The sequence below is a fragment of the Notamacropus eugenii genome, chromosome 2, assembly GCF_028372415.1.
Source record: "Notamacropus eugenii isolate mMacEug1 chromosome 2, mMacEug1.pri_v2, whole genome shotgun sequence".
Classification (NCBI taxonomy): Eukaryota; Metazoa; Chordata; class Mammalia; order Diprotodontia; family Macropodidae; genus Notamacropus; species Notamacropus eugenii.
The window spans coordinates 137041964-138195396 of NC_092873.1; the positions used below are offsets into that span (position 1 = coordinate 137041964).

The window sequence follows — 1153433 nt, forward strand, 5'->3', positions numbered from 1 at the left end:
TCAGAGCTGAGACTGTACTTCCATCTGAAACCTCAGATGGGACTATGAATTTCTCGCAAGCACAACTAGATTACCTGGAACGTCTGAAGAAGGATATAAAAGAAAAACTGGCCAATGATTTTAAAACCATAAAAAAAGAATTCACTGATGAGAACATCAATCTGAAAAAGAAAATTGAAGAAATGGAAAAGGAAGTTCAAAAATTAACTGGAGAGAATAATTCCCTAAAAGGAAGAGTTAATCAAACGGAAAAGGAAACTCAAAACCTAATAGGGAAAATTGATCAGATGGAAAAGGAAACCCAAAACCTAACTGGGAAAATTGGTCGAATGGAAAAAGAAGTACAAAAATTAAATGGAGAAAATAGCTCCTTAAAGGGAAAAATTGGCCAGATGGAAAAGGAGATGCGAAAGCTAACTGAAGAAAACAATACGATCAAGATTAGAATTGGGCAAGTAGAAACTAATGACTCAATGAGGCAACAAGAGTCAGTCAAACAAAATCTAAAGAATGAAAAGATGGAAGAAAATCTAAAATATTTAATTGGAAAAACAACTGACCTGGAAAATAGATCCAGGAGAGAAAATCTAAGAATTATTGGCCTGCCAGAAACCCATGATGAAGAAAAGAGTCTGGACAATATCTTCCAGGAAATCATCAAGGAAAACTGCCCAGAAGTACTAGACTCAGAGGGCAAAATAGTCATCGAAAGAATCCACCGTTCCCCACCGGAAAGGGATCCCAAACTCAAAACCCCAAGAAATATAGTTGCCAAATTCCACAGCTATCAAGTGAAGGAGAAAATACTACAAGCAGCCAGAAAGAAACAATTTAAATATCAAGGTCACACAGTCAGGATCACACAGGACCTTGCAGCTTCTACATTAAAAGATCGAAAGAATTGGAACCCAATATTCCGTAAGGCAAAGGAGTTGGGACTCCAACCGAGGATCAACTACCCAGCAAAGTTCAGCATAACATTTCAGGCAAGGAGAAAGTCATTCAACGAAATAAGGGATTTCCAGAGCTTCCTGACCAAAACACCAGAACTCAATAGACAATTTGATCTTCAAATGCAGGTCTCCAGAGAATCATAAAAAGGTAAACAGAGGGGAAAAAACAAAAACAAAAACTTGCAACTCAATTAGGGCAATCTGTTTACCTCCCTGTAAGGGAAGATGATACCTGTTAATCTTGAGAACTGGGCAGCTATTATGATAAAAGGGATATATGTAGAGGGAACGGGCATAAAGTAAATGATGTCATGGCAAAAATATGATTTAAGTATGAGAAGGGAATGTAATAGGAGGTGTGGAAAGGGGGAAGCAGAAAATGGCAAATTATATCACAGGAAGAAGTACAAAACCATAGTAGAGGGACGGAGGGGAGGGAGATGAGCATTGTTTGAGAGGTACTCTCATCTGATTTGTTCAAAGGAGGGAACAATAACCTTAAGCAGATAATCCTAACTAGCTATATAGGTAGTAGGAGGGGAAGGGGGAAGAAAGGGGAGGGTGGCTAAAAGGGAGGAAAGAAGCAATAAGAGTAAAGGGGACCAAAAGGGAGGGGGGCTAAAAGAAGGAGGGAAAGGCTGCAGGAGGAGGGGGAGAAAAGTGAATACTATTGAGGAGGGGAAGGGATACGGGAGAGTTAAAAGCATAAATGGTGGGAAAGAGGGTGGAGGGAAATACACAGATTGTAATCATAACTGTGAATGTGAATGGGATGAACTCTCCCATAAAACGGAGACGGATAGCAGAATGGATTAAAAGCCATAATCCAACAATATGCTGCTTACAAGAAACACATTTGAAACGGGGGGATACACATAGGATAAAGGTCAAAGGATGGAGCAGAATATATTGTGCTTCAGCTCATGTAAGAAAGGCAGGAGTAGCAATCCTAATCTCAGACAAAGCAAAAGCAGAAATAGATCTAATCAAAAGGGATAAGGATGGAAACTATATCCTACTAAAAGGCACCATAGACAATGAAGCAATATCATTACTAAACATGTATGCTCCAAGTGGTATAGCATCCAGATTCTTAGAGGAGAGGTTGGGGGAGTTGAAGGAAGAAATTGATAGCAAAACTATACTAGTGGGGGACCTCAACCTCCCCCTCTCTGAACTAGATAAATCCAACCTTAAAATAAACAAGAAAGAGGTTAAGGACGTAAATAAAACTCTGGATAAGGTAGATATGATAGATCTTTGGAGAAAATTAAATGAGAATAGAAAGGAATATACCTTTTTCTCAGCGGTACATGGAACATTTACAAAAATTGACCATGTACTAGGACATAAAAATCTCACAATCCAGTGCAGAAAGGTAGAGATAATCAATGCATCCTTTTCAGATCATAATGCATTAAAAATTACATGTAATAAAAGGCCATGGAAAGAGAAACCAAAAATCAATTGGAAACTAAATAATCTAATTCTAAAGAAGGATTGGGTTAAAGAAGAAATCATAGAAACAATCAACAACTTCATTCAAGAGAATGACAATAGTGAGACAATGTACCAAAACTTATGGGACACTGCAAAAGCAGTTATTAGGGGAAGTTTTATATCTCTGAATGCTTACATAAATAAAATAGAGAAAGAGGAGATCAATGACTTAGGCTTGCAGTTGAAAAAGCTAGAAAAAGAACAAATTGAAAATCCCCAAGTAAATACCAAATTAGAAATATTGAAAACCAAAGGAGAGATTAATAAAATTGAAATAAAGAAAACTATTGAATTAATAAAAAAAACCAATAGTTGGTTTTATGAAAAAACTAATAAAATTGATAAACCTTTGGTTAATCTGATCAAAAAAAAGAAAGAAGAAAACCAAATTACTAACATTAAAAATGAAAGGGGTGAACTCACCTCCAATGAGGAGGAAATTAAAACAATAATTAGAAACTACTTTGCCCAACTTTATGCCCACAAATTCGATAATCTAAACGAGATGGATGAATATTTTAAAAAATACAGATTGCCCAGATTAACAGAAGAGGAAGTTGAATACTTAAACAACCCCATCTCAGAAAAAGAAATTGAACAAGCCATCAATGAACTCCCTAGGAAAAAATCTCCAGGGCCAGATGGATTCACAAGTGAATTCTATCAAACATTTAAAGAACAGTTAATTCCAATACTACATACACTATTCTTGAAAATTGGGGAAGAAGGAGTCCTCCCAAATTCTTTCTATGATACAAATATGGTTTTGATACCCAAACCAGGAAGAGACAAAACAGAGAAAGAAAATTATAGACCAATTTCCCTAATGAATATAGATGCAAAAATTTTAAATAAGATTTTAGCAAAACGAATACAGCATCTAATCACGAGATTAATACATTATGATCAGGTAGGATTCATACCAGGACTACAGGGCTGGTTCAATATTAGGAAAACTATTAGCATTATCGACCACATCAACAACAAAGCTAACAAAAACCACATGATTATCTCAATAGATGCAGAAAAAGCTTTTGACAAAATACAACATCCATTCCTACTAAAAACATTGGAGAATGTAGGAATAAAGGGAACTTTCCATAAAATAATAAGCAGTATCTATCTAAAACCTTCAGCAAGCATTATATGCAATGGGGATAAGCTAGATGCATTCCCAATAAGATCAGGGGTGAAACAAGGTTGTCCATTATCACCACTATTATTCAATATGGTACTAGAAATGTTAGCTGTAGCAATTAGACAAGATAAAGATATTCAAGGAATTAGAATAGCCAAAGAAGAAACTAAGTTATCACTCTTTGCAGATGATATGATGATTTACCTAGAGAATCCCAGAGATTCAAGTAAAAAATTACTTGAATTAATAAACAACTTTGGCAAAGTTGCAGGGTACAAAATAAACCCACACAAATCCTCTGCATTCCTATATATTAGCAACAAAGTTCAACAGCAAGAGATAGAAAGAGAAATCCCATTTAAAGTTAGGGTAGACAGTATAAAATACTTAGGAGTCTACCTGCCAAAACAAACCCAGGGACTATATGAACACAATTACAAGACACTTTTTGCACAAATAAACTCAGATTTAAGTAAGTGGAAAAACATTAGTTGCTCATGGGTAGGCCGTGCTAATATAATAAAAATGACAATTCTACCCAAATTAATATACTTATTTAGTGCCATACCAATTAAACTATCAGACAATTACTTTCTAGAGCTGGATAAAATAATATCAAAATTCATTTGGAAAAACAAAAGGTCCAGAATATCAAAGGGACTAATGAAAAGAAATGCTTGGGAAGGTGGCCTAGCGCTACCAGACCTTAAACTGTACTATAAAGCAGCAATTATCAAAACCACTTGGTATTGGCTAAGAAACAGAGAGGTAGACAAGTGGAATAGACTTGGCACTCAAGATGCAGTAGGCAAGGAATATAGCAACCTTCTGTTTGATAAACCCAAGGACCCCAGCTTCTGGGATAAGAACTCATTGTTTGACAAAAATTGCTGGGAAAACTGGATAACAGTGTGGCGGAAATTAGGCATAGACCCATACCTGACACCGTACACAAGAATAAAGTCCAAATGGGTACATGATTTAGGTATAAAGATTGATACCATGAATAAACTGGAGAAGCAAGGAATAGTGTATTTATCAGATCTATGGAGAAGGGAAGAATTCTTTACTAAAGAAGAGATAGAATGCATTATGAAATGCAAAATGGATAACTTTGAGTACATTAAACTGAGAAGTTTTTGCACAACCAAACCCAATGCAACCAAAATCCGGAGGGATGTAGTAAATTGGGAAAAAATTTTTACAGCTAAGCTCGGGGATAAAGGCCTCATTTCTAGAATATATAGAGAACTGACCCAAATGTATAATCATACAAGTCATTCCCCAATTGATAAATGGTCAAAGGATATGAACAGGCAATTTTCAGAGGAAGAAATTAAAGCTATCTATAATCATATGAAAAAATGCTCTAAATCACTATTGGTTAGAGAGATGCAAATCAAAACAACTCTGAGGTACCACATCACACCTATAAGATTGGCAAACATGACAGAACAAGAAAATGATAAATGCTGGAGAGGATGTGGGAGAGTTGGAACACTAATTCATTGTTGGTGGAGCTGTGAGCGCATCCAACCATTCTGGAGAGCAATTTGGAACTATGCCCAAAGGGCTACAAAAATGTGCATACCCTTTGACCCAGCAATATCGCTACTAGGACTATATCCCCAAGAGATCATAAAAATGGGAAAGGGTCCCACATGTACAAAAATATTTATAGCAGCACTCTATGTAGTTGCCAAAAACTGGAAGTCAAGGGGATGTCCATCAATTGGGGAATGGCTGAATAAATTATGATATATGAATGTAATGGAGTACTATTGTGCCATAAGAAATGATGAACAAGAAGACTTCAGAGAGGCCTGGAAGGACTTATATGACCTGATGCTGAGTGAAAGGAGCAGAACCAGGAGAACTTTATGCACAGCAACAACCACAGTGTGTGAGAGTTTTTTCTGGTAGACTTAGATTTTTGTAATAACACAAGAACTTCTGAAAAAAAAAAAAAATCCCAATGGTGGACCTCAAGGCAAAAAGCCTTCCACACTCAGAGAGAGAAATATGGAAGTCACTCACATAATGTAGCAGATCATGTTTGTGTATGTGTATCTGTTTGTGTATCATGCTCTGATTTGTTATACGGATTCTTTCATTTATCTTAGTCTGACTACATAGCATGACGATAGTGAAAATATACTCAATAGGAAAGTATATGTAGAATCTATACAGAATTGTATGCAGTCGTGGGGAGGGAGGGAGGTAGTGGGGGCTGGGTGGGGAGGGATAAAATCGCAATTGTATGGCAGTGATTGTTAAACATTAAAAAAAATAAAAAAATTAATAATAATAAAAAAAAAAAAAAAAAAAAAGAAGACCCAGGACATAACTCTGAGGGACGCCTACAATTAGTGGGTATGATTTGGAGGAGGATCCAGGAAAATAGAAAGAGAAGGAATAGTCAGATGAATAGGAGCAAAACCAAGGGAAAGTGGTGTCCTGAAGACCTAGAAAGAGGAGAATATCAAAAAGGAGAGAATGATCAACAGTGTGAGAGTCAAGGAAAATGATGATTGAGAAAAGGGCATTAGATGTAACAATTAAGAGATCATTAGTAACTTTGGAGAAAGCAATTGTGGTGGAATGATAATGTCAGAAGCCAGGAGTTAAAAAGAGTATGAGAAGAGAGAAAATGAAGACATCTTATGTAGATAGTTTTTTGGAGGAGTTTTACTATAAAGGGCAGAAGAAATAAAAAGATGTTAATTAGCAGAGATGGAAGGATAAAGTGAGAGTATTTTCAGTATAGGGGAGATATGGCCATATTTGTTGGCATTAGGGAAAGAATCAGTAGGTTAGAATAGATTGAAGAGAAATAAAAGTGTAAGGATGACATAGAGGGCAATCTGCTGGAGGACAGAGGATGAAACAGGATCACTTAAAAAAGTAAAAAATAAAGATTAAGGCCATTGTATCATGTGAGATGGGGTTCAGGAAGAAGAAAGTGGCAGAAGATATCTGACTAATAGGAGATAAAAAGAGGGGAGAGGTGAGTGTTCACAGCAAATGGCCTCAATTTTTTTCTATAAAATATGAGGCAAGGGTCTTGCCTGAGAGATTTGGGGTAGGGAAAGTCATAAGAGGAGACATAAAAAAATTTGGAAGAACAATATGGATGGCTTGATAGTGAATTGATAAGGGAAATACAGTAGGATTGCCTAGCAGCAGCGAGGGCCCAGTTGAGGTTATAGAACATAAATGTGTAGTGGAATTCAATAAGAATAGTTGCAAGAATTTTTTTTTTATGTTTGTTTAGCAGTACATGTGTAAGTGTGAATGAAACTTGGGAATGATCCAAAGTTGAGGTTTGGGTAATAGGTTACATGATAAGAGGGTTAGGAATTCAAGAAAGGAGGACAGTATGGAGTCAAATTGATTCAACAAGGAATCAAAATAGAAAAGAGAAGGAGATGGTAGCTAGAACAGGGAAGATAACTGATAGAGAATTGAGGAGTCAACAGAATGGAGGTCATAGTGTTGATGGAAAATAGGGTTATGTAAGAGAAGGCTGAAGGAGATGTGAAAAGGCAATAGATTCTGATCAAATAAGGGAATTTCAAAATTCTTGAATTTGGGTAATGGCAAGATAGAAGCTATAACCATCTCTGTGTATGACTGAGGTAGAGTGTAAGAACAGCTCATGGAAAGTGAATAGGTTGAGGAACTGAGTGATTAGGGTATTTGTAGAAGGATTAATATGTATGTTGAAGTCCTCTACTATGACAACAAGAGTTGGGGAGGAAAAAAAAGGCATCAAACTTATTGAGGAAGTAAGGGGAGTGATGTTGCTATCTCTAGATTACAGCTGTCAGGATGTTGATTGAGTGGTCAATATGAGTAACATAAACCTCAAAGGAAGAGAGGTTATTAAGTGATTGCTAAAAGGGGAGAAACTGGAAGTTCCAATAGGGAACAAGGATTATTCCATCTCCCTTGCCTCAACCAGTAAACCAAGGGCAATAAGAATAGATTTAACATTAAGGTAATATTGTCACCTATGGAGCTTTCCAGAAGGTACAGTAGAAAGGGTAGTTGGAGTTAGGATGAAACTATGGGATGGAAGGGTTAGGGGGAGAGAAATGAGAAATAAGGTGGTAGGGGGAATGGAATGGGGTTCAGATGATGATTTACAGTTCAGAATCACTGGGGTGTAAAGGGTCTGGTCAAATACGAGATTGCTTATCATTGAGTGAATATGGTACCATTTCTCAACTTTAAAGGACAGAAATATCAGGAAATAAAGGACCTGAAGTCAAAGGAAAGTTGCTCTTCTTTACAGTGGTGGTTCTCCACATCGCACTTGCAGGAGGTGAAAAGTGCTTTGTGCTTGTATGGATGGAAATGGTTGCTTTGGGCAGACAGATGTCCCACCTGGTCCCTACAAGCCTTTCCTTAAGGGACATAGAGCAACCAGCAAGAGAAAGAAATCTCAGGGTATTACTACATTCTTGGTCTAAGGTCTTTTAACCTGAGAAGCCTGGCTCAGAGGCAGTAGCAGGAAGTGATAGACTCCCTACATGGATGGAAGATATCTATCCAGGCCCCTCTGCCTCAGGAGACACACACCTTGCAGGAGAAGGAAGGCGGCGGCTGCTGCTGCTGCTGATGATGATCATGATAATGATGATGATGATGATGGATGCAGAGATGTGCTGATAAGGTCATATTTTAAAAAACTTGTAAAAATGGTGGAAAGAAGGTAAAACATACAAGCAGAAATGAAAAAGGTGGCAAAAAAATGTGAGAACCTGGTAAGGAAGGAAAACATGTGGAGGACAGCAAAATGGCCATTTTCAGCTATGCTCATTGTTTTTACAAAGGGTGGGGAGGATAAGCCCACAGGATGATGCAGATTGCAGTATGGAGAGGGCAGTAACTTTGTTATTGGCAAGGAAAGAGGACAAATTTCTTCATCTAGCCTTTTGGCATGAACCATGATGGCATCATAGAAGTGAAAAATTAAATAGCATGCTCCAAGAACAGCAACTCAGTAGAACCATTCATAGGACAGATTTAACATAAGTCTAAAGCAGACCTGCAGACTAGTTTTCAGTGGCTCATTTTCCAAGTAAAAGTATAATTAATAATTAAACTATTTTCCAAACAAACCATATCTTAAAAAGGGGAAATTTAAATTAATACCAATCAATTATACTTACTACCTTAGATTTTTATTAATCATGAAATCACATTAATGTTTAAAAATTACTTTGCTAAGTAGTGCAAGTTTTAATACATTTTTCTGATTTTCTTACTGTTTACATTTAGTTAATAGGATGTACTACACTTCTTGTCATCAGTTTATTGTACTCCAGAATCTCATTCAACATTGATTTCTTCAGTAATATGTAAGTTAACCTTAGTAACTGCCTTATTTTCTGAGTTTACATTCTTGAAAACCATTGTTCCTCACTAAGATTTTTCAGCAATTCTGATGCTTTTATTGGTTTTTCATTGGTGTCCAATTTGCTTAAGTAAGGATGTTTTTATTTGAAATGGCGACGAAGATTGTATTCCTTCAGAACAGGCATTACTTCTCTGCAAACAAGGCACAATATTTTGTCCTTTGTGTAAGTAAACAAGCATTTTTTGTCCACTCCAGATTTAACACTCTATGTTCTGATTTGATCTTCCATTTCTTTTTATCACCCATTTTACAAAGTTACCCCAAAAACTTTAATGTTAGAACCAAAAAAATCTCCATAGCAACTGCTCATATACAAAGAAATATTGAACTGAGTGTCTGACCTTGGAGAGAATGCCAGACACTGTTGTAACTTGGATGGTGCTGTGCAGCAATGGAGATGAAAAAGTCCTCGCATTGTTGCAGCTCATTGCAGAATGGGTGTCAGCTGCACTGGACAGTTGCACTCACTTTGTCCCTGTTCATGCCAGTAATGGCCAAAAACACAGTATAAACATATGACTCTTGTTCCTCTCAGACTACAGACAGACTGATATTGGTTAGTTGCCACAAGTAATGTGACACATAGGAGTGTGCAGTGGCAACCCACCCACCAAGTTACATGATGTCACAATAGTGACTAGTAGAAGGCAGGTTAAGTGAGGGATGTTGCATTTTACTTTCTTTTTGCATCCTCTACATTTTTTGCAGGTCACCTGAAATTGTTTGGTGGACCACAAGTGGCCTGTAGACCATATGCTGTTCAGGCCTGGTCTAACAGCTCTAACTATAGATAATGGAGGTGAACTGACAAGTTGGGAGATGGTTTTGTTGTGTAGGCTGTTATGGTACATTTCAGACCTATTCTTTCTGTTGGTCCTCTGAAGTTGGGCTGTTCTCTACATGTCTTCTGCTGTTCTGTTGTGCCACATTCTGGTTTTCTGATGAATTACCACTACTATATGGCATTTTCTATTATTCTAACAGAGGTATTTCAGTTCTTTTAGCACATAACCCCAGGGGCTATGTACCTTTTTGGAGATCTTAAGATTAGAGTGAGTTGACTCTGTTTAATTTACATAAACTGCCATGATGTCAATTATTATCCATTTAGATCATCAGAACAACAAGAATTAAAGTGGCTTGGATGGAGTTAATGTTCTCTTTCCTTTTTCTCTAAGAAAAATCTCTATACTCTCTGTCTTCACTATACCATTTACAAATGACAGAGGGAAAGCAAAAAACTGCTAAACTATTAATTTCCTTCTGTTTTCTCCATCATAGAGAATAGTTTTTGTATAATATAGAACCAGTATGATTAACAGAGAATAAGTAAGAAAATAGCAGTAAAACACTTTAATTCTATTTTAAGTTAAATGAATTCTCCAGGTCCAAATTGTACAACTGAAAACTTGCCCATATAATTATGGTATCATTATTCATACAGGAGAGTTTCAGGGGTGAAAGGGATCTTAGAGGATATCTACATCAACATACTCATTTGATAGATATGAGCTTGATATTTTAGATAACTTGACCAAGATCAAACAGGAAGCAAGGGATACAATTGCAATTTAAACCCAAGGTCCTCTGACTTCAAATATAGTTTTCATTCTATTACAATAGTTTTGATAAAGTGATTAAAATGAATCAAAGTTCTTCATTTATTGTGGCACCTAAAAAGGAGGACAATATAGCAAATGCGTTTTAACCAAGGTGGGGTACAGTTGGACTATTGCCGACTTGATCGTGGAAACTACTCCTTTCTTACATCATCCCAAGACTGAGTTTGCTTTTCTAGACAATACACAAGACTATTAACCAAGTTTGATTTTATAGTCTGCTAAAAAGCCCAGATTTTTTTTTAAGAAAAATTCCTGCCTAATTTTAATTTCATTGGTCCCATGATGGTTAAGATTTTTAAAAAATCAATGTTATGTATAAAACCATAGCAGGTATTCTTGTCAAATTTTTGGATTACAAAACTCAGCAGGTAGATATGGAAAGAAAAATAACAATAAAATGTGCAAAATACATTCTACTACTAAAACACACAGACACTATATGATTACAACTACAAAATATTGTCTACAGAAATACAAGCAATAATTGGAGAAATGTTAATTGTTTATAGGTAGACTGAGGAAATATAATAAAATGATACTACTAAGTAAATTAACTTATTTATGTAGTACCATATCAATCAAACTACCAAAAGACTGCTTTATAAAACTAGAAAAAATAATGGAATTCTGGAAGCCAGTAACCTCAAGGGATATAATGGAGGGAAATAGGAAGGAAAGAATGAAGGCCAACAATACCAGATCTCAACCTATAACACAAAGCAGTAATCATCAATATTTGTTATTGGATAAAAAATTGAAATACCTATCAATGTAATAATTAGGTACATAACACACAGGAGCAAATGAACCTAGCAGTCAAGTGTTTAATAAGGTGGTAGAGGGAGAAAGGGAGTACGTATTAATATAGTGCCCACTATGTGCATTATGCTAATCTCTCTCTCTCTCTCTCTCTCTCTCTCTCTCTCTCTCTCTCTCTCTCTCTCTCTCTCTCTGTCTAACATTAATTCATTTGATCCTTGAAATAGCCCTGAAAGATAGGTGGCTGTTATCATTTTAGACTTCAAGTAACACAGGCAAACAGAGAATAAATTACTTGCTCAAGGTAACAACACTATTAAGAGTCTAAGGCCTGATTTGAATTCAGGCCTTCTCAACTCCAACCATATTCTATCCACCCTTCATCAGGTGGTAAGAACACACACAGAGAAAAAAATGCAAGTAATTTAATCTCTGTTAATTAGGTACACAACATGCAGAGCCGCGAATTGTTCCAGCCGTTCTGGAAAGAAATTAGGAACTATACCAAGAAAGTTACTAAACTGTGCACTAAAGATATCAAAAAAGAAGTTCCTATATATGCACAAATATCTATAGCAAACTTTTTTGTAGAGGCAAATAATAGAAGACAAAGGGGGTACCCATTAATTAGAAAATAATTGAAATGGTATGTAATGGAATGTATGGAATGGAATGGAAAAGTAATGGAATACTACCTGGCTATAAGAAAAAGGTGAATTCAGAAAATTGTGAAGAATTGTGTGAATGTTTTAATGTCCAAAAAGAGCCATATATATTTGAATATGGACAATATTTGAGTTAAAAAAAAATATGTCTAATTGTTAAAGGGGGCTGTGTTTCATTGTTTTTTTAACGGGTTAGGGAGAATGAAAAATAAATACATGAATTTTTAAAATAAGTTATAAAGGAAAACAATTTTCCTTCTTCAGTGGACAAGGGAAGTTAGATTTTAAAAAATTAGATGAGGGGACCTCAGAAGTTAGCTAATCTAACTCCTATCAGAAGGATAAATCTTTTCTACATCAAGAAATATTTCCATTTTATGTTGGATGCTCACATTGATAAAATATTGTATTATATTTAGGTTTAAAAATCAATATCTCAAATTTTAGAAGGAGGGATCTCTGGATTAATCAGAAAAGCAATATGATTTAACAGTGTGAGATAATTCCTTACTTCTTTTGGGAGACCTTTATAATCCTAATACTTAACCAGGGAACGTTAAGAGAAAAAGGTAGGATTGGAGAACAATATCATTAATAAATATTTATTTAAAAATAAATGAAATACTAGGAAAAAGACAACAACAATTTATATAAAAGTCATTGACTCTGATCAGACTGAATTTATACTAGAGATGCAAAGAATAATTCTATTTTAGGAAAATAATTAGCCTAAAATCATATTGAAACCAAATGTATCTAGAACTGTATGTTTATATCAATGTATTTAGAAAATGCCCTTGTCAAAGTACACTATTCATTTATCATAAAATCCACAAAATAAAAGCGTAGAAGGATATATTTTAATGGCTTTTAAAAAATCTATCTAAATCTATCTAAAACCATTCCCTTCCCACTCAGAAAAACTCACTGACATTTCATGCAATGAGGTATGAATAGAAGCTTTTCCAATAAGTTTGAAAGTAAAGTGTAAAGAAAAGGTGCCCTTTTTATTTACTCATATTTGATACAATTAATAGGAAAACCAGTAATATCAGTAAGACCAAAAGAAGTGGAAAGAAATAAAGATAGACAAAGAGGAAATAACATTGGTGAGCAATATGCTATAAAATAAACCCATAAAAGCAAACAACATTTTTATTTTGCAATGACAAAATCCAGGAGAGAATAATAGAAAGAAAAGTTTTAATCAAATGAACTACAAAATGCATAATATATTTGGGAGTTAATTTGTCAAATCATACTCAATACTTGTATTAATAAGAAATTGCTTCTTACAAAAATAAAGAACAACTTAAACTATAGGAACACCTTTAAATCCTCATGGCTGAGGATACTAATGTAATAAAAATTATGAAACTACTTAAATTATTTTGAACAAGGAAATGCTTTTATAGAGTTACACAGTATGACAACAAACTTCTTTCAGAGAAATTAAACAATTAGACTATCGAAAGAAATAATTGAAAAAGTAGAGTTGAAGAAAGAGCTAGCAATTCGAAATTTTAACTCTATTATAAGATGTCAGTCCTCAAAACCATTTGATATGATTAAATCCAAAAAATATATTTTCTAGAAAAGAACTCTCAATTTGCCCGGAATTGCTAGAAAAGAAAGTAGATTAGCAGAATTTTGATTTAGACTACCAAGTTTTACCATGTACTACAATAAACTGAAAATTGATACATGGCCTCAATACTAAAGATCATACAATAATACAACTAGTTGAGAAATGTTTCAGAAACCTTTCCCAGATATGATTAGGGTGTGACTTCTTCACCCAAAAGAAGGATAAATATGATTACAAAAGTGAAAAGTTTGAATTTCAAGAAACTGAAAATATTTTTCTTGAACAAAATTAATCAAAGTGATATATGAAGGGAAGCAGTTCACTGAGAAAATATTTTTTAAATCAAATATCTTTGCTTAGGGTTTAATAGCTATTATGTATAGGCAATTATCAAAACCATATAAGCCTCAATGCTATTTTCTGATAGTCAAAAGACAGGAACAGATATTTCTCAAAGTAAAAGATAAGAACTAGAAAAAACCCTCCAGATTGTTAATAATAAGAAAAATGCAAATCAAAACAACTCTAGGTTTTGCCTTATACTAGCAAAATTGTCAAGGGTGAGAAAAGACAGGGATAAAAAATGTTGAAATGGTTGTGAAAAGACAAGTAAACTAATGCAGTGATGAGGACCCTGTAAATTGGTCCAATTTGGATTGTAATTTGGGACTGTACAAGGAAAGTGGCTAAAACATCTATACTCTGATTCAGAGATTTTACTGATGGGCATATACCTTAAGGAGATAACAAAAACAAATGCCTCATACATACAAAAATGATTATAGCAGCATTTTTTCCAGTTATAAACTGAAGAAAAAGATTCTGTTTACTTTGTTTTACATCAGTACAAATGTCTTTCCATGTTTTCCTTTATTCATCACTTCTTATAGCACTACACACCATTCCATTCCATCCTACCTTTTATCACAATTGGTTTAACCATTCACTGATGAATGGGCATTATCTTTTGTTCCCAGGTTATGACTACAAAAAACACCCAAATTGACAGATGACTAAAAATAATCCAGTCTCAGAGAAGGAAATAGAACTAATTATAAAATAACTATCAAAGGAAGAAAGGCCATGCCTTAATGGGTTTACAAGAAATTTCTTTCAAATTTTAAAAGAACAATTAATGCATATATCACAGAATGTATTCTCAAAAACTGAGAAAGAATGCTATCAAATATATTGTATAAGACAGGTGTAGTCCTAATACCTAAACCAGAGATGGAAAATGCAAAGAAGACCTATAAAAGTCAATACCATTAATGAATATCATTTGAAGGATTTTAAATAAAATTCTGTCCAGCAAGCCAGATTCATCCAAGAAACCTTTCATTATGACCAAGTTGGATTTATACCAGGAATACAAACAAAAATAACATAGCTTAATATATTCAAAACTAACATACCTAAAATTATATGATTGTTTTTAACCCAACAGGTCAATCTTTCTTTTCCTATATTCATTCTTTTCTAGACAGTTCTATTTCTTTGCCTTCTTTAGATAATGTTGTTTGGAGTGTTGTTCACAAGTCAAATAATCTGTTTGCACATTTTCTGAAGGAGTACTTACATATCACTCTTTTATTATTATATCCATTTTTTTCCTTTGATGATTAAACTCAAGTGTCCCAAGTATGTCCTTGGACTTGCATTATAAACTCTCTTCCTGTTTCTATTATTTTCTATTATTCATTTTTTTAAAATTGCATTTACAGATTATTTCCACTTTATGGAGTCCTCATAAGAAAGCAAAATAATTAAACAAGTCTAATAATACAGTGACATCTAAAAGTGTATGAAAGATTGAATGTCTACAGATATTTATTTCATTAGTCATTGGTTTATTTTCCTTTGTTTAAAAATATTTATTTAAATGTGTTTGCAATCTTTTTTCAAGTTATACTCATCCTTTCTAATTTTTGTATCCTCTTTTTTTTAATTCATTTGCTTGTACTACAGATTTTTAATTTAATTTTCTTCAACTTGAAATCTTTGATGGTTTTAGCCATTTTTCCCCTTCACTGATTTTCTAATTCCTCCCTTTTTCATAATTAATAAACACCTTTGACTAGACACCTCAGTCTCATTGGAGAATTTACTTTTTAGTAGCCTTGGTACCTAAACCAAATTATTTCTTTGGGAACAGGGTTGAGCTGCACAGATTTCAGTCTCCTTTTCTTAAGATTTATTGAAAATATGCATACTGGCCCTTTGACCAGCTCCACCTTCTTTCTTTCTATAATTGGGATCTGTCATTTTTCACAGCATTTAGGGGACAGTGAGGTTTGCATTCTGGGCAGAGATTTTTCAGCCTTCAGTTTCCTTATCCTAGACATTGCACCAGACAGTGGAAAACATTGTTTTTTTTCACACCTGATTCTCCTCCCAGATCCCTTCCACTCCCAAACACATTTGTGCAAAACCAGTGCCTGAGGCTCACTACAGAAAATAGTATCCCTGACAGTCTATGCAGCAGAAAGTGGAATCTCTCTGGTAGGTCTTTCAGAATTTATAATTAGCATGGGAATTTAATTGAGTCTCTGCAGGAGAAAGGAAATGTGTGTGGATCCCAGATCAGAACGCACGGGTCAGTTTGTGTGAGCATGAATTTTGGTGGAAGGGTACTGAGTGAATGTCTGAAGGACCAAACATCTTCAATGTGAAGTCATAAAGCTCTTACCTTGTTTGGCTCCTTCCTTTCTTTTTCTGAAGATTCAGGAAGAATCGATCTACCTATGGCACATCAATCCCCCTGAAAAATTTTGTTCAGTTAGTGGGGTAGGGAAAGGATGTTTGTTTGGCTTTCTTTGCTTTTCTTGTTAAGAGACCTTGTATGTCTTCAGTCCCTTTCTGAAATTACTTATTTCTGTCAAGGAACTACCATCCTTCCAGTCACTAGTCAAAAGGTCAGTGTTATTCTCAACTTCTCATTCTCCCTCACTCCACTATGCAGTTACAAATCTTGTCATTAACTTCTCACATTCCTCCAATTTTTTTTTTTTTAATACTCACAACTAGAATATTGCATTAGTCTCCTCATTGTGCTCTCTGCATTGTGTCCCTCCTTTTTCCAATCCATCCATCATACAGTGACTGAAGTGATTTTCCTAAAGCACAGATCTAACTATGTTAGCCCTGTTTGGTAAACTCCAATTGCTTTCTATTGCCTTTTAAATTAAATAGAAACTATTCTGTTTGGATATTAATATCCTTTACAACTTGGTCCCACCTTATCTCCCCAACTTTGCTATACATTATGCTTCTTCCCATGATCTGTGCTTAATTGCCAAATAGATCTTTCTTTTTGTCACACACCACAGTCCATCTTCCATTTCTGTGCATTTACACACTTCATGTTTGGAATGTACTCCCTCTCCATTTCTACCTCTTATATCCTTTAAAATACCCCAAAAGCCACCTTCCATATGGTGCTTTTACTGATTCTCGCAGAAGCTAGTGATAAATCTCAAATTGTCTTGCACTTATTTTGTATGCACTCACATATATACATTTATTTTTAATATTCCACCTCTAAAATAAGCTTTCTGGAAACAGGGACTTTCATTTTATGTTTGTATCTCTAGCACTGCACAGTGTCTAGCCCTTAATAGTCACCTAAAAATGCGTGTAGTTTTATTGACTCAGTATGGCAAAAAAGTTGGAGAGATGGCCTCAGAGTAGGAAGACTTGGAAGTCCTGAGTTAAAGTATTGACTCTGATGCATACAGGCTGGTTGTTCATGGGTAAGACATTTAACCATATAATGCCCCTGGTCAACTTTCAAGAGTTGTAAACTGCAGATTTATATTAGTAGAGGAAGTTCCTCCTCCCTGGAATTTCCTATCCAAATAAAATCATAGGTCCTGTCAAAATAACAATAATGATGATGATAATAATAGCTATCCACATTTAAACAGCAGTTTTCAGAGGTCCTCCCTGTGAATTTGGTACATAAGCATTAACTCAATTTCATAGATAAGAAAATTAAGATCTCAGCGTGGTTTTTAGTAACATGTCAAAGGTCACCCAAGTATTGTGTGTAATAAAACTGGGACATGAAGTCTGATATCTCTAATTTCAGAAACAATACTCTTTCCACTAAACCTAGGTATATCCCCTTTCTTCATAAGAACCTACCCTGTATAACAACTACCAAGTATTATAGCCTTAAGGACATATGCTGATATTCATCTGCTGAAGAATTTTCAGTGACTGCCTATTTCTTCTGAAGGGAAAAAATTAAAATCCTTTGTTTGGTATTTAAAGCCCTTCAGAGTCAGGATCAAGTCTACTTTTCAGATTTATTTCACCTTAGTTTCTCTCACAAACTCTTCATCTCTGTAAGCTTCACTTACTGACTTTTTTGTATACAACTTTTAATGTCTTAGTTTCTCTATTTTTTCACAGGATATGTCCCTTTCCTGGAATGTCATCCTTACTTCTTCTTTTTGAATCCTTAGCCCAGCTTAGGTTCTATATCTTACAGGAGGAATTTCTTGAAATCACATACTCCAATCATTAATGCTGTACTACTGGTCCTTAAAATTAATTTTAATCTGTATACATTCTTATTTATGAGTAGTCTTATTTGTGAGGCAGTTAGGTGGCAGAGGAGATGGAGTGCTAAGCCTGGAGTCAGTATGACCTGAGTTCAAATGTCACCTCAGATAGCCAAGTCTAACTGTGTGACTCGGGACAAGTCACTTCACCTCTATTTGCCTCAGTTTCTTCAACTGAGGATAATAATAAAAAATGAGGATAATAATAGAACTTACCTCATAGGGCTGATATGAGGATAAAATGAGATCATGATTTAAAATATCTGACACATAGCACATACTACATAAATGCTTATTCCCTTCCCTCCTGTACACTGACTTGCATATAATAGATGTTTAATAAATACTTGTAGAAGCTAATTTAACAGTACAAAATCAGATATTTAAAGGTAGGAGAAACTTCAAAAGTCATCTAATCTAAATAAGTCATTCTGCATGTGAGAAAAATGAGGGCCAGAGAAACAAAGCAATTGTTCTAAAGTCACCTTTGAAGGGAATTGTTAGGATATTTTTGGATCCCAGTTATCTTATTTAAAGTCCTAAGCACTTTTCACTATATGATTTCACCTGTGCCAGCTGTAATATGGAGGGAACAATGCAGACCTACTATGTGTCATTTGGAATGAAAGTTTTGGGAGGGCAAGGGAGGTAATTATTCAGACATTACAATTCATCATAAAAATTGATTGATACAAAAACCCAGGACTTTGTCAGTTCCTACTCTTGTTTCTTTAAGTGGCATTATTTCAATTCCACTCTCATTTAAAATCATACAAGTTGAAAAAATAAAAAACAATCCACTGGTACCTCTCCCTTTTGCTCTCCTTTGGAATGTGCTGTCATCATCAAAGCCAGTAGATCAGACACAGATATTCTACATAAATTCCTTTTAGTAGTTCTTGATGCTGACCTCCTTAAAGAAGTTAATTAAAGGGTCAGAATGTCTATGGGGTTACTAGAGACAATGGCCTACTGGGCATATTTATTATCCACATATCATCTGCTATAAATACACCTTACCACAATCATCATAAGACTAGCTCAGTAGCCTGCAATTTATGAAGGTTATGGGAAATAGTGTGAAGGGTGAAACACTTTATTAAGGGTGGTTTTCTTCTCTGACCTATTCTCATGTTCCAACTTGAATATAAATGAATATATGTGCACGCTTTAGCAATTAGTATTACCACTTTATAGACTGTCCCTCGGTTTGTTATGCAGAGATCATTGTTAGTGTGAAAAGATTTTTTTTTTTAATTTTGGAGATTTCTCTATTCTTCATCGAGATCATCCACATTTAAAAATAATATAAGGAATTGCTCTGAATAAAGGAGAAATATAATCACATTCAACATCCCTTTGTTTCTTTTTTAGGAAAAGCTTATGCAAAGCTTTCATCTTTTTCCTTCCAAAAACAAACCAAAAGTATTACATAAACTTTCACCTTTTTAAAGGAGACCTTTCCAACCCCATTTATCCAAAAGCAACAATTACGCCTCTCCTAGCATCTTTTCTCCTTAATTATAATTGCTGACCAATAACTACTGATCAGAATCTGTTAAGTGTGAAAGGTTAACAATACAATACAAACCTCTGTCGAAGTAGGAATGAATTAAAGAAGAAAAATGTCTTTACTTTAAGAAATGTTGTCTTGGAATAAGTACCGAACAAATTTTTTTTCCTCCATTTAGAGATCGTAAAGAAGTTGTACTTATAATGAGCTGAAAATTCAATTAAAAATACCGATCAAGAAGGGTACCACCTTTCAGTAGGATCTACTTTCTAAATCCAGTAATTGATAATTCTCACATCTTGAAGCTGTTTGGCATAGAGAATGACAATTTTTTTTTCCTTTGCTGAATTACTCAGAATTTCCATCGACGTTGGTTCTAAGGCAGGGGCTCTGTGGGATGTTAATATTCATTAGGGGGCAAAACCAAAATTATCATATCTCAAACAATTTGCTAGGAGGGAGATCCAGGACATCCCCCCCCCCCCCCCCTTTACCCCGCTTTGCCTTGTACAAGCTGTTCCAGTTGCCTAGTCTGCACAAGAGGAAGAATCAAGGAAGAAAAGAAGGGGGGGGGGGAAGGGATAGGAAAGAGGAAATGAATGAAAATTGTTTTATTCAACTCCGCCTGAAGCAACAGAGTTTTCTTCTGCTGAGGATTTTTTTTTTTTTAATTTCCACTTTAAGAATCCCCCTTCCAGCTCTATCTCTGAGACATTCTAGCGTTTGTTTTGGAAACTACTAACTGAATTTGGAGGCAAAGAAACAACCAAGAAGCTAATAGCCTTTTGCAGCATCTATTTGGAGTTATTCCATCAAATATTTCTGCAAGCAGTCTGAACTAGAGGCAAAAAACAACGGAAATACCTCCCCCGCCCACCCCGCATAATCGAGACATTTGATGCATTTACCATACTCTCTCCCCTTCTTCCTCCCACTTCCTTACCCACCCCACACCGGTTACTAGGGTAACTTGAAAAATAGGAAATATCCAAAAAAAAAAAAAAGTTATGAGCCCATAGCCACGCAGCGAGCAATGCAAGGATGTCTAAGGCTGGGGAGCCCAAGCCTGATCAGAACAAATCCATTTTCCAGCCAGAACAAATAAGATGTTAATTGCAGTCTCACTGAGAAAATTGCTATTGTTTCAGCCGGGGATAGACCGCAGTTTGAAAGCTACTATGCTTACTCTCCTCAGAAAACTGTATCAATTAATCTGTATCTCAGGGCTCAACTGACAGCTCTCCGGGCTGCGACAGGTTTTTGCTAAGAGAGAGGGAGATCAAGCGCTCGATTTACTTCTTCCCCCTCCTTCCTCTATTTCTCCTCCCACTACCCGCACCCTCCTCAGCCCTCCCTTTCCCGCCCCCTTCTTTCAATCCCGATCTCCGAGTTTCTCTTACAGTCGGTCGCAACCAGTCCCTCTCGGTGGGAACTGAGGCTGGAAAAACCTCCCAGACGCAGAAACTAACGTTTGCAGGATGGACGTGCTCAGTTTTGAGTAGCCGTGACGTGCAGGCCCGGTTGGAGCACACTGGAGTCCTTCTGGCTTCCTCCCTCTCTCGCCTTCCCACCTCCCCGTTCTCTGCCGCCCCCACTTCGCACCCCACTCCCGCCTCCCTGTTTCATCTCTCCATCTCTCTGTCTCCATCTCTCTGTTTCTCTCTCTCCATTCCGCTCTCTCTCTCTCTCTCTCTCTCTCTCTCTCTCTCTCTCTCTCTCTCTCTCTCTCTCTCTCTCTCTACACACACACACACACACACACACACACACACACACTCACACGTATAGAACACACAAGCTCACTGACACACAAGCACAAACACCACAGACAGCACTAAAGAGGGAGAGCGCAGCGCTGGTGGAAGCGCACAGCGAGCTCGGGGAGGGCAGCCAAGCGCACCCATGCTGGAGAGGAGAGCGCAGCGCACTCGGACGCGCGCGCACCCTGAGACACTGGAGGAAAGAGAGCGCCCACGTGCGCGCGCGCGAGCACACACACGCACGCACTCACATACACACACACTCACTCATACACACACACACACACACACACACACAGACACACACTCACTCATACACACACAAGAGAGGGAGAGGAGAGCTCGAGCGCGCGCGCACACACAGACAGAGCTTTACTATCTCTCTCCCTCTCCCTCTCCCTCTCTCGACTCCCTCCTCACTCGGCATTCAAACAGCTTTCCGACATCATCAGCCAAGGATTTTTTTTTCCTAGTCGCTGTCCGTCCATCAGTACCTGAGGGGGGAGGAGGAAGAGGAGGAGGGAGAAAAGAGGAACAAGAATAAGCCTGTTAATCTTATACCAGTAAAACCCCACCAACCCAACAAACCCGCTTAAACAGCAGCTCCAGCGCTTAGAGTTCTCGCCTTGGCGTTTCCTTGGCATCTTGGCTACTCGGGCTGTTGGGTTAGATTTGGTCAAACAAATCGTCGCTCTAAAGCCAGTTCCATTTTTTTTCCCCTTGCAGTCTCTCGACTTGGGCTTTCCCACCCCCTCCGTTCTCCGTTTGGGAGGTTGGATTGAGTTGGATACGGCGCCAACCTCTGGGCTCGCTGGGGGTGTCCTCTCTTCCCCCCTCCTTTTTTTGCTCCTTCTTGTGAATGTGCTTTTCTTTCTTTCTTTTCTTTCTTTCCTTCTTTCTTTTTTTTTTTATCTTGGTTTTGGAACCTGAGTCGGGGAAAATGGGCAACGGTGATTCGGCCAGAAGGGGAGTCTCTCCATCACTGTTGTTGGGACGTGTGCCTGTGCTAGGCTCTTAGAGAAATAGCCTCCCTCAGCTTTCGGAGTGGAAGGTAAGGGGGTCTGGGGTATTCATTCTCTATGCCCATTACCGGGGATTATTGCCATAGACTTTGGAGCCTGGAATATAGGGAGGGAGCGAAAGGAGAGCATTTCACTGACGGGTTAAGACGCTGGGGGTGAGGGGAAAACAGACAAACAAAAACAGCCCCCTCACCTAATCATCCTCCCCCTCCCCCCCAAAAATCCCTGCATTTACTGATACGCCGCAGTTGAAAAGTTAGAGAAGTGTGTTTTGCGAGAGATCAGCTTCATTGGGAGTCATTTCCAGAGAGACAGAGAAAATCTGACGTTTGTGTGTGATTGGGGTAATTTTATGAAGGGGGGGAATTTTAGGTTAATAGGAAGTTAAGATAAGGGAAGTCAGTGGGTCTTACAGTGGGGAAAAATGAGTGGAGTGATGGCGCCGTCTATGTTCAACAAAACTACAGTGTCACCTAGAAAATCAGTTTTACATAGCTCAACTAAATGCCCGTTTGCTTTTCAGCAGGAGATCACTAACTAAATAAATAAATGACCTAATCTCAAGATTCTCCGACACCCCCCCCCCCCTTCCTTCCTTATTTCTTAAAGAGGAGAAGCAGGTATTTTAATTGACCCTGCAGTCCTTCCTAGAGGCCATCTCAGTTATTCTTTTACTAGCATTAAGGACAAAATGAGATTTTGTGTACTGAGGCTTTTAAAAATCAAGAACGGTTTTTTTCAGGGAGCTCGCTTGAGCAAACGCTGAAGTGAAATCAGGGCTGTTTTGCCAGGTTTTCTAATTCAAGATGAGCAAAGCACTGCAGACATGGACTCCGGCATATTATGTGGAAGAAAAAGTCCGGGGGTTTCATTTGGAAGAAAAAGAAGACCTCTTTTTGAGTTGCAGATTATAAAATGAATCGTTTTTCATGGTTGGAATTCCTAATTTAGACACTTATTGTCACATTGGCTTTCAACGCCTACACTCTATCCTGTAGAATACTGCGCAGACCTGCATTGCCTGCAAAGTGCAACATGGAGAGAAGGGGTTTATTCTCAGAATTTCCATTAACTTTTTTTTCCTTTCTTTTAAACGTCTAGATGTTCTGTAACTTCCCTTCATCAAGAAAAAATATATTATTCTCTGGGCTATATATTTGGTAGGAAACAGAGGAGCCAGTGTTTTTGATAGCTGTGGCAGTTCTGGTGTTATTTTAAACTGCAGCTATAAAGAGGTTTAGAGTTGGTGCTGTATTACCCATGTCAAGACTAAGAGTTTAAATTATAATCTGGAAAGCTCAGAGATCTCTTCAGGGACTTCAATCTGTCCGTGTGTGTGTGTGTGTGTATGTATGCGTTGGTGTGTGTTATGCAATGGGAAGGAAGAAGCTTCCTTTTTCCTTAGATTGGGAGAGAAGAACCTAGGTAAAGCCAAGATTCAAAACTCTAACTGCCTCTGTGTCTGTCTGTTTCTGTTTACAGAACAGCGGAAGAGGCTGCAGTCTAAAGACTTTTAAAATTAACTTGGCATCACTTTTCTCAGCCTAGACATTAACTGGAAAAGGAAGTGTCAGTCATTTTTTAAGGAAAACAACAACAACAAAAACTTCTTAAAGGTTAAAGCTGAAGACATTCAAGTTATTTTTGGATAACAACATACAGAGGTAAATATAACCAAGGTTATTATATCATGAAAAGTCAAGATAAAACAACAACCACAACAAAATAGGAGGGGTTTGGGACCATTACTGGGAAGGGATCCATTCAATACCTGCAATGTGCTAAGACAGAAAATCTAAAATGTCTTTCATCTGTCGTGCAAATCTTCAAATTACAGTAGAAAAGTCTAGATAAAAGCACTAATTTTAAAAAGCAATTAAAACCCTCAATCCAGTTCAATTACTGTGGTTCAGGGATTTTTCATTGACATCGCCTTTGGATACAGATACTAATACAGTGATCCACTTTATGCATCCCAAGAGAGAATGTCACATTGAAATGAATGTCTTTAAATTCTGGTTTTCAGTGGCATGTCAAATAATTTTCTTCTATGTATATGCCTATCTATGCCCTTTCCAAGATAATATTTACAAAATTTTAAGAAAATACATTGATATTAATTTTGTCTCACAAGAATTTATCATTACAGAGACCTTTGGTCCTTCAAAAGCATGTAGAACATATGGGAGATAATGTTCCATCTGCAACAAATAATAATTTGTGCATTTTAAAATTGTGGTTGCAACTCATGGCAATAACTTTGCAGATTTAATATTAAGGAGATAATTTAATGACAGCTGTTCCTAAATTTTCAGATTAGATTATGTGAGATGATATATTTTCCTGCACAGTTGAGAGGCGGGGGGAAAGAAACATGTAAATTGATTTTTGAAATGTCTTAAAATTGACCTTTAGTGACACTTTGTGAAATCTATAAGTTTTATTTTAATTTTTTAGTTTTATAATTCACTGACAGGGATAGATGTTAGATGAGTAAGAACATTCATTGTATGATCTATTAAATCTTATTTTTAATTTGAATTTAGGGAATTGGACAATTGTGAATGGCCACGTGGTGGCGCTGTTCCCACAGCATCGACCAATTTCCTTGCGTTATAAAATAAAAATTACCTGCCCTTCTTTTTGTAAAGGGTTTTAACTGAAATCTTGAAAACAGCTGGCCACAATATTGGAAGGAGTTTCTTTTTCAATGCGTGCAGAATTACCTTTGCATTGTAATTTCATCCGCATTTTTACAGGCCAAATGACATAGGATGAAGGCTGTTCGTAATCTGCTGATTTATATATTTTCCACCTATTTCCTGGTTATGTTTGGATTTAATGCTGCCCAAGACTTCTGGTGTTCCACGTTGGTGAAGGGAGTCATTTATGGATCGTATTCTGTAAGTGAAATGTTTCCAAAAAACTTTACAAACTGCACTTGGACGCTGGAAAATCCAGATCCAACCAAATATAGTATTTACCTGAAATTTTCCAAAAAGGACTTCAGCTGCTCTAACTTTTCTCTCTTGGCTTATCAGTTTGATCATTTTTCCCATGAAAAAATAAAGGATCTTTTGAAAAATAACCATTCTATAATGCAACTCTGCGATTCCAAGAATGCTTTTGTATTTCTACAGTATGATAAAAATTTTATTCAAATACGTCGGGTATATCCAATCGAATTTCCAGGATTACAGAAAAAAGGGGATGAAGATGAAAAATCTTTTTTTGAGTTTTTGGTTTTGAACAAGGTGAGCCCAAGCCAGTTTGGTTGCCATGTATTGTGCACTTGGCTGGAGAGCTGCTTAAAATCCGAAAATGGGAGAACGGAGTCGTGTGGGATCATGTACACAAAATGCACCTGTCCTCAGCATTTGGGGGAATGGGGAATAGACGACCAGTCCCTGATGTTATTAAATAACGTGGTGCTTCCCCTCAATGAGCAGACGGAGGGCTGCCTAACCCAGGAGCTGCAAACTACCCAGGTCTGCAATCTTACCAGGGAAGCCAAACGCCCACCGAAAGAAGGTAAGTACAGAGGAAACAGGGTTTGGGGGTTCAGGGGGATGGAGCAAGAAGGGAGATGCTTAGAAAACTTAAAAAAGGTTTTTATGTTAAGCCTAGATCATCTTACTTCCTCTTGTATTTCTGGTGTATTTAGATTCATCTGATGTGAGCCTAATGCCAAGAAAAAGGTTGTTATTGATTTGAGATCTGGGAATATGGAGTTGGGAGGGTGAGAAGTTTGATCAGAATGAGGCATACCCACAGAGACTTTTGAAGAAATTTGGGGACTGAAATGCAGTGAGACGTGCCCAAGCTTGGCAAGCTCTTCCAGATGTATCTGTCGGTGTCTGTACATGTAGAGGAGAGCACGTACCAATTCTGAGCCTTTCCTTGAGTTTGCAGCTTGACCAAGATATAGTCACAGGTTGGAAGTCAAATGATAATCTTGGTCTGGGAACTGAGGAGGTAGGTAGAGAGAGGAAGCAAGGAATGAAGATGTGGAATCCCTTAAAATATATTTGCAGAGGAAAAAATAATCCTCTGATCCTGTTCTTTTTGGACTTCAGGTTCACTTCCTCCCCAACTTCCCCCAAAGAACAGGCAAAGAAAAAAAACTTACAAAGATAAAACAAAATAACAAAATATACAAATTCAATAGTGAATTCTCTGTCCATCTTGAAAATCAAGGCTGGAGAAGCAAAAAAAAAAAAAAAATCTATGGTTTTACCTGAGATGCTTTGTATCATAAACCCCACATGCTCTCTGATCCTTAAGGAGAGGCCCACGTGGGACTCCACTAGAAGCACAAGCTCACTGTGTCGCAATGGCTGTGAAGTCACATGATGTTGGGAGCAGAGGGATGGGTGGGAGGAAGGGGATCAATTAAACCACACTTGCAAATTAATTGCCCTACCTCCCCCACTGGACTTCTGGCTAGAAGGGTTATTATTGTGGTATGAGAACTAGCAGACTCATATTATTTGGTCTACTGCAAGGGATTTCTGCCTGTGCTTCTGTCCCCTGTTGATCAGCACAAAGGAAGAGGGAGAGTGTCAGAGATGGGCTGTTTGGAAAGGCAGAGTATAACGGAAATGCAGAGGGAGGACATAAAGTGTAGAAGTGATTTACAGCATTCGTCCAGTTCCTACCAGGGGCGCTACATAGAGATTTTGAAGCTGTGGATTATGTTTAACAAGTGATTTGGAGGGGGGCGGGGGGGGAGGAGAATGAATCACAAGGACAGAAGAGAAGAAAATAGATTTCCCAATTGGGAAGTTACTGGATGAATTTCATCTCTGTGAGGGGAGTGATGTTATATGTTTGTGCCTGCTCCCCCACCATGCAAAGGGAGAGTGTGTTGATTTTTTATTCAGGAAATGTTTTCTGATTGCCACAAAGATCCCTGTCTGTGGAAAGGGACAGCCAAGCTCCAGTCCCTCTTTCCTCCCCTCCCCCCAAACAGAAGTTGTCTTTGTGGCCAATATAAAATTGACACGTTGTTAAGAGAATTTCCTTTAAGGCCAGCCAAGGCTTTGTGAGAGGAAAAGCTGAACTTGCTTCAAGCTATTCCTCTGCTAGAGGCACTTTGGGGGATGGGAATTGCCCAAGGGAGATGGAGCTGGTGAAGGACATGTGCTTGGTAGCCATTCAGACCAATGGACAGTATGGGGTGTATATGTGTAGGGGGGACTTTTAAGAGTTCTACAGGTCGTTGTTTCACTAATAACTGTGAATGAAGAAAACAAAGTGATTTTAAATTACAGGAGTTCTTTTCTCTGGTAAAATTCCCAGAGAAGCACTTGCAACTGCAGGGATGGTATTTAACACCATTTAAAACTAATTAGTGTCCCTTAGAATCAGAAGCCTACCACACACACATGCACGCACACACACACACACACACAGGCACACAAAATGCATTGGTAGAATCTCTCTTCATAAGAAAAGCAGATAAAGAAAAAAAAGGTTTGAGTTCCTAAATAAAAACCGGAAAGCCATATTCATCAATAGTTCCAAATTGTCGTAATTTAATCTACTCTAAAAGATAATGAATTCATAAGTCTACTTTCTTCATGCTAATCCCCTTGAAATGCAGTGGTTGACAAGAGAAGTTGTTCCATGTACAATAAGCATGATTTACAAATAATTTGCTACTCATGATGGAGAAGCATGAATCAAGGTAGTTCTAGGATGAGAGGAAATATACTGCTCTGACTTAACTTTTTTAGTAAATGAATAAATTCAGTTAGTTCACAGTTAGTCCATGGCTACCAGACTGACAATTTCTGTTCTTTGTGCATAATGAGCTGGAAAAAGTGAGGCCAGGAATGCTTCTATGAAAATAGCAATAATGATGTTCAGACAAGTAACATGATAAGAGAACTGAATAATTGAATTTAACAGTTTTGGGATTAAAAACTTATTTTGGATCAGTGAACAACTACAGTATGTATTCTCTGAATTTAGGCCTGAAGCCTTCTTTAACCTTCGTAGGTTATCTGAATCAGAGTAAAAACTGAACAAGAAGATACTTGTAATATACTTATGAGCTATTGTGTTTTTGTAAGTGATTGGTTAAAAGGCTATGTTTTTCACACCAGTCTAAGAGGAAGCTTCATTAGTTGCTACAGATGAAAACTAAGGAGAGGGAAGGTCTGATTAACTTAAAAAGGGTTAAATCATGTTCAAAATATATTTCCAGTAGTTAACAGCTAATAAAGAAATTTAAAGAGGAACGATTTCATTCTATTCCAAGCAAAGGTGAATCCACATCTTATTTTTGTTTTCTGTCATCATTTATAGCTTAATTTTCTACCAAATTATCTTCAGAGAATAATAACATAATGCATAATTTTTAGAAAATTGAGACCTCAAGCCATCAATCTTTTCATTTTCCTTGATATATTTTCTCTTCTTCAGAATTACAAGTCAAGATTATGAGCAGTGGATGAAATAATCAGTTTTGTATAGCTTTGTACTTTTAGTAAGCACTGATGGCTTTTGTACTCAAATGAATGACTATTTCACATACAGTCCACAAGTGTACAGTGACTTAGGAACATCTATGCTATCATGCCAAGGGTCATTAATAACACATTGCATGGGTAGGTCTGCTTTAATATGACATTTATATTTAGAAGGTATAATTTCCTTTTTTTTTTCAGATCTTATGCAAATTCAAAGTCAAACCAACAATGGAGTATGAATTTTTTTGGGGGGGGGGTATCAAAGTCTTTTTAAAAAACCAAACATACCAAATATTCTCTTCAGGGAATGTGATATCTGTTCTGAGACCAGATTTTTACTAGAATTATTTTTTAAAATATTGACCTGATTAGAGTTTGTAAATCTGATTAGTAATAAAATGAAAGCTCAATATTTGTCATAATGAACCTGATGATTTAAAAAAAAAAAGAACTTCTTTATGACATGAATTATTGAGAATCATTCTATAACGGCATTGTTAAGGAGATGATGTGTTTACATAGTTTTCAGCTGTCTTTAATTTATAATTTAGAGTTTTTGTCTGGCATGTATATTCTGGAACCCAGATTTTTTTTTTCTTTTCTTTACATGAAATAATAAAAGCTGTGTGAATCAATGAAATAAACTCTTTTCTCCTTTTTAGTGTTCTACTCAAGGATGTTATTCAGGTAACTCTTATGCCAAAATTGTTTATAGAATGAGGGGGTTTGGCCAAAAAAATGCACAAATGAAATTAGTTAATGTAGTTTTCAAAATTGATATGTGGAATGAAAAACTGATACAGAAGGGCTTTCTCCGTTTTTAATACTCATGCCTACATTGATTTTTTTAAGGTGAATAGGACCAATACTATAAAGTTTTCTCATGAGACTTCATTATTACTATTTCAGAATTCTAAATTTTGAGGTTGTGGCGGGGGAGGGGACTGCACTGGGAAAATGGAGGTCTAAATCACTGAGTGTAAAGTTAGAGCACTGGATTTTGATTCAGAGGATCTTATTTGAAATCCAGACTCTGCTAACTGTATGTGACCTTTGGCAAATGACGGCCTCCTTAAGCCTCAGTTTCCTCCTTCGTTCCTTTATGGCTCTAAATTTTAGAATCCTAGGACCTAATGTACGCATTTGCTTTTTAAAGAGTTCCTTGCATAAAGAGAAATTAAAATAGTTGTCTATTTGTATACAATTCAATTCCAGTACAACTGGAGATATTTGTTTCTCTTGTCATTCCTGAGATATGTATATGTATATATGTTCATCTATATAAACACATGCAATGTATGTATATGTGTGTGTGCATATATATACATGTACACACATATACCCACACACATGCATAACAAACTACATAAAGAGGCCCACATAGGTGTGTATGTTTGTTACCCTCCAGATATATAAACACGCACATACATGCATACATATACCTACATATATACACATGTATGGATAAACATATGTACAAATAATGTATGCATTCAATGTATGTTAGATTTCCTGTCAATTCCTACCTTCTTCTCTTTCACCCCCACCTCCAGCACAGACCCCTTTTCTGTGCTGAAAGAAGGTATGGGACTTAAGAGAGATAAATAGGAATGGGTTCCATTCAAATAAAAAACAGTTTGAAAAAGCAGCCTCCTATTGAGTTCTGCTTTTGGTCAGTGGTCTTTTGCTGACAACCTTTCCACTTTTCTTTTTCTTTTTCCATTTATTTTTTACCTAGTGTTCAATTGAATTTTAGGGGCGGGAGGAGTGTGTTCCAGACCTGTAATTTATTTGTTGTGGGAACTCTCATATTCCCACTTTTGCACTCCCAGTGTGAAAAATACAGCCATTGATATGCTACCAGCAAATAGTTGGTTTTTCTCTAACTCAGAGTTTTAGGAAACAGCTGGTGGCATTGAAAAATTAAGTGACTTCCTTGTTGACGCAAAGTAAATCAAGTCATCAAGCATTTAAGTACCTACTACGTATGCCTGGCACTATCCTAAATTCTGGGCATACAAAGAAAGGCAAAAAGAGTTCCTGCTTTCAATGAGGCCCCAACCAAATAGGAGAGACAACATGCAAGCAACTATATACAATCAAAATAATTGCAGGATAAATTAGTGATAATCATAGAGGGAAGACATTAGCATTAAGGGGAACTGGGAAAAGTTTCTTGCAGAAGGTGGAATTTTAACTAAGATTAAAAAAACAACAAGGGAGACCAAGAGGCAGAGTTCAATCTGGAGAGAATTCCAGGAATGAAGAAGAGCTAGTGAACAAAGCAAGTACGTGTCAGATGGAGGTCTTAGGTTCAGTTTCATTTCACTCAGAATCTGGCTTACCAACCTCTATGAAATACTATAACCCGTCTAATTGCTGTTTAGGGTTATAGGTTATACAAAATACTTGGTATGATCCAAAATGGCAGAAGCGAAACTACTGAGAAATATTTCTTAACTTTATATAAACCATCTATCTCAGTTTTTTCTAATGATGTCATAGTCTTTGAAAATCTTGCCATTTCAACATTTGTTGGCAAAGTCATTTACAAATCAAAAAGAATATTGACCTAAGATGCTTCTTTGCAAAAGCATTATTTCAAGTTCCTATTTATATGGCAATTCTGAGTAGGGGTGAGGAGGTGATTACAGGTGATTGTTACAGACTGGAAGAACTTTGAATACTATTCTGAAAACAGACTGAATCTCCTGAGAGGACCAGTCAACCTGGGTAATCATTATTTGATTTGAACACCACAGACTATGAAGTAAAACACACTTATGGATGCATAATATAGACACACAAATATATGTAGTCTATGTAATACATAGAATATATATATTATCGACTTGGTAATTCCTCATGGGTATCTTTATATCCTCAGCATATAGCACTAAACCATATACCTAATTGTGTTTATTGAATTGAGTATGACAAATTTGAGTCTTGAAAAAAATGGCATAAGAAAAAATAAAAATTCAAATCTTGTTCCACAGCTTTAAAACAGCATGTAACAGGTACAAAGAATCTCTTATAGGAGAACAGGAAAAGAATTATCTACTCTTAGGATCAAAAGATCATAGAATTTAGAAGTGTAGGCACCTTAAACATGACCTATGAATTTACAATGATGGTAGGGGAAGAAGAAAGGAAAGGAGAAAAGATAATATTTTTCTTCTCCTTTTTGCTACTCAAAATGTTACCATGTATTTTACATCTTAAACTTACTTCACAGAGGGCATTAAAAAACCAAAACATTTATTATATGGTGATAGGTTATTTTATAGATACTAAAATTAAGAATAAAAGAATGAATGATGATTCCTATTTAACTGTGTGTGTACTTCTGAAAGACCTTGGATAATAACTACAGTCCGTGTAGTTCTGATCAGTTTTCCTATCAAAGTAATCCTAGGATTTTTAACTTAGCATACCATTTGAAATTCAACTTGAAGCATATATCTATTTGTAATACCTATTGATTTGTAATATGTATATATATATATATATACATATGTATGTATATATGTATTTGTAATATCTATTGGATGGGAAAACAATTTCATTATTAATCAATAGTTTGAGTTTCTGTGAACTACGTTTAATCCTTTTAAAGATGAAGTTTGCAAATATTTAACAATATAAGTGTTCCAAAGTGGACAGAACTTTTGCCCACATAGGGTATAATTCTTTAATAAAGATAGGTATAAAGAAGATAGGTAATTCAGGGAGAAAGATAGATTGGAATTCTTGAACACACTAATTTTCCCTTGCTTTGATAGACAAGACTGATACTAAATCCACTTGCAACTATTTTTCTGTTGCTGTAAAACTGTACATTTTTAATTATATGCTAGCTACGGGAAAATCATATGGTCATTTCAAAATGATTCCATCTTATGTTTTTAATTAAGGTCGATTTTTTATGATAATTTATTCTATAAAATTTGTTTATTATGGAAGAATCTAAATTAAAAATTTATGCTTCTGAGATCTGAAATTTCAATGGCATTATTTATTTTTAAATATGTTATTTATTTAAGCAATGATAATTGAAGTTCACTAATAAATATTTGCATTGTTAAATATGTATATACATATATGTACATACATATCTATATTTGTATGTATAATATAAATGTGTGTAGGTCATTTAGAATGTGATACTCTTTGTACTTAGACCAGTGATTCTTAAGCTTGTGTGTGTGTGTGTGTGTGTGTGTCTGTGTCTGTGTCTGTGTCTGTGTCTGTGTGTGTGATCCTTTTGGCTAGCCAAGAGCCCCTTCTTCAGATTAATGTTTTTAAATACATAAAATAAAGCATATTGGACTACAAAGGGAACAAATTCTTTTGAAATAAAGTTACAATTGTTTTTTAAGTTCATGCTTATATGTATACTAGTGTACACATGTATGTGTATGAGGAATTATAAACTCAGTTCAAAATAAGCTTGAGATATGTTTTAAAAAGTGGTAATAAAAGTTAGCAGTTCATGGTTTACAGACTAATAGCTTTCTCAAAAGAGGAGGTAAATTATCTTGCATAATTCTGAGATGCTATATTTTGATGTCATGCCAATATGTAATGCACCTAAATGAGAAAATATCCAATAAAGCAGCAATGCCAGTAGTTTTCTTTTCTACAACACTGAAATTGCCTTAGCAGTAGCCATGAAAATTACCATGTGGCCTTGTATCTGAACAATGAACGTAATGAACAACTTTTAAAAAGTCTAACAAATTTAATATTGTATTCAATAAACATTTATTCAGTACTTGCTATGTGTAAGGCACAGTGTTAGAAGGGACAAGAAAAGGGGGGGAAAGACTTCAAGGATCCATTCTATTGAGGGGATAGGACATTTACATAGATGAGTATAGTAAAAGATTAAGAGTGAAAATGAACCAAAAGGATCCAAGGAAAATGTTCCAGAAATATTTAAGGAAGGAGAAAACACTATGATCTTACAGTAGCAGGAAGGCCACCTAAAAGAGGTGATACTTACTGAGCCTTGAAGGTCTGATAAGGATTCCTAGAGAAGCAGATGAAGAATATTGGAGAGTTAGAAGATACCCTGTGGTGCTGCACCGCTAAGAAAGAGTATCTCAAATTCTTAGCGGAGCAGGTGGTCCCTTCTGTCTGAAACATAGAGTATGGGAAGTGATGTAATAAGCAGGTGAGGCTGGATAGAGAGGTTAAAGGAGATTGCGGATAATCTTTCATGTCAGACTGTGAAGGTGGTACTTTATCTTACAAATATACCATCTCTGTCTTATAGAAGACATTCTTACATACATTAGTGCTTGGCATATGTGCATGAGCTTTTTGTTTCGGAATAGAAAGAGCACACTGATTTGGAAAGGACAAAATGCCTTTAGCAAATAAGTGTGCAGCTAATGTTACTTTATAAATCAAAAGGAATTTTTGCAGGCTTGGTGATTTAAAAAAATGTTTTTAAAGCTTCTTTAATCTTTTTGCATGTTTCCTGCCACTGAATATTTCCAGTTTTAATTTTTTGTGATTCAAAACATTTGAAACCCTACTAGATGTAGTACATAATGTCAGAGGTAGGTAGATGACACTGTATTTAGAGCGTAGGGTCTCTAGTCATGATGATATGAGTTCAAATTCAGTCTCAAACACTTACTAGCTGTGTGACCCTGGGAGAGTTACTTATCCTGTCTTTGCTTCAGTTTTCTCACCTCTAAAATGAGGATAATAATAACATCTAGCTCTCAGGGTTATTATAAGAATCAAATGAGATAATAATTGTAAAGCACTTAGTGTAGCACCTGGAACATAGTAAGTACTTTATTAATGCCAGCTATTATCATAAAGTATGCAAAGGCACAATCTCTGATCTAAAGGAACTTGCCAACAATGAGAAAAATAAGAGAAATGTTCAGATAAATGTATGACAAATTATAGTATAGCTGTGAAGGAAAGGTCCAAAGTAGCATAAGAAATTCAAGGAGAGAGAGCTGGCTTATAAATAGAAAGTCAGGAAAATCTCCATGGAGGTATAACCTGAGCAAAGCCTTAAAGAAATTGGAAGATTTCATCAGCCAAAGCTATGAAACCATTTCACATTCAGGAGTGTTATTCATTTCGTGAGCAAAGATAAAGAAACAGGAAAGGACAAGTTGAGAATAGGGAGCAGAAAAAATCAAGAAGTGTATGTTACAGCAATCCTGGAATGGCTTGTTTAAGATTTATTATGGAAGACTTTAAATGTCCTACTAAGGAATTATCTTTTCATGTGGAAAAACTGGGGGAACTACTAAAGACTTCCCAGCAGAGGAGTTAATACCAGACCATTACTCTAGAAAGATTATTTGGGCAACAGTCTAAAAATTGGATAATAGAGAAAAATGCTGATGCCTTCCTTGGAGATTACCTTCAAATTGTTGTATATATTTCATGTTTGTACGTAATTGTTTGTATGTTGTCTCCTCCATTAGAATGTGATCTTTTGAGATCCGAAACTACTTGCGCATTTTTTTGTATACCTCATGGTAGGTAGGCACAGTGCCTGGCACATAGTGGGTACTTAATGAATGCTTGCTAACTGACTGGAAAGAATGCGAGTAGGAAGATCAGTTAGAAACCATTACAATAGTATGTACAAAGAGGTAAATGAGAACCTGATCTAGGGTTGGGGCACTGTAATATTGAGTAGAGAGGCATAAGATATGAGAGATTTTGTGATTATAGAATCTTTTCCACTTTGCTGAGAGTAGAGGTGGAGAGAGAGATAGAAAAAGAAAAATTCACAACAGAAACAGTATAAGATACAGTGTGTGTGAGAGATAAAAAGTATGGAATGAGACTGACTGAAAACACGTGGGAATATGAAATTTCTAAGATATTTCCTTAATTAAATGAATAAAGTTCATAAAGAGACAGAACAAAAGAAGTATACAAGTCAGTATAAATGGACTTAGTGAAAATGAACAGTTTAAAAAATGGTCCTTGCAAATGTTCTTTTGTTCATTTCCTAAGTATTTTGGAAGCAGCTGAGTATTATGGAAAGAGAGTTGGAATCAGAAAGCCTGGATTTAAATCCTAGCTCTAGTATTTAATAATTGTGTAATATTTGGTGAATTATTTAAATTTTCTAAACCCCAGTTTATTCATTTGTAAAATGGAGATGATTTGAACAACCTACATAGGTTAGATAGTACTTTATAGACCTGAAAGTATTATATGATATCATAGATTTACGGCTTGATGACCTTACAGGTCATTTAGTTCAGTTGCCTCATTTCAGAAATCAGGGACTTGAGGATGTTCAAAGAGTCTCTGATCTGGTGTCAGAGAGAATAAGGAGCAGATTCAAGATTCAGGCCCATGTCTTCTGACTCCAAATTCAGTGCTCATTCCACTGAAATAATCTCTGCGTATAAGTTAATATAGTAAATACTTGACAAAACTCATAATTAACTAACTTTTCTATGTATTTTAGGCAGAATAGTATTTCAAGGGACATTTTCTCCTTAATTTTTGCTAGTAATAATCCTTTATGAACAGAATTTTTTTTAAAAAATAATAATTGGTACCATAACTTTTCTCATTGTAATAGAGTGGAAATGTATCTTAGATACAAAATATTTTACTAATTGAAATGTCCAATTTTCTTTCCTGTTCCTTCAAAGACACTTTCGGTATCCTGGGTTGAACTAAATCTTTATTGTCTTTTTGAATCAATTCATGTTTTTTTCTAAATCTCTTTTCATTATAACTTTCCAAGGTAAAGGATTGTAAAAATTAATTATTAAGACTGCCTTATATTGTCTTCATTGTTCTTTTGTTTGGTCAAACATGTCAAGGAATTTGTGATATTTGAGAAAAAGTCTCAAGATTCTGAACACAGATAAAAATGGTAGTACTGAAAAATTATGTATTGATATAAGCATGACTAATCCATCAAAATAAATCAATCAGGATGAAATGTTAAAATCCAATTTGGACATGATTATTTATAGGGTATAGGCAAATAATTTCCCTGCACCTTCTTTAGCCTTTATTTTAGGCTCTATAATAAAGTTTAAATTTTGAAATCAAATTTGAAAAATAATTTTAATGGAATGCTTTCAAGTGCAAATTAAGATAATAGAATTATTCGTGCCATGTAATAGAAAGATAACTAGATGGACAATGAGTAAATTAATCTAAGTTCTAGCTTGTTTTTGATCATTTAAAAAAATATATGACTGAGCAAGTCACAACATTTTCATTCCTAGGTTCCTCATCTAAAAGTCGGTGTGAAAATAACTGTATTGTTCTTCTTACAGAGTGAAGAGCAAAGAGATTATTTAGGTCTCAGATTTTAGCTTAAGAAGAGATCTGAAAGATGACCTAGTACAATCTATCATTAAACACTGAAAACGATTCATAACACAAAGAGTACTAATTTTTATGTTGATACATCCATTAGATATATTATGGTTGATATGCACACACTGGTCTTTTGAAGTTTGATAGACAGGATACACTCAAATGATCAGGATATAGAACACCAAAATTCTTTTAACAAAAATAAATAAAATGTTATTTATTTCAAAAGCATCCATTTAGTAACAAGTTGATAAAGTTTCACTTTTTAACTCAGTGGAATTTTGTTTGGTGAATGGAGTCAGTTTAACTCTTCTGCCAATTCAATAAATTTGTCTTACTTCCCTAAACTAGCTATTTTAGGGTAATCAGTCAAATTGTAAATGGAGTTTCTATGATAATTCATAAGGATAATGATAATTTGACTCTCTGTCCTCTAGATAAAGTGAAGCAATAGTAGTATAAGAGTTGGAGGAACATGCAGAGTTAGAAAATTTCTAAATGATGGAAAAGATCAGAAAATATTTTTTTTTATTAACAACTAACAGCAAAAGTGAATGAAAAGCTATCAAGAATAACTGGACCAAATATCAACTTTCTCATCATTGTCAAATACTTATGAAAGATTTACAGTATTTACTGTAATCAGTAGTATCCTTGATGTAACATGAGAAGGAACTTCTAGGAAGGCCTGTTTGGATGCTTTTCTATCTCAGACAGCATTTTCAGTTCACACAGTTGACTGAAAGATGAATGCTATATTACCCCCACTGTATTTATTATTTATTGATTTTAAGCAAATATTGACTTGGGAGAATAAAATTTAATCTTGAAGGTTCTCCACCAAGATATTTTGTTACTATACATTAAAAAATCTATAAAACTCCATGACAGATTTGACTGAAGAGATAATTTTCTAAATTGATCCCAGTATTGCTATAAAGGATAAGGTTAAATGAGGAGATACAAGCTCGTAGAAGATATTTATCAATATTATGGAAAATTCCCTGCATAAATTCAAAAAAAAGGAAGATTTCATAATACTAAAAAGGTATTCAATGGCAGACTGAAGATTAGTGTAACCATCCATCCTGGGGGCCTATGACTTACAGCTAAATAGCAGCCTACTGATTTAATTCATTAATATGAATATCTTGGATGGTGCTAAAAATGAACAACAAGTCACATTTATAATTGAGATGAAGGTTGGGACAAATCAAATTTAGGAACTTTTCTCAATCCTGCCTACTTAATACTCTTAAAATCCTGTTGTTTTTGCAATAGCAGCACTGTACTGATTATGGTATACATCTAAATCACTGAACATCATAATGTAGGGAAAATTATGATCACAAATGTCTTAAAGGGCAATAGAGAACCATATGTTGGCTATAAGGGGACTGTGATCTATTAAAATCAATAATTTTCATAGGAGAAGTGGATAAAAATTCCTGTATCAAGGCTGAATAGTAACAGATGGATGCACCAAGGGGTACATTGGCATTGCTGAGGTATTAAAAAGAACCGGAAAATAGCTTCTATCAAGTGGGGTGATTTTCTCTAGAGGATATTTGGGAAATTGTGAACAATAATCATACAAGATGAAAATATGAATGAGTTTTGATCTTTGTAAGAGGAGAGAGTGTCAAAATGAATGAAATAAGAAATCCACCAAAATCCAAAGTATTCTATCCAGGATGAAATTAAAATTCGTACATCAGTTACAGATGAATAAAATCTCTCTTTTTTGTCTCCTGTCACACATTAGAATATTCTTATGACTTCAAGAAAAAAAATATGATTTTTGTTTATTGATGTTTGGCTATCTTCTGTTTTTAAATTAGGAATCACAAATATTTTGAATACAAAAACAGCAAATACATATGTTTATTTTCTTTGCTTTGGGAAAAATGCTATATTCCTAGTATTTCAAACAAGCAATTCTTATGATATAGAAAAGCAAGTATTAGGATATAAAAGTTCTGTGTACTATGAACAACCTTTTTTTTTTTTTTTTTTTTAACACTGGTCTACCCAGGTTTCAATCCTGCCTCTTTAATGGAGGCTGAAAAGCTGCAGTTTATTTTGGTGACTTTAGGAGGTCAAATACTCTTATAGATAAATTAGCCTGTGGTCAGTAATGTTTGACAGGTCTTGGTTTGCATACCTCAGAGGACCATTAACATATATTTTGGAGTCGTACCTGACAAATTAATCAATTATTATATCTTATTGTTTTAGGGATCCTATCTTCAGGTTTGATAAAATATGTAGTAGAGAAATTTCTCATCCCTATTTATAGATATAGGTTCTATTGGCATAACTTTTAACATTCTATCAAAATACCTTTTTAAACATCTAGACTTTTTCTTAAATCTGTAGTTTCCTCTGGATTCCCTGAGGGTTACAATTTTTGTCTTTTGGTAAACAAAAAAAAAACCTCAAAAATATTTAAAAAGTATATAAAATATACAAAACCTAGTCTCTCTTTTGTATAGAGTGTGGTATATTAGGAAAGGTGATAATCCAGACAGGACCTTAGAGGATGACTTGGCCCAACCCCTTCATTCCACAAAGGAGGAAATAAGGATTTTAAAAGGTTAAATAGTTTGTCTGAAGTCGTGTAAGTAGCAGTAATAGTGCAGATGGCCAAACTCAAGTTCTTTGACACCAAATCCAGTGCATTTCCTACTATACCCCTCTAACTCTTCCCTTTTATTGGGCAGCTTTGGGAAAATTATTTACCTCTTTGGGTGTCAGTTTCCTCATCTATACAATTGATGCCTTGGGTTATGACCCTTTCCAGCTTTAAATCTGTGGTAGTCTTTCAAATACTAAGAGGCATCATTATGTGCTCCTCTGAATCTTGTTTCCAAGTGTCCTCTAGTCCTCTCAGTTCTTTTCACTGAAGTATCAACTCCCCAGATCAGAATGGTCACCTTAGGCAGGAAGTGCTTAAATGCATCAGTGTACTATAGGGGTCAAATGACCAAATTAGAGTACTGTGGGGCCTCAGACACTTACTAGCTGTATGACAAGTCATTTAACCCTGTTTGCCTCAGTTTCCACATCTGTGAAAAGAGCTGAAAGAGGAAATAGCAGATCATCCCTGTATCTTTGCCAAGAAAACCCTAAATGGGATCGTGAAGAGTCAGATGTGACTGAAAACCAATTGAAAACACAATAATTTTGACTTTTTTGACTGTCATGATATACTCTGGACTCATTTATATCGCGCCTGTATTCTAGTGGAGTTGATTTTTTTTTTCAAATCAAGTACAAGGCTTTACATGTACCCTTATTAAAATGTCATCTTTCTTGTCATTCTAGCCTGTTGAAATCTTTTGTGCTGTCAACCAACATATTAGCTACCTCCCCCTCAATTACCTTTCATCTGAGACATGTATACTTTCATCCAAATCATAGGTTAGAATTTTCATAAAAAATGACATTAGGGACATTATTGACCGTGGAGGAAAAATAAATAATGATAACAATAGCCAAAATTCCTATATCATCTGCTGTGTAACAGACCCTATGATAAACACTTTACATTTATTTTTATTTGGTTCTCACAGCAACCCTGTTCAGTAGATGCTGTTATTATCCCTGCTTTACAGATGAAGAAATTGAACAAAACAGAGGTTAAATAATTTGCCTGGAGTTGTGCAGTTAATAAGTTTCTGAGGTCAGATCTGAAGTTATTTAGATCTTTGTGACTCCCATCCTGGAGCTTTTCTACTGTGCCACCAAAGGAGTAGGTATCTGAATATTATTTGATTTTTGATATTCTATATTAAATGCTTTCTGGGACAGTTGTTAACACTTGACTTGCAAACTTTTTATTTGACATAACTAAGTCACTTGAAATTTATTTGCGTTATTCAGATTTGCTCTTCAGTGTTTATCACTGTATTATTGTTAATGAGAAATTATTTCTATCACTCTTAATATTATTATATTGACATTTTTCTTTTTTGCATTTATTCATTGACTTCCCAGTTTTAAAAATAATCATTATTACAAGAGTTTTAGTTTGAACCTTTTTGCTTTTAATAAAAACGGATGACTCAAGTTTCAATCTTTTATAGGGAGCATAGTCTTTTGATTTAAATCTTTCCCTCCCTTCCTCTTTTTCTCCTCCTCTTCTTTCTCCTCCTTCTCCTCTTTCTTCTCCTTTTCCTCCCCTTTATTCTTCTGCCTCCTGAGTTCAAATCTGGCTTCAGTCACCAATCATATAACCCTGGGCAAGTCACTTGACCCAGAGGTGTCAGAACAACCTGAGTTCTCTCAACTGCAAAATAGCATCTTCTTCTGTGGGTTTTTGTAAGAATCAAACGAGATAATATTTGTAAAGTGCTTAGCAACTGTGCTAAGTGCCTGACATTTGTAGGCACAATATAAATGCTTACTCCCTTCTCCCTTCCCTCTACCCCATTTCTTTCCTACTTGTTCTTTTCCTCTCCCTATTTTCCTTTAACTTGTCCTCCCTGGAATAATGCAACTGAAAATTAATGTATTTCCTATAGAAGTTCACACATAATCAGGGCTGCCCAATTTATTTTCAGATTCTTTCTTCACACAGTTAAATATTAAGAAACCAAGTATTGTTGTTGTGTGTCTTTCATTCTTGAAGAGGACCATGGCATCAGGAAGATGATGCTATGACTTGAAGGTAAATTGGATTACGAGAGTCAGGGCTGTACAAAGTCACTTTCTCCTCTAGAGCTATCTAGGTCCATTGGTAAGATTTAGATCAGGATGAGTGGAGATGGCCCCTGACAGAGTATTACACACTTTAAAAGCACCATTTCTATTTTATTGTTTGCTGTGTGTTTGAGAAAATGTCTATGTAGTGAGGAAGGATGTTGGTGAAGGATGCTAAAAAATGCACAGGGGCACTAAGCCATATGTTTTGTTTTCTGTTTGTCGGGATTGCTGAGAACATTAATGTGTAACATGAATTGGGCAAAGTTCTTTTCTTTTTCTGTCCTCTCCATGTCCCCCACCCCTGGGCAGGGGGGAGTCATTTCTGGTATTGGAGGAAAGAGCTAGCTACGGAAGTAGAACCTGACTCTTGAGAAGGAATTACTTTTCACCTTTTCCTTTGTATCTCTCCTTGAGTATAAGGAAGGGGAGTATCATGGTATTGCTCTTTCTCCCTCCACCTCAATCATCAATAGCAGCTTGTGCTACTAAAACAATCTTTCCTTTAGGAGATCCTGCACTCAGGAGAGAGCCAGAGACCTAATGAACAGATAATCTGTGCCTAAGGAGAGCAGCATGAGGATACTTTGAGAAAAGAAAAGTTATTGGAGTCCTAATAGTAATACATTTAGCTGTCTTTGCTGGGGAATCTTCTTTGTGTCAGTATTCCTCTACTAGTGCACTCAGTATGTGTGCTGATTTTCCCCACTAATGTAGGCTCTATTTCCTGATTCCCCCAAATTCTGTCTTTTTTTCTGTTAATTATTTCCAGATTTTCTTGTGTGTACTTTATTTCTGTATAGTTATTTACATGTTACTTTTCACACTAGACTGTCAGCTCTTTGAGAGAAGAGACTTTTACTTAGCTTTATTTTTTTTTTGCTTAGCACAATGCCTGGCACATAGTAGATCATGTGTATTGACTGTATGTGTGGGAAAATATGGTCCAGTTTTATGAGAGACTGTTTTGTTACTACTTTTCATACCAGACTAGTTCAGTAATAGCCTGTGCTTTGAGCCACTTGTGTACTCTGGATAACTATTGAAAGCATACAGATTAGTGGGGTCTTATGAATTAGAGATTTTGGAGTACAGATGCACAAAATATGCTGATTCTGGAGTTGTCAAACACCTCTCCACACACATCTCAAGACCCAATCAAATCACTACACAAAAAACTACATGCCATTTCTTTTAGAAAACTACACATTTTTCAAGCATGTATTCATTTTGCAAATTTCCTTATGCAGTTAGGCATGTAACCATAATTAATTAGCATCTTGTTTTGGGAAGGTTGGGCAATATCATATTATGAATTATGCTTCTTCCCATGAAGGCCTTGAAAGCAAAGAAGACTATTATAACCTTTCATCTTCATACATGAATTTCATGAGTCTGGAGGAAATATTTGTTGTTGTTTGATTTTCCGTTTTAGGGTTTTCTGGACAAAGATGCTGGAGCGGTTTGCCATTTCCTTCTCCAGCTCATTTTACAGACAAGAAACTGAGGCAGACAGATTAAGTGACTTGCCCCGAATCACACAGCTAGCATCTTAGGCTGGATTTGAACTCATGAAGATGACTCATCCTGATTCCAAGCCCAGTGTTTTATTTACTGTGCCTCTCAATTGCCCCTTCTGCCATATGATAGCTCTCTGCTTTCTCTACAGCATCTAGTTAAAGTAGTTTTGTGCAGGGCTTCTCCTACTAATTCCTCTTTAAAATTCAAAAGGAGAAAGAATAAACCGAAAGGAGTGACTGAGATTTAGAAGAAAGTAAGTAGCCATTTATGACTTGGAGAGGATATATAGTTTGGAATAGAATTCCAGATGGACCCCATGTCAAGATGTAACTAGAAACTGATAGAAACAGAATGCTAAAAATCAGGAAATTAATGGCACAGTTGAAGAAGATGAAATGATCTCAACAAAATTATAGAGAATTTAGGTCATATCTAAACCACGGTTTCTTGGTAATGAGTTATTAAATGTTAAATGATGAAGTTACGATATTTTTACCTCTACTTCAGATAGAAATAGGTTAGTTTCTTATCCTGAGGTGGAAATTGTATTTCCCTGTCTGAATTCCTGTTAATGAGCACAGGTTCTTTAATAGTGGTAACTCTGAGGAACTGAACAATTCATTTGGTGAAGGATTACAGACTAATTAATTAGTGAGCAATATAGCCACTTGTGCATACGTATGTATAAAATTTAAAAAATTTTCCAATAGCTTACTCTAGGTCACTATTAAAGAGTAGATTCTGATACTTTTTAAAAGTTTCATTTCAATTTAATGCTTTCTTGCTAAAGTTTAGGAATGAGACAATAATAGCAAAGAAAAAGTAGTTTGTGTGAAAATTCTTTAAAATCTTAAACTAATTCCTACCTTGACTATAGAATATTGTTGTTGCTTGTATGGAGAATGAGAGGGCAGTGTGAAATATGGTACAAGTATGTAGTATAGGTATCCCATAGTATAAAAAGAGGAAAAAGCAACTTGTCTTTGAATCTGAGAGTGAGAGTTAAAGGTACTTATTAACTGTGTGAACTGAAACAACATACTACAGGCTTCAATGTCTTCCTCTATAAAATAAGAGAATTGGACAGGTGATTTCCAAGACTCTATCCAACTTTAAAAAGCTATGAATATACCAGTCATTTCTGAAACTGAAATTTAGGATTTTAAATTGTTTGTAGAAATTGACGAAGGCAATCCATCCTAAAATCCTCAAAGGTGGAGAAAAACCCTTTGTTTCCTGAAAGGCTATATGAATATTCTATTTGAATTATAATTTGTTTTTAATATCTCTGTTGATCATAGGGAGAGCTTTTTGTTCATTTGAAATGCCTTCTTCATATTAGATCCCACAGCTTCTAATATCACTTTCAGATTTTAGAGGATTCTTAATGGAACCAAGTCTCTATTTAAGTAAGGATTATTGAAAATGAAGTTTCCATTTCATTGTCCTAAATATAATATCACAAATATTGTTTCATTTTCTAAAATGAAGAGATCAACTTAATATTGACTGAATAAAAACAACTACAAATAATTATCAAGTTACCTAGTTTTGAAATCTATTTTAACTCTTACATATCAGTCATCAGGGAAAAGAAGTCTGAACTTTTGCTTACTTGTGTATATTCTCTATCCCTACCTTCTCCTTCCCCACAAAGAGTTAAAAGAGTATTTTGTTTGCAGTGTCACCAAGTCTTCCTCTCCCATAGAGAAATAATTGGGGTTATTAAGAGATTCTTTGATGGATTAAATGGGATCAAAAGGTGGTTGTTTTCAAATGATCCTGTATAATACAGAAGGTAAAATGAAACTATTCATTTAAACTTCATTTTTTCTAATATCTTGGTTTTCAAATTACTGAACTTTGTGTATAATGATATTATTTTCCACATGTAGTGTAATGTTCATCTCCTGTTCCATTAAGTCCCTATGAAACAATTTCTCTTTGTAGAAATTCTCTACCATTGGAACTCATTTCTTTAATCTGGCTAATCTCCCTGCCTACTTTCCCCCTCTGGTTTAATCCTTTTAAATATTCCAGAATTAGAGTTCCATATCTCAGATAAGAGTTTTCTAAGACTTATTGTACTGTCCTATTTTCTGTGAACCATACCCCAATATCTTTGTTAATAATGTTTATTTTTGACCAATCAGTGCTAGAAGGGGCCTTAAGGAATACCTAGTTCCTATCTCTTTTTATAGGGGAGGAAACTGAGATCCAAAGATTTGCCTGAGATCACAAGAGTGATAAGTGGCAAAATAGTGATTAAAAACAAAGCATTCAGATTACATTCAGTGGCACATTATGCTACACCAGGATAAAAAGTCCAAGAATAGGCACTGGACCCATGATTCCACTGGTATAGGTAACTCATTGATAAGGGAACTCTCTTCTGCAATGCAAATTGAAGCTTTTTTTTGCAATTTACAGTCCTTGAGAATAGCCTAGAGTCCTGAGGAGTTAAGTGACTTATCCAGGGTCACATAGCCAATATATGTCAGAGGCAGGTCTTGGACTCAAGTCTTTTCAGCTTCAATGTCAGCTCTCTATACACTGAAACATGCTACCTTTTAACATCAACCTCAAACTAATTTAAAATTTACTCTTTTTATTTCTTTGAAAAGTGGGCCTCATCCCTATTATGCCCTCTCATTATATTTATATCTCGTTATCAAGAAAGTTAAATAAATTCAATTCAATAAACATTTACTAAACACTTCTATGTTAGGTATTATGCTAAACACTGGAAATGCAAATAAGAGAAAGAAAGTTTTTGCCTTCAAGAAGTTTACAATCTAATGGTGGAAGATTATACGTAAAAGGAAGCTAGAAATGCTTGGGGATCAGGGGGCTGGCCTTGGGGCTTCTTGTTCAGTGGAGTTGAAACCAAGGTGAGTTGCAGATGGAAAGTGGAGTGAGTGCAATCCCTGCCCTCCCTAAAGGAAAGCATTGGGAAGAGCTAAGTGCACCTCCTTCTAGCCCTCCAGAGCAGAGAGAAAGCTGAGAGAAAATAGGAAGTTGTTGCTTAGCCAAAGAGCAGCTTAGTGATTCAGTGGATAGTATACATGGCATGCAGTAAGAAAGATCTGAGTTCAAATCCAGATTCAGATACTTACTAGCCTTGGGACCCTGGGCAAGTCACTTAATCTTGTTTGCCTCAATTTTCTCATTTGTAAAATGAGCTGCAGAAGGAAATGACAAGTACCTTTGCCAAGAAAATCCCAAATGGAGTTAAGGAGAATTAGACACAACTGAAATGACTGAACAACAACATGAGTTATCCAAGGCTGAGTTAGCAGCCTGGTGTTGAGACTTAAAGTGATCAGTTTGTCCTAGGTGTAGCATGTTGTTCCTTGAAATTGAAATCAGGCACAGCTCCTGTTGGAAAGTGGAACTCTAATGCTTTTCATAGCAAAACAAAAAAGATCTGGGAGGGAGTGTGTATATAGGGGTTACTTTTTATGCACATATTTTCCTAGATCTTACATTAATTATTGGTGTAAAAATTAAAAAAAAATCTGTAAGTATATTCTTATAGAAAACATAAAAGGGTTGAAGAGAAGTTATTGGTGCTTCTTGTTACCATCCTTTTTCCCCCAGTGCCTTGTAGAGTTCTAAGGATCAGTTCTAGTTATAACTTGTCAAGAGCTAAGAGGATAGTTACTTCAGAGTACTGTGGATTTCACTTCTTCTCCTACTCTTTGTATTTACCCAGTTTTCTCTGCTCTTAAGAGAGAGATGCTTACCATCTAGAGATGAAAATAGTCTTCTTATTCCCTAAGCTTTTGATCAGAAGAGGTAATTCAGTCAACATTTTGACCTGAGTGACCTTCAAAAATGAATTTACATAACATTTCAATGATATCTAGACTACTATTAGTCAAGAATATCTTTTTTAATAGAGATCAACAAATGAGAGGTACATCAACAATTGGCATCTGTTTTTGAGTTCTTCTGTTTACTTTTCTTCACTGCTCAACTCCAGTTGACTAAAAAGATAAATTGTGGGTCAATAAATTAAAACACTTGATTTTATCAATGAGTTCTGTGACATTACATTCCTTCTCTCTGATGTCTTTGGTTTCTTTTATTGTAAAACAACGGGGAGGAAGGAGGGAGGGAGTGGAGAATAATTGACCTCTGAGGTTCCTTATATTCTGTTGGTCTTTTCATAGGGATTTACCTTCATGCTATTTTTCCATTTTCTGTATAAATCTGTTCCTTTTAGAACACACACAAATAATTTTTAGCCAACACCAACACCAAGCTATGTCTGAGGTGAAACAGATAATGCAATTTTCCTCATGGCTTCTTTGGGCACACATATACACTGCTGACTTTGCAAATGAATTGTTTTCCCTTTCACAAATGTCTACATTTGATTTCTGGTCTTGGACCTCCTTCTATTGTTCTTCTTCACACACCAGATAGATCTTTCCTCTTAAATTGTTCTTCCAGGGATTTTCTCTTCTGACTCAAATCAGAGTTTCAGTAGAAAAATATAAAGAACCTAATCCCATTTAAAGTTTCTGTTTGTTTATTTGAAAATTTGGTCTCCTTGCTATAGAGGAAATGTGGAAAGAAGGTTGGCCCAAAGTTATCAGATTTGGATTTAGTCCTGGCTCTGTTTTATGTACATAAGGTTATTGTTGTTGTGCCCTGCCTGACTGTGACACCATTTGGGGTCTTCTTGGCAAAGATACTAGAGTAGTTTCCCTTTTCCTTCTTGAGCTTATTTTACAGGTTTGCCCAGTAAGTGTCTGAGGCCAGATTTGAACTCAGATCTTCTTGATTCTAGGCTCACTCTCTGTCCACTGCATCACCTAGCTGCCCTATGTACATAGGGACAGATTGTTAATAGTGTTTTTGGCTATATTTGTGCTTCTCTAGACTTAATGTCTCTGCACTTATTTTTGCCTCTTTTTTTTTTACTAATTATTAAAAATTATTGGGGGCAGAGTCAAGATGGTGGAGTAGAAAGATGGACCTGTAGAAGCTCCCCCACATAGCCCATAAAATACCTGTAAAAATGACTAAACAAATTCTAGAGCAGCAGAAGCCACAAAACCACAGAATGAAGGAGATTTCCAGCCCAGGACAGCCTGGAAGTCCAAGAGGAAGGGACTATCACACTGAGCATGGAGCACAGCCTAGTGTGGGCCAGGCAGCCTAGCAAGGACAGCACTCAGAACAGGCTTCAGAGTGTCACCAGCAGCAGCAGTTCCCAGATTACTCAAATCACAAATGCCGCAGGCAGCTTCAAAGGTCAGTGGGAGGGCTTCTTCACCCAGGAGAGGGGAGCACAGTCTGGACTGCCAGCAGCAGCCACTGGGGGAATTGAGAGGTTGATCTGAATCTCAGTCCTGAGGGGCAGCCCTGGGAGACCTCCACCTAAAGCCCCTGCGGAAATTGAGCAGCTGATCAAAATCTCATCTCTGAGTGACAGCACTGGAAGCCCTCCTCCTAAAGCTCCTCTGGAATGAGCCCCTAATCTGAGTCTCAGCTCTGAGCCTGGCCCTGGAGTGAGGAGGATCAGTGGTGTGGTGGAGCTGCAGGCAGTTGTGGTGAGGGAATTCTACTCACAGATTCTAGGCAGAAAAGCTTTGTTTGCTCCCAGAGCAGTGTGCAGGCCAGGATAGGAGTAAACTCCTCTCCCTTGAATGTGCCACCTTGGAGGAACTGAGAACTTACAGATCCCCAAAGTATACCCTCCTCTTGATAAAGGACTCAAAAACAAGGAACTGGCTGGGAAAATGCCCAAAAAAGTGAGAAAAAATAAAACTATAAAAAGTTACTTTCCTGGTGAACAGATATTTTCTTCCATCCTCTCAGATGAGGAAGAACAATGCAGGCCATCAGAGGAAGTCAAGGCTTCTGCATCCAGAACTCCCAAAATAAATATGCAGTGTTCTCAAGCCATGGAAGAGCTCAAAAAGGATTTTGAAAATAAGGTAAAAGAGGTGGAGGAAATAATGGAAAAAAGAAATGAGAATGATGCAAGAAAATCATGAAAAGCAAGTCAACAGCTTGCTAAAGGAGACCCCAAAAAATGCTGAAGAAAATAACACCTTTAAAAATAGCCTAACTCAATTGTCAAAAGAGGTCCAAAAAGCCAACGAGGAGAAGAATGCTGTAAAAAGCAGAATTAGCCAAATGGAAAAGGAGGTTCAAAAGCTCACTGAAGAAAACAGTTCTTTAAAAATTAGAATGAAGCAAAGGGAAGCTAATGACTTTATGAGAAACCAAGAAATTACAAAACAAAACCAAAAGAATAAAAAAATAGAAGATAACGTGAAATATCTCATTGGAAAAACAACTGACCTGGAAATTAGATCCAGAAGAGACAATTTAAAAATATGGGACTACCTAAAAGTCATGATCAAGAGAAAAAAAAGCCGAAATATCATCTTTTGTGAAATTGTTAAGGAAAACTGATATTCTAGAACTAGAAAATCTGATATTCTGGAACCAGAGGGCAAAATAAATGTTGAAAAAATTCACCAATCACTCCATGAAATACATCCAAAAGAGAAACTCCTAGGAACATTGTAGTCAAACTCCAGAGGTCCCAGGTCATGGAAAAAAAATAATGCCAGCAGCTTGAAAAACACAATTCAAGTATTGTGGAAATATAATCAGGATAACACAAGATCTAGCAGCTTCTACATTGAGGGATCAAAGGGCTTGAAATATGATATTCCAGAAGTCAAAGGAACTAGGATTAAAATCAAGAATAGCCTACCAGCAATACTGAATATAATACTTTAGGGGGGAAAATGGTCATTCAATGAAATAGAGTACTTTCAAGCATTCTTGATGAAATGATAAGAACTGAATAGAAAATTTGACTTTCAAACACAAGTCAAGAGAAGCATGAAAAGGTAAACAGGGAAGAGAAATCATAATGGATTTTCTAAAGTTAAACTGTTTACTTTCCTATTTGGAAAGATAATATTTGTAACTGTTGAAATTTTTCTCAGTATTTGAGTAGTTGGAGGGATTATATACACACACATCTAGAAAGACAGACAGACAGACAGATAGATAGATAGATAGATAGATAGATAGATAGATAGATAGATAGATAGATAGATAGATAGATAGATAGAGGAAGCATAGGGTGAGTTGAATAAGAAGAGATGATATCTAAAAAAACAAAATTAAGGAATGAGAGAGGAATGTATTTGGAGGAGAAATGGAATGGGGCAAATGATCTCTCATTAAAGAGGCAATGCAAAGCTTTTTCAGTGGAGGAGAAAAGGGAGAAGATGAGAGGGAAAAAGTGAAGCTTACTCTCTTCATATTGGGTTTAAGGAGGGAATATCATGCTCACTCAATTAGGTATGAAAATCTATCTTACACTATAGGAAAGTAGGGGAGAAGGGGACCAGTGGGATGAGGAGGATGATAGAAGGGAGTTCAAATGAGAGGATGAAGTAATTAGAATTAAACACTTTTGGGGAGAGACAAGGTCAAAAGAGAGAACAGAATAAGTGGGGTGGGAGGATAGGATGGAGGGAAATATGGTTAGTTTTTCACAACAAAGCTATTATGGAAGTCTTTTGCAAAACTATATATACATAGCCTGTATTGGATTGCTTTCCTTCTCAGTGGGGATGGGTGAGGAGGGAGGAGGGAGAGAGGTTGGAATTCAAAGTATTAGGAACAGATGTTAAGAACTGTTTTTTCATACAACTGGGAAATAAGAAATACAGGTAATGGGATATACAAACCTATTTTGTCCTACAAGAAAAGAAAGAAGATGGGGATAAGAGAAGGGAGGTGTGTGATAAAAGGGAGGGAAGGGGTAATCAGAATGCAGGGTGTTATGGGGTGGGGAGAGGGGAGAGATGGGGAGAAAATTTGGAACTCAAAATTTTGTGGAAATAAATGTTGAAAACTAAAAATAAATAAAGAAAAATTAAAAAAGAAAAATTATTGTAATTTCTCTCTACATCCTTTTGACAATGTGAAATACATATTTGTATACATATATATTACATATATTACACTACATATATATATATCATTTGAAACTTTCTAGTGAAAAATGATAAACTCATGAAATTTACTAGATTTTTCCCCCTTCTACTATATTTTATGTTTGATTATGAAGTTTAAAGTTGAATTGTTTGGCATTCCCCATTTACATATTTATGCACCATGCACAAGAAAAGTGTTATTAATACTATCTGATCTTCATTTAATATTGATCTAGATTATATGAATTTAGTGATATCATTGGTTTCTAAAGCATGTCCTGTTAGGCCATTTGTGATCCATTGAAGTGCATTAAAATACAATCGTCTACTCTTCCATTGCATTCAGTGGACCTGTAGTTTTTAGGGGCTGACTACAGGCTTTTAGAGATTTTCCTAGTCTTGGCCTCTGATTTCTTTAGTGTAGTGAATTCTTGCTATAGAAACTCTGCCTAGTGATAAAAATCCATAGATCATCTTACTGATGATTGATCTGATGTTATCAACATTATGATAAAATTAATTCTATTCTGAAAACATTTACTAAGCACTTACTGCGTGGAAGGCAGAGCAGTTAAGTCCCAACTTTTTGCAAATAACTTTCATCACAATTTACATCATTCAGCTAGAAAACAAATATGAATATGCCCAGTTTCTCTTCTACTTCCTGGGAAAAAATCAGGAGCCAGATTTAGAAGGATAGGTGTTCAGTTGGGTGCTCAAAGCACATGAAAAGAAAATGTTGTCTCAAATAATTCTGTAGAGAATTAACAATATGCAGAAACAGTTTCTCTCTAAGGCTTAGATGTTCCAGGTAAGTTTACACACAACTATCTTTAGGGCTGAATAAAATAATTAACATTTTAAAGTACTAAAAACCATTAAGAAGGGAATATAAAGTAGCTGCATACTCAACAAATGATGTACCTGTAGGAAGCTCAGTGTAAATACTCAAAATTCTATGAGATAGGCTATTATTACAAGGCCTTGTTCTTTTATGTTTGTTGTAAAAAGATTAGGCAATGTATTGGATTTTATCGTTCTCCTTCTACATCACCTATTTAGAATTATCTCAGAAGACAAAACGTCGTACCTAGGCAACACTGAAATTTTCTTAATGGAGTTATTCAGCCAATGTACTTGATAAACTGAAGGTCTGGCTTTCTATTTCTTCCTACTTAAGATGGCTTATTGATTTATGAAAAGTTTGCAGTATTGTGGATTCTAAACAGTTGACAAACATTTTTTGTATATACAATTTTGCTCCTTTGACCAAGGTCAAAGGAAATAGACAAAAACATAGATCTTTAAAAATCTAGATCTTCTAGATCTTATTAATCGGTGAAAACAGTTTAGGTAGAATATAATTTCATATATATCATTTTAACTTGTTAGAACTGAACATTTTTAATCTACACTAACTCAAGGATATATTAGGTATAACTGGCAGTTTATGAAGTAAAACAAATGTCATTAGTTTTCTAGTAGGGCAAAGTACAGCAGGCCAGATTCAGTTAGTCTCCAATAACCTCTTTTTAGCCAGACATGCTTGCCTAATGTTCTGCTTAGTTTAATACTCTGATGAATAGATGTATGCCATATTTACTAGATATTTTCAGATAATTAGAATACAATAAAACATAACATTACATTAATAGTACACACAAAAAAATCTCTGTTTGATTATTCAGAAATCACTTTGGGCTTTTGCAACACCTAAGATCCATGATTATGTGTATCAATTATTATTTCCTATAGAGGAATGTAAAGACTACTAAATAAATTGCTGAATAAAAGAGACTTTGTAGTAATACAGATTATTTTTCTTTTAAATATAACAGAACACCATAAATAGAAGAATCATGCCACATCTGATAGATGTGCTTAATATACTTTCAAATTCTATTTACCTTCAATTTACAGTATATGATCATTTGTTATATACATGTTTTCATTTTTGTGATTTGGAAATTCTTCTTTTGCTAAGTCTTGCTTCTTAGTCCTTTAAATGTATTTGTTTATCAGTTAATAGAAGTATTAGCCAAATATTGTCTTTTCATTCCCGTGGAATATTCCCTCAAGCAAAGTTTCTCCTATGTATATTTTTTAGATATTAGAACGAACTTATAAATTGAAATGTAAAAAATAATTATTTAAAATAACAACTGGCTTTTGGATGTCACTTTGCATTTACAAAGTGCTTTATATAATGTATCTTATTTCTTATAAAAAATTTGTGATGGAAAAAATGCCAATACTGACATCTCCATTTTACATTTCAGAATACTGAGAATTTGAGATGTTAGATAACTTGGCCAAAGTTTTACATCTAGTATATGATAAACCTTGGGCTTGAAATCAAGTGTTACTATAGGCCTGTTATATTGCCACTACACTTTGATAATTCAATTATGCATCATGATTCATATTCCTTATTAATTGCCATAGGTTAATACTTTAGTTTATCTCTGATTCATTGCTATAGATGCTCTTTCCAGTAGTATAAATGGCAACCAATCCATACCTTCTCATCCACTGTGTGCAATATTTCTATAACCTTCCATAAGTTATCATATCATGGGTTTTCAGCATTAGAAGGGAACTCACAAGTTAGGCAAAGAATGATCTCTATAATATACCTGCCAATTTCTCATTAAATCTTTACTTGATGATGTCTATTAAGATGGAACTTATTAAGTCCTGCAGCAGGACATTTCACTTTTGGATTGCCCTAGTTGTTAGGAAGGTTTTTTTTTTTTCCTCTCTTACTTAAAGCCTAAATTTGTTTCTTTTGGAATATGTAACCATTGTTTCAGTTTTTCTCTCCAGTACAAAGCAAGACAAATCTAATCCTTCCACAGCAGTTCTTCAAAGGATAGCCATCATACTTTTTTTTTGGTTCCTTAGTTTTTCAATTGTCTAAATAACCACAGTTTTCCCAACTGATATTCACATAGCATGATTTCAATCTTTTCACTATCCTTATTGTACTCTATAGGTTTTGATCCAGCTTGTCATTGGCCCCAAAATGTTATGTCTAGCCCTGAAGACAATATTCTATTTTTTTGTCTGACTATGCACAGTATAGTAAGATTAATCCCCTCCTGAATCTTGTACACTATGTCTTGCTTAATGTAGCCTAATATCATATTGACTTTTTAAGGTTCATTATTACACTTTTTACTCACATACATTGGAGCATAGTTTATTAAAACTCAAGTTGCCTTTAAGAAAAATTGCTGTCTAGCCAATCAATCAATAAGAATTTACCTACTGTGTGCCAGATTCTGGGTTGTGTGCTGAGAATACACAGATAACAATGAAACAAAGTAGTTCCAGTCTTCAAGAAGCTACAACATTTATAAGTAGACTGATCAAAGATAAATGGAAAAAAAATATGCTATATTACTGAGCTTTTAAAATATCTAGTTTGAATTTCAGGGTATTACAGAATTTCTTAAAACAACACATTTATGTATATGTGCATGCAAGCAAACATATGCATATACTCACATGTATATGTACACATTATACATACAAATATACACATATGTACACATGTGTATACATATATGGCATATACATATATATGCACAGACATACAGGTGTGCATGCGTCTGTGTGTCTGTGTCTGTGTGTGTGTATGTATTCTTGGCTGCTAGGTGGCACAGTGAATACAGTACCAGGCCTGAAGTCAGGAAGATTTATTTTTCTGAGTTCAAATCTGACCTCAAACACTTACTACTTGTGTGACCCTGGGAAAGTCACTTAACCCTGTTTTTCCTCAGTTTCCTCATCTGTAAAGTGGACTGAAAGAGGAAATGGCAAACCACTACAGTATCTTTAACAAGAAAACCCCAAATGGGGCCACAAAGAGTTGTACTTGACTACTGAAACAACTGAACAATATGTATTTTACACCCCATTTCTTAGCTTTTTCCCAAATAACACCCCTGCATCTGTTCCCCCTGGTAAAGGAACATGCATCTTTCATTAGCCAACCCTATCAACTCGATCTGCTCCCAAATCTCATCTCTAGCAGATCACCAATTGAATAAAATCTTAGTTTTGATCCCTTCTCATTCACTGACATGATTTTTGTGAAATAATTTTCACTCACCATCCCATTAACTATGTGAATGTTTGCAATTGTTGCCAAACATTTGCTCAATTTATATATTTGCCTAGTTTGTCCATAGCATTCCTGTCCATATAAATATATTTTTTCTTCATTTACAAACACCAAGATGGCAATTATTATGCCAGTTTAATTGGCTTTCTATTTCACCTAATGGTATGTTAACACAGGTGTTTGAATACTTTCAGTGATTATGATCATTGATGATTTAAAAAAAAACTTTTAGCATATTTTTTTCTTTTCCAAGTTAATGATTTTTAGTTAGTAAGTCATCCTCTAAATTAAACTAGGTTAGAATTAGTAAAAACTAACCAGCTGTGTGACACTGGGAAAGTCACTTAACCATGTTTATTTCAGTGGTTAAATTTAAACATCAGCTATTGGAAAAGGAAGTGGCAAGCCATTTTGCATCTTTGCTAAGAAAACCTCAAATGGGGTCATGAAGAATAGAAAAACAACAGTAGAATTACCTTAAGTGTCTCCTTTTGCTTGTAATAGGAGAAAACATATGATATGTATGAAAAAAATTAAAATTATGTTGGCTATCCCTGGGGATGTGGGGTTTTTTTGGTATCCTTCAAAAAATAGATTCATAATTTTGTGTCGAAACTACCTCATAGTCCCTCACAACTTTGGCCAGTCATTGAAAAATTATGCAAAACTAGGTAGCCTTAATTGTAGAAAAATAAGATTGTGGGAATATTTTCAATCATAATTAACAATCAGTAGCTACATTTACCTTGATAAAATTTTAGAAGTTTAAAATACTGACTTGGCATTAAGTATTTTTTTCTTCTCTCTCTCTCTCTCTCTCTCTCTCTCTCTCTCTCTCTCTCTCTCTCTCTCCCTCTCTCTCATTGGGAAAGAGAATAAAATTTTCCCTACAAATGGATTTGAATGACATTGTTATATATACTTAATATTTGCGTAACAAAAGAGAAAAATGATTTTAAAGGTTCTTTTTAAATTACCAACAGATATTCTGTAAAATTTTTATTTCTTTGTACTTATTTGTAGTTAATATTTTCTTCCATTTCTATAATGTAAGGAAGATATATTGAACATCTACTGCGTAAGACATGACATAGTTCCTACATATATTTTCAGGCTTTCCATATTTTTTAACTTTTTTTGCTACCTTTTGTTCCATCTGTTTCTATTCTTATGGTACCTAAAGTATGCCATGTAAAAATAGTTGTCCTTTTTAACCCAAGTCTTTGGTTTGTAAAGTTTAGTTGTGGAAATCTGTGCCAAAATTAGCACAGGAATTAGCACCAAGTCTTTGGTTTGTAAAGTTTAGTTGTGGAAATCTGTGCCAAAATTAGCACAAAATTAGGACTTTAGTCACATGATTTAAAAAGGTTATAGAATTTATATGATGTAACAAGTTATGGAAAAAAGTTAAGGAAGCTATTCAAGCACAGTTGACTTTCTTTGCATATCTGGTTAACTGCTGGAATAATGAAAGCTAACAAAGCATTAACCATTTTTTAAAGTGGATCTACAAGGAAAAATGAATCTCCTCCTTGCCTACCCCAAAGAAAGCAAACAAATGAAAAATAACCTAAACAGAATTAGCTTCTAGTTTTCTATACATAGATAGCAAATTCAGAATGGAAAGGACCTTGGAAGTCCAACCCCCTCATTTTATACAGAAAGCAACATGGTCCAAAGAACCTAAAAGACTTGGTCAAAGCAATGTAGTTACAAAGTGGAAGAATTTAGAAGTCTAGAATCCATGTTTTCTGATTTCTAATTTACTGGTGCTTGTATAAGAAGGATTTAAGTTCACCTTCTTCCATATTTTTCTCTATATTAATTTATTTAAAATTGAACAAAGAATTAAATGAAGAAAAAAGTTTAAGAAATTAAGAACAAAAACCTATGTCATTTATTTGTGTGCATATGGGAGCAGGAGAATACATGTCATTTACATGTCTGTCTTATCATTTAATTTTAATAAGAAAGATTTCATTTATCAGTGAATTAGAAAGCTAATTTTGGTTATACATACTTTTATAACCTTCTTTTAGATATATTATTTTGCACTTCAACATTAAAATAATTGGCTGCACATAAATAAAAATTTAAATTGAATCAACTGCTGATTATTTTTTAAACATTTCCTTGGTACTCAGTATTTTTCTGGGAGTAACCCTTTTGTATATCTCATGAAAAGTTTCCTTTGTATATAGTGTCCCTATAATACGTACATTATGTAATCAAAAACAAATGAGTAATATTTTAGCACTTTCCAGACAACATATACACCAAGCTCATACAAGAAATTTTTTCTAGTTATAGAATCTTGGAGAGCTTCTGTTTTAGTGGAACCACCTCTGTGACCCTAAAGTTATCTTCATACCATGGTGATGTACTGGCATAAGACTTTAGTGTGAAGTTTTAATAATAGCAGGTCAGGAAAAAAATTAGACTTGAGTCATCATATGACTTAACGAAGTCCACAACTTCTTGTTTGGAAAATGAAAACAGTCGAGTAGTCTCTCTCTCTCTCTCTCACTCTGTCTCTCTCTCTCTCTCTCTCTCTCTCTCTCTCTCTGTCTATCTCTCTCTGTCTGTCTCTCTGTCTGTCTGTCTGTCTGTCTCTCACTCTCGCTCTCTCTCTCTCCCTGTCTCTCTTTCTCTTCAGGTGTGTGTGTGTGTCTGTGTGTGTGTGTGTCTGTGTGTGTGTCTGTGTGTGTGTGTCTGTGTGTGTGTGTGTGTGTGTGTGTGTGTGTGTGTGTATAATTGAGCAAGTACATTCAGTGCCTACTGTATGGAAGACATTGGGTATAAAAGGACAAAAGAAAAAAAATTGTTCCAACCTCCAAAGAGTTTACTTTTCAGTTAGAGCAATCACTGTGAAAGGATAGTTTCAGATCTCCCTGTAAGTTTTTTGACCATGTATTACATTAAATACTCCAGTTTTTGTTACTTCCCTTCCTAGTATTTTCTTCTCTGGTACTTTTTTTTTTAACTTCTAGCTACTTCTTTTCTTAGGTGAGTGCAAGGGGACTCATCCCAAAACATCTTTCAGATAGTTAAAGTTTGTGAAAAAGAAACCACTGTTAAGCAAATCCCAAGGCTATTACAAAATACCTTACCTCTTAGCACTCTAGTATAACTATTTGCAGTTTGCAATTATAATAATTCTGTTTTTATAATATCTTCCCAAATGATGTGAAAAACTTTGACTTTCTTTTTTTCTACTCATCAGCATTTCCTGAGCTCTTGTTATTATTTATGAGATTGTAAGTACATATTTAAATAATTCTAGTAGAAAATTTGGAACAGGGAATGAAAGAAAATGATATTCCTTAAATGCTTCTAAATTATTTTTTTCTTTTCAACAAAAGGTTTATTGGCTGAAAATTTAATGTTTTATATAACATACAACATATCACTCTCCATAAAGGCTTTGTCTTATCGGATGTGCAAATACTAAAATGAAATGATATACAGGGAAATAAATTCTATTCCATGATTAATTCAGATTATAAATGGTATATTTCTACTGTGGCTTTACTTATAGTAACAGCAACAATAATAACAAACATACATGGCCATACATGACATTTTATCATTTCAAAGTGTTTGTCTTCAGACAACTTACTAGCTGTGTGACTCTGGGTTGGACACAACCCTTTTTGTCTCAGTTTCTCATCTGTAAAATGAGCTGGAGGAGGAAATCGCAAATCGCTCTAGTATCTTTGCCTGAAAAACCCCAAAAGGGTTCACAAAGAGTCAGGCACAACTGAAAAATGACTCAAAACAACAAAAAGTCCAGCAGTCAGAGGCAAGATTTCACTGTCAGTAATTTTGAACATGAGCGTTTCTTTCATTAGAGAATTATTTTAAGCCTTAGCAAAAAAAAAAAGTACTGGATTAAAAAAAGTTAAGTGATCAGAAATTCTCATGTTTTAATTTATGTCTTAGTATATTTTTATTTTTCCTTTTGAGAGAGAATTTGTGATAATGCATAAAGAATGGGCCATGGAATCAACAAGATGTAAGACTCAAGTTGTGACTCTTACACATTCTAGATTTATTACCATGGACAAATGGAGCCCTTGGCAGTTCTCTTAGAAAATAAGTTACAGATGAGCTGCTAATCTTCAGTTTCCAGTTTCCATAGGAGGGAGCCCCCTCCCCCCCAGTGATGAGATGTTGATGATGATGAAGGATGTCAAACTTTAATGTTCACAAGGCAACATATGTGTGAGTATATCTATATATGTATATCTATATTACATATATATATATATATATATATATATATATATATATATATATATATATATATATATATATATATATATATATATACACACATATATTCTCATATGATCCTCACAACCACTCTGGAAGTAGGTACTAATATGTTCTTGATGTCCTTAAAAATTAAGGAAGACTTTTGAAATCTATTTTCTACAATACTTTATATAACAGCACTAGTACACATGCACCAAATTGATTTGTTTGCATTCTCAAAAATATATTTTAAAGCAAAAGGAAATTTGTCAAATGTGTTAAAATTGAAAATATCTCTAGATATTCAAATAGCAGTGATTATTATATTGTGATGGGGCCACTTGTGAAATTCAATTGAATTAAATGTTGTTTAATTTATGGCATGAGCTTTAAGGACCAAAAAATTAAAATGTTCTCTTTATTATTCAAAAGTTAGCTTAGACATTTCATCATTGTGGGAAGTAAAACATAGCCAGGGTTTTTAAAATTACTTGGTGATACAACCATTTTTCAATGTTTTATTGTTTTGGGTACCACATATATTTTTAGACAAGGCCAGCATGTGCCCCTTGAATTTTTGTAGTGAAAAAAATTTTAGTAAACATTGTAGTAGCACTTGTCTATTACACATCAAAACCGAATAGAATCTAAAAGAAATCTGAGGGTACATCATAAGATCTGGTCTGCTCTGGTGATATTCTTTCATGTTCCACATAATGAAAAGAAACAGAAAGCTATTAAAATGATTATTTTAAACTATCATAATGGGGAACTAGTTGACTAAATTAAAATTCAAGATGACAGAGACAACTCTAATGTGAAAGTGTTCCAATGCTCATCACCAAGATCAAAGATGTATGATACAACACAACCATATACCTATGACTACATGCTAGATTTCTAGCATCTTGGAATTAATTGATTTTATCTTATGTAGAATAATAGAAACTTAATTTAAAAAAATAATTTTAACTTAGTTTACATATTTTGGTTAAATATTTTTAGAAAAATATTAAAGTACAACCAATGTGCAAGATATAATTTCAGCTGTATTGAAGCCCAAAGATCTCATAATGGAGATATGACATAGATATTGTAGCATTTAATTGCAGAATACTTGAGAAACATCATCTAATCTTTTAAAACAAATTTTAAAATAGGTCACAGCTAGTCATGGATTATACAAGTAACTTAATCTTATGGGGTTTCCAGAGTGTCTTAGAGAAAAATTTTCTAAAAATTTCTTCTACACATGAGAGGTCAAATCTGGCCTGTCTAGGACATCCTATCAAACATCCAATAAATGGTTAGTTTCAGTTTTCATAATGAGCATTTGCATCCCTAGAAATAATATGTTCATTGACGGATGTACATAAAAATGAAAGACTTGATGAAGACTATTGTCTTTCTGTGAGTTTTTGTAACCAAAGTTAAATGCTTCTTTCAGAAAGTGCAAGGTTTAAAAATGACAAATAAGCAGTTTGTGAAATGAAAATTATGAAGAATATTTACAAGTGTATAAAAACAAGATTAATTTTTTTAATGTTTTGAGTCTCCCTGAATGTATTCCTTGGAGTAGGCTTCTGCAGTTTTGTTTCACATTGACTTTATAGTCTTAGTTCACTTCATGCACTCTCTTACAAGAAACTGAACAACCACCTAGCTGTTTTCTTGAATGTGACCTGCCATCTTTTGCCCTCAAGGTTTTGTGCATACCTGAAATACATTTCCTGATTTCCACCTTTCAGAATTTTTTTTCAAGGCTCATCTGAGGTACCATATGCTCTATGTAGCAGTCTTTCCTATCTACTCTCCATATGCCAATCTATTAGACCTCTCCTCAAATATTCCTAGAATCCCTTTAACTCTCTTTTTAACCTTCACTTTTTACTTTGTGTTTTCTTCATTTCTATCTTGTCATGAACATAAATATGATTGTAAAATTCCCTTAATACCAGAGATATTTTAATTTTTCTTCATATATTCAGTGATTACAGTAATTTTCACACACAGTATGTGCTTTAAGGTGTTGAATGTAATAGAAATTCATTATGGCCCTGGGGCATGGGTGGGGAACATTTTCCTGGTAGAAGGCTGCATTAATATTTAGCTATAATCAAATAAATCACATTCAGAAAACTTTAGATGTACTTATAAATGTACATTCTTTTGTAAACATCTATTTTGTACTTAATAATTTCAAAACAACTCTTTGTTAATTTTTAAAGTTAAATAACCTTTTATGACTTTGTCATTTCTTCTTTTTGTTGCAAAGCATTTGAATATTTGGTTGCAATATGGAGATCCATAGTTTCAGTTGATCCTCTAGATGAGTATCAGTTATTTGTGACCTTAAGGACATTTTGATTCGTGTTAGGTAGGACAGTGTAGATTCATGGCAATCAGTGGTTGAAAAGCAAGAAAGCACTGGGGGAAGGTGCATGCTATGGAAGGCATGGGTATTCTATAGCATTTATCCATATTTCAACTGGATCTTTCATAGCATCAAACAGTGACTTTAAAATGGCATCTACTGAGAACTCAATCAATTCCTTCTGTAGTTCTTTAGGTGCCTTGTTGATATCAACCAGATGAGGTTGAAATGATAATTTGAGTATGACATCATGATTCTCAAAGTCAGTAAGTCTTTCGTTGTAGTCTCTAATAGGTCTAGAACAACTGTGTATTCTTCAAGTCATTCTCATAGACCCATCCTGCTCATCAGTGACCTTTGCTAACTGGGGAAAATATTTATACAAAATTTCATTGTGAAGAAGTGTTTTGAAAAAAAGAGATACCTTTTTTAAATCCTTGGATTTCTTGCCACATATACAAAAGCTTAGTTTTACTTTGTGAAGAAATATTTGTCATTTTGATTTGACATACTATCACACAGAAAAGCAACATACCTATAGAAATCTTCTTTCAATAATTCTCATTGATGATTCTGTTTTTTTATAAATTTTAACTATCTGTTCACTCAGAGATAAAATTTTGGCTAATACTTGTCCCTGCAATAGCCCACACTCATGTTAAAATGATATGGAGTACCCACAATAAATACCTCATTGTTCAGCTTTAGCCTGTTATGAAACTGATGATGTTGTGTTGCAATTGCATGAATATAGTTGATGATACTTTCAATGTGTTGCAAAGTGTCATTTAAAATAGGAGATTTAACACAGAAATTTTGTTGATGCAATATACAATGAAAAGGAATGAGAGCATCTGGATTTCTGAATACATTTTTTCATCTGTGCAATAAACCCTTCCTGTTTTCCTGTCATGGAAGGTGCATCATCTGTACATATGCTCACTATATTTATCAAATTCAGTTCAGCTTCACTACATTTATCTTTAAGGAAGATATCTGTTCCCTGTGTTCTATTCACAGGAGTGCCCAAAGTGAGTAACTTCATAGAAAAGAAAATCTTCTTTCATGATTTGAAGTGTAAAACCTACACTGAGTCAATAATATCAGTTGTTTCATCCAGAACAATTGAATAATATATATTTTCCTTTTGAAGTATTGCATGAAGTTGTTCTGTTGAGTTGATGACTAATTCATGCTGCCAATCACTTATGGTTCTCCTTGAAAGAGGTACTTGTTTATACTTTGAAATGTTATTGGGATCTAAACATCCTACAACTTTGACACTGCTTCTTTCACAATTTCTACGTTGGCTTCCCTTTTTTCACAAGTATGTAAGCTACCTTATAAGTTGCTTCAGTGGTATTATTTCCAGCTCTTTTTGCTGCTTGAAAGAATTGTCTTTGCTTTTGCTTTTCATCTTTTAACTTCTGCACAATAGGACATTTCATGCCTTTCCCTTTAATTTAAAATATTCTTGGTCCTTATGAGTGTTATAATGCTGATGAGTATTGAATTTCTTTAATGTTGATATTGCAATATCTTGAAGCAGGCAAATCATTTTATCTTGAGCACAAACATGATACTATTACAATTCCCAATGCTCATTAAAAAATGTATTTTCTTCCTTCAACATTCTCTTGGTCTTCTTTGACATGATGGGCTTTTAAGCAGACAATTAAAAAATACTGTTGAACTGTGCAACTATTCACAAATTCCACTTCAAAAAGAAACACAGTTCAGTGTTGTCAAAAGCTGATAACAGACTGGCTATTTGACCCCCATAAACTCTTGCCAACCAGGCTCATGCAGTAGTGGCTCTAGTCAAGTGGAGGAAGTTAGAACTAAGTCATGAATGTAACAGCCATCGATTTAGCCCATATGGCTTACTAACTGTGCTGGTCAATCTGAAAGGATTATTTCATTGAAAATTATCTTTTTCTTTGACATTTAAGCACATTTATTTTAAAAATAAAAACATAAAAGATGAACAAAACATATTAATAAAAATAAAATGATTTTCTCTGTAAAATTTGTATTCAGTGAAAAGACCCCACTTAAGGACCTAGAAGATCACATGTGATCTTAAGGCTGTAGGTTCCCCACCCCTGCACTAAGGTTTCTTAGGACTACTTTAGCTGAGAGGATCTCTAGGAAGTCACTTTGTTCCAAAGTGGTCTGAAGAGAATTTTACTCTCAGTGTCTCGGTACTGATTTCTATCTGGGACTCTTAGTGTATCCCAAGATTACTCCTATATTCCTATAGTATTGTGGTTCCCCTTTTTTATTGAAGGAATAATAATTTTGTATTTTTATCTGTTTAATGGGATGCCAGATAAAAATATGTTGAATTATTTGAGTTTTTAATAACACCAAAACATGAGTGATATAAAAGTGTTATTGTTTAGTTATTTTTCAGTTGTGCCTGACTCCTCATGACTCTGTTTGGGATTTTTGGCAAAGATACGGGGAGTGGTTTCCATGTTCTTCTCTAGTTGATTTTACAGATGAGGAACCAGAGGCAAACATGGTTGAGGGACTTGCCCAGGGTCACACACCTCGTAAGTGTCTAAGGCCAGATCTGAACTCAAGATGAGTCTTCCTGACTCCAGGCTTGGTACTCTATCCACTCTGCTACCCAATTGCCCCAAATTTAAAATTATGGCAACCTATTTTTTAAGATGTCTAATGGATGTGTCAGGGTATAGTGTAATATCATCAATGGTGATCTGCATGGAAGAAACAATATAAATGACATAATTGAAAACATGTATGAAAGGAAAAGTGAGGGGATTATCATATTAAGACTAAGAAGTAACGTGTGGAAAGCTTTATTGTTATACTGATATTTAAAAGAAAGTGAAAGAAGCAAAAATATAGAGGACTTATAGAATGATATGAACAAAACTGCACAGAAACCATAGTGTGTGTGTGTGTGTGTGTGTGTGTGTGTGTGTGTGTGAGAGAGAGAGAGAGAGAGAGAGAGAGAGAGAGAGAGAGAGAGAGAATATGAAGTAAGTAATCTCAATGATGAGATTACAGATGTCTTATAGTCATAAATATAGTGGCACTCTATAGTAGTCAACTGTTTGCTAACCTCATCTAATCTAAACACAGCTGAGAACTTTGAAGTAAGCAATATATATATAGACACATACATAGATTGCATATATATATAGATATAATATATATTGCATATATTGCATATGTTGCATATATATAATATATATTGCATATATAGATAAAATATATATATAATATATATTGCAATATATATATAGATACATACATAGATACATATGGTATATATATATGTATATACCGTATGTATCTATGTATGTTTTAAGCAGTCAGAAGATTGAGATAATTAGCCTGGAAAAGCCCCCTTTCCCTTACTTGGAGCTATTTTGCTCTTACTATACACACTAATGAATTTGGTTAACTAGTTTCTGTGGCAGTAAATTAGAAGGAGGTCCTTGAGGCAAGCACACTGATATCAACAAGAAGTGACAGGTAACAGCTTAATAGCAAAGGAACTATTTAGAAACAGAAAAATTCAGGCAAAAGAACCCCAAGTGTATATCTTGTTGGCATTCAGTTAGTATAAGAATAAGTAAAACTACAAACCTTAGTAGTCATTGATAACATCCTTATTTTCCAGCATTGTAAAACATAGGGATAAAAATTGGACCTGTGATTTCACTTGCATAGGAAACTCCCTCCATCAGTTCTCTGACTTATATTCTTAGAGTTGCACAGAGAAGGGTGAATTGACCAATAGGTTTGCCTAGGATCACTCAATGAGTATGTGTCAGTGGTGGGACTTGAATCTAGGTCTTCCTGTATCCATTATGTTACCTTTCCCTCTTAGAATTAAACTTACTTAATTTCACACATAGTAATATATATTGATTAATTTAATTGATTTATGAATATAATTATGAAGATTACATCCAATATATTGTATTTAAAAATATAAAGTTTAATTTATAAGGAATCCATTCAAAATGATTAAAATTGAGAAATAAATTCTCAGCTCTCCAGCAAATTTACTATTTACAACAGTTAGTTGTCCAAATAGAATATAAGCTTCTTGAGAATAGGGACTATTTATTTTTTTGACTTTGTATTCTCATTGTGTCTAGCACAGTATCTTGCACACAGTAGGCACTTAATAAATGCTTGTATTTATAAGGTTCCAAGGTTTCACTAAGACAAGTGAAAAAGAGTGTAACATTTAAGGAAGAAAAATTAGGGAATCCCCATCTATGAGCTCCTTCAACCTTGGTAGGAAGCAGTTATATAATAAAATCTCCATTTACATATCATGTTAAGCATATCCAAAATAATCCCAAAGTCCAAATTTATTCTCTCTAGTTTACAAATGAAAGAATTTAAGTTCAGGGAAGTTAAATGACTTGCCTGTGATCAAAAGATAGTAAATGCCCCAGCAAAGGCTTGCTCAGTATCCCGACTCCAGTTCCAATACTGTATATTACATTATATAATGTTGCCTTTTGTACAAAGTATTTTTTAATGTTATTTTTTAATTTATGGAACAAAACAAGTGTTTGCACAGCATAGTATAATTTTTTTTAAAGATCATGCACATGAAACTTCAAGTCTAATATGTACAACTTGCATTCATTTTAAAATATAATTGTTATGTATTTTTTTCTTTTTTAATTGTGCAGTAAGTTAATGGAGTTTTCTTTCTCTCATTAGTTTATTTTTAAAGAAAATATAGAACATCAAGGTTAGGTGTAGTTCTTATAGTTTACAGTAATTGAAACACCTAGCGTTTATTAACAGTAGGTTAACAGTAGGTACTTGATAAGTGCTTATTGATTGGCTGACTGCTAAGCTATGGGGATACAAAGAAAAAAAAGCAAACAGTCCCTCTTCTCAAGGACCTCAAGATCGAATGAAGGAGACAACATGGAAATTGTTACATACTAATGTAATATAAATAACCTGGGATAAATTGAAATTCATCTCAGAGAGAAACCATGAAGGTTAAGGAGGACTGCTAAAAGATTATTGCGCAATGATGAGGTTTGACTGACCCATGAAGGAAGCCAGGGAAAAGAGGAGGCAGAGATAAAAATACTTTTCTACCACACACACACACACACACACACACACACACACACACACACACACACACACACACACACCACAACACAAAACTAGGGAATAAATGACTAGTATCTAAAACTTTGGAGCTGAAGTAAAGAAAAAAAGTTCAAATGTGACCTGAGATACTTATTAGCTATGTGACCTGGGAAAATTAATTTCTGTCTGCCTCAGTTTCCTTATCTACAAACTAGTGATAATATCACCTGTCTCCCGGGATTTTTATGAGGACAAAATGAGATATTTATACAATATTAAGTACTGGTTATTATTTTTATTTTTAAACCTCTCCCCCCCAAAATTGTATAGAATATTTAATTTAGAAAACATTTGAGAATAAAATTCCATATCTGTTTTTGAGTCTCGATAAAAATATTTGGACCTCCCCCCACCCCTTTTGTTCCTGTACAAGGTTATACATTTCAAAATGAGATGAAACTTTCTCTCTTCATGCTCTAGTCTCTTCTCATGTGGAAATAGGGAAATTGAGACCCAGAGAGCTTAGTATATTCCTTTAAGTAATGAAACAATAGAATTTGAACCTACAACAGAGTGTGATTTAATTGGGAAAAGGTAAAGTTTATTTATGCATGCAATAAGCCTCATGACTTTTAAAGTATATTTCCTTGTGTTATAATCAGTTGTTTTATACAATTTGACCAATACTTTCTTTTATCATGAACCATATATCACATTGGATTTTAATTATAATAATATAGAATTTGTCAAGTGTTTGAAGGTTTGCAAAACACTTTGAAGATATTGTATCATTTGATGACATTAAATTATTAAGATTCCATTGATGAATAATCCTTTTGTTTCCAAATGTAACGTTGATTATAGCATATGGATTTTCAATGGCAGTTTTGATTAGGATTGTCCAGGCCATTGGAGCATATTTATCTCAATCTCTTGAATAACCCTTCGTAACATGTGACATAGTGCAAGGTTTCATTAGAGTTCTTATCTCAATTTGGGAAATTCTCTATTTTCAGAATAATTCTGCTTTTCATTATATCAATATATGAGAATTTATCAATTCCTTTAACGTGGACGAGATTCCTATATCTACTTGAAATTTGAAAACCTCCACTTTTAGGGGGTAGAGAGATGACTTTTTGTGTGTGATTATGATATTCAAATCTTACAGGCTCACCTGGATGTCTTCTGACAATGGCTTTAGTATAGCTTTGAATGAAAAAGTGAGTTTCATCAGTAAAAATTGCCATTTTTTTCAGTCTTTATTGCTTCATTCTTTGTTTTGTCATGCCCGTGATAAGCATTTTTTTTTCTTCACAGCAGTAGTAAGAAATTGCATTTTCTTTTTACTGGTCTCCATACTCTTTGAAATATAAGAATCATATACAACATTGTAGCTGAATCCACAACAACCCATCCAGCTGTCAGTAACTCTGAGGGGCTTTGCTTTGTTTTATGAGGATAAATTATGATTGATTATGCTGTTTTTGTAACAAGAGGTTTGCAGTTTGAGGATTTTTTAGACTGTAAGTCAATAAACATTTACTAAGTGTTTATTATATGCCAGACACTGTGCTAAACATTTGATTTATGAAGAAAGGCAAAAAAATGCCAGTGTCTTGCCCCCCACATTCTAGTAAGACCAACTTAAAGTATATTTTCTTTTAAGGTTTTGTTTGACAGCCTATTTTCTTCGTGGGCTGAATTGATGTTCAAAGCTCAACTAACTGCCCTACACCAACATCATCTGTAGTATATCTAACAGTCATTGGAATGTGCTCTTTAAGATCTCCAATTTTTGTGTGTTTTTAAGAGTAATATCTATTCTTAAAAACCACAGAATTAAAAACACAGCATGAAAGCAATAAAACATGCTTATGAGGAAAGAATTTCAGCACTCATTTGAGAGAGAAAACAATCAAAGGTGGATAAAGCAGTTCAATCCATAATCTGGTTTCATCTTGTCAAGGTTAAATGTTCTGAGTCAGCCCAATGTATGTATGTAAGTATGTAAAGTAAGTAAAAGTATGTGTGTAAAGTGGATTTTTGTAATTATTTCTTAGAGTTCAGTTTCAGGATCCATAGCCATAACAATCTCTTGCTCCCAGGTATTAGATATGAGTTTCCACAATTATGTTTCAAAACATCTCCACCGTGCTTGCTCAGTGTTATATAATGATAAATTATATAAACACCCACTGCAGCTGAGCAATGGATACAAGGATGGGGTGATGTAAATTGTGAGGCAATATGCTAGCAATATGCCTTCTTTGTCTGTTGCCCTATCAAGCAGGTGGTCACTGATCAGTGAATGCGGAACCTTAGAGTTGAATGCACAAATGCTGTGTGTGCCTTGATCAGCCCCCATCAAGGCTTGGGGGGAATCTGTGTTTGCCTCAACTGGCCCCCATTGAGGCTTGAGGGGATTTAGGGGAATGAATGAGCCGTGCCTGTCTCTGTTGACCCCATCTAAATGTAAGGGTAGTTGTTCCCCCATCCTCGCCAGCCCCTGTGAGAAGGGTGATTAGGGAATTATGTAGGAGTTTATCCTCCTGTTATCAGTAGTCCTCTTCTGAGAAAACTTGACTAGAATAAAGTAAGATTATTAACCCTTTTCGGTGTCTTTCCTTTCTGACCACATCAAAAGTGAACCTATGCTAGCAGCCCTCCTGTGTGCTGTTTATCTGTCTTAGAGTACAAAAAGCAAGATCAATGTTATTGAAAACAGAAACTGTAAGGATTGTACCTGTGCCAAGTAATTAGCACACCACTGCAGGTCAGTTAACTTTGAGCAATAAGCTTTTTCTATCATACTTCATTACCTCTGCTAAGATTTTTATCTAAATGCATAGGAAATATAATAGCTCCTTTAGTTGCCTTCATAACTATCTGTGCTAAACCATTACACGCTGATTTTACTGGGGGATTGCAATCGCAATTACATGCTTATCTCTATCATCTGTCTATCAGCTATCTATTTTATTTTCTCTTTTCCTTGCTTATTACTTTCCCTTGAATCAGGTCTCTAACTTTACATAGAGGCAGTTTTCCCCATCCTTCCCCAGTGTTGAAATTCAGTTAGAGCCCAGTTCCAATTAATCATCTAGTTTCTCTATGAGTGCCCTGGTTCTTAAAGTCAGACTTACAGTCCAGTAATTTCTCTGAGTCATTCACAAGTAATGTTTCAGTTTCATTTGGCATTGTAGCCCTATTTTCCTTCTCAGTCAAGTCACTTTCCTTTTTAGATCCCTCCTCATTAGCATTTTCTGGTCATACGATTTATACTGTAGCTCAGTTTGTAATGTGCAAACACTGAAGTTGTGCTACATAATGATCTCATTTAAATGATCTGTTATCTTCAAAAGCATTTATGAATTAACAAAGTATTTTTCTTAATAGATGTATTGTCTTATCCTTAGTGATTTATTTTCAAACTTTTTTTTTGCCTGTGTGAAAGCTAAATGTGTTAATTATTTACCAGGAAGTCTAAAAGAAGCTATTTAATTAATAACTAAAACACCCATCTTGCTGTGCATTTGCTAAGATTTCTTACTCAGGGGAGACTACTGTGTCACAGAAGTCTGTGTTTCTGCTTCTTTTATTTCTACTGTAGTAGTAGTTTTCATTTTAAATAGTCACCTTAATATATTTGGTATGATTTAGAGGGTTTTTTCTCACCTTAAATGTGTATTAGTTTAAACCATTGATTGCTTAGTATATAGCCTTATTATTTGTTACAATATAACAAAAATGTAAATTTAATACATTGTGGTATAGCTTATCAGGAAAAATAATTTTTATTTTTCATTTTTTGATTAAAAAACATCGCTTTTCACATACTAAATTTCTTAAATAGTACTGATGTAAAGTACAGGATATGCACAAAAGTATGTCTAGTGTCACAGATGTCTAAGACACTAGGTATACTTTTGAATATATGCTGTACTTTTCCATTCCTGCAGATCGCATATATCCCATATGTCTTAATAGACTTTTTGAGTTGATGTTGTAAATAAATTTATAACCCGGTGTTCAACTCTCTAGTAACAAGTCTATCTAAATTTAACTATTCTAGTGCTCCAAACATATACTCACAGGCCATCATCAGCTCATTCTCAACAACCTTTCTGCGAGGTAGCTGATAGGACTTATGTTTCAGTGGAATAGCCGGTGTTACTTCCATGATGAGGCAACAGATGATTTTTCTGGAGGTTGAATACGGAAGAAATAATTCTTTATGGAAAAAGAGTTGGAAGTTTAATTTTTATTGTCAAATGCTCAGTATTTTCAGTAAATAAGTAAAATGTTTTGCTAAATTTTTTTCTAAGATTTTAATATTGAATATAGAATTATATATGATAATTACTGATTCAAATATGCTACAAAATCAAAATACATTTATTTCCACCCTCCAATTTTGAGTAATATGTTGACATTTATAACATTATGTGGATTGTTAAGAATCATTCAATTCAACGAACATTTGTTATGTACCTAGTATATGCAAGATGGCATAGGTCCTAAAGGCATAAAATTGTAAATAAAACAATCCCTCCCTCTAAGGGGCTTACATTCTTCTGGGCTATGCAATAGGGTGTATACTAAAGGTCATAGTCAAAATGACCAGGTTAATGACATAGATTCCCTGGGATTTATATTCTTTGAAAAACTATTCAAATGAACATTGTTATTATTGGCAAGCAACAAAGCATACTAGAAAGAGAGGTGATCTGGCAGTTAGGAAGAACTGGTTTCAAGTCCTATCTTTGACACATACTGGCTATTTGACCCTGGATAATGCCCTCAATAATCTTAATGCCCTCAATAATCCATCCCCCCCCCCCAAAATAACAGTTTCCGAGTAGCTGTCCTGCATTGGTAGAGGGTTTTTTTTTTTTATGCCAGTGAATTCACAGGTTCAATCCCTATACTATCAGCTTTAGAATTATTAATAATGTTCCTCTCATAACTATCAGAACACTTCTTCTCAACAACCTTTGCTGAACCATTCACATCTTATAATTGTAGGTGTCCCTCAGGGCTTTCTTTCCTCTGGCATCTCTTGCCTTCCCCCTCTGTATTACTTGGCAATCTCATCAGTCCCATGAATTCAATTATCATCTCTGTGCTAATGATGATCAAACCTATCAAGTCTACTAATTTCTCTACTCACCTCCAGTATCACATATCCAACTATCTTTCATCTCAGACTGGATGTCCAGAAGATATCTTAAATTCGACAAAACTGAATTCATCTGTTCCCCTAAGCCCAGCCTTGCTCCAAACTTGTTTTTACTCTCAAAGCACCATCTCTCAGTCTTAGAGGAGCATGACCTATGTAAATGTATTCCTCAACTCCTCACTATCAATACACCTGCATAACCTTCTCTCCATCCCACTTTCAATCTGCTGCCATGACCTATTGAGTTAACCTTTGCAACATCTCTTCAATATGCCTTCTCTCCTTGGACACTGCCATCCCTTGGTGCAGGCTCTTATTACCTCATACTTGGATTATTGTAACAGCTTGTTTGTGGACCTGTCTACTTCAAGTTTCTCCCCAGTCTATCACTCCAATCCATCTTCCACTAAGCTGCCAGTGATTTTCCTAAAAGATAGGTCTGACTATGTCACCCACAGTATTTACTTGATAAACTCCATTGGCCATATCGCCAGGTCAAAGACAAAACCCTACATTTGGCATTCAAATTCCTTCCTAACCTATCTCCTTCCATACCTTTCCAAACTCCTTTTGTTTCCAATCTTCTTATATCACATTCCTTACTGCATATTCTTCAGTTCAGTAACATTGGCCTCCCAGATATTTTAAGAGAAAGACACCCCATCTCTTGACCGCAGGCAATGCTCTTCCTCTTCATCTCCACCTCCTGTCTTTCCTGACTTCTTTTAAGTTCCAGTTATAAGCCCATCTTCTACCAGAAGTCTATCTTAACTCATTTCCTAACTCAAGCTCTTTCTTCCTGATAATTATTTCCCATTTATCCTATAGGTAACTTGATTGTACATGTCTGTTTTCTTATTTTCCCTACCATTATAGTGTGGGCTCTTTGAGGACAAGTCTTTTGACTCTTTCTATCCCCTGTGCTTAGCACAATGCATGGAATATAGTAGGTACTAAATAAATGCTTATTGACTGACTCAATAATTTGTTAATGAAGATAATCTGCCCTCAGTAATCCAACTTATGCACCCCATGGAGTTTTACAATTTTCATTAGTACTAAAAAGGTTAGTCCTGCTTGGTCAGTGAGTTGCATACTTTAGAATAATGTATCCCACAATTAGAAGTATGATCTATGGCCATTGGGAGAAAAAAAAGTCACACTAATTGACTCATAAGAGAATCGTATTTTGACCTTAGTTTTATTACTTACATCTCTAATTAACTGATCTAAATATAAGATAATAAATAAAGTATTATATTAATTATTAAATCAGTTGTTTTAATAACTATGAGTTTTATAGTTCAAAAATCATATAGCAAAGTAGCTATATAATCTGTAACTTTCAATGTGCAGAGATTTAAGTACTCCTTACTGAACTAGAACTAGAAATGATGGTTGTTTCCCAAGAGTAATACACTTTTCTTTTTTAAAAGATAAAAATCTTAAACATTAGAAATCTTTATAATTTTATTTTTGGTGCTTGATTTTTTAAAAAATAGCTGTACTTTCATTTATTTTGTTCTCATGTACCTTTTAAAAATCTTACTGTTATTTTAAAATATTTACATAACTGCATCTCAAAATTATCTTTTTTGCATATATGTAAAAGGTGATACATATATATATATGTATGTATGTATGTACCTACATATATACATACATATATATATTCCCTGGGAATGATTTTTCAATTTATTTTTTAAAGTTGTGACTGCATGATTATAAGGACTGAAGTACTTTGAAATAAAGGCACCTCATAGTAAAGTTACTATGACACATCAAGTACATAATCATTATTATTATATACTATTTTGTAGTATTTCTACCCAAATGGTTGTAACTAGTCATGTTTCATCTGACTCTGAGGCTAATTTGAAGATCTCAAGGCAATCTAAATAATTATGCCTCTCAGTTTTCTGACAAAAGGTGCCTTCCTGTTTTATACAAAGATGTTCTCAGAACTATAATTGACAGGTAAACATGACTCCAAGTACTGGAAGACAGGACCCTATGAACACAGATACCCTAAATCATATTTGATTTAGGTTATTGAAAACTCTTCCTATTTACAGTGAAAATGACTTTCTTTATTGAGGAGATAAAGCCATAGGATCATAGGTATAGAGCTAGAAAGGACCTTAGAGGCCATATGTTCCAACCCCTTCATGTTACAGGCAAGTAAAGTGAGGCTTAGGGACATTAAGTTATTTGTCAAAGGTCACACTGCTAGTAAATAGTTGAGCTATGATTTGAACTCAGGTCCAAAATCCTATTCAATTCAGGCCTTAGTATTTCCAAATAGGACTCTAGTAACCAGAGGAAAAGCAGAGAAGTGATTGATTCTGACCTCCAACAGTGAATCAGACTGTATAGAAGGGTATGGTTATTGGAATAGAAGAGAGAAGGAAAGTTTGTGGTTCTCAGTCACTTTTCCCCCTCTCCTGAAATTTTTCCAAGCAAAAATTTATTTGTGTGAATGAGTAAATACCACTGGAAGGTCAATTGTGCATTAGTTTAAATAGCTTGCTTTCGTAACAGAATTTCAGTCAGGGAATGGAAATTCTGACTGAAAGACTGTATGGTATAGGATAGTGGTACTTAAAGTATCATCCATGCAGTCAAAATAATTTTCATAATAATACTAAGATGTTATTTGTCAATTAAAATACCTCTCCCTTTTCTAACTACAATCTCTGTGATCCTGGATTTTCTTTATATGCCCCCCCAAAAGCAACATACCTCAACAGTTGACCACAAAAGCTCCAGGGAGATCAAGTATCTTTTGATTTCATGGCTACAGTTGCTGTCTGCAGTGATCTTTGAGCCCAAGAACATTACCTTTGACACTGTTGCCATTTCTTCTCCCTCTGAACAGAAGGGATGTTGTTATTGTTTGTTCTCAAAGTGAACCATGATGTCAAGGAGGTAATGTCATGACATGCAAGTGAATTGGATTTAAGTGAGGGAGGAGTGTGCAACGTCACCAGAGTCACTTTCTTTACTGGAGACATCTTTGTCCAGTGAGGAGATACAGATCAAGATGACTGCAGGTGGACCTGGATGCAGTGGGAGACTTTGGTCTTTTTACACTTAGGTCTTTAGCAAATCTCAGTTTGACTGAGGCAACACCCTTTTAGTGATTCAGACCAGGGAGGGACAGGACCACTTGTCAAGATGTTGGTTTTGTTTTTAATGTTCAACTTTAAGTCACCTTTTATACTCTCCTCTTTCACCCTCATCAAGAAGCTCTTTATTCTTCTTCACTGTCTACCATCAGAGTCATATCCTCTGGATTTCTGAGATTGTTGATATTTCTTCTGGCAATGTTAATTTCCAGCTCTTGATTCATCCAACCTGGCATTTCACATGATATACTCTATATGTAAGTTAAATAAATAAGATGACAATATGTAGCCTTGCTGTAATATTTTTTCCAATCTTAAACCAATCATTTCCATTTTGGTTCTAACTGCTGCTTCTTGACCCACTTTTTAGGATTTTAAATACTTCAACTAGAATTCCATCACCTTCACTAGCCTTATTGTTAACAATGCTTCCTAAAGCATACTAGACTTCATTCTCCTGGACGCCTTGTTCTAGATTAATAACTGCACTACTATGGCTATTTGTAATGTAATGTTCTTTCTTGTACAGTTCTTGTATATATTCTTGCCACCTTTTCTTAATTTCGCTACTTCTGTTAAGTCTCTACCATTTTTGTCTTTTAGCATGCCCATTTTTGCATGTAAGATTCCACTGATTGCTCTAATTTTCTTGACTAGATCTCGTGTCTTCCCTATTCTGTTTTCTTTCATTTCTTTGCAGTGTTCATTTAAGAAAACCTTATCTCTCTTTACTATTCTCTGAAATTCTGCATTCAGCTGGGTATATCTTTCTTTTTCTCCTTTAGTTTTTGCTTTCATTAGCTATTTGTAAAGCTTCATCGGACAGCCATTTTGTTTTCTTGCTTTTTTAATTTTATTTTTTGTTGTTGCTGTTGCTACCTCCTGTAAAGATTGTAAACTTCTCTCCATAGTTCTTCAGGCATTCTATCTATCAGAACTAATCCCTTAAATCTATTCATTATTTCAATTTCTTCATAAAGTTGTTATTTAAGTCATACCTATGTGATCTGATGGTTTTTCCTACTTTCTTCATTTTAATTTTGTAGTTTGCAATATATGTAATCAATCTGATTTTGATATTGACCGTCTGGTGATGATTACATGTAGAACAGTCTCTTGGGTTGTTGAAAAAGAGAGTTTGCTATAACCAGCAAGTTACCTTGACAAAATTATAGTCTGTCCTGCCTCATTTGTATTACAAGATCAAACTTGCTGGTTATTCCAATTTTCTTTTGATTTCCACCTTTCACATCTACAGTCTCCTAGAATGAAGATGATATGTTATTTCTAGAAGATGTTAGAACTGAGCAACTTTGACCCTTTGGCATTATTGATTGGATTCGAGTACATATGATTCTTTCACTTCTGAGATTTACTGCTTTTCTCATCCTTTTATTAACTATGAGAGTTACTTCATTTCTTCCAAGGGATTCTTGCCCATAAAAGTAATACATAATGCTCACCTGAATAAAATTCATTCATTATTGTCCATTTGAGTTTACTAATGCTTAAGAAGTTGCCGTTTTACCTTTCCATCTCCTATTTGACCACATCTAAATGAAAATGAGATCCTTCATAACAAAAAGCTAAATAATGTTATGAATCTGTATAATCTTTTAGTATCTTCTTGGGTAGCACCTTTCTCCCATGTACTCAAATTTCTGGAATTTCTGAAAGTTGCCTGATTTGCAGGATGCTGTAGGGCATGCATCTTGGAATATCTCATAAATTATTCAGGCATTTCATATTCACATAGTAGGAGAGAATATCTCACATTAATAAACTGATTTTATTGACTTCTTCTTGGTATTACTGATTAATGTGTTTAATAATCATGAATCAGCTATAGTTCATCATAATGATAGAAGTTAGAGTATTAGGGAGAATGAAAGATGAGGCACTAGTAGATTTGGAAATTATAAATATATTTTATTATGAATACATTTCAGTTTATCACTATGATGGAAAATGTTTAATGTGGCTAAGTGATGCGTGTTTTGCAATCTCCTTTTAATGTAATTTTATAAAAAAAAGTTAAATTTGTCAAACATGTCAGATATAATGGAATTATTGTTTTGCTTGAAGCTACCTACTATTCAATTTTAAGGCAGGGAATTTCAGATGCATTCCACTTTCAATAATAGATATATTCTTGAAAAGTTTGGTATAGAATGAATTTTGTTAAACTAAACTAAATCATGCTTTAAATGTATTAAGTGGAACCTGTTGCAAGTCCTTTGTATGGTGAAGAATCTTTTTGTATAATAAATAATAGTAATACTTCCCCTTACTCCCACCTTAATATTGTGTCAACTTGGAGTTTTGCATATAAGATTTTCTTTATCTGTGTGACAGGTTTGTAATGATAAGGGAGTTGTCCATTTCATGTGAAGTAGGGTTTTAAGATGTTTTTCTGAAGATCACATATTGCTATATCACCCAAGCCCTTTTTGATTGTATGTGTGTGCGTGCATGTGCACACATGCAAAGGGAGGGGTATGGATTTGTCTCTTTTTTAATACATAGGTTGCTTCATAGAAAAACAAAATATTTCATTCCAAATTATCAAATTGATATTGGGTACAATTCTTGCAGGTTAAATTGGGAGCATAACAGCAATTACAACACAGTAACAATAATATGGTGTTATAGCAAGAGCACTGAACCTGGGAAATAGGAGATATGTTGGCAAGAATCCCACCTCTAGCCCTTGGTAGTGGTGTGACAATGGGTAGTTCATTTAATGTTGTTTAGCTTCTACTCCCTCATTTATAAAGTGTGTCTCAGAACAATAGCTAGAAGAAACTCTAGAAGTCATTTAGTCTAACACTTCTCATTTTGTAGATGAGGAAACTGAGGCCCAGAACAATTAAATTATTTGTCTAATGTCACACAAATAGTAACTAGCAGAGACAAGATTTGAACACAGATTCTGTGACTCCAAGTCCATTGTTCCTTCCACTGTCTCAATACCTGGGACTGATAACTCAAATACCCCACAGGGTTGTTAAGAGGAATAAGGGGAATAAATGTGAAGTTCTTTGCAAACCTTAAAATGTTACATGAATGTAAACTTAATCAGCATTATTATAACATTGATGTCTTGTTAATCTAAGTAATTTGTTAAATCTTGTTAATCTAACTCCCTATATTAAGGGTTGGCCAAACACTATCGATTGTCTATTGTATTTTATCTATGGCAGGTATTAAGAGAAGTATCAGGATGATTTCTTTCTTACTTCACAGATAATATTTTGTTTATTCACAAAATTAAGGGAATGGCCTACACTAAAGATTTAATCCTTTATCTTCCTGTGGCATAGAGATGACCTTATATTCTTGAAGGCTGTTTTAAATACAAGTCCTACCAATCATTTAAGGTTTCAAGGAGGGGCCTGGTATTAACGTACATATTTGATGTTAGCAAAACTTGAATAAGGTGGATTGAACTCAGTGATGGTCTCTATAAACTTTAAAAAGTAATTTAATTTAAAAAATAACAAAAAAATCAACTTTCCATCCTACCATTTTCTTTCCTTTCCTATATGCTAGGGAACCAAAATAATTCATGTGGCTCACTTTATTGTGATATTCGCTGTATAGTGTGGTGGTCTGGAACTTTCTGAGGTATACCTGCACTTTGTCCAACCAGTTTTGAATTGATGAGGACCCCATGGTTTCCAGTTTCTTGATTCCAAAAAAACATCTGCCAGAAGTATTTTGTGTGTACTAGTCCTTTTCTTCTCCCTTTGCTCATTTTGGGATATAGCCTCTGTGTTGGGTATCACATGTAAAGTACAGTAACTTTTGAAACATATTTCTAAATTGCTTTCAAATATTTGGACCATTTAATAGTTTTACCACCAGTGCATGAATATCTGTTTTGCCACAGTTCTTCCAATAGTTGTCTTTTTTGTCAGGTTTATCAGTCTGATCAGAGTGAGTTGGAGCCTCAGAATTACTTTAATGAGCATTTATCTAATGAAGAATGCTCTGTAGCATTGTTAAAAATTGGCTATTGATAGCTTGAATTTCTTCCTCTAAAAATTTTCCTGTATATATCCTTTGATCATTTATAAATTGAGGGATGGCTTGAGGGTCTCTGAAAAATGTTATGACTAAATCATCTTCCATGTTATAGAAAGGGTGCGATCTGACTCTGGATCTGAAATTACAGATTCTTGAAAAATTTGACTAATTTAAATATTCAAATAAGGAAATTGGAGCAACTAGAATAGAAAAGTTAAGGAAACTGGCCAACTAAGTGATTCAGTGGTTGAATTAAGGCAAGACTTCATTTCTTTCCAATCCAAAGTTCCCTGCCCCATGTACTTTTTATCATATCATATTAGTCATTTTTACTAAAATTTCTAATATATTACACTCAGTCGTTGGACAGGGAGAAAATTTGGAACTCAAAATTTTGTGAATGTTGAATGTTTGGGAATGAAGTGAATGTTGAAAATTTAAAAAATAAATAAAATTTATTACATTGTTTAAATAATACTAACCAAATGAATTCATTCATTTTGAGATTTTAATTTTCAGTATATTTGTTGCAATTTTTAGTCTTGCAAATATTGCTAAATGAATTTTAACCTTTTTCATGTGCTCTTATTTTGGTTTTCCCATTCACCAAAAAGACTATCTTCTGTTTTAATGATATTTTCTAGTTAATTTTCAGAATATCTTATATGTATATAAAAATAACAAACATACTATGTAACTAATGTCTTCTCAAATAATGTTTTTGTTAGTATTTTTCTTTTTCTAAAATAATTCAAAAAATCTAGTAATGGTAATTAATTCTGACTGATTTCTAAAGCATTATTTAATCATCTGTATTTTTTAAACTCTTTAAAAAAAAAAAAGCATATACTGCATTTGTGTGTGCTTCCTAGCTGTTTTATGTATCTCTCATTCTTTCAGATTTTAAGATATTCAAAGGCTGAACCTAAAGTTTTTTTTGCTTCTTTCTTTGTTTTAATTTTATGTTGAAGCAATTGGTGGTAAAATGAATAGACTTCTTGATTTGGAGACAAATTTGACTTGTGTTCACATGTGGCCTGATATCCTTATTAGCTATGTGACCCTAGGAAAGTCATTCAGTTTTTGTCTACCCTGAGTCTCCTTCACTGCAAAGTGGAGATTAAAAATAGTACCTACCAGCCCAAGTGGTTGTGGGGCTCAAATGAGGTAATATAAAGTGTTTAGTCTATTGCCTGACAGTAGATGCTTAATAAATGCTTGTTCCCCTCCTTTTCTTTCTTTCTGTATCCTGTGTAGCTCCCACTATAGTGCTCAGAAAATGTTGTATGCTCAATAAATGTTTTTGAGTCAATTATAACATATTTATGTTTCTCCAAGTATGCCATCTCATTAATTAAAATCCATAAAAAACTCTTAAAAATTCAAACTCTTTTTAGCCTGGCAAACTTACGCATTAAAAAAAAATGGCTTGATTGCTTGCTAGGTCTACTCTTGAAACTCTAATAGATGTTAATTTGATTTGTAAGAATTTACAGACATTAGCACCAACAATTCCAGGATATATTTTATTCTATTTGTATCTATAGTGTTAATTTTCTAAATCTCAAATACATCTTACCACCCATCTTTTCTTTTTGGCAAGTATGCTTAATGGATAAATATTCCATATATTATTTGGCATAAATGCGTATTTTATATTGGTAAGTTTCTGCTACGTCTTTAATTCAGTAATTAACATTTTTTAAAAACACAACAAATCAAAATACAATTTTCTTAAGGTAAATAGAAAGTTTATTTGAATTTGGGAGGCAGACTATTTCTACATGCTGTGCGTAACTTGCTTTTATGGAAAAGGAAGAGATCTGCTACCTTTTGAACACTACTTCAGGCTATTGATTATTATCTCTGTCAAATAGAAGTTTTTGGAAAACATTGAACTGCTTTCCTGCCTAATTTTTTTACTGTCCTTCTAATTATTCCTTCAGTAAACATTTTCCAATTCAAAATATTTTCCCCCTAATACCTCTACTTTGCCCACCCACATTTTGCTTTCAGCCTCTTTTGATAGCAAATTCATAGTTGATTGATATGAAACAAAAACTTTGAAAATGTTGTGAAGTAATTTGAAATAAAAATAACAGAAAACCTGCACTATAAATTTTGATGTGGATTGGTGTTGCTTAAAGGACAAAATTGGTAATTATATATGTGTGTGTGTGTGTGTGTGTGTATATATATATATGAACTCTACAAAAAGAGATGTGTCTGTGTGTATCTATAGATACATACACAGATACAGGGTGTTCTGAAAATCTTAGTACAGTTTTAAGCTGATTAAAGCTATTCTGGAACACTGCATAAAGGCTTAGCTCTAAAATTTCTGGAGAATTTCATACATTGTCAATAAGCCATGCTCAATGAGTAGCAGAATTTTTATATCTCAGTCATGTGGTTGAGTTTCGTGGAGTTTTTTTCCATTACTGACATAAATGATCAGTTTTTAAAATAAATAGTTTTAATAGCTATTTCTCAGTTGTGCCAGTGAATCACCTTCACATTCACCTCCCTCTGAAACTCTCTTGACCTAGAATGCTATAGATTAGTATGAAATATTTCTCTATGAAATAAAACCAGGAACTGAATTTGTCATCCTTTCTCAGTAAATCCAGCCTATACCTGATCATACTGGATCATAAAGAGCTGGAAGGGACTTAAGAGATCATCTGGTCCAGTTCTTGTCATTTAATAAATGAGGAAACCAAGATCCAGAGAAGGTGGGTGTCTTGTTTCATGGTCATTCAGGAAGTAAGTGGCAAGGTCATGATTTAGGGAATGTGAAATAAATTTAAATAATAAAAACAAACAATGTCTCAGCTCATGTGAAAGTCTTATTCTCTAATTGGAGATGAGTAATAATGATGCCAGTAAAAATTTTGGAAAATTTATTTGACAGTATTGTAGTACGTAGTTCACAAGTACTGAGGTGATTTAGAGTGAAGGAATGAATGAGAAACAATCATGTTCAGAAAACTATCTTTTAAAAATTCTTGTTAAGGGATTTAAATGAGCTAAATCATTTTCTTTGCTTACTGTCAATACTTCATTTTTGTTAAAGTAATTTGAAATAGTGATTCATAAGTTTATTGATGCCAAAACAAAATTGGCAACTTCCCACTTAAGGACTCTATTAAACTCTAAATACCTGAAGAATTACTTGGGGTAGTGAGAAGTTAAATGATGTGCTTAGGGTTGTATAAATTACGTCTGAGTAGAAGCTTGATCTGAGGTCTTTCTGACTTCCTGGACAGTGCTCTCCATTGTACCATATTGCCTCTGGGCATTGTCTAGTTAAGGATTAACAACATTTTGTGGTAATATGATATGTAATTTGCAGCCTTTAGTCAATTAATCAATCCACTAGCACTTGTTAAATGCCTTCTTGGTCCTAGAAATTGTAATAAGCATGAGGGATACAAAAAATAAAAGACAAACATACCCTACTTTCAAGAAGCTTGGAGTCTTACCCAATTGAAAAATGGTCAAAGGATATGAACAGGCAGTTTCAGATGTTGAAACTAAAGCTATCTATAGTCAGATAAAATGTTATAAATCACTATTGATTAGAGAAATGATAATTACAACAATTGTGGGATACAAATGCACACCTATCACATTGGCTCATATGACAAAACAAGGAAAAAACAAATGTTGGAGAAGATGAGGGAAAGTCGGAACGCTAATATACTGTTAGTGGAGTCATGAATTGATCCAACCATTCTGGAGATCTGTTTGGAACTGTGCCCAAATGTTATAAAACTGTGCATACGCTTTGATCCAGTAATACCACTACTAGGTCAGTAATCCAAAGAGACCATTAAAAAGGGGAAAGGACTCACATGTACAAAAGTACTTGTAGTAGCTCTTTTTGTAGAGGAAAGAATTGAAAATTGAGGGGATGCCTAGCAATTGGGGAATGGCTGAAAAAGTTGCGTTATATCTATGTAATGGAATACTATTTTTCTATATGAAATGATAAACAGAATTATTTCAGAAAAACTTGGAAAGATTTACATGAACTAATGCTGAGTGAAGTAAGCAGAACCAAGAGAACACTGTAGATGGTAACAGCAACGCTGTGCAGTGACCAACTTTGATAGACTTAACTCTTCTCAGCAATACAATGTTCTAATACAATTCCAAAAAGACTGCTAAGTACATTTAGTGCTCAATGTAATAAAAGTGCAAATGGATTAAGAGAACAAAAAGATAAAAGATTTATCTGGGAGAAAATTCCCTCCAATTAACATTTTTTGACAGTTAACATCAATTTTCATTCTCAGGTTTCAAACCTTGCCTTGATCTTTTGCAATGGAATATGCTCAAATAATGCATTAATACCTCCTGTAGTTAGTAGTCAGAATTTCAGAAATTTCAACTCTTTGTGATATAATTGTCCATTGAGAAGTAAATTAAGTGGTTTTGTGAAAAAGAATACCAGACTTGAAGTAAAAAAAAATGGGGTTTGATTCCTGAACTGTTTGCTGAAAATTGTTTAACCTTTTTGACCCACAGTTTCTTTATCTGTAGCATAATAATAATTTGCACTGTCAATCTCAATCTCAAAGAGTTATTGTGAGGCAGGATTTTTGTCAGCCTAAGTGATATATAAATATGACTATTATTGCTTCATGGAGTTATTTTGAAGTGCTTGTTCAACTCAATTCTATTTGGAAAACAAACACTTTCTATGACAGCCTCGAGGAGAGATACAAAGTTTAAGGAAGACATGGTCTCGGTCTTCATGGAATTTATAGTTTAGTAGAGGGAACAGGACATATGTACACATTTTTATAATATAGAATAATGTAGGCTATGTACAAAAGAGAATCCAAGACAGGGGAGAATATTCTTCCTTACTGGAGAGATCAGGGAATACCTGAATGAGTTTGCATTTGGATTTTGCTTTGGAATTTTGAGTTTTTGGATTTTGGATTTTGAGTTGGAATCCAAAAGATGGACAAACTGAGGGCATTTAAAACAGCAAAACTATCAGCACAGGAAAGGAGGTAGGAAAGTGCAGAACATTTACATTTTAGCAAGTAGTCCAAACTACCTGGAATGGAGTAGAGTAGTGACAACCCAATTTCCTAGTAGTTTGGTGCAGAGATAGAACTTAAATACAGCTTTTCCCCTCCCGTTCTCTTGTTCTGTCCACATTTCCCCTAGAGCTCATAGCTGATTGCCAGCTAAATATGAGTCAATGATATTTTGTTCTTCTGAAGAAACTGAATGGGCTACAAGTGTATATTAAAAGAAATGGGAAAAAGTCAAGAAAAAGATGGAGCAGTCAGTCTTGTTTTGCTTCAGAAGCACTCACACAACTCTTCTCCAATTCCCTGGCTTCCATACCATTGAAGAACATTTAGAATGCATGTCTCAGGTATTGACTCACCACATTTAGGGCATGTTGCTCTATTTTGACAGATAGCTTCAAAACTGCAGGACACATAGTAAAAAAAAAATATTAAAGGGGATGGAAAATAATTGTAATTAATAATATTTAAGAGGATTTTCAGGTTTTTTTTTAACTTAGAAAGGAACAACCTAAAGTTTCATTTGAGTATAGATTCAGAGACTATCAGTGCTGGAGCAGATGTTACATACATCTTGTCCAACGTCTGCCTCATTTTACAGTTAAAGAAACTGACACCCAGATATGGGAAGTGATTTACTCAGTTTTCACATACAATTGGTGATTTGTATACTATCATCAAGTCTATGAAGGATTAATTTATTTTTGTTGTTTTTAATTTTGCGGAGGACATTCCCAAGTAGATCACCATAGGTTGTTAAAACCAAATAAGAATAAAAGCTCATATTAAAATGTAAATTTCTACATAATGATAAATTTCTGGATCATCAAGACAACTGAGGTCCCTAAAGGAAGCTGTGTACTGTTTATGTTTAAATAGTTTAAAAAATAAATAAACTATTGTGTCATTGCTGGATAGTGCAGTCTTCTAGTTGCCTAAAGGGAAATTTTACTAGCTTTTTTTAGTTCTATTTGTAACTATTTAACATGGTTATTTTCATCACGGCAAAGGGAAAGAGGAAGGTAAATAATAAATTAGGGGAATTAAAGTATATTTCAAATTAAAATGTTCCTTAAATTTTTTTCTGTACATATTCCTTAGTTCATACTGGAAGAATGATAGTCCAGCTGTGTACTTTTATTAGAAATCGTACTTTTTAAATGTTGTTTACTATGATATTTCAAACAAGAACTGGGTTTGGCAAAGATATTTTTTGAAGTTACTGACTGTGGGATTCAATCACCTACACAGAAGTGGAAAAATAGGTATATTCACACAGAAAATTGAAAAAGAAATTAAAATGAAAATGACAGGTTTTTCTCCAAGCAAAGTTATATTGACATGAATATTTCTTCACCCCACTGGACTGTAATCTCTTTGTGGGCAGGATCAATATATTATTGCATTTTTGTATTACTAGCACTTTACACCTTGCTTTGCACATAAGTATTCAAGAAACAGCTGTTGAATGTGAAGTGAATTGAAATTATCAAGAGGCCGAAAGTTAATATTTTAGTTAGTGGCCGTCATTTTCCCCTTCAACTAATAATATTACAGAAACTGTTAGCTTTTGTTTTAGCAGAATATTTTGTAATAGGGCTAGAGGAACTAGATTTAAATTAGTGATTTTAAATTAGTCATCCCATTTAATTCATACTCTATTGGTCTATTTTTACTTGAGATGGGGGAAGGGATAAAAAGATGATACATGAAGAGAATTATTCTCAGTGGAAAGAAGAACAAAAGAAAAAATGTTTAAACTAAAGACAGGAGAGATTTTAGCATCAATAGAATAATTTCCTGACTCAAAGTGCTTAGATTCTATAAATACATTATTGAGAAAGCTTAAGAAATAGACTTAAATAGAAATGTTTAAAAACATTATAGTTAAATATCAGTTAAGGATGGAAGCAATTGCAAGCATACCTTGGAGTTATTGCAGTTTCAGTTCTGAACCCACTATATAATAAGGCAAATAATACAATGTTTAAAAAAAACTCATGAATTTTTGGTTCCTCAATGCATATAAAAGTTATATTTCCACTAGAATGTAATCAATTAAGTGTGAACTAGTAGATCTTAAAAAAAACTTTATTGCTAAAAAACAGTTTGAACCATCATCTAAGCCTTCAGCAAGTCATAATCTATTTTGCTGGTGGAGGATCTTGCCTAGATGTTGATGACCACTGACTGATGGGTGTGATGGTTGCTGAAGGTTGGAGTGGCACTAACAATTTCTTAAGATAACAATGGAGTTTGGCACCTCACTTGAATTTCCTTTCATTTGAACACTTATAGACCATTGTAGGGTTATTAATTGGCCTCATTTCTATATTGTATCTCAATAAATAGTGAAGCCCATGCAGAGAGAAGGAAATGTTGGTTGGTGGAACAGTTAGAACAAAAACAATATTTTTTTTTATTAAGCTCACTGCCATATGTGGGTGCAGTTTATGGCACCCAAAACAATTGCGATAATAACATCAAAGATCAGTGATCACAGATTACCATAACAGATGTAATAATAATGAATTTTTGAAAGATTGAGAGAATTACCAAAATGTGGCGTGGAGACACAATGTGAGTACATGATGTTGCAAAAATGGCTGATAGACTTACCTGATGCAGGGTTGCCATCGATCTTTAATTTGTAAAAATTGCAGTATCTGTAAAGGGCAAGAAAGTGAAGCACAATAAAACAATATATTTCTGTACTTCTAGAATTTATATACACATAAACATACAGATTCACATAGACAGTCTTTAGAATTAGATGATCCTTTAGTGATCATCTTGCCCAACTCAGTTCTGGATCAAGAATGCCTTCTCCATGATCTCTTATAATGGTTATTTATTTTATATTTAAGAGCACCAGTAATGGGGAAATCAGTGCTTTCTAAAGAAGTATATTATAATCCAAAATAACTGTAATAATTAGAATACTTTTCTTTATGTTAAACTGAAATTTACCCTTATTTGTTCTAATCATGACATCCTGAAACACGTAGATGTTAGCCCTATTCACATTCTTCCCCCAAGTCTTCTCCATATTAGTAATATCTTGTTTTTTTTTTTCAACTAGTTTTTCATGTGAAATAATCTCTTATTTTTTCTCTGTCCCTTTACATAATTGTCCTCTAGTTTCATTTTCCCTTCTAAAATGCGATGGCCAGAACTTATCCAATTACTCCAAATGGAATAAGTATAGGAGAATTATTGCCTCCCTTACTTTTACTCTGTTGATGGAAGTCAAAAGTCACATTAGGTTTTGAGGTGCCATGTCACACTTTTATTTGAGCTTGCATTCATGAGCTTTTTTTTTTATCAAATATCTTGATGAAATTTAGACATTCTGTATCTGTATCATTGCCCTCACCTATGTCTCTAATAACTAATAATATTTGAAAATAAACTGAGTTTATTTTGATATGGCCTCTTCTTGATGGACTCGTTCTTAATGATGATTTTCCTTTCTAAATACTCACCATCTATCTCTTTAGTAATATATTCTAAAATATTTTAGGAATAGAAGTCAAGCTTAATACTCTATATTTGGAGGAATATTTTTCCTTTCCATTTTTGAAAATTAGGATAATTTCCCCTTGCCAAACCTGATTTTACCTTTCTCCATGATTTTGCCAAGATCACACAGAATGGTAAAGCAGTCTTTTCTACCAAATCTTTTAGCACTTGTAATGACTATTCATAGATGGAGTAGTCACTTACTCCCCAAATTCCTGGAATTCCTACTTTGATGATCATTTTCTTCTTATTGATTAGTTGAATCATGTCTATAATATTAATCAACCTAACTGTCTTCCATCTTTTGAAAAGCCAAATTATTAACACTTTTTATTCTGTGAATTTATTTTCTTAATTACTACTGATAATTACTAATCATGTAGCACCTCTGTTTATTAATATTAATACTATTTGTTAGATTTCTAGATTGAATTGTATGCAAAATTTATACACATAAGTAGATAATATATCTGTAGTTATGACACAGAATTCTAAGCTAAATACATTTAGTACACATTTTAAAAAATTCTTGAGGAGATTATTATAGGTATAAATACATGCTCAATAGATGGAAGTGACATTCAGTAGGTGAAAATCTATATTTTCTTTACCCTTGCTTGACTAGAAGTACCCAGACTTTTAGTTTATTAATATTCAGTTACTCTAAGATCCACTTCAGTTGATCTATCATCTTTGGCTCAAAGTAATAACGATATTTTTTTCACTTTATTTTTCCCCTCATGGTTTTTAGCTCTTTTCCTCTCCTTTCATTGGGCCTTAAACTGATTACTGTGCACTTGGCTGTGCATTGATATGATAGGAGTGTCATCACAGCAAAAATAGAATGACTAATTGTAATACCTGTAACCCTCAATTTATTGAGGGGGAGGAATTTTAGCTATAAAATAACATGAAGCATTTTCCCCATTATCAGAACTCTATTCCCACAAAAATTCCAACAAAGATTTGTTAAAAAACTGTGTTGAGGAAGTAATTGAAATAATTGCCAAATCCTTGAAATGTTTAAATTACTAGGAGTAACTTTAAGATCCTCAACTTTAACATCCCCCTCTGCCAAGACTTCCATCTATAACTTCTAAAGGTCCCACTACTTGGATCAGAGGCATTGCTCGTAAGCCTGACTAGACATTTGTAGCTTCTGAAACTTTGTTCCTTCCTATCTCTTTCAAACATTTATGGAATAATGGATATAAATGAAATTATTTCTCTAGTAGCATAATTGATGACTGAAAAAAATTCAAATCAACAATCACTTATTAGGTATCTAACGTATGTGAGACACCATCTGGCAATGAAGATATAGAGCCCCAAATCAAAAAGGCCCTGACCTCTGGGAAATATCCAAGTGGTGACTGCACCACCTAGTGGACCAAAACAATCCAAATACAATCTGTTAATCATTTATTATGCACCTTTTGGCTGTTTCTCAGATATACCAATTCATCTCTCATCTCCGCACTTTTGCTCTGGCTATCCCCTGGGCCTGAAACATTTTTCCCCCTCACCCACAATCCTTTTTTTTTTCACTTCACAACACTGTTCAAACATCATTTTCTACAAAGTAAGCCCTTAATAGGTGTTCATGACTTACCTACTTACTGAGCCATTCCCTAATCCAACCTGCACTAGTGCCCTCCCACTTAAAAATTTACCTTGTATTAATTTTATATATAGACTGTCTATGATTATTTATGTATGTACTCTCTCCCCAATCAAATATAATCTTCTTGCAGGTATTTCATTTTTTTTCCTATTTCTGTCTTCATTTAGTAAATGGAACATAGGAAGTACTTTATAAATGCTTATTGATTAATTGGTCAATCTAATCCATAACTTCCAATTTTATAAATGAGGAAATTGAGGCCTAGAGAGATTGAATAACTTGTACAAAGACACACAGTAGGAAAGCAGAGCTTCAAAGTTTTGTCTCCTGATTCCAAATCCAAACTTCACAGGTCAAGTTAGGTTCCACCATCTCAGCTAAAATGCCTTATTGTATATACCCTAAACAAATTACATATTTTCAAACTTCATTAAAAATAATTTCTTAACTTCTTATATAACCTGTTAACCCTTCCATTGGTTGGATATTCATCTTTTGTTAAGTAGTATTATATAACTATGTTGTATATGTATATTTCGAATGAGGGCATGAATTCAAAAGAAGCCTTATACTATTATATTGGCTGTCAGTATTCATGCCTACCTCTTACTTCAAGGAAACCTATAAGTTGCCCTAACCCAGATTCTTTCCTCACCAGAAAATTGTCATCCATACCTAATTCTGAGAGGATCTGGGGCCTCATTCTTTCCCTAGGTTTGGTTTCACAAATTATTAGAGTTGAGAGAGATGGCAAAGCTTCAGAGGGCAAAACTAGACAAGATTTTAGGTCAGTTAATTATGAGGAGGAACTTTTTGAGCATAGAAAGGGTCAAAATAAATTTGTCAACTTTATGAAATTCAGTTACTAGAAACCATTGACTGGCCTAGCAGGACGGAGTCACAGAACTGGAAAAGAACTTAGGGATCATCTGCTTCATCCTTAGGCTCCAGACATTTTCTCTGGCTATCTGTTGTGCCTGGAATATTCTCCCTTCTCAGTGCTGCCTATTGATTTCCCTGATTTCCTTTAAGTCCCAGCTAAATTCAGGAAGCTTTACCAGACCCCTCTTTATCCCAGTACCTTCTCTATGTTAATTTAATACTTCTAGGATCTATGTTTGCTCTCTGTATTAGTACAGAGTATTCATACCCTGCTCTGGCCAAAATTAAAAAAAAATTATTATCTGATGGCCAGATTTTTGGTAGTAAAGCCCTTTGCATTTAGCTAAACCAATTCTTGTGTGACAACTTTATGTTCTGTTGCTATGCTGCATCTTGATAGGATTTTCCTGATTTTGTGCTCCTTTGCAGAAGCCTTCAGTGAGTGAGTCATTTCAAGGTAGTAGATGCATCAGAGTACATGTTGAACCCACATTTAATTCAAACAGGTTCAAATTTATTTCCTGTATTAATATAGATTTCACCATATTTGGTTTTATTTTAACTGTTCTTCAATTCCAGGATGTAACATTAAAAAGCTTTTGATGTTCCTAGCTGTCTCTATCTCTCTTTCCCTTTCTCTCTGTTCTTCCCTCCCTCCCCCTCTCTGCCACAATAAAAATGTGGAATAAAAGAATTAAAAGTGTGTATTGTACTCTTCAAAGGTAAGCATATTTATGCTAAATGTCAAAGCCCCAGGACTGATTCTTGGTTAGTAAATTTGGGAAAGTCATTTAAGTCCCTTATGCTTTGATTTCCTCATCTATATAATGAGGGGGATTGGACTAGATGATGGTCTTTGAGGTCCCTTATTGCTGGAAATCTGTGATTATTCTATCAATAATTGGTTCTAAGATGCTTCTAAAATGTCTATATGACATTTGTTGTGATACGTGTTTTTTTAAGTGATTATAATAGTTCATGGGCCAGGGAGTTTGATTATAATAGTTCAAGTATGTTTAGCACATTGAGTTTTACAAAGTTGTTGTTTTTTTTTCACAAACTAATCATGTCCCATGAGTAAAATCAGAATTTTGCTCATTTTACAGAAAGAGAAACTGAGACTTGGACAGGTTAAATGATTTTCCATGCTTATTCAGGTATAGGTATTATAACCTAGACTTGGACCCTGATTGTCTGCATCTCATGTTCAATGCTCTTAGTACTTGACCAGAACATGGTCGACTGAATTCACTGGAAAGTGACTTAAGCACTTCCAACCCCCATATCTGATATGTTGGAAATATCTTTGATCAACTGAATTCAATCATTGGACATTACTGAATATTAAAATCCTTGACCCCAAACCAAAGTCAAGAGGCAAACTCATGAACCAGATCCCTCTTTAATCAAGTGCCTTTACAAGGAAATGATCTTTATTCCTGCTGGATAGGATGGAGGTAAACTCAGACTTTCTACCTCTTTTACTCTGGTCTCATCTGTCAGAAGAAAAGTGAATTTGGGAATGCTTCTTTTGCTCCTTTTACATGAATTCCAGTAACACTGTCATTGTATGCTACATGTTGCTTAGATATGGAGTTAGGGAAGATTTCTGAGCCACTGAAAATACCTATAGTACTCTGTCATCAGTAACATTGCTCCTCTTAATCTAATGTGCATTCATTTTGCTCACAGAAACCATTTAAATCACTATTTTCAGTTTTAAACCCCATAGGAAATAGCTAGCCAGGATTGTAGCTGGTCTAGTCTAAGGAAGGTTTATAAGCAGTTTTGCTTCTTGTGGCTTAGAGTGGTGATTTGCAAAGTGACTGGCAGGCTGTGGTCTTACACTGAGTAAAACACTACTGTTTTCCCCCCGCAATCTATTTCTGTTGCTTGTGTAATTTTTCTGACAGTTCATAAAGTGAGTAGTAATTCATGGTGGGTAGCCCACAATGCTTAGTTTTTATACATTTCAGAACTGATAGAAGCAAGCAATGATGCTTAATTAAATTTTAAATTCATTTCTGGGGGAAGGTTTTCCCTGTTAAGAAATTCAAATGCCAAAATCAAGGCATTTTTAAACTTTCAAATCATGTAATGATTCAAAGATCCTAGGTTTTGTAAAATTGGTAATATACTACACATACTAATATGTTTAACCATTTTCAGTAAAAATCACAGGTTATCAAAATTTCTATTTCAACTAAAACACAATTTTATATCTTAAAAACTGTAAAAATTAAACATATATTTGTAGTCACTGATAAGGAATAATGAGCTTTAAGTTATGTGTATGCTTAAAGATAGAAACAAAAGTTCCATGTGCAAGATCAGAGACAGAAACATGCATACATACATATGTGTATGTGTATGTATGAATTTTTGTGAGTAGCTTATTTCTTCCCCCTGCTACAATAACACATTAAGAATATAAATTTTAACTTCCTGAGCAATAAGGGTTTTTTTAGCTAATTAAAATATTTACTTTCCTATATCTGTTACACAGCGAACATACTTTGGGCTATAAACTTTCCTTAGTGGTGATGATGCCTTTAATGGTGTTATTTTGATCATAATTATTTGGATAAATATTCCATTGTGAGCAAACCTTGAATAACAGCAGTGGTATTTTGTGAACCGAGATAACCAAGGACAATGTCCAGAAGTGCCTAGTGCTATGCCCTTCACATAGTATGTACTCAATTAGTGATTGTTTTGAAATTCTTCATTTTATAAAGTATATTTTATCTAGTTGCTAAAGATCCACCTTAGCATGTTGTAAACATATTATATCTGGCTATTAAATACTGACAATGTAGATTGAAATAAATTTAGATCTAAATATCATGACTGATTTATCAATTTAGTTTTAGGTGTATTTGTTGAAAACACCTTAATAAAATTCAGTTTGTTTATAGACTAATAACCTATGACTTTATATTCTTATCTTCCTGGACCACATGAAAGATAGTTACAGTGTCCTTAGGACATTTTCCTTTTTTCCACAATCTAGACATTGCTGCCCATTTTAGAGGGCAAAATCATAATTTCATGAATATTCCAAAGACTTGAGGCAGAGAAGTGACATTTGGTCAATTGATAAGTGAATGCTGAATGGCTGAGTTACAGTCCCTTCAGAACAATATTTTGAAATTGATGAGATTACTGCTGGTAGTGATTTACACACACTGAAGCTTTTATATTGCCAAGTATCCTTTGTCAGCAGATGTAAAAATTTGAGGACATTATATATGCATTTTCAGCTCCCTTATATGATTGCATAAATGTAACTATTTAAAAAAAATATTACCTGTATCCAAACTTTCAAATTTGTAATCTAGCAGTTGGGGAATTAGAAATTCTCTCAACAAGAAGTATGATTATTAAATCGATAAAATGTTGGTCCTGGGATCATGAAGACCTGAGTTCAAACTCCATTTTTTATTTTAATTCTTTAAATTCATATTTGTTATATTTTCATGAAAATTCTCCCTATCTCCTTTTCCTGTCTCCTTCCTGTTCCCCTTGAGAAGGCAAGAAAAATGAAAACCATTAAAATATATACAGACATGCAAAACAAATTTCCTTATTAGCTACCTTCCAAAAAAAAAAAGAATAAGAAAAGGAAATAGAAGAAACTATGCTTCAATCTGTACTCTGATTCCATCATTTTTTTTTTCTGGAGAGAGTTCTTTTCATTGAGGTCTTTGGAATTGTAACAGGTCATTGTCTTGAGCAGTTACTAAGTCTTTTAGAGTAGATAATCTTCACAATATTGCTGTTAAATATTCTCATTCTGTTCACCATCCCCTTCATCATTTCTTAGAACACAATAGCATTCCATCAAATTCACATACCATAGCTTATTCAATCTTTCCCCAGTTGAAAGGTGTCCCTTCAGTTTCAAGTTCTTTGCTACCACAAAAAGAACTGCTATAAATATTTGTGTATAGAGAGACACTTTTCATTTTCCTTTTATTTCTTTGGCATAGAGCTCTCCTAGTGATATGGCTAGGTCAAAGTTGTTCAGAGTTATAGTGCTTTTAGCATAGTTCCAAATTGCTTTCCAAAAGACTTGGACTAATTCACATCCTCACTCATAGTGCATTAGTGTACCAATTTTCTTACTTCCTCTCCAGTAGTTATCATTTTCTTTTTTATCAACTTAGACAATCTGATGAGTGTGAGCTGATAATCCACAATTGTTTCAGTTTTCATTTTTCTAATTATTTATTTAGAACATATTTTTCATATGGTTATTGGTAGCTTTGTTTATTTTTCTTTGTTTATATTTCAGTTGAGAAATGGTTCTTATTCTTGTCAATTCAAATAGTTTCCCATATACTGAGTTCAAATACTTCTAGGTTGTAATCCTAGGCAAATCATTTAGCCTGAGTGGAAGTTACTCTTATTACTCATTAAGCAATATGGCAATGTGGTGCAGTGGTGGAACAGATGCTGAACTTGAATTCAGGAAAAAGAGTAACTTTTAATTTTTTTAAATTGTTTTTAGCTGTGTAACCATGGAGAACTTAACTTCTCTGAAACTCAATTTCTCTTTTGTAATGTGAGGATGATACCTGCATAATTAGCCTTATACCGTTGTTGTGCATATAATGAAATAATATATGCCAAGTGCTTTACACATCTTAACGTGCCATAATATGAATGTAGTTGTTTTTATTATTTCTTATTTACAATAATCTTCCTTCAGTCTTAGATGCTTTATGTGGTATTTAAGTAACTCTGAGTGCAACATTTGCCATGTCCCATTAAACTGGAGTTTTTTTCAATATTTTATTTGTTTCATTAAATATTTTCAAGTTATGTGTAAAAAAATTCTACTGATCATTTGAAAAAAATTGAGTTCCAAATATTCTCAATCCCTCCTGTCTCTCCCTCCTTGAGAAAGAAAGCATTTTGATCTTGATTTAGCAGGTCATGCCAAACATCTTTCCATTTTTTTACCACGTTGCAAGAGAAAGCACAAATAAAATAAAACAATAAAAATATAGAAAGTAAAAAAAGCATGCTGCAATACATTTTCAGAGTTCATCAGGTCTCTCTCAGGAGAGAGATATCAGTTGTCATCATGAGTCATTTCAAATTGTCTTGGATCGTTGTCTTGATCAGGATAGCTAAGTCACAGTTGATCATCCTTATAATATTGCTGTTATTGTGTACAGTATTCTCCTGGTTCTGCTCAATTTTCTTTGTATCAGTTTATTTATTAAGTCTTCCTAAGCTTCTCTAAAACCATCCTTCTCATCATTTTTAGCAGATTAGTATCCTTTCAAAGTCATATACCATAACTTGTTCAGGCATCCACCAATTAATAGGCACACCCTCAATTTCTAATTCTTTGCCACCACAAAAAGAGCTGCTGTAAACATTTTTGTACAGATACATCCTTTTCCCTCTTTGGGATACAACCTACTAGTGGTATTGTTGGATCACATGGTATACACAACTTTAGCCCTTTCAGCATCATTCCAAATTGTTCTCCAAGATGTTTGAACTTATTTGAAACTCCACCAACAGTGCATTAGTGTCCCAATTGTCATTGTCCTTTTCTGTCATATTAGCTAATCTGAAAGTTATGAGAAAGCACCTCAGAGTTCTTTTAATTTGCATTTTTCCAAACTATAGGGATTTAGAGCATTTTTTCATTTAACTGTTTATAGCTTCTGATTTCCTCTTGTAAAACTTGTGCATTCATATCTTTTGACTATCAACTGGGAAATGGCTCTTTTGTTTATAAATTTGACTCAGTTCCCTATATATTTGAGAAATGAATTCTTTATCAATGTGCTGCAAAAATCTTCCGTGGTTTCCTGTTTTTCTTCAAATTTCAGGTGCATTAGTGTTGTTTTTGCAAAAGCTTTATAATTTCACATAATCAAAATCATCTATTTATCTTCTTATAATCTCTTCTGTCTCTTGTTTGGTCATAAATTCTTCCCTTATCCGTAGAGATAACAAGTAATATTTTTGACATTCCACTAGTTTATTTATATTATCATACTTAATGTCAAAATCACTTGTCTATTTTGACCTTATCTTGGTATACAGTGTGAGATGCGGAGCTATGCCTAGTTTCTGCCAAATTGCTTTCCAGTTTCCCCAGAAAATTTTGTCGGATGTTGAGTTCTTACCCCCAAAACTTGGATCTTTGGGGATTTTGACACTAGATTACTATGGTCATTGATAGCTGTGTATTGTATACCTAATCTTTTCCATTTCTCCACCACTCAATTTCTTAACCGTTCCAGCATTCATTAAGGAAATTGATCTATATTTATCTTTATATTTCTCTTTCTTTCCCTGGTTTACCTGTCAAATTATTTTTGTGTCACAAAAGGAAGTTGGTAGGACTCCTTCTTTGCCAATTTTTCCAAATATTTTTCATTTGTAAATTAGCTCATTGATAATTTATTGAATTTCTTTTTCTAAGATGGGGTTATTTAAGTATTCAATTTCTTTTTTGTATTCAATTTCTTTTTCTGTCAATTTCAGTTGTTTATATTTTTGTGTATATTTGTGAATTTCATTTAGATTGTCAGTTCTACTATGATATACCTGGGAAAAATAAGTCCTAATAATTGCTTTAATTTAGTCTTCATTGGTTGTGCATTTCACCCTTTTCATTTTTGATACTAGTAGTTTGGTTTTCTTCCTTTTAAAAATCGAATTAGCCAGTGGTTCATCTATTTTCTTCCTATTTTCTTTCAAATAAAACCAGCTTTTAGTTTTATTTATTATTTAATTTATTTCAGTTTTATTAATCTCTCCTTTGATTTTCAAAATTTCAAATTTGGTATTTAATTAAGGATTGTTATTTTCTTTCTGTTTTTTAATTGCATACACAATTCCTGGATCTTTTCTTTTTCTATTTTATTGATGTATGCATATAGAGTTGCAGTATTTGCCTCTAAGTACTCCTTTGTCTGCATCTCACAAATTCTGGAACTTTTTCTCATTGTTGTCATTCTCTTTAATGAAATTATTAATTGTTTCCAAAATTTGTTTTTTGACACACTAATTCTTTAGGATTAGATTATTTAGTTTTGAATTAGCTTTCAACATGTGCTTCCATGGCCATGTATGAAATATAGTTTTTATTGCATGATTGTCTAAAAAATAGAGATTTAATATTTCTGCTTTTTTGCATTTGGTTGTGAAAGTTTTATGCCTTAATACATGGTCAGTTTTTGTGAAGGTGCCATACAGAGCTGAGAAAAATGGTGTACTCATTTCTATTCCCATTTAGTCTTCTTTGCAGTCCTATCATAAATTTATCTCCTTGACTTCTGTGCTATTTATTTTTATGGTGAAATTTATCTAGCTCTGAGAGGGAAAGGTTGCCATCCCCTGCTATTAACTATAAATTTCCTCTTGTGATTCATTTAACTTTTCCTTTAAGAATTTGGGTGCCATGCCATGTGGTGTATTTAGTATTGCTATTACTTCATTCTTTATGGTTCCTTTTTGAAAGATATAGTTTCCCTGCATATCCCTTTTAATTGTATCTATTTTTGTTTTTTCGGAGATCATGAATGCTACCACTGCTTTTTTTTTTTTTTACTTCAACTGAAGCATACTATCTTCTGCTATAGCCCCTTATTTTAACTCTGTGTGTGTCTCTCTATTTCAAGTGTATTTCTTGTAAATAATATGGTGATTTCTGATTTCTAATCCATTCTCCTGTCTGCTTATGTTTTATGGATGGGTTCTTCCTATTCAAATTCACAGTTATAATTGCTATCTGTGTATTTTTCTACATCCCACCTCCACCATTTTTGCCTACACTGTTAAAGCTCTTCCTTGCACAACTCTTTTATGTGAGAAAATTTTCCCCATTCCTCCTTTCCTTTTCCCCTTCTTCTAGGGCATCTCTCTTTCTTGACTATCTTTTTTTTCTTCACATTGTCCCATCATAATTGATTCACTCCCACACTCTCTAAGTAGAATCTTTCTAACTACCCTAATAATGATAAAGTTCTCAGAAGATTTATATATCATCTTCCATATAAAAGACACATAGTTTTACCCTTTTGAATCACTTGAGATTTCTCTTTCTTGTTTATTTTGTCTTGTATTTGAGTCTTGCATTTGGAAGTTAAAATTTCTATTTGGCGCTGATTGTTTCACCAGAGTTGCTTTAAAAACTACTTAATTAAATATTTATTTTTCCCTGGAAGGATTATACTCAGTTTTACTGGGTAGGTGATTCTTATTTGTAATCCCATCTCTTTTGTTTTCTAAAATATCATATTTTAAGCCTTTTGCTCTCTTGATATGGTAGCTGCTAAATCTCCTGAGAGTCTTACTGTGGTTGCATAGTATTAGAATAATTTCTGTCTGTCTGCTCTTTGATTTACTAACTCTGGAATTTAGTTATATTATTCCTTGGTGAATTCTTTCAATTTCTGTTTTCTCCTCTGATTCTAAGATATTAAAGCAGTTTTCCTTGATAGTTTCTTGAAATACAGTGTATAGGTTCTTTCTTTGGTCATGGCTTTCAGATAATCCAGTAATTCTTAAATTATTCTCATTTATCTATTTTTCAGGTAATTGTTTTTCCAATAAGATATTTTATGTTTTCTTTTATTTTTTAATTCTTTTGACTATCTTTTGTTTCTTGATATCTTTTGATGTCTCATTGAGTTATTAGCTTCCAGTTGTCCCAATGTAATTTTTAAGGAACTATTTTCTTTAGTGAGCTTTTTTACCTATTTTTCCATGTGTCCAATTTTGTAATTTAATGAATTGTTTTCATCAGTGAGTTATTGTACCTCTTTTTCCATTTGGTCAATTGTGATTTTTAAGATATAATTTTCTTTTCATATTTTTTGTGTTTGCTTTCATTTCTTTACCCAAATTTCTTATAAATTTTATTTGATTTTGAAAATAATTTTATATTTCCTCATCCCAAAAATAAAAGGAAATATTTTTCAAGTTCATCCAGGAATTTTTGTTAGGCTTGTGTCCAATTCAGATTTTTCTTTGAGACTGCTTGTAGCTCTTTTGACTGCATTATCTTGAGTCTGTGTCTTAATCTTCCCTGTCACCATAGTAGATTTTTGTGGTCAGATTACATTAATGTCATTGTTTGCTCATTTCTCCACCCTGTTTCTTTATTTGGGAATTTATGCTAATGTTGGACACTGTTCCCATGATGGGGGTGGGGAAGGGCTTTGTTTTAAACTTCAGACCTTTTTATGCTGCTATTTTCAGAGTTAGTTCCAGGGGTTTGGAGTTTTTTGGTCATTCCAAAGTGGTATGATCTACAGAGAGATGTGATCATTGCTTTCTTGATCTGTACTCTGGTTCTTACCCCAGAAACTTTCCTGAGCCCTTGGAGTTGCAATCAGTAATGCTTCTTAGGGCCCATGTTCCCTTAGCACCAGAAGAGATACTGTTGAGGCGGAGCCAAGATGGCGGAGTAGAAAGACGCACATACACATAGCTCCGAACCCACAACCCACAGAATGGCTAGAGGGGAGTAACTCACGGCGAATTCTGCACGCAGAGGCCACGGAATATTGGAGCGAGGGAGATTTCTGTTCCGGAGAGACCTGCAAACCTCTTGCGGGGGGTCCTTCTCGCCGTGGACTGGGCGCCGGGACTGGGAGCAGAGGGCAGCCCTGCAGCGGCCATGACACCGTGAGGAAAAGATCCGAGCGGGCTACGGAGATGGGATCTCCAGCGGCCACGAGGGTCCCTCCACCCACAGAGGGACCTGCAAACCTCTCGCAAAAGGTCCGTCGCGCTGCAGACGCGGAGCCCAGTCCAGACCTGCGGCAGCCGGGGCTCCGAGAGGTACAGATTCAAGCAGGCTTCAGGGACGGGATATCCAGCTGCGGCACAAGCCCTCCCACCCACAGGTGACGAGGGTCAGTGAGAGAGTCTCTTTGGCGGGTCGAGAGGGGAGTGGGGTGTCCCCATGGCTCGGGCCCCCCCAGTAGATAGAAGCTGAGAGGCGGCTGCATACAGGGGCTCCCCAAGCGGGCGGGAGCCTGGATCCATTGTGGAAGGTTTCTGCATAAACCCCCCGAGGGAACGGTGCCTGAGAGGCGGCCCTGCCCTGACCTGACCATCTGAACTTAATTCTCACACTGAATAGCAGCCCTGCCCCCGCCAAAAGCCCTAAGGCAGGAAGAAGCATTTGAATCTCAGTCCCCAAACGCTGGCTGGGAGGATCAGGAGGTGAGGTGGGTGTGAGGAGAATATTCAGAGGTCAAGCCACTGGCTGGGGAGAATGCCAAGAAAAGGGAAAAGAAATAAAACTATTGAAGGGTACTTTTTCGGAGAAAAGACACTTCTTCCCTTCATTTCTGATGAGGAAGAACAATGTTTACCATCAGGCAAAGACACAGAAATTAAGGATTTTGTGCCCCAGCCCACCCAATGGGCTCAGGCCATGGAAGAGCTCAAAAAGAATTTTGAAAATCGTTAGAGAAGTGGAGGAAAAACTGGGAAGAGAAATGAGAGGGATGAAAGAGAAGCATGAAAAGCAGATCAGCTCCCTGCTAAAGGAGAACCAAAAAAATGGTGAAGAAATTAACACCTTGAAAACTAGCCTAACTCAATTGGCAAAAGAGGTTCAAAAAGCCAATGAGGAGAAGAATGCTTTCAAAAGCAGAATTAGCCAAATGAAAAAGGAGATTCAAAAGCTCACTGAAGAAAATAGATCTTTCAAAACTGGAATGGTACAGATGGACGCTAAGGACTTTATGAGAAAGACAGATATCACAGAACATAGCGCGAAGATTCGAAAAATGGAAGATAATGTGAAATATTTTATTGGAAAAACAACTGACCTGGAAAATAGAATCAGGAGAGACAATGTAAAAATTCTGGGACTACCTGAAAACCATGATCAAAAGAAGAGCCTAGACATCATCTTCCATGAAATTATCAAGGAAAACTGCCCTGAGATTCTAGAAGCAGAGGGCAAAATAAATATTCAAGGAATCCGCAGAACACCGCATGAAAGAGATCCAAAAAGAGAAACTCCTAGGAACATTGTGGCCAAATTCCAGAATTCCCAGGTGAAAGAGAAAATATTGCAAGCAGCTAGAAAGAAACAATTCAAGTATTGTGGAAATACAATCAGGATAACACAAGATCTAGCACCCTCTACATTAAGGGATCGAAGGGAATGGAATAGGATATTCCAGAAGTCAAAGGAACTAGGATTAAAACCAAGAATCGCCTACCCAGCAAAAATGAGTATAATACTTCAGGAGAAAAAATGGTCTTTCAATGAAATAGAGGATTTTCAAATTTTCTTGATGAAAAGACCAGAGCTGGAAAGAAAATTTGACTTTCTAACACAAGAATGAAGAGAACCATGAAAAGGTGAACAGCAAAGAGAAGTCATAAGGGACTTACTAAAGTTGAACTGTTTACATTCCTACATGGAAAGACAATATTTGTAACTCTTGAAACATTTCAGTATCTGGGTACTGGGTGGAAGTACATACACACACATGCACACACGCACACATACATAGAGACAGAGTGCACAGAGTGATTTGAAGAGGATGAGATCATATCTTAAAAAAAAATGAAATCAAGCAGTGAGAGAGAAATATTGGGAGGAGAAAGGGAAAAGTTGAATGGGGCAAACTATCTCTCATAAAAGAGGCAAGCAAAAGACTTATTAGTGGAGGGATAAAGAGGGGAGGCAAGAGAAAACATGAGGTCTACTCTCATAACATTCCACGAAAGGAAAGAATAAAATGCACACTCATTTTGATAGGAAAACCTATCTCATAATACAGGAGAGTGGGGGACAGGGGCACAAGCAGGGTGGGGGGGAGGATGGAGGGGAGGGCATGGGGAGGAGAATGCAATCCGAGGCCAACACTCATGGGGAGAGAAAGGATCTTAAGAGAATAGAAGTAATGGGGGACAGGATAGGATGGAGGGAAATATAGTTAGTCCCATACAACACAACTAGGATGGAAATCATTTGCAAAACTACACAGGTTTGGCCTATATTGAATTGCTTGTCTTCCAAGGGGAAGGGGTAGAGAGGGAGGGAGCTAAAGAAGTTGGAACTCAAAGTGTTAGGATCAAATGTAATGTTCTTACCACTGGGAAATAAGAAATACAGGTTAAGGGGTTAAGAAAGCTATCTGGCCCTACAGAACAAAAGAGAAGACGGAGACAAGGGCAGGGAGGGAGGATAGAGGAGAGAGTAGATTGGTCACAGGGGCAACTAGAATGCTTGGGTTTGGGGGGGGAGGAGATAAAAGGGGAGAAAATTTGTGACCCAAAATTTTGTGAAAATAAATGTTAAAAGTTAAATAAAAAAAAAATCCAAATACATCTGGGGAAAAAAAAAAAAAAGAAGAGATACTGTTCCTCATGATCCAAGATCCCATAGGACTAGAAGTGATACTACCTTTTAGGGTTTTCCTTCCCACTTTTCTAAAAGTTCTCTCTGCTCTTGAACCCAAACATGGATATAGACAATGAAGTTGCCAAAATGCATCTGATCCTGCGTCTAGTGCTAAAATAGTGGGACCCTGTAATCTCTTTCTGATCATTTGCCAGGTCCCCTTACCAACTCTGACTGGAGAGCTCCTGAAGGTGCTGCTACTTCTGTCACCAACCTTAGTCTTACCACAGGTGCTTCATCTACACAGGCTCCAGGCTAGCTTCTTCCCATGTCATAGATCCTTCCTTTCAACCATTTATGTTATTGTGCACTGGAAGAATATCTCATTCTGTTCTTCAGTTCACTCCACCACTCCAGAAATTGACTTGAGGCATTATTTTAAGGTTGTTTGGAGAGGAATATTGGGAGAGCTGTACTGAGTGCCTCTATATACCACCATCTTATCTCTGTCTCTCAAAACTGGAAACAAGTTGAGAATTGCTCCAATGACGGGATTCATATCTATTTTGTAAGGACTAACCTAGTCCTTACAAAAGCCTCATTGTCAAAAGGTTGGCTACTAGGTAGCAATTTTTTTAATCATAGTAATTTTAGTAATGCATAAATGCTGCTAGGTGGTACAGTGGATACAGTGCTGGACCTAGAGTCAGGAAAATCTAAGTTAATATCCTATTGACTCAGTATATAATTCTGGTCACCTGGTTATTTCTTTCTTAGAATTTTGTAGATGCTGATTTTATTTTTAAAACTATGGTGTTGTTGAACAATGTCTACCTATTCCTTGCTAAAATTGAATCAGTCAACAAATTTGTGCTCTTTAAGGACAACCTTTTAGTAATTTCTCATTTCAGTGGATGTGATCTTACATCCCTATCATAAATCATTCCATTATGTAAACAAGTCCATATGATTCACCATTTTTTGGACATTTATCGACCTATTGTTGATTATTGTTAGTTTGTTGTTTGGACCTGTGATTTCATTAGTGTAGGGAACTAACAGTAAGAAAACTGACCAGTAACTGTTCTGCAGTTTGTATTGTTTTAGAGAGTTCCTTTCTGCCCTAGGGAAGATCAATAGATAAATTCAGAAGGAAGCATCTTGTTTATAGTTCTATCATGAATGACCATGATTTTGTAAAACTTTGAGACTTAATTATGATAATTATTTGAAAATATTAAGTGAATGTACCACTGAGACTGATAGACACTATTTCCAACACTTAGTAAATAAGTCCTAAATATCTGAGTGAGATATATAGGTCAAGTGATTTTTCTAAGATTCACATAGGTGATGTTAGCAGCCTCATTTGAACCTAAGGCTTTCTGGCTCCATTATTAGCTTTCTATCCATTAAGTCAAGCTACTTCTATCTAGATGTACATATACATTTGTTCACATGTACACTTAGGCAAATGAACTGAATTTGTGATTTCACTTTTAAAGGAAACTTCCTGGGCAAATGACAGTTGGAATTGCTCTTCAGCTTATTAGAAAACTGCGTAGTGAACTGAGGGATCCAGTGACTTGCCTAGGGTTTACATAGCTGATATGTGTCAGACCCAAGAGTTGAATCCAGGACTACCTGGCTTTGAGATCAATTCTATATTCTCTATATTACATTTCCTAAATGGTTATTATATAAATACACACACACACATACATATATATACAGATGTATTTGGTATGAGACATTTTATGGATATATAGTAAAGTTATGTAAAAGAGAAAATATTTGAAATTTTTAAACATAATTTGAAACATTCCTTAGAAACAATAAGACAGTTTTTTTTTGTTTTTGTTTTTTTACTGTGGTGATACCTTCTAATATACAACTATGCTAATCTTTTAAAACCAATTTTGAAGTCTATTCATCTTAATGTGAGTTCAAATATAGGTTGCATATTAAGTAAATGTCTTCCTTACTCCCTTAGGACATATCAATTTGATATTAGAATCTACTAATCTAAAAATGGAGAGAAAAGAAGTCAAGGAAAGTAGTTGAAAGTAAGTTTACTGTCCATATTCAGGCTTTCTAGCTCAAATTATAAATAGTTTAGTCATTTTCTATTTATATCTCTACTCTTAAAATGTGAGGCTGCACCTTATTTGACATTATCATTTAGGAATTTTCATTAAAAGCTTAGAGTTTAGTGAAGTTAGTGAAATATAACCTGGATAGCTAGATACCCCAGGGTTCAGAAAACATTGGTTGATAAAACAGCACTGAAAGTCTTGTTGATTTTTTAAGTGGTTGCTTGAGACAAATGTAGGTTGGAGATTAGGGAACATTTGATTGGTACCTTTGCCATATTTTTGAAATTTATAGCATTTTAAAATCCATTTTTATTGTTAAAAAGAAACAAGTTTGGATATATTTCATACTTTGGATGTGGGCAAATGATTTTGCCTATTTCAGAAGGGGTTGTAAAGAGAAATGAAAATGGTAGCTAATATAATACACAGTTTACCACTTGAAAATGTTAACAGTGAAAGAACATTTTCAAAAGACCTTTGTAACACACTTATGTGCGTGCTTGTACACATGCACACACACAAATATACACATACACATACATAGAAAAAGTTTCCACTGAGTTGCTCTTATTTTCATTCAAGCATATAAAATCATTCTAAAGTAGGTCACATGTTTAGATTTTTGACAGAGCTCAATTTTGATGGAGGCAGTATTGTTGAGGAAAATAAAAATGGGGAAAATGTCAGAAGTCAGACCCTTTCATAATAGTCATTTCTTTTCTTTTGTGAGTGCAATGTTATGAAATACCACCATAACTACATTTTCCCAAAAATATCTGTTCAAAATGTGCAGTTTCATCAAGGCCTATTTTTTTCCAACTCTCGAGTTTAGTAGCACAGAAATAATTGCACAATAAAGCAGTAGAATGAAATGAATTGGCAGGCCTGGGGCATGACCATCTATTGATGCATTCACAAGTACATCATCAATCTAGTTAGGGACATATATTGCATTCCTAAATTTGAACAGTGGACTTCCACATTTAAGAAATTACAAATTATTGAATAGGTCTTGTCAGGACCTTCCATCTTATAAGAAATAAATCAGGTTACTGGAAGAGAGAATATAATTTCTTCCCCCTATCTCTTTAGGGAGAATATTTGGGTTAGTATAGCCTTTTAAAGCTGAAAGTAACTTTAATCTAACTCCATCACTTTACAGATCTAAAAACTGAAGTTGTCATTTGTTTAAGAGGTCAAACTATAAAAGGGAAATAAAGCTAGAATTGGGACTTCCTAATCCAATTATATTTTAACTATATTATATATCATGGCTTATCCACAAGGTGTACAAAATGGTTAAATTTATTACCTAATACAATAAACTTTTCAACTTTTTACATTAATTTTTTCTCCATTTGAGAATTTCTGTAATATTAGAACGATGTTACTTCTTAATATTTCAGAATATTTTCCAGATTTTATCATTCCTTAGGTGGAAACAAGACTTCTAGGCCCATTGGAAGTAAAAAAATCTCCCCATTTGGGGGTAAGGGTAGTTATTTTACATCATGATGAAGCTGTTTAGATCTGCTTTATTCTGAAAATAAATATTTTAAAATCCCTTTAATAATTTTTAAATGAATTTTTTCATTTAAAATTACCTTTTGCCAATATTTAGTACTCTAGTCTTTGTTTTGTCTTGCCTAAGGTAATACACTCTTGTTCAGTGTCATAGATGTCAGATGTGAGAGAGGAAGGACTTGATTCCAGGTCTTCCTGATTTGAGGGCTAGCCCTTTATACTTTGCCAGGTTGCTTTTCATGAATGGCTCTTACAAAGTAAAAAAAGAATTACTAATAGTTTGGAGTATACTTCTATAAAAATATTATGACATAACATTTTATCTAAGTGTGTGGTGATTCATGTTGTTAGATTTTAAGTAATAGTGTTGGGACTATTACTTAGAATATAATGATCTATAAGAGCTATTGAAATAGGAATTGACACTAATCTTTTCTGTCTACTGAAATGTGAAATTTTGGGGAGATTTTTATTACATATAGGCAGACAGAAAAGTGGAAGTTTAGTTTCTTCATGTATAAATTTAAAGCATTTTATTTAAGGGGACAATAATCCTACATACACTTAGAACAGGAATTCTTAACCTTTTTTGTATTATGGACACATTTAATAAACTAATGTAGCCTAGGGACCCCTTCCCAGAACTACGTTTTTTAAATACATGAAACAATATATATAGAATCACTAAGGAAAACAAATAAATTGAAATACACATAAAAAAGTTGATCAGTTTTAGGTTAAGAATTTCTGATTTAGAGAATGATGAACTTCAGGCTTTCTGGAAAGACCATCAGTTTTAGGTTAAGAATTTCTGATTTAGAGAATGATGAACTTCAGGCTTTCTGGAAAGACCATCAGTTTTAGGTTAAGAATTTCTGATTTAGAGAATGATGAACTTCAGGCTTTCTGGAAGGACCATCAGTTTTAGGTTAAGAATTTCTGATTTAGAGAATGATGAACTTCAGGCTTTCTGGAAGGACCATCAGTTTTAGGTTAAGAATTTCTGATTTAGAGAATGATGAACTTCAGGCTTTCTGGAAGGACAAACGAAAGGAAAAAGAAAGGAAAGTGAAAGGAAGAGAAATGAAAGAGAAAGCAGTCTATTAACAAATGTAGATGATAGGGACAACAATCAAAAGTTTTCCTGCCCTCAAAGGTTCTGTTGCCCTCAAAAGTCTATTACAATTAAGGAAATAATTAAATAATTAAGCAAATAAAACAAAACAGTCTCCCCCAACAAACAAACAAAACCTTTCTTTATTAAAACAAACAAACAAGCAAACGAATTTGCGTATATTGAAAACTGTGTTCCTTTAGTTTCCAAGCTTCATGAAAGCTGTGAACAGAGGTGGAGAAGGTTCCCAGGAAAAGTCAAAATGGCCAAAGGGATAAAGCAGCTGCTTTTGAGAATAGATTAAAAATAGTATTTGTCTTCTTCCTGGATATTAAGACCTATCACTTACATCACTAAGACTTGCTAAGAGTATTTCATGTTTATCTCATTTGATCTTTGCAACAAACCTGTAAGATTGAGGAGAAGGTCCTCAGCATTAGTATAATGCCTACTATGTGCTGTTATCTGACTTGTACTCAAAACAACTTTGTGAGGTAGGTGCTGTCCTTATCCTTATTTTACAGTGGAGAAAGCTAAAGCAGTCAGAGGTTAAGTGACTGGTTCCAGTTTATCCAACTATTGAATGGCTGAGGCCAAATCTGACCTGCGATCTTTCAGACACCAGGCCCAGTGTTCTATTCAATAGGCAATCCAGCTACTTAGGTAGGTGGTATAGGTAGGTGCTATTATTATCTCTATTTTAAGATTAATTAACAAACTGAGGGAAGTTAAATAAATGATCCTAGTCAGGAGTGTGCTAGTCAATGTTTAACAAATAGTGGGGGATGTGAGCAGAGTAGGATGAGGCATGTATGTGTAACACACTTTTAAATTTAGTCTGCATTATTAACATTTTCCCCTATCTTTTATTTGAACAGTCTATCTACTTAGACTACTATCTCTTATTTATACAGTCAACAAAACAATAATCTGGGGCCCTCAATGGTAGAATTTACTGATGTCCTAGGTATAAATATTCATGTTGAAATTTAATGTGTGAATCGGTATGAGCTAATTCCCACACAACACTAGCCCTGAGTTTCTAGTAGTTGACTGAAGTAAGATTTGAAGTCAGGCCTTCCTTACTCTAAGTGTTCTATCTAATATTCTACCTAGCTGGTTGATACCAAAGATGTGATCCAAGTATATGAAATCATAATGAATATAATAAAATGAACAAAGATTGGTTTGATACATCATAGAATGTAAGAATTAATAATAATTCTTTATGTACTATAAAAGTACTAGTTATTGTTATAATAAATTTAAAAAACTACAGGTGTTTTTGGATATATTGATAGCTTTCTGACGTTTTCATTATGGAAGACAATCAAGCCTTCCATCAAAACTCAATTCCATTCAACATGCAATTTAATGTCTACTATATACTCATACTTTGCTAGTTCTTGAGGAAGATATAGGTGTGAACAATGTATAGAACTGTTCTCAAGGTTTTAGAGACAATGGAGAAGAGACACCCTCTCAAAATAACAGCAAAACAAAATAAGATGTGCTAACTGCCTTAAAGAGGGACTTTAAGAGTTCTGTATAGGTAGAGAATATTCCTGGTAAAAAGTACTTTAGTGGTACTTTCAGATGAAAAAATACTGGGCCATTTGTCTGTCACAGAAGAAAAATCCCTACGTGTACGTGGGCTACTCTTTAGATGAGGTTAGTGTTTAAATTGACAAGAAAACATCGCCATTAAGAAAGAGTAATTTCAATTATTTTGTGTTGTATTGAAATCAGGATACCACCCTTTTAAACATCTTGTATCATATAGGTAAAGAAAGTCCTTAATGATCAATCCCCACCATGGCAACCAAAGTTTCCACTATAGCAACCAATGTATCCATATAACCTACTTTAGAGAGCATGGAGTGCATAGGTCCTATACTAAAGAAAATTAGGCCAGTTATTTTCTCATTTTAGGAGGGAAAAGTGAAAGCAATTTGACCAAGTAGCACTTAGGCATTGTGTCTCTATGTGCGCCCTCAGATTTCTAAATGGCTTTGATATAATTAAGGGAACTTTCATTTTCCAGCAAACTGATTCTATTCTGCTAATCTTTTGTAGTGTGGCACTTACCCTATGAGTATTATATCCCCGTTACTATTCAGTCAGATCATAAGTAGGATAAGAAAGAAACAGCTTAAGGGATCAAAAGATGGTATGAAGAGGGTCTGTAAGGAACTGTGTGTGGCTTTTAAATTATATTATCAAATATTTCGACTGTGACTTTTTGAGAAATAAAAGATCATAGATCTTCTAATATTTGAAATCAGCTTTATCATTTATTTGTGGAAAGGGAAGCATGTGTCTTTTCTGGATGATTAATCCCATATAAATCCCATAATAAGAAATTAATATAATTAATGTTCTACTCTTATTCATAAATATCTCTATACTTAAAAGTAGTATAAAACTATTTTCTCCAGATTCCTTTCTTTGTTATTTTAAACTATATACATGTACAAGTTTCAAGGTTCATAGCATCCTCATGAAAGCTTATTTTTTGCAAGAAGTGGTCATTTCCTCCAAGGCAGGGACTCAGAAACAAGTGCAAATATATAAAACCAGCATGATATGGAGGATAGAATGATGGACATAGGGTGAAGATGACATGAATTAAAATCTTGCCTTTATACTAGCTGTGTAATCATGGAAAAATCACATGACTTCTGAAACTCAGCCTTCTAAAACTGGGATTTATAGAATGGTTGCTTATTTGGAAGGATCTCATGAACAAAATCACAAGTTCTTGATGTATTGACATAAAACCATGAGTAATAACTTTATTATTTTTATTGTATAATGGTAGCGCTAACACAATATTCATATCACCTACAGCAGATATAAATATGCTGACTTAATTCTGAATCATGAAATGCCACAGACTCTCCACATGGAACACAAAACCAAAACATTCATTCAAACACCACAAAGTCGAATCCCAACACCAGAAAACCACAGCCATCATAGTAACAGACATCTATACACAAAAACAATGCAGAGGGCAACATCAGCCCTAACTCTACCCTCTGTTAGGCTTCCCTTAAACAAATCACAGACAAACTCTCCCACTCACCCTAGTTGCTGCCCCAGCTTCCTGATTTCTCTGTCCTTCCCAGCTCTGACTAGTCTGACCAATTTCCTCCCAGCTCTGTTCTAGCTCTGCCTCTTGCTGTTCCACCACTCCTGCTCTACTCTTTCCTGTTGCACCTGTTCAGCAAGCTCCTCCTATCACATCCTTCATGTGATTCAAACTCGTGTGACTTAGGCTTCCATGTGACTTAAGCAGGTCATAGAGGCCTGTTAATGGATGGGAAAAATCTTTCCACTTCATTAAAAATACATTAATTCCATTAAAAATACATTAACCATACAATAATCATATAAGGTTTTATTTTTTTTTTATTTTGTTATTTGGCTTTTTAAATTTTTTGCATCATGCTAAATACTTTAACACTATGCTAGCATATTATTCTATTTCATTCAGTTCAGAAAACATTAAACATCTTTATATACTAGGCCTGATGTTAGGCACTATAGTTACAAAGACAAAAGGAATACATTCTTGCCTTCAAAGAACTTACATTCAATTTACAAAGAATGATCTATATGCAGATAAATACAAAGTAGTTTAAGTAGGAGAGATTCCTATCAACTGAGTGGATCATAGAAGACTTCTTGGAAAAGGTGGTCCTTGATGTGAAATATTGAAGGTAAGTAATTATTCTAAAAGTTGAACAGGAAGAGGGCAAACATTTCAGGCAGAAGTGATGGATTGTATGAACTGACAGAGATTAAGATTGAGTGTTGAATTTGGTGAACATCTAGTCTCATTTAGTTGGGAGTGTATAGGAAGAAAAAGGGAAACAGAGCTGAAATTGTAGATTAAGGCTAGATTGTGGAAGCCTTTAAGTGGCAGGAAAAAGAGTTGGTATTTAATTCTGGAAGCAGTAGGGAACCATTACAAGTTATTCTGTTGTCATGCTTGGTATTCCACAAATTGTTTGTTTGAAGGTGGTGACAAACTGCTTCATATTCCAGTTCTCCAATCAGTTGGTTCTATCAACTTTTGATTATTAACCATTCTTTTAGTAGGTTAAGTAACTTTCTTCCACTGTTTCTTTAGTCATTAAATGTAATGTGTTGTTTTTTCAGTTATGTCCAACTCTTTGTGACTCCATTTGGAGTTTTCTTGGCAAAGAGGCAGCGTGGTTTGACATTTCCATCCAGCTCTTTTTACAGATGAGGAATTGACACAAACATGGTGAAGTGACTTGCCTAGGGTCACACCAATTAGTAGAGTCTGAAATGGGATTTGAATATGTTCCTTATTTAGCTAAGTGTTTTTGATTCCAAGTCCAATGTTCTATCCACTGTACCATCTTGATGCCCTTTTATCATTCACTAAAAATGAAACAAAACAAAACAAAATACAACATCTTTTTTGAGAAATTCTCTATTGCCGTGCTCCATAGGCAATAGGTCATTTTTTCACTTGTCTAATTTTTGAGTTGATAGCCAGTACTTAGATCATTCTCCATAATGTTTTTCAATTTTCCATGTGAAGTCTTTGAACCTATGAACATTTTGAATTAGATCCTCTTCCAGTGAACTTTTATTGTGCAAATCTAAAAAGAGGTCAAAAGAATAGTACAAAATATTATTTTGAGAAGTAAAGTGGGGACTAAATAATGTTTTTTTTCCCATAGAGAATATTATTATACAGACAATAATAACAATGAGGAGAAATGAAAAGGAAACTACAAATGGAATATATTCATATATATATTTATATGTACGTAAATATATATATGTGCATGTAAATATGTATGTATGTATATATATATTAAATTTAGGTGAGTTTTTTAGTTGAGGATTGGAATGAATAATAGTGGAAGGCTCTGAAGGCTCTTTATTATAACTCAGGAGAGTATACTAGATGACCTTTCCATTCTCATAACTATCATGGACATATTTTTTTAATTGAATTGCTACCTGTCTATTACTAAATTCTACTTCATTCCTCTTTCTCATTTAATTTTTCTATGGCTACAGCAAAAAATAAAAGTTCCTGTGATCCATTGTTATCCATAACTAGCAGGAAGGCCAAGTAGATCCATTTGTTAATATTAAGGCTAAAGTGAGCTACCTCATAATTACAGAAAAACTGAATGTATTGGCCATATACTAACTTGAGCTCCATTAAGAAATACATAGCCACCATGAATAAGGAGGGGCTAATTTTGTTGGATTCTCCACTGGTCAAACCACACTTGGAGCATTGTCTTCAATTCTTAAGGGGTTCTTAAGAAGTTTCTGCATATATTTTAGAGGCTATGTGAGCTTATATGGGAAAAATACAACCTTATTTTCTTTAGTCTCTGAGCAGTAGGGAGAAGACTGTGAAGAAAGTAACTATTTGTTATTTAACTGTTGTAAGAGTCAAGACAAGTGGTAATATCCACTTGGACTATGTTGGGGGCCATAGGAATAGAAAGTTAAAAAGCAGATGGGAAAGGCATTGTGGACATAGAATTAATAAGACTTGATTCCAGAATATGTATGAGATGAGATGCAAGGAAAATCAAAAGTAACACTAATGTTTTGAATACAGAGGAGTAGGTGGTGACATTATTGATAAAAATATGAAAACAAAGTTTGAGATACCTATGGGATATCTAGTTAGGAATGCCCTGCTGTCAACTAGGGATATAGGTTTAGAGCTCAAGAGAGTCATCTCTGCAGATTTGTAAGGGGAGTAATTGAAACTATGCGAGTGGATAAGTTTGCAAAAAAGAAAAAAAATTGAGAATATAAAGATAAAGAGGATAAGGTCACTAAAAGATAGAACCTTGTGGAAATTTCACCTTTAAGTAGCGATGAAGATGACAGCTCAAAGAGGTGGTAAATGGAAGCTAGATAGGTAGAATAATGCAGCATATGGGAACAAAGGAAGGAAGATGCCAGAATGTAGTCAACTGTTTCAGTTGCTGTGGGAATATTAAGGAGGTTGAATCCAGAGAAAAAATGTCAGAATAATTGGGAATTAGGAGTGTCATTGGAGATCCTTGAAAAGCTGGTTTTAATACAGTGTTAAGAAGAATATAAGGGGTTGTAGTGACCTGGGGAGGGGAAAGTATTAAATGTAGAACTACTTTTTTTCAACACATTTAACTGGGAAGAAGAGAAGCAATCTGTACGGGTAGCTAAAAAGCATCAAAGGGCAAAGAAAGTCTTCCATAGAATTGGGCAAGCTTAAACCCATTTGCAGGGCAGTTGGGAAGGAGAAGGTATAGGGGAAGAGACTGAAGATGCATGGGACATAGAATGATAATAGCTGAGAAAAGGTCCCTGAAGTGGTAGTAAAGGGGTAGGATTAAGGACACAAGTAAAGAGATTGACCAGGAAAGACACAATGTGGCACAAGAGGATTAAATTTTGAGTCAGCTCTAAATCCCAACTCTGCTGTTGGTCGCCTCTGGAACCTTGGGCAAGTCACTTCACTTTTCTAGGTCTCAATTTCCTTATGTGTAAAATGAGGGAAAAGTCAATCTAGAAAGGCAAAACATTCCTTTCCAATTCTAAATCTTTGATCCCATGATCCAAGGTGTATCCCTTCCTCTGAGATAATAGAAGAGAAGAGAATAATTGATTAGAAGGGGAACTTTTTTTGAAATGGAGAAAGGTACTTAAAGGACTCTTTGAATGGAAGTAGGAAGACAGATTGCTCTGTCTGAAAGTGTGGTATGTGTGTGTGTGTGTGTGTGTGTGTGTGTGTGTGTGTGTGCATGTGTGTGTGTGTGTGTGTTTGATGGAGAAAACCTGTGGTGTAATGAAGAGGGCAAAAGAGAGTATTTATTTAGGAGATTCCATATCACATATTGTTCTTTCAAAGTAGTAGTTTAAATATTAGGGGCTAAAAGTGAAGTCCTGGAATGTCTCAGATTGTTACACCTATTGACTTTACAAGCATTCTCTTTTTTCTACAACCTGATGTTCCTTCTTTTAATATGCTTTTAAAATATGCTTTTGATATCCTGACTCCTCCTAGAGCAACCCTTACTCCTTCCCCTTCTTTCCCTCCTCAATGGAAAGCTACTTAAAATATACTGCTTTGTTTGTATTTATTTTGTTCAAAAAAAGAAAAGAGGAAAGGAAAGAAAGGAAAAAGGAAGGAAGGAAAAGAAATTAAGGAAAGAAAAGGGAGAGTGTGGGAGGAAGGAAGACTAAAAAAATATAATTGGAGTATATCTCTCTGCAATGCAGCTCCAGGGAAACTCTTATTGTCTATGTTTATTGATTAAGTAAATCAGTATTTTTTAAAAAAAGGAAATATTGGTCAAACATACATGGAGTTATCTAAAGGGGATATACCATCCATTTAAGATTATCCTTATTGATGGAACTACTCTCTCTCTCTCTCTCAGTCTACCATGTCCTTTTGCTGTTAACAGCTGTGAAATATTCAAATGTTTTTACATTTGAAAGGGAAATATTCACTTAGACGTGTAACTACACAACATTTTTTTTCATTTTCTGAGACATCCAAGTGATATATGTCAGTGTTGGCAATATTTGAAGTTTCAGATTTTTAACATTTGAAAGTTTAATTTGAAGCTTTTGCAAATATCACTTAGAGTCTTCATCAAGTAATCCTTTGAGTTCTTAGTCCCTTTAAAACTGAGGATTCTAACGTTTTTAGTGCCATGGACCTCTTGGGTAGTCTGATAAAGTATATAAATTTAGGGGTAGCTAAGTAGTGCAAAGAGGTGGGCCTAGAATCGGAAAGACCTGAGTTCAGATTTGGCCTCCAGGACTTACTGAAGTGTGACCCAATGTAAACCTCTGATGCCTGCAGTTTTTCTCATCTATAAAATGAGGTTAATAATAGCACCTACCTTCCAGGATTGTTGTGAGAATAAAATAAGATAACTCTAAAGAGCTTAAGTGCCTGGTCTGTAGTAAGAGCTGTCTAAATGTTTTATTATTATTAACCCCTTTTTAGAATAAAGTTTTTAAATGCATAAAATAAAATATATAGGATTACAAAAGAAGCAAATTAGTTTGAAATATAGTTATCAAGATATTAAAACAGCCAAAAAATGGACAAGTTCAAGTGATTTCCTTTATAATATCAATAAGGAGAAGAATACGTGGAATTCAGTGATGCTAATTCCAGCAGTATTTTGCCTGTTTTTTCTTACTTGATCTCATTTGGTTTCAAATCTTATGATTCCTGTGTTACTGTGAGCAAATCACTTGTAACTCCACTGAGCATGTTTCCTGTACCATACAATAGTTAGACTAGATGATCTCTAAGATCACTTTCAGCTTTAACCATATATCTGATGCTGTGACCTATCCAATGCTTCATGGCAGACTGGAGGAATAGAGAGAGAAAAGGTTCCAGAATTGTGGAACCAATCTTCCTTGTTCCCAAGAGCTAAAGACTGACAAACAAAATAGGATCCGGAAAAATGAATTCCTGCTTCTAACTGTGAAGCTGAATTAGAGAAAAATGTACTTTATTCTCTTTTATTCCATATTATTTGGTAAAATATTCAACAACCATAAAACAGTTTTAGTTCAACTGAAACATCCTAGAAAATACATGATTCCATAGTAAATGTCCAGCTTTTGGTCATAGATATGGGGTACAACTTCTGTGATATGGTTACCTCATCACAAGTTCCAGAATTAGATGTGGAAGTATTTCATGTTGTAAAATAAAAAAAAAAAATCACAAAATTTTTTAAAGTTATTCTATTAATTGGGGATGTAATTGGTAGCCTTTTTCAGAGTTAAGATTGGAATTCATATTTTCCTTGAGTGAATATTGCCATTAAAAAATATTGTAAATGATAGAAATTAGGTGATAATTTTATTGAGATGAGTATGTTTGCAATTAAAATCGTCTTCCCATTTAAAGGAGTTCTCAGCATGAAATTGAAGAAAAGGATGTTGTCAGCATATAAGTAGCATTTAAAATTATGTGATAAGCAATGTGATTCTTATTTATATTAATGATGGATATTTTATGAAGATTCTTACATTAGCTTCTGGTATAGAATAGGCTTTGATTTTGGGTTAAACTTATTTCCAGTTTATTGGAAACTAAATAAAATGTGGGAAATCATTTTAAAAGAAATGATATACCACTTACTGGTATAGATTTAGATGCTTATAAACCCCAAAGGATATATATGTGTGTGTATGTATGTGTGTATGTATGTAATAATTAAATAATATGCTATGATTTCTCATCTCTCATACACAGTATATAAATTTTATAATAATATTTTAAAAGTATTAATTGTTTTTTCTAAATTTATTTTTTACTTGGAGAATAATGAAAATCTCATGATTATTTTCAAGTACTCTCTCAACAGTTCATTTAGAAGTTAAGAAAAAGGAAAAACAAATGCTATTTTTGCCAGTCTAAACTGAACTCATCTAAACATGCAAACACTTTCTCTGATTTTGGAAAACAATCAGATCAATGGCCTTTTGGAACTAAATTCTGTTAGTCACCCTTCACTAGTCCATATCACAGTGATTTTACCTTTTGCCTACTGACTGAAACTAATGAATGAACTAACGGCTTTCTTCATGTAACAGGCTGAGTGAAAAGGTAGCTTGTACATTCATCTGAACTTTCAATTTCATTGATGTAAGGCATCTCCTACCTGGGGGCAGATACCTCAAATACATGATGACTGTAGAGCTGAAATTAACCTATCCCAATTAATTAGACGTTCAAAAAGCTTGATTTAATAAGAATAATTTATGACGTCTTTTAATATTCAAGAAAAGAAAAATGTTGATACTAGTAAGTGCAAAAGCACAAAAGATTCAAGTATATGTACATATTTCACACTAAAATTAATTTTTAAAAAATAATTGTTAAAATCAGATGAATTATATAACGTGTGTTTGAAGCTTACGATTTCTTGTATTGTGCAAGTGATTCTGGGTTCCCAGGAACTGTAGACATGTGGAACAAGTTCTGATAGGTCCTTCAAAGCTGAGGGAAGTTTGAGTCTCAGTTGGCAATACTATAGTGGTGTCTGGCCTCCTAGAACAAGCCCAGTTGGATGGAAAGGAACTCAAGTCCAGAGAACTAGGCATCAATGATCAAGTTTCCAGTCACAGTACCTCATGAAGATCATTTAGTAAGGTATGGAAAAAGTTGTAATTAGTGTCAGTTGAAAAAGTCATAATACTGATAAAATCATAGACCTTTTGCACAGGAGAGGGAGGCATCAGAATCAGAGAATTCATAGTCCTATGAAAAGCAGTGGCCAATTCTAGACAGAGGATTTGAAAAAGAAAATAATCACACAAAGGAGGTCAGCAGAGTCAAAGTCAGGCCTATAGAAAGGTATAGGCAAGCTGGAACAAAGCTACGATGAGCACAGATGTGCACAGCTCAGGCGATGAGGTAGGATCAGACAGAAGTCAAAGACGCTGGATCAAACTGGGAGCACAAAAGCATTGTTGAAATGCTAGTTTGCTACGCTTAGTATCATTTTAATAGTGACCTGTCTATACCCCTCCACTCCAAGTTTGGGCTATATAAAATTCCTTACAGTGACAAAACTTTTGATATTGTCCAATATAATATTGGTATATTAAAAAGACATAATTGAGATGCTTATTTTTTAGCACAAAAGTCTAAATCTCCAAAGATAGCAGGCATTTCTAAAGGTCAACTAGACGGATGCTATAAAATTCTGAAGAACTTTAGTAATCGAAACAACAGCAAACTGTCCTTCACTATCTGGTTCCTATTCCCTCATTTTGCTCTCCCTATTTTTAGAGATTTCTGAAATGCTTCTTTACAGAAAATACACTTTAATTTATTACTGTCTAGTGAATAGTAGTGAAAACATCTGATTTGGTTGAGAAAAGTGGCAGCTTGGTACAGTGATGTGAGAGGGAACGGGGTTCAGAAGTCCTGGGTTCAAATTGTTGCTATTTACTACTTTGTGACGTTTAACAAGCCATTGAACTTCTCTGTTTCAGTTTCCTTATTTGTAAAATGAAGGAATTGAATTAGATGGTCTGTAAGTGCCCTTTCAGAGCATGACACCTCTCCATCCTTCAGGCATTTTCATGCCCAGGTTGCTCTTCTTTCTCAGCTCTACCTCTTACCTTCCCTGGCTTCCTTCAAGTCTCAGATAAAGTCACAACTACTGCAAGATTTTTTTCCCAGTCCTTCTTAAGTTCAGTGCCTTACTTCTGACATTGCCCCCAAATTATCTTGTACATAGTTGTTTGCATGCTGTTCTCCCATTAGACTGCCAGCTGCTTGAAAGCAGAGACAGGTTTTTTTTTAGTTTTGGTTTTGGTCTGTTTTTGTATCTCCATTTCTTAACACGGGGCAGAAAACATAGTGGGCCCTTAATAAATGCTATCTGACTTGACTACCTGACTTCTCTTAAAGTAATGATTCTTATTTAATTCAGTAATGTAGCACTGTATCTGAAGTATTTATCAACAAAAGTAAAGCTTCCCCATTCAGGCACCTTCTCAGCTTACTTATTCCTAATAAAGTGTTTAACACTATCACGTACGGGTTGTGAAGAACAACTAACTTCCAGTCTTTATTTGGTAAGAAAACCATAACAGCAAAAATTTGCTGTCTTTTCACATTGTTCTTGGGGGCAAATGAATAGATTTATGAAAGAATTTTACTAGATACAGACTGTATTTCATTCATTAGTCTCATTTTTAGTCTAAAAGCATTTATTAAGAAATTTTGTCCTAGTCCTAGGAATACAAAAAGAAATCAAAAATACAATCTGTATCCTCAAAGAGCTCACATCTAATGTTTCCCTTGCTTCTGGATAACTTTTGTATTTCTATATTGGAACAATATAAATTATCATCTTAGTATAAGCATTGCATTTATATTTAAGGCCCTCCAAACGATTTTGGTGTCATAACCACTTTCAAATGAATGGTTTTACCATTTTACCCCATTCATAACTTTTTTTTTTGTCAAATGGACAGCAGTCACTATCAGCTCAGTGTAGATTTTTCATGTTAAAAGATAACATTGGTAACTTTATATAATTGATAAGCTTGTTTTTTTTTTTTAATTTACTGTATTAAAATCGTACTCTAGTGTTTCACCAGTGTGAGGATAACGACTGGATTTTCTAAGGCTACGCCAGGATAGTGTATGTTCTGTTAAAAGTCCTGCCAACTTATAAAGTCATCTGATATAAACTTGGTGATGGAGCAGAGGCTGCCATTTGAAGATGCCTGAGGAGGTAGAACCAACATAAACAATAACCATAAAATTCTTTCACAATAGATAGTGGATTGGATATGATCAATCAAACTTAGATCAGAGACTCTCATTATCAGAAGATTAACTGCCACATCCTTAAAGAATTAGAACAAGTGTAGTTGAATGTATGCATTACCTGGTCTGGGGGTTAATGACATCATAGTAAATTATGAAAACTGAACTAAAATAGGAGCTGCTGACTATGCTACTTTCACCATCCTGTGTGTCAGTCAGTCATCTTCTTCCTTCCATACCTCCTCTATTCTGGCTGCTGAATGAGGTTGATTTTCAGATTGACATAAACTACCACTTTAACAGAGTTGAATTTCCTCTAATTATAATGTAAAGGGCCTCAATTCTTCCCCACTCCCATTCACACACACACACACACACACACACACACACACACACACACACACACACAGACAACTAGGCAGCTAGGTGGCACAGTAGATAGATAGTGGATAATAGACCTGGAGTTAGGAAGACCTAAATTTACATCCAAACTCAGATACTGTGATCCTAGAAAAATTACTTGACCTCTGTCTGCTTTAGATTCCTCATCTGTAAAATGGGAGTTATGACAATTCCTACCTCCTAAAATTGTTGTGAGGATAAAATTACATTGCATTTGTAAAACATTTTGCAAAGCCTAAAGCCTATATAAATATATTATGGTTATTAACATTATTTTACAATGACACAATGGGGTTTGCTTGAGTAAATAGCTACAGTGCATTATCTGTAAAAGTCACCAGGTGTCCCTCCCATTTGAGCTGTTCTAATCACTTCCATTGAACATGTGTGTACAGGTCCTAGTGGCCACCTGGAAGCTAAAATAAAAATCAAATAGGGTAACAAGTTCACAGCTATCAGCTGTATCAGCTAGGCATCAGTGGATAGGATTTACTTTTTATGTGGGTCTCCCTAGCTTCACCCCTTTCAGAGGTTTTTATTTCATCTTGGTGTATGACTATTCTTTTAACAGTAATTCATAATTTATCAAATAGTTTTAATCCCTATTCCCACATAATTCTTTACTATGTCAGCATGACCCTGAAAAGAATGTTTCCTTACATGTAAATTAAAATATATTTACTGAAATGAGATTAAAAAAATAAAAGGTACAGGATTATATTTCTGAAGTAAAGCACCTTTGCTCTTGAACAGTGTCTGAAATATTGACTTCTCCAACCAAGCCTTTAGTTTTTCAAATTCTTTTAGCCTTTGCCTCATAACCAAGTTGCAGGGGAAGGGAATATCATCTTATCATATCACTTCTCTCATATTTTAATAAGTGTTCTCAAATTCTCAGTTCACTTCTAGCTCTAGAGCTTTGATCTTATTTCCTCAATCAGCCACCTTTTTAGAATGAGTCTGGACTTATTTCCTTTTCTATTTTACTTCTCCTACTAAAATTAGTCACCCACTAGAATCTAGTCAGAGATCTTGAACACCAGAATCATTCACTCCTCTTAATGCCTTCTTTGGTTGTAACCACTATCTAAACTACATGCAGCCAGTTTGGACCCTGAAAGCATGAGAACAGAAGAATATTGAATGAGAAAGAAGGCATTCCTAGCAGAGGAATATAAGTGTTAGAGCCATGAAATGTTGCAATGACTATTTTAAAAGTCCCTCTATCTTATTAATTCTTTTGTGACATCTCTCGTTCCATTATTATAATTGTTTGAGTCTAGTTAATTGCACTCCTTATCTCTTTGGTAACAAATCAAAAACATGGAAGGAGGTAGCGGGGATTTTTAGTTCTTAAGGGCTTTTGTGAAAAAAATGCTACACCCTGCCAGATCTTAAATTGTATTATAAGGCAGCAATCATCAGAACTACTTGGTACTGGCTAAGAAATTGAATGGAATAGGTTAGGTACACAAGACGTAGTAGTCAATGACGATAGTAACTTACCATTTGATAAACCCCAAAACTCCAGCTTCTGGGATAAGAACTATTTGACAAAATCTGCTGGGAAAACTAGAAAATAGTGTGGTAGAAACTGGGCATAGACCAATATCTTACACCATCTACAAACATAAAGTCAAAATGGGTACACAATTTAGATATAAAGGCTGATACTATAAGCAAACTGGGAAAGCAAGGATTAGTTTACCTGTCAGATTTATGGAGAACAGAAGTATTTATGACCAAACAAGAGATAGAGAACATTATGAAATGCAAAGTGGATAATATTGATTACATTACATTGAAAGTTTTTGCACAAACAAAGCCAACACAACCAAGATTAAGAGGGAAGCAAAAACTGGAAAGAATTTTTACAATCAGTATCTCTGATAAAGGCCTCCTTTCTCAAATATATAGAAAAAGCTGAGTCAAATTTATGAGTACAAGTCATTCCCCAATTGATAAATGGTCAAAGAATATGAACAAGTAGTTTTCAGAGGAAGAAATTAAGGCTACCTATAGTCATATGAAAAAATGCTCTTAATTACTATTGATTAGAGAAATGCAAATCAAAACAACTCTAAAGATATCACATCACATCTATCTGATTGACTAACATGACAAAACTGCAAAATTATAAATGCTGGAGAAGATGTGGGAAAACTGAAACACGAATACATTGTTTGTGGAGCTGTTAACTGATCCAACCATTTTGGAGAGCAATTTGGAACCATGCCCAAAGGACTATAAAAATGTGCATACCCTTTGATCCACTAATATCACTTTTAGCACTGTATCCCAAAGAGATCATACAAATGGGAAAAGGATCCACATGTACAAAAATGTTTATAGTAGCTCTTTTTGTGGTGGCCAAGAATTGAAAATTGAGGGGAAATTGGGGAATGGCTGAACAAGTGATGGTGTATGAATTTAATGGAATACTGTTATGCTATACGAGATGATGAGCAGGTGGACTTCAGAAAAACCTGGAAAGACTTACATAAACTGGTGCTGTGGGAGGGGAGTGGAACCAGGAGAACATTGTACACAGTAACAGTCACATTGTGCAATGGTTAACTTTGACAGACATATCTCTAAGGTATATGAACTGAGTTTGAGATTGGAAACAAATCAAATACACATGGGATATACAGTTGTCCTCTGTGGTGCCTTCTGGCTTGAGAGTCAAAATTTAAAAGTAATAAAGTCAGTAGAGTTGAATAAATTAAAGATATGGAAACACTATTAAACATAATGGAAATTATTTGGTGAAAATGTATATTCACAACTGGTAACCTATAATGAAAACTTCTCTGTATTCAATTAAGAAAGGACTGAAGACGTATAAAGTTATATGTGCACGTGTGTGTGCATGTGTATATATATATATATATATATATATGTATACAGATTATGTAAAGAATGTCAATACAAATCATCATACACATATGTATGTACATGAACATTTCTATATAAGAAACTATTAAATGTTGCATATCATTTGTTCCCTTTAAAGGAAGAACTGGATTATTCTTGGTAATATCTGTAACCAAAAAAAAAGACCAAAACGCTGCATCAAAAAAGAGCCATTGTTTCATCCGTTTTATTGACAATCTATAATGCCAATTCTTTGCATAGCTGGCAGATTATGCATACTATCCCAGACATTGCAAATCTAATGTTCCATATAAATAGCATCATTGTAATCAGGTCTTCAATATAAATATGAGTAATTTAACTGTTTTAAATTAACAACTTGTATTCCTCTAAGGGGTAATATTTTTATGTCCTTACCAATATTTTAAGAAAATATTTCAATTAAAAAATAAACTGAGATGAACTTACTCGTAATTGACATTTTAAGCTTCTATCTGTTATTTCATTTCTTAGACAAATGACACTGCCAATTCAATATTGTAAATATATATTTAATGTTTAAAAGTTTTAGAGTAACCACAAAGAAGGAGTCATTAGTTAATGCTTAATAATAAGTGGGTCATGAAATTAGAACTTTTTATTCTAAATAAATTAATCATAGTGCTTATTTTTATATTGACTATAAAGCAGATGAAGAATACTGGTTAAATCAGTGAAAGGAAATATAAAGTCTAATAGTATTTAGTGATATTTAGAAAGTCATTAACAAAGGATTTGGTAAAGGAACAGTTTCCCTCAAAGACTGGCAGAAGTCTGTGTCATGTCACAATAAGTTTGATTTTCTTTTTAAACAAAGATGAAAGATGTCTCTATTATACAAGATTATAGCACTAACCTTTGTACTGACATTTCAAATATATTCTTGAGTTATTTTATGTAGAACTAATTATATGTAAGATGATATATTACTCTTGATACATTCCAGCTTTGAAGCTGCATTTGATTTGTCTTTTAATGATTTTATCATAGGGAAAATTAAGTGAATATTTCATGCTTGAAAATTGTGACGAAAAGTTCTGAAAGGCAAAAAGATTCTTTAAAGAAAACATTTGATTAATGCCAATGTATATTATCAATTTGTACCTTACATAAATTTCTAATTTTGTTCCATTGCTATAAGGAAAATCATTATAAATCTTTTGGGCAAACACACTGGGATTTCTATGAGGAGAATGCATTAAACCTGCACACTTTTCAGGATAATTAGAATAAAGTAGCTTGTTTTTTTAACAAAGCTCAATGTTTTGGGCATTTTTTACCTTTTGCTTCATTAAACATATTCATTTAAAGAGCTTTGAATTTTAGAGAAGCTGATTGTAATACTTTCAAACAAATGAAATGTTATTGCAGGAACTAGACCCTGAATAAGAAGCTGGTACTTTATACCTTCTGCTATTTCAGTGGTTCAGGCTCAAAGAACATTTACATTAGTTACTCTGCTGAGTTTTTTTCCTTACCAGCAAAGATGCAGTATTGTAAAGTAATATTATTCTCATGTATTTTCCAATAGGCAAAAATGTTTATTAGATTCTCTTATGGTATTTAAAAATTGATTTCATATTAACCATAAGACATGACTTATTTTCATTCCCTATAAAATGTATCTTATGTATGTGAAAATTTAATGGAGTGATAAGATTGCTTGCATTGTAAGTACATTACCCCCATCTATTAATCTTCTGGGATAAATCAGGGTCTTCTTGGTTGAACTCTTTAATCATTTCTGAAGTATGAAGAGGCAAAGTTTACCTATTATTATCAGGTGGTTGTACTGAATCTTATGGAATGTTTGGTTAGCTATGTCCTCTTGAAAGAACTGGCAAATTCTCCCTATCCAGTATGATTTCTTATAAAGGGATATTGTTTTTATTTTAAAAAGTATGAACTTCATATTGAAACAAACTGGGATGAGTTATCCTTTAGTGTGTAACTCTATGGGCAAAAATGAGTAAATGTATCGTGATGCCATCAATGTCTTTATTTTAAAGACATCTTTGATGTGAGACCAAGGAAAGAGGCATCAAATGACAATTTTAGGTGTCTTTAATTTTTCTTCCTTATGTCACAGGAAAATGAAAACTGTTCTGCAACACCTCATTCTTCCGTCCTTTTTCTCATTCTTCCTTTCTCTCTTTTTTTGTCTCCTTTCTTCTTACCTTGTCTTTCCTACCTTTGACAAAATTGCTAGAAAGGGTTGGTACTGGGGGTAGTGATGGTGGATAGAGAGCTAAGGGGGTGTTTAGGATTTGGAGGGAGGAAAGAGACAATTATTGAGATTAGTAAGGTTATAACCTATTTCATCCCTTCTTTTCTATACTTCAACAGTAGACTACGTTAGACAACTACTTCCTAACTGGACTCAGATTTTGATCTTTGTTCTTGCCAATAAATACTCTAAACAGCTAGCTAATTATCTTCCTAAAGCACATCTGACCATGTTACTATTCTCTAGCTCAAAAATTTCAGTGGTCCTCTATTGGCTATAGAATTTCCTTTACAATTTGGTCAGTCTGTCTTTTCAGACTTGTTTCCTATTATGCTCCTTCATGCAATCTACACTATAGCTAAAAGCTGTTACCTAAACACTGCATTGTCTCTTACCTCCATGTTTTTAAAATGACTGTCCCCCATACATGGATTATACTCTTGAAGGTGCTTTTCCTGTCTCTTGCCCCAGGTTAAAATACACGTATGTAGACGCACACATATGTATACCTACATATATTGTATATACATATATATGTATACATATGTGTGTCTATATATATAGTTTTTGTCAAAAAATAGTTTATTAAATGGCTACTTAAACCCACTACTGAGATAGCTGCTGCATGGATTTATAAAAGAAATGTGTGGTGGCTTTATGAAAATGTGGAATATTGAAAAAAGCACTGGCTTCTCTGACTTCTTTCAAGCCCTGACTAAAATTCTATGTTTTATAGGAAGCCTTTTTCAACTTCTTTTAATTCCAGTGCCTTGCCTCTACTGCTTATTTCCAATTTATCCTGCATATAGTTTTTTGTACATGGTTGTTTGCTCATTGTCTCCCCTATTAGACTGTAAATTCTTTGAGGGAAGGACCTATCTTTTATCTTTCCCCCTTAATACCTCACCCCACCCTAGTGATTAGCACAGTACTTAATAATTTTTTTTTATTGACTGACTCATTAGGAATCAGGAAATATGGGGTCCACTTCTAGTTCTACTTCTAATTAGCATTATGATGTAGGAAAAAGCACTTAACTTCTGCAGAGATGGCACAGTTAAAAAGAGTACTCAGATTTGCAACAGATGGCAGTAGGAAGATTTTCCCAGAGGTCCTGCATTCAAATTCTGGCTTCATGGTTTTACTATATCAGGTTATTAGATAAAATAAGAGGTTTGGAGCAGCCTGGAAGTTCTAAGCTCAAAATCTATGAACTGTGTAGGATTGACTAGATCAGGGGTTCTTAATCTTTTTGTGGTCATTCTGGTGAAGTCTATGGATTCCTTCTCAGAAAAAAAAAATGTTTTTAATTCATAAAATAAAATGTGTAAGATTACAAAGGAACTAAATTATATTGAAATGCAGTTTTCACATAAAAAAATGTTCACAGACATCAGGTTGAGAATTCTTGGGTTAGATTGCACTTCCAGCTGCAAAATTTTGTCCCCTACCTTAATGGAAACCAAAACCTCTTCCTAATATGGTCAAAAATCTCTATAGGGCTGTGTTTCTGCAGGGGACTGGGAGGCAGATCAGAGAGGGGGTGATGGGAATCTGCCTATTAAAAAAAAAAACTTGATTGAAATAAAGTATATTTTCTAGTTCAGAAATTTTCTTAGTCCTTTTTCTAGTTTAATAATTTCTTACCCAGTTGAATTCTTCAATAACTAACTAAATTCTGAAGAGTATTTATGTAGTGAAGTCATAGTAACCATCTAAAGGTTATATTTAAATAAAGGAAACTTTCCCAAGTTTAAATACTTAGCTTGTAGAAAAGATAACACTAGGGCAAGTGTTCCTAGACTCTTTTTTAAAAAGCATCAAAAATATGGATTGAAATAAAATATATTACTAACAAGCCTTTTGATAATCAAGAATGAACTATACAAATTATAAGACAGAAGTTAGAAGCTTAATTTATGCATGAAGAGTCACCATTTCATAAGTTATCTGGACTCAGAGGAGACAAAATCCCTTCATAAATAAAGAGGCAGCAGTTTCTGGTAACTGAAAATGAGAAGACAAAGAACATATCTCTATTAGCAATTTTGGCCTTGATCTAGACCACAGGCAGTCTTGCTAGCCAGTTCAATTTCTTTTTTTTAAAACTTATTTTTATGCATTTTGATGTAGGCTAAATTCAGCATTGTATAATGCAAATATGCATTTTTGCCTCTAGCAGAGTCTATTCTCACATTGTCAAAAATCATTATTAACTACCCATATTCAGATAGTGCTGTGCTGAACAAAATCTCAAGGCCTCTTTCTACTCGATTATCATTCTCCTATATCTATCCTCCGGATTACTGTTGACCTCCTTTTCTCTTGTAGCTCCTTTCTAATTACCATTCACTCATTTATTCATAATGTATTTGTCGAGAACCTACCATATGTAAGGCACTGTGCAGATGTTATAAAAGATAAAAATATGAACAAAAAGACAGAACAGCCCTTGTGGAACTTATAACCTACTAGTACATCCTTCATTTCAACAACTCTTACTTTTGTATTGCCTTCTATATTCAACCATCCATATTCTGCTTCAAGTCCTAGGCTATTCCAAAGACATAAAAAGATACCTTTCTTCTTTCCTTTAAAATGAGAATGAAAGGGAAGTAACTTCAACATGTAGGAATTTCAACTAAAGTTAATTAAACAAATATTTATTTAGTGGCAATGTAAGACATTGTCCTTAGTACTGGGGATGCAAAAAAAGAAAAAAAGATAAGGCAAAGATTCGACTCTTAAGTAGCTCATGCTCTAATGGAGGATATTTTTCTCAGAGGGAAGGAATAAAAGGAAGTCTTTATGAAAATGCTAACTACCTCCAGTGAGAGAGAATGGATGAACTCTAAATGCAAATTAAAGCATACTTTTTAAAACTTTATTTTTCCTGTTTCATATTTGTGTTTTTTGCAATATGGCTAATATGAAAATGTTTTTTATGACTTCACATATATGTTGTTGTTGGTCAGTTGTTTCAGTCATGTCAACTCTTCATGACCCCATTTGGGATTTTCTTGGCAAAGATACTGGAATGGTTTGCCATATTCTTCTCCAGCTCATTTTACAGATTAGAAACTGAGACAAACAAGTTTAAGTGACTTGCCCAGGGTCACACAGTAAATGACTGAGGCCAGATTTGAACTCAGGAAGATGAATCTTCCTGATTCCAAGCCAAAGCTTCTATCCACTATGCCACCTAATTACCCCTTTATGTATATAATTAGTCATCAAATTGCCTGCCTTCTCAAACAGGGGAAAAGAGGGAGGTAGAAGGAGGGAGGGAATTTTTTTAATTTAAAAATGATTGTTAAAATTTTTCACATGTGACTGAGAAATATTTAACAAAATTAATATTTTTTTAAACAGGAAGTCTTTATTAGGAAGGTGGCATTTCATTTTTGCTGCATCTTGAAGGAGCTTCAATGGATACATATGGTAGATGACCCCTTTCCAAAAAGGGGGCTAGTGTGAGCAAAGACACAGAGACATATATGATAAATGTTGATTAATTGGTTGAAAGGAACAGATCATAAAAGTAATAACTCGATTTGAGTGGAGCATAAAACATGTGAAGAAAAGTAATATAAGATAAAACTAGAAACACATATAAAAGACAAATTATGGAAGGCCTCAGATCTTAGGATCAGATTCATTTTATTTAGTAGTTAATGGGGAGCCACTGAAGGTTTTTGAGCAAAGAAATAAAATAGTTTTGGAAGTTATCTCTCTATAATACTATTTGAAGTATAAATACTCATAGAATATTTGTTTATTCCAACTTTGTTTCTTATGGGGAGTAAATATTTATTGATATTTAGAAATGAAAACAAAAAAGATTCTTCCTGTCTAGTAACTTACAATCTTTGTGCAGATTTCTTTATCTTAAAATTCCCATGCTTCTGAATTTATATAAAATATTCATCTCTTTTTTGAAAAATAATTCATAGTTCATTCTTTTATATTTTGGTTATCATCTGACTTCATAAAATCACTAACCCTTTATTATTTGCACTATATAGGGCACATCCATCAGTGTTATCTTTTGACACTGCATGTTCATGATGTTAATACAAAAGAGTAAGAAATGTGAGAAGGACTATCTCTAAAACTAGGATTAGGTTTTCAGTGATGTCATTATTTTTACAGAATATACTTGTACAAATACATATTTTACTGAGTAATTCTAAAATATATTTTTTAAAGTTTTACCATTTTCTACTGCTGTTTACACTGCTCACTTGCAGACAGACAATTGTCATGACCTGGAAAATATTAAAGAAAATTTTGATCAGGTTAAAAGGAACATAGCATAACTAAGTTCATGGGAACACATCATAGATTTAGTTTGTGGAAAAATAATACTAACATTTTTTCAAATAGAAATACTGACATTATTTGCATGAGGTCAAAAATTCTGAAGTGTTTTTTAATGGCATGCATCATTGATATGGATCATTTAAAAAAATATTTAGATAATTGTATCATTTGGATAAAAAATTCCATTTTTGGTAGAATGTAAAACATAATGAATATAATTTACATTTCTCAATAGAATTTTAAGTTGTTTTTTTTTTCTGACTAGACCTGTTATTTTATCAATGTAGAGAACTTCTGGTAAGGAACTTAATCTACCTAAATGAAGGACATCTGTTTTTAGAGAGGGTACTAGGAGATTAATTGACTTGCCCAGGGTCACACAGTCAATATATGCCCAAGGGATAATTTGAACCCAGGGATTCTAGGCTCTAAGATCAGCTTTCTATTCAGTATGCCACGTTGCTAACAATACTAGTATTAAAATTAACTGTTAAACAAATAATGGATAAGATTAAATACAAGTATTTATCTTTTGCAATATATTATTTAGGAAGCAAGGCATGCATATAGTATAGTGAGTAAGGAATATTACAGTTCTTAGAACATGTCACCAATATGGGGTAATGGGTGATAAGGATTCATGAGAGAAATGATCAGTTTTATAAATTACTGGCCTTATTTGGTTAGTAGCACTTTATATCCATTAGTAAGTAGCTTTGTCATACCTTCTTTATCCTTTGCCCCAGTTTACTAGTTGGAAATTGGTTGGAATATACTCATTAATAACTTCCCACCCTGATTCTGGACTAAAGATCTTTAAAATAACTATGATATAGAAAATGTTTGACCAATATTCCTCACCTTTTAAATTTATTTTTTTCTAATGGCAGAAAGTTTCTGATAGCAAGAGTTTACTATTATTATTTATTATCATTACTATTATAACTCATTAGTTTGGCTGTTCCACATGGTAAGATCTGCAAATATAAATATCCACTATTTGAAATATGACTAAATTATCTCAAAGTGAATTGGAAACACCAAGTTTTTATACTAATATTATATTTGCCCTATAGCATAGCACTAACGCCACACATTTATTTCTTCATGTCAACAAATAACTGTATTTAAACTACAAAAATACTTAGGTTTATGTTAATTCTTTTGCTGATAAGCTGGCCTGGAATGTTTATGAGCTTTGTGAAGAATTGGTTTCTAAGCAGAATAATTTACCACCCTGTTCCAGAGAGATAAGCTACACCTTCCAAAGCAGGGGTTTACTTTCCCTGAGTCTAACCTTAAGACTCAAAATCTTCTTTTCTTTATTCTGGGATCTATTAAATTCTCTCCAGTTCTTTATGACAATGAAGACACCTAAAGATAAAACTCCATCTCCCTGATTCTTACTTAGCAGCTTATCTCACTCTGCATGGAATATTTAATGATTTTCAAATACTACTCAATGAATCTTTAGTTTTGAATGTCACTCCTTCTCCCAAAGTGTTACCATTTTCTACAACATATTTATAAATAATATTATTGGACTCCTTGAGTAACTTTTTCTTTTAAAAGGAAACATATTTAGAGGGTATAGTAAGGGGGAGGAGAAGGGTGTATTATTTCTGCCATATTATCACTAGGCATAAAAAGCAGAAATTGTGTGATGTTCTCTCCCTGCCCCTCTCCAACAGTTGCAACCCCTAGAAAGCTTTATATGGTAATGAGCATCTCTGAATTGAGATAGACTGATTCTTGGATAATAGCCATCCATACACTCTATATTCAAAGTTGTTCCAGCTCCCTAGAACATCTAGTGCATGCTGTCCATTGCAATAACCTTTGAGGTAGCACAGTTCTAGAGAAAAGTATTCACTCCTTTGTCATCTTCCTTTTGCTTAGGCATGACAAATTATGCTAGAGGGTAATTAGATTTTCTTGACCTGTGAAATAGCTCATAATCGTTTTTTTTTTACATTAAAAACTTTTTATTATGAATTTGACAATCATTTACAAACACAAAAATATTAAAGAAAGAATAAGAAAGAGGATTCCATATGAAACCATGGATTCTGTTAAATACTGAATTTTTTTTAACTTTTTCATTCTGAATATAATGAACACCAAAAAATGAGAGAATATTTCCATAAACAAAATAGAACAGGAATTCACATAGGATTCTATGCAAAATTACAATGTATTGAATAGAATGCTGGGCCCAGAGTCAGGAAGACCTGAATTCAGATGTGGCCTCAACACACTTAATATCTGTGTGAATCTGGGAAAACCATAGAAGGTCGAAAGCTTGCCTCAGAGTCACAAAGACTCTGACACATACTGATTATGTGAACCTAGCAAATCATTTACATTTGTGACTATAAATTGGAGTGAATGTACTGATTTGCACTGAAAAAGGGAATTTTCTCCTCTAGGATTTCCATATATGTGATATATATATACATAGTCCTATCTCTATCCATGCATCACTATAACTATTCTTAACTTCAATCAGTGCTCTGGGCTTCTGTCTCTTAACGTTTCTCACAATGAAAAGTGTCATTTTCACCTTACCTGTACTTGATTTCCCTTGATTTTTACAGCATCTAATGCTACCACAGATACATAATAAATGAATTTGATGATAATGAGTAATGTGGTCTAATATGTGAAGCTATTTCATTTTATATTCTTTTCATATTTCTTCTTATTTCTCTTTGACTTGCGCTTATTGCATACATAAGTTTATGAAGAATGTTTTACTAATTTTAATTGCAGAATTTTTAATTTCTCTTATGAGGGGACAAGATGGCTTTTACCTGTCCATCTATTGTCATTTAATTGCTTTCATACCATGTAATAGTTAAAATGTTAATAAGTCAATAATATTGACATGAAAAAATGGAGTAAGTTATATCACCTTCTAGATAAGTTATATCTAGGTTGTTTTCTTTTCCTGGAAGAAAAAGCCTCACTAAGAAGAGTTAACATGTAGCATTACTGATACATACCTGAAGACAAAGTCAGTAGTATAGTACCTTAATCATTGAAATCACAATTCTTAATTTATCCATGCATTTTCCAAATACTTTGTCTTAATGCCAAATGGTAAAATAAAGTTATAATTGCCCCACTTAAATGAAATCATAATTTATTCAATTATACCTGGCTCTATATTCCCAAGTGGTATCATACAGATTATTTGAGTAATTATTTCAGTTATTTAGCTTTATTCTTTGTAAAGACCAATTATTTCAAGAACTTTTAAGGCTCACTCTTTTTTGTCTAACCCATTGCTAGGGACGTAACATATTTGATGACCTTGTGATTATGAATATAAAGCATGGCATCAAACAGTGAAATTAACATCTGCCAGTTTGTTGCCATTGCCACAGAGAAAGTTAAGCAGAATAGACAAAGGAAGAAGAGATTTACAACAAATAGCAAAGTCCTACAGATTTCCTGTTTTCACATGACACTGAGCACTTTAACACCTTCAAAGCATTTTCTTCCAAATAATGTTCAGGATATGCAAATAACATATTAACTCCCCCTACTCTCAGAAAGAGTAGGTGACCCTTTAGACACAAAGCTCTTAAACAGAAGGACTGGAATTCAAACTGATTTTCTGATTTCAGATCCATACATTCTTTCCATTATGCCAATTCTTTTCTGCATTTTAAAAGTTGTGCTTCAATTTGTATATATTTTCTAAGTTGACTCTAGTAGATTTTTTTTTTTTGTCTCAGCCTGCAATCCCCTTGATACAGGGAATTTTCCATTACGAGCTTCCTCTTTGAATGTAAATCAACATCTTCTCCTCAGTATGCCACAGCCCTCATCCAGGAAACCAGTAATATGAAGATGAAATGTGGAAGCTGTTTCTGTAATGTTCTATAGCCTCTGCCTCCTGAGTAACCATTGCTTCTCAAGACACAGAAAACAAAGTTCTTACCACCAAACTCCTTGATGCTGTCAAATGATTTGGCATCAGAAATGTATATGATTTTACCAGTAGAAATGACATTCAAGCAGATGAACTAAGCAGATTAGTTACCATCTACCTTGTTAGTGCACGAATGACCATAGGACTTTTCCATTTGACTTGCAGCCAAAACCTTCAGTATGGTGTATCTCAATTATTAAGATGTGAACTCTTAGAGAGTAAAGACTACCTCCACTTTTCTGTTTGTGGGACAAGTGCTTTGCACATAGTAGCAACTTGATAATTTTTTTTTATTTGTTCACTTGAAAACTGGAGGGGAACCAATGGATTTCTATTTTTTCAAGTTCATACAATCAATATATCAGGGACAGGACTTAATCCTAAATCATCCTCAATTATCTATTACGCTATGTTGCCAATTCAATTCCAATTGAATAGCATGCCTGAATATAAAGAGGCAAAAAAGAGGAGGACCAAGAAATAAATAACAAAATCCATGATGATTAAGTTTTGAAGAGTAGTAATGACTTTAAATTATGGTATTACTAATTTTTCATCACCAAGTCATCTACTATATTTGTTTTCCATTAGTGTAAATTGTTTGTACCAAGTTATTCTCATTTCTCCTTTCTAAATTCACCATTCCCCTTTATAAACAGAACCATAGATTTCTCAGATGGCTAACTGGGTGTTTGTAGCCTAATATATGATTGTGGAAAAGTCATTCACTTCATACGTCTAATTAATAATTTTTGCCTTATTAGTAGATTTCCTAGGCAACTGATTTCACTAGCAATTGTATTTCACTCAGGCACTGAAGAAATACTTCTGATGAATTAAAGTTAATTTTACACCCTAAGTATGTTCACAAATTCATAGAATTTCAGAGATAGAAGGAACCTCAGGGATCATTTAGTCCAAACCCTAACTGAAGAAAAAGTAATAAATAAAATACATCCAACAAGTGGTCCTCCAGCCAGTCTTTGCTGGAAGACTTCCTGTAAAGAAGAATCTATGATCTCATTCCACTTTTGGATAGGGCAAATTGTTGGGATCTTTTTGTATCTTTCACCCATTTTTGTCCACCCAAGGCCAAGCTGAAAAAGCCTACTTCCTCTTCCACATATGAGCCTGTCAACAATATCTATGGACTAATCAACTTCTCCCTAAGTCTTCCTCTAGGCAAAATATTTTCATTGCCTTTAAACAGTACTCTTATAGCATGATCTCAAGGTCTTTCACAATCCTTTGATGACCTTCCAGAAAAAAAAAATTTAAAAGCAACATTGAAAACATGAAATTAAATTATTTCCTCTATGGAACTTTTTCATTGACTTGGAGTATTAGTCTAAATTTAAGTCATCAAAAGACCAATTTTCTACATCTTTGTGTTTAACATCAAATGAAGGAGCTATGTAATTTTATGTTAAGGACTTCCCCACTTCTACTCCCATTTCTTTTGACATAACTTTTTTTTTTTAAAATCAAAAGTTTTAGGAGTGGGATCAGAATACATATCTATAATGAATACACATTTTCACATGTGACAAGTAGTCATTTGTCTGTGTCTTCCTATAATAATAGCTAAAACCACAACAACAATGTGTGTATATGTTGCCTTAAGGTTTAAAAACCACTTTACAAACATCATCTCTTTTAATCCTCACAATAGCTCTGGGAGGTAGATTCTATTATTATTGCCATTTTACAGATAAGGAAACTGATGATGGAACTTGAATGACTTGCCAATAGTCACACAACTAAATTAGTAAGTATCTGAGATTAAATTTGAACTCTGGTCTTCCTGGCATAATGTTCAGCTCTTCATCCGTTACACCAACTAGCTACCTCCTATGTGCTTTGGTGTTTGAAAGTTTTGATCAAGTGGTACAATGACATAAAAACTCTTTGACAAAAGTCAAAGTGATGTAAAGGAAAGCACACTTGATTTTGACCTGGAGAACCTGGATTTGAATCTTATTTCTGCTACTATGAGACCGTTATGTTCTTGGATGACTCCCTTCACTCTGCTGAGTCTAAGCTTCTTCATCTGTATAAGACCCTGACATGATACTAGCTGATTTTATTCCGAGTGTCAATATATGGCCCTTTTTTAATTTGCCACTTTAGGGAGTTTACATTAAGTACAACATTAAAAGCCCCCAATTAAGAAATTTCCATCCAGCAGAATTTTGTTGATGTTTTAGTTCACATTGATATCTGTCATTAATTCCTGAATTGTTAGAGGTTGTGGGAAAGTCTGGTTAAAGAAAACATTTGGAGAAAGAAGCAAATGGTATATTATTACAATGTCTGTCAACCATCAGGCTCAGGTAGAGTAAATTGGGGACTGTTTCTCAGAACATCCTTCACTTTTTGAGGAAACAGTTACAACTGATGGCTTTCTCTTGAACCTTCTCCAAGATGCTCATACTGTGGATGGCCTTCCTTATCCCTCCCTACTATGCCACAGTTTATTTCAGCTTTTTCTTTCTCTTGTGATGCTTGCCCCATATACTTGATTCTGTTTAGCTCAATTCTTGATACCCCAACTCTTTTTAGCCCATAGTCTGCTCCTTGAAAACTCTGATTCTGAATAGTGCGTCATGCTACATAAATTTTTCAGAGTATGACCAGATACCTTCTCCAATCAAAACAAATTTCGAATCACACTTAATTGAAATGCCTTTGAATAATTCAAGGAGGTGTATACCTTTTGGTCACACTTAGGTGTGATTGATTGATTGATTGGTTCATTCAAAAAGTGTTTTTTACCTAACAAATCTAATAATATTTAAGTTGGATAGGGACAATAATGGATCTCCTTCCTTACCCATGCAAAATGAGTGCTTGGAGTAGATCTCTAATGCCTCTTTTAGCCCTAAACCAGTGCTCTCATATAAAAGAACTTTTCCTGTTTATCCAAGCTCTTTCTCTCCAGGTATCAGAGAAAGAGAGGAGGACCTATATTTTCATTTTGTTACTTGAATAAATATAAACAAACACCGTTGAATTCTTACAGTCTTCAATCCATAGGATTCTGAAATTAAATGTTAGAATGTTCCTCTGTGATAATCATGAATGTTTCTAAGAGTATATTTACCAAAATAATCATTACTATATCATACAATCATTTTAGATCTTGAAGGCATTTGTGATGTTGTCTTAAACCAGCTATTTATTTTGCAAATGGAGATAATGACTCAAAAAACTTAACTAACTTTCCCAAGGTCATACATATCTACTGTGGACATTTTGTTATCTCTCTGGTAATTTCTTGTCTCTCTTACTTCTGTCTACTCTTGACATCTGAAAAAAACATCTCTGGACCAGACTACAAGTAACATATATTTTATCGCAGCTTGACAAAGTGTTAATTAACTCAATTAAGATAGAATTTGTAAAACTTTTAGCATAGTACCTGTCAGGTAGTAGGCACTATATTTCTTATTTCTTTCTCCTCCCCCAACCAGATTTGGAACTGAGATGTACTGATCATTGAATGAGTGTTTGAATGATCATTGAATCATTTAAATGATCATTGGATGATCATTTAAAGAACAGTTAATTCCAATACTATCCAAACCAGTTTTGAAAAGTAGGGAAGAAGGAGTCCTCCCAAATTCTTTTCATGATGTAAATATGGTTTTAATACCTAAACCAGGAAGAGACAAAACAGAGAAAGAAAATTATAGACCAATTTCTCTAATGAAAATAGATGCAAAAATTTTAAATAAGATTTTAGCAACATGAATACAGCATCTTATCACAAGAATAATGTTTTATGATCAGGTAGGATTCATACTAGGAATGCAGGGCTAGTTCAATATTGGAAAATGATTAGCATTATCGATCATATCAACAACAAAACTAACAGAAACCACATGATTATCTCAATAATCCCATTTCCAGTAAAAACACTGGAGAACATAGGAATAAAGGGAACTTTCCATGAAATAATAAGCAGTATCCACCTAAAACCTTCAGCAAGCATTATATGCAATGGAGATAAGCTAGATGCATTTCCATTAAGATCAGGGACGAAACAAGATGTCCATTATCACCACTATTATTCAATATGGTACTAGAAATGTTAGCTGTAGCAATTAGACAAGATAAAGAAATTGAAGGAATAAGAATAGGCAAAGAAGAAACTAAGTTATCACTCTTTGCAGATGATATGATGATATATTTAGAGAATCCCAGAGATTCAAGTAAAAAACTACTTAAAATAATAAACAACTTTGGCAGAGTTGCAGGTTACAAAATAAACTCACACAAATCTTCTGAATTTCTATATATTAGTAACAAAGGCCAACAGCAATAGACAGAAAGAGAAATCCCTTTGAAAGCTAAGGTAGAGACTATAAAATGTTTAGGAATTTACCTGCCAAAACAAACCCAGGGACTATCTGAACAGAATCACAAGACACTTTTTGCACAAATAAAATCAGATCTAAGTAAGTGGAAAAACATCAGTTGCTCATGGGTAGGCTGAGTCAATATAATAAAAATGACAATTCTGACTAAATTAATTTACTTATTTAGTGCCATACCAGTTAAACTATTAGATAATTATTTTCTAGAGCTGGACAAAATAATATCAAAATTCATCTGGAAGAACAAAAGATCCAGAATAGCAAAGGGACTAATGAAAAGAAATGCTACGAAAGGTAGCCTAGACTACCAGATCTCAAATTGTGTTATAAAGCAGCAATTATCAAAACCATTTGATACTGGCTAAGAAAAAGAAGGGTAGACAAGTGGAATATTCCAGGTACTCAAGACACAGTAGGCAATGAATATAGCAATCTCCTATTTGATAAACCCAAGGACCTCAGCTTCTGGGATAAGAACTCACTGTTCAACAAAAATTGCTTGAAAAACTGGATAACAGTGTGGCGGAAACTAGGCATAGACCAATGCCTGACACCGTACACAAGAGGGAAGTCCAAATGGGTACGTGATCTAGGCATAAAGATTGATAACATGGACAAACTGGAGGAGCAAGATATAGCGTATTTATCAGATTTATGGAGAAGGGAAGAATTTTTGACTAAAGAAGAGGTAGAAAGCATTATGAAGTGCAAGATGGATAATTTTGATTACATTAAACTGAAGTTTTTGCACAACCAAACCCAATGCAACCAACATTTGGAGGGATGTAGTATATTGGGAAAGAATTTTTACAGCTAATCTCAGAGATAAAGTCCTCATTTCTAGAATATATAGAGAACTGAGTCAAATGTACAACAATACAAGTCATTCCCCAATTGAAAAATGGTCAAAGGATATTAACAGGCAATTTTCAGAGGAAGAAATTAAAGATGTCTGTAATCATATGAAAAAATGCTCTAAATCACTAGTGATTAGAGAGATGCAAATCAAAACAACTCTGAGGTACCACATCACACCTATCAGGTTGGCAAACATGACAGAACAGGAAAATGATAAATGTTGGAGAGGATGTGGAAGAGTTGAAACACTAATTCATTTTTGGTAGAGCTGTGAGCTCATCCAGCCATTCTGGAGAGCGATTTGGAACTATGTCCAAAGGGCTACAAAAATGTACATACCCTTTGACCCAGCAATATTGCTTCTAGGACTGTATCCCCAAAAGATCATTAAAATGGGAAAGGGTCCCACACTCTTTGCAGTGGCCAAGAACTGGAAATAAAGGGGATGCCCATCAATTGGGGAATGGCCGAATAAATTATGGTATATGAATGTAATGAAATACTACTGCACTATACGAAATGATGAACAAGAAGACTTCAGAGAGGTCCAGAAAGACTTATATGGTCTGATGCTGAGCAAAAGGAGCAGAGACCAGAAGAACTTGGTGCACAGCAGTGACCACAGTGTGCGAGAGTTTTTTTCTGGTAGACTTGGATCTTCGTAGCAATGCAAGGACTTTAAAAAAAAAATTCCCAATGATCTTCTAAGGCAAAATGCCTTCCACATCCAGAGAAAGAACTATGGAATTCAATCACAGAATGTAGCAGATCATTGTGTGTGTGTGTGTGTGTGTGTGTGTGTGTGTGTGTGCGTTTAATGTTTTGGATTGTTATATGATTTCTCCCGTTTATTTTAGTTCTTCTACACAGCATGACTGTAGTGAAAATGTATTCATTAGGAATGTATATGTAGATCCTATATAGAATTGTATACCATCTCGGGGATGGAAGGGGGTTGTAGGGAGGTAGGTAGGGGGGAACACCTAAATTTTATGGTAGTGATTATAGAACACTAAAAATAAATAAAATTAATATAAAAAAATTATCAGAAAAAAAGATAAAATTTGTAAAACTCTTAGTATAGTACCTGTCAGGTAATAGGCGCTATATAAATGTTTATTTGTTTCTCCTCCTCCAATCAGATTTGGACCTCTACCCTGGAATTCAGATGTACTGATCATTGAATGAGTACAAAATTGCCTAGCCTTCTATATCTAGCCCCTATACATGGTTCAATATCCTTCCACTTCTGACAACTTGTCATCTGTCTTGTTGCCACATACATATTTTAACTCCATGCCACACACATGAACACAAACACACATACACACACACAAACATACACTCTTACCTCTTCCTTTGGGAACAGTGATCAGATCAATGTGTTGCTTTTGGAAAATATGTGACAATCAACTCCTATATAATGCAAATGTCTCTTTGGCTACAATTCTCTTTTATAGATTGCCTTATCTTGGTAACATGTCAGTTCTTACAGAATGTAAACTCTTTGAGGGCAGGGGATGCATATCTATATCTACATAGTCTTTATACCAAATTTAAGGCACTATTCACATATTAGCTAGTATTATTATTCCTACTGCTTAGCACAGTGTCTGATACATAAGTGCTAAATAAATGTGCAAGTCTCTTCCTTTCTCCCTTCCTTTTTCCCTCCCTTCTCCTCCTCCTCTTGCTCTCTCTCTCCCTTCCCTTTTTCTCTCCCTCCCTCCCTCCCTTTCCCAATCTCCCTCTGTCCTTCTCTTCCCCTTTCCATCTCCCTCTCCCTCCACCCCTTTCCATATGAAAACAAATAAATTCTGATGTTTGTAACCATCTGGATAAAAATGTTGATCTGGACCATCCCAGGCTAGTGCCTAAATATGTAGGCTAACCACAGTGTTGTTGAACTAGAAGACCTCTACAGACCCTTCCAATTCTGAGTTCCTATCATTTTTTGAATCTTGTTTAGAGAGTAATCACAGCCCCAAAGAAGGTATGAGAGTGAAAAAAAGTAAATTTTCAAAAAAATAGGCTCTTATCCTATTGTTAGGGATCTTTAGCCTTCATTAATGTTTCATATGACCAAGGGCAAGCCCTCTAAATTTCCTTTATCAATAGACAGTGTATTGGATAGTAGATCTATTGCAAAGAGATTACGTACAACAAAATACCAAACTACATAGAAATGGCATCATTTTCTTTATAAGGACAATGTTCTTTAGTTAAACCAGGTTAAAAAGATTGTCTTACCAATATGTCTGTGCAGCCAGTGTGATATCAGAAATTAGTTTCTGACATTATTAAATGCTATTACATGGTAGAATGTTAAGCTAATGGAAAACCAGTAGTGAAAAACAAAAAAATAAAGTCATTAAGGGGATGTTGAAATTTGAAAAAAAAAATATATAGTGGAGGAAAAGTAATCATGCAGAACTTGTACTTTTCATTTCATACATTGAAAAGTGCTTCTTCTACATTTCTTTATCTTTTGAATATACAGAAAGGTTCACGAGCAGTTGAATATAAAGGAAGCCAATCTATTGCATGTTTCTATTTATTTAGCAATAAGGTATCAAAAAGGTTATTTTCCGAGGCAATGATAGGTGACCTTCTGAAGTAGATTTCAGGATAGCTCTATATTTTTCATACTCCATTACAAAATCCACTTTAATTTTGAAGGGATTATAAAAATAAGTATGCTCATAGAACACTGGAGTTTTATGTGCCCTGAGTATTCCTGGCAAATCAAAATGCTGCATTGGCCAACTGGACAATTGATACTAGAAGTCCTTTGTGTGACTTATAGCCCTCTGCCCCTGCCAGTGACAGCAGGGCTTTCTGGGGTGATAAAATGGCTGTTCTGTCAGTTGGAGGCCATTATAAAATGTTACAGTCTAAATTAACTCTTTCTCAAAAGATGAATGTTGAACTTTTAATATTCTCTGAGAATGAAATAATCAAGCTCTTATTTGCCAGAAGTCTAATATGAATTTTTCTGCTTCCTTTTATCTTACAGTTCTTATTGAATTTTAGTTGATTTGATTTCTCTCTATTGCATGCCTATGTTTGCCCTTTGTCTTTTCAGTTTCTCTCAAAATGACATTTTGATGATTTAGTGCATTAATGGAATTCCTAGAAGATAGGTTATATAGCCTTTAAAAAGAGCATATTGGAATAATATACCAAAGGGCTTTGTGAAGAGCATTTTGTTTTCCTTTGTAGTCTGATTGTGAATTTAGAGATGGCAGGTACCTTCCCAGATATGACTCAGTCCAGATGGAATTTTGATGAGGTATTTCTACATTGCCCTATTTTGGGATTTATCTACACACTTGAAAATTATTCACTGGGTAGCCTGAACCTTCTGTCTCAGCACTACAGTACATTATAAAGCGTCCTCCAGAACCACCCAGGGAGAAAAATCCAGTAGAGGTAACTCCAGGAGCACAATTCTCCAAATGGCTATGAATCTGTGGAGAACTCTCTAGTAATACCTTGGCTATAATACTCAAAAAATGTTGTTTGTTATTGTAGTATTACTGCTTAGATTTGTCGTAAACAATGAAGCAGAGTGGATTTAATCCATTCAGACAATTTCAATTACTGTCTCTATGCAAATGACTCTCAGGTCTATTTTTCCAACACAATCTCTCTTTTGACCTCAGTCTCTCATCCCCATATGTCTATTAGACATTTCTAACTGGATGCGCTTTTGACAGCTTAAGCTCAACACGTCTAAAACTGAACTGATTATCTTTCTTGCCCCACCCAACCTCTTCTTAACCACCCTATCACTGTCAAAAGTACCACTATCCTAACAACCATCCAGGCTCAAAACCCGAGGTCATCTTCAATTCCTTACCTAGACACACACACACACACACACACACACACACACACACACACACACCATATCCACCAATTGTCAAGTCCTGTCATATTCACTTTTGTAACATGGCTTATATTAACTTGCTTCTCTCCTCTAACACTGCCACTTCCCTGGTACATGCCTTCATCATTTTGTCCCTGTACTATTGGTCTCATCTGCTGATTGGTATCCTTGCTTCAAGTATCTTCCTACTCTAGTTCATTCTCTACTCATTCAAAATGAACTTTCTTAAGTGCAGGCCTGACCCTCTTATTCAACAAATTCTAATGCCTCCTTATTACCTTCAAGATCAAATATAAAATCCTCTGTTTAGCTTTCTATGCCCTTTATAATCGGGATTCTTTATGCATTTCCAGAGGCAGCTAGGCAGTGGAGGCAGTATATATATATATATGCATATACATATACATATACATACATACAATATATGTGTGTATATGTGTATTGTGTGTATATGCATATGCATATACATGAGCACATATGTCTATGTCTGTATCTCTATCTCTGTCTGTCTGTCTATCACATATCACTGGACTTGAGATCAAGAAGACCTGAGTTCAGATCCCAACTCAGACACTAACTAGTTGTATCAGCCAAGTCACTTAACCTCTGACTGCCTCAGTTTCCACAATGGGGGTAAAAATAGCACTTATCTCCCAGGTTTGCCATGGATCAAATGAAATAATATTTTTAAGTCATTTAATAGAATGTTTGCCACATAGTAGGCATTTAATAATTATTTAATAACTAACTGACCAGTTGACTGACTGACTATGAATTCATTAAGAGAAGCCATTACCATTTGTTCCCAATAATGTGGCAGCCATCACTCAAAGAGTGTGTACTATAGTATATCAAGACTCAATGATTTCCTGAAGTAGCAACTCACTTCATAGATGCAGTTCTCAATCCAGTGAGAATTATATAAACTTTAATCTTTTACTCTTGTGGTCTTCAATGTTAAAGGCAGTATAGACAGCACAGACTATTATTAAATTTTGTCTTTGGCAGATAGTAGTCTTTCACTCACTAGACTTGTGAGGCTCAAATCAATCAACGAGCATTTATAAATATCCTACTAAATATTAGACAAGGGTAGCTAGGTGGTGGAATGGATAGAATACCAGACTTGGAGTGAGGAGGACCTGAGTTCAAATCTGGCTTTGGATGCTTATTAGCAGTGTGACTGTAGGCAAGTTACTTAAGCCTGTTGGCCTCTGTTACTCCTCTATAAAATGAGCTGGAGAAAGAAATGGCAAACCACGTTAGCATCTTTGCCAAGAAAACCCAAAATGGAGCTACAAAGAGTCAGACATGACTGAAAGAAATCAACAATAACAATAAAATATTAGACAATGGCTTAGTTAAGAGGAAATACAAAAAGAAAACAGTTCTCTAAGGGAATCAACATAATATCAGGAAAAAATATAGTTAATACATATATCACTATCTGTGTACCTGTCAATTCTAGAGTTGCTATGAGGATCAAATGAAAAAAAATAGTAAAGTACTTTGCACAATGACTGGCACATAGTAAGCACTGATTAAGGCTAGTTATTATCATTATTATTTTATTAACTGTAAGTACTTTCTTGGCAACTTACAGCCTTAAAAAGCTAAATTAGGTGCTAAGAGGTTGCCCAGGATCCCATAATCAATATTTATCAACTGTAAAACTTAGACCCAGGTCTTCCTGCTTTTCAGAGGATGCAAACATATCTTGAATAATTTCCTATAGTCTGTGCTCCCCCAGCTAGTATTCACATATTTGCATGTTGGATCCCCAGTGGATCAGTTACTTACTATCATAGGTTCTAGGAGTAACACTATAGCTCTTCACTACTAACTGTGTCTTTAAAGCCCTCATTATCGAGCTTCCTATCAACAATTAGCCAGTAAGCTCAGTTTGCTTTTGGGAAAATTATTTACTTGAATGGAATAGAAAGAACATTACAATTCCTTCAGTACACCTGAGTTATACTCTCCTTAGAATATATAGAGCATTAATGGGAAGTATAAGTTGAAATAATAAGAAAGAATAAGAGGGAATAAGGCAAAGATAACTCATAACTGCTGAAATCAGAAGTCATTTCTGTTTTATATGAATCATTATGTAGATACTCTTGTTTGCAACATCTCTGCTGGGAAGGTTGCTCAGCTGGGTTACCAGGGTCTGCTTCTCTCTGTAATCTGACTGTTCTCTGCTGCCAAGAATCTTAATTCTTAAAGCTGTTTCATTTTTTTATTATTATTTTTTATTTTTCATTTTTAACACAGTTCGTATCACATAAAACAATTCCAACTTTTGGTTAGGTGATACTTCTTTTAAAGCACTTACAATATAGACCACAAACGATTTTTTTTTAACATTAGCCAACTGAGACACAAATAATAGCTATGTATGCTAACTTCATAGGCCCTTGACCTAATTGTCTCCACATTATTACTAAGAATTAAAAGACACTAACTTATTGTTTGTTGTTGGTCTAAAGTCCTAAGCCTAATAGCTTAATTTTAGACTTAACCTTGGATGTTCCCCTACCAACAACCTATAATTTAACAGATCTAGTATTAAGCTTACAAACCTTTTGACTGTAGGAAATTGTCACTAAGAGTAGGGACATTGCAGGGAAACAATATCTCTCCAGCTTTATGTCAGTTCAAGGCAGGAGTAGATTGTCAACTTGTATTCAGTGAAGCTTAAAGTCTGCCAGGTGTCGGTGGGGAAATTGAGTCAGGAGAATCCTACCTCAGCCCAGCCTGAACAGCTGCTCTCTCACCCTTTCCATGAGATCACCTTTTTTCAATTCATACCAGCATCTCACAGGCTTACTGGCATCATGGATTGGAGGCTCAGACTGCCTTTCTTGCTATCCATACCTGAAGTTAGACTGAGAAGAACAGTCAGTTGACAGTTCCATAGCATCTTAAAATAGCAAGATCCAATAACCAGGTTTCAGATATGACTATAATTTCACATTGACTAAGGAACATCTTGTGAGGCAAGTCTTAAATGGCTTACATGCCTTTCTATATCTGTTCTAGTTCCTGCTTAAATAACAATCATAAAATCAAATTTACCATTAGAGCCTTAACTTTTCCATCAGTGCCAAATTTTATCCAAAGTTACCTGCCTCTAGGAAACTTAGACTAAAATTCTTTTCCCTAACTAAAGATGTCTCAGATTTAGTCTCAGTAATTAATTCAGTCAATTGTTTTACTACTAATTGTTTTTACATCACTTTGTAACATGTCCAGTTTTTCTCCCCATCTCTCCCCTCCTCCCACACCCTAATACCTTGCATTCTGATTACCCCTTCCCTCAATGAACCCTCACTTCTATCACACCCCACCCTTCCCTTATCCCCATCTTCTCTCTTTTCTTGTAGGACAAGATAAATTTCTATACCCCATTACTTATATTTCTTATTTCCTGGTTACATGCAATAATAATTCTCCACATTTGTTTCTAATACTTTGAATTCCAACTTCTCTCCCTCCCTCCCTCCCTCCCTACCCATCCCCACTGAGAAGGCAAGCAATTCAATACAGACTAAATATGTGTCATTTTGCAAAATACTTCCATAATAATCATCTTGTGTAATACTAACTATATTGCCCTCTATCCTACTCTATCCCCCCTTATTTTTTAATTGCCTCATTTGACCTTGTCCCTTTAATCATTCCCCTTACCGCACTTGGTGCCTCTTCCCCTACTTTCTTGTAGTATAAGGTAGATTTTCATACCAAATATAGTGAGCATGTTATTCCCTCCTTAAGCTATATGTGGAGAAAGTAGCTTCACTTTTCCCCTCTCCCCTTCTCCCTTTGCTCCTCCATTGAACAAGATTTTTCTTTATCTCTTTTATGAGTTATAGGCTGCCCCATTCCATTTCTCCCTTTCTCATCCCAGTATTTTCCTCCCTCACCCCTTAATTTTTATTTTACATTTTTTGTGGATATCATCTCTTCTGATTCAACACAGCCTGTATGTGTTGTGTGTGTGTTTGTGTGTGTATGTGTGTATGCACAATCCCTCCACCTACCCAAATACTGAGAAAAGATTCAAGAGTTATAAATATTTTCTTTACATGTGGGAATGTAAACAGTTCAGCTTTAGAAAGTCTTTTATGATTTCTCTTTTCTGTTTATCTTTTCATGCTTCTCTTGATTCTTGTGTTTGAAAGTCAACTTTTCTCTTTACTTCTGGCCTTTTCATCATGAATGCTTGGAAGTCCTCTATATCACTGAATGACCAGTTGTTTTCTTGAAGTATTATACTCAGTTTTGCTGGGTAGGTGATTCTTGGTTTTAATCCCAGTTCCTTTGACTTCTGGAATATCCTGTTCCAAGCCCTTTGATCCCTTAATGTAGAAGCTGCTAGATCTTGTGTTATCCTGACTGTATTTCCACAATACTGAAATTGTTTCTTTCTAACTGCTTGCAGTATTTTCTCCTTGACCGGGGAACTCTGAAATTTGGCTACAATATGCCTAGGAGTTTCTTTTTTTGGGCCTCTTTTAGGAGGTGATTGGTGGAATCTTTCAATATTTATTTTACTCTCTGGTTCTAGAATATCAGGACAGTTTTCTTTGATAATTTCATAGAAGATAATATCTCAGCTTTTTTTTTGATCATGGCTTTTAGGTAGTCCCATAATTTTAAAATTATCTTTCCTGGATCTATTTTCCAGGTCAGTTGTTTTTCCAATGAGATGTTTCACATTATCTTCTATTTTTTCAAAATTTTGGTTTTGTTTTTTAACTGCTTGGTTTATCTCATAGTCATTCATTTCCATGAACTCAATTCTCTCTTTTAGAGAACTATTTTGTTCAGTGAGCTTTTGAACCTTCTCCTCCACTAGGCTAATTCTGCTTTTTAATGCCTCCTTCTCTTCATTGGCTTTTTGGACTTCTTTTTCCAATTGAGTTAGTCTCTTTTTAAAGGTGTTATTTTGCTCAGCATTTTTTTTTGTTCTCCGTTAGCAAGCTGCTAACTCACTTTTCAATCTCTGGAGGCAGGGGTCTTAACTTCCTGTGACAGTAAGCCTTGTTCTTCCTCATCTGAAAGGATGGGAGGAGACACCTGTTCACCAAGAAAGTAACCTTCTATGGTCTTTTATTTTTTCCTTTTTTGAGCATTTTCCCAGCCAGTTACTTGACTTCTGAGTCCTTTGTCAAGAGATTCAATTCACCTACTCAGTTCCCCTGGACTTTAGGTGGGGACAGGGCTGTCACTCAGGGCTGAGGTTTAGTTCAGTTGCTCCCTATCGCCAGAGGCTTTAAGCTGAGCTGCCAGGACAATGGACCCAGGTTGCTTCCCAGCCTCTGTAGCTGCCTGCATTCTGCTGCTGCCACCTCTGCCATTGCCTGCGGCAGCTGCTGGAGGAAGCCCCTTCCCCTCTAGCCCACCTGGGAAAGGCCTCCCACACTGACCTTTGGAACTTACTTGTGGGTTGAAGTATCTGGGACCCTCCCTGATGAGGATTCTGCCCTGGAGGCCTGTTCCAATCCTGTTCCTCCCCATGCCATGTGACCAGGGCTGGGCTCCGAGTTGCTCAGCATCCTGTGAGATAGACCTTTCCTGTCGACCTTCCGTGTTAGTTTTGGCTGGAAACCTCTTTTGCTCTGTTGTTCTATGGCTTCTGCTGCTCTAGACTTTGTTAAGAGTCATTTTTTACAGATATTTTGTGGGCTGTGGGAGAAGTGCTAGAGTATATGCATCTTTCTATTGCGCCATCTTGGTTCCACCCACCCCCCCTTAAAGCTGTTTCCTACATGACGATCTCTCTGTATCTTTGTCTGTCTGTCTGCCTGCCAGTCTAGAATATATACTTCTGCTTCCTTAGTAGACATAGTATCTCCTACTCTTCACTTCCCTTCACTTCAAAGCTACATAGCCAGTATGGTAGTGGGTCATGAATGAGAGGGATGGAGAAATCCACCCCCCCTTCTATTGGATTTTTTCCATAGACACCTTCCATAATATACTGTCTTGGAATTCCCCAAGACTTAGGAATTTCAAGCTCCTAGGGCCTATGACATCTTCTTGCTCAGCCAATGTTGTAAATTTTTTATTCAAAGAGATAATCACTCCTCATAAAGGGATCATGAGGTTTTGTAGCTTTTTAATATCTTAACATCTCATCATGTGATGATACTACATCAGTCAACCTGAGTGGTAAAAATCACATTTCCCTCCCTTACACAGACACATAGGTGTCTGGATATGCATATGTATGTATGTGTATATACATTTATTACATATAATATAAATCAAGAGAGACCTCATGCAAAAAGTTGTAGTTGAAGGCAATTAGACATTCTGAAATGTAGAGGTGATGAGGAAGAACATTCCAGACAGGGGCAGCTAACAGTGTGAGGCAAAGAGACAGGAGACAGAGTGGGAAGAACAAAGAAAAATGAGATCAGTTTGTCTGGATTGCAGTGTGTGTTAATGGGAGTAATGTAGAATAAGGATGGATATTTGAGTTGGAGCCGTGCTGTGAAGGGATTTATATACCAGAGTATGTGTATTTGATCCTAGAGGTACAAGGGAGCCAGTGGAGTTTATTGAGTGAAAATTTTAAATGACATATACTGTCCTGTGCTTTGGGCAATTTATATTAACAAGGAGAGAGACTTGAGGCAGAGAGTTCAGTTGGAAAGTTATTATAATAGTCCAAGTGAGAGGAGACAAGTACCTGGACTAGAAACATGACTGAATCAGAAGATAGAAGTTGAAAAAAAGATATAGTGAAGATAGAAAAGAACAGATTTGGCAATTGATTTAGAGTAAAGGAGAGTGAGGATTTCTGAAAGACTGAGATTTCCAATCTTGATTATTTGAAAGATGATGGTACCCTTGACAGAAAAAAATGGAAGTTGGAATAGAATGGGCATACAAAAATCCAGATGTGTGGCAATGAAGGCCTTTCTGAGGGTAATAGAAAGGAGAGGAGAAATAGGGAAGATATTGTGGAGGTAGAATAAAACTTTTGCACTTGATTGGCTATTTAAAAGTAGAAAAAGAGTCAAAGATAATACTAAAAAAAGGTTCTCCCCTCTTCCACCCCTTAATGAGAGCCCAAAGAAATCTTAGTTCTACTGACACAAATAGTAAAGTCATAAAAAAAAGTATGTTTGAAGTATTCTGTTTGAGACTTGTTGAGTTTGAAATGATGAGATATTTGCGTGGGGCTACCATGAAAGGTTTTGAAAGTGAAAATCTGGAGCCTGAGTCACTGATCAGAGCTGAAAGCTGTCTGAATAGTGGTAAATGTTTTACTTTGTGGTACCTGATGCAGTTGCGCCAAAAATGTTGAGAGAAATAAAAATGAAAAGGAAGATGAAAAAAATTTTTTTAAAAGTTAATTGGATGGTCATTGATAATCTCAGGATAAGTAATTGAAGTATCAGATTGGAGACAAAAATTATATTGCAAGGAGCTGAGGACAATGATGGTGGTGAGAAAATGGAAGAATTGGTTAGACACATTTTTCAAGAAGCTTGACCATGAGAAAGAGGAGAGAGATGGGATGGAATCTGAACTGATTAGAAGAACTGAAGGAAGGTTTAAAGGTTTTTTGAGCGGGTTGGAGATAACTACCTGAGCATGTTTGTAGGCTAAAAGGAAGCTAATGATACATAGGTCCAGAGAGAAAGGAGACTATTTTTGGAGCAAAGCAGTAGAAGATCATGCTTTCTATTATGTTTTTATTTTTCATTAATGTAAGCATTGAACAAAATATGCGTAAGGACAGAGGTCTACACTGTTTACAGTTGTATCTGACTCTTTGTGACCCCATTTGGAGTTTTCTTGGCAAAGATACTGGAGTGATTGCCATTACCTTCTTCAGCTCATTTTACAGATGAAGAAACTGAGGCAAACAGGGTTAAGAGATTTCCCCAAGGCCACACAGCTAATAAGTGTCAGAGACCAGATTTGAAGTCAGGAATATGAGTTTTCCTGACTTTAAACCTGGCATGCTATCCATTGAGCCACCTAGCTGTTCACAGATAAGTGCTCACTGACAGTTTAATCACTATCCCCTAAAAAAAAAGTTTTGCTAATTAGAAGTGACATCATGCAGTATAATCAATAGGTCATATTATACAAATTACTATTAACAAATAATAACCCTACTGACTATGTGTATATATACGTGTATATATATATATACATATATATATATATACATATATGTATATGAATATGCATCTGTATGTGTCATTGGGAAACTGATACATATATAATACCAAAATTATCCATAGATAAAAATATCATAACAAAACAAGAAGTTTATAAGCAATCAACTCTTAATCAATCAAGAGTTTTTATGCCGTTTGTGAAATTCACAAGCCCACTTTGTTCTTCCTCTTTTGTATTTCACCATTTTATTATTCATTAGTATCCCTAAAGATTGAGCATGGAAATTGAAAGGATAGCAAACACAAGCCACCCAGTTCTATAACTATTGATATCTTTGGAAATGGGGAAAAACTTGGGGTGGAATGGCACTGGAAGGTTTTCAAACTAATGGTTGAAATGAAAATTTTCAGTTATCTGTGGTTTGCATTTATGCATGAGAATCTTTGTTTTCCATTAGCTAACTTTGAGTTACTCTTTCTTCCAGATGTTATCTATAGATTGAGAAAGGGAATTGCTCTCTAGAATCACTACTTACTTTGCTGTGTCAGTCATAGGCTTTCAAGGTTGTACTCTGAGAAAAAAAAAAGTTAATATTCAGAAAGCCAAGGAAAAGCTTCTTTGGGGTGAACATATGAGGAAACTAATGATTTTTCTGGATTATAGCCAAGGAATTAGTAGGCTAAATATGATGCTTAAGCAGGTTTAAGAGCCTGTAGAAAACAAAACCCAGAATGTTTATAAGATCTTTCTGGCTACTGTGCTGAAGATAATAATAATAATAATAATGATACAAGTAGATAAATGAATATGTGAACATTTCTGTCATATTTAACCAGCATACTGTTTCACAGTATTTTGCATAACTTTTAATTCATGAGTTAATGATTTATTTCAGACCATTGGCTTATTGCCCATATTTTTTTTCCTAAAGAGAATTATATGCCCTTGACTATGGTACCATTTACTATGTTACTGATATTTTACTGTTTTATAGCCATTATTCATTAAGTAATGATTTAGATTGTTTCTCTAAATACCAAAACAATCTGGTAATTAAGCCAGTAAAAAACTTTGCCTGAGAAAATAGAAACTGAAATTTTGAAATGTAATATTAGACTATATCTTTTGTCTTAGTTAAATCTAGCCTTCGAACTTTTTAAATTTATTCAGCTTTATGTTTAAAAATAGATACTTTGATAGGTAGCATGAAATAGACTATGAAATATTTTTAAAATCATATTTAATTTTTGTCTTAAATCATATAAATTTAACTCAAGTTTTGTATTATGATCACATAATGATTTATTATTATTTTGAATTTTGAGGATCCATCTTCTGTCCTCTTATTGGTTTATTTAGTTTGAAGTCATATAGATGTTTTGTAACATACATTGATTAACATGTTCAAGCCAAGCTGTTCACATTTATGGTAATATGATGAGCCATAGAATCCTAGTCACTTTTGCAATATTGAATTGTGTTTAATTTCAAGAATGATAAATTATATACATATATATTTTGGGGTGTATATGATATTAATATTGATAAATAATGGTTCTGTTCACACTAGAGGCCAAAAATAAATCACATCTTAAAAGAAGCCTAGACTTCAGTGACTTGAAGAAAATTCTGAACAATGTAAACACCAATAGCCCATGTTTACACAAAGCAAATTTATTCAAGGGTGCTGTGCTCTTTTTCCCAAGCCATCTTTTCATACTTACTGACTCCTTTGATGAAATGGAATGAGAAAGCAAATATCAGGGCATTTCCCAGGGTAAATTTAGCTATATCCAAAACCGGGTTGATTTTTGATTATTTGCCACTCATCAATTCAATCAGATAATTCTTTAATAACTGCTTGGCAACTGAACGTTTTAGTAATATTGTTCATTTTAAGAAATCTGAGCAGAAAATGCTCTTTGACACAAATACTATGGGAATCATTAAATTTAAGTAAGTTGCTTTGAAATAAAACAAAAATAATTTCCTCAATGTAAGAGGTATATGTGTGAGTATAAATATATATATAATATATATATATAATAATATAATATATATGTATAATTTTAAAAGTGTGTAGAATAGCAGAAAGTAAACAGCTGTATACCATCTCACATTCTCCTCATTGGGTCATCCTATTTACCTTCACAGCTTAGCCTGGTCTGACCAGGCTGTAATTGATTTCTGCCTCCAGAAAAATCATATCAATGGCTCTGGAAGGGACGACTTAGGTCTCCCTTTCCAGATGCCTTTCCTATTTCTTGGTGTCTTTTGTTTCTTTGGTCATTTTTCCTGTGGTCTGATTCTTTTCACCCAGCCCTTATGCCTGTATCTCTTCTACTCTACTACTTGGTTCTAATATAGAACATCTAGGACACCAAAGAATTTTCACTGAAAGGACAGGATCCCAAGACTGATTCATTTTGTTAAAGATTACCTCAGTACTGCTTATCTGCAGTACCCTCATTTTGTAGTGTCATTGAAAATATGAATTGTGAATATTGTTATAAGTAGGAATAACATTTTCAATATTTTTAGTTTTATGTTAGCTAAATTATGTGACTTTTACCTGTATATTTTTGAAACATCTACTTTCGCAGTATCTGGTATTTTAACAAATAAATGCATCATTTAGCAACTCCTAAATGTGAAGGTACTTTTTTCCCCACAGTAATTTAACAGGGCTCAAGGAGAATTACCCATTATTACTTCAGTACCGCTTTTCTTGCACATTTTAACTGTAAAATTGATCTTTTTAAAAAATAGTTAGTGTTAGTAATATAAGGCAGAAGGTGAGTGATATGTTGTAAAGTTTATAAAAAGACAGAATGAAGGAGGCTTTTGGTCTAAGGAAGATTAGCAATAGAACAAAGCTGTAAAAAATGTTTAACAAGGAAAATAAATTTGATTTAGGAGGAATTTAGTACCTGAACAACTTAAGTGAAGTTCCTGAAATGAATGATTCACAAAGGGACAAATGGTACTCAGTAAAAAGAGCAGAAGTAATAAAAGTAAAAAGAAAGCAAGTTCTTAGATTTTAATTGATTATATTTGGCCAAATGAAATGCTAGAAGAAAAATTATGAAACAGTATATAAAAGTGAGCTAAGAAATTGAGAGTAGTATAACAAAGAAGATGCACGATGCCACAGTTTCTAAATTCTTGAATTATTCTCACAATATTGAGTTTTTATATGTTTTTCATTAGAGACAGTAAAAATTCTGAACTTTTAAAACATAAATTATTTAGAGATTCTTAGAGGAATTGGGATTCCAGATTACAATTCATATATAGAAGTTTAATCTCCATTATAATCATAGGCTGAAAATATTTACAGAGTAATTATAGAATATAATGGTAAAATATGTGAAAATGAACTAGGTAATAGCATAAACACGCATAAAAATCTTTCCAGAAGATATCTGAAAATAGCTCTGTGGAATGGATGATACATCAGTTCCTTGCCACTGGAAGAAAAGACCCTGAAATTCATAGCTTTGTCTGTGCAAAGCCATTGGCAACTACACAATCAGAGAAAACACAAAAATAATGTAAGGATAGTGTTCCTCATTAAAAAATGATATTACTGGTCATTGGGTGCATATTACTTTAATTGAAATGTTTATGAATGATTTATAAATCAAATAAAAATTTCATCCTTAAGTTTTAAAATATCATCTAGAGTTATGAATTCTGAGCTTCAAATATGAAGTTGATCCTGCTGAGTCACCAGAAATAGGTCATTTTACCACCAATAGGTATGATAGATTTGAACTGATTCTCCAGGATTATAGATTTGCAGCTGGTAGATAACTTAGAGATCCTAGTACAACTCCCTCAGTTTGCAGAAAAGTAAAGAGATTTTCATAAAAGTGAAATGACTTGTCCAAGGTTACACTGCTACTTATTATGATACCTGAGAATTAAACCCAGATCCAAAAACTTCTAGAACTATGGATCTTTCCACTGTGCCACATATTAATACTTTTTTCTTCCTCACTTCCAAAGGTACTGATTTTCAAAGAGTCTGGTTAGAATTATATTTGTGGTAGTGGTTAATTACCTTACATAGGGTCAAACACATGACTTTGGCTTCATTAAGAGTATTCTAACTCACCTAGCATCCTTTATACAAGGTGGCTTTCAATACTTTCAGTAGGGCACATTGGAGCTTTTTCTAGTTTTCTTCTGGGGAACTGATATATTGCATTATTATTAACAGGGATTCAGTAATAAATTTTGATACTAATAACATCTCCTCTCTAACACAATAAATATAGACTCTTTAAGCATATTTGAGCCTTATAAATGACATGGAATATGATTCACTTAATTTCTTAGACATTGTTCCATTTATTTCTTTTAAAAATCATTTTATTGACATCTTTTTGGTATTTTTACATCATCAAAACTTCCCTAATATCTTTTCCATTTTTCCTCCCCCTTAGTATTTTCCGAGAGACATCTCGTATAATTGATAATATTTTAAGAAAAACAACCAAAAAGAAGAAAGTAAGCAAAAATCATCATTGTATCAAAAAAAGGTTGAGAAATGTGTGCAATGTACCATACCTCTGAACCTCCCACATCCACAAGAGAGGGCTTTTGGTGTCTTCTCATATATTATCTTTGGACCATGCTTGTACTTTGTAATTTTGCAGTGTTGACTCTTTTAAAAAAATTTGTAGTGTAGTTATTTCCAGTTATGTTGTTGTCATTGTTTATATTGATTTCTTGCTTCTGCTTACTTAAATCTACATTAGTTAATGAAAATTTTTTCATCAATATCTGTATTCCTCATTTCTATCATTTCTTATATCACAGTAATTGTCAATTACATTCATGTGCCACAATTTCTTTAGTCACTTCCTCAATCAATGTAAATTTACTTTGTTTCTGACTCTGTTATTTTAAAAAGTACTGTGCATGAGGACTTTCTTCTTATCAGTGACCCCTTTAAGAATATATATCTAATACTGTACTCTGCGGATCAAAGGGTATAGGCACACTTTAGTCACTTTTATTCACATAATTCCATATCGCTTTTAAAAAATGGCTGTACTGATTTATAGCTCTACCAACAACGTACTAGTGTGCCTACCTTCCCACAACTTTTCCAACGTTCACTATTCCTATCTTTTGTCATCTATAACAATTTGTAAGGTATGAGGTGAAAACTTATGATTGATTCACACTTCTCTTATTATTAGTGATTTAGAACATTCTTTCAAATGATTGTCAATAATTTGCATTTCTTTGTAAAACTGTTAACATCATTTTTACCACATGTATTGGGGAATGGCTTTTGGTGATCAATAGGGAGAGAGAGAGAAAGTGAGAGAAAGAGTGAGAGAGAGAGAGAGAGAGTGAGAGAGAGAGAGAGAGAGAGAGAGAGAGAGATGATAGATTGATGTTGATGATAGGTAAACAAAGATATAAAGGTAGATATGGATCTATATGTTAATTGCAGCTATATCAAAAATACCAAAACATTATCAGAGAAATCTGAAGATTTGAAATTTAAAAAAAAAATTCCCATTTTACCATTTTTTCTTATCCCAGGCACAATAATTTTGCTTGTGAAGAAAGCTTTTCCATTTTGCCAGTTATCTATTTTATCTTTTTGCATTTGACTGTTCTTTGTTTAGTTGAGAATATATCACTCTGTAATTGTGAAGGCTGTAATTGGTTTCCTAATTTATTTTTGGTACAAATTTTACTGTTAAGATCATACATTTATATAGAGCATATTATAGAATATCGCACATATTAGCCTTAAATGTAATTTCTACCATACCACTTTCTACTTTTCCCAGAAGTTTTTATGAAATGGGCAGTTGTTTTGTAAGTAATTTCTATTTTCTAGTTTTTTTTTCCATAATGTGTTATTGAATTCCATTACTTCTAATTCTTCCTACTCTGATCTATTACAATAAGGTTCTTTTTTTTTTAACAACACCAAATGCTTTTGATAACTATTGCTTTATAGTGTTGTTTGAAGTCTGGATCACTCCAAAACTTTACAGAAATTCAGAGTTGGAAGCCAAGAGGTCATCTAGTCTGATCTCTATCCAAAAATGAACTCTCTCTAGAGTATACCAGACAAGTGATCGTCCAGCCTCTGTCTGAAGAGCTCCATTGAATAAGATCTCAGTACCTTCTGAGGCAGCCTATTTTTACAAAAGATAGATTGTTAGAAAAGGCTTTTTTATGTGAATTCTAAATATTCTTTCCTAATCATTTGCCTTTAGTTCTATTCTCTAGGGCTAAGCAGAATAAATTTAATCTCTTACATGTTTGAAGATAGTCAGTAAGTCTCTATGGAGGTTTTCTCTTCTTCAGGCTAAATATTCATATTTGCTTCCCACCACCTCATATCCCATAATCTCAAGGTCCTTTAACAACCTAGTTACTGTCCAACTTGTGAATGTCCTTCTTCAAACAATGTCCAAGATTGAACACATGCTGCAGATGTAGTCTAACAGATCAGATCTAGAGCTTGAAAGAACCTCAAAGGCCATTGAATGCAACCAACTCACTTTTGCAGATGAGAAAAATGAGTCCCAGTAAGTGACATACCTAAAGTCATGCCTAATCAGTGTCCAGGTTGGGTTTTGAACTTTGATACTATTGTAAGATAGCATTACCTTTCCGCTGTAATATGCTGTCTCTCGTCCAGGACAAAAGAATTCCCCGAACTCTCTTCATTCCATGAGTATTACATATACCTAGACATTTGGAGCCTAGCACTTATGAATATGTTTTGTTATCATAATTCAGTGTTCAGAATGTTTCATTACTAAATTACTTGAGGAAATATTGACTCAACATAATAAACCTCTTGGATAAAATAAGTAGATTTTAATGAGAAAATTTTGAAACAATGCCTTAATTCAATAACTATTGACTGTAAGAATATCAGTCATGTATGGCAGAGTAGCTAGAGTGATATTTTTGGTTAGGGTGCAATTTCATTGCTCCTCCAAACTCATATACTCTATTTGTCTGTTCTTTTACCTCATAAGATTAGCACTGGAAAAGTGAGCACAGTTATAAGGCAGTCTAGCATCATATATACCTAAATCTATTGTCTGCAATACAAAAAAAAAAATTGAACAACTGTTTTTCCAACCATTTGTATAGTATTAAACTTTTGAAAACATTGCTATGCCATCTAGAAGGTAGAGAGAATGGTTGTATTTTTGTGGACTTTTTCCTCTCCCTGGGTTTCTACAGTTTTGTTTATAAATTTTCACATATCAGATTCACTACTTTTCCATCAGGGCAGTGGAATTTATATAGTATTGAAACAACTGGAGGACATTTGGGGCATCACCTTATTTGAAATTATGTTGGCTCCAGGTAAAAGTACCAGCCTGCCAATTACTTTAAAAAATGGTGTATTTGTAAGTGACTTATAACTGTTCCTTGGGCTCCATTGGAACAAAAAGCCTCCAAATTGGCACAAATTTATTGTCTTCTGTGAGGGTTTTTTTTTTCCAGTTTAGGATGCTGCCAGTTTATTTTGCTGATGTAGCTCTAAAATACAGACACTAATGACCTTTAAATTATAGCCTTATATATACTTGAATCCAGAAATGGAAGAGAAGTTGGATGTTGATGGTGTATCTATGTTCCCTGAGTAATTTATACTCATATAACTCAAAAACAGGAAAAAGGTTTTAGCTGATAAGGATATAGATCCATAAATGGAACTGATTGCCTTTATAAATTAATTTTCAGAGGAACTTACTTTTCTTCCTTAAACATTTTCTTTGAGAAATGCCATGACCTTAAGTATGGTTAATGTAACATTTACATATGAAATGTATCTGTTAATCACTAATAGGTCTCAACCAAGCCATGTAGTTCATTGAGAATGTTTAGCAACAATTTTGCTTCACTATCTTACCTGTTTAGTTTTAATTAACTAACTGAGCTTTTATTTAATGTGCTGCACTGATAGCTCCAGAAAGTTGTATCTCATTAAGAGAGATGCTGGTATAATATATTGAAGCAAATGACAAGGTTCTTATTCAAGAGGTACAATAGAAAAAGACTACTTCTATATTATTCAGACATGGGAGAGCCTAGATAAAGCTTTATGACATTTCTATTTTTTATCCAATATTTCACCCTAATTAGGCTCAAATAGCAGCTGCTCTGCTTTCTGTTGATAAATACAGTCCCTGTTTCAGGACTGTATTTTTCTGTGTCTCCTATCAAAAATTTGAAGAGTATTTTAATAAGTTTAGTTTATAACATTTAAGACTATAAGCAATAGCATATTGTTAGGTGGATTTTCCAAAGCACTGAGATTACCCTAAGCTAGAAACACGTTAAGAGAAATAGGAAATAAAGGAAAATACCCCCAGAAATGCTTGAATGAATATATTTTGCCTTATGCAATTGAGTAATCTGTTTCTAATATGTTCATAGGATAATAAGATCAAAGATCTATGTATGGTTGGAAGGTACTTCAACATCCATCTATTTCAAGACATCATTTTACAGATGAGAAAGCTGAGGCCTAAGGTAGTAAATGACTTGTCCAAGTTCACACAACACAGAGTTGATATGGACAAGATAGACTCATAAAACTGTCGGTTAGAAAGAATTTTTAGCTAACCCATTCTCCTTCTTCCAAGGTCCCATTTCAGACTATTGAGAATATTTTCTATTTTTAAGGATAAAAGAACATATTCCTATGAGATATCTTGCTTATAATAACAATTGCTTACTGTAATGGAGAACTTTGCCAGTAGACTTCAAACTCTACATGGTCTACTAAACTGGAAAGGTTTTGAGGAATGGCCCTGGCAATGAACAGCAATTCTACCATATGAATACTATCCTAAGTTCAGAGACTCATTTTCAGAGTGACCATCAGATAACAAATTTGGGGCTATATTAATTTTTAAGACTGTCTAAGAGTTATAGAGACATTGTGATCTAACACTGGATAAATTATGGGTAAAAGATGACCAGCCAATCTAATCATTTTTAAAGAAACTATTATGTGCTAAATGAACATTAGACCAAATCAGCCTAGAATAATTTGCTCAATTTATAAAAATATTCTCTCTCTCTCTCTCTCTCTCTCTCTCTCTCTCTCTCTCTCTCTCTCTCAACACAAGGATATTTACTGTAAAGGTATAGAAATATAACAAGAGCTGAAAAGCAAACATTCCTACCACCACCATACACCTACACACATCTAGGGCAAAGGAATAAACATTATTAAGCATCTGCTATGTGGCAGGTACTTTGCTGAGCAGTTTACAAATATCTCATTCAATCTTTACAACAACCCTGTAAGGTGAATACTATTATGATCCCCATAATTTTACAGTTGAGCGAATTAAGGCAGGCAAACTTGCTCAGGATCACATAGCTAGAAAGTATCTAAGGCCAGATTTGAAGTTGGGTCTTCCTGAATCCAAACCTAGCTTTTATATCCATTGCATCACCTAACTACCACTTGGGGGCATACTCTCTCGTAAATTCACATTCCCTAGAGAATGTGTGGTCAAATTTAACAGTCTCTTTATAGTATTTGCTCTATCAACTTCATCTCCAAATGTGGAATATCTATTGAATGAATCTTCATGTCAGCTACAGCTGAACTGCATCCTTTAAATCATTCCACAGGGCCTCTTGGCAGACTGAAAACCTGACAAAGCTGACATGGACTCAGTTTCCTAGATGAGTAGGTCAGCATTTTGATTTTTTGAAGTTCATGTAATCTCAGCTGGTTCTGATATTCCTTCACTTAAAATCAGGAGAAAACAAATGAAAAAGTCAAAGAATAGAGGAGGAACCAAAGCCTTGCCATGTAAGACACTGTGTCTGTCTCACCAATAATGCAGCCAGAAAGGAAAGAGAGTGAAATCAAGCTAGGCTAAGTAGATTCTTGTGATTCAGTGACTTACACTGGGGTATGGAGTAAGGTTGAGGGGAAACAGAGGGAGGGACCGAGGGAGTAAGGAAGGAAGGGGGGATTAAAGAGAAAGATATATGTATATGTATATATATATGTGTGTGTGTGTGTGTGTATGTGTATATATATATATACACACACATATATGTATATATACACATATCTATATGTATATGTATATACACACACTCACATATATAAATATGTATATCAGGTTGCATTTACATATAAAACTATATAACATGTATGTGTGAATAATATATATACACACACACATATAGCATATATACATGTGTACATATGCATGTAAATATGGAGTTCTGTCCATGTCAATCCTCTGTTCGATAAACTCTAGTGGCTCCTTATTGCCTCCAGAATCAAATGCAAATTCTTCTGTTTGACCTTCAAAGCACTGTGTAAATGCCCATCCCCCAAGCATATATACCTTTCTGGTCTTCTTACAAGTATATGAGACTAGCCTCTTTGCTGTTCTTCCATCAAAACACTCCATCTTTTGGCTCCAGGCATTTTCTATAGCTGCTCCCCATGAATGCTCTCCCTTCTCATCTCCCCTAACTGGCTTCCCTGGCTTCCTTCAAATCTCAGCTAAAACATCATTTTGTATACGCAGAATTTCTAAGTGCTTCTTAGGAAGCATTTGTCATATGAATATTGATAACTTTGATTTATGTTTTTCTGAAAACTGCCTCTTCATATCATTTATCGATTGGAAAATGGCTCTTATTTTTATAAATCTGGCTTGGTTTCCTATATATTTGAGAAATGAGACCTTTATCACAAAAATTTGGTGCAAAATTTTCCCAGGTTCTTGCTTTCCATCTAATTTTTGCTACATTGGTTTTGCTTGTGCAAATCCTTTTTAATTTAATGTAATAAAAATTATCCATTTTTGTCTCCTTTAATATTTTCTGTCTTTTGTTTGACTCTTCTTTTATCCTCAGATCTGACAAATAATTTTCACATGTTCTTCTAAATTGTTTATGTTATTACCCTTTGTGTCTAAATAATGTACTCGCTTTGACCTGATCTTGGTGTATGGTATGAGATTTTGGTCTATGTATACCTAATTTTTGCCTAACAGAAGAGCTCAATTCTGGAGTAATTTGGGAGGTAGACTTAACCAAATATCATCCTTATTGGCTGTAGAGGATGATAAAAAGGTTAGGGTCACAAATGTTTCTGAGATTTCATGCTGGGATGTCTAGAACAATAATGGCTATGCTTAGGGTGCTATTACTATCATGAATATCACTGTTCTTTTATAAATAGCATTTGAGAAATAATTAGTTAGCTAATTAAATTTCACCACAAAAGTTCTACAGTATAGTACATGTAGAGCTAGATAAAAACCCAGATATAGGTTGGGGAAAATTGGTGAGATACAAGGATAACTGAGAAGGACCAAGGGGTTAAAATGGAGCACAAGTTAATACTAGAGTCATATTTCCTCAATAAATAGCAACAAGAACTTTGACTAATACAATAGAAGCATTTGGAAGTCAGTTTTTTTATATTATAATCATTATTGTTTAGAAGTGTTGTATTAAATTTTCTAAATTTTTGAAAGTAAAAAAAATTATAGTCATGACAGGAGGAATAAAGTAATTAGACATATGAAAAATTTTTCTCAAGAAGATATATGGATTTCAAAAAAAATCTCCTTTGTCTTTAGTCCTAATTAATGTAGAATAAGGCTTAAAATTATGACATCTTAGACATTCTTCACTGAAACAAAGTTTGAGGGAAAGAAATCACATCATGTGAGTTTTACTTGCTATCTTGCCATATTTTTCGTCACTTTTTCAGACATTTCTGACTCTTAATGACCCCATAGGGGTTTTCTTGATAAAGATACTAGAGTGGTTTGCTATTTCCTTCTCCAGCTCATTTTACAGATGAAGAAGCTGGGGCCAACAGGGTGAAGTGATTTGCCCAGAATCACACAGCTAGTAAGTGTCTGAAGCATGATTTGAACTATGAAAGCTGAGTCCTCATGACTTCAGGCATGATGCTCTATCCCCTGCACCACCTAACTACCCTTGTCACATAGAAGACATTATTTTAGGTGTCGAGATTATAAAAGTTCACAAGAATGGAGCTATCCTGTTATGACCCTGTTATTAAAAAGTGTAAAAAACACATTTAATAAAAAATTTTATGAGCGAATGGTGTATTATGATGAGATTCTAAATTTCTGTTCTCAGGTTTATAGAATGTGCAAAAATATATTGTAATAATATATTAGTGGTCACTAAGACACACACATGTGTGTGTGGGCGTGTATGTATAACAAGGTTTGCAAAGCACTGTACATATATCATCTCACCTAATCCATACAGCAGTCCTGTGAGGTAGGAGCTATTATTATTCCCAGTTTAAGTGAGAAAATGGAAGCTGTGAGAGGTTAAGGGATTTGTCCAGGTTCCGACAGCCCGTATTCAAGGATTCAGTCTCCAGGAGTCAGATTTTCCTGATTCCAAACCTAACTCTCTATCAGCCACCTGCCTTATTTTGTAAAATGTACTTTAAAATGTTCTGTTCCTTCTCCCCAACGCATCATTTATTATTGATGTCTTTGATGCCTTATTGTCATATACTTTTTAAAAATAATTTAGTATAAGCTTAACATAAATTTCAATAAATATGAAAATTCTCTATAGCCATTTCTCTAAAACAACATATTGTTTGATTAAAAAGGGGAAGTTCAGGAAATCTTTCTAAAAATTAGAATTATTTTCTTTTATGTTAAGTTGTCTTTGAATGCTGTCTATGCACATGTCTCTGACATGACAAATTTAGCCGCAGGAAGAGAAGAAATAATGACAAACACCTTTTTCTGGAAAATAATGCTCATATTATCTATGTCTTGACTGCCTAATCTTATTTCATAACTAGCTCTTGGAGAAATTCTTTAAAGTAAATCATTTCTATTTTATTCAGTCTCACCAACACAAATCACTACCTAATGAGTATCTTCCTTGTGCTACAAAAATAATTTTAAAATTCCATACACTTCATAGATTCCCCGGGTTCCAATTAAACGTGCTGTTTACCACATTAAATCTTAACATAAATGTCTAATTGGAGGTTCAAGCCTTGCTTTGGATAAGTGATATGAAGTTGAAATGAAATCTGATGCCTCTCCTTCCTTCCTTTGGAACCTTAACTTCAGACGAAGGGAAAAAGAAAAACGAAAAACTGTCTTCTTTCTGTGCAAAATCAGATCACCATCACTAGATGGCTTGTATAATACAGTGATTATGATAAATTTTGAAGTTTTCTACTCCATCTCAAATAAGATCAGATGTTCCTGAGATGCCACTAACAACTGGATTTATAATATTTTATAATGATTTATAATAATTTTATAATAAGCATTTAGCATTTCAAATTGATTCTCAATTGGTCAATCCATCAATAAGCATCTACTTTTTGCTACATACTGGGATGCAAATATAAAGAATGAAACAATTTCGAATGGGACATGAGTGGAGGCAATAGGGAACATGTGAAGGGAAGTGAAAGGTTGTTAGGTGGTGCAATGGATTGAGCTCTGAACTTCCTGCATCAGAAATTTACTATTTCTATGATCCTGGGCAAGTCATTTAATCTCTCTCTACTTCAGTTTTTAATTATCTATAAAATAAAGGATTGAATTTGATGGCTTTTAAGGTCTTTTCTTCTCTACATCTATGAATTTTTTCATTTGGTAAGAAATGTTTGAAATGTGGGATTTTGCATACTAAGCAAACATTCAGATGAAGTAGTAGCCCAGTGGTAATTCTGCTGGATTCAGAAGATTTGGAAGCATTTGAGATAATTATGGGTATGACTAAGAAATGCTGGTACTGAAGAGAAAAGGCAAAGGAATAAGAAAGAGATAGAAGAGTCTTAAAGTTATTTCTCCAGTTTCACAATTGTGCCCAGGGATATCCCCAGGCATAGATAATCTCTCCTATTTTCTGACTTATGTATGAGTTGCCAAATGGATTGTATAGGAAATGAAGAAGATGATCCAAGATAACCTTCTCATTCCAAACCTATGACTATGATCATGTTTTTAAAAAAAACAACAGTGAAGGAAACTGTGGGATTATGCTAGTATAATGCTCCTGTAAATCAAGGGATGGGTTGGGGGATGGGAGGTAGAAAGGAGAAAGATGTGATTCCTTACTTAGCTAAATTAATATGATCACAGAATGCCATTAGCCATGATTAGGTTTTAATCTGTGAACAAAAGGTGTCTACCTTGTGATTCCTTTATGAAATGCCAGTTTCTTTGATTGGGTGAAGAATTAATTTACTTAGCAATTGGCTGAACAAAAAGATAAGCCCTGCCTGTGGTATCTTTAATTAGTTAAATATGTTTCACTAGTCCAGGCAATGTGAGGGAGATCCTTGATGGGGGAAATTTAATGGGACTTCTTAACCCTCCCCCCAAATAATTCATTTTATTGGAGGCATTGGACCAGTGGGAGAAAAATGCATCCAGACTGAAACACTGATACACTCAGGACAGTCACAGATATAGAGATAGGAAATAGCTTTAAGGAATGTGACCCCTGGCAACAAAGAAGAGAGCTGATTATAGACTCGAGAAAGGAATGGACCCTTAGAGCCCAACTGAGAAGCCTTCCCTCAAGAAAGAATGAACCCAGAGGAACTGTGTGGGGATGTTGTAAAGAGTGAAAGATGTGTTGTGGATTACAATTTGCTACAAGTGTATTACATACCTGGGCCTCACTACCATTAGACTCTGTATTTCAGCACAGTTTTCCAACTGATGCTGTATATTTGTAGGAAGAAGAAAAAGTGAATTCAAGGTTATGGGGAAAATATTTTGTACTAGTTGCTATTATAACATCTTAGCAAAATCCCTGAATAAAAACTGATTGTTAATAGGAAATATACCAGTGACAACTCATGAATGGCAGTAGTGGCACTAACCACTCTACTACTGCCATTCATGAATTCTCTCTGGAGAGTTAATTTCTGAGTATGATTACAAGTTTGGAAGAGTAACTCAGAAGGAGTGTTACACTAATATGAAGAGCAGGGAGTGAGAAGAATGGGGAGACAGTATCATATTATAGCTCTTTATTTATTTCTTGTTTCCCAGAAGTCTCTGAATAGGTTATACATAATCGTATGGTAAATGGAAAAGTGAGAAAACCCTAAGTGTTAGAGTTAATTTTGGTCTGAATGCTCTATGGTGTAAAGACCCAGAATCCTATTTGAGGGATACAGCTCTTTATCTCTGCTCATGTACAAAATATGAAAGTTATTACTAACATTACTTATTCTATACAATTATTATAAGAAAGGTACTTTGTAAGACATCAAATATAAAAATATGAGTGGCTATCATTCTCGTAGATTATAATGTCAAGTAATAGAAGGTGATCTCTTCAATTTGTAAAGAACTAGAACATGTTATGTTGGGGTATCTTAATTTGAATATCTAAGCAATGTAAGTAGGATAATTTCAGTCATCTTGCAGATTATCTTTAAATACACTAAAGAGAAGAATAGTTTGATGAAGAATGAGAAGGGAGAATTTTAATATAATTCATGAGAGTTCATAAAATCTTTTAAAAAAGGCAACTTTAGCAAGAGGAAAGACACTTTAGCAACATAGTGCCTATAGACCATCAACCATCATTTAGCAAAAACAGTGCTAGCACTGACACTATTTCATCTATATTAGTCTAGTATCATAATGTTGAATAAAAGTGATTTCAAATAACTGCATTATGATCCAGTTTTATATTAATGTGAATCTGTCCTGTCAGAGTGACTATCAAAAGAAAGCATTACTAAACACTGTAAATCATTATGGTTTAATCATTACAGTAAGTTATTCTGCTCTTATGGTTGAAATGACTATGTTGCTGATGCAGCCCACATTTTATTAAAAATGATCCTTAGGCATTTCAAATCAAGTAATGTAACTGCTGCTGATTGCAATGAAGTAGTCTAATATAAGGTGAAATTTGCTTTATCAGGCATTCCAGCAAAAGGAAATACCTATTAAGCAGCCTCTCTGCACAACTGTAATATACCATGATCTTACAGTTCCTTCTGATGACCTTGAGTCACTGTACTGAACTGAATTCAGTATCAGAATATTTGGGGCAAGTCACTTAATTTTCAGAGCTTGAGTTTCTTCATCTGCAAAGGACAATAATAATGCACTTCCTCCTTTACAGAGTTTTTAGGAAGGAACCTCAGAGATCTATGTAAATATAAATTCTTGTGAATGAGAAATTAAGTTAAACAGAAGTTTAACTTATGTGAAATAATCTATTTCACATTATAGGCAATCTCAAGTTACATTCTCTACTAAATATGCCTCAGTTTAGGGGCTTCATGATCCTGAAAACTGCTTTTCTTCCATTTTGGGGGAAGGCATCACAGTACAATGGGAAAAGTACTGAACTTACGGTCAGTTTCTGAAGGAACCTGATTTATATTTTTCCATTTCTTATTTCCCATATCTTCTTCAAGACTTCATCTTTCCAGCAATTTTCCTCTTTTGTTTTTGGACTTTCTATAATACTGTATTGTATTCCCCAAGAGATGAGGATACTGCCTTTGATCACAGAGGCTTCCTCATACACAGAACACTAACTAAAGGTTTATGTTTCTGATGTACCTTTTAGAAATAAGAGCTGAATATTTATAGGTTATGAATATTTATAGGTTACAAATATTCCTGAGAAATTTTAAAAAATTGAAAGTTTTCTGTATCTGTAGTCTTCATTGATAGAAGTGCTAGAATTTTTTTGTCACTTTAACTGCTGGTTAACTCAGCTCTGGGAAATCTCCACTGCTTGGTAAAGGAGAAGAGGAGTTCAAAAGCAGAGAACTAACTCCCCATGCAAATGGATAGCCTCTTTATGCATACCACCAATAGGAAAAATAACATCTTTAGTTTAATATAAAGCATTCTGTTAAGGGAGAAGTTACTTTATAATTGAATAACACAACTTGCTTCCCTCATGGGGATGAGATTTGAGAAATAAAACAATTTAATAAGATAATATTTCAAGCCCATGCATTACTCCCCTTTCTGCATATGGAGCACATTGAATCCCCGGGGAATTCTGTTCACAGAGTCAATAGAGAAATTTAGGCCTACAAAAGAAAGTTGTTACTTCAATCCAAACGTAAAGCAATGAATAAAATAAGGACATAAGCTCCTTATATTCAAATTCATGTGTGTTCATTAGCATTTTTTTATAAAGCAGGTACCATCTTCATTTCAAGGAATATTCAACACCAAAAAAATAACTGAGGGCATATGCACACAACCTCTGATGCACACAGAACAGATGGAAGTCAGAGGTGATTTTGTTTATCATGTGGCCTCTAATGATTGAGAAAGTTGCCTCCAGGAACCTAGAATTATAGAAGATTATTTAATGTCAAATCACCTTTGTATTCAAAGAGTGGTATATATACAGCATCTGCACATGAAAGACTTTTATATTGCTAGGACTTTCTGTGGTAATTTTATTTATTATTTTTTTCAGGGATATATGAAGTTTTACTTTATTTTTTATACATTTTTCCCATTTTTCAGTAATTTTATTGCATTATCCCTACCATTTGTTAGTTTCATCTGTATATTCTACATAACCAAGCTGGTCTACACTCTCTGGCACGTAGTTGGAACTTAATGATTGCTTGATCTGATTTGACTGCATTAATATTACTGTTTTACATGTGCACTGCAGAACAAGAAATTTATAGCAGTGTTTCACATTATTCCAGAATTGGTTTTCCTACATTAAGTGAATTAATTTTAAAGAAAAAAATTGCAGTATATTATTTTCTAAATCATTTCTATCCAAAATATTTTTCAGATGATTATTTAGTGTATTTTCTCATCACTATATAAAGAAATAGTAGCATCTTTTTAAGAAGCAGTTCTTCAAAATTTACATTTTGGTGGTGGAATTTTTAAATAATAGAAATGAGATATTTTTAAAATCAAACAGAATAAATGATCCCAATTTTAAAACAAAATAAATAAATAGGGCTATAGGAGAAGAAAAACAATAGTAATTAAAGAATCTTTACTAGAATCTTCTAGATTTGACATTTTGACAATAAAGAGTCATATGATACTTTCATTTGTTGCTTTAAAATCATGCAAAAGCTATTTAAATTATTCCTTTTATCCTACACATTTAGATGATTTTTATTTAGAGATTTCATTTTCTTACTGGAAATTATGAATAAAGAATTTGCTTATCAAATAATGCCAACACTTCACATTACTTCTTAAAATGTCCTCTCAAAAAGCATAAGTTGTAGGTAAATCAGTCTCAAATATATTTATTGTACCTGAGCATTGTCTGCATATGTATGTACATGTATACATACATATACATATATACACATACACACACATATATACATACATATATCTTTAGTAAAAGATAACAGAATATTTAAAAATATCGTATGATTTGTACATGTTAGCTAGCTCATTAAGCTATCAAAGTTGAAGAGATTCAGTGAGTATTAATTTCAATGTTTTATGAGACTGGCAGTTAAACACAAAAATATTTTCAAGGACATTCATCCCTAGGGGAAGTTGTCATATGATTCAGTAATGGAGATTAAATTTCTGGTAGTTAGTTGGGTAGCTCTTTTTCTTAACAGAAAAACTAAAATTCATTTAAAACTAACTAGGAATGTATAGGAGGTTAATATTCCATGTTAAGCATTATTAATGTAAAATAAGTAATTCATAAAGTATCAAAGGATTGCTTTGGACACTAGCAAAAACTACACTGAAAGAAATGCCTTGGGGCGGAGCCAAGATGGTGGAGTAGAAAGACGCACATACACATAGCTCCGAACCCACAACCCATGGAACAACTACAAGGAGGTAACTCACGGCGAATTCTGCACCCAGAGGCCACAAAACATTGGAGCGAGGGAGATTTCTGTTCCGGAGAGACCTGCAGACCTCTCGCAAAAGGTCCTTCGCACTGCAGACTGGGCGCCGGGACTGGGAGCTGAGCGCAGCCTTGCCGCGGCCGCGGCACCGAGAGGAAGAGATCCGAGCAGGCTTCAGAGACAGGATCTCCAGCAGCCGCACAGGTTCCTCCACCCACAGGTGACGGGGGTCGGTGAGAGAGTCTCTTTGGGAGGTCGAGGAGGGGTAGGGTGCCCCCATGGCTCAGGCCCCCTCGGGAGACAGGAGCTGAGGGGCAGCGGCAGACCGGGGCTCCCCAAGCAGGCAGGAGCCTGGATCCATTGTTGAAGGTCTGTGCATAAACCCCCTGAGGGAACTGAGCCCATGAGGCAGCCCTGACCCAACCTGAGCATCTGAACTTAATCTCACACTGAATAGCAACCCTGCCCTCGCCCAAAGCCCTGAGGCTGGAAGCAGCATTTGAATCTCAGACCCCAAACGCTGGCTGGGAGGATCAGGAGGCAAGGTGGGTGTGAGGAAAATATTCAGAGGTCAAGTCACTGGCTGGGAAAATGCCCAGAAAAGGGAAAAGAAATAAGAATATAGAAGGTTACTTTCTTGGAGAACAGGCATTTCCTCCCTTCCTTTCTGATGAGGAAGAACAATGCTTACCATCAGGCAAAGACACAGAAGTCAAGGCTTCTGTGTCCCAGCCCACCCAATGGGCTCAGGCTATGGAAGAGCTCAAAAAGAATTTTGAAAATCAAGTTAGAGAGGTGGAGGAAAAGCTGGGAAGAGAAATGAGAGACATGAAGTCAAAGCATGAACAGCAAATCAGCTCCCTGCTAAAGGAGACCCAAAAAAATGTTGAAGAAAATAACACCTTGAAAACTAGCCTAACTCAATTGGCAAAAGAGGTTCAAAAAGCCAATGAGGAGAAGAATGCTTTCAAAAGCAGAATTAGCCAAATGGAAAAGGAGATTCAAAAGCTCACTGAAGAAAATAGTTCTTTCAAAATTAGTATGGCACAGATGGAGGCTAAGGACTTTATGCAAAACCAAGAAATCACAGAACAAAGAGAGAAGAATGGAAAAATGGAAGATAGTGTGAAATATCTCATTGGAAAAACAACTGACCTGGAAAATAGATCCAGGAGAGACAATTTAAAAATTATGGGACTACCTGAAAGCCATGATCAAAAGAAGAGCCTAGACATCATCTTTCATGAAATTATCAAGGAAAACTGCCCTGAGATTCTAGAACCAGAGGGCAAAATAAATATTCAAGGAATCCACAGAACACCGCCTGAAAGAGATCCAAAAAGAGAAACTCCTAGGAACATTGTGGCCAAATTCCAGAGTTCCCAGGTCAAGGAGAAAATATTGCAAGCAGCTAGAAAGAAACAATTCAAGTATTGTGGAAATACAATCAGGATAACACAAGATCTACCAGCTTCTACATTAAGGGATCGAAGGGCATGGAATAGGATATTCCAGAAGTCAAAGGAACTAGGACTAAAACCAAGAATCACCTACCCAGGAAAACTGAGTATAATACTTCACGGGAAAATTTGGTCTTTCAATGAAATAGAGGATTTTCAAGCATTCTTGATGAAAAGACCAGAGCTGATAAGAAAATTTGACTTCCAAACACCCGAATGAAGAGAACCATGAAAAGGTGAACAGCAAGGAAAAGTCATAAGGGACTTACTAGAGTTGAACTGTTTGCATTCCTACATGGAAAGACAATATTTGTAACTCTTGAAACTTTTCAGTATCTGGGGACTGGGTGGGATTACACACACACACATGCACACACACATAGAGACAGAGTGCACAGAGTGAATTGAAGAGGATGGGATCATATCTTAAAAAAATGAAATCAAGCAGTGAGAGAGAAATATATTGGGAGGAGAAAGGGAGAAATGGAATGGGGCAAATTATCTCTCATAAAAGAGGCAAGCAAAAGACTTATTAGTGGAGGGATAAAGAGGGGAGGTGAGAGAAAAACATGAAGTTTACTCTCATCACATTCCACTAAAGAAAGAATAAAATGCACACTCATTTTGGTATGAAAACCTATCTTACAATACAGAAAAGTGGGGGATAAGGGGATAAGCAGGGTGGGGGGGATGATAGAAGGGAGGGCATGGGGAGGAGAGTGCAATTTGAGGTCGACACTCATGGGGAGGGATAGGATCAAAAGAGAACAGAAGTAATGGGGGACAAGGTAGGATGGAGGGAAATATAGTTAGTCCTATACAACACAACTATTATGGAAGTCATTTGCAAAACTACACAGATTTGGCCTATATTGAATTGCTTGCCGTACAAAGGGAAGGGGTGGGAAGGGAGGGAGGTAAAGAAGTTGGAACTCAAAGTGTTAGGATCAACTGTCGAGTAATGTTCTTGCCACTAGGAAATAAGAAATACAGGCAAAGGGGTATAGAAAGCTATCTGACCCTACAGGACAAAAGAGAATTTGGAGACAAGGGCAGAGAGGGATGATAGAAGAGAGAGCAGATTGGTCATAGGGGCAATTAGAATGCTTGGTGTTTGGGGGGGGAGGGGATAAAAGGGGAGAAAATGTGTAACCCAAAATTTTGTGAAAATGAATGTTAAAAGATAAATTTAAAAAAAAAAGAAATGCCTCTAATAAGTGACTGGAGCATTAAAAAGGAACCGGGCCACACCCTGGACCTAGGTTAATCTATATTCATATTTTTGATACTTGTCATATCCTTGGGATGGAAACAACTGCAGTGGTGTCCACACAGCTTCATGAAGGATTGGTCATTTGTAAAGAATCTGTACCATAGCAGTTTTCTGTTTAGGTGAACTGAAATCTTATTAGTATTTTAGCTAGAGGAAATTACCCCATTTGCCAGAACATATTTCCCCAAAGTAAAAATTTACTAGAGATGGATACTAGTTATAGTCCATGTCTAATTACTGAGCAGATCAGAGGCTAACGTATCATAGCATTATATATACACAAACTTGTCTGGAGTTCAGCAGAGAGTCTAGACAAAGCTTATGGTGGAAATTTTACATTTGCTTCTTTTTCTATGATACAATTTGTAAAATAAAAAATTCTGCCTTTTCTAACATACCTTTCAGCTGAGTACCATAGGGTGTTTCTGTGCTGACAAAGTAAAATTTTATTGGCAGCAATTTTAGGAAATACTGGTTTTTAACTTTTATGTCTTCTCTACACTATGTGGCTAATAGAAAGGAGAGCTTTCTGTTTTATTCGTTTTGTTTATATGTGAACCTTACATTTAGCCATATGGTTATTAAATTTGTGTAAAAGATCCATGAAAGACCTGATTTCTTAGCGTGGGGAACTCTTGACTTGAGAACTGTGCTTTCAAGGTAAATAGAGTACACAGAACCTCAACCTGTGTCTTCGTAAGTACTTCCTAGAGAGTTAGTTGCCTTAGGCACAGAAAGGTTAGCAACTTAGTTATTTGGTCCGGTTCTTTTATGAACTAGTTAGTTTCATTCTGTTCTTTATCCATGAAATGGATACAATCCACTACCAGTGGAATTTGTTACCTTTTCTGTAACATACATTCTTAAAGAGAGTTTCCTGAAATACAGAGAATCACACAGCCAGTATGGGGCTGAGGCACAACTTACATGCAAGTATACCTGAAATCATCTTATTATTTCAGAAAAAAAAGAATCTTTTGAGGGCGATGACTTTCATTTCGTCATTGTATCATCTGTATCAAGCACAATTCCTTTCTTACCAAAAGTTTGTTGAATTAAATTTAAATGCTTTACTGTAAGTGGGTCAAAACCTTCATCTTTCTACACAAAAACATCTAGTAGCAACATTTGGCATTTATATAGTGACTTACAGTTATTAAATACTTTATCTCATTTGCTTTTCACAGACAACTCTCTAAAATGAGTAGTGTAAGGATTAGTATTCCCATTGTACAAGTGAGTAAAAGAGAGTTCTGCAAAGTGATGTGATTTGGCTAGGGTCGTACCGCGGGTGTGGTGAAGTGGTGAAGCTGGGAGCAGGCTTTTGTCTCCTAAATTCAATGTTCTTTAACACATCGTTTATATGACATCACTGGGGGCTGTTGTATTCTGCAGGCTTGTTTTTCTTTGTCTTCCTTCCTTCCTTTTTCTTTCTCCTCTGAAACTTGTCTTTTAAGCACCAAAAAGTCTTTCATTTTTACTACTGGTGATGAAAATATTTTACAACTATTTATGACCTTTCATGCCTTCTTTAGCTCAATATATTCGCTATTATTTCACCCTTTCTTGATGAGTCACTGCCATTATTTTGAATATCAATTCATGCTGTAAAGTGAAATTATATTTTCTGGGACTATTTTTTGAAATATTACTTGCCCTTACATTAAATGATCTCAGAATAGGTTGAAAATTCTTTATAAATTTGACATCTCCTCCCTTGATATCAGTGGTCACTTTCCCTTATTATCAGTCATCTTGTCTCTAGCACATCTCTGATTCGAACTATTGAATTGAGAAACCAGATAATCAAGTTTATTGTAATTCTTTGTAAAAACAAATGGTTCTCTGGAAGAGTTGATAAGGGCCTTTCATGAGTTTTGATCACAGAGGCTTCATGACATTTTTTACATCAACTCAGAAACCATTTTATTGTCCTTTAGACAATTCACTTTTAGATTCTTAGTTATGTTCCAAAGTCTTGAAGTTCTTGAAAGTTTTATCTGAAGATCAGCTTGGTGTTGCTTTTCATGAATGTAAGTTCCATCAGGTTTGTCATTGTAATTTTACTGACTGAATCACTGGATTCAGCTGTATGAACAGCTTTGAATATGGCTGCTTTATTTGATTCTTATATTTTCTAATTATCAATATTTACAATGAGAGCTCACTGAAAACATAGGCCTCAAACTTGTTTTGTAAATTATCCAGGCTTTCGTATCTTTGGAGAGACAGTGCGGTATAGCGGAAAGAATTCTGAACCTGAAGTGAGTAGATACATGGGATTGAACCCTGCTTCTGTTATACTTACTAACTTTGATTGTGGTAAAGCCACTTAACTCTGAGTTGCTGTTTTCTAACCTATAAATTTTGGAACATAGGCACATTGGAATTGGGCCTATCTTTTCTCTGTTGTGTGAAAAACTCCCACTACCAATGAAATTTATTACTTTTTCTGCAACGTACATTCTTAAAGAGAGTTTCCTTAAGTGCAGAGAATTTAAGTAACTTATCAGTGGTCACATAGCCAGTATGTGTCTGAGGCAGGAATTATATACAGGTATACCTGATTCTGAGATTGACTTTCTATCCAATATACCACACTACTTCTGATGCTATAAAATGAATATAAAAATTATAACTGCTTTAGTGGCTACCTCATAGGACTGTTCTGAGGATCAAATGATATTATATATGTTTGAAAGGGTATTTTGTTCCTTCCCCCCCAAAAAAGTTGATGTCATAACAGAAAGCAAAGAGAAGTCAATAAAGATAATGAGGTATTAATGTATTAATAAGATGATAACATCCAATAATCCTGCTATGAATTTGAAAAAACCCTTTTCTAATAGAATTAAAATGAACTACTCCATTGATTGAACAAAATTTGAGCACACACTTACAGAATGTTAAATAGCAGAGTACTGAAAGATTTCATTAGTTCATAGTATCTGTGGAAAAGCCTGCTGTGCCTATACAAGAGGGGAAAAGGTGGGGAGGGGAGCTTCTTATCTTCCTCCATCATTAAACATGCCATTTGAAGTAGAGCTGCTGGACCACTAGGTACTTCACATTGTCTCCTTTTTTTTCATTCTTTTGGTTTTGTTTTATAATTTCTTGATTTCTCATAAAGTCATTAGCTTCCATCTGCCCCATTCTAATTTTGAAAGAATTGTTTTCTTCAGTGAGCTTTTGGATCTTATTTTCCATTTGGCAAATTCTGCTTTTTAAGGTAATCTTCTCCTTATTGGCTTTTTGGACCTCTTTTGCCATTTGGGTTAGTCTATTTTTCAAGGAATAGTTTTTTTTTTTTTTCCAGCATTTTTGGGTTTCCTTTATCAAGCTGTTGACTCATTTTTCATTATTTTCTTGCATCACTCTCATTTCTTTCCCCATTTTTTCCTCTACTTCTCTTGATTTTCAAAATCTTTTTGGATCTCTTCCATGGCCTGAGACCATTTTATATTTTTTTTGGAGGCTTTGGATATAGGAGCCTTAATCTTGTTGACTTTCCTTGACTGTATGCTTTGATCATCCTCGTCCCCAAGGATGTAAAAAAATACCTTTTCACCAAGAAAGAAACCTTCTGTGGTCTTATTTTTCCCCTGTTTTGTCATTTTCCCAGTCAATTACTTGCATTTTGAGCTTTTTGTTAAGTGGAAGATGTAAATTTTTCAAGGGTTTTGTGCAGCTGTTTTCAGAGATCTCTCTAGGGACCTGTAAATTCTCAGTTACTCCAAAGTGGTATGATCAAAGGAGAGGTGTTTACTCCTCTGCTGGCTTGCATTATGGTTTGTGAGCAACCACAAGCACTCTTTTCTGCCCTGGAACTGCAAGTAGGAATCGCTCTCCACACACACCACCAACTCCACCACAACAGCACTCCTTCTCACCCCAGGATCACCACCCAGGACTGCAATCCAAATTAGCCACTCAATTCTACCACTATCTGTAGGCCAAGAGCTCCAGAAGCAGCCATTGTTGTGGCAGTGCCTGCCTCCACGCTAGGGCTCAGATTGGAACTGGGGCTGGACAACATTCCTTTCTCACCCATGTGAGAGAGCTTTCCCTCTGACCTTTGAAGCTGTTGTTGGTGTCTGTCACTTGAAAAGTCTGGAAACTACCACCTACAACTGATAGTGATTCAGTGCCCTGAGGCCTGCTCCAGTTCTGTCTGTGCTGGTGCGGCCCAGGCTGGGTTGCACTCTGCTCAGAGCCCGGTGCAATAAACCTTTCCTATTGGTCTTCCAAAATGTCCTGGACTGGAAATCTGTTTCACTCTTTCATTTTGTGGCTTCTGCTACTCCAGAATTTGTTTAGAGTCATTTTTGCAGGTATTTTTAAGGGTTTGGGAGGAGAGCTCAAACAAGTCGTTGTTTTTATTCTGCCGTCTTCCCATGGCATTATTCTTAAACCTTAAGAAAATCAACCCTGTAAGTGTCATTGTTCCTCAGTCATTTTCAGCCATGTCTGATTCTTGGTAACCTAGTTTGGGGTTTTCTTGGAAAGGGTACTGGTGTGGAACCCCTTAATTACATTAACCTTAAAAGCTATTTATTCCTAGGTGGGGGAAAGTACCATGGAGAAGGGGTGTTAAATTATGGGAGTTTGTCAAGGATATGCTTACATTCCCTTTGCATTTGTAGGAACATGTTCCATTCCAAGATATGTTCCATTGAAAATCATACTTCTTGGGTGCTTTAAAATTTTAGGTGTTCTCTAGTGAAAAAAATTGCATTTTTATTTTTCTGTTTTTGATAATTCATTTTCTAGTTTAGTCCTTTTACAAGTTAGACTGCTTTCTTTGAGATCACCTGAATGTTTGCATAGAAATTGTATAACTCTTCTATGTATTGCAGCTTTAGGAGTAGCCACCTCCCACCTGCAAGGTACCCAAAATTTGTCCAGAGGGAGATTATAAAATATAGCATTAGGAATATGACTCATAAGGTTAACCCTAAAACCTGAGGCACCAGTTGCCCGGTAAGGAAATAGTCTACATATGTAAAATACTTTATAAATATACATATTTATAAAGTATACATATAAATATGTATATATATAAATATATAAACATATTTATAAAGTATTTTTAAATACAGGAATATATGCACATGTCTGTTATCAATAGTCATTTGTGCTTTTTCATGTATATGTACATATATATGTACATATACATATATCTATAGACACATATATGTATACACACATACACACATATGCATGTGTATATATACATACATATATGAAACTACTGATTAAAATTCAACAACACATTTCTGTCCTATAGTGGCATGAGGTAAACATAATACATTAGAGTTTATTGTATTATCCTCATTTTCTTTTTCATGATACTGACCAACATTAGGTACTATTCAGCCTTTTCCTTTATGATGTTCATCACTGACCTATCTTATATTAAGTTCCTTTGTGGAGCATAGAATTTTATAGTGGAGCATCCAATTTTAGTAATAATATATGTATGGTATATATGTCCTCATACACAGCACAAACCAACTATAGAAACCAACTCAGCAATGAAATTGCACTAGAAAAGTTCTTGCACATACTTTAACTTACCAAGTTGACATCCTATGTACATTTTAAATGCATAGGCTATGCCCACTTAGCCAAAATATAGTAGCATTGTTTAATCATTAGCTATGAATTTGATCCATGGAGAGTCCCAAAATGTATAGCTAAGGCATTTCAAAATTTATAGTTGTGTAAATTTCTGGGTTTTGCTTATGTAAGAGTCAAGAAGGGAAGTAAGCATATGTATAACACCTGCTATATTAACATCAAAGTGTCAAAGACAGTCCTAAGCACTTTACAAATATTATCCCATCTGATCTTCACCACAACCTTAAAAGGCAGGCTCTATTATTATCCCCATTTTACAGTTCAGGAAACTGACACAAACAGAGGCTAAGTGATTTTTCCCAAGTGTCTGAGGCTGAATTTTAACTCAGGTCTTCCTCATTCCAGACTTAATGCATTCTCCAGTACAGCACGAACTTCCTCTCTATATACCAGTCTGTGTAGATGTCAGTCAGTCAATCTACCAACATACATATATTATCTGGCCATAGGATGATAACTAAAATGTCAAACTCAGAATCAAGAAGACTTGGGTCCAACTCATGCCTCCGATACGTACTGTGTCACTGAGCAAGACACTTAACTTCTCAATGCATTGGGCAACAATCCAAGTCTCTAAGTAACAAAAAAGATAGACCTAGAGTTGCAGACAGTTTCCTCATCTGGCAGTTTTCTATACCAGTGAATTCACAGGTTTGATCTCTGTCTGTATTTGCTAGGCATTCTGCTCATTACTGGAATGCAGAAGCAAAAATGACAGCAGTCCCTCAAGGAGCTAACATCAGGTAGACTGAGAAATAAATACAGCATACATACCAGGTAAATAAAAAGGAATTTCATGGGCTTACTAAACAGTGTCACATCATTGCAGCCTTTCCAAGTGAAGAAGGATGACATCAGTTTAGCACTTCAGTATATTTTAGGAGTAAAAGATACAGAGGGAACATCAATAAGACTATTAAAATAGTATAAACCTTGGAGGCAAAACACAAATTTATCATTTTTAACATCTAAAATATTGTTTCAGCTTTAAAAAGCATTATAAATTAACCTCAGTGCTTCAAATTTAAAGACACTAATAAATGTTTGGGTGGTTGGGGGCATTGAATTTTATGCACTTCAAGTCTGAGGTCTTTCTCACTGTGAGTATAGGAGAAAATGAAGAAAAAATATTGGGATAATTTTGGTAGCATTAACTCTTCCTTACTGCTGCATTGATCTAAGAAAGCTAAAATAAATAACAGCAGTTACTGGTACTCCTAAAATGTTTATATCATATGATTGTTGTTACTTGAAGGCTATTCCCCACACAGACACACATCACACATACACATACAAACACCTTAAAACTCTTCATCAAGACGGCTAAATCCACTATTCAGTATTTTAAAACAGTCATTTTGAATTTTTGTATTCAAATATGCTTGTAGGCAAAATGAAAAAAAATGCATATTTATTACCTGTCATACTGCAAAAATCACTGAACTGATTCAACTGTAACTTAAAGAGGAAAAACATCTACCATTTTCCTTCAGGCACCTTTGAAAAATATGAACCATTTAAATTTTGTGTTTATTTTTTGTTAAAGGAAACCTTTTAAAGTTCTATAAATAAAAGCATATGGGTGTGTTTATAATTCAAGATAAAATGGTTGCTATTGTGAACACCTATTTGAATTTTTAAATGCACAAATTAGTAGCATTTGTGAAAATGTTCTTAATCATGTCATCTCATTTTATTAACATTTATTGATCTGGATAATTACAGATTTAAATACTACTAGTTCAGCAAGGTTTAGTCTCCATTTTTATTTAAATATATAAGAAAAATGACAGTGATGTTTGTATTGGGGTTCAGCACCATTCAATAAGTGTCAATTGTTTTAAAACATGTATAGTTCCACTTATTCCGGGAGGATAGAAACTGAAGTGGCATACTAATAGCTAAAGCACAGAAATTTATCAGATAAGGCTATGATTCTTATTCTTTTCTTACAAAAAAGAAACTTGTATCTGAAATGCTGTTTAAATACAGCTAAGGACAGTTGCTACTTTTCTGACTGACTTTCTGTTGACACCAGCTGAATCTAAACGATTTGTGTATCATCAAATTACTGCATTTCACATCCTGCTGCATTCAATATACTGATTATTCTTGTTTTTTTTTCATTTTGAACTGACAATCACTCTCTTTATCTTCCTAACAATATGAGAAAAATCTGCATATTTTGTTTTTCAATGTTCTACACTCAAGCCTCAGTAATTAGATTCAGAGTCTCCAGTCTTATTTTTCTCTAGAGTTGTTATTGATTGTCTGGCCAGGAAGACAGGCACTCTAGAAGTAATACATTAAGGAAACAACATTTTGTTGCACTGATAAGTGTTTGCCAAACCACTGATTTGGATAATTTTGGTAAATACCTATCTTCCAACTAAAGTTGATTATATGCTTTGGATTATGCAAACAAGGCTTCATATCCTCCCAGTTACTGTCTTTTGGCCTTTTATTGAACATTAACATCTCCACCTGAAGAGGAGCCAAGGAAGGAAAAAGGAACTGAGATATTGGACTTCAGCGATTTCTTTGGGTTGTCTGTTTCTCTCAATTAGGCAATTATCAAAGTCCTCCTTTATCATTTCCAGGTGAAAAGTGACATACAACTTTTACTAGCTGGTAAACATTTGTTTCAATCGGTTCCTTCTTTCTCAAGGTGTGTTCAAAGCATTAAGAGGAATTTAGCCAAGGTCTTTCCCCATAATTTGTACGGTATTATTCATAGAATTATAGAACTGTGGATCTGTGGCCACACTGCTCACTTCATCTCCAACCCCCTCCCAGATTTGTTCCTCTTCTGCACAAGCTGCCTTGCCCCTGAGGCTTATTTATGGGTAAGACCCTGCCCTAGGGTGTCTGAAGCAGAAAAAGCTCTGGCAAAACTGTTTACTTTCTTTAATTCTGACTCATTCTCCTGTCTGTTCTACCTCCACATCAACTACCTATCTTCCCTTTGTTTTATTATCCTCTGTCTGACCCTCCTGTTTTGCTATCCTCTATTTAGAATGTAATCTCTTTGAAGGTAGTTACTATCTTAATTTTAGGTAGCATTAATAAATACTTCTCCATTGTACCTATCTGTTTCTATTTCTAGCTATATATCTATGTAGAGATCTATCATCTGTCTATATATTTTTCTAATCTGTTTCTAATACTGACTAATCTTAGAAGTTTTAGAATTGGAAACGCCTTAGAAATTGTTCAAAACTGTGTCCTCAGTCTTCAGATGAAATCAGTACCAAGGAATACTAAGTTATTTGCTTACTCAAATAATGGGTCCTTTATTAGATGCCTATTACGTGCCAGAAATTGTGCTCGGAAAATGTGCTGGGAAGTTTACATTAAGTTGTAGGAAACAGCATGAATGCATGTTTGTAAATTAATACAAGATGTATACCAATAGTATCTGGGGGAATTAAGGAAAGTTTCATGTCAGGGGTGGCATTTATATTGGGATCTGAAGAAAGCTAGGAATTTTAAAAAGAGGGAGTGCCTTCCAGACCTGGGGACATTACTGTGGTGTATAAGGAATAGTAAGAAAACAAGTTTTTATAGACTATATAATGCAAGAATGGAAAGAATGTGTAATGTCTTGAAAGGTAAACTGGCGCCTCAGATCAAATTATCAAACTCACTTATTTTAGAATTAAGGAAATTGAGATCCAGAAAGGTTAAATGATTTGTCAAGTCACAAATGACTTACCAAGAAAAAAGTGGCAGAACTGAGATTATAGGACTGATTTCCAGACTCGAAGGACAGAATTCTTTTTTGCTGCCACATGTAATATAATCTCATGCTTTTCTTTCTTTGCCTCTGCCCCCTGGAATTTGTAAAATAATAAAAATTTTGTAGTTTTTTGTATCTGTAATTTCGTCATTGTGTTTGCTCCCCCTGACCAATGGATCAAAACCCCTTATGTCATTCTCATTCTGCATAAAATTCTTGTCTGTGTTTTATCATAGTTCTTCATAGAAACTCTATTTAGCATGACAGATATTTTCTTTTTATTCTTTTAATATCCTTGTAAGATAGGAATTAAATGCACGCCATGAGATAAAAAGATACTTGCTTGTTTAAAGGAAAGGTATGGAAAGCATACTAAAAAGCAGAGACATCACCTTGCTGACAAAGGTCCAAACTATCAAAGATGGTTTTTCCCATAGCAATGTATGAGAGATGGGACTATAAGGAAAGCTGAGCACTGCAGAATGGAGGTTTTTGAATTGTGGTGCTGGAGAAGATTTTTGAAAGTCCCTTGAACTGACAAGAGATCAAATCAGTCAATAGTTAAAGAAAATCATTCAGGCTACTCATTAGAAGGACAAATACTAAGCTGAAGCATAAATACTTTGGCCAAATAATGAAAAAAATAGGACTCTCTGGATAAAAACCTTGGTATTCGGAAAAATTATAGACAAAAGGAGACAGGGACAACACAGGATGAGATAGTGTCATGGAAGCAACAAATATGAGCTTGGACACATTGTGGGAAATAGTAATGGATAGAAAGGCTTGATTTACTGTTGTCCATGGGGTCACAAAGAGCCAGACACAATCCAACCACTGAACAACAACATGATTTTAATTAGACTTGTCAACCTCTTAGTTTTCATATATGTAAAACAAAGGAATTAGACTAGATGATTGTGAGGTTAAGTGAGTTGCCCATCATCCTATAGCTAACAGGTGGCCAAACCAAGATTTGAATCTAAACCCTTGAACTCCAAATCCACAGTTCTTTGTAGCGTACCTTTTGGAGTACAACATACAATCTGGCCTCTCCTTTGTAGATTTCACTAGTTTGCAATAGTACATCAAAAAAATAGGACTCATTGGAAAAAACCTTGATGTTGGGAAAAATTATAGGCAAAAGGAGACAGGGACAACAGAACATGAGACAGAATTTAGAATTTGACAGTCTTTACAGGTGTTTCGCTCCAGAATTATCAGTAGCTCCCTGTTCTTCTCTGGTTCCCTATTGCTTACAGAATAAATTCCAAACAAATGAACCAAGTGTTCTGCTACCTTTTTGTGTCTTGGCATCTTGGATCAGGAGTGCTAAGAAGGGAGAGAATAGGAAGAGATAAAATTTGGATTCTAGAAATCTAACGAGGTTACTTCTATGCAGCTTAACACTCTCATCATCTGAAAGGAATTTCATTTTTTTTTCCTTTAGAAAACATATTGCTGATTTTCCTATTTTTCCTTTGGTTTCTTTGTCTGAGATCTCTAAAGCTTTGTCTGCACTTTTCTCAGCATACATCTCTTAATAGCACTTCAGGAAAGAATGAGTTTAGGGGCTTGACAACTTAAAGTGAAACTAGGTTAATTTTCCCTTTTCCTCCCAATTTCCTGTTGTACAACTGAAAATGGTTTTTGAATCTTGTTATCCAGAGAAATATACTCATTTTTACAGTAATTCCTCTATTAATGAATTGGATGTATTGCAATGACACACTTGTTTGTCAGAAACTTAATTACCAAAGGAAATAATGTCAGAGGTATAGGGATGCATTTCCAGACATGGTAAAAATAATGTTACATTATGAAAATATTGCCTTTTATATTAGTTTTCCTCTGAAATTGGAATCGAACCTGTAAGTTAGATGCAGATACATCCTGTTTCTTCTCCCACTTATTTCATGATTAAAATTTGTTTTAATTAAGACCAATTCTAATGTGTTACTACTATATGAATCTTCTATTTTGTAATTTTTTTCAGAGCAGTTTATATGAGGGAAGTAGGAGTGGAGGTTTGCATAAACCAAAAATACTTTCATTTCTGGTGATCTAATTCTGTCTGCTTATCTCTGCCTATCTAAGACATAATGATATATTGTGGCATTGTTCAGTTTGATAGGTAGGAAGCTCACTGAGAATTTTGTGGTTTAGATAACTGCATTTATTCAATCAATCAACAAGCGTTTGTTAAATGGCTACTTCTTATTCAGGCATTTTGAATTCTGTGACCCTATTTAAGGTTTTCTTGGCAAAGATACTGGAGTCGTTTGCCATTTCTTTCTGCAGCTTATTTTCTAGCTGAGGAAACTGAGGTAAACAGGGTTAAGTGACTTGCCAAGGGTTACACAGCTACTAAATGTCTGAAGCTAGACTTAAACTTAGGTCTTTCCAAACTCCAGACCCAGTGATCTCTGTATTGTGCCACCTTTGTTGTTGTTGTTTAGTTGTTTTTTAGTCCTTTTTTACTCTTTGTGGCCCCATTTGGGTTTTCATAGCAAAGTTACCAAGTACTTTGTCATTTCCTTCTCCAACTGCACTATCTAGATGCCCCTAAGTGGCTACTAATGACAGTCATGTTAAATATTGATGATACAAATGGCAAAAGTGATATGGTTCTTTTCTTTAAGGAAAAGGAGCTTTTAGTCTTCAAGAGGGATACACTATGTTTACAGATAAGTAAACAAAAAAACATACATAAGTGAATTCACAGTGATGAAGAGGGGCTGCCCAATAACTGAGGAAATGAGAAAAGGTGTCCAAGTCAGAAACACTGGAGTTGAGTCTATATTGTAGCTAGGAGTTCCAAGGGTTTTTAGTCAGAAGGGACAGCATTTCAGCTGTAGGTGACTGCCTGTGCAAAGTCAAAGAGATCATAGATATAACGACATGAATGGGAACAAAAAGTATTCCAGTTTTTAATGGGATATAGAGTGTATGAGTTTGAAATGACCTTGTAAAGGAAGCCTGGCTCCAAGTTGTGAAGGGAATTCCATGGAAAGGAGGTAATATTTTATCACAAAGACAATGAAGAGCTGCTAGAACTTAAGCAAAGGAGTGATATTGATAGACTTGCACTTTTTTTAGCTTTGTCTTCAATTAAGCATTTATTTTATCTTCATCTTACCTCCCCTCAGTTGAAAAAAAAAGAAAAACACAACTTTTGTGAGAAATATGCATATCATCAAGCAAAACAAATTCCTGCATTGGCCGCATATTAAAATATATGCCTCATTTTGCAGCCTTGAGTCCATCATGACTCTGTCAGAAAGTGGGTAGAATGCTTCATCATTGATCCTTTGAAATCATGGCTGGACATAGCATTGATAAAAGTTTTAGACATTTCACCTCAGGGAGTCCCACAGGCAGGATTGCCAAAGTGACCTTCTTATTAACATAGATGAACCACATCCCTTTGTTGGATAGAGATGGCATGAGTGACTCCTTGGAGCTTCCAGGCTATCTTTACATTGTACAGCCCTGACTTTGTATCCTCTTTAAGATTTGGACCACCAAATGAAACATGACTTCTTACAATGTACCAGAAGGGTATCAGGGTTAGCCCAATGCTTCATAGAAAGGTGGAACTGAATTAGAAAATGGAGCTGTTTGGTCATGGCAAGTGGATAGAGTACCAGAACCAGAGTTAGAAAGACTCATCTCTCTGAGTTCAAATCTGGCCTTAGACACTGTGTGAACCTAGGAAAGTCACTTGACCATGTTTGCCTCATTGTCCTCATGGGCAAAATGGACTGGAGATGGAAATGGCATACTATTTCTATATCCTTGTCAAGAAAACTCCATATGGGGGTCACAAGGAGTCAGACATTACTGAAAAGACTTTTCAAATATGTTTTTAAAAGTTGTATAAATTGAGAGTAGATAGATGCATATACTCTAGCTCTTCCCCCACAGCCCATAAAATACCTGTAAAGAATGACTCTCAACAAATTCTAGAGCAGCAGAAGCCACAGAATGACAGAGTGGAGGAGACTTCCAGTCCAGAGTAACCTGGAAGGTCCACAGGAAAGGTCTGTTGCATAGGACACTGAGGTGAGCCCAGCCCAGGGGGTGGAATCCCCAGTGGCAGAAGCAGCAGCAGTTCATGGATCCCTCAACCCACAGGCACCAAAAGTCAGTGAAAGGGTTTTTTCAGCTGACCAAGAAGGGAGCAGGGTACTGCCATAGCTCCAGCCTCAGGCAGCAGCAGCAGAGGCCTCAGCTGGCAGCTGCAGCTCCCTCAGAAGGCAGCAGCCAACATCCATTGTTGAAGATTTCATCATAAAACCCCTGGGGAAATTGAGCAGCTGATCTGACCTCAACCCTGAGTGGCAGCCCTACCCCCACCTAAAGCCCTGGGGGGAATTGAGCAGCTGATGTGAACCTCAGCCCCAAGTGCTGGTGTGGTGGAACTGGAGGCAAGGTGGATGTGGAGAGAAAATTCTGCTACTCACAGATTCTGGGCACAAAAGTTTTCTGGTTGCTCTCAGATCAGTGTGTAGGCTTGATTGTGCCACCTTGGAGGAACTGAAATCTTACAGGGTATACCCTACTCTTGACAAAGAACCCAAAAGTCAAGTAACTTGTTGGGAAGATGCCCAAAAATGGGGAAAAATAAGACTATAGAAGGTTACTTTCTTGGTGAACAGGTATCTTCTCCCATCCTTTCCTGGGAGGAAGAACAATGCTTACCACCAGGGAAAGGCATAAAAGTCAAGGCTTCTGTATCCCAAACATCCAGAATAAATGTTCAATGGTCTCAGGTCATGGAAGAGCTCATAAAGGATTTTGAAAATCAAGTAAGAGAGGTGAAGGAAAAATTGGGAAGAGAAATGAGAGAGATGCAAGAAAATCATGAAAAGTGAGTCAACATCTTGCTAAAGGAGATCCCAAAAAAATGCTGAAGAAAATAACACCTTGAAAAATAGGCTCACTCAATTAGCAAAAGAGGTTCAAAAAGCCAATGAGAAGAAGAATGTTTTAAAAAGCAGAATTAGCCAAATGGAAAAGGAGGTTCAAAAGCTCACTGAAGAAAATAGTTCTTTCAAAATTAGAATGGAACAGATGGAGGCTAATGATTTTATGAGAAACCAAGAAATCACAAAACAAAACCAAAAGAATGAAAAAATGGAAGATAATGTGAAATATCTCATTGGAAAAACAACTGACCTGGAAAACAGATCCAGGAGAAACAATTTAAAAATTATGGGATTGACTGAAAGCTATCATCAAAAAAGGAATCTAGACATCATCTTTTGTGAAATTATCAAGGAAAACTGCCCTGATATTCTAGAGCCAGAGGGCAAAGTAAATATTGAAAGAATCCACTGATCACCTCCTAAAAGAAATGCAAAAAGAGAAACTCCTAGGAATATTGTAGCCAAATTCCAGAGTTATCAGGTCAAGGAGAAATTATGGCAAGCAGCTAGAAAGAAACCATTTGAGTGTTATGGAAATACATTCAGGATAACACAAGATTTAGCATTTTCTACATTAAGGGATCAAAGGGGTAGAATATGATATTCCAGAAGTCAAAGGAACTAGGATTAAAACCAAGAATCACCTACCCAGCAAAACTGAGTATAATACTTCAGGGGAAAAATTGGTCTTTCAATGAAATAGAGCACTTTCAAGCATTCTTGATGAAAAGACCAGAGCTGAAAAGAAAATTTGACTTTCAAACATAAGAATCAAGAGAAGCATGAAAAAGGTAAACAGGAAAGAGAAATCATAAGGGACTTGCTAAAGTTGAACTGTTTACATTCCTACATGGAAAGATAATATTTGTAACTCTTGCAACTTTTCTCAGTATCTGGGTAGTTGGTGGGATTATACACACACACACACACATATACATACACACATATGTATATGCATACACACATATACATATATATAGAGAGAGAGAGAGAGAGAGACAGAGCACAGGGTGAGTTGAATGGGAAGGGATCATATCTAAGAAAGTAAAATTAAGAGGTGAGAGAAGAATATATTGGGAGGAGAAAGGGAGAAATGGAATGGGGCAAATTGTCTCTCATAAAAGAGGCAAGAGAAAGCCTTTTCAATGGAGGGGAATAGGAGAGAAGTGAGAGGGAAAAAGTGAAGCTTACTCTCGTCACATTTGGCTCAAGGAAGGAATAACATGCAACTCAATTTGGTATGAAAACCTATCTTACACTACAGGAAGGTAGGGGAGAAGGGGATAACCAGGGTAGGGAGGATGATGGAAGGGAAGGCAAATGGGAGGAGGGAGCAATTAGAATTAAACATTCTTGGGGAGGCACAAGGTCAAAAGAGAGAACAGGAGAAATGGAGGGCAGGATAGGATGGAGGGAAATATAGTTAGTCTTACACAACATGACTGTTATGGAAGTCATTTGCAAAACTACACATATATAACCTATGTTGAATTGCTTGCCTTCTCAATGGGGATGAATGTGGAGGGAGGAAGGAAGAGAAGTTGAAACTCAAAGTGTTAGGAACAAATGTTGAGTATTGTTCCTGCATACAACTGAGAAATTAGAAACACAGGTAATGGGGTATAGAAATTTATCTTGCCCTACAGGACAAAAGAGAAGGTGGGTATAAGGGAAGGAAGAGATGTTAGAAGGGAGGGTAGATTGGTGGAAGGGGTAATCAGAATGCTTGGCATTTTGGGGTGGGGGAGAGGAGAGATGGGGAGAAAATTCGGAACTCAAAATTTTGTGGAAATGAATGTTGAAAACTTAAAATAAATAAATAAATAATTTTTTAAAAGTTTTGGAAATTGCTTTCCTGTTTCTTGTCATTTTACTCTGTCAGTTAATATGTCTTTTCAAGTTTCTCTGAAACTACTCTTGGCAGCTATGTAGATGATAGATGTCCTTGACAAAAAAAGAAAGTCAAGTGGAGGGGTGGTTTTAGGACAAAGATGCCAAATTCTGTTTTGGATGTGCTGAGTTTGATATGCCTATAGGACATTTGAATAAAATATTGGCAGACGGTGAGACTGTTATTCAAGACTGAGATGAGGGCTGGATATAGATCTAGGAGATGATATTTGAATCCATGAACGTTGATGAGATCATCAAACGAGATCATCTACCTCTAATGAACACCTGTAGTATTGTGGAATCCTGTGCCTTTTGGTCCTTGTATTTATGTGACTCTCTTGTGATCTCTCATTTTGTACTGATGCAGGGAAACACATTGATGTGTAAGTGTAAGAGTGGAAACCTTTGGGTAGAGTTCCACTTCTTTGTGGTTTTCCTGTGTGTAACAAGATGGAAATAGAGGAACTATCATGAACTGATCAAATTTATAGGGGTCATTAGGATCAGGGATCAGGGATCATGGATGCAGATATGGAAGGGTCTTTGAAGACCTTCTAATTCATTGCTCTCTTTTTACAATTGTGGAAACTGAGGTCCACAGAGATTAAGTGACCTGCTCAAGGTGGCACAAGGCACTAAGTGTTAGAGGCAATATTTGAGTCAATGGTTTTTACATTGTATCACATTATGAAATAGTACTTTAAAGTTTGTGAAGCACTTTAAGCATATTATTTCATTTACTCCTCTCAAATGCTCTCTAAGGTATATATATTATTATTTCCAGTTACTGATGAGAAATCTGAGAGAGACAGTTATCTGAAATGATACCCTTCCTTGATAATCTTAGGTCTTATTAGATTAGAGTATGACTCTGATGACTCCTTGAATCTATTTTCAGGGAATGAAACCCTGGGGAAGATAGAAAATAACCTCATAGGCTGATGAAGAGAATGAGTTGCTGGTTGAGGAAGAGACAACAACAGCAAAACACATCTCTGCCTCTCTTCCTATATATTTGACTGTCATGTATAATATGCCAGGATATTTCCAGTTAGCCCATATGTTCACAAGTAGATAACTAACCTGGTTTTCATTAGTAATAAAAGCAGAGCCAACAAGAGCCTAGGGTTGGGGAGGGTAATGCATTTTTACTTCTCAGATATCTGTATCAATAATGCTGCTAACCAATGTGTAGTTATTCTAGATGTCAGTTCATTTTGGACATCGTCCAGGCTTGGCTGTCCCAGGGGGTGAATAGAACTAGACCTGAGAGTTAGAATGTATTTTTACTATACATTAATCATGGTAGGGTCCTGAGACGCTTTCCTCCTTGGTGATCTAATTTTATTACCAGTGATATGTACCCAAAGACCTTATTATAACTTGATTATCTTTTATTTAGTCAATCAATAAGCATTTATTAAGCATCCACAAAGTGCCAAACACTCAGTGAGTCTTTGGAGATACAGACACAAAGGATGAAACAATTCCTATTCTTAAGAAACATACATCTTATTGGGGAGACACTAAATGCATGCATGGGTCTATACACAATAAATATAAAATAATTAAGTAAAAGATAATTAGGGAGGGAGGGGATTAACAGTTGCTAAAAATCAGAGAAAGGTTCTAATAGAAGAAAGTGAGGTTGAGCAGCGTCCTGAAGAAAGGGAAGGATTTGTGAGTTAGTGATAAAAAAGACAGTCCATCCCAGGCTCTTGTGGGACAGTCAGTGCAAAGTCAGATAGGAGGTGGAGTGTCCTGTGTGAAGAACAGAAGGTCAGTTAGGTTGTATCACAGAATGTAGCAAGAGGAGCAAAATATAAAACTGGAAAGAGACTTCGAGAGTCACATCATGAAAGGTTTTAAATGTATAACAGAGGAATTTATAGACTATATTTTATTTTAGAGGCAATAAGAAGTTACTATTTGTATTGAGTAGCAAGTGGCAGGGTCAGATTTGTATTTGAGAAAAGTCACTTTGACACCTATGAGGTGCATTGATGGAGCTGGGAGTGATCTAAGGCCCAGACACCAATTAGAAAGTTATTTCAATAATTTAGATGAGAGGTGATGACAGCCAGAACTAAGATGGTGGCCCTTCAACTGGACAGACAGGATTGACATTAGAAATGTTCCTATCTGATATGAAGAGTGAGAATTTGAGTATAATCCCAGGTTATGAGTCACAAAAACTAAAATAATCATGTTATTTCTAACCTGTTTCCTGCCCTCTATCTAGCCATGTTTTTCTAAGGGGCCTATAGCTGAGATAAGATGGCCTCTTCCTCATTGAAACCTGTTACTACAAACCAGAATTCATGAAGTTTTTGGTGCTATACTCTCCCATTCCTCATGTCTAGGTCACTTTGCCTGAACAAAGTTTTTATTTGTTTGTTTGCCTGTTTCTTTACTTTAAAAAACTCATAGATGATTTTTAGAAGGAAATTTTGCTCCTGGAAAAATCTTTAAGTGAGTAGTTACTGTTTTTTTTTTTTTTTATCTTTCTTTTAATGATGCACATAAGCATTCTAGTACTCTTTATGCACCAAATTTAGTTGTGGAATTTGGATTGATTTTTCTTTTTGCTAAAATCTTATTTAGTATAAGGTCTTATGCTTAAATAAGGTCTTGCACAATATAAGGTCTTTTTTTAATATAAGGTCTATGCACAATATCAGTGCAGTCAATTCTCAGCCATAATCCAGGGGCTTTGATGCACCTCACTGGTACTGCTCCTGATTTTCCTTTGTTTGAAATCTCTATAATTTTGACTATTTCATTGTTTAGCGACAACTCTATCAGAAATGGACAAGAGAAGTAAAAGGAGATGAGAAACTTAAGCCAGGTAATTTGACTTCTTGTTAAAAGCACCGATAAAAGCTTTACTGGTGGAGCAAATCATAACTGTGGAATGAAATGGGGAACAGAAATGTTATTAAAACCATTCTTATACCCTGTTATCATAGATGAGTGAGAGGTGACTGTGCAGGATGCTCTCTGAAAATAAAGCAGATGCTTACCTATTTGTAATGTTCTGAGAGTGGTATAGGTGCCTCCAATTCAGGAGATGGAGTAGTTGACCTTTCAAGGTCCTTTCCTGTCCTATGGTTCTTTTATTTGAATGCATAATTTCACAGGCGTTTATATAGAAATATATGCACCCAGACTGCTCCTTTCTAATGGCATACTCCTACTCTAAAACAGAAGAGAGAAAGAGTCTATTAAATGACATTTGCAATTTCAGAATGGCACTATGTGGGAGAGAGAAGTGCCAATCACTCCTGCCAACAACAGTCCCAAGGGGAGTATAAACTAAGTTAGCTTGGTCCAATTAAGAGAAGTAATTACAAGGAGTGGAAGGTAAACAAAGCTAAGAAAAATGTTATCCAGAACTATGATAAATACTCCAAGTGAAAAGCATACAGTAGTACTTAAAGTTAGCTTGTTTCTCAACCTACATTGATTTTCCTGGTAATTGTACTATAAAAGAATCAAAAAGAAATCACCCTACTTTATTTCATCACCAGCGAAAATGAGTGGTAATGGAAAGATCAAGGAGCTTTATAAAGGACTTCAATTAGGTCAAATCTCTAAATAACCTTGGGTTAGCAACAAATATAAAATATTATTCTATGACCTATTTAGCTATTTGTAGAATAGAAAAATTTTGTGGAAAAGAGGCCCTATTCCTACATTGTTGCTAAGATTGTATATGTCATGTCATAATGCTATGAATATTGTGGTGTGTGTGTGTGTGTGTGTGTGTGTGTGTGTGTGTGTGTGTGATAGCAACTTTTTAAAAAGTTATGCCTTAGCAGGTTAGGTCTATCTGCTTTCATACCTATGAATTCATAACTGAAGACCTGATCCATTAACCCATCACAATGAAATGGCGTGTGTATTTGTCTCTGTATAGTAGCAGAAACTACTGACAATTAAATGCAATTTTCTGTCTTATCAGTTTACCTTAACATACCTTTGTACTAGTGTGTGTATAGAAAACAATATTTTGGATATGAAGTTATAGACAAAATGAATTCCAGAGCCATTTTGCTACCATGGATAGAGATGTTTCTATACATTTAAGCCTTGTGAGATAATTTAAAATAACAAGACAATGAAATCTGAATCTCTCATTATCTACCCGAAATTAACCAAGTGGTATGGTGAATACAGTGTCAGGCCTGGAGTCAGGAAGACTCATCTTCCTGAGTTCAAATCTGGCCTCATATACTTACTAGCTGCATGACCCTAGTCAAGTCACTTAATCCTGTTTGCCTCAGTTTTCTCATTTGTAAAATGAGCTGGAGAAAGAAATGGCAAATCACTCCAGTATCTCTGCCAAGAAAATATCCAATGAGGTTCTAAAGATTTGGACATGGCAGAAATGAGTGAACAATGATAATTAACCAGAATTACTTGATTCAACAGAAATAATCACTAATATAATTTCATAGATTTCATGGAATATGGAAAATGTGACAGAGAGTAGAAACAAATCTATGATATTTTCTGGTAACAAAGGCAAAAAATAGCCATGGGGGCCATGAGGAAGAGGTTGAAGTCAACTGTGGGTTTTGAGAGACTAGAAATGTGAGCAAGATATACAACATAAGCACATAAGAGTATAAGCTATTTTGTGATGTCTTCCATTGACAAACCTAGAGAAAATGGAAGTCTAATATATGTATGTACATGGATGCACAGAGAAAGGTATGGTTTGAAATTCCAGATTTGAAAGGTAAGGCTGAATTTTACTCTAGCTGTTGTATGAAGCAGTCTGACAAAGAATGTGTCAGCTTGTCCAGTCCAAAGAAGTTAGAAATGCATATTGAATGAGTCAGTGGTAGATTAACAATATGAATCCAGGGAAGCATCAATTCCATATATAATTGGTGTTCTACAAATTGTGACTTTGATCACTTCTTCTGTTTAGCCCGGAAACTTAGACTTAACACAAACACCACATTAAGCCTCTTCTAATAGATGAGATTCCATTAATGTCATTTACTAGCAGCAAATGGTAAGTCTAGAGTATGAAGTCATGTCTGGAGTATAAACCAGCTACTACAATGGAAATTGGTGATTAAGAGAAGCCATATGCTGGGATGTACCTACATAAGGAATGGCTTGTAGTAATGTTTTGGTAACCTGAAATATGGTAAATAAAAGCAGGGTTAGTGGAAGAAAATGGTAGAAAAGTGCAATCCCTAGAAATATGGCAGAACTTTAGGTTTCCAGGTATACCAACACAGAAAGATGATCATTTTCAATTGTAAGATCCCTAAAGGCAGAGACTATGTCTTATTCAAAATTTGTATTTTGCCACCTAGCACAATTCTCTGCACACAGTAGGGATTTATAAATTCCCTTCTGTGTTGTGTTATACATTGCATGAGAAATGTAAAAGTTATAAAATGATTTGTTAATAAGTTTATAGACAATTCTAGCTTTTTGTTCATTTTAATATCTAAGAATGCATCTAGCATTACTTAGACAACGTCTACTCCTAATAAAGAGCTGCTTCAATTTTCTTCAAATCAGAAATGTTCTCAACTATAATAATTCAATTCTCAATATATGATAGTGAAGCCACCATTTTTTCTGTCTGAAAAAACAAATGCTATATACCAAACAAGAGGGTATCTTTGGTCTTCTGTGTGATGAAGGTAACCTTTTTTAATATTTTAATTTCTAGAAACACTTTGTGATGAAAATTCAGTCAGTTGCTCAATAAATATGTATTAAATGACTACTATGTTCCAGTCACTGTTCTAGGTACCAGGGATACAAAGAAAGAAAAAAGACAAGCCTTGCCTGTCACGTTAAGTAGGTGGAATATTATGAGAAAAGGAAGAAGCATAAACTTACTTTTTCTTCTTGTCTAGAATATTATATACTCTGCCTTCTAGTCTCCAGGCTACTTGAAGAATTTCTTATTTCCCTATTTCTCATTTAGATTTTGGCTATGTTTAGGTAGACTGGAATTTGACAAGTGATAAGTGAAATCATACATGATCAAAGACATCAAGGCCTAGGGCAAGAAGCACTGAGTGGTTCTGGAGCCTGGACACTGGGTTTCAGCCCTGTGTCAGTACTTAATAACTTTGTGACTCTGGGTAAATCCCTCAATCTTTCAAAATGTCATTTTCAATATCTGTAAAATGAGGATAAATACATTTGTTTTATTTACTTTGCCAGGTTTATAAGGTAATTTTTATAAGGTAATTTGTTATAAAATTTCATGAACTACATGAATGTGAGTTGTTATTTTTTAATATGAAAGGCAGATTTACAGTACAATATAAACTCATTAAGATCAGAGACTTCCTTCTTCCTTTCTTTTCTTTTCTTTCTTTTGTATTCTTAGCACCTAACATAATGTCTTGCACATAATAGTGCATAATATATACTTACTGAGTGCAGACATTTCTTTCAAATTAGTATATTCCATTCCAAATTAGTATGGAAAGGAAATATAAATACATATTTTTTCTCATAACTAGATTGCCCATACCAATAGTATATATAGGTAAAAGATCAATATCCTTTAAATTGTTTCTATGCATAGTTTAAGGCAAATATTCAAGTATCTGTACCTTTTAGTATCAGATTGTTATTTAATTTTTTTCTTCTATGCCTAGCTATTGAGATAAGTTCTAGAATTATAATAACAGAAGGACAGCTTACAAAATAAGATGTTAGACTAGTTATCCAAACTCAATTTACATATTTGTCTATTGCGTTCATTTTGTAAATCTAGAAATTCTAACTGACTTGTTCAAAGTCACATAACAAGTGTCAGAACTGATAATAAAACCTAGATCTTCTGACTTTAAGAAACTAAGTATGACAAACAAAAAATGGAAGTCTATTATGTAACTCAGATATTGCCTATTTATCTTTTGAGTAATAGGGCTATAAATAGATTTTTTTAGATAATGGCAACTATTTTATATGTGCTTGGGGTAACTGAAAGGAAGAAAAGAGAAAATTAAAATGTTAAGTGTAACTGTTAATCAAATAAAAGAGAGAAATTAAAATTATAATATCCATAGTTCTAGAGGCAGTATAGCACAGGTCATAGGGTGTTGCCTTTGAAGTCAAAGAGAACAGGATTTAAGACCTAATCCTTACACATCCTATCTCTGTTGCCTTGGATAAGTCTCTTACTCTTTCATTATGCCAGGCATTTATTTAAGGCTTTAAGCTACACAGATGCCCATCTATAAGGGTGGAAGGTATTTCTAAATCTGTATATTAGGAGTTTATTATACCAATGAAAATAGAATTTTTTTGGATCAGAGATGCACAAATATACATCCTTTAAACAATAATAAAATGTGTTAAAATTAGAGCAATACTTTAATTATCCACCATATATAGGGGTGGTGCATTATGTATAACTGAAGGTTGATATTTTAAGTGCAAAAAATTGTTTCAACTGTTTTTATGAGAATTTTTGCAATACAAATTACATATTTGCTTCATCCAATTCACCAACTGTGCTTGGCAATTCAGTTAAATGAAAATTGTAATCCTGTCCCTCATCCAGGCATGAAAGTGCATCTGTGACATCAATGGTCAAGCATGAAAAGTTTTTGCAAATTCTACCAAATTGAAAATTCAGTTAAAAAATTTCCTAAGAACCTCTTATGTGTCAATCACTGTGCTAGCCTGTAGGGAAGTAAAGACGAAAACAAGAGTTCTTACCTTCTAAGAGACAATATTCAATTGTGGAAAGATTATGAGTATGGGTTCAGCAATGGCCTCTATGTCTGTCATTCTGGCTAAGTTTGGAGGTATTCATCATCAAAATGTTGTCCAATGTGTGATGATTTTTTTTGCCAGAGCAACTCAGGAAGATCACCTATTAAGACAAAATAGGATTTATATCTGCCTAAGAAGAGGGGATAAGCATAGCAATGGAATCTTGTCCCCTTAAAGTAGGAGTATTGATATCTCAAGGGTTATGACCTATTATCTGAAGTTCTGGATTTGGTTGAAATATTAGGCTGATTCTGGTATGACTTTCAAACGTGTCTAGATTCTTGGCTTTTTTGAATAACTTCTCAAAATCAAATTTATTTTTCCCCTTTTCTAAATTTGCCTCTTTTGCATCAAAGCGATACAGCTGCCTGAACTCCTTGGTACTTACTGAACCATCATGATTGCCTTTCTGAATAATTAATCATCAATCAAAGACTAAACACTCTGAGGATGTTTCTTGCCTTCAGTGAAATTATTCTTTTTTACTGTCTCTAAATTTTTAAACTTTTTAAAGCAGTTTTCAAAATGTTTTCTTATTTTGCCCTCAACATTTTCAAGTGTAGCAATGTAAGTAAAAGAGGTAAAGAGGCAGTCTTGTAGTCAGAAATGCCTGGGTGCAAGTCCTTTCTCTGAAATATATAGGTTGTATGGCACCGTGCAATTCCTATAACCTCACAGTGCCCAAGTCAGCTCTGTAACTGTCAAAGATATGGACAGCTGCCAATGTGCATTGCCAGAGGAATTTCTATACTGAGAGTCTACTACACTATACTATTTAAATAACAGACCCAGACTTACATTTCTTCTCCTTTACTAAGAGAGCAAAATAAACAAAAACTATTTGACATCTCATTTAGCTTCATATCATTATACCTGAACATGTAGTGATACATATACTTGCAACTTTACTTGCATAAACTCATTCAGGCATCATCACCATGTTGTGAGCTATTAGAATATAATATCAAGAATCCATGGAAATCTATGAGGGTTTTTGGTAGCATTAATGGCCTTCTTGTCTGAGCTGAGGTTCACTGTAGTGCTGAGTACTTGAGAGGAACAGATTGCTGCACTGAAGACAATAGATGCCTTCAATGACGAAAAAATGATTAACACATTATTTTTCAGGAACACAAACAAGGCAACCATTGTTATATGTCTGTGTAATGATATTTAAGTAACAAAAGATGCACACTATGTTCATACAGTCTATGGCAGTTTGTTGGACACTTTGAGAGTGGCATGAGAGGGTTCTAAGTTAATTGGGGACCATTTCCCATAGGAAATAGATTTAGAATCACAAATAGGGAGACAAAGTGGAAAGAATATTGGCTTTGGAGTCAGAGAAACTATGTTCAAAATTTGGCTCTCTTAGTTAATACATATTTGACTGTGGACAGGTAAAGACACTTAAATGCTCAAGCTCAGTGTAATTTTCCATAAAGTAAGGAGGTTGGACTTGGTAACCTCTAAAGTCTCTTTAACCTAGAAACATAATAAATCTGTATACCTCAGTGATCTGTGATCTCATCATTGTCATTATTTCCTATGTTAATACAGATGACAGCTTCTCTGATTTGGGCAGAGGTCTTTTAGAGTCATTGTGCTAACAGCATTCATCTTCCTCTAGCCAACCTGGTAATTACCCTTTCTAAACTTAGCTAGGCCAGCCTTGAGATAATAGATGTACAGTCTGTTATATGTGTCAGTATTTGATACATCTTTTGCTTAGCAGGACCTGTGAGACCTTATGTTCCACTGGCCTCACCTTTGAAAATCTAGGGTCGCTTCTATATCAAGAATGGAGCACCTGTACATACATACATATCATATTATCTTATTTTGAGATGTGAGGATCAAGTGAAATAATGCATATAAAGTACTTTATAGCCATAAATGACTAACATAAATGTGTTATTATTTTAGTAACAGATGCATTAAAAAATTTCCAAGAATTACATTTCCTATTAGATGCACTCACAGTTATTAATGCTCTGTAGCAAATTTTCTAATGGATTTGATTTTCCTATGAACCATTGTCTACCATTTCAGAAATGTCACTTGTCAACTGTACCATTTTTCTTTAGTAAATAAAAAGCTGAACACTTTAATGGAGACTTTAAACTTAGCTTCACCTAGGTTTCCCTATGTTGCAAGATGCTTTAGCAGTGGAAATGTACTTTTGTCTGATCAGTAACAGATGACAAATTCTTTTATGTTTTCTTTGATTTTATTCCTTGTAGAAACTGATTGAGTTATACATCATGTGTGTTACAATGGAGGCAGCTTCATTTCATCAGAGCAAAATCCATTCTTGCTATTGAAATAGTCCATTTCCTTTCCCTGTTTTCTTTTGGTTGTCAGAGTTGAACTGTGTTCCTTTCATTTATTTAAATGTCACCAATTCCATATTCATTACTAGGTGGTGTGCTTAAAGCAATCGAGGTGAACTGAGGGGAGTGGGAAAGAAAATAGCTGAGTATATTAAGCTGTTGATTTTAACTACACAAACAAGGGGAAGAAACAACATTCTGATTCCCTTGGAGCATTCTGATAGATCTGTGTTTTTTATTCAAAAAATGACAGAACTTTAATTCTAGGTAATCCCAATAGTGTGCATAATCTTTACTAATTTCCAACCTAATATTAGCTTTACTTTGATTTTTTCAGTTTTCATATTTGCTGCAGTTTCTATGGCAGAAGCCAAAGGTTGACTTTTTATGTACAACTTTTGGAGGAAGGAAAACCCTGTGTGGAACAATCTCCTTTGATTACTGTGCCACATCTAATGAATAGAAGCTGTGTGATCCTGGACAAGTCACTTATTCTCTTAATGTTTCAGGAAACTTTCTGATGATGAATTGCAGAACATTTGTTGATCTACCTTGGTACAGGAGCTCCAAATTCTTTGGGATTTCTTCCATTGATAAATCATAGATCTGGCCAATTCAACAATTTAAAAAAAGAAAGAAAGAAAAAGAAATCTCATTTTATCTGGTCATAATACAAAGGAAAAGCAAGTTACTGGCTCTTCTTGATATGACCCAGTGTAAAGAGGGCAGGTTTCTAATGTTAGTGGCTACAGTTAACATGATACAGGAGAGTTTCAAGCTATGGGACCTAATCACATATCCTCCTCATCATGTGAGAAGAACACAAAAGACTAGATCAGAAATGGAACAATTCTAAAAACTGCACGGCCAGAGGATTTCTTTTCATCCATCTCTCACTGAGTCTAGAAAAGCTGAGGAACACAGAGTGATGATGAAACCAGTAATTAAATCTAATTCTGTTCTTTATAAACATTGACCTCATTAATTTATTTTAACTGACCTAGTTTAAAAAAAGCAACTCCTTTATTGCACTCCCAGCCCCTTTAAGGCTCTTCTAGAAATGGATCGGTTCCTTTTTGTATATACTTTTCAGATTTTTCTACACTTTCTGAGAATTCTGTAAAGAATTCTATGTGACAACAATCATTTTCAAACATCATAGTTGTTGCTAAAACTGAGGGTATATGCAATTTAACATTAAGTGATATTTAGGTAGCTTTCTGAGGTTTGCAAAATGTTTTCATACAGTGTAGAACCCAACAACAACCCGAAGTAGGAACTACAGACATTATTTTCTCTGTTTCACAGACGGGAAATCTGCAGTTCAGCCCATGGTCATACATCTAGTAAGTTCCAGAGGTAGGATTAAAACTAAGATATTCCTGCAAATCTAGCATTCTGTTATGTAGTGCTACTTCTCAAATATTGTTTGGGACTATACTGAACTATTTTATAATGCCAAGTTAATATTACTTAAGAGCGTCACCAGAAGAGAAAAACATGTTGGTAGTATTGTCTTGTTAACTAGTTATCTAGTACAAGGTATATGATATATGATATATTGGAATATAGAACTTCTGACTTTTTGGATATCCATAGAGGTAGTTCTCAAGGATGCTTTTTATATTAAAATGCAAGACCTTGACAACCACAAATAGTGTTTTAAAGACATTGTATACCCACAGTGTCAATAGTAAAAAGAATGACAAAAATAGAAATGTAAAGTTACTTTTGACAACTTTGGCTAAACAGGAAAAGCCTAGAATTAAAAGGTTTTTTAAAAAAATTTTGCAAACTTAACAGAGATTTAAAAAAATGAACAAAGCCAAAAGTTCCAAAAATTTCAATAGAAATTAGCCAATTTTAGTTACTACAAATTTGTGATACATAAAAGCTGGACCCTCATTGCTAAACCTGCCCTCATTATATCTTAGCTATCTTTTTTAATCTCTATATGTCAACTTCCTATGCCATTCCCTACCATACTATAAACTATTTCTCTTTCTGAAACCTGAAATAGTATCACCTTCTTATCTTATACCTGAATATATGGTTCTATTTTTTTAAGACTATGGTCATTAGATATAAATAAGTTTCCTGGATTCACTTCTTAAGTTCTTTGAAACTTCTCTTCTTTCTCTATGCTCACATAAGTGTTATCCTTATAATTCACTCAGGCTAATACTTCTGACACCATTTCCTTTTGTCTTCTTCAGGACCTGGATCTAACAGTTACCTCTACTTTTTCTTCCCATACTTGCTCAATCTCTTGTTTGTACTATCAACTTATTCTCATCTTCCCACAGACATGTCAAGTCCTCGTGCCCTCATTTTGTATCTGTCAGGTGGTCATTTGTTTATGTTAATTTATTTGTGTTTTATATAAGTAGACTATGTAGTAAATTCTCCTCCTCTTCCCTAAAATCCTGCCATTCATCCTTTAAAATAATATTTTGGAAACTTTAGTAAAGAACATTTCTAAATATAATTAAGCCACTGACTTTAATTTTTGGGAAGCTTTAAAATTAGAGTTGAGAAGTGCTCGAGTTGACACGTGAAACATGAGGAAAGCTTTAACTTTTTAGTAGCTTCTTAATACTTCAGCTCATTAGTGCATGTCTACAATGGCATCATGACAATGTTTAGCAATCCAGCTTTCTTTTTATTATTGAATTAAGCTGGTTCAGTTGCATTTAGATACGATTTAAGAAGAGTAATATTTTAGAAGCAAAATTGGATTTGTATTACTGTATTAAAATAAATTTAGATATATGATGCTTCTAAATTATTTTTTGATTTCCTATAAAAGTAAACTTTGTAATCCTAGTTTTAAGGTGTAAAACTTGTTAGTTGTATGTTTCCTTCTATTCAAAATTCCAATGGTAATTTTAACACCAGCTAAACTTTAAGATTTTTATATTTCAGTCATATGTACATAGTAAAGCAATTTTAATCACTCATTGCTGAAATATGTACTTTTCTTTATCGTTGGGCATCTTGAATCTTCTGATGTTGAGGTCCTCCTACACTGGGCTTCCATCTTTGTTGGTCTTCTTCAATTCTGACTTGCTGGAAAACTATGGTTTGGTTGAGGCTATCAGAGCCTCAAGCAAAGTCTGCTCCTTCATCTTCACTTTCTTCTACTTCAATTTCTTCTTCTGGTTCAATAATTTTCTTTCTTCTCTTTTCTTTCTGCTTTGGTGATTCACATTTTTAAGCATGTTTTAGGACAAGCATAACTTAGATGAGCTATTTTTTTAAAACTTTTCTATATTTGGAAAATATCCTGTTTAAGTCATTGTTAGTCACAGAAAAAGGCAAGTTGAATATGGATACAGTGCTTTTGCTTGGTACAAATCCACCACTAATTTCTTTTGCTCACAGCACATTGTTCCAGGAAATCCTTGACTTTCTCTGCACCACTGATGATCCAATCCAACTTTACCTTCTTAGCTCCAACAGCAGCCATCACCAGGCCAGGTGTCTTTATTCCAAATAGTATGCCCTCATTTTTAAAAACCTTTCTTGACTTTTACTTGATAAATATTTATCTGATATCTATCTGATAGTAATCAGATATAGAGATATAACAAGAAAAGATAAATTTAAATACCACTGCTTCTCATATTATCACTACTGTTGTTGTTAACAGGAACAGCAACAGTGATATAATAAGCCTAATAGTAATAATTGTACGAGTAACATAATAAACCCAACAGATTGAAGCATTGTTTTCCCTGATATTAATAATAATATATTTTAATAGATTTAGACCATAGATTTTTCTCAAAGTTAAATATAGCTCTACTCTCCAGACATATGAAAATCCAGAGTGGTACTCTATATCTGAGCTATGTTGAGATTGCATCCATTAAGACTTTAGCTCATGACTTCTCAGCAAAGTTTATTTTTTTGTTACTAGACACCAAGAGAGCACAGTAGTTCCAAGCAGAATACATTTATCTATAAATTTCCTTTTGTACACTCAGGAGGACACTTGCTTTACATCAGCCTTAAAAGCAGATAGATGCCTGAGTTCTATACGTGTATAAAGCACCAAGTGACACTTTCATATTGAGCAGTTTGGCATGTGTGATTGTTCATGGCATTCTCAGCTCTGAGCCTTTACTTCTCTAACTGTGTACATATGCAGGCAGGACTGCTATTTCCAAATCTCCCATTCATTGTCTCTCAGTGCCTTCCTGGATTCCAATCTAATCTAAGGGGTATGAGTGTTCCCCCCAAAATAATTTTAAATTTATCAAATGACTTAAGCTCTCATTCTCATAGAATCTTAACCTCTTTCTCAGTTTTGTATGATCCCTATAGAATTCCTCCATGAAAGTAATTTTAAGTTAAAAGCCATGAGAAATGAGGCAATTATGGGTCATAACCTGTCTACTTGTAAGGAAACACCAAGTCTGCATGATATCTACTTCAGAAGAGGATGGTCTGTGCATAGGTCAGAACTATATTCTTCTCCACAGCCAAAAGAAAAATAATTCCTTTTGAAAAGTCAGTGAAGGTTTCCTTAATACATGCAAACAGATACCACAAAGGTGAAAATCAACTATGAAGACTTTATAAAAAAGGTCAGTCCTTATTGAGACAAGTCATCCCATGATTGCATTTACATAAAGTACACATTGTCCATTTCATGCAGTAGAGACTCCAGCATAAAGCATCACTTGACAAACAACTTCAGTGTCTAAATGGCTGAATTAATTGAAATACATGTTTCTTAAAAGTTGAAATTTGGGGAACTCTTAGATGTGACTTTCTGCCTTTGGGTAGACATTTGGTGTAATTCTCTTTGTCTGCCTGCCTGATCACCCAGCCTTCTCCTTGATAGTCCCTTTCATGTCAAAAATATGGGATTTGAAGCATCTCTGGGTAATAATACCTGCCTCCTTGCAGGTAGACACCAAGTCTCCATGATAACTACTCTAGGCTGGGTTGACTCATGGTCAACAATTTTGTACTCTCTGTCAATATCAACTGAAGAATATATCTTCGAATAGGTGTCACAGACATTAAATAAAAGGATCAACACTTAAAACTGCGAGATTCATTATGCCTAAATCATAAGTAATCATTTCATGGTATCATTTACTTAAATTCACATTAATTGTATATATAGTTGAGAGGACAATGCAAAACATCACTTGACATATGACTTTAGTGAGAAAATATCTAAATTATGTGAAAGATAGGCTACTTGAAACTTGTAACTTTGATAACTTTGGTATAGACCTGATTTACCTATTGGCATCTCTCACTTTTTTATGTCAGCCTAGCCAAACAGGCTTCTCCAGAAAGTCCCATAAAGGAATAAATAACCAAAACAAAACAAACACAGTTATCCACCCCTGAGTAATGCCATTGTTGTGAGTAAAATTCTGCAAAGCCAAACTGAGGCCCACTTCTCTGAGCAAAATATCATTTTATTAACAGTCACATTACCTGCCAATAAAAGAGTCAGTGAATTCATCCATTTATGCCAAAGACAAAGTATTGAAGATGCAACTCATTTTTATAGGCGTAGGATAAATGACAGAACAGACATCATATCACTGGTTATGGAACTGACAGCATCACTGAGATGAGGGACCATGATTGATTACATTACAGGGAGGGGTTTGCACACAAGTGGGACATGGATCACCCTTCTCTGTTCTGAATTTGGATTTACGGGACCCAGCTACCTCCCAAAGTCATTTAGTGGAAAGGAATAGCAGGCCCACAGGCACCTGGGAATGAGGTAAAAGTCACTTTTATTAATTTGCAAGAATGAGGCTAAGATGAGACAAGGTCAGCTTGTCTGTCCTGAAGGATGTCACACAAAAATCACAGAGTTCCTCAGGAACTGAAGTTATGAGGAATAACAAGCTTCCTTCACACAAAGTGATTTTCAGGAAGTGCTGAGAAAAGAGTTCCCTTATATTTAAAAAAAATTCATGAGAGTATTGAATCTCTAAATTTTAGTTCAGAGTTTTCTTTGACTAAATGAAATCAATTGAGAGAATAAACTTTAGTATATGACTATGAGAAGGGATAAGTGACCTTTTGAACTAATGAGTTTCTCCACTCAGAAACAAAAAAAAGGCTTAGGTTTGTACATAGAATTTGGTTACAGAATAGGATCAGATGCAGAGTGAAATAGAATATAAAATATAGGATCAATAATTAATTCTCGCACCACCCTGCCAACATGCAGACAATAAGTCAATGGTAGCCTGTCTAGGGCTAGGTTGATCTCTTTATAGAGAAGACTATATTTTTCTTTATGGCCAATGGTTACTCATTCCCTCGCAAAATTAGCAGAGTTATTCATGACATCTACAAGTAGACTTCATACATAGCAAACAGAACAAACACACATGCACACACCACGGTAAAATAAGAAAGATGGTATGTAGCTAATCTTTCCATAGTCCTGTTTATCTTAAATATGCTTTAACACTGAATGCACTAGACAACCCAATACCAAACATCATTTGACAAGCTGTTTAGTGACTTGATATGTAAATTAAATGAATGTAATGCCACTTGAAATTCTGAATTTAAGTAAAGCCTACCTACCTGTTGGTAGACATATCTCCCAACTTTGTTGGTCTTCCTAGTCCCCAGACTTTCTCATTGGAAGTAGATTCAAGCTCAAAAAGCCACAGGAGCTCAGGCAAAAATGAATAATATCTACGTGTTTGTAGGGAGATAAAGCACCAATGTGATATTCACAGCACCTATCGTGGCCACGTATATCCCAGTGCAATTCTGAATGGCAAAATACAACAGACTCTCCACATGGAAGACAGAACCAAAATATTTAATCAGATACCAGAAAGCCAAATCCATCATAGTAATAAAAATCTAAACACAATAACAATGCAGAGGACAGCACTATCCCCAAGCCCACCCCAGGCTAGATAGAACTTTCCCACAAACACTGAAGAGCATAGCTGTCTGCCTCCTCTCTCTCCCTCAGTTCTGACTGTTCTGACCAATTTCCTTTCAGCTCTGCTCTACCTTGGTTTCTTTGTGCTCCATCTCTTCAGCAAAGTCTTCTCTCCATAGACTCATGTGACTTCCATCTCTGCAGGAGATGCCACATCCCTTTGGTAACTTCTCTAGGAATAGGTTGATCCATACACAGGCAAGAAATATGTTTCTCCCCATGGCAAATAATTTTGTTTTCCTTTGCAAAATAACCTGAAAAATATGAGACATCCTCAAATAAATGTCACAAATACGTTTTTGTAAATCAGCATTTAAAATAACAAGGATGATTATACCTTCTTCTCAAGTACCATTGCATAGTATTCTTTATTTCAAATTTACATTAATGTTTCATGCAATAGAAACCACAATACAAAACATTACTTGAGAGACAGATTCAGTGGTTCAGTATCTGAATCATATGGAAGGAAGGAAGAAAGGAAGGAAGGAAGGAAAGGTTTAAGTGTTTACTATGTGCCAAGTGAACTCTCTGTCTCTGTTCTCTCCTCTTCTTTGTTTCCTATTGCTCAAATGCCTTCTTCCACTTTCTTCTCCTTTACCATTGTTTCACCTGAGGAAGTAGCTTTGCTCCTTACTAAGCTTAGTTGTTCAAGAGATCCTATTCCATCCTGTTTGTTTGAACAGATTACCCCTTTGCCATTCCCACTTTTCACTTATTTTCAATATTTCCCTCTCTACTAGTTCATTTCCAACTTCCTACAAATATGCTCCTGTCTCTTTTATCCTGAAAAAAAACCCCTTCACTTGATCCTTCCAATCCTGGTAACTATCATCCTAACTCTCTTCTGCCCTTTGTAACCTTCTAAAAAAAGGCTACTATAGGTGCCTCCACTTTTTCTCTGCTCACTCTCTTCTTAACCCCTCTTCTTACAGACTGCCTGCCAACCTCATTCCTCTGAAACTACTCTCCAAATTTACTCGTTATCTTTTCATCGCCAAATCCAATGACTTTTTCCTCAATCATCATTCTACTTGACCTTTGCAGCCTTTGACACTATTGATTGCTTTCTCCTCTGTAACACTCTAGTATTCTCTAGTTCTGGGGGGAACACCTGGTTTTCCTCATATTTGTTTGACTGCTCCTTCTTTGCCTCCTTTGCTGGCTCCTCCAGATCAGCCCCTGAAACACTAAGTATCTCCCAGAGTTCTGTTCTGGACCCTCTTCACTTCTCCCTTTATGCTACTTTACTTGGTGATCTCATTAGTTTCTGTGGATTTAATTGCCATTTCTATGCTGATGATTCTTGAATTTATCTTTCCTGCATAATCTCTGTTGACTTCCACTCTCAGATCTCTAACTACCTCTCAGACATCTAGAACTGGATGTCCAGTAGGCATCTTAAGCTCAATATGTGCAAAAGAGAAATCATTATATTTCTCCCTAAACTCTCCTGCCCTCACTTTCCCTATTTTTGTAAAGGGAACGCTATTCTCCCAGTTCCCCAGGGCCACAACTTAAGAATCATCCTGAATTCTTACTATCTCTCACCCACAGTATCCAAGCTGTTGCCAAGGCTTGCCAATTTCTCCTTTGCAACATTTCTTGAATATATTCCCTTTGCTTCTCTGACATGGCCACCATACTAGTACAGGCTGTCATCCTCTCACCCCTTGATTGTGCAAAAGTTTTCTTATGGGCATGCCTGCCTCAAGTCTTTCCCCACTCCAAATCATTTTCCATTCAGCCAGTAAAGAGATTTTCCTAAAATGCTGGTTCAATCTTGTCATCCTCTACTCCAAAACTCCAGTGGCTTCCTATTGCCTCTAGGAATAAATACAAAATGTTGTGTTTGGCATTCACATTCAATTCAAAAAACATTTATTCAGCACCTACTAAGTGTCAGGCAGCCTGTTAAGCAGTGGTGATACAAAGAGAGGCAAAAGACAGTTCTGGTCTTCAAGGAGTTTGCAATCTAATAGAGTCCTTTAAAATCTAGTCCCCAATCTCTATTGTGCTATTATTACAATCATCAGTTTACACTTAAGTAAATTGAAGCAAACAAAGGTAAGTAGTTGCCAAGGGTCACACAGCTAGTAATTGTGTGAGTCTAAATTTGAATTCAGGTCTTTCTTTATTCCTGCTCCTCTATCCATTGCTATACTACTTGAAATTTGTAACTTGGGAAAATCTAGATAAGTAGCCTAACTGCCCATTAAAAAGGCATTTCAATGGCTCCCTCCTTTGTCTATCTGCCTCACCACTCAATATTTTCCTTGGAAGTCCTATTAAAGTTCAAAATCAACCATACCTTAAGAATGTCTGAATAATACTTGCCTGTCTGAAGGTAAACACCAAGTCTCCATGCTAACTACTGTAGGACTGGGTTAATCTGTGCAGAGATAGGGACTGTATTTCTCTTTATGACCCAAAATTATGTATTCCCTTTCAAAATAAACTGAAGCATAAACCTTTTGTCAAAAGTATCCAAAGCATAAAAAGACGAAGATCAGTATTTAAAATAACAGGGTTATTATTGCAATAACACAGGTAACCACAAATTTGTTTCTGTCATTTACCTAAAGTCATGTTAACATTTCATTTAGTAGAAAGCATAGGGCAAATGGAAAGACTTCTTTAGTGGTTCATTATCTACATCACATGCAGGATATATTACTTGACAGATAGGACTTGAGGACCTCTATCTATCACATTTATGTCTGTATCTAGATTCATCCATGACTCTTTCCTTTATCTATCTGCCTGGTGCCAAATCTTCTTAGAATTAAATTAAAGGTCATAAAGTAGAGGAGCTTAGGCAATACTACTTAATGCCTATTTGCATAGAAACAGACACGAAGTCTTGATGGTAACAACTCTAGGATTGGGTTGGTTTGTCAACAATCAAGGACAATATTTTTTCTTAGGGTCTTCAGTTATTCACTTCTTTCCAAAATAATCTGAGGCATATTTATTATCTTTACATAGATATCAACAACATTAAAATGAATATTTATAATAACAAGGGTGATTATACCAACATTCTAAGTTATCATTCTATGTTACAATTTACCTCAAATTCATAGTAATATTACATTCAACAGAAAGGACTATTTAAAACTTTACTTGACAAACGGCTTCAGTGACTCCACATGTGTAAAATTACATGGAAAGAATATTACTTGAAATTTGGAACTTGGAATAATGCCTGACTTCCAATGGGTAGACAGTCCCGTATTTCGTCTCTCTTCTCTTTACCTGACCTCCCATCGTCTACTAAGACTCTTAGAATAAAGATGTCAAAGACACAGCCTGCTGGAAACACTCTAGTGTGTGACCTGAACCAGATTAAAGGGTAATTGGGAAATATTTAACAAAATAAATGAAAGTACTCTAAAACAGTGCTTCTTAAACTGTGGGTCATGACCCCATATGAGATCGTGATCCACAGTTTAAGAAGAATTGTAGGGAGTCACAAGTGGAAAAACTTTAAGAAGCCCTGCTCCAAAACATCGATAATGTTGCATTTTAAAACTAAGTTAAAATGCTCCCCAAGGAGATCCTTTATGTATAGATTAGTGGCCCTTGTTTCTATTTGAGATTGACTCCAGTGCCTTAGAAGGTCAAACTATAGATAATACCTGCTGCCTGCAGGTAGACACCAAGTCTCCATGGTAACTACTCTAGGAGGAGGGAAGATCTTTCCAGAAATATGGACTACACTCCTCTCTTTGATTACACATTTTCATACTCTTCCGTAAGCAGCTGAAGGCTAGCTAAAATCTACAAACAGACATCAACCACAAACAAAAAATATATATAAGAAGTTAAAAGTTGACAACTTAGCAAGAATGATTTTCTCAATATCGGAAGTAATGATATCATGTTATTATTTCAATCAAATACATGTCAACAATTATAAACAATAGAGAGCACAATGCAAAACATGGCTCATCAGAGTGTGTCAGTGGGTAAATATCCACTTCATCAGCAGGATGTATTACTTGAAACTGAGAACTTGGGGAATTCTGAGCAACGTATTGTTCCTATAAGGGTATACTCTTCCATGACTGCTGTTTGTTTGTCCCTCTCTCTCTCTGCCTTTGCCTCTCTCTCTGATTAAACTGGTAGCCCAGATTTCTCTTTGGAAATTCCTTCAAAGGTCAAAAGCCAAGGGAAATTGGAAATTTCTTGGTAATATTTTCTTGCCTACAGGTAGATACCAAGTCTCCATGGCAACTACTTAAGGTCTGGGTTCATGTGTGCATAAGCAAGGACTTTATTTCTCCCCATGATTTTGCATTTGTTTGCAAAATAAACATAAGGAAAAGAAATATGTTCAAAAAGATGTAAGAAAATTTAAAAAGGATAACACATTAAAATAACAAGAATAACGAGGATGTTTATATAAGCATCAAAAGTAATCATTTCAATCTAAACTTTATCTCAAATTCATATTAATATGCTATGTAATAGAAGAAATAATGCAGCACATTTCTTGACAGACTGCTTCAATGGCTCAATACTGACATCATATGGAGGGTACATTACTTAGAACTAAGGGAATTCTACCTAAATTCCTGCCTGTCTTTGGGTAGGCATATCCAGTATCCTTCCTTTGACTGCCTGGCTATCCAGCCTTTTCCTGAGAGGTTTTTCAAAGCTCAAAAGTCACTAGATCTTAAGATCTTCTGGGTATTATTTGCCTGTCTGCTGGTAAAAACCAAGCCTCTTAGGGAGGGTTGGTTGATCTGCCTAGAAGCAAGGATCTGTCCTCCCCCTGGGCAACAAGTTTTAAATCTCTTGCAAAAGCATGGAGATGCATTTGACATCTGCAAATAGATATCACACACAAATATCAAAATATAAATGTCAACAGTCAAAATAACAGCAATGATTAATTCAAGATCACCAGCAATGTTTCATGGTACAATTAATATCTAATCTACATTAACCATTGCATGCAACAGATAGCAAAACAGAAAATATCGTTTGGCACATTTTTTGTGACTCAGTGTGTACAACACATGTACAGCAAGTAATATATATTACTTGAAATAAAACTTGGGGAATTCCAGGTAATGCATTTCTGCTCTGGTTTTCTCATTCTCTTTCTCCTTGGTTACCCAGTCTTCTCCTTGGTTCCTCAAAGATCAAAACCTCCTGGACCTTGGGAATCTCTGGGTAATACCTTCCTGCCTACCTGCAGGCAGACACCAAGTCTCCATGGTAACTACTTTACTCCTGTGTTGCCCTTTATGCAAGGAAGGTCTATGATCTTCTTGGCCAACCACTATTTTATCCCTTTACTAAGTAAACTGAGGTATACATGATCTCTTCAAATATATGTCACAAACATTAAAAAAGGCCAACATTTAAAACAACATAGATGATTGTATCAGCATCCTAGTTAATTATCACATACTACCTTTTAACTCAGATTCACATTAGTGTTTCGTGAAATATAAATCACAATGTAAAATTTTTCTTGACAGACTGCTTCAGTGGTCCAGTTTTTAAATTAGATGCAAGATATAGTGCACTTATCTTAGAACTTAGGAAACTGTGGAGGTATATTCTTCTAAATCTATTGTTTTTTTCTGTCTTTCTTCCCATCCCTAATTTTCCTTGTAAGTACCTTCAAAAGTCAAAAACTATGGGAATTTAGGAATCTGGGTAAAAGTACTAGAGTGCTTACCTGCCTACAGTTAAGCATTAGGGCTACACAGTACCTTCTGCAGGATTTTCTTCATCTATATAGAAGAAAAGATTTTATTTTTTCCCCCAAGGCCAAGAGTTTTGTACTGCTTTGCAAATAAGTAGCTGAGGTATAGATAGCATCTTGCCTCAGGTTTTTCCATCACATTTATTTTTTAAAAAAAAGACAACAGTATTTAAAATAACAAGAGTATTATGGCATTGTAATATGTAATCATTTGATATTATAATTTACGTAGTCTCAAATTTACATGAATATTATGTATAGTAGAAGACAAACAATCAATAAATATTTATTAAGAAAATACTATTTGTCAGCTAAGTACTGTACAATACAAAACACTATCAGAAAGAGTTCTATAATGGCTAAATGTCTAAATAGCATGCAAGACCTAAATATTTAAATACAAAATTTTATATATATGTATATGCATATATATAAATATGTATGTACGTATATAGATACACACACATATATATATAAATGTCAACATTTAAAATAACAAAATGATTATCATCAAATCACAGGTAATCTTCATACAGTATTGTTTACATCAAATCCATATTAACCATTACACTCAGTTGTAAAACATTGCTTGAGAAAGTCTTTCAGTGGCTAACTATATGTCACATTCAAGATCTGTTTTTTGGAACATGGGGAAATCTGGATGATCCCTGCCTCTGCAATTATGCTAGTCCATTCCCCTACCTTTTTTTGTTTCCCTTTCAAAAGCCAAAAAGCCTTAGGAATCTTTGGGTAACACTTGTCTGAGTCTCAACCAGCAAGGTTTATCTGCATAGAAGAATATTGTTCCTGAGGCCAAATATTTTCCACTCCTGTGCTAAATAAACTGAGATATAGGGGACATGTTCAAATAAGATGTCATAAACATTTTAAAAATACTTAAAATAATAAGAATGATTATGTTAAAATCATGAGTCATCATTCCATTCTACTTTATCTCTAATTCACATTAATTTTACATGCGAAGGGAAGTGCAATGTAAAATATGAACTGAAAAACTGATTCAGTGGCCCAATATCTAAATCAAATGCAGTTTATGTTCCTTGAAACTTGGAATTTGGGAAACTGACCTGGGGGGTAGATATTTCCATGTTTCTTTCCTTAATCTGTCCTCCTACCCAACCATCATTCTCCTTAAAAAACATTCTTCAAAAGACAAAATCCAGAATATCTGAGGAATCTTTAGGTATTTCCTGCCAGTCTGCAGGTACACATCAAACATCAATGGTAACTAACATGATGTCAGATGCCTAGAGTAGGGTTGATCTACCCAGAACAAGGAAGGCATTCCTTTTTCTGGGCAGTAATTTTTCTCTCACTTTGCAAACGTATATCTGCAAATAGATATAACACACAAGCATCAAAGTAAATATCAATGGTCAATCTGATAGGAATTATTATTTTAACATGCCATTGTTAATATCTAATTCATATGAAGACATTTTGTGTAGTAGATAGCAGAACAGAAAATATTATTTGGCACATCCTTTTTGTTGTTTAGTGTCTATAATACTTGCCCAGCATGCAGGATATAATACTACTTGAAACATCAAACATGAATCTGGGTAATGCATTCTTACTCTGGGAGTATTTTCTTCAAAGGCCTTCCCATTTTCTTTCTCTTTGGTCACCCTTCCTTTTCCTTGAAAGCCTATTCAAAGGTCAAAAGCTACTGGACCTTAGAAGTCTCTAGGTAAAATCTTCCTGCCTGCCTAGAGGTAGACACCAAGTCTCCATGGTAGCTACTCTAAGATTGGGTTGAACTCTAGATAAGCACAGCCTACAGTCTTCTTGGCCAGAAATTTTAACCCTTTTTTTAAATAAATTGAGGTATATAGAACATCTTCAAATAGGTGTCACAAACATTAAAAAAATGTTTAAACGTTTAAAATTACAAGGATGATTGTATGAGCAAAAGAGTTAACTATCTTGTGCTACCATTTACTTCAAATTTATATTGTTTCATGAAACAGAAATCGCAATGTAAAACTTTACTTAAGAGACTGCTTCAATGGTTCAATTTCAATATCCTATGTTATGTATCACTTGGAACTTGGGGAATTCTGCTTAAATACCTGCCTATAAGTAGGCATTTCCAGGTCTCCCTCATTTGTATGCCTGGCCACCCAACCTTCTTCTTGAAAAGTTCTTCAAAATATCTTAGGAATCTTTGGGTATTACCTGCCTGTCTGCAGATACACACCAAGTCTCCATGGTAACTACTCTTGGGAAGGGATGATCTGTTCAGAAGCACAGAAAACAGTTCTTGCCTTGGTCAACAAATTTGCAATCTCTGGCAAAAGCATAGGATCCATTTGATGTCTGCAAATAGATACCACACACAAATATTAAAGTAAATATCAATAGTCAAAATAACAGGAATGATTAAACTAATGCCATAGTACTGTTTATATCTAATCCATATTAAGATGTTGGAAGCAGCAGATGAAGAACTGTTTGGCTCATTCTTTTAACTGTTCAATGTCCATAACAAATGTACAGCATACAGAATATATATTACTGAAAACACCAAACTTGAGGAATTCTGGGTAATGCCTTCCTACTTTTGGAGTGTACTCTTCAACAGCTTCATTTTCTTTCTCCTTGGTCACTCTTCCTTTACAGTGGAAGTCTTTTTAAAGATCAAAAGCTATTGGACCTTATAAATCTCTGCATAATATACCTTCCTGCCTGCCTGCAGGCAGACACCAAGTCTCCATAGTAACTACTTTAGGACTAGGTTGCTCTCTACATAAGCAAAGCCTGTAGTCCTCTCCACAGCCAACAATTTGTTTTTTTTTTAACCAAACCCTTTTAAAATAAACGGAGGTATACATGACTTCTTCAAATAGATGTCACAAGCATTAAACAAAAGATTATTATTTAAAATTATTAGGATGACTATATGAGCAACATAGACAATCATCTCATGCTACTGTTTACCTCACATTCTGTAAAGTTGTGTATTGTGATGAAATAGAAATCACAATGCATAACTTTACTTTACAGATTGTTTGAGTGTCAGTGACTATTCCTGCCTATCTGTGAGTAGGCATTTCCAGGTCTCCCTCCTTTGTATGCTCAGACATTTAACCTTCTCTTTAAAAAGTCCTCACATTTGTATGCCCAGCCACCCAGCTTTCTTCTTGAAAAGTCTTTCAGTGGTCAAAACCCAGAAAACATTAGGAAGGGGATTACCTGCCTGTCTGCAGGTAGACACCAAGTCTCCATGGTAACTACTCTTGGGAAGGGCTGGCCTATCTGGATGCAAGAAAAACAGTCCCTGCCTTATTCAACAGTTTGTTAACTTCTAGAAAAAAATATGAAGATCCATTTGACATTGGTAAAGAGTATAATATAAAAAGAGAAATGTCAGCATTCAAAGTAACAGGAATGATTATTTCAGTATAATAAGCAATGGTCCCATGATACTTTTAAAATCTAATCCACATTAATCATTGCATGTGGAAGACAGCAAAAGGGAAAATATTATTTGGCATATTCTTTAGTTACTCAATGGCTACAATACATGAACAGCATGCAGGACATATTACTTGAAATATTAAACTTGCAGGACTCTGGGTAATGCATTCCTACTCTGAGAGTTTATTCTTCAATGACCTTCTCATTTTCTTTCTCCTTGGTCACCTTGTCTTCTCCTTAGAAGTCTCTTCAAAGGTCAAAAGCTACTGGACCTTGGAATTTTTGGGTAATACTTTCTTGCCTGCCTTCAGGTAGACACCAAGTCTCCATGGTAACTACTCTAAGACTGGGTTGAACTCTACATAAGCATAGCCTGTAGTCTTCATGGCCAGCAATATTTTTGTTAAATAAATTGCAATATACATGACATCTTCAAATAAATGTCACAAATATACTTTTAAAGACCAGCATTGACAGTAACAAGGGTAATTGTGTCAACAACTACCTAATTACCCCACACTACCATTTATCTCATGTAAGTGGCACTGCGATTAAGTGCACTGGACTCAGAATCAGGAAGACTTATCTAGCTGTGTGTCCCTAGACAAATCATTTAACCCTGTTTGCCTCAGTTTCCTCATCTGTAAAATGAGCTGCAGAAGGAAACAGTAAACTGCTCCAGTATCTTTGCCAAGAAAGCCCCAAATGGAGTCATGGAGAATCTGACGTGACTTAAGTGACATAACAACAACACAAAGTGTTTATCTCAAATTCACATTGTTTCATGAAATAGAAATCTCAGTGAAATCCTTTACTTGACAGACTGTTTCGGTGGTTCAGTACTGACATCATGTATTTTATATTAGTTGGAACTTGGAGAATTCTAGTTACTTTCCTGCCTGTCTGTGAGTAGGCATTTCCAGGTCTCCCTCTTTTGTATGCCTAGGCATTGAACCATCTCTTTAAAAATTCCTTCTAGATCAAAATCCAGAATATCTTAGGAATCTTTAGGTATTACTTGCATTTGTAGAGGTGGATAGAAAGTTTCTATGGTAAATACTCTTAGAGAACATTGAACTGTCCAGAAGTATGGAATACCTTTCTCCCCTGGGGCAACAAGTTTTCACTCTCAAAAGTAGCTGAGATACACTTCACATCTGCGAATCAGTATCACACAACTAAAAATTAAGATAATTCTCAGTAGTCAATATAACAAAAATGGACATTTCAAAATCACAAGTAATAATCCCAAGGTACTCTTTATATTGAATCTATATTAAGAAACTGCATGCTGTAGACAACACATTGCAAACCAGTACTTAATTGGTCAACATGTACAAGAAATGCTGGCTGTATTACTTGAAACTTTGGCCCGAATAGAATTGTAGATAATCCATTCATGCTCTAGGAGTATACTCTTTCCTGCCCCTCTCATTCTGCTTTCCCTCTAGTTACCCAGGTCTCTCCTTGGAAGTCTCTTCAAATGTCATATGCTACTGAAGTTTAGGAATCCCTAGGGAATACCTTCCTGCTTGCCTGAAGGTAGATATAAGTTTTTCATGGAAACTAACCTAGGACTCATTGGATCAGTGAACAGGCAAAGATTATTATCCTCCTCATGGCCTAAGAATTTTTAGTTCTTTGCAAAATATCTTGAAGTATATGTGACATTTTTCAATAGGTCACAAGCATTTTAAAAATAAACATTTTAAACAGCAAAAATTTATGTACCAACATTGAAGATAATCACTCCATACTAGTGCTCATCTCAAATTCACATTAATGGTGCATCCTATAGAAAGAAGAAAGCAGTATATGTTACTTGTAACATGTAACATGGATAACTCTGGTAAATGCCTGCCTGTCTCTGGGTAGACTTTTCCATCTGTATCTCTATTTTCTATCTGCCTGAATAGTTAGGCTTCTTCTAGGAAGCCCTTTCATTGGACAAAAGCTACTCTGAATCTTTGAGTAAACTCTGTCTGCTTGCAGGTACACATCAAGTCTCCATGGTAACTACTCTAAGGCTGAGTCGATCTGTACAAAATCAAGGACTACATTCTTCCTTCAGGCCAATATTTTTTCATTCTCTTCCAAAATCAGCTGAATTAAACTTTATACCTACAAATAAACATCACAGGTATTTATAATTAAACATCAATATTTAATATAGCATGGATGAGTATGTCAACATCACAGATAGTCATATGTGGTACTGCTCATATCACCTCTATATTAACCACTGCATGCAACAAACAACACAATAAAAAATATTTTTGACAGATTTTTTAAGTGACTAAATCTGTCACATGCAAAATGTTTTGTTTCTAGAAGTTGGGGATCTCTGCATAATGCCTCCTTGCTTCTGTGTATGTGTGTGAGTGTATATATGCACACACATATAGGTATACATATATACACATTTATATGTATATTTATAATATATATATATATATATATATATATATATATATACACACACATACACACACCTATATATATTTCCATGTTCCTTTGTCTATCTCCAGGACCAATCAGCCTTCTCCTTTGAAGTATTTTTAAAGCTCAAAAGTCATGGGAATTTAGAATATTCCACTTAATATATATTTGCCTGCAGGGAGACACCAAGTCTTCATGATAACTACTATAGGATTGGATTGGTTTATGTGGAGGACTATAGCTAAAGAGGTATGATGTTCTCAAATAGGTGCTGACAGCATTAAAAAAGAAAGGGTCAATATTTATTATAACAAGGTTGATTTTTTTAATAAAACAGGTGGTTATTTCATGGTTCTGTTTGTCTCAAATTTGCATTAATATTTCATGTAGTAAAAAAATGACAATGAAAAACGTTGCATGAAAAACTGCTTCCATGGATTAATATATCGATCATATGTAGTTTTTATTATTTGAAACATGGAACTAAGTGATCACTGGTTAATACCTGAGTGCTTATGGGTAGGCCAGTAATTTTTCACTCCCTTACAAAAGAAGTTGAGGAACGCATAACATTGTGAAGTGTCCCTAACATTTAAATGTGAAAAAAATCATTATCTAAAATAACAAGGATGATTATGTTAACATTAGAGCTAATTACTCCATGGTGTTTACTTAACTTCACATTAATATTTCATGCATTAGCAAACACAAAAATGTTCCATTAAATATGGTTTTAGTGGCGCGATATCTAACTCACATGCAGGATACACTACTTGAAACTTGGAATTTAGGGAAACCTAAGTAATTTCTACCTAATTCTGGACAGACATTTCCTTCCATTCCTCCTCTTTTTTTTTGATTCATTGGCCACTGTATCTTCTCCTTGAAAATAGATTTCTAAATCAATTCTTTAAGCAACTCTGGTTAATTTTCACTTGTCCAGTAGTAGGAATCAAATTTTTATGGTTGTCAATCTAGGGGAAGGTCCTTAATTAAAAACTTTTTCTCCTCTACTTGGGAAACAATTCGTCACTTCCCTATGAAATCAGTTGAGGTATATTTGATGTGCAAAAAAGGATCACATATCAAAGTAAGTATCAGCCTTTTAAAATAATAAAGATGATTTCAGCTTCACAGGAAATCATGCTATGATAGTATACATCTTCACATTAACTGTTGTATGCAGTAGACAACATCATGAAAATTTCACCTAACAAAATTTTTTAGTTTTTAACTATCTATGACTCTGGCAGCATATATTACTTGAGCAACTTGGGGAACTCTGAATAATGCTTTCCTGCTCTATGAGTAGACTCTTTCATGTTACTCTTTTTTTTTTGTCTCCCTGTCATTTATCGATCTTTTTTGAAAATCCTTTCAAAGGTAAAATATTATAAGAACTTGTTAAAATTCTATCTAATACCTGCCTGCCTCCCTGCTGGTAATCACCAGGTCACCATGGTAACTATTCTAGGTATATGTTGATCTGTGCAAAATAAAGGGTTACATTCCTCCCCCAGACCAATAATTTTGTTCTCCTATAGAAAATATGCTGAGGCATGTGTGGTATCTTTAAATAGGCTTCACAAGTATATAAAAGCATTTAAAATAATAAGAATGATTATACCAATATCACAAATAATCACTTTATGCTGCTGATGTTTATCTCAAATTAATGTTAAGCGAGTATACAGTAGATAGCATAAGGAGAAACATTTAACTGAAAGACTATTTCAGTGGCTAAATATATGCCACATGAAAGATGTGTTAATTGATATTTTCAACTCAAAGGACCCTAGAGAATGTATTTATGATCTTTGGGGATATGCTTCCATGCATCTCTCCCTTTTCTGTATTCCAAATCACTCTATTTATCTTGCAGCCCCTTCAAATATTTGAATGTCTCAGAAGTTATGAATCTTTGGGTAATCCTACCTACATTCAGATAGACACGAAATCTCTAGATGGTAACTACTCTTGAGCTGGGTTAATTTGCGCAGAGGAAAGGATTACACTCCTCTATCCCAATATCTAACAATTTTATAGTCCCTTGTTAAATAAATTCAGTCAACTTCCTTAGAGAAGTATCACTCATATAGAAAAAAGGTTCACACTTTAAATAAGGGTGATTGGAGTAACTTCAAAGGTCATAATCTCATATTCTTCTTACTTCAAACTCAAGTTAATGTTGCAGTAAAAATATGTAGTAGAAAGTATAATGCAAAACCTTGTTTGACAGCCTGCTTCAGTGTTTCAATATCTCTAATAAATTCAGGATATATTGCTAAAATTTGATACTTGAGTAGCTATGGACATTGCTTGATTGCTGGTAGGTAGATACTTTCATGTCTCCTTCAGTTATTTGTCTACTTGGCCATCTAGGCATCTTTTTGTACCCTCAAGACAGAAATCCATGCTAACCTAGGCATCTCTGTTGATGCCTACCTGCCTGCAGGACTTTAGGGCTGGGTTGATCTGTGCAGAGGCAAAGATATCATAATTTTTCACTTCCTTGCAAGTGTAGCTAAAGTAAAAATAAAAGACTCATATTTAAGATAACAAAGGTGATTATTTCAATATTAAGTAGTCATATTAAAAGTAGTCATCCCATGGCAATGTTTATATCAAACCTACCTGAACCATTGAATGTGATAAATAGCACTAGGCCAAACATTACTTGACTGAGTCTTCCAATGGCTTTCTAAACCCTTTGAAAGATCCATAATTTGAAATTTGGAACTCAAGCAACTCTGATTAGTGTCTATTTGGTCTTCTATAAATTTACCCATATTCCTCACCATTATTTATCTTCCTGGCTATTTAGCTTTTTCCTTGAAAAGTCCTTCATGTTTAGAACTATGGGAACTTAGGCAATTCTGGTTAATACTTAATGTCTTTAGATCGATACCAAGATTCCATGGTAACTATACTCTACTAGCTTGACTTATTCAAAAGCAAGGATTATATTCTTCCCCAATAGATAATAATTTTTTACTCCTTTGCAAAATCTTCAGAGGTGTCCATGAATCTCCAAGTTTACTTCAGGCATATATAAAACAATCAACATTGATAATTAGATAGATGATAGTCCCAGATTCACAGATGACAATACATGATACTGCTCATCTTAAATATTTTAATATTGTTTGTGATAGGCATCACAATGGAAAAGAAAACATCACTTGACAGACTACTTTTTTGTCTAAATGTATAAATTATATGCAGACATACATAAAATATACAGATATGTATATGTATATACACAAATCACACATATATGTCATTTATATACCTGGATTATATACATATAAGCACACAAAGTTTTGTAATAAATGAAAATAAAATTTAAAAATAAAATAATAAATATATATTACTTTAAAACTGGACGATGAGAGACTTTGGGAAATATCTACCTAGTTGCCTGTGAGTGTACATCTCTGTGGCTCTCTGTTCGCTTTCCATGATCACCTAAGATTGTCAATGAGCATCTCCTTAAGATTAAAGGCCATAAGTATTTAGGTAGCTCTGTAATTTCCGGCTGGCTGTGGAAAGTCAGGAATTGTCAATGTTAACATTCCAAGGAGAGACATGATCTGTGATCAGACAAGGACTACATTTTTGCCCTTGGCTAATAACTTGATTCTCTCTAGGAGATCAGATAAGTCTCTCTGCAAATAGACCTCAAAATATTAGCAAAAAACATTAAAAATAAAGATAATACCAAAACAAAATACCAAACGAATAATACCAAAAAAAATTATTGCAATCCCCACAGTAACACATATGATTCCAGGGTACTCTTTACCTCAAATCCACATAAACTTTTCTTGAAGTAAACATCCTAATACAGACTATCACTTAATAATTGGCTTCAGTGGCCAAGTATCTGAGTTATTTGGAAGACATGCTACATTCAAAATCATAATGAATGCATATTTATCCATTGTACACAAATAAATAATCACAAACAGAAAAAAATGAATTCAAAGTGAATATAGGTAAAATAATAACAAATATTCATAAGCAGTAGTATATGTGCAAGTTCAAAAAGTAAAATAATACATGTATAACTAAAAGAAAAATGAAGTGACAGTACATATATGGCTTGAACTTACATAAGGAAACATAAAGCAGAATGAAGCAAAGCAAAACAAAAACCTTAGCTTTTAAATTTTCTTTGGAAATGGGCAATTCAAGCAACTCAATCTTCTCTGAGTACTGCTTATACGTTTGAGAAAGTATATGACTTGTCATAGACTCTCAAACAGGAACTTATTGCTTGATGGCTTCAGATCATCTATCTGCCTGTAGCCAATTCTGTGTCCCACTCCTCCTGTATCCTTCCAAAGACAAAAAAAACTGTCTAGGAATATCATTACTTGCAGGTAATTCATGTCTATGACTACTTCCTCCCTGCTTAGATTGTTTTTTAAAGCTATATTTATTTTAGTTTTATTTGTTTTTACATTATATAAATATATAGATTACACCTACTTTCTGAGAGGTATCTTGAAACAAAATTAAGCAGTTAAGTAAAATTAGTATGAACTCATTTGAAAACTCATGCACCATTTCACATCTGTATCCCCCTTCCACATCTATTTTTAAAGAGAAAAATCTATTTTCTCCCCCTTCCACCTCATTAAAGAAAAGGAAAAAACCTGGTAATATATGCACACCAAGAAAGACAATTTCCTTGAATGGCTGTATACAAAAAATACATATGTCTTACTCTGCACCCTAAATCCATCACTTCTCTGGAATGAATAACATTTTTCATTATTAGTTCTCTGGAATCATAAGAGGTCATTGCATTGATCATAGTTCTTATTTCCAAAATGGTTCCTTTGTGTATTGTTATTGTCGATGTATAAATTGTTCTTCCCAGTCTGCTCATTCTGTTTGTCATTTTTCTAAAAGCAAAACCAGAAAAATTTATACAGTGGCATTAATATTACACAAATGAGGGTTTTGTAATCTCTGATTAGGTTCTTTGATGTCTCCCTTATTTGGTTCTGTTTCACCAGTCTTCGTCATATCCCCAAACAGCTTGAGGTATGTGGTCAAACTGGGAAAATCCAACTTTCCAGATCATTTTGTTTTTTTTCTGTCAAAGGAATCTGGAAGTATATATTGTGTAACTCTTAATACTGTGAGTAAATGACTGTGTACCAGATATTCTAGCATATCTTGAACTCTTGGCATGGTGTACTAATTTCTTTTGTTTATTTTATTCAGAACTAGCGGACACATTCACATCTTCCTATTCTTCCATGAGACTATTTTAGATGATCCAAACAGCCTTCTAGACTTAGTGATGTTACTTCTAACAACTCTCACAAATGGTTCCTGAAGTCTTTCATCACAAATAAAGGAATCTTCCTGATCATTCCTGGAATTTTCAGGACTCTGTGAGATGAATTGTGTTGGTAACACTGTGGTTGCATTCTACATCTCACTCTTGCAATGAGAAAACACCTATACCACTATTGGGTGTATGCTTGAATGAATTCTTCCATTCTTTATATGGGAGGGTGTCCCCATTTGTCATTTTCAATATCTTCTTTGTACTTTGGGCTAGAATTGGTTCAATAGATTCTTTCATTCTAGTCATAGTTCCTGAGTATGGACCTATCAGAGCCATGGTTAGGAAACTTACTCTGCTTACTTTGATATATCCTAAATGTGAGTAAACATTAGAATTCCATATAAATTCTTACCCTTTTGTAGAATTTAAAGGTATTCCAGAATGTGTAGTTTTTAGGCCACATCCAATTCTAATAGCATTCCTTTAAAGTATCCATCTCCCCCTCTTTTCAAAGATATTTGCCAATGCTGGAGTAATTCTACAGAATGGTTGATCTAAATTTTCCATGTTTGTTTCCTAGGAGGGACATGGTTACTTTTTTTTATAAAGACATGTGTTAGACCTATAACGTTTCACAACATACTTTTTCTCACTTAAATATGCTTCAGATTTTTCTCTCCTGCTAGAAAGCTTCTGTGTTCAGTAAAGCATCTGATTTTTCAAAAGTAATTCCTTCTTGCATTTGGTAGATGGGGACAGAAAATAGTCTCAAGATTACTCTCCAGGAGCTATTTCTTACTAAAAAAGATATGAGGAATATTTGAATGATCAAATAGGTATAGTAATTCACAATACGCCATCTAAAACATATCATTGGTTCTGAGGCAGCTGTGAATTATTTTACAATCATTTAAGTCATTTTACACTTCTTTTCAATGATTTTTAGCATCCTTATTTTTTATACTCAGGACTACTAATATCAATAGATCTCTATTAAGTCCTACGTTCAAAAATATCACCATGTATTGTATTAAGATTCATCTCTAATTCTAAAGAAATGATCCATGCTCATAGTAATCAATAAGGCAATAATGCTAAACTTTGGAATAGAAATACAATATTATACAGTAATCACACAATGAAACAACCACTCCATGTAAGAAATGCACAGCAAGTGAAACGGTAAAGCAGGTATGCAAATTAGTGGCAATATAATATGACATGCATAGAATAATGAGAAAGCAATTACAATAACTTCAACCTTGTACCAACAATTGGCATATGACTACACAAATAGCATCCATTAAGCCAGTACTACTTACTCATGCATGTAATCTCATCAAAACATATATTTGCCACATTAATCAACAGTACCAATAGAAACTTTAAATTTAAAATCATTCTATGAACCCAGTCATTCTATCATGGCAGAAGGAATTACCTATTGAAGGTTTTTAAAGTATTAGGATCAAATTATTGCAACATCACACAAAACCATTGCATCCCATTGCTTTTCAGTTGTGTCTTACACTTTGTGACCACATTTGGGTTTTTCTTGGCAAAGCTACAGCAGGAGTTTGCCATTTCCTTCTCCAGATCATTTTTACAGATGAGAAAACTGAGACAAACAGGGTTAAGTAATTTGTCTAGGGTCACATAGCTAGTAAGGGTCTGAAGCATGATTTGAATTCAGGAAGATGAGTCTTTCTGACTATAGGTTAGGTTCTCTAGCCACTGTACCCCCTAGCTACCACATGCATGTTATTGTTTATCTCAAATCCACATTACCCGTTTCATGTCATAGTAAAAATAAAATGTCACTTGAAAGACTTCTGCATTGGATTAATGACTAGATTATATTCAGGAAGTATTGCTTGGAAGTTGGCACTTGGGGAACTTTGTGTAATCCCTTGGTATTGTGTGAGTATTCATTTCAATGTCTTACTCCTTTGTCTGTCTGGCAACCCAGGACTGTAGAAGTCCCTTAAAGGTCAGAATCCGAGGGAACTCAAGAAAATTATTTAAGACACAGAGTCTCTATGGTAGCAACTCTGTGGGAGTGCACAAGGACTAAGTTGCCACCTTTGGAAAATAATATTAGAATTCTCCAATAATTTGGAGAAAATGACTATTTTGAGAATAAGCATGAAAGACCAATAAAGACCCCCCCAAAATATTAAATGCTTAAAATGTAAAGGATGTTTTTGGCAACAGCACAGATAATTATACTGTGTCACTTTTACCCCAAATCTTGATCAACACTAAATGGAAGGATGTTATACCAACATCACAAATAATAATCACACGACATAGATTATTTTAAATGTACATTAACATTAACATTGCATGCAGCTGGTCGTGGTGGTACACACTTGTGATTCCAGATACTGCCAGGCCTAGAGGCCTGTGTGGGCTACCCGAGTCTTCTTACCTCACCTCCGAGGTCTTCGGTTGGCCAAAACCGGATGCTCATATGAGAGAAAGGACGTTCCAGAGTCGAACAAGGGTTGAGCTTTATTTCAGGGTCTCGGTTACAAGTGCAGGGGAGTCTTCCTTAGGAGGAAGAGGGGGAGATTTCCTAAGGAGGCTAAGATCTTAAGGGATTGGAAGTAGAAGTACAAGCGGGGAGAGAGGGGGAGGGGAGAGAGGAAAGAAGAAAAGCGGAGCCTACTGTCCTCTTGGCTAGATACAACTGAGGCTAAAGTTGGGATATCTCTGGAGCGCCATGTAGACAAAATTTTGTGCTCCAGTGATCAAAAATTTGGCACTACCTTCCTAAATCTGTTGATCTATGCTTGAAATCTTCTTGTTGTTATGACACTAATCAAAATTTAAAAATGAAAATTACAACAACAAGGCAAATTATTTCACAATCACTAGAAATCACTGAATGTTTTCATTAACCTCAAATTCATATTAATATGGAATGCTATAGATAGAACAATATAAAATATGACTGGATAGACTACTTCATCAGATACGTCTAAAGTAAAGACATTATTAGAAACTTGGAATTTGGGAAACTCTGATGCCTTTCTATCTATGGTAGATACTTCCTTTTGCCTTTCTCCATGATCATTCAGGCTTGTCAATAGAAATCTCTCTAAGATAGAAATTTTGGTGAATTTTGACAATTCCTGGTCATGCCTGCCAATGTGGGAAATTACTAAATCTCCACATTTACTTCACTATGGAAAGCAAGATTTCTGGAAAGAGACAGTCTACTTTCCTTCTCATACCCAATGATTTTGAGGTCTACCAGATATGTAAATAGACAGCAGAAGTAATGGGAGACATACAGTTAAATAGGACATTGAAGGTAATTATTCTGTGGCATTGTTATCTTTAAATTCACTAGCTTTACAAACAGGAAAAAACATAAAAAATCACTTAATGAATGCTTCAGTGGTTAAATGTCTAAATAATGTGCAATATATTTTACTTAAAACTTGGAATTTGGGAGACTATGAGTAATGCCTGCATGCTCTGAAGATAAACATTATCACCATGTTAACTCACATAGGGAAGGATAAGTAAGTGCAGAGGCAATAATTATATTCCTCCCATTGAAAAACAATTTTGCACTCACAAGATCAGCTTAGGGGTATACTTGAAATCTGCAAATAGACATCACATGTATCAGGACAAAAATTAACATTGAAAAATAGATTGTTATACCTTGTTAGTAGGTGATTCAAATCCACATTAAAATGACATGCAATATTCAGGAAAATTAAAAAAAAGACACTTTACAGAGTCAATAACTAAATATCTAAGTTAAATAAAATATACATTACTTAAACTTGAACTTAAGGAACTTTGAGGGAATGTCTGGACACCTGTGTTTAGATGGTCCCTCCTTTTTTCTGATTGCCTGGACACTCAGCTTACTTATTGGAAATCCTTTAAATGTCAAGAGCCTCAAGAGATTAGGCAACTCTAGAAAATACCTGTGTGTCTACAGGTAGACACCAAGTCTCCATGGTAACTACTCCATTGATCTCTTCAGAACAAGAAATACATTTGTCCACAGGATGTGTGTACATCACACAATGTGTGTATGTGTATGTGAGTGTGTGTGTGTGTGTGTGTGTGTGTGTCTGTGTGTGTGTGTGTAGATATACACTCTTTCTGTCTTCCTGGATACCTAAATTTCTCCATGGAAGTCCCAACAAGGTCTTAAGCCAAAGCTATTTAGTACTATGTTATGCCTGCTTTCTTACACCTTGACACTGGATCTCTATGAAAACATGATACCTTTCAAATCAAAGGTCTTTACCATACAACAATTAAGTTAGCACACCTTTGCCAAATCATCAAAGACATACTTGTCATCAGCTAATTGACACTAAATGCATCTAAATATAAAGATTAGAATAATAAAGTTGATTATCCCACCAAATCCACATTAATGTGGATTCAGTAGGCAGCACTATGAAAAGCTACTTTATTAAGAAATATCTTGACAAGTCATTTCAGGTGCACAATGTCTAAATCACATCCAGGACATGTGACTTGAATCTCTAAATTTTTGGAAGACCAGATAGTGTATAAGAGATCAAGGAGCAGACATTTCTACAGCTACTTTTTTGTCTCTCTTACTGGTCACTCAGGTTTCTCCGTGGAAATCAATTCAAAGTCAAAATCCATAGGGTGTCAGATAATTCTTGGTAATGCCTTTTTTTTTTCAATTAAGATAACCCCTAAAACTTCATGGTAACTATTGTAAGAGAGACTTGAGTTGTGCTGAGGTAAGGATGACATTTTTCCTCCATGACTGAAAAAACAAAAACAGAGTTCTTCCTTGTACAAGAATTGAGTTTTATTTGATAAAATAAGTAACACTACTTAAAATCATAAGCATGATTGTCCCAATATCATAGGTAATCATACTGTGGGACTATTTATGTCAAATATAAATTAATAGCCAGAGGAGCTGGCAGTCTTCATCATATTTTCCCAGTCTTTTCCTTCAGCAACCTGAAACAGGGCTAGCCTTTTTCATCTTTCATCTCAAAACTGCAAGCCAGAATTGCCTGAAGTGACTTGACACTTTTAGAATCCCAGAGAAGACATGAAATTTGAAGAGTCCCACAGAGGATTGAAGGATACTGGAACTATCTAGCTCTTACCAGCTCTGCCCTACTCCTCACACTGGGCACTCATCTCGACCAACAAAAAGATAGTTTCATATCAATAGACTTTGGGACAGAAGTTACATACAACCAGGCATTTTACTTAAAACATGAAACTTATAGATTCTTAGAAATGTTTTCCTGCCTGTTTACTGTATATTTCTCTTTATCCTTCCTTCTTTTCATCCATTCCTCTTCCCTTTGTCTTTCCTCCCTCCCTCCCTTCTTCCTTCCTTTTAATGCAACCAAATATTAAACTCTTTTGCAAAAATCAGTTAACATATACAAATAAACCTCAAAAGCAACAAAATAAACAACATTAGAAATAACAAGGATAAGTATACCAACATCAAAAATAATCACCCCATGGTGTTGTTTACATCAAGTCAACATCGACATTACATGAAGTAGACAGCACAATGGAAACCATAATTTGATGAACTGCTCCAGTTGCTAAATGGCTAAATTAAATACTGGACATAATACTTGAAAATTGGAATTTGAGAAACTTTGCATTATACATACTTTTACTTGAGGAGACATTTCAGGCTCATCAATTCTCTCCAGTAACCCAGCTAAGAGAGGGAAATCTGTACCAAGAAAAGGGCTACACTTGAATAAAAAAAATAAAAACTCTGTGATAAAAATCCTAAAATAAAGAATAAAATTTGACCTCATAGATATCAGTGAGATACCTTGGTGCTGGACTATTGACTGGGTACTCTAATTGTATACTTTATTCAAATATATCAATATAGGTAAAAGAAGGCAGAGAATAGCCTTGAACATTAATGATACATATCCAAATAAGGAATTCTCACAGCCAGGGAAAGAAAGGATGTTTTGCTAATATTTGGGTAAATTTGGAGTTAGGAACAGAATGGTTATCTTCATTAGAGTCTAATATAGACATCCTGGATAGAAAGAGGAAATTGCTGAGAAGTTTGGGCAACAGATCATAAGCCTGCCATGAAGACCAGATGTAGGAAGGATTGGGGACTAAAATTATCTGGACATCTGCTAGAGCACTCTTTGCCAAAACCAGAACAGCTAATAATTTCCTGGTTTGTCTTAATGATAAGGCACCTCTCTCAGATGAATTATATTCTCTGGTATTAAAAAGAACTGGTTGATGTGATTGCTGAATCACTGTCAATGATCTTTGAAAATTCAGGGAAAGCAGAAGAGGTACTGCAGAACTGGAGATGGCCAAATGCCCTGATTTTTTAAAGGAAGATAATAGAATTCATTCACTCATAATAACAAGCATTTTTAATGTTTATTATTAGCCAATATATCCTACTATGTCCCAGGCAACGTGCTAGGCATTAGATATTCAAAGACAAAAACAGAGTAGTCCCCACCTTCAAGAATCTTTTATTTTATTGTGCTGGAGAAACAGCTTCTATATAGATAAGAAAATAAAAAGTTTATGCAGCTATCTGGATTCCTGGACCTGATTCTCACAAATAAAAAGGAACCAAATGCTGAAGGAGAAATAATGGGAACTTTGAAGAGATTTGGTTGCATTTAACATTTATGAGAGAGGAAAGTCAGGCATAGTTTGGCATGCATCCTTAATCTTGGAAGAATAGACTTACAAAGGCTTCAGAGGATAGGTAAGATCTTGTTGACCAAAATTTGATAGCTTAAATAAATCTACAAGGACTGGGAAGCTCTTATAAATGATATTCTGAATAAACAAAATAAAATATGTCCAATGAAGAAGAAAAGGGAAGCCACATAAAGACATTAATGTAGCTGTTCTGGGACTTACCAACCAACTTAGAGTTTAAAAAGATTTACACACACACACACACACACACACACACACACACACCTAATATTGATGCAAGAACATGTAATGGAAGAAAAAAATGAAAGTGAGTCATGGTTCTCTAACAATAGCATTAGAAGCATTAAAGTTTAGAGTGCTCTGAAGCTAGAAAAAGAAAAAGTTAGGTACAATAAACAGGGTTGTTTTGTTTTTAGCTACATTGAGGAAATTGGGGCAGCTAGGTGGTGCAGTGGATAGAGCACCAGTGCAAGAGTCAGGAGGACCTGAGTTCAAATCTAACCTCAGACACTTGACACTCACTAGCTGTGTGACCTTGAGCAAGTCACTTAACCCCAATTGCCTCATCATGGGTCATCTCTAGTCATCCTGTTGAATATCTGGTCACTGGATTCAAATGGCTCTGGAGGAGAAGTAGAGGCTGGTGACCTGCACAGTCCTCACTCACTCAAAACAAAGTCAAGTGCAAGTCATGTCATTATTTCTCTGATGGCATGGTCTTCTTTGGCAATGAAGGATAAACACACACACATTGAGGAAACAGCAAGACTGAAGAAGGGATAGATGCACTCTTCAGGGTTGATGAGAATAATGGATGGTAGAGAGAAAACTGAGGTCCTTAATTCTTATTTTGTTTCAGTTTTTCCTACCAAGAAGAATAATCAATAGACTAGAAAGTACATAGTAAAAATGACTAATAGAGAATTGAAAACCAGCCTGAGTAGAGAGATGGAAAAAGAGTACTTAGCAGCTTTTGAAAAGAACATGAGAGAGATATTCTACTAATAGTCTCAATTTCAGAAATAGAACAAGAGTAAATCCCACAATAATGGTCATTGAACTTGACTTTAATTCCTGGGAGGAGAAACTTATAGAATGTGCTATCAAAGGAATGTTTACCAGACACCTAGAATGGGAAGTAGTGGTTGTAAGGAGTCAGAATGAGTTCATCAAGTGTCATTTATTCAAGACTAACTTCATTTACTTTTTCTTGTTTTGTTTTGACTAGGTTAATAATCAGATGTTGTTTGCTTAGATTTTATCATTTGTCAGAGTCCTGCGTGTTCTTTTTTTGTGGATTATCTAGGTCAGACAAAAATAGTTTTGAGGATTTGTATCTGGTTTAGGAGATTAATAGATTGACATAATATTAAAGGGTGATCTCTTGTAGAGCACATTTGGACAAGGGCATAGGTTGTATACTTATCAAATTTGCAGATGATAAAAAATTAGGAGGGATACCTAGCACTCTGGATGACAGGAATCTCAATAGTTTTGAACATTGGGTTAAATCCTTTAAGATGAAATCTAATAAAGTTAATTATCTTATATTTTAATTAAAGTCAACTTCAAAAGTTCAAGATTAGGAAGTCTATCTACACAACAATCCACCTAAAAACAATCTAGGAATTTGACTTAATTTACTGGAAGCTCAATAGGAAGGAATATCACAATATGACTCTCAAAAAGCTGCTGTTGTTCAGTCATTTTTCAGGTATGTCTGACTCCTTGTTATCCCATTTGGGGTTTTCTTGCAAAGATGCTACAGTGTTTTACCATTTTCTTCTCCAACTGAATTTGTAAATGAGGAAACAGTCACACAGGGTTAAAGAACTTGCTCAGAGTCATACAACTAGTAAGTATCTAAGGCCATACTTGAACTCAGATTTTCCTGACTCCACGCCTGGCAGGTAATCTATTGTGCCAAATTTGAACTTAGGCTGAGAGTCAAAATTTTTAATTCCACTATATTTTCCTTTGCTCATTTCTGAATGCTAAATTTTATTAAAATAAACACATGCATTGATAAATCTAAAGAGCACACAGTAGAGAACCAACAAGGTAGCAAAGGGCCTCGAGTTCATGCTGTATAAAAAATGTTTCTAAAGGCTGGAGGAATATGTGTCCTGAAAAATTGAAAACTTTGGGGAGAAATAGTAATTGTCTTTAAGCATTTGAAGGAAGATTAGGATTAAACTTTATCTTTTTGGTTCCAAAGGTCAAAACTTTAGAAGTTTCAAAGAGGGAGATTTTAGAAACCAAAAAAACTCAATAACAATGAGTTTTCCGCAAGTTGGATGGATTGCCTCAGGATGTTGTGGGTTCCCCATCACTAGAGATCTTCAAACAATTGTTGAATGATCCCTTGTGGAGATGTGGTTTGACTAGATTTCCTCCTAGGTCTCTCCAATCCCAAAATTCTGTCAAGATTTTTGCTGCCTTTTTTTAAAAATTTATTTATTTAACTTTTAACATTCATTTTCACAAAATTTTGGGTTCCAAATTTTCTCCCCATCTCTCCCCACCCCCCACCCCAAAACACTGAGCATTCTAATTGCCCCTATCACCAATCTGCCCTCCTTTCTAACACCCCTCCCTTCCCTTATCCCCATCTTCTCTTTTGTCCTGTAGGGCCAGATAACTTTCTATACCCCATTGCTTGTATTTCTTATTTCCTAGTAGTAAGAACAATACTCAACAGTTGTTCCTAAAACTTTGAGTTCCAACTTCTCTTCATCCCTCCTTCCCTACCCATTCCCTTTGGAAAGCAAGCAATTCAATGTAGGCCATATCTATGTAGTTTTGCAAATGACTTCCATAATAGTCATGTTGTGTAAGACTAACTATATTTCCCTCTGTCCTATCCTGCCCCCCATTGCTTCTGTTCTCTCTTTGGATCTTATCCCTCCCCAAGAGTGTTGACTTCAAATTGCTCCCTCCTCCCACTGGCCTCCCTTCTATCGTTCCCCCCCACCCTGCTTATCCCCTTCTCCCCCACTTTCCTGTATTGTAAGATAGGTTTTCATACCAAAATGAGTGTGCATTTTATTACTTCCTTTAGTGGAATGTGATGAGAGTAAACGTCATGTTTTTCTCTCACCTCCCCTCTTTTTCCCTCCACTAAAAAGTCTTTGCTTGCCTCTTTTATGGGAGATAATTTGCCCCATTCCATTTCTCCCTTTCTCCTCCCAATATATTTCTCCCTCACCCCTTAATTTCATTTTTTTAAGATATGATCCCATCCTATTCAATTCACTCTGTACTCTCCTGTGTTCTGTGTGTGTGTGTATGTGTGTGTGTGTGTGTGTGTGTGTGTGTGTGTGTAATCCCACCAACTACTTAGATACTGAGAAAAGTTTCAAGAGTTACAAATATTATCTTTCCATGTAGGATTGTAAACAGTTCAACTTTAGTAAAATCCCTTATGACGTCTCTTTGCTGTTTACCTTTTCATGCTTCTCTTCATTCTCGTGTTTGAAAGTCATATTTTCTTTTCAGCTCTGGTCTTTTCTTCAAGAATGCTTGAAAGTCCTCGATTTCATTGAAAAACCATTTTTTCCCCTGAAGTATTATACTCAGTTTTGCTGGGTGGGTGATTCTTGGTTTTAGTCCTAGTTCCTTTGACTTCTGGAATATCCTATTCCATGCCCTTCAATCCCTTAATGTAGAAGCTGCTAGATCTTGTGTTATCCTGATTGCATTTCCACAATACTTGAATTGTTTCTTTCTAGCTGCTTGCAATACTTTCTCCTTGACCAGGGAATTCTGGAATTTGGCCACAATGTTCCTAGGAGTTTCTCTTTTTGGATCTCTTTCAGGCGGTGATTGGTGAATTCCTTGAACACTTATTTTGCCCTCTGGTTCTAGAATCTCAGGGCAGTTTTCCTTGATAATTTCCTGAAAGATGATGTCTAGGCTCTTTTTTTGATCATGGCTTTCAGGTAGGCCCATAATTTTTAAATTGTCTCTCCTGGATCTATTTTCCAGGTCAGTTGTTTTTCCAATGAGATATTTCACATTATCTTCCATTTTTTTCATTCTTTTTGTTTTGTTTTGTAATTTCTTGCTGTTTCATAAAGTCATTAGCCTTCATTTGTTCCATTCTACTTTTGAAAGAACTATTTTCTTCAGTGAGCTTTTGAACCTCCTTTTCCATTTGGCTAATTCTGCTTTTGAAAGCATTCTTCTCCTCATTGGCTTTTTGACCCTCTTTTGCCAATTGAGTTAGCCTATTTTTCAAGGTGTTATTTTCTTCAGCATTTTTTTGGGTCTCCTTTAGCAAGGTGTTGACCTGCTTTTCATGCTTTTCTTGCATCTCTCTCATTTCTCTTCCCAGTTTTTCCTCCACGTCTCTAACTTGATTTCCAAAATCCTTTTTGAGCTCTTCCATGGCCTGAGCCCATTGAATATTTATTTTGGATGTTTGGGATACAGAAGCCTTGACTTCTATGTCTTTCCCTGATGGTAAGGATTGTTCTTCCTCATCAGAAAGGATGGGAGGAGATATCTGTTCACCAAGAAAGTAACCTTCTATGGTCTTATTTTTTTCCTTTTTCTGGGCATTTTCCCAGCCAGTGACTTGACTTCTGAGTTTCCTTTCCACACCCACCTCACCTCCAGATCCACCTAGCCAGCACTTGGGGTCTGAGATTCAAATGCTGCTCCTCAGCCTCAGGGCTTTGCCAGGGGCAGGGCTGCTATTCAGTGTGAGATTAAGTTCAGCTGCTCAGATGGTGGCAGGGCCACCACCCAGGGCTCAGTTGCCTCAGGGGATTTACATGGAGACCTTCAACAACGGATCCAAGCTCCTGCCTGCTTTCAGAACCCCTGTCTGCTACTGCCTCCACTACTGCCTCCTGAGGGGGCCTGAGTTATGGAGACACCCTGCTCCCCTCTTGGCAAGCTGAAAAGCCCCTCTCACTGACCTTTGGAGCCTGTGGGTGGTGGGACCTGCATGGCCTCTGGAGATTCTGTCCCTGAAGCCTGCTCAGATCTGCTCCTCTCGGTGCCATGTGGCCAAGGCAGGGCTGGGCTCTGCTCTGGTCCAGTGCATGACAGACCTTTCGTGTCAGTTTTTCAGGTCTCTCTGGAACAGAAATCTCCTCTGCTCCATTGTTCTGTGACTTATGCTGCTCCAGAATTTGTTGGGAGTTCTTCTTTACAGGTATTTTATGGGCTGTGGGTTTGGAGCTAGCATATGTGTGTCTTTCTACTCCACCATCTTGACTCCTCCCTTTGCTTCTTTTTTTATCAGTACTAATTTCAGCTGACCCATTGAAATTATCTACAAAGATAAGTGTAATTACCACTTGAAAAATAGGTATTTTACTGGTTCAGTCATAAGATTTCCAGATCAGCTTGTTTATAAATAATTGCAAGGGACATATTATGATCAACTGCATAGGTATCCTCATTTCCTGCTTTACAAGATATTTACTTTACAAGTACTAATTTAGATAAAATACAGAGAGGAAGAGAGCTGGTGATATTAGTCTCATTTCCTTGGAAGAAAATCCCAGATGAGGAAAAAAAAAGAAAAAAAAAACCTGTCTCATTTCCCAGGGAAAGTTTTTAAAAGACACAGGATCCCTTAATTACTAATGTTTTCTCCCTTCCCTTTCTCCATAGAAAATGTTAGTGAAAGTGTGATTATGTGAGAGAAGCAAATTTCACCATGATAAAAAACATCAACTAAAAAATGGAGTGGCATTTGCTTATTTAAGATGCACACAAGACATAAATTTCCTTTTAAGAAATGATTGTTTTTGCTGTCTCATTATGTCTTTCTGTCATCCATGATGGTGATGGTGATGATGATGTGGATTCTAATGCTGATGAGGATGATAATAATGATGATCCCATGTTTTAGCCATGGCATCCATTTTAATATAAAACAATGCAATAGTCTGTAAGAGTCAGAGAATGTGAGGAAGACTTTCTGCCAAAGGACAAGGAGCAAAAGGATCTCAAGGAATAATAACCACTGGTTAAACTCAGAAAGCAGAATGTATCTGCTATACCCACCGAACCAGGTAAAAATTGTTGCTTTTCTTTTATTAGTCAGTGGAATTCTTTTACATGTAACAATTACCTAGTTACCTATATGATTCTTTAGCTTGTATACCTGAGGGTGATTTTAGTAAAAGGGGATGTCCTTCTTAGTTTGTAGAAGTCTCTAGCCTGATGGAGCCAGTAATAATGAGAGATTCCTACATAGGAGAGTACTTCATGAAGAAATTTCCTAGGGCTTCCAATTGTGGTCAGAAATGTAAGGTCCTTCTCTCAACTTTACTGCAATAAAAGTTCTTTTTTCAACCACATTGTGCTTCTCTACATTCTGGTGCTCCCGTGATTCTAATGCTTCCTTACATAAAATGATTTGTCCATGGTTTCATTAGTTTCTTATTTTAAAAAAAGTAGCTTACATTCATCATTTCTAACCATTTACTGCTGCAGTGGTTGGTTATGGTACTTATACTTTCTTTGGAAATGAATCCCTTATCACCATCATTTTTTTCCTCTGCTATGCCTAATAATTATCACATGGTCATTATTCCAATCCTAATGATGGGAAGTAGTTTTATGAAAGGTACATTTTAATGTTAAAAAGCATTGTTCAACTGTACCAATAGTCTTAGCTTTTAAGTCAAAAGAAGAAAAATATAGTCCCAATTAAGAATGAGCCAATTAAATGGACAATTAATTCAAAAGATAACCCAAACTATAGATTCCATTCTACATACAGTTGCCTGTCCTTAATCACTGAACGAGGCATTGACTCAGTCAAATTGACATCTTAGCTTATAAAGGCAAAGGTCATGACAATCTATATCTTGCCACTGATCCCAGATGATTCCAGAGGAGAAAGTGAGGCTGGTGACTTCGCACAGCCCTCCTTCACTTAAACCAATTCACTTGCATGTCATGGCATCACCTCCCTGATGTCATAATCCTCTTTGACATGAAAGAAAAAACAACAATCTTTCTAAGGCACAGATATGATCTTTTTTGCCTTCCCTCTTCTCTGATGGATTCCCATGGCCTATAGAATAGTGTTAAAACAACTGAATCTGAGTTGTAGTAGGTTTTCTTTTTTTTTTTTTTTAATTTTTTAATTTTTTTAATGTTTAACAATCACTGCCATACAATGGCGATTTTATCCCTCCCCACCCACCCCCCACTACCTCCCTCCCTCCCCACGACTGCATACAATTGTGTATAGATTCTACATATACTTTCCTATTGAGTATATTTTCACTATAGTCATGCTATGTAGTCAGACTAAGATAAATGAAAGAATCCATATAACAAATCAGAACATGATACACAAACAGATACACATACACAAACATGATCTGCTACATTATGTGAGTGACTTCCATATTTCTCTCTCTGAGTGTGGAAGGCATTTTGCCTTGAGGTCCACCATTGGGAATTTTTTTTTTTCAGAAGTTCTTGTGTTATTACAAAAATCTAAGTCTACCAGAAAAAACTCTCACACACTGTGGTTGTTGCTGTGCATAAAGTTCTCCTGGTTCTGCTCCTTTCACTCAGCATCAGGTCATATAAGTCCTTCCAGGCCTCTCTGAAGTCTTCTTGTTCATCATTTCTTATGGCACAATAGTACTCCATTACATTCATATACCATAATTTATTCAGCCATTCCCCAATTGATGGACATGCCCTTGACTTCCAGTTTTTGGCAACTACATAGAGTGCTGCTATAAATATTTTTGTACATGTGGGACCCTTTCCCATTTTTATGATCTCTTGGGGATATAGACCTAGTAGCGATATTGCTGGGTCAAAGGGTATGCACATTTTTGTAGCCCTTTGGGCATAGTTCCAAATTGCTCTCCAGAATGGTTGGATGCGCTCACAGCTCCACCAACAATGAATTAGTGTTCCAACTCTCCCACATCCTCTCCAGCATTTATCATTTTCTTGTTCTGTCATGTTTGCCAATCTTATAGGTGTGATGTGGTACCTCAGAGTTGTTTTGATTTGCATCTCTCTAACCAATAGTGATTTAGAGCATTTTTTCATATGATTATAGATAGCTTTAATTTCTTCCTCTGAAAATTGCCTGTTCATATCCTTTGACCATTTATCAATTGGGGAATGACTTGTACGATTATACATTTGGGTCAGTTCTCTATATATTCTAGAAATGAGGCCTTTATCCCCGAGCTTAGCTGTAAAAATTTTTTCCCAATTTACTACATCCCTCCGGATTTTGGTTGCATTGGGTTTGGTTGTGCAAAAACTTTGTAGTAGGTTTTCTATAGTCAGTTAACCACCATTTTTCTTCCATCAGCTAGCTTTAGAACTTAACTTATTGCTCTCTTTTAAACTGAGATATCTAAGGTAGGAAACATAGACTTTTTTCTCTTATCTCAACCTTGCCAACTAACATGCTTACAACCCTTTATCTTAGAGATTTTAAAGGGTCCTGTAGCATCAGGAAAATGTAAATTGATTGCGAGGGTAGGAAAATGCAAGGTAGGAATGTGGTAACAATTTAAAAATTTATAAAACAACTATTTTTTAAGTATTCCTGGTTTTTCTCTATGCAACTTTAAATGATATAAGGATTTGTTTATTCTGAGTTTCTCTCCCTTGCCTGGACTTTATCCCTATGATCCAGTCATGTCTGAGGATATAATTGATCAAATTCTAGATTCCTAACTGTCAATTTGGTTTGGTGAGACTTGTTGTCTTGGTCTTTTTGCCTAAGTGTAGCTCTGGGTAGGGGCCCCAGGCCTGTAGTAGACATCTTATTCAATGACCCCTCAAATCAGTCCTCTCCATCCCCATTAAGAAAGGAGAAAGTCTCTGCGAAACTTCAATGGCTTCTGCCATAAAAGTTTTCTCACTTTGACCTTTCTTTTCTGTCTGATATGGTTCATGGGAAACAAATTCACTCAAAGAGTTTAATATCTGTGCCCTTAAGGTAAAGGTTTGGCACCAGGAACACCAAGGAAAACCTACCTTTCATTCCCTACTGCCATCTGGGCTATTACACTTCTAGAAGCATGAAACCATTAATCATGGGACCTATGCCACTCTGAATATTTCTCTGAGTTTAAAATTGGCATGTAAAAATTACTCCATATATATTTTTCTTTTCCTGTCCTTATATGTCAACATATAACTAATGAGGAACTTCTTAAAAGAGCAAGAATAAAAGAGGTCATCAAGGAATTGTATGTTAGGAAGAGAACAGGTATTGGTCAGATGTCAAGGGTAAGCAGTGATAATGAATGGAGTTCTGAGTAGACCCCACATGGTGAAGTTATTGGAGAAAATAGATGATTTGTCATTTGTATTGTTGGATGGAACTTCCAAATAGATAAATCACAAATTCATCTGTTTAGTTGTATATTTATGCCTTTTAATTTGTTGCAGTTATTTCCAGATATTTTCCTCCCCTCAGGAACCATCACTTATGAAAAGAAAACACATTGGGGAAACCAAGTCTGATAATTTTCTTGGCATATAAATTTTAAAACTTAACTTTGAGAACATATGTTGACTTCCTGATAACATGATGATAAGATAAAATATTTAGGAATTTAAATTTATCCTGGCAATTCAATCTTGGACATGTGTACAATTTGGTAGTTTTAAGAAAAATACGAAGAATATGAAAGTAGCATTTTGCATTTGTGGGCTAATGAGAGTGTTTAAATTGATAAAAGCAATGTTCTATGAATGCATAGAACATTATTAGAGTAAATATGGCATATCTTAGAAGTACCAGCAGTTAATCATCCAACGCAGAGTAGAAATCAAGGTGCTCATGTATCTGTAACTAATAAATATTAATAAAAGAGTTTGCCAAAGGAACACAATTCCAAACAATCCATTGTTTCCTTGTGAGAGTTGTTCCAACATTTGGCTATTTTTTAAAAAGCCATTTTGATTGATGATGAAATCCTCTTTGATTTACTATTTGCATATAATGTGCCTTGTTTACAATTACTGTTCCAGAACTTAAGTAAAAACTGCATTGCCTACAGAGGATCTATAAACACTGATGCCATTAGATGAATGAGTACAAAGAAAGGATATCAAATGAACAATTCAAATCAGATGTGGTGTGTAGAAACAACTTAAACATGTACAATGCATGCCCCTCTTCATCAGTTCTGACAAAATAACAATATTAGTGGAGAACAGATCAGAAGTTGCAAAGAAGCCTGGACTGGTTTCAGCTGCAGCTGTGCAATGACCCATTTACCAATGGCTATAAAATAAGACTGGAGATGACCCAGGATGCACTGGGACACCTTGGGCCCTTTAGGCCAAGGTCTTTGCAGGCACTCACTTAGGGTGAAGCAATGCCCATTCATTGAATAGGCCTGTTTAAGAAGTAGCCAAGGCATGGCCCCTTTAATGAGGCCAAGGAAAGAAGGACATCAGGCTGGGTGGGAAACAGCAACAGTTACTATTAATAATCACTCTCAAGCCAGGAGAGTCCAAAGGAACCCTCAGGCAGGGCCGCAGTGAAGTCTCAGTTTCAGAGGGCAGTAGGTTTAATGTTTTGGTAGAGGACAGGACACGGGACAGGAGAGAGGAGGGGAGAGGGAGAGGGAGAAGGAGAGGAGGGAAATAGGAAAGAAGCCAGTAAAACCTAAGTCAGTTGGGCATCTTTTGGCCATACAAATTTACCTTCCTTTGGAGAGGAGAAGGAAGGGGAGAGGAAGCAGACAGGAGAGGAGGAGGTGAGTTACCCAGCTAGCATTCAACCAGCTGCTTCTACTCACAGGATCCTGTTTGTCCTTCATTGATGAAGAAGACCAAGAAATGATGACATGACTTGCACTTGACTTTGTTTTGAGGAAGGGAGGGCTGTGCAGGTCACCAGCCTCACTTCTCCTCCAAAATCCAGAGACCTGATATTTCTCAGGATGACTGCAGATGATCAGGATGCATGAGTGGAGATGATCCAGGATGAATTCTGTTCTCTGGATTATTATTATTAAAAGGTCATTACTAAAACAATTAGTTCATTTAGTAGAAATTCTCATCCTTGGGTATTTATTAAGTTACTTATATGTACATGGCAGTGGTGAAGATAGAAAGTCAAAAATAAAGCCATTCCTTCTCCTGTAGAGATTATAGTCTATAGGGAGAAGGTGGGATTTAGTAGAGAAACAAATTAGTCAGTATATTATAATATGAGGATGGAAAGTGCACTTAAAGGCTGAGAGGTGGAATACATTGGGAAAAGGAGGTGCCAACTGTGTTGTCATGAAGAAGAATAAGGATTTTGAGTCAGAACTGAGGAAAGAATGAGTGTGCTCTATCCTTGTAAGGTTGGTACTTACCTAGATCGAAGGAAATATTAATTTTAATTAATTCATTTATCTAATATTAATTCAGAATGGAAAGAAAAGGGAAGACTAATTACAGATTGACAAAATGAGTCAAATAGATACAGAAAGGAATGGAAATGTGGGCCAGGCTCTTTTTATATTTCTTATCTATTTCTTCCCTATATTTTTTCTTATCTTTACTGAACTTCACTGTTCCTGTTGGACTTTATCACGTAAGCATAGATTTAGAGTTGTGAGCAACTTCAGGGGTTGTCCAATACAAACCCCTCATTTCATAAATGAAAAATCGAGGCCTAGCAAGTTTGAGTGGTTTCCTCAAAACAATCAAACAAGACGGTGATAGAGGCTTCTATCTCTGGAAGCCATGTTTTGTATTTGGCTTTTTTTTCCATGGTAGCGCGCAACCACCTACCTGTGGTTTCTATTATTTTTATAAAATTAGGAGTGTGCAAAATTTTGGTTATACTCAGTATGAAGGGATTCTAATTTGCTGCAGGGAAATACTAAACATCAGTGTATGGACTCCATCAGTTTCAAATAATTAGTAAAAGATATGTAAAGCATGTTGGAAAATGAACACACCTAACATCAATGGGAAAATTGTTCTCTGTTTGCTCATAGAATGTAGTTTGGCCCTGCATATCAGACCTAGAGATCAAGATGATTATAGAGACACTGAGACTTTTGGGGGAGCGTTTCCTTCCCTGGATAATATATACAAACATAAGCATGCTAGATGTGGAGAGATAGTGAAGGTTGTAATTTGACTTTTTTGTGATTCAGATAAAAATTGTTCTTAAAGACAACTTGAAGTAGAATGGGACTGTGATTAATGTCTAAGACTTTAAATCAGTTGCAAGTTATTGTATCCTTATGTAGGTATTGCCTCCCAGAAGTTGCTAAAGCTTAGGCATTACCCTCCCCTAGAAACGGACAGTGCTAGCATTTGAATACCAAATATTAGTTACATTCCAATACATTTCATGGTGAATCATATCAACATTAAACTGACATTGCAATATATTTTTGCTCAGAATAATTTTCTAATACTGGGTAAATGATACGTGATGATGACTGATTATTGTTAACAGTAATTATGCTTATGTTAAAAAAGTGGTTTGGGGGAGTATAAATGTCTTAATTATGGCAATAAAGGTTGTAAACCTATTTTTACATTTTTACCATTTAAAAATTTTTTCTCTATCAGAAAGACAATCTAGCATTAAAAGGCAAGAGATCTACTAATGTTCCCAAAGGTCAAGAGCTAGTTTTGTATTTCCATCCATTTAAACATTTTTTTCTCCTAACACTTGTATCCACAATTATTGATTAGTAAGGAAAAAAACATGTGGGATGGAGCTCATTCTGACATGGGCATTTATATTTTGGGTTTAAAACACATTAGTCTCTGCCTTTTTCCCCCATCAGAATTTGAAGTTGAATTTCAACATAAGCATATTATGCAAATTAGGTCAATTCTTTCCAAGCACTGAAAAATCTAATGTCAAAAAATACATATTTTAGCATATATTACATGTGGAAAAGTTCATTTTTATTTTTCAGTAGCAGAGCCTTAGGCATCAGAGTGAGGAGGGGATTTTGTCTATCCCTAGTTATAGCATATGTTCAGGAGGAATGAGCACTCACATAGGTATTTTGTCAGAGAGGCAGTGTGCCGTAATGGATTGAAAACTGGCCTTGAAGTTATGAAGATCTGGGTTTAAGTCCTTCCTCTCACATGTGTGATCCTTGGTAAGTCATTTAAACTTTTAATTCTCTTGGCAAATTTCTAAGACTGGAAATTGCAGAGAAGGTGATGAACCATATTTGTAGAGGAAGATTCCTCAAGTAGGCATTGCCTATACCAAGAAATCAGGGATCTGGTCCCTGCCCCCATTCATATAGATAATTTAATGCTGATACTTCCCCTTTCTTAGAGGCAGAGAAGGGGTAGAGAGGAGGTTAACTACTTTTTTTAGTTTTTTCTCCATATTCATTTATTCACCAGGCTTGACTTCACAAGAATTTTGAATATGAGAGTTGGAAGAGATCTTAGCAACCATCTAATCCAACAAGGAACCCACCCCCATTTGACTTGGAAAACTAATTGTTAAGTTTTTCCTAATATCACACCTAAATTTACCTCTTTATATGTGCCACTCATGACTCTATGTTCTGCCTTCTTAGACCCAAAAGAGCAATTAATCCTTCTTCCCACCTTACAACGCTTCAAAAAATAGTACTTGAAGACTTATTATGTCATCTCTGGATCTTCTGTCCTCACTTCTACAGTTCCTTCAATCAATCTTCATATCACATAGGCTCAAGACTGGTTACCATTGTACTACTTCGTGTACTGACTAGTTTTTTTTTTTTTTTTTTTAAGAAGGGCTTTCCCTTCTTAAAATATGGTCTTCAGAGCTAGACAATTCTCCATAGAGACTTTCTTAAGGTCAATCTACATTAAAAAAAAAAAACACTCAAATTTGTTATTTGGTCAGCATTAGCAATTTTACAATGTTTTTTTAAAATAAGTACCAGTGCAATGTTATGACAATATCACTGTTCCTGAGCAGGACGCTTGGATTCTGGGCTGGCCTGTGCCTCAAGCTAGCTGGGTGATGTTGGAGAAGTCAGTGAATATGTCTGGGTTTCTCTAAAATGAGACATTTGTGTAAAATTATCTTTTAGATCCCTTCAGGCTACAAAATTCACTTTCTGGGAAGTACTAAGTATGTTTGATAAATGTTTTTTTCCAGTGATTATCAAATTTCAGTCTCCAATCCCACCCACATATTTTATAGTATACAACATTTTTGTAATTGTTATATAGTAACAAGTTGCTTTCTTCCATGGTTTCCTGGGTTAACTGCTTTACAGTAGTAGAAGCATTCTTATTTTCTTCAAAAGAGACTGAAGTTACTTGTGAACTTCTGTTTGTGATGAGATGTAGCTTTAAAGAAGCTGCAGTTTTTTTGTTTGGAAGAATAGTCATTTATTTTTTATGATTGCTTTTTTCACTCAGCAATTCATCTTTAATCTGAAATATTTTTAGGTGTTCAGGTTTGATTTTTTCTTTTTTTTTCAATCCTGTAAGATCGAGGTGACTGTCAAGATTATCTGTAATTTCCATAAGTAAAAAATATTGCCTCCCAAGTAGCACAATATGTTATAACCCCCAATTTCAGGATTTAAATTGTGCGGAAGTAACCAGTTGTGGAAGATAATTTGATTATATTCGAATTTTTAAAAAGTCATTGGAATTTTAAAAAACTGGATTTAAGATCTTTTTCCTAAGTAGAATGAAAGAAAATCCAGTAGAATATAAGCTTTTAGCAGGCAGAGAGTTTGTATCTTCAGTGAACATAGTAAACACTTAATAAACAAAATAAACCCTTATAGATTTATTGATAAGTTTATCAATCATATTTATATGTTTTCATATGAATGAGTATTGGAACTTCTATGAACAATACTATTAAGAATTGGAAAAATTTGGTCAATTTATGGAATTATGAAAAAGATAAATTTTTATTTCTCTAATGAGGTGATTTGCATACTTATAGCAAGAATCAGTATACACAGAATTGAATTAGGTAATATGAGTTAAAAGATAAAAAGCTTAAGGCATAGTTCCTAACCTCAGGGATGCTGTAATTGATTTGGGGAGATAAAATGCGCCTATGTGAAACAGTTAAAAATACACACATTATATGGCAATGTGTCATCAAATGTAAGGCTGTGAGATGTAGATAAGTCCTCTAACATCTCATTTTGCAATCTGAGTTTTTAAGTCTACATGAGTAGAGCAAAATCTCTGGCAGGTTATATAAGTTTGAGTACTGACCACGAGGATCAATTCCATCTAACAATGAGATATTCAAGAAGAGTTCATACTTATAATGTTTTATGTGTCTAATGCTTGGCAAGTAATAAGTATGTTTAAAAAATGTTCTCATTCTTTACAAAGTTTCAGACTTCAATACTACCTAGATGTTTACACAGGACAATAGTTTCTTTCGTGTTTTCTTATGCTTGTATTCTTTGTTTCTTCAAAAATGGATATTTGTTAGGGAATGTCTCATTCTTGATCAAATGTTCAAACAGACCTCCTACAGGTATTTTAGTTTGTGTATTACCCACATTTACAGAGATTCAGGATTACAACAATTGAATTAAGTGATCATTCAGTAAGCAGTTAATAATGTGAAAGTCAGTGTGTCAAGCCCTTAAGATATAAGGGCCCAAGGAAAACTGTCTCTATCTTCATAGTTTAAATTCTGGAGGAAAGATAAAATATGCACACAATTAAGTATAATTAAAGGAAAACTGATATAGGAGAAAGCATTATGTATTGGGGCACTATGGGAGGGCTTGACAAAAAAAAAGTAAGATCTGAATTTGTCTCAAAGGATGGTACAGATTCTGAGAAGAAATGAGAAAGGTATTCATTCGAGGTGCGGGAGGAGGACTTGCATAAATATTAGGAGGCAAGAGATAAAGTGTCCAGTTCAGGGAAAAGAGAGTAGTACAGTATGGCTGGAAATGTTCACAAAGGGAAATAGGCTATAAACATAGATGGGAGCCAGAATGTGGAGGGAGTTAAGTGCTAGACCAAGCATTTTGTATTTTGTCCTAGAGGCAATAGGTAGCCACCTAAGTTTTTTTAAGCAGAGTAATGACATGGTCAGACATGACCCTTAGGAAAATTATTTTGCCAGCTATGGGAAGAATAGACTGGATAAGGGGATGGATGAGAAACAGTTAGTGAGTTCTTGAAGTAGTTCAGACCAAAATCAATAAGGTATTAACTATGGAATTAATTGTTATAGGGGAGAGAACAAGGGAAAATGCAAGAGATATTCTGAAAATGGAAACAACAAAATCTTGTAAATAAAACAACAAATCCCAGCAATTAATGACATGAGATATGAGGGCAAGGGAAGAGTTAAAAATGACTCTGATGATCCCAGGTGATTGGGTGGTAGTGGTGCACTAGGAAAAAAAGTAGAATAATTTATAGAAAATGTAGTTTTGTAGAGAAGATAATGAATTTTGTTTAGAAGTGTTGAGTTGTAGATGTCTACAAAATGTCCAGGAGAACATAATACAGCAGAGAACTGACAATATGTGACCAGAATTTCAGAGAGAATAGATATGTTTATATAAATCTGTGAGTCATCTACTTAGAAATAATACTTTAATCTCTAATGGATGAGATCTCCAAGAAAGAAAGTATGGAATGAGAAAAGCTGGGAACCTCTTATACTATTTAGGGGAGACAAGATAAAGATAAGGAAATTATGGTAATCTAACAAAGGAAACTGAGAAGTGGTAAAATATAGATAGAAAGAACCAAATAAGAACAGGGGAGAAGGAGAAGGAAGGAAATAAGCATTTATATACTACAGAGCTTCTTAAACAGGGGTCACTATCCCATACAGGGTTGCAAAATATTTAGCAACATTAAATGGTTTCTGTAAGTGCAACAAACTAAAATCAATTAAAAACTAATGGTGTTACATTCTGCAACTTCACTATAACTTTGTTTCTGAACACAAAGCATGCACACTTTGCATTGCACATGCCCTCAGGCCATGAATGCTGCCAAAAACAGGAAAAGCCGTTGCAGATGGAAAATGTTTAAGAATCCCAGATAGTACCTGCTGTGTGCCAGGCACTGTTAGGTACTTTTGACAAATATTGTCTCATTTTATCCTCACAACAACCCTATGAGGTAGATTATTTTTATCATTCCCATTTTACAGTTGAGAAAACTGACAAAGTGACTTTCCCAGGGTCACACAGCTAGTAAATATCTAAGGTCAGATCTGACCTGAGTTCTTTACAGGTCCAATGTTCTTCTGTCCACTTGGTCACCAACTGCCTCTGCCATTAAGAATATCTCTAAATCCAGTGGAGAAAGGGATGTTTAGAAGAAGTCATTAATCAGTGGTAGAAGCAGAAGATAATTCAGAGAGAATGAGGACTAAGAAAACACCATCAGAATAAGCAATAGAGAGGTAACTGACAAGCAATTTCACTTGATTGGTGGATTAGCTGGATTCAAGAGCAAACACTGTCTATAATGGAGAAAAGATAGAAGTCTTTCCAGTAAGATCATGGAGTAAAGTGAAAATGCCCATTACCACTACTAATTAATATATTGTTAGAAATATTAGCTATGGAAATACAAGAATAAGAAATTCAGAAAATAGACAAAGTGGAAATAAAATTATCACTGTTTTGCAAATGATAGGATGGTGTACTTACAGAACCCTAGAAAGAGGGGTTACCTCAAGAGGCAATATTTCTGCGTTATTGGGTTTTAGGGAGAAGGGGGTACAAATTTTGTTAACCAAGTTTGTTGGCCAGGATCATGTGATAATGGAGAGTAGCACTGGCATCGTGTTCCCTCTCAACTCCAGAAATTTAAGGGTGATGGCAATCATAGGGAATTCAATGTTGAAATCTTATTCCTCAGGATTTAGACTAAGCTCATTTGTAACACCAGATCAATAGTTACACGCCAAAATGGCAGTAGATGAAACATGGAAGTTAGCACGCAGGTGAAATAGTCACTCAGTTCTGTTTCAGAGTTCCCATTCCTTTCACTGGTTAGTTGGGAGGTTGAAAACTTAATTAGGGAAGGATTAGGCCTTTTCCTGAGTCTCCCATCTTTCTAGCATTAAGTACAGTGTCTGAGACTTATTGACCTCAGTGTGGCACTAGGTCTTTGTCTAAAGCCTTAGTCGGTCCAGATTCTTATGTGTTGTCTGAGGATGGATCAAAGCACCATTAGGCCCTTACTTGAGACCCCAGACTTTCTCAATCCATCCTTAATCTCTTCAGAGATAGAAACAGTCAAAGAAAATCCACAGAACAGAAGAATCTTAAAACTAACTATATTTTATAGGCCTTTCAAGTAGTTCAGAACTAAAAAAAAAATCACAAAATCATTGGTTCATAGTTAAAAGTTGCCAAGTGAACAAGAATTTATAAATCACTTATCATGTGTCAGGAAGGGTACCTTGGAGGTGATCTGGTCCAAATCTCTTATTGTACAGATAGAGGAAATCAAGGATTAGATAAGTAAAGCAACCTGGTTAGGTCACACAAGTGGTAGATGCCAGAGCTGAAATTTGAATTAATTTCCTCTGATTATAATCCAGTGCTATTTCCTCTGCACTCTTCTGTAATTCTTCTTGATCAGAGATAGATTCCATACTTAAGACAACTGATTAAATCACTCTAGTAATCCAGTATTAAAATAGTAATTGAGTGAATTAATTAAAGATTTACTAAGCATTACTACATGCAAAGCACTCTGATAATATATGTTAGAGATAGAAATAGAAAAGTAGCGTGTCCTTACTCTCAAAGAGGTCATATTCAAATAGGGAGAGTGTTCCCGTTCTAATGGAGAAGACAGAGTCTCTTTGATCTCAAGGAACTCACATTCTAAAGCAAAGCTACAAGTCAGATAGAGTGGTCCCATGGTCTTTAAGGTGCAGCAACAAAGAAAATGATAATAATTCTTCTTTAATGTCATTTATTGTGATAAAATTACATCTGTTTTTGATGTTGAAGCATTTGACAGTGCTAAGGATTTTAGTGGTGAGTATTTTCTTTTCTAGGTTAGAATCTATGGTTGTAGAAGAGGCAGGGACTGAGGCACCTACAGAAATCTTTGACAGGTGTAATCTCTCTGGGTGTGGTTTCACTGGCTAATAGCTACAGGATCCAGGCTGAATGCAGTTACTGATCAGCTTTAACATCTATCTAGCATCACATCAGTGCTAGGTCCAGAATGAAGGGAAAAATGTAAAGAAATCAAAGCTGCATTCTTGTCATCCTGATTTAGTCAGAGAATCATTTTCTTGCTCATCATATTTTCAGGTTCTCATTTAGTCTGCTCAATACCCAATCACTATTCTAATGTTAATAAGATTTAGATTCAAATTGTTATCTCTTTCCAACTATGAACTTAGCCCCTAAGGATTTATTGTTCTAGCACCTAACTCAAGCTTAATTTGATAAAAAATGGTTGCACTTATGTAGTTTGTTGAGTAGCTAAATGCATTAGCTGTAGGAGGTATGGTCTCATGTCTACAAAAAGAACAAAATATCTTTATGGATTTTATAATTTATAAAATATGACCATTCCACTCAACTTCCCCAGACATTCATTATTGTTCTTATCAATGGCTTTCTAATTGTGAATGAGCATCTATTGTACAAGGTTGTTGTGCGAATCAAATTAGTTAATTTTGGAAAGCGCTTTGTAACCTTTAAGGCCATATATAAATATTAGTTATTATTGCCATTAAGGATGTGACTTGGACCTGTGATTTCATTGGCTTTGAGAATGTCTTAATGAAGAAACTTTTTTCTGTGATGAAAGTCAGCCTCTTATCTGTGATTTATATTTGTAGGGAGTTAAGAACTTTAAGAGATTAAGAGACTTAAGTAGGACCGCAAACTATGTTGTAGATCTTGAATTTACAACTGGTCCTGGGTTCAGTTTCTATATTCACTGTACCTCTCTGTTATTGTTTTATTGTTATTATGATTGCTGCATAACCTATTCTCAAGACAGTAACCTCAGACCATCACTGGAAATGGAAAAATCTAAAAATAAAAATAATGTACCTCTTTGATATAACAAATCTATGAAGAGTATTTTAAGTATTATAAGTATTTTACAAAAATGCTTAAATGAGGTAAAAAAAGGATTCACTTTGAATATTTTTCATGTCCACATAGTAACAATTTAAATTTAAGTTTCCATTAAATATATGTAGACCAGCTTTTAAATATAATTTTGTAATAGTAAGGACCCAGACATACAGTGGGGATCCTGCTCTCACAATTTCTTAGATCTGCATTTATAAAAGGAAAGGCAACTTTTCAGGGGTCAACAATCACTTTAATCAAGCACATGTATCATTTCCTTAGTACAAAGGAAAAAGTCAGCACCCTAAACTTCAGAGAAAATGCAGAGAAATCAAAGGTCAACAGACATGCTATCAAATGCCGGACAGATCAATAGGCAGATCCAACTGTCTGACCATAGTTACCAGAGAGGGAAGCACCAATATGTGGGTTTTCAAAGCCTGAGGGCTCCTTAGCTGCTTCCCAGGGTCTCCTGTGGTCAAACACTTCCAGTCAGTAAGCCCCAAAGTAAAACTTCACCCTTGGAGTATTTATACATTTTTAGAGTCAGAGGGCATCACTGCCAGGCCTAGAAGCCTGAGGGCTACCCGAGTCTTACCTTACCTGTCCCAGGTCTTTGGTTGGCCAAACTGGATAAACGTATGAGAGAAGAGACTTTCCGGAGTAGAAGAAGGGTTAGGCTTTATTCAGGGTCCTGGTTACATGTGCAGGGGGAGCTCTTCCTTAGGAGGGAGAGAGAAATCTCCCAAGGAGGCAAAGATCTTACAGTAAGAGATTGGAAGCAGAAGTGTAAGTGGGGAGAGAGGGGGAGGGGAGAGCGAAGAGAGGAAAAACGGAGCCTTCTGTCCTGTCAGGGCCCCTCCACGCTAAGAGCGCCTTCAGGCTTTCCTGACCCTAATTAAGCTCTCCGGCCGTGTAGTTTGCACCTGAATACCGTGCCTGTTAGATAACAATAGGTGTGCCCAGATCCGGGTCAGTCTCGAGGGCGGGGATGCTCCTCCCATCACGTTTCTCACGGGAAGAGGCGGAAATACACAAGATAGCTCAGTCTCACTCCTCGATTCCCTGCTGTTTTCTGGGGGGCCTCATGAGAACTCTAAGATTTAGAAGTTCCCACCTTTACCCACCCGAGACTGTCCACATGGAATTGAGCTTCCACCCCCAACACATCACAACCCTTGAGAACCAGTGCCTCATTAACAAAAGGTATGAACCTTCCTACAAATCTTCCCAGGCCCATTAATGTGTGGGAGAAGATATACTTTAATCACATTAAAGTAATTAACAACACAAATACATGTATATTTCTAGTTAAAGAAACTCTTGTTTCTGTACTTTACTCCTAGTAAAGACTCTTGGTTGATAAAGGTACTTGATTATACTAAAATAAAAACAGCAAAAGATGCTATCACAAATTTATCTTGCATGTGTATACTGCATTGATTTAAATGGTGATCATGCTACATGGAACATAGTTTATTTTATGATGATGAGCTGTCCATTTTCTTGATATTTTACCTGATTCATATAATTTAACTCTTGTCCATATCATCTAAAAAATCTGACATTGCATGAGTACCAAATAAAGCATGTGAACTATCACTGACTATCTTTTGATCTTTCTTTTTTCAAGTTTGGCTAATTTTTTGGTTTCTTTTTATTCATCACTTTTAAAGCATACTACCACAATTTCTGTATTCATATATTTACTCAAACACATACATAATCCCAAGTAATCTTTCCCTTGTAACAGCAAAAAAAAAAAAAGTTAAAACCAACTGACGTATCTTCCATTTCTGAGAATCTATATGGAATCCTATAGTGAAAGTTTCCCATTTCCAATGAAAAGAAGGTGTCACTTCTCCAGGACCAAAATTAGACATTGTACTTAATAAAATTTGGTACCATTCTAGTGTTCATTTTATCTACATCGTTATAGTTATTGTACATATTGTTTTCTGGTTCTGTTTACTTAGCATCAGTTGATAAAAGTCTTCCCAAATCTCCCTGAATTTCTTATATTTATTAGTCTTTTCCACTGGAATAATGACATCTCTGCTTTTACGTACTATGGTTTGTTCAAAAATTCTTTAGTCCATGGTCATCCTTGTCTTTTTCTGGTTCTTTGTTATCACATGAAGTATTGCAAATGAATATATTGGTATAAATATTCCTTTAGGTGTATTCCCTCACTTTTTCAATCTTTTCCTCCTCCTCTTTACTGACCTCCTATTTTCCTGTTCTTATCTTTCTGAGACCACAGAAGTCATCTTCCTCTCACAGCTACTGCTTGATTTGACCTAGCAAGTATATCATTTATTCCCATCTATCCCCCTTCCCCGATTCCCCCTTTTCATGTACCATCCTATGTTGTAATGTAATCCTACAAAAGAAACATTCACCTGTCTGCAGGGCATCACTAAATTCTTTGCATAATGCCCTCTCTCTGACTCTTCACTATTACCTCTACCAGATTTCTGCCTCCACTTCTGTCTCCTTGTTCACCTTGAGAAAAAAGTTTCTTACTGGTTTTTCTGTTGTCCTTCTGTTGCCATTGCTGACTGCATTTGTTCACTTATTCTACAATTCTGTTATTTGGGGAATTTGACAAACAAATAATCTCTCCAGTTCTGATTTTCTTTCTAAAAATGTTTCAAACTCATCGTTATTATTGAACATCCATTTTTTCCTTGTATGGTTAAGCTCAGATTTACAGAATAGGTCATGCTGAGATGCATCCTGAGCTCCACTTCAAAAAGCATCATTATTCCTATCCTTTCTCTTTTTTTTACTGGTTCAGAATAGTCTTGAGTTATTGAAATATTCTTTTCTTTATATTTGAAGGTCTTTCTCCTGTGGCTTACAGAACTGATTGTTTCTGAATTGAATTGTTAAATTTAATCACTATGTGTGAAGGCTTATTTCTTTGTTTCTTTGTTTGTTTAATATCTCTCATACATGGTCCCTTCTCTCCTCTGACATTCTAACCATCCTGTTTCAGACCCTCATCACCTCATTCCTGGACTATTGCAATATCCCCTGCCTCATGTCCCTGCCTACTTAAGGTGATCCCCTAGTTCAGGGGTGGGGAACATGTGGCCTTGAGGCCACTTGCATCATTCTAGGTCCTTGGGTGCAGCCTTTTGACTGAGTCCCACTTTTACAGACAAAATATTTTTATTAAGGGAATTTGTTCTATGAAGTTTGGATTCAGTCGAAGGGCTGCGTTTGAGGATGCAGAGAATCACATGTGGCCTTGAGGCCACAGGCGCCTCACCCCTGCTCTAGTTAAATGTCACATTGATCTTCCTAAAACACTAATTTGATCCTGTCATCTTCCTTCTCTTTAATACAATCTAGTAACTCTCTCTTACCTATGGGATCAAACATAGGCTTTTAAAATCTGTTCACAACCAAACTCCTTCTTACCTTTCCAGTCTTTTTCATACATTACTCTTCTCACCTACTGTGAGATCCAATGGCACCAGCCTTCTTGCTGTTCCTCACTGAAGACACTTCATCTCCTTATGTGTATTTTCATTGGCTGTTCCCTGTGTCTGAAATTATCTCCCTACTCATCTTTAATTTCTCCTCTCCCTGGCTTCCCTTGTGTCTCAGTTAAAATGTCAAAGTCTGTGATATGCTTTTCCCAGTCCGCCCAATAATGCTAGTACCTTCTTCCTGAGAATAACTCCAATTTATACTGTATTTATTTGTTTGCACACAGTTGTTTGAATGATGTTTCCCTCATTATTTAGATTGTGACTTCCTTGAGAGCAAGAATTGTCATTTTGGCTTTCTTGATATCTCTAGCACTTAGCATATTGACTGGTACATGGTCACTAAAGACACTAAGGAGATGTTTGTTGACATTTGGTTTTACATGTAAATTTTTTCACATTAAAATGGCCCTCCTATGACTGTGCTTTTTAGATTTTTGGTCTTATAAGTACTGAATTTTGAAGGCTTTATTTTTTGCATTCATTGTTATAATCGTGTGGTTTTTGTTGGGGGAGGGGAATTTTGTTTAATGCTCATATGATTCATTATGCTAATTATTTTAATATAGCTGATCCATCCTTGCATCTCTGGTATAAATTCAACTATGGCAGAATGAATATCTTTCAGGAGATATTACTAGTCTGTTCCCTAAGATTATATATTTTTTTGCAACAATATTAATGAGTTATAGTGATCTATAGCTTATTTTTTTTTGCTTTTGTCTCTCTCTTATTTAGGCATTCTGATCATATTTATTTCTGAAAAGGAATTGTATAGTGCTTTTCCCCTCCTCAGGTATCGAGAATAAATGTTCTTGCATAGGTATTAATTGATCTCTCATTCCTGCTACATAACCAAGTTATCTTTTTTTTTTTTCTGATCATGCTTTTCTCTGATGACTTACTTTATTCTATTTCTCCTGTGTGGTTCCTCATCACAGCACAGATCACTTTTCAAATAAAATATAATCTGAGTATTCTTTTTCCATGAATCAGTTGGGCTATATTTGAATATATCTCTCTAGGTTTTTTTTTTTCTAAATCCATCTCAAAGAAACTATGGTTCTTAAGGATAGAAGGGAATGGGAGATAGGGGGAATAAAACTATCCAGAGATATGTGCCAAGAGAGAAGTTATACTTTTCTTTAGGAAGAGAATGAAAATAAAAATCCACAAATGTTTCACATTAACTTATCTTCCTGTAGCTCCTGGGACATGTGTGAGAAAAGCCAGTGTTTGGCAAAAAAGAAATAATAATAATAGCAATATTAATAATAGTAATCTTGTACTTCTAAATTCAGAATTCTGGATCTTGAACACGTTAGGTTTCACAACTTCATTTTTCAAGACTTCCAAAAAGGGGTCTTCTCAAAAAAAAAGCAAGTGGGTCTTCTCCGGGGATAGAGATTAAGAAGGTTAAGATCTTATGATTTTTTTAAAAGAAGAATAAGGTCAAAACCTTCATTTTTACACATAAGAATATTGATGCCTAGTAAAGTTAAATTATTTAAACCAACTGACAAACACAGGATTTGAACCCAGATCTGCTAACTACAAATCAAATGATCTTTCCACCATAATATTCTGTCTAATAGGAAGTTCATAAATGTAGTATAGTGTGAGAACTATTTAGTTAATACTATTTGAAAATACTATTTGAAAAATTAGTGAAAATTAGCTGAAAAAAGAGAGAATGATCTTGTTTCATTTATTATAAATCAGTAGACTAAATTAAAATACCCTTGAATCACTAATTTAACCATTCAATATGCAGAAATAAATATGAAAGAAAACAAACTCACCTCATATTTCTCAGTTGTAAACAAGTAGCCAATATGCTTACTGGAATCAAAGATATGATTTATTTATTATTATGAAAATGATTAAGAATCTGTACTGAGTTATAACACTGTTAAATGAAGAGTTATTAGAAAACATAACAGAGGGTATTAATATCTAATTATATGAAATTGATTTGTAATTAACTCTACAGGAGTGTAAAAGTAATTCCTGCAGAATTAATGAAGATCAAATTAAATAGGAAGATTTTTCCACTTGCTTCAATTAGTTTTGTTTACCACCCCATATTCATTAAATAAATACATTATCTGAATCCATTTAAATATCCCTATTATTCCTTAACTATGTCCTTATAATTCTTTAGCCTTATTTTTCATATGACCTTGGTTTTTGACCTGATGTTCTGATGAGAACAAAATACTATTATTAAAGAGTGAGACATAAGATTATAAAATTATAAGATGTTTTCCTTTTTTTCCCACTCTCAAACCATCTTCCTCAGGCGTCTAGTGTCTCATCACTCTCCTAGGCTGCCCCAGTTCTATTATACACATCAGAAATCCTCAGCTCACTATGCTTTGAAACTCTCTCACCTCCTCATCTCCCGTCCCTTACCCAATCCCATCCAAACATTCACAGTGTGATTTCAGCCTACCTTTCTAGCTTTATTATACATACTTCTCTCTCACCAATTCTGTATTAAAATTTTAGTGGCCTACATGCTTTCCCTTTGAACCAAAGTTCATCTCCTGTGCCCATGACTTTTTACAGGCTGTCTTCTTTACCTGAAATATACTCCCTCCTTATTTCTGTCTCTTAGGATCCCTACATTTCTTTAAAGTTCAGCATAGGAAATACTTACAGTGCAAAGACTTTCCTTATTCTTCTGTTACCAGAGCGCCTCACACTGTCTCAAAATAATACTCATATTTAATTCACATATATTTTGTATTTGCTTATATGTATGCATGCTGTTTTCTCTAAGACAACATGAGCTCTTTGAGGCAGAGACAATGTTTTTTGTCTTTGCAACAGAACATAGTAATTCTTAATGAATATCAGTTGATTCATTAATGTATCCCATTCTTGCAAGATTCCACTCTTTTCTAATCACTATCAAGTTAATGGAGAGAGGCAGCATATTGTAGGGGAAATAATTGTAAACTTATTCAGTTCAGTTGATTTTCAGTCATGCCCAACTCTTTGTGACCCCATTTAAGGTTTTTCTTGGCAAAGATACTGGAGTGATTTGCCATTTCCTTCTCCAAATCATTTTACAGATGAGGAAACTGAGGCAAACAGGGACAAATGACTTGCCCAGGGTCACACAGCTAGTAAGTATCTAAGGCCAGATTTGAACTCAATAAGATGAGTCTTCTTGATTACAGTCAAGCAATCTATCCACTGCACCACCTAACTGCCCTGGATCTGATCCTACCTCTAACACTTGATGTTTTCTTTTTTTTTTTTTTTTTTAATTTACAATGGAAAAGCCACTTAACCTCTCTTAGTCTTTGATTTTACCAAGAGCTTCCATATATCTTCATTTCTTACTCTGTATTAGTTGAGTAATATACTGGACATTTTAAATTTGAGGTCCTGTAAAATCTCAACCTTACCATGTCCAAAAATGAACTCATTATTTTTCTGCCCCAAACCAACACTCTTCTAAACTTCTGTAATTCTGTAGAGTATCACCATTACTCCAATCCCCCAGGGTCACATCTCCAATAGCATTCTTGACTCCACTCTTTAACCCCACATATCCAATGAGGTACCAAATCTTGCCATTTTAACTTCACAACGTCATACACACACACATATGCACACATCCATACATAAATGCATGCGTACATATATGGGTATATATCTCCTTCATTACGTTCACACAAGCACCATCAGTTCAGGCCCTCATCTTCTCTTTCAAGTATTATTGCCTTTGTCTTTTAATTAAAATCCAGGCTTCAATTGTCTCCCTTTTTTTTTCATCAATCCATTCATCAAACAGATGACAAACTGATTTTTACAAAATGCAAATCTAACTGTGTAATTTCTCTACTTAATAAATTTCAATGGCTCCCAAATATCTCCAGGATAAAATACAAACTACTTTGTTTGGCATTTAACACACACTAGCCCTAACTTGCCTTTCCAGACTTATTATATGTCATTCTCCTCCATGAATACAGTGGATTATTCAAACTGGCCTTCTTGTTGTTCCATATATAAATGTGTGTGTACTTGTGTGTGTATGTGTATGTGTTTGTGTGTACATATGTATATATGTGTGCATATATATGTATGTGTGTGTATATATGTGTGTGTGTATGTGTCTTACCTTCATGCATTTGCCCTAGTAGCATTTTCCCTAGTAGCATTTGCCCTCCCACATGTAGAATACACTGTCTCTTCAGTTCAAACTCTTAGAACCCCTAGTTTCCTTAAAGCTTTGGCTCAGAGTTCCATCTCAGTGAAATTTTACCTTATCTCCCCAGTTGCTAGTGTCTTCCTTTTCTAAATCATCCTATTTTTTATACACTGTCTCCTATGTAAATGTCTCTTTTAGTTATAATATAAGCTCCCTGACAGGAATGTGTAGGGACAGGGAGGATTAGCACCTTTGGTGTGACTACTTGGTTGAGCTCTTTTTAGGGCTTTTGTTTTTCAGGACACTTTTGGTGTCCACCTCTCATCCAACTCTTACCTGCAGATCCAAGAAGCTGTAGCACACACAGCAGACACACCTCAGTAAAATCATCTTGGCAGGTGGGCTAAATCAGACCGGTCCTCCACTGACCTTTGATGACTTTGATGACTGGAGGAGAGAAGGGCTGATGACTCTGTGCAAATCTACTTCACTTAAATCCAGTTCTCACACAAATGAAGAAATCACCCATTATCCACTATTTTGCTCCAACATGGTGATGTCATTGGACCTCTTCAAAAACAGAAACCAATAACAAGCTCCTTGACAGCAAGAAATGTTTTTTGCTTTTGCTTCTGTATCCCCACATCTACTACAGTACCTGAAATATATTAGGCACTTAATAAATTCTTACAGATTACTTGTATGACTCCAATTTTGAAATGAATCTATTATCTTCCTCATTTGAATATTTTGCCAAGTAATGCAGATTGCAACACGCTCATGTGTTCCCAACAATGGTGACATGTTCGTATCTGCCTGATGTCTTGTGGACTTTTATCTCTTTTTGAGATTCCAGTAAAGTACTTGGATTGTTCATCTATTGTCACTTACTCATTCCTTGTGAGTAGCCCATCTTCCTTTACCTTTATTCATTTTCCTCATTATGTACAGTTTTTCTATGATATATAACTTTATGGAAATAACAGTACTCGTGAGCATATTTGCTCCTACTGAAGGTAGTTAATAATGGAAATTCTTGAATTTTCTGATTTCTTTTTTTGTATGTTACTTTCTATTCCATATCTCAAATTCCTTTTCTCATAGTACTTTTAACATCTTAGGTTTACTTTCACATTTATATCTGTAGTGATCTTTCACATTTCTTAATATTAGCTCTAAGAGTACAAAATCTGAAAAATGTGGTATTCTGCTGTCGTATGAATGTGATATTCTGCTTGAATACAAAAACAAAACAAGAACAAAAAATTTTTATATTTCTATTGTAAGTAATACCTAGCGTAATTTTCAACCACAGATTATTTTTCTAAATGGTTGCTTTGGAAGGGGGCTACTTTTTTTCTTTCAGCTGAACTTTATGCAATCAAAATATGATTCACTAAAATGATTCAGACAAATTCATATGTGGACATCAGAGGACCAGTTAAGATGAAGGATGATCACACATGTAACACAATGACATACTTGTTGCAATTTTGAGAAGAGGGAGTCATTACTCTAGATTCTAAAATTTAATGTAAGCATTATCATTTTTTTTAATTTTGGGGAGGAAGAGGAAAGTAGTGATTGTTGGGAGGAGTTGCATTTTTTATTTATTTTTGTTTGTTTGTTTTGCTAAGCTTTGAGTATGAATTTGTTCTCACATAATTTTGCATTTTGGATCATTTTGGAAACATAAAAAAAGGCTAGAACAAAGTTTTTGAATGGAACTGGCAAAAAAAGAATAAGGAAGTAGGAATGTCTTTTATTTTTTAATCGTTAATGTTGAGAAGTCTTCCTTTTGGTCTTCAAAATGCATGGGTTTTTTGACTTTTTAAATCTCCAGATAAGACATCAACAAATATTAATAATGAGCTAATATTTATATGACTTTAATGCTTATAAAGTGTTTTACATGTATTATCTCATTTTATCCTCACCATAACCCACAGAGAAGGTGTTAGTTTATTTTCCTTTTACATTAGAGCAAACAGGTGAGAGAGATTACATATATTCTGTAGGTTCACACAAGTAGTAAATGTATGAGATGGAATTTGAACTCAGGTTTTCCTAATTTCAAATCCATTGCTCTAGCCACTACAGAACAACCTTATAGACTTACATAAGCAAAGAGCCTTTTCTCTAGATTTGTAAAGGAAACTATTGGGAAAAATCAAGTTACGAGTAATTTGTTAAACATTCAATATGTCCCAGTCACTGTTAAAAGTGTTGGAGATGAAAAGAAACACAAATCAGTTCCAGCTCTCAAGGAACTTACATTCTAATGAAAGGATACTTGTTAAGACCAAGGTACATACAAGATATATATGTGTGTGTGTATGTATGTATATGTATGCATATATAGATATATATATATATATATATGTAAAGAAAGAGACAGAGAAAGAGAGAGAGAGAGAGAGAAGAAAGACAGAGACAGAGAGACTAAATGGAAGGTAATCTCTGAGAGGAAAGGTCTCCAGAAGAAGGTAGAATTTGAGCTGAGTCTTAAAAAGAGCCAGTGAAGCTAAGAGGTGAAAATGAGGAGGCAGAGCATTCCAGGTATGGGACACAATTTATTTAAAGATATGGACTACAAAGATGAAGAATGCACTATGTGAAGAAAAGTAAATTATTCAGCATTACTGAATCATACAGTCCATGAAGGATAGTAAAATGTAAGCATATTCAAAAGATTGAAATAGGATAGATTATGAAGAGCTTTAAATGCCAAAAAATTTTGTATTCAATCTTTTAGGTAATAGAGAGCCAGTGGAATTTATTGAGTGTGTGCATTGTGTGTGTGTTGTGTGTATGTGAATTTATTAAGTATATGCATGACATAATCAGAGTTATGCTTATGAAAAATTACCTTGGCAGCTGAGATGGATTGGAGTGGAGTACTAATATAAGGGAATCAATTAGAAAGCTGTTGAAATGATCCAAGTAAAAGGTATTGAGAACCTGAATTACAGTAGCAGCTGTCTGAGTGGAGAGAAGTTTTTATATATATGTGTCAGAAATGTTGTGACATTAGAAACAAGATTGGCTAACAGATTGAACAAGGGGGAAGATGACATTGAAGTTATGAGCCTGGGTAACACTTCATAAGTTGTAGGGAAGTTGAGAAAAGAAAGGTCATTTTGGAGGAAAGTTAAAGTTTTAGCCATGTTGAGTTTGAGACTATGAGTGAAATTCAGCTCAAGATGTTCGAAAGACATTTGGTGAGATAAGGCTAATTGTCTCTGTTTCTTTTTTTTCTGTCTGTCTCTGTCCCTCTCTCTTTCTGCTTGTCTCTGTCTCTCTCTTTTCCTACACTCCAGATTTTCCTAGAGGATGTTCTCTTAGCTCCTATATCTTCCCTACCACATCCTTCCTTCTTCTCATCCATACATCTATCCTCCCACTGGATTTTACTTGAAGGCAGTGACTATGTTATTCTTACCTCTGTATATCCCATAGTGCTTTTGTATAACATCGTAGAACCATAGAACCTTAGACTTGGAAGGGAACTCAGAGGCCATATAATATAACCTTTAATAAAACAAGAATTCCTTTAATAATATTTCCTATAAGTAGTCACTTAACCTCTACTTAAATATCTCCATGATGATATTATAGCTATATTGCTGTTATTTAATAATTTCTGACTCTTTGTGACCCCATTTGGGCTTTTCTTGGCAAAGATACTGAAGTGGTATGTCATTTCCTTCTCCAGCTCACTTTATAGATGAAGAAACTGAGGCAAACAGGGTTAAGTGACTTGCTCAGGGTCACACAGTTAGTAAATGTCAGAGACTGTGAGGATAAGTAAAGTAGGATCTTTTTGCTGTTTTTGTTTATACCAAGAAGTATAATGTCTCTGAATAATGTAATTAAGGAAGATCTTTCCCACCCATTGCTGGGTCTGCCCATTGAGAGAAGCTTATTTAGGAGAGTCGTTTTGTAGGAGGGTCCCAAGTACCTTTTGTTTTCTCTGTTGAGGAACTGGGTCAGAGGGTTATGCCCTGTGGCTCTGAAAAGTGTATAAATACTCTGAGGGTGAGATTTTACTTTGGGGCTTACTGACTGGAAGTGTTTGTTTGGCCAGACAAGGACTCTGGGAAGCCTCTAAGAAGCACCCCCCAACTTTGAAAATTCAGATGTTGGTGCTTCTCTCTCTGATAACTATGGTCAGGAAATTGGACCTGTCTGTTGATTTGTGATATATATATATTGATTATGGTCAGACAGAGGAAGCCATGTCTGTTGATCTTTGATTTCTCTGTATTTTCTCTGAAGTTTAGAATACTGACTCCCCTGAACTAGGTGAATGATATATGTGCTTGATTAAAAGAATGATATATATGCTTGATTAAAGTGATTGTTAACCCCGCAAAAGTTGCCTTTCCTTTTATGAATGCAGATCTAAGAACCTGTGATAGCTGGCCCCCCTGTGTATGTTGGGGTACTTACTCAGAGAAAGGTCAGATTTGAATTTACAAAAATGTTTTCCTGACTCCAAGCCCAACAGTATCTACTGCACAACCTAGCTCCCCTATTATGGGCTACATTTTTCTCAAATATTTATTTTAAACTTAGAATGTAATTTTGTATTCCAAACATAAGGGGATAAATAGATTTTTGTCCTAATCAATAATCCAGCTGATCCATTTGTTCAGTATAACCTTTAAAGAGCAACATCTTACAAATTATTAAGTTTGTAACTTGTAAATATTCACTCTTATGACTATTAGAAAATTACAATTGTACTGAAATCTATTTCTGTGAAATACTGAGAAACTGCTTCTTTAATCACTAAATCTCTGAAATCCAAAGAAGTGCCTCTATAAAGAAAAGCAGTGTGGCTTAATTGGTAGAGAGGTAGCTTTGGAGTCAGGATGCCTTGAGATGAAGTTCTGTTTCTGATGCATAATGGCTGTCAGACTATGGGTAAATGATTTAACCTCTCAATTCCCTTGGCAATCACTTAAGTTTATAAGTTAGAGATAAGTTGTCAATCAATTGATGCAGGAAGTGAGGACCTATGCCAATGAAATCACAGTTGTGGATCAAAAACAAACTATAAATACAAATCAGAAGTTTGTCCAGGGGTGAAGAACCTGAAGCCTCAAGGCTGCATGTGGCCCTCTAGGTCCTCAAGTGCAGCCCTTTGACCAAATCATAACTTCAGAATTTTGTTCTGTGATGTTTGGATTCAATCAAAGGGCCACACTTGAGGACCTAGAGAGCCTCACGTGGTTCCCCATCCCCATGTTTGTCTATCTTAAAATTTTATGTCTATCACCAAAGAGATTTAAATGAAGAAGATATTGTCAGAGTTTTGGACTGGCTTGAATTATTCAGATAATTCTTTTGCTACATCCTAAATTTTATCAGATATCACTTCATGAAGTTATTGAGATCAATAGTTAATCAAAGCATAGAAATTGATATATCATCTAGTTCAACCCTTTACCTGTAGCATAAATCCCTTCTGTGATATTTCCAACCGGTTATCCTCTAGCCTCTGCATAACCAGCTTTAATATTGGAGGGCTCACTTCTTTCTTAGGTGACCCATTCTATTTTTAGAACACAATAATATTTTTAAGGCTATTTTAAAGGGCTTCACTAAAAAGAGATGTGAATTTTGTTCTGTTTGGCTACAGAAGCCATGAATTATTAAACATTTTTAAAGTACTTACTCTGTACCAGGAACTATGGTAGGTTCTGGATATAGAGAAAAAAAAGAATAATCAGTTTCTACCCTCAAATAATATGATTCTATAGGAGATATGTTATGTACATATATATATGTGTATGTGTGTGTGTGTGAGTGTGTGTGTGTGTGTATGTAAATATAGAATTAATAAAAGAATTAAGGAGGAAAATCACTAGTGGTTGCAGGAAGGAAAAAGCAGGAAATAAAATATAGCACATGGTGTTTGAATCTTATCTCAAAAGAAGTGAGGAATTCTTTGAATGATACAGAGAAACTAAAACAGATCTAGAGTAGAAGAAAAGAAAAAAAATCCTAATATTTACAGCTCTCTGGGCAAGTCCCTTAAGCCTGTTTGCTTCAGCTTCCTCATCTGTAAAAGGACCTAGAGAAAGAAACCACTCCGGTATCTTTGTCAAGAAAACCTCACCACTAAGAGTCAGACATGACTGTTATAACTGAACAACAATGATAAAAATGAAATAGACTGCGTCAGGAGTTACTGTGGTGTCCTCACCAATGTCTTCAAGCAAAGGTTGGAGGAACACTTACCATATTGGATTCCTCTCCTTCCTCATTTCCATCTCCTTATTTCCTTCAAGTTCCAGCTAAAACCTTACCTTCCACCAGAAGCCCTTCCCAATCCTCGTTAATGTTAGTACCTTCTTTCTGTGATTACCTCCAATTTATTCTGTATATATCTTGTTTGTGTATAACATATTCTTTGGCATTTTTTTCTCCTCCATTGGACTGTGAGCTCCTCAAGAACAGGGACTGCTTTTCTCTTTGGAATTTTTTTTTGTTCTGCATTTCCTTTAACAATATTTAGCAAAGTGTCCCCAACATAGTTAAATTCTTAATAGATATTTGTTGTTGTTGTTTTTACTGAATGTTGTAGAAGGGATTTTTGTCCAGGTGTAGGGCAGCTAAAAATCTAACTCTTAGATTCTTTGATTCTGCTAGGAAGATCTTCCTTTTTTAAGCCCAATCTTCCATCCTCAGATTCTAGGTCTGCCCTCTTTTGTCAGACCCAGTATGTGCAATCTATCTTGTAGTTTATAAACCTTGAAATATTTGAGGATGATAATCATACCCTTTCCCCCCCAACACATAACATTTCTTCATGTCTCTAGGATAAATATCCTCAGGTCCTTCAAACTGATCCTCTTATGAATTAATTTCAAGTTCTTTCATCATCGTGGTTACTCTCTTCTTCATGTGCCCTAACCCTCCCTAAAATTAGTCACTGAACACAATATCTTAGATGTAGTATGCCCAAGGTACAACATTATTATATGCTAATAAGATTATCTTCTAACAATATATTTTATGATACTTTCAAAGGAATATTTTGGATTTTCCTCTAATATGCATATTACCTTGATATACCACCTTCATCGAAATTCAACACAGAAATTTGAAAGGGGAGGGAGGAATGTATCCGTTAAGCATACTCTCAGATACCTCTCTTATTTTGGCATTGAATCATATACTTCTATATTTTGTAACTTAATGCTTTCTTGGGCAAATATCCTATTTCTGCAACAAGACTGTAAGCTCAAAGAAAGTAGAACAGTGTCATCTGCTCATTTTGAATTTGCCTCCAAATATAAAATACAAGCATTCAGGTAATAAGCTATTTAACTTGAGTTCAAATGAATTAATCTGAAGTATCTTTTTGCTGATATCATTTTCATCATAATTTTAATTATCTCCATGTTTATATTCAATAATTTTCATTCTAATAAAAAAGTAAAGCATTTGGGAATGTGAAAAGTATACATGTAATAAACCACGACTGTCTCCTTTCCACCCAGTATCTGTATCTTCAGAGACAAAGAATACATAATAAATGATTGTGGTTATTCTAAAATGTAGGAGGAAGAAATCTACTCAGACATTCCTAAGAGATAAGTAAAATTCCTAGCAGCTTTTTTGTTTAATAGGTCACATTAAAGGGAAAAAAAGTGATGAATTCTAAAATTAAGGAGCAATGGGAGTCTTGAGAAAGTGGTAAAAAAAAAAAAAAAGTAGAAGCAAAGTAGAGCAACGATGTAATTTGATCTTAGCAATTCTCGATTGGGTCAGAAGCTAGTAATCAAAAGTAATTTGGGTCATGTCATCCTGATCAGAGAAATATTCCAGTTCCTGGGTGGCCATATAGCTCACTTTTTCCTTACCTCAAATTTACATTCAGCCTGACATCCTAGAATTTAAAATTAAGTATTTGAAAGGTATTTTCTCTATAAAATTTTCTTACTTTAAACAAGAGCAAATGCATACCCATAAAAATTATTTCTAAGAAGTAATCAGTGCCTCTGAAGGCCAGACTTTTGCTATTATTGAGTTATTCTCATTAAAATTTTAAAAAACTGCATTAAACTTATTATCCCCAAGGTTTATATTGTACCACTTTCAACTCTTCAATCTCATTTTGGGAAGGATATCTGTCTCATCACATAGATTCAGAGTGTTTCTTCTATAAAGTTTCAGTTTTAGGACCTTGGATTATAGCTCAAAAAACTCTGAATCAGTCTTGGGAAATAGAAGTTATCATTCAAGCATTTTATGAGGTACTTCATTTTGGACCCTTTCAATATTACATGATTCTCCAAGTTTTAAAACTGCTGTCGATTTGTTGGGCCTTGACTGTAACTAAGGTGAAAGTCCTTCCAAGAAGCTTTAGAAAAAAATCTTAACAGGAAAATATTATTAATTTGCAAAATCTTTGTTTAAAAATGTGCCAGCTTACTTTTTTTCAAAAAGTCAGTCTTAGATTCCAGGTCTTAGGAAGAAATTTAAATTCTTGAAGCAGATTTTTAAAAACTATATGCAAAGGCTTGTATAGAAAGAGCAGCATGCTAAAGTGACTAATCTTGAAATCAAGAATGAACCTGGGTTAAAGTCTTGTTTCTCACACGTACTGACTCTGTGAACCTGGATAAGTTGTCACTTAGCCTCTTAATGTCTCTGGCAAATCTCTGAGACTACACATTGCAGTGGAGGTGCCAGTCTGCAGTGGCAGAGAGAGTGTTCTCACTCAAAGATTGCTATATCTATAAAATCACAGGTCCAGTGCAAAAAGATATGAATCCTGTTCTAAAGTCAACCAATATACTTGAGTTTTGATACTTGTTAGGGGGTGGAGGGGGTAAGGAGAAACTTAATTTTAGGAGATATTTGACCTCTCTGAGCTCCATGTTTTTCATCTAAAATGAGGCAAACTATATTTGTATTACCTCACAAGGTTTATTTGAGGAAAGTACTTTTTAAATCTTAAAAATCTTTGTAAATGAGTTATGAATTTATCATAAATTTACTCACAAAAATAAGTTATCATACTTAGTTACTCCTGGTATATAGTAGGTTCCTAATAGATAGCAGCTGAATGACAAGCATTGTATTAAATGGGTAGAGAGACTTTAAGCAAACAATATATTAAAGTCTAAAGTCTGTCAACTATATAGGTGAGTCACCATTTCAAAAATATATTTCAAAATATTTCATTTAATAATGATCTCCCCAGTGCATTTTGAACACTGTTTAGTGTACAAATAATTTGAAGGAATAAATCTATTGAATCAGATAAGATCAGCTTCTGCATATTTGACCAATTCAGTGACATGTACAGTTACATCACAGGAGGAAAATGTAAATCTGAATTTCAATTTGCTAATCTTAGATTGGTAACAGAAATTATTAAAGAATTCTGTTTAATTTTCATGTCATTATATTCCTGCCATCCAGAACAAAAGATGATTAGATTAGCATTGTGTTAAGTCTAAAAGGTCAAGTGAACTTACAACTTAGCTCAACGTGAGCAGTATCTACTTTAGTGTTATTCCTAAAATGTATATTTTACATTAGCTTGGAAAGCATATTTTTTTCTCTATTTCTACAAAACATCTATAGTTATAGAATCATAAATTTAAAAGTGAAAGGCCCTTAGGCTATCATCTGGTCCCATGCCTCTAGGGTTCATGAAGCTAAGATATTATTTTTCCTTATCTTATAGATGACACAAGAGAGGGTTAAAAAGATTAATTATCTCATCCAAAGTTATATAGCTGGTAAACACTTTCACTCAGTTCTCATACTTATTAGTAGAATTATTTTTCTAAGGTATGGCTTCTATATAATTGTTTCAGATGCTAACTTAGGGAAATTTTATGGTGATCCAGAGGAATCAAATTTTTTTCCGTGTTATTTCTTTGGTTGTTTAATACCTGGATGATATATAATTTTCCATTATCAACTCTGGCCTTTTTTGTCATTCATAAAAGTACATTTCTCAGAACTACCTATATTTTGGATAACAATCAGATCTTTGCCTTATATTGAGTGAAGGTACCCAGTTCTGCCTGGCATATTTTAGTTTATGGTGTAATAAAGAAATCCATACAGTGTGAGAGCAATAATGCTTGACATCATTCATGCCAACCAACCCATGTACAAAAATAGAAACTGAGTCAGTAAAAGTGACTTGATTGGCACAAAGTTACATAGCTAGAAAGATGAGTATATTTGAAGGCAATATAATACATTTGAAAACAAAAAATAATTGATTTGTTTTATTACCAAGTTACTTAAATCAACTTCTGTGTTAACTATTAGAAGATGAACACAATAATATAAATTTATTGAACAAATAGACCATATCCAGTAGTTATGCATTTTTGCCATTCATTTCTCTGTCTGGAGTCTGATATATTTATTTGATGATAGAGATTATCCTATTAAACCTGTCCTCTCAGAGACACTGATAATCTTCTCACCTAACTGCTGAACAAATGAATGAACTGTAATATTGAGAAAAACAAAGAAAAAAGCCAGCTTACCATTTGGTACTCAAGTTTTAAGGAAACATCCAGAATTAATAGAATGATCTGTATTCTATAATGAATCAAATAGTGTTTGCCAAAGTTTTCTGATAAAAAGGCAAAAAAGAGGGGTGTTAACTTTGTGGGCAAATGAAGAAATTTTCTGATTTGCTCTATCACTGAAATTCTTAGAAAGACCCACAATGGGATAGCTCTTTGCTTTTTGCCTTTTAAAATTCCATACATTCTTCAATGCTCAGCTTAAATGCCACCTTTTTCAGGAACCCTTCTCTCATTCCTATAACTAGAAGTACTAGCTCCTTCCCTCTGTTCTATGAAGTTTGTATATCTTGTCTGAATCTCTTTCATGTATGCTTATAATTTGTATGCAAGTTCTATCTCTTTAACTATACTATAAGTTCTTTAAAGTAAAGAGCTATTTTTATATTTTCTAACACTTAAAACATTATCTTTTAAAATTAGGTGGTAAAGATATTTGTTAAATAAATTTTGAAGAAATATGGGATGAACTTCTGGGGTAACTAATATGCATTATTCTTCAGTGATGCATACATTTCAGATAATGAAAGCTTTTTATTGTGGATACAGGTCAAGTTCACTTTTTGCTAAGTTTATTTTTTGAAGACAGATGATTAAGAAACCACCATTAGTCTCTTCAGTGAATTATCATTTGAATACAAATTAATATCAGATTTCCAGAAGGGAAAAAATAAATTCGAGATGTTTTAAAATGAGAATTCTCTTCAACTTCTTAGGTCAGGCAACATTGCTATTGCTCATTTTTATTAGTTGTAGAATTATAGTAGGTTACATTTATATTGAGCCTTACAACTAATCAACGAGCTATACGCTACAACCAAATAAACCACAATGGTTCCCTATTGCCTGTAGAATCAAATATAAACTCTACTGTTTGGCATTTAAATATCTTCATATGCTGATTGCTTTTATCTTTTCATTCTTCTATATCATTCCTTCCCATGGTTTTTGTGGTTCATTCCTGAGAACAACTCGATGTTCCATACACATGGGAACTACTACTTTCATCTCTTGGTCTTTGCATTATTTGTCTCCTTTGCCTGGAATGCATTCCTTCCTTAACTTTATCTTTCAAGCTTCCTTCAAGACCTTTCCTTTAAGAATCCATTCAATTACCACCTTTTTTTGAAGCCTTTCCTAATTCAACTTTTACCTAACAGTTGCGAGTGCAATCACTCCTAAAATTGCCTTGTATTCATCTTTTATACATTATGTGTTTACTCATATATGTACAAATTCTCTCCCTTTTTAGACTGTAAGCTTGAGGGCAGATACTGTTCCATGTTTGTTATTATATTCCCTAGCACTTAATACCTGTAACACATATTATTAATGTTTCTTGATTGATTGATTACAACCCTGAATAGCAACGTGATTTACATTGTACAGATGTGGCAATTGAGGCTTAAGGAAGTTAATTGACTTGTCTAACTCTCCTTGTATTAAGAATTTCCCATTTTCTAAACCCTGCCTGTTTTTGTACCCAAAGATTCCTGGCCCTCTTTTCTCTATATAGTGTCTATTTTGGTAACCTCATCAGCTCCTCTGGGATTATAATGATCTCTATGCACATAACTACTAGATCTATCTATCTATCTATGTATCATCAGTCTCTCTCTTGAGCTTTAGCCTGGCATTGCCAACACTATTATCATTATTGAACATTTCAAACTGAATGTTCCAGATAGATTTTAAACTCAATAAATCAAAAACAGATGTCATTATCTTTTCCTCAAACTTACCCATTTTAAAATCTCTTATTTATTTCTTGGAAAACATAATTTTTCCAGTCTCCCAGGTCCAAGCCCTTGAATTATCCATGACTCCCTACCTTACTGACCCCACATATCCAATCAATAGTCATATTTTGTCATTTCTAATTCCATAATGGGTCTCTTTTTGGGCTTTTATCATTATTCACACTGTTTCCACCTAGATCAGACCCCAATTACTTCTCACCTGGATAATTGCAATGACCTCTTAATTTATTTCTCTGTCACATATCTTTCCCCTTTCTAATTCATCCTCCACATAGCTGTCAAATTCTTCTATCTCCAAGCTTTTGACCAAACTGATACAGGAATGGACAATCTCTTCTTCACCTCTTGAAATCATTACCTTTCTTAAAAGCACAGTATAAATTCAGTTTCTACAAGAAGTCTTTTCTGGTCTGTCCCAATTGCAAGTTCTTGTATAATTTTATATATTACATACTGAATAGTATGTATTCTCCTTGACTTCTAACCGTGATGACTGCCTGAATAGGAGGAAGGTCATCTAGTTACCCTGTACCTACTTGAGTAATAGCTTGAAGTTCATATAGTACTGAATAATAATATATCATAGCAAGTGACATAATCTACCCCTTAATTGCCAAAAAAATAGTCATTCAGAATCCCAGGGGCAAAAGGAAGTTTGAGCCCTTCAGCAACGTGAATACCATCATGATCAGAGATCAATACAGGTGGCATGTCTTTATATTCAGAGGTGACAGGAGCAGAGGGATTTCCTGAGAAACATCCAGGGTGTTCAGAAACCCCTAGAGGGGGGATATGAGGAGCTCCAAGGAATAAGAGCAGGCAGTTAACAGGATGGCACCAAACACAGTGATGTCTTAGCTCTCAAAGATTGTTAACATTGTCCTGATGTGACAACATGAGCTGTGAAGCTCTGCCTCTTTTGACTTCAGTGATTCAGGGTATCCAAGCCCCAGGAAGCAGAAGACAGAACAAGAATCAAGGAGATCTCCAGGTGAAACGAAGCAGGGCAGACCATCCCACCCAAAAGTACAAGCAGAGGCTCCTGGCCCAGGCACAAAGTCCTGATTCAAGCTGAAGAAGTAAATAAATCAAAGAAGAACCCAACCAGTATCAATAATTATTGCAAATCTAACTCTATAACAATTACAAGCAGAGACTCAAAGAAAAAAATGGATTTCCCACAAGGATCACGTGAATGCCTAGAAGAATGAAGCAATAAATTTTTTGAAATGAAATAGAAGCTTGTAAGGAAGGAATTAGATGATGAGTAAGAGGCATAAAAAAAATAAATTTAACTCAAAGGAAACTGAAGGAATTTAGAAGGAAGCACAATAATGTTTGGAAAGAAACATGTCGAATTCCCTGTATATATAAATTATGTGTGTGTACATATATGTATATATGTATGGATGTGTGTGTACATGTGTGTGTGTGTGTGTGCAGCTAGGTAGCACAATGTATAAAGCACTAGATCTGTTGGCAGGAAGACTCACCATCTTGCCTTCAGATACTTACTAGCTGTGTGACCCTCAGCCAATCCCTTAACCTGCTTTCCTCAGTTTCTTCATCTGTAAAATGAGTTGGAGAAAGAAATGACAAACCACTCTACTGTCTTTGCCAAGAAAATCCCAAATGGAGTCACAAAAGTTGAATATGACTAAAAATGACTGAACAACAGTAAAAAATTTAAATGTATAATATATACACACGCATACATATGTATATGTGTGTATATACATATATATGTATATGTTTATCTGTACATGCATACATATACAAATACATGTGTCCTGTGTTTATATCTATAAATATAGACATACACATATACACACACTTGGGAGTAGGGGGAGAGAGAGAGAGATTGTTTCCCTTGATAGAATGACAGAGCACTGAATGGACTCTGCATAACTGCATTCTACTTCTGGTTTCCCAGACTGCCCTGCTCCATGACCTTACACAAGTTATTTAATCCATCTGCACTTCTGTTTCCTCATATGTAAGTTATTTAATCCATCTGCACTTCTGTTTCCTCATATGTGTTGGCTTAGATGACCTGAACAGTGTCCCTCTGCTCTAATATTATATGGCATGAGTCTATGATTCTCTGATATGCACTCATTATATTATTTTACATAGTACTTCCTGTATTTCTATTAGGTCTTTCAATTAGTGTGATAAAAATAATTTAAGAATCATTTAAAAGTCAGTGTATTCACTGCTACTATTTACTACCTTTTTCCATATTCATATTTAAATAACTGTCATGGGGTGGAATGGATGGGGGAGAAGCTTTTTTTCTTCCACTAAAATTAAAGTAGAAAATAAAGTATTCTGAATGGATTTACTATTGTTGGAAGACAAAATGAAACTGTCTAGTATGAAAAGTCATGTTAGGAGTAAGCTGTTTTTTTTTTTAATAGCTAGTTATAACTTTCACAGGAACAGATGCAGAGTTCACCAAATTAACAGTGGGGAAAATTATACCCAGCTTAAGAAGAAGGATAGATATTACAATGCATATGTACAGAAACAGAAGTCTGTAAACATTAACCCTTTGGTCTACAAACAGAATAGTGGTTGTTTTATATTGTTTAAGGGGAAAAAACTCATTTGTTATAAATTAGAAATATTATTAAAAATGGAACAAGTTATGAGTACCCATTACAATTTTTTAACATAATAATGTGTAGGATGTGTTTATCAGATACCTTGAAAAATCTTGCCCTTTTTTTCTCATGTGAAACAGAAATTGTTGCATAAAGATAAGAAATGAATGCATAAAAATTCCAAGTTAAGGATTAACTGAAGGAAAATAATTTCCTTTCCCTCCTGAAGTTTATAGCAATATATACTAACATGTCCTGTCACTTCAATCTCTCCATTTCAGCTACAGATTTCAATCAGCAGAGTGCAATAAATAGAACTTTAAGCTTCCCTTCTAGCTCTCTAATCTATATGGCTTTTGCTTCTGAGAGACTCAGCCATTATCCATTTAGATTTCAATAAAACCATCTGGTACAACAAGATTAAGGTTTTTTTTTTAAAAAGTTCCTTTGTTTTCTGGAGTGACCAAAATTGTTCTCTTTTCATGTAGCAATCTTTTACTATGCCAAGGAAGCAAGAATTCTACCCTACTAAAATAAAAGGCACACAAAAGAATTTTAAAGGTTATAGAGCTGAAAATGACAGGCTTCTTTTTTTCCGTTTGTTCACTTCCATGCCTCCCCAAGCAAAATGGCTTGGGGTAGGGGTGAGGGGGTAGAATGACATTATCTCAAAAACATTTTCTCTGATTTCATTCAATTCTATTCTAAAATATATATCCTCTTTCAAAACTTCCCTAAGTAGAGAAACCATTGTTTTTTTCAGACTCTACTACCATTTCCAAATATACAGTCCTATTGACTATCTCTCAAATTACTTACTACTACCATTAATGGTAACCCTTACCAAGTACTCCTAATACCCTTGCTGATTATAATGCTGTATGAATTCAGGCTGCTGTGATCATGTTTGGACTTGTCTACCAAAGATGTAGTTTCTCAGTCCCAACAATATCAACAATTTTGAAATGAATTTATATCACCCAAAGAGAGGATTTTTTAAAATTTTCAAATTTTTCAAAATTTATTGTGGGAAAGATACAATAAATTTACTTTCAATTTCAAAATCAACCAATGAGTAACCATGTATGTTCTAGGAACTGGAATAGTCTAATACAAATTCCTAAAAGCAAAACTGACCTTGACTTCAAGAAGCTTCCATTCTACTGTAATAAATATGGTAGAAGTAAGAAAATTAAGGCAAAAATAGCATCAAATTAAACTTATTAATTTACTAGAAATCTAATTTTATTGTTATAAATTCCTGTAGAGAAGTACCTGGATTATTCTAAATTTCTTAATACTATAAACAATAATTGTACTTACTTTGATGGATCCGTGCTTTCAGCAGTGTGGGTAAACTCTGCTGAAAAAAAGTCTCAATCTTTCCACGCATTTTTATTCCATGGGAATTCTTATCTATTCCATCCATAAATATTTTATAAATGATTCACCCAGAGTCCTGGAAGCCCTTGTCTCATTTTTTAAGTATCGCAAGTATACCAGTACAGCACTCTCCATCTGTTTTTTCCCCTCATTACGTTGTATGACCTCCTTTGCTAGTTATGTCTTTTAATGTCTTTTAAGTCACTTCTCAAGAGCAAATCATCATTGTAAATATTCTGTAGCCTCCCTAAACTTTTTATGAGTCATTCCATTGCCATTTAGGTTTTTTGTAGTCTTGATTATTCTAGGATCTTGATTTTCCATGATTGGCAGCTATGAGGCAATATCAGGAAAATGTTGATGTTAAAGAGAGTTTTACTATATAATAAATACACTGGGATTTTTGAAATGGTGTGCAATTTCCCAAATGTAGTGCAACTGGTCATTTTTCTGCTCTAGTCTCGGGCATTGTTGTACAATGGAAAAAATAAACATAGTCTCTGGAGTCAAAAACCCTTCTTCTGAGATGAATTATGTAACATTTGGCTAGTCATTTAATTTCTGAGTTCTTAACTTCAATTATAATTATCTCAGATATATTAATTTCAAAAATAACAAGCCAACAAAGATGAATGAGTACGTCTAATTTCTTTTTTTTCTGATGTCATAGATATAGGGTCCTAGTGGCACAAACATAGGTCAGTCTGGTCACTTTATTCATTCAACAATACCTCTTAAATGCCTTTGTTGGTGGTGATATTTAGTCATTTTTCAGTCTTGTCTGACTCTTCATGACCCCTTTTGTGATTTTCTTGGCAAAGATACTGGAGTGGTTTGTCATTTCCTGCTCTAGCTCATTTTACCATTGTGGGAACTGAAGGTAACAGGGTTAAATGCCCAAGGTCCACGGCTAGTAAATGTCTTCCTGATTCCACACCCAGTGCTCTATCCATTGCACCACCTAGCTGCCTACAGTTTACAAAATTGGATGTTAGATGCCCATTGAGACTTGGCTTTTGTCCTTTAGAAGGTCAAATGCTAAGGTGCTAATCTCAATGTTCTCATATGTGAAGTGAAAGCCTTCTGTCATTAAATCTATAACTTTATGGTTCTGTAGCATCTGACTGACATGTATTTATGTAAACATGTAAATATATTCTATATGCATTTATATTTTGTCTACATATATATATATATACACATGTGTTTGTGTGTATGTACATATACATGCCCACACATATGTACCCACACATGGGTGTATGTGTATTCTGTGATTTTCTTGCTATTCTTTTCACTGATTTAGATCCTGGCCCTCTTCAAATGATTATAGAGAGTTGTTACTATAAGTTTTATTATCCTGTAGCCAACCTAGTGAAGAGCCTCTCCAAAATTAGTTATCCTGGTTCCTAGACAACAGAAATACATCTGACCCTGAGCCCATACTCAAAACCATTCCAACTCAGGTAGTAGCTGGCCTGAGCTACTGCTTTGCTGGAAGTTCATTCTAAGACACCCTCATCATCAACATACCATAATGAGGAGAAAGGAGTACAGTATGCTATAGTAGAAAGGCTCTGGAACCATAGGACCTGGGTTCAAGTCTTGCCTCTGATGCTTACTCCCTTTGTGATATGAAATAAGTCACCTATCATCCTTGGACTTCAGTTTCCTCAACTGTAAAATTAAAGGTGTTGAACTTGATGTCCTCTGAAGTCCCTTACGGTTCAAAAACTGTGGTCTTATCATTGGATTAGGACTCAAATAGAGAAATATGCATGTGTATATCTGAACCTGCAGGTAAAGAGGTGGAGAGATGGACTGACTTGATTAGATGACTGTCCAGAAATATATCTTAGTCTGAGAAACAGGTGTTTTATATCTACTATGATTTCTAGTGTAGATACGTATAATAATATCCTTTTAGTTGATTTTATATTGATTTATCCAGTGAATGATGCCTTTATAACCATTTTAAAATGGATGTAAGATACAGTATTTAAGTTCTCTAGTACTAAAAATTTAACTTTCTAAATTTGACATCATTAGATTTAATTTGGATCAAAGTTAGAAACAAATAGTTTAATGAAACACTATTTCAGAAATAACAAGCAACAAGGACAAATGAGTATATCAAAAATTTTTTCTTGCTGTGATAGGTGTTGTGACCAGTTTGGTCAGATTATTCATGCAAAAATCATTTATTAAATGCATACTATTTGCAAGATGGGATGCTAGATGCTGATCAAGACTTGGTTTTAGTCCTTTAGGAAGTAAAAGTGTTATGCTAATAAAATCAAGGTCATAGAGGAGATCATCATGTGGGACAGTTAAGTTTCCTTCTAACCCTGTACACTAAATCTTTAATGTTGATGATTTGTCTCTTGGTCACAAGGGATTTGGCCCAAGAGAGTGAAAGAAGTAGCACAAATCTTTCACCATTACTGCAAAATAAACTCAGAGGATATGCCCTACTAATTATGGCTCAATAACATTTTTATATGCAAAGGGCAGCACATTTTTATACTCAGTCTTCTCTTAAGATATGAATCTGCCAATGAATGATTCTCCTCACACTGATTTAGAATGGTAAGCATCTGACAAAAGGTCTTTGACTTCTACAGAAAGAACTTCCTGCTTGTACATAGAGGAGTAATACAAATTCTGATTATTTTGTGTCTGAGAAATAAAGCTCTTAGTTGGATTTTAAAATATTTTAAACTAAATCAGGATTATCCAAAAACAGATGTCCTCATTCATTAGGAAAAATTGCTTGTGAATTATTTCAAAGCTTAAATATTCCCTAATTCTTCCTGGGTCTATCCAAGCATCCATACCTACAATTTGTGATGCTGTATTCTTTCAAGTATAATCATTTTAGACATGAAATACATAATTATATCCAACAATACAATATAAATGGACCTACTTTAAGCAGAAATATACTACTAAAGATAATCAAAAATATTCAAAGAATCCTTGATGCTCCAAGAACCATAAAAGGCAAAATGAATTTAGCACATGAGAGAGGTAGATTTGAGTTGTCACTTCTATTATGTTGCTTTTAATAAACAAAAGAAAGACCATGCATTTTTAAAGGCATTTCAAATGTTCTTCTCTGTATCTTATATAATCTCACTCTCTGTCTCTCTGTCTCTGTCTCTGTGTATGTCTGTTGATCTCTCTCTCCCCTCCTTTATCTCCTCTGTTCTCTCATACACACACACACACACACACACACACACATACATGTATATACATATATATGTGTATGTGTGTGTGTACTCTATATGAAATATATAATCTATTATAATCTCTTTTTACATAATCTATATATAATATTACCTATATAATAAATTAGAAAATATATATTAAGCCTTAGAAAATTCTTTACTAAAATTCCACTACCCCCAAAACTTTATTCTGCTATTAAACTGACATATTTCTCAAAAGCTATGCCAGTGAAGAACAAGGCCAAACAAATACTACTAAACTGGAAAACCTTGGAGCAAGCATCCAATAGCTAGCTTTTATATAGCACTTTAAGCTCGGCAAAGCACTTGACAAACATTATTTCATTTTATACTCACAACAACCCTGAAAGTTAGGGGCTATTATTATCTCCACGTTACAGATAAGAAAATTGATTCAGAATTCTAAATGACTTGTCCGGTGTCACATAGCTTGTAAACTGCTGATGAAGGATTTCAGCTGAAGTCTTCCTGGTTGTAGACCCAGTATTCTGTCTATAGCAGAACCTCATCACCAGAAGTTGAGCCTCCAGTGATCATTTTTATCATCTATAGTAAATCATGAATATCATCTACTGAGACCACCCTAGTAGAGAAGATACCCTTAGTAATGAAAACATAAGTCCTTGAAGTGCTGAATTATGTTAAAAATCAAGCAAAAACTTTTCTTCAACACTCGGTCTCATTAGTACAATAAAGACATAACAAATAAAGACAAATAATAAAGACATTAATGACAGCCACAAAGCTACCTATTACTATTGGTAAATGAGTGAACATTTTTTAAAAAGGCTTCAAGCAAATACTGAGATTTTTTTTAAAAAAATAAACTACCATCTGAAAACACATAAAATAGACCTATCCTTACTACCTTGCATTTACTAAATGTAAAACAATTCTAGTAGTAAAACCCACTTAGAAAATCCATTTTTATGCTATATGGTCAAAGGTTTGGGTGGGAGGAGGGAATCTAGGTCAGCAGTTATTTACATTTTAGTGGTTTTATCTCTAAATTGAATTCTCATCTTTTATTCATGGATAAATAATATCCATATTTTGAGTGATCTCTTCAACCAAAGTGTCATCTTATGACACTTACACATTTTATTTTGCATTATAGGTATTCCTATACTTATTCTCCCTCCAAATTGCAAGTTTCATGAAAGAAGTTTGTCTTTATGACTTCCACAAGTGCTAATATAGTTCCTTTCATATTGTAGCTTCTAAACAAATGAATAGGAAAAACTTTTAATTTAAAAGGAAACCAATAATTTAATAACTAACTCTTAGTAATGAAAATAATTAAATAATGTAAGGAAAAATAAATGTAAAAGCATATGCTAGGAGAGACACGTATTTTCTTATTCTGTGTTTCTTATCCTCCCCACACACCCCAATTTTGTAAAGAGATTAAGTGTCATTGTCAGAGTCCTTAAACCTCTACAGGTAATAAAATTAGTTGTTGAGCTTCAAAATCAGTTTTCCGGCATCTTTTAGAGTGCATTTTGGCAAAATTTATACATTCTAAATTTACTGACTTTGCTAATTTTCCGTGAAAAATCATCATAACATCAGCTATATATTTAAGATACTTAAGAACTATTCTGCTAATGTGAGCTTGAATTTATGGCAATGATATATTTCAAGTAGTATTTTTTTTGTCAGAACTATTATTGGTTTCATCACTTTTGGTATACAAAATACACCTTTGCATTCTTGCTGATATCTAGAAGGACTGTGTTTTGATTTTTTAAATAAATAACATTTACATAGAATTTTAATGTCTGCAAAGTACTTACCTGACAACAAACAGGTGAAAAAGGTTGTTCAGGTATTATTCCCATTTTACGGACAGGGAAATTGAGATTTAGAAAGGTTAAATGATTTGACCAATGTGAAAGGACTAGTAGGTCATAGAGGTGGAATTGGAATACTCAGGCATTTTGAAACCATGACCATCACTCTGTCCATTAAACCATACTTACTCTTGACATCATCCTTCTAATTTGGATAAAAGTAAAAATGGTAAAATTTTAATTAACCCTAATGATTGTATGGGGAAAGGGGTATTTAATAGCACGAACTCTTCCAGAAACATGTTAGGTATAACATAGCATTCACATGGTGGTAAGTGTTCTTTGAAATCTGATGAAGTAAATAGCTACTGTTCTGAAAGACATATAGTCAGCTAAAAGGAAATAAAGTTTCCCAGTTGCCATCAGAGCCATATCACATAATTTACTCATTCACTTCCATATTACCTCTAGGATGGGCAGCTAGGTGGTGCAGTGGATAGAGCATCAGTGCAGAAGTCAGGAAGACCAGAGTTCAAATCTTACCTCAGATACTTGACATACACTAGCTGTGTGACCTTGGGCAAGTCACTTTGCCCCAACTGACTCATCCAATCATCCTGATGAATATCTGGTCACTGGATTCAGATGGCTCTGGAGAAGAAGTGAGGCTGGTGACCTGCATAGCCCTCCCTCACTCAAAACAGTCAAATGCAAGTCATGTCATCATTTCTCTGATGGCATGCTCTTCTTTGGCAATGAAGGACGAACACACACACACACACACACACACACACACCTCTAGGACCACTTATTTTATTAAAAGTTAGACTTTTTAATTAAAAGTTGGGGTTTGGGACAGGGATAAGAATTGTATCACTATGCAGTATAGTTGACTTGCAAGGCATTTGTCGTTAATATTTGAGGTACATATATCTGATGTGACAGAAATGCACAACATATCAGATTAGGCACATTTTGAAAATCTAGACTGTAAAAGATGTGGACGCTGGTTATTCAGGCCTCTTGCTGAGTGCCCCATGCGGGGGACAAACAATTTATATTGTCAAAGAACCCATCTAATCAAAGAAATGCTCTATATAGCTTACTATATTTATCTCTACTTTCCTAAGTAGCAGGAGAGACAATTAAGTATTCTGATTTAAAGAACTTTTCCTTCCATAGTTTACTAAACTCTTTAGGTTTTATATGAACATCATAGAGAACAGATGTAATAACAATATCACCTGAAGAGTTCACAAAATAGAGGAACAGTTTTGAAATTAGACTATCAGCTATAGCATTTAACATTTACTATAGGTTATATTATAGGCAATAGTAGGGTATAATGAATCTCAGCTCACAGGATCTGGATTCAAATCTTGCCTCCGATATTTATGAGCTTTGTTACTTCAACTCTCTTAACCTCTCAGGTCCTGATCTGCCTCATTTGTAAAATAAATTGACCTTTAGAGACCCTTCTAACTCTATTATCCTATCAATAGTCATTAAAGCTCTCTTATGGATTATACTATATGTGTGTGTGTGTATGTGTGTGATGCTATCTCACAATTATCCATGTGTAATTTTAGTTTGTATGTTTAAAAAAGAAACCGTATGTTGTAGACAGTTAAAAAGCAGAATGGGTTACCAAAGAAAGTTGAAGCATTTGTAACTCTGGCAATTTTAAAAGTCTAAAATCCAGATAAACTCTTATCCATCATGGATAGTCTATCGACATAGATGAAGAAATAGAAATGAACTTGAAGATTTTTTCTAAGTCAAAATTGCAGACTTTTTCAACTGAAAATAATATCAGTTACTCTAGGTATGATTGTACATCATGTGAAAGTCAAATTTTCCACAGACAGGTGGCACAATAGATAGAGCACTCTCACTGGATTCGGGAGGATCTGAGTTCAAATACCACTTCAGACACCAGTTGTACGATACTGGGCAAATCACAACTTTGTTCGCCTCACTTTCCTCATCTGTAAAATGAGCAAGAGAAGGAAATGGCAAGCTATTTTAATATCTTTGCCAAGAAAACCCCAAATGAGATCATAGGGAAACTGACACGATTGAACAACAGTAATAACTTTCTGTGCTACATCTTCTTCCACTAACTTAAAAAAAATTCCCTTGGCTTTACATTGCAGCCCATTCACTTTATTGGGAGACCAGAAGACTCTCAGTAGAACTTACTGCAACACAATATTAACTCAAAGTGAACCCTGGGCCATGCTATTAGCTTGAGTTCTTAAATAATTCATTTTATGTATTTATTTAGGATTGATATTTTCTCTTTTCCAAAAAAGCATTTGAGGTGCTTATAGTAATTTTCTTGATTTGATTTGATATTTTAGACTCTCTAAATTATTGCTATGAGAGGCTTCGTGGCATAGTGAATAGATAGCTAAGTTTGTGACACATTCAGGCTATGGGACCCTGGGCAAATGACTGAATCTCTCAATGTTCTAGACACCTTGTTATGACTAAGTTACTGAGAAACTCCCACCTGCATGGGGAGAGAGAGTTTCTTCACTTGTAAATTTCCTATACTAATCAAATCATAGGTCAAGTTCCCAGTCCTATATTTATCCCTTAATTGTTGTAGGGAGGGGAAAACAAAAACAAAATAAGCAATGCTACAGTGTACAGGTTTAATAGAGAAAATGCAAAGAAAAACTATTTGAAAAGAAACTAAATATGAGAATTACATAACCTCTGAATTCTCACCTGACCCCCAAAAATATTCTTCAATTTTGTTTTCGTATGAACACCATTTGGAGGACTTGAGAATGTTTAACCTAAAGAGAAGAGAATTGGGTATGGGTAGAGATTGATGGACATAAAAAGCTACTGTATGTAAAACGGATTGGATTTGTCCTGCATGATCTGAAAGATGGAAGCAGAGGTATATAAATTGTGAGGAAGTAAATTATCACTTTATATAAGGAAAATATTTTATAAAAAATTAAAATTGTGCAAATTGTATGGGTTTTTTTGTGAAAGTACTGAAGCATTATTCATTAGGACTCTTCTACTGGAATTAGTATGACATGTTTTTAAGGGAATTTCAGAGGGATTCCTGTTCATGCGGGTTCATCCTTTGTTGCCAAAGAAGACCATGCCATCAGAAAAATGATGACATGACTTGCACTTGACTTTGTTTTGAGTGAGAGAGGGCTGTGCAGGTCACCAGCCTCACTTCTCCTCCAGAGCCATTTGAATCCAGTGACCAGATATTCATCATGATGACTGGAGATGACTCAGGATAAGGCAACTGGGATAAAGTGACTTGCCCAAGGTCACACATCTAGTGTGTGTCAAGTGTCTATGTATAATTGGATCAGATGGAGTCTGAGGTTCCTTCCAAATCTGAGATTCTGTGAAATTAGGATGAACACTATGTGGATAACATGTAAGAGTAAGTAATTTTTATGACCCTTCAGTTACCTCACCCCTCCTCTTTTTGCTGATAGTAGAAATAAAACACAATCATACCTCACAGAGTCATTGTGATATAGTAGGAAAACAATGATTTGAAAATACTTGTCCTCACTCTGTCACTGACTTTAGAGTGTACTTGTTGGCAAGTCACTTAATCATATTGTCCTTATTTTTGTGATAGGTAAAATGTGCATAATAACATACAGCTGAGTATGGTAGAAAGATTGCTGCTAAGTTTGGAGTTAGGGGACCTGTGTTCATATCCTGACTCTTCTTTTTACTAGCTTACCACCTAAGTGAAACTGGGCAATTTATTTCACTCTTTAGTTTCCTAATTTATAAAAAAAAAAAAAGTGTTACACTAGATTATCTCAGAGGTCCATTTCAGTCCACTGTCTGTGTTCCTCTGATCCCATCTCTCTCACAAGATTTTTCTGAGGAATGAATTAGATAATGGCTACATATGAAAACATTTTGATATGGTGACATATGAATATGCACATATATACGTACTGACATATATATCACTTTACAAATGTAAAATATTATTTGAAGAGAAACTGTAAAACTCAAGATTAAAAATCACAATAAATATGAATTCTTTTGAAATGTTTAACAGTAAGATTAGACTTTCAATTTCATTTAACTTTTAATTTTCTCCTTTCTTCCTTTCCTACCTCTTTCTCATCCTTCTTTCCTTCCTTCCTTCCTTTTTGTCTTCTTGCCTTCCTACTTTCTTTCCTTCCTTCAAGCCTTCCTGCCTTTTGTTAACCTATCCAAGCTGGGAAGCATAGTGTCCACTTACAAAGCAGACATAAAAAATTGGAGAAATATTAATTGTTGTGAGAAGACAAGGCCAATATGATAAAAATGACATTTTACCTAAACTAATTTATATATTTAATGCCATCTCAGTCAAATTATCAAATAATTATTTTACTGAATTCAAAAAAATAACAAAATTCATTTGGAAGAACAAAAAGTCAAGAATCTCCAATCCACTACAGCAGAGAGGTTTTGACCTTCTCCATGTCCCACCCAGGCAGGTTTGCCACTGTTTAGTGACACAAATCTGATCTTTAGTCCTACAACAACTCAGAAGTTCTGAATTCAAGGGAACCACCAGCCTCAGCCTTCCCACTATCAGGGATTATAAATACATGCCACCTCTCTGAGCACCTGTTTTTCATTAACATCCTCTTCATCCTCAAATTATTTTTTATAGAGTGGGAGGAAAAATTATAAACTACACCCCACTAGCTAAAATGCTTTCTCTTTGGATGCAAAACATATGTCATACACTTCCTTGTTGTCTTTATCTTTGAAAGTTTTAAATATTTTTCAATTTCACAAAATTATACTTGGATCATATTCTAGACATGATTACAGAAGGTATTTCTCTATTTGAATCATGAAGTTGCAATTAACTTTATATTTAAAGTGGTAGAACAGACTTTGTTTAAAGATCCAAACAATGTGGATCTTTATATCTATGGTCTATAATTTCCTTGTAGGAAATTCTCTGTAAGGAAGCTGTCTGATCATTTGGATCAGCATTAGCTCTGTAGTTAATCTGACCTGGTGGTTAACCTGAGAGGTCATATGACTTGCCCAGGATTCTGCAATCACCATCAGAGGCAGGTATTATACCTGGTCCTTTATGATTCTGAGAGTGACTCTCCATTCACTGCACTGTTCTGCCTGGGAGAATATTGATCTTTAAAAGATGAAAATTTGGGGTTAAGAAAGAGCTTGCTAGAATCTTTAAAATGTACTATGTGAATAAACAAATGCAGTCCAATTCGTTTTGTTCCTCATAGAAGCTCCTCTGGGTTCAGCTCCTGTAAAGTTTTTGATTCCTGTCCAAGATGTGTGTAATAGCATACTCAATTAAATTGGCCATGGTAAATGCACTACATAATTTGAAATGCTCAAATATGTAACAAAAAGATAGCTAGAGATGGCATTTAGGGTTTGCTAGACATTTTTCTGAGCTCTTTCTGCTGTACATGATTTCACCTGGACATCTTTTTTTCTGTTTTTCATTTCCTTGATGAATTCTTTCTCTAAGTTCAGTAGCACTCTTAAGTTACAAAGGTCAAACGATTCCTGTCCTGAGATTAACGTTAGAAAGAGAGATCATGTGAAATATCAGTCTCAACTAGTACAGTTTTTTTTTAAATTACTATAAGTTATCATTTCTCCAAATATACTTTAGATGCAAATTATTACAAGCACATATTATAGTTTTCCTTTGAAATAAAAATATTCATCCTAGTAGCTTTATTTTCTTTGCCTTGTGGTTAAAAAATTACACTGGGATGAATTGGCAAAGGTTGGTCTTTGAAGGTATTCTTAAACTCCAACCCTTTAAAAGAAGCAATACAATGAAATAGGCAAAAGGCTTGCTTTTTAATCTTTAATCTTGTTCTTTAAAAATATTATGGCATTCTCATTCATTTTCCTGGATCCTCAACTCCTTGAAATATGTCCAAAATTTCCAGCATGACTACCTATATAAGATCACATGATAAGTTTCATCTTCCTCCAAAATATATTGGACACTGTGAAAAACATATTTGAAACTAGATACTTTTGAATGTGATCTGTCCAAAGATGTATAATTCTTTTTATTCAACATCTAGCATAAGCTCTTATGGAGCAGGTTCTCCAGTTATCTTCTTGTGACAGTGTAATCTATTTGAAAGACAGTTTGGCCTTGGAGTGAGGAAGACCTATATACAAGTACCACTTCTGACATATATTTACTAGGTTACCCTGTATAAATCAATGAACTTCTCAGTAACCCCAGGCTATTCTCAGTTGTTGAGATGTTGATCCACATTGGCAGAAGTATGCATCAGGACTTCTTTATTCCAATGAAAAGGGAGGTCCTGTACCATTAGTTCTTGTAATGTCACTCTGCTAAGTCAGTAATTTAGCAATTACCTTTTAATTATTCTCAGATTGTTATTTTGGTGGAAATAAGTATTACAAAGTTTTGAACTGATATAGCTGTTAAATTTACCAAAAAAACCCCAAAACATTAACACTATTACAGAAGCTTAAAAATTGGTAGGAAAAATAAAAATAAGCAAATTATTCTAAGAATAAAGAGTTAATATTTATTCATTTATATATTTGTATATTTATTTAAAGAAATGAACAGTTTAGGTGTCAGGAGAAATTCATAGAAGTTACCAAAAATTCTGTTTTTATTGGAGTTAAATAAATGTATTTCTACTTTTTTTCTAAATTTAATAGCATGAACTTGATTTTATTAAAATTTTTGAATATAAATGAGAACTTCTTATACAACTTATGCCAGAATTGTCTTTGACGTCTTTAAAAGCATATCTCTGACTATAGTGCTGCATAAGCAAATTGTCATTTTTAAAGGTTTCCACCATATTATTTTTCCTTGTTAAATCTTCTATAGTCTACAGTTCTATATACTGAAACAATTCAACTGTCAAAGACAAGATAAGCAATTTACTTGGAAAATGAATTAATGCCTTCTTCATATGACTTTATTTTTTCAGAATTGTGTGTCAAGTGGGAAATGTTGACTTTGAACATAGAATAATAAGTTACTTCTTTAAACTCAATATGCTAAAATGCTAGGAAAGGAAACCATGTCAACCATAAGACTGGAACATTACATGATGAGCTAAATATATCATACAATGGCAATTATTTTTTTGTACAAAAATAACACAAGTTTAGTAGGTTTGGGATTATAATTCATTCCCCCCAAAATAAAGCAGAATACTTTTAGAAAGCATTTCATACATCAGTTTTCTGTGTGACAAAGTGATCATAAAATGGTCCCCTCTTCATGTTCAGCAAGAGGGTCCAGAGGTATGTAAATAAGTTAGGAGACTTTTCAGAGTTAAGACATCCCACTCACTCTAGGTTGAACATGAAATTTGAGCAAAACAGGATGGAGATATCTTTGTCAGCTTTCTTGTGGTTGTGCAAATGAGCTTCATAGCTGGTAAACAAGTGGTGAATGTTGGATTAAAGTTTGAGGCATGCTATAAGAACCTATCTTACCTAAATATCCCTATGGGATTTATAGTTGTCCAAATGAATCATTTCTCACATGAGACAGAGTTATGGTTCCCCTTGTTTTAATCAGTTTGACTCCCAAGTGAGGCATCAATTAATAACAAAGAACATATCTTTTTTACATATTTGTACATTTATATGTGTGTATGCATATATATAGGCATATGTATATATATAATTTGGTACTCATTCCATATTCATGTATATAATTATATATGTGCAATATTTCCCAGGCTGTAAGTAAAACAGCCCCCTCACTCATCCAATTCCACTGCTGATCAGCATTGAAGCTTTGATTTGATCAATTTCTGATCTGGGTGGACCAGGCCACTCTTCCTTAGGCAACCTGTGGCCACAGTGCCAAGGGCTCACCCTAATGATGCTTGATTGTGTGGACTCCTGATCTACTTAGCTTTACTTAAGCTAAGTACTCCTGAACTCAAGAGATTTACTGGCTTCAGCCTTCCCGGTATTAGGGATTACATTTGTGTTCTAATATGTCCAGCGCCATGTATTTTTATTGCACAAAATGTTTTAAAGTGGGGCAAGAGAAAAGAAGATAATTATTTCAAAATTAAATGAAAGAATATAATTTAAAAACTGACTATTATCTGAGAAATGAATTCTGGATCTGTATAGGTTTGCAAAAAAAAAATCACAACAGGTCTCTCATATTATAAATTTAGAAATGGCCAGTCAGAAAGAATAAGTGTAGGATAGATAGCATCATGAAGTGTCATAAACAGAGATGGAATCTGTCCTGATGATCAATGTCATGGCAGAGTTGTAAACAGATTGTCCTCATATCCAAGAATACAGTCTTTTAAATCAGCTCCTCATTTTGATTGTCAAGTCCTTGATGCATAGAATTATATTTTCTATTTCCTCTATTTATCTCCCTACTGTTCCTAATAGAGAAATCTGCACACAAGGGCACTCAATAAATATAATAGACTCACTGGCAGTCACACAAACTATCAGCTTCTACAGCAGGGGTTGTCAACCTTTCTGAAGTTACAGTAACAGGTTTTTCATTTATTTCCAACATCTCTACTAGGATGGAGGAAAGGAGGAAGAAACACTGATTGTGGTGCTATTCAATAAGATAGAATATAAATCATCAGCATTTCTTTATATGACCAACAAAGCCCAGCAGCAAGAGATAGGAATGATAATCTCCATTTAAAATAACTGTAAACAATATAAAATATTTAGGAGTCTACTTGTCAAGACAAATCCAAGAACTACATGAACACAATTACAAAAATGCTTTTCACACAAATAGTCACATCTAAAAAATTGGGAAAATATCAATTGCTCATGAGTAAGCCAGTATAATAAAAATGACAATTCTGCCTAAACTAATTTGCTTATTCGGTCCCATACCAATGAAACTACCAACATATGATTTGGTAGAGCTGGAAAAAATAATAACAAATTTCATCTGGAAGAACAAAAGGTCAAGAATATAAAGAAAATTAATGAAAAAAAAAACAAAGGCAATTCCAGATTGCCAACTATATTATAAAGCAGTAATCATCAAAACTATTGGGCACTAAGGAAAAGAGTGATGGATCAGTGGAATAGACTAGGTACACAAGACAAAATAGTAAATCAGCAAAGACCCCAATCTTTGGGATACAAACTCACTATTTGACAAAAACTACTGAAAAAACTGGGAAACAATAGGATGCAAACTAGGTGCAGACCAACATTTCACACTGTATATCAAGATATGCATGATTTAGACATAAAAGGTGACAGCATAAGCACATTAGAAGAGCAAGGAATAGTCTACTTGTCAGATCTATGGGGCAGGGAAGAATTCATGATGAAATAAGAGATAGAGAGCATTACAAAATGTAAAAGTGACAATTTTGAATAAATTGAAATTAAAAAGTTTTGTACAAACAAAATCAATGCAACCAAGATTGGATGAAGAACAGTAAGGTGAGCAACAACCTTTACAGAAAGTATCTGATAATAGACTCATTTCTCAAATATATCAAAACTGAGTCAAATTTATAAGAATACAAGCCATTCCATAATTGATAAATGATGAAAACATATGAGCAGGCAGTTTTCAGATGAAGAAATCAAAGCTGTCTTTGAAGAATATGAAGCATATAAAGAAGTGGTCTAAATCACTTTTTAAAAAAATTATTTTATTTGTTTTCAGTTTTCTACAATCACTTCCATATATCTTAGATTTTTCCCCTCTCTGCACCTTTTTCCCCCTCCTTTCCCCATACCACCCCATTCCCTCCCTAAGATGGCATGCAATCTTATATAGGTTCTACACATACTTTCTTATTAAATACATTGTCACCTTAGTCATGTTGCATAGAAGAATTAAAATAAATGGGAGAAATCATAAAACAAAACAAAACATAACACAAGAGAAAATGGTCTGCTTCATTCTGCAATCCAATTCCATAGTTCTTTCTCTGGATGTGGATGACATTTTGCCTCAAGAATCCATTGGGAGGTCCTTGCATTACTGTGAAGGACTAAGTCTACCAGAAAAATTCCTCTCACACTCTGGGTATAAAATTCTCCTTGTTTTGCTCCTATCACTCAGCATCAGTTGATATAAGTTCTTCCAGGCCTCTCTGAAGTCACCCCTGTTCATCATTTCTTATAGCACAATAGTATTCCATTACATTCATATACCACAACCTGTTCAGCCATTCCCCAATTGATGGTTATCCCCTTGATTTCCAGTTTTGGGCCACCACAGAGAGAGCTGCTATAAATGTTTTTGTACATGTGGGACCCTTTCCCATATTTATGATCTCTTTGGGAAAAAATCCTAGAGGTGATATTGCTGATTCAAAGGGTATGCACGTTTTTGTAGCACTTTGGGCATTGCTCTCCAGAATGGTTGGATCAGCTCACAGCTCCATCAACAATGAATTAGTGTTCCAACTCTCCCACATCTACTCCTACATTTATCATCTTCCTGTTTTGTCATGTTAGTCAATCTGATAGGTGTGATGTGGTACCTCAGAGTTGTTTTGATTTGCGTCTCTCATCAATAACAAGTTAGAGCATTTTTCATATGACTATAGATAACTTTAATTTCTTCCTCTGAAAACTGCCTGTTCATATCTTTTGACCACTTATCAATTGGTCAGTGATTTGTATTCTTGTACATTTGACTCAGTTCTCTATATATTTTAGAAATGAGGCCTTTATCACATATACTACTTGCAAAAATTCTTTACCAGTTTTCTATTGCTGTCTTAATCTTGGCTGCATTTGGTTTGTTTGTGCAAAAACTTTTCAATTTAATGTAGTCAGAATTATCCATTTTGCATTTTATAATGTTCTCTACCTCGTTTGGTCAAAAATTTCTCCATTCTCCATGAATCTGACAAATACACTATTCCTTGCTCCACTAATCTGTTTATAGTATCAGTCTTTATACCTAGATTGTGTACCATTTTCACTTTATTCTTGGGTACAGGCATTGGTCTATGCCCGATTTCCACCACACTGTTATCCAGTTTTCTCAGCAATGTTGGGAAAAAAGTGAATTCTTATCCCAGAAGCTGTATTCGTTGACTCCTGTGTCTTGACAGCCTATTCCACTAGTCTACTCCTCTGTTTCTTAGCTGGTACCAAGTGGTTTTAATGATTGCTGCTTTATAATACAGTTTGAGATCTGGTAGAGATAGGCCACTTTCCCTAGCATTTCTTTTCATTAGTTCCCTTGATATTCTGGACCTTTTGTTCTTCCAGATGAACTTTGATATTATTTTTTCTAGCTCTAGAAAATAATTATCTGGTAGTTTGATTGGTATGGCACTGAATAAGTAAATTAATTTAGGGAGAATTGTAATTTTTATTGTATTAGCTCAGCCTACCCACAAGTAACTGATGTTTTTCCACTTATTTAGATCTGACTTTATTTGTGTGAAAAGTGTTTTGCAATTTTGTTCATATATTCCCTGGGTTTATTTTGGCAGGTAGACTCCCAGATATTTTATAGTGTCTACCCTACCTTTAAATGGGATTTCTCTTTCTATTTCTTGCTGTTGGGCTTTGTTAGTAATATATAGAAATGCAGAAGATTTGTATGGGTTTCTTTTATAACCTGCAACTTTGCCAAAGTTGTTTATTATTTCCAGTAGTTTTTTTTTTACTTGATTCTCTGAGATTCTCTAAGTTTATCATCATATCATCTGCGAAGAGTGATGACTTAGTTTCTTCTTTGCCTATTCTTATTCCTTCAATTTCTTTTTCTTCTTTCATTGCTTAAGCTAACACTTCTAGTATCATATTGAATAACAGTGGTGATAATGGATAGCCTTGTTTCACCCCTGATCTTATTAGAAATGCATCCAGCTTATTCTCCTTGCATATAATGCTCATTGGTGGTTTTAAGTAGATACTGCTTATTATTTTATGGAAAGTTCCATTTATTCCTATGCTCTCCTGTGGTTTCAAAAGGAATGAGTGTTGTATTTTGTCAAAAGCTTTTTCTGCATCTGTTGAGATAATCATGTGGTTTCTATTAGCTCTATAGTTGATATGATCAGTAAAACTGAGAGTTATCCTAATATTGAACTAGCCCTGTATTCCTGGTATAAATAATACCTAATCATAATGTATTATTCTCCTGATAAGTTGCTGCATTCTTTTTGTTAATATCTTATTTAAAATTTTTGCATCTATATTAATTAGAGAGATAGGTCTATAATTTTCTTTCTCAGTTTTAGCTCTTCTGGTTAAGGTGTCAGAACCATATTTGTATCGTAAAAAGTATTTTGTAGGACTCCTATTTCACCAGTTTTCCCAAATAGTCTGTATAGTATTGGAATTATCTGTTCTTTAAAAGTTTGATAGAATTCATTTGTAAATCCATCTGGGACTGAAGATTTTTTCCTAGAGAGCTCACTGATGGTTGTTCAATTTCTTTTTCTGAGATGAGGTTATTTAAGTATTCAACTTTCTCTACTCTTAATCTGGACAATTTATATTTTGTAAAATATTCATCCATTTCATTTAGATTGTCAAACTTATGAACATATAGTTGGACAAAACAATTTCTAATTATTGTTTTAATTTCCTCCTCATTGGAGGTGAGTTCAACCTTTTCATTTTTGATATTAGTAATTTGGTTATCTTTCTTTTTTTAAATCAAATTGGCCAAAGGTTTATCAATTTTATTGTTTGTTTGTTTGGTTTTTTGTAAAAGCAACTCCTAGTTTGATTCATTAGTCCAATAGCTTTCTTAATTTCAATTTTATTAATCTCTCATTTGGTTTTCAGTATTTCTAATTTGGTATTTATGTGGGGATTTTCAGTTTGTTTTTTTTTCTGGCTTTTTTAGCTGCATGCCCAATTCATTGATCTCCTCTTTCTCTATTTTATTCATGTAGGCATTCAAAGATATGAAACTCCCCCTAAGAACTGCTTTTGCAGTAAGTCATAAGATTTAGTAGGTTGTCTCATTATTTTCATTCTCTGGAATGAGGATGTTGATTGTTTCTATGATTTGTTGTTTAACCCAATCATTCTTTAGGATTAGATTGGTTTCCAATTAATTTTTGGTTTATCTTTCCATGGCCTTTTATTACATATAATTTTTATTGCATTATCCTCTGAGAAGGATGCATTGACTATCTCTGCCTTTCTGCACTAGATTGTAAGGTTTTTATGCCCTAGTACAAGGTCAGTTTTTGTGTATGTGCCATGTACTGATGGAAAAAAAAAAGCTATTTCTTTCTATCCCCATTCAGTTTTCTCCAGAGATCTATCATATGTACCTTATCCAGAGTTATAGTTACCTCCTTAACTTCTTTCTTGTTTATTTTGAGGTAAGATTTATCAAGTTTAGAGAGGGGGAGGTTGAGGTCTCCCACTAGTGTAGTTTTACTGTCTCCTTCTTCCTGTAACTCCCTTAGCTTCTCCTCTAAGAATTTGGATGCTATACCAATTGGAGCATATATGTCTAGTAACAATATTGCTTCATTCTCTATTTGTGCCTATTTATAGCAAGATATATTGCAATCTCTATTTGTGCCTTTTAGCAGGATATAGTTTCCTTCCTTTGCTCTTTTAATTAGATCTTTTTCTGCCTTTGCTTTGTCTGAGATTAGGATTGTTACCCTTGCTTTTCTTTACACCAACTGAAGCACAATATATTCTGCTCCAGCCTTTTACCTTTATCCTGTGTATCTCCTCATTTCAAATGTGCTTCTTGTAAACAACATTTTGTTGGATTATGGTTTTTAATCCATTCTGCTATGTTTCTCTGTTTTATGGGAGAGTTCATCTCATTCACATTCACAGTTATGAATCCTGTCTATATCTTTCCCTCTTTTCTCTTCCCCCTCATTTATGCTTTTAGTTCCCCCTTCTCCCTTTCCCTCCACAACAGAGTTTTAATTTTTGACCACTGCCTCCATCAGTCTTCCCTCCCTTCTTTCAACACCCCTCCCTTTTACTCCCCTTATCCCCTTACTACTTCTCCCCCTCCCTTTTAGCCTACCCTCCCCTTTCTTTCCCCTTTCCCCTCTTACTGCCTATAGAGTTTGTTAGATTTCTGTACTTAACTGCACTTGTTGTTCCCTCCTCAAACCAAATCAGAGGAGAGTAAATCTCAGACAATGCTCATCTCCCTCCCCTCTTTCCCTATAATGTAATATATTTTTGTGCCTCTTCCTGTGATGTAATTTACCTTTTTTGCCTCCTCCTCTTCACATCTTCCATTACAATCCCTTTGCACTCTTAAATCACATTTTTATGGTCACATCATTTACTTTATATCCACTCCATCTATATATATCGTTTCTTTATATCATAATAAATATATAATTCTCAAGATTAACACTCATCATCTTCCCCTATAGGGATGTAAACAGTTTGCCCAAATTGAATAACAAATTTCCCCCCACACACACACACATTTGCCTTTTTATGCCTTTCTTGAGAATTGTGTTTGAAGATAGAATTTTCTATTGAACTCTGGCCTTTTCATCAGGAAGGTCTGGAAATCTCTTATTTCTTTGAAATGTCCACCTCCTTCCCTGAAGTATTATGCTCAGTTTTGCTGGGTAATTGATCCTTGGTTGTATTCCCAGCTCCTTTGCCTTATGAATATCATATTCTAATACCTCTGATCTTTTAATGTAGAAGCTGCAAGGTGCTGTGTGATCCTGATTGTAGCTCATCGATATTTGAATGGCTTCTTTCTGGCTACCTGGAGTATTTTCTCCTTCACTTGATAGTTCTGGAATTTGGCAACAATATTCCTTGGTGCTTTTAGTTTGGGATCCCTTTCAGGAGGTGAACAGTGGATTCTTTTGATGACTATTTTGCCCTCTGGGTAGTTTTTTTTGATGATTTCTGGGAAGATATTGTCCAGGCTCTATTATTCATCATGACTTTCTGGTAAACCAGTAATTCTTAGATATTCTCTCTTGCTTCTATTTTCTAGATCAGTTGTTTTTCCAATTAGATATTTTATGTTTTCTTCTATCTTTTCATCTTTAGATTCTGTTTGACTGATTCTTGATGTCTCATCAAGTCATTAGCTTCTACTTGCCCAATCAGATTGGTTTCTTCAGATAACTTTTGCATCTCCTTTTCCATCTGTTCAATTGTTCCTCTTAAGGAGCTATTGTATCCCATTAGTTTTTGTACTTCCTTTTCCATTTGCCCCATTTTTCCCAGTTAGGTTTTGTGTTTCCTTTTCCATTAGTCCAATTTTCTTTTTAAATTCTTCTGTGATTTCTTTTTTTCATATTTGTAAAATCTTTGACCAGTTTTTCTTCTTCTTCCCTAATTTGACTTTTAAAAACCTTCTTTAGTTCTTCCAAGAATGCTCTTTGGTCTTAAGACCAGTTCACATTCCCTTCTGAAGTTTCAGATGAGGGTACACTCTCAATGCTAACCTCTTTGGTACTCGTGTTTTATCCTTGTCCCCACAGAAAGTTTCTATGGTCTTATCTTTTCTGGTTTGCTTCTTGATCATGATGATCACCCTTTTCCTGGCTTTTAAAGTGTGTCTCTGCTTCTGGGGCACAGAGGGCTCTATCTCATGGTTCTTGTGCTTAGAACTTGAGGCTTTGTGTATTGTGGTCTCTGGTTCTTTCAGCTAGAAGCTAGAATGCTGTAGCTTACCTGGTGCTGAGCTGACTGATGTGCCAAAGCAGAGCCCAGGTGAAGTCTTTCTAAGTTTCCAGGAGTTACCCTGGAGCTAGCTTAGTTAAGTATGGGAGAGGGGTGGTCTAGCCACAAGAAGTCTCCTCTTCTGTGGTTGATGAACCCCATTTACACTAGTTTCTTCCCTGTTCCCTTGCCTGTGCTGAGGTATGCCTGGAGTACTGATGTTGATGATTGTGATCTCACACCACCACCCCCCGGGTCTCAGGCTTTCCTCCTGATTCACTGAGGTGGGGCTGTCTGGGACAGCTCCAGTCCTGCACTGGTCCCCTTATGCCACAGCAAGAGGAACACCCCTTTTCTATTTTCCTAACCTCACAGGCTGAGACTTTTTACCCTTTCAGCTGATCCCACTGTTCCACAATTTTTTTGAGGGAAATGTTCTCTGAGTTTTTCAAGGACAACAGAAGGAAGGATAAAGCATTTACAGATCACTCTGCCATCTTGGCTCCTGGAAGTTCAAATAAGTAGCTTACAAACATTTAATCTGCAGGCTAATAGTGTCAGGAGTGGCTGTTGCAGTTACCTAGGGTTTTGCAGTTCTTTCTCTCCCAATTCCACTGGACTCCTGTCCTTTGCTGATATGTTTGAGATTCCGTAGTGTTGCTGCTGCTTCAGATAGTCCAGAGCTTCCTGCTTGGCTTTGCTGTGGTGAGTTCTGAGATGGTGCAGCCTGTGCACTCTGCACTGCCCACTCCTCCAGTCCCATGCAACAGATCCTTCTCATCGACCTTCCAGTCTGTCCTGGGTTGTAAATCTGCCACACTCTGTCTCCTGTTGGACTCTGCTTCTCTAAAATTTGTTCAGATTCTCTTTTAAGAAGTATCTGAAGGAGTTTGTCTTAGAGCTCAAGTGATAGTTGCTCTCACTCTGCAATCTTGGCTCTGTCCCCCTAAATCACTTTTGATTAGAGAAATGGAAATTAAAACAACTCTGAAGTACCACTCACACCTATCTGACTGGTGAATATGACAAAAAAGGAAAATAATAAATGTTGGAGAAGATGTGGGGAAATTATGACACTAATTTACTGTTGATGCAATTATGAACTGATAACAACCATTCTGGAGAACAGTTTGGAACTAGGCCCATAGCACAACCAAACTGTACATACCTTTTGACCCAGCAATACCACTACTAGGTGTGGATCCCAAAAAGAACCTTAAAAAGGGAAAAGGACCTACATATGCAAAAATATTTATAGCAGCCCTTTTCATGGTGGCAAACTTTTGGAAACTGAGAACATATCCACCAATTTGGGAGTGACTAAACAAGCTATAGCATATGAAAATAATGGAATACTATTAGTCAATAAGAAATGATGAACTGGTAAATTTCAGAAAATCTGGAAACACATGTACAAACTGATGCAAAGTGAAATGGGCAAAACCAGGAAAACACTGTATGAAGTATCAACAACACTGTATGATTATGAACTACAAATGACTCAGCTCTTCTCAGCAACACAGTGACCCAAGACAAGTAAAAAGAAGTCACAAAAGAAAATATTATCCACATCCAGTTAAAGAACTAATAGACTGAATAAATATTGATGCATATTTTTTTCCCTTTGTCCTTTTTGTGTTTTTCCTTTTGATCTGTTTCTTCTTTTACAGCTGTGACTGATATGGAAATATGTTTTACATGATAGTACATATATAACCTATAACAAACTGCCTATCATTTTTGGAAGAAGGGAGAGGAGAGAAGGAGGGAGAAAAATTTGGAACTTGATATCTCATTAAAAAATGAATGCCAAAACTTTGTCTTCATATGTAATTGAGGGAAAATAAAATGTTATTCAAATTTTTTTAAAAATAGCAATACACAGATCCACAATCCAAGGTACCTCTGTTTCTTGTCATTCTAAGAACCTGAGGGTATCAGAGAATGAATGGATAGCTTGAAGGAGAGACAAGGGCAGAAATAAAGTCCATAATAATAATTCCTCCAGAAAGAGTCACCTGAAGAGTTTATCAGCATACATTCCATTAGCAACATTTTTTTTCTTTTTGTTCAGTTTGAATTTGTGGTTTTGTTGATTTACAGATCAACCTGATATGGAAAGTCTCACTATTGATGTAGACAAGCTATATACCACTAATTTATAGTATTAGAAATATGTTTTGGACATTAAAAAATTAAATAATTTGGATATAGTCCCATAAGTAATATATGTCCAAGGTAGGATTTGAATCCAGGTCTGCCTATCCAAGGCTAGCCCTCAATTCATAATGCTAAAGTACATCTCAATTAACACCTTAACAAGTATCACCAACCTTTATATTCAGAATAGTAAGCTTTTGAAGAAACTAAGTTGGTTAGTGAGTGTAAAAGATGTTAATTTAATCCATTTTTAATTCAAAAAATTATAATATAGCAAAATACTTATGGGAGCAACCAAGTGCTGTGATGGATAGGGTACCAGGCCTAGAGTCAGGAAGACTCTTCTTCCTGAGTTCAAATCTGGCCTCAGACACTTGTTGACTGTATGACACTTAGCCAGTCACTTAACACCGTTTGCCTTAGTTTCCTCATTTATAAAATGAGCTGCAGAAGGAAATGGCAAACCACCCCAGTACCTCTGCCAAGAAATGCCAAATGAAGGTCACAAAAAGTTGCATGCAACTGAATAATGACTAAACAACAATAGTACTTAACTATTTCATAATTATGTATAAACACATAGTAATAAGGAGTGAATGATATGGTGAGGGTACAAATAAAAAACTGAAGATAATATTTGTCCTCAAGGAGCTTATGTTCAAATAAGGGATGCCAGTACATATAGAGAAGTGGATGGAGGTCAGGGAGTATTTTTGTGTAGAAAGTTGTAGGGATGGTTAGTGGAACAATAGGTGAGAGGACTGATATATCTGTACCAGAAATGATGGCATTATTGATTTCTTATGGTTCTGTAATAGTAAGCACCCCAAACTTCACAGGGCCTGCTATCTCAGGTTCTTAGATCTGCATTCATAAAATAAAAGGCAACTTTTGAGTCGTTAATAATCACTTTAATCAAGGACACGTATTAATCCTTTAACCAAGCACATATTTCTCATTCATCTATTTCAAGGGAGTTAGTACCCTAAACTTCAAAGAAAACACAGAGAAATTAAAAGTCAACAGACATGGCTTCTCTGTTTAACCATAATTCAACAGACAGGTACAGCTGTCTGATCAGTTACCAGAGAAGGAAGCACAATATCTGGGTTCTCAAAGCTGGGGGGCTCCTTAGCGGCTTCCCAGAGTCCTCATCTGGCACTCAAACTTTCTTACCAAAACTAAACCCCAAAATAAAATCTCATCCTCAGAGTCTTTATACATTTTTTGGAGCCAGAGCCAGAAGACATCACATTTCTTGAGAATCAACACCTCATTAACAAAAAGGGTAGACATTCTTACAAACCTTCCTAGGCCTGACTGTGGATGGGAAAGTCCTTTCCAGTCACATTCAAATAGAGACATTATATTTTTTGATTATACTAAAACGAAAACAGCAAAAGATCCTACTTTATTTGTCATTGTACTCCACCCTCCAGGATCCTTGGCCTTACAAATCTAAATGGCCATGGATCCTCAAACAAATAGGCATTATACTTTGCAATCTCAAATCCAGGTGATTTAAGGGAGTTACCTGGGCAACTTGTATCTGAATAGGCATTAATATTTCTTCAGTAAATACATAATTCACATTTGCAGAACATATAACATAGCAACCTTATTACCAGGGTGGTCAAATGGCTTTAAACAAACACAAAAGTATATGCATAACATAACATTCTTTGAGGAGAGAGCAACCAGCTCCTCCTTCCTCAATCCCAAACAGAAATGTCCAATCAAAGTCATGTTGGGGACATGTCCTCCCCACCCTGCACTCTCTGGGTGGGCTCTAATGAGCCCTGTTTCCAAGTCCTGAGCAGTGTCTGGACAGCAAAGCCATCAGGGTGAGGTCCTTGGAAGTACATGGCACTTTCCCCTACCCATCATAGACAATTCTGCCCCCTGGGTCCCAAACTGTCCCAGGACAAAGCTGCAAAAAAGCTCACTCAGTGCCTTGCTGAGCACTCCCAATCTTGCCCCAGGGCTGAACTCCAAGTTCCTGGGTTCTTCCTCCTCCAACAAGAGCCAGTCACTCCCAGCTCCTGCCTGGGTCTGTGTAAAAACAGCTCTGTGCTCCATTCTTGGCTTCTATTGGGTCATTTAGCAGGCTTCTGCTGGGTTAGTATGAAGACAGTGTTCCACTGCAATTCCAGGGGTTCCAGGGCTCAGTTCCAAATTCTCACCACTCTGGTCTAGTTTCTGAATACAATACACTTTAAAGACCTTCACAACTCCAGCACAGTCCAGAGCTGGGCTAATCCACTCAAGCCCTGGCTCTGCTACCCCCACCTTCCGGGGTACCACAGATTCATAGTTACCGTAACTAGGAAAGAATGGACAATTATCCCAGTCCCTGTACTTTCCTTTTAATTTACGCAGATCCCATCCTCATAACCATAATGTATCAGTAAGCGCCTGAAACTTCACAAGGGGGCCTGCTATCACAGGTTCTTAGATCTGCATTCATAAGAGGAAAGGCAACTTTTGAGCAGTTAACAATCTCTTTAATCAAGTACATGTATCAGTTCTTTAACCAAGCACATATATATATCATCCATCTATTTCAGGGGAGTCAGCACCCCAAACTTAAAAGAAAATACAGAGAAATTAAACCTTCCCAGTCCTGACAGTGGGTAGGAAGCATCCTCCTCAGTCACATTCAAATAGAGGAATTATTCTTCTTGATTATGCTAAAACAAAAACAGCAAAAGATCCTATTTTACTTGCCTTTACCAGTTCCAGAACTGGAAAAGGAGAGGGAGAGTACTAAGCCCAAGGCAGCCTGGTATAATGGATAGAGAGCTGACCCTGAAACCGGGATAACCAGAGTTTTAGTTTTGTTTCTGATGTATCATGTACTGGCTACATAGCCTGGGTAAATCACTTGCCTTCCACTTGCCTTCTCAGTGCCACATATTACACTCTGAAGACTAGAAGTTGTTGAGCAAGTGTTGATCTGCATTAGTAGATTTCCTACCAAGAATTCTCTATACACATGAAATTCCAGGTGTTATCGACATTGACTCCATTAGTATAGAGACTTCCTGATCAGAGACATTCCTCTGCTAATGTAGGCTGAACCTTCTCTGTAATTTATAGTCTTAGAGTTTCCTAGAACATTGAGAGGTTAAATGACTTGCCCAGGTTCACAGAGTCAACATGTCATTAGTACGACTTGAACTCAGTAGGTTTTCCTTGCTCCAAAGTTGACGACACTCTGTCTCTGTCTCTCTAGTTCTCTCTTCATCTCTCTCTTTCTGTGTGTGTGTGTGTGTGTGTGTGTGTGTGTGTGTGTGTCTTCTCTTGGTGAAGCATGAGAGGCAAACTTGAAGCTAATTAAGTATCTTTTATGTACCTTACTCCCTCTATCCTTCATCTTAGCGTCACTGCTCATACTTGATATAGCAAGACTTTTTCTCTCTGGATCTCTTTCACATGAGATTCTCAGTGAAAAGCTGAGTAACAAGGACTAGAACATGGCAAATCACCAGTTTCCTTCAGCTTCTTTGAATGCTTTTGTCCCTGAAATTAAGCACACACATCACAAATACCCATCTGCTTGCCTTCTGGTGAGTTGTCCTAATTTTGAATCTGCTAAGTTACCAGTATCTCTCTGCTCAGCTTTTTCCTCTTGAAATTTAAAATCTAAATACAAAAATATAAGCAGCTCTTAGTAACTTTGTTTTTCTAGGCCAATCTTTTTAATAGGAATGATTTCTATAAAGGAATGATTGTGTCTTTTAAATATTTTTAAAAAGACATTTTTAAACATTGCAAAAAGTATATTTAAATTTTTAAAATTAAAACAATTTTTAAATAGTTCCATGGTAATGAGCTGATATCCTCAATATATTTTTTTTTAATTTTAGATAGTGCTTTTTTCCCAATTATATGTAAGGAAAATTTGCAACGTTCATTTGAAAAATTTTCTCCCTCCCCCTCTTTAAGATGGGAAGCAATTTACCATAGGTCATATATGTACAATCATGTAAAACCTATTTCCATATTAGTCATGTTGTGAAAGAAGACAGTTAGGAAAAAAATTACAATTTTCAATAGAAAAAAACTGAAAATTAATATTCTCAATTTAAAAAGATATAGCTATACCATGAAAAGTTAGCATGATTTAGTAGGAATAGGAAGTTGGCCTCAGAACCAGGGAGATATGGATTAAAGCCAAGCTTCAATTATGTGCCATCTCTGTGATCCTGAGCAAGTCACTTAACATCTAAGTTACTTTGGACAGCTCTTTAAGATGATGGCCTGTAAAAAGATGTCAACTGGAATTGGTAAGTGGAATTTTTCATCCAGAGAGTTCCCCAATCTAATGGCATCAGAAGTCTAGGCTTTATACTATACTAAGATCAATTTCTTCCCAGCATTCTCAAAATTATTGTTTTAAATATTACTAAATGCTACTTTTTAGGTTTTCTTTGATGAAACTCATTTTTATCACTCCTAAATGAAATTTTAAAGTAGTCAAGTAGATGAACAGTTTAAACAAGAACTTGAATGAATACTTGTACATGTATATGAATGAACTAGATATGTGATGCTGTCACACCACAGAATGTATGGTACTAAAGAGCAGTAAGCCTGCGGTATTTTATGTTCCATTTTTCACTTAGCCCTGAAAGTGAAATGTAAGCATTTAATAAATAAATAAATATACATTCTCTAAAGATATTACCTGTTCAAAAAAATGGTTTTAAGATTTCTCTCAATACTTTGTCACACAAAAGCAGTCTTTTCAAGAATTTCACAATGATAACTTTCCTCATCAAATCTGCATTTGATTGAAATTAAAGCATATCATAAAGGAATATGTATAAAGGTACTTGAATTTGTATTAAGTTGTTTTTTAATTGCTATGCTTATTAGTCTGCTTATGTTTTGCTTACTAGCTAAAGGAGAATGAAAAACAAAAAAAAGTCTCAAAAACACAGCAGTTGTGTAATTTGAACACATGGTTTTGGTAATTTTGATATGACTTAAATATCACAAAATTACTTGGAGAATTTTTACATTAGTAAATTCTAGTTGCATCATTAGTATGTTCCTTGACAATGTTCCTTGCATATTCCACATCTATATTGAAAATCATCTATTAAAAAAAACTTGAATTTTCTAAGCTGGAAGGACTATTAAGAAATGCATCAAAGATGTATTTAATACTTTATGAAGCAGAGAATGAATGCTGACAGTAATAAAGAGTAAACAAAATTTGCATAGACAGAGCAGTTTGATCATTCAATTCATAAATATTATATAAGAGGAAAAAATAATTTGCCCTCTGTAAAGGAAAAACCACTTTTGCATTTTATGTCTTTTTAGTATTCTGGAAAAATACTGACATGAAACACTAATAAATTCTAAATTTTTCACCTAATATAAAACACATATATAGTGCTGAGAATTCAATTAATGGGCATTTATTAAGTACTTGTGATGTACATGTAGGTTGTACTGTGAAAGAGAATACTCTGTCTGTAGCATCTACAATGCTTTTTGTGATGTATGCTAGGTCAAAAAATTATGCATCCCCTTTTTCTTTGACTTTAACCATCCCATGTGGAACAATCATTGAACATGCCACAGAAATCTATGATGTAGATAAGTAATCATGACTGCATCAAAAGCCAGAACTAATCCTTATTCTTATCAGGTATTTAATATTGGCAATTGAGAGCTAATCTATAGCAGTAGGCTGTTTTTTTTTTCTTTTTACCTATTGATTGAGGTAACTGGCAGTGATTATCAAGGTTATTTGTCACCACCTCCTCCACTATATCCAGAGATATAAAGCAATGTAGTTGAAATTATGATAACTAAAGAGAAGATTTAAAGAGGAACATGGTAACTGTCTTCATAATTTCAACTGAAATGCCTTAAAATATGTCCCTGTGTATCTGTTGAAGTTAAAAGATAGAGAGCAATCATATTTGAGAGACTCATAAACCATAGTAATGGACAACTGCAATCAATAAACAGTATCACTTTTTAATTTAAAGTTTTAAAAATGGCTTAGTGAAATTCAAACACTATTGGGGTATTTTTTAAAAGTAAACAGACATATTTGAAATGCTATTTTATCTCCTTTAATACTGAGTCTCTGATTTGGTTGCCTAGCTAGTACTGTGCCAAGCTCTCTATTCTGTCCTACCCTTCCCTTGTCCTTTGGATGAATAGAGTCCTACCTCTGAACCCAGTATCCTATTGTTGGATCTTTGCTACCCATTACCAGATGTCCTGGGTCAGCAAGATGGTATAGTGGATAGAATGCCTAGCTTAGAAACAGGAAGACTCATCTTTGTGAGTTCAAATCTGACCTCAGACACTTACTAGCTGTGTGATCCTGGGCAAGTCACTTAACCCTGTTTGCCTCAGTTCCTCATCTGTAAAAGGAGCTGAAGAAGGAAATGGCAAACCACTTCAGTATCTTTGCCAAAGGAACCCCCAAATGGAGTCATGAAGAGTCAAATGTGACTGAAAGGATTGAATAACAAACAACAAGAACAAAAACCAGATGTGCCTCATACCTATTTCCTGCCCAGATAGACCCTTAAAGTAATGTTGAAATTTTGTTACCTGCCTAAAATCTACCCATGATGATTGAAGCATGTTATATCAATCAGTAATCAGTCATCAAACACTTAATAGTAACTATATATTAGGCACTGTGCTAAGTTCCAGTGACACAAAGAAAAATAAAAACAGTTCTTGCTCTCATGGAGCTTACTTTTTATTTGGGGAAGACAACATATAAATAACTTTGTAATACAAGATAAATACGGAGTAGATAGAAGGTACTATGAGAAAGGGAAGACCCAAGCAAGTAATAGGAAAAAAAAAGATCTCTGGAAATACAAAAGGGTTTTTTTTTTATTTATTCTTTATTTTAAGAATGTCTGTTAACTTAAAGAACATACCAAAGATGCCATGACCACTTCAAAAATGTAAGACTGTTTACTTATTCTAGTTGGCCGTTACAATGATTTATGCATTTCTCAGACAAGGTTGCTCTTTACCTTTTCAACTTCAATATGGGCAAAGGGACATTTTGTTACAACTTAGAACTTGAAGGCAAAATCAAAGCACAATGTACTGAGGAAGTAGAATTTACAGCATTTGTAGGGACAACACTTTTCTTAGGTTTTCTTACAGGAAAACCAAAACTGAAACGTTTGGACACGTATAGAAATGTTCAATGACATGGCCTTGTGATGTGTCTATTCTGTAAGATGATAGTGAACCAACCAACTAGTGTCTGTAGATAAAAAAAAGGGAGACAATAAAGAGAGAAGGAAAGTAGGATAGAAAGAACAAAGAAAGGAATCAAGAAATAGGGACTTGGAGAAGGAATAACTAAATTAGAAGATTGTAGAAAACAAATTTGTGCAATGTGAACGAATAAAAGAAGGAAGAGAAGAAAGAAAATGTAAGGAAAGAGAATATGACTAGTTGGAATGTCTAGGTTCAAATAAAAGGGTTCATTTCTATGATGTGGAGCTCAGTTTGTCATCAGACTGAGAATCTTATGCTTCCACTCTCTTCTTTTTCTGTTTATGTCAAAGAATAGTAATGTCTGTGACATCTAAACTATTTTACATGTAAATTATGTCATTGATACACTTGAGGTATAAATGTTATGGACACCAAAAACTCTAGTGGGTTCCATGTATATACATACACAGGGATATTTTATGTCATCATTGGATACGCTAATAAAGAATTGGGAATGCCAAAATCATTGGCATATGACATAAAAGTTGATAATAATGTAATGACTCAAGTTTATAAATTCAGATGAGCTAACTTGTCCCAGAGTAACCCTTAATAGAACACTGTTATCTTTGGTTGATTTCCTATGTTGTAGCCACCTCAGTAGGTGAATGGTTTAGGTTCCCCAACAGTTTTTCATTTTCTCTTCAAAAGAACAGTTAGGTTACTCAAGGGTATGCTGGAACCATCTGGAACTGACTCATGAGAACCATTTGTTTAATTTTCAACATGATCATTTATACTTTGGAAATGGATGAACTCTATAAATTATCCATATTTTATTCATTATCCATATTTAAGAAAGTGATGTAGAAAATGTTATTGCAGGTAAAAGTGTGATGCACTTTTTTTTCTGGAAAGCCTGTTGTCAAATGTTTACTACCAACGTCCTGATTAGGTCCGAAGATCTTGGAAGAAAAGGGATAGTGACAGAACTGGATTGGATACTTGGACTCAGAATAGAACTCCTGAAGTAGAATAAACTAATAGCTAAGGGTAGATTATAGATTTATAATTTGAAAGTGCTTTGGATATCAACTCAACACAACCTCCCTCATTGTACAGTTGAGTTAACTGAGACCCAGAGAGATTAAGTGACTGGTACCATGTTGCAAAGTTAAGAAGTAGCAGAACTAAGATTTGGCCCTTTAGTGCATAGACTACAAATCCACTGTCTTTTTCTTTATGCCACAGTGCCTCTCATAATGGTTCTTATCACCCCAAAAGTCCAGAACTCCTAGAACAAACTTAAAATTTCATAAGCTGATTAACCTGACAATAATAAACTTGGAAAATCCTTTCCAAGCTACAGCTTCCTATAATTCTCAAACAAAGTGGACCTATGTTATGCTAGTGCTATTAAAGGAGTTAGATTTGTGGGAAAACAGAATTGCTGAAACTCACATGAAATACGATAACCATTTGTAGATTAAGAAGCCGCAATTCCTTGAAATGTGATAAATTTCTTTTGATAGCATAAAAGCAGATGGAATTAATATGTAATATAATTACTAGGCTAGCTATGTATAATTCTGAACTAGAATCTATAAGCAAAATTTATATGAAATTGTCCATAAACAGTGGATGAGCTTTCAGCTTAGCTGGTGCTAAAATAAGTTACCTCATGGGAGATTTTAATTTTGATAAAGCATTTACCTCCTGCTCTTCTGTTACTGAGAGATTAAAAAATACCCTGAAAATAATATTATTGATCCCTAGGGGAGAGAGTAACCGGGACAGCATTAGTTTAGCAGTGCAACTATATGCCATAGGCAAGGTTGGAGCCTGTAGGTTAACAGCAAGGGACAGACACTGAAAGTTGAGAAATGGGCATCTTAAGTAATGAGTAATGATGCAAAAAATGTTCCAATTGCCCTGAAGAGCAACTATTGCAACGAACACAAGCCTTAGGATTCCATTTCTATTTGTCATAAAAGAATAATGCATAAAAAGCCATTTCACCATTGTTGAATGTGAATTGAAATATCAAAACATATGGAAGGTCATTAAGAGATGTAAGTTCTCTTTACCAAAAAAAATTAATATTAATAAAATATTGGCTCTTGGGGAAAAGAAGACATGAAATTGTGATTGCTACAATATAGTAGAGAATAATATTAAATATTCAGAGTGCTTATATTATCCTTTTGTAAAGGTAACTCAGTATATTTGGAAAGGCATCTTTATTTTATAGAAATTTACTCTAAGTTCTCTAGCCCCAAAGAGCTGGTGAATATAATTCAAGGAAAACCCTAAATATTGAATGAAAACTCTAAAATTATATTAGTAGTTAAATAATATATTAAGAACTGATTCACTACTGAAGATTTCTTGATAATACTACTCATTATTTCACAGGATAGTAATGTTCTGACGTTCGACTTTCAAAAATAGTAACAGTTTATATTCCTCATGTCATATATATATATATTATTATTAATTCTATAACCTTTCAAAAAGCTATCATCATAAGATTGTTATGAAATATTTCTCATTATAAATTTGTGCTCATGTAAATATCATTGTCATAATTGTTTTTAACAAGTTGACCTGGTAGATAATATGTTGCAATTCTTAATTTATTTCTGTTCTTTCAAGTAACATCTCATTTCTCCACTTAACATTTCTCCTGTTGCTGTAAATACTTTATGACTATTCATAGTTGAAATGTAGTCACTTAAACATTTAAAATCAAGTCCTCTTCCTAAAGATTATCTAGTCTGACAAGATCCCTGATTTCAAATAAATTGGTTATAAATAAAAATTACACCTTTCTGAGCTCACTTTAAATAAGGCAATTAAGCTTCATACAATGACTCTTTTTTAATGAAGTAGTGCTTATTTATAGAAAAGATTTGAAATATTGTTAATGTGTTTTAACTAAGTATTATTTATTACTCAAGAACATTGTGTGAGAAGAGTGTTGACATAATGTAGAAGATGAGGTTCAAATCCCAGCTTTGACAGTTACTACCAGTGTAAAACTGGTTTCTAAGCCTCACTTTTTTCATATGTAAAATAAGGATTATATTTGCTATACCTACTTCATAGAGTTGTGGTGAAGGAAGAACATAGTAAATCTTGAAAGTGCTATATAAGTGTGAATTGTAATGATGGTCATTATCATGATGACTTAAGTGTATATGAGCCATGTTAGAAGCCCACATGGAAAATTCATATAAAAATCATTGGAAATTAAACATTGGCATTAATGGCCTCACTATTTTGGATTATCTTTGGTTACATTCAGAGAATGTTTATGAAAATGAATTAATTTTAACTTGACCTCTCCTTTCCTACCTCCACATATCTTGCACAACCCTCCTCCCTGTAACAGCAAGCAAAGCAGGATTTGTTTGTTTGGAGTTATTTTCCAGGCTCAGGCTAAATTGTGAACATCTGAATGTTCAATCTCCTTTGAACCCAAATAGTTCAGAGGTGTGCTCAGTCATGTAGGTTTCATACCTACTGACTCTGGGCCAATCAAGAGCTAAGTCTTCATTATATATGGTGGGAGGTTAGTATTTTACTTTGGGGGTTCACTTATTAGAAGGATCTTATGATTACCTGGTTGAGACTCTGGGTGGCCATATGTTCAGACCCCTGTCTGCTCAGATGTAAAGGCTCTCTGGATCCATGGATGTATATAAAGTATATAGTAATATTATTTTCTTCAGGCAATAAGAGCCCTGTCCATTTATCTTTATTTCTCTGCTTGTATTTTTCCTGTATGTTGAATGTACTTAAAGTGATGGTTGACCCCTCAAAAGTTGCCTTTCCTTTTATAAATGCAGATCTAAGAACCTGCAATAGCAGGTCCACTCTTTGTATATCAGGGTGCTTACTGATACACTCCCCAACCTACCCTCATGCTAGGAATAAATTCCTTCCTCTTTTCTTTATCTTAGAGTCCTCTTCTACCTTCAAGATTTTCATGAACTTTTCTTATCACATCCCCTCCTAATGGTTACTAATGTTTTCCACATCAATTTAAATTATTAATTATTTTTCCCCACATTTCTTGTTGTTTTGCTGTTTCAATCATGTCCAATTCTTCAAGACCCCTTTTGAGATTTTCCTGGCAAAGATATTGGAGCAGTTTGCCATTTCCTTCTCCAGCTCATTTTACAATGAGGAAACTGAAGTAAACAGGGTTAAGTGACTTGCCCAGAGTCACACCTAGTAAGTGTCTGAGTCCAGGTTTGAACTCAGTTCTCTATCAGTAGGCCACCTAGCTTCTCATCTTCTCCACAGACATCTTCATCAATCACGGTAAGCTCCTTAAGGAAAGAGATTTCTTTGTTTTGTCTCTGTACTCCTAGACCCCCTCCCAGTGCCTTATACATAGGTATTTAATGAATGTTCATTTAATTAAGTTCAACCCTGTATGTATTTTTTTAAAGCACAGTTCACAGTGTGATTTTTTTAAAAAATCTAAACTGAGAAAATCAGTAGTCAGAATCAAAAGAATAGTTTTGTCAATACTCTAAGTGAACAAGGAAATATTTTGTTGGTTTGGGATTATATTCTACTGACATTGAATTTCATTAATACTATATTCCATCGACAAAGTACAATATAATCTAAAATTACAGGTTTTTATTTCTTTCTGTATTGGAAGCCAAAAATAATGGTTACCAATAATGTAATAGAAATGTTGTTAGTGTAAGATGATAGCATTGAGAATGACTCAGCTCTTATCCAACCTGATTTACATGTAAAATAAATTTAAAGAAAGTAATAAAAGTAATTCAAATTATATTATACCGCTGCTGAGCATGGAATTTCATCATACATAATGATATTCCTTTAAAAAAAACTCTAGTCTTAGTTTCCCAATTTGGCATTTTACCATGACTTACTTTTCCAACTTACTTTGGTCATAGATAAAGATGGCCCAATCCATGATTTGCCATCACCCATAAGGTAGTACCCCCATATTCATGAACTCTGAAATTCCTTTTTTGATTACATTTCTACCTCTTCTTTTTTCTTTTAATGTCAAACCCTACTACTCTTTGTCAACACTATGACTTTTACAATTCTTTCCCACACTATGACACCTAATAGCCATACTCTCTTCCTTTCCCAAATTTGACCATTTTCTGAACCTGTTCAACTCTTTACTGTCTTGTTCTTTTGAGTCTCTTGCCTCCTTATGTCATCTGTTGTGCCCTGTAAATCCTCAGTCTTAGATCATTCTCACCTACGGCTTTTATTCCTACATTTGTGCTTCTGAAAGGTGGAGAAAATGATACAATCATCCTGACTGTGTCCACTACAGATTGAACTTCACATAACTTTAGTGGGCTCCCACTTACACTTCTAAAGAATTCTTTTATAGCCTCTAATTAACTAACTAAACCATTTACCACAGTGACTCTTCCAAACCTCTTCATTCCTCCTCAAACCCCTCCTGATTCCCCCTCCAGGCAACCACTCAACTCAAATCTTTGCATCGTATTTTACAAAAAAAAAAAAAAAAAAAAGTTGAAGCCATTCAATAAGAGTTTTCTCTTTCCTTCTTCTCCTTATCTCATATTACTCAGATTCTTTCTGCCTTCCTGTTACCTCCTGCTTCGCCCCTTTGTTCCTGAAGTGGCACTTCTCCCTGCCAAGGCCAAACCCTCTCCTGCACAAGTGATTCTGTTCAATCTTGTCTCCTCACCTCTATCACCTCATTCTCATTTATCTTCAATCTCTCCTTTACTGGCTGTTTTTCTACTGCTTACAGACAAGTCTACATCCCCCAACACTGAAAACCCTCACTTGATCCTACTATTCACAGTCAGTATTGTCCCCCATCTCCTCCTTTTTAGTGACTATGTAATGGCAAGCAAAGTAGGATCTTTTGCTGTTTGAGTTTTAGCCAATCAAGTGCCTTTGATTGAGTCTTGCCTTTGATTGAATCAATCAAGAGTCTTTGATTAGAAAGATACACACTCACACACGCACACATACACGCAGTAGAAAGAGAGCAGCCAGAAGCAGAACTGAAAGAGAAACAACCATGAGTGGACCAGGGGAACTTGCTTGTTGGGAGGCCTAACAGAAAGGATATTTGTGATGTTGGCACCCTGTCTGTTGGTCTGTGTTGATTTCTCATACAGAAGCCCTGTCTGTTGGTCTTTATAAGTGAATTGATGATAGTGCTGGTAATGTGTATAAATATTGTTATACTCCTGTTAAGCTTTATTTTCCTAAGAACAGAAACTGCATAGGAACTCCTGGAGCCTGCTATCAGGCATAAGTTGTAATAGTTTAGAGTGGAGTAGTCCCCATGAGCTGAGACAATGAGCAAGAGCAGAGAGCTGCCTGAGTGTGAACCAGGGCAAGAGCTGGGAGTGCTCAGCCTGTGGGGGAGTTGCTGTGGGGTTTGGAAGTCAGCCTTGAGTCAAGGTGGGACAGGACTTTCCTTGGACACTGTGTATTGATTAAGAAGATTGGTCTTATAGTGACCTAGGGGTGGATAATGCGATATTTTGAAAAAGGACTTAGGATATTGCTATTGTTATGAGACTATATATATAAAATGAATGATATGTTTTATTGAAGGATGTTTACTGAAGAATGTTATGCTTTACTGAACAATGTTTAGTTTATTGCTGAATAGAGAGTTCATTATACTACATGATAGGCCCTTGAAATCATTCGCAGCAGCAGTTCTCAGGTTTTCTGCCATGATTACCTTTACACTGTGCTCCTTAAGAGGGCTAACTGCAATACATGTCATCATTTTTCTTTCCCCTTCTTTCTTGACTTTCAGCAATTTGACTTCTGACCTCATCATTTAACCAAAACTCCTCTCTCTATAGTTATCAATGATCTCTTAATTGCTAAATTTAATGTCTTCTCAGTTTATAATCTTCTTAACACTGAATCACCCTCTTCTCTTTGGTACTCTTTTTTTTTTAGAATTTTGAGATACTACTCTCTCCTGATTATACTATTTGTCTGTTCCTTCTCTGTTTCCTTTGCTCGAACTTCATCCATATGTCATACCCATTATCCACAGGTGTCCTGTAGGGTCCTATCCTAGACCTTTTTCCCTTTTCCCTCTATATTGTTTCATGTGGTGATCTCATCAGCTCCTGTAAATTTAATTTTTATCTCTATCCTAATGATTCTCAAATCTGTCATCCAGCCCTAATCTCTCTGTTGATCTCCAGTCTCAGATCTCCAACTACCTTTTAGACTTCTCATCCTAGACAGTCTAAAGACATCTTAAAATCAACATGTTCAAAACTGAGCTCATCCCACCCTGCCCCTCAGACTTCCCTCCTTCCAAATTTCTCTATTACTGTTAAGGGCACCACCATCCTCCCAATCACCCAGTCTTACAACCTAGATGTTACCCTCAACTTCTCACTATCTCTTACTTCCCCATATACAATTAATTGCCAAGTTCTGTCAATTTCATCTTTACATTTCTCAGATATATCTGTTTTCCCCTACTGATACTAACATCATTCTGGCACAGGCCCTCATGTTTTCACATCTGAACTATTACAATAGCCTACTGGTTCGTCTTCCTGCCACTAGTCTCTCCCTGTTCCAGTCCTTGGTCTGTTCAACTGACAAAGTAATTTTTCTAATCACAGGTCCAACCCTGTCAGTCCCCTACTTAAAAAACTTCAGTGACTTCCTATCACCTCCAGTATCAGATATGAAATCTTTTGTTCAAAGTCTATGTTCAAAGCCTTCCGTAACCTAGCACTCTGTGCCACCAACTTCCAAGTATTCTTATACTTTATATCCTTCCAACTACATATTGATCCAGTGACACTGGTCTGCTTGCCCTTCCTTGCACACAATAGCCCATCACTGACTTGACATTTTCACTGGTTATTCCTCACCTTTAAAATGCTCTCCTACTTTCTTTCCTTCTGACTTCTCTGATTTCCTTCAAGTCTCAGTTTAAATTCTACCTTCTACAGGGAACTTTTCCTAGTCTCCCTTAATTCTAATGCCTCCCTTCTTTTGATTATTTCCCATTTATCCTGTGTATAGCTTGCTTGTATATCTTCATTTGTATGATATCTTCTCCATAGATTGTGAACTATTCAAGGCAAGGACTGTCTTTTCCAAAGCTTCCTTTATATCCCTATCACTTAGCACAATGCCTGACACATAGTAGGTGTTCAACAAATGTTTATTGACTGCCTGACATTTTTTCCTTTAGTTTGGATTGATTTTGCAAGAGAGGTTGCTGTGCTGGCAACTCATGTATGTAGGTCAGGGAAAAGCAACATACGGTTCACATTCTACCAGGGAGTTTATACAATCTATTAAATAAATCAATGTTACTTTCTACACCAGCAAAACAAAAATTAATAAATATGTTTTGAACAATAGAGGATTTTGCATTTGATCCTTTATACGATAGGGAACCACTGACATTTCATTGATTAGAAATGGGACAGAATCAGACCTTTACTTAGAAAGATCACTTAGGCAGCTGAGTTGTAGAGGAGAGAGTGGAGTGCAGGGGTCTGGTGGCCAGCAGGCCTTACATCAGGCTACTGCAGTAGACCACATGTGAGATGATGCGGTTATGATCAAAATTTCACTTTGACAAATGACTTAGGTCATGATGCATTCACATTATTTAAGTGAATACTTTTTTGAGACTTTATTTCATCTTGCTATGTTAGTGTAGCTCTCCTTCTGGGGTTACTTCCTCAACATTCATTCTAAAGGAGTGCCTGATTATTGTCCCCAGGGTTCTTAGGGTAATGGCAAAGGACTAGGTTTTTAATACTGTTGTTCACAGAACACATAGGTTTGTTTCCCATTAAAAGCAGAGGGCCATACTTCAATTAACTTTTAAAAGGGGGATAGTATAAACAGCTGATGCAAAACAATTTCTTTCCAAAACAACAACAAAATCTGAAAACAACAACTGGGGACACACTATTCCCTTGCACACAAAAGGTCATTGGATAGAGTGCCCTCAAACTTAAAATATAATAGTAGTGATCCAAAAGTACAGAGAATATAGGTGATCAAAAGGGTAACATTGTTTCTGATTATTGGGAATCACTTTTTGCCATTCATAGAAACCTGGTGATATTTCATAGTTCAGCTCTCTTCTGGGCTCTGGGTATTGTAGTCTTTCTTTCTTTCTTTCTTTCTTTCTTTCTTTCTTTCTTTCTTTCTTTCTTTCTTCCTTCCTTCCTTCCTTCCTTCCTTCCTTCCTTCCTTCCTTCCTTCCTTCCTTCCTTCCTTCCTTCCTTCTTTCTTCCTTCCTTCCTTCCTTCCTTCCTTCCTTCCTTCCTTCCTTCCTTCCTTCCTTCCTTCCTTCCTTCCTTCCTTTCCTTCCTTCCTTCTTTCTTTCTCTCTCTATTTCTTTCTTCCTTTCTCTCTCCCTTCCTTCCTTCCTTCCTTCCTTCCTTTCTTATTTTGTGGAGTCATGAGATGATATTTATTCACCTGCCCCATAGTGATCACACTCCTTTGAATGACAATTCTCCATGTTTGTCTTCATTTTTGTTCTCTTTGTGTCTCTCTCTGACACTATATATAGCCTCAGCTTTCTTGGGCGATGCTGTTTGTTCTCTGTCTCTTTGCTTTTGACTGGATATCATGTCTAACTGATATATTCTCTCAGATGACATATTCCATTTATGTTGCAGGGTAGGAAGAAAGGGGAGGAGAAAAGAGAAAAATAGACAGAAACTGTTTACTTCTCCCCAAGAGTAGTTCTCTCAGGAGCTTGACTTAAATTGGAATCCTTGAGTTCAGTATTGAAATCTCCTACCATTGGACTGTATCATTCTGGACTGCTTAATTTCGCCGCTCTTTACAGCTTCTAGAGGTGTGGTTAGCTTGTCTGAATAGCCAATAATACTCTTGTTCTTTTGACTCAATCTAAAAAGGTCATACCTAAAGAGTATAGACAATCTTATTTTATACTACAAATCTATTGATGGATTTTTTTACTCAGTCAAAGAGCCATTTTTAAATAAATACTTTAAGGATTAGAGAATCAGGGCTTAGCACAATGCCAGAACATACTAGGTGTTTCGTATTATAAGCATCCAGGTGACTCAATGAATATAACACTGGACCTGGGGTTAAAAAGATCTGAGTTCAAATCTGATCTCAGACATTTAATAGGTGGGTGACCCTGTGTAAATCACTTAACTTCAGTTTGCCTCAGTTTTCTCATCTATAAAATGGGAATACTAATAGCACATGCCTCCAGAATTATTTTGAGGATCAAATGAAGCATTTTACAAACTTTAAAGTGCTACCTAATGCTAGGTATTCTTGTTAGGATTTTTGAGACACTATGTTCCAGGTATGAAACCAGGTACTAGGGATACAGATATAAAAAAAACGAAACAGTCCTTACTCTAGTTGTTCAGTCATTTTCACTCATGAACAACTTCTTGACCCCATTTGGGGCTTTCTTGGCAAAGAAAGATACTGGAGTGTTTGCCATTTCCTTTTCCAGCTCACTTTACAGATAAGGAAATTAGGCAAACAGGGAGAAGTGACTTGCTCAGGGTTGCATAGCTAGTAAGTATCTGAGGCCATATTTGAACTCAGAAAGATGAGTCTTCCTGACTTCAGGCATGGCATGCTTTCCACTGTGCCACCTATCTGCCCTTACACTAATACACAAAAGCAAACACACACACACACACACACACACACACACACACACACATATTGGAGATATAAGTTTAGTGCCAGTGCCAGATAAATGACCACAAAAATGATTATCTCAACAAAGTGAGTCACAAATTTTTTGGTAAGATATGTGCATATGAAAGTTATGTTTTACTATTGTCTATTAAGTGTTCAATAGTATTATGTTTTAAATACATAGATATATTAATTTTAAAATACTTTATTGATAAAAAAAATGCTAACCATCATCTGGGTCTTTAGCAAGTCATAATTTTTTTAGTGGTGGAAGGTCTTGCTTTGATGTTGATGACTGCTGACTGATCATGGTGGTGATTGCTGAAGGTTTGGGTGACTGTGGCAGTTTCTTAAAATAATGCAACAATGAAGTTTGCTGCATCAATTGCTTTTCCTTCCATGAAAGATTTCTCTATAGCATGCGATATTGTTTACCCAATAGTAGAGCTTCTTTCAGAATTGGTGTCAATCCTCTCAAACACTACCACTGCTTTATCAACTAAGTTTATGTGTTATTCTACAATATACTTATGTTTCATGGAAAAGAGAGATCTTAGGACCGAGAGATGGCCAGTTGGGGGAGCAGTCAGAAAACACATGACATTTAGAGATTAAGTTGGTCATGTTATATGGGACTGGTTCGTGGCACCCCAAAACAATTATAATAGTAACATCAAAGATCACAGGTTGCTATAACAGAGATAATAATAAAGTTTGAAATATTGTGAAAATTACCAAAATGTGACACAGAAGCATGACGTGAGCTCATGCTATTGGAAAAATAATGCCAATAATCTTGCTCAACACAGGGTTGTCCCGAACTTCAATTTATTAAACACACACACACATACACACACACACACACACACAGAGGCAATCTCTTGTTTTATTCCTTTTCACTTTATTGTGCTTTGTAGATTGTATGTGTGCATGTACATTCATTACTCAAAAGGACCTTAAAGACTCATTAGAGATGTAAATGAACCATGATTTTCTGCCTCCTTCCCTTCCCTTCTCTCTCTCTCTCTCTCTCTCTCTCTCTCTCTCTTCCTTCCTCCCTCCCTCTCTCTCTTTTTCCCTTTCTCCCTCTTCCTCTCTTTCTCTCTGCAATAGCTTATGCTACACACAATTTTATCCTTTAGATGGCAGCATTTGAGAGCAGTTATCAGAACATGCTACCATCTGGGATACAAGTGCAGGTCAAAAATAATGCAAATGCAGAAAGAAAAATAAGAATTGGGAATAAAACTCATTATAAATTTTACTATTATTTTAATTTTTATTATATGTGATCATTAATCAAAACAAAGCATGATTTCTAATTTTATCTTTTCAAAAACACAGAGTTGTTCCAGACTTCAATTTATTAAGCACACACCACACACATACACACACACACACACACACACACACACACACACACACACACGGCAATCTCTTGTTTTATTCCTCTTGACTTTACTGTGCTTTGCAAATTGTATGTGTATAAAAAAAAAAAAGAAAAATTCCCCATTAAAATTCCGTTATTTTTTTTGACACTAATTTTTTCTTCTATGATGATCAGAGGTAGGAGCTTACATTAAATGGAAACTTCTCCAAAGGTTATTTTCTGAGTCTGCAAGCTGAAAAAAATTTATGTGTATATATGTGTGTCTACATCTATTATATACATATGTAGCAAAGAAGCATAAAAAAGAAAAGGGATATTTAAATTAATTTTAAGTATTGAACTGTTACTATTAAACTTCATCTTCACACTTACTACAGAGTAAGCCTCCAGATGCATTTTCTCAAATACTCCTTAATAACATTCATCCATCCACTTATGCATCTATCCTATTCATCCACTCATTCATCTATCCTTTTTTGCCTTAAAATAAAAAGACATTCAACATTAACCATTATAGTTTCATGATCTGAATATCTGATCAAGACTTGGACCTCATGACTGCATAATTCCCCATTATAATAAAAGCAGACACTAAAATGTCAGGAAACATGACAAAGGCCATGTTCATATGTGGTAGACAAATATACCTGTGTGGGACATGGGTATATCTGATTGCTTAGTCAGAAATTATTTTGTGACAAATAATATCAAGTATTAATGGAGATAATATGGATAGATTGATTAAATTATACAATGGATGGAACTCTTAAACTCAGATACTGTTGACTAATTTGAGGGGTGCTTGATAATTAGCGTTATAGTTTTGAATTCTGAATTTACTCAGTAGATAATCTGCCTCCTGCCACGTATGAGAACCTATCCCTAAAATATTGCTCCCAAAATAGAAAGTCTCCTTTTATGGGCCTGAAATCACTTTTAAAACAAAATTTAGGGATCATTTATCAAATCCATGTTTAGCATACTTAAAAATTATAAATCAAAGTAATATTTCAAAGGTATACTCTCCTGCTTACTTTCAATTTAGCACCTGTCAAATATGTTCTCCCGAGTGACATGTCAGAAAGTCAAGAAGCAGCACGGTGTAAGGGGAAGAAAGAACACCAAAACAGCAGCCATGTACTGTGGGCAAGATATTTGAAAGCTCTAAGTCTCAGTTTCCTCATCTGTCAGATGTGGATAACAATATATGCTGCCTGTCCCACTGAACTGTTGCGGGAAATATTCTTTGTAAATTAGAAAGTGCTACGTAAATGTCAGTCAGATTCATCTTTATTATTATTCTCTGTAAATATCATGCCAATAAGTTACTCAGATGAAGCAAAGTGAGTAATTGAGGAGAGTATCATCTGATATATACAAAATGTGCAAGACTCTCATATCTCTAAATTCTATTTCTTGTTGTCTCATTCATCACAGCCTAGTGCTTTACACCTTAGGCACTAACATGTTTGTGGTGAATGAATAGATGAATGAATAAATGAACAAATGAATAAATGAAGCAACAACGTATCTGTCTTTTTCTTCTCTCCAAGTTCCAATGAATAATCATGGGCAATCAAAATCGACATTTTAAAATATCCTGTCCATGATATTTTCTAGCAAATCTTCATTTTAATAATGTTCTGTATGGTTGGTGCAGTGCAGATATTTAGCTTTGCAGAGCTACTCAAAATTCAAATTGGCCGCATTAAAGTATCTCTCTTGCAATCTAGCAAACACTAAAATTGTGGCCATTTTCAATAGAAATTTAAAAAATAGATAATGGTAACTTCTCCCCTTGTATCTGTTGTTGTCCAGCTATTTTTTGATGATATCCAACATTTTGTGACCCCATTTGAGGTTTTTTGACAAAGATACTAGAATAATTTGCCATTTCCTTCTCCAGCTCATTTTACAGATGAGGAAACTGAGATAAAAAGGGTTAAGTGATTTGCCCAGGGTCACACATCTACTAAGTATCTGAGGTCAGATCTAAAGTCTCTGGAGTCTTCCTGACTATCCTCTGCACTCCCCAACTGCCCTTAGATGCAACATATAACAGTGGCTGGTTCTGTATAAGAAAAGTGAGTTTTAAAAAACTGCAGGCTAACAATTTTTCTCTAATTTAATACAATAGACATTTTTAAAGTGCCTATTCTCTGTAGGGGTCTGTGCTAAGTGCAAATACATTTTTGACCCTAAGGAGATTTCAGTCTTGGGGGGTTGTGGTGGGGATTTTACAAATGACTAGAAGACAAGTTAAAATCTGTTAAGTGTACAGAAGAGGGAAAAGATTGAGAACTGCACAGATAGTGATCACTTCTACCTGGAGGTATCAAAGACAGCTTTATGAAAGAGGTGATGCCTAATCTGAGTCTTGAAGGAAGACGAGGATGTGAATAATCAGTTATGTGGAGGGAGTTCATTGTAGGCCAGAGGTTCTTAAACTTTTGGGGGTGTCATGGACTACTTGACAATGCAATGAAACTTATTGGCCCAGTATTAGTATAGTGTTGTTAATTATTGCTTTGTAATAGAGTTTAAGATCTGGTATTATTAAACCTCCTTCCTTTGTATTTTTTCATTAGTTCCTTTGATTATTTCTTTTTTATTTCTTCTAAATGAATTTTGTTATTTTTCTCTAATTCAGTAAAATAATTTTCCAGAAAACTGGTAGATGTACAGAATGATTTTAAACACACACACAACACACACACACACACACACACACACACACACCACATTTGTGTCTGATAGTAACCATCTCTGGGGAAGGGAAAAGAGGAAAAAATTCACATAACTTTAGTATATATTTTAAAGGAATAGCAAATCATACATAAAAGATTCCCAGTTTCACATGCAATCATCTTTTTAAAAAGATTCCACTATGCTATGGAAATGCTTATGTTATTTCATGAATTAAAAATAAAATTTATAAAAAAGAAACTTATTGGCCCCTTCAAAGGATATGTTTTTAAATGCATAAAATAAAATAATAGAGAATTTTAAGGGAAATCAATTATTTCGAAATACAATTACCAAAGCATATTTTTTTAAAATTTATACACCCAGATTCAGAAGACAGAAAAAGTTCCAGTTGAGCTAGAATGTAGAATATGAGAGGAAGATTAGTATGAAATATACCTAATAAGGTAAAATGAGGAGAGGTGAAAGTAAGATGTATACATTAAGGAGAAAGGGAGGGGATTCTTAAATGTCATGTTAAGAATTTTGATTTTTATGAAGACCTGGAAACTACAAAAGACTGAAAAGACAGAGAAATAGTGAGATCAAGTGGGATGGTACATTTAAAGTGCTATATTAAAAGTTAATGAATTTAACTATAGAAAAGCCAGTTGTAGCAGCAGGGGAAAAAAAGATATGTACTGATTGAATGGTTATATAAAGCATAGATCATGCCATGTTCCTCCTAGGAAGAGGAAGGGAATACATATTTATATAGTATCTAGTATATAGCACCTAGTGCAAAGTACTAGGGTAAATGTTTTATGAACATGATTTGGGATCATGGGTCAACAATACTTATCAGTTATACTTAGAGGAGATGGCAAGAAATGTGATATTCTCAGGGGGAAAACCAAGTTGCAGTTAGAACCAAGAAGTAGAAAAGGTATAGGGCAAGGAGGAAGACTTCAAGGAAGAAAGGTAATTTATTAACAACAGAGTGAAGTTTGCAAGGAAGTCCAGTGTAAATGTGGAACAGAGGAGGTTAAGGACTGTGGAAAAGTATGACTGGACAAGAGTGAATAAGAATGGGGGGAAAAGGTATGTGCCTAGAGAAGTGGTGGTTCTGAATGATAAGTATTAAGGGAACAGGAAACTGAGAGGTAAATGAGAGAAATTTGGCAAGCACATGTCATGAGGAAGACTGAATTAAGTAAAATCATAGAATTAATCAGCCTCAATTTTCTAACTGAAACATTAGTCTTTTAATGATATGGTAGAACCCTTCTCCCAATTGACTTAACTAATTAGCATAGTGGATGAGGATAAGGCCCAGCAGCTTCAAATGGATAGACTACTGCAATATGGTCAATTAAAAGGATCTTTGGGGTATTGATCTAGAGTTGAGTAGGACATCAGAGACCATTTCACAGCAGAGAAAACTGAGACCCAGGCAAATTTTAAGCTACTTCCCCAAGGTCACTCAGGTAATAAGCATCACAGGCAGTATTTGAACCTTTAACTTTAACCTTTAACTTGAGAAATTTTCTATAAATGGAATGTGCTTTTTACTTCTAATGGCATAGATACTGTAATAATTGTTGATTCAGGAGTGATAGATGATTTTTGTGAGCTGGTAGACAGCTAAGAAATAGAGAAGGATCGTTAGTGAATGCTTTTGTAGATGGCCATTACTTTTTTTGTTGGGGCCAGGAAGGGAAAGGTATAGCTTCAATAACTAATTGGCTAATGGGCTAAATTCAGTTCATTTCTTTAAAAAATTTTTATTGCTTATTTAATGTGGGACAATGAATTAAGACTAGGAATACAAAGATTAAAAAATGACAACCTTTGGATTGAGAATTGTATAGTCTGGGCAGGAGATGTAAATATATAGAAATAATGAAAACATAACTAAAATACAATTAGGAAAATAGTAAGTACCTAGGAGAGGTCCAAGAGATGTAAGGTGTTTTTTGCACATGTATGGTCAATGGTTTGTTTAAAAATATAAACATGAGCTCCATGGGAAGCATATTCATAGATATCTTTGGAATCTTGTCCATCACTATTCAAAGGAGATTGTGGTTTTTGCCTTGAGTGGAAAAGGGAGGGATATCAAGCTCTCCAGTTTCTGAGAGAGAGGTTCTCAATGAGAATTGCATCTATTTGCCTTGTTAAGTATTATTAGTATAGGGACATAATTGGTTCAGGAAAAAATAAAAAGCCGCTTTCTCGTCTGCTATTAAAGTAGTTTGCTTTAGGCTTATACCCCCTGTCTTGGCCCTTCCCCACCAAACACTGGTTATACAAAAGCTGATCATAAAGAGCAAATAATTAATCTACTTATCCCTATAAACAAGAAACACAAATCAGAAGATTTATAAAGATTAGACTATACTAGAAAATACGGTGACCAAATGAGCTCCTTCATAGGGATTGAGATCTCAGATCAACCAAGAGAAAGGCTCTGATCTTACCAAAGAGGAAATCCTTGGAAGTTTTTAGAAAAGCAAACTAATAATCAGGGACATGTTAAGAGTCAGCTTCCCCTACATATATGCACGAAAGAATTTTTTTCTCTTTCTCTTCCCTGACATCAGTTCCAAAGAAAGCTTGGGACCATGAACTTCTCTCTTAGAGAAAGAGACAAATATTTGACAAATATTTCTACTTTCCAAAGTGCTGGAACCAACTTTGCTTCTTCAAATAGTTGTGAAGCATTCTTTCCACCAATCATGAAAGTCTCATGCAAATTGCTTCAGACATGACTGGAAACCTGGGTTACAGAGAAAAATGCAATCATGGGGAAAAAGAAAACTTTTATAACTGGGAAGATCAAGCAATAATTTATAGAAGAGATTCCACCTGAGCTAGCACTTGAATACAAGAGAAGGAAAGAAAGCCAGTGCTCATCAGCACGTTCTATACCATTCATTCACTTTAGCAATAATGTCAACAGAAGTTATGGCTTTCCCCTTAAATGTATTGTTTTTTTTAGACAGAAACTTGGGAGAATTTATACAAAGACTCACAGGACAGAAGGTGCAGAGGTGGTGATCTGTACTAATGGAAGGAGTATAGATTCATTAAAGTTTACTTTATTTCAACATAGTTCAGCTTAAGAGTTTCATTATTCTTATTTCTAAAGGTTTTGTTTTGTTTTTGTCTTTTCTGGTGATTTCATGGTATGGAAACTTGCCTACTGGGACAAATTCAACAACATTTTTTTACACTTTGCAGTTTTAGAAGCTTGCTTGTTATTCTGAGAGGTTAAATGCCTTTCTAGTGGTTACATAGCCAGTGTGTGTCAGAGGCTGGATTTTGAGCCCATGTCTTTCTACTCTATACGTGGTCTTCTCATACATTACACCCTATCTCTACTAGATGTTTAGAAATCATTAATAACAGAAGTCATGGATATGTTTATAAAGTAGCCTTGCACATATTAGCTATGTTAACATTTAAAACTACGACAGAAAACTGAGATTGTAATCTAAGTAGAATTCTCAAATACAGAAAATATTGTTCATGCTTCATTGACTGTATTTTAACTTATTATGGAGCTTGATTGTCTCTGTAACTACTTAATTTTCTTGGAAGGATGTACTTCAGTTTATTTTACATATGTTTTATACTATTAAATGTTGAAGATGAATATCTATTGTCTAGTTTATGCTGTGGCATTGGGAAGACCTGAGTACCAATCTGAAGCCAGACATTTACTGATTGTGTGACCTTGTACAAGTCATTTAACCTCTGTTTGTTTTAGTTTCCTCAACTGTATGATGGATATAATAATAGTAACCCACCTTGCAGGGTTGTTGTTAGGCTCAAATGACATCAAATGTAAAGCCCTTACATAATGTCTGGCATGTAGTAAACACTATATAAATGTTTTTTTGTTGTTGTTGATGTGCTTATTATATGTACTTAGATCGAGTATATATGTATATATACATATATATATGTATGTATGTATATATGTATATATATGTATATAAATGTATGTGTATATATATATGTATATATATATACATTTAGATCAAGTGTATGTAGCATGAACAGACCCTGCAAATGGACAATGAGCTACACTGAAATGACTAGAAGTAAAGGACCTTGGAGAAATTTTATTTTTTAATTATTCTAAGCATTTCACTAAAAGGCTATTTGTTTCTTTCAGTACTCTTCTGGTAATGTGGTATGGCTCTGAGTCATGGAATACCAAAGGCGAATTATGGTCTTGGGTCACCCAGAGGGCAATGGAGAAGTACCTGGTAGCTGGGAGTATGCCAGAGACACTACAAGTGAAGAACTGAATAGGAGAAGTGACTTAAAGAATGGTATAAAAAAGATATATGACTGAAAAAGGAGGTTTACTGGTCACATGGTAAAAAAAAGGCATATGGTAGACAATCCACGTGCTCCACTGTAATGTTGGCAAATCCAACCCAAGGGGTCTTTAAACTTCTTTGTATTATAGACCTCTTTGGAATTATTGTGAAGGCTATGCATCCTTTCACAGAATTATGGGGAGTTTTTTGAGTTTTTAAAAGATATCGTTAGTTGCAGTTAGTGGCTGGTGAAAATAAAGATGCATTCTTTCCCCCTTCCAAGTTCATGGTTCTTCTGAAATCCATTTACAGGTCACTTGCGACCCAATACTACCCCTATTCTAGAGAAAGGTCACTAGACAGTTTGGAGAACCACCTTGGTAGGGAAACAAATATTAATAAGAATTGCACATGATGATATATGGAATAGTTGTGCTCTATACTACTGAAGGGGACACCCCCTCTCAAAGAGGTCCCATATCCATCAGAGTATGATATAATTTTCATAGGGTCATAGAATATCAGAGATGGACAGGTTCTTAAAGACCCAGAGATGTCAAGGCAATATATCATCTTTTTCATCATAGTCTGTTTACTGTTGATGCAAAATTAAAATATTCTGATATACAGTTCTGATTGACATTATCTCATTGCTTATGTGAATGTTCTACATCTATTTTTATCATTATATCTACCTAGATGTTCCTAAATTGCATCTATTAGTGACCTGTAATGTTTTCCGGAGTATTATTTGAATTTGAATGCGAACATATTGTGTATGCATTAATTTCTTAAACAAATTCTTAACATTTTCCCATCCAAACTGTTATCATCAGAATCTTTCACACTGTAAATTACAGACATTATCAATAATTGCTCTATTAGCACAGAAAAAAATATTTAGACTGTATGCAGTCCCAAAGTATCCAAAGACTCTTTTGAAGTATTGATTCAACCGTGATAGATTTTACATATGAATGAAACAGCCATTATGCTTTCTTGCACATAAAATCATTTAAGCCACAGGACACTGACATTCTCATTTACTGTTAGAGATCATCATGGGAATACAGTAGCCCTCCTCTCTCTGGATAGTTAAAGGCTTTCATTTCTTGTATTACATACACTATATAATAATGATGCTTTAGCGTGATTTTTTACATCAAAGAATCTTAGAGCATTCATTGCTCATTACCTCTTGTGAAATCCTATTCTATTCATTGTCAGTGTAGCATATAATTATCTTTCTTAACTAAAATACGATGTGAAAGGATCATCCCCTCTCCTTCCTGTCCCCAAACCCTCCCATTACCTTGTGATAGATAAGATCTCAGCTGCGGCTGTTGTGACAAAATATTTCATTGGTTCTGTGGACACACAAACTGGTACAGATTTCTTTTTTACCTTTCTCCTCTGGACTAATCAGAACTGATATACTTTTATTTTAAGAACAATTTTTGATGCAGGATCAAATTGTTGCCCATATTTATGAATGAGAAGCTCATCAAAAAGAAATTAATATGAAATATTTGGATTTATGAACACTCATCATTCCTTATCATCAGATACTTTTGCTGATGCTTTTTTTGAAAAATGTCAGCTGCAAGATGCTTGCTATGAGAGAAAAAATGGTGTTTATGATGACATGTTTTGTGTCTGTGGCATGTCCTTGGGTAGCACATAGCTGCTAATGTAGTCTGCCTAGTCTATTGTCTATTGGACATTAATTTTTTAAACTTCATTACCAGCTTTTCAGCTAAGTCAATAATAACTTTTCTGTTCAGTCAAAGAAATTATGGGAAAAATAGTGGTTTTTTTCTTCTAATAGGTCTGTGTGTAAAATAAAAGGAGATCAAGAATTCTAATTTATAGTTTTTGGTTTCTTCTGATAAATTCAGCTAAAGCTGTCTTTATGAAGACTACTGCCTCTCTGTACAGATGGGAATTGTCAAGCAATTATAGTTTTAAGCCATAAGACTTTTAGTTATTCTGCTGGGATTAGGACTTAAAGCATGAATTCTGTTTTTCTTTTCTAACTCTGAGTTTAACTTGTCATTTAGAAACACTGCTCTAGTAAGTCAGAATCTGCCAAAAGATATCTTAAAGATGATGCCAATACTCAGGAAACAGCATGATGTATAGAAAAAAATATATACTGGAAACCTGGACTTTAGTCCTATTTCAATAACTAGTTGTATGACCTTGGGAAAATCATTTAGCCAGCTTTGGACCTCATTTTCATGTCTAAAATGATGAATTAAGTTGTCACACAGTTCCCTTCCAGATCTAAAATGATTTTGTTTTACGTGATTCTATTCAGTTCAGTAAACATTTATCAATCAGATACTATGAACAAGATGACTATGACACACCAGCAGAGATTGTTGTTCAGTTTTCAGTCATGTCTTACTCTTTGTGACCTTATTTTGGGGTTTTCTTGGCAAAAATACTGCAGTAGTTTACCATTTCCTTCTCCAGATCATTTTATAGATGGGAAAACTGAGGCAAATGGGGTTAGGTGACTTGCCCAGGTTAGGTGAGACTGGTGGACATCAGAAGCTGGATCTGAACTCAGGAGGATGAGCCTTCCTGATTCCAGCTTTGATGCTCTATCCATTGCACCACCTCGCTGCCCAAGCCTAGCAAGACTGAAAGACACAGGTCAGCTATTTTACTACCAGTTGACCTTGGGCAAATCCCATAGGCATCAGCACCTGACTTCAAGTCCTGCTTTGGTTACTTGCTAGCTATGTGGTCTCAGCAAGTTAAGTAACCTCTGTCCTGTTCCCATTCTTCATCTGTAAAATGGAGATAATTTTAACTCAAAGGGACGTTTTGAGGATAAAATGAGATAAAGTGAATTGCAAACTTTAAAGCACTATATAATTGCTAGTGATTATTGCTGTCATAATTATGATTAATTATTTTTTTAAAAAAGATTTTCATGGCATAGATAAGTGGTATCCAACTCAGATAGAATCAGAGTCCACTAAAAGGTACATAAGGATCATTGTGGGCCACTTTTGACCCAGAAAACCACATATTAGCATTATCTAGTTTGTATCATATTTTTATTTGTTTTGTCAGATACTTCTCAATTACATTTAAATCTAGTTCAACATGTCTGTTGCATATTTGACACCTCTGGTGTAGAAGATAGAGAGCTGACCTAAAAGTCAAAAATTTCAGTTAGAGCAGGGATTCTTAACCTGGGGCTCACCAACTCCAAAAAATAAAAATAAAAAACTGCTTGGATAATTTAATATAATTGATATATTTTACTCATATATTTTATTTTATATATTTAAAATCATTATTTGGTAATGGGGCCCATAGTTTTCACAAGACTAGCAAAGTCATTCTATAAACAACAAAAAAAGTTAACAAAACCTCTCCTAGAGATTCAAGGTCCACTTCTGGCATGCACTGACTGTATGACCCTGGGCCAGTCACTTAAACTCTCAGTGCCTTTCTAAGACTAAAAATTGCAGAATTGTGGTGGATTTACTTCAGTTGGTGGAGTTTCTTCACCATGAGCTCCCTGTAGGGATGAAATTACGGTTTAGGCCCAAGAGAATCTTGTTAATAATACTTTGCAATTGTGTTGTCTGCTGTCATTTGATACATAATTCATAACACTAGAAGTTGGAGCACATGCAGAATGATGAATCTAAAGTAACGGCACATATCTGTATGAACAGTGTCAGAAAAGTTAAAGGTCAGGATGAACCAAGACTTGTGCATGCACATAATGATAACCCTTAGCAAAGTTTTTAAACTGTTCAGTAAAAAGATGGTTATCTAGTGCTTAGAAAGTGACAAGGTGACTACTTGCAATCAACATGGATTCACTAAAAAGATGTAGACAAGCCAAATTCATTTCTTTTATTTTTTTAAACAGTAGGACTAGATGGAAAGATAAGAGAAATATCAGAAACATGATATATTTGCATTTCAACAAGATTTTTTAATAGATTCCCTTATGATATGTTTTTGGGAAAGGTAGAAATGTATGGTCTAAATGCTAATACAGTCAAGTGTAATCCTAACTGGATTAATGACTAAATAAATATACAAGTATTAATTAATGAATCAAGTCAACTCAGAGGGAGAGCATGGTATCATAGATTGTTAGTTTTCTGCTGGAATACCACAAAAACCTTGTTCCAATCAATATTTTTCATTCGTAACTTTGATAAAGACCTAAAAGGTATATGGAGCAACTTTAAATGTGACAAAGCTAAGAGGGATAGCTTATTTATAGTATTAAAATAAAGATCCAAAATCAGATCATCAGACTAGGTGATGAAACTAATGAAATATAACAGGGATGTGTAAAGTTTTTATTTTACTATTTTTTTTAATACTGCAATGTTTATAGCAGTCCAGGTTAAAAAAAATGTAGGGTATTCACTGACTATAAGGTCAACTTGATTTAACTCTATGATGAGGTAAAGAAAAAAATCAATCCAAGGCAGTTTTAAGCCATTTTATTAGAAAGATGATGGTGAATAATTCTCCTTTTCTCCTTTCTGTTCAGTTCACTTATTTAATACTGAGTTTATCTCTCTCTATGGGCCACACCCAATATTGAGAAATTAGAGCAAGTCAAGGGCAGGATAACCAGGATGGAAAGACAACTGAAAAACAGCCCATATAAGAAATAGTTTGATCAGCTATGGATATTTAGTCTTGAAAAGAGAAGACTTGTGTGAGATATTATAGTTATTTTCAAATCTTTGAGTAACTGTCATGTGAAAAAGATTCATAGCATTTATAATTGAAAGAGATCTTATCTAATCCAACCTTGTCAATTTAAAGATGAGGAAACTTAGACACAGAAATGTTACAGGATTTGCTTAATTAAGGTCAGAAAATTAATTAAAAATATGTGTTAATGGACTAGGCACTGAGATAGGTGCTGGGGATACAAACACAATTAATGAAACAACAAATCAAGGTTCTCAAGCTCCATATCTCATGTTCTTTCAACTCAGAGACTGAGCGATAAGCTGTTAAGGTTTCTGTGCATAGAGATTTTATTTGCCATATATGAGGACCTTCTAAGGTTCAAATCTGAATGAATAACAACAATAATTAATAATGATGGTGGTGATAATAATTAAATTATTGAATTGAATTGCCTGGAGAAAGGAGATCAATAAAGAATAAAGTAGGAAATGAAGTTATGGTGGTGCTTATAGATCAATTAAATACAGAAACTGGCAGTCTGATGAGAAAAGTCATTTGATTTCCAGGACAGGACATTTGTGTGGCCATAGACACCTATAACTTTTTTTGGGGAAAAACAAACTATAATTAATGAATCAATCAAAAAGCATTTACTAAATTATTTTTATGCTTTTAAGTTATTAAGCTGAGATATATATAGATATCTATCTATATGTATATGTATATATATGTGTGTGTGTGTGTGTATATATGTATATGTATATATATATATATATACCAACCACTGTTCTAGGCTACAGGGCTACAAATGCATAGAATGAATAAAACAATCTCTACTTTCAATGAGATTACATATCAGTAGGAAAATAAGAACCTCATATATAAATGTTAGGGAAAATATAAACAAAATAAGTTTAATACAAAATAGTTAAGAAAGGAAGATCCCAAAGGGTAATCAATCAGAAATGACTTTAAATAGAGGTGTTACTTAAGCTGTGAGGGATTCTATGAGGCAGAAGTGAAGAGTATACTCCTGGTCCTGGGCATAGCAAATACAAAAGCATGGAGGTGGGAAACTGTGTTGTGTAAGGAACAAAGAGAAGGACAATATGACCAGACTGTGGGGTCAGGGAAGGAAAGTTACGTGCAATTATTCTGGAAGCATGGGTGAAGGTGGGTTTTGGAAGAGCTTTAAAAGCTACGCAGAGAAGTGCCTATATTTTATATACTGAGTTAAATGAATAGGTGAGTGACACTGGCATATCTGTGTTTAAGGAAAATCATTTTCATACTTTGTGAAAAATAGACTGGATTGAAGGGAAAACTGAAGTATAATACCAGTTAGAAAGCTGTTGCAACAATCTAGGTGAGAGGTGATAAGGTTGGCTCTTTCACAATGATATATTGACTTTTCAAGACAGTTTCCTAAACTTTTAACTGTTATATATTTCAGCTGTTAAAGCGAGCAGTTTGAGACATCATGCTATGCTTCATTTCCTAATTGCACAAAGAATATGGGTGAACCTTTTCATCCGTAATATTTTAACTGTTCTTCAGATATTCAGACCCTAATATAGTTTTGTCTGGAAAATAGATGTGCTGGGCATGGTATAATTCCTATAATCTCTCTCAGCTGCCTGAGAGTATGAGAATATTTTGGTCTTTAGAGTTCTAAACTGCAGTTGGCTAAGATAGTTGGGTAGCTAAAATGGGGAGCTCTTGGCATGAAGGGGAGGTACCCACTTACCTAAGGGGGCACTAAACTGGCCCAGAGAGAGATTATTTAGTGTATTTTCTGAAGAAATACTTAAATATGCATGCTTTATATAATTTGAAAGGTATGACTCTCTGCTTGTCTTTAAGTAGTTATAAAATGGAACTTTAAGATAAGGTGTGTGTGTGTATGTATGTGTGTGTATGTATGTATGTGTGTGTGCATGTGTGTGTATGCGTGCATGCCCATCTGTGCATCTGTGTGTCTATGCCTGCGTTTTATAAACCAAGTTTTCTTCTCCCTACAGAAATGGTCATTGTGATCCTAAGACTAGATTATTCAACAAATTGTGAATAAAAATCCTTGCACAAATAAGTGAATTATGCAAATTCTACTACTGACATTTGTACACCTTTAAATAAGTAACTTCAGAAGAACTTTGAATACTCACTAAGGAAGGAGTTAGGAGTGCTAACTAGTCAAGTTGTTAATAAACATTTATTAAGTTCTTACTGCATGCTAGACGCTGTGCTGCGTGCTATAGCTGCAAAAGAAAAAAGAAAAAAACTTTCTACTCTCAAGGATCTCACTTAAATAGGAGAAACAACATGCAAGCAACTACCTAGAAACAAGATACATACAGGATAAATTAAAGGTAATATGACAGGAATGACACTGACATTAAGGAGAGATCAGGAAATGCTTCTGGCAGAGGATGGGGCAGATGGCGGAATTTGACCATCCAGCACTTTTGTCACTAGGCTGCCTGAACTGAATATATAGGGAGGATATTACAGAATTGTTATCCAACTTGCTCTTAATTCTATAACTTTTTCCCACTGTACTTACACTTAATGTAGATTTGCAATGACAAAAAAAAATGAAATGCACATTTTACTCCCATACAGTTTGTCGAATATACAAAAAGCTGACATGATGGTTGCATAGATACAGAGACAGAGCAAATATGGTTATTAAGGACAAGTGAGGGTAAATGTAAAAACTCCATGTCAAAGCATATGAAAAAGTATGTAATCTAAAAATATATTAGTTGATAATAGCTACTCATAATAAACATTTTATATTCTACTTACAAGATACGAGATTTTTGAAATTTTGAAGTGGAGAACTGAATTACTTTGAAATTTAAACTTAATTTCCAAATATTCAATAATCTATTATAGCCAAAAAGAAAGAAAATTAGAGGTTATATGCTTTAGACTTTCTATTAATTGCATACAGTATTTTGTTCTGTTTTTTGTAATTATTAGGCATGTGATTATAACTCTAGCAAACCTTGGGAAATGATAGTGTCCTTAACTGAAATACAAATGATATTGCTAATAATGGAAATATATAACATATCTAAATGGCACCATGGATAGAGTGCTGAGCTTGGATTCAAGATGGGAGTTCAAATTTGAACTTATACATTTAGTAGCTGGGTGACCCTGAATAAGTCACTTAACATCAGTCAGCCTCAATTTCCTCATCTATTAAGTGGAGATCATAATAACAGCTAATTTCCAGAGTTGTTGCAAGGATCAAATGAGATAATATTTATAAAGTGATTTTCAATATTTAAAGCACTATAAAAATGCTAGCAAACATTATTGTTGTTATTATTAAATAATACTATGTTGATTAGTATTTATAATAAAGATGAGCTTGAGATTTTGTACCTTTGCTTAGAATCTTAGTTTACGGTTTCATTTTTTTAAAAAAGCATTGACTTTGTTACAGGGAATCTTTAATGCATCAGATATCTAGAGAGCTAAGCTAGGAATGATATAGTTATGCAGCCTGAAGAATATATACCTGAAGTGTACATACTCAGTGACATTCAGTTTCAGTGCTAACATAATAACAATATTGATATCAGTTATATAATATGCACATTATATTTTATGCAGAGAGACATAGTTGAGAGAAAAGAGAACCCAGGCTGTCCTGACTTCAAGACTGACTCTCTGATTACTATGCCTTTTTTTCCTCAAAACACATAAGAAATGATTAGGTTTTAGTGCTATTTTCTCCTCACCCAGGATTTTAAAATATATTTATTTCTTGAGATCTGCTCTTTCAGCAAAATCAAACACAAATTTTGAGCATGTAGTACAGCAGCACATCTGCTTATCTGTGTTCCTCATTGTACTGCTCATCAAGAATGCTGTGCCTAAGTACCCAAGAGCAAATCATGACTTTTACATTCTCAGGCATTCCTCTTTGGCCAAAGAATTTGAGAACAAGAAGCTTGGCAAAGATTGACTCTCAGGTAAGTACAGTCACTTGTGATTTTTACACATGGTGTTCAATTTATTCTTAATGAATGCTTTTGCATCACCGAAACAGAACACTGTATGCCTCTTTTCACAGGTGAGAACAATCCGTTTGAATGACTCACTATGACTGATGACTCCAGTTTTACTCTGCAAAATCTCACCCCCAACCCCTGAGGAAAAGTGTAAAATACTACACTTTATTCATTCTTCACAAGGACATTTAGAAACAGTTGGCACCTGGATAAAACAGATGGAATATTACTTTACAAGTGCAACAAAAGCTGCAAGGGATTTTGGACCTTTGTTACATGCATCTACAGTTCAATCAACAAGCATTTATTCAGCATTTACTACATGACAAGGCAGCTAAATGGCGTGGTGGGTAGAGCTGTGGACTTGGAAGCAGGGAGTCATGAGCTCGAATTGTGCCTTGGCCATTTACCGTTTGTGCAATCCTAGGCTAGTCATTTAACTCTCTGTCTCAGGTTCTTTATCTCTAGAATGAAAATAATAATAGCACCTTTCCCACTGATTCTGTGAAGATCAAATGAGATAACATATATAGGATGCTTTGTAAGCCCTGAAATACTATATAAACACTGTTTGTCATTGTTACTTTTATGCCAGACACTGTGGTAAGCTCTGGGGATTGGAGGGCAAAAATAAAAATACCTGAACTTAAGGAAGACCAGATATAGAAAAGGGAGACAGTATTATTTCAGAGAAGGAAAAGTATCTTCACAGTTTAATTATTTTGACCAAAGAATATGCAATGGCAAGAAAAAGGTTTAAATCCATAAACAATCACCAAGTGCCAACTATGTGCCAGATGTGGGGGATATAAGTAATGAAAGTTGGTAGTTACTGTAGTATGTTGGGAAAATGATAAATACTACAGTGACATATCATGACATTATTCAAAAATGTTGATGATGCTTTGGAGGCTACATCAAAACAATAGAGAAAATATTAATCAAAAGCAACCATGAAACAGCAATTTTTTATACATGTAATAATATGTAACATAACATACATGCATATAGGAATTCACTTACAATTTTAGTACTATATAAATGTTATTCTCACCAAGTTAAAAATGAGACATTTCTACCCGGCTACCTCCAAGAGCTACCATGCTTTATTTCTTACCTTCTCTACAGACTTTATCTCTGATTAAATGAGGACTAATTTCTTTTTTTACTTTAGAGTATGAGCATCCACATTTTTCAAAAGTGGACCATATAATCAGGAAATAGTTTCTCTGGAACTTGCATCTCTGATTTATTAAATGGATTTATAAGGAGAGGATTGGAGATTTTTATCCTTTCAGTTGTAGATATTCAAGTTTTTCAAAGGTGGATAATATGATCAGAAATACATATGGGTATAAGCTACATGAATTTAATTCAGCTTCAGTTATAATTACTATTTTTTTCTAATTCTCTGGCCTACCTCTGGAAGGCTATATTAGATCCTTGGATCACATGTTGAAGACTCAGTCTTTGTCAACTTCCGGAAATGGTCAGCTAAATTTAAATTGATATTAGTAAAAGGAGAATGAAATTAGCTAAAACCTGTGCTCATTCAGTTGGGAGTTCACTGGAAAAAATAAAGAGTTGTTTCTGCTTGAAAATGAAAGAGAAATGAGAACAAATATGTGATCTGGCAGATACCTGTTTTAATTATCTATGAAACAAAACAGTTGACTTTTTTGGATGGGTGCCGTTATCTAAGTAACAAGATAGTAATAGTTTTAACAAACCCTTGCAGTATTCACTAAGGTGAACTTGATTAACCTATCTTTATAGACATTAAAAGGGGTGAAACAACAATATTGTATTTTTTAAATCTCAGGTACCCGGAATATAATGTTGACTTTAAAAGTGTATTCTGAAAATAACTCATATTCAACACTTCCTCTGTTCTGCTCCTGGCATTCCTCCTGGAGTTGTCAGGCAGCAAACATCATATAGACTGTTCTCGGCTCTTTGGGAAGCCACAGTGGCTCTCAGGTAGATGACCATCTTCCAGGTGAAGGATCAGCCTATTAAGGAGAATTCTAGCAAAAATTTTGCCAGCAATGACTAAGAGAGAGACCCCGCTGTTATTGTCACAGGACAATCTATTGCCTTTAACATTATACAGATGGACATGAACCAGTCCATTTTCTCCTTTTGATAGATCTGGAAACTGAGTTCCAAAAATATGAAATGATCTGCCTAACATTCCACGGAAAAACAAAAGCAGGAAGAGGATTAGAATATAGATATAGGGGACATAGTATATAAAGCTCCAAGATGGAAATCAAGAAGACCTGAGTTCAAATATAATCTGGGCAAGCCACACACACACACACACACACACACACACACTCACAAACACCACTTCTGTTAGCCTCAGTTTCTTCATCTGTAAAATAGGAATAACAGAAGCACCTACTTCCCAGCATTGTTGTGAGGAACAAATGAAATAGTAATTATAAAACATTTAGCACCATTAAATGCTACGTGTTATTTATTATTATTTTCATTATTTTTTAGATTTCAGTTAAATACTCATTCTGTACCAATCAACTGAATCAATTAACATAGGTTTATTTATTAAAAGTGACTGCTATGAGGCAGTGTGGTGTATTTGTAAGAAAGCTGGCTTTAGAGCTAGGAAGAATTAAGTTTAAATCTTGTCTCTGAAAGACTTGATGTGGGATTTTGGGCAAGTCATTTAACATCTAAGTTCTATAGGTATTTTTCTAAGGCTAAAAGTTTCAGAGACAGAGAAGGTGTCACTTTTCATTGGTAGAGGGAACTTTCTTATAAATGAAATCACAGATCCTGTTCCAGACCCCTATCCTATCTGACAATCACCATATTAACAACTAACAAAGACAAAAATAGCCAGGCTTTGCCAGAATTGTCTGGAAAGACAACATGTACACATATATGCATATTTAAAAGAGATATAAGGTTATTTACTGAAGAAGGCACCTGCATTTGGGGAGAGGGAGTCAGGAAAGGTCTCATACAGTAGCTGAGTCTTTAGCTGAGTCTTGAAACTAGAGTTTCTGAGAGATGAGGGTGAAGGGCAAATGCATTTCAGGCATAGGTGATAGCCAGACCAAAGGAATGAAAATATTCTATATAATTTTTTCTCCTGATGCCTAACATAGTTCACTTCTGAAGCATTCTTTGAGCATATTATATTATGAAGGTCATTTCATTCCTTGCTATTATATATCCCATTTCAAGTACTGAAATTAAACCCAATTCCTTAATTCTTGTTTACATTCCTATCCCTTATCATGGTCTACACATCCAGGTTAGGTATCAGTGGTTTAGAGAGGGAGCTAGCGGCACAGTAAATTGTGATGAACTTTGAGTCAGAAGACCTGAGTTCCAATCCTACCTTATATACTTGTTAGTTGAGCGACCCTAGAAAAGTCAGTTAACTTCTTTCAGTCTCAGTTTTCTCATTTGTAAAATTAAAATAGCAAAAGCACTTATCTCACATGGTTTCTGTGAGGATCAAATGAAATCACAAATGTAAAGTATCGTGCAACACTTAGAGTGCCATATAAGTGTCAGCTATTGTGTTGTTGTCAGTATTGCTGTTTTACTATTTCAATGATATAACACTTTTTTTTTTTAACTCTTGGGATTCAATTACTTTCTCTTTATTCTCCCTTTGGTTCCTCCATTGTTTCACTATGATATAGAGATAACCTGGGGTTCTTCAAGGTCTTGCTAGCAAAGTCAATCAACATGCATTTATTAAATGCTACAGTATCTTTCAGGCACTGTGATAAAGTATTTTGTAAAAGAAAAACAATAAAGCATAGAAGTATATAGTCTAATGGAGATTGCATATAATTAGGTAAATATACACAAGATACATTCAGAGTAGATAGTAATTATAAAAGGAAGGCTCTAACGGCTAAAAGAAAAGATCTTGCAGCTCTTACCATACTAAAAAGATTGTGAGGTTATGTTCGGCAGTACATTTTGTGTCTTTGGCCAGAGCAATAGATTTTTATGGAAAGGCTTCTTACCATATTAGGTTCAAGGTGATGAAGTTTTTAGCTAAAACCTCCTGGAAGGAGTCTTAATTTAAGATCCATGAATTCTTAAGATAGATCAGAAGGTAGAGAGGTAGGTAGTAGACAGATAGATGATAGCTACATAGATAGACAGATAGATAGATGATAGACAGATAGACCATTTCAAAACAATTGTTTTCCTCTATAATCCCATGTGTTTTATATATCTAAAAGCTATCCTGAGAAGGGATCTATAGGCTTCACCACATCAACAAAGAGGTCTATGCTACAAAAAAAAAAAAAAGATTGAGAACCCCTAGATTAAGTTGTAGAGAGGTTTCTATGTTTCCTTGGAATGAATGTCTATGGTGTTGGTTGATAAAACCACAGATACTTAGAATATTGAAGCATAGAGGGCTGTAGTATGGTTATCACAGGGAAATTCAGCTTTTAAATTGTTTCAAATTATAATTTATATTTTGGAAAAAATATGAAACTAGACATTTTGATCATTTTTGTCTCTTAATTTAGTCTAACAGGCAGAATTATAAGTTGACTACATCAGTCGAAATGGGAGTCAGAGTTCTTTAATTAAGTAGCAAACTAGTTAATTCCTAATAAAATAATATCAATGCATCCATCTCCTCCTCTATAGTTCTACTCATCATCCCTATCAATTTCAGGATGAAATTCCCCCCCCCCACAGGAGACCACTCTTCTATGTTAATTGCCTCCCCATAACCTCCTTAAGGGCAAGGATTCTATTGGGTTTTGTAGTTAGTTATATCCCTAGAGATTAGCACAGTTCTTGGCACATATTACTCAGTACTCTGTAGTATAGGGATGAGGATAGAAGCTATCCTTTTATTGATAAAGGAAATCTGAGGCAGGGAAACTCTCTGTACCAAAGCAGGTTGGCACCTTCTCTGCAACTTTTAGTATCAGAGAATTGCGAGGAGCATTAGGAGTGTGACTTGCCCAGTGACCAAGTTCAGGGTGTCAGAGAGAGAACTAGATCTCAGGGCTGACAACCTGTAAGGAAATCTCTATCCACTGCACTGATGATTTTTTCCTTCCATACTCCCTCTTCTCCATTCTCTTTTCCACCATCCCTTTTACCCTCCTTTCTATTCCTCCTCCCTCTCTACCTCTCCTCACTTCCTTCTTTCCTTCCTTCCTTCCTTCCTTCCTTCCTTCCTTCCTTCCTTCCTTCCTTCCTTCCTTCCTTCCTTCCTTCCTTCCTTCCTTCCTTCCTTCCTTCCTCCTTATTGTCTCTCTTCTTGCCTTTCCTGACTTCACTCATGCTGAGCTTCTGTTACAGCATCAACATTTCAGTTGTCACTTAAATGCTCAAAAGATCAATGATCCTGTGATTTCAAACAAGTATTCAAGTCACCTCAGAATTTCAGTTCACTTTGAGCCTACTGGCACCAAAGCAATTCACCATAAAGAGTTTAAAAAAATCATACACACACACACTGACACCCACACACACATTGCTATTCCATTTTTCACTTCTTATGTAACTTGTGTGGTTTTTGACATGGTTTAAAAAGTACATTTAAAATATTATTTTAAAAATTCTTAAATCAACTCAATAGATGATCTTGTAGATTATCATAAAATTATATGGCTTATTTTCTTGTGCTTTATAGCACAGAGAATTTAGTCCTAGACATGTTATGATTCTGTTTCAGTTCTAATATGATTCTTTTAATCCTTTCTAATGGACATTCTGAACCCATTAGAGTGAAACAACAGCATATTTGCTTTCAGAGAAAAATAATTTCTGTAAAATTAGGACACAATTTAATGCCTGAATGTATAGTTTGATATTGATTAGAGAAAGGCTTTTTGAAAATTTTTGATAGCTGCATTTAGAAAAGTATTTGCATCTTTTTGGGAGGTAGCTAACAATTGGTAAATAAAAGTTTATGGACATGTACAACAATTTGCAATACATTTTGTTTGTTCAGATTTCTTGTCCTCTTGTTTATGCATATATTTGCACTTGTTAATAGAAGTCAAAATAAAATTTTTAAAATTAAAAAGGAATTATGGTGGAGAGAATTATTCTTTATATGCTAACTTATAACCTGGATAAATAAATAATATTTTTAAAAGATTTGTTTATATTCACATTTTACTATCTTTGGAACTTTGTCCAAGTCCTTGATCACAAGGGAGATTTAGCAATAGGAATGTCTAATTACTACTCCTAGAAATACATGTTTATCCATCCATAATGCCATCTCAAAATATGAACAATAAGCCACGTTTTATTCCATAATTCATATCATGAATAAATCTTTCACTAATAGCTTTTGTTACTATCTTGTTTTTTATTCCATATTCTAAAAGTGTCTAAACATTTCCAGCTGCTGTTCCTATTGTTATATCTTTTTCTAAACTACAGATGCTGAAACTGATTTTGAGTCCTGGGAGTTATTTCCTTCCCTAAGGAACATTTTCATTATAATAGCTACATGTCTAATCATCAATGAATACTTTTAAAGAGTTTGTTCACTGCAGCATTTTAAAGCAGCATGAAATCAAACCATTGGTGGTACCATCTACCCCTAACACCCCGTGATGAAATGAATATTGACATATGGCATTGTTGATTGATTTTAATTTATCATTTCTTTGGCATGAAATAGCATGTCATCTCTTTAATAGGCTGATTTTTCCCCTTATGAAGCACTTATCACAGTTCAGTATTTATTATTTTGCATTTTAAAAAAAAGAGTTTTTTTTAAAGTCTCAAATAGAGTCAGATATACCTGAAAAAATGATATATCTACAAGCAATATCTTAATAAAATTTTAAAGCCTAGTGATTTTTTTTGGTAAAATGAAATAGATTATTTAAAACTAATTGAAATTTTAGCACTTAAATGAAGCCTTGTACATTTATGCATAAATTTAGTCTGCATAAATTTATGGAAGATTGGTCCCATGAAATTTTTGCTATTTGCTTTTAAGCTACAGATTAATATCTCAGTATATACCAGGACTTTGTTACCAATCATAAGTGTGTAGATATGCATATTATCTATTGATCTATCTATTCGCAGGCAGGTGGCAAAGTGGATAGAATGCTGAGCCTTGAATCAGAATGACAGTTCAAATGTGACCTCAGACACTTACTAACTATGTAACCCTGGGCAAGTCACTTAACCTCTGTTTGCCTCAATTTCCTTATCTGTAAAATTTGAATAATAACAATATCACGTACCTCCCAGGGTTGTTGTGAAGATAAATTAAATAATATTGATAAAGTGCTTAGCATAGTTTCTGGCACATAATGATACTATATATATATATATATATATATATATATATATACACACACACATATATATACACACACATATACATATATATGTGTATAGCATATATTTACATATGTATATACATATATACTATACATATGTATATATGCTATTATTATTACCCAGAAATAAATATATGTATGTGTAAGTATATTTGAATAGGGACAGGTTATATAGTCAAGATATTTGTGATTATTCAATCAATAGAAATTTTAAAATAATAATAATTTTTCAAGATTTCATGATATCTAAAGAGATTTATTCAAAGTGCATAGCAAATAATTCATTTTCAGGAATATTTTTCACCTTTACATGATGTTGATCTATTCTACAAAATTTTAATTGCATTCTCACAGAAATGAAGAAGGATAAATCCAGAAGTCTTTTTCTCTTTCCTATTTTCTTTGCTTTGCTTCTTCCATTCTTCTAGACCACACGTCCTAACCTTATAAGAAAACAGTAGAATCTTCCAACAAGTTAGGAAGGCTCTATCAGCCAATTGACTAACATGAATTAGCACTAGGGGGTTTCCAGAGCTTTGCGTGGCACTATAAAAGGTATCAAAGAGTTATAAAGACTTTCTATTTATAAGAAACTTTATTTAGGGAGATAAGGTTGGGTGGGTATTGAGATCAAGAGAAAAAGGGAATTCAATATAGAACAATATAAAGAGTAGTTTAACATTTCACTATAAGATCAAAAATTCTGCAAAATCTCAAATCTCTATCTGTGTGTGTGTGTGACTGTGTATGTGTGTGATCACACATACACACATATACAAACAAGGCAGCTAGGAGATACAATGGATACAGTGCTGGACCTAAAGTCAGGAGGATCTGAGTTCAAATTCAGCCTTAGATGTTTACTAGCTGTATGACTCTGGGCAAGTCACTTCACCCCATTTGCCTCCATTTCTTCACCTGTAAAATGAACTGCAGAAGGAAATGGCAAATCATTCCAGTATCTTTGCCAAGAAAACCCCAAATGGGATCAAAAATAGTTGGACATGATTGTAAAACAACTAAACAAAAATGTATACATATTACACATGTATACACTGATAGGTATACACACACACATATACACGCACATGGAAATATTTTTACATTTGTAAAGTATCCTGGAGGATTTGTAGCAGAGTTGTTTTTGGTTGTTTTTTTTTAATCTGGCAAACTTCTTAAGGTTTCTAGAAATGGCAACAAGCATTTATTAAGCACTTCTGTGTGATGGGTTGGGGAAGTTTTGTGTATATAGATAGCATTATATTTTGCATGTTAAATTTAATAAATTAGATTATCTTTCAAATTGCCCTGATCAGGTTTATTGGTGATTTGTTTAATAAATATTTGCTTTTGAGTCAGTATCAAGAACAAATAGAGTAAATCCTCAAAGATGTTTGAAGACAGAGGTAATAGTTTTAGATATCCATCTTCTGATAATGCATATCTCTTAGCATAATGTACTAATAATAATGTAGCTAGAATGTACTTTAAGGTTTCCAAAGTGCCTCAAATAGTGTTCTCAATATAAACATCATATATACTAAAGACATAACTCTAAGAAGAGTGAGGTACTTTGAAATGGGGTTTATTCCATCTTTGTTTCCCCTTTATGTTATTTTAATAATACAATTCAAAGACATTCCCCTAATGGAAAAACAATTTAATAAATAGGACAATTCATTTACAATAAAGTTTAATCTGGTGAGTGTTTCCAGTGATCTTAGCTATAGTTTTGTTTTATTTTTTTAAATAATCAGAGAAGAATGGAACAGGTTGTGCCTTTTAAAAAAGTTATTTTATCAGCTATTAGGTTTTTTTCCTCCAATAGTTTTGGTTATCCATCATACAGTTTTTTTTCAAAGAAACGACTGGTGATTTGTGGTGTGTGTGTGTTTTAGCATATGCTTTGTTATTTATCATGTTAGGAGAATAGTAACTCATTAGTCAAAATTCCCACTTAAATAAGAGTTATTTCACATTTAACTCAATTCAACAGAAAATTGTAAGTATTTATTTGTGCTGGGAACCACGGTTCCAATCTTTATGGAGCTTATAGTCTAGGAAGAGAGAATATACAATGCAAATACATAACTCTATTTCCCAAAAGGCATGTATCTTAAAGAGGTGAAAAATCAAGTGTCATGCGAGGTATGTGAGCAAAGGATCTTTTCTGAATGAGTCAGGAAAGGTTTCCTAAAGGAAGAAAATTTTTCATTATATTTTAATAAATGGCTAAGGACAGGACTTCTCTTATATTTTTTAATATTTTTTCAGTCATGTTTGATTCTTCATGACACTTTTTGGGGTTTTCTTGGCAAAGATAGTGGATTGGTTTGCCATTTCCTTCCTCAGCTCAATTTACAAATGAGGAAACTGAGGCAGACAGGGTCAAGTGATTTGCCCAAGTTCACATAGCTAATAAGTATCTGAGGCAATATGTGAACTCAGATCCTCCTGACTCCTGGCCTAGCACTCCATTCACGGCACTACTTAGCTACCCTTAGTTTTTAATGTTTAATAGCCTTTTGTTATTTCAAAGAACTGGGTAGGGAATTCCAATACACTGAGTAAAAACAAGTAAGCATACTTTGATTTATTTGACTAACCTACAATGTACATAAAACACTGTAGTTTTCTCTGTAAATTTGTTTTCTTGCTATGTTTTTTAATCTACTGAAAAAGAATATATCAGTATTTTAAATTTTTAAATTAAATTTTAAAATTTGTATCATGTTTCTTTTTTTTTCCCCAGTTGTAATTAAAGAAGTTAAATAAAATAAAATAGAAGTCAAACTATTATTTAATCTACTGAGGACAGCATTAGAGAACTGATTTAGAACTATTTAAATCCTAACTGACATACTGGCTGAGTGACCCTAAACAAGCCTTCTAACCTCTCAGTGCTCTGTTACACTCTTTAAGACTACGTAAATTGCAGAGAAAGTGGCAGCCTGAATTGATAGAAGGAATAGATTCCTCTGGGAGATCCCTATAGTAATAAAAAGCATAGATGTAGTAATTCCTATGTAACCTGGTAATCACTTATATTCAAACACCAGAAACCCTACTGGTTGGTTTGTTTTTTGTCATGTTATACATAATCATCATTTTATCTATGTCCATTTCACATAGATAACTAAACTTGTTCCTAATGAGCCCAAATTATTGAGCTCAATACAAATAAAATAACAGATTGTAGTTGGAGTAAATGTTAGACACCAAATTATTCAGTTTTGCTCTAATTGTAGTTATGAGAAAACTGAGTCCCAGAGAAGTTAAATACCTTGCCTAAATTATGACCTGGGATTTGAACCAAGAGCCAGATTTTAAATCTGGTCCTCTTTCCATTATATCATGATACATTATACTCATTTTCACTCAAATCAACACTAAAATATTACAGCTAGAGAAAGATATTTGAGGACTATTTATCTTGGTAAAAATCCATCTTACTTCCTGTCATCTTAGAATTCATGATCAATAATGACAGGAATGGTTGAATATCCCCTTATTGTGTCACCTTTGTGTCTAAGACTCATAGCCAGAGTTCTGACCTCTACCCTAGAATTGAGGAGAGCAGATTTCTAGAAATTCTGACTAAATATAAGTATGCTTTTGTGGTTTGAAACAATAAAAGTCATTTAGATATATGAGATTTTTTACTCAAGAGAGAAATTTAGGCAATAGAACTTTGAATGATTCTGATGGGGAAGAATTGGAGAAGTATCTAAAGCGATTAGTGAGGTTGCATGAGTCCAGATTTCAAAATTTTATGTTCAAAAGATAGAAACAAGGGCATAAAACTGAGAATGGATTTAAAAGACTGGTCTGATATAAAAATATTGTTGGTATGCCTTAAGTCTACTAGGATCTAAGGTGTGCAAAAAATTACTAATACAACAACCACAGCAAACAGAACAGTATATTTTTGTTCCAATGGAGACAAGAATAAAAAGGAAGATAGGATAGAATATCTGGTTCATAGATAAGGAAATGATATAAAGAGGAATTTTGTAAATAAAGAGATATGACCTCTGATCTTACCATTATTATGAAAGGGAGGAAATAAACATTTATATAGCACTTCCTTTGTACTAGGCACTGGGCAAAGACTTTTACAAATATTACCTCATATGATCCATTATAAGATAGTATGTGCCCTTTAAGTGAGTCAGGTCTGTTTTAATAGCACATAGATGTTTAGTTTGGCATCTGGGTTCCTATGATTTATTGACAGCTCTGTACCTAATGAAAAATTCAAGAGATTCACACCAAGAATCACTCCTAATGCCTTTTGTGCCCTTACCATCAGAGGACAATGATGTTACTCTTTAATATTCTTGAATCATAATCAAAGACTAATACAATATCATTGCTACATAATAGACCATCTACATATTTGTTTCTCAACTGTGGCTTCTGGTTAGATATTATCTTATTACATCATCTTTGTATATAAGACTTATAGTCATCCTAGGGACTTTTCTCAATAAGCATTATCTTGGCTATCGTTTCATGTGTGCATATTTTCCCCCAAAGTGTCATGGATATGAGATTTGCCTCAAGTCGTATTTTAGTGAAGTTTTTCCTTCTGTCTCTTCATTCAATTGTACATTCCACCTAAGTTTCTTACAAGTAGAAACTTTTATTTGCTTTATTCCTTTAATTGGAGATCCAGTGTATAGCAGTGTCTGGCACATTGCAGGTGCTAAATAAATATGTGTTGATTACTAATTGATTGATTCAGCTAATTGCAAAAAAAAAAAAAAAGAGCTTTGAGTATCTTGATGTACATGTGCAAATATTATTTTGCAAAATGAGGGAACCTAAATAGAAAATATCTTAGTTTCCCCATTCAGTTTACCTATACTTCTTTGGATCTATGAGTCTATTAAGTTTCAGTCTCATTTGATCCTCACCAGATCCTGTTTTAGGGGACAGAATGCTGCTTTTTCAGTCAAAGGACCTGAGTTAAAATCTTCCTCTGATTCCTACTGTGTGATTTGGGGCAGGTCATTTCATGTCTCTGTGCCTCAGTTTCTTCAACTATAAAATGAGAAGGTGACATAGATAACCTCTAAAGTCTCTTCCATCTTTACCTCTCCAAATGTATAATCCCCATGAAATAAGTGTCAATATTATCCTCATTTTACAGAAGAAAAAGCTGAACCTTAGAAAGATTGCATGATTTGCCCTCCATCATATGACCAGTAAATGTCTGAGACAAGATTCAAATCCAGGTTTTTCTGACTCCAAATCCAGCATTTTATCCACTATTCCCCCAGTACCTGGTAAAGTAGAAACAAAGGCTGGCTGCAAATGACCATAAATGTCTTGGTCTTATAGAAGACTACAAGAAGAGATCGGTTTTCATATTCTAAAGACATGGACTGTATGTTGCTAAATTGAGCAGTTATTTTTGTTTCTCGTATAAATTATAGGAGAGAAGAGACTGTTTTGGTTTTGTCTTTCTGTTCTCAGAAGCTAGAATAGTGCTTTGCACAAAGTAAGCATATGAATATTTCATATTACTTGGGTTATATGCAGCTTTACTCCTTCAAAAATAATACTTATAAATCATATTTAGATAACTGACTGAAAGGTTTTTTTTTTTAAAGTAATACTAGCTGACATATATATAACACCATAAAGTTTGCATTATCTCATTTGAAATGCTGTCCTAATATCAGACCAATGAAGTAAGAAAAGTCTTCTGGTTCCTGTTTTACATTTATGGAATGGAAAGCTCAGGGAGGGACAGGTGACTTCCCTAAGGTTACACAGCAGAATTATGATTTAAACCTGTCATCAGACTAAAAGATCATTCTTTCACCATTTGCTACATTGCCTCTCCAGGAATTCAGGTCTGTCTTAATATCACCTAGATGCTAATCCAGAGACTTCTCTTTTAAAGTTATGATACCCCTGTATCTAATGACAAAGCCCTTGAGATTCATTTCAAAAATAGTTTCTATTTCCTTTGGAGGCTGGGTAGAGTAATACTTCTTTTGAGGCAGTTTGAGTTTGGAGCATAGAACTGTGTGATGTAAGATCTCTTCAAGAAGGAATCATAGAGGGGGGAGGAGTCAAGATAGAGGAGCAGAAAGATACACATAAGCTTAGCTTTTACCCAACAGCCCATAAAATACCTGTAAAGAAGAACTCTCAACAAATTCTAGAGCAGTAGAAGCAACAGAACAATGAATGGAGGAGATTTCTGCTCCAGAGAGAACTGAAAAACCAATGGAAAAGGTCTGTCTCACACCAGATGTGGAGTAGAGCCCAGCCCTGCCTTACCATGCTGAACCGAGAGGAGCAGATCCGAGCAGGCTTCAGGGACAGAATCTCCAGTGGCAGTGCAGGTCCCTCAACCCACAGGTGCCAAAGGTCAGTGAAAGGATCTTTTCGTCTGGCTGAGAGGGGAGCAGGGTGTCCCCATAACTCAGGCCCCCTCAGGAGACAGCAGCAGAGGCAGCTGGGGACAAGGGCCCCCAAAGCAGGAAGCAGCCCGCATCCATTGAAGATCTCCTCCTAAACCCCATGAGGGAACTGAGCCCAGTGTGGCAGCCCTGCCCCCACCTGAGCAGCTGAACTTAATCTCACACTGAATAGCAGCCCCACACCTGCTGAAAACCCCTAAGGCTTGTGAGCAGCATTTGAATCTCAGCCCTCAAGTGCTGGCTGGGTGGAACTGGAGGTGAGGTGGTTGTGGAGAGGAAACTCAGAAATCAAGCAACTGGCTGGGAAAATGCACAAAAAAGGGGAAAAAGGTAAGACCATAGAAGGTTACTTTCTTGGGGAATAGGTGTCTCCCCCCATCTTTTCTGATGAGGAAGAACAAGGCATACTGTCAGAGGAAGTCAAGGCTTCTGACTCCAAAGGGAACTTAAAGTGGCAATAGAAGGCAATAGAAGACCTTAAAAAACAAGTTAGCAGCTTACTAAAGGAGAACCAAAAAAATACTGAGGAAAATCATAGCTTTAAAAAGAGGCTAACTCAATTGGAAAAAGAGGTCCAAAAAGCCAATGAGGAGAAGGAGGTTTTAAAAAGCAGAATTAGCCAGATGGAGAAGGTTCAAAAGCTCACTGAACAAAATAATTCATGAAAGAGAGAACTGAGTTCAGGGAAATGAATGACTACAAGTTAAACCAAGAAGTCAGTAAACAAAACCAAAAATTTGAAAAAATAGAAGATAAGGTGAAACAACTCATTGGAAAAGCAACTGACCTGGAAAATAGATCCAGGAGAAATAATTTAAAAATTATTGGACTACCTGAAAGTCATGATCAAAAAAAAAGAGCCTAGACATCATCTTCCATGAAATTATCAAGGAAAACTGACCTGATGTTATAGAATCAGAGGGCAAAATGGATATTGAAAGAATTCATCACTCACCCCCTGAAAGAAACCCGAACAGAGAAACTCCTAGGAATATTGTGGCCAAATTTCAGAGTTCCCAGATCAAGGAGAAAATATTGCAAGCAGCTAGAAAGAAACAATTTGAGTACTGTGGAAACATAATCAGGATAACACAGGATCTGGCAGCTTCAACATTAAGCGATCGAAGGGCTTGGAGTGAGATATTTCAGAAGTCAAAGGAACTGGGATTGAAGCCAAGAATCACCTACCCAGCAAATCTGAATATAATACTTCAAGGGAAAAAATGGTCATTCAGTGATATAGTCAAATTTCAAGATTTCATGTTGAGGAAAAGACCCGATCTGTATTTAAAAATTTGACTTCCCAAGACAAGAATCAAGAGAAGCATGAAAAGGTAAACAGAAAAGAAAAATCATAAAAGACTCTCTAAAGCTGAACTGTTTACATTACTACATGGAAAGAAAATATTTTTAACTCAAGAATCTGTTCTCAGTGTTTGGGTAGTTGGCGAGATTGTACATACACACACACACACACACACACATACACATAGATAGAGAGTGCAGGGTGTGCTATATCAGAAGAGATGATATGCACACATACAAATAAAATAAAATAAAATAAAAATTAAGGGGTGAAGGAGGAAAATTCTGGGAAGAGAAAGGGAGTAATGGAATGGGGCAGGCTATAACTCACGAAAGAGATAAGAAAAATTTTATTCAATGGAGGAGATAAGGGAGAAGGGGAGATGGGGGAAAAATAAAGCTACTCTCCCCATGTGTGGCTGAAGGAGGGAATAATATGCTCACTAAATTTGATATGAATATTTATATACACCACAGGAAAGTAGGAGAGGAAGTGACACGTGGAGCGACGGTAATGTTAGACCAGAGGGCAAATGGGAGAAGGGAGTCACTAGAAATAAACACTTTTGAGAAGGGACGAGGTCAATTGTAGGGGGGAAAATAAGGGGGATAGGGTAGGTCAGAGGGCAATATAATTAGTATTTCACAACATGATTACTATGGAAGTCTTTTGCAAAACAACATATATTTAGTCTGTACTGAATTGCTTGTCTTCTCAGTAGGGCTGGGGAGGGAGGCAGGGAGGGAGAGAAGTTGGAATTCAAAGTATTATAAATGAATGTTGAGAATTTTTATTGCATATAATTGGGAAATAAGACCTACAGGGATAGGAGTATGGAAATTTATCTTGTCCTGCAAGAAAAGAGAGCAGATGGGGATAGGAGAGGGATGGGGTGTGATGGAGGGAAGGGTACATTGAGGGAAGGAGTAATCAGAATGCAAGGTATTAGGAAGCGGGGGGAAGGGACTGATGGGGAGAAAAATTGAACATGTTACAAAGTGAGGTAAAAGCAATGTATTAAAACAATAGACTGAATTAATTACTGAGAATAAATCAATGACATCTTTAGTTTGGAGAAAAGATTTCAGTCTAAATTTCCTAGAGGAAGGTAACCTCAGGTAAAATTTGGCATTGATGGAAAAGTCAAGGTTTTAATGGTAAATTTGATTTTATGATTTCCATTTAATCAGGAACTAGAACATATATAGAAAGGCATGTAAGCCACTTAAGACCTGCCTCAAAAGATGTTCCTTAGCCAAAGTGAAATTATAATCATATTTGAAACCTGGTTATTGGAACTTGCCATTTTTAGATGCTATGGGACTATTAAGTGACTGTTCTTCTGAGTCTAACTCCAGGTATGGGTAGCAAGAAAGGTGATCTGAGCCTCCAATACATGATGCCAGTAAGCTGATGAGATGCTGGTATGAACTGCATAAGGTGATCTCAAGGGAAGGGCGGGAGAGCAGCTGTCAGCATGGGCTGAGGTAGGATTCTCCTGACTCAATTTCCCCACTGACACTTGGCAGACTTTAAGTCTGACTGAATGCAAGTGGGTAATCTAATCCTGCCTGGATTTGACATGAAGTTGGGATGATATTGTACCCCTGCAATGTCCTTACTCTTGGTGGCAATTTCATATAGTCAAAAGGTTTGTAAGGTTAATACCAGATCTATTCAATTATAGATTATGGGTAGGGGAACATCCAAGGTTGTCTAAAATTAAGCTATTAGGCATAGGACTTTAGACCAACAACATTAAGTTAGCGTCCTTTAATTCTTAGTAATACTTTGGAGAAAATTAGGTCAAGAGCTTGTGAAGTTAGCAATATAAATATTATGTGTATCTCGGTTAATGTTTAAAAAAAAAATTCTTTTGTGGTCTATATTGTAAATGCTTTAAAAAGAAGTATCACCTGTCCAAAAGTTTAAATTGCTTTATCTGTTATAAACTGTGTTAAAAATAAATAATAATAATAAAAAGAAGGTATCATAGAGATCATGAAATGAGCAGTTGATTTGAATTACAAAGATCTAGCATTAAATTTGGGTTTTGTCACTTACCACCCTATGTCTTTGTGTGTGTGTTGAATGTGGAGGAAAGGGGGAGAAATAAGCATTTATTAAGCTCCTAGTATATGACAGACACTGTATTAAGTAACAACTGTTATCTCATTCAGTCCTCAAAAGCACAGTGAGGTAGGTACTGAATATGAACTCAGGTCTTCCTGACTCTAATCTCAGCACCCCATCAAGTACATGCTTAGTAAATATTACTTTTCTGTGTCAATTTCCTCATCTCTAAAATGCTGAGACTGAGTTTTTTTGATCTTCAAGGTTCTTGCAATCTCTAAAACTCTATAATCCTAAGGAATCACAGGATCATAGCTCTAAAACTTGAAGAAACATTGAAGATCATCTAGACTAACCGCCTAATTTTATAATTAAGGAAACTGAGACCTAAGGAGATTAAATGAATTGCCCAAGGCCATTATATCAGAGGTATGATTGAAACTAACTCCTCCATAGCTATTGTTCTTTGCATTGTACCATGCTGCTCAAGTTCATCCAGCTCAATTTACAGACAGGGAAACTGAGGCCCCAAGGAATGTTAATAGCAAAACTGAGATAAGAAATCAAACTTCCCGATTCTCTGTGTAGGGATCTTCCTACAAATAATTTTGTTGAACTTAGTTTTTATGTAACTGCTACTAAGAGAGTCATCGAAGCAGAAGTATGGCTTTGCCACAGAGGTATGCTCCAACATAGGGGAAGCTAGGTGGTGCAGTGAATACAGCACCAGTGCAGGAGTCAGGAGGACCTGAGTTCAAATCTCACCTCAGACACTTGACACTCACTACCTGTGTGACCTTGGGCAAGTCACTTAACCTCAACTGCTTCATCCTGGGTCATCTCTAGTCATCCTGATGAATATGTGGTCACTTGATTCAGATGACTCTGGAGAAGAAGTGAGGTTGATGATCTGCACAGCCCTCCCTCACTCAAAACAAAGTCAAGCGCAAGTCACGTCATTATTTCTCTGATGGCATAATCTTCTGCTGCAACAAAGGACGAACATATAGATGCTCCAACATATATTTATATCTGTGTACTGCTTTACTACATATCTATTCATAATCACTTTCCCTGAAGTTAATAAAGAAAAATCTTATATCCTAAAGCAGTAAAATTGCAACTGAATTCATACCGTATTATATCACTGCAAATTATGCCACATTTCATCATGACTGCTACTATAATGCTAACAGATATAGACACTACCTTTTCACTACTGCCCCACCTGCTGCAGACTGCAAGGGACCTCTGTCTTCAGGTTTATCAGCCCGACAGTAGCCATCCTGAAGGATTCAGGATCATGTGTAGTCTTTTTGCTTAAGGCAGTTCCTTGATTGACTCCACCACAGTTAATGTAGTTCTTTGTCAATTAAGTAAAAGGATTTTCTAGATAAACAGGTTTTACTGGCCCTTTAGCAACTGTCCTTTTATTCTCCTTTCTTTTACTGCCTAGCTTCTTGAATAAATGAAGTATACCTACTCTCTCCCCTACATCATTATCAGTTTTCTTCTTAAGCCTCTAAAATTTGGTTCCTTTGTCTTCCACTTAACTGCAGGCTGAGCAGTTGTTGATGGTGAGCTAATATCAAATACAGTGGTTTGCCCATCTTCAAGACTTTAGAGTCATCTTAGACTTTCTCTTACCTTCATCTTCCATAGACAATTAGTCATTTAGGAAAATAGGTACTGTGTTAGTTGCTGGGGATGTGTGTGTGTGTGTGTGTGTGTGTGTGTGTGTGTATGATATTAATAGCCAACCTGAGACAAGATCTCCAGAGAGGTACTGTATATATAGACTAGAGTTGGATATCAAATTCATGCTATCTTCCAGAGAGTATTACTTGCTGAATTGGAATACGGGGAAGGAATTTAAGGATTTTTAAGTCTTGAATTTGTACTTGTAAGCTAAGGATTATAAATCTTGTAATTTGTTCAGTGTTTTAATATGAAAATTTATTAATTGAATCCTTCATTTGCAAAATGAAGACTTTAAAAGTTAGCTGGAAGAGAATATCAATTAAAAGCAAGAAGAAAATTTTAAATGATTTCTTGATCAAACTATATAGATTGCAAAGCAAATATTTTGAACAAAAATTATCTGTGCAGTTCTTTGGATTTTAAATTTATATTCCACTTCTTGATGGTGGATATGTGGAAAGGTAGCACCTGGGGCAGAATTCAGTTTCATTGACCCTCATGTTTCACCTTGCTTGACTTTTGGGGTACAATGCTCAGACAGCCTGCTGGAGAGCCCACTCAGGGTTAATTCTATCTCCTCAGGACTAATCCCATCTCTTTAGCGCTAATACCATCTCCCAAAGATGTTGTAAAGGAAGAGGAGCTAAAGAGACTTTAATCCTACTTTCTTAGAAGAGTCTACCAATCAGGATTGTCTTAGCTTGTCCATCTGTCCTCTAACTATTTGACACTTTGATGTGCTAATAAAACTTTTGTTTTGTTCCGTGAATTTACCTTAATTCACCAAGGTCAGGCCCCAAACCAAGATTTTCTTTATGATACATGGCAATATTTCAAGAAGGGACTTTGTCTTGGGGAAGTAGTAAATTCAATTCTAAGCATATGGAAAGTTAAAAGGATTAGTTGCCTAAGGATTACAGTGAGGGGGGAAGGAAACTGTCCTTCCGGAACTAGTCTGAGACTCAAAGTCCTGAGCCCAAGATCAAAGAATTAAAGTAGCAAGAAATTTATAGACTGCCTGAGGCACTCACTCAGAGACTGTAAAGCACTCAGGATGCTAGCTGCAGATTCACTGGTTTTTTTCCGGGGGGGGGGGGGGGGGGGGGAGGTTATGTAAGAGAGGGTGGGATAGCCACTGAAAAGAAAAGAAAAAGTACACTACATGGGCTTTTCAAACGTGATTCAGCAGTGTTACAAAAGCTACATGAAAATTGATAAAGCATTTCTATTTAATCTGGGTATTTAACTCCATTGATTTCAAAGGAGTTTTCACACACAAAAAAAGTTTAGGGCAAATAATTACTTTTTTAGTTGGAGATGCCTTTTCATTTGCAAATGTATTTCTGGGAAAATTCGAATGCTGCCTTTTGGGGAAAAAAAACCTTGAATTGTTGGAAGGTCATTTTTAAATGTCAGAAATCATGTGGTAGTTATTCATATTAAATTTTAATATCTTCAAGAATTTTCACTTTTCAAGGTCAATTTAGTGCTTTTGTGTGGGAGAAAAAACTCAGTTTGAGTTCTCAAAACAGTTACTTGCTTCAGAAACCACAATATCTGAGCATTGCATAAAGTACTGTTTGTACTAAGAGCTAAGACTTCATATGAGTCAGCTGTGACCTTTCTGAATGATTAGTGGATTGTTTGCCTTGTAAAGATTTCAGTTCTTTCTCAGGCTCCCAGTCAAAAGAACTGAGTACTATTGTGGCAATCTAAGTTCTATAAGATCTAGAGATCTATATGGAGATCTATGGAGATCTAGAGATCCATAAGGGAAGTTATAAGAATTGAATCTTTTGTCCGAGTTGCAGAGGTCTATTGGATAGAATACATAAAATGGAATGATAATATGTAACATGCTTCTTCTACAAGGAAGCTAAGGTGGGAGAGGTTACCTTATGTCTTTAAGTGCTTCATGACAAATCTGGATGTGTGTTCTTCTTACTTATGCTCAACAAATAGCATTTTAATGGAGTCTAAATTAGCCAAGCATCTGGATGGCCTGAGGTAGGAACATTAATGGGGAGAAAAAAAACGGCGTGCAAAATGCATCCAGCACATCAAAAGCTGTTCTGTTTGATTCAATATGACGTTAATGCATCAGAAGACTGTGCTGTTTTGTAAGGTATCCTTAAAATCAATTCACAATGTGAGCTTTTAATTTCAACTGAGTTGTGCTTCCCAAGGAGCATCAAGTAAAATAAACAAAACAGTTGGGTACTGGGTCAACAGCTGAGAGAATATGACACTGAACATACTGTATAGTAAGGAGTCTGGATTAATCACTTTTTAGTTTATCGCAAATAATCATCATGCTGTATACATTGTCTATGAGTTGTTAGGAAAGAGAGTCAATCAAAGTTGTCCCAAATCAGTATGGTCTTAGTTAGAAGTCAATGATTCCAATGATTTTGCTCAGAACCACAGAATTCAAGAATCAGGAGAGACTTGGGTTGCCCTCTAATCTAACTACTCATTAGGTACTATCATGACAGTTCTTTGAGGGATATGGCCTGGAAAATATTGAAATTCTGTGAAGCCAACTGGTGTTATTCAACATTGTACAGAGACATGACCACAAAAAGGGAAAACTATAAGAATCAGAAACCATGAGAGTCTTTGTTGTGCAGTGGCATAGACATGGTACTTGGAATCATGAAGACCTGATTTCAAGTCCTATCTCAGATCTGGAGAAGTCACCTAACCTCTCACAGCCTCAATTTACTCATTTGTAAAATGAGGATAATAATACTTATCTCCCAATTTTGTTATGAAGATAAAATGAATTAATATATATGTAAAATGCTTTGCAAATCTTAAAGAACTTTAAAATGCTAGCTTTCTTCTTCTTCCTCCTCTTCTTCCTCTTCTTCTTCTTCTTCTTCTTCTTCTTCTTCTCCTCCTCTTCCTCCTCCTCCTCCTCCTCCTCCTCCTCCTCCTCCTCCTCCTCCTTTTCTTTTTCCTGTTCCTCTTCCTTCTCCTCCTTCTCCTGCCTTTTTCCCTTTTTGTCATTCTTCTTTCTTCTCCGACACTTACTATGGAACTCTAAGCAAGTAACTTAAACTTTCTTTGCTTCAGTTTCTTTATCTGTAAATGAATTCAGTGGCCTCAAAGATTCCTTTTAGCTCTAAATCTATTATCTTAGGTGGCACAGTTATAGAGTATTGGGCCTGGAGCCAGAAAGATCTCAGTTCAAATCCAGCCTCAGATACATGTAATTGTATGATCTCCAAGGAAGTCACTGAACCCTGTTTGCCTTAGTTTCTTCATCTGTAAAAAATGAATTCAAGAAGGAAATGGCAAACCATTCCTACTATCTTTGAAAAGAAAATTCCAAATGGGGTCATGAAGAGACAGACATGACTGAATAATCACTAATGACTTAAAGATCATTGATTATTTGATATTAAAACAGCATTATAATCCATTAACAGCATTCATAGGCAAAGAAAAGTATACTGAACAATCTAAATGAATATTAAAGAAATAGAAGACGTTATTTTCTCTGATCAAGGAATTACCAATAGTATCTACGATCTTCTTTCCTTTCTTTCTTTCCTTTTCTCTTTTCTTCCTTCCTTTTTTCCTTTCTTTTGACCAAAATGTCTATATCCTTTGAGCCAGAAGTCTATGCTTATTCCCCAAGAAGAAATCCTAATATATATCAAAATATTTATGGCAGCATTTTTTTTTGTGATGACAAAGAATTGGAAACAAAGCAAACAGAAGCAAAGTCCATGGAATGAGGAATGATTAAACAAATTAATAGAATATTGCTGTTTTGAAGGAACTTACAAGAGTGATAAATAGAGAAGCGTGGAAAGACCTATAAGAGCTGATGCAGAGTGAAGCAAACAAAATAAAGTCCATAATATATACTGACTACAACAATATAAATGAAAAAGAAGAAACACAAACAATATAAAAAATGAATGTAATGAAATTATAAACTAAAAACATGGTTCAAAAGAGGAGATATGAGAAGACACTCCCACTTCCCAATCATTCAATCATTTGCAGAGGTGGGAGGCCCACTAGTCTGGTGTATCACACATAGTTTTAGACTTTTGATGGATTGATCGGTTGTGCTGAATTTATCTTCTTTTTTTTAATTTTAAATTTAAATTTTTAATTTCTTTAAAAATAGTGTTTGTTATATGAGATAACTCTTTGGGAAGGGGAGAGGGAAAGGTACTTGGAGAAGACTTTCAAAAAATCATGGTAAGAAATTATGATGGGAGAAATTATGGTAATAATTATGGAAAATTAAATAAATATGTGATAATTATAGAAAAACAAGACAACAATAATAAATTAACTAAGCTTATTTAAAAAAAGAAAGAATGGTAGAATTCATCAGTTCTATAAGACAAAGAAATAGGACTTTGGGAAAGATCAGTTTCATTTTAAAGAGGAAAACCTTATATACCTGATGATTTGGAAAAGGAAAAAGCTTTTCTTTTTTTTTTTTTTAACATCGGTATTGCTGGAAAATTTCAGGTTCATTGGATTAACAAAATTAGCGTTTTTCTGAGGTGAGGAGGAAACAAATTTAAATAAATAAAGATTTAGAGCAATTGGAATGGGGAAGGGAATAAGCATTCATATAGTGTTTACTATGGATCAGGTGCTTTTTTTCAAACATTATCTCATTTAATACTCACCACAACCCTGAAATATAAAAGCTATCAGTATCCTCATTTTACAGTTGAGGAAACTGAGGCAAACAGAGGTTTAAGTGACTTGTCTAATATCATAAAGCTAATAAGTGCCTGAGGCCAGATTTAGATTCAAGTCTTCTTGATTACCAACACACTATCCACTACATAACCTAGATACCTCTAAAAAATAAAAATACTTTTTTATTTGATCCTCATAACAAATTGTGAGACAGGCGCTACTATTAATCTGTCAATAATTGGCACTATTATTAGTAATCCCATATTAAAGTAAAGAAATAAAAGCAGATAAATGTCAAGTGACTTGCCCAGGGCCACACAGCTAAATGTCTGGGGTAAGATTTGAACACAACTCTTCCTAATTACAAGCCAGCACTGCAGTATCATCTACCTGCATTTAGTATTCATTATGACCATGTGAACTCAATCAATTGCACCTTAGAACAGAAAGTATTTATCTTGTCCCAATATCTATAGGATAATGGAACAATTGACATGGTCAAACAGCATAAAACTTTATAATTAACATAAAACTTATGCAAATCTTCTTTTTCCTATAATAGGGAATCTTGTGTCATGGAGCCCTTTTGCACTCTGGTGAAACCTATGAGCCTTTTCTTAGAATAATGTTTTTAATTCACAAAATAATATACATATCTTACAAAAGAAACCAATTATATTGAAATAATTATCAAAATATAAAGTTCAAAGTTCATAAATCTATTGAATTCTGTCCACACTGCTCTTGAGTGTCTTTGTACCCCAAGCTAAGAATCTCCAACCTAGAGTTTCATTTTCTTATCAAAAGCTCTTTATACCCTAAAATTTTAGTATTACTGTTATGTCATTTATATAAAGAATTGAAAGTTATTTTTAAAATCAAAGGGACTTGTCTATGACTTTTTAGTTCAGTGGTTTCTTTATTCCCATTACAGATTTCCTTGTAGATAAGCAAAAAGGAGTGGCAAATCCTTCCTTGGAACTTGTCCTTTATTTTAGACCTTATGCATGTGTGTGGTTCTTATTTTCCTAACTATACTGGTACAGCAGTTGAAAGAAAAAAACCTGGAAGCACATAGTTTTCATTAAGAAAATGCTGACAAAAATGTTGACTGGCTTTCAAATGTGTTCCTGATTGTTTAATGCAGGCAAGATATTCATGCAGCTTAATTGATGCAAAGGAATCTGATTACTACAAGGAAATTATAAGACTATTAAGATAAAGTTATATACAAGGCTGTTTCAGCTTGTCAATTAAAATGAATGATTATTCCATTATCAAAGAGTTTCAGCATATAAACATCAAAGAAGTTATATTTTTGCTATAAAGAGCTTCTAATTTTCACTTCTTTCTAAATATGAGACAATAATACAATGCCACTGACACTGAGCATATCTGAATTCCCTAAATGAGCTACGTATAAGATGATTCCCCAGTTAAGGAGAATGGTTCTTGTGCCACATGTATTTCTTCATCTGTTTACTATAATGTGTCTTGGAAGATTATTTCAAATCTACATTGATTTCTCCCTAAAAATTTGGGAGTTCATATTTATGTATTTATTATGAAGAATTTATAGTAGTATTTAAGTATTTTTTATGAGAAATGAAAAGCTAGTTGTTGTCCTTTGTGCCCAAAGAGGACCAAAATGGCATCACTAGAATTAAGAACCAGTGTGGAATAGAAGACAGAAAGTTCTCCTCACAGTCAGAAAGACCTTCACCCCATTTCAGAGGGAGTCAGAACCTTCCCTTCTCCTACCTCACTTGGACACACTATGTTAAAATGGATCTAGCAGAGGAGCAAGCTGCAGGTAACCCTTCTATTCCCTTGTTGCAACCTCCTCTGTCTAGTTCCTGTCAGATACTGAATACTTGCTTTGAGTTGAATACTGAACCTTCCATCCCCACCCTGATTACCCAGGGCCTTTGCTCTGCTTCTGGGCCCATTAGACTTCCCAACTGTCAGGGTTAGAGATGAAGTTGTTCCCTCTTATTACATTAGTGTGGAATCACCAACTCCAGTACTTAAGGCAAGATAGTAGATCATTAGGCCTTATCGTTTTCTTTAATGCTATGTCTTCTGCACTGTTAGACCTTGATATATGATGGGCTATTTTCTCCTAAGTAATCCTGGACCTTACTCTCTGCCCTTCTTATGCACCCCAAGAACCACTGAATATTTCAGTCTTCCCTGCAACTAAACTCAACTCCTTAAGAGCAGGGATGGTCTCTTTTTTCCTATGTATCCCTAGAGTTAGCAAGCATAGTGCTTTACTTTCAGGTGATTTTTTATTCATACATTCATTGATTCATATTGACTGTGTACCATGTACTATGTGACAATGAGTCTCTCAGGGCCCCAAGCAACCTTCTAAGATTACAAGTTGATCTTCCTTGGTAAATAGAGTTTCCTCACTGGGTTTTCCTTATGAAACCACAAATTCAAATCACGTATATAGATATATATATCTATATATAGATATATATAGATATATAGATATATCTATATATAGATATAGATATAGATATAGATATAGATATAGATATAGATATAGATATAGATGTATGCATCATCTAGGACAAAAAAATATTCATTAATCAGAGGAAAATTTAAACTTAAAAATAAAAGTACGATTCTACCAAAAAAATTCTCTGTTTGGGAAATTGTAAACAAGATATATGAAGTAAGCATATGAAACTGTAGAGAAGAGGATTATACTTTCCAGAATCCAATTTCAACACATAGGCCAAGGAGTATAAGAAGTTCTAAGGTTATAGGCAGCCATAAACAACTCCCCTGGCCCTAAAAAAAGTCTCCTCCAGTCCTTAAAGCCTTTTTCTCTGCTCCCTAAAGCCCACAATCCTAAAACAGTACCTTCTAAGTCAATGAGATAGCTTTGCTTACAATGAGTTTGTGTACCCACAGATCTTAATATCTATCTGCTGGAAAAGAAAGAAACCTGGTGCCTGCTCTCCTGTTTCATTCTTTCCATTAACTTCTGACTTGACAAAAATCATACTCTCTGTGATCCCAAAGACCATTTCTTCTGTCCAACTTGCAAACAAGCAATCCAATCTAATAAAGGGCTCTCCTTCAGCAATCTTGGGATATCACTCCAGGAAAGGGAGAAGACACTAGGTGAGGAAAATGGAGAAGATAGGCACATTGAATTGTTATTAGGAACTATCCACATTTTTCCTTTTTCTATTTTTTTCCTTGATGCTCTAAAACTCCTCAATAAGAGCTCACATTCATATAGAATCTTACAGTTTTACAGCAATGCCATGCAGTAGGTGATCCTACAAGTGAAAAAAAGTAAGGATTAGAGAAATAATTGATTACTGAAGATCAAATAGCTAAGTAGGTTTAGCATCAGGATTTGATCTCAGGTCTTCTCATTACTCTCATTACTACATTTTGCTTCCTGAAAGGATTGACTCTGAAGTTAAAATTCTGAAAACATTTCTCCCATCAAAGTCTGTATCCATTAAGTTTCAGGGTGAACTTCATTTCCTTAAGACTGTCAGAGAATAGGGAAATATTCTTTCACCTTTAAGATATCCATTTCTCCAATGCAAACACATGTACATAGTCCAAAACTGATATACTGACTAAAAGATATGAATTTCTTTTTAATAATGACTCATTTATATTTTATAGGCTTTCTTCTAGCTCTCTTCTATTATTTTTAATAATAGTACTATGTAGATGGGAAATTCATGGATTTCCCTGACTAAGGATTTTCTCCAGTATCAAAAATAATCTGCCCTAGAGATATGTCTTGTTTCATACGAGGGAACTGGAGAGCAGATCCCATAAATAAAATACTTAAGGGTATTTTCTCTAAGGCAAATGACCTATAATGACTGGCTGTTTGGTGGTCAAGTAACTCAGATCAATCTATATGGCCAAGTATATATAGCCGTATCCATGACAAAATGTCTGAGTTTGCTTGAATTCAGTTCAATTTTGGGGACTTTTCAATAACACATTAGGAAAGAAAAAAAAGAAAGAAAAATAGCATAATGAATTTTAATAGAGGAAAGTATGCTTAGAAGTGAAAGCAGGTTGGACATGTGGGAAGAGCAAGGGATAACTAAGTTCCATACACTCCATCAGTATCTACACAATGTTCATAAAACTAGAGAAACATTAATACATTGGGACCACCTATGGAGAATTTAGAGGAGAATATAGATGGTGAATAAGAGGGCATGGTTGGGTTTGCATCATTCATTAGAAGGAAGGGACAAATTTATAAGATCTATTGAGGTATCAAAATAACTTAATCTCATACTATTTTGTTGTCTTCTGGCCCCATTTAAGATATTCCCTGGAAATATCAACATTTGGTTCATGGGGAAGTCCAATAAAAAGAAAAAGATCCTCTTCTTCCATATACACAGTTAGACTCAAGAAAGATTTAATTTCAAATCAGGCCTCAGACACTAGCTGTGTAGACATTAGTAAATTAGTCAACCTCTTAGGCTCCTAGTTCTTTCATTCACTTCACTCTGCTTCAGTCCTGCTAGCTTTTTTCTGAAAATATCCCTTCCCTCATTTGTATGACACAATAATATCTCATTATTATGAGATAATCTGCTCCCTAAAGCCCATATTATAATATAAGACATTATTCATGGTATTATTCATAATACTACAATTAGCTTTTATTCATTATTTTTTTTAATTTTTAGCATTTACTTTTAAATTTTTAGTTCCGAATTCTCTCCCTCCCTCCAGATTCTCCCCACCCATTGACAAAGCAAGCAATATATCAGGTACACATGTGAAGTCATGTAAAATATATTTCCATATTAGCCATGGTTTTTAAAAAAAATAAGAAAAAGGTGAGAAAGGTATGCTTCAATTTGTACTGAGAGTTCATCAGTTTTCCCTCTGAAAGTGGATAGAATTTTTGTCATGAGTCCATTGGAACTATATTGGATCATTATATTGATTAGAATAGCTAAGGGTTTTAGTTGATCATTATTATGATATTCCTGCTACAGTATATAATATTCTCCTAGTTCTGCTCACTTCACTATGTATCAGTTCATATAAGTCTTTCCAGGATTTTCTGAAACCATCCCCCATCATATCTTATTGCACAATAGTGTTCCATCACCATCATATCACAACTTGTTCAGCCATTCCGCAATTGATGAGCATTCCCTCAGTTTCCAAATCTTTGCTATAAGATTAGGAACTTATAGAACTGCTATAAATATTTTCATACATATAGGTCCTTTTCCTTTTTCCTTGATCTCTTTGGGATACAGACATTATAGAAGTGCTGCATCAAAGAGTGTGCACAATTTTATAGCTCTTTGCTTTTGTACCAAATTGTTCTCCAAAATGGAATAACTTAATGTCCCTGTTTTTCCACATTTTCCTTTTCTGTGATGTTACCCAATTTGATAGATATGAGGTGGTATCTCAGAGTTATTTTAATTTGCATTTCTCTCATCAGTAGTAATTTAGAACATTTTTTTATGTGACTATTGATAGCTTTAATTCCTTCTTCTGAAAATTGCCTGTTCATATCTTTTGACCATATATTGTGGAATGACTTGTATTTTTCCAAATTTGACTTAGTTCTCCATATATTTGAGAAACAAGGTCCTTATCAGAGCAACCAGCTATAAAAAATAAATCCCCCAATTTCTTGCTTTTCTTCTCATTTTAACTGTTTTGATTTTGTGCAAAACCTTTTTAACCTCATACAATGAAAATGAGCCAATTTACTCCTCATGATCCTCTCTATCTCTTCTTTAATCATATACTCTTCCCTTATCAATAGATCTGATAGGTAAAATTTTCCATGATCCTCTAATTTAATGATAATATCACCCTTTATGTCTAAATCATTTATCCATTTTGACTTAGTCTTGGTACACAGTGTGAAATGTTGGCCTATGCCTAATTTTGGTCAAACTATTTTTTAGTTTTACCATCATTTTTTGTCAAATGGCGAGTTCTTGCCCCCAAAGCTTGGATGTTTGGGTTTAACAAACCCAAGATTACTATGATCACTTACTGTTGTATATTTTGAACCTAGATTATTCTACTGGTCCACCACTCTTTTTTCTCAGTCAATAACAAGCTGTTTTTATGATTACCACTTTGAAATAGAATTTGAAATCTGATGTTGCGAGATTGCTTTTCTTCACATTTTTTTTTATTTTTGATACCCATGATATTCCTGACTTTTGTTTTTCCAGATGAATTCTATTCATTTTTTCTAGCTCTAGAAGATAATTGTTTTGTGTTTAATTACTAGGAAAATGAACAAGTAAATTAATTTAGGTATGGATGTCATTCTCATTATGTTTTCTCAAACTTCATATGAGCAATTAATATTTCTCCAATTATTTAGAACTATATTTAAAAAGCATTTTGTAATTGTGTTCGTACAATCCTGTGGTTTGTTTTGTCAAGTAGATTCCTAAGTATTTTATATTGTCTACAGTTATTTCAAATCTACTTTTTTCTTTCTATATTTCTTGCTAGGTTTTGTTGATAGCATATGGAAATACTGATGATTTATGTTAGTTTATTTTATATCCTGAAATTTATCTAAAGTTGTTAATTGTTTCACCTAATGTATTTAGTTGATTCCTCAGGGTTCTCTCAGTAAACTATGATATCATCTTCATAGAGTAATAGCTTTATGTCCTCATTGCCTATTCTTATTCTTTAATTTTTTTTCCTTGTCTTCTTGCTATGTCTAGCATTTAATTACAGTATTAAATAATAGTGGTGATAATGGACATCTTTCTTCACCCCTGATTGTATTGGGAAGACTTCTAGTTTACCCTCATTTCTGGTAATATTTCTTCTTAGTGTTAGCTGTCTTCATTGGTGATGAATTAACCTTTTACATTTTTTATATTGGTAATTTTGTTTTCTTCATTCTTTCTTTTCATCACATTAACCAATGGTTTATCTCTTTTGATGATTTTTAATGAAACCATCTCCTAATTTTATTTATTAGTTCAATTATTTTTTACTTCCCATTTCCTACTTTGATTTTATAATTTCTATTTTGGTTTTTAACTAGGGATTTTAAATTTCTTCTTTGTCTAGTTATATCCAGTTATGTGCTTCATTCATAAATTTTGGCATAATACACAAATTTTCTGCTAGGTAATGGTTTGGCTCTATACAACAAATTTTGGTTTGTTGTCTCATTGTTCTCATTCTTTTTAATGAAATTACTGATTGAGTCTACAACTTGTTCTTTGACACATTCATTCTTTGGAATTAGATTATTTGGTTTCTGATTAATTTTAAATCAATATTTCCATAGTCCTTTATTAAATGTAATTTTATTATATTATGATCTGAAATCAGTGCATTTAATATTTCTGCTTTTCTGCACTTATTTGTCAGGTTTCTATACCTTAATACACAGTCATTTCTTTTTTTGTGAAGGTGCCATATACATCTGAAAAAATGGTATATTCCTTTTTAATTCCTATCCATTTTTCTCCAGAAGTCTATCATACCTAACTTTTCTAAAGCTCTAATTCATCTCCTTAACTTCCTTTATAGAATATATGCCTTTCTTCTTTCTGATTTTTCCCCCTCATAGCTTGAGTAAGAAGAAAAGGTTAATATTTCTGAGAAGTTTTGCTTCTCTTAACTTTTAGGTGATGCTGAAGGTCAGTAGTTGAAATCATAGCTTTCAACCTGCCCATAAGGAATCATATAACATTGTAGCTGAAACCTTTCATCAGCTTACTGCTCTTACTTAAAGTCTTTTCAAATCCCTCCAACAAACTCCTCTTACAATCTCCTGCTGTTTTCTTCAATCTTTACTTGTCACGTTCTTTCTTCTTCAGTCTCTACCTCTCTCTTTAATATATTTCAATTACTTAGATGAAAGCCTCCTTCATCTCAGTAATTCATCTTTTTCTTAAAAGCTACCCATGAACCATTCACCATTTTTTTCTGTGAAACTGAGTCATTTTAAAAATCTTACCTCAGTCTCCAAATATTTATTATTCCTCATTTTGAAGATTTATCCTTTTTAGTCATAAAATAGGAATATGGAAATAAGCTGAGATCACATAATTCTTTTGTACTTCTAAGTTCCCAAAATGGACCTTCAACTATTTTGTGTCCTTGAAACTATTTCTTTCAGGTACCGTAGTTTTTCTAGTTTTTAATAAGTAAAAGTTTTCTCTACCCTGTAAACCATCAAACTGTTCACATACGATGTTCCTAATATTACTAACAAGATGATTTGGGTATTGATATTTATATCACAGTTCATTTTTAACAAAAATTGCTCAAATCCCATCTGAAATGTATATTTCATCATGCATATATTTTAGTATTTCTTATTAAATCAAAGTTCTCTCCCTTTTCCTTTCACATATCCAAATGTTTGTTTATAACAGGATCCATATTTTTCATTCTTTAAGAATTTATCTAAGAGTAAAACAGGGCTTTGCTTGAGCTTTCCTGCAAACCCTTCCAAATGCCTGTAAAAAATTACTTTAAACAAATTTGAGAACAGCAGAACTCACAAAATGACAAAGTGAAACAAATTTACAGTCCAAGACAATCTGGAAGGTTGACAGGAATGGTGTGTTACACCAGCCTGAGAGAAGAGTGCAGTCCAAAGTGGACATAGACAGAGCAGGAGAAGGTCTCAAGGGACTGAATCAGAAGTAGCTATGGTGGTTTCCAGACTTCTCAAACCACAAACACCACAGACAACTTAGAAAGTCAGTAGGAAAGATCTGTCACACCTGGGTGAGAGAGGAGCATGGCAGACCCAGAGAGGCAGCAGTGGAAGTGGCAGCAGTGATGGATGTTTTTGGAGTTCTCAGCCCACAGATGGGGGGGAAGATAAGGTGACTGAACAGAGAGGGATTTCAGGGAGCTCTTTGCTGGCACTGAGGCAGAATTCTCTTGCTTTGTCCATGCTTGGATCTGAGTTGCAGTCCTGGTGGTGGTCCTGGGGCAAGGAGAAGAAATGGCATGGTGGACCTTGTGGCAGTGGAGAGGGAATCCTCACGGTTTCGAGGCATAAAAGAGTACTTGTGGTCACTCACAGAATAGGGCACAGACTAGGAAAGGAGTAAACACTTCTCCTTTGATCATATAACCTTGAAAGAGCTGAAAATTTACAGGTCCTTAGAAGTATCCCTGAAAATAGTAGCACAAAACACTTGAAGCTTGGGACAGTGCACCCTCCACACTGAAAGCAGAGTCCTGCCTTAACAATAAGCTAAAAAGTCAAATAATTGGCTGGGAAAATCAAGAAACAGCAGAAAAAAAAATCAGACTATAGGATCTTACTTTGGTGATAAAGAAGATCAAAACATATAACCAGAAGAAGACAGAAAAGTCAAAGCTCCTACATCCAAAGCCTCCAAGAAAAATATGAATTGATCACAGGCCATTTAAGGGCTCAAAAATGATTTTGAAAATCATCTAAGAGAAGCAGAGGAAAAATCGGGAAGAAAAATAAGAGTAATGCAAGAAAGTCATAAAAAATGAGTCAACAGCTTGCTAAAGGTGGCCCCAATAATGCTTAAGAAAATAACACCTTAAAAATAGACTAGTACAAATGATAAAGAGGATCAAAAAGCCAATGAGGAGAAGAATACTTTAAAAAGCAGAATTAGCCATATGGAAAAGAAGATCCAAAAGTTCACCGAGGAAAATAGTTCCTTAAAAATTAGAATGGAGGAAATCGAAGCTAATGACTTTATGAGAAATCAAGAAATTATAAAACAAAACCAAAAGAATGAAAAAAATAGAAGACAATGTGAAATATTTCATTGGAAAAAAGCAAATGACCTGGAAAATAGATCCAGGAGAGGGAATTTTAAAATTATTGGACTACCTGAAAGCCATGATCAAAAAAAGAGCCTACATCATCTTTCAAGAAATTATCAAGGAAAACTGCCCTGATATTCTAGAACCAGAGAATAAGATAGAAATGGAAAGAATTAACAAATAACTTCTTGAAAGAAGACCCAAAAGGACAATTCCTAAGAATACTGTAGCCAAATTCCAGAGTTCCCAGGTCAAGTAGAAAAATATTGCAAGCAGCCAGAAAGAAGCAATTCAAGTATTGTGGAAACACAATCAGAATAACACAAGATTTAGAATCTTCTACCTTAAGGGATCAGAGGACTTTAAAAATGATATTCTGGAGGTGAATAATAGAATATTCTAATTGTTATACAATAACAACTGTTATTGTATATTATACAATAAAATCCTAATTGTAACTAGAATTACAACCAAAAATCACCTACCCAGCAAAACTAAGTATAATCCTTTGGTGGGGAAAATGGACATTCAATGAAATTGAATAGAGGATAGAGGACTTCCAAGTATTCTTAACAAAATGACCAGAGCTGAAGAGAAAATTTGTCTTTCCGATACAAGAATCAAGAGAAGCATGAAAAGGTAAACAGGAAAGAGAAATTATAGGGGATTTACTAAAGTTGAATTGTTTGCATTCCTACGTGGAAAGATGATATTTATAGCTCATGAGACCTTTCTCAGTATTAGGGTGATTGGAAGGGTGAGTTGAATATGAAGGGATGATATCTAAAAAATAAAATTAAGGGGTGCAAGGGAGGAGAAAGGGAGAGGTAGAATGGGGTAAATTATCTCACATACAAGAGGCATAAAGCTTTTACTCTGGAGGCTAAGAGGGGGGAGATGAGAGGGAAGGAGTGAACCTTACTCTCATCAAATTTGATTTAAGTATGGAATAACATACACACTCAATTGGGTATAAAATCTATTTTTCTCTATAGGAAAGTAGGGGGGAAGGGAATAAGAAGGATATGACAGAAGGGAGAGCAAATGGGAGTAGGTGGTAATAAAAAGCAAACACTTATAAGGAGGGGCAGGGTCAAAGGCAAGAATAGAATAAATGGGGGTGGAATGAGATGGAGGGAAATATACTCTTTCACTACATGACTATTATGGAAGTTCTTTGCATGACTACATATGTATAACCTACATCAAATTGTTTACCTTCTCAATGAGGTGGGTGGGGAGGGAGGAAAAGAGAGAATGTGGAACTCAAAGTTTTAAAAACTTAAAATTGCTTTTATATACACCTGGGAAACAAGATATGCATGTAATGGGGTATAGAACTGTATCTTGACCTACAGAAAAATACAAGGGAAGGGGAGAAGAGAAGGGGGTGACAGAAGGGAGGGCAAATTGGGGGAAGGGGTAATCGGAATGTACATTGGGGTGGGGGAGGGGAGAGATGGGGAGAAAATTTGGAACTCAAAATGTTATGGAAGTGAATGCTGAATGAAAACTACAAATAATAGGAATAATAAAGAGAGAAAGACCACATATTAACTTTAAAAAAAAAAGGTGCTGCTAAACACCTCTTTTTGTGGTGACTAAGAACAGGAAATAGAAGGAATTCCCCTAAGTTGGGGAATGGCTACACAAGCTGTGGTATGTTGATTGTGGTTAAATATTACTGTGCTATTAAAAAAATGCCAAACAGGATGATTCCAGAAAAACCTGGAAAGACTTACATGAATTGATACAAAATGAAGTGAACAGAACCCGGAGAATGCTTTATACAGTAACAGCAATACTGTATGACGAAGATTTATAAATGCCTTAGCTATTCTCAGCAATACAATGATCCAAGACAATCCCAAAAGACAAATGATGAAGCATACTATCCACCTCTAGAAAAAGAATTAATATTGTTTAAATACAGATTGAAGCATACTATTCTTCACTTTCTTTTATTCTTTTTCTTTTATATGAGTCTTCTGGTAGAAGATGTTTTATATGATTGTTTTATATGATTTTATGATTATAAGATGTTTATATGATAAAATATGTATAACCTGTATCTGATTGCTTACCATTTCAGGGAGAGGGAAAGAGAGCAAGGAAGGGAAGGATAAAATTTCAAACTCAAAACTTTTTGTTAAAATATTGTTTTAATATGTAATTGGGGAAAAATAAAATATATTAAATTTTTTAAAAACCCCAGAATAAAAAATGAAATAAAAACAAATTTGTTTAAATCTTTTCCTTTACCCAACAGTACTCTTTCTGCCCATTTCAGCACCAAGATGCTGAAAAGGACTTCAAAGCACTATGGCAATATATTGAAATGGATGGTGAGTGTCATCTTGTAGAGGCAGGAGAGGGAGATAGTCAGACCTGAGCCTTGTGGAATTAAAGATAGGAAAATGTGGATGAGTTATATAGATGCAACAATTGAGGAAAGAAAGGATAAGTGTTTGAACTAGAAAGGTAACTTTCTCAGTGAATATAGGAGGAATGATGCGAGAGTTGTTGTGGTGGTTGGATGAATAAACCTTGGCAACTGAGTATACCAAAGATTTTATGATTCCTTGATTGAAGATGAATCACAAATCTATATATGTAGCCCTAATTTCTCCCTTGAATATGAGGCATACATTACTAATTTCTTATGAGGCATTTCAAATAGAATGTCTCAGAAATATTGCATACAAAATATGTCCCAACATACCAAATCCACCCATCTTCCAAATTCCCCTCAAAGACACTGTCTTCCAGTCACGCATGTTTGTTACCTCAGCATGTTCCTCCACTCTTCCTTTTGTCCCTCACTAATCTCTTCAGTTGCCAAATCTTACCATTTTCACTTTCACAACATCTCTCTTATCTCACGCGTTCTCTATTCATACAGATATCACCTTGATTAGGACCTTTATCACCTCTTGCCTAAAACAATGGAATGGTTTCCTGAGTAGTCTTCCTGTTTTACCTCTCTTTCCTCCCATCTATACCTCAAACAGTTATCAAAAATAATTGTTGTTAAGTGTAGCTATGACTATGCTGCTCTACTACTCAATAAACTCCAGTGGTTCTGATTCCATCTAGGATAAAATACACATTCTGTTGACCTTTTAAAGCTCTTTACAACCTTGGCCCAACCTATCTTCTTGGCCTAATTGTACTTTACTCCCTTTCCTTCACTCTGCAATCTAGCCATATTTGCCTTCTCCTTATTTCTCATACATGTCATTTGATGGACATGAGCTGAGATGTCAGCTCCCTGGGCTTTGCACTGACTATCCTCCATAGCTGAAATATACCCCTCTTTACCTCTTTCTCAAAGAATCCTTCCCTTTCAGATATAGCTCAATAATCTCCACATGAAACCTTTTCTTCAATTCCTCTTTAGATCTCTCTCCCTGCCTTTTATTTATTTGCATTTATTCTTCATAAGCTAACATATGCATTTGTTGTCTCTCTAATTAGAAAACAAATTTCATTTTTTGTATTTGTACTCCTAGAATTTGCAATAGTGCCTGGCACATGATATATACTTAGTAAATGCTTGTAATGGATTGATTGATTGACTGATTGATTGAATAAAGGTTTTTAGGGGAAATTGAGATTCAAGGATTATTTTGCTTGTGTGACTAATAGAAGTGTGTTCATCCTTCATTGCTGAAGAAGATCATGCCATCAGAGACATAATGACATGACTTGCACATGACTTTGTTTTGAGTGAAGGAGGGCTGTGCAGGTCACCAACCTCACTTCTCCTCCACAGCCATCTGAATCAGGTGACCAGATATTCATCAGGATGACCGGAGATGACCCAGGATGAGAAAATTGGGGTTAAGTGACTTGCCCAAGGTCACATAGCTAGTGAATGTCAAGTGTCTGAGATGAGATTTGAACTCCCTCACTGAAAACCAGGAAGTTTAGAAGAGAATTAGATTTAGATGGGAATATAACAGGATGTATTATAAATATGTTTAATTTGAAATACTAATAGGACATCCATAAGCAACTGACCATGCAGACTGATTTTGGGGAAATGTTAGAGCTAAATATATGGATATGAAATACCATGCAAAGTGAAAGTTTTTGTATTGTTGCTAATGTAAATAATACTGTATCAGGTCATATCACTGGCCTTTCCAGATATTTTCTTAAAATTCTTTTCTGTTGGCCTAAGTCAAATGTTACATTAAGTTCCCTCTTATTTAGCTTAGAATATGAATTCTTCTCAGATATTTTCTCTCTATCCTAATATGATTTATTCCAAAAATTTCACACTAATATAAAAAAAATATGTGTGGTAGAAGGAAGAAAGAAATTTGGATTAAAATGGTACCTAAAACTAAATAAAATTTTAAATTGATAAGAAGTTACCTGATCATTTCCACTGGTAGAAGATCACAGTGGGCTGATCTTCCCTTAATTCTTATAGATGATCCCTCTTTGATTATACTTTATAACTGTCTAATTTAAGTTTATTACAAATAATACTACTGATAGAGACTGACTACAACCATAATATTCAGATTTTTTAAAAAATATGTTCCATTCATCACAATTTACAAACAAAAGAGATTTAGGACTCAACCTAAAAGGGGACACAGAAAAATAATGGTCAATGAAAGTCCCATTTCTTTAATCATCTCCTCCTTCAACAAATATTTATTAAGCATTTATCATGTATAATACACTGTATTATCATTGTATGGGATACCTTGAGTTCTGAGGCATAATTTCTACTCTCAAGTAGTTTAGAAAAATAGAGGGAAATAGGCAAAATTTAAGGAAGTATGTGATAAATAGAATCAGAATAGTATAAAGTGCCATAGGTTTTCAGAGAATAGAAATTGGCTTGTGGGAAAGGTTTCATAGAAATGGTGCCATTTGAGCTAGACCATAAAGAATGGTTCTTTGACAGGCAGAGACAAGTTGAAAGGACCAAGGCAGACAGGATACACACAAAACTTCAGAACTCAGAAAGTTCAAGGCCTATTTGAAGAACTGCAAATATTTAATCTGAAGAGGAAGAATTGCGTATGCAGAGGTTTCATTTTAGAAACATGTGTAAATGATTGGAATAAGAATGAAAAAGAGTTCAAATGAAAGGATGGGGAACACTAAAGGATTTTCTCTTATATGCAATGACGTCTTTTGAAAATGTTTCACAAAGGGACTGTGACATCATAACTTTGCTTTAGGAGGAGTAAATTGGCACCTTTACAGAAGATAAACTGGAGGAAAGTTTAACACACCTCATAATTACATTTAAATTATATGCCTACAATGGTAAATAGATATTTTGGCGTTATTGTGTCTTTCTCAAAAATATATTATTAAAAATAGCTCATTTAAATCTTTAAATTTAAATTCCATCTTTTCACACTGTTTTCCCAACTCTAGGTCAAATGACAACAATGAATCAGCAACAGTCATATATTTCTATTTACCAGTGTGCGTACTCCTTAGGGATTATAGAAACAGTGACAGATTATGAAAAGAATTGTTTTGGCCAGTTAAAATAAATGAACATTACTTAAATATATTTACCTTTTGTAAATTAACATTTAGTAGTTATTACATTGAGAAATATCTAGGAATCAATATTGGATGGGAAGATTAATGTTATATTTTATTCAAAATATTCTCTGATGGGAACCACTTAAGGTCATTAGATATTCTTTAAAATTACCAAATATCCCTTCAGGAAAAAATACACTTACGAATTCAGGTTTTTATGTATTATCATAGTTATTTACTCACAATCATTGACATATAATAAGTAGAAATCTCACTGTATTGTTTTCTTCACACTATCAGAGTGATCTCTAAAAAGATGCTACAAAGTTTACCATTCTACTAATAATCAGAGGATGTCTACTTTTTTCTTGGAGATGCAATGGGGATTAACTGATTTGCCCAGGGTCACACAGCTAGTAAATGTCAAATATCTGAGGCTGAATTTAAACTCAAGTCCTCCTGACTCCAGTGCCAGTACTCTATCCACTGTGCCACCTCAGAGTATCTATTTCTTTACAATCTATTTCTCTAGTTTTCAGTTTCATGAATTTTATTCATGTCTGTAGGGGGCATCAGGTGGTACCTCATTTAAAAAGTAGATATCACTTTAATGATGAAGTGAACCCAAGCAATTTATTGCAAATAATTGAGGATTTCAAATTTGTCCAAATTCTTTGATCATTTATCCATTTTGTAATTGGCATTATCCCTATGGCTATATTTGTATTACACATGGATTAGAAGTACATTGTAAATTTACAAACTCATTGCTTTAATGACATTTTTTAATTTGACTTGTATTTCTATCAACAAAATAGTCACCTTTTAATTTAGCTAAGTTTTGCTCCTTTTTAAATTAATTAATCAAATTCTCTTTGCTAACATCAGCTGTAACCAGAGACAAGACCACTACATCTTAAAGTTCTTTAGTCACATTACAATTAGTACAGCCAAAATTTAGCATGGATCCATTATTTAAGAAAAGCAAAAGCAAGAAAATATTAACTTGCTTTTCTCCAAGAAAGGTATAATTGTTACCTTTCAAAATTTTATTATAAATAAATAGGAAAGTTGATAAGAGATGTCACTGTCATTCTCAAAGGGGGAAAACCAAAAGGAGAAACAGTATCAAGAGATACATTTGCAATCCACTTTATTTGTAATAAAATCTTGGCATTGGAAAAAAATTGTATCTCCATAAATGTTTCTTACACTGTAGTAAACAATAAGAGAAGCAAAACAATATATATTTTTTCACAGTTCTCTTAAAACAATGCGTGTTGTTCTCAAGTCTAGAATATTAGAAAAATGCAATAAAAAACAATCTTTTTCTTTACAAAACTGAGTGCAGAAAAGTTTTATTTCAAAAATATTGTCTTAAATAATGCTATTTTATTTGATTTATAAGTTAGGTAGTTAAACCCATTCATGCTTGAAGGTTTTTCTATAAATGGTGAGTTTTTTAATTGTTATTCTAATAAAGGCAGCAAGAAATCTCACCAAGAAGTTTCTTTATGGAATATTAATATTATGTTTTTCTCTCAAGTAAAAAAATAAGCTGCAAAAAGTATATCAGAGGAATATGACTAATACATATTTGTAAGTTACCTTGCAAAACATTTAAAATGCTGTATAAATCCTATTATTAGTACCATTGTACAATTTTGACATCTAAAATATATAAGGAACTGTTAAAAAGTAATAGTGGTAGCCCTAAGCTATAATGAATAAATAAGCTAAGGACTTGATTGGACAGTTTTCAAAGAGAAAACAAAAAACACAATTTGTTAATATTTGCTTCAGGAAAATAGTTGGCCTTGCTTCATCATTAAAGAGATGCAAGTTAATTTTTTTTTTGAGATAACACCTCACATGTTTAATAAATGGCCATATCATGAAACTCAACACTGATGAGATTGTAAACAGATACATGCAATAATTGCTAATGAAATTGTGAATTGTAGAATATTTTTGTGGAACTATCTGATAATATTTAGAAAAAATAAAATAAATAATCGCTTTTTGGTCCATTAATTCCCTTGTTGCAAGTATACTTCAAAAGCATTGCCAAAAAGACAAACTATTGGTTCAAAGACTTTCAAAACAGCATTATACGAACTTGAAAAGCAAAACAAAATATATGTGAACAAAATATCCAACAATAGGGAAATGGCTAAACAAATTGTCACATTAAGTAATAAAATAATGCAATGCCCTTAAAATAAATAGCAATGAGGATTACAAAAGGATAATGTAGTGTTCAAGAAAACATATCCCCAAATTTGAAAGTTTTCTAAAGAAATTTATTAGGTCATTTGGGGGATGTGTGTGTGTATGTGTGTGTGTGTGTGTGTGTGAGAGAGAGAGAGAGAGAGAGAGAGAGAGAGAGAGAGAGAGAGAGAGAGAGAGAGAGAGAGAGAGAGAGAGAGAGAGAACACCAGAAAGATATGTCTCCCTCTCTCCAGGTCCTGAAAGATTTACATCACATAAAATTTGATAAAATTTTCCACATTCACCTATACATGAATCACTTTAAAAAGGAACACACAAGACTCACACAGCACAATTCACATACAAATCATCTGACAAAGGTATCACATGCAAGATCCATACAAATCACATGAAAGGAACCCAAAACATAAGCGTGGTGGACTTCAACAAGTATCATACTGCCAAATAATGTTTTGGATCAATCTAGGACCTGAGGGAAACCCAAAATTCCTCATAGTCATTTCCCATATTCCTAGACAGTTCTGAGATCAAGTGACTTTCTGGATGCAGAATGCAGAAAATGTGGTTTAACAGTTTAATTATTAATAAGTTTTCTGAACAATATGATAGGTAGTTTTCCACAAGTTAAAAAGCAAACACAAGGGAAGGGAGCATACACTTATGAAAAGACTTCATACAGAGATTTAGAGGCAAAGGCTAAAATTTGTTATGTAACTGCTTAAGTGTGAATAGCAACAAAGAAGGCAGAAGTCCTTATTTAGATATTTCTTGCTGCCTAATAAAACAGATATTAAAAGCCACAATGGATTCTCAACATTCATGAATATGTATTATTTATACATCAAAGATAAGCAGTAGTGACTAACATTAGAATCTTGACATCTGAATTATATGAGTTACATTTCTGGAAAAGTTCCTAATATTGTGTTTTAGGCAAGAATGTATAATGGTCTATTTGAAATTCTGGAGTCTATTTTTAAAATTTAAAAATTTATCAAAGATTACATTTATAAGTTATTAAAACCTAATCAAAGGATAGCCTAATCATTTATTTTGTCAAAATTGCCCAATAGTTTAGGATTACCTTTTTCCTTTGTTCTTGTGGTCTAGAGGAATATTCAATGTAAAGCACTTTGTATGAGAAAATCCTATTCAAATCTAAGGTTATCATTAACATCATTACTGCTGTTATTGTTACATAACGACTTTCGCGTATATCTTAAAGTTTTCCTAAAAGATAACTGTTTTATTTTTATTGAATAGAAAAATAGCTTTTCATTAAATCAAGATAATAAAAGAAATTAGATCAGAAATAATCTGAGTAAATTATCTTTTCCATTTCTTTTTATGAAAGAATAATCATCCTCCATACATAGCTACTTTCTCATAAAATTCCTAAGCCATTTTCTATAAATGCATACTCTGACTTTGGCTTTTAAAAAATTGTCCAAAGAATGCATATATTTATGTATGTCTCTGTATTTAAATAAAATTAAGAAGAGTAGGATAAAAGTGACTGTCCATATAAGAAGCTTACAATTAATCAAAACTCATTCTAAATTATTTTCTATTTGGTATCTACATTTTTTGTACCAAATATTTTTTGATTTTACATAAAATTTTTATTTTTAATAAAATTTAAAGAGTATGTAGTTAATACTACAGTTTATTGTTTTTTTTTTAATAAACACAATTTCTTTGAAATATACAATGCAGGGTATAAATTGAAAAGTCTATACTGATGTAGCAAAATACCTTGCTGAATTTAAATTGCTTTTGTTAGTCTTTTCAAGTTTCTGGTTTGCATGAAATGTATTTTCATGCAAAAAATATTAAACAAAAAATTACATCTATAAAATCATATTGCCTAATGAAATCCTCAGGATTTTAAATATTCCTCACCCAATTTTGTTCTATTTATAAATATTTTTATTGTCAATATCATGAAATAGCATTTGTCTTGTTCTTACTCTTGTAGTAAAATATTGGGTTAGGCCATGTACAGAAATGAAAGCTGTAATGAGTTTTGCAGTTGACGCTCTTTACTGAAATTGAATGAATGAACCAAGTCCATAATTAATTTGACTATGTCAAAATCAACACATGATCATGCCAACACTATTTCTGTCTCAGGTATGAGTGGGGGAAGGGAGAGAAGGGATTTTATCATCTCATTAGATTTTCCTCCAAATGGAACTAAAATTTTCCTGTTAATATGGATATTCCAGATATGGCTAGATATGACTAAGGACATTACTTCCATATAAAAACCTGATCACAATGGGTAGAATTTGTGGTGGTAAAAAGTTAGTTTATAATGAAGAGTAAATATTAAAATGCCCTCTGAAAAATGGTTTAGGGAGGGAATTGTTTTATATTTTATTTTAAAGTTCACCCAGAATTGATGGTAAAAGTAAATCTGAGGCTTATGAAATCATTTTCTTCTAAATTACTGACATTCTCGGAGCTGGAGTTTTAACTTAAGAATCCTTTTGCATTGCTGTAATATGCTGAACCCCCTTTACCACAAATAAAGTCTGTTCTTCATATGTCTTTATACAAGTGAAATAATCCTAACTTCTTTTCCTCTGGACTGTCCCTTATGAGGTTTTGTCATAATCTTGTTGAAATTTCCTGAAGTGTTAGAAATACTAAAATAGGTTTCTAACAACCACATGAGCATAAAGCATAGTCTCCTTTGAAAGTTCTATATACATGAGGTTATTCTCAAAGGGAGGTTGAATGGAAGAGACAATCTGATCAGTAGCCAATCTATCTCCTTAATGTATAGGAAAAGATATGTCTCATTGAAATACACACAGATTTTTCCCCACTCCCTAGCCTAGAACTTGTGCACCCACATAATTTGCTGACAGAAGACTTCAGTAATTTTATATCCCAGATGAGTTATAAACTGAGAGGAGAGGTGAATTTTTATATTTGGCATGGGAAGGGATGGGAATGGGGGTGCAGTGAGGATGAGATGGGGTTTGTATTGCTTAGGAAAGATTGATAAGTTACCCTGACCTCCATTTCCCTTCAGTTTCTGAATGTACCAGGTACCTCTATGCCTGTGGGAAAAGAGTCACTACAAATAATACAGTATTCCATCAATTCACTGTTCCTCTCAGTAAATAAAGCAGTGTGTGACACTGGTCCCATCCTCAAAGAAAGATGCTGACAAATTCATCAGGTTGATTAATGTTCAGAGAAGGAAGTACCCTGTGAGATAATCAAATTTCTATCACTGAACAGCAATATTTAATGTTATGGTTGTATTTATATGATGCATTTGCTTTAAAACAATATCCCCAATAGTACAGTGTCTCCATTAATTTAGCTGGTTTATACTCTGATGTGTGTTATTACAATGGATATTTCTATTGTTTGTTGAAATATGTTTGTGTTTGAAGTTCTGCTGATACAGAGATTAGATCTATTTGAAGGAGATCAGTCTAGCAAGTGAAGTAAATGTAAACCTTATCAGGAGTCTCTAGTTATGTGTAGGAACATATTGCATGAGTCGGTAATGTAACTTTTAAGAAATGTCTACACACAAGCTTTCATATACCTTTATTCTGTCTTTAGAATTTGGAATGATGGGAGATCATACAATTAAAAGTCAGCGACCTCGATCTGTTCATGAGAAAAGGGTCCCTCAGGAACAAGCTGATGCTGCTAAATTTATGGCACAAACTGGTAATACGTTAGTTACATTTTTTCTATTTACTGTTGTTAACTTAATTTAAAAACACTGCATGTTTTCATAATCTTTTGCTGCACATTTGTCAGTTTTGAAGCTGATACTTTTTTTGAACCATTTTTTTGTCACCAGTTAAAGTCCATAAATAAAGTAGCTGGAAATTGAATAGAAGACATAAAAATATGCACTATGAAATACTTAACTATCAGAAAAGATTTCATTGTTCATAAAGTATAGCATGCAAATGGAATATAAGGACTGTAACAATATGATTTAAATATTCTAGTTAACTGCTTCAAATATATCATAAACATTTTTCAAGAAACTCTTGCCAATGGAAAGTCCAGATTCTTAATAATGAGTAAACATTAGAAGATTTCAGTATTATAACATTTAAACTCAGATGCATTTAGAGCTCAACAAATACTTTGTAAGTTCTGGTTTCAGTTGCCTAACTTAATGCATCAATAAATATTAATTAACTATTCATATTTTACAGAAATTATTCATTAGAAATGGTGTGATTTTAATATTAGTTAAAATATCCTTGGTTAAAAACAGTTTTTCTCAAGGAAACTCAATAACTAGAAGACAGTCTATTTGCATATAATATGATACCTCAAAACATTGAGAAAAATGAATATTAATAAAATGACTGTCTTTCTCATAAGTGTTTTCATATATCTAAAAATGCCATACATTTTACAACTAACTAGGAAAGCAATTACTTTGCCTATGTATTTAGTGTCTGTGTACACAGAGATGCTGCAGAATATTACATTCAAGTTAGGGCTCGTTGTAATAAATAAGCTAGCATTCTGTCTGGTAACTCTGCAGCTGACACCTTTTAAATGAAAGGGTTTTGTTTTTTTTTTAATGTGTCATGAACATATCCAATTGTCACCTTTATTTTGAAAACTAAAACATCTTTGTCTCCATGAAGGTTTTGTCCATTGCAAGCTAGAGGGGTTCCTCCTGTTGATGCAGATGGTCTCAAGCAAATTGGTCACCTTTCTGAAGTGATGCCTTGGTTGATTATGATACAAACTTCTGAAAGAATAAATACATTCCCCTTTTGTTTATGTCTTAGATAAGGTTTAATCAGATACTAGCATTAATGATTTAATTTTTAAAACATATTTTAATATCATTGAAGTATAATTTTTGTAACCAGTAAATGCATATATTTTAGAGAACTTGCTTTCAGATAATAGTATTACCAGGTTTAAATTCAACAATATAAGGAAGGAGATTAATGTTCAGAACAATGTACAATAACGACCTAAGTTTAGTTTCTTGCAAATGCAGAAATTCCTACAAACTGCTTTGCGCAGGTCAAAACTTATGGGCATTGATAACACAAAGCAATCTACTTGTGTTTTGCTAAGTGGATTAAGAAATGGCTATCTGGACTTGTGTAAATATCCAGACATCCTAAAATTTGCCATTCTTCCCTTTAGGCTTTGAGAAGCTTTGCCATTTGTCATCTAGGAAAACGCTTTGAATTTAAAGAAATGACTAAACACAGAGTGCTCACAACCATCTCAGGGGCATTCAGGGGAAAATATTCAAAGAAAGGGGAAATCCTATATGGAGAGGTCTGGTTGGTGGGGTGTGAAGACTCTGGCTTGACTCATCTGTCTGCTAACAGGGAATGTTTCCTTGTATCAAGCAAGTGACAGGAAGAAATGCAACTTAAAAGAGATCAACTTATTGGATTTATGAAACCTGAGTGTGCAGTTCTCACATGGTTAGGCATATGGCAATTGCCCATTTTATTTTTGCTTTTTTCCCTGATTTTGGGCAAATCAGAATTTACATAAGCATACTTTAGACATACATACATACACACATAGTTTATTTGCCTATACTGTATAAGCAGTGCATAGAAACCCAACCTTTAATTAAAACTTTTTATGAATTCAGATAACCAAAACTAAATAACTATGTTTTTAAAGCAAAAACTTACTGTCTATATTTTCATTTAATTGTTCCTTTCTAGTCATTATATCTAATATATCATACCTCTTGGATTATAAAATTAGTGAAGCATTTTAAAAATTGAATCATGAAGATATTTTAAAATATTTCCTCACATTCTTATTCATATTTCCAAAAATGCAGTGAGCATCTTTATCATCATATGTCTGAAAAAAAAAGATTGTGTTAGTTGACGACATTAATGTTGAAGAACTCACTATTTGATACAACAGATTGATACATAAAGGTACAGAAGAAATATATAAATGTATATTCATTGCTTTGGAACTTACTGAAAGCTTTGTTTTAGGAATAAAATTCTTTTTTGAAAGAAGGAGATAGCATCACTGGCAAAGCAATAAAGTGAAAAGCATCCATCAGGTCTACTGGAAATATTTTAATAATCATTTCTCTTACATTTTCCTGATATTATCATTCCTTTAGGCATTATGGGAGTTAGTATGGATCTTACCCAGGTAAGTATCACACAATTAGATATCCTATACAGTGTTATGTTACAGAACATTCTCTTCTACCTGTCTTTTGAGCAAAGGAAATGTTTAGAGATATGAACATTTTTCTTTTGATCGCATTATTTTGATAACATAATAGCTATAAATATAAAATAATAATGGACATGGTTATGATATGATTTTTGTACTCTTCTTGCAGTGTAGAAAAACCAAGTACAAGGTAGATTTCATAGTTTTCAGAAATATTTAAAAAACATTTTTCTCTGACTTTAGAGATCTATAGGAGTCACCAGAGAAACTTACATTGCAGATTTGTATGCACATTTTAAGAAAACTTCCTTAGAAAGTGTTTAGTTTGAAAATATTTATTAAACTCATGTCTTCAAGATGTAATAAGATTATCAATCACTTCACAAGTAAGAAGACTTGATTCTAGTATGGTTAACCTATTAATTGAGTCAGTCTTTAGAACTGGTGTATATTACCACACAAATCATTTAAACATAATTAAATAATTGATCAAGTTAAGTGTTGAGATTGCTGTTCTATGGATTAAATGGGGGCACATATTGGCATAGATGGTGAGAGGATTGATCTTAGAGTGAGGAAGACCTGGGTTAAAGTTACAAGATTGACTGTGTGACAATAGGAAAGTGCCTTAATTTCTCATTTCCTGGGGGAACTCCTTAAGACTAGAAGTTGCAGAGGTGTACTTGATCTAAATTAGTGAAGAGAGTTTTCACATTGCCAGGAGTTCACTGCACTGATGAAATCAGAGGTTTAGACCCTTATCCCACCAAAAAAAAAATTAAATCAGATACCATTTTAAGTATTAAACAATAGTTCATGATAATGATGCATTTCATCTTCACAATTTGTCTATAAAAGTTACTTTTAATTTATGGCACTAAAAAAGATTGTGGATTTTCTTTTAGATAATATGGTAGTTTTTTTTAAACTTTACTGAGAAAAAAATAGCTCCTTCAAAATATTAAAGAATCATGTAATTTAAAAAGTAGTATATTTAAATTTTTTAAAGTTTAAAAAGCCATTACATTTAAAAAGTAACAACACCACTAGAATGTAAAATCAAGTTTCCAAGTTTATGATAAAAAGGAATACTGATATTCATAGCCTAGTCAGTCATTTTGGTCTGCTGGCTTTAAAAAACTTACCATTGCTTTAAAACCTAGAGATTTCCAACTGTTTCTTAATAAATTCTTTATCAAATCACCATGGTTAAGTATCTTATTATTCTATATAACTTTCTAATCTATGCCTATTGAAGCATAAGACATCTAGATGTTGTATCATGTAATTTAATTGACAATGAACAAATAGGTTGTGTGTAGATAAATAGCAATTGTCTAGACTGGCAAAGGGATCAGACTGTGAAATCAAGACTTCCCTTGCTCAGATATGACTAGCCTTTTTGTACCATCTAGACCAAGTGTTAATTTATATTCATTTAAGAATCTTTCTCCATACACATAAAAACTAAATTATATATTGTAAATATATAATACCTATATATTATAACATATATGTATACACACAAATGTATGTGCTTATGTACACATTTGCACCATATACAATAGAATGAACAAACTGACATGTCCAAGTTGCTTCTGAAGGAATCTATCATGAAAGAGACAAACATTTTAAGTAATTATTTCTTAACTTCTCTAAGTCTCCATTTCTATATCAATAAAATGATAACAGATGCCTTCACTACCTACCTCACAGGGGTGTTGTGAGGACAAAACTAAATGTCTGTGAAGAGCTTTGTACCTCATGAAGTTCTATAAAGATGCTCACAATGGTTATTTTTTCTTCTTTCAAAAAATGCAGTTTACATCAAAAACTGAAAATCACACACAGTCCTTTTGTACTTAAAACATTCCTTACAAACTGTATTTAATTTCTCATATCAGTCATCTAATGAATTTCACTTCTGTCAGTCTTCCAGTGAGCTATGCTGTTTTCCTCAGGCTTGTCAAGTCAAAACGTTAGTGGCACAGAAGGAGACTGCACAGAAGCAAAAAAGGATTTGGCAAAGCATTTGTTTCAGCAAGCTGCCATTGTATAGGCATCTTTTCATTGGTCTCAAATAAAAAAGTCATGTTTGAAAATGAATGCATGTCATCAGAAAAGGTCTCAAATGAAGGAAATCTGTTTGTCAATGAATTCTTTGAAAGTTTAGGATGAGGAAAAAGAGAAAGACAACGCTAATTTCCATGGACAAGTAATTGCTCATTCTAAGACCTCATTTAGCAACTTTAAGAAATATTTGCATTATTATTCAGAACTGACCCCCACATTTTGAAATCTTTTTATGGCAAAAATGAACTGAGAGTTAACATATAATTGTTTAATATTCACAAAATATCAGTCTTTTCTTACAATACTTAATTTGCCAGCATACAGTATGTACTTGAAAGCCCTGAACCTGCTACCATTAGAAAGTACAATTAAACCAAATATTTCTGAACTTCCTACATGCCAGGGTAAAATAAAGATCATTGCTTGAGACAAAATAATTTCAATTTTGGGCAAAAACTGTCTCAGTTTATTTTATTTATAAAACCTTAATTATACATATATTTGCCCAGTATTTAATTCATAACTTCCTAAAACTCATTCAATCAATTTTATTAATATAGCTTCTGTCCATAGGTTCTGCATATAGATTCAAAATGCTCTAAAGATCAAGTTTTTTAATATCTTCCCTAAATTTGTACCTGACAAATTTTTTCCTTCAGTTCCACAACAGAGCAGCATCACTGTTGATAATGATATTCTGCATAAGGTTGTTTTTTTAAAGGTAAGGAATACCTAAGAAGAAAAGTTTTGAGTTTTGATATCACTTGCACTATTCAGTCAGTTGATAAATATTTAAGTGCCTGCTTTGTGCCAGTCACTGTGCTAAGTGCTAGGGATACAAAGACTGGCAAAAGGTAGTTTCTATTCTCAAGGACCTCACAGTCTAATGTAATCAGTAAATAATATGTCTCTTGTATAAAATCATAATCAAATGTTGTAGTTCTGTTAAAACAAAGAAACTGAGGGAGAATGTTAACCTAGATCATACATCCTGATGAAACAATTTATTATAGGCAGTACAAGAGAATTATCCATGAAAAACTAGTGCAAATTTAATTCTATATGCATTCACCTGACTACCCCTCCTTATGCTCTATTTAGTATGATACATACCAACGTAAAAGTCATTATCCTCAGAACCTCTGTGGGAATACTTAAAATAGAAGCATGCTTAAGTCACTTCTCAAACAACTAACTACAAGTAATGGAAATAATGTATATGGTAATATCAAAACTTGATAACTTATTGATAGGAAAATAGTATATATGTCTGGCCAGAAAATTTTGCTTTGAGATCAAATTTATAATATCTACTATGAATGTTAGGCTAAGAGAGCATTAAGAGTCCACTGTCATGATTTTCAGTACTTTAGCCTTTAAATTTCCTTAGAACTTGATTCTTTAATTATCTGGAAACCATTGATGCTATAGAATTGACTTATTTGATTTGAGAAAATGGATCCAAACCTTCCTTATTTTATAAAAACCCATTGTTGTCCAGTTTTAGCGTTATAATACAAATACTGGAAGAGTTTTCATCCATTCTGAGTGAGAGTCACTAAAGTGATCTAGACCCTGGGAAAAGCATCATGTTGTCAAAATTCCCTTATTAATAATTGCAATAGAATGAATAACTTCATTCTGAAATGGCAAAGTAATACTACTCTAGGACCTTTTTGGAAACAATGAGAGTAATTGTTCAGTGTGCTACAACACAAATTAATATGACAAAATTACCCATGACTTGAGCATTCTAAGAGCTAGGAATGAGGGTCCACAATGAAAGCATGAAAGAAATGCATGGATATATAATTCATCCCTCACTTTAAAAGAATAGGCTATGTTTGAATAGCATTCAGTTACCCTCCCCCTGTACCATTTCATATCTATTTAAAGATTTTTGAGGCAGAAAATAAAAACCAGTTTGTCTTCTATTATGCAAAATGTTGACTGATTCTTTTTCTTTTAGTATCCATAGTGCAGTGGTGTTTTGTGAAAAGAAGCACTACTTACAAGGTTGGACTCAAAGTCAGTTCTTGCATCAGTTCTCTGTGCATCCCAATTTTTAATTTATTGTTTCACTAAACATTTTTTTCCATGGACCCTATCAAGTGTCTAATGTCATACTGTTGCCTTCAGATTTGCTTACATGCCACAATGTTAGTTACTTACAATGTTTTATATTATCACTCAAGGCAGTATTCATTTTTATTTGTTGTCTTGTGTACAGGTGAATCTGGTGTGGAAGAGTGGTCCCAGTGGAGTTCATGTTCAGTTACTTGTGGTCAAGGGTCGCAGGTGCGAACCAGAGCTTGTGTATCACCTTACGGGACACACTGCAGCGGCCCATTAAGAGAATCAAGGGTTTGCAATAACACTGCCCTCTGTCCAGGTAGTGTTAGCAGCAAATACAATTGTGGATGTTATTGAATTGTGTCTTGCTAAGCATTTGAAATATTTGGTTATTTTCACATGAATTGAGTATAGACATTTTAATTAGAGTGGATAAGTGTAATTCTTATTCATCTGGGAAATTTCATTATGTATGTGATTATTTCATAGCAGTCAAAAGATCTATACAAGCAATTCTTTCAAGGATAGTTCTAGATATGAGTGAATATATGTTTTTAATTAGATGTTTACCCATAGTTTTATTTTTACAGGAATAGAAAATGAGGAAAAGTATTCTATTGAATGATTTAGGAAGAAAAAAACACAATTTACTAATGTGCTGGGAAGGTGAAACAACTTTTTGTTATTTAAGACAAATGACAAGTTTTTGGAGCCAGGAATTCTCCACAATTGCCACAAAAAGTCATTATAACCTTATAAGTGAAAAAAATTAATTTTCAGGGGCTTTTTTTAAAATTTAGCTCAAACTTCCTTTGACCATGGTTACAAGTACAATGATTACATTTGGTTCTCTATACTCAGCTACTGTCTGTGAGCTGGAGGCTCTATTTTACGCTTCTGTTTAATATAAAATTTGAAATGACTGCCCTCTTTTGAACTGTCCATTGCTTTGGACATTTGATACAGTCATTTAGGGAACAGAAAATGATATAATCCAAACGGAACAGAGTACCATTTCTTTCTTACTTAAGGCAAGTATCAAATATTTCACTGCAAACCAGCATTTTCTGCTGCATTCACACAACTACAAAATTTTTTCCCTCAGTCTCCTCCTTTTTCTCTTTCTCCTCTTTTTCCTCTTCTCCTTCTTTCCTTCCTTCCCTCTCTCTTCTTTTCCCTCTTCCCTTCTTCCTCTCCCTCTCTCCCTTTTCCTCTCCTTCACCTTCTTCCTTCCCCTCTCTTTCCTTTTTTTTCCCTTTCCCCCTCTCTTTATCTCTCTTCATCCCTCCATCTCTCCAGCCCTCCCATCTCCTCTCCTCTCTGATGTTGGTAGCTAATGGTTTGTATTTCATTCTCTGTGGGATCACCTGGAATGTTAACTATAAATCCAGGATCTAGCAGCACTGATGCCATAAGGAGCTGCTTTATGGTAACCAGCAGTGGTTTGGGTCCACAGAGGAACATGGATTTTTACCTGCTTCCCCTCTAAACACACGTCTTGTCACAGCTTGCTAGTTCTGTAGGCTTCCTAGGGACACCCCTATGGTTTTATATCTGGGACCCCTGAGGGTTTCTTCCTTTGAGTAGGAAGAGGTAGAAATGAATCCTAAAGAAATATGGGCCACTTAAGTGAATGGATGTTCCCAGAGGAGCTCCTGATTCTAGGAACCAACCTAGCAAGTAGGAAGCAAAGCTATGTAGAAACATAAACAGTCACAGCTGAGTAGTACAAGATACCTTCGCCAGTAAGTAGAAGAGATTAGATAAGACAGTAGAGGATAGAATGGGGAGAAGGTCTTGGAAGGAAATGGTAAGAAGCAGTTGGCAAAGCACAAATGAAACCAATCAGTAAGACAATTAATCAATAATAATTTATTAAGTGCTATGGGCACTTATTTATATGCCGGGGACTGTGCCAAGGACTGAGGATACAAAACAAAAAAAAACACATAATCCCTGTCCTTAAGGAGATCACGTTCTAATGAGAAAGATGACAAATAAATATCTAGATATAGACAGGATATATGCAGAGTAAAAAAGGGTTAAGTGTGCAAGAAAGCTTTGATAGAGTGTATGGAATGTGGAAAGAAGTAGAACATAAAGGATAGAAGGAGAAGCCAAAAGCATACAAAGACAAAATGGCAAAAAAAAATTTAAAAGAACAGAAAGAACAGGTGAAGGACAAAAGGAACGATACCATTAAGGGAAGAAAGATAAAGAAAGAAAAGAGGAATCAGAGTAAAAACTAAATGAAGTGTAGATGACACGAGAAAGAATACAGAGAATGGAATAGGATCAATTTGCAGAAAAATAGTAGAAAAGAAGGTCTAGAATTCCAGAGAGGAATAGGGGAGATTTGAAAAGCTAAGAAAATTGAAAACGAGCAATTAGTAGTGTATGCTTTGTGACAACAGAGCAAATTTGCAGTTAATATTTATGGAATTCCACTTTTATGGATTAAGTTCAAGTGTGTGTGTGTGTGTGTGTGTGTGTGTGTGTATGCGTGAGCGTGTACACATAAACAGTACTCTGTCAAAGAATAACGTATAACTTTATTTGAGATTCATGAGAAGCAGCAGGATGTATTGGACAGAGAGCTGACCTCAGAGTCAAGAAAATCTATGTTTAAGTCTTATCTCTGACATGTTTCCTATGTGACTAAGGACAAATCATTTAATCTCTCATTGCCCCAGTCAACTCACTAAGAATATAAGTTGAAGACAACCAGCTGATGAGCATCAGTAGAAGGAATTTCTCACTGACAGCTCCCTATACTAATGAAATCATGTTTAAAAAAGGAAAGGAATCCATTGAGTATCTTGACAACTAAACATTAACTATAAGTCAAAGACAGACCCAAGGCAAAATTGTGGGAGCTGTAATGGACTTCATGGTACAATCCCTCATTTTGTCACCCATCAGCTTAAGTATCCACTACCATCATGTTGGTGTCTCACTGCCTAGTGTACTACACCATGTTATACACTACAGGTAATATCCCAAATTCTAATCCTACCCCATCTTCCATATCACTTTCATCATCAAAATGTACATGTTCATTGGCTAGTTACAATACCAAACACATTTGATATAAGATAAGGATAATAATGATACTTTCCCAGTGATAGCTGCATTTTAACATTGTCTTTCACTACTAAAGGCATTGGCAGCATGAGGCAGTGTACATGGTAATTAGGAAGCTAGCACTGAAACCCAAAAGAGTCGGTTTTAGACCTCACCTCTTACACTTGATGTGTGACTCTGGGCAAAGCATTTAACATGTCATGGCTCTGGGAAATGCTCTGAGACTCTACATTACAGAGGATGAAATCACATTTAGTTTCTATCCCTTCATTGACAATCAAAAGGGTTAAAGATTCAGTGGTGGAGTTCTTTGCGGACAGAGAACCCCCTTTTTTTTTTCTCCTCACTAATCTCACTGTATAGGTAAGGAAGTACTCTGCCTGTGTTTAAAATTGGTTCTTACTTTAACACTAATCCATCAGTCAAATCAAATTAATTTCTAATACGGATAAGAAAAAATTTGTGAATTATAAACTTGAAAAACTAATAGTATTAAATCAATAAAGACTGGAGGATTTAAAAGCAAAGAGTTATTCAGAACATCATTTCCTTTTGAAAGAACATCAGTTTCCTTCTTTAAGCTCAGGCTGATACGTAGGTTATTATCCTCAAAGGAGAGTCTGGCTATGAGTAGGAATAAAGAAGATTGGATTGGAAAGTGCCTTAATCAGGTTTTTCTTTTCAGCTGGTTTTGCATATGTGCATGTATTTTTATTTCAACCAAAAGATATATTATTCTCTCTTTCATCTAAGCAAAAGAGAAAATCTGTCAGAAGATGACAATACACTTTTCCATCCTCCATTCATCCTTACCTTCATTTCATTGTACCTCTGGAATAAGAGACAAAACTGAAGAGTCGCATATATGACAGAAATTTTAACTCACTTTCTTGAAGTATATACCTTTATATTGGCTAATGACAATTTCCACAAACAGTTGTATCCATTTTATTTATTGGTATATGTTTTAATATGTGATATTGATATTGGGGAAAGCATCTTTACTTCATAATAATACAGAAAGAAATAGATTTGAAGATAATGAAAAAGCAAATTTGTGTTTTTCCTTCTTTTTCTTTTTCAATACTGAGTGACATTTTATAATGTCAGTTATAAAGCTCAATTATTTCCACCTGTTGAACATTCATAGGCTCATAGATAGACAACCTGAAGGGAGCTCAGGGGCCATCAGACCCAACATTCTCATTTTATTTGAGGGAAGGAAACGATCATTTAGTAAGTGCCTTCTATGTGCCAGGCACTGTACTAAGAGCTTTAAAAAAAATCTTTGAACCTCACAACAATCATTCTTGGAAGTAGGTGCTATTATTATCTGCATTTTACAATTGAGGAAATTGTAAATTAATTTATTTTAATATTAAGATGAAATGTTTTAATACTATCATAGGTGATGCTTTCAAATGGTGTTTTAACATATTTACATAAATGTTTCATGGTAGTTATGCAATATTTCATGTGTTAATTATTTTGTTTTGATATTTTCCAGACTCATTATGTATGCTTTCCTTTCAAGCTAATTTTTAATGAAAGCAATGATTACAAATGAATTCTTCCACCTAAATATTGCCTGAAATGGTATAAATTTTTCTGTACTCAAATATCACATTTGCAATGAGATAAGTGAGCTAAACAACATTACCTGATTAGTTAAATTGTGTCTATCCAAAATATGCCTACCGTTTAAAGAAATAGCATAAAATTGTACAAAGTCAGACTAGATAGTTAACCATTCCTTGCTTCACATTATGAAATGGTGATGCTAGAGGTTATTTGCATTGCCAAGGGGGATGATGGAAAATGAATGATTTTCACTTTCAGGTTACACTTTAAACATTACCTTAGTTAAACCATATAATTCTTACTTCCTGGGGCATCTGGTAGAGCAAAAAAATCACTGCACCTCACAAAAGCTAGGTTTGAGCCCTAGCTATGCCATTCCGTACTTGTAGTCCTTTGACCCTCACCTTAAAATGATCTCAGACTTCCCTACCATTTTAAGATTCTAGGTAACCTAATTTCTCTTTTTCAAAGTTGGTCATTTTGAATAGGAAATTTTACATTTTGAGTGAGCCATAGAAAATAATTTTGTAGCAAAGAAAGTGAAAAGCTATGTAACTAATTTTGGAGATCACTGTTTTCTGATTTGTAATTTTATGGTGCTCATTCACATTTTTATTATATTTTACAAAAGCTTTACATAGGCTAAAGTATAGTTAATTTTCTCCCATCAGCATCATATCTGGCTTATATTTTTTGAGCAACGGATTAACATTTATTTATTAAGCACTTATTATGTGACAAGTGCTGTGTTACACACTTGAGATTTAAATATAAGGATTGAAATGATACCTACTCAAAAGGAGCTCATATTATATCCTCCACTTTCTCCTTTGAGATAATCAGTTTTTAAATAAAATATCATTGAAAATTGTTTTATAAAATTTGAAACCACAGAATTTTTAAAACTGCACTATTTATACTGGCTTCAAAACCTTCTAATAATATCACTTTCTGTTTACTGTATTGCTTCTCACTTGACCAAAACCATCAATATACAGAAGAAAGTCAAGTAGAGGGGTTTTGCAATTACTGGTCAATCTGGTCAGTTTCTACAGTTGAAACAGATACATCATGCTCCAGAAAGGACCCCTTCCCCAAGTCCCATTTGTTTACCTGTGCATTGATTAAACGTACCAGACAGTTTTCAGATTTAGAAACTTTATTTTTCTTCCTTCCTTCCTTCCTTCCTTCCTTCCTTCCTTCCTTCCTTCCTTCCTTCCTTCCTTCCTTTCTTCTTTCCTTCCTTTCTCTCTCTCTTCTACTTCTCCTCCTCCTCCTCTTCATCTTCCTCCACACTCAAATCATTCACAATGAGCATCTCTGAATAGCAAAGTATCTGAAATTGTGGCAGTATCTGCACATTATTTCCCATAACAAAATCAGTAGAATTCTATAGAAGCAAAAGGATTTTGCAGTCAATATTAGATCCAAAATTCCTAATTAAAAGGAGTTAATATTATTTTACTTTCTTTGATGCTATGGAAGAATCATGAAATCACACCATGAAAAATAAAGACTCAAGAAAAAAGTAATCAATAATTTATTCTTCAAAAGCTTTAGGTTTCATCAACCATCAAAGTTAATCAAGGTTTTTAAGATTAAGAGATGAAAATCTGCCAATTTAGAATTCATTTAATAAGTTCCTCTTTTCTGGGATGCTTTGAATACTGAAGTATTTTTAAGGAGAGAAAATGTATAAACTAGCAAATTGAATAACAGAGCAGTGTAATTAATGACAATACTCAGAAATCTTGATCTACCTGTTTCAACAGAACTGAGAAAGACTGGCTACAGAGCAGCAAGAAAGAGTATATTATTTAATAAAAAATATCTTTAATATCAGTATATTCAGAAAATATTTTAAATTATATATCCCAATTCATCTTTTTTTGAAAATATTACTTACCATGTTAAATATCTGCCATTTCTAAATGCTGAGCCATATGACTCTCCTATTTTGACTGACCAATGATAAAAATTCACCTAAGGCTAGATGAGGCATGTATACATAGAACGTATGTAAATGTGTTCACTCTGTGTGTGTGTGTGTGTGTGTGTGTGTGTGTGTGTGTGTATGGATATGTGTAGGAGTGATTTTTTTTTTCAACAGACAACATGGAGTGGTTCAGCTTTCACAGCTTATTTGATGGAGTTTTGAATTTCTAGTAATGCAATGTTATTTGAAGCCAAGTTCAAACAGTAAATTAAGTCAGATATTCCTTTGTCTTCTTCCTCCTGATTCCTTTCTCTTCTTTTTTTATTGAGAGAATGATTTTAAGAGTAACTACTTTTGGTATACTGTTGGGCCATTTAGTAAGGGGCTTAGAGTCATTTTTAATATCATTATTATTGGTAATAATTTAAGCACAGTCTTAGAGCAACCAGTCTCTTTAATTCATGATTTATTGTATAAAGTATTGATAATATAATGTCTGTAAGGTATGACATGATCCAAAATTAAGAGCTGTAGGAAAAAATATTAGATATTAATAGTAGTGAAAATATTTGCTGAGAAGAAAGTCTAAGAAGCTCAATAAAGGTTTGTACCTGCAATATTTAAAATATACCTCTTAAAAGTTCTATTAGCTTATATACATTAAAACATTGATTTAATTTATTCCAAATTTAAAAAATTAAGTAAAGAAATAATGTAAAGCTAGTTCTTCCAAAGTTCTGATTCTCTTTCACCTTTTTTTTAATGTATGGCAAAACTTTTAAGGATGTCACCTAGCACTTTGGTCCTGTATAGTGTACTGCTACTATTTAATGTGTGACCTTTGGACAAGTGTCTTAACCTCTGTGGTTCCCAGTGAAAAGGGCTGGAATTAAGGCTCTTCATCCAGAATCATAAGTGAAAAGTAGTTCAACTTACTGTGATTAGATTAGTTAAAGAAAATGATCATTATGCTGCTAGCTTTACTGTGGTAATTATCTTTAAGTAGAAATAAGTTCACTGAAAAGCTTCCTAGTGAAAAAATGTATCTCTATATGTATACCCCACAAATAACACTGCAGTTTAAAATTCAGCATTCTCAAATATAGAGAAAATATGAACTTTCCAACAAGTTCAATACATTTTCAAATTATTTTTTTCCTATTTTTGTTGAAATTAAGAAGGTTGATAGTATGTTTTCAGGAAAATAGATTAATTTAACTTTCTTATCTTTTGCTGATTTTACTCTATTGTCTTCTTTTTGTTAAATTCTTTTTACTTTGTTACAGTACATGGAGTTTGGGAGGAGTGGTCACCCTGGAGTTTGTGTTCATTTACATGTGGTCGAGGCCAAAGAACTAGGACACGATCATGTATACCTCCCCAATATGGGGGAAGATCATGTGAGGGACCTGAAATTCATCATAAACCTTGCAATATTGCTCTTTGCCCAGGTGAGTGCCAACTCTGTACAGTACATTCTATAGCACTGTGCATTAAATTTTTATTGATCTGAGTATATCTTTTTAAAATGTGCAAATATTGACTTACAACCTTTGTTTAGGCACATTGGAAAAAGGCTTGATGTCAAGACCACCTTCTAGTAATATGTCACATGTGTTGATGATATATATTTTCTTGTTTTATGTGACATTTTTATGAAGTCATCCAATCCAATAAATATCATATATCTACTCCTTGCCAGAAAAAAGATAGCATGGTATCCTAGAGCAACTTCATTTTCAGGAAACATGAGTTCAAGTCCTCGTTGTATGTATAAAGAACTGTGCTCATTCCAGGGGTAATCCCTGTTCTCAAGTTTGTTTCATTCTAACAATAGCAAGGGCAGCTAGATGTCACAATGGATAGAGTGCTGGGTCTGTAGTCATGAAGGCCTGAGTTCAAACTTGGCCTCAGATACATATTAGGTGGGTAACCCACTTAACACTGTTTGCCTTAGTTTCCTCACCTGTAAAATGAGCCGGAGAAGAAAACAACAAACCACTCCAGTGTCTTTGCTAAGAAAATCCCAAAAATGGGTCATGAAGAGTAGGACATAAGAGAAAAGCAACTAAACAAGAGATAATAGCAAAGGGGTGAAGTTCAGCATGATCAAGAGAAATATAAAATAGAGCATGATCTAATTGAATAATAAGCAATAATCTAGAATTACAAAATTTGAGAGTTCAATATACATTAGTGTCCATGTGGTCCAACCAATCCAAGACATTATAGCATACCCAGCAAGTGATAGTACAACCTCCAAGGACAAAGAACAACAGGTTTGAGGCAGGTCATTCAATTTTTAAAAAGCTAAATTTTAGGTTGAAAAGAATGCTAGAATAGAATAAATGCCATTGTTCAAAATCTACGCATGTAAATTTATATTTAAAATATGGTATAAATTTACTTATTTAATATACCACATATATGTGTGTGTTCATCCTTCGTTGCAAAAGACCATGCTATCAGAGAAAAGATGACATGACTTTCACTTGACTTTGTTTTGAGTGAGGGAGGGCTGTGTAGGTCACCAGTCTCACTTCTCCTCTACAGCCATCTGAATCTAGTGACTAGATATTCATCAGGATGACTAAAGGTGAACCAGGATGAGGCAATTGGGGTTAAGTGACTTGCCCAAGTTCACACAACTAGTGAGTGTCAAGTGTCTGAGGTGAGATTTGAACTCAGGTCCTCCTGACTCCTGCACTGGTGCTCTATCCAGTGCACCACCTAGCTGCCCCACCATACATTTTATTGAAAGATTAAATGGTATAATACTACAGTGTTAAACCTAAAGAAAAGGAAGACCTGAAATCCAAACTATGCCTCTAACTCTAGTAGTATGATGGTGAAAAATCAATTTAACTTTTCTGAGCTTCTGTTTATTCATGTGTAAAATATAGCAAGTATCTACTGCATAGAGTTGTTATGGATCAAATGAAATCATGTATGTTTAACACATTGAAAGCTTTGAAGTATTATTTAAATATCAAGTACCATTATATCAGCTAAATGCCATACTGGGTAGAGTACTAGACTTGGAGTCAGGAAGACCTGAATTCAAATCCTGCCTCAGATACTTACTATGTGACACTGGACAAATTACAACGCTAATTCAGTTTCCTCATTTGTAAATGAGAATAATAGTATCACCTCCCTCAGGATTGTTGTGACACTCCAATGATATAAGTGTAATGCTTTACAAGCCTTAAAATGCGCTATAATGTCATCTATAACCATCATTACCATCATTACCACACCACTACTAAAAAATGGCATTTTAATTTTCTGTCCTATTGCAGTGTATTGTAGAAGCTGTAAAATCTTAGCACAAAAATGTTTAAAATTTACCAACTCTCCTTCCCTGAGTTCACCATCTTTACATTTTTCTAGCAACCAGGGAAGCACTCAATACCTAGATATCAGAAGATTAGTGAGGAGAGATAAGGTGAAGAGATTTATTTACCAGAAACAAGAAAATCATCCCCCTACATTCATGTAGATAGAATTTCTATCTGTCAAAGGGTTTCCCACATATATTCCCACAAACAGATGACCTTCAGCATTCTCTAAATTCAATTCAAACATCATTTAAGTACCTTCTATATTGTAAAGACACATAGATGAAACTAGACAAGGCAGTCAAAATACTTTAAGATTGTTCCAATTGGTGTTGTTCCAACTTTGGTTTTCAGTTGTTTGGGCTTTGATTGGCTTATTTCTATTTCTTGTTTGTTTTGTACATAAGAATTGTAGGAAATTTAGTTTTCTCTTTAAAGGCTTTGGACTCTTATTTTTTTCCTAATGAAGATTCAATTTACTTTCATCAAGACATTCCAACTACTAAATATTAATTTTACAAACATACACACACAGAGTTTATGGAAAACATTGATTTCTATGATAGACAATAAATAGAATTCATAATTTACACCAAAATCAAGAAGTATTCTCAGTTGTTAAAGACTACTGGATTTGGTACAGAGAAATGCAGTTATGACAAATCAATAGGTCAACAATGAATTGTATCTGTATGGATAAAGCAATGATGGGGATACAAAGAAATACTAAAAATAATCCCAAGCAGTATGGAAATGTAATTATATGCCAACAAGACATATACAGGGTAAATTGGAGACAATCTCAAAAGCAAGAAGCTACCATTAAGAAGCATTAAGAAAGGCTTTTTGCAGATGGGAATTTATCTACAATATGAGGAAAGCCAGGAAACCCAGGAAGCAGAGTGAAAGATGAAGAGAATTCCAGGTATAAAGGACAGCTAGTGAAAATACATAGACTCAAGAGATAGATTGTCTTATGTTAGGAATATCAAGGAAGCCAGTGTTACTAGGTCACAGAGTATGTAGATGCAGGTAAGATATAAGCAACTGGAAATGTAGGAAGCCAAGCTGTATGTGGCTTTTAAAAATGCAAGATTTTCTTGTCGGTGTCACTAGACTTGTCCAGGAATCACTAGAGTTGATTGAATAAAGGGGTAATCTAGTCAGAAAGTTAGAAAAATCACTTTGATATTTGATTGGAGAACAGACTGGAACAGGGAGAGATTTGAGGCAGGGAGACAATCCAAAAGTCTATGATAGATGCTGCCTAGATTAAATGCTCCTATCAATAGTAAAAGTCATGCCTTCAGTTTAGAAAGCAAGGAAAGATTCATCTTCAAGTTCCCCAGAACACTTACTGGACTATAATGGATCCTTTGCCCCTAGAGGGTATCAAGCTAACCCCTAAACATTTTGGATGGTTATGTAGACTGGTGAGAGCAGCAGATCAACAGCGGGAAAAATGAAGAGAGATTCATGTCTGTTTTCTCCTTTGGGAAGTGTATATGGGGAGAATTATTTGAAAGAGAGCAGAAGTTTTATTCAAATAACCAAGTTATTCCTCTCTACCTTCACAGGACCAAAGAATGCATGAAAAAGCACATATAAATTCTTTCTATATGTCAAACATTGTGCAAAAAAAACAAAAAACAAAAAACAAACCAAAAACAGTCCTGACTTCAAAGAACTTACTAGATCCATGGCCTCAAGGAATTTAATAGTAGTTATAATGTGCAGGTTACATAATATGCAAAAGGAAATGGTGGTCACTTTGGTCCCAAACATTACTGGATTAGAAACTGAGGCCACAAAAAGTAGACTGACACAGCCCTTTCTCAGAGAAAAAGCATAGTTGACGGGATCATAGCTTCAGAAAAAAAGAGAAATGAATGGAAAAACATCCTGTCAAATAACTATGAACTGCCTATATGCTCAGTTTTATGAAGACATGATATAGGGTACAATATATCACCTTATTAATTAAAATTTAGAAATTTAAGGATAGATACAATATTCAACGTTATATTTTTCATATATGTGTATATATGTATGTATATATGTATATGTGTGTACATTCATAGGGGAAAAAAATATTACAGTGAAACAATTCCCACTCTGTGCTTTTCCTCTTGCATATGAAATTATTTGTGAATAAATTCATATCTTTGTGTCCCAAGTCTTTATGTGTGTCAGTATCTTCTACCAAACATTTAGCAAAGGCTCAAGTTTTTCATAATGTACTTGAAGGAAGTAAATGTGTCTTCTCTTTCTTGTATTTCTCCCTCTCCTCCAAATAGCTTTGATTACTACAGTATAAAATAAACATTTAATTTCTTACATTTCTAAGGCTTTTTATATATTTTTTTTCTGATATGTTCTATGGCAGATTATCTGATTAGTTTTAACTGAATTCTTCCCTTAAGTAAATAAATTTTTGGCTAGAGTTTTTTCTAGATAATTTTGATTTTCTATTCCTGTTCAATAAGTGTTACATATACATCCCACTATATAGTTGTATGTATGTAAGTGTATATACACATATATGCACATGTATGTGTGTATAGACATACTCACATATATCCATATATATACATATATATATATATATATGTATATATATATACATATGTCATACAGAAATTTTTCTGAGGCTCAGTTCTTCAGGACAAATTAATTGCCTAAGTTTCATAAACCTTTTAAATGACTATTCTCCAAGGACCTTAAGTCAAACTATAACACACTGTTAAGGCTGAAATATTTTTTATTCATTAGGTAAAATCAGAATAGAGTCAATTGTAGAATGTGGGGTTTTATTTTGGTTCAATATTGCTTCCTTTTTCTTTGGTTTTTATGAATTGCCATCCTAATAAATCTATAGCAAATTAATAATAATCATGTATCCAATTTGTTGCCAATGATTTGTTAATTTCAGCTTTATAACATCTCTCAAAAATGTCCCCTTCTGTCCTCTGACACTGCCACCACTCTGGTGCAGGCTCTCATCATCTCATGCCTGTATCATGAAATAGCATATTGGTATATCAACCTGCCTGAAGTCTTGGCCCATTTCAATACAGCCTCCACTCAGCCACCAAAGGTATTTTCCAAAAGTGTGAGTCTGACCATGTCACCCCCAACTCAGTAAACTCCAGTGGCTCCCCTGTACTTCCAGAATCAAATACAAAATCCTCTACTTTGCATTGAAAGTTCTTCATAACCTAGCTCTTTCTTCCCTTTCCATACTACTTATACCTTACACCCCTCCATGTACTCTTTGATCAAGTGATACTGGCCTCCTTGCAATTCAGTGATCAAGATACTCTATTTCTTGGCTCTGGGCATTTTCTCTTTCCACATGCCTGGAATGTTCCTCCTTAACTCCTTTCCTAAGCCCTCTTAATTCTACTTTGTACTTGTTTCTTTTTAATTTATCCTATACATAGTTAAGTTTATACATTTCTGTTTGAATGTGTCTTCCCATTAGATTGTATGCTCCCTGAGGACAAGGACAGTCTTTTGCCTCTTTTTGTATTCTCAGAATTTAGCACAGTGTCTGGTATATAGCTGATATTTAACATTCTTTTCGACTGATTGATTGAAGCATTTATTTAGAACTTTACAGTTTACAAAATGATTTCATATGTGTTATCTTATTCAAACCTCAAAGTGATCCCACAAGTTAGGCATGGAAGACATCATTTTAAAAAAGAGAAAATGGAGCTTTAATGAGGTGAAAAAAGTGAAATTTGTTCAATATTACACAAGTAGTTAATAGTTAAGGCAGTTGCATTATATGGACAATCAGGTATTCTTTCCACTACATTGGTCATTTTCCTTATAAAATGACATTTTGCCATTTTTATAGATGTATATTATTATATCATATTATTCAAAAAACTTAAGTGATGTGACAAGACCAGGAGTGGAATCCAATTTCCTTATGTGAAGTCCAATATTCTTTCTACTACAATGTATTGCCTTATAACTTTTCCTCCGAAGAGACACTGCTATCTCTGACCTTCACGCTATAAATTGGCCATGCTGCGTGTCACACTAGATAGCCATCATTTAAGCAAGGTATGGACAGAAGTTTCAGAGTTAGGAAAGGAAAGAGAGAGAAAGATAAACTAAAATGAAAGACAAATTGATTGCTTATAACAGACTGCTTTTTCTATACAAAGATAATTGTTGAAGAGAATTGATCCATGCAGTGGAAATGAATCCACCTCATTCTTCCCAGATCAGTGGTAGAAAAATGTCCACTGTTTCTGACATGTCATTTGATAAAAGAATTCCTCGAGGCACAGAGCCAAAAACACATGCAAACCTTTTTGTAGTCATGCCAGTTTTGATCTGAAAATTCACATACTTTGAAGGTTATTTTGGAATTTGCTTAGTGATCTATTTGGACCAGTGGCTATTAAAACTCCTGGCTAAAGAACAGTAGACCTCTAGTATGGATGACCATGTTTCCAACATGAGAGATGAATTCATGAGGATGGAACAATTTAGTGGAACAACATACAAGGGACAATTGTCTTGCATGTGTCCCAAGCTCAATAGTCCAAGTGGAGGTTAGAAGACAGATACAACTGATTTTAGGGAAAGGGGAGGACCAATATTAGCTCTATCCTAGATCTCTACCTAAACACCTGGAGTGGGACAATAAAAGACTGTTTTGTTGATACTGAGGGTGATACTTAAGAGAAATCCCACTCTCCCAGCTCATTGAGAGGAAAAGCCTAGAATATATTAGAGGTGTACCCAAAGTTCATCTTTTCCTCTTACTTCTCTCAAGCTGTGGCTCCTGAGTATGAACAAAGTTGCTCCTTAGGTCCCCAATCCAGCTGTCTAAGTAAGAATCTGAAACAGAAGTCATATTCATCTTTTCCTCTTGGTGCCACCAATTCTGATAGGCTACCTAATTTGAGCTAATTTAAGTTGCACTGAGATTTCTACCTGTCCCCTTGCTGAGTTAAAAGGGAATTAAAACTGCTACTGAATAATGCTATAAATTAAAGATGTTATGTGATTTTAAGATAAATCTCTTGACATTTCTTATAATTTCTTGATTTCTGAGTTGTGCATGTGTGTGTGCCTCATAGTTAATGAGACTTGGGATTAATATTCTTAAACATGGAATAACTAATAAAATTTATTATTTCTGTTGGGACACCTTACTGTCACATGTTATACTCAATATATTCAAATCTGAATTCATAGTCTTCAACCTAATACAGAATAACCTTTCTTAACTTCTCTATTTCTGTCAGTGGTACTTCGAAGAATCTAGTTTTAAAGCTTTGGCATTTTCTTTTTGTCTATTTTATTTTTTCTTAATTACATGTAAAAGAAGCTTTTCACTTTGTTTTGTTTTTTTAATTTTGAGTTCCAAATTCTCATTTTTTTCCTAACTGTCCTTCAGAAGATAAGCAATTTGATATGATAATATATGCGAAGTTATGCAAAACCTATTTCCACATTAGCCATGTTGCAAAAGAAAACAGAAACCAGAAGGGGAAATTAATAAAGATAAAGTTAGAAATATTTAATTCAGTATGCATTCAAACCCCACAGTTTTTTTCTCTTAGAGGTGGATAGCATTTTTCATCATCAGTTCTTTGGAATTGTCTTGGAACATTATATTGCTGAAAATAGCTAAGTCATTCATAGTTGATCTTTGTATAATATTGCTGTTATTGTGTACAGTATTCTCCTGGTTCTGCTCATTTTATTTTGCATTAGTGTATAGAAGTCTTCCCAGGTTTTTCTGAAAACATCCTGCTTATTATTTCTTATAGCACAAAGCGTTCTATCACAGTCATATACCACGACATTTTCAACCATTCCCTGATTAATGGGCATTCTCTCAATTTCCATTCTCTGCTACCACAAAAAGAGCTGATATAAATATTTTTGTGCCTATATAGTTCCTTTTTCTCTTCCTTTGATGTCTTTGGGATATAGACCTACTAGAGATATTGCAGGGTTAAAAGGTATTCACAGTTCTATAAACATTGAGGTATAGTTCCAAATTGTTCCCCAGGATGTTTGAACTAGTTCACAACTCCACCAATAATGCAGTGGTGGCCCAATCTTTCCACATCCCTTCCAACATTTATAACTTCCCTTTTCTGTCATATGAGTCAATCTGGTAAGTGTGAGGTGGTACCTCAGAATTGTTTTAATTTGTATTTCTCTTATCAACAATGATTTAGACCATTTTTTTTATATAACTATAGATAGCTTTGATTTCTTCTAAAAACTGTCTCTTCATAACCTTTGACCATTTATCAATTGAGGAATGACTCATATTCTTATAAATTTGACTCATTTCCCTATACATTTGATGAATGAGGGCTTTATCAGAGAAACTTGCTATAAATCTTTTCTGCATTTCCTATTTTCTTTCTCATCTAGCTGCATTGCCTTTGTTTGTACACAAAAAACTTAATGTGATCAAAATGATCAATTTTACATATCATAACACTATTGTTTGGTTATAAATTCCTCCCTTATCCATAGATCTGATAGATAAATTATTCATGCTCCCTTTAAATACTCTTGATATCATCCTTTTTATCTAAATCATATACCCATTTAACTTTATTTTGGAATACGTGTTGTCCTTTTTTCTTAAAGAAGACCGAAATGATATCACTATGTTGGAGTCAAGGTACAGTGTATTTGACTGCATCTGATTAGACCAAGCTCAGAATACTCTACTACAGGTCAGGCATAAATAGTGTGAACATTTGGAGTAGAGACATCTCTTTATTTGTGTGAAAAGTATCTTGTGATTGTGTTCATAGAGTTCCAGAGTTTCTCTTGGCACATAGATCCCTACGTATTTTCTATTGTCTGCAGTTATTTTAAATGGAATTTCTCTTTCTCTTGATGCTTGACTTTGTTAGTAACATATAGAAATGTTGATGATTTATGTGGGTTTGTTTTATATCCGGCAGCTTTGCTTAAGTTGTTAATTATTTCAACTAGGTTTCAGTTGGTACTCAAGGTACTTTTTAAGTATACTGGCATATCATCTGCAAAGAGAAATAATTTTGTTTATTCATCGCCTGTTCTAAATTCTTTAATTTCTCTTTCTCCACTTACTGCTATGGCTAGCATTTCTAATTCAATATTGAATGATAGTGGTGATGATGGGTATCTTTGCCTCATTCATGATTTTATTGGAAAGGCTTCTAGTTCATTCCCATTACAGATAATGCCAGCTAATGACTTTAGATAGATGGCACTTATTTTAAGGAAAGCTCCATTTATTGCGATACTTTATAATGTTTTTAATGAAAATGAGTGTTTTATTTTGTCAAAAGCTTTTTTTCTGCATTGATTGACATAATCATGATGTTGGCTGTTTTTCTTATTGGTGTGGCCAATAGTTTTTCAATTTATTATTTTATTTTAAATGTAATTTGTATATATTTTTATTATATGCGTAATACATATAATTATATATAAAGTATACATAATATATAATATATATGTTATATAGAATTTATTTTATTTATTTTATTATTTTACTAATAGTTCCCTAATTATGAACCAGCCTTCTATTCCAGGTATAGATCCGACCTGGTCATAGTATATGATCCTTGAGACATATTGCTGTAAATCTGTTTGCTCTTTTTTATTTAATATTTTTCCACCAGTATTCATTAAGGAAATTAAAGTTTTCTTTCTGTTTTCACTCTCCCTGGTTTAGGTATCAGCACCATATTTGTGTTGTAAAAGGAATTTGGTAGGACTCTTTTTTTGTGCCTATTTTTCTAAGTACTTTATATATTGGAATTAATCTTTAATGTTCAGTTGAATTCATGAATGAATCCATCTGGTCCTGGGGATTTTTTCTTAGGGAGTTCATTAATAGTTTGTTCAGCTTCTTTTTCTAAAATAGGGTTATTTAAGTATGCTATTTCCTCTTCTGTTTATCTGGGCAGTTTATATTTTTATAAATATTCATCTTTTTCCTTAGATTGTCAAATTTATTGGCATATAATTGGACAAAATAGCTCCTAATGTTTGCTTTAATTCCATCTGCATTGGAGATGAATTTACCCTTTTAATTTTTGGTACTGATGATTTGGTTTTCTTTTAAAATCAAATTAGTCAATGGTTAATCTATTTTATTGATTTTTTTCATAAAAAGACCCTCTAGTTTTATTAGCTGAAAAGTTTCTTTCAATTTTATTAATCTCTCCTTGAATTCATTCTTTCTTTTTTCTGTTTACTTTTTTATACTTCTCTTGGGTCTTGAATTTGAAAGTCAGATTTTTTAATCAGCTCTAATATTTTTGTCAGGAATGCTTGAAAGGCTTGCTATTTCATTAAATTTCCATTTTTTGCCTTGCAGGATTATACTCATTTTTGCTGGGTAGATTTATCTTGGTTTGAATGCTAGTTCCTTTGGTTTTTGGAATATCATATTCCAACTCCTCAAATCCTTTTATGTGGAAGATTCAAGGTCTCATGTGGTCCTGACTATGGTTCCTATATCTTAGTGGGGGGCTTGAACACAAGCACCTCATCACACCACCCTCAAACGAATGGGACCCAAAATCTTGGGGTGCTGAGCAAAGGTCTTATCTTCCATAGCTACTTCTGCTGAGATTGAACGCAGAACTGTCCCTGCCCCAAGAGGTCCCATTCGAGGGGTCAGTTTCTTAGCTGGCCTCTGGAAGTGGGTGACGCAGCACATCAGATAGGGGTGACATCTGGCTTAAGCAATCAGGCATCTACAGGAGGAGGGTATTTAGCCTACAGAAAAGAAATCTTGACAAACAAGGTGAACAAACAAAAAGCCAAAAAGAAACAATGAGACAATTACCAGAAATAAGGTAGATATAGGTCAGCCATGCCTCTGAAGTCCATGGATCCATTATCGTAGACTCATTCACTGTTGTTTACTCTTTTCCAACTTGCAGTCTTGGGGTCGTCATTCTGACTAGAAGTACACCTTCTTTAATCTGAACTGCGTCCTGGCCAACCCCCATTCTCTCTGCAGATATGATGAACTTGGATGCAATGTTTCAGAATGATCTGCAGGGGCAGTTCTCATCTCTCTACTTAGTCTAAGCCCCTTTTCTCAATACGTTGTGTATAGTTCATTAGTTGGAATATCACCGATTCTTCCAAAACCTACCCGTGCTCTCAATAGAGCAGTAAACAATTTTCTTGTCAATCTATTCCGACTCTGAATCTGCCAGCTATTTACTTTTCTTCTCCCACACATCCTCCGGAATCAAGCCTCTTTCCTAAAGGACAGTTTGAATGCTGCAGAATGAAAAGCTTCTCCTGCAAACCAGCCAACACCCTTTCCATCTGAGCTTTCTCCTCCAGCAGTTTGTCTCTGCTCTTACACACAACATGATAGTTTGTTAGCAAGGCTCAGCCTCTCCTACACACCCCTGCCATTTCTTTCCCTGGTTCCACTGTTATTCCCTACAAACATCTTTCCAAGTCTCTGGGTTCTTCCTTCTTTTGCCTCAGTTTCCAGTTTTCGCAAAGTCCTGTGACTTTAGCCCACTCTCTTGTTAGAGAGGAATAAAAATCCTCCCATCCTGAGACATCCATTTCTTCCTCTGTCTCCTCTGCCTTTCTGTCTCCAAATAGAGGTCTGATATTTTGCAATCCCATCCCCACTGCCCTTTGTAGCACCAGTGAGGTACAGCACCTACCATGGCCATGAATATCTCAAAGCAATTCTGAATTGCAAAATATCACAGATTCTGCTACATGGAAGGCAGAAGAAAAACATTCATTCAGACACCAGAAAGCCAAATCCGTCACAGTAACAAATATCTATACTCAATAACAATGCAGAGAACAACACCATCCTCAAGCCTTCCCCCTGCCAGGCTTCCCACAAACTAGGTCCATTAAACAAATCACCAACAGCTTCCCTTAAACAAAATCACAACAAGCTCTTTCACTCACGCTACCCAACACCCTGCTCACCCGCATTCTTCCTAGCTCTGACTGCTCTCAAGACAAACTTCCTCTCAGCTCTGCTCCAGCTCTACCTCTTCCTGTTCTACCCATTCAGCAGACTCCTCCTACCACAGGCTCCATGGGACTCAGACTCATATAACTCAGTCTTCCTTGTGACCCAGGCAAGTTACATGGGCCTATTAGTGAATATGAAAGATTTTCCATTTAAATTACCATTACAAAAACTTAAATACTACAACTCAAATACAGAACTAGAAAAGAAAACATATTATAAACTTAAATATTAAAATTTAAGTGCAAAATAAGAAAAACAGAATGGCAGAATGTGAAAGGGGATTCAGAACATCCAGCAATAAATTTCTATTTCAAGAAAGCCTATACAATAAATACTGCACATTAGAGTTCAGAACTGTCCATCTTTTCTTTGCTTCCTTGTGAGGTTTTTTGGTTCTCTGCTGTGTGTGAAGAGAATATATGCACATATGCAGATATGTGTATATATACACATACATATGCAGACAAACACGTATGCATATATACATACATACACTTGCATACACATGCTTTGATATCTATAACTGTGCTCATATATTAACATCTACATTTATATGCATCTATGTAAGACTGTTCTATACACATTTGTCCTCTGTTTCTCTGACAGTGTAGAACGTCTTCTTTTATAAGTCCAGATCTTTCCTTATTTTTCTAAGTCCACCAACTCATCATTTCCTACGACACAGCCATATTGTAACCTTATATTATCCAGCTATTTTAAATATTATAAAACAATATTAATTAATATGACTGCTATATAGTGTGATTTCCCTATTTTCCTCTTATGACTAAATCTTTTTTTTAGTTTTAACTGTGTTTGAGATCATCATTATTACCCCTGTTTATTTTTCCCTTGTGAATTCTACTCCTGGTCTTTATTTCACGTTTCTGTGTATTTCTTATTTCCTATTCCTCTTGACTTTTCTACTTTACTTCTACCAGCTGCTTTGCCCTCCTATTACTTGGCCTACTCCCCTCCTAGAATCACTCCCCCCTTACCCTTTCTTATAGCTTTCCAAATATATATACATATATATATATATATATATATATTTCCCTCTTTATTCCATTCTCATCCATCTAGACACTCTTCTGTACGCCCTTATTCTATTCCCTCACCCACCTATTTACAAATTTAGAAGACTTTTATTCATATATATGTATTTATATGTATATGTGTATGTGTTATCTGTATATGTGTATGTGCTAGGTCTTGTTTGACTCTAATTGTGGCTCTGCCATATTTTGGTGTTTTTTTGTTGTTGTTGCTCATATTTTCTCCTGGAGCTTGGCATTTTGGAATCTAACTATGATATTCTTCCAGGTGGTAATTCATGGGATTTTTTCTATTTCTACTTTCCCCTCTTGTTCTAATACTTCAGGACAATTTTTCTTATTATTTCTTGTATTACTGTATCAAAATTCTTTTTTTTTATTGTAGCTTTCAGGTCATTCAATTGTTGTATTTTCTTTTCTTGATCTTTTCTCCAGATCAGTTGTTTTTCTTATGAGCTGTTTCACATTCTCTTCTATGTTTTCATTCTTTACATTTTGCTTTATTATTTCTTGGTCTCTTGCAACTTCATTGTCTTCCCCTTGTCCGATTCTAATTTTCAAGGAGTTGTTTTCTTCCTTAAGATTATGGAATTGATTTTTCCAGTTGGTTGAGTTTCTTTTCACAATCTTCTTGTTTTTCTTGGATTGTTATTATTTTAAAAAATTTTTCCTCAATCTCTGTCATTTGATTTTTAAATTTTTTTAAAAAAATTTTTTTACCATGAATCATTTTTGGACAGGTGACCTTTTGATGTTTCTCTTTCAGATGGGAGAGACTTTTGCTTCAGTATCCTCCTCTGAAGATGAACTATTACTATTGTTTTTATTGTTTTACATACTATTATTATTACTATTCCCATAGTAATTTTCTATAATTGAGTTCTTTCTCCTTTTCCTATTCATATTTTATTTGTAGCAACTTTTTATTGTAATCACCTCTAGTCCTTGGGTACAGAAGATGCTGCCCCTGGACTCAGATCCTCCTTCATTTCTTCTCTCCACCCTGGAACTGAAACCAAGTACTCTGCCCTCCTGTAAGTGTCCACAGCCAGTGGCATCCCCACCCCACTGCTTCTGCACTCACCTGGCAAGCACTCTTTCCTTCTCATCCTAGGCTGCATGTGGTCTGGTGCATAGCTGGGTCTAGTGTCCCTTATCAATCATCCTCAGTTCAGACACCTGATTCCCCACACTGTCTGGGAGGTAAAAATTCCTGTGGCTAAGGCCAAGGCTATCTCCCAACCCAACTAGCCCCAGGGCTCATCACTTGCTGTTTCAGTGGAACTAGCCTGGAGGAGTTTATACTTCATAGGGACCAAACCTCAGTCCTAGGATTTTTCTTCAGATCTCTGTTTTCCCAGGAGCACCACTGTTCTGCCCCAACTCTTATTTCCTTTTACAGCTCTACATTTGCCCCAAGGCACTATTTTGCCTTGTTTGTGGGGGAGATATGGAGAACTTGAAATCTTCTGACCTACTCCACTATCTTCCCAGAAGCCTCTGTACATCTCCTATTTAATTTTGGAAATCTCTTTAGAATTCTTCCAAGAATTCTTGTTGAACTTCTGGCAATTCACTTTTTTCCCCTTTTGGACTTTGCTTGTAGCTACTTTTAAATGGTTGTCTTCTTCTGAATTTGTTCTTGATCTTCCTCATCACCATAGTATCTTTTTATGGTCATGTATGTTTTTTGTTCTGTGCTCATTTTTCTGCCTATTTCTTGACTTGTAACTTTATGTTAAAGTGATATTCTGCTCCTCAGGTTGAGGTGTAGTGCCTGTAGCTTCAGGTTTTTCATGCTGCTATTTTTAGAGGTAGTTCTGGGAAGGTGCAGCTGTAGGTTTTTGCTGCTTCCAAGGTGGTATAATATAAGCAAAGGTATGGTCCCTTCTCTTCTGGTCTGTACTCTAGTGTTGGCCCAGAAACCTAAGATGTTCCTTTGCATTCAAAAGCATTGGTGCTCCTCTTGGTCCTGGAAGTATGACCAGGGCCCCTGATTTCCTGCAGCCTCAAGTGTTAGTTCTCCTTTCTGCCTTTGAACTGAAAGCAAAGTCCCTACTCCCCTGTGAACAGCCACAAACATTCTTCTCCACCCTAGAACTGTGATCAAGGTTCTTCCTTCCCTGTGGCTTCTCCTCTTCACTCTTAGACTCCAACCCAGAACAGAGTCTGGGTAATGCAACAGAGTCCTAAATTCAGGTCATCAGAGGGTCCCCAGTAATTTCTTTTTGACCTCCTTACAATCTATGAACTGAGAGTCCCTGAAGCTTCTGAGGGTGTAATTGCAGCCATTTTCAAGACCAGTTGCTGATGTCACAGTATGGCCTGTGCTGCCTTCCTCCCAGAGCTTTCCTGCTAACCTCCCAAATTGTTTTGGAGTGGACAGTTGTTTTACCCTGACATTTCTTGGCTCTACTTCTCCAAAATTCTGTTTGAGGCATTATTTTAAAGTTATAATGATCAAGTAATTCTCTTAATTCATCCTTCATAGGCCATTTCACCTCTACTTCTTTCTATTCTGACTGCTTACGCATCAATTCTTGTAACTTCATGCTTTTGAGTTTTGTAATATGTCCCTTATTGATATCTGCAGTTTCTCTTTTCCAAGATGTTAATCTTCCTAAAATACCACTTAATAAATCATAAACTCCTAAACCTGACCTCTAAAGCCTCACATAAACAGGTCTTCAACTATCTTTCTAAACTCATGACCAACTGTTCCTCCAAATAAGGCAGCCCATCATGTTCAAATATTCCATGCAAATTTCTGGTTTTTTACTTCTGCCCTACATCTTCTTTTCCTCTCTAACAGTATCAACTATCCCCTCTCCTTTTTTGAATCTTATCTTTTCTTCAGGGTTCAACTCAAATGCAACTCTCTTCCAAAACAATATACCTAGCTATGCTAACAAATATTGATCTGTCCCTCATCTGAACTTCTGTCACTTCTATTGTCTGTAACAACAAGATATATTTACTATGTGCTTACTGTGTGTAGAACACTTGGGTTCTGGGACTGGAAAAGATATAAAATGTCAGTCTTTTGATACTTCCATGAGAGACTTGTTTAGATTCTTTGTTGCTGTTTAGTAAATATTCAGTTGTATCTAATTCTTCATGACCACTTTTTGGGGATTTCTTGGCAGAGATACTGGAGTGGTTTGCCATTTCCTTTCATTTTTACAGATGAGGAAACTGAAGCAAACAGTGTTAAGTGACTCAGGGTCACCCGGCTAGTAAATGATTGAGGTCAGATTTGAACACAAGCCTTCTAGACTCCAAGTCCACCCCACTATATACTGTGCCACCTTGTCACCATCTAGATTAAGTGTCTCAAGTTTCTTCTCTCACTCATTTCTACATTGTCTTCATTCTGGCTTCTGACTGAAACCTTCCATTGATAATAGCTTTTCAAAGTTATTAGAGTTCTCTTAATTGACAGATTTAATGGCATTTTCTCAACACTCATCCTTCTTGACCTATCTGAAGCATTTGATACTTTTTATCACCTTCTCTTTCTGAAAACTCCTTCTTTTCTTGGTTTTTATAACATTGTTCTCTTGGGTCTACTCAGATTTATCCAAGTACTCCTCAGTTTCCTTTACAGATTCTTCATCCATATAATACACACTAATGAAAGATATTCTCCTAGGACTCTATTCTATTTATTCTATAGTAATTCTATAGTAATATTGCTTTGTGATCTCATCAACTCCCATGAGTTCAGTTACCACTTGTCTGCAGAGGGTTCCAAGATCTATGTCTCTAACCCCTATCTCTCTCTTGAACTACAGTTCTGCATCATTAACTATATCTTTGACATCCTGAACTGGATGACTTGTAGTCATCTCAAACTCACCATGTCCAAAAAAGAATTCATTCTCTTTCCCTCAAAACATTTATCATTTTCCAACTTCCCATTTTCTTGTAAGAAGAGACCACCATCTTCCTAGTCACCCAGAGTTGTGACCTCTTTGTCATCCCTGACTCCTCATACTCACTCCATATTTCCAATCCACTTCTGAATCTTGTCTTATCAACCTTTCCTGTAACTCTCATAAATATGCCTTCCCTCCACTCACATACCCACAATACTATCTCAAGCATATCTTTCGTGAATTATTGCAGTAATCTTCTAACTCAATTCACTATCTCAAGCTCCTCTCCATTGTAATTTATCTTCCAATAAACTACCAAGGTAATTTCTCAAAAGTGTATGTCTGGTTTTACATATATAGATACATGTTATTTGTGTCTATATACACATATATTTGTGTCTAATGGTGGCCATCTCTGAGGCAGCAAGTGGAGGGAGGGAAAAAGAAAAAAGAAAATTACATGATAACCTTAATATATATTTAAAGGAAGAGCAAGGTGTATATAATAGATTTCCAATTTAATATGTAATACTTCCCCCCCATTTCACTTTGTTATAGAAATGCTTGTTTTATTAAGTTTAGAATAAAAATAATAAATTTAAGCATAAAAAATGTATATTCAATAATATCATTCTATACCCATGCTCACTGAGTTCCAGTGGCCCCCCATTGCTGCCAAGAGCAAAAATTCACTTATCTTTTGAGTATTTAAAACTCTTTATAAACTCGACCTTCCTATGTTTCCTATCTTCTTACACTTTACCACTGTCTTCCCCTCTGTATACTCTATGATACTGCTATACTGGCTTATTTCCTGTTAATCACACATGATACTCGGTGTCATTTCCTAGAATGTACTCTTCCCAAAGTGCTTTTATGATTCCCTAAGAACTATTTATGGACCAAAAACCTATGGCGCATCACAACTACTCAGTGATGATGGAGCCACATTGATTAATGATAAGGACGTGATCCTAGACAGATGGGCTGAACACTTCCATAGTGTTCTCAACAGAATATCATCAATCAATGCTGAGGACATTGACTGGTTACCTCAGGATGAAATCAATCCCTCCTTAGCTGAACTTCCAACTGAAGAAGAGATTTTGAGTGTGATTAGGCTCCTTTCATGTGGCAAAGCATCTGGTACTGACTTACTCCAGCTGATATTTACAAGATAGGGAACCATTCCTCATACAAAAACTGACTGAAATATTCCAGGTTATATGACAAGAGGAGTTTATCCCCTAGGAGTTGAAGGATGCCTCCATTGTCCATCTCCATAAAGGTAAAGGGAATAGATTGTCCTGCAACAATCACAGGGGAGTCTCTCTCTTAGTCATTACTGGCAAGATTCTTGCTAGAGTCCTCCTTAATAGGCTGATTCTTCACCTGGAAGGTGGTCATATACCTTAGAGTCAATGTGGCTTCAGAACGGGCCAAGTAATAGTTGATATCGTGTTTGCTGCCTGACAACTCCAGGAGAAATGCCAGGAGCAGAACAGAGATCTGCACACAACATTTGTACATCTGACGAAAGCCTTTGTCAGTGTTAGTCGTGAGGGCTTATGGAAAATTATGTCAAAATTTGGTTGCCCAGAGAAGTTCATCAGTATTGTACATCAGTTTCATGATGACATGTTTGCCCTGGTTGTGGATAATGGACAATGCTCTCGTGCCTTCCTAGTCACCAGTGGAGTGAAACAGGACTATGTGCTTGCTTCCATGCCTTTTAGTATCATGTTTTCAGCCGTGTTGTCAAATGCTTTCAGTGAGGATGAACACGGCATCAAGGTCAACTACCACATTAATGGTAAGTTCTTCAATTTGAAAAGGCTACAATCCAAGACCAAAATGGAGGGAGTGTTGGTACATGATTTTCTATTTGTAGATGATTGCACACTCAATGCAGCCTCTGAAGTTGCGATGCAATGAAGCATAGATCAATTCTCTGCTGGTTGTGTTAATTTTGGCCTAATAATTAACACCAAGAAAACAAAGGTGCTCCATCACCCACCACAACACCATCCATAAGTAGAATCATCAAGTACAACAAATGGAGAAGTTTTGAATGCTGTAGATAAGTTCACTTACATTGGTAGTATACTTTCCAGGGATGTACACATTGTCAGTGAGGTTGATGCATGCATTGCCAGAGCTAGCTCCAAAGAAAAGTTTGGGAGAGAAGAGGTATTAGACTGACTACCAAACTGAAGGTCTACAGAGCTGTTGTGGTGATCTCATTGTTGTATGCCTGTGAAACATGGACAGTCTACCAGTGCCATGCCAGGAAACTGAATCGCTTCCATTTGAACTGTCTTAGGAAGATTCTGAGGATCACCTGGCACTGAGGTCCTTGCTTGACCTCAACTGCCAAGCATTCAAACTATGCTTTAAGACAGAGCAACTACAATGGACTAGCCACATTGTTCAAATGCAGAATGTACACTTGCCAAAAAGACTATTTTATGGAGAACTTATATGATCACATGGTGGTCAGAAGAAGCGGTACAAGGACATTCTCAACATCTCTCTCAAGAAATTTGGATTTGATTGTGTAACATGGGAGAAACTGGCATAGGACCACTTAGCATAGTGTGCCCACATCAGAAAAGGTGCTGTGCTCTTTGAGCAAAGCAGAATGGAAACAACACAAAGGAAAAGTAGGATGCACAAATTTGGAGTAATTTGGTCTGATCAATCACAGTTGTACACACTGAAACTTCATTTTGGTCCTCTTCAAGAAGGAAGAACAACAACCAACTCTTTCCTTACCTTCACTTATTGATTTTCCATCTTCCTTCAAGAACTAGCTTAAGCCCAACTTTTTTACAGGAGGTTTTCTGTCTCCCTACTCATCAGATGTTAGCACCTTGGCTTTCTCAGATTTCTTTCTACCTATTTTGAATGTATATTGTATATTTCTAGTTATTCATATTTGCCCCCCCATGTAAAGTATATGTTTCCTAGGGGTAGTTTTTGCTTTTATTTATAATCTCAGTACTTAGAACAGTACCTGGAACTTAGTAATTATTTAATAAATTCTTGTCAACTGAATTATTGATTTCCTTGCCTTGAATCTTCTCTATCAATAGGATTCTGACTAGCTTAAGAGTAGCAACTGATTGAGACTATAAGTTTCTTGTACTCCAAAGTTCCTGGCATGATGCCTTTCATTCAGCTGTCATTCCACACATATTTATTGATTAATTTATTGAGAAGGATAATGACTTGAAAGACGTTGTGCCTTCTTGAATTTTGGCATTCCATAAAAGTATTGACTGACAGTGCTTTCCTCACACCACTGGGGAAATAGAGGTCTATGACATATCTGCAAAATTTGAGCATTGCCAACTGCATTGGCAGGAATTAATTGCTTTCATCAGTAAAGTCACCTCAAACTAATTAATGTTTTATTTGATGATAGCAAAAAATATTAATGGATTTGCCTGGGAACATTAGCTTAAATTTGGTGTTCAAGCAATACATATCCACACAACTATATATGTATAGATTTCTTTAAAATGGGATATATGTAACAGAAGTTTTCTGAGTTAGAGAAAAAAAATTAATTGTACTTTATATTTCCAGAGATCTTAGTACGTTCAAAGGTTGTTTCATTCTGAAGTAGCTTTTTAAAAAATTTTGTTGCATTGTTGTCCAATATTTGTATTGCATATTTTGTTATGAGACCCACATATTCAGAACTGAAAGTTATGGGCTTTTTGGATACGTTATGGATATTTGGTTGTTTTGTTTTTTTTTTCTGGAAGATGGAGTGGGATATAACCTGGTGTTTTAGAAAGAGTACTAAGTTGAACATTAGGACAACTAGTTTATCATTTTTTTAAAAATACTAAACTCATACTATATTCAGAACACTGAGCAAAGAATTGAGGGAGAGGGAATGCTTTGATAAAACTACCATTGCCTTCTAGGGGCCTGTAATCTAGAAATTTCTGGTCATAGCCTTGTCGTTATCCAGCCATGTGACCTTATGAAAGTCCTCTTGTTATTACAGGATTTTATTTCCTCAAATGTAAAATAAGTTATCAGGAGTACAAGAGTACTAATTTCCCTTCCAGTGTTAATATTGTATGATTCTATAGCAGAGTGTCACACTGGGAAAAAGCATTAGATTTGTAATCAAAGACCCACATTTGAATCCTTAATCTGTCACTTATTCCTTGATTGATGAAGAGCAAGTCATTTAACCTCTTTAGGCTTGAATTTCCCATCTGTAAATTAGGGGAATTGGACAAGATGACCTTAAGGTTTCTTGAAATTCTCCATCTGGGATCAGTGAATTAATGAGGGACATTAACGTAAGGAAATTTCTAATAGTTGGTATAATCCACACCTCCAGAAAATATCAGTTTTACTGATCAAGACAGTTTTATACTTTTCCCCCATAAAATTTACCTTGTCAATTAATCATTCCACAATTCAATCCCCTGTTTCCTGATATTCCAATTTATGTGAGCATTACCATTGGTTAATTTCAATTGTTACCCAATTCATAAATTTTAGCTTCAATTCATTTATGTGTGTATAAACATGTACATATTGATAGAAAGTACTGAATAAAAAATTAATGAATATAAAACCTCAGGCTTTTTCAAATACCATCAATGGTGTTTTTTAATAGTTTAATGTATCTTTTATCCTTCCAAGATAAATCATTTTAAAATCTAAACATTTCAGCATATCTTTATACTTCCTTGTACTCACCCATATTTTGCTGAGATCAGTTCTTATTATTCATCAACACATATAACATAAACCCTCTGATACAGAGTGCTTTGATGACTTGTGCTTTCTTATAGTCCCCATGTCATTTTGCCAACAGCAATTCTTCCTTAATACTTTGTGAAATGCCCCCTCTTATAATCTTATAATTCACCTCAATCTGGAAGGCCTCCTAAGTCCATGAGATGCTACTTATTCTATTTCTTTTTCATTTTCTTTCTCTTTTACACTACTTAAATTGTATAACTGTTTGTGTTTGTGCATATATGTACACACATATACATATATATTCTAAGTGCTCTGGAAACATTTACATCTATGTTTCATTGATCCAATTAAATCATACCTTCCAGTAGGCCAGAAGTCATTTAAAAAAAAACCTCATTAATAGTATGCTTAGCACACAGTACAGTACCAAGAGTATGTAGTAGATAAATATTGACTTAGTAAAACATTTTTAAGTTCATTTTTCATTAAATCTATTTTAATAAACAGGAACTCCAAGTTCCTACTTTCCAAATGATAATCTAGAAGAAATCATGTCTTCTCTTGAAAAGACTTAACAGCTAAAGATTGTGTCAAGAATTTTTAATAAAATTATTTGTTTAAATTACATTAAGATAATATTATTAAATTATCAGTTTATGACTTCTTTTATTTCATAAAGTATCTTTTAAAGAGCAGGTAAGTCTATATTAGGCAAGTTTCTCTTTGATATATTCAGGCCCTTTTATTCAAATCCTGAAAAAAAATCATGTGAATTCTTCATTTCCTTTCAGTTTTATTGTTTTTGCTAGGTTTCATAGTAATTTTTATAGATAATTCTGAATTGTAGGTGAATTCTCTGCTCATTGATAAGACAGTGAGCATGGAATGAATATACTAGGTAAAGTAAAGAAGTGAATTAGAAGTTATAGCTATGGTCATATAATTTGTGATCCTTTTTTAATCCATAGACTTAAAAAAATAACCTTCCTGTATATATCTCTGGCTTTAGTTCCTTTTTGTTTGTTCGTTTTATCACGTATGTGTTACCTTTCATACATATATCTTTGATACAGATGATCTTCTGGGATAATAGTGAGCACAAGGGAATAGTAAAACAAACACCCAAAACATGATAGTACCCTCCTGCATAACAGAATAACTATTAGAACTGGTTTCAATGTGTATAGAGGTAAATGCAAATTCATATATGACCTTCTTTCTTCATCGTGCATGGTATCTAATGACCTAGGTTCAGATCCCAGATCTACTGCTTTCTGGTGTTGTGACCTTAGATGGATCATTTAGTCTCTCACAGAATCAGTTTCCTTATCCATAAAATACAAATACTAATACATTCCAACTTCACAGATTTGTTATGAGGCTTAAATAAAATTAAATATGTAATACAACTTTGAATAACTTTAAATTTGTTTAAAAATAAAGCATTATTAACATGAAGTTCTGTTTAGTTCTGTCTTCAAGGAAACTACCTGCATCATGTTCTTTGCATCAAAGTTTTCCTTCTATAGGATCTCTCTCCATATATTTCTCTTTCTGCTTTTGATAGTTGATGGACAATGGCAGGAGTGGAGTTCATGGAGTCAGTGTTCAGTGACATGCTCCAATGGTACACAGCAGAGAAGCCGGCAGTGTACTGCAGCAGCACACGGTGGCTCTGAATGCAGAGGTCCTTGGGCAGAGAGCAGAGAGTGTTACAATCCAGATTGTACAGGTAAGACAGGATCACCAGACACAAATCTTGTCACTATGTACAGGTGCCCTCAAATCTTCCCTATACGACAGTTCTGGCATCTATATCATGAGATTATAAATTTGGTGAGAATATGTTACAAAAAGATCCTTGTAATTTAATCTGTCAGCAAGCATTTCTTAAGTGCTATATGTCAGTCATTATGACAGGTTCTGGGGATATAAAGAAAGCAAAAAACATGGTCTCAGCCCTAAAAGAGTTTAAATTCCAAGGTGAGAAACAATATGTAGATAAACATGTACATGCAAATTATATGTAGTGATAATCCCAAAGAAAAGGCAATGGTTGGGACTAAACTCCCTCATGTTTTCTCATAACAAAGTTCAGGCTTTTGTAAGTCATGTTATTGGGAGTATAAAGTAATTAAAGAATGACAGAATTGATTAAGGTTCTACTCTGCAGTATTTCTTTTAACTCTTTTCCTATTATGAATAACATTAGGTGTACCTTTAATCATTCTGAGAAAAGTGACTAAGCCTATAGCCATATGAATGTGTAACCCCAAGGAGCATTTTATTTTAAAGTCTAGTGACACTAATATATATTTCAATTGTTCAATGATTCATGATTTAATCCATGTAAACACTCCCTTAACTGACACAGACTACAAACCATGTGTACCTCAAGTGCACAAACTTCATGAGTTGCTACAGAGGAAAAATATCTGCTGCCTGTTTAGCAAGTGTGGTAACACCTCTTACCAAACCTGCCTAGGCTGATTGTTCCATGAGTTTATGGCCAGTCATGGTACCTGGACTTCCAACTCTTTCAGCTTCCTAAGAACTACTAGAGTTTGTGTTACCTTGACACTGCCTTTAAGAACCCAACCTCATGTCCTCACCATGATGAAGCCACAGAGGAAGACTTTCATGGAAGAGTAGAAGTATTTTTTTTTCATGTTAAAAGAACATGAAAGTATTCTGTTCTATCATTAAGCTGCCTTACATAGTGTCCAATGGACTTGCTACTGTTTCTTCTATTATTTGCTCCAGCAAATGGCCAGTGGAATCAATGGGGTCACTGGAGTGGATGTTCCAAGTCGTGTGATGGTGGATGGGAAAGGAGAATAAGGATTTGCCAAGGTGCAGCAGTAACAGGACAGCAATGTGAAGGAACAGGTGAAGAGGTCAGAAGATGCAGTGAGCAAAGATGCCCTGGTGAGAATTTTCTGTGGTTACTATGTTTATATAGAAATTGGAGGTATAAGGGTACAGAATGGAATGGACAGGAAGAGGTAAAAATCAGAGAAATAAAATCATAAAAGCAAATAAATCTTTTAAATCTATCTTTATAAATTCCTTTGATATTATATTTATTTGTATTGATTAACAATAGAAAGTGATTCTTAAACCAAGTAGGCAACTCACCTTTTAAGAAAATTACTACAAAACTTTCATTTACTTATTTTTACAACATATGTACTATTCCTTATTTGTTGTTATATCATAAAATATCTCTATACTTCGTTTAGCCTTGACCAACTTGATAAAATGTGGTTTAGGGGATAGTGCGGTGGGTGCATTATTCATGATGATTTGAGTTTAAACCCAGACTCAGATACTTAATAGCTATGTAATCTTGGGCAAGATACTTAAGTCAGACTCAGTTTCCTCATCTGTAAAATGAGGATAATAATAGCACCTACCTTATAGGGTAGTTGTGAGGATAACTAATATTTACAAAATGCTTTGCAAAACTTAAAGTGCTATGTAAATGCTATTATTACTATTTTACTTGAAATTATTTATATCAGTAAAATGTTATTTTCATCTATTTTATGAAGTTTTTTTTTTTTTTACTAAAGTACAAGCAGATTTTAGCCTTAAAGAGTCAAAGAGATAATGAAACATATTTCTTTCTAAAAGAGAGATAGGATACTTTTATAGGACAGAATATTTTATACATTGTCAGTGATAGTCTTTGTACCGAATTTCTTTGCTTAACTGTTTTTCAAAAGGTGATTTAGTCTCAGCTGGTTAAGTGATTATGATAAAAAACAAAAGGCATGATATAAAAATAATTAACTTTGTAAAAATTTAAAAGGCAGTATTGTATAACAGAGGAATATGCTTCTGATACTTCTAACACCTAGCTTCAAATACCAATTGCAATGGTTATTATTATCTGTGTGACGGCCAAATCATATAACTTCATAACTTCTTTGAGCCTCAGCTTGTTCATTTGTACATTAGATATAAAATTTATACTTTTTAACCCCCAGTGTAAGATCAAATGAGAAAATATTGAAAGAGAGGGAAGGAAACAAGCATTTATTAACTGCCATCATATGTAGTATAAATAGGTAGTAATCCCAAAGAAAAGGCACTCATGTTTTGTCATAACAAAATTCAGGTTCTTCTAAGTCATGTTATAGGAAGACTGAGTATAAAGTAATTAAAGAATGACAGAATTTATTAGGATTCTACTTTTCAGTATTTCTTTTGACTCATTTCCTATTATAACATAAGATGTACCTTTAACCATTCTGAGAAAGGTGGCTTTACAAAAGTGGCACTTTATAAATATTTCATTTTATCCTCATGCCAATCCTCATGCCTATATCATGCCTATTGGAGGCAGATATTGTTATTATCCCCACTATACACTTGAGGAAACTGAAGAATACAGTGGGTAAATGACTGACTTGCCCGTGGTCACACAGCTCATAAACATCTGAGATCAAATTTGGTCAGGTCTTTTGAATCCAGACCTAGCTCTCTATCCACTGTGCCACCTACCTGCTTTATGAACTGTGAACCACTATATAAATGATAGCTATTATAAATGGCAGAAGAGATCATGGTGTCGTTGAATTTGAATCCCTCTTACAAAACCTGCTAATGTCATGACCATGTGAAAAAACATTTCATATCTGTGAATGTCAGTTACTTTGTACATTTCAGCCTCAATTGACTCATTTTAAATACAAAGACAATGATAATATACACACGGTTGTCATCAGGATCAAATGAGAGAATTTGAGGACCCAAATTTCCCTTTCCTTTATTAAAAAGACTTGGGAGGAGTATCAATATAATATTATAAATTCAAGTCTTAATTACCATAGGAAGTATAATTTCAGAATAAAATGGAGAATCACAAAGTCCTACCCAGATCTTCATTCTAGAGAAAAGGATAAAGATTCTTTAGGAAAGAAACTATTTCTTACCACTAATGAAGTCCCTTTAATTGTCCATGAAAGGATCAGTCATGTACTGGGAATACACTTACATAAATGAGTAGAAGAAAGAAATAAGAAAGTTGACTAAGAAATACACAATTTCATGCTTTGATATAGTTATAGCAGCCAAAAATTCTATGATCATTCTGAAGTTTCAGATGTGAAATAGATTTCTGAGTGTGATCAAATGGAAAAAATAGTACTCTGACTTGAGAGAGCTGATTTCTGGTCTACACTGTCACTAACCTGCTATCTCTAGTGAGTCATTTCAACTTGCCCCATGTGTCTCACTACCTATCTCTATAAAATGAAAGGGTTGGACTAGATGCTCACTTTAAAATTGCTTTCAGCTCTCATATTCTGCCTTATAATTCTGAGGACATTGACCTCTGTTTATAAGCCAGTGTATTCACATACTAATTTTAGAAACTTTGTGCTCTAAAATTCTAAGAATTGGTATCAATCCTATGTGATGTATAAAATGTTTGAGACAGCTTCTGAGTAATTAATCATCTTATTAATTATGGTAGAGAGTAATTAATAAAAGGATGGTCATTTGGCTACCTCTCCTAAACCAAAGATTCCTTATGGAATCATTCAACTCTCATATGCTCTTGGAAAAGTGGGTATTCCTGAGGGTGGAAATCAACTCTGATTAGTTAACAAGTAATGAAAGAATGAATATTATAATTAGAAGTGAGCTTGTTCTAATGAGGGTCTGGGGGATGTGACTGATCCCTCAGTCTTGGTCAAAGAGAGTTATCTAGACCTATACCACCCTGGCTAGAGTAATCTAGACAAAAGGGGAATCTATTTCTACCCAGACCCGTCTAACTAAAACCTGATGGGCCAAAATCCACCAGTTAACCTAAACTAGAATTTCTTTACCTTTTGATCAGATCTAAGTTTTCCTGGTTTCACCCATTTCATTATCAGTCCTGCATTTCAAAGGTTGCCTAAATAATCTACCGGGGTTTTCTGAATGAGGAAATAAAAAAAAGGGAAACCCTTAATCTTAATTCAATATTGGTTATATAAGGGAGAAATAAGAATTTCTCTCATCTGATTACTTTCATTTTCAAAGAAACTCACATACTGTGAGAGACTCTAATAGAATTCACATGAAGGAATCAGTACTTAATATTTTTCTACTTTTGTAAGTTTTTAAAGTATATCAACCTCCTTCCATGTTGAGAGTATTTTAAATGAGGTTAAAGATGGACTGTTAGCTCCTTGGAGGCAAAAAGTGTTTGATTTTTGTGTTAGTATCCAGCACTTAGCATAGTGCCTGGCACATAGTTGGAATTTATGACTTTATGGTTTAAAAAGTCAAAAATGCTATTTTGTGGAGGTATTAGAAAAGAAGCAGTGTGTTCAAAATAGGAACAAATTTCTGGGAAGAACTGAGGTTAACATATCTTTTTCTAGCTGATTCCCAATCTTAGTTTTTAAAAATATCCTTCCTGCAATATTTTGTTGAGGACATATGCATAGAAAAGCAACAGAATGTTATTTTGTTCCCTGACTAAATGCGAAAAAAGGCATATTTGGACATTTATTTTGTCTCATGAGAATTTTTATTACAACTATAGATATGATTAAATGCGAATCTTTTGATATTTGAGGCTATCTGAGCCAATCTCTCAACATTCAGAGATTTCTTCAGATTTTCCTTTGAAACTGCATTTGTAGCCAGCACAGTAAAATGGTGCTGCTGAAAACAGATTTTCAAAGATTGCCACCTGCTGTTAGTAAAGTATTTTACAAATTTTTTACAGGGAAAATGTTCTCAAGGCATCATTGCTCACTAGTTTTGTTTAAAAGCTTATATCATTTAAGGCAAGCAATACCAATAAGATGCCTTGAGAAATATAATTTATAATAACATTCATTTATTTCTCTGGGGTGCTAACTTTGACAATTTATTTTCTCTGATTTCTAAATCAAGTTATAGAAGAACAACCACAAATCACCTTCAAGCATGTAAATATCTTGTTTTCACAATTAAACTGAATTACATATTTTTGTAAGTAATATGTAAAAGAGATTCAGTTCCCATGAATCTGGAAGTATGTATGCCCTGAGTAATTTCTTTTGCAAATATCCCAAATGTGTTCATTTCTGTAGACAGGAATCAGAGACAGGTATCAAAAGAAAGATGTGATGGTTCATAACAAATGTACATCTGAGAAACAGGAGAAGTATTGATGCCAAATTAAGGACAGTTTTTCTGTTTAACTCCTTGTTTGTGCAGCAGTGGAGATACAATAGGAAACATGAGGTATGGAGGTGGAATGCACATCTTTTTTCTTGATTTTCATTGATAATAGTAACAAAGTTTTTCCTCAACATTGCAGACTTTTAAAAGAACAAATTATTTCTGATATGCTTAATTTGCGCACTTAACTAAAATGAGTGTCCATTTACCTTTGCATGGCCAACAATAATTTTTTTTGTAGTGCTGAGTATATGGGTTTCAAAAGATAGCATTTTATTCCAAAATTAGATTCAAAGGATATAAAATGGAGAAAAATTACAAAGCTCCACAAGTGAGTTTATAAGGCCTTTTCTGAGTTTTTTTAAACCATTAACAAAATTTCAATATTGTTAAAGGAACATATTTTGCTTGTTTTATTTTTAGTACTATCTTATGTTCCGTAGTAATTTTTCCCTATAAAAGTTACTACAGATTTCATTACTGTATTCGTATTTATGTCTCACTTATTTTGGATACAAAACAAATCCATTGCGTTCTAAGAAGTGTTCAGTTTTCAATAGTAAAGAAACATAATATACACATAGCTTTGACTTGACAATTAATCAAATTAATGATAAAGCCATCTTTTTTCCTGTTCCTCAGATGCATATTTGCCATGAACTGCTACACCTTGCTTCTTGATTCCCAACTATAATTCCTGTTTATAGAAATGAGCACATTTAGGATACATTTAAAAGAAAGTATCTAGAGCCTAAATATTTCCAGATTTGTTGGAAGTACATCTCATTTACATATTATTGACAGAAATATATAATTCAGTTTAATTGTGAAAACAACTCATTTACATACCTGAAAGGAATTTGTGATTGTTTTTCCATAACTTGATTTGGAAATCTGAGGGGAAAAGTCATGGTTAGCATCTCAAAAAAACAAATGAATGGTGCGGTGAGTTGTATTTTTTTAATCTCTCCCTCTCTCTAGACTTACCTTGTAAGTCCCACATCTCTCTCCTCCAAATATTTTGATAAGCAATACCCCATGCCCGAAATACATTTCCTATGCTTCATCTCTGCCTTTTAGTCTCCTTTTCTTCTTTCAAGATTGAGATCATGTGTGAATCCCTCTGAGAAGTCTTTCTTGTCCATCCTTCCCAATCTTAAAAGCTTTCACCCTCTTCAAATTGCCTTACAATTACCTTACATATGCACAGCTGTATACCCCAATATGCATTTTTCTATAGTCCTTTTGAGTTCTTTGTCTTTCTGTGTCCATAGTCTAGCATAATGCTTGCTCATACTGAGCATTTAATGTCTCTTGAAGTGAAATGAATTAGTGTAAAATATGTAAGATGACATAATAAACAAAGGAGTTAAGAGAAAAAAAACACTTCTGTTTTATCTCCCAGCCCAACTTCATTGTTCAGGAGTCTAGGAATTTTTAACAAAAAATTTGGAAAGTCTTCTTTTTTTAAAATTTGTACTTTTTTCAGATTTCTGTAGTTGTTTGACAGTTACTTATATATCTGATTCTCAATGAGTGGGAGAATAGGCATTAGGAATTTTTTAAAGGGAATATAAACTCTGAGATACAGGGTAATGCCTTATTTTATGAGAGAGAGAGAAAGAGAGACACACAGAGGTAGAGAGAGACAGACAGAGAGGCAGAGAGAGAGGGAAAGAGAGAGGTAGGGAGAGAGAGGGAGAGAGGGAGAGAGAGAGAAAGAGAGAGAGAGAGAGAGAGAGAGAGAGAGAGAGAATAAACCCCTTGAAGACAGCATAGTGCCGTATTTATTTATGTGTCTACCCTTGGCCTTGGAATCAGGAAGACTCATCCTCCTGAGTTCAAATCTAGCTTCAGACACTTACTATACAACCCTGGGCAAGTCACTTATCCCAGTTTGCCTCAGTTTCCTCATCTGTAAAACAAACCAGAGAAAGAAATGGCAAAACACTCTAGTATCTCTGCCAAAGAAAACCCAAATGGGATCAAGAAGAGTTAGACATGACTGAACAACAGCCATGATCTCACAAAAAGTATTTGAAGTAGTTGGTAACCCATGTGTCTTCCAACACCAATTCCCATGCTCTTTTTACTACATCTTACTACTCTGGTCTTTCTTTAAAGGGACTCTGACCATTTCATGTGTGAAAATAGCGAAATCAGGTATAAACACAGACATAGGCAAAGAATTCAATGATAAAAGGAATTCATGGGCAGATGTGGTATTGATGAAATTAATTTTAAATTGTTCACTTGTTTTTGCCGTCACCTCACATACACATTGAAAAGTGGAATAATAAATCATAACTCCAGGATGCCCCACAAGAGAGAGAACATCTGTTGGATTTTTAAATATCTGATTCAATGTCCATTTCTTAGTAAGAAAAAAATAGTTATTAGACATTCTTGTCTATTCTTCTTAATTAAATCAATCAAATTTTATGATGATCAGTGAGGGAGAATCACAGATCAAGCATCAATCTATGTGGCCATATTTTCTGACTTTTGCTTATTGTTTGTATCTGTTGCCATGGGGATAATTATTAACTTGAATTATTCTCCCAGACTTTCAAGTGCTGAAACTTTGAGAGAACTCTCAAAGCTTCAGCTCCCTGGTCCTTACTTCTAAGTATAGATGGAAGGGAATCCAGTTAGTTACAGGCTAATATTAAACTGCCACATGTATTTTGACATTATTGGATGCAATGATGCTTGGACTCAAATCAGAACACAAAACAGTCATTTTTTTCTTCATTTCTTTATCTTTGTTATTTTTCTATCTTGGATAGCTCATTATATTAACAACAGATCATTAAAAATGACAGTAGTTTAAACTACCATGTAAAAATGTAGTTGTTTTTGAGCATTTGACAGATTGTCACGTGGAACAGAGATTAGAATTATTTTCATGGCACCTACAGGGCAGAAAGTTGAAAATAAAAAGGTGAATGCTAAAAATGGACAAATTTAGTTTTCACACACACACACACACACACACACACACACACACACACACACACACACACCAAATAAAACTTTGTAAGAATTAGAACTATATAAAAACCGAGTAGGCTGCTTCCAGAAATTGTAATTTACCCTTACTGAACACCTATCTATAAGTAAAGTTTGAATTCTCATTTGTCAGATATGTTGTTTAGACTTTTGTTGAAGGCAACATGGTACAATGGTAAGTGTCCAGTATCTAGAATCAAGATGACTAAGTTCAGTTCCTGACTCATCTATTTAATGCCTTAGTCACCTCAGTTAGTAAATTACCTTTTTCGACTTCCATTTCCTGATCTGGAAAATGAAGGGGTTGAAATAGAAGACTTCTGATGTCCCTTCTACAACTAAGTCTATGGTTCTATGTCTAGTTGAACTCTTAGGTCAATTGTGCTTCTAAGATTTTCTGATTCTGTGAGATGCAGATATTGATCTTAACCTACACATTGGAGATTTATTTGTAGTAGAATATCACAGAGTTATTTTAAGGGTGTATTTTGTGTTTTGTTTTTTTTTTAATCAACAAGAGAATCTTGTATTTTCTTCACCTTTCACTTCATTATGGGCCTGAGAAGTTGTGGTCTATTGTTCACTTAGTATACTTTCTCATCTATTCATCAGGGATGTCTTTTATATATAATAATAGCTAGTATTCATATAACACCTACTATGTATCCAGAGTGGGGAACTTGCAGCTTTGAGGCCACATATGGCCATCAGGGTCCTCAAGTGCAGCCTTTTGACTAAATCCAAATTTCACAGAACAAATTCCTTTAATAAAAAGATTTGTTCTCTAAAACTTGGATTCAGTCTAAAGGCCGCACCTATTCCTATACCAAACACTGTGCTGAGCACTTTACAAATATCATTTCTTTTCATTTGCTCAAAAATATTGTGAGGTAGGTGCTATTATCTCAATATTATAGAAAAAAAACTGAGGCAAACAGAGGTTAGTGACATGTCCAAAGTCTCACAGCTAGCAAGTGTCTGAAGCTGGATTTGAATTTAGGTTTTCCTGACACCAGGCCCAGTGCTGACTGCTTTTGTCTAGAACATTTTAATAAAGATTTTATAGAAATGAAAAAATAAGCACATGTGCTGGTATAGAAAGTGGAGAGTTAACTTCACATCTGGATTCATTGATAGTAAGAATGTCCAAACTGATGTGTTTCAATTCTTCCAATAACATATGAACTCATTCACTAAGATAAGTATTTTGCAAAATCTAAAGTGCTCTGTAAGCATCAGCTATTATTTTTCAGTCAAGTATCCTTTTGAGTGACTAAAACATGGCTGGACTCCCTTTTCCAAACTATATCTAAGACTGTCACATTCTCAATTGTAGAAGCAGAAGCCTTATCCAAATACAAATATCTCTCTCTCTCTCTCTCTCTCTCTCTCTCTCTCTCTCTCTCTCTCTCTCTCTCTCTCTCTCTCTCTCTCTCTCACACACACACACACACACACACACACACACACACACTCTCATTGTCTGTCTTTTAAAAATACTTTTACATTCAATTTTAAAAATTTTCAGTTCCAAATTCTCTTCCTCACTCAAGCCCTGATCCCATCCATTGAGAAGGGAAGTAATATGATACCCACTGTGTATGTGAAATCAAAATTATTTTTGCTATTCTGTGCCTATTTCAAATAAATATTTATTCCAAGTCCTTAAGGTCTCTAAATGTTAATTGTTATAGTCAAACAAATTTAGACAATCAAAATTTAAATAAATACCATTTCAAAAGATGGCAGAGAAGGTCTCCATGGATAAATTATTTCTATTATAGGTTTTTTTTTTTTGGCTTACCATAAACAAAATTTATGCTCTAAAACTGTTACAGTGAAAATGTGAAATAACATTGCCTCAAATTCATTAATAATGATAGGTCAAATCATGTTATACATTATAAAACAGCATACCATATTTTATATAACATTTCATATCTTTGTAATTCATGTAAACAAAACAAAAATATAAACTGCATTTTGTCTCTTAAGGACTTTTTTATGGGTTCTATTTCTGTGCATGATCTAAAAATTGTTGTCAATTAATCAGGAGTCCTTATATTGAGTAATCCATCGAAACCTTAAAAACAATGTAATCATTTTTGTTTGGCTATGTGCCTACAAAGTTCATTTTTCACAGCCAGAGAAAAATTATTTATATCTAAAGTAGTAAAATGTTAGTTTGTGATTGTAAAGACATTGGTATATATTGGCAACATGTTATGAAATGAAATCCAGGCAGCAGAATTTTTCTAAACTAAGATATGTCTCACAGATCAGTAGAATTAAGAAAAAAGAAAGAATATGAATGTTATCCTTAGTTAAAGGAGTTAGATACGAGGTTTACGTATTGCCACTTTAGAAAAGAATAAGCATTTTGTCTCAGTATTTAGCTTTTTCTGTTTTCAATCACAGCACCTTATGAAATATGCCCAGAGGATAATCTAATGTCGATGGTGTGGAAAAGGACTCCAGCAGGAGATATGGCATTCAACCGATGTCCTCTGAATGCCACAGGTACAGTAGGGGAAAAGAAATCAATTCAAATCACCATTAAGGATAAAAATAAGAAGACTCCTCTTCCTGTTTATACCATCCTCCTTTCTTTCTCCTTTCTTCCTTACCTGTGTTAAAGATTCTCTGATAGTTAACCGGAAGTAGCAAATAGCATACTTAATGGGCTTCATAAATTGTTTTATTTTAAATTAAAATCTATGAGCTAATGAGATGACCCAGAAAATTTTACTAAAACTATTAGGGTGCTTTTGATGTAAGGTGCATGCATTAGGGAAAAGCAAAATAGTAATATATGTTGACATGCAGGACTAAAAGGAAAAAAAAACTACCTCTTGTCTTGCATTTATTTTGATGCTTTCCAGCATCTCAGTTATAAAGATTTTTCTCTGTTCTTTGTGACTTGCAGGCACCACTAGCAGACGCTGCTCTCTCAGTCTTCATGGAGTGGCCTTCTGGGAACAGCCAAGCTTTGCAAGATGCATATCAAATGAATACAGACACTTGCAGCATTCAGTAGGTGCAAAGCCAGCTTTAGTACTTGCTCTGTTTATTCTTTGCTAATGATCTATGTGTGAGAATTTAACCTTCTGTTGTGGAATCAAATGAGAAAAAATGTCTCTGATGAAAAATGCCTTTGAGAAAAAAAATACTATGACAGAATATTTGGGTTTTTTAAAAATCCATGTTAAATTCCTTTGTTCCCAGGGTTTTTTGTTGTTGTTTATTCTGCTGTTTTAATGAAAAAATTCCTTATCTAACATAGTGAGAAGGATTTTTTAAAATTTGGTTCAGCTTCAAAGAAGAGAAAAAAATCACATATTTTGGCTGATAAAATATTTTCTTCAGTAGAAAATGAGATGCTGTTGCTTCCAGCCACCCTGGATAATTTTATGACACTTTAAATTCTTTAATCGTTCACTAGCGCAGAAATGATGATAGAGGAGCATCTTTTAGATATCAAACTTCTCACTGCAGCTTAAGACTAAGACATGTGCAAATGACTAACCTGCAGTGTTACTGCACCAGATTACTAAGAAAATTAAGTACTCATGAAAGATTACGTAGGCCAAATGTTCCAAAGATAGCCTCTCTTTTCCCACACACCATTGAATTATTCATAGAGTGTGATGTATGAATATTTTGAGGACAATTAAATTATGCTTGACATTTTACAAGCACAAGTCAGTATCATTACCTGGGATAGTTGTATATCAGTAGGAGCTTCCTTCTACTACGCATTATGGAAAGAAAGACAGAATTAGAAGTGGACCAACCTTGATTTTGAACATTGTTAAAATGGTTTAAGGTTGATTACACTTAATTTATATTTTTTACTTTCTTGCTGTCATATGCATGCACATGTGAAACATGACTAAAGACCAAATCTTGACTAATGCATGTTTATACTTTCATTCTGAAAGCTAGTTATTTAAGCAAAGACTCACTACTTGGTTAGAGTTGTATATGAGAAATGCTGGTTGAACTTAACTTTATAGGAAGAAATTCAGCATTCAGTAAAATTTAAAGAGTTCCATTTGTCAATTCCAATTAATATATGAGGAGATAGCTTTCAAAATTAAACTATGAAGATGATTTATTAATTTGCTAGTGTCTTCCCTGATGGAAATCTTCAAATAGCTCATCTACTTCCATTACTTTAATTATGACCTCTGTAGAAATGATTCTCCAATCTTTTTCTCTACGCTTTTACTTCTCAATGAACTTCTACTGTTATGTTTTCAATTTTTGGCTGAATATCTTCACCTAGGAGCTAGTAGCTGAAATTCAATATGTACAAAACTGAATTTCTCTTCTTGATGCCCCATCCTTTTCCACCTAATTTATCCATAGTGAAACCCAGGCCAATGCAATATTTGATTCTTCTTTCTCCCTCATCCCACATATTCAATCAACTCTCAAGGCTCCTCAGTACTTGCTCCACAAAATCCATCCAATGCCTTCTACTCCTCCTGAAACTACCCAAATTTATGTCCTTGTTGCTCCTCTTCTAAATCATTACAATAGGATGTTGTCAAGATAGCTACTATCCAGGAGAGGCTCTGTTAAATCAGAGACACAAAACTCCAATATCAAAGCCTTTCCAAAAGACTGTATCCTAGTTTTACCTTCTAATTTAATATATCCTTGAAAAACATTTTTGCTTTGTTTTCTTCTGTTTATCTAAAGTATTTTAGTAGTTTTCTCACTGGTCTTCCTCGGTCTATCATTAATCCATCCAAAACATCCTTCACCCCCTTGCCCAAGCAGTCATTCCAGCATAAAGCTGTGGTGGTAATATTCTTACTTGAAAACCTTCATTTGACCTCCATTGACTATGGAATGAAATTTAAATTGCTTATTCTAGTATTCAAGACACTCCACAATTTAGCACCAGATTTTGCCCACTCCTCTCTATTTCTAGCCTCCTTTCTTATAAGTGGTGATAGAACACTTAACTTAGTGTTAGAAAGTCCTGAGTTCAAATTCAGTCTCACATATTTACTAGCTTTGTGACCCTAGGTAACACACTTATCCTCTCTCAGCCTCGGTTTTATTATTTGTAAATTGGGATAATAATAGCATTTACCTCTAACAGTGGTTTGAGGATTAAAAGAAGAATTAGCAGAGCGCTAACTTTGGGCAGCTAGGAGATGCAATAGTAAAAGTACCAGGCCTAGAGTCAAGAACTCATCTTCCTGAGTTCAAATCTGGTTTCAGACACTACTAGCTGTGTGGTCCTGGACAAGTCATTTAACCCTACTTGCCTAAGTTCCTCATCTGTAAAATGAGCTAGAGAAATAAATGGCAAGCCATTTCAGTGTCTTCTTGAAGAAAAACCTAAATGGGGTCATGAAGAGTCAGAAATAACTGAAAAACAACTGAAAAACAGCGTGCAAGCTTTAAAGCACAATACAAGTATTAGGCATGATTACTGTTGGCATTTATGTAGTCTATGTTATGTAGTCTATGTCTACCAAATTAGACCATAAAATTATATGCATTTGCTTTTATAATATCCATGCCTAGAAGGGGTTCTCCATGGCCTTATCTAATTATTTCAGATTCGATTCCTCTTTTAGGAAGCCTTCTCTGAACACACTCTTTATCTCTTCCATTGACAATGACTTCTCCCTCCTCGAATTTCTTGTAATACTTTGTCCACTTCTCTTCTTTGTGCATATTACCTTTTTTCCTGATATTGTAGTAATTTGTACACTTGTATTTTCTCTCAATGTACTAAAAGCCTTTGGAGAACTAAAACTTCTGATTTAATTAAATAGATCTTCTGAATCACAGGCATTAGAACAGAAAGGGACCTAGGGATTATCTAGGGGAGAGGTGGGGAACCTGTGGTCTCAAGGCCACATAAGACCTTCAAGGTCCTTGGGTGCAGCCTTTTGACCGAGTCCAAGTTTTACAGAACAAATCCTTTTATTAAGGAGATTTGTTCTGTGAAGTTTGGATTCAGTCAAAGATCCACACTTGAGGACCTAGAGGGCCATATTTGCCCTAGAGGTCACAAGTTTCCCATCCCTGATCTAGGAAAATACCCTCCTTTTAGAGATAAGGAAACTGACATCCATAGAGCAGGGGTTAAGAAGCAAAACTGGTCTCACACTCAGATTTTCTGACTCCAAATCTCCTACTCTTTCCAACATACCATGCTGCAACCTATACTGAAGTGACTTGACTTGAATTTCATCTTTGACATGACATATTCATAGTCAACTGTCAATTATTCATACTACTACAAGGGAACAGTAGTATAAATAATAAGAGAATAGATGTTATTTTAGATATCATTTGGATGTTGTTATAAATATACAATAGATATTTTATGAATAAGAGGAAACACGGAATAATTGATACAAAGCAAGCCCCGGATCTAGGAAGACCCAGAGTCAAATTCTACCTTTGAGAGACATTTTGGACAAATCACTTAACTTCTCAGCATTGTCTCTGACTATAAATTGCAGAGGTTGTGTCAAATTGAAATGTTATAATGATTTTTCTCATCCATATTACAAAACCTATATACAACTATATTATAATATAGCCTAGACAATAGGTATTCTTTATCCTTTTTGTTTTCTTAATTGAATAGTTAGGCCAGAATCTTTATAATGATTGTAGAATCATTTAGGAGACTCTGAAGTATTCCACAGATTAATACCATCAACACCATCATCCATAAAAGTTTGATTTTCCCACCTATGAGGAATCCATCTTGGACTTTTATAGGATTTCAGCCTAGTACAATGGGGAAGAGAAGGGACACTGTATTTGATGTCATAGGATCTGGATTCCAACTTGACTTTGTCACAGTATTTCTCTCACACTGGACAAGTCACTTCAGTTCCTCAGTTTCCTTATCTTTAAAATGAGAGGATTGAAATACTTGTTTATGTCTAGTTCTGAATCTGTATTCCTCAATCAAAATACTGAATTCTTGTATCTCCCCATTTTATACCTTACTTAATATTATTAGAAGAATGTCAAATAAGTATATCTGTGATATACAGTTCAAGGAGTCTAGTATAATTTTAACATATAAGTCAGAAACATGAATCCTTTTTTGTTTTGTTTTGTTTTTTTTGGAGAAGACCCTTTAAGGAGGCACTTTGTTCTAAAAAATAAAATTCTTTTTTTTACTAGTCAGGAGACAATAAGCACAGTGGAATCTTTTAACACCATTTTCCACTCTGTCACCAATATATATGTAGATATTCTCATAAAAAACATTGTATATATGAATAGTACATGCTCGTCTATACTAACTGATGTTTCCTGATCACTTTTTTGGTAAGTAATAATGTCCATGTGTTTTGTTTTGTTTTGTTTCTGTACCATTTGTATCTTCCCTTCCTTCAAGTATCAATACGTCCAAGCCATTATAATTGTGTTGTCTCCAACATGACCCTATTCTACATATGCTTCAGTTAATTCATTTACTTTTCCCCTCTTGGCTTCTTCTGTTCTATTTTTACATAAGCACATGCAGGGCTATCATGTTAGAGAACAACTTTGGTGATTAAACAGCTGTTAATAATGGGGAAAAATTTGCTGTAAAAACCTTGCATTTTCTTTTCTATATCTTATCTCTTTGTTCTCCTTCGACCTTTAGCCTTAAATGCCCTGGGCACTATTGTTTATTTGAGTCTCTCATTAAGCTCTCTTTAAAATGGTTTTACCTTCTCTGTCTATCTTGTGAGGTGATACTAAACACAATCTTCCATCATCTTTCTCTATAAAATTTTATAAATGATATAAATTCAAAACTCCCATTACCATTTATTACCATGTTTCACTTGGAAAGAACAGTGGCATGCAAATTAATTGAGACAAAGTAAAATAATTAAAAGTATTGACATACAGTAAACCTTATAACGTTGCACATTTTTCAAAAAATTTTAATGTGCAATATGTCGTCCTTTTCTTGAAGTCACTTGTTTTATACAATTTGGCATTTACTCCACAAAGTTTTGCCAGTCTTTAATTCTTCACTAGGAAATCACATTTTTATCACAGTGGATATTAAACACTCCATTTGTCAAAGCCTGATTTTAATTATGAGTCATACTTTTAGATTGTCTTTTAAATCAATGGAGTTCCCAAACTATTGAAGCGCGTTTATTTCTATATCTTAGTTGCATTTTTTAAACCTTTGATATCATATGGCACATTGGAAGACAACGTTGCATTATGCCTTCATTTGGAAAAATATAATTCTCAACAGTTTTGTTTCATAGTATATCAGTACATTTATCCAAGTTTATCATTCATTCAATAGGGAGTAAGACTTCCAGGTCCAGTGGAATTTTTTTTAAAAAACACAAACATTTTTGATGAATATTTTACAACCTAATGAAAATACCCAATCTTGCAGGTTTATCTAGTTTCTTCTAACAACTTTAGTATAGCCTGGAATTGTTTTTTTTAAGAGTTTTGCAAATAAAAATTACCTTCATTTACTTATTAGCATTCCTGTCTTTGAACTACCTTGTCCATGACAATGTTTTTCCTTCATAGTTGGTTACTACTATTAATATTTTTTTTACTAATCTTCTTACTCTTCTTTCAACTTGAACAAGCCAATGCCTCACTCTTGAAGAATCAGTAACAACCCCCATAGCTTCTTAATCCCTCTGAAGGTCTGAATTAAACTCAGGTTTAATTAGGCTATTGTAGCAATAACTTGTCAGTTCTTGGCACTGCTTTTCATTTTTTACTGTACCTTCCTTTGAATTTTATATGACTGATTCTGTGTCATTCTAGGCTTGAATGATCCTTGAAATGCTTGACTTTTACACACCAAGAGTCAATGCAGTGTTTCTAAAAGTCATTGAATTATGATCCTTAGGAGTTCTGCTATAGAATTAACCAAAAGAGCACAATGAAATGTATGTATGATTTGAAATCCAGTACTCAATGACAGAAACCTAGCTAAAACTGGGGAAACCATCTCTATCCAATTTCATCTTTTCACAGTCACATGTTCTAAGTCAACCTAGTGTCAACTACATATGTCCATTGCTGTAGCAAAATGAGACCATATCAAAATTATTGTTTGTCCCAAGTAATTCAGTGATATATATGTAGATATATATAGATATATAGATATACCTGCAATGGCTGGAACTACTAATCTATTGGTAAACTACTTCATATTGTTATCTAATAGGTGAACTTCAATAACAGAAAATAACTAATAATTTTTTTAAAAGGGTATGTTTACGTTATTATTCAAGCCCTGATTTTTAGAATTTGTACCTTTCTAAAAGGCTTATCTCAGGTATTACCTACTATAGAAAGTATTTTCTGATACCCCAGGTTCAGAGAAAGATCATTATAAAGTTAGAGCTGGATGGGAGCTTAAAGGTCTTCTAGTTCAATTGTAGCATTTTACCTATAAGGAAACCAAGGTTAAGTGTTTTGCCTAAGGTCACATAAGTAGTTAGTGACTGAATCAAGCTCAGGTGCTCTTACTGCAGCTCCCTTGCTTTTTTCACTGCCCCAAAATAGGCAACAGATAGCAATTAGAAGGGAGGAAAGGTATCATTAATATAATTACTTCTTAAGTAAAGCTTTCTGAAATTGTGAAAAACTATAGTATACCTTACAGATGGGCTGTAGGAGTTGTTGCTTAAAATAGTACATAATTGCATTAGCTTAAAAGTTATGTGTATCATTTATAGTGGGAAATTGTGAGCATTTTTTAAAGGAATCAATACAATAGAGATAACAGTACTAATAGGATGTATTAAGTAAAAGAGTAAAATTATTTGAGGAATACGCCCACTCTTTGAATCCTGACCCTGGAAGATCTCTTGATGTTAAGAGAAATGAGACTTCATCCTAGGCTATGAAAAGGAACCCACATTTAGATTCCAGTCTCTTTATCCTTTCATTAGTTGATCTTGTCAATTTACATTGAATCTGAATGACTTAAAAAAAACTTTAAAGGTATGCCCTATAAGACAAAAGGCTCACAAAGTATTCTAAAATGAGCAGGATTAATTGCAGTCCTGAAAGGAAATATTTAAAACATAAAATCCTATGTACAAATTCACTGACAGGTTTAAGGGAATGAATGTAAAAAAGAGAGACAAAAATCTCTCTTTATTGTTTCCTAAGACTGATTTTTCCCACCATTTGAGTAGACTTAAAATAATATCATCTTTCTTGCTATTCATAAATATCCTTTGAAATATTAAGACATCAAGGCCAAAAATACTCAAAGTACCTATATATCCAGGTTTGTTTTGAGACTTAGATGAGATAATGAATATAAAGTACTTTTTAACCCTTAAAGCACTATAAATAGTCATTATCATAATACAGTACATCATATATAAATATATATACATATATATTTAGTATTATATTAGTCTATAGTCACTACTCCTCCATTCTGATGGTGATTTCATTCTCTGAGCTTTCTATTGTACACCTGCTGATCTCAAGCAATATGAACAGAGCAATGCAGGTGTGTGCTGGTAAAAGTTTAACAAATAGTCTGGGAAGGGAGCAGGGGATACATTAAAATTAATCCACATTATTAACACTTTCTTAAATCTAGACAGTCAAAAAACCCCAGTAAATCAAGCACTCATTCATGGTGATTGCCAATTTCTGTAGTGCAAATGCTCACACTGAAAATTTGACAATGGCTTTCTCAAGTTAGTTAGAGCTGGCTCCAACACACCCTTATACCCTCTCTCAGCTATAACTCCTTGTACTCTAGGAAGTAAATGAAAATCTGAATTAAAATTCCTCATTGATTAGGGAATCTCAATCTATATATTATAAGATATAAAAATAAAAGGGATGGTTTCTCACCAATTTTGGTAGTCTCAAATAATATCATATAGGAAATTATAATCACTACTTCTTGTAGGGTAAATTAAGCATCCGAATACACTTGAAAAATTTGGAAAATCCCTGATTAAAGTTCAGTGATCTTTACAAGGTACTCCTCCCAAATCAGAAGGGCAGCCTAATGACCAAGTTTGCAGAAAGAAGATCCAAGCTGGTGCTGAGAATTAGGAGGACACTGAGAGATATCCTACACACACACACACACACACACACACACACACACACACACACACACACACACACACATATACACACACACACACACAAACAGCATATATATAACCCAGACATATATACTATATAAATCTTGGAAATATGTGTGTATGCACATATGTATGTACGTGTACACACATATAGCAAGGTCTTTTTTGCTCCTATTTGTGGATAATATTGTGCTGGTTGGGACAAGTTCCAGAATATTGTAAATATTCCTAAATGAGATTCATAATCAATCAAAGTAATTTGGTAAATTATCCACACAGGAACAACAAAGATGATGAAAAATGTTCACTGTCCAAAATGCTATGTGCAATTGGATACAAAGCACATATTTTGGACAAACTCTGCACATGGATAATGAGCTGCTTCCAGGGTTGAACAGGAGGGAGAGAATGGACTGGATTGCCATTTGGTAATCACATAATACCTTTAATGGTACAGAGCTTCTCTATTTAAAAAAAAAACAAAAGGAAATATATTTTAAAACAATAGCGTGATTTTAAATTTCTGCGAGTCATGAAATATGACAATCTCTGAAGGATTAAAGTTGAGAACCATCCAAAGGGATGAGTGAGTAAAAACAGTTGGTAACACATTATAAATGAATAAATGTCAGAGAAATGGCATAGATAATATCATAAGAGAGCTGTATAACTGAAAAAACAGATAAATATTTAGGAAAATAAATAACGGGTAGATATTCTATATATGTAATGAGTATGCATGCAATGTAGAGAGATCTAGTGGATCTCAATTATTCCTAAAAGCAGTAATTATTAAAACTATTTAGTACTTTTTGAAAAATAGAAAACCAGGTTAGTATGACTAAGTAAGCAAGAATTAGAAGGAATCTAAGTCAATAGCCCATTGTTTGATATATTCAAGAACATAAAATACTTGGAAAAGGATTTCTTTTCAAGAAGAACAGGTAGGAAAACTGAAAATCAACTTAGTTAAATATTATTTTAGACCATCTTCTTATAATTCATTCCAAATGGACCAGTGGCCTACGTATTTAAGACCCATCCAAAAAATAAGTTAAAGAGTTAGAGGAGAAAGGAAAGAGAGAAATTTCACAACTGTAGCTAAAGGGAAAATTCTTAAAAAGGGAAATGATAAAGGAGAAAGAGACCATTCTATGTATACAAAATGAAAAGACTTGCACAAACAAAATCAACATAGCTATGGTAAACAGTGAAACTATTAATAGGAAAAGAAACTGTATAAAACTTATCTGAATTTGGGTTTGCATTGGTATATGATTTCTAATGAGGAGCTCCCTTTACCAGTGTAGATAAGTATCTGCTTAGCAACTTAAATTAATTGTAATGGGGTCCCTGGGAGTGCTAAGCAATGTGGCTACTATATGTCATAGAAGGGACTTACACTGGAATCTGAGACCAGGTTCCTATTCAATTGACTTTGTTGCCTTCCTCTATTAGATATCTCTGCATAAAGGCTTGATTGCTAAAGTATAGAAGCAATTGACACAATTACATAAGAACAAGGGTCCTTAATGATGAAGGCGTATGAAAGTTGCTTTTTTTTTTTAAATAATTGTAAACTATCAACAACGATGTTAAAGATTCCTAAGACAGTTGATGTTTGAAAGACTGAGGGAAGATTGGCACACTAATACATGATTAGTGGAGGTGTTAATTGATCCAATCATTCTGGAAAATAATTAGTAATTATGAATCATTATGTAGAATTATTCATACTCTTTTACCTAGAGATCCCAATATTCTGTGTATATCCCAAGAAGTTCAAGGCAGAAATAAATATACTATATGAACTAAAATATTTATCACTCCTTTTTTTGGTAGCAAAACATAAAATAAGTAAAATAAAACCTAGAAACTAAGTAGGAATCTATCTCTTGGGAAGTGTATTAGCAATTTACACCTAAATATGTAAAATTATTATATTGTAAGAAAAAACAATATAGTAGATTAGGAGACAAAAAAGAGCAGACTTGTAGGAACTGAAGTAGAAAACAGTATACCAGAAAAAACAATATATACACTGACTATAGCGAAGTAAATAGAAAGAACACTAAAATGAAAACAAACACTGCAATTGTATCAACCAGTCTTATACCAGAAGAGATGAGGAGATGCACCTTATCCCTTTTCTTAAACAGAAAAGTCTCTACCTAAGGAGTGTAGCCTGTGAAATCAATGGAATTTTTCTGTTAATTGGTTTGGCTTATTTTCTTTCTTACCAGGGAAAATAGATAGGGATGTGTGAGGCATAGAATTTGTTTGGCCATTCTAAAAACAATCATATATCCAGAAATGACTGTGATGTCAAAACAAAAAATATCGATAAAACTTTGAGTTAGTTAACAAGAATTTATTAAGTACTTATTATGTGTCAGATACTGTGCTAAGTACTAGGAATACAAAGAAAAAGCAAATATTGCCCTTTCCCTCAAGTTCACTTTCTAATCAGAGAGAAAACATGTAAATACCTAGGTACATACAAGATATATACAGAGTAGATGGAAATCAACCATACAGGGAAATGGACAAGCAACTGGAGAAGACCCAGAGAGACCTCCCACAGAAGGCAGAACTTGAGCTGAGTCTTATAGGAAGCCAGTTAGGAAAACTAAGAGGTAGAATTGAAGAGGGAAAGTATTCTAGGTATGGAATATAACCAGTACAAAGTTAAAGGAATGGATGGTTTTTTTTGTAAGGAATATCAAGTAAGACAATTCAGCTGGATTCTAAAATGCATAGAGAATAAAAAGTGAAAAAAAAATTGGAAGGAACCAGGTTGTGAAGGTTTTAAATTCCCAACAGAGGACTTTGTCTTTCATCTTGGTGGTCACAGAGAAGCACTGGAGTTTACTGAGTGGATCATATGGGATGGTGACCTATCTTTAGAAAAATCACTTTGGCATCTAAGTAAAGGATGATATGGAGTGGGAGTGAGGCAGTGTGGTAGGGAGAGATTTGCAGAATGAAAACTGAGAAATAAAAATAGCTAGAAGAATATTCTCAGCACTTGGATGACACCCTTTGGAAGATTTATAGGAGGAAATGGACAAGAACTACTTTATTACAGGTCTAGGTAGCTAGGTGAGGCAGTGCATGAAGTGATGGACTTGGAGTTAGGTCAAATCATGTCTCAGACACTTTCCTTAACTGTATCAGCCTGGGCACATCACTAAGACTCAGTTTCCTCATCTGTAAAAAGAGAATAATCATAGTGTTTCCTGCACAGGGTTGTTGTATGCAATGAAAATAAATAAAGAAATAATGGAATAAATAAAGTGTTTGCTAAACCATAAAGTGCTATACAAATATTAGCTATCATCATCATATTAGCAGTAGTAGTAGCACCCACACTGATGAGATCACAGAATTGTGGAAGGATTAAAGTAATTATCCTAAACAGTCAAGTATATGAAGCATTCTGATTTTTATGCATCTTCACTTGAATATTCATCATCTGTTGACATTTACTTAACAATTGCCAAAGGAATTTTTAGCTGGAGCAGGTTTCTAAGTTTCTTGCCCAGTGGATTTGCACAGGCAGAGCTTACATTAGCTTCTATCTTTAGATTAAATGGAGCTTCTCATTGTGATGAAATTATTAAATGGTGATGACAGGTCACTTAAGAAAGATAATCAGACATCATTAGAGAAAAGAGGATTTTGGTAAGATCTCGGTTGGAAGAGAATTCAGCAGTCATGGAATCGTATGTTTAGAACTAGAAAGCATCTTAGAATTCATTTAGTTCATACCTTTTGATTTGCAGATGAGGAATTGGAGGATCCAAGAGATTCAGATCATACAGGTATTAAGGTATAACCTTCCCCGATAGTCATACAGGTTTTAAACATTAGAGTTGGTTGGTCCAGTGGAAAGAATAATGATGGTGGAATCCAAGGACACCAGTGCAAATCCTTACTCTCATGCTTACCCCTTTTGTGACTTTGGGCAAGCTATTTAACCTCCCTAAGCCTCAGTTTCCTGATATGTAAAATGAGAGGATTGCCTCTGAGTGCTCTTCTAGCTTTAGAACTGAGATTCTATTTCACAGTACTTTTCTTCCAGATGAGTGCCATCTGATAACCATTTAATGCAAGTATATCCAATATTTGGTATTCTGTTATGATATTTCAACTGTTCTCCTCTTGTCCTCTCATCCCCAAGCTGCAACAGGATTCTAGCATCTATGACATTAAGCTTGAAAATACTTAAATTTCTTCCTGACTCTTGCCTCTTCAGAGAGGGTGTCCATTGAACGATTTCTACGAGGCACCAGAAATCACTGTCTTAATCTTCCTCCTCCTCTTATTTTTTCTTTGTCTCTTTCTCCTTCCTGTTCTTTCCTTTTCCTTCTTCTTTTATTTCTTCTTCCCCTCCTCTCTACCTCTCTGTTCCTCCATTCTCTTCTTGGCTCTTGAATCCCAAATGAATTCACTCTGAGTTCCATATTGACCTTTCCAGTTAAAGAGTATTTCTCTTTCTTTTGAGATTGAGATATCACACGTTATAATAGGCATTTCTTCAGGAAATGTTCCTGTAATTTAAACTCTAGCTGGCTCCAGTAGATTAAGAATAAAAGGAATTCTCTGAAAGATATGTTATACTGCTACATCAGTCTTTATATAGCAACAGCTTTTATTTATGTAGGATTACAAGATTTCCAAAGAGGCATTTTTGAGACTGTTTTATTCTACTAACATGTCTTACTAGGATTGTCCACAGGATGGTGGTAATATTAAAATTTATTTATCTGAGGCCTTCCCATCTTGACACTACCAAGAAAAGTGCTAATTATTTATTACCCATTGTGGTAGTTGGGTATTGTGATAAAGGCACTTGATTTTGAAGGACTGAATGAAGGGAAATTATTTTCACATATAAAACATTATGAACATATTAGTGCTATGTGCTTACTTCTGATTCAGGTCAGGTTTGAAGCTGACTTACAGGTGAAGCACTCTTTACCTTATTCTTTATTGTTTGAGCTATTAATCAACAAATCAGCATGTATTTATAAAGTACCTAGTTTGTACCAGGCATTGTGCAGTTCATAGAAAGACAAGAAGTAAAATAATCTGTACTCTCAGGAAGCTTGTATTCACTGTAATTTCTCTGGTGCCTATTAATCTTTTTAATAGAAAATGTAGATGCAACATAGAGCCACATCTTTGTTCCCTGAAGATTCTCATCAGCCTTAGTTGTGTGTGTGTGTGTGTGTGTGTGTGTGTGTGTGTGTGTGTGTGTGTGTGTGTAGGGATGGGGGAGGGGATCTTCTTGTTGAAAAGAAAGAAAAGGAAATAGCAAAAAGAGAAAGAAAGAAAGAAAGCTAAAAAAGACAAAGCTTGGTTGACTTTTTTTCTATTTAATAAATGAAGGGTCCCTGGCTATGCTGGAGCAATATTTTTTTTTCAGTTATTCCTCCTCAATGGTATATTGCAGTACCTCCACAACAAAACCTATTGCGCGCTGAATGATACACTTGACTACAGTGACTTTAAGCATATCACTACTCTTTCTGACCTTGGCACACAACAGAAATCTAAATCCTCTTCACCTGTTTATTCCAACACTAATGATAAAAAAAAATTGAATACTAAAATCTTTTTTTTTTAAAAAAAAAGTAAACTTTAGTATGGCCAATCTGTATGTGATAAAGCTTGTGCATAATAGTATGACAAATCCCATCAGGCTGTTATCAAATAACTATTGAACAAGGCACTGCTGGCCCATAAGCTACATTAAATTGAGGCAATTAAATTTACTCACCTGGAGGGATTTAATTCAATATCATTTGCTAAGATATTGGTGGATTTCTGAACGTTTTTAACTTGATTTCTGCTTATATTAATAACTTGAAAGTTGGAAGAATTTTGACTCATCAAGTGCTTATTTCTACCTTGTATACAGGGTATATGTAAAAAATGCGCAATAAATTGTAAAAATGATTGAAGTGGGTTTTTTGTTGTTGTTATGTTACTTTTTAATTTAGAAAGAAGGAGTTTATGTTCAAACCCTGGCTTCAACTACTAGCTTTAAATATTAGTTTTGTAATACAGGGTGAGTCATATAATCATTTCAAGCCTGAGCTTCTTTGTCTGTAAAAAGGGAAAAGGATATACCTCACTGGATTGCTGCATGATTTTTAAATCTTGATGGTGAACTATTATTCTTGCTACTCTATGCCAATAAGTACTTTCCTTTATGCCAAAGACCCAGATCTGTAGTGGAAAAGGATCTCAAGAGGCCATCCATTCCAAACCCCTCCTCATTTTAGAAATATTGATACTGAGGTCAGGGAAGATAAGGCCATACACTTTGTGAGTGTTAGAGGCAGAATTTCAACCCAGATCTTCCTAACTCCAAGTGCAGACTTCTGTCCACTAAACACACTGCCTCTTAATATCTTAAAGAAAAGACACCAAGAAAAAATTGAAAGGAGATGATTTTGCTGAAAGAGCTGGGTAATACTAAAGAAGGCACAGATTAGACTGATTTAGAAAAGAGCAGAAAATAATGGAAAAGAGCTAAGTGTTCTATTTCATATTGATTACTGGAAATAAAATATATTTCTCAATTTCTTTTTTGTGATATGCTATTGCCATCATATAATTTATAAGTAGAATTAAGTACAAATAACTACTTTAAGACTACCATGAGCATCAATATATTTCATGCAAATATTTCTGTTATTTTAGTATTACGTGATTTTTTATTCAGATTAATATTCTTTAAAGACTCTGATATTATACTTTAAAGTAGATTTCTAAATGTCTCTTGAGAGCTGCAATTTTTAGATGTTATACTCTCTAGTTGTTGGGTTATTTTTCAAGTATATAGGATCTTGACCTCACTATATTGGCAATTAATTGTTTTAATCAATTGATCAACAAGCATTTATTAAGTACCTACTCTGTGCCAGACACTCTGCAAGGAGCTGGGGAAAAAAGAAAGAAAGAAAGAAACAGTGCCTTTTCTCAAGAGCTTCCATTTTATGAAGATAGCATGTACATATACAAATATCTACAAAATAAATGCAGATAGGTGGTTTTTTGTTTTGTTTTGTTTTTTTAGGTGTGTGGGGAGTACTTTGAAACACTAGCAGATGAGATAATCAGGAAGATGATGTAGGTGATGCTAAATTTAAACTGTGAAGGAAGTTTTCAGTTCTAAGCAGTAGAGATAGACAGATTAGCATTTAAGTCATGCTAGGTACCCTATGCCAAAGTACAGAGACAGGAGATGTAGTGTTGTATGTGACAAGCACCAAGAAAAACAGTTTGATGAAACAATAGAGAGAATGAAAAGAAGTTAATGATAAAGGTAGAAAAGTAGGTTGGAGACAGATTATGAAGGACTTTAAATTTCAAACAGGAGTTTGTATTTTATCCTACAGGTAATAAGGAAACAGTGGTATTTATTGAGCACAGGATTAAGGTTAAATGATTAGGTCTGTGATTTAGCAAACTCATTTGGTAGTAGTGTGGAAGAGGGCAAAGAGACGATTAGGAAGCTATTTCAATAGTTCAGACATGAAGTGAGTAGACCCTGAATCAAAGTGGTGACTGTGGGAGTGGAGGGAAGGAGATATAAAAGATTTTGTGAAGACATGCATTTAGGAAAATCCTTCCTCTACCCTCATCATATAATTACAGAATTTCAGAGGAACCTCAAAGGCCATCTATTCACCCCTTACCTAAGAGAGTCCTACAATAGCATACCAAACAAGAAGTAATCCATAGTTGGCTTGAAGACATCCAGTGCAAGACAGCATATTCTGCTTCTGTATAGCTCCAATTATTAGAAAGGATTTTTTTCCAGAATATCCCTTGAGTTTTTCTCTTCACAGCTTCTCCTCATTGCTCATTCTTCTGGGCCCAAGCAGGATAAATGCATTCCCTCATCTATAACAACCCTCCATCCATTGTTGGCTGCCTGCTGGAGTAATCTACCTGGATATCCCATAGATATCCCAAACTCAGCACATCCAAAATAGAACTCATTATTTCCCCTTCCCCACAAATTCATCCCCATTCTTCCAGTCACTCAGGTTTACAACCTCAAAATCTTTCTCAGTTCTCCAGTCTCCCTCACTCTCTCATAGTCAGTTTCCATGTCTTATCAATTCTACCATTACAGCATATTTTGCATCTGCCCTTTTCTCTTTACTTTTGTATTTTGTTAGTTTTTTTAGCCCTTAGTTTTACTTACCAGTTCAGTTGAGGTTTTTTTTTTTTTATTTGCTGTTTTAATTTTATCTCTACCTTGATTTCACAATTTCTCTTTTTGTGTTTGGTTGGGTTTTTTGATTTGTTGCCATAAAGAAGCCTATTCACTGAATGGATGTATCTCACTCAAAGCGAGAATGCTATAAGACCTTAGCCTGAGAGGATCAGGGTCTCCCACTGCAACCTGGACCATCTCCAGTCGTCCAGATGAACATCAGGCCACTGCACCCAGATGGCTCAGGAGAAGAAAATGAGGCTGGTGACCTCGCACAGCCCTCCCTCACTCAAATCAAAGTTAACTGCAAGTCATGTCATCATCTTGATGTCATGGTCCTCTTCAAGAAAGAAGGACAAACACAACAACAATCATACTAACTGAAGCCCTCATCACCTTTCCTAATGAGTTTACATTCAAATAACCTTAAAGATCACTTTCAGTGAAAATGCTATCTAACCATGCTTGCCATACTTTGTACTTGTTAAGGTAAATTTTTGAAGACAAATGTAATGCTTGACATTTGTTCTTATTAAATCTCACTTTTAGATTTAGCTTAGTTATATAGCTTGTCAAGAAGATTTGACCATTCAATTCATTAACTATCCCTAACACCCTTTCTATTATCTGCAAATTTGTTAAGCATGTCATCTTCAAAGTTATCCAAATCATTGATTTTAAAAAAGCTCAGCATCATTGGACTAAACATAGATCCCTGGGGCACTCCACTGGAGAACTCCTGCCAGGCTGACATTAATCAAACGTTAATTACTGCTCTTCAAGTCCAGCCATTCAGCCTGTTGTGAATTCATATGATTCTTATAGAGTCTCCCATATCTTTCCAGGTTTTTCAGGTGTTTTGCTTCAATCTAGGTAAACTATTTTCTTCAATACCCTATTCTAACAATTCAGTAAAATCTGTCAAAAAAGGAAATAGGGTGTGGTTTCACATCATTATTTCTTGCTCAAGCCATGCTGGCTCACTGTGATCACTCTTTACTTTTCTGGATGTTAAATAATATCTCTTTTGCAATACTCTAGAATTTCTCCCCAAATCAAAATCAAGTCCTTTAAGCTATCATTTGCATACTCTATTCTCTGTCCTGTTTTGAAATCTGAGAAATTATCCCTCCTTTCATTCTTTGGTACTTCTCCCATTCCTAGTAGAATTAAAAATATCCTTGGTGGTAGCTCAGCAGTCAAATACTCAGGGCTACTATACCAAAAAGGTATAGCAGAGCATAATGTATGTAAATCTTGAGTCTTCAGTAGAGTTGTTACCACTTTTTCAGAGAATAAAAAGTAGGCTCTAGAATGTATCTCTGATTTAACTTCATGTTTTCTTAAGCTTCAGCACTTTTAATGGAGAGACTCTCCCAAATCTAATGTCAGAATAGGGAGAAAAAACACTAATGGTAAATTATGACATCTTTTTATTAGTCTTACACTTTACACTGATCTTTCTGCAGTTTCAGACTCTATTATCATCATCATCATCATCATCATCATCATCATCTTCATCATCATCATTATGTATCATTATTATTATTTAAAGTAATAATAAAACCATTAGAGTACACTATCCTAGAAAGCAAGAGGTTAGAGAATATTAAGGATGCCAATGATGCCCCAGATTGTAGAAATATATGTATTTGTATGTGTGTGTGTATACATATGCATATACATATACATACATATATATACATACATATACATACACATATATTGTGTTTGTCCTTCGTTTCAAAAAAGACTATAACATCAGATAAATGATGGCATAACTTGCACTTGACTTTGTTTTGAGGGAGGGAGGGCTATTCAAGGTCACCAGGCTCACTTTGTCCTCCTGAGCCATCTGAATCCAGCAACCAAATATTCATCAGGATGACTAGAGAAGGCCCAGGATGCAATGGGAGACCTTGGCCCGTTTAGACTAGACCTTTTGAAGTAGTCACTTTCAGGCCATTGAGTGAATAGACCTCATTAAGAAGTAGTCAGGGAATGACCTTTTAATGAGCAAAAGACAAAAAAATAAGTAAATCTAACCGGGAGGGAAAGAGAAACTGTTACTATTGATAATCACTTGAAGCCAGCCATTAAGTGGAGCTTGGGCAGGGACCTATTGTTGTCCAACCTATGGGCTTCAGAGTGCACTGGGTTTAAGGTTTTGGGAATAAGAAGGAAAGAAGGAAAGAAGGAAGGAAAGAAGGAAGGAAGGAAAGAAGGAAGGAAGGAAGGAAGGAAGGAAGGAAGGAAGGAAGGAAGGAAGGAAGGAAGGAAGGAAGGAAGGAAGGAAGGAAGGAAGGAAAGAAGGAAGGAAGGAAAGAAGGAAGGAAGGAAGGAAGGAAGGAAGGAAGGAAGGAAGGAAGGAAGGAAGGAAGGAAGGAAAGGACATCTAGTCAGTAAACCCCAAAGAAAGGGGAGAGGGAGACATAAGGGAGAGGATGAGCTGGGTTACCCAATTAACTGGGTCCCCACTCAGGCAGCTCAATCTACTCACAGGTTGTGTTTGTCCTTCCTCTTTGAAGAAGACCATGACATCAGAAAAATGATGACATGATTTGTGCTTCACTTTGATTTGAGTGAGGGAGGGCTGTGCAAGGTCACTTTCTCCTCCTGAGCCATCTGAATCCAGTCACATACACACATACGTATATACACACATACATATATATACATATACATACACACACATATGTGTATATGTATGTATATATGTGTATATATATAGATATATAATTATATAATATATAATAATCTTCATTATTACCATACTAGAATTTATAAAACACTTTTAGATTTGTGAAGTAATTCACATATATCATCCCATTTGATCTCCACCCCAAACTCTGTGAAGTAGGCACTATTATTATCGCCATTTTATAGATGAGGAAACTGCTCTTTAAACATGGAAGTTCCTCAGGACTTTATCCTTGATCCTCTCTCCTCTGTTCTCTTGTTAATCTTGCCCATATCCGATTATCATTTGGAATCATATCTACCCCAATGACTTCAATTGTGACATTTGTGAAATATGCCCAAATTTCTACTGCATATTTCCACCTCAATTTATCAGTGGCACCTTTCACTCAACCCTTCAAAATCTGTTTTATCTGTCCTCCTAAAAAGCCTTTTCTTCCCCTTTTTTATCTACTTCTTTTGATGGTTCCAGCATCTTCCCAGTCATCCATTCATTTTCCTTCCTTTAAGTCCTAGTAGCCTCTTCCACAAAACCTGTTCTGACCACCTCTTGCAGCTTGGTAACAAAGTAGATAGAAAATTTGACCTGAAGTCAGGAAGACCTTGACCTCCAAAGTTATCTCTAACTCTTCCCTCTCTCATACTCCACATTTCAACCAGTTGCCTAGTCATGTCAATTCTACCTTTACAGTAAGCCATTATAGATTTTGAGCTAGAAGAGATTTCTGACGTCACATCTAGTCCACATGCTTTATTTTTTTTTTTTAATCAAGGTACTAAGGCCCAGATAAGTAAAATGATTTCCCTGAGATCACACAGGTAAAAACTGACAGGGCCAAAGTTTGAACTGTCCTTCTCTGTCTCTAGAAGCACTGAATCATTATTTCTTGTCTATGCTTTATCTTTTATAAATTTACTGCAACTAAGTTCAGTTTTTCCTTTGTTTTTCTCTTGCCTATTCCATATATGCCTCCTTCCAAACCATTCTTGAAAATGTTACCAAAGAAGCCTTCCTGATATACTGGTTTAATTATGCCATTCCTCTAACCATTCATCACTCAAAAATTTTCAGAGACTTTCCCTTGATTCTTGAATTAAATATAAGTTCCCAATCTTGGAATTCATTGTTTTGTTTTGTTTTTTACAATATGGCAATAATTTATCTTTTTCCATTCTTATACCACACTTCTGCCCCTGTATCTATTTAGTCTGTGTTGAAATCAAACTGCACTATTTCCCCATCCCTATACCTTTTGTGGCCATCTCCCCTATTTTTTCCTTTATTTTCACTATCTACTATTCCTGGAATGCATCATGGCTCATTTTAGTTTTGTGAAGCACTTTCAAGTTCCAATATTTGTCCAGGCTCTTCCACAAAAACTTACCTATCCACCTCTTAACAGCTAGGTTTTATTGCTCAATCATTCAACGTGAATGACCCCAAATGGGGTTTTCCTGGCAAAGATACTGGAGTGGTTTGCCATTTCCTTTTCCTTTGCAGCTAGATAACATCATGAATTGAGAGCCTGGAGTCTGGAAGACTTTGGCTTCAGACAATTAACACTGAGGCCCTGAGTTATCAGTCATGACTCTGGCAAATTACATCAGTTTCCTCAACTGTTAAATGGGAATAATGATAATAATCCCTATTTCACAGAGCACTTGTGAAGATCAAGTGATTTAATATTTGTAAAGTGCTTGATATAATGTCTGGCACAAAATAGTCATTTAATAAATGTAATTTCCCTTCTTCTTCCTTTCCCTTGTCCCCAATTAACAATGATTAATCCCTTCTCACATTTCTCCACAGACACTTAACCTGGACCTCTTCATTGCACTTACCCTACTCCCCTGTGTACCATAGTTAATTTTCTATGTCATCACCTGTCCCCATTTGTTGTAAACTCCTTGAAAGCAGGGTCTAGAGCAGGGGTGGGAAACCTGACTTCAAGGCCACAGGAATAAAAGGATTTGTTCTGTGAAGTTTGGATTCAGTCAAAGGACCATACTTGAGGACCTAGAAGGCCACCTGTGGCCTTGAGGCTGAAGGTTCTCCAAACCTGGTAGAGTATAATTATCTTTACACCCCCAGCATCTGTCAAAACACCCTGGCTGAAGGAGGTACTTAATAAATGCTTGTTTATTTGACCTGGCTTGTATTCAAGCGTCAAGTATCCACACTTCCCTTCATAATAAATTAACTAGGAAGAATGAACAGAAGGTATTTTTACAGAGAAGTTTTTAGGCAGTTAGTTATAGCATTAACTCAGCCCTTGCCTCTTGATCTGACATGAAAGGGCCCTTCAAGATCATCTAATCTTACTCGCTCATTTTATAGATTATGAAACTAACACCCAGAGAGTAATCAGTGGCAGCACTATTAATTTTACAGCTGAAAGAGCTGAATTTCTTTAGCTACTTAAACTTAAAAAAAAAAACAAAACCTCTAAAGATCCCTACCTTTTGTTAAATGTTTAGGAGGTTACAAAATTCAGAGCTGTATTCTTCAGCACAAGCTGACTAAATGGCCTGTGTTAGCGTGATATGCACATATTTTTTGGATGAAGTTCCATATCTGTGCTGTGAAGTGAATGGGGCAAAATCCCTAAACTAATTCTTAAATTATTATTTTCAATGCATGTATTCAGAGTTTCTCTGAATACCCTGATTAAGCAAGTTGCCCATTTTTACCATATTGAAAAACTACTTTTTTTCCTTTAATTTGAAAACAAACATAAATTATTTTAATTTTGGTATCTAAGCCCAAACTTTTGCCCCAGGAGATACTTGCTCATTCCATGAATTTGACACATTTGCAATTTTGTACATCTCAAAAAGAAAACAGTCCCCTAACAATTAATTGACATATTTCTAAATGCATTTCTTTACTCAAGTCGAAATAGAGTAATGAAGATTCTGATATTTATTTCATTTTTTGCCTATCGCAGATCAAAGAGCACCTTGCCAAAGGTCAGAGAATGTTGGCAGGTGATGGGATGTCCCAGGTGACCAAGACCCTGTTGGATTTAACTCAGAGGAAAAATTTTTATGCAGGAGACCTTCTAATATCAGTGGAAATTCTACGAAATGTGACAGATACATTTAAAAGGGCAAGCTACATTCCTGCATCTGATGGTGTACAGGTAAGAGACAAGAGGACATAAAAGAAGGGAGTGTTTGAGAGAAAATCAATTTACTGATCTGAGGAACTAGGGCCAGGGTTGGACACAGGGCAAGAAGCTTGGCAGAATGGAAAGAGCATTTGGTTTTGAGGAGGAGGATTTTGAGTACTATTCTCCTTTTGGAAAAAATGACCTTGATTCACTTACAGTATTTCATTCTGTGCCTCAGTGCCCCATACCACACACACACACAGAAGAAGCCAATAATATTTCTCACAAAGATAATGAGATCTATGAAGTGCTCTGAGCTTCTCAGATTAAAAAAAAAATTATCAAAATTTTAAACCAATATTACAAAGACCTTATTTTCACAGTTAACCACCACTTAGCCATGGGAAAATATAGAAACTTTTCATTAGATCCTGTAGGAACATATTGGGTATCCCAAGAATTTTAAGTTTCTTTTGCTTTCATTTTATAAATTAATAAACATGACCTAGGATGTTTTAAGAGCAGGGAGTAGTCATATTGTGCTGATATTACTATAGTCAGGAAATATTAATAAATGGATTTCTTAAAAGAAAAAAATCCAGTAATTCACAGTCTATTTTTCAAGTATGAAAAGACTGTATTGTTGTTTTATAGTAAATCCATTCAAGTTCAGACTGAAGTCCAAGCACTCAAGAGTCTCAGCATTTCTCTGGCCACAAAAACAATTAAAGCTCTTTCAACAGGGTAGTCGTGTTTTGATGCAGGTCCAATTTGAATTTTGAATTAACTCTTTTTAAGCTATAGGCTGACTCATTACAGATGAGAACACTGTTGCTGATCCGTGCATTTCCAGCATAATGACCTATCCTTATATCTCTTTGCATAAAGTTCATTAAAATAAGGGTTTGGCAGAACTCCCAGATGAGATTTTTTTTTCAGCCAACTCTTCATTTGGAGTTGTATTTGCATTATTCAGGAAGAGGAGATTTCCAAAGTAAATGATAGTTAGCCTTTATAAAATGTTTTAAGGTTTGCAAAGTCCTTTATATATATAATTTCAGTTATTTCTCACCAAACCCTGTGAGGTAAGTGCCATATTATATTCATTTTGTAAATAAGGAAACTAAGACAGAAGGAGGTTAAATAATTTGCTAAGGATCACACAGTTATTAAATGTCTGAGTAAGGAATTGAATGGTTGTGGTCTAGGAGTGATGTGAACCCCAAAATTCAAGGGCAAAGGCACGAGTCTGCCTCCAGAGAATTCTATTCAAAGGCAAGGTTTATTCAAACACCAGATGGGTTGGGCACGATTTTAAGAATCTGGGCATTTGTGACCCTTGTATTGACAAGGAAGTCAGATTTTAAGAATCTAAGCAATTTAATGGGAGGAGAAGGGGCAGGGACAATATAGATCTTTCATACAGAAAGACTGTGTCAACATTTGGAAGTGATCTAGGAGTTGTCAATAGCCTGGCATGATCCAGAGTTAACAGAGAAGGGGTATAGATGGGATTAAAGGAGGGAAATTGCTGGGGGTGGTCTGGAGGTAACAGACAAGGAAGGTTGGGCTGGGTCAGAGGTAGCAGAGAATGAAGGGTTGGGTGTGTGGCCGAAATGGAAGGACTGTTAAAAGGATTACTGGGATGTACAAAGCCCCAGACAAACACTAGAGATCTGGGTTTGGGGTTGGATTGTGTGGGAAAGTTTCAGGGCTTTTAGAGGTCCAGGTCCTGTCCCCATCATCCCCCCTCAAACAAATGAGACCCCAAATCTTTTGGAGTGAGGGGCAAAGTTCTAAGCTTCTGAAACTGCTTTTCGCTGGCAAGGGGCATAGAGTTGTCCCTGCCTCAAAGGTATCCCAAAGAAGTTGTTGACTGGATCCAGGAACAGAATGCATCCAGGGGTAATTGGGGTGGACACTGTTTGCTACCAATTGTAGGTGAATCGTCTGTAGTCTGGAAGACACAACAAATCCGCCAGTGCAATATTCACTGTGCCCATGGCTGCCATGAATATCGTGGCACAATTCTGAATTGCAAAATACAACAGACTCTCCATGTGGAAGACAGAACCAACATTTATTGAGACACCAGAAAGCCAAATCCATCATAGTAACAAAGAAATTTGTACACAATAACAAAGCAGAGGGAAACACTGTCCCCAAGCTTCCCTCTGTTAGGCTTCCCATGAACCAGGTCCCTTAAACAAATCACAAGCAGGCTTCCCTTAAACAATATGCCCTTCTCTCACTCACAGCGTATGTCCTTCAGCTCGGACTGCTCTCTCACTCATTTCTTCTCAGCTCTGCTCTAGCTTTGCCTCTTCTTGCTCCACCCCTTCAGTAAACTCCTCCTACCACAGGCTTCATGTGACTCAAAACTCATGTGACTGAGGCTTCCATGTGACTTAAGCAGGTCACACGGGCTTATTAATGAATGGGAAAGAGTTTCCATTTAAATTAACATTATACAGGCTAGTCTGGTCCAAATATAGGGAGAATTAAAGGTGATGTCAGAATGGGGGAAAACAAAGATAGAAAGCAAGAGTCCCATTAGAATTACTTACATTTGACATACAGAGTTATCTGATGTTATTTATTTCTCAAATGTTCCCACCCTGATTCCAAATTCCTTTAGGAGACACAGATGCTATTGGGAAGTAACAACACTTTTGCAGGTAGAAGTTTTCTACCCCTGCCTTCAATAGTTAAACAAATGAATTTGGCAGAGACTAACTTTTATTCCAATTATAACAAAAGACTTGGGAAGATACTTAAGTAATGATTAGGCCAAATAAGTTACCTCCCTCTAAGAAAATTGATTGCACTGAAATTCTCTTCCCCAAAACAAACTGAAGAGATTAATTTCAGTTGTTTTGGGATATGGGATGACTACATATACAGGTCAAAACAGCAAGATCTCACACACTTGCATCGTGCTTATGTCTTTTACTGTCCATTTACTCTGATTATAGAAATTTGCTATAAAAGGATAAGATGTATACCAAGTATGACATGATAAAACATCCTTAGAATTCAGATAATTCAGTTTTCAACTATGCAGTATCAACTCCACCTCATAGCCAGACTCAGGAATAGCCAGATGAGTAACATTCCTTTTCAAAGGAACACAATGGTAAAACTGAGCCAGAAGGATCCCATCTTAGACTGAGGCTAAAATTGTCCTCTCAGCTTTTCCTGATGAAGACCTCTACCTGAATCACATTTTCCCTGAGTAGCTCAGATGGTGGACTATTATTGACTATTGATTATGGAGGAATTTTTACAATCCACCAGACAACTCAACACACAGTCAGTTATGGTCTCATGAGCTTTTACCTCAAACAGCAAGTTTCACTAATCACAGCTTAGGGAAAAATTTTCCAAGATTTACATCTCAAATTTAAATTTTCCTTGGTGTAAAAGCCAATCATTAGACATCACTTCTATATGCTTACAAATTCTCAGCAGCCAAGTTCATTGTTTAGGAATTCCACAACCCAAACAAACTTTTTGGCAAGGGAATAGAGTCGGGGACGGGAGTCACCATGGTTGTAAGGAGATGTTTCAAAACACCTTAATGATTGATCTCAAAACTTGCTAAGATGTTTTTAGCTGTTCTGACTTTTTACTGTAGCCTTAGCCTGGTCAAAGTAAGGATAACATGAAGAAAAATCTTTAAAAATTTTTTTTTAGCTTTTACAATTTTTCTTGTAGAGGGAAGAGAGAAAGGAAGCCAAGTAAGAAACCAAAAAGCACCGGCAGTTTCCCCAATTCCTTAGGATCCAAGAGAGTTGTGAGAATTATTCACACACTCTTGGCAACCATCCTCTATGCTTCAGAAAGTGTGCCCAGGTCCATGACCTTGAACTGAACCACTGGACAAAGAGAATGAGAGAGTCAGGCCAGGTGAAAGATAGCCTCATGAGTGTCTGACTTGAATGGAACCTGACAGCATTAGGCCCGAAAGCACCACCAAGCCTTCCTAGGTGGTTGGAGAGCAACTCCAACTGCAGAGCAAGGAACAGGATAGAGACAAAGGGGAGACTTATATACCATCTGGTCTTGGGTGGAGAAGGCCTTGGTATTAGGCATTTTCCCAGTCAGTGAATCATATCTTGTGGTTTAGGGGTGCTTGGGACCCTGAAATTCAAGAGCAAAAGTACAGATCCTGCCTTGAAAGAAAAATCACTCAAGCCTTCTTTCAGTCAGAGACAAGGTTTATTGTTTTGCAAACGGAAGTGGGTGGGATTTTAAGAACCTGCACATTTGATAGATGAGACTGACCTCTTTTATAGGGAAATTGTGGGAAGATCTGAATATGATCTTGGAGTGGCCAATAGCCTGGGATAACCCAGAGGTAATAGAGAAGTGGTCAAGATGGGATTAAGGGGAGGGAAATAGCTTGGGGTATTCTTGTCAGCCAGAGGAAGGTTGGACTGGGTCAGAGGTAACAGAGAATGAAGGACTGGGTGTGGGGCCACAATGGAAGGACAATTGACAATGCCTCACACAAACACCAGAGATCTGGGTTCAGGGCCTGGGTTATATAGGAAAGTTGCAGGAGCTTTTAGGGGTCCAGATTCCACCCCCATCAAAATTCAAGTCTTCCTGGCTTCAGGAAAAACTATACTTCACTGAGGCTTTTTCTTAAATATGAATTGCAGATCTGTGTATACATCAGAAAATATTGTTTTGGTCCAAGAAATCACAGAGATGTTGCATAGAGCTATAGGGCAATTAATTGACACATGATGTACACTTTTTCCAGGAGTGGTAACATTCATTTGATAATTGTTCACAGAGCAAGAACCATAGAAGGATGAGCAGCCATGTTTGGAGGTAGAGTAGACATTAACTAAATCTCTAGATCTCTAAATCTCTATATCACCAAGCTTTAGTGCATGGCCATAGGGCAAGATCTCAAGGACTCAGTTATAAGGGGCTAGGGAGTAGAATATAGTAGCACAACAGGAAGGTATCAAGGATACACACCATGGTAGGTCTGGATCTGGCTAAATGGGGTAACTTCTCACCAGACACAGAGCACAATGACCCCGTAATGGAAGTTGGAGAATCATGGAGTAGTAAATAGAGAAATGGCTTTGAAGTCAAGAAAACTAAGAATCAGGTCCTGCTTCTAACCCATACTATGTGACCATGGGAAAATCTACTTAATCTTTTAGTGCTCCCAGTCTAAAATCACAGAAAAGATTCTGACCAATGAAAGGGAGTTTACATACTAGGAGTTCCCCAAATGAATGAAATCACAAATCGATTTTTACCCCCTCCAAAAAAGAAAGAAAAAGTGTGTATTTGTAATATTTGTGAAGAATCCTCAGAGGCCTCATTAAAGTCCTTAAGTACCTTCTCTCCTTATAACATAACAAAGAGAAAGTGGTATAGTAAACAGAAATGTGAGCTCAGAGTTAGGGAGACTTTAGTCTACAATTATCTGCCTTTACAAATAGTGGCTACATGACATTGAGCAAGTCACTTAACCTCTTAACGTCTTAGTACAATTATTTAAGGGTTCAAGTTGCATAGTGGGTGCTGAACTAGAGGGCAGATAGTTCCTTTCTCAGTGAAATCACAAGGTTGGTTCCCTACATACACAAAAAAATAATGAGCAAGAACATTGTATCACCAATGCAATATTCATAGCACTTATATTGGCTATAACTATGACAGTTCTGGATAGCAAACTTTAACAAATTCTCCACATGGAAGAACCAAAACATTTACTCAAACACCAGATGGCTGAATCCCAATACCAGAAAACCACATCCATCATAGTAACAAAGTAATCTGAACATAATAACAATGAGGGGGGTGAGGGGGGACTACTAGCCCCAAATCTTCTCCCATTAGGTTTCCCACAAACCAATTCCCTTAAAAAAATCACAAACAAACTCTCCTGCTCTCTTTCCTAGCTCTGACTTCTCTGACTCATTTCCTGTTCCACCCATTTAGCAAGCTCCTCCTACCACAGTTTTATGTGACTCAGACTTCCATGAGACCCAACCTGATCACATGGGCATATTAATGGATGGGAAAGATCTTTCCATTTAAATTAGCATTACATTTAACTATATTCATAGAATAAAATTTTATGCATAGGATGAAGAAATGACTTTTTATTGTCCAAAAACAGGTTCCTTATTTTTTTATTATATTCTATCAACCATCAAAATTTTTAAAAAAATTATTCAGTGCATAAAGAACTTTATTTTCTATTTTACAAAAAGTAAATAAAATGAAAAACATTCCAAACATTTAAGTCTTTAACTTTAAAAATATAAAGAACATTTACCAACACAAAAAGTTTGTATTGGATATTTGAATGTAACATTTGAGTAGGTATTTTACTTCAAAAAACTTAAGATATATTGTATGGCAGACAAATAATGATTTATCCTTGGCTATAAAGGGCTCCTGGTTCAAATTTTTACATAGAGTTAACCAGTCAACATAACTAACTTGTCTAAGAATTTTTATTACTGAAATTGACTAGCTATTTAAAGAAATGAACTGAATTGATTGATAGTTTTGGCATCTTGTAGATATAGCAGGGGAATAAAATGCTTACTTATAAGAATTAGTTCCTCTGGGACAAGAGAGAAGCATTTACTGCACTGGAGAACTATCAATAATAAAAAAAAAATCATTTTTCCCTCAGCGGGAGGAGCTGATGAATTATTGATTATTTGCCTTTGTTTTGAGGTGAATTCTTAGTGCTTACTATTATGTGCCTTTTCTGCGGTTTGAAATAAAAACTGCATTATACTTCTTTCCTGCCAATGGAGATGGGGAGGGGCAAGGCTTTTTCCTACACAACTGAAGTTAAAAAAGTTTACAGAAAGCTCTTCATACTCTCAGAATTAAGTTCACACTCTTAGAGTGTCATTAGACTCTCTAGGGTATGACCACAGCTAGTTTTCTAACCCTCTCACATTTCTCCTTACAATACATATCTGCTACGATACTGCAATTATTGCCACCTCTCTATTGGGTCCCTGTGATCCTTAGACCTGTAATATCCTTTCTTCATGGATTCTTAACTTCAGGTCTGTGAACTTTTTTTTTTTTTCCAAAATGTGTGTTGATAACTGTATTCCAATATAATTAACTTACTTTGTAATTGTGTGTATTTTACCTGTTAGATTTAAAAATTTTATTCTGAGAAGCGGTTAAAAGGCTTTACCAGACTGATTAAGGGTTTAGGAAAATAAGAAAATATAAAATACTTGTCCTTTAGCTTTAGCCATCTCAACCTTAGTCATACGTCAAGGCCCATTTCAAGTGCCATTTACTCAATGAAATCTTTCATTATTCTCCCATTCAGAAATAACTTTTTCTTCTTTTAAACCCCAATGACTAGGGCAGCTAGGTGGCACAACAGATAGAGTCAGGAAGACTCATTTTCCTGAGTTCCAGTCTAGCCTCCAACACTTATTAGGTGTGTGACTTTGGGTAAGTCATTTAACCCTGTTTTCCTCAGTTTCCTCTTTTGTAAAAAGCTGAAGAAGGAAGTGGCAAACCACTCCAGTATATATGCCAAGAAAACCCCAGATACTGTCAGGAAGAGTTGCATACCACTGAAACAACTGAACAACCACAAACCACAATCACACTTTTTGGTGTCACCTTTATCGTTATTTATCATTTATCATCATTTACCACATGGTGTATTGCATATCGTTAGAGTGGCCGTGTCTTTTTTTCCTCTCTTCTATGATACTGTAAGCCCCCTTAGAGTATGGACTAAATTGCTGCAGCACCCTAGATACCTGATAAAATGCTTCAGAAAGAGTATTTCAATCTTTTAAAAAGATCTATGGTTACTATTATTGTGGGTACTCTGCCAACACACAACTTAGAACCTTGACTTCAAAAGCTGTAGTCACCACAAGCAAAAATGAATCCTTGTCACTTGGTGGCCAGCTTAGACAAACTGATCTAGAATTACAAAATTGTTCAAATATGAGTTCAAATATGGCATCACACACTTGCTAGTAGTGTAACCCCAAGCAAATCACTTAATCTCTGCTTGCCTCCATTTCCTCAACTGTAAATTGGTAATAATAATAGTAGCTAACTTCCAAGATTGTTGTGAGATTCAAATGAGATTATATTTTTAAAGCACTTAAAACAGTGCCTGATACATAGTAGGTAGTATAGATATTAATCCATCCCTCTCTCCCCGACCTTCATATGATGAGGTCCCAAATTAAAGCCCTTTCAGCTTGGTAGAGCCTGCCATAGCAGTTATGCCCCTCATATGGTCTTTAAGAAAGGAAAGGGTGGGGCTGGGGGAAAAGAAGCATTTATTAACTGCCTAAGATATGCTAGGCACAATACTAAGCACTTTATAAATCTCTCAGTTGATGTAACACAAGGTTGAATCCTCACCAAGATGAGGCAGTTCAAAGAATCAGTTGATTTTTGATTAATTAAAGGCAAATTTATCCCCCAAACACAGGCATTTACACAATGTTAACCAAATAAAAACAGGAAGCCAATAAAGAACTAAACTTGTTATCTCTCCAGTTGTGCAAGGAGTGGGACCCAATAAAAGGAAAGGGAATCAAACAGAAAAGTTTAAAGATAGAAATTTTTTTAAAATAGAATATAGTGTTGTCTTTTCTATTGAAGGAACTAAACCATCACTTTGGCCAACACATTATGATTTCCCTTTCATAAGCAGTCCCTTTAGTAAATTTAGTAGTATTTTTGTTTATTTTTGAGGAATTTATTGCTACTAATTAAATGTGATCTAAAGTAAGGAATATTTTTGATTTACAAAAATACATACTTGATCTTGAAAGCTGCAAAGCAACTTTTTGAATTAGTAAAAAAACTGATTCTTTCTGCAACTGAAGAGGTAAAGTGTTGTTTTTTAGTTAATATTTTATTTTTCCCAATGATATGTAAAAACAATTTTAACATTCTTTTTTTAAAATTTTCAGTTCCAAATTCTGTCCCTTCTTTCCCTCCCCCTTCACTAAGAAGGTAAGCAATTTGACGTAGGTTATACATATGCAGTCGTGCCAAATGCATTTCTATGTAAGTTATTCTATGAAAGAAAATACAGATAAAAAGAAAACTTAAGAAAAAATAAAGTAAAGAAAAAGTATCTTTGATCTGCATTCAGGCTGTACCAGTTCTTTTCCCTGGAGATGGATAGCACCTTTCATTGTAAGTTCTAAAGAATTGTTCTGGATCATTGTATTGCTGAGAATAGCTAAATTATTCATAGTAGGTCATCACACAATATTGCTTTTATTGTGTACAATGTTCTCCTGGTTCTGGTCATTTTATTTTGCATCATTTCATGTAAGTCTTTCCATGTTTTTCTGAGAGCATCCTGCGCATAATTTCTTAAGACACAAGAGTATTCCATCCCAATCATATACAACAACTTGTTCAACCTTTATGGACACCCCTCAGTTTCCAATTTGTTGCAATCACTGAAAGAACTGCTATAAATATTTTTGTATACGTAGGTCCTTTTCCTTTTTATTTTTAATCTCTTTGGGATACAGACCTAGTAGTGGTATTGCTTGATCAAAGGGTATACCTGGTTTTATAACCCTTTGGATATAGTTTCAAATTGCTCTACAGAATGGTTGAATCTGTATACAACTTCACCAATAGTACCTTAGTGTTTTAATTTTCCCACATCCCCTCCATTATTTATCATTTTCCTTTCTGTCATATTTGCCAGTCTGACAGGTGTGAGGTAGTAGTTCAGAGCTGTTTTAATTTTCATTTCTTTCATCAATAATGATTTAGAGCATTTTCATATGATTGTAGATAGCTTTAATTACTTTGAAAACTGTCTGTTCATATCCTTTGACCATTTATCAATTGAGGAATGGTTCTGATTTCCATAAATCTGACTCAGTTTTCTATATGTTTGAGAAATAAAGTATTTATCAGAGAAATTCACTGCAAAGATGTTTTCACAGTAATGATTACCAAACAATGTATTTTTCTTCATCCTATTCCCCCCACCCTGTTTCTCCTATTCTCTCCTTTTACCATATCCACTCTCAAGTGTTTTGCTTCTGACTTTTACCTCCCCAAACTCTCCTCCATTCTATCAGCTATTCCCCTTCCCTTACCATTTTCCTGTATGGTAAGTGTGTATATTATTCCCTCTTTGAGCCAATACCAATGTGCTCCCCTCACCAAGTTCATGCATACCCCTTCCTACTGCCCTCATTTTCCTCTCTACTATAAAAATCTCTTTCAGACCTCTTTTATGTCAGATAATTTGTTCCATTTTACCTCTCTCTTTCCCCTTCTCCTGGTACATTCTTCTTTCTTATCCTTCACTTTATTTTTTTTAGATAATCACATTATCATATTCAACTCAAACTTTTGTTTTCTGTCTATGTATACTCCTTCTAATTCCCTTATAATAAGAAAGTTTTTAGGAGTTATAAATATCATTTTCTCATGTACGAATATAAGCAATTTAACCTTATCAAATCCCTAATAATTTCTGTCTCCTGTTTACCAATGTATGCTTCCTTTGCATCTTATATTTGAAAATTTTCTATTCAGCTCTGGTTTTTTCATCAGGACTACTTGAAAGTCCTCTATTTCTTTGAATGTCTGTATTTTTCCCTGAAGGTTTATACTCAGTTTTGCTGGGTAGGTGATTCTTCACTGTAATAGTAGCTCTTTTACCCTCCAGAACATCATATTCCAAGCCCTTCAGTTTTTTAAGGTAGAAGCTGCTAAATCTTGTGTAATCCTGACTATGGCTTCACAATATTTAAATTGTTTCTTTATGGCTACACCATTTTCTCCTTGATCTGCAAGGTCTGGAATTTGGCTATGATATTCCTGGGAATTTTCATTTTAGGATCTCTTTCAGTAGGCAATTGGTAGATTTTTCCATTTCAATTTTATCCTCTGGTTCTAGAATACAAGGGCAGTTTTCCTTGATAACTTCTTGAAAGATGATGGCTAGTGTTTTGTTTTGTTTTTTAATCATGACTTCTAGGTAGTCTGTACAATCTTAAATTCTTTCTCCTGGTTCTGTTTTCTATGTTAATTGTTTTTCCAAGAGATATTTCACATTTTCTTCTATTTTTACTCTTTGGATTTTGTTTGATTGTTTCTTGGTGGCTTATAAAGTCATTAGGTTCTACTCACCCAATTCTCACTTTTAAGGAATTATTTTCTTCAGTGAGCTTTTTGTACTTTGTTTCCATTTGGCCAATTCTACTTCTTAAGGAGTTCTTTTCTTCAATGAATTTTTGTATAACCTTTTCCACTTGGCCAATTTTGCCTTTCAAGGCATTCTTTTCTTCACTGTTTTTTTTTTTGTGCCTCTTTTGCCATTTGGCCTATTCTGTTTTTTAAGGTATTATTTTTCTTCTTTTTGTGCCTCCTTTACCAAGCTGCTGGCTCTTTTTTCATGATTTTCTTGCATCACTCTCATTTCTCTTTCCAATTTTTCCTGTACCTCTCTTACTTGATTTTTAAAATCTCTTTTGAGCTCTCCCATGGCCTGAGACCAATCAATATTTTTCTTTGAGGCTTTGGATGCAGGAATTTTGACACTGATGGCTTATTTGGAGTGTGTGTTTTGACCATCCTTGTCACCATAGTAACTTTCTATAGTCAGAATTTTCTTTCTCTTGTTTGCTCACTTTCCAACCTATTTCTTAATTTTTAACAATTTGTTAAAGTTGGACTCTGCTTTCCAAGTGGAAGGGATACCATCCCAAGCTTCAAGTTTGTGTGCAGCTGTTTTCAGAGGTAATTCTGAGGATCTGTAAGTTTTTCCAAGATGGTATGACCTAGGGAGAGGTGTGCTTACTTATTGTCCTATACTGTGCGCTGGTTTGTGAATTATCACAAGAACTCTTTTCAACCCTGGAACTGTGACTGGGGTCCCTGATCTCCTGTTGCCAGAAGCTCTCCTCTGTTAGTGTTCTTCCTGACACTTGGAGTAGGGCCTTAGACTATGACAAAGATCCAAGTATTGGCAATGCAACAGAGCCCTGCCCATGGTGCCTGCAAAGGGACCCCTATAAATTTCTTTCTGACCAGTTGTCCAATCCCTTTACCATCTGTGGGCTGAGAGGTCAGGAAACTGCCACTGCTGCCACTCATTCAGTTGACCCAGGCCTGCTCCTAGTTTCCTGGGGCCCAGTATGAATAGCCAGTACTAGACTGAGCTTCTCTCTCACCCTGCTGCAACCAACCTTTTCCAGCAACCTTCTAAGTTGTCAGGCTGGAAAACTGTTTCACTCTATCTTTTTGTGGATTCTGCCACTCTAGAATTTGTTTAGAGTCATTATTTAAACGTATTTAGAGAGCTTGGGGGAGTGATTAGATGACTTCCTGCCTTTACTCCACCATCTTGGTTCCACTGCCAACAGATTAAGGGGAGAGAGAGAGAGAGAGAGAGAGAGAGAGAGAGAGAGAGAGAGAGAGAGAGAGAGAGAAAGAGAGAGAGAGAGAGGGAGGGAGGGAGGGAGGGAACATCAGTCTGTCATTGTTGCAGGCTTTGTTCTATTTTGTTTCATTTTTTTTCAATTAATCAGTAAATGTGTATTAAATGCCTACTATGTTCTAGGCACTACATTTATTAAACTTAGTATTTCATTTTTCTTCTAATAGAGATAGTAGCTAACACTTATTGAACACTTTAAGGTTTATAAAGAATTTCACATTTATCATCTCATTTGTTCTTCACAATAATCCTGTGAAATACGTACTATTATTATCCCTGCCACCTAGACCTCCTGATGCATAGTGTTGAGAAGGACAGTTTAAGCACTGTTTTCATTCATGTCTGCCTCCTTGTGACTCCATTTGTGGTCTTGGCAAAGATACTAAAGCAGTTTGCCATTTCCTTCTCCAGCTCATTTTACAGATAAGAAAACTGAGATAAATAGGGTTAAGTGACTTGTCCAGTGTCACATAGTGTCAGAATCTGGATTTGAACTCAGGTCTTCCTGACTCCAGGCCTGGTCCCATCTAGATGTCCAGTTCTGGCACTAGAGATGTTTTAACTGAAGTGGTTGGAATCCCTTACTCAGGTAGTGTAGGATTTAATATATTAAAGAATGCAAGATTCCTGAAGAATGGCAACCATTGTGTCTTAATATTAGAGACTTCTGATTAGCATAAATGTCATTAGATAGCAATATTTGCTAACACATGAACTTTCTGAAAATAGGAAAAAACACTATATAAGTGTAAGATATCATTAGTAGGAAATAAGGGAATTTGTTTGTTTGTTTTTGTTTGTTTATAAGCAGATCTGTAATTTTATTGATAAGGGGAAATCCTAGTAAGGAACTTCCTCTACTAATGCCAATCTGCACTTGCTCTGCACCTTTTAGAAAGAGACAATTGACTAGAGCACTGAGAAGTAAGGGACTTGCCCAGGGTCACAAAGCCAATGAGGGCCAAAAGGGGAATTTGAAACCACGACTTTCTTACTCCGAGACCATCTTTCTAACCATTACACCATGCCGTATAAATATAATACTAAGTAGTGAAAAGCTCATAATTACTTAGTATAATCCATGGCCTTTACTTCCACAGTGACAATTATGTAATTATATTCATTCTTCATAATTTCATAGGATCATAGCTCTTAAAGTAGGAGAATTAAAAGATCAGTGAGATCTAAAGTTTTATCGCTGAGGTTCAGGTAGATTAAGTGAATTTATCATGGCCACATAGTTACTATAGTCCAAAAACAGGACTTGAACACTGATCCTCTGCATATTCAGAATTCTTTCCGTTCCTTTTTTTCCCCAGTTGCCTATAGATTGACCCATGGGAAATCTGATTCAGTAATTTTTGGGAAAGATCATACATACATATATACATACATATGTGTGTGTATTATATTATTCTATCCAAAATTTTCTTGATTTAATTTAATTTAAATAGCTTTAAAAATAAGTTAAAAAATAGCAAATCCTTCACAATTGCACAATTAAAATTTTAAACATTAGCTTTTACTTCAAATGTTATTGTTTCTTCTTAAAAGTAAATTTATGTTTTAAGCTTATATTATAAGTTGGAGGTAGGTATAGAACAATGGATAGAGAGGTGGCCTTGAAACCAGATTGACAAGGGTTCAAGTCCTGCCTCTGATATGTGTATGCATACACACACACACACACACAAAATGCATACACATGTGTATGCACACATGTATTCATGTGTGTATATTGTGTGCATACATGGCTACGTACATGTGGCCTTGTATGGCAAGACACATTAGAGATCACCTATTCAAAAACCCTACCTGCTACAGGAATGTACTCTGTCCCTAATAGAGTTATACAACCTCTGCTTTAATACTTGCAGTTAAAGAGAACTCACTAATGTCAGGGATCTATAAAGACAGATACATCAATCTACCACTCAATCAGTACTTATTGAGCACCTACGGTTTACCAGCAATATGGTTTTTTTTTATCTATAAGATTAAAAAAAATTAATAACACATGATCCCAGCAGTCACAGAATCTACAACTGAGGACACACATGTGCTTAACTACTTAGGAGGTTAGAAGGCAAACTATGTGATAAGCCCCAAATATCCTCAAAGGAAGACTTCAATTTAATGGAGTATATTTTCCGTGTTTCATAAGTCACTTATGTTGTAGTATTAGTGTGTTGTTCCTCTTATTTTATCTAAGGTCCCCAAACACTGCAAACAGCTCTGGGTCTCTGAGAACCCCTGGTAGGTGCAAAAATTATTAAGAGTCTTGATGGAGCATGACACTCTCCAAGAGGATTTTAAATGATGCACAGGAGTTGAATAGGCAGAGTAAAGTGAAGGAAGAAAACAGTGATGGGCACTTAGAAGGTACTCAAAAAGCAGGCTATTTATAGATTGAATAGTCTGAGTAATGCCAAGTGGAGGGAAGTATGGTATAATAAGAAGGTAGAGAGCAAAACAACCTGACAGGAAAGAAGAGTGCATGGTCAAATCAATTAAAACAAACAAACATTTATTAAGCCTTTCTAGTGGGCAATGCAGAGCATACTGGGGTGAACGTTGGCTGGATGACTGATAAATTGACAAGATTTAATTAACACCTTCTGTGAATTATGCACTGTATTCGGTATCAGGGATACAAATAGAGAAATGAGATGACATTTGCTCTCATGGAGTCTATATTCTACTCTAGGATATAAAATATATAGTTAATGGTGATCAGAGAAGAAAATTTTGTTTTAAGCAATCAGAGGGATTGGAAATGGATCATATGGCAATAGAGCGTTACTCCTTTTTATATTGCTTCATTAGAATTAATTTGATTATTTTTCTCAGCACAAGAAAGAAATAGAAATAGAAGAGAGGGAGAAATATGTGCAGCAGGGCAGACATCAAGATGTTTGCAGTAGGTAGGTCCTGGCATCTTGGTGGATGGGAGATAAAGCATGACCTGAGCCAATAAGATATAGTTGCTTAAGTGATTTTTCCCTCATTTACCCTCCAGTCTGGATACTTGAGGCCTGTGGCGAAGTGCCAAAGTTGAATGGATAAACTTCCCTAGGGAAGAAAGATTTGGTGTCTGGAATTCGCTGTTTGGAGTATTATAGGGTTAGTAGTTGGACAGATGGCAAGATGGCTCGGTAACAATGTAAACTTGTAGCAGTCATAGAGACATAATGACATTCTGAGACCTTCCTTCTAATTAGTTAATACAGAAACCTAAATGATCTTAGAACTGATAATCAAGTGAACTTCATATGATTTGCTGAGGCAACTGCTGCCATACTTTGGTGTAGGTGGGAGGGAGTAAAGAAGAAGGGAAGGGAAACAGAAAATGGCTAATCTGTGTGGCATGTAAAAATGTAACAAAGGTAAACTGAGGCAAGTTTTCCAGACAAGATAAAAATATATTCACAATGATGCTTATAACAATAAAAATGGGTCACTGGCTACTTCAGCAAAGTCAGGGATCTCAGAATGATCAATTTATTAGTTAGGCTAACAATAACTAATAAATTGGGTCAATGGCCTCTTTCAATGACCTAACACCCCTAGTGAAGGCCAACAGGGTCTTTCAAATCTAAGTGTTTCTTCCTTCTGATTGATCTGACAGTAATATCACTTGGCAAATCCACTGGCAAAGGTAAGACAATCCCAACTGGTAGACATTTTAATGAGGAGGTGGGCTGAGTTACCTCAGCTCCTCCCTATTACTTCATTGTTGGGCTTCCAGAGTAATCATCAGGATTAGAGGTAGATGCAAGTAGATACAACAATGAATTGAGAAATTATCCCTGTTCTTGAAGAACTTCATCAACAGAGGGATGCACCATATGTAAATATTAACTATATTATCAGTTTGACAATAATTAAATGTTTAAGAGAGCTCAGACCCAGTGACCAAAGAGATTCAAATAGGGAAGATTCATGCTTAACTGGGGACATATCAGAGGAGGATTCATGAAAAAGATCACAAATGATGTGGGCCTTGAAAGAATGAGGGTTGCCAATAGACAATAATCATGGAAGGAGGACTGTCCATGCCAGTAAAGGCAGATGACTTAAACAAAGGCAGAGAGGAGGTAGCAGAGGATAGAGGTGCCACATGAGACAAAGCAGATACTATCTTCCTGAAGAACTTAAGCATAAAAGAGAATTAGATATGAAATGATGCAATGCATTATAGATGCTAGGAGACCATCATAAGAAAGATTAATATGGAAGATTTAACTAGAATCAATATCAGGATTTCCCATCTCAGGAGGACCCAGCTTATGTGTAGTCCTATAACATTTACTCATGACAATGACTCAATTATTATTACTATTATTATTTGATGTATTATTCATTTTCCTGCTTACCAACCAGGGAGGGTTTCCTTTTATTAGCTGGTGGTAGAGGATGCCCTTAGTAAATGAAATCACTATCGATGCAGTGTTTAAACCTGGCCCTTACTATAAACATGGCAATAAGAAATGAGAGTTAAATAGCTTGTTTAAATGTGCTAGATGTTCAAGGAGCCAAGTCTGTTTTACAGATCAATGTGATTGAATTCTGCTGAGGGAACAAGAAAAAGACTATGAAAAGCAATGTATAGTTATGGGCTTGTAGCAAACAATCTCCACATGAGGAGAAAAAATAAACATGACCAACACCTCCCCAATCCCCTCACCCTCAAGGCAACTTATACGGCATCTTTATTTATTTATTTTTAATTGGACCTACGATTCCATCCGGAGCCTCCTAGGAGAAACTCCCTCTACTAATATGTACCTTTTTTCTTTCTTTTATTAAGTTGCCTAAGGCAGCTACGCTGATAAGTGTCTTGCCCAAAGTGACACAGCCGTTATGTGACTGAAGGAAGATTTGAACCCAGTCAGTCAATAAGCCTATATTAAATTCCAGGCACCATGCCAACCTTCCTAATTCAAATTCCATTTTTCTAGCTCTACAATCACACTTCCTAGAATAGTATCTAATGCAGACTATTAACACTGACCATCCCAGAATCACATATGTTAATTGATGTATACCAGAGAAATTAGTATGTCCAATCCAATCCCACATTTGTTAAGCCCTAGTATGTGGAAAACCAGAACCAGGAACTGTATACAAAGCAACACTCTAGATCCTAGTGATACAAAGATGAAATGAAATTTTTTTCCTACCTTCAAAGAACCTACTGAAGGAATACATGTCCTTTCAATTAATCAGTCAACATCTATTACACACTTATTATGTGCCAGTCTATCAGTGACTACCAGGGAAGAGATACCTCAAGGTATTCCCCTTTTCTCTTGCCACTTTGGATTTCATTTTCTTCTCCTCTTATCCCTAAGTATCTACTCCCTTTTCAAGGTTGATCACCTTGCCACATAGCAGTTCAAGGCAAGATCTGAGGTCAAGAAGCAATTAGAAGGTAGAAGGAATTGTTACTTTCTCTTAATATAGCTGCTTCTCCAGGTCCTGCATTAATTAGTGTCATCAGCATCTCCAGCCCTGTCCATTCTTTTCACTATCACCCACCAATTCTGAGTTATTCTCAGGTTTCTAAAGTCACTGTAGCTTGTGAGATAAAATGCTTTGGACTGAATGAACATAGTTTTCCTATGAAATGTAGCTGACTTTCTTCTTTTGTCACTCATGAGTGTCTTTCTTTTCTCATCTAAGATCCAATTTCATATCTTTGATTCATTCGAGTGTTTATCAAAGCCTGCTATGTGAAGGGGTGCCTAGGAGGTACAAAGTTTAGAGGAGACAGTTTGGCACTTAAAGAGTTTACAGGAACATTCCAAGAAAAGTCAGTAGAAGTCACTAGTGTAGCTTCTTCTGGAGATTTATAAGCCCCAAGGAAGAAATGAATTAAACCTGATCTACACATTACAAAGAGATGAAATAAATAGAAAAGAGATAGGGTTAGTGCTTGAGGGCAGGAAAGCACTCAGCTTTCAAGTCATCCAGAATGTCTGACTCTAAGCACAAATCAGGTCACCAGAATGTAAGGTTATGCAGAAGAAACTGAAAGGAATACTAGACACTAATAAGTTATTCAAACCAGGCAAGGACTTGATAACTGGTGATGAAGCAGACAACATGCTGTCAGATATATCATGTGAGGTAACCACAGTGATCTAATTCTTTCACAATTATTTAGAATGAGGTAACACAACCATTAGCAGGATGTTTAAGAGAAAACTAGTGCTGCTACAATATTAACTTATTTGTGTTTTTCCAAAATCTTGGGTTCATGGCCTAAAATAACAGATTCTGTTACACAAAATACTGATTTTTTTAATGTCCTGACCTTTAAAAAAAATCTAGCTAGCAAAGTAAATTGATCTACTTATAATAAACTATGTTCAGTCATATGAGTGATACATTTTTTTAAAAAAATCAAAACACTGAAAGGATTGCATCATTGTTAGGACCAATAATACAAGTTACAAAATAGAAACATTAAATGACATTAATTCAGTAATCCTTTTTGGAGTCCTCCTATGTGCTAGGCACTGTTCCAAGTGAATGTGGGAAAAGCAGACATAAATAAGACACAGGGCCTGCCTTAAAGACACTTAAAATTAAAATAGAAATTTTTTCTGTCAGATTCATGAAACTGCTTAGGTGATATTGACTGATATTCAATAGGGAGCATCTTATAAGTTTGTATTTGATGTGTCCTAAGAAGTAATATTTGGGCTCTGGGACTTGTGGTCTCTATCAGAGCTGGTGTGCTACTGATGACTATTTCAAATTCTATGTATATGGAAATGGAAACAGCCTGTTTTCTGTAGGGGAGTGGGTGTAATTCCCACTCTGTCCTTATTTCAATAGGGTGTCAGGTTGCTGATCTTATAATATGATACAACAGAGCTACTTCTGATTTATTTAGGTTTGCTTATTGGCCATTGTCGCTAAGTTTTCCATGTAATTTAATAGCTCCTGTTTTGTACTTTTGCCCAAAGCAGTCTTTTAAAAAAAAATCTAGAAAACTGTAATTGTTAATTAGGTGACCTTGGGCATGTCACTTAGCCTCTAATGCCTCATTGAGGGGCTACGTGGTTTCCGAGTTCCCTTCCAGTTTCATGATCTATTGATGCTTTGGTGCTTAGTTTAGTTGGCTGATATCCAGAAGTTGGAGTAATTCCTGTTCTTCATGTACTGGGATGATATTACCATCTCAGTGTAAGTTGGACAATACATTTAGAGTTTTCTCCACTTATGGAGATAGATTTGCAGGAACTGATCCCTGCTGTCTTGGTTTAACAGATTGTATTTGTAAAATAGCTGGCAGAGGTTAGTGGTGTTGTGGTAACTGAATAATGCATTTATGGAACAGAGAGAAAACTACGTGGCCTCTACAGAGATCAGACTTGTATCTCTGGCCTTATTAACCCAATGTACCTAAGGGAATTAACTGGTCATAATAAATTGAGGAATATTGAACATTAAATAATTACCTGGCCATAGAAGTAGGTGTAGCATAATGAAATAAACACTTTTAACTTTATAAATAGGAAAAGAAGAAATAAAATGAAGAAAAAAGGTAAAAGGAACTGAAAATAGTTCTAAAATAAGATTGAACTTTCAAAAACATGTGGCATAAAATATTTCTGTAACTTTTGTAGAGGTTATGACTTAAAATGTTTCAACCATGTGATATCCTAAAAACTATTAAAATAAATGGCAATAATATAAATAGAACAATTACATATAGACATGATAGCTTCAAGCCCAAGGATAGGGGAAATGAAGCATCTTTGTTTTTCCTCTAAACACACCAAGGTGAACTTAATTAAGAGTAGAAAAATGTCTGTTTTGGGAAAGGAGATGGTAAGAGGATGAAAAATACTTAAAATTTTTTCTGTTTCTTTTCTGAAGCATCTTCAAAATTTCTGATCACATTCCAAATGGACAAGAAACAGGGATAATTGATTTGACTGTCAATTAACTTGGTTATAAGCTTTATTCTATCCCACCACACCATTACATGTATTTTATAATCTTTTCTAGGGAGCTCTGCCTGACCTGGTATATATCAGGACTGAAGTCCATTAGAGTCAATGATTCTGTCCAGATATGGGATGTTGAAAGGCTGTCTAGGTAGACTTGAAGGAAAGGCTGCTAGAATAGTAAAAGCCATTCTCTTACCAAACAAAACCTAAATATATGTAACTTGAAAGAGGAGATGACATCTTTCTTAATCTTAAAATTCTTACATAGCTCTCTTGGCCCTCCTTCCTTTCTTCCTAGAAATGCACTTTCTAAACACATGTTGACCTGCTTTCAATCTTGACCAAACGTTGCAGTGATATATAAAAAAGAAAGATTGCTTCCAGGCTGGTCTACCCAACCACTAAGTGAAGTATTTTATTTCTGTATTTATGTCTGTGAGAGTCCCTCTCTCATAACTGATTTACAAGCCCTATTCCACCAAACAGAATAGAAACATAGGGATATTAACGATAATTACAGTAAATGTGTGTTATTACTAAGAGGAAACCAGTAAGTACTCAAAATACCGTTAAGTGAGTATAGCACCCAATGATTTTAGGATTATGTCTTAGCAACACTAAGCTAAGCAAAAAAGAAAATTTTGGCATACCTATTAATCGCTTCTATGTTGGTTTAGTGACCAAGACTAGGATAGTAGGGAACTGATGAAAATAGAGAAGGCAAAAGAGGAAGGAGAGAAATGGGAGTAATAGGAAGGAGAAAAACAGGGAACAAGTAGAGCAGTCAGTAAGAGTATCCCTCCCAGCCCTGCCCTAGTGAAGATCTCTCTGTTGCATGGCTCCCATTTCACCCTCATGTCACAAAGGGACACTAAACAACTTGAGGACAGGGTCAACAAGTGTTTATGAGATACAATTTTAACAGAATAAATTTAATACAGCATTAAAGGAAGTAAAACTGGGGCAGGATAGGGACTATCTCTTCTTTTCTCCTTAAACTGACTTGTTTCTCTGTTAACTCCAGCAATTGAGGAGGGCACCTATGATAAAAACACACATAGTTGCAGCAATCTCTCAGTCCCTTCCAGTTCCAGAGAACGTAACTATACCTGTGATAGATGTTAGCAGCTGCCCCAGCAGTGCTGAAGCCATAGGATGACTGCTACCTTACCCTCTCTCCTGGAGAGTTTTCAAGCTTTCACCTTCCCCAAGAGCAAAATAAAAAAAAATAAAAAATTCACTTCTTCTCTCCCACCCTCAATTTCCACCAAGAAGTCTGGGTTATTTTCCTTTCTTCCCAAACAGGGAGGAACTGTAAATCCCAAGTAATTTTGTGACCAGCCCTTTGCCAGGGGATTTTATAGGAATAATGGGAGAGAAACAGTGCAAGGGTGTCAGGGAGGAGAGTGATGTTGAATAGTAAAAACTTCTACCCATACCATGAAGTCTTTAAGGACAGAGAGCTTTTGATTGGTGACATATTGAAGGATCACAGAATGTTAGAGCTGAAAAGGGCCTTAGAATTAAAATTCTAAATGGAACCATCTTTAGGCCTTCTAGGATCTTTGGTGTGGCTTTTTACTTAATCCAAGTTTTACAAAACAAATGCTTTTATTAAGGGGATTTGTTGTATGAATATGGGAGTGGTAAGAAATGTACACAGTATAACTTGATTAAAGGCAGTATTTTGATAATAACAAAGGAAATGATGCATCTTTGGTTTTCTTACTTTAAAAAAAGTAGGTGAATTTATTTAAACAGCTAGGTGGCACCATGGATAGTGTTGGACTGAAATTAGGAAGCCCTGATTCATTCTCAGAAAAGTATCTGAGCTGTATGAACCTGAACAAGTTACTAAAACACTTCCTCATCTGTAAAATTGGAATAGTAATAGCTCCCACTTCTCAGGGTTGTGAAGATAAAATGAGATCATACTTGTACTTTGCTAATCTTAAAAAAATGCTATCATTATTATTACTTATAAAGTAACTTTGAACTTTGATTACAACTATTTTGGTCAGAAGGGGATATGGAGGCCATATGAACTATTTCCTACAAAGGAATCCCTGCTCCTGAAGAGAAACACACACACACACACACACACACACACACACACACACACACAATGTCTATCTTACCAGAAGTGGGTTATTAGAATTGTTACATATGAAGGATAAAAATGAATGATTATGCAGTCATGGCAAAGCAATATAGAAGATATAACAGAAAATAAATAAAATATGACTAGACATTGGACACTTTTTAAGTATAAATGTATAGAGATGTATAAAGCATGTAAAAAAAACATGTAATTTTCGATTTAAAAGGAATGTTAGAGATCATCTAACAGTGGTAGGGAACCTGCAACCTTGAGGCCATACTTGGTGTGATCTTTTGATTTAGTCCAGATTTACATATATTTACATATATATTTACATACACATATACATACATACATATATTACATACTAAATTATTATATTAAGGGGATTTGTTCTGTGAAGTTTGGATTTAGCCAAAGGTGCACACTTGAGGTCCTAGAGGGCCGCAGGTGGCCTCAAGGCCACAAGTTGCCCATCTCTGATGTACTATATATTGATTAGACAGAACTTCACTACAGGATAAACTCAAATGACTATTGTTTAAGGAAAAAAATGCTTTATTTATAGTTAATATCTTATCCATTTTAATTTACAGAACTTCTTTCAAATAGTTAGCAACCTTCTAGATGAAGAAAACAAAGAAAAATGGGAAGATGCACAGCAGGTAAGATGGATTTGGATGCTTTAAATAATATTTTCAAATTAGAGTTATAAAAATAGTTTGAAATTAAGTATTTAACTAACTTTGGGAATTAGTAGTGGGGAACAATAGAAGGGAGAGAAGAAGGAGGACCAAGCTTCAGTGGAAAGAATACTGGACAGGGAACAAGGGGCCTTAGGTTCAAAATCCTGGTTTGGCTAGTTACACTGATGCGTGATCTTAGAAAAGTCTCTCAACCTCTCTGGGCTTCAGTTTCCCCATGAACAGAGCAATGAGTTGGACTATATGTCTGTAGTCTATCTTACAGATTTGATCCTATGAAGTCATGCAGATTTTTGATGAGGTGATGCCACACTTTGGACTGAAGATCATTCTAGAGTCCTGAACAGATTTTCTTAATTTCAGTAATTTATTTGTCTTAGGAATGGATTCTTAACTAATTTGTGCTGCATGATCGTTTTGACCATCTTCCTCATGTTTACAGAAAGAAAAGTTGGTTACTTTACAATCAAACAGAAATATAATGGCAGGATACTGTGACTTTGACCACTTGTCTTTGGTATTTACAACTGAACTATAATCTAATGCAGATCACCTATACAGGTTCAAATCTTTACACTTAGCTAAGATTTATAAAAGTGAAGGATGGCCCAAACAAGAACTTTTGCTTTTGAGTTTTCTTGCCCTTTCTTCTGACTTTCAGTAGTGTAGTAGTGGCTTCATATGTCTCTGTTAAATGTGTTTCTCTTTCTTACCTCCCATTTGCCTAATTATCACCACAATTTTCTTTTAACAAGCACGAATATCAATTTTGTAGGGAAGGGCACTACCAACCTCAACATCTGCCCACATTTAGTAGCTAACTCATGAACTGCTGTGGCTCAAAATTCACATCCTCATGGGCAACTCTCTGATGGAAACCTTCACTGAACTTCACCAGTCTGGACCTTCAATGACAAATATTCATTTGATGGATAGTCATGTCTATCAGAGATTGCACTCCACTGATTATAAGGCCTTACGAGACCAGAATCAGGACCACTTCTATACAGCACTACAGTAGAATTTTCATCAAAAGTCAATAATTATATAAATATCAATAAATTTTCTTCATCATGTAAAATATGAATGAAGAAAATATATGGAAGAATGGTTATGTTAAAAATAAGCATCCCAGAAAGAAAAATGACTTAAGTGGACTTATTTCTTCTCACTATTATTAAATGTTCATAGTTGAAAATTGCAAACTTACAAATAATACTTTATGAACCTTTTGTAAGATATACCTCCACTATTGGCTTTATATCCAGATAATAGTTTAGGTTCTTTCTTCTAAATTATTTTAGTTTATTTTCAAAAGTACTTTTCAAAATCCTGTTTTCATGGAAAATTATTATTTTCTAGAAAATACATGAAAGAGATGAAATATAAAGGAGTTGCATGCTCATCTTTCAAATAAATTAATCCTAAAGAACGTTCAAATTTAGTTAAATGCTAGGAATCCTTTCTCTAAACCATTAATGAAAATCTAAACCTCTAAAACCATTCATGAAAAATGAAGGTTGACAATCTTACAGTTTAATTTTTCAATCTAAACTTTTTTTCATGGAGGCAGAGATTACTAGGTAAGGAAATCAAGACTTGACCACCAGAATATTGAGAGACTAAACAAGTTTTGGTTCCTTCTGTGATTCATGAATTCTTTTAATTTTGATGACACTTGAAAGGAGGTCATCGTAAAAAGCAGTCTTATAGCTCCCCTTTGCCTCTGCGGGAAACTACTCATCTATGTTACATGGAAGCCCTCACCTAACACAATATTAGGAGATACAGATTTCTCTGTCCTAGGGCATTAAATAATGATCCTTCATTATAGAGAAGAAAAGAGTTTATATGCCAAAGCCCTATGATACCATTTTTAGTTATCGTTCCTACAAATCCATGTTACATGGGTCTCCATTTCTTAACCTTTTGACAGAATCTCTAATGATAATCCACCATTAGGAGGTACAAATTCCATGAACTTTAATTATATGTAACAACTCATACTGCATCAATAAATATTTCTTTTATTGAGATACCAAATCTCTATTTCTTTCTATTAGTTTAAATTATGCGTTTATGTTTGGCATCCTTTCACTGGAAAACCTCATTCACTGTAGGTCAATGGTTGAGTATCCTTCAGAATACAGTTGCATAGGCTAGGCACATCCTTCTTTTAGAACACTGGAGACCATTAATTATGGGCATATTTAGAACAAATACATAACACTCTTTAAAATAAAGCTACAATTCATCTGCTTCTGTGATTTACGGTGAGATTTCCAACATGACCAAATGATAAATGTGGGTAGAACTTCTTGTGGTCTTTTCAAATCCCTAAATCCATAATCTGTCTGGTTACGTTTGATTTGGATTAATAAATAGTCTTTGTTTATTGCTTTCCAGAAAAAAAAATGTACAATTTTGTTTTTAAATCGAGATGCTGAATAGTTAAAAAATGTTTTGCATCTATACAAAATGATATATATGTGAAAATTTGTAGCCAACCTTTCCCTACACTCACCCCCAAATTTGTTGTGTAAAGCACTAATTAGAGATCTTAGTGAGAAGACTTACCTCCAAGTTTTTCTAGGTTGATGCATTATTGATACTCTGACTTTGTAAAAATAAAATATATCTCAAACCACAGTAAAATGTGATTTAAAACCTTTCTGCATTTGGAAGAATTTATTACATAAAATATTATATATAATGACATGCTTATATGGAATTTCTAGAGAGGATACCCCTCCTTCTAATAAACAATTTTTCTGTGACTTAGAGTCTAGAGTTGCTTGCAACACTGAGAAATTAAGTGACTTACCCATGGTCAAGTAGTCAGTGTTCCTCCAAGGTGGTGCTGGTACCCAGGTCTTCCCTGACTATGAGATTAATTGTCTAATTCAATCCAATAAACATTTATTAAGTGCCCTCTATGTTCCAAGCTCTATGATAAGCACTGAATATACATTTTTTTTTTCAAAGAAAGAATATCCCTGGCCTTAAGGAACTTACCATCTTAAGGAGACCACATACAAAAGAATACAGGAAAGAAGAGGTGGGAGAAGGAACATCTAGGGTTATTCTATGGAGTTGAAACCAGGATTCAAAGTGGAATAAACTAAGAGTCCACTTCCCTCTATAAAGGGAAGCGTTTGGGGGGAGTTTGGTACTCTGCCCTCTAATCGGAGAGAAGAGGAGGTTTGATTTAGTGGTGGTGGGATTTGCTTAAAGGATGATGAGATTTGAAGCAATGAATCTACCCTGGGAAGGAATGAGCTGACAATTCAGCTCTCTCATACATATCTACTGCTTCTCATGCATAAATGCAAAGTGGTAGAGTGTGTGCGTGCGTGCATGCGTGCATGCGTGCGTGTGTGTGTGTGTGTGTGTGTAGAAATTGGCATTATTTGCAAGGCATTGATGCCTTTTTGAGGATGAGAAAGGACAATGCCTTTGTTTTCAAGCCTGGGAATAAAGAAGAACTGAGTTCTACCATCAATTATGCTACCAATTAGTTGTTTTATCTTAATAATCCACTTATTCCCTATTAGGTTTCTAATAGGGAATAAGTGGATTATTAAATTCCATTTTCTAATATAGGAAATAAAAAGGTTAGAGGTTATGTGGTTTCCAAGGATCATCTGACTCCAAAATTCTATTACTGACCTAAAAACATACTACACTATTATGAGAAAAGGTCATGCTCTAGAAAGTGTTCTTTTTATGGACTGTTAGCATCATAAATCCCTTTGGCAGTGCCCCAATTCATTCATTTGTGTCCTTATATGCCATATGTTCAAGTCAATCAGAAAATGCCTATCTCTGGAAGAATTGGTTATGCCAGTAAATAATATTTTACTGCAATTTTCACGGTAGTGTTTTCCAGAAGTAAAGTTTGTGGAGGCTTTTGAGGCTAATGTGATTAAGTAAAAAAAAAATCCTCCAAATCTATACAAATAGAGTGCCTACTGTCTACTCTGCTCAACCTCTAGTCCTACCCCAATTTCTTGGTATCAATACTGTATTCTTTTCCACTGGTCAATGTCTCCCATAACCTTCTATATGGTTTGAAAATCCATATAATCCAATCTGGAAATAAATCCCTTATTTTAGAGAGAATCAGAAGTTGGCAGTAAAGAAGAGTAAAGACAAGGATAGGTGCTAGGTCAGTTATTTTATTGATATAGGGAACTCCAAGATAAAGAAATTTCTTCAACCAATCCAGGTCTGCACCTTCTCTTTAAGATATAGTTTTAAAAAGTTGCTTAGAAGAGTGAGAGGTTGTGAATTGCTAAAGGTTATGCAGCCAACATGTATCATAGTTGGGGTTTAATCCAAGGTCTTCCTAAATTCTGAAATCAGTTCTCTATGCATTACCCCATTCTGCCTCTTGGTGAAGAATATAATCAATCCAAAATATCTAATTTCAAACATTTTTCTTCCATATAACTTATCAATCCATATGCAATCAGATAAAAGTAGACACCCTTAAGGATAGCATTTGCACTAATTTTTTAGCCTTGCCTACTAAAAGTTTGTAATGAGAATAATGATAAGATAATAGCAACGATAACAAACAATTACCTTTTTACATATCACTTTAAGGTTTGCAAAGTGCTCTACCAATATTATCTCATTTTATTTTGGCAACAACCACTGGAAGTAGGTGCTATATCCCTATTTTAGAGGTAAGGAAACTGAGGCAGACAAAGGATAAATGATTTGCCCAAAGTCACATAGCTGCTAAGAATCTGAGGCTGGCTTTTGACTCAGGTCTTCCTGACTCCAAGTATAATATTCTATTTACTGTGACATGTAGCTGTCCCCCTTATCTTCCGTGAAGACTCTACTTTTGTTGGCATTAGATCTCTTTTAGGGAAAAAAAAAAACCCAGGTCATTTTCTTGCACAAATACGGGGAGGTAAAGGTGAATTCCAGACTTACTATAATTGCTTTATTTTTGAAAATGAGTGCTCTCCTTTCCTTCTGTTCTCCACCCTACCTGTGAGCAAGCATGACTTACTAAAATTAAAAGCTAAAATTAAAGACCCAGAGTTGTTTTTCTCCAATGTTGTGTTAAACCGATTGTAATAACAAGAAATCCATCAACAGCTATTTTTGTTTGTTTGTTTCTGAGTTGACAGTCCTTAAGCGTGTTGCCGTTTTTTTTATCACAGATGATTAATCATTGCTACCCACTGCTATAAAGTTCCATTTACTGTGATAATGCTGGCATCTTTGTGTTAATAGCTCAAAGCCATTGGTTCACAAACTTCTTTAATATCAAACAGCTCTTTGCATATTCCTTGACCTCCTTAGAACAGAATGGTGAGTTGTCCTTGATGCTTTTATACTTCTAGGAGACTGTTATTTTTCATATGATTTTTGCTTGTTTCTGTAGATCTACCCAGGCTCCATAGAATTAATGCAGGTGATTGAAGATTTTATACATATTGTTGGAATGGGGATGATGGACTTTCAGAATTCATATCTAATGACTGGAAATGTAGGTAAGAAATAGGAATATATCTTGTCAAACTCATTTTTACTGAAAATCACAAATTGCAAGTATACACTCTCTACACATTGTTATTCTTAGTGTGTACAATTTACATAGGTCTATAGACTCAGGAATATTTCAGTACATATGCCACAGCTAGTCTGTATTTGTGATTTATCTTCAGTATATATGCCGTGAGTACAAGTCATATTAATGTTGATTATGTGTATTTTTGTAGATTATAGATGTATATCTATTTATCTATCTCTAAATACCTCATCTACTACAATCCTGTTTATTTTTTTAAGGGGAGATAAGATAAGTAGATTTCTTAAACATTATTTAAAGATTTTATGTATAGCATATATAATATACATATATATAACTTAGTTTTTAACAAATGCTTCCTATTGCCACATTGAAAACACACACATATGTATATTTACACACATAAATCGTTGAAGATGTGCACATACATGCGTGTTCACATGTGTATATTATCCATAGATATGATATGTGTATTCTGCTGCTCCCACCTATTAATATCTAATTTAATTTCAGAGTACCTGCACAGTGTATTGGGCAAGTCTTCATATTCTTATAATATTACAATAAAGTCAATTATTTGGTTTCAGTTATCTTCCCTCCAGTGTTCATTTTGTGTACATCAAAGGATTTTTCAGTTATTTACTTGATGTCTCCAGTATTACTGCAGTCATAGAGGTTTTTATGACCTGTTTTCCAAGACTCTATGTGTCCTTCAGATCCCTCTACTGGTTATGCATTTATTTAAAGAGTAGTACAGTAATAGAACCTATAAAATTCAGAACATATTTTTCTCATAAAGTTGTTCTTAATGTTATATATTTTCCAGTTGAGTTCAGTTACACCATACAGCAACACAAATATTTTTATAGCACCATAATTATATCAAGAGTCAACTGATAGTTATAATAACCAACATGTACCTTCTATTCCTACTGTTAGCACCAGCAAGGACAAATAAATTATCTTACTAAATGCTATACATACTGAGTTAGGAGTATAGTAATTTCATTTTTATGTTTCTTGTATCTTCCTTCTATGACATGCCTGTGACTAACTTACCAATTGTAAAGCCTAAGTTACTAGACTCTCCAAGTTTGTGTATTTAAATAGTTAATGAGTACACCAAAACAAATATGTAGTCATATCTTGAGAATTATAAGTGTACCAATTTCAAGCCAAGTCTCTAACTAAAGCTGGTTTTCCATTCAGCCACATGCAAAAATTATACACACTCTCATACTATATATATATATATATATATATATACATATACATATATATATATATATATACATATATATATATATATATACATATATATATATTTAAATAGATAGATACATAGATGGACAGATACATGATAGATAGACAGATAATCTGTGAGTGCAGATTATTATATGGACAAAGGAAGCTCTTAACTAGAGGTTGATAGTGGAGTGCAGAAAAGTAATAGGACTAATATTTTTCAGTAGCCCTAGTTAGTTAATCCAGGATTCAAAAGCAGTCATAATCCTTCACAGTCAACAATTAGCCAAGGAAATATAGAATTAAAATAATTAGATAACATTTTCAAGACACATTTCTAAAGTATTTTACAAGAATATAGATCAGTCACACTCTCTGCTATCTGAGAATTATTAAACTCACCCACTCATTCCTATGGCTTATGGTGATGTCATACTACCACTTCTAGAACATAGAAGAGTGTGTTATTTATTTTTGTACCTTGTACATAGTAGCCACTTACGAACTGTTGAATTCAGTTGAATGGAATGGGAAGTAAAGTCATTTAGCTTCTTTTGTTACTCAAATACTCAAATGATTCTATGACCTCATCAGTGTGAATATTCTATTCAAGAATGAGCATTGGGCCCTATCTGCACCTGCCCATGTAGAATTCCTCTCATCTAGATCCCATAGAATTTCATCAAGGGTTTACCCAACATATCAAGGCCTTCTTCCCTTTCTCTAAAGAGGGATACTGGAGAAGTACAAAGGTTGGCTATTAGTTATTTCTCATTCCAGCCATCTGAGCAATGCATTTTTCTTTAACTTAAGTTCTTTTGGTGGCATATTTTATTTTTTCTGGTTCTCCTTAATGGTTCTTTATTTGTTCCATAAACCCTAGCTTTAACCCTAAATCTGCCTTCGACTCTGTCACTGCATTCTGAATAACTCTCAATTTTAATTCTTCAGAGACTATGTTATTTCCTGACTTACAAGCACCCTGGTAGATTATTTATTGGTGCTAAAAAGTTTGGCTTTTGTTTCAGCACAAAATTTATGGTCAATACAGGAGTTTTGAAATTTCTCATAGTCCTAACTAATCTCCTCCATCAACTTACTCTCCATTTGCAATGTCTTTCCAAAGTGTATTTTAATGAATGAGACCTGTGGATTATATGTCTAACTCTATGCTATAGTCTATAGTCTAGAACAGACAATAGGTATTCTTCATCCTCTTGATTTTTCTTATGTATATAGTTAAGACAAATTTTTCAGAGTGGTTATGAATCTTATTCAAGAGACTCAACAGTGTTCTAGGGATTGATAGAAATGCTATGTTATCCCAAACAGGAATATCTGAATGACATCTCCTTGCCTTCCAATTTAATCTCTGTGCTAGATCTCCTCCATGACAGTATTGAACACAAAGCATATATCTTGCTATTTTATATCTTATAGGATAATAAGTCATCAAGGTCATTAAGATTTTCTCCATTAAACTCTCTGGAATATTGGAAACTTTGTATATATGCATATAAAATCACTTTATTAAAAGAAAATCTTTAAGATTGCATTTGTCAAAAGATAATCATAGGGGAATATTGAATTCTATTGTGCAATTTAAAAAAATCTTGCCTGTTTCCTGCTAATATTTTAATCAAAGATTCCTTCAAGACATGCAGGTTATTCTCATAAAATTTTTATATAACTCAGAAAAAGGACATAGAGATATTAGACATCTTTTTTTTGATATTAATAAGGCCCAAGATATTTTCTGCACCTTTGACATTTCTCTCAACTTCATATACCTTATGAACTGACCCATCCTTACTTTTATAATTACATTAAAACATGCACAGATCTCCTCTAGGTACATTTGATCAATAGTGTCCCTATTATGTTGTATGCTTCCTTATTTAACATGTTTTCTTAGCTTTAGTATGTACTGATAACATTTCCCAACATAAAAATGACTTGTATAGGTAGAAAATAAGTTTGCAGCTGAATGGCAGTAAAGAAATTTATGTAATTTAACACAAAAGGGAACCTGGTTACTAAAAAGAATGCTACATATATTTTTGGTATAAAAATTCATGTTTCATAATAGAAACTTCAAAGGTACTTGATCCTTGGGTTTTAACAGGCCTAAAATACTAGTTTGAGACAGCTTAGATATCAATTCCTCTAGTTTTTGTTAAATTTAAACTTTGAAATTGCTTTAATATATTATTCTTGTGTCTGTATGCATTTAGTTTTTGGAAAGTCTTTATTCTTCATTTGTTACTGTTGTTCATTTATTTTCAGTTGTGTCCTACTTTTTGTGACATCATTTGGGATTTTCTTGGCAAAGATACTGGAGTGGTTTGCTATTTCCTTCTCTAACTCATTTTACACATGAGGAAACTGAAGGAAACAGGGTTAAGTTATTTCCCTATGGTCACAGAATTGGTTAGTGTCTAAGGTCACATTTGAGCCTTGGTCTTCCTGTCTCCAGGCCCAATTTCTATCTGGTAATAAACTGTAAAAAAGGATAGATGATTAGGAGGTGGTTCTTGTCCCTGGGACAGGTTAATCCCTCAAATTAATTTCATGAATTCACAGTAAGTTTTCTAAAATTCAATGTCTATTAAACTGCATTGAAGTTCAGTTAAGCCTTATACTTGTGAACTTGTAACATACCTTTAATTGACTTAACTAGAAGTATCCAATAAATCTACAACAGAAAGTGCCTATTCATAGAGAACCCCTTTTCTCCCTTTGTGAATCATTATGAAATAGTGATTACATGAAACTCAAATCCAGTGTTTCTTTGAGACAAATAGCAGAGAAATCAATCATGTAGTTAAACAATTTTATTGATAGAGAACTCTGAAATAGACCCTGGCAAGGGTGAAAACTAAAAATAAATAAGAAAGAAAGGCACCGAAAGCCTGGAAACTATTTTTAAATGCCTTATTGAATAGTCTTCCTCCTGAAAAAATATATAATAATGACCCAAAAGTCATGATGAAGGAAATAGCCCCAGACTATTGATCGGCAAAGACAAAGCACATATTGCAGGAGGAAAAGGCATCTTTCAAAACTCAAAAAAACCCACATAAGTAGAATATTGCAGTATATCAAGTGTGATATGTCAAATACAAAGTAGAAAATTATGTAGCTAATGCTAATTAGTATTCTAGAAAAAAACAAAAAACTTTGAAGAGTATCTTGTGAGGCCCTACTTGGGACCTAACTGGTTTTCAAGGCAAGTCAAAGAAAGGAAGTCAGCTGCAGCATCATTGAGATCACTTGATAATAATTGACTAGAATTTCTATGGAGACAGGGATTTGAGGATATAAATAGGTTTTGAGGTATAGGAATTCTGGAAAGAAGCCTTTGGATCAACTTTGAATTAAAGAAAAGAAATCTGGACCAAGACAAGGGCAGTAGAAGCTTGGACTTCCTTGGACTATGAAATCGGTTAAGGAGTGAACAATGTTATTATTTTTCTCTTAGTTTCATTTTTTCCTTTTCACTATTTCTCACCTTTTCTCAATATTTCTGTCTCCCTCTCCCCTATAGATCAGGAGTTTCCAAGGTGTACGTGGGTGTTTGTGAACTTGGATAGAAAAAAATTATGTTTTTATTTTTACCAATCTCTATCTGAAATCCATTATTTTCTTCAATTATACCTTTATTTTTTAGAGAAATTATTCTGAGAAGGGGTCTATAGATTTCAGCAAACTATCTAAGGAGTTCATGATATGAAAAAAGGCTCAGTCTTTATCCTAGGCGTTTCTTCTTCCTTAGTTTCAGTAGAAATCAATCATTGTTTCTATAGCACACTGAACATTGCCTCTCAAATGTGAGTATAAAAATGCTATTTGTTTCAAGGATTTCTATGGGTCCACATACACTCAGTTTCATAGCTCACAAGCCCCCATCTATGTGATTACTTATTCTTGTCAGTCAGATGGTTGAATTAGTTTGAAATAAAAACAATTAAATTGTATGAAAAACAGCAATAGAATTATTCCCTTATAACCTTAGGGGACAAATAATATGCACTATCTATGAGAAGAGTTAACATACATAGGACATGGCACATGTATGAAGGGATGTACATGTATGGAACACATTGGCAACTTATGCCTCTCATAGTGCAGGACCAACAATGTCTTTTGATGACGTCATTGTGCTGCTTTGCTTGGTATATCTCTTTTAGATACAGTATCGTGTTTCACTGTTTCCTGCCCACATTATGTCTCTGCTGCTTTCTCTTTAGCCATTCTGTTTTTGTTATTAACTCTTGTGCATAAGAGCAGTTGTTTCTATCAACCATTTTTTATATAGTTGTTTGATTGTTTTTTTTCCCTTGTATCCCAGAGGTTCATCTCTTTAAGAGAGGAAAAAAAGCCCTCATACACCTCATCATTGGACTGGGGGAAAGAGAAAGGAAGGGTCTTCATCCACGTATAACTTTTTCTCCAAGAGACTAGGATTTTCAACTCCCAGATTCGCAACCCTAGTGGCTAAATTCTTTTGGAGTACTGACCAGACAGCCAGATAATTAGTATCTTCAGCCATTTGTGCGTATTCGTGTTTCATTGCCAAGAAGACCATGCCATCAGAGAAATAATGACACGACTTGCTCTTGACTTTGTTTTTTTTAAGTGAGGGAGGGTTGTGCAGGTCACCAGCCTCACTTCTCCTCCAGAGCCATCTGAATCCAGTGACCAGATATCCATCATGATGACTGGAGATGACTCAGGATGAGGCAGTTGGGGTTAGGTGACTTGCCCAAGGTCAAATAGCTAGTAAATGTCAAGTGTCTGAGGTGAGACTTGAACTCAGGTCCTCCTTACTCCTGCACTAGTGCTCTATCCACTGTACCACCTAGCTGCCCCTTCTTCAGCCATTTAGACTGTCTTTGAACATAAGTCAACCTGCTAATAGGATTTAGGCTTAATAAGCTCCCTTAAACGGCATTTAATTCCTGATTACCAATCTATATTCTCCTTCACACCATTTTGAAAGTTATAGTCCAATGAACTGCAAAGGTCTATACGGATCTGAAACCACATGGCTTTCCTCGTCCCCCAAAATCTCTGAGATTGACAATGCAAATAACTACATGGTGAAACGCCAAGGAACAAAAAAATTCTAAAATCTTCCACCTCAAATTCTTTGTTCTAAGGTCCGATCTTTCACATGCAAATGTGACTGGAAATAAACTTCTTAGACTTTGTGCTGATTCTGTATTATAAGCATATTCATGCTGTCTTATGTTTATAGCTCTTTAATGAAAAAAGAAAATAACCCAAACTTTCTCAATTTAATTCTCCAAAACCAAAGAAAGAAGCAAAAATGCAATAGCTATCCCTCCTCAGATTATTTGGTTTTCTTTTTACATGTTAACCCTCAATTTGTTTTCTCTACCCTTTCCCCATGGATCTGTGGTACTTGAATTGAGATAGAAAAGTTCTCTGCCTTAACTTTAAAGTATAAGCCTCATATACAATTGATACTTCTTTTTAAAAAGCACACAAATTTAAAATTATACATGGGGGAATCAATAAGTAAAAAGTATTTTCATTTTTCATGGACATTATTTATCTATAATATCCACATTACACTCATTACTGAGGCTCAAAGTGTGTTACTTATAGTTTCTGCAATGTAAAGTTGGCCTCATTTCTAGTTATGTTACTGAAATATATTTGGGGAGATATGTTTTTGATGATATGCATATATTCATCTGAGTAACTGAATCCCACTCTTCCTGGAATAGCCATTTGAAATTCCTGCAGTCATTTGACTAGATATGTTCAACATAGATTAAATAACTACTCTAGAGCCTATCTGCTCAGGGCAGGGGGCCAAGTTGTCTGGTGAGTAATAGGGGGGAAAATGAAGTTCAGCTGTAATGAATTGTGAAAATCATATTTTATTTTCCAATTTTCAGAGTTTTCCAACTTTGGTTGAGGTATCTACCTCAAATCGGTACCATTGTCATCATAATCAGTCTTCAAATGCCCGCTAGTATCCTAGATAGCCATAAAAATTATTGCTTTTTAAGATTGAGGTAACTTCAGAAGCATGTTGGAATAATTATTACCTACCTGTAGGTTTTATTATGGAGATGATGATAGAAAGAAGAGCTACGTAAAATATATATGAGTTTCAGTGTAAATAGGCTACCATTTGTACAGATAAAATGGAGTTTTTCTGATTGAAAAATCCAATACCACACAAGGTCCTTGAAGGAAGGGAGGGTCTCACTTTTGTTTTCATATCCTTGGGATCTAGCTGGGGATAATAAATGACTATTACATGATAATATCACCTTCCTGATTATAACAGAGAATATACTGAGCAAATATAATTTTTAATATCTGGTTTCTCTTTGGACAACTGAATAATCTATTAAAGAGTATTAATTTTAAGTAAAAATTCACTTAACTCATCTGAAAGTCACTTATAATCTCAAATATTCAGAATGTGTTGAAGAGTATGGAAATAAGAAAAAGGGAGCTTGAGTAGTTACAAAAGATATAAAGAAACAAAGAAACCTATGTTCTTTACCCTGAGGAGAACCTCTAAATGCTTTTACTCAATACCTATTTACCCTTAATTTAAACACAATTCTAACTAGTGGATATGAATTCCTAACCCAAAAGATCAAAGGAAGCAATATTTTAAGAACATTGATAAACTGGAGATTATTTTGAGGAGGGCAACTAGGATGGTAAAGGGCCTTGAATCAATATCGTGTGAGGATCAGTGGAAGGACATGAACATTTTTAGAGGCATCAAGATAGTTGTCATGAAAAGTGTCATAAGGAGGACAGCTTAGACATGATCTGTTTGGTTATATAGAGACATTTGGTTATATAGGAAAGAAAGGGATAGAAGTTGCAAAGGGGCCAGGTTGGGCTTTATGATGGTGAAGAGGAGGATGAAGCCCCTCTCTCTCCCTTCCCCCACCCATCCCCCACCCCCCACCCCCCGCATGAAAGAATCCTTCCTAACAAAAACTATTCAAAAGTGAAATAGGGGAATTTGGGAGGTGGTAGAATTCCTTTCCTCAGAAGTTTTCAAACAGAGGCTGGATGACTTATTGGATATGTTATAGTAGAAATTCTTTTCACATACAAGTTAAACCTAATGACCAGCAAGATACCTTCTATGTCTCAAATTCTGTGACTATGATAGTCAAACCCACATATAAACAATCAACTGCAACCTTTGGTCATCCGACTTTTATATGACAATTTTCAGTGACAGTCAATCCATCCCACAGGTGAATAGTTTATTTGTTTGGAATTGTTTCACTTACATTGATATGAAATACAGTTATCCTTTCCACATTGAGGGAATTAGGGGTGCAGTGCCCCTATGATCTGGAAAATCTGTGTAAAAATTTTGGCCTTCCCTTTGTACCAGAGAAGGCTGATTTTTTTTTTCTTTTTTCTTTTATGGAATGTTTACAGTACCTTATTGTAAAACGGGGGTTAGATATTTGGTCATAAATTATATGTAGATCAATGTTAAGTAAAAATATTGCAGCTTCCATAAAACACCTCCAAAATTGTCATTTACAGTAATTTCTTATGTCGAACTGTGATATATCAAAATTGTGATGGGGAAAGTCACAATGTGAAAGGGATATGATCCCCCCTACAACTTTTATCATTTTCCATAATTCTTCCAAACTGAACCCCTCTTCTCCATGATGCCTCTTCAAACCCTTGGCAATAACAATCATAACAACACACCTAGTATCCCCCCAAAAGTTAATTTTGATTAAGGCAGTGGTATAGTGAAAAGAGCAATAAATCTGGAATCAAAACTGAGTTTGAGTCATGACTGGCACTTATTAGCTATGCAACCTTGAGCAAGTCATTTAATTTCTCTGAGGTTCAATTTTCCTAGCTACAAGATGGGCATTCCTATACTTCTACTTGTATTATCTCAGTTATGATATCCAAAAGAGATGCCATCTATAGAATTCTTTGTGAATTTAAACTACTATTTAATATCAGGTATGTTTTAATGATTATCATCATCACATTTGATAAATTACTAAAAATAATTAGAATATTCTGGATCTTCCTGTAAAAATTGATTTTAAAAGTTTGGCTGTGGGAGACAGATCTCAGTGACTAATACCTCAATGTATTAGTGTCCCTGGTGAATGTGAGATTAAAAAAAAATCTTTGTCAAGTAAGAAAGAACCACATGCTACAATTATTTCAAGCTGACTTTAAGCTTATCTATTGTGCAGAGTAGAGAACAAGATAGTAAAGAAAACCCTTTGCTGTCTAATTATATTTAGATAGTCTAAATATGCATGAAGATAAAGGATGTTGTTTTAAACTTTTGTAATTTCTACAAAAAAGAATAAAATCACCTCAATAGCCTTAGGCATCTAATTTATTTTGGCTGAATAATGTGCAGATATACTACAGAAGAGGGAAAGTAACGAATTACAGTCATCACCTGGAAATATTATGTAGAGTAGGATGGGGGTGTATGAAATAATTTGCTTGTAGGACATAGGATATGAAGTTACAAAATGAAGTATAGAAGAAAGATGATTTAAAAAAATATTGTGATCTAGCTGTTTTAGACTGAAAAGGTAGAATACAACATTCAAAAATGCACATGAGAAAAACGCATTGGATATTTGTGTATATCCAAGATCTGGATAACCTCTAAGTACAAAAAGAACCACAGAAATATTGTAAGACTGGAGTTGTGAACCTGGAGTAGGTAAGCACATTTTACATATACATATCCATAGCTACATAATGTATAGATTCAAAAGAACAACTTAGTTACAGTAGTCAGAGAAGGGATGAATAAAGACAGATATATAGTATTCAACATTTCATGATGTTCCTTCTGAGAACATTATTGTGAGAGATAGCAGGGAGTAGTGGATAGAAAACTGACCTCAGAAACAAGAACTAGGTCCAAGTTCTACTTACAGGAACCTCCCTATACCAATGGAATCAAAGATTCAGTCCCTATCCTACCTAGAAAATGGTTCAAATGCAATTTTCAAAGCCACATAGCAAATTGGAAATAATAGTTTCAAATCTAAACTTAAGAGAAGAATGACTTGTAATATTCGGCAGCTATATCAAAGAATGATGATTATAATTCCTGAATATCCTTTCTATAACTTCTATTCTGTTCAAAGAAAGCATAATGAATAGAGAAAAGTAATCCCCACAGAAAAAGGATGAATGACAACCATATCTATTTTAAAATTTGAAATATATCGTTGGGTAAAGAGATGCCATATTTCATCAGCACAATTGAAAAATGTGAATCAGATAAGATTTTGTTTTGTTTTTTGAACCTCGATGTGATTACAATAGATTTGAATTTATTGGAGTTACAGAATCTTTTTGAGCTGGAGAGACACCATCTAATGGCACTCCTTTATTTTACAGATGAGGACAGATCAATGTGTAATGAAGCAGCATGGTAGGGTAGAAAGAGTGACAATTTCTTTGGAATAAGGATCCAAGTTCTTATCCTGGTTCTATAATCTACTATCTCTTTGCCTTTGGACAAATCAATTAACACTTTGGAGTTTCAGTTCCCTCATCTATATAATAAGAGAATTAGAGTGTCTGATCATCCAGTTCTAAATAAATGACAGTAGGACACTAAGCATGAACTTTTTGAGGTTCAAAAAATGCTTTCCGCACCTTATCTCATTTTAGCTCTTCATTTTAACACTGTGAGGTTATTATAATACTCAGGTATTTTTCCTGTTTTACAGATGAGGAAACAGAAGCTCATAGCTGTTGAGCAATTGGTCCATTGGACACTAAGATAATAAACCATAAAAGTAAGGATTTGAACCCAGGTGTCTTGAGTCCCAGTCAAGTATTCTTTCCATCACATCAGGCTAGAACTTTTAAAAAAGTAACTTACACCCATTATTTCTTTTGATCCTTGCAACAACGGGAAGTGAGTACCACAGGTACTATTATCTACTTTTTACAAATGAAGAAAATGAAACTCAGACATAAAGCAATCGGCCCACAATCACATAACTAATAAGTATCTGAGCTAGATTTGCACCTGGGTCTCCTGAGCTTCCAAGACTCAGAGAAAAACTAAAGTACAAACTAACAAATCTCCAGAACTGACCATTTAAACAAGTTTAAACAGCCAGTGTTTTCTATATTTGTAGAATTGAAAGTCTACCTTGTTCTAGAGTCCAAGCTTGTTCTCCAGAAAAATGGATATCGCTTTCCCCCTAAAAATCTTTCAAACATCCAGCAATTTCAGGTAAAGAATGAATAATTCATAGTTAGAATATTGGACATTAGAGAGTGGTAAAATGTTAAAGACAGAAGTAATTTCAAAATTTATCATCCCTTCATCTAAAATAGTATTTCCCAGAGTGTATTTTTTGGGAATCTGATGTTCCTTGAAATGTAAACAAAATTTTGAATGAGAGATATATATTTTCCTCCAAAATACTGTGTGAAAATATTTTCCTTTTCTTGGGAACTGTATTTTTATTAGAAACTAAATTGTGAGGAACTCCCAGTATGTAAACTCCTTATACTAATGCCCATAAGCAATTTATATACAACTTAGATTCTCAAGGATTTGCAGAGGGCATTGAGAGGTTGTGAATTGCCAACAAAGTCAGTGTGGATGAAATAAAACTTGAACCCAGGTCTTCTTGACTGTAAGACTACTATTCCTCATTACCTCTCTGATGAAATTATGTGGTTGGCAGTTGGGGAGAGGTGGGGAAAATAAACATGATTCTTCTATTATTTTTTGCAGGTTTCCCACAAACTTCCATAATACATGGAACATGGAATTCTATGTTCTAAAGCCTTTCTGTATGGGTCCTTTCTATATATATCAAGCACAAATGTGCTTGAAAGTACTGAAGTAATTTCAAAATCTCTGGACTAAACTCCATGACAAAAAAAATCAATCTATAAAGAAGTAGGTTCTAAATTTATCTTAAATAGTCTACAAATCAGAGCCCTAATGGTACTTAAAGCCTATTCTCTCTCTGTCTCTGTTTATCTCTCTCTCTCTCTCTCTCTCTCTCTCTCTCTCTCTCTCTCTCTCTCTCTCTCTCTCTCCCCCTCCCTCTCTGTCTCTCTGTCTCTGTCTCTGTCTCTGTCTCTCTCTCTCTCTCTCTCTGTCTCTCTCCCTCTCTCCCTCTCTCTGTCTCTCTGTCTCTGTCTCTCTGTGTCTCTCTCTCTCTGTCTCTCTCTCTCTCTGTCTCTGTCTCTCTTTCTCTTTCTCTCTCTCTCTCTCTCCTACTCTCCTGACCTAAATGTCACTTGTTTTGGGGTCCAGGAATATAATCATATAAAATACTAGGGTTTCAGAATGAACAGTCACACTTGATATGTAATTGAATTTATCCTTATTCTAATAATGTAATTTCTATATCTCTTTTTTCACTCACTGTAGTGCCTTCTCATCAGAATCTGAGCTGTTGCTTCCTTACACTTGGTAGGCAAATTTAATAACTTCCTTAGTATCACACCGTGTTCCCCTTTTAAGAAACTAGCTTTCAATGAAGACAATCTGATGATGTAATTTGAAAAATAATGGCCGTGTCTCTTCTCATACTTATTTCCCATTTTCAGAACTGCTTACTTTTTACTTTACACTCCTACATTCTTGGTCTAAAATCTATCCTAAAAAAAAAAAAAAAAGATTCTTGTAGACAGTTGACACCAGGTCTGAGAAATACAAGATAACATCTTTTTGTTTATTTGCACTATACGACATCTGCTCAATCAGCTAGACTTTGTCTGAAAGTGTCAGGTCATGCCTCTGCCTTCTGACTTTCTACAGCTCTTGCTAGACAGGTGGAGCAATGGGTCTGTCTTGTTGCTTGAAAAGAAAAGCCATAAAAAGTCCCAATCCCTCTGTTGCTAGTGTGTTCCTGGTTCCTTGTTCTATAAAAATTTCCCCAGAAACTTTCAAACATAAAATCACTTTCCTCAGTCACTGTAAAGCATATGATATTTTGTTTCACTCTTCATTTTCATGTTTTCAGGGCTTGTTGGGAGATGATTTTTTGGGTTTGTTTGTTTAAAGAAGGAGGCATTTAATTGCATTTCCTATAATGCTAATTTTAGCCAGGCCCTGGTATTTTAGTCTGGAGCATTTCACAGGATCATAAAATCGTTAATTTAAGACTGAAAAAGACCTCATAAGCTATCTAGTTATGCCACTTCACTTTACAAGTGAGGAAACTGAGGCTCAGAATTTAAGTAGCTTTCTCACATAACTAGTGCCAGAGGCAACATTTGAACCCTGGTCATCAAGACTCAATGTCTAATTTTCTATTCAGCTGCTTCTCAAGATTCTCAAAGACAGATTATTGGAATCAAAAGACAGCTTACTACCCAGTCCTTTCTCTAGTTTAGCTAGATTATAAAAGAACGTATACATACCTTTGCAGTAACATAGATTATTTTTCCAGGTCCAACATAAATCCATCCTGTTGAACTTTAAGCCTGTTGCCTTTTTTTAATATACTTTTGGTGGCAGTTAGGACCTCATCATGTGGAAACCATGTATACCTTCCTGTCATCACTTCATTATCCAGAACGTTGGATGACAGATGAGATAAGAAGCATCCATAAAACACCTTCATAAAATCAGGGCCTTGGATGGAACATTCTAGCAAACTGCTTTGGTAGCAAATGGAGTAGTTTCTACTTTTTCACTTTTAATCCACTTTAACTTTGAGTCATAGGATTTTAGATTTGGAAGGGAACTACATCTCTCACTTTACGGATGAGGAAACCAAGAGCAAGAGAGGGGCAGTGATCTTCCAAAGGTCACAAAGCTAGTAATAGGCAGAGTTGAGATAAAAACCAGTGTTGTCTGACTTTAGTTATAAATATGAATTTTAGTCCTTAGGGAAAATTCAGTTGGAGGGGTAAGAAGAAGGAGGGTAGAATTTAGAAATCATAGAGAATTCAGAACACAGTGTTTAACGTGGGCAAAATCACTGAGACACCGCCTAGGGGAAGTATAAGTTCGTTGTCGTTAAATCATTTCAGTCATTTCTGATTTAATCCCATTTGGGGTTCTGTACATATATACTGGAGTGGTTTTCCATTTCCTTCTCCAACTCATTTTACAAATTAAGAAACTGAGGTAAACAGGGTTAAGTGACTTGCCCAGAGCCCCACAGCTAGTAAATGTCTGAGGCCAAATTTGAACTCAGGAAGATTCATCTTTGGATTTTGGACCCAACACTATATCCAAACAAAAGAGGAAAGAGGGTATAATTCTAGAGAATCTGAGAGAGTTCAGAACATGCTGTCTAATATGGGCAAATACCCTGAGATACCACCTCGGCAAAATAAAGAAGGCAAAAATCTGACTCCTAAGGACAGAGACTTTGGGACATTGTGACTTGGGAGGCCTATAGAAAAAAAAATCAAGGCATGCCTAGACAGAGAAGTGCCACGTAACTCAGAGGAAACGTCTTGGGTTTCCATCTTGGCCAGTATAGTAGTTGATCTTGTAAAATATGGACCACAGTTCTCATGGTCAAGGCATGTGAAAGCAGTCTGCCCCACTTGGATATAGTCATACAGTCAGAGGAGAAGCCCATCACCCAAAATATCCAGTCTACAATGCCATGACATGGTAAACAACCCCTCTTCCCCTAAAATTACAGAGGATTGGGGGAATGATGGGTTCCAGAGAAGGCCTTGGCTATAATTCTCTAGAGGTTGCTACTGCAGGGAAAATCCATCAGTAAACATTTATTAGGTGGTTACTATGTTCCAGGCACTGTGTTAAGTGCTGGGGATGCAAAGAAAGACAAAACCCTACCTACTCTTAAGGAATCTAATGGAAGAGACAATATGAAGACAATTATGTACAACAAACAAGATACATAGAGCATAAATAAGAGATAATCAACAGAGAACAAGCATTAGCACTAAGGACAAACAGCAGGGATTTCTTGTAGAAGTTGAAATTTTAGCTGGAACTTGAAGCAATCTAGGAAATCCAGGAGGAAGAAATGAGGAGGGAGAAAAATTCTGGGCATAGGGAGCAGTCAGCAAAAATTCATGGAGTCTAGAGATGGAGTGTCTTGTGTGAGTTACAGAAAGGGGGACACTGTCACTGGATTGTTAGGTACAGGACCACGAGAAAGATAAAAAAGGATATTAGTTATTGAAGATTTTGAATGAATGCCAAGCAGAAGTTTTTAAATTTGATCCTCGAGGTAATAGGGAACCACTGAAGTTTATAGAACTCAGAGAGTGAGGTAGAAATAATGAAACCTATGTTTTAGGAAGATCAATTGGACAACTGAATAGAAGACAGACTGCAGTGGAAAGAAAATGGAAACCAAGCAGCATTCTATTTTAATAGTTCTGGTCTGAGGTGAGGAGGGCCTGCATCAGAGTGGTAACTGTAGAATAAAATGAAGAGACCTTGGGGACAGACTGGAGTGCAGTGTGAGAAAATGAGGGGGCCGTGAACCTGAGTGTGAGGGTGTTCAGGAAGGATGAGCAACTCTGGTGTCAGAGCTTGTTAAGTCCTTTTCAGGGCTACTTATCCATCTTTGGTGTCTATCTGCTCTCATCTGGGTCTCCAAGAAGCCACACCCCAGTAAAAACTAGCTTGGCAAATGGGCTAAACCAGGTTGAGAATAAGAACAGTCCTTAAACCTGTCAGTGAGTTAGGAGGATGTCTATAGACCCCAACCATGTGAAGACTTGCCCTGGCAGAAGAGGCAGATGAGAACAGTTTGTTTCAACAGCCATGAAGGTGACTGAAGCAGGTGCTCTGGAGCACTTAGAGCTTGGTCAGACATCAAAGATGTCAAGTTAATCCATTGCATCCTGGGCCATTGTCAGTCATCTTGACTTTTCTCTTTCCACTGGACTTTGACTTCTATATGACATTCATTCGTCTTACATTAATGCCATTAGAAGAATTAGACTCTCAAGCAATTAAGTGTAGGTGGACAAAAGTTACTTGATTAGTCCATTTTGGTTTTTTTGTTTATTTTTTACAGATTAAATAAAAATGACTTAAGTGCACAAGTACCTCTGGTAGCCAGTATCATATTATGTTTCTGATCTTTCTGGAAATAATTCTGTAGGTGAATACTGTTGAAAACCTTTCCCTTTCTGTTTGAGATAAACAAAATTCACGTATCTTTCCTAGTAGACCTTTTCTTCCAATCCCAATCATTTCTGCGATTTTTCTGGAAGCTTCTATTTTCCACATCTTATTTAAATGACCTATACTTCTTTGTCCTGTGTTTGATGGAAGAGATCTATAGAGATCACTTGCTACAGAGGAAAAAGTGTATATACTTTCTATTCCAGCATGTTCCTTTTGTTAAGTTTTTAACCGTTACATTTCTACACATTTTAATGAGAACTCTTTCTATTAATTAGTTATCAGAACCACACTTGCTGTCAGTCCAAGGAAATCTCTTTAGAAATACCACTTCAAATACAAATAGGAAAGTACTTCTTTCTTATCTTATTTTTAAAATAATTACCAGAAAAAATATACGTGTCTTTTCTCCTGGCTGCATATTGTGCAGCACTTTGCAAATTAATTATGCAGAAGTCATTAACTTTATGTTTACACTTAATTTATTTGAAGCCGGAATTGAGGTAAAACATTTTGTGGTGTATCAATGCTTCCAAGTTGGGGTAGATATTTGCCATTCAACGTTGGGAATTTCCATTTCCATTTTTATTTTATAATAATGAGTAGTTTGCCACAGATTCTCGACCTCCATGCGTGAGGTAGCATAGCTCAGTGTACAAAGAAGTGGACTCAGATCCAACAAGACCTAATTTCCAGACTCACCTTTGACACATTCTCACCAAGGAAGTCAATTAACCTCTTTGTGCTCTGGGCAACTCTCTAAGAATATGTTACAAAAAATGTGCCAAAGAAGGAAGATCCTCATTGGGGAATTCTCTCTATAAATAAAATTAAATGTCCAATTCCTATTCCTAACTACATCTATTACGTAGGCCAGTTTTGTGTAATATCAGATATGACTTAAGGGAAATGAACCCTTTTATCAAGGTAAGCATCCAGTATCTGCTTTTACTGATAAAAGTGAAATGTTCTGTCAATTTTGAGCTTCTCAGGTGACCTCAAAGTGTTCATGATGAAAATGAACCACTGCTTTCTTTTAGGTCCTTTTCAAAAAATACTGACTGGCTTATTGTCTGGGGGTAGATTTATTTATTTTTTCTTCATTCTTTCTCAAATTGGTCAAACAAGAGCTCCTAGAAATAGAAATGAATATTTTACTTTACTCCTTTTCTTTTTCACTGTATTCACCAGGGTAATTGTACATTTGCTTCGGAGAAGTATAAAGGAAGGCATGCAAAACCCATTTGGAAAGGATGCATTACCTTTTGAAAATCATAGGATCCCAGTAGAAGAGTACTTAAGAGTCTACTTAATCCAACCCCTTCATTTTTCAGATGAGGAAACTGAGGTTCAGAGAGGTTAAATAATTTACACGGAGGTCATGTAGTTAGTATGTGTAAGAGCTGAATTTCAAATTCAGATCATGTGACCCAAAACCCAGTCTTTTATCTGTGCAAAGTTATTTCTCATGTATAGACGATGGCTGCAAAAGCCCGAGAAAAGGATGGTTTGTACTATAACTTTTCACAAGCCTAAGCAAAACAGGTTGGAAGAAGCGCATTAAAAATAGTGGTCAAAATGGAATGGCTTTTGTGTTACCTTTCAGTATATTGCATAAATTATCCATCATTCTTTCACCTAGACTGATGGCTACATTGCAATTTTTGAGGGAAACATAGTTCAAGAAATTCTGTGTATGTCTAAGTATTTCCTCCCCACCCCCACTCCAATATCCTACTGCATAGAAACTGAGTTACATATAAGAATATTAAATTAAATTACTTTTTTATGTACAGCTCAGCAAGGGAACCCGTAATTAACATTTTGCTCTATGGTCACTTGGAAAGGGGAGAAGTATCTTTACTTAGGTTGGGTTTCTGTGTTAGTCTGAGACCCTATTGTCTATTCCCAGTAGTGAGTGGGCTGCAGAGAGCAATGGGTCATGAGGGCCAAGTGGGACATTGTTCCATTTCCCTGTTCCTTCTCAGTCAGGACTTCTCCCCAATGCCAGTTTCATTGTTTAGTTGAGTCTATCTTTCTCGAACATAAGATAAAACTATACCTAAATGTAAAGTCCACAATCACAAACACACATATACAAGAAATCTGAAGACAATTAGATATGATTTGGATATTATTTATTGTTTTACACAGTACACACCTATTTCTTAATTATTGAAGATAATTAGTTGTTTACTTGCAATGCTACTTGATAAAGAGCACTTTCTATTATTCAAATGATTTAGTGCTTTTCTTTTTTGCCTTGAGATTTGTATGAATGTGAAAACATTTTAAAATATTCCTATCCAATTTTAAACTTCTCTACAACAATAACTGTCCATTTTTATAGCAATAGTTATCTGGCAATAATCACTAAGAGGTGATTTCACTAACTCCTTCCTTTCTTTTCCCAACCATTTCTTCATTTTCTGAATTGATAGCATTACCTCATTATTTTTCTTCTTTTCCCTGACTATCCCTAAGAAATCAGTGCTGAGTCTCTTCCCCTTTGCACAACTTTCTTTTTGTAGTCTTTTTTAAAAATTTTTATTTATTTTAAGTTTCCAACATTCATTTCCACAAAATTTTGAGTTCTAAATTTTCTTCCCATCTCTCTCCTCCCCCTACCCCAAAACTCCTTGCATTTTGATTACCCCTTCCACCAATCTGCCCTCCCTTCTAACACTCCTCCTTTCCCTTATCCCCATCTTCTCTCTTGTCCTGTAGGGCAAGATAAATTTCTATACTCCATTACCTGTATTTCTTATTTCCCAGTTGTACACAAAAACAATTCTCAACATTTGTTCCTAAAACTTTGAGTTCTAACTTCTCTTCTTTCCTCCCTCCCTACCCATCCCCTCTGAGAAGGCAAGCAATTCAATATAGGCTATATATGTGTAGTTTTGCAAATGACTTCCATAATAGTCATGTTGTGTAAGACTAACTACATTTCCCTCCATATTATCCTACCTCCCATTTCTTCTATTCTCTTTTGGCCTTGTCCCTCCCCAAGAGTGTTTACTTCTAATTGCTCCCTCCTCCCATTTGCCCTCCCTTCCATCATCTCCCCCACCCTGTGTATCCCCTTCTCCCATACCTTCCTGTAGTGTAAGATAGATTTTCATACCAAATTGAGTTGCATGTTATTCCTTCCTTGAGCCAAATGTGATGAGAGTAAGCTTCACTTTTTCCCTCTCACCTCTCTCCTATTCCCCTCCATTGAAAAAGCTTTTTCTTGCCTCTTTTATAAGAGATAATTTGCCCCATTCCATTTCTCCCTTTCTCCTCCTAATATATTCCTCTCTCACCCCTTAATTTTTTTTAGATATGATCCCTTCCTATTCAACTCACCCTGTGCTCTCTCTCTGTCTCTCTCTATGTGTGTGCGTGTGTGTGTGTGTGTGTGTGTGTGTGTGTGTGTGCATGCTCAGGTGTGTGTATAATTCCACCAACTACCCAGATACTGAGAAAAGTTTCAAGAGTTACAAATATTATCTTTCCACATAGGAATGTAAACAGTTCAGCTTTATTAAGTGCCTTATGATTTTTCTTTCCCGTTTACTTTTTCATGCTTCTCTTGATTCTTGTGTTTGAAAGTCAAATTTTCTTTTCAGTTCTGGTCTTTTCATCAAGAATGCCTAAAAGTCCTCTATTTCATTGAATGACCATTTTTACCCTGAAGCATTATACTCAGTTTTGCTGGGTAGGTGATTCTTGGTTTTAATCTTTGTTCATTTGATTTCTAGAATATCATATTCCAAGCCCTTTGATCCCTTAATGTAGAAGTTGCTAGATCTTATGTTATCCTGATTATATTTCCACAATATTCGAATTGTTTCTTTCTAGGTACTTGAAATATCTTCTCCTTGACCTGAGAACTCTGGAATTTGCCTACAATATTCCTAGTAGTTTCTCGTTTTGAATCCCATTCAGAAGGTGATTGGTGGATTCTTTCAATATTTATTTTACACTCTGGTTCTAAAATATCAGGGCAGTGTTCCTTGATAATTTCATGAAAGATGATGTCTAGGCTCTTTTTTTTGATAATGGCTTTCAGTTAGTGTCATAATTTTTAAATTGTCTTTCCTGGATCTATTTTCCAGATCCATTGTTTTTTCAATGAGATTTTCACATTATCTTCCATGTTTTCATTCTTTTGGTTTTGTTTTGTAATTTCTTGGTTTCTCATAAAGTCATTGGCCTCCATCTGTTCCATTCTAATTTTGAAAGAACTATTTTCTTCAGTGAGCTTTTGAACTTCCTTTTCCATTTGGCTAATTCTGCTTTTTAAAACATCCTTCTCCTCATTGGCTTTTTGGACCTCTTTTTCCAATTGAGTTAGCCTGTTTTTAAAGGTGTTATTTTCTTCAGCATTTTTGGGGTCTCCTTTAGCAAGCTGTTGACTTGCTTTTCATGATCTCTTGCATCACTCTCATTTTTTTTCACAATTTTTCCTCCACCTCTCTTACTTGATTTTCAAAATCCTTTTTGAGGTCTTCCATGATTTGAGATCATTGAATATTTATTTTGGATGTTTGGGATGCAGAAGCCTTGACTTTTATATCTTCCCTTCATGGTAAGCATTGTTCTTCATCATCTTCATCATCTGAAAGGATGGGAGAAAACACCTGTTCACCAAGAAAGTAACCTTCCAAAGTCTTATTTTTTTCCCCTTTTTTTGGGCATTTTCCCCACCAGTTACTTGACTTTTGGGTCCTTTGTCAAGAGGAGGGTATACTCTGGGGCCCTGTAAGTTCTCAGTTCCTCCAAGGTAGCACAATCAAGGGAGAGGTGCCTCCAGCTCTGCCATGCCCCAGGACTGTGCTCAGGGCTGAGATTCAGATCAGCTGCTCCATTCCCCCAGCTGCTTTAGGTGGAGGGTTTGTAGGACCAGGTCACCATTCAGGGCTGAGATTCAGATCAGCTGCTCAATTCCTCCAGGGGCTTTAAGCTGAGGGCTCCAACAATGGATGCTGGCTGCTGCCTTACGGTGGCCACCACCACTGCGACCATCACTGCCTGCTGCTGCTGCTGCTGCTGCTGCTGCTGCCACCTGGGGTCAGGGCTAGGGGAGGATCCTGCTCCTTTGTCACCAAGGTGAAAATGCTTTCCCACTGACTTTTGAAGCTACCTTTGGCATTTGTGGGTTGAAGGATCTGAGAACCTCTGCTGCTTCTGGAGATTCCATCCCCGAGGTCCACTCTGGTCTTGCTTCTCCCAGTGCATGCACAAGGCTGGGCTGTGCTCTGCTCCATCTCTGGTGCAACAGACCTTTCCCATCTGCCTTCTAGATCACCCTGGGCAGGAAATCTCCTCCACCCCATTGTTCTGTGGCTTCAGCTGCTCTAGAATTTGTTGAGAGTCATTCTTTACAGGTTTTTATGGGCTATAGGAGAAGAGCTAGAGTATGTGTGTCTTTCTACTCTGACATCTTGGCTCTGCCCCCTTCTTTTTGAAGTCTTGACCACAAAAGTGAACAGAGACCCTAACGTGAAATTTTAATAAAAAAAATAATTAAAGGAAATGAGAAGTTTTATAGAAATGAAACTTTGTCTCTTAGCAGAAAGATATACTTAAAATTACTGGGGTGACACAATCAAATGAATCATAATTATTATACTACCAAAGATGTTACCTTCTGAGGACATTTTTTTTTTAAATGTATGAATGAAACTGAAACAAGTTTAGTGCATACATTGTGTTGTCTTAGTACTCAAATACCCTGATTAAATGTCCCCTTTAGAGAATTCTGAACTGCCCAATCCTCAGACATGAGGTGACACACCTATAGCCAACAGCAGACCATTCACCACTGGCTAGACCTGGTGTGCTGCCAAACAGAACTCACACATACAAAAGCGATGATGGAAATGGTTTCCTCCACAAATGCTCCCTAAACTCAAACCATTAAGAGGAAATCCAAAAAAAAGTTGAAAAAAAGCAGTGAAATTGCCATCACATTTCACAAAAAATTACTTGAATGGTATCCTTAAATTTCCCAGGTTGTTATCATATCAATTAACATTTTGATATCTGAACAATTTATACAATAAAGTTATATGATTATTGGACAAATATACAGTTGCCTCCTGTTTCAACAGCCATATTTCAAATAGATATTCAAGTGTAAAAGTCTGAATATAATTTTTCCTCAGAAGCTACCCATTTCTGTCATTTCCCTAGTGCTTTGGGAGGCAGTTATACTTCCTTTTGTAACATATAAGAAAGAAACGCTGCTTCTTTAATTCTGTAACTTATGTTCCCACAGAGAACATAATATTTAAATCTGTTCCGTTAAATTTCATAAACCATTTCCATAATTATATGAAAATTTCAATTGTGATAATTTAATTTGTTTTGAATGTTTGTTTTCAAAATATTTTATCATTGGTGTCCAATTATTTTTGTTTCCATTGAAAACATGTTAGGTATTTTCAGTTTAGAGACCAAAAAAGAATACTATATGAGAAGTTTTCATAAAACTATGACCAGGAAAGGAAGTCCTAAGACCCTAAACTCAATGCAACTACAGTATTTTAGGCAACTCTAACAATCAGAAAGTGTTACAATCATACTGGCAGAGGTGGGGGGGAAGGACTATTAAATATGTAACTGTCATTTTTGCTTATCCAGTTCTGAAGGGATTTTTTTTTCAGCCAAACCACCTGGAACTTAGTTTATATTTACCAAATTGTTATAAATGGAGTGAATGAATTTATTCTTACAATACCATAAAACTTGTACAATTGCCACAGTTCATTCTATATTAAAACATTTTATTGATGAAGTACTTATAATACTCCAAAATGGTAGGTACAGACTTGATAACATCCAAATAAAGACTTTGTTCTGTTTGGCAATGTTTAAAAAATAAATTGCATATCATTGATCAACTGGGTGGCACAGTAGGTGGAACACCAGACCTGGACTCAAAGATCTGAGTTCAAATCCAGATTCAGACATTTCTTAGCTATGTGACACTGAGCAAGTCACTTAAGCTCTGTTTGTCTCAGTTTTCTCAGCTGTCAGGTGGGTATAGATAATAACATCTACCATCCAGGGTTGCTGCAAGGATCAAGTTAAATAATATTGGTAAAACGCTTAGTCCCTTTTTAGTATCATTTTATTATTGTGTTATCATCATCATTACCATTGAGATCATCATCACATCACCTTCATCATGGTTGTCTCTTTTACTACCTGGGCCTTCTGAAAGTCTCTCCCTTCTTGATACACTGGAAAGCAAAATGGATCTGGCACCAGAGGACCTGGTTTTAAATCCTGTCCTGTGTGATTTTAGGCAAGTCCTTTTACTTCATTGAACCTCAGTTTCCTCAAGTCTAAAATGATGGATTGATGAGGTCCTCATATAATCTCTAAGGTCAGTTTAAGCTCTCTAACAGCCTTATAAGCTCTCTTTTTGCTCTGATGCTCTAAGGAGTACAATCTATACTCCTATGAATAATACTGTTTACATCTGGGCTTTGATCTGTGTTCTCCTTTATGTCACTCTTGCTTTACCACAAAACGATTCCTGAACGTTCTTCTTATACCCTTCATACACTCTGCTTTGCATTGTTTTCTTCACTGTCTTCAAAAACAAACTCCCTTAACAAGAATGAAGTATGGTACCCATCTTGTGACACACAGATAATGTGCTCAGGGAGGAAGGAGATATATTTTATGGACATAGCCACTGTGGGAATTTGTGTACCGGACTATGAATATTTATCACAAAGGTTTTATTTTTAGTTTTCCCCAGTGAGGGATGGGAAGGGAGGGAGAGAAAAATCTATTTTTGTTAGTTAAAAAAAACTTGATCTAATAAAAATAACAACATATATAAGAAATGCACAGTGGAGAGAACACTGGACAAAGGGTTAAGGAGTCTAGGAATGTGATTCCAGTTTTGCTATTAACCCACTACATGAATATCATTTCAATTCTCTGGGAATCAGTTTCCATTAATGTAAAATAAAGAGTTTGAACTAGGAAAACTCTATTCCCTTTTGCTCTTAATGTATAATTCTAAGTATGTGTGTCCTTCAAGATCCTTTCTAGTTATCATGAGTTCTAACTAAGGGTCTATGTTATCTTCAAGTATCTTTGAATTTATTCTAAAAGTCTATATTAGCTAGAAGTTATACATATTCCAGAGATGGGGCTTTGGGGCATTTTGAAAATCTCTACTATTAGAAGATCCTTTTGTTTCTAGCTAAGCAAAAAACTAAGACACTGGTGCTAACAATATTCTAAGAAGGAATTAAAATGAACATATATTAATATTTATTATTTTTAATGGAAGTGTTGCAAAGTGGATAGAGTTTCAGTCTTTTAGGAAAATTTAAGTTCAAGTCTGACTATTGACAAATATTAGCTTTGTGACTAAGAGAAAGTCTCAGTACCTCTAAGAAACTCTAAGATCTTAAGCTACAAGTAACTTATTGATCTTATGGGAGTGAAGGGAATTCCCAGAATCAAGAGTTCCATACCTGACTGAAGTCACAGATCTAGATTTCACCTCCTCCCAAAAAATCCAGTATTTTTACATTTTCACTATAACCTCCTAGAATTAAAACTATAATTCTTTTATCCAGAATCATTAATGGGATTAAGTATAAAAGCACTTTGAAAATGATAAAATGCTATGCAAAATGTTGGTCGCTGCTGCTGCTGCTGCTGCTGCTGCTGCTGATACTGAAGATCAATAGTTAGCACTTATATAGTGCTTTCAGGCTTGCAAAGCATTTTTACCAACTATCTCATTTGATTCTCACAAAATTCTGGAGAGGAAGGTGCTATTATTACCCCTATTTTACAGATGAGGAAACTTGATACTGAGAGAAATTAAGTCATTGTCCAAAGTCACACAGCTATCAAGTGTCTGAAACAAGATTTGAACTCTAATCTTCCTAAGACTGGGGCAGCTAGGTGGAACAGCCCAGAGTCAGGAAGTTCTGAGTTTACATGTGGCCTCACACATTTATTACCTGTGTAACTCTGGGCAAGTCATTCAACTTTGTTTGTCTAGGGTCCTCATTTATAAAATGAGCTGGAGAAGGAAATAACAAACCACTCCAATATCTTTGTCAAGAAACCCCCAAACAGGGTCATGAAAAATCAGAAAAGACTGAACAAATAGTGTTTCAGTATTTTGTTATTAAAGATTTTGCTCCTGTCTTTTGTTGATGTTTCCCGTGAAGTGGGAATTGGATGATGCTCACAAGTTGATGGGACTTATAATGTAAAATATTATTTTTGAACAGTCCATATTTTTCTCTCTTCTCAAAGAGAAGGCTGAATTTGGAGCCCAGGTTTCTAAGTTCAAGTCTTTGCTTCACTATTTACTGCCTATTTGACCTTGGGCAAGTCATATAACCTTTTGGGGTCTCAGTTTCTGCATTTATAAATTGAAAGGTAGATAACCTTTTTTGAAATAGGAATAGATAACCTCTGAGATTATTTCTAACTGTAAATCTATAATTCTATAATCCATCTCCAAACAATTAATTTTACTGGGTTATAAGATGTATTTGACTAGCATCTACAGCTCTGTTTTACCTTAGAAAAGCATATCTCCCTGGATCAGTCAACCAGAATTAATTAAGCACCCACTATTTGACAAGTACTGTGCTAACTTCTGGGTTTATAAAGGAAGGAAAACAAAACAAAATAAAACAGCTTTCAGGGAATTCACAACTTAATGGAGGAGAAAACATACAAATAACTGTGTTCAAATAAGACATATACCAAATAAATTGGGAATAATACACAAAGGAAAGGCATCAAGAAGAGGTCCATGCTTTTCATCTTCCATGGACATCCAGAAATCATCTCCTGGTTCTTACTTATAGTATCTTTGCTCCAAACATGAAGAGTATAATTCTCAAATACCCACTGAATTATGCAATAATTATACGCAATATGATTTTAAATAGGCAACTAAATACTACATTACATTGCTTACTGTGTAAGATTGTTTAATAGTTGTTTGCTTCAATATCTGGTGACACCAGAAGTCGTCGTAAACAAGAGGGCACGTTTTACCTACACATAGTCCTCTCCAACTCTCCTACACTTACAAAACTGGTTCATTGTTTGCTTCTTTCCTGCCCCACTCCTCTTGAATAGAAATTGCTTGCTTTAATAATAAAAATATCTCTGAAAATTCTAATAGGAAGGAGCTTGAATGAAGTGAGGCTGGAATATGTAAGTGGCCTTTTCTAGAAGTCACCTATAAAATAGATTTCAATTCATCTTGACAATCTTCTTCCCTTCAAAGGGTGTTTAATAGTTAATAGTTGAATTAAAACAAAATATTTATTGAGTGAAAGATTAGTTGATTCTTTTCTTATTTTACTATGTAATATATATATGATTTATAGAGCATGCATTCTTTATATTCATATATATTTTAAATCTATATTATATAGAGAATGAATATTCTATACATAATGTATATATCTTTTTTTTTTGGAAATTGAATTTGCTAATGGATGACAGCAGGGAAGATTTTTTTCTTAATCTTTGTTAGACCCAGTCTTCTCACATAGGGAAATTTTCATGCAGAGATACAATAATCTAATCTAGCATTATAAAATGCTGTGTAGATGTGGTTTCTTTGGAACATTTTATCATTAATTCATACTAGAGGTAGAATCATGAGCTATTTAGGCAGAAATGTCAGGGCATTTACAAAAGACAAGGCATTTACAAGTATACTTTTTTAAAAATCACACTCTTTTGTGAAAAATAAAGAGAAATTAGTGTGAGCTGCTTAAAAGTCTTACTTCATGCTGTCAACATTCAGTGAGTAAGCAAATCAAAGAAAAGATACAAAGGAAATCAGAATAAGTAAAGAAGCTAAAACATTTAAGTGAAATTCCCTTTTTGAAATTTGGCATACTCAAAAATATGAAAAAAAGGCATTTGGGCAAATTGACCTTGACCAGAACATGATGTTTAGCTAGGAAATGTTTTTGCTAGCAGGCCTGTGGATATGAGTTGGAATAATGAGAAGGAGAGGAAGAAACCTGGTCACCTGTTTATAGAAAATGTAGGCTGGCAAGGTCCTGATGGCATCAAAATGCCTCCCTACCTCTGAGAAAACCCTAGATGGTGGGACATCTAGGTTTAGAAATTGATAGATTCCCTGATAAAAGAAAAATTTATGAGGAATTGTAAATAATGTATAACTTTTCATTCTTTGCCACCAATGGGGTGTCCCCTAAACTCTCAGATTATTTAAATCCCTGCTAACTATAATGCATCATTAAAAAAGTAACGTCCTGAACCAGAATTTTTCAATGATATGCAATTACTCACCTACTTGCTTACCTAATTTGGCTAAACTCCAGTGAGAGCAAATCAGATTATTTTGTCTCTTCTTTTGTGTTACTTTCATCTGGGAGAGCGTGCATATACCAGGGAAAGGACCATTTTTATCTCCATCTCTTTATAGCTCCAAGCAATGCTCTAGCACTCCTCCAAGGGCTGAAATATTTTCTGAGGAAGGTGATGTGGAAAAACTGCCCATCAGCAAATCCTTCTCTCTGTTATTAGTCCCTCTCTGCCTCATTGCTGTGCTGTGTGGAAATGAGTGATTAAGAATTGCCCCTCCAGTGTAGCTATGCCTAAAAAGTATCTTTAAAAACCTACTATTGAATAGTGAGTAGTTGGTATGCTGGACTTAATAAGGAGGACCCAAGCTGCGGACCTCTGACACTTTCTCCCTATGTGATCACAGATTAGTCATTGAATAATGACTGGCATTTATTTGGCATTTTAACACTTACCCTACCTTGACCTCAGTTTCCTCCACTGTAAGATGAGAGATTCTGATTAACTAGCTCTCAATCTGTGATCCTCTAATCTTCTACACTGTTTTTTCCTACCACATAGCATACAGATTATATAACTGGGACAATAAACAAAAATAGGTCTTTAATGTGCACATCTAGGATGAGCCTCTTTAGTCTACAGAATTCTACTAGTTTGGTTTCTTGGCATGCCTTTTGTAGGTGCAAGGCACTGCTCTTACTTTCTTTAACTAAAGTCCTATTTTTTTCTTTCATATCTTATTGCTTGATATTTAATAACAGCAAGCGGTTGTGTGGTGATTTAATATTTGCAAAAGTGTCTTATATAATAACTAGATCATATTTATATGTGGTTTTGAAGTTCACAAAGTACAACAACATTAATAACAGAACAGCCGGCATTTACGTATTACTTTACATTTTGCAAAGTGCTTTCCATGTTATCTCATTTGATAGTCACAACAACTGTATGAATTAGGTACTATTATCATTTTGGGACAAGGAAACTGAGTCTGGGAGATGTTAAGTGACTTGCTCTGGGCTTCATAGCTAGTACATATTTAAGACAGAACTTGAACTTTCCTGACTCAAGGTCCAGCACTATCCAATAGAAAGTTATTAGCTGAATCTAATGCCTTCAGAACCATTGCTTCCAGTGTGTGCTTCCTCTGAGTTTGTCTATTTGTGGTAAAAGTATAATCACATTGTAGCTAGATGCTGTAGTTGATAGAGTCCCTAACTAGGAGTCAGGAAGACTCATCTTCCTGAGTTCAACTCTAACCTCAGATACTCGCTGGCTGTGTGACCCTGGACGAGTCACTTAACCCTGTTTGCCTCAATTTTCTCATCTATAAAATGAACTAGAAAAGGAAATGGCAAATCACTCCACTTCTGCTATCTGCCAAGAAAACACCAAATGGGGTCACAAAGAGTTGGGCATGAACAAAATGACAAAAGAACATATAACAACATGAAATATGATGCAAATTTTTGAAACATCAGAAGCATCAATATAAAGAAAGATTTTTCTTTTTTATAAGGAGACAGAATTTCTAATGAGGTCTCATAGTCTTTGACTTTATTTGGTTTTAACTACTTTTGTTTAAATTTTCCTTTATTTTAAAACCAGTCTTATGATTTAATATTAGTACAGCGGGGGTCCTTAACTTTTTTTTGATGTGTCATGAATCTTATTGGCAATATAGTGAAGCCTATAGGAGTCTTTTCCAAAATAATATTTTTAAATACATGATAAAAATCCCTTGACTTACTACAGAGACAAGTTTTATTGAATGAAATACAGTGATCACAATTTTTAAAAAGTTTTATTGACCATAAGTTAAGAACCTGTGAGGTAGAGGCTCCCTGATGAGAAAGTCAGGTAACTTCCTTTTCCAAAGTAGATCATCATCTACTTTGAAACTTATGGTCCTAGAGTTATAGGGGGACACAGGTAGGTTGATTGACTTGTGTAGTCACATGTGTCACAATCAAAAAGCCATAGCTACTATGTAACATTTACATAGATTTTATTTCTGGATAGTCCATATTGCAAATTTCATCCCTTGTTATCCTCACAATATCCCTGGAAAGTAGGTACTATTATCCCTACATTACAGATGAAGAAACTGAAGCAGAGGTTACACAATTACCCAGAGGGACACAGCAAGTAAGTGTCCGAAGCTGAATTTGAATTCGGACCTTCCTGAGTTCAGGTCTATCTAATGCACCTCCTAAATGCTTTAAAACAGGTTTTCCTGACTCTAAGGCCAGCTCTCCTTCCATTATACCACACTGCCTACTTTTGTTTCAAGAAAGTCTTTGCTTGTATGTCATTTATTTAATGCCATACAATGGAAGGTGAAATTTAAGGTATTCATGTGAATAACTTGTAGGAAGTGAATAGTTCTCTGTAGTCTTGATAGATATGGAAATGCAGTGTGTGTCACAATGGTGCATTGATTCCCCTAATCTATTGTGGCAACAGATTTTTATCTTGGTTAACCTTGTATAACTAAATAATCAAAAAATGCAATCCCTTTCCTCTGGCAATTTCTACCAAAAGGAAAAAAAAAGCAAGATTGAGTGGAATGAAGAGACTTCATCTCTGAATTCCCTTGGTGGCAAATATAAGCACAGAAGGATGAACTCTCTTTATTTTAAATGTAATTCCTGCCTCTTGGACATTTGGATGTATTCAAAAAGATTAAATATTTAAACTAAAGCCTAAGGAAAGAGAAGCACTATTGACTAGAATGACAAATGAAAGTCAGGTACTTTATTATCAAGTGGAAAAATATGTCACCAGTTCCCTCTGCACTCTTATATTAGTGTCATGTTAGCCCTCTTTTCAGTCCTATTTCAGGCACTTAATTGACTGTTAACCTCTGTTACAATAACACAACGCACTTACTAAAGAGCTTCTGTGTGCAATTCACTGTCCTAGGTGGGATACAAAGCAGCATGATCCCTCTACTTAAGGAATTTTATAGGGACTATGTTCAAATCCTATAGTATCTACCCAAAAAGGATAAGAAGGAATTGCTTTGCCTTTGCTAGTTAGGGTAATATGTCAGTGAATACCAGCCGGGAGGCTCAACTACAGACTAGACTAATAAAATTGTATATTTCTCCCTATCTCTTTTTTGTTGCTGTTCAGTCATGGGATTTTTTCTTGGTTATGTCTGTGTATCTCTCTCTACCTGTCTCTATCTTTGTTTGATCTTGTCTCTACCTCCCTGTCTAGGTCTATCTCTCTGTGTGTCTCTCTGCCGCAATGTCTCTCCTGTTCATCTTTGTTTTTCTGCCTTTATTCTGTATTCTCTCTGTGTGTCTCTGTCTCTGTGTTTCTCTCACAAACACATACATACATACATGCACAAGATGGGGGAGGGAGTTTCAATCTGAGATGCTATGAGAGTTTGAAGAAAATTGATGATTTGTTATGTTACCAATCCAGAGTCAATGGGAAAGTATTGAAATTGCAAAATAAAAGTGTGGCTAGTGTTCCCCAAGGTCCATCCATGATGAGTCTCCTGCTTTTATTGCAGAAAATTTAGATCTAGTGTTGTAATGAAAACAAGGAACAGTGTATCCACAATAATTCTCATAGCTGTGAAAATGTGCTTATTTGTTCAGGGACACAGTACCCTTTGAGGCTTCTTCCAAACACTGTAATTTTCTATGAGAAGTTTCAGTATTATTTTTTGGAGAAAAGATACCCCATCACCAAAACTGCGGTGATTGGTTCTAATGTACCAATTACTGCCATGGTCCAGTGATTTAATGTAGAGTGTACAAAGCTCTTTACCCTTATGTTCTACCATCTGTAAAAGTCACATATTTACTTCTGGATGCAGTATAAGGCATTGATTTTAATTCATCAGATGCTCTATGTCTGGAATTCAGTTAATGTAGATATTTTCTGTTTCCCTAAAGACCACTTAAGTCTAACGTAGAGGGTTTTTTTGCTATAGACAAGGTGGAGGGTAGTTATCATCTGTTAGTAATTTTTTTCTCTTTAAGCACTTCAAATTGAATTCAGAATCATTGTTTAGCCTTTTACCCAAATATTTTTTATTTATCATGTGCTGTTTTTAAGCAATATTTTAAAATTCACAATTAGTAGCAGCCTACACTAAAGTTTTACTGTGATGCCACTCTGTAGTGGATATTGCCTCCACAAGTACAAGACCGTAACTCTTCCATGACCTCCCATCCTCTGTGATTTTTGTCCATATCATTTTTTATAAATCTTTCCAGTACACTGAAGGTCTTCCCCTCTGGCTTGTGACTGATGTCACGAGTACCCACACAGAACTCAAACTGTCTATATTTTACCCCTCATTCTTGCTACCTGATCTATTAATTTCCTTTTCCAGGCACACATCATCCTTGATGATGACTTTTATGACACTTATTTTATGCAAGTCATCACTAGTGATATTGTCTTTGGAAGAGTGAAGGCATCTTGATCATTTACAGGGTCGTATTTCAATAATCATCAATCCTTAGGACCACATTGCCTTTTTTTTTAAAGAATGAAATATTGAAAACATTATTTTATCTAGAAAATATAGAAAATCCATAAACTTATTGAATACCTACTATGTTCAAGGCACTATGAAGTTAAACATACCTGAGTTCAAATCCAAGATCTGCTACTTACTATTTCTGAGAACTCATTTCATACCTCAGTTTCCTCATATGTAACATTAGGAGGTTGGTCTATGTGACTTCTAAGACCACTTCCAACTCTAGATCTAGGACACTATGATCACAGTGTAAAGAGTATGTCTCTGAGACTTTGGCAATTTGCTAAGGCCCTTGCAATAGGATCATAGGTAGGTAAATGATACATAGATAGGTAGGGGGAGAGAGAGAGAGAGAGAGAGAGAGAAAGAGAGAGAGAGAGAGAGAGAGAGATGATAGATAGAGTGTATACTCATTAAGTGTTTACTAGGTGTCAGTCACTGGAAATACAACTAGAAAATTATCACTAGCCTGAGGGAGCTTAAAGTCTAATGGGCTGATAAAATGCATAAAGGAGAGCTGGAAAGACAAGAGTTGGTATATGCAGAATAGCATGGAAGTGACCATGAAGTGAGGTAGAGACATGGATCTGGCCCCCAATGTTTCCAGGGGTAAAGTTCAAAGTGTAGGTGATAACTGTTGATCAGGAATTTGAAAGAACATCAGAATCTAATTAGTCTAGTTTACATCTGAGGAAACTGAGGCTCAGGCAGATTAAGTGACTTTATCTCCCATAACACTTCTCTGAAGTAATTATTATTACATTTGAAAAAAATTCCTTATATACTTTTGTATATTTCGTGATTTAGAATTTGTAACAAAGTAAGGCCTAAGTATACAGATCATAATTGAAGCATTTGTTGACTCCTATGCCCAGTCTTCAGCAGTGTGAATGTTCTAACATACGAGATAAATTTGTGTGCTACAGATATTCCAGGTCATAGCTTCACAAAAACAGTGTGTGTGAAAGTGGAATTGATTTCAGATAGTTCAGAATGTACACCCTCCTTTTGTAAGTCCTTTTTACCTTCCTTTGGCCAATGCATGCAAAAAGATGGAGAATACTTCTTACCTCAGCGAACAGCAACTTTTGCCTTGCTTTTTTAATAATGGGGTAAAAAATAGTTGACTTTCATCTACCCTTCACTCCCTGTAGACAATATGCATAATAAAGAGAAGAAATAAGTTCTTTTAAAGCCACTAGGAAAATTGAAGCTAAGGCCATGGGATTTCCAGGAAGAATGGATTATTTCCAAGCACTAAGTAAAGTCTGATGAATTCTGCGGGTACTATAGGACTGAGATAGCAGAGCCCTGAAGCATCGTGTTTTTTTTTTTATCTCCTGTGGAAATGAAGAATTTTTACTATTTTCTGACTTGTTGAAGTAAAATATTTGTTATTTTGATAATGAAATATCCATTACCAAACATTTAATAAGAGATTACTATGTACTAAATGCTGGGAATGTAATTTGAAAGCAAAAATAATGCACTGACCTCAAATAGCTTCCATTCTAATAATAAAGACTTATAAGTCTAAACACTTTTTTTTACATCCAAGAACAGAAATTTGTGTCTATTATCTATTAGTATGAGCCAGAGTTTTCTTTAAAGATCATTTGGGCTTTTATATGTCCCAATATCTAAAGATAGAAGTGACCTTAAATGTCCTCCAGGCCAATTCTTTCATTTTGCCAATCTGGAAACAGGTAAAACCTTGCCCAAAGTCACATAGGTAGTAAGGAACAAACCTTGTATCCAAACTCAGTTCTACTGATTGCAAATGCTTGCTTACCTAACACTATCTCTTTATGCCAAATTACAGGCCAGGGAGAAAAAGTATCCTATGCTATAAACTCCAAATAATAGAGGTACATGATGGAAAGCCTGAAAAATCTTTAAGTACATTTTCACTAATGTTATACTATAATACATAACCAATTTAATTTGGAACTAAGAGCCAGTTGTCAAGTAATACATTTATAGAGCTAATACTGTTAACATCTTAATTTTCCTCTCCTCTTGATTTAAATTACAATTTCCTTTAAAATAAAAATCCACTTCTAAAATGCCTAATGGATTTTACTTTAATTTTTCTGTTGTGTTAGCTTTTATAGCTTTCCCCTACTGTCTTTCCATTTTACCCTTCTCTGGGACACTTGTAAGAAAATTTTAATGGGGATCACAGTATGGGCCCATGTGAAAATTAAGTGAACTGCATTATCTTAACTGGAAATTGATTAGAAAATACAGTGTTCAAGTGATCATCAGCATAATTGGCTTGAATTATTTTCTTGACACATCAAATAGTCTATAAAGAGCTTTTGATTTAGGAGGATGTCCTGAGTTCAAGTCTGGACTTTACCATTTCCTACCTGTATGATTTAGAGAAAAAGCCTTCACTTTACTTTAGTTTCTTCATCTATAAAATGAAGTTGAACCAAATGACCTCTACAATCCCTTCCATCTTTAAATCTGTTATCCTTCGATATATTAATTTTGGCAGGCCTGTCATTTTCTTCAAAGTAACCTAAATTTTTCTTGAAACTATCGGTTGCCATGGTATTTCAGTGTCAGATTTTACAGGAAATGATAAGACTGGTTTATATAAATCCTTTAGCTATAAAAAGAAAATGTTAAAATGGGTAAACAAAAGTATCACTATGACCATCTTATAGGATTTACAAAGTAGCAAAGTCTTCAACTTCATCAGTTCCTTTCTGTGCCTCATTTTTCTCATCAAATGATCAAATGATCACAACGACTATTGCCTGTTTGAAAAGGTTATTATGAGAAGCTGAACTGAGATAAGGTCTTTGGAAAGGGCTATCAGATGTTAATTCACACACTGTGATGGATTCACCTAGAGAATCAGATGGCTTGATTTTTCCTTTATTAATATGTTTTAGGATGCCTTTTGTATTTATGTTGTAACCATGGCAAAAAATAATAATAATAATCCCCTCCAGACTGAAGCTTTCCTCATGGCAGTGCAAAACAATTATGTAAGAAACATTCAATGTGGTGACCACATCTGACAATCTAAATTATATTCTGCCCTAGTAGTTCCCTACTGATAGTCTGATTTTTCAAAGCAGAACCAATATTGTGAGTTTTCAAAACAGAATGATAATATAGGGGGAAATAGAATTGTCTTTCTTCTATGGATAGGCTTCACATAAACGCAAATATACACACACATTTCCACAAACCATCATCAAATTGTTTTTTCAAGAAGCTGTTTGCAAGGATATTCATTTTTATTATCAAACTGTCTTTCTCAAATGCCATTGCATCTGCCTTGGTTATGTTAACATTGTTAGGCTGCGCTACCCTGATTCCAACAGTTCTGTCTCCCAGGGTAATTTTTGCAGTGTATTCTGCAGTAGAAGGACTAGAAGGTCACTAGAAGGACCTGATATATCAATAGACATAATTTGAATATATATGTGTACCTATATATGCATATCTGCATATATTTACTAAAATTTTTCTTGTCTATGCAAGTATACTTTTACAAATAATTATAAGCATATATTATATAATTTTACTTTGAAATATTTTTTAATTCATCATACTACCTCATTTTCTTTCTCTTAAATTTTTTTTAAAAAGTACACTGAGTCAATGCAAACTTGGTTCTTGGAGGCATTCTTAAATTTCAGTTTATCTTAATTTTCTTGTGCTTTGGGCTTATGTTGCTTATGTTGATTTCATGTGATTATGCTGAAATGTGGCAAAGGATTCTATTGATTGTGGAATTTTTTCTTCATAGTGGCTAGTATTCAGAAGCTTCCTGCAGCTTCTGTTTTAACAGACATCAATTTCCCAATGAAAGGAAGGAAAGGAATGGTCGACTGGGCAAGAAACTCAGAAGACAGGGTAGTTATTCCTAAAAATATCTTCACACCAATGTCCTCAAGAGGTAAGGATATATTAGATTACCATATGACCAATACCAGATTTTTTTTCAACATTTAACTGTATTATTGGAACTAAAATATTTTTTCTGATAGTAAAATTAAATTCCAGACAAATGAGAAATCAGTCAGTTGAGTAGCATCTATTAAGCACCTGCTTTGTTCAAAGTATTGTGATCTAAATACTTGGGATAATTAGAAATATAAAGTCCCTAATCTCAAAGAGTTCACAGTATTTTGAAGGAGATAACATACATACAATTCTGTACAAATAAAAAAGAACTAAAATTAAGGAGGACTAGGAAAAACTTCTTGCAGAAGTTAAGACTTTAGCTGAGACTTGAGGAAAGCCATGGAACCTAGGGGATGGAAATAAGAAAGGAGAGAATTCCAAGCATAGGGGACAGCCAATGAAAATGGCTGTTGGAAGATGGAATATGATGAGCAAAGAGCAGCAAAGAAGCCAGTATCACTGGATAGTAAAATAGTATACGTAAATGGAAAAGCTTTGTTATACTTAAAAAAAATTCCTCAAATGTGCTACTAAGTAGGAAACATGTTTGTTTATTCTATATGACTCTAAATGGCTAGGGGGGAAATCCTTGATTTCGTAAAAATGAAAAGAAATAATAAAAAAAATATATTTTATATGGTACAGTTAAAAGCATATTCAATTTGGAATCAGAGGAGCAGGTAAACTCTGGTTCCTCCACTTGTTTCCTTTGTGACAATAGGCAAGTCATTTAACTTGTATGGACCTCAGATTCCATTTCTGTGGAAAAGGAAAGTGCTCAACTAGATGAACACTAAGGTCCTTCTCAATTGTCAATCTATCATCCTATCATTTTTCAGAATTAATACATATTTTCAAAAATTTCATTCTTCCAAATGAGGATTGGGCTTGTAATCTCTTAAATTGCTTTCAGCTTCGAATCTTTATTCTATGTTTTATGATTTTTGGCTTAATTTCCCCCTTCTTGCTTTTGAGTATACTTTCTATGACTCCTCCAAAGCCTTAAGAAACATTGACATTACTTTACCCCTTCCTCACCAGTTACATGTCTCTGGCTGCCATTAATGGCTTTAAAGCAGGTGCCTTATGTCAGGAGTGAGACAGTGAAAGAAACTGTCCCTACTCTGACCCATACGTCAGAGAAACTAAATAATGGTCCTTAAAGTCAGCCAACCAGTCAGTCAAGAAACATTTATATTAAAGGTGCTAGGCATTATGCTAACCACTAAGAATACAAAGAAAGGCAAAAAAAATCCCTGCCTTCAGTTAGCTTATATTTTAATGGAGAAAAGAATCTCTTCCTGTTCAGCTTTCATACTGCCTATGAGTGTTGGCAGAGTAGGAAAGTTGGGAAAGGTCTAATAGTCTGTAGTATTTTAAAATGTACCTTTTTCTTGCTTTTGTATTAATATGCTTATTTTTTTTCCCTTTAGAATTAGATGAATCTTCTGTGTTTGTCCTTGGAGCAGTTCTATATAAAAATTTAGATCTTATTTTGCCTACTTTGAGGTAAGAAAAAAATGTAAAGATGCTATTTATTATAGGGCATACTATGTAAAATGGCAGCTCAGTTGACATAGGTTTGGGTAAACATAGAGAGTTTTGTCTTGTTATTTTCCAAAAGATATGTTAAACAATTTTATTTCAAAGTTAATTTAAAATGTATAACATGCTATTTAGACAACATGCAAGAGTGGGTAGATAGCAGACTTCAGGGTCAGGAAGACCTGGGTTCAGTTTTCCTTTTTAACTCATCTTGGCTCTATGACCTGGGCTCTCATATTCCCAGGCAACCCTCTAACATCAGAAATGCACATCTACTTTGGTAGGAATATCCTCATCCAGAGTTCTCTACCCTCAATGAAATAAAAACCCTGGCCCCATCCCAATATGATAGTAATCCATTCATTAAATTGGATTATCTGATTATAGCCCTGTGATTCTTATTTAACTAATTCTATCTTGACTCAAAGACAAAAAAAGATTCTTTAAGGCTATTTAATGTAATGAGTGGTAGAAAAAAAAATTAAACTAACTCCTCTATTTGTAATTAATGCTACCATTCATCAATATAATATGATCACTTAAAGTACTCCATGCCTCCCTTCATTTGCACAAGATCTCAATTTACCTCTAAATACAATTTCAATTACATCTACATTAAGAAATAATGCATGTGATCTGTTAAGAGACTATTTTTGGACAAACCCCATCGATTTGTAGTTTTGTTTTGTTTTTCTCCTCACACACTCCAGAAATAAGGTAATTACAAAGAGAAATCACTGATCTTACCTTGTGTCATTAAAATATCTTTTTTGCCTCACAAGAATTTCCCATAATTCGTTGCAAATATCCTTTAGAATACCTGTTCACAGCACTTCCATCTGCTACACCCTTCAGCACTCCTCTTGGGAGAATTGATGTTAATGAGGATTCCTAATTATCAACTGTATTGTATTAAAATTACAAAGCAGCCTGCGTACTCACTCCTTTATGAGTAAGGCTTTAACTTTTTTTTTTCTAGAGAATATGTGGATGATGTACATATTCTTAGAGGGAGATAACAAACCGTACAATAAATAAAAACAATTAGAGCTCAACCCACCATAAAGCAGACTGCTGCAAAAGCTTCCAGGCCTTTCTAAACTCTGCAGCTGCAGCAAACAGTTATGATTCTTTGGGGAAAATCATTCTTTGGGAGACATGTTATTAGTGTAGTCAGTGAGTCACCCAGATTTCCTAATGTGGAACAGGCTCTCCCACCACCAAAGAGTCATTAGTCAGGCAGAGAAAATGTACAGAGGGGACATGGTACCTTATTTTCATTAATGCCCTTCTTGCATGGGATTAGAGATTTCACAGTCAGCTAGGTGTAGGTTTACATTTGCTTTGCTTAGAGGGGGAGAGAGGATGGTGTTTGCGTGTTAATGAAAATGCTTCCCTCTGATTTCCACAGTTGCTTTAAGTATAGAACATGTTTATCCATGAGAACTTTCTCTTAGGCTCCAGGCCTGCAAGGAAACCCTGTGGAAATAGACATAATCATTCCCTGGAACTGTGGTTAAAACAGTTCTGTTCCATTTTCTCAGACCTCAGGCCCACAGGAATTTAGGCCTTCTAGTTCAGTTTTGTTTCTTTTTCTGTTTAAATCTATTATTTCACTAAGGAAGAAAGGGAGGGGAGGAGGGGAGGGAGGAAGGAAGGATGAAAGGAAGGAAGGAAGAAAAAAAAAGTGCTCAAAACCTATTTTGAGCCTGAGGAAACTGAGGTAGAAAGAGGTTAAATGACTTGCCCAAGGTCCTATACCTGACTCCTCTCTAGGTACTCTTATCTACTGCACCATAGGCAGCTTCCAGTGAAGAAAAATATTCTACCAATTCAGGTCAGCACTTCTCTCTGAGTTTATAGTCTTGGCTGTGTGGCACACTGAGAAGTTAAGTGACTTCCCCAGAGTCATACAACTTCAGTATGTGTCGGAAAAAAACTTAAATCCAGATTGTTCATATCCCTCCTACTCATAGGCTATACTGCCTCTAGCTAATGGTATCTAATACAACAAACAAACTTTGGGGTCTTTCTCTGGAGCTAAAATGGCACTTATACCACTGGCCCTCTTTCCCTGAATTAGGTCTATTGATTTCATCTGCCTTGTGCTTTCAGGGTGCACAGCTTATAGGCTAATCCCCATGAAAGTAGTTTTCTAGAATCCAGTTAGATTCACTCAGTATCTTTGTTTGTCCTTCTGTAAAACAGGCATAAACATATATAGCCCTATTTACTTTTAAGGGATACTATTAAAATAAATAGAATATTCAGCATAAAAGTGCTCTGGTTTTCTTACAATTCATTATTTTAGCTTAAATGTGCTAAAATTATATATTATCATATTATATAAATCAATCAGAAACAATGAATTAAATGCCCACTGTGACAGGCACTGAGCTAGGATCTGTTAATACAAAAACAAAAATAAAAGTTTTTGCCTTTATGGAATTACATTGCATCAGGGGAGAGAAAATGTAGGTACGTAGGAAATGTAATCTTTTGGGAGGAACTCTATCAACTAGGGGATTTCAAAAGACTGACGCTGGAAGGGGCATTTGAACTGTGAGATGGCAATAAATAATCATTTTATAGAGGATAGGGACAGGACCTGTGGTTTCACTGTTGGAGAGAACTCAATCATGAGTAAACCCCTTCTACCAATGCAAGTCAATACCTTTGCTCCAACTAATTGTCTTATCAAGTTTCCTGAAGCACTGAAGGGTGAAGAGACTGACCCTTAGTAACACATGCTCCAGAAGCTGAAGAATTCAGATCTTCCTGACTCCAAGGCCAGTTTCTCTCCACTATGCCACATTTTATCTCTTCAATAATATATAATAATTATTATTTTTATAGTACATGCATATTATATTGTGATGGTGGTGATGTTATTTTGAAAAGTGCCTCTCTAAACAGATAGCTCATATCTATATAGAACTTTGAGGTTCACGCTTTTCTTGCAAGAACTCAGTGAGACAGGTAGTTTGATGGGTTTCAGCATCTCTAATTTACGTATGGGAAAACAGGATCAAAGAATCACATGAATCCAAGTCATCAGAGTCCCAGGCAAACCTCTTTGAAAAACAGCACAGGAATTTGATTATTTATATACCAGAATCCTCTTATCCTATAAAAAAGAATATATGCTAACTCTATAAACATATCGATATTCTTTACTTTAGTTCATTCAATGTGTATTGACATTTTAATCAAGATGCTGGTAATTATAACCATCAATGCTTATGGAGAAGCTATAGAGGTTATTGGTACTAAACTTGAGGAGACAAGAATTTTAGTCTCAGGCTCACATTACCTACATGTATGATCTTAGAAGAGACATTCAATTTTTTTCTGAGCTTCAGTTTCTTTGTCTGCAAAATGAATGATTTGAATTCAGTGCTCTCTAAATTTTCTTCCTAAAACTCATGTTCTTTGAGTCTGTGAAAATTTTGATCATGGTTCAATACTACAATTCAGTTTCTTTGAAGAGAAACAAGAGGTATAAAGACTTCTTTTTTTTTGGATGTTAAGTGCAGAATATCTGAATTCAACATTTATCCTGAAATGACTGCTGACATGCCTAAATTTAAGATCTAACCAGCAAAAGCAGCCATATGTGCCGTAGTAAAAAAAGTACTGGACTTGGAGTCAGTAGATACCTGAAATTACTTTCTCTGTGATTTTTGTTGTTACAACTTTTCTGACCATCAATCTCTTCATCTATAAAATAGAAGTGATAATAACTGGACTAGATACTTCATTGAGCTGTTATAAGGATCAAATTAAATCTACAATTATTCATATTGTGATCATTTGACCAACCAATAAAAATGTATATTCAGAATATTAAAGCAGTTCATAAATCTCATACATTTAGTTATGCTTTGATCTATCATTGAGAATATTCTTCATTCTTATATTGAATATCCTCCAGGTTTCATCTTTCAGACTTCATTTTTTATTTCATATTTTCCTTGGGGCAAGGATTCTGCTTTCTTCTTTTGTACTGCTGTCCCAATTCCCACTCCCACCATTAAAGCACCTTCTGGGAGATTTTCTGTGGGTGCTTAATAAGTAATGTTTGAATTCATAATTTCTCCAGTTCTGTTAATATTTGAATATTGAACTATAGCCCAGAAAAATATATGGTACTTCAAATAGAGAATAGGAACTAAACCTGTGATTTCATATGTAGAAGGAGTTCCTAGATATGGAAAATCTTCCCACCCACACAGGTCAATATTTTCCCTGCAGCTTCTCATCTTAGAGAGGAACCTACATCACCAAGGGGTTCATTTACTCACACAAGGTCAAATATTCAGTTTGTGTCAGAGGTGGGTCTTAAAACGTAGTCTCCAAGGTCAACTCTCTCCTATGTCAACTTCTCTTTTTGAAAATGTTAATATTCATTCCATTTTTTAAAAAAATAACTTTTAGAGGATCAATGTTGTAGAGCAGCTATTTTAATGAAATATTACCTATTTCATTTTTCTTTTATGAGAAAATTAGTTTGAATTTTCAAAGAAAAGCATGGTGCATTAAGTTAGCTAGCTTCAAATAAGAAAAAATAATCTCTGCATGAAAGGTAAAAGTATACTAAATTTCTCTCATAAACTCATTAGAAATTCACCCTTATTATATGCATTATTCTTCTAAAATATGTCTTTGTTTTCCTAATTATTTATTGAAATTTCTAGGGCCTAATTTAATACAGACTGAATGATGTTTCCATAGTTGTGTGGTCCCAAGGGTTGATACACATGCATATTACTGTTAGGTTTGCAGAAAATTGATTTTCTGTACACAAGTTTTCAAAACAATACTATGTATAATTTCCCTCTAGGGTGTTCTGAAGGAAAACATGAAATGTTATATGTAGAGATCATTTTAAAAGTTTCCTTCACACAAGAAGAGAAACAACTTTTTGTGCTTACATTTCAAGTTTTTTGTTTTCTATATTAGTCCTTACATACATACCTATATCATGTGAGGTATAATCTTTTTCACCATTTGGTTTTCTTGCTTTTTAAATTTAAATGGATTCAGGTGTTCCTGACACACTGTACAGTATTCAAGGATTGGATGATTGTATCATAGACTTGCAATTGGACTGGACCATTTCTTGCTTTTTAAATTTAAATGGATTCAGGTGTTCCTGACACACTGTACAGTATTCAAGGATAGGATGATTGTATCATAGACTTGCAATTGGACTGGACCATAAAACTAATCTAATTCAAACCCTGTGATTCCTATTTCAAAAAAGTCAATTAAAAGCCTGAGGGAAGAACGACTGTGTCCTTTTTAATAGAATGTTATCCCTCACCTCTGCTTCCTGGTTTCCCTGGTTTCCTTTCCTGATCCATCCTGATTGCCTTCTCTCCAGTGATTATATCCAATCCAAATTGGACGTATGTCCAATGTATGTCGCTTTTTGTACATGGTTATGTGCAAGTCTCCCCCAGTAGATTATGAACTCCTCCAGAGCACAGACAGGTTTGTTGTTTTTTTTTTGGTTTGTTTTACTGTACAGTGCTTGTCCATGGTCACATAAGTAATGAGTAGAGTAGCTAGAATTCAAGCCCAGACCTTCTAACAACTAATTCAACTCTCTTTTCACTCTGTAATTTTAAATTTCATGTAGACTTTTCCAGAATTATCCTCTTATAACCATACTTTTAGTCTGTGACTTTATAAACAGTGAAAGGAAGTTTCCAAATTAGACCATAAATCAGGTCAGCGAGCATTTATTAGCCCTTGCTCTCAAGGAGGTTACAGTCTACTAGGATAGAGAAGTTGTTGCATCATCCCTGAAGGGAGAGCACAGATAATTCTCTCACTGGTCAATAAGTCAATCAACATTTAATAAGTATCTGTAATGTGTCAGGCACTGTACAGTAAAATAAACCAAAACAAACAAACAAACAAACAAAACCTGTCCGTGCTCTGGAGGAGTTCATAATCTGCTGGGGGAGACTTGCACATAACCATGTACAAAAAGCGACATACATTGGACACATCCAATTTGGATTGGATATAATCACTGGAGAGAAGGCAATCAGGATGGATCAGGAAAGGAAACCAGGGAAACCAGGAAGCAGAGGTGAGGGATAACATTCTATTAAAAAGGACACAGTCGTTCTTCCCCAGACTCCGGAGCAGGAAGCGGCTTCGGAGTCCCGGGTTTGGAACCGAGACCCCCGAGGCGGAGGTCCCCAGCGGATGGCCGAGCCCAGCCCAGGGAGGAGTGAAGCGACGCCGGCCCGCGACCAGACGGCTCCCGCCCTTTCCCCTCCCCTAGCGCAGCATTATGGATGCAAGCTTATTAAAAGAAGGGGAGCTCTTCAAAAAACAAGCCCTCTCGGCACTTTCTGAGTCGTCCTCGAGGTCCAAGAAGAAGAAAGCCAAGGCCGAGCAGGGAGGATCCTCAGGCTCCAAACAAAATTCAGATCGCAGTAATGGATCCTTTCACTTCAAAGCCCTTTCCGGAGGCTCCGGATACAAATTTGGAGTTCTTGCAAAGACTGTAAATTACATGAAGACCCGACATCAGAGAGGTGATACCCACCCACTGACTTTACAAGAAATTTTGGATGAAACCCAGCATTTGGACGTAGGGCTTAAACAGAAACAATGGCTGATGTCAACAACCCCAAAATGGAAGTAGTAGATGGGAAGTACACCTTCAAGCCCAAGTACAGCCTTAAAGATAAGAAGGCCTTGCTTCAGCTCCTAGTCAAGCATGACCAGAGAGGCTTGGGAGGGATCCTCCCAGAAGACATTGAGGAGGGGCTGCCCAATGCCCAGAAAGCCATCAAGGCCTTAGGGGACCAGATCATCTTTGTCACACCTGACAAAAAGAAGATCCTTTTTTTCAATGATAAGAGCTGTCAGTTTACCATGGATGAAGAATCTCAGAAACTTTGGAGGAAGATTACTGTGGATTCTATGCATGAGGAGAAAATTGAAGAGTATCTGAAGCGACAGGGGATCTCTTCTGTGCAGGAGTCTGGACCAAAGACAGTGGCTCCCATCCAGCGGAGGAAGAAACTAGTCTCGCAGAAGAAAGGAAGGTTCAAGACCCGCCATGAGCACTTGGCCAGGGTCTTGAAGGATCATCTGACCTTGCACCAGGCAAGCAGTAGTGGTTTCCTTTCTAATCAGCTGCATTCACAGAGGACCTCGACTGAGGAGGGCAGACCCTTCTTCACGACTGGAGAGGAAGCAGCTCTGTTGACAGAACCAAGTGGGAAGTACCAGCCTCCTCTGGCCTTGCTTGGACTGAGTGGCTGCGAGGTTATTCTCTTGGGTTCGTTCACCTTGTGAAAGAGGTGCCTGCCACCATTGTGGTCATCTGATGGTTAACGATGCTTCTGTTCATGGTTCCACTTCCCCCTTCTGTTATTAGAGCAAGGTTGCCAATAGAATTGAATACAATGTGTATTTATTCTAAGAGAACCTATTTATAATAAAATCATTGTAAAACCATGTTCGAGGGGGGGAAAAGGACATAGTCAGTTAAAATGCTTGCAGCTAGGGGAGCATTAGCAAAGAGTCCAGTGTAACTAGATTTCAGAGAATATGATGAGGTGTGAGGCATAAGGAGACTGGAAGAATGTAGGGGAAAGGTACAGATTATGAAGGGACTTAAACTCCAAACAGAGGATTCTATATTTGATCATGGAGGTAATAGGGAACCACTGGAGTTTATTAAGGGCAAAAGATGACATGCTCAGACCTGTGCTTTGGGAAGATCTCTTTGTTAACTGAGTGAAGGATGTGCTAGAGTGAGGAGAGACTTGTGGCAGGCAGATCAAACAGCAGGCTCTCTATTGCAATAGTCCTAGTTCTGAGGTGATAAGGGCCTGTATCAGGGTAGGAGTGTCAGAGAGGAGAAGAGTGTATTCAGGAGATATGAACAAGGTAAAATCAATACGCCTTGTCAACAGATTGTATATGGGAGGTGAGAGATAGTGAGGAGTCAAGATTACCACCCTGTGGACAGAGAGGATACTGGTACACTCTACAGTAATAAAGAACTTTGGAATTGGGGGTGATTTGGGAGCGGGATAATGAATTCAGTTTTGGACATTGAGTTTAAAACATCTACAGTAAATTCAGGCTAATAGGTAGGAGAACAAGGAGAGAAAACTCTCATGAAAACCTAGAAAAAAAACCAGTAACAAGGAGAAAAGAGTGATCAGCGATGTCAAAAGCTGTAGAGAGATCAAAAAGGTTGGGAAGTGAGGAAAAGGACATTAGATCTGGGTAGCAAGATTCCTCCATTAAGTAGCCTCCTCTCTCTAACACACCCCTTGCACAGTAAGGAAAGCATCCATGGGTCTATGAAACTCACCATTTCTGAGGTCCACTAGTCAGATTCCTAAATTCTTCCTATTGATGGATGAAGGGAATAAGAATGAAACAATATTGAGGGAGATTTTATTTTTTCTATAAAATGCATATATAGAATAATCATGTATGCTATTTTCAATATATATTGAATATATTCCATATTTTGAATATATTTGAATATATTCAATATATTGAATATTCAATATATATCAATAAATATATATGGATTTTTTTAAAAGAAGCAAATAAAAATATGAATTCCATCAGACTATGATAATGACCGGAATAATACAGTAAAATGAAAAAAACTGCAACGTTCTAATAAATCAGTAGCGGTCCAAAAATTAACCTCTAAAAATGGAACAAATTTAAATATTGCAAAACCACAGGAATTTGCTGTCAAGTGCTCTGACCTAATAAAGATAAATGATGCTGAAATTTCTCTATATTTAGGAAATGGAACTCATTTCAGTTCCTCATATTACAGAAATTAGGAGTAAATGGAAAATGCAATTGAACAGACTAATATTGGAAATAATAAGGGTGAAAAGAAACCAATGATCACATTCCATCTAATACAATGTACCTTGTAGATTGTCAACCTAAAATGATCAAATTCTTCAAAATGAACTCAGGGAGCACAATTGTAATATTTAGGACCCAACCCTATGATTCACTTCTTGATTTTGGAGATTTACTAAAATGCAATTATGTCACAGATATCATCATTTTCCTTCTTTGTCAAATTCTAATTAGAAATTAACACTTCACATCAAATGAAGAGAATAAATTATGCATAATTAGAAATACTGGAATATACCAATTATTGGGGAAGGGAGGTAAAAGAGGAAGTGAGATGAGAAAATTCCCTTTTCCAAGGCAAAGCAGCAGTTTTTCTGCAATTTATCTTCTTATTAGATTACCTTAGGATACCTGAGAAGCTAAGAGACTTGCCCTGGGTAGTGAGTAAGTATGTGAAGGAAGGATTTTTAACTTAGATTGTCTGACTCTGAGGAAAGCTCTCTATCTACTACCAAGTTGCCTCTCCTCTATATGTCATTAAGCATATCTCATTCAGAAATATGAGGACCAGGGTTGGCATATTAGGAAGTTAATTTATATAAATTTAATTTAATTATATAATATATATGAATATATGATGCATGCTTATGTATCATATTCATATATGTTATATAAATAATATATTTCTATAATCAGAGCCTCATAGATTGAACTAGAAGAGACCTCAGAGGTTAGCTAGTTTACATTCCTTCATTATAAAATTACCTCATTATAAAATCTATCTTCTATAAAGAAGATAAGTTACTTGCCCAATGTCATACAAATAGCAAGCAACAGAGTTAAGATTTGAACCCAGGTTCTCTTAGTTCAAATATGGAACATTCACCACCAAACATGGACAGTCTCCTTGTTATCTGCTAAACAAATCAAACTTTTCTGGTTTTAACTTACAGTTTACACCAACTTCTGTTTTGTGGGAAATCCATTGAGTTTAGTAACTTTTTAATGTTACCGCAAGTAGACTAGATTTTTTTTTAAACTAAATTTCTTTAAATGTGGAAAATTGTTCAAGGTCAAGTCAAGAAAAACCTCAATATTTGAAAGACTCAGTTGAATTCTAAAAGTAAGTATAAACCCTCTGATTTTGAATAATCCTTTACCAAACAGAAGATCTTTACTATGCATTTCATGGACTTACCCTCTTTGGCCAAGGTGTGCAATGTTACTCAGCTGATCATGCTTGTCCCCTTGCCTTTTAGTGGTCTAAACTGAATCTTTTCATTAAGTCCTCAACTCACTCAGCTCTGTGACCTAGGTGGTATAGTCAATAAGGTGCCAAGTCTGGAGTCAGGAAGTTTTCCTGAGTTCAAATGTGGCCTTAAATGCTTACAAGCTGTGTAACTCTAGACAAGTCACTATACCTGTGTGCCTCATCACATCTGTAAATGTGGCTGGAGAAGGAAATGGCAAATCACTACTTTACCTTTGACAAGAAAACTTAAGTGGGGTCACAGAGAGAGGCAGACACAACTAAACCAAAGCAAAATTCATCTTTACTAATAAGGGCAAGTTGGTTTGCTTTTTAGAATAAAATTTGTATCAACAACCTCTCCTAGACAAATCACAAAATCACAGATAATGTCATGCTTTTTTTTTTTTTAAGAATGCTCAGAACATGGCTATATAACTTGAGTGTTTAAAGAACTAAATAGACTAACCATAACAAATATCTGGAACAGGAAAGATGAGTTTAATTGCTTCAGTCATGAACTCCGTTTGGCTGGGAGATAAAGTTTGAGGTCCTGGCCATGACTGCAAAACTTGTACACAGCCAGGAAATATTAGTGGATCACAAAAATCTGACACAGACCATCAAGAGCCAGACATTCACTTATGCAAATTAGGACACAGTAATGGAATAAATTAAAGAAAATAACATCCACCAGGTACTTTTTAATTAGGATCCAGTGTGTGATGTTTTGTTTTTCTCCTTCCTTAGTGTGAAATCATCATATTCCTAAGTATTTTAAGACAATGATTATATATTTAACTTGGACATTCTCTTTAATCATCCTCATTCAAATTTTCTTTGTTGTTGTATTTATTACTTATACGTTATTAATAAATATTAATCACTAACAGAAGTGGATACAAGTATTGAATAGGAATCATAGGTAATATCAAATAAGAGTGGTAGCTTGTAATTAGGGAGCCCACCTATCAGTCATGAAAAAGCTTTGATTGAGTCTAGCTTGGTGATGTCGAATGCAAAGAGAAACAAGGACCACTAATTTGTACATAGATAAGCAGGCCATAGAGTGACTTGGTTTCAAAATGTAATATTATCTTTATTTTATTATATGTTTATCTATTTTAAAAATATTTCCCAATTACATTTTAATTTAATTTTGCTCATGCTCAGTAATGTTGTGGGCTGCATGTGGCCCTTGGGTTGTATATTTGACATCTGTGATCTAGACTATGATATATACAATCTATGTGACTCTCAGTAACCTATTTAGCCTCTGCACAACTCTTTAAGATTACAAGTTTTGAAGCATATGTCCATTGACATTGGTGGGAAGATTTTCCTTACCGTGAGTTCCTATTCCAATGAAAACACAGCTTAGCTTCCAAGAAATAGTGAAGATAATTATAAACAGTGACACAATAAGTGAAAGCTATAAAATAATTCCCTTTTTTTGTAGGTTTACATATTATTTTATTTGATTAGCAAGTAAGTAACCTAAATATCAGAAAATTTCCATATATTTGCATACCCAAAGTTATCTATACTTCTAGATGATACCTCCTCCTCAAATGAGCTCCTAATTGAAATTATTTTTTGAAATTATTTTTCTAGGTGACAAGAATGTTTCCTACCTTAATCTTTCCTAGATGACCTTGCTACTTTGCTAGCATAATTCTTTGTTCAAGGGGACCTGTCTTTCTTCCTAGCTACATGAATTACATAGATTTTCCAAGTATGAATTCCTTATTTCCAACTCTATTCAAAGGGACAAGCTTGAAGAAATGAATATCAGTCCTGGCTAGTTCAGTATTTGAAGAATCTTTTTTTAACATAATATTTTATATTACATAATATATTGATTACTATTACATAATATATTGATACTTTGATGGATCTATTATCTCAATCATATGGGTACTATGTCCCTCAGAGTAGATTGCAACCTATCCATCTCTTCTCGTCCTGTGTAATTTTTATTCATGTTCTCACGTAAACCATCCATAGAAGATGTCTCCAATGGTAGCCTTTGGTGGGTAACATAATGTTTTATGATTATCAGTACAGCATTTAAATTATCATCTTCTATTCCGCACTCTTGTCACATGGCATTTTCTCCTCCTTTTTCTAACCCTATATTTTCTGGAGATTAACAATATCCACCAAACTTTTTCTCCATTGATTTTTAGGTCATCTGCAGTTTTGGTTCTTTGGAGATTATGGCACTCATGATATAAAATTGTATAGCATCATCAGCGGAATATTGGAGTTTTTAAAAAATGAGTTTTTACATCACAGAGAAGTGTGAGATTATTGAAAGCAGCACTCAGTTTTCCAAATGATTGCAGTCTGCTGTCCTTTTCATTTCCATTTTGGGCCCAACTCAATTTCTGTATGGTTCTTATCGAAGGTATATCTTAATGGCTAATTCAATGAGTTGTTCATTCAGCCTTATGACATAATCTGGATTATAAGCATTCTTTTTTTAAAAAATATTTCATTTTTAATTAGTGGAATAAAGCATCTCCTAACTCCTTTCATAGCATAATGGAAAAAGATGATTGCACATGAAACTGCAACCTATTATGTACAACTTGTTATTCCTTTAAAATATATAATAAAGTTACCATGTAAACTTCATATTTTCTTTCTTTTCTTCCCTCCTCCACCCTGGAGATGGCTCCCATTAGACAAAAATATGTATGTATACATACACACACACAGACGAACATGTATATATATATATATATGTATATATATATGTATACACATACATACACATACATATATACATACCCATATATGTATATGGGTATGTATATATGTATGTGTATATATATATACATACCCATATATATATACATATATATGTGTGTGTATGTATATATATGTGTATATATATATATATATAACATTCTATACATACTTCTATTTATCAGTTCCTTCTCTGGATGTGGGATATGTCCTTTGTAGTTAATTTGGGTATTTTAATAGTCAAAATGACTTCTTCACTCAATGTTCTTAAAACAACATTGCTGTTGTTGTAGACAACATTGCTGTTGTTGTAGACAACATTCTCTTGTCTCTGCTCATTTTCCTCTTCTTTACTTTGTGCAAGTCTACCTATGTTTTTCATTTTTTCCATTATTAAATTTTATTTTAATTTATAAAGTTAAACTAGCATTTCCATAACATAAGATAATAAAAAAAGATGATTGCACATCATTTCTTGTATAGTATAGTAGTATTCCTTCACAATCATATACCACAACTTGTTCAGTTATTCCCTAATTAATAGGCATTCCACAATTTCCAATTCTTTGCCACCACAGAGAGATGCTATAAATACTTTAGAACACATAGGTTATTTTCCTTTTTCCCTAATCATCTTTGGGAGTGGGCCTCATAGTAGTATTGTTGGGATAAAGAGTATAAGCAGTTCAATACCTCTTTGGGCATAATTCCAGATTGCTTTCCAAAATGTTTGAATCAGTTCACAATTCCACCAAGAGTGCATGTGTCCCAATTTTTCCACCTCCCCTCCAACATTTGTCGCTTTCCTCTTCAACCATTTTAGCCAATCAGATAGGTATCTCAAACCCCTTAATTTATCCCATGTGGACAGCTCAGCTGATCTATTTTAAATTGTCATTTATCTTATAAAGAAGCTACTGTAATGTAGTTTGATATAATCTGTAATAATATCAACAAATAGGAGAATCTTGAGCATGTCATTATCCATGCACAGGGAATTCCTCTTCTATTTTTTAATTGATTCAGGACATCCTATATGACACTGGCAAATATATTCATCACACATGTGTCTCAGTTTTATGCATTGATTGATTTTGATAGAAGATCAAAAAAGATGGTATAATAAGAAGATGAGCACTCCCCACAACTATTCAAAGACAAATATAGGAACAGTATCAGATCTAGTAGTGATCAGGAAATTTAAGGATATCACTAAGCATTGGATCATTTAACATTGTTATCCTGTAGAAAGCTGTTTTCTCCGCCCATATTTTATAGTTGAAAACCTTTTAAATTAGATTTTCAAGTCAATAGGTAAATATGATCTTTTCAACTTGTGTTATGGGCACTGCATTCCTAGCCAGTAATCTATCATGTATTGGTATACTTTAAGCTATGTGTGATCCAGAAATCCAAATTCCTCTATCAGACACTACCTTCTTAGCCTGCTATTTATTTCCTAAATCATTTTTTTTCTCTTCTGTATCTTTTTCCTTCAGTATGTATCAATGAGCAAAACATCACCTCTGCTCCTATAGTCTTCAATTTCTTTCTCAAGATTCTAGTCTTGGCAGTACTTTCTTGGCTTCTTATAACAGTATCATTTATGTATGTGGCAGCATCCATCCATTCTGATAAATATTAAAACATTATCTTTTATGGATCTTAAATACATGGCCTAGGAAGACAAATGGGGAAACTGGCAGACAGACGTTAAGTAATCTGCCCAGGGACAGTAACTAGTAAGTGCCCAAAGTAAGATTTTAATTCATGTCTTCTCCATACCATGTCCATTGCTCTGTCCCTTTTATGTGTTTTCACCCATTAGAATTTTAGCTTCTCAAAGATGAGCACTGTTTGTTATTGTTTGTTTGTATTTGTTTCCAGGCACATTGCACAGTGCCTGTCACATAGTAAATACTTAACAAATTTCTCTATCTAGTTATCTATTAGTGCTTCTTCCATAGAAGGAGGATCCGTGTCACTGAAATACATTTGCATTTTTCCTTTGTTCCATGGATTGAAATAGATGAAAAATCCATCACTTACCTTTTTTAGTAATAAATCTATTCATATTTTCCTAGGCTGATTCTTGGGCCCAGGCTAAGATTATGACAGTATTCAGAACATTCCCAGTTTGGCAGGAACTACAGTTAAGTAGCATAGTCTCTGAAAACCTAAATCATTTTACACCACAATCAGGAATTAGGAGTCAGACTTCTATACAGGTACTAGAATGTACTTACTTAATACTTATTACTTAATATTTAGTACTTAATACTAGTACTAGAAAGTCTTAATAGTGGATGTGGGAATAATAGATCCCAAGAAAGTATAATTTTTTCACTCTCTTTTATATCCAAAGAAAGAAAAAGAATTTTTTTTTAATTTGAGGGAACAGAAGTAAATATTTTGAAACCTGGTAAATAATGTAAGTTTATTTCTTGAAAAGGTCAGATAACACACTTGACAGAAGGGCTGGAAACCTGGCAACCTTTTGAAAAGGCTTGTTCGGAGTTATTGAGCCAATAAATAAGCTGCATTCCTAACACAGAGACAATAATTTTCCATAGTTCACTAACACTTCATGAATTTTTTCCTCCAAAGTCTGTACCCTTAAGGAAAATGAAATCACCCAAGAGCTGATGTGCCACATTGTTTTAACAGTATTGAAACTGAGGAGTTGTTTTTTGTGATAGATGCTAAAGCCTGGCCTGAATAATGCATGACTCATGGAAAACCATGGTGCCTATTCCAAATGGAAAGTGTAGAGCAGAGAGAAGACAAATAAGTGATTTATCTGCTGTCATGGGCACCTCATTTAAATCCTTTGGACCCAAAAGAATACGGTTAGCAAAATCTTGTTTGTTAATAGATCTCAAGCTATTATAGGTATATAGTCTAGAAAGCACTGGTTTTCTTACAGGCATTTGAAATGATCAGTTCAATACATTAACATCTTAAACGTAGTTAAAAATATTCAAATAGAGAAAAATATTATTAAATATAATAAAATATTAAATATAATGCATTAAAATGTAATACATTAAAAAGCCTTTAATATCATTAGCCTGAATTTTCTACCATCATTGATCCCAAGCATGCCACTTTGTAGTAGTTTCCTGAGAAATCATGGTGAAAAAAAATTATTCAGCGACCAGACTTCTGGATGTGGGTCACCTGACAGTTGAATGACTCACTTATTAATCATTCATGACACTAAAAGTTTTCTAGCTTAGGATGACCTGTAAGAGAGTTTGTAGACTATTGTCATAGCCTTAGATACCTCAGGGTCACCTCCATGTGATACTGAGGCATCAGAATAGGATGTTAGTGGGGAAAGGTTTATATTGTTGAAAAACAATAAGCTACATTAGCCTATAAAATTATCTATAAAATATATTTATATGTAGTTAAACATATAATGTTTAAAATGATTTGCTTTTCTCAGGATATTTTTATAAATAACATGATCTTTTTTGAGGGGGAGAATAGTATATTTTAATAAGATATTTTAAAAGCATAAATGTACATCTCAAAGAACATAGAGAAAGGCTTACATATCTCTATTATGCAAATAAGACTTTCCATCTTTAGACATATTATTTATTTAAGTTTAAATCTTATTTGCATATATGACATACCTCACTTTACTTATCCATCTAAGCATCTTTTAAAGGAGCCTAAAAAGGGTTTCTGCCTCCTGGAGAACAAAAATTTTAAATCTTCCTTGCTATAAATAAATGATACCCATTTAAAAATAGCCAGGAGGTCTGAGTTCCCCATCCATCTCTCTTATCTCTGAATCAAATTTAAGCAATAGCATTTCCATCACTTGTTGTCTGTAATCTTCCTAGTCTAAAACTGATTGTAACATGCAGAAAAGCTTAGTCTGTGTAATTTCTAGGGTTAAACAGAATTCGTTTATAATTCAAGGTATAATGTGAATGCAATTAGTATTATTGATTGCGCACTTCTCCTTGTAACAAGTATTATTCTCTTCTAGAAATTTTACTGTCGTTAATTCCAAAATTATCGTGGTGACAATAAGGCCTGAACCCAAAACAACAGATGCTTTTCTGGAGATAGAATTAGCACATTTGGCGAATGTAAGTATTATCTACTGGATATTATTTATTTGTGTCACAGTATTTATCTTTGAAGGCATGTTATTAATGGCTTTCTTTTCTCAATAATTATATGTAATTTTTAATTTTGAAAACAACTAATTATTTAAGAAAAACATCATCAAATAGGTAAAAATGGTTTGTTTTCCTTTTTTTTTCCCCTTTGTTACTCAAGGATATTCATTGCATCATAAGTCATCTTAAAAATGCCAGAAAACCTGATAGCTCCACTTACCCTAATACACAGCTCCATATTTAGGCTAGTACAACTGGATGTATATCCAGGGCTGCTAGGTGACACAGGCCTGGAATCAGGAAGACCTGAGTGGAAATCCAGCCTCCGACGCATACTAGCTGTGTGACCTTGGGCAACTCACTTAACCCCCTTTGCCTCAGTTTCCTAAAGAGAAGGAAATGGCAAACCACTCTAGTGTCTTTGCCAAGAACACCCCAAATGAGGTCATCCAGAGTCATACAACTGAACAACAAGCAACCACAACCCCAAGTTTTTGCCCTGAGGTGCTGAATTTTAGAGGTGTGGATAAAACATGTACTCTTTCAGCACGTAGAAACAATGTTGGCACAGAGTTAGCAAGATTGTTGCTGTTATTGTTAAAAATAAGATACCATCCACATTCAGAAAAAGAATCATGGGGTCTGCTAATTGAAGAATATTATTTGCTCTCTTTTTTGGTTGTCATTTGTTTCTTCTTGCTCGTGGTTCCTCCCATTGGTTATAATTCTTCTTTACAACATGACTATGTGAAAATGAAAAATAAATAATTAAGAAACTGCCAGTTACCTAGCTTCCTCTTCCAAAGTACTTGGTCCCCAGCTCAATCTGGATCCTTTCCCCAATGTAGATAAAGTGTTCCTGTTAACACCACAGTTTATTATCTGTTTCCTTCTGCAAGACATTATCCTGAGGTCTCTCTCCAAATCCTACTGTCTATGGGGCACTTCCCCTCCATTGAATTTATCTTAAAAACTTAATTACCTTGCGCTTTTGTGGACTTTTGTGGTCCTTTCCTCCACATTTGCTTCAGAATTTCGAATACCATCTCTGCTACTAAAAAGTCCACTAGCTCTTAATGACTAGAGTTCTTTCCAGCCTTAACCAAATTCTATCAAACGGCAACTTAAATACAGTGAATATTCATTTCCTTGCCCTCTATGAAAATAGAAAATAGCTACTAATCGTATTTATGATGTGTGTACCATGGATCAGGCACAGTGCTGGGTACTGCGGAGAGTACAATTACTAAAATCAGACAGCTCCTGCTCTCAAGGAATTTTCACTAAGAGGGGAATAAGGTGGGACTAAAACTTATTTACAGAAGAATAAGCAAAAAAAATTTTTTCAAAATCATTACAAAGTATTGAAGAAGAACCATTAACTAAAAGAATTAAGAAAAATCTCAACGTGTTTGAACTGAGATTTTCATTTGAGATAGCAAGTTAAAATTTAGTTAACCATATTGGCAGCGTGGTTAGCATTAAGGCTGTTATGAACACAAATAAATATATAGAATGGAATCACAAAGTGCCATGGGTAAAAATTCAGAGAGTGGGCTAGTCTGGAAAGACAGACAGAGAGAGAGAGAGAGAGAGAGAGAGAGAGAGAGAGAGAGAGAGAGAGAGAGAGACAGACAGACAGACAGACAGACAGACAGACAGACAGAGACAGAGACAGAGACAGACAGAGAGACACAGAGAGACACAAAGACAAAGAGAAAGAGAGAGAACAGAAGGCTTCTGAGGGCATTTATGTTTCGGGTTTTATCCTTATCTTTTCTCCCTGTCTTCCTTTTCTCACTGTCTAATATTTGAATATGGTCCTGAAAAATATTTTAACAATGTGGAAAGGAATTTAGCTTAACATAAAGATAAAGCTCTTCCTAAATTATTGATGTTGTTATATCATTTAAAATGAGAATTGTTACCCTTTTTTATGTCATGGACCTCTCTGGTAGTCTAGTAAAGGCTATGTATGGACCCCTTCTCAGAATAATTTTTAAAAATTTTTATGATAAATACATAAAATCACAAATATAATCAATTACAATGGAATAAAGATGTAAATTGTTTCCCATGAAAGTTTATAGACTGCCTAAAATTTATCCATGGACCGCAGATTAAGAACCCCTTTTTAGTCAAAAAATGTTAGATTTCTCCCCTTTTCTCAGATATTGCCCAGAACGCCTACAATTTTTCTTGAATTCTTAATAAAGACGTTCTTAAAGAAATTTTCATTTTTTATAGAAATAAAGGGCAAGGCAATAGACAAAGAAGCACATGGTGACCACAAAAAGGCTGCACCATATCCCCAAGAAAGAATTATTGAGGGAAAACAGGCAAAAAAAATGCTATAAAACTCATAATCCAAAAAGGTAGCTTGGTCACATAATGAAAGCAAGAAATAAGTGATAGATTCCTTACATGCTGCATCACTATTTCCAGTGATAGGAAAAGCTGAGAAAGATGCCCCACATACTGGGTAGACACCCCTGGGAATAAATTTATGAGAGTATATGGGCAAAAGTCTCACAGCATGAGCAGGAATGGATGGGTTGTAATCTTCATCAATGAGGGGAGTATCTACATTTGTAAAGCCACAGATCTTTGAGGGTATTGCTGTTAATTTTGAACTACTACAGTTTTAACCTTGGAACTAACACCTACATCCTTTTAACTTCTGCAATGTTACATGGCAGGTTAAGTCTAGGCCCAAGAGTACATGTCTTTTTTAAAAGAAGACCCTCCCCTATGTACCCAGGCATAGCCCTGATAAGGAGCTCAATGGAGAGCCTTTAGGAAGAGGCAGCTCAAATTCATTTTAAATTAGAAAATCAAGGATTTCAAAAGTTTTCAATAAGTTTTCAGTGGAATATAGAAATTAATATGTAACTACAATTAAGAAGAAATAAGATCCTTAGGCTTCATGTCAGTATAATAGAACTTAAAGTTAAAAGAAGAAAAAGAAACAAAGCTACATAATAATATACATTGAGATCAATTTGCAGAAACCAGGATATCTTATCAGTTAATCAGCATATAGATCCTTCCCAAATTGAGAGAAAAGTCTTAAGTTAACATTAATATTTTTAATGAGGTAAATATACAGGTTTTTTATAAGTTTGCCTTTTAATATATTAGAAGTATTTTTTCAGTTACCTATTTAAGCTTTTTTCTCACAGGATTTTAGGGAGAATTAAATGAGAAAATATTTGTAAAGCACTTAGCATATTGTATAGCATATTGTTACCCTGTCCCTACTCCAATATGTCTTATTAACTAGGTCAAACAATTTTTAGATTGATTTTTTTTCCTATGGGTGTTTGTGTGTGTGTGCACACATACATATATACATACATATATATATGTAAATGTATACATATATGCACACACACATATATTATACATATAAAATTGTTGTTCAGTCATTTTTCAGTCATGTCCAACTCTTCGTGACCTCATTTGGGGTTTTCTTAGCAAAGATACTAGAATGATTTGCCATTTTCTTCTCTAGCTTGTTTTACAGATGAGGCAAACAGGGTTAAGTGACATGCACAGGGTCACAAAGCTAATAAACATCTGAGGCTGGATTTGAATTCAGGATGATGAGTCTTCTTGACCTCAGGTCTGGCACTCTATCTGCTCTGCCATCTAGCTTCATATGATAAAATATAAATGCACACATGTGTACGTATATATGAAAGAAAGAGAATTAACCTCATTTACGTATTTTACATATGATTACGCATAAACATATTTGTCTAATTGTATGTATTTTGTATATTTGTATATTTATACATATGTATATATGAATGAATATGTATGTGTACACACACACACACACGCACACACACACACACAGTGAGGCAGTTTTCTCTTCATCCTTGTATTGTTCAAGCCCCATCAGAACACTCTTGTTTGGGGCCTCATATTTAACAAAAATATGGAAAACTTGAGGAATACCCAGCAGAGCAACGAAAAGTTATTACATAGACAATAACATATAAAGCCAATTTGAAGGATTCAGAATTCTTTATGCTAGAGATCAGAAGCTAGAAAGATACTTTCATTCAAGACTACCTCTTCTAAAATATCCTCCCTGTGATAACTGCCAAGCCCTCTTCTCTTAAGGATCAGCTCAAATTCCATTTCCTCCACAAAGCTGTAGCCACCTGCATTAGCCTACAGTGATCAAGCTCCTTCTTTTCTGATATCCTCCATCACCTAAAATCTATAGAATACAATTCAGCTCTGATTACATACATACTATCTCATGTGTGCTGGCTTATCACCCCCCAAAATATTTAAAATACTTTACTAATCAAATGAGTATAAGAATCATGTCTTATCCTTCCATGTTCCTCACAGTGCCTAGCACTATGCTGAACCGATAAACACAAAGTCATACATGTAGTTATAGATTTAGAACTAGGAAAGACCTTAGAGGACTTCTAATCTAGTTTCCTCATTTTATAAATGTGAAAACTGAGGATCAGAGAGGTTAAGTGACTTGCCCAAGGTTATACAGGCTATAAGAGGTAGAGCCAGATTGATTGATTGGCTTGGTATTAGAATACCACTTTTATAAATCACAACTTTATGAAATAGAGAAACCAATTTTCCATTTCCACTAGGGAAAAAATCAGTTTATACCAAAGTATAAGGACTCTTAGATGAGACAAAAGGAAATATTTCTAAATATGAAGATTGCAAAGTTATTGGAAGAAAAATCACTGTCACATAATTGGGTTAAACATTTGATTATTTTAGAGATGACACAATATGATCAAAATAAACTTCCTTGCTGCTCTCACCTGTTTCCTGACATCCAATAATATTTGCTGTACCAGTGTTCCTGAAGCCGGAAAGCATATTAATGTTGCAAGTGATGTCTGTCTCCTACATAGTCGTGGAGAAAAAAAAAACAGCAGTTAGGAATTAGTAGTTATAGTGAGTCTGAGGAAAAGCAAGTTAACATTTTCTAAGCTTAATGTGCTCTTTAAAAAGGCTTTTTAACAAATAGCATTTACAGTATGTTAACTATAATAGACCCTCTGGGAATTGGCTGGAATAGGTAATGCAGTATGGATCCTTGAAACTCCCAGCTGTGTGTAGGCTAGTCAAGAGCAATATTAATTCTCTCATGGTTTTTTAATGGGAAAACAAGTGTTGTTTTTATTTGTTTCGATGGTACAAGTATCCACAATATTGCTCCGATCTGGTCACTTGTCCTATGCATCTACAATTTTTTGCCTTTTGAGAAGATCACATTTTCTTTTCTTCCAAAATTGAGTTCTGTCAAACATAATCTGCTAAAGAGACTATAGGATTCCCTAAATTAACACCATCATTTGTTTCCCAGATTCAAAGTACATAAGGAACATTAGCCATCTTATGGAAAGTCATTCTGCTGTAGGAACTGACTTGGAATGGTTGCAAACAAATGGGTCTATGTTATCATGATGCTTCCCTGGTATCCTGTGGAACTTGATCCTTTGTTTTCATTGTAGAGAATATCCCTGATGTGGAATGGAGCTGAGGTTTGAAAAATAGAGGATTCATCCTATTCATCAACTGTTCCTATGCTCTTTGATCCCAGTAACCTTTTAAACTCTTAACAATTGAGGATACTCCCAAAGAGAAAAATGTTTATGTTGTTGTTGTTCAGTCATGTGTGACTCTTTGAAACCCATGGACCATCCTGTTCATGGTTTTTTGTTTGGTTTGTTTTTGTTCGTTTGTTTTTGGCAAAGATACTGAAGTGATTTGCTCTTTCCTTCTGCAGTGGCTTGAGACAAGCAGAAGTTAAGTGATTTGCCCAGGGTCACACATCTAGTGTGTGTTCGGGTCTTCCTAATTCTATTGACTAAGCCATCTAGCTGTCCCTCGGATTATATCTTGTGATATTTACTATATTAGATATTAAAATTCCTTAGAATTATAAAAATGGTTTTGACTTTATGGACAACCCTGAAAGGACTTCCAGGCTCCCAGGGGTTCCCCAAACACACTTTGTGAACTCCTCCTTTACATATTTCTCCTAATTTTATCATGCTTCACTTTTCCTAAAAATTCCCTAGACTATCTTTTAGAGAAGGATCCTAGAAAGATCTGGAAGAGACCTCGGAGGCCATCTAGTTTAGCCTTTTCACTTTACAGATGGAGATACAGAGAGCAGGGAAGAGGCATGAGGTCACATAAGCAGTACATACGAGGACAAGTTGTAAACCCAGGTCCTTTGACTCCAAAGAGATCATATTTTCTACTTTTTACATTGCCTAGGAAGGTGGGTATGGATCAGGAAGCCCTACCAACTTCATTGCTCTTTTTTTCACATACTCTCCTTTCTAAGTCATTGTCCAGTGATTTCTCCAAAGTTACTACAATCGTAGAAGGAATCACCCTCTTTTCTCTTCCTTTTTTGTACTTCAAAGCCCAGCAAAATGTCAGACAAATAGGCACTTAATAAATGTTCTTTAGAATGGATAAATAAACCACTTCCTACAAGAGTGGCAATCAGCAAATGTCTGTCGACTACTGTGGTTATGAAATAAAACCATTAGTTCCGCTAACAGCAAAGGCAGAATAGCCTGATTTATGGAAAGCCTGCTTTATGACCAAGAAGACCTGGGTCCAAGTTCTGGATCTGACACATGCTGTCTGTCTGACCTTGGCCAAGTCACTTAACTTCTCAATATTCTAGGCTAGTCTGTAAGACTATCAATTTCAAAGAAGGTAGCAACCTAGACTGGGAGAGGGAAGGGAATCCTCATCTGTATTTCCAGGGAAAACACAGCTCCAGTCCCTATCCATTAAATTAAAGAAGCTGGTTATGATCATAAAAGCAAACTGTAGGCATTAAGTTTATAAGTTTTGTTTATGTTATCTGTTATATATTACTGAGATTTAATTAATCAAATTAAGAGACTTATAAGCTAAAATGAATCATGAGCTGCATTCTCATCAAATCTTAATAGAAAACACAACGTAAGATTGTAATGACTCCAGTCATTACCATTATCTCATCTTCGAGAAACAATCAAAATAATTTCAGTCAGTGCTTTATCTTCATGGAAATCAACCACTAATGCCAACCCAAGCAATTAAAAATCACACCACAAAGCTAAAGAAAGGCCAAATCCATTTCTTTCCAGACTCAGTTCCTACAAAAGGGGACTTTTATACTTTTACATTTTTTAATTACTTACTGTCCTCTGCTTTTGTAGGGCTGCATTCTTTTATTTCTTTTCCTTTTTTTAAGGTAATGATGTCTTTTAATGGAAAAACTTTTAATGAAAACCAGGCAAACAGGATGAACATTTTTCCCGAAATGCTAAAATTAATTTTCAGTCCAATTAAAAGAAATTATGGTATCTCATATTCAAGACAGTGTAGCTAAGTGCTGAGAATACAAACAATAAAATAAAATTTATTGCTGCAGACCTTACTTTCCAATAGTTTACAATCAAATGATGATTATACACTTATGTACACATGTATGTGTGTATATATGCATACATACATACATATATAATCATCATTTGAGCATGTGTGTGTGTGTGATAATAAATAACGAGTAAAAGGAGAGAAGAAAGGGAGATATACTTCTGACAGAGACAAGGTAGGGATAGAGAAAGCAAAGGAACTAGACATGGGATTCCATTTGTCTAGGGATCTTCCAAATGAGGAAATTCCTTCTAATAAATCCACTATTCCTTTCACTGCATCAGATATTGCATTTTTTCCCCCTTTATCTGCTCCCACATCCCTGTTTCACATCTTCTTAGCTGAGGACCTCAACTCAAACTTCACTGAAAACAAACAAGCAAACAAATATAGACCACTCACCAATGGTGCTATCTTCTCCCCTCCTCATCTCACATCATTTAAATATTATCCCCCAGCTCACTATCTCCTCTTTCTGCTCTCTCTGATAAATATGTGGCTGTTTTCTTTACCAAGACAAATTGATCTATACTGCTCTTTATCTCATCCACTCCCAATTTCTTCAGCACATACTCCTTACTGCCATCCCCACTTAATGTTCAATTTCTCCCTATTTATTGGCTGCTTTTCTGATGCCTACACACCCATGTTTCTTCAGTCTAGGCTTTAACAAAATCCTCCACGGATCCCGTCATTAGCGATTATCCTATATTTTTCCTCCCTTTCATAGCTAACTAGACTCCTTAAGAAAGCCTCTGTCTACAATTGAGGATCGCCATTCCTCTCTTGTTCTACAATCTGACCTCCATTCAATTGAAACTGCCCTTTTCAAAGCTACCAGTAATCTCAGTTGCCAAAGCTAATGACTTTTTTCTTTACTTTTATGATCTCTTTGCAGACTTTGACACTGTAGATCACCATCTCTTTCTGAAGAGTCTATCCTTCAGAGGCAAATAGAGTGTTACACCTAGAGTAGGAAGAACAGCGTTCAAATACAGCCTCAGATTCAGATTTTCTAGGTGTGTGACCCTGAGCAAGTCACTTAACCTCTGTTTTTCTGTTTCTTTAACTGTAAAAATAACAGAGGAAAATAACAGTATCTACCTTTCAGGGTTGTTGTGAGGGTCAAATGAGATAATATTTACAAAGTACCTAGCTCTGTGTGTGGCACAAAGTAGCCTTTGTATAAATGCTTATTCCCTCCCATTCCTCTCTCTAGGTCTTCCTGACCATAATTTCTTCTGGTTGTCCTCCTATCTATCTAGCCTCACCTCCATGGATCTTCCTTCATGTCACACCCTCTAACTGTGGGTGTCCCCCAAGATTCTGTCCTGGGCCCATTTCTCTTGTCACACTCTACTTGGAGATCTCATTAGCTCCAATGGGTTCAATTATCATCTCTATGAAGATCCTTTCTAGATCTATATATCCAGAGCTAGTCTCTCTCTCCCAAGCTCCAGAATCATATCATAAAATATCTTTTAGACATTTAGAATTGGATCAATCTCATTGTTAACTCTAATTCAACATATTCAAAATGGAACTTTTCATCTTAACCTCAACTCCTCCTCCTTTCTGATCTTTCCTATTTTTGTGGTTGGGACTGCCATCCTTCCAGTGACTCAGGCTTGCAGCATTGCTGCTATTCTTGACCCCTCACTCGCATTTCCCCAACATTTCTGTTGTCACATCTTGTCATTTTTCCCTTCATAACATCTCTTTTACAATCCCTATTCTCTCGACTCACTTAGCCATCACACAAGTTCATATCCTCATTGCCTCTCTATTTACAATAGCCTCCTTGTTAGTTCCCCTGTTTTGCATCTCTCTCCACTCCAATACCTCCTACATTTGACTGCTGAATTTATTTTCCCTAAGTGCAGGTCTGACCCTGTCACCCTTCTGTTCAGTAACCACCAGCTGCTCCATTTTCCTTCCAGAATCTGTCTGGTGCTTAAGGCTGGTCATTTCTAGTCTTTGTACACTTTCTTTCCCTCCATAAGCTCTATGACTCAGTCATACTGCTCTACTTTCTGTACTTGCTATATCTGGAGCATGACACTGTTTCTTGATTCTGCCTTTGCACTGACTTCTTATGTCTAGAAAGTACTTCCTCTTACTTCAAAGTCCTAGCTTCCTTGACTTCCTTCTAGACTCATCTCCATTCTATTAGACCTTTCCCAAGTCCCTCTGGGAAACTATCAGTTCTCTTCTAAGATTTGATGTTGTGTCATTTTTCAATTATGTCTAACCTTTCATGACCCCATTTGGGGTTTTCTTGGTAATGATATTGGAATGGTTTATAATTTCTTTCTCCAGCTCATTTTACAGATAAGGAAACTGAGGTAAATGAGGTTAAGGGGTTGCCCAGGGTTACAAAACTAGTAAATACCCAAGACCAGATTTGATCTGAGGAAGATGACTGACTCCAGACCCAGCACCCTATCCATAGTGCCCTTACCTTCCATCTATTCTGTATATATCTTGTATGTACGTAATTATTTACATTTTATATCTTCCCTTAGAACGTGAGCTCCTCGAGGACAATGATAGTGTTTTTTGCCTTTGTATCCCTAGCACTTCGCACAATTCCTAGCACATAGAAGTTATAGATGCTTGTTGACTGTACCTGCTACTCTCTGTGACTTATAGGCTTAGAAAGTTACCTAGAGTACTGAAAGGATAAGTAATTCGTCCAAGGTCACATGGCCAGTAGGTGTTAGAGGTCAGAGTAGAACTTAAAATTCCCTGCCTTTCAGCCATGTTAAAATGTCCTAATGGCCCAAAGACAGGTTTGGAAGGAGTCAGTTCTAAACATGGTGCTGGTGTGAGCAAATGTAAGAAGACTGAAGAGGGAAGGATGAGAACTGGGAGCAAAGTAGGCTGATTTGGGTAAGAGGCAGGTTATGGAGGCCTAGAATTCTAGGATCATGCGTTTATATTTTATTCATTTATCAGTGAGAAGCCTCAGAAAGTTTTGGATATAAATAACAACATTATCAGAGTAGGAGAGAAGTGGCTAACAGACTAATCCTCGGCACACAGTAAGCCCTTAGCAAATGTGTTTCCATTTCATCTTAGAAGACACAAGACAGAATAAGCTTTGAAAGAACTGACAAAAGAACTTTGATAGAATTGAGAGGCAGCTTGATAGAGTAGATATTGAAGTCAGAAAGGCCTGCATTCAAATTGCATTTCAGGTAGCCATGTGGTCCTGGGTATAACACTTAACCGTGCTTCCTCTATTTCTTCATATATAAAGTAAAGAAGATGGAATCAATAACTTTTAAGGTGCCTTAAAATCTTTATGATCCTATGAGATTGAAGGTACAAGTAGAAGATAGCTTTGGCAAGGAGAAAGGTATGTTTCTGATGCTGGGAGAAAACCAAAAACATAGATGAGGACATAAAGAATTTTAGCAGCTTGCTAGTGGGTAGTTGAGGGAGTCCATGGATGGCTTCAATTTTCTTATTTGTTTTTTGAATAGATCTTTTTTTTTCTTTAACCAAAAATGTCTGAATTTGGGCAGATGTGTTCATGATGTGCTGTCATATTTGCATTTCAAATTTATGGCCTGTATATTTCCTAAATGTAATTATTATGGTACCAATTTTTTTAAAAATACCTCATAACTCAAAAGAATTGGACATTGCAGAACTTAGCATTTCAAAAACCCATTTGTAAGTGTGTAGCTTTTTAAAGTTTTTGATAGCAAAAATAATATAAATATGAATTATTAATGTGGTTTGAATTTGATCCACAGTGATATTTATAACCATATTTAATGAGTCAGGCAGCAGTTGAAAAGTTATTTTTGTGATCAATCAATAAGCAAGCATTTATTAAATGTCTACTCCCTGCTATGCATTGTGCTAGGGCTACAGAGACAAAAATGAATGTCTTAGTACTCAAGGAACTTACATTCTGACATGCGCAAAGGTAGGTACATAAAAACAAATGAAAAGTCATCTAAGGAGAGAAGACACTAACTAATGAATGGGACTTGAAGTGGTGGAGTGGGTTAAATAGAAAAGGTCTTATAGAAAAAATTGCTTCTTAAATGAAATCAGGGATCCTAAAAGCAGACATGAAGAGGAAGGGCATTTCTGCTATAGGAAACATTCATTGTAAAGACACAGAGATTGGAATTGGAGCATCCTATGTAATGAATAGAAAGAAAGTCAATTGACCAAACCATAAAGTGCATAGAGGTAGGGCTTTCTCTTATCGCTGCTTTCTGATTTTAAATTATGTATCCACTATATGCACTAATGTCATGTTGGGGATCGTAGGAGAAGAAATTCTGTGGGATAACTCTAGTCATGAAACAACAAAATTGGCTTATAAGAAATAAAAAATTAAGACTGTATGCTAACAAGCAATTCTAGTGTTCCTATGATGGTCATCAACATAGTCCTTGACATAGTCTGGCTTATTGGGAGAAATGCCTGTAATCTCAGCTTCTAGAGTTACTGAGGCTGGAGAATCTTGAGCTCAAGAGTTCTAAGATTCAGTAGGCTATGCTGATCAGGTGTCAGCAGTAACACTGGTATCACTACAAGTGAGTTTTTGTTAGTGGATCTCACCAGTTGCCTAAGGAAGTACAAATAAGTCCAGGTTGTAATGGAGTAGGTAAAAGATCCTAGGCTGATCATGATTAAGATCAGGCCTGAAAATAGGCCCTGTACTTCCAGCCCAGGGAAAATAAGGAAACATTTAAAATGCATAAAAATGCAGGTAAAAATAAATAATATCTCACACGAGTGAGAGAAAAAAAAGAAATTTCTCAGTTAATGCTATGGGACAATAACATGGAGGTAGGGGAAAGATAGGCAGGGGAAGCCTCCTTTTTGTGTCCAAGAATACATCGGAATATTTTTGCTCCTTGATATGAGCCAGAAATTCAAGTCATACTTTAGACTACTGAGCTCAGAATACTTGTGGTAAATTTTGATGGTGCCTATACATTCAGGGACAGTGATTCAGGAGGGCTGTAGGAATGGACAAAAGTTAATTTCAGCTTCCAAGTCAAAAATTAACCATGACACATTCACTGAATGCTCATAATGTGGAAAAGAATGTAATGAAAAGCAATAGTGTTTTCACTTAATGTGTACTGAGTGTAAGAATTATAAGATACAATCTCAGCTCTGTGAATCACATGTGGGACAGGTAGTATCTACAGACACCAGGGGATTGTAGGGGAAAAAAAGAATGAGGGTCAGTTAGCTTGACTGATATTTCTTTTTTCTCATTTCTGACACGTCTCCAACTCCCATGCTTTGGAAGGTGAGATACTGTATCAGTTGAAAGATTTCACAGAATAAAAGATTAGGAAGTAGAGATTTGGAAGAAGAAAGAAAACAAAAAAGAGGCCTTTCTAGATATGGGGAGCAGGTAGAAATATCCATAGGAATTCACTGGTGGATAAGTGGATAAGCCCTTCCTGAGATAATACACTGTTAAATCTCTGCTGACTGATGGCTATGAGAAACAGAAAAGAGAAGGGAGAGAAACTGCATGTATCAAAGTTACCTAAAGGTGACATGAAGAAAGTAGAAGTTAACATGGAAGTTGGATGGATGTTAGAACTTTTTTTTAATAAAAATAAATAAAAAAAGAAAATAAAGTGGTGGAATTACTTAAACTAGATAAAGAAATGAGTTCAGCTCTGCTGTTGGGAGCACAGTGTTTGGTCTCACTGAAAAGATTTTGGGGGCCATATTTCGCAGGTATAATGCATCCTTTCTGACAATTTCATAAGCATGGTCTTAAATGTCAATCAGCTTATCAGCCTGGTAAATTAATCTCTTGTTCCTACTATTTAATCATTTGATACATTCCAAATTATTTTAAATTTTGTCATTTTTTAAAATAACATTATAATTTCATATTGTTTTTATTTTTCTCATTTCTTCTTATGTTTTGTTGTGATTTTCTGTTGAGTTCAGCGTTTCCTGATATTGATTTTCTGGAAATTTCTCATAACAGATATTATAGCTTGGTCCTTTTAAAGTTATCTGGAAATTATAACATAAATATTTTATAAGTGGTTTCTCAATGGAGTCATTCATCTGTTTCTTTTAGAGTTTATAAATTTCATTCAACTTTTTATTTTTGGCTTTCAATTTCCCATCTTAGATCCTGACTTCATAAATAATTGACATTCATTTATGAAGTTTGTAATATCCTTGTTTGAATTTTCTCTAGTCTCTTACAAACTACAAGTAAATTATCTTAATCTTGGCCCTGCAAAGTAAAGGTGCTCAAATATAGGCACAGAGAAGCAATATCTTTGTGTATTTGTGCCTCCTAGGATACAGTGGGACACCTGGGTGAAATGAGGCAGCATAGAATTCTGTTGTGTGCTGATCAACAGTGTTGTAGACTGTCTGGAAGCCATCTCTACATTTATTAAGAGCACATCATGAATACTTGATCGTTTGAAAAACATTTGATTCTTCCACCCAGAAATGCACACAGAGAGAAGGTTTGGAAGAGGCTAGTGAGCTTAGGATAGGAACAAAAGTAGTTTTTCTCATCACTGCCAGTAGAATTTAAGTTCCTTATTGAAGGAAGGGAATCTTTCACTTCTGCATTTATATTCTTCTTTGCTTTGCAAATTGTAGACAATCTTTTTAAAACTGAATTGAAATGACTTATCTCAACTATATTGCCTTGTGTAAAGATGAAAAGTAAGTTCATTGATATTGTGTATCAAAAGCTGTAGAAATGGATTTTAATTGTTATTCTAGAACTGACATATTTTGTGGGGATGTTACTTGTGATGACCAGTAATGCAGCACCTTTGTTACCTCTATAATAAGTTTAGAAAGATAATTTAAAGAGAGAATCAACATATACAACAAAATTTCTTAGTAACCCTGGTTTCTTTATTCAAAGGAAGAGGTCCCAGATATCAGGGACCCAATTTCCACTGAATCTAGAGGCACAAAATCATCTTAAACTACTCCCAGTGGTGCTTAATGTACCCAGAATTTCAGTTTTATGAGCATATCCATAAGGCAATCACACACAATAAATCTTCTCCTGAGCATACCTCTACAAGGAATGAGCATACTAGAAAGAAATACAGAGAAAGGCAAACATCTATGAACCCCAACCCAAAAACTTGGACTTACCGCAGAAAACTTATCTAATTCCTACCTTCTATCTTCTTGCATTCAATTGTTCTGTATTTGCAATATTGAGAGGATCAGTTTCAAAACCTAATTACATTGGCTACCCATTGCTCTAGAATGGATGGAAAGGTCAGTAAAGTATTCAGGACAAATGGCCATACCTACTCCTTTCCTGCCCCCATGATTCCACCTTGTTCCTTTCCCCACTGTGGAAACACTTCCCTCATAGTTCAAGGGGTGAATTGTTTTATCTCTACAAAGTGTTCTGAGTTCTTTAGAACAAAAGCTCTAAACAAACACACTACACAATTCTGAAGCAACAAGTTAGACTGGGTTGAGTCATAAAATATTTGTTCAGAAAGCTAACAGGTGCAAATATATGTATAACACTGTTAAAATCAGATAAAATCTCAGTGGAAAGAGTAGGGGATCGGCATGGAACACCCCCCCTAGCTATTCTGTGTCAATTCAGATTTTCATTCAGAGTACAGCTGAAATTTCACTTCCTCTGAAGCTATCTTTGACTACCTCCAGCCACAGCCCCTCTCTCTCCCTCTCTCCCTGTCTCCCTCCCTTCCTGCCTCTCTCTCTCTCTCTCTCTCTCTCTCTCTCTCTCTCTCTCTCTCTCTCTCTCTCTCTCTCTCTCATACACTTGTGTGCACATAACATTTATTTATTGTCAAGAACCATATTACTGGAATTTAATGACAAATAATCCTATTACTTGAAAGTTCAGTGTGTGTTAGTTATGAACTTTGTATCCATTTGTATTTCAATGTCTCAAGTCTCCTTGATCTTCAGCTGTAGTAGCCAGAAGTGGGTTCTCTTTCCCCAACCACTTCATCTGAACCCTTTTTTCTGTATTCCTAAAATCTCTTTTTCTCCTGTTCTTATCCTTGTTGTCTTATCACATTTGCCCCTGGGGATCTCTCCTTCATTCTTGATAACCTTTATTTCCTTGGTTTCCATGATGTCAGACTTTAATCTATTCCTACCTCTCCTATCCCACATCTACTTTTTTAGCTCCTCATCCCCATCCTCTCCCCTTCCTTAATCATGAATGTATACCAATACTCTGCCCCAGCCCTCTGTCTTTCTTTTTCCACACTATCTCCCTTAGTGATGTCATCTGCTCCTATGACTACAATTATTCTTTCAATACAGAAAATTTCCAAAATCTATAACCCCAGTCATGTTATCTTTTGAAAGTTCCGGTCCTATATTCCCAACTGATTGATAGATCCTCTAGTTATATGTCCCTTTGGTATCTCAGAATCAGTATTTCTAAACTGTCAATCAATCAGCCAATTAATAAACATTTATTAATCAACAACCATTACTACTAGGAGCCAGGTATTTTGTGAAATGTTGGGGATATAAAAAGAGGCAAAAGACAGTCTACCCTCCAGGAGCTTATCATCTAACAAGGAAGACAACATGCAATCAAATATATACAAAGTATACATACAGGATAAATAAGAAATAATTAACAGAGGAAAAACACTAGAACAGAGGAGCTTGGGAAGGCTTTCAGTAAAAAGATGGTATGTTACTTGGGATTTAAATGAAGCCAGAGAAGTCAGCTGGTGTAGTGGAGGAGGGAGAGAATTCCAGTTATGGGAGACAACCAGAGAAAATTCCAAGAGCCAAGAGATAGATTATCCGTGTTGTTCATAAAATATCATCACTGGATTGAAGAGTACATGTGCCAGAATCATTGCCCACACCCTACCTCCCATCGAAGCCTATATCTCCTTCTAATGTCTTTATTTCTTTTGATGACTGCACCGTTTCCCCAATCACCCAGGCTTGTTTCCCCAGAGCAATCTTTGATTCTTCCCTCTCCTCACATTTTCAGTCATGTTCCAGGTTATGTTATGATCTAAGTTACCTCTACAAAATCTCTTCTTTTCTCTTTTCTACTCTGACAACAACTTCACTAATTCAGACCCTCATCTTTTGTTAAGTAAACTATTTCAATGATCATCAAACCATTATCCCTCTCTCCAATCTATTCCATCTCCAATTCATCCTTCACATAATTGTTTGAGTGATTCTTATTGTACACTCTGTTTTTGTCATTCCTTGGCGGCTCAAAAACCTTCAGTGAGACTCTGTGTACTACGAAATAAAACATAACTCCTGACCTGGCATCAAAGGCCTTCTAGGATCTTACTTCAGCCTGCTTATTCAGGCTTATCTCACCTTATTCATTTTTACCTACTTAATGTTACATCAAAACTGCATTAATCCTCTTCCCCCGTTCTCATACTGCACTTCTCACACATTCATGCCTTTGGCCACACTGCCTTCATGCCTAGAATGAATTCCTTCTTGGACCGTACCCATACCTTTGTATATTATAATTCCTCCCATCAAGGTTCAGCTCAGGTTCCACCTGCTCTATTCCTCTTACAGGGAAAATGACCTCTTGTTCATCAGAATTCTTGTAGCACTTTGTCTAAACCTCTCTGCTGCACTTAAATTTTTAATCATATACATTTCTTAAGTATTAACTCTTTAGTAGACCCTGTCCTTGGCATTAGGATTACAAAAACTAAAGTGGTTGCTGATAAGGTAAGCTTGGTAGCACGGTAGATAAAGTGCTGGGCTTGGAGTCAGGAAGACTTGAGTTCAAGTCCAGCCTTCAAAAATTCCTAGCTGTGTGACCTTGAGCAAGTCATTTAACCTCTGTTTACCCATGGATTGGTGATCTGCTGGAGAAGGAAATGGGAAATCTGTCCATTATCTTTGCCAAGAAAATCCCACAGACAGGGGTCACAAAGAGTCAGACATGACTGAACAACTGAACAACAAAACCTTGACAACAGAGTTTATGTCATAGCTATCTTATCCCTAGTGCCTAGCATAATATCTTCCACAGAGTAAGAACTTAATAATTTTGGGGGGCAAAATGAAATAAATCATCTATTTACTTATTTCCCTTGACAAAAGCTATCTTTGTATACTCAGAAGAACACAGGACAAGGCCTTTTGCGAAGCAGGCACTCAGTAAATATATATAGCATTGAATTTGTACATACCCTCCCCTCTCTAATAAACATCTAAGCTCTGTAGAAAAGGCCCATGCTTTGTACTTTGGTAGCATGAGGGTAAGGAGTAAAGTACTTGTTGAGTATTGATGCCACCTGGGTTCTAATCTTGATCTTGCTGCTATAATGCTTATATGACTTCTGGCGAATCATTTAACTGCTTAGGGCCATAGTTTCTTGATCAGTTAAAAATAAGGAGAGCAGAACTCATGATCTCAAAGGTTCCTTCCATCTCCATAATTCTATGGTGACCTTTCTGCTTTCGGATCTTTTATAGGATCTAGCACAACAACAGATGGTCAAGAAGTATTTCATAGTATCAAAGATTTAGGGCAAGTAGCTGGCTCAGTGGGTAGAGCACCAGGCCTAGAGTCAGGAGGACTCCTCTTCCTGAGTTAACATTTGGCCTCAGACACTTACTAGCTGTGTGATCCTGGGCAAGTCACTTAACTCTGTTTGCCTCAGTTTCTTCATCTGTAAAATGAGCTGGAGAAGGAAATGGCAAATCACGCCAGTATCTTTGCCAAGAAAACCCCAAATGGGGTCACAAAGAGTTGAACACAAATGAAATGACTGAACAACAAATTACTTTAGAGGGGAAGTAATTTTAGAGATTGTTGAGACCAGTTCAATTTACATATGCGGAAAGTGAGGCAGAAAAAGGCTAAATGAATTGTTTAGGATCTTACAGTTGGTAAATATCTGAGATGGGATATGAAAATAGTTTATTTTCCTGAACTCATCTACAATCCATTTTGCTTTAATTGAATGAAAATTCAGTACTTATTTACTTTTGGGTTATAAAGTTATTAGAAAGATATCCTTTGGTGACTGATATGAGGAGGGTTAATCTTATTTAGCATACTATGAAATTCCTAAAGTTCTATCTGTTTCTGAGCCAAACTCTGTTCTACTCACCTAAAATAATTTAAGCACATCTATGTACACACACACACACACACACACACCACAAAACAGGTTGAATTTATTTTAAGGCTTACTATTATTGTTCCCTCATCTAAATTATAATATGTCAGATTTTAGAATACTTAATTATAATTTAATTATAGGGAAAGTTGTTTGCCTTCTTGGATACTATTATGCAACAATATTTTTGGACTAAAGAAAGATTAATTGTTCATCTTTCAAAATATAAAACCTAATATGTGACAGTTTACCAGAATTTTCCACTTTGCAGAACTTATTTTCTAATGATCTTAATTTTTAAAAACTATTTTTGTTCTGTAATCAAGATTTTTAAAATATTTATTTATTTTAGCGTAAGCAGTTCCTTCTAAGGAAACCCCTTCTGTGGATACAGATCAGCAACCTATAGTCTTAGAGGATCGCGCTGGACATTAAGCAGTTAATTTACTCTCTCATGGTCAGAAAGAGAGTATATATTATTGCAGGCAAGATTCAAACCTAGGCCTTCCTAACTCTGAGGCCAATTCTTTATCCCATTGCTTCTCCTAATAATCATAGATTAAAAAAACCCTAAGTTTGTAAGCAATTAATCTATTATTTTGATTGAAATAATAATGTAGGAGTACTTAGTCAAACTTAAAAATGAAAAATTATTTCCGGAAAATAAAATAAAGAATAAATTATTAAAATAAGGAGGAGGATTTTTCAAGCATGATTATATCCAATTTTGATTGCATTTCCTATAATACTTTATTCTTAAAATTTTATTTACTCGTCCTATTTTTTTCCTTCTCTTTTTTTAGGGTACTTTGAATCCTTACTGTGTGCTGTGGGATGACTCAAAAACGTAAGTGACAGATGTTTTCTTACCTTACTTTGGACTAAATATATTCAAAAGCACACTAAATTATTTGAGCAGCCTGCTAGTCAACAGGACTGTTTTCAAGTCAGTGGGATGTGTGTTACACCAGAAGAGAAAATATTCTCTTTGTTAAATCTGTAGGCAGCATGATAAATATGTTTGTATTGGATGCTACCAGGATATATCTATCCCAGGATAGACCTGCTTTACCAATGTGTAAGTCATGTTCCTGTGCGGATTTCAAGAGAACATATTTTTAATCTTTGATAGTTTAGAAATGGAGGGGTTGGCCTATTGTCTCAGTGTGCTAAATTAGTCACTCAGGCATTTGTTTTTTAGATTAAAATGCCAATGTGATTGCTTAGCCACCATGTGGACTACATTATTCAAAGCTATGCTGTATTTATTTGACTCCAGTGTTTTTTATTTAATTTACACAATTGGGTAATATTTTTCATAGTTTTGTGGGGTAGATAAAATATTTATTGGACTGAATAACAGCCATCTTTCAATTACTTTTTTATTTCAAACTATGACTAGAATACATGAGGTCAATTATCCATTACTTTATTGGTAATATGAGACCTGAATAGATAGTCCTTGAATTATTTATTTGTTTTTTATTTGTTTGCTTATTTATTTAAGCAAACTCTTACCCTAGAAATAATATTATATCAGTTTGCTTTCCTGATGTCTGCTAAGTTCAGTAGTTGTTTTTGTAATACAAATGACTGTCACTGTATAGGGCAGAGATAGCCTACCCCTACTTTATCCTATTTCCTTTCCTCTTTTTTATGGGAGATAACAGAATCTTTCTCTGATTTTTCCTGTCTCTTCCTTTGAACATAGGTGAGGATGTGGTCTTTTCTCTGGTCACTGACTTCTTTCTACACCCTTTCTCTCTGGAATTTAATCAATCACACTGTTAAAAAACATAGCTCACTTTTTTAGCTGAGGGGCTATATAATGGCCATCTGGTTCACTTACTCCCTTTATTCTATTTTCTGGAGTTTACTTCAAAAGAAAGTTATTAATGCAATCACAGTAGTTTAGAGCTTTCAGTTGAGAAAATTTCTAACATTCAGACTGAAGTCTAGCTCTCTGCTCTAATTTAAATTTCCATTTACCTCTAGGCTCTATGTTAGAGACAAAATCATGATACAGGAATTGTTTAGATTTTTAAAAAAAGTAGAGTATGTTGTACTGTTTATTACAGGATAGATCTGGGAATAGGAAGATGGAAAAAGAAACTCCTCTCACCCCCTTTATTAAACTTCCCTCGGTCCTTAAAGAGATAGATATAAGTGGCCTCATCATGAGTCTTATGCTTTGAAACGCCTGTAGGGTTCTGATGACCTTCCATGATGTTTATTTTTTCTACCACTACTCAGCCCCCCTTTTAGTTTCTTCTTTTAATCTCTCTTTTTGGTTTAGCTTCTTAAATCTTGGATGGGGTTTGGCATTGCTGTCTCCTCTCTGCTATTGCCATTCAGCCCTTGCAGTGTCCAGTCTTTCCTCGAGTTCCTATCTCTGGAAGACTGAATATCTATCCCTCTAAGAACTCTTAGGTGTGACTCAAGTCCACCTCATAGCTTAAAGATAACTAGAGTACCAAATCAATCTTAAGACTGAAAGGAATGCCTTTCTCTCTGAACTACCAATCCCAGGCTTCCACTTTGTCCTCAAATTCCCATATATATTTTTTTGTTTTAAATATAGTGCCTATGTGACATGCTCTGTTGTTGCAGATCTGAAATTATCTGTGATATGATTACAGATTCTCTCTCTCTCTTTCTCCACTACTTTCCCCGGGATCTATTTTCTCTACTGGTAGCTTGGAATAGTCCCTTAGAATGTTATATATCAGATAAACATCTAGGATCTGACTTTCATACCAAGACCAACAATCTCCAATAGTCAATTGAATCATAATCCGGTCAGTTTCCCAGAGACTTTTGCCTTTAACACCAGGGCTAGACTACTTCTTTCTTCATTTCTGTCTTCATGCCTCTCTTCCATCTGGACCTGTGATTTCATCAGTATAGGGAGATCCCTGGTGAGGGAACTCCCCCTAACAATGCAAATCAGCAACAAATGTGTAATATTTAGCCTTAGAGAGTTGTCTAGAGCACTGAAAGGTTAAGTGAATTACCCACAGTCACTCAGCCAATATGTGGCAGAGGTGAAATTTGAATCCATATCTTCCTGATTCTAAGGACAGCTCTCTATCCATTATGCCCTGCTGCCTCTCCCCTTTTACTATATTTTAAACTTCTTGGTCCATTCTAACCCCACTCTTTTACTTTTCTGACCCCTGAGGCAGTTCAGCTCCCCAGATTCAGAGATCCACTAAATTCGGACTACTTTCACCATATCAGAGTGTCTCATTTCAGCACCTACTTCCCTCTTTCCCTTCTCTTCTATCTATGCTTTCTACATGTGCAAGATATTAAGAGTAGATTTTTGAAGGAGGTTATTTACAAGGTTAAATAAAGTATAAAATTCAAAAATAGTAAACTATGGCAAGGTAATTGGAGTGCATTTAAAAGTACTCAGTTCTAGACTGTGGTCCTTAATCTCTTAAGTGTTTCCCTCTCACTGTGTAATTCCTAGGAGTAGTTTGGTCATGATTTCCCCTAGGTTATGCCTGTCCAGCTCCTTTAATTTGTCCTAGAAGAGAATGATTTCAGAAAGAGATCTCATTCTTCAGGAATCCCCAACTATAACAGCTGTCTCAATAAAAGGAAACATAGAACTCCAAACAGTGGACTAAATCATCCTAGGGCAAAGTACCTTTAAAGAACAGTTCCACAAGCTCAGGTAATAAATCTAGAACTCAAAGGCACTCAAATATGCCCATGTTTCTACTCCCAAAAAAATAAAAAAAAAGAAAAGGACTTGTTTCTGCAAAAAACGTTTCAATAGTAGCTCTTTTGTAATGGCAAAGAATTGGAAACTGAAGGTGCGCTTATAATTTGGGCAATAGCTGAACAAGTTATGGCATATGTATGTGATGGAATGTTATTGTTCTATAAGAAATGATGAAGGAGATATTTTCAGAGAAATATGGGGAACCTTATATGAACTGATATAGAGTAAAGTGTACAGACCAGAAGAATAATTTATATAGTAACAACAAGTATTGGAAAGACAAAAATCTTTGAAAGACTTGTGATCTCTGATCAATAAATTGTTGTCATTCAGTCGTTTTCAGTTGTGTCTCACCCTTCATGACTCTATTTGGGGTATTCTTGGCAAAGATACTGGAGTGGTTTGTTATTTCCTTCTCTAGCTCATTTTACAGTTGAGGAAACTGAGGCAAACAGGGATAAGTAACTTGCCCAGATTCACACAGCTATCTAGTGTCTGAGACCAGATCTGAACTCAGGAAGATGAGTCTTCCTGACTCCATGCCCAGCACTCTATCCACAGTGCTACCTAGTTGTTCAGATCAACAACACATTAACTAAACACAATTCTAGAATACTCATGATAAGCCCTGCCACCCACCTCCTGACAAAATATACAGATTGATAGATTTTGAAGGAGGACATGGCCAATATGAGAATTTGCTTTAAATGACTCCAAATGATTGTAACACAGGCTTTATTTTCCTTGCTTAATTAAGGGTGGGAGGGAAAGAAAATGGATCTTTGAAAATAAAATGAAACTTAATTTTAGAAACTATACTCACCTTTTTAAGGAGAGCTAGTATGGATAAAAACACTAATAAAGTTCCCTATCTGGTTCTTACAAATAACTAGTTTCTACCTGCACAACAGCCCAGATAAAAAATACTAAGTAGCAACAGGTGTGTTTTGGAAATGGTTGGTTTTCTTGCAATACTCAAGGGTTGGTTGTATTAGAACCATGACCAATAGTATGCTTTTATTCATTTACTAATTTATTCATTCATTAAACAAACTTTTTTAGATACTGAGTATGTGCACATTACTAGACTAGGTGCTGAGGGAGATGATTTAGATTTTTTTCTAGTTTAGCGGCTAACATATGCAAAATATGTATTTTGGAGGATTTATCTTTGTCTCTCTGTCATCCAGTAAAGGATCTGACACATATTAGGTGCTTCATATTCATTTATTTGAATTGAATTGAATAGGAAGATATGAAAAAATGTAATGTATGTATATATGATATATATCTGAGATAAAGGAAAAATCAGTGCCTCTTCCCAAGTACTATGGGAAGTTCTTAGAATGAAGAACGCTTTGGACATACTAATTAAAATATGCAACTTCTATTAGTTCTTTGTAGTGTCAATGAGATATTCACAGAGCCTTCAGTGACTATGAATATGCAAACACAGTTCTGAATCGCAAAATATAACAGACTCTCCAGATGAAAGACAGAACCAAAACATTTATTCAGACATCAGAAAGCCGAATCCCAACACCGGAAAAATAATCCATCATAGCAACAAAGAAATCCATCATAGTAACCAAGAAGTCTATACACATTATCAGGCCTTCCCACAAAAAGAATTCCCTAAGCAAAATGCCCTTCTCTCATTCACAGCCAGATGCCTGCTTTCTCTGTCCTTCCCAGCTCTGACTGGTCTGACCAACTTACTCTCAGCTCACCTCCAGCTCTACCCCTCCCTGTTCTACCTATTCAGTAAGATCCTCCCACTACAGGCTTCATGTGACCAAACTCATGAAGCTTAAGCTTCCATGTGACTTAAGCAGATCACATAGGCCCATTAATGGTTGAGAAAGAGCTTCCTATTTCATTAAAAATACAATAATTTCATTAAAAATACCCTGACAGCACATTCTTACAATTCTTATTACCTGCAAAATTGAGGTTACATGCTTTTTCCAGCTGGGATAGAGGTGAAGGACAGTACATAAGGCCAATGGATGTATTTCTTTTTTTATAGCTGCTGCCTTTGAGGTGAAGTTCTTCTTCAACAGTGGTCCATTCTGCCTAAGCAGGCAGAAGTGGGCCACTCTGGCAACTCCTTCTAAACAGATAAAAATAGTGCCTTGTGAGCCCTCTGTGAGTTATCAGAACCCCATTGGATTTCTAAGGAGAACCCATATCAGCCAAGCTTTAGAGGACTTTTCACCATCATCATCCATACAGTCTTTTCCAATAGTCCCATATGACTCTGGTAATGAGCACCAATTACTTCTATTGGGTGTTCCAATATTTGAGAATTGGATTATTGAATTATAGGTCTTAGAGCCATAGGGACTTCAGTGATCATACACAGGTCTAGATCTAGATCTGGATTCTACCTTAGGGGTTGTCTGGTGCAACCTATTCATCTTATATATGAAGTAACCAAGGTCAAGGGAAGCTAAGTGACTGCCTAAGGTATACAGGTAATTTTGTGTCACAAAATCATCATCTTCATTATTATTATTATTGTTGTTGATATTATTATTAATTATAACCACAGCATTTATATAGTGCTTCAAGGTTTATAAAGCTCTTTACATATGCTATTTTAATTAATCCTGACAACAACCCTGTGAGGTATGCTATTAACATGAACTCTTTTTTAAAAAATGAGGAGAATTCGGCTGAGAGAGGTTGTTACTTACCATGGGGTAACAGAGTTAGTTGAGTTTGAAGCAGGATTTGAACTCAGGTCTTTCTGACTCTATGTCCAGCACTTGATCCACTATGGAATTCAGTTTATTAATCAGTAAAAGACTTTATCTCATGCACTGTTGTAAACCAAAATAAACAGAGACATTATGTTGGAACAAGGATAAGTCTATCCCTATGGCTTCTGAATATGAGCCTTACAAATATGATTTCCTTTTTACATTTGAAAATGAAACAATGAAGTAACTTGCCTTATATCAAGAAAGAGAAAATGCAATTATCCCCACTCCTACCACCACAGTAGTATGCACCAGAACTGGTATTTGAACCTCGGGCTTGTTCGTTCAGAACCTGTATTCTTTCTTGTGTGCCACACAGAAGGAGAAATTAAGGTTCAAAGTCATGGAATCACCTGACTCATTTTATATAGATATTCTGTAGAAAAACTAAGATTTGTGATGAGTCCTGTGACTCTCAAATGTATGCTGGCACATAGAACACCTGGCACTTACAATGTCAATTTCTTCCCCAAGTCTTTCTCCCACCAGGGACTTCTCCCTGAAGAGAATCTTGAATCAAATGTCTTTTCTTTAAGCTCTCACCCACTCTACCTCTCATGCTCTCAAAGCATTAAGTAATCAATGTCCACCAATGAGGAAAGTCTTATGACTGGTTATGATTATTTTGGTGTTGTCTCCTGTAAGGAGTTAATATATAACGGAAGTGCCAGTCTTCTAAATATTTACCTAACATCATTGCAGAGCGAGGAAATATATGGATCATATAAACTTCTCACACTTTCATAGGAATGTTAATAGTTTACACTTTACAAATGAAGATACTAAATGCCAGGACAGTGAAATGACTTGCCTGTGGACAGCCAGCTGATTAATGTCAGACACTAGAGACAAGAGCTGGACTCTCTGCCTTCTCATGTTTCTGTTGTACCATATAGCATCACAAAATTTCTTCCAGGGAAGGAACACAATTGTTTGATTTTTAACTACAGAGTCTACATTGAGAGTACCTGGTACTTCTCACGGTCCCCTAAATCCAGTCAGTCAATCAACAGTCAGTCAACAAGTATTTATTAAGCACTTATTATGTGCCAAATACTATGCTAAGTGTTAGGAATGAAAATATAAGCAGAAAAAATATTAATACAGCCCCTGCTCTCAAAGAGCTTACTGGACAAAGAAAACACATAAAAGGGAATAAAAAAGAGAGGAAAAAAAAGGAAGGTGTGAGTGATGTGGGCATGATGGAAGAATCCAGATTTCAGCCTGGTGGGAAATGAAGAACTTGATGTTCCTCTCCATCTTCTGTTTCTGTCCTTCTCATTTGCAGCCTTTCCTACCTCTGTTTTTAGGATTCCTGATTTCCTTCAAGACTCAGCTAAAGCACTACATTATTCATAAAGACTTTTCCTGATTCTGCTCCCATATCCCAGTTGCTCATGTACTTCCACCCAAAACTACTTTGTATTCTTATTGTAAATTTCATATTTGTACTTATGCATGTACGTGTTGTCTCACCCATTTGCAAGTAACTTCCTTGAGGGTAGGAAATGTTACATTTTTTCCTCTCTATTTCTAGCACTTAGCCCAGGGTCCGGCTTGTTGATTAATTGACTGGCATAAACAGACTGCAGCCTGTTAACACTGGTGACTTCAGGAAAAGTAGTGGAAAAGATATCAAGGATGTGTATGACTGGGAAAGGATGTGGGTAGGTCACACAATGAAAGTTAGAAGCAACAGGTCCAAGTCTCAAGGGTAGTAAAGGAAAACTTGGACCATGTATCTGACGCTTCTAACTCTCAGGATGTGACCTATCCAGAAGAGGAAAGGTCACTTCTCTGTCACTTGTTCTTAAAAGATCAAAATAATCAGGTCCTAGAGATTTATTTTTAAAATGTCTTTGTTTGCCTTTTACAGATTAAGGTAGTCATAAAACAAAATACACACGTATTACTGGCCAAATACATTGTAATAGCTTGTTTGGATAGCTTGTTTTTCAGGTCTGTAGCAAAAATCAGAAAATACAAACTTCTTAATTGATTTTACTATGTGATTAAATTTTCAAGGTAAAAATCTAAAGATTTTTATAAAAAGTAAAGATTAAGTTGCTGTGAAACAGATTAAATCTTAAGATATCAGAATAATTGTCCAGTAGTTTCTATAATCTGATATTACTGATTTTCTCTCATTTCTAGATTTTCCTTAATGTTATAGAAAAATCAAAAGATTACAAAGATTTTTTAATATTTTCATTTTTCTTTTCTCTTCAAATGCAGTATTGAATGTGACCTTTGTTCTCCTTTTTTAAAAACATTTTTATTAAAGTTTTGAATTTCAAGTTCTATCCCTCCAACCTTATGCTTCGCCCCTCCTTAAGATGATAAGCAATCACATATAGGTTAGACATGTGCAATTATGTAAACATTTCCATACTAGTTATTTTGTATAAGAAGACTCAAATAAAAGAAAAAATGAAAGTGAAAAATAGCATACTTCAATCTGTATTCAAGCAATACCATTTCTTTCTCTGGAAGCAGATAGTACACTTCATCATTAATCTCTTGGGATCATCCTAGATCATTGCATTGCTGGGAATAGCCAAGTCATTCACAGCTCTTCATCCAGTTTTGCTGTTACTATATACATACAACCTTCTTCCTGGTTCTTTTCACTTCATATGCATAAAGTCATGTGCATTAAGTCTTTCTAGGTTTTTCTGAAACTATCCTGCCTGTCACTTCTTATAGCATAATAATATTTCATTGCAGTCACATACCACAACTTATTTAACCATTCCCCAATTGATGGATATGTCTTCGATTTCCAGTTCTTAGCCACCACAAAAAGAACTGCTGTAAATATTTTTCCATGAATAGATTCTTTCCCCTCTCCCTTTTTTTTTGAATGTCTTTGGAATATAGAACTGCAGGTGGTATTACTGGATCAAAGGGTATGCAGAGTTTTATAGCCCTTTGGGCATAGTTCCAAATCACTCTTTAGAATGATTGGATCAGTTCACAACTCCACAAGCAGTGCATTACTGTCTCCATTTTCCCATATTTCCTCCAATGTCCAACATTTTTTTGTTGTCTGTCATATTAACCAATCTGATATGACAGGTGGTACCTAAGAATTGGTTTTAATTTGCTTTTCTCTAATCAGTAGTGATTTAGAGCATTTTTTCATATGACTATAGATAGCTTTGATTTCTTTGGATGAAAACTGCCTGTTCGTATGCTTTGACCATTTATCAACTGGAAAATGACTTGCATTTTTACAAATTTGACTCAGTTCTCTATATATTTGAGAAATGAGACCTTTATCAGAGATACTGGTTGCAAAAATTTTGCCCAGTTTTCTGCTTTTCTTATAATTTTGCTTGCATTGGTTTTGTTTATGCAAAAACAGTTCATTTTAAACAATCAACATTAACTATTTTATATTTTGTAATGTTCTTTAAATGTTCTTGGGTTCTACATTCTTTCCTTATCCACAAATCTGGCAGATAAACTATTCCATGCTATCTTATTTTGTTTATTGTATCACCCTTTATGTGAAAATTATGTACCCAAGACCTTCTTTTGGTGTATGGTGTGAGATGTTGGTCTACACCTTATTTCTGACATAGTTTTCAGTTTTCCCAGCCGCTTTTGTCAAAAATGAGTTTTTGTTGTAAAAGCTTGGATCTTTGAGTTTATAATGTACTAGATTGCTATGGTCATTTACTATAAGGTAATAGGTACCTAGTGTGTTCCATTGATCCCCCACTCTGTTTCTTAGATAGTACCAGATTGTTTTGATAATTACCACTCTATAATATAGTTTGAGATTTGTTATGGCTAGCCCTTCTTTTGTATTATTTTCATTGATTCCATTGATATCCTTGAGTTTTTTCTTTCAGATGAATTTTGTTTCTATTTTTTCCTAGCTCTGTAAGATAATTTTTGATAGCTTGATTTTTATGGCACTGAATTAGAGAGTTAATTTAGGTAGAATTGTCATTTTTATTATATTGGTTTGGTCTGTCCAGGAGCAATTAATATTTCTCCATTTGTTAGATCTGACTTTATTTGTGTGAAAATTGTTTTATACATGTGTTCATATAGTTCCTTGGTTTGTCTTGGCAGGTAGACTTCCACATATTTTTCTATGTATTTTAAATCAAATCTCTTTATCTCTTGCTACTGGACTTTGTTAGTAACATAGAAAGGCTGATGAACTATATGCATTTATTTTTTATCCTGCAACTTTGCTAAAGTTGTTAATAATTTCAAATAGTTTTTTGGATGATTCTCTAGTTTTCTAAATATAGCATCCTATCATCTGCTAAGAGTAACAGTTTTGTTTTCTCATGGGCTATTCTAATTCCTTTTTTTTCTCTTATTGCTATAGCTAATATTTCTAGTACAATATCTAAATAATACAGATGATAATGGCATCCTTACTTCACACCTGATTGTACTGGGAAGCCATCCAGCTTATCCTCATTACAGGTAATGCTTGATGGTGGTTTTAGGGAAATATTACTTACCATTTATAGGTAAGCTCTCCAGTGTTTTTGATAGGAATGGATGCCGTATTTTGTCAAAGGCTTTTTTTGCATTTATTGAGATAATCATATCACTTCTATTTTGTTATTGATATGGTTAATTATGCTGATAGCTTTCCTAATATGGAACCAGCTCTGCATTCTTGGTATAAATCCTACCTGGTCATAGTGAATGCTCCTTGTGAAATATTGTTGTAATCTCTTTGTTTTACTTAAAATTTTTGCACCAATACTGATTAGGAAAATAGGTCTATAACTTTCTTTCTCTGTTTGGGTTCTTCCTGGTTTAGGTATCAGCACCATATTTGTGTAGTAAAAGGAATGTGGTAGGAGTTTGGTACTGGAATTAATTTTTCTTTAAATGTTTGGTAGAATTCACTTGTGATTCCATCTGGTCCTGGGGATTTTTTTTCTTAGTTCATTGATGTTCCATTTATTTTTATAAGATGGATTATTTATTTCTACTTCTGTTAATCTATATATGCATATATATATATATATATATATTAGAAATCTATCCATTTCATTTAGATTATCAAATTTATTGGCATGTAATTGGGCAAAATAGCAATTTAAAACAATTTTGTCTTCATTGGTGGTGAATTCATCTCTCCTTTTTGATACTGGTAATTTGGCTTTCTTTTTTCCATTTTTTAATCAAATTAGCCAATAATTTATGTGTTTTATTAGTTTTTCCATAAAAATCAGTCTATCTTTATTTCTTAGTTCAATGGTTTTCTTATTTTTAATTGTATTAATTTCTCCTGTGATTTTTAGCATTCCCAATTTGGTGTTTAATTGGAGATTTTTAATTTGTTCTTTTTCTTGTTTTTTTAGTTGCATGTCCAATTGATTTATTTGCTTTTTCTCTCTTTACTGATGCAAGAAATTAGAGATATGCAATTTTCCCTGAGTATCATTTTGAATGCATCCCATAAGTTTTGATATGTTTTCTCACTGTTGTCATTTTCTTTAATGAAATTATTGATTATTTCTATGATTTGTTCTTTGACCCACTTATTTTTTAGGATTAAATTATTTAATCTCCAATTAATTTTTAAGCTGTCTTTCCATCGTTCACTCTTAGATGTAATTTTTACTGCATTATGATCTGAAAAGGATTCATTTATTATTTTTGTTTTTCTGCATATGGTTGTAAGGTTTTTATGTCCTAATACATGGTTATTTTTTCTGTAGGTACCACAAACTGCTGAGAAAAAAGGCATATTCTTTCCTATTCCCATTCAGTTTTCTCCAGAGGTCTACCATATCTAACTTTTCCAGAATTTTATTCACCTCTTTGACTTCTTTCTCATTTGTTTTTTGGTTAGATTTATCTAATTCTGAGAGAGGAAACTGAGGTCCCTTACTGGTATAGTTTTCTTATCAATTTCCTACTGTAACTCATTCAACTTCTCTTTCAAAAATTTAGATGCTATACCACTTGGTACATATATGTTTAGTATAAATATGACTTCATTGTCAATGGTATCTTTCAGCAAGATATAGTTTCCTTTCTTTTTTTTTTTATTATTAAATTTATTTATTTAACTTTTAACATTCATTTTCACAAAATTTTGGGTTACAAATTTTCTCCCCTTTTATCCCCTCCCCCCCCAAACACCAAGCATTCTAATTGCCCCTATGACCAATCTGCTCTCTCTTCTATCATCTCTCTCTGCCCTTGTCTCCATCTTCTCTTTTGTCCTGTAGGGGCAGATAGCTTTCTATACCCCTTTACCTGTTTTTCTTATTTCCTAGTGGCAAGCACATTACTCGACAGTTGATCCTAACACTTTGAGTTCCAACTTCTCTTCCTCCCTCCCTCCCCACCCCTTCCCTTTGGAAGGCAAGCAATTCAGTATAGGCCATATCTGTGTAGTTTTGCAAATGACTTCCATAATAGTTGTGTTGTATAGGACTAACTATATTTCCCTCCATCCTATCCTGTCCCCCATTACTTCTATGCTCTTTTGATCCTATCCCTCCCCATGAGTGTCGACCTCGAATTGCACTCTCCTCCTCATGCCCTGCCTTCTATCATCCCCCCCACCCTGCTTGTCCCCTTATCCCCCACTTCCCTGTATTGTGAGATAGGTTTTCCTACCAAAATGAGTGTGCACTTTATTCTTTTCTTTAGTGGAATGTGATGAGAGTAGACTTCATGTTTTTCTCTCACCTCCCCTCTTTATCCCTCCACTAATGAGTCTTTTGAGTGCCTCTTTTATGAGAGATAATTTGCCCCATTCAATTTCTCCCTTTCTCTTCCCAATATATTTCTCTCTCACTGCTTGATTTCATTTTGTTTTAAAGATATGATCCCAACCTATTCAATTCACTCTGTGCACTCTGTCTCTATGTATGTGGGCGTGTGTGCATGTGTAATCCCACCCAGTACCCAGATACTGAAATGTTTCAAGAGTTACAAATATTGTCTTTCCATGTAGGAATGTAAACAGTTCAGCTTTAGTAAGTCCCTTATGACTTCACTTTGCTGTTCACCTTTTCATGGTTCTCTTCATTCTTGTGTTTGAAAGTCAAATTTTCTTTTCAGCTCTGGTCTTTTCTTCAAGAATACTTGAAAATCCTCTATTTCATTGAAAGACCATTTTTTCCCCTGAAGTATTATAGTCAGTTTTGCTGGGTAGGTGATTCTTGGTTTTAGTCCTAGTTCCTTTGACTTCTGGAATATACTGTTCCATGCCCTTCGATCCCTTAATGTAGAGGCTGCTAGATCTTGTGTTATCCTGATTGTATTTCCACAATACTTGAATTGTTTCTTTCTAGCTGCCTGCAGTATTTTCTCCTTGACCTGGGAACTCTGGAATTTGGCCACAATGTTCCTAGGAGTTTCTCTTTTTGGATCTCTTTCAGGTGGTGTTCTGTGGATTCCTTGAATATTTATTTTGCCCTCTGGTTCTAGAATCTCAGGGCAGTTTTCCTTAATAATTTCATGAAGGATGATGTCTAGGCTCTTCTTTTGATCATGGCTTTCAGGTAGTCCCATAATTTTTAAATTGTCTCTCCTGGATCTATTTTCCAGGTCTGTTGTTTTTCCAATGAGATATTTCACATTATCTTCCATTTTTCCATTCTTCTCTCTTTGTTCTGTGATTTCTTGGTTTTGCATAAAGTCATTAGCCTCCATCTGTGCCATTCTAATTTTGAAAGAACTATTTTCTTCAGTGAGCTTTTGAATCTCCTTTTCCATTTGGCTAATTCTGCTTTTGAAAGCATTCTTCTCCTCATTGGCTTTTTGAACCTCTTTTGCCAATTGAGTTAGGCTAGTTTTTAAGGTGTTAATTTCTTCAACATTTTTTTGGGTCTCCCTTAGCAGGGAGCTGATCTGCTGTTCATGCTTTGACTTCATGTCTCTCATTTCTCTTCCCAGCTTTTCCTCTACCTCTCTAACTTGATTTTCAAAATTCTTTTTGAGCTCTTCCATGGCCTGAGCCCATTGGGTGGGCTGGGACACAGAAGCCTTGATTTCTGTGTCTTTGCCTGATGGTAAGCATTGTTCTTCCTCATCAGAAAGGAAGGGAGGAAATGCCTGTTCGCCAAGAAAGTAACCTTCTATAGTCTTATTTCTTTTCCCTTTTCTGGGCATTTTCCCAGCCAGTGACTTGACCTCTGAATATTTTCCTCACACCCACCTCACCTCCTGATCCTCCCAGCCCGTGTTTGTGGTCTGATTCAAATGCTGCTTCCAGCCTCAGGGCTTTTGGCGGGGGCAGGGCTGCTATTCAGTATGAGATTATGATCTGGTGCTGAGATCGGGGCAGGGCCACCTCTCAGGCTCAGTTCCCTCAGGGGGTTTATGCGCAGACCTTCCGCAATGGATTCAGGCTCCCGCCCGCTTGGGGAGCCCCTGTCTGCAGCCGCCTCTCAGCTTCTACCTCCCGGGGGGGGCCTGAATTATGGGGGCACCCCACTCCCCTCTCGACCCGCCAAAGAGACTCTCTCACCCACCCCTGTCACCTGTGGGTGGAGGGACTTGTGCGGCCGCTGGAGATCCCGTCCCTGAAGCCTGCTCGGATCTGTTTCTCTCGGTGCCGCAGCCGTGGCCGCAGCAGGTCTGGGCTGGGCTTTGTGTCTGCAGCGCGACGGACCTTTTGCGAGAGGTTTGCAGATCCCTCTGTGGGTGGAGGGACCCTTGTGGCCACTGGAGATCCTGTCTGTGAAGCCTGCTCGGATCTTTTCCTCTCGGTGCCGCGGCCGCGGCAGGGCTGCACTCAGCTCCCAGTCCCGGCGCCCAGTCCGCAGCGCGAAGGACCCCCCAGCGAGAGGTTTGCAGGTCTCTCTGGAACAGAAATCTCCCTAGCTCCAATATTCCGTGGCCTCTGGGTGCGGAATTCGCTGTGAGTTACTTCCCTGTAGCCATTCTATGGGTTGTGGGTTCAGAGCTATGTGTATGTGCGTCTTTCTACTCCACCATCTTGGCTCCGCCCCCCTATAGTTTCCTTTCTTATCTCTTATAATTATTTCTCTTTCTGCTTTTGATTTGTCTGAGATCATGATTGCTACCCATGCTTTCTTTGCATCAGCTGAAGCATAATAAATTCTGCTCCATCCCCTTACTTTTATCCTATGCATATCTTCCTGTTTCAAATGTGTTTCTTATAAATAATATATTGTAGAATTGTGGCTTTTAATCCATTCTGCTATCTGCTTCTGTTTTATGGGTAAGTTCATCACATTTACATTTATAGCTACAATAACTAACTGTGTATGTTGCTCCATGCTATTTTCCCCTTGTTTATCCCCTCTTGCTCTTATCCCACCATACTCTTTTCCTCCTCCAAATGTTTTACTCCCAATCACTACTTTCACCAGTATACCCTCCCTTTTTTCAGTCCCCCTCCTTCTTCTATTATTCCCCATCCTTTTTTTTAATTGCTCAGAGGGTAAGATGATTTCTGTATCAAACTGAGTATATTTGTTATTCCCTCTTTGAGCCAATTTTGATGAGCTATTATGTGCCTGGGAGTTTTCATTTTTCTATCTCTTTCAGATAGTGATCAGTGAATTCTTTTAATTTCCATTTTACCCTCTGGTTCTAGTACATCAAGGCAGTGTTCTTTGATAAGTTCTTGAAAGACATTGTCCTAGATTTTATTTTTATCATAGCTTTCAGGTAGTCCAATAATTTTTATATTATCTCTCCTGGATCTGTTGTCTAGGTTAGTTGTTTTTCCAATGAGAAATTTCACATTTTCTTCTTTTGTTTTTAACTTTTTTTGATTTTGTTTTATCATATTTTGATATCTTATGGAATCATTAGCTTCCATTTGCTCAATTCTAATTTTTAAGGAATTATTCTCTAAAGTAAACACTTGTACTTCCTTTTCCATTTGGCCAATTCTGTTTTTTAGGGAGTTATTTTCCTTGGTAAACTTTTGTATATCTTTTCCCATGCTATTGACTTTTTTTATGATTCTCTTGAATTACTCTCATTTCTTTTCCCAAGTTTTCTTCTATTTCTCTAAGTTGATTTTTAAAATCTCATTTAAACTCTTCCAGGAATTCTTTTTGGGCTCAGACCAAATTATATTTTTCTTTGAAGCTTCACATGTAACTATTTTGACACTATTGTCCTCTTCTAAGTTCATGCCAGACCTACACTACTTGGCAGTAGGTAGGGGCCAAAATTAAAATATGCTAAATTTCTTCAAGCCACAGAGAGATTAGACTAGAAGTAGACTGATAATAATTGATTGCTATGGGTCACGTGACAAACAGGAGAGTGTACAGTGGCAACCTTCCATTTTTCTTGGGCTGCCTGAAATTCTTTGGGAGACCACAAGTAGCCCATTTACTGTATGTTGTGCAGGCCTGGTTTATGTGTTGATCCTCCCTCTAACCAATTTCTTTTTTTGGTTTTTGCTCACTTTTTCTTCTTTGTGACTTGGTGTTTTTATGTGAGACTTAACCTCTGGTCCTGCACTTTCCTAAGTTTTTTGTTCGGGGACTTTAAGTCTTACTACTGACTTTCACTGCACTTCAGGGCTTAACTATTCACTTTCATTGGAGAACAGACTTCCCTTCTGGCTTGTACTGGGGAATAGGGTTTTCCAGTTGCTCTCCCCTGGGTGTGGGGTTTAGCTGCTCCTGACTGGGGCGTTGCTGCTGTGTTGCTATGGCTGGTGTGTTGCTTTTCTGCTGTGTTGCTATGGCAATGGAGTCTTTCTGGTGGCTGGCCTTGGAGGAGAGATCTTGTTGCTGGTCGGTCTCAGGAGTTGCTATGGAAACAGGGCCTCTCTGCTAGAAGGTCCCAGAGAAAGCATTTTCTTGCTGGTCTGCCAGGATATTGGGTTGTTATGGAAACAGAGTCTCACTGCTGGCCGGTCCTAGGGTCAGGAGGGTCTAGCTATTGGCTAGCCCTGGGTATGGCTTTACTACTGGTCAGTAACGGGATCAAGGCCTCACTGGTGGGTTGTGCTGGGGGTAGGGTGACTGGGGTAGGGTCTTGCTGCACTGAATAGACTGCTCACTTACCTAGGGGGATGCTGATATGTAAGAGGTCAGGGGCTTGCTGTTAGAATTCCCTAGGCTTGGAGACTTGCTGCAGGCCTCCTGCTATGAGGCTGATTAGTACCAGTCTAGGACCTCACACCCTTTCCACTCCAGTGAGACACATATTTCTTGCTGTGCTAGTAAGCTGCTTCTTTGTTCCTAGATCAATTCTGAGATGGTTTTCTAGTTGTTTGGAAGGAAATTTGGGAGGGTTTCAGAATGTTCATTCTTCACTCTGCTGTCTTGGCACCGGAAGCCAAAAATATTTTTTAATACTATTCCCTCACACAAAAACATAGAGCATTATAATGTCCAAAAAAATCAAAATCCCAAAGGGCGATGGGAAAACAAAAGTTGAGCGCTTATACACACATGTATGTATGTATACATATATGCTTATAGAGAGACAGAGAGAGAGAAGATATATATATATATATATATATATATATATATATATATATATATATATATATATATATATATATATATACTGATAGACTAATTCAATGTTACCATATAACCGATTATGGTATGAATAAGAGGTGGCATAGGGCATTATCAAACATATATATGGCCAAACTCAGAGGTGGCCTCGTTGTGTAGCAAGAAAAATAAGAGACGGACAGATCACATTCTGCACGAATATTAAGAAGAGATCATAGTGCATTGGGTGGATCCTCTATAAAGAAATCTTAGAAAGTCACAGACAAGGATTGTAAATAATAAGAAGACATTACATTCTCTACTAATAGATGGAAACTTAGATTATAGATCTATTGAAGTACTGAGAACTTAACTTATAAAATCCTACTTCCTCTTTTCAATTAGAAGAAGGCTAAGCTTTGTAATATTCTGTAACAACACTAAGGATAAACCATGTTACATTCTACCTCTAAGTTTGCTTCCAGTATGGCAGGATGTCATCCATTTACACCCACAGCAGCTATTTCCTTCTATGATTTTTCAGATGATCATGAAACACTGAATCATGCTTTCTGAATCTTGCATTTCAATTCTAACAAGCAAAAATGCCAAGATCAGCCCTTCAACTTTTCAGAGCTTTCTCTCTTTGCAAATGTATCCCAAAGTTTGGCAATTTTACAAACTTCTAAAATAAAGCTCATAGAAAAGTCTGTCTTCTTTTCTACAGAAGTAAAATATTCATATAATAGTCAGAGAATAATACTGGCCTACAACAGGCTATTTAGTTTTAGCTTAGATTGATTGCTGGTATAATATTTGCTATGTTTGTAGAGAAATATGTCAATTTAATAGGACTGCAAATAGCAATATATTTTCACAAAAAACAGAGAAAGTATATTCAAACTTTGGATGGTAGAGCATTTCTTTTGTTTCTACTTGTCTGCCCTGTAGTGAAAATTATTTTTAAATTGTGTGTAATTCCACTATATTCCTGGTTATCTGGAAAAAAAATTATCCTTCACAATTCCTTTTATTTATTTTCATACTTTCTTTTTTCATTCTGTCCTTTAATTTTATTTTTAATTATTTTATTTATTTTTTTTAATGTTCTACAATCACTACCTGAAAACTTAGATTTTTACCCCCCAACTACCCCCTCATCCGCCCCCCCCCCCTCACCAGGATAGCATACAATTCTATATAGGATATACATATACTTTCCTAATCAATACGTTTTCACTCTAGTCATGCTATGTAGAAAAACTAAAATGAATGGAAGAAATCATATAACAAATCAAAATGTAATACAAATCAAAACCTGACACACAAACATGATATACTACATTTTGCGAATGAATTCCATAGTTCTTTCTCTGAGTGTGGAAGGCATTTTGCCTGAGAAAACCATTGGGAATTTTGTTTTTTTTTTAAGTTCTTGCATTATTATGAAGTTCCAAGTCTACCAGAAAAAACTCACACACTGTGGTCGTTGCTGTGCATAAAGTTCTTCTTGTTCTGCTCCTTTCGCTCAGCATCAGATCATATAAGTCCTTCCAGGCCTCTCTGAAGTCTTCTTGTTCATCATTTCTTATGGTACAATAGTACTCCATTACATTCATATACCATAATTTATTCAGCCATTCCCCAATTGATGGGCATCCCCTTGATTTCCAGTTTTTGGCAACTACAAAGAGTGCTGCTATAAATATTTTAGTACATGTGGGACCCTTTCCCATTCTTAGTATCTCTTGGGGATACAGTCCTAGAAGTGATATTGCTGGGTCAAAGGGTATGCATATTTTTGTAGTCCTTTGGGCATAGTTCCAAACCACTCTCCAGAATGGTTGGATGAGGTCACAGTTCCACCAGCAATGAATTAGTGTTCCAACTCTCCCACATCATCTCCACATTTATCATTTTCCTGTTCTGTCATGTTTACCAATCTTATAGGTGTGATGTAGTACCTCAGAGTTGTTTAGATTTGCATCTCTCTAATCAAAAGTGATTTAGAGCATTTTTTCATATGATTAAAGATATCTTTAATTTCTTCCTGTGGAAATGGCCTGTTCATATCCTTTGACCATTTATCAATTGGGGAATGACTTGTATAGTTGTACATTTGAGTCAGTTCTCTATATAGTCTAGAAACAAGGCCTTTATCCCCAAGATTAACTGTAAACATTCTTTTCCAATTTGCTACATCCCTCCGAATTTTGATTGTATTGGGTTTGGTTGTGGAAAAACTTTTCAGTTTAATATAATGAAAATTATCAGTCTTGCATTTTATAATGCTTTCTATCTCTTCTTTAGCAAAAAATTCTTCCCTTCTCCATAAATCTGATAAATACACTATTCCTTGATCCTCCAGTTTCTCCATGATATCAATCTTTATACCTAGATCATGTACCCATTTGGACTTTATTCTTGTGTATGGTGTCAGGCATGGGTCTATGCCTAGTTTTTGCCACACTGTTATCCAGTTTTCCCAGCAATTTTTGTCAAACAGTGAATTCTTATCCCAGAAGCTGGGGTCCTTGGGTTTATCAAACAGGAGGTTGCTATATTCCTTGCCTACTCTGTCTTGAGTGCCAAGTGTATTCCACTTGTCTACCCTTCTGTTTCTTAGCCAATACCAAGTGGTTTTGATAATTGCTGCTTTATAGTACAATTTGAGATCTGGTAACACTAGGCCACCTTCCCTAGCATTTCTTTTCTTTAGTCCCTTTGATATTCTGGATCTTTTGTTCATCCAGATGAATTTTGATATTATTTTATCCAACTTTGGAAAATAATTGTCTGATAGTTTAATTGGTGTGGTATTAAATAAGTAAAAAATAAGTAGAATTGTCATTTTTATTATATTAGCACAGCCTATCCATGAGCAACTGATGTTTTTCCAATTACTTAAATCTGACTTTATTTGTGCAAAAAGTGTCTTGTAATTGTGTTCATATAGTCCCTGGGATTGTTTTGGCAGGTAAACTCCCAAGTATTTTATAGTGTCTACCCTAGCATTAAATGGGATTTCTCTTTCTATCTCTTGCTATTGAACTTTGTTGCTAATATATAGGAATGCAGAAGATTTGTGTGGGTTTATTTTGTAACCTGCAACTTTGCCAAAGTTGTTTATTATTTCAAGGAGTTTTTTACTTGAATCTCTGAGATTCTCTAAGTATATCATCATATCATCTGTGAAGAGTGATAACAGTTTCTTCTTTGGCTATTCTTATTCCTTTAATATCTTTATCTTGTCTAATTGCTACAGCTAACATTTCTAGTACCATATTGAATAATAGTGGTGATAATGGACAACCTTGTTTCACTCCTGATCTTATTGGAAATGCATCTAGCTTATACCCATTGCATATAAGACTTGCTGAAGGTTTTAGGTAGATACTGCTTATCATTTTATGGAAAGTTCCCTTTATTCCTATGTTCTCCAGTGTTTTTAATAGGAATGGGTGTTGTATTTTGTCAAAAGCTGTTTCTGCATCTATTGAGATAATCATATGGTTTTGGTTAGTTTTGTTGTTGATATGATCAAAAATGCTAATAGTTTTCCGAATATTGAACCATCCCTGCATTCCTGGTATGAATCCTACCTGATCATAATGTATTATTCTCGTGATAAGATGCTGTATTCGTTTTGCTAAAATCTTATTTAAAATTTTTGCATCTACATTCATTAGAGAAATTAGTCTATAATTTTCTTTCTCTGTTTTGTCTCTCCCTGGTTTAGGTATCAAAACCATATTTGTATCATAGAAAGAATTTGGGAGGACTCCTTCTTCCCCAATTTTCAAAAATAGTCTATATAGTATTGGAATTAACTGTTCTTTAAATGTTTGATAGAATTCACTTGTAAATCCATCTAGTCTTGGAGATTTTTTCCTAGGGAGTTCATTGATGGCTTGTTCAATTTCTTTTTCTGAGATGGGTTTTTTTTAAGTATTCAACTTCCTATTCTGTTAATCTGGGCAATTTGTATTTTTTAAAATACTCATCCACCTCATTTAGATTGTCGAATTTGTGGGCATAAAGTTGGGCAAAGTAATTTCTAATTATTGTTTTAATTTCCTCGTCATTGGAGGTGAGGTCACCCTTTTCTTCTTTCTTTTTTTTAATCAAATTGACCAAAGGTTTATCAATTTTATTAGTTTTTTCATAAAACCAACTATTGGTTTTATTTGATAATTCAATAGTTTTCTTAATTTCAATTTTATTAATCTGTCCTTTGATTTTCAGTATTTCTAATTTGGTATTTACTTGGGGATTTTCAATTTGTTCTTTTTCTAGCTTTTTCAGCTGCATGCCCAAGTCATTGATCTCCTCTTTCTCTATTTTATTTATGTAGGCATTCAAAGATATAAAACTTCCCCTAAGAACTGCTTTTGCAGTATCCCATAAGATTTGGTATGCTGTCTCATTATTGTCATTCTCTTGAATGAAGCTGTTGATTGTTTCTATGATTTCTTCTTTAACCCACTCCTTCTTTAGGATTAGATTATTTAGTTTCCAATTGATTTTTGGTTTATCTTTCCATGGCCTTTTATTACATATAATTTTTATTGCATTATGATCTGAGAAGGATGCATTGATTATCTCTGCCTTTCTTCGCTGGACTGTGAGATTTTTATGTCCTAGTACATGGTGAATTTTTGTAAATTTGTCATGTACCACTGAAAAAAGGTATATTCCTTTCTATTCCCATCCAGTTTTCTCCAGAGATCTAGCATATCCACCTTACCCAGCGTTTTATTTACCTCCTTAACCTCTTTCTTATTTATTTTGAGGTTAGATTTATCAAGTTCAGAGGGGGGAGGTTGAGGTCCCCCACTAGTATTGTTTTGCTGTCAGTTTCTTCCTTCAGCTCCCCCAACTTCTCCTGTAAGAATTTGGATGCTATACCACTTGGAACATACATGTTTAGTAATGATATTGCTTCTTTGCCTATGGTGCCTTTTAGCAGGATATAGTTTCCATCCTTATCTCTTTTGATTACATCTATTTCTGCTTTTGCTTTGTCTGAGATTAGTATTACTACTCCTGCTTTTCTTACATCAGCTGAAGCACAATATATTCTCCTCCAACCTTTGACCTTTACCCTGTGTGTATCCCCCCCATTTCAAATGTGTTTCTTGTAAACAACATATTGTTGGATTATGGCTTTTAATTCATTCTGCTATCCATCTCCATTTTATGGAAGAGTTCATTCCATTCATATTCACATTTATGATTAAAATCTGTGTATTTCCCTCCATCCCCTTTCCCACCATTTCTGCTTTTAGCTCTCCTGTCTGCCTTCCCCTTCTCAATAGTTTTCACTTTTCACCACCACCTCCTACAGCCTTCCCTTCCTTTTTCTAGCCCCGCTCCCTTTTTCTCCCCTTTACTCTTATTGCTTCTTCCCTCCCCTTTAGCCTCCCTCCCCTTTCTTCCCTCTTCCCCTCCTACTGCCTATAGAGCTAGTTAGAATTATATACTTAAGTTTATTATTCCCTCCTTGAAACAAATCAGATGAGAGTACCTCTCAAACAATGCTCATCTCCCTCCCCTCTTTCCCTCTACTATAATTTTCTACTTCTTCCTGTGATGTAATTTACCATTTTCTGGTTCCTCCTTTTCATACTTCCTGTTACAATCCCTTCATATGCTTAAATCATATTTTTAATATGACATCATTTACTTTATACCTATTCCCTCTATCTATATCCCTCTTATATTTCATAATAGATGTATAATTCTCAAGATTAACAGGTATAATCTTCCCTTATAGGGAGGTAAACCATTTGCCAAAATTGAGTAACAAGTTGTTTTTTGTTTTTTTTTACCACCCTGTTTGCTTTTTGATGCCTCTCTTGAGACCTGCATTTGAAGATCAAATTGTCTATTGTATTCTGGCGTTTTTGTCAGGAAGGTCTGGAAATCTCTTACTTCGATGAATGACCATCTCCTTGCCTGAAATGTTATGCTAAACTTTGCTGGGTAGTTGATCCTTGGTTGTAGGATGGTTGTAGCTCCATCTCCTTTGCCTTATGGAATATCATATTCCAATTCCTTTGATCTTTTAATGTAGAAGCTGCAAGGTCCCTTGTGATCCTGACTGTAGCTATTTGATATTTGAATTGTTTCTTTCTGGCTGCCTGTAGTATTTTCTCCTTCACTTTGATAGTTCTGGAATTTGGCAATGATATTTTTGGGGTTTTGAGTTTAGGATCCCTTTCAGGAGGTGAATGGTGGATTCTTTCAATGACTATTTTCCCCTGCGGATCTAGCACTTCTGGGCAGTTTTCCTTGATGATTTCCTGGAAGATATTGTCCAGATTCTTTTTTTTTCATTGTGGCTTTCTGGCAGGCCAGTAATTCTGAAATTTTCTCTCCTGGATCTATTTTCCAGGTCAGTGGTTTTTCCAGTTAGATATTTTACATTTTCTTCTATCTTTTCATTTTTTAGATTTTGTTTGACTGATTCTTGCTCTCTCATTGAGTCATTAGTTTCTACTTGCCCAATTCTAATCTTTATCAAATTGTTTTCTTCAGTTAACTTTTGCATCTCCTTTTTCATCTGTCCAATTTTTTCTTTTAAGGAGTTATTTTCTCCAGTTAATTTTGGTACTTCCTTTTCCATTTGTCCAGTTTTCCCAGTTAGGTTTTGTGTTTCCTTTTCCATTTGACCAACTGTTCCTTTTAGGGAGTTATTTTCTCCAATTAATTTTTGTACTTCCTTTTCCATTTGTTGAATTTTCCTTTTCAAAGAGATGTTCTCATCAGTGAATTCTTTTTTTATAATTTTAAAATCATTGGCCAGTTTTTCTTCTATTTCCTTCTTTAGTTGTTCCAGGAGAGCTGTTTGTGCATGTGAGCAGTTCATAGTCCCTTCTGAAGTTTCAGATGGAAGTACAGTCCCACTACTGACCTCTTTGGTATTTGTGTTTTGGTCCTTATTCCCATAGAAAGATTCTATGGTTTGTTTGCACTTATGTTGCTTTATTTTATTCATGATGGTGATTGTGTGTTGTGGCTTCTGGTTCTTTCCGTTAGAAGGTGCAGAACTTGGTGTTGAGCTGACTTGTGTGAAAAAGCTAAGAGCATGTTTTTGTTTTGTTTCCCCAGTCAGCCCTGGGGTTAGCTTGGTAAGTGTAGGGGAGGAGTGGTCTGGTCATGGGAGATCTGCTCAGCTGAACTGAGGCAAAGGCAAGCTCAGGGGATGGTGATCCCAGCTGCCCTATTGTCTTTCTGATTCCCCTGGAGTACTGAGGCACACCTAGATGCTAGTGCTGGTTCCAACCCTTACTGGGGCTTCTCTCCTGGCCCTGAGACTTGTCTGGGTCCTAGTGTGAGTTTTCTCTGCTCTGGGTCCTCTGTCCTTCCAGTTTGCCTCTGTCACAGTAGGAGGAATCCCCCTTAGCTATTTTCCTAGCCTCAGGTGTTATGAGACTATCTGCTGTTCCCACTGATCCAGGATTTTTCTGGGGAAATATTTTATGGTTCTTACATGGTCATCAAGGGGGGAGGAGAGAGCATTTCCTGATCTCTCTGCCATCCTGGCTCCTGGAAGTTCAAGTAGGTGGCTTACCAATGTTTAATATGCAGGCTAAAAGTCTCAGTAGCTGCTGCGCTGATATCTGGCGCTCAGCGGCCACCACTCCTTCAGCTCTGCTGAGCTCTCACCCTCGGTTCTGCCACTCCTCTGGTTTTGCCTGCTGCTCTCAGGTTTCTTGGTTTCCTTCCACTCTCTTGCACTGGACACTCTGTGCTGTGCACTGTGGGCTTACCCCCATGGAACATATCCTTCCCATGGACCTTCCAGTCTGTCCTGGTCTTTGAATCCACCACAGTCTGTCTCCCACTGGATTCCACACCTCCAAAATTTGTTCAGATTCTCCTTTCAGAAGTATCCAAAGGAGTTTGTCCAAGAGCTTAGGTGAGTCGTTGCCCTCACTCCGCCATCTTGGCCTCTTTCCTTTAATTCTGATAAAGTTTTGTTTATGGTGTGTGTGTGTGTGTGTGTGTGTGTGTGTGTATGTGTGTGTGTGTATACATATATGTGTGTATACACACATATTTATTTCTGTTTGTTTTGATGAGGATATGAGAGTATAGTCTAAAACTTCAGGGACGAGGTATCTGCCAAAGAGGGTCTGAATTGACAGTGTATAAGGCTCCTCATTTTTAAGCTGAAAAATTTTATACAATATCTTTAGCAAGTTAAGGGGACAGTCCTTTACTAACTAAAAGGGAGAAAATACATAAAAACTGCAAGGATAAGAAGGTATAGGTGGATTATATTCAGTACCAGTACACGTACCGAAATCAATAGAATATTATATAAGAAGTTCCTTTAATATTTTTAAGGACTAATCATACCTATTTTGCTGAGCAGATAATGATCAAGGAGCAACCTTATACATGTCATAGGTATTCTGAGGGGCAAGGATGACAATGTACTATAATGATATAAACCAATTGAGGGTACTAGAGACTATTAGTATTTATAATGAAGCAGTGAGATATGTTCACTTTAATCACCAGATGGTGCTACTAGACACTAGGGAGTCCCATGCTCATCTTGGTGGTTTGCTAAAGTCATTCATGGATTATGAACCTGAGTTTGCCCAGAAGAGAAGGGAATGCTTTTCCAGCAGACTCCGTGTAGAACTGAGACTTTCTGCCTCTCAGGCCTGTTTGTCCATGGGATTTGGGGGAGAAGCACTGGTCCGCTAGTGGTGTTTGAATTTGTGGATGTGCCAATTAAAACTTACTTGGAACTCCTTTCAATGATTAACACCATCTTTTTCTCTTCTTTTTTTAAAGAGTATTTCCTTTCAGTGAGTACTAGTCAAAGGATCTCGGAATATGAAATGAAACTGGGTCCTGGTGGAAGCCTGCTGCATGCAGTGTTTTTACTCTTAGCATGATATTAATAAATAAATATACAATATTTAATAGTGAGATGACAATGCATAATAAGAAGAAGAATAGATGATAAGTAGTAACAGGAATTCAAGTTTACAACAACAGCCTCCTGCAGCAGGATTTAAGCTGAGGCTTGAAGGAAGCCAGGGAAGCTAGTAGGTAGAGATGATCTAGAGGCACAACATTCCAGGGATTGGAACCAGCTGGTGCAATGGTACAAAGTTATAAGGTGAAAAATAACATGTTTGCCAGTGTTAGCTAGATGGTAATGTGCCTAGTTATTTTCATATTGTCTATCACATTGGAAAGTGAGCCCTGGGAGAAGAACAACAGTATTTTTGTCTTTTTTATCTCTATCACTTAGCACAGTGCCTGATGCATATAGTGAGTGCTTAAATAATGTTTGTTGACTGATTGTTGGATCTCATATTTTTGCATGTTCTTTTACCTATCTTCCTGAAAGAACAGGGCTTTTGAAGGCTCCTATCTGCCGACATCCTTCCTCCTTAATGACCTGAAAGTGGGAACTGTCTAGAGCAAATGGGATTCAATTCTTATATAGAGGTTGGACGACACAATTTCTGAGGCCCATTCTAATTCTGACAATACACTGTATATGTTGGTGTGAGAACAAAGAGGGCAATACATAGAGGTAGGATGCACACTAAGTGAAAGGAAGACTGGATTTTTTCAAATGTCAAGATGTAAGAAGTCTAAAACTTTAGAAATAGAGATCAAATCAGCTGCATTGATTTTTTTTTATTGAAGGTCCATCTTCATTCAATAAAACTGGAGTAAAAGATTCTAGTCATCTACAGTCATAAGCTAGCACAGTCTTTAAATGAACTGGAATTTAGAAATTGAAATAATGGACCTATTTAGATTTGTTTTGAGCCAAGATATTATTTGTAGTTTTGGGGCCCTTGAACTACTTAAAATCAGGAAGGGGCCAATTTTTGAAGGGCTATTGTTTAGAATGCTGAATACATTTTCTTATGAGGTTATTATATTATTAGTTTTATGTAATTTTTTATTTTGTACAAGAAACCTCTTAAAGAGTAGGAGTAGTCTATAAATGCTTATAATATAAAAATAAAACATATCAATAATTTTTAATGGAAGAAGAAGGAATCTGGTGTTATTGGCTCTTAGAGTATGTGAAGGGGAGTAAAGTATAAGAAGACTGGACATGTAGGAAGGGGCCAGTTTATGAAGGACTTTCAAAGCCAAACAGAAGTTTTTTATTTGATCCTGGAGGTAATAAGGTGTTAATGGAGTTTATTGAATGGGGAGAGTAACATAATCAGACCTGCACTTTCAGGAGGTCACAATTTCTGGATGACCAATGTAAATATTTTTTTCCAAATGCAACCATATCCCTTCCATGTGACTCTCCTTTATGTGCTCTTATATGGAAATCTACCAAATGTGCTTGGCCATATCTATCCTCTTGACATCTAAAAAATACCAGTGGCGCAAAGTACAATAATATAAAAGCAGAAATTAAAACTGGAGGGAGTTGGGAAGTCCCAGGAAAATTCTCAATAATTTGCTTTGTCATCATGTTCTTTTTTTATTATCTCTGTGAATCAGAGGCTCTATAACCTTCTTGCAGATTCTCCATTCCTCATTCTCCTGCACTTTCCATGTCCTCTTCCCCCATGAAGTCTTGAGGCCAATTTTCAAAGTACTTACTTAAACTAAGTGCCTTAGATCAATAACAACAGAGCTGGGAGTTCCTCCAACATTTCTCTATCCCTTCCAATCTGTCTTGAGGGTCCTGGGATGATCTCAAGAGAACCTTTGATCAAATTCTCAAAATTAGATTGGCTAAAACATTAATATGCATATTTATGGCAACAGTCATGAACTGGCAAGTAACATTCAGCTACTGGAAAATTTCCTTCATTTCCTAATTTCTGTGATACTATTTTTGCAAAGATCTAGGCATGAAATTGATGAGAATATATGCCAGATGATTTTCCTAGGATTTTCCTTTGGGTTTAGGGCTGGGTTTTGTTGTACCTATCTTTAAAGGGCAAGCTAAATTTCACCATTCTTTCTTCTGTCCTATAAACCACCAATTGGATCTTTCTCTCTTCATGTTCAGTTTGTTATTTCCTTTTTTATTTTAAGCCTTAGCACTGCCCACTGAATACTACAATAGATAACTATTTTACTGCTTTGGTGTTTACAGAGTAATGATATTTAAAGATAATTAACATATTCCTATTTTAGTCACTGATTAGCCAAGGGATACACTATTTATTAATGAAATCACTTCCTCAAACTCTTTGTTAATGCGGCTGTTCTCTGAACTAGCTCTAATGTGCTGAAGTTTGAATAAATTTGATAGCTCTGGGATAAATGTTAATAAGATCATTTTGAAATTAGGCAGTAAGCGCAAGGGAATGGATGGCCTACCCTGGGGTGCTGAAGAAAAGTTAGCAGAAGTAGGAAAAGCTCCCAGTAGCACAGCATTTGAATCAAAACGTGAAATTTTACTGATTTCCCATTTTCATAGCATAGATCATCCTTAGGGCAATTGTTTATTGAGTGTGATAGTAGGAAGAAATTAAATTTATTGTTAATATATATCTCAAGGATGGAAATCTTCAGATCATGCAGTATTAATGAAAACACAGTTTGAAATAGCAGAATAGTAGTATCACCCATGTAAGATCTTGGGAGACTCTATCTGTTCTAATTTTCATTGTCTCCAGAATAGATAGTTAGAACCTTCATTATTGTCCTTCATCAGCAATAAGAAGTGTTTTCAGAGTGAAAGAAATATTAATAGGTTATTGGCAAGGTATTGGGAAAAAGACACCTTGGATTGGGACTCAAAAGAAGAAAAAGAAAAAAAAAGTAAGATGCTTAAGGTAGTGTAGAGAATTGGAATTGAAACCAGAAAAAAAAAATCTGAATTCAAATCCTGCCTCAGACATTTAGTATCAAGTGAACCTGGCTAAGTAATTTATTTTTTTTCTGCCTCAGTTACCTTATCTCTCAAATGGAAATAATAATGGCACCTGCTTCACAGAGTTGTTTTGAAGATCAGTCAAATTAGATAACGTAATTCAAGTGCTTTGCAAACCTTAAAGTGCTATGTAAATGTTAGCTGTTATTGTTATATCATCATCATCATTACCATAAGAGAAAAGAACCACAGAGAGAAAAAAAATGAAGAGATGCCCTGAGGAAGAGAAATTTGACAGCTCAACTGCCTGGATATCTACAAATGAAGAATCCTAAGAGAAATCATTGAGCCAGAGCAGAGACCCATGGTGGCTGGGAAGGGCGTTTGGAGATGAGAGGCAGGCAGCATGTAATAGACCTCAGTCAGTGATCCAAGTTTGAGGAGATAAAGGATTTCAGCTTGAACAAGGAAGGCAGCGTGGCAGAGTGGATGGAGTGAGGGATTCAGTTCCAGCACGATCTAGGTCCATATCCTCCCTCAAATGCTATTACTAACTGTGTCACTAGCATGAGCAAGTTACTTGTCATTTCTGAACCTCAATGTCTTCTGTAAAGCTGGGGATGATAATACCAGTAGTACATCTCTTACAGTTGTCGTAGGATCAAATGATAAAAAGTGCTTTACAAAGCTTAGAGCACAATATAAATGCCAGTTATTTTTATTTGGTGGGCTATGCTATGCAGAGGTGCTGCTTTGGAGGCAAAGTGGGTGTGGGAGGTAGAGGGATAGATCACAGAAAGCTATTTGTGGGTCTTTGTTCTCTTTTCTGTATTGTTTGTATAATAAAACTGTTTCTTATATGTTATGACTAGTATTTTCAAGGACCGCTTATGTCAAGGGTTCCTCTGGGTTCTGTGTAGGCAGCTTAGAGATCAGATGCAAAACAATACCCACCAAAGGAGACCCCAGGCCCTTCCTACCATAGAGGATGTGAGCACAAGTGTTAATGACTTTTTACTATCAAAATCTAGTTCTGAAAACATATGCATATGTTTATTATGCCAGGAAGGCATAAGCATTTATTCAAAACTTTTTGAGCTAATTCCTCATTATCTCAATTTCCTTCATTTTCAGTTACATTATGATGATATTTCAATCAATCAAAACACATATTTAAATGATTACTATGTTCCAGGCACTGCCCTAGGCACTAAGGTTACAAAGACAAAAGAGAAATAGTGCCTACTCTCAAGGAGGTGGTGCAATGAATAGAGTGCTGGACCTGAAGTCAGGGAGAACTGAATTCAAATATGGCCACTTACACTTACCCTGGGCAAGTCACTTAACCTCCTCCTGCCTCAGTTTCCTCACTTGTAAAATAGGGATAACAATAGCACCTCCCTTGGAAGAGGTTGTTATGAAGATCAGTGGAAATAATAGTTGTTAAATAACTTAGCACAGTGTCTGGCATGTAATAAATTCATAATAAATGTAGGTTCCCTTTCCTTCCCCTCTATTTAAGTAGTATTATTGGAATTGTGTTTTGGCAACTATCAAGCATGTTTGTCTACCCGAGTTCATCAATATCCCAAAGCAATATACTCTAAACTTAGGAGCTAAATTGTAGGGACTTGGATGGTGCCTGATTTGATCTACTATAGACCTCTCTCATTGAACTTTTGTCTTAATGATGGATAACTCTAATCCCAAGAAGAAAAAATTAGAATGGATTATCCCTCAATTTTCCTTCAGTTATTGTTTGTATACCAGGTACAATGCATTCCTTTGTTCTTTCATAAAATTATCACATCACTGTCAGTCTCACACAAATCCCACATAGTACCAGGCATGTTCTTTCTAAGCTATAACTAAAAGGTATTCAGAAACACAGGTTTCAGGTATGTTTAATGAGATAAAAACCTGGCCTGACATTCTTTTCAGCACTTGTATTTGAACATTATATAACCTTTTACATTATGGAGTGTCCCTTTCTCTTTTACTAGCTTTTCTTACCCTAAGCTTACCTAACACAGAATGGTTTTCCTTCCTCTCTGTTCACGCCTTTTCGCTGCTCCGTAATCTTCTTGCCACCTCTTAAACTGACTGTTACCCGAAGTTCAATACTTGAATATATTGACTTCTCTTTTCCTACCCTTCATGATCTCCATTACTTTCTAGTATTTAATTATCACTTCCATGAAATTAATTTCCAAGTTTGTGTTTTATCCCTCAAAATACTCTATGTATTCCAGCCTTATAGTTCCAATTGTTATATTAGATATTCTTCTGGAGGAGACCCTCAAAATCTACAGATCTAAAACTGAATCCACAATCATTTCTCTCTTAACAAAGTAATTAAATATGAAGTAGCTTGGAAAAGAGGACACTAACATCTGAGAGATCAGGAAAGGCTTCTGGTAGAAATGTTGATAAGATGTTGAAGTAAGATGAAAGGTAAGGAAAGTAAGTATTGTAAGATTATAGCCATTGTCAAAGTACAAAAAACAAGAAGGAATGCTGTTTGTGAGGAACAGAAAAGACTAGTTTGTCAGAATCACAAAGTGCAGGAAAGAAAGTAATGCCCAATGAACTTTGAAAGATAAGGTGGAGTAAGATTTTATAGGGATCAAAAAGCTAAGTGAAATTTATATTTGTTCCCAGAGGAAATAGGAAATCACTTGAGTTGACTGAGTAGTAGAATAACTGGTCAGATCTGTTCTTCACATGAGGGAAATTACTTTGTAGAATGTACTGAGAAATTTGAGGCAGGGAGACCAATTAGGAGGCTAATGAAATAATCCAGGAAACAGGTGATAAGAGCCTGAATTACGGTGGTAGCTGTGTGAGTAGAGAGAAAGTGTTGGATGTGAGAGACATGCAGGCAGATACTGCAAGGTTTGGAAACAGGATTACACAGATCACAAATGAGATTTGAACCAGGTCCTCTGCCTCTACAATCAATGGTTTTGTGACTGTACTACAATGAGCTCTCTCCATATTTCTTCTTGCATTATCTTTTTTGAAATGATGTTAATTTTCCTTATATCAAAATCATTTGTGTAAATATACTTCTCCCCATTAGATTGTAAGTTTCTTGAGTCTGACCTTTACCATATTCATCACAGTTCATCACATGTATTAGGAACTTAATGATTATTTGTTGAATATGAATGGTAGGCTAGTGCCAGACTGTGGTAGACCTTAAGTACAAGTCAAAGAAGCTTGAACTTTACTGAGTTGTGATCAGAGAACCATTGTTCAAGTTAGGCAGCAGAGTGGATAGAGTTCTAGGCCAGGAGGTAAGAAGACCTGAATTCAAATCTAGCCTCAAATAATTACTAACTGTGTGATCCTTGGGAAAGTCACTGTCTCAGTTTCCTCAACTATAAAATAGGGATAATGATACTTACCTCCTAGGATTATTGTGAGAATCAAATGACATTAGTAATTGTAAAGTACTTAGTACAGTGCCAAGTACATAGTGAGTACTACATAAATTTTAGCCATAATGATGATGACAGTGATGAGAATAATTGTTAATTTTTGAGCAGAGAAGTAACAGCATCATATTTGTGCAAAAATGTAGCATATCATGGCAATAGAAGAAAGAATGGTTTATGGAGAGAAGAGAGAAGAGAGAAGAGGCAGGAAGATCTGAGGAGACTCTGGACTTCAGATGAATGATAAATTTTGCTTGAAAATGTTGTGAAGGAGACCTTAAAACTTCAGGTCATTGAGAAATCATGTGGCCAGCTTATTATTGTGGCCCACCCTTTTTGGTGTGGGGTTCATCAACATGATGGGAGCAACTCGGTGGCACAGTGGATAGAGTGCCAGGTCTGGAGTCTGGAAGACTCATCTTCCTGAATTAAAATTTTACCTCTGACACTTACTAACTGTGTGACCCTGGGCAAGTCATTTAACCCTGTTTGCCTCAGTTTCCTCATTTGTAAAATGAGTTGGAGAAGGAAATGGCAAACTACTCTAGTATCTTTGCAAGAACATTCCAAATAGGGTCATGAAGAGTCTGACATGACTGAAAAATGACTGAGCAAAAAACAACACAACATTGACATGAAAACCAAAGCCTCTAAGGATTTGCTGAAAAGGAAAGTATTTGTCAATGAGAAAAATAAATAGAAATATCCTATAGGTCAGTGGAAAAGACCAGCAAGAATAGGGACAGGTTATATGATAGATGTAATCTTATTGATTCATGTTTGCAACCTTGTGTGAGAATGCAACAAGTTTCTCAGGATTTGTTAGTATATGTTTTGTGTCAATCAAGAAACTACTCCAACCCAATATGTCAAAGACATCATCAAAATTCGTAGAATCAATCATCTAAAAAGTTTTGTTTGTGGATTACTTTTGAAATGAATACCCAGCGATATAATTCATAGTTACATAGTGGCTTCTCATTTCTAAAGCATTTTCCCCTTACATCAACCCATGAGGTAGGTGGTATGACCATTATTATTGCCATCTTATTGTCAAGTACTTTGAGGTACTCCAGTGTTAAGTAGCTTCTCTTTTATCACACAGCTAATAAATGTCTGGGGGTCAGATGTGAAAGCAGGTTTCCTGACTCCAAGTGAACACTGTCCACACTATGCAATGATTCCTTTAAGAAAGTTGACAAGTAGAAACAAACTGCTTTTAGAGTCAAAGCACTGTTGCTTATTGACAAGTCTAAAGCAAGCATGTAACCATCTACACCTGGGAAAGCCTGCATATAGCCTGATTTTTTCCCCCAAAAAGCCAGCTGGCAATGAATTCTGCTACTTACGCAGCATACTAGCCAACAATGTACTGATTGGCAAATAAGCAAAGAGCTAAATCAAGGTCAGCATGTCCTTCGGGGAGCTGACAGAATGTGGATCCAAACTCCAGCTTGTGCTAAATTAGAGCTACGAAACAGTTGTTGGAGGTTTTTTCTTTCAAACTACCTATCCAGCTTTGAAATCTAGTCCTACTATAGAATTACACTGTTAAAACTGGAAGGGACCTATAAGATTATCTAGGATCAGAGGTTCCTAGATTTAGATCCTAGAGAGGATCCTAGAGATCATAGCCCAACCCCTTTATTTTATAGGAAACTAGGCTCCAGAAAGCTTAAGGGGCCTACTCATGGTCATAGAATGAGATTAGTGGAAGAGATAGGATGCAAAATCAAGTCCTCTTATTCTAAATTCAAGACTCTTTCCAATACCAAATCCAGTTTAGTTTTGTCTCCCAGTTCAGTCAGTGATCTCTTCCCCATCCCATACAGGCTCTTTACCCACTAATATCAAACAAAAATATCAGTGCAAGGGTTGCTGGAGTGGGGAAATATTGACACAGATAACTAATGTATCTAATTTCATTCAGTTAAGAAACAACTGTGAACTTTCTGAAAGAATTTAGGGCAATACTCAAAGGGTAGTGTTCAATATACCCAAATACCTAAATAGTAAGTGACAGGGCCAGAATTGAAGACATCAGCACAAGCTTCTTGAATGATTTCATCAACTATTTGACAAAAAAATCTCTTAAATACCTACTATGTGCAAACCATTGTACTAAGTGCTAGAGCTTTATTTTTTAATGAAAAAAAATATACGTAGTCCCTGCCCTCCAAGCACCTTACTATCAGCCCTATTGAATAGCAAATGAAAAAAGTGAATCACCAATGATAAAGGTAGCTCATCTACCAGCATCAACTCAAAGCACAAGTCATTTACCCTAGGCTGAACACATGTGCTTAAGAAGACACAACCATCTATCCAAATGGTTATTGTATTGGGAAGTGAGCAAAAATTGTAAGGGAAATAGAAACACTTTACAGATTCAGTGAAGCACAGCCCCCAAGACGTGAAGCAGAGGTGTGGGTAATAGCACACTGTGGTAGCTGATAGACCAACATGATGTATGGCTGTACGGGATGAAGCATCTGTTTTTGAACCATGGCTTCAGGACATCCCTCATTCCAGGAACCTGTGTCATAACCAAGTAGTGATATGAAACAAAGGTCAGATTCAATGCCTACTCAATATTAAAGGGACTGTTGGTCTATCACTGGACTGTTAACCAAACCTGCCCATATAGGTTTTAATACAGTATTAGGTAGCATTATTTTCACAAGCAAAAGTCACCAAATATGACTGTGTCTGTGCAGAGAAACATGCATCTTATCTGCCCTTTAGATTTTGTGTATGTTATCATAAAGAAGTCAACAAACATTCAGTTTTTATAATAAATTATCCTGGTTAAGTTTTGTTCTTCAAAGTCTTATAGCTTTTGTAAGGAAATGCTAAAATTTGCAGACAGATACAATTCTGGCTTGATTTGGGAAAGAAAAATTACATATTATTTAAGATTTGAGAATTGATCCACTTTGATATTATATTATACAACAATATATGTTCCTGAAAGTGTAGGGTTTTTTTTTTTTTTACAAAAGAGAAATCAGCTCATTTTGCCATAAAAAATATAAAGTGATTCAGTGTTCATGGGAGGAATTCATAATTCAGGCACTTATTTTCACACTGCCTTTCAAAAACACCTACGCTCCCCAGAATAACAATGTGTTTAACTGCATGCCCTGCTAAGTATTTCAGTAAAAGGAGGAAATTATTTTCATAATTGCTGATAAGTTTTTAATTTGCTCAGTTAAGTGGTGAATCAATCACATTTTGTGAAGAAAGTGATTCCTATATGTTGATATAAATTTAAATAAAGAGAAATGCAGTCTTCTTGCAACCGGAGGGAGAGCTCATGTGATATGAAATGCAGTAAAGGGTTAACTAGTAGGATGTATCTGTTGAGGTCTAAAGGTCAAATAAAATTACTTTCTGGAATTCAGAATTCTTACACTAGTCTTTTAGAGGTATATACTACAATAGGAGGTAGATGATGATTCTCTTAATGATTAGTTTAATATAAGGCCAGAACAGAAATAGTTCAAAGTGAAGCTGAATTTGTTGAAATGGGATGTTCAGTTCTATGAGAATTTTTTGGACATGAACTTGATGCAAAGGCAAAATCATCTACTTACTAAAGGAAGAATGGTAATGTCAAAAACCCTACGAAGAGAGCATTGTAGTCGTTCTCTATATAATGAACATGAATGTCCTATACAGGAGAGTTCTGGAGAATGGCAAGAGTTCTTTCAGGCTAGCAGAGTAGCAGTAAATTGCTAATAATGTGATCTTTCATTTATCTGTGGTAAAACAGAGAAAGAAGAATTCTTCACAGTCAGTCAATAAAGATTTATTTAGCTCCTACTATGTGCTGGTCTCTATGCTAAGTTCTATCGACACAAAGAAAGGTAAAAGACAGTCCCTCCTCTTAAGGAGCTCAAAGACCAAGGGAGAAGAGAACATGCAAACAGCTATATATAAAGAAGTTATATACAGGATAAAGTACAAATAATTAATAGAAGGAAGGTGCTATAGCTATGGGAAATTCTTTCTGTAGAAAGTAGGCTTTAGCTGGTACCTGAAGGAAGCCAAGAAATCCAAGAGGTGGATATGATGAAGAAGATTATTCCTTGTGTATGAGACAGCTAGTGAAAGTGATTTAGAGTCAGGAGATGGAAAGTAAACATATTTCCCATTTAAATGAAGCTTATACTTAAGAACTAATTTTTAAATTAAGCATTTATTTTGAATGCCTTTTCAATATGTATTATACACTTTCTTGCTATGATGTGATGATCATTCACTTAACATTGAGTATGAGTATTTTTGAGTGTCTCTCAGAGTTTAGCCTTTTCTGAATGACTCAAAACTATTATTATAAATAAGTTACCAAAGCGTATTGTAACATAATGAGATCCTCCTACATAGTTTATCTGGGCAGAACTATTTGTCCCCATTGGATTCACTAAAGGAGACTCTTCACCATCATCTGCCACTGCTCCCAGTGTAAACTAAAGGATAACCTAAGAACCATGTCATTCAATTGTATACAATCAATTTTCTATATAGTTTTATACAAAAATATATACTTTCTATGTATTTCTATATAGTTTTCCTTAAACATCTTGCTCAAGTCTTGTTACCTCTGCATTGCCCTCCAACAGTATATAACTCACTAATCCCAATAACACTTTTTTGTATTTTTCATCATGTATAACCTGCCCAGTGACATGGAATCAGGTAATTTTTAAGTTTGAAAGTAACCTTACAGATCAATCAGACCTCTTCTTTGTCACAAAAGGAAGGAGCGTTGACTTGCCCAAAGTCAAAGAAGTAGGAGACAGTGGAAAGTTCATTAGACAGAATCAAAAGATCTAAGTCCCTCTGGGCTCCTCCACTGACTGACTAGTTTTGTGCCTTCACCAAATCTAGAAGGTCTCACTTTCTTAATCTGTTAAATGAGGGGTGGCATAGATCATTTCTAACATTGCTAAAGGAAAAGTCTCTTACTCTAGACAAAACTGTAACTCAGGTGGAAGTCACCCACATTAATGAAGAAAATAGATATACTTTACTCCATCCTCACATTCTTCTTTGTATATCACTCACCCACCTACACACACACTCCTTTGCAAAATCAGTAGCTTAGCTGGAGCTCCCTCTCTTTGCTTATATTTCATGTTTCCTTTGACATTTCTTTTGGTCAGTGGAACATATCAATAACATAGCCTGTTCCATTTTAGCTATTGTTGCCTTAGACTCTCAATATTATATTCTTTATTTAATTTATGTTTAATGCCTCGTTTCACCAGCTAGAATGTAATCTCCTTGTTTCTTTGTTTCTTTCAAAGCATTTTGCACAATGCTTGACCTATGGTAGGTTATTAATATTAAATGATTATACTCAAGAATATTTTTCCTCATGTCCAGCAAACCTCTGATTACACTATCCTTTTTTTCCCCTTCCCTCAAGAGAAACCAAGATTTTCCTTACGTTTTTGCAAATAGTTCTTTTTTCACTCTGTTCTCAAAGCCATGTCAAATATTCAGATATGGTACTTACCCTGTGCATAGACTAATATCTGTTGGTTAATGTCAACATTATTTTAAAAATCTGGCTAAAGTCAGAAGGAGTATATGAAAATAGCATACACATAGATAAAATAATGCTGAGTTGGGGAAAAAATAAACTTTTTAAGAATATATGTTTGGCATGAAGTAATGAGCCTATGTCGGGAAATTATGAAAGCGTAGATTGATATAGTATGGGAATCAAACTGGTAGTTCTTAATGGCCAGGTAAAGTAAGTTAGATTTGGCAATAGGGCTTTTTCATTACATAGTGAGTTTTTTTGTATTTTGTTATGTTCAGAAGTAAATTATCACACTTCATACCTTTTATTTTCTTTCATGAATTTGGGGTAGTGGTTAGGTATTTACCTTATAAAGCAGTCTGTTTCTAGTGATAAGAAGATGGAGAAAACGATAATCATCATTTAAATATTTTGATAGATCACACCCATATGTGCCTCTTTGTGCTATAGGTTTCACTGTTTAGTGTCATTTACTTTATACATCCTAGGATTATCAACCATGTTACTATTTCCTTGTCAACATGGTAGACAGGAGCTTCATGAGTCAAGCAATAATAATGGAGTACTGTCTACTTTTTAAAATGTTCCTTGATCCAAGGAGAGATTGCTTAGAATGTTGGAAATATCAATTAAAAATAGTCTATACCCATTTTGTATCTGTGAACTATAATGCAGTCTACACTGTGTATCATTTTTTTCTTTCTGGAACTTATCCAAAATGGTGTGATCACAATATGAAAAAGTCTTCCACTCTGTCAAGGTCATTAATGAGTATTCTAGCTTTGAAAATTTTTCACTACAAAGTATAATAATCAAAAGATTTAATTCAGTTTGTAGCTCATTGTATGAAAGTTCCTTAGCATCACAGCATAACCCATTCAGCAAGGTCCCAAGCTATATGATCTTACTTTAGAAGAAAATAAATTTATTCTTTTCAGAAAGTTTTATCTCCTTTCTTTTCTCATCACAATTAAATGTATCTTCTATTACACATGGGGTTGCATCCACCCAGGTTTTCCCTTTGAATAAGGGGAGACCCTTTTGTGATTACATTAACACTTCCATATCACTCAGGTACTTAATAATAAAGTACCTCATCTCATAAAAATTAGTGTAGCTGTCTTATTACAGAAAGTGCCTAACATCTTGAAATTCACTGCCATATGCGCTACCCGCTTTCTTATACTATTCTGATAAATTTGAATGAATGGGCATTATTCTGGATATAGTTTGTATTTTATTCCTTTAATGTCAGAATGCAGAGGAACCTTTTGAGCATCTGTTCTGTGCTTAGTATTCTCATGCTGTGTCAAGTTGGACTACTCAGTCTGTAAAAGCTTTTGGTGAGTGATTTCTAAATGTGCCAGGTCTCCAATTCAGCACCATAGTAATGATACCATGGTGGCCTTATGTATCTACAAAAGTGCTTCATTTCCTTCCAGAGAATAGTTCAGGCACAGAGAAAATTTGATCTACTGTGTTTTAGCCACACTACATACTGGTAGGTGAAGTGTGAAGGGAATTGCCTACTCTCAGAGGAATGCAAATAGAATCTCATTGAATCTTAAAGAGAAAGTGAAATCATGCATTTCCTGTGAGTCCATCTATTTGAATTCTTTGGGAAAATAAATACTATAAGCTGATCCTTAAGACTTCTAGTCTTGGAGTCAAAAAGTATCCTTTCAGGGAGGAGGGAGAAAGGAGGGGAGAACACACACACACACACACACACGCACACACACACACACAGATTTGCTTTCTATAGGATACTTTAAAAAGTGCATATATATTTATATATACAAATATATAAATTTATTATTTATATAATGTTCATATGAATAATATACAGTACATATTATCTATAATGCATTATGTATTTTAATATAAATAAAATTATGTTTATATTATATGTTATATTTATATAAAAGTATATATTATTTTTTTTAGGATACTTTTAAAAGTACATGTATGAGATTTAAATATTAAAGTATGATTCATATTAGTGAATGTTCAATATTTTTAAAAGATACATCATGTTTATATTGCTTACAACTTTATATGATTAAAAGATTCTAATTCCTCCTAAGTTATACAGAATGACCTGGCTTAATAAGAATAATACAGATATATCTCTGTATTGTTACATGTTTAAGAAATATGGCAATAGGCTATGAACAACTTCAAGCAAAGTGTTTTAAAGAACTTTTTATGAATAACAGCCAGATTGTGGGTAAATACTACATCTTCAGCATAAAATTTTGTAGCCTCCTTGGTGCTGTTCTAATGTAGTAATACTGATTGAGAAACATTTCCTGAATAGCTGAGTAGCCAAATGCAATCTACCTATGTATTCATGTGTGTACCCATGAGATAATTTGTCCCAATGGATTCCATAATTCTTTAAAATGGCAGGAATAGCAATAGATCCTAAATTCCAAATGTCATGGTTGTTATTACCACAAGCTCTTCTTAATGGTTCAATCTGTAGCAGTTGACATTTCTCCCCATTAATTTGTGACAAAATTACAGTGTTGATCTTTCATTTTATTGATTTGTATATACTGTTGCATGCCACTTCAGACGCTCAGAAATTCTCAAAATGCCAGGAAAACTGAAGCATCTAATGCGATAATATAATGGACATACACTGTAACTCCAAACCCCCAGATGATCCAAAATACCATCTTTAATTAAAGTTCATTCAAATATGTGAGAGTAATACTAAGGAGGAGCAAGTACAAGTATCCCAATTGTGTCATTGAAATTATCAGTCTTTGACCATGTTTACAAAGGTTAAATTCAGATCACTTAAGGAAAAATTATTTTTCCCATGAATTATACAGTAGATTTTTGGGGGCAGGATAGAGAGTGTCAGTCTTAGATTTTTTGACTTTGTTGTACCGACCATATGCCTAAGAACTGGCCTAATAGTACTATCTCTTTTAACCCTCTCCCCCTAAATATTTTGTTTTCCCCCACGGTTAGTAAAATTTAAGCTCTATGAAGTCAGGGACTGTTATGCTTTTCTCATTGTATCCTCAGTGTCTAGCATAGTTTTTGGCACATAGTAAGAACATGACAAATGCCTGCTGGTTGAATGAATGAATGAGTTAAGTTATGCATAAAGCACTGAAATTTTGCAAAGTGAATACTTTATTAAGACTGGCAGGAAATTCTAGTGACTTTGACACTCTGAAATACTACAAAGCTCATAAACTAGGGAGCTATCATTAGAGAAATTAAAGTGAAATAGGTTGTCAAGTGTGATGTAGGAAAAAAAATGGAACCTTTGTCTATGTTGTAAACTTTATTAGTATTACTGAGGACCTATAGCATCCCCTGACACTTGAAGAAATGTAATAAAAATACAGCTCATTTGAAACCCCACTGGTCTCCAATCAATAGTGTAATTTTTACAAGAAATATCTGCATACAAACATGTGGTTTTCTCCAAGACGGCTTGGAAACATTTGCAATTCACATTGTGGTGTTCTATAATAGCAAAGAAGTGTGCACAGAGGACCAGTGTCAAGAAGGCTTCCTCAGACACTTACTAGCTATGTGATACTGCTCAAGTCACTTAATCTCAGTTTGCCTCCGTTTCTTCTCATAAAATGAGAATAGTGATAGCAACTACCTTCCAGGGTTGTTGGGAGGATAAAATGATAAAATAATTGTAAAGCACCTAGTACAATGCTTGGAACAAAGTTAGTGTTATCCAAATGTTATTGTTCAGTTGTTTTCAGTCATATCTGATTCTTCATGATGCTATTTGGGGCTTTCTTGGCTGAGATACTACAGTGGTTTGCCATTTCCTTCTCTAGTTCATTTTACAGATGATGAACCTCTGAGGCAAACAGGATTAGGTGATTTGTCCAGGTTCACATAGCTAGTAAGTGTGTGAGGCCAGATCTGAAATGAGAAAGATGAGTTTTCCTAACTCTCATCTTGGCACTGTACCACCTAGCTGATCCATATAAATAGGAGTGATAATTATTGAAAGGAAAATTAATATTCCCTGCAATTCAACTCATTTCAATTCAGTAAGCATTGATTAATCACTTGCTTTGTGCCAGACATCATGGTAGGCACTGAGAATACAAGGAGTGGGAGGGAGGGATGCTGAAAGAGAGAGACAGAGACAAAGATAGGACGGTGGGGGAAGAGAAGAGTCCTGTCCTCAGTAACCTTATATTCTGCTGGTTAAATAAACTACCTTTCCCAATTCATAAAATTTTCTTATGTCCTTTAAAAAGACACTGATCAGTTATGAGCCTGAGGTCTTATAACAGGATGGAAAAAAGCAACATATTTTTACATAAAATACATACCTGGAATATGGTTTTTTGAATCCCCTAAAGGTAAAAATTATTTGCATCAGTGAATTATGGCATCCATAAACTCCAGCAAATACTAGACAGCTTCTGTTTCTGTTTATTTTACTGTGCAATATTCAACTTAGTTTGGTATATATTTAAGTGCTATGTACTTTTACTGCATAGAGGTAGCAAGAGAACCAATTAAGCACATATTCATGAATTTCAGGATTCAGCATAAAAGATGAAAAATTAATATTTCCCAGTATAATACATTCAGATTTGATTCTCTCATATATACAGGGAGCTGATATGGGGTAACAGAAAGCACATTTTCTTTAATTCAAAGGGTTTTTTAGTTATCATTTTGGTGACCTTGATTGAGTCACTTAAAATATCTGGACCTCAGTCTCTTAATCTGTAAATTGAAGGAGTTAGCATAGATACTTTCTAAATCTAAATTTTTGATCCTATAAGAATCCCTTTTGTAAGGAAAGAAGGCATTAAGCTGGAGAGCCTAGAGCCCTCAACAAGGAAGCAGCACTTGGAAGTTTGAGAGTTAGAAGAGAGTTTCCATTTTTTGTACTTGACAGCACAGGAAGTTTTTACTCAGCTGGAACAATTAATTTCTTCTTATGTCTTCCATTCTAATTTTCTATCTGGGTCAACTATGGTAGAAGACAGGTATGAAGACAGGTAGATCTAACCTGGATCATACAGTGACTATTTAGCTCAGCCAAGGCAGGAATCCAATACTATTCTAATTCCTAGATTTAAAAAAAAGAGACTACTATGTCTTAATGTATACATATACTCTGAAACTGAATGGTATTTGATTATACATTTTAGCCTCTTGTTAAATAATGCAGTCTTTTTTTTTATTTTTATAAGAAAAAAGGAAATATTTCCTTTGACAGAAATCAGGCTTGGAAATAATTTATTTGTTCACCCTGATATTTAGAGGGATGGGATAGCTGCTGGTTATGAGATCATTACATTGTCAGTTACTAGGGTAGCAAGAGTGATAATATCTACTTGGGAAACACCAATCAGTCAGTCCTCTAATGTGCTTAGAAGTTGTATTTTCCCTTTCTCATAGAAGGCAAGTAATATTTTCTGACCATTTCTTTATAGTATACATTCTTCTCCATGTTGCTTTTTCTAACTTTTTGGATATCTTATAAAGGACTTTAAGAGTTTTAGCATGACTGACCAAAGTATAGAGATTTAGGCTAGTAAAACCATGGCAATCCTTTTTTAAAATTATGTCACTGATATCAGTATTATTTGTAATGGATTTCTTTTTGTTGGTTAGAAAAATCAACCAATTGTCAGTTATGCATTACCAAGTACAATTTAAAGAAAGCTCTCAATGATCCAGAATGCTCAAGAAATGATGTGTTCTGGTTAATTGGATATTCTGATTACCCTTGAGTTATCATAATACATTAAATATAAAAATGTCTAACTCTAAACCTAAACTGAGGACAATTTAATATTTCTCTGATGTTTCAAAGGGTACTTTTGAAATCTTATTGCGATTAACATTAGGCATCACTGGATAAAGATGATACAGAAGGTATAGGATTTGGGGTCAACAAAACCATTGAAATTACTTTTTAGAATTTTATCACTGATACCAGTATTATTTGTAATGAATTTCTTTTTCACAAAAGTAGAGCCCAGAAAATGAAATTATGATTTGAATGAGCATTCCAGTTGTTGGGATTTGAGAATATTCAATGAACCACATCTTGCTTTTCAAAGTATTAGGACTCATCATCTAAAGTGGAATTCCTGAGTACATACTCTAGCATGGTTACCAACAGTGAAAAACTGTGCAATCAGCTTAGCATTGGTGTTTTTTAAGATTCTTATCTTAGTGCATGTCATATAATGTGGGGGTGGTACAAGTGATCCCAAACAAGCAGCAGAGAAACAACTTCCCTGGCATTCTTATTAAAAAGATGAAACGAGGCATCAAGGGAAGTAGCCTAGAACAGATATAGAAGGATATTTCTGGTTTATGTGTGTGTGTGTTTTTAAAAATCTTGAGAAGTATATAGCAATCTCATATGCCCTGAAGAGTAAGATGTTTGCATAATGAGTTTCAGGTTTTAAGAAGCAGCCTTTTAAATGGATTTCTTTAGGCAGTAGAGGTCACTGGCAATGTAATTGAAGCATTATTCCTGAGGTTAACCAGGAGCTGAGACCTTCCTGTCACTATGAATATAAGGTGATTGAAGCAGGGATCAGTAAGTAGAAACAGAAGAACTAGTGAAGACTGAAAGGAAAGTAGTGTCTCACTAAGGTTTTACTTGGCTATTTGGTATGGAGGAAGAATCCTCCAGTGTCTTATCTGATTTAGTGAAAGGATTGGATGTATAATGAAAGAATAGCTGTAATTGACCCACTCACAAAGCAAGGTGCACACTCTACTTGGATGTGATTTCATTTGAGGTCTTACTAATTAAAACAGCATAAGCAGCTTTTTGTATTTCAGAACTTTCTTGTAATATTAAGCCCACTTCAGTTTTGTGAAAGTAAACAATCATAGAATTTAAAGCATAATTCATTTCATTCTTTTGCTTTCTTATTGGAAGAATAGCAGAGAAAGCAATAAGCTGTATACTATGAGTTTGTTCTCATGACAACCCTTTTAATGAGAGGAACATATTATAAAATTAACTCATTTTCATGACAACCGAGAGATCACAATCCCAATGTCCTCAAACATTATAATTAAAAATGGCTCCAGAGTCCCATATAATATGTAATGTGGCCTTTGTTAAAGAATGGACAATGAAAACCCATGAACTTCAAAAGTGTTTAAGTTATTTGTAATTGCTATTCTAACCATAAGAACTGTTAGTGGGACCAGCAGTCTAAAGCACTGTACACCTTCCCTCTCCTCTCATCATGGACACGTAACCTGGATGAGTTCACTTTGGGGCTGGGAGGAGCCTCATCCGTAATGAGAAAGGAGACTAAGCTTCATTTTTCTATACTACTCAATCACAACTTTGACATTAATTTCTTAAGCTTAAATTTTATTTAGTATACAATGTGAATCAAGTAGGGGACAGTTATTTATTTCCTACACACCAAATAAATGCTGATAGACAGAAAAGACTAACATTGTACATTGACAGAACAATTTAGGATGGGTTTTAGTAACTCATTTTATGACTGTCATAATTTCTTTGGAAGTTGGTTATTTAAAGCTCATCAGAACCTAAATCAATTTGTGGAAATTTCAAAGAGATATCCATATTTCATTTTGATTCTGCAATGTCTAATTATCTTCCTACTATCATCTCCAATAGGAAAAAACTTCCCTTTCTGCCAGGCCCTCAGGAAGCAGGATATCTATCCTGGACTTCTCACATTCACAAAATCTCCTCTAAGTCTGGACACATTAGCCTTGAGATGTATTTTGGTCATCTACTAAGGAAAATAAACATAAAGTTAGAAAAGTCATCTAGGAGACCACTCTTCCCTAAGTGAGGTTCCTAACCTAAGTAAAGAGAGCTATATGGAAGGTTGATGAAAGAGAGGGAGTCAGAATCTGTCTCTCTAATCTTAACTCTACCCTTATGATGTTTTCATGGGCTCAAGGAAGACCAGGGCATGTGGGATTTTCTGCATTATACCAGTGCAGCAGGCAATTTCAGTGCTGAGCCACTAACTACCCAGAAATAGCCAGGTCCCCAAAAGACCAAAGCACTGGTCACTGTCATGGAAGTATTCAGAATTTTCTAGGAGAGTCTAGACACATATCTCCTGGGATGCATCCTACAGACCATAAGCCTCTGTTAAGCAATATTAAACTTTTGTTGCATTCAGTATCTTTTTTTAATATTTTCATTTTATTTATTTTTAATGCTCTACAATCACTACCATAAAACTTAGATGTTTTCCCCCTACTTACCCCCCCACCATCCCCCTCCCTCCCCAAAACAGCATACAATTCTATATAGGATCTACACATACATTCCTATTGAACATATGTTCATTATAGTCACGCTGTATAGAAGAACTAAAATAAATGGGAGATATCATATAACAAACTGAAACATAATACATACAAACACACACACACACACACACACACACACACACACACTCACAAATGATCTGCTACATTCTGCTATTGAATTCCATAGTTCTTTCTCTGAATATGGAAAGTATTTTGCCTTAGAAGACCATTGGGAATTTTTTTTTAATGTCCTTGCGTTGCTATGAAGATCCAAGTCTACCAGAAAAAACTCTCACACCCTGTGATTTTTGCTGTGCACTAAGTTCTCCTGGTTCTGTTCCTTTCACTCAGCATCAGATCATATAAGTCTTTCCAGGACTCGGTTAAGTCTTTTTGTTCATCATTTCTTATGGCACAATAGTGTTCTATTACATTCATATACCATAATTTATGCACCCATTCCCCAATTGATGGGCATCCCCTTAATTTCCAGTTTTTGGCAACTACAAAGAGTGCTGCTATAAATATTTTAGTACATGTGGGACCCTTTCCCATTTTTACGATTTCTTGGGGATACAATCCTAGAAGTGATATTGCTGGGTCAAAGGGTATGTACATTTTTGTAGCCCTTTGGACATAGTTCCAAACCACTCTCCAGAATGGTTGGATGAGCTCACAGCTCCACCAACAATGAATTAGTGTTCCAACTCTCCCACATCATCGCTAACATTTATTATTTTCCTGTTCTGTCATGTTTGCCAATCTAATCAGTGTGATGTGATACCTCAGACTTGTTTTGATTTGCATCTCTCTAATCAAAAGTAATTTAGAGCATTTTTTCATATGATTATAGATATCTTTAATTTCTTCCTCTGAAAATTGCCTGTTCATATCCTTTGACCATTTATCAATTGGGGAATGACTTGTATAGTTGTACATTTGAGTCAGTTCTCTATATATTCTAGAAATGAGGCCTTTATCCCCAAGACTAACTGTAAACATTCTTTTCCAATTTACTACATCCCTCCAAATTTTGGTTGCATTGGGTTTCATTGTGCAAAAATTTTTCAGTTTAATGTAATCAAAATTATCCCTCTTGCACTTCATAATGCTTCCTATCCCTTCTTTAGTCAAAAATTCTTCCCTTCTCCATAAATCTGATAAATACCCTATTCCTTGCTCCTCTAGTTTGTCCATGGTATCAATCTTTATACCTAGATCGTGTAGCCATTTGGACTTTATTCTTGTGTACAGTGTCAGGCATGGGTCTATGCCTAGTTTCCGCCACACTGTTAGCCAGTTTTCCCAGCAATTTTTGTCAAACAGTGAGTTCTTATCCTAGAAGCTGGGGTCCTTGGGTTTATCAAACAGGAGGTTGTTATATTCATTGCCTACTGTGTCTTGAGTACCTAGCCTATTCCACTTGTCTACGCTTCTGTTTCTTAGCCAGTACCAAATGGTTTTGATAATTGCTGCTTTATAATACAATTTGAGATCTGGTAGCTCTAGGCCACCTTCCCTAGCATTTCTTTTCATTAGTCACTTTGATATTCTGGACCTTTGGTTCTTCCAGATGAATTTTGGTATTATTTTATCCAGCTCTAGAAAATAATTATTTGATAGTTTAATTGATATGGCACTAAATAAGTTGATTAATGTAGGTAAAAGTTGTCATTTTTATTATATTGGTTCGGCCTACCCATGAGCAATTGATGTTTTTCCACTTACTTAGATCTGACTTTATTTGGGCAAAAAGTGTCTTGTAATTGTGTTCATATTGTCCCTGGGATTGTTTTGGCAGGTAAACTCCCAAGTATTTTATAGTGTCTACCCTAGCATTAAATGGGATTTCTCTTTCTATCTCTTGCTGTTGGACTTTGTTATTAATATATAGGAATGCAGAAGATTTGTGTGGGTTTATTTTATAACCTGCAACTTTGCCAAAGTTGTTTATTATTTCAAGTAGCTTTTTACTTGAGTCTCTGGGATTCTCTAAGTATATCATCATATCATCTGCAAAGAGTGATAACAGTTTCTTCTTTGACTACTCTTATTCCTTCAATTTCTTTATCTTGTCTAATTGCTACAGCTAACATTTCTAGTACCATATTGAATAACAGTGGTGATAATGGACACCCTTGTTTCACCCCTGATCTTATTGGAAATGCATCTAGCTTATCCCCACTGCATATCGTGCTTGCTGAAGGTTTTAGGTAGATACTGTTTATTATTTTATGGAAAGTTCCCTTTATTCCTATGTTCTCCAGTGTTCTTAATAGGAATGGGTGTTGTATGTTGTCGAAAGCTGTTTCTGCATCTATTGAGATAATCATGTGGTTTTTGTTAGTTTTGTTGTTCATATGATCGAAAATGCTAATGGTTTTCCTAATATTGAACTAACCCTGCATTCCTGGTATGAATCCTACCTGATTGTAATGTATTATTCTCGTGAAAAGATGCTGTATTCGTTTTGCTAAAATTTTATTTAAAATTTTTGCATCTATATTCATTAGAGAAATCGGTCTATAATTTCCTTTCTCTGTTTTGTGTCTTCCTGGTTTAGGTATCAAAACCATATTTGTATCATAGAAAGATTTTGAGAGGACTCCTTCTTCCCCAATTTTCAAAAATAGTCTATATACTACTGGAATTAACAGTTCTTTAAATGTTTGATAGAATTCACTTGTAAATCCATCTGGCTCTGGAGATTTTTTTCCTAGGGAGTTCATTGATGGCTTGTTCAATTTCTTTTTCTGAGATGGGGTTTTTTAAGTATTATTCTTCTATTAATCTGGGCAATTTGTATTTTTTAAAATACTCATCCATCTCATTTAGATTGTTGAATTTGTGGGCATAAAATTGGACAAAGTAATTTCTAATTATTGTTTTAATTTCCCCCTCATTGGAGGTGAGTTCACCTCTTTCATTTTTGATATTAGTTATTTGATTTTCTTCTTTTTTTAATCAAATTGACCAAAGGTTTATCAATTTTATTGGTTTTTTCATAAAACCAACTATTGGTTTTATTTATCAATTCATTAGTTTTCTTAATTTCAATTTTATTAATCCCTCCTTTGGTTTTCAGTATTCCTAAGTTGGTATTTACTTGGAGATTTTCAATTTGTTCTTTTTCTAGCTCTTTCAGCTGCATGCCCAGGTCATTGATCTCCTCTTTCTCTATTTTATTTATGTAGGCATTCAAAGATATAAAACTTCCCTTAAGAACTGCTTTTTGCAGTATCCCATAAGATTTGGTAGGTTGTCTCATTATTATCATTCTCCTGAATGAAATTGTTGATTGTTTCTATGATTTCTTTAACCCACTCCTTTTTTAGGACTGGATTATTTAGTTTCCAACTGATTTTTGGTTTATCTTTCCATGGCCTTTCATTACATATAATTTTTATTGCATTATGATCAGAGAAAGATGCATTGATTATCTCTGCCTTTCTGCACTGGATTCTAAGGTTTTTATGTCCTAGTACATGGTGAATTTTTGTATATGTGCCATGTACTGCTGAGAAAAAGGTATATTCCTTACTATTCCCATTCAGTTTTCTCCAGAGATCCAGCAAATCTACTTTATCCAGAGTTTCATTTACCTCCTTAACCTCTTTCTTGTTTATTTGAGGTTAGATTTATCAAGTTCAGAGGGGGGAGGTTGAGGTCCCCCACTAGTATAGTTTTGCTGTCAATTTCTTCCTTCAACTCCCCCAACTTCTCCCCTAAGAATATGGATGTTATACCACTTGGAGCATCCGTATAAATAATGATATTGCTTCATTGTCTATGGTGCCTTTTTGCAAGATATAGTTTCCTTCCTTATCTCTTTTGATTAGATCTATTTCTGCTTTTGCTCTTTCTGAGATTAAGATTGCTATTCCTCATTTTCTTACATCAACTGAAGCACAGTATATTCTGCTCCAACCTTTGACCTTTACCCTGTGTGTATCCCCCCATTTCAAATGTGTTTCTTGTAAACAACATATTGTTGGATTATGGCTTTTAATCCATTATGCTATCCATCTCCGTTTTATGGGAGAGTGAATTCCATTCACATGCACAGTTATGATTACAGTTTGTGTATTTCCCTCCATCCTCTTTCCCACCATTTCTGCTTTTAGCTCTCCTGTCTCCCTTCCCCTCCTCAATAGTTTTCACTTTTCACCACCACCTCCTACAGCCTTCCCTCCCTTCTTCTAGCTTTACTCCACTTTACCCTTACTGCTTCTTCCCTCCCTTTTAGCTTCTCTCCCCTTTCTTCCCCCTTCCCCTCCTACTGCCTATAGAGCTAGTTAGAATTATATACTTAAGTTTATTATTCCCTCCTTGAAACAAATCAATGAGAGTACCTCTCAAACAATGCTCATCTCCCTCCCCTCTTTCCCTCTACTATAATTTTGTACTTCTTCCTGTGATGTAATTTACCATTTTCTGGTTCCTCCTTTTCACACCTTCTGTTACAATCCCTTCACATGCTTAAATCACATTTTTAACATGACATCATTTACTTTATACCTGTTCCCTCTATCTACATCCCTCTTATATTTCATAATAGATGTACAATTCTCAAGATTAACAGGTATCATCTTTCCTTATAGGGAGGTAAACCATTTGCCAAAATTGAGTAACAAGGTTTTTTTTCTACCCTGTTTACCTTTTGATGCCTCTCTTGAGACCTGCATTTAAAGATCGAATTGTCTATTAAGTTCTGGTGTTTTTGTCAGGAAGGTCTGGAAATCCCTTACTTCGTTGAATGACCATCTCCTTACCTGACATGTTATGCTAAACTTTGCTGGGTAGTTGATCCTTGGTTGTAGTCCCATCTCCTTTGCCTTATGGAATATCAGATTCCAATTCCTTTGATCTTTTAATGTAGAAGCTGCAAGGTCCCGTGTGATCCTGACGGTAGCTCCTCAATATTTGAATGGTTTCTTTCTGGCTGCCTGTAGTATTTTCTCCTTCACTTGATAGTTCTCGAATTTGGCAATGATATTTCTTGGGGTTTTGAGTTTGGGATCCCTTTCAGGAGGTGAATGGTGAATTCTTTCAGACTATTTTGCCCTCTGGATCTAGCACTTCTGGGCAGTTTTCTTTGATGATTTCCTGGAAGATATGGTCCAGACTCTTTTTTTCATCATGACTTTCTTGCAGGCCAATAATTCTTAATTTTTTTTCTCCTGGATCTATTTTCCAGGTCAGTTGTTTTTCCAGTTAGATATTTTACATTTCCTTCTATCTTTTCATTCTTTAGATTTTGTTTGACTGATTCTTGCTCTCTCATAGAGTCATTAGTTTCTACTTGCTCAATTCTAATTTTTATCAAATTGTTTTCTTCAGTTAACTTTTGCATCTCCTTTTCCATCTGTCCAATTTTTCCTTTTAAGGAGTTATTTTCTCCAGTTAATTTTCATACTTCCTTTTCCATTTGTCCAATTTTCCCAGTTAGGTTTTGTGTTTCCTTTTCCATCTGTCCAATTTTTCCTTTTAAGAAGTTATTTTCTCCAGTTAATTTTTGTACTTCCTTTTCCATTTGTTCAATTTTCCTTTTTTAAAAAGATGTTCTCATCAGTGAATTCTTTTTTTTATATTTTTAAAATCATTGGCCAGTTTTTCTTCTATTTCCTTCTTCAGCTGTTCCAGGAGAGTTGTTTGTGCATGAGAGCAGATCAAAGTCCCTTCTGAAGTTTCAGATGGAAGTACAGTCTCAGTACCGACCTCTTTGGTATTTGTGTTTTGGTCCTTGTCCCCATAGAAAGATTCTAGGTTTTTTTCATGCTGGTTTTACTTTTTCTTGTTCATGATGGTGATTGTGTGTTGTGGCTTCTGGGTCTTTCAGTTAGAAGCTGCAGAACTTGGTGTTGAGCTGACTTGTGTGAAAAAGCTAAGAGCAAGTGTCTTTTTATGTTTTTGTTTTGTGTTTCCCTGATCTGCCCTGGGGTTAGCTTGTTAAGTGTGAGGGAGGGGTGGTCTGGTCATGGGAGATCTCCTCAGATGAACCAAGGCAAAGGCAAGCTCAGGGGATGGTGATCCCAGCTGCCCTATTGTCTTCCCATTTTCCCTGGAGTGCTGAGGCATGCCTAGATCTTAGTGTGAGTTTTCACCCCTCCTGTGGCCCCTCTCCTTCCAGTTCACTTCTGCCACAGTAGGAGGAATCCCCCTTAGCTATTTTCCTAGCCTCAGGTGTTATGAGACTATTTTCCCCCTCTGCTGTTCCTGCTGATCCAGGATTTTTCTAGGGAAATATTTTATGGCTCTTTCAGCGTCATCAAGGGGGGAGGAGAGAGCATTTACTGATCACTTCTGGCTCCTGGCAGTTCAAGTAGGTTTAATCTTCGGGCTGAAAGTCTCAGGAGCTGCTACAACTGATTTCTGGTGCTCAGTGGCTGTCACTCACTCGGCTCTGCTGGTCTCTCATCCTGAGCTTGCATTAAGTATCTTAGGACAAATGGAGTGGGAACATTACCTGTAATTTATAATCTTTACTTGTACAGAGATTATATATTGTAAATGCAGAAATGAGGCCCAAGTTGGCCTTATACTGTTTGTTACATTTTTTTTTATCAATTACCTTCTTAAAAGTATAGATATTAATGCTTATCAGTTTTGTAGATTTGTTCACAAAGTCAACAAGATAAATCAACAAGAATTTATTAAGCAGCTAACATTTGAATGGGTTCCATACCTACAATAGTATTGACAGGCTAGAACAGGTGAGCTATATCTTAAATCTTAAAATATAAGATCCTGGAGATGTGATTAAATAGCAGTTTATCTGAAAATCACATAATGTTTTGGTATATTTCAAAACTAAATAAGTTAATAAAGATTTAACCAAGAGAGTGATTGGGTAGTAGTTGAGTGCTTGGAGATTGTGCCAAAGGATTCATTGAATGAACTGGAAATATTTAAACTGGAGAAGAGAAGGGAAGACCTATAAGATACACAATGTCTGTCTTCAATGGCTTGAAGGGTTGTCACATGGAGGAGGTATGTTTTTCTACTTACATCTTCAAGAACTCTGAAATTCCTTTATTTGATCATCAGTTTTTTTCTATCTCTCTCTCTAGCCTTATGATTCCTAAATCTATTCTTTGTCTTCATCAGGACTAACAATTCCTCTGATAGATGCCCAGGCCATCACCTCTGATATCACTCTGTTCCCCTCCCTTTCCAAACTCGACCTCTTATTTCAGCTCTACACTCTTCTCTGGACTTGAACCTTTTATTTCCTTGTCTGATTGACAATCATTCATTGTGAAAGCTTCACTCTAGATTACTCTCACTGTCTGTCTCCTTTGCTCTTACTCATGTGCAGCTGCAGGAACTACAAATTTGTCATCTAATTTGAACTGTGTCCTCACTGCAATAACCCTCTTCCCTAATTACATTTTCTATTGCATTCAGAAGCTGATAATCCAAAACATAACTTCTTTCCTCAACTCCCCCCCCCCCAACCCCTCTCTTTGCTGAGGATTCCTCATGCTTCATGAAAAACAAACAAAAGCCTTGAGATCATTCACTGTGAGGTCCTGTTTTTTCTAATGTCCCCCTCTTACATCCCCTTGGATTATTTTTTTCTTCATTCCAATTGATGGTGAATAGGTGGCCCCATTCCTTGCCATGCATTGCTATATGAACCTTTGATCTCATCTCATTCTATCCTCTTCAGGGGATTGCCATACACACCTCCCCCCCAGGATCTCCTCTTATTCTCTAATCTTGGCTTTTAACTATCCTTCTCTTCTATCTATACACATGCTTAATTCTTGCCCATCCTTTCTCCCTTCATTATATCTGCTATATCTCATTATGTCCCACTATATCTGCTAGTTATCTTTTTATATCTCTCCTGTCCTTCTCAGCTGTACTCTTTGGGGGGAAAATCTGTGTCCAATACCTCCACTTAGTTTCCACTCATTTTCTTTTAAATCTCTGTAATCTGACTTCTGACCTCCTCATTTGACTGATTTTTTTTTCTCAAGAGCTACAAATGATTTCTATCATTTTTTTCCTGATTGTTCATCTTTATTGAACTTTATTGGAGTATTTGATGTTATTTACCACCTTCCCCTGGGTACTTTCCTCTCTTAAGACTGCTTTTTTCTTAATTCATTTCCTACCTATCTAACTGTTCCATCTCAGTCTCTTTTGCTGGATCTTCCTCTAGAGCTCACCCAGCAAGTTAAGGGTATCTTCTAAGGATCTTCTGTTTTCTCTTTATACTCTCCCTCCTAGTGATTTCATCAGTTGCTATAGGTTCATAGTTTCATCTATATCAATAACTTTCTCTCAGACCTATAACTATAACTCTGGTAATTTGGCTGAGTACTAGTGTTGCATAAATCACTGCCTATTGAACATTTTGAACTGGATATCTTATAAGCATTTGAAAGTCAATATGTCTTAAATAGAACTCATTATCTTCACCATCCTCATGCAAATGTACCTCTTTCATGGATTTTCTATTATTTCTGAGGACACCCCCATCCTCCCACATTCATGACTTTGATGTTAACCTTGACTCTTCTCTCATTTACCCCACATAGCCAATAATTTTTTACATCGAGTAATTTTGTTTTCCTTCAGTATCTCTCCTATACTTCTCTTTTTCTCCATTCACACAGCCATCACTCACATTTAGACTTTTATCAACTCTCTGCCAGACTGTAGTAATAATCTCATAACCAATCTCCCTACTGATCCCATCTATTCTCCACACCAGTTCTATTGTGATTTTCCTAAAGAAGTCTGACTATTTCAACTCCCCTACTGGAAGGCTTCCCTTTTATCTCTATAATGAAAAAAAATTATTCTGATTGTCAGTTAAATTGTTTTTACAACCTGACCAGCTCTTTATTACCTTTCTAATCTCCTTAATCCTTGTCATGCACTCTACAATCCATCCATATTAACCTACTAACTTGCTGTACTCTCACAGTAAGCTGTCTTCCATATCTGTGCATTCTCAATAGAGATGTTGCCTTTCCACTGAATGTTAGAGTTTCAAAAACAAAGCTTATTTTTTTTTTTGCTTTTTCTTTGTATTCCCAGGTCTTAGCTTAATAAATGTGTATAGTGATTGATTAATTGGCTTATTTACCTACATTGACAGAACTAGGAGAATTTAGAGGAAGAGGCACAAACAGTCTTGAGTTCACCTAAAAATTAGAGCCATCCAATAATGAAATTTGCTGACTTAGAAACTAGTGAGTTCCACTTTCCCATCAGAAGTCTTCAAGCAAAGACTGTATGATCATTTGTTGAGTTAGTCATTAAACATTTATTGAACACCTCCTAAGTGTCAGGCACCATACTAAGTGCTAAGAATACAAATGCAAATAAAAACAAAGGCAGTCCATGCAATCAAGGAACTTACAATCTAGTGAGAAAAGACAACACAGAAAAGGAAGCTGAAAAAGGTGGGTTGGGGAGGCGGTATCTTAGAGAGTTCCAGCAAAGTCCAAAAGCTGTATAGCTGGTGGAATATGGGGAGAAAAACTGTGCCAAACCTCTATTTAAATAGAGACCTTAGAACCCATGACCCTTCAGTCATAGAGTCCAGTCAGAGAGATAGGCAGAAGGTACTGATAAGATGTGAGTACCAGACAAATTCAGTCTTGAAACATAATAAGATTTCCCAGTGTTCAGTTTCCTGGGGAAAAATGGCATGTAGGAAACATCTTGAAAAGTCCCAAATCAGTGTAGCTTACAGATAATGCAAAGAAAACTGTTGAGCCCCCTCTTTAAATGGAGACCCTGCTGCCTAAGGTGTCTATTGATGAGAAAGCTGTAAAAGGGACTCTTATATAGGCATGTATTTCTGAAGTCCCTTCCAGTTCTGTCCATCTCTGATCCTCTGATCCACAATTCAAAATATTAATGTACAAATAGATTCTTAGTTCAATGCAAAGAATATGTATTTAAATAGCTCCTGGGTTATAAGGGACAGAAAGCTTTGATAGAGTGAAGTGGTTCCCATTTAGTGGTTTATGACCCCTTGAAAGTTCATGAGAATGATTCAGGGAGTTTCTGTTTTAAAAAAATGGTGTTTTAAGAAGTGAATAATTATAAAGAATAGTAACAGTAATTTATTTCATTATTCTAAGGATTCACAACATATCTTTTATTGCTGTAGAAAGGAGTTCACAGAAAAAAAAATTGAGATCCACTAGTGCAGTGGATAGAGAGCGAACCTTGGCAATAGGAAGACTTTAGTTGAAACCATACGTCTAATACATATTGGTTTTGTGACTCTGGGAAAATCACTGTTATTTGCAGCGCTATAATCAACTCTTTAAAATAGCAAATTCAAAAGAAGATGCTGACCTGTATTGGTAGAGGGAGTTTCCTATCCTATCCTATTTGTTTTCTGAAAGCAAAGAAATCATAGATCCTATTTTATGTTTTAAATAGTGTGGCTTAGGATAGTATTTTTTTTTTTGCTGATTTAATGCTTATCATGACCAGTATGCATAATTTGTTAGCTTATGATAAATATCTATCAGGCAAAACATACTGGCCTTATTGCTGCATTGTTACACATTTTTAATAATGAGTTGGTGAGGGAAAAAATCCTATCTTAGTCATTGCAGCATAATGATAAAGGAAAAGGCAAATAGTCTTTAGAGATTTATTAATTATGATAGAATCATAGCTTTCTATCAATTTTTCTTGATTTTTTTTACCATTTCTTAAATTATCTTCAGCAGTCTAAAAAGAATAATGTTTCCCGAGGCTACTATCTTTAATTTCAGTCCATTGTGAATTCTGAAAGTTATGAAGAAGTATAATTATATAGTTCATATCACTTAGAATATTTTTTTCCTCTCCTTCAATGAGAAACCGTCTTTGTCATACACACGTACACACACATACATTTATGTCCAAGTGAATTCGTCAAGCGATAACATTTACACATAAAGATAGAATAAATTAAGACACAAGCTTTTGTTCATAAGAAAGTGTCCACTGGAGAACCAATATGCAAATGGATGAACAATTAAGCACTGTGCAATACTTTCCCATTCTATAAATATTTAAATACCATATTAATTTGCCAAGTATTGAATAATATCATGTCATTAAGTTGTTGTGATGTTTTTTTATATTGCTCACTCTGAGACTTCATTTTTATCTTATTTAATAGCCAACATTGAACATAAATCCTGTTCATCATTAAACTGCAATTTTTCCTCTTTTTTATTAGATTCAATGGAGTCTTTCTAGAAATATGTATAAAAATAATGAAATTTTAGTTTGAGGGATATTTTGCCCTTTGTATTAATATAATCAGGGAAACATGTGGAAACTCCTAACCAGGCATTTGTATTCCAGGAAGACAATGAATAACATTTAAAGTATGATATTTGTTTTAGTGTAATACCTGTTCTAGTTACTAAATAATTCAATATTTCATTATTCAGCCCTGTGTTTTTAGGCAATTTGACTTTTCTGGACATCTCCAGAAAAAAATTAGGGTGGACATCTGTGGTCTTTTTATATAAAGGTTAGTTCAATTATATGTTCTGTACTGCCATTTCTTTTTCTTCCCTTTTTCTTCTAAAAGAGATAATTTCAAAGTCATCATATTATAAAAGACTGGGGATCACAACTAAAGTTTTTACTTTTTTGACCCTTAGTAAAAGAAATGTTTTAGTACTAGAGAAGGCTTATACTGTTACTTTAAAATCATACTGTAATTCTCTTCCCTTTAATTGCCAAAGTAGAGGAATAGTATGGTATAAATAACATTGGCTCTAGGTACAAAAGACCCTGTTTCAAATCCTTCCACTGGTGCTTGCTTCCTGTGTAACCATGCATACATCAATTAACCTCAATTTACCTCCATTTCTTTATCTATAAAATATGGGCATTGGACTTCATGGCCTTTGAGCTCCTTTCCAGCTCTACATATATGATTCAATTCTAGACAAAGCTGTCTATACTTGTGACCTCTACTGCCTAGACTTTCATTAATCCTTCAAAACCTTTTAGTATGTCTGTCATATATCATCACTTAACTAGAATTGTCTTATCCAATGATAAGACAATGATCTCTTTACTGACAAATCCAATGAGCTTTAACCTTCATCCTTGTCTACCTGTCTGTAACAGTTTGTCTGTTAGCATATTTGCCCCTTCTGGAAACTCTTCTCTGTGTTTATCCAATCATGCCTTCTCCTGATTCTGCAGCTCTCTGTTTGACTGACCCTTCTCAGGCTTTTGCTAGATCATCATCTATTTCTTATCTCCCACCTATAGTTGTAGCCCAAAGGTATATGCTGATCCCTTATCTCTGCCCTCTCTTCCCCTTTTCTTTCAGTGAATTAATTTGTCATCTTTCATAGGTTCAGTTATCATATCTTTGCAGATGACTCCCAATTTGACATTTCCAGTCCTACTCTCTCTTATGAGGTTCAATTCTACTGCGTTAACTGACTACTGTATCTAGGAATAACTACCCGTTAAAACAGTAAGTTGTATTGGCACCTCAAACTCAACACAGAAAACAAACAGGGCTCGTTGTATGCACCCTCAAAATCAGATTTCTTCCTAACTTCTGTTTCTGTTATTATTATTCTGATATCAGCCCTCCTCCATTCACTCTGACTTCCAAATTCAGAGTCATTAGCAAAACTTCACTCTTCTACATTTCCTGTGTCCAACTGAAAAGTCTAGTCAGTTGTGCCTCCACATCTCTGACCTGCTCCCTTCTCTCCACTCACACAATCACCACCCTAGTTTAGGCCCTAATCACCTCTCACCTGAGCTAATATAAACCTTCCTACTTGGTCTTCTTCCATGAAGCCTTTCCCTTCTCCAATGCACATTCCATACATATGTCAAAGCAATCATATCTAAAATCAGATCTGATGAATCTACTCCCCTCATCAAAAAACTCCTGTAACTCTCTAGTGCTTTTAATATAAAATATAAACACTTCTGTTTGGCATCTAAGGGCCTTTACAAGTTCCCTCCAGCTAACCTTTCTAAGCTTACACTTTATTCTCTCACATATTCCATGGTCCAGCCAAACTGGCCTACTAGCTTTTTCCGTATACACAATTTCATCTTACACCCCCTCCTCTTGGCAAGGCTGTCTCCTAAGGCAGAATTCTCTTATTTTAAAACAATTCCCCTCAAAGTCAGCTCAAGTGCCACCTCTCCTACATGAGAACTTTCCTAGACTCTCCCATGGAAAACAAAATAAAAACTTTGTATTCACTATCTATATATTTAATTATGGCACATGCTACTTCCTTCTATAAACTATAATATCCTTGAGGATAATGACTTTGATTTTTGTTTCTGTACCTTCAGAAGCAATGTGGTATATAGTACAATGGTTCTCAAACTCTGTGGTCTCCGAATCATTTTACATATTTGAAAATTGAGGACTCCCCAAAGAGCTTTTGTTTATGGGGATTATATTTATTAACATCAATTGTATTAGGCATTAAAACATCATTATTATTAAAAATAATTTTGATTTTGCCAACCCCTGAAGGGTCTGCAGACCTCCAAGGGGATCTTGGAGAGCTCCATTGGTCATCAGACCATACTTTGAGAACTTCTTTGTAGGACAGAGAGCTGGCCTCAGGGTTAGGAAGATTTGGGGCTCAAGTCCTATTTCTCATAACTTCCTGATTGGTCAAGTCATTTAATCTCATAGTTGAAGGGAAGAGGGTGGCTTAAATTCATAAATGTAGTTTCCTCATAGAGATGCTCCCTATGCCAACGAAATTGCAGGTCCATTTACTTTCCTTATCTTCAGCACAGTGCCTGGCACATAGAAAGTACTTAATTCATGCTTTCTGATTGATTGATGAATCTTACACAGACAAAATGTGAAAGAAGACCATCCTGATGGATAAACCAATATTGTAGGATTACCAGTTGGTGGAAATGTTTCCATAGTATGTAACTCAGATAAATCTGGTACAATTTTATTTTAGGAAAATTAACCTTGGATAGTTATATTTTTATCTCTTGTGTTCTAATTTCCCCCGGTGGATGCAGAACATGGTAAAATCAGCATATCCACTAAAGATTTACCCTTATTACTAAGATGATATTGGTTTTACTTTGATTTTCTTCTGTTTCTATGTTTGTTTTCTTGCTTCTTCTAGCAGAGGCTTGCAAACCATGGTTAGTTTACCTAGCACCAAACAGGTGACTACCAAATTTGGTCCGAAGGCCACATTTGCCAACCCCTGTTCTAAAATAACAACTTGTAAATAGAAAACTATGTTTCCTTTCGAAAAAGAAAACAACTTTTCTTCTTAGAATTAGATGCTTCCTTTCCAGGAGAATATCATCTGTAGGTGGAGCACTCCTTATACCTAAATGTACTACATGAGTGTTAACTGACAATATGAAGAAAAGAAAATTTTCAACTCTGAAATTCTGATATTTATTCTGATTATCTGGTAATGGTTTTGACTGAACCCTGTTCTGTTCTCCTTAGCGCACGCTGCAGAAACAGGCTGCCTTTTTTGCCCCATACCATTCTTCTAACTGCTGAGATGTTAATTTACAAAGGGAGGGATAATGAGATTATTTTTGCTGTGTTTTCTCTGATGACTACTGACATGACATGTGGTTGGCTGGATATGGGAATAAATGCAGTAGGTCAAAGAGAGGAAGAAGGCAAAAATGACTGATGTGCCTGGGTCTTAGCAGTAATAGAACCTGAGAAGTAAGAAAATGGAAATTTCTATAGAAAGGGCTACTTCAGAAAATAATATTCTGAATGATTTTTTTCTGAATCTACATTTCTAACAATATAAGAATGACTGAAATAAATATTTTAAAAATTGTTTTAGGAAGTGAAAGCACACTGGTGGTGGAGGTGGTTGTATTCCATGGATTTTACCAAGGGCTTGTTGTCACTTAGCTATGTGCACTGAATCTGGTGCTTCCAGATCCTCACCATGTGGCTAGATTATAGAGGGGAGCTACATCAAATGAGGCTTCACCAAATGCTGGTCACAGCAAATTATCCTACTGTTACAGAGACCTGGCAAAATTCTCAGAGCTTTCATTACTTAAATAAGGACCTCTGCCCTGATTATTAGACATACATCTTTTTAATAATTACCTTCCCTAAAGAACTCCCAAAGAAATCTGCAATTTTCTTTCTAAATAGAAAGACAATAGATTTTGTGACTAATCGGCATAAAAGATCAGTAAGAAAATTACAGGGTGTATGTGTGTGTGTGTGTGTTCACTTTCTTACAAATTAAGCTCTTTATAGAAAAATTCTTAAGTGCTTACATTCTTAGCTCCATGTACAAGCAAGATTCTGAATATACCAGAAATCCTAAGAGGAAGCAAGTTTCTTTCTTTCTTTCTTTCTTTCTTTCTTTCTTTCTTTCTTTCTTTCTTTTTTTTTTTTGGTATTCTGCCATATATATAAATTGTTGACCAATATGTTTACCTTATATATTAAAATCACTGGTGTAGTACCATTCACCAGTATGTGTATACGCAATTCTAATAGTGAACTTTTCAACAAATCATGGTAACCAGTTGATATATGTGTAGTCTCCACTTTGGGATTAGTAGGTCGACTACCTCTCCTCTCAGGGCTCTAGGTGCAGTACTGAAGAGTTAAGGCATGTTTTTCTAGTACTATCACTCATAAGCCTCCCCAGTAAGATCCCTGTTTATTATTAATTTCCTAGCTTGAATTAATTAGCTTTAAAAAAGAATATTTCTTTAGATGTTACAGAAGAAGAGTTGGTACAAAAATGTCCCCTCAAAAGTTTGAAATACATTCTCCCTTTGCATATGCTTAGATCCCACTGTAAGAGTGGGATCAAGAGTAGAGAGCACATGTCACAAAAGGTATACGTGATTTCTTCTGGGTTCAAACCTTTGTAGAGTCCTTAAGCTACCCTTCCTCAGAGCTCTAGTTTGTCCTCAGCTCCTAATGCAAACTCTACCATCAGCCACTGCTGTTCTGGGGAGAGTTACTACAATCACTGAGAAGTTCACATCTTCCAACCTTTCAAGGGTCATTGCATTCTCCTTTGTTTGGGACAGTACAGGGACAGAAAGATATAAAAAATCTTTGCTTCTCCCCCAAGGGTTTTTTTTCTTTCAGAAGCTTGGACTCTTCCATGTTGACTATCCCTAATGAAATATAAGTTCCATAATCAAATCATTGAATTTTTATCTCTGCATCTTTGATGTTTAGTATAGTGTCTGGCACATAGTTGGTGTGAAATGAATAATTCTTGATTGATTTTATGAGGTAACACTGTTCATAAGCTTTCACTTTCCTCTGCAAGACTGTATAAATGAATTGGCTGCCATTACTTTCCACACTGCAGAGAAAACAAGTATTTGCCATCTGAAGCGGTTTCTAGACTCTTTTGGCAATATCATTGTAGCAACTAATTTATATTAATTGAATTTTCATAGGAATATATTCTGGGTTGATTTTGTTCCTTTATCCATTTATTTTTAACCTCAATGAGTAGTTTTTAAAAGGGTTAAGTTGAAGTCTCAATTTTGTGCCATTACCTTATTATGTGTGTGTATGTCATTTACAAATATTCACCATGGTAATAGTTTCCTCTAGATTTTCAGATTTCAAGTGTTTAAATTCAGTCATTTTTCATGGACTGGTAATCTTCTATGGGAAGAAAATATTATAGAAAGGTAGTATATTCTCATCAAACACTGAGCAGGTAATGAGATAGTGAGGGCTTTCTAATGACATACGTAGCATTCATTACTTGTCCCTTGAAATACAGAGTAAATAGGGAAAGTAAAATAATTAATTCAATCCAGTTGTAAGGAAGTATGTGAGTTATCATAAATCCATGAAACAATGACTTAGCAATAGGGGGGAAACTGACCTTTCCTTCATCATCCTTATGTATACTGTCAGATTGGCTCATTTATCAAGGCATCAAATCTGATTGAGGCATAAAGTTGAAATTTCAGCTGGACTTGGTAAAGTTAGAATTCTCACTATTATTATGCATTGTTCCTTTTAAAATGAGAGCTGGTTTTTCTTAGTGATATCACATAAAAAAATAAATTTCTGGGCTAGCTAGGTGGCGCAGGAGCACTAGCCCTGGAGTTAGGAAGACATGAGCTCAAATCTGACCTCAGATACAACACTTACCAGCTGTGTGACCCTGGCCAAGTCACTTAACCCTAATTGCCTCTCAAAAATACAAAAGAATAAATTTTGGGGGGTAAATGAAGGCCTCTCCCTTTCTAAAGCTTGAAAGGAAGACAAATTAGAAAGATAAAAGGAAATTTCTTGGGTTAAGCTAGGTTTCGGAAGTCCTTTCAAGGGTGTAATGTTGTGTTAAAATCACTGATCTGAGATTCAAGAAAACCTGGTTTTAACCTCTGCTAGCTCTAAGTTTCATCTGTAAAACAAATTTAGAGTAGATGATAGCAAAAACCCCTTATAACTCAAATAATCTCTGTATCAATCTAAGTAGGAGAGTATCTGAATTCCTATAATAAAGATGGGAGAGAGGTGCCAAGGGAAGAAAAATAACCTGAGAAAGTTCTGACCTCCCAACCTACTTTTCTTTCTGTAGGCTCACAGTCAGTGTGAAATGAATAATTCTTGATTGATTTTATGAGGTAACACTACTCATAAGCTTTCACCTTCCTCTGCATGAATTTTCTGGTCATTCCCATCCTTCCTACTCTTCTACTTTTTTCCTTCTGCTTTTCTTTCTCCTTCTTCGCTTTATTTTCAAGAAAAAGTACATGGGAACCTGTAGGAATACACTGTATTAAACCAAAAGAGGATAGAATATCCTAAGTAGAGTGATTCGTACAGACTGTATGATACTAAGGTTGAACATTGTTAGGGAGAGGACTGAAGCCTATGTCCTTTTAGGTTAGGTTCAGTTTGGGGATGAAGTAAGGCACTCAAAGTCATTGAAAAGTTATCAAAAGACTTTAACTTTGCTGTAGGACAGAAGTATATGCAACAAGGATACAGTGGCATTTGGTTTATTTACATGTGGCGCCCTCTCTTCTCTATATTGGAAATGAGTCTGGTGTGAGGCAAGATTTGATGACTCTCCTGGTCTTCAGAACTCCACTAAATTGGAGAGGCCCCTTTAAGGGAAAACTGGAGAAACCAGGTCTATGACAACTATCCAAGAAGTTCAATGTAGCATCCCATTTCTGGCATTGGGCAAGGATCCAAAACTAATCCTCTCTCCTCTTTCCTTCTCCAATTCCTCTGCCTCTAAAAATAAAATAAATTAAAAATAATTTCCATAAACTAAGCACTTATCTGATTACATCAATTACAATTAAATTATCAATGATATATAAACCTACTTTCTTTAATAGTTAGTATCAAATTGAGAGACAGAGTAATGTATTAAGAGTATTCAGACAGACAGGGAAACCTGAATTCAATTCCTGCTTCAAGGACTTACTAGCTGTATGTGATCCCTCTCAAGTCATTTAACTTTACTCAGTGAGACTAATAATAGCATTTATCTCATATGACTTTTGAGGATCAAAGAAGATAATGTATTTAAAGGTGTATATATAAAAATATGAACTATTGTTAAATCAGGTCCAGAATAGCAGTTCGCCTTCTGGCTTTGTCTACCTTTGAAGGAAAAAAAAAAATTATCATTAAGGGAAGCCAGGAATTTATTAGTGGATCTACTTTTGGCAGACCAAGCTACAACAGATGTCTAGATAATTGAAGTCCCTACTCACTGTACTATAGCATAACTCTGTTCTAGGTTTGTGATCTATTTCTCAAACTCCTCATCTATTTTCTCCTTCTGTCCAGATGAGCATAGTATATGGCCATGACAATATCGCTTCTATTTTATTCCAATCGATCTTTCTCCAGATGCTCCTCAATATGTTTCCCCCCACTGGTTCCTAGATTTTCTCACATTGGTATGTATTCTTAATGTATAATGGCATTGTTCCCTACTCTTTATCTTTTCTGTTCCTTTTGTATATATTATGCCCTGTCAAGACAGGCAGCACAGGGGAGCCCCATTGCTCTCTGGGATATACTCAGGACTTTCTCCGCATTCTCTACCATACTACAGAAAACATTCACACATCTGAAAAATCCTCCACCCTGTGGACACTCCTTCTGATTGGTTAGCCCCTTCCCAAAACTCCATTTAAAGATGGTAGCCAAGCCAACTATATCACATTCCTGTCCAGGCTATACTCTGTCTACAATGCCCTAACAGGGAACTTTCATCTCACTCTCTCCTCCATCCCTACCCCCGCCACACACACACTTTAAGCTTCATTTTATTAGTTGTTTTTCCCCTTAGAATGTAAGTTCCTTGAGGAACTTTTGTACTCCCCATACTTGGCCATGGTAAATGCTACTTGGCTCATTGACTGACTGCAGAGAACTGGCCTCAGCATTAGAAAGACCTGGGTTCAGTTTCTTTATTAACTGATACTGACCCTAATTTCTTTATGAGTTAGTGTCAAGGTGAGAGATCAAGGAGTGTAATAGAGCACTCAATTCCAGCTTCAGCTACTTACTACTTGTGTCTCATAGGCAGAGAATCATTTAACCTTGCTCATTGAGGCTAATAGCATCTATCTCATGTGACATTTGAAGATCAAATAAGATAACATATTTAAAGTATTCTAAAGTATTAAATGATTCAAGTCCTGCCTCTAACATTCACTGGCTATGTGACCTTGGGCAAGTCACTTAGCATCTTACTGCTCCAGGCAACTCTCAAATTTATGTTTCACAGTACAGGTGCCTGGGTAGAATCTCCTACCTTACTAAGAGTTCCATACAACAATGATATTACATTCTTCTTTGAAAACAAAAAACCTTCCAGAGCCGTATTTCAGTAACATGAACCATCTCACTCAATTTCAGTGATACTTACGACACTAAATCTGCCTTCCTGCACTAGGATCTCTAGTTTACTTTACTCATTAGTTATACCTTTTATATGTTTGTGTACACAAATGTGATGCCACAGCTTGTACAGCTTGTTCTATCTTCAGTTTTGATTTCTCTACATAATTCAGGATCTCTTCTACTTTTCTTCTTCCATAATTGTAGTTTGTCACCATGGTTTCTGACATGGTAAATTTGATTAGATTTCTAACAGTCCAGACAGATATGCTTTTATCATTTTTTCATGAGGTGCATCCCATCCTTCTCTAAGAGGCTTTCATACCTACAAAGAAGAAGCTAGATAGCACAATGGATAGAGTGCTGGACCTGGATTCAGGAAGACCTGAGTACAAACCCAACCTCAGACACTTCTTAGCAGTGTGTCACTTAACCTCTCTCTTTCTCAGTTTCATCAGCTCTAAAATGGGCATAATAATAGCACTTATCTTCCAGGCTTCTTGTGAGGATCAAGTAAGATAATATTTCTAAAGTGCTTAGCACAATGCTTGGATAGCAGGTTCTTAATTATCATTTGTTCCCTTCCTTTCCCCACCCCACATCTCCTATAGTTTAAGCAATGGTCCAGAAATACAAGTCCACTTCCCATATACCATCTCCTTAACCAGGTTTTTAGCCTACAATTTGCCTTTCCCTCTAGAAATCCTTGCCTTGGATCCGCTACACTTATGAAAATTCCACCTAAACCTTTAAGGTCTACCGTTTCTTGGTCATTATTCTCTCATCTTTAGCATGCTTTGTAGATTCCTTCTGTCAGTATCATTTTTATCCATGTGAATCACCAGAAGTTCATGTTAGTTATCAGAGCTGATAAGTCTTGGGAGGTTCTCCATCATGTCCTGTATGCATGCTCTGGAAGACAACAGATATCTATACGGTTGATGCCAGATTGCTTAGAGTGGGTTAGCAAGATGATCTTAAACCAGGAATGCTAATTACCCTAACTACAAGCATCTCCTGCATAAATATGGTGAAATCTCTTTGTAGCTCTAGTATCAGATATATGGACAAGAACCTACTTTATAAACTTACTGTGTTTCATCAGATATTGTTGGTGTAATTATATTTTGATCAAACAGCATCATATTCAAATTTATGTGGTAATAAGTAATGAATGTAATAATATTATAATAAGCATGAAATTCTCTACAAAGTAGTAGCATAATTTGTATTCCTAGCTAATAACAGTTATGGAAATAGACCATTTCCATTGGAGGTGCTTCAATGACAAGGTTCTTTACATTCCTTATCTCATTTGATCCTCACAACAATCCTGGGAGGTAGGTACTATTATTCCAATTTTATAGATGAGAAAAATGAGATAGAGCTTCAGTGACTTAAGTCAAAGGATATTAAGTACCTGAAGTAAGATTCTAATTGAGGTCTTAGATTCATTGCACCTCCCAGATGCCAAATAATAGATTTTTCAAAATAATTTTTCATAATTTAATAATAGCTTCTGTGCCTAGAACAACAAGTCATCCATATGTTGTTAGAAATGGAAAAGGGTCTTAAGATTCTTATACATTATTTTCCTGTGACATGGACGGCAGTTATAACTGTCTATTCTATATCATTTTCTAACTTTGCACCAAAATACTAAGCTAAATGAAAGTTATGGACAATATAGAAGCACAAATAGAGTGCCACAAGTTGCACTCCCATGAACTTTTGTGGGATTTGTGTGTGTGGTGGGGGAGATGAGGTGGGGGGAGTAGGAGGAAAGGTCATGGGGGAAAGGGAAGTTTAATATTATATGTAGGTAATCAGGCCCTTAACATAATTCATGAGATCCCAAAATAAACATCCTTATTTCCCCCCTTGCTCTTTATTACATTGTTAGAAATGCAATTTTGTTTTATGTGAATTTTTTAAAAAATTAATTATTATTTTATAGAAGAATTTAAAGCCCATCAAATTTAGTGAAGTATTTACAAATGGTTCATAACTTTAAGGCTAATAATAACCAAGGTTTATAAAGAAAGCAGGAAAATCAACAGGCTTTTTAATGCTGTGAACATTTTGAAATCTTACACAGCAGGGTTTTGTTGTTATTTTTTTTTTGTAAAAATAGGAAGTAAATAAAAATAGAGAAAACATTTAGCTACATTTCCATGAATATAAAGCCTGCTGTTTCATCATTATAAACACAACAAATTATTGTGGTTTTCTGTTTGATATACTTTTCCTTTAAAAAAAATCAGTTCTAATATTGGTATAAATAACATACCTTTCCTATCATTTAAACAAATACCAAGCAATTAAAGTGAAAATATCTGTGATAAATCTGCCCCACTCAAATTTAGAAAATTGCTGAGACTATTCAAAAATTATATGACTTCATTTTCTTTTTCATCTTTGCCAGTCTGATAGGTTGAGATCTGAACATTCTAAAAAAAAGCGCTACAAGTAATGCAAATATTAAAGAAAATAAGAAAATATTAGGCTATCTCTGATCTGCAAAAAAAGAGAAGTTTCTCTCTGGGGGTGGGAAACTTACTTATTCCCTTTATTTCAAACCAGTGCTAATACTTTTAGTGTTCTGAATTTCTCTCAGTGGTTCTCAGCTATTGAACAGGACGTTGCAGATCTGCAAATAGGTAGATTTTAATTGGTGGTACATGATATAGATACACAGAAATTCATGTACATCTGTGTATACATGTGCACTTCATCTCACTTTTATAATTCATGAAGCTTTAAAAAATGAACTGAAATCCAAGCACTAAAAAAGAATAATTTACAATTAAACAGTAATAGAGAGAACATAATTGCAAATGTTTGCGCTTGTTATTTAGCAAATTAAGAAGAAAAAACAACTTTTCATCCTAATGGATAGTAAATATTTACCCTAAACCACTAAACATATCAACAAATAATCTAAGTACCGGAATTTCATATCATTTACAACAAGATTTGCAGACATAAAAAATCTGGGAAGGAGAAACTAATATGAGTAAGGCTATTAGCCAATTATTTTGCTTCTGGGAGGTAATTTATTTGAGGCTTTTGTTTAGTAGCCATGGACATACTTTTTATCTTTATGACTTTTTTTAATAGTAGTTGGAAGTATCAAATAACTAAATGACTATTACTTTATGACTGATTTGATATCCATTATTTATAATAAGTAAGCAGTCATGTATCCCAGTGGGGCATAAATAGTTAGAAATCCTAGAGAGGGCAAAGAAGCCTTTTGGTAAGTGTTGAAATAGAAAAGATTTGTGTTTAAATCCTGTATTACATAGTTAATATCTGTATGACAGTAGGCAAACCAATAAACAGGGCCAGTTGAAGAACCTCTTCTATAAACCTTAGTTTACTCATCCATACATGGGAGATAATCAAAGCACTGACCTCACAAGATTGTTGTGAGAAGCAAATCAGAAAATGTATGCAAAGCACTTTGCACACCTAAAAGCAATTTGTAAAAGTTAGTAATTATTTCAGGTTCAAGTTAAAACAGACTGAATTCCCTGCTCTCCTCTCCATACATATCCACAAAATTTTACACTGTCAACAAGCCTGGAAACCATTTAAGGTAGTGAAGAGCTAAGGGAAGTTACTCAAATAATGAAAAGGATCATAATGGAGTCATTTTGGATCACAAATAAATGAATGCTTTAGTAGGAAATTGGCATGATTCTGAGTAATTTTTAGTTCTTAAAGAAATACCATGCTTCCAAATAACATCCTTAAATACTTACATAAACATACCTCCAATCTTCCCAACATCTGTTAGGATGGCATCACTCCCTCCAAAGGGGACAAAACCAGGTTTTCAGCCATCCACAATCTGGGTCAGCTTATCCAGGCAGCAATCATTGAAGCCTTCACAAGCTGCGGCAGGCGTTTCACATAGTAGGGAGCACACATTTAAGCTGTGGGAATGAGTGACCACAAAAAAGTTGTTTTGCAGTGGAATGTTCCTCTACTGAAGGCAATGAAAGCAAGAAGGTAAGTTTTCATGGCCCAAATACTAATAAGGGGGGCAGAGATTTAAAGGAAATATTATATAAAAGCATGTATTTTTTCTTAAAGGTAAGAAGGAAAAGGGAACGGGCATTTATTAAGTGCCAATATGCCAGGTGCTGCGCTAAGCATTTCACAATTATCTCATTTTCCCCTCACAACAACCCTGGGCTGTAGGGACTGTTATTATCCCCATTATACAGTTAAGGAATCTGAGGTAGCCAGAAGTCAAGTTCACACAGCTAGTAAATATCTGAGGTGAAACTGAGGGCTTCCTGACTCCCTCCGAGCCCAGTGCATCACCTATAGATTTCAGGAACTCAGAATTTATGGAGTTGATATAAAGCAAATACCTTGGGGCTTCAGCTGAATCCCTATATAATATAAATGGGTCATATTTCCTCAGAAAGAATAATGTTGGCCCACCTAACAGAAATTGTCAATAGAGACTGACACTTAGTAAAGCTATATTGGCCTTTAACAACCAAGAAACAACTGTAGAGGGAATATTGAAACCCATGGAACCCCAATTTTCATTATCTTTGGCCCTACCCATAAGCAGCTGGGCTAGGTCTGTTTGGCATAATGGATAGAGAACTAATCTTAAACATAGAAAGACTTGAATTCAAGTCCTGACTGGCACTTATTGGCTGTGAGACCCTGGGGAAATCACTTACCCTCTCTGCATTCTAGATAACTCTCTAAGGTGTTGAGATAGTTTCAAACTGCATTAGTAAGGAGAGAAACCTTATCTGGAAGTTCTTATCTATGGAATCACAGATCCAGTTCCTATCCAACCCCCACAAACCTTTGATTTGCCCTAACATACTAGAATATTTATTTATATAGTAGACCATCTGTGTGATTTTTGTGACAAGTACACTTGTCTGGGATGCTGGATCTCAAGGAAGTCTGCCACAACAGTGTTTACAATCCACCCTTCAACTGATTCTTTTTGTGAATTTGTCTTTCTTTGACCCGAGTCTCTAGCCCTGGCAGAAAGGAGGATACATCCTTTAAGGTCCTTGTGTTTTAAGCTTACTGAGGGTAGGCATTGTGTCTCTTCTTGTATCCATTCCCAGAACTGAGCAGAGTACTTGGCATATGGTAGATTTAGAATAAAAGTGTATTAGTTTATTATACCAGAAATATAATTAATTGATCAATTGAGATGCAAGGTGAGAGAAGGAGAAGAACACTCTGTGTCTATCTCTGGGTCCAAAAGCAGTAGGCGACCTACCTGCCCTAGTCTGTTTGAAGGGTGGTGGCTGTTAATGAAAATTAATCCTGGACTAGGTTAATGAGGTATTTATCTGAGAATGGAGATCTGAGGTTCCTTCTGTTTGTGCTATCAAAGAACAATGTATAAAAGGACCAAAAGAAAGTGCTATTTACAACAACAACAACAAATTAATGAAGTAATCTAACAGCCCTTGCACAGACAAGTGGCTTGTTACATCAAGTACTTCGTTCAAATATGCGACTACAGTGGGGGTGCTGTGTTTGCTTGTCTTACTGATATGCATCCTCCACTAATGCCTTCCAGGGTGGGACTCCCCATTATATAATGCATCTCCTTCACTGTGTACCTCTGTCAGACAGTGCTTCCGGACTGTCACCTCCCTTACATCTATCAAACAGGCAGTTCTAACTTCATAAGCCATTAAGCCCTGAAGATATTTTCTCTATTTCTCAGTATTAAAAGGAGTTACCAAGATGCATTTCTGAGGTCTTTGTGACTACCTGCTTATGAAGCAGATATTGCATTTTTTTTTCTGGTTTAAAACAAGAGGAGTAAAAAACTGTATGTATAAGTGTGCACTAAAAGCATGGTCCATTAACAAGATATAAATGTAATAATATAGTAAAAATATATAAATTTCAGCATTCATCAGTGTGTTCATGAAAGCACTCGGTACATTTCACAAGCAAACATTGGTTTAAAATTTAACTATCTCAAGTAGAGAGCAGAGCGATGAAAGAAATGTTGACAGTCTTTTAAACTTTCGTTCTTTTAAAGTCAGAAAGTAAACTCAGAACCAAAGGAGTCTATGCCCTTTGACAATTACAATGTCTCCTATCTGAATAGGATATGGTTTATTGCATCACATCAGAATCACTACTTTCATTCAGAACTCAGGTCAATTGCCACTTTCTTTTTGAAGACTTTCCCACTACTAATGCCTTCCCCCTCAGTGACCTTGTAATTATTTTTGTACGTATTTTATAGATGTGTGTTATATATGTACACGTTATGTGTGTGTGTGTACATAACACATGAGTGTTGTCTCCCCTGAAAGAATATAAGCTCCTTGAGGGCAAGGACTCTGTATCCTCAGCACTTGCAAATGACCTGGCACATAGTAGGTGCTTAAATGACTATCTATTTTCATTTTGGTTTTTGGTATTCCTAGTGTCCAAGCACAGAGCTTGGCATCTTAGTAAACACTTAATAAATGTTGTTGCTACCCTTTGACCCAGCAATACCACTATTAGATCTGCTTTCCAAGGTGATCAAGGGAAAAGGAAAAGAACGGTTATGTTCTAAAATATTTATCACAGCTCTTTTTGTGGTGTCACAGAACTGGAAAATGAGGGGATGCCCATCAACAGGGCGAATGCCTAAACAAGTTGTGATATATAATTGTGATGGAATACTACTGTGTTGTAAGAAATGAAGAGCTGACTGATATTAGAACAACATTGGAAAGACTCACATGAAATAATAAAGAGCGAAGTGAGCAAAACCAGAAGAACATTATATATAGTAACGGTGATATTGTTCAAAGAACAATTGGGAACAACTAAGTTGAGTATTATAAATATTCAAAACAACTACAAGGGATCTATGAAGGAAAATACTATCTACCTCCAGAGAAAGAACTGATAAATAAAAGTATGTATAGTGTGGTTTTACATAGATTTATAAATTTGTGTCAAATGCTGACCTTCTCTCGTGTGAGATGGGGAGGGAAGGAGCCAGTTTGAAACTTAAAATATAACAAAATAAATAAGTTTAATTTGAAAAATTAAAGCTTGTTGCTTGATTGATCAATAACATGAAGTTTGGAAAGACATTTAGAAGAGATCCTATTCTCTTTTAAAGGTATGAATAGTAAATATGCTCAGTGAAAATCTGCATCCTTGTTCCCTAGGATTTCTATAACAAAGCATGAACATGACCTGAATGACATAGCTGTATTGTCCTTTCAGTTCTCACAACTCTTTGATGAGGATAGTGACTACATTTCCTTCTTATAGGGAAGGAAAAAAAATGTACCAAATAATTATAAAATGAATGTGATAAGTGCACAGGAAAAGTAGAAAAAAAAGAGGATTATCTTATTGCAGAAGGGAGAGGTTGCCTGATATATTAAGAGGGGCTCAGGAATTAGGGAAGCTTCAGGGAGGAAGTTGTTTTAAAGTTGAACCTTTTAAAAAAGACAAGAATTTCAACAGAAATGAAAGAGGGCATTTCAGGTATAAGTAAACTTGTGAGCCAAGGCATGGAGGCAACAAAACCAGACATGTCTTTATTGGTTCAATTTGATTGAAAAGCACTAAGTAGGATGAAAGTGAGATATAATTGTAAAAGTACAGTAGAGCTTCATGAAGGCAGCTAGGTTGTAGTGCAGGGATTCTGAGTTTTTTTTCTACCTATGACCCCTTCAGTGCTTCTTAACTGTGGGTCTTATTCAGTTTAAAAAGTGATCTTACAGGTGTTTCACCTGGAGCTGGGAAAACCTGAGTTCAAATTGATCCTCAGATACTAGCTATGTGCTCCTGAGCAAGTCCCTTAACCTTTATTTTCTCATCTGTAAAATAGGGATAATACGATCATCTACCTTCTGGGATTGTTATGATGATAAAATGAGATAATATTTGTAAAGTGTTTTGCAAACCTTAAAGTGCTATACAGATGCTAGTTATTACTTGTATAAGATTGTTATCTGTAAAATGTTATTGTTTTTCCCTTTCCAAAATATTTAAAGCAAAATTCTAATGAGTAAAATGCCTCAAAAGAATATCCTATAAAGTGACAGCTGTTTTTGATCATGCTTTTACTGCAAACAACCAGAATTACAGCTAGGCTCACCCTAGTATCATCGATGCTTTTATTATAGATTTTTCTAAAATGAATGTTGTACCACTAATAGCATTTCATATCCTCATGTTGTCACATAAATACTCTTTTGTCCAAGAATTACTGCTTTATGAACTGATTTGTAGGCATCGGAATGTATTCATGGTTTTTTATTTCTATTTTAAACTAGTTTCAGCTAAAATAGTGCTGTTTTGTAGATGTAGTTCAGGAAGGGACTTCATTGACGTATCATTCTAAAACCTGTATTTGTATATGAGGAAGCTGAGGCCCAGAGAGTTTGTGATTTATGCAGTATTACATAAATAATAGCAGTGGTAGGATTTGAGCTCGGGGTCTTTGACTCAGGAGCCAGGGCTTCTTCCAGTTTTATATCTTGGAAAAAAATGATTCAAAGGCAGGGCCACTTGTTTACCTTAGGGGTAGGAGTGTTATGCAAGAGATATTTTAATTAAAAAAATATATATATATGTATTGCATTGAGCACCTCTCATTTTTTCTCCTTTTCTATCAATTCCCTTTAGTATTCTCTTACAATCTCAAAAATAATGATCAGATGAAGGTTCAAAGACTTCTGAGTAGAACGTGTATAGGACTTCAAGACATAAATAATAAAAATTGTAGTTTTGTTTTTCTAAAGCCAAAATCTTGTCAGCATTTAAGACAGTGAAGAGAGAGAGGCTGTGAATGTCTGTACTTAACCATTTAAAACGTAAAACAGCTAGGACATCTTTTACCTAGCATTACTCAGGTAATGAGCCTGAAAAAAGAAGATATAAACGTGTATGGGCCTTGCAGGATTAACCTTATGGCAGTCAAAACAATGTCATTTGCAATAAGGTGTTTGATAAATAGTGTACAATGAAGACCCTCAATTGTCCTTCCTCTGACATCTGCCTCCCAGTTATTAGTTATTATTTTTCAGTACTAAGAGTTCAAACATTCATGAGTATATCTCCCTGGAATTGTGATATAGGTCATCAGAGTTTAGAAATGATGTAACTTCAGCCTGTGAGGAGCTAGGGTCACTCAGAAGATGTTCTGAGTAACCATCTGACTGCATCTGAATGACATTTGTTCTTTCAAAAACTCAGGCAGAATTAAATAAGAGGCTTTCCTCCCACCCCTTTCCCTCAGAAGTAAAGTAGTCACTTAAACAATCGAAGGACTTGTTCTGGCAAAACTCACTAACCATTTTCATCCATTAATAATTTTAATGAGGGGAATGGGATGGAGATTTAAGTTTAGAGCACAAAGAATCGCACTGTATATGTCTGAGGTCTGCAATGTCATCCTCTCTGCTGCACTTCCTGCTGTCAAGATCATTTGCATATGAATTGATTAAAATGAACCTGAAGTAAGACAGACTTTGTAAGTTTGGGGTGTTCTGTGTATGTTCTTTGTGGTGGGAGATGCTGAGTCTGACACTGCTGTTTTCCATGTTTTCTCACCATCTGCTGAACTTTTATCTGAGTGGTTCGCGATGTGTTAGAGAAGAGACACAGAGCAGAAGTGACGGGGGAGTGACGAGTCATTAAATTAGAAATGAGAGATTAGTGGAATCCTCTATTAAAAATGAGGACCTGTATAATAGACTTATGACTCATAGTCTCTGTTGAACCAGACCTAGAATGCCTTTCTTCTTCAAGCGGTTGGCTGAAAATGGGAAACTAGCTATAAGGAATCTGTTTTCTCATTGATCCCTCTGGATCAATCAACTTAAGGTTAACTCAAGTCAATGGATCTCTATTGAACAGTGACGATTAGTTTAGTTGTGCTACGAACACTGTGAGGCATAGTGTCTCTGAATTATTGACACAATTATATCATCTGATTCTGTTGAAATGAGATATTAAAAAAAAATTTGCATAGTGCCTTGCATATAGTAGGCTCTATATAAATGTCCCTTCCCTTCCTCTTCCCTTTATGAAGGGAAGCTAAACCTTAGTTAAAGCTTAGCTAAACCTTAACAAATCCCTTCTATTTGGCCCCAAATCGCATTTTTTTTTCCTCTAACATTACAATTCCTGAAATTGATGTACTCCTTCTGCAGGCTTATTCTTGACTTCTAATTCCTATTTGAATAGTTCTTCTTCAGGTCTGTCTGACCTATAAACTATTCAAAACTGTTTTTTTTTTCTTAATTTTTAGGTTTTAAAGCCTTAATGTCAAAGAACTCCAGAATATGCCATAATATTCTCTTCTAATACTTTGTGTTCCACAGATAATAATTATATCTTTTATAACCTCATTCAGGTCTTTAAAAGACATGTGGCTTTTAATATAATAAAAGGAAAAGCTCTTTTTTTGCCATTTGACATTTTCTTCCATTATAAATGAAATCCCAATATCCATTTTCAGATGCAACTGTTTGTTTTAGTTCTAAAGTTTTTGTTTTATTCCTTATCTTAGGGAAAACAGTGGTTATTTTGGTAAATTCATTTAATTAATAAGCATATTTAAACGCCTGTGTATAAAGTAATTGGACTTCAAGCACCCACCTTCTCCCTCCCCCCAAAAAAAGTCCTTGCTCACAAGGAAACGAGTTTATTTTGATCGTATGACATTTATACAGATAAGTAAATGCAAAGTACTTTGAGGGTGGTGGGGGAATTAACTAGTTACTAGAAGACTCAGAAAAGGCTTCCCAGAAGAAATATCATCAGAAGAAGCCAAAGACTAGGAGATGGAGGTGAAATTGAGAAAGGAGTGAGTGCCTTCTAGGTATTTGGGATAGCCTGTGCCAAAGCATGGAGACAGGAGATTGAATGCTAAATTTGGGACATAGCATGTCTGGCTACAGCATGTAAAATGTGAAGGGGAGTTATGTGAAATAAGTCTGGAAGGATAGGCTGGAACCAGACTGTGAAAGGCTTTAAATGCCAAACTAAATAACTTATATTTTATCCAAGAGGGAAAAACCAAAGATTTCTAAGAATAAGAGTGATATGGTCATATATAAGCTATAGGAGTACAACTATATCCCAGTTAGTGAAAATAATGAATCATATAAAGTGATTACATTATTCAAATTCACATATGTTTCCTTTGGTGTATTTTATAACATTCTATTGCCATATTTTATATAATTATAACTTCTAATAGTGCAAATTTACTACATGTGACCCCTTCATGAGAGTCATTATTCACACTAATTGGGATCCACCTATTCTTTTGGCACTCAAGTAATCATCCTCATGTTTTTAAAGTACTCTGTATCAAGAGCTTTGTAAATATTATCTCATTTGATCTTCAAGGCATCCTTAAGTAGAAGGTGCTATTATGTCCATTTTTCAGGTGACAAAACTGAGACAAATGGAGATTAAGTAACTTGCCCAAGGTCACACAACTAGTAACTATCTGAGGCTAGATTTGAACTAGGATCTTCCTTACTCTAGACTCAGTGCTAGCTATTGAACCGCAACCAGAGAAACCATTTAGGAGACAATTACAAGAGTCCAGGCAATAGGTAATGAGGTCCAGAACTAGGGAAGCAGCTTGTGAGTGGAGAGAAGGGGACTTAGGTGTTATAAAGATAGAATTAAAAAGACTTGGAAATTGACTCAACATAGGCTTTAAAAATTTTAGCTCGTTTGTATTTGAGTCCAAAGATTAGTGCACTTCAACATGATTTTAGATTCCTATATTCAGCCCTCTCTAAATACATTATTATATTGAAATACCTAAACCAAATTTACTGCTCTTTTGGCACTACATAATGGCCATATACATGACTTGAAAGAACTCATTCTTTGTCTACAAAATTGTTAACTTTTATTCAATATCTGAATATCAATAGGGTATAAATTGGAAATGATTGTATTTCAAAATAATCTCCATTAATATTTTCTCCTTTTCTCATCTAAAAATTGATTGCTTTCTAGGTAAATTTGTGAAGCAGGCCCCTCGAAATGTGATAGATGACACTCTCCTTAATTGGAACACATTTATGCCTATATTTGTTCACATTACTGAGCTCGATTTTAGATAAAAGACTCTGAATACTCTGAATAAATAAGTTTAATACCTTAGACCTTCTGAGAATGTGAAGGAACCCTTAACCTCCCTGGTACAGCATCCCAGCATAGTGTATCTTTTTCCTGCCTTTCTTCTTACTACAAAAACAGACATTCTCATTTTCTCAGTGTTACTCTTTTCACGGTTCCTGATGGACCCTTTGGAGACAGATTCCTTAACTCAAACGAATGGCCTGATAAATGTAACCCCAAAATTTTATCAGCTGTATAGCAGTAAATTTGGGGATCAAATGGCCTTTTTAGTGCCATAGAAGGGACTGCATATTCACAAGTCCAGCCCCAGAAAAGTTGATAGTTTTTTACCTAGGTGCCTCTTGAACAAAGAAAAAAAAATGCGTTCTACTGGCATGCTACGGCCAGAAACTTCATTACAAGAAATAACAATATAGTGGGAGGTTCAGGGATATACTTCAGAATGCTCCAAAAGATGAACAACTAGGTCTCAGTGTAAATAATGAATCCCAGGTAGTGGTTCCATATATTTTAACTTATACTATTTGAAGTTATAATTATATAAAATATGGTTCTAGCCCAATTGAAATATGCATCATGAATTTTGATAATGACCACTTCAAGAGATTCATTATCAGTGATAATCAGGACTAACCTTTACTTACTGTTAACAGTAAGCACCCCAACATACATAGGGGGGCCTGCTATCACAGGTTCTTAGATCTTCATTCGTAAAAGGAAAGGCAACTTTTGAGGGCTTAACAGTCACTTTAATCAAGCCACAGGTATCAGAAAAAACCAAAATTTCAGAGAAAACAAAAATCACCAGACAGAGCATCCAAAATGCCTGATCATTAACATACATTTTTACCAGAGAGGGAAGCACCAACATCTGGGTTTTCAAAAAGCTGGGAGCTGCTTAGTGGCTTCCAAGAGTCCCATCTGGCACAGAGACCTTCTTCCAAAAACTAAGCCCCAAAGTAAAACCACACCCTCACAGTATTTATATGTTTTTTGGAGCCAGAGGACATAATCTTCTGACCCAGTGCATCAATAGAAAAAAACAAAAGTTACTTGGGACCCTCCTACAAAACAACTCCTCTAATCAAGTTGCCCTCAATGGGAAGGCCCATCAATGGATGGGGAAGATCTTTAATCATATTATTCAATCAGAGGCACTTGTAGTAAAACAAAAACAGAAAAAGATCCTAATTTGGTTGCCATCACAATTGTGCAAATATAATATTAAATTTTGGCTGAAATACTATCACATGTGAAAGAACTGTTTTTTAAATCTAGAATTTGAGGGAAGATGGAAAAGTTAAGGAGGAGCTCACCCTTTTCTCAGGAAAGTTAATAAAGGAAAGATCTGAAAAGGGGCAAACCACTTGACATATCCTAAATGGAACAAGTCTTTGATAGAAGGAAACATGCTTCTCTGCTCCCAGCAGATCTTAGGAAACCAAGGGGCCTTAAAGGACTGAGGAGAGATCTTGAAACATCTGTCAAATTTTCATGATACAGCTACCCTCCAATACAAATGTGATTGTAGGGGTCCCTGCTGTCTAAAATTCCTTAAAAGGGGGGGGGAAGAAACTTTTCATTCCACAGTGAAGAATGGTATCTGACACCATACAAACAGAGGAGTGCTTTGAAAGCTTCAGACTGACCTTATTTTGTACTAAAAAAGCAAGCTATACGTAACAGAGACCAGTTTCCTGTACAAGCCTCTTTTTTGTTGTGGTTCTAATCTACAAATACCTGTTCTATTTAGTATTAACTAAGTTCAGAATCAAATTAATTAAAAATTTATGATTGAGAATTTTTTTCTGTTATTGAAATATAGTTCAATGAAATGGAACATAGAATAAAGAGTATATTAAAAAGGGTAAAATTTTAAACAGAAAGTAAACCCTCACCATCTGTAGGATACTCTCTACTGTACATATAATGTGTGTGTGTTCGTCCTTTGTTGCCTAAGAAGACCATGCCATCAGAGAGATAATGACATGACTTACACTTGACTTTGTTTTGAGTGAGGGAGGGCTGAGTACATATGACACATTATTATTCAGTCTATTTTGCTTTAAAAACAAGTACTAGTATATTTTCAGGTAAAAAAATACAAAAGAGTTAATATGGAAGCTTTGAATCTCTCTTTCCGCCTACTTTGCCACTTCAGAGCCAGGTTAGATTTTTTTTTTTAAGCCATTTGCTTATCTCCTGGCTACATACTGTCAGATGTAGATGTGAGCCTTTGTGGTTTAAGCTTTGACCAAAGCTTTTAATCTCTGGTAATGATGGCATACCTCGCCAACTGCAGAACAGAGCCATCTCTTAGTTATTTTACAGTCAGGAACATGGAAACTACCTTGCCTATATATCAGTTCATATTACTACTTTTTGTCCCTTCAAGGTGAACTTGACACTTGAAATAATGGTAGTTTTCTTGTGTTATTCCAAGTTTCCCTGCCTAGTTTAGTTTGAGGGATGGCCCTCGGGAGTCCTCCTCCCTTAGTCTCTGTCACTGAAATGAGCCTGCAGTGGCTTTAATTCACTATAACCTAATTTTGCACTTACAGAATGCTTCAGTATTTTAAAGTAATTTTCAAAACAATAAACATTTATTAATCATTTACTATGTGCCAAACACTGTGCTAAGTGTTGGGGATACAAAAAGAAGAGAGTCTTTACCCTCAAGGAGCTTACAATTTAGTGGGGGAAACAACATGCAAGCAAATATATACAAAGCAAGCTTCATACAGGATAAATAAGAAATAATTAGCTGAGGGAAGGCACTAAAATGGAGGGGTTGGGTAAGTTTCTTGTAGAATGTGGGATTGTAGTTGGAATTTAAAAGAAGCCAAAGAGGTCAGTAGGTGCAGTGCAGAAGGGAGAGCATACCAACTTGGATGACAGAGAGAATGCATGGAGTCAAGATGGAATGTCTTATTAGTGGAACAGTCAAGAGGCCAATGTCACCGGGTCAAAAAAGAACCCAGCTTGGAGTAAGGTCTAAGAAGAGTGGAAAGGCAGGAGGGGCGAGGTTATAAAGGACTTAGAATCCAAAACAGCATTGATCCTGGAGGCAATAGGGAACCAATGCATTTTACTAAGTAAAAGGGTGATTTCATCAGACCTGTGCTTTAGGAAAATCACTCCAGTGACTGAATGGAGAATGGGTTAGAGTGGGGAGAGACTGCTTGCCATCAGCAGACTGTGGCAATAATATAGATGTGAGGAGATGAGAGCCTGCCCCATAGTGTCAGAGGAGGGAAGGGGGGTATATTCAAGAGATGTTGCAAAGATAAAATCAACAGTCCTTGGCAACAGATTGGATATGAGGGGTGAGAGATAATGTGGAATCCAGCATGACTCCTAAGTTACAAGTCTGAGCAACTGGGAGGATGGTGTTGATTTTACAATAATAGGTAAGGTGTGTGGGTGGAGAGTTGGGAAAGGTAGTGGTCAGTTTTGTGCATTTTGTGTTAAAGATGTCCATTGGACATCTAATCCAAGATGTCTGAAAAAGACAAACGTGAGATTGGAGGTCAGCAGAGAGTTTGGGGCCGGATAGGACTGATTTGAGAATCATCAGCATATGAATGGTAATTAAATCCATGAGAGCTGATGAGATCACCAAGTGAAATAGTATAGAGGGAAAGGAAAAGAGGAGGGTCCAGGTTAGAGCTCTGAGGGACATCTACTTTTAGAAAGCTAGTATAATCTGGAAGATGGTCCAGAAAAGGAGACCAAGAAAAAATGATCAGTGTTGGCTATTCTTTCAATGAAAGCAGATGGCTAAATCTCTATCACCTGCTAGATAGTCTTCTAGGATGACTATTCTTAAGAAATTCATGGCATATGATAAGTGTCTCTCAATTTAGTCAGCTGATCTTGGAGCAGTAAAACCAATAAATCACTGACAGGTACTTGGAGGCTTTCTTCAAAGTTGTGAAAGCCTGTTGGGCTTGGGTTCTGGAGCAAAGTCTTTAAGACCCTAGAATCACTTCCATGACAGAAAGAGGAACTGTAATATAGGAATATATCTAGACATATATATATATATATATATATATATATATATATATAATGCTTATAGTCATAATAATTATCACTAACATTAATATATCACTTTAACATTTGCAAAGCACTTTACAAATACCTCATTTTCTAGTCAAAGATTCTGAGAGGTAAGTCCTATCATTTTCCCACATTTTACAGATGAGAAAACTGAGACAGACAATGGGTAAATGACTTGCCTAGACTCATATATAACTCATAAATGTCTGGATTAGATTTGAACTCAGATATTCTTGACTACAGGTCCAGTGTGCAATCTACTATACCACCTAGCAGATATATAATGTTCTGATACAAACTAATTGAGAATATGGTTCCAGTCACTGTGCAAACTGGCTACTACCTGCTGCCAGATAACTGAGACCCAGCCAAGTAAATTAAATTTTTATTCAATGCTTTAAAACGAATATATAGCACTTTAAAAGGTAAGTCTAAAAGTATATGAATCCAAAGACATTAAATTAATAAATATTTTCTATGAGCTAAAAACCAGCATTGGCATTGTTCCTAATTCCATAAATATGTTGTTTTGATTAACTTCAAAAAACTTAAAATATCTCAAATGGCTTCTATTTGCCAAACTGCAGAGAAGCAACAATATTGGGTGTAATTAGACAATTACTCTCACAATCATAAACAGTCAAATGTCATGGGATTGGGGGATCGTTGAAAGTCTGAGCTTACTGAGCCAAACACAAATGAAAGACAAAAAGTCTATGGGGTCAACATCCTATCCCGTTGATTGGAAAGAAAGAAAAATGAGATCATGTACTTATCCACCAGAGAATAAGTAGCATTTAATAGCTGTAGCATTGATACAGTGCTTTAAAGTTTGTGAAGCACTTTACAAATATTATCTCATTTTATTCCCATAACAACACTGGGTGGTTGTCGTTAGACTACGCATTCTAATAACTTTAGATCTTTCTTCTTGATCACGCATGTAATCAAGCCCCTGACACACATACTTATCAGTACAAAGATGGTGTCTGTATCCACATTTTTCTCCCTTAGAGTCAAACCTGGTGTGCAAACCTTACCCTATCCAGCTACTATTATCCTTGAAAAATCTGTCTTCTTATAAACATAAACAATGGCAGGACTCTTCTAAAAATCTACTAAATTTTCTTTGATCTAAACTCAAAGGTAAATCCTATACAACAAACATTTAAAAAGAAAGAAAGAATGCTCCACTGTGATTTAGAGAATAGAAGAAATGGCCACTAAACTTCGGGGAAGCTTCCAACTGTTCAAAATTGCTTCTAGTCTTACACCTCCAGTCCCACACAGCTGTAAGTATAATCATCCTTTTGCACCAGATCTAATCATATCACTCCTATGCTCAAAAATCTCCAGTCATTCCCTGTTGTCAAGCTAAAATGCAGACTCTTTAACCTGGCATTTAAGGGCGTCCACAATGTGATACCAACCCATGAAGAAGTTGTCAGAAAATTGAGACAATCTGTAGAATGTCATATTGTTGAAATCCCCTACACTCACTAGACATCAAAGCATATTCCTTCCTCTTCTCTTCCTGAAATCATCTTTTTCCTTTTAGGCTCAGCTCAGGTATAGCCCTGTTCCATGATGCCTTCCATAATATCAGGACTAAATTTGTTTACTACCTACTCAAATATAATACAGAATTTTAGGTCTATTTTGGGTCTATCCTTTGCCTCTGTCATACTTTACCTTCTATTACATTTATTTCCATACATACTATCTTTCAGTTGACTACGGAGCTCCATGAGGGCAAGGACTCTGCCATTTTTATAATTTTGTGTTCCCAAGACCTAATATGATTTCTAGCACAGAGCGGATGCTTCATAAAATATTGTTTGTCCATCTATTTTAACTGAATTGCATGGCGTTTATTAAGCATCTGCTGTGGGCCATTCACTAAGCTAAGTACCGAGATAAAAACAAAATACATAAAATAATATCTGTGCCCTCAAGCAGCTCAGCATCTAAGAGGGAATGTAAGATTTGTACAACTAAGCAATTTTTTTAGCCACTACTTATACTACCAAATAATTCTAGGCTCACAAATTTAGAACTGGAAGAAATAATTATAATATTATAATAATAATATCATTTACATAGCACTGTGTGCCAGACGCTGCTAAGCACTTTACAAGTGTGATTTCCTTGATTCCTCATAACAATCCTGGAAGGTAGGTGCTATTATTATCCTTGTTTTACAGAAGAGGAAACAGAGGCAAATATGGGTTAAACAAGCAACTTGCTTTGGGTCACACAGCTAGTAAGCTTCATTTCAGAACAAGGAGTTCAATCCCTCACATTTTTACAAATGAGGTCCCCAAGACCTCAGTGTTAGTTGACTTTCCTAGGGTCAGATACGTAGTAAGCACAGGAAGCAGGATGGAAGCCCAATACCAGAGACTCATTAAAGATGCCAGCACTGTTAAAAATAATGATGATAACGCTTCTATTGTACTTTAAAGTTTTCAAAACACTTTACAAAAATTATCTCATTTGAACCAGGGCAATATGATGAGGTAGGTGCTATTCTTTTCACCATTATTTACAGATGAGGAAACTCAGGCGGCACATTAGTATCTGAGACTGGATTTCAGCCAGAGTCTTCCTGACCCACCCAGGTCCCACACTTTCCATCTGGTTGTCCATTAGTTAATCCTATAGAGCAATTAATCCTCTATTAACATATCCTGACAAACTTGCCAAAAGTCGTGTATCTGGAACTGAAAACAGAGCATGGATTGAGAATAAAAGAAGATTGACAAGTTCATATGCTTTCATTAACCTTGTTACGAAATGTTTCACGTACAGCCTCCCCCACTAGTCATTCTTTTAGCAATTAGCAAGTGTAAATCACTAGTCATTTCAAATTCAGCAAAGTAATTGTGAGTTGCATATTTGAAATTTAGATGAAGTTTTCGTTTTACTCTGTATTGAAACATTAAGCATAATTGGCCAGAAAATAACTTTTACAATTATTTCAAAAATTTTCAAAATGGTAGGGTATTTTTTTCTTTTTTTCCCTCAGAATATTGGCTTTTTTTTTTTTTTTAAGTTGAGGGGCTGGGTAAGAAAAATAACTACAAGGTACAGGGGAACGACAAAAGGCTCTATTTAGAGAGCCTACGTTCAAATCTTGCTTTTATCACTTACTATTTGTCAACTTGGGCAAATCACTTAGCCTGTCTGGACTTGATTCTCCTCATCTATAAAACAAAGATGTTGGGTATTTTCCCTTTGTCCTTGATTTCTTTGGATATATAAAAATGTGAAGCAAAATCACTTTAACGAACGTAGAATTTTGACAAAAGCAGTGACCAGTTGAGAATTTTCAAAAGGCTTATATTGAAATGTATTTCCCAGTCTTGGGAGAGAGTTAGTGGACTTACAAGTGAAGACTGAGATGCATTCTAAGGCATGATTAATATACTGATTAATTTTGCTGAATAGTATATATTTGTTATGAGAGAGAGCTTCCTGGGGACATGGTATGGTAGATTGGTGGGTGGTGATTTAAATGCAAAAAGAATCAATAAAAAACAATAATTTTTTTAATGCAGAAGGGAACACAAATAAAACTGTCTTATTAAAATCAATGGATGTGTACATGTATAAAAACAAATATACACATACATATGTATATTTATACATGTATGTATCTTAGAAAAGTGAACCACACATAATCGAAATTTTGTACAATTCTTTATTGAAAAGTTTGTCTTTTGATGACTGTTATGTTCACAATAGGGATATGAAGGAAAAAAACAAGTGTACATGAAGCATCTATGAGCCAGGCATTGTGCCAAGTGCCTTACAAATATTGTCTCATTTGATCTGTCCTCTGCCTCCCTTAATTTCACTGCTTTCTGCCACTAATTATTTCTTATTTATCCTGTAAATAGCTTACTAGGACACATAGGTGGTACATCGTATAGGGCACTGGACTTGGAATCAGGAAGACTTCATGAATTTAAATCTGGTCTCAGATATTTACAAACTGTGTGACGTTTCCTCATCTGTAAAAGTGAGCTGGAGAAGGAAATGGTAAACTCCTCCAGGATCTTTGCCCAGAAAACCCCAAATGGCGTCACGAAGAGTCAGACATAACTGAAAAATGACTGAAATGATAGATTGCTTTGTATATATTTGTATGTTATTTCCCCATTAGACTGAGAGTAGGGATTGCCTTGTGCCTCAGCTCTGGCACATAGTAGATACTTAATAGATGTTTATTGCTTGATCTCCACAATAATTCTGTGATGTAGCTGTTATTTTTATCCTCTTTTTACAGTTGAGAAGAGGGCAGATGACTTGCCTAAGGTTATACAGCTAGTAAATGTCTAAGGTTGGATTTGAATTCAGGTTTTCCTTGGTTCCAAGACCAGTGCTCTATACACTGTGCCACCTAGATGTCTCAATACAGGAACCAGACATGATTTTACTGATATAGAGAAACCCAGGTGACCTCTACAACTTATGGTCTTAGACACTTAAGTAGGAATCTGGAAGATTAGGTGACTTGCCAGGATTCTATATTCAATGTGTTCAAAGTCAAGTCTTGCTGCATCTGAGTCTAGCTCTGGTGCATACAATACTGCCTCTCATGAAATCACTTTTTCTTTTAATGAGAGAGTTGAACTAGATGGCTTGAGGCCATTGTAGCTCTAATGTTAGGATCTTATAATCCTAGAGGGTCTAAGGGAAGAACAGATAAGTCACTATGACGCTTCCAAGGAGACTTTATATGTTGAATTTTAGCACAATACCTGGCACATAGTAGATACTTAATAAATTATTGATTAGTTGTAGGAACATAATTATAAAGTCAGAAGGTACCTCAGAGACCATCTATCCAACTTTCTCATTCCACCCAAAAAGAAACTAAGGCTCAGGAAGATAAATATATACCTACAGTCATACTGGAAATAACTTTCAGACATGGAATATGAATCTAGGTCCTCTGACTCAAAAGTCATTTTTTTTTCCAAGGTGACCTATTTTTCCTTGGTTCTTGAAAAGGACTATAACTTCAGATGCCATAGCATGCAAATTAATTGGATTTAAGTGAGGGAGGTCTGAGCAAACTCACCAGTCTCACTTTCTTTTCCAGAGCCATCTGGGTCCAGTGGCAAGATATAGATCAGGACAACTGGAGATGGCCCTCAAGGCAGTGAGAGACCTTAACAGGTCTCAGTTTGAAAGAGACAGCACCATTTAGTCATTAAGGCTACATAAGAAATGAGGCAGAGAATGACCTCTTTTACATAGGCAAAAAAATTCTGGAAGAATAAGACCATCAAGGTTTCTGGCCAAAACAGAAACAATTGCTCTTTACATTCACAAAGCTCAGCCTTTGTTATCCTTGTAGGGACCTCTACTGGACATGGCATGAGAAAGACTCACTGCTTTCCATGAGACCAGACAGTTAAACTAGCACCTGAACTTCCTACTTCCTAAAGGGTCTGACAAAATATGTCATTAATAATATTGAGGTCATTCCATGGCCATTCACAAGCCTTTCTTATGTCACACATAATCCACAAAAGGATACATAAATTGATATCTGTGCCTTGGCTGTCATCATGGCACTAGGAAAAGCATACTGACTCTGAGATCAAAGTGCCTGAATTCAAATCTGGCCTCTGATGTTTACTGCCTGAATGACTTAAACCATTTAAGCTTTCTATGTTTTAGTTTCTTCATCTATAAGATAAGGCAGTTGAACTTGGATAGCTTTTGAGATCTCTTCCAATTCTAGACCTATTTATTATCCCAAGATCAGGCTTCAGGATGTTGCTCACCAGTCTTTCTCCATCCTCACTTGCTGTGTCATTAGGCTATTTAGGAGAAAAGGCTGAATAAAAAGCTCTCCCTCTGTTTAAGAAGCAAATGTATTACCGTATCTTTAGAACATCCATTTTAGTGAGAAGCATGATTCCCCAGAATCAAAATGAGAAACTATTGCAAGAAGATATTTATTAAAATAAAAAGCCCACCTCTAAGTGAAATGAGATGTTAAAGAATCCTATGGCCCTCGCGTGAAGAAAATTATTCACTCTGCAGACATCCTGCTGATCATTTATAATACCACTTCTCTGCCTTAATATATAGTAGCATAATTATAGAATCGCTTCTGAAATCTCTTTTCTGCTACTTAGCAATCCGCAAAGGAGCTGCAGACCCCCTTCTGCTCCCCCTAAAAAAACTTCTCCAGTAGTCATCGATCCAGGCTTGAAGCCAAGCAATCTACTTTTAACACTTTCTGAATAAGCAATAGGAAAAAATGTAAATTTTTTAGTACTGCCTTTCCATCATACCAGTTCTTTCAATTAAAAGTTAAGTTTTGTGTTGTCCGATTCTATAGGTAGCTTTAATTTCTTTAATGACTGGTGGTTAATTCCACACACTAGTCACCCCAAATTAGAAATCATCTTCCCAACCAGTGGGAAATTCTCCAACAAAACTCTCCATGATGTTTCAACTATATGCCTATTAAAGCCAACCTAAGACAATTACTGCCAGGTGTTAAATGACTTACCCCATATCCCATAGCTAAAGTATTTCAGTCAAAACTTGAACTCAAATTTTCCTAACTCCGTATCTAGCACTATAGCCGCTACCAAAGGCTAGAGGGGGCCACTACATACAAAAAAAAGTTTAATGCTTCTGCCTTAAGAGAAGGGATGCAAGGCAAAGAGTGCAAGGAGGCAAATTAAGTTAGCCTGAAGGAGAGGAAGGTATAACAGTAGAAAAAAATAATTAGAAAATCCTGGTAGATAATAGTATTATACAAATTGTAAGGGAGAAGAAAAGGGAAGAGAAAGAAGAGGAGAAATATGAGAAGAGGGAAAAATTAGGAAAACTGGTTAAAAAAACCTTGCAAATGACCTGACAGTATAGCAACCAGTCCTAGTAAACTCATGCCTCCAGAGTTGTAGTCTTAATTGAAACCACCAGCTCTTTGCCTGAATTCCTAATTGCTCATTCTGTCTTATTCTGCATTAGAAATTAACTTAGGTGTCGCATTTCATCAATAGGTTCTCTTAATTTTCTGTGTGAACATATATATTTTTATGGTTTAATTTCTGGGACAAAAATATTCAGTCATTCTTTTTGATTATTCCTGTTAAAAGCTCTTCCTTTGTTGTTTTTTGTGTTTTTCAAATTGGATGACCTTTTCTTCTCTGGTTTATTTTGCTGGCACTTTATTCTCCTCACATGCTACCCCTGCTGGGACTTTACCTCAAGGCTTGGTTCTCTTTTTCATTTGATTTTCATTATCCTCCTTTAAAGTGTGCTCTCCAAATCTTCGTGTTTACGACTGTATTATTGTGACTCTTAAGTCAACATTTTTAGCCATAACCGCTTACCAGAGCTCTGGTTCCCAATTGCCAGCTACTTATAAGACTTTTCTCCTTGACTATCCTGCTGTCACCTTAGATTCCATGTATTTGAAACCCAACTCACCCTCCTCCCACAACCTCAAATTAGCTTCCCTTATTAACTGTTCCATTTCCTTGTCATACCAACATTGTCCTAGCTTTTTGTGAAGTCTGTGAAGGCTGAAACCTTCATAGCTACCAGTGAATCATACCTATCAGTCTTCAGTTATATAGTTAGTCACAAAGACATCATCAGATTGTTGACTGAATCATTGCATATAATATGCACCAAATTCATGATTTCCTCTTCATTCCCATAGCTACTATCTTAATCTGGGACCTCATTTCCTCACATCTGCACTAATTTAATAACCCCTTAACTTGTAACTTTATTCCTTCTACTAATCCATCTTATATAGCTATGCCAAATTAAACTTGTAAAGCACTATTTTCATTTATCACTGTTCAAAGGCCTATAGACCTCCTTATTGCCTGTCAGATAGTCTAAACTCTTCATCCTGAAATTCAGAGGCGCAGATCAGCTAATTTTTAATCTCTCTAACCTTATCTCCCATTAATGCCCCAAATGAATTTGATGCTATATTTTAGCCTACCATGGCTTACTCTCCCACACAATGTGATAATTTCTGACCTTATTAATGATATTTCTACCTATAACATTCTCACCTTGTTTCCTTCCACTACTTAATTAATTCAAATCCTGCACCTCCTTCTTGCCCCATCAGAAATTCTGTTTTCTTTCCTAATTAAAATCCCCAGATTTCTTAATTATTATTTTTCTCTAAACCTCCATAACACTTCTATTTTCTTCCTACTTCACTTCTCTATGTTTGTCTCTTTAAAATACTATTTCATTTATGTAAATGTTACTTCACTCAGGTAGATCATATTAAGTCATTTTGGGACAACTTTGTAGAGGAAAGAACATTTCGCTGAAGTAATGGAAACCTGAGTTCTAGTCTTCCATTCATAAAATGGGGAGAGCTATCTTATCTTTGCCTAAAATCAGTATTAGATGACTTCTTGAGTGTTCCAGTAGTTGAGAATTATCATTGTAATTCATTTGTATTTCTCACCATTCCTAGTTCTGGGCTTGACCTGCAATGTTTAGTACAAAGATTAATGCAGTCATGTTAAGCACTTACTGTTTGTAGAGTATTGCGCTAGTTTTGTTAAGAGACATTCTTTTGCCCTCATGGACATTAAAGTCTTGTAGGAGGGTAATTCATGAATAGATCATAGAAAATAATAAATGGTAAGTGTATTAGAGAGATGAAGAAAGTGTAATATGAGATCTGAAAGGAGAGTCATTATTGACTAGGAAGATCATAGAGTCTCTACAAAGGAAATGGTATCTAGATTAAAGGATGTGTGTTACAGAGACAAGGACATCCACAGACATCCTCTTTGAAACACACTAACCATGCTGTTCTTCAGCTTCTCATGATCTAGTACTCCATCCCACTTCAGCCACACACTAGGTCATAATTGATTTTACCATCATCTACAATAGTGTGACTTTAAGGTTCAAGAATTCCCCAAATCCCCTCATCTGACCACAGTATTTTGGGTTTTCACTTCTCCCTCTGCCTACCCTTAACAAATCTTGCTCTTCATACTATGACCCATCACTCAACCCTTCAACGTCCCAAGACATTACCACTAGAATATTTATAGACCATTGGGCTAGCTTTGTTAAGACACGTCCTTTTCTGTGTCCTAATCTCTTCTTGTGTCAGTTATACTCTTTTTTTTTCTTGAGCCCCCAATTGAATCCCTTCTTATCATATCCCCATTTGTAGCTATTATATCCCACCAAACTTCAGTCTTGGATCACTCTTATCATCTGCTACCTTTACTTCTACACACATGCTACTGAATGAAGGTGGAAAAAATCATGTAACTCTTCCGATTAAGTCTGTTACAAATTTATGTTGCATAAACTTAACAGAGCCATCATTACTTCTAGGCAATCCTGCTATACCCGTCTTATCAACTCACTACCTCACTCTCCACAGTAGTTCTTCCAAACCATTTCATCCCTCCTCACAAGTCCCATGAATCACCCTCTCCTCACCCTCTCAACTTTGCCTCGTATTTTATAGAAAAAAAGTTAATCATCTCCTTTTCCCCTCTTCCTCATCTCATGTCACTAAGATGCCTTCTGCCAGTATCTCCTCCTTTACCCTAATTTCACATGAAGAGATTATCTTATTCCTCCCAAAGACTAACTCTTCTACCTGTACGAGTGACCCCTTTCCATCACATCTCCTCCAACAGATTGCTCCCTCTGTAATTCTCACTGTATTACTTAATTTCAATCTCCCCTGTGTAATATCTTCTTCCCTACTAAAATATATCCATATCTTTTCCTATCTTAAAAAATTCCTCATTTAATCCTACCATCCCCACTATCATCCTATATATCTTTAAATTTTTGTGGATAAACTCCTTGAAAAGGCTATTGACAATAGATGCTTCCACTTATTCTCCCCGCCTTGTCTTAATTCCAATAATGTAGCTTCTGACCTTATCACTCCATCAAAACTGCTGTTTCCGAAGTTACCACTGATCTCTTACTTGCCAGCTTCAAGTGGGTCTGTTCTCCTTTTCTCCTTAAACGTCTCCACAGACTTTAGCACTTTTGATCACTCTCTTCTCTTTGATACTCTCTCATCTTTAGGTTTTGGGGCTACCACCCTTTTTTGGTTCTTCTGTTAATCAGACTGCTTCCTCTCTGTCTCCTTTGCTGTATCTTCATTCAGATCATACCGTCTAATTGTAGGTATCCTACAGGTGTCAGTCCTGGATCCTCAATTCTCCCCCTTACTACTTCACTTGGTGATCTCTATATTCTTGATTCTCAAATCTACCCCTCATTCCCTAACCTAGTGACCTCCAGTCTAGCATTTCCAGCTACCTTTCAGACAGCTCAAGCAGGATGTCCAGTAGATATCTTGAACTAAAAATTTCCAAAATGAAACTCATTCTCTTTCTCCTAAACCTTCCCCCAACAACTTCCCTATTAGCATTGAGGGCAACCCCATTTTCCCAGGCCCTCAGGCACCCTATTTATTTTTTATCCTTACCTCAACACTAACTCTCACTCCCACATCCAATCTGTTTCCAAGGCCTATCAATTTCACTTTTGCAATATTTCTTGAATATATCCCCCTTCTATTCTTGGACACCACCCCGCCTCTCATCATTGCCTTATACCTGAACGATTACAGTGGTGATGTGTCTGCCTGCCTAAAATGTCTCCATCCTACATTCTGATACCAAAGTGATTTTCTAAAGTGCAAATCTGACCATGCCACGACTTACTCAGTAAACTTTACTGGCTGTCTGTTACCTCTAGGACCAAATACCAAATTCTAATTCAGAGCCCTTTGTAACCTAGCCTTTCCAGTCTTATTACACCCTTACTCTCTGCCCTCTAATTTTTGATCCTTGTCATTGACCTTCTTGCTTTTGCATGAACAAGATGCTTCATCTCTCGCTTGTGGGCATTTTCTCTGGCTGTTGCCCGTACCTGAAATTCTTCTTCCTCCTCATCTCTGCCTGCTGACTTCTTGGGCTTCCTTTAAGTCCCAACTAAAATCTCATCTTCTATAGGAAGCTTTTCACAATATCTCATAATTCTAGTCCTTTCCCTCCTTCAAGTGTTTCCTTTTTAACCTCTATATAGCTTATTTGTACTTTTTTTGCCTTGCCTTCTCACCTATTAGGTCAGAAGGCCTTTGAGAGCAAGAACTGTTTTTCATCTCTTTATACTCATTATATACTGGGTGCATGTGTGAGAGTGTGTACCTATATACTCTATATATCCACCACTTAGTGTGGGGCCTGGTATATAGTAGGCATTTAATAAATGTCTATTGACTATTTAAAATGTTTATTTAACATATATATGCATATATACACAGATACATGCACATATCTATAAATACATATACATACACACACACAATATTGGTGCCTCCACTAGAATTTAAGCCTCTTGAGGACAGGGACTATTTTACTTTTGTCTTTGAATTGCTTAACACAGTACTTGGCACATGGGAAGTACTATTTGTTGTTTAATTTATTCGACTTAACCTAGTAAGCAATCAGAAACCCTAAAGATTTTTTAAAGTTTATCAATGACCATATAATTGTATAGGACATATTCTTCTGGAAGCAATATGATTTATGGATTAGAAGAGAGAGAGTATGGTAGCAGGAAAAGTGAAAATATCTACATGGAAGCTATTGAAATAATCCATATCTGTGTAAATAACTATATGAATGTGTAAGCAATGAGAACAGGGTGAAAGGAACAGAGGCACACAGTATGGTGGATGTGGAGTTGGCAGAATGAGATGACTCTGGATTTGAGAGTTGAACAGGAAAAGGAAAAATTAAAGATAACCCTAGGACTTTGAAGAAGAAAAACTAGATGAATGATGGTATCCATGGGAAAAAAAAACATTAGGGAAGACAAAAGAAACAAGTTTAGGGAGAAATATATGTGCCTCAGGTTTTGAATTTGTTAAATTTAAGGGACAAGTGTGTCATATTGGTGGAGATATGGGTCTGGCTCTCAGAAGACAGATCCTAGTTGGAAAAAGTAAGTTTGTAGTTTTCTGCAGAGAAATGGTTGAAGTCATCTGCCAAGGGTTTTGAGAGAAGAAAGACAGAGTATATGGAGAGAAGACAAGAGAGCCAAGGATGCATGAAGACATCAGAAAAATGGATGTTGTATCACTGAAGGAAACAAAAATGTAGTGGTCAAAGAAGTATGGAAAGAATGAGATCCACAGAATGGTCCATAGTGTCAAAAGCTTCAGAGAAATCAAAATTATCTGTAATGAAATAATTCTCACATTTAAACTTTACCATCTTCTCAAATCCATTTTATGCTATACCTCTGTATTAGAGAAGGTAGTTCACACTACTGTTTAATTTGTTTTTAGGTTTAATTTTTTTAATGTTGCCTTTGTTTTATGGCACTTAACCTGTTTGATAATGCCATTTCTTTTCATTTAAAGAGTGACACTGCTTGGTAACAAAATATAATCTTCCTTCCATAGAACTTTGTAGATAATTCATATTAGATTTTAACCTTGAAATAAGAGAAGTTTTTCTTCATGGCACAGGAGATTCACACTCCTTTTTAAAACATCAAAGAATTAACCTTTACACGTACATACATCATGATGGAATTATTTTTTTACCCTTAAGTTTCACCAGCAGATTTTATTCTCATTGGAAAATATGGAATCAAACAATTAAAATGATTCAAATAATTAGTATGAAAATATGCCAAGCAATGGCAATTCCCATAACTCTGCAATTTGTAAACACCAATTTCTTAAGTAATCAGTTAAGACTGGGTCCTAGTCCTGAAAGAGATAAAATTGTGCTACAATATTCAACAAATACTATATGGGAAATTTTTTAACATGAAATGTTTTTGAATATTTAGGAATATGAAATAGTTATAATTTTGATAGTGAAAGGATAGAAATAGCATAGACATGGAACTGGAAGTGACATTACATATTATCTAATCTAATACTTTTACTAATAAGGAAACTGAGTCCTACATTAAATGACATTTGTCCTAGGTCACACAGAGCATTAATACCAGAGTCTGGTTTTATACCCTTGTTCCCTGACTGCATAATTATTGATTTTTCCACTGCACATTATGAGAAAGGGGAAGAAAGAGAAACCTTGGTGTGATTTAAAGCACTATACATTTTCCTAAAAGCAACCCAGTCTTTTCTGCTTCTGGAACCAACTAATCATCAATCTGTAGTATCTATCCCAAGTATCTATCCAAAGTTATAGAGATTTTATGAAGTAAAGATAAGCATTCTTAATACTCTTGGATTTTCCTGTGGAGTTTATCATGCAATACTCTTAGGAGTGGCTGTAGATTGCATTGAGGAGACCCTACATAATTCTCTAGGCTTGGTACAATAAGCCCAAAGTCATCTATTAATAGGAGCCTCCGAAGAATTTCAGTAGTTTTATGGATTCAGTCTTTTTTCTGAAGTCTATTTTCAACATCTCCAAACACATTTGGAGACCCTATGTAGCCTTGTTTTATGCCTTATTATCAGATATCAGATAATCAGAATCATTCAGTAAATTGTTGTTAATTAACTGTCATTAATTTTTATCTACTTAATCAAATAAAAATGTAGGATTTTATATTCTTAGGGTTTCAGACACTAATATGTTTATGAAGATATAGTCTGCAGTAAAAAATCATCTATGAGAGCTTGACCATTCCCTTCTCATTTTTGTGTCTACCCTCAATAAAATAATAGTTAGCATTCATATGGTGCTTTAAAGCTTACGGAGTGCTGTATGTATCATCTCATTTGTTATTGTCATAATGACTTTAGAGATGAGGAAGTAGACATATGAATTGGTAGTAACTGAAATACTTTCAGGGGCAGATAATAATATCCACAAGTTTTTAATTCTTTTGACAGTCTCATAAAATGGTGTCACCTTTAGGTTTTATTTCTTCTGGTCTAGCCAGTCTTTGTGACCTCATCTTATTTAGTGGCAATTTCAGCACTTTGCATGACACATTTAGAACTCTCATATACAAATGTGGTTGGATTCAGTCATTTGTTGACAGTTCTCAGTAGAAATGTTGGCAAATCTATTCTATTTTGAATCCAGTTTATTGTCCATACATTACAGAGAAGGTTCCAACAGAGTTTCCTCATGTGGAAATCCCCTACATCAGTGAAATAACAGGTCAGTTCCAGTTTCTAGCCACTTTCTGATACCTCTATAACCATTCAGAAGAATTGAATTACTTGGCTCTCATGTGAAACTTTATACTGGAAAAACAGACTTTTTACATGGTTGTGAGATGACAGTGCTAATAATCTGTTATACTCCTCAATAATGTTCTGCAAATGATCTTCTGCTCTGACTCAGTGTAACGCTTACCTGATATGTCTGTTTGGCAGAAATCAATTGTTTCTCTGCTGACTCCAAGACTGGTCCTCCATTCACCAATCCTTATCATTAGTGTGTGTGTGTGTGTGTGTGTGTGTGTGTGTGTGTGTGTGTGTGTGTGTGTGTGTGTGAGTACGTGCATGTGTTTTTTCCAGATCTAGCACAGAATTCTTATTTCCAGAATTCTTCTGTCACATGTTGTAAATGATAGAAAATTCATTGTAACCCAAATCAAGTAAATTATTTAGTTATTCACTTTATCTAAATAAGTCCTAGATGTACTTATTCAGGTCTGTTGCATAGATATAGCAGCTTTGTTCAAGGGGAAAGCATAAGTTTAAAAATAAAACTTCATTGTATTTCAAATATGTAAGAGAGTTGGTACTATTAAATAATGACCTTTGTCATTCCTGGCTTAAGTGTTGTTTTGTTTTGTTTTGTTTCAATATGAAATAGTGTTCCTCGATAAAGTTCTTTTTTGTATTTCTCTATATTTTGTTTTACAAAAGTTCTGATCATGGTAAACTTTTCTGAGTAAATCACTTTCATATTTTCCCCAAGTGATCTTGATGGAATGCATAAAGATTCCTCTAAAACTAAGATTCTGTATTTTAAACTAATTTAGTAGTAATAAAATAATTTCAGTTTCTTATATTCTCCCCCAAAGTTAATAAACTAGACTTCACAATACAATGTATTCTACTTTATTAATTAAAAGGGACAAGAACTTTCAAAGGTGTTCTTTTAATTTATATGATTTTTAGGAAGATATTTAGGAAGATATTTAGAAAGGTTAGCCTCTGCTAACCAACATAGTCCATTTTTAAAATAATAATTTGACAAACATGTATGGAATGCCTAGTTTTTGCAGTGTCCCTTGCAAAATGTTGAAATTACTAAAGTTTTGACTTATACTCAGAAAACTGAACAAGTTATGTTTTTGGCTTGGATCACCCAAGCCATGTCTGAAGATAAGAGGGCTATAAAGTCAAGAAAACAGGACTGAAGGGACAATTAGATGAATAAGAACAAATACCAAGTGTTAAACTTGGAAAAGTCAGAGCAGGTTATTTCTATAGCAATAAACAGAAGGTAAAGGAGAAAATTATTCAGTTGCAAATGGCATTGGGGATAATTGAAATGAGATATAAGGAGACACATTGGTAAACAATTGTGTTTTAGTCTCCACGTATGAGGGAACACAATGGGAATATCTTGCAGGATATCTTTTCAGCTTTCTTTCATTGGTAGAAAGCAAATAATAGAGAAAGATCTCCTTAGCCAGCATTCAGAGAGGTAGGATATTCAGTACTGTTTTCTCTTAATTAAGACCTGATAAGCAATTTGGAATTTTTACAATTTGAAATGGTTGGTAATAAAATAAAAATCATAACGGTCATTTTTATAGAAACTTAGAATAGAAGAAATGTTACTTCTGTCATTCATTGACACAGTCTGCCAAGGATTGTGTCTGACAGGCATGCCAAGAGATATTTTGTAAGAGGACATGGTTGCCCTTTTTTATGATGACCTAAAACAAGTAAGGACTGTACCCCAAATATCCTTTCCTTCCTTTAATCTTTCATTATGGATTTATCATTTCTAAATAAATCCCTTTTAACTTATTTATAGTTTTAAAGATGGCATAGAGATGAAAGGGTAAGCTGATATTTGGCAGAAACATGGATGTTGGCCCATAGCTCTTCTTATATAACCATCACAAAGACTTTTAAAGACAGCTTATAGAAATAAGAGAGATTCTCAGTCTACCAGTAGCTTACTCTCTTCTCCTAGGGGCTTTGAGGCCTTCAGCATTGCTGTATAAAATAGATTAAATAAGACTAGACACAACTCTGCCTCCTTCCTTTGGTGACTGGGAATGATTTTGACATAGTGCCATTACCATATCCTCATCTGGTAGCCTTAAGGTCTTGAACTAACTTAGTAGCTGGCAGAATCCAGGCCAAATGCTGTGCAAAGTTGTCAGGGAGAGAAATTATAAATAAACTTTTGATTATCCAATCTCCTTATTAACAAGTTTTCCATAAACTTCTCATATTCTTTACTTGAAGAACAAGGATTATTGTGTCAAGATATTTGAGGTAGTTAAATGAGAAATTAAATTCTTTCAATTAATTCAATGTAAGGGTGCCATTTTTCTTCTTTTAATTTCAAACTAATCTTGACCATACTTAGTTTATAAAATGCTAAGTTAATGAATTATTATGGAGGATAAGAAGTTCCCATTGTAAAACTGCCATTAAGATTAGAAGTGAGAGATGTATGATGAAACCCGTGTCATAATTCATGTAACTAAGCAAAGCAGAGTTTATAAGTAGGAAATGTTAATGTGAGAAAAATTGCTTTACACCCATCAACTGAGACTCCAGAGGAAAAGAAGTGATTTAACTTCAAAATTAACTACCATTTTCCTCTCTTCCAGTGAGGTAATAATAGCTTTGAAAATTTACAATGATCCAAGAAGTTCCTTTGAAAATTGGCAAATATAGCTGATTACCATTTGGTGCATGGGTGTTACAGAAAAGATAAATGCACTTCCATAAGCCCTTTCCACATTGTGCACTGAATGGAGCTATCCCTGAGCAAAATTCAAAACCATTTTTGAGCATTTACAAATAGACGTGATTACTAGAAACTAACATAGGTTCTCTGAAAACAAGACCTGTTAGGCCACCCTATTTCCTTTTTAAACAAAGGTAAATAGAAAGGGGAAATCTGAATTTCTGCAAGACAGTTGACAAGTCCTCTTCTATTGTCCTTGTGGGCAAGGTGGAGTGAGATCAATAATAGTGAGATAACTGATAGTAGAGCTCAGTAAATTTAAATTGCTTGAATAGCCACATAAAAATGTAAATATTAGATAGATGCCTGTCTTGACTTGGATTCAGGAAGACATGGGTTCATATCCTTCCTCAGAGGCTTACTAGCTGTGTAACCATTGATGGATTATGTAATCTCTAAAATGGGAATTGTAATAACTAAGATGATTATTGTAAGACTCAAAGTAATAATGGTGTAAAGTACTTCACAACCTTTTAAATGCTATCTAAATATTAGTTATTGTTTTTATATTATTATTATTGTCATCTCTAATAGCTTTCTGAAATGTCATGTCATTCCTCCTTTAAAAAATTTTCACAAGTTATTTAGATGATAATGTTGGTTGTGTTCTGCTTGCAAATGACACAAAGCGAGGAAAGATAACTAATAACATAAGCTCTTTAAGTTACATAAAGTTCTTTCCTAATATGTTAGGACTACATAATATTACTGTAGACTGTACTTAGCAGTTATCCTTCATAAGGACAAGATATTAAGAGAGAGGATTTTTCAAGGCTTTAGAGGGATTAATGTGGGAATTTCAGGTCCTCTAATACCCTGGTAGGGTAGGTATTTAGGGGTATGGCAGACTTTTATTGCTCCATAAGTCATATTACACATTCAGTTGTAGCTATGGATAATCATTATGAGACTGCCACTCAAATAAACTTATTATGTAATGTTAGATATTTTATATATATATGTACATATATATATAATGTTAGATATTAGAGTTATATTTGTGTTCTATTATTTCCCTATTTGAGGGTAAACATGGGGAATCTCTTGTGCATCAATTGTGTCTCCCTCAGTACCTAGCACTGTACTGTCCTGTGTATTAGGTACTTAATGACTGTTTAGTGAAATAATGAATAATGAATGAATAAGGCTAGTTTATTATGTAAGTTTATGTAAGTCTAATATAAGTTTTTTTGATGGTATACTTTAGTCTCTAATGGATGGTAAATTTGTATAAAATATAGAAATATGTATATGTCTTTCTATATGAATTGGGGGTAGAGGGAGGTCCATTGTTATCCCCCTGTCCTCAGATAGCAACAAATACTCTCTAAAAATGAACTTTTATTGGTAAGTCAATGTCAACGCACTAAAAAATGAAAAGCAACCTATGCCTAAAATTTATGCATCCAAAACCACATTTGTGCAATGAAATTTGGAGGTGACTGGTTTCTGTCAATATAAATGTTATTATTTGAAATGTAGTTCTTTCTAAGCTCACAGAAGTGCAAAAGCATCTTTGCATGGGCTATATAGTTTATACCAGTTTTTCTCTTTTCTAAGATATATACCATATGGTACTCAGGAGAACACAATCCAAACTTAGCAGTACTTGGGCTAGATCTGCAAAAGGATATTCATAAGTCCCCAAGTCCAGGATAGCAGTGGGGGAATTTCACACTAATTAGGTCCACTGTAAATTTATGGTATCTAATCTTAGTACTCTCATTCAACATAGCAACTATCTGATTATTCTGTACTCTACTTACTTACTCCATTCCCTAGAGTAATTGTTAAGTGGTGTAGTGGATAGAGTATTAGACTTGTAATCAAGATTATCTGAGTTAAAATCTTGCCTCGTACACTTACTGCGTTACCCTAGACAAGTCAGTTAAATTTTCTCAGCTGGAGTTTCCTCTTCTGTAAAATATGTATAATAATAGCACATACTTCATAGAACTACTTTGTTAACCTTAAAGCCCCATAAAAATGTTAGCTCAAGCTAACTGACCACACCCTCCTCCCCATTTTGGTCAATTTTGGTCAGTCTTGATCTTGCCTTATAATTGATCCAAAAAACTGATACCATTTTACAAAAGCTCCTGCTTTTCCCTCCTCCTTAACTCATGTCATTCAGATATCTTGGTCTACTATGTCCTCCTTCATTCTAGTGTTGGATAAAAATATAGATCTTCTTATTTGCAAAGCTCCTCTATATGAATTTTTGATTTACAGTCTTTCTTGATTTTTCCAGCAGATTGCCCCTACTTTTATCTTCAATCTCTCCCTATATGCTGATTCCTTTTGTGCTGCTTACTAACATGCCCATGTCACTCTCATTTTTAAAAATATCCTTATTTGAATATGCCATTTCCACTAGCTCTCATCTTATGTCTCTCCCTTCTTTTGTAGCCAAACTCCTTGATAACCATTCATACACGTTCCTCTTTTCTCTCTTCTAAACCCTCTGAAAGATAACTACCAGTGGCATAAACTGGCTTCAGTTCTCTCCAGTGCTACCCACTGTATCTTGATTGCTAAATGCAATGGTCTTTTTTCAATTTTGATCATGTTGAACCCACCCCATAGGAGCATTTGATGCTGCTGATATACACATAAGCAGGATAATTAATGAGGTTTTTTTGATAGGATGATGGAAGTACATATTTGAACAATTATTGCTGTTCAGGGCTTTTTTTCAATGATTAACTTTGAAAAAGGGTAAAGTCATTGGTCAGTATTTCCTTATGTGGTATTCTTATAGTGAGAAAGACTTACCAACTTTTACCTCAAAAGCAAAAAGAATGCATTTTGTGTTTTTCACTGATGCTTTTAAGTAATGCTGGATATTTCTTTCGTGTAAGGGGAGGGGTTATTTTGAGAGCAGATCTAATATACTGCTTCTGATAAAAAACTTAAAACTTGTACCAGGCTTACCTTAATGCTTCATATGCCAGAGTGACCTGAGTCCATGAAATAGATCATTGAACAAGTTAAAATAGGAAAAAGAGAGGACCAACCTATATGATATCATGTCTATTCTCTCTTACCAAATAGTGTTTCTTTGTTTTTCATATGTACAGGTGAGAAAGCCAGAAATATAGACACCCTATTGCATGTTCTTAGGAAGATTTAGGAAATGATCTATTTTAAAATGTGTCCTTTCCATTTGAAATCCTGTACAAGCATAGCATCTTAGGAAAAGCACTTAAATTTTGGGCTCAAAAAGAAAACATCCGTTTGACATTTTATATTGTATAAATTCATGTATTAAGTCAAAGTAAAAGGCGACTACATGACAGAAATTACAGCTTAGAACAAACCTTTAAGGAATAATATCACACATGAAATAATAATTAAAAAAATAAATATCTTATTTGATCACAGCTTACATTAGGACACAGAGGGATTTATATACAGAGAGATTCAAAGAGACAAAAACCTACACAAAATACACCTGCAGAGCTGAAGAGATAACCATATATGGAAGCAAAATTATTGCTCATCTGTTTTGCAGAAGTAACAGAGGGAGGGCCCTAATTAGAAAAACAAATTTAAACATTTAGTGCTATGATTACTAACATAATTATACTGACCATTGCCAACTGGGTACATGCTATGAGCTTTTTTTTTTCCCCAAGGGTGGTGAGGGATGTTCCCTGGACTTGGAGTTAAGATCTGCATTCTAATTTTGCCTCTGATACCCACTTACTTTGTGATCGTAGGCAAGCCGCTTAACTCTTTTTCACCAGCTATAAAAGGGGAATAATTGCAGTACCCACCACACATTCTGGTTGTGAGGCTTAAATGAAATGGTGTAAATAGCTTTGAACACTTTAAAATATTATAAGTGTGTCAGTTAGTATTAGTATTTCTTTAAGAAGAGAAGACCCAGAGGAAGGAGGCTGGTTTTATTCAACTGTAGACTGTGATTATAAAACATTGATCTTACATGACCTTTATTTGAGTTTCCTTTGATTAAACAAGAATAATGACATTACCTGTGGCCAAATTATATTTCATGAAACTCAGAGAAGCCTAGAATATTAGAGCTAGAAGGATACCTCCTAATACTGCAGTAAGGAAATTGAGGTTAGGAGATATGAGGTGATTGGCATAAGAACACACAGCTAGTCAGTTACAGGAGAAAGTGAGCCCAAGTCTTCCGACTCCAAGTCTTTCCACTATAATAAGTCCATAGAAGTAATTAAAATCCTGATAAAGAAAAGTTCTCTGGAAAAAGTTCTAATTTTTTCCTTAATGATCTCATATACCAACTCCTATGTGCCTATTTCAGATATTATAATGTTTTTGCTCTATATTTAGTTGTCAAAGAAATATCCACCAAAATTTAGTTTGATGTTCTATTAAACATATTTCAGATGTTATAAAATGTTTTCTCTGTTTTAAGTTGAAGAAATACCCACAAAAGTCTAGTTTGCACATCAAATTTGTAGTAAGGTAGGGGTTATGAAAGGTAGAGACTGATGGAGAAATTTCCCCCCATTTTTTTCATTTATATAGCTCTTCTTCAAAGGTCAAAGAAACTTGTTGTTACAATATTTCAAAATGGTCATCTTAGAAAGTATTTACCACTTTGGAGAAATCCCTTCTTTTGGGATACATAGCAATGACAACAAAAAAAAAATGGGCATTGAAAGGTCAGTCTCTTAAATCCATGTCTAAAATGTGATTCACTTCAATGTAAATCTAGTATGAATTTATTAAAAACTATTAGTACAATAAATGTTCTCTTATTATGTAAATATATGTCTTTAATCTGAAATGGGGAAAGAGGAATTGCTTTGCAAAATATCTAATCTGCAGTTCAGTAATTATATGAGCAGGTGGTTAATTGCAGGTGCTGTTAATGACTTGCCCCTCATCACAAAGACACAAATAGCCAATTTTGTGTTCACTAAGCCAGTTGCAAGGGCAATTACGTTAGCCACAGTGTTAAATTTGTAAGTCTTGTGGGTGCATGAATTTACAAGCAAAATAGGATACCTAGTTTTATATGCTTCAAAGCTGGCCCTTACCCATTGACACAAATTTTGGAAGTATTTCTATACTCAGTGGTAATGATTTTATGTATTTTAAAACAGCATTTTTATTGAAGATCCTACATGCTAGAAGAATATGAGAAAAATGTCCTTATATCTTTTTTATGGTATGCTATGACTTTGTATGAACTACCCAAATAAATTGTAAAGCAGGGGGAGGTCATTTATATCTATAGAGCTACAGTGAATCTTCCAGAGGTATACAGAGGCATTTAATTTAAGGTCCTGCTTGTTTCTAATAAATATCTAAGGCATACGATTAAGAATAGGATTGAAAAACCTATCAATGTGTTGAACCTGGAAACATCAACAAAAAAAAATATGAAGTCACATAAATTATTCCATGACAGAGCTTCTTCACAGGCATTGAGTAAAAGGCAGGATACTTAAGGACCTTGAGAATAAAGATTTGACTTTTTGATTTCAAATTCTTTTAGGAGGAAGGTGTCCTAGGAAAAAAATTGAAATATGTCTAGTAGTAATAAGAAAAAAAGAAAAATTGTAAAATTTCTGTTTTACTAATGACACCCAGCCAGGTCAGTCCTATTGATATGAGAAGTTAATTGGCAGAGCTTATTTATGAAGCTAGCGAAGTATCTCAAAATATATAAACCAGAGAATTTTGAAGGAAATATACAAACATGCAGACACAAGGAAGGGAAGTACCACTAACAAAAATAAAGACAACATTTTTTTTTTTATATAGGTGAGAACCTCTATGAAGGTCAGAAGTCAGAGAACCTGTTCTCCAAATCAGTGCTAAAAATCACTGTTGAACCAATGTACTATAGTTATTAGTTCACTTTCAGAGAAGATTCAGACTATATCTATTCAGCAATTAATTACTCCTAAGCACTTCGCAGGAAGGATGACTTGCTTCCTGTCATACTCACACAAATTTAACTTTTTATTGTTAAAGAGAAAAAAGAAAAAAAGTTTTAAAAGCATTACTAACGTGAATTAAATTAATTTTAGAACACTGAAATTCATACTGAAAAAGTGGATAAAAGGAAGAAGATTGTACAAGAGGACCTTAATATAATTTTTACAAAGCTAGCTTGATATACCACGTATGAATAGAAAGGAATGAGATGAATTCTAAAAACTACATACTTTCTCTTCCCCACAGTTCTTGACTTTCTTATTGTCTGTATACATAATACTGTTACCAGGAAATGAGAAATAATTACTTTTTTCATATTTCAAAGAAATTGATTTAGTAAATTAAATTCCCATCATCATGGTGAGCCACCATATAACTGAAGCTTGGACTGTAGGAAGGTATTGTATAGTATGGCTTTACTATGTTTAAGGGAGGCAGGTAGTGGTGCAGTAGAAAGCGTTCTAGGCCAGGAGTCAGGAAGACTTATCTTCCTGAGATCAAATCTGGCCTCAGACTCTTGATAGCTGCGTAACCCTAGGCAAGTCATTTAACCCTGTTTGCCTGAGTTCCTCCTCTGTAAAATGAGCTAGAGAAGGAAATGGCAAACCACTTCAGTATTTTTGCCAAAAAAATCTCAAAAGGTATTACAAAGAATCGGATATGACCAAAACAGATCAACAACATGTTTAATTAAGAAGGTCCTTGTTAACTGATGAGTCAGCCCACCTTATATATTAAAAATGGGTTATCTTCTCTCAGATTGAGTGATATACCAGATTAAAAAATACTGGCAATTCACTTCCCAGACATTTGCCATGGCACTGATACTGCTTAAAGGCTATTACATGCATTCTACAATATCAGAACTTATTTTTCAAAAGTTAGATTTAAATTATAATTCTAATCAGAAAATTAGCCTTCTTATATTACCCCAATATGACCATTTTCTTAGATCGAAATAGCTTTACAACCCATCTAAGGGAGCATTCACTAGTGATGAGAAGAGTTGTAAAAATGTGTATCTGTACTGTTCTCCCCAAAATTTCTTCCATCCATGAGAATGGAAGGTAAAGTCTAGATGTGGAAATAGGCCAGCAACCAGACTGGAACTTGTTTTTTTTCAACTAGACAAAATATAAATGATAACCTTCTTTTAATGTTTCTTTGTTTGCTTCCCAGAAAATGCAAAAATGGTCATTATGCCATCATTAAAATCCTTGAATACTTTTTTGCTCCTTATCAAAGCACACTATAAACGCTAGATCATAAAAACACCATCAAACTACAAGTATATAAAGGGAGAGTTATTAGTTGCAGGATTAAATTGATTCATCACTGATGGAATATAAGAGCAGCTCGCAAGCACTATCAATTGCCATCAGTCAATCTAATGCTAGCATCTAATATGAAAATCCTTTATAAAAGCACAAGATATGTGAACAAATAATTTACTTCAATCAAAAAATTTTTCACAGTTCAACCTGTTTCTATAAAATATGTAAATTTTGTAAATTCTAAACCTGCTTCTTAGAAAAATGTCCATTTAATAAAATGGAAAACAGAAAATTCTTAATTGGTGATTTTGTAGTTAAAGTATTATAGACCATTCATACATGTTTACCATCCACCATGGCTACAGTTTGAAACATAATCTGCTATGGGTTAGAGAAATTACTTCCAATTAAGAATATGTAGCTTTGTCTCCCTCTAAATCCTTGAATTTATCAGTCTTGAAGAATAATTACTTAATGTTAGTTGAGTACATAGTGGATAAAACACTAAGATGCATCTTTTTAAAAATTATGAAATATACAGCAATGTAATCTACCTGTGCATATGTATATATTTTAAAGTAGATTTAAAAAATAAACATGATAATAACTTTTATATAGTGCTTTCTATGTGCCAGACACTGTGCTAAGTGCTTTGTGGTTATTATCTCATTTGATCCTGACAACAACCCTGGAAAGGAGGCACTATTATTATATGGAGGCAAACAGAGGTTAAATGACTTGCCCAGGGTCACACAGAGAGTGTCAGAGGCCAGATTTAAAGCCTGGTCTCCCTGACTCCAGACCCAGTGTCCTATCCACTGCATCACTATATAAAAATAGAATGTATTTCATTATGGAAGATTTATATATTTTACTTTTATATCATGTAAATGTTATGTATTGCTAAGAACCTCATTTTACAAAGGTGGCAACTGAAACCCAGAAAGGTTAAGAAATGATGAGTTACATAGTTAATGAGAGGTAAAGTAAGACTACAATAATTCTACTGCCAAGATTTTCAAAATGTCAGTCTTCTGAAACATCTGAAATTCAGAGATCCAGGAAGCAGTCATCTAGACCAGTGGTCCTAAAACCCATTTGTTATCCCAGTCAAATTCTTTCATTTATTTTTAATGTTAAAACTATTTCCTTTCTGTAACTTTGCTAATCGGTATGTGACAAGGAGAAATTTTTAAAAATGTATGTCCTTTCTTACCTTTTACTACATTTGTTTCATCTCTGCTCTTTTCTGATTATCTACCCTTTTTATTACCCTTTCTTGAACTTATGGTTATGCAATGGTCCTTGCTCACCAGTACTTAACTCTGTTGTGTCCTGTTGTGTCTTCTGCAGACAGAAAGGAACACAGTAGAGAAAGAGTCAGATAATCTATAAGTTCATTTTGATTAGACTCCTGTCACAAAATTCTGTCCCCTTGAGTCTCTGTCAGCCAATCATCAGAAGGTCCTGGGATTCTTCCATTTACATACTAGTAAGCTTGTTCATATTCCTTGGGGAAGTGCCCATTAAATACTTCCAGATGTGTGAAATTTCTCCTTTATACCAATTTATATAAGAGATTCTAGGGAAAAGATATTCAAGAAAAAAATTCTAGCTTTATGAAATACCAGTGTTGTCCCCTACTATTATTACAACAGGCCTTGTGTGGTGCCTTGCATTAAATGAGTTCTGAAACATTAATTGATGATATACTCCCATGGATTAACTCTCTTGTCTTGTCCAAGCAAAAGACTTAGTGAATAAATGGGAGCATGAATAAATGAATAAACAAAAAAGCATTTAATTAACTTCTTTACTATGTATCAAGCATTGTACTAAGAACTAGGGATAGAAATAAGGAAAGCCATGACAATTTCTGCCTTCAAAGAGCTCTTATTCTTTTTTGAAAATGATTTTTTTGGGATAGCTTTTGTTTATACGTCACCAAAATTTCTCTTGGTATTTCTACCTCTGTCCCCTTCCAGAGAGCCTGTATGACAAATATATCCTATATGATATCCTATATGATAAATAATCCTTTGTAATAAAAAGAAAACTATAAGCAAAACTGATCAATATATAGAATTAGGTTTACATTTTCCCTCATTTTGAATTTTTGTTTGCTGAATTAGTTTTTTGCTTGGGACTAGGGGCCAAGAGACATTATTATTCTTCCCCTATAACAATAGGACTTTTTCTCTTCATTTATTTTTGCTTAATGTACTTTTAAAAGAACCCTATTCCCCCAAACTCTCCCTTACTCCAATCTCCCTACATTTGTCTTCTTTTCCCTCAGTTTAGAATTTTGTTTAACATACCTTTTTCTTACTTCATTTTCTCAGTTTATCTAATTCTTCTCCTTTTCCCTCTTATTTAATCAAGTAAAATCCCTTTTCTTCTCCTTTTCAACTTTTTTTGATTTTGTTATTTTTTGATCACTTTCTGCATGTTTTTCTAAAGTGGATTTATTTCTCTTAGACTTATCATTGAGTTTTTGTCTATTTTTTTTCCTTTTTGTCTATTCAATTCAGTATACATTATTTAACTACCTACTATGTGCCAAGCATTGTACTGGGCTCTGAAGATACAACTAATAGAAAGAAACCATCTCTACTATCAAGAAACAGACAATCTATTTACCAGAGTTATTTTTCCTTTCGCTGTTTAGTCATAACTTGATCAGGGTAAATCCTCTAGTTCTTTTTTTCTTCTCTTTTATGTGCCTTCCCAATCTACATTCAGTCACACAGAAATAAATAAATAAATATTTCACAGAGTTCATAGTGTAATAGGGGAGTGATAATACGTACTGGAGGCTTTAGTTTTACAAGAAGGATGAAAAGGACATGTGATCTTGAAAGTATAGTGGTAGATCAGATGACAACATCTGCAGGTCTGCAGGGTATAGTGTAGAGTACATGGTAAGATACAGTATATTTGTAAGGCATAAAGGTCTTTATTTCAATTCATCTTTCTCCATCAAATTTAATTCTTCTTAACCCAAGATGATTAAATATAAGCTACAAAATAAATGTTAAATGCAGTTCTCTGTTGTTTTACACAAAAGATGCATCCAAGAAGGCAACTCTAAACTTATACTGAGCAACCTCAAATGCTACATAAATATAATACTGTCATATAGCTCTGATTGAAAGATACATTCCGCATGATGTGTTTCCTTCATTCAGACAAAATCTACTGTGACTTTAACAAAGTAAAAGAAAGGTAGCATCTATTTCTAATTCAATTCAGTAAATGATTTATCTTTCTATTACAGGAGATAATCTTTCAAAACTGAAACTACTCAGAAGTTGTTAAAAATACACACACAAAAACCTTTTTTTAACCTCATAAGCATTCCTTAACATTGCTGAAAATGAAATGACTGATTCTCTCTCTCTCTCTCTCTCTCTCTCTCTCTCTCTCTCTCTCTCTCTCTCTCTGTCACTCACTCATTATAATTTGCTTAATATTTAAACTCCAACGCTGTAAATAAAAAGAGGAAGAAAATCCTTAGGATTTTTAGAGCATGATTCCTATTCTTTTAAAAAAATTCTCAAGTTCTAGCCCTGTTCCTCTGTCTTGTGTCTTGTAAAATTTTCTGTTTCCCCAGCTACAGGATACTTCGAAAATAATCACTGTTCACACAAAGTCTTTCAGCTTATAACTGAAGCTTCAAGATGTCTTTCAGGCTTATGCCTACACAGAGAATATTATAGTCATTAAATCTAGAGTATAGAAATTCATGAATAACTAAGCCTCCTATGCCCTGATCCACTTAATAGAATATATCTTCAAAAGCTTACACCTTCCCATTGCCACTGAATGTTTGCCATATCCTGCTTTCCCTGGCTAAATTACCTTTTAGTCTTATCTCCTACATGAAGCCTTTCCTGCCTGAGCCAATATAAGGTCAAAACCCTTCTTCTAAATCCTATTGAATGACCGTTTCCTACATTCATTAGCATAATAACCATGGATACCATTCTTTCCCATGTCCTGTTATGTATTTTGTTACTTCTTATGGGTTGGGTTTGGTATTAAACATGGGTTTGGCTTTACTTTTGTATTATTGTCTGCCTTGCTATTTTTATTTATAAAGAATCAATGGCATGTTCAATCCCATAGGCAGTCAACTAATATTGAGCATAAAGTGATTGGTAAACACCATCTGTGTGATGGTACTCAACTTTCATTTCTTTATTTTGTTTAAGAATCATTTGGGTTGGGAGACTGAGAAATTTTATATTCAAGGACATATAAGAAAGATTTGTAGAGGTAAATGCTATTAAGGACTGCTGTTGAAGCTTGTCCCTTTCCATGTTATTATCTATATTGAACCTTAAATAGAAAAAGGCAACAGCCTTGAGTCCCATGGTAATTATTAGTAAATAAACTTTGGGAATGAACTAACAATAATTTAACAGCCTGAAGGCAGCTGATTGATACAAATGGATCTGTACAGTTACTCACATATGTCCCTCTTTCTCAGAAGGCTCTACACTGACTTTAGGGTAATAAAATGATCAATGGCACAATGGCCTTTAAAGGTCCTAAAACATCTGCAGTAGGGAAAGATTTCATTTTAAAAAATGAGAAATTCACTTTGGGTTAGTTAGAATGGCAGGAGCATTTAAGGTGGATTTGGAAATTTGGAAAGAGTAGAGACTTATAAAGGCTTAGCTTCTGAAGCTATTTTAAAAAATCTTGCAGGCATAGAGTGCTTCAGTGAGAAGAACGCTGAATTTAGAGCAAAAGACCTGGGTTTGAATTCTAATTCTGCTATCTCCTGTTTCCGTGACTTGGAGCAAGTGGGTTTTCCCTCTACGTCTCAGTTTCTTCTTCTATTTAATACCAAGATTGAAATTGGTGACCTACAAATTCCATTTCAGGTCTAAATTGATGATACCATGGCGACAATAAGAAACAATCCTTCTGAGGCAGAGTAGATAGCATTTATGACCCAAGAAATGTTTCTGACCCTTTATTTCTCACAATTCTGTGAAGCCCATTTTTACAACTTTTATTTTCTTTTGCTAAAGCATCAAAGACAAATTTGATTTTTTTTACTGTGTACTTGTTCTACTCTGCCTGTATACCTCCTCTAAAACTAATTCACTTGTCTCAATCCACTCTCACCTCCAGGTTATTGATTTTGGCTGACATTCAGTTCAACCTCTTATCAATTGTCTTAATCATCAGAAAGACAGGAAGGGAGGAAAATGCTTACACCATTGCCTTACACTATAGTACTAGACAGCTTCAGGTCATTCTTTCCACCAGACAGTTGTCTTAGCTTTCATTGTAGTTCATGTCATCTATTTGCAAACTTTACTAAGAGAATACTGTAAAAGTAGCTCATATACCCAAAATCAAATTGAAGTTATATTTCTGTACTTGAAGACACTCAAGTCTATATGCAGCTAGTTGTTTTCCTCTACCTATTCCCTATCCAGATGTCTTATTTTCCCCTAATATTACTGTAAAATAATTTATGCTCAGCAAAGTCTAAATACAGGCAATTCATAAAAAGGCTAAAATATTATTCAAAAAATCAGCAAGTGAAACCAAACACACACATGGCAAAAATTAGTGAGAAACAGGGAAAAGATGCATTTTCAATTTAGCCTTACAAATTATAATCAGTTCAGCTAAGAAATCTTAGCTAGTAACAAATTGGTTTCAAGTGAAGAAAAGCACAGATGATACACTGTGGGGCAGGCAGGTGCATACCACCCAGAAAAATTTATGATGAATTCACTTAACTGAATTGTAAATATCAGTTAACCCTTGCAGGAAAGGAACTTTGTTATAGTGGCTGCAGTTGATTAAGCAACATGGGTCAGCTAGGTGATGTAGTGGATAGAGTGGCAGCCCTAGACTTAGAAGGACCTGAGTCCAAATCTGACCTCAAACACACTTACTAGCTGTGTGACCCTGGGCAAGTCACTTAAACCATGGTTTTTTTTAGTTCCCCATCTATAAAATGAGCTGGAAAAGGAAATGACAAACCACTCCAGTATCTTCACCAAGAAAATTATCAAAATGGGGTCACGTCAAATGTGACCAGAAATACTCAAGAGCAATAAAAACAGAACAAAAATAATACAGTCTATATTTGTAACAGGACTATTCAGATTCAAAGACAATGTATGAATGAAGCATGCATTAAGTGCTTACTATGTGCAAAGCACTGTGCTAAATGGTGGGGCTACAAATAGACAAGAAAGAGAGCTCCTTGCTTTCAAGGAGCTCTCTTTCTAATGGGGGAGACTATATATATGGAAGGTTTCAGCTGGAAATCGCATGGGAAAGTTCCATGGTCCCTAGGATACAATGGCAAAATAGATAGTAATGCCTCTTCTTTAATGTTATTTCCACTACTAAACTTTTGTCAGTTTCTAATGTTGAACCATTGGATGATTTCAAAGATTTTCGTGGCAATAACTTTGTTTTCTGGCTTTTGAGTGATTGTGGTTCTGATACCTACAGGGGTAATTTCTAGGTTGCCTTTCCACAAGGATTTTTGGCATAAAAAATAACTATCTTTCAGAAAAGATAGCTACAGGAAAGACAGGATTTAAATAAAAGTTGTCCTGTTTAAGGAGGTAAAGCAGATAAGAGGGTATGTGTATTTGACTAGGCAAATCTCCCTGTCTATCAATTCTAAAATTTGGAGTTTGCCCATATTATCGCTAAGTAGTTTCAAATTGAACAATGCAAGGAATTCATGGAGAAATAATAAAGTGACAGCAAAGTCATTTTGCAAAGGACACACCATTGACAGCTGAGGAGACACTTGTACAACAAGAACTATGTGACTTTTCTCTCTTAAGGAGAAACAATTTCATTCACTCCAATAGTTTCAATTATCACCCACGCACAGATGATTCCTCAGTTGCTCTCACTAGCACTAAACTATCTTCTGAACTACAGACTCACATCTCTAACTTCCATACACGAAAACTTGACATGAACATTTGGCCAGCACCGTAAATTCAGTATGCCCCAAGCCAAACCTGCCATCTTTTGTTCTACATCAGTGTTTCTTTTCCTTCTATCCCCTGTAACTGATGTGTCATAATTCTCAAAGTGTCTCTGGTCCTTCTCTCTTCCTAATGTACTTCATTCACTAATTTCTAGTGCTTTCCTTTCATAAAAAGTCCTCTGTGAACCTATGTTTTCTTGGCATGGAAAATGAAGAGCTAAAAGAAATCACACTTACTGAACCATTCCTAGAAACAGTGTGTGTTTTAGCTACTTTAGCTTAGAATTTAAGCCTACCTTGGAGGAATAATGGAGCATTTAGGAGGTGTTACTTTTGTGTACTTTACATAATGATATGGTAGAATAGTTAGGCCTTCCAAAGGAATACAGTTCCAAAGACAACTATCTCACAGTCTAGTCTGGAATTCATATCCTTAGAATAAGTTGTTAAGTATCTTTTGAATACATATCATCACTGTATTAATTTAGGTATCATGCTTCCTGGCAAAGGTTAAAGATTAGCTGGCCTCTAAATTTGTATAAATTTATTTGTTTAAAATCTGGTCTAAATATTTAGGGGGCAGCACTCTGAGGAAATGGAAGACACAATAAATTCTGTTGCAGGTGATAGAGAAATAGAGAAAAAGGTTATAAGAACAGGATCCTAAAATGGAGGAGTGGGAATTCAGGAAAATAGTAGGTGAGAACAGGAGGATCTACCAAAAAGAACTTGAGGGGTTTCAAATAGAGAGAAGTATTTTTAAAGGATTATAGAAGGGAGAGAGAAGTATATTTCAAAGAGTGACACCTTTTTAGAGGACTAATATTTATGTTCTACCACATAATAATAGATTTAGTTCATTTACTTCTCTGAATTCTTAGCAGTATATAAAATATATACATTATGGTACTACAGTGAAAGGATCACAGGACTTGAAATCGGAAGTTCTAGGTTTAAGTCCTAGCTCCGAAAGTGACTCATGCTCATTTGTGTGGCCTCGCGAAGTTTCATGTAAGGCTCTAGTTCACTTCCAGTGCTATACTGTAGGTTCCTAAGTCAATTCACATCCTTTATCTTCTATTTTATCGTTTTGGATTTGACAATTGCCAACATTCATGAGCATTTTCATATACAAAGAAGAACAGGAAAAAGAAGACTGTATATGAAATAGAGAATCTCCATTCCATAAATATTAGTTTTATAAAAAAAGAAATGTTATTTTGCTTATTTTTGATTAAATTTGAAATATCTTTAATTTGTGTTGAATTGTTACAGCGCAATAGCTTCTGCTTGACTTGCTTTTTGAATGGAGAGTCTTCAAAAAGAGGGAGGGAGAAGCAAAAGTAAATGTAACATAATGTTACAATCATTGGATAAAATTTTCTCCTATTTCTTCTTACTTCACTTTGTACTAGTTCATAAACCCTCCCAGATTTCTCTGAAATCATCTTTTCCATAAATTTTCATGATGCAATAATATTCAAATTGTCTTTTTATTCTACAATTTGCCTAGTGGTTCTCCAACTGATGGAGTAACGCCTTATTTTATAGTTCATTGCTTCAGAAAAAAAAGGGGAGCCTGTCATGAATAATTTAGTACATATTTCTTTTTCTCTTTCAAACCTTTCAGTGGTACTGTTCGGTCAAAGGGCAAATCCCTTCTGTGATCATCAGTTTCCTTATTGGTGCCTTCCTGTGTCAGAAAAGCATTGTAAAAACATTAAATCACAATGTAACTGTACATCTAGATAATGATGGTCAAATGATGATTGTGTCTATTATGATTTCCTTTGAGTGAGTGTCTATCCTCACAACATAATGAAAAACCTTGGACTATGGCTTTTGTTAGCTAATAGAAAGCTCCCCTTCCCCAAAGCCCCACCCACATACAGACAGAATAGTATATGGTGTGGTAGCTCTATGATTACTGCTATAGGTCTTTGGTGCTTTTTATGTGAACTTTTCTTTTTAATTGCAGTTGATGCCAACTAAGGATAATTTATGATCCAGCTAAATGTCTTTCTTCATGCTTGGAAGGATGCGCTTTCTTTTATGTGTGTGTTTTTTCTTCTGTCATCCATATGCACTCTATTTTGCCATATTTTTGGTTAAATTTGAAATTTCTTTAATATGTCTTGAATTGTTACAGCATGAAAACTTCTGCTTGACTTGCTTTTGAATGGAGAGTCTTCAAGAAGAGGGAAGGGGAAAGCAAAAAAAGTATAAGCATTTCAAGTGACTAGAAATTGCCTTCTGATATACAAAATGACTTGAAATTTTTGGAGTACTTTACTTTTGTTTGCTATAAGTACCTCTTTCTAAGTAGTGTGGGTTCTAAACTTATAAAATAGAACATAATTTAAAATTATTGGAGTGTAGTACCAATGCAATATTCACAGTGCCTACAGAGACTGAGTATCCTGGTGTAATTCTGAATTGTGAAATATAACAGGCTCTCCACATGGAAGACAGAACCAAAACATTTATTTAAATACCAGAAAACCAAATCCATCACAGCAACAAAGAAATGCAGGGGGCACCACTATCCCCAAGCCTTCCCCCTGCTAGGGCCTTCCCACAAATGAACATTCACAGCTCAGTGCCTACTTTCTCTCCCTCAGTTCTAACTGCTCTGTCCAACTTCCTCTCAAATCTTCCTGATCCACCTGTTTGGCAAGCTCTTCCTACCATAGACTCATGTGACTCAAGCAGGTCACCTGGGCCTAATGGATGGGAAAGATCTTCCCATTATGCAAAAATACATTAATAATCCATTTGGCCCCAAGATCTTTTGTATCCATTACATAGGATTAATGGGAATTTAGGGGTAACTGGTGTCAACAGAACTTTACAACAGTATAACAAGGATCACAGAAAATAAGCACATAAAACAGTAGCTTAGGGTGGGGCTTGAGCACAAACACCCCATCATTCCCCACTCAAACATATGGGGCCCAAAATCTTGGGGTAAAGAGCTAAGGTTGCTGCTTCCATAGCCATTTCCTGCTGAGATTGGATGTAGAGTAATCCCTGCCCCTAGAGGTCCCATTTGAGGGTCAATACTTTAGCTGGCATCTGGAGCTTGGTCAACACCAGATCCAGGGAGGCACATCACACTAGTGGACAGGAGGTGACATCTGGCTTAAGTGATCATGTCTCTGTAGATGGAGAGTACTAATCCTCCAGGAAAAAATCTAGAAAACAAGTTTAACAGACAAAAAAAACAAAACAAATCGAACAACCCCCCCCCCCCCAAAAAAAACCAAAATAAAACAAAAAACAGGAGACAATAACCAGAAGCAGGATAGATATAGGGTTAGTCATGCTTCTGGAGTACATGAACCCACTATCATAGTCTTACTCATTATTGTTTACTGCTTTCTAATTTGCAGATTTGGTGTCATTATTAGAGGTATACTTTCTATAATCTGAGTTGGGGCCTGGACAATTTCCTATTCTTCCTAAATGTGTGATGAACTTGGATACAATGTTTCAAAAGGATCTGTAGGGGAAGTTCTTACTTCCATATACAGTCTAATATCAAGCCCATTTTCTCAGGAACATTTTATATAGTTCATTAGTTGGAATACCATCTATTCTTCCAAATTCTACCCCACTCTCAGTATAGCAGTAAACATTTCTTTTGTCAATCTGTTCTGACTTTGAATCCACTGGCTATTTACTCTTCTTTCTTGAGGAAATTTATCTTTTCCTCATTCCCCCAAGTCACTTAAGTGTGAAATCTTATCCAGCACCTCCAAAAAAGAGTTCTCAATTTCCCCAGTTAGTACAGTCAGAATTAGGTGCTTGTAAGCAAGAGGAGCCGTCTTTACTATGATATTTCTATGAGAAACTGCTAAGGGGGTACCATGATAAGCCTCAGTATCTCCCATTATTATTGCTGTCTTCATTACCTCCTCCTTTAATTTTCTCAAACAGTCCCTAAGCGAATACCAGGGTCTATCTCCATTAGGCCACATAAAGTCAGTATGATACTGCCTGTTGCATCTGTCTTCAGCTAAAGCTAACAGAATAATCTCATTGTTGCTTCCTTGAATATGGTAATCCCTAAAAGTTTGCTGTACAAAAGGATTCTGACTAATACTTATAAATTTCAAACAATCTACATTATCTATCAATACCCTTCTGGCTCCTTCATCACTGATTTTTACCATCCAAGACACTAACGATTCTCCCATCCTTTGGGTGAATCAACTTAATGTATCAGTGACCTCCTGCTGAGTAAAATCTTCAATTACTTTCCTAAGCACTGTATGCCCCCCCTGGTTCTTCTGCTTTCACACTCATAAAAGCCTCCCCATCTAATTTTGTTTCATTTTCCTCCCATGCATTCTCCTGGCAATCATTGGGGCCCCAACAAGGCTGTGCAAGGGCTGCATGCACATTCCTTTTATTAGCGTTTTGCTTTCTCTTAGCTAAATGAACAGTAGGTTATTCTTCTACCACCTGAGACTCCCCAGCTTGCTATTCTAAAGGAGAGTCCAAACACTGTGGCACAGAAAAATTCCCATACAAAACAGCCAACTCCCTTTCCATCTGAGCTTTCTCTTCCATCAGCTTGTCTCTGCTTTTACACACAAGAAGATAACTTGTTAGCAAGGCGCAGCCTCTTCTACCTACCTTTGGCAGTTCTTTTCCTGGTTCTATTGATATTCCTTGCAACATCTTTCCAAATCCCTAGTTTCTCTCCATGGAAGACAGAACCAAAACATTTATTTAAACACCAGAAAGCTGAATCCCCATACCATAAAGCTGAATCTCAATACCAGAAAGCTAAATCCATCATAGCAACAAAGAAATCTATATACAACAACAATGCAGGGGGCACTACCATCCTCAAGCCTTCCCCCAGCTAGGGCCTTCCCACGAATGAACCCTCACAGCTCGATGCTGGCTTCCTCTCTTTTCCTGAGCTCGAACTGCTGTGTCCAACTTCCTCTCAGCTCTGTTCCACCCTTCCTGCTCCATGTCTTCCTATTCTACTTGTTCAGCAAGCTCCCCCATCACAAACTCATGTGACTCATATTTCCATGTGACTCAAACAGGTCACATGAGTTAATGCATGGAAGAGATCTTCCCATTATGAAAAAATACATTAACAATACATGGAGTGATACAGATTATTAGATGACCTTCATTCTTCCAAATTGTAATTCCAATCTGTGTAGCATTCCAATAACTTCAAACTGCTAAATGCTATAGACCCAAAACTCAGACCTTTCTCAACCAGTACTCTTATTTGAGGCATTAAAAAATAATTTAGTAATTCTTTAAAAAGGTCATGGCCAGATTCTTAAATTCATTTTTGCTTTGAATTCTTTAGGATGGAAAGATATACCAGTGATGCAATAGCCTTACTTATGAAATCTTCAGCTTTTAAACTTCATCTACTCTATTCAAATATATTTATTATGATCAAAAATAGTATACATTTGAACATGTAAGAAAGAACATTGTAAGCTGTGTATAGCTGGGGACAATCTGAACTTTTACTGAATTCTCTTAAGTAGAAAAAAATATATTTATCTAGGTGGAGTATAGTGGAAAGAATGCCTGAATCAAATCCCACCCCTAGAGCTTACTGGCTTTGAGAGCTCTCTGTCAAGTCTCAACCTTTATAGACTTCAGCTTCCTGACCTATAAAATGGAGATATTACTATTTATAGTATCTCATGAGGGTGCTATGAAAATCAAGTGAAATAAATGTTTGTAAAGTATTGGGCACATCTTAAAGCACTATATTAATGCCTTTTTCATATTATAATCCCAAGCTGTATGGTTGTGATATAAAAGTCAGTTTGGGATCACATTAACTTGTCAGCAGTGTGAAGTCAGTTTCCTATTTTTGTATTTGATAAGATTACATGAAATTAGTAGCCTAGTTCCATGTGCTTTCTGAAAACATCTGGGATGAAAATCCCATTCTGAAAGCTTGAGTAAAATAAATTCAGGAAATTTCAATATGCTTAAGGATAAAAGCTGAGAAACTCTCTTAATCTGCCTAAATCAAGCAAATTAGTATTATGTCTAATGATCCTAACAATCTTGAATTCTTCTGTGATCTTCTCCAAGTTTTTCCACATGTGTATATACATGTGAGCATGCCTGCTTACATGAGTACATTCACATACTCACACACATTGAAAATTATCTTTACTTCTTCCTTTTAAAGCATTTTCTTTGTGTTTCCTTCATGCACTTAATATGTTATTCTTTATATTGTAGATATTTGTATGTGTCTTATCCTGGCCTTGTTTGTATCTTATCAAAGATTGGTACTCCATAAAATCAGAAACCATTTCTTATTTTATCTTTGCATTCTCTTTTCTCCCCTTTGATCTCTCCTAATCCTGACACAGTGTTCTACATATAGTAGAACAATAATAAATGCTTGTGGAATTGAATTTTGACTACCAGTGTTGTTTGACCTTGGCCACCTCAAATTCTCTAAACTTCAGCCTTCTTTTCTATGAAATAAGGGAACAAAAGATCTTTTAGGTCCCTTCTAGATTTAAATTCTGTGATCCTTTGAACTGAATTGTGTTGAATGGAAAGATCTTGAGACTGTATCCTCAATGTTTCTGTCTCCTGAAGAAACTGGTTAATCAATTCAAGGTACCAAACTTCCATTTTTATGTAATTGGCTATAACTGAAATAGATAACTGCTAATCAATTTCAGAAGAGAGAAAGGATCTCTTTTCTTAGGTCCTTGTCTATTTCTTTGAAATGGAGTTCTGGAGGTATTAGTCTTTTGATATTACACTGTGAAAATAGACCCAATAGGAGGTGCATCTTTAGGCAGAAATATGTTTAAAATGAATGTGAAACTGCATTTTCCTGGTAGAATTTTGCAAGATTTCCCTAAATAATTTTATTTCTCCCCTCAAAGAACAGATCAAAACAAAAAAATGCCAAAACTAAAAACAGAACAGAATTTATCACTAGCAGTCTGTACTGTTCTTAAATGATGTCTGCCTTTTTTCATTTCCCCCCACAGAAATATTGGCCCAATATACAGGCAAAACTGAAATGCAGAAGTTGGCTTAATTAAAAAAAATACAGTGTTATTTTTACCTCCTCCTTCTTGTGAGCTTTCAAAGATAGTTCTCCTCACTGATATTTCAGTTACTATCTGTCTGTAGCTACACAATAACCAAGATATTATTAAAAGGACAAAGAAGGGGGAAAATAACATACATTCAACTGATCATGTGAAAAGGAATGAAATAATTTATACAAAAACATACACAAAAAACCCAACTTGATCCTATCACATCTGAACCCCCTTGTAATTTTCATGGAATATTTCTAAACAGGAAAATAATATCTGTCCCTTAAAGCTTACATAAATGTTGGAGAATTCGTTAAAACAACTGCTCAAAAGTAATTTGAAGAATTTGCAGACAAGTACTACTGACAAGTTGAGACAAAAGGTTCATCCCCACCCCCATACCCCACCCCCCACCATACCATGCCCCTAGGTGGCATCTCTTTTAGTCAGCATCAGAAATTTAGTGTGTTCTACAAATAAAATTTGTCCTTTTGAAATCTTTATTTGCTTAATTTTGATCCTTTAAAAATACATATGTTGAGGGGATGATTAAGAAAATTAGTTCCCTGATCTTTTTGATGATCTTATAAAGAAACATAAGCTGAAGACTATAAGCTTGAGACTTTTGAAAGCCTTGCACTTTAGATGATGCAAGAATGTACTTTGCCTCTGAGGTGAGCTGTATCCAATTGATTGGATTCCACTGCTTCTTGATATTACAGGATGAACCACCAGGGCTATAAAAGGAAGCTAAGAGCCTCCTCAGTGTCTTTTTCTACCTCTTCCTTTAGTCCTTATAATTCCTGAGAGTATAAACAAGATAAAAGTTGAACTAAGTCTAGAGTTAGAAGATGGAGAACCTAGATACAAACTATTTTCAGAGACATATTCATATTAAAATTGAGGTGAGGGAGGATATAAACCAAAAGGAGGTAATATGGGGTTTGTCTCCTGAGATTTGACTCAGTCTATGTAATCCTGGAGAATAGGGTGCTGAGCCAACCTATTTGAACTTCTCCATCATGGGGACAAGGAAACAAGCAAGATCTTCTAGCTGGGCACGTCTATTAGCAAATGATTAGAACATATCTACCTAGCCCCATGGGTCCAAAGCCCTGCTCCTTGGGAAGTGCCTCAAACCTCCTGTTTTATGGGCATGTTGGTTTGATGCAAAAAATGCAGTTGGAGGAACCTTCAGAAAACTTCCTATTAATGAAAATTATAGACACCTAAGATAATGAATATGGTAATAATATTCTCTGCTTATTTAGCACTTCCATTTTTCAGAACAGTTTGTATCTACCATCTTATTATCCCATTTGGGAATTGTGATATGGACTGAACCTATGATTTAATTGGTATAGACTCCCAAATGAGAAAACTCTCAGGTTGTCTCTCTTATGCAACTTATAGTCTAAATGAGTTCTCTTAAGGACCAGGTTTACTTAACCTAGTTAACTTAATGTATGTCAGACAGGACTTGAACTTGGTTCCCAGGTTAGCTCCCTTTCTTTCCACCATACCACAATACTTCTCATCATTCCACATAAAATATGTAAATTATACATAAGTAAAAATCACTTTCATTGATACTTAAACTCAAGTGGTCTGCCTTTGCTAAAACATTGTCTGTGTCTATGATAGAAGATGTTCCTGTGCTTCTTACCTCTCCTTTATTCTAACTCCACATCTTTAAAATTCCTACCTATCCTTGAAATCCCAACTAAAATGCCATCTCCTCTAGCCTTACCTGAGATATACAATATATAGATAAAGATAGATACATAGATATAGATATTGGTGATAACATCTTGACAAAATAAATAGAAAAATTCTAGCTGCCAGAGCCAGTATTGAATCAGTACCTACTATTCCAGGCATGTGCTAAACCTAGGGATTACAAAGCAAAATATCAACTAATCCTTGCCCTCAAGGACTTTGTAATCTGTGGGTGACACAACACATAAAAAGGCTGAAAGAAAGGGAGGGAAGAAGGGTAGGGGTTGCAAGAGCATGATAAAGTCTTACATCTGGGTGGGAAATGAGCTGAAGAGGTGTAAGTTAATAGAGCTGCAATCATCTTGTAGGATGACGAGTTTTAGTAGATGAGGAAACTGAGGCTGAATGAAGTAAAGTGATTTGCCCAGGACCACACAGCTACTAAGTGTTTGAGGCAGAACTTGAACTCAGGTCATTCTGACTCCAGGTCCAGCATTCTATTCACTGTGGCACTTATTAGCCATCATCCACTCCAATGCCAAAATGACACCAGAAAACCGAATTAGAAGGATTGTATGGATTTTGAAGCAAGACAGATTTAGAGTGGGGAAAGGAAAACATTTCTAATAATTAAAGTCACCTAAAAATAGAATAGGCTGCCTTGTTAGATAACAAGATCTCAAATAAGATCTTCAGAGAAAGGCTGCATCGTTTCTCAACAGACAGGTTATGGTAGGGATTCTTATTTTATACAGGGTACGTATCACAAGTGTTTGACACGTAGTTGGTGCTTAATAAATGCTTGTTGATTGTTTGATTTATCAGGTATGGACTAGACACAGAGATGGGGAACTTGGAGCCTTGAATCTACATGTGACATTCCAGGTCCTTAAGTGTGTGGCCTTTTGACTGGTTCCGATTTTGACAGAACAAATCTTTTTATTAAAGGGATTTGTTCTGTGAAGTTTGGATTCAGTCAATGGGCAGCACTTGAGGACCTAGAGGGTCACATGCGGCCTTGAGGCCACAAGTTCCCCACCCCAGGACTAGAGTTGCATTTTATTACATTTGGCTTTTAAAGTCCATTTCAAGTCTGAGATTTCTATTACTCTTTGATTCCTTCTGTTGTTAGAGACCTTTCCTAATTTAGATCTCACATATTACTTGCGTATTCTTATTTTCCTTACTAAATTATAAGCTTCATGAAAGCAAGAATGATGTCTTATCTATCCTTTATATCTCCCATAACATAATTGTTTGCCCATAGTAACCCTTTCAATATTGATATTTGTTAAATGTAATTGAACAGAGTCAACCGTAACAAGAAAACATTTGAGTATACATTATACCTATCAAGTACTGTGCTTGCAGATCCACAGTCCATGATATGTTTTTGCTGATTCTTAGGTGGCAGCACTATTTATTTAAAAAGTCTGCTAGGTCATAATATAAAACCACAGACCCTTTCTGTTATGATGTGGCCTATTCCATCCATTATAAAGAGTAGGTCCAAGGATACATTGAATAAAGAACACAACGTGGCATCTTGGTAAAGACTTTTCAGAATCTTCTATGCTCATTTTATCTGCATTATGTTTGTATAGAATGCTGCTTGTTCCTTTCTAAGCTTTTAAAGGATCTTATTCCCAACTACTACAGTTAGGTACGTATGAATCTAACAGCTTGAAATAAAACATGTGAGCTTTTACATTTTTTTCCCAAAATCAAAACCTTCCCAGTGAGACTTTTAAGTTGCAAAAATTATAAGAAGGTACACCTACCTGTCTTCCAAACCTCCCTGTGACTGTAGAGAGTACCATCATCCTTCCAATTACCCAGATTCAAAAGGTTGGTGTCATCTTTGTCTCTTCCCTCATGCTTAGCCTACATATCCAAATAGTTGCCAAATCTTGTCATTCTTATCTCTGTAACTTTTACTATATAAAACTGCTTCTCTCCATTGACAGAGCCACTGTCACATTTCAGGCCCCATCACCCCTTTCCTGGAATATTGTAATACCCTCTTACTTGATTTCCTCATGTCAAATCTCTCTATTTCACACTATATTACACAGTGTCCAAACACACACACACACACACACACACACACACACTCCACATGTTCCCCATTACCACTTAGGATTAAATGTAAACTCCTCTGTTCAGCATTTAAAGCTCTTCACAATGTAGTCCTTTCGTATCTTTTGAATCTTATACATCATGGTCCTCCTTGCACTCTGTGGTCAAACCATGCTGGCTTGTTTGATGTTCTTCACAAACAAGGCTCCATCTTTGATCTACTTGCCTTTACACTGGTTATCTCCCATGCTTTGAATGTTCTCCTTCTTAATATCTGCCTCTTAAAATCTTAAAATCTCTGCTTTACTTCAAAGTTCAGCTTAAACCCCAACTCTGTAGGATACCTTTCCTACCCCTGGACAAATCACTAAAGTCATTGTTTCTAAGGTAATATAATCTGTCTCTGTCTCTGTCTCTGTCTCTGTCTCTGTCTCTGTCTCTCTGTCTCTCTCTCTCTCTCTCTCTCTCTCTCTCTCTCTCTCTCTCTCTCTCTCTATATATATATATATATATATATATATATATATATATATATATATATGTATATATATATGTATATACATGTTTGTGTGTGTGTAGATATATAGATACATCTATGTATCATAGATATTTTACAGCACTTTTACATGCATATTTTGTCTCCTCCATTAGAATGTAAGCCCCTTGAAGGGAAGGACTTTTTTTCCCCTTTTTTCCTGCATATTCTCATTGCTTAGCATGGTGCCTGGCACATTGTTTAGTCATTCAGTGATGTCTGACTCTGTGACTTGGTGGACCATAGTATACCAATGCAGTCTGTGTGGTTTTCTTGGCACAGGTACTGGAGTGGTTTGCCATTTCCTTCTCCACTGGATTAAGGCAAACAGAGGTTAAGTGACTTGCCCAGTCACACAGCTAGTAAGTGTCTGAGTCTAGGTTTGAGCTCAGGGTTTTCTGACTCGAGACCCAGTGTTCTACCAATGAACCACCAACCTATCTCTCTGTGTGCCTGGCATACAGTAAATGTGATTTTTTTATAGATTGATTGATGTATGCATGTATATTCCCCCCAAAACCACTTAGTATATTATTAATTCTTAGAACAGTTGTTTTGTAGTTTTCTGGAAGCTTTATGTTTCAAGTAAATTTGCCGTTCCCTGAAAAGGAAGAGTTTTGAACTAAAGATAGTAATGCAAGTTCAATGTAAGAAAAGATTTCTGGGCTCTAAATTATGAGAAAACATGGAAAGGTTTATTTTGCTGGAAGATGATGTGGAAAATTTCAGGAAAAGAAATGTTAGAGAAACAGTAGGCTAACAACAACAAAAACATACACATCTGTCCAGGGCTTTATGGTTTGCCAAGAACTAGGAGTCTTGCTTCCTTGCTTTTCTAGGAGCTTCCTCCAAATTCCAGGGAGATTTTAGGATCACCCTTAAGATGGAGTCTCATAAAGAAGGGATTCCAGGGGTCTGGTCCAATGAATCAATTAATAGAACTTTATCACTAAGATTCTAACTAAAGTAGCATAAAATAAAAAGGGAGATGTGGAACCAAATATCTGTGCCATATCAAAAGTTCTCTACTTATTTTGCCCTGTAACTGATATTTAATGAATTGATATAGGGAAAAATTCCCTAAGATGCTTTAACCTTGTTGAGGTTCTCTACCTACATACCACCTTAGTCAGATACCCTTCAAAAATAGATTTGATAAGGTCAAGAGCAAATATATAAGTGGATTTTTCTGAGCTCAACTGTCATATCATAGTGAAAACAAAGATGGTAGATGGGCTACTTGCATATTTATTTTTCTCTCTGATACTACCTCAACTGGTTTCTCATGTTCCTGTTAGAAATTATAGTTCTGACATTTATTTCTTTGTGACATTCCTACAAGTTTGTATTTTATAATCTAAGTATTTTGATATCAGTACATATACATTAGACATAACATAGTACAGAGAATAGAAGGTCAGCTTTGAATTCAAGAAGGCCTGGGCACAAGTTTTGCATATACTAACAGTGTGAATATGAACAAATCATAATCTCTCAAAGCCTGGGGCAACTCTTTTCAACTAAAAGATAAAGATGAGTACCCCATCTGAACCAGTGAAGGGAATTTCTACATTTAGAAATTCCTGTATCAGTGATATCATAGGTCTAACCCTCCTCCTATTACCCCAAAACATGCACATGGACACAAGAAACACAGACACACAGATATATATATATATATATATATATATATATAGATAGATAGATAGATAGATAGATAGATATAGATAGATATAGATATATGTATATATAAGTCTATATATATACATATATACATGTATATATGTATATATATTTCTACCATGAATTCAGCTTATTTGCAAATCTATTAAACTACTTGCCATATCTCATACTAAAGAAATTGTCTTAGAAAAAAATGCTTTAAAATTTAAGAAATTAACCATACTATTGTGTCTAACTTGCTGATTAACAATTCAAGATTTTTAAAATCCACAATATCTATGTCTTAGCATACTAACTTTATCACTATTACATGACATGCTCAGGGTGAAAATAAGGTTACTTGGAGATCTAGTCATATTGCAGTAAAACCTCTTCATTATAATGCTAGTATATGACCAGGGCTATGGGATTATAGGCTAATGAGACAACAGACAGTAAGGGACTGGAGCAAAATTGACCTTTCTGGAGCAGCATTAAATAATACATCAGTTGAGACAAGTGAATATAAAGGTCTACTGAATGTAGACTTCTATTGAATATGTATGTTAAATCACAAGTAGTATGATATGATCCATGAACTATTAGAATCCAGGTAGCAATATCACTCAATAACAAGGTTCTACTATATTTTAATTTAGTATAGCCAAAATGATAGGCCACTTTTCTCTTGAAGCTTACACTTTCTCAGAATAGTGATCCCTAGGACTTGGGCAATTTAAGTTCCATAGTTGAACATCAGGCATTTTCATTTAAATAAAACATAAAAACATAAGATTGCCATCTTTGATGGCTACCTCAAATAATCACTCTTTATTCCCTACTTGTTGGGGTCTGAGTAGAGAGATGATAGCAGTTGTGGAGGAAAGAGAGGATAAAGGTACTCTATCTGAACAACTGTAGGTACTATTTACCAAGTTGTTGTTGCTGTTTTTATTTTTGTTATCATTATTTTCCCTAAAGTGTCCTGATTCTAAACCTGGGTACTTCAAGAAGCAGTTGCAGACACCACCATTTTCCTAGACTTTGAATCATTTCAGATGTGGAGTCAATTAGGGATTATGCTATTTGACTCAACATTGAGCCCCTGGCAACCAAGAAAAATACTAGTAATTTGTTGAAATAATCTTGACAATTTAGAGAAAGTAATGCTACCTACCATCGGTGAGAGGTCCCTTTTCCCCATTATCCAAACAGAAGCTACATAACTAGCATTGCTTCTTTTCCAACTGTATTTTAGAAAATGTTTTAACATTATCTTCAGGGAACTAATCAACCTAATAAATCAAAGGTGTGAGGTTTTGTTTTTGTTTTCCTTAGCAGATGGAAATAGACCATTCTCTGTAGAATACAGCTGTGAGACTTTTTATTGAAGAAAGAAAGGTTTTATGGATGTGTTAACTTGTGGCTGCCTTCTGGGGTCATTTTTTTTTATCATGAGTAAGTCCTACTATGTCTCACAATGGACATATTTTTAAAAATTATTGCAAGTTTAGATGATAATATTAAAAAGAAATAAGCGGAAAATTCATTCCCTAGTTCTAGACTTATTAAAATATTAGGCAAACTCTTGGACCATAAAAAATCTGATTTATTTGAAAGTGTGCATGTTTGGAAAAACTGTTTTGGTCTATGTTTATTAGATCTGTGCAAATAATTATGAAATCTGAACTTAAGTACCTTTTCAAATGTAGTAAAATTAAGCATCTGCAATAAAATGAAAAATGGTACTTTACAATGATAAAGCAAATTTTAAGCCACAATGAAACATTTACATTTAAAAACTGGAAGTACCTTTGCATTTTCCACATATTCATTCCCTGAGTTGACAATATCCATTGAACTTAATATTCTTTTCTCTCAGACATCTCCTATGTCTTGGTGAAAAACTCAGGAAAGCTATTCAATTTGTATTTTTCATTTCCCCAAATTATATTGCTAATAGACAAGTATTAGGTTCTATTAGATCACCAACTTCCCCATGTTTCCTACAGTAGACAAATAATAGTACAGTTATATTCCACCATTTGATCTAATAAGTTTTCATGGTCAGTCCATTTGGATGATTTATCTGAGAATGATGAGAAAACTATTTTGTCATTTACATTGCATATAACATTTCTCTATTAAGGCTTACCATGAATGCTTATCTACCATGTAGCTATTTCATATTACTACTATTATATCAGTGATAAAAAAAATCCAGACTTTACTGTGTTGTCAGGAAAAGAATATGGGCATAATTAGATCATGGAGTTATTGAGTTGTAAGGAATTCTAGAAAATCAATCATTGACACAATCAAAAAATAATTATTAAAACCTAGGTGCTAGAGGTACAAATACAAAGAGAAAAAAATCCCTACTCTGAGGAAGCTTATAATGAAACTCATAATATTATAATGATGGAGTCAAGTACAAGTCTAAGAATAAGTATATAGAGAATGCATACAAATAGGAAGTAGTTAAATGTAAGTGGAAAGAGAAGAGGCACTAGAAGACAGGAGAATCAGGAAAAGCCTCATGCAGAAAGTGGTGTCTTACAGACAGATACAAATTTTGAGAGTCAGAGATGAGGAAGAAATCCACCGAAGGTATGGGGAAGTGTGAAGGAACAGAGCTGAAGGAGACACTCCGTCATGTGCCAGATAAGGAAAATGAAGTCAAGCAGGAGTAAAGTAGCTTGCCCAGGATACACATTTAGTTAGTGGAAGAGTTGGAATCAGAACTCAGGTAATTTTATAGAGACAGTCTAGGTTTCTTTTTTATTTTATACCGTGAGCTAGTATCTCTCTCTGTCTCTGTGTATGTCTCCTGTCTTCCACCTTCCCTTCTCTTCTGTATGTGTGTGTGTGCGTGCTATGCTGCAGATACAAAGAAATCATAAATGTTATTCCACAGTAGTGATACACATCATTACTTACTTTTGTTTGTGTGATATAGTTCAGTGTCTTAAACTAATATAATGCAGTTTAAATATTATCCTATGTATAATGGTTCAGATTTATAAATAGGTTTATAAAGATCCTTTGACCGTGGTTCAGATTTATAGATTTGTAAATATCCTATAGTGATGGTTCAGATTTATAGTTATGCCTATTATAATCTAATCCAAATTCTTTTCCAGTGAGTCAGAAAACAACCTTAAGCTCCTCATAAATAAAACCTGTGTTTAAGTACATAAGTAATATATTGAAGTTCATTTTACCAGTAGCATCAGCTTACTTTTTAAAAGGTAGATAGATCCTTTTCCATAGAAATCAGATTTGATAAATCCAGTTGTAAGAAATTATTATCTTTACATATCTAATGGAATTGATCTTAAAATATGTGCTTGATCTTATGTGAAATATTTTCATTTATAAAAAGCCTACAAAAAAACTTATAATGCTAAATAAAAATATCTGTGTAACAGTTCAACTGTTCTTGGCCTTTGAAGTAGAGTTGAGTGAACAAAGTATTAGGGCCTTGTTGTCATATGATGTCACATGACTTTAAAAGTGTTGTGTTTTAAAGATAACTAATATTCTCATTTTTAACTGTTTCATAATTCTAATAAGAATATCTTACATTTATATGACAAAGTTTCTTTAAAACACTTTCGTATATTTTATCTCAAAGTACTACCTTGTGCTATATTATAACTATTCCAAAAAATACTGTGGGCCCTATTGGGGGGTTGCCAAGTGTGGCATGAGATGTGTCCGTGTGATTCATTTTTAGACTAGGAAGAGTTATAGGTAGTTACCTGATCTCCCAAGAAGACCATGTGTTCTCGTCTGAGCCAGGCTAGGGATAAATGGCTTCCTTGTCTGAGGCCAGAGTATGGGATGCAAAAAGAAGAAAGATTCTTTGGAATTTGGACTGGTTTAGGTGTAAGAATTCTGGTCTACGTTTTTTGTTTTCTTTCTTTCTTTCTCATTTCCAGAAGAGACTACAAAAAATGATTCTTGAACATTGAGTCTTTAGGTAGTTTTTTTTTTCTTAATTTAGCATGAGAATATAGGTATGTAGTGTAGAATTGGTCTCAGAGTTAGAATTATTTACTTTCTAAAAGTTATATGGCTTTTTCTTTTTTGCTTTGATAAATACTATGGGGTATTTTATTAATTTAAACTTATTCTTTAAAACACACTATCTACCTGTATTTATATCCATATTCATATGGATATATCTTTTCACTGTTGAAGACTACAGTTTTGCAAACAGTATTTCATTGAGCATTTCATTGGCCGTTCCCATGATCAATATGGTAACTCCCTCTATTGATGCAGTTCACTTCTGTCCACACCTCTCAGTCTTTATGACTCTGCCTTTATCTTCCCATAAATCCTCAGAGAAGTTACCCAGCCTACACAGGTTTCACTTTCTATGCCTGTGTTCCCACTGTAGGCTTACAGTGCCTACCTCCGCAAACTGAAGCAATTAAATCCCATTCATCTAAAATTCTACTTCTTCCGTGTAACCTTTTTTTAAATCTTTCTCCTACCCCCCCAACCAAAAATGAAGCTTCTACCCTCTAAACTCTTGTATTTCGCTTAGACCTGTAATGAATTTTATTTAGCATTTGCATTAGATATATGTATATTCATGCTTATTCCCCCATGAGATGTCTCCTCAAGTTCAAGGATTATCATGCTCTTGTTTTTGTTTTTTTTTTAATTTTATTCACCACCTATTTTAGAGCCATTCGTATAGTATGCTCTTATTAGGATCATACATCAGGAGCTCCAAAGGACCTCAAAGATTCATGTAATCCAATCTCCTAGTATTACAGGTGATCAAAATGAAATATTAGAAGGTTAAATAAGAGAAAGTGTCAGAGCAAGATTCAAATCCAGGTCCACTGACTTTAAAACCAGTGCTCTTTCAATATGCCACATTACCTCCACTTATTAGTTCATTGAAATAAAAAAAAAAATTTGGGTGGGTCTTGAATAATCAATAGACTTCAAAAGGTAGAAGGAAATAATAATCTCTATAATAAGAGTTAAATTATGCACAGAAGCAATATAATGCAATATTGATTCAGGAAATGGCCAACAGTCTGATACAAGAGTATTAGCTTAGATGAGAAAGATAAGCAGGTGACAAATTGGAGACAGCCTTAAATGAGAGGATCAGAAAGTTGGATTTTGTTTGAGTAGACATTGAGGAGTTATTGAAAGATATCTGAAGAAAAAAATGAAGTGCTCACAACCACACATAGGAACAATGGACACGTTAGTGTTGTCAAGAATGTATTGGAGGAGAAGGACTATTTAGAAGTCTATTGTAATAGTGCGGGAGAAAAGTACTGATATCCTCTATGAAGGTGGCAATAGAGATACAGAGCAGTAAGAAAATGAACAACTTCTAGATTGTTGCCCTCATGACTTTGCATTGGTCAACCTTCTGCCTGTCCCATGAAATTGTCAATAATGTGACCAAAAAAATGAGTTGTTCTTGTTGTTTTAAATAAGGAGCTGTTATTTACAGTAAATGAGGAGATAGTAAGAAAACACTTAGCTGACCTTGCCAAGTTCAAGTCACCTTATGTAGATGAATTAGATCTTTGGTTGTCTTACTGCCTGCATTCTCTATCCAATGTATCCTGCATACAACTGCCAAATTTGCTATTCCTAAAGCAAAGTACTCCCCTGATCTAAAAGTTCCAGTGACTCCCATTTGCCTCCAGGATAAAATTTCAGTTTCACTTTTGGGTTCTTAAAGCCCTCCCAGTCTGGCTGAAATTTACATTTCCAGTATTGTTGCCCATTATTCTTCTTCCTGTACCTTGAGCTCCTGTGTAAATACAAGTCAGCCCAAACTTCCTACTTGCTCACAAATGTATAAAACATTTCATCTTTCAGTAATAGGCTTTTTCATAGGTTGTCCTTATACCTGAAATGGGCATCTTCCTCACTTCTAACTCGTAGGATTCCAACCATTTTTCAAAGCTTGGCTCCAGTGCCATTTCCTGCAGGAAGGTTGTCCTATTATCCTAGTTGATCTTCAAGTTACTAGTGCCCTTTCCTTGGAAATTATATTTACTTTGTCATTTCTCAATACAAGTTATTTCTATCTAGTAAAAGGTGAGTTTTTGGAGGAATGAGATTTTTATTCTTGTTTTTATATTGCTAGTACCTACTAAATAAATGGCTTAATGAAAACGTATAAATGAGTTGTCATGATAATGTCAAAGCATTTAGTTTTGTTCTATTTTTCTTTTCTTTTATATTTCCATAGTCCTTATGAATATCATTTTCTTGATTCTGTTTACTTCACTTTATTAGTTTCTGTAAATCTCTCCTTCCTTCTCAGAACTGTTTTGTGTTCATTATTTTAAACACTAATGGGCACAACAGTATAAATTATGAGCATGATGAATTCAAAGAAGCATGGGAAGAACTTTATAAAATGATACAAAGTAAAGTAAGTAGAATGAAGAAAAATTGTACACAACAATATAAATGGAAAGAATGACACCAAAACCCCCCAAAACTGATGGTTATGTTATTGAAATGATCAAGTGTTTCCCCAAAGAAGAGATAAGAGATGAGAAAATGTACCTTCCTACATTCTTGCAGAAGGAGGGGGTTCTGGGTATGAAACTTTGTGCACACTGTTAGACTCAGTTGATGTGTTGATTAGTCTTGCAGGACTTCCTTTTTTCTCTCTTTTTAAAAAATGTTTGTATAGGAGAAAGCTTAATGAGTAAGAAATGAAAAATACATTCAGAAATGAAGATAATATAGGAGCAAAATGTATCAATAATTTTTTTTAAATATACAATAGGGCATCTCTAAAAAAAAAGATTCACATTATTGTCTGATAATGACAAGGGAATTTCACTTAAATCTGGTTTTGAATATTTAACATAGCATGATACCGTGAAAAGATCTCCATCTCTGGGCTGGTGTGCAAATCCTGCCTCTTACAGATATTTGTGTGACTGTGAGCAAGTCATTTGACTTTCCTCAGTTTCTTCAATTGTAAAAAAAAAAAAAAAGCGGTTAAACTAAGTAGCCACTGAAGTCCCTTCAAGCTCAAGATATCTGATTCCATGATCAATTTTCAATAAGTGGAACTTGAATAAGGGGTGATGGTCATCTTTTACCTAGGCAGCACCATTACTTGGGAAATTATTGTCTTTCTCACTGAACGCTCTTGCTGGATTGTATACTTGATTGTCAAAATACCTCTGAGTTTTCTTAATTTCTTGTTCTGGTTCCTGGCAAGGACACAGTTTGGTAATTTGATGTAGGACAGAGAATTCAGTGTCAGAATTCTATCTGTTGTTAAAGAAAGCTTTAGGTTGTGTGAAGAGTTAATACTTGAACTTATCATCAGTTGGCTCATTATTTATCATAGCTTTATATCCCACACACAAATCCCTTCCACATCTAGTAATGGGAAAGTTGATGACCCATACACACCTCGTTCTTTTGTGGTTAAGTCTATATGAACCCCCACCTCTTAAGGGTCACAACCTTTGGGATTACCTTGGCATTGGTCATTAGAGTATCTAGAAGGTGAACTCTATAAAATAGCAGCAGTTTTTCTAAAGGAAATTAGTATGATGCCAGCAACATGGATTGTAGAAAAAAATTTTAACTACATAATGGAAATATAATATTTAATAATAATCCTAAAATACATATGATAATTCTAAAAATAAGATGTATGATAATAGCAATAATGATAACAGAGGAAAGCAGAGGCAAAGTGAGAGGTGAAATAAATTGTGTAAAGGGAAGCCAAGTCATTCATTGACCAAGGGGCCCTTGCCAAGGGCTCCTGGACCCCCCTAGCTTTACACTGATTATCAATGGTAACTGTTGCTGTTTCCCACCCAGCCTGATGTGTTTGTTTTTCTTGACCTCATTAAAGAGGCCATGTCCTGGCTACTTCTTAAGCAGACCTATTCAATGAATGGGTGTTGCCTCACCTTAAGTGAGTACCTGGAAAGACCTTGGCCTAAAGGGCCCAAGGTCTCCCGGTGCAACCTCGGGCCATCTCCAGTCATCCTGAGGAATATCATGTCATTGGATTCAGATGGCTTTGGGAAAGAAGTGAGGCTGGTGACCTGCACAGCCCTCCTTCACTCAAAACAGAGTCAGGTGCAAGTCATGTCATCATTTCTCTGATGGCATGGTCTTCTTTGGCAATGAAGGATGAACACGATCCATTTACCAAGCACTTATGCCTACTATATGTCAGTCAAACTTTTGCCTTGGTGCAGTTGGACCTTCCTTGGAATAAGACCACACAAAATACTCAATACATAGCAGAGAACACAAGAAAGAAAAAAAGGGAAAGCAAGGACCACTGGTCATTATCCACCTTAACTGAGAAATTTAGAAATCTATATACTCCCTGTTGCTCTGTCCTTTATAAGAGAAGACATGGAATGGAGAGAATTCTGCTCTGCTTTGATCAAAGAATAAGAGAAGAGGAGTGAGTACGGGCAAAAGGAGAGAGAAACTTCTGCCCCTCTACTCAACTCAAGGGAAAAGAAAGGGTCATAAGAAGGACCCTGTATTAACCACCACCATCATAACCCCAAAACACACTACTCCACATGCTAAGACAGTCTTCACCCCTACTTTTCTTCCTCTCCTCCAACACTGAAGCAGGTAATAAAAACAAGTCAGAACCTATGGTAGAGAATGGGATTTGTTCAGATTTACCTGACTGGTTTCCCATCTCTGATGTCCTAGGCATAGAGGTTACATTAAAGAGCTTCCATGGGGTACGGAGGTTTCTATCATTTAACTTTGCCAGCCTAGAATATTTCAAAAAAGAAAAAATGGAGCAACTGCCAGACAAGAAGAGTGGACCTTTCTAGAGCAGAGACAGCTTTTGACAAGAGAACCTAGACTGAAAAACTGAGGTATTATTGGATTTTGTTTTGATTTTTTTGACTACCACAACTGTCTTCCTAAATATATTGTTACATCAATTTTTATTTTTATTTCTGCATGTGAAAGCATAAACATCACAAAGCAAAAACTTATTTATCTTTTGAAGTTTGGAGTTGGGAAAACTAATATTGATTTCAGAAGAAGAAAAATCCTGCTAATATTGAAAGTTGCACTATATACAGAGAATCTTGTCATATCTAACCATTAATCTTCCATTCATCTTATGATGGATATAAGCATAACTCTCCCAGATATTGAAGGTGGGTAAATTAATGTATAGAGAAGATATATGCTCTGCCAAACTTCATGAATATTAGATCTTAACTAGAACTATGCTTCTCTGTTCTACCTAGACCTTTGATTTCTCTCTACATATTAATCAACTTTAAAGTTATATGAAGAGAGAGAAACTTTTAACCAGAATTATTTAACTGATTAAAAAAAACAAACTTTAGATTTCTATAGCACTTTCTCCAATACAAAAAAAAATTCTGCTTACAGCAGCGTGAGAAATCCCTCCAATGATGCAAATTAGACTTTCTTCATGCTTTAATTGATGCTTTAGCTACATTAACTTTTAGCCATCATTTTCATAGCCCCCAATAACAACATCATGGCCAACTTTCCAAACTTAACTAGAATGGCTCTAGTAAAATCTATCAGTGCACCTAAAATAAAAAAAAGTCAATTCAATCCACCCATTTCAAAAAATATAGTAAATTACTACTATGTTCTAGGTATTCTTATCTATGAGAATACAAAGATAGAAATGAATCCCCCAAAAGACCCCTACCTTCAAGGAGCTTACATTCTGCTAGAGGTTACCATTCTAGCATGATGACTTGTTCTCCATTAGAAATCCCAGGGTCATTTGCATGCCAGAATGTGTCTCCATAGAATTTTCATGTGTCTGTTTTGCCATTTTCAAATGCTTTCATGTTTTGGAGATTATCCTATTTGATACAACCAATAACCCTGTGAGGGGAGGAAGGCCATGTTTTATCCCTCCTTTAGGGACAGTTTAATAGTTTAAGGAACATGCCTGAAATTAGAAAGCTAAGTGATGGTCAATCTCTGAGTAAAGGTAGTTTCTCATCATTGTCATCATAGAAGGATGCCCTTTATGTGTAAGGCAAAACATAAGGGTCCAGTATTTTATTGTTTCAGTTGAACAGATGCTTGGCACAATGTAAGGTTTTATGTTCCCTTGCCTGGAAATGTTAGCATTTGGCTAGAATCCCAAGCAAATTTCAATAAATATTACAAATATTTTTCACATCCTGGGATTTTGCATTCATCTTTTCACCTTTTGGAATTTCCTGAAATGATTCTTACATACACATAAAACCTATTGGTGGCATGGCTGTGTATATTTTGGTATGCATTTTTAAAGCAGGTATTATTATAGGAATTACTTGAAAAATATTTTGGGGAGCAAAATTTGTTTTGATCAATAACCTCTACATACATTTACTAAATGCAAAACCTGTGGCAATACATTTATGTTAAAAATTCTGCTACATGGAAATCAAAAAATGTATATAAGCTCATAGTTTCATTACTCTACTTGTTCATGAAACCTGAAAGAAAACTACAGGGAGTCAATAAATGAGGCAAACTTTCATTTTTCATAAACATTATTTACTTATAACATGCACCACTAAGCACAGTAATTATTTTGTTTCAATTCATGGTTTCCTGAGGATATACTTGGTAAAACTTTGTTCATATTTCTTTATCATTTTACAAATGTACTCAAATTCATCTTCTGTCTTGCATTCTTCTTTTGTTATGATCCAGGGGTCCAGTATGAATTTATCTCCCTTATTTGTGACTTTGGACATCTGTAGGCTTATTTTAAATGTGGCATTCATAGCTATTAAATTGGCATTTATTTTTACAAATAAGGAAATAGAGACCCAGAAAGAGAGTTGCTCAAGGTAATGTTTGCCCTCACCATGGCCATCATTCTTTCCACTTCACAGTGCCTATAATATTATCTTTAATATTCATTTATTCTTTAACTGATCCTTATACATTTATCTGTATATAATTTTAATTTCCCTGAGATCAGAAGCAAACTTTTCTTTTTCTCCTTTTGTGCCTCTGAAGTATTTAATGTAATGCTCTGTACTAGGGAGGACTGATTACCAGCATTCTCCCAGACATCCAGGTTCCCATCCAAGTCATCCTTGACTCTTTGCTCTCACTTAACCCACCCCCCACCACATAGTCAATCAGTTGGTAAGTCTAGAAGAATTCTACCTCCTTAATGTCTCTTACATATCTCCTTCTCTCCACTTATATCATAACAGTTCTGGTGTAGGACCTAATTACATCTCAGTTTGACAATTCTGAAAGTCCTACGTGGTTTTCTTGCATTCACTTTCGCTTTTTCTTGATCCATTTTACACAGAGATATCAGAAAAGTGCAGATCTTACTATAAAACCTCTCTGATAAGAAGATTCAGTGTTACCCTATTACCTCTAGGATTAACTATAAGGTCTTTGGTGTTGAAAGCCTTTTAAAATATGTCATCACTCTCTTTGTCTAGGCTGATTACACATCACTCCCCTTCCCACACACTATGTTCCTGCTCTGGCCACTCACCTACTTGCTAATTACATACTCAATCCACTATCTCCCCATTCCATGAATTTGCAAAGGCATTGCCCTTGCCTTGAATCCCTTCTCCCTTCCCACTGCTGGAAACTCTCTGAAGTAACTCAAGTACTACTACCACCTTCAAAAAGCTATTCCTGATTACCCCAGTTGTTAGTTCCCCCACTACACCCCTTTTTTTATAGATCATGTCGTATTTTTTTATATCATCATATTTACTTATCTGTGAACATATTGTACCTCTCCTCTATTTTCCCTGTTCCACCACAGTAGAATATAATCTGCATAAGGACAGGGATTTCATATAATTTTTTTACTAGGCTTACCATCTTACCTCTTCTTATCTTTTATGTTATTCTTCCCACCTAGAACAGTGGCAGACCCATATGAGATACTTAGTAAATAACGACAGCGATGCGTACTTGCATGATTAGTGTATTGACTGAATAAACTAAAAATAATGAGTGAAGGAATATTACAGTAATTAGGAAAGATGAATTTTTTTGTAGGAAACTGAGACAAGGCTAAAGGACAAGTGTTACTTAAAATAGGAAATCCCTTGAGGAGAATATTTCGAGAAGTACAGTAAGAGAGGTCCAAGACCTGAACTAAGATGGTGAGCAAGTGATGCAGAGGAAAGGGTAAATGTCACACAAAAAAAGGAAATAGGAGGAGAGTTCAAAATTGGATGAATGTGCAGAGTAAAGGATAGTCCTCTCCTTTGCTCTGGTCTCTGAGGAAGAGATGGCATTTATATTTATCAAGGTTAACTGCTCTCTCCCCATGCTCTCTTTCTCTTCCCCTGCTACCTTTGCCTGGAAACTGCCCCATCAATCATTCCTCTACTACCTCTTCTTTGTTGTTTCCCTAAATCCTGGATCCTTCCCCATTCTTTAGACCATACTCCAATCTCTCCTCATCTTTAACAAAGCTTCACTTGACCCCTGACATCACCTCAGGCTATTGAGCTATATCTCTTCCTTCTCTCTGCTTAACTCCTGGAATAGTTATCTACCTGTGTTGCTTCTACCTCCTTACTTCAGTGTTTTGTGATCTTGCTTCTGAGACCCCACCTTTTATTGACTGCTGCTTCATGGACACAAAATGATCTTTTGACTGCTAAATTAATCCATTGGCTTTTGTCTAATCCTGATTCTTTTTTACCTATCTCAGAATTTGATACTATTGAAATGCCCCTCTCCTTTGGTTTCCATGATACTTCTGTCTCTGGGTACTCATAATACCCATCTGAATGATCCTTTGAATATCTTCTGATCCATTTCCTGTTTCCTCAGTGATTTCTTCCCTTCTTCACACTTCCTAGCACCCAATCAAGGTTCTCTTCCTTAGTGAATTCATCTACTATTTTCTATCCAATTTTAATTTGAAGGCAGGCTTTCAAATCAATATCTTCAACACTAAATTGTATCCTGAACTCCAACCCCTTATCTTTACTTTTTTTTTGAATCTCCATCCAGATATTGGGTAAGCACTTCAAATTAAAAATATACATATCAGATCTAAGTACAGTTCACCAAAAACTCACCCTCTCCTCCAAATATCCCTATTGCTTTTGAGAGTACTATCACCCTCCATTAATAACCTTGGAATCATTCTTGATTCTTCCCTGTCCTTCATCTGCTATATCCTAGAAATTGCCAAATCTTGTTCATTTTTCCTAGTCCATATTTCTCATATTCATTCTCCTTCTCTTCACTCACAACTGTTACATTTATACAGCTCCTCATCACCTCTCACCTGGACTTTTGCAGCAGACCTGGTTTGTATCTAGGCTTATCTTATCTCCTCCCTCTCTAATTTATTGTCCAAATAGCTTCAAAATTGTTATTTCTAAGATATTGAGCTGATCATGAGACTCCTCTACTCAAAATATTCTGTGGCTCCATATTGCCCTTAGCATAACATACAAATATTCATTTAAAATCAGGTATTTAAAAATATAAATAATCTGGCTAATTTCCACCTGATTTCTAGACTAATTATTATTACTACCTTTTATACATTCTGTATTCCATTCAAACTTTCTTATAAGCTGTTTCCAAATTGAAAAGTCCATCATGTGCTTCTGTGTCTTTTAAAATGGTACTTTATTTCCAAAATGCAGTGTCTTCTTATGCTTGCCTTTCAAAGTACCTGACATACCTCAATGCTCTTCTCAGAAGTCTTATTCTACATAAATATGAAGGCTCTATGTCATTACTCTACCTCCCCTGGTTGCTAATGCTCTCTACTTCTCCATATCATTTTGTATTTACTTTTTATATTGTATAGATTTAATTATCTGTGTACATATTATAAGGGCAACTGGGGGCACAGTAGAGAGAGTGCACAGCCTGAAATCAGGAAGACTCATCTTCCTGAGTTCAAATCTGACCTCAGACACTTAGTAACTGTCTGATCCTGGGCAAGTGGCTTAACCCTGTTTGCCTCAGTTTCTTCATCTATAAAATGAGCTGGAGAAGGAAATGGTAAACCCCTCCAGTCTCTTTGCCAAGAAAACTTTAAATGGGATCACAAAAAGGCGGACACTCCCCAAACAACTAAACAACAAAAATGACAAAAACAAAGTCCATATTTGAATGCATTTAAACATCTTACAAATTGTGAATTCGCTACCTCACATATTGCTCTTTTTCCTTCTTTCACCTCCATCCTTCTCTTCTTGTCTTTCTCTTGTTCTCTCTTTTGCTGCATTTATTTTGTGTGTACGTGATTGTTGGGATATTTTTGTGACTAGGTCTCTTTATTTTACCTTCTATGAAAATGTAGTTGTCATTCATAGACACATTTAATTTCATCAGAAACTTTAAACTGCTCTACCTTTATTTACGTAGTATAGGGCCCCCCTAGCTCCCAGGGGTTCACCATATTAGACCCAGACTTCTTAGGAGTACTCCGTTGACTTTAGCCCTACTGCAGTTCAGAATGTCTGAACACAAGATCTGCCAGCCTCAGCCTTCTCAGTAGCAGGGATTATAGGCATGCTCCACCATGCTAAGACCAACATGTAGCTTTCTAATAATTCCCTAATTTTGTCAGATTAGACCCAAAGAATGGGCTTTCTCAACAGTACAAATATATCTGCAGGGTTTCAATTCAAGTTCAATATTAAGATACCCATTAAAAAAGGAAGACCTCATGCTTGCTGCCTTGATTTGATAGAAGCTCTAAGCTCCTCATAATTAAATTTGGGAACGTCCTAAAGCAAAGGAAAGGAAAACTACTGTTCTACTCTCCAGTAGAAGTAGGTCTAGTTTAGGATGTCATGATTGCAAAAGGAACCATAGGACTGCTAGGGAAGGAGAGAGGAAAGGGGATAAAATTTCAAGTGAAGAGATTGTAGAGGAGATACCCTATAATATTATCTTAATTTCAAAGAAATATACTTTAATGGTGTAAGTAGCACTTATATAGTCAATGCTAGAGTTACCTTTCTGAAGCAGAGGTATATGACATTTCTTTATTTAATAAGACAGCCTTTGACATTATTGACTTTCTGATGAATGTATGTCTATATTTCAACTAAGTGGTACATCTTCACATTAAACATCCATTGCTTTACATCGGACCTATTTTAATAAGGTGTTGTGTCTACAACACTGTTTGATTTAAAGATGCTGAAATGAAAGGGGGGGGGGGAATAGTAAACCTGAGGTGATGAGTTTATTTCTCAAGACTAATCTATTATGGCAGTGTTAACTTAAAGGAAATTTCTAAATTCCTAAGCCTTGACATTACTTTGGCAAGCAGACAACACAGATGTAGGAGAAGGAATATTAAGACTAATTTTGTAACATCAATCTCTGTGTCATCAAGATATTCAATGCAATTAAGCCCTCTTTGACAGACCAAATTGCCAGGGGGAAGCCTGGATGGATTAAAAAGCAGGCATCTTAAAAACACAACTCCAGCAGCATTTGAAACAAAAGATTGAGTGACAGAGTTTGGGACACCTTGGAGTGTAGCATGTGTGAAATGTTTATTCATTAGGTGACTGAAAACAACAACAACAATAGTTTTATTCAAAACGACAGTTTCTAAACTTTTGCAGAAAACCAGATGTCTAATTATAAAGTGATGAGGGAAACTGGGAAATTAATGGAGTGGCCTCTAAAAGACTGTTTCCACCATCATTTCTTGAAGTCATGCACAGTTTAAAGGGATGAAAGTTAGGATTATAATACAAGCTAAAACCTATGACATATCTACAAATAAGGAATTATTAGAATACCAGGAAAAGTTAGCCACCTTCACCACAAAAATATAATTTAGAAACAAAATAGGAATGAAAAATATGAAAGTTGTAGTAGTAATAATAATAGCTCATGTTTGCATACCACCGTAAAGGAACAACTCTCCTTTTTATTCCTAAATATCCCTAAGTAGAAGGCCTGAAATGGTACCTGGAATGATTTGATTATTTCTTTATAATACATTTTTTTAGAAATACCAAAAAATCAAGTTGTTTTTTAATAATATGTAGTTACCAACAAATTTTAGCATAGTATAGGACATAAGCATTAAATGTAACAATAGCTCATCTTTTATAGTCCTTTAAAGTTTATAAATTGTTTTCTTTACAACTCTATGAGGAAGATGACACAAATTATTTTCATTTTAGAACAAGAAGTTTAAGCCTTTATAAATTATAAGATTTGTTACCCAAATAACTAATCAATATTGGAGCTGGGACTGGAAATCCAATGTTCTGATTCTGAGATCTATGTTTTATTTTCTTCCCTGTGTACCACATTGCTAACCATGCTCAGCTAAAGAAGTTGAAATTTCAAATCAAAGGTTTTTAAGTAACTTCAGCTTAAGGAAGCAGTATATATACAAAGATGCAGTTAGGTGTTAAAGGGAATATTTGTCCATTATTGTTTTATTTCTTTCATTCTCTGTGACTTTAAAGTGGAAGATTATGGTGTATAAATAAAGGGAGAAAAAGTAAAAGTTTTAGGGAAAATTTTAGAGAAAAAAAGAAATTAGAAAACCCTAAATCATGTGAGAAGGGTAAAACTGTAGAAGTACAAGTAGGATGAATGCTACTTTCAGATAATATTTTATAAAATAGGCCAAAATACTCATATTGTTTCCATTTTAATCTGCAAATTGACTACCCACAAATATAGATTTTTTTTCCATAATGAGGACTCTTTGAAAGAAACATAAACATATACATATATTTTGAGCAGCTAGGTGGCACAGTGGATAGAGGACCAGCCCTGGAGTCAGGAGAGCTTGAGTTCAAATCCAGGATCAGACACTTACTAGTTGTGTGATCCTATACAAGTCACTTAACCCTGTTTGTCTTAGTTCCGCATCCATGAAATGAACTGGAGAACAAAATGACACACCACTCCTGTATCTTTGCCAAGAAAACCTCAAATAGGTTTATGGAGAGTCAGACATGGCTGAAATGACTCAACAACTTTGACATATATATTTGAATTTTTAAAGGAATGTATATGAATGTATAGGAAAATATTTCTTTCAAAGAAGTTTCATACATGTGTGTATTTATGTTCGCAGAAGTACAATAAATCTATGTCTACATACCTAGGAGACATCTATGTATACACAGATATGCACACACACATATATATTCTTTTTAGGGAGATATCATTTTAAGTAATAATATACATTTGTGAATGATTTATAAGCAGAAAAAAACTGTTGAACAATATGGGGATTTCTACCTGTATTATGAAGCATTATCTTATAATCATTTGTCTTTTGCACAACCCTTTCTAACATATGGGTATGCATGTATATATTTATATATACTTTAGCATATTTTCCATTATATTGAATTTCCATTATATGTTTTATTTATATGTATGCACTTAAAAAGTAGTACATATTACTGGAAATCTGTTCTTATAGAAGCCAAATTTGAGGATGGAAGGAAATGCATCCTATATCTAAAACAAAATGATCATATATTTAAAAATAATGATAGAAGAAACTTGCCAAGGAAAGGTGATAAGCTTTTCCTGGGGGCATGATGGTGGTGGAGCTGAAACCAGAAGTGCAGCTGGTGGGAAATGATTGGGCTACCAGCTCTTTGAACCTTCTAGAGACTTTTGGGGGAGTTTTGGGAGAACCAAGTTACTTACCATCCTAATTACCTTCACCTGGATTCCTGTACTAGCCTTGACAAAGCTTTTTCTTTTGTTTCCATACACTTTTTTTTCCCCACAGCATCCTACAAAGTGCTGATAGATTCACCTTCCTAAAATCATTTTCCTCATTTCATTGGCATAGGAGAGAAGATTGACAGGCAAGCACATCTGTAGTTTTGCAGTCTTCCAGACTCTTCTGCTCAAAAAGCTATAATGGCATATTTTTACCTGCTTCATGGAGTCCATACTTTGCCATTTATTTCAAGATTTTCTGAACTTTTTTTTATCAGATTCAGCTCTCATTACTCCTCAACATTAATTATCTGATGTAGTCAGTCTTGCTTCTACATTGTTACGTGCATGATAGAAACATTCCTTCCCCATGTCTTTTTTTGTCACCTTTTTTTTGTCGGAATATTCTATTTTCTAACCATCTTTCAAAATGTAACTGGAATAGCAATTCTTTTATGGAGCTTCCTTTGATGGTTCCAGCTTGCACTAACCAATCTCCTATAAATTCATATAATGATTACCATCAGAATCACATATATTAAGTACCATTTATTTGTCCACTAATTATTTCATATTTTTCTCCCTCCACCCCCCATTGAATGAGTGAGTTATTAGAGAGAAAGAGCTATATCTTATACTTGCTTTTTTTTTTCTCATGGTTCTGAGTATTAATATGTACCTAATAAGGTACATACTGGTTGGTACGGTGGATAGAACACTGGATTTGGAGTCAGAAAGACTTAAGTTCAAATCTGACCACAGATACTAGTTGTGTGACTCTGAGCAATTTACTTAAGCTCTGTTGGCCTGAGTTTCCTTATCTCTATAATGGGGATAATAATAGCACCTCCCTACAGGGTTGTGTATCAAATGAGATAATATAAAACATAATACCTAGCACTGTGTATACAGTAGGCACTATATACATGTTAGTTATTATTATTAAGAATAGGCATGCATTTATAAATTGATTATAAACTGTGGTAAGCAAATTAGATATAATTTGCCAAGTTCCTTAAGCTTTGTCTAATGCTTTCATTAGAGAGTACGCATGCCTAGTGTGTGTAGGTTAGAAAAGAAAGGGATTAACTTCCTTTTAGCTGCCTCCATCCTCATGTGGGTGGAGCCTCGTTTTTCCAACTAATTCCTCCAGGCATGACTATATCTAGTCACCACCCTTAGCCTTGCCCCTACGGTAGGAGAAATTTCTTTCAAACTTGTGTGGGATAACAAAGGAATTGAAGGTACATGAAACAACAGGCGTCAAAAGAGTTAACACCAACTCTTACTCTACAGAGACTGTCAAGCACACATTCAGGTGTCCTTAGGCTTTTTTTTGGGGGGGGGGGGTCCAGATTCACTTGGATTTTCTTTACAGTGAGAAATTATAAAATATGAATCAACAAATCTCTTTTCAGCTTAACTTTGAGTTCCCATGCAGGGAAATCCCTTCCTGAGTGCAACACTATCCATTTCCTTCCAGTAAAACACAGATCAGTAGAGTATGAACTCTCATGCAGTGTCAGATGAAATCATTTTAAAGAAAGTGACAAAACAGAAAGCAAACTAGGAAAAAAAAAAAGAAACAGTATAGAAAATTCATCTCTCCTTAGAGAAAGAGAAGATATTGGAAAAGCAGAGTATGAGTGTGTAGAATTCATTGGATTCTGTATCACAATATGGTGGGCACAGTATTGACTCTTGAATTTACTCTCAATTCTGGCAGCAAAAATCTCATTGTTGTCCTCTCATTGCTTTCTGTAGCATTATAACAAAAGCTGTTTGAGCTGCTTTCTTCTCATAAGTCTATCCACCATATTTATGGACATCTTTTCTGTAGTTTTAAAAGAAAATTGCACTTCTCTGGTTGTCACCTGGTGATTTTCATATTTCAGATTGTCATTTTCTCTATTTCCTCATTCCATTATCTTTCCAAGTAGAATGCTTTTAGTTCATGGTACTTTCCTTCAGAAGGTTTCATGTGAAAGACTTTAGGTTCTCCATCTCCAGCATGACTGTCTTGCTTTGTTTTTCAAGTTCATCTCTTGGAAGATGTTCTTGAGCTACTTGTAGATGAGGCTTTCCAGTGGAAAAGCTGAGCATTTTGGAGATTTTATTCCATTATGCACACTAAATCTAAACTCTTCCAAACTTTGTAGATTATTTAGAAGATCTCAAATATCCAACTTTGTTCTTACTAGGCTTTGATGTATCTAGCTACTGCGTGCTCATCCCAACCTGCCAGAGTTTTTTTTCTTCAGGGCTTAATGCACCTATCTTTGTTATTCCCTGACTATGGAATTCACATGAATTACAAACCTAGATGTTGCCCTTTCTCTTCTGTGCTGAAATAGGGATTCAGGGAGTACTGCATAAGTACATATGAGGCTTTAAGTGAAGGTCTAAATCTTCACTTCTACTGCTGGGCTGTCGCCTTTTTTACCTACTGATGCAGCAAATTTATTAAAGAACTACTCTCAGGGTTTCTGAATTGGCAGTTCAATTCAGCATCTGCCACTTCACTGTATTCCTCATACTTCTTGTTATAGGTTGACTTTGAAGCTGTTACTTTTATCACTGATAGTTTCTCCTTCCTTTCCTGGCATCCACTTACTTCCTCATTTCTAGACTTTCAAAATTCCAACTCCCTCTCCCCTTTAACATGAAGTGGAGGCAAACAGCCCTTTTAGACCTAGTCACATTTACCAGGGGATAGAATAGAAAGACAATGGGGAATTTAGATGTGCTAGCAGACACAAAACACCATATCCCAATATCCCAATATATACATCTACATCCTAATATTGAAACACCGGGAAACAGAGACATACTTTATTAGTTATGATAAAAATAAAAATTACTGGTGCAAATTTCTTTTATTAAATAATCCTGTATCTACCTGGGAAGAAGGAGGAATGGATTAGGTGAGATCCCATGCTTCTAAATTAAAAATATAAAATAAAATAAGCATTCTATAAAACAGCTAAAATTAGGTATATATCAGAATATTAATCTGCACTGAGTTTTATAGGTCAAATATTTGGGGAGTTTCTACATCTTTGAGTTGAATAAGAATTAGTGTATTTAGAAAGAAATAATAAAATGTGAAAAAAGAGAGGGGTATGATGGGAAGTCACATATGCCTTTTTAACTAGTCTTCCCCAAAATTTTACCCTACCCAAAATTATTTTTGATATATCAATTTTAGTTGTCATATAGTTTTAGAATTCACTTCTTAGTCATGTTTTCTCTATAACTACTCTTTCAGGTAGCTCATCTGATCATATATTTTAACATACCTGATTCCCAAAGTAATTTTCCATAAATCATTGATGTTAGTACCTTACTAAGAGTGTAGACCTCAACTCATTCATGCTCTCTCATTCTGTGTGCCAACTGTTCTGGTTTGCTGGGGAATTCTTCAAAGATGCAGGTTTTTCCAAATATGCTAGAAGCTTTCTTCTAGGTCTGTTAATGTTTTGTAGGTTCAATTCAGCATTTAAGTTGTCAGTTATTACTCTTGTCACATTACTAGCCCATCTTCTTTTCTGAGCATACATCTCCCAATTAATATCTCATATATAATTTCTTGTGAGCAAGTCTTCATTGGTAATTTCCTGAAGTCTACTTATACCTACCATGCTTTTTGATTCACCTGCAGTTTTGATTCTTTAGAGTTCATGATGTTCCATGATTTTCATTCACTTAGCATCACTGAGAGAATATTGAGGTTTAAAAAGTGAATTCTTTCTGTCAGGAAGTCGTATGGGGTCATTGAAAATGCTGTGACCATGAATGACTATGGTAGGTTAGCTCTCTGTGAAGGGGCAGAAGGTATGTTTTGCAGCTAGTGGTTTGAAACCAAGATCAATCCCTATGCTGAATAATGGATCAACAAGTATTTATGTAGTAGCTACTATGTGCCAGGTACTGTGCTAAAAATGCTTCATGAATTTTATCTCATTTGATCCCCATAATAACCCTAAGAAATAAGTGCTATTATTGTCCTCATTTTACAGTTGAAGAAACTGAGGAAAATAGAGTTTAAGTTACTTGCCCAGGATCACACAGCTATTAAAAATCTGATGCTGGATTTGAAATCAGGTCTTTCTGACTCCAGGTCCAATAAGCTATCCACTGTATCATCTAGCTGTCTCTCAATACTAGATAGTGTGGACAAACAGTAGTAGTTGGGTGTCATGTAGAAGGTGTCATGTACAAGATGGTACCTGAATTGCAGCTTAAAGGAAGAGAAGGATTCTATGAGATGGAAGTAAGGAGGGAGTGCATTCCAGGCAAAGGGTATAGCCTGTGAAAGGCAGAGAGATGGGAGGTGGTACATCATGAGTCAAGAACAGAGAAAGCCACTTTAGTTGAATGACAGAAAGTATGATAGGTTTTCCTTAATATTATTATCTGGTATAATGGAAATAGAGTTAGATTTTGAGTTAAAGTATCTGGGTTCAAGTCCTAGCTCTGCTTCTAAACAATTGTGTGATCTTTAATAAGTCACTCAACTTCTCAAGATGTTAGGTTTGTTTCATATATAAAATCAAAAGGTTGGACTAGATGTCTTCTAATATCTCTTCCATCTCTGAATCTATGAACTCTAAACAATTGTGTCCATCACATAAATAGTGTAACTCATTCTGCTTAATTTGCTCTGCATCAGTTCTTAAAAATCTTCTCAAGTTTCTCTGAATTATTCATGTTATTATACCATACGGTACAATAACATTCCATTAAATTAATATAGCACATTTACCCACCCATTCTATAGGTACTCATTTTCCTTCCAGTTTTTTGTTACTGAAAAAGATCAGTTATTTCTCAAATCCATTCTGATCTCTTCTTGAAATTTCCATGCTCAGCTCATTGACCATTTGCAGTAGCAGCCTAAGATATTAAAATATGTTTGAAGAACATATGAAGAAATAATTCAATGGTTGGTGCATCCAAATACATCTTTTAATTTGTACAGTAAACATTCTTTACCCACTTAGTTTTTCTCTTAGACCAATCTCTTCTGAGCTCCTATGGCTGTCATTGAGGAGACCCTTTAATATTCTGGGAGGTGGTGATGTGAACAGTTATTTTCAAACAAAATTCTTAGAAGACCTTACCAAAAACATGTCATTCCTCTTTTATTTGGACTCTACACAAGGTATCCTCTATGATAGTGGCAAAAATATGCCTCTTTTATGCCTTGCTCAGTCTTTACAATTTGAGGATCATTGGATAAAGTTATCTCTGTTTTCATTTCTCCTATAATGTTGCACCCTTTATGCTTCACTAACATATGATATTTAAAATGCTGAAGACTGAACTTCAACATCTTTTTTCTTGTACTTGCAGTTTCATCATTATCAGTGTTCTCATCTTTTTATCTGACTCTGGCTGCTAAACATGGAGTCATATTTGCATTCAGATTAGCATATTGAATGAGGAGTCAGGAAGACCCAAGTTCAAATCCTACTTTAGACACGTACTACCAATGTGACTGTGGGAAAATTTCTCATCATATCTACACATCGGTTTGCTCATCTGTGAAATGAGTTTAGACTTGATGGCCTCTAAGGTCGGTTAAAGCTTCAAATCTATAGTGCTAAATCAATCAACAAACATTTTAAAATTGTAAAGATAAATTATCACCTAGTTTCTAGTACATCTCTTGCTACCACACTTCTCATTTATGTCTTAGTCATCACAAGAATGGTCTACAGCATCTTCCTACCCCTCTCTAATACGGCTTACACATTGAATTAACATCCCCAAATGCCAGTATATTCCATTGTCCTTAGTGCTTAAAAAGAACATTGCTAATGTTGCTGCTTTTTACATATTTGAACATTTCTAGACATCTAAATGCCAGCAGTACCTGAACAAATAAGGACCTGGTTTACAATTTAGAACTTTTCCATGTCAAGAACCCCATCTTTCAGCTCAAACTTTTGCTCAAATTGTACCTTGTAGTTTCTATATGCTACATGTTAAATTGCTCTGCCAACATTATTCTCTGGCAGTTGGGAAATCTACTCTGTCATTTGAGGTTAAGATTCACTTGGTCCTAGAGGAATGCTTCTGTTTCTGCTCATTCTTCTTAGACTTGTCGCATTTCAGCTTAACAAATTGTAGTTTATCAGGTTATTCACCATCATCCATCCACCACATATATCCAGTTCAGTGTATCTATTCAGCAAGAGTTGTTACAGTGCTGATAGATTGACTATGCCATAGATCTCTGGTTTTGGGGATCCCATTTTGCTAACCAGTACTAAGAATGACTTGAAGATTATAGCATAGCATGGCAATCTTAGGTATCATCATTCTCCCAATCTTATAATGGATAAACTTGGCTTTTTACTGGATCTCGTTTTTTAAAACATCATGGAGTCTTCACCAGCTGCATCATCATTTATATTTAATTTCTTCCCAGAATCCCAACTGTACTTTTTCTTTTGTCCACTCACCATGTTTGTGTGGATAGGCAAAGCCCTCCCCCATTTACTTTCAAGTAACTGTATATGTTATAAATCCATCCAGATATTACATAAATGGTGAAAATCTACATAATTAGGTGCAGAACTTTGCTTCTCTACGATCATATCATTATCATCATCATTATCATGATTTTATGGAACTTTTATGGAAACTTCTTCTTTGCTTCTTTATTACTCCTACCACACTTAGAAAAAACTAAGTACAAGCATACAGGGGATATGAGAAATCAGATACTTTATTGGCAGCAACAAGAAATAAGCTTCTACTTCCCTCAATTTTTCTGGATGAAAAAGTGATGAATTCCACAGAGTCCCAAAGAGCCAAAAGACAGTCTCTCTCTCTCTCTCTGGCATAAGTATGCAGAATATAATCAAATGTTTTAATAGGACTCTGGAGTTACATGACCTTCAGCAATGATACACACGCAATAAATTAGCCTTCACAGCTGTGAGTGCAAATCTGTAACTGCAAACATTATCTGAAAATTAGCACCATGACGGATAAAATCGTAATGTGGGAACATATTGATCATAACAACTGAAAGACAGAACACTTAGCCTTAGAGTGGCACACGTGATAAAAAGCTATTTGCAAAATCATTAAAGTGTTACCCAAGAAAGTTGTGACAACAAATCCAAATCACTTCTATTTCTATCCTAGAAAGTATGAGGAACATCACATTAGCAGCAGCCATGGAAGCTTCTTTAGTATTTAGTATGTTTGGAGTATTCCCCAGATTTTGTGGGTATTTTTAAAGGAATTTGAGGTACAATCTCTTTACGTAGGAAATAAAGGAGGCACTGTCTGACAGTAGGTTCTTTTCCATTAGAGAAAAAACACAAAACCTTACCATTTTTTTTTCCTGAAGCTATTTTTATGAGATTGTTGTTATGGAATTGAGAGGTATTGGAATTACTTCAGTCAGATAGGAATTGGCTTCCCTGGTCATTTTTTTTAATTGCATGGGAAATTTGAGGTGAGCTTTGACAGCATTTGGAAGGAATGCTAGCATAAGAATCTGAATACTCCAGTTCCAGGGTTATGCCTGCCACTGCCTGATTTGGTAATTATAGGTAAGACAATTCACTTCTCTTGTTCTAAGTCTCCTTGACTGTACTATGAAGGGTTTGAATTAGATCTTAAAGTTTCTTTACCAGCTCTAATCCTAAGTGACTCTGAATAGTAAAATGTAAGCTCCTTCAGGACAGGGCCTGTCTCACTTTTGTCTAGTGTCCCCAGTACCTATCATAATGCTTAGCATGTAATAAGTGTTTAATAAATGCTTGCTGGTAGATTATAGTTTTAAAGTAGTTAGTGTGTAGTTGTAGCTCTCAACTACAAGTAGCAATCAGCCAGTAAAGAATATTTTATTCAGATACCAATGTTAATTTCTAGTAGGTCACTGAAATAGTAAAAAATTATATTTCATTTATCCATCTATCCATTCATTGAAAAAGCGTTTACTGTGTAAGCATAGTATCTAAGATGGGTTCATCTCTGGGGAAGATAAAGAGATTAATAAGATCTAGTCCTTCACCTCAAAATTTACAATTTTGTAAATATTGAGTATCCTTAAATATCGTATATCCTTAAATATCCTTAAATAATGAGGAAAAAACTCCCTGGAGAATCAGAGTTGAGAGACACTGTAGAGGTCATTTTGGGCAAACTGTCTCCAAATAGGAGTTTCTTATGCACCCCGATAGATAGGTATTCAACCTCCCATAAAGTCCTCCAGTGATCATGAACTCACTGCTGCCTGAGGCAGTTTATTCTCCTTTTGGATTACTATTTTTTTTCCTTACATTGATCTAAAAATCTGTCTCTGTATGACTTTGACTACTTGCTACTCCTAATCTTTCCTCTGGGGCTAAGCAGAGCACATGTAACCCCTCTTCCAAATAGTTCTCAAAATATTTAAACATGAATATCCTACAACTCCCTTATCTCAACAAAAATAAAAAAGCTTTATGTTTTTCAGGCTCAATATCTCTAGTCTTTCAATTGATTTTCCCATGGCATGACCCTTTGGGTAGAGTACAGCAAGAGTTAACAGGTGGTATAGCAGATAGAGCACTGGACCAAAACCCAGGAAGACCTACACTCAAATTTTGTCTCAGATACTTACTAGCAGTGTGACCCAGGGCAATTCATTTAACCTCTTTCTATCTGTTTCCTCATCTGTAAAATGAGAATAATCATAGTATCTTCCTTTCAGTGTTGTTGTGAAAGTCAAATGAGATAATATTTTTAAATTGTTTTGAAATCCAAAAGCTTACACAAATGTTAGCTGTTATTTTTATCACACTATGTCAATTACATTGACTGTTGACTGTTATGTGATATTGCTGACTCATACTAAATTTACAGTACACTAAAATTGCCAAATCTTTTTCACACAAACTGTTGTCTAGCCATTTTCTACTTGTTCAATTGATTTTTTATTTCAATTTGTCCCTATTAAATTTCATCTTATTAGATTCTTCCCATAATTCCAATCTTAGAAAATATTTTTGGATTCTGATTCTGTCATCCACATATCAGGTAGCCCCCTGGGCCTCTTGTCATCCATCAAGTTGATAAGCTGTGCTTCCTATATCTTTATCCAAGTCATTTATAAAACTGCTGAATAGGACAGAACAGATCAAACTCTTTGATATCATATTAGAGACTTTCCTTTATTTAGATTTGTTGAAAAACAACTTTTATATGACTGTTTTTATATAGCTGTTTAGTAAGCTTTTTAATTGTTTAACTATATTATCATCTAAGTCTGCATTTTGCTAGGAAAATATCATAACATGCTTTGTCAAATATCTTGTTGAGATATAGCACCATTTCTCTCCCATTTCAATTATTTTCCTTTTTATTAATGATACCCTCCAAAAGAAACGAAGTTAGGGTGGAGTATGTGTACATGTATATGTACATATACACACATGTACATACACATATGTAGGTAGACATAGATATATAGGCCTATAAAAATGTATATGTGTGTATCATTATGTGTGACACATATGCAGTACGTAGACTACATATGTGCATAGGTATACATGTATGAGTGTGCATATACATGTGCATTATGAGAATTCATGATAGTTCTTTAGAATATTAAGTTTGAATTATAAATGGTGGATCCACATAGACACATAAAGGAATAATTTAACAAATGATTTACTGGTACCATGGAAAAACACATTTGTTTTCATATTTGAACACTTCATTTCTGGAGTACATTTTAACTCTCTCTCCTCTTTGTAGTCACTGGAACACTTTGAGTGTCAACAAGAACTGGCTTACAATTTGATAAAATCTTGTGGACTGAAGGGTTTTGCTGTCTTTGGGAGTTTGCTATCTTTTGCTCAAGGTTGTTTTTTTTTTCTTTTTTTCCCTCACCCTAACAACATAAGAAAACTGAGTGGAACTTAAATGTGTGATGAATGACATTATAATATGCTCTCCAATTTCTCTCACCTTTATTATGTAGATAAGGAAAGTGGAATATAATTATTTTTGAGTAACAAAAACCCAAAATCTTGTCCCAGTGCTTTGGGTTAACATTCATTATTCCCATTACTATGGTTATTTTTGGTATCCATGTGTTTATTCTGAACATTTTGTATTTGTGGCTAGGTTGATCCATAATCATCAAGTCATTTTAAGTGTCTGTGCTTTCTTTAATTAGATTTTAATTGCTTGGATATTGAAAGCTATCTCTTCTATTTTTTTTCTTATTTCCTCCCCTCCTCTCTGGCAAACATCTCATGTCTTGCAATGTTCTGCCAATGGCAAAAGTTTAATGGTACGCTATATCTTAGGTTATGGCATTTACAACATTCCATATAGTATAGTAATTTGGATATATACTGTTTCCCCTACTAGAAGGTAATCCCCTTGAGGAACAGAATTTCAGGTTATTTATCTTTGTATTCCCTCACAGTGTGCTTTTATATGGGAAATTATTCAATGAGTATTAGTTTGATGAGTAAATGAATAAGTGAATATGCTTATTGAACTAAACTTGTATTGATAGAATCTCTCTGGCAGTAAGAAATACTTAACTACTTCAAAAGAGTTCTTCTGCTAACAAAGTACTCAGCAAAGAATGTAATCAAGTATATCACACTTACAGAATCAATTGTTCCTATTTTTATGAGAATAACTCATTTTCATAAACTTAGCTATACTTTTGAGGGCTGCTCCTAAAGGAGGTAAGTGTGAAATACAGTGTTCTTTGGTCTGTTTTATCTCTAAAACTATACTTCTGGCCCTGCCTTTTTTTTCAATCTCATAACACTTAATACTCATAGAACATATTCTCTTGAATGTCTGATGACTTGGATTGTACTTGTCCAAAAAAAAAAAACCACAACTCATCATTTTTCCCAGTAAAAAAGAAGCCCATCCAATTTTTCCATTAATGCCAAAAGTATCACTATGCTGACAATATCTGAGGCTAAAAAGCGTTGAATTATTTCTTTCATTAGCACCCATAGCCGAAACTTGTTATTTCTTCTATATTAGGTTTGTTTATTTGAGATGGAGGATCTCTAACTCACTCAAAACTGGCCATTTAGGAGCTACTCAATGGCCTGAAACCAATACCAGTTTTCATGGGAGTTTTAACCTGCTCCGTTTCCAGCCTGGTCTGGCTCATCCTGCCTCATTATTACTGTTGGTTCAGATACCTGGTCAGCTTATGCCTCTACAACTCAGACCTCTCAAGCTCAAAAATTCACTAGCCTCAGTCTCCTGAGTAGCAGTGATTACGCATTTGTGCCATCATAATTTTACACATCTGTGCCATCATTAGCTCTAAAACCATTCTTTCCATCTGTATTTAGAGACTTTAAATGAGTTCTCACCTGGATCACTGTAATAGTCTTTTTTGCACACTTTCCCTCTCTTCCTCAAATCTATCCAGGAATCAGAAGCAGCCAACATGTACTTAATGGAAATGAAGAGACAACAATAGTTTACTGTAGAGAGTTTGGAACTTGAAGTCATTTCTCCTTAGTTCCTATTTTACTTCTGATGCATACTGCTTGTGTAACCCTGACCAAGTCATTTAACTTTTCTGGTTCTTGGTTTCTTCATCTATAAAATGAAGAATTTGCACTAGATGAGCTCTGAAGTCACTTCCAACTTTTAATCTGTATATCTTCATTGGACATTGAACTTTTACTTGACACTAAAATGTTTTCCCTCTTCATGTATATATGTGTATTCAACAAAATCAGTCAATTTCTTAAGGATAAAAATACATAATGAAACAGAACATCTAAATAATTTAAGCAACTGAGGGGTTTTTTTGTCATATAGTTCTTTTTTCTTTATTTAGTATTTTAGTTTTTCCCAGTTACGTGTGAAAACAATTTTTAACCTTTGTTTTTAAAACTTTGAGTTCCAAATTCTCTCCCTTCTTCCCTCCCTACCCCACCCTCATTGAGAAGGAAAGCAATTGTTCGTATCTTTTGATCACTTGTCAATTGGGGAATGGCTCTTATTATTATAAATTTGACCATATGTTTGAGAAATAAGGCCTTTAATAGAGAAATTTGCTTTAATTTTTTTATAATTAGTATTGCTAACTGTATTTCCCTCCATCCAATTTCTCCCCTTTTTATTCTATTATCTCTCTACTTTCACCCTGTCCCTCCTCAAAAGTGTTTTGCTTCTGATTACCCACTGTCCCAGTCTGCCTTCCTTTCTATAAGCCTCCCCCTTCTCTTCTTCGTTTTCCTTTCTAACTTCATATAGGGTAAGATAAATTTTTGTTTCCAGCTGAGTGCTTATGTTATTCCCTCTTTGAGGCAATTCTGATGAGAGTATGGTTCACTCATTCTCCTTCATCTCCCTTCTCTTTACCTTCACTGCAAAAATTTTTCTTGTCATTTTTATGTGAGATAATTTACCCCATTCTAGCTCTCCCTTTCCCCTAGTACATTCCTTTCTCACATCTTAATTTTATTTTATTATGTATCATCCCTTCATATTTAATTCACAACTGTGCCCTCTGTCTATATATCCTCCTTCTAACCTCCCTAATGAGAAAGTTCTCATGAGTTACAAGTATTGTCTTCCCATGTAGGAATGTAAACAGTTTAACTGTATTAAATCCCTTTATAATTTTCCTTTTCTGTTTACCTTTTTATGCTTCTCTTGAGTCTGATATTTGAAAGTTAAATTTTCTATTCAGCTCTGGTCTTTTTATCAAGAATGCTTGAAAGACCTCTATTTCATTGAATATTTATTTTTATCTCCTAAAGGATTATACTCAGTTTTGCTGGGTAGGTGATTTCTTGGTTGTAATCCTAGCTCATTTGCCCTCAAGAATATCAAATTCTAAGTCTTCTGATCCTTTAATGTAGAAGCTGATACAACTTGTGTTACCTTGACTGTGGCTCCATGATACTTGAATTGTTTCTTTCTCTCCACTTGCAACATTTTCTCCTTGACCTGGGAACTCTGGAATTTGGCTATAATATTTCTGGGAGTTTTCATTTTGGGCTGTCTTTCAGAACGTGATTGGTGGATTCTTTCAATTTCTATTTTACCCTCTGATTGTAGACTACCAGGGCAGTTATCTTTGATAATTTCTTGAAAAGTGATGCCTAGGCTCTTCTTTGATCATGGCTTTCTGGTAGTCTGGTAATTTTTAAATTATTTCTCCTGGATCCATTTTCCCAGGCAGTTGTTTTTCCAATCAGATATTTCACATTGTTTTCTATATTTGCATTCTTTTGATTTTGCTTTATTTTCTTGATTTCTCATAAAGTCATTAGTGTCCATGTGTTCCATTCTAATTTTTAAGAAATTATTTTCTTTAGTGAGCATTTGCACCTCCATTTCCATTTTTTAAGGAGTTTTTATTTCTTCAATGAATTTATGTGCCTCTTTTTCCATCTGGCCTATTCTGCCTTTAAAGGCATTCTTCTCCTTATTGGTGTTGTCTCTCTTTTACCATTTGGTCTAGTCTGGTTTTTATAATATTATTTTCTTTACTATTTTTGTCTCCTTTACCAAGTTATTGGTTCATTTTTTCATCACTTTTTTTGCATCACTCTAATTTCTCTTCCCAATTTTCCCTCTACTTCTCTTACTTGATTTTCAAAATCTTTCAGCTCTTCCATGGCCTACGACCAATGCATACTTTTCTTAGAAGTTCTGGATATAAGAGTTTTGACGTTGTTCTCTTCCTGTGAGTGTGTGTTTTGATCTTCCTTATCACTGTAGCAATTTTCTATGTTCAGAATTTTATTCTGTTGTTTACTCATTTTCTCAGGCTATTTCTTGACTTTTAACTCTTTGGTGGAGGGAGCTCTGTCCCAAGCTTTAGAGGTTTTGTGCAGGAGTTTTCAGAGTGACTTCTAGGGACTTGTAAGTTTTCAGTTCTTCCAAGGTGGTATGATCTAAAAAGAGGTGTTTACCCCTTTCCTGGCCTGTGCACTGTTCTGTAAGTGACCATAAGCACTCTATTCTGCCTCAGAACTGTGACAAGGGTCCCTCCCCCTCCACAAGTTTAGTATGCTAGTGCTCCTTCTTGCCCTGGAACTGCTACCCAGGACTGAGTATGGGCAAAGCAACAGAGTCCTGCCCCCAGTGCCAGCAAAGAGACCCTTTCTGACCAGTTGTCCAGCCCCCTTACTCTCTGTGAGCTGAGAGCTCTGAAAGCAGCTGCTGCTGATTCAGTGGTTCTGAAGGTCTGCTACTGGTTCACTGGGGTCAGAGCTGTGCTGGCATGGCCTGTGTTGGACCGTGCTCCACTCTCACCCACGTGCAGCATACCGTTCCTGCGAACCTTCTGAATTGTCCTTTGCATCTGTGGGCTGGGAGGTCTGCAAATCACCACTGCTGCCACTGATTCAGTTACCATGAGGCTTGATCCTGATTTGCTGGGGCCCAGTCTCTTAGACTGCACTCTTCTCTCACCCTAGTGCAACAGACCTTTTCTGCTGACCTTCTAAGTTGTGTTGGGCTTGAAAAATTGTTTCACTGTCTTTTGTGGGTTCTATCACTCTAGAATTTGTTTGGCATCATTATTTAAAGATATTTGGATGGGTTTGGGGGAGAGACAGGCAAATCCCTGGCTTTACTCTGCCATCTTGGTTCCACCTATCCATCATATAATTCTTAAAAAAAAAAACAAAAAAAACAAAGCTAGAAAGTAAGAGACATGTTTTCTAATCTTAGCTCTGCCAATTAATACCAGTTGTGGTATTGTGTAATGCCTAGAGTTGGGCAGACTCATCGTCCTGAATTCAAGTCTGTCCTCACACACTTACTAGCTATGTGACCCTGAGCAAGTCACTTAATCTGTTTTGCCTCAGTTTCCTCATCTGTAAAAATGCTCTGAGAAGGAAATGACAAACCATTCCAGTATCTTTGCCAAGAAAATACCAGATGGGATCATGAAGACAAGACTAAAAATGATTGAACAATAACAAATCAAGTCATTTAATATGAGCCCAGAGTCAAACCATACACAAAAGGCATAAGTTAGCTGAATTTATGTTTATGGCCCATCCAGCTCTATGATTCTTGGTCTATGACAGTTATATCATTACTGCAAAAGGTGCTGACAATAGGTCAATTAGACTTAGGATTTTTTAAAACTGTGCTTCCACTTTAGACATGTAAAATAAAGTTTTGGACGAGATAGCTCCCATGGCCATTTAGAGCTATAATCTTTTGTATAAGTCCATGTTTCTAAGATTCTGATAATTCTAGACCAAAAAAAATAATTCATTTCATGATATTTTTTAAAACCAGCTTTTCTTAGAGGCTTCAATCACATATAGCATCCTCAGCTTATAAATACAATCCATGTTGACAGGTAAGAATTGTATATAGGACTGAGTACACTTTACAGCTCATATCATTTCCCAGGGTTATACCCAAAGGGTTTAGAGATCACTTAATAGAGGGGAGTCTGTCAAGAGACAAAGGGATAGAATCAGTGGCCTACTTTGTTATTCAGTTTAGAGGACTTGGTTTAACTCTTTGAGGTAAAAAAAAAAAGTTGTCACCACTATTTGGATCATCTGTTAATTCATTTTTAGAATATCATTGATTTCTAGCCTAATACAGTACATAACCAGGAAAATTGTCTTGGAAAATCAACTTTCTACAAGGTTGAAATTTCCCTTCATGGAACAATAAAACGTTAGAAAAAAACATCAAAACTATTTCTTATTATTGTTGATTTGACTGTGAAATGTGCCTTACATTCTACTTTTTGCTGGTTTGTCTGCTAATTAGCTACACAAAATTAGTGAAAAATATGAATTGTCATCACAGCCATTTCATAAAGACTAGACTGGATGTACAAAAGACATTTCTGTCTGAGTAGGAGAAGTTCAATGATCCCTCTCCCCCTGCAGTAATTGTCCCTGTCATTTCAAGTGTCCATTCTCTGAGAATCACTGTACTTTCTGAAAGATGATCCAACTTAAAAAATGAAAGCAAACAGTCCACATTCAAAGACAAACCTGAAGTTAAATATTGGTATCTGTGGGTTTTTTCTTCAGGCTTCATGTTGAAAGGGAGGGAAAAAGTAGTCTTTTCTTTCAGAAACTGAAATATACTGCCTTAATTCATCACCCTCCCCCTGATCAGTGAAAATGGCTAGGAATATACTGCTTGAGAATTATTCCATTCCCTTTATTTGAAAAGCGAAAGAGTCAAAGTATTTAATTGGCTTCTTGTCCTTATTTCTTATTTCCAACTTCATTACAGGTGATGAAACTACATGAGTAGTTGCAAAAAATTAATGTATCAAAAAAAAAGGACTGGTTAGCCTTCTATTAAGGGCCTTAGTATGTAACCTTTATCAGCAAGTCAGTTTTCCACCCAACAGATGTTACCATTTTGAGAGCATGTTACCAAGCTTATGACTGATTTCTAGAATTGAGATAGCATTTCTTTGCAGCATAGGATAGGGGGTGGGAGGTAGGAGACCTTATTTTAGTTCAAAAGTTGTTAAAGGGGGTGTAGAGAAGAAAAGGATATTCTCCTACACGTCCGAGCTGAGACATAAGTTAGCATTTTTTTCAACGTAAAATGATCAAATGATGTTTTAGCGACCTATCAATCTAATGAATTATTTGAGTAGGAGTTAAAGCAATCTGAAACATTTGCTGTAAAGACGAATAAGTTTAATGCCTGGTGAATATGAAACATCTTATCCAGCAGAAAATCTGAGTCATTAAAAAATAAACTTGGGATTTTATAAGGACAAGTTTCACTAACGGAATAGTAAGCGTTTGGAAGCTGATGAGGTTACCTGTTCTCCCCACTCAAAGCTTTGGGAATTGAGCTTCTTCTAACCAGATTAGTTCCGGGAATGGAAAATGGTGGCATTTACCTCTTAAGTCTACATGTCACCATTGTCTCTTAATGTTATCAGTAAAAGAGACTATGGAGAAGAAAGGACATGATTTGGAGCAAAAAGTTAGCCTGACTCCAAAGAACAGCCTTCCAGATTGAAAAACAAATGCCTTCATAGTAAGGCAGAAAAAAGTACATAAACTAAAGCTCCTAAAGGCTTTTTTGAATATGTCAGCATAGTGTACTCACATCTTCAACAGCAACTATGAGTACTTTGTTGTGTGTCTGGCACAACCTCTTTTACATATTGGCTCCTGAAGACAGAAATTCTCTAAAAGAAGCATAGGTACCCAGACATTCTAACCTGAATATTCTATGGAATTTGAGAGCACTACTATCCTTATAAGAAATAATAATAAGTACATTCATGGGAAGATAGGTTTAGATTGAAGCTGGAAAGAAGCTTAGAGTTCAACTAGTTCAACACCATCAATTTTTTTTTCAAACGAGGAAACAGGTCCAGGGAAGTGACATGAATTGCTCAATATCCCAGAAGTAGTCATCAGTTGCGTTAGGACTCAAACCTAGGTCCTCTAATTCTCTGTCTTACCCTCTTTCTATGACATTACTCCTTTCAGATTTCTATAACATCTAACTCTTGGTCGTTTCTTTTCCTATTACCTTTATAATTGTCTGTTAAGCTCATGAACTTTTTGTTCCTTTATTGGTTAGAGAAATCATGTTGACTAGATTGTTTTACTTAGAGGGTCAATCTAACATTTTTTGATAAATGGTTATATTTGCTATCCAGTTGTGAACATCTCAAATCTTCTGTGACCACTCCACCCATATTATGTAGCTCCTGTGCATATCATGTTGTACAAAGTGTTGCTTAGTCATGAAAGGTATAGTTGAAAGCTTTCTCTAATTTTGCTATTATGAATCCATTTCATTTCTTCTGTAGGCAAACCAGTTTGCCTTCACATGGAGAGGGAAAGTAGTTTTTCAAGCAGCCGCAAGGATTTTTCTATATTTCATTTAATTCTGATTATCCATTCTGATGGAGGAGAACAGTGCTATAGGTAATATAAAACTGTGTAAAAGCAAAAAGTCATCCACTGTGTCTTTGATATTGTAATAGCTTATAAAATTGAAAAACTCACACATATAGGATATTTTATGGTTTAAACATTGTTTCCCCTGCATTTTCCACTCTGTCTCTCGCAACAATCTTGTGTGGTGAACACTATTAATATGTACGTCCCCATTTTACTTATAAGTAAACTGACATTCATAAAAGTTAAATAACTTTCCCAAAGACATATGCAGCTAGGTGGTGCAGTGGATAGAGCACCAGTGCAGGAGTCAGGAGGACCTGAGTTCAAATCTCACCTTAGACACTTGATACTCGCTAGCTATATGACCTTGGGCAAGTCACTTAACCCCAATTGCCTCATCCTGGGTCATCTCCAGTCATCCTGATGAATATCTGGTCACTGGATTCAGATGGCTCTGGAGGAGAAGTGAGGCTGGTGACCTGCACAGCCCTCCCTCACTCAAAACAAAGTCAAATGCAAGTCATGTCATCATTTCTCTGATGGCATGGTCTTCTTTGGCAATGAAGGACAAACACACACACACACACACACACACACACACACACACACACACACAGAGCTAAGATAACTAGTGATTCAGAAGCATGCAAAATACTGATCTAGGAGAGGTGCCATTCCACAAATTTCTAGGTGGTATTTCTCAGTAAGTATCCCATATCTGAATTTTTAGGAGTTATGTTAACTCCCAAACCCAGAAGTCTTCATAAATGTTCTCATACATTCTTCATCTCTCTCTCTCTCTCCCTCTCCCTCTCCCTCCCCTTCTCCCTCCCCCTCCCCTCTCCCTCCCCCTCCTTCCCTCCCTCCCTCCTTCCCTCCTTCTTCCCCCTCTTTTTCCTCCTTTTTTACCTCCCTCTACTGTCCCTTTTCTCCATCTCTTCAGTTTGAAACAACAAAAGTTTTGGTGAAACTAGTAAAATCATAGTTTAATATAGTGATTTATTTTGAACCACTTATCTTTATACCATTTATCAGGCTTAAAATAAAAGGCCTGCTGTTTTCAAATATCTGTTTAGCAGTAGTGGTTTTGATAGGAAGATTTTATTAAAGACTTTCCAAGACTATATATTCTTTAAGGACAAGGACTGTTTTTTGTCTTTTTTGTTTTTTTAATCCCTAGTGCTTAGCACAGTGCCTGGAACATAATTGGCTCTTAAGTGTTTGTTGACAGAAGTAAAATGTGTGGAGGATATTGAAGTATGAAATAGAATGATAATGATACCTTGTATGTGGATATTACTTTGCTTTTTACAAAGTACTTTTGCACCCTTTATCTCATTATTATCAGTATCTCAATATTACCTATGTTACCACATATTGCCTATTATTATAGAGCATCTAGACAGTACTGTGGTTTAGAACCCTAGACTTGAGTTCAGGAAGATCTGAGTTCAAATCTGGACTCAGACAGTTAGTAGTTGTGTGACTTTGGGCAAGTCACTTAATAGCTCTCTGTCTCAGTTTCCTCATCTGTAAAATGAGAATAATAACAACACTTGTCTCAGAATTTTTGTGAGACGATGAGGTAACTTTTGTAAAATTCTTTGAAATATTAAAATACCATATACATAATAACCATTATTCTCTCATGTGAGCTTCAGAAGAGATAGGAAAAGCAAGTAGTATTATTTCCATTTTTGCAAATGAAGACACTGAAATAGAAGGGACACATAAATTGCTAGCCATGGAAGGGGATGTAGAGATGATCTAGTCTAACCCTCTTATTGTACTGATAAAGAAATTGATTTCTAGAAAGTTGGCTTGATTTGATAGAGGTTAAATTGTTTATAAGTGGTAAAACATAGACATCATCTAGTCCATCTTCTTAGGTTGCATATAAAGAAAGAGGGACCCACAGAAGTATTTGGCTTAGTGTGACTTACCCAAAAATATATAGCAATTTAAAAAATTGGAAAGATGGTTCTTACTCGACTTCTCATTCCTTTAACCTTTCTTCAGTGTTAAAGTTACTGAGTCCTGATCTCTGGAAGTTATATTCCTATCTGAAGACTGAACATATCTCTCTAGAGTATATTAAAAAATGAACATTGGTTTTGTACTACCATCCTACTCCTCTCCCCATCTCCTACCCAGCCCAACATCTATTATGTAGGATTTTTTTTTTTTTTTTGGTGAGCAGTGTTGGGGCAGAGACTAGACCTTCTTCTGATACAAGTTATTCCCTCTACCACTGTGGATCTGTCACCACTTTGTGACATATAAACTTAGAGAATTCCTTGGGGGTACTGAGAGGTTAAGTGATTTCCTTACCCAGGGGCACATGTCAGCTGTGGGACTTGAACCTCGGTCTTCCTGACTATGAGATCAGACTATGGCATGTTACATTATTGAATGTTAGAACTGAAGGTGACCTTAGAGGTCACTGAATCCAACCCCCTTATTTTATAGATGAAACGGAGTCACCTAAAGTTAAAGTGGTATGTACCAAGGTCACAGAGATAGTAACAGAAACAAATGAGATTTAAACCCAGTTCCTTTGTCACCAAACCCAGTGACCTTTGTAGATCTGGTTATTATCATCACAATCAGCCACGTACCTCTGCCAAACATATTTAATCCTTATACTGGTACTGAATCCAGACTTCACAATAGATATTCTTATGACTCCTAGGACAGGCATCATAGTAATTTCTCTATAAAGAAACATTAACCATCTACATAATAACAGTAATTACAATTATATCAGGGAAAAGGGGACCTTTGTGTAGTGACAGGTTCAAATAACTCAAACAACAACGGTAGGAAAATTGGCAAAAACCAACCTAGTGACTATTCCCTTCCCGCCCCTTATCCCTGAGTGTTGCAGTCATAAATTATCTATAGTTCAGTAATACGGCAAGTATGGATTGCAAGATTATGCAGCAGTATTGCAGCATTTTGTTCTAGATGGCCTGGTTCTAACTGTAAGGAAACTGCATGTCACATGGTGTCCTTTAGGCTGCAATGTGTCACATTCTCAAGTCCAACATGTCCCTTTACTTGACTGAGAGACACATGGCTGAAATGCTCAGACTCCTATTCCCAGTTTGTGTTATCATGTTTTCCCATGTGTGCTGTTGAAAACAGTTAAACCCAGACTCTACCTTTCTCTTCAGGCCTGCAGGGGAAAGGTTCAAAAGCCAAAGAAAGAGCATTTCTTTTGTAAAGCTGTCTCACCATGTATTTGAAAGTCAGATTTGAACCTGACGGGCTGAGGAAAGTGTGGATATAGCTTTCTTTAGGAAGGCACTGAAACTTTGGAAGCAGACTTGTTATTTGTCAGAATTAAAAGGTGATCTGGAATTCAGCCCAAAGTTGTCCATTTGTGAAGGAACTGATTATAAATCCCCTAGAGAATTTAGTATCTCTGTGGTTGTTCTGAATACTTTTCCTATTTATATTCAGTGTCTTTGTGGGAATATTTAAGAAAACATTCACACAAGGTTTCACTCTTGATCGCAGAAAGAGGCCATCAGAATCTTACCTTTGCAAAATAAAGAAGCTATATATGTAAACACCTTTATGTTAAGAGATCCCTAAGTGCTTAAAGTTGGATGTGTAAAATGCATCAGATGTGTGTTATTTTTCTTTTGGTATGCTCTTTTTTGAGTGGGAGGAAAGTCTGGACCAGTGGATTTTTTTTTTAATCATTATAAGGGAACTCCTGGTATGGAGACACTTTCCACTGGTGTGGAGACACTTTCCACTGGTGTAGATTGGCAACTCATCTCTAATTTATCATCTTAGACAGTTTTCTGGGTCACTGACAGATTAAGTGACTTGTCCATGGTCTCATAGCCTACATGTGTTGAGCCCATACCTTTCTTACTTCAAGGCTAGCATTCTAAATAATCATTATTTCATGCTACCTCTCATCAGGAGTTATACACATATAATAAGTCTTTATTCTAAGGGTCTGTTAGTAAAGTTTTAATTTAATAAATCCCCCTGGATGACACCAGTGTTTTATATAATCTGTAGCAGTTTGTTTATTATGTTTCTCTCGGACCAGTGTAGATATTGGGATTGAACATCTGATTTCATTAGTATGGGGCAGGAAGGGGTTCACTGATAAGGAAACTATCAATCCATGCTGGTTGTCACCATCTTTGCAGCTTATAGTTTTAGATAAGTTTTATTTTTTCAGGTATTGCAGTTACCTTTGATGGTTCATAAGAAGTAGAACTGGAAGGACTTCAAAGGCACTCTAGTCCAACCCTTCATTTTACAGGTTTGCAAATGGAGGGACAAGGAATATATCATACAGATAGGAAGCATGAGCCAATGTTCTTTGCACTGTACTGCACTCAGTTTGGGGAATGGGGAAAGGGTTATAGAATAGCATTTCCCAAAGAGTGTTCCATGAAACATAAATATTGTACACAATATAGACATCTTTCTTTAAAGTATCAGATATGAAGTGTTATATGTAACAAAACTTAGGTGTGACCATTTTTCTAAAATGAAAATAAGTTTAATTTCTTCTGATTTCCTTTAAAATTTCCCCAATTCCTCTTTCTACTTGGGGATATTCAGTACTTCCAGACTTTGTCAGACAAGAATTTATTAGTTTTGTCAATATATTTCATTCACATATTCCATGGTCAAATCAGTCTGAGAAGTGCTTTTCTCTAACATTGCATAGTAGTATTCAGCATTATTTAGGAAGATAAGGAAAGGATACATCTACAAGTAACTATGGGAGGATATAATAGAATAAATAAAGCATTAACAAAAGCTAGCAAATAGAGTCTAAGATAAATCAGGATAATTTTGAAGCCAAGACCTAAAAGAAGTGAATTAAGTGAATTTGATGTTTTGTTGATGCATTTGTTGTAGGCAGATGTTTGGATTCTCCCAGTGTAACGAGATAGAGAACATTATAATCAGGTGGAAATGACTCTAAGAAATGAGAAAGAGTTATTGATTAATAGACAGTGATGAAACTAGTAAAAATTTTGAATTTGCAGTAGGCAGTTCACAGATTTGGTATTTCTTAAAGCTCTTTTCACAGATATTGTGATCAATGGGAATCCACCGTTAACAACCAAATACTGTTCCTACTATGGAGACAGCCTGGCGTACTTCTTCTAAGCTAGAGTCCTAAACTTAGAAGAAGACATAGCTTCAAATCCTACCCCACACCTCTTAGGACTTATCTAGCAAAGAATAGACAGATTATGATCTGTATTGATATAAGGAGTTCTCATGGAAATCACAGTTCCCACGCATTGTCATTCTCATTCCTTTGATTTACTCCATACATTACTAGTGTGGAGTGAGGGGCATAGACTTGGCTTTGTTATTATAAAAATATTACTTCAGTGTGTACAAAACCATTGCTCAATAATAGTTACGAAGTTTCTGAAGACTGTTTTTTGTTTGTTTTTTGTAAACCCTCAATCCAACCTTGAAAAAATGACTGTAACTTAAGCAACTAGAAGACTGATTATGTTTGTGTTTATCAGAAATTGAGAATTGGATCATTTTCTTTCTCTTTCATAAATTATTGTCTTAAATATGCTGTCTGTGATGTTGGGCCAGTCATTTAAGCTGGTGGTGCTCTAGGTACCCATCTGCATTGGATAAGAAAGATCCTCACCTGCGTCTCCCCCCAGCAGTGAAATGATCAGTCTGTGCCATGCAGAAACTATAGGTCTAGAAACAATTAGCACAGGAAAGAATGAACTTTCACTCACATGAGTTTGCTCAAATGTCTAGTTGAATGAGGAAGTTTCTGACTTCATGTAATTCTCTTCACATGATAAATAATTGAGCTACAAAAACTAATTGTGTTTATATGATGGAATATCATGTTTATTTATAATTTTTAATTTCAGAACTCAAAAGATGATCTTGAATAGTTTCTAAGTATTCATGTAACTTGAATCTATAATAGATACCATTGTAAACTCTTCTTCACTTAATCAGTAAGCCAACTGAAGTAAAAGTTTCTAATGTTTTTCAGATATTCTTTATTATAAGTAGAGTTTATAAAAAAAAACAAGAAAATTGAATGACCTATGGAATACGAATGGAATTTGGAAATTTATTACAGAATTTTGCAACATGTCCATCTATACATAAAAATAAATATGGTTACATGACTGAATAATGAAAGTATGTAAAACTTTAGCACTCGTATCTTTTTAGGTATATTATGAAACATGTTCTTCTTGTCACTAAACAATATTATAGGATACATTTTTCTTGTCACTGAGCAATAGGTGCCAAATACCCTGAGAATCTGCAGCATTGACTGAAGAATAATAAAAAATGTATTCTGCTATATATGTAACATACATAATATTAATGGGTCTACAGCAGTCAGAAATGAGATATGAAAGAGGGAGCATAGCCCAGGTCTCATATTAGTGATGCTATATTAATTATGACAGAGAAGGTTTTTCCATTATAAGCCTCAATTTTAAGAGGCTTGAAACTTTCCCACAGGAATTTTTCTCATGACAGTTTTTTTGCCAACTAATGAAAATATAGATTGTTTTTTAATGTTTTTGAAAGATCACATCTAGGCATAATTTTTTTTCAATCTAATAAAACATTTTTTCAGATACTTTACTTTCTGATACTTCAAAATAAAATAGCTTTTTAATGATCTTTCAACTTCTGTCCAATGAAGAAAGTTAGAGCCTTTGGTTTATGAGGAAAAGTTTGATTTGCAAATGATTAAACTGCAAACATTACCTTGTGCTTCTTCTGCAATTAATCTTGTCCCTAAATAGTAGCTGGCCTGCTGCACCTTGCAAATAAGAGGGGCTTTCAATTAGTTGGTCAGTTATGCAAAATTAGACCAATGTGGATCACATATGTTATGAATACAATTTCATGTTTACCAGAAAAGGGAATACTGATGCTTAAAATTGGTTATTGTAGTCTGGCATTGTGCTCTAAAATACAGTTGTTTATCGCAGGAGTTTTGTTTAAGCTGAAGAAATGTTCATTAAAATACTACTACCAAGACCACTTGATGTCTGCAGCTGGAGCTGCCCCAGTTAGAGCAGAGGCTCTGGAGCAGAGTGACAGTAGGCTCAGTAGTTGAGAGAGAGTAGCCCAGGGAGCCAGACCCATAGACTTATGGACAAAGACATGTAGCCTATCCTGGCCCAGACCCAGTGTCCTGGGCTGCCCATGGCCCAGCCCCACCATCCCCCTGCTACTATGGCTGTTGTTTCTGGGGACCAGAGCCCAGATTGTCCAAGTTCAGGTGGCAGCTGAAGTTCAGGTTCTGGGAAGTGATATGAAGCTCCCCTGCCACGTCCTGTCTGAGGAAGCTAAAATCGGAGTTCCCCAGATAATACAGCTCCATTGGGACAAGCACAAGGGCAGACAGAATATGACCATCTTTCATCCACACGTGGTGCTAGCTTCCCAAATTTAGGGCCCTTTAACCAGGATATGTTATTTGTCATTGAAAACTCCAGGGAAATTGAGGCATAACTACTGGATGCCATCCTGCTGTTGAAGAGTCTGAAGACTGAGGATGAGGCCAACTATACCTGGGAGTTCACTACCTTACCCTGAGGGAGCAACAAAGGGGTCATGTTGTTTGGTGCTAGCTGAGCCCCAGAACCATGTAGACCCCCAAGAGGTGATCTTGGGCCTGGGCTCAATGCCCATGGTCTATCGTATCTCCACAGGGGGACTGTCCACTTGCCCAATCTCCTGGTTCTCTCCTCTGCCTGATGAGGACATTGAGACAAGAGCAGCAGAGCCTGTGCCTGGCACCTTCGCCATCATCAGCTGCTTCACCCTAGTGCCCATCCCTCAAGCAGATGTGGGGGGAGAGGTCACTTATAATATAGAACATGAGATTTTCTCAGAGACTGTCTACTTTCTGTGGGATACTCCCACTGAGATCTCCATCTCTGGCTACAGTGACACCTGGTTAGTTGGTCAAGTGGAGGTTGCCTTGAGTCATGATGCCCAGAGCAACTCTGAGCCCATGGTCTACAAGTGCAGTATAACCATGGGCCTATTCCCCTCAGCAACTGTGGCCCAGGGACCCTGGCTCATAAATCACACTGTAGATAAATCAGCCAACACCACCTTTGTCTGTAGAATTGTAAATTCTGTGGGTGCCAGTCATGCTGAGAGATCATCTGGGCCAGAGATACCCCCGAGGTCTTGATGGGAAATGTACATCCAGTAATGTGAAGGGCCATACTGCTGCTTCTCTTGGCTTGGGGAGGCAAGGTCAGGCATGACCTTTGTTTTGCCAAGGAGGAGGAGATGGAAGGTTCCTATGATCCCAAGACCCAGGTGATTGGCAATGGGGGACATTCCTCTCGCCCCTGCAGCCACTGGTCGAACCAACAAAGATTAGGAAGAGGAGGAAAAAAAAGTAGAAGAAGGCTCATACTGTCATAGCAAGGGACAGGGAATGACCCAGAGTCCCAGCTGGAAGTTTCCTTCATTTCCTGGAAGGTGGTCTACATGTGACACCAGGACGTACCTACTTCCCACCTCCCAGGAGAGATCTGAGTTTGGCTCAAGCCATCATGTACAACCTCTTGGGCTGGGGCCAAGAAATCACAAAGATATACAGTTTTCTTCCATTTCCTTCCAAGATTCACAATCTGAGGGAAATACTGAGTGAGCTAATCACTCTAGAAAGACATGGGAGCTCATCTGCCACCCCATCCCACCTCCAATTTCTGGAATTTGAGGTGGGGACTGACTGGGACGTGGGAAAGTAGGAAAGAGGATGGAGGGGTACACATTTAATACACTGGACTTGTCTTTTCTAATTCCTGTGCCCTCAAAACAAAATAGGATATGAAAAGGGAGCTTCAGGTGGCTCTGTTTCCCCCACCCCAAGGGGAGACTGGGGAAAAGTATCAAAGAGACTTTATTTTCATATAGAGTTCCTCCCTCCCCAAGCTATCTCTTCCCCAAGGATTCAGTAAAAGACCATGGGGATGGGGGAACAGAGGAATATCTCATCAGGATTCCCTCAGTTCTCAAGCTTCTGAACTCAGTGGATAAGTTTCACATGGGAACCTTATAGTAGAGACCTAAAAATATTTGATATATGATAAGAAATATTAATTATACCATTAAGGTTACTGTGCTGTCCTTTACCAGATATTTTAACAATCTGACTCATTAACAAATAAGGAATAACTAGAGAAACTACCACATTATAGAAGAAGAGTGTATGCATTTCTTAGAATATTCAGCCAATCACTTGCCAAAGGTGAAAGGGAACTTAGGGATCAGTTAGTTCTCACACAATCCCATTTTATAACTGGGGCATAAACATATTAGGGATACTGTCTAGAAGCAAGTGATCCCAGTTCCTAGTCCTGTGCTTCACTCAATCATATTGCCCCTTTGTCCAGGCTACATTCTAGGCAACTCCTACTAGCCTCAAATCATGAGTGACATCCTTATCATAATCTGACAAGATTGAGATTGAAACATTTTACAAATTCCAAATTATCAATTTTATGTACATTATGGCATAGAAGTTAAGTATATCATATGTCAAAGTGAACTTTCCATAAAGATATTAACTATATAATTCAAAGACAATATCACTTACTATGATTGTTAAACATTTTTGGGGTTCCTTTATTGAAGAGGAAAAGTAGGTGCCCCAGGTTTGGTTTGGTTTGGTTTTCCACTAGTAGTAATATAATAAACCCTGAAATCCTAAGGCTCTTTGGTCAAGTCCCCATGAATCAATGAAACATCTTCCTAGATGACTGAGCAGGTCAATGTATGTGGCCATGGAAGAGTACTTCTCTGTGAGCTCTTATCAGCAACAAACATCTGTCTTACAGCTGACATTGAATGAGTAACTTGAAACTTTTCAAATTCACACACATATGTGTATAATATCAATATCTTTCTTTTCTATCTATCAATCCAACTGATATTTCAGCAATATGGCAGGCAAATTCAATTGCATAAAATCTAGATTTCTAGGATTTTTCAACCTAGGATTTTCAACCTATTCCAGAGGTTATCATCTGAATGAAAGTTTCCATTTTGAGGTCACTGTGTTTTAGTGGTAGAATGACTATAAAAACTTTTTTTGAGATGCATAATATGATGTGACATGGGTTTCTCTGACAAATGAGAATATTTAGTACTCAATATTTTGCTGGCTTGAATTATTTAAAAGTTCCATTTTGATTCAGATGTGTGACCCCAGAGAACATTCTGAAAATAAGTGACTGAATCTATAGTTGGGGTTTTTTTTGACCTCTTGAGGAAAGAATAAGCTCATGACTGCTTCATTCCAAATCAAATATTTGGAGTTTTACTCTGACCTATCAAAAAAGGGAGTGATGATTTTGCAAGGATCTTCTCTTGGGCTAGCAATACAAAGTTATTCCTAAGGAGAAAACCCTCAATGATGTGTAACTTTGGGTGAGCTATCTGACTTTTGGGGAACCTCATTTTCTTTATCTAGAAGATGAAACACTAGAGCTCTCAAGGACTTTTAAGAAAATCTAGCCAAATACCCTCATTACCTAGCAAAAGATCCTGAGGGCTTGCGAGAATAAATGACTGACCTAAGTTCACACAGATCATTAGTGGTAGAACCAGAACTAGAAATTGAATGTTCTTTTTTCCAATTCAAAGGGTGGTTTTGTTTTGTTTTCTTTTTACTGTATCCCACTACTGTCTGTTGATATTGGCTTCCATTTATGTAGTATTTTAAACTATTTTTTAAAACATCTTTTATAACTATTATTTCATTTTATTCTAACATTTCTGCAATATAGGTGAGGAAAATATTTGCCCTGTTTTACAGGGGTGAAAAACTAAAAAAGAAATCAAAATGAGATCTGTAGGTCAAGTGGCTTAGAAAAAACTACCTGGCAAATTGAGTCTAAAGCTGAGATTTAAACATATTCATTTCTAATGTAGCTATATATATGTGAAAGTGCAAAATTAGTCAAACTATACTTATAAAACTATAGATGTTGCTACATCATGCCTTGTGGAAAGGATGGAACAGACATGCATTTATATGAGAGAATTGTAAATGATGTAGAAGTACACAGTCTCTCTACTATATTTAAAATAGATTTTAGAGGCATTTTTTGTTTTTACATTTCCAAGATTTTCCTTACATGTCTCCACTCCCCCTCCTAGAAAGTCATCCCTTATAACAGTGAGTTACATTTTTTTTAAAAAAGGAAAGAAAATGGAACAAAATAAGGAAGCCTATCAAAGCATCAAAAATATCTGATATCATTCACAGTGTTCCTTACCCAAAGTCCCCTCACTTTTGCAGAGTGTCTTCACAGATCTCTTCCTTGGAACTAAGCTTATTCTTTATACTTTTACAACTTTCCATTTTTATTGTTGTGTGCAAGCTTTTTTTTTCCATTTATATTTAGTCATTGTATGTACTGTTTTCCTGGCTCTACTTAATTCCCTTTGCTTCAGTTTATGTAAAATCAAGTTTCTTTGTATTCATCATATTTGTCATTTCTTACAATACAATAATATTCCATCACTTTAATATATATTTAACCATCCCCCAATCCATATACATCTACTTTTTTCCATTTATTTGCTACCACAGAAAAAGTGCTGCTATAAGTATTTTTCATATACCTGGATCGTTTGAAAAGCAAGGACCTCCTTAGTTTACATGTCTATCAGTGGAATCTCTATGCCAAAGGGTATGCACATTTATTTTTAAAATGTATTACTATCTTCTGTTTTTACATCACTTATGTTTCTTCCTGTATCTTTTTCCTGTCCTCTTCTAAGGTCTATCCCTTATAACACATTGTTTTTCTTAAAGAGAGAAATAAGAGAAAAATTATTCTTCAAAACAGGCCAACATACCAAAAATCTAACATTATATGCAATGATTCATACCTATGCAAACAGTAGGGAGAAATTTTCTTATATCTCCTCTCTTCTTTGGGGTCAATCTTGTAAATAGCCTGTTCTTTTTCATTTCATAACATGCATTTTCAATTGACTTGTGGTGGTTGTTTCCATTTGCATTGTTGAATTTGTGATATATATTGTTTTCCTGGTTCTACTTGTTAGGTTTGTGTTTACAAATAGGAACTATAGATGATAAAAAAAATGGGTAAAAATCTCTATACTGTTTTAAACTTAGCTTCTGGCAACTCAAAAATAGGTATTATAATTTAGAAGAAAAACTAAGAATGGGGAAATTTGCCTTGAAACTATTATATGAAAATAATAGCATAAAGCTTTATTTTGTGAAATTGTGTGTCTCATTGCATTCTTGAGTGTGTACAAAATGTGATTTGGTTTCTTTGTATTTAAGATTATGCAATGACCTATTCAGTGAGAACAAAACAGAAAGTCACATTCAATATTTGTTGGTGTGAAACATGAAGTCAGAAGGGGAAAATAGTGAGGTTTTATGTGCATTTGCATATAGACCACTGAAATTTCAGTGGACTAGCTTTTCCTCACTAGTTTATATTTGACTTGAGTCATGTCCTATCAATGAGTTATTATTTTATCTTCTTTCTACTCATTTTCTATGGCAGCTCTTTTCAATAACCATAATTGCCTCCTTTCAACTAATTGTGATGCATCCATTTTTATGTCAACGTTCAGTCTCCCAAACTGCCCATAATATACCATAAAGTGTGCACAAAGATACCTCACTAATACCTCAGACTTACTAATCCAAAATATACAAATGTCCAAGGAGAACAGTTTAACACTACCCTAGGAACCTTAATGTTCCTATTTACTATTTTAGAAAATATTCATTTAGAATTTTTGAAAAATAGCTCACTATATTAAAACATTGTTTTCTTTTGTCATAAACAAACATCTGGAATACAGAACCTAGAATGTGTAAGTATGGAAGACAAATGAGAACATGCACAATTCTAAGAGAATAAGGATATATTACCCCTGACCCTTTATCAAAAAAAACCCAACATGGTTATATCAGGCTAACAACAGACTCCACAATACTATTCAAACTGAAGAACATTGTGGAGAAGGTAAAAAGCTCTTTTATAATCATGCTGAATCACTACTCTGTTCAAATTTTCATATATTTTTATTACATGAAATTTATTGTGTATTATATATACTCATGACACCTAATTAAGATGATTAATAAGTGATTTTTTTTCACTAATGTTAAAAAGAAGCTATTTACAGACAGATGCTTTAGAAAACTACGGGAAAATTAACTATATGCTTTGCCTATGCTTTTAACAAGGCACTCAGTATCAAATTCCAGGAAAAACTCTTGACCTTGATTTGCAAGCCTCTGGCATTGAGCTCTTGAATAAGATGCCTTTTGGCTAGGTCCCTTAGAAATAATGGTTAAAACTACAAGGCTTCTCCAGGTTGCTCACAGGGAAAATATCAAATAGCTAAGTTTATTTCCTCATAAAGATTATTTATACAATCTAAGCAAATGATTACGTAAGATTAGACCTCTTCTGTGAGAAATAAAAGGTAATAAAAGTAAGACTCAATCAATGAAACCAAGCATCATTAATTCATTTCAGTACAGCATAATGCACTGAAAAGTTCAGAGAGAATATTCACTTTCTATAAAAAAAAGTTTTGTATTATAGAGCCTCATGTATTGAAAATATTTCTTTAGGTTTTGAGAAACAACTCAGAATTGGAATACTATGTTGTTTTGTTACAGTCAGATTCATCCTCATACTGACTTTGAGTTTTTCTAAATAGTTCTCCTTTTTTTTTTTGGCTTTCCACAAAAAAAAATGCATTTCTTTTTTATTGAAAGAGGCAAGGCTTTCTTGGTAGGAAGGTGCTTGTGGAGAAAAGTTCACTCCTTGTAAGTACATGAAGTGAAAGAACCTTATTTTCTGTTGATTTTATTATTCAAATAGTTGAAATTTTGGATGATCTCAATTTTTAACTTGAAAAAATATTGCAAAGAAAATAACTTTGAGTTCAATTAGCTATCAGAATAGGAAGGTGACCAGGTTATTTTTAATTATGTAAGGTTTTGGATAAATTTTAGTTGTCTTTACAGTTTTTGTAATGGACTAATCTTATACAGGTAGCGACTAGTCAGAGAGTAGTTGAGAAATAGTATAGTTATTAACTTTTGCTTTCTTTCATAGTGTTTTCATTATAACAGCTCTGTTTTTCCAGGGTGTCAGAAATAGTTGTCATGTAGAAAACTGGTTGCCAGAACAAACACATATTTATCTGAGGTAGAAGGAGAACAAGGTAGACTTATTTTTTGACAACAGGGATTATAAGCATATGAGATTAAAAAGTTTCAGTACTTTTGGAGAACTATTAGAGAAAGGAGTTTATAACTTGCCTTCTGCATGTGACCTTTAAAAGTGACTTTTAAAAATTCTTCTTAGCCTAATAATATCTAGCTTTAAAATTACTCAGCTATTCCATTAGACGTAGCCTTTGCTAATTGATATTAGTACATCAGTGGCATTATTTGGTAGCAGTGATATATCATCCCATCCAATATCTTTTGATTTAATATTGCCATGTGTTTTAATACCTACCTCCATTTCTTTCTCGTTTCATGCGGTCTCCTCATAGAATAAAGAAATGGACTCTTTGTCTCCATAATAAACTCATATATCACTAAAATTCTATAAGCATGTCATACATATTTAATTATATATAAATACAGCTTAGAATTTTACATTGTAGATGGAGCTCATATATAAATGCAATATACATGTAATATACGTTTTACATGTATACATTGATACATAAAGCTTATATTTTTCCATTGCATATGGAACTCATTGGTGACAAGAAATTTGCCTTATTCCTCATGATCTTAGAGAAAAAAAATAGTCTTTCATAGAGTCTGAAATTCAGTATATCTTTTCTCCTTTTACAAAAGGTAACTTTATACTATATCCCATTGTTTTCTACTCATTCTGGATCTTCTTTGCCATAGTTATTCCTTTAATAATATTTTTACTTCCTTTCCAAGCTTTCCTTTGCTTCCTTTCCAAGCATTCCTGGCCATCTCCCTATCTTAAAAAAATGAACTTATTTAATCCTTATATCTCATCTAACAACATTAAATCTCTCCTTTTGCTGCCAATCTCATTCAGTTTCTAATCTATAAAAACTTCATACATTTCCAATTTACCTATGCCCTCATTCATTGCCCTACAAATGGGATTCTATTTCTATAAATTTGTTGAAACTATTATCTGTAATGTCACCAAATTCAAAGGTACTATTTAAGTTCTTATCCCTTTTAACCTCCCTTTAATAGCTGAGAATGTTGACTGTGTGTTCTTTGAAACTATATTCCCCCATCTTGATTCTCATGACAGTTGCCTTTTCTGATTCTCTTCCTTCTTTTCTAACCAGCTCCTCTCTCTCTTCCAATGGATCCTTTTTATCCTCCTACCTCCTGGCATCTAGGATCTAGCTTTCACTGTCCTCAGTGACTCTGCCCTATACCACCATTGGATTTTCTTTCTATTTCCTTCTTTCCTTAATATATTTTTATTGATTTATTGATGGATTTTGGAAGTTGGCTAACCTACCTACTAATTGATGATGTGGTTATTTATAACTATGTATGATGTCATATAGAGAATTTCCTAATTCTATGGTTTCCATATTCCTTTTCCATTCTTACTCTACAACTAATCCTCTAATTGTTCTAATGAAAAGGTAAAAAACATCTATTCTTAACAAAAAGTACCCAATGAATCCCATTATGTAGTGATTCTAGAAGGATGGACTCTAAGTTTCAGAATATCTCCTATGACTTGATGGAAACAAAAACACACCAATATGTTAAAAGATAATTTTAATTAAGCAACCCGACTCTTTAACCAAGTATAACAAGCAAAAAAAAAACCCAATACTTTTTTGTCCACTCATTTTTCAGTTGTGTCCAACTCTGTTACCCTATTTGAGGCTTTCTAGGTAACGATACTAGAATGATTCATCATTTCCTTCTCCACCTCATTTTACATATGAGGAAACTGAGGTAAACAGAGTTTAGTGACTTGCCAAGGGCCACATAACTATTAAGTGTCTGAGGCCAGATTTGAACCTATCAGCTATGCCACCTAGTTGTTTCCATACTTTTATATGACAACAAAAACAAACAATAAAGACCACCATTGATATGGGCAGCTAGATGGTATAATGGATAAAGCACAGGACCTGGGATCAGAAAGACTCATCTACCTGGGTTCAAATCTAGCCTTAGACACTCACTGTGTGACCCTGGCCAAGTCACTAAACCCTGTTTTCCTCAGTTCTTCATCTGTAAAATGATCTGGAGAAGAAAATGGCAAACCACTCCAGTATATCTGCCCAAAAACTCCAAATGAAGTTTGTCCAAATGGGTGACAGAAAGTCAGACATGACTGAAAACCACTGAACAACAACAAACTATTGATAGTATTTTCTATACTAGGCACTATGCTAAGTACTTTGCAATTATTATATTATTTGATCCTCATAACAATGTATGAGGTAGGTGCTATTATTGTCCCCATTTTGCAGAAGAACAAACTGAAGCAAACAGAGTTGAAGTGACGTTTTCAGCATCACACAACTAGGAAACTTCTAAAGCCTGATTTGAACTCAGGCCTTCTGTCTCTAGTCCCAGCACTCTATACACTGATATACATATATATGTGTGTGTGTGTGTGTGTGTGTGTGTGTGTATACATATATGTATATATAATATATATATGTGTATAATATGTATATATGTATATGTATGTATAGATAGATATAGATATGAAATATAGTAGGAAAAAGCAAATGTCATAGCCATAAAAAATTGAGTTTCTAATGTAAATACAGAACCAAAAAGTAGAAGTTATTATATAAATTGTATCTTTTATAACTGATGAAGTTGAGAAAAATTTCCCACAGATTTTAAAAAGCACTCTTGAATTCAATTGTTTCACCTCCCTAATTAGATTTTTAAACTCCTTTAGGAAGACTGTGTTTTATAATTTTCATGTGTCCCCCTAGCACCTAGTAGAATGCTAGTCACTCGTTAAATACTTGTTCAATTATTTTAAACATAGCAAACACCTACTATGTACATTGTCAGATGCTATTGACTATAGTCTTTGCTTCACTGCTTTATAGAACAAAATCACTATGGAATAATAAGGTGAATTAACATTGCTTTTTAGATCTTAATCAAGTGATATTTTAAAAAATAGAGGAATCTTTTAACATAAAAAAGGACCTCAAATAATATTGCCATGATATGAGTGGAGCCTCTCTTATATCAACATGAGAATTAGGAAGTCTGTATCAATGAGAACTAGACCATCTTTAAAGTCTTCAGTAATGAATTGAAGCTAATTCTGTTAATATAAGGAGAAGGAAGTCAGTAATGAAGATCAGTTTTAATTTAACATAAATATTTAGTGGTAATACAAGAATTTCTACATAATATCCTTACTATAAATGAATATTTGGTTCTTTTTCTACAACATGAAATAGTATCTGTAGTATAAAATTGGTAGCAATAGCAGCAAACAGGCTCATGTGTTGGTAATTCAGATTGTTTTTGTTGTTGTTTAGTCACTTTCAGTTTGGGTTTTTTTGGCAAAGATGCTGGAGGAAAATTAGGCAAACAGAATTAAACAGACTTACCCAAGGTCATACAGCTATGGAGGCTGCATTTGAACTCAGGAAAAAAATTCTTCCTGACTCCAGGCCTGGCACTCTATCTGCTTTGCCATCTAGCTGTGCAATTCAAAGTATGTTTTAATGAGTTTTAATTTACTTACTGATCTTTCCCTCCTCATAAACATACAGGGTGTCATATATTTTTGTATTTGCTATGATGTTCAATGAATTTTTAACAACTCAGTCAATCACTCAACAAACATTTATTAAGCAACTATTATATTCCAGGTACTCTATTTAGGCACTAGGGATACAAAGGAAAAAGATGAGTCAGTATCTGGTCTTAAAGAGGTTATACTCTATTAGGAGAGACAACATGTATAGCCTGTGATTTTAATGGTACAGGGGATTCCTAATGAGGAAGTCCCGCAAAATTCAGACCATCACCTCTGCAACTTCATACCTTGGAGAGATACCCAGGCAACTAAAAGGTGACGTGACTTGACTGGGGTCATGAAACCGGTATCTGTCAGTGGTAGATATTGAACCCAGAGCTTCCTGACCCTGAGAAATGCTTTCTTTCCACCACATATTGTCTAGTATGTGCTTAAAATGTGTTGACTATATGTATACATATATATATATTTCACGTATATAAGGTGTATGTATATATTCATATTGATAACAAAGGTGCTTTATTTTGATGTTATATTAAAGTTCCATCTTTGTCATACATAAACATTGATTCTAAAGGTCAGCATATACATAGCTTTAGGCCAGAATATCCTATTGCAAGACAATATTGAAATATATCTCTTTAAAAACACATTGTTATCTGTCATTGTATTTTCAAAACTTAGGCTTCATTCGTTTGTTTTCAAATTTTTGCCAAAAAAGATGTAATATAACAATTGTAATAGAACAAAATCTATTAGGTTGTACTGAAAGATCTCTAGTGAGATGGTGTGGTTACAGTAGTTCAAGATTATAGTGCTCTCAGTCTTGGCAAAGCCTAGGAAACAAGCAACTTTACCCTAAAGAATGCTTAGAACTAAGAGCACACTGCCACATTTTGCCAAGTAAACGTTTCTGTGTTGTAAGACCAGTTAAGAGGCAGATCATAATTTTGGTATTTTGCTTAAAATATGAATTATATAAATATCCAAATTCTCCTGGAATGAATTGCTTCCTTGTAGTGACCCAAGGACCCTGGTAAGCTCATTGATCTTTTCAGGATCCTGGTGTTCATATACTTTGCTTCAAATTCTGATTTCATATGTAAAAATAATTGACAAAATGTGTAAAACTATTGTTACAGTAGTAACTTCAGTTCTGAATAAATGGAACTTTAATATCCTAAGAGTTAATGACCCTCTCAAAAGTGCTTAGCTTACTCCTAATCAATAATTTACACAGAGGCTGATGAGGAAGCAAAATGGACAGGTTGTCTACAAAAGAGTTGTTTGAAGGGAGATTTCAGTTTTCTTGCTATATCAAATGCTAAAACCATGAAACCTTTGAACAGTCTTGACAGATGTCACTATAAATTTGTATTATCAGTGTTTTATCACACAATATTTCATTGTAGTGAACAGAATATTTGCCCTGTTAATTTTAACTTTATAGAATACAATCACATATTATAAATATAGTCACAGAAATGGGAACTAACTATGATAAGAAAAATTTAAAGAAACAAGCATGACCCAAAAGGAAAATAGGAGGCAGACCTAATGAAAGATTTAAAAGAAAACCAAAATCATTTGGTCTTTGACTTCATACAAAAATGTGTATTTTGGAGCACATGCTCTTTTTTATACTTGGACTCAAGCCATTCTATCTTCTTCACCATATCTTTGCTTGGATTGTTCCCTCAAGTCTGGAAATACTTCCCCTTCTTACTTTCACCTCTTAGAAACCCTGGTTTCCTTTAAAGTTCCACTCAAATATTATTTCCTATACAAGTCTTTTCCTAAACCTCCAGTTGCCAAGGTTTTCCACTGCCCACAAATATATAAAATATATATAAAACAATACTTTCAGTGTATGTTATTTACATATGTACTTTTTGTCTCCTCTAATAGAGTGTAAGCTCCTTGAAGGTAGAGAATGTTTCATTTTATTCTATGAATCCCTAGTGCCTAGCTCATAAAAGATGTTTAATAAGAGTTTGTTGATTGAATGATTAATTATATCAGGGATACCCTTTAATTCTTTGAACCTAACAATGAAGGGAAGAAGAAGAGATATCATTAGATAGGTACATAACAAAGGAGTAGAGGAATGAACGTGGACCACATGTAAGTTGGGGCAAACTTTCATATTTCCATAGGATTTCTTACATACCTAATGACTTTTGAAAACTAAAGAGTGCCAAAGGGCTCACAATAAAACTTGCATAAGGAGTAATATGTTACATGAATTGGTTGTGGTTGAACCTTCATTCTGTACTTAGCACTCACAAGCAGTACTCTGAACACAGTAGGTGCTTACTAAGTGTTGTTCAGCTATTCTTATATTATTCTTCTGCACATAAATACATTCTTCTACCAGAAAGTTCATTATTAGATAATATAGAAAAGATCATTTAATAAAAATAAATAACTGGAAAACCAGGGAGAAAGACTAATTCATAGGCATGTTATTTAAAGTCAAAGAGAAAATGATGCATTGTGACTTCCAGCATATATACTTTTTTGTTGCAGAATTAGAAGCAATTTTAGCATATGTTAGTATTACTACATATCAATTTACCTTTACTGATTCTCCTTGAAGTCAACAGGACGCACAGATTATTGATTTTAAAAATTCGTAGAAAAATACTATAGGAGAAAATATGTTAATATAAATATACATAAATGTATTTTCCATACCAAAAAATTGCAAATATCTCTGAATGAAAGTAGGACTCTCAAAAATATTTAAATAATTATAGGTACTAATATAGTTTCTGTATATAAAGAGTGTAACATAAAGAATCATTCCTTTAGGCATTTCTCTCTTTAAATGCATAGCCTTCTGGAAAGGGTAAAATACAAAGTTGTTTTAAGTCATTCACACCTTGGTATGAATTTGCTTGTCTGATCAGGATAAAGAAATAATGGGAGTTTTGAGGAAGGGACATTTTGGAACATGCTATTAGTATCTCTCTGGAAGAAGACCTGTAAGACCCACACTGAGGAAATGAATATTGGATATTCGGAGAGGCAGAGGAAAATGAGAGTAGGAAAAAAGGCACAGCATGCCAAGGTCAGCTGAAGCTAAAGACAAACCTAGCCTCCTTTTCTAATTTGCCTAGTCAGGGTCTACACAGATATTTAAGGAGTACTGGTCTGAAGGACCTACTTATGTATATGTGATCTGTAGGTCTCAAGAATATTCTTGAATTGAACATATATTTCAGGCATTTGTACCTTTACCAAAGAAAATTTCAGGTTATGAATGTTTGTATTTTTCTTTCAAATAAGACTTTTCCTGGTTTACTTTGTTAAAATATGCTAATTATAACAAAATATTGGAATAAAAATCTTTGGATGCCATCTTCAAAGCGTGCATTGCAGTGAAGTTTCTTTTCATGAAGAATAATTGATTCTTATGTTTTAAAATGTTGTTTTTTTCTTAAGTGCATCTTTTCTTTAATATATAATTAATAGAGATGAATGTATTTCTTTTGGCTTTAACTATATGTTACAATTAGATAAGAGACCAAAAACTAATAAAATAAATTGAGTTATTGCTAAGTTTCAGTGGAATTGAAATTTATTATTGCTAAAACTAGTAGGACAACTTTTTTCTTTTTTGATAAAAGTTGGCATATCAGTATGTCTTGATGAAAAGTACAGAAATCCCATATCCTTGAGGCAAAGAACTATTTGAATGAGTTTGAGAGTATTTTTAGCTATTATTCCACAATTGCTGTGTATTCTTTTGTCTCATACATCATAGGTAGAAGTGTTGTTGCAAGGTGCCAAAAGGAGCTATTGTGAATTATTGCATTTTGAAACTCATTGGAAGTACAGTTGTCCCTGGGCTTTAGGGATGTTACCTGTAGAAGCCTCTCAGAAATACATTGCATATGTATTTTAGTTCAATATTTTGAAGCATTCAAAGACAGGATATAGAATCCTAAGTTATTAACAAATTATTATCAATCATTTATTTCTCTTCTTCCTGTTTGATGATTAGTTTATCCCATTTGGGGACTTGGGTTGAAGCAAAGAGAAATTTGCAATAAATGGTGCTGCTAACTAGAGAGTTTCTATGCTTGAACTTAAGGGGAAAAGAACAAATGGTGCATTCAACATATGACACGTGAAATGATACTAGGGTCGATTAGTGAAACGGATATCTTTTTTTTTCCTTTCTTTTTCCTATAGAAATGATCCTTCTAGGTTGGTTCAGTTGGGGGTGGAGGGGGTGATTCTTTTTTTTTTCTTTTTTCCCAGCACAAAGAAAACGTAGGTTGATACCATTTTTATTGTTCTGCTGGGGTGGGAAAGAGACCATATGCTTTAGCATTTTGAATGGCTAAATCTAATGGGGGGGGGGGGGACGAATTGATCCTGGGACTTTCCTACCCTCCCTCACTCAGCTCCTTACCTGCACGCAAGACTAGCAGCTGGGGTCATTACCCTAGATTTCCCATTGATTTAGGGTTATCCTGATGATGTTGCCCCAAGTGAAAGGGAGAGGGGGAGGGGAAGAAATCAAAGGGGCCGCAGAGGCGAGTTAGGCTGAGTGAAGTCTGGAGGGCAAACTCGTGTCTTTGGATGTGGCAGTGTAAGCAGTGCTGAAACCCACCCCTCTACTGGAGCTAAGGCAAAGGCAGTAAGAGTTGGAATCATCTGATGCCGCTGCCGCTGCTTCCCGTTTCCAGGGTGAAATTTTTACAGCAGCTAATTTTATAGGGAGGAAAATACCCCTAACCAGCAGCAGAGAAGATCTGGTATCACCCAGACGAACCAATGTGATCTTTCAGATAGGTTTTTCAGAGAAATTCATATTTTAAATACCAGCATTCACCGCCAAAAATGCGGGACGGAAGTCAGAGCTGGTTTGAGAATAAGAAAAGCCTCTTTACACCACGAGTGTTTGAAATGATCCGATGAGCAGAGGAAGTAGCTGCCAAAGCTCAGGCTGCTATTGCCGCTGCTGCCGCCTCTGCCGCTGCTGGGTTCCTCGTAGAGGGCTGGACAGAGCAAGCCCTGGTTTCAGCACCAACGGCGCTGGACAGCTCTCTGCACGCTGCACAGCCGCCTGCCTGCTATTCCCCCCACTTGCTTTGCATTACTGTACAACTGGAGATGCATCTAAATTACGTCCTGTTCAACAACAAGTAGATTCTTCCTGTCCGGGAACTACAGTAGACGATTCTCTCAATTAAACTGCATTTTCTTCTTTTCGGAATTGGCCGTCAGGCGTAATTATCCTGATTTTCCCCCCTTCCCCCCACCTTTGCAGGAACGAGTCTTTGGGAACCTGGTCCACCCAGGGATGTAAAACTGTGCTTACCGATGCATCCCATACGAAATGCTTATGTGATCGTCTCTCCACCTTCGCCATTTTGGCTCAGCAACCTAGAGAAATAGTAAGTAACAAAGGGAAAACACAATTTAATGTAAGGACAGGGATATTTTGTGGAGTGTTTCTCCAGGGAACTGCATTTTAGATGGGGGAATGTACAATATTACAGGATGGCAAAATTAGGTTCGTCTCCACCTTGGCTACAGTGGCTTAGTGAATTGAATTCCAGTTGGTGTGATAGAACTAAATCTTACTCAATTTTATGTCTTCTAACTTGAATTTTCTGCAGTAAAGAATTAAGAAAGCTTTCTCACTGTAATACTAATGTGCTGCAAACTTTCAAATCAAATAATTTCCAACTTGGGTGTTTTTTTTAAGATTATAAAGCAATTATTCCAAGGAATTTATAAGGATACTGTTGATAGTGGAATGAAAATCCCAGACACTGTAGCTAAACACATTGCAGATCTGCATTGGATATTTTCAGTACAAATTTTTGGGTTGTCTGCTGATATCTGGGAGTGGGGGATCAAATCAAGTTTTCAGGAAATCACTGAATATAAAAAAGTATTATCAGTCCTTGTAAGTACAAGAGGTTTCTGAAAATAGTTTCCAAAGCAGAGAGTTGTGAGGTAATGTTTAGATGGGAAATAATGTGCTCATCTTGGATATTATTAGAAATTATTTCCAGAAATGGACATAGTAATTCCAACAAACGTTACATTTCAGCCTAAATTTGGCCTAAATGAGTACCAGTTTCCTCTCTTACATAGATGAAAGAAGATAACCTGCTGAAATAGAATTTTGTTAAATCCCCAGGACTTTGAAACAGCATATTGGTTTTTAATGTACCCTTTCAAACTTTCAATGCTAAAAAAATTACTTTTAAAATAACAGTCTTATTGCTTATTGCCTTGTTAATTTCTAAGCACAGAAGTCACTTGAGTATTAAATGCTTACTTTCTTTTAGTTGTATTTAATAGGAAACAAGACATTTTTCAAGGTCATATGTTTTACTACTATTGTTGGTATTGTGTAAATTAACTTCACATATAATATTCGTTAGCAAAATAATGAAATATATTCCTGTCCCAGGAAACAGAATTTCTCCAGACTGCTCAGAGGCCAAGTAAGGGGAATTAAATGGGAGAATACTTGAGTTAGGACAAAGTTGTTAAAAGTCAGAAAGTTTGATAAATTTTAAGTAAGCACGAACTAGATTTTGAATAGTTAAATAAATAGCAAATGAACAACAAAAGAGTAAATATTATTAAATATCCATACAGAAATTATTGAATATCTTTTTGGAAGGAAAATATGCAATCTCACATTTTAGCTGGAGAATGATTTCACATGTAAATGACTATCAAGTTAGAGTTTCTAGGCTCTGTTTTAAAATAGAATATTGAAGTGGTACAGTATAATCAAACATTTTAAGCCTAGAAGGCCTTATTTATGTCTTCATTTTGGGGGGAGAAGGAGAGGAGTAATTGATAGAAATAGTTATTGGAGAAATGAAAGCTATGGTAAAGAAGTTGTTCCAAAGACAAACTAGGCTTTGGTGGTATTTCTTAAATGGTAGTTTGGTTTTACTCAGTTTTTACTCTATCATTTTAATTTATATAAATTGCTTCTCTTCTTTGTGTGTGTGTGTGTGTGTGTGTGTGTGTGCACGCACATGTATGTGACTTACAGATCATGGAATCATCTGGGGCACCTTCAGTAACTCTCATAGTAGGCAGTGGTCTGTCTTGCTTGGCCTTGATCACCCTAGCAGTTGTCTATGCAGCACTATGGAGGTATGTATTTGATATATGCACTTGATTGAACTATTCAATGGCTTTGAAGAAAATTGGGGAATTTGATACTCATTATATATCTGTATGTTTTATTCACTTTGTGCAATAATTCTAAAAAATAATTGTAACACAATAAATCAGAATGGTTTACCTTACTTAATTATGTCCTGACCTGTTGGTGACAATACAGCATTATATATTCTTTTAAAAATGTTCTCTTTTCTCTAGCCCTAATGGTGTTGGTCATTAAGGGCAGAGCTGTGCCATTAATTAACACTTTCTTTTTCCCCCTTATCCATGCATCAAAAAAAGCTCAAGCCTTAGGTCTATGTAAGGCTCTCTATGTTTCCTGTTTTCCTTTCAGTACAAGAATGAAATTGGAATGTTCACTATAACTTCTCAGTTACTTAGTTAACTCCATTTCTGAGTTTTGTACTTAAGAATTTAGAGAGGGCCAAATAAAGCTTTCCCTTAAAGATTTATTTCTCAACATTCTACTTCAGCTACTTATCAAAGGCCTTCTAGGGGATAGTGTTTCCTCTTTCTCATCAAAGATGGACAAATCAAATGAGGCAATAAGCAGATAACATAAAACCAGTAAAAGAAGTATCAGGAAAAAAATGTACCATAACATTGCTTGGAACTTATTTCTCTGGTAAATGGAAGAAATAACATTGAATTTTTCCTAAGGCCTAGAATATTGTAGGAATGATATCCACAACTTTTGTTATTGCATTTTAGCAGCATGACTTCAGTATGGACATTTGTTTTATCCTAAATGCACTTACCAATTATTATTGTCTTGAACTTGTGAAATGATGTAAAAGTATGGATACTATGAAAATAAATAGGCTATCATCTCTTACTTGTCAATTGCTTGCAATATTAAAAATAGTGTAGGCATAAATGGTATCTTTGTCCCCAATAGTATTGTTTTACAAGTCAGTCAATACCTAAAACACCAGCAAAAATGATCATTAGCTCTCATTAGTGAAACACCATTTGATTAGACATGTTATTTTCATTTTTGTCTTTGCTAAAAATTCTCTCTTTTTTTCTCTAACGAAGAATACTTCATTGGCTGACTGATCAATGAATTTAACTTGGTAAAGGATATTAGTTCTCAATGCAAAATAATTGAGCTGCTTTAAGGTTCATATGTATAAATATTTCCCTACAGTTAAGGTGGTTGGAAGATTTAGGGACATATTTGAGGCAATGCTCTCTAATGGAATCATTATTTTCTGGTGATTAAGGATTTATCCCTCCAAAGAAGTCCTACAGAAATGCTTTATCATGATGTGGAAATGACTCTGGGTTCTTAAAGACTATGCTCATGGAGAGTGTGTTTGGGCAGCTTTTAGAAGTATAAATCTTTAATTCTTGTGTGGTTGATAGAGTCATGGGCCTGGAATCAGGAAGATCTGTGCTCAAATCTGGCCTCAGACACTGTGTGACTCAGGGCAAGTTATTAAATCCTGTTTGTCTCAGTTTCTTCATCTGTAAAATGAGCTGGAGAAGGAGATGACAAACCATTTTATTTGCCAGGAAAAGGGTCACAAAAAGTTATACACAACTGAAATTACTGAACAGCCATGAAATACAGACTAAATGTCTGTAATCTGAGGGCCCAGCTTAAGTGAGCCTTGGAGAGGCTCCTCACCAGGTTGACTAAGGCTGTCGAATTTTTAGGCAATACAGCCTCTTGAAAACCATTCACTAAAGTATAGAATTGTTATGATATACATTGCTGGAGAGAGTACCCTAGTGAAGAAGCCATGTACTTTTGAAGCAAAATATTCACAGTGGTGGATTTTTAGATTATAACAATGGTGGCAATTCTCAAAAAAAGAAAATTATAGCTTAGTTTGCCCAAGGAAATATAGGCATGAACAATCATGAGCATTTCAGTACCTGGAAGATGGTGGTAAGAGAGACAGTCACTCTACTGGACAGAGGTGTGGGGTAGGATAGTAATTTCTTTTGTTGGCCAAATGACACTTCCTAGAGAATGAGGATTTATGTTTGGCTGGTCAACACTTATTACCATAAGTACACACACATAATTCAGAGGCATCTACTTTCTGTTGTCTGAGTAAGTCAATCAACAAGCCATTCTACCACCTCTACATGAAATTAATATCTCCCATGCACTAAAATTGCTGTTGGAACTATGGATAAAATTGAACAAGGAAATGTATAAGATTGATTTGTCAATTATATGGTCTCTTTAAAATGAAGTCATACCTACACCATAGGCAGATGACTGTTCATGCAAGCAACCCATAGAACACTTTTAGAAGTACTAGGAAACTGAATAAAGGATGAAGTCATTGCATGTGAAGAAATGGAGAGGAAAATGAGAAATACATTCATTCCTATCTATAATCTCTATGACTATCCTGAGAATTGAAATGGTAATAGTTTCTTCATAACTGAGTGTGAAAAGGCTCTGGAGTTAAACCTGAGTCTAATTTTGGTGGTAATTATTTGGGTTGATTTTGAGGAGAAATGTAATGTTCATTATATTGTAAAAGTCCTTTTCATTCTGCTCTCTTGAAATACCTCGAAACTTGGAGCTTCTCATTTGATGATTGCTAAATTAAGACAAGGAGGATTTGGTTTTGTATTCTAGACTCACTTCATCCTGATATTTTATATCTAACATGGCACCATAAGGATGGTACCTACTGTGGAGCATATTGACTTATGCAAACTGATCCAGTATATCAACAAAGCATAAAAAATTGGAAGGTATTATTATAGAGCATTATAATGTCATCCACAGAGTTACCATAGGACATTATACAAATAAAAGAAGTGCTCAATCATTTAAATTTTGGGGAGGACTTTTTGATTAGAGTACCTTCAGAGTACCATATATTTTTTAAAAATTCTGGATTGAAAAAAATAATTTTTAAAAATCACATGTATAAAAAGAATTGCCCCTGGGAATTTCTATTACAACCTAAAGATATAGCAGTTATTTTATATTTTGGAAGAATTTTATAACATATATGTTGTATATGACATATATGTATATATAAATGTGTGATCATTCTATTACTTTTGATATTAGCTAAGAATGGTATTGCAAGATTGTTATTTATTCTTTTCAGATTGTTCTACATAACAGTGCCAAGCATATTTTATCATATTTGTTTTAAATTTCCATGATATTAACCTATGTATTTATAGAAATCACATAATAAAAGAAGTGGGACTTGAATCTCTAAATTAATTCTCTGACTTCCCCCCAAAATTGGTATATTCAAAAGGACAATTTAGAATATGCTAAAATATTCCTAACCATGCAGTGATTTTGAATTATGCGGACTTGGATACAAATCCTGAATTAGTGGCCTTAAGCCCCTGGGAAAGTCTTTTGGACTCCATTTTCTCATCCATAACATGACTAGTTGACAACTAATTCCCTTCCAGCCGTAAATCTCATAAATTCTATATCATGCCATTACAAACTTGTCATACCAAAAAACCTGTAAAATTTTGCATTTAAAAACATATTTTCTAATATGTAATAGACTGTTTCAGTAGGCCTAATTCTTGATTAATTTAAAAGTTGTATAAGATAAATTTTTGAATGCATATTTTGAATTTTAATATTTGTAATTATTTATCTCCTTGGACAGGTATATCCGATCTGAGAGGTCAATAATCTTAATTAACTTCTGCCTATCTATCATCTCATCAAATATCCTTATACTGGTTGGACAAACTCAGACACATAATAAGGTATGAATGTTGGTTTTTCTAATTCCTTTTCTTAATTTCTCTATTTGTTAGAATTACTCATTTGTCATCCAGACATTAATTGCCAAAAAAAAAAAAGATAAGCAAGGATATTCTTGTACTTATTTCTGGACTAAAGTATTCCCCCTGCCCTCAAAAATGTATCTCCATTGGGTTGGTTCTCTCTCGGATACCCTGTTTTCTGTGGTGAGTGTTTTCTAAACACCAAATCAAAGCTCATAGAGTTCAAAGACCTAAAACATCAAAAGCAAAAATTGTGACTCATTATCCTAATTGTAATAGGATTGCCACTATGTTTTGGTCTTCTTTATTAACATACTGACACTCAAAAGGCAACCATAAATTGCTTAGAAGTTGCATGCTGCTCTCTAAATGAGCTCAAGGAAATGTGCCTACAGGGAATAATAGAAGAGTGTTCAAGCTGGGCTGTACATTTGTATAGGCACTATTCCAGTTGCAATGCATATTAGAATTTTTTAAAAATTTTAATTCAACCAAAGAATTTTAATGTTTGACTGAGATGGTGATTCTTTAACTATGGTATTCTTTCTTTTGGCATTAAGGAGCATGGTTGTTGTTGTTGATGATGATTTTTTAAATGTTATTTGTGGGTCATATTCACAAATATGTCATCCCCTTTCTGAACTCCTCTAGAAATCCTCTCCCACTTACAAACTCAGAAAAGCTTTTTAAAATTAATTTATTTAAATTAGCCTGCCTGAAAGCTTAAGAAACTAATAGCTCCCCACAGTTGTAGGCAACTTGATTTTTTCCTTCTTACCTCTGACCAAGAATTAAGTTGGTTCTTTCATTTTGGAAGTAGGAATTCACTTTTTTTGCAAATGTATTGTTATATTGGATAACCCCTCTATATTTATCAACCTGAAAATTCTTTTGGGGCCTACATTCTCTGTATCCTAGACTAAGAATGATCATGATTTTTTTTTTCCATAAGGATTTCTGAAATGCACAGGGATCGAAGATCTCTCTACAAAAGCAATTTTTGCTTCGGTTAGCATTTTTATTATCTTTTGAATAGGAGGAGAGACATAGAAAAGGCTGCCTTGAGTTTTAAAAATTAAGAATGGTCACATTTTTTAATTGTATTTTAATAAATAAGTAGACATTTTAAAATGTGTTTCACTTTTTTCACTGTGATAAGCTTAATTGAAGAGAATACAGAAATTGAAAAAAGGAGGGAAAGAAGAAAAGTGAAGGGAGAGAGGGGAAAGCAATATTAGAGAGGAGTTATGGGGGGCAGAATGCTTGAAAGGTTGGCTTAGAGAAGATAAGATTAGACTGTAGGTACTGCATGAGTGTTGAGTGAATTTCTTATTTTACATTTTGTTTATGGGGTTAAGGTTGGGAGGAGGAGATGGTCTGATAGCTATTCTTAGAAATGCTAATTAATTTAAAAACATTTCATAAGTGTTCTTTGGATTAAAACATTCTGAGACTGAACTCTGATTGGTATAACCAATCAGTGATGGGTAACCAAAATTTATTTTCAGATACAATGTACTTTTTCTATTGTCACATGTCAGAAAATCTTTGAAAGTCTACTTAAATATCTTGTAGATAGCCCTGAGAAGATAAAAAAGTATGCAACACCAGGCTTTCACTTTCATCATCTCTCCTTCCCATGTTTCCATGGGAAGAACTGTGGGACTCCTCACATGAAATATATACTTTATATCATCAATGAAAACTTGCTATATGGAATATGGGCCTGTTTGAACTGGATTGGGGAGTAATAATAGCTCCATTTAAAAAAAGGAAAGGGAAGGAAACATGTCTATGAGAATTATAGAACTAAGGTATGTGCTCCAAGAAAAAAATTGAAAAATTCAATAATGATGGATGGCAAGTGGATTTTATTTTGATTGTGCATGAGACTACTGTGCTGCTGTGAGAATTTGTCACTGGTTTAATTCCTTATTCAGTTTTGGTTATTTTAAAACATTCCCCTTAAGAAAAAAGAAACAGAAGCTTCAGGGAGTTTGTGAGTGTGCAATTTCTTTGATTTTGCCTATGGTGAATATCTGACTTATAGTAAAAATTTACATTTGAAATGGATTTATAAAATATTTTGAGCTGTCATTTAAAGATCTTACAATTCTTATTAAACTATGGTTGCAACTATGGCAACCATAGTTTAGTAAGAATTGTAAGATCTTCACCCTTTTGATTCGAGTTTATGGGCATTTTATTTTTTGAGAGAAAGTAGGTGGATAGAATGCTAAACCAAATGTAAGCAAGCCTTAAACTTTCCCTTCATTTGCTGATTGAGCAAAGTAAGAATTTCAGATATCATTTCTTACATTTATTCTTAAAATAATAGCGTAAAATTCAATTATATTAAACTTCATTAAGTTTTAAGCTTTTTCAGAAAGTAGAATTGAGCCTCGATCTCCATGAGTATTTGAAAATGTAACTTAAAAGTTTATGGGTCTTTTTAAAGTAGTAAGCATATAAAAATTGTACCTTCAAGAAATTGGTCACCTATTGCAATGCACAGCTCTTTGTATTGATATTATTTGTGTATATGGGGATAAGGGTGTGTGTGTGTGTGTGTGTGTGTGTGTGTGTGTGTGTGTGTATTAACTGAACCTGTTGAATAAAACCACAATTGTTACTAGGAAATAAAAAAATAAACTGTATAGGAAATGCAAATAACGATCTTTTTATACTAATATCCATAAGTGTGAGTATAAAGAAAAAGTAAAAATGAAAGACTAAATGTTCATACTAGGGAACAAATTCATGGATTAGGTTTCTGTTCAGATTTCTCTTGTAAAGATGAAAAGCTTATTCCTTAAAGATTTTCTGCCTTGAATGTAGGATTAAAAGTATCAAGTGTTAACTGGGTTTCAGCTATGAAATAAATATTATGTTAAATTCAAACACATTACCATTTATTCTTGGACATCGATAGCTTCTATCCTCCATTATCTTGCACAAAATAAAAGAAATACTTAGTCTTATAAGTAGAATCCTGATTCATGTGCTTCCTTGTTGTTTTTTCCACTGAGGACAGTAGTAAGTGTGATATAATAAGGTACAACATACATAGAGGACATTATATGTATCTTTTATACTGAGACACACCTATTTATATCTTACACTTGTGTATGCATATACGTATATATATATATATGCACATCTACAGATACATATAACTAAATCTATACCATATGCTAAAAGGAATAATTGAATATATATACTATACTTTATGATCCTAGGTGGTAGGTCAAATTTATGTTTATTTACCTGATTTTTTATAGTAGGTAAAATTTATATTTGATATTCTCAAGGTTTATAAAAAAGAAGCTTGACTTCTTAGATCCTGTCATGCAGATGTTGTTTTTCTGTTTTAGGACTGGGGATGTTTTCTTTTCTGGTTACTATCTTTATCAGAGTATCCTAACTTCATTACAGCAAAACTGATTTGTCACCCTTTATACTTAAAAAGTAAATCTTTACATACTGGTATATGTAAAATGTGTAATTTGCTTTTAAAAGAACTTGACAAGAAATAGATGTCAGACTGTAACGAGAGGAAACTCCAAATACTTCCATTGCTAGAATATTTTTTTTTCCTTAAAGCAAACAAACAAAAAGAAACCATTTATACTTGTTCAAATATTCAGTTTCAGATAGTTGGCAGACACTTTCCTCCTTCTGGATATCAAGGAAAGGAATTATTATTAAAACCTTTAAATTCAAGCACCTTACTAACGCCATAAGCTAAATGGGATTTTGCTTGTTTTAAGAAAGTCAATGCTAAAAGAAAGTTGTAGTAGGAAGAATCCTGGTAAGTGATTATGGATCAATAGTATTGTACTTCCATTTAGTTTCAATATCTCATTTCAGTTCAACAAATATTTATCAAGAACCTTGTGTATACAACACTATGCTAATCCCTGAGGGATATAGAAAAATTAGATGACATGGTCAAGAGATTTAGAGTAGGAGGAACCTGAAAGTATGTCACATTCCATTCCTTCATATTAGAGATGAGGAACTGAGTTCTAGAGAGACTATAAGACTTGCTCAAGATTATAGAGTAAGAACCGAGCTTATCTAACACTTCTTCCACTTCACCATAATGCTGATGAAAGATGTATAAAAGAATGGACCAGTCAATTACCTTCACTTGCAAACCTCAAAAATTCAGTTATTTGGAATTATGTATCATTCATTAATAAAATGTCAGCTTTGTAATCTGTTACTTATAGGAGATCAAGGTAATAATGCGCCAGTTTTATAAGTTGAAAAAAAATGTTCTTGGGATGAAATATTCTATGATTTGCTTGCAATAAAAGACAAATAGATTGATTCACATTATATGTTTCCCTCAAGCTGAAAAAAATGTTGCCATTATATTAAGAATTCAAAGAATAGGCAGAGAAAATCAGGACTTGGCAAGGGAAATTTCATCATGGTTTATATAGGTGAATATATGTGTACATATGTATATATATATGTATATATACACACACACACTAGGCCTTAATTATATTTAGAACAGTTATTCCTTAGGGATTATCTGGTTAAGCTCCCTCATTTTATAGCTGATGAAACTGATCCAGAAAGTTATAGAGCAGACAATGATTTAATTCAGATTTTCTGAGTTTAAATGAAGAACACCTTCTTAACTTAATTCAAATCTAGAACAGCTTCTCACACATAATGCCCGAGGTTTTAGGTCTGGGCATCAGTTTTGCTGATCTTCAAGTCTTTCATTTGGGATGTCAGGGTACAATATGGAATAAAACTGCCATTCTCTGAGTTTGCTTTCTTTAGAAAGTAGGGTAAGCTTCTCCACAGAAATCAAAATTATTTTTTTTAAGATGTGCTAAAGATTATAACTGAATTTATTCTCTAAATTTTTCAAGCATCTAAATTATTGGCACAATATAGATATCCCTAAGATGTCATGTCTGTAAGCCTAATTCATTTTTCCAGCATAGAGAGGACATATTCTACAGATCACACACAAAGTTGTTATTGGAGACAGCTATGATGCTCTCCCCTTGAGCCAGTCCATTGATATGATCCTCTTAGCAATGGAGCAATGAAGCTCTTTCCTTTCTTCCTCTTCTCCCCAAAAAGAAAAGGTGAGTAGCAGGTCAAAGAAGAACATATTTTGCCACACAACACCAATCCAAATACACTCATGATTAAAGAACAGTTTCTGTAGAGCTACAACATGAATACAAAATTCAGTTCCAAAAATTTTGAGCACCCACTCCATATTAGGTACTATATTCAGTTTAAAAAATATTCATCAAGTGCCTACTATGTTCAAGGAGCTATGTTTTGTTAGTTAATTAAGAAATGCAAAAATCTGGTCTGTGCCCTCAGGCAACTTGAAATGGGGGAAAGGTAAAAAATGAAATTATATAAATAATAGCGTGTAAAATGAAATAAAATGAGTTCATAGCTTAGTACAACATCCTCATTAAGTTTTGAGGAGATTTATTGAATAGGTTTTCAAAATGAACAAAATATATGCCATATTTTTTTTTACCTAGGTTCTTTCAAGAAGCCATTGTTTTCCATTAAGGTTAGGTTTCTCAGCATCCGTGTATCTGAAAACAGCCCTAGTTATACCTTTTAATGCTTAAGTAATGAATGTATCCATCTGAAAGGTAAAATGAGGCATTTAATAGAACCTGATCTTTAGTACTAATAGAGTAATAGCATGAGTGTTTTCAGAAGTGAAAAACCCTCTAAGCCTATATATGTACCATATTTTTATCATTACAAAGCTTTCTCATTTTTCTCCTGTGAGTGTTCTAGTGATATGGAAACATGATTATATTGCATAACTATATCCATTTTACCTTCTTTTCTCTTCCTTTCTGTGCCATCAAGAAAAATGGATGCATTTTATTTGGACTTGGTTGCCCCGAGCTATAAATCTTTTGATTATACTCTAGCTCTGCCTTATTGAGTGTTTTTTCCCCTTTCAATAAGGTAGTGATTGCTGTTGGACTGATTAATATTTTTCAGGTTTTCTAAATTGTCTTTTTATTTCAGCCTGCTCACATTGCAATGCTGTCTCATTTAGCTTCATTAGCAGTTGTGTTGTAAATAAAAAGACATTAGCCATCTGAGGTAAACAAAATACTGGATACCTATTTTCTCACAAACTCAATTGAAAACAAATGGCAAAAGTGAATTGCACAGATGAGAAAGAAGGTAATTATTTTTCATCTTATCCATTGATCATATTTAGGATTTAGTTGACTGGTCAGTATGGATGCCTCAAAGGGAGTTTATGAGAATTTTGAGAGAGTGGTACATTTTTAAGGAATGTATCCACCTTCAGATACTTGCATTTTACTTTGATGATAATAGGGCTTGCTTAGCAATGCACATCAAGAGAACACTAAATTCTTCCCGGTACCAAACAGGGTAGCTGATGCAGGGTATTCAGAGCATTTTGTCAGTTCTGGCTATGAATTTACTGGTTGTGATTCTGGGGAGCATGCTATTCCCTATTCTAAGGCCTTACTGTGTTAAGATTGTACAGAACATTGAGGGTTTGGGGTGGGGGGAATGGGAAGGGGACACTGATGAAATTTCTGTGGCAGGCAATAAAAATTAAAATTATTAAAATTTAAGCTTGGTTTTCATTGATGCATTTATGATGATATTAAAAAAAAAAACATTCCTGCTGGCACTGGCTATGAGACAGTAACCAAAGATGTCATTGCCTGGGTAGGGCTAGAGGAAAACTAGTATGTTTTAATTGAAAACAATCCTAATGGTGATGGGTGGATACTTATTGTGTTTCCTTGTCCATTTTTTCTTAGTATTTCTTATACTGGGCAGTTTCAGAAATAAAGAACATATAGCATTTGAGTCCTTAGAAGAAATTCCAACTTAGAAGTGTTAGCTTATCCAAATAGGTGGACTGACATTAAAAATTTAGTTGTTTTTTCAAAATGGGAGGAGGGGAAAGAGAATAATTATGTCCTGCAAAGTGTAAAAACACAAAGATTCAGTAGCTTTGAAATAATATAATATAAGCTTCTGCTAATAATAGAAGCTTTGGGATATGCTGGAACTCACACCACCTTACATAAAGAATTGGACAAGGCACAAAATTACCCCTTTGTTAAATGCTGTGCTCTGTTAAAAAAAAAAAAGTCTATACAGACCTAGAAGGTGACATATAAAGGAAAGTTGTAGCACAATCTCTTTATTCTTCCTCTTATCCCTTAAATAAGAGACATTTTCCAAAATTCTATCACTGGACTTTTCTCTTCTTGACAAAATCATCTACTTCACTGGCTTCAGCTAGTTCCTCTATGCGGACAACTCTGAAATCTCTACGTTCCTAATGACTGGCACAGTGCCAGGTACACAGTAGGCACTTAATAAATGCTTGTCAATGTATTGATAAAATGGACTAGTCAGTGTTTTCCCAATCTTGTTTTGCTTTGTCCTGTTTCCATACTATCTCCTAAATGTGGCTTTCTATCTCCAATTCAGTCAGCTTTTTAAAGACCTATTATGTACCAGGCACCATGCTATTCTGGGCTTTAAAAAAGATAATAAGAAAGACTTATTTTTCAGCATGACTTCCTCAGGGAAGCCTTTCTTAATCTTTCTAAGACTGTGCCTTCTTTCATTGTAGTTTTCAGGTGACCCTATTTCATCTCTTTTCCAAAGTTAATCATATTCTAACTTGCATGCATATGTATATATGTGTATATATATACATATATACATACGCACATATGATCCTCTTTACTAGGTTGTAGGTAAATGGAATTTTGCCATTATTCATCTTATTATATCCATACCTAGTATTATGCCTTGCACATAGTATATACAATAAATGTCTGTTGAAACAAATTGAACTGAATTTAATTGAAATTGTAGCAAATCTATACGACTATTTTAGGAGTTTACAGTCTAGAGAGGGAGGACACAAATTAAATATAACTTGATTATTTTTTTTTAATTCATCAAAAAACTTTTGAGGGCCAACTATGTGCAAGGTACTTTACTAATGCTAACTCTGGTGGGCTTTGCTATCTCACTTAATCTTCCCTCACCTTAGCTTTGTCATGTGTTAAATATTGTATAATTGTATGTATCCAGAATGAAGTTATGAAGATGACTATTTTACCTTTTTTCTCTTTCAAGAGAAAAGCACAAAGTAATAAGGAGAAAAATTAGGCATAGAGTGAAATAATATATATTTTTTAAATCACTTAATTAAGAGAATAAGTCCATAAATTCATGCAGGATTTCACTTCTAAGTAGACAAGATTCAATAAAAAAAAAAGAGGGATTCCACAAGAATAATAATTTTAAGTAACATATATCAAATGTCTTCAATGAATAATATTATTAGAGCCAAATTCATCATCTCTTCTGCTGCATTTCTTTAATGCTCTCTCCTATGAAGTTTATGTTCAAGAACATATGGTTAGTCTCAACCTTCAAAGGACCCCATGAAGATAACTTTTAATTTTTTTAATTTTTGCTTTTTCTTCTTCTGTATTTGTAATGCCTTCTTCCCACAGTTATCCAACATGTGGAATATCAATAGGATCAGACACGAAAGTATTACTGGAGAGGAAAAATGAAAAACTATAAAACTGGACTAATTTTTTTCCAATGTAACTTCCTACTCATTTTAGGTATAGAGATATAAAAAGGAACATTATAGAAATTAAATGGAAGCAAAGAAAACGTTTCTATTAAATTTTGGACATTTCAAAGAATCAATTTAAAATTTGTTTTCTAAGTAGGCTGTTGCTTTTTCAGAGGCCATGTACACCAAACAGCAGATGTATTCCATATCTTCTTTTTTCATGAGTCAACTGAAAACATGTCATTTTAATGTATAGTAAACCAGATAGTAAAAGAAAGACTCTGGGCAAAAATATTTAATTTCTGTGAGATTTTATTATGAAATCAATCAACCAGCAAATCATTATTTTCCCCTCAAAACTCCCCTCTTCCTAACTTTCCAAACATTGTTGAGGGCATCTCTCAGTTACCCAGACCTTAGCCTCCATGCCATCTTTGACTTCTCACTGACACTTACCACATACATCTTATCTGTTGCTGAATCTTGTCACCTCTACTTCAATTTCTTTCCTCTATGTCCTGTACTCTATTCTCATACAATGATCATTAGCCTTCTTCCATTCTTGCCTGAACTATTGAAATAGCATTCTAATTGTTCTCTGCCTCAGCTCTCTCCATGCTCCAGTTCAATATCCTCTTGGATTGCAAAGTGATTTACCCAAAGCACAGATCTAATCACTCCATATACCCCACTACCCTCTAAATCCTGCCCCCACTCTATAAAATCTAATGGCTTCCCATTACACACAGGATGAATATAAAGTCCTCTGACTGGCATTTAAATCTCTTCACAACATGAATACTTTCAGTCATTTTACATTTTATTCCCTTCTGCATATTGTATGATCCCGATACACTCACCTATTTGTCGTTCTTCCTGCTTGATACTCCATCTTAGAAGCCCATGCTGTTACACTGCCCATGCCCAGAATGCTTTCCTTCTTCAGATCTTATGCTAAATGTTCCTGGCTTCCTTCAGAAATCCGATGAGATCCCACTTTCTACAGAAAGCCACTCTTCCTCCTGCTGTTACTACTTTCCTCTCTAGATTACATTGCATTTACTCTGTATATGTTTTTGTGTCAACATAGCTCTCTAGGAGAATAGGAGCTCTCTGAGGGCAGGGAGGGTGTTTTTGCCTTCTTAGTATCCACAGTGCTTTGTATGATGATTAGCAAGTAGTATGCATTTGATTGTTGCGTGGTGACTGACCAATTTATTAACTATCTGCTATGCGTCACACACTGAGTTAAGTACTAAGGATGCAAATAAGAAAATACCTTTCCCAAAGGAGCTCACATTCTGTTGCTGACTCCTTAATCAAACTTCATTGCTTTGAAAAAATTAATTTACTTGGAGATGTATAAGGAATAGATTATTTACCATAAATGCATTACTTTTCTTCAGGCATGTTTAATTTCTTGTAGGGAGTGGAAGTTAAAAAAAATTTAGCACAGATTTATCCTTTTTTTTTCTCTGCTGCTAAATCTGGTGCCAACCAAGCAAAGACTGACTGCTTGGCTTCTCTTTTTAAAAATTTCTGTTGCTAATAGTTACTTCTACAAAGTTCTTTCTATATAAAATTTATTCCCTTTGGTTAATTTATTTCACCATAGAATCATAAAATGTGAGAGCTACAAGGGAATTTAAAGATGATCTAGTCTAGGGGTTCTTAAATATTTTTTATGTCATGGACCCGTTTAGAATTTGGTGAAATCTACAGATCTCTTCTCAGAATAGTGTTTTGTTGTCTCCTTTCAATATTGAAGAAAATGATAAATTTCATTTGGAAGTTAATAAAAAAAATTCTCCCATTTTAATTCATAGACTCCCGAAAATCTATTCACAGACACTGGTTTTTGAATGTGGACCCTATGTTAAGAGTCTTTGATTAAGCCTAAACTCCACACTTTATTTATAAGAAAACAAGAGAAGAAAAATGACTTACCTAAGGTCACACAGCTAGTAAATGTCAGAACCAGAGTTCATAGCTTTATTCCAAGTCTATTGCATTTTCCATTGTAGCACACTTCAAAGGAAACCTAGATGATATTAACAAGTGAGCATTTGAAGATTTGCTCTCCTATTTTCTACCAACATTTTAGTGATGCTATCCTGCTGAGCTAAAGATAGGAATCATTCTGATGATTATGATTTAGAACCAACCTAAACAATGTTTTGGAATATTATCTACTTGTGCAAAGATCAAAATTTATCCCCAGTTCTGTACACAATTCTGCTGTTCATTTGTTTGGTGATGCTTTTTGTTACCATCTCTACTTTCCTTTAAAATGTTAAAAATTAAATGTTAAAACTGATCCTAATCTATAGATAGATTTTTCTTAATGAATGGGGTTAGGAAACTTCAGAACTATGCAGGGGAATATGGTTTGGGATTTTGGTCTTTATGTTTTTCATTCTTTTTTTTTTGGTAATATAAAACTTCCATGTTGTTAAAATGGTAGGATTACAGAAATGTCACAAATTCACCTTGCAAAAGCTTTATAAGCTTAAAAAGCAGGTAAAAAAGATTTCTTAAGGATATTTTGTCTAAATCAAAGTTCATAGCTAACATAAACAACAATTGGAAGAAAGTGAAAATAAGTTTGACTCAGAATACAGGCTCAATGACTGTTGAAAATAGCTCATATTTGTGGATAAGATTCTAATTCAGATCTTTAAGTTTCCTCTAAAATCACAAAATGCAGATGAGTTATATTCAACTAAGTCATGTTAGCTCTTTCTGGAGTCTCTGTACAGCTAACTTGAACTACACAAATGTAACAGTAGAAATGTGATAAATATACATATATACTCTAAAACAAAATTAACTTTTAAGCCACTGATTACAGTAAAACACTGCAGACATTTAAGAAATTTGCTAAACCTCTGTCCTCTGTTACATATCACTTATTTCAGTTAGCATGTTTGAATTAGTTAGCAAATGGCATTTACAAGAATAGAATATTATATATACATATATATGTACATAATATAAATGATCAGTGTCAGTAATGGGTAAGAGGTAGATTTGGCAATACTAATGTAGACAAGAGTATGATGTATAAATTCTATCAAAAAGGTAGTGTCAGTAAAATTCTTTGTGTTAGTGGCCATCATAACAGACCAAACTCAAGTACTTCATTTGATGTCAGTGAATGTGCCCTATGCATACCCTTATTGTTAACATGTGCACTGTGCAAATATACTACCCCAGTGTAAAGACACAACAGATTTACTCTAATAAAATATATTATTTCATTGATTTTTAAGCCTATTCTTTGAGTGGAAAAAAATTTCCAATATCTATGAGCAGCACATTTTACAAAATTAAATACCAGTCACAAAGCAATTGTTTGTTCCCAGGTAAGGATAATGCCAGGCTTTTTAATGCTAGAAGATATGCACTCTTTTTCAAAAAGGCTTTTAAAATTTTTCATAATATTTTAAAAAGAAAGTTAAAATTGGCCCAGTCTTGAGAAAATGAGGGCAAAAATCTGTTATTTATTAAAAGGGAAGGATAAAATGTAAAGTGTAATATCCAAATAATATAACAATTCAAAAAATTTATGTTTAACTCATTTCCATATGTGCAGTAGTTTTAACTTCTTAATATTGCAAGCAGACCTAGAATATATTTTACCAAGTCAGTGGGACTATTTTTCTGAGCAGGTCATGAAAACCTAATTAGTGAATCTCTGTGGCTCAGGCTAACACCCAGGCAAAATAATAAACTATTGCTCCAATGGAAGAAGAAAACAGTGCTTTAAAAACAAAATAAAAGTGTGAAGAATTGAATTTAAACCATGTAGTTCTCACTTGGGGGCAAAATTCATGGCATCATTCTTAGCCTACCATCAAAAACAATCTTGAATGGGACCCAGCATTCTCCTTCATTACATTAGTTTGGTTGACATTAGTTTTTACTGTAGATTCAACACAGTATTCATGGCCTTTGTCTTAAAGAATCAGAGGGCCATGTATTTACCTTCCTCTTTTAGATCTGAATTCCATATAATCTGCTAGAGTCAGGTATTTGGTTCTTAGAAATTTTAATTCCATTTTTAAAATCCTAGGACTTAGACATTTGAAGAAGGAAATTTATGTTTGGCATTGTTTTCCTTTCCTTTTGTCACTATTTCTTTTGACCTTGCCAATATTAAGACATTTTCCAGCCCAAAGATTTTTCTTAGTTGATGAGTAGAAATGTACACATGACTCTGTATTGAAACTACTTCCCTTCTTAATTTGATAAATATTTGTTAAGTACCTATGTGCAATGTATTTTTATAGTCAATGAAGAAATCAAGGATTAAAACCAGTCTCTTACTTCAAAGATCTTAAATTCTAGTATGCTATGTATTTAAAATTTGTTATCATTTATTAAAATGTAGTATTTCTTTGCTATTCCTTAAAAAAACAAAAATAATTTTCCCAATTTTTAAAAAAATCCTGTCGAATAAAATATTAGTCATCAAGCAATTGCCCATTGCTACATGGTAATGGCAGGGTTTTTTTCAAGATAGAAGATATATATCTTTTTAGAAAAAGCTTTAAAATATTTATATCACTAAAAAGAAAAAGTTGAAGTTAACCCATGCCTGGGAAAATTATGGTCAAAATTCTTTTGGAATTGAATTTGTTGTTTTAAGAAAAGGAAAAATATATATAAGAAACAAACAAATATATTAATTCTTACCATTGCAAATAGTTTTGGATAAATTGTGTATTAGCAAACAAGTGGGACATTTAAAGGAGGAAGATTATTTTTTAAAATCATTGCTTATGTTGAGTTTGCCAAAAATAATTGTCATTTTGTTATTTTAATTATCTGAAAGTATTCTTAGGATATATTTGATTATAAAATAATTATTTTAAAGTGTTAGAGTTAATTGTAATTGTTGGTTATCTTTTCCCATAAGAACTCTTCTGAGGTATCAAATGAAGCTAGATCATCACATTTTTCAAAGTCACCACTTTTGCTACTACGGAGAATCAAACATCAGCCTTCATAAGTAGAGACGTCAATGAAAGGCATTAGCAGACAGATTTGGTCTGGCATGTTTTAAAATATTATTGATTCTGTATTAGCAAAGTTTGTTTAAAATACTATTAATATGTCATCTGAGCCTGTTGAGGTCTTTACAACTATGCATTTGATGTGTTCAAGATACTGCACATGAGAAGGAGTGGGAGGATAATTCTATTTCTGCCTTCCCACCAGCTCTGAAACAAGTTGGCATGAGTTCTCTGCAAAGGGATTTTCAAAAGAAGTATTGTATAACATTACATACATCTAATGAAGCTTTACTTGTTCTACAAGGTGTTTTTGCCTTAATTTTAAAATTGGAAAGCATTAGAGGGTATTTATTCTAACTTCTGATTTTATACCTAAGGAAACTAAAGCATTTCATTTTTAAATGGTTGTCACTCATGCCTAACAGGCTTTCTCTCCTTGTCTCTCTCTCCTGTCTTCCCTGATGTCTTTCAAGTGTCAGCTAAAGTTCCACATTCTGCAATGTCTTTTCCAGTCCTCTCTAATCTTAATGCCTTCCCTCTGACATTATCTCCAATTTTTCCTGTATATATTTTATGTGTATATCGCAGTTTGCATGTTGTCTCCCCCATTAGACTGTGAGCAAATGGAGGCTAGGGGTTTTGTGCAGATTTTTTGCCTTTCTGTCCTCAGGGCTTAGTAGTGCCTGGTTCGTAGTAGGTCCTTAATAAATGATAGTCGGCAAAAGTAACTGATTTAGCACAAAGGTAGGGCAGCCAGTATTTGAAACCAGACTTCCTGACTCCCAGGACAGTGTTATTTCACTACAGGATGTCTCCCCAGTTGATATTATTCAGATAATAAATTGGAGTAGTATTAAAGAGCCCCTCTTACAACACAAGAAATTTAGTACACTTATCTATGCAGTAGGATTTCTATACATTAAATTTGACTGACCACACTAGTAGTAATATCACAGCTTTGGAACTAGATAGAAACTTGGAGGCTGCAATTTGGCACAGTGGATCAAGTGCTGGACCAGAAGTCATCTTCATGAGTTCAAATCTGACCTCAGATATTTAAGTCTGAGCAAGTCACTTAACCCTGTTTGCCTCAGTTTTCTTATCTGTAATGTGAACTGGAAAAGGAAATATCTCCTTGCCAAAAACAATGGAGTAATGGAGAGTCAGACACCACTGACCAACACCAACAACGAACAACAAAACCTGGGATGACATCTAGTCCGTTAATTTTACAGATGAAGGAACTGGGACTTAAAAAAATACCAAATAGTTTCATTATGGTTATACAGCTAATGTTAGAGGCAGAATTTGAACCTGGGTCTTCCTTACTTCAGTTCTAGCATTCTAACCATGCTGCCTCCCCACTAAAGTTGGATTCTGATGCCTCCTAAGAGTATGGTGGTAATACTGGTTTCTCCAAAGATGTGCCAGTCTAGTTCAAGGTCTGACATATTCTATGCTGGAAAGGCTTTGAATATAGACAGTGATGATGTCTGTGGCCCAGAGATCAGCCTAGATATGTTCAGAGTGGTTTAGGATCAGGTTGGCTGAAAGAGGATTATTTCTTTCTTTCAGCCATGGCTACCCTTAACTTCTGTCCCTCTACTGAATTGTAGAAGAGTTGTGATCTGTTTTGGGGGAGGAAGTCTCCATATTGATGACATAACAGATTTTTGAAGTAGTAAACAGGGCATTGGACTTGCATTGAGAAGATCTGGGTTTGAATCTCCTAGGACACTTACTAGCAATGTGATCATGGGCACTTACTTTACTCTTCTAGGTTTCAGTTTTCTCACCTATAAAATGAAAGAATTGAATGTGAACGTTGTTAAGGCTATGACCTTATAAAGTAAATACATGACCCACTACAAGGATTGTAAGACATGTTTCTAAAAAATATAGCATTTTTATATGTATAAAAGTAATTTGAGTGCCACTACAACTTTGTCAATGTCGGAAAGGAAAACATACTGAAAATAATTGTCCTTATATGGAAAAAACATTATTGTGTACCTAAAAATGAAAACAATAAATGGTCTTACTTTGTCTTTATAGAGTTGAGTTCTCAGTAGAAATAAGAAACAGGAATGTATAAAAGGCAGACAAAATGAAAGGTAGTTCGTTTTCATCATCTTCAGAAATCAAGGGAAAGTTTTGTGGAGAAAGATATTATCCAAGCTGGTTCTTAAAAAGAGAAATCTCAACAAATCTCAGTGGTAGAGTTTGGGAAGGAAATGTTGGGAATCTATTCCAGATATGGAGGAAATTATAAGTAAAAGTACAGAGATGAGAAAGAGGTTTGTGAGTTATCCTTGTTTCAGATTCAGATTCCAGCTACCTGGCATAGTGGATAGAGAGATGGTCTTGGTGTCAGGTGTGTTCTCTGACAGATCCTGGTTGTGACTATAGCCATTTTATTTAATCTCTCAGTGACCCAAAATCTCTAAGAATGAGTAACATAGAAGGTATGAACTGCATTAGGGGAGGGACGTTCCTTACTGAGAGTTCTCTATATCAATGACATCATAAATCTGAATCAAGAAAGAGAAAGAAAACAAATTCAACAATTAGAGGTAGCTAAGTGCCTAGAATAGAGCACCAGGAGGACCCGAGTTCACATTTGACCTCAGACACTCAGACCTTGGGCAAGTCACTTAACTTGCCAATTGCCTTGCTTTCCCCCCTCAGAAAAAAACAACAAAAAGAGAACAACACTAACACACACACATACCCAAACATATACACAAACACATAGCAGAAGGCTAAGAATCGTCATCATCGTCATCATCATCATCAATCAGCATCATCATCATCTTCTTTAACCCCCATATCTAATAACAGGATCACTGATTTAGTGTTAGAGATAGCAGAAGCCATCTAAACCAACCCTCTCATTTTACATATGAGGAAACTTAGGGTAAGAAAGTCACTGAAAGAGGGTTCAAATCTTACCTTTGAGGTGTGCTCCCTGTATGATGTTGAGTACGTCACTTAACCTTTTTTACCCTAGGTTTCCTCACATGTAAAATGACTCCAGATCCAGTGACTTTTAGATTGCATAAAAAGAAATATTAAATAATTTGCCTGAAGTTCTGCTTATTGATTTCACTTGATTGGCCAATTGATTCCAATCAAAGGAAACATTTTTTAAAGGGGAAAACTGATATTTTATGTGAAAATAGGAAAGGAAAAATTATTAGCTGAAGGAACTATACAGTCAACATGGAGCAGAAGAAGTGGACATAAAAGCTTACACTACTTTGCTTGATTAAATTTAATTTTTAAAAATCTGGGAATATTGAGATAGAGTCCATAGGCTTTGCTCTCAAGCAGCTTATACTTTAATAATAGTGAGTTCAAAAGAGGAGAGTGTCTATTCCAACTATGGAGGAAGGTTTAAGCAAAATCCTGGCCATGAGAAAAGGCAGAAAAATAATGATATTTGGAGCAAAGTATGGAGTATAACATAAAAATGTCAAATGCAGTTAATGTTGGATGAGTGGATTAGAGGCAATATGGGGAGGCTTGTCAACATTAAAAACTTATTTTTGTAAGGAAATGAAGAACAAATGAAGTTTTAGATGTCATGTGGTGATATTATAACATTGGAGCTTTGGAAAGATTATCCAGTCAATAGTGGAGATGATGGATTATAGAGGGGATAGAGAAAAGATCAGAATCTATTACAGTAATTTAGATGAGAATGGATGAGGGCTTGAATTAGAGTAGTTACAGTGGAAAAGGAAAGGAGATGGATAGGGGAGTCCAGAGACAGAAATGACAGAACTTAACAAATAATTGGTTGTATGGGAGAAGTAGGGGAAAGGAATCATAAAAGAGGACTCTGCAGTTATGTGATAGGTTTTGGAGGAAATGGTGGTGCGTGGACTATGTTCTCTTAAATTTCATAGACTGACAAAACTTTAGAGCTGGAATGGGACATCTAGTACAGCCATTCATTTTACAGCTGAGCAAACTGAAACCTAAAGAAGTAATTTGCCCAAGGTCACAGTACTAGGGTAAAGCCAAGAGTAGAAGTCAGGCCTTTCAAAACTTAAGACAGAGGTCTTTCTACTGCACATTGGAGTAAAAAGTAAAATATCCAAACAGAGTTCCTCATGCAGGTAAAATAATCAACAAGAGATTAGTCCCTTTTCACAAAGCTGATTGAGTACACTTTTCTTATTTATCAGAGTCTTCTGAATTGATAATTAATTTATGGAATTTTGAAATGGAGGCAAACATGACCAGTTCTTTAAGAACTCACTTGGAAAGTCCACAATGGTAGCAGGATAGCAAGGCTTCAGTCACACATTAATAAGGCACAGAGGGTACAAGGACAAATGGCACAAAGAGCTGAGGGTACAGATGCAGATGGTGTGGGGATGGGAATAGAGTGATAGAGGAAAGCAGGTGGCATGGGGAAGAGAATGGGGAGGAGAGACATAGAGAGTCACTCACATAACCATGAATTGAAATTGGGAGCACTCAGCAACATGAACCCACATAAAGATGGAAAAGTACAGTAGGGGCAGGGATTTAGGGTTTCATTTTACACGGTTTTGGTTTTGGTGGGAGATTGTTATCTGTGCCATATTGGGATTAATTCATTAACATATTCACACCTTCTCAAAGTTATTAGCAACATTTGGTTGCTAGTCTTATAGTGGATATTTGGAGCTTACCTGAGGTTTTAAATAGCATAGCACCAAAGTGCCCTTGACAATAATACCTAGATGGTTTCCCCTGATTTAGTACATAGTCTCAGGATACATATACTTTTTAGTTAATATATGATACAGTTCACAAATTATGCTTCTTTGTCTGTGGGGCAGTCTCTATATGATTTTTAGGTTTCCCTTTGAAATCTTACTTCCTGCTATTGTTACTTGATACTATACTGCTTATAGACTTGCTTCCTATACTAACTAAAGGGGAGGGGGTGCTCAGGGAAACCAGAACAAGATACAATTTTAATACAACTCTTGGTTTTTGCCGGGCAGCAAGTCCCATTTCCATCTCACTCTCCAAATAACATGCTTGGTTATATATAGTATGGTTTTACCTTTTGAAAGAAAAATACTATAATAAATAAAACTAAATAAACTTTGCTCATCAGTGATAGATCACCATGATTCTGTTGTCTACTCTAGGTGCTAGAGACAGATGAAAAGGCAAAATTAAGCAGTCCTTGCCCTCACAGTTGATTTTCAAAACAAATATATATATAAATACAAAATATTTATAAAGTTAAAAGATGGTAATTGGGGAAGTTTCTGTAGGAATTTTGCAATCTCTTGATGTTAATGTTGCCATTGTTAAGATTTAGAGGAAGGTAAATGATGATAATTATATCTTATATATGTAAACAAAGACAAAAGTTAATCAGTTCTTGTACTCAAGGAATTTCTGGTCTAGGTGGGATTGCAATTAATGGTGCCTTTTAATTAGAAGTTATATCTATACTTGATCCTGGTCAATGTAATACCTTCAGATCATACCAAATCTGGCACTTTCATTTACAATTCAGATTGAAATGCCCACCGAAAATCCAACTAGATTTGCTTTGTAAAAAAACTTTTAGTCTCCTTTAAAAATAATTATTCTTGTAAAAGAGCTTTTAATATGATGATATGTTTAAAGTTGGAGCATTCTGATTCAGCTAATTGGCTGTTTCACTTTTCCGCCTCTCTCCTCCTGAAGAAGGCAAGCAATTGGATATGGATAATACATATGAAGTCATGCCTAACATATTTCCATATTAGCCATGTTGCAAAAGAAAACAGACTCTCAGAAGAAGAAAAATTAAATTTTTTAAAGTATACTTCAGTCTACATTTAGATTCCATCAGATCTTTCTCTAGAGGTGGATAGCATTATTCATTACATGTACTTCAGAATTGTATTGCTGTGAACTCATTCACAATGGATCATTGTACAATATTGCTGTTACTGTATGCAGTGTTCTCCTGATTCTTCTCATTTTACTTTGCATGGTTCATGTGAGTTTTCCCTAGTTTTTTTCTGAAACCACCCTGTTCATCATTTCTTATAGCACAATAGGATTCAATCACAATCATATACCACAATTTATTTAGCCATTTCCCACTTGATAGGCATCCCCCTCAATTACTAATTCTTTATCACCACAAAAAGAACTACTATAAATATTTTTGTATGTAAATCCTTTCCCATTTTCTTTGATATCTGTAGGATATGGGCCTGTTAGTAGTAAGTCTGGGTCAAATGATATTCACTGTTTGAAAGCTCTTTGTGCGTAGTTCCAAATTGTTCTCCAGAATAGTTAGACCAGTTCACAACTCCTCTGACAGTACATTAGTGTCCCAATTTTTCCACACCCAGTCCAACATTTGTCATGTTACTTTTCTGTCATATTATCCAATGACAAGTGTGAGGTGGTACCTCAGAGTTGTTTTAATTTGCATTTCTCTAATCAATAGTGACTGAGAGCATTTTTGTGTGACAATACCAGCTTTAATTACTTCATCTGAAAACTGCCTATTCATATCTTTTGACCACTTATCAATTAAGAAATAGTCTTATAAATTTGACTCAGTTCTCTATATATTTGAGAAATGTTGCCATTATCAGAGAAACTTGCTATAAAAATTTCTCCCAGTTTCCTGCTTTCCCTCAAATCTTGGATGCATTGGTTTTGTTTGTAGAAAAATTTTTAAAATTTAATGTAATCAGAATTAGCCATTTTACATCCAATAATGCTCTCTATCTCTTGTTTAGTCATAAATTCTTCCTTTATTGGTAGATCTGACAAGTAAATTTTTCCTAATTTGCTTATAATATATATCACTTTTTATGTCTAAATCATGTGTCCATTTTGACCTTATCTTAGTATAGAATATGTTCTTTTTTTCTATTTTCTTTCACTCTTTTTTTATCTTTAAATACTATTTCTCCCCTCCTCTTTTTCCGTTTTGTTCACATCTTAGTTTTGCTACCGAACTTATTCCAGTGTTTCATGCACTCTGCTTCATATTCTTTAGTTGCTGTTTTTAATTCCTTTTTGTCCTTGTGGTATCCTCTCCTTTTACAAATATACCCGTTTTACCCCTCTTTAAGTATACATTTTTCAGAGAATTCAAGAACTGAATGAGCCTATTCTGGACAAAACTAACATTAATCACTAGAATTTGTTTTTCTCTTTACAAAGAAATTCCTATTTACAATAGTCACAAAAATAGTTCTTTGTCTCTTCTCTAAATGTTCTGGAATATTGATAAGTTTTGCATAGAAGAATATATTCTAGACAATATGGAGGAAAGGAATTCTCTAATTGTGAGTGAAGAGCCCCAGACCTCACTTAAAGGAAAAATTCCCAAAGTTTCCAGTGTAACATACTTGGGCTAGGGACATTATGAAGACTACTAGTTCTTCTTATGTCAGTTTCTTCCCAAAAATCTTAATCTCCTTTCAGCAACCTGAAGTGGAATTGGCATCATTCATCTTCTTTCTCAAAGTTAGAAACCAAAAGTGCATAGCTCAACAGCAAAGTTTGAAGAGACTAAAGAAAGACAAAAAAAAAAAACAAAACAAAACCCAACAAAACAACTGAGAAGATCTGTCTCTCTCTCTCTCTCTCTCTCTCTCTCTCTCTCTCTCTCTCTCTCTCTCTCTCTCTCTCTCTCTCTCCCCCTCTCCCTCTCTCTTCCCCTCTCCCCTCCCCCACCCCCCCACCTTCATTCCACCCCCAAGCAGGCAGAGGGCAATGATCTCTTCCAGTAAGAGCAAATCTCACACAAATGAATTTTGGGAATAGAGTCACATATGTAATCTTAAATAACTCATTTAATCTCACTGAGCGTTAATTTTCTTAACTACTGAAGTGAGGTTTATATAATTCTTGCATCATCTCCTAGATAGGCTAACTGCAATGGACTATTCAGTAACTATTCTGCTGTACTCTTAGAGAGCTGTCTAGATCATGGAGACATTGAGAGTTGCCAATGGTAACAGGGCCAGTACATGTCACAGGCAGACAGACAGTACTTGAACTCATGTCTTCCTAACTTCAAGGCTGTCTCTCTATCTACTCTGCCAGGCTGGTAAATTATTATGTTTATTCACAGTGCTCTACAAGGATGATTACTCTTGAATTCCATTCAAAAGAGTTTAGTTATTAAAGTAGCAAAAGGAATTTATTGTCTATAAGGCAGTTCATGCTCTGAACCCCAAGTAGAACCTTGAGATTGGTCTCTAATGCTAGTACATTTTATAACTTTCCATTGATATAACTGAGACAGCAATCCTATTAGCTTCTAATACACTCTTCAACCTCTTATTATTATATGTGCACATGGGCATGCATGCCCACATGCACACATGTACACACAGATATATACATCCAACTTTCTTGAGCCATTCTCTTCTTGATTTCTTTTGCAACTCTTATTAAGTCAAGCAAATTAAAGTGAGAGATTTGTCAGTGATCTTCTGGTTTTGGAATATCGAATCTTATATGAACAAAGTTTTGCTTATTCTTTCTAGTTTCTCTGTAGCATCTATGTCTAGATCTAAAGTTACAAAGATAACATAATTGGAGTTGTAAGAGTGTGCTTCTCTTTTCTGAAGAATTGAAAAAAATGCCCATTTTATTTTCATTCCTAAAGCATCTCCGTATTTAAGCTGGTTAAAATTTAAAATTCCTACCATGTAAAAAATGTGAAAGAACACATTTTTCAAATACAGGATTTGGGGAGGGGGGGTTCTAAATAAAATTATCCAGTTTTCATATTCACCCAAGAAGAATATAAAATTATTGACTGAATCTAAAAATGGGAATTGCTCTTAGGTTGGCATTTTATTTTTGTTGCCACACTCTCCTTGCACTGATAGCATTTCTCACTATGTGCTTAGAAGTAAATTTTCAACTAGCTTAATAAAAAGAAATTTCATTTTTTAGCCTATAGCTATGATATAGAGAATTAAGTAAAATTTATTTCCTCTTAAACATGAAATACCCATCCACATAAGGCAAATTACTCTGCAGTAACCAGTTGATTTATCTCACTCTTTGTACCATTCCAGTAGTATTTGGGGCAGCTTTACCTCCAGCAGAAGAAAGTGCTTTTAAGAAAGTGCTACATATTTAACCTGACTGAATGAGAGGTTTATGAAACTTTCAAGAAATGTTTAGAGATCACTGTTTTGTTTTGTTTTGTTTTCCTTCAGCATCATTTTTCTTTTCTAGAGTGAGGAAGGGAAAAGAGTAAAAAAAGAGTTCAGTGCTTCTTAGAAATGCTTATGGACTAATTAAAGATAATAATTAGCTATTTGAATATATCTTTAAAGGGTTGTACAGGGCTTTAGTTGTCCTCATTGACTATAATTGGAACAGAGTAGGGAAAATAAGCTTTAAATGCCTTTTTTCCTTTAAAATAATTATTCCAGGACAACTATGTAAGATCATTTGTGTCTTCATTGTGCTGGTGGGGGTAATAGCCTGTAGACTTCTGTAACTTTTAATAGGATATAGATGGATAATTCCCCATTGAACACTCTGAAGATGTACTCTCTTACCCTTAATATCTCCAGAGATCTTAGCACAAAAGCTATATTATTTCATACATTCAGTTAACTCTATGAAAGATTTATTGTGACAGATGGAACATAAAAGCAGAGTTTGTACTTGTCAGAGTATTAATCTGTTCACTCGGTGGGATGTTAAGTTTTTTGTATTATATATAGCAGCCCCTTCCTATTAGACTATTTTTTAAAGCCAAATAGCTTTTATATTTTTGGCAAAATTGGGAAATACCAAGAAGAGATGCTTTTTTGCCTCAAGAAGTTAAAACAAGGAAATTAACTTTGTCTCTAGGCTTAAGAAGCAGCAGTATATTAAAACAAACTTTATTGTTTGAAAGGATCATTTTAGTTTCATGTATTTTTTGTGAGTGAAGGTAAATCATTTTTAATCAGGTATTAGTATCTGTTATCATGGCATTAATCAAGAATATTTGCAGTTTCATTATAGAAAGTAAACTCCATTGGCTTCATTGTCATCAGTCACTTTGACTTCAATCTTAAATGCAGACCCAAGAATTATAGCATGAAGGTAATGCTGTTATCGTTGTATAATAGTTAATTCATCAAAAAATAAAATTCATGACACTTTAGACGTACAGTTCTAATAGTTATTAAAATATTCATGAAAGTAGAATACATGTATACATTTGCAAGCTAAACCAAAAAACACATTCAGTGTGAAATATATTTTTCTTCCCACAGCTATTAAGGTGACTATTTGATGACATCACTTTTTCTTGGCTGAACTTGAAAGTAGTTAGAATACTTTTTAGCCTTGCTTTATTTTATTTCTTTAATCTTTAAAAAATATTCATTGGTAATAAGGGCTAGACTACATAGCACAATGAAAGGATATAGTTTGGCCTCTGTCCTGTGGGAACCTATCATATCACTTTCCAACATCACTTGTTGTACATAATTATGACATTTTAATCAAAATTTAAAATATATTTATTCAAAAGTGAAGGCATACCCCTATTGTATTGTCTGTTAGAATTGTGCCTCTGCTTAAGTGAGGCAGTCATTTGCTTTTGAAGGAGAACAGAGTCACACATAATGTTTTACATTAAAGAGTTTTGACATTATACTCAACTGAATTTATGGCTCTTTCTACCAAGCTTCTTTTGTGAGCAATCACAGCGCTGACAAGCTTGCTATGTTAACACTTTAAAGCAGCTGGAGGGTTGATTTGCCTACAAACTCCTGGGGCATTGTGGGTGTTCTACTCATGTTGCAACAAGCAGTGACAGATTCTGCTCCCTAGAGCTATGGTGCCCTTTATTCCTAAGGCCTGTATCCCCTTTGTTCTCAGCAAGCAAGCTTTCCTTTGGCTAGAGCCTTCATATTGATTTTGGTGTGAAATAATTGAACTGATTTAACTTTACTATTCTACCACTTCTGATTTTACTCATTGTACACTAGAGACAGTCCAATATTCCCCTCTAGCAATTACACTAACATTACTTTCATTGTCTCATTTACCTGGAAGAATGGACTGAAGTTTGGTTTGGAGCTTCAAGTCTACTGACACTGCCAAGAACGATGTTAAAAGCTGTCCTCATCAGCTAGAGTCATTTACTTGAAAATTCATTTGACGGTATTAGAAATGTAGAAGCAAAATCCTTGTTCCTATAAAGAGAAGTGATGGATAAGACTTCATCTCAGAGAAATACTCTTCCTTCTCTATGTGCAATTAAACTGAGCTTTCTATTTCGATAAAATGGTTCTCACCTTTTATTCTGCAGTTAAGATTAGTTTTATTTTTAGGACATTCCCTTCTTGCATACCAAGGCTGGCATTGTATCAGATAGATATATAGCAAGTTATAGTCCTGTGATTTTCTTTCCATAATATTAAGTTTTCATGTTACTTGACACTTCAGTAGGATCACTCAATTACTGATTACAAATTGTGAAATACTTTTCTTTCTTCTTTTTAAGAATGATGTGTTCTTAAAAGTATTATCCTATATCTTCATAAAGTATCTTACAAAAATATAAGGAAATGAGCCAAAAATGTAAGTTTGCATTGTTATGAGCTTTCATTTAGTCTTACATACATTTGACAAGTAGGTATCTGTTCTCTTCAGTACACTTAGCTTAGGAATGAAGGAATGATTTAGAAAGATGAAATATTCCCTGTTTTGAAGATTATATATCAATGTTGCTTGTTACTTATACAGTGTTGGTCAAGCCACTTGACCTATCGTAGAGCCTCAGTTCACTAATCTGAAAAAATAAAGGTCAAAATGATTTTTAAATTCCCTTTTGGTCCAAATCTACGATATATCTAATGAGGAAGTAGGGTTGTAATAACATTTGCACACACGAGTAAGTTACTCAATATAATGTGATAGCTGAAAAGAAACTCAGGAAAAATACAATGAGAAATTGAAAGAGGATTTCTATCATTGGTGTATTGCTGTACATAATTTCATATACATTAGCGTATATCATTGGAGTATAATTCTACATTCAAATGGCCTCATTTCTCTTAAATCCCTCAAATCATATAAAAGCTCCAAAGTCCTACAGATTCTGGATTTACAAAATATTATAAACATCCTTTGCCCTATTAAAACAGCTGAATTGACTATAAAATCAAACATTTGAGAATATTGTCATTAATTAAAGGGATAGTCTTATGGAATACTAAGGCATGAAATTCAAAGTTTCTCATATTTGCTCTTTCATTCATCAAAGTTACATGCATGGTTATCTTCAGTCTTAGAGAATTGGAGTCATTGCATTTAATGCACATGATACTTCCATGCAGGCTGACATTTTGATATGAGACTCCCTACCATGAAATCTTGTGAAGAATGGGTCTTATAATAGCTGAGGTAAATGTCAAGTATAATCATCACTGAAATGAATTGACAAATAAATAAGCATACCATTATTAAAGTAGCAATAAGGAAAAGGACCACCATTGCACAGAGAAGGACTTTAGAACTCTTAGTGGAGTCTTTCTTTTCCACTTCTTTTTTACAGTCTTCATTTATGTGAATTGTGTATTTAGTATGAACTTTGCCTGGGAGTAGGTTGCAGTCATGGAGGGAGGAAATCAGAGGACTATAGACTTTCTTATTTCCTTTGGTATCATATATACCATTTTACAGAATAATAAACTGAGGCCCAGAGGGATTAAATGACTTGCCCAGTCTCACAACCATGAAGTGGCAGAATCCAGAATTTAAATTCTGGTTCTCTGATCCCAAATCCAGTGGATTTCTTTACTATTGTACCACAAATTAAACATTTTGTGTACTCGGCTACAAAATCAGAGCTGCAGACAGTCTGAATAGCACAGTGGAGAGAAAACTGGCCTTAGAGTCTGTAGGACCTGAGTTCAAGTCTCTCATTTCAAAATGTCAGCTTGAATGGAGTAGTAATGCCCATTAAAGATAACAAACTCATTGCCATCTCTAAATTCTGCCATAACCTTGCATATAACTTGGATGAGTCAAAGTGTAAAGGCAGGAAACGTTTCATTTCATGCCATAGTATTAGATAAGAATATCTCTTTTATTAATGACAATACTCTCAAAAGTTTAATTTTAGAATCAATTCTACTGTTTTAACATTGCAAAGGATGTTTCTAATATTTTGTGAAGGCACACTTAACCTCTTGTTTCCACTCAGACAAATCTCTAGGACTCTAAGTTCCAAAGAAGGTGATGATCTGTATTGGTGAGGAAATTCGTCATTCAAACTCCCTGAATTAACTTAATCATAAGTTTGATTCCCTCCCAATTCACTCCACCTTCCCCCTCAAAAAAAAAAAATGAGTGACTTATTTAATCTTATTTGGCTAGTAAATGATACCTAGAACCAAGACCCCAGCCCAGATCCTCTGGTTCTGATGTTTCTTGTTTTTGAATGCCCTTTTCTCTGGAGATATGCCATTTGTAAAAAGATTGGTAGGCTTACAGACCTTTATTAGTTTTCCAGAAAGGCATATAGGACAACTACGTGACATGGTGGACAGAGTTACTGACCCTGGAGTCAGGAAAAGTCATCTTCCTGAGTCCAGATCTGATCTCAGACACACTAGCTGTTTGACCCTGGACGATTTACTTAATCCTATTTGCCTCAGCTTCCTCATTTGAAAAAGGAGCTAGAGAAGGAAACAGCAAATTGTTCCAGTACTTTGCCAGGAAAACCCCAAATGCAGTCACAGAAAGTCAGACACACCTGAAACAACTGAACAAAATAAGAAAATAAGAAAAATCAATTATAAACATGAAATTGAAATATGATAAAAAATAAGTGCTAGCGATCAGAACTGCATCATATGTTATTTTGTCACTGTAAGGGAAGGTCAGTGTGATTATACCTGTTTGTCAATTAGGAATCTGAGGTAAATAGAGACTAAGGCTCTATCTATATCTAATCACAATGAATGATTAATAGGGTCAATTCAGATAACATAGTGCCTCTGTAATAGATAAAACCTGAATGTATTCAGTTGTGAACTTATTTTATCAACGGCAGACAATGACAATGCCTTACTTTTGTAAAGTACTTTATACTGTATGAAGAACAGTTATATATAATCTTCTCATTTGATTCTCATACCAATACTGTGAGGCAGGCAGGATAAGTATGATTACCTTCATTTCACAGAATGGGGACTGAGGTTCAAAGAGGCTATCAAACGGTCACAGTGCTAATAAGTGGCAGAGGTAGAGCATCAACACAGGTCTTCTATTTTTTTTTTCATTTTACTCAGTAGCTTTACTTTAAAAAAAACCCATTCTAATATTTACTGACTTCCAGCTTCAGATGTTATCAGTGTAATAATTTCACTGTAACATTAATATAAATACTTTACACTGATTTATTAAAACACATAGAGACATCATATGACAGAGTAAATTCAAAATTAACATTAAATATATTTCAGTATAGGTCCCTTTGGCATTGATTGTACCTGACTGTATCTATAACAAACCATTTTAGATTAGTAGGGATATGTTTAATCAAAAAGTTGAATTGAAAGGGAACTTTGCAAACAATCATGGAAATTAGTGGAACAGTCATTTTCTGTTTATTAGTTTTAAGGCAAGAGACTATTTCTCACTTCAAATAATTAGACATTGTATGTTAAGCATGTTGTGAAGAACACAAAATGTCCAAAAGTATGGAGAAAGAAAACATGATCTTAGTTTCAATATATTCCTAGGTTGTTGTATTAAAAACTCAAACAATACCTTTTCGTTCTGTTGTTAATCCTGTATGTACTTGCTGCTTATTTACCAAATCCAGCCTCTGATTTACTTAATGTTTGATAGTTCAAAATGGAAACAGATTTAATTGAAAAATTCAACTCATTTCAATTCATTTGAGTAACTATTTATCAAAGGACCTACTATGGTACAGTGAAGAGAATATTGCACTATGGAGTTCAAGGGCCTGAATTCAACTCCTTATTCAGATGCAAACTATAATATCTGTGTGACCTTTCGTGGTTTGTTTTCCTCATGTATAAAATGAGTATGTTGGACTAGATGACGTTTGAGGTCTTTTTCATCTCTATATATGTGATCCTATGAACCTACTATGTGCCGGGTACTGGGAAAAACAGTTCCTGGCCTCAAGAAATTTACATTCTATTGAATACATATAGTATTGACTGTCTTCTACTTCAAAAACAACACTTACAACACTTTTGGTAAAGACTTGTGAAATAACTCAGGATCTATTTAACACATGCAGGTATATACTGAAGCATCTAAACTTACAATAAAATCTTTCAGACTGAACTGAGAATTAAGCGAAAAATGCCTTTGGTTTCAACTCATGTTTATTTTAAAAGTACATCAAATTTAACTTTTCTGACCTAGTTAGTAGAGTGCACTACACATAACTGAATACTTCTTTGGTGATTCAGGACTTCTTGTGACCAAAGATCACCATTCTGGAGATAATTTCTTGTTATAAAATATTTTAGATATATAAAGTGTAAGAGATTGGAATGAATGTGATAAATGCATACTGACCCCAGAATTTATTAAAATATTTTAATGAACTGTGATGTCATCAATATGTATACTTTTTTCAGTGGAAGTTGCAGCGAGGAAGTAGAAGAACCTGGTCCATTCAAGGTGTGCTAAGGGGCATTCCTTGAGATCTCTTGACATTTTGAGATCATTTTTGGAGTATGCAGCCTATCCATTGGTTATCCATCACTCTAACTACATACTAACTTCTCTGATTTTTCTCTGTCATATACTTCTGTGATGACATCTTTTATATTGCTTTTTCCACAGAGTTCTTTATTCCTAAGGTGAAGCACCTTCTTAACCCACTTGTGTACCTCTCCATTGACATTTGGGTTACCATCTAGTATAATCCTCATAGCCATACAGTACCACTGACAGAATATTGGCATTAAAAATATGAGTAACATATAACCCCAGGAAACATCTCAGAAATGTTTTATTCTTATTGTTAGAATATGATTACAGTGATAATGATAATGGTGATGATGATTAAAAATACATTCTTGACATCAATTTGTTTAGTTGTTGGTTTCTATCTCTATAAAGTTGTGCCCCCTCCCCCAAAAATCTGATTACTTGATGATTTGGTTTTCTATGTTCAAATGAACTACTGTTCTCAATAGGTAGTAATTTCACTTTAGTAAAGGAGATTATAGCCCATCTTTACCTATCCATCACATGGAACTCCTTTCCAAGTTCTTCTAGAAGTTCATTACAGGGGGTCCACACAAACACACAGGAAGAATTTCCAAGGATTGGTTAGCTATAGTCTTGCAAAATGGAGTTTTGTTTATTTGGAATGATAATAATGCTGCTGATAATGATATCACATTTAATGTAGTATTTTAAGATTGCAAAACAATTCCTTCCCAACAATCCTCTATGTTATATAATTCACATTTTAGCACCCCTAATTTACATTAATCTTTGATGCAACTGGACCTCCTAGAGGTTACATGTTTTGCACATGTTCACTCAAGGAGTAATTCATCAGACCCAGGATTCAAATTCAAGTTTCTTGATTCTATGTTGTAGGTTTTTCTTCACTACACAACACAGTATTCACTTCATTATTTTAAGCTTTTCTTTTAAGAAGTAAAACTGGGTCACCCATAGAGTGTATTTGACAACATTTCCATTAGCTTAGTGAAAGTGTCAGTGCGTGTGATTGATGAGTATAGGTAGCTTTGGGTGCATGCATATTGTATACACTACACGTGACAGGAATTTTATCATGCCAAGACAGCTAAAAGGATTGTAAGATTTCCTAGCCATTCTAGGGACTGACAAGTAACACATACATTACAAACAATTATAACTAAGCTGAATGTGTGCTGGGAGGTTTAAGACTTAAAAGCACCCTGCATTTTCCTCTAGTTTCAATAGTTTTCTTTGTGTGTCCTTCCATTGGTTCTACAATGCATACACAGTTTGGTATTCTCTGGCACCTTATAATTGCCCCCTTGCTTCTCATTGTATGGAATTGCTAAAGAAAAACAACTGCATGTTAAGTAGTTGTTAATAGCTAATGAAATCCCTCAGTGATTTTAATTATAATGCAGTTCACCTGCTAAGAAGAGAAGATATCATATTATAGTCTATTGAACTTCAAAATTGCTGTTCTTCTACACACTGCTTTCCTACAAATTCTATACATGAAAGGAAGTAGTGTGGTTCTGTGGAAAGAGGTTTCAGTTTGGACTTAAATCCTAGCTGTGCATTTGCTACCTGTGGGACCTTGGACAAGTCTATTTCTCGAGGTATCAGTTCCTCATATGGGGGGAATGGACTAGATGGCATTTTCTTCTCTTCCAGGTCTAGGGCTATGGTCCTATGAATGAGTTTTTGGACTAAAGGAAGACATTTTTAAGTTCTATCCATAATCTTATAAAAATTATTAAAATTGTTTGATTGCAATAGATATCAAGTATTTGTCAGCAAGTTCTTCCTCTTCCCTAGCTGCCGGAAATCAAAGATGATTTGAGACTAACAATGAAAAGAAAAAGCTGAGCTGTATGTACAGAAATTAGAAAGAATCTGTAAGGTGAGAAGGGGAATGTAAATAGAAAGGGTTGGCCAACAAATCTCTCTGTAAATCCAAAAGGGGTCAAAACAGAAAAGCACTTAAGGACTTTGAGCAAAGTAAGGTCAGAGAGATGAAGAGATTATCCAGACACCAAAACCTCTGCAGATGCAAGATCATTTCAGAGCTCCTGAAAAGAAAAAAAAAATGATGTTTTCAAGACTAGTAAATGGAGCCTTTAGCCTCTAGAAATACTCTGTGGGTCAAAAAACAAAACCAATTTTGTGAGCTTTACTCTTATCCGTACCTTTTAATCCTTAATGCCCATCATCAAACCACTAAATAATTTAACTTGATTTGCAATCCTTATACCAAGAACTAAAAATGTTCTTATTGATATATTTAAGAATTAAGGGAGTAATTGTGAACCGCCTCTACCTATACTAAGTTGTCTACTTCTTTGACTGCTCTTTCACTGATATAAACAAAAAGAAATTTAACTTTGATCAGGAAAATAAGGACATAGCTATAAATCAGACAACAGAGGCACAGCAAAGTGTTGTTCTAACTGCCTGAGAAAGCTACATTCCAACCTCACATTTCCTTTCCTGCCCTGTAGAACAGGAATAAGTCATTAGAATGCTGGCCATAGGACTCAGTAAATAAGAAATGCATTTAACACCTAATGTGACTTTTCTATCTACCCGTATTCATTTCAAATTAATCCAGCTATCAATCCACAAACAAATTAAGAACTTACTATGTGTCAAAAGAGAGGCAGCAGTATACCTATTGCCTACCAAAGTTTAAATAGCTTTGTCTCCTCACTCTAAGGTTATGATGACCTCTTAATTGTTAAATCCAATTAATTTTTCTCTGTCCTCAGCCACCTTGACCTATTTGCAGCTTTTGATACTGTCATTCTCCCTTTCTTAGGTTCTGTGACAGTGTTCTCTCTTCCCTTTCTGTCGGTCTACTCTCCAGTCACCATTGCTAGATTATCATCTATATTCTGTCCACTAAACCTAAGTGTCCCCTAAGGTTCTATCCTGAGCTGTCTCTTTGTTTTTCTTTCTACAATATTTCTTTTGCTGGTCTCATCTTCATAGATTCAAGTATCACCTCTATCACCTCTACTCAGAAGACCTTCAAAATCTATATGTCTGACACTAATCTCTCTCCTGGACTACAATCCTTCATCCATTTGTAAATCCATACATGTACACTTGAAAATTAAGCCCATTTCCATTTTCTATCCTTTTCCTCCCATCCTACTTGACAAATCCTAAAGATTCTATTTCTACAACATCTCTCTGATTATCTTCAAAATCCCCACCACAGTTCAACTAAGATAATCACTTTCTTCATGAGATATTCCATAAATTTTGATTTTCACTTTTCTAAAGCACTTATCTATGGCTCTTAATCAGAATTATCTGTATATGTGCCTTTTCCCTGTACCAGATTATAAGCTCCATGAGGGCAGGCATCTAGTGTTATTAAAACTTTTTATCTCTGCAAGACATAGTGTAGTACTCTGCCCAATGGGTAAACACAATAAATAATTCTTGAATTGATTTGAATACATAAGAAATGTTAGGATGACAGTTAGTATGAAGAATGATTTATACAGCTCAGAGAGTAAAAGCCAGCAAATGAAGAACTGGACACTATTACAATAATCCAGTGGGAATGGAAATCTAGAAGAAGAGAGAGATGGTGCAAATGTAGCTATCAACAGAACTTCCCAACTAATTGAAAATGAGATGTGAGGGAGAAATAACAATGAAAGATTTTACCAAGGTTTCAGACTGGGATACTGGATAAAATGGTGATGCTACGATAGAGAAATGGTAAAATTAGAAAGAAGAGATTTGGGGGAAAAGAAAATCAAGTTTAGCTGAGTTGGAAGTGCTGATAGAATATTTAAGTATATGAGTATTATCAGTGTTTGGAAATTTTGTATTAGAACTTGGCCTCAAAACCATGGAGATGTAATCTCTTTAGAGGAGAGTCATCAGGATATTCATCTGTATAGAGGTGATAAAGTTTGGGGATCAAATGAAATTATGAAAGAGGGGTATAAAATGAGAAGAGTAAAAAACAGGAATAAACTTTGTAGAAAGTTTCAAAGTTTAGGAAAGGAATAAGAAGACAGATCAGTCATTAAACAGTTATGAGAAGCAGGAGACTGGCATTTTTAAAGCCAAGAAAAATTTATTTTGAAGGAAGGGATCCTTAACAGCAGCAGATGTTACAGAGAGCTCAAAAAGGGTAAAGTCTAAGAGTAGGTCATTGAGTATAGTAATTTGGGAGTTTTTAGTCATCTTTGAGAAAACAGTCTCTGTAGAGTAGTGGGGCAGGAATCAATTTGTACAGTTAAAAAGAGTGATGGGGAAGCACTTAAAATGGTTGATTGGGTGTAAATAAAATTTTTTCCCCAAAATTTAATGTGAAATGGAATGGAGAGATAGAATTTTAGTTCAAATGAGAAACTTTTAGGGGGACTGGGTGTTTGTAAAAGAAGGAGTTAATTATAAGAAAGAAATTTAAAGAGAAGAAACTGGAGGAGGTAGGAAAGGATATGGTGAAACTCACAGGTAGAGGGGAGAGAGCATACTGTACTTCAAGTCAGAGAAGTTTGATTCAAATCCCACTTCTAACATTTATTACTTGTATGTCCTCAGGCAAGTAAATCATTTAACTGATGTGGGACTTAGTTTCTTCAATAGTAAAAGAAGGAGTTAGACTAGATGACCTCTAAATTCATTTGGGGGTCTAAATCTAGGATGTTATAATTAACCTGAGCAAGGAATATCTTTTATTCTGAGAGAAGAATGAAAAAGAAAGAAGTACATCATGATGACAATAACTTTGAAAGTTGGAAGTAGAAGATGAAATGAGCTCTCATCTGGTGATCACAAGCTACTTAGTGAAGTGTGAAGCTAAGGCATCTACTGGAAGTATAAAGGCAGGGATGCACTTGAGGACTGTGAAGAAAAGAAAGTACTTAAATAGTTACTTTAGGGAAAGAGGTAAAGAATCAATAAAAAAAAGTGGTGATTTATGTTCAACAATAATCATGTGCTTGATGTAATTTAAAGAAAACCAACAGATCATGTTATAGTTACTTAACATGAGCAAAATATTACCTTGCTTATATTCTGTGATGCAGTATTATAAATATACTTTTGCCTTAGTTTTTAGAATGTTTCTTTTCTTTGCTTTCCTTGAGTTTAATTGCTGTATAGAGTAGTACAAAAATTAATTTAAATGCTAAAACATATCACCTCACACCCTTGAGATGCCTGTAAGAATATTAAAGAAGCACAAAATTTCAAAATTAGGAGTAATCTCAGAGTCTATTTACTCCAATTTATATCTTATATATCTTTTAAAAAATGTTATTCTCTTAACAATATACTCAAGTAATTATCAAACCTATGTTTAAAGAGTAGTAGTGAGTGGGGATTCTATTTTTAAAGAATGCTAATTGTTAGTAAGATGCCTGTAAGAATACTAAAGAATTACAAAATTTTGGAATTAGAAGTAATCTCAGAGTCTATTTACATCAACTTATATGTCTTTTAAAAAATGTTATTCCCTTAACAATATACCCAAGTAGTTATCAAACCTATGTTTAAAGACATTAAGTGAATGGGGATTCTATTTTTGAAGAACACTAATTGTTAGTAAGTTTCTCCTCATTCCACATCTGGTTTTGCCTCTCTGCAACGTCCTCCCATTGATTGTAGGTCTGCCTATTGGGAACAAGCAAAACAAGAGTAATTCCTCTTCTCTAGGAGTCTTTCAGATACTAGAAGACAACTATTGTGTGCCTTTCCTCTGTTTTCTTCTCTGGGCAAAGCACCTCTAACCCCCTCAAGTGATCTCTTCATCTTCTGGGGTCTTGCAGTTTTGTTTTCAGTTTCTCTCTCATGGACCATTGTTTCAGGATGGCCCAAGTTACACTTGACATTATTGCTTATTCTGTGAACATCTTCTTACCATTACAATCATGCCAAATGTTTTTTCATTCCTTCCTTCCTTCCTTCAATCAATCAATCAGTAAGTCAGTTATACAGCGTGAGCTCATAACCCTTCACTAGACACTTCCAATGTCCTTCCAGATTCTCACGATGTCCTTCCTATAATATGGCACCCAGAAATGAATCTGATACTCCAGATGAGATCTGACCAGGGCAGAGTACAACAGGACTGTTATCATTCTCCTTCCTGGCAGTTTTATCTCTCTTAATGTAGCCTAAGATAACATTAATCCTGTCAGTGGCCAGGAATCACATTGTTGATTCATGCTGAACATGCTGTATTCTAAAATCTAAATATCTTTTTTTCACATGAACTTCTGTTCAAGCCATACCTCTCCCCAACCTACAAAGCAACTTTTCTGACCTAAAGTGTAGAACTTTGTCTATCTACCTACCTTTGTGTTTTTCAGCCTATCTACCTGAAGTTCTGAAAACACTGTCTCTCTCTCTTCTCTCTGTCTACCTCTCTCTCTGTCTACCTCTCTCTCTCTCTCTCTCTCTCTCTCTCTCTCTCTCTCTCTCTCTCTCTCTCTCTCTCTCTCTCTCTCTCTCTCTCCCTCTCCCTCTCTCTCTCTCTCTCTCTCTCTCTGTATATATATATTTGTGTGTGTGCGTATACACACATACATATTATATACACAGACATAATATATTTTTACACTTTGAGTCAAAGCAACTTCATAAGTTGGGGGATGAATGGCTAGAACAGAAGTTCACATGAAAAAGATATTAGGATTTTAGAATATTTCAATTTCAATATGAATCAACAATGTGATTCATGGTCACTAAGAAAATTATATCTATATACATATATTCATGCATATATGTGTATAGAGATACATATTATATATGCATATTATGTATTAATATAGTACATAGATATAAATATGTGTGTATTAGAATATATATTTAAATTTTACTTTATTTGATTTGACCCAAAGTTTCAGCCTATTAAGATTTGCTATTGTCTTTTAAATCTTGACTGTCATGCCTTGTGTATACTATATACATTCTAAAAACTAAGGCAAGAATGTATTTATAATACTGCATCACAAAACATAAGCAAGGTAATATTTTGCTCATATTAAGTAACTATCTTATGATAGTTATGATTTTCTTTAAATTATAACAAGCACATGATTATTGTTTAACATAAATCACCACTATTTTTATTGATTCCCTACCTCTTTCCCTACAATATATACATCTATCCCTCCAGTTCTGATAAAAGTTCCATCTATATAGTAATTATATGTGTGTACATGTATATATGTATATATGTATATGTGTATATATATGTATGTGTGTGTGTGTGTGTGTATCATAGGTCACCCAAGTACATATCCTTAGGGCAATTCACTGAAAACTTCCTTGCCAAATTTATAAATTCACCATTAATTGCTACTTTTTTAGATCCAGCCATTCAACCAGTTCCAAATCCGTGCAATTGCATTATTGTCTGATCCACAGTTCTCTATTGTTTTACACAAGAATAGAATGAGAGGTTTAATCAAAAGCTTTGCTCTAATCTATGAAAACTCTCTCTACAGCTTTTCTCTAAGCACTTTAGCCAACCTGACTGAAAATGAGACAAGGTTAATCTACCATGAAGTGTTGTTGCTAAAGCCAAGTCACCTCTTTCCAGCAGACCACATATTCATTTAGAAAACAACAAATTAAAATTGCCTATATTGTATTGTATTTTTATTCTATTTTGTTAAATACTTCTTAACTACATTTTAATCTAGTTTGGAGCATTTTGGAATACAACACTTCTATGATCTTTCAGATGTTGCTAAAAATAGTTCAGTAGTCATGTTTCAAGAATATTCTTCATCTGAGCTGACAGACTTGAATTCATCAAGGGCTGCTAGATGATCTCTTACAATTGTCTTTCCTCTCTTAAGTAAAAATTTGTATTAGCCATTTTTCTTCAGTTCCTTCTAGCTCAAATAATGTTTTCTCTTGGGCAAAGAAAAAAGAAATAAAACTGGAATTGAGTAGTTCTTTTTCTCTATTGTCAGTTATCATTGTCTTTTCCATCCCAAACAGCAGTCCTTACTTTCTTCAGTTTTCTTATTTTCCTTAATATGGCCTTTAAAAATGAATATTTATAATGTTTGGTTTTATTTGCAAGCTTCAATTCATTCTGAGATTTAGTTATCCTGACACTACTTTTATAAGATCAAGGTATACTTTCACAAAGACTGTGCCTTTGCAATTTAACTCGGATAGTAAGTTCTCTGTGCATCCAGGTTGGTCCCTTTAGATAATTCCCCCTTTCCTTCCTCTTCTGAATCACTTCTCTAATCATATAAGTAATTGACTTTTCCCAAATGTTATTAAAAATAAATAAATAATGGATCAGTTATATTCCACCTAACATTTCTTCAACCAATATATTTTTCATAGCATTATTAATACATTAAAACCATTCCCCTATAACATGGTGTAATGGCATTCAGCCAGTCATCCATTTATAGCATCATTCCTATGAAACTCCCTGTCCCTCATAACTTTGCTTTGTTTCATGTCCTGCTTTCACACATTCAATTAGTGATATTAGTGTGTATCTCTATATCCATTTCCCATTCAAATCAGCTATGGATCATAAGGTAATAGATTTAGAGTTGAAAAGCACTTTTGAAGTTGCTTACATCAACCACCTCATTTTAAAGATGAGTTAACTGAGGTCCCAAGCTGTTAAGTATCTTTTTTTAGCTGTTAATTTTCTTTCCCAAATTCATACAGCTAGTAAATAACAGAGTACGAATTCAAACCAAGGTGTTTTAACTCCAATTCCAATGCTCTCTCTATTAAACTTTGTTTTCTCTTAGACACAATGATGCTATATTAAATGATCATTTTTATTTGCTATGAAATAAGTATCCTGTAGTATCCTACAGGATACTAGAATTAATAATAATAGTACTTGTACTTCATTTGAATTTGGCATGGATATTGAGCTTCTGCATTAGCTAAAATCTGCCAGAAGGGCTGTAAGCAAAGAATAATGATAAATGGCACTGAGTTTCCGAGAGGTGTCTCCTGGAATTCTTCAGGGCCTGGTGTTAGGCCTGTTCTCATTTATGTCTTCATTAATGATCAGGAAGACAGAGTTGACACCATCTGGAAGAGGGAGTTGGAATTATTTGAATGAAATTCACAAATGGCACTAAATTGGTAGGTGTTGCAATGCACAGAGGACAGAGAAATGATATTAACCAACCTTCAGAAGTTCAGACTCTGAACAGAGAACACCTGGGTTTATTTTTTAAGGATTCAAATGTATGCCTCTTAATTTGATTGATTCAATGAGCCTCTATTAAGCGCCTACTGGGTACTAGACACTGTGCTAAGCTCTTGGGATTGAAAGAAGAAAAAACAAATTCTGAAACTGATCTGAAATAAAACCTAACAAGAAAACTTTACAATATACAATTACTTAAACACAATGCAATCTTGCTGATCATTTTTTTCAAATGACTCAGTGGAATAATAATTTAGGCTGTCTCCCATTTGAATCTGTGTTATTCTTTTGATGAAGTTTTGTATCCAGGAGGAAGATTTTCATAAACCATTTGCCAGTGAATATATTGATGAAAGACATCTGAAAGAGGAATGTGTTAACCTCTTTTTTGCTACTTCTGTCTCTATTACCTTTTCTCTCCAATAGTGTTCTTCAGATCTCAAGTTGCCTGCTGGGGGGCTCTTTAAGAAAGGACATTCCTTAAACAATCACTATCATTATATTTTGAACCACCACCACCACCCATGTCCACTGGTTTAGGGGACAAAAATGGAACATTGCTCCATGCTATTAAATATGATTTCTTCTATTATATGTATAGGACAAATTCAACAAAATATTTTGTTTGATATTTCATCAAGGCATAGAGATATGAGTTTTGAAAGATCATGTTAATAGAGCACAGAGTGATTCAGATCTTACCAAGCTGAAAATGCCCCAAGAATGTACCTGCAGATAAATCATGTTTATCATCCTGGGAACACCCTAGTAAAATATGGAAAGGCTGCTTATACCAGAAAATTTTCCATGAGGTGGCAAGGAAGTTTTTGTTGTCTTGTTTGTTTGGATCTGGTGGCTAATGAGAGGGGAGTATTTATACTGATGAAACCAAATACTCTTCAGAGTATTAGAGTATTCACAGAGTAACACTTTTGCATGACATGCGTATCCGGTGTAGAAACACTTTCTATAGCTGTAAAATAGATACATGACTAAGAACATTCACAGAAATTAAAAAAATGGTACAATGAGCTGCCATGGGGTAAGGGTTAAGTAAGTATTACTAAATACAGTGCCCTTTTTCAAAGTAACACAAAGTAGTTTACAGGCACCATCTCATAAATTCTCACATCAGTCTGCAGAAAGTGTTGTCTTTTATTTTTTAATCTGTGAGTTGTTATTTGTGGCTTGTTGTTATGGAGAAGGAACTTTTTCCCTCACATTCCAGGAGGTACTCAGATGCTTTTATAGGACATCCAGACAGTCATATTAGTTTCCTCTAATGTCTTCCGTTGCATACAGGTCATGCTTTCCATTGTCTCAGCTGTTGAACATATATCCTTTCAGGAAACAAAAGCAAATTATAGGGCAGCAATTGAAATATCAAGTTCATATGTACTTCCATGAATTTTCAGGGCAAGTTGAACATGTGGCACCTTTTCTGTATTTGCCACAAAATTATTTCTTAAACAGTACTAAATGTGACAATCTGGGCGAACAGGTGGAATTCATTTTTCCAACAGAAGTATTCTTACACTCCAATCAGTTGCCTCTCCAAAACGCAAAGTAATCTTCTGCTGTAGCATTCCCTTCCTTTCATCCAATCCACAGAAAATAAAGTTTAATCAGCTGCAATGTTAATTTAGTGGACCGTTGTAAATTCTTTGTGATGCAGAGAAGTGGTGCTTTAGTATCTGAATTCATCCATTACAAAGATTGAGGTATTAGAGTCATCCCATAATAGTTCCCGAATTAGATCACTACCTCCATGTTATTAATTTCACCCTTTCTGTCTCTTTTCATTTGCCCTAGTCTCTGTCTTTGGTGAGTAGAACTGGGACCTAGTAATAAAAAAACCCATCCTAGTAGTCCTTAATTCTGATGTCTAGTGGCTTCACTGAACTCAGAATGACATATTTAGAGCTACAAGGTATTTTAGAGGCCATTGAGTTTAAGTCCTTCATTATACAGATGAAGAAACTGAGACAGAGGTGAACTGACTTGCCTAGGGTCACACAGTTAAGTAAGTATCTGAAGTAAAATTCGAATCTAGGTATTTCTGATTCCCAATCCATCACTCTCTCCATTAGTCTGTTACATAGTTAAAAGGGCATGGATTCTAGAATGAGAAAAATTGAGTTCATATCCTACATTTGATGTTTTACTGCCTATGTGACCTTTGGAAAACCATTAAAGCTACCAGGGCTTCAACTGCATCATCTGTAAAATGAACAGGTTAGCCTACATGGCTTCTGGGGTCTCTTAGCTCTAAAGTCATCTACAGCATTATTCAGTAGCTTTGAAAAGAAATGGCATTCATTTTCATATATAGCACATTGCAGTTTTGATCCTAATATTACTAAACCAAATCTTTATTTTGAAGCCTCCATTTTTCAGTTTCCTTTCATCCCTACCCATGAACAATACTACAATACATTACATAACACTCTTTTATATTTATTCCCAGTTATGTATCTGCTTGGAAAAAAGCCTCAAAAATCTACTCTGATTGATTCTGACAGTTCTTATTTATTTCTCCTTTGGGGAGAATAATTACCAGTTGGCAATTACAATTTCTTTTGGACCACCTCAGTATGCTGTGTTGTTTTTTTCTAATCTAGGAGTTAAAAGCATAATTCTGATACCTCCAGTTTCAAGGCTTGTACCTTTCCAATGTCAAAAAGCCAAATTATTGAATATATTATGGGTGACAATTGGCACTTTTGTAAAATGCAGCCCCTCTAAAGAAATGCTAACTCTGGTATATTCCTAATGCAATTAGGGGGGGAAAACCAATAGAAGAACAAATTCCATAATTTTGTTAAGCTAAAACTAACCTTTAACACACCTAAAAACATACATACTTTCATGCTGTGCATCTAGCAATCCTTCTGTACTTTCCTCTGGCTCTTATTTCTCTAATCAAAATCTTGGGCAAAGTAGAAAGTGAAATAGGAATCTATTAGAGAAAAGACTTCCACTGCTTTCTCCTTCTCCTACTCACCTGCCTCCCACTACTATATCAAGTTTATGCTACTCATGACCAGTACAATTTCCTGTTGATTGACAGGTGCTGAAGTATATAGTGGAAGTGTTCATCCCCAGATTGGTGATGGAAGGGCAAGAAATGGTTTCTTTAATATATCTTTGGGGATTTTTAAGCCCATTCCTCGGTAGTGTTTAAATTTAGTAATCAGTAGAAGGAAAGATATTTGTGTGGAAGAAATGACTGGTGATTTTGGCTCATATTCTTCACCATAGTAGGGCTATTGTTTTTTTCTCTGAGTCTGAATGATCAAACCAGTAGGATATTTTGGCATTGTGACCACACTAACTTCCTTTGAACCGAATTGTTAATCCAATTACAGCTCAAAGACAAAAAAAAAAAAAAAGTATTTAGTTCAGCTGGACGCTAAACTCTCCTAGAAAAGAGTCAATGTCAAAAGAAAATCCCCTAATCTCATGATTAAGAACAAAAGAATGTATAGAAGAAAAACTTCAAGGAAGATACAAACTTACCACAATAGGAAGGAAAGCTCAGCAGGATCCTCTTTCTTTCATACGAATGGCCCACTTACAGATAGTTAGAATTCCCTCCTGAAATATAACTGTATGCCAATTAATTCACACAAAAGTTCCATCAAAAGAATAATGTTAGCTGCAGAACTAAACAATTCAGCCCATCTCATAGCTGTTTAGTCAAATCACAAACCAATGGGGGGAAAAACCTACTGTCAAAAGTTCAGTAATGTAGGACATACCTTTCCACCAAGAGACTTTTCCTAAGCTAGACTTTCTGAATGCTTGGTTCCATGTGGTCTGAGGTAAACAATGAGAGAGCATGAAATTTCTAACTTTACAGTAGGAGCACTTATCAGCCCTGCTTCTGATCATATTCTAGTATAAATTATGCATCTATTTTCAGGTATCAGCAATAATCTGAGTCAAAAGAAAATAAGTCTAGAGCTGGAAGGGTCCTCAGAGGTCATTTATAATTCATAAATGTATATTAATAAAAATTTATTTATGCAAGCCCTTCATCTTACAGGTGAGGAAATTGATGTCCAGCAAGGTAAAGTGACTTGACTTTGAAACCAGATCTCTTTTGATTCTAGAAGCAGTGCATTCCATCCTACCTACAATGCCTCCTTCCACTTTCTAGAAAGCATTCATTCTTGGAAAACAACTAGAAAATTGTCATAAAGAACCAGAAACTTTCTGGCACCTAAGGCTGAATGCTTCAACTCTTAGAAACCAAACATAAAGCCAGATGCCACAAGGAGAAAGCAATTGCCCTTCCCCCCTGAGAATTTCAAGCCATATGATGAATTTAAATCTAATAAAGAGCAACTTGGACAGATATGTAGCAGCCCCAGATATTTGGACTCCTTCTAGGTTCACAGAACTAAGACTCACCTTTCTATAAATTTCAAAATGTTACTTAGGCTAAGGGGAGATCACACCTCATCAGGCTTCCCCATTGTGACCACTGAATTTGAACCTGACTGGCCAAGACCTCTATGTTTTAGTAACATCTGCTCTTGGCAAATGGAGTAATATCACTTTCCATATTAAGAAATGAATGAAACAGCTTCTGAAGAATTTGGATTACCTTGTTTTTGCTTCCTTAGGTTGATTTTCTCCTATGTAAAATGAAGAAACTGGCCTTGAGAAAGCATCTGTACCTGGGTTCCTCCACTGCTTCTCCTCTCACCCACTTTTAAACCTTCACAGTCTGAATGCCAACCTCATCATTTAGCTAAAACTAATTGCTTCTAAGTTATCATTGATCTCTTAAATGGCAAAGCTAATGACCTGTTCTCAATTTTTATTCTTCTTGACTTCACAGCAGCCTTTTATACATTAAACATATTCCCCTAAATACTGTACTCTCTCCTCTCCTGGCTTAAATGACACCTGTTTCACTTGGGACTACTCCTATCTATCCAATCCCTCATTTTTAGTGTCTTTTGCTTAACTTTTTCCAAGTCATGCCAATAACTATGGTTGTCCCCAAGGTTCTATCTTAGGCAATCTTTTATTTTTCCTCTGTACTATCTTGTTTGATAAGTCCTTCAGTACAATTATCATCTCTATGTAGATCATTCCTGGATCTATATATCTAGACCTCACCAAGTTCCTGACCTATAGTCCCACATCATCAATTACCCTTTGGACATTTCAAACTGTATGTAACTTATAGAACCTACCCTCACTGACCACTTTCCCGCGTTTCCTAAAATAGTTGTTTGACTATGGACTAGTTGCTTAACCTCTGTTTGCCTCAGTTTCTTCATCTGCAAAATGAGGATAATAAAAGCACCTACTTTCCAGGGTTGCTGGATAAAATGAAATAATACTTGTAAAGGACATTGCAAACTTTAAAATGTTATATAAATGCTAGCTATTTTTATCATCATTTTTGTTGTTATTATCCTCAACTCCTTGTTCATATTCACCTCAAATATCTAACTTATCAAAACTAATCATTTCTACCTTTACAACATCTTTTATATGTCCCCTTTCCACTCACCCAACCGCCAGCCCTCACCACCTCACACTTTGCACTAACCTGCCAATTGATTTCCATATTTTAAATCTCTCCCCACTTCAATTAACGGCTAAAATGATTGTTTTCTAAAGAGTGAGTCTGACCATGCCATTTCCCTATCCACCCCTACTACTACACATACAATAAGCTACAATTGACTCCCTGTTATCTTCAGGATAAAATATAACCTTCTATTTAACATTTAAAGCACTTCACAACCAGATCCTTCCTACCTTTTCAGTCTTACACATCCTCTCCTCAATGTATTCTAGAGTCCAGCTACACTGGCTACTTGTTGTTACTAATGCACCATATTCCATACATCTCCTTCTCTTAGTTTTCCCCCAAGACTTAACTCAAGTTGCACCTACTGTAAGAATCTTTTCCTGGTTCTATTTATTACCCTAAGCCTCAGTGTCTTTCTTTTGAGTTTAATTTTCCATTTACACTATTTTACATATATATACTTATACGTATGTTGTCTCACCCATTATAACAAGAGCTCTTTGAAAACAAGTTCTGTGCTTTTGTCTATCTTTGTACCTCCCCCTTCTCCCCCCCCCCGCCCAACATTTAATATAGTGTCTGGAACATAGCAAGCACCATGTAAATGCCTGTTAATTGACTGACTAAATGGCCCAGCTAACCTGTAAGATCCTTGAGTAGTTCTAAAAAAACAAACAACCAAACAAAAAACCCCTGTGATTAGTATCTTCAAAGAAATGTTCGCAACTAGTGGAAGTAAATAATAATACATAAGGTGGAAATATCTTGACAGGGATAAAAAGGGTTCTCCATTTACCAGGCCAATCGTTTAGAATAATGGTTTATGAAGAGTGCAGTATTTTTTTCATCACCTCCACACCCAAGCCCACGTATATTATGGAATACTTTAGAGGGAGGAAAAAACACTCTTCCTAGTTTCCTGAAGGGATCCTGGCTCTGTCCCTCACATGAATTCTAAAGAGGAATTCTTCCAAATTAGATTCATTTGGCACATGGCTATATATCAGTACTAAACCATCTGATTTTAAATGCTGCTTCGAAGGAATAAAGATGCTTGAAATTTACTCAAAAATTAAATGACAAGGGGAGAATATGTAGACACCATGATAGTGGAAGGATTATAGAAACCCAAAGGAAAATGCTTAAACAGATGTATTCATTAGTATAAATACTTGATAGCTAAAAGCTATGAAGTGAACTATTTGTTTTTTTTCCTGAAGTAACAATTGTTAGTTTTTTAATTTATGACTTTTGTTTTTATATCTTTCTTTTTGTAAATTTATCTGCCCCTCTCTGCCAGCCAATAAGCTTTCTCTTATATATTGTGTATGTGTGTGTACATGCATGTACATAGCATATATTTTTAAAGAGATAGTTCAGCAAAACCATCCAATATATCAAGTCCTAGGGGCTGGGGATACAAAGAAAGATAAAATATAATCCCTGCTCTCAAGTAGTTCACAGTCCAGTGGTATGAGTGTATGTGTACAACTCTATACCTGTAGTCTATGACCCACCTCTACAATAAGAAATAAGGAGCTACATTTTCTAAACTCTTCTCTGTGTATAGGCTTGTTTATTATAGTTCAACAGCATTTAGTTTCTTTTTTATGCATATTTTTCATTTACATTTTTGTAATCACCATGATTACTGTTTTCTGGGTTCTGTCTATATTTATTCATGTAAATCTTTCCATTTTTCTTTGTATTCGTCATGTGTTATTTTTTGTGGCAAGGTACATTCACGTACACAATTTATTTACCATTCATCAATCACAGGGTCTTAAGATCATATAATTGTAGCTTTAGAGCTGAAAGGGGTCTTGAAAGTCATCTGATACAGCTCCTTCTGTTACAGATAAGGAAAACGAAGATCCAAAAGGAGCGACATAGCCAAGGTCATACAGGTAGTGAGAAAGGCAGGAGTGGAACTTAGCCTGGTTCCAATTGGATCCCCAAGCAAGTTCTTTTTCCACTCTACCACACTGCATCTCAATGAGTACCTACTGTGTTTCCAGCTCTTTACTACTCCAGTGAAGGCAGTTACAAATGTTTTAGCATATATGGGACATTTTTAGCCTTCTTGGACATATACCTTAAAGTGATATCTCTGGGTCAAAGACTGTAGAGATTTTAGCCATTTTTTTAGCTTAATTTCAAATTGCTTTTTCCAAAACAGTTGGACCAAATTACTATTCCACCAACAGTTTGCCTGTCCTTCTCTGTCCTTTCCAAAACTATTCCTATCTTTTGTCATCCCTGCCAATTTTCTGAGAGTGAAGAAAAGGAAGAGGTGTTTTGGTTTGTGATCTCTTCTTACTGTTAAATCTGAAGCAGTGTTTTATACCCCTATTAATAGTTTGTAAGTTTTCCTTTGAGAGACTTTTGATCATATCCTTTGATCACTTATGTATTCAAGAATGGCTCTTATTCTAATATAATTGTGTAATATATATGTATATATACACTCATATACATGCATATACACATATATATCCTCTTTCTAAATATACATTTTTTCTGTATTATATGTGTGTATATATATATACATATACACATACACGCATATAGAATATGATGTCCTACTCTTATAAGAGGTACTCATTGCAAAGATTTTTCCCTGACTAATTTTCCCTTCTTGTCTTAGCTGCCATGATTTTTTTCATGTAAAAACTTTATTAATTCTATGGAACTGAAATCATCTAGTTTATTTCTTTTATCCTTGGTTTAGATATATTAACTGTAAGTGATCTTTTTCTCCCTAACCTTAATTTTGAAAGATATTTGCATTTATTTTACTCTTTTTTAATGATGTGACCTTTTATAGTTGTCCTATCTATTTAGAACTTATTGTAGCTATAGTATAAGATAGCAATCTAAACTATATCTACATTTGTATCAGTATCTAATCTATTTATGCATATGTATGTTTACATAGAGATAGATAGCTATCAGCCTTAAACCTTTCTTTCTAATTTCCCTTCTTCCCTTCTCCAGTTGCCTTTAGTTACCCATGACTTCTCTCTTCCATGACTCTCTGCATGTTCCCACCTTTCCTAATAGTGTCTCATGTTCCAAAACCTTATCACACTCCCTTCTTCCAACAGTGTTGAACTTTCTTCTCTCTTATTCTGTGCCTGATTATTTGGCAATGAATCTCAAAGTGGTATATCTCTGCCAAGGATAATTAATGATAGGTACAAATGGATTAAAAGTTCAGAATGTTCAGAACAGATTGTCATCTTAAAAGGGTCCTTCTGGGGACAGAGTATCCTAATCCAAATAAGTGATTCCTTTGGAAAGAATTTGAGCCACTATGGCAGGTCTGTGAATGTTGTATTTGGGGTCAGGCAGACCTTTTGATGCCCCTCCAAAGGAATCTCATTGGCAGCTGCCTATACCACCTCTGCATAGCAACTACCCTGCTACTAGATAACAGTGACCCAGCCTCATCCTGTATCTTATGGGTGAAAAGTCAGACTATTCTAGACTCACAGAGAAGGAGTTCTTTGCAGGTTTCCATGGTGGCGTCTCCCCACCCCTAAGAGCAAAAAATAAAAGATTTTTCCCATGATACTTTCTTTTAATGTAGTCTATAGGGACATAAGTCATTATAATTACTAGATATAATTCTTTGAGTATGTAAATTTTATGTGTGTGTGCATACATGTACATATATATGTGTGGGCACCTATATGCTAACACATTCTGATTTGTCAAATATGTATGCATTTTCCATCTGTATATGTGATTGGGTAAATTCCCCTTTTGTCTGTGGATTAAATTATTGTTTATTACAGTCACATTCACAGAAGGGGGAATTCCTACCCATTTAGCTTCATAGACTGTAAACAGAGTAATCACATCTTTCTTCACACCACCTCAATTTCTACAGCTATAGGCAGACTCCCTTTTGGATGCCTTTGAATAATGAAAATAGTTGATCCTCACTGCTTTCATGGGAAAGGTCAGAGCCTGGAAACATTGCTTTCAGCTTGATTTGCTTGACTACTGGAATCTAGCTTCTTGTTATGCTGCTCTGGCATCACAGAAAACACCAGACTGTTAGAATTAAGGCTGCAGGCCTGGCTGAGCAAAGCTTCTGTGCAATTCTGTATGAAGGCATCCCAGAAAACCATGCCAAAAGTCTTCCCCTCACCAATCAGTAATTGCTTCTCAGCAACCTTTCAGTTCAGGGTGTTTTGCTCTGAAACTCTCTAAAAGGGGTAGAAATGTAAGCTAACGATTAGCATTCTCTGTTATGGTGCTACACATCTTGCCCTCAGAAACAGCTTGAGTTCACTTGAAGATGAGCACTGTCACCTAGTCTGACAATTGACTGATGGCACATCTTGAAAGTAGCTAGTCACTTGTATAATGTAACCGATGTTAGGTCTTTCGCCTTGCTTTTAGCTCCTCACACATAAGGCAGGGGACAGATGTGAATAAATGGCCTTTTGGAAGAGTTACAGGGATCAGCAGTAGGGCCAGGGAACTTAGCAGAAAAATACTAAAATTTAGGGCTCTGAGCAGAAAATCAAGATTAGATTTAACACATGAGACTGACATTAAAAAATAGAATATTAAGAATGCAGGTTTACGGGGGGGGGGGGAGGTCAAAAAGACTGAGGGTGATTGCAAGTGCCTTTTGAAAGCATTAAGATTCCCCAGGTTTAGCATTTATGACCTGCAGGTTTGTGTTGTAGAAGAAATGATTGAACAAGTAACTAGGTCAATATTTATTGTGTTGTATGTAGTATGCTACTGAGTACTTGGAGAAAACATAATAAGTAAAACCTGGTTTCTGCCTTCAAGGAGTTTATTATTTAATAGATGGGATAAGAGAAATTCAGAGTCAAAACACTGAAAGCCAGATGTTGGAAAATAGTTGGGAAAATCAGAGGGGGGACTTTTAGCCTGATTTTATAATAGTTTGTACAAACCCAGTCATACTGTGAGCAAGCCATGAGCAAGTGCTTAATAAATGCATTTTCATTCATTCATAGTGATACATAATAATAAATAAATATTTTTCATTTATTCATAGTAAATAAGGACTTTAATCCCTATAGTCATGTGCCTATAGTCATGGGGGCAATTCAGAAAAGGGAAACTGAATTCAATAAGTTCCTGAAAGACTGGAAGACTGGATGATTGATCAAAAATAAAATACTTATACTGTAATGCTTCGAATTTAATCTGAACCATTTAATCTGAACCAGGGATCAGGGCAGCACAGAGTTCAACACATGGTAGTATCTTGAGACACTATTTGGTGTCCTGAGACAAAGCCCTAGCTGCCTGAAGAAGCTAGACCTCTAAATCTACTTTCCTCTGACCAGGATCACAGTTATCCCTTCCATGGGGTTAGGGATATGGCACACTTGTGGTCTGGAAAGATTCATGTAAAATTTTTGGCTCTCCTTCCATATCAGAGAAGTCTGAATTTTTTCTTTTTCTTTTATGGGATTTTTGTAGTACCTTATTGTAAAATTTGGGTTAAGTATTTGGTCACAGATTCTGTGTCATTTGCAGCTTCTGCAAAACTCCTCCAAAATTTCCATTTAATTTCTTATGGCAACCCACAATATATCAGAACCAAGATAGAGAAAGTTGCAATGTGAAAGGGATAACTATACTATAATATTCTCCAAACTGATATCCTTCTCTGTACTCCCTTACTCGTCTTATGCTGTATACCACTGCAAAACACCTCTTTGAAATCAATTCACTTCAACAACAAACATTTATTAAATGCCTGTCATATGTAATGTCCAGCATTAAGTGATGGAGATACTAAGAGGTAGATGAAAGCCCCAACACTTGTGGTAGAGTGGAAAATAAGCTTCAGACCTGAGGAACTGAATTCAAATCCCAGTTCAACCACTTGACATCTGTGTGAACCTCAACAAATTACTTATCCTTTTTATCCTTTCTTTTCTTCATCTGTAGAGTGATGGGGATTACCTTAGAAACAGCCCCTGCCCTCCTGGAAATACCTCCATTGTGTTACTCTTCTGCTCAGGCATCTACAGTCATCCCCTGTTGTCTACCACATAGCTTCCTGCATGTCTGCTTCACCCTTCCCATCTCGTTCCCTCTCCCATTGCTCCCTAATGTGAGCCACCTGCTCCAATTGGGCTAATTTTCTCATTGTCACCCATCTGTGATGTGTCCATCCTGCCATCCTCACTCAATCCTGCTTAGTCCTCCTTTCTGGAATCTCCCTGATACTGTTCCTTTCCTGTCTGACTCTTACTCATCATTCAAAACCCACTTCAAATCCTGCCTTTTCTATGAAACCTCAGTGAACCACTCCAACCTACACTGACCTGGGCTTTGCTTTTTTTTTCAGTTGCATGATATACTTACGATTTAATTGTTGCTGAATTGTTTCTTGATATTTAAGGCCTTCCAAAAGTAGTCTATCTCATCCAAACCAAAGTCTTCATTTTACAAATAAGAAAACCGAAGCTGATGGAGCTCAGTTATTTTCCCAAGGCAGTAAATGTCAGAGGGAGGATTTGAACCGGGGTCTTCTGACTCCAGATACACTCTTCTTATTAATGCACCATGCTGGCTTCAGTTACCTCTACTGATACTCACTAGTCACATGATGATAGGGAAGTCATCAAAGTTCTCTGACTTTGTCTCTTCATCTATAAAATGGGAATAATAAACTCAAACTTCCTGCCTCTTAGAGACTTTTGTGAAGAAACCACTTTGTAAAGCAGAGTGCTGTATAAATATGAACTGTGGTTATTAACTATTTTTTTCTATTTTTACACTGTCATTTCTCATATCTGTGTAGTGGTTCAATGACTTTGCTTACATATGTCTATTTCACTACCATAACCTATCCTATCGCAATTGGCATATTGGGCAAAGAACATTATGGCAAAGATCACAGATGCAGGAAGACTAGGCCTGGCAATGTGAGAGTGGGACGAGCAGTGCTTCCACAAGGCCAGAGGAGGGGCTGCCAAGTCACAGAGATCCAGATCCAAGTGGAGAATGCAGCTGTTACCATCAGAAATATTACATCAATATGAAAATGCTGGATTCCTTTCAGACTGAGAGTTTGGATAAACATGTTCAAAAACAAGTCCCAGTTAGATCAGCCATGGGCTCAGATGAACTATTGGTTTGGGAGCAACCCATTTTGAAGGTAAAAGAAAAATTCAAAGAGAGAAAAATTATACTGTCTGGCTCCATGCAGAAGCCTCAAATTCTCTCAGGGATTCTATTTCTGCATAGTATTAGTGCTTCCAAATCTATAAAGCATTAGCTGTTGAATTTCTGAACCTCTCTGAAGAGCTTAGCACTGACTTTAGTGATTTTATATAATATTTATCAAGCAATCTATAGTGTACTAGGTTGGGCGTGGAGAACACTAAGCCATTTCCTATTAAGTGGCATTTCAGTGCGTTTAGCATTCTAGGCATTCAGTGTAAGTGTTATAGAGCACTGTGTGGGCTTTTTAATTGTTTAAACATTTCATGCTGACAGTAAAGAAAAATTTAGGTTTAAGAGTCTTCTTTGGGTTGTTTGGGGTTTGTTTTTATGTTTTTCCCTCCTATTTGTCATTTTCATTTTCCCTTCTATGTCCCTTCTATTTGTCATTTCCACCTTCCCCTTCAGATTCTCTTTGTTCTTCAATATCTGAAAGTGCTCTGTGCTGAAACTAAAGCCATCCCTACCTTCACAGCATCTTCCTAATAACTTCCCAAGTGAGAAAAAGATCAGGGCAACTCCTTTCAGTCTCCCACTAACAATGGTGCCTAGAGGCCCTTTTACCATCTGGCTCATGTTTCCTTGTACATTCAGTGAATAATGGGAAAAATTCAATTCAATACTCTTGTTAAATACCTACTACTATGTGCAATGCAGAGGCAGGGCATAAAGTCAATAAGACCTATTTTCAAATCCTGTCACTGAAACACAATATAGTGACTGTGTGACCATGGGCAAGTCATAGCACCTCTTAGAGCCCTCAACTCTCTGAAGACCTGCATTGATAGAGGAAGTTTCCTCACTGGGATTTCCCTACTCCAGTGAAATCACAATTAAGAACAAAAAAATATACAAGGCATTATGCTATGTGGAATATACTGGGAATACACAGGGAGAAAAAGATACAACCTCTGCTCTCAAGGAGCTTATTCTCTAGTGGGTGAAATGAGGGGGAGTTATACTATTAACAGGAATACAAATTACAAGATACATTTACAAGAAAAGTCCAAGGGAAATGCCTTGAAAATGCACAAAAAAGGATAACTCCCAGCTGGGTAATAAAAGTTTGGTGATAGCTTTATGAAGATGGTTGAAACTGGATAAGACCTTAATGTAATATATAGGATATTAGTCACTGGGTATGATGAAACATCCATTGGAAATGTAGGAGTTGACACAAGCCAGGGTCTAAAGACAGGAGAGAATAGAATGAAAATAAGATATGGTGAATAGTTTAGGCTAGCTAGGGTATAAAGGGTGAGAGAAGGCTGAAGAGAAATCATACTGTGTGATTGTGATGGACTTTGAATGTTAGATTAAGGATTTGTTTTTCATCAGATAATGTGAAAGTTTTGGAGTTTTTTGAATAAAGCAACCTTTGCTTTAGGAAGATGGTTTTGTCAATTGGAAAAGTGAAGGAACTGGAAGAAGAAAGATATGAGGTTATTACAATAATCTCAATGAAAGTTAAGGAAACAACTAGAATGATTGCAGTGTCAGTGGAAAAGGAAGGATATATTCCAGAGACATTGAAAAGATAGAGCTGATAATGTGTATCAACTGATTGGATGAGGATGGAAAAGTCAGATATGAGTATGAGGTTTTGAATATGGATGACAAGAAAGAAATAGAAAAGTGTAGAGGATAAGATTTTAGGGGGGTGATGATAATTTCAATTTTTGACCTACTGAGTGTGAAATATAGGAAACCCAGGTAAGGATATCCAACAGACAATTGGAAATGTGGGTCTTAATGGCTCAAGGTAGAGTTCAAGGATGGAAATGAAAGTTTGGGAAGGGACAGTATAAAGAGTTAGCCAAGGACAATTAGGAGGATAATGAAGAGTCAAGTAAAGGAACAGATAAAAAATGGTCAGAACCATAAAAGTATTAAGTTACAGAAGCCAAGAGTAAAAAGAATATCAAAAAAGGAAGAGATGGCAGACATTGTAAAGTATGAAGACCAGGTCAAGGAATATAAACACTGATAGAAGTCCTTGAATTTTGTGCTTAGAAGTTCAAGCATAAACTTGAAGAAATTAACTGCATTAGGGAATAAAAGACAAGTATGAGGAGAGAACTGTAAATTAAGAAATGGGGGCAGGGAGCGTAGACTGAAATTTGTTCTAGAATTTTGGTTGATTAAGAGGAGGAGAGCTGGCATAGTAGTGTCATAGGAAGAATGTTTCGCTGACCACGTTTTTAACTTAGGGAAGGCCTAACATTAGTTGTAGACCAATGGAAGGAACTATTAGAGCAGAGCTTCAAGATTGAGAGAAAAATTGCCAATGGATAGAGAAAGGACACGGAAGGGTTGGGAAGGAGAACACTTAAAGAGCTTACTTTAACAAGGAGGAAGGTAAATTATCCTCTAAGATTTAAATGAAGGAAGGAGTTTGGGGAGAGTTGAGCGAATTTACCTTTGGTGGCTTCAATCTTCTTGATAAAACAAGAAGCAAAATCTCAGGTACCGAGCATACTTTCCCCTCTCTGCCTTTGTCCTCTCTCTTTTCCCCACCATGCCTGGAATATCACTGAATCACAGAATATAATGTAAGGAGTAGGAATTGTTTCATTCTTCCTATTTGTATTCTCCGAGCCTAAGCTAGTCCTTGATATATAGTGAGTGCCTAATAAAATACCTATTTGTTTATTGATTGATGTCAAAAGACATAATCCAACCTATATCTGAACAAAACTCCCTGCTACAACATGCATTACAAGTAACAATCGTTTTCTCTTCAATATGCTATTGCTGAGACTTTCCTGTGCTTTCTGGGACCACATCCTATAGAGTTTTAATCTTAATTCTACCTAGCCTTTCTCTGAATTTTTTTAAACACTCTCCTTCTGACGAATTCTTCTACATCATTTAGATTTCAATTCAAATGCCACCTCTTCCTTGAAACCTTTCTTGGAATGTCTTGTTGGTACCTACCATCTCCTATAGACCCCATAAAGCCCCTTGTACTTTATCTTTTTCACTGTACTTCTACATTATTGTACATGCCTTACCTCAACTGTATCACAGCTCTTGACAAAGTAGACATTTAAAAAATATTTGTTGAATTTCCTAAATTAAAAGTCATTTACTGAAAATGAGGAGAGTGTTAGGGGGACTTGAGGAGAGAGAACAAGATTTGGAAGTTATAAAAAGTGTGAGAAGGAGTCAGTCAAGGGTGAAGTAGAGAATTACTATACAGTAGTGAACACACACAATGGAGATTCTTTTTCATTTTAAGATTTTTCTATTTTGTGTTGCTCTATACTTGACATACACCAATTAACATGTGCCTTTCTGTATGCAAAGCAGAAAATAAAAAGAGAATTGTATGCACATGAAACTGAGTCTCCATTATAAACAGCTTGCCTTTTTTAAAGCATAAAACCATGTTAGTTTAAAGCTGTTCTGCTTCTCGGTGTTTCCTTCTGTTCACTTCTGTGTTTATGTCCTTCAATGACTTTATTTCTCCATTTTTATATCATTAGTACTACTATTTTTCCTCCTCAAAGGAGACATTAGAATTTCTCTTAAATTAGGAAAAATATCCTTGTGACAAATAATCATGGACAAAACAAAAAAAAATAACAAATTCACATTTGTCAGATTTGACATGTATGTGTGTCATTCTAGATCTCATGTTTATTATCTCAGTCAGATGGTAGGCATTCTGTCACGTAAGCAGTTCTCTACAATTCTAGTGGGTCATTTTATTGATTGTAATTATTAAATCTTTGAAAAATTATTATTTCAAATGTAACCAGCAAAAATTATTCTTCTAGTCCTGTTCATTTCACTTCTCATCTAATCATGCAAGTCTTCCTATGCTTCTTTGAATCCATTCCTTTCTTCATTTCTTAAAAACAATAATATTCTATTATATGTTTATACAACAAGTATTTAGCTGCTCCTTACAACATGAACTTTTGGTTTTTCTCCAGCATCTTCTGGCAACTGAAGTGTAAGAAATATGGTATAGTCAATGGAAAGACAAATAGATTTAGAATTTGAGAACATGAGCTTGATTTCTTTCTCCACTATTCTGTAATATTGAACAAGTCACTTAATTTCTGTGGACTTGAATTTCCTTATCTATAAATTGAAATAGTAGTAAAATATAATTCAGAGGATTGGAAAACATAATTTCAGAGGTCCCTTCCAACTTCAAATTTTATGATCCTCTGACATATAAAGACAAATGATTCAAAAGTATTTGCTAAAATGTTTGTTAAAAAGTGGAGGAGAGAACATGATTGAAGCAGTTAACCCTTTGAGCCAAGATCAGATTTGAGGAAAACTGAAGGACTGAGGATCTTATCATCTTTATAAAACCAAAGAATAGTGCTGGAGAAGCATATGTAATTATAAGTCAGTAGGAAGTTGTGAACAGAAAAAACAATTTGATACTTCACCATCTTGGAGGTAGAGCAGTTTTAGGTGGTAAGTATAAGGTGTGACCACACTAGTAAATGACTGAGTGAGGTCATGGAAGCAGAGAAGATAAAAGAATGATCAGAATCAAATGTAAGAAAGGGTCTTCATTATGAATGGAGAAGTCTCTGTAAAAGTGAGAGTTGAATAGAAGGCTTGTACCCAAAGACCAAAGAAATTAAGGAAGATGAGGATATCTTTGTGTTTAATAAGAGGAAATAGCCAGTTTTTGATGTAATAGTCCCACAAAGAAGGTCTTGTAGTAGCTAGAAAATGCATTTATCTTGGCCATTTTTGCATCAGATTTTCTTCAAAGGTCCTGTGTTATCTACAACCCTGCTACTACCAAGATTGGCATGCATATTTTCATGAATTTTCTTCCAATATTTACTTGACTTTTCATTGAGGAAAATTCACCTCCAGTTTCATGACATGAAAAAAGTATCTTTTGCATGCACAAACATATATAACCTATAGGAAACTTAAATGCCCCATGTCTGTATCTCATCCCCTTATGCTTTCTCTGCCTTCAAAGGTGACCAGCTAATGTAATAAACTAATTAGTATTCATTAGGGAGAGATTCAGTTGAAGCATGGAGTTTCTCTGAGAATAATGAGTACCTTTATATTCTGAGTGGTCTTCTGGATTAATATCTTGCTTTTGTTATTTAATTCAGAGGAGAAATTCTAACAGTGTGACTTTTCAGAAAAGGTGGTAGAGAAGATAATTCCATGGCAGGTCAACAAGGAAGAATTTTTGAATATGAGAATTCTTTGTCGTTTTTTCTACATCATAGGAATGTTCCTATTCTGCCCCCATATGAAGTTAGTCCTATGGATCACTGCAACATTTCTGTAAATATAGGAGAAAGTAGAACTTGGAAAGATATTACAAGGATTCATCATGGTTCTTTAAGAATGAAGCTTTTGAAACCATAATATCAAATAAGTATAGTACCCCAAATATAGTAGTCATTTAACAAATATTTATTGACTGAATGAATAAATCAATGACATTTTTTGCAGTGTTAGTGTACTAGCAGAACAGGAAATATAATAGAAATTGTGTATCCGGACAACAGCAAAGCAACTTTCAAAGTTACTCTAGTTCTGTTTGGGGCAAGATCGAAATTAAGGGGGAGATGGATAATAATAATATAGTCATCTGGATCAGTAAACATAATAAAATACTTGCTGATCAAAGAATGGATTGGTGTCAATCTAAGCAGATTTTTTTCGGGCATTCTAAAAAGATATGTCCACAGCGTTATGTTATTTTTTAATTACCTATTACTTGGATATTCTGCAGTTTCCCAATGAAGATGAGAGAGAAAAAGAGGGAAGGAAGGAATAAACACTTATGTAGCACCTACTATGTGCCATTCAATGTGATTTTTTTTTAACTAATGTTATCTCATTAGAGAAAGCAATCTTATCAAAAATGTGTATGTGTAAAAGAATTAACATTACATAACCATAAGTTAGGATCCAAAAAGATCAGGTTTCAACATGTGATCTTAATCTAATATGATTAATTAAAAGGAATTAATGTAGCCATAAATTATACCTGGGTTTAGGGTGAATGAGACCTGGCTGGATAGTCATGTGAAGAAGATGATGAGATTTTAGTCGATTTCTAGTTTAATATGAATTATCACTATGGTGTAGATGGATATGATAAGTGAGAGCAGACTTAGACTGCCTTGAAAAAACATGGTCATTTAGAAAAAGCTATGTGTGGGGATTGCCTAGTGTTTTTCTCTTTTCCACCATCTATGCCTTAGCTAATTCTCCTCTTCAAAACTGGCAGCTCTTCCCTCCTTACCTGTGTTACCTTCTGTATACTATATATCTGTAATTTTCATGACTGAAAATTCCAAAGCTAGAAACTTTCATTTTCTTAGCTGATCAGAACCTTCTTGACAATGAATTAAGAGATGAAGGCAATTAGGTTTGACTAAGCTGGACCCTCATGCCTCCCTATAGAATATCTCAGCTGCCCTGATCCCAGGGCATACAGTAATGATGGACCTAGGAGTCCCAGTAAAATTTTGGCGCAATGCTGAGTTTGGCCTTGGAGGAACATCTTACTAAACCAGTGGTCTTAACCAGGGGAGTAGATTTCAGGGAATCTATAAATTGTAATAAGAAAAATACTTCTCTGTTTTCACTAACCTTTAGTTTCCTTTGTGTTTTTATGTATTTTATTTCATGCACTTGAGAAAAGACCCATAGGCTTCCATCACACTGCCAAGTGCATGACATAAAACAAGGTACTAGAATATGATAGACTCTTTCACGCTGCTTTGGCCTAAGGATCATCATGCCTGTGGCTCTCCAGCAACATCCCTTTTGTATACTTTACCTTCTTTTCTCTTCTCAGGACCTCTTTGGGGGTGTCAGTACTAGAGTATTATTGAAGAATCATTGGCTCAACCTAGAATGGAAGGTTCAACCCAAGCCTCTGTAGGGGATCAGAGGGGTGAACATTGAGCTACCCCAATAGCCTTCCCTTGTTATCCCTATTTCCCCATGTGTTCTCCCTATGGTATTCCAAATTAACCCATACAGCCTTCTTTTAAACATGCCAAAGAAGAAGTCCCCTTGCATTATTGACTAATCTGCCCAATTCTTCTTCAACGTTCCTAAGTGTCCCAGCAACAGACTATGTAAGGAAATGTAATATGCAAAACAAGGAAGATAATAACTGTACTCACTACAAGTCAAATGATGCCTAGAATAATACATTCAGTTTGAGATGCTACATTTAAAAGAGGCATTGACAAGCAAAGGTGGAGAAACTGTAGATATTTATGATGAAATAGAGAAAATAGAAGACATAATCAGCTATATCCCAACTACTACTATAATGCAGAAGAAAAAAATGAATTTTTAGCTCCAGAAGACAAAATTATGACCAGTAGTTATGATAGAAGAAAGACCTTCCCAACTGTCAACATTATCTAAAAATGGAATTAGCTGCTTTGTGAGGTAATGAGTTTCCTGACACTGGCAGTGTTCAGTCAGAAGTAGAATGACCATCTGTTGACTTGTTATTCAGGGGATGCTTTCAAAGTATAACTAGCCTAGGTTGGACTAGGAAATTTTTAAAGGACCCTCCCAAATCTAAGATTCTGCTAAGATCTATCCTTTAGGAGTATACACCCAGCCAAGAGAAGAGAATAGCAGAGTAGAAGTATAGCATGGCCACCAAAGTGGATTCCCAGTGGCTAAGCTAAAGATGCAGGGCCTTTTTTGTATTGTGACTCATGTGACAAAAGCCTCTATTCTCACTTTTGACTGGTTTCCTTTCCAAGTCCTTCAGAAATTTAGAATCCTTTGTAAAGTTCCTTCCTTTCCTCCACAGACTTTCAGAATACTGCACTCTTACCCTCTGAGCTCCCGGGCTTAATCAGAGAATACTAACTGACTGCCTTCTCTCCTATGGTGCATCAGAGTTACATTTGCATTTCTGTGAGGCCCAGAGGAAGCTTTATCTCAGTGTTCATGGGGTTACAAATTGGTCCAAAAATGCTTGATTTGTGGGAAGCCATCACATGCTTCCCTGCTACCTTAGAAAAGTCTTTCCTTTGTTTCACCACCAGTTTCAAGCAATTGCCTAAGCTGCATGTGAGCAGAAAGCTGGCCCCTTTGCCTTTAAATTCTGCCTTTTTACTTATGTCCGTCACTGACTAATCACATTGTGTTCTGCGGCATCTCGTTTGCCAACGTGTCACACATGATTGGCATAATGCAATGATGTATGTCAAAGTACGGAAACGCTATCAGAGAAGCATCTCATCTTTCCTCCAGTGTATGCAGCCTTGAAATGGAGAAAAAAGAGAGAGGCCTGTTAAAAATCCCCAGAAGCACTGAATTTTCATAGAGAAAGGTTGAGTTTCTCAGCATGTAGCTGAAACAGGATTCGGAACCTGATGATGTTAGAGGAGAGACCTTAAGTACCTGTTTCAGAGTGAGCTGCTGAGCTCTCAGTGGATTAATTGAGTTGATTATCAGCATAAAGGGGATGAGGATGGGGATAGACTCAACCATATTCATCATTAACAGCCCTCAATGATTATAGACCCTTTCCCAGGAGAAAGTCAGATAGTAACTGGCCATTCAAATATAAGATAAAATCCTGGAGAAGCTTGGCACTGGATCTGTGGTTCGCAGCTAAGAATAGCAAGGTTAATTACAGAAGGGAGTGACAGGAACAGAAAAGTAGCAATCTCACCAAGCAGAAGTTGCTGTAATCCTACTTCTAAAATAATTAGTAACAAGGCTTATCATGGAGTTGTCAAAGCATTAACCCTTGAAGTATTTTATATGTGCCGAAGACTCAGATGCTAAAGTCCTAGAAGGAAAGATGCATTAGTAAATTAAAGAATTCTACTTTTAGTCTTTTCAGAAAGAATAATTATTCCTTAGCCTAAGTAAGACTTATCTCAGGCAATGTGGATCATTGGATAGCAACCTGGCTACAGAGTCAAGAAGACCAGAGATAAAATCCTCCTTCTGCTACCATATCTTGGGCAGGTTACTTGATCACTGGGTGCCTCAGATAACTCTATAGAGTATGGCTTGCCATTTTGTGTGGCATGGGCCCCTTTGGTAGTCTGGTGAAGCCCATGGATCCCTTCTCCAAATAACATTTAAATTAATCAAAGTGCATAGGATTATAAAGGAAAGCAAAGATTAATGGATATAAAGATGTACTTTTCCTCCACCAAGTGCACCCTGTACCTTTGACAACTGTTAATATATGACCAGGCCCTATGATATATAAGGTGTAAAATATTCAGACATACTTGGAAATTGAAACATTTTTTGTACTGTTGAGTGAAATGTGGGCAGTCTTTAATTTAAACAAACAGAAGTAATCACATATGTCTGATCAAGGCTATAATGGTTCTCCCCAAAACAAGCATTAATATATTTATAATCCAATTAATATATTTATAATCCAAATACATATAGACACAAATAGCAGGGTATATCCATATCTATATAGACAACAATAGCAGAGGAATGTATGGAGATGCAAATAACAGGTTACACACATCTACCTACGCACGCACTCACTTAGCAGAGTTAATTTCTGCATCAGGGAAAACCAATACAGTCCTGCTCAGACGTGTGTGGTCATTTCTACTGATCTGTCTAAATTATAATCTTATCAGAGCAAAAATGTTTCAATTTCCAAGCATGTCTGAATAGTGCATGTCTTGTATTTCAGAGGACTTGGTCATATGTTAACACTTTTAATAGGTATATGGTAGACATAGGGGGGATATAGCTTTACTTCTATTAATCCTTTGTTTCCTTTGTAATTCCATGCATTCTATTTGATTGATTTAAAACATTATATATATGTATGCACATATACATGTATGCATATGTATATATACACATATACATAGATGTTTGTGTATATATATGTGTGCGTGTGTGTAGATAGATAGATAGATAGATAGATAGATAGATAGATAGATAGATGGATGGATGGATGGATATGTAAACATATACATTCATATGCACAACTATCCAATGACAGAAAAGAACTGTGGAGACAAATCTATATCCCCAGCACATTTTGAGAAGAAAGCATTGACACTGAAAAAAGATGATATGTTGAAAAACTGAAATTAAATGTGTGCAAGAATCTGAAACAAGTTTGCAATAAACTTAAATTTTGCCTTCAGTGGGTTTCTAAGTATTTCTCTATTTGAACTTTTTCTTTCTTTTTCTTGATGGGTTAGAGGAAATGGGGATGAGGTAGGAGTCTTCACTTGTGAAGGACTTAAGGATTAAGTGACTGCCCATAGTTATTACATATTACTTTATTACATATCAGAGGCAGGAACTAGGTCTTCCTGAGTGCAGGATCAGTGTTCTAGCCACTAATCCATTCTGACTTTCAGTGAAGCTTTAAACCAAAGTTTATAAATGAAGTTTAGTAAAAAGCATTATATTACAAAATTGGCATTTGAGGACCACATTAATAATAAACCTGGTAGTCTGATTAACTATTGATTGAGATAACAACCCTTGCCATATATGGCGGCATACATATATGCCACCATATATGTACTCCTTACTACTAAGGAAGGCCAAAGATGGGTACTTGCTTTCAGGTGGTCTGAACTACAATAAGACTGAAGCCAATAAAGGCACTGTACTAAATCTGGCATCATTGTGGTGACCCCCCCCTTTTTCCCCCCCAGCAGAGGATCACTAGATATGATAACAATAACTAACAATGATAATAGCTATTATTAATAAGTTTTAGTGTTTGCAAGGTACTGTACATATATTATCTCATTCATTTGAGCCTCATAGCAGCCCTGTGGGCTAACTACTACTGATATAATTGCCCACATTTTAGAAATTAAGAAACAGATTCAAAAAGTTAGGTGACTTGCCCACAGCCGCATGTCTGGTGTCAGAATCAGGATCTGAATCAGGACCTCTCCTGTCTCAAATAAAGAATTATTTTCACTAGACCATACTGGCTACTCATAAGTGTTCAGTTCATGTTCAACCTTCACCATTAATCAAGTCAAACTGCACTGAGAAGAGAAAATTAGCTCACGGATTTACACTAGATAAAAGGAGGTAAACATTAAATATCAAAATAGATTTTTAGAGGGAGAATGTGTCTCCTTCTGCTCAGGAATCCTTTGAACCCAGGACTCCTTATTTGTTTGGGGCCATCTAAGCATAGTCTGGCTAGAAGGGGGTGATAGAGGAAGTAATTCAGCAAGCTGCCTGGGTGGACCACTTTTGTCCTTTGGGTCTATTGCCATCTTCCCATAAGTCTCTGTATCCATTTGTTCCCTTTCTTCTTTCCGCTTTATGATTCATTCCCCTAAATTCCAGCATCAGTTATTGGAATTGAGTAATCTTCATATTTACCAAGGAGTCTAACTTAAAACTGTCTTCCTTCCCTCCCTCCACTCCTACTTCTGAATCTAAAACAAAATTGCATCCACTACTGTTTCCTCATTGAGGTAACCCTGTACTGAAGCCCTTCCCAAGCCCCATGGCTGACATTTTTCTAGGGATTGTAGAATCCATAATTGTGACCCAGGGAGCAGTCTGCTGGAACCACCTGCTTTTTTAACCTACTTTTCATACAGACTGAGGTTGCTAACTGCACCCTAGCGCACCCTTTATTCTTCTTCCTTCATCTTCAGAGCAAGTGATATATAAAACAAAGAAACCCATTGTGCGCTCTTTGGTTTCCCAGGGACTCCCTGAATAAGTTGTTGTTGAAAAGATCAGGATTAGACAAAGATTAAGACATGCTAAATACTTCTCTCACAGTTTACAGGGTGGATTTTTGTTGAGGAATAAAAAGAATATGTGAGTTTAGGCTTACAGTGTCTGGGAATCCATCGGAAATAAATTGAGCTCATGTCCACAGGCTCAGAGAGAATGTGAGGTATAAAAAATTTAGTACTAATTTTATATTTCTCACCAACCAGTTGGTTCCCCAAAGAATTTTTGGTCATATTTTTCTTTAATTTTAAATATATTTTCATGTGTAGTACTGAGGTAAAAAGCACAGATGGGAGAGAGAAAGGAGGGTCATTGCTACTTCAGCACATCAGGAAGAAAGGAGAGGAGAGGAGAGAGGAAGAAATGATAGGATAATGGAGGGGAGGGCAGAAGAGAGAAAGTGAAGAAATAGAGGAGAAGAAGAGGGGAGAGGAGAGAAAAGAGAGAACAAGAGGGACAGTGAAAAATCAATTAAGTGATGTACTTTACCTAATATAGGGTCTCTTCTTTTTAGCTGCAGCTGTTTGGTTTTTCAAACTCTTCTGACACTTCCCACATTAGATTTATTCACATGTCATTCTTCAAGGGCAGTGTACTGCTCACTCTTAAAATAAGAAGAACACATATGGCACTTACATAATGAAGATAAAACTCAAGCAGTGAGTCTGGAATTACTCACTTTTTTTGCCTTAGAAGAACTATTGCTTGCTGTAAAAGGGTTCAGTTCTCAGGAGATGGCACCTTAACTTACCTCTCTGAAGGTGTAAGGGATTTGACATATCTTTGCCCTTAATGTAAGCAGCATAGTATTTTATTTAACAATAAATTCAAAGTTTTGGTTTCAGTGGTAAAACTAGATACAATCAAATCCTCTTTTTTTTATACTTATCCCACTCTGGGTAAGTTGCCTTGTACTATTACTGCACATGCCTGGCCAGATTCCATCCCTGGGCTACCCTCTGCATCAGCTTTCTCTGCTTATATTCACATGCTTCTCAAAAGAGCTGCCAAACATACCAGAGGAAGCATCGCAACCATATTGACTAGGTCCATTACGTATTTATGTTATGTGTTCTCAACTGGGACCTTACTGCTACACATGTATTCTTCCCAAATAGATTCTCCATGACATTCCTGAGGGTAGTTGTGGCTTTTCCTCTCTTTCTAAACATTGTGTACTACTTCCTCCACTTCCCTCTCTCTAGACAACTTTACTTATGCCTTACTGAGAAGAGAGGCCATTTTAAGCTGATGCTTCTCCCTGATGTAGACTCTCTCAACATAATCCCCATACTCTATCTTGGGGCCTGTCGTATGTCTATATCCTGCCTCCCAGCCATGGGAGTCCCTCCACTCCCCAAGCCTTTAACCTGAGCATTTTTATTTTCTCTTTCTATTTTGTGTTCTTTCTCCTTCTATCCTACATCCTTTCTTGTGGTGACCTAATTACTTCTCAAGGATTTGTTAATAACCTCTAAATGGTTAATTATAACGTATAAATGATTCTTTCCTCTAGATATTCAACTGTAATCTTTTCCCTAACTTCCACATCAACTGTCTGATCAGTGTTTCCAACTAGATATCCTATAAGCATTTCAAATTCAACATATCAAAAATGTGACATATTGTCTCTTCCTCTAAACCCATCCTTCCTTCAGATTTCCCTGTTTCTGTTGATGGCATCACCATACTGTAATCACCCAGCCTTGAGACCTTAGAATTATCCTTGACCCTTTCCTCAGCCACCATTTCCATTTGATTGCAAAATATTGTCAATTTGCTCCCCAGAACATTTATCACATTTCTTCCTGTTTACTCATGTGACCACCATCCTTGTTCAGAAGCATATTACTTCCATTCAGAATTATTGGTAACAGCCTCCTCCAAACTGGATTCCCTAGATTCTTTGCATTCTGACTCTCCTCTTTCTAATGTATTGTGCCAAAATAATCTACCAAATATACTGGGCAGCTAGATGGAACAGTGGATAGAGCAGCAGTGCAGGAGTCAGGAGGACCTGAGTTCAAATCTCACCTCAGACACTTGACACTCACTAGTTGTGTGACCTTAGACAACTCACTTAACCCCAGTTGCCTCATTCTAGGTCATCTCTAGCCATCCTGATGAATATCTGGTCTCTGGATTCAGATGGCTCTGGAGGAGAAGTGAGGCTGGTGACCTGCACAGCCCTCCCTCACTCAAAACAAAGTCAAGTGCAAGTCATGTCATTATTTCTCTGATGGCATGGTCTTCTTTGGCAATGAAGGATGAACACACACACCAAATCTACCCATTCTCAGGAAGGAACCTCAGTGACTCCTTTTTGTACTGAGCATAAACTCCTCTGCTTGATATTTAAAGTCCTTTACAAAATGATCTTAGCCTCCTTTTCCAGTCTTATTTTATATTGTTTTCCTTTCTGTTCTCTTCTATTCCAGCCCAAACAGCCTACTCACTTATTTCAAACCTAGCATTTCATCTCCTACCTCTATATTTTTGCAGAAATTTACCTTTATAAGTACAATATATTCCTTCCTTACCTCTGTTTCTTAGAATCCCTTGCTTCCTTCAAAACTCAGCTTACATGCCACATTTTACAATTCTAATCAACTAGCTTTTATCAAGTACCCACTATATGCCAGGTTCTGTGCTAAATGTTAGGCATACAAAGAAAGGCAAAACAAAACAAAATACAACACAGTCCCTGCTCCCAAGAAAATTACAGTCTAATCGAGTAGACAATATGCAAACTATGTACAAACAATATGTATACAGGATAAATAGCAGATAATCTCAAGAGGAAAGGCACCAAGATTAAGGAGATCTGGGAAAGATTTCCTTTTTAAAGAGTGAGGTTAGCTGAGAATTGAAGGAAAACAGAGAATTCAGGAGGTGGAGGTGAGGAGGGAGAAAATTCTAGGCATGGGGACAACGAAGGAAAATGCATGAAATCGGGTGACAGAATGCCTTGTTTGAGGAATTGGATGACATTTGTCATCTATTGGATCATGGTGTCACTGGATCACAGGTATGTGGAGTAGAGTAAGATGTAAGAAGAATGAAAAAAAGGAAGGGATCAGATTATGGAATACTGACAAAGAGTTTTACATTAGTTCTTAGAGATAACTGGGAGTCACTAGTATTTATTGTTGCTGTCCTTTGTTCTCAAATAGGACCATGACATCAGGAAGATATCATGACTTTCAAGTGAATTGGATTTAAGTGAGGGAGGGCTGTGCAGAGTCATCAGTTTCACTCTGTCCTCTGGAGCATCCAGGTCCAGTGGCAAGATATAGATAAGGATGACTGGAGATGGCCCAGGATGCAGTGGGAGGCCTTGACCTTTTTGAGCTAAGGTCTTTCCTAGGTCTCAGTTCGTTTGAGGCAAATCCCATTCAGTGCTTAAGGCTAGGTAAAAAAATGAGGCAAAGAATGGTCTCTTTTACCTAGTCAAATAAAATAAAATTAATCTGGTAAGGGAAGACCATCCGGGTTTCTAGCCAAAACAGAAACAGTTGCTATTTACAGTCACTCTGAGTCATCAAAATCTAAACAGTAACCAAGTGAAGTTTCATCTGGGACCAATTGGCCAGTCAATGAGAGCCAGAGTGATTGGAGTTTAAGGCATGGTCCGTAAAAGAAGAAATCTATATCGAAAACCTCAAGATATCTTGCTAGGTTTCAGCAATCAAAATTCATATTCCTTTGGACAAAGCATGTGCAGTTAGGGATATGATTCCCTATGTGGACAGAGGGAGGGGGAGAGAGGAAGGAATAAGTTTATTGAATAGAGAAGTGATGTGGTGAGACCAGTAATAGGGAAGTTAGGAAAAGGGATGGGTTTTGGGGAAAAGATAATGGATATGTTGAGTTTAAGAAGTCTATGCAATATCCATTCTGAGATGTCCAATAGACACTTGAAGGTACAGGACTAGAGGTCAAGAGAGAGGTTAGGACTGTATAAATATATTTGAGAATCATCTTTTTAGAAATGATAATTAAATCCAAGGGAATTTATAGATCACCATGAAATAATATAGAGGGAGAAGAGAGAAGGGAGCAGGAAAGAGCCTTTGAGAGCTCTTTCCCCTAAAGGGGTAAGAAGGAGGTCTTCCAGAGTTATTGAGTATGACCAGGTTAAAGATGAGGCAAATATGACTTAAGAAGAAGTGATTAGAGAGAAGGACAAGCAGGAGAAAACAGTGTTAGAAAACATAGAGAGAAGAAATTATCAAGGAGATCAATAGTGTCAAGAGCAGGAGAGAAGTCAAGAGGGATGAATATTGAGAAAAGGCTGTTAGATTTGGCAAATAAGAGATGACTGATACCTTTGGAGAATGCAGGTTGAGTTGAATAAAGATGTTGGATCTCAGAAGTCTTTCCTGTTTACTTTTGTTCTTCATGTTCTTTTCCTCCACCTTAAATTGCCATGTATTTAATTGCCTGCTTACACATTGTTTCCCCCTAGTAAACTGCAATTACTTGAGGGATATGACTATTTCTCATTTTGTCTTTCTACCCACTTTGCCCTGTACGTTGTAGGTGATTAATAAATTCTAGTTGGATTTTACTCTATTAAATTCAGCAAAGTGATAGTTGCCAAGGAAATCAAAGAAGTATTTTGCAGAGCTCTATTAATTCCAATTCAGAAACACTGTATTCAACTATTTCTGCAACAAGCCTTTTCTTTAATAGTTTGGCAAACACAATTAAGCTTTGGCAATGGAAGAAGAAGGAAATAAATAAATAAACCATGAAGTATACTGCCTGATGTTACTAAAATCCGAAGCCAACTCTCAATTATCTATACTAATGGAGACAAGTGTCATTGAGATACAGACATAATCTGTTCGTAGTGGAACCTTGTTCATCAACCTTTTGTGACAGTTACTAAACATCTGAGCAATTTGTATTATGAATTTTACCTTGCTTCTTCTTGCCTGAGGATATTCCAGTATAGGTGCTAATGAGTAGTAGTAATGGACCCAAGATAGGAAGTCAGAAAGAAAACTCCTAAATATATTTGTCTAAAATTGATTAACTTAATTGATTAGCTCCTTCAGGCTTCCCTGAAATCAAAGACATGGACACTATCTACTGATAGTCCCAGTTAGCTTTACTCCATTTCACTCCCATGCATTAGACTATTAGCCATGACCTGAACAACTTATACTTCTTTTCTATTCACAAGGGAGATTAGAAAAAAAAAAGAATATAGATCAGTCAAGTAAATTTATTATCATTTTTCCCTGTTCAAAATATACTCCACTCCCTCTATGTGTTATCTTCTGTGCTTAGAATGTAAACTTTTTGAGGGCAGGGATGATCTTATTTATTTGTGTTTGTACTTCTAGTGCTTAACACAATTCTTGATCCATAGTAAGCACTTAATAGATGCTTTGTCATTTATTATTAGCATCCTTCTTCAGAAGGACGATCCATAATTCATATCAACTTGTATTTATATACCTTCTACCAGGGTGTCTCTACACACTTATTCTCTCAGCAGTCACAGAAAACAACAAATTGTGCAGCATTGTCAATCCTCAAATTGTGAATATGCCTTCATAACTACCTTATCAGCTGAGACTACAGAAGTGAGGATGATCCAAAATAAGAAGTGGTTATTTCTATTAATAGCAATAGCACGAGTACAAAATTTCATTTGTTTTAAATCACAAGATAAAACTATTACAGCAACTAGGTGGCATAACAGATAGTGCTGGGCTGGAGTCAGGAAGACTCATATTCCCAAGTTCAAATCAGGCTTCAGACACTCAGTAGCTATGTGGCTCTAAGCAAGTCACTCAACCCTATTTATCTCAGTTTCTTCATCCGTAAAATGAGCTGCAGAAGGAAAAAGCAAACTACTCCTGTATCTTTGCTGAGAAAACCCAAATGGGGTCACAATGAATCAGATATGACTGAAAAATGACTAAACAACAACAAAATGAAGATTAACAACCAGTGCCTTTGGTTCTTAAAGTATTTCCTAGGCAAGTTCCTTTGCAAAGAAAGAGACTTGCCAGTGCTATCAGATTATTTAAAAAAATATATGGCAACTCCATATTTTCTCTTGTGTGCCTTCCTAACCTCCACCCATAAACAATTAAAACATAATAGGATAATGGATTTAGAACTGGAAGGAAATGTAGAGGTCATTAAGTCCAAATTTCTAATTTTATGGATGAGGAGACTGGGGCCCTAGGGTCAAAAAACTAATAAATACGTGAGGCAGGATTTGAACCCTGACTCCAAGTTGAGCAGTCTATCCACTACATGGGGCAGTAATTTTTAGGTGCTAATATGAGTAATTTTATTTCCCCTTAGAAATAACAAGAGGCCTACAAAGGGCAGAGAGTTGTGAGACAGAAGTCCAAATCAGCACAGGAGGTGGTAAAAACATTATCTAGAGATTACTCTAACAGGAAGTGAATAGCCGTGTTCTCCATTTAGTTCTTAGGAAACAGATGGCCTTGCTTCTAGCAATAACAATATTACAAAATCTTTCTTCTAAAGCCTGCTTTCTTGTATTATTTCACATTCTTACAACATGCTATGAGGGATCTGTTGACTTTTGGGGTAGCCAGAGCCAGACAGAATTATCCCCAAAACTCCTAGGGAAAGATTGGAGTCTAAAGACAATTTCTCCTCACCTTCATTTCTAGGTAGATGAAATAAACATTTTATTATCACTTACTATTTGCCAGGTGCTATGCTAAGTGGTTTACAAGTATGCCATTTTAATGCAAGTATTAACAACTCCATGTATAGGGTTGTCCTTTTCCAGCGAAATGTTTCTGCTACTTTGAAAAATGTTTTCTTTTCCAAGAAAGGGTGGAAGAAGGCAAAAGTCCCTGTTGGAATATAGCTTCACTATAATGAAGCAGCATTACTCTAACCCTACCTCAGCCTCACCCTCAGAAATAGAAATCACACAGGGCAAGGGCACTGGAGATGCATAGTAAGAAGTAGTAGCCCATGGCAATTTTTCAAATCCGAGGCATTCCAACATGAAATCAATAGCGATAATTTATATGCTGGCCCTTCTTGGAAGGATTCACTGTGAGTCTCATGGTACATGAAAAATCCACTCTGAAAATTATTTCTTTCTTGAAGTTGCTTCCATACTGCCTAGTACTTACAAGAGCAGAGCATCCAGTAGTTAAAGGCAGAGCAGTTTGAGTAAGTATTTTGATGTTAAGCTATCTGAAGGATACACATTTTCTATCATTAAAGTATGAAGAAGGTAAAAGAGCTGGTTCTGAACTTTTGTCCCTTAGCAACTGAGAAAGACTGGATTGCTTAGGCTGAAAAAAGAGAAGTGTTGATTGATGGAGCACCTAAATGGGAGTGTTTTCAAAAGGGGGTTTTGAAATCATCCCACTCAACTAGGTGAAGAGGAAAAGAGGCACCTTTGGGCTATGAGAAATTCCTCAGATTTGCAATACCGGCAATGGTAGGGAATGAGAAAAGATGCAACTACACTTGAAATGGGAGCTTAATACACATTTGACAAGCTTGGATTTTCTTTAGCTAGGACAAAAATGGATTGGTTTGGGGAGTGACCTTCCTGAGCTGTGATAAAATTTTGTGCCATGCTGCACCTTCATTTTTTGCAGTGTTCCCCGAGTAGGAAGAAGGAAGGAAACAAGAATTATGTGCCTACTATGTAATAGGACCATGCTAAGAGCTTTACAAATACCATCTCATTTGGTCCTCACAACAATCCTAGGAGACATAGTGCTGTTATCATCCCCATTTTACAGATAAGGAATCTGAGGTAAATAGATTAAGTGACTTGCCCAGGGTCACACAGCAAGTATGTGTCTGAGGATGGATTTGAACTCAGGTCTTCCTGACTTCAGCCTCAGCATTCTACTGCACCATCTAGTTGCCTCTGTTTGACTAAGGTAGGTAGAGCATTCTGTATCATGCAAAGATAACTAGACTAAGACTGAGAAAATCTGGCTTTAAATCCTGATTTGTTATCTGGTTTACCACATTCCCCTGTAATAGGTAACAGTTTCTCCATTCTTTTAAAAATATCAAGTGAAACTGACTTTGCAAAACACATTTTCAGTCAGTGACATGAGAATTTCTTTTTTTTCCCCACAAGTCCAAGATAGGCTCCTTCTCCTCTCATTTTTAATATCTGGTCCTTATTATCTTTGCCATTTCTGTTCTACCAACTCTCATTTTTCATAACTCTTTATATCCACTTCTGCTTTCCATTTCTCAGCTACTTAACATTCCTAAAAAAAATGATAAAATCATCACGATGGGGTACATTGCAATTTTATGCTCTCTATCCTCAAATGGTCCTTCCCTACTACATAAGGATTCCTTTTTTACATATTTTATTTTTCTCAAATCACATATAAAAACATTTTTAACATCATTTTTAAAGTTCTGAGTTCTAAATTCTATCCCTCTCTTTCTCCCCTCTTCCCTCTATAGAGATGCTTTTAAAAAAAATCTCTTACTGGCACTCTTAACACTTTCCACATGTTACTTTTCTTTTCCACCAGCCCACAAACCTCAGCTTTTCCCCAATTACTCTTATCAAATGAGTTCACCTCCTACTCTCTCTTTTTCCTCTCCTCTAAACCTCTCCAATGCCCTTAGTTGTCCTCTCTTCCTTCCCTCCAGTTTTAAATAAAAACTGCTCACCACTCACTTCTCAACCCATTACAATTTAGATTCTAAATAGAAACGCTATTGAAACTGGTCTATCAACTGGCGTCTTCATCATTCAACGATGGGGATCTTTTTGTGTTCTCTTTTTACTTCTCTGTTATTTCATACTATGGATTCTCAGGTATAGACTGAGGTTTCTTCCACCTATGATAATGTAATCCGAGGAGTGTACCCTCCTCTATCTATATATGATATAGATGTAGAGAAGGCTCCAGATATAGATCTGTGTCAGTAACAAAGAAACAAAAACAAAACTTCAGATGTTTACCAGTTGTGGAACCTCGAACAAGTCACTTAACTTCCATTTGCCTGTTTTCTTATCTGTCAAATGTATGTAGTAGAACCTGCTCCTCAGGATTGTTGTGAGGATAAAATGAGACAATCTATAAAACACTACACAACTGTTAAAGTGCTGTATGAACGTAATGATAATGGTGATGGTAGTGATGTAAATTTCAAGAGGTTTGGAATTGTTTCAGATTCTAAATTCATTTCTCCCTGCTGCCCACAATGATACTCTTGACAAGGTGGATAATAAATACTTGTTCAACAGACAAAAATTTGAAATATTCAGCAATGAAAAAACTATACAAGTAAATGCTTTGCCAACCCCCCTGTTTGGAGAGTAAGAATATTACAGTTGATGGTATCTTCTGGTTGACTACATACATACCTTTGTATCATGTGTCAAATATCAATGTTTTTTAGAATTAAATTTGAATAAAATATGCTTAGAACCAAAACTAGACCAAGCATTATTTAATATGAAGTGGTGGTGCCTCAGGGTTAGCATTATCCAAACAGTAACAGTAGCAACAATAATATTTTATAGAGCTTCAAGATTTACTATGTGCTTTGCAAATATTATATCATCTTATCCTCACAATAATACTGGGAGGTGTTATTATCCCCATTTTGTAGATAAGGAAGCTGAGGCATACAGAATTAAGTAATTTGCCTAGGGTCATACAGGTAGGAAGTGTCTGAGGTCAGATTTGAACTCAAGTCTTCCTGATTCCACATCCAGTGCTCCATCCCATGTGCCACCTTACTTAACATCAGTTATCACCAGGCTGATAAAGCACAGACCTAGACCTTGGCTGGCAAATCATAGATCTAGACCTGAAAATGACCTCAGAATCCACCAAGCCCAACCCCTTCCTTTTACACTCGTGGAAAGTGGGGTCTTGGCAAGAAAAGCAACTTGGCCAAGGTCACAGAAATAGTAAGCATCAGACAGGGCATTTGAACTTAGGTTGTCCAGCTCCAAAATCAGTGTTATTTTCACTGACATGCTATATGCTAAATAATGGAAGTTACCAGTTGACAGGAAACTTAGAAAAGCCAGTTCTTATAGTATAACTATTGCTTCTTTCAATTAATGATTTCAGAGACTTGTAATAGACAGTAGCCAGCTGGATTTTGAGTCAGAAAGGCTTGGGTTCAAGTCCTGTCCATGGTACAATGTAGCTATTACTGTGTTATATGAGCTATGTTACACATTCTCTGGAGGGAATTTTGACATCAGAATTTTCCCATACCAGTGAAATTGCAGATCTAGACAAAAATGATAAAGTGCTGTCCTTCACATAAAATAACATCATGGCTGAACAATTGTTGGTTGTTTTTTTCCTTGTCATGGTAATGGATTTACACTAATCTCATAAGTAACATAGGCTCTCAACAATGAAATTTATGATAGCAGGAGAGAGAAATCCACAGGCACATATGAGAACAGGATCTATGATATTGACCTCATTCTTAATGTTCTAACCAATTTAACTAACTTATTTAAACAAACAAACAAAAATAGAGAAGAGAAGGATATTTCTTGGCCTGCATGGAGTATCTCAAATACAGAGGTCTCTTTTTATCTCAGGTCTTTAAGTATTCTCTCAAACTGATACTGAACTTTTATCATTTTTACTGAAAACTTTCAAGTATTCATAAGAAATTTAGAATGTGTTAGTAAACTGTCCCCTCCTCAGTGTTATCCACGTAAGCCCTAGATGAAGTTCCACTGAATTTTTATCCATTGTAATGTCCCTTGTTCATCTAGACCAGAAATATCAAACTCAAATAGAAAAGGATCCCTGTGGGCTCCATACTGACTCAGAAAACCACAGATTAAGATGATCTCTGTTGCATTGTATTTTTATTTATTTTATTATACATTTCCCAACTACATTTTACTCTAGTTCAGTCTATACATGGGAGTTTTGTGCAGCATGATGCCTGGCGGCCACGATATTGACACCTCTGATCTAGACAACTCTCCTCTGTATTCTCCTTTTTGAATTTCTATCCTCTGTCATTTACACAATAACATGACCTCTGTTCTCATTCACAACAAAACACATTTCCTATTTTGAATCCATAATTATTCAATTATTAATTATTCCATAATCTTGCTCCAAACTAGATTTTATAAAATATACTCCTTTCTTTTTGAGTGATTGTTGATTTTCTTTCCCATAGCCATCATGTTTGATTTCAGCCTAGAAATCAACTGTTTGAAATATCTTTACTACATTCCAGTTTTGCCTGGATATGACATCAGAGGACTCATCAATCAGGCCTACTGACATCGTTATTTCTCTTTATTTTCAGTGACGTCAGGCATTCCTTTATAAAGTCCAAAACAAGTAAATGCTATTGTCTTAGTTCAGCTTTTTTACTCATGGTACTTCTGATGACTCTTAAGTTTTAAAATAATCCATTCTTCAGAGGCCCACCTCTGAAACAGCAGTATCATGTTCTCCTCATCTAGTTTTTGGTCTTTGAATAATTCAAACACAGATAAGATTTTACCACAATTCTCATAGCATTCTATTGGGATGAGATCCAAGTAGGAGCTATATTATTTTAAGACAATTAGAAAGTTTTTTCTCTTTCTTGATCTCATGTTGTACCTTACATAAATTTGAAACTCTTGGAAGTTCTTCCCTTAACCAAGCTCTTTTTTCTTAAAATAACAACAATAGCTAGCATTTATGTAGCACTTTGAGACTGGCAAAACACTTTACAAAAATTCCCTCATTTTATCATCACTACAATCCTGGAAGGTAAATGTTATTATTATCCCCATTTTACAGATGAAGAAATTGAGGTAGAAGAAACTGAGGGACACACAATTAAGTGACAAAAGCTGGATTTGAATTCACGTTTTCCTGATTCCAAGCCCAGCATTCTGTCCAGTACACTCTTTTGTTCATTATCTGGTCTCCTGCATAGAGGGAGGGATAAGGGAGAAAGGAAAGAAAAAAGGAACATGAAGAATGTTAGGTGTATGGAATTTTCATGGTTTTAGCAGTAAATGAATATAAAATTGAAACTTAAATGTTCTTAGTTCTCCCTAAATTGAGAAACTCTGATAAAGACACCTTTCATACTTCACTACAGCTTTTATTATGCTATGCTTGTTTTTATATATTTTCATGCTTTCTGCAACTTTTTGGGGATGGAGATTGTATCTTATCTGCCACATATAACTCTACCTACTACAGAGTTCTCCACATGCTGTGGACACTCAATAAATGTCATGGACTTAATTTCTGACTGACAAAAAATCCATTAACAAATAAGGAAAAGAAAAGTCTCTCTGGGCTGAGCTGCTCTTTCTGAACAAATGAATGCCTCTTGAATAGGATTTGTAGTCATTGCACACAAAAGCCACGATGCTAAAGCAGCCTGAATTTCCACCATTTGTCATTTATATTCAACCTGAAATTCTGTACTCTTTGATTGGGGTCAGTACCCCATGCGCTGGAAAACTGAGAATCTAACTCAGTAAGGCTATGGGTTCTCCAATGCAACTGCTTACTAGAGAGACAAGCTGTAGTCTGAGTTTCATATTAAAGCTAGGGTTGAGTAAGGAATGTGTTAATATACAATTTGCCTATGCCTGTTATAGTTGAACAAGATGGTTTTTTCTTCCTGGGAAGTAGCACAGCGTAACAGAGTATAGATAAATTAGGAATCAGGAAATCTAGGTTCTTGTCTCATCTCTGTCACTAATTATTAGTATTAATGCTAATTACATATTTCTGTAATGTTTTAAAGCTTACGGAAGTTCTTTCCTTATGTCCCTGTAAAGTAGGTAGAACAAGTGTTTTACCTTGATGTTACAGGTAAGAACACAGACATAGAGAAGTGAGTGATCTCAATTCTGGTCTTATTGCTAATAAGCATTTCCTTTCCAGTTTTAACGTTCTTTTCGCTGAGACCTTGCTAAATTTTTTCAGCTGGGCTTCATTCCCTTAATTAGAAAAGGAGAGTGGTAAGAGTAGAGTTCCTTTATAACTCTAAGAGTTATCATCTTATTGTTGTCGTAGTTCTAAATCATTGTTTCACGATCTTCTATTGAGTTTTCCTAATAGCTTATTGCCTCTTTAGCTAACTCACCCATTCATTCATCATTTGGGGTGGGAGAAGGAATTGATCCAAGCCCTTTTAAAAAACACAACTTTTCTTATTTTTCAGGAGGATACGGAGATACTTGGTTCCAGTAAGGTTCAGACAAATGAAATAAATCTTTCTAGGGGTGGAATATTTTAGAGGTTAAAGCAATTGAAAATTGGCATTTTAGATTTTTCAAAGCAAGCTTAAATTTTACTGTTTCTCTAGTCTGATTTTACACTGAGATTTAGTTGCTTTAATTTTATGAAATTAATACTTCTACCATTTTTCTAAAAATGTGACTTTCTATCTCAACAGACCATAATAATGTAATTTTTATAGTAAGCTTTTAAAATTACTGGAATAATATCGACAACTCATTTTTTTAAAAAAAAAGATGCATTACAAGGTTGATAAGTCAGTTGCTTCACTAAAACCCATAGAGCAAGGATCCATGGATCTAGAGAGATTCATTAATAGATCTCAGGGGTCACATGAATTTGGACAGGAAAAAATATACACCCTTCCTTTAATGAGCTTCTAACTGAAATTTAGCATTTCCTTCAATTATTTAAAATTATTTTTCTTAGAAGAAGTCCAGAGAAATCTGAGATACCAAAAAAGGTTAAGAACCCTAGCATCAGAGAATTGAAAGCAGTACAGCTAACTCCATCTCACAGGAGGAAACTGAGTTTTAAAGTGGCAAAGTAACTAGCACTTGATCAGTAAAAGTAGTGTCAGAAACAAGATGCGAATCCCTGATACCCAGTCTTGTGATTTTTCTATAATGCCACATGGCTCTCACATTCACCCTTAAATATTGCTAGTGTGCTGTGAACTAAGAAACTGTCACTACCTCTCTCCACTCCCACCCGCAATACTCCCAATACTCCTGTAAGAAGTAGACTACATATAAAAAGAGAAACCTAAAGAGACTATGGAGTGTAGTGATAAGAATCCTGGACTTTGACTCAGGACAGATCTGGGTTCAAATTCTTCTTTATCATTTAATTTTCTGAGCATGTAAAGTGATCATAATAGATCATAACCACTCAGAGATGGATCTCATTACTGATCTGTACTGACCTATCCTGTTTCTTTGACCTATCCTGTGTCAGTTCTCTCCTTCTTATTCTGTTGCCTTCTATTTCCTGGAGGTTAACCCCTACACCAGTGCCAGATATAGTACATATTCCATGGAAGCTCAAGGAAAGTCATGCTTTTCTTCAAAATCAAGAGAATTAAACCACTAACTGAACATAGGAAGTTCAAGTATTTAGAAAAAGCAAAATGTTGTTGTATAGTTATACTAGATAGAAGTTTGTATTGTGTTCCATATTGGTAAAATTTGTCTATATGTTGAAAGGTACCTGTCTCTTTGTGCAGGAGAAGCATCCTGGGCATAGTATATAGAATATTGACTGGGCTTGGAGTCAGTCAGTCAACAAGCATTTCATAAGCATTATTATGTGCTAGGCACTGGAAGTAGGCCCTGGAAGCAGGAAGAAGGGTTCAAAGCCCATTTCTGACACTATCTATGTGACTGAAAACGTCATGCAATTAACATTACAGGGATTCAGAATTCCTGAACTCAATTCACTATTCTCAGCCTTCCTCATTAGGAGGGATTGCAGGCTTCCATCACCGTGCTTTTAGCATCCTTACATTATAGAGGAGGAAAGTTTAAGGGGAGTTTAAGAGACTTGAAACTAGGTTCTCTGATTTCAAATGAGGCTTCTTTTTCTTGCACTGTGCTAAGACTTACCTCATGGGGTTCCTATGAGGATCATTTCAGTTGTGTATAAAACATTCTGCAATCTCTGTAATGTCAGCTATTATTAGTATTTAAAAGGAACTGGGAATAAGAGTATGCAATAAAGTAGAGGAAGAGATAAATCTCACCACTTAAGTGCCACATCATCTTCCATCTGAATTTACATCCAATTCTTCTCTCCTTTTGCTAAAACAGAAGAAAAAGGGCCAGTCCCTTGAGAAAGTGCAGGACCAAATGTTTAAACATCTGGGGGAGGGGCCAGAGGAGAAAAGAAGGAAGCCATTATCTCTGACCTTCTGCTAGGGTGACAAAATTCAATTATCCTTTCATTAGCAGGCATCCATGATGAACCTTGGCCATAGTGGTGTCATTCAGAATGAAAACATTAGCACACCACTGACTGGTTCACTTTGAGCAGTGTTTCAGGGCTTTTCTGAGTAGTACAAATCAGTTCACATAACTGATGACAATGGCTTGAAAATATAGATTAATTAGAAATATCTCTCCATTGTGTTTTGAGTCATTAAAACAATGAAGACTAATGACGCTGATCTGTAAGCAGAATAAATAAACCCTTCCTCAAGTAAAACCTAGTTGTTCTGATTTCTGCTAAGTTTTCAAAGCCTACTTGTCCCCAACATGTACCTCCTAGGGGAGTCATTCATTTGTCTATTTTGGCTTGCTACAGTCAGCAGGAACTTAATATTTAGATCAATGCTAACACACTTCCCGAGTGTGTTGGCGCAGTCATCCCTTAACTGACTTTAAATGATCCTCTGGATCTAACAGTGCTATCTCACCATCCTAAGGTAGGTAAATAAAAAGAAGTGACAGAATTATGATTTCTTAGAGCAGTCCTTCTCAGGGAATTTCCACTACCAATACAACCCAATTCTGACTTAATAAACCATAGGAAATTGCCTGGTTAAAGTTAAGTGATTTGTCCAGACTCACACAGGTATTTGTCAGAGGAGAGATTTGAACCCATGCTTCCTGCTTCCGACTCTGACATCTAGTACTTAGCACAGTGCCTAGTACATAGTAAGCACTTAGTAATGTTTGTTGACTAACTGACCAAGTGAGCTCAGTCAGTATTCTATCTCCTATGCCCAGTATATTTCTGTAACAGGAATAGGAACTTTTTAACAAATGAACATGTTTTACATATGTGAGATGTACTACAAACATATTCCTGGAATAGCCATACAATTTATAACATTTTGCTATTTCTAAATACTTGAACTTATTTTCACTTAGTGACTTAATTCTTTTAATTTTGGAGAAAAACATGATTTTCCTGAGCCTTCATGGAATATGTATAAATGAAGCATCTGTTGTGTATTATATACAAATATTCTACTTTTTAAAAACTACTCTTTAAAAAATCAGGCTTTCTTTTTATGAATGACAATCCATGCAAGTTCCCTTTATCCCAAACATATTTTCAGCAGGATATATATTTTTAACATACATAGAACACAATCTTATCATTGGTATCTCTCTAGCATTCTTTCCTGGAAAGTGGTTTCTTGAAAATAATTACGCCCTTTTAAAAAAATATCTTCAAGTTTTTACTTCACAATCATTTTCCTGTCTACTCTCTCTCCTTTACCAAAACCCTTCCTGGTAGCAAAAAAAAAATACAATACAACTAAGCAAAATTGACCAAGTATAGCAATCTTCTGTGATATTCAGCATTCATCGCCAGCTGACCTCTGAATTCATTATTGATTTTTGCTTTTGAGTTCATCTGTTACTTTTATTTGCATCATTGTGATAAATCAAGTAGCATTTATTAAATACCTTTTATGTGTAAAGAATAATGCTAGGTACTGAGATACATAAAGACAGAAAAAAGTAGTCCTGACCTCAGGGGGTTTACATTTGACCCATATATTTTTCTCCTGTTCTAGTTACTTTGCTCTCCATCAATTTATGAAAGTCTTTTCATGTTTTTCTGAGTTCCTGGTGTCATCATTGGTTACATTTACGGTGGAAAATTATTTCCCTTTACATTCATATATTACTTCTGTTTGAAGTTTCCAGTTGTTTGCTAATATCAAAAAAAATGTTATTATATATAATGTGGTTTGTCTTTCACCAGCTTGGGATATGTGCCTAGCATGGGGATCTCTGGACAGTTTAGTCAGTATTGTTGCATAGTTCCAAAGTGTTTTCCAGAATGACTTAGACCAATTCACAGCTCTTCCAATAATGTATTTGTACATCTGCCTTCCCCTTCATGATCTCCACCATTGACTATTTCCATTATTTATCATTTTTCTTAATAGTTATTTGAAATATTTTTCCATGTGGTTTCTCTTTGTTTGCATTTATTTCTTTGAAAATATCATGATCATATCCTATCCGTTGGGGATTATGTCTTTAAGAGAAAAAATTAAAACAGTGGTTTGTGCTTATGGCAAGTGAAAGCAGTTATTAAAATTAGTGAGTACTGTTAAATTTTTCCCCACTGCATTTGCTGCTTATGAAGCTTTTCTTACAAGCTTTTCTATTTACTACGGTAAGCTGTTTTGAAAGGAGATCCAGATGTTCAAAACAGCATCTTCCTGTACCTTTGCAAGGAGATAGACAGGAATGATAATCAAATTATATTTATGTGTTATGCTTTCTTAACGTGTGTACACTGTCTCTTAGGCATGTCGAAGAGCCTCCTTTCCATAGCATACTCTCAGGATTTATTTGTTCATGTGCTGATTTTCTAAGAAGTCTTTCTGTGCTGTTGCCTAAAGAATTTAGGTTAGGATAATTCTTCCCATCAGGAAAGACTGAGGGAAAAATCCTTATCAAATTATCATGAGGATTAGAAACCGTAGCTTCAGCATGGTGTAATGGAGGAAATGCTGGCCTGAAGACTAGTACTGACCTTGCACCCTGGGAGTAGCTATATCACCTTAGGCCAATAGAGAAGCAAGATGCCCATTAACAAATGAGAAAGCCTTATAAATCCGGGGCGGGATGTAGCCTTTGTCTGGGCCTCAGTTTCCTCATCTGCCAAATGAAAGAGGGTACTGGATGACCTCTAAGGTTCTTTATGGGTCCAACATTCTACGACTGCCTACCAAATTAGGCCAGCAAGTGCATAGATTAAGAATTTGGGACCCAGAGAACCAGGAAAGGTTTGTTTTGCATCTGTCCACAAATGACATTGCAGTTGATGTACCATTAACAACAGCTGCTAGAAGGACAATCACAACCCAGAAACAGTGGTCCTTGGCTTTTAACCGTGCAATGAGATTTTACCTGTGAGTGACCTGAGGAAAAGAAACCCAACAACAACCCCGAAGCTCTTACTGAGTGAATGACATCAAGGCTTCAGTTTAATGGTCAAGAATGCTGGGGCCTGGAGTCATGCTGCATACTAATTCTGTTTGCTGAATGCGAATTCACAGCAACTTACTTTCCCACTGCAGTGCTGTGTCCAGTGAACCCCCAGGAAAGAATATGTATTGAAACCATGCAGCCCAAATATATATTTAGCAAAATTAATTGTTTTTATGCCTTAAATTGATGCTACTTGGGAAAGCAAAAAGCAATTATCATGTATAGCTAGGCTGGTATCTTTAGAGTTTATCAGTATCACCATCCCATAAGTGTGAATATAATATAGTACCTATAGCTGTGATATTTTATCTTTACCAGGCTTTACGTAGGGTCCAGCATTGCCATTGATTGAAATAATAATAACTTTATGATATGCTGTGGGTTGAGAATGCTTAGCACTAGTAAAAATAGACTCTGATTTTTTCAGGGACATAATTGTTGTCAAAGACATAAGTGATGCTTCAGGAATTTTTATGGTTGTTATATGCATTTTAAAAAATGCCCTGTGAAAACTAGGCCCTGTGTATTACTAATTTATTTCTGTTCAGAGGGGGAAATTAGATGATGAAAAAACAAAAAAAAAATCAACAAAAAGTATTTTTTGTAAAATATTTTTTGTAAAAATATCTTTTTCTATGTGAGCAAGGGCAGGGACATTTCTGCCCTGGAAAGCAAAAAGTACAAACCACCTGCTCTCCAAACACTAAGGACCTGGGATTGGATATGACCCTAGTATTTAAGCCAAAGTTCTACATCCTCCTGGATCAGGCCAAACTCACACATGGCTAAAGCCACATCCCAAAACAGTGTGGGAGAACGTATACCTTGAAGAAAACTTTTATATGGAGCATGCATTTCAGGTCCAGTGTTGAGAATTTTTCATGCCAAATATGATACTTGAAGCCCTAATCTTCTTAGGGCTACCCTTGGCACGTAAGACAAGGTAGTCCTTCCTTTACAATCTCAGCATGTTCGGTGCCAAACGTAGTGTCTGAGATCTCACCCTGGAGTAATACAATATTTATGACTTACAGACCTATTCACATAATCTGATAATTAGATGATATCTCAATGTCCATTTAGTTCAACCCATACATGAAAAGAATTTCTGGTGTAACTTACCTCATAAATAGTTGTCCACTGTTCAAAGAATGTTTGAAGAAAAAATTATAGTCACTCAAAAAATGCTGTTCATATAAAATATATTTTAAATGTATACATACTATCACAGTATAATGAATGCAGTACTTTATTGTATTCTGTTTTGTCATCCATTCATGTGATGGAGAGTGAACTCTGACCCAGCAAATACCAAAACTGACCATCATATTCACCAGTTCCATTTCTGTGCAGACGACCCAGTTCCTGACTCATGTCTCTCAGCTTTCAGACCTGTTGTGTGTCATGTTTCTAGCCTTTCTCATAATTCTCTATCCTGATGCCTAAGCAAAAAGTGGTATCTCAATGTCTGTTGACTGAGGTTGATTTTCCTGCAGTGGCACCACTTACAAGGCATTGGGTGCCCTCAATATTGTGTTCATCCTATACTTTTCAACATCTTTTGTCCACTTTTGCTTTGTTCACCAGGTGTCAAAGAAACCTCTGGAGACTCAATGTCTCTTAGATTCCTACAGATGATTTTGTTACCTCCCTGCTTAGAGGGCTCTTCTGGCATATATTAAATATTTGATTAACCCACATCTGGTTGTTATTCCTATCAATCAGCTACATTCTTGAAGATGTAATGCATTTCCAAGGTGAAATATGTTTGGGAGGGAAGTGAACTGTGTATATGTGAAAATGACTTCTATGTTTCTCAGTGTGTACATTTAAAATCAGTAGACCTCATAAGTTCCAGAAAAATAGAAACGTTATTTTTAGTGGTTAAATTAGGTTTCTTTCCACAATCAATCCATGTCTCTTACTTTTAATGTACATCGTATTCATGTAACAAAACAATTTTGGATTAATTCAGCATTGTTCTAGGTGCCTAGAATCAATGATTTTTTACATGTACTAAAATGTCTTAGAATAGGGGTGGAGAGAAGGCATTGAATGGAATGGGAAAACAGTTAAAATGACTGGGTGAAGAGGAAACCATGGTGTAGAGAGGTGAGTGCTCCTTCCAAGACTAACCTCTTGGCTAGTTTAGAGGGTAGGGGGCAAGGGTAGCAGTAGGATCATCTGGATGGAAAATATAAATAAGCAAGTCTTAAAATGATCAAATCTACATGTATCCAAAAGATCTCAATATGTTGGAGCACTTAATCAGGTCCAGTAAAAATCCTAAACTTATCAATTAAAAATCATCTGTATAATTAGAGGATAAGGGCTGACATGACTAGAATATATATGAAAGAAATTTTAGTGTTCTACAGCAATGAGAAATGGTTGCCTCCAAAGCTAATGCAATCTTTAAGAAACAACAGTAATAAGTTGTTCTAATGCCTTTTGCTTTTTTAGTGTTTAATTGATTTTCTTTTTTCTACATCATTATCTTTTTACAGAGATATCACTGTTTTTCTAATGCCCTGGTAGAAGGGCATTCCCTCTTGTAAGGAAGAAGTACAATTAAGCAAACACTAACAAAAACTAACACTATCTTCTTTTGTAAGATTGCTTTAATTTAAGATTGCTATCTGTGCTTGTATTTATCATCCAAGTGTCAAGCACAGCACTTTATAAATTCTTGTGGACTTGACTTTTGTTTTTAAATCAACTGTATTACCCATCTTTCCTCCCTAGAGAATGATCCTGTATAACAAAGATGAAATAAAGAAAAAGTTCAGTAAAACTAACCAACATATCCACCAAGTCCAATGCCATATGTAATATTCCATGCTTATAGACCTCCACTGCTACACAGATGTGCATTCTCACATCTGTCCTCTGGGATCCATTATTGATCACTATTATACAATACTATTCAGTTTCATATCTTTTGGTTATTGTTGGTTTTTTCCATTTACATTGTTAGTAGTAATTGTGTATATTTCTTTCCTGATCCGCTTTCTTGACTTCACATCCTGCAATTTTTTCCATGCATCTCTGTATTCATCATGTTCTTAGTTTCTTATAGTATGCCAATCTCTTATTACATTGATGTGCAACAGCTTGTTTAGTCATTCCCTAATTAATAGGCATCTATCTGGTTTCCAGTAGCTTTCTACTACAAAAAAATTGCTTTTTATCTTGGTGCATATGATACTTTTCTTTTTTTCATTTACCTTCTTGGGGAATATGCCTAGTAATGGGATCTTTGGATTAAAGCATATGGACATTTTAGTCAATATCCTCATATAATTCTAAATCATTTTCCAAAATGGCCAGACCAATTAATTCACAGTTCCACCAAGAGTATAAAATGAATGAAATATTAAGCTACTTTAGAATCAGCCTAATGTTCTAAAACAAAAGAGGCAATAATCCCACTAAACTCTGCCCTGGTCCAATATTAGGAAAGCTATAAACATAATTGTCTACATCAATAATAAAAACAACAAAATTCACCAGATTATATTAAGAGATTCATAAAAAGTTTTTGACAAAATAACACTCATTCATATTAAACACTGGAAAGCATAGGAATAAATGGAATTTTTCTTAAAATAGGTAGTATTTATCTGAAACTAGAAGCATTCATTATCAGTAATGTAATAAACTAGAAGTCTGCCCAATAAGACCAGAGGTGAAGTCCATTATCACTACTGTTATTCAGGATAGTATTAGAAAATGCTAGCAAAAGCAATAAGACTGAAAAAAGAAGAAACTGAAGAAATAAGAATAGGCAGTGAGGAAACCCAAGTATCACTCTTTGCAGATAATATGATAGCATATTTATAGAATCCTAGAATCAACTAAAAAACTTGTTGAAATAATTTTAGAAAAGTTGTAGGATGTAAAATAAACTCACAGAAATAATTTCTATACTCTACCAACAAAACCCAGCAGGAAGAGATAGAAAAAGAAATTCCTTGTAAAATAACTGCAGACGATATAGAATACTTGAGAATCTACCTGCCAAGACAAACCCAGGAACCATATGAACACAATTACAAAGCACTTTTCACACAAACTCTGCTGTGGTCTGACGACATCTGTAATTGTGTATAAGTTCTGCAACTAGATTTTAGACTTTTAGGTGGAACCTTTTTAGAGGATGGCATCCTTATTGTGAGGGAAACTCGTATCTGATGAGGGAGACAACAGAAAAACAAGGTACAAACAAGATATATAGAAGATAAAGGGGAATAAATTTAAGATGCAGACTAATTACATAGGTAGGCTGAATGTTTATCAGTGTCATTGGTTTTAGGAATGTGGAATGTTTAGAAGAGGGAAGAGAAAAATAGGAGGTTGTAATATTGTGAAAGAAAAAATTATTAATACTCTACCCAGTCTTTTAGGCATGTCTGCCAGAAACAATTTGAGTTTATGTTATTCCCTACCCTAGCACTTTTACTTTGTAGAGAGATGTCCATAGTTCCCAATGCTCTCCCACAAGCCTCCCCACTCCAAGACAATTTAAGCTTACATAGGAATCCTGAAGGAAAATATTATGATGTATTAAATAGGGTTCCAGGGTTAACATTCTGAAAATCCTTTCTCAGTATCTTCCCTTATCATGGGCCTGTAGTGTTTTCTTGAAATAAACAAAGGGAAATTCTCCCTGAAATCAATAAGTTAACCTTTTTTTAATGAAGCAGAGTGGGTCAGAGCTGTTGTTATCCTTTGTTTGCAACTTTGGGGAGGTGATGCCATGAATTGGATTCAAATGAAGGGGGGCTGTGCAAAGTCACCAGGCTCACTCTCTCCTAGGGAGCCATCTAGACCCAGTGCAAGATATAAATCAGGACAACTGGAGATGGCCCTGGATGTAGTGGAAGACCTTGGCCTTCTTAAGCTAAGGTCTTTAACAGATCTCGGTTTAACTGAGATGGAACTCATTCAGTGATTAAAGCTACGTAAGAAATGAGGCAGAGAATGGCCTCTTTTACCTAGTCAAAAAACAAAAAACAAAAAACAAAATCTGTGAGAGGAAGACCCTCACGGTTCTGGCCGAAACAGAAACAACTATTATTTATATTCTCTGAGCCGTATAACTTTAGGGGATGGGAATGGAGAGAAACCTTTAAAGAGTTAATATTTCAATCACTGCAGGTGTGAGGAAGGTAATGGTTTCTAAAAAAAGCAAATAGTAATAAATAAATTACTTTCATAAAAGTAATTCTAAAGACTAGAATTATTCTTTGCTCAAGGTTTTGGTTATTACCCTTTATTTATTTTTATAAGTTTTACTAAAAAGGAAAATTTTAATGTGCTTCCACTTTCATATGCTTCAAGTATTTGAAGAGTTGTTGCATCAGTCTTTTATCAAGTGCCTGCTGTATAAAAGACATAGTACTAAAGCTGAACATGCAGAGAAAATCAAAAGGTAAAAGACAGAAGCTTCTGAAGAAGCTCATGTGTAAGAAGGGAGACAACAGCAAACTATGTACAAACAAGATACATAGAGGATAAATGGAAATATATTTAAGATGCAGACTAATTATATAGGAAGGTTGAATGTTAAGAAATAATCAGTGCACTTAATGATTACGTTTTGGGAAAGGAAAGAGAGGAGAAGGCTTTTCTTTTGTTGTGGTAGAGCATGGAACTAGGACTCAGAATGGAATTTATAGAGAGGTACATTTTTGTCATTGTGAGAAATGCATACTAACCATGGAATGAGCTCCTTCAGGGGTTAGTGAGTCCCCATCAATGGAAATTTTGTCAGGGGTTCATGCCTCAAGTATGAATTGGACAAGATGAATTTGGATGTCCCTTCTAACTGTGAGTTTTTAAGATTCTAATTACCTCAACCCTCTACTTGAGTTTTTTAGTCTCTTTAGAGACAAGCAAAGAACACATTGACAAACCCAAGGACTTAATCCCATTCCTACCCCTATTTATTCAGGCTCTTTTCTAGCAGGAATTACATTCCCCAAAATGGAACCATTAATGAACAGAATAGACTTAATACCAAAGTTGAAGTACAGACTTATTTTATAGGTCAGTTATGGGTAAAGGAATAATCAGTATATTCAGAATGATTAAATTACATAAGAAAAGATGCCATGAAATCACAGTTGCATATTGCCAGTGACTCCATTAGCTTTTCCAAATGATCTGATTAGGACATACTGAAATGTAATAACACAGAAGCAATGTATTAAGTACCTAAAAACACTCATGATACTTCTTTTTAACTAGGCTATTTGCCAAACCCTATTTTATACTTTGCTATTGCACCTTAAATGAGATATTCGTGAAGAAATGTAATCCTGGATCATTTTTTTTCCTTCTGTAGGATACTTGTACTTGCTAATGTGAGCTTAATGTCATTTTAGTAGATAAAACAACAAAGAAGGAACAGGGTAATAGATTTGTACTAAGGATTTTTCAGGTGTCTTTTTTTAAGTGATGCCTTAAATACTGAACAATCATTAAAGGTGTCACTTACCTTGAGGTAAGGAGTTATTTGATTTTTGTCTTTGTATCCCATAGCCTAGCATAGATCCTGGACACAGTAGTCATTTAGTAAATTCTACATCAACAAAGATTGAATAAGCACCTACCACATGCCACACACTGGAGTAAATGTTGGGAATACAGGGAAAGGCAGGTTCAACTGAAGATAATCAACATAGGGAAAGATAAAGAAGAGTTAAGTGATGGCTAAAGCTTAAAGGAAGATACAGAAAGGTTTCTTGTACAAGTTGAAATTTATATAACAGGGTGACATGGCCAGATATGAATTTTAGAAAGATTAATTTGACAGCTGAAGGAATGATGGTTGGGACTGGGGAGACACATGAAGCAGGGAGACTAACCAAAATGCTACTGCTGTAGTCCAGGAGTGAGGTGATGATGGTATACACCTGAGTGGGGACCATCACCAGAGGAGAAAGGGGAGCATGGAAGAGTGATATAAATTGATTAAAAGTCTTTTGAAGGAAAAAGTATTCTCCCTGCATATTCAATATGAGTCTTTCTGTCTTCTACAGGGCATTTGTACCACGACTACTGCATTTTTGCATTTCTTCTTCCTAGCTTCATTCTGTTGGGTACTGACAGAAGCGTGGCAGTCATACATGGCTGTAACAGGAAAAATTAGAACTCGACTCATAAGAAAACGCTTCTTGTGCCTTGGATGGGGTAAGCACTTTTATTAAAAAATTATTCTTTCTATCTCATTAAATTGAGTTTAGAGGGTAAGATTTTGAAATAGGACCATTTACTTTTTTTTAACTTAATTGATTTTTATCTTTGGAGATATTTGGGGATAGAAATCCTGTACATGATAATAGTTCATTCTGAAAGTCTGTTCATCACTTGTGAATTGAAAATAAGGAACAAGTTTCAAAATTACCTACATAGGTGGCCAATTACAGTTTTCCCAATGCACATGCTGCAGGACCTGGAACTTGGATATGCAGAAAAGGAAATGGCTTCTACAAATTTATTTTTCCCTAGAAATGTAAAAACTCTATAATATTTTAAGACGCTTGGCCTTTATGTATGAGAGGTTAGGTATGAATTCCAATTAGGTGTACCAAAAAAAATAACTGTGAGGAAAAGCTTGAAAGTGATTCAAAAACTAATTTTTTTATCAAAAAGAGGAAGCCAGCTAGAGAATCAGTGGGATTCCTCGTTGATGGTGAGTGCAAGGAGAACTCACAGATGAAAAGGAGTTGGATGACAGACTGAATAAATTTTTTGCTTCAGCATCCACTGAGAAGGGCATTAGGGGAATTCCTACTCCTCAATTTCCTACCACCAAAATAGATAGGTTGCAGTTATTGACAATATTTGGAGCTAAATTTACAAATCAAATGGAAACACATGGAAACACCAAGTGGCATCTACCAAAGTATTTTGAGACCACAAAAGAATAAAATTAAGGGAACTGGCCAATGTATATTAATGATGGTTACTATGACAAACAGTTGGTAAAGTTACTTGTAGTGAGGATTCCAGAGGGAAATTAAGGAACGCTGTAATAGTGAATCCCACTCTATATACTGGCAACCTGGTGTTGTTGATGGTAAAGGGTAGGATTATGGATGCTTTCTAAAGTCAACATTCAAGGAAAAGTGCTATCTGGAAAGTAAACTGCGACTGTCATTTATTGGATTTCATTGAGAGGTTACATAGCTATGTAGATAAAGGAAGATTTACTTAACCTTTTTTTAAAAAAATTCCATCAAGGTTATTAAAAATCACAGATGAGTCAGAGAGAATATGTCATAAATAGGGAACCCATCACTTCTCTGGATGAAGAAATATATTGATTAGGGTTTCTTAGGAATTTCTACTCAGATTGACTTTGCTTTCGTATCTTTATTAATCTATAGTACATCATGAAACCTCCACGTTTGTATATTGCTGAACAGTTCTGCATTGTGCCCTCTCCACCAAAAAAAAGAATCACTTTACATAAGTTTTGAATTGATTTATCTGTATAAATTTTGTTTCCCACTAGTAAAATATAATTTGGGGGGCAGGAACTTTAATTTTTTGTATCCCCAAGTCCTGGAGAAATGAACAAATTAAACAGTTAATACTTATCGAATGGATGAATGAATGAAGAGGCTATATAGTGGGAAAAGATTATTCAAAGACTGATCTGTCTTTACAAAAAAGTGGCAGATGAGTTTTAATGTAGGCAAGGGTAAAGTAATGAATGTTAATGAATAAACATCAAAATGATATGCATAAAGTTATAAGCTATATTAATCATACTGCACGAAAAGGAACAGGAAACTATTTCTCATTCCCCTCCCCCCACTAGTAGAATGTGAGCAGAAATGGTTGCTTTTTTTTTTTTGTCTTTGTGTCTCTAAGTCCTAGCTAAATGAATAAAATACAAACTTAATGCTTGTTGCGTAAGTGAGTGAGTGACTGAATGAGTAAAAGCCTTTCTAGTTGAAAGTCTATCTTTTGACAAACAGTGTGAGTAAAAAAATTAAAAAGTGGCTGGTGATTTTTTATGTGGGCAAGTGTAAAGAAATTTTTTTAATGGTTGAATATCCAAATTATATGCATAAAATGAAGTTATGTGTTATTAATGCTCAGAAAGAAACCAGAGAATCATTGCTCATTATTTAATGAGGACATTGGTCCAATGTGACTGTGACCAAAAGGGCCAATAAAATGTGAGATTATCAAGAAGGATACAAAATAGAAAATAGTATCCTACTCATGAAACTAAGAATGCTATGCATTGCTGAACTTTCCAATTCTGGAATTTCAAAATTAACAAAATGGAATTAGAAGAACTCTAGAAATTTCCCAAATTGACTATAAAGAACATATGAAGGAAGATGCTATCAGCATCCAGAGAAAGAATTGATAAATAGAACTATGTAAATCAGGTGTGAAACAAGGATATCCCCTGTCACCAATGTTATTCAGTATTGTATTGGAAATCCTAGCAATAGCAATAAGATAAGAAAGAGAAATAGAAGGAATCAGAATGGGGAATGAGGTAATGAAACTATCTCTTTTTGTAGATGATCTGTTAGGATGGGGAGGGGGTGGGAAAGGGAAAAATTATGTGATAACTTAATTGTATATTTAAAAGGAAAAGAAAGTTATACATAATAAATTTGCAGTTTTGGAAGCAATCACCTTTTTATAGAAATGCTTGTTTTATTCTATAAATTAAAAATAAAATTTTAAAAAATGAAAAGAATGTCAAATAGAATGATTGAAGAGGAAGACAAGAGAGTCACCATATGTAACAGTGTAAAAATGGGTTGAGAGTCTTCATTTGGGAAAAGTAAAGCTTGAGAAAGGACATGAGCAAAATCTATAAAAATTATTCATTATATGACTAACGTAAACCCAGATTCTCATCTACCAAATCCTGAAATACAAGGAGAAAAGCCCCCCACCTTTGAAACTTGAATGAGGTAAGTTTAAGACTCATGAAAAGATGACTTCACATGGAGGATCATTACCCCAAGAGGCAGTGCAGTGATCCTTATCAATGGATTCCAAAAATTTTGGACAATTGTATGAATGGAATAGTCATAAATATTTGCTAAGAGAATTTGATATGCAATTAACCTTGAAGATTGACATCAGAGAATGTAATCTTGTGCTCTCACCCCATATCTCTTGGTATGTCTTTTGGCAAAAGACTACAAAGCTAAATGAACCATAAGTGCATCAGTAGAGAAATTCCTATGTTCCTATGTTCCCATGGTGGAAAGTGGATGATATGGATTGAAAGTTAGCACATTTCACTCAGTATGTGATTGAATGAATATGTCACTGCTATTATATTTCATCACCCATCTGTGTTTTGCCTTCTGGCTTTGAATCTGTAAGTTTTCTATAAATCAGGATAAACCTACTCTCTTTCAAAAGAGAAAGGGGGAAAAAGCTAGAAAGAAACATCAGAACTATTATTAGTTCACTGTAAACCAATGTCAAATAAAGTAGTTACCTAGCAACATCAGAGCAATGCTCTGGGTTGAAAACCTAGTTGTCGCTTTATTATTCTCATATTTGAAAGAAACCCTGTTTCCTTCTGAAACCATGTTTTGCAAAAATATTCATCCACATGCAATTCTTCCATTTTCACTTCATACAGCATTTCTTAGGCAAATAGATGATTCAGAACTGAAACAAAGTTTGGTTTTTGCTTTCTTGCAGGTTTACCAGCATTAGTAGTGGCCATTTCAGTAGGCTTTACCAGGACGAAAGGATATGGCACTGATCACTAGTAAGTCCATCTACGGTAATAAATCATGTTTATAATTAAGTTAATTATCAAATAGGCTTCATCAGTGCTTGTTTCCCACTGCTAATGACTTACATTTTGTGCAATGAGTCATTAACAATTGCAGAAATTGCATCAGTGTAGAATTAAGGAGGGAATATTAAATGCACAAAGGTTATAGAATTAGAGCTGGAGGGCTTTGTGGACCCCATGTTCACAGTGAGCATTTTATAATATCATTTCTCCATCCACCTATCCTGTTTCTTATGGATGTTTTTATGTCATAAACGTTAGAAGAATGAGGGGCATGGCGCTTCCTTTATAATTAGCATGGGTGATATCAGCGAATGTTTACAACTGAGTAATTCTTGGCACGCTTTCACTTCAAATGTCAATCTGACACAGAGTTTACAATGTCACCATGTAGACACCACATGCATATTGGCATCAAGCCTATGTTTTCACATTTGTCAAGTCAGCCAAATTGTAGTAACTACATAAAATAGTAATATAGGGCTCAATCCATTTGCTTTGGCTCAGGGAGCCAGCCCAGAAGTGAGTACTGTTTACTAAATAATCCATGTTCAAAAGTGCTTTTGAATGATTAAAAAAAGTTTCTTCATCTGTGTTTGAATGTGTGCATGTATGTGTGTGTATTCATTCAAGGTGGGAGTCTGGGGAAGAGGAAGGAATGAGAGGGAGAGCAAGATGCTTGAAGACTTCTCCACAACTAAATTCAACCCCCCCCCCTCCCAATAGAAGAGTGGGATTTCCTGAAGGATACTGGGAAAGTTCCTTGAGTAAGAAGATTTAAAGCAGAGAGCAGTCTTTGGGAATTAAGACTAGCATACTTTCATCCAGTCCCAAATATAGTGCTGGAAAGCAGCACTTTCAGGAGGCATAGATGTGGTCAGGTCAGGAAATGTAGGAAACGTGGAAGTGTTCAGAGCAGGACAGGTAGGGGGCATGGAAATTCAACAGAGATGATCAGATCAAGAAAAGTAGGGGTGTGAAAGATGGAGCTGGTGAGAGTGGGACATGTAGAGAGTTCATGGAAGATGGGGGATAGTCAGAACACAGAAAGGAAGACACAGTTATTGCTCCCGTGAGGATTTTGATGAGGGTTGGGTTGGAGGGATGGAAAATAAAGCTAACCTTACTGACTCTGTATAGAGTGAGTTGTGGTTTATAACAAGCCCTAACACATTCCTTCCACCTCTTACCTCCTGCACTTGACCATGTAACACCCATTGTCCCCAGCTCCTCTCCTTCCAGAATAAACCAACATTTCACAAGGGAGCAAAGGAAAAAGAATTCGTGGGTGGTTCAAAGTGTAGCCAAACAGCTCTACTGCCCTGTGATCCTAACTGTTGAGTACCTCTGTCATTCTCCTAGAAAGTTAACTGAAATCAATATTGCACCTCAAATCCCCTGTGAAGATTGTAAGACAAATGTTTTAATATTGAAATATTGATCACACTTTCATGCTATAATTAAATTTTTGTTATTCAAAATGCTAGATCCCAGGATGAAACTTCTAGATTCCATGGTAGTCTGACATCCAAGATTTGAAGATCTCTATAGTAATGTTAAGAAAAAAATAGAGGATGACAAGCATGTCTCATTGGTAAAGAGTAGCCTTTCTATAAAGAGAAGAACCCATCCCATTGTCTCATTCCATTCTGTGCTCAGATCAATAATATGAATTGTAGAATAATGGAATTTCACCCTGTAATTGATCCTTGATGTTTTAATATAGTGAACATAAATTCATCTACATATATTTTTATTCTTCTCTAATTTTAATAAGGAAACAGAGGGCAGAGAAGAATGAGAAAAGCAATTGATAGAAGGCAAGTTTGTTTTAAAGTGCAGAATTCCATTGTTTCATTAAAAGCAAGCTCAAGGCGCAGAACCAAGACTATTAAGTCCTCCTAGCCTATTCAGAGGGATTGTTAACACATGTGAAGGCATGGTTTGGGAGCCCTCTTAGAGGGCTGAGTCCTGGTTTCCTATTTATGTGCTGCATAAGCTAAGTGCTTGCAACCTGTTCCTCAAGACAAGTCTGTAGTGATCTGTTTTAATAGTTATTAAAGCTTTTATTATCATTGAAAATAAATTCATTTGAATATTAAGCATCCAGGGTATGAGGAGCCTAAGGCATAAAGGTTAACATAATACCTGTCCTCAAGGATGTTACAAATTAGTATGAAAATATTATTTCTTCAATGGATCTATTATGTCATCAACGTGCTCTCTCTGGTGGTACAGGCTAGACCCAAGCATCACTTTTGATCCTAGGTGATTCTCTCTATGGTTCTGAATTTTAAAAACTTCATTGCTGAGTTTGGAGGGGGTGAGGGGCATGAGAATGTATTTAATATTCTGGGACCATTTCTCTAAGACTCTTAGCATGACATATTCAGCCCACGGATAGGTTGTCCATCTCTTTTTGATTTGATTTGATTCTTGTTACATGACTGGCCCCACATCCTTTTCTAGTCTTACATCTCACTGATGATGCCCTTTTCACTGCTTCTTCTGCCTAATTCTGAACTGATAATATATTGAATCCTGTTCACTCCCACTAAGTGCTTCTCTATTGCCTTTGGAGCATCTGTAATTTTAAGTTTTAGGAAGAAAGGAAGGTGAAAGGAATTAGTATTTAAATAGCCCCTGCTACGTACCAGGCACCCTGTTAAATAATTTAAAAATACCTCATTCAATTCTTACAACAACCGTGAGAGGTAGGTGTTATTATCCCCATTTTGTAGTGGAGGAAACTGAGGAAAAGAGAGGTTAATTGACTTGCCCAGGACCATACAGCTAGTAAGCGTGTGAGGCCAGAGTTGAATTTGGTTCTTCCTCACTCCAAGTCCAACACTCTTTCCATTGCACCACTTAGCAACCTCTGGAAGACCTGCTACTTAGCCATAGAGCATCACTGGAAAAATATAGATATTGACAAGAAAGGTCTTTGCTGCTGGGAAAGCCTGAAGGTCATTGCATGACTCCCCTTCCATTCTTTTCTTCTTATTCAGCCTGGGCCTAAGACATTGTCCATCTACAATTCTTAGCCAAGCTGTATATTAATTAAATAGCTCTCTGGATATCCATCTAACTAACTGCATAACAAAGTTTGGAGAAGTGGCATCAAACTCTAAAAGAAATGAGGGCCACTAATCTATATAGAAAGTCCCCACAAGCAGCGTATCAACTTATTGCTATTATCTATGTTTTATTGTATTTCTAAATAATTCCCAATTATATTTTAACCTGGTTCATGCCACACATGGGAGTGTTGTGAGCTGCATGTTTGATACCTCCAGTCTGAAATATAGTATTCTTTCTTCTTATGCTTCTTCTTGTGTGGATAATGAAGTCAAACTCTTTTGAATGATTTTTTAAGGTTCTACATTGTTCTCAGGCTTTATGTAGATAGCACTGTCTTATCCATAGTCAGGATAATCTCGAGAAACTCATCAACTGAATATTTGGAAATGTGATTTTTATTTAGACTCTGTGCTAGAATCCTACCTAAGTGAAAAACATCTATCTTTTCTTATTTTAGGCCTTATATAATATTAAGAAACAGAGAATTGTTGAACAAAGATTTCTGTTAACATCTCTTTTAAGAAATCCTGTTTGTAGTGTATTCATGAAGGGAGAGAATGTTAGAAAAGAGCCCATAAAGCAGTATTTTTCTCTATTGAATTGAATGTTTAATTATCAACAAACCATAAATATAGGAAGATCTTATTTTTTATAAACCTTTCATTCAGATGTGATTGTAAAGGGAATGTATGTTATAGAATATTGTTTGCAAAAGTCCATTTTTTTCCTTTCCCTTACCTTTATGAAATAGGTTCCTCAATGTGGGCACAGATTATTCTCCTAAAAATTTTGGAGAGGGTCTTATGTATCAATAATCCATAGGTCATAAATCCAGAGCTCAAAGAGACCACAGAAGCCATTGAGTCAAATTCCCTCATTTTACAGATGAAAAAACTGAGGCCCAGGAAGGTTGTGGCTTGCCCAAAGTCACACAGGTAGTAAATGTCAGCTATTGATTGGTTGCCCTTTTTCATAATAATAAGGTTCATGATTTGCTTTCCAAGTATTTCTTATTCTTGGTTCTCTTTCAGAAACTAAGTTCTCTTTATCTCTCCCAGGCTAGAAGTACAATGGCCAGTCATGGGCCTAATCCCAGTTGTGATAGGCATAGAAACTTTAACCTGCTCTGTTTTTCTAAATTGGGTTGATTCATCCTTCCTTAGGCAGCCCAGTGGCCCTTGGCTTCTAGGGATTCACCATCTTGATGTTGGACTTAGTTCAGCTATCCAATGAGCCTTTGGCCCTACTACAGCGCAGAAGTACTAAAATACTAAACGATTCACCAGACTCAGCCACCCCTAACAATGGGGATTACAGTCATTCATCGCCATTGTGGCATATTCTAGCTTCTTTAACATATATTAAGAATTAAAATTGCCTTCAAAATTGTATTATTTCTGGCATAGTCCTCCTTTGTGTACATTCTAGGTTGGCTGTTCTCTTTATTTTCTTTTCCCCATATTTACTTCTTCATTTAGCTTACTGTGAACTGTGGAGTCCAAACAGAGTCCAAGGATTCGCTATTATTGATAGAGAAAAGAGCTTGTTAAAAAAATATGTAGAGGTCTTTTCCAACTTTTTATCTGTTCTTTGTCCTGCCATTTTCATCTTTAAATGCCCTAAATATGGGCTATCTTAATTATTTCTATCACAAATATATCTGTAAACTTGCTTTTCCATAAACTTCTGGTTTTATGAGGTAAGATTACTTATGATCTTCTTCCACCCTTTTCTATAACATTTTTCAAAGGAATTTATTTTCTAAACTGTTATTTCCCACAGTTGCCGTATTCCTCTACTTGACACTGGTAGTTTACTAGTTAAGGCAATTTTTAGACTTTTTGAATCTCTTCAAAGTGATAATTGATTTAGGCCACCTAATTTCCATAGATTACAGTGACAGTTTCAATGTTTGTTCTTTAATTCATTTCACATTTTTTATATCAATTGTTTGTTTAAATAAGTCAAACCAAAGTTGCCTTGAACAATATGCCATGTCTTTCATTTTGGGTTTTTTTTCTTCTAATTTGATCTTTGTTCTAACAAGCTTGCAAATTGGCAACATAGAAGAGACTAATTCAGAAATTATTCTCACTTAACAACCAATAATTTCTTTAAAATATAATCACTTTCTTTTTCCTTCTTTTTCTTTTTGATGAACATTCTGGTTGCCATATTCTGTGCCTCTTAACTCTCTTCTTAAAGACACTATTCATATCCTATAGCAGAAATCAGCAAACTATTTGATCATCTAACAATAATCTTTACATTCTTAAAACTATTGACTTACAAAATCAGGCAGCGTGCTGAATTTGGCATGTAGATTGTAGTTTGATTGTATCTGATCTATAGGTACGGGGCTGATGTATATACTGTGCAAGTTTTTCTTTCAAGTCTCACACCTGAACCATGTTTTCCAACATATTTTTCATCATTCTCCTTTACATTCAGGTTTGCATTGAAATCAATTGTAATTAAAAATGTTTTGATTTAGATGACCGTTTTATATTTTTCATGTACCTTCCCTGCTTCCTCATGCTCTGCAATAGATGTCAGTACATAAGTTGCTGTTATCTTCCTGGTAGTTTTTAGTTTGGGTTTTTTGGGGGTTTCTTGTTTTTTGTTTTTTTGGTTTTTGGTTTTTGTTTTTTTTGCAAATGCTTATCATGAATACTGCAATATGAGATGACCAAGGAAATAATCATTCTGGGTGACTTTGGATGCATGATAAAAGCATGGAGCCGGGGAGAGGTTGCATACTAAGAAGAAATTTTGGAATCAACTATTGTTCCCAAAGGTTACAAACAAGTACCTTAGAAGATGGGAATGATGACTTGCTCTCAGTAGTGTGAAAAGCTTCCCTCAGGCAGCCTGCTCCTAATTATATATTCAACCAATGACTAGTAAGACAGGCTACCTGTGGCAAGCTACATGCCATCTCCATTTCTCTAGGTAACATGAGAATGAATATGTCTTTCCTTATATGTTTTTTCATGGTTCTATCCATATAAATATATATATATTTTTTCCAAATGCCAAAATTGAAAGAAATACAGCTGCATTTATTTTCATTCAAAATCTAAAATTTGGTGAATTTTTTAGTATGCTGTAAAGATATAGAGGCAAGTAATGCATGCAAAATGTAGAATATGCATCTCTTTGCAACTGTTATTTTTTAAACAAATTTCTTCCAATATATTGAAGGCCTTCAGGAAGAGCAGGTAAATGGCATGAAATTTTTAAGACTAGCTGTCTCTGCTTAAAAGTGCAATTGAAAATTTTGATAGTGGATGGCAAATAGCATTTTTAAATCCACCCTAAATTTTCACTTCAGGGCTGAAAATATAAGAAATCTCACTGCAATGGTAATTTTTCCTAAAAGTTTTAACTACCTGAAAATAAGGTTTTATACTAAAAATTCCTTTCCAGTGAGAACTGTTCATTATATGGAATGCTACGATTCTAGTCTTTTCCCCTTTCCATGTAATTTGTATATGCTTTTCCAGTGTTCTATAATGCCCAAGAGAGATCGGTAAGCCAAATGTTTGCAGGATGCTTCAGTGGTTTAATACTCATCACTAATTTTTGTTAGTTCTTATCTAATATCCTTTCCAGCTGCTGGCTGTCTCTTGAAGGAGGGCTACTCTATGCTTTTGTTGGGCCTGCTGCTGCTGTTGTACTGGTAAACATCCAAATCACCTTATTTTCTTCTCTGAGCAAAGAAAGGCTATTTTATAACAATTAAATTGACTATTTGGCTAGTCATTGCATGTTGTATAGAATCTTAGCATCTGATGACTGTTATGTTGAATTTATTTGACTTCATGATGCTCTACAGCAAGTACATCTCAAATCTTATTTTGAGTTGCAAGTAATAGGGGGAAAAGTGTTCCTATGTTTGGGCTTTCATTTATACCTTACAATTACAATTGTGTAGGGAAGCTGTGGTTAACTTAAAATCTTTGCCCTGTAACACACAACATTTCGCTCATTGTGCATTATTTATTTGGAAGGGGTTTTTCCATGCATTTTATCTGGAATATCTCAGAAAGTTCCCCATTTCTCAAGAATGACAAAAGCGTAGCCAAAACAAGCCCCTATGAAATACACAAAGGTTATGGGGTTTTTTTTTTACTTTTTGTGAAACCCAGAAGCAATTTCTTCATAGCTCTAACTGTAGAACATTCCCCCAAAATGAACATTAATTCTTCTACTAATTTGCCTTTTTCTCTCTTCATGAGGACATCTTGTTTTATTGATACCAAAATTCTTTCCCCTCAATAAATCTGGAAAGTGGGGGGAGGGACAGTCTGAATTAAATCCAGAGATCCTCATCTCTGTGCAATTAGCTTTCTAATTGGAAAACTGTTCCTCAGTTTCTTAAATGATTCATGCAATAAATTGGAAGAAAATGAAACAGTTTCTCAGCATTCTAAATGTATAACTTTCCTTCCTTTAAAGTTTGGTCGTTTCTGCCCTTAAACATTTTTAGCATAGAAAGGAGCTAAAGCTACACATGATTTATAAGAGAAATAAAATCCAGGCACGGGTTAGATAAGAACCTAAGAAAATAAGAAGTATTAGACAGGCTTTTATCTGCTGTATTGAATCTTGATTCAGTGGATAGGATCATTTCCCTAAGCTACTATGTTAATGTTTCACTAACCCTAAAATAAAGAAAACTATTATGTGTGATAGAAACACTGCTATTATCTTCTTGGGGGGAACAATCAATTCCTGTCTGCATGCTACCATTATAATAGAATCTATGACATACAACATTTCTCCTAGTTTCAATAATAAGTCAGAAGATAAATAACTCTTTCCTTGATTAAATGGTAACTTGGCAGTTGGCATTTTTTTTTTATGAGGAAAGGGATTTATACCCACTAAAAGTGGAATGGATCTTCTTTATAGCATCAGTTAAACAGAGTCAAATTATAAAAGCCACATGGTTTGAGCAAATTCACAGGTTTAACTACTTTGTGCTGAAATCTGCAAATCATTTTATAAACCAAAAAAGGGCGGGGCGGATTCTCTCTTGAAATTCCAATATGTGGTTTACTCATCTGTAACAAATGATTCTGTTGCCCCATTCAGAAATAATATCTTGGGCAGGGAGGCCAAATGAGAGAAGAAAGAAAAACAAAATAATCAAAACAATTTTTTTTTTTAAATTCAGTGATTAAGTCCTGTGAGTGAGTTGACTTCAAGTAGTCAACTCCTTTTAATTCGTCACTTTTTTGGACCAATCCTGAGAAGCTATTATAAACAGTTAAAATGGGGAACATTTCATTCTGCTATTTACATATTCAATGGAAAAAGAAAACTATGTATCATTACATCTCAGCTGAAATATCTAACAGATTTTTAAAGTGAAAGTCAGAGGAACATTGAAAGGAAATATTGAAGCATGTTTAGTAGAACATACTGTAAAAAACAGTGCTCTGATAGCCATTTTGAAAATTTAATTTCTTAAAAGATCCCAGTGATCTAATATAGATTTATCCTTTCCATTGGTAAGGCCTGACTTGTATCATGAAATGTCATCCTTTCTTGATTATACAGAATTTTTCTGTCCTGTGAGGATCCTGGACTCTCTGACCCCAAAGCCTGGAAAAATGACCCAGATCTAGTGACAAAAACATCCTTACTTCATATATCCAATCCCCTAGATTATGGCCAGATTATCAAAGGTATAGGTAAGATGAGGATAGGCTCCTATAACCAACTTGATTTTCTGGGTTTAGGACCATCTGGAAACAGAGGAAAGGGAGGAAAATATCAGACTGCCTTGATAGTGTTTTAAGGAGAATTACGGGGTCTGGGGGAAAGGTACTTAAAAACTAAGTCTTGTGTATTTATTGCAAAAGATGAAAACTGAGCATCCTTAAAAATTATTAAAGTAACAGCCTAATATTAAAATTGTCAAGTATTACAAGGTGCCCATATCTGGAAAGTGCTTCAAACAATATTATTATTAATTAGTATTGTTATTATCATTAGGAATATGCTAAACCATGTTGCTGTGTTTGTGAATGTTGAATTGATTAGAGATTGATTTCAAGCATAAGAGATGTTACTAGATTCCTTTCACTACCATTGAAAGGTCAACTATTGTTTCTATTTGACAGGTCAACATGGTGATTGGCATTTTGGTATTTAATAAACTTGTTTCCAGAGATGGGATCCTAGATAAAAAGCTCAAACACAGAGCCGGGTAAGCTGCAATTGGTAGATTGTGAAGATTCTTTACCAGTGAATCTCATCTTTTCAGTTCCAGATACTCATCAAATGCATTTGACTGTGCTTTGGATTTTGTTCTCCATGTACTGATGTGTTTGGTAGATTTCATCCATTCCAAAAGTTGCAGTTGTACTGTCCTCAGGGAATGTGACCAAAAACACCCAATCATAATAAAACACAAACTGAAGTATTAAGTTAATTTTTAGAGATGCAAATTTTGGTCTTACCCACCAAAAACATTAAAACTTAAAGTGTATCTGTGAAGTAATTGTTCTTAGAGGAGACACCAAATTATTCCTTGTTCCTGCTAACTAAAAGAAAAGAAAAATAGCAGAGGCGGGTTAAAAAAAAAAAACCAGCTTAGAGTTTATAGATGAAATGCCTGCCAAGTAGCCAAAAAAGTTTTTGTGTTTCCTTCAGAGATTTACCTTTGACTTTTTATTTAAAATCTAGTTCCTCATGTATAATAATATCTTGTCAAACAGCCTTCTTGCTCTGGATTTGCCTCCTTTGCAGTGCTTGTGACTACACCCTGCCAAAATGAGCTATTCAGAGTTTTCACATTCACATTTCATCTGCTTATAAAATTGATAAAAGCCTCTCTCTGAATTAATTTCACTGTTATTGTATTACCACCATGTGGCTTAATGACTTAATGAAGACATTTCCTATGCAGATTGATGTCAGCTTTCTAGGGTTACATTGTCACCCTTTGTAAGCTAGTAGAAATGTGAATGAAACATTAACTCTCTAGTTTTCCCTTTGTATCTATACGTATATTTTATACCTTTCATTTTCACCTACTCTTTCTCTCTCTTAGAAAGTAATTCAGAACTTACTCTGCAATGGTTCTCTTTTCTTTCATAACCTACAAGCTATATCTGATGAGCTATCTAGTGCTTTTTAACATTTGTAGTATTTTATCACCTAGTAGTAAGAATTTTGACATTCCTTCAAAGCAGTATTATCTTTGTGGGGATCTTCATGACAAAATAGGTTAGTTACATGGAATATCTACACTTATTTTATTTTGCTAGTGTAGGACTAATTGCTTTTAACCTGTAAATTTGAGATCATTCATGTCATATCTGTAATTCTGTTTTGGGAGAATACAAATATTAGTCTAGATAATTGAATGAATATAACTTTCCATTTAATGTTCGTACTTATTCACCCTCAAAAAATAATAATTTGAATAACCTCAGACTGAGCAACTGAGCACACACACACACACACACACACACACACACACACACACACACACAACCCACTTCTTGAAGGCCCAAGCAAATCTTGGAAAAAACAAATTTTCATACCTAGAGTTCCCCACACTAAGGAAATTACATTCTTGACCCAGAAATAAATAAAAGCATACAAATACACATGCAAACAACATGTGTGTATACATGCATATATTTACATATGTTGCATGTCATTGTTTTAAAATATATATTTTACAATAAAAATTCCATCTATAAATAACTATTATCTAATTAATGAATTAGAATTCTATACATCTCTTGTGAAAGATAATGATTTATTAGCATGAATAAATCCTAACCGAGAGCCTTGCGAGCAATTTTAACTTGCAAATGTAGGAAATTCCAAAATACTTTTGGAAATTCAAACCTGTTTCTTATTCACTGATGAACATTCTTCAATGAAAGGTGAAATTTGATTCTAAGAAGCAGAATAGATCAAGTAGGAGTAAAAGTAACTGATGAAACTGCTACTCGGTCTTCTTTTTTATAGTAATGAACCTCTATTCTGTCTTTAGCCATCACACGTATATCAAGAGTCCAAATGCTTTTATGAAATAGTATTAGTCAGTCATACCATAATCTGTATGAAGTGTAGATAAAAATGAGACCTGGGTTCAAACACAGTCTCAGACACTTGACACTTACTAGCTGAATGACTCTGGACAAGTCACTTAACCCCAGTTCCCTTGGAAAAATAAAATAAAATTACATCAATTACATCCTGGTAAAAATTATTATCCTCATTTTTAAAGGCAAATACTTTGAAGTTAAAGAAGGATCAGAATACAGGTCCTCTGACTCCTTTCAAAATTATTATCATGAAGATAAGGTATCAATTGTACCAAAAATAAGTGGCAAAGACTTCAAGTTTGCGTGTTAGAGATGAATTTGGAAAATGTTTAATTCAGTTATCAATATAATGAATAATGATATTAATATAATTCAGTTGAAATAACTTAAATTCTTACATATAGAAGACTATCTAGTCTACAAAATAATTTTTTTATATTGTAATTCACAGGGATTTAATCAATGAATAATGCTGTCTATGTAGAGCATTGTCTCTGCAAGGAAAACTTATTCTTTTAAAAAATCAATCAATTACATTAGATATAACTGTGTTATGAAGAGGTTTCACCCTCTCCATTTTCCTTCTTCTTTTTTACTCACAACCTCAATTGGTATTTACTATTGAATACAAAATGTAATGGCTAGAAACTATCTACCATTGCTATAAAATAGCTAAATATATGGCAGAGAGGAATAAAAAAAAAGTTCTGTTAATGTCAATAACTATAAAAATAGAATAGCATTAATTTTCTGAAAGTATTAATAAGAGTAATAAAATGACAAAAATAGAATTCTGTGTGTACTCCCAAATCTCAAAAAGAAAATTCCATTAGTGTTACCATTTCTTTTTTATGGAAGCTCCCTTAAAGCAGCAGTTTTACCCTAGCAGCCAAGAAAGGAAGTAGGCTAGGCCCAAATAGTGGAAAGAGCACTGGACTTGAATCAGAAAGCCATGAGTTCAAATTTTCCCTCATATATTTTATTACCTGCATAGTCCTATGCAAGGCATTAAAGCTCTATTAGCCTCTTCTATTAACAGGAGATAACAATGTAATATCCTTTGCAATCTTAAAATGTGCTAAATTAAGGTTAGTAATTACTGTTTTTGTTGTTCTGGGCTAATCTATAGCCAGAAGAGTAAATTATATTTGAGATTTTTTCAGAAGGAAGAGGTTAGGTGCATCTCAGGAAAGCAAAGCATCTGGGATGGCATTTTGATGGAACGATTGGCATTGTTTTCATTTTTGAAAAATGGTTCATAGGTAAGGCACTGGGGCCTACAGAGAGTAGGGGATAACATTTGGAAAGGGGTAATTGATGCAGAAGGCTGTCAAAACAAAATTCTCCTTGTATCATATGGTGTTGGTGAGATTGGTAATGATTCCTCTTCTTCCACTGACTCTCTGGAGAATAGCTGTTACTTGAGCAGTGGACAAGTCTTAAACTTTAGGGAATTCAAGTCTTCCTTTACTAGTCAGGATTTTTTATTTTACAAAGCAAAAAACTCCTAAAATAATATGCCACAAAACAGGTATTTGCTATTGTTAAAAAAAAAAAAACAACAACATAGTATTACCTTCATTTTATCGCACTTACTAGTCACTTCATCTATGTTATTTTCTCTTGTGTTTATAAGCAGTTCTTGTGAGATGTGTAGTACACTTGTTTTCTTGGATTTCAAATTAAAAGGTCTTTGGATTGTAGATTTAGAACTAGAAAAATCTTAGAGAACCTCTGATCGAACCCACTTAATTTTCACAGATGAGACTGGAGCAGAGAGGATAGGTGACTTTCCCAAAAGGATCAGAATACAGGTCCTCTGACTCCTAACCCATTCTTTTTCCACTGCACCAGGTTACCAACTTTAAAATTACATCAGTGGCAGCTAGGTGGCACAGTGGATAGAGCACTGGCCCAGGAGTCAGAAGGACCTGAGTCTCAGACACTTGACACTTACTAGCTGAATGACTCTGGGCAAGTCCCTTCACCCCAGTTGCCTTGAAAAATATAAAATAAAATTATATCAATTACATCCTGATAGAAATTATTATCCCCATTTTTAAAGGCAAATACTTAGAAGTTAAGAGAAGGATACATAGCTTGTAAGAAGAATACTTCCATCATGAAACGCCCTTCTTCCCCATCTCACTCATTCATGGAATCAAAGTTAGAATTAGAATGTTATAGGTGTCTTGGGTCATATTGTACCAGGTACTATTGCTTAGGATCATCCTTGACTTAAGACAAATGTAGAAGCATAGATTTAGCACCTGAGAGGATCTTAGAGACCATCCAGTCCAAACTCCTTATTTTATAAACCAGGAGACTGAGGTCCAAGAAGGCTAAGTGACTTGTACAAAATCACATGAGGAGTAAATGGTAAAGTCAGGGTCCTCCACTTCCAAATCCAGTGCTCTTTTCATTCCACTATGTTGTCTAGTCAATAATCATGTTTCTATATTATTTTACGTACATTGTGTTCCATATACGAATCAAATACTCTGAGATCCAAGCTCTTTTAAGGCCTGTCACAAGCTTTATTTCTAGAAAAAATATGAAATTAGACTAAAGTAATGCTAAAAAGTTTTTTGGGGCAAAAAAAAATGGACTTTAGAGTAATCATTGCCCTCATCAATATTTCTTTTTTGGAGATGCCAATGAGACAAGAAGGCAGCATAGAAATATACTCTTGGATTATTGGCACAAGACAAAATGAGATTTCCATAAAATTATCTTTTATTATAGCAAGCTAAGAAACTTATGCCATGCTTTTAAAATTAACATTTAGTAACCCTTGGCCAGTGACCATGTTTTGAAGGTCTGTAGATAAATTACCTTTACTAAAGAGGGAAAGATTAGTGTATATGGTCAACCATGAAGAGACATGTTCTCTGTGAGACAATAGAAAGAAAAATACCTTTGTACCTTTGTCTTAAAGCACCTAGTGTGGAAACAGATTTTGAATACCAATGTTTTGTCTCTTTAAAAGCTTAAATAAGCAAAAAGGCTAGGTCCACCTGAGAAAATCTATTTTACTTCTAAAATCCATAAGATTATCTGTTAGAGCCTTCATGAAACAAATTGCTTAGGGATATATAGTAGCCTTTTTTGATGAGTGTACAGAAGGGAATGGGATATTCTCTTTGGAATGGCATAATAATGCGAGTGATTCAAGGTCAGTCTATGGTTTTACCCCATCAGATAAAACTACTGTTTTACATATAGGCTCTACTTATATTCAGTTTGGAAATCTCTGTTATTATCCATATTCCTGAACTGAATTAATTTATTTTCCCACATTTTCAAAGTATATAGTTTAAAATGTGAAGAGGGAGAACTAATTTACTGTCATATAATAAAGGTATACATACCTAGCTAGAAAATTGTTCTGTAACTTTACAATTAAGAAAAAATTAGGAAAAATTATTATTTCATATGTGATCTGAATTTAGAATTGGAAGGCATAAAATATTATTGGAAATACTTTGGTATAAAGCTTTTGTCATGGTTTTGCCATGAAAGTATTTTATCATACTATATCAAGGTGCATGTTTATTTTCAAAAGACCTGTTTCCCCAAGAGTATATGTGCAATGTTTTCCCTTGTAGTATGGAATTGATCACATGATGCAGTGGACTCTAAGTTAGCTAAATTCCAAGCTAATCTGAAAAAATCTACAAAAATCTTAACTGTCTAGCTAGAGTTTTCAACAAAATGTTCAGAAATGAATATTTTGAACTTAATGCTTGCCTACTGTGTTTTATTAAAGCAGAAGAGTCTATCATCTTTTTTATTCCCAACTAATAATTCATTGTATTTCATACATTTCACCTCCTATATTCAGACCATCCTAAAACATGAACAAAAATTAAAGCTAACAAGAAATTTAAATATATAAACCCATTGTGAGGAGGGAGTAAATAATATATTAAGAAAGAATTAGAAGATTTTTTGCATATCACTGCTTGTTTTAATAACTTTTAAGATGTTTGATATTTTCCATCTCATAAAGGTGTCCACACATGGTTCTTTCTCAGATAAATGTGAATACCTTTCCTGAAGACAGGAACACTGGTCTGAATAAAGGGATTTCATCGTATGTCTACACTAGCCCATGCTTATGTTTAGCTTAGTGTTTTCAGCAACTTTGATCTTTAGGCACAAGGGCCATTAACAGTGTAAATGATGAAAATATGCTTTGCATGGAATGAAGGCCCAGAGTGTTGAAAGTTTAAATTTTTTTTTAAAAAAATGTATAGTACAAATGCAGCTTTACACCAACCTAGCACATTTCATTCATCTTTGATAAGTACTCTTATTTTTCTGCATGAAATCGTATTTAAAAGCTAACTTGCAGTAGCAACGTTTTTTTGGTGAAAATTCAATATTTTGTTCTTTTTGTGGGTGTTCTGTTTGTTTGCAGTCAGATGAGTGAGCCTCATAGCGGTTTGACGCTCAAATGTGCCAAGTGTGGAGTAGTTTCAACAACAGCTTTGTCAGCCACCACCGCCAGTAATGCCATGTTAGTCCTAATCATTTACATCTTCTTGTTACAAATCTTATACAGTGCATGTGAAAAAAATGCTATGATGAAAATTGTGTTTGCTAATACTATAGCTCTGAACATGCTTAACTATTTATAATTGGCAACAGCCTTTGTAACTTCTATGGGATAGTCTGTATAGAAAATAAAATATTAGAATGTTATAAACTTTGTGGTTTCCATGTTAATGGTCTTGTTGCCACCTGTAAAGATGCCTGGTTTAGCGGTGGGTTTGGTTTCTGTTATGGGACTGGCACACAGCGTTACGTCATGTGGTTTTCTCTGTCTCTGAATAGGGCATCTCTTTGGAGCTCCTGTGTTGTGTTGCCTCTCCTGGCTCTGACATGGATGTCTGCTGTTCTGGCTATGACAGACAAAAGATCTATCCTCTTTCAGATACTTTTTGCAGTATTTGATTCATTACAAGGCTTTGTTATTGTCATGGTCCACTGCATTCTTCGAAGAGAGGTAACTTAATAATATAACACTGGGGAAATGGGAAATTGATTGGGAGGGGTTGGGAAGGGTTCAGACTTCCTAATATGTGTGATCTTTGGCTTTGGATATTAAGTTCTTTATAGTAAAACCAGTTACCTGGAGAACCAGGCATTCAGAAGCCCAAAGCAGAAATCAGCCTTTAAGAAGTTATTTGAAAGTGTCACTATTATTCAGAAAGACACAGTTTCAAATAGATGGGGTCTGCCCCCAGGAAAGAATAACCTCCAGGTACCAAGAGAGAGAGATGAAAGACTGTGAAACCAAATTCAAAGATCAGCATATCTACACAGGAGAATGGTGGGTGAGAGGTCAAGGAGGTACAGCTGGATTAAGGCAGCAAAAGAAATGGGAACGCAGCTGTTTAAATCGGGCTTCTAGAGACAGTTCATACCTCATCCTCTGATCTGTATCTTAAATGATATGATTTTAAACAGAAAAGTATTGAAGATTAATGAGCAGTTCCTTTGGCTCTTTATTAAATTGCAGGAAAGGTCACTAGTGCATTAAAAAGGTTAGTAGTTTTGATATGGATGTTTATACTTAGCAAATAAAAAAAGATACTCAGTTTGCCATGATTGGCAGTCGTCATCCATGGCAGCTAGGGATCTAAGATGGCAGAACTCCTTCAGGTAATGTTTGAGGTTTACTACTAGGAGTGAGTGAAGAAACAAGCTATCCTTCCCCATCACAGCCACTGAACTTCACCAGATGTCCCCAGAACTGTGATTTATTTCAGACTTGATTTGTTCAGTGACAAAATACTATTTTCCAACCTGTATGTGAAGAGTTCTAAGAGCCTTCAAACACTGACAAGATATTTTAGAAGGTTACTTTATGAGTCATTTCAATGTTTGCCCTGGAGTGAGTGGAGACAAAAATGCTGAGAACCCATAAGATTTGGCTTCGTGTTGAGGATTTAAGGAGACTGTTCTACCTTGTCATATTGCAGCACTCACCTTATCCATTAGAGATTTAAATATGTACACATACATACTTACACATATTCATGGTCTTCCATAAACATGACTATTAGTCCTTTCCCAGTCAAATAGCTTTCTGAGGATATTGCCAGCCACCTAAGTAGCCTCAACCTCCTGTGCATATTTATTGCCTGCAAGCCTCTTGTATGACAGCAAGTAATGGATTCAAATTGAACATTTATTCATATTCCTAAGGAGGTAATTTCATATTAAAAAAAATCTGATTAAAGTTGCAGCTTCAAAGACTGAGTATTCCAGCATCACCAACAAATTACTGTACAGACCTTCAGGCTGAAGAAGCTACCAAGTATCAATTATTATTGCTGCAGTTTGTTGGTTTTCGCTGCTGTTATTACCAAAGGGTAACTTCTTTAAAGATGAGAGTGGTGATAATAAGGGTTTTTCACTGGCGTTTAGATAATGCTCTAAGGTTTCCAAAAACATTCTTTATCTATAATCTTGTTTGAACCTCAAATAAGCCCTGTAGGAATCTACTAACTTCATTTTTAAAATTATAAAACTAAGGCTCAAAAAAATTTAACTGACTTGTTCGTGATCACATACCTATCAGAAGCAAGACTTCCTACCAAGATTCTCCCTACTTCAGATCGAGCACTATTTCATACTGTTTCTTTCTAGATCTTGGATAATAATTATCGAGCAATTCCATTTAGTCCAGCATGTCTCCTAGATTCCAGGTACTGTGCTAGAAGCTGACAGTGGACCTGAGATCTGAGGACTTGAATTTCAGCCCTGGCTTTGCCATTTCTAACTTTGTGACATGTCTCATCTCTTTTGAGTTTCAGTTTCTTCGTGTAGTAAGATGAGTGGGTTGACTCCTTGAAGACAACTTCTGTTCTATTCAAACTATATTTACCCTTGAAATTTGCTGTGTTTAATATTGTAATGACCATTTAGAAGCAATGAAAATCTTGCTTAAGTTTCTGCCTCTCTGGGCATTTTTCATAGACTAAAAAGAGGTTTTACAAATGTAGTATACCTACAATTGTAATACATTCTATATATAATAAGCATTTGAATATTTGTTGATGTATGCTGAATTGTAACCATCAGGTGCAGTAGTAGAAATGAAGAGTTCCATTTCTAAATAATTTGCTTTTTTCTTCAAAGAAAATATTTCAGTTTTCCTAAATGCTTTGCTGACATTAGGTAGCCTTAACTTATTTTTTGATAGTTGTGTATCATTATAAAGGCTTATTTCAGTTTTCATTGAAATGGTACAGTAATTTATTTCAATCAGGAATCAATCTCAGTTTTCTTATAAGAATACCAACTTTATCAACACCTCATTAGACTCTAATTCAAATTATTCAGGGCAACAAGTTGGCATAGTAGAAAGAGTGCTAGACCCGAAGTTAGGAAGATTCATCTTCCTAAGTTCAAATCTGGCTTCAGACACTTTTTAGTTGTGTGAGCCTGGGCAAGTCCTTTAACCCTGTTTGACTTAGATCCTCATCTAGGAAATGGCAAACCACTACAGTATCTCTAACAAGAAAACCCTCAAATGGGGTCATGAAGAGTCGGACGCAACTGAAGTGACTGAGAAACAACAAATTCAACTCATTCACTGGAAGTGTTTCTGCTCTCTTTGGTATTCTGTAAATATCTTTTCTCTACTAATGGAAAATAAAGCAGGGACAGTCTAGTACATACAATACCTTTAAAACGAGTGGAAATTCATGGAACTTATGGCAGAAAGCACCTTATAAAACACGAATGCCAAACTTCCTCCAATACCAACACTAAACTGACAAAGTACATATCTTCTACTCATGTAGCATCTTCTTGAAAATACTGCCACTTCTCTATATCAAAACTCAATATAAAGAGATTTTGTTACTTAAGAACCAAAAGAATATAATCAATTATTGGATTAATAGTTTAATTTCCAGTTGTTAGTTATCCTCCCCTTCACCTGAATTTTTCTTTTGTTATTTACTTGGAACATATTCTATATTTTTATCGGTGAAAACCAGTCAATAAGTATTTCCTAAGGCATCGGGAATACAGGGATAATGAATGCTATAATCCCTTCTCTTAAGTCAACACATATTTATTAAGTGCCGACTATGTGCCAGGCTCTTTGTATCGAAGAAAGGCAAAAATACTCCTTGCCCTTAATGAACTCACAACCTAATGGGAAGACAACTTACACAAGGAGCTTAATTTGACTAGAGAAGAGAGTATGTCTGTCTGTCTGTCTGTCTGTCTCTCTCTCTCTTTCTCTCTCTCTCTCTCTCTCTCTCTCTCTCTCTCTCTCTCTCTCTATATATATATATATATATATATATATAATATATACACACACACACACATATATACATGTAATATGTGTATGCATATTTGCATACATATTATGCATAAATATAAATCAAATAAGTACAAATATGTGTAAAATAGTTAAGTGCAAGGTAGTGTGGAAGGGAGAGCACTAACAATTGGGATCGAGGAAGGCTTCATAGGCTGTCCTTAACACTATTGGTTTGTCCTGTGCTTAGGTTATTATTCACAACTAAGAGAAGAGATACATCTTTCTACAAGAACCCCACACCTCCCCCAAAATACAGATTCCATAAACATTATACCTGAAGATGAGTGGGCAGCCTTGTGATATGGATTTTGCCTATAATAATCAAACTTGAATCCTACAAAAGAAACCAAAGACAAACAAGTTCCCTATTTACTAATTCCCTACTTATAGATTTCTTTTCCTGGGTGACTCAGAAAACATGCTAACATTTTAGTGTAATCCCTTTAAATTTGTCTAACAATTTATACTAACACTCCACCATGTATTTCCTTTTAGATGGAGAGAGATTTTGGGATAAGACATGTATGCAAGCAGGAAAAATGATTTTCAGCTTCATTATGTCTTTTAACACATATTATAAAAATGTGCCTATATGCTGTCTCTTTAACAAGTTTTACCTGTTTCTTTTATTTTTCCTTTAAATCATTTTCCCCAATGATATTTTAAAACACTTTATGCACATTAACTTCTCTAGTTTTCCTGTGGAAAAAAGTGGGTGTTCATGTAGGAGGAATGTAGCCTGTAGTATAAAAGAGAGAGGAGAAGAGAAATACTCAAATTCTGGCATTTTAACAGTGATGCTGTGAGTAGGGCATGATTTCTTTGAGAGCTAGCCGTGCTTTCACAAATCTCCAGCTTAGCATTGTTTGCATATAAGGGAAAGAGATAGAGGGAGATATACCAATAGCTGTGTCTCTGCCAGTCCAGTTATAATGTTTACATGAGAATTTTCTGTAGTTTATAGTAGTCATTATAATTCACATTTTTGGAGTCAAGAGTTCTAAGTTCAAATCAAGATTTTATTACTATATGTCTACCTCAGCTGCTAAATTAATCATTCTGGGGTTCAATTTCTTACCTACAAAATCTGGGGACTGGAGATGTGGAAAAATGGACATCCTAACAGTACATGGAAAGGCTCAAGGCTGTTATGTTACATGGAGAGATCAGGCAACAGTGTTTGGTTTAGGGTCTAAAAGACCTTAGGATTCAGGGATAGGGTAAATGCTAAGACCTGGTGATCCTGCTAACTTTCATCTGATCTAAGCCTTTGAGCAGTCAAGTAGCCTCTTGGATGGTGTCTTGATGGCCCCGGATCAGAAGAAGGGGCAAGAGGGAAAACTGGGGGGAAAGAATTGTATTTGGAATCAGCTGACCTGTATTCATATTCCCCACTCTGCCACTTAATACCTGTGTGACCTAGTACCTCTTTGTGCCTTAGTCTCCTCATCTGTAAAAAAAATAAGGGGGTTGGGCTAGATAACCTCCATGGTCTCTTCTAAATTGGCATCAGTGATCCTATGAACTCCTTCACACTTCAGCTTTCACAAAGTTATTTTTTAATCATTTGCCTCAGAAGGCATTTTCTTAACATAGTTATTCCTTATCACTTTGCTAAAATTACAGCTGCTTCTTTGTTTCATCTATTTTAAAATTATCTACTTCCTACCCTTTAGGGGAAAAAAAAGGTGTAAGTGATATTTGTAAGAAAGGGAAAGACAGATAAAAAGAGTAAAAAAAAAACCTTCATTAACAGGCCAAATTATTGCAACTTTGGTATACTTTCAACCATTCACCTTAAATCTCTTGTTAATTTGAATCAAATGAAATAACCCTAGAGTTCCTAGGAAAAATGCACATATGTTTTCTCATTTTTCTTCACATTTATTAATTAGAATCCATTAAGATTAAGCATGTATTCTGCATATCCTATTTACTTCCTCTGCTTCTAAATTGCTAGTGGAAAACAAGCCAGAGAAGAGTTATGAAGCCTGTACAATGGTTACTGTTGCTAGGAAACACCTTCCTTGGTAGCCGCACGTTCAGCACATCCATCTCTCTCACTGCGTCTGACTCAGAGACAATCTTGCAGTTTGATTTCAGAAGGGGAAGGGAAATAAGATTGTGGTACAAACTAAGCCACTGTGAAGTCCTAAATGAAAGGCAGAAGGAAAGTGAATGCTTAAGTAGACAATTTCATAATTTCCAAGTGAGGGTTCTTTGGCAGTTCTGCTGTAAAGACAATGGAATTATCAAGTTCAGGGCCCTCTTTGCAGGTAAGAAAGACAAGAATGCACCAAGCCAAAATTTTATCTTTGTAGATGCATGTGTGTGTGTATATATCTGTATACATATGCACAATCAATCGATATGCATTGATTTAGCACCTACTATAGGTCAGGTACTGTGATAGGTGCTAGGTATATAAAGAAAAATAAAGCATTCCTTGCCTTCAAAGAGCTTACATTGTAATGGGAAACAACATACATGTATGTAGGTCCACATAGTGTTATTTATACATCCACCACCACACGTCCAAACACATATATTCATGTGCATATTTGTCTCCTAAGAGAGGCAATGTGGTGCACCTAAGACAGTCAGTATTTAAGTTCTGCCACAGACATATAATGGCTGAGTGACCATGGCCATGGTCCTTAACCTCTTGGAAACACAGGCAGCTCTGAGAGAGAGACACAGACGTTTCTGATCTCCATCAGTGGAAGGAGTCTTTATACTGAAAGTCTCTGGCTCTGATCAAATTACAGTTGCAACTCACCCCACTCCAAACCAAAAATATCTTCTAAAGCAAAAAATTAGACTGAGAGCAAGAATTTTTTATTGGCCTTTGCATCTCACCAGATAGCACAGTGCCAGGCACATAGAAGGCACTTAATATAGACTTGTTGATTTGACTTTTAGCATTTCCAATCATGGACAGCTTTATTCTTTGCTACTTAATCTCATTGGTAGCATCATCTATATCTAATATTGCCCAAACAAAAGAAACAGATATAGATACAGAATATTCCAAAAGTCTTGGTGTAGTTTTAAGCTATTAATATCCCCAAAGTCTTAGTGCAATAATGATCTATTAAAAGGTTACCAATAGTTTAAAAATCTATTTTAAAGCTAAAAACTGCACTAAGACATTTGTGACACATTGTGTATAACCAACGTGCCCAACCAATTGATAAACAACTTGGTGTATATATCTGTGTGTATGCATATATATTCACAAATATATACATACATGTGCATATGCATATGCATGTACATATATATGTGTGTATATATATATATATATATATATATATACTGTATCTCAGAAACTAGATAACTCCACAAAGAATTGCATGAATCTAGAACTCTAGCTATTTGTAGAATGTAGAGCAATGAGTTGTGAAAATCTTTGAAGAACTGGAATATGAAGGATATAGTATTTCCCCATCACTTGAAAAGAGAATATAGATTTTAGTCTTTGAAGACTTGTAGATTGGTGGGCACATTACAAGAAGACTTGAAGATAGCAGATGACTTCTGAGATGATTTAAGGTTTTAAATGGAAGAAAAAGGTCTTCCAAACAGCAGATGGAATTCAGGGGGCTTTAAACAATGTACACTGAAAGATAAGGAATTTGGTTCTTTAATACAGATTAGGCAGAGGAGAGTCCTCAAAAGTCCTCAAAGAAAGACATGTCAGAAAGAATAGCAGCACAGTTCTTGGAAATAATTGGCCTTGAAACACCCCTTCAGACAGAGTAATAGGGAAAATGATGAAAGAGCAGAAAATCATGTTGAATTAGTTCAACTGTAATATGATTAGGTCTTTGGCCAGATGGTAAGATAACTATGTACGTGTAGAGAAGACTTTAAGGTTTACAAAGCCTTTTCTCCCTCTCGAAACAGCTTGGTGAGTTAAGGAAGGAAAAGGGAAAACAAATTAATTTTTCCATATACTTTGCCCTTCTCCAGGCAAAAATCCAGTAGCATGTATTTTACCACTTCCATTCTGATTCAGATTTTTGTTTGACCTGATAAAATCATAAACTGATATTTAGCAAACCCTATGACTCTCCAATAGTAGCTGGGGGCTTATGAGTTTTAAAAGAACATTAAATTAGCCATCTGTAACAATTATTTATGAATGTATTGACTTATAGAAAGCCTACGACCAAGAGAGTCAACTCTTAGCTTATGTATCAGTTGGTAATATTAGCTCTTGTCCGCTATTGCCCACATCACTTCTGCAATAACCTTAGCGTACTTTTCCAGTGTACCCCTTCAATTTGCCTAGAATTTATTCTCCCTCATCTCCACTCTTTAGAATTTCCAGGTTCCTTTAAACCTTACCTCACCTCCTGTTTTACTCTCCTCCCTGAAGAATATAAATTCCTTGTGGGCAAGGAATGTTTCTTTTTTTGTCTTTATGTGTTTGTTTTTAAAACAATGCCTTTCACATGGTATGTATTTAATAACTGCTAGTTGTATTGAATTGCATTGTTGATTTGAGGGCTTGGTTAGGCATCAATGACAACATAGAGAAGAGAGTGACAGAGTTGAGAAAATAACTGCAGCTATCGTTGGATTGACATGTGTGTCACTTCCTTTCTTCCTGCTTTCCTCCAAGTCCTCACATCGCCTTCCTCTCTTGAGACAGGCACAATAAAACCTCATACAAAAATGTATATGTTGGTCACAAGGATTTAGAACTGACATATCTCTGTTACTTGTATTTCCATAACACTTCTAAAAAAAGTGTGACCATCACCATATTAATTACAACATTGATTACTGTGCAGTTTGGGAGTAATTAGAGTCACCAGTCGACTCTACTTATTCTACTTTATTGCTAAGATATATAAATCAGACTTCTAAAAAATTATTGTTGGTAATATTTCATGATATGTTTCATGCAAGTCAGAGTTGACACAAGCCATGAGAGTCCGTCACTTCTACAAGTTTATAATAGGAAAAAGAAAAATCAACTGAAAATCAGCTGTTATGTAAAGGGGAAGAATACAAATCATTAGCAAAGCCCACTACCATGTTTCTTTCCTTTATCATTGAAAACTTCCTATGGGAAGTCAATACCAAGCAAGTGATACTCATGATGATGACACATTATCATCCTGATGATTCAGACTTTTTCTTAAGCAAAAGCCACACGTTTTTGTTCCCCTTTTCCCTTTCCTGTTACAGAAGCAACTAGACTTCAAAACTATAATGTCATCCAGATTTGTTTATGTATTTCACAAATGGGACACCTGAAAGGCAACCTAATAACTCACCTTGTGATCAAATGGAAAAGTTGCTGTCAAATTGAAGGACTGCTAAGAGAACGAATTATGCAAAAGCTGGTGGCAATGTACTTGAAAAAAACTCAGGATACAGAGTTGCACATCAGTCCTTGCTTTTTGGATAGGGAGAAAGAACGTAGAAAATAGTGTACTCCATAGGTGCCAAACCAAAGTGATATGGATAATATTTTACATGTAGCCTTATTCTTGGGCATTACACGTAGAAAGATTTAACCATCCATTAAATGACCCCTCAATGACATGGTAATTGTTTTACCTCTATAGCTAGTAAGTATATAAGCTTACACATATCCTTATTGTCTTCCCTAGTAGAATGTAAGTACATCAGGTTTCATTCTTTGTATTTGAATCCTCAGTATCTGACACAAGTAGGTATTTAATAAATCCTTGAAAAGTGATTAACTACTAAAGCCTTAAATAGTGAAATTACTTCTTTTAATAGCTTAAAATGGCTTATGTGATAGGAAGCTTAAAGACAGGAAATGAAATCCGTTTGGCTCCAAGTCTAAATAAGGAACCCAGTTCAAACTACACAGTCCTATTCATGGAGGTTTTCTAAATTGGTCTATTGCCAAACATTCCTTGGACGATCTTCTTGAGATCTCTAAATCTGCCAGTGACTTTCAAGATTATCCTATGCAAGCTTTGTTCTGAAAGAGTACCAACAAAGAAGCCCTTCTGCAACTTCTGCTGTGACTAATTAAATCACTTTCTCTCTAGGAGATGGACACTAAAGAGACACACCCCTGACAACTGCTTTGAACTCATTTCTCATCCAAAAATCCTTCCTTAATAAGGAAGATTTATAGCTTCCTAAGGGAGTCCTAAGAACAGCTCTCAGCAGGAAACAGTCAAGATAACTTACCACACATGTGGTGTCTTAAGATAAAATGACAGCCATATTAAAAGACTTTCAGAATGCTATTTTTTAAATTTTTTATCTTCCTGCTCCTAATTTTTGTAAATCTAGTCTGATTTTTTTTTATTACTCACATACTCATGAGTCTGTGATCTCATCATGTTTTATCCTACAGTGCAGAGTACAACTACCCATGCCTGCCCATCCAACATGACCCTTGTCCATGACTTTTCATGAGTTTGCCAAAAAGTGTCTATGCAATATACTGGAGACCTGCCTTAAGCATGACAAGGATGCCAGCCAAGTATCAGAGCCGTCTGCTAGTTATCTTACTCTCACCACAAAACCAGTTCTCCTATCATATAGTTCTTGAATAGCATCTTTACACTTCAAAATTCTTTGTTTAAAATGAGTTACAGCCTTCTTATGTTCATTTTTATATCCCATAATTTTAGAGATCTAAAGATTTTAAAACTGTTGTAATACTTATCCCAGTACCCAGTTTAGTTATCATTCCTTTGGATGTTCTTAATATTCTGAAATCTAGATAGCACTATAACTTCCTCTGAAGTGGAAAACCTAGAACAAAGTGTTGTGAGAGAAGTGAAATTGAGGTTTCACATGTCACATAATTTATGCTAGGCAGCGTGGTACAATGGAACAAGCACTGACTGGAGTCTAAGAACCTTGCCTATTACTGCCATACCCTGTTTCCTAGTTCTCAAATTTCATATCTATAAAATGAGAGGATTGGACCTCTAAGGTCCCCTCTAGCTCTAGAACAATAATTTTGGGGGAGGATTTTTTTTTTACTCGAACTAGTTTTGTTTTTTAGTCAAATATGAATTGCTACTAACAACTTTAGTGTTACTAGAAGCAGAAAACTTTAACTTTAAAACTGAAAGCTATAGAACTGTGTTAAATCATTACCTATAAAAATGATTCATCTGTAGCACCACCTAAACTCATTGACTAATACATAATCCATTGTAAACCAAGTATAAGAGATTAAATAATAAATTTAATTCAATAAACATTTATTAATAACATGCTATTTACTTTGGATGAGAATAAATTACAGAAAAGATACCAATATGCATTGATGGAGAGAGGTTCCTCATCTGGCAGAGGGAAATCACAGATTTAATCTCATGCCAAGCTAAGAACTGGGAGAAAAATAAAGTTTACATAAAACACAGTCCATGCCTACTGGAATTTAGAGTCTAGTTAGGGAACTGAAAACAGAGCAACTTCTGTCATTTTGAGATGAGGATAATAATAAAGGTAAAAAGTGTTCATTGCTTCAAAATCCCTGAAGGTTATAGTTATGACTTTGACAGAAATTTATCATTGGTCTGTCAAAAAAAGGAAGGCAACTCAGATATGAATTCTGATTATATTTGATTTTTTAAAAAGTCTCTTTGTTCTAGACTGTTACCCTAAAAGCTTGCCCTCTCTTCTCCCATTATAGTGGTGTCATGGTTTTTTACCAATCAATAAAATCTAAATTATTTTTAGGTCTTTCTAAAGTCCCCTGGCCTGCTCCCACAGAAGAATTTGTCTATTTTTACTTGATATGTACCAACCAGCAGAAAACTGGAAAAAAATAACCAACTGTCCAAAATTTGTAGATTTATGAATGTTTAATATCATGTAGATATATCCTTTTCTTCTTTCAAGTATTGGTCTTTAGAAGCATCCTTCCCTTACCATATGTTACACTTCATGAAGGTAGAAATGGTATCTCATCACATAATTTGAGTTGGAAGAATCCTCAACAATCTTTAAATAATCCAGCCACAAAAGGAATCATTACTAGAACATATCCAACAAATAATCATCCAGCCTATACTTAAAAATTTCAAATGAGGGCAAAACTCACTCCCTCCTAAGACAGCTCATTGCCCTTCTGGACAACACTAACTGTTAGGAAGTTTTTTTTCTAAACTTAGATTCCCACTTTGTAATGAGTACCTTTTGCTTGTGATTCTGTTCTGGGTCCAAATAAAATGATGCTATTACCTCTTCCAAATGGAAGCTCTTTAAATACTTGCAGATAGCTAACATCAGAACTCCCACCCCACCCCACCCTTGCTTTCAGAGTCTTCTGGCTAAATGTTCCCAATACCTCCAAACTATCTTCATATAGCATGGACTCAAGGTCCTTCATTATAGTGGTTGCTGTCCTCTGGTCACTGTCCAATTTATCAGTGTTCTTAATCTGTGTGCCCCAGAACTGAATATAGTGTATATATATACTCCAGATGTTCACTGACCATATCAAAAAATTTTTCTCTCTCTAATGTCTAGCTTGATATTCAACCCATAGTAGGTCTTAATAAAGGTGATTTAACTGAACATAAGCATACATTCCCTATTCAAGGTTTTATCTAATCTTTTTTTTTCCTACCCTACACCTCTGGCATCTTGGATTGACTACTTAAGAATAGTTTGCCTAGACTGTTCTGTTAATTTCTAAGAGTTCTCTCCCTGTGGGAACCTAGGGAATATTGAATAAACTCCCCTGTAAGTCAACTTGTAAATCTATACAAATAATAATAGCTAACATCTATGTAGTGTTTTAAAGTTTGCAAAGTACTTTGCAAATGTTATTTTATCCTTCCAACAGCCCTGTATGATAGCTGCTATTATAATACCCATTTTAGAGATTAGAAAACTAAGACAGAATAGTGATTTGCCCAAGGCAATAGAACTAGAAGGTGTCTGAGTTAGGATTTGAAATCCCATATTCCTGACTCAAAATCCAATGCTCTATCTACTGTGTCACCATCCAGGGGCAGGGAGGTATCTCTGATTGAAAATTCCAGGAAATTTAGTACTATAACTGAGAATCTCATATAGCTTTCAAAATGACTGTGGGCTCCTGGGATTAGAAAATTTAGAGCTGGAATCATCTCCCTTTCTACAGATGAGAAAATTGCTGGATTTTGAAGAAAGTCTTGCAGAAATACTTTCCTATTTTGACATCAGCCCCAACTTTGGCTGGTTTCCCCATTTTGAAGGTCAGGCAGATAAAGTATGATCACAGAGGAATCATTAAATAAATGCATGATATTTTTAGGGAACCATTTCAAGATGTATTTTGTCAAGCAATGGTGCCCAACTGAGATAGAAACAGGGAGCACTAAACAGTACAAAAGGATCCCTGCAGGCTGTGTATTGACAATTTTAAAATGTAATATAATCTGTGTTTCATTGTGTTTGTATGTATTTTGTTCAGTCTTTTCCGGTTACATTTTAATCTGCTTCAGGCCACACTGGAGAATGTTTTGGGCCACATGCTGCAGCAAGACACATGTTTGACACCTCTGTTGTCGATCATTAAGACAAACAAACAAAAGTCATCCCTATTCCAAGATCCCCTAAGGCAGACTTCCTGAAATATTATTTATTCCATTCTTTTGAACTGTCTTATTTGCAATTGCCCTAAGGCACAATTGCAGACGATTAGCATATTCCGATTGTTCTGACTACTCTTCTGTGGATTGCCTTAAATATAAATATGTTTTTATTTAAGCTGACTTTATCCATTCTTGTTTGTGCAGACCAGAGAAATAGATGATCAGACAAAATTTCCTCTATTACTCTGTGGGTTTATTGACTGGATTCATGAACTATATCATATCCTTAACCGTGCCACTTAGTCTAATTTGGAAGTAGTTAGCCATGAGGGGCCCCAAAACTTGAATATATCAGGGAAAAGACTTATTTCTCCCGTTAGCAAGTCACTCACAGGAAAAATCTAGTGCAATTAGGCCTATTTCTCTAAAACTGGCAAGGAGAAAAGGCCTCAAATAGGCCTCAAAGAACATGTATTTTTATTATTATGTCTAAAGATGTGTAGTATAAGAAAGTTATCTTGCCCGATACTGTCAGATTATCACTCATTCTCTAAAAGTTATTTCTCTAGAACAGGGCTTCTTAACCTACACTCTACTCTGTGAAATGTTTTCTTTGTTTTTAACATTCTAATAATTGTATATTCTAATATATTTCAATATAACTTACTTTCTTCATATTTCCATGCATTTTATTTAACGCATTTAAGAACATTCTAAAGAGTCAGATTGATTCATCTTTTTTTAAACATTTTCAAAGCATTTTTCTGACAACAGTTATGTGAGTCTGTAGATGAGGACACAAGCTCCAAGAGGAAAAGGTTACCTATTGGACTGTTGTTGTTGAGTCATGCCCAACTCTCTGTGATCCTATTTGGAGTTTTCTTGACAAAGATGTTGGAATCGTTCGTCATTTCCTTCTCTAGCTAATTTTACAGCTGAGGAAACTGAGGTAAACAGGGTTAAGTGACTTGCCCTGCGTCACATAGCTAGTAGTGTTTGAGAATAGGTTTGAAGTGAGGAAGATGATTATCTCCAGGCTTGGCACACTATCCATTGCACCACCAAACCCATTGGATACCTAACTGGAGCCAGGGTTAGAAAGATAAATTGCCTCAAAACACAGAGGAAAGAGCACTGGCCATAGAAGAAAAGGATATGAGTTCAAATCTATCCCTTGATACTAGCTGTGTGACCTTGGGCAGATGACTTATTCTCTCTGGGCCTCAGTGCCCTTATCAATAATATGAGAAGATTAAACTAGATGGCTTCTGAAGTCCCTTCTAGCCATAGATCTATGAGCCTGTTGTTATGAATCCAGTACACTTTCTACTCTACTACAATTGTCTCTAAATATCTGCTAGAGGGAATGCTGTGAGTCCAACACACCTGAAAAGAATCCTTAAATATAGAAGGAGTATGCAATTAAAATGACCATATGCTTCTATCCTTTCATACTTCTTGACTTCATCTCTACTACAGGAATATCCTTCAGCAGTATGAGCAGTAAGAATTAGCATCACTTTCTTCACATATAGCAGGTTACTAAGCCTTAAAAGCAGAAAGGATATTTTCTTTCTAAGGATCCTCTACATGGAGAGTGGAAGGGAGAAGAAAAACATTAAATCTTCCTCCTATAGGAAGATTACAGATTTATCTCATTTCTCACAACATTTCAAATGCTGGTGAAGATGCTGCCAAACTGGATAGTAAATTTCCTGTCCAGGACATACATATTGTTTTTAACAGTAGGAATCAATCTGCCCTTTGGCATGCTGATGGTCAGACAGAAGAATTATTATTGCTGAACTAGATACAACCGCATTGATAACTGCAAAGTTCTCAGTTCTTATCTCCACAGACTGACTATCTGGCAAACTATAAATCTCCTTAGCGGAGAAGAAAGCCTAAGAATTCACGTATTTGCATTAAGGTGTCATGACAGAGTGAACATTAGATCATAAGACTGAAGCTTCTGTTCACTTCATGCTTAAGTCACTATATGAAGGCAAAGAAAAATCAATATTTTGTCTTCCCTCAGGTTCAAGACGCATTTAGATGTCGGCTGAGAAACTGTCAAGATCCAATCAATGCAGATTCCTCAAGTTCTTTCCCTAATGGACATGCACAAATTATGGTGAGTTTTTACTTTGTCCTTAAAATTGTCACTAAACAATAATTTTTTTTAAAGAGAAAAAGCAAATGTCCTTATACTATTAAAAAAATAATAATAGGAAAGAACCAATAGTGAGTTAATTTTTGGCTCATTAATCTTTACTTGAAGAATATTATAATATTTATATTTTATTAAATTCTTATCTGGCATACTAGGATTCCATGGTTGCAAATGTTTAGATGTTGCTTTTTTATTACCTTCCCTCCTATCTACCACCTAGTGATCTGAAAGAGGTGATTGCTTTTGGAAGGAACAACTGGATTAAACTTTTAATCTTACAGAAGACTGGTGTTTATTTAAAACAGAGAATATGATGGGTGGTACATTTTTTGCTGTTTTTAAAGCTTAATGGGTTGACATCCTTCCAAGAAAAACATCTAGGGAATTGTAGAGGTGGTAACAACACTTGTTGAATGAAGGTGTACTTTAATTATAATCACTTGGATTTGCCTCAACAACCAATTTAGAAAACAGATGAGATTGATACTCTAGGTCTTTAAAAGGTTAACTATATTTCATGGATTCTCAGAACCTCTTTATTTCACTTCAAAGAGGCCAAGTTAGACACCATTAACTAAAATATAGGAAGTCAAGAGTTATAAAAATTGTGTGCCCATAAACACACACTTTTTTAACTTTTGAAAATTCAAAGATGACATTAAATAGCATAGGACCAGATTAATCACTTTAGTTCTTTTTTTTTTCTCAAATTGAGCTATTAAAATAATAATTGGGGTTTTTATATGCAGTTATCTTTTGTAACTACAGGGAAAAAATATAAATATTGAACTAAAATGCAATGAGGGTTTTTTTTTACCAGATTTGTACTTATTTAAATATAATAGATGATTTTGACATTTTTAAAACATAAACTTTAATCAGTAAGCAAGAAGCCCTTTCTTATTACTTAAAGGAAAACAATAACTTGAAGGGATACTTTGATTGCAAAGAGAGGCACACTTGACTTCATTACAAGAAATATAACTATAAACAGTACTTTTAATGTTGCCATTTAAAATAAAATACAAGTCTATTTTAAGACATTTATAGTAATGTGATTTGCAACCATTTCTCATTTTTACTGTTTATAAAATGGCCCTAACATCTCTCCCTAAAATCATAATCAAGTTTAATATGATGGTCAACATCCTCGATAAAGAAGTCACTATTTGTTATGTTATCTTATTTAAAATGTTGTGTCATCTCCAGTCATTTTTATTTAATACTTTGTGTCTAGACAGTATTCTTGAAAACAATCTAATTGTTCTTAAGAATATATTCTCTCTTTTGCACAAAATAATAAATTCCCCCTGCCTGATCAGATATCTGAAAATTTCAGCTTATCTGAGCAGTGAAAATGAAGTTCCCACTAAGTGATCATCGTTATGCCTTATTATTTGTTGTTACAGACAGATTTTGAAAAGGATGTGGACATTGCTTGCCGTTCAGGTAAGGAAGGATCTTTGGATGCTACAATTGTCATTTTTGTTATTAAAAAAAAGTTAGGAAGTACAAACATCATTTCCTAGTCGTGTTTATTTCATGTATTTAATTATGTAAATTCATGTCTTTAAAATGTTCATGTAGAATTAGAGCATCTTAGCTTTGGTAGGAACTTAGAAATCCAATCTCTTTCCCAGTGTCATTAAAGGATTCCCTTTTAAGATCCCTAAGAGCTATCTCTGAATACTTCAAGCAATGACAAATCCATTACTTTATTCCATTGCTAGAAAGCAATAATTGTTAGGAAATTCCATTTCCCTGCAACTTTCATCCAATACTCATAGTTCTTGCAAAAGTTTTTGCTTTTATACTATTTTTGACACCATTTCTAGATTGCTTTTTGCCCTTCTCTACATATCCTCTAGAATGCCCAAAATGCAGTACTTATTGATTTGAATATCACATTTGACACATTGTCAAAAACTGAGCTAAATACGTGTTGTAGTAATAAAGCATTTATCATCTTCTCTATAATCTCAGTAGCCTGAAATGTGATATGGCTGGTTTTTGAGACCTGAACTCATTTAAGGTAGTGAGATATTCTTTTCCTTACTTAACAGAAGATTTATATTTTTGTCCACAGAAACTAACTAAATTATGTTCTAAGATTTGGGAGGGTTTAGACCTCAACAAATAATTAATCTTTATTAAGTACCTACTTTGTGACAGGTATACTAGATTCTTGGAATACAATTTAAAAGAATGAATCTCCCCTCTAAAGGACCTTACATTCTAAAAGGGGACAATAAATACATAAATGTGCAGAATTAATTTAAAGATAAGAAATACAAATAATTCAAGGCCTTTGTAGAAGTGTACTCTAACAGGTGGGGGACTGTGATCAGGAAAGGCTTCATGTAGAAGATGATGCTTGAGTTGTGTATTAAAGAAAAAGAGGGCTTTTGTGAGGAGGTGAATAGGTATTGCATCCTAGGTGTGGGTAACAGCCAATACTAAGGCATGGAAACAAGAAATAAGCAAGTTATGTGTGAGGAACAAAGCTAGTTTGACTGGATAAAGAGTAATGTATAGTGATGCTGGAAGGTTAGTTTGGAACTAGGTTATGAAGGCCTTTAGAAACTAAACAGTTGATATTCTATCCCAGAGTGAATGGAAAATAACTGGGATTTACAGAATAGGAGAGTGACATAATCAGATCTGTGCTTATAGAAAGTAATGTTGGCAGCTGTGTGAAGAATAGAATAGAGTTGGGGGGAAACTTGAAACAGCGAGACAAGTTAGGAGGCCATTGCAACAATCTAAGCAAGAGGTGATAAAAGCAGCAATGCAATTTAGAGGAGAGATTGCGTGTAAAAGTATAGGTCTGTGAGTCCATGGGAGCTAATGAGGTAACTGAAAGAAAGAATGTAGAGATGGAGCCTAGGAGAAAGTTATGATGCATGTTAGAGTATGTGATATGGATAATAAACCAGCAAAAGAGACTGAAAATGATCTGTCAAAGAGTTAGAAGAACTTGGAGAGAGTAATGTCACAAAAACGCAGAAAAAAGAAGTATCTAGGAGAAGTGTGTTAACAGCAGTGTCATATGTAGCACAGAGGTCAAGAAGGATATAGACTGACATAATACCATCAGATTTGGTAATTAAGAGATGTTTGGTAACTATGGAGTGAGCAGCTTAATTTGATGGTGAGGTCACACGACACGTTGCAAGAGAGGACAGGAAGTAGAGCAAGTGAGTGTAGACAATTTTTTCCCAGGAATCTGAGAAAGAAACGAAAGATATAGGATGATAGCTTGATGGGGATGGTGGTGTCTAGCTAAAGTTGTGAAATTTAGGGGGCTCTTGAAAACCATAGGGAAAGAACCAGTAGAAAGCAAGAGCTCAAAGATTAGAGAGACAAAGGGGATAATTGAGAGAGCAGTCTCAAGAAAATGTGGATATTGTGAAGGAGAAAAGGATATCAAAAATAATGTAGAGTCAAGAGTGCTATAGAAGCCACAGGGAGTGAAATCATCACCATACGGGAGCCCTGGTGATAGAAGAAGAAAAAGGAGAATGAGACAGACGTGTATAACCTAAAGTTTGAAAAATGCTTTATATCTATAATCTGATTTAAGTCTCAGAACACACCTGTGCAGAGGCTTTGACAAGGAGAATAGTGATCTTATTATTAGAGACTGGGGGAAAGTAGCAGGTAGAGATGATGTGGTAAAGGAGAAGATATGGAGTTTGCATAAAATGACCTCAGTTTTCTCAGTACAGTAAAGAAGCAAGTTCTTTGATATAGTGAAAGAGGGGGGAGGTGTGTGAGAGAGGCTTGAGAAAAGAAAAGGTTTGGAATAACTTCTGAGGTAGCAAAATAAGGAATCAATTAGGGAAAAATAGAAGGTCTGCCTTGCTGCTATCAAGGTCAAGTTGAAATTAGATTTCTTGAATTTATAGTGTACACAGTCAGCATGGTTTTGTGACTTCCTCCAGCTCTGTTTAGTAGCATGAGAACAGGAACAGAGGAAGTCGAAGGTTGGAAAAATCCGTGGCTGAGAATTGGCAAGGGGTGAGAATGGTGGTAGGGCAAAGGCTTTGAGCATTGATGGCTGTGTAGAGTTGAAGTGCTGAGACTAGGGAGATAAAAATGTTAAGTCAGTGTGATTATGGCCTGAAAATGTACTGATTGAAGATCATTATGAAATTATAGGATAGGTCTAAAAGGACGGATGAAGAGTGTTATAATGGAATGATGGGAAGCTGTGGTCAGATTAATATCAGAGTTCTTATTAACAAAGAAAAGCACTTGAGGATAATGGTGAGATTTAAGAAAGATTCTGAGCCAGTCGTTGACCTGTACTCCTTGAAAAAGGAGGATGAATGACCAGGGTCTGGTAAACAGGAACTTCCACTCTTAAAAAAAAAAAGATAATTTTTCATATTATGGACTTTGTTGCAAGAACATTGTTGAGTCGTGGTGGCAAACAAAGTGTTTGGAAGAAGCAGAGTAGAGCAAAGAGTATTCTAATTCTCTCCCCCTTCTTCCAAGACCAGTATTTTAGGATTGTAAGTAATGGAAAAGATGGTCAGGGTTGCAGTGTCACTTGGGGTAACCAGGTCTCAATAAAGGCAAATGGATGGGAAGACGTGAGAAAAAGAGCTGCAGGATGCAGGGAAGTTTATTCACTATGGAAGATTAGAGGAATGCCAGAGGGCATAGTGAAATCAGTGGTACAGTTGGAATAGGGAAATGTGTAGGTTATGGTTGAGAAAGGTAAGGATGAGAGAACAGGAGGTATGAAATGGGGATAGTTAGTTGACTAGGTGGCCAGTAATTAATACAGGGATACTGAGAGAAACAGAAAATGGATATATCTCCACCAGTAAAATCATAGATCATTTGAGGTATTTCAGAAAGGTGTTCTCTTGCAATTACATCTCATATCTTGGGCTTTAATTCCTATAATTTTCATCATATATATATATACATATATATATTTGTGCATGCATGCATGCATATATACATATGTGAACCAGATCTATGTGTACTGGGTCTTAAACTATATGTCACATTGATATCTTGAACTCAGTGTGTCCCAAACTGAAAAGACCAAATATGAAGTCCTATCTCCCACCTATTTACTTTTGCACTGGCTGCCCCCATGCCTGGAATGATCTTCTTACCCCAGCTCTGCCTCCTTTCCCCACCTTCCTTCAAGCATCAGCTCAAATTCAACCTTCTTCAAGAGTCCTTTCCAAGTTTCTCCAATTGCTAGTACCTTTCCCCTTCCTATTACTTTCTATCCAATATGTTTATATATATATGTATATGTACACACACACACACACACACATACGTAACATACTACATATCTACTATACATACTCTCTAGATATCTTATATATACCTGCACAGTGAGAACAATTTTCTAACATTTCCTCTATGCAAGTTAGGCTGGTTTTTCCTTAATAGGTATTCTAATTGTACGTGAAACTTGATTGGCTCAAGGGATTTAAGATTTAGGCTGCTGACATCACTTTATAGTCTCTTGAGTACAAAATAGCCACGAGAAACTCCAAGACTTCTTTAACGCTTGGCTAGTGGACCACAATGGGAAACTCAGGCAAAGATCTTTACTCAGCAGAATCATCTCAAAATGTTTCTAAGTACACATCCTTGTTGACTATAGCACATTATCCTTCTCCTGTAATAGCTAGAGAAATAATTTTTATTGACTGTTGAATGACTTACAACAGTTTCATTTTGTTCTGGTACCAAACATAAACTACCATGGTCCTATCAACAGTCAGGTCCAGCTCAGAAAATCCTAATTATTTTCATGTTGTCTCTACCTTTAAAATGCAAATCCCCTGAGGGCTGAGTCTGTTTCTGTCCTTTTTTGCACCCCCATCACTTAATACAATGCCTAGCAATAATAAATACTTGATAAATGTTTCTTGATTGACCATATGTAGGTATATAAAAATGTGTTTATAGATATATATGAGTGTGTATATATCTATGCATATAGACATACACCCATATTTATGTACAAACACACAATATAAATAGACTTTTAAAGAAAATGTAAATAGTTGATATGCCTTTCTCATAAATGGGAAAAGTTAACTTGTGGTTGCCTTCACCTTAATTTTGAAAGTATAGAATGGCTTGATATGAAAAGTACAGATGGCAGTAGAACATTGGCTCTACAAATGATGAAATAGAGGCATAGAGAGATTAAGAGACTTGCCCAAGATTATGCAAGTAATAATAGATGGATGTTTTGAACTCAGATTTTCTCAGATCCTTGTGCATTCCCTCCAAGATTAACTGCTATCAATTCTGTATACATCTTATACGTGCCTACTAATATACATATTGTCTTTCCCATTAGAATATAAGTTCCTTGCTGGCGAGAACTATTTGAGATTTTTTCCTTTGTATTATAGTAATTACCACAGTACCTGGTATGTGGTAATAGTTTAATGAATTCTTATTCATTGATTGAATCTGTTTCCAGATCCACTGCTCCTTCCATTCTATTGCCCTAGACAGTGACAATTATAAATTCATTATTATTGATGTCCATCACTCTTCTACAAATTCTACCTCTCTAGGTCTTTGCTTTATTTTTGTATGTAACTAATAATGTGAAAAATTTAAACGTGTTCTGTGAGATCTGAAAGGTTCAAAAATGATTTTTACTTTCATGAAATCTATTAGCTATATAATCATTACCCAAACATAATTGCTCATTAATTACCATTCGTTACTAGTGCTTTTTTTTAAAAGACACAAAAATAGATTTTTTAAAAAATCAAGTTCATTTTACCTCCTGCTGAGGATTAAAATGGAAACCCAAATGAAGTGATACCTTATTTTAAAATGTTTGATGTGCATGTGATAAGATTTCAGTATCTAAAATTAAGAAATCTAATGAAATAACTTGCACATTTTCTTTCTAATGGAAAGGTGCAAGATGAATGATACAAGCTTAAACTTATATTTAAGGCTTTTCTTTGGTAATAAGTACCAATCTGTAAAAGGGACAAATACTCAAAAACTTCACCTGTGTTTTAGTACATAGAAAGTAATTCTTTTACTTGATAATTGTAATAGAAATGCAATATATGTAAAAGCCTTTATGAAGAGATAATCTGACAACAAATTCCACAGCATATAAATCAAAATGAATGTTAACAGATTGTTTCCATTGTGGAAAGACTGCAACGTTAGGTCTGTGGGATTGTATTGAACAGAGATGAAAGAAGATGATGGTTATTTGGGATGGAGGAAGTTATATCGCCAATGTCACATGTATACCTACAGAGCACTTCAAAACAGACCACTGAACACAGCCAAGCATGAGTTAGAACACTTCCTTCTTTACTTTCTTTTGGTAGAGTCAAATGCACCCTAGGAGTTGACAATAATTTCAATTGGAAGATGCTTTTTTTTTCTTTTGTCTACCCACTTGCCCTCCATTTTAAAATTCTAGTAAAGCCTCTGTTTCTTTCCTGAGTTACTTCCCCTCCCGCCCCACCCAAGGTTTATGAAAGAAAGGTGAGTCATAGAGGCTTAAGTTGCTTATCCATTTAAACTCAGTGATTTTCATATACCTTCTGGGGAATTAGAGCACCAAGGTTCATTATGTAAAACAACTTTTTTTGTATTTAAAATTAAATGTGATAAATACTTCTGTTCTCTGTATCCACTTGACCAGGTGGACTTCAATGAATAACTGCTCATTAATTTTTAGTGACACAATTTTTAGTGGATTCATCAGGTAAAACAAGATATGAATTACAGGCATAAATATGTTCATTTCTAATTATCTCTATTCAAAAGGTAATTTAATAATGATTACTAGTTATGGAGCAATTGTAGGGAAAGACAATTAACATTTTTAAAAGCATGAACTAGTTCTAATTCCACAAATGATTATAGGGTGGGTTGATAAGAAATCTAACTTATACTCTGTTGTTTTTTTTCCTAAGAGGTTATACACTGAGTTGCTCACATGTTGTTATATGCTGAAATTTTTAAGACTATTTATCAAATTTTCAGAAAGTAAGCTTCTACTTAAAGTTATGGGTTGCCAGAGTTAATATAGTATATTGGTATAAAGAGCAGTTTAAATTTATATAAGAAGTCTCAGCTTTGTAGGAAATTATAAAGATAATTTATAAGTAACATATAAAAACATAATTTTAATTAAAGGAACACTTTGGTGTTATTAAAGAATATCCCAATATTTCAAAAGATTCACTCATGATTTCATCAAGGTGTACACATTCTCTCTACCAATACAGATCTTTACCTCTCTACACTCTTAGTAGATAGTATAATGAACTATGTGGTCTAAAAATAATCATCACTTGATGGCCAACATCCTGGTTGATAAAACTTCCTACACTTAGATGGATTCTTCCTCAGAAGACAGTTTACACTGAAAGCCTGCCCATTTTGATAAAACTGGCCTGAGCTAATGTTCTTCTGGAATAACTTATAAGGATTCAGGGTTTCTTGTATTCTGTGTTAAAGTGGGGAAATGGGGCTTCAGTGCAGGTTGTTAAGGAAAGGAAATCAAAATAAAATAGCCAAAGAGAAAAACAAAGGCGGGCACTAAGGAAAAATAAATGACATTAAGAGTACACTGATTTTCATTTGCCAAAATGATATATTCTAATTACAGTTCTTCATAAGGATATTGGGCCTTGCCGGGCAGCTACAATAACCGGAACACTCTCTCGGATTTCTCTGAATGATGATGAAGAAGAAAAGGCAGCGAATCCAGAGGGCCTGAGCTATTCAACTTTGCCTGGGAACATCATTTCCAAAGTCATCATCCAGCAGCCCACAGGTCTGCATATGCCAATGAGCATGAATGAGTTGGCTAATCAGTGTCTGAAAAAAGATAACAGTGAGTTACGGCGAACTGTGTACTTATGCACTGATGATAATTTGAGAGGAGCAGATATGGACATGGTACATCCTCAAGAAAGAATGATGGAAAGTGACTATATAGTGATGCCCAGAAGCTCTGTTAATGCCCAGTCAGCATTGAAAGAGGAGAATAAACTGAATATTGGCATGGAAACCTTGCCTCATGAAAGGCTGTTGCACTACAAAGTCAATCCTGAATTTAATATGAATCCTCCTGTCATGGACCAGTTCAGTATGAATTTAGATCAGCACCTTGCACCCCAAGAACATATGCAGAATTTGCCATTTGAGCCTCGCACAGCTGTAAAGAATTTCATGGCCTCTGAACTGGATGACAATGCAGGACTTGCAAGGAGTGAAACTGGATCAACGATATCCATGAGCTCCTTAGAGGTCAGTGCTATGGAAATTGTTCCTTGATGTTTGACCCTCATTCTTGGCTTCCATGGTGGCCTCCCTTTACAATGCCACTAATTGGAGAAAGCTACATTTTTTAAAAGATGTGACTTCTAACAGTGTTATATTAGTGTGTGTGTGTGTGTGTGTGTGTGTGTGCATGTGTACATGTGGGAAAAGTGGAAAAAGTTGGAGAGTTAGAATATTATATCAATTGCTTGGTAGATATGATTTGACCCAAAGTGTTTTGGAATTGCCTTATTAATGAATCATAACGAAAATGGGCTTAATTAGATTTTTAATTGTTTAATTGCGGTTCATAATAATATGTCTTTCTTAATGAAAGCTAGCATCAAACTCTCAGGTTATTCAGTCAGCATGATGTCTTGAGCTGCAGGGTCTCAATAGAAATTCCAGGCAAATCAGATGTCTTTCTTCCTGATCTGTCTGAGGTAACAAAGGCTCTTACGTAGGTAAATTAATTGTTGGATTATTCCCTTAAACTAAAATCAAAATCTAAGTTTCCTACACAATCATAAGTAGCTAAATCAGAATGGCTTCATTATCATTTAAGATAATAAAAAGTGTTTTCTGTTTTCTTGGAGGAAATACAGTTCTCTGAGTTTCCATAAAGAATAACTTTCACAGTATTTTATATTGAATTCTCAGATGCCTATCAGGGAACAAATCCAGCAAGCTGAGAATTATGAAGGACCATGTGGACCAAGCCCATTTCTACTCTTGTTTTATAAAACAAGGCATTTCGGAAGATAATCAATGAAATTTTCTGAATCTTCTCTTTACCTTAAAATGAAGACAAGCATAGCAAACAACTATTTACATCAGCTGTTAAGTCAGAATTAATCACTTCCTAAGATTTGAAAAATATTCCATGTATTATTGCAACCACATAATATCCTAACATTTATTTGTAATCATTTTTTACCTTTAAGTCTTTTTGTAATCATCCTGCAATATTCATTCAAGTTTTGTTTTTGTTTTACTTTGTTTTACCCTATCCATGCTGCAGAGATCTGTTTGTAGCAGAAAAAAGAGTAAAATCAGCAATCACTTTTTCTGATGCCTCCAAAGTCAGAGATCACAGGCATTTGCTCAGGAGTCATACTTTACTCTTGCTTAATCAAGTGGGCCTAATGTCTAATTGAGGCAGGTCTCTAGTGAGAAGTTGGCATGGTTCTGGACATAGCATTCAGCTGCCTTCTCTCTGGTAATGTACTTACAAGATATGTCCTGGCACACACCTTCCACCTTTGTTCATTTATTCCAAGAATAAAACAGCATTCCAGGAATAACCAGAGGTATTAGCTGCCTACTCAGGTTTCCTCCAGGGCTACTTAGGACAGAATCATTAGAACTGAGGGTGAGTTACACCCCCAGGATGATAAGATGTCCACTAGAATAATGTCTTGGTGATACTGGCCTCACTATAGGACTTCTTTTCCTGGTGGTTCCAGTGTCATAGACCACTAATAGCCCTGAGTGATGCTTTTCAAAATTACAACCTAGACCAATTAAAACTGAACCAATCACATAGTGAGAGCAAGGGACAATAGATAGACAACCTACATGTTTCACTAGTATCCTTGCAATTTTAGGAGAAAGCAAGGAAGGCCTATAGAGAGGAGCCTTCAGAGAGGGCATGAGAAATAGTCACACAAGATAGGCAGGCTTAGATGGGTTATAACCTTCACCTTTGGAGAAAACATCCAAATAGATGAGATCACAGATTTGTTGACCCTACATGACAAGTGTCCTAGCAAGTCACATCAAGCATTGGTTAATCTTTTAATGAGTCAGCTATGTAATGCTGTGGATAGAGCTGTGGACCTGGAGTCAGAAAGACCTGAGGTCAAATCCAGCCTTAGATACTATGTGCCCCTTAACATCTATATGCCTCAGTTTCCTCATATGTAAACTGGGGTAAAACAGTTCCTCCCTGGCAGGAGAGAATGAAATGAATGAATATTTAGAAAACATTTAGCAAGGTGTGTGATGCATAGTAGGTGCTGTATAAATGCTAATTCCCTTCCCCTTTCCCTGCTTAGGAGATGTGTCAGGCACTGTGCTCAGTGCTGTGAATATAATAAAAGCAGAAAGAAAGACAGTCCCTGTCCTCTGGTAGCTTATATTCTAATGGAGGAAAATAACATTTAAGAGGAAACCAAGTGGAGGGGAGGAGAGACTGTACCAGCTCAGGGGCATGGTGGAGAAAGTTGGGAGCCAAACCTAGAGAGAAACAGGAGATATACTTTCCTTACTATTCTCCTACCATTCTGTTCAGTTAAGTGGGCAATAATGACCATAAAATCAGGAACAAACAGTCCATTGTTATCCTTTGCACTTAACTGTTCAACAAATTACATGAACTGCAGAGAGACCGCATAAATAATTAAAATAATCTCTAATTTTTTGCATGTTGAAAAAGCTCTCTAAAATGTATTCCATTCAAGGAGTATCAAAATGACTTGAATGTAATCACATCTAATTATTTTAGTTGAAAAAGTTTATCACATGTAAAATTCTAAAAGCTTTTCTAGATTTAATACAGTACGCATTGTGTATGTCCGACCAACGGACTGTACTTCCAAAGATTTCAGTGTGCAGTTTGTGAAGTTTACAAACCTCCACAAACAGTCTGTAGCTTGAGCACAGAATAGTAACACCACATTCAATGTATCATTCAGCTCTGTCTCCTCAAAGGAAAAAGAATCTGCATTTAAATACTTTTGAAATCATGAGGCATATGTCCTGAAAAGGAAGAATATTCAGCATTCAGATTGAAATTTCAGTACTCCATTTTCCTTTTATAAAGCATTTAATAGTCAATTAATGCTTTGAGTGATCAAGTTTAGGAGGTAGCTACAATGGAATGTAGAGATGTGGGAATGAATTATAAAAATTAGAATTTGTATAGTGCCTTTCATTAGAAGATCCTCAAACCACATTAAAAATATAAATTCATTTATCTTCACCCACCCCCCTTGTGTAACCAGTAAATAAAATGACTACTTCAAAGTGATAGAGTGAGTGTATAACAAAGTCAGGAATGGAAATTTTATCCCTTGAGTAGGAGGAATATTAATGAGTCTCCCCATTAATAAAATTATTCTTGAACTTGAGAATTCATTTTTGCCTTGTGTAGCCTTGGGCTAGTATATTTTGTGACCCAAGAACTAGAAACATACTGCTGTCAGAGCATCAAACAGGTCTATCCACATAAAATAATTAATCTTTTCTAGGAATCTGACCAGCTGGGAATTTGGATCAATTTCTGCCAAGTATCTACCACAATTTACATATCAGAAGTGAATTAAATTGATTTGATTTAAGAAAGAAGTGACCAAAATGAAGGGTGCACACACACACACACATACATAAACATACACATGCACACATGCACATACACATGTATATAGTTCTAAGCCTAGAAAGAAAAGCATGATGGCAAATGTATTCTATAAATATTATGTCAGTGGGGAAAATAAGACTATTTATGCTGGGTGTTTTAGCAAGTGATACATTTTAAATTGTGTTCAAAGAACAGGAAAATGGGACAAAAGGAATCCATGTGGAGGGTGGAACCTGGTAGAGATATATCAATCTATCCCCTCCTCATTCCATTGACTTCCAGTTACAAATCTCTGGAGTCCTTTTGATAATTTGGTTTGTTGGTCTATTGAAGCAGCTGAGCCCAACCCAGTTCTATTATAGTCTTAAATCTTTTTAACACCTGATGTTAAACATTTGTATTTTGAATTGCAGAAACATCTCTCTCATTTATAATATTATTGCTAGAAAACTAAATGCCCTTGATAATATTAGACAGACAGACAGACAAACAGAGAGAGAGAGATAGTTTGATCGATCATGTCAATGGTGCTGTGCCTTGTGTACTGAAATCAATTTTTTAAAAAATCACAAAACACATGAAAACCTATAGTGTGTAAAAAAGACCAAACAAACAAAAAAGAACACAGAGAGAAATAGAAGTCAGAGAACTGAAAGCCTTTAACAGGGCAATTCAAGAGCCCTATCAGAATGGTGGGGGTGGGGAGGTAGGGGGAATATAGGGAATTTAGGGAAAAGTGAAAAAAACACGAAATCAAAAATAACTTCATGGAAAGGTTGGTGTTTATACAGCTGCCCATGGAATTAGCTTGGTTAAAAAAAGGCTGGAGGGCTCAGTAATACGATCTAAATGGGTGTGATTAAGATTTTGATGGTCTTAGGCTAATATTAAGGATGAAAAAGATGTTTATTGTAGGTAGGGTATGTAGGCTGTGATATGAGAAGGGTAGTAATGAGTTAGTGAGACATGCTTTGAATAATGATTATACTGGTGACTAAAACAATCTTATCTAGATTTATAATCTAGTAGTCTTATTAGAGGAACAATTTCACTTCCATTCAGCTGTAAATAAGAGGTGGCAAGGAATAATGGATAAGGAACTGGTCTTGAAGACAGGAAGACCTGCATTCAAGCCCTGCCCTGGAACCTCGGGCCAAGTCAGTCACTCACGTTCACCATGCAGTTCTTTCAGAATAAGTTCCAGAGAAGACTGCATTGGTAGAAGTTTCCTCATCTAGTATTTCCATATGCCAATGAAAACACAAGCCTAATACCTAACCCTAACATTTATAAAGCATTTTACTAGATGCAGAACACTGTGCTAGGTAGTGAGGGAGATACAAAGTTTAGTCCTTTATCCCGCAGAGCATTCTACAAACATAGACTGATCTTGGTATGTGTGAAAATATTGGGGATATTTTTTTCTTAGTGAATAGATGATATATGAGTAGAAATAAAAGTCATCAGAGTGGAGGAAAGTTCAGAAGCTTTCGATTAACTCATCTTTTGGGTCATCCATAAGGATGAGAAAAATCATTGAGGTTAATAGTTGGAAGATATGGAATAAAGAAGACGACCATGACCCAGATGTTGAAGTGTCCAGATAAACAACAGACAGTAGCAACCGAGTACTGTAATAAATGGTGAGAGAAGTAGATAGAGAAGTGTTTAGGGAATAACATAGGAATCCGAAGATATTCTCAAGAAAGGGCAACAGAAAAGGAGAAGGACCTAACGAGCTGTGTCTTCATAGGCAGCCAGGTATTCTTTAGGTTCTTATTTAGTCAAGAAAGAGGTTAAATATAAATCCATAATGAAAAACTGCCCAAAATTGCAGGATTGCATTGACTGGAACAAAAGAAAACTATGAGGTTAAGGAGAGAGGGAAAGTATGCAAGAAATAAACTGCCAGCGAGTTTTGAGTCCACAGGAAAGTGAGAAGAGTCAAGGATGAGAGTGACAGATGAGAATAAAGTTGAAAGGAATTGCTAGTGGGGAAGGAGTTGGGAGCTTAGAGACAGCAAAATGGAATAAGGAAAATAAGTGGACCTAAGATAGTGTAGCAGCATACCCTGATCATACCGACCCTGGGAAAAACAACATAAAATAGATTTGACATGTTGAGAAAATTTTGGAGAGAATCTTTGGAAGGAAACAAAGTCATGCTTAGATTCGATGAGAAGAGAAGTGAATAAAATTAGATGTAAGGCAAAGGAAGGGGAGAGGAACCATGGGTGAACACATTGGAAAATACCAGATTTCAATCCCATCTCAGACACTAACAGTATGATCCCAGGCAGGTCACTTAATCACTCCTGGCATTTCCATAAAATTGAAGGAGTTGGAATCAATGGCTTATGAGGACCCCTTGAGCTTATCGTCCATGGTCATGATTATAGTGACTGGAGAAATCACTGAGGCTACCAGTTTTAGGTGATACTTTCCAGCATAATTTTGACCTCTGTGCTCAATAAATTCTGGTGAAGGAATGAAGTGGAAGCATTCTTCAAAATAGCCTTCAGACTTTTTAACATGTTATAAATATATCAGATGGTCCAGTCACAGACAAAGAGAAAGGCGTGATTGAAGGGACAAATTACTTGTGTGGGCCTGAATTCCTCGTATGTAAATGAGGGGCTTGGAATCTATCATTTTCAAAGTCCTTTCTACTCTAAATCTATAATCCTATGATTCCATAGCAGCCCATGTGCACTGTTGGTATACATGTGAAATACAAAAAAATGACAGAGAAAGGTCCCCAGTACAATGGAGGATACCCCTCATGCCACCAGGGCAATTTTACATGAAAACATGGGCAGAAGTTGTGCAGGATGAACAAGATTAGACAGGCTGTGAGTTTCATTATTAAAAATACTAGTTCTGGTGAGCACAGAGCCATAATAGTATTGGAATATTAATCCTCATCAATGAGGGCTATGGTTACATGACAAAAGCTAATCTAGAAAATGCTAGCTAAATTATTGGTGTGCTTGTCAGCAGACATGAATTAGCTATCAGAGAAATAGATTGGGGAAAGGGAATATAATAAAAGGAAATGAGAAAATTATTTTTGTTTTCTCTATAGTGCATTATTTTCAAATAGAAAAGATATGAAGCTGGGCATCATGACACATATCTGCAATCCTTGCTGCTGGGGGAGGCAGAGACTGATGAAGTCCTTGAGTTCAGGGTGTCTGCACTAAGTCAGACATGAATATGGGGAATGCCTGGGAGTGGAGGGCCACTAGACTGCCTACAAGGACTAACTAGTCCTGGTCAGAAAAACAACTGATTAAAGCTTCCCTATTTTTCAGCATTAGAATTAGGGCAATTGGGCTGCTACATAGACTCGGTGAGATAGAGAGACGCAGTCTAAAAAAAGGGGAAAAAAATTAGTGCTAGACTCTGAATAGAGAGGGAAGGAAGGAGGGGATGGAGGGAGGGGGATAGAAAAAAAAGGAAATAATGGTTGGGGGAAGGGAAAAGAAAAAAGGCAGTTTATTCTCTGATGATTTTGTAAACAGTCTCCTATTACATATATGGAAATTACTCTGTCCTCTTTAAGTTTTTGAAGACATTATGTTTGACTGTGTCAAAGAAGCAGTCTCAGAGACATTAGAAAAGATGGTAGATAAAGGCCAGTATCTTGTATTAAAAAGAAATGTGTCAGATTTCAGCTTGAGTCAGGATTTTAGCTTATCTGAGAACATGAAAGTAGGAGGAAAAAGTACTGAAAATCTAACTAGAAGTCGAAATTTAAGGTGGAAGCAGAAACATTTGCTACAAATTTGCCTCCTCATTTGGTATTCTCCTCTTTCCTTCTCTCCCTCCACCAGTTCTCTCTCACACAGCCTGATTGGAATCTAACTGTTAATACCCTTAGAAAGTAGCATTCAAGCTACATGAATCTGCTTCCTCTGTTGGGCTTTTCAGCCAGACTGAAGCTAAAATTATCCAAGTTCAACCTTTCATACGCAATGTTCTGTAATCACTTCTGTCTTTATTACTCTCTAAAACCTATAAAATGATGAAGATGATGATGATAAAAAGTAATAATGACATTTATGGAGTACTTTTAAGATCCGTAGAGCATCTTCCATACATCATTTGCTTAGAGCTTCACAACAGCCCAGTGAGGTAGGTGACACAGATCTTATTCATCCCCAGTGTACAGATGAGGAAGCTGGTCTCAGAGAGGTTATGCTCATGGTTACCCAGCTACTAACAGATGATGAATCTGAATTCAGCTTTTAAGTTCAACACTAGTGAAACACTATAAGAATCTAAAGTTTGATTCTTGATGAATGAGCTTTTATTGAGTAGCTGTACAGTCAATCAGATTAACATATTTCATGTGGTGGAGAAATTGGAAAGAGTAAAGGTTATATGGTACAATAGAAAAAGCATTGGCTTTGGAATGAGTTGGATTCAAATTCTGATTCTGGCACCTATTAGGCAGGATGTTGGAAAAAGTGTGGGATTTGAAGCAAGAGGACCTAGGTCTAGATACCTGCTCTTTGTTTAGTCATTTTTTAGTTGTGTCTTGTTCTTCATGACCTCATTTGGGATTTGCCTGGCAAAGATACTGGCATGATTTGCCATTTCCTTATCCAGCTCATTTTACAGATAAGGAAACTAAGGCACACAGGTTAAATGACTTACCCATAGTCACACAGCTAGTTTCAGAGACCAGATTTGAATTCAGGAAAAGGAATCTTTCCGACTCCAGGTCCAGGGCATTATTCACTGTGCCACCTACCTGCCCAGATACCTGCTTTGCCACTTACTTCACTTCCTGTGAGACCTCAGGAAATTTGGTCAGTCTCTAAACTTTACTTTCCTCTTCCCTAAAGAAGCCTCTAAGGTAGCTCTCAATGTATGGTCTTCTGATTTCCAGGAGCATAGTATCATAAATTTAGAGCTAGAATAGAGTTTGGGCTAGATAATCTCTACGATCTGGTCTACTACAATTCCATAATCTAATTTATGTATTCCAGAAACAGAAAAATAGAGATCAGATTGTAACCCTATTAGATTGTAAACTCCTTGAGGAAAATGACTGTCTTTTGCCTCTTTTTGTATCCCAAACACTTAGCACAGTGACTAGTATATAATAGATACTAAATAGATGTTTAATAATTAAATGATTTGGAGAACTTACACTAAGATAACATGTGAGCTTGAGATTTCTTATGCCATAGTTCCCAACAGCTGTATCTAAGTCATCATCATCATCTCCATTCAGAAGTTATCCCACATTCGTTAAATTTTCTTATTCATAAAAATAATTATAATTCCTTAATAGCTAAGGCATGTTAGAAGCTAAACATAAAGTTTCATGACATTAGCACCTTTTTAAAAAAATCTCCCTATTTTTAAATCCACCTTTGTACCTCAAAGACAACTCAGAGGGAGGTAAGAAGAATCACTTTGGGATTATATTGTATATGTCCTGTTTCCTGAAGGAATGGATTGTAGAGGTGGAAGAATAATGATTTTATCCCTAGAAATACTTCAGTCTATTGTCCTAGTGGGGTTTCCATTTATCCTGCACTGTGCTTAGTAAATCAGGGGCAGCATTTATCTCTGTGAGTTACAAAGTGAGGCTGTGTCAGCCACCACATTCTACTCTCAATTTCCCCACACAAATAAGGTTGCCATTATTCTGTACCAGTATGAAAGCTTGCTTAGTGAGGAAAGGCACACACAACATGTGGGCCTCTTTTGGCCTGTCCTGAATTGATACTTAAGACCTAGCCCACAATTCTGGGGCCTTCAGCTCCTAAGACCAGCAAAGAACCTGGTGTTTGTATTGTCACCTGTACATTTTTCTTTTCTATGTCACTTTCATTTTGTTCATCTTCTGCAACGCAGTGGGTACCTGATATGTTACTGAATTGCTGTAATTTTAAAATTGATTGGTACATATAAAGCAATACAGTGTACAATGCGCTTAGATCATAGGAGCCGAGATGTAGAGTTGGAAGGGACCATAGAGGTCATCCAACCCAAAGCCGTCACTTGGCAGGGGAGGCAACTGAGTTTGGAAATATTTACATGACTTGCTCTAGGTCACATAGGTACTGAATGCCAGAGTCAGATTTCAAAATGAGAGCCACTAACTTTGAATCACATTAAACTCTATTTGTAAACTGTTTAGCAGTGATTGGCATATGTAGTAGCTGTTTAACAAATGCTCATTCCCTTCCCTCTCTCCTCAGATCCATTGCTCTTTCCCCCACATCTTGTGGCTACTGGCAGTACTCAACATCACACATGTGCACACACACACACACACACACACACACACACACACACACACACACACACACATACTTCCCTTCTTTGCCCTTAAAGTCTATTGTCCTACTGCCCAGCTTCTGTTTATTTCTACGTGGGTCAGAAAACAGAACAGAAAAAATCCTTGCAAAGCTCACCATGTTCTTTATCCATGTTCTGACTTTCTCTTGCCTAACATTTATCCCCCAGATGGCGGGATTGGGAGAGGGGAGAGGAACTGGCTTCTATGCAGATGTGCTAAATAAAATTAACTCAAAGAAAATCATACTTCCTATCCTGAGAAGTTGCGTTTGGAGCTGGTATCAAAGGTTTTATTTCTGGAAGGGGGATTATTGCTCATACTGTAATAGAAACCAAAGTCTTAGGAAAGACCTCTGTAGTCATTCTGCCTGTCATTTGTCAGTACAAAATACTCCTTACTGTGGATCTTCTAGTATCCTGCCCAGTCTAATTTACAGTGACACAAATGATGAAGATTTTCCTTGGGGAAATTATTTAGTAATTGCAAAGACTTAGATGCAGAGAGATTTTTTTTTCTCTGCATTGCTGTCCCTAAAATTTTTGTCTAAGTAGTTTCATACCAAAATGCATTTCCTACTCTTAAGTCATAATAAATGATTCTTTCCTTTTCCTAGTGATAAACACACACTTCATTACTTCAAAGGATTATCAGGGGTAGGCACTCCTTTCATGATACATAACCATAGATCCTCCATCCCTTAGACAATAATTAGATTCTATAGCCAAAAAGGGAAACTTCATCTGCTGGTGGCTAAGTATCCCTGGTGCACTCTCTTGAACTTAGACTGGTCCTTAGACAATAATCTTGCAAACTGCCTCACTCCTCCTGACTTTCATTTGACCAGCTCGTAGTGCTTTCTTTTAATTAAGCCCACTATATTAATCCCACTAGCCTTTCCGTTTGAGAATGAGATTCTCGTGCACAAATACTGGATCTCTTAGCATTGTTTGGGTACCATCCTGATGTTTTGCTCTCCTTGGTATTTTCTGCAGCATCTGACATCCTAGATAATGCCTTTCTTCTTCATATTCTTTTCTCCCTTTGGTCCTGCAATACTGAAACCTTCTGGTTTTCCTCCTACCTCTCTGATTTGGTTTTTAGTCTACTTTAATGCTTCTTCCTTCTACCCCCTCAGTTCAGGTGTCCTGTATTCTCAACCCTCTTCAGTTTTTATATTTACTTTCCCCTGGAAGCTTCACTTACTCCCATAACTTTAATTATTATCCCTATGAAGATGAATGTCAAATCCACATCTACACCCCCAACATCTCCCCTTAACCACAGACCTCTTAACTTCAACTGTCCAATGGAGAGATCCACCTGGATATCTCACCAGCACCTCAAATTCAACATGCCCCAAACTGAATAATTATCTTTAAAACCTACCTTTTTTTCCAACTTCTCTATACCTATTGATAGAACTTTCAACCTTCCAGTTGCTTAAAGCTTGAAAGCATAGCACTTCCTCTTCCCCATCCCCAGTCAAATTTGTTATTGAGTCTCATCACTTCTCTCTGTACAACATCTCCCTTGCCTATTTCCTCCTTTCTCCTCCTACTGCTGCAGCTCTAGTTCAGGCTCTTAACATCCCTCATCTGGACTATGGCAATAACCTTCCAATTAGTCTAACAGCCAGTAGCATCTTCTTTCTCTAATCCATCCATCACATTGCTGCCCAGATCATTTTCTTAAAGCAAAGATCTGATAATTGTTTTCCTTATCAAAAACCCGCAGTGGTGTCCCATAGCTTATAGGGTAAAATACAAATTCAAGGCTCTTTACAGTCTGGTTTTAATCTACATTTCAAACCTTATTTCACTGTATTTTTCTTCAGACTCATCTTCTAGGCAAACTGGACTATAGGCATGATATGGATAGAGAGCATTATTTTTCTTTGTATATCTTAAAATAAGGCAGCTAGGTGACATAGTAGATAGAACTCCAGGCCTGAAGTCAGGAAGACTCAAGTTCAATTGTGGCCTCACATACTGATTAGCCATGTGACCCTGGGTAAGTCACTCAATTTTGTTTGCCTTAGTTTCCTCATATGTAAAATGAACTGGAGAAGGAAATGGCAAATCTCTCCAGTATCTTTGCCAAGAAAACCCCAAATGGCATCATGAAGAGCTGGGCACAACTAAACAAAAAACAACATATCTTAAAATATCTAGCAAATTGCTATGCCCATTGTGATCACGTGAATATTTTTAATGAATAAACAAAAATGATTCATGTCATTTTCATTATGGTCATTTTCGCTCACTATATCTCATTTTCTTATTTCTGGTCTTTGTAACTATCTTTGTAGCATAAGGAACTAAACAATATCTATGAAATACATAAGGCTAAGAGGGACATCCAGTAAATGGCAATCCATCCATGTCATCAAGGTCTCTTATGCTTTTAAGACATTCTAGGTTATTCCATGTGCTTCTATAAAAATAGAGTGAAAAAAATAAACTGAATCAAGCATCCTCTGCTTGACACTCCTTTGAGAAAGTGCAGTAGGGAGTGTGATTGTTAGACTCACTGAGTTTTAAGTGTAGCAGGATGTGTCTGGGTGTTAGCTATCACTTTTCCGCCTCTATCACACCACACTCTAGTCTTTAAAAACTTATATTACTCCATGCAGCTGGCTTACAACTTTTTCCTATTCTGGCATATATTTCTGTATGCTTCAGGTATTACTGACAAGTAAAAATATGTTTGGGACTTAGGAAAGACTCAGTTCAAGTGCCACCTCCTACCTATAGCCTTTCCTAATTCCTCCAGCTGTTAGTAATTACCCATCCCTCCATTTAAAAAAATCTCATATATGTTTTGTATCTATATCTATAGATACGGATATAGATATATGCATATGTTTTCACTCTAATAGAATGCAAACTCCTTGAGATCAGGAGCTGTTTTATCTTTATATCCCCCAGAATCTTGCACATCATTTGGGACATAATTGTTACTTAACAAGGGTCAATTGATTGCAGTCATGCCTTTAGAAAGTGAGATTATCTCTGTTTTGACTGACTTCAACAATTTAACTAGGCAGTCAGTCAACAAGAATTTATTAAGTGCTAAACTATGTGTCAGGCACTGTGCTAACTGCTGGGAATATTGAAAAAATATCTCTCTTCTCAAGGGGCTCACATTCTGATGACAATCATAGATTATGAATAAGTACATCTAGGATCTAAGGAGTAAATGACACTTTCAGAGGGCATGGCTTTATTTAGTAGCTGGAGGGACTAGGCCTGTAGCAGGTAAGGTTTGATCTGAGTCTGAAAGGAAGGAAAGGAGATGAAGAAGGAGAGTATTCCATGTATGGAAGATGAACTGGAGCAAAGACATAGAGAGGAGATTGAGCGTCTTATGTAAAGGCCAGTGTGGCTGTATACTATGGAGTACGTAGATAAAGGTGAAGTATAAGTGAAGTCTGGAAAGATAGGAAAGGGCCAGGCTATAATGAGATTTAAATGTAATGCAAGGAAATTTATTTTGATTCTGGAAGTAATAGGGAGCCACTGGAATGTGTTGAGTCTGCTTGGGAAGCATGGACAGACCTATGCTATTCTTTTGGTAGCTGAGGAAGGATTGGAATATAGAGAGATTTGGGGCAAGGAGACCAATCACCAGGCTATTGTAGTAGTACAAGTATGAGGTAATGAGGGAGTAGAGAGGAGACACGTGAGAGATATTGAGAGGCAAAAACAACCGAGTTTGGCAACAGATACAATATGTAAGGTAAATGAGAGCAGACACTGCTCAAGAAGACACTGAGATTGACAACCTGGGTAACTGGCAGAATGGTGGTATCCTTGACAAGAAGGAGAAATTTGAGGCAGCTAAGGGGCTCAGTGAATAGATCATAGGCCCTGGACTCAGGAGGACCTGAGATCTGACATCAGATACCTGACACTTACTATCTGTGTGACCTTGGGCAATTCACATAACCTCAATTGCCTTGTCTTTCCTCCTCCAAAAAACAAAACAAAAAAGAATAGAGAATTTTTTAATGGAAAAGTTTATGGGGAAAGGTTTTGGACACTTTTGAGTTTGAAACTGTGAAGAATGCAGTCCAGATGTCCAAAAGGCAGTTAATGATCCAGGACTGGAGCTCAGAAAAGTTAACTGGTCTGAATATATAGCTCTGGGAATGATCTGCATAGACAATTGAAACCATAAGAGTTGATCTCACTAAGAAAGTTAAGATAGAAGGAAAAGAGAGGAAGACTCAGAACATAGCCTTGTGAAACAACCATGCTTAACGGGGAATGACTTGGATAAAGATTCAGTATAGGAGACTGAGGAGTGCTCAAACAGACAGGAGGAGATTAAAGGAGAGGGCAGTGTTGCAAAAACCTAGAGAGGCAGAAGAAAGTGATCAACAGTGGCACATGCTCCAGAGAGGACACGAAGGAAGATAATTGAGAAAAGCTCATTTGGTTTGGCAATTAAGAGATCACTGATAACTTTGGAGAGTGCAATTTCCCTTGAATGACAAGGTCAGAAGCCAAACTCTAAAGGGTTTAACCCAGTGGATATAATACACCTAGTGTAGATGGCTTTTTCAAAGAAGTTAGCTGACAATTGGAGGAGAGATAAAGGGTGGCTACCAGGGACGGTCAGATCGAGTAAAGGGTATTTTTTAAGGATAAGGTGATATGGATACCTCATTTGTAGGCAATAGTGAAGGAGCTAGTAGATGGGGGAGAATAGAAGTTTAGAGACAGAACAGACAAGATGATAATGAGAGCCGACTGCTAAAGCAGACTGGAGGTGTACATGTGGAGAGATTAGCTTTGGCAAGGAGAAGTCCACCTCTTCATCTAAGACTGTGGCAAAAGAGGAGAGAGGGATAAAAAATATCTGAATGATGTGAAATGAAAAGGGGGAATTATCAGTGAATGTCTTCAATTTTTTTCACTTAAATATGAGGCAAGATGATCATCTGAGATGGTAGGAAAATGGGATTCCATGGGAAACTTAAGGAAAACAAGAAGCATTTACAACACAGGTAAGCTTAGATAAACTTCTGTAGTAAACCCAAAAAAGCATGGTTTTGCGATATTCTTTAGCTCTGTTCATCAGTATATGCATAGAAACAAAGGAGTCCAGGGTTACAGTTGACAAGTCAAGATTAATAGGATGACTGAACAAGGGATTCACAAGTAGAGGATAGTGTATAGTTGAACTGTATTGGTTGGTTGGTTGGTGTCCTTCATCTTCACAGAGGATCAAAATGACATCATCCTTGTAAAGGGAAATTTCAGTGTGTCTGACTGTGGCTGATCAGACCAATATGATCTCTGAATGCTCTACCACAGGCTGGGCACAGATATTCCATATGAATATTTGGGGTGGATATCCCAAATTTGCCCATCCTGCGTTTACTTTGTGCTATCTCAATTGTGCTTTGCTCAAAGAGCACAGCACCTTTTCTTATGTGGACACGCCATGCTGAGCGGTCCTGTGCCATTGTCTTCCATGTCGCACAGACAAAAACAAAGTTCTTGAGAGAGAGCTTGAGAGTGTCTTTGTATCGTTTCTTCTGGCCACCATGTGATTGCCTGCCCCATGCAAGTTCTTCATAAAATAGTCTTTTTGGCAAGTGTAAATTTTGCATTCAAACAACGTGGCCAGCCCATCAGAGTTGCACTCTCTGAAGCAGTTTGAATACTTGGCAGTTCAGCTCAAGCAAGGACTTCAGTGTCTGCTACCTTATCCTGCCAGGTGATAGTCAGCATCTTCCTACTACAGTTCAAATGGAAGTGAACTGGTTTCCTGGCATGGTGCTGGTAGACTGTCCATGTTTCACAAGCATATAAACAATGAGGTCAACACAACGGCTCTGTAGATGTTCTGTTTGGTAGTCAATCTAATACCTCTTCTAATTGAACTGTATAAGGTATAGGGAAAGACAGAATGATAAAATATGCTGAAATACAGGAATTTCAGAGTTCATAGATATGGAAGCAGGACATTTACAAGTGATAGTAAAATCATCTGTATGTATCTGAGATGGAACAGAGGATTAGATTATGGGAACTGAGTAGTTTGAGGAACTGAGGAGTCTGACTAGGTATTTGTAGGTTAGGTATTTGGTGCAGCATGAATTTGTATGTTGAAGTGCCCAGGTATGGGAAAAGGAATTAGGAGAGAGAGAGAGAGAGACTGTGACCCTGGCACTGAACTCATTGAGGGTCTATCTCCTGGAGGGAGATAGATAATGTAGATAATAACTACCAGGATTTTAACTGAGAAATAAATTTGGTTTGTGTAATCCTCAAAAGAGGAGATGTTGCAATGTAACCTGTGAGTCTAGGAGTATGAAAGTGTAGCCAGGGCTGTAAAGGGCTGCCAGGGATGCGGTGTTACCAGGAAGGAGCCAATCTCAAGGAGTACCAGATGGAAAGACTGAGAAAGGAAAAGGTTTAAGGTGAATAAAAGTTTATTAACTATGGAATGGGCATTCCAGAAGACACAGTGAAAGGGATGACCTTATCTAGAGTAGGACAATGGAAGAATGGGATCAAGGTATATAAATAAGGGAGTGGTATGGGGACAGAGAATGAGTTTTGCACAGAGGCAATGGGGGATTCAGAATCATTGGAATAGAAATTATAAGGGAGTAGGAATATGCTTGCCATTGAAAAAAAGAGTCTGTGTGGAATATCTATGGTTGGAGAGAGGTCATCTGAAGGAAGTACATGAGTAGATGGGTAGTGGTAGGGGGTGTTGTATCCAGCTTCACAGCATGAAGGAGAAAAAGAGATATAAGCCAGGGAATCCAGGAGGTAGCGATTTGAGGTGAGTCACTTGCCTGGGGGTGAAGATCTAAGCATTTATTAAGTAGCTGCTTCGTGGCAGTTATTGTTCTAGACACACAGGAGTGATTCTCATGTAGATCACTAATATCTGTGAGGATCCAGAGAAGCCTTAAGGGGGGGGGGGGAGTGCTTAAGCTGATCCTTGTAGGAAAAAGTAGGGATAAGAGAGCATTCCAGATCTATGCAAAGTCATCCTGGTGGGACATAAGAGATTGTGTCTGAGGAACAGCAGACAGCTTATTTTAGATGGAATGTAAAGTACAGGAAGAAAAGTAGTGTGATATTAGTCTGGAAAGACCAGTTGGATTCAGATTGTGAAATGCTTTAAATGCCAAACAGAAGATTTCTTGTATCCCAGATGCAATAGAAGCCACTGAAGCTTCTGGAACAGACCCACGCTTTAGAAATAATCAGTTTTGTCATAAAACTTTATTACTGGTCACTACCAGCCACCTCCTTTTACCCTACACCCATCTTAAGGGGCATTTCTAGGTTTTGACTCAGAAATTTGATTTACCATCTGGGTTGTATATTTGATTCAATTAACTTTGACTGAATTATCCAAATTGATTTTTAGATCAAGTGCTCTCTCTTACCTGGTGGCTCTCCAAGGGTATTTGGCAGCACCACATCCCCCTTTTCCTCATTTTCCCAGGGTTCTCAGCAGGGAGGAGAGTCTTGATTGCTTTGCCCACAGGCTTTATAGTCAGCACTGCTTCCAAGCCTGGCTTTGACTTCCCCCATCCTTTTCTCCCCGAGTAATTTCAAAGCTTTAGAGAAAGAAGGTAGAACCTTCTGACAAAGAGCCTGAGTGCCCTTGGTCTCCATCATGGCAAACTGACCAGTGATACACCTTCTTGAATTCTGTGCAAAGCTATCTTGTCATACTGCATATGTAGTTTATCACCCCTCAACTTCCAGTCTTCCTTTTCCCACCCCCAGTCATCAATACTTAGGATTCTTTTTTTATTAAAATCTGTTTGCTTCATTTGTACTTTCTCAAGTCCTACTTCCTGCTGCTGTTTCTGCTTTCCCCTTATGTGAAAATTAAATTTTAATGAAATCAAATATAGATAGCTACTCCTGCAAATAAACCCCTATTTTCTCCAATATTTCATATTGACATAGGTGACATCTGCTGACAGAAGCAGAATTTATGTGTAGTATTCCTCTTAGCAGAACCTGCCTTTTATGAATAACAGATGGAGCTGTTAGCAGCCGCTCCCATCTCTTAGCCAGCACATCTTAGTTTTCAGAAGCTAACCAGGCAGCAGTATGGCTTTGATGACCTGTGGCCACAGAGGACCCCAGATGCCTGCCACCCAAGAGCCCCTTGGTTACAGAGGTCTACCCTTTCCCATTTTTTCCCCTCCAAATCTTACACTGTCTAATTTTGGAACACAAAGGCAAAGTTCACAGCTAATGTGCTGAGATGCTTTGCTGAAACATGAATGTTTGGAGCTTGGGCTCTGCTGTACTAGAAAAGAACTCTATTTAACATATACTTACAGAATGGCCTGTTAAGTCATAAAGCCAAGAAGACTGAATGGTCCAAGAACTGAATTGCAATATTGGCATTTTTCTGAACATCTTGTAGTAAAGTGGGATGCTGGATACCAGAAACAAGTTTCCACTATACAAGCAACCAGAGGAGGTTGGGGTGGGGAAAGGTGTATTTAAAACCATTTTGCAAACCTCTCTTCATCCACAATACCATATTACTAGTGCTACTGAAAAGGAGTGTTGCAAACAAGATATAAAATGGTCTTAAAATGCTTCATTTCCCAGGGAAAAAAACAGAGTACTTCCTTTCTGGACTTTCTCACAAATTTCAATCCAAGTGAGGCATTAGGTCTGGAGCAGTTCATTAAAATGAGTTCACAGTACTTTTGTTTCATTTTATTTATTTTTTAAAAGATTTCTGGTGTCTAGATTTCTATCTACTGAAATGTCCTTTGGTATATTTCTCCCTGGAGGGCTGACTCATTTTAGTTTTGTATTAAGGTATAATATTTATATCTTATTACATTCTAGTTTATCGCTACCTCAGGCTTCTTTTGCAATAAGCTACATTTTATTGTGCTTCTCTATATTTATCCTAATACTCAATAACTAAAACTATTTTTCCCACTTTGATGTTAGTATTTGGCTGTTATGTTTATTGAAGTGAAGCATATAAACATTGGAGAAGGGAATATGGGAAGAGAAGGGATAGAAAGGGAAGAAAAGATGAAGCAGGAAAAATGTGCCCAAAGGTTTACAAGTTGCTTTTACTCCGATGTGAAGTTATAATTGCCTAAAGAGTCTGGTTTTGTCTTGAAAATCTTTTTTAAAAAATCACTAGGTGGTCCAAAGAATAAATTTTCCAACATAGACAATTGCTTTGTTAGTGCCTCAGAATCTCAAAAGGCCCATTCCACATTTACCAACTTTAAGCCCATGTAGCTGGGCATCTAGGTGGAGCAGTGGATAGAGCACTGGGTCTAGAGTCAGGAAGACATGAGTTCAAATGTGGCCTCAAACACTTACTAGTTGTGTGACCCAGGGTAAGTCACTTAACCCTGATTACCTGTTTCTTCATCTATAAAATGAGCTGAAGGAGGAAACAAAAACCACTCCAATGTCTTTGACAAGAAAAATCAAAATGGAATCACGAAGAGCTGGACACAACTAAAATGACTGAACAAGCCCATCTAGACCTTTCTCCTTTCACTGCTATCTATACTAAGAATGCCCCAGATTCAGCGATTGTGAGGTAATGTGATGCAGTGAAAAGGGTACCATATTTGGAATCAGTCTCTGGTTGTGGGCAAGTCACTTAACTTCCATTAGCTCAGTTTTCTCATTTGTAAAATGGGGATAACACAAGTCTAGATTTTGAGCTGGAAAGGACCTCATAGGTCATTTAATCCAACCCCATCGTTTTACAGATGAGTAAACTGAGGACCAGAGAGTTCCATTGTGACCTGCCCAAAGCCATATGTGATTTAGGTCGTGATTGACCAACTAGAGTCAGAAATCAGCTCCCCTGAATTCCACTATAACACACTAATGTCCAGGGTTCTTGATATAATATGCGTGAAGCACTTTGCAAACCCTAAAGTGCTTCCTAACTATCAGTTGGTATAATTGTTGCTGTTAACTATTGCTACCACTCCTATCTTATTATGTTCATCTTTTTTTTTTAATTGAGTTCAGATAAAACTAGCCTTGGGACAAATCAGTGCCCCGATAGTATGTCTTATATGGTTTGGGAGGATAGAATAACTTGCTTTCCATAATTGAATAAAAGTATTAGGCTCAGTCTTTGTACACTCACTGAAAATATCCCTGGTACAACTCCAGTATCAACAATTAAATGTTTTCCAGATTTATATTGCATCTGATTTCAGGAACACAAATTGATTTTTTTTAAAAAAAAAAAAAGATCTCAGATCTCAGGAATTGTGTTAAAAAGTTAAGACCATGAAGATTAAATAGCTTAGAATAAGATACTTTCATAAAACTTGTCCCAAATATGTAGCATGGTCTAAATCATTTTATCAAGTTGGAAAGAATCCTGTTGTTCCCAAGGTTAACAATTAGAATTTTCTCACATAATGGATTATTAAGCAGTGAGATCTTATAGATGTGTTTAGGGGAGGTAGCAAAGTCTTCCCTTCTGAAGGTCATACAGAGAGGCAGGTTTAGGAGGATTCCAACGAAAGCATCAGGTTTCCACTCAGTCTTTCCAGGGTTCTTATTCCCTGTGTTTGTCTGCACTGCTTGAGGAATATCTATTAACATTCTTTCAATACTGAGTAGTAGAGAGATGAATTTAAATGATAAAAAAACCTGTTACTTCTAGAGCTAGATACAAGGAATGAGGATGACACCTGTTGAGAATACAAGTGAATTTTTAACATAAAAATGTATACTTCCTTAAATCATAGTAATTCAGGGTGGAGGGGTGCATTTTTATTGAGTTTTTCCCAAAAATAATTATTAAAGTATGTGACAAGTTTCTAGAAATAATTTTAAATCATAACATGCATGGGTTCCTTTGTGAAAAGAAATATTTCTAACACCAAATTTTAATTAGGAAAGAAAGCTTGAGCGTCTTTATTGAAATTAATGAAATTACCTGCATGGCTAACCCTAATTTTATTGAATTCATTTTTTTTAATGCCTAACAGAGAAGAAAATCACGATATTCGGACCTTGACTTTGAAGTAAGTTTGCATGAATTATTTTGTATCTTAAGTTATTTAACTATAAAAGATAATACCTCAACTTAACATTCTATATAGATAGATGACTTAATTTTCTAATAACATCAAGCAAACCCCAAAATATTTAAGAATAATTCATACTATACACTTGGTAGTTAACAAAATTATTTGTTGCTTAAGATGCTTTAAGAATATTCTGAAATGAGATTTTCCAGGATGAGAGCAGATCTGTTGACAAACCAAAATCATGTGAAGATAGGGAAAACATACTTTGAAAAAAAACTGAATGAATGGTCATAGCAGAAAGGCGGTGAGGGATAATGGAGGCTTTTGGGAGGGAGTATTAGTCAAATAATTTACTTCCACCAGACTTTGTTCAGTAAAAGAGAGCTCACATTTATATAAAACTTTAAGGTTTGCAACATAAGTTCCTCATTATTAAGAGGGTAGATAGTGCAAAAAATCAAAATCTCCATTTTATAGATAGGAAAACTGAGGCTCAGAGAAGAGAAAGAACCCACTATCCAGAGACTAATAAGTGGCAGAACTAAGCTTTGACCCCAGGTCTTCTGACTCCATTTCCTCCTGGCTACCCTTATTTGTACTGGTATTCTCTAAACATCCCATTAAATTGTTGATGAGTTTTCCTTTCCTCTACCACCTTTTTTATATTGGCATATATTCTGCCATATTGTGCTTTGTTGGGAGAAGTTTTTATCATTGGCACAGTCACCAATGTCTCCCCGTATTTCCATCATTTATGTTTTCCTTTATACACCTAGGTTCCATTTTCCAAAAGCTAACATTACCCACTGTGCTTCTTTGTTTAAAAAAAATACGTTTCCAAACATATAAACAAGATTAAAAAAATGTTCATTCTCTAATTTGTCTCAAAATGATATTGGCAATGGAATATAGATGTTGGAAATTACTGCCAGTGCACTATTTGAACAGCTTCTGTTAAATACCAAATTAATGATTTTTAGGGTTTTATTTATGCATCTAATTGGATAAGATTATATCCTATTGACATAATTGAGGGTAATCTGTTACACATTTTTCTAAGCATATTTGGACTTCTGCAACAATTACTTAGAACTCAATAAACCTAGGGACAATTTCCAAACATCTCAGGGGAGAAGTTCTTCCAAACAGAGCTAAATGAAACTTTCTGTTTGAATCAAAACACTTACTTGGATACGAATGTAAAAGTCCATTTTACAAAGTACATTGTAAGCCTGAGGTTAGACTTGCTTGTCATTTTTCAGAATTACTAGTGGCTGAGCAGACTTTTTTTCCCCAAAACAGTGTCTAAGGAGAAATAGACCATCTTCTCAGACTAAATGATTCAAAGCAGTGATAGACAATCTGTCCCAGATATGACGACTCAGTGATTATCTAATCCAACCACCTAATGTTTTGCAGATGAGGAAACTGAGATTTAAACAGGATGGGTGGTTTGTCCAAGGTCATACAGGTGGTAAATGTCCTATAGGGATAGAGACTGTACCTGTGATTTCATTAGCATAGAGGTCTCTGAGATGAGGAAGACAATCTCCCTCAACCTAGGTGGGCATCTTCTTAGCTTCATGAAGCCTTAGAGAGATGGAATTGTCTGGAGCACTGAAAGGTTAATTTACTTCCCCAGGGTAACACCATCAGTTGTATTAGAGATAGGATTTGAACCAAGGTCTTCCTGACTTCGAGATCAGCGCTCTACCCACAGATAACAAGCATTGGAAAACAACATGATAGAATTCACACATACCCCTAGAAATGTGGGTGGCAAAATGATTTTTAGCATAAAACAACAGAGCATAGCTTCAAATAGAGAAATATTAAAAACTCTCCATTTTTATAAATGCTTTTGTTGATTTTCAGTAGCAAATGTTTCCAAAAATTGCCAAAACCACATTTTTTTTAATGTCATGTTATCTACTCCTAAGATGTGCAACTTTGTTTTCGGGAACAAAATGGGATCTTTTGTTCATCTGAACTAGAGGAGAATAGGAAAGGGACAAAGTAACCCAATATAACCCAGAAGTAAAAAATCAACAGGCATTTATTAAGCACTTACTCTGTGCCAGGCATTTAATAACAAAACTAATTATAAAATCAAATTACTATGCAACCAACCTAAATTATATAATCACAAAGAATTTTAAAAGACTCTTGAATCATGCTGTGGCATTCAAGGCATTGGGAATTCCATTCTCTTTTAGAATGTTCTCTACGGCAACTGGTACCAAGATACAGTAAACCAATGCTTCTTCCCATGCCTCAGAACAAAATTTTTGCATCCTAATTCAAAGATGCAAATCATCCTATCATCAATACATTTCTAGTTGACCAACACATGTTATGCTTCAGAAACCAGGACACTTCGTTCAGCTGTATAATTGCTGGGTTTGTTATGTGATTGCTATATTGTGTTGAGATTCAGGAAAACCTAAATAATGTTACTTGCATGCTTCAGGGAAAGAGCTAGTTTTCCCTTCATAAACAGTTGAGTGTTATATAATACAGCCTCATCTGAAAGTGGCATTTATCTGAGGATATAATGCTGATTAGGGAGTATGGGCTTTGTTTTATTTTCAGGAACTATTTATTGCCAAATCTGAAGCAAGATGTATGTATGTGTTTTTGTTATTACTATGTGAAATATGGAACCTTCCTAAGTGATCATTCACAAGATACATACAATGTGTTCCCCCTCTCCCTCTAACACAGATTACTTGGGTTTGCTTGCCTCAAGCTCCCTGACACCCACATGGAATCTTTCCATCCCCACCCCCTGATTTCTTTGTGTTCCCACTAAGACAGTTCTAATTAGGCGAGCTTGCTTTGCCTCTGGGTCTTTTGAATGCATTCCCCCTTCATGCCTCTACAGTTTATACCAGATAGAATAATATCCAGTCATCTATGGTATCCAAAAACCCCTTTATGAGAGTTAACATTAATGTAATGCATTAACTAAAGCTCTGTCAAACAAGTCTCCTTTAAGACAGCCCTGTATTCCTGGAATAAATAGAGCAAACACTGAACTCTGTACCCTCTTGTCTATGCATCAACTTCATAAATGTATTCAGATCCAATTGTGCTTTCCTGAGATCCTTTAATGCATTCCTACAACCTGTAAACAAGCTAGTTGCCCACTGTCAAGAGCATATAGAGAAAGAAACAAGGAAAAAATCCATTTTGGACTCCGATTGTCAAGCCAATGATGACTAACTGGTTTCACTGTCAAAATTAGAGTAGCTTTCTCCCCAAACGGACTGACCTTGGGGGTACCTTAAAGAAAATCACAGAATTCTGCCACATCATATAATAAGTCCTGGCAAGTCAGCCATCCTATGTATATCGACCTTCTCCATGCTCATTTCAGTTCTCTGGGAATGCATGATTTTATTAATATAGCCAAATGAAATAATATCACTCAAAGATCAAATGGGATAACATATATAACAAACCTTGAAGCACTGTACATGTTGGCTATTATAATTATCATTGCTGTCAGATTCAAGATACTGGGATAATAACATGTATTACTATATATTATAATTATATACATTATATATGATTATATGATGTATAATATGATAATATATAATAACAATAGTATAGGCTTTTAACTTGGGATCTGTGAACTTTAAAAACATTTATCAATAACTCTATTTCAATATATTTGGTTTCCTTTGTAACTTTATACATTTCAAAAACATTTTTAGGTTTCACCAAGTCACCAAAGGGGGCCATGACGTAAAAAGGGTTAAGAAATGTTGATATAGGGCTTTGAGGTTGGCGAACCACTTAAATATGTGATATTCTTTGGTCCTCACAACAATCAGGGAAAGTATGTATTATTGCAGATATGGAAAATAAGGCCAACTTGATTTGCCCAGGGTCACAGAGATGAATAGAGAGCCAACCGCAAGGGGACCTGAATTCAAATCCTACCTCCTGGTACATACTCTGGCAAATCACTTACCTTCTCGGGAATCTAAGCAACTTTCTAAGACTAGAGTTGAAAAGAAAGTCTTGGCTACATTTGTGGAGGGTGTTTCTTCATTCAAGAGTTCCCTATACCCATGAAATTACATGTTTTGCCCCTATCCTTTTGTTGTATTGGGCACTACCTTCACCAGTGTAGGCGGCAAACCCCTGTCCAGGAAGATGATCTTTGTCATCTTGTGGATAAAAACAATTCATCACTTGGTAACCAGTTCATCGGTAATGAGCATCTAAGAACCAATCCTCACGTGAGGGTTGTACAGCATACTCCTGGACCCATAACTGAAGCCCTTCCAACTCCCTAAGACCTGTTGGAGCTTGGACTTCATTACGCTATCTTTGAGAGCCCATCATCATCACCTCAATGCCACAATGAAACAGCAGAGGGAAGTGTGAGGGTCCTCTCCATATCACTGAGCTGACAATTTTACACCTGTAACACAAAACAGTTGCAGTATGTGATGATAAAAAATAAGATAAGGTAGGCAGTTTATTAAATTTCTTTAGATCCTTTTTCAGTTTTCTTATAGGCTTTGAAATTGTAATTTGGAGAGAAGAAAGATAGCCACTAGCAAATTATACAACTTTTCACAGTTGCACAGAATCAGTCTCATGTCTAGATGTGGACTGAAGGCAAGGGAAGCTGCATCTCAAACATTAACCCCCATTCCTTTCATATCCATATCCTCCATTACATCATTAGTTTAGGCTGTGATATCCAAAACAAAGTTGTTTATGATAGCCTGCTATGAAGAGATAACTCAGTGCAAAATAGTCAAGAGGAGAAGAAATAATCAGGTGTGCATCACTAAGGAGTAAAGGGAGGGAAATAAACATTTGTTGAGTACCTCTGACGTGCCAGAGACTGTGCTCAGCATTTTACAAATACCATACTTCATTCATAACAATCCTGGGAAAGAAGTGTTACTATTATCCCTATTTTACAGAAGAAAAAACTGAGACAAACAAGTTAAATAACTTGCCCAGATTCTCACAGCTGTTAAGTGTCTGAGGTCAGGTTTGAACTCAGGTCTTTCTGAATCCAGATCCAGCATTCCATCCTCTATACTACCTAGCTTTATAAATAATAATAGTAATAATGCAGAAAACAGCAAAGCTGTTTGAATTTGAATTATTTCCAACCCGTCACAGACAGGTTGCTCTCTTTCTCAGAGATTCCAAAATTCCCCTTAGTAATAATGTTCAGTGCATCACAGTGTTCAAACAGAAACACTCTTCTTCTGAAGACAAGGTTCTTAGATACTTCAGCTATCCAAAAACCCTGAGAAGTTAGCAGGAGAGTAAAGCTCTTGAATATTAAGGAACTGTGTTTGCACCAAGACTGGTCTCAGGCCCTCTATCAGAAAATTAGATGTAAGATACAGAACCATATTAGAGGCAAGACAAGAAAACAAGAGACAGACCATGAAGAAGAAGCAAGGTCCTTTTAGTCTATGCTATCTCAATAGTCTCTGAAGACAACCCTGTGTCACAGTATAACACGGTAATTGATGTCTAGAATTATCAAGAAGGAATTAAGTTCAGTATTCTCTATTTAGAAGTATGTGATTAGGTGGCTCATTGGAGAGAGTGCTGGACCCAGAATCAGGTAGAATCATCTTACAGAGTTCAAACCTGGCCTCAGACACTTACAAGCTGTGCGACCCTGGGCAAGTCATTTTACCCTGTTTACCTCAGTTTCCCTATCTATAAAATGAGCTGGAGAAGGAAATGACAAACTACTCCAGTATCTCTGCCAAGAAAACCCAGAGTCAGACACAACTGAACAACAAATTTGTTTGAAATTTGAACAAATACTTTATTTAAAAAGGAAGGGAAGTGTGTGGTCCATTCCTAAAAGACTTTTATCAAAAGTGATTCAAATAATACTTTGTCACTTAAAAATGTTTAGTTATCTGGACATTTTTGTTTAGGTGAAATATCATGGTCTCCGACAATGCCAAATCCATTTCCTATTACTGTTCTTTGAAAAGTTCCCCTTCCTTTGTGAGGATTAAACCTAATGTCCAATAGCATTTAGAGCTGGAAGGGACCTTTGACTAGATCATCTGTCGAATCCTCTCATTTCACAGTTGATGCAGGGTTTAGAATGAGGAAATCTAAGTTCAAAGCCTGGATCTGCCACTTACTGTGCAACCTTAGGCAAATAACTTAACCTCTCTGGACCTTAGTTTCCTCATCTCAAAAATTAAGGGATTCAGCTAGATGACAATCTAGCATCTTCAGTCTCTAAATCTAAGATTCTTTGACACTCAAAGAGAAAGAGACTTGCTTGAAGTCATGTAAACACTGAGAAATTGAGCAGAGATTCACACTTGCTTCTTCAGGCACTGATCTACTGCTCTTGCCTCTATACCACCCTGACTACTTTATTTTAGGTTAGTCAAGCACCCCTCCAATTGTTAACCTTCCTAAAATCGAGCCCTTTTCTACCTGACTCTCGAGACATTATCTGAAGTGAAGGAAGTTGGTATTGAATACAGACTCGTTTTGCAAAATGTTGACTCACTCTCAGCAAGTAATAAGGCTGATTTAAATCGATTTCCTGCTACTATAAATGGAACAAGTGAAGATCAGCTGTTCTTTATCCTTTCCCAAAATCTTTTCCTAATTGTGAAACCAAAAATCTCTCCAAAAACTGTGAATCTTCCTTCTAAACCAAAACTGAATTTTTTTTAAAGTTACTCTGAGTCCAAAGATTGGTGGTACTTTCTGTGGTGTATCAGTCTTAAAAGGGCATCATTTGTGTCCAAAATTTAAATTATAATTACTGGGGCTTTCCAGTTTGTTGTTATTATAAAACTTGCTGCAGTCTGTCCCAAAGCACCTCTACCTTACAACGCAAAAGTCAGTCAACAAATGATCACCCTGATGTGTGCCACAGGTCAGATAGCAGGTCTTCAGAAAACCCATGTCCAGAGTAGTTTCTGGTAAAGATGTTTGGCAATACTGACCTGAACAATATGGATTTTACAAATCCATATAGCAGAAGTCCTACATTATTTGACTTAAGTGCTAGACTTAGCACTGGAGAATGCTGGTCATCAGAGTCCAGTTATTTTTTTTTTTGACATAAGTAGGGAAGAAATGTTTAGTAGGCTCCATTTCATTATTTATTTTAATCACGTGATTTTAGAAATGCTAGGAACTTTACAAATAAATTTGCAAATAAATAAATTGTTCCCCCACCCCCAGTAGCCACTTCTTTCTGTCAGTCAGTTAACGTGTATTTAAGAAACACATCTTATATGCCAGGCATTGTGCTAAGTTCTTAGAATGTAAAGAAAAGCAAAAAACAAAACCCATCTCTCAAGGAGCTCACGGTCTAATGGGGCAGACAACATACTAACAAATATGTATTTAAAAAGATATATACAAGATAAGTTGACAAGGCATTAACATTAAGTGGATTTGGTGAAAAAAACTTGTTATAGAAGATACAAAGTTAGCTGGAACTTGAAGGAAGCAAGGGAGGGAAGGATAGAGAGATGGGGAAGGAGAAAATTCCAGGCATGGGAAATAACTAGTGAAAATAACCAAATTCAGGATTTGGGATGTCTTGTGCAAAGGAAAACAAGGAATCCAATGTCACTGGGTCATGGGGTAGATACAAGGAGACACAAAGTATGGGAAGACTGGAAAGGTAGGACGGGGTCAAGTTATGAAGGGCTTTAAACACCAGAGGATTTTACTTTTGATTCTGGAGATGATAGGGGGCAAATGGAGTTTATGAAATAACAGGGTAGTGTCAAACCTCAGCTTTTAGAAAGATTATTCTAAAAACAAGTGGGAAAAGATGGTTTCAGAAAAGTTGAGAAGGGTGAGAGGAGAGAGAAAAAGAGGTAGAAAATACTTCTCCACAATAACCCCAGTGCCAATAAAATACCAAAATAACCAGAAAAGCAGACTAAGGAAAATACACATGAGAACTTGTAATTAGATTGAGAAAAACCATCCAAAGCATGAGTAATGGAAATAAATAGCAAAAGGAAATCCTTGCTGTTTGTGAAACCTATAATCAGTATAGCCAAAGCTAGGGCAAAAATGTCTTTTCTTCAGGGGTGCTGCCTGGCTAGATGCTCTCTTTGGCATGATCATCCATGCCTACAGGCAATTTCTTCTCAAATAGTCATTTTTAACCATTTGGAACTACTGAACTTGTGATAAGATTAGGAAATTTACTTGAACATAGTATCATGAATTTAGAATGCAAACAACTCTAGAGATCATCAAGTCAAGCTCTCTAATTGTATAAATGAGGAAAATGAAAGCTTAAGGACATTGAGTGATTCTCCTAACATCCAAAGGCAGTGAGGGGCAGAACTGGGATCATGTGACCCATGCATACATTCAACACTCATTTGGACATATATTAGACCTGACTGTAGTGAAACAAGCTACCATGGAAGAAAGGTCCAATATGCTGGCAGGATTAAGTAGCCTAAAAGATGACTCTCCAAATCAGTTTAATTGATAGGCATTTATCTTTTTCTTTAAAAATTTCATCCATCCTTCTCATACCACTTCTTCCCACTGAGCAAATAAAAAAGTCAGACCCAAAACACAGATACCTCAGTATATACCTGCATAGTCCTGAAAATCAAATTCTCTCATTGGCCATGTCCAAACAAAATATATCTCTTTCTACCCTTTAAATTCATCACCACTCTCTCTGTATATATGTCCTGGTTCGTTTTTCTTCTTTTGTGCTCATGATTTATCATGAGCTCAAGGAGCATTTGTTGGGAGTCTATTATGTGCTGAGTGTCCAAAGGAAAAAAGAAAATAAAACAGCCCTTGGCTTCAAAAGTCATTCTACTTGGAGTGGGGGGAGAATTAAGTATAAAAGGATAAGTATATTGATGAAAATCTGAGCAGGAGGGAGAAAGCACTAATATCTGAGGTGTTCAGCAAAGGCTTCCCAAAGGCCATGATTCATGAGCCCAGCCTTCAATGATTCTGGTAATTCTAAAAAGCAGGGGTAAATAGGGGAGTGTTTTCTAGGAATGAAAGACACTCTGTGCAAAGGCAAAGAGATTAATACCAAGTTTGGGAAGGAGGAGATAGGCCAGTTTGGCTGGAATATAAAGTGGAATGATGCTGAATACTCTCAGAAAGATAAACAGGAGCCACAATACAAAGAATTTAACATGTCAAGCTAAAGAGTTTGCATTTTATACTGGAGGCAATTGAGAGATACTGAAGATTATCATACAGGAGAATGACATAGTCAATTTCATGCTCTAGCAAGATTCTTTTAGCAGTTGTATGGAAAACACATAGAGAAGGAAGATACAGAAAGCAGAATATCCAATTAGGAGGCTGGTGCAATTGTTCAGGCAAGAGATAGTGAGGGCCTAAACTAAGGTGGAGGCTACATGAGCATCTCCCCTATTAGAAAGTAAGCTTTGTGAAGGCAGGAACCACTTTTGCCTTTCTTTGAATCCCCAGCACTTAGCACAGTGCCTGACATATAATGATTGCTTGTTGCTGGACTGACAGTATCTGACTGAGTAGAACAAAGGCTACAGATGTGACGGATGCTGTGAAGGAAAAAATTGGCATACTTCTCACAGAACTTCTGGGGGCCCTTTGCTTTTAGCATTTACTGTCAAGGTGATTCTGGAAAAGCCAATGATTCCTTGACAGCTAGGCCTATTAATAAGGAAATGCTTCCAGGTAGAAAGGTAGGAATACAAATGTTTGGCATCCAGATTTTTCTATAGATTCTAATAATAATTTCTGTGTACTCTTTTTTTTTTTTTTTTTTTACTGAGAACCGCTAACAAAGCATATGTTGTATTTTATATCCAGAAAGGTCTGCAGTCATTCCAATGTTATTTTGTGACTATGTATACAGTAGAATTCTCTGTCCTCAAAGTGCCTTCTGAAATTCGTTGTTGAGTTCCTCACATGAATCCCATTTCTATGAGCACTGGTTCATGCAATATATAATCCCCATTCAATCAAAATGTGATTAGAAATTCTCCAAGAAAACCAAGTATCTTCTTTTTCCTAGAATAGAGTTGGGGCTAGGTGTATTCCCTACTGATGCTGAAGTAGCTTTGCTTCTACTAAAGCATTCTGCCGACTAGCCAGATCAAGAAAATAGAAGAAAATGAATAGACAAATAAGTTCAAGAGGCTAGCCATAGAGATTGAGGTGTGTCAAGGCTGAGCGTTATCAAAGGGGCAGAAATCGAAAGTGAAGGACTTAAAATTGCAGGAGCATAAGGTTAAAACACCAACTCAATAGCAAGCAAATGAAGAAAGAAATGCGGAAAGGAAGAACTGGTCCAGTAAGAAAAAGAAGAAACCTTCAAAAATCTTGATTAAAAAAGATCGAAATTAGGGGAATATAAACTAAAATGGAAGAAAAGAAATAACTAAACGTCCATAGGGGCGGGGGAGGAGGGAGTTCTATTGGTTGTAAGTAATAAAGAAGTGGAGCTGCCTATCTAGTACATCAAGAGTCTGGCACAGTGTCAATTAGACCTGGGTTCAAATTCTCTCATGAACATATACTGAGTGACCCTGGGCAAATCCCTTAATCATTGATGCCCCCATACAACTAAATGCCTGAAATTATAAACTGAAGAGTAAATATTGATATTCATTGGTGGAGGGAGTTTCCTCATAGAGAATTGAAATTACAGCTTTGACCCTCATTATCACCCACCCAAAAGATCCAAGAAGTAAAGAAAATGGTCTTTTATATCACAGACAGCTGAGATATAAAGCTGAAACGAACCTCAGAGACAGTGTCAATTTACAGATGAGCAAACTGAGGTCCAGAGAAATTAATGAAGGGAGCTTGACTTTATTGGAAAAGATAACCCTAGAAAATGTGATCCTGCTACACTATAGGGTAGATGTTTGATTTCTCTTTGTTTTTGGCTTGGACCAGTATTTCCATTGATGTGAGAACTCTCTGCACTGACAGCAGAAATTCATCTGTAATTTACAATCTTCATTACTTGGGGGCAATGAGAAGTTAAATGACTTGCCCAGGGTCACACAGTATAATAATGATCATGATAATGATAGCATTTGTATCAATAGAAATAGTATCTCATTACAGCCTTATAGCAAACCTAGGAGGTAGGAGCTATTATGTCCCTGTATTACAGAGGAAGAAACTGAGACAGACAGATATTAAGTGACTTGCTCAGAGTCACATAACTAGTAAGTTTCTGGGGCAGGACTTGAACCCAGGTCTTCCTGATTCCAAGGCTACACTACACTGTCTCCCATTATTTTATTAATACTAGCTATTTTTGAAATCAATTAGGAAAATGTCCCAATGAGATGTTTGTTTTGCCCCAGCTGAAAAAAAAAATGTGAATAGGGAGTCATTAATGAAAACTCATGTTGTGGGCTAGAACTGAAGCCAAGATTCTACAATCCAAACTATTTCAAGCCTTTTGATATCTATTCTCAGTTTATTTAATAGACTTGGACTTGGTACCAAACACTTGTTATTATTTTTAAAAAACTGTTCCTACCTTACCTAAACAGGATGTACTGTATTGCATTTGCCAACAAAGGCCAGGTTGTGTTTTAAAATATCCACTGCTACTTTCATCATATTCTCCCTCCCATAAATCTTTACCATCTATCACTAGTCAAATTATATTTGCAAGGTGGCTCTTCACCAAGCTTTGCCATGCTGTTTCCGTTATGCTCCCCACAACTGATGTGAAGCTAATGGCTCTATAACTGCTTGCTATGTTTCATCCTATTATCATGAATAATGCTGCCATTTTCCTGTCCTCAACTATCTGATTTGTCATCAGTTAATATCTGGAGCTAAAAATGTCAAGGGTTGGGATTATTTGGGTATTATGAGATTTTAAGTGGTAACATCTCTCACATACAAGTAGAATGAACAGAGAAGACAGTGGCTTAATTCCAAGTTTACTGTGTATAAAAGATGTGAATTGCTATTGGTGTAGGAAAGAAAATCGTTTCATGTTATTAAATTAAAATTTTAATTATCATGGTCCATTTTCATTCCTGTTCCTGAAGAAGCCAAAACATACTCTATGAGTGTTTCTGGGGATACAAGTAGACACCATAGACCTTTAGGCAAAGATACATCACTTTATCATTTTCAAAACAAATCCTTGTGTTGAGAAATTAAATTAGCTATTTAGTTCCGAACCCAGTGTTCAAATGGTACTTAAGTTAGGCATATAACCTTGCTGATGCAGCACATGTATGCAAATGAGCTATAGACCTCTGATACCATACTGGTTATGGGACTTTGGGCTGGACACTTACCCTCTCAGAGATCAAAATGACTCTAAGACTATAAGTTGCAGAGAAGGGAAATAACCTTCATTGATGGAGGGATTTTCCTTATCAAGACTTCCCTAAATCACAGGTTTAGTCCCTATCCCTGTATTATCCTATTCAAATGAAGTAATCAGAAATCCTATGACTGAACATACTGTAGCATAAAAAAACAGGTTTTATATCTGGCCCTAGAGGAACACCGAAAATATTAATGCCATCTTCCTTTATTTCTGCTTTCTAAAAATTGATAATTTTATTTGAATTCTGATTCCCATCCTCAAGAGCTGAGAATGACTTCTTTCTGGTCAACATTTATAAATTGCCTCCTGCAAATTCATGGTATTGCTTATGTAACTCTTTTCTTACTCTTCTTATTTTATTAAGATTGCATTCTCAAAAAAATTCAGTGCAAAATAGATTCCCCTGAATTATTAAAGACCATATATGTATTTGTGGAGCATAGCAATGATTTTATGAGTTTAGAAAACATCCTGATGTGAAAAATCCCTCTACAAATACAGATACATACAGACAACTTATCCGTAATTTAGAGTCTTAGAAAGCTGCCAGCTTAGAAAGTTGGTTAAGTGATTTACCCCTGATCACCAGAGTCAGAATTTGAACCCAGGTCTACCTTTCCTCCAGGTAAGCCTTGTATTCATTATGTCACAACCCTCTGAACATCACAAGAAAACATTTGTTAACCATATTACTCATTGTAATATTAATAGCATTAAAATTTGAGGGTAGAGAAGTGGGTCAGTGGGGTAGTATGAAGAATTTGGAATGGGATGCTTATGTATTTTTAGGAACTACTGAATTTCATCACATTTTATCCCATGAACCCTGATGACTACTTTGTTTAAGTAATTGAAGCGCTTCTTCAAGTCACTCTCAAGTAACAAGAATCTCTTAATCCTTTACTGTGTGCCAGGCACTATGCTGAGCAGCGTAAATAGAATTATAAGCAGAAAGAAACATAGTCTCTGCCCTTAAGGAGCTTACATTTTAATAGGGGAATACAACACAGAACAGGAAGCTAAAATGCAGGTGGCAGGGAGAGGGGAGAACTGACGAAGGCACCAGTATGGAGGGCATGGCTGGCATGGGCCTCCTACTTATGTCTCCTGGGAGACACCAATTAATCAGAGGGAGAGGCCACAGGGATAGCAGGTACTTCTGATGTCTGAAATAGAGGGAGAGTGAACCTCCAGAATGAGAAGGCATCTAGGTCAATGTAGAGAAGCTCAGGAAGAGTTAGGAGTACAACTGGGAAAGGAACAGAGAAATGACTGCCTTGTGCCTCCTTCTCAATCAGTCAGTTGTTCTTATTATTTTTAAGACTCCTCTAGGAGATAGTCACCGCACGGTGTGGCAGATACAGAGAAAAGCAAGATAGTCTCTGCTCTAAAGGAGATCACAGTCTAATAAGGGAAACAGTATTCAAACAACCACATGCAAATGAACTACGTACAGGATAAATTGGAGATCATCAGCAGAGGAAAAGCCCTGGGATAAAGGGGGATTTGGAAAGACTTCATGTGTTTGAAACTGATGTGCCAGATTCTTTTCTATGAAACTACATCAACCTTCAGCAATTACACAAAAGAGTTTAGACATTATATACATTTCAGCCACTGTCATGTCTTGGGTCAGCCTTTATGGCAGGAAGAGCAGATTTTAATGTTTATAGAAAGAAAGCATAAGAAGTAATATTTTCCTACCAAGAATTGAGGGGTTCATGTACTTCATACATCCAGATTTATATATATATATATATACATATATATTGTAAACATATATGCATATATATTGCTTTATATCATTACAATTTTGCTAAAAAGTGTTTTAACTTTTGAGTGATGAAAATCTTACACTGAGGTGATAATTGCATGTGTAATACATCTATACGAGCACAAGAGAAAACTATTTTTTGGCAGTCTTGTAAGTAGAAGGAAAATTCAATATTTTATGTATAAAAACTGCTGAATAAGAGACGAAGAGGAGATTTGGTGGAACTCATTTACATTTGTGGAGTCCACAGGGACCCCCTGGCTCCTGCCAAATTCAATTTGCCTTATTAGCAAAGAGAAAATAATGAATCTTACCCCAAAAAAAGGCAGAAATCCAATTAGGAATGAAAACCATTCTGTCTTCTCTTGCAGAAGGTCATGCATACTAGGAAGAGACATATGGAACTATTTCAGGAGCTAAATCAGAAATTTCAGACTTTGGACAGATTTCGGGACATACCAAATACAAGCAGTATGGTGAGTATACTCTTATTTAGTCAGCTTAATTCACTGAGTATATCAAGTAATTAAAGCCCACCCACTGTATTATGTTCTCAGGACCCCAATAGGTTGCTGCAGGGGATTGTAGATGGAATATGTACTAGAAGGTATGATCTCTGCCCGTGCAAAGCTCACAATCTTCCTGGCTAGCCCAGATGTCCACCCATAAAAATGGGACGAATTCATCCATGAACCGGTATAATTAGGTACCAAAATGAATGGTTTAGCTGACAAGTGTGAAAGAACCACCTGTCTTTATGCAGTGGAATGACCTCACTTATTATTAGGGAGAAGATGCGTTTTTGCAAAGACTTATTTATATGATGCAAAGCAGACTTCAAAAGACCTATGTTGTATTTATTTCCTCCACTGATGCAGAACAAATTCCATGATACATTACTATACCACCTTCACATAGACCTCAAAGGGGTCTTATTTTATAGAATAGAAAACTGAGTCCCAAAGATTTGGCTTGTCCAAGGTCATACACTGTTCTCAGCTGGTCAGCCCTCTCATTATTCTTTACAACCACCCTAATAAATCGGATCTTAATGCCTGATATTACCCCATGTACCTTGAATCCCCTTCCCTCCAAGTTCTGCCTACTCAAAACCTAAGCATTATCAACATCCAATTTGAGTCCCATCTCTTTAGCACTCTTCCTTCCTTCCCCCCAACCAGAATCCTCCAGACTATGCAGTAACTGTGGCTGACAGGTAAAAAAAAGGACTGAGGTCTATTTTTTATCTTGTTTCATAAACTTTCATGTTCAAAGATTTCATTACCATCTTTTTTTATCTTATTTCATAACCTGCCATGTTCAAAGAATCCATTACCAAGATGCTGTTGGAACTCCCTCATACTCAATTTCCTGTCTCTGTGCCTTGACCATGACTGCCTCTTATGCTAAAATGCACTTCCTTCTAATACCCACCTCTTAGAATTCCTAACTTTATTCAGATCAGATCGAGTGATAGGTCGAACTCCTGTCATTGCCGGGCTAGTTAACAAGTGATTGTTCCAGCTATCTGGAACATCTAGCCTTCAAAGAGTTTACGTTCCTTGAAAGCAGGGCTAGTTTACACTTATTTTGTATTCCCATTGTGCCTAGAATGGTGCTGTACTCATAGCAGACATTTGATACTCAAAAATTGATTACTACCCTCAACTTCCTCCTAACCATTTGGGCACAAATTTTTGGCCAACAAATGACATTAACACAGGTCTCTGCTTTGAGATTAGATGGAAATAAATTCACCAATTCCTCCAAAAAGAATAAAGCTGAATTTGAAATAAATTGAAGAAATCATATTTTGTCACCTATCAAATCCAGAAGGCACATGCAACTAAGCCAGCTGGCTAACCAGTGTTGTATACAGTCTTGATTTTCCCTCTTAGTCTCCAGTCTGAGGATTAAGTCATTAATGGTGCAAATATATGGATCTCAGTATCCTGACAGTTGCTATTGCCCTTCTGATTAAACATCTCTGTAGCGGCATGACTTTTCTCTATTTACTTAAATTTCTCTGTTGTCTATAAACATTTATTACTGCATTAAATGGAAGATAGGGGAGGGGAAATCTGTCTTTAATAGATAATTATTACCCTAACTCTTCAAGAATGGAGGAAAAAAAGTATTCTTTATGCTGTTTTATTGACGATAAACTTGTAAGATATGAATTCATTACCCCTAATTGAGTCACATTATTTGTAGTGGTATATTATTGCTGACAAATCTTCTAATTGGGTAGGAAAAGACATTTAAAAATATCAGTTAGGTGATTTTTCTTTTTACCTGGTTACTAACTTATAACATCTAAATGATAGTAATTTCATAAAATAATAAAAATTTTTATGAATAGAAGGAAACTTGATTCTCTCAGCCATTTTCACTGCTCAAGGCAAGGTCAAATCAAATAAAAATCACTCCTGAGAGATCATTGTTTAATGATCTGCAGAGAGAGAATTTCTCCTCTTTCTCTTTTAAATATATGTATGGACATGTCACACCCAAATAGCCGCTCAAAGTCCTTTTTGCTGCAGCCTAAACCCATCCCCCTCAGAGAACTGGGTCTCATCCTGACACAAGTCTAGAAATGAGAACAGAAAGAAGCCAGGTGGTTTAAGATATCATATCAGGTGGAAAATACAGAAATGGGATTTTTACATTGTGCAAAAAATATTTAATACATTGAGTATTTCTAGGAAGGAAGGGAGAGAGAGAGGGATGGAGGGAAGAAAGCAAAAAGTGATGGAGGAAGGTCTTACAAATACCTACATCCTAGATACTTTACAAATATTATACCATTTTACCATGAAGGCAGGTGCTCTGTACTCCCTTTCCCATCTGTAGAGTTTTATTAGGAAAGCAGTACCTTGCTGGCAAGTACCCTTTGACTATTACCACTTGCCACCTCTGCCTTCACTCTCCTGATCTCTTCTAACTCCCCCTACCCAAATTCTGAGGCTTCCTCACCATAAAAACACTGCCTTCAAGGACTTGACTCTCTCTCATTCCTCCAGAATTCCAGAGCTGGGCACCACAGACAAAGCAAACAAGGGCAGAATGACTAGCTGTTCACGAAGAGCCTCAAAATTGGGCCAGCATTGTTTAAGTCCTCTTACTATTCATTATGACAGGCAATGTACGCTGGAAAGCTGGCCTTAAAGTCAGAAAATCTTGTTTTCAAGTTCTTCCCCTAATAGATACATACTGGCAGTGTGACTGAGCAAATTACTTAACCTCAAAGTGCTTTAGGCAGCTCTGGAAAACTCTATATTACAGTGAAGGTGCAGACCTGCGTTGGTAGAGGGAGTTTCCTCCTCAGGGCTATACTTGCCCATTAAATCAGATCCAGCTTCTATCCCTACGGTTCATTAAAACAAATTCTCAGAAATTAAACATGACCAGGGATGTGCTGGTAAATGTTTAACAACAAGCTCTCCAAAAGAAATGGTATACATAGCACATATTTAAGTTTAATCTTCATTATTACTATTTTCTCCATCATTTTCTTCATCTAGACCAGGGATGGGGAACCTGTGGCCCCAAGGCCACATGTGGCCCACTAGGTCCTCAAGTGCAGCCCTTTGACTGAATCTTTTGTTCTGTGAAGTTTAGATTGTGAAGTTCCCCACCCGTGGTGTAGATAGTCAGCAAAACAGTGAATCAAGCCCTAATTTGTAGTATTTGCTCATCTCCAAAGTGTGAATGTTCACAATGAAAATTTAACAATCATAGCTGGTACAAGTGGCCTCCAGCACACCAACGGACAGGACTGTAAGTAAGAATGAATGCAAATGTTTTTCAGTGATCCCAGGAAAGAGCTGAAAAGTTATTATTTAAAAATTAATTCCCTACCACCACTTTTATGTTTTTCTTATTAGTCTCCTCATAAAAGCAAAATAGGAAAATGTTCCAAATATTTACAAGAGAGATCATGAGCTCAGTTCTGGTTGATTCAGTTTTCAAAGTAATGTTACATTTGAACTTTTTTTTTTTTTGAACTTCCAAGGGAGGTAGAGTCACTGGATGGAGTTTAGCAAATAAGTCAGACTTCTGTTTTATGTCCTTCATTAGTCAATTGCTACAATCACAGCCTAGATGACCTTGGACAAGTTACTTAACCTCAGTGGGACTCAGTTTCCTCAAATATAAAAAAGAAGAGCTTGCATTAGATGACTGCTCAGGTTCCTTTCAAATTTGAGTCTACAGTCCTATGGTCCTATAAGAAACTGAGGGAAGGGGAGAATGTTTAACTCCTTTCCAGGAACCATATTTGAATTTCACAAATACAAGTTTGTTGAATTAGATATGTCAGCATAGAAAACACATGCAAGATGTTAGATCTGAAAACAAGCTGCATTGTGTTTTAAATGTGTTTTTAAACTAAAATGAATATAATATAGTCTTATGTTAATCTAGAATATAAAAATATATTTCTCAAAAAAATTAATGAAGATAAACAGTCCATGTCCTCAGGAGTAAAATCATTTTAAATTTCAAAATAATAGAGCTGGGGCAGTGTAAAAAAGGATAGATTTGAAGTCAGAGGACATGGAGCTGAATCCTGGCACTGCCATTCATTACCTGCAGGGTTTTGGCAAATCACGAGGCCTCTGTAAAATGAGAAAGTTGGATTAGTTGGTCTTTAAACTCTCTTTGCCCTCTAAATTTATGATCCTAAGTGAAACTATTTTTAAAACTGTTCATTCTTTATTCTAATGGACATATTTAGCAAGAGGACGTTAAATAGCCAACATCCTCTCCTGAATGATGATTCATGTTAGCACATTTCTGAATTAAATTTAATACCTGGGCAGTTGTACAAAGCACGGTTTCCATTTGATGTCTCCTCACAGGACTAAACAATATGACATTCAGATCAATAATCTGTGATTTCACATCAGTTTGGTAGCACACAAATTGATCTGATGGATGGTTTCTTTTTTTTTTTACTTAGATGTCAATAATGATTTCTGCTTTAAATTCATACACAAAACTCCACCTATTCTCGTTTCTTTATTATGTACTAATTGTCAAATAACGTCATTTAAAACACAGTAATTTCCATGACCACTAAAGAGCACAAATGCTATGCCATATAGACATGATCATGACTCTGTCAGTAGTGAAATGCACCCTTCCCTCATAGAAGGCATGATAAATTCATTATAAGATGGCTCAGGAGATACAGTGCTATAGTTAGAGTGAGGAAGACATGAGTCTTCCAAAATCCTTCCTCAGATTACCAAGTTACCATTTTTCAGATTCAGTTTCTTTATCAAAAAACTGGGGTAATGATACTTACTTCTCCAGGTTGTTGTGAGGATCAAAAAGGTAACGTATATAAAGCAGTCCATAAACCTTAAAGCAATATCTAAAGTTATTAATATTATTAAGCATTAAGAGAAAATCAGAAGCTGATTCTAGAAAAATGGTTGACTCTTAGCCAGTGGGGGTCTTCAAAAGCTCTGTTATTCAGGAAATGTTTTCCCAGAAAACTGAACTATCAGAAGGAAACAATTTGTAAAACTGGAAATGAGTGTCCAAAATATGCATGAGAATATAGAAAGTTGTACAATAGAAAGAATGAAAGACTATGAAACAAAGGAAGATGAGAAATATTTGAACAAAGTAAAAAGAAAAAAAGAAAGGAATTAAAGGAAAAGATATGTGAGAAAGAGCCCAAAGCGGCTAAAATCTTTGATTTTGGTTTAAAGACCACTGCCAAGTGTGTACTCATTGGAAAATCTTATTATCTTATAATCTCTATCTAGTAATCTGAGCTCCTTGCCTGTTATCTCAGAAGATTCTGTCACCAAATTGCTGAGTTTCTACCATTCCTGGCAAATGCTCCAAGCAAGCCATACAATGACTATAGACTATGTGGTACAGTGGAAAGAATGCTATATTTAGAGTTAAAGGGCCTGGCAGCAAAGTGACACAGTGGACAGAAAATCAGACCCAGAATCAGGAAGACTCACTTTCATGAGTTCAAATCCAGCCTCAGACACTTACTAGCTATGAAACTCTGGGCAAGTCACTTTTAGTTTCTCATCTATAAAATGAACTGGAGAAGGAAATGGCAAACCACTCCAGTGTCTTTGCCAAGAAAACCCCACATGGGGTCACAAAAAGTCAGACGTAACTGAAACAACTCAACAACAACGTTTAATCTGAGGCCAAGCCACCTGGGACAAGTCACATAACCTTTCTGTGCATCGGTTTCCTTAGCTGTAAAATTAGGTGGCCTCTCAGACCCGTTCCAGCTCTAAATAATAATGATAATAGCTAGCATTGTTAAGGAAAGCTCTTTACATATGTTATCTCTTTGATCCTCACCCCAACACTGAAGTAGATGCAATTATTCGTCACATTTTACAGATGAGAAAACTGGAGCTAAATGAGCTACTTGCCTATAACCACAAAACTAGTGTCTGAGCGATGAAGAGTCTAATCTTGCTAAAATTCCTTCTCTAAATGAGTTTATTCTCTGTGCTCCTTCCGATTAGCTCCATGAATCACAAGTTAGAGACAAGGTGTTCATCTACTCTTTTTCAATGCAAATGAATTCAAATCATGCCTGTTCCTTGACAGCTAGGTGCAATTTCAGATCCTCTCTGTAACTGGGGAAGCTGGATTAAGGGAGCAAATAAGCACTTTACCTGGGATGATCAAACAAACAAACAAAAAAAGACCAATCCTATCCATCACATAAATGGCTTTCTTCTCTCTTTTTCTTCACAGGAAAACCCAGCCCCAAACAAGAGCCCATGGGACACTTTCAAAAACCCTAGTGAATATCAGCATTACACCACAATAAATGTTTTAGACACAGAGGCAAAAGACGCTTTGGAACTAAGACCAGCAGAATGGGAGAAGTGTCTGAATTTGCCTCTCGATGTGCAGGAAGGAGACTTTCAAACAGAGGTGTAACAGGAAGAAAGAAAAACATACTGCTACAGAAATGAGAAGGCTCACTGCACTGACACTAGAGACTTGGGAAGCCTGACATTCCTCTGGACATTGTGGCTACCGTACATATGTCAGGATCTTCATGTGCCAAACGTCAGTGGTGTTTTCGTACCATATCGTCCCGCTAGACAAGCTAGCGGAGAACCAGGTGTACAATTCTTACCATCCTGTGTTGTAAGTAAACGTGGAATGGATTTGTAAGGTAATCTTTATAGATAAACCTCAAGCAACGATTCATGTTGTAACTGCTTCATTTGGTTTAGTTTTCAGAAAACTTCACCATGAAGCACAATGTATATATTTCTGCAGTTTTTAAAGTTTATAACAGTCTGTTTGGCCATTACTACACTTTTTACTTTATAATATAAAAGCAAAGTTTTTGTCATTAAATGAATGTTTGTTGAGCTACATTCTTCATTGCTTTAAATGCAATAAAGTAATAATCTCACTTTTATATGAATAATATATTTCACATCTTTATTATTGCAGTTTTCTCCAGAAAGCTCAGAGTAGCTTTCTCTGCTGCAGCTGTGTATAAAATATTTAAAATGTTGTATGGTGTAAATAAACTTTTGTCTACATATCAGTTTTTTAGTGCATTTTATTTGGGATTTATTGAATTGAAATTTACATATTTATAAAGTTTTTTTAAATGCAGATACCGAAAAAAATGTATTCTCAGTTTTAATGGCATACCATTATTACTCCTTTGGGGCTAATGATTTCTCAAATGTAAAAGTAGGTTTGTATAATAGGTTCTGTATTTTCTACTCGAAACTCTCTTTGGAACAATGTACCATGTAAATTCAGCTTGTCAGAATTCTGCTGCCATCATTCTCATATATAAATATGGTTTTTTTCTATCTTATGATGAAAACACAGCTAAGAGAAAACAGTAAGTTACTATGCCAAAAAAAAAAGGAAATGTTTATTTTAAATAATTGAGGGCAGTGCATGTATCAACAGAGAAGCCATGTGTGCTTACAAGTTCTTCATAGCATATGAGAAAAACTGCACTTATGCAGGATTTAAAAATCATCTCAGATCCATAGTCTATAACAGAGACAAAAAGGGAATGTATTTGGCAGCTCATAGAGAGGGGAAGGCTGACGGAAGCTGTTGGTGCAAACTGTCTCTAGCTTCACTATAAGCCATGCTGGTGATGTGTCACTAGCCCCCTCAGATCATCATTAAAGGAAATTTATTGTGGAACTTGTGTAAACATTTTTTGGTTGTTCTTCAGATAACTGAACATTGTATTTATGATACTGTGGCAAGGAAGGGTATCTCAAGTTTCCAAGAAGTTTATTCCAACTTGTTTGATGTTAAACCTGAGCTGCATTATCTTTTGTGACCAGCCCAAGTCTCTTAGCACAGGGGCACTGGCTGCAATGGCTTTGGAACCGGTTTAGCTCAGGCGAAGAGAAAATGACCTACTTTTAGAAAAAGGTTCAACAAAAAAGCCAACTCCACCACCAAGCTGGAGCCTTAAAAACCAAACAAACAGCTCAGGCTTCATTCCTTTCGTTTGTTTATATTGTTCTCAATGTAAAGATTTTGAAAAGTCTATTTTTAATCAAGTTTTAAAAAATAAACATTATCAAAATATGCAAAAAAGAGTATAACTGTTAACAAAAGCCTGATTTTTCATTAGCATAAAATTACCATGCTAATTATAATATGGTCTTAAAACTCATTAATGTTCTATGAGATTTTTTTTGTTTCAGTAATAATATTCTTTCAAGCTATAAAACACACAAAAAACTTACCATTCAGCTTAATTCCTATAATGTATAGTTGGGACTTCAGTTTCTAACTGAAATTATGAAACCATTCAAAACACCAGATGTAGAGAACTGCAGAGTATATGTAGTCTTAATAAAAATAAATAAATAAAATCTACAAAGCATTGGCATAAACATTTTGGTAAACATGAGTTTTGTGAGAGGCAGCAAGTGTAATGCATAGTGAACTGATCTCCAAGTCAACAGGAGCTGAGTTCAAGTCTTGACTCTGACATATACTGGCTATGTAACCCTGGTCAAGTCATGGAGCTCTAGGTAGCTCTCTAATACTGTAAGTCACAGAGAAGATGATGGTTTGAATTAGTAGAGGGAGTTTTCTTAACCAATGAAATCACAGGTCTAGTCCCTCTTTCCATGAATTTAATATATCAGAAAGAAAAGTATTTCTTCTGAAATGTGAATTATACAGTGTACTCTACAATGTAATAAAATAATTAAAATTAAATAATGAACTCCCTTTACAATTTTTTTCAGTTTCAATGACTTATGGAAATGCCAGACAGGTTAATATTTAAGATACAAGTAATAGATAAAAGGCTTAAAATTACTAGGAGCAGTTGTTGGGTGTGAATAAGCAGGTTTTACACAGGCCAAGACTCACAAACTTGTAAATTGTCAGTTAAAAGTGACTTTCCATAGAATGCAGAAAATGACTCAGTCCATTGAATTACCTTAGAAGAAAGGTATATAAACTATTATGGAGAATACAGATCATCAAAAAATCATTCACTTAGAGTTTTGAAAGATTTTTTTCTTCTACTAATATAAGGTTCTCTGCTCTTTGGCTAAGTCATAGTACCATACAAAAATATATGAAAATACATTTGCATAAGCATATGTATTCGTATATATATATATATATATATATATATATATATATATATATATATATATATATCCATAATTTTGCATTGAACCGCTCATTTCATTGGTATATTCACTGAAATTTCTGAGAAAACTCCCTCTACTAAAACAAATCAGTACTTACTTTACAATTTGTAGTCTTACTGAGTTATCTAGATGATGACCAAGAGATTAGAAGACTTGACTTCCATTAACCAGTACATGTCAGAAGACAACTTGAACTCAGGTTTCTTCACCATATCACACAACTTCCTATCCATATATATGTCTGCGTGTATGCGCTATAGCTGTAATACATCTGCTCAGGTACACATATGCACTCATATTTGCTACATTTGCTGTTGGACACAAAAAACATCAAAGTCTATATGTTTGCAGATTTATAGAGGGAATATGATTTGTGTCAATGGAGTGAATACTTACAATAGCAAAACCGCAGAACAGATCCCTGAAATATTAAAGTATACAGCATGTATAAGTACACACATGGGTGTATGCAAGTTATCTGTGAAAATATGAGGATATAATATGTTCTATGTATAGATCAAGGGGACAGGATGAATGTACAGATCCCTTTTATTATATATGTATGCATTTTTAACAAATTTCAATAATTTCATGGATATAAATGAGGAAACTTCCTTTACTAATAGAAATTTGCACTAGGTCTATGATTTAAAATCTTAGAAAGATTCCTGAGTGAGCATTGAAATTATTAAGTTACTTGGCCAGGGTCACACAGTCAGCATGTATCAGAGGCAGGAGTTAAGCCAGGTGTCCCTGACACCATAGCTGATTGGCCCCCTGTCCTGTATGCCACACTGCCTCTCTTAAACCTGTCCAAACATGGGATAAAGATATATTTATGTACATAATCTATATGCATTTATTCATATGTCTTGCTGTATCCATATAGATATCTGTAAAGATGTATATTTTCTCAGATAGACACAGACAGATATGGATAAGGACAATAGAGTGGAAAGGTCAGTCTGATGAGTTTGCATTTGCTCTAGAGACAAAGGAAGAGTATTAAGGCAAGGGAAAGATATAGTCAGAATTTGTGTTTTAGGAAGATTCTTTTGGTAGCTCTGTAGAGCATGGATTAAAGAGTGAGGGGACTGCAAACCAGAAGACCTATCACAATTAGGAACCTATCACAATAATCCAAAGAAGGAATAATATGAAAAATAAACTAGGGTACTAAACGAGATATTACATGTAGAGAGAAAAAGATGAATGATAGACACATTTAGAAGGTGATATTTAGATTTTTTTCCTACCCTCTTGTTCGCTAACTGGAACATGTTACATCCTCTTCCAAACTTATACAAAAGACTAGCTTAAAATAAGGAGGGTCTTTCTCTAGAAACTTATGGGATTACACTTTCCATGTGAAAAAATGCGATTGCTTCGTTCTATAAAGATTTCTCCTCTACCTCTTACTAGGCTAGAGCAATCCAAGATCCTAATGCTCTAAGCATGTAATGAAGCAAAATATGTGACCGTCAAAAATTTGAAATGTCTGTATAGTCTACAAAGTAGATAAACTACCCATCTATTATTGAAGGGAAAGAGGAAGGAATTAGCATTTCTGTAAAACCTAGTATATTCCAGGCACCGTGCTAAGAGCTTTATAAGTATCTCATCTAATACAACAATCCAGAGAGGTCAATGCTATTATCCCCTTTATACAGTTAAGGAAACTGAGGCAAACAGAGGCTAAGTGACTTAACCCAGAATCGCAACACTAGTAAGTATCTGAGGCTGGATTTGAACTCAGGTATTCCTGACTACCAGGCCCACCTGTCTATCCTCTGTGCCACTCAGCTGCCTCCATTTAGATAGAGTAAATTTTCAAAGAAAATGTCCCTAATTTGATTAGAGCAGACACAGACTGAAAAACATTTATTTAAATTTCTTACTATTATCAACATGTTAGCTTGGTTGCCCTAACTCCCAGTGAGCATTTACTCATGGCATCAAAGTAAGAATATGGGAAGTACATTGGGTGTCAGCTGGGGCAATTTATTTAATTTTGGAAGAGCTACTGTATTTAATATTGTGACAGGATCAAAAAATCCTGACTCTGGAGCTGTGGAGCCATCTGGTTCTACCTCCTCTTTTTCACAAATGAGACAACTGATTCTCAAAGAAGTTAAGTGACTTGCCCAAGGCCACACAGGCAATATGTGTCAGAGACAGGATGATTGCAGAGTGTACATTGCCTTCCAAATAATGTGATCTTCTAGAATAAAGAATGCATACATTCACAGACATTTTTATTACTTCAGTTCTCAACTCTTCAAACTAATAATTCATGCAATAAGAATTTATTAGCTACTAGGCACACAGCACTCTGCTAGGCAAAGTGAGGGAATATTTTTATATGCATGTTTAGTACCAGGAACTGACAATGTAGCTAAGGAGAAAATAATAACAGTTTAAAAATCCAAAGCATGATATGACATAGTACTAAAAGTATCTCCTTTGAGATAGACTTTAATGATAGGTAGAATTTGGAGAGGAATGGTGAAAGAGGAAGAGTATAGTGGCTAAGAGAAACCACACACAAGCACACACACACACGCACACACACACCATGGAGTTAGAAATGAATGTGGACTGCTGCAGAAGAATGAAAAAAATAACTTTGCTGAAGCAAAGGAAAGGAGTATGTGTATATGATGTTGAGTACTGCCTTCTGTGTGGGGGTGAGGTGGGGTGGGTATTGTTAAGATTAAGACAATCCCAAACACTGGATAATCTGTTTACTTGTAGCTATGAAATATACTCCATGATCTTGTTCTTCAAAGCCTTTACTTTCCCAATTCTTTGGCTCAGGAAAATATTACACTTTATTGGCAGAGGAAAGTAAAGTCGGGTTTTAAAACTTGCTGCGGTTAATCTATAAAATTGGGCATGCCTAAGTAGATTAATTAAATTTTAACACATTCCCATTTTTGTAAGGTAAGCCCAAAACACACACACACACACACACACACACACACACACACACGATTTGGGAAAGTTAAGCTCTAAGATTTTCAATCACCTGATGTTTCTTAGAGAGTATCTTTGGCAGTTGGGCTCAACCATTCAAGTCTAAATCCCTACCTAGAAGCGCAATTTACAACACTTTATTGAAAAAACAGAGCACAGTCCCCCTATACCTACATCAAGGAAAGCAAATATTTAGCACAACAATTTTATTCAATTCAGCAACACCTACTTTATGGGAAAACTCTATGCTAAGTAAGCACTAGTCTTTACATAGTCTTTGTCCTAGAGAAACTTACATTCTCCTGGAGATCGGTCATATGCACACAGGTAAATTTCCTCATCTCTTAAACTCAAAGTCCGCTCAGATCCCTTCAAACTCTAAATCTAGGATCATCTAAATCCAGATTAATCCATGGTAATTTGCAGGAGGGAAAGTGCGCTAACAACTGAAAGGATTCAAGGAAGAATTCATTGAAGAGATGGTAACTGAGCTGATCTTGAAGGAAGATAAAAAATGCTAAGAAGCCTAGAAGAGAATGAGGTACATTTCAGGCCTGGAATTAAAAAAGGAATTCACTGGGTAGGACACAGTGTGTTAAGTATGAGGATCCTCAAGTATCTACTTAGGATACAGGGGCAGCTAGGTGGTGCAGTGGATAGAGCACCAGTGCAGGAGTCAGGAGGACCTGGGTTCAAATCTCACCTCAGACACTTGACACTCATTAGCTGTGTGACCTTGGGCAAGTCACTTACCCCTAATTGCCTCATCCTGGGTCATCTCCAGTCTGGTCACTGGATCCAGATAGCTCTGGAGGAGAAGTGAGGCTGGTGACCTACACAGCCCTCCCTCACTCAAAGCAAAGTCAAGTGCAACTCATGTCTTTATTTCTCTGATGACATGGTCTTCTTCATCAACGAAGGACAAACACACACACACACACAATTGTGTACAAATAAAAGTACACAAAGAGTAATATGGAATAAGGCTAGAAGGAGAGGTTAAAGTTAGACCATAGAATATCTTGAAGACCATCTGAGAAGTTCATAGTTTGTCTTAGATAAGAGAAAAACATTAAAACTTTTTTCCAGCAATACAATGGCACAGTCAGTATTTGTACTTGAGAAGTTATTTTCAGTGGTGTGCTGGAACCAATTCCAACTGAAACCAATGGGTGCAATTTTCAGGATGACATTTACACCTTAGAAATCAGCAAATTTTATAAATCAGGACTTAATATGTCCTTGTTGTTGATTATCTAGAGATAAGAAAGTAGTGGAGAAAAATATTAAAATGAAAATTAAACTTAAAAGTGTGTCACATATATATTTTCCTGAGAAGTGAGTTGTTAAGCATTTACCCTGATTATTTTGGTGGCTAAATAAGAAATGGACTGGAGACAGACGAAGATGAAATCAGGGAGAGCTATAAGGACAACACAGAAGTACAGGTGAGAAGTGAGGTGGCCATACACTAGGGCAGACCTGCACAACATAAGGCCTTCAGGCTGTTTGTAGCCCTCTGAAGGATTTCAGACAGCCAGAGAAAAATTTAGAGTTGTCACTGCTCACTCTCCTGTTTGCCACCTGAGCCACAACAACCAATCACCATCAGGTTATCAGCAGTCTAACCTATCTGCAGCCCAAAAAAGCTTAGCCTATTTTAATTTTGGCTCCTACCTAACTGCCCAGTTGTGCAAGTCTGCACTAGGGTAAAGAGTAAGAGATAAATTCAACACCTGTTTTGGAAATAAGTGCTTAGATTAGATGGAGGAAGGGTAAAGAATCACACATGACTTTAAGGTTACAAATCTGTATGACTGAGATGGTGGTGACCTCAAAAGAGAAGGATCCACGGAAGAGGAAGTTTCAGGGAAAGATCAGTTAGGTTTTGACTTCAAGGTTCCAATGGGACATCCAATTGCAAAGCTATAACAAGCAGTTCATGATGTAGGTCTGGAATTCTGGAGAGAAATTTGAGCTGACTCTCTAGGTTTGCGAATGTTCTGTGCAGAGATGATGAATGAATCCATGGGAATAGATGAGATCACCATGGGAGAGAGTGTAGAGAAATAAGAGGACCCACAACTAAAAGTGTGTACCCTCCAGACAGGGATTCACCGAATACACATGCTTAGGGTGTGAGAAATAAAAAAATCACTTAGCACAGGAAAATAAGAGCAGAATTGCTGTTGAAACGTATGAAATACATGTTGGTAGTCATGTCCATGAACGGAATAATGCAATTTGGTATAGAAAAAATATTTGGAATAGGAGAATCATGGATTGCTTAAGCTTGACAGGATAATAAAGATTACTTAGCTTGACCCCTAATTGTGTAAAGAAGACATAAAAATATGATAACATAATATGTACTTATAGAAATAAGAAATAGTTCAGAAAGAAAGAATCTTCCAAGGTTTATATAGTACTCATTGGTTGCTATGGCAACCTAGTCCCCAAAGTAGAGACTGATATAGGATCATAGATTTAGAGCTGGAAGGGGGAAACTGAGTCCCAAAGGGATTTTATTCTTTTGCCCACAGTTGCACAGTTAGCAAACTTCTGAGGTAGAGGTTGTACCCAAGGCTTTTAGACTCCAAATCTACTGTCCAGTTCACAGAACTATGCTGTATCCCCACAGCCTACCAGTCTGCTGGGAATGTCCCCTCAGAAACACCAAACTCCCTTTGTTCCAATTGTCTTCTCCAAAAACAGCCTTCTAATTGAAAATTTCATCTCCTGAATGCTGATGTAGTAGGACGTAATTAACATCAATGCCCTGGATGGTACACATGTATCTCTCTCTGTACATTGATTGTTGTCCTGTTTTACAAATCAGTTTCCTATGACCTTGGTTGCCCAAATCCCAATCATTTCTAAAGAAAATGACAAAAATGGCTTTGAACCTGAAAAACTGAAGAAAAGATATAAATATGGTACACCCCACTGCCACCCCAAGGTGCAGATAGGTCCAGCCTGGTATTTACCTGGTTTTATCCTTCTTACATGAAAACATGCTCATTATAGACACCAATACTTCTTTTAAGTGCATCTCACTTAATGATGGGCCTAGAGGGACCTTAAGGGGTTACTGAATATACTTTATGGCCTACGGGAAGCCCTATGCTAAACTAATCAAGGAAAACTTTTCCTTTTGATTTAAAATTTCCAGAGAAAAGATTACACAATGTAACCTCATAGTAAGGCATGCTATAATCTCATTCTTTGCCACATTACTCAAAGCTCCTGTTTGGGGTCAATGTTTCCAACCAAATATTAAACAGGCCACCTTACTGACCAAGGTATCCATCAATCAGCAAGCATTTATTAAGCATCGATTATGTGTCAGGCATCATTCTCAGCACTGGACATACAAGGAATAGAAAACCACACTTCCTCTAGGAGTTCACATTCTAATGGAGAAGACAACATACCAAAAACTCATTATACATAGAAGATGTACACTGAGGATGTGGACGGTAATCTCAGAAGGATGGCACTAGCAGGAGCCTTGTGGGAAGCAGGGAATGGAAACACAGGACTTGAGCTGAGTCTTGAGGGAAGTCTGGGAAGCCAGTAGGCAAAGGAGAGGAGGGCAAGCATTCCAAACACATAGAATAGGAAATAAAAAGGGTGACAAGAGCAAGAAGGTCAGTGTTGAATGATCATAGCTTAAGTAGGACAGAATCAAGATTAAGAAACTTGGAAATGTAGATAGAGTCTAGGTCAGGGGTGGGGAACCTGGAGTCTTGAGGCCACATGTGGGTAGGTTGTAAAGGGTTTTAAATGCCAAAAGGTGGATTTTATGTTGCATTATGGAATTAATAAGGAACTTTGTTGTTGTTCAGTCATTTCAGTTGTGTCTGATGCTTTGTGGCCCCATCTGGGGTTTTCTTGGCAAAGATATTGGAGTGGTTTGCCATTTCTTTCTCCAGCTTATTTTTACAGATGTGGATTAAGTGATTTGCTCAGGGTCATACAGCTTGTAAGTGTCTGAGACTGGATTTGAACTCTTGAAAATGAATCTTCCTAATTCCGAGACCAATGCTCTATCTACTGTGCCACAAAGTTGCCCTTAATAAGAAACTATTAGAGTTTAATGATTAATGAGTGATGTGGTCAGACCTGAACTTTAGGAAGATTATTTTAGCAGCATAGCTGAGGAAGAACTGAAACAGAGAGAGATGCTAACAAAGAGATACATGTGTACCATCCAGTGCATTGATGCTAATTACATCCTACTACATCAGCATTCAGGAGATGAAATTTTCAATTAGAAGGTTGTTTTTGGAGAAGACAATTGGAACAAAGGGATGTTTCTGAGGGGACATTTCCAGCAGACTGGTAGGCTGTGGAGATACAGCATAGTTCTGTGAATTGGTCCAGTTGTAAGGACCTGCACTAGGGTAGTAGCTTTGAGAGCCAAGGGAATGAAGGGGAAGGGACAAGGGAGATGTATAGGAGAGATGTTGTGAAGTTGGAAACAACACAAACATTCAAAGTAAAATGTGCAAATACAGATACCATATCTATAAGGTCATAGGATTTAGCTCTAGAAAGGACTTTATAGATCAGCTATTACATTGCCCTTATTTTATAGATGAGGAGAATAAGACCCAAAAAGGAAAGGATCACACCATATGACTAGGATGACACAAACAATTGGTATGAGAGTCTGGATTCAATTTCAAGTCCTTGACTCCAAAACCAGCAATGCTGCATCACACAACTTCCAGCGGTCAATTTTCAGATCAGTTACAATCTTAAAAAGGACCAATCACCTTGTTGGCCTGTCTTCTCAATGCAGTGAAGGGTGGGAAGAAAAAAGACATCCAATTGGCTTTAACTCTATTGAAGCTTAGAACTCCTCAGCTCAAGCAATCCACCAACCTCAGCATCCCCATAGCATGGGTTACTAGGTCCACCACCATGGCCAGCTATCGTAACCACTTTTACCAGCAGCATGGAGTTAGAGCATTATCAGTCTTTAGGCAATCATTCATTTTTCCTTTTAATTTTCTGATTTCCTTTGATAAAAACTATCCAAGAGGATCAGTCTTCAAAAGACTGACTTGTTGGGTTACTTTGTCTAAGATAAAACATTTCCTTTCGCTCTGCTTTGGAGTCAGATGTAAGCATCCAGAGGACCTAGGTTTAAATCCTGTCTCTGCCACTTATATTTGGGTGACTTTGGGCAAATCACTTGACCTCTCTGTGCCTCAATTTTCTCCTCCATAAAATAAGGGAAGGGAATAAGCATTTATGTAGTGCCATACACTGTGCTAAGTACATTTTTATAAATATAAATTTATATTAATATAAATATATTTAGGTATATATTTATATAAATATGTATATTTATATATAAATATAAATTTATAGTATTTATAAATATTATTTCATTTGATCATCACAACAACCCTGTGAGGTAAGTACTATTATTATCTTCATTTTACAGTTGAAGAAACTGAGGTTAGTAGACTTTAAGTCACTAGCTGAGAGTCACACAGCTAGGAACTGTCTAAGGCTAGATTTGAACTCAGGCATTCATGACACTAGGCCCATCCCTCTGTCCACTGTGCCACTGGCTACATCCTAACTAGGTGATATCTAAGGTCCCTTTCAGCTCTAATTCTATGATTCTATTATCCCAAGATACACAATGTGGGAGCTTAACCCTTACTTTATCTTAGGTAACCAGGGCCAGTATAGAATTCTAAGAAACACTGCATGTACCTTACATTTGAAGGCTGAATTTAAACTTTTTGCAGAAGGGAATTAGAGCATAGCATTTTTGGTACTTATAGCATCCTCACTAACAAGTTCATATTGAGTACACATACTTACGTACCAATCCCCTAATGATGAAATGTAGTGAGTGGATTACACTAAATCAAACAGGAGGGACATAAATTGCCACATGCAGCTCTTCATTAGACATGTTGAATCAGGTGGCATTCTGGCTATGGACTGACTGAGCATTAGCATCAGTTTTGCCAATACCCCCCCAAAAAAGGCAATAAAGCCAAAATAAACCTCCCCCACTGCCAAATCTGACAATGAAACAGGAAGCTCTTTGAAAAAAGGCCATTCTATGGTCCCTTAAAGAGGCAGGGAGGGGAGTTGTTTGCCTGCCCTGATCCTCTAATTAATCAATAGGTTGTTTTCCATGGGGAAAAAGGAAATTGATAATGAGCCCAAATATACTTGAGTTTGGAAGTGTGCTTGGAGATTTTTGTTTCTCTTGAAGGAGTCAAAAAGTGTATTTTATACTAAGAGGTACTATTTTTGGAGAATGTTTGATTTTGAAATAAGTAAATGAGTGATGAAGGGCTCTGAAAGGAGGAGTAATTTTTCTCCAAATTTGTGACTCAAAGAAGGGGGAAAGGTTATTGAATAATATCATAACAAATTATCTTTGTCATAGAATCCTATAATTCCAATTTAGAGCTAGAAGCAAGCTTAAAGGTCAAATCCAACCCTCTTGTTTTAAAGATGAAGAAACTGAGGCAAAGAAAGGTTAAATGAGTTGCCAGTGTCTGATTACCTTAGGCAGACTTTCTGGAGCATCTCTGCTGAGAGTGTATATTCTGCCATTGACAGTAACATCGCAAACACCATGTGTTCCTATAGTCAGAATATTGGCCTCAGCCCACAATTTCAAATGCTCCACTTCACCACAGCTGTGTAGAGATCCTCCTGACCTTATTTTAATTAGCATAATTAACAGCCATTGCTCACAGCCAAAGTGGGATGGGTTTTCCATGGAGCTTATCACCTGATGCTCAAAGCCTCGGACTGTCATTTCAGCCTTTAAAGAAACCAGTTTTTATGGTAGCAGCAGATCCCAGAACCAGGTGGTGTCCCCAGAGTGGTCACATCAAACTGGCCAAGAAAAACCAACAGGCTTTCATTGGCAACTACCCAGATTCCCTCATATCATTACAAAGGGATATGTGTTCCTACTTCCTTCTAGCTAAGCAAAGACTGCTGCAGAAATACTGGATGTGTTGGAGATGGACTTGGGGAGGGGGGAAGTCCATTCCAGCTTTTGCTTATGGCCATAGATACTGATGCCATAGAGCCACTCCAATCTGGGTTGTTGTTTTCACCCTCCCCATGGTATCAAGACATGGTTACTTAACACTGTGCCCAATAAGTGCCTACATTTCAGAAATTTCCATGCTGTTAAAAAGAATTTTTTCAAAAAGCTGCCGGTGGAAACAAAGACTTTGTGGAACAGAAATTGTAGAGTGGAAAGCAATTTAGCACTCTACCTGAAGAAAGGTTTACTTTCAGTACTGCCTCTCCCTAACAACCTATGGATTAGAAACTAGGACAGTCTCTCTATCCTCTCTAAATGAGAAAAGAAAGGGGGAAAAAATTTGTAGGTAAATGGATAGTAGTATACAACATATTCTGAAGATAACAAAGAAAAAGGAACACAGGAATGACTTTCTGCCTGAGACACGAATTGTTGGAATCACTAGAAAAGAAAACCTAGATTGTCCTTAAGAAGACATTGTGCCAGAAGGAAGAAGCACAGGAAATAAGGCGAATGGCAAGACACAATGGAGAGGGTCAGAGAAAGGAAAACAAACATGTGCCACTTAGGTGAGATGGGCTATGTTGGTATTCAGTTACAAGCAGATTTGCTCTGAGCACCGTAGTCAGGATTGCCCCTGTGTGGTCTACTATACAATGGTTTTCCAGCTGTGGGCCAGTTGTTCCTATGAGTAATGAATTAGTCTGATACAGGTTTCTAGAAGGCATAGTAGCCATCCTGCTGGACTTGGAGTCATGAAGAAGGGTTCTAATCCTTCCTCGTTAGCTGTGTGAACCTGAACAAGTGACTTAAATTCTCTCTCTGTTTCCTCATCTGTGAAATGAGGGGTTGGCACTGGATGACCTCTAAGGTCCCTTCTGGTTCATATCTATGCTCCTATAGTTTTGTGTTTCTCTTTTGAATTTCTTAGAGGAGTCATACCGGAATCCTGAGAAAATTGATATTTGAGAGAAAGAAATAATGGAGGAATGAACAGGAAAATATCTTTGGACACCAGATGGTAGTTTTTGCTCCTTGAATCAACAGCCTCTTATCAAGCACATACTATGTATCAGACTCGAATACTTTTCCTGTAACATCTTGAAGCTCATTTACTCAGTATCCAGTGCCACTGATTCAGATTTAGAACCAGAAAATCCTTTTTTTCCTTTATTTAGCCTCAATCTCGTCCTCATCATAAAGCCAAACATTCTATCCCAATGACCCAGAGGAAACTTTGTGCAGGAGATTTGTGTATAATAATGATAGCCGGAGAAGGAAATGGCAAACCACTCCAGTGTCTTTGCCAAGAAAATCCCAAATGGGGTCACAAAGAGTCAGACACAACTAAAAACAACTGAACCATAAAATAATAATAGCACTTATGCAGCTCATTAAAGTCTGAAAGTTACATATATTATCCAATATGAATCTCACAGCATCCCCACTTTATAATCTTTTCAGGCAGAAGTGAAATGACCATTTATCACATCTGTTACAGTGAGGATTTCATTCAGGTATACATTAGATTAAATCCTTTGATCATAGATTTAGAGCTAGATGGGAGTCTTAGAGATCAAACCAGTCCAAAGCCCCTCGTTTTTTACAACTGAGAAAACTGAGGCACCCGACTTTCCCAGGGAGGCTGAGATAGGATTTGAACACAGGACTTCCTAACTCCAAATCCAATACCCTGTCTACTATGCTTCTCAGATGACTGTTGAGATCCCTTTTGACCATCCAATTCTGTGATTCTGTGATCAAGTTATAGTTATTTGCCCATGGTCATACATTCAGAAATCATCAGAGAAAAGATTTGAACCTTGGGCTTCCTGATTCCAGAACTAGCATTCTATACGTTGTGCCATGCTGTCTCTGAAATTCAATGAGAGGGAAGAGAAACAAAGAAGATAAAGGAAGAGGAAGACAAAGGAAAGAACAGGGAAATGAGAAAAGAAAGATAAAGGAGCTGTCCAGCAACAAATGCTAGAATTGAATTACTTTGGTGCTGATTCAGAAAGAAAAACTATAAAAGGAGGATAACACCTTACCTTCATAATGGACTATAGAAGCTGTTCTCTTAAAACCTCTTCTATTTCTAAGATCTGCGATGGTAGGAAATGACTTTTTTATGAAAAATGAATACATATTACTAGTGACCACATGATTCTTCAAAACTTTGTTAGCATGACCCAATAATAACTATAAAATAACATATACATTAAAACTGTATTTTTAACAAGAAAGGAGTCACACTAGTTCCACATCCTGTTACAGGCATCTTGGAAAAAAAGATAGTTGCACAGAAAGTTTGACCCAATCTTCAGGTCTCTTTGTTAGGTAGTTGATGGGAAAGTTCTGTTCCCCAAAACATTGGCTTATCATGCTCATACCACCAGTAGCATTTTACTGTTACTCAGTGGACAACTTATATACCATCCTTAGCATTTAATTGTTTCCCAGTGGGTAAGCCCTTTGAAATTTTAGAAGGGATTTTCAAAAAAACTTTGAAGTTTGTTTTTAATGAGAAGGAAACAATGAAAATTTCCTCGTTATATCTGAAAAGGAAAATGAACACTTCTTCATTATATTCAGAGAGAATAGAAATAAAAGAACACACACATTACACTTTCAGACCAGCCAAATACATGACTCTCTAGATAGTTAGTTTCTATCTCTATAAAGCAACTCATTCAGCATTTCCTGATGGTTGTCACAGTCTGCTACCTTATTGATAATGAATAGGGAATAGGCATATATTATAAACTACGATATCTGAAAAACACAGCTAATAGAATGAAAGCTTCTGAGAATAAGGGTTATTTTATACTTTTTATTTATATTCCCCAGTGCCTACTATAGAGTCCAACAAGTTGGTAAAAGGTACGTTGCTTAATTGATAGACCTTGTCTTGTAGAAGTATCAATTTGCAACAACAATTCACTGCTTTTTTCTGGAAAAGAGCCATTTCTTTTAGCCACCTGTGTGGTAGGCACATACGTGCACCCTTCTTGGACAATTAGGCCCCCTACCACAGGTGACTTATCCAGTTGAATGTATGCTACGTGAGGACATGGACTATTCATTTTTGTCTTTATAAGCTCAAAGGCCAGTGCTGTGCCTAGCACATAGTAGGTCCTTAATGAATACTTGAATTGAACTGAGGGTGTCAATAGACTTCCATCTAATAGAATGATATACCTATGCCTATTTAGATAGATATAGATTGGTATGTATGTGTACACACACACACACACACACACACACACACACATATATATATACACACACACACATATATATGTATATATATATGTGTGTGTGTGTATACACACTCACACACACATATGTGTGACCAGCCAAGGGAATAGATGGAAAATAGGACAAGTGTATCTTTATGCGTTTCTTTCTTATTCTGGGTCCCATTTTATTTTGTTTCTTTTTCCCCTTTTATGGTGCTTTGAAAATATTAGGTGCTTTTAAAATGTTCCTTGGATTAGATTGGATTGCTGAGTGAATCTTCTGGGGCTTGCAAGTGCTGGACATTGCTGGAGAAAGTTAGGCACTCACTATTAATTTATAGTATAAAATCTCAGCCAGGCTCTCAAGAGTAATGTGAAATTCCTTTTATTATCTATTATTGATTCCCTAATCCATCACTAATTTCCCACAATACGTACTCTAAGCCTTTCCACATCCATTTTATATTCATTCAAAAGACAAGTATCCACTGTATGCTGGGCCCTGTTGGGGGATACAGACATGAATGTAATATCTTCCCTAGCCAAACCTCCAGTCTAGAAGACAAGGTAAGTATGTAACTGTCACATGAAACAAAACATATAAATTGCTATAAAAGAATCAATCATGAAGAGCTATAAACGTTCAGAGGAACAAAAGTACACACTTGGTAGGGATCTTATAGGGGATCAAGGAAGGCCTTATGAAGAAAGCAATGTTTTGATCACAGTTGGCCTTAAAGAATAGGCAGGATTGTTATAAGCAAAGATCAGAGGAAGAGTATTCCATGTGGAGGGAACAGCATGAGATAAGGCACAGAGGCAACAGGAATTACTCGGGTAACTGAGAGTCATCCAACTAGTGATGACAACTGAATCTATAGTGATGGATAAAAATAATAAAAAGGGAGATAATTCAACTTGACTGAAGTGTAGGTTATACAGGAGAGAAGTAGAAGCTAAGACTAAAAAAGGAGTTTGCGTCTAGAGCAGGGGTGGGTAACCTGTGGCCTTGAGGCCACATGTAGCCCTCTAGGTGCCCAAGTGTGGCCCTTTGACAGAATCCAAACTTCATAGAACAAATACTTTCATTAAGGACTTAGTTAATAAACAATGGGAAGTCATCAAAAGCATTTGGACAGAGAAGTGAAATCGTCAGAGGAGTGCTTTAGAGAGATTAATCTCAGGTATTATAAGGGGATAGATTTTATAGGGAGGGAGATTGGAAGCAGAATGACCAGACAGGAGAATATTACAATAGTCCAGGTGAGAAATAGTTTTAGTTCAAGGCAGCTATGGGTGACTAACCACTGTGATACCATTAGACTATCGCTGCAGATGGTGACTAAAGTCATGAAATTAAAACATGCTTGTTCTTTAAAAGGAAAGCTATGGCAAATCAAGACAGCATATTAAAAAGCAAACAGATCACCTACAAAGTTCCTTATATACAAAACTATGGTTTTTATAGTGGAAATGTATGCTGGATTATAAAGAAAGCTGTGCCACAGAATGAAGATTTTTGAATTGAAGTGTTGGGTAAGGCTTTTGAAAGGTCCTTAGAAAGCAAGGAAATGAAATCAGCCACTACTTAAATTAATTCAGACTATTCACCAGAAGGTCAAATACTGAAGCTAAAGATTAAATACTTTAAATATTTGGCTTAAATACCTTTGAAAACAAGACTCACTGGAAAAGACTGATACTAGGAAGGACTGAAGGCAAAAGGAGAAGGGGATGGCAGAGAATGAGATAGATAGTGTCATGAAAGCAATGAGCATGAGCTTAGCCAGACTTTGGGAGATAATGAAGTACAGAAGACCTAGTGTGCTGTGGTCCAAGGGGTCACAAAGAGTCAAACAACTGAAAAACAACAAATATTAGAAGAAACAGGAAGAGGAGAGGAAAGGAAAGATGCTGAGTTTACTTGGGTGTAGTTTAAGTTTAAGGAAACAGAGATGACAGAGCAGAATCAATAAAAACCTACCATGCTGGTGCCAGCCCTCCTTACCTCATGCCTACACTACTGTGATGGCTTTCTGGTTAGTCCCCCACCTCAGATCTCTCCCCATTTCAATCCATCTCTTGCTCAGTTACCAAAGTAATCTTTCTATAATGGTCAAGGTCTGAGCATGTCACTCCACTTATCAACAACTTCCAGGAATTCCCTATCACCCCCAGATCAAATATAAAATCATCTATTTGGATTTTAAAGTCCTTTATACTCTGACTCCATTTCCTCCTCTCAGTGTACTCTGGGATCCAAAGTCACTGACTTCCTTGCTGTTTTTCACAAGAGATCCTCCATCTCTCATTGCTATGCATTTACCCTCTGTTCTCCATGCCTACAATGCTGTTTACAAATATTTCCTACCCATAAAGCAATCTTTCCCCTTTATCTTTTGCCCCTTCAAACTATTGTCTTTTCTCTCCTTCCTCTGCCAGACTTCTTAAGATAGTAGTCTACATTCATTGTCTTTATGTCTTCACCCCAGCCTGGTCACTTCTTAACCCCTTGCACTCTGACTTCTGCCTCTACAACTCTACTTAAACAGCACTAAGATCATCCATTACTTTGGGTGGCCAGGTGGCACAATGGATAGAGTGCCGAGTCAGAAGTCAGAAGGACTCAAGTTCAAATTCAACCTCAGAAATCTACTAGCTGTGCGACCCTGGGCAAGTCACTTAACTCTGTTTGCCTCAGTTTCCTCATCTGTAAAATGAGCTGGAGAAGGAAATGGCAAACCACTCAAGTACCTTTGCCAAGAAAACCCCAAATGGGGTCACAAAGAGTCAGATATGACTGAACAACACTCCCATTGCCTAATCATTAATTCCAATAGCCTGTTCTTGGTCCTTACCTTCCTTAGCCTCACCACAACATTTGACACTGTTTGTGTTTACCTATCCCCCTTTTAAATTCTTTAACTCTTCAGTTTATGTAGTTCTAATCTTCTGTCATTGTTTCTTTAATGTTTCCTTTGTTAGATTTTCATATTTCTCCCTAAAGATAGAAATTTCCAAGGTTCAATCCTTTTCTACACTCAGTGTTTCCCATTTATTGGCTACTAGTTTGTTACAGACTTTTGCTACTTACCAAGATTGTGATTTTCCTGACCAAGACACCTTTCTCTGCTATTGGCATATTGTATGTTGTCTTCCTATATTAGAATGCTCTTTAAGGGTAGAGACTGTCTTGCTTTTTGTATTTTATCCCTGATGCTTAGCACAATACCTGGCACATAGTAAGTACTTTCTAAAAGTGCATTTTTCATTCATCCGTTCCTTTCATTCAAATAAATGTCTTAACACTCAGAAACATTAAAAATTACTCCTTATCCTATAATCTTCCTGCACTTCCCCAGCTCTCTTCCTTTTTTTTTTCAGTTTATGATCCCATCATCTGAATCACTGACAACTTCTGAGTTGAAGATATACAAGGCAGAGTGGAAAATAATAGAGAATTTTTATATGTTCCTAGTCTGATGTATAATATGGGTTGAGAAATACATTTTCACTCTCTTTTCAAATGATCAGTTTGGTCTTTTTTCATCATTTCAACCATCACTAACAACATGAATAACTCCAAAACCTATATGTATATGCACGTTACTTCAATGAGTTCTAGTGCTTCATTTCCAACAACCTGCTAACCATCTTTACCTGTATTTCTATTGGCATCTTGTAGTCAATATATCCAAAACCAAACTCATCATCTTCCTTACAGGATCACAACCAGATGTCTAAAGCTAGAAGAGACCTTGGGATTTTATCTAGTCCTCATCTAGTCCCTGATGGAGTAGTGGATTTTTTCCACCATTCTGGAGAACAATTTGGAATTATGCCCAAAAGGTGATAAAACTTTGCATACCTTTTGACCCATAAAAATCACTACTAGGTCTGCATCAGAAAGGGATCAAAGGAAAATGACTCGTGTACAAAAATAATTATAGGTGCCAATGAATTGGAAACTGAAGGCATGCCAAGTCAGTTGGAGAATAGTTGAACAAGTTGTGGTTTATGATTATGATGAAATATTATTGTGCTATAAGAAATGATGAGTATGATGGTTTCAGAGAAACCTAAGATAGATCCCTACCCTCAAAAAGTTAACACTCTGGAGTTAACATTTTAACCCTCAAAATGTAAAACATTCTAAACCCCTAAAAGAAAGTTGAGAAAAGTGGGAAGAAGTATGGAAGAATGGAGGAACGTAGAGAAAGTTTAGAGGGCAGCCTGGATGGGAATGAGATGTGGCTGGCCTCCTGCCCTCCATAAGTGGTGGTTCTGGGAGAATCCATCCAATCAGAGGGAAAGAAGGTTTGAGCTTCTAAAATTACTATATTTCAGTGGCATGGTTCATAAAGTCCCCAGTACCACCTGGAAAGGAATGAGGAATGAATTTACAAAGCTATTAAGTGTCAAAAACTGGATCTAAACCTGTCTTCCTGACTCAAGTCCAACTTTCTATATGCCATGCCAGCTGCCTCTCCATAATGATACAATAACAAATATAACACTTCGTAGTTTACCAAGAATTTAGGCATATATTATCTCCTTTGATCTTAACAGAACTTTTACAACGTTAGAAGTAGGGTAGGTAGAAGGATACCATTGGATTGGAACTGTGATTTCATTGGTACAAGGACACTCCCTTTACTAACGCATGTTGGCCTCTACCTGCAACTTAGAGTCTTAGAGATTGGCCAATTAGAAGTTAAGTGATTTACTCAGGGTCACAGACAGTATGTTTTAGAAGCAGGACTTGATTTAGGTCTTCCTGCTTCCAAGGGGAGCTTTTCTAGCCAGTGGGCCTCCTAATATTGAAAAAGCTTAAGTTATTAATCCAAGTTTACCCAGGCCTTCTAACTCTGGGTGCACTACTCTTTGCACTGCACAACACTCGCTTCATGGTCTGCCTTGCATTAATGATTATTGTCTTGTATAAATTAAGTACTTGCCTTATCCCCATACATCCCCTTAAGGCTTAGAACTGTCTTGTCCATCGTTCTATCTCCTACAGCACCTAGCAGAGTGGCTCATCCATAATAGGTACTTGAAAGAATGAATGATTACGGTTAGGCTTCTGCTCTGAATTTGGTTTCCTAATTAGACTTTCCTACTGGAAAGGGATACTTTTCACTGTAAAGCATTAAGATAAACCTCCTCTGTGTTTAGGTGGACTGAATCAAGTTTTTTTTTGTTTTGTTTTAGGATTAATTCATTTCTGGATAAGGTAATCACTGAGATTCCAGACCTCCAGAGCTGGAAGAAACAATCCCCTAAAAAAGGAGATTAAAAAAGGGAAAAAAAGGAGACAAAAAAAAATCTCCTGAAACAGGAGATAACAACGACCTGAGGCTTCTCCTGATTAGGAGTCCACTTACTAATAAGCCAATTTTGGAGTTTGTTGATAAATAGTTTAGGGCGCTAGACCTAAACAAGTTCTTGACTATACAGAGAAAGCTCCTAGAGGATAGGTACTCTTTCAAATAATCATCGGAGCAAAGTTTGGAAGGGGTGTTAACATTCCATAGACTGACATCTCATTTTATATACGAGGAAAGTCAACTCTAAAAATGGAAAGTGACTTGTCTGAGGTCGTATAGGTAATAAAGTAATGGAGCTAAGTTTTATGAAATTTAGATGACTGATTTAGACTAATTGTTGATTGATTAATAGCTGAGAGTCTTAGTTAATCACTGAAATAAATATCTATGGATCAGATTTGGATTTACTTGTATAGGCTTTAGCAGAAGAGTTTGTAAGAGTTTAAGTTCCCTAATTTTAAGGACTACAAACTGGTCCTGTCTCATGAGGGAGATAAAGAAGATGGATAGCAGATGAGTCAACCTGGTCAGGAGATGTTTTGCCCAGCAGGGAGTCTCTCTGGTATTGAGTGGTACCTGGCACTTTCCAGAGGAAGTTACCTAACTGTGTTTTCCTTGTTGTTATGGGTCCTGGAGATACCCTCCTCCTCACCCTCACCTCTTGCAAGTCAGCATGATGAAGCAAAGTGTACAGCCTACACTTCACCTTTGTTATAGACAAATCACAATCTTAATTTAGTCTGCACCATCAGGCCGTTTTTGGTACCTATATAACCTATTTTTTTGAATATATAAAAAGGTGCTCTGTCACATGTATCCTTGGTCACTGCGGGGCTTGGGATCTCATTTTAATGGCAATTATTAGCTTTGCTAATAAATTGATTACATTTAAAATTTGGGACCTCCCTTTCTCTTTATTGCACTTTTATCACAAAAGTTTCAACTGATGTTCCTTGGTTCTAAATCCAGTACTTTTTTTTCCACTGCACTACAAATGCTAGAACTCATCTCTTTCTTGATCTCCCAGTATCTTGCACAGTCTTGTACATCATAGATGTTAAATACATGTTTGCTGAACTGAATTTAATATAATTCCCCTAAAGCAGGGATTCTTAACCTTTTTGTATATTATGCCTCACCACTGGTCCTTTGGTAAAGCCCATAATCCCTTCTCAGGATTATGTTTTTAAAGGTATAAAATAAAATGCAAAAGATAACAAAGAAAACAAATTATATCAAAATACAGCCATCAAAATATGTTTTAGAAAAACAACCTTATGACCCTCAAATCAAGAACCCATCCTGTACCATTCATTTCATATGATAGAATGGTTTCAAAGCACACTGCCATTTTTCCATGGCTCATTTTTGATACGATTGCCTTCATAGTTTAATCTACTTTTTTTCTCCTAAAATAACAAGAAACTTGTATTTCCTAGAACAAGCTGAACATTTTTACACAAAGAAAGATTCCTTGTTTACTGGGGTTTTGTTGAAATCATATAGAAAGATATTTTCATTGGACCTTGAATTGCTAAAATAATAAAAAACGTTACCTTCAGCTGCTAACTACCTCACTCTGGAGATAACCTTTTCAAATGCGATCTAACCATCTAATGGTAAAATTATTGAAATAACTTCCATTTGTGGGTTTCAGTGGGAAAATATATCCTTTTATGAAGACTGGACCTTTTCAGAACACTCTGTAAGATATTCATATAATGAAACAAATATTACATTAAATTATGCAGTAAGTTTACAGGGAAGAGGTATTTGGGTTTCTTTTTAAACTGTTAAAATAGTTAATACAGCACTTGGATGTTCAGTCTCTAATATCTTCTTCACTGGAACTAAATAAATGAGAACAGGTGACCACTGTCACGAAGCAATTTAGTTCTCCAGTAGAGCATTGCAGAATGACTTCATTACAAAAATTGGCTTATTTGGCAAGTTGCTTTCTTTATCCAAAGAGTTTAGTTAGAACTGGGTGAAAAATGTTACACCACAAATTTAAGTTCACAGCATGCCCTAACATCAAATTTGTAATTTCTCAAAATCCTTTTTGAGCTCTTCCATGGCCTGAGCCCATTGGGTGGGCTGGGACACAGAAGCCTTGACTTCTGTGTCTTTCCCTGATGGTAAGCATTGTTCTTCCTCATCAGAAAGGAAGGGAGGAAATGCCTGTTCACCAAGAAAGTAACCTTCTATAGTCTTATTTCTTTTCCCTTTTCTGGGCATTTTCCCAGCCAGTGACTTGACTTCTGAATATTCTCTTCACACCCACCTCGCCTCCAGATCCGCCCAGCCAGCACTTGGGGTCTGAGACTCAAATGCTGCTTCCCAGCCTCAGGGCTTTGGCAGGGGCAGGGCTGCTATTCAGTGTGAGATTAAGTTCAGCAGCTCTGGTGGGGGCAGGGCTGCCTCACGGGATCAGTTCCCTCAGGGGGTTTATGCAGAGACCTTCAACAATGGATCAGGGTTCCTGCCTGCTTGGGGAGCCCTGATCTGCTCCTGCCTCCACTGCTGCCTCCTGAGGGGGCCTGAGTTATGGGGGCACCCCACTCCCCTCTTGACCTGCCAAAGAGACCCTCTCACCAACCCCCGTCACCTGTGGGTGGAGGGACCCACATGGCCACTGGAGATTCCGTCCCCGAAGGCCGCTCAGATCCACTCCTCTTGGTGCCGTGCAGCCACAGCAGGGCTGTGCTGGACTCTGTGTCCGCAGCGTGATGGACCTTTTGCGAGAGGTTTGCAGGGCTCTCTGGAACAGAAATCTCCTTCGCTCCACCATTCTGTGGCCTCTGCTGCTCCAGAATTCGCCGGGAGTTCTTTTTTTACAGATGTTCTATGGGCTGTGGTTTCGGAGCTATGTGTATGTGTGTCTTTCTACTCCGCCATCTTGGCTCTGCCCTCCAAATTTATAATTTCTCAAAAATGGTTAAAAAAGAATAATAACCTCATGAGATACACTTAAGAGAATGAGTGAAAAGTGTGGTTCCCAGGACATAAAGGTTCCTAATATACCTCAAGGGAAAAGGTGCATAGTGTGGATAAGCAATTTCAGAATATTGCTTGATATTCTGGGATGAAACATAGGCCATAAAAAGATTAGTCCACCACAAAGGGAGCTTGGGATCTTATCTCATTTTTTTTTCTTCATGGTTATCATTATTATATTAATGAAATCTATTTTGATAGATAATGACTCAATACTTCAAGAGGTAGAGATAATTTATACCATGGATGAAGAGAATTCCTGTCCATGTTGAGTTTGAGGTGGTTCCATGACACCCATTTCAAAATGTCTCATAGCCAATTGATTCCATGAGACTGGAGATAAGGAGGGATAGGGTTGGATATATTAAGCATCCACGTGATGCACTTAGTATAATGGATAAAGGGCTGGGCCTGTAGTGAAGAAGAAGGCCTAAATTCAAATCCAGCCTAAGACACTTACTAGCTAAGTGACCCTGGGCAAATTGCTTAATCATTTTTTGCTGTAGCTTCCTCAGCTATAAAATGAGCATAATAGCACCTACCTCCCTAGGCTGTGGTGAGGGTCAAGCATTTAGCACAATGCCTGACATGTAACAAACATTAGTTGTTGTTACCACCTACAAATGACTCTGATGGTCATTCCACACAATTTCCTCCTCCTCAGTTTGGAGATTTGTTTCTTCCTGCACAGTGCTTTATGACCTCTCCAGGCTTCTTTCATTTCCCTCCTTTTCACAATCAACAATTTGGCTTCAATGACTGACTTGCTCTTCCTAGCATACAACACTCCATCTGCCAATTCCTTACCTTTGTGTTGTCTTGTCCCTATGCCTAGAATACTACCTCTCCTCATTTCTGACTATGAGCTTCCTTGGATTCCTTCAAGACTCTATGCATATCATCTCCTACCCATTTTCTTCCTGATGACTTTTGTCTAAAGGCAGTCGTAGTGGTAGTAGTAGTGGTGATGGTGGTAGTAGCAGTAGTAGCAGTAGAAGTAGTAGCACTTTAAGTTTTACAAAGTGCTTTTTTTTTAAAGAGATAATCACGGTTAAGTGACTTGCCTTACACAGCTAGAAAGTGTTTGAGACCAGGTTTGAACTCAGGTCCTTTTGACTCCAGGACTAGTACTCTATCCATTGTGTCCCCTAGCTGCCTCCACATTTTACAAAGTGCTTTGAAAAATGTTATTTGTTTATCCTCACAATAACCCTGGGAGACATGTATTATTATTATGTCCATTTTAAACATAAGGAAATTGAGGCAGATAACAACTGAGTGACTTGCCTATAGTCACCCAGTTAATAAATGTTTTAGATCTCCAGATGTTCCTAACTCCAAGTCTAGCATTCTGTGCATAATATCTTACAAGTATATAACTATTCACATGTTCTTCCTTCCCTCTTCAAATATAACAAAGGCAGTGTTTCAACCTTTTTTGTCATACACAGCATTTGGCATGGTGCCTGATATATAGCAAGCTTTTAACAAATGCTTATTGACTGACTGTTTGCCTATGGCTCCATTAAAGTCCACCAAGATCTCAGTTTACTGTGTAGACTACCCTGAACTTCCACAGGCTATGACAGTAGAGTGTAACCTCTAGCATGTCCTACAAGGTTGCAAGCACTAAGTGGTCAAATTTAACAATGACACATTTTACAGTAAATCAGGACAAAGGCTTTCAAATACACAGGAAAGAAAATCTGAATAACATAAGACTATCTTGCACAGACCAAAAAACCCAAGAGAGAATGGAATACATTCTAAATATCACTGGAGTTCAGGATGCCACCCAGGGTGACTTGTCCTGCAAATCTGAGAATAAACATAAATTTAAAAAAAGATATATATTCAATAATTAAGCAGTATTTGAAACACCTTTAAAAAAAAAGTCAGAATTGAAGAGATTATTTGCTTCTCAAGTGCTCCAAACAACAGAAATGTAGAAGGAACAAATAACTGCTAAGCCAAAGACAGCAAAAGCAGCAGAGCAACAGTGGAGAGACCTGTAAGAGATTTCATTCTGAATGTACGTAAGGAGAGAGGAGTAAAGGTAGAAGTCCAATGGAGGTTACCGAGAAGAGGTGGGCCTGAAGCATTATGGACAGAATCTGAAAACACCTTGAATACAGAATATTTGTTTGTTTGACTTTTTGGGGGAAACCACAAAACAACATGGAAGAATACATGAAAGGGGGAAGGGAAAAAGAAGGATAGAGAGAAATACACGATGTGTCTGAGTCAAAACAAGGGCTAGTCGTAGGAAAGGAGATCCCTGTGGTTTCAGCAGGAGAAGAGACTGCAGGCAAATGAGTTGGGAGGAGGGAAGAAGAATTGAAAAAGGAAGAAAGAAAGGAGGCCTTGCTTTGGTGGTGGGAGTTGTTCCACTGATAAATGCTTCTATGAGTAAAGAGAGATATTTAGTGAAGGGAAATGTAGACCTTTGCTGGGCATGATCTAAGGGATTTGATGCTTGAAAATTCCACTCCTCTTATATTAATAAGCATTTTAAAACTTAGAAATCCAACAGACAAACAGACCTAAAATAAGCACAAAAGTTGAGATATTAAAAATTAGAGAGAAATAGATAATTTGGGTGGAGGGGGGAAAGGACCACAAAAATAATAAGACTAAAAGTTGGTTGTTGGGAAAAAACTAAAAAGGTTGATAAACCCATAGCTAATCCAATTAAAAAAAAAAGAACAGAAAATCAAATCAATAAAATAACAAATGAGCAACAGCTTAAATAACTGGAAGAGTACTCAATGCTCATAGCTAGGCCCTGCCAATATAGAAATAAATAAATGAATGAATGAATAACCATATTACCAAAATTAATTTACACATAATGACATACCAATCAAATTAACAAGGGGATACTTCATAGAACCTGATAAAATAATAACAAAATTCACTTTTGTATATAAAAGATTATATTGCTGATGCAATACTGACAGCTGCTGCTATGAATATGCGGATGTATTTCCAGGCTTGAATTTCAAAATGTAACAAACTCTCTTCCTCAAAGACAAAATCAAGATATTTATTCAGATACCAGAAAGTCAATTCCACCATGGTAACAAAGAAGTTTATACACATTACCAATCCAGGGAGTATCAATATCTCTGAGTATCCCCTATCTTAGGTCTCCCCACATACATGCTCCCCTAAGCAAAATTCTTCCCTCTCTCACTCACACTGGCTTCTCTAACTCAGCTCTGCCTCACTCACACTTTCTGCTCCACCTGTTCAGCAAGTTCCTCCCATCATGGGCTCTATGTGACTCAGGCTCCATCCCAGCAGTCAGTTGGGCCTGAGCTCAGAGGAGGTCACGTAGGCCTATTAATGGGTGGGAAAGACTTTCCCATTCCATTTACATTACAAAGATCTAGAATATCAAGGGAAATGAGAAGTAGAGAGAATGTGTAAATAGCACTTTCAGACCTCAAGCTACATAATAGTAGAGTAATCATCAAAAACATCTGGCATTGGTTAAAAAGCAGAGAGATCAGTAGAACAGACTAGATTACAGGGGTGGGGAACTTGTGGCTCTGAGGCCACATGTGGTCCTTTAGGTCCTCACATGTGATCCTTTGACTGAATCCAGATTTCACAGAACAGAAACACAGGTTGCCCATCCCTGAACTAGAACAACAGAAACAACAGAATTCAATAACCCAATATCTGATGAAGTAGAAATATAAATTTTCTAGGAAAAACTCCTTATTTGATAAAATAAAGCTATTAGGAAAAATAGAAGGTGATACTTGGGATAACTATGATGTTGTAAGAAATAGAAAATCAATAAAAATTTATCTTAAGAAAAGATCTATTTTGATGAGGAAGAACAAAACTCAGAAGAAGATAAGAAAATAAAAATTGTTATATCCAAAGCCTCAAGAAAAAATTTGAATTGGTATCAGGCCCAAAAAGAATTCTTGAAGTAGCTCAACATGAATTTTAAAAATCAAATAAGATAGGTAAAGAAAATATTGGGATAATAAATGAGAGTGATAAAAGAAAATCATTTTTTAAAAAGTCAACAGCTCATAAAGGAGGCACACAAAATATCAAAGAAAATAACACTTTAAAAAGCACATTTAAAAAACAGGCCAAGTGATAAAAGAGGCACAAAAATTTACTGAAGAGAAGAACTTCTTAGCATTCTTCTCCTCATTGGCTTTTTGAACCTCTTTTGCCAATTGAGTTAGGCTAGTTTTCAAGGTGTTAATTTCTTCAACATTTTTTTGGTTCTCCTTTAGCAGGGAGCTGATCTGCTTTTCATGCTTTTCTTTCATATCTCTCATTTCTCTTCCCAGTTTTTCCTCCACCTCTCTAACTTGATTTTCAAAATTCTTTTTGAGCTCTTCCATGGCCTGAGCCCGTTGGGTGGGCTGGGACACAGAAGCCTTGATTTCTGTGTCTTTGCCTGATGGTAAGCATTGTTCTTCCTCATCAGAAAGGAAGGGAGGAAATGTCTGTTCACCAAGAAAGTAGCCTTCAATAGTATTATTTCTTTTCCCTTTTCTGGGCATTTTCCCAGCCAGTGACTTGACCTCTGAATATTCTCCTCACACCCACCTTGCCTCCTGGTCCTCCCAGCCAGCGTTTGGGGACTGAGATTCAAATGCTGCTTCCAGCCTTAGGGCTTTTGGCGGGGGCAGGGCTGCTATTCAGTGTGAGAATTAAGTTCAGGTGGTCAGGTCAGGGCAGGGCAGCCTCTCAGGCTCAGTTCCCTCAGGGGGTTTATGCACAGACGTTCCACAATGGATCCAGGCTCCTGCCCGCTTGGGGAGCCCTGGTCTGCAGCCGCCTCTCAGCTTCTACCTCCCGGGGGGGGCCCGAATCATGAGGGCACCCCACACCCCTCTCGACCCGCCGAAGAGACTCTCTCACCGACCCCCGTCACCTGTGAGCGGAGGAACTTGTGCGGCTGCTGGAGATCCCATCCCTGAAGCCTGCTCGGGTCTGTTTCTCTTGGTGCCGTGGCCGCAGCAGGTCTGGGCTGGGCTGGGCTCCGCGTCTGCAGCGCGACGGACCTTTTGCAAGAGGTTTGCAGGTCCCTCTGGAGAAGAACTTCTTAAAAAGTAGAATTGGCCAAATGGAAAAGGAGCTACAATAGGTCAATAGAGAAAGTAATTTCTTAAAAGTTAAAATTGGGGAAGTGGAAGCTAATGACTCCACGAGACATCAAGAAACAATAAAACAAAATTGAAAGAATGAAAAAATAAAAGAGAGAGACAGAGAGAGAAAGGAAGCAAAGAAGGAAGAGAGGAGGGAAAGAATAAAAGGGAGGAAACGGGCTTGTTAATTTCTCTAACAATGTTCTGTGTCATTTTTGCCTTTTTCAAATAGTTGGTGATAAAATTCAGAATTTCTATTTCAAAAAATTCTGATTTATTTATCTCATCTTAATTTAAATGAGCTTAAGTTGTTTAGATATAGAAGGAATACAATGAATGATACTAAAATACTTATAGCTGGTAAGTAAGGAATCACCATAGCAAATCTCTGAGGAACCCTCAAAATGAATTATGGAGGAGAGTTGAGATAACTGAAAACTAGAAAATAGAATTTGATTTTCTAGATTATGACTTAAGATACAATAGTTTCTTTCCCAGAAATGAAATGAATCTAAATAATCCTTTGCATAAAGTAAGCACTTTATTAACAAATGTTTTTAATAAAACTAAACTAGACAAGAAAGAATTAATTTTCCTGGACATTTACTGATTGGTTCAAATGATCTTCCAACTGAAAATGGAAAAGAATGCCTTCAAATAACTACTAAACCAGGTACTAAGGAGAGGAAACAACTATGACAAAATAGTGATGATGCCTAGTAGTTCAGAAGAGAAAACCAATTTAAAAAAATGCTTTTGCTTCAGATGCCACACATTCTATCCTTAATCCTGTTTTCTTCAATGTACTCACCAGTGAATAGATAAAGATATAGATGGTATGCTTATCGTGGTTTTGGAAGACACCAGTCTGGAAAGGGTAATATAGTTAGAAAAGCCATAAGCAGTACAAATATAAGTTCATGCCAGAATTTGCTCAAAGCCATGCCCAGAAAGGAGAGCAGACCAGAGGAGAGGCCTGTGGGGTCCAGCACAGGAGTCAATTGACTCCAGCAGCTAAGATACAATATCATGCAGTGAGAGATATTCATCCCACTTTTTTAAGTGAATTATGTAGGGCAAATGTTTTATAGCAACCACTTTAAGTATGATCCCATTCTCCCTAGGTATTGAAGCAGTAGAGGGAGACAATGTGCTCCAGTTGAGGGAGGTATTTTTGTACTTTGGCTTTGCTATGTCTTTTCAGTTTATCTTCTTTTTTAAAATTAGTATTAACTGTTAGTCAGCAATAGCAAGGAGCTGTCACTGGTTAGATTATATGGAGGCAGTAATCACTGATGATTTCTATTAGAGATAGCACCACAATGAAGGCTTAAGCCTACCGCATTAGAAAGATTTCTTCAACTCCTTAGAATCACATACAGAACTCAGAGGGGAACATTTTGCATTACACTAGGAAATTGAACTGCTAGTTGAAGTATGAAATAGTATCGGAGTATCTTCTTTTTAGAGTGTCATTGATTGATCAGACTACGTCCATAGGAGGATCATCAAAATAGTAGATTCTGATGACTATATTACATAAGGAATGGTTCAAGACATTGAGTATGTCTAGTCTGGGGAGAAAAAGGAGACTGAGGGGATCCATTAGAATGTGACACCTTGAGGGCAGAGGTTATGTGTTTGCCTTTATATTCCCAGTACTTGACACAATCCCAATGCCCAGCACATAGTAAGGATTTATTAAATATTTGACCAGCTTCTCTTCTCCCTCTATGCCATTCTACTTGGTGATCTCATCAGATCCTATGGATTTAATTATCACCACCACATAGATGATTCTCACACCTATTTGTCTAGCCCTAACCTCTCTTCTGGCCTCCAGTCTTATATCTCCAACTATCTTTGTATATCTCTAAGCAGATATTCCATAGACACTGTTACTTTGTGCAACTCTGCCTCATTTAAATTCAATTCACACACAAATCTGAAACCGAATTCATTATCTTTTCCCACAAACCCTCCCCTTTTCCTAACTTCCCTGTTACTATTGAAGGCACTATTTTTTTCACTCAAGTTCATAACCTAGGTGTCATCTTTGACTCCTCTTTCTCTATTACCCCTCATATTCAATCAGTTGTCAAGTCTGTTATTTTTACCTTTGCAATATCTTTCTTATTATATATGTCATTCTCTGTCTAGCCACTGACACCACGTTGGGACAGGGTCTCATCACCACAAGTGAGTGCTAGACTATTGCCCTAGTCTGCTGGTTGGTCTCCCTGCCTGAGGTCTCTCCCTACACCAATGCAACCTCTTCTCAGTTATCAAAGTGACCTTCCTAGCATTTAAACCTTATCATGTCATCTCTATTCAATAAGTTCCAGTGGTTCCCAGGGATTCCCCTCCCTAATCAAATACAAAATCCTTTTAAAGTCATCCATATTTGGCCCCTTTCTTACATCTCCAGTCTTCTTATTCCTTACTTGCCCCTCCCCATCACCATTTAACATGTGAGCCAGTGACACTACATCCCTGCTATACTTCAAAGACACTCTGTCTCCCATCTCTGAGCATTTTCATTACCTGTCCTTCATGCTTGAAACACTTTGCCTATTGACTAATTTGGCTCCTTTCAAGTATCAGCTAATGTCTCACCTTTTGCAAAAAGTCTTTCCCAGTCCTTAATCTTTGGGCTTTCTCTCTGAGATTACTCCAGTTTTTCCTGTATACATCTTGTCTGTACATAGTTGTTTGTATGTTATCCTCCATTAGTCTGCAAGCTCCTTGAGATCAAGGACTGAGTTTTGTTTTCTTTGGGTATTTAGGCCTTTCTTTGTATCCCCAACATTTAGCACAGTAGGTGCTTAGTAAGTGCTTGCTAACTAATAACTAATTGACTAATATTAACACTTTGCATTGTCCAAGTTTTACAGAACAAATCCTTTCATTAAGGGGATTTGTTCTATGAAGTTTGGATTCAGTCAAAGGGCTGCACATGTGACCTAGAGGCTGCAGATTCCCCATCCCTGAAGTGACCTAGGATCACATAACTAGTCTTAGACAGGATTTCAAGTCAATCTTCCTGTCTCTATCACTTGAGCCACTATATCATCTAGCTGCCTGAAGACAAAGATCCTTTAAGTGAGGGAGTCAGAACTTGAATTCAGATCTTATTAAATCCAAATCATTGTATAAAAGTTATGTATAAACTTATCTTATAGAAAGTGTTTTGTATACCCCAAACTAAATGATTTTTAGATCTCTTCCAAAGGCTAAGGTTTATTAATTCTTTGAGAATATGAAATTTATGGAGATCTGGGGATCACTTGGCCTGTGCCTTCTGAGTGCTATGCTGGCCATAAAGTAACTACTCAAAAAATACTTATTTATTAACTAACAGATTATTGATGGTCTGAATAAGTAATAAGATTTGGAAGAGGGTACAAGAGAAGGGCGTGCAGAACCTCTGTGGTTTTTATTAGTGGCCAAAATAATATGTAATATATTACCAGACTAAAAGATACAAACAATCTCCTTTTTTAAGCTTATTGAAAGAAAAGAAAGCAAAGGGTTCACTTTAGCAGGAGGAAAGAAAAGAAAGGCCACAGCTTCCAATTTAAACCTACTGTGTCTCTTTAGATGTTGCTGAGAGAAGGTGTTTGTGTCCACAATACAACTGGGTTTGCTTTAATGCAGTGCTTTTCATGGTCAAGCTATCCCCAAGCACTTAAACTAAGCACTCCAAGTCAGGTCATAGTAATGGAAGGACTGAATTGGGAAATGCACATGGTGTGTGCCAGCATTGCTTTCAAGCAGACTTGGGTCTAATGACCTACTTATTTTAAAGGATCAAGGGCCAGCACCAGGGGGTCATCCCCTGCCCTTTATGAAAAGTACTCACAGACTCTCTGCTTTCCACATAAGTCAGCACTGAGAGCATGGAACTATGTTCTGCTGTCTCTTCTCCTGCCTGTTTTCAAGTCATTTCCTTCAATTGTTTTTGGAATTTGTGTTTTACCATATATGATCCTTGACCAGGTAGCCAGTGACAATTCGGAAGCTTCTTAAGAAATTGTCTCCCTGGGAGAGGAGCCAAGATGGCGGAGTAGAAAGACACACATATGCTAGCTCCAAACCCACAGCCCATAAAATACCTACCAAGAAGAACTCCCAACAAACTCGGGAGCAGCAGAAGCCACACAACAATGGAGCAGAGGATATTTCTGTTCCAGAGAGACCTGAAAAACTGACACAAAAGGTCCCTCATGCACTGGACCTGGAGCAGAGCCCAGCCCTGGCTTGGCCGCGCAGCACCGAGAGGCACAGATCCGAGCAGGCTTCAGGGACAGAATCTCCAGCAGCCACCTGGGTCCCTCCACCCACGGGCCCCAAAGGTTGGTGAGAGGGTCTTCTTGGCTTTCTGAGAGGAGAGTGGGGTGTCCCCATAAATCAGGCCCCCTCAGGAGGCAGCAGAGGAGGCAGGAGCAGACTGGGGCTCCCCAAGCAGGCAGGAGCCTGGATCCATTGTTGAAGGTCTCTGCATAAACCCCCTGAGGGAATAGAGCCCCGTGAGGCAGCCTTGCCCCCACCTGAGCACCTGAACTTAATCTCACACTGAATAGCAGCCCCACCCTGCCAAAACCCTAAGACTGGGAAGCTGCATTTGAATCTCAGACCCCAAGTGCTGGCTGGGGGGAGGCTGGGTGGATCCGGAGGCCAGGTGGGTGTGGAGAGGACACTCAAGTAACCTACTGGGAAAATGCCCAGAAAAGGGAAAAAAAATAAGACCATAGAAGGCTACTTTCTTGGTGAACAGATATCTCCTCCCTTCCTTTCTGATGAGGAAGAACAATGCTTACCATCAGGGAAAGACATAGAAATCAAGGCTTCTGTATCCCAAACAGGCAAAATAAATATTCAATGGGCTCAGGCCATGGAATAGCTCAAAAAGGATTTCAAAAATCAGTTTAGAGAGGTGGAAGAAAAACTGGGAAGAGAAATGAGAGAGATTCAAGAAAAGCATGAAAAGCAGGTCAACACATTGCTAAAGGAGACCCAAAAACATGCTGAAGAAAATAACACCTTGAAAAATAGGCTAACTCAATTGACAAAAGAGCTTCAAAAAGCCAATGAGGAGAAGAATGCTTTAAAAAGCAGAACTAGTCAAATGGAAAAGGAGGTTCAAAAGCTCACTGAAGAAAATAGTTCTTTCAAAATTAGAATGGAACAGATGGAGGTTAATGACTTTATGAGAAACCAAGAAATCACAAAACAAAACCAAAGAATGAAAAAATGGAAGATAATGTGAAATATCTCATTGGAAAAACAACTGACCTGGAAAATAGATCCAGGAGAGACAATTTAAAAATTATGGGACTACCTGAAAGCCATGATCAAAAAAAGAGCCTAGACATCATCTGTCATGAAATTATCAAGGAAAACTGCCCTGAGATTCTAAAACCAGAGGGCAAAATAAGTGTTCAAGTGATCACCGCCTGAAAGAGATCCAAAAAGAGAAACTCCTAGGAACATTGTGGCCAAATTCCAGAGTCCCCTGGTCAAGGAGAAAATATTTCAAGCAGCTAGAAAGAAACAATTCAAGTATTGTGGAAATACAATCAGGATAACACAAGATCTAGCAGCTTCTACATTAAGGGATCAAAGGGCGTGGAATAAGATATTCCAGAAGTCAAAGGAACTAGGACTAAAACCAAGAATCACCTACCCAGCAAAACTGTGTATAATACTTCAGGGGAAAAAATGGTCTTTCAATGAAATTGAGGACTTTCAAGCATTCTTGATGAAAAGACCAGAGCTGAAAAGAAAATTTGACTTTCAAGCACAAGAATGAAGAGAAGCATGAAAAGGTGAACAACAAAGAAAAGTCATAAGGGACTTACTAAAGTTGAACTGTTTACATTCCTACATGGAAAGACAATATTTGTAACTCTTGAAACTTTTCAGTATCTGGGTAGTGGGTGGGATTACACACACACACACACACACACACACACACACACACACAGAGCACAGAGTGAATTGAATAGGATGGGATCATATCTTTAAAACAAAATGAATTTAAGCAGTGAGAGAGAAATATATTGGGAGGAGAAAGGGAGAAATGGAATGGGGCAAATTATCTCTCATAAAAGAGGCAAGCAAAAGACTTTTTAGTGGAGGGAAAAAGATGGGAGGTGAGAGAAAAACATGAAGTTTACTCATATCACATTCTACTAAAGGAAGTAATAAAATGAACACTCCTTTTGGTATGAAAACCTATCTTACAATACAGGAAAGTGGGGGAGAAGGGAATAAGCAGGGTGGGGGATGATGGAAGGGAAGGCAGTGGGAGGAGGGAGCAATTTGAAGTCAACACTCTTGGGGAGGGACAGGATCAAAAGAGAGAATAGAAGCAATGCGGGGCAGGATAGGATAGAGGGAAAAATAGTTAGTCTTACACAACATGACTATTATGGAAGTCATTTGCAAAACTACACAGATATGGCCTATATTGAATTGCTTGCCTTCCCAAGGGAATGGGTGGGGAGGGAGGGATGAAGAGAAGCTGGAACTCAGAGTTTTAGGAACAACTGTCAAGTACTGTTCTTGCTACTAGGAAATAAGAAATACAGGTAAAGGGGTATAGAAAGTTATCTGGCCCTACAGGACAAAAGAGAAGATAGGGACAAGGGAAGGGAGGGATGATAGAAGAGAGAGCAGATTGGTGATCGGGGCAATTAGAATGCTCAGTGTTTTGGGGTGGGAGGAGGGGACAAATGGGGAGAAAATTTGGAACCCAAAATTTTGTGAAAATGAACGTTAAAAGTTAAATAAATAAATTTTTAAAAAAAGAAATTGTCTCCCCATCTCTATCTGTCCAGAACTTTTATTTTTCCTACCTGATGCTCTAGAAGGGGAACCAGTCCCCAACACTTTGTAGTGATCCCTTCTACATTGCGACTTACTTCATTGCACTTTTGATATATCACAGGTTGTCATGAGAAAGTAAATGGGAATTTGAGGGGAGTTTTTCAGAAACCATAGACAACACATGAAGATCAGGACACAACACAGTGCCTATGACCAAATACTTAACCCAAATTCTACAATAAAATACTGTAATACCCCATAAAAGAAAAGACTCAGACTTCTTCTCTGGTGCGAAGAGAGGGCCAAAACATTTTAAGCAGATTTTTCCAGGTCATGAGGGGTACCTAGCCTCTCACTCCTCCAAAGTGAAAGAGATAACTGCATACTTCCTCCCACCCCTCGTTCTCTCCTTGATGAGTCACTCTAGCACTGGAGAAGTGATTTTGACCATGGTGTATGAAAAAAACACACTCTATGAGGTAAACAACACCTGAGCCAGCCCAAGTTTAAGCCAAGTCTTCTCTGAACATTATCCTTTCCCTCAAGAAATATTTCTCAGAAAGATCTATCTTGGACAGCCACTACAGAGAGATAGTGAGGAGAGTTCAGAAATGAATAGGAGGTGAATGGATTCAATTATGTCTGGGAAATTATTCAATACTTTAAACAATTCTAAACTGCTTCCTTACACAAAAACCCTCATCTGTCTTATAGTATTTGGCTATGTATCATGGAAAACCACCATCTCAGAAGAAGGAAAATTGCAGGTGACCCAAAGGGCAATAAGAAAATTAATGGTCAGCATCAATAGCCTGCATGAAGGGCCAATGATAAGTTGCACAGGAGAAGTGACATAAAAGATATTATTCAAGAAATAGATGAGTGCAAAAGATGCCTGGCTAGTCACCTAATGACATTCTATTCTCTTAGAATCTGAAAATTCTAAAAAGCAAAGGTGGCAAAGGAGAGTATTCCAAGAATAGGAAACACACTGTACAAAGGCATGGAGGTGAGAAATAGAATGTTATGTAATGTTGAGTACATAAAGGAGTGAAATGTGAGATTAGTTTGGAAAGAAAAGTTGGAGTGAGAATGTGAAATGATGTAAATGACAAAAAGATATTTTTGTATTTTAGTCTAGAAGCAATAGGAAGCTACTAAAGCTATTTGAGCAGGTTAATGATATGGTGAGACCTATGTTTTAGAAAAAGCAGTCTCATACCTCTTTGGAAGATGGTTTAAGAGGGGATAGAAACCAAGGAAAGAGAGTAGGAAGGGAAACAGATAAAGAGGCTATTGCAGTGGTCTAGGTGAGGGGCAATAAGAATCAGAACCTCTATCTGAGAACATAAGATAAGGGAAAAGACGTGAGAAATGTTGTAGAAAGAAAATATATAGAACACTGGGAAACTGATTAGATATGAGAAGGGAGGGAAAAATAAAGCTGAGCATTATTACTGGGGTTCAATCATTCATGACTGGAAGGATGATGATGATTTTGACAGAAATATGGAATTAAAGAGTTGTGAATTTAGGAGGAAAGATGAATTTTGTAGTAGATATGTTGAGTTCAAGATGCCTATAAGGACATCCTGGTTGAAATAATCAGCAAAAAACTTCATAGAAGAGATAGAACTTGAGTTATGTATGGGTAATATATTGGTGGAAGGGGTAAAGATGGCTAGGATGGCCAAGGAAGAAAGTCTGAACTGGAGCAGAACAAGCAACAGAAATCTATTAGAGGAGGAAACAATTTTGAAATCACTGAAAAAGCAATAACTCTCAAGATATCTCAAAATGAAGAAAGAACCAATTGATTAGGGAAAAAAATCATGAACATTGTTATTGCCCAAAAAAGTGATCAAGACAACACTAGCAACTGCTGATCTACTTGCTTTTTTTCTTAAACTATGTCCAAATCATTATAATTTGATCAAAGATATCCTTTGGAAATATATGAAAAGGGAACAGACAGGCACACATAAATGATTTTCTAAAGTAGGTCAACTTTTCTCAGGCATACAACTGACTAAAATAATGTTAAGAATATAAATTCCTATTTTGATGATTAAAAACATTCAGTAGATCAAAATATGGACTTCAAGGCTGTCTGCCAACAAGGACTGTTACATTTGCATGTTAAAATTCTTATGAGACTCTTTGAAAGATGCAACAGAGATATAACTTTATTCAATTGATCTCTGATTATCAACACCAAATGATCTAGAATTAAAGGAAGATATGTGCTTACCAATTTTGGTTGCCACTATGTTGGAGAATGCATTACACAGAATCCAAATGGAACAGGGATCTGAAATAGCTGGTGAGATTCTCTAGATTATCTTGTCTGTGGATGGTACTGTGATGATTACATCAATCCCTAAATTCTATTGGATTTCTTCAACGAGATGGGTAACACTCAAAAATCAGTCTAACAATCTATGAAAGAAAAATGTATATTTCTCAACTTATGACATGCAGTTAAATGGAAAGTTGATTAAATTAATCCAACAGAATATATGTTTTGGACTGCCACTGAATAAAGATAGTAAAATGGGTTCAGAAATAAACAGGAAAAAGGACAGCATTATGTTAGGAAAATTACTCAGTACTTTCAACAATTCTAAACTTCTCCTTTAAATAAAACACATTTGTCTTCTGGTCTACGGCTATGTATAATGGAATACCACCATTTCAGAAGAATAAAAATTGCAGGTGACCCAGAGGGCAATGAAAAAATTAATGGTCAGCATCGATAGTCTGCAGGATATTACCAATGATAAATTGTACAAAGAAGTGGCATAAAGGATATCATCCAAGAAATACATGATTGGAAAAGGTGCCTGGCTAGTCATCTAGAGACATGAGTGATAACAGATGGATAGTCCAACTAACAATATGAAACCCCAGGAAATGTTAAAAAAAAAATAAAAATAAAACACACCTACAAGAATACTTGTATTATGCTGGTTAGATCCTCTATAAAGAGTTTATTGTAGGAAATACATTAAAATTTCCTAGAAACAAAAGACATGGATGGATTAGGATCTATACCATTGGGGAGAATTCCCATGTGGATAAAACATGAATTCATTGAACTCACCTTTCATGACCACATCAACTTCTACAGGATTAATTATGATTTATATGCAAATGAATCCTAGATCTAGACATCTAGACTATATTTATCCTTAGCCTAGTCTTGAGTTTCAGTTCTGTATCACTATTAGATATTCCAAACCAGATTCCCATAGACATCTCAAACTCAATATATTCAAATTCATTATTTTTCTTCCCAAACCCATATCTCTTCCAAACTTCTCTAATTTTTGTTGATGGCATCCCCATTTTTTCCAGTCATTTTGATTTACCACTTTGGAAGTATCAAAATTTGATTTGAGGCAGAATTTGAACCATAGTGCTCTGTCTCCTAAGTCTCCTACTGTTGCCACAGTACTATGCAGCCTCCTAATACTGTATGACTCCATTAGTCATAAGCATTCTGCATAAGTGGGAAAATTCTGGTGTTGGAGACATTCTTTTCTTTCAATGTATCAGCTGTAATCATTAAAAGCACTGCACAAGTATCCAAATCCTACACTACCTGTAACAGCTTTAACTATATTGGTTCCATCAAGTCCTAAAATACTACTGGGCCTTTTCAATAAGAGTATAACCTAGAAATTCACATAAGAAAAAACTAAGTGGATAAGGAATGTATATTTCCCAAATTTTATTCTTCAGTTTGATGGCCGAATTATGATTTCTTCTGTTAATGCTGTTCTAATTTGGTGGGCAGCCCATCCAGCTCTATGACATAGTCTGAATAACATGCATTTTTCCACAAGATTTGTTTCCCCACATGAAATGGATAGACCAATATCTTCTGAATGAACTGGATTTCACTGAGGGGGCTTTCAGAATTCCATGAAATTCACACAATGTTATATGCTAATAGGAGTATTTGAAGAATCATATTACATCATTGATTAAGAATATCAGTCTCATTTTCCCGACTTTCAGTGAGTAAACCATATGACTTCATTTCCACTCAATGTCAATATTCAATGGACTATTGCACAGAACTATTTCCCATAGTTGCATCTATCATAATTCTTGTTAATGTTTGTGTGGAAGATTCCTTCTTTGAGAAAAATCTTCAAGGTTGTCTTTAATTTTATCAAGCCATTTTAAATCAATAAATAATATACAGAGAATTAGCACCATACAATGCATAAAGGGGTTTGCTTACGTGACAAGAAAGCTTTTGTCTGCCTCTGATACATGCTAGTCATTTGGCCATGAGCAAGTCCTTTAACATCTCAGTGTCCCCAAACAACTCTTTAAGGCTACTAGTTACAGGTGTGTTACCTCTCTGTATCACTAGAAGGAGTTTTCACATTGGGAACTATCTATAACAATGAAATCAGAAATGCAGACCAACAGACCACCCAGAAAACAGTAAGATTTTATGTGCCCTAATCTTCTAACTTACTTTTGTTACTGTGGGCATGTGATCTTTTGAAACTCATCGTCTATGAAAGCCTACCTGCTGTGTTTTCATCAAGGATACCCACTTGTATGCATAGACCATTCTCATAAAGACTGTAAAGAAAAGAGGAAGCAGGAATTTGGCTTATTAGTCACAGATGTCTTCTTGGACATCTTTTTCCTCCTTTCAGTAGAATACTGCCTGTGGTTTGGTTTTGTTTTTAATTTCCTCCCTTAGAGAAGTCTTAAAAATTGATCCATGCATACTTTTAAAATTGTATTCCATCCAAACATTCTTCCCAACATTTTTTTAAGTGCCTTCGCTACTTGCTCACATGTGCAATCACATACTGAAGTGGTGGATGTTAACCATGGTGATGATTTTGATATCACTGCTGATGAAAATAGATCACTATAGAAACAACAGCAGCTCTACTCCATCTGTTTCTTGCTTTTCCTTCTGCTTTCATCTACAAATATTCTCTCTGGGTGATCTGGCTTAGATACCTGTCACACCAAGAACTCAGCAGGTTCATTCTCTCAACTTCTTTTTACAGTTTTGCAAGGGAATACTACTTCTAATCATTTATCATCCTCCTCTCTAATGTTTTACAAATGAGCTTGTTCCCTAAACCTGTGTTACCCATGGTTATCTCACAGCTCCACTTGTCAAGGAGATATTTTTGCTAATTGAGACAATTGTTCTGCATCAGTTAAACTTCTTTGAGTTAGTCTTTGCTTCTATTTCCCACTTTTTGCAGGTGACATCTACATTAAACAAATTAGATTGGAACTACTATAATTGTATACATTGTCTATATCTTTCCTTCTAATCTCATATTGATTTTGACCAGTCAATGATATGACTGCCCAGAGAGGGCTGACTATAAAACTATCACTTCAACCAGTTATTTCCTGTCTATTAAGATACAGTTTAGTTGTAGGGTTGTGGTTGTTTTTTTTTTTTAAATGATGCTTTTTTATGCTTACTATCTAGTGTCTTCTGATCATCCTCTGGTATTAAGTATTCATAATACACAAGAATGAGCCTTCTAAGTGATCTGAAGGTGTGTGTTCTCCTTAATTTCACGATTCCAGTCTATATTTCCCATCATAGTTTTCTCTAATCTCTTCTGCTTCCACTTTTCCATCTGAGGCACAGAGTAGCAAAGTAGATGTTGACTTAATTTGGAAGATCTTATCAAGTTCTCACTTCTTTACCCACTATAACAGCTGTTGGTATACAAACTATAATTATTCTCATGTCTGATCTATATGAACTCTTCTGTTTCACGCTGAAAGTCCCTTACCACCTTACACAACTCTGTCTTATCAGGCTGATTTCATATTACTCCCCTTCATGTACTCTACAATCCAGTCAAACTGGTTTTCTACTTCTTCCTCATACACAAAATTCTATTTACCATCACTATGTTCCACATAAGGAAATATGGAATAAGCATTTATATAGTGCCAAGTACGTTCCAGGGACTGTGCAATGTGATTTACAAATAGTACCTTATTTATGCCTCACAAAAACCCTGAGAGGCATACGTTATTATCCCCATTTTATAGTTGAGAAAACTAAGGCAAATAGAAGCCAAGTCATTTGCCTAGGGTCACACAGTTACTAAATGTCTGGGATAGAATTTGAACTCAGGTGTCACAATGGCTAGAGTACTGGGGCTTGGAATCAGAAAGTTCAAATGCAAACTCAGATACTCACTAGCTGTGTGATCCTGGCAAAATCATTTAGCCCTGTTTGCCTTAGTTCCTCATCTGCAAAATGAGCTGGAGAAGGAAAAGGCAGTATCTCCAGTATCTTTGCCAAGGACACCCCAAGTGGAATACCAAAGAGTCAGAGATGACTGAAAAAATAACTGGACATCTTCCTGGACAGAACTATTCACTGCACCACCTAGCTGCCTCAGAGTAGTTTGTAACCTCCCCTTGCCTGGAATATATTCACTCATAAGCTCTATCTTTTAGAACCCCTACCTTCTTTGAAAGCCTAGCCCATCTTACATGAGATTCTTCCTGATCACCACAGCTACTATTCCCACTCATTATTTTTTATTTACTTTGTATATACTTTGTGTGTATATATATATATATATATATATATATATATATATATATATATATATATATATATATGTGTGTGTGTGCATGTGTGTGTGTATACACATATATGCTTACATGTATATGTTGTCTCTCTTAAAATGTTAGTTTCTAAAGAGCAGGGACCATTTCACTCTAGTCTTTGTACTCCTAATACCTAGACAGCCCTGCAAATAGTAGAAGTTTAATGACTGGTTCTTAATTGATTGATGGCTTATGTGCAGCATAAACCTTAGAAGGCAAGACAACCAAGTGACTCATGAAATAACGTTCCTAATGATCTCCTGATAAACAAGGAAAGAGTTGTGAAAACTCCTTTATTTGTCTCTCCAGGAAGTATCTGTAAGTTGTCACATTCACCTTCAATTTCCTTATGTATGCTGTTTTTATTTCTATGAATTGTCAACACACACACAAAGATAGGCAAAAACATGGCACCTGGTTTCAAAGATTTCACATACTAATAGAGAAGATGACATGTAAACAACTGTGTATGTATAAGACATGGAAGGTAAGTGAGAGATAATCTCAGAGTAGTGAAAAGATATGGCAAAAATTTCTTTCAGAAAATGAGGCTTAAGATGAGATTTAAAGAAAGACAGGGAAGCCAGAAGGTGGCAACAAGGAGGGAGAGCATGCCGGGAATGAAGGATAGACTGTGAAAAGGCAAAGGCTTCATATGGAGTGTGTAAGAGGAACAGAAAGGAAGCCAGTGTCACTGCACTGTCCAGTATACATGGAGGAGTAAAACATAAGAAGACTGGAGAGGTAGGAAGAGCCCAGGTTGAGAAAGGCTTTAGATTAGCAATTACTGAGCAAAGTACTATCTTAAATTATAGTCTGGAGCACTAAGGGCTTAGATGATCTGTCCAGCATCATACGTAGCAAGTAGCCAAGGTTTGGACTTATACCTGAGGCTTCCTGATGACAAGGCTGATTCTCTACCTTCTATGCCAAGGTTGACTGTTAGAATGCCAATTGTTCAAATAATGTTTTAGATGGTCTTAAAACACTGTCGTTCCAGTGAGCCACTTTCTGATACCTTAACAAGATTGCTGCAGAAATCAAAAGACAATGCAAGCGACACACGACAGTTTTTACTTTTGTGGATGACTGACCAAAAAGTTCACTCTCTGATAGTCAAGCTACCAATGATAAGCTTCTTCTGTACTTATTTAGGATCGTCCTCAGTTAAGAGATGGGTGTGCCAGTAGAACCATAATTAAGATCCTTTCAGTTTGCTAGGAACTGTCAGAAATTGTACTTTTGTTTATACTTTTGAGAATCTAGTATCACCTCCACATCTACGATGATGAGGCATCAGAGTAGGACTTTTGTAATGAAATGGCTCTTCATCTCTATCTTTGGGAAGGGTAAAGGAAACCTAAGAAAACAAGTATGACTTTACTTTTGTTTAAACTCTGGAGTCCTCTCCATGACTTTTCAAAGATAATTGCCTATGGTTTAGAAAGTCCATGAGCTAATTGGCTTAAGAGCCTAGGAACACCTTTAAGACCCAAGGAGATCATCTGTTATTTTTTAAGAGAATATGCTAATTGAATACATGATAACTTTAAAGATTCTCTTAGAAGGAGGTGACACTCCCTTGGCTTATACCCCAGTGAGGTCAGTAACAGAAAGGAAGTCCTGCAGATAATAAAATATTCATGGCAGCTCTCTTTCTGATAGCTGAAAACTGTAACAAGATGGGTAGTCAGTGACTGGAGAAAGGATGAATAAACTTCAGTATGTAAATATTTGGGATATAATTGCACTATAAGATATAGTACATGAGAAATTCAGAGAAAGATGAGAAGACTTAGATGAAATGCTGCAGAGGAAAGAAGGCAGTACCAAAAGAAAAACATACACAAAAATTACCATCTTGTAAATGGCAATACTAAAAAGCAGTTGAATCCCATTGATAATAATAATCTCAGTTCTAGGGATCTAGTAATAAAACATTATCATTCTCTCAGTAGGAGGTAGATGCTATTAATCTGGAATGCAACATATGCCTTTAGATACATGTTGCATACTAGTTGACTTTGCTTAAATAATTTTTGGGTTTTTTTGGTTATAAGGAATAGTCCAATGGAAACAAGTAAAGAGAATGGGATTTAAAGGGAAATGACTATTGTAAACAAGTCAACAATATTTTTTTAAAAGAAGGCTAGTTGATACATGTTTTCTTTTATTAAAGACTATACTATGAATGATACATGTTTTAAGACTGAAATGACAGGATATATTATCTGCTTTTAGTAGAGACCTATAAATTTTAAACCCAGAAGCATCTAGATAGAAATCATGTCCCAATATAGGACAAGTGCTCTAATTTAATATTTGGCTTCAGGAAGAACATGGAAAAGAAACTCACTGGATAGGCATGGTGGGGGAGGGGGCTCTCATCTGCCTAATTGAAAAGAATACCTACATTAGTAAGATCACAGATGAATCAAATCTTTCCAAGTCTGAAGGATTTTTTTTCAATGAAAATAGCCTTTGCTTTATTACAGGCTTCCTGCTAGATTAATTTAATTAACATGTATCACAAAAATATTTAAAATCATTGAATTTATAAAAATTTGACATACACACAGTTTCAGGGAAAAAAACAATTATACAAAAGAAAGAAAGAAATGTTTATTCAGCAGTTACTATGTACTGGGCACCATATTACCTCCTTTGATCCTCACAACAACCCTGTGAAGTATGAGTCTGAAGGATTTTGAAGTAAGTTATTTCTCCACTCCTCCCATACTAAAACATTCAAGGGCTCTATTAACTCATCGATATGGGCATTTCTCCCAAGGACACAGATTATTATTTATCTCTGCCTGCCCATTTTATGCAACTTTTGTCAATTCCCTCCCATAAGTTCACCAAGGAGAGTCCATCCAACATGCTACCTTATTCATTTTCTGTTATCATGCAGCCTTCCTCATTTTCTTTTGACATCATAGATACCAGTGGAGCCTTACGGCTGTCTGTTACCCTCCACTCAGGCCATCTTTTTCACTCATACATTTTTCTTAAAAGACATTCTTCCCTCTCGTTTGCCTTCATAATTCTTCATTTATAATGCGTTAGAGCCCACCCATACCCGCCATGTGCCATTGCCCTCTGGGTGATACTTCTATTTTTAGTCCTTGCAAAAAGAAAAAGACATAAGATCACTTAGAATCTTTGCCTTTAACATCATGCAGGGGAACAGAATAACCTAACAGGCCCATGGATTTATGTTATAGGAATACATTTCTGACTGCACTTCATATTTACACATTTCACCAACTCAGCAAAATAAATGCTCCCTGCAAAACATAACAGAAAAGAAATGCTTCACATGAGCTAATTATTTCGACAGTTTAAAAAATGTCTCCTTGGTGGCTGCAAGAGTGAGCTCCTAAATCAGCCTGCTACCGATACTTGGCAATTGTAGCACAATACACAAGTACAATGGCATATAAAACAGTAAATGGAAACATGTAGCTCCACCTGGCCAGATATTTGAAAGTTATTTTGTAGCCATTACCATCTAGAATAAAATTTCTTGGACATGCTTAGTCACATATGCCTGAAACGTGCCTCTAAATCAAAATTAATTGCATTGTTTTTTTAAAGTCTGCAATAAGTATATTCATCTTTTTTTCTTTCTCCAGATCCTAATTTATTTGACCTCCCTTCTCCAAGGATAAAACACAGTCTAATATATGGATGCACACACACACACACACACATACACACACATACACACACACATACACACACACACCTACACACACACACACTATACACACGTTTACCCTCCCTTTTCACTTGTAGTAATTTCCTTTAGAAAAGTTTCAAAGTCTCTGTTTTTTCCCTGTACATTTTAATATTTGTTGCCAGAATTGCTAAGAGCAGAGCCCAGCCAGTCATCTAGCGCTCCCTTGTCAATCTCAGCAGGCATGAACAGTTGCTGGAGCATGCAGTATCAGTTGCTAGGCAACCTGTTCTTCTGCTGAGCCTGATATTTTAATTCTGTAGAGGTAAACTCCTGTTCTGTTACAGCCTTTCAGAAATACCTTCATTACATAATGATGGCCATTATAAAAGAAACACCAAATGTTTTTTAGAGGGGTATGAGGGGAGCAAAGAAAATCAGTGAAGCGGTGACTGTGAGATAAGGTCAAATTAGGGGTTTTTTTATGTCTAGAAGTATGAAGATGGTGACAAGTTGAACCTGCTGCCCTCCACGCCTCCACCATCTAGGTCTGGGACATGGGTTGATATCACATCAATTCCCCAGAGTGTTCTTTAAAAGTTTCTTTTGCTATTTGGATGGTGAAAACCTGGAAGAGTAAGAAGATTAGTAATGTTCTGATTTTCATGTAAGGAACTGGTAAATCCAGCTACATCTGTGTGTCAAGTCCAATCCTTGAGAGCCGACTGAAATATAATTACAACCCAAACCTGAGAACACCAAGCTAGGATAAGATTTCAGGTTGCAAGCCTTGCAAAAATGGACCCCAAAATGAATGTCGGGGTCTTTACAGCCTTCAGTAGCACAGATTTGAAAAGGTCGGCCCTTTATCAGTAGGACTCTTTGAGAAATGGTGTCTAGTGGATAAGCTTTGGGATATTGTCACTTAGATTGCAGCTGTGAGTTACTGAGCTGATCAGTGCCCACATTCTCTCCCTTGTGAAAGAGAAAAAAAAGAATTAAGCCAATTTTCAATGATATTGCATAAAATGACTACTGAAATTTAAAATTTGAGAATGAAGTTCTTTATTAATATTATACCAACAAATGGAAAAAAAAAGATGATCCTCAAAAGTGGTATTTTTCCCTTTCCCTATTGCTCTTTGAATTTGTTCCTAAAGCCCAGGAACATTGAACCTACAGGTCAAACAGTGAATTTATTCTTGGGGCATGGCATACAACCATTTTTGTTCTTAGGAAAAAAATAGCTGCCACAAGACCTAAAATATGGACTTGATTATGAATGAATGAAAAACCATTTATTAAGCAACTATTATATGTCAAGCCCTGTAATAAGATATAGGGGATACAAGTGCAAAATGAGATGGCCATTGCTCAAGGAATGCACATTGTAAAAGAGGGAGATAACACATACAGCTCAATGGTGGCCAGGGAAGGGAGTTTTAGTCTAGACACCTATAGGGATGGTGAGTAGGGGGGGGGGGGGGGGTAATTGATTGAATATCAACAGCAATAACTCTAACATTGATTTGAGTATTGTTCCCAGAGAAAGCGTTGGGGGAAGGAGAGACTTAGGGGACAGAGAAATCAGATACAAGTTTGAACCCTTTATCAGGGCAGACATAAATACTACCTATGAAATTAATACTAGTGGAAAAAACTGTTGTTTTATAGGACAACAGATTGGTTGTTGTTATCTTTTAAAAGTATTGATGAAACTGGCACAAGAGGGATTTCAACATGGAAAGGACTTGTAAGAGAACTTGTCTGAAGCTAGATCTGTTTAGTAAATGTTTTATTCATAGTCTCTCTTCAGCTATATCCATGTCATCAATACAGATATCTAACACAGGTTTAACTCGAGGTCAAGATAAGATGTGGTGAAGTATGGAAGGTAAGTCTTGCTGTCAGAACACATATATAAAAGATGTTAAATCACTTTATGTATACACTGAAGTAAGTTCCTCAGAAAATACGATTGGCAAAGCAAGAGCAACGTAAATGTGCCATTCTTAGCACTGAAATTAGAGAAGGGTGAAATTGAGCAAGAAGAAAACCCTTCTTGTTCAAAGATAATATTTTATAGTGTGAAAAAGTATAATTGTATAATGCTCCAAGGAGTCTTAATTTTTCCTACAATGCTAGCTACCACTTTTGCTTGAGACAAGAGATCATTTTTCTAGCCTTGTTTGAGACCTGCCTTCCACGATCAAACATCTCCTATATTACTCTTAGCATTGAAACAGATTCCTTTTTTCAATACCATTACTATGGCATTATGCTAGATACAGAAATAATCCTCTTTTGGCATGTAGTTTACTTTCTAACACATTAATACACGTATATGTATGTACATATGTGTATGGATATATAAATATAGCATAACTATAAAATAAACACAAATATATTTTTGTCATTAAGTCATTTCCATCATGTCCAACTCACTGTGACACCATTTTGTTGGAGTTTTTTTTGGCAAAGATACTGGAATACTTTTCCATTTCTTTCACTCCTTTTACAGATGAAAAACTGAGGCAAATAGGGTTAAGTGACTTGCCTAGTGTCACACAGCTAGTAAGTGTCTGAGGTCAGATTTAAACTCAGAAGGATGAGTCTTCCTGACTCCAGGCCCAGTGCTCTATCAACTGTGCCACTTAGCTGCCCCATAAAAACACAAATATATACAAAGTGGTAAATACAGAGAAGTTTGGGAGGAAAGGTACTAGGAGTTGAGAATCAATCAATCTTTATTTTAGGACCTATTTTGTGCTGTGCATTGTGCTAAGTGATAATGATACAAAGAAATGGTTACCAAAAAAGTCCCTGTTTTCAAGGAGTTCACAGTTCAGTGGCAGAGACAACATAAAAACAACAAACCCCCAAACAACTATAGTTGCTGGATATTTCAGGAGGCTTAAAACTAGCCACATCAACAGCTTGTATGATTATTATGATTACGGTCTTACTGTCACAGTGGAAAATATAGTCATTATAAGTTACACACATGCATACACACAACCCAACTATAAACAATCAAGCAATATACTAGATAAGTAGCCGATAATCAACAGAGGTAAGGCACTAAAATTAAGGGAGACTGGAAACAGGTTTCCTATAAAAGATAAGATGTTACCTGGGACTTGAAGGAAACCAGGGAGATCAGGAGGGAGAAAGCTTTCTGAGCTTGGGGGACAAACAGTGGAAATGCCTGGAGTTGGGAGGATTTTGTGATTGTGTTCATCCTTCGTTGCCAAAGAAGACCATGCCATCAGAGAAATGATGACAAGACTTGCACTTGACTTTGTTTTGAGTGAGAGAGGGCTGTGCAGGTCACCAGACTCACTTCTCCTCCACAGCCATCTGAATCCAGTGACCAGATATTCATCAGGATGACTGGAGATGACCCAGGATGCAGGATTATTTTGTTTGAGAAACAGCAAGGAAGCCTGTATCACTACATTACAGAGTACACAAAGTACTTGGATAAGAACATTATGTAAAAAGACATGAAAGTTGGAGAGAAGGGGCAAGCTGAAAGTCATCAGGAAGGACTACATACAGGATAATAAAATAACTAACATGTATAGAGCACTTAGTATTTTCTAGGCACTGCGCTAAGCACTTTATAATTATTATCTCATTTTATTTTCATAATAACTCTGGAAGGTAGGTGCTATTATTATCCCTATTTTACAGATAAGGAAATTGAGGCAAACAGAGGTTAAATGACTTGCCCAGGGTCATAAACTTAAGAAGTGTCTGAGACTGAATTTGAACTCAGAACTTCCGTACTCCAGGTTTAGCACTCTATCCACTGCACCACTTAACTGCTTAGAAGAAGGTACCTAAGCTAAACATTAAATGAAGAGACACAATGAATCAGAGATTATAATTAATAGATAGTTCACATGATCCATTGGTATCATGGAGGCAGTAAGGTGGTAATGGCTACAGCAATGGACTTGGAGCCAGGAAAACCCACCTCATAATCTTACTTAGCCGTATGACCTCAGGTAAGTCACTTGATTTTTACCTGCCTTTGCTTTCTCTTGTATAAAATGGGCATAATAATAGTGCCTGCTTCCCAAGATTGTCAAAGGATCAAATGAGATAACATTTTTAAAGCACTTTGTAAATGTTCAAGAACTATATTAAGTACCATTTGTTATTATTATGGTCATGTTAAGAGAAAGTGAGGCAAATAAGGGGGGTGTACATTGGGTTGATGTCACATGTAAAACTTGTAGGTGGATGTGAGCCAGTCACATAGAATGTGTAAGAATGAATAGAGTGAGGATTTGAATTGATGAAGGGAATACTCATACCAATGAGACCACAGACCTACTGGACCACTGTAGTATTCTGCCCAAGGCCAAACCTTTCCCTTTCCCCAAATACAACTTCACATCCCAACAGAATTTCTTTCTGATAAAAGGGAAGTAAAGTGTATATGAATTCCTCTCTATCCAATTCTCTCCTCAAACTAATAGCTCCCAAAATATAATTTTAAAATTAAAGTCTAGTACCAACAGTTTTCCCTCCTCCCTTAGATATAAGCTCTTTAGAGGCCAGGGCCTTATCTTTACCATGGGTGATCTGAAACTCTCATCAATTACGCTTTATTTCAATTGGAGACAATGATAACATTGCCTGGTTGAAGTAATTGACTTCGTAAACCCTAGAGTCCCCACCCTAAAGAGGCAATAGCTATTACTATGGGGACCCAATGATTTCCACTTTAAGGACAGATGCAATTAGTCTCCTGGAATCCAGAGTGTCAGAGATAAAATGAGCCTCTGAGGTCCCTTTAGCTCACCTCATCCATCTAGATCTACTGCATCTTGTGCCTTTCTTTCCTATTACGTAAAGATACTGGGGTTTTAATCATCCTTGCCAAGAATGCTCAGTAAATTACATTGTCTCAAGATGCCCAGAAAAGGTAAGCAGAAAGGAGTAAGACTGCAGAATCTAGGTAGTTTTATTTTGAACATCACTGCCAAGCACAATGCTCTCACCCATGTCCTAGAAGGTCAAGGAATGGGGATAGCCTCTGTTTTTAGGTGGTAGCCCCTACTAATATATTTCTTATTTTTCACTTGACCTATTATTCATCTGTATAGGGAACTCTTGATGAGAAATTTCTGTTGCTCAGTCATGTCTAACACTTTCTGTTCCCATTTGGGTTTTTCTTGGCAAAGATACTAGAGTTGCTATTTCCTTCTCCAGCTCATTTTACAGGTGAGAAAGCTGGAGCAAACAAGGTTAAGTGACTTGCCTAGGATCACACAGCTAATAAGTGTCTAAGGCTATATTTGAACTTGGGTTTTCCTGTCTCTAGGCCCAGTCCAGTGTTCTATCCACTGTGCCATCTAGCTGCTGCTAGGAATTTCTTTTTCTAACTAAATGTTAATCATCACCTTCTCTACTACTGATAATAAGGAATTGTCTATGGCACTGAGAAGTGACTTTTCCTGGGTCACACAGTATGTGTCAAAAACAGAACTTACACCCAAGTCTTCCTTACAGGAAGGCAGCTTTCTCTACAGTACTATCATCATGCTGACATGATACTGGATTATAAGTATAAAGATTAACAAATAATTGAAACAGGAAGAAATTCAAGAAAGAAAAAAACCTTGAAAAGAAAAACTCTGAGTGCCAGTAGAATGGTGAGAATTCTTGTTGAAGTCTGGAGAAAGGACAAAAGGGCATTTTCATATAACTTTCTCCTAAATGGTTTTCATATTGTGTTAACTTTCTTCATTAACAATAAATACGGATTTGAGTGATGATTTACTAACTTGGGCAACTAACTGAGTGTAATAGTAATTTAAAGGGGAAGATCTTTCCCATTCATTAATAGGCTCATGTGACTTGTTTGGGTCACATGGAGGCTGTAGTGGGAGGAGTTTGCTGAACATTGGAACAGGAATGGGTAGAGGAGGAAGGGTGGAACAGAAAGAGGTGGGGCTAGAGTAGAGTAGAGCTGAGAGGAAGTTGATCAGATTAGTCAGAGCTGAGAAGGACAGAGGAAACAGGCAGCTGGGGCAGCAACTAGAGTGAGTGGGAGAGCTTGTTTGTGATTTTGTTTAATGGAGGTGGTTTGTGGGAAGCCTAACGGGGAAAGCTTGGGGATGGTGTTGTTCTCTGCATCGTTACCGTGCATGGATTTTTGTTACTGTGATGGATTTGGCTTTTTGGTGTTTGAATCAATGTTTTTCTTCTGCCCTTTCCATGGAGAGTCTATTACATTTTGCAATTCAGAACTACACCAGCATATTAATAGTCACCCTTGGTGCTGTGAATATTGCCTTGGCAATACACTGAGCAAAAGTACCATAAAAAAAAAAAAAACCTTAAAAATTCAAAGTTATCAGTTTGCCAAAGTGATGAGAAATCTGAGTCAGAGGGAGATGAGTTCAGGGTTGACATTCTTTTCCTCTCAGTTCATTCATTCACTCATTATTCATTCACTTAACAAACATTTGTTAAGCACCTACTCTGGGAAAAAAATTCTGCTAGAAACCAGGGATGCTGAGACTTAAATTAAATAGTCCCTGCCTTCAAGGAACTTCCACCTCTACTGAGGGGAAAGGCAAGGGCTATGTTTTAAATCTGTCATATTCAGAAGAAAGATTAGTTCACTACCTACAGGTTAGTGAACTAATGAGACAAAAGGATGGCAAGCAGAAAATTAACAGATCTAACTAGCTATCAACATAGCTAGAGCTATGTTGTAGTGAAAATAGTCTGACATCATCCAATGCAATGCACAGCAAGTATAAAGCTTCATAATATTAATTTGTTAAATTAATTTATATATCCAAGGGTGGTTCATAAATGTAATTTGCTAAATTCCCTTACTCTTTTTTCAAGCTCCATATCATCAAAATTCTGACAGCTCCTTTATACAGCATCATCCATTTAATACTTGGTAGGGGCTTTAGTATTATGATTGAATGTCCTGTTTTCATTTTTAATTCTTCCGTTGGATAAACAGTACATAGAATAAGAGCTTGGATTTGGACAGGGCATTAATTGTGACTAGAAGAGCCTCTTGCGCCTCCAACAGCACTTCTCTGATTAATTAAAGCAATTGAATTACAGATTAAAATAGGCAGTGTGCTTCCGTAAGCAGACTAGAAAATCTAATATTCATAGTCTTCACCTTCTGTCCTTCACTTGAAGTTAACTTAGGAAAATAATGGGAGTATTTGCAACTCTGTCCAAATAATCAATACTATCTACTTCAATGCATCAAGGGCTTGTAACTTCATTGGTATGAGTACTCCCTGCACCAATGCAGAGAGTGGACACCCCTTCCCCCAGTGACTTAGTGGATATCATTTGTGAAGTACTAAGGTGGAAAAATTCATCACCCTGCAGATAACCTGCTGATAGAGCTGTCTGAATTTAGTCAGGTTGGTCAATGGACAAGAAACTGACAATCCATCTTTGAAACATACCCAATTGACTTCCTAGCTTGATAGAACCTGCCAAGCCTTGAGTTTTGCTGACTCAGCCTTCAAGAACCATGGTCAAGTCTATAATACGGTAAGACAATGGTTTTAAATTCTAGAGAAATGAGCATGTTTTTTCAGTGGCATGTAGAAAACTTTTTTGTTTTATTTGTATTTCCCATTTACTTGAATGCAGTATTAAAGAGCATGAAATATGGGCAGATAACAATAAGACAAACCTACAATTTAGTACAGATGCTCAACCTTGTATCTCAGAACTGAGACTGATCATGTGTTCCAACAATAATTGAAAAGAGCTAAATCCTCCTCCCTTTCCCCTTGATATATGTACATTGTTACCCCAAACAGCAGCAGACAGCTAAATATGCCTAAGATTGCTATTTTGCAAGTTCTGTAATCTCAGTTACTTCTGATGGAGGCAAAATTTAGTCCCTTTACCATTTAGCAGCAAGTTTTGTTTAAAGATTTGAAGAATACAACACCATGTGTAGGTATGACTCAGGGTCTGCCCCAGGCAACAACGTTAAGTAAGCAGAGCTTTTCCTTGGAGCCTTCAAAGTCTATCATTCCAGAACTGCTAATCACTGTTAAAATAAACAATCCTTTCTTTTTCTTTTGGTTGTTCCGGAGTTCCTAAATTTTATTTATTTTGCATTTAATTTTTATTTCATCCAACAAAAATCTATTTTCTCCTCCTAAAATCTCTTTTACATATTACTTTATCTCCTCTGACACTGTAACCACCCTAGTGCAAGCCCTCATTTCCCCATGCCTGGTCTATTGCAATAGCTTTCTGGTTGCCCCCCATTCCTGTCCATCATCCACTCAAATGCCAAAGTAATCTTCCTAAAGGGTAGATCTTACCGTGTCCCTCCCCTAGTCAGTAAGCTTCAGTAGCTCCCTTATCCCTCCAGGATCAAATGTAAGGTCTTCTGTTTGGCTTTTAAAGTCCGTCATAAAGTAGCCCCTCCGTGCATTTCAAGACTTACTTCTTTCCACATATTCTTCAGTGACATTGACCTTCCTGTTGTTCTTCAAACAAAACACTCCATTTTCCAATGAGATATTTTCACTGACTCTCCTCATGTCTTTGTCTCTCCTCATCTCTGCCTCCTTGCTTCCCTAGCTTTCTTCAAGTCTCTGCTGGAGTTCTACCTAATGCAAGAAGTTTTTCCAGGCCTCTTTAATCTTAATGCCTTCCCAATTTATCTTGCATATATCTTGTTTGTACAAAGTTGTTTACTTGCTACCTCCCTCCTTACACTGAGCTCCTTGAGAGCAAGGAAGAGGTTTATTTGTTTTGTTTTTTGCCTTTCTTTGTATCCTCTATGCTTAGGAAGGTGCCTGGAAAATAGTAAATACTTAATAAAGAGCTATATGACTGACTGATTGATAGTTCAGAGGTGGGTAGCATGTTTGAACACTTCTTGAACACTCAGACTTCTGGAATCCTGATTGGTCATTGTGTTGATCAGAATTCTTAAGTCTTTCAAAGCTGTTTGTCTTTATGTATCATTGTTACTATATAACTTGTTCTCTGAATCTTCTCACTTCACTTTACCTCAGTTCATATAAGTCTTCTCAAGTTTCTCTGAATCCATCTTTTATCATTTCTAATGCCACAAAGTATTCTGTTATATTCATAAACCATATTTTATACAATTATTCCTAATCAATGGATATGTTTATAATGGAGATACAGTATTTGTTTATTGCTTTGTAATCCATTTTGTTGTTTATTTCCCTTCTCCTTGTAGAGGTAAAACATAATTTGTGCATGATCAACAGGGTTGCTTACGTGGGTACCTTCTGTTTTGCTTAATTGCAGGAGTCCTGGATACTATTCAATAATGAAATAGGCTGTCCCTGGTGTTGGTGGGCTCCCCTTCCTTCTAGATCCTCAGGTAAAGACTGGATTAGTACTTGTCAATTATGTTGTAGAGTAGGGGTTCTTAACCTAGAGTCCATAGAACCCCCAAAAAGTCTATAGATAGGATAGGGGGAAGATCTATCAATCAGGATGGGGAAAACAAATCACACCTCTATTTTCACTAACTTCTAAATTGAAATTTAGCATTTTTTTCAAATACTTAAAAATATTAATGGATAAGCATTTATTAATCACCTTCCCTGTGTCAAACACTCTGCCCAGCACTGGGAGAGGAAAGTGAGGTTGGTGACTTTGCCTGTCCCTACTCACTTAAATCCAATTCAAGTGCAAGTCATGACATCATCTTCTTGATGTTATAATTCTCTTTGAAAATGGAGGACAAATCATAACAAAGACGTGGAAAGACAGTCCTTGCCCTTGAGTTGCTCATAATCTAACAAAAAAGATAGTATGTAAGCATATGAGCTATATACAGTATAAATAGAATATCATCTCTTCATATTCAACTCACCCTGTGTCCTCTATCTCTTTCCTCCAACTACTCTAATACTGAGAAAGGTCTCATGAGTTACAAATATCATGTTTCCATTTGGAATGTAAACAGTTCAACTTTAATAAGTGTCTTATGATTTTTCTTTCCTGTTTACCTTTTCATACTTCTCTTGATTCTTGTATTTGAAAGTCAAATTTTCTATTCATCTCTGGTCTTTTCATTAAGAATGCTTGAAAGTCCTCTTTTTCACTACATGTCCATTGTGTCCCCTGAAGGATTATACTCAGTTTTGTTGGGTAGCTGATTCTTGATTTTAATCTTAGCTTCTCTGACCTCTGAAATATCATATTCCAAGCCCTCTGATCCCTAGTCTTATGTTATCCTGATTATATTTCTCCAGTACTCAAATTATTTCTTTCTGGCTGCTTGCAATATTTTCTCCTTAACCTGGAAACTGGAATTTGGCTAAAAAATTCCTAAGAGTTTTCCTTTCCTTTCCTTCCTTTCCTAAGGTACCCAACTTCCTAAAAGTTGACCTCTTTTGCCATTTGGGTTAGTCTATTTTTTATGGTGTTATTTTCTTCAGTATTTTTTTGGGTCTCCTTTAGCAAGCAGTTGACTCATTTTTCATGATTTTCTTGCATCACTCTCATTTCTCTTCCCAATTTTTCCTCTATTTCTCTTACTTGACTTTTAAAATCCTTTTTGAACTTCTCCATGGCTACGCAATCAATTCATATTCCTCTTGGAGGCTTTTGATGTAGGAGTTTTGACTGCTGTCCTCCTCTTTTTGTATGCCTTTATCTTCCTTGTCACCAAGTAAGATTCTATAATATGAGTTCTCTTTTACAAGGTTTACTCATTTTCCCAGTCAAACACTTGACTTTCAAACTCTTTGTTAAGGTAAGACTCTGCTTCCATTGGAGTTGGGGGTTAGAATAGATATACTGTCCCAAGCTTCAGGGATTTTTGCATCAGCCACTTGATCTCTCATCATCTGTGTGCCCAGAGCTCCAGAAGCAGCCTCTGCCACCACTTCTGCCACTGTTGCTGCTACTGCTGCTGCCACTTTTACTGCCATTGCCTTGGCTATAGCCAGACCCAGTGCTCCTCTTTTACCCAGGTCCCACAGAGTTTTCCCACTGACCTTTTCAGTATTTGTGGGTTGAGAAACTGAAAACCACCACAACTGCCAATGATTCTGTCCCCCCAGGCCTGCTCTGGTGCATCTGTGCCAGTGCAGCCCATTCCAGACTGCATTCTGCTCCCTGCCTGGTGCAAAAGACTTTGTCGACTTTCCAGGTTGTCTTGGGCTGGGGGTATGTTTCACTCTGTCATTTTGTGGGTTATGTATCTCTAGAATTTGTTTAGAGTAATTTTTTACAGCCATTTTTAGGGTTTTGTGGGAGAGTTCAGAGAAGTCCCTGCTTTTATTCTGCCATCTTGGCTGTACCCCCTCAGGTAAAGATTTTAGCTAGAACTTGAAGGAGTTATCACCATCATCACCATCACCATCACCATTATCATCATCATCATCATCATCATCATCATCATCATTCTTGTTCTCATCCTTATTCTTGTCATTTGAAGGAAACACTCATTATCCTGAAGAGTAACTTTATTTATTTTTGTGGCTAGGTGGTGCAGTGGATAGCATGCAGGGTCTGGAGTCAGGAAGACATGAGTTCAAATCTTTCCTCAGACACTTATTAGCTAGGTGACAGTAGGCAAGTCAGCAAACCCTGTTTGCCTCAGCTTCCTCATCTTTAAAATGAACTGTGAAGGAAATGGCAAACTATTCCAGTATTTTTGCCAAGAAAATCCCATATGGAGTCATGAAGAGCCAGGCACAGTTGAAATGATTGAACAATAACAAATATGGACTTTGCCTGTCTGCCAAAGAGGTCCAAGACACAAAAAGGGTTAGGAACCCTTCAGGTAGAGGATATTTTTGTTGATACTAAGGTTGTTGATATAAATGGCCTTTGAAATCCTTTCCAATTCTGAGATTGTGTAACTTTCTCTTATCAGTTTTCTACCCCCATGCCCAGAGGTATTTGGATCAAAATGTCCTCCAGACTCAAAGAAATAATGGGATTACCAGGAATGAAATTGACATTTTGAGGAAGGAGGCCTCCCCAGAACCCTTAATTATAGCAAACAGAAGGGCTGGCTTATTCTCTATACCTATATGACACATCCTAATAATGGCATATAAGTTACAATTTGTTGCCAATAAAAATAAGTTATATAAACATCCTGCTACATAATTATAAAGAAGATCCTGCATCTTCATTGCAAACACGTTGCCCAGAAGTGAATTCCATTCCTCCTTATTATTCAAAACTGAATATAGGCCAATTTATCAGGTTACTGGATGCATTTGATAATTGCTGAAAAAAGTTTTATTTTCCCAAATTGGACAAATCTCTCAGTAAATCTTTTAGCCCAATAAAAACTTGATATATTCCTATATAGGCTCTAATTCACAAAATAAATGATTCTTAAACCAATCAGAAGGAGACTTATTCAATAACAATGCTGTTGGAGCTCAATCAAGGTTAAATAATAATAAACAACAGTAACATTCTGAAATCATTAATCTACCATGCCAACATTTGCCATGCAAAATGATCACACATCTTATTACCCAGGCTAATAAAAATGTCACTTTTATGAAGCATTACATATTATATCATGAAGATTGAGAATTGAAAAGACTTTTCAAGTCATATAGTCTTTTCTTCTCCAGGGCAGGGTGAGCAGCCTCCATAGTAGTGGTCTGGAGCTTAGCAAGTGAATATGCTTTTCTTAAAGCTTTCATGGCCAGGTTTACAAGTGTGGTATCAGAGGCCTCCATGTCTTGTCTGAGCTCCCTTCTCTTTTCTTCCAAAGAGCCCCTCTTCAGTGCTACCACCTTCTCTCTTTTCTGAAATGTAGGCTCTCTATCACTAACCTTTATCTGAGAAAGAGGATAGAGATTTTGTCCTTCCCTGTTATGCTGAAAACCACACACACTCATTTGTTCAGGTGATTTTCAAACATTTTACTAAAATAATACAGAGAAAAATGCAGAGAATTAAAATAATAATCAAGGGCAGGAGGGGAACATTTAAAGAGGTCTTAACATTTAATCCTGTTCCTAAATGAAAGAAGGGCTATGAAATATACTAGATAATGAGAAAGCCTCAGAAGCAGGAAGACCTGAGTTCATATCCTACCTCTGACACATATTAGTCAAATCACCCCACACAAGTGACCTTACTCCTCAGTATTCTAATAATGCCTACCATGCTTTGATCTTCACAATAACTTTATGAGGTAATTTTTTAGATGGAGAAACTGGATCTGAGAGAGATTAAATGACTTGCCCTGCATCATAAAACCATATAAGTGTCTGAGGCAGGATTAGTTTCAAGGTCTTCATAAATTCCAGGTCCAGCACTCTAGACCTTCTGAATACCTTCAAGATTATATATAATGGAAAGTGCCAATCTGCACTGCTGGAGAATGTCTCCTCATTTGGGAGTTTTCTATGCTAATCCAATCAGTGAGCCAAGCTTTATCCTCTTCATCATGAAGACTTTATGAAGTATCTAATCCTCATTCTGACATCCCAATAAACTCATTTAAGATATTTTACATGATTTCACATGTATAATCTCTATCAGATTATCTTGGGGGGGGAAGGAGAAAATCTTTTAAAAGATGAATGTTTCAAATTGTCTTTACATGTAATTGGAAAAAATAAAAACTGTTAAATTAAAAAACAATTGACCTTCTTAGGTCACTAGCCCCTCCTGAAGCCTTTCTGGGGCATCCATGTGTATCCCATATCCTTCAGGACCAAGATCATTGGTCTGTTCTATAGTTCCAGGCTCATTCTCAGCCAATTGAGAAGCCTCCTGAATGGATAGCTCGCTTTCAGTGTTTTATACACATTGCTAGATGATACTGATGATGGTGATGATGATGAATTTTCTCATGTATCAATTATTTGTCAATCTCTTTTATATTTATAACAACAATAGACTTTATATAGCACTTTAGGGTTTACAAAATCCTTTATGAATATTTTGTCATTTTATTCTCACAATAACTCTAGGAGATGAAGAAATTGAAGCAGGCAAAAAAGTTAAGTGACCTGCCCATGGTTACACAGATCATATATGTCTGAGATTGGATTTGAACTCAGGTCTTACTGACTGCAGACCATCTGTATCTACATCTACATCTATATCTATATATGTATACACACATATACATGTGTGTGTATATATGCATGTTTTATATATATTTTATATATAATTATATATTATATAATATATTACAATAATTTATTATGTTACCCCATTTTTAACTATATGCATATAAAATTAAATATATAATCTCATATTAAATGTATATAAAATCAAGTGATATAATACTTGTAAAGCACTTAGAATAGTATCTGGTACATGGTAGGCACTATGTACAGGTGTTTCGCCTTCTCCTTCTTCCCTACATCCCATAGCTTTTATGTACATAGCAGTTTGCATGGTGTCTTCCAATCCCTTAGAATGGGAGCTCCTTGGGGAAAGAGGCTGGTTTTAATGCAGTGACTGACACGTAGTTAACAAATATTTACTGACTGTCTGACTGATCTGATGGGGGAAAAAACCAGAAATAGCTGGGGGCCCTGGAAAAACCTGTTGTAGAAAGTGACTCTAGAACTATCTTAACGAAAACCAAATGTTCTAAAAGATGGAGATGAAAGAACATTCCAGGCATTAATGAGTAAATAGATACTAAGGGGAAAGAAAAAGGTAAATCCTTAGCAGCTAGGTAACACAGTGGAAAGAGTGTTAGGCTTAGAGCCAAGAAGACCCAAGTTCAAATCTAGCCTCAGAGACTTACTGTGTGACCTTGGGCAAGTCACCTAACTTCTGTTTACTTCAATTTCCACAACCATAAAATGAAGATAATAATAACACCTTCCCTCCCATGGTTCTTGTGAGAAGTAAATGAGATAATGTTTGTAAAATACTTAGCACAGTGTCTGGCACATAGTAGATACTACTTTTATTCTTTCCCCCATTCTACTTGCGATATTTCTTTCTCTCTGTCTCTGTCTCTTCTTGGAAGATACTGGGGGTTTTTTTTGGGGGGGGGAGGGTGGCAATAGAGGTTAAATGAATCACTTGGAGTCACACAGCTAGTATGTGTCTGAGACTGGATTTGAACTCAAGTTCTCCTGGTTCCAGAACCAGTGATCTATCCACTGTGCCACCTACTTGTCCAAATATTTCTTTCCTCATCATAGAAACAGTCATAGGAAAATTTTCTAGGATAGCCAGCAGTAGTTGAAGAAACATCAATATCAGGTTAGTAGTAACCCAACATTTAGGCCCTACTGCCTCCTTCCCATAGTACCTTGAATTTACTTTGCATATATTTAAATTAATACATATTTTCTCCCAATAAAATGTCAGTTCTTTGAGAGCAGATAGTATTTCATGTCTCTGCTTCTTTCCCTGCTACCTAGCAAAATTCTGGGCATGTATCAAGTCCCTTCATAATGGTTTGTTGATTGATTCTGAGGGAAGATCATTCCATATATGAAATTCCTAATTATTATTGCTGCCTTAGCTGATTGGTTTAGGAGAGAATGAAAGGATGCATTTCCCTTGTGAACAACATGCACAGATACAGATTGTAGTCACTATCATTAACATCATCTTCAATTAGAAATAATGGCTGTATTCTAGGCTTTCACTGTAAAGCTGTCCTACATATTTCTGCCATGGGACCACCTCGCAGGTGAAACTACCTCCTATTATGTTCATTCAGGACTCCGGTGACTAAGATCCTCTGAATAGAGTCCAAGAATGATCTGCCATATGTTGGCATATCTTCTTCATGGAAGAAAAAATGTTATATGCAAATTTAGGGCATGATATTTTAACTATAAAGTTACCACAGCTTTTCCCTTGATTCTAATGAACAACTAAATAGAAGATACGGAGGAAGGTTGGACACAAGATGATTTCTCATTGAGTGAAAAGTTAGGAGAAAATATAAAGTGGACCTATTTTTTCATTTGTTTTAGAAATGTCAATATGAAGAGCACAAGTAAAATATACACCAGATTAGTAAAACTCTTCTTTTGACAATTGGTGTATCTTTTTATTGCTGTGTTGTCCAATAATGTCAGCATCTCCACCTGGAGTTGTACTGACTGGGGAGAGATTACTACACCAAGCCAGCCCCAACTTCCTAACCACACAAATCATCCTGCCATGTCACTAAAAATCTGTGTCCTCCTACCCACTCATCCATACCCCACTCTCTGTTTCCCACCTCTTGCTCTGGGAACTATAATCCAATCAACACTGTTTCTTATGTAAAGAGTATAACATTTGATTATCTGGCTCTGCTTATATGACTCTACTTATTATCCCTATGACTTCCCAAACTAAAACACCCTACCTTATCATTCTCCTGTATCTGTTGTCTTCCCTTGATGGGATGAAAACTTCTTGTGGGCAGTGACGATCTCTCTTGTATTTGTGTCCTCAGTACTTACTGAAGTTTCTTCTATGTAAGCAATTAATAAATGCTTTCATTTCATTCATTCATTGTTCTGTTATGCAGTGATATTCTTATACTTAATTTGTGTCTTGTACTATAATATGCATGGGATTTGAAATTAGACCATGAAAGAGCAACCAGAGCTTTTTGCTACAATAAACTTTTCTCTTTATTGATAACAGAACTACCACATTTAGACTCTATATCATAGCCCTTAATGTGTTTTATGAGGAAATATCACAGAACTAATTCCCCAAGCCTCAGTTTCTTCATTTGTAAAATTAGGGTTTGGGACTTGATGATCTCTATGAACCCTCTAGTTTTGATTCCATGAAAAAAAAGGCTGTGCCATTTAAATTGAACAGTTTAGGAAATGGATGGACTCTATTCATATTACTCATTAAAATAATGAATACAGTCTCATATGATAGCTTGTCAAAAATTATGATATAATAGGTTAAAGAAGGTACTAATGAAAAATTAGCAGTGTGAAAAGTAGAGAACCTAGCCATACTGCATCAGACAGAGTAGGGTGAGGCAGTAGAAGACCAGAGGAAGAAGGTGGGAAAAGATGTCATTGGACAGTGAGAGAATATACTTTTAGTAGCAGAAAACTACTGGGTAGTAGAGTTTAAACTTTTAATTACTTTTTAAAATTGTGATAAAAATCTAAATCATTATTTTAAATGCTGTTTGGCACTTGCTGCTATGGACCACCTTCTCCCTAATGCTCTTTCCACTCTGGACTTCCACAATACTGACCTCTCAAGCCCCAGGTCTCTCTGATTATTCCTTTTCTGTAACTTTTATTGTCTAGTCTTCATATTCCAGTATTTTAAATGTGAATGTATACCCATATTTCTATCCTTGGATCTTTTTTCATCTCTCTCTTGCTTAGCATGTGCAACACCATAAATTCCATGACCAACCCTATGAAATTATCTTTAAATCTATAATCTCCAACCCCATTCTCTCTACAAAGCTCTCCAACTTTCCATCTTTCCAGTTGCCTGATGTATATGCCCACATATCTAGACTATAATTCCAACTTAACATGTACGATATTGAAATCATATTACCTCTCCCATATCTGCCACTCTCCCTAAAGTGTCATCATCCTTTCAATCAATGAGGTTTGTAAACTTAGTTATCTTTGATTTTTGCTTTTCTGTCAACATATGCTATTGGTTGCAGTCTCATCAATCTACCTAAGGAATTTCTTTCACTTGTCCATCTCTTCATTCCAACAACAACTCTATGGATTCATGTGTTCTCACCGAGACTATCATAATCTCCTAACTAATCTTCCCTTTTCCTTTCTCCAATCTACCCTTCCCATCATTGTCTGAATAATTTTTGATTGAACTACTTGGATTATGTCACTCATTTACTCAAAACCTTAAGCAACTTCTCTTTGACTACTGAATAAAGTATAAATTCCTGTCCTGGTATTCAATAACCTTCACAATGTGAATCCACATTACCTTTCCAGCTTTATCTCACAGTACTCCCTTTCTCAGAATCACAGAATCTCAGAAATGGAAGGAAATTCAGGAGTCATCTATTCCAAACTACAACAGAACAGAAATCTCCTTGACAATATCCCTGACAAGTTCCACTTGAAGATTGCCAATGGAGTGGAAATCATTATCAGCCCATTCAACTTTCAGTCAGCTCCAACTTTTAAGGTTTCCTTTCAATGAGCCTTAAATGACTTTTTTGCAACAACCAATCATTTGTTCTACTTCTACCTCAGAGGGCCAAATAGCTTAATTTCTCTAGTACATGACAACCCTTCAAATACTTGAAATCAGCTATCATGTCTCCCTTAAATCTTATCTCCTCCGGGTTAAAAGGTACTGTTTCTTCATCCAATCCTTGCTTGCCCTTAATCCCTTCACCCTCCTAAATATCCACCTCTTAATATACTCAAACTTGCCAATGTTCTTCCTAAAATACTGCACCTGTAATTGAAAACCTTGTTCCACATCTGTCTGACCAGGGTACAATACATCAAGAGTAGGGCCTCCCTTATCCTGAATAGCAAGCCAGTCTTAATGCAGCTTTACTTATATTTGGAGTTTCTATTATTAACAATATTCTCAATTTAGAAAAGTCATTTTAATAGATGTGCTAGTGAGCTAGAAATATCTTCAAAAGTTAATGTGCTTACTTCTCATTATATATCTTTCCCACTCTTTCTGAAGTAAAATTGTTCATTCAAATAAGATTCTGCTTTCATTTATGAAAAAGATATGAAAGCATTCACTGGAAGCGAAGAACACATTATTAATAGATTAAAAGAAAAAAAGAGTTTTAACAGTTTAGGTGGAGAAATACAGGTAATATTTGTAACCACAGAGTTGGCTCACTTTAAGTTTAGGGGACAATATAATAGTTAAGGTTCATGTGTTTCCCTCTATTTCAGCTTTAGAGATTTTATTTTAGTTGAACCCTCATTTAAGAATTTCTTAGCATGTATGTAGAGACTGGGCTCTCTGCCTAACTTTATATTTACATGTATCCTACCTTAATCTCTTTTTTTTGTAGTAGAAGTAAAACTCCATTTACCTGAAATATTTAGGTAACACAACAGTAGATAATAGAGTAGTGTCTATGGCAAACAAGAACTGGGGTGGAGGGGTTGGAAGGAACTTACTTTTCTCAGAACTTCCTTCAGTGTAGGTCGTCTTCTTCTATCTGTGAAGCTAATGATCCCCCTCAATATCTTTTTCAGACCTAGCTCAATAATACTTTTGTTCCTAAGAAATAGGATGGAATGTCACTCATGCTCCAAACTCTCAAATCCATCCCTTTTCAACTCACTTAATAATTTGTAGGTGATTCTTGGATATAATCAAGTTTTCTAACCTATCCAAAAACTACTTTTGTACCATATCACTACACTACAAAGGACTTTCCCATACTTAGTCTAAAGCCTATAATATTGATTGATTGGGCATCTTCTAATTTATTTTAAATGAGGTGGGATTGGGTAAGCCAATTACCCCACCCTTCCATTTCTATCTCCAGTACCTTGCAGAATGCTTTGTACAGAGTAGGTATTTAATGAGTATTGAATGGAATTTTTAGAATGTTTTTTAAAATAATGTTTTCCAGTTCTTATTTTATACTTGTAAATCCAACATATAAGCAGTGTCAGGAATAGGTCCTAACTACTTTGTAAGGATTTGCTTAGCTAGGTACCAAGGGTCTCCTCATTAGTTGTCTGGCTATCAAGGAATGAATTATTTGTCCATGGCACCCCAAGAAACAAAAATTTCATGTAATCTTAGGCAACTCTTTCTTCTTCTTCTTCAATGGTGGTGACAAAGTAGCTGAAAATAGGGGAAAGATTGCTAAAATCTTACATTTTGACATGGTCTAGAATATTAAAGTAAGTTTTGGATCTCTAAATGTGAAATCTTCTTCCAGTGACCAACAAATTGACATACTATTGGAGGAATTGAATCATAACCATCTTAATATTAGTTTTATGAATAAAACCAGAAGACCAAAAGTAGTTGCAGCAGATGGATAACACATAGGTTCTCTTTTGAAAGGCACAGTAGTTGGGAGGAACTAAAAACATCATTTTATGAGAGATTTGGTCATCTTGCCAATATTGCAACAATAATGATGAATACTCACATTTGCAAAGAGATTGCCATGAATTTTTTATGGTAAGGATAACCTTTCCTGTAATTCTTGGTTAGTAGAGAGGTATTGGCCCAACCATTCCAGAAAGCAATTTGAAATCATACCACAAAAGTCACTAAACTGTATATATATTCTTTGATCCAGCAATATGCTATCAGGCACATCCCACCTGCCACCCTAAAAGGTCAAAAACAAAGAAAAAGTATTCACATGCACAAATATATTTTAGTAGTACATTTTTCAGCAAAAAAAAATGATGGAAATAAAATGCATGCTCATCAATTGCGAAATGGCTGAACATATTATAGCATATGAAAGCAATAGGTTGTTCCTATACGGTAAGAAGTGAGGAATATGAAAATTTCAGAGAAATCTGGGAAGAATCATATAGACTAATGCAGTGAAAAGAAAAACAATTCATACAATGACCACAATAATGTATTGTAAAGTAAAACAACTTTGAGAGACTTCAGAATTTTCATTAATACAATCTCCACTCGTCATTTTAGAAGACTAATAATGAACATGTCACCCATCTCTTAACAAAGAGATCCTTGATTATAAGTGCAAAAAGGCATGCATTTACAGACATACCATTGTGTTGACCTGTTTGATTTGATTATATCCACTGATTACAAGGAGGGTTTCTATTGGGGGCACAGTGGAGAAGGAGTTGATGAGTGGTGAGGGTGTCACAAAATCAAAAAAAGAAGAAAAATAGGATCATTGCAATATATAAAAATACACAGAAGGGAAATTAGAAGGAGACCATGACAGGACTAATATTTATCCTTTTTCCTTACTACATGGGTTAGTCACATGGCTGCCCCTTCTTCCCCATATTATGGCTTAGTTCTTCTTTCCTATGACAGGGATTAGTTTTCTCTAAAAGATGACAAAAGAGGTCCTTAGTACCTGGTTGGTCCTTTTTCCTTGATGCATCTTCTAGGTCACCAAGTGCATAAAAGGTCCTATAGGGTTCAAGGGGGTGACTTCTTCACTACACCCTGCCCTGATGACCTCTTGAACAAACTTATATGACCTCTTGAACAAACTTGTTTCCTTAAGGAGGTGAGGGAGGCTTTCCTTGTCAAAACTAAAGCTAAGTGCTATTATATCCTTGCTGCATTAGCATTAGCTCCCTTCTTAACTGTTTAATGATTTACAAGTGCTTCATTTCATCTCAAAATTGAACCTAAACTAAGAGAGCGCAAGCATTAGGCCAGCCTCTAAGAGAGATACAGAGATACAGTTTTGTTACTATAGTGCTAAATCAACATACACTTTACTATTCAATGACATCAGTACAAAAGTGGGCATAGAAGGAGATGGCAAAAACTACATATAAATCCAAAGAATCCATGCCAGCAGACCAGGTGTTTCTAACCTCTTTTTTTGATTGTTTCATGCATCCTTTTGGTAGGCAGGTGAAGCCTATGAATCCCTTCTCACTTCCTAAAGGCATTAAATAAAATACAAAGCGTTACAAAGGAAATCAATTATATTTAAACACAATTGTCAAGATATTTTTTAAACAATTTCACAGGCCCCAGGTTAAGAACCTCTGCTGTAGATAACAAATATAAGAATGGCTTACCAGTTCTCCTTCAAAAGTCAAATAAAGGAGTTGCAGGGTTATTTTATCACATAAGCAAAAGCAACTAGAAGCATCATTTCATGGGATACTTGGTCATTGAGATAATGGAGTACTCATGATAAGCATTTGCATTTTTAAAATAAGTTAGACATTTGGCAGAATAGAAGGAAAGACCTGCTCTAGCTCTACCACCATAGCCTATAAAATACCTGTAAAAATGACTCTAAACAAATCCTAGAGCAGGAGAAGCAACAAAACAACAGAGTGAAAGAGGTTTCCAGCCCAAGACAATCTGGAAGGCCAACAGGAAAGGTCTATCACACTGGGCTCAGAACAGAGCCCAGCCAAGTCTTGGCCTTAAAACATGGCAGAGACAGGACTGGAGCAGACTACCAAGTGTAGAATCATGAGTAGCAGCTACAGGTTCCCAGATTTCCTGACCCACAAGTGCCAAAGACAACTTCAAAGGTCAGTGAGAAAGCTCTTTCACCTGAGTGAGAGGGGAGTGAGGTCCAGATTTGGCCCCAGGGTAGTGGCAGCCATGCAGCAGTAGCCAGCAGAGTCCATTTTTGGAGCACTTGGCCTAAAAACCCTGGGGGAATCGAGCATCTGATCTGATTATCAGCCCAGAGTGGCAGCCCTGGGGTCAGGAGGACCACTGGTGTGGTAGAGCTGGTGGAGGCTCTGGAGAAGGAATTCTACTCATAGATCCTGGGCAGAAAACTTGTAGTTGCTTCCAGGTCAGAGCACCAACCAGGAGAGGAATAACTCCTCTCCCTTGATTGTGTCACCCTGGAGGAACTGAGAACTTACAAGTCCCTAGAGTATACCCTCCACTTAACAAAGGACTCAAATGTCAAGTAACTGCCTGGGAAAACGCCCAAAAAAGGGGAAAAAATAAGACTATAGAAGGTTACTTTCTTGGTTAACAGATATTTTCTTCCATCCTTTCAGATGAGGAAGAAAAAGTATACCATCAGAAGAAGACTTAAAAGTCAAAGCTTCTGCATCCAAAACCTCCAAAAAATATGCAATGGTCTCAGGGCATGGAAGAGATCAAAAAGGATTTTGAAAATTAAGTAAGAGAGGTGGAGGAAAAATTAGGAATAGAAATGAGAGGGATGCAAAAAAATCATGAAAGTCAACAACTTGCTAAAGGAGACCCAAAAAATGCTGAAGAAAATAATACCTTTAAAAATAGACTAACCCAAATGGCAAAAGAGGTACAAAAAGTCAATGAATGCTTTAAAAAGTAGAATTAGGCAAATTGAAAAGGAGGTTCAAAAGTTCACTGAAGAAAATAGTTCTTTAAAAATTAGAATGGAACAGATGTAAGCTAATGACTTTATGAGAAATCAAGAAAATACAAAACAAAACCAAAAGAATGAAAAAAATAGAAGACAATGTCTCACTGGAAAAAGACCTGGAGAATAGATCCAGAGGAGACAATATAAAAATTATGGGACTATTTGAAAGCCATGATCAAAAAAAGAGCCTAGACATCATCTTTCATGAAATTATCAAGGAAAACTGCCCTGATATTCTAGAAACAGAGGGTAAAATACATATTGAAAGAATCCACTGATCACCTCCTGAAAGAGATATGAAAAGAAAAACTCCTAGGAATATTGTAGCTAAATTTCAGAGTTCCCAGGTCAAGGAGAAAACATTGCAAGCAACCAGAAAGAAACAATTTGAGTATTGTGGAAATACAATCAGGATAACACAAGATCCAGTAGCTTCTACATTAAGGGATCAAAGGGCTTGGAATATGATATTCCAGAAGTCAAAGGAACTAGGATTAAAACCAAAAATCACCTACCCAGCAAAACTGAGTGTAATATTTCAGGGGAAAATGGTCATTCAATGAAATAGAGGACTTTCAAGATTTCTTGATGAAAGACCAGAGCTGAATAGAAACTCTGACTTTCAAACACAAGAATCAGCAGAAGCATGAAAAGGTAAACAGGAAAGAGAAATCATAAGGGACTTACTAAAGTTGAACTGTTTACATTCCTACATGTAAAGATAATATTTGTAACTCTTGAAACTTTTCTCGGAATTTGGATAGTTGGAGGGATTATTTACATATATATGAACAGAGGGCACAGGGTGAGTTGAATAGGAAGGGATGACATCTAAAAAATAAAATCAAGAGGTGAGAGAGGAATATATTGGGAGGAGAAAGAGAGAAATGGAATGTGGCAAATTATCTCTCATAAAAGAGGCAAGAAAAAGCTTTTTCAATGGAGTGGAAAAGGGAGGAGATGAGAGGGAAAAAATAAATCTTACTCTCATCAGATTTAGCTTAAGGAGGGGATAACATGCACACTCAATTTAGTATGAAAATATCTTACACTACAGGAAAGTAGGGGAGAAGTGGATAAGTGGAGTGTGTGAGGGAATGATAGAAGGGAGAGTAAATGGGAGGAGGGAATAATTAGAAGTAAATATTTATGGGGAGGGACAAGGTCAAAAGAGAGAATAGAATAAATGGGTGACAGGATGAAATAGAGGGAAATATAATTAGACTTTCACAACATGACTATTATGGAAGTCTTTTGCATAACTAAACATGTATAATCCATATTGAATTGCTTGCCTTCTCAGTGGGGATGGGTGGTGAGGGAGGAAGGGAGAGAAGTTGGAACCCAAAGTTTTAGGAACAAATGTTGAGAATTGTTTTTGCACATAACTGGGAAATAAGAAATACAGGTAATGGGGTATAGAAATCTACCCTGCCCTACAAGAAAAGAGAGTAGATGGGGATAAGGGAAGGGAGGCATGTGATAGAAGGGAGGACAGATTAGGGGAAAGGGTAATCAGAATGTGTGGTGTTTTGGGGTGGGGAGAGATGGGGAGAAAATTTGGAACTCAAAATCTTTTGGAAATGAACATTGAAAACTAAAAATAAATTTTTTTAAAAAAAGAAAAAAGTATAAATACTCTGAGTTGAGGTTTTACTTTGGGGCTTACTGACTGGAAGTGTTTGTCTGACCAGATGAGGACTCTGAGAAGCTGCTAAAGGAGCTTCCTGGCCTTGAAAACCCAGATGTCAGTGCTTCCCTCTCTGGTAGCTATGGTCAAATAATTGGACCTGTCTGTTGAATTCAGGCAGAGGAAGTCATGATTGCTGAGCTTTGATTTCTCTGTATTTTCTTTGAAGTTCATGGTGCTGACTCCCCTGAAGTAGGTGAATGTTTTATTTGCTTGGTTAAAAGAATGATACCTCTGCTTGATTAAAATGATTGTTAAACCCTTGGAAGTTGCTTTCCTTTTATGAATACAGATCTAAAAACCTGTGGTAGCAGGACTCTCTATGTATGTTGGGGTACTTACTGATACAGTCCCATGATCTAATATCTCATTTTACAGGTCTAGAAAATTATACTGGGAGAGGTAAATTGAATTTTATAAGATGATATAGATAGTAAGCTGCAGAAAAGACAAACAAGGTTCTAAGGATGTGAGTGGTACAGAAACAAAATTTGAGCCCAGGTTTCTTCTGATTCCAAATTTAAAGCTTTTTCCACCATACTTACAGGTAAATGAATTGTTATATATATATATGCATACACACACACACACACACACACACACACACACACACACACACACACACACATATATACAGGACTAGAACAACCATACTCACTTGCACAAGATCCATTCTTTCTTCCTGAATTGAAACTTGATATTAACCATTATTTGTCACGTGACCTTGGCCAACTTCAACTCTTTGTCTTCATTTTCTTCAACTATTAATTGTACTTGTATGCTAACAAATATTCAGATGGTTATTGTAAAGAGTAAATGAAAGAATGCAAGTAAAGTATTTTATAACCAATAAAAATGTTGGGCATCATTAGACCTCCAAAAACAAAAGAATTCATAGGTTTATAGACCATAACAAAACCGCATGCCTTGATATACCTTTCTTCAAAGAGAGTCAAGAAGCACAGAGTAATATAACAAAATTTGCATATATCTTAACTGAAAGAAATTACTATGTATTAATGTAGAAATAATTCCCAAATCAATTAATTACATACATTTAGTTCATCAACTTATTAGTGCAAAAATCAAAATCAGTGCTAAATTAAAAGAAGAAAAAAGAGATAGTATTCAATTTAAATAAAAAAATTTTAACACGTTATTGCTACTGAAAAGAAAATAATGGGAAATGGATAAAAAAGTTGACATTGAAAGATACTACCATGTTTCCTATGGAATATTAAGCAATGTAAATTAACTAGCAAAACAAAGAGATCAAGAGAACCTAAAAAACATCATAGCTAGCAAGCATTTATTCCCCTGACATGTGGAAAACTAGAAGATTATGAGCAATGTCACCTCATAAAATAATAAGATATGATAGAGGAAAAAACAAATTTTAGAAAGTTTAGTGAGAGACTTAGTTGAGCCAGATCATTCCATGAATTATGAAACTGAAAGAGAGAAAATAAACCACCTGGAAAATGGAAAAAGATTGGTCAACATTTCTATAGCAATTATCATCTTTATCAATAACAGTAGAGTTATAACATTTGGGCTCTATATCATAGTCCCTGATGAACTACAAAAGGAGTACCCCAATTTCAGTACTTACAGGATCCTTTCATATCAAATTGTGCCCCCCAAAAGTAGTCATCTAGCCTTTGCCTGAAGAATTCTAAGGCGTGGGGGAGTGGGGGAGAGAGAGAGGGAACTTTTATAAACAAGCAGACTACATATTTAATCCTACAACTGATGAAAAAAAAGAAAAAGATACCAAATATGATTTTGTTTATTATATATTAAGCATTGTAAGCATTTGATTTTTGAAACAAAATGTCATCTTAAAGGTTCTCATGCAGCAATATTACATTCAGATGTTAAAATCATACAGAATTCCTGTAGAGTCAAAAGAAGAAGTTATTTGATACAGCAACCTTCTCCAATTATTAAGTGAAATATAAAACAGATATAAATTATATAAAATATACATAAAATTATATAAAACATAAATATGACAAAAGTGTTTCACACTCTAATAGAATGTAACCAAGAATAGTGTTTTACAGACGAAGAAACTAAAACTCAAAGAACTTAAGTGACTTGATCATGGTCAAATACTTGAGATGTTCCTTTTTCCGTGGATGACCATATGTTTATTTCATAAAGCCCTGAAACACTATAGAGTATTCTCAATGAAATCTATAGTCACTCAAGTTCATCCTAATTATTCACACAGAAGAAAACAAGTGGAAGAACAATGTCTAGTATGAAAACTATGATATGTAATTTGATAAACAGTCCATACAGTTAGTCCATCAATGCACATATCCTGGACAAATAGTATAGACAATAAACAGGGCCCAGAAATGAACAAAAGGAGAAAAGTATGCAAAATTACATTAAGAAAAATGTAGTGTTTTTAGTGATCCCCAAGATACCTCTGAAAACAAAATCCCATAGTTTTAATGACAATATTCTTCTAGGAATGCTATGTAGCTAGAAACCATGGAAACCTACAGACTCTGAAGAATCAAAATATCAGAATAATCAAATAAAATGGATGTAAAGATGCATAGTGGACTTGAACAGACTACAGTATATTACTAATGAAGAATCTTCTAAAAGTAGCATAAAAGATATCATGAAAGAGGAATATAACCACTAAAAGTTGACTAGCCTAATAGCAAGAGAGAGGGAAAAATAGATGGATAGTCCTTGTTGCTCAGTTAGTGCTCACATAATGTCAAGAGATTTAAATGAAAGCTCCTAGCACATTAAGTGGACTTCTTACAGAGGATTTATGGGAGGATGTGGATGAGACTCACACAGGATAAGAAGGCATAGATGAGCTGCGATCTCTATCCTTGGAGGAAATACCCACATCAAAATCACAGATCTATTAAAATATCAAAGGATATAAAATAGGAAGGACAAAGTAAGGGAGAAATACATAGAGCTGTAAGATGTTTTCTGAAGAATAATATACGACCAAATTGCTACATTAATGGTGAAAGCAATCATAATAAACAATATTAGTCTTGGAGGCAGCTAGGTGGCACAGAAAATAGAGCATTGGACCTCAAATAAGAAAAATAGTTCAAGTCCTATCTCAAACACCTATTAGGTTTCACACTAGACACTTAAACTCTGTCTGCCTCAGTTTCTTCACCTATGAAATAGGGATGTGTAATGGTAATTTAAATGAGAAGATCTTTCCCATTCATTAATAGGTTCACATGACCTGCCTGGATCACATGGAATCCTAAGTCACATGAGTTTGAGTCACATGATGCCTGTGGTGGGAGGAGCTTGCTGAAAGAGGTGGAGCTGAAGCAGAACTGAGAAGAAATTAGTGAGAGAGCAGTCAGAACTGAAGGAGGAAGGCAAGCCCAAAGCTGTCTGTGAGTGAGAGAAGGGAGCCTGTTTGTGATTTGCTTAAGGGAGCTGTTTTGTGGGAAACCTAACAGAAGGAAGGCTTGGAGATGGTGTTGTCCTCTGCATTGTTACTGTGTATAGATTTTTGCCACTATGATGGATTTGGCTTTCTGGTGTTGGGATCTGGCTTTCTGGTGTCTGAATAAATGTTTTCGTTCTGTCTTCCATGTGAATAATCTCGTACTTCATTGTACTAATTTTGTACTTCAAAATTCAGAATTGCACCCAGATTGGCACTGTGAATACTGAATTGGCACTACAGGATGGTAATAATAGCATCTACTTCCCAAGCTTCTTATGAGGATAAAATGAAATCATATTTGTAAAGTACTTTACAAACCTTAAAGTGTCATATATACACTAACTAGTAGTAATAGTGTGATGGTGGTAGTAGTAGTAGTAGTAGTAGTAGTAGTAGTAGTAGTAGTAGTAGTAGTATAGAAAACTCATTTGAAAATACTTTCTTCCTCTTCTCAGGAGAGATGTGGAGACCATGGATGTGGAATGCAGTATGCACTGCCAGACACTGGCATTTGAGTGGTATTTGGATGATTTGATTAAAGAATTTTTTTTTTTAATTATAAAGGACAAAGGAGAGGTATCAGAGGAGGGAAAGTTAAGGAGAAATAACAATTTTGTACAACCAAAATGCAATGATAATATTGAAAAATAATGTATTTTCTGAGACCCTTAAGTTGAATTATACTTATCCATCTTCAAATTCAAGTTCTTAATTTGAAGGAAGTTTCATATGAATCACATGTGGTTATCAATAATGAACCACATTACCTGAATGAACAAGGAGGAAATGAAGGGACTTATTACTGACACACCACATAGCCATAATCTAATTACCACAATGCAATCTGAAGGACATCTTTTTATTTTGTGAATTTTATTTCTATTCAACTTCTCCTGAGGACCTTCATATAATTAACCATGAGTTTCATCATAGGTGGCAACTATCCCATCAGATTTTATTGCAAAGAAGTAATTATGGTCCAATATGTCAGGACAGTTAATCTTACCTTGTGTTCAATCAATTACAAATACTCTGATCTCATTCTTGCTTAACAGAATCTGTTTTCAGATGGAAATGAAAGCAGGCAACAAAATACAATGAGTTCATGATGCTCATTCGTTGTTATTTACTACAACACAATGTTATCAGTTTTTATTATATGTAAAGCTGTGATATTAAACACTGAATCTAAATGTGCTTCTTCAAGAATAATTGTAATTTTGAGCCACAACATAATGTACTTACAAAAGTTTTAATTAATTCTTTTTTCTCATTCTCAAAAACTGAACATGTAGCCCATTCAATGTGTGGTTTCACTGTCTCCTGAAGTTATCTCAGAGAGATATTCTATGCATGGAGTCTTATCTCTTTTTTGACTTTTCATACATTCAATCATCTGCCAAGTTCTACCTTCACAGCATTTCTCACATCTGTTACCTTCAGAAAGCTGCCAATCTGGTTCAGAACTTCATTACCTTTCCTTGAAACTTGACATTTTGATAGCTTTATAACTGGTCTCACTTACTGCAATTTCTGCTCTCTTGAATTCATCTCCTATATAGCTGGCCCTACTGGTGCCTAATGCACCAATGAGAGCACTTCTGTGCTCCAAAATCATCAGTGCCTTACTATTATCTACTAGAAAAACATCAGCTCATAGGTGTTGCATTAGAGGACTACAACTGTGGGTTTCCCATTACTCTTCCCAGATTTATTTCACATTACCGTTCTTCACATATCCTATATTCCATATAAAGATATTAGGTATTTCTGACTCTTGTCCTTGAGCATTGGCACAGTCATCTGGTTGTGTAATGTACTGTCACTTTAAAATGCTACTCTCATGAAACCATTCAGTAAAAAAATTTGAAATTATGCAAATAAAGTCATTTAAAGGTTCATACTCTTTGACCTAAATATTCTATTGTAATTTGTATATCTCCAAGGAAGTTCTTAACAAAAAGAAAGGCTCCATAAACGTGATCATATTCAAAGCAGTACTTTTTTGTGTTAGCAAAGAATTGAAAATAAAGTAAATATCCATTGATTGGGAATAAACAAATTGTGGCACATGGGATATTATTGTGTTGTAGGAAATGCCAAGTATGATGAATGCAGAAGCATGGAAAGATTTGCATGAACTGATACAAAGCAAAGTAAGAAAAGTCAAGAAAATAATATACATAATGGTTACAATAACGTAAATGGGAAGAATAATCAACAAAAAAATACAAAAAATGAACATTGCAAATTACAAAGAACATGATTGGCTACAAAGAACAGATGTGAGAAAACTTTCTTTTGCAGAGGTCAGGGCCCATGGGTATGAAACATTGCATATAACGTCAGATTTTTCCATCAATTGATTGGTTTTGCTGATATTTTTCTACTTCTTTTTCTTTTTTTAAATACTTATTTTAAAATTTGACTCTCTGAAAGGGAAAAAGATATAAGAGATATAAGTACTGTGAAATTAAAAGAATTTACCCATATTGGCACCCTGAAGAAGAAATGTGAAGAAGCATTGCTAGGTCTGGTCAAATTACTACCACCAACTTTAACTACTCTTTCCCCTCGTACACTGAGTTTAAGAGCCTTGGGAATTCTTAGCAGAGCAAGATCTCAAACCACATTAACAGTAATCATCAAAATAATCTGGATAAGACACTGGATAATAAATATAGTGGTAGATCAGTAGAATAGATCAGGTACACAATTGTCAGTAGTAAATGACCGTATTAACCTAGCATTTGACAAACCCAAAGATCCAAGATTTGGGGATAAGAAATTACTATTTAACAAAAAAAAATGCTGGGAAAACTAGGAAATAGTTTGGCAGAAACTAGGTAGGGACCAACATCTCACACTGTATACCAAAATAAGGTCAAAATGTGTACATGATTTAGACATAAAGAGTAATATAAGCAAATTGTGAGAGTATGGAATATTTTATTTGTCTGTCAGATTTATGGATAAGGGAAGAATTTATGACCAAAGAAGAGAGAGAGAGCATCACAAGATGTAAAATAACTAATTTTTATTACATTAAGTTGAAAAGGTTTTGCATAAACCCAAGGCCATGAAGATTAGAAGGAAAGCAGAAAACCAAGGGAAATTTTCATAGCCAGTTTCTCTTAAAGGCCTTGTTTCTAAAATATATGGAAAACTGAGTCAAATTTATGAGAATGAGTCATGCCTCAATTGATAAGTGGTCAAAGAATATGAAAAGGCAGTTTTCAGATAATGTAATCAAACATCTATAATCATATGAAAAAATGCTCTAAATCACTATTGATTAGGGAAATGCAAATTAAAACAACTCAGAGGTACCACATCATACCTATCAAATTGTCTAATATAACAGAACATGAAAATGACAAATGTTGGAGGGGATGTGAGAAAATTTGAACACTAATGCACTATTGGTTTAGCTGTGAACTGTGTTACTTGTTAGCTATGTGTCCATGAGCAAGGTACTTAACCTCTCTGAGTTTGTTACCTCTTCTGTGAAATAAGGATAAGAATACATCACTACCACATAAGACTGCTGTGGGGGAAGCACTTTGTAAACCTTAAATCAAAATATAAATTGAAATTATTAATATTAGTGGTAATAATAATTTCATTATGTTGTCTGTCATATAAACACATATTGATTGACTGATAGACAACATTTACATAGTCTTTAACTAACAGGCTCAGAGATAAAAGGCATCACAACCCACATAACTCAGCACAGCTGTGAACTACCAGGGTTTAAAGGAGATTGAGCCTTCGGATGTTCACAATTTGGCCTAAGCCTGGGAAGCTGAACTCCAAAAAGAAAAAACAACAAAAATTCCATCTTCCTTGTGCTACACTTAGGATACACTTCCTCCTTATCTTTAATCATTGAAATCTTTCTCTTCTATCAATGCCCAGATCAGATACCATCTTTTTCATGAAGTTTCCCTGACATACCTCGTTTAGGTTGCTCCTTTGCTCTATTACATTCTACTTGGCAATAATTTGTAGACTCATACATACATACATATCTCTGTGTTTCTGTATCAGAGGCAGCTAAGTGGACTTGGAGTCAGGAAGACCTGAGTTCAAATTCAGCCTTAGACTATTACTAGATGTATCACCCTAGACAAGTAATTTAACCTCTATCAGCCTTAGTTTCCTCATCTATAAAATATGGATAATAATAGTATATACCTCCCAGGGATATCATGAGGATAAAATGAAATAATATTTGTAAAGTACTTAGCAAAACTTTAAGAACTATATAAATGCTGATCAATTGGGGAATGACTGAATAAGTTGTGTTATGTGATTGTGATGGAATTCTTCTGGGCTGGAAGAATTGATGAGATCAATGATCTTAAACATGAATAAAACTTGCACAAAATAATGAAGAACAAAATGAACAGAACCAGAAGAAGGTTGTATATGGTAACAGCAATATTGTTTTAAGAACATCTTTAAGCAAATAAGTACCCGAATTAGCTACAAAAGACATATGAAGGAAGACATTATCTGCATCCAGAGAAAGAACTAATAAATAGAAGTGTACATGGAATAATTTCACACACACACATTTGTATCTAATGATAGACATCTAAAGGCCTGGGGGGAAGGAAGAAAAAAAGAAATTTATATGCTAACTTTATTAAGGGAATATATATATTTATATATATTTATATTTATATTTATATATATATATAAATATATATATATATATAAAAATATATATATATTTAAAGGGAATATGATAGATTTGCAATTTCATGTGAAATCATCTTTTTTTATTATACTATGCTATGGAAATTCTTGCCATATTCCATAAATTAAAAAGAAAATACATAAAAATCTACATAAATGCTAACTGTTTTTATGTGTTGTTTTTGTTGTTATTACACAAAGCTATATCTACATATGTGTACACATATATGTCTATGTGTATGCATATAGATGTGTGTATATACATATACATACATATTTTATAGGCATGTGATATGTGTGTGTAAATATGGGTGGACATTTTCTTGTAGTAGAATATAAGCTCCTTGATGTTGTGGATTTTTTTCATCTTTAATTCATTCTTAGAATGAGACACATTATTGGTGAGACTGTCTTTTTTTTCATCTTTGTATCCCCAGGACCAAGAACAGTGCCTGTCACATAGAAAACATTTAATGTACATCTGTTGAATTGAATCCATGTGCATTTAATATTTAATACAACTCTAGAGATCCAGAAGAAGAATCTAGAAGAGCAAATCTAGGTTTGAAATAGGTCCTGGCTGCTTGTGATAACACAGAATGATGTCATGGAAAGAATTCTGGATTTGGAATCAGGAAACCAAGGTTTAAATCCCTACTGTGTTACTTGTTAGCTATGTGGCCATGAGCTAGGTGCTTAACCTCTCTGAGTTTGTTACCTCTTTTGTGAAATGAGGATAAGAATACATCACTACCACATAAGACTGCTGTGGGGAAAGCACTTTTTAAACCTTAAGTCAAAATATAAACTGAAATTATTAATATTAATGGTAATAATAATTTCATTATGTTGCCTGTCAATCAATCAATATATATTTATCAAACACCTACTATGTGCCAGGCACTGGGCTAAGAATTAGAGATACAAAGAAAGGCAAAAGATGTCCCCTACTCTCAAGGATCTCACAATTTAAAGAAATAAACTAGTGAACACTGAAAGTTTTAATTTTAATGGAACAACAAATTATAATATTGATGACTGATAATCTAAAATTAGGATCAGAATGGGAGTTCTGTGCATTCCAAATGCAACCTTTCTACTATATTGTCTTCAGTGACCTCCCACACACAGTCCCCATTTGGAACATTAGCCTGTCAGAGATAGAGTCTCAGTAGCAAAGGGTAGGAAAGAAGGATGCTGAACATGACATTACCATTTCCTTTCTTACTCACCAATCAGTCAATCAAAAACCCTGGACTATTTGTGCCCTACCTGAAGTAGAACTTCCACACTCATATTGGCCTGATCAACCACACTCAGCCACACCACACTGTACCTTATCTACAAGATAGTAAAGTCATAAGGACAGCAACCAACCCACCAAGTTCAACCATCCTAAGGGTAGTAAACAGATGAACCCCATAGACATATTATCCATGACAGCTAACTTTTTCCCCTTAGTTCAGGCCTGAAATTTTAACAGTGTTAGAACTATAATTTATTGTCTTGAGTGAGTTGTCTAGGTCACTGAGAAATAGCGGTATGTTGTTAAATGTTTAACAACCAGCTCTTGGGGGGAGGATTATACACATAACATACTATTAAGTTTAATCTGTATTATTAACATTTTCTCCATCATTTTCTCTGGTCTAGATAACCAACAAAACAATAAACCAAATCCTGATTTGTAGCATTTGCCAATTTCAGAGACAAAAATGATCACAATGAGTTTAAATAACATTACCCATTGTCATATAGTTAATACATGCCAGGATGAGGACTTGAAGCCTAAGTTTTTCTGCCCACTCTACATCTACTGAGATCTAATACTCTGACTGAAATCTTGTTTCAGCCCAATTTTGGATAACACAGGGAGCATAAATCTGAGAGCTAGAAAGGACTGGAATCAAGGCTAGCTTACTCATTTTAGAAATAAAAAAAACTGAGGTTCACCAAAAGAAAAGAGCTGCCCAAGGGAGGTTCCAGCTCTTGCTCTAGAGAACCTGCTATTACATTCCTCTTCAATTCCCTTTTAGCCTCCATTTTAATGGAATAGTGTTGTAGTCGACTATCTAGCCACCTATGAATTATCATACATGGGTTACCAACTTTTAATGAATTCATATACAACCAGACCCACTTAACACTAAAATTAGATTGGATATAAAATGTAATTCTTTCATGATTCAAAAGACACTATCAACTAGTGCCTTAGTGGCACAGTTAAGAGAATCAATTATCATAACATTGTCCTTTAGATGAAAAATGTTCGTGAAATTTGAGTGAACTCTATGTTGACCCTGTAAAATGGCCTAGACATTCCTTTCTGAAATAAATCCCTGTAGTCTGCTTTCTTGCTTGCACAGAAGTAGAGTCCAGAATTTACAAATACAATCTGAGTTATTTGGGGTTTCTGGCTATTTGGATTCCAAGTAAAATGGAGAAGCCCTTTCAAAGAAACATTTTCATCTTTCAGAGTCATTCACAAACAGGAAATTAAGTCTAGTCTCTGTAATAGGAATGACAAGGGAAATGGCAATGGGGAAAAAATAGCTACCAGAGCTGGAACTTTTCCCAGATGTAGGGTTTAAATGTCCTTTATAAGAGGTATAACACTTACTTTTATGAGTTATCTAACTATATAAAATATGCATACTTATAATTTTCAAATTGGTTTATTGATTGAGAACATAGGATTCTCCTAAAAAATTTTATCATTTGATAAAACTCCAAGTTATATAGAAAATTCTTGTTCTAGCAATAATGAACACAGATCATTTTTGGTCTATGAGATGTGGAAGATTAGGTATTATGCATAAGGAGTTTAAGATTCTATTCATTTAGAAACTCATGAGGAATTTCCTTCTCCTTTAAGGATATATTCAGGATACAAGATAGCAATGTTGATGATGTGCTGAAAAATGGCAACCCTGATTTGAAAGGTAATGTATTTTGATAGTAGTGGCTGTTCAACTCTTTGTGTGCCCCATTTGGGGTTTCCTTAGCAAAGATTCTGGAATGGTTTGCCATTTTCTTTTCCAGTTCATTTTACAGATGAGGAAACTGAGGCAGATAGTTAAATAACTTGCCTAGGGTCACATACCTAGTGTGAGGTCAGAATTGAATTCAGATCTTCCTGACTAGTACGATGCTCTAGCTGCCCCAATTTTGATAGCAGAAAATATTTGTGATCTCGTAGCGTGTGTATTTGTAATGGCAAGTAAAGTAGGATTTTTTGCTGTTTTTGTTTTAGTATAATCAAGAAGTATAATGCCTCTATTTGTTCCAGAATCCATGGTCATTTAAATTGTAAGGCCAAGGATCCTGGAAGAGTGGATTGTAAGGGCGAGTAAAGTAGGATCTTTTGCTGTTTTTATTTTACTAAAAGTGCCTCTGATTGGATAATGTGATTGAGGAGGATCTTTCCCACCCATTGATGGGCCTGGGAAGATTTATGAGACAGCCCACACCTTTTTGTTAATGAAACACTGGTTCTCAAGGGATGTGATGCCCTCTGACTCTAAAAAGTGTATAAAGACTCTGAGGTATGGTTTTACTTTGGGGCTTAGTTTTGAGAAGAAGGTTTGTATGCCAGATGAAACTCTGGGAAGCCACTAAGCAGCCCCCAGCTTTGAAAACCCAGATGTTGGTCCTTCCCTCTGTAACTATTGTCAAAAAGTTGGACCTCTGTTGAATTTTAATGTATGTATTGCTTACTGTTAGACAGTTTGGAAGCACTGTCTTCTGATTTAGTTTTCTCTGTATTTTCTCTGAAGGTCAGAGTCCTGACTTTTTCCCCCAAACTAAGTGAATGATAAATGTGCTTGACCAAATGATTGTTAACCCCTCAAAAGTTGCTTTCCTTTTAGAGAAGCAGATTAAAGAACCTGTGATAGCAGGGCCCCCTGTGTATGTTGGGGTCCTTACTGATACAGTATTCCACTGTATCAACACAAATGGCAAACCCAACATGCCTTAGTGGAAAGTATTCTTGAATAGCAAAGGAAAAACAGCCTTTAACCACTTTCTCACTTTCTGGTGATGAAACTTAGGTAGGTAATTTTCTGATAAAGCATTAATGGGCAGAGTCCAGAGGCTTTGCAGTTGGTAGAATTTTCCAGAGCTTGTTTTCCACAGGCACGGCCTTCAACAGAATAGGAATACTTCCACAATACAATGAGGCATCTTGCAAAAATTTAGCTAAATTTATCTCCTTTTTACTTTTTTGTCCAAAATGGTTCTAGAAGTTAAATGTTAGGAAGAAGTTATTTTTTCCTATCTCATCTATCACATGGTATGCCAAAAATCTGACAATGCATTTTTTATAAACTGCAAGATTTTCACCCACTTTTATAGAACTAGCAAGTTTCAAGGGGTTCAGATATATTTATACAAGTTCAGGTCAAATTCAACTCAGAATCATTTAGGATTAATGTATACCATTATATTGACCAGCAACATATTCCAATAAAAAGAATGTGAAGTCTTTTAGCTGTTCTTATTACAATCCATAAAGTGGTGTGAAGATAGATAAAGGCTATGATAACCCGAAACTAGTCCATTTTAGTGTCTTTATGATTTGACTTCCCAGAAAAGTTAACTTCACCAAATTATTGCTAACATTCTATTATTTGAAAATGGGGCCATAGACATGTTAATTCGGCAAGGTTCCTAATATATAACCAGTCATGGGGGGAAAATAGGTCAGATTCTATTTCCTGATTCTGAATGACTGTAAGTGAAGTTGTTTATTTTCCTTAGCTGCCTCTACAGAGTCCAGTCTGTAGCACATATATATTAATTGTTATTATCTGAGTCTTCCATCACGTAGGAAAGTGTTTGAGATTCAGCCCAGTGGCAAACAGTTAACCAAGCTTGTCAACAGTCATAAACCCTAGATTTCAAGTCCTACTTTGAGAGAGAAATCTTCCAATCCAGTCAATTGAAACTCAGTTCCTTAGTAGAAAGAAAGAAGGCTTCTCCATGTATGATGTTTTAATTTGAACATATTTTTTAGATTCTAAAATTCAAAGCCTCCTTTAGCTGAATGCCCCCTGCCCAAATGCCTTAATTCATGCGGCATTAGGTTTGAGGTTCTAGGGGGTAGGCAGTTACTATTCTGATAATTCTAAGTATGCCACCATCTAGATATGGTATAGCAGAGCAAATCATAAAATAATATTATAATATAATGTTGGGAAAAACACTAAAGGGACAGGGGAAAAGAGGAATGATTTCAATGATTAAGACATGGAAAAAAATTAATGGATTTACATACATACTCCTCAGAAACACTGTAAAATCCCAATGACAGAAATAAAATACCTAACATCTGTCACTTAATGGTCATGGTAGGGAGAAGAAAGTTGTTTCATTTTGCACTAATGAAGTCACAAACAGGCCAATAGCTCCTGTTTTTTTTCTTTTAACGCAATCTGAATTCTGAATAAAATTCATATCACCCAGCAGGCACCTTCTGTAGCAATCTGGCCATTGTACAAAGACAATGACCTTCCCTTACTATTTCCCCCTCCTTTAAAATTTTAGCTTTCTTTATTTTTAGTTCAATTTTAAGGAAAACTAACCAGACTAAATTCACTGGAGTCAGAGAAGCGGTAATTTTAATTAACTGCTCCAGGAAAGAAGTTGTAGTTGTATTGAGGTTTCTGCATGACTCACTTGGGTCATCGTCTTGCTACAGAGCAACTATGGATGCAGGAATAATTGTCCTGGTTTCAGAGCAATGGTTTAAAAATTACTCACATTAGAGGAGCTGAATACTACCTTAAAGCTTTCTCATACAAATGTATCAATTAGGAATTTTCTATCACACTGTGGTAACAAGGTCTCAGTGCAAGAACATTGTTTTCTTTCTCTCAGTTTGTGAGTAATGCAAATTCACCCTACCAGAAAAGATAGAGGAGAGTCTTTTATCAGTTATCATTTTAATATCAGTCATTACTGGTTCAATCCTCTACTAGTAAAGTCCCAACCTAAGGCCTCAACCTGACGTGAAGGTGACTCTGGATTCTCAAAGGCTATGACCATGGAGTACAAACTTTGGTACATCTTACCAAGCTGGAAAAGGTTTGTTTACAGAATTTTAGAATTGCAGAATTTATTCATTCAACAAGGATTTATTATATACTCCAATTATCTGCCAACCATTATATTCAGCTCTATAAATACAGGTACAAAAGTAAAAATAGTCCCTGATCTGGAAGCCTGCATTTTTCTGGGGAGGCAGGAGGGGAGGGTACCACATACACGAAGAAGCATATACATTGGGTTATGGAAGAAGGGAGAACCCTAACAACTGGAAGAGTCAGGAAGGGGCTTATGTAGAGGATAGTTCCTGAGTTAAACCTCAAAGAAAGCTAGGGATTTTGGAAGAGAGAGGTGAGGAGACTCACAGAGCTGGTACTAAAAAGAACCTCATATGCCATCAAATTCAAAACCCTCTTCTTATAGGTAAGGAAACTAAGATCAAGGTCATGCAGGTAGTTGACCTCAGAGGTGGGATCTGCCTTCAGGGCTAATTCTCTTTCTACTGTAGGATGGCACTTCTTTCAGGCATGGAGAAGGAACTTCAATGGACAAGCTCACCAATGGAGTGTGTATCCAGCAACTGTAAACTAAGAAAATCAACCTAAGGGCCAGAGATGTTCATCCCCACAAAACTGATTAGTAGATGAAGAAGTGTTTGGGACCAAAGAAAATTAAGAAAATTCACTTCTCCAAATAGGCAGCATCTAAGGAAGCAGCTGGACAGTACAGTGGATGGAGCACTGGACCTGGAGTCAGCAAGAGTCATCCTTCTGAATTCCAATCTGACCCCAGACACTTAGCAAGCTGTGTGATCCTGGGCAAGTCAGTTCACACTGTTTGCCTTAGCTTCCTCATCCATAAAATGAGCTGAATAAGGAAATGCCAAACCACCCTAGTCTATTTGCCAAGAAAACCCAAAATGGGGTTTCAGAGTTAGAGACAACCGTAACAACTGCACAAGCAACAAAGGAGCATTGAATGAAAGCTACATTGTTAGAAGACGTACTCACTGTTAAAATCCCATGTCCTTGAAGCACAACTTTAATATAAATAGACCCAACTAAAAGAGACCCGACTGACATTTCCTGGATAGCACAAACAAAAGCCACAGACAGAGATTGATCCATTATAGCAGGAGCTTAAATTGTGGACAGAACACTGAAAGGCTACTAGAATAACTCTGTTACATTCATTGATCAATCAGTAAATGTTTACTGAGCTCCTGTTAAGCCATTCAATTGTCTCTGGGTTTTTTGTTGTCTTAACCTCAGTTAATTCACCTTGAAATGTTGAAAACTAGGGATACATTCAAATTACTTAGTTTGAAAACATAAAGAAGGAAGAAGAAAGAGGACTACAGAATGGTGAGAATTTCTTGAATTATTCTTTCCCATTTGATATCTCTCAAGTGAGATTTCAGGGCAGTTGTATGGTATAGGGGAGAGAGTGCTGGGCCTAGAGTCAGGAAGACTCATCTTCATGAGTTCAAATCTGGCCTCAGACATTTCCTAATTGTGTGACCTTGGGCAAGTCACTTAACCCTGATGCCTCAGTTCCTCATCTGCAAAATGAGCAGGAGAAGAAAATGGCAAACCACTGCAGTATCTTAGCCAAGAAAACCCCAAAAGGTGTCACAAGAGTCAGACAAAACTGAACTGGCTAAAAGAGTGACATTTCAGAAAGAATTCAAAAGGAGAAAGGAGAGTCAAAAGTAGGAAAACAGAATACAATTTAGGAAGTCATATAAAGGACAGAATGGAAGAGAATAAGAATATTTGGGGTAGGGCAAAAAAGAATTTCAGAGTTAATCCAAGATAACAAGTATATAAAGGGAATAAAGATAGCAAAGTGACAGAAGGGATAGCTGGAGTTCAAATTCTTTCACACTTACTAGCTCTGTAACCCAGGGTAACCTCTTTGAGCTTCAGTTCCATCAACTACACAGAGAACCAACTCTGGACTACCTTCTTAGTCAGACTCAACAGGTTGGGTCCATCAAATGGACAATAGCTTTCCTAGGCTTAAGGTACTTTGTGGTTCTATTTTCCTAAGTCTGTAAGTCTCATAAGACCTTACTGTTGTATTTACCTTTAACAGCCAACCTATAATATAAGAAGCTCAAAGCAATCTAACATGGCATCATAAAAATAGTAACAAAGCATTCACCTTTGTAAATGGGGGACACACAAACATCATGTGAGTTGGAAGAATAAGCATATGTACAATATACTCTGTTAAATAAGACATTTAGGGGGCATATTGCCAAGATATGGCAAGCTCCTTGGCACTTCAGGGCCTCAATGTCTTAAGTCTTTCCTCTTCTTGTGATATCCTCGCATTGATCCTTCTTGAATGCAGTATCTCAGATAGGAAAGTCCCTCATGTAGGTGTCCTGTTCTCTTGAAGTTTATTTCTGAATTGTAGGACTTTCTTTTGGATCAATATCTAGCTCTCTTTTCTGCTACTAGGGGGCCTTGATTCTCATTTTATCCTGCTCCCTATTAGGTTTGGTCCTACTGACGGTAAGCAACTTCAGTGTGAGACACTATACTATAATAAGGGAGTGGAGAGAGAATCAATCTCATCCTTCCACTCACTCTGATAGACATCCAAGGGAAAAGGCAAAGTACACTACCCTCTAAAGAGCCGGATTCTTCCTTTATAACTGGCTCTTTTTTCTTCTGCCAGGAGTCATATTACTTGGAACTTTCCTGTCTTGTCTCTTTTTCTAGCAAATGTATCTTTGCTTCTTTTTTTTTTTTTTACATAATTTTTGTTTCATGTTAGTATTTTCAATTAGGTAAGCATTAATTTTATTTCTCTCCCACTTCTCTTCCAATAAAAATAAAGAAAAAAAATCAAACCTTTGTAACAAATCTACAGAGTAAAAAAAAATCCTATACTCTCCATGTATAAAAGTTACATCTCATTCCCCATTTTGACTCTATTATCTGTCTGTCGGAAGGTGGGAGGCATGGTTCTTCATCAGTCTTTTGTAATCATGGCTGGTCATTGCCTCAATTAGAACTCTTAAGTCTTTCAAAGTTGTTTGTATTTACAATGTTATTATTGCACAAATTGTTTTCCTAGTTGTACTCACTTCTTTCTGCATCAGTTCATATAGATCTTCCAGGACTCACTGAAGTCTTTCCTCTCACCATTTTTTATGGCACAGTACTATTCCATTACATCCATATACCATAATTTATTCAGCCATTCTCTAATAGTACATCTCCCTTTTTCCAGTTTCTTGCTATTACAAAAAAAGGGATGTTATAACTATTTTTATATATATGGGTCTTTTCCCTCTTTAGAAGTGCCTGTTTTTTAAAGGGCCACTAGATTCAAGGATCAACCTTTGGCCAGTGGACACTCTTTAAATCCATCAAGCTTGCCAGAGGAAATTCCTCATATTGGTTTAAAATACAAATACCCTTTTGTCTATATTATCTAAACTATTATATCCTGAGATTTCTTCAGCTAAAAGCGGGGAGGAGTCAAGTGATCAATGACTTCCCCTATGAACTCCATCCTCATTACATATTAAATGAGGAAATTATGAGCACTTGCTCCACAGGATTGTTGCAAAAGTTAAATGAAATGTATGAGAAGCATTTTACAGACCATAAATTTCCACATGGAGGTAGCCTGGCATAGAGGACTGTGAGCCCAACTTAGTTTCTGAAAAAATCTAGATTGAAGTCCCTCTTCTGATATATAATGGTGTAATACTGGTGATATCCCTTAACCTCTCAGTGCTATCAGGAAATTCTCTACAACTAGCCCACTTCAGACTACTTGTGGATTTTTGGTGGTAAAGGAATTTTCCTTATCAGCCATTGCCTACACTAGTAGAATCATAGGATTCATACAAAGCTGAGGAAAAGTGCTATATAAAGGGCAACAAATGCTGAACATGACCCCTAGAAATCATCTAGCCCAACCTTTTCATTTGACACATAAGGAAATTAGGACTTTGTGAAGTGAAATACCTGGCTTAAACTCAAAGTATCAGTACAGTTTGGTGCAGAAGACAGGGATCTGAATTAGAAGAGGAAGAGAAGAAATAATTCACCAGTTCTAAAAATAAAATGATTAGATGAATGACATGACAAGATTACCTCCACAGCAGCTTTTTCAATCAAATTAAGAGGAAAAGAATTTGAGGAGGCAATGTTCTTGATTATCAAGAAGATAAAGAATAATATATGGACAGAAGTTTTCCCTGTTTTTAAACCAACTGCTTATTATTTGATCCATCAGTGACTTCTCTTCAACAATAGTCATCAGAGAAGACCCCCAGTATGTTGAGTGGACCCTCATGATAGGACATGGGAAGTGTTAGCATGGATTCTGTAATGACTGTACTAAATGTTACACTTCCCTTCTTCACAGGGAAACAGGACAATGGAGTTCTACAACCAGGCAGCTAAAAGGATTTGAGGATCAAGGCTGCTTGACATAGCAATGAGCCTTTGAGAATGAACTCTAAACCAAATCTGGAGATGACTTTAGCTACCAGAAACCACAGAACCAGACTTGACTTGCTCAAGGACAACCTTGAGCAGTAGCTGCAGACTCAAGACCTTGTTCAGGACTTTCTAAACACCTTACTCTTTGGCTTATTGTGTCTACAAACCTTTTCCTCCCATTAATCCCACTCCCTGCTCAAAAGCCTCTAAAATTATTAATATCTCACTCTTTTCCACACTCACTTTGAACAACTAAGAACTCAGTCTCTGTCTCTGTCTCTGTCTGTCTCTCTCTCTCTCTCTCTCTCTCTCTCTCTCTCTCTCTCTCTCTCTCTCTCTCTCCCTCTCTCTCTCTTTCTCTCTCTCTCCATTTCTCTCAAGCTTTACCTTGCAAGTTGCTCTCCTCAGATAATAACCACTTTGAATTGGCATATTACGCTCTGTTTCATTTCAGGTCCCTTTGAGCGGGGCCTGGGGTCTTCTTTTAACAGAAGATATAAACTAACAGCATAAGATGGGCAGGAATGGATGGGTTGAAAAATGCATTCTTAGAAGGAATAGTCACATTGATGATATAATAGAATCATCAGCATGTTGGGGCTTAATGTTGCTTTTTCTTGTTGCTTTGAATGAGGTGACCAAGGCAAGAGTTTATAAGATTTAGAGAGAAAAAGTATGTCAGAAATTATCTAGTCCAACTCACTAATTTTACAGATGAGGAAAATGAGACCCAGAGAAGAGAAGTGAATTGCCCAAAATTACATAACTAATACTATAAGTTGTTTATTCAGACTTGAACTCTAGGTCTTCCTATTCCAAATCTATTGGCCCTTCTACTACACCATGTTAGGTTTTCAACCTGAGTTCCAGTTTTCTTTTATGTTTTCTTCTCAGTATTTGACTTTAATTTTTTTCATTTTTATTTAGAATTTAACAAATAGCAAATAAAATGGGCATTTTGGATATCTGACGAAAACTTAATTCATCTTTATAGACTGACTCTGAGGTCCCAAAATCATCATCCCTTTCCATTTCCAAATGAATACAGGAGCCAAGGCTATATCCTTATTTAGAGATCCTAATTCTTGAATAGATTTTTGGTTTTGGATAGACACTCCCAGAGGCTGTTTCCTTTCTGTTGCTGTGTCCTCAGCACCTAATGAAGTGCTTGGCACACAGTAGGTGCTTAAGAAATACTTACTGATTGATCAGTACTGACAGCTAGTGCTACCTTAACCTAAATCCAACAAATCCTCCTTCTGAATAGGGAAAATATGAGGTGCTAATGAGGTGCTAAATACTATTAGTACCCAGGCTGAACCTTTTTCTGTGATACACTCAAAAGAATTGAAGGGACAAGGAAAAATAAAATCTTTAAAGAAAAAATGAGAAACAGTATTTATCCCATAGCCTTGTATAAAGAAAGATAAAAGGGATACACTCAGATTCTATCCCAAGAAGTGAGAAAAGAAAAAGTTGTTTCTGTTAAAGCTAAGGGATGCCCCTTAGTCTAGAATTCTTTCCCTAATAGATCTTCCATATTTACTTTCTCCTCCTTCCAATTCATCCTTCATAGGGCTGCTGATTATCTTCTTTATCTGCAAATCTGCCACAAAATCCTTTAATGGTTCTTTGTTGCCTCCCAAACAGAGTTCAAATGTCCTAGCATAACCATCAAGACCCTTCATAGTCAGCTTCCAGGTTACTTTTTCAGTCTCATCTCCTATTGCCTTTCTCCCCTTATTCTATGATCCATACAAGCAGAACTATTTTTCTAACCACCAAAAAAACTGCTCTCCCGACTCTCTACCTTTGCTCCCACTGCCTGGAAAGTCTTCCCTCCCTTTCTTTGTCCATTTCTTACCCATTCCTCAAATGCCAATGCAAAAGCCAGACTTTCAGTAACAACCTTTGCCCCTTCAGATCTTTCAGAGCACTTAGTTTTACTCTGAGTATGCCTTGTTTCCACACCAGACCATAAACAACACAAAGAGTCTGTCTTATCAAAATTCCACATCTTCCCCAGCACCTACCACAATAGTCTAGGCCTAGAAGGAATTTTATAAATATTGAATTGAACTAAATTGATCTTAATTGAAATAGCTCTGCCCGAGGAATAGTTAGTATGATTACTGCCGGGGAATTTAAATGTTCTTATTGAACCAATCCCACTAAATGTTGATTGCCACCATAGTCTTCCAGGGTGGTATTCAGAAAGGGCCCATGATGTGTGAGTAGACAAAAGCACAGCAGCCCTCCGCCAGTTCATATTCTGTTAAGACTTGCAAGAGTTTTATTTTATTTATACCATAAAACATTTTAAAATTGGTTTTATCTGTCTCTTTTTCTCTTTCTTTCCTTTTTTTCAGTGAGATGGTGGGAAGCCCCATTACTACCAAGGGCATTCTTCTTGCTCTGTATTTCACTCTTCCTAGCTTCCTCTACCCCCAAGCCAGTCCTAGAACCATTCCACAGAGGTTTGGCATAGGAGGCCCCAACACCACTGGAGGCACCCTCCCCTTTTCTCTTCCTCTTTTCCTTGGGCTACTTGACTTCTAGCAGGGTTACCATGAGATGGAAGTCAAAATACCTTCCAATTGGATGGAAGAGGTAGGTCTTACCATCTGCTTCATTATTGCCTTGTAAGGTCCTCCAGGATTAACCATCTGCCTGTCCTCTACGTGACCCTGTCTTATCCCCTTATTGAACCCTTAAGACTTTCATCTAAGCCATGACTGTGTTTTCTTTTATAGGCTGGCCCCCATTTTGAGTATGAGATCCCTGGGGACAAAAACTGATTTGTGTTTCCTATGTGTATCCCTAGTGCTTGGCACATAGTAAGCACTGAATGAAAAGCTTTTTCATTCTTTTTTTCCCCTTTCCTCCTGTCTTTCATAGCCCCACTCAGGAATTTAGTGGCTTATATGAACAAGATGCTCTGCTTATCAGCATAGAAGTTGAGTGTTCGATTTCAAATGTTACATTCTAGTATTTTCATTTTACAGATGAGAAACTATTCTCACATTCATACTGTGCCAAGACAGGTAAATTAATTTATTGCAAATGGCACGATCTGATTCAAAATTCACAACTCCCAAGTTTACTATTTGCAACTTAGCCACTGGGCTATTTGTGTCATTGTTTTGCATGTTTGTCCCATTTTATGACTGCGTTTCAGATTAATAGGCTTGGGAATGATTTATTATCTTATAAAGCTACATCTCCTAGTTGTTGTCATTGGTTCCCCCCTCTGCTCCTTGACTATTCAGTGTTTGACTTCCCTATATTTTCTTCTGTCCCCAGTGCTATAAACTAAAGTTTCTGCTTCAATTTTTTCAGCTGTTCCATTAATTTGATCTTTACTCCTCATTCCAATTCACTAATAAAAATGCTAATTACAACTATAGCTAATACCAACTGCTGAGGCACCCCACCAGCTACTTCCCACCTCCAAATGGATCACTCTCATTTATCTTCAGGCTTTGCTTAGTCAGCCAGATTTCAATACACTCAACAGCTTTTCTTCAAGTCCACTGAACTCCAAAGACACTGCATCCAGGACTTTGGTAAAACCTGTATGGAAAGTAATGTTATTATCTCCTAATTTAATAACCACTGGAAGGGAAAGACTGAATATTAACATAATTTATTTTCCATATTATCTATTTTTTAAATGAGCTCATAGATTTTTTGCTACTTCCTCCCTCAATAATAATCCCATGCTTTTTGCATTGATTTCTCCCATAAGAGGAGTAGTTATCAGTCTTCACTTCATTCCCCTAGTTAAGCTTAGATTGTTTCTTTTCTAAACCCATGACTGTCTTTCTAATTTTCCAGACACTTAGGGAAGGTGTTAGAAAGTGTGGCATCTCTACCTGCTCTCTTAACTATAGTTTAACATATTAAGCAACACATCTTTTCCCCTCATTTTCTTAAAAGCTATTTTGACAAATTCCTCAGTAGTTTGAACTTTTAAGATTTTCCTTACAAAAAGAATTGGTTTAAATAAGAACATTGCCTTGATTTTTTTTAAGTCCTCATGAAAACTATGTAATCCTCCTTTCATTTCTTAGCATGTTTTCTTTTCTTATTTCAAGTTAACTTTCATCATTTGTAAGCTATTTATTCACTTTGTTTTAAAAAGGCTTCTGTTTTGGAACAGAAGTTTAGCCTTGGGAGGACGAGTCAACTGATCTACAAAGATGTGAAAAATACTGTAGAATTTATCAATAGAAGGGACTTTGGAGATTATATAATCCTAGGATCCTAAGCCTTAAGCTGGAAGGGACCTTAGAAGTCATATAATTCACCTCTTCATTTTACATATAAAAAAACTGAGTCCCAGAGAGGTGAAATGACCACCTCCAGGCCACACAGGTAATAAGTAACTGAGGCACGATTTGAACCCTTGTTCTTTGGCTCCAAAACTAGTGTTGTTTTCACTGTATTTTGCTGCCTTTCTATGTCAGTAGATGAAGAAAAGTTTCTTGACAAAAACAGCATTGATTTTTTGACACAAATATAAATAAACATAACATTAATTAAGCAATATCTTTAAAATAAAAACCTTTTCCAAACCCTTCATTCCAAACACAAGAGATTTAGTCCCAGCAAAGTTAAAGGATTGGCTTAAAATCACAAAGGTAGCAACAAAGATGTGCAGGACTTTGGATGTCAAATTCTATTTTTTCACCACACCATACTTCAAGACTTTATTAATCTGTTATCTCATCAATGTAGTATTACTTCTAATTGTATATATTAAAATTAATTAATTTGCAACTCTTATCCATACTCTCCCATAAATCTTTCATAGAAAGTATATCCAATATGATGGGAGTCTTTTTTCTTAGTCTCATATCAATACACAGGTTGATCATCCCTCATTCTTGATACATTATTGGTCTACCACCCTTTCTGATCATATGGTCAGAATGATATGTTTTATGTTGGTTCTTTGGAGTAATTCTTGCTCCTAAAATGTCATAATCTACTTAAGATCACCTTGTGGCTCTCCAACATTTTTGGGTGACCTGTAGTTTGTATCCTTTAGAGCCATGGTATTCCATATTTGGTGGACATGTAGCATCACCAGAAGAAGACTAGCATTAAAAATATGGATTTTTTTCCCTGAGGAAAAAGCTTTGAGATCATTTTAAAAGCACTGCACACTTTTCCAAATGCAATGCAGCCCACACCTCATCCTGTTCAATTCTGTTCCCTATTCACTATCAGTCTATGGTGTCTGCTCAGGAAGGATATACAGATGGATCAGCTCAATGAGTCGTCCATCTAACAACATATCACAGAGCCTGGGTAATAGGTATTCTTTATTCATTGGTTTTTTTCCTTTGGTTATGGTGAGGTTCAACTCTTTTGAATGGTTATATGGTTCATTTAGAAGGTTCTACAATGTTCTGAGACTGGATGAAACTACAACAATGACTTCTACAAAAAAGAACACTGGAATCAAGACAAGAGGCTGCCTAATTTTATTATGCTTCTAGAAAGCTTGACATACTGCAAAGGATAGGAATAGACTAGGACATACTAACTTAAGAGACTATTGGGGAAAGTCATTCCCATGGGAATGACTGTTAGGTCTAAGCGGGACAATGGAAATCACCCATTTAACTTACAATACTTGTTCCTAGAATGTTCCAAGCAAAACTTAATTACCAGGCTCCACTCACTGTAACTACAGCAATCTCCTCGCTTGTAATGAATCTCAAATTACTAATTTCCATTTGTGTTTCAACTCTTTACTACATCAAATTGATCCTCTGTCTTCTCAGCCCAGCTGCAAGACTATAGATTCCTCAGCCACACTCTGGTTGGTTGGAAAACATGGCTATTCACACATCCATGGTCTGGTTCTCTTCTCATGTACACAATACAAACAATGCCGTGACTAAATTGTAAAAATGTAGAGTATCCAGCAACTTCTTCCAACTTTCCATAAGGAAGCCCTCTTCCATGCAGACTCTGCCACTATTATGAAGCTTGTTCAGCAAACAGCTCCAGTAAGCACAAAGCATATTGGAATAATCACAGAATGGAATGAACATTTCTATGTTGGTGAATCATTAAAGGATTTTTATATGATAGAGGTTTTAAAGTGGAATTTTTATCTACCAAATTGAATGTTTTTAGAGTCACTAAGTAAGTATGATGGGAGCTTATATTCCTTAAACCTTTTAGACCACTGAATGTGTGTAAAGGCATCCTGTGTTATAGAATATTGTGTGAAAACCTTCCTGTTTACTTCTGATACATTCTTCAAGGATGGTCCCTATACATGGATAGATTATTCTTTAAATTGTAAAACAGTAGAATTTTATCTAAATGTTAATAATAATAAAAGCTAACATTTATATAGTGCTCTACAATTATTTCATTTGATCCTCACAACAACCCTAGGAGGTAGGTGCAATTAGCCTTATTTTACAGGTAAAAGAAACTGAGGCAAACAAAGGTTAAATGACTTGCCCAGGGTCACACAGCTAGTAAGAGTCGACAACTGGATTTGAACTCAAGCATTCCTGACTCCAGGCACAGCACTCTATCCACTGTACTTACTAGCTGTCTCTACCCACTAAATCTCTGTGACAAATCAGAAAGAAGAAAAAGGTGAGGTAATTTCTGGGATATTTCTAACCTAAAGGAATACCCTCAGTGGGGAGATGCTAATTTCTTCTAATCATAGAGGTCACTATAAAAGATTTATGGAAGGATATCAGGAATTACTGGAGGAGTTGAGATGATATCAAGGTGACTTGAAGGAGACTCTACCAGGACACTTATGATGAACTCTGCTTAACAATCAACTAGGACCAAAAAATGTGAACCAGCCAGCATCTTTGCTCCTCTCCCTTCATTGGTCCTTGGAAAACATTACCCACATCCTTTCCCCCTCCCACACTCCAAAAGCCACTGGAATGTATGGAAAATTCCCAACTCAGAATACACATTTTGGCCAAACTCTAATTCAGCATTCCATCTTCTACCTATGTGACTTTGCCGTGTACTATATGTCTAGATTGCTCCCTTCTCATCTCTACCTTTTAGAATTCTTTATTGTTCTTTGTTATGAGTCATTTTTTTCAGTTGTGTCTGACTCTTCACTACCCCATTTGAGGTTTTCTTGGCAAAGATATTGGAGGGGTTTGTCATCTCCTTCTCCAGCTTATTTTACAGATGAGGAAACAGAGGTAAATGGGTGAAGTGACTTGCCCAGGGTCACACAACTAATAAGTATCAGAAGCCAGATTTGAACACAGAAAGAGGACTCTTCTTGACTCCAGGTCCATTATTCTATCCACCTAGCTTCTTTCAAAGGTCATTTTAGCTGCCACCTCCCCTATGGGAAACCTTTCTTGATCCGACCCACCCCTTCTTCCTCATATTATTTTGAATTTACTTACCTGTGTACATATTATATCACTCAAGAGAGAATATCAGCTGCCTGAAAGCATAAACTGTTTTCCATTTTCTCTATCTCCAAGCAAAAATGCCTATTGAATAAATTCTTATGAAATTGAATTGATTGCCTATCAAACACAACTATAATTGGAATGGTTCAAGAATAGTTCTGTGAATCAAAAATCTAAATTTTCACCTACTCCACAGAAACTTTTCTGCCTATTACCTGGTTAGATTAATCCCACTGCATATGCTTTCTATTTCCTTTGAATGGCATCTAGGTAGTGATTGCAAGGGAAGTTTGTTGCCAAGTCAGAAAGAGGGTTTATTCAACATGCTGTGTTGTAATCCAACTGCCTATAGACATTTGGTTTTAATATTTCATTTTGATACGTTACTATCACTCGATGAACCCATCCATGATTTCTTTCCCGTAAATCAATTCTATTGCAATATGGGCTGTAGTGATTCCATTTCTTTCTATACTTCCCCTTATAGAAAGGAAGTTGTCTGCTGTTCTCACGTGAGTGCCAAGAAGCAAATCAGGAAACCAGAGAAGCAATTCTAAAAGGAGCCCTCAAGAGCTGACAATCAGCTGAGTTGCACTGAATTCTGACAGTCACTGAAGCCCATAGAGTTCTGTATGCACATGTATGAACTCATTCTTTCCTGGGTTGGAAAACCCCAAGAATTTTGGACAGTTTGAGTAAAGTTGGTAGAGAGGTTGGAAATCAGAGGAAGTTATGAAATGCTTTCCCAAATTCAAAGAACATGAGGGTCAACCTTTCTCATCAGAATGGTGAATTACCTCACTCTTGGTCCATTGGGACAGCATTGGCCTTCCTTCTTTAAGTCTCTTCCCTCTCCAGTCCACTTGCCACTAGAATGCTAATAGTGATCTTCCTAAAGTGCAGATCTGACCATATTACTCCTCTACTCAATAAGCTCTAGCCAGTTCTTATTACCTTCAGAATCAAATAAAAATTCTATTTCACTTTTAAAGCCTTTAAAAATCTGGCCCCTTCCTACCTTTCAGTCTTTACTCCCTTCTCATACTCCATGATCCAGAGACACTTACCTCCTTGCTGTTCTACTCAAAACACTCTCCATCTCCTGACTGTACATTTTCATTGGCTATTCCCAATGCCTGGAATGTTCTTCCTCTTCAGTTCTACCTCCTGACTTCCCTGGCTTCTTACAAGTATCAGTTAAAATCCAACCTCCTAGAGGAAGCTGAAGAGCTAGATGTGTGAAAAACCCAATTCTTCTGACTTTCATTCACTAGCTCAGCTAAACTACATTACTTCTCATGTTTCTTTGTATCTTTCCTTAGCATTTAGCACAGTGAATTGCAACTCAGTTCAGTTCAGTAGTGTAAGTATTTATTAAGCATTTAGCATGTGCCAGGAACTATGCCAGGAGATGGGGACACAAGTACAAAGGGTTTTTTTACCCTCAAGGAGCTCACATTCCACCACCAGGAAAATGTAAAAACAGGTCCATAATAATGTTTATTAAATGAATTCATTCTTTCCCCAGGTTTCCTAAAACTATGTAATATGATGCAAATTTGTGTAATTCTTCATTTTGTGCTTCTAACACCATGACAGTTTCTCATAAATCACCTAAGCTCCTGAACACAATTTTCATTAAGAGGTCAGAGATCGACTAAGACATACAATCTCATTTTAATTCCAAACTGCATAAATTAAGGAAACACTGATCTAAAAAAACCCAAAACCTCTATTCAGTAAATAATGGAAGCTACATCTCTGTGCTTCCAATGACATTGGGAGAGGTTTTATCTTCATTGGGTTTTTATAATCAAGTCCTTAAATGGTAAAGTCCCATTAGCTTTTTATGGAGATCAGCTTTCTCGACTTAGGATAGGTTTTTTTTTCCTCCAATGAACAAAAACTTTCTTTCCTAATTACTCCCTGTGAAACAGAGATGACCATGAAAGGAAAAAAGATTATGATTATCATGATTTTGGGAACATCTGATGTTGAGAGAAATAAAGAGAATGAAAAGAAGGATATATGCAATGGCTCCAACAACATCCATGAAGAGACACTTAAAATTGAACTGAGCAAATGGAAAACTAAAAATGGTATTGCAGAGCAGATAACAAAATACATCTCCATCCAGGGCAAAAAAAAAGTGATTGCTCATAGAGAAGAAAGTTCTATACTTGATCAGAGTTTGTTTTAACTTAGTAACTTTTCTTTGTTATAAGAACAAAGGGGAAAAAGAATAAGTGTTTGTATAAGAACAATATAAGTCATCCTAAATGCTTTTTACAAATCGTATCTCATTTGAGTCTCCCAACAACCCTAGGATAAAAATGTTATTATTATCATCCCTATTTCACAGTTGAAGAAACAACTTGTCCAAGGTCACATTGCTGAGACCAGATTTGAACTCAGGAAGATGAGTCTTTCTGACTCCTGACCCAGTACTCTATCCTCTATGCCACCTAGCTGCACAGAAAGGCATGAGTTCAAGTCCTATATAAGGGCAGCTAGGTAGCACACTGCCACTGTTCAGGAAGGTCTGAGTTCAAGTTCTGATTAAGTTCAGCTAGATAGTATAGTGTACTGAGTGTTGGGCCTGGAATCAGGAAGACCCATTTCCCCAAGTTCAAAACTGGCCTCAGACACTTACTAGCTTTATGACCACAGGCAACTCACTTAACCATATTTGCCTAAATTCCTTATCAATAAAATTAGCTGGAGAAGATAATGGCACCAAGAAAATCCCAAATGAGGTCACAAAGAGTTGAACATGACTGGAAAATAATACAACTTCCTGAATAGAAGTCCAGTACTCAAACCACTGTGCCACTACTCCCTCCTTAACAAGGAAAGGTTCAGTTGGGGTGGGAGGGATGGCTGAGGGGTGGAGGGACAGGAACATTTTTTTAATGACTATGATAAAAATAAAAGTATATATAAATGCAAGCTTGTATTTATGCATATTTTAAAATCTCATGTATCTTTAATAACATGCAGGAGGTATAATAAGGAACACTTTTAATGTTATTTTTTTTAAATAAATGTATGACCTTGGGATGAGTGGCTTCATTCCCAAGAGCCCCAGGATCCTCTTCTATAAAATGCTATATAAAATGTATCTCATGATGAATTTATAGATATGACAGATAGATATGTTGAGGAATTATGATGTCCTAGAGAGAGCACTGGATTTGGGGGCAGAAGATCTGGATTTGAATATCAGCTGTGTCCCTAACTACCTAATAATATTGAACAAACCACTTAACTCTAAGCATTTTCCCCCTTATAAAAATCAAAGAACAAGTATTTTTTAAAGGTTCAACTTTGAACTGAAATAAACTATACTTTATTGATTCAAATAGGGTCTGTGTGTTTATTAAAATGGGAGGTAGGGATCAGTCACCATTTTTTTTTATTTTTATTTTTTATTGTTTAACAATCACTGCCATACAATTGCGATTTTATCCCCCCCCACTTACCCCCCACTACCCCCCTCCCTTCCCGCGACTGCATACAATTCTGTATAGATTCTACATATACTTTCCTATTGAGTATATTTTCACTATAGTCATGCTATGTAGTCAGACTAAGATAAATGAAAGAAATCGTATAACAAATCAGAACATGATACACAAACACATACACATACACAAACATGATCTGCTACATTATGTGAGTGACTTCCATATTTCTCTCTCTGAGTGTGGAAGGCATTTTGCCTTGAGATCCACCATTGGGATTTTTTTTTTTTGTAAGAAGTTCTTGTGTTATTACAAAAATCTAAGTCTACCAGAAAAAACTCTCACACACTGTGGTCGTTGCTGTGCATAAAGTTCTCCTGGTTCTGCTCCTTTCACTCAGCATCAGGTCATATAAGTCCTTCCAGGCCTCTATGAAGTCTTCTTGTTCATCATTTCTTATGGCACAATAGTACTCCATTACATTCATATACCATAATTTATTCAGCCATTCCCCAATTGATGGACATCCCCTTGACTTCCAGTTTTTGGCAACTACATAGAGTTCTGCTATAAATATTTTTGTACATGTGGGACCCTTTCCCATTTTTATGATCTCTTGGGGATATAGTCCTAGTAGCGACATTGCTGGGTCAAAGGGTATGCACATTTTTGTAGCCCTTTGGGCATAGTTCCAAATTGCTCTCCAGAATGGTTGGATGCGCTCGCAGCTCCACCAACAATGAATTGGTGTTCCAACTCTCCCACATCCTCTCCAGCATTTATCATTTTCTTGTTCTGTCATGTTTGCCAATCTTATAGGTGTGATGTGGTACCTCAGAGTTGTTTTGATTTGCATCTCTCTAACCAATAGTGATTTAGAGCATTTTTTCATATGATTATAGATAGCTTTAATTTCTTCCTCTGAAAATTGCCTGTTCATATCCTTTGACCATTTATCAATTGGGGAATGACTTGCATGATTATACATTTGGGTCAGTTCTCTATATATTCTAGAAATGAGGCCTTTATCCCCAAGCTTAGCTGTAAAAATTCTTTCCCAATTTACTACATCCCTCCGGATTTTGGTTGCATTGGGTTTGGTTGTGCAAAACCTTCTCAGTTTAATGTAATCAAAGTTATCCATTTTGCATTTCATAATGCTTTCTATCTCTCCTTTAGTAAAGAATTCTTCCCTTCTCCATAGATCTGATAAATACACTATTCCTTGCTTCTCCAGTTTATTCATGGTATCAATCTTTATACCTAAATCATGTACCCATTTGGACTTTATTCTTGTGTACGGTGTCAGGTATGGGTCTATGCCTAATTTCCGCCACACTGTTATCCAGTTTTCCCAGCAATTTTTGTCAAACAATGAGTTCGTATCCCAGAAGCTGGGGTCCTTGGGTTTATCAAACAGAAGGTTGCTATATTCCTTGCCTAATCAGTCACCATTTTCAAACCTTTCTTAGTGCACACAAATAGATGCCTTTTTCCAACGCAGGACCTTGAAGATCTCTGAAACACAGCTTGTTATTTAAGATAGAGTTTACTCTCTGGCTGAAAAATAAAAGAAACAACTGATTACATTTGTACAGCACCTTTTTTGTATCCTTCATCTCTTTTGTAATTAGTTCACAACAATCCTGATAATAGGAAAGTTAAGAATAATTGTTCCCTCTTTACAGATGAAGAAGCAAAGGGTTAAAGAAGCTAGATAATTTGCCCCAATTTAGCCAGCATATAAGTAAATTGTATCTGTAATCCAGAGCTTTTGACTTCCAATGCTACTTCCATGACCCAACACAAAAATAGCATGATTTTCAAAGTTAGATCAAACTTTCATACATGGTAGAACTTAGAAAACAACAATTTTTTTTTTTAAAACTGGCAGCCTCCCCAGGCTTTTGTAGCTGAAAACTAAAAAAAAAAAAAAAAACTGCTGAAAGAACCAGATAACTTAGTATAAAAATATACTTTGCAGGTGAAATATCAGCTCACACATAGACCTGGAAAGGAACAACCCCCTCACTACACAGACATCATATATTTTTTCCTACCTCATAACTTCAAATCCTATCTGGTGAAAATTACTCATCTCTTTACTTTGGGTTGTGAAACTAGTTCTCCAAGAATATTAACCATCTAGCCTGATGTCTTGCTGAGAGCTATAAATGGACCCAAGCACTTGGTATTTCTATTCATAAGGTTAGGACTGAGCCTCGAGAACACCAAGTCATATGAAGGTGGCCAAAGCAGTGTTTCCTTCATTCCTAAGTGGCAGTTTTTATGGTTCAAAGACCGCAGGCTTCAAGAGTAACATCAAAATACAGATTTGTTATTTCTTACAATTACAGTATTTCTTTCACAGCATTCCACCAGTCCTTTTGGGTTCTAGTCAATCAATGTGCTACACCGCCAACACTGCTCAAAAGATGCTTTATCAGCTGGAATTTTTCCAGGATCCTTTTGGTACTACATTTCAAATAAGTCTGTTGCCATATCTAACATTTCCTAGGGTTTCTAGATCACGACTCAAGTCCAATTTTCTTCCATCTACTTATCAAAAAGAATAATCTCCACACTGAGAAATAGCAGATCAAAGATGGATACAGGAGAAGTGAAGCCTCTAGAATATTGCAATACTTAAGTAAGAAAAAGCTCCTGCCAGCTTTGAATGAGTTTAAGTATCTGTGACAGACGAGAGCCTGGGGGGGGTGGGGAAGGAGAGGGGAAAAAGGGAGAGGGGGGAGGGGAAGAAAGAGAGAGATTGTTGAATTATTTAAACTTTGAAGAATCATAAGTGAAGAAAAATGCATTCAAAAGCCAGGAGATGTGCAAATATGCTCAAGATTTTTCTTTGGGGGGGGGGGGGGGAGGAAAGGTAAATCCCAGAAATAACAGATAAGTAAATATTAGTGTCAGATACAATTCTGGAACATTTTTTAAACCAATGAACCCTTAGAAAGGAAAATAGCTATTACTGGAAACTAGCCAACTAATCACATTTCAGTTTTTGGTAAGATTATTTGACTGGTAGAACAGAGAAGCCCTATTGGCACAATGTACATGAATTTCAGCAAGAAATTGTTCAAAACCCCTCATGATAGTCTTATAAGAGAAAGGGAAATATGCAGGTTAAATGATACCATAACTGGAGGAATCTGTGACAATCTGAGAAATCAATTTCCTAGAGAGTGATGGATATCAATATAAAGGGAAGGGGGCAAACCTCAGAGTCAAAGAAGGAATTTTTATCATATTTTTGGATGCCATGAATTTGGAAGGGAAAGCTGCTGTATGTGATGCCAGGATTAGGATTTATGGAGACGCAAGAGTCTGGAAGAATCAAAAATAACAAGATGAAATTGAACAAAGATCATAGTCGGAAATGTGAACATGGGAAAATCAATTGCATAAACAAAAAAAAATACAAGAAATGCAATTTACTAATAGTTCATATTAAAAAGGACTTGGAGCTTAACATGAGGCAATAATGTGATGCTGATACCAAAGGGATGGCGTGGGGAAAAAAGCTAAAGCCAAGTTAGGCTGCATTAATGCAAGTATGCTATCTAGAATGCGGGAGATACTAGTGCCTCTGTAATCAGCTTTAATAAGAACATATCTGGGTTATTATTGTACTTAGTTCTGGGCACCACATTTTAAGATTGACATGGGCAAACTAAGAGCATTTATAAAAGGCAACAAATATAATGAAGACTATAGAAACTATGCCACATGAGTACCAGGTAGAGGAATTGGGGAGGTATAATCTGGAGAAGAGAAAGAGCCTACTCTTAGGGAAAAAAAAAGAAAAGTAGGTTGCTAGTGTTTGTGATAGTGCCATCTAGAGGTAGGTAGAGTAAACTGTAGGCTTATGAAGATAACCCACTGGTCTTGATTATTCATGGTAAAAGGATGCAGGAAAAGTAGAATAATCGATTTCTGCAGGTAATCTCAAACTTCATTTTATCCATTAATTGCAACAAGAACAGGCAGGATCATTGGATTTATTTTCGTTTCCTTTTGTTACTCTTGCCAACACTCTGACATCAGGATTTATGATCAATAGCCTTGTTAAAATGCAAACAAACCTGAGGGAAAAAGAGAAGATAAATATGTAATAATCCGCCAACAAAATAATTAGCTTTGGAATAATTAGGAGTTGATTGTCTTAATTTTTTAACCATTCTTAGAAGTATTACATTCAAAATTTGCTTGGCCAAGACATTTGGAAGTATGTTTATGTATGAGATAAATGAAAATACAAAATTCCAAACTCTTTTACTAAAACAAAAATATTACATACTCCAGCTGCCACTTCACTAAAAACCAGTAAGTATATAGATTTTCAGAAGTTTTAGATATTGTAAAGTCTCTATATGTCTCATTACACTAAAGGAAGGAAGTACTGCATATGTGTGTGCATGCATATCTTCAACAGATAAATTCGCCTCCAATTTTATTGAAAAGATTGAAGTCATTTGAAGTGGAATCTCCCAATTTGCCTTCACCCCTTACTTTACTAGTTGTGATCCATTCTATTTTCCTCTCCAGTCTCAGAGAATGATGCTTCTATTTTAAAAGACAAAACCTCTAATGATAGGGCCAAGATAAAGTGGAGAAACATTTATGAGAAAGCCATTTCACAATTTGGGGCCACGTCCACCTCTCCAAACCTCCAATTCTTACAATATTTGGTGGAAAAAGTAAAATACAATAAGGTCAATACTTCATAACTCTATTCATGTGGTCTCTGTGCCAAAACTCTAGGTTTTTAATAATGACAGAAAAGTCATTCAATTTTTTTTAATAACTAGATTCAAGGTACTGTAGCAGATACAAAAATGATCAAGCCCCATTCTCTGTCCTTGTGGCACTTATAATCTAGTAGAAGAGCTCTCCTTTATGTATTTTATGGTTCAGACAAACTGGCCTACTTACCATTCCCTGTACACTGTGGTAGGCTGGAGCAAGGTCAAACCAGAGAGCCAATTGTTAAATTTTCAATGTGACCATATATACCTTAGAAATTAGGGCTTCATGTATTGTTAGTTTATTGTGATCGCCTAGAGTCTAAAGGCATTTAATGTTTTTTTGATTGTCTGGAGTCTAGAGGTGTCTACTGTTTTACTGATTGCCTAGGCTATATTTTAGAAAGTGATGTGAAGAAGGGGGGGAGGAAGCATTAATAATGCAGATCAAATTTAAGAGTTTGTTTTGCATACCTTTTTTAAAAGTTGGCTGTTAAACCTTTACCACTATATACTACTTCTTACACATAACATAATAATGCCCATCTCTACGCCTTTGCACAGGCTGTCCCCCATGCCCTGAATGCCCTGCTTTCTCAGCTCTACCTCACAATTCAAAGCTCAATCCAAATGATACCTATCAACAGGAAGTATACACTTATCCTCCCCGCTCCCTGGTTGTTAATAACTTTTACTGAGAAATTGCTTTGCATATTTTTTCCATGTATATGTTTCCATGTATATTTCCTTTATATACCTCAATAGAATATATTGCAGGCAAGGACTGTTTCTTCTTTGCCTTTATATTCACATTATTGAGCATAGTCTCTGGCACATAGTAGGTACTTAATAAATGTTTGTTTATTTTAAATGCACATATGTTACTCTGACATAAAGTATTAAAGAAGATATTATTTCTGTGAAAAACTTGTATCTTCCTAAAAAGTCAGAAGAACAAATAATGAAAAATCCCCCAATTGGCAGATCAATTAGAGTTCAGTGATATATACCTATTTAATTAAAAAAAATATTCTATACTTTTTTATTGTATTAGTATAAGGCACTTCAGAAGATGCTAAATATGTCTAATGCTAAATACTCACTGAAATGGTCAACTCTAACTTTAAAAAATTTTTTCTTTCTGCCAGAAAGTATTTGAAAAATCCAATGAATCTGAGGCCTCATCCTCATGGCTAGTCTCTTTGACAATACAGAAGGCAACCCACCATGCTTTTATCTTGTTCAGTTTCTATGTCCTTTCATGAATTCTACACAGGGATTCTATCCAAAATGTAAAAGGCTTCCCCCTAGATGTCTGGACATAAAGTGGATACTATAGTTACCAAAAATAACCAGTGTTAAATTATTTATCAGTGAACAGGACAAAATATTGCTCCCTACTTTCCATGCCTAGCTCCAACAAAACTACTCACTCTGAATGGAAGTCCTGTTCATTCTCTTATATTCATTTCCTTTCTTTAAATGCCACAAAACATAAAGATGATGATAGGGAATATTTTCATTTGTTTATTGAAAAAAATAGTGCTACAGTATTTTCCTACTGCAAGACAATATCTTGGGCAGTGGGGATGAAAAAAAATAGATCAAACACATAGGTCCTGTTCTCAGGGAGTTGTGTTTGTCCTTTGTTTTTGAAGAAGTATATGACATCAAGGAAATGATGGCATGGCTTGCATTAGACTTTGTTTTGAGTGAGGAAGGGCTGTGCAAGGTCATCAGTCTCACTTTCTCCTCCTGAGCCATCTGTATCCAGTGACCAGATATTTGTCAGGATGACTGGAGACGGCCCAGAGTGCAATGGGAGACCTTGGCCTTTTAAGGCTAAGACCTTTTCAGGCACTCACTTAGAGGGAAGTAATGGCCATTCAGTGGAGAGAGGGAGGGAGGGAGGGAGAGAGAGAGAGAGAGGGAGGGAGAGAAGGAGAGAGAAAGAGAGAGAGAGAGAAAGGAGAGAGAGAGAGAAAGAGAGAGACATCTAGCCAGTATATCCCAAGTTAACTGGGCAGCATCTGGCTCAGAGAGCTTAGAGTTTAATTGGGGGTCCAGTAGAGATGGTAGAGAAAAGAAATCATTTAGGTAAATATAATAAAAGGCAAAGGGAAAGATGTCCTAGCAAAATTTTATGGGCGATTTGAAGATGGAGAAATCCCTATCGCCTGGATGGATAAGCAATAAGAAAGAAGGGTTAGATGGAAATGATAACCTCTGTGTTGGGCACAGGACTTCAACAGATAAGGATTGGGAGTAGAATGTAATTCATTCCAAAAATGGAGGGCATAGTGAACGTAGGTCACAGGAGAGGAAAGGACGGAGGATAGAGTAGTTCGATTTGACTGTAAGATTTGTTATATGATAATAAGGTTGAGAAATTCTAGGTGAAGTTGAAAGATCAGGTTAGGGTACACTTGTATAGAGCCTGGTTAAAGGAATGTGTTGAAATTGTTGAGGGGTAGCTAGGTGTGGCACAGTGGATAGAGTACCAGTCATGAAGTCAGGATGGCCTGAGTTTAAATATGGCCTCAGACACTTAGCAATTACTAGCTGTGCGACCCTGGGCTAGTCACTTAACCTCAAATGCCTGAAAGAAAAAAAGATTACTGAGGCAGTGTCATGAAGACTGGTGGCAACACAGTGCAGTGGAAAGAGCACCTGAGTTTTCAGAGGATCTGAGTGTAGCTCCTCATTCTGCTGTTTACTTCCTTTGGGACTTTGGGCAAGTCTTTCAGTTTATTCATCTATAAAATAAAGGGTTTGCAATAGATAACTTCTAAAGTCCCTTTAAGTTCAAAGTCTGTGGTTGGAGAGAGATTAAATTGGAGGTAGAAAGACTGGTTAAGAGGTTCTTACAATAGTATAGGTGAAAAGGGTTGATAGGCAGAATGAGGGTAGTTGCCATGGGAATTGAGAAGAGGGGCCAGATGTGAGAAATATTAGGAGGTAGAATCAACAGAACTTGGCAACTGATTGATTGGATGTGTGGGATGAGGGAGAAAAAGGTGTCAGAGATAAGTTTGGTGCCTGGGAAGATAGTAGTGCCATTAATAGAAATACAGATGTTGGGGAAGAAGCAGAATTTGGAAAGAAAATGAGTTTAGTACCAAATATGTTAGTTCAAGGTCCAGCAAAAATGTCCAATGGACAAGTGAAGATAACATTCTGGAGCCTGGGTAGTGGGGTGGGGAGGGAGAAACAATGGCCTGAAGTATGTGGAAATATAGATTTGAGAGTCATCTGCATAGAACTGACAATTAAAGCCATGGAAACAGATGAGATCACCAGAAGAGAAAGTAGGAGTAGCAGAAGAGACAAAGACAGAGCTTTAAAGAACAACCATAATTAAGGGGTGAAAGAGGAGGAGTCTGCAAAAGAATTATGACATCATAGAAGCCATCAAAGAACACTGTATCCAGAAAAAAGGGGTAGTATAAAACCATGTAAAGCACTAGAGTAAGATAAGGGAAGAAAAGAAGCTACTAGATTTGAAGATAAGATTATTAGTGACTCTGGAAATAGTCATCAGCAGAGTGGTGAGGATGGAAGCCAGATTATAAGGCATTAAGAAGTATATGAATGGTAAAAAAAAAAAAAAAAAAAAAGTGTAAACAGCAGGAAGTGTAGACACTTCTTTCTTGGAGTTTGGCAAAGAGGAGAAGGAGAGAGAATGACAGCTTGAGGGAATGATAGGGGTAATAGAAAGTTTGTAGGCTGAGGGGGAAAAGCTAAGAGAATACCACAGAGAAAATAGATCAGGTGCTTAAGAGCATAGCTAAAGAGGTTATCTTTGACAATTAGGATAGACACTTCATCCTCTAAAACTGAAAAGAAAAAATGAATGAGGAATGACAGATGGGGAACAGAGGACAGAAGTTGAGGGAACTTACATCAAATGGTTTCCATCTTACCTTTTAATTAAAATGGGATATGAAGTTATCTACTTACTAAGAATAAACTACAGGTTCATCAATAAATAGATGGAGAATTCTTTGTTATACAGTATGTCTTTATGGGAGGAGGAATTAAAGGGTCATAGAAGAAAAGATAAATATAAGATCAATAAAAATTAATTTTAAAAGAAAAAAAATTGAGGCCAAGCAAGTATAGATGTTCTTAGCATCAGTCACTACGGACAACACACAGGCAGAGAACTGAGTGCACCCACATGAGGCAATGATCTTGACTCCTACTTTTGAATCTCCATGTAATATCTCCTTTCCAGGTAGGCCCAGAAGTCCCTTAAAGGATAGAATTGTGAATCAGAAGGATAGAGTTGTGAGTCTGCTTACATGCAGGGAGGTGACTTTAGACTGGTTGAGAGACTACAGAAAGGAGCGGAGAAATGTACAAAGGACAAAGAGGGAGAATGTTCAGACTGAAAAAGAATGGGAGGCCTTTGAACTGCATCCATGGACCAAGAGTCAATTGTCCAATATGCCCAGGGAATCCTGCACCTCCCAGAGACCTGTATGAGTAGACTTCCAAAGAGAGAATGCTCTCTCCCACTAGCTGAGTAGAGGTTTTGTTTTGCTCCTGGATGGCAGAAATCCATGACTTTTGTGCTATTACTCGATCTATATAGCTTCCCAGATTATTAGTGGGGTGCCCACTCCTTGTGGTTCTGGAGGACTCCCATCGACCCAAGTCTAAGCTTTTTCTCCCCTTACTCCACCTCTCTGTCACTTTGTCTGCTCCTCTCTTCTTTCTCTGGTACGTATCATCCATCCACGAATCATATCTTCCTACACTATATATACCATCACAAGGCTCTCCTGCAGGGGGTTCCCCAGCTGGCAAGGGTGCAACATTCATAAGTAGGGAAAAACTTTGAAAAGTATAGATCACTATCCAAAAACAAAATGCCGTGGTAAGAATTTACAGCATGACTCCAGAAACCTGATATATGCTAAGGTAACCTAGCTTTATTAAGGGACTCCCTCAGTCTATAGAAAGATAGTGTAATGCAGTGAAAAAAGCATTAGCTTTAGAGTGATAGGACGAGGGTGTAAGTCTCTCCTCTCTGACACTACCTATGTGACCTTGCATAAGATATTTGGCCTACCCAAGGTCTCATTTTCTTCATCTGAAAAAAGAGAAAGTTGGCCTCTGAGGTCCCTTCCAGCCCTAGGTCTCTGATCCTAAAGCCTGTGAGGATGGAGGGTGAATTATACATCTAAATTACATTCACTGAGCTTCCATTAAGATGGTAGGAAACAAAGGTTTCCGACCAAACCCAGCTACCTCTATCAATATCTAGAACACAGTCAAAAGAAAAACAAAAACCAAACAAAAAGTGTTAATTGAAACAATCTCTTAAAGGAAGAAAGGAAAAAGAAATATGGATAAGGAAATACAAAATGTGGATGGGGGAGGGAGAGACAGAGAGTTAATTAGTTATACGTATATATCAACTGCACTGCATTATTCTGGCTACCTACCTCACGCTAAGGGCTGAAGATTCCATGGGTATGAAAGGCTGAGAGTTCCGCAATGAGGACTGGAGGTTGAGATCTCTGTGTGGTTGCTTTTGGTACATGCTTGTGCCCCTCTTATCCCAGACTGTAGGACAAGCTAAGTAGTAAGAACTACACATGGAAGTAATAAGAGCCCTTATAGACAGATATAGACGGATGTTACAGGCTATGAATCTTGGTGGATACTACATGTAACATTTGGGTCACTGCACCAGGGTAAATAGCCCACATTCAGTCAAGGCCTACTTTATCTAGGCAAAGATAGGGCAAGAAATCATTTTACCATTTGCTAGTAAGTTATTGCAATTAATAAACTTGTCCATAATTTAAGAATCATTTGGGATCCCCCAAAATATAATAGAACAAAAAGCTGCAGGTTCTAGATGTCAAGGAATTACAAAAAATAACTTTGCATAAGTATCTGTACCTGAAGACAAAATGAAAATCATTGGAATCATAAATACATCATTCCCAGAAAGAAACCCTAAATATAAAACACCCAGAAATTTGATTAACTCCAGCTATGACACTGGAGAGGAAAATTTTGATGAATATATAATAGGGTTTCTCTATGTGCATGTACAAGTAATTGAACCTACTATATAATTGTACCTACTATATGCCCGACATCATACCAAGCACTTTACTATCCAAATCTCACAATCTTTTGATTTTAGGTAGGTGTTATGATCATCCTCATTTTATAGAGGAAAATTGATGCAAACAGAGGTTAGGTGACTTGCCGGAGTCATACAGTTAATGTTTGAAGCCAGATTTGAGCTCCAGTCATCCTTGTTCCAACCAGCATTCTATCCATTATGTCACATAGCTATAAGAAACATTTCCTGCAAGAGTCTGGGTTCAGAATGACTCTAGAGCTGAGATTCTTAACTGGGTTCCATAAACTCGGGTTTTTTAAATATATATATTTTGATAACTACATTCAATATAATTGGTCTCCTTAATATTTTGCATCTTACTTTATCATTCTGAAAAGGGGTACATAGACTTCATCAGACTGCTAAAGAGATCCAGGACATAGGTCTTGAGCAAAATAGAAAATTATCCTTCATCATCAAAATATAGAAATCTATATAATTTAACTCCATCCCACTTCTGGGAAATTTCCTGCCCTATCTCAACTTTGTATATCAGTGGTCTCCAAAGTGCCGGGAGTCCATAAAATAACTAATTGGAATACAAAATAATATAAGCACTTCTTTTATATTTTTAATCTAAAAATGAATCTCTAGTATTTAATATAGAGATTGACATTGGCACCTTCACTTAGACCATTGTCAGACTGTCTCCTATCATGACAGGTGAGAAATCCAGGGAAGTTCTACAAAACAGAAGGATTGACAACAGCACCTTCCCTTATTCATGTCCTTTCAATGAATTACATTGTATTGTACAGTTTACTTCAGTTAAGCGGATTTATGGACTCTGTTATGTAGTTTTAACTAAACTACCTCTCACAAAAATAGATGTGTCTTTAAAAGATTCTTTTAAAGAAATCAGAGAAAGTGGCAGAGTCAACACTCCTGCTGCTTCTAGTACAAGCTCTTTGTCAGTCACATTACAAAGTAAAAACAATGACAAATTTCATATGCCAATAAGTCGGCCACAAAAATTTGAAATTGTCAAGATTATGTGAAATGTAGATTTAATCCACCATCATTAACAATAAATCTCTCCCTAAGAATACTCTATGCCTTGACTTGAGATATTAGCTAATCGCAGGATAAAATCATTACAATTGGCAAAACATTTTAAAAGCAAGCTTTTCTTGGCAAAAATAATGTAAACATATCGCCTACAAAAAATTCATATTTCACAATTTAAAAACTTGGAAATAGAAGTTTCTAATTACCTTAAAAAAATCTTCCAAATAAAGAGTTCAGTGGGTAGTGAATCTATTTGTTAAAAATGTAAAATTTCAATACCTTCTAATGAGTTAGAAGAAACTAACATACATCAGGGGAGATGGAAAATTTACCACACAGATTTCAACAAGAACCTCTGAATAATTGGTGTATAGGACTGAAAAATGAATCTCATAATTTAGTAATCCAATAGCGCTATGTTTCTACTACTTGGATCATATGTGTTTAAAAGAGATCTTTAACAGTTATTTTTAGAAGGCATTAAAACCAAATCTCAAAAGAAATTGAACTTCTAATACAATTTTGAAACTATATCACAAAAGGTCAAAAACACTATTTAAAAAATAATTAAGTATATTCACATTGTTCTTATTAATATATTCTTATATATTAATAATTACAATAATATTAATGATAATTTTGAGAGTATAAATAAGGGGTCCTATTCACCAATACACACACACACACACACACACACACACACACAGCCTTGGGCAAAATACATTATGTTATTGTTTTGTTGTGTTTTAAAATTCATTATAATAAACATTATCTAAAGCCATAAGCTAATGTCATTAACAACAGAGAAATACTAGAAGTTCTCCAAATAAGTTCTAGGATATCACATAGAGATGTCTATGCCTTACTCTTTATTTAATATGGAACTTAAAATGTTAGCTATAACAAGAAGAAAAAAAATTGAGAAAAGAAATAGCCAATGAAGACAAATTTATCTTTATTTACAGACATCAAAATAGTTTACTTAAGAGAAATCCATAAATTTAATGTAAAAAAAAAACACCCTACAAATAACATACAAAAAAGTCCATCAAAATCATTGATCTCTCTGTGTACTACTAACAAAACAGCTGAGAAAACGGAGAAATTTCCATCTAAATAACTATAATATCCATAAAATAATTTTGATTTAGCCTACTGAGATGCTCAGGACTTATAAGAATACACCTGCACAGCAGTCTTCACAGAAATCAAGGAAGAAATAACGGAAATAATAATATTTATTATTTAATCATATTTATATAATTTACATAATATTTACATATAATTTATTAATTTAATTATATTAATTAAATTAAATTTAAAAGTAATAATTTATATAATATTTATAATGTAATAACAGAAATGATAATGAAATAATAGACTGTCATTGTTCATGATTGGATAGGAAGAATATTATAAAATGGTGCTTCATGGTGGGGTCATCATTGGTTATCAAGTGGGCCCATAAACTGCCTGCCTACTGGCAACTGAAAGATTGGTCATTTAGTCAATAAGTATTTATTAAGTGTTTATTATATACCAGTCGCTGTGTTAAACACTAGGGATACAAAGATTGAGAAAGGAAAAACAAAAACAAAAACAAGCACTCCCTGTCGTCAGGAGTATGTATTTTAATGGAGAAACAACATGAAAAGGGGAAAAACCATTTATGAAGCGCCTACTATGTGCCACATACTTTACAAATATTAGCTTTGATCCTCACAACAACCCCAGGAGATAAATGCTATTATTATCCCCACTTTACAGTTGAGGAAACTGAGGCAAATGGAGGTTAAGTGACTCACTCAATATGATACAGGTAGAAAGCATCTGAGGCTGACATTCAGCTCAGGTGTTCCTGACTCCAGGCTCAACACACTATCCACTGCACTCCCAGGCTGACCCTAGGTAACTAGCTACATAAAAGCTATATAGAATATATGATAGCAGTCTAAAAGGCAAAGATGTTAGCATCCAAGTGGACCTGGAAAGGTTTATTACAAGTTGAATTTCAACTGAGTCTTGAAGGAAGTCAAAGAAACTAAGAGGCAGATATGAAGTTTTGGAGCTTTTAACCCACAAGTCTAAGGGAATAGCTAAGTGTAAGCCAATGTCTTCTGCTCCAAGATGAGTTATGATCTTTGCTGAGTGATAAAGAGCTGCGATTCTTACAACATTGAAGGGACAGGATCTTTGTTCCTTACAACAGCCCTGTAAGCTAGGTATTGCTATTATCCTCATTTTCTAAATGGGGAAGTTTAAGCAATTTTCCCAGCATCAAACAGTTTATAAGTGCTCAAAACCAGATTTAATCCCAGGTCTGTCCTGTTCAGGGTCCACATATTGGCTCTAAAGCACAAGAACGATGACTCCAATATCGAGAAGAGGAATCACAGTCTGCGAAAGATTTGGAAATAAAGTATATTTTTTTAAATGAAATTTCAAAAACCAAGTAAAGGGAGTCTCCATGACAAAAGTCCTAAGCTATCTGGTCTCATGGACTGTGAACTTACTCAACAGAGCATCCTTTCCTATAATTTACCTTCAAGAGAATTACTTTGCAGATTAATATTTAACTGTTTCTGATGATGCACTAGCTGACCAGGGACATAAATCTCTGCAGAGATAGTGTAACAATTCAGTATTTTGGGAGTCCTTACATCCAATATCTTTGAACCTACTCTACCATTGAACAAAATCATTATCCTACCAAGTCTGGGGCCTTGTGCTCCTTTTTAAAAGGGAACAAAGGCTTCCTCTGAGGAGGAAGAGAAACTCAGAATTACCTTGAGGCAGGGGTGTGCTAGAGCCCTCTCCAATTCTTAAATTATAAATACAAACATTTACATCTCTGAAATTGACAAAATACAGTTCAGGGCTTGATTTATTATTTTGTTGATTGTCTAAACTTAAGAAAATAATGGAGAACATGTTAAAAATCATACAACATGTCTCCATGTTTTTTGAGAACTGATTGTGTTTTTTCTTAGTCAGTGGACATTCTTGAAGACAGCTGAGTATCTCTGACCTCTCAGCAGAGACCCAGGTGTGGAACAGTAAGTGGAAAGAAGGGTAAAGGCACAAAACAGATATAACCACCATGGGGTTCACTCTGTTCTACTTTACCTTTGTCTAGGAGTCAGTCTGACTCTGAACAAATAAAGGAGGAAAATTTTTAAAAATTAAATTAAATTTTAATTTCAAAAAAATTGGGAGGGAAGGAAGAAAGTAACTATGAAGGAAGAAACAATAACATATAGTTATAATTGAATATTTTTGTGCCATAACAAACAACAAATACAAACAATTGAGAGAAGCTTAAAGTTGATGCTATTACAGGGCAAGTTAAGTAGCACCAGGAGAACAAACTATACAGCAACCATTAAAACCTAAATAAAATCACACTAAAAAACATTAGAACTTGGATCAATATAATGGCCAATCTTGACTTTAGAGGACTGATAATGAACTTAACTCTAGACAACTATACAAAAAAATGAAATTAATTCTACCTTAACAGACAGGAAACAATGATCTGCTGATGTGGAGATATTTTTTTTTTTAGAATCAGCTGTCTGGATACAGTTAGGTCATTCGTTGACTTAGAACAAGAGTCATAATCAATACCAAATTTGAAGAAAGAATAAAGATGAGGAAGTGCAGCAGCTTCAATCCACCTTGTTTAAACAAACGGTCAGCATCCCCAAAATGAGGAAGGGATAATAGCAAAGGCATTGACACTATCAACATTTCTTAGAAAGACTTAATTTATATAAAATAATCCACACACTAAAGAGACCCAAAAGTGCCCCAAAACTGCCTCAGTCAAAAACAATGCTCCTTGCCAAGCAGAGACACAGCAGCAGCCAAGGTCAATATTGTTTTAGAAGAGTACAACCTGGGGAAGGGAAGACCATTTCCGCAAACTCATTTGTCATATCTTTATATAATTTTCTACAGGTTTGTAATTTTAAGTCATTAAAAACAATTGTTATATTTTATCATGTTCAAGATATGTTTTAAATATCTATCAAGAACAATTAGAATTTCAGGCATGAGATCCCTGAAAAGAACATAGATCTCTAGGATATATGCCTAGCAGAATCATCAGTAACATATAATAGTAACATGACTTTACAAACGGTTCACTAAATACTTATAAACACCTAAGAACTCCTTTAGTAGAACATCCATATTTTGTTTCAGCATTTTATAACTGAGAACTTTTCAACTGGGTTCTCAGATACATGCTACTGCTAATATACACTAATGCTAGGCTGTTGGTGACGGCACTGTTCCTTAATTAACTATTTATTTTTTTCCAAAGAATCTTTAGTGTATTACTACTAAAACAAAACATTACAAATATCTAATTTAGTTGTCTGGGACCCCAAATCCTAAAACAGCTTGCAAAATGGACCAAAAACAAACTACAATCAGACTTGAGAGGCTGTGGGTCAGTAGAAACAGTCTTAACTCTGGAATCAGAGGATCTGAGTTCAAATCTTACCTATGATCTTTGCTGTTTTTGCGGTCTTGGTAAGTCATACCTTCTTCAGGCTTCAGTTCCCTCTCTCTGGTTTGAGGTGGTTCTAGAAGGCCTCAGAGGGATCTTCCAGTTTCTTACAGATTTTAGAGCTGTCTTCAGCCTTGAAAGAAAACTTCAGAAATCCTAAAAACAAAACAAATGATCATACATTTTACCAGAAAAGAAGATGGGCTGTGCATAGAGCAAGAATGGAGAGAAGACAGGAGTATGTTGAATATTAGATATTAATATATCATTTAATATTAAACACCAATTTAATTTGTTTATCATATTTATTATTAAAAGGTTTGTTATATCATAAATTTATAACTGTATATTATAATATAAAATCTATTGTATAAATATAATCATATTATACTATAGTTATTGAATTGATAAATTAATGTAAGATCTCAATTTAATTAAATATTAAAAGACCTACAGAAGAGACCACACTACGTTTAACGTCTTTGGAAGATTTCTAGAAAGACCGCAGGTTGAACCAGTATGGTGAGTCAGCAAACCGCACCAATGAAATAATTTGATCTATTGAAATAAGGAATAGATGAATTCATCTCTTTGGGCTACGGTTTTCTCATCTGCATAAATGAAAGGGCTGCACTGTTACCCTTAAGGCCTTTTACAACTCTAAATCTATGATCATATCAAAAATGGATCCAGAAACAATGTTTTATCACAATAAACCACAAAATAGTGTGATAGCATTCTTACAAAATGAGAAGACAGCTTTCTGTGTCACACAAATGACGGAAAGATTTTTCCTTGAAATATCAAACCAGATCAGTGTTTTTCACACTAACCAGTTCAATCAGTGGAATCCTCCCAAAAAGTAATTTGAGATGCTGCATAACCCCTTGTTATACACTAAGTTGACCTTTTCCAGTCCTGTGAATCAATCCACTAACCTTAATTGAGAACATTCTACATGCCAGACCCTGTGCTAGATGCTTGAAGTTGAGATACAAGAACAATGAATCTCTACTTTCATTGAGTCTAAATTCTAATAGAGGAGAAAAATACACATGCAAATATATAGAGTGCAAATATACTATGAATATCTATATTATATATATATATATATATAATGTGTAGATATACTTATGTGTATATGGAGATATACATGTGCATACATTTATACAAGGTAGTTTGAAGGGAAGTCACCAGTAGTTGGAAATATTTAATCATAATAATATGGACAACATTTATATAGTGCTCATTAAGGGCCAAGCACTGGGCTAAGTATTTTACAAACATTATTTCATTTGATCCTAACAACAACCCTGGGAGGAAGTTGTTACAAGCATATTATTATTTTCCTTTTATAGACAATGAGGAAACTAAGGCACTTGGAGATTAGATGTCTTGTCCAGGACCGCACAGCTAATAAGTGTCTGAAGCCACATTTGAACTCAGGTCTTCCTGATTTTGAATCCAGAGCTCTGTTTATGGTGCCACCTAGCTATCTAATAAAGATTTAAAGCAGAGGATCATGTTTGAGCTTCAGCTTAAAAGAAACGGGGGACTCTATGAGGCAGGGGTAAGGAGAGAGCACATTCCAGATAGTTAGCCCTAACATAGTCAGTATAGGACCTCTTGTTCCAAACTTCCAGAACTGGTGAAGGAATCCAGGACCTCAGCTAATCTGCCTCAAACTCCCAAAGAGAAATGCCTTCCAGTTGGTGATTGGATAATTTTTCTTAAACTCTTTTCCATAGTTAGTGGCTGTCTCATGGTAGGCCTGACAAAAACTTGAGTTTTATTCATGTGTTTAAAATACACAAAGAGATATACATACACATATACCCACATATGTATATTTACACAATCATCTGCTTAAATCTGTTGCTTTCAGACTAAAGCATTCTGATTAACACAGTGACCAACTGTAATGTCAGAGAACTGAGGAGAAAACATGGTATCTATCCACCTCCTGACTGAGAGGAGATGGACAGACTCAGGTTGCAGAATGAGACATACATTTTTGGACATGGTCAATGTTGGGATTTGTTTTACTCTACTAAATACTTATTACATTGGTTTTGTTTTCCTTTTTTAAGTAGGGGAGGGAGTTGGGAGAGAAAATAGGTGATTAATTGAAAAATAAAATGTAATTTAAAAATTTTTAAATAGTATTTTTAATGGATTCTCACTGTACAGAACAGATTCAAGTACCTAGGTAACCACAGTACTGTTCACTTGTAATGTAAAGTGCTGAAGTATATACTGTTTGGAAATATCACCATGCTTAAAAAGAGACCTTAAATGGAATAGGATTCTAAAGTTTGTTGAGATTTATAGGCTTTTTGTTGTGGCAGTGGTTTGTTGTTGTTGTTGTGACTATTCTTGTTAATGGCTTTGGGGTGGGGTTGAGTGAGTACCAGCATCCACTTTCTTTTTGGGGGTATCAGAGAGAAGGGGGGAAAATATAGTGGCTTCCCTGACCCCAGATGGTAAAAGCAGCAGATGTAATACTTTGTTTTTTGTCATTAAAGCCATCAGAATCATCAACAGAGATGGCATTCATCTTTATCTCATTTCCTGGAACACACTAAATAGGTCTTTCAACCTAATAATGTGATGCCCCAAAGACACAGGGAAATGAATGAAACATTGTTTGAGAAGCAGAGATAATGCTAGGAGGGAGAAAGAATATGATCAGATTGGAGGCTACAACCTTAATATGTCAGCCACAAATCTTATAAGTACGATATATCAGTAGGTGCAGGCTCTTCACTGCTCTTAAATTTTTATCTAACAGCAAAGATGAGAAACCCTTCTTTTCATCTCTTACTGGCCCAAAGATTGCATCTGTTTTCAGATGAACTCCCCATTATGTTCAGATCTCTTCTTTATATCTCTGTCCCTTACAAAATAACACCCTGATGAGCCAATGGTCCAAAGGCAGGACTATACATCTCAGCTAACCCTTCACAGCACTTTGCTCTCATTGCTCTATGCTGGCAACTATCACATTACCAAGTGTGGTTGACATATTAGGGGGATGCAAGTGGCACAGTTGCTTCCCAAGAAACAGCTCCCAGAGTGTCTCTGATCAGAAACTACTTACCCTAAGCTTCTCTACGCTCTTTTCTGCCAACAAAGGATATGCCATATGGGTGTTAAGGAAGAGTCGCAATTTAAGTCAACATCTTGGTGACAGCTAAGAGTCCAAAAAGTGCTTATATCATGAATGATTGGCAAAGGTGACAGGTAAGACCAAGTGGCAGAGCTAAAATAATGAGAAAACTTAACAACAAGAGCCACAGATGCTAAACAGAGCCCAAGAGAATCGAGTCCAAAAAGCTCTGAACCTTGGGCATCCTTGTAATATGATCAACAACACTGTCCTCATATAGGAAGAGCATTGGCTTTGACAGTATTGTCAGTTACAAGAATTCACTAACCTTATCTCACCTTTCTTTTTTAACCAGACTACATGAAAACTGATTCTTTAGGACTCATCCAACATAACTTGGTATTCATCGTATATAAGTGTTGATATTAGCAAAAAAAAATAACCTGGCACATAGTAAAGTATTTAATAATGTTTTTGTTCATTCATATTAGCTTTGAAAATAATCAATCCATGACAAGTATAGATTTAAGTATAAAAAGGTATGTAAATGTTATTATTGGCAACAAACATTTATTTAGAGCCCACTACTCAGAAAACATAAATGCTAGGAAGTGATTGATGTTAGAAATGAAGATGCTACTTCCTTCATCAGGCTTATAATCTAGTTGTGAACACAGGACATGAAATTTGATAAGTGAATATCAAGGTGGCAAATGCAAAGCAATAAATGTTATAAACAGAAAGTCATCTGAATTAGTGCTATTTGATGATAATCTCCTTGAGTAGGGTGTCTCATTCTTTCATCCCTGTATTTCTGAGTGGAGTACCTTGTTTGTTTTTTTTTTCCTTTTGGTTCAGACTTGTTATTTCATCAATGTGAGAAACACCCTGTTATAAAACTCCTTTCACTGATATATATCAACAACTCTTCTGTAACTTATAGTCTTAAGTTTTGCTTGGGGGTACTGAGAGGCTAACTGATTTGCCCTCAGACATATAGGTAGTATGTGTCAGTCAGGCCCTGGACCCAGAGGAGTCAACCCTCTACCCACTCCAACCTACTGCCTCTCTCCTTGGACAAGGCAGATCCTTAGGTGTCAAATAAATGTTTATTGATTAGAACTGAATTTAAAATTAATCCAAGTATGTTTGTGTTTTTACTAAAGTTCCAATGAGAGCATAGCCAAAACATATTTGTCTTCAGAGTTCTGTGAGTATACCTTGAAATGAACATGAAGAAAAACATTACCATTGCATGTTGTATTGCTATTTTGATTTTAAAAATAATATTGTATCCTTGGAAACACCTAAAATAGATCTAAAAATGCTTTGCCCTATTAAAATTAGGTCAGCATGCTGGATAATTTTTCTGGAGTCAGAAGACCTGAGTTTACATCCTCCTTCTGACATTCATGAACTATGTGATCATGGGCAAGCCATTTAACTTCTAAGAATTTATCTTTTTCATCTGTAACATGGGAATGAAAACACATACAGGCTTCTTGTGAGGAAAGTCTTTTGCAAACTTTAACGCATCATGACATAAGTTAGTATGATCTGAAGTGAAGGTGAATTTAGACATCTACAGTAGGGGGAAGGAAAAAAAAGATGATTCCATAGGAAATCCTTTTTTCAATACTTCAAAAGATTTAGTATTTTATTACTGTGGGTACTTCCTTCACCCCTCAAAAAAATCAGTCCACAAGTATTTTGTTAAGTACATCACCTACTATATGCCAGGTACTAACTCAAGAATTGGGGCTACAAAGCCAAGAGAAACATTATTTCCTGCCCTCAAAGAATTCATTATGAGTAGATATGAACATTTTTAGGAATATGAAAGATACATATGAAATAAATACAAAATAGTCTCATAAGGGAATACACTACCTGCCAAGAAGATCAGGTTAACAGATTCGTGGAGATCTCTTTATGATTTGCTAAGGACAAAAAATCTATTCCTCCCATGAAATCTTAACCTCTTCATACCTTAATGCTTTCAAGATTTGTTAAATCCAAAAATAGTATTCATCTCATAAAGGTCAACCCAGATGATAGCTCCCTCCATATTCAGTTAGGCCAGCCTTCAGACAACAGATACACAGCTTGTGCTCAACCTCCTTCCTGTTTGGTAGGACCTACCAGAGGTAACCTGCTTGCACAACCTGCTTGCATAGCCATCAAGAAATCAAGCTCACCTCCACTTCTCAATGAAGCACCAGAGAAGAAACTTAGAAACTTAATAGGGCCAAGGGTACTATTACCATGGAAACAAGTTATCTCTATGCAATATTAGTTAAGTTTTCAAGTCAACAAGCATGTATTAAGTGCCTACAATGTGCTAGGCACTGGATTAAGCCCTGGGGATGATAAGGCAAAAAATAGTTTCACTTTGCAAGAATCTCACAGTTTAATGGGGGAAAACATGAAAATGACTTTGTATAAACAACACATATACTGGAAGAATTGGATATTTAGGATATTTCAGTGACTTAAAGGATATGTGCTACGTATGTCTTCCTGCATGGGAAAACCATCAAACAGGTAAAAAGCCATCTGCTCTTCCCGTTGGAGAAAATAAAATGACTTGCTTGATACTTTGGCTCATTAGTGAAAAACAAATTGGAAGGGGATGTTGACCTGAAAAGTCATTAAAGAAAAGGCAACAAGCTAGAGGCATGCATTTATTACTAATTCCCTTTAAAGAAAGGGTAACATAGTACTACAGAGCCAGATATTATCTGACTGACTGCCCAGAACAGAAATCGCCTGGCTTAAATACATTTTACCGTGAGAAAGGAACTCTCTTAGTTGAACAAATTGTAAATTTAGTAAGACAGGACAATTAGCAAAGTAGTCAGTTGGATTTTATGGTTCCAGGCTGTGTAAACTTCCTCCCTGTAGCATATATGTCTCTGTGACATACAATAAGGAGAAAATCCCACCACTCTAGTGGGTCCTGAACAGATCCCTGAAGTTGCTGACACAAGAAAGGGTATCTTTAACGGAGTTGACAAAGTTGAAATTACAGCCCAGGACATCTGTGTTTTTCCTTATCATTAACATGCCATAAAAAGGGTCTCGTAAGGAAATTACTAACTCAGCTCCATTTGCTTCACTGACATACCAAAAGGCATTCTCTGAGTTTACTTAAGATTAACAAATGAGACTATTAGGTCAAGACTCTTCTTAATTCAAGCTTTGACCCTTATTAAAGTCCAAAATTTATATTAAATATTATCAGGGAAAATAGGTGCTAGAACTGGATACCAGGATATGGGGCCATATTTTCTTCTTTAACTTTTTACCCTTCTCTATAAGACAATCCAGGACACCAAATTTCAAAATAATTCTCCAGAGCAAGCTAATTGTAAGAGTGTATAAATAAATACTACCCAGTTCTAAAGTGAGTAGTGCTTAACTTCTAAGCTATTTTCTCCAGCCACAGTTCCCCAGACCTAACTTGGGCTCCCTCTCTAACCTGGACTGTAATTGTTGCATTCACCCATGGAAATGAATCTTGCAGCCAATTAACATGGAGGCTTTAATTTCCTCTGCTTTTCCAATCTGGGCTAGTGTGCCCCCTCTTAAAGCAACCTGGTAGCTCCAAGGCCTCTGTTCTGGGCCTCACCATATCGAAGCTGGGCACCTGATCAGCTTTAGCCCTCAAGTAACACAGAACACCTGAGCTCAAGCACACATAAGCATAAACTATCCTGGGTACAGAATTAGTGGTGCAATCTACGATGCTTGACTGTCCACCACTCTTTACTATATTGTAAGATAATAACCCACTGCCGTCCTCCTCCATTACATTTGGCAAATGAGTTACTACTTAGGTAGCCAATGTTGCCTTTGGTTTACAAGGCAGAGTATCAAGTGTTTGCCAGCTGAAGTGGCTTATGGGCCCTTTTGGTCTTTAGCCTCCTTGTGCTTCATACTGGTCAAAGTCCTGTATGAAAAGCTTATAATCAGTATTGCCCTTTCATTATCTGTTTTCCATTTTTCAGCATCAATAGTTTATCAGTAGGTCAGATTGGAGCTGTCATCTTTATCCTTCCTTCTACTGCACTTTGGTACTGATTTTGACTTTTGCCCTAACAAGTCAATAGTCTGACTGAACACAGACAGCTGATTTGGAAGAGGTTGCTACATTGGTGACCTGTCATTTCCTGTTTACTAAGATATAGGAAACTGCTTACCTATCCTGTTCATCTTTACTCTCTTCTTGAAGAAAATGTTCTTGAATTACACACAGGAGGCATCTGGATAGCCTTTATTCTATTTCCTCTCTTAATCCTAAACCATGTTTTCTAAGGTGTTATTCTACAAAAAGTTATTGGCTATCTTTGAATTGTTAGCACAAGTGTATATGAAATATCTACAGCACCAAGCACTGAGCTAGGTGCCAGGGATACAAATACAGTGGATGTGGGTAGGGATTCTTGCACAAAAAGAGCTTATATTCTATCGTTTTTGTATCTCAATTCTATTGTATTTGTATCATCTTAGATCACAAGATTACACTTTGGACTTCTCTACAATATCCCAGAAAGCTCTTCATCTTGAAGTCCACTCTAGCCGTGAAATTTCACACTTTGGAATAAATATCCTCTCCCACTGATTCAATAACTCTTGCCAGAAGCTCCATTTACAGAGGGTGCCCAAGGTCAGATATCTCTTCACTTCTCACCTGTCTATAATCTTTATTCCTCTATTTTATGGCTAGGTACCTTCCTTCTCTTCCCCCTACCTATTCTTGTTCCATTAGGATGTAAGCATCCATTAGGATATTCCTTGAGGGCAAGAACTGTCTTTTTGCTTCTACTTGTATTTCTAGTATAGAGTCTGGATTAAATTTAATGGCTTAATAAAGATTTGTTGACTGTGTTGACTATGGGGAATACAGTGAGAATACATAAGTATATAATATATATAGATATAATTTATGTATTTATAGATAATAAATGCAAATTAGTTAAATATAAGGTAGTTTGAGCGGAAGGACACTAACAACTGTGTAACAGTTGGGGATGAGGAAAGGCTTTACGAAGAAAATGGCATTTGAATTTCATCTTGAAATAAGAGAGTGATTCTATGAGGCAAAGGTGAAAAGAAAGGTTCCAGGCAAGTACGATAGCAAAGCAAAAATATGGAGAAGGAAGATGGTATGTCGTGTGGGAATAACAGAGAGAAGGCCAGTTTGAAAGAGGGAGGTACAAAATGTTCAACGAATCTGGAAAGATATGATGGTGCCAGTCCATTAAGGACTTTAAAAACTAACATAAAGGTTTATATTTTTTCCTGTAGGCAAGAATCTGTGGGAGTTGACTGAATAAAGAAGCAACATGGTCAGTTCTATGTTTTTGAACAATTACTTTGGCAGCAACATGTAGCATGCACCGGAATGAAAAAAGACTTACGGTAGGGAAAGCAATAGGAATGCTATTGCATTTAAGCAAGTGAGAGGTGAGGGGAGCCTGACCTAAGTTGATTAGCTGTGTGAATAGAGATGGTATAAGATGTGAGGGATGCTGTAGAGGTAGAAACAGTGAGATATGTGATTCAGCAAGATATGTGGGTGGAGAGAGAGTGAGGAGTCAAGGATTTTGCTGGGATTACAAACCTAGGAGTCTGGAGAGATAATTGTACCTTCAACAGAAATAGAAAAATTTGGAAAAGGGTAGTTTTTTGGGGGGGAAAGATGGGTTCACTTTTGGATATGTTAAATTTGAGAAGCCTCCAGGACAACGTTTGGATCTCATTGAGTTCTTTGTAGGAACTCTTCCTCTTCATTTTCTTTTGATAGATGTTGGGTCATAAGTTGCAATGATTTTCACAATAATCTTCTTGCTTATCCCCATCATAAGCATTGTAAGGGAAGACAATTAGATGTTTCATGAAATAATGTTTCCTCTTGTCATTGAATATATTGTAGAACTATCTTTACCATCTCCTTTATTTGTCTCTCCAATGAGAATGTGTAAGCCATCCTTCCATTTAGTAGCAATATCCCTATATCTTTTTATGTCATTTGCATGGAGAATGTCAAAATTGATATGGACGAGTTCCTCAAATAACATATATACTTATGTGTTGGACAAAACTCTCACCTTTGGAATATCAATAGATAAATGATTATTTGTTAATAGATGACTCTAAAAAACCTGACCAATTACCCATTTTTCTGCCATTGTCAATGGCATTGCAAAAGCAGAAGACAAGTAGGGAAGACTAAGGGGCATATTATGCTTTTCTGTGTTTCATGGTTTGCCAACATCAAGGAATTCATTGCCCAGTAGCCAATCTACTGGCCAAATAAAACCCCAAAACAAAACAAATTTTAAAAAATAATCTCCATACTTAACATTCCTCAGAAATTAGTCTCATAAATCATACAGCAGTGACCATTATCATTACAATGCAGTTTTAAAAAACTGAGGTACCAGACCAAAAAATAACTTGCCCAAGATTCTACAAAAGATGAACAAGAGCTTGATTCCTGGTTGAGTGTGCTATCTACTATATGACTCCATAGAATTGTCCCTGGGTTTCTCTCATATTGTTTTCTCCTTCTCTTTTCATTAATTAGTGCTTGGAGACTAGACTGTCTGGCTGTTTGATAGAGGTAGAGGAAAAAGAGATATGAAGAAGTCTTCTGGGTATTCTGACAACTTCAATAAGAGTACACTTAGAGTTAGAGTCTTTTAGATTCACTATTCTGTGTTTTGATGGAAACTTCTGTCCCATGAGGAAAATAATTCAGTTCCCCAGGGTGTTTCATACTTTAGTTAATAATTCCAAGGAACTCTGATCCATGCAACTGAGATCAAGCATTATTTTAATGTCTCTCTCCTTAGGTGGATTAAATCATATATATTTAAAAATAACAACAACAACCACCTTTTCTAGCAGAATGTGCAATAAAATTGTAGCTAAGAGTGTGAGTCAATATTATTGAGTGAAGAAAGAATACCCTCCCACTTCAGGAAATATACCACAGACCACTAAAGTGTGACAAGGTAGCCTAGCCCCTTAATAATGATCACTTTTCTCCCCAACTACTCTTCTACAGCACTGGACATAGTACCCTGTACTTTATCATGATCAAGCCAATAACTGAAATCATTGTATCCTATGATGCTTTATGAACTCAGAAAAATGATACGGAAGATGAGATAAAAACCTTATCTTTCATATGCTTGCTGTGAATTTGCCTCTGCCACCCAAACATTTTTGTATCCTTACATGCACCCAATAGATGATACCACAAAGCAATGCAATCACTGCTTGTCTTGCAATAAGAGTACCATTATCCTGAGGTCCAGCTCTCAAAATTGAAGCCCATTACTGTAAAGGGTAGATTTTTTTCCAATTTTTAAATGTATTTATTTATAGTTTTCAACACTGACTTCCATAAGTTTTACATTTTCTCCCCCTCCCTTCCCCCTTCCCTCCCAAGATGACATGTAATCTTATATGGGTTCTACACATACATTCCTATTAAACACATTTTCACATTAGTTGAGTTGCATAGAATTATAATGAGTGGGAGAAACCATGAAAAAAACAAAACAAAGCAAAAAAGAAAATAGTCTGCTTCACTCTGCATTCTGATTCCATAGTTCTTTCTATGGATGTGGGCAGTATTTTCCATCATGAGTCCTTTGGGATTGTTTTAGGTTCTTTCATTACTGAGGAAGGCTAAGTCTATCAAAGTCAGTCATCACACACTGTGGCTGTTACTGTGTACAATGTTCGTCTGGTTCTGCTCACTTCACTCAGAATCAGTTCATATAAGTCTTTCCAGGTTTTTCTGAAGTCCACCTAGTCATCATTTCTTATAGCACAACAGTATTCCATTACATTCATATACCACAACTTGTTCAGCCATTCCCCTCAATTTCCAGTTCTTGAACACCACAAAAAGAGCTACTATAAATATTTTTGTACATGTGGGTCCTTTTCCCATTTTTATGATCTCTTTGGGAGACCCAGCGATATTGCTGGGTCAAAGGGTATGCACATTTTTGTAGCCCTTTGGGCATAGTTCCAAAAAGCTCTCCAGAATGGTTGGATCAACTCACAGCTCTACTAACAATGAATTAGTGTTCCAACTTTTCCATATCTTCTCTAACATTTATCATTTTCCTGTTTTGTTATGTTAGTCAGTCTGATAGGTGTGATGTAGTTACTCTGAGTTGTTTTGATTTGCATCTTTCTAATGAAAGGGTAGGTTTTTTCCGGGCTTGTGCCTTCTCTTTCCTCTGTGATCTCTCCCAGAAAATGCTTCTTAACACAAAATCTCTTTCTTTTCCCTCATTGCTTTTGCCTTATCTTCTTCTGGAGTTTTTTTCCCTAAATTGTCTTTTCTTCTGTTCATTTTACTCTTCTAAATAATATGAAGCCAAACTACAAATCATAATGCTATAAATGAGACTAAAGACTCTAAGTCTAAGTAACCACAATGTTCCATTGATCATTTCATGAATGTGTGAGACCATAAATGAAAGAGCAAATAATCTCATATCAGCTTTATTTGTTTAGTTAGGGTTAATCTAAGGAGTCCCTGCTATGTTCCAGCTGAGGTTAATGAAATATTACTGAGAAATGGAAAAATGATTTCCAAATAATATTTCACTGACCACTACAGAAATATTTACAATCCTCTCTCTCCAAGTCTATGGAAAATCATCCTCAAACCTTCCTTCTCCCTCATCCCATATATTCACTCACTTACCAAATCTTGTTTCTACTTTCATAATCCTCACATCTACCTCTTTCCCTCTCAACTTCTAAATCACAAACTCACTCTAGACAAGACCTTCATCACTTTTATCCTGAACTATTACAATATCCTCTTAGTGTCCCTGCCAACATTCTCTCCCATCTCTAATCTATCATCCACACAGCTACTAAACCAATATTCCAAATTGATATTCATTAGGTTATAAGTTCCTTGAGATCAAGGACTGTCTTTTACCTCATTTTTGTATTCCTAGTACTTAGCACAGTGCCTGGTACATAACACTTAACAAGTATTTGCTGAATTATTGAAAATGAATTCCTAATGACAGCTCTGGCCATGTGAGTTACCTGTTCAGTTAACAACAGTGACTTCCTATTACCAGTACAACAACAGACAACCTCCTCTCTTTGACATTTAAAGTCCTTCACAATCTGGTTCCAACTTATCTGTCTTAATTGATTTCATATTAACTCTCCTCATCCACATTACCATCCAAGGGTCGGCAAGCAATATCAGAGATCCAAATCCAACCAGGGCTTGCTTTTTTTTCTCTAGTAAACTAAAAATAGTTTTCGAATTTTTAAATAAATGCTTATCTATTTAAATATTTTTTTGTTTAAAAATGTGAAAGGCATTCTTAGCAACCATGTAGTACAGAAAACTGAACCGAGTGAATGATTTGATCGGCAGGCTGTCATTTGCTGCATGCGTCCAGTTATGCTATGTCCCATAGCTATGTTTTCACAAAGGTTTTTCCCTCCCACCTGCCCTAAATGCCTAGAACACCTCTCCTTTTTCGCCTTCACATCTTGGAATCCCTGAGTTTCCTTCAAAACTCAGTCCTTCAAAACTGCCACCTCCAATCCAAAGTCTTCTTGACTCCACCCCTGTTTTTTTACTTCCCTTCACCCCACCCTAAAATTACAAATTTACTTTTACTATATTTTTAATTTGCTTTACTGTGTATAAGTTGTTCCCCACACATACACCTGAAATTTTAAGTTCCTTGAAGGCAAGCCTTTTCGCCTTCATATCCCTAGCTCTCAATAAAGTACCTACCTAGCACATAGCAGGCATTTAATAATGCTGGCTGAATTGAATTGGAACTAAATCTGAAAAAGAATTGAGTACACTGGAAATTAAACAATAACAAAAACAATTAAATAGTGACAAAAACTAAGACTATTATTTCGACCAAACTGATCAGTTCAGTCAGTGACTTACTCAGGTTTGATGGATTCTTTTCATTAAGTTGACAATGTTTTCTGCTTTTTTTTTAAACTGATTTTGTTGGCTTTTTTTTTTAATGTTAGGACTAGAAAGGCATGTGAAATGGATTGGTTCTTTTTTGTTTCCTTCTCCATCCAGTAATTCACATTTAAAACCCACTTGGTTGAAAAAAAAATAAAGTGTTTATTAACACCATTTGTGGGTTATAAAAAAAGTGAAAAGGTGCTGAATCACAGAAGAGGGGACTAAACCTGTGATTTCATTGGTATCAGGAGGAATTTCCTCAAGCTTCAGTAAGCCTTTCTCTGCAATTTATAGATTTAGAAAGTTGCCTAAAGTACTAAGAAAATGACTTACCCAGAGTCACAGAAGCTAATTATATGGTAGTAGCAAGACTCAAACCTAAATCTTCCTGGCCCTAAGGTGTCCTCTCTATTCACTACAGCATAGCCGCTGTATCACAAACAACTCAAAGATTTAGATGACCATTTTGTTTTATTTTGTTTTGTTTATTCTCTAGTGGGAATCAAAGTTGGATGGGATGGGGGAGGGCCTGGAGAGGGACTGGTTGAGGTGATTAGGGAAAGGAAGGGTGGCATGGAATCAAAAGTGTTCAAATCCTATATCTGTTCCTTTCTCTCTCTATGATCCTAAGAAAGTCATGTACCCTTTCTTGGCCTCAATTTTCTATCTAGAAAAGAGTGAGGAGAAAGGTCTGAGGTTTGGATTAGATAAACTCTCAGATCTCTTCTCCTTCTAAATCTTCTTTAAGAAATATAAGATTCAAGAGGAATCATGCTCCAATGGAAAATTATTGCAAAGCAGATTCCCTTCATGAGTTATATCCATTTCTTAAATAAGTTCTTTGTTGATCCTTAAACTATTCCCAATAAAAAAATTTCACCTAAGTCATATGAGTGTGACTATTGCCTTCTACACAACCCCATTCCCTGGGGTGAGGCAGGTTTGCTGTTGGAGAGAATATGGCCCTCCCTGTCCATACAGTATGCACCTGCAAATAACTGATGTCGGGCAAAAGCACTTATCTATGTACATTCATTACATTAGCCAGAAAGCAATGCCTCTCTGTAAGGAAAAATATTGCCCCATTAAATAAAGTGTCATCATTGAGGAACAATAATTCTTTTTTATTTTCCTTGCGAGGAAATCTTAATAACTCACTCATAACAGTTATCTCCCAGTAAACACTGAGTTCATGAGGAAAGACTGTTAAGCAATATTAATCTGGTATGAATACCATAGGCTGCTTCTAACCAGAGAGGGTATATATATATAACAAATCTACATATGTGAAAAACCGCTGCAAACCATTGCCCGCAGCAAGAGAAAAAAATAAAATCATGCATTCTTCCCACCCACCCCCACCGCCATCCCAATTTCAACTCCTCCATTTGTGGAATGCCACATATCAAGAGAGAGATCTTCCAGTTCACTGAATGTAACTAACTCCAACCTTCCTGGAAACCACAAATTTTCATCTGTGAGAACTATGTTTCATGAGTAATAATGAGTAATTGGCATTTTAATGCCCTTGGACTCTAACCAGAGGGAAAAGAAATGTCTATTTTATTGCTTTTCCCCTAACTGGATTGGCAGTTGAGGTAGAGAGAAGTGACTTGCAAGGGCAAATATTAAATGCCAATTTTGGTTGTATATAGGATCAAAGCTTTAAAATTGGAAGGAGCCTTAGAGACCATCAAGTTCAACTTTCTCATTTTATAGATGAGGAAATGGAGGCACAGAGAGTTTAAGTGACTTGTCCAGGGTCATGGCGTTAATGTGTCATAGGTGGGATCTGAATTGAATTTTTCCTAACATTTGGGGTTTTCTTGACAAGAGATACTGGAGGGGCTTGCCATTTCCTTCTCCATCTCATTTTACAGATGAGGTTGTGAGGTGAACAAGGCTAAATGACTTGCTCAGAATGACACAGCTAGTAAGTGTATGAGGCCAAATTTAACTCAAATCCTTCTGACTCCAGGACCAGTGCTGTAGCTGCCCCCACCTATGTAGACACACACACACACACACACACACACACACACACACACAAGCATGCACACATTTATGTGTAGATATAGACATACAAAATGCATAGATATAAATGCATACAAAAATATTGTGTAATCATATACTCACATAGATTCACACAGAATCCCTCTGCTAGGAGTATTTTAACACACACACACATACGCAAAAAAAATTGGCATTCTTCTACTCACAGAGCCATTTGTCTGAACTGGCATTTTGCCTGCAGGACCTCCCTCCTGACAGAATTTTTATCATTGAGGTCAACTGTAAATTTGGAGTAGTCAGCACAGGGCAAAAGGAAAACACAGTCAGAAATATTTCCCTGAAACTTGGCACCAGATGTAAACATTGAATGTATGGCTGGAAGCATCAGGCTTGAGGAAATAATTTGTGCTAAAAATCAATAATTTTAAATCCCTCACTAGAGCTGGCTACTTCAGTACAATATCATTTTTTTTCTTAATGGAGAATTCCTTTTTTTTCTTCAAGAAAGAAAAAAAACATTTTATGTGCACAATGAAAGTGGGATAATCTGACAAGAACACTTTATGAAAAGTGTGACTTTGGGCAAGGCAGCCACTCTTCAGGACCTCAGTTTCCTCAGCTGTAAAATTAGGGTGTTGAGTCAGAGGATCCTTTTTTCAACTCTAACATTCAATCGTGGCTTTATGTTTCTAGCAGGGACAATAAGTCTCTAATAGCTAACCGATTAAATTATTCCAGGGATTTTTATCTCTCTCTCTCAAAGGATGGAACTGGTGTTTCATTCTATTGCAGATGTTAAAATTGAGAATTACCACAACCACAAATCATCAACAGGAATCATGCTCAGATGGAAAAGTACAAAGCAAATTCCCTTCATGATTTATATCCATTTTTTAAGCTTATTTCCATCAGAAGTACACAATGGAGCCAAAGTGTTAAAAGCACGCGCGCACACACACACACACACACACACACACACACACACTCACACAATTAATATTATGTAGCTTAAGGGGTTCAAAGAAAAGTTAGATATCTTAAAATCATTTTTCACCTGAAACCAAGAATATTATACAGACTACCAGATGGTAAAACATGCTTTTGACTATATGGCTTCTACCTCAGCCAGGTTTTCTTCATTACCCATTGGTCATGGTATTCAGCCTTCCCTCTGTTGATTATTTCCTATGTATCATGTACACTATATTGCTTGCTTTGAATATTTTTCTTTGCTTATAGTTTCCCCCATTAGATTGTTAAGTTCCTTAAGGACAATAGCTGTCTTTTGTCTCCTTTTGTATCCCTACCCCTTAGTATAGTACCTGGAATAAGCATTTAATAAATGTCTATTGATTGATTTATTAGCTGGTCACACTGATTGGCTTCTTTTGTCAGAACAACCACATAAAAGTTCAAAGCCTTAACTACCTCTCTGTCTAGCTAAGAATATCAAGAAAAAGAAAAAGAAGATGAACTAGACCCATGATTTCATTGACGTATGGTACTCTCGGATGAGGATCCTCCCTCTCTCTGCCAACACATAAGAGTTGCCTAGAACACTGAGAGTTGCCCAGGGTCACACAAGGAATAGGTGACAGGTAGTGTGTGAGCAAGAAAAACCTGCTAGAGGTAGGTGGCAGAATACGTAGAGTAGGGAACTTGGAGTCAGGAAGACCTAAGTTTGAATCTCATTTCACTTACTAACCATGCAACCCTGACAAGTCATTTAACCTTGTCTGCCTGAGCTTCCTCATATGTAAAATGAGGATAATGACAGCACCTTCCTCTCAGGATTGTTGTAAGATCAAATGAAATAACAGGTAAAGTGCTTTGTAAACCTTAAAGCACTAGATGGATGTTATGTGTTAGCTGAAATATCAAATTCTGGCTCTGATACTCACTTCTATAGTGCTTTATGGAAGCACTTTTCTCAGGGTAATCTTATGAGAGGCGTTGTACAAGTATTATTCACCCCATTTTACAGATAAGGAACTGAAGCTGAGTCTCAGAAATGTTGAGTGGCTTGCTCAAGGTCACATACCTGGTACATGTCAGAGGAAGGATTCCAAACCAGGTCTTCTGATTCCTGGACTTGTTCAATCATTTCAGTCATGTTAGAGTCTTCCTGACCCCATTTGGGTTTGTTCCTTGGGTTATTTTTGGCAAAGATAGTGAAGTGGTTTGCCAATTCCTTCTCCAGCTCATGTTATAGATGAGGAAATGAGACAAATGAGGTTAAGTGACCTGCCCAGGGCCACACAGTTAGTCTCTGAGGCAAGATCTGAACTCAGGTTCTCCTGACTCCAGGGCTATCTACTGTGCCACCAGCTACCCTAGACCTCTTAACATTATCCATCCTAATCTGTTCTACCACATTATTTACTTGCATCCTCTCACTTTACCCTTTTATTCTTTTCATGCATGTGCTTTAGATATTAACTATTTCTTTGGATTTTAGATCTCCTACCTTTTGCTGCCCTGCAATATTTGTGTCCTCTTACTTTATTGTCTGTCAACCTGGCTTCTATTCTGCTAATTTTCTTAAGATTTTTCTGTATGCCCAGACTCCAGCTTGCTTACTTTGTTCTGCCTCACAGCCTTGCTCTGACCTATAATATCTGGTTGAATTCTCACTCCAAGAATGTGCACCTGGTTCCAGACTCCCCAGGTTTCAAGGATGTTGCACTGTCCATCCTCCGCAATCCCCTGACTTCTGGTTTAGACAACTCTTCTGGGCTTGTCTCCCCACTGCACTCATTACCCACTTCCACTTACATTCTGGGGCTGACAGTCCCTCTCAGCTATTAGAAAATGGATAGTTTTCATCTTGAGCGAGTTGCATTATCCTCAAAGGTCCTCATAGATGAGGATTAACTGAAGCCTCAGGGAAGAATGAACAGCTGAAAGCTTATCGGCACAGATTGTGCTCTTGTAAGTGTCTATGGCATCTTTTTACTCGTCTATTATAACACATGGCAGGCAGTAAAGGCTTATTAATGATTGATTATATGACTAAGCGCCTCTAATAATTTAAGGCTAATTAATCAAGTGGAGAATCAACTTCACAAGCCTCATGTCCACCATCAGGCTTCTCTAGGGATGGGAAATGGGTAGTAAATTTAGCTAGCACCACTCCTTTAGGCAGCTCTAGTCTGAATATGATCTTAGTAATTCATTACTGCTTACTCATCCAGTTCTATGGACTGCTGTTTGTGGGTCTGCAGTAGCCATGACACTGGACCAGTGGAGATACTAGAGATGAGTAACACAATAACACGTAAGAGTCTGCAGCTAGATGGCACAGTGGATACAGTGTTGGGCCTCAGACACCTACCAGTGGTGTGACCTTGGGCAAGTCGCTTCCCCTCTGTCTGATGCATTTTCTTCAACTGTAAAACAGGGATAGTAACTACCTCTCATGGTTCTTATGAAGGTCAAATGAGATAAAATTTGTAAAGCACTTAGCATGGTGCCTAGTATGTAGTAGATGCTTAATAAATGCTTGTTCTCTTCCAAAGCCCCTTAAAAAGAAGACTCCAGAACCAAATGTTAGAGCCCTGCAACAGTGGCTGCTCCACTCCTCCTTGTCTTCACCCATGATTTCCTCTGCATTCACTCCACACAGACTTACCGCAAGTTCTTTCAAGGCTGGTTCTTTCCAAGATACAAGTCCCCTTCTACTATCTGACTATGAAATATCATGGCAGACATGTCGGTACAATCAACCATTGCTCAGTTCAGCTGTTGTCAGGAGCCCCAGGATCCTGGGAAAACCTCAGAGAATTTCCCACTGTTTTCTGCATGCTCTTCCTCTCTTTCACCCCCCTCCCCCAACCAGATATCCCCACCAAAAAAAGACCATCCTGTTCTCAAGGAACTTACTGTCTGGGTAGAACAAAAAAATTAATATTTAGAAAATAAAAGGTAGTATTTAATGAAGGGTCCAATCAAGTGCCTCAAAGCAAGAGCAACTAATTGTAGGAGCCCAGAGAAAAGGCGCTTTCAGGAAGGGCTAGAGTGGTCAGAGCAGATTTAATAGAGGAGGTGGGAACTAAGCTAGCCCTTGTTGAGTGGAAGGGATTTAAATGAGCACAGGAGAAGGCAATCTATCTGGGTGTAGGGAGTAATGGGATCAACGGGTCAAAGATCATAATGGGGTTTGGAGAGAATGAAGAGACTGTAGCAGAAGGTATGCACATGATAGAGAATAGTTGGTGGGAGGAAACATAGATCTTCATTTTAATTTCTTTCCAAAGCCAAAAATGTTCTAATGGTTTATTCTGTCTCTTTCTTTCATATGAATTTTAAAAACTTGAGAAAAATGATTCACTTCAACTTCAACAAACACTCACAGAGTGCTTATTGTGTACAGAGATAGAGCACTATGGATCTGGGGCAAGATACAATGATAATATAAATCACAATCCCCCCTCAGTGAGCTAACAATGGGGGAGGGAAAATGTTACAGCACAAACACAAATAACTATCCTAAAAAAATGACCCATATTAAATACATGACAGGTGTCAGCCAAGTTCTATGTAAGATACGATTTGGTAAAGACCATTTCTGAGAAAGATCAGGAGACACTTCATGGAGGAGAATGCTCTTGAAGAATGGATAGTATTTTAAAAGGGAGAGAAATAGGATGAAGTGGTAAGTATTTCAGTCACAGGATGCACAAACAAAACTGCAGAGGCAGGAAATCACAAGGCATGAAGAGGAGATGGTGAGTAGTCCAATTTGACTGAAGTATAAGTGAAAAATAGGAAATATGCAAGGAATTTTTAAGTTATCAGATTATAAAGGGCCTTGGATACCAAGCTAAGAAGTCTGAACTTTATCCAGTAGGCAACTGGGAACTTTAAAAGGTTTTTCAAAAGAAGGGAGGTATGATCATATCTATGCATAAATCAGATTAATCTAACATCAGTGAGAAGAACAGGTTGTAGCAGAGAGGCAGGAAGACCAAGTAGGAAGCTATTATAATCGTTCACATGGGCATTAATTAAGAACTGGACTAACGTTATGCATTGGGAAAAGAGAAAAGGTGACATTTGCAAGAAAGATTGAAGAGGGGGAGATGAAAGAATTTGACTACTGACTAGATACGATAAGGAGGAAAAAAATCAAAGGTAACCCCAATATTTCAAATGTGAGTGATGGTGATCTCACTGGCAGAAATAGAGGAACCAGAAGCAGAAGCAAGATTAGGGGAAAAGATAATAAAAACGATTTGTTACAGTCTGTATTTGAAGTGCTAGTAAAACATCCAGGATGTGGATCTAAAGGTTGAGAGGAAAGTCAGTGTTAGAGATACAGCTTTGGAAGTCATCGGCATAATGAACTTGAAGTCAAGAGAGAAAATAAGTTTGCAAAAGAAGAGAATATGTAAAGAGGAGAGACAGAGGATGGTGTATAACCAATGCTAAAAGGGACAGAAAGGGACTGGTTAAAGAGGTAGAGAGAGAACCAGGAAAGTTCACTGTCCTAGAATCCCAGACAACAGAGTGTCCAGAAGTAGGGTATGGTCAGCAATAAAAAAAAAAACCCTACAAAAAGACCAAGGAGAATCAGAACTAAGATTTAGATTGGTTAATGAGTCTGTTAGTGATCTCTGAAAGAGGAGTTTCAAAGGGAGTGGGGACAGAAGCCAGATTGCAAGGGATTGAGGGGTGAGTGGGTGGTGAGGAAATAGAGACATCTGGTATAGACTATTTGGTTTTTTGGGTTTTTTTTTTCAATTTTAGCAGCAAATGAAAGGAAAGAGATACAGAGATAGTTTAATGGAGATAAAGGGTAGAGAAGATCTTTTTGAGTTCAGGAAAAGCCTAAGCACCTCACAACTGTGACATACACAAAGTGGACATCAATGATAAGAAATTTCTCTTGGTTTTGCCCATTCTTTTCCATTTTCCCTGCCACCAGCCTCCTCTAGGTGCTCATCACCTCATGTCTGAATTACTATTCTCTCCTAGCTGGTCTCCTTGAGTAGTCTCCACTCCCTCTGACCTAGCCAACTGTCAAATTAATCTTCCAGAAATAGTTTTCATCCTGGAATTATAGTTGGAAAGGCACATGAGGATGATAGACTCATCACCATGTATCACCAGCTGAGGCATCACTATCTTTTCCTCCTTGATCCTTTTGTCTCTAGAGATTTAATCAGTCATACTAGGTCACAACAAGTAGCTCTTTATTTTTTAGCCTAGAGGCAGTATAATAGCCCCTCAGGTATACGTAATTCTTTCCTTCTATGGAGTTTATATTAAATCAAAAGTTAGGAATACAATTACAATCACTCAGTACACCTAGTTAGGAAAAGTCTTAATACGTGGGCAGAAGGTTGACTCTATGCCTTAATTTAGATTTATGTTTTCCCTAGCTATGACCTGACTTCATTATGGCTGAGGCAAAATCAAGCCTCAACCTGATTGTTGAGGCAATGCTTCCCATAGGATACATTTGGGCAAAGAAATTAACAGCATATGTCACAGTGTCCATTAACAGACAAGACAAGTACAGGGAGGGGAACTTGAGGAAATGGCAGATGTTTTCGTGGAACTTTCCTCAGTCCTTAAAGAGAAAGTTAAAGAGGTGACCTCCCTGTAAGACTTCTGTTCCAAGATTCCTGTAGAGCCAGTGATTTTCCTTTATTTCTCCCTTCTCTGTCACAATTTAGTCCTACTTTTTTCTTTCCTTTTTTTTCTTTTGTGCTTGTGCCATTGACTCTAATGGCGTGGCTCCTTAAGGCCTGGATGGACTGGGGATGCAGACCATCTCTCTTGCTTACCTATTAGAAACCTTCAGTATTTCCTCTCAGTCTCTGTCCCAGACTGCAAATGTTTCTTTATGAGCTAAAGGGCATGAGTCAATTTCATCTCCAGCTCAAAGACTAAGATAGTCCTAAACTACTTCTCAGGGCTGAGAATAGAATATTTGTCCCTGTGAACTACAAATCCCAAGACGCCACTCAGTTCTCAAACCCCTGTTTGAGAAGTTTATATAAGATAGACACATAGTGTTAACCTTAAAATTTGGTTAATAGAGGCAAACAGACTAGGTGATAAATAAATTCATCTTGTTTATTCCCTTACAGCTAGCAGATATGTGCTTGTCAAATAAGTTCTGACTGTCTGATAAAAGAATGACAAGCTTTTTATATGTTTTAGGATAATCCCAGTTCAGCATGTCTGTGTCACTCAAATTTATAATCTCTATATATGCTTAAGCATAATATGAGAAAAGGAATTTTCTTAATTGAATAGGTTGTAAATACAATAAGATAAGAGAGTTGACAAGGTGTCAATTGAAATTACAACCCAGAATATCTGTGTTTTCTTTATCATTAACATGACATAACATAGTATATGTCCATAAAACATTAAGATAAGAGAAAGTCCCATTATTCAAGGTAGTGTCTACTTAAGGCACCCTGTCCTTGGTAGTCATTAACAGAAGAATGCTCTGGTCATTGACCTTTGTTGACACAGGACCTTGGTGACACAGGAGACATTCTCTGAGTTTATTCAGATCTGTTATGCCAAGGTGCTTCTTCTGGTTGATGAGTTCAGTCTTTGGCCCTTATTGAGGTTCCAAAGATATTAAATGATTATCAATAGATACAGACATATACAAACACATGTAAAAACATATCTATAGCTATATATGTGTGTATATAGTTGTATTTATATATATGTATATACATATATATGGGACCTTAGAGGTCATTGAGTTCAACTATCTCCTTTTGCAGAGGATGAAACTGAGGCACAGATAGGTTAAATGACTTCACCAGGTTCACACAATTGCTAAATGGCTAAGGTAAGAGATCTGCTCTATGCACTACACCGTCTAATTCCCATGTTCTACAGGTAAGAAGACTGAGAGGTTAAATGATTTACCTCAACCCAGAGCTAATTAGTTGCAGTTCTGCCCTGAATCCAGGTCAATTCAATGAAACAGATGTTTACTAAGCTCTTACTACAAGAAAGGCAGTGTGGAATATTAAGAAAATAGACTGATATTGGAGGACCTTTCATGACAAGATAATGAGTTTGGTTGTCATCTTATTTGTCTGTCAGTCCCCTCTGCCCTTGTTTCCCACTTGGATGCTTGCCTGAACTTCATGATTTCCAGAAACTGATCATTCTGTAAGATGAAGTCAACTCTGAAACTCATACCTCCTCAGTACCCCTCCCTCTGGTTGGATGGGGTGGAGGGTGGACATTGGAAAAGTATTCCCAGATCTTTCATTATTTAAGGAGAATGTTTAGGGCATTCACCTCATCATTTCCTACCTGGCTATTCTTCTAGACCAGAAACTCATCATCCTGCAAGATGAAATCAACTGTAACTCACACCTCCTCAGATCATTTCCCACTCTAGCTGTGGGACTTCAGCACCTTTCACTGGTTACCTGCCTTCCTTTTCAGCTTCTTTTGTGTTATTTTCTTACTGCTTAGCACAGTGCCTGGCACATAGCAGGTACTTAATAATTATTTATTGACTTTGTCTTTGCTAGATCATTCTCTATTTCCCATCTCCTACATTTTGTATAACCTGAGTCTGTGTATAAAAATTTCTGTCTCTTATAATCACCTCTATGCAGATAACTCACATATCAATATAACCAGCTCTCATCTCTCTCTTGAACTCCAGTCCTGCATCACCAATTACCTATTAGAAATTCCGAACTGTATATGCCCATGTCACATTTCAAACTGAGAAGGCTATAAGCCATCTAAAATTCAATGTGTACAAAACAGAACTCATTATCTTTTCCCAGTCCCCTTCCCCTAACTGTCCCTGTTTCTGTCAATGGCACCATCATCAAGTCACCAGATTTGCAAACTGAGTCATCCTTAACTCCTTTTTCATTCCATCTGTCATATCAATTACCAGGTATTGTTTCTACATCCACAACATCACACATCTGTCCCATTCTCTCTTCACACAACATCTTAGTCTAGGCCATAATTAAATGAACTTCTACATTAAGCTTCCTAATTGACCTCCCTGCCTCAAGTACCTTTCCTCTCATTTATCCTCCTTACAGCTGCCAAAGTGATTTTCCTAGGACACGAGTCTCAGAAAGTCATTCCTCAATAAACTTCAGTGGCTCCCTATTACTTCTATTGTTAAATATAGACTCCTCAGTGTGGCATTTCTGGCCCTTTATAATCTGACTACAACCTACCTTTCTGGTCTTATTACATATTACTCCACTTCTCTCATTCTGAAGTCTAACAAAGCTGCCTCACACAAAAGACTCCATCTCCCATCTCCATGTTTTTTTTCACAAGTCATCTCCCATTCCTTCAGTTTTTGGAAATCCATAGTTTTCTTCAAAGCTCAATTCAAATGTGACCTGCTAAATGAAGGCTTTTTGACTTCTCCAGCTTCTAGTACCATCCTCTCAAAAAGTTACTTTGGGGTTTTATATTTTGCATGTAATTTTTATCTATTTGTCTGATGGAATATAAGCCCCTTCAGGTCAGAGAGTGGCACTTAGATTTAATACATACTTGCTAATTGATTGAAGGATGAATCAAATCAGGAAGTCAATGAAAGTTTTTGAATAGTTGGCCACAATCAGATCCATAAGTTAAGGTTACCCTGCTAGCAATGTGAATGATGGATTGCGGAAGTAAGAGACCAGAGAAAAAGAAAACAGTTTAGAGAACTGACAAAAAAGTGACAAGAGCTTGAATTTGGGCAGTGAAATTGATAGTGAGAGTGGAAAGGAGAAAAGAGAACCCTGGGTATCTAGGAGGATCGTGGTGTCATCAACAGAAGGAAGGAAGAAAATAAGCATTTAAGTGCCTACTATATACCAGACTTTTTTCTAAGCATTTTATTATGTCATTTGATCCTCACAACAACCCTATGAAGTAGGCACTGTCATTATCCCCATTTTACACTTGAGGAAACTAAGACAGACAGAGGGCAAGTCTCTTACCCAGGCTCACCCACCCAGTAAGTATTTGAGGTCATATCTGAACTCAGATCTTCCTGTTTCCAGGTCCGGCACTCTCTCTATTTGCCACATAAGCTGCCAGAAACAGGGATGTTAAGAAGAATAAGAACATTTTGTAGAAAAGATGAATAATTCATAGAATCATAATTTTAGACTGGAAGGAATCTTAGAGGCCACTGAGTACAACCCCCTCTTTTTACACTTGAGGGAACTCTGAGAGCTCAGGTGGCTAGCCCATGTCACATAGCTAGTATGTCTGAGGTAGGATCTGAACTCAGGTCTTCCTGACTCCAAGTCTAGGACCCTGTCAACTACACCATGTTATCTCTCACTGTCTGTCATATATTGAACATAATGAACCCTAACTAGAAGAACAAAGGTGAAAAAGAAATCTATTTCTCTTTCCACTCTGCCAGCTTCTCTCTCTGTCAGCCCCCTGTTCAAAAGCCTTCAGTGTCTCCGCTCTGGGTACAAGTCTGAACTCCTTGCCTAACTTTCTATTCAAGATCTTCCCTAACTCACCTTACCTTACATATCCATTCAGGTAAGTCCTTACTCCATAACATGAACTCCCCAGTCTAGCCAATCACTATGCTGTCTAAAACAATCAGTCCTGATAGTGGAGCTTTAATGAGTGAGTTTGCATAGCAGAGGGGGCATTTTAAGCACCTATATTTAAACACAGCTCAGCTGCTGTGTATGTTTTGCCCTGAAGGCAAAAGACAATGCTTTGAGAACTAGAACCCTCCAGGGAGTGGTGATGCTGGGTGATACACAGGGTCACCTGGCTGTATGGCTCCTGCCATTGCAGGAATTGGATAGAAATGGAAGGCTGGCCTGGCCCAGAGGTGTTATAGTAATGAGACACTTGAGGCTGGCAGCTATTTCACATTCAGCAAACTAGTGGAGGACTATGGGGACAGTGGCCAGCACAGGAAGGAAGCACAAGGGTCCCCTTGGATGTGAGAAACCTTGGAAGAAAGCCCATTGGCCTTGTGCTAGTTACAGTTCTGCCTCAAGACACAATTGGCATTACTAAAAAGCTGACTGTAATAACTAGATGTACAATAACTGTATGGACCACTGTCCATAACTGGTAGGGAACAGGATAAAATCTCTTGTCATCTAATAATCTTAGTACTATATTAGTTGACTATCATAATTATTTCCTAACTCTTTTTCCTGTCTCTATACTTTCACCAATCCATACTTCAAGTTGCTAAGCAATCTACCTAAGGCACTGCCCTAATTATGTCACTCCTCTGGTAAAAGACCTTTAGTTTTTTCCTACTTTCCTCTAAATAAAGCATAAATTCATGATCCTGGCACTTGAACCTCATTACATCATGGCTCCAAATTCCCTTTGCATCCTTATCTCATATTTAACCCCACTCTCCATGATCCCCTTCAAGTTTCAGCCCAATATGGCTACTCTTTACCCCCTAGCTCTTGTCTCACCCATCCTGTCTCCATACCTTTGTCCCTCTTTTTTACACCACATCCATCTGTTCAAGTCTCTGCTCTCAAGGGCTAAATTAGATGTTGCATCATCCTCCATGAAGTTTTTCTGACACCTTTAGATTGAAAGTATTCTTTCCCTCCTCATTTTTTTCCAAAAAATTCCTCAAAACATTTTGAGTGGATATCTTCTTTGCACTTATTTCACTCTCTCGTGTCATGGTTATCCATATATTTGTCCTTCCTTCTATTAAATCATAAGCTACTTGACAGCAAGGTTTATGGCACATTTGCAGGGAATGCATCGTTTGGGACAATGTTTCCACAGGAATGCAAGAACTGGGACAATTCCCAATTACCTTCATTGCCAGGATGACTTGGAATTTTGGAATGAAAATGTAACATCTGATGCCTGAGCAGGCTACAGAATTCTGAAAGGAAAAAGAGAAATGGCAGCCAGAGCCAACATATTATCTAAATTATTCCCCTGCTATTGCCAGTGTTGGATTTGTGAAAGGTGATATTACATGACTGCTAGCTTCTGCCACATTTGAGTGGTGCCCCCTTTCAGTGATGAGCTGGAAGAAGGCTAGGCAGAAGCACAGGCCCTGGAGCAGAACCAGGAAGCCCAGAGAAGATAATCAAGATTTTACAATGCCAGTGGAACAAGCCTAACATAGAAGCCCAGTGCCCGGTACTAGAACCTACAGTCAGAATGGTTGTAATCATTCCTTACATGGCAAGACACCTGCTTCCACAGCAAGTACTAGAATTGATGGCTCTCCACTTCTCCCCTACTCCCCATGAAGTTTTTTTTTTTTTCCCATGGCAGGAGATGGGAGGTATAAAATAAACAGACGAATGCTCTGACTTCTGCTCACAAGTTCGTAGGATAAAAGAAGGTAGAAACTGATTCCAACATATGTGGATGAGATTTGCCTTCAGATTAAGGCTGAAAAGTGTTCAGAATATTATGTGTTATGATATAAACAGCTACCAGGTTAGTTTTGCTACTATACTTTTACTAATCTAATTAAACAATTGTTTATCTCTTACCCTAAGCATCCCCAGTGCTTAGCACAATGCCCAACACACATAGTAGGTGCTTTAATAAATGTTTACTGACTGACTTAAAAAGAAAAATACACTGAATCAGAAAAGAATAGGAGTAACTGGTAGGTGGGGGCAGAACTCATGAGTGACACATCATGATTGATAGATACTCCTAAAATTATAGCTTGGAAAGTAACAGGAGAGGCATTATACAGGGTGACTGTCACTCAATGCTAAAATATTCAATTCATTACACATCCATCTCTGTATATGTGGTACCTTCTACAAAACAAGCCCTTGATAAATGTTTTTTGAATTGAATTGAATATGTAGCATCAGTAAGCTTCATATCATTGCTGTTTACCCTTTACTTTCAAAGAGGACCAATGACATCACAGTTGAAGTCTTGACTTGCAAGTCAATTGCATTTAAGTGAGGTAAAGTTGCACAAAGTCAGCAACTTCATTCTTTTTTCTTGAATCTTTAAAGCCCAATGGCAGAACAAAAGTCTTAAGTTTAGTTTCATATTAAGGAGACACAGAACAGTATTGTGGAAAACAAGCTGACCTTGGAGTCAGGAGAGAAAAGGGTTCAAATCCTGCCCCTGACACTTCAGTTTAATAAGCATTCGTTAAACTCTATCATGTGCAAGACACCATGCTAGACAACGGACATACAAAAATTACAACTCAACAACTTCTGACCTCAAAGAGATTACATTCTAATGTAGGGAGCCTTGATGATAAGTAAATACGAGGTAATCTGAATAAGGAAAAACATTGACATTTGGGGACACAGGTAGATATAAAGGAAAGTAATATTATAGTAATTATATTGTTTATTATATTATATTATTATTAATTATGTAATATTAATTATTAAAATAGGTACAATGCTTCTGAACGGTAAACATGAGGAAAGGGTGTGGTTCCAAGCAAAGGTGGCAGCTTCTGCGAATTCCTTAAGGAAGAGATGATGACTTGCAGATACAAAAGATATTTGTTCAAATCTCGGTTTTACTACTTCCTAATCGGAGACACTGAACAAGCCTTTTCACTTGTCTGGATTTCTTTTTCCTCATCTGTAAACTAAGAATAGATGACCTTTAAAAATTCCTTCTAACCCTAAATCTCTAACATGTGATCCTATAAATTCAAGGTCAGGAATTAGCTAATTATCCAATTTGGCCTGAATTGTAATAACATGATTGGGGTATAACAAAGAACTTCCCCTTCTCTTCTTTGCATTGTTGGGGGATTACGAATGTGAAACACTGCATCTATTTTCAGACTTTTTTCAATGGTTATTTTTGCCAAATTGATTGTCTCTTTTTAAAAAAAACTATTTTTTGAATAAGGGATGACTTTGGATGAGGGGGAATATATTGGGAAATGTAGGTGATGTAAAAAAAAGGAACAAAAATTATTTTTAAAATAGAGAACATTGCAGTAGTTCAAGGTTTAAATAAATATTTCTTGAATTTAGTTGAATCTGCTTTGCCTTGGTTGGTTCCTTATCTGCTTTAGCCTTGTATTTTTTTCAATACTTTTTTAGATTTGATTTCTGTGTGTTGATCAGGCTTGCATGTTGTGCTGGCTTCAGCTTTGCTACCCTTCTTCTTCCCCTGCCCCTTTAATATGAGACTTTTTCTTTCGATCCTAGTACTGTTAGCTTGGAATTGTATCCTGCCCAGGGCCCTGTCTCCCTTGCTATATATGTTCCTCTACCACTGCCTTGCAGTCTCTGACTTCCCCTATATCTTAGTATCCTGGTAACTAATTCCTGATGACTGAAATCAGGTAGGCTGATCAAGAAACTGGGGAAAGCAGAAGATAAAAGCAGAAAGGTGTTTTTTCTTAAGGCACAAAGAGTGCTAATTGCCATATAGTCACTGGATTAGAAAAGATCAATTTGTGTCCCAGTCCTAAAGAAAGGTAAAGCCACAAAACCTTCAGTGACCAAAACAATGTACTCATTTCACATGCCAGCAACATTATGCTTAAGATACTGCAAGCTAGGCTTCAGCAAGGTGTGAATTCAGAATTATCAGAAATGCAGGCTATTTTTCAATGAAGCAGAGGAACCAGGGACCAAATTGTCCATATTTGCTGGATTACAGAGGAAAGAAGGGAGTTGCAGAAAAATATCTACTTCTGTTTTATTGACTATACTAAAGCCTTTGACCATGCAGATCACCACAAAATGTGACAAGTGCTCAAAGAGATGGGAGTACCAAATCATCTTACTTGTCTGCTGAAGAACCTGTATGTGGGTCAAGAAGCAACAGTTAGAATGAAAGATGGAACACCTGATTGTTTTAAGATTGGAAAAGGAGTATATGTATATTGTCGTCTTATTTATTTAACTTATATACAGAGCATATCACGTGAAATGCCAGGTTGTATGAATCAAAATTAAGGTAGCTGAGAGAAATATCAACAATCTCAGTTACGAAGAAGATATTGATGCCAGAAAATAAAGAAGGATTAAGGAGCCTTTTGATGAGAATGAAAGAATAGAATAGAAAAGCTGGCTTGAAGCTTAACATTAAAAAACATAAGATCATAGCATCTGGTCCCATCACTTCCTGGCAAAGAGGGGAAGAAGAAATGGAAGCAGTGTCAGATTCTATATTCTTGGGCTCAAAGATCACTGCAAATGGTGACAGCAATCATGAAATTAAAAGACCCTTACTCTTTGGAAGGAAAGCAATGGTAAATCTGGTCAGCATACTGAAGACCAGAGATTTATCAGCACCTTGCTGACAAAAGTCTGTCGTAGTCAAAGTTATGGTTTTTCTAGTGGTAATGTACGACTGTGAGAGTTGGACTGTAAGGAAAGCTGAGCATCGCAGAATTGATTCTTTCAGACTGTAGTTCTGGAGACTTTTGAGAGTCTCTTGGATGGCAAGAAGATCAAATCAATCAATACTTAAAGAAATTAATTCACACTATTCACTGAGAGGTCAAATACTAAAACTGAAGCTTAAATATTTAGGCTATATAATGAGAAGATAGAACTCATTGGAAAAGATCCTGATGTTGGGAAAGATTGAAGGCAAAAGGACAAGGAGATGGCAGAGAATGAGATGGATAGAAAGTGTCATGGAAGCAACAAACATGAGCTTGGATAGACTTCAAGAGATAGTGGAGGATATAAGGATACAGCATGTCATGGTCCATGGAGTCACAAAGTCAACCATGAATGAACAACAAAAATTACCATATGCCTAAGTAACACACTTCTTAAAAAACTGTGATAAAATTCTAAGAGAGAATTTAAAAGTTCAATTATATAACTTATAAAGAAATCAAAATCTTAAACAAACTATTCATTAAAACTGGAAGGATTAGCATTTGAGCTTCTCAGAAGAATATTGACTAAAACAAAGAACTGCCAGTCATTCTGGTCTCCAGTCATCTGATGAAATATATATATATATATATATATATATATATATATATATATATATATCTGTATTTTCCATGATTTCCTCTCTTCTACAGTATATGGAAACAATTTACCTCTTCCCCTCCTCTATGAAACTGGTAATCTCCAACTGCACTTTTAAAGGTTGAGAAGTTGTAAAGAATGACACTTGCTTAAAAAAAAATCTAGAGTATCAATCCAATTATTATTTCAGTAGGATTTTACTACAGGTAGATTTGCCTTAGGCATTAGGAATCATTTCACCTGTATGGAAGATTTAAGTAATTCTCTAAATTCTTGTTATATTCTTTTGCATATCACGGCTTAAAAATAATAATGGCTTGTATAAAGTTTGCAAAATGTTTATATATTCAGTGGTCCCTCTATGCCACCCCTTTTGGGGTAAGACCACCCAAATTTCCAAGTAGTTTGCTGAAAGACAAATTGAATATGGCAGCAGAGAGAGGTGTCTTTTCATATCTAAGCTTGGGCATTATAATTTTACAGATTTTTTTATTTCCAATATCCTCCTAATAAGTCTTTGTATAATCTACAGTCTATATTCTCTCCCGTTTATCATCCAGGATCTGTTTTGAATTTGATGGCTACTAAGGTCCCTTCCAGTTGTGAGGTTCTACGATGTTGTGATTCCTTTCATGTTTTAAATCCTGCAGAGTAAGTAAAAGTAGCTCACACACACACAGACACACACACACACACACACACACACACACATACACACCTTTCTGCTCATCCTTGATTAAGAGCAATAATTACATTGTGCATAGTTAGCTAGTAAGAAACTTGGTTGCCAACTGACTTTCTGTACAACACTTGGGACCTTTGACACCAGATAAAATGGTAGTTCCTTTACATCCACAAGTAAAATGGAAAACTTTTGAAAAGATTTTCTCACAATCCACTAATACTGCTTGGTGTATGAGCCTTTGGTTGCCAAGTGGTTTTCTGTACAACACTTGGGACCTTTGACACCAGATGAAATGCTCGTTCCTTTACATCCACAAGTAAAATGGAAAACTTTTGAAAAGATTTTCTCATAATCCACTAATACCGCTTGGTGTATGAGCCTTTGGTCTCCAGGGACAGAAGATTTAAAAGCAATCTGCTAAAGACAGTGGAAATAGGTAAGGAATGGCAAAGGATGGGAGAACACAATAAAGAACAAAAAGACTTAAATAAACAGCAAAGTAGGAAAAGAAAGTACATTGTCTAACAAATGGTTTTTCTATTCTAAGGTGATATTTGATCAAAAATAAAATTAAACAAGACTGCTTTTGTAGTATACCACAGGTCATACAAATCTTCTACAAACCTATCGAGCAAATAGAGATATACCTAAGTAGATGCATGGAAATTTGTTAGGGGAATCAGAGTAAATATTAGTTCATACCACTCCAGAAATCAAAATAAAGCAAAAATAAAATGAATTTAACTCTCATGGTCTCATAAGTAATTCAGTCATGGCAGATGATTATTAAGAAAATTAAACTACAGGTGATCTCTGGAACAATAAAATCACTGAGAATCAATGTTTTTCTTAATAGTTATTTTTTAAGGAAAAATGTATATTGAATATTATTTTCATGAATTCTGATCCTATGACTAGAAAAGAATCCCTTGGGGAAGTGGGTAGGAAATGAACGCAAGATATAGATAAGTCAAACTTAAAACAGATTTGTAAATTTTAAACTAGAGTTGTCTTAAAGATCATCTAATCCCATCCCCTCTTTTAAGAGATGAGAAAACTGAAGCCTATGGAAGTGAGATGATTTCCCACAGGTCACACAAGCAGTAAGGAGCAGAGCCGTGATTTAATTCGTAAAGCCAGTCATTTGATTCTGTATCTAGTGCCATTTCTAAACATAGTGCCTACATCTACAGCAGAATGAGAACACAAAAGCTCTTAGGAAAAAAAAATGCATCTGAGACATAAAGATGGATCCCTAGAAGAAGGAGAAAAAAATAAGGGAAGAATACAAAAGAAAGCCAGGGACAAAGAGCTTAGAATGCATAATTATTAACCAGATGAAAACCATTCAGATAGTTCATCTCCCACAAAAGGGTTCCAATAATGATGACATACCAGAGGGGAAAAAAAAGAAAAAGTGAGGGAAAAATTCCCAGCATTGAAAATTCCCAATTCTCAACATTTCTAATATTTAATGTTGAATGGGTTCTGGGAAGACAGATTTGGTAATTTATTGTAAGTAGAACTATAAATAAATCCAACCTCAGTTCAAATCCAGCTTCAGACATTAGCTGTGTAATCCTGGGCAAGTCACTCTGCCTGCTTCAGTTACCTCAACTGAAAAATGGGGATACTAACAGTACCTTCTCCCTCAGGGTTGTTGTGAGGATAAAATGAAATATTTGCAAATCATTTAGCACAGTGCCTAGCACAGAGTAGGCATTTAATAAATGCTCGTTTTCTTTCCATTCTGAAAAAACAATGGAGAAAGAAATAGCAAATCATTCCATTGTCTTTGTCAAGAAAAGACCAAATGATGTCACAGAGTTGGACACAATTGAAGACGAATGAACAATAATAACAGGCTTAATAAATATCATTTAATATTTTGTATTCATTTATTAATATTAGATATATCACTATGTATAACATTAATGTTATTTCATAAATATTTCTATTTACTATGGAATATTACTCTTTTAATAATAAAATTTAAATAATAAATTTAATAAGATTTGCTATTAATAAATATGTATATTTTAATGTTAACTTAATAATATTTATAAAAATAATATTAACAAATATTTATTAACAAATGTTTGATTGATACTAATACTTCTATGTCATCAAGAAACCAAACAAAATTAGTGCTTATTGACTGTCAATCAAAAATCATTTATTAAGCACCTACTTAGTTCTTTGCTAAGGACACAAAAAGAGGCAAAAGACATTCCCTGCCCTCAAGGATTTAACTATTTAATAGGAGAGACAACAGGCAGATATGAAAAAATTGTCTTTATACAGAACAAATGAGAAATAATTAAGAGGGAAGGCACCATAATTAATATGAGGTTAGGAGAGGCTTTCTGTAGAAGGTGGGATTTTAGTTGAGACTTGAAGAAAGCCAGAGAGATCAGGAGACAGAGATGAAGCAGGAAGACATTCCAGGAGTGGAGGACAGGAAGAAAAAATGTCAAGAGCAAAAGATGGCTCATCTTGTTACTGAAACAGTCAGCAGTCTTTACTGGATTAAAGAGTATGTAGATATAGATACATACTATTTATGTGGTATAGATATATAGAGATATATAAAGAGTATATAGATATGGATATAAGAAGACTCAAAAGACAGCCAGGTGGCTCTATGGATGGAGTGCTGGTATGGAATCAGGAAGACCTGAGTTCAACTCCAACCTCAGACACTCACTAGCTTGGGGAAGTCATTTAACTTCTGTTTGCCTTAACCCAATGGAAAAAGTAATATCAAATCACTCTAGTTTCTTTGCTAAGAAACCCCCATATAGTGACATCACAAATAGTTGTACCCTACTGAACAACAATAAAAGATTATAAACAGAGGATTTTACATTTGATCCTAGAGGCAATAGGGACCCACTGGAGGTTATTGAGGAAAGGAGTGACATGGTCAGACCTAGGCTTTAGGAAAATCACTCTGAGGGTTGAATAGGAGATGGTTTTTAGTGGAGGAAGGGAAACTTATTGAAGCATATGAATACAATGGAATATTATTGTACCATAAGAAACAAATGTGATAAATATGGTAAGAGTTAACTGACATGATTCAGAGCAAAGAAAGAAACAGGAGGTGAATATAACAATAATTCAATCAACAAACATTTATTAGCAGTCTATTATATGCCAGGCACTGAGCTTGATGATGAGGATGTAAAGAAAAAAGGAAACAATCCTTCCTTCAGGGAGCTTATCAGCTTATCATATAAGACAAATATTATATGAGATAAATAAATATAGACTGTATACAAAATATTACAAATAAATGCAGTGATTACAATAATGTAAATTAAAGCAACACAAAAGAGCAGCAAAACTCAGATGAACTTCAGTGACCATCTTGGATCCAGAACACAAACCATAAATCATACTCTGCTCCACCCCCTTGCTAAAGAAGTGAGGGGCTATGGGTATGGATATGGAATAGTGTATAAAGTCTAGGTCACTTTCGCTTAGCTCTTCCCAAGGGAGGATTAGGTTGGGTATGTTTTGGGGAGGGTATGCTAAAAACTTTAGTGATGTAAAAAAAAAGACACTTAATTTAAAAATTAAGATATCTGCTTTCCTCTTTTCTCTTTCCTTCCCAAAATACCTGTAAGTAAACTTCACTTGGGAATTGCATACATGTTGAGAGTTAGCCATCCACTTATGATCAGAAAAGATGAATTAATATAGAAACAAAAAAGATAAAACATTAAACATGAAAGACACTGTAATAGAGCACGGTGTTGTGGTATAAAATAATGGAATAGAAATCAGAAAACCTGGATTCGAATCCTGACTCTGCCACTTATGGGATATGTGATTTCAAGCAATCAATCAACAAACATTTATTAAACACCTGCTATGAGACAGGAACTGTCTAAGCACTGGAAACAAGTCCCTTCTCTTCTTTGGACCTTATTTTTTATAATGCATAAAATGAGGATATAAGGCTAGAAGGTCTTGAAGGTCACTTCCAGCTGCCACATCCAAGTTCCTAGAGTCTGTGCTACCAGAAATGTATGGCCTAAAGACAAACTCTAGAACTCTAGAGACCAAGCCTAAGATAATGGGTTTAATCTTGCCATTTAATGGGAGGTGTAAATTTCGTTAAGGTAAGACAGGCCACTAGACTGTTAGCTGCTCGTTGAATAGCTGTTGAATTATGCTGTGCAATCCTGTGAGTTTGTTACTGACCTCTTTTCTGCTGCTTCATTTACCTCAGGGACAAGAAGACTCTTAAATCCTTGGTCTTTCTATCTGTCATCTAATTGTAAGAGAGCAACTTTATTTTCAAAAATCATTTGTCAGACACCTCTTTGTAAATGTCACCATACCAAGAAATTCTGCCAGCAAGGGCCTTACCCTGTACGAAGAAACTCTCTTTAGCTAAAGAAATGGGACCTCAATAATTTTACCATCTCTGCTATACTGCAGGTTTAGATTGGAAAGAAACCTAGACCTAGAGTCAAGAGACCTGAATTTGAATCCTGACCCTGATACTGGATGAAAACGATCAAAGGGATAAGCATTTATATGGTACCAACTTACATACCAGGCATTGTGCTAGGTTCTTAATCTACCAAAGCTTTAAAACACACTGAGACTTTGGGGACATATAGTATACATAGCAGTAGTGTGGTGGTACTGTATGCTGCTATGCTATGAAAGTAAGCACTATCATCAGTCTTTTTAACTCCAAGCCTTAGGCACAATTATCTTAAAGGCAGCTAGATAGTAAAGTAGAAAGGTTTCTGAGCTTGGAATCAGGAAAATCTGAGTTCAAATCCAGCCTCAGACACTCTGGACAAATCACTAAGCTTCTGTCTGCCTCAGTTTCCTCAACTGTAAAATGAGGATAGTAATAACACCTGCCTATTTTGGGGTACCACAAACAATACCCATAAAAGATGGCGAACTTAATAAATGTTGTGTGTGTTCTAACTCTTCCATCTACCAGCCATTTCCCTAATTCTCTCCCTCTCCTCCAGCCTCCCTACGCCCTGAGATGCAACAGTATTGAAATTAGGCTAATTCATAACCCAACAATGGCCTCTAAATGTTCAAGTGAAAGGGAGAGTCAATCTATGGGCAAACTTCATTGTTGTCTTATTTCAAGACATTGCTACAGCCACCCCAACCTTTAGCCACCACCATCCTGATCAATCAGTAGCTCTCAATGTCAAAGCAAGAATCTCCACCAACAGAAGATTGTGACTCACTGAAGGCTCAGATTATGGTTAGCATTTTTTAGTAATAATTTTTTAAGTTAAGGTCTGTACATTTTTTAGATATAATAATATTGCATGCTTAATAGACTACAATATAGTGTAAACATAACTTTCATATGCATTGGAAAACCAGAAAATTCTTGTGATTCATTTTATTATGATATTCACTTTTTTGAGGTAGTCTAGAACCAAACCTACAATATCTCTGGGGTATGCCTGTATATAGCTTTGCAATACAAAAATGTTTTTTCTGGGGGTTTTTTTGTATCACAGTTCTGGGATTAAGACACAAAAGAGAAATATAAATTAATGTTTATGTCTAAGAAAGAAAGAAATAGCAAATCGCCATGTTGGATATTGCCTTATTCTTGGTTTTGATAAAGCAGGATCCACCTTAAAATTCTCTAAGTATTGTTTATCCTTCATACTCGAAGAGGGGCAATGACATTATAATGTTCATGTCAAAATACAGTGTGTTCTGTTGTGGTTGATCAGTCCAATGCAAGCTTGGAAGTCTCTACTGTAGGTCAAGCACAAATAGTATATTTGAATATTTGGGATAGAGATGTCTCTAGATTTGTGTATCTCATATTTCCTTTGTGCTACTGCAATTCTGCTTTCCTCCAAAAGCATGACACATTCTTTGATGTAGACATGCCATGTTGGGCAATGAATATTGGCATGCATCTTTCATGTCTCACAATTAATACTAATTTTTCAGAAAGACCTTGAGAGTGTCCTTGTACCACTCCTTCTTACTTCCACATGAGCATTTAGAGTAACAATCTTTGAGTAAACATACATTTGGCTTTCTGGCTATCTGGCAAGCCTATCAGAGTTGTGCTCTCTGCAGTAGAGTTCAAAGGCTTCACAGTTCAGACTGAGAAAAGATCTCAGTATTCAGTAACAACTCTTGACAAGTGATCTTCAGATTTCCTAAGACAATTCAAATGGAAGTAATTTTCTGGCATGGCACTGATGAATGTCCAGAATTCACAGATACACAAAAATGGTGCAATGCAAGGGGACAGAGCCAAAATAGTAGAGTGGAAGCAGGGACTAGCTAGAGCTCTCTCCCCCCAATCCCTTAAAAAACCTGTAAAAAATGACTCTAAACAAATTCTAAAGCAGCAGAAGTCACAAAATCATAGACTGAAGTAAATTGCGAGCCCAAGATAATGTGGAAAGTCAACAAGAAAGATCTATCACACTGAGCTGCGAGCAGAATGCAGTTCAGTTTGGGTCACACCAGTGCCAGCAGACAGTGCCACAGGGGACTGAATGGTGGGCAACTGCTGTGGATTCCAAACTTCTCAACTTGTAAATGCTAAAGACAGCTTCAAAGGTCAACGGGAAGGGTCTCTCACCTGACTGAGAGGAAGTGTGGTCTGGCACCAGCCCAGCTCCCAGCCCCAACCCCAGGTCTGCTGCAGCCACTACTGAAGTGGATGCTGTTTCTGGAGACCTCCACTTAACAAAGCGCAAAAGTCAAGTAATTGGCTGGGAAAATGAGTAAACAGGAAAAAGAAATAGTCTATAGATTCTTACTTTCTTGGTGAAGAAGAACTTTCTTATGTCATTGGTGATGAGGAAGATCAAAACATACAGTCAGAAGAAGAAAACAAAACCAAAACTCCTGCATCCAAAGCCTCTAAGCAAAGTATGAATTGGTCTCAGGTCATGGAAGAGCTCAAAAAGGATTTTGAAAATCAAGTAGAGGAAAAATTGGGAAGAGAAATGAGAGTGATTCAAGAAAATCATGAAAAAGGAGTCAACAGCTTGCTAAAGAAAACCCAAAAAAATGCTGAAGAAAAGAGCACCTTTAAAATTAGACTAACACAAATGGAAAAAGAGGTCCAAAAAGCCAACGAGAAGAAGAATGCTTGCATTCTCAATGGGAGGGGGGGGGGGGGGAGAGAATGTGGAACTGAAAGCTCTAAAAATGAATGTTAGACGTTGTTTTTACATGCAACTAGGAAATAAGATATATAGGCAATGGGGTATAGAAATCTATCTTACCCTACAGGAAAATAGAAAGAAAGGGGATGGGGGGGATGTGATAGAAGGGAGGGCAGATTGGAGGAAAGGGCAATCAGAATACAGGCTGTCCTGGGGTGGGGTTAGGGGGAAGACGGGGAGAAAATCTGAAATTCAAAATTTTGTAGAAGTGAATGTTGAAAACTGAAAATAAACAAATTTATACACATACACACACACACACACACACACATACACATGACACAATGGCTCTGTAAGCCTTCAATTTGGTATAATCTGCCCACAAAGCTCCTGATCTTGGCATCCAGCACTGAGGATCTCATGGGATAGACTCATGTTCCCATTTCCACATGATTGTTTGGCTTCCCAGGTCCTCAAGTTCTGATGACCCCTTTCCCCACAATTCCTTAGGATGATTAGGCATAACCTGTCAGTCAAAGTCTAGACTCAATCACAGTTCTTCCCCAAACCAACAGGCTCCCCCTGCAGTGGACTGATCCTTGGCAATACCAAAACAGTGCTATACACTGATGAATCATTTCATAGCTATCTTCTTGAGATTTTTAAAGTCTGTAAAATGTGGTTTTTAAAGTTAAAATCTAGTATAAGCTAAAATTTGTATAACCCCAAGATTTTTAACAGAAATCCAAGATATATGAACTAAATTCTAAAGAATCTTGGTATTTTAACAATAGCATTTAAAGTAAGAATATTTAAATTCCAACTTCAAAATGCAAGGATCAGGAAAAGGATCTTTTCAGTCTTTGTTATGGCTAGAAAAATGCACCTCTCCACTTGGAAAATGACATTCATGCTTAGTTATATTTGCAATTATATCAACTCTAAAATCATTTTTATCATATCTACTTCTCCATCTTGATACCCGGTTCAAACAGTTCAACTTTACAATATTCTCTTCTCTTGGGTCCCTTACCCTATCAAGTTGCAGCCTTAGATTATTCCCAACACTCTTGGTCATATGGAGAAAATCATGAAATTTTGTCTACTAGGTCCACTACCAATTCAAGTTATGCAATCTCACGTGGGCCTCTACTATAGGAAGGAAATCCTTCTGTTGTTCAGTCATTTTTCAGCTGTGTCCAACTCTTAGTAATCCCATTTGGGATTTTATTGGCAAAGATACTAGAGTGGTTTACAGATGAGGAAACTGAGGGAAATTGAGTTAAGTGACTTGCCCAGGGTCACACAGCTAGTAAGTGTCTGAGACCAGATTTGAACTCATGGAGATGAGTCTTCCTGATTCTTGATTCAGTGCTCCATCCACTGAGCCACCTAACTGCTCAATTTTTTAATGTTGTTCAGTCATATCTGATTGAGCATTTTTTTGTCTGGGAGGGAGGAGTTTCTTGGCAAAGATACTGGAGTAGATTGTCATTTCCTTCTCCAGCTCCTTTTATAGATGAAAAACTGAGGCAAATAGGGTCAAGTGACTTGACCAGAGTCACACAGGCCAGATTTAAATTCAGGAAGATTATTCTTCCTGACTTCAGGATTAGCACTCTATCCACTGGGCGACTTAGCTGTCTCTGTCTCTATCTCTATGCTGATAATTCTCACATCTACTTATCCAGTTCTAACCTTTCTGCTGACCTCCAGTCTTACATCTCTGACCATCTAATCAGAAATCTCAAATAGGATATTGTGTGAACAATTTAAATTCAACATGTTCATAATTGAACTTATCTTTCTTTCTAAGCCATCTCCTCTTCCTAACTTTCCTATTACTGTCAAGAGCACCACCAACCTCCCAGTAAACGAGACTCACAATCTAGGTGTCATCCTCAACTCCTCACTCTCTCTCAACCTCCATATACAATCAGCTGCCAAGCTTTGTCAATTCTACCTTCATAACATCTCTTGTATATGTCCCCTTCTCCCCTCTGACACTGCCACCACCCTAGTGAAATCTCTTATCACCTCATGCCTGGATTATTGCAATAGTCTTCTGGTTGGTCTCCCTGACATGAATCTTCTACTCAGTTGTCAAACTGATCTGCCTAAAGTGCAGATCTGATCCTTTCATCCCTCACCCTCACTTAGATGTAAAAAGATAGACTAGTAAGGGAAGAGATTTGAGGTAGGAAGACCAACTAAGAGATTGGTGCAGTAATCTAGGGGAAAGGTGGTAAATTTCTAAATGGTGTCTATGCCATGTAAGTAGAAGGGAGAATAAAGATGGAGCAGATGAAATGATAAACTTGGAAACTTACTGCACAGAGGAGTGAGGGAAGAGGAAGAAGAGTAAAGAGAGAAGACAGAAGACTATAGGGTTTCATACAAGTATAAGTGAAAGGATAAGAGAAGTGGGAACATTCGAAGAGGAGAAGGCTTAGGAGAGACGATTATGATTTCTCTATTACATACATTGAGTTTGTGATTCCTGAGGTACAAACAGTTAAAAAAGACTAACATTCAATTGGTGACATGGGACTAAAACACATAGAGGTTAAGCCCCCAAAATAAAAATAATAATAATCAAAGACTTCAGGGACAAAGTATAGAAGCTAGGTTGCCTACCTCTATCACTGGGACCCAACTCAGTATATTGTCTGAGCATTCAGCCTCTACTGAGTCTCAAATCCAACCAGAAGACAGAGCCTTGCTCTTAGATACATAGTCTGACAATTCATGAACTAATGGAGGTCATTCCCAACTTCAAAAAGGATCATTAACCACTCGCATTAAACATTCAGTATCACTTAAAGACCAAAAAATATTTTCCAGGGTGTAGAGACATTCAGATGATTTTGGACTGCCTAAAAATAAAAGGTTATAAAAAGCCTAAAAACTTGATCAATGATTTCCTCTAGGTCTTAGGGCCACCTTGGATTGTGCCCAATTTGATGTTATGATCATGCTGACCTCAAACCACCTGACTACATCTCTTGTTTCATTTCTTGTTTCTTCCTTGAACCCTACTGCTTTCATTCTACCATGAGCCATCTCCAGTCATCCTGATGAATATCTGACCACTGACTCCAGATGGCTCAGGAGGAGAAAGTGAGGCTGGTGACCTTGCACAGCCCTCCCTCACTCAAATCAAAATCAAGTGACACTTGATCACTTCTCTGATGTCATGGTCCTCTTTGAAAATAAAGGACGAACATAACCTGTGAGTAGACTGAGCTGCCCCAATGGGGCCCCAGCTAGCTGGGTAACTCTGCTCATCCTCTCCATTCTATCTCCCTCTCCCCTTTCTTCTCCTCTACAAAGGAAGGCAAATGAGGCTGCCCAGTTAACTTAGGGCTTGCTGACTGGATTTCTTTTTCTTTCCTTCCTTTTCTCTCTCTCTCTGTCTCTCTGTCTCTCTCTCTCTCTCCCTCCCTCCCCCCCGCTCCCCTAAAACCTTAAACCCAGTGCACTCTGAAGCCCATGAATTGGACAATTGGTCCCTGCCCAAACACAACAACAACCTTTCACTCTATCTAGTTGTTGCTGCTACTTTCAGCTCTGGTGATCTAGGACTCCCTGATTTTGATACTGCCCGATCTGTGATAACCACTCTACAAAGTAGTCATGACTCTCTATTCTATGGAAGAGGACAAAAAAAAAAAAAGAAAAGAAAAGAAGAAGACAAAAAGAAAAAGAAACTAGAAAGCCTCAAGAAGCCAAGCATCTGGAGATACAGATAAAATCACCATATTGGGTATCACTCTCATACAATGAGGCGTACATATACCTTGGAAGTAATTTTGACTCTAAATACAAAAATCATTGTAAATTCAAAGAAGCATTCTGCTTAAGTCTTAGAAGAAAAGGAAAAAAGTTACAGTGAGGAATAAGTGATAACAGTGAAAAATTCCTAAAAATAAGGAACTCAATGGCACAGAAATTTAATATATACTTGCTTTGCTTTAATTGTGTATCACCTTTTTGCATGTAATGGAACATGATTAATAATAATGGCAAATGCTGATGCTTAGTTCTTTAAATTAAGAGCTATATTCTTCATGTTTAAAAAGGCATGATTGAATCAAAATGCATTTATGTGGTTATTTCTCCATTTTTATAAACATTAGAAACCTAGTTATTCTGATCATCAGGTACTACCCCTACCTAATGGAAATATGCCCATCCAAAGAGCTGGGAGGAAATAAATATCCTCTGGGGTGATGGCCTTGGAAACTCAAAACTAGAAAATGTCAGCAAACATCCCAGTCATCACAGAATTAGCTGAATCCCAAAGGACTTGCTGGCAGCTTACCTTCTGAAAAATTATATATTCTTCAGACTACAAAACAAGGCAATTAAACTAGACTCACCATTTTTAGATCATCACATTTGTCACTTATGTCAAAAATATATCTGTTTTAAATGTTCTCCATAAATCATGACAGTGACAGTTTTCAAAACAACAGGCGATATATATACTGCCTGTAGTCTGCATCTCTAGCTTGTCAGTGTTCATGTGACAGGAATGTATCCTGATAATTTGCTTTGAATTTGCAGTTTATGATGCTGTCGAATCTTTCCAGTGATTTATTGTCTGGGTAGAAGGCCAATATTTGCATCTTGACTCATTTCTGTAATCATATTGAAGTAGTCTCATGCCCCAGAACCTTCATGGATTGGTATGAGAACAATAAACCCTCTGTTACATAGAGTTTTATAAGAATTCCATTTCTGTTATTTCTGAATAATATCACCCTTTCATTGATATCCTAAGTGTGACACATTCAGCACTCAGTTCACCAAAGGAATAGAATGCTTTGGAATGTCATTACTGGAAATAACAAAATAGCAGAGAACCATCCTTAACACTTACTGGCTCTAACACTGGTTCCTCATTTCACCTAAGAAAGCTTACACTCATTTGGGTAGACGGAGAAGTGAAATAACTAGCCCACCCTGCAATTGTGCAAGCTATACAAAATGATAGTAGTTTGAGTTGAAAAATAGTTGAGATGGTAGTTTTGACTTGGAAAAGTACTAAATTTTCAATTTTCAGGTACCTGTATTGGAATTTGAAAATATACAATGGCATTAGTTCTATGAGACTTTTCAAATTGGTCAATAGCCAGGCTAGTACCAGAAAAACTCAATTTGAAATTACTGGTTTATTGTGATAATATCTTTGACATGTTTCAAGGTAACACCCTGTGTTCATTTTCATTCCAAGTTTTTACTTGGGAAAAAAGAATTTATTTTGTTTAAATCTGCTTTTTATAAATTACTTGTTTAGTTGTCTGACTCTTCATGACTCCATGGACCATATTGGCTATGAGATTTTCTTGGCAAAGATACTGGAGTGGTTTCCTTCTCCAACAGAGTAAGGCAAACAGAGGTTAAGTGACTTGCCCAGTGTCACACACTACTAAGTGTCTGAGGCTGGATTTGGACTCAGGTGCCCAGTGCTCTACTTACTGAACCATTAGTTGCTTCCTAATTATAGTTTTATTTTACCCCATTTTACCCCATATTTTCTCTCCCATACTGAAAACTGGAATAAAAATGTCAGTCCAGTGCTTAGATTTAATGATTGCTTGTTGACAATTTACTATTGGTAGGAATGTGAAAAGGAAAAGTTTGTTCCAGTCTATGCATGAATCCACAGAACCTAAATAACCTAAATAACCTTGTAAGCTCACAAGAAAAGTTTCCTGGCCTGGAACTTTGATTTTTGTATCTATGACATGTTGCATGTCATAGTGTGGAACTCTATGAAGAAGAATACTGTTGTCATATTCCCTCCAGTGCTGTTCAGTCCCCTCAGTTCTTCAAGGAGAAAGGAAAAATGCAATGCTAGTTATCTTTGGTACCTACCTGGTACCTTACAGCCTGAAACTGTCATTATGACAGGGACTTTCCTAAAGCAGCACTATCCTTTCCCCTATGCACCCTCAATAGAGAGGATCATGGCAGAGTAACTTTCAGAGCAGGTATGCAAGAAATTCTGCCTCCTCACTTGGCTACATCTTAAACAAGACTAAATAAAATTGTTTCTTTGTACTTTTTAGTCGTATCATTCCATAATACCAAATACCATAATTCCAAAGTGTAATACACAGAAAAAGTACCAGATAAGGAATAGGGAGACCTAGATTCTTCCCCTGATTTTGCCATTAACAGATTAATTAAACTGACATTAGCCATGTTGAATGGATGGATAAAAAAATCATTTATTCCTCTCTTGGGCCTCAGTTTCCTTTTTTATTAAATGTAAAGGGAAGGAGGGGAAGAGTGAAATAGAAGATCTACTTACCATTCAGAACCTATCAAAGGGGCAGCTAGGGGGCTCAGTGAATACAGCACTGGCCCTGGAGTCAGGAAGACCTGAGTTGAATTCCAACCTTAGATATTTAGGAGTTGTGTGACCATGGGCAATCACTTAGCCCAGATTGCCTCAAAAAACAAAACAAAACACAAATACTATCCAGCTCTAAAACAGTGTGATTTGCAGCCTAACTGTATCCAATAAAGTAGAAAATACAGAATAGAAGCAGATGGCAGTCTCACCCAGATTCCACTCCTTGATATTTTCACATTGGCAGATATATGTCTTGGGCTTTATCATGCTTATTAGAAGAAGTGATATTAATTCATCCATCCTAATCATTTCCAGTGAGGCCTTGAGCAGATTCTGAACTGATCTAAGGATCTAGAATGATTTCCACAACACATAAAAGCAACTTCCACAATTATATGTTAATAAGGAAAAAGTAGCATTTTAAGGTTAATAGAGTGCTTGATTTGAAAGCATTTTTAATATGGGTTTAAATCCTTTCTTTAATACTTACTAGATATGTGACCCTGAAGAAGTTATTTAAGCCCTCGGTATCTAAAGCTACTCCTTTGAATTTGCCAGAAAGTTCTAGATGACTTGCTGTCTATATTAGTGAAATTCCCACACAGGGAGTTCCCCATGGTTACAAAATCAAAGATCATTCAAGTATTTGGATACAGAAAGACTGCACCTATATATGAATATATATATATATATATATGTATATATATATATATATATATATATATATATATATATATATACCTTTGCTGTTGTTCAGTCATGTCCAACTCTTAGTGACCCCATTTCGGGTTTTCTTGGCGCAGATACTGGAGTGGTTTATCATTTCCTTCTCCAGTTCGTTTTATGATGAGGAAACTGAGGTAAATAGGGTTAAGTGACTTGCCCAGGGTCACATAGCAACTATGTGTCTGTGGCTAGGTTTGAACTCAGGTCATCCTGACTCTAGGCCTGGGGTTCTCTCCACTATGCCACCTAGTTGCTCTAACATACCTATAGTCAGCTGTTTAGCAATCTTCCCTATCTGGAATGTACACAAAAACCAGGAAACAAAAACCAAATGGTAGCTCACATTTACATAGCACTTTTAAGTGTGCAAAATGCTTTCCTCATAGCCATCATGTGAAATTCGTAGCAAGGATATTTTTGTCCCCATTTTACAGCTAAAGAAACTGAAGTTCAATCTAGTTAAGTGGCTTACCCATGATAAGATAGGAAGTCAAACCCAGGCTTCCTGATTCCAAGTCCACTACAGAACACTATCTCAAAAAAAAACCCAAAAAAACCCTCTAAGAAATCAAAATAGATGCCACAAATTCCCTATGCTTTGTTCATTGAAAAAGTCCTAGGTTTCAAATATCAGGGTTCATTCCCTATACACACGGGACAGGATTACAGGTATGGTCCTGTAAGTGGCTAAAACTGACAAGGTGTGTAGGTCTCAGTTTGACTTCGATCATTTTACATCTGAGACCCTTCACTCCTATTTACTCTGTGCTCAATTCCGTCTGGCTGCTTGCAAGCCCTCCTGCTTGGAGTTATTCCTCAGCTTGATGAACTCTAAGTCCCCTGTTTTGTCTTTCCAATTTGACTTCCCTGGTTCTTAAAAAACAGATTGGCTCACTAACTTTATGTAGGCTCTGTTGAACTTGAGTCTGGTACTCAGTCACTGTCAGTGGTGGAAAGAATGCAAAACAAAGATTTCCTCCCTATAGGAAGGACTTTCTATTTACAGTTCTCTAACTAGACCTATACTGCTACATGCATTTTCATCCAGGATTTCATGGTCTCAGCTGGTCCTTTGAATTTCAGGTCCTTCCAGCAAAGGATATAAGTCCTCACTCAAAGCATATTTACTCCTGATTTACCCATGATTCTAATAAGTTTGTTTAGCTGCTTTCCAGGTCCCCGGAAGATTAGTAGAAGCAAATTAAAATGGAAGAAATTAGGCTGCTGGAAGCAGACAAATTTATAGGAGCAAGAAGTCATTGCCTGATGGGAGGCGAAAGGGAATAAGCATTTACAAAGTACCTATTATGTGCCAGTAACTGCACTAAGCACCTTTAACCAGTATTATTTCTTTTGCAACAGCAAGCAAAAAAAATAGAAAACTGTGAAAAGGCAACAAAGGAATTAAAAAAAACACAGCAACTTAGGACCATTTAATGCAAGACAAATAGCCATGAACACGGTTGTGTTCATTCTTCATTGCTGAAGAAGACCATGCCATCAGAGAAATGATGCCGTGACTTGCACTTGCCTTTGTTTTGAGTGAGGGAGGGCTGTGCAAGGTCACCAGCCTCACTTCTCCTCTAGAGCCATCTGAATCCAGTGACCAGATATTCATCATGATGACTGGAGATGACCCAGGATGCACTGGGAGAGCTTAGTTCCTTTAGGCCAAGGTCTATTCAGGTATTCACTTAGGGTGAGGTAATGGCCATTCATTGAATAGGTCTGTTTAAGAAGTAGTCAGGGAGTGGCCCCTTTAATGAGGCAAAGAAAAATGAAGATATCAGGGAGGGAGGGAAACAGCAACATTTACTACTGACAATCACTCTGAATCCAGGAGGGTCCAGAAGACAGCCTTTAGGCAGGTGCCTATTTTAGGAGAGGAGAGGAGAAGAGAGGAGGGAAGGGGGGAGGGGAGGGGAGAGGAATCTAGCCAGTAAAACCCAAGTCAACTGGGCATCTTTTGGTCATCCAAATAAGGAAGGGGAGGGGGAGACAGACAGGAAAGAAGGAGCTGAGTTACCCTCACTTCTCTTACAGAGCCATCTGAATCCAGTGATTCATCAGGGTAACTGGAAATGACCCAAGAGGGTCACTCTGAGTCCAGGAGGGTCCAGAAGACAGCCCTTAGGAGAGGTGCCTATTTTGGGAAAGGAAAGGAAAGCCGTGAACATCAGAATATGAGTAAATGAAAAAGTCTGGAGCTGACTGGTGATTACCTCTCTCAGACTGTTATTGGAAAAAAGCCCCAGTTCAAAGAAGACCTACAAAAACTGATGCAGAGTGAAGTGAGCAGAACCAGGAAAGCAGTTTATATAATAACATTATGAAGAAAAGCAACTTTTGAAAGACTTCAGAATTCTGATCAATTCAATAACAAACCTGATTCCAGAGAACCAAAGATGAAGCACATTACCTGTTTCCTAACAAAGAGAGAATGGACTCGAAATGTAGAATGACACATAAATTTTTCAACATGGTCAAAACAGAAATTTGCTTTACTTGACTATGCCAATGTGTTGTGAGGGTTTGAGTTTTCATTTCCTGTTTCTGTTCAGTTGAAGAGGAAAGAAAGATCGGAGAGAGAAAAAATAAATGTTTGTTCATTGGGGGAAAAAGTAAAAATTTAAAAATTAATAATAAAGCCCCAGTCATGATGATATATTTTATTCTCAACTTTCTATCTCTATACTTTTCCCAACCTCCCCTAGGTCTGAATCAATGTTATTGTTGTTCAGTTGTTTTTTAGATCTGTCTGACTCTTCATGACCCTATTTGGTGTTTCTTGACAGAGATACTGGAGTGATTTGACATGTCCTTCTCTAGCTCATTTTATAGATGAGGAAACTAAGGTAAACAAAGTTAAGTGACTTGCCCAGGGCCACATATCTAGTAAGTGTCTGAGGCCATGATCCACAGTCAAATCAACTTTTCTACTATTCAGTAATAAAAAAAATTCTGTGGGGCAGCTAGGTGGTGCAGTGGATAGAGCACCAGTGCAGGAGTCAGGAGGACCTGAGTTCAAATCTCACCTCAGACACTTGACACTCATTAGCTGTATGACCTTGGGCAAGTCACTTAACCCAACTGCCTCATCCTGGGTCATCTCCAGTCATCCTGATGAATATCTGGTCACTGGATTCAGATGGCTCTGGAGGAGAAGTGAGGCTGGTGACCTGCACAGCCCTCCCTCACTCAAAACAAAGTCAAGTGTAAGTCATGTCATCATTTCTCTGATGGCATGGCCTTCTTTGGCAACCAAGGACAAACACACAATGGAAAAGTCTATTCCTCTTTGGTCCCATTCTCCATCTCTGTAACTTTCCAAACCAAAAAACTTCCCCTCTTTGGGTATTGTCTCCCCCATTAGAATGCATATAAGCTCCTCAAGTGTAGGAACTCTCTTTGCTTTAATATTTGTATCCCCAGTGCTTAGCACAGTATCAAGCTCTAGCACTTAGTAGGTACTTAATAAATGCATTTTAATTAATTCATTCTTTTAGGATGTGAAGCTCTGAGCTATGAAAATATTCATTTATGTTTAAGATATTTAACTTATTTTAAGAAGAAAAGGAATTGCACAATATATGTTACAATACATTCCATTTCATGTGGTTAATATAAAATAAAGTTTGGCATTTAAAGAAGTAAAGTATCAGAGAAACAGAAAGCTCAGCTATCAGAACACAGAATGATTGACTTCCCCAAAGGTCTAGATGGGCCATGTTTACAATCTAATGATCACGGGATTATAGATCTGATAGCTGAAAGGGACCTTAGCTATTAGGAGACTTCTGAAGAAACCTATCCAATGTGCTCACCTGCTGGGTAATTTCACCTAGTAAATGATCTCTCCAAAACTGCCTCTGCAACCCCCAGCTGCCATAATGATATTGATCTACCTGTGTCCTCATTCCCATAGCAGTAAAAACTAACCAATATTCCTATTACCTTCCACACAAGATTGTACTGAGAATTACTTAGCTGGTATTTTTCAAAACAATTTGAAGATGTAAAATACTGATTATAAATATGCTAAAAGTAAATTTTATCATAGTAGCCAGTAGGCAGGAAGAGAAATCCAGCAATCCTAATTGGTGACTTGTAGAGAAGATAACTCTGACCATCTGTGAAAGAGATACAGAAAATAGATTTGATTTCTGCTGTGTTAGAAGCAAAAGCAGGAGAAAGAAATCAGAGCCTAATGAGTCTGAAGACTGATAATCTCCCATCCCAGATCCCTCAAGGTCCCTCTCCTACTTTTTCCATGTTATGACAACTCCCCCGCCAACCACAAAGCCCTCTCCCATGAAGTGGAAATGAAGTGAATACTGATAGCCATCCACCATACCCAAGACATTCTACAGATCACGCAACCTGAGCCATCACAAGTCACAAATGTTTTATGTCAATAAGTGTTTCTTTTTTCCATCAGCTGCAAGCTTTGCATTCACAGATATGTACCTACCTGCAAGGATAATCTATCCCTGTTTTAATGTTCCTTTCATGGATAAATGTCAGTTTTCAGAAGTAGAAAGTTGACCATGACTCATTTCTCACCAGGCTGCCCTCTGGACTTCTCTTTCAAGCTGCTGAGCTGGGTACCTCACTTTTCCTTTCCAATTTCCTTTTGTGCATTATCTTTCCCTATTAGAATATAAGCTCCAAAAGGTCAGAGACTGTTTTTCTTTCTGCTTATATTTGGCTTAGCACAGTGTCGGGCAAGTAGTAAGTAGTAAAGAATGCTTGTTGCCTGACTTCCATGTCACACACACACACACACACACACACACACACACACACACACCTCTAGAACCTTCAAATAGCTACCTATTGCCTTTTAGATAGAATTTTGAGTTGAATTGAAAATCCTTCACCATGTGGCTTCATGACTAGACTTATTCCACATTGTTACCATGATATATTCTATCCCGATTGACCTACATTGTTGTTCCCCAAACTCAGAACTTGATTGTGTGCCTTCATGTCTTCACCTAGGCTGTCCCCATGCCTTGTCAACACTAATTCTTCAACAATTTCCCTTATGATCCTTAGCTCCCTTCAAGGCTTACCTCATGGGCCATTTCCTATGGAAAACCCTTCTACATCACTTTAGAGTTCTGACTTTCACCCTTAAATTATCACATTTATTTTTACCTGCCAAAAGGTAAAGGGGGTAACATGACATTGGAGAGAGAGCTGGCATTGAGATCAGGAAGACCTGAGCTCAAATTTTATTGCTGCCCAGTACTGGTTTGTGGTTCCAGGTTAAGTCATTGAACTTCTCAGTGCTCTAGGCCAGAGGTATCAAACTCACAGACAGAAGTAGCATGCAGCCGCCAACACTCCCAAGTATAGTCTGAACCAGATTAAAATGTAATTGAGAAATATTTAACAAAATACAGAAAAATACAATAAAACATAGATAATATTACATTTTTAAATAAAGTCAGGTGCAGTCAGAAGGATCTTTATGTATGATTGGTGTCCCCTTTTCTGTTTGAGTTTCACTCCACTACTCTAAGCAACTCTTAAGACAATTAGTTACAAAGAAAGGGTTGACATTCACTGGTGTAAGGACTGTTATCATCTAGAAGTTCCTTTTATCACTTGAGTCACATGTTCAGTCCTTGTAACGTAATGTGTTATAACCCACCTCCTCCAATAGAATATAAGCTACTTGAGGGCAGGGAGTGTTTCATTTCTGCACAATACAGAGCCTTGTACATACTATGGGATTGCTAATACTACTTTTTGATTAGATTGTGTTGGATACAGACTTTATTAGTTTACTTTGTACTGCATTCATCACAATAGCATACACATGAAGACACTTTCAATAAATGCTTTTGGTGATGATGGATGGGTTCTACATACATGCATACCTCATTTTATTTCACTTTGTTTTATTGTGCTTCATAGATATTGCATTTTTTACAAATTGTAGGTTTCTGGCAATTCTGGGAACAAGTTTATTGGTACCATTTTTCCAATACCATGTGATTATATCATGTCTCTGTGTCACATTTTGGTAATTCTTGCAATCTTTGAAATTTTTTCAGCATCATTATAGCTATTATGATGGTCTCTCAACAGTGATCTCTGAGGTTACTCTTATAATTGTTTTGGGGCACCACAAACTGTACCCATAAAAGATAGTGGACTTAATAAATGTTATGTCTGTTCTGAGTGCTCTACCTACCAGCCATTCCCCTGAGTATGTCTCTCTCTCTCTCTCCCCTCAGGCTTCTCTCTTCCTTGAGACACGATTTTGAAACAGGCCAATTAATAACCTACAACAACCTTTAAGTTCAAGCAAAAGGAGAAATCAATCAATGGGGCAAACTTCATTATTGTCTTATTTTAAGAAATTGCCATAGCCACTCCAACCTTTTGCAGCTACCACCCTGATCCATCAACAGTCACTAACATTTAGGCAAGACTCTTCAGTAGCAAAAAAGACTGTGACTCAATGAAGGTTCAGATGATGGTTAGTATTTTTAACAGCATTTTAATTAAGGAATGTACATTGTTCTTTTTAGATGTAATACTATTGCACACTTAATATAATGCAGTATAGTGTAAACATAACTTTTATATACACCAGGAAACAAAAAATTCATGTAACTCACTTTATCATAGGGTTCTGGAACCAAACCCACAATATTTCCACAGGTATACACACCTGTAGTAAATGGTATCCCATTCTCTGGTAAGTTGAGTTCTCCTTATTTGTTATGTTACCTATCCCTTTATTTTTTCCATCTCTTCTCTACTCAGCTTGCTCTCTCTCCCTCCTAGAATAATTCTTCTTTTGAGCAAAATGCTTATTATTGTAAGTGTGATGCTCCGTATACTGTGTCAATTTCTTAAAGCCTTTTCATCAATTCTCTTTTAGTCCTCTCTGTCCAATTTCTTCAGGTTCCCAAGTCCTCTGCCCAACGCACCTACTTCTGTTACTGACAGCTTTTCTCCTACCTGCTTTTAGCACTCTAATCAAGAAAACCCACTCATAGCGTCCCGTCTCTCTCTTATCAGTGATTCTTGTATGGTAGCATCTGCCTTTTCAGAAGCTTTGTACATCCTCCCATCTGTTGTCTGCTAAACCACTACTCCCCTCTCATTGAAAATCCTTCCTAAATGCTAACTTATGAAAGAAGAATACATTCAATTTGAATGAGATGTCTCACCTTCAGTCTCAAGCTTCCATGTCTGATACCTGTTCATATCAGTCTACTGAACAAGAAAAGTTGAGAATAAAATAAAAAAGAGAGAATATTTTTTAAGTATGTTCTAATATAGGAAATATCCTACGATAAAATAGAATCAATAAATCAGTCAACAAACATTTTTAAACACTATTTCATGCTAGAAATTGTGCCACTCACTCGGACAGAAATACAATGAAACAATCCCTATTCTCAAGAAGCTTAATTCCATCAAGGAAGTTGATAGGTGCACATACATATACACACACAGAGAACAAATATACAGGATGAGGGCAGAACCTGAGATTCACTGATCTAGAGAATTTCTAAATCAGGAAATTCCCTCTATCAATGAAAATCAGCACCTGTTTTCTAACTTGGAGGCTTAAAGAGGTGTCCAGAGCACTGAGAGGTTTAGTGACTTGCCCAGAGTCACACAGCTGCTCTGTGTCAGTTAGGAGTTAAAACCAGGCCCTTCTGGCTCCAAGAGCAACTCTGTATTCACTACCCCATGCTGCCTGTCACAGAATAAACACATACAGAATAGATGCTTTAAGAAGGATGAGACTGTGTGTGTTGTATAGTACCCAGAACATTAAGGGTGCTCTGTAGAAATTTAAAATGAACAAACTAAAAAGTGATGGTACCAGAAAGAGTATTTCCCTTGCTAAGAATGAGAGCAGGGACTGTTTTCCTTTTTCCTTGTGTCCCTAGCAGCTAACTTAAATAGAGTTGGAGCTTGATTAATTAATGTTTAATTAACAAATTAATTGATAAATTAAATTAATAAATGCTTGTTGATTGTTGGTGCCTATATATTCCAAGCTGGATTGACTAAGAAAAACAATTTACTTAGTAGTATACTAGAACTTCTTTGCTCTTCTGCCATGCACTGCTCTAAGGGATGTGCATAGCAACATTTGGGATTGTTGACTTCTTTAGGGCTATATAAAGAAAAGGGAAGTGAGCCAACGTGGAGACTTGTCTAAGATCATACATTCCCAGAATTCTAAAATATCTTTGCTTTAAAGGACTCCTTCTTTCTTTTAATGGTCGTGCATGGACACTCCAAAAGATTGGTACCTCTCCAAGCATAAACTATGAATAGCGTCCCAGATGAAAAAATAACAATAATCCCCTGAACCATACTTAGAAAGTAATCTAACGAACTATAGTATTCTAAATTATTAAATAACTGAGTTAAGATTTTACATGAAACTTAGAGGCCATCAAATCATCTGACAGAGTCCTTTCTACAAAATCTAGTCTTTGTTTGAAGACTTCTAATGATGGGAGGCCTACCCCTTTACAAAGCAGCCCATTTCACTTTTAATCTGTACTCATTATTAGGATTTTTTTCTATAAATCAAGCTAAAATCTGCCTCTCTACAATGTCTACCTATTGTTCATTTCAATTTAATTTGAGAAACATTTCATAGTCACCTACTATGTGTCAGGCACAGTACAATGCACTAAGGATCCAACGACTTGAACTCAAGGAGTTTATATTCCATTGAGGTTGTGGTAGTGATGGATATAATACACACATAAATAAACAGAATACAAGCTAGTTCTTAAAAAGAAAGACAATTTTCTACTGGGGATCCAGGAAGGTCACAGAGAGAAGGCACAGCCTGAGCTAAGTCTTAAAGGAAGATGAGAAGGATTAAGTGAAGCAGAGATGAAGGGGTCATGCATGCCAGGATTGAGGGTGACAAAAGAATCCATGGTGCTGGGAAATGGAGCACTAAGTTCAGGGATCAACAAAGAGGCCAGTATAGCTGGGACGCAGCAAGCACAATGGGGAAGAGATTAAAATAAGGCTGGGGAGGTACATGAAAGTCAGATGATGAAAGGCTGAAAAAGTAAGACAAAGGAGATTATATTTTATCATACAGTTGATGGGGAGTGACTGAGAGATTTTGAGTAGGGGAGTAATATGTGCCTAAGTAAGATTATATTGGCAGCTATGCGGAAGATGGGTTGGAGAAAAGGAGACCAACTGGGAGTAAAGTACAACTGAGAAGTCATAAGAAACTGTGACCATGTGAGTTGAGAGGAGGGGATTGATATACTGTGGAGGTAGATTTAATAATTTCAGGCAACTTTTTGAATATTTGCTCTGGGGAGAAAGGTTCAACGTGACATTGAGATTTTGGAACCTGGGGAACTAGGAGTTAGGTGGCCCTCTCAATGAAAACAGGAAGGTTAGGCAGAGGAGTGGGCTTAGATATGTTATCTTTGAAATCCTGATGGACCAACTAGGTATAGGTCTCAACCTGGGAGATGGTAATGTGAGAATAAAGTTAAGAAGGGCAATTACGTCTGTAGTCCATCATAAATGAGAAATGTACAGTTGTAGAAGGCACTCCATGTTTCTTCTACATGCCCTAGGAAGTTAGAAGACTTCTCCATTGTTGACAGTAAGTCCATAAGTAACAGCTCGGCACCTTTTCGCTTGGCATCACCAATCATCACTATTCATTTCTCTTCTAATCATAATTGAATAGTCATTTTCCTATTATTGTCAATGGATTCCACACAATCATTTCTTACAGCACAAAAAATAAAAATTCTACATGAAGAGCCTCATATTTATTAATTAGTTTGGAATTCTCAATGGCCTTTCTCCTTCTCTTCTTTCTCGGGCACATTTTTCCACCACATAAGGTTTAAGTAACAGTTCAGATTTCTCCTCTTCCTTATCACATTTTTCTCCCCTCTTTGTTTCCTCCTTAAATCTATTTTTTTCCAGTCTTTCAAGGAACACTTCATTCTCCTTGCTAATCTGGGAAGAGGAGATCTGTTCCTTCATCCATTTTTCCTTTTCCACAAGGACACAGTCCAACTGGAACTTATTAAAGACCTAGGCCTTACTTAGAACCATCAAAAAACACAAGCATAACCCACTCACGGCAGGCCATTTTTTGTGATCTCTAATGTTTCATGAAGCCAGATTCTCAGTCTTGTTGGTCTTTTTTTCTTAGTAGCTTTCTTGGCTAACTCTTGTGACTGGCTAACTATGCAACAAGTTTCTAGTTTACCATGCGTGGCTGCTACCTTGAGAGCTCAAGAGTTGTTGTTTGTTGTACTGATTCAGCCACCAGAAGGTTCCCAGATAATCTGATCAATAACAAAACTAACTTATCATCATCAACAACAAGTATTTGTGGTGTGATCATTGCGTGTCCATTAAGGTTCTTGGAGTTGTGAATACTTGGAGTTTGAGATATAGTTCCCCTGTTCTTAAGATAGTAACTCTTACAGTGCAGCAGTAAACTTTAATCAATTGTCCTTTCACAGTGGCAAGCCCCCTCCATAAAACATGTCCACAAATACAAAAGGAGACACTTTTAGCTCTGGGCACCTGAACACCAAGACAAGCTTGATAAATAACACGAAGACTAAAGAGGACACCTCAGAAATGACTAAGGCAGTTCAGTCAGGCAGATTTATCAAAACAAATAAGCGTAATCAGGTATACAGAGCCTAACTGCAAGCACATATTTGAAGTAAACGAAAACAAAATATAGAGAGAATGTATTGTGATTTAAGTCTCCCATTCTGTTCCCCTCAGTAAAGTAATAAAATGAATTCAATTCAATTCAATTCAGTTCGGTTCAGTCCAATAAATATTAATAACAGCAGCAGTGGGAGAGACCTATGTTATGCAAGGCGTTAAAGATAAGAATTTTAAAGTCCTCTGGCTTTAAGCCCATTATAACCTGATTCTAACCTACCTTTCCAGCTAAAAAAGAGAAAGAGTACAGGGTATTGACAGGAAGTTTGGGAGAAGAAGCCCTGCTCTGGCTGTTCCCATCTCTCTATCCCATGAGATTTGGATTTCCTTATTCAGAGGAGGGGGGTAGGGAAGAACATAAGAAGGAAAGAGAAAAGCATCCCAACTGGCAGTTGGGTACAGTTTTAGAGGTTGGGCCCTGAATGATAAGGAAGGTAGCAACTCATTGTTTGCCCTGCCTAGAAATAGGTTAGGGGGAAATGGGATTATATCTTGTTAAGAAAAATTTATATTAAAAGTTAGATTTCATTACTGAAAATATTAAAAAAAAACAACTAAGGAATAAGATCTTGATTTAAATTAATTCAATCTCTATCCTTAGAGATTTTTAAAATTATATTAGATGGTTGTCTGTTCAGTATAGCACTGATTTTAGAAGAAAGCAGTTGGTTATAGACAAGTGCCTGAACCTGATAGCTTTTATGAGTTCCCTTCAGAACAGAAATTTTCTCACTCAACTTTGTATGATTCTATTTTTTTTTTAATGTTTCTCTTTATAAGAATTTGTGTTTAAACTAGATCTACCTCAATGGAATTTCAGATTGTCTTAAGAATGTTACTCCTCAATTTTAGAAAATCTCTTTGATACAGGGAAAGGACAAACATTACCTCATTTTACTAATATGAAGACTGAAGCATTCAGTGGAGAAGTAACTGAACCAAAATTATAGGTTAAGTGTAAGGCAAGATTCTCTCTCCCAGTCTTCTTTCCTCCATACTTCTGAAGGATAAATATATGACACAGTTGGATACTACAAAGGCAGCAGTCTTTTTTTTTTTAATAAATTTAAATTTTACTAAATTTAGAATCAAGACAAATGTTAAAGACGGAGAACTTCATAAATTGAATATGCCACAAATATGGTGTGAGAATTGATGTTCATTAGTCTCAGAGATGTCTTGGTTACCAATTTTCAACACTGTTCATGAGTGATGGGGTCACCCCTGTATCACAGGTATAAATTCCAATATCTCCTGTCTAGTTATGACATTTTTCCTATATGTAAAATGCTTGATAGCTAAGTCATGTCCTGACCTTTATCTTTCCTTGTGAGTGCAGACCTGCAAAGTTTAGCAATCACACAAAACAACCACCTTAGCAAAAGCAACAGGAAGTCCCTAAGCTTGATCTTTACTTATAACTGGGAAAAATTGAATAGAAGCAGCAGGTCAACACACAGAATCATAGAAAAAGAGAATATGATAGACCCAGGGAATATATAACATCTTCTCTATTAATATCTCTTTAGACACTCTTTGAGCAAAAATAAAAACATTCAGACAACCGAGCAAGAGTTGTATTCAACTAAGTTTTGATAAAAGTTTTGTTTGTTATGTCATCATAGTTATACCCAGTGTCCTTCCCTATGCCCCTCACAGAGAGTTAGCTCATAAAACAAGACGTATTTTAAAATAGAGAGAGATTATATTATTTAAAATAAGAATAAAAAACAACAGTACAACTGATCAACACATTGAAAGAGTCCAAAAACATGTGCAACATATATTGCTTGTGGGCCTCCCACACCCCATGAAGCGATGGAATAGAAGTATTCTTTCATATCTCTTCATTTAAGTCACACTTATCTTTATAATTTTATCATATTAACTTTTGATTTTTTTGGTATATGGTTGTTCTTTCAATTTGCATTGTTGCGATTTTCACTGTTGCAACCAAGGTTGTTTTCTTGGTTTTGCTTACTTCACTCTGCATCATTCCATGTAAATCTTTCCATGAGTCTTTACGTTCATTACATACCTTATTTCTTTCAACATAGCTATATTCCATTACATTCATATGCCACAATTTATTTAGTCATTTCTCAGTTGATGGGCATCAACTTTGTTTTCAATTCTTTGCTATCACAAAATGTGCTAAATATTTTGGTGTACCTGGGAACTTTCTTTCCATCACTGGCTTCCTTGGTAAGCCCAGGAATAGAGTTTCTAGTTGAAAGCATATGAACATTTTAGTCTCTTTATTTGCATGATTCCAAATCACTTTCCAAAAGGGTTGTGCCATTTCATAGCTCCACCAATAATGTACCTATCATCCCCAAATCCCTTCAGCATTGACTATTGCCATTTTTGTTATCTTTGCAGAGTATGAGGTGAAATTTCAAAATTACTTCGATTACTTTTTTCTTATTAGTGATTTTGAGCATTCTTTCATAAACAAGTCTTTAAAATTGATGTGTGTTTGAAACCCAGAGTCCAAGGAAAGAGGGGGCCAGAGGGAAGATTCTGCAATGCACACTGAATGTAGGAAATCCTCAATAAATATTGGTTGAATTCAATTGAATCTGAATAAAAAATACTGAAAAATTCAGATAATCATCCAGATGTTTCCAAATATCCAGATGTCTGATTTTATGTGTGTAAAACATGTAGATGATTAGCTAAATGTTGCAATTTTCACCCAGATGTTTACTATCATTTGGGCAGAGCTAAAAACTAATGCTCATTTTTTGCTAGTATATTTCCAACATTTTTTTTGTATGAAAAGATAATAATACTGCTCTGAGGATGGTTTTCCCATGTGGAAAATGCCAGATCACTGAAACTTTAGAGTTTAAACTTGTAGAGCTGTTGTTGTTCCATTTCAGGTTTTCTTGGCAAAGAAACCAGAGTGGCTTGCCATCTCCTTCTCCAGCTCATTTTACAGATGAGGAACTGAAGCAAACAGGGTTAAGTGACTTGCCCAGGGTCTCATAACTAGTAAGTGTCTGAGGCCAGATTTGAACTCATGAAGATGAGTCTTCCTGATTTGAAGTCTAGCACTCTATCCGCTTTATTTGCACAATGGTCAACATGACAGATTTTTTTAACAATATGTATCTTTTAGGAGAGAGAGCAAGAGCAAGAGACAAAGAAACACTTGAAAATGTATTTCTAATTTAATGATTCTGCAAGTTCTAATCCTACCTGTGCCTTTAATTTATCTGGGCTACTACTTGACTGTTTGAATTTTGTCATTTGCTAAATGTAGAGAGTAAAAATGGCAGGTTTGCCAGTATCCTGAGGTTTTCAATAAGGGTATTCTGAATTTAAAAAAATGTTCTGGTAGTAAGCTTTGTTACATGATTTTGATATGCTTAAGATAGTTTAGGAGGGAGCTACAGAGCTTAGATCATCAAAGACCTTTAGATCAAGAAAGGGCCTTGGAAGTCATCCATATGTAATCTCAAAGCTAGAAGGAATACAGTACTATTTTTGAATTCCAAATTTCCTGTCCCCCCTCCTTAAGAAGGAAATCACTTTGAAATGTATTATGCATGGGCAGTCATTCAAAATATATTTTCATATTAGCCATGATGCTAAAAGAACACAAATCAAAAAGAGGGGGGAAAGAAAAAACAAGAAAAAGGTAAAAAAAAAAAAAGTATGCTTCAATCCGAATTCAGATTTCATAATTTCTTTCTCTGGCAGTAGATATTATTTTTCACCATAAGTCCTTCAGAATTATTTTACATCATTGTATTGCTGAGAATAGTAAGTCATTCACAATTAATCATCATATGATATTGCTGTTACTGAGTACAATGATTTCCAGTGTCTGTTCACTTCACTTTGAATCAGTTCATATAAGTCTTCCCAGGAGTTTCTGAAACCATTCTGCTCATCATTTCTTATAGCACCATAATATTCCATCACAATTATACTCCCCATTGATGGACATACCTTCAATTTCCAATTTTTTGCCGCCATAAAAAGAGCTGTGATAAATAATTTTGTATATATAGGACCTTTTCCTTTTTCTTTGATTTTTTTTAGGATATAGAACTAGCAGTGGCATTGCTGGATAAATGGGTATGCACAGTTTTATAGCCCTTTGGACATAGTTCCAAACTGCTTTCCAGAATAGTTGGATCTACCAAGAGTGCATTAGCGTAAAAAATTTTTTCCGTATCTCCTCCAACATTTATAATTTTCCCTTTCTGTCATTTTAGCCAACCTAATTGGTATGATATGGTACCTCAAAGTTGTTTTGATTTGCATTTCTCTAATCAGTGGTGATTTAGAGCATTTTTTCATATGACTATAGATAGCTTTGATTTCTTCATATCTTTTTACTATTTATCAATTGGAGAATGACTCACATTCTTATAAATTTGACTTGGTTCTCTGTTTATTTGAGAAATGAGGCCTTTATCAGAGAAACTTGTGGTAAATTTTTTCCCCAATTTTCCTGCTTTCCTTCTAATTTTGACTGTACTGGTTTTGTTTGTTCAAAAATATTTTAATTTTATATAATCAAAATTATCCATTTCACATATTTTAATGCTTACTATAGCTTGTTTTGTCATAAGTTCTTCCTTTATCCATAGAAATGATACGTAAAATATTCCATGCTCCCCTAATTTACTTATAATATCACATGATATATTGATGAGACCATAATTTTCTTCCCCTCCAAAAATTTTCATTCATTTTTACAAACAGTTCTCTCTTTTTCCTACTGTCACTCTCAATTAAACAATTAAAAAAGAGACCCTCATAGCAAAAATGTATAGGACACAGCTTCCCTGGCCATCCTTTGTAGTGCTTGTTGTACTTTCACTCATATATCACAACTCACATATCATGGTGGAGGAGTTGGTATACTCTTATTCCTTATTGCTATTTCCAATCTCTTCCCCTATCACCATCACACATTATCATCTCTCTTCAGTTCACTCAGTCCATATTTGCCACCTAATCAAGTTTCTAGTAGCTGCTATCTGTCCACCTCCAAGACACTCTCCTTCTTTTCTCTACAAATTCAGTGTTTAACCCACAATCTTTTCTTCTTAACTCCTGCCCTCACACTAGGGGTCTTCAAGATAGATAGACAGATGGATAGATTCTCCCTCAGATACCCTAATGTCTCAGTTCCTCAGCTTACTCATTTTCCATGACCATACTCCTCTTCTCCATCTCGTGTACATAGAGATAATCATCTTATCAAACCCTATCAAACCTATCAAAACCCACAAGTGCTTTACTTCCATTTTCATGAACTCTAAACTAATCGCAACTCACTCTCATTCCACTCTTTCTTCCTTGTGTCTCCTAACCCTATTCTTGGTTCTCATTATGACTTCTAATACTTCCACCCCTCAGTTTTTCCCTAGGTCATCATGCCTATACTTGCTGTATTCTCATTCCTTCCACATCTTGACAGTTTGGTGAACCAGTTCAATTGTACAATGTCTTCTCTCTAAAGATTATTGGAATGGATTATTTGGATTACTTTTGCTGAACAGTCTTTACTCCTACTCATGTGCTGTTGAATGAAGTACAAGAAAATCGAAGAACTATAATGACTGGGTCCACTACAAATTTATGTTACATAATTTCCAATGGGCTCTCTCTGCAGCAATGCAATCCTTTTACATCAACCCTCCTCCCCCAAATTGACTCTCAGTTGGCTTTTCCAAATATTTTCATCTCTGTTCAAACCTGCCATGGCTTTTCTTCCTTCTACCCTCTAATCTGAGAACTTTGCCTCATAATTTCACTGAAAAGTTTTTCATTTCATTTCATATTTCTTTTACCAAGGGTTCTCTATTCCCCCCCTCCTCCTCATTTCATATCACTTGGATGTCTTCTACCGCTATTTTCCTCATTCACTCCTAGCTCACATGAAGAGGTAGTCCTTTTTCTTACTGAGACAAACTCATTCCCATTCCATCCATTCTCCAACAGACTGCTTCCTCCATCATCCATATTCTCTCTTATCTTCAATCTTCTCCTTGTCTATTGGTTGCTTCCTTACTACAATCTTTTAATTGTTAAATCTAATGACCTAATGACCTATTCTTATTCATTATCCTTCTTGACCACCCTATCTCTTTTTAAACTGTAGATCATCTTCTTTTCTTTCATATTTTCTTCCCTCCAGGTTCCCTCCAGTAGTGACACTTCTCTCTCCTGGTTCTCCTCTTACCCCTCTGACTGATCCTTCTCACTGTCCTTTTCTGAATCTTCATCCAGCTCACATGACTAATCATGAGTGTCCCTGCAAGTTTACTGATTTCCTCACCACCCACAGATTCAACTATCATCTCTATGCTGATGATTCTCAAATCTAACTTATTCATCCCTAACCTCTCCTAATCTATAGGCTCTTACCTCCAACTGTCTATTAGATATATCAAACTAAATATCCTATAGACATCTTAAACTCAACATTTCCCAAACTAAACTCGTATCTTTTCTCCCAAGTCCCTTCATCTTCCTAACTTTTCTATTCTATTCTAGTTGCCTCTTTTACCATGTATGTCTAATCTGTTACCAAGTCCTGTCAATTTTACCTTTGTAATATCTCTCTTCTATATCTCCCTTCTCTCCTTTGACTGTACCACCATCCTGGTTCAGGCCCTCATCTTTTCACACACAGACTATTGAAACTGTCTGCTGGTTGGTCCTCCCTACCTCAAGTCTCTCCTCCTTTCAATCTATTCTCCACACAGGTGTCAAATTGATCTTCCTAAAGCTAAGGTCTAATCAATGCATCCCACTATTTTAAAAAAATCCAGTGGCTATCACCCTTAAGATCAAACTTTTAAAATCCTGTTTGTTTTTCAAAGTCCTTCATAACCTAGCCCCTTTTTACCTTGTACCTTACTCTCCTCCACGTACTCTCTGATGTAGTAACTCTTTACTCTTTCTTATACAAAACCCTCCATCTTCCAACTCTGTGCAATTCATTAACAGTGCCCCTATGCTTGGAATGCTCTCCCTGCTTGCGTCCAATTTCTGTATTCCCTGGCTCCCTTCAAGTAACGCCTAAAATCCTCCCTTCTATAAGAAGTGTTTCCTTATCCCCCTTAATACTGGTGCCTTCCTTCTAAGATTATCTCCAATTTATCTTGTTTATACTTTATCTCCACATAGTTGTTTGCTCTGTTTTTGTTTGTTCTACTGTTTTTACTTTCTTTGATTCCTCAGGGCTTAGGATGGTGCCTGACCCATAGAAGGCATTTAATAATTGTTTTGTTGATGTTAATTTGTTGACTACATCAAAACAAATCCTCACATCGGCCTTGTAAAGAAATGTATGTTTCATTCTACATCTTCAGTTCATCAAGTCTCTGTGGCAGGTAAACAGTGGCATGTTTCATCTTCACCTATCTGGACTCATGGTTTATCTTTGCATTGATCAAAGTTATCTTTCTTTATAATGTCATTTTAAAAACTGATCCCTTTGTTCTGTTTGTGTCATTCTGCAGACATTCATAGAGGTGTAATGATAATTTAAATGAGAAGATCTTTCCCATTCATTAATAGGCACATGTGACCTGCCTGACTCACATGGAAGCCTGAGTCACATGAAGCCTGTGGTGGGAGGAGCTTGCTGAAGGGTGAAACAGGAAGAGGTGGAGCTAGAGCAGAGCTGAGAGGAAGTTAGTCATGAGAGCAGTCAGAGCTAGGAAGGATGCAGGCAGCTGGCTAGCATGAGTGAAAGAGCTTGTTTGTGATTTGTTTAAGGGACCTGGTTTGTGGGAAGCCTAACAGAGGGAAGGCTTGGGGATGGTGTTGTCCTCTGCATTGCTACTGTGTATAGATTTTTGTTACTATGATGGATTTGGCTTTCTGGTGTTTGAACTGATGTTTTGGTTCTGTCTTCCATGTGAAGAGTCTGTTGTATTTCACAGTTCAGAATTGTTCCAGGATATTTATGGCCACTGTATACACTGTGAATATCTCATTGGTGTTATAAGAGGTCTTCCCAATTTCCTCTATTATTGTCCATTTCATCATTTTTTAGGACAATACAAATTAAAAGTCTGATAGACATAATTTATGGTAATTAATAATCAATTTATTAATTATGGCTAGTAAATAATTAATAAAATGAGGTCGGTGGCTTTCTCTTGTAAACCAAAGATACCCTTCGATGCTTAAAAAGCCTTTGGAAAAGGGGGTGCACCTGAGGATGGAAATCAACTCTGGTTGGTTAACAGTCAATAAGGGAGGAGACATATTAATGAAGAGATAGGCAAATAATCTTCAGCTCCTCCTGCTAAGAACGTGATTGGATCATGAGATTCAGCCACCTCTAGCAATCTGGACAAAAGAATCCATCTCTACCCAGACTGCTCTGGCTGAATTTCCCCTTCACAAGCTGGGTCACCCTAAATTCTAATGGAATGTCCCAATGACAGGAGCTTTGTTCCTAAGGCAATATCTCACCTAGACTGGATTTTGTTTGTAAGATCTTCTAGTTGGGTGAAGTCCCGCACAAGATCAAAAAGCATATACCCCAAGGATTTGGACAGTGTCATCTATCAGTAACGTCCTTTAGAGGATGGCTGAATAAACTACAGGGGTTTGTTTCTAAAGGAAGAAAGAGCAAGAGAAAGTCTTAATCTTAATTTAATAATTGGTTAATATAAGAGAAAAATAATCATTTCTCTCAGACAGAATACTATCCCATTACATTACTATAGCAACATTCCTGTAGCCATTCCCCAGTAGGTCCTTTAGTTTCTAGACTGGGCTATTAGAAAAAGAGTTGCTATAAATATTTTTATATTTAAGGCTCCTTTTGCTCTCTCTTTGATCTCTTTGTATGAATAGGCCAAAAAGTATACAAAATTTAATAACTTTTGGAGCATAAATCCAAATTGCTTTCCAGAATGACTAGACCAATTAAATCTTTTACTTACATTGCATTAATGGGCCTGGTTTCCCCACAGGCCCTCCAGCACAGAGCATTTTCTTTCCATATATCTATTGATAACAAATTTCTTTCTTTGAAAAATATTTATATCCTGTGACCATTCATCTATTTGAGAATGCTTCTTAAAGTCTTATTAACTTAAGTCAGTTCCTTTATATCATATAAGGAATACTTTTATCACAGAAATATGCTATAAATAAGGCAGCTAGATGGCTCACTGGATAGAGTGTTGGATCTGGAGTTAGGAAGACCTAGGTTCAAATCCAGCCTTAAACACTTGCTGTGTGACCCTGGGCAAGCTACTTGACCTGTTGGCCTTAATCCATTGGAGAAGGAAATGGTAAACTACTCTAGTATCTTTGTGAAGAAAACCCCCTGGACAGTTAAGTCCACTGGATCATGAAGAGGTGGATATGACTGAGCAACATGCTACAAATGTTTTTCCCAGTTTCTAATTTTCTCTTTAATTTCAGTCTTTTTTTTTCCAGTCATATCTGACTCTTCATGACCCCATTTGCAGTTTTCTTGGCAAAGATGCTAGAGTAGTTTTTCATTTCCTTGTCCAGCTCATTTTATTGACAAGAAAACTGAGGCAAACAGGGTTAAGTGATTTGCCCAGGGTCACACAGTTAGTAAGTATCTGAGGCCAGATTTGAACTCAAGATGAGTCTTTCTGATTCCAAGCCTGGTATTCTATCCACTGTGCCACCTAGTTGCCTTCCCCTTTAATTATAATTGCGTTAAACATGTTTGTGCAAAAACCTTTTTCTCTTTTTATTTAATAAAATTATCTGTTTTATCTCTGTGATTCTCTTTATTACGTGTTCAGTCATGAACTTTTCCCCTATCCATAGATATAAAAGATAATTTCCTCCTTATTCCTCTAATTTACTTATGATACCAATTAGTTTTAGATAGATATTTTTTACTACATTAAAGAAAGGGCCATTTATTCCTATTCTTTCTAAAGATTTTTTTAGCAGAAACAGGACTTGGATTTTGTCAACAAGTCTTTTCAGCATTTATTCATGTGGTTTTATTACTTTTGTTACTAGTATGATTTATTATATTCATAGTCTTTTCATATTGAACTTTTCTTATGTTTATATCTATAATCTTGTTATAAATCCAACCTGAGCATGGCATGGAGTTTTTTTTAATATTTTGTTGTGCATTATTTGCTAATCTTATTTAATTTTTTACATTAATCATTATTTTTTAAAAATACTCAAATTTTATTGAAATTCAAGTAAAATTCACTAGCCCATAGGTTACATATTCTACACTGCTTCCTTTTCTGAAAATGTAGAATTTGGCCATGTTTAGTCCTGTAGATCCTCTTTAATTCTCCCTAACCTTTTTGGCATCAACAACAATTGCTCATCAATGATATCTGTTAGTTCTACTAGTACTTGCCTAGTGCATCTTTCCCCATCTCATTTATCTTGGTTTTTCATCTCTCTGTTACCATTTTTTTCCTCTGAAGTTTGATGATAATTCTTCTTGGAACAAAAAATGGAAACAAAGAGTTAAGTAGCTTGACCCCTTTTCAATTATCATTGTATCATGTACCCTGAGAAATAATTCTGTGGCATCTTAAATTTTCTTCTTGCCCTTATATATCTTAAGCCCAATTTGTATATTTGTGTTGATCTGTGTCATAAACATCAATTCCAATCTCCTTTATTTAGTTATAACATTTCCTTTATGTAAAATGATTATCATTGCCCTGTCCTTCACCTTTTCTTCTGAATACAGACCGGCAGAAATTGCAAACAACATTTTAACAAGTCAAAGCTAACTAGCCTCGACTCATTCTGAGCTTCAGTGCCCCTGGTCCTATTGTTAAAAGGGCCATGCCAATCTTTTGTCTTCTTTCCATGTGACTTGCTGTTGTTTCTACCTTTTATATATGTCTTTTTCTAAGTCAATTCTTCAATCAATCAACAAACAAACAAGAATCTATACCAGTTACATACTATTCACTGTGCTAGATATTAGTTATAAAATGGCAAAAATAGAACAGCGCCTTTCCTCAAGGTTGTTGTTGAACTATTTCAGACACCTTTGATCCCATTTGGGCTTTTCTTGACAAAGATATAGTGGGTTACCATTTCCTCCTCCAGTTCATTTTACAGATGAGGGTTAAGTGACTTGCCCAGGGTCACACAACTAGTAAGTGTCTAAGGCCAGATTTGAACCCAGATCTTGTTGACTCTAGGCCCAGAACTCTATCCAATGCACCACCTAGCTATCCCTTCCTCAAGGTAACCACATCCATTTCTTAAAATATTTCCACCTTTTCTTGTTTGTTGGAATAATTTATGTTACTCATAAGTTCCCAAAAACAAAATTCTAACAACAGAATTAAAGGAACATAGGATTTCAGGTGGAAGGCAATATGTGTAGTCCAACCCATTCCTGAAAAAGAGTTTGAAAAGCCATGCAAACTGTGTTTGAAGGCCTCTAATGATGAGGACTCCACTACTTCCTGAAGTAGCCCATTACACCATGAAACAGCTGAACCTGCTACGAATTATGTTCCATATATCAAGTCAGAGATGGAACTAATACAGGCCAGTCAAGGTTCTGTCCAAGGTGCTGATATCCCTCAGTCAACAAGTTTTTAATCAAACAGCACCTGCCTTCAAGGAACTTACATTTTAACAGAATAAGACATTCAAGAAATAAGCTTCCTCTCTTAAAGGAAATAAGCTTCCTCTTCATCCCAGACCTGGTACAGAATGAGCCACTTGGCCTATTTCCTTCCCCAGTATGAGGATTCCATGACTGTCACAGCACTCTCAAGGGCCAGGCAGCCTGATCAGATAGCCCCAGATGTTCTGCTGGCAGAGATATTGCTGCTAAGTAGGACAGCTGGGATCGGCGGGATCACAGGGAAAGCAGCTGGGAACCAGCATGTACATGTCTCTTTAAATCTAACTTTGCCTGTCAGCAGAGACATCAACATTGATTTTGGCTGACGGCTCCCCTTTTTTTCTTCTTATCAGAATTATTTCTCACTGTGTCTTCATTATTTCATTCTTGATAACATCTCATTCCTCCATGATGACTTCACTGTGGAATTTTAATCTATCTGCCCTTTGAACCTTCTGAAATATAGGGACATGTATTGAGATTATCTCAGTTTTTCTATCTCTCTGTCACAAATTTTAATATGGAGGGATCATCTCCACCAAAAGTTTCCATCACTAATCCATTATCCTCAAATTACTCTACTCTCATCCTTGGGCAATCTTTGCATAGTTTTAGCCCACAGGATCCTCCCTTTCTTTCTCTAAAGGCTTTGAAGTCAGTGGTCCCAAAATCTAGGAGTACATCCCAGATGGTGCCCAGTTTTCCTATCCTTCTGTGTTACAAATTTTACAAGGGAGTGAAAGGTTCCTATTATTTATTTTTGTTTGTCTACTATGTTGTGTCCCTTTTTTTTACAATTGACACATTTATTTTCTGTTTTACCTCTCCCATTGAAAAAAATAAATAAAAATAAAACTTTAAATATGCATAGTCAAGAAGAGATATCTGGAAGGGTAAGTGGGCAGAGTATGGACTTGGAGTCAGGAACTTGAGTTCAAATTCAGCCCCAAATACTTACCAGCTTATGTGACTTAACATTTGTCTGCCTGTTTCCTCATCTGCACAATCAGGTTAATAAAGCATCTACCTCACAGGGTTTGTTGTGAGAATAAAATGAGAAAATCTGTAAACTGCTTTGAAACCTAGAAGTACTCTATAATACTATTTTTATCAAACAAAACAAATTGAAAAATTAGTCATTATCCAAAAATCTCTGTCTTAGCCTATAATCAGTCCCTTCTTGTCAGTCAAAACCATGTCCAAAGTTGCTGTTTAGCTCCACTTTTTGAAGGATGAAATTATCATTAAGGCCAGTTAAAAATGTATTCACTGCTCTGCTTTAGGGAGGAGGGATGGAGAGAGGGAGAGGGAGAAGGCAAGGGGGAGAGGAGGAGAAGGAGAAAGGGAGAGAAGGAAAGAAGGAGAGAGGGTCAGAGGGAGAGAGGGAGAAAGGGAGAGAGAACACACTCAAGCAAATGTCCAGATAATTGAGTTCATATTTCTGTCATGCTTGGAGTCTGTTTCCTAATCTAATAATCTGCTTCCTTCTGTACAAGTAGTCTGTAGCATACTTCCATGCTAATATTGCTTCTATTTCTCTCTCCATTTATCCTCACCTGAATGTTCCCCATAATGCTTCCCTCCTTTGGATTTTAGATTTCTTTAAATTAATCTGTCTTCTGAATGCATTAATTCCCTGTCTCTTTTAGCTGTTCTGTTCCTTTCAAATGTGACATATTCCGAATATGAGTCCCATTCCATCAATTTTCAGTAATACCCATGAAGATGAATTTTTCTCTTTTCAGTAGTATGTCTAGGTCACCTTATTTATGGTCTGTATTTTATGTATTAAAATTTGAGGCCACAAATTTCATTGCTGACCCTGTTCATTTGTTTTACCTTCTGACTCTTTGTGTTATCCTGTTGGGCAGGAGGTTTTCTCCCTCCTCTATCCTTTTCAGTTTAAAGTGGTCTTGAGCAGGTTCACAAGATTCAAAGGAAAATGTATTTTGGTTAACACTTTTTAGGTACAGTACATCCTTGGACAAAATTTCATCATTCTTCTTCTATTAGATAAATTGTGAGACCTGCAATCAAGAAGACCTGTGCTGGAATCTTGTCTCAAATATTTATTAGATGTGTAATGTAACAGTCATTGTATGGATTTCTTTTCCCTTATCTATAGAATACAGATAATAATAGCACCTCCTTCCAGAATTGTCATGAGGATCCATTGAAATAACAGAGGTAAAGCACTTTGTAAAATTTAAGCACTATATTAATGCAAGTTATTGTTATTACAGTTATTGGATAATCTCCTTTGTTTGGCTTTTTCTTTAAGCTCTTCCCACAGGGAATCTATAGACTTTCCTAATAATTTTGGTTCTTCCAAACTGTCTTTTTGCTTTTCCACACACGCAGCACTCCATCTCCAGTCTCTGTGACTTTGTACTGGTTATCCTCCAAACCCAAAAAGTACTTCCTCCTTAACTCTGCCTCAGGAACCTACTGCTTCCTTTAAAATGCCCCGCTCAAGCATCACCTTCTACAGGATGACTTTTCTCATTCCTTAACTTAAACTGCTGATGTCCTCCTTCTCTAAATGCTTATGGGGTCATTATCAATACTAACTGTTGCTGTTTCCCTCCCAGCCTAATGTCTTTCTTTTTCTTGACCTCATTAAATGGGCCATGCCCTGGCTACTACTTAGTTACCTCACCCTAAGTGAGTACCTACAAAGGTACTTTGGTCTAAAGGGGCCAAGTTCTCCCAGTGCATCCTGGGTCATCTCCAGGCATCCTGAGGAATATCTGGTCACTGGATTCAGATGGCTTTGGAGGAGAAGTGAGGCTGGTGACCTGCACAGCCCTCCTTCATTCAAAACAAAGTCAAGTGCAAGTCGTGTCATCATTTCTCTGATGGCATGGTCTTCTTTGGCAATTAAGGACAAACACAAAATAAACATATTTATTTGGTATTTATTCTCTACATATACTTATATATACATATATTGTCTTTCCCGTTAAATGTAAGCTCCTTGACAACAGGAAATGTTTCATTTTTGCCTTTGTATACCCAGTACTTGTCAGGATGCCTGGCACATAGCAGGCATTTAATGAATGCTTGTTGCCTGATGGATTGATAACCCACGAATCCAAATCTCACTCTCAGACAAGTCCTTCTGAACTAGTTGTTCATTTCCCCATCACAGTTTATCTCTAGTTTTTCATTCATTCCATTCACACATTTATTCTGAACTTACCACCTCCAGCCAGCAGTAATGAAAACATGGGCTATGTCCATTCAAGCTCCAGTTTCCTGCCCAGAGCATAGCACTTTGCATAGTATGCATGTAAGAATTCAGGTCTTGCCTCTGACACATATGGGCTCTGTGACCCCTGGGCAAGTCACTTGACCTCTAAATGTTGTACTTGACCTCTAAGATTATAAGTTGCAGAGAAGGTGCTGATATGTTGGTAGAGGGAATTTCCTAGAAGTTCACTATATCAATGTAATCACAGGTTCAGTCCCTTTCACTATGTTTATAAATTTAATTTAATAGTTGCTGCTTTTAAAAGTTTCTAAATAATATTAGTGATAATAGCAATAAATGTTTCATTTACATAGTCCTTTAACTTCCCAAAGAGCTTCACATATAGCATGGTATTATATTTTTGCCTCAGAAATATAATTTATTACATTTGTACTCTTTCAGTGAATTAATAACTGGCTTCCTCTTTATGCTCAGTAGGGGTAGGTCAGTTGAGAACACTATGGCACCATGCCAGGAAACTGAATTGCTTCTATTTCAACTGTCTTAGGAAGATTCTGAAGGTCACCTGGCAGGATAAGGTACCAGACACTGTGGTCCTTGCTCAAGCTGAACTGCCAAGCATTCAAACTATGATTCAGAGAGTGCAACTCCAATGGGCTAGCCACGTTGTTCAAATGCAAAATGTACACTTGCCAAAAAGACATTTTATAGAGAACCCTCAGGGGGCAGGCAATCACATGGTGGTCAGAAGAAGCGATACAAGGACACTCTCAAGGTCTCTCTCAAGAACTTTGGATTTGATTGTGTGACATGGGAGACACTGGCGCAGGACTGCATGGCATGCCCACATCAGAAAAGGTGCTGGGCTCTATGAGCAAAGCAGAATTGAAACAGCACAAAGGAAACATAGGATGCGCAAATTTGGAGTATCCATCCCTGATATTCATGTGCACTATCTGTGCCCAACCTATGGTAGAGCATTCCAAGCTCATATTGGTCTGATTAACCACAGTTGTACACACTGAAACTTCACTTTATCATTTTGGTCCTCTTCAAGAACGAAAGATAACAACTAAGCAGGGGTAGTCCAGCTTTGCACCAAGCTACCTGGAAAGCAGTGGCAACCCTCAAGGAGATTACATTCTGTCAGACAAGATAGCATATATAAAGATATACAAAATATATGGAGTAATAGGAAAGTTTGGAAGAGGGGTAGATTGGGGAAGGGAGGATAATAAAGCATGTAGTAAGAGCAGTATCTTCACTCTTCTCTATACAAGTTAGGCTACTGGTTTTTCTTTAATAGACATTGAAACCATATTTAAGACTTAATTGACTGAGGGACGAAAGACTCAGGCTGTTGATATTGTTTCCTGGTCTTCTAAGTACAAAGCAGCCACAGAGAACAAAGATGATCTTTGATGCTTGGTCACCAAACACCATGGGCAGTTCAGAGTCAAGGGACCGTTGCTAAGCTCAATCAACTGTCTCAGATGATTATTTTTGTTGGCTATCCTTTCCCTGCTAGGGCTAAGCAAATCTCATTTTGTTAATTAGTGAATGACCAACAAGTTTCTCATTTCATTCCAATATCAATCTCAACTACCAGAGGACTAGACTGAGTCAGATCCAAAATAGAATGAGGCAATATTGCTCATAGCTTCAGGGAGAAGAAAGCTCCATGAAACTTAATGCCATGGAGTGGAGAAGCAGGTATGTCTTTCATTCTTGAAGAGGACCAAAATGACATTACTATGCTAGAATCAAGTTTCAGTGTGTTCAACTGTGACTGATCAGACCAATATGAGCTCAGAATGTTCTACCACAGGTCGGGCACAAATAGTCCATGTGAACATTTGGGATGGATTCTCTAAGTTTGCACATCTTACATTTCTCCTGAGCTATTTCAGTTCTGCTTTGTTCATAGAGTACAACACTTTCTCTGATGTGGGCACACCATGCTGAGCAGTCCTGTGCCAGTGTCTCCCATGTCACACAATCAACTTCAAAGTTCTTAAGAGAGACCTTGAGAGTGTCCTTAAATCACTTCTTCAGCCCTGTGTGAGTTCTCCATAAAATAATCTTTTTGGAAAACTTACATTTTGCATTGAAACAATGTGGCCAGCCCATCGAAAAAGTAGGTATGGGAGGGAGTCAGGAGTGGCAAATTCCATGGAGCAATAGGATTTCCAAGCTTCACAACTGTTACAACAGCTATCTTAAGATTGGAAGGAGAAAAGGCAGAATGAAGACAAATCAGAGTGAATCATTCGTGTCAGCCTCTTACACCTCCAGAAAAGACCAATTTCCTGTGGTTTTTTGAAATTCTAGAAGTCCTCACTTTTCAAAGAGCCTTTAACTTGTGATTATACATTATATTTGTGTATGGGAAATGCTTATTTATTTAGGACAATATGGAATAATGGATTGAATGTTGGACTTAGAAAAACCTGATTCAAATCCTGCTTTTGGTAATGGTGCTACAGCTGTGTGACCATGAAAAACAATCATAATATCTCTGAACCTCAGTAACCTTATCTGGAAAATGGAAATAATAATGATGATGACATGGTGCTTGCATCACAGGGTTGTTGTGGCATTCAAATGAGATAATATAAAGTGCTTGACTGAAACAGCAAAACATAGGGTATATAAATGATAATTACTGTTATTATTAGTGTTGCTATTTTTGGAATAAATAACAGGTTTCACCTAATAGGTCTTCTTTTATATCATGATTTGTGTAATTATTTAGTACATATAGCAGCACTATAACTAGCTGATGTTGCACTAAAGGCAAGAATTCTAATGCTTTTGTTATACATTTGACATTTTTTAACCATCATTTTTCAGGTTCAGCCTCCAGAGGCAAGCACTTCATTTGCCTCAGTCTTCTTTCAACTCTGACATCTAATATGTCCTGGAAAGAAGGAGAGGAGGAAAGATGGGTAGGTGGGGAGAAGCAGAGAGTCAGCTGTGTTTATTTCAAAATGTAGCATAAGGCTGCCCCACTCGGTCTCTTGTTTGGACCCTGACTGACTGACTGCTCTCAGGTGGCTATTTTAATATTGTCCTCATCTTAAATGTAATCAATGGCATTCTTTCTTCTTCCAACAGAAGAATATAGTAATGCTTTTATCTGGTCCTCTTTAGCTTCTTCTTGATTTTCTGACTAATTAGTAGTATTCTTAGATCAAAGAAGCAGTCCCACCCACTAAATGCCTCATCCCTGCCATGCATCGAAATAGAAGTATCCATTTTTTCCTGAAAACTGCCATCCTATTCTAAAAGAAAGTAATGATTATATTGAGCAATTACCTTCCAGGTAATAGTTAATCATTCTCCTGGACCCAGTACAAACTCAGTATGAGCCAGAAAAATCCACCTGGAACATATCATCCTCTATGACCTCTTCTCCTTTTGTTTTTTCCCCCCATGATTGAAAGGGGCCCCAAGGATACCATTATATTTGAAATTTTATCACAGATCAGGCCTTCACCAAAGTAGCTGAACATTTAAGTTGTTCTTGATGTTGTCCTAGATTAATAAGAGAGGGCAAACCAAATATGGGGACAAGACAGCAGTGAGCATAATGGAGCTTTTGATGTTAAGTGGGAATGAGGACATGAAAGTAGCTCAGTATTCTATACATATAAACAGTTCACTAAATGTTTAATGAAGAATAGAAGGGGGAAGAAGAGGAGAGTTAAAAGATGGGATGCTGTTTCAGTCAACACCCACATGCTAGTAAGAAAATATTCAGCAGTCATGCTATTCCATTTCTTCTCATTCCTATACTGCCTCCCAATGGAGTGAAAGATGTCATACAATTATCTTCTTCTAATGAAAATAATAAAATGGAAGTCTGGAACAAATTGTTGTACTATTGTGGTGCTATTAGAACGTATTGTTCTCATCTACCCATTCCACCAGAGTAGGTCTTCACATGCTTGGGGTAGACACCCCCCTAAGTCGCCAATGGGTTTGAGACCCCTTGGTTACTCTCTCACCTGGTTTGGCCCATCTGCTGAAATGGTTTTTACTGGGATGTGACCACTGCGCATGCTGCAGCTTCTTGGAGCCACCAGAGAGAGTTGAGTGTAATAGGCGGACACCATATAAATGCTATGCCATCTAATCCTCACAACAATCCTATGAAATAAGTGCTATTTTTATCATCATTTTACACATGGGGAAATAGAAGCTGAGAGAAATTTAGCGACCTGCCAAAGGCCATACAAGCAGTGCATGTGAGGCAGGACTTGAATTCAGGTCTTCCTGACTCCTAGACTAGCATTCTTTCCACTACCTAGCTGAAGTTGGTTATTAGTAGATCAATTTAACTAGTAGAATAACCAAGGTAAAGATAAATAGCTACCTCAAGGAACCAGTAAAATAGACAGATTTTCAAAGAAAAATGACAACTTATTGCTTCTTACTAAGAAATTTTAATTTTCCCAAATTAATGACTTGTTTTTATTTGTAAACATCTATTCTATTTTATTCATAAAAAAATAAATGTCTTCTTTCCACAAGTTTCTAACATTTAATGATGAGAACCCTCTGCCATACTCAAATGTCTGGGAGAGCAAAAAAATAATGAGGTATAGTAGATGTCTGTAAATGGATATAGGCATGTTGAAATGCTCGATCTATTTTTTTACACTATGTACAATAAACCATATGAACATAGTATGCCACTTCCCTGAATCTATGAATATTGGGGGTCATGAACTAACAAGGGGAGCCCCAAAGGGTGTACTCTCATAAAGAGCTTTTTTATTTTAATGTTTTGAATAGTATTCCATTCCATCCTCTAAATTAACTCTATAACCAGACAGTAGGGATTGAATGAAACCATTAGGTGAGAGAGAAAGGAATAATAAAGTACATATGACTATGTATGGTTTGTCCTTTGTTCTTGAAGAGGAACATGACATCAGAGAGGTGATGACATGACTTGCAATTGACTTTGATTTGAGTGAGGGAGATCTGTGTAAGGTCAGCAGCCTCACTTTCTCTTCCAGAGCCATCTGGGTCCAGTGACCATCAATGAGCATATCAATCAGGAGGACTGGAGATGACCCAGGATGCAGTGGGATGCCTTGGCCTAAGAGAAGAGATCATGAGATCATATACTGAAATGGACCTTATAGGCCATCTAGTTCAAACCACTCATTTTATAGATAAAGAAAAGCTCCTACAAGGTGGCAGACCGAGACTAGGGGAGCCAGAGGCAAAGGGTGGATCTATATGATGTACTAGAGCAATCAACACCAACTTCTCAAAAACTGAGTTCATAAATAGAGCAAGAAGATCTCAACTCAGGGACAGAATCAGAGTCAGCAAGACAGTGGGGAAAAGATGACCAGAGCACAGGTCAGAAGCATGATCAGGCAGCTTGTAGTGATGTGTTGCATGCAGGGAGCTGGGCTTGTATAGGGGTTAGGGAGGAGGTTTAAGCCAGGGCTCAAAGCCTGCAGACTCTCAGGTTTGTATGACTCACCTCTACATTCTCTGATTCTCCTGAAAAATAGATGTTCTGGGATGAATGGCAGCAAACAGGTCCTACGGATAAGCCCTTTCCTTTTCCCTCTTTCATTCAGAGTATCAAAACACCTATTATTCACAGCTTCTTCCTGTTACACTCCATTTAACCTCCAAAGTAGCTTTCTTCCACAGTTAGTATAAATGACCTTACTGCCTTGCAATAGGAAAAAACTCTTTCTTATATGGAAATGAGTCTTGACCATCTCCTCATAGCATGTCTCCAGTTTGTTCCCTTTAATTTCTTGGAATGAGGAAGGAAGGCCAGGGATGGAGGTGTTTAGGACTGATAATTCCATACGTCTAGAAGAAGCTGTTTAGAGACCTGCCACCCACCTTTCCCAATCATGAAAAGGTTTCCATAACAAACAAGCCTCTCACTCATTTCTGCAATTGTAAAGCTTAGAGGAGCTATATAAGTTGTTTAGCATAAAATGCAAAGATTACTTATGGAATCAGCTTGTCTTCTTCCTTTGGTACCAAGCATTAAAGCATTTGAATACAACAGAACTATATTCTAAATATATTTATATTATTATATGTATATAAAATTGTATGCATATGTAATATTTGTATATTATAGTATATGTAATATATGTATATATTATCTAATATGTATATAATATAAATGTATTTTAGAATTATTCTAAATTATATATAATTACTATGGACAAAGAAAGAAGGAAGGAACAAATGAAGGAATTAAAGAAGGAAGGAATGAAGGAACAAAGGAATGAAGGAAGGAAGAGGAGAGAAGGGAGAGGAGACAGAGGGAAGTTTCTAATTGTTTTCAGAACAAAACTTCCTTTCTTTTCTAAGGGAAGATATTCTATATTTAGTCTTGGGTGAAATAGCAATGTTCATTCCAAATTCCATTGGGTTGGATTAATAATTTACAACTACATAAATACTATTTGAGAGGGGGAGGGGTATTGTAGTTTGGGTAGCATCCCTATTTGTGATTCCGTCACTATTGAGAAAAATCAGTGGGAAATTTTCTCATCAATGAAGATTGGCAGCTCGGATCATCTTAGAGAGTTCTCTAGTACACCGAGATATTAAGTGACTACCTCATGGTCATAAAACCCATAAATATCACAGGTAAGACTTGAACTAAAAGCTTTCTGATTTCAAAACCAGCCTTCTATCCACTTATACAGCACAGCTCTAAAGAAGTCATAAGCAATCTAGCAGGCAATTGAATTTTGCTTTTTTACTTATCCCTATAGGATCTAAAGGACATCTTTTTCTGAGGGATAAAATTTGATGGTCTTTTATTGTTTGATCTTTACAACTAGCAATTTTGATCACTTACGAGTCCCACATGCCAAGATTTATCCTTTTGGTTTGTTTCAAGACTTAAAATGAGAAAGATAAGAGTCAGTTAAAACAGTGGATAATGGTATAGTGATTAAAGAATATGGTTGATGTTAAGAAGACCTGAGTTCAAAACCTTCCTATAATTCATCTAGGTAAGTCATTCAACCTTTCAATGCTTCAGGCTACTCTCCCTAAGGCTATATCTTGCTGGAAGTTGCTGATCTGAATTGGTACAGGGAGTTTCCTCATTGGGTGTTCTCTATAACAGTAGTTCTCAAAGCGTAGTCTGGGTGTCTCTAAGACTTTTTTAGAAGATCTATGATGTCAAAACTATTTTCATAATAATACTAAGATGTTTTCATGTCTTTTCATTTATTTTTTTAATTAATTTATTTAACTTTTAACATTCATTTTCACAAAATTTTGGGTTCCAAATTTTCTTCCCATTTCTCCTTTCCCCCACCCCAAAACACCAAGCATTCTAATGGCCCCTATCGCCGAGTGCTCTTCTAACATCCCTTCCTTCCCTTGTCCCCATCTTCTCTTTTGTCCTATAGGGCCAGATAACTTTCTATATCCCATTACCTGTGTTTCTTATTTCCTAGTAGTAAGAACAATACTGGACAGTTGTTCCTAAAACTTTGACTTCCAACTTCTCTTCATCCCTCCCTCCCTACCCATTCCCTTTAGAAAGCAAGCAATTCAATATAGGCCAAATCTGTGTAGTTTTGCAAATGACTTCCATAATAGTCGTGTTGTGTAAGACTAACTATATTTCCCTCCATCCTATCTTGCCCCCATTGCTTCTGTTCCCTCTTTGGATCCTGTCTCTCCCCGAGAGTGTTGACCTCAAATTGCTCCCTCCTCCCATTGCCCTCCCTTCCATCATCCCCCCCACCCTGCTTATCCCCTTATCCCCACTTTCCTGTATTGTAAGATAGGCTTTCATACCAAAATGAGTGTGCATTTTATTCCTTCCTTTAGTCGAATGTGATGAGAGTAAGCTTCATGTTTTTCTCTCACCTCCCCTCTTTTTCCCTCCACTAATAAGTCTTTTGCTTGCCTCTTTTATGAGAGATAATTTGCCCCATTCCATTTCTCCCTTTCTCCTCCCAATAAATTTCTCTCTCACTGCTTAAATTCATTTTTTTAAGATATGATCCCATCCTATTCAATTCACTCTGTGCTGTGTGTGTGTGTGTGTGTGTGTGTGTGTGTGTGTGTGTGTAATCCCACCAACTACCCAGATACTGAAAAGTTTCAAGAGTTACAAATATTGTCTTTCCATGTAGGAATGTAAACAGTTCAACTTTAGTAAGTCCCATATGACTTCTCTTTACTATTTATCTTTTCATGCTTCTCTTCATTCTTGTGTTTGAAGGTCAAGTTTTCTTTTCAGCTCTGGTCTTTTCATCAAGAATGCTTGAAAGTCCTCTGTATCATTGAAAGATCATTTTTTCCCCTGAAGTATTATACTCAGTTTTGCTGGGTAGGTGATTCTTGGTTTTAGTCCTAGTTCCTTTGACTTCTGGAATATCATATTCCACACCCTTCTATCTCTTAATGTAGAAGCTGCTAGATCTTGTGTTATCCTGATTGTATTTCCACAATACTTGAATTGTTTCTTTCTAGCTGCTTGCAATATTTTCTCTTTGAACAGGAAACTCTGGAATTTGGCCTCAATATTCCTAGGAGTTTCTATTTTTGGATCTCTTTCAGGTGGTGATCTGTGGATTCCTTGAATACTTATTTTGCCCTCTAGTTCTAGAATCTCAGGGCAGTTTTCCTTGAATGAAAGATGATGTCTAGGCTCTTTTTTTGATCATGGCTTTCAGGTAGTCCCATAATTTTGAAATTGTCTCTCCTGGATCTATTTTCCAGGTCAGTTGTTTTTCCAGTGAGATATTTCACATTATCTTCCATTTTTTCATTCTTTTGGTTTTGGTTTTGTTTTGTGATTTCTTGGTTTCTCATAAAGTCATTAGCCTCCATCTGTTCCATTCTAATTTTGAAAGAACTATGTTTTTTTCAGTGAGCTTTTGAACCTCCTTTTCCATTTGGCTAGTTCTGCTTTTGAAAGCATTCTTCTCCTCATTGGCTTTTTGAACCTCTTTTGCCAATTGAGTTAGCCTATTTTTCAAGGTGTTATTTTCTTCAGCATTTTTTTGGGTCTCCTTTAGCAAGGTGTTGACCTGCTTTTCATGCTTTTCTTGCCTCTCTCTCATTTCTCTTCCCAGTTTTTCCTCCACCTCTCTTACTTGATTTTCAAAATCCTTTTTGAGCTCTTCCATGGCCCAAGCCCAATGAATATTTATTTTGGATGTTTAGGATACAGAAGCCTTGACTTCTATGTCTTTCGCTGATGGTAAGCATTGTTCTTCCTCATCTGAAAGGATGGGAGAAGATATCTGTTCACCAAGAGAATAACCTTCTATGGTCTTATTTTTTTTCCCTTTTTAGGGCATTTTCCCAACCAGTTATTTGACTTTTGGGTCCTTTGTCAAGAGTAGGGTATACTCTGGGAATCTGTGAGACCTCAGTTCCTCCAAGGTGGCACAATCAAGCATGTACTGGTCTGGACACAGAGAAGGATTTTTATGCCCAGAATTTTAGCAGTTACCTCTCCACAGCCACCTGGCCTCCAGTTCCCAAGTCAGCTGATTTTCAGATAAGCTGGATGGGCAGGGCCCACATTCAGTGTGAGGCAAAGACCAGCTAGGCCAGGGCCTGCATCCAAGGCTGAGGTAAGACTCAGCTCTTCAATGCCCTCAGGGGTTTTTACGCTCCAACTACGGAGCTTCCAAATAGGCTGCTGTGCAGGTTCTGTGGCTGCTGCCTGCTGCAAGAGCTATGGGAAGGCCCTTCTCCTTTTCTGGCCAGCTGATTAAACCCCATCACTGACCTTTAGCACCTGTGAGCCAAGGGATCTGAGGACCTGCTACTGGGACTGGAGATTCTGCCCCCAAGGCATCCTCCTCCCAGAGTCTCGTTGTACCTCGCCACAAGGCCAAGGCTGGGCTGGACTCCACGTCCAGCACAACCAACATTTCAGTGGGCCTTTCAGGTCACCCTTGGCTGCAAATCTCCTCCACTCTGTTGTTCTCCACTTCTGCTGCTCCAAAATTTGTTGAGAGTCCCTCTCTACAGGTATTTTATGGGCTGTCGATGTTTTCATTTCTAATATGATAAATATGGATAGCTATAACCCCAATAAACAAAACCTCAGGAGAAGGTTCCTTGATTAATTTTAAGAGTGTAAGGGCTCCTGAGACCAAAGAGTTTGAAACTACTGTTGTATGCCAATGAAATCCTAAGTCTAGAATACTCTCCAAATATCAGAGAATTTATTTCTCCCACACGTTGGAGAAGATAAGTACCTCAGTGTTCTTTTATAACATTATTGTTACAAATGTTACTTATGTTAATGATATCATTTTTGATTTACTGAGTCCAAGGAATTTTAATTATGTTACATGTTTGCAAACAAATATTTAATTTGCCAGAGACGATCAGTCATAGACTGTTAGAAGTGGAATGTTGTTATCCATAATTCTAAGTGACTGATAAATAGTCTACTTATCAACTTTCTGTGTTAGCTCTTCCAAAGATGTTTGTATTGTAAAAGAAGGATTGTTCACCCAAAGGAATGACTCTCTAATGGTGAAATTTCAGGTAGCATAAGAGGCACGTAGGGAAAATTGGGGAAAGGGAAAAAAGAGACCTTTCTGGCACCCCTCCAATTCTATTTAATGTTCTAAAAAAGTTCAGCCCCTGGAGACTGGACTTCTTCTGGAAACAGTAACTGAGAAACACTAATACCTCCACTCTCCTGTGTTTCTCTGAATTATTACACAATGTTGTATGAAATCAGAGAGGGAAAGGCCATTGATAACTGAAGGAATCAATGTATACTTCCTAGAGGAGGTAGCATTTGAGTTTTAAAGGATGGTAACAAGAGGGAAGGAAAAAAAGACTGAGCCAAGATGCAAGCCAGGGAGCATGGCACATGTCTGATGGACAGAGAGTTGTGCACCTGGCATGATATTGGATAAGGATGGAAAATCAGGTTTGGGGTCAAGCTGCAGAGAGCCTCAAAGATCAGACAGAGGAATTCAGTCTTTATTTACTATGCAATAGGGAGACCAAGCCACTAAAGATTTTTGAGTAAAAGATGATCTGACCAGATATACATATTAAAAAAACATATTCTGGCAATGATCAGGGTGAGAGAAAGATGGGGTAAAGGCTGGAAGATCTGCCATAAAGCACCAGCAATGATTCAATCAGGTGGTTATGAGGTACGTTTGAGAGATCTGTCTTTGTGGATTTATCATGTGATATTGTTTATTTTAGTTAGATCTTTCAGTCCTCCCTCACCTCCCTAATCTGCTTTTAAACTTCATGAGGGCAGGAACAATGTATTATTTAAACTTGATATTTCTTAAATGTCTAGCATAGTATTCTCTACATAACAGACATGTTATGTTTATTTTATTGTATGGTATGACAGGGTACTGTATAAATGAATGAATGAAGGGAGTGTAGGTGCATGATTTTCTGTTTGCAGATGATTGTTCACTCAATGCAGCCTCTCAAACTGAGATGCAACAAAATATGGATCAATTCTCTGCTGCCTGTACTAATTTTGGCCTAATAATTAACACCAAAACATAGATGCTCCATCAGCCACCACCACACCATCCATATGTGGAACCATCAATTACAACAAATGGAGAAGTTTTGAATGCTTGGGAGTGTGCTTTCCAGAGATGTACACATTGACAATGAGGTTGATGTACACATTGCCAGAGCTAGCTCAGTGTTTGAGAGGCTCCAAAGAAAAGTTTGGGAGAGAAGAGGTATTAGACTGACAACCAGAATGAAGGTCCACAGAGCCGTTGTGCTGACCTCATTGTTGTATGCCTGTGAAACGTGGACAGTCTACCAGTGCCATGCCAAGAAACTGAATCATTTCCATTTGAACTGTCTTAGGAAGATTCGGAGGATCACCTGACAGGATAAGGTACCAGACACTGAATTCCTTGTTTGAACTGAACTGCCAAGCGTTCAAACTGTGCTTCAAAGAGCACAACTCCGATGGGCTGGCCACATTGTTCAAATGCAAAATGTACAGTTACCAAAAAGACTATTTTATGGAGAACTCACAGAGGGCAGGCAATCACATGGTGGTCAGAAGAAGCGATACAAGGATACTCTCAAGGTCTCTCTCAAGAACTCTGGATTTGATTGTGCAACATGGGAGACACTAGCACAGGACTATTCAGCATGGCATGCCCAAATCACAAAGGGTGTTGTGCTGTATGAGCAAAGCAGAAATGAGACAGCATAAAGTAAAAGTAGGATATGAAATTTATGCACATGAACTATCTGTGCTAAACCTTGGTAGAGCATTCTGTGCTCATACTGATCTGATCAGCCATAGTCGTACACAATGAAACTACATTTTATCATGGTGATATCATTTTGGTCCTCTTTGAAAACAAAGGACAACAACCAAATATATGGCATGACGTGGGATCATATATTGTATTATATTATAATGATTCCAGATCACTGATTTCCAGCTCACCAATATCATTCCAATATCATTATGTCCTGAGAGGTAGCATGCCAGAGGGGATAGAGAGCCAGTCTTAAAACTAAGTAGGCCTAGATTTAAATCCCACCTCTGACATATTTGGTTTTGTGATCTTGGGAAAGTTACTTAAACATCTCAGTGATCTAGGTAACTTTCTAAAACTAGAATTTTCAGAGAAGGTTCTGACTTGCTTTGATAGAGGGAGTTTCCTCACCTTGGAGTCCCCTATGTCTTGTGTCAGGTTGTTGGAGAGGGGATTACTACTGTTCAGGTATAGGTTGGACTGGATGGCCCACAAAGTACCATTGAACACTGATATTCCATGATTCTATGGATTTAATAAAGTGAAGTCATATTACAAGAGTAAAGCTATATATTACAAGAAGCTGAGATAAAATGAGCCCCAGGAAACATACACTACATATTTCCTAAATTAAGCAAGAATAGGGAGGCATAGTAAGATTACAGGTTCATAGTTTCAAAATGAGAGTTCTCTTAGAAGCCTTCTAGGTCAGCTTCCCATATTGGTCAGTATAATACAACATGAAGCAATGCAACACAACACAATACAATACTGAAGGTCCAGGAAACCAAAGTGAATTGCCAGAAGGTCACATAAAGGTACCAAGACTAGGAGCGTAGATTGAAATCCAGGTTCTCTGACTCCAGATCCATTATTCTATCTACTACAATACCCTGCTGACCCCTAAAATTGTGAAGGATCTTCAATTAAAGAAGAACAAAAACAGGGGTAAATTGTCTTATTTCTCCTATTCAAATGTAAAAATAAATTACATATATGAAATATATATAAATATATAAAATAAAATATAAAATTCCTTAAAAGCAAGGGATGCTGTCCATCACCAGAACGTAGTATAGAGTTTAGGACACAGTAACCATTTAATATAGATGGGTTGGGGGTTTTTTTGCATTCATTCATTCAAGGAACTATCTTTGGATAGATGACAAAAGGAAAGAAAAAGTTCCCTAGAATATTTAGAAGACACCCCCCTCCTCTACTACCTACTTCTAATCTTTTAATTTTCCCTTTATTTTTAAAACTAGATCTAGGAGGATAAATGTTAAAATGCACATTTACTGTCTTTGGAACCAAGACAAAACCAAAAGACAGCATAAGTGATAATGTTCTCAAAGCAACATTTTCATAATTAGAAATGCTGCGTGTTCAGAAATCTACATGTTCATTATTCCCCAGATTTCTGAATGGTTTTCTACATATCTGTATTTGACAAGCCAGAACAACAAGCTGAATCTAGTATGTTGAAATTCTAGACAGACAAACATAAAGTCCTATCGCTGGTCCAAAAAATCAACCTCTTAAGTAGATGCCAAGAGAGTGTGGTTAGACAGTAGATAATGAGGACTTTTGCAGTACAAAGTTGGTCACATTTTTGTTCATGCTTCTGAAATAAAGCATTTTGAAGATATTTACTTCAGTTATTAATTGACCGTTATATACCAGAATGTGTTTTTACTGTGACATTCAGCCACACAGAGAGTTTTTGGTTCCTAGCAGGCTGTCATTCTTGGTACCATGTCAGACTGAAGTTATTTTCCATCACATTAACAAGGACCTTCACTTTTCTGATCCACACCACCACTGTTACAAAAACTTCCCCAAAACAAAGGTGCTACAATTTATCTCTTATTTTTTTAAAACTAATAAGGCTCTAGAGATAAATACAATAGAAAACTTCAACATTAAAGTGTATGCAAATCGTGATGTGTAGTTTTTTGAGAACTGTTTGCTTCTGTGGGTATCGTGGACTTTGCTGTTTGCTATAGCAGAACAGATGCTAACATTTTGTACCATCGTATCCAGCACCATACTTGAACTTGCTATCAATGTCTTAGTTGACGGCATGCTTGAAATATAAATTTACTTTCTTCCACTGAAAATAAATTATTGACACAATGAAAAAAAATAGTTAATGTGGAGAGGGTATTTGGGTTTCAGTGAACTGCAAACTCAAGATAAATGACCAATGTGACATGGTAACCCCAAAAAGAAGGAATGTGATTTCTGGTTGATCAGTCATAGTGTCTAGAATAAGTGAGATAATATCCCCATTGTACTCTCCCTCAGCTATATCTGTATTATTGCGTTCAGTTCCCAGCCCCACATTTTAGGAAGAGCATTAACAAACTTCCAAAAGTAGAAGAAGAGACCATTCTACTATTAAAGGATAAAGAAACTTGGGATATTTAACCTAAAGAAGTCTTTAGGTAAATGAGATTGTTGTTATGTTTGTCCTTCATTCTTTAAGAGGACCATGACATCAGGGAGATGGTGACATGACTTGCAGTTGACTTTGATTTGAGGGAAGGAAGGCTGTGCAAGGTCATCACCTTCACTTTCTACTCCAGGGCCATCTGGGTCCAGTGGCTAGATATTCATCAGGATGACGGGAGATGGCCCAGGATGCAATGGGAGACCCTGGCCTTTTTAGGCTAAGGTCTTTTCCAGTTCTCACTTTGAGTGAGATAATGCCCATTCAGTGAATAGGCCAGTTCAAGTAGTTACTCAAGGGATGATCTCTTTAATAGAAAGAAGGAAAGAAAGGAAAGGAAAGGAAGGAAGGAAGGAAGGAAGGAAGGAAGGAAGGAAGGAAGGAAGGAAGGAAGGAAGGAAGGAAGGAAGGAAGGAAGGAAAGAAGAAAATAAATCAAATTAGAAGGGGAAGACCTATGAGATATTTGTCCTCAAATATTACAAGAGACCACAAAGCTCCTTATTTCCTGTTAACTCTTTCTCTTCTATCCACCCCAGCTTTAATCTCTGGAAGAGGGATTAATTAGGCTTGTTCTCCCTAGCCCCAGAAAACAGAACTAATGATGAGGATAATAGCTAGCATTAATATAACACTTTAAAGTTTGCAAAGTACTTTACAAATATTATCATATTTGATCCTCCCAAGGGAAGGGAATAAGCATTTATTAAGTGCCTATTATGTATCAGGCACCATGCTAAGTGCTTTAAAAATATTATTCCATTTGCTTCTCACAAAAAAACAGTGAGGTAGGTGCTATTATTATCCCTATTTTACAGGCAAACAGAGTTAAATAACTTGCTTAGGATCATACAGCTAGTAAGCTAAATTTGAACTCAGATCTTCCTGTCTCCAGGCTCAGCTGTCTATAGGAGTAATGAGTCAAAGTTGCATACAGTTAGCTGTATGTAAGGAATATTCTTCTACCATATTAAAGCTATTCAAAAGTAGAACCACAAATTTAAGAACCAGAAGGAACCACAGAGGTATTTAGGCTAACCTATATCTGAACAAGAATTCTTATTTCAAAATGCTTGCTATCCCTTGTTAGTTCCTGTTAACTATTTCTCTTCTATCCATCCCAATCCAAAGGTCATTCTCATTGGAAATAAATACAGAAGTTCAGAGAGTTGAGTAGTTCAGCCTTCTCACTGATGTTCATTATTATCATCCAACATACCCTGAACAAGAATCCTACTCTTTCTTGGTTCCTTCTCTTGCCCCCACCATGGATTTAAATAAACAAATAACCAGAAAATGATTGCTCTTAATATTCATTTCTAGCTTGATCTCATTCTGACACCATTTTCAAAGGACTATGTACTCTTTGTACTGCTTAATTATTTGTCTTTGCTTCTGCGTCTTTTAATAAGTGTTTTGTCAATGAGGCCCCTGTACATTCATATTAGTCTCTTAAGGAAAGTCCCCTTTTTCTTTCTCATAGGTATTTTTTCTGCTTGTGTTTTCACATGTCACAGCAGATAGTGGATTCCCTATCACCAGAAGCCTTCAACTAGAGGCTGGTGACCAACCATCAGGACATTGTAGGGGGAATTTCTGGTCAGGTACAAGTTGAATTAAGTGTCTTCTTTGTTCCTTTCCAATTCTGAGATATCATATAGTATCTTTCATTTGGGAATAGGGAGTAACATTTGCTATACTTGGAGATCCTTGTGTTTGTTATTAGGGGAAGGATACCTCTAGGTGAGGGAATAAGCTGCAGTGCCTGATCTGGGCCTTGAAAGAAGCAAGGAATATCAGTATACAGAGATGGGGTGGGAAGGAATCCATTGAAGGTATGAGAGACAACACATGCAATTACTAAGTCATTTTTTTTACAGATAAGACATAAGCATTGTAGGACAGAGGCAAAATCACTGGAAGTCAGGGGACCAGAATTATTATCTTCATTTTGTCAGTACTATGACGAGTGACCTTTGACATGTTATTTAATCCCTCTGGATCTCAGTTTCTACATTTGTCAGTGAGAGAGTTGATTTATATCACTGGTCTCCAAAGTGGGAGCTATCCATGGCCTATGCCAAAGAGGGCTGTTACCTTAACTCAAAGAATCTATGAACAATGAATAGAAGGAAGGAAAACATCTCTTCCTTCCCTCTAGCAGGCAAATTCCTACCCCTCACCTTTCTGAGCCAGTGTCAACCCTTCAGGTCAGATATAATCTAAAGCAGGAACCTATGACCTTGAGGCCACATGTGGCTCTCTAGGTCTTCAACTGCGGCCCTTTGACTGAATCCAAACTTCATAGAGTTGTTCCAAACTTCATAGGTTCCCCACCCCTGACCTACTAACAGAAGTGCAAGAGCCTTTAGGAAAATTTCTGACCTACCTCCTATCCCCTGTCTAGGTTGTTTTCTAGGCATTCTAGATCTGCATTCTAGGCTCTGGGGCAGGGACCAGTAAAAGCTGCCCCCCCCCTCCCTTTTCATTTTGGGTAGAACAGGGTGAGGATGAGCAGGCATGGATGGACTGTGAGCTACATCACTGATCTCATTAGATTATCTTTTCCTCCCATTTTCCAAGCTTCCCTATTATTGTGGAAAACATTACCATTCTTCTAGGATATCATAACCTCATTGTCATACTCTATTCCACATTTTCCCCTCAAACCACATATCCAATCAGTTGCCAAATCTTGGCATTTCTACCTCTGAATGTCTCAGATTTGTATCTACTCAGTCACTGTGTGTATTATTTTCCTACTTTTGTTTATTTCACTTTGTATCTGTTTCTATAAATCTCCCCATGCTTCTCTATATTTATCATATGTGTTGTTTTTTCCAGCAGAGTAATATTCTGTTCCATTCAGATACCATGATTTGTTTAGCCCCAAATAATGGGTATTCATTTGGTTTCCTTGGTTTTTTGCTATTACAAAATGTGCTACTATAAATATTTTGGTATACATGGGTCCTTTATTTTGTCATTGATCTACTTGGAGTATGTCCCTAATAATGGAATTTCTGAATTCAAGGGTATGGACTTTTAGTCATTCTCTTCATATAATTCCAAATTTCTTGTCAGAATTAAAGTACCTTTCCACATACCTTGCAAAACATCTTTAGTCATCTTTGCCATATTTTTTGAGAGTGAGTAGAAACCTTAGTAATGTTTTGATTTGCATTTCACTAATCTGGAGCAGCCTTTCATATCATTGTTAATCAATTGGGATTCTTGTTTTGAGAACTATTTGTTCACCTTTTTAAAAAGCTTCTCTATCAGGGAATGGCCTCTGCTTTTTGGAATGTGTGTGTAATGGAGTAGGTTGGTGCAAGATAAGGAAAAATAAAAAATGACTCCAGGGCTTCAAACTAAGGTGACTGAGAGGGTGGGTTACTATCATCAAAAATAAGTAGATTTGGAAAAGACATTGATTTGAGGTGTGGAAGAGTTTGAAGAGTTCCGTGATGAGTTCATGTTAAGTTTGTGGTACTGGTATGACAACCAGGGAGAGATATTTAGGCCTTGAATTCAAAGGAGAAATTAGGTCCCGTATATGTCTTTCAGAGTCATCTCTAGAGAGGCAATAATTGAACCTGTGGGAGTAGAAGAGATAAGGAAGGAGAGCATATACAGAGAGAAGATCAATAAGGCATCTTTTAGCTCAAAGAGTCTGTGAGACTGTAGAGAAACAATCATTTAAGCAAACATTGTTCTTTTTGAATCAGTGACTAGATGACTGGATGATGGGAATCAAAGGGAACACAGCAAGATGTTAGAAACACAGCTTAGAGTATTATGGCAACAGTCAGTGAGTACCTATAAGTCGTGCCATGGTGATTATTCATTGGTGGAAAGATTAGGTATGTATAATAACACAATGAAACCCTCTCCAAACATCTTTGAGTTTTAAAAGCCTGTGAAAATTAAGGAGATTAGACACAAAGCTACAGAACCTTTATCATGAAAATAACTAAAGCAGTAGGAGAGAAAATTTCAAAACACACCTTTCTTATTTAAATGAAAGCAGGATTCCTAAAGTTTAAGTGATGCTGAAGTGACAGAGATGAAAATGAAAACAATTATTAATAGAGAGATTGATTTCCCTCAGTCCTCAATAAGTGTTTTAGTAGGATTGTAGATGTAAGGCTAGAAAAGGATCTTAGAGTTATCTTTTCTAACTGTCTATTCTGGTTATTTTACTGATGCAAAAACTTAGACTCAGGAATGCAATGTCTTGTTTAAGGTTACTCATTCATTCAGTTAATCAACCAGTCAAGTCAGCCAACAAGAATTTATAAAGCACTTACGTTTCGGGCATTGGGCTAAGCACTGGGGATAAAAGATATCCTAGCAATAGTACTGTCAGTACTTGAACCCAGCCTCTCAATTCAGCATTCTAATCACTGCACTAAACTGCTGTATTTTTATAGCTTCCTTTACATCCTTCTCACTCACACACAGTTAAAAAATTAATTAATAAGTATTAAGTGCCTACTACATACCAGGCACCATGCTAGGTGCTGGGGAAAAAAGAATAAGGAATGAAAAGATCTGTCAAGGAGTTTGTGTTCTGTGATGATTAAAAAAGTTCTGGCGAATTTAATAATTTCATTAATAAGGCCAGCACGCTTATTAATAAAAAGGATGGTCATTTGGCCATATCTCTTAGACCAAACACCCCTAATGGTGGTGGGTTCACAGTTTATATACCCTTCAAAAAGTAGGTGTTCCTAGGAGTGGCAATCAACTCTGATTGGTTAACAATTAGAAAACGAATATTACAATGAGCATCTTGAAGTACTTGGCTTGGATCACCCAAATATTGGTCAAAGAGATATTATCAATTTTCATATCATCTGTCTGATAAAAAGGAGAATCAGTACTTCCCCAGACCTGTCAGAGCAAACACAATGAGTAGGTATACACTCATTAGCCCAACCTTAGAATTTATTTTACTGTCTAATTAGATCTTGACCTGTGTAAATCTTTAAGAGAGATTTCTCACACTGGTTAGTTTTGGGGTGAGAAGTAAAAAAGGTGAAAAACCTTGGTCCTAATACAATAATTAATAATTAAATACAAGAGAGAAATAATTTATTTCTCATAGTTCAAATGGGAGAGATAAGTACACATATAATTGCATATGGCCTAAATAGAAAATAAATAAATACAAATATATTATACACATACACTATAATACACAATATATGGTATGTGTGTATATGTGCACACACACGCACATATATATATATATATAAATTTGTTGTTCAGTTGTGTCCAACTCTTCTTGACCCCATTTGGGGTTTTCTTATCAAAGATAATAGAATACTTTGTCATTTCTTTCTCCAGTTCATTTTATAGATGAGGAAACTGGGGATTAAGTTACTTGTACAGAGTCAGGCAGCTAGAGAGTTTCTCAGGTCAGATTTGAACTCAGCAAGACTTGCCTTCTTGACCTTAGGACCAACACCTTATCCACTGTACTACGTAGCTTACACACACACACACACACACACACACACACACACACACACACACACACACACACATTATAGTATTATAGTATTTAAGTACAAGGTAGTTTAATAGGGAAGACACTAGCATTTTGGAAGATCAGAAAGGCCCATGTGAAAGTGCGTATGTTCATGCCAAAGATGGTGTTTGAGCTGCATCTTCAAGGAAAAGGACTATCATGCAGAGAAATCGTACTTTTAAAAACAAAACAACTTAACAGAGAGCACAAAGAAAATGCCCATCAATTGAGTGATGGCTAAACAAGTTATAGTACAAGAAGGTAATAGAACATGACCCTGCTCTTAGAAATGAAAAATCTGGTGAATTTCAAGACGCTTGGGAAGACTTCTGAGAACTGATATAAAATGAAATAAGCAGAAGAGGAAAATAATCTGCACAACAACTATAGTAATAAAAATGGAAATAATAGCAACAAAAGGATAGAAATGAATGATTTCACATTGTGAAGACCAAATTTCACAAAAAAAAAGACATCCGAGATGATATCTCCCCCAACTTCTTTGCAGAAATCAAGGAGCATAGATGTGAAAGCTACATATAATATCAGGCTTATTTTTAATATGCTGGTTCGTTTTGCTGTGCTTTTTAAAACCTTTCTTATTCTTTACTATTCTTATAACAATTCTTTGGGAGTTAGAGGAAAGATACAGTGGGGAAATGTAGGTAAAGTAAAAACAAAATATATAAAATTTTTTAAGTGAGTAACCAAGCAGAGAGAGCCCCAAAACCATTTCTTCTAATTTCAAGTTCAATATTCTTTCCGTGACAACACACACATGCCCCCTTCCTTTCTTTTTTGTGGTCTCTCTTCTGTTCATTTGTCATTTTTCTGTCTCCTTAAATTAATAAGTTGGACTGGTTCACTAGTTTCTTCTTTCCTGCTTGAAAGTAACTGAAAATGACAAATAGGCATGTCTGAAAAGAAATATAGAGATGGGCCTTATTCATTTAAAGTACACTAAATTGGAAAAAAAAACTTTTGAAGGAAAATTTGGGAAATAAGTGCTATTGTGTTCACAAGACACATAGGATCATAGATTAGAGCAGGAAGAGATCTTAGAGGTTACCTAAGATGACCCCTTCACCTTACAGATTAGAAAGCTGAGGTCTAGAGATGTTAAATCAATTGTCCAAGAACACCGTGATATAGGATTTGAACCTAGAACCTCTGATGCCAAATCCAGCACTTGTACCTTGCACCACTCTGCAGAAGACTCACTGTAAAGAAACTCTTTCCCTCTCCTATTAATACATCTATGTTCATGACATTAGGTTCCCATTCCACTTTAATTTTATTCCAATGAGTGAATTATAATTCAATGTCACATTATATTATCCTTCATCTCTCTTTGACTTCTATAATCTTCCTCTTACAGGCTGAGCTTTTTGTTTGAAATTCCCACTCCCAACCCCCACAGCACACTGTTCATGTCTTTTATATTCCTCCCATTTATCTTGGCCTATATGTTTCAAGAAGGCCAGGTCTTCACATTTTAACCACTTGTTAAGTGTTTGACTTGATTTCTTAAACTTCTCAGCTTGCTACTGTCTCAACAGTGACATCCAGAACAAAAATCTGTCCCATCAATTCTCACAGCTCTAAGTTAACCTAACTGAAGTATACTACATGGCCAATTTGTTCCAGAAATAGAGAAAAAAACATCCTGAATTGGAGCTGCTGGTGTGTGCCCTACAAAAATGAAAACGCAATTGATGAAACTGGGGCATTTCTACATACACCCTCAGTTCCTAAAATAGAAAATGCACAGCTGACCCCATTTCCAGGCTAGTGCTTGGCTGGGACCCGCATTGAGAGGGGTGGGAGAACACTATGAAACAGAATGGAATGTAAGCTTCCATATGGTTGTTTAATATCTGTGGGATGCAGTAAAGGGATAGCTGTTCTCCTAATATGGCATGCTTTTCTAAAATAGTTTGTAACTGAGGGCTTGGTCTTCCTTCCTTGATGATCTTCTCTCAGCAACAGTTGTGAAAGGTGATCTCTTTCCTCTCTTTGACAATGAATGGCATTCAGGCAAAAAGAGAAAAAATATGGTCAATTTTTTGAATATTCCTAAATTTCTTGATTCTGTTGCCTTATAGACAAAACATTCAGATGCAACTGAATTTTTCTCTTTTTTAATCCAATATATGGCTGTAGGACAGATAAATACAGCACATTTGAGGGCTTCTAGCATAGGTTCACTCTTGATTTGGTCAGAAAGGAAAGACACTATGAAAGGCTTAATAATCTTACTTTATTCTAGTCTAGTTTTCTCAGAAGTGGATTGCTGATAACGGGAGCACAAGCTCCTTCAGCATTCCCTAATCACCCTTCTCACAAGGGTAGGCAACTATCCCTACGTCTCAATGGGGTCAACTGAGACAGGCACAACTTGTGCTTCCGCTAAATCCCCTCAAGCCTCAATGGAGGCTAGTTAAGCAAACACAGATTCCCCCCCACGCTTTGATAGAGGCTGATCAAGACACACAGCATTCCAGCTTGTGCATTCAACCCTAAGGTTCCCCCCAAGCCTCAATCAATGAGGGCCATTTGAGGCACACCCTGCATTTATGCATTCAACCCTAAGGGTTCCCCATTCACTGTCTAGTGACCACGTGTTTTATAGGGCATCAGACAAAGAAGGCGTATTGCCAGCAATAGCCTCACAAGTTTACATGACCCCATCACTGCTGCTGCACAGTGAATGTCTACATTATTTACCATTATATAATTCTGTGCAAACATGGTGGAGATGTTTTGAACCATAACTATGGGAACTCATAACTAGTACTTGGGAACAGGAGATTGTTATAGCTATGGATCCTGGGAAACTGAACTCTGAGAAATAATAGCAAAAATTAACTTTACACACTAATTACACACTACCACCTTACTTACACAAAAATTCAACTTCTATACAATGGCATTTTTATACGTATTTTGGTCACAATATGTTCTCACAGGTTTAGAGACTTAAAAGAGACAATAAAAACAGAAGACAGAGCATTGATAATAATAATTGACATGTTACACTCTAAGGTTTCAAAGTGCTTTGTATACATTATTTTATCTGAGCCTGACAGAAGTTCCATGAGATAGGTGTTATTAACATTACTATCCCCATTTTACAAATGGGGAAACTGAAGCCTTGAGATTTTGTAAGGTTATCAGAGGTTATTAAACTTTTTCTTATATCATGGACCCCTTCACCTTTCTGGTAAAACCTAAAAGCCTTTCTCAGAATGTTTTAAATTTATAAAATAAGATAAGTTTATAAAGGAAACCAATTATGTTGAAAAACAATTATCAAAATATTAAGAATACAAGTTCCTGGGCCTCAGATTAAGAGCCTAAAATTGGGACTATAAGACACCTTATAGTCATCTAGTCTATCCCTTCAATGTAGAGATGAGGATACTAAGGCCTAGAGCACTAATTTGATTTGCCCAAGGTCATACAAGTAGTAAGTAGATTTGAACTTGGGTGGTATAACTCCAAGTTCAGTGTTCTTTCAAAGGCACCACATTGCCTTCTTCCTGGCTAAGAAGCTCATAAAACAAGATTTAAACTTCCCATCTAACCCCCTGGATCCCTTATAAGAGATGTTAATTTGGCAGGTTTTAACTCTCACAAGGGAAGATCCAGGGGTTAAAATGAGACCCTCAGGAGTAGGGGCAGAAACAAGAGAGAACAGGAACAAAGGAAGAGAGATTCGGAAGTTGGGGACTGAGCAACTGAAGGCAGAAGCACATATCTGTGATTGGGTCTCAGTCAGCCTCAGGACTATAGGTAAAAACAGGATTATATTTGTATCATATAAAACAGGAAAAGGAAGGGAGTTGGGGTTGGCCATGGTTCTGCAATAGGCTGGCTACCTTCTAACTGGTTACACACAGTTTCTGCCAAGTACTTCAAGTCCATATACCTAGCCAATATGTGGAATGTCTGAATCTCACCATTTCAGCACCAAGTCGACCCAAAGGTGTGATCAAAAGTCATAACTTTTATAGAGAAGGCAATAGATTCTTGTTCAGCTATGTTTAATAGGTTTTCCATCTTTTATGTAACAGGCAGGGAGATGATAGGGATTGGCTAGAGGAAGTCTACAAGCATACATGGTACATGGAAGTTTCTAGGACAGAGTAGGGTAGAAATAGTAGATAGGAGTTAGGGACTTTTCTAGAGTAGAGGCAGCCTGATCTAAGCAACACCTAAGCAGATCAGAGGCCTTCAAAACTGAAGCGGGTATTTTTGGGTTTAGTTTTGTTTGTGATTTTCTTTGCTTGTTTGTTTTGCTTTGTTTGAATTTTCAAATTAATCTCATCTTAGACTATAAAGGAAGGATTATTTTCTTAATTTGGAATTTGTAAATTTATTTTTATTTCTTTAGCTCTTCTTATTTTGGAGTAATCTGAAGAAGGGAAGATTGAAAGCGTTCTTTTTGATCTCCATCCTGTGAGAAAATGAGAGATTTCAATTTTTCAGTAAGCAAGAAAATGAAAATATGGTGATGTTAAAAAAGATGGTAAGTGGTTCAAAGTTACCTTGAGTTTTTTGGTAATAGAAAATCAATTCAAGAAAGTAAACTAAGCCTAAATTCAAATTTTCTTGCTTAAACACTGGAAACTGAGTCTTATCATTTTTGCCCAAGTGTAAAAATGCTCCTACTCTTCACCAGGAATTCGATATACTGATAAATCATAGATCTGATTACAAAACAAAAAAAAAAAACTTCCTAGTATTTCCTCTAGTATGCTGATCTTAATATAAACAACATCTCCCTTTTCTAAGGATGAAGTCATTTATTACTTTCCAACTCTACCTTGTGCTTTCTTAGTCTATAATGCTTTCTCCTGGATCAATTTTTTTGGATACTTCAGTACCCTATTCACAGATACTATAGCCCAGAAACCCAGGGCGGGGTGTGTGTGTGTGTGTGTGTGTGTGTGTGTGTGTGTGTGTGTGTGTGTGTGTGTGTGTGTGTGTGTGTGTGTGTTGAGGGGTTAGGAGAGAAGCAAATGCTCTTACTCACTGTCATCCACAGCCATTGCAGCCAGTTGGCATGACTTCAAATACCCCATCACTACACAGATGGCCTACTCATACTTGCAGAAAATATGGCAGCTCTTAAGAGATTCATTCATACCACAAAGGAGCTAATGTTTGTAAAAGGGTTGAAACCTAAATGAACTATGTCACTGCTAAGTAGGATCACTTTAGGGTTGGTCCAAGGAGATATAACTAATGACCTGAAAAAAGTGCTAAATTACGACCGAGTTTTTGTTGAAGTCAGCATTATCGGGTGCCTACTGTAAGCTATTCTACAATAATAAAAACAACCAACAGTTATACAGCTCCTTAAAGGTTTGCAAAGGTTGTTTATAGTTTTTCATTTGGTCATCACAACTCTGAGAGATAGGCGCTATAATTATCCCCCTTTTACAGATGAGGAAACCATGGCTGAGAGAGGTTACTTGTCTAGGATTTGACCTTAAATCAGGATTTGATCCCAGGACTGGTCCCCTATCCATTGTACCACCTAGCTGCCTGAGTACAAAATAAGGATAAATAAGACAGGATGTCTGCCCCCATACATTTTGCAAAATAGTCCAATTACTAGTCATTTCTACTTTTTTAGTATCTCTTGATTCTGTTCCAGCCCCTTCTCCTACTGAACTATCCTTATTCAAGCCCTCATTTCTTCTCACTTAGGTATTGTAATAGCATTCTAATTGATTCTACTGCCTCCAGTTTTTCCCTTGTCCAACCCATCTGCCATGAGGCTGCTCAAGCAATCTTCCTAACACATTAGTCCAATCACATCACTCTTCTACCAAAACACAACAAAACAAAACCTTCCCTGGCTCCCTGTTTCCTACCCAATAAGTATAAACTTCTGGCATTAGGAAAAGAGGAAATGTAATCAAACTAACTCACTTTCTAGTACTGCAGAGTTTCAGTGTCCTTTCTGTACTTCTAGAGTGCTACTAGGTGCCCTACTTTTCTCGTCTATCTTCCATTCCCTTAGTCTCTACTGGGAGAAGTTCCATGGTCTTCTACTCTGTGGAATGCAATTGCCAAGTGTAGATGTAGATAGCTAAATATTAGGTATTTACTATGTGCCAGGTGCTACATAAGCACTGAAAACACAAATAGTAAAAATGACAGTCTTTACCCTCAAGAGACTTACATTCTAATCAATAAAACAATATATCATGAATAACAAGTGGGAGCTGGAAGGCTCCCTCTGTTAGCTCTCCTTTCTATGGCTAGAGGTTCTATTATTAGAAATTGCATTCTCCCTCCAGTCATTGGCTCTCTGTGTCTTTCTGTCTAGGGAATGTTTGTTTCTGCTTCTTGACAGAAGCATTTCACCCATACCTCTGAGTCTTTCAAGTGACTCTCAGACCAAGTTCTCCCACTGCATCCCGGGTCATCTCCAGTCATCCTGATCTATAACTGGTCACTGGACTCAGATGACTCCAGAAGAGAAAGTGAAGCTGGTGATTTTGCACAACCTTCCCTCACTTAAATCCAATTCACCTCCATGTCATTGGCATCACCTTCATGATATCATGGTCCTCTTCCAGAACAAAAGACAGACAGAAACAATAACAACGACCAACTGTCATATAGAGAAATGCTGGCAAATGTTTAACAATCAACTTTCTTTAAGAGAAAGAGAGAACACCTGACACACTTTTAAGTTCAATCTTCATCATTGATATTTTTCCATCACTTTCTTAAGATTAGACAATCAACAAAGCGATACATCAAGCCCCATTTTGTAGAGTTTGCCTATTTTGAGGAGGAAATGCTGTCACTGAAAATTTAACAGCTGGGTCTTGTGAGCTAGTTTGAACTGGTTCCAGCACATCTCTACAGTTAGAGCATTTTCTGTGAGAGACGTAGCTCTGCTGTGATACACGTGGCTGAAGGAGTGGGAGAGGAGAGAAGCTCTCTTTTCTCTCTTCCTACCTTGTGATATAAATGCTAGGGGTCTCCACATGACTGCTCTCAGGTTAGACTGATTCTTACTCTTTAATTCCCCCACTGTCTTTTTAAAGATCACCTAAGTACATGGAAAATAACTGTTCATAAAAAGCATTTGCCTCCTCTGATTCAATGAGGGACAGAAGCGTTCATACTTCATATAGGGACAACAGGATATCAACACCCTGACAACACCTTATCTTCTGTGACCACATTCCATCCTTGAAGTGGAGAGGGAATCAAATCTCCCTTCCCCTTACACTGGCATTCAAAGCCCTTTACAATCTGATTCTAGGACAACTAGCAGGAATTGCCATATCAAATGAGGTGTTTCAAATTGTTATATCTATATTTTATACAATTGTAGCCAGCATGTGTATTATTATTCTGATTCTTTCCTTTACTCTATTACTTCATACAAAGTTTTCCTAAATTTCTTTGTAATCTTTATATTTGTCATTTCTCATGGCACATCATATTCCAATACATTCACATACGACAATTGATTTAGTTATCCACCAAGTATTCAACACGTGGGTAATTTCCTTTTTTTGGCTATTCCAAATAATTGTACTATGAATATTATTGTACAGATGGGTCTTTTCTGCCTTTTAATAACATCCTTTGGGTTTAGTCATAGTAATGGGATGCTGGGTTTAAAAGCATGAACAATTTGCAGACATATTTTTTGTATTTTGCCATAAACAGCTATATGTGACGCCATAAAGTTTTTTTTAATTAGTGAATTAACTTTAACAAGATAATAACAAAAAATATCTTATTGGGTTCCTTGTCCCCTTCTGCCTTTTTTTCTGGATATTGTTGCTGGATATGTGTGTGTGTGTGTGTATGTGTGTGTGTGTGCATATGTATGCCATGCATTCATGGGGGTAAGAAGGAAGTAGAGGAGGAGGAGGAGGTCTTTATACTTTTAGTCATTCTAATCTGTTTTTTGAGAATCTATTTTTACTTCTTATGTCCAGTAGCATTTAAAGCACTGGATTTAAAATTGCAAAGTCCTGAGTTCAAATCTTGCATCAGTTACTCACTGTGTGACCTTGGACAAGTCACTTAATTTCTCTCAGCTGCTGTTTCTTCATCTGTAAAATGAAGATATTGATAGCTCCTACTTCTTGGAATTTTATGAAGATCAAACAAAATAGTGAAGAAAAAGTGCTCTGCAAACCTTAAGGGATAATATAAATTATAGATATTAATGTGATTTAATTCAGTTCAACAAACATATGTGCTATGTTAGGCTCTGTGTTTGGTTCTGGGGATATAAAGTAAGAAATAAAAATAATAAAGACATGGCCCCTGTCTTCAAGGGCCTTGTGTTCTAAAACTCTGAGGTTATATTTATCTACTTAGACCAATTCAGATGACACTTTTTGGAAAACAACATGGACTTTATAACAAGGAATAAAAAGAATTTCTTACATAGATTCCACCTGTTAAAAACCTAAGACAACAAAGCATGAACTTTCCCTGATAAGAGCACAGAAACAAATGCATATCTATGGCAGCTTGATTTTACTCATTTGGATGTTCAGAAAAGTCCAAAGGAAGCAGACCCAGAGAAATGAGGGAACTGGTGGGCCCTGAAACCAATGCAAAGGAATACTTCTTATTAAAAATTATCCCATCAACTTCTGTTCTAGCACATTTTAAAATCATTCTTACCCAAGTACTCTAACTCAATTAAGTATTGTATATTAACAATTTTATCAGTATGACATATTAGACATTTTCATTTATCTTATGCAACATATAATTTTTAACTTTGCATTCGATAATGTAATTATAATAAAACCAATTCTTAAATTTCTCCCCCCCCCCCATCTTGTATGCCCATGATATGTTTTTGATGAATGGTAGATGGGCACTCATACAGATTTCATTCTCAAAAATTCTAATCTATGCAGATTAAAAAAAAAGATAATCAGAGTACCAAAATAGGAACGGACTAAAAGTATGTCCTAAAATAACGATGTCATCAAGAACTTATTTTTAAAAAAAGATCAGAAGGGAAAACAATCAGGGCACTTTTGTCACTAATAAACATCTTTAAGAGTCATCATAAACAATTTTAAGCCTATGGTTTTTTGTGTTATTATTTTTATTTTTTTATTTGAATGTTTGCTTTGCAGATGGTTGCACTTAATAATTATCTTAAAAAACTGCATGTTTCTCTCAGAACCACCAGGCATGCTTGTCAAAAATGGATTCCATGTTTCTATGGATTCGTTGTTGTTGCTGTCATGTGTAATGGGGGCCTTCCTGCACATGCACGGATCACCTAATATGGTGGCACTGAGTTTCTGAGAGAAAATGTTCTTGGAAGTGTCAAAGACTTGAAATCTGAGGAGGTGGCCATAATGAGCTAGTCATAGTATATAAATGTTATGGAATACTATTATGCTGCACTCTTATCAGTGTAACAACCAACCAGGATGCCAGACGTCTAATGATCAAACAGGCTTCCCACTTCTCGTCAGAGAGGTGAAGGACTCAAAATATATGATGAGACAATTGTTTTCACCTAGCTGATGTAGAAATTTGTTTTGATTGACTATAAATGTTTGTTATAGGAGGAAAAGACCCATGGATCACTTTCATGTTTTGTTAAGGCATCATGATAGGATTTTATGGAGGAGCAAAATCTTAGGAAATAAAAATGAGCTTCATTAAATTTTAAAGACAGATAAAAAGAGAAAGGGAGGGAGGGAAGGAAAGAAGGAAGGAAGGAAGGAAGGAAGGAAGGAAGGAAGGAAGGAAGGAAGGAAGGAAGGAAGGAAGGAAGGAAGGAAGGAAGGAAGCAGAGAGGGAGGGAGGGAAGGAGGGAAGGAAGGAAGACCTTTGTTTCAGGGAGAAATAGCTAAGTCATTAAAATCATTGTATACAACCAAAAGAAGAGATATGATACCTCCCCCCATTCCTTTACAGAGGTAAGGGATACATGAGCATGGGACATTGGATAGATTTTTAGACTTTTCTATGCACTGATTAATTTTACTGACTTTTTTTCTTCTTCCTCTTTTGTTTTTTCTTTAAAAACCTCAGTTGCTCTATGACTGTCTGGGATGGGGGAAGGGAAAGAATACTTGGAAAAATTCTGGAGATATAAGAAGAAAAAGATATCAATAGAGATTTGTTTCAAAATAAAAAAATAAAGTGCTGTCCAACCTCCCCAAATGAACCTAGTAAGCTCTCCTCCTCCTATTTCTTACTAGTTCCACTTCACTCTCCATCCTCAGTATCTGTCCAAGTGACATGCACTGATGGACCAGCCCTCTGGGCCATCTATCCAATTGCATAGCAAAGATTGGCTATTAAAGATGACATCAAGCTCCTAAACATTGCAGAGCCTTCTAAATTAGATATATAATCTCTCAAAAAGGTTGGTTTGACTATCCACCCGGGGAAAATACAAGTGAACTACAAAACTATCTAAATTCAATTTAACAGGTATTGAGAGTGATTTTGTACCTCCTCCTGCACTCCATTTCTTTATCAGGTGGGATCAGACAATATCCTCTGCAGGAGGTGGGCTCTCTTCCCTACCCAGTGACAGTCCCTTTCTCTTGTGGGAATATTGAGAGCCCTTGCGCAGTTTCAGCCTTAGCATTTAATCTCTACCACACTTCTGAAGTTGGGAGAAAAGGAGAAATATTTCATTTCCTTGATTAGGCCTCCACTCTTTCAAATTACTCTCAGGAAATGTTGGTGCCAAGAAGAAATATCTTGCAGACTGTGACTGAATTAAAATTGTATAGAAGAAAAGCGAGCTGATAATGAAATTATCCTGGATTCCTGTGCTGTCTGGCAGGCGAGCTCTCTTAACTGTAGGGACATGTTTTCCCTCTGGTTCTTCTGCTCCAGGGATAAGCACAGTTCACCCCATCTCTCTGATGCCCTCAGTGTTCCCAGGGAGGCCAGCTGGAGCCTTCAAAGTAATTAAGGATACCCTGGTGTGGCAGGTACTGCTTTCCTGTGGTTTCCTCCAAGTCACAATGCAAGCCTTTTTATTCTAGGTCTATTCTTAGACTGATGTATAATAAGGGGACAGAATACAAGTGACTTTTTGAACTCAAGTTATCTGTCAATCAGAGAGAGCAAACAGGGCTGGCCTGTGACAGTTGCCAAATCAAAACTAAATCTTTCAGCATTTCAGGGATGAAGGGAGAAGGGACTGGGAAGGAAACATGAGTATATTCTCACTTTTATTTAGGCTGTTTCTTTCCTAAGGGTATTCGCTCTAGTTTAAACGTGAGCTTGAAGGTTGAATAATTTTTGCTACTGTCCAGCAAAAATCAGTTTCTTGCAACTTATAATGGCATGAAACACTACCAATAAAATTTTGTTCATTAGTTCATAATCACTGAACCCCTCCTCCAAAGGTGCTATACATTGCAATATAACACCTCACCTCACTCCGCATGACACACACATATGTGTCTATGTATATGTATCTATGTGTTCCCACAGAAGAATATAGTGGATAGACAAAGGGCCTCAAAGTCTAGAAGGCCTGGGTGCGAATCCTGCTTCTGCCACATACTGACTTGTGATCCTGGGCAGATAATATACTTTCTCAGTGTTCTAGGCTGCTCTCTGAGGCCATAAATTGCAGAGAAGATGCTGGCCTGCATCTAGAGAGCAGCTTCTTGACCTAGGAGATCCTTAGACCACAGAAATCAGAAATCTAGTCTCTATCCCAATCCCTATATTACTGCAGTATAAAATTGTACAGCAATGCATCTTAAACATGGAAACAGGAATGCTGGGGATACGAAATAAAACTAGAAGACCGAGAAGTGTATTATCCTGAAAATTCAAAGGAAATTAAATGCAAATTGCCTTTAAATGTGAGTTCTGTTCTTTCTCTAAATCAATGAATGAAAATAAAAAATTCAACCTATTGTTTCTTGATTTCATTTTCCTTTCTCCATTATCCTTCTATATTATCATCCTAATCCAATTCCCCTAAATATCAGCTCATTTGTTTGATTTTATAAAATTATTTAAAAGAAAATAATTTAATCTCTAGCATTCTAAAAGAATAATTAAAAGCTCCTCACAAAGGTCTCCATTCAATAACACCAATGATGTATTTCAGTCAAGATAATCAGAGCCATATAAAGGTACTGCTACTGGAATCTGCCCTACTCATATCTACATATATATATACATATACATACATAAACGTAAACATATACACATATACCACCACTACCAATGACAACAACCATGGACTTGTAATTTCATTGATGAAGGGAGTTCTTTCTACCAAGGTAGATCAATTGTTCCACCATTTATATTCTATAGATAGATACATAGATAGATTCATAGATAGATAGATACATAGATACACAGATAGACAAATACATAGATATGTAGGTAGATGATAAACAGATAGATAGAGGTAGATGATAGATAGATAGATAATAGATAGATAGATAGATAGATAGATAGATAGATAGATAGATAGATAGATAGATAGATAGATAGATAGACAGATAGACAGATAGACAGATAGATAGATAGATCATTAGGGACATTGAGGTTAAATAATTTGCCCAGAGTTACACTACAACATGTACCAGAGGCAGGCTTGAACTCAAATAACCCTAATTCAGAGGTCTAACTCCAACTACTATGCCATACTGAAGTATTAGACAGACTATTGATCTTAGAGCCAGATAGTTCAAGAGTCCTTGAGAGATGGATCAGAAAATTAGCAAGTCATATGATTCTAGGCAAGTCACTTCTGGGCTACTTCAAGAATCCTTTCCAACATAAAGTCTTTCCCAATCTCCACAGTAATTCGTGTTCCTCACCCCACTCCCAGTTTATTCTGTATTTCCTTTGTGCAGATTTTATAGCTCTTTATTTCCATACTTGTCCTTTCTTCCTAATAGAATGGAAGTTCCTTAGGATATTGCCATCACCTGACAATAGGTGCTTACTAAACACTAGTTGAATGGAAATTAATCATTTCTTAGTATTTTTATGGGCATAATAATATTTACATTGCCAAATTCACTGAAATGACTCAAATACAAGTTATTTTACTATAAGAAAATATTTTTTCCTGCCTCTACCATCCTTTAGATATGTACTATTCAAGTTAATAAAAACAAAAGACACATTGTGGTATGTAGAATAGACAGAAAGCTTGGCTTGGAATAAAGAAGGTCTCTGGCCTCTAATACACATGTGACCTTGGGCAAGTGATTTAACATGTCATTGCTTCCAGGAAGTTTTCTAAGAACATAAATCACAGAGCAGCTGTTGATCTGCATCCATGGAGAGAGTTTTCACACTGGGAGTTCCATGAAATCACAGGTTTATAGTAAAAAATAAAAACTAAAAATAAGAATAAAAATAATGGTTGACATTTATAAAGCAGTTTAAGTTCTGTGAACCATATCACATACATTTTCTCATTTTTTCTTCACAACCCTATGAAGTAGGAACCAGTGGCATTAGGAATGGGGATTGCACCTATGAATTCATTATAAATTCATTTCATGATATGAAATCCCAGGGGAAGAAATTTCCTCTACCAATGTAGGTAAACACCTTCTCTTCTCTTCAAACGATAGTCTTACAGAGTTGCCTAGACTGGATATTGAGAGTTTAAGTGGCTTGACCATGATCACACAGACTATATGTGCCTCTGTGTCAAGGAAGGGACTTGACTTGAATCTATGTCTCTATTCATTATGCCTCACCCCACTCCCATTTTCCATAGCAGTCTCAAAGTAGACTAAGTGATTTACACTAGAACTCTGATGCTTTAACTTACATAACCTTTCTGACTCTCAAAGTCAAGCATCCTTTCCACTACACTCTTACTATCCTTACCAATGTTATCAAAATAGAATAATGTTTTTTAAGTTGCCACCTGACATAACTTGTGCTGTGCATCATAAACGACAAAATGATCCCTATTTTCAAGGATCATGCAATGTAAATAAGACAATGAGACAGGGAAAAATGCATATAAGTATACTGTATGAAATAAATATCCCCCTAAAAGTTGGTTATAAAGTCAATTTCAGAAAATTGAATCATAATTTCCCTTTGACTGACTCAGATTATAAAAATGGAGACATGTCCTCCTAAAAAATAATTTGGCCCTAGGATATGATAAAAATCATACTGAAGACTTAATGAGACTCTTTCAATCATATTACAGAATGTATTAAAGGAGGAAAATGAAGAGTGTCTGACACTAAAAATAATCCTCAAGAAAAGTCTGTGGTTTTTCTTAACAATACTGAGCTGGGCTGAAAAGAAAAACCTGTCTCTGATTTAAAAAGAATAATTGTACAGACTCCTTTCTTCTCTGAGAGGAAGGTATTTAGGAATTTTTCCATTAGAGGTGAGAAGAAATCACTTGGAGTGCTGTGTGCTGCAGTGGAGAAAATAGTCTACTAAGAGGCAGGAGATCTGGGAACCTAGGCGTTACTCTCAGAGGTAAGTTACTGAGTTGTAGGTGACCTTAGATAAGTAATTTTCTGGGTCTCAGTTTCCTTATCTGTAATATGAAGGAGATAGACTAGAGCCCAGTTGAGTGAGCTCTTAATGGATACAAAATGTTTTGGATAACATTCTTGGAATATGAATTTTTGAAAAGCTATGTATACACATACACAAATATATAAATATATGAACACATACATATATAATGTACACCTATGAATATACATGTGTATATATATGTGTATGTGTTTATATATATCTATGTATACTTATGAAAGGTAGAATGATGTAGTGAATAAAGCCAAAATGTCAGAAAGACCTGAGTTCAAGTCCTTTCTCTGACACATATTTTTCAATTATGAGTAAACCTTTTAACTTCTCATGCTCCCAAACAAATCTAAGACAATAAGCTATTGAAAAGCTGCTTCTATGCATTGGAGCTTCTTCACTAATGAAATCATAAGTTTGGGTGGGCATGCATATATGAAATAAGTCAGGGTGATGTGGTAAAGGGTGGGGGTGACCATTAGCTTGGAGTCAGGAAGACCTGAAGCCCAGTAATGTCTCTAACATATACTTGTTACCAAACAAGTCACTTAACCTCTGCCTGCCCCAGGCAATTTCCTGAAACTTATGTATTAAAATCACAGAATTATCTTTGTGTCTCATCTTCCATCTATGTAACAGCTCCTTTTTTTAGATCATCATCCATTAAACACACATAGACACATGGACATAGTGCTATCCAAGTGTTGCTCCACTGTATCCTGGGATCTTTACTTTCTATTTTCTCTCTTGATGCTCCCATAGCTTATCTTGGGCAAGGAAATAGTAGTTCCCTTTAGCTGAATCTTTCCTATTTTCAGGTAGGCATACTGAAATACCAGTTCAATAGAATATTCATCTGACAAATTATTCATTCATCTTATCTCCTGAAGTTAATTTGTACATATCCATCCTACATTTGGACTTGCGGACAATTTGAAATATTTGTCCAGCCATATTAAAGTAACCCATTGAAAACATACCAACTATTTGAGGGATCTTTTATTATTCTCTTAAAAACTTAAAAAAAATAAGGTCACTTCTATTCAATATGGTGACATGAAAGGACTTAAAGGAGCCCAGTTTGTCTTTCACAAGCACTTAAGCAAATTTCTAAAAATGGACCAGAAGAAAGATAAACGAAATCAAAGAAAAGTAGCCATCAAGTCCCATATACATATACAGATGATTCTTTTTTCAGCTGATGCCAAAGAGATTTCACAACACATATATACGTATGTATACTCATGTATAACAATCTAATCCACACTGGTTTACGGATTTTTTTTAGTTGAACAGCTTCTAACAGTTAATATGACATAATGTTTATATCAGTTAATATAACAGTTAATATGATATTTATAAGAGTTAAAATTATATAATAGGAAGACCAAATACTAAAAATTTCTCCCCTCTCGAGGGCCTTGCTATAATATTCAGGTGATTTTTCTCTACCTTTCTTCCTCTAATGGTACAAAGAGATTATCAGATTAGTTAGTCATCACATTAGGAGACAGAAAGAGCTTAATGCTGAGGGGATAAAGTCTGAAAAAGGAAAGAGAGGATAGAAAAAGAAAGCAGGATAGCATCAAGCCCAGAAAGCTAGGAAGTCAATGAATGACTAAGTGCAAGGAGGCCTTCATATGATCCCCTCTCTGTTTGAAGGGAAAGGAGGATAAAATATGAGTTCCAAGGTTAGCTGTTTTCTTTTTCATCATACCTAAGGTTTGCCCATTAGTGAGACTAATTGAGACACAGCCTCCAGCTTATTCCTTTCTTTTGGCTGAAAGAGCCCCAGGGTTTGTATTTAAGAAGACGTTGTTTTAGATAATCTCTAAATTTCTTTCCAGCTCTTTTCTAAGATTCTAGCTAACATTCTAGTTAGACTAAGAGTACTATTTTATTTCTTTATTTTTTAAAAGACAAATATTGATCCAACAGATACATAAAAAATACTTATCTGCTTTGAAAAATGTCCTGGCTAGACCTAGGTTCCCTTTTCCCCCATCTCTCTCCTTTCCCTATTCCCATGCCCATCTGATTAGAGAGATTAGCAAGTCAGCAAGTAATATTTTAAAGGAGCATTTTAGAGATCAGAAATCCAAACTGAAATAAAAATTCAGGGGCAGGGCCCTCAAGTGCCACCAGGGAGCTTTTTACTCCCAAGTCACATTAAACACAGAATATTACTTCTTTCTAAAGAAGTATTTGCTGAATAGGTCAGTTTATTTGCTGTTCTTTCTAAAAAATATTTGAAGCTAACAAGTCTGACTCTGATTATGTGTCCTGGTTTGTACTGGGGAGTGGGGGGGAGAATTGATTTCTCTTTGTGCATGACATACAATTCTCCTCTAATCACCCTGCCCCTCTCCTGGCTCTCCCCACACAACCCCATGCAGGTTCCTTGGGTGTAGAGAATATTTTGTACTTTCTTTGTATTTCTAGCATTTACCAAAGTACCTAGCATATAATAGTTGCTTAAAATTTTTGTTGACCTTTATTGAATTGATTTAAAGAGTCTTTTTTTCAGTCTCCATCTTTCTTGTACAGTCCTAGACTGGTTAGAGGAATTTACTGTTTCTTTTCTTAGGTTTTGTTTATCATTCTTTCTCCTGGTGCATTTTTAGAAATTTGATTTAAATGTTTATGAAAAAGAAACTGGGCTCCTCTAAGACCTTTCATGTAACTTTATTAAATATGAATGATTCTATTTTTTAAAAAGTTTTTAAGGGAACAATTAAAGGTCCCTTAAATACTTTCTCTGTTTTCAATGAGTGACCTTAATGTGGCTGGACAAATACTTCAAACTGCCCCCAAGACCACATGTGGTATAAATATACAACTGAACTGTATAGAATAAGATAAATAAATAGTTTGTCAGATAAGTATTCACTTGAACTGAACTGAATTGAGTTAGACCCAGTGTAGTACCAGGAAAAAGACAATTTTGAGAAGGTGATGCCTACGTAACATCATCATGGTGGTAATAGCAATAATAACAGCAGTGATAGCCCACATTCATTTAGTGCTCTAAGATTTTCAAAGTGATACACACATATGTAAAATGTCATTAGATCCTCATATCAACTCCATGACGCATGGTATTACTAGTCTCATTTTGTAGGTGATGGAATTGAGATTCAGAGAGGTTGTCAGTCAGTTGTTCACCAAGTCAGGTACTGTGCTAAGTGCCAAGGATACAAAGGCAAAAACCAGACCAAAACAACCACAAAAACCAAACCCCGATCTCCAAGAGTTCACAATTTAATAGGAAAAACAACATGCAAACAACTATGTACAAACAAGAAACAGACAGCATAAACTGGGGGATAATCCCAGAAGAAAGCCACTAAGATTAAGACTTAAGGAAAAGCTTGGGACAGATCTTGTGTAATGCAAACTTTAGCTGAGACTTGAAAGAAGCCAGGGAAGCCAGAAGGGACTTAGGTAACTTGTCTAAAGTCACAAAGCTAGTAAGACTTGAATTCAGGTCTTCCTGACTCCAAACCCAGTACTCAATGAATTATGCCACCCTACTATAGCAGTACTAAAATATTTGATTAAATGAAAGTGACAAAATGACATAATAGTAATGTCAAGATTGCATTATGATGGCTCATTCCACCCTTCCTGGCCAACTAATAGCAATCCACCACCTTGACTCACATTCCAGAAGAATCTAAGCTTTTGGTGAACAGGGACGATTTTGTTTTTTTATCTTTGTATACTCAGCACCTAACCCAATGCCTGGTATATAGTAATGCTTAAATGCTTATTGAGTGAATGAGTTGAATAAACTAGAAAGAATGCAGCCTGGGGTTATATTTTCCCCCAGTACTACTAATGAAGTCAGGATCATGGGTTCCAGCGCCCAAGAGACCAGTTAGCTTCACATAGGGGAAATGTCTATTGCATCAACACAGACAATACCCTTCACCTCAGCTACCTGTCTCAAAAACGCATGCTGCTGAACACAAGGGGAACAGAATGAATGGGAACGTGGATGGTTTTGTAGGCCCATCACTGCTACTGGAAAAACAAATCCAAGTGTCTGCTCAACTGACAGTGGGTCAGTAATAACATCCTTTCACACTACCTTATTAACCTTGCTCAGCTCAGCAGGATTGTCAGAGTCTTTTACCAAAATGTGATGAGGCCATTCAGAATCTTCCTTGGCTAGTCCACCTTGACAAAACTGAATGGAATGGAATGACAAAACTGAATTACATCCATCACTTAGAAAAGGATTATGGGAATGAGGCTAAGAACACAGAACTGGAAACTGACCACAAGGATCTCCTTCAAATGGCACCCAGTCTTTAAATGTTAGGGTCTCAGTCAAGTGCTCACACTAATGGCAGTTCTATATAAGCCCGGTGATATTTACCCCTGCTATTTCAAGCAAATGTTTCTGCATATTAAAAAAATGACTGGAAATCAATAGTCACTTTCTTTCAAAAGCCCCTAACAAGGAAAACTGCTTTTCGCAGAAAATATCTGCTTTGATCTGGACTTGAAAAGAATAATAGGAAATCAATGGCTCTCTCATGAGACCCATTTTTGAAAGAGAAATTTAATATTGCCACCACCTTCGGTCATTAAGCTAAACAATTAATTGGCCTTATAGGACTTCTGATTGCTAAGAAGTGTACAATTCTGGCAATTGGCTCAGAGTGAAGATTAAAGTACTTTCAAATGAAAATAACTGGTAAGCTAGAATTTAGGAGATGTAGCAAGTCAGAGGGTGGGGAGACAAAAGGAAATAGACCCAGCTAGAGCTAAGTACCTAGGGAGGATACCTAGTTAAGATAGGAATAATGAAATACTTTCTTTTAGGAAAATGTGTTTCCTGAACATGTTATTAATTGGTCCTATCCATTGTTAATTAAAGAATTAATGAATAAGTAAAAAAAAGTAAGACTTAAAATCACCAAAAATGCTAAGTGCTGGGGATACAAACAGTAGCAAAGACAGCTTACATTTGTAATGGACTGGAAAGCTTGAGCCCAGGTTTTAAAGCATGTACAAACATTCTCTGCCTGCTGCCAATCCAACCCATGGAACTTCAGAAGCCATTTTTAGACATGATAACCCATGGGTCCAAACTGTGTGGTGGAAAATTTCCTAATTGGTTTCAGTGTCAGAAGGACTGATAACTCAGAAGAACTGGAACTGAGTTCAGATATAAAAGAATGGATGCAACTCATAACCCTTTTATATTTTTCTTCCTGTCGAGAAGTGCTATGGGGGAGGGGCATTGGTCATGTGTCTGTGAATACAAGCACCTCTATTTCTTTTACATTTATTCTTTCTTGGTCTTAGATGAATGAGTATTCAGAGAGAGAGGAATGCCCAGGTGACCAGTGAGCCTGAGATCCATCCCTAAGACGGGCCTCCCTAACAAATGTAACTGGTTGCCAGAGAAACCACGTCTAACTAAGAGCCGAGTAGCTTGCTTCACCTAACCTGGCAGTTGATTAACCCATCAGCTGGGAAACCTCTCCTAGCAAGAAGCCAGTCCAAGGTTGAGCAAAAGAGCAATTCATTCATCACTGAAGCAATACCATGAATTGAAGTTGATAGGGTTTGGGGCAGCTACAAGGAACAGTGGATAGAGCACTAGCTCTGTAGTCAGGAAGACCTGAGTTCAAATCCAGTCTTGGACACTTGAGCTATATGACCCTGGGCAAGTCACTTAACCCTTAGTGCCTTGGTGGGATGGGGCAAAGCTTGATAGGATCTCTTCAAAGTACAAAAAGGACTCCCAGGGTCAAGAGTCTCACCATATCCCTGGTCCCATATATTTCCTACATATGTGTCCCCCTACCCTTGTGCTATAGTTCAAAAGTCCTTCTGTAAAGCAAATTGAGAACAATGGGAGCACATCAGATAAGGGCTTTTGATCAATAGTACAGTGAATTAAAAATCACAAGCCTTCAGCACTAGCCCTGGAGCCCTGAAGGGACTAGCATTCATTGCCTTGTGGGATCCTAACTTTCTAGTCTAGCATGAATGAAGACAGTAAGCCCAAAAGGGGCATTACGTATTCTAATGAGGACGGAAAACAAATATAGGGGAATTGGAATTAGCAAGGGATATTTTGCTTTGGAAGTTACAGGATGGTGAGTAGAGTCATAGGGGTATAAACTGACATGCCCTTTCCAGGAATAATGACAGAGAAGAAGTGATTATGGTTTTGTAACAGGAAAAGAAGAAGGGTAATAGGAATTACAAGCATGATGGTATGGCAGTTAGTGAGGAGAACACCAGGTAGTGAAGCGAAATACGGCCAGAGTGTAGACCAGATCTAGATAGAGTAGTTTGACTGAGGTAGCTTACCAATTAAAACAACTAGGGCTCAGGATGGGACTTCTGAGAATGAAAAAGTCAAGTCCTCCTAACCTTGATTGCTTAAGTGGATGGTCTGACCCTTAAAGTTTTTAGTTATTTTTGTCAATGTAATATGCTCAGAAATAGGCTGAGGGTTACAAAAATGTACATACCCTTTGACCCAGCAATATTGCTTCTACAACTGTATCCCAAAGAGATCATAATAATGGGAAAGGGTCCCACATGTGCAAAAATATTTATAGCAGCACCCTTTGTGGTGGCCAAAAACTGGAAATCAAGGGGATGCCCATCAATTGGGGAATGGCTGAACAAGTTGTGGAATATGAATGTAATGGAATACTATTGTGCTATAAGAAATGATGAACAGGAAGACTTCAGAGAGGTCTGGAAGGATTTATATGAACTGATGCTAAGTGAAAGGAGCAGAACCAGGAGAACGCCGTACACAGCAAAAACCACAGTGTACAAAGAATTTTTTCTGATAGACTTAGTCCTTCACAGTAATGCCAGGACCTGAAACATTCCCAATGGACTTGAGGCAAAATGCCTTCTACATTCAGAGAAAGACCTGTGGAGTTGGATTGCAGAATGAAGCAGAATATTTTCTCTTGTATCATGTTTTGTTTTGATTTGGTTTGGTTTTTCTCATGGTTTCTCCCATCCATTTTAATTCTTCTATGTAGCATGAAAATGTGAAAATGTGTTTTAAAAAAAGAAAAGAAATAGGTTGAAATGATAACCCACTGCCTAGCATGGTTCCTTCCCATAGCAGATATTCAAAAAGTCTATGTTGAAATGAACACAAATGAAACTTCTCTGTTACCTTTCCTTGCTAGGGATATCACTGTATAATAAAAAGATCACCAAATGCAGACTCCCCCCCCAGCAAGAAACCCAAGCCTGTCACTTATCAGTGGGACAGCTGTGGGGGATTCAGTGATCAGTGCTTGGTTCTCCTTAGCACTGAAGACCAGGGTTTCTGCTGCCAATCAAGCTTCATTGATTATATATACACCATCCAATACCAGAGAATGCTATGGGAAATTGTCAGGTTCCCTTTGGCTCTGAGTGAGTTAGCTGGATGTCACTCACTCCTTGACTTCATCTCTTTGGGACTGATGGCACTTTTATTAGTCTGAGGTTGGTTTCAATTATCTAATCAGATCATTATGCACGTATATGAGCATTGTTCACACAGTATGCGGGCGCACACACATACACATGATCACAGGTCTAGAACCAAAAGAGACCTCAGAGATCATATAGTGTATCAACCTCCACTTTACAGATAAGGAAACTGAGGCCCAGAGAAGTTAAGGGACTTGACTAAGATTGTATTGTTAGAAAGCAGCACCAGGATTTGAACCTATATCCCCTTAATGGTGAAGGCAGCCCTCACTCCATTGTGATGGTATGATTTTCTGGGGGCTTATAGCCCCTTTCCTATTTAAGGAAACTTCTCCTTTAACTCCTATTCCCCCAGTATTCCTACTGAGATTCTTACACAGATATATCTGTTTATAGTAATTTTACTCAGAATTATAGAAATTAGAGAAAGTATATTAACATCAATGCACTCAGCACTCATATTTTATCTCTCTGGGATCCTCCAGTCTCTGAACTAATTCCCCAAGCTACACGCAGGCCCAAATCCCAGAAGTTCTATTCCTCCCAGTTAATCCCAGAGGCAAGATGGTAAAGTCATCTTCCCAGGGTTTCTCACTAATGGTAGATAGCACCCACTAATATAAAGCAGGAACTCCAAATAGAAATGTCTCCCCAGGGGTTGAGAGGTGCAGTTTGAGAAGGCAGGCTTGGCACTGGGTTTTGAATTCCTAATTTGAATTCCTAATTCCTCGATTTCCTTTGGTTTTCTCCCTAAATCTTTGTCCTATTGATCTGGGGGAAAGTTCATTAGCATGTCCTATTAGGAAAGATCATCATCAGAGTAACTAACATCACAGAAAATGGGTAAGAAGGACAAGAAGTAAATATCTCTGACTTGACCACCACTTACTCTTCCCCCAGTATCTTCTTCCAGTAACCCTTGAAAGCACTCATCTCCTGTCCACACCCCCTTGTATCTGCTGCCCACCTCTGGAAGTCAAATTAGCAAATTAAATCTGTCTCATAGCAGGAGTACTGGGAGAGCCTAGGGGCAGCTAAGTAGTGCAGTGGATAGAGCACCAGTGCAGAAGTCAGAAGGACCTGAGTTCAAATCTCACCTCAGACACTTGACACTCACTAGCTGTGTGACCTTGGGCAAGTCACTTAACCCCAATTGCCTCATCCTGGGTCATCTCCAGTCATCCTGATGAATATCTGCTCACAGGATTCAGATGGCTCTGGAGAAGAAGGGAGGCTGGTGACCTGCACAGCCCTCCCTCACTCAAAACAAAGTCAAGTGCAAGCCATGTCATTATTTCTCTGATGGCATGGTCTTCTTTGGCAGCGAAAGACGAACACACTGGGAAAGCCTGAAATAAGTTACTTAACCTCTCTGAACCTCAGTTTTTCTCTCTGTAAAATGAGAGTTGGATTAGGTTATCTAACATTCCTTCCAGTTCTATGTATTATTGATCTATGTTCTATTGATCTTATGATCAATAAATGAGGATAATATTTGTTTATCAGGTTCTCGGGTTTATTGTGAAGATTCAGTATGACATAACAGCTGATAAATTTTGTATCACTTAAATCACTAACTGGTTACTGTTGGTCTGCAAGGCACATGAAAACATAGTATTACAGAATTCAATTTCTATTCTAAATAATTTTAAAACTGCTGAAAATATTGCTTTAAAACTATTCCTTAAGAAATGATAATATCGGGAGCCAAAATGGTGGAGTAGAAAGACACACATACACTAGCTCTTCCCCCACAGCCTATAAAATACCTGTAAAGAAAGACTCTCAACAAATTCTAGAGCAACAGAAGCCACAGAACAATGGAGTGGAGGAGATTTCTAGCCCAGGGTGATCTGAAAGGCCAATGGGAAAGGTCTGTCACACTGGATGCGGAGCCCAGCCTAGCCTTGGCAGGGCACCAGGAAGAGCAGGACTGAGCAGGCTTCAGGGACAAAATCTTCAACAGCAGTGCAGATATCTCAACCCATAGGTGCCAAAGGTCAGTGAGAGGGTTTTTCAGGTGGTTGAGAAGGGAGCAGGGTGTCCCCATAGCTCTGGGCTCAGGTGGCAGCAGCAGTGGACAGGGCTCCCAAGGCAGGCAACAGCCTGCATCCATTGTTGAAGGCCTCATTGTAAAACCCCTTGGGGAACTGAGCCCTGTGTGGTAGCCCTGCCCCCACCTAAAGCCCCTGGGGGAATTGAGCAGCTCATCTGAATCTCAGCCCCCAGTGCTGGTTTGGTGAAACTGGAGGCCAGGTGGTTGTGGAGAGGAAACTCTACTACCTGCAGATTCTGGGCACAAAAGTTTTCTGGTTGCTCCCAGGTCAGTGTGTAGGCTTGATTGTACCACCTTGGAGGAATTGAGATTTACAGATCCCCAGAGTATACCCTACTCTTGACAAAGGACCCAAAAGTCAAGTAACTGGTTGGGAAAATGCCCAAAAAAGGGAAAAAAATAAGACTATAGAAGATTACTTTCTTGGTGAACAGATATCTTCTCCCATCCTTTCAGATGAGGAATAACAATGCTTACCATCAGGGAAAGACATAAAAGTCAAGGCTTCTGTATCCCAAACATCCAAAATAAATATTCAATGGTCTCAGGCCATGGAAGAGATCAAAAAGAATTTTGAAAATCAAGTAAGAGAAGTGGAGGAAAAATTGGGAAAAAAAATGAGAGAGATGCAAGAAAATCACAAAAAGCGAGTCAACAACTTGCTAGAGGAGATCCAAAAAATGTTGAAGAAAATAACACCTTTAAAAATAGGCTAACTCAACTGGCAAAAGAGGTTCAAAAAACCAATGAGGAGAAGAATGCTTTCAAAAGCAGAATTAGCCAAATGGAAAAGGAGATTCAAAAGCTCACTGAAGAAAATAGTTCTTTCAAAATTAGAATGGAACAGATGGAGGCTAATGACTTTATGAGAAACCATCACAAAACAAAACCAAAAGAATGAAAAAATGGAAGATAATGTGAAATATCTCACTGGAAAAACAACTGACCTGGAAAATAGATCCAGGAGAGACAATTTAAAATTATGGGACTACCTGAAAGCCATGATCAAAAAAAGAGTCTAGACATCATCTTTCATGAAATTATCAAGGAAAACTCCACTGATATTCTAGAACCAGAGGGCAAAATAAATATTGAAAGAATCCATTGATCACCTCCTGAAAGAGATCCAAAAAGAAAAACTCCTAGGAATATTGTAGCCAAATTCCTGAGTTACCAGGTCAAGGAGAAAATATTGCAAGCAGATAGAAATAAATAATTTGAGTATTGTAGAAATACAATCAGGATAACACAAGATCTAGCAGCTTCTACATTAAGGGATCGAAGGGCATGGAATATGATATTCCAGAAATCAAAGGAACTAGGATTAAAACCAAGAATCACCTACCCAGCGAAACATTCTTTCAGGGGAAAAAATGGTTTTTCAATGGAAATAGAGGACTTTCAAGCATTCTTGATGAAAAGACCAGAGCTGAATAGAAAATTTGACTTTCAAACACAAGAATCAAGAGAAGCATGTAAAGGTTCTTTTGTCCACCACCCTGCGTGTATCTCATGGGCCCAGGCTGGAGGCTGAAGATGGAACAGGGGCAAGGTAAGTGGGGGAAGCAGGACCCAACTCCACACCTTCTCCCTGATCCATGGTTTGGGAGTCAGTAGGAACAAGAGGGTGAGAGCTGTGTTCCCAGCTCCCCCTGGAGCCCACTGTACAGGAGTACACTGTATGGTGCATTCCAGCTTTGTCTCCTCCATCATCATGTCCAGTGTCCTGATGCACATCTTGCCACTGAATCCAGATGACTCTGGAGAACAGAATGAGGCTGGTGACCTTGCCCAGCCTTGCCTCACTTAAATCCAATCCACTTGCAAGTCATGACATCACCTTCCTGAAGGTATGGTCTTTGAGAAGGAAGGACAAACAATAACATTCATCACATGAGGTACATTCTAGCAAAAGAGGTTGGGGAAACGGGTTACACAGTCTGTGGTTACATGGGATTAGACAGCGGTTCCGCGGAAGAACAAAAGCTGAGCTTTGAACAGCAGCTGGACTCTAGAGTGAAGAGGAGGGGAAAGCTGAGCAGACAGATTCCCATCTGTCCACTGCTGGAGGAAGGGTATTGCTTTTTCTCCTCCCCCATTCAGGGGCAGGGAACATCCAAAGCTATGTGGGAGGAACTGATGGGGCTTAGGGAGAAAGGGGACCTACCTAGGTGGTTCAAGGAAGCCACAGTGACTGGAAGAGCTTGGTTTGGGTGCCCTTTAAGTCATCCTCAATTAGGTAGCAAAGGCTTCACTGAGCCTGCTGGCCTCAGGACAAAGGCGAAGCTGCCCACTTCGCTGGCTGACTAGGAATTTGGCTACACCAAAGCTGTCCTACCTCATTTTATTTTGTTTGCCTTTATTGTCCCAGAAATGGGAGTAAAGGAAAGGGTGTGGTCTAAAGCAAGCAAGTGGGACCTAGGAATCATGGAGTCATTGACAACTGGAAGGAACCTTTAAAGGCAGAACATCAGAGTGGAAAGAGCCCTTTGAATCCAGCCTTGTACTGGAGGATGGCCAGAGAGGTCAAGTGACTGGTTGGTTCCCAGGCTGCAGAGACAAGACTCACATTTAGACAATGACTCTAAGGCTAGAAAGAATAACGAGGGCTGGAAGCTGGAAGGCTTTCTAGAAGTAAGAAGTAACACCATGGGATTCAGAGCTAAGAAAAGATATCTAGATAAAATCGAGGCCCAAAGAAGTTGAGATTTGCTGAAAGTCACCTACATAGTGAGCAGCAGTCAGGATTTGAACCTAGGGTTATCTGACTCTAAATCTTGGGAGTTTCCCCACATTGTCTCTGAGCTGGATCATACTCACCTGAGCTCTAAAGAAAGACTGCAAGGTGTAGTTTATAAAGAGTTGACCCAGCAGGCTGGTGGAATCCTCTCCCTGATAGATACATACTGACTGCATTGTTCTGGGCAAGTCACTCATCCTTCTCAGGGCTCTAGTCAACTATGGAAAACTATTCCATTCCACTTTTGAGGAGGGACAGGGTAAGAGAAGATAGAGACTAAAATAAATGGGATGGGGGGAGGGAGAATAGGATGGAGGCAAATAGAGTTAGCAATAGTAACAGTGAAAAAAATTTTGAAGTATGTTTCTATGATAAAGGCCTCATTTCTCAAACATATAGAGAACTGAGTCAAATTTATACAAATAAGAGCCATTCCCCCAACTGATAAAGGATCAAAAAATATGATCAGTTTTCAGATGAAATAATCAAAGCTATCTATAGCCACATGAAAAAATACTCTAACTCACTATTAATTGGAGAAATGCAAATTAAAACAATTCTGAGGTATTACCTCATACCTATTAGACTGGCTAATAGGACAGAAAAGGTAGACAAATGGTGTAAGGGATATGAGAAAAATGAGACATTAATGCACTCTTGGTGGAATTGTGAACTCGTTCAACCATTACATAGAACAATTTGGAACTATGCCCAAAGGACTATAAAACCATGCATACTCTTTGACATAGCAATACCACTACTAGATCTGTATCCCAAAAGAGAGTTAAAAAAAAAAAAGAAAAGGACCTATATATTCTAAAAATGTTTATAGTAGCTTTTTTCTGGGAGCAAAGATTTAGAAATTTAGGGGATGCCCATCAATTGGGGAATGGCTGAACAAGTTATGATATGTGATTATGATGGAATACTATGGTACTATAAGAAGTGATGAGCAGGATCCTCTCAGAAAAACCTAGAAAGTCTTGCATGGACTGATGCAAAGTGAAATCTACTGTGTACAAAGTAACAGCAATATTGTAAGAGGACCAGCTGTGAATGACAGCAACACAAGGATCCAAAACAACTCTGAAGGACTTACGATGAAAAATGCTTCCCATCCCTAGAGAAAGAACTGATGGTGTCTGAATACAGGTTGAAGCATACTTTATTTTTCTTGAGTTTTTTGTCTGTTTTCTTTCACAACATGACTATTGTGGATA

At 35.8% G+C, this 1153433-nt stretch overlaps 1 protein-coding gene, 1 long non-coding RNA gene and 2 pseudogenes across 5 annotated transcripts; 3 read left to right on the forward strand and 1 right to left on the reverse strand.

Moving 5' to 3' along the window:
- The first annotated feature begins 20120 nt into the window (after positions 1-20120).
- Positions 20121-917970, forward strand: ADGRB3 (adhesion G protein-coupled receptor B3). Of its 4 annotated transcripts, none has more exons than XM_072642564.1 (32): positions 20121-22542; positions 23996-24177; positions 25060-26044; positions 376429-376539; positions 383330-383491; positions 391060-391224; positions 414376-414540; positions 415572-415736; positions 425409-425510; positions 425917-426023; positions 447980-448174; positions 471287-471355; positions 476799-476907; positions 512955-513104; positions 514546-514621; positions 531544-531646; positions 551052-551095; positions 736314-736440; positions 738072-738175; positions 741826-741928; positions 830242-830392; positions 833900-833969; positions 840696-840762; positions 843215-843300; positions 849582-849680; positions 849998-850169; positions 865092-865187; positions 866636-866675; positions 873877-874520; positions 895215-895250; positions 909745-909849; positions 916124-917970. In XM_072642564.1, exons 3-32 carry the CDS (start codon positions 25288-25290, stop codon positions 916310-916312), a joined length of 4569 nt encoding a protein of 1522 aa, XP_072498665.1. In that variant the 5' UTR covers positions 20121-22542; positions 23996-24177; positions 25060-25287; the 3' UTR covers positions 916313-917970. The 4 variants fall into 4 exon arrangements, with proteins under 4 accessions (XP_072498665.1, XP_072498666.1, XP_072498667.1 ...); XM_072642565.1 differs by having other exon boundaries at positions 25273-26044; XM_072642566.1 differs by lacking the exon at positions 895215-895250.
- On the reverse strand, positions 476780-478677 carry LOC140526390 (uncharacterized). Its single transcript, XR_011974349.1, has 2 exons — positions 478593-478677; positions 476780-476895 (listed from the first exon to the last, which is right to left on the reverse strand). It is a non-coding gene; the product is annotated as an uncharacterized lncRNA (long non-coding RNA).
- On the forward strand, positions 520761-522045 carry LOC140526388 (general transcription factor IIE subunit 2 pseudogene; annotated as a pseudogene).
- Positions 720334-721445, forward strand: LOC140530402 (nectin-2-like; annotated as a pseudogene).
- Positions 917971-1153433: the final 235463 nt, after the last annotated feature.

What these genes read in the sequence shown, in the direction of transcription:
- ADGRB3 (XM_072642564.1), top strand. Translation starts at nt 25,288, where the DNA reads ATGAAGGCTGTTCGTAATCTGCTGATTTATATATTTTCCACCTATTTC. An exon ending in ACAGACACTTGCAGCATTCA is followed by an intron (nt 426,024 to 447,979) that starts GTAGGTGCAAAG and finishes TGCCTATCGCAG; the next exon opens with ATCAAAGAGCACCTTGCCAA. An exon ending in AATTAGCACATTTGGCGAAT is followed by an intron (nt 531,647 to 551,051) that starts GTAAGTATTATC and finishes CTCTTTTTTTAG; the next exon opens with GGTACTTTGAATCCTTACTG.